This window comes from Scyliorhinus torazame, chromosome 5, assembly GCF_047496885.1.
Source record: "Scyliorhinus torazame isolate Kashiwa2021f chromosome 5, sScyTor2.1, whole genome shotgun sequence".
NCBI classification, from domain to species: domain Eukaryota; kingdom Metazoa; phylum Chordata; class Chondrichthyes; order Carcharhiniformes; family Scyliorhinidae; genus Scyliorhinus; species Scyliorhinus torazame.
The window spans coordinates 310,699,153-311,771,761 of NC_092711.1; the positions used below are offsets into that span (position 1 = coordinate 310,699,153).

General features: G+C 49.1%; 1 protein-coding gene and 1 non-coding gene across 6 annotated transcripts; one reads left to right on the forward strand and one right to left on the reverse strand.

The window, feature by feature from the left end:
* Window positions 1–213,158: 213,158 nt before the first annotated feature.
* aff2 (AF4/FMR2 family, member 2) lies at window positions 213,159–871,557 on the reverse strand. Of its 5 annotated transcripts, XM_072505922.1 has the most exons (22): window positions 871,341–871,543; window positions 746,483–746,569; window positions 695,761–695,881; window positions 692,783–693,739; window positions 512,765–512,809; window positions 453,648–453,734; window positions 443,425–443,461; window positions 443,127–443,178; window positions 390,633–390,684; window positions 361,952–361,986; window positions 252,911–253,073; window positions 246,317–247,303; window positions 245,222–245,349; window positions 244,278–244,494; window positions 237,410–237,537; window positions 232,470–232,533; window positions 232,165–232,301; window positions 228,194–228,265; window positions 227,755–227,848; window positions 223,788–223,837; window positions 219,492–219,715; window positions 213,159–217,233 (listed from the first exon to the last, which is right to left on the reverse strand). In XM_072505922.1, exons 4-22 carry the CDS (start codon window positions 693,731–693,733, stop codon window positions 217,112–217,114), a joined length of 3,645 nt encoding a protein of 1,214 aa, XP_072362023.1. In that variant the 5' UTR covers window positions 693,734–693,739; window positions 695,761–695,881; window positions 746,483–746,569; window positions 871,341–871,543; the 3' UTR covers window positions 213,159–217,111. The 5 variants fall into 5 exon arrangements, with proteins under 5 accessions (XP_072362023.1, XP_072362020.1, XP_072362021.1 ...); XM_072505919.1 differs by lacking the exon at window positions 746,483–746,569 and having other exon boundaries at window positions 252,911–253,070; window positions 871,341–871,557; XM_072505920.1 differs by lacking the exon at window positions 746,483–746,569 and having other exon boundaries at window positions 245,222–245,346; window positions 871,341–871,557.
* On the forward strand, window positions 627,501–627,574 carry trnan-guu (transfer RNA asparagine (anticodon GUU)). Its single transcript has one exon. It is a non-coding gene; the product is annotated as a tRNA-Asn (tRNA).
* Window positions 871,558–1,072,609: the final 201,052 nt, after the last annotated feature.

The following is a 1,072,609-nucleotide window of genomic DNA, read 5'->3' on the forward strand; positions in this document are numbered from 1 at the left end:
TCCTAACCACTTGCTGCTTCAAAAGAAAACTTTTTCCTCATGATAACCTTTGCTCTTTTGCCATTAAATCTCAAGTCGCTGGTTCTCTGCCAATGGGAAGAGTCTCTCTCTCTCTATCACATCTCCTCTGAAGAGAACAGACCCAGCTTCTCCAATCTGCCCTTCTCACTGAAGACATCCTTTGAATAGAACATTCAGGGTAGAAGGAGGCCATTCGGCCCATCGAGTCTGCACCGACCCACTTAAGCCCTCACTTCCACCCTATCCCCATAACCCAATAACCCCTTCCAACATTTTTGGTCACTAAGGGCAATTTATCATGGCCAATCCACCTAACCTGCACATCTTTGGACTGTGGGAGGAAACCGGAGCACCCGGAGGAAACTCACGCAGGCACGGGGAGAACGTGCAGACTCCGCACAGACAGTGACCCAGCGAGGAATCGAACCTGGGACCCTGGCGCTGTGAAGCCACAGTGCTATCCACTTGTGCTGCCCCAATGGTTCCTTTATAAGAATAGTTCCTTGGAACCATTCTTGTAAACTTTCTCTGCAGACTCCCTAAGACCTTGCCATTGTTTGTAAAGTCTTGTGTCCAGAATTGGAATTGCACAGAAAGAAAAAAAAATGCATTTATATTGTGCATTTACCAATGAAGTACTTTGTAAAGTGCTGTAATGTAGGAAATGCGACAATCAATTTGCACACAGCAAGCTCCTACAAACCAATGTGTCGATCGCTAGAACATCAGTTTTTTATTCCAGTGATTCTGATTGAAGGATAAATATTGACCAGGGCACCAGAATAATTCCACGGGATCTGTCACATCCAGCAGAAATGGGTAGATGGAGACTTAGTTTAAGGTCTCATTCGAAAGATGGCAGGCACGAGCCAACGGCCACACTGCGCCGGAACACAGCTCACTGCGGCACAGCATAGCCTTTGAAAGCTGGTGGACCCCACTCCTGGGATCTACCCAGCTCACAATGCCCCACGGGATTCAACGCAATTGCGCGAGACGTTGCAATGTGAATCCTCCCCATAATGGACGGGGTCACTTTTTAGCAAATCTGCATATTACAGCAAGGCAGTAAGCCTCACTCCAATGTGCAGATTCTCGAGGTACCTGAGACTTTGGGATTCAACCCCTTTGCCTCAGAGACCTCGGGTGTGCGCCATTCAGCAGTGGTACCAACAAACAAGGATGATGCGGAACAGCACTTGTGTGGGTGTCCCAGGAGATCAGAAGCACCCAGCTGCATGCCCTTTGGGTAGGGTGGTGCCCGGGCACTGCTGGTATCACCTAGGTACCCTAGCACTGCCACCTGTGCACACTGACAGTGCCAGCCTGGTACCCGGGCAGTGTCACCTGGGTGCCAACCGGGTACTGCCCGGCTGGTCTGCTAGCTGAAATGGCACTACCAGACTGGCACTGCCAAAGTGCCAAGCTGGCATTTTTTGTGCACATGTGATCGGGCCGAGGTTGGCCGCTGTGGGTATTGGGGGGGGGAGGGGGGGGTTGCGGACGCCCTCCCATATTGTGTTCAGGCTGGGGGCTGGGAGGTCAGGGATTATTTTGGGGGCCTCAGAGATTGGAATGCATTTAAAAATGGCCTCCCGCTCTCTCGCTACAATGGGGAATCCCGGAGAGCGGAGCTCCCCACTGTACAACACGAGGCTATGTGCAGCCTTGGCCGCTTATTCCCCGTTCAGACCCCATATTCATGGCAAGTCACCTTGAATAACAATGTGTTTCTCGTCGCTGCGAGCTAGGCAAACACACGGCTAAACACGCTCGCTATCCTTTTGGGAGAATCGTGCCTGGTACCTCTGACAGTGCAGCACTCCCTCCGTACTGACTCTCTGACAGTGCAGCATTCCCTCAGTACTGACTCTCTGACAGTGCAACACTCCCTCAGTACTGACCCTCTGACAGTACAGCACTCCCTCAGTACTGACCCTCTGACAGTGCAGCTCTCCCTCAGCACTCACCGCCTGACAGTGCAGCACACTCTCAGGACTGACCCAATGATAGTGCAGCACTCCCTCAGTACTAACCCTCTGACAGTGCAGCACCCCCTCAGTACTAACCCACTGACAGCCCTCTGACAGTGCAGCACTCCCTCCGTACTGACTCTCTGACAGTGCAGCACTCCCTCAGTACTGACTCTCTGACAGTGCAGCACTCCCTCAGTACTGACCCTCTGACAGTCCAGCACTCCCTCCGTACTGACTCTCTGACAGTGCAGCACTCCCTCAGTACTGACTCTGACAGTGCAACACTCCCTCAGTACTGACCCTCTGACAGTGCAGCACTCCCTCAGTACTGACCCTCTGACAGTGCAGCACTCACTCAGCACTGACCCTCTGACAGTGCGGCACTCCCTCAGTACTGACCCTCTGACAGTGCAGCACTCCCTCAGTACTGACCCTGACAGTGCAGCACTCCCTCCGTACTGACTCTCTGACAGTGCAGCACTCCCTCAGTACTGACTCTGACAGTGCAACACTCCCTCAGTACTGACCCTCTGACAGTGCAGCACTCCCTCAGTACTGACCCTCTGACAGTGCAGCACTCACTCAGCACTGACCCTCTGACAGTGCGGCACTCCCTCAGTACTGACCCTCTGACAGTGCAGCACTCCCTCAGTGCTGACCCTCTGACAGTGCGGCACTCCCTCAGTACTGACCCTCTGACAGTGCAGCACTCCCTCAGCACTGACCCTCTGACAGTGCAGCACTCACTCAATACTGACCCTCTGACAGTGCAGCACTCACTCAGTACTGACCCTCTGACAGTGCAGCACTCACTCAGCACTGCACTGGCGTCTCACCTTTGATTCTGTGCTCAGCTGTCTTAAATGCTATTTGACCCATTTGATTCTCAAAATTGAGTGTGGCCCCAACTGAGAAAAGGCTACCATCCCTCCCAAATCGCTGGTTTTGAAAGCAGACCAAGGCAGGCCAGCAGCACGGTTCGATTCCCGTAACAGCCTCCCCGAACAGGCGCCGGAATGTGGCGACTAGGGGCTTTTCACAGTAACTCCATTGAAGCCTACTCGTGACAATAAGCGATTTTCATTTCATTCATGTCATTTATTATCCAACTGAAAAGTTCATGAATAAAATGGATCAATACGTGGATAGATTGGAGAGGAAGGGGCTGTCATCCCCAGAGAAGGAATGTTGACAAGAAGTTTAATAGAGGTGTTTAAAATCATGGGGAGCCCAAGACAGTGCAGAAAGGGAGAAACCATTCCCAACGGGTCAAGAATTGAGAAACAGAGCACATCACTGAAAGGTGATTGGCAGAAGAAGGAAAGACAAAATGAGATTTTAAAAACGTTATGCAGCGTTTGGTTGGGATCTGGAATAAACTTCCTGAGAGTGGAGTGGAGGCAGATTCAATTGTCGCTTTCAAAAGTGAATTTGATAATTATCTAAAGAGCAAATATTTTGCAGGGTTACGGGCAAAAAGCAGGAAAGTGGTCCGCGCAGAGTTGTTCTTAGAGGGCTGGCAGGGCCAGAATGGGTTGAATGGACTCCTGTGCTGGAACCAGTCTATGTTCTACAATTAGTCACTCGGTAGCACAGATTCTGAATATTTCTGCAAAAAAGAACATATTATCAAAGGTTTTCATCTCGCACTCACGAGAAGAGAATGTTGTGCCCACTTACTAACCAATCAGCACCCTCTTCCTACGCAGTATAAATTGTTGTTCCTTTTGAGATTTGGCATTCTTGTAAATCTGTTCTGATGAGTGCAAGGTGAAAAGCTTCAACAGCCTGTCCCTTTTTTTCAAAAATGCCCAGGGTTTTATACTTCCTGATTCACCAAAGAGAAGGGGAAAGGAAACTTCAGAGATAAAAGAGGAAGTCTATCGTTTCAGACCCTCAAATGAACCTTGATGTGATGAAGTGATTGCAGATGAAGGTGCTGCAGTAGATGTAGTATATCTTGACTTATTTAAAAATTGGAAAGTAGCGCGCATGGTATTAAAGGGATAGTGAGAGTTTGCTAAGGGAGAGGAGGCGAAGAGTTATTGTGAATGGATATTTTTTTGGACTGGAGCATCACAATGGTCAGTATTAAGATCATTCCTTTCCTTTATACGTAAATGACATAGACTTGGATATCATGTGTACAGTTTGAAAGCTTGCGGACAAAACTTGACAAAAAAGCAAATGGTAAACAGGATAATATTAGACCAGTGTTTTTCAAACTTTTTCCTGGAAACCCATTTTTACCAACCGGCCAACCTTCGGGACCCAACCCGGCCAACCTTCGCGACCCACGCCGGCCGACCTTCACGACCCACGCCGGCCGACCTTCGCGACCCATTCCGGATGGTCTTCGCGACCCACGCCGGCCGACCTGCGCGTCCCATCATTTTCTCTTCCCTTGTTTGTTGCTGACAAAAATGGAGGAAATGGTTTTGGGTCCCTTTGGCACCCGAACTTGAAAAAAAAAAGGGCTGCGACCATATAAAAACAAATGCAGCCGCACTGTGCATGCATGCCCGAGCATCGGTGCGCATGCGCATAGTTTTGCGCATGCGTACCGATGATCGGGCACGCATATGTAGTGTGGGCAAATTTTTTTTTTTCCATTCCTGGCCATTTTGAAGGCCGCTCGCGGCCGGCATTAATAAAAGCCGGCTGCTGCGGCTGTTGCACGCGGATTTGCGCGATCGGGAGCGCCGCGACGGTCAGCTCCACGGCCCTCCTGACACCCGCCCGTGACCCACCCGTGGATCGCGCCCCCGAGTTTGACAATGCCTGTATTAGACTATACCCTTGAGGACTTCGACAGGGTAGTGAAGTTTGTTGACACATTGCAGATATAATTTAACGCATATAATTGTGAAATGTGGCAATTTAGGAGGGACAGGATGGAAAGGCAGTTTAATATAAATGGGACTATTCTGAGGCAGACAGTGGAAGGGCAGAGGAACATGGGAGTGCATATTTACAAGTTATTGATGGCGAGGCAAAGCACATTGATAAATGAAGAAAGAACATGGGATGCTTGGGTTTGCAAATAAGAGCGTTGAAATTGAAATCAAGAAAATACCTTTACAAATTGGAATTGGTACAGATTCGATTACAAGCAACAGAATTTTGGGCAATCTCAAGTTAATGGTGAGGGGACGTTGGGAGATCAACCAGAAGATTGGAACAGTCAGGTTTGAAATGAAATGAAATTGGTGGTAAATGAAATGGCACACTGGTTAGCACTGCTGCCCACTGCGCTGAGGACCTGGGTTCGAACCTGCCCCTGGGTCACTGTCTGTGTGGAGTTTGCACATTCTCCCCGCGGCTGCGTGGGTTTCACCCCCACAACCCAAAGATGTTCAGGTTAGGTGGATTGGCCACACAAAATTGCCCCTTAATTGGAAAAAAATAATAAGGTTCTCTGAATTTTTTTCAAAAGGTTTGGAGGTAACAAAGACAATGATGACGGTTCCATCAGCAGAGGAGCTGAGGCAGGGGTGGAGACGAGCTGTTCTAGGGGGGGTTTTGATTGAGCAAGGAGGAATAATACATTTCCTCTGGCCAAAAGGTCACAGATTTGAAATAATCTTCTGAAGAAGCAGAAATGAGGAGGAATTCAAAGAGAGAGGTTCAGGTCTGGGACACATAACAAAGGCGAGGTAGAATTCGATTCTGTAGCAACAATCAATGGGCAATTAGACATATCTTGACAATTTGGAGGTTGCAGGAGCATGTTGGAGTTTGGAACTAAATTGGACAGTTCATTCGAAGAGTTGGCATTGGAATGATGGACCGATGACAACCCTTTCTGCTGTAAAGTTCTACAGAGGGAATTTTAACCCGCAAAGGTGGATAGGTAGGGGGCCGCTGTGTGGCACAAACCAACCCCTATGCACCCACCACCAGTTGTACCAGAGGCAGGTTGGGGAAAGAGTGGAGTGATTGGCGAATCCACTCTGGAGAGATGAATCAGTTACTAAAATCTTTTTAAGGAGCTGGTGTGCTTCTATTTTAGCAGTTTCAAAAAAAATTTACTCCATGGAAGTTGGGTTTCCCAGGGCTTGGATGTCCCGGCAGTGAAAAGGAGGTGAGGGGGTCTAATCCGCCAGAAAAGTGCCTTCACAGCACAGCTTGTGTGCCAGGAAGTGCAGGACCCTTGCCTTCCCAGTCCAGCAAGCTAATCTTGTAAACAAATTATACTTGCGACCAAGGATTTGACAATCCCATGTTCCTCATGCTCTCCTCTGTTGAATCTTAAGCTTCTGCTGTCGTTACTTCACAATGCACTGGCTTTTAATGCTGCACCATCCTTACTTCTAGTTCAAATCAGTAATTCATTGCATGCCCTATTTTACATTTCAGACTTCAACCTTTTAGAAAAATTAATAATACGAACTGCGAAGACATTTGCGGAAATGCATTCTTGTATTTGTTAAATAAATAATTTATTAAATACAAATTAACGTTGTATTTTCCCTCATGTTCTTAGCTTACTTCATTTTCGTAGAGGAGGTATTGTAATATATTATTAATCACTTTATTATTCAATTTGTACTTCAGATCCATTTTACACTTAATTTAGTCATCAAAACTTTAAATAAAACATTAGCTAAATAGGCTGCAGCTAGGCACCTAGGTTAATTCAACAAATCATTAGACACAACAATTTAACATTGCTCAGTGGTGGATTAAAGCATTGTCATCAGATGTCAGGTGAGTATCTTCAGTCTGTGTTAATGGAAGATTAAGGTTAGAGGGTCTTTTCTATGAGCAGTCTGATCTTGGCGAGATTATACTCACAGTGGCAGTAAAATGTATTAAATCTGGTACCTATTGGGGTATAAATCCAGCATTAAAAAATGTGGGATATTACAGGCAATAAAGTGGCTTCAACAAGACTCATCCATGTCCGTTGCCTTGTAAGCGCTGAAATGATAATGGCAACCAGGAATCCAGTGGGCTGAATTCTGAAATCTGGTGCGACAGGTCGGAGAAACTGCCCAATGTGTGTCTCAATATCTGTGTGTGGGGGGGGGGGGGGGGGGATGTTGGTGGGACGGAGCACGGTGGTGGCGAAGGGAAGACATTTCTAGTCCTGTCACTCTCCATCTGCAACTCACTAGGACAACGCAACAGGAAGTTGGCATGAATCCAAAAAGTTTATTGCCACCTCTTCACTCTCGTTGGGTCAAGGGTCTGGCATTCACCCCCCAAGCAACACTGTGGGTGTACACCACACCACACCGACTGCAGCCGGTCAAGAAGGTGTCTTCCAACTTCTCGCGGGCAGCTATGAATGCGTAATAAATCCTTCCCTTGGCAACGGCACCCACACCCTGTGTTTGAATTTTCAGCAACATCCTGTTCTTTGCCCCCTTTTACACGCCTCTTCAGGAAGTGTGACAAAAAGTGCAATGTGGTCATCAAAATTAATTAATTGAACTGCTTTCCTACTGATAGGCAGCCAGCCTACTAATTACACTGTGAACTAGGAAACCCTGGGGCCAAGGATTCTACAATTCCATATTGCTCATGGCCTTAAATCTTCAGCTTCTGCTGTCATAGAATCATAGAATTTACAGTGCAGAAGGAGGCCATTCGGCCCATCGAGTCTGCACCGGCTGTTGGAAAGAGCACCCTACCCAAGCCCACATCCCCACCCTATCCCCATAACCCAGTAACCCCACCCAACACTGAGGGCAATTTTGAACACTAAGGGCAATTTAGCATGGCCAATCCACCTAACCTGCACATCTTTGGACTGTGGGAGGAAACCGGAGCACCCGGAGGGAACCCATGCACACACGGGGAGAACGTGCAGACTCCGCACAGGCAGTGACCCAGCGGGGAATCGAACCTGGGATCCTAGAGCTGTGAAGCAATCGTTACTTCACAATGTGTAGGCCTAATGCGACATCATCCTTACTTATGTATACTACAGTCCTGCCTAGATGCTTTTTTTCAGCTGGCTTCTAACAGGCCTCACTACGACACTCTACTACTCTCATCTGACTCTCAACATCAGAAGGTGGGAGGTACTTTTTTCCAGTCCCACATTAACCCTTGCAGTCCTAAACACCCGAATACAGCACCTCCCCCCAAGACTTTACCCAAATATAAGTTGTACTATTTGATGTTGCAGTTATTTGGGTTTCTCCATCTGATTTGCTCAATTGTATGATGCCACAAAGAATGAGGAGAAGGTTTTACCTCTTCCGTTTAATTGTGCCTTCTGGGGTTTGTATCAAGTATGACTGCTGGAGATTTCCATCCCTCAGAATAATGATACCTTCTCTGTCAAGGTCCCTGATCCAAACCTTGACACCTCTGTTAAACAGTTCCTAGTAGGGTGCTTCCTATAGTAAGTGGAAGCTTGTCACTGTCTGCAGGACTCTTCCCAGTCCTGACTCAGACTGCCTGGACAGCTCTGATGGGGATAATCAACATTGTAGTGAGATGGATGTTTATGTCAAAAGTGCCATTGGACAGTCTTTGTTTTTCTGAAAGAGGGTTCTCATAGTTCGGATATCTGTTTCTACCTCACCATTAGATTGAGCAGCTGGTGAGATGTTGAAATTCATAATTACTGGCAAAATGAGTGAAATATTCATGATCAAATTGTGGCCCATTGTCGGACAACCCCTGGTCAGGGATTCCACGGATCACAAAGATTCTTTCATAGAATCATAGAATCACTACAATACAGAAGGAGGCCATTCAGCCCATCCCGTCTGCACCGACCCTCTGAAAGAGCACCCAACCTTAGCCCATTCCCCCGCCCTATCCCCGTGACTCAACTAACCTTTGGACATCAAGGGTCAATTGAGCATGGCCGATCCACATGCACATCTTTGGATTCAATTACCTCATGACCGGCTCAGTGGCCATTGTGTATTAACGCTTCACTTCGATCCACTGAGAGAAGGTGTAAACAATGATGACGCCGTTGTATTTGGATGGATTTATTCCCAAACGTTCCCATGGATGGCCTAGTGGAAAATATTGTTGAGTTAAGGGGCTCCGTTTCGATTGGTTTGTGCTGCGCGTGCACCTGGCTGTTTAAAATCATCTCTTCAATTGCTTTTGGTCATCAGCTATTGGACCTACTGAATAGAATAGTGTATTCAATTATTAGTATCCTAATAAATGTTGGAATTCTCATCCAGTATCCTAACAAATGTTGGGGACTGGTCTGTTATCCTAACAAATGTTGGGGACTGGTCCGTTATCCTAATAAATGTTGGGGACTGGTCCGTTATCCTAATAAATGTTGGGGACTGGTCTGTTAACCTAAGAAATGTTAGGGTCTGGTCCGGTACCCGAATAAATGTTGGGGTCTGGTCCGGTACCCGAATAAATGTTGGGGTTTGGTCCGGTATCCTAACTGTGGAGGGTGGTAGTGAACCTGTTAGAAGTCAGCATGAAGAAGGTAGCAGCTCATCAGGGCTATATCTTGTATGTATGTATATAGTTATGTGATTTCAATAAACAGTTATTGTTCAAACATACGAGCCTCTAAATCCCTTTGTGAGACAACCTACAATCTTACATCATGCTGGCAACAGGTGAAGGACCCCAAAATCCCAGAGAATGAGGCGGTAAAGAAATTGCAGTCTGACCTGAGAGAAGTGCAGCCCGCTTGAAGACCTTGAACACATAGCTGAAGATCATCCAGAAAGTATTATTATAGGTGTGAAGAAGGAAAAGGGAGAAGGAAACTCCACTGGAGAGCATAAAATAACTCCACCAGAGCATGTGGCGGTTCATTGCAAGACCCGATCAAATTCAAAGGAACTAACTCGATCGCAAAGGTTTGGGCAAACGCCAAAGGAAAAATTCAGCAGAATAATTAGGCGGCGCTGGCCAACTGATTGTTTGAGTGAAGGATGCTGCACCCAACCTTGGCCCACACACCCACCTTATCCCTGTAACCCCACCTAACCTGCACATCTTTGGACGGTGGGAGGAAACCGTAGCACCCATGCAGACACGGAGAGGAAGTGCAAGGTCCACACAATCACCAAGGCTGGAATCGAACATGGGTCCCTGGCGCTGTGCTACCATACTGTGCTACCTTGCTGTGCTACCATGCTGTGCTACCCATACTGTGCTACCATGCTGTGCTACCATGCTGTGCTACCATGCTGTGCTACCATACTGTGCTACCTTGCTGTGCTACCATACTGTGCTACCTTGCTGTGCTACCATGCTGTGCTACCTTGCTGTGCTACCATGCTGTGCTACCATACTGTGCTACCTTGCTGTGCTACCATGCTGTGCTACCATGCTGTGCTACCCATACTGTGTGTGGTAAACCACTGTTGCACCTCTATTAGGTGATGTATGGTAGAACCTGTACTACAGGTTCGTTATTGTCCCTGCCTGCTGGCTCCGCCCAATAGGCGGAGTATAAATATGTGTGCCCTCCATGCTGCAGCCATTTCACCAGCTGCTGTGGGAGGCCACACATCTTAGAGCAATAAAGCCTCAGTTGTACCCAACTCAAGTCTTTGTGCAATTGATCGTGCCTCAATTTATTGCTCTAAGATCTTCAAACGATGGACCTCCGTATCAAACCAGTTCGCCTGCAGCTGGATCCGCATTCAAGCAACGCCAAAAAGGACTTTCAACACTGGCTAGCTTGCTTCGAGGCGTACATCAACTCGGCACCCAGCCCTGTCTCGGAGGCTCAGAAAATACAGATCCTGTTCTCGAGGTTGAGCTCCAGCGTCTTTCCGCTGATCCAGGACGCGCCGAACTACGCCGAAGCCATGACGCTTCTCAAGGAGAATTACATTCAGAAGACGAACACGCTCTTCACCAGCCACGTACTCGCCACTCGCTCCCAACTCCCTGGTGAGTCCATAGAAGACTTCTGGCGGGCCCTAATCCCACTCGTCCGGGACTGTGACTGTCAGGCCGTTATGGTCACTGAACATTCAAACCTCCTTATGCGGGACACATTTGTTACGGTGATCGTGTCGGACCTCATACACCAGTGACTGTTAGAGGGGGCCACGCTCGACCTAGAGGAGACTAAGAAACTAGCGCTCTCCATGACAGTCTCCTCGCGCAACATTCAGGCTTACACCCCAGCCGTGCGGCCCATCCCTCCTACGCATTGTGGACCCCACAGACGGCCACCCCAGTGGGGGCCTTATTCAGCCAATATCCCTGCGCCACGTGCCAGCCAGCAAACCCCGGGGGTCCCCGATGTTATTTCTGCGGCCAGCAGAAACACCCCCGCCAACGCTGCCCGATCCGTGCTGCCCTTTGTAAGGCTTGCGGCAAGAAGGGGCACTTCGCCACGGTGTGCCAGGCCTACGCAGTCGCCGCTATCGCCCCCACCCCCTCGTTTACGGACAATGGGCGCTGCCATCTTCTCTCCCTCAGGCCAAGCACAGCCAGTGGGCGCCGCCATCTTCCCCCCGAGCAACACGTGCGGCCCATGGGTGCCGCCATCTTGTTCAACCCCCGCCACATGCGGCCCATGGGCGCCGCCATTTTGTCCTCCTCGAGATCTTCAGGCGCCATTTTGTCCTCCTCGAGATCTTTAGGCGCCGCCATCTTGTCTCCCCCATGGAACAGGGGCACCGCCAGCATTCCAGGACCAGGCCCCCCGGGCTCCCCGTCATCCTACACCAGCGACGACCGACCACGACTCGCCTCAGTGACCATCGACCAGTCTCGTCCGCACAACCTGGCCACCGCATCGACTAGCGTGAAAGTCAATGGACACGTGACCTCTTGCCTGCTGGACTCCGGGAGCACCGAGAGCTTCATCCACCCGGATACGGTAAGGCGCTGCTCCCTCGCGGTACACCCCGCCAATCAAAGAATCTCCCTGGCCTCCGGATCCCATTTCATGGCGATCCGGGGGTACTGTACGGTCACACTCACTGTCCAGGGTGTAGAATTCAGCGGCTTCCGCCTCCACGTCCTCCCTAACCTCTGTGCTGCCCTACTGCTAGGCCTGGATTTCCAGTGCAACCTCCAGAGCCTAACCCTGAAATTCGGCGGGCCCCTACCACCCCTCACTGTGTGCGGCCTCGCGACCCTAAAGATCGATCCACCTTCCCTCTTCGCAAATCTAACCTCGGATTGCAAACCCGTCGCCACCAGGAGCAGACGGTACAGCACCCACGACAGGACCTTCATCAGGTCCGAGGTCCAGCGGCTGCTTCGGGAAGGCATCATTGAGGCCAGCAACAGCCCCTGGAGAGCCCAAGTGGTAGTGGTGAAAACTGGGGAGAAAAACAGGATGGTCGTGGACTACAGCCAGAACATCAATCGGTACACGCAGCTCGACGTGTACCCCCTCCCACGCATATCTGATATGGTTAACCAGATTGCACAGTATCGGGTCTTCTCAACTGTGGACCTCAAATCCGCCTACCACCAGCTCCCCATCCGTAAATCGGACCATCCATACACTGCCTTCGAGGCAGGCGGCCGCCTCTATCACTTCCTTAGGGTTCCCTTCGGCGTCACCAACGGGGTCTCGGTCTTCCAAAGGGAGGTGGACCGAATGGCCGACTGGTATGGTTTGTGGGCCACCTTTCCGTACCTAGACAATGTCACCATCTGCGGCCAAGATCAGCAGGACCACAATGCCAACCTTGCCAAATTTCTCCACACCGCCACTCTCCTAAACCTCGCCTACACCAAGGAGAAGTGCATGTGGAGCACGACCCGCTTAGCCATCTTCGGCAATGTGGTCCAGAACGGAGTTCTGGGGCCCGATCCCGACCGCATGCGCCCTCTCATGGAGTCCCCCTCCCCCACTGCCCCAAGGCCCTCAAACACTGCCTGGGGTTCTTTTCGTACTACGCTCAGTGGGTCCCAAACTATGCGGACAAGACCCGCCCACTCATTCAGTCAACCCATTTTCCCCTGACGGCCGAGGCACAGCAGGCCTTCGCCGTATCAGAGCCGATATCGCCAAGGCCGGTACGCATCAGAAGTCGCCCTAGCCGCCACCCTCAATCAGGCAGGCAGGCACGTGGCATTCTTTTCCCGCACCCTTCATGCCTCAGAAATTCGGCACTCATCCGTCGAAAAAGGGGCCCAAGCTATCGTTGAAGCTGTACGGCATTGGAGGCATGACCTGGCCGGCAGGAGATTCACTCTCCTCACTGACCAACGGACGGTAGCCTTCATGTTCAATAACACACAGCAGGGCAAGATCAAGAATGATAAAATCTTGAGGTGGAGGATCGAGCTCTCCACCTACAATTACGAGATTTTGTATCGCCCCGGTAAGCTCAACGAGCCACCAGACGCCCTATCCCGAGGTACCTGTGCCAGCTCACAAGTAGACCAACTCCGGGCCCTGCACGACAGCCTTTGTCACCCGGGAGTCACACGGTTGTATCATTTCATAAAGGCCCGCAATCTGCCCTACTCCGTCGAGGAAGTATGGACAATCACCAGGAACTGCCAGGTCTGGGCGGAGTGCAAGCCGCACTTCTACCGGCCGGACCGTGTGCGCCTGGTGAAGGCCTCCCGCCCCTTTGAACGCCTCAGCGTGGATTTCAAAGGGCCCCTCCCCTCCACCGACCGTAACACGTATTTTCTCAGTGTGGTCGATGAGTACTCCAGATTCCCCTTCGCTATCCCATGCCCCGATATGACGTCTGCCACCGTCAGCAAAGCCCTCAACACAATCCTCACTCTGTTCGGTTTCCCTGCCTACATCCACAGTGACAGGGGATCCTCCTTTATGAGCGATGAGCTGCGTCAATTCCCGCTCAGCAGGGGTATCGCCTCCAGCAGAACGACAAGCTACAATCCCCGGTAAACGGACAGGTAGAGAGGGAGAACGGGACGGTATGGAGGGCCGTCCAACTGGCCCTACGGTCCAGGAACCTCCCGGCCTCCCGCTGGCAGGAGGTCCTCCCTGATGCACTTCACTCTATTCGGTCACTGCTGTGCACCGCCACTAACAACACACCCCATGAGCGTCTCTTTGCCTTCCCCAGGAAGTCCACATCCGCGGTGTCGCTCCCGACTTGGCTCACAGCTCCAGGACCCGTCCTACTCCGTAGGCATGTGCAACTCCACAAGGCGGTCCCGTTGGTGGAAAGGGTGCAATTGCTCCATGTAAAGCCCAAGTATGCCTACGTGGCGTACCCCGACGGCCGCCAGGATACTGTCTCCCTCAGGGACCTGGCACCAGCAGGTTCCACCCCGCACCTCCCCCCCCCCACCCACCCCGGCCCAGCACCACCCTCCCCTCCCCCGGCGCTCCCAGCAGCAACCCCCCGGGACCATCCGTCCTTCCCCTGCCCATGCCCGAGGATGAAGAGGATTTTGGTACGCTCCCGGAGGCACCGGACATCGGACCAGCATCGGCACCTCCGCCACCACTACGTCGCTCCCAGCGGCACATCAAGGCCCCGGACCGGTTAAACCTCTAACTGGCCCACTGGACTTCAAAAGACATTTTTTTTCTCCCTCTGTCAAGGATGGTAAATGTAAATGTAAAAAGAAATCCATTTGTTCTACATAGTTCATCACCACCCCCGCCGGACTCAATTTTAACAGGGGGTGAATGTGGTAAACCACTGTTACACCTCTATTAGGTGATGTATGGTAGGACCTGTACTACAGGTTCATTAGTAGCCCCTGCCTGCTGGCTCCGCCCTGTAGGCGGAGTATAAATATGTGTGTCCTCCATGCTGCAGCCATTTCGCCAGCTGCTGTGGGAGGCCACACATCTTTGAGCAATAAAGCCTCAGTTGTACCCAACTCAAGTCTTTCCACAATTGATCGTGCATCACTGTGCTACCATACTGTGCTACCATGATGTGCTATCTTGCTGTGCTACCATGCTGTGCTACCCATACTCTGCTATCTTGCTGTGCTACCATGCTGTGCTACCATGCTGTGCTACCCATACTCTGTTATCTTGCTGTGCTACCATGCTGTGCTACCATGCTGTGCTATCTTGCTGCGCTACCATGCTGTGCTACCATGCTGTGCTATCTTGCTGTGCTACCATGCTGTGCTACCCATACTCTGCTATCTTGCTGTGCTACCATGCTGTGCTACCATGCTGTGCTACCCATACTCTGCTATCTTGCTGTGCTACCATGCTGTGCTACCATGCTGTGCTACCCATACTCTGTTATCTTGCTGTGCTACCATGCTGTGCTATCTTGCTGTGCTACCATGCTGTGCTACCATGCTGTGCTATCTTGCTGTGCTACCATGCTGTGCTACCATGCTGTGCTATCTTGCTGTGCTATCATGCTGTGCTATCTTGCTGTGCTACCATGCTGTGCTACCATGCTGTGCTATCTTGCTGTGCTACCATGCTGTGCTACCATGCTGTGCTATCTTGCTGTGCTATCATGCTGTGCTATCTTGCTGTGCTACCATGCTCTGCTACCATGCTGTGCTATCTTGCTGTGCTACCATGCTGTGCTACCATGCTGTGCTATCTTGCTGTGCTACCATGCTGTGCTACCATGCTGTGCTATCTTGCTGTGCTATCATGCTGTGCTATCTTGCTGTGCTACCATGCTGTGCTATCCTGCTGTGCTATCTTGCTGTGCTATCTTGCTGTGCTACCATGCTGTGCTATCTTCCTATGCTATCTTGCTGTGCTATGTTGCTGTGCTACCATGCTGTGCTACCCATACTGTGCTACCATGCTGTGCTACCATTCTGTGGTACCATGCTGTGCTATCTTGCTGTGCTACCATGCTGTGCTATCTTGCTGTGCTACCATGCTGTGCTATCTTGCTGTGCTATCTTGCTGTGCTATCTTGCTGTGCTATCTTGCTGCGCTACCATGCTGTGCTACCCATACTGTGCTACCATGCTGTGCTATCTTGCTGTACTACCATGCTGTGCTATCTTGCTGTGCTACCATGCTGTGCTATCTTGCTGTGCTATCTTGCTGTGCTACCATGCTGTGCTACCCATACTGTGCTACCATGCTGTGCTATCTTACTGTACTGCCATGCTGTGCTATCTTGCTGTGCTACCATACTGTGCTACCCATACTGTGCTACCATGCTGTGCTATCTTGCTGTACTACCATGCTGTGCTATCTTGCTGTGCTATCTTGCTGTGCTACCATGCTGTGCTACCCATACTGTGCTACCATGCTGTGCTATCTTACTGTACTGCCATGCTGTGCTATCTTGCTGTGCTATCTTACTGTGCTACCATGCTGTGCTAACTTGCTGTGCTACCATGCTGTGCTATCTTGCTGTGTTACCATGCTGTGCTACCATGCTGTGCTACCCATACTGTGCTACCATGCTGTGCTATCTTGCTGTGCTATCTTACTGTACTGCCATGCTGTGCTATCTTGCTGTGCTACCATGTTGTGCTATCTTGCTGTGCTATCTTGCTGTGCTACCATGCTGTGCTACCATACTGTGCTACCATGCTGTGCTACCCATACTGTGCTACCATGCTGTGCTATCTTACTGTACTGCCATGCTGTGCTATCTTGCTGTGCTATCTTGCTGTGCTACCATGCTGTGCTATCTTGCTGTGCTATCTTGCTGTGCTACCATGCTGTGCTACCATGCTGTGCTACCATGCTGTGCTACCATTCTGTGGTACCATGCTGTGCTATCTTGCTGTGCTACCATGCTGTGCTATCTTGCTGTGCTACCATGCTGTGCTACCATGCTGTGCTATCTTGCTGTGCTACCATGCTGTGCTATCTTGCTGTGCTACCATGCTGTGCTATCATGCTGTGCTAGTTTGCTGTGCTACCATGCTGTGCTATCTTGCTGTGCTACCATGCTGTGCTATCTTGCTGTGCTACCATGCTGTGCTACCATGCTGTGCTACCATGCTGTGCTACCATGCTGTACTACCATGCTGTGCTACCCATACTGTGCTACCATGCTGTGCTATCTTACTGTACTGCCATGCTCTGCTATCTTGCTGTGCTATCTTGCTGTGCTACCATGCTGTGCTATCTTGCTATGCTATCTTGCTGTGCTACCATGCTGTGCTACCTTGCTGTGCTACCCATACTGTGCTACCATGCTGTGTTACCCATACTGTGCTACCATGCTGTGCTACCCATACTGTGCTACCATGCTGTGCTATCTTGCTGTGCTACCATGCTGTGCTACCATGCTGTGCTACCATGCTGTACTACCATGCTGTGCTATTTTGCTGTGCTACCATGCTGTGCTACCATGCTGTGCTATCTTGCTGTGCTACCATGCTGTGCTACCATGATGTGCTATCTTGCTGTGCTATCTTGCTGTGCTACCATGCTGTGCTACCATGCTGTGCTACCATGCTGTGCTATCTTGCTGTGCTACCATGCTGTGCTATCTTGCTGTACTACCATGCTGTGCTATCTTGCTGTGCTACCATGCTGTGCTATCTTGCTGTACTACCATGCTGTGCTATCTTGCTGTGCTACCATGCTGTGCTACCCGTGCTGTGCTACCCATACTGTGCTACCCATATTGTGCTATCTTGCTATGCTATCTTGCTGTGCTATCTTGCTGTGCTACCATGCTGTGCTACCATGCTGTGCTACCATGATGTGCTATCTTGCTGTGCTATCTTGCTGTGCTACCATGCTGTGCTACCATGCTGTGCTCCCATGATGTGCTATCTTGCTGTGCTACCATGCTGTGATATCTTGCTGTGCTACCATGCTGTACTATCTTGCTGTGCTACCATGCTGTGCTACCATGCTGTGATATCTTGCTGTGCTATCTTGCTGTGCTACCATGCTGTGCTACCATGCTGTCCTACCCATACTGTGCTATCTTGCTGTGCTATCTTGCTGTGCTATCTTGCTGTGCTACCATGCTGTGCTACCATGCTGTGCTACCCATACTGTGCTATCTTGCTGTGCTATCTTGATGTGCTACCTTGCTGTGCTACCATGCTGTGCTATCTTGCTGTGCTATCTACTGTGCTACCCATACTGTGCTATCTTGCTGTGCTACCATGCTGTGCTACCCGTGCTGTGCTACCCATACTGTGCTACCCATACTGTGCTACCCATATTGTGCTATCTTGCTGTGCTATCTTGTTGTGCTATCTTGCTGTGCTACCCATACTGTGCTATCTTGCTATGCTATCTTGCTGTGCTATCTTGCTGTGCTATCTTGCTGTGCTACCATGCTGTGCTATCTTGCTGTGCTACCATGCTGTGCTACCATGCTGTGCTATCTTGCTGTGCTACCATGCGGTGCTATCCTGCTGTGCTATCTTGCTGTGCTATCTTGCTGTGCTACCATGCTCTGCTACCATGCTGTGCTATCTTGCTGTGCTACCATGCTGTGCTACCATGCTGTGCTATCTTGCTGTGCTACCCATACTCTGCTATCTTGCTGTGCTGCCATGCTGTGCTACCATGCTGTGCTATCTTGCTGTGCTACCATGCTGTGCTATCTTGCTGTGCTACCAGCCTGTGCTACCATGATGTGCTATCCTGCTGTGCTATCTTGCTGTGCTATCTTGCTGTGCTACCATGCTGTGCTACCATGCTGTGCTATCTTGCTGTGCTACCATGCTGTGCTATCTTCCTATGCTATCTTGCTGTGCTATGTTGCTGTGCTACCATGCTGTGCTACCCATACTGTGCTACCATGCTGTGCTATATTGCTGTGCTACCATGCTGTGCTATCTTGCTGCGCTACCATGCTGTGCTACCCATACTGTGCTACCATGCTGTGCTATCTTGCTGTACTACCATGCTGTGCTATCTTGCTGTGCTACCATGCTGTGCTATCTTCCTATGCTATCTTGCTGTGCTATCTTGATGTGCTACCTTGCTGTGCTACCATGCTGTGCTATCTTGCTGTGCTATCTACTGTGCTACCCATACTGTGCTATCTTGCTGTGCTACCATGCTGTGCTACCCGTGCTGTGCTACCCATACTGTGCTACCCATACTGTGCTACCCATATTGTGCTATCTTGCTGTGCTATCTTGTTGTGCTATCTTGCTGTGCTACCCATACTGTGCTATCTTGCTATGCTATCTTGCTGTGCTATCTTGCTGTGCTACCATGCTGTGCTATCTTGCTGTGCTACCATGCTGTGCTACCATGCTGTGCTATCTTGCTGTGCTACCATGCGGTGCTATCCTGCTGTGCTATCTTGCTGTGCTATCTTGCTGTGCTACCATGCTCTGCTACCATGCTGTGCTATCTTGCTGTGCTACCATGCTGTGCTACCATGCTGTGCTATCTTGCTGTGCTACCCATACTCTGCTATCTTGCTGTGCTGCCATGCTGTGCTACCATGCTGTGCTATCTTGCTGTGCTACCATGCTGTGCTATCTTGCTGTGCTACCAGTCTGTGCTACCATGATGTGCTATCCTGCTGTGCTATCTTGCTGTGCTATCTTGCTGTGCTACCATGCTGTGCTACCATGCTGTGCTATCTTGCTGTGCTACCATGCTGTGCTATCTTCCTATGCTATCTTGCTGTGCTATCTTGCTGTGCTACCATGCTGTGCTACCCATACTGTGCTACCATGCTGTGCTATCTTACTGTACTGCCATGCTGTGCTATCCTGCTGTGCTACCATACTGTGCTACCATGCTGTGCTATCTTGCTGTGCTATCTTGCTGTGCTACCATGCTGTGCTATCTTACTGTACTGCCATGCTGTGCTATCTTGCTGTGCTATCTTGCTGTGCTACCATGCTGTGCTATCTTGCTGTGCTACCATGCTGTGCTATCTTGCTGTGTTACCATGCTGTGCTACCATGCTGTGCTACCCATACTGTGCTACCATGCTGTGCTATCTTGCTGTGCTATCTTACTGTACTGCCATGCTGTGCTATCTTGCTGTGCTATCTTGCTGTGCTACCATGCTGTGCTATCTTGCTGTGCTACCATGCTGTGCTATCTTGCTGTGCTACCATGCTGTGCTATCTTGCTGTGTTACCATGCTGTGCTACCATGCTGTGCTACCCATACTGTGCTACCATGCTGTGCTATCTTGCTGTGCTATCTTACTGTACTGCCATGCTGTGCTATCTTGCTGTGCTACCATGCTGTGCTACCATGTTGTGCTACCATGTTGTGCTACCATGCTGTGCTATCTTGCTGTGCTATCTTGCTGTGCTACCATGCTGTGCTACCATGCTGTGCTACCATGTTGTGCTACCATGCTGTGCTACCATGCTGTGCTATCTTACTGTACTGCCATGCTGTGCTATCTTGCTGTGCTATCTTGCTGTGCTATCTTGCTGTGCTATCTTGCTGTGCTACCATGCTGTGCTATCTTGCTGTGCTACCATGCTGTGCTACCATGCTGTGCTACCATGCTGTGCTACCATGCTGTGCTACCATGCTGTGCTATCTTGCTGTGCTACCATGCTGTGCTATCTTGCTGTGCTACCATGCTGTGCTATCATGCTGTGCTATCTTGCTGTGCTACCATGCTGTGCTATCTTGCTGTGCTATCTACTGTGCTACCCATACTGTGCTATCTTGCTGTGCTACCATGCTGTGCTATCATGCTGTGCTATCTTGCTGTGCTATCTACTGTGCTACCCATACTGTGCTATCTTGCTGTGCTACCATGCTGTGCTATCTTGCTGTGCTACCATGCTGTGCTATCTTGCTGTGCTACCATGCTGTGCTATCTTGCTGTGCTACCATGCTGTGCTATCTTGCTGTGCTACCATGCTGTGCTACCCGTGCTGTGCTACCCATACTGTGCTACCCATATTGTGCTATCTTGCTGTGCTATCTTGTTGTGCTATCTTGCTGTGCTACCCATACTGTGCTACCTTGCTCTGCTATCTTACTGTGCTACCATGCTGTGCTATCTTGCTGTGCTATCTTGCTGTGCTACCATGCTGTGCTATCTTGCTTTGCTACCATGCTGTGCTACCATGCTGTGCTATCTTGCTGTACTACCATGCTGTGCTATCCTGCTGTGCTATCTTGCTGTACTACCATGCTGTGCTATCCTGCTGTGCTATCTTGCTGTGCTATCTTGCTGTACTACCATGCTCTGCTACCATGCTGTGCTATCTTGCTGTGCTACCATGCTGTGCTACCATGCTGTGCTATCTTGCTGTGCTACCATGCTGTGCTACCATGCTGTGCTATCTTGCTGTGCTATCTTGCTGTGCTACCCATACTCTGCTATCTTGCTGTGCTACCATGCTGTGCTCCCATGCTGTGCTATCTTGCTGTGCTACCCATACTCTGCTATCTTGCTGTGCTACCATGCTGTGCTCCCATGCTGTGCTACCATGCTGTGCTACCATGCTGTGCTATCTTGCTGTGCTATCTTGCTGTGCTACCATGCTGTGCTGCCATGCTGTGCTGCCATGCTGTGCTGCCATGCTGTGCTGCCATGCTGTGCTACCATGCTGTGCTGCCATGCCACCCCATATGCTATGTTGATATCTGACTTGCTGAATATTTGCAGAGATTTTTTTGGGTCATTAACAAATCCATTAACAGAACCACTAACACAGCCCTTCCAACATGGTCATCAATACAACCATTGCAGCATCAAGTTTATTAATATACATCTTCCAACATCACATCCATTAATGGAGCACAGACACCAACCAAAGCAAAAGCATCCTTGACACTCAAGGAGGAGACATCTACTCCAAACAGAGCTGCGGCTAATGTCTACGCATCCCCACCGATATCTCCCCCAGCGCGATTGTATTTCTGAGCAGCGACAATCAAAAAAAATTCAATTTTCAAATTGTCATCAGCTGCTACACAAAACAAGAAAAGCTGCTTTAATTCCATACAGCAGACTCGGAGTGTATTACCATTGCAGTAAAGACCCTGAATTCAGATGATTTATGGCAGCAGAACAGCATTTACTGCCTTCGGCGTGGAATTGAATTGGTGAGGCAGGTTGTTTTTTTCCTCTGTAGATGTGGGCGATCATGAATTTGAAAAGGTATCTCGCAATTTTGTTTTTGGTATTCACATCAAATCGCAGTGATGAATGTGTACCCGGCCCATGATTGATTGGTGAAATGACCCACATTTGGAATCGAGATGGCCCTATACATTACAGTTGCCAGGCTGGAATGACAGGGCTTTAAAGGAGGGAGCTGAGAGCACTGGCGGTTCGAATATTTTACTCATTTGCGATCAATTTAGAAAAAATACTCGTGCGATCACAGGCATTGAGCATCAGCTGTAAAGGAAACTGCATGCACAATACTAGATTACGCAAACGACGGGAGTTGGAGATGGGAGTTGGAGTTAATTTCGTCCTTCTCTTTTGGCTCAAAGGCGAAGCCAGAAGGATCCAAGAATGTAGATTCTCAGCAGCCACGGTTAAACCTGAAGACTGCTAACAGGGCCAGAAAAGCTCGGCGGGATTCTCCGGTCCGCCAGTCCGGTTTTCCTGGGCGGCGCGCCCTCGCCGGCAGTGGGATTCTCCGTTCCCACCAGCTTCCAATGGGATTTTCCATTGTAGCCACCCCACGGTGCCGGGAAACCTGTGGGCGTGAGTGCACAGTCAGCGCAACGGAGAATCCCGTCGGCGGAGGATCCCGTTCCCAGGGCGGAATTCTCCAGTAATGGGGCTATGTCTCCACTCCTGCGAAAAACAATCGCAAATCACTCTGGACTTACCTAGCGAAAGTCCAGGGTGATTCTCCGATTTGCAGGGGGCACGCAGGGGCTCCTCGCGGTTCTGGCTGCCGATACGGGGCCCAGCACGTCCGGTCGGGGGTCCGCGCATGCGCAGGGCGGCGGCCTGCGTCGGCTGTCCCGCGCGACATGGCCAACCCACACCGTGGATCAACACCGAAAACATAAGGCCCCCCCCAGATTGCACATGCCCGCGGATCGGTGGCCCCCGGCCGATAGCCTGGCCGTTCTGGAGTCGTCCCCCCCGTTTCCCCCCCCCCCCCCCCCCGCCCTCCCCCGTGAATGATCCCCCTGCTCCCACCAGGGCGGCCGCAGACTGAGTCCGCAGCCACCACGCCGATTTCCCGCTGGGTGGAGCCATGAGAGAACCACACCGCCGGGAACTCGGCCAGCTGCACTCGGTGAATAGCCGCGGAGGCCACTTTCAATGGCCCCCGACCAGCGCAGCGTCGACCCCCCGCGCCCGATTGGCAATTATTCTCCGGTGACCGTTGACCACCATTCTCCGCCCCCGCGCCAATCGCGTTTTCGGCGCGGAGGCTCGAACAATCCCGCCCCCGGTCTCTCTGGCAATCTTTCAACTCAAAGATGGGGATACATTAATGGACAGTGAAAAGGAGGAACGCTTCTTGTAGCTGTGATCTAGAATGTGCTGGCTGAAAGGGTGGTGGAAACAGAGTCAACAGTAACTTTCAAAAGGGAGTTGCATAGATACTTGAAGGGAAAGATTTTCAGGGCTGTGGGGGAATAGCAGGGGTGCTGCAACTAAGTGGATAGCTCCTTCAAACTGGTATCATATGCCTGATCAGGTGAATGGCTTCCTCCTGTGCTGTTCCACATCCTAACCACAATGTTTAAACAGGTGTGCTCTGTTTAAAGCACATTCCAACAGCGTGCTTTCATTTTCGCACGGTTTGTGAATAACAGAATGTATAGCACCACCTCCAACTTTCTTGCAGCGTAAAAATGCGCCAACAACCCCATTGTAACCATTCATGCTCCGTCTGCTCTTCTGAACACACGGCTGCTTCATTCACTGCCTCTCCTGATTCCTTCACCACCTCCCATTTGCCGCTTTCCTCTCCCAAACCCCTCCCTCTTTCCTGTTTGCCGCACCCTCAGACCCTCCCGTTCACTGCCCCTCTCCCCGCTTCCCTCTCCCTCCCCCCATCCCGCCAACCCTCTCGCCACATTCCACTTTCTACCTGTCTCTCAAGGTCCTTGGGTTCAGACTCTGGGAATTGACCTACTGCTCGTGCTACATCCTGGGAGTGAACCTTTTGACCTGGGACAGAACCATGGCGGTCTCTTCTTCAACCCGTTTCATCCACTAATGTCTCCAGCACCGCATTCATCGCCTGACTCCTCCTCTCTGCGCTGTGTTTATTTTGTCACCACTTAAATTGTGATGATATTCTTCAGTTTAAGAGGGACAGCCTGCCTTCAAGTAGCACTCCCTGGCTGCACCACACGGCCCCTGAGCAACACCACTGTGCTTTCTTGCTGAGTACAGTTGTAGTTGTGAGTATTAAGAAGAAAGCAGCGGGTTACACATTTGGCCAGATACTGCAACCATACTGCAACTCCAGCTGACACCCGGCCCCAACAGTGAAGATCCAGCATTGGTGGGCACTTTCGCCCAAGGCAGATGGGCATAGCCTAGAATTTTCCCAACTCCCCTTACCCGCCCCGAGGATGAGAATCCAGGCCTTGGTGACAAAGGCTGTTCAATAATGCCTCATACTACGAAAGGGCCCGATATAATTGTGAGTTATTAGTAATTAATCCTCTCTATTAATTCTCAAATCTTGAGATGGCACTGGGGGGTAACTGCATATGATCACTTAATATATTTGCATGAATCTCTTTTGGCTGGTATCTTGGTGAAGAACTCCTCTGTTTAAAATAAGCCCTCTCTTCCAAATCAAAAAATTGTAGATTCAAGTCCAGTGTTAGGAGATGTTTTGATAAGTTAATTAACACTGCTGTGCATGCCTGAAGGAGCCCTGTATTGAGGAAATATTGGGATAGTAAAGGTTTCAGAGAGAGAGAGAGATGGACACGATCATGGAAGTGTTAAGACGAAGGCTGGCAATTTGCAGTCATGTGAATCAAGAGACAAGGTAGATCAAAGAGGAGGGAGATGTCAAAGGGGACTTGATGTGGGGTAGAACATGGAACATACAGTGGAGAAGGAGGCCATTCGGCCCATCGAGTCTTAAGCCCTCACTTCCACCCTATCCCCCGAACCCAATAACCTCTCCTAACCTTTTTGGCACTAAGGGCAATTTATCATGGCCAATCCTCCTAACCTGCACAACTTTGGACTGTGGGGGGAAACCGGAGCACCGGAAGAAACCCACGCAGACACGGGGAGAACGTGCAGACTCCGCTCAGACAGCGACCCAGCAGGGAATCGAACCTGGGACCTTGGTGCTGTGAAGCCACAGTGCTAACCCCTGTGCTACTGTGCTGCCCCAATGGACATGAAGTTTTCACTTGGAGTTTGAAAACTATTGGAGGCATCAAGCGTTGAGGTGGCAAGGCATGAACGAGGATTCCAGCAGCATTTGGACCAAGACTGGAGTAGTTGTGGTGCTGTATTAAAGCTCACCCTGGCAGTGCGAGTTGCCGTGGCAACATGCACTTTTGCATACATGTCGCAGACTGGAGCTATGGATAGTGATGGCGGAGGCTCCAACATTCTTCCCATCACATGGCTGAACGGGAATCTCTCCCGTCCTTACCGCCTGCCATGGGCAAATGTTCGAAAGATTTGCAGGTTGATACTCAACCACTTTGGCCATGTTATGAATGGACCACCCATGGTCGTCAAGTCCTGGAGTGGGTCTTGAACCCAGAGCTTCTGACACAGCAAAGGAATGCTACGCCCTACACCACAGAGGCTGGGGTGAAGATGGACAAATACTGTGGAGGTGGAATATACAGTCTTATTGATAGTTAAGGGGTCAGAATCTCAACTTGAGATCAAACAGGTTGACAATGTTGCAAATAGCCTGGCTTAGCCTGACCTGGTGGACAGACAACGATATGGCCTTGATGTGAGTGTACAGAGTTTGCGACAAGGGCCAAAGCAATGGCCAATGTTTTCCGGCCGTTCCCACCGGTATGATCTTCCGGTCCAGCTCATGGCGACCCCCCCAACCCCGCTGCGGATTTCCCAGCTGCCCCGCTACTGGCTAATGGTGGTGGGCTGCCCCACTGCCGCAACACATGCCGTAGGGTGGGCGAAAATTCCCGCCCAATAGTTTTGATCTTCCCAATGGCATACATGGCTGACGAGGCAAGCCGAGGACAGCATAAAAGCAGAAGAAAGGCATACAAAGTGGCGAGGATTAGTGGGAAGCCGGTGGATTGGGAAGACTTTAAAAGCGAGCAGAGGACAACTAAAAAAGCAATAAGGGGGGAGAAGGTGAAATTTGAGTGCAAGCTAGCTGGTAAAACAAAAGAAGATAGGAAGAGTTTTGTTCAATATATACAAGGTAAGAGAGGGGCAAAAATAGGCATTGGACCACTGGAAAATGAGGCTGTAGAAGTAATAATAGGAAACAATGGAATGGCAGAGGAACTGAATAGTTACTTTGCATCAGTCTTCACGGTGGAAGACACCAGTGGGATGTCAGAGCTCCAGGAGAATCAGGGGGCAGAGGTGAGTGTAGTGGCCATCACTAAGGAGAAGGTTGTGAGAAAATTAAAGGTCTGAAGGTGGATAAATCACCTGGACCAGATGCACTACACCCCAGGGATCTGAAGGAGATAGCTGAGGAGATTGTGGAGGCATTAGCGATGATCTTTCAGGAATCACTGGAGGCAGGAAGAGTCCCAGAGGACTGGAAGGTAGCGATTGTAACACCCCTATTTAAGAAGGGAGGGAGGCAGAAGATGGGAAATTATAGGCTGGTTAGCCTGACTTCAGTCATTGGCTAGAATTTAGAGTCCTTTATTAAAGATGAGATCACGGAGTGCATGGTAAAATATGACTGAGTCAGTACGGCTTCATCAAGGGAAGGCCATGTCTGACAAATCTGTAAGAGTTCTTTGAGGAAGGAACAAGGAAGTTAGACAAATGAAAAGCAGGGGATCAGATTTCCAGAAGGCTTTTGACAAGGTGCCGCATAAGAGACTGTTAAATATGTTAAGAGCACATGGTGTTCAGGGTAAGATCCTGGCATGGATAGAGGATTGGCTGACTGACAGAAGGCAGAGAGTGGGGATAAAGGGGTCTTTTACAGGATGGCAGCCTGTGACTAGTGGTGTGCCTCAGGGGTCGGTGCTGGGACCACAACTTTTCACAATATACATTAACGATCTGGAAGACGGAACTGAGGGCATTGTTGCTAAGTTTGCAGATGATACAAAGAAATGCAGAGAGACAGGTAGTATTGAGGAAGCAGGGGGCTGCAGAAGGTCATGGACAGGCTAGGGGAGTGGGCAAAGAAGTGGCAGATGGAATACAATGTGGAAAAGTGTGAGGTTATGCACTTTGGAAGGAGGAATGGAGGCATAGGCTATTATCAAAATGAGGAAATGTTTAGGAAATCAGAAACACAAATGGACTTAGGAGTCCTTGTTCAAGATTCTCTTAAGGTTAACGTGCAGGTTCAGTCGGCAATTAGGAAGGCAAATGCAATGTTAGCATTCATGTCGAGTGGGCTAGTATACAAGAGCAGGGATATATTTCTGATGCTGTATATGGCTCTGGTCAGACCCCATTTGGAGTATTGTGAGCAGTTTTGGGCCCCGTATCCAAGGAAGGATGTGCTGGCCTTGGAAAGGGTCCAGGGGAGGTTCACAAGAATGATCCCTGGAATGAAGAACTTGTCATATGAGGAACGGTTGAGGACACTGGGAAAACTAGAACCAGAGGACACAGTGTCAGACTAAAGGGACGGTCCATTAAAACTGATATAAGAAGGAATTTCTTCAGCCAGAGGGTGATAAATCTGTGGAACTCTTTGCCGCAGAAGGCTGTGGAGGCCAAATCACTGAGTGCCTTTAAGACAGAGACAGATAGGTTGTTGATTAATAAGGGGATCAGGGGTTATGGGGAGAAGGCAGGAGAATGGGGATGAGAAAGTATCAGCCATGATTGAATGGCGGAGCAGACTCGATGGGCCAAGTGGCCTAATTCTGCTCCTATGTCTTATGGTCTTATGTTTAACTGGATTTAAATGCAACTTGTCCAAGAGCGGATGTCAAAAGAGCAATCGAACAACACGGAGACAGAGGAGAGGTCGAGAGAGGCAGAGAGCAGCGTTAGGTGCAAATGACAGACGTGGGAAGTCTGGCGCTGTATTTGTGGACGATCGTGCCAAAGGGAAGTGATGTGACCATCAATTCACTGAGAGACACATTGAGAAGTAAACCGTGGTTTCACTGCCTGTGACCGGTACAACAATGAATGCGGCCCCGCAGGTCCGCTGCCTTTATACTTCCTGTAAGGGGTGGAGCCATTGGCGAGCCCGTACATGCCCCAACATATCCCCCTGTGGGTGAAGCCGTACAATGGCCCATAGGTGGAGCCCACAGGGTTAAACACATAACGGAACACGAGACAGCAGTAACATGATATCACAGTGCACCGGTGAATTAACAGTAGTTCCATTCACTACAGGAAGCAAGCAGGTGAGAAAGAGGAAGGTGGTCAGATGGAGGGGTGCTCCTGAAGCAAGTCAAGCTTACAGTACTGATAAATAAGTGTGCCGATCACTGCAAGAATAAGAGAAAGTGACAGCAGAATCTCTGTAAATGTACCTGAACAGTAAAAAGAGGATACTGATTTATGAACTAATGAATCAATTTACTGTTTGCTATTCTAGAAGCTATGCTTGTAGTACAACAGCTTGGGTATAATCCTCTTATTTTTACATGAAGTCAGTATAAATCAGTAATTGTAATCAGACACTAAATATTGTGATAGATAAGGTCAGGTGGCTGAAAATAACAATTAAACGCGACCTTGAACAGATTATTGTAATGTCAACCAACAGCCGCTCATAAAATGGCAGTCACTGAGGGATTATGATACATTGGCAATGCAATGTTTCTAAGGCAACAGATGAAATGCAGTTTACAATGCTTGAAGTCTTCTGATGAATAGAACACGGCCTCCACTTTAAGCAATTGGACAGAAATTAATTATATTTGTTTATGAATTAGTGATAAATCTGGATCTCATTTTTATTTTGCCAAATGACAGTTAACCTCGGTAAAAACATATTAACTTATTTTTACTAAACATGAATAGGTTTTGAAATCAAATGAGAAGAAAATGCCTTTCTACTATCCACATTACAGCAAGTTTATATCATTTTAAAATTTTAGGTTTCCCTAGAACCTTTTTCAAGAAAATTACAGTAGCAACTTGCCCACACTGGGGTAACAGAACTGAGCACAATTAAGTGTGGAGGACAGAGAGAGGGGAAGAGGGAGCTGGCAGAAAGCATGCTAGGAGTAAGAAAATAAATGGGCCTGCCTGACCATCAGAGACCAGGGCCTGCCCCGACAGTCAGAGCAAGGCCCTGCCCGACAGCCAGAGCAAGGGCCTGCCTGACAGTGAGAGTAAGGGCCTGCCCGACAGTGAGAGACCAAGGCCTTCCCGACATTCAGAGTCAGGGCCTTCCCGACAGACAGAGATCAGGGTCTGCCTGACACACAGAGAACAGGCCTGCCTGACATTCAGAGACCAGGGCCTGCCCCGGCAGTCAGAGACCAGGGCCTGCCCCAACAGTCAGAGCAAGGGCCTGCCCGACAGTCAGAGACCAGGGCCTGCTTGACAGTCAGAGACTAGAGCCTGCCCGACAGTGAAAGACCAGGGCCTAGTTGACAGTCAGAGACCAGGGCCTTCCCGACAGTCTGAGACCAGGGACTGCCCGACAGTCAGAGCCAGGGCCTGCCCGACAGACAGAGACCAGGGCCTGCCTGACATGCAGAGACCAGGGCCTACTTGATAGTCTGAGACCAGGGCCTGCTCGACAGTCAGAGACCAGGGCCTGCCCCGACAGTCAGAGCAAGGCCCTGCCCGACAGCCAGAGCTAGGCCTGCCCGACAGTGAGAGCAAGGGCCTGCCCGACAGTGAGAGACCAAGGCCTGCCCGACATTCAGAGCCAGGGCCTTCCCGACAGACAGAGACCAGGGCCTGCCTGACATTCAGAGACCAGGGCCTACTCGATAGTCAGAGACCAGGGCCTGCTCGACAGTCAGAGACCAGGGCCTGCCCCGACAGTCAGAGACCAGGGCCTGCCCTGACAGTCAGAGCAAGGCCCTGCCCGACAGCCAGAGCAAGGGCCTGCCTGACAGTGAGAGTAAGGGCCTGCCCGACAGTGAGAGACCAAGGCCTTCCCGACATTCAGAGCCAGGGCCTTCCCGACAGACAGAGATCAGGGTCTGCCTGACACACAGAGAACAGGCCTGCCTGACATTCAGAGACCAGGGCCTACTTGACAGTAGAGACCAGGGCCTGTCCCGGCAGTCAGAGACCAGGGCCTGCCCCGGCAGTCAGAGTCCAGGGCCTGCCCCAACAGTCAGAGCAAGGGCCTGCCTGACAGTCAGAGATCAGGGCCTGCTTGACAGCCAGAGACTAGAGCTTGCAAAACAGAAAAAGACAAGGGCCTACTTGACAGTCAGAGACTGGGGCCTTCCCAACAGTCAGTGACTAGGGCCTGCCCGACATTCAGAGAAGAGGGCCTGCACCGACAGTCAGAGACCAGGGACTGCCCGACAGTCAGAGCCAGGGCCTGCCCGACAGACAGAGCCAGGGCCTTCCCGACAGACAGAGACCAGGGTCTGCCTGGCACACAGAGAACAGGCCTGCCTGACATTCAGAGACCAGGGCCTACACGACAGTCAGAGACCAGGGCCTGCCATGGCAATCAGAGACCAGGGCCTGCCCCGATAGTCAGAGACCAGGGCCTGCCCGACAGTGAAAGACCAGGGCATACTTGACAGTCAGAGACCAGGGCCACCCCGACAGTCAATGACCAGGGCCTGCCCGACATTCAGAGAACAGGGCCTGCCCCGACAGTCAGAGCAAGGCCCTGCCCGACAGCCAGAGCAAGGGCCTGCCCGACAGTGAGAGACCAAGGCCTGCCCGACATTCTGAGCCAGGGCCTTCCCGACAGACAGAGACCAGGATCTGCTTGACACACAGAGAACAGGCCTGCCTGACATTCAGAGACAAGGGCCTACTCGACAGTCAGAGACCAGGGCCTGCTCGACAGTCAGAGACCAGGGCCTGCCACGGCATTCAGAGACCAGGGCCTGCCCCAAAAGTCAGAGCCAGGGCCATCCCGACAGACAGTGACCAGGGTCTGCCTGACACACAGAGAACAGGCCTGCCTGACATTCAGAGACCAGGGCCTGCCCCGACAGTCAGAGACCAGGGCCTGCCCCGACAGTCAGAGACCAGGGCCTGCCCGACAGTGAAAGACCAGGGCATACTTGACAGTCAGAGACCAGGGCCTCCCCGACAGTCAATGACCAGGGCATGCCCGACATTCAGAGAAGAGGGCCTGCACCGACAGTCAGAGATCAGGGCCTGCACAATAGTCAGAGACCACGGCCTGCCCCGACATTCAGAGACAAGAGCCTGCCCGACAGTCAGAGACCAGGCCCTGCCCGACAGTCAGAGACCAGAACCTGCCCCACAGTCAGAGACTAGAGCCTGCCTGACAGTCAGAGACTAGAGCCTGCCCCACAGTCAGAGACTAGAGCCTGCCCCACAGTCAGAGACCAGGGCTTACTCGATAGTCTGAGACCAGGGCCTGCTCGACATTCAGAGACCAGGGCATACTCGATAGTCAGAGACCAGGGCCTGCCCCGACAGTCAGAGACCTGGGCCTGCCCCGACAGTCAGAGACCAGGGCCTGCCCCGACAGTCAGAGCAAGGCCCTGCCCGACAGCCAGAGCAAGGGCCTGCCTGACAGTGAGTGCAAAGGCCTGCTTGACAGTCAGAGACCAGGGCCTTCCGGACAGTCAGAGACCATGGACTGCCCGACAGTCAGAGACCATGGACTGCCCGACAGTCAGAGCCAGGGCCTGCCCGACAGACAGAGACCAGGGCCTATTCGATAGTCTGAGACCAGGGCCTGCTCGACATTCAGAGACCAGAGCCTGCCCCGACAGTCAGAGCAAGGCCCTGCCCGACAGCCAGAGCAAGGGCCTGCCCGACAGTGAGAGACCAAGGCCTGCCCGACATTCAGAGCCAGGGCCCTCCCGACAGACAGAGACCAGGATCTGCTTGACACACAGAGAACAGGCCTGCCTGACATTCAGAGACAAGGGCCTACTCGACAGTCAGAGACCAGGGCCTGCTCGACAGTTAGACACCAGGGCCAGCCACGGCATTCAGAGACCAGGGCCTGCCCCAACAGTCAGAGCCAGGGCCATCCCGACAGACAGAGACCAGGGTCTGCCTGACACACAGAGAACAGGCCTGCCTGACATTCAGAGACCAGGGCCTGCCCCGACAGTCAGAGACCAGGGCCTGCCCGACAGTGAAAGACCAGGGCATACTTGACAGTCAGAGACCAGGGCATCCCCGACAGTCAATGACCAGGGCCTGCCCGACATTCAGAGAAGAGGGCCTGCACCGACAGTCAGAGATCAGGGCCTGCACAATAGTCAGAGACCACGGCCTGCCCCGACAGTCAGAGACAAGAGCCTGCCCGACAGTCAGAGACCAGGCCCTGCCCGACAGTCAGAGACCAGAGCCTGCCCCACAGTCAGAGACCAGGGCCTGCCCAACAGTCAGAGACCAGAGCCTGTCCGACAGTCAGAGACCAGAACCTGCCCCACAGTCAGAGACTAGAGCCTGCCTGACAGTCAGATACTAGAGCCTGCCCCACAGTCAGAGACTAGAGCCTGCCCGACAGTAAGAGACCAGGGCCTGCTTGACAGTCAGAGAACAGGGCCTGCCCCGACAGTCAGAGCAAGGCCCTGCCCGACAGCCAGAGCAAGGGCCTGCCCGACAGTGAGAGACCAAGGCCTGCCCGACATTCTGAGCCAGGGCCTTCCCGACAGACAGAGACCAGGATCTGCTTGACACACAGAGAACAGGCCTGCCTGACATTCAGAGACAAGGGCCTACTCGACAGTCAGTGACCAGGGCCTGCTCGACAGTCAGAGACCAGGGCCTGCCACGGCATTCAGAGACCAGGGCCTGCCCCAAAAGTCAGAGCCAGGGCCATCCCGACAGACAGTGACCAGGGTCTGCCTGACACACAGAGAACAGGCCTGCCTGACATTCAGAGACCAGGGCCTGCCCCGACAGTCAGAGACCAGGGCCTGCCCCGACAGTCAGAGACCAGGGCCTGCCCGACAGTGAAAGACCAGGGCATACTTGACAGTCAGAGACCAGGGCCTCCCCGACAGTCAATGACCAGGGCATGCCCGACATTCAGAGAAGAGGGCCTGCACCGACAGTCAGAGATCAGGGCCTGCACAATAGTCAGAGACCACGGCCTGCCCCGACATTCAGAGACAAGAGCCTGCCCGACAGTCAGAGACCAGGCCCTGCCCGACAGTCAGAGACCAGAGCCTGCCCCACAGTCAGAGACCAGGGCCTGCCCAACAGTCAGAGACCAGAGCCAGTCCGACAGTCAGAGACCAGAACCTGCCCCACAGTCAGAGACTAGAGCCTGCCCGACAGTAAGAGACCAGGGCCTGCTTGACAGTCAGAGAACAGGGCCTGCCCGACAGTGAAAGACCATGGCCTACTTGACAGTCAGAGACCAGGGCCTTCCCGAAAGTCAGAGATCAGGGACTGCCCGACAGTCAGAGCCAGGGCCTGCCCGACAGACAGAGACCAGGGCCTGCCTGACATGCAGAGACCAGGGCCTGCCCGATAGTCAGAGACCAGGGCCTACTCGATAGTCTGAGACCAGGGCCTGCTCGACATTCAGAGACCCGGGCCTACTCGATAGTCAGAGACCAGGGCCTGCTCGACAGTCAGAGACAAGGGCCTGCCCCGACAGTCAGAGACCAGGGCCTGCCCCAACAGTCAGAGCAAGGCCCTGCCCGACAGCCAGAGCAAGGGCCTGCCTGACAGTGAGCGCAAGGGCCTGCTTGACAGTCAGCGACCAGGGCCTTCCCGACAGTCAGAGACCAGGGACTGCCCGACAGTCAGAGCCAGGGCCTGCCCAACAGACAGAGACCAGGGCCTGCCTGACATGCAGAGACCAGGGCCTGCCCGACAGTCAGAGACCAGGGCCTACTCGATAGTCTGAGACCAGGGCCTGCTTGACATTCAGAGACCAGAGCCTGCCCCGACAGTCAGAGACCAGTGCCTGCCCCGACAGTCAGTGCAAGGCCCTGCCCGACAGCCAGAGCAAGTCCTGCCCGACAGTGAAAGACCAAGGTCTGCCCGACATTCAGAGCCAGGTCCTTCCCGACAGATAGAGACCAGGGTCTGCCTGACACACAGAGAACAGGCCTGCCTGACATTCAGAGACCAGGACATACTCGACAGTCAGAGACTAGAGCCTGCCCAACAGTGAAAGACCAGAGCCTGCCCCACAGTCAGAGACCAGGGCCTGCCCAACAGTCAGAGACCAGAGCCTGTCCAACAGTCAGAGCCAGGGACTGCCCAACAGACAGAGACCAGGGCCTGCCTGACATGCAGAGACCAGAGCCTGCCCGACAGTCAGAGACCAGGGCCTACTTGATAGTCTGAGACCAGGGCCTGCTCGACATTCAGAGACCAGTGCCTGCCCCGACAGTCAGAGCAAGGCCCTGCGCGACAGCCAGACAAGGGCCTGCCCGACATTCAGAGCCAGGGCCTTCCCGACAGACAGAGACCAGGGTCTGCCTGACACACAGAGAACAGGCCTGCCTGACATTTTGAGACCAGGACCTACTCGACAGTCAGAGACTAGAGCCTGCCCAACAGTGAAAGACCAGGGCCTACTTGACAGTCAGAGACCAGGGCCTTCCCGACAGTCAGTGACCAGGGCCTGCCCGACATTCAGAGAAGAAGGCCTGCCCCTACAGTCAGAGATCAGGGCCTGCACAATAGTCAGAGACCAGAGCCTGCCCCACAGTCAGAGACCAGGGCCTGCCCAACAGTCAGAGACCAGAGCCTGTCCAACAGTCAGAGACCAGAACCTGCCCCACAGTCATAGACTAGAGCCTGCCCGACAGTAAGAGACCAGGGCCTTCTTGACAGTCAGAGAACAGGGCCTGCCTGACTGTCAGAGACCAGGGCCTGCCCCGACAGTCAGAGGACAGGACCTGCCCGACAGTCAGAGACCAGGGTCTGCTTGACAGTCAGAGACCAGGGCTTGCCCGACGGTCTGAGGCCAGGACCTGCCCAACAGTCACAGATAGGGCCTGCCCGGCAGTCAGAGACCAGGGTGTGGTGGACAGAGACCAAGGCCAGCGCAACACTTTTGGTTGGTTCAATTGGCTATGTTTTATAACCTTTACTCTCGAGTCGCCAGGTATGTTTATGATACCGCCACGAGGTTCAAGTTCAAGTAATGATCAATAACTCAATACACCAATTAGTAAGATTTAAATCAAAGCACATTTATTGTACACAGTAATCGCTACTCATGCATAAATTCTACTTTCTAAGCCACTTCTACAACTAACAGGCCTATACTTATCTTCGGACTGGCCCACCAGGTCAGGGAAACAAATGGCCTTTCGTTCGGGTTCTGAGTCTGCGGGATTCGAAGTTGGTACGGACTGGTAGCTAGGAGCGCCTGTCTCGTAGCGAGCATTGACTTAAGACTTACTGAATCTCGGCGGCGGCTGCACCGGTCACGGTCAAGGGTTGGTTCGCGTTGCTGAGTGACCCGGTCAAGAAGAACGATTTGAACTTGGGGGCTTAACTTTATAGTCCCCAGGGACTTCCCGCCTTTCGGGGCCGACCCTGTACCTGGTTCCAAGTGATTGGACTTCGTTCCAATCGCTTGGTTCGGGCTGGTTTAGCACACTGGGCTAAATCGCTGGCTTTTAAAGCAGACCAAGGCAGGCCAGCAGCATGCTTCAATTCCCGTAACAGCCTGCCCGAACAGTCACCGGAATGTGGCGACTAGGGGCTTTTCACAGTATCTTCATTTGAAGCCTACTTGTGACAATAAGCGATTTTCATTTAATTTAATTTCATTTCTCCAATACTGGAGCGGTTCCCTGATCGAGGGGCGGTCTTGAGGTGTCTGTTAACCTCTTTTGTGTTGGCTCCTGCTGGTGCTGGGAAGTCTGGCTTGGCTTTATTTATCCCAAATGTTTTGACTGTTCCCGGGGATCGCGCATTAGTATGTAGATGGCTGCTACATTGTTATGCAGATGACTGCTTGTATCGATGCTGTCTGGGCAGAGTTTAATACACAGTAAACTTGCACCTGCTAGTTTCTGCCTGTGTTGGCTGAATTTCCCTGCAGCCTTTGCTGTTCTCCATTTTACGTCGCGAGTTGGCCAACCCAGGTGGCTACACACCCTCCTTGTGATCCTAACGCGAAGCATGAAGGATCACATAACTGCGTTGTTCTTCATTCCCTGACCCGGCGAGCACTCTTTATGGCCTCTACACTGACCATAACTATGCAAAAGATTTTTAGCTGACAATTCTGAGGGGCGCTATGTCAAACAGGGACATGCATTACAAACCAAAAAAAATCGGAACCTCTAACTACCCTTAATAAACTACACTCACTTAAACATTTCATCACACTAACTTCCTAAACAATACAAACAAAATCATAGCAGTATTATACACATTTTCTGGCTTGGCAGTCAAGCTCAGGATTGTACAATTGCTCACGAACATTTCTTTATTTACAACAAATCGCAAACGAATGCTCTTTATTATAGATCGCGGGGGTCGGGGGTCTGGTCGTATCCGAAAATAAGGGATCTGATCCTATATACCGAGGTGCGAGCGCGGTAGGCTCTCATTCTCCATTTTCTCAGACAAATAGTCTGCACGATGCAGCAGAGTATCGCCAATACCAATAAGGATTCTATCACGTAGGACAGGGAGTACCAGGTTCTAAACATGTCACACCAAGATGGTGTGGTGTCGCTGGTGACTGGGCTCTGGGTACTGTGGGGAAGTGAATCATTAACGGCTGGGGGGTTTGAGGTCAGGGGGTTCGCGTTCATGCACAACCAAATGTCCATTAGGGCGATGAGCCACGTGAAGGATGTCCTCATGGTTCTTCTTCTTTCTCTTATCTTCTCTTCTCTGGTCCTGGAGCTTCTGGAGTTCTGTGGGATCAAGCATAGTGTCTGTTACTACCTTGGTTTAATATCTCGTATGATAGCCTGTCTGTCCTTTAGTGTCAAATACTCCCTTTATAATTGGTCACTATTGTGACTCCCTCATTTTTTTCTTTCTTCAAAAAACCGAATTTCAGGACAAGACACACTTACAAATACTGAACCAGTGCGAGCCGTCTCGCACTGTGTGGTTTACCATCCAAATGTTTGAGGATGGAAATAGCAGAGGGTTGGCAACCTAAGGGTTACCTGAAAACAAAACAAAACTTTTTTTGAACAAAACGGGCCGAAATGAGGTGCGTATGGGCCGTGACGGGTAACAGTTGGATGGAATCCCCGGGTAGGACGGCGACCAATGCCGTGTGTGCCCTACCCGAGCGTAGCTGACCAGAGTGGGGGTTCCCAGGCAGGGCGGGTCCCAATGCCGTTTCTCCACTGCCTGAGCAACCGACAAGAACGGGCAAGAAATGTAGTCATCGTGGGGGGTTACCGTATTGGTTTTTCCTTCGAACCAGAAGGGCAGTTACGAAGGGGGGTCTGTGTATCTGTCGACAGACGAGTTCCTTTGAACTGGCATCTGGGACATTAACAAGTCTCTGCGGACAAATTCTCAGAGGTTTTGGCCGAAAGGGCGTGGGGCTGTGGGAATTTTTTTCGGTCTAACATACAACATTTAACAGAACAAGGACAAACAACATCAAACATGCTGCAGGTTCCATCAGAAAGGACACCGTTTCTCCCAAGCGGTTCCTTTTAAAACATCATCTGGACACCTCAAGTTATCGGTTGCGAACAGGTTCGTAAAGGGGTTCTCGTTTTGGGAGTCAGACTCAAGGTCGTCATCTTCTCCCAGATTGCAAACTCTCGAGTGTATCAGGGCTGATAGGGCTGCCTGATGTGATTTTGGATCGCTCTCATCATTCCAGAGGCGTCTGTACGAATTATCTCGGTGCCAAAAGGTGGTGTCTAGTTCTGTGGGGACGGAATCGGGGTCGTCATTGTCGGTCGGTGGTCGGTGGTGGGGTTTGTTTAGGAAAGTGATCGTGAAGGGATCACTCGAATCGTGTTCAGATTCGCTGGGTATCAGTCCTATTGTATGGGGATAGTAGGGAGGCGTGCTGTGGCTATTGTCCGAGTCACAGTCGCTGTCTCTGCTGCTGCAGTCTGTGGGCGTTCCGGGGTGGACTCTATAGTTCGGGAGTGGAGTCGGGGTTGAGTCCGTGGCTGGGCTGGACGTGTTGGGGGAGGGGAGGGTTACGTTGGCTGTGGGCGGGGTGTGGTCTGCTGCGTCGAGCATGGCGTGGTTAGACTGTGTTCCATATGCCTTCAGCTGGTTGATATGGAACCACGCAGTCTTTCCAGTGGGATACTTTATTTTGTTGACGGAAGGGCTTACTTTGTCCGCAATGGAGTACGGACCCAAATACTTTGGTGACAGGAATGTGCTGGGGTTGTATACGAAGAGCATGACTTGCTGTCCTACACTGAACTCAGTCGCATGCACTGTTTTATCGAAACAGGCCTTGCTCTGTTTCTTTCTTGTGCCCTATTTCACTGTGGCTGCTAGCTGAGCCATTTTAACATTCGCCACTAATTGTTCTACTGCTTTCTCGTGTGTGAGGGCCGTCACTTCGGGGCTGGTCAAATCTAATCCTAATAAAAATTCTGTGCCTTCCATGGGGCGTCCGGTCATGAGAGTGTGTGGGGTGTAACCTGTGGATGTGGAAACCGTATTTCGCAGAAACATCAGCGCGTAGGGAAGGACTGAGTCCCAAGTGGTGTTGTTTTGCTGGACCATTTCTCTGAGGGTTGATTTTAGGGTCCGATTCATGCTCTCCACGATACCACTCAACTGGGGGTGGTATGCAACGTGGAATTTTTGGGTGATGCCAAATATCGTGAGGACGTTCTTCATGACATGTCCCGTAAAATGGGAACCTTGGTCGGATTCAATGCTGCGGGGGAGTCCCCATCTTGTAAAGATGTGGTGGGTTAAAATCTTGGCTGTGGTCTTTGCCGTGTTAGTTCTGGATGGGAATGACCCACCCATTTTGTAAACGTGTCTATCACCACGAGTACATATTTATAACCATTCCTGCAAGGGGACAATGGTCCAATATAATCAATTTGGAGGTTAGTCCAGGGGCCATTAACGGGTCGGGTGTGAGAGAGCTGAGCTTTTTTTGCGTACCTGTCCGGGTTGTTCTGGGCACAGATAAGGCAATTCTCAACGTAGTGAGTCACATCTTCCTTAAAACTCGGCCACCAACAGAGCTGCCTAAGGTGGGCTGTAGTGGGATCGATTCCCTGATGTCCATGACTGTCATGGAATAAACAAATCAGTTGATTCCTTTCCTGTTCAGGAACCACATAAAGGGTGTCTTTTAACACCACACCGCCATGTGTGGTCAGAGCATTTCTAAACCTATCACAGGGGGCTGGATAGTTTCCTTTCAAAATCTCCCTGAGATTGCTCTCCTGCTTCTGGGCCTGCACTAAATCCTTGATATTAGTCTGCGAGACCTGAACTGCATTCACTGGTGTGCTTTCGGGGGGTGTCCAAAAATATCCGTGCCTGGAACCTGCTTTAGCCAGTGCGTCGGCTTTTACATTTCCAGGGGGGGGGAGGAACGATGGTGACTTCGAACTTTGACTATCCCAAAAGTCCTGTTCTGTGCTCTCTCTAAAATGTGACGGAGCAATGGGGCTGAGGGGAGGGGTTTTCCATCTGCGGAAACAAATCCTCTTGCTTTCCACAGGGGTAGGAATTCCGTAAGGCTGTTGCAGACATAGAGGCTGTCCGAGTATATGTCTGCTGGGCTGGGGAAGGAATCTGGGTGTTCCACTATGTACGCGATGGCAGCAAGTCCTGCTGCCTGCGCGCCTAAGTGTCCTGGAAGTTTTATTGCTATTTCCTCTAGGGCGCGTCCTCGACGTAAATGCCGCATCCTGTTATGCGCTTCCCTTCTAATATTGTGGAAGATACATCCACATATATCCTTATGGGGTCGCATGTGTCTGTGTGCTTGGGGCTCTGGGTTGACCAACCTATCTTTCAGGGGGGTGTTTTAGCAATAAAGGGGCCTGTGTTGTGGTGTGGAGAGATAATTTCACATTCATGGGGGGTTCCGGGGTACTGTAGGTTATCGGCTAAAAAGGTGTGGGTCTTTGTCCTTTAAACAGTGATGACCCGTCCCTGCAAAAGAAGGGTCCATCTAGCTGCTCTAATCTGACTAACTGTACCGTCCTTAAGTCGTCCGTCCAGTAAAAGTTGGGTGGGGGTGTGTTCTATGAGGATTGTGATAGGGTTCAGTCCGGTTATGTACGGAAAATACTGCACTGCCCAAAAAACTGTGAGCAGGTGCCTTTCACAGGCTGAAAAATCCCTGCTCCACAGCATCTAAAATTCTGGAGGCATAAGCCCCGGGCCTTAACTGTTCGTGCCGTTCCTGAAGGAACACGGCTGAAAGGGTGCGGTCTGTGCTTGTTACCTCTATAGCGTAAGGGGAAAGCGGGTCTGGAACTTGTAGTGCAGGGGCTGCTATGAGTGCTCTTTTCAACGAGTCCACAGCATCCGTATGCTGCGGAAGCCTTTCCCAGGGGGCTCCTTTCTTTAGGAGGTCTGAGAGGGGCGCTGCCTTGCTGGCGAAACCGTCAATGTGGTTTCGGCAGTAGCCAACCAGTCCTAAAAATGACCGGAGGGCTGAAACGTTCTGGTGATGGGGCAATTTAGCAATCGAGTCAATCCTTTTATGCTCGATCTCGCCTTTACTGTGTGTGATAATTGTACCCAAATACATCACTCTGTTTTCCAAAATCTGGGCCTTTTTGGGGTTAACTTTACATCCAATTGCTTGTAGGAGTTCCAGGAGTTCGGACAGAACCTCGATGAGCTCTTCCTTGGTGTCTGTCTGCAGTAGTAGGTCGTCTACGTACTGGACCAGACATTCGGGGCGAGAGATTTTGACTAAACCATTTGCCAGCTGTCGGTGGAAAATGGAGGGGGAGTTGTGAAATCCTTGTGGAAGGCATGTCCACGTGTACTGTTGCTTTTTAAAGGTGAAGGCAAATTTGTACTGGCACGCCTTTGCCAATGGAATGGACCAGAATCCATTACTGACGTCCAAAACCGTAAAGAATCGGGAATTGAGTCCCTGCTTGAGCAGGGTCTCGGGATTTGTTGCTACTATGGGGGCTGCTGCGGGGGTGACTTTGTTGAGTTCTCGGTAATCGATGGTCAGTCCCCATGATCCATCGGGCTTTCTCACTGGCCAAATCGGGGCATTGTTAGTGGAGGCTAAGTACGCCCTGCTCTGATCAACTAGCGATAACTTTTGCGATTTCTCCCTCTGCCTCTTGGGGAAATCCATATTGTTTTGCGGGTCTAGGATCAGGTCCTGTGATTTGTACTGAACCAGTCATCCGGCCACAGTCGTGTTTGTGGGTCGCGAATGCTGTCCTGTTCTTTTGTAACACTGCCCTCACCTGCTTGTCCGTGCTAATTGTAGTTGGGTTAAACCAAAATTCGCCTACTGCGCTAATTTTGTTGGCGTATACACCTATTGTGAGCGTTGCGGGGGCTCTTGCGGATTTTGCCATTTTCCAGACACATTGGTTGACTGGATCAAAGGATAGGTTGTGGGAATTCATAAAATCGATTCCCAGAATGTGTTCTGCTGTGTGGGGCAGATCGACTAAGACTACGGGGTGCTTGGTGGTGATGTTGCCGATTTGAATGGGTACAGGGGCTGTGATGTGTCCCTGCTGTGAGTGGCCTGTAAAGCCGCTGAGGGTGATAGTGGCTGTAGTGGGCCACGTGTCCTTTTGAAACATGGTGGAGGAATTTATTGTGGTGTGGGACCCTCCTGTGTCCCAGAGAAATTCGATGGGCTGTCCCCGTATTTTTGCTGCAACTACCGGTCGGCTGGACCTATCCCAAAGGGTGTTGCAGACCCAACTGGGGGAGCCCGGACACCATCAGTCCGTTCCGTTCAGGTCCGTCTGATCTGAACGGGTGCTCACACTATGTATCAGCTGTGTCTTATTCTTACTTAGAGTGCCCGTCTCCTGGGCTCTCTGTGGCTTTCGTGGGGCATTGCATTCCCTTGCAAAGTGTCCCAACTGCCCACAGTTGTAACACTCCTGTGACTTTGGTGGGGGGCTGTTCTTGCTTTCATTTACCCATGCGGGGTTCTTGTGTGTTTTATCTGCTTGTATGTCTGCTCCTGCCTGCTTTTCTTCGGGATTTTTAACTGCGGGTTTGTTTTGTACAGACTGCTCCCAGGCGCGGGACAATCCTTTTACGACCCATTTCTTTTTGTCCTGTTTCTGTGGCATGGGAGATAAGGGTGCGGGTCCATTTGGCCATGTTGTCTGGGGACAAATGGGTGCGGTCTAAGTCTCCAAAAACTGCTGCAAAATGGATCCACAGGCGTCCAGCAAATGCTGTGGGGTGCTCGGTTTTCTTTTGCCTGTGCTTATTGAGGCCATCTACGGGGTCACCCCGGTTACACCCAATCGCGTCTAGGACCGCGGTATGCATCTCTGCAAGGGTGCCTCCTCCTACATTCTGTGGGTCGGGAAGGGCTGCTACGACCTAAGGGTCTAAACTCAAAACTGTGAGATTTACGTGCTCTCGCTCATCCAGTCCGTACATGGTCGCCTGCTGCTTTACTCTGGCAAAGAAGTGGTGAGAGTCTGAGGTAGGGAGGAACGGTTTGATTTTATCGTACGCGTCCCGTAATTGGGTCACTGTTAAGAGGGTGGTGTACAGAAATTCCGTGTCGTCCGATGTGGCTGTGCGGTGGGTGGTGACTGGGTTCATTGGAGCCTGAACTATCTGCTCTGTGGGGGATTGGGGCGCTTTTCTCTTTTGGGGCTTTCCCTGCGCACATGTTCCCTGGACATATCTCTGCGCTGTCTAATTGAACTCTTCCCGATCAGGGTCGTCGTCCTCGTCTAACTTTGATCCAAAGGTTTCCTGGAATCCTTTTTGAACTGAAAGCAGAGATTGCAGCTCTGCAACCTGCTTCCGGCACTTTGCGTGGTCTAGTGAGCTTTGTCTTTGCTCCGTGGTGGCAGCATGGAGTGCTCTTAACGCTGCCTTCAGGTCACTACACTGCCTCTGCAATGCCTCTACCTGCTTCTCGGTTTCCTCTCGTAACAGGACTGCATGTTGCGTGTCCTGATAGGCCTTTTCGTACTGGGACTGGAAGCTGCTTAAGTGCACCAGACAAGACTGGTGTGCCCACTTGGCATCATACACCTCTCCGTCTTTTGCTGCTAACCTCCTCCTTAGCTCTACGTTCTCTCTTTCTACCTCATTGACATCGACCTTGCTCATTCGATGTATGCCTTCTATCTCTTTCCGGAGCGTCTTAACGACCTTCTCTGTGCTTCGCAATTGTGCCAAGCAGGACACGATTGCCATCGGCTTGCAAGCTTTTCCTAAGCTCTTTTTGTGAATCTCGCTCAGGTTCTCCCACCAAGTATGTCCTATACTCCCGGGACCTGTTTCCTCATTGTTACAGAAGTCACTCCAAAGGGGCCATCCTTTCCCTTTGAGATACTTCCTGATTTCCTCTTCCCATACGGGACACTGTCCTACTCTACTGCTGCAGGTCGCTGAGACCGCAAATTCTTCTGAGTTCATGAGGCGTCGCAACAAATAATCTATCAGTTTACCTTATCGCCCTGTTAGTTACGCATGCATACACACACTTCCGAATTATGAGGATTGATCAGAACTGCTTGAACACTTGTGGTTTTCTTTTCCAATTGGATCTCTAATTCAAATTTTTGGGTTCTCCCGGAGTGGTTAAGCCACTTCTAGTTTCGGTCTGGTCAGATGTCGCCAGTAATATGTTGCTAACTTTTGGTTGGTTCAATTGGCTCTGTTTTATAACCTTTGCTCTCGTGTCACCAGGTATCTTTATGATACCGCCACGAGGTTCAAGTTCAAGTAATGATCAATAACTCAATACACCAATTAGTAAGATTCAAATCAAAGCACATTTATTATACACAGTAATCGCTACTCATGCATAAATTCTACTTCTAAGTCACTTCTACAATAACAGGCTTATACTTAGCTTCGGACTGGCCCACCAGGTCAGGGGAACAAATGACGTTTCGTTCGGGTTCTGAGTCTGCGGGATTCGAAGTTGGTACGGATTGGTAGCTAGGAGCGCCTATCTTGTAGTGAGCGTTGACTTAAGACTGACTGGATCTCGGCGGAAGCTGCACCGGTCACTGTCAAGGGTTGGTTCGCGTTGCTGACTGACCCGGTCAAGAAGAACGATTTGAACTTGGGGGCTTAACTTTATAGTACCCAGGGTCTTCCCGCCTTTCGGGGCGGACCCTGTACCTGGTTCCAAGTGATTGGACTTCGTTCCAATCGCTTGGTTTGGGCTGGTTTAGCACACTGGGCTAAATCGCTGGCTTTTAAAGCAGACCAAGGCAGGCCAGCAGCATGGTTCAATTCCCGTAACAGCCTGCCCGAACAGTCGCCGGAATGCGGCGACTAGGGGCTTTTCACAGTATCTTCATTTGAAGCCTACTTGTGACAATAAGCGATTTTCATTTAATTTCATTTAATTTCTCCAATACTGGAGCGGTTCCCTGATCGATGGGCGGTCTTGAGGTGTCCGTTAACCTCTTTTGTGTTGGCTCCTGCTGGCGCCGGAGAGTCTGGCTTGGCTTTGTTTATCCCAAATGTTTCGATTGTTCCCGGGGATCGCGCATTAGTATGTAGATGGCTGCTACATTATTATGCAGATGGCTGCTTGTATCGATGCTGTCTGGGCTTTTGCAGAGTTTAATACACAGTAAACTTGCACCTGCTTGTTTCTGCCTGTGTTGGCTGAATTTCCCTGCAGCCTTTGCTGTTCTCCATTTTACGTCGGGAGTTGGCCTACCCAGGTGGCTACACTAATGATTCGAAACAAACCTGTTGAATTTTAGTGTTGTAAGACTTCTTACAATTATTGGAGGATAGAGCCTGCCTGACTGTCGGAGAGTAGAGCCTGTCCAAATTCAGAGGCTGTCTTTGCTTGGTGGTTGGAGCTGGAAGGATTTTTCTCTTTCTCACTCTTTCCAAGCAGTCTTTCCAACAAATCTCCATCCAGAGGAGACCCTTTGCTAACTTTATTTAGAAGTGGCTTTTTTTTAATCTGTGATGGGCTTTGCTCAATTGGAGATAGCGAAGGTATCAGTTAGAAATTAAAGTTTAAATGGGTCAAACTTTTGTTGTTGAGAATTATTTTAGTGTTAATTCTCAGCTATTTTCTGTGATGTTAATATTGTTTTGATGTACCGTCAATTGCCACGAGACGAAAATGGTGAAACAATCGAGACTTTATTGCACAAGATGTTGTGCCTCCTGCAGCTGGAACCAGAATGGGAGCAGCGCAGGAGAGCGCACACTTTTATACACCGCCTGCTGGGAGGAGCCAACAGGCTGGGATTTACCATGGTGTCTGTAATACATGGGCAGTACCGTAATACATGCAATGCGTTACTAGTGGTGTTTACCACTTTCACCCCTTGTTTTAAAAAAGAGCCCGGCGGGGGTGAAGAAAACATGACAGATTGAGTCTTTCGGGGGCTCTGACCCTCCGCTGCGATCACCTCAGTCCTGGTGGCGGTGTGGGCGTTGACGTGGTTACCTGTGACTCCGGGAGCGTGTTGTCATCTACTCCGTCACCCCTTAGTGGATCCAGTGAGCGGACGGATCCTGCAGGGGTGAGGGCTGCGGTGAGGTTCGCTGGTGAGAGGGTGGGTGGCGCAGGGGTGAATGAAGCAACCGGGGGGGAGAGCGGTACCAGGTCGGGGGTTGAGGGTGGGGACCCAGCGGGTGCCAGGTCCCGGAGGGAGACTGTGTCCTGTCGCCCATCGGGGTGTGCCACGTAGGTGTACTGCGGGTGTGCATGGAGGAGGTGGACTTTCTCAACCAAGGGATCCGATTTATGACTCCGCACATGCTCCCGCAGGAGGACGGGCCCAGGAACTGTCAGCCATGTTGGGAGCGAGACCCCGGAGGTGGACTTCCTGGGGAAGGCAAACACACGTTTGTGAGGGGTCTCGTTAGTGGCGGTGCACAGGAGTGACCGAATGGAGTGGAGCACGTCTGGGAGGACCTCCTGCCAGCGGGAGACCGGGCGATTTCTAGACTGAAGGCCAGCAGGACGGCCTTCCAGACCGTACTGTTCTCCCTCTCCACCTACCCGTTTCCCCAGGGGTTGTAGCTGGTCGTCCTGCTCGAGGCGATGCCCTTGCTGATCAGGAACTGACGCAGCTCATCACTCATGAAGGAGGAGCCCCGATCGCTGTGGAAGTAGGTGGGGAAACCGAACAGAGTGAAGAGTCTTGATGACCGTGGCAGAAGTAATGTTGGGGCAGGGTATGGCGAAAGGGAACCGGGAGTACCCATCAATTACGTTGAGGAAGTACACATTGCGGTCAGTGGAAGGGAGGGGCCCTTTAAAGTCCATGCTGAGGCGTTCAAAGGGGCGGGAGGCCTTCACCAGGTGCGCTCTATCTGACCGGTAGAAGTGCGGCTTGCACTCTGCGCAGACTTGGCAGTCTCTGGTTACGGTCCTGACCGCCTCGATGGAGTAGGGCAGGTTGCGGGCCTTGTCAAAATGGAAGAACCGGGTGACCCCCGGGTGGCAGAGGTCATAGTGGAAAGCCCGGAGTCGGTCCACTTGTGCGCTGTCACATGTACCGCGGGATAGGGCATCAGGGGGCTCATTGAGCTTACCCGGGCGATACAAGATCTCAGAGTTAGAGGTGGAGAGCTCGAACCTCCACCTCAAGATCTTGTCATTTTTGATCTTGCCCCGCTGCGTATTGCTAAACATGAAGGCAACCGACCATTGGTCAGTGAGGAGAGTGAATCTCCTGCCGGCCAGGTAACGCCTCCAATATCGCACAGCTTCCACAAAGGCTTGGACCTCCTTTTCGACAGAGGAGTGCTGAATTGCGGAGGCATGGAGGGTGCGGGAAAAGAAAGCCACGGGCCTGCCCGCCTGGTTGTGGGTGGTGGCCAGAGCTACGTCTGATGCATCGCTCTCCACATGGAAGGGGAGGGTCTCGTCGACTGCGTGCATCGTGGCCTTGGTGATGTCGGCCTTGATGTGGTTGAAGGGCTTCAGCCGTCAGGGGAAAAACTGTGGACGTGATGAGTGGGCGGACCTTGCCCGCATAATTAGGGACCCACTGGCCGTAATATGAGAAAAACCCCAGCCATCGTTTCAGGCCCTTGGGGCAGTGGAGGAGAGGGAGTTCCAGGAGGGGGCGCATGCGGTCGGAGTCGGGCCCTAGGACTCCATTTTCCACTACGTAGCCAAGGATGGCTAAGCGGTTGGTGCGGAACATGCATTTCTCCTTATTGTAGGTGAGGTTAAGGAGTTTGGCGGTATGGAGGAATTTTTGGAGGTTTGCGTTATGGTCCTGCTGATCGTGGCCACAGATGGTGACGTTATCTAGGTACAGGAAGGTGGCCCGCAGTCCGTACCGGTCAACCATTCGGTCCATCTCACGCTGGAAGACCGAGAGCCCATTGGTGACGCCGAAGGGAACTCTAAGGAAATGATAGAGGCGGCCAGCTGCATCGAAGGCAATGTATTGGCTGTCCTCCGGGCGGATGGGGAGCTGGTGGTAGGCGGACTTCAAGTCTACTGTGGAAAAGACTCGATACTGCGCAAGCTGATTGACCATGTCAGATATGCGTGGGAGGGATACGCACCGAGCTGCGTGTACCGGTTGATGGTCTGACTGGAGTCAATGACCATCCTGTGCTTCTCCCCAGTCTTCACTACCACTACTTTAGCTCTCCAGGGGCTGTTGCTGGCCTCAATGACCCCCTCCCGCAGAAGCCGTTGGGCGTCCGACTTGATAAAGACCCTGTCCTGCGCACTGTACCGTCTGCTCCCAGTGGCTTGCAGTCCAGCGTGAGGTTTGTAAACGGTGAAGGTGGATCAGCCTTAAGGGTGGTGAGGCCGCAGAGGGTGAAGGGGGGCAGGGGTCCGCCAAATTTCAAAGTAAGGCTTTGGAGGTGGCATTGAAAATCAAGACCTAATAACAGGGCAGCGCATAGATGGAGGAGGACGTAGAGCCTGAAGTTGCTGAACTCTACGCCCTGAATGGTGAGGGTCAGGACACAGTACCCCCGGATTTCCACGGAATGAGATCCGGAGGCCAGGGAGATTTTCTGGGTGACAGGGAGTATCGGTAGGGAGCAGCGCCTTACCCTAGCAGGATGGATAAAACTCTCTGTGTTCCCAGAGTCATGCCCGTTGCCCTTTACCGTTGTCGTAGCAGTCACGAGGTTGTGGGGCCGAGACTGATCCAGGCTGATGGAGGCGAGCTGCGGAAGATGTTGGGAGGTTCCGGGCTGAGCAGCGGTGGCGGAGGTCTCAGCGGGCAGCGAACGGCCCAACGAGCAGGGGTCCGGAGGCGCAGTCCAAGCTGGCGGCGCCCACGAGGCGCACATCGCGGGCGGCATCAAAGATGGCAGTGCCCATGGGCCGCACGTGACTTGTGGTGGAAAAGATGGTGGCACCCCTGGATCACATGCCGGGCCTGGAAACAGCGGCGACCGACCGGGCCTGGCAAACGGAAACAAAGTGGCCCTTCTTCCATTGCAGGTCGCGCTCCGTGCCGGGCAACGCTGCCTGGGGTGTTTGCTCTGGCTGCAAAAATAACACTTGGGGGTGTAGGCCTCCAGATTACAGGAGGCCACTTCTAGCGAGTTAGCAAGCTGCCTAGTCTCTGCAAGATCGAGCATACCCCCTTCCAATAGTCGCTGGCGAACGTATGCAGACTTCATGCCAGTGACGTAAGCGTCTCTGATTAATAGTTTGGTGTGTTGGACTGCCGAAACTGCCTGGCAGTCACAGTTCCTACCGAGAATCTGTAGAGCACGCAGGAAATCGTCCAGAATCTCCCCTGGGAGTTGCCGTCTCATTGCCAGAAGGTGCCTGGCGTACACTTGATTCACCGACTTAACGTAATGTCCCTTTAGTAGCACCATCGCCTCTGTGTAGGTGGGCGCATCCCAGATGAGGGGAAAAATTTCAGGGCTCACCCATGAGTAGAGGACGTGGAGTTTCTGCGGGTCTGAGACTTCTTCAGTGGATGCTCTGAGGTAGCCTTCAAAGCAGGCTAGCCAGTGCTCGAAGGTGGACGTGGCAATGGCTGCGTGAGGGCTCAGCTCCAGGCAATCAGGCTTGATTAAGATGTTCATCTTTTAAAATCTTGTGCAATAAATTGATGTACCGTCAATTACCGCGAGACGAGAATGGTGAAACAATCGAGACTTTATTGCACAAGGTGTTGTGCCTCCTGCAGCTGGAACCAGAATGGGAGCAGCTCAGGAGAGCACTCACTTTTATACACCGCCTGCTGGGAGGAGCCAACAGGCTGGGATTTACCATGGTACCTGTAATACATGGGTAGTACCGTAATACATGCAATGTGCTACTAGTGGTGTTTACCACAAGTTTAATCCTGTGTTAATCAGTTGTTTTATTATAAAAGATACCGATTGGTCGGAGTCACCACTCCTGAGACAAAGTATCCTTTTCTCACAGTTTTACAAATTTTAAAAAAGTGTTTGAGGTTCTTGTCCCGTACCCTCGCGAATATTGGGGTCTGGTCTGGAATCTTAATACTAAATAACACTATAATTTAACTTTACACAGCACTTTTAATGTTGCAACACATCCCAAAGATCTTCGGAGGAATGAAACCAACTAAACTTTGATGCTGACTTACGTAAGGAGGTATTAGGTCAGGTGACCAAATACATGAGGCACGATCGACCCGAATGGGAATAGAGTCCCATAACGAGCTCGTTTAGCCGGGTATTTTCCGGCGCTCGGAGCGCTGAGTAACCCCATGCTATCGAACAGGACTCTATTCCCATTCGGGTAGATTTGGGGAACTCCTCGACCAAGGCGCACTTAGTCCCGCTTACTGTACTGAGGAGCTCCGCTCGCCGGATCTTTCAAGTCCCCCAATGTGACCCCAACCTGCCCCCCCCCCTCCCCCTGCAAAGTCCCAACTCAACTATAAGAGGGTACTCAGGTCCCCCAACCGCCCCACCCCCCCTCCCTCCACCCCCACCCCTGCACCTGCACAGGGCAGCCACAGAACCAATCCCTGTTGTGGGAAAATGCCAGACTGGCACACTGGCAGTCACACCTTGCCAGCTGGGTGGCACTGCCAGGATGCCAGGGTTCCAGTCTGGCAGTGCCACGATGCCAAGGTGGCACCAGCTGCACCAAGGTGCCATCCTGCCCAGAGGCCAAGCACTTGGTGGCCTCCAATCTCCTGGAAGACCCCCACGAGTGCGTTTCTGTCTCCCCGGTTGTGGGACCTGCACTGAATGCCACTTGCCCGGGATCTCCAAGGGTTAGATCGCAATGTCTTGGGTAGTTCATGGGAGTGCATATTAAAGTCTGGTTGCTGTCCCAATATGCAGATTTACTGAATAGTGACCACTTATAATGGGCGGGATTCACATCACGATGTACTTGCGTGATCTAACGTGATCTCGCAAGGTGTGGCGAGCCAGTTATGAAAAAATGAATGAAATGAAAATCACTTATTGTCACAAATAGGCTTCAAATGAAGTTACTGTGAAAAGCCCCTAGTCGCCACATTCCGGAGGCTGTTCGGGGAGGCTGTTATGGGTTAGATCCCGGAAGAGCATTGAATAGTCAAATCTAGAGCTAACAAAGGTATAACCATTTACAAATCCCCGGGTAGACCTCAACTGAAGCATTGTGTCCAAATCTAAACACTGCATTTTCAGAAGGATGTCAAGGCATTAGAGAGGATGCAGAGGAGAATAACCAGAGAATAGCTGGAACAAAGACCTTTATGTCGAGTGATGGGAGAAAATTGTATTGTTTTCCATCGAGCAGAGAAAGCTTAGATAAACATTTTTTGTTAATAAATTCAGAGTACCCAATTATTTTTTTCCCCCCCAATTATGGGGCAATTGATCATGGCCAATCCACCTATCCTGCACATCTTTGGGTTGTGGGGGTGAAACCCATGCCGACACGGGGAGAATGTGCAAACTCCACACGGACAGTGACCCAGGGCCGGGATTCGAACCCGGGTCCTCAGTGCTGTCGGCTGAAGCGCTAACCACTGCGCCACTTGCCGCCCTCAACCTGAGATAAACATAATGGCGGTATTGAAAATGGTGAGGAGCTTTGATGGAGCAAGTTAGGAGAAATAGTTTCCTCTGACGATTGGCTAAAGAAGCAGCGAGGGAAATGGGGGAAAGAACATTTCTCAGAATGGACGGGATGTGAAAATCTGGAAAGTATTAGCTGAGGGGATGGTGGAATCAGGAATTGCAAAAAGCAGTTGGACATGAACTTGAAGAGAACTAGTTCACAGGGTAATGGGGAGAAAGCATGAACTCTATGGGTCAAATGGCCTCCTTTTCTATGATTCTATGACTGGGGCCAGGCTGGTGGTTAGAGAATGGGATCTGTCTGGTGGTAAGAGGCTCGGGCCTGTCTGATTTTTAAAATATTTTTTCATGGGATGTGAACATCTGTTGCCCATCCCTAGTTGCCCTTGAGAAGGGGCTGGTGAGCCGCCTTCTTGACCGCTGCACTCCCTGTATATAACCCTTACTGCACCAACTACATATAATACAATATATAACTGAAATTCCGACATTCATCGCACGGGTACAGAAAGTGGTTTGCAAAGCTAATGCAATGTTGTCGTTCTTGTGAGGGGAATTGCTTACAAACATAGGAAGCTTATGCTTCAGTTACACAGGACATTGGTGAAGCCACATCCCGAGTACTGTGCACAGTATCGTTCTCCTCATTCAAGGAAATGTAAGTTCATTGGAAGCGTTATGTTTGCTGGACTAATGCCAGGAATGGGCGTGTTGGCTGATGAGAAAAGGCTGGACAGGTTAGACTCGTATCCGCTAGAGTTTCGAAGAGGATGATGCGACGTGATTGCAACATATAAGATCCTGAGGGGTCTTGACAAGGTGGCTGTGGAGAGGATATTTCCTCCTGTGGGAGAATCTAGAACTAGGGATCACTTTTTAAAATAAGGGGTTGCCCATTTAAGACAGAGATGAGGTGAATCTTTCTCTCTCAGAAGGTTGTGAGTTAAGTTCCTGGTCAATGCAACACCCCTAACCCTCAGGGTGTTAATGGAGGAGGATTCAGCAGCAGGAATGTCATTGAATCTCTCAGAAAGGGGATTTGATTCTCTCTGCTGGAGATGGTCATTGCTTGTGTGGTCTAAATGTTACTTGTTACTTATCAACCAAACCGGAATATTGTGCAGGTCTTGTTTCACTGCGTGTCGACATCTGAGCTTAGGGCAGCACAGTGATACAGTGGTTAGCACTGCTGCCTCACGGCACCAGGGACCTTGGTTTAATTCCTGCCTTGGGTCACTGTCTGAGTTGAGTTTGTACGCCCGCCTAGTGTCTGCATGGGTTTCCTCTGGGGGCTCCGGTTTCCTCCACAGTCCAAAGATGTGCGGGTTAGGTGGATTGGCCATGCTAAATTGCCTTTTAGCGCCCAGGGATGTGTGGATTACGGGGTTAGATGGGGGAGTGGACATGGAGAGGGTGTCTTTCGGAGGGTCAATGCAGACTCGATGGGCTGAATAGTCTCCTTCTGCAGCGTAGGGATCCTATGGTGGAAATATGGTCGTTGATGAAGCACCTGATGATGGTTGTGCCTAGGGCAATATCCTGAGCCACTCCTACAAAAATGTCTTGGGACTGAGATCACTGACCCCAAACAAACACCTCCTTTGTGCTAGGTATGACTCCAACCGGTGGAGAGTTTTCCTCTGAATCACATTGATCTCAGTTTTGATCGGGCTCCTTGATGCCACACTGAGTCAAATACTGCCTTGATGTCAGGAGCAGTAACACTCACCTCGCCTTGGAGGCTGGGCCCATTCTGGAGCCATGTTTTGAGCCCCAGTGCAAACTTTTATTCCCACAATGTCTCTGTTTCCAAGTGCAAAGTTGGCAGTAACAATATGGAAACATTCCCAACCCATGATCTCGACAGCCTAGAGGAACAAGAGATCAACCTTCAGGCCCACTGCAAATTCCATCCTGACTTGGAATTACTTTGCGGTTCCATCACAGAGTTTAAACCCTGGGACTTTATTACTAACAGCACCGTGGGTGTACTTTTTAAAAATTCATTCATGGGACGTTGCAGGCTGATCCAGCATTTATTGCCCATCCCTAATTGCCCTTGAGGTGGTAGTTAACAGTCAACCAAATTTTTGCGGATCTGGGGCGGGATTCTCCGCAATCGGCGCGATGTCCGCCGACCGGTGCCAAAAACGGCGTGAATCAGTCCGGCATCGTGCCGCCCCAAAGGTGCGGAATTCTCCGCATCTTGAGGGGCCGAGCCCTCACCTTGAGGGGCTAGGCCCGCGCCAGAGTGATTTCCACCCCGCCGCCTGGCGGGAAAGGCCTTTGGCGCCCCGCCAGCTGGCGCGGAAATGACTTTGCCGTGCGACGCATGCGCGGGAGCGTCAGCGGCCGCTCACGGCATCCCCGCGCATGCGCAGTGAAGGGGGTCTCTTCTGCCTCCGCCATAGTGAAGACCATGGCGCAAGGCGGAAGGAAAAGAGTGCCCCCACGGCACAGGCCCGCCCGCGGATCTGTGGGCCCTGATTGCGGGCCAAGCCACCATGGGGCACCCCCCGGGGCCAGACCGCCCCACGCCCCCCCCCCCAAGACCCCAGAGCCCTCCCGCGCCACCTTGTCCCGCCGTTCGAAAGGTGGTTCAATCCACGCCGGCTGGCATGAGTTGACAGTGGCGGGACTTCGGCCCATCGCGGACCGGAGAATCGCCGGGGGTGGGCCCGCCGACAGGCGCGATTTCCGCCGACCGGCACGGCGCGATTCCTGCCCCCGCCGAATCTCTGGTGGCAGAGAATTCAGAACACGGCGGGGGCGGGATTCACGCCAGCCCCCGGCGATTCTCCGACCTGGTGGGGGGTCGGAGAATCGCGCCCCTGGTGTCACATTTAGGCCAGACCAGGTAAGGATGGCAGATTTCCTTCCCATAAGGCATTAGTGAACCGAGTGGTTTTTTACGACAATCGACAATGGTTTCATGGCCATCATTAGACTTTTCATTCCAGATTTTATTGAACTCAAATTTCACCATCTGCAGTGGCAGGATTTGATCCCGGATCCCCAGGGCATCGCTCGGGTTCTCTGGCCTATAGTCCAGTGACAATACCACTAAGCAACCGCCTCCGCACCTGATAAATGCAGCCATTTCACCACCACTTTGTCAAAGGCAATAAAGACTGCCCTGCCACATTTCCTGAAATATCTATAAGACACTCCCATGTCACATTGTGCTGCTTTTAGTGTCTCGAATAACGTAACATGAAATGAGAAAAGAAATTTAGAAAATTTGTTACGATAAAAAAAATATTTACACCCAGCAGCTCAAGTTCTGTATAAAATTCCCATCTTACAAGTGGATATTCATGGAATCACAGAATCACTACAGTGCAGAAGGAGGTCATTCGGCCCATCGAGTCTGCACCGACCCTCTGAAAGAGCTGTCTACCGAGGGCAAATCCCCCATAGTCCCAGCGAACCATTAGACACTTCGGGGCAGTTTAGCATGGTCAATCCTCCTAACCTGCACATCTTTGGACTGTGAGAGGAAACCGGAGCACCCGGAGGAAACCCACGCAGACACGGGGAGAACGTACAAACTCCACACCGACGGGTCACCCGAGGTTGGAATTGAACCGGGTCCCTGACGCTGTGAGGCAGCAATGGTAACCACTGTGCCACCGTGATCTCGAACCTCATGGAATTTAGGGAGCATCCCAAAATCCCTCATATTCAAGCACATCTGTCACCATACCACCATTAAACAAAGAGCGAAGAATAATTTTAAATAAATGATGCCAGATTCTGCTCAACACCATCATAGCTTGGTGGCATTAAATCAGAGTATTGATAATTCCAGTAGTCTTCAAGTAGTGTTATACTAAACATTCAACAACATCTCTATATGAAGCAGAGTTTAGATGAAGGAATAGATCTTTTATAATTGAACGGGGTTATTCATTCAGAACCAAATGTGTTAAAATCAATTTTTTTATTCCCGTAACAAAGCGATGTGTGTCTGGAAAAAGAAATGCAGTATCAGCGTTCTTTCTGCTATGTTGAAAATGTAACAGTTGACAAATTTTCAGAGGTGCATGCTTTACTGAAGAGCGTTAATATATCGAGCTGAAGACTGATGAATTATGTAGAACTTACCCCACTAGCTAATTCATCCGATGTGCTGCATTCAGTCGTGCAGTTCGTCCCAGAATTGTGAAATTTAATTTTAAAGAATCTTGTTTTTTTGAAGAGCTTATGTCATTTTTCATTTAACCTTCATGCATTATTTAGCCTGGGTTACCTTCTGATGGTAAATTTCTACTTTTCCCAATGCACTAATCGTTCTCTTCGTATTACAACACAAGTGTTGTACCAGCGCTGGGTGAGAAAGAAGCAATGCTCGGGGACAAAAGCAAGAAGAAGAAAAATCACCAGCATGCAACAAAGGAATTGGAGGCCATTCAGCCCCTTCAGCTGGCGCCAACATTTATACCATGGGTGATCTATATCGTGTCTAGCATTTTTCTCCATATTCCTTAATACCATTGCCGAATAAAAATCTATCAAGTTCAGGTTTGATGTTTTCAATTAACCCCAATTTTTTGGGAGAGAGAATTCCAGGTTTCCACAAATTTTGCATGGAAAGTTGTTTCCTCGTATCACCCCTGATCGACCGAGCTCTAAAGGTAAGATATTCCCCTTTGCTCTAGATTCCCTCCACCTGAGGAAATAGTTTTTCTATATACAATTTCGCAACTGCTAAGCGTCCTGAACACTTCAGTTTGATCATACTTCATGGGGAAGCACGGTAGCACAGTGGTTAGCACTATTGCTTCACAGCTCCAGGGTCCCAGGTTTGATTCCCAGCTTGGGTCACTGTCTGTGCGGAGTCTGCACGTTTTCCCTGTGTCTGCGAGGGTTTCCTCCGGATGTTCCGGTTTCCTCCCACAATCCTGAAAGACGTGCTGTTAGGTAATTTAGACATTCCGAATTTTCCCTCTGTCTGTGTACCCCAAACAGGCGTCGGAATGTGGCGATTGGGGGATTTTCACAGTAACTTCATTTGCAGTGTTAATGTAAGCCTACTTGTGACAATAAAGATTATTATGATTATACTTTAATCGTGAAGGGAATACAAACCTGGTCCATGCAATGTGCACTCATAATTTTATCCTTTTCTCTCCTCCTTCAGGTACCGTGCCCGAAGAGGGCACTGGCACCCATGGACTTCCATTGGGTTGGCCCATGATGGTGTTTGGCACAGTCCTGTAGTGGTTTGCCATTGTGTCCTGATCTGGAAGCTCTCCCACTTTCACCACCTGTCATCAGGCGTATTGCATGGTGTTACAGGCTGATAATGAACCTGTTTGGCCGCATTGTGAACACATCTTCGACGGCTATCATGTCTGGGAGGGGGACTTGAGCCCAGAATGATTGGCCTGGAGGAAGGGACATTACCACCATACCACATGACCCATTCTTACTTGTGCACAAAGATACGAATAACACATTTAAAATAACTAGAAAGGAGACACGGAGAATTTTTCTGAAAAAAGGAAAGGAGGACTTCTATTTATGTCACACCATTTTTGATGGCCAAACATCTCAAAGTAGGGCAGCATGGACAGTGGTTAGCACAGCTGCTTCACAGCGCCAGGGTCCCAGATTTGATTCCCGGCTTGGGTCACTGTCTGTGCGGAGTCTGCACGTTCTCCCCGTGTCTGCGTGGGTTTCCTCCGGCTGCTCTGGTTTCCTCCCACAGGTTCCGAAAGACTTGCTTGTTTGGTGAATTGGAGATTCCGAATTCTCCCTCTGGAGTGTGGCGACGAGAGGCTTTTCACAGTGTCATGCGAGAGTGCCTTTAAGAACTGGATGTTTAAGCAATGTACCTTTAAGAAAACAGTGATGTCATAGAGTGGGTGGAGCTCAGCTCAGTTCAGACATTTTGCAGTCTGTGTTTTGCAGGTTTTTAGTTTCAGTTTTGAAAAGAACCTGGCTGGTTTTGCTGAGAGCAGCCAAAAAAGGAACCTGGCTGGTTTTGCTGAGAGCAGTTTAAAAGTGCCTGGCTCTTTTGCTGTGAGCTGATTAAAAAGTAGAAAGCCAGATTGGAGAAAGCAGGTTGGGTGTGTCTGTGGGTTTCCAGAGAGCTGCATGAAGGAAAGCAAGGTGCTGGAGCTGAAATCAACCAAGCTAATATATCTCTGCCATTCTACAAAATACATATATATATCCTTTAACCTGATGTGATACTGTTTAAAGGTGTTAAGTCTCTTGGAAATTTGAAGGAACATATTAAGGAAGTATTTACTGTTGCAATATTTTCCGAGTTATCTTTGAAGTAAGGGGTTTTAAGAGATCCAATGTTTATTTAAGATGTTAAGTTGAGTTCATGGAATAAACAGTGTTTTGTGTTTAAAAACCAACGTGTCCACAATTGTAATCCCACACCTAGGGAAAAAGCCGTGTGCTCGGTAAAGCAACAAATCCATTAAAGGGAGAGGTTGGTTGAACTCCATGATACATTTCTGAAAAGCCTCGCCCATAACAATTGGGGGCTCGAGGGGGATAAAAGTCTATCTATTGGATTAGCTTTCATGAACTTAAAGACAGTGAAGGATTGTTGCTTTTCTGGTGTGGTATTTTAGTTTAAGTGGGGAGAGTGTTGTGAACAATGGCTCTTTCAGAGGCTCAGAAGTTTTTGGGGGTGGAGAATGTTACACGTGGTACTTTCCGGACAGAAACAAAAAGCAGACTGTTAGATTTGGCAAGAACATTGCAGTTAATATTACCTGACAAAATGAGAAAAGATTAGGTAATTATGGCGGTGGTTAAGCATTTAAAGTTGCCTGAGATAGAGTTTGACTCATTGGAAATGGCAAAAATTCAGTTGCAAATTAAACAAATGGAACATCAGAAAGAATTAAAGCGGCTGGAATACGAGAGTGAGAGAGAGGAAAGAGAAAGAGAAAGAGAGAGAGAGGAAAAAGAAAAGGAGAGAGAAGAAAGGAGAAAAGAAAGAATAGCCCTAGCAGAACAAAAAGATAAAGAGAGGGAGTTTGAACTTCAGAAAATGGCCATGAAATAGGACAATCAGTTAAAATTGGCAGACGTAAAAGGGAAATGTACAGATGGATGAGGATAATGAGACAGAGCATCATAGTCGAAGACATGGTGAGGATCTATTTAAATATGTCCAAGCATTGCCAAGGTTTGACAAAAAGGAAGTGGAAGCCTTTTTCATTTCATTTGAGAAGGTAGCTAAACAAATGAAATGGCCACAGGACATGTGGGTGTTACTGATTCAAACAAAGCTGGTAGGTAGAGCTAGTGAAGTGTTTGCATCACTACCGAAGGAGATATCTGGAACGTATGAGGAGGTGAAGAAATCCATCTTAAGTGCATATGAGCTAGTGCCTGAAGCTTACAGACAAAGGTTTAGAAATTTAAGGAAAGAATTTGGTCCAACATACATGGAGTTTGAAAGGCTCAGAGTAATTTTGATAGGTGGATAAGGGCTTTGAAAATAGACCAAACGTATGAAGCTCTCAGAGAAATTGTACTTTTGGAGGACTTAAAAAATTCAATTCCTGATGTAGTGAGAACTCATGTAAGAACAGAGGGTTAAAACTGTGAGATTAGCAGTGGAAATGGCAGAGGATTATGAATTAGTTCATAAATCAAAGATTGGTTTCCGACATCAGTTTCAGCCGTTGAGGGATAGAAACTGGGGACATGAGAGATACTCAAGTGGTAAAAGTAAAGGTGATCTGATGGGAGACAATAAAGAGAGTGTACCTCAGATTAAAAAAGAAATCCAGGAGGGTGGAAAAGAAATGAAAAGTTTCAGATGTTTTCACTGTAATATACTAGGCTATGTAAAGTCACAGTGTTGGTGGTTGAAAAAAAGCACTGGGAAGGCTGATGTGGTAAAACAGGATAAAACAGTGGAGTTTGTTAGAGTGGTAAAGGAAAGCCCAAGGGAAGCGAAGGAGGTGCAAACAATTGTACAGCCTGTTCAAGAAGTAATTGTTAAGAAGGTGCCAGATGTCTTTAAAGAATTTACTTATGGGGGTAAAGTTTACTCATGCGTATCAGGAGGAGCAGGTCAAGAAGTCACAATTTTAAGAGATACAGGGGCTTGTCAATCATTAATGGTAAGAGATGAGGAATTATGTAGTTTGGGAAGAATGTTGCCAGAAAAGGTGGTGATATGTGGAATTCAGGGTGAGAGGAGTAGCATTCCATTATGTAAGGTAAGGTTGGAAAGTCCAGTGAAGAGTGGTGAAGTGGTAGTAGGAGTAATAGAGAAACTATCTTGTCCAGGAATACAGTTTATCTTGGGTAATGATATAGCTGGATCACAGGTGGGAGTGATGCCTACTGTGGTTGATAAGCCAGTGGAAAATCAGTCAACTGAAGTGTTGAAGGACGAATATCCTGGGATTTTTACGGATTGTGTAGTAACAAGGTCACAAAGTCACAGGTTAAGACAGTAGCAGAAATCAAAGAGCGAAGATGAATTTGAAGTGCAATTATCAGAAACGATTTTTGATCAGATGGTTGAAAAAGAACAAGAACAGGTGGAGGATGAGGCGGATATTTTTAGTTCGGGAAAATTGGCGGAGTTACAACAGAAAGATGTAGAAATAAAACGGATATATCAGAAAGCATATACGGAAGAGGAATCTGAGAGTATACCAGAGTGTTATTACCGTAAAAATGATGCCTTGATGAGAAAATGGAGACCCGTACATATGCAGTTGGATGAAAAGTGGGCAGAAGTTCATCAAGTAGTATTGCCGGTAGGGTATAGAAAGGAGGTGTTGCGAGTTGCACATGAGGGACCAGTGGGAGGACATTTGGGAATAAGGAAAATTCAAGCTAAAATCCAGAAACATTTTTATTGGCCTGGACTGATAACGATGTAATTACATTTTGTCAATCATGTCACACATGTCAAGTGATAGGGAAACCTCAAGCAGTGATAAAACCAGCACCCTTAATACCCATTCCAGCATTTGAGGAACCTTTTACAAGGGTCCTAATCGATTGTGTAGGACCGCTTCCTAAAACAAAAAGTGAGAATCAATATCTTTTGACTGTAATGGATGTGTCTACTAGGTTTCCAGAGGCCATTCCAGTACGTAATATTACAGCTAAAAGGATTGTGGAGGAGTTACTTAAATTCTTTACTAGATATGGACTACCCACAGAAATTCAATCGGATCAAGGATCAAATGTTACCTCAAGGTTATTCAAAGATGTTATGGATAGCTTAGGAATAAAACAATTTAAATCAATTGCGTACTATCCAGAATCGCAGGGAACGTTAGAAAGGTGGCATTAGACATTAAAGACAACGTTGAGGGCGTATTGTCAAGATTATCCAGAGGATTGGGATAAAGGAATCCCATTCGTATTGTTTGCAATTAGGGATGCACCTAATGAGTCTGCTAAATTTAGTCCTTTTGAACTAATATTTGGTCATGAGGTAAGAGGACCACTTAAATTGATTAAGGAAAAATTGGTGGGTAAGAAATCGGAAATTACATTTATTGGATTACGTGTCAAATTTTAGGGAACGATTAAACAGAGCAGATGAATTGGCTAGACAACATTTGAAAGTTGCACAAAATGTAATGAAATGGACAAGAAATCCAAAGTTCGTAGTTTTGCCAGTGGGGATAATGTTTTAGTGTTGGTACCAGTGGTAGGGGAGCTTTTAAAAGCTAGGTTTTGTGGACCTTATCAGATTGAAAGGAAATTAAGTGCGGTGAATTATGTGGTAAAAGCACCAGATAGAAGGAAGACTCACCGAATGTGTCATGTGAATATGCTTAAAAGGTACTTTGAAAGGGAAGGAGAGAAAAAGGAGGTTTTAATGATTCTAACTCAAAGTGACAAACCAAATCCAGATGACTGTGAATTTGACATACCTCAAATTAAATTGGAAAATGAGGATGTTCTTAAAAATTGGGATGAATTGTTAAGTTACCTTCCAGAGGAAAAACGAACTGACCTGAAAGAGATATCACATGGGCAAGTTTATAGAGATAAATTGGGAAGTACTAAAATGGCTATACATGATGTAGATGTGGGAAATGCTGTTCCTATCAAACAACATCCATATAGACTTAACCCTTTAAAATTGGCACAGGTTAACAGAGAGATTGAGAGTATGCCGCAGAATGGCATAATTGAAGTGGGTTGCAGCCAATGGAGCTCCTCCATAGTGATAGTACCTAAACCAGATGGTACCCAACGGTTGTGTGTGGACTATCGAAAGGCGAATGCAGTTACAAGAACGGACGCTTATCCTGTCCCACCATTGAAGGATTGCATGGAGAAAGTGGGACAATCTGCTTTTATTTCCAACTTCCAGACATGGAAAGAACATTTAAAACATCGTATGGAGTTCTTCGATCAACTTCAGGTGGTGGGTTTGGTGATGAACCTAGCCGAAAGTGAATTTGGAGATTCCCGAATCACTTTCCTTGCGGAGTTTCCGATACCCTCAAGACAAAGGGAAATAATGCGATTTCTTAGCATGAGTGGATTTGATCGAATAGTTGTGCAAATGTTTTGTGGCGTGATTACTCCACTGATGGAATTGCTAAAGAAATCTAAAAAATTTCAATGGACAGCGGACTTTCAACAGGCATTTGACTGCCTGAAAGCTGTGGTAACCAATATTCCTGTATTGGAGAATTTCAAGGGACTCTGTGGTCAGATTGAACTAAAGTATCTGATTCTAAAGAGAAATGCCGAGGAGTGGAGGAATGGGTGGATCGTGCAGAGACTTTGTTCCAAGAGACTGTCAATCGAGAAGGATTTCGGTTGGAGGAAGAAGAACAAAGAACAAAGCAGCACGGTTCAATTCCCATACCAGCCGCGCTGGAATGTGGCGACTAGGGGCTTTTCACAGTAACTTCATTGAAGCCTACTTGTGACAATAAGCGATCTTCATTTCATTTCATGTCATGCGAGAGTGCCTTTAAGAACTGGATGTTTAAGCACTGTACCTTTAAGAAAACAGTGATGTCATAGAGTGGGTGGAGCTCAGCTCAGTTCAGCCATTTTGCAGTCTGTGTTTTGCAGGTTTTTAGTTTCAGTTTTGAAAAGAACCTGGCTGGTTTTGCTGAGAGCAGCCAAAAAAGGAACCTGGCTGGTTTTGCTGAGAGCAGTTTAAAAGTGCCTGGCTCTTTTGCTGTGAGCTGATTAAAAAGTAGAAAGCCAGGTTGGAGAAAGCAGTTTGGGTGTGTCTGTGGGTTTCCAGAGAGCTGCATGAAGAAAAGCAAGGTGCTGGAGCTGAAATCAACCAAGCTAATATATCTATGCCATTCTACAATACATATATATATCCTGTTATAACCTGCCTGCTTACCATTGGCTGGGGACTAATGACAATCCCACAATCCTGTGGGAGTATGAGCTTCCCCAATGAGGGGGGGGGGGTGGAGAAATCATTAGCAGACTCCCTGTATAAATGAAGCTGGCCAATTTGGAACCAGCAGGAAGAGGTAAGCAGCAAGCGAAGTTGCTGCTGCTGTTGTATATATATGTTACTGTAAATAAATGTTATTTCTTTGTATCCTTAAAACTCGTGCTGGATTCTTCATGGCCCTCACAAAACTGGTGACGAGGGTTAAAGTGAATAGCTGTCTACACTGCGAGGCCACCTCCCTGGATTTTTGTTGGATACAGGTTGGAAGTTGTTTTCTATTATACCATGCCTCTGTACGGACGTTTGGATGTTTTTGATGCTGCGTGGAAAGCTGGAACAAGTACGCACAACGGATGCATTACTATTTCCAGGCAAACAATATCACAACAATATTCCCGTACCAGCCTCCCCGAACAGGCGCCGGAATGTGGCAACTAGGGGCTTTTCACAGTAACTTCATTGAAGCCTACTTGTGACAATAAGCGATTTTCATTTTTCATTTTCATTCACCGAAAACGAGCGCCAGGTGGTCATTTTGCTCACCGCCTGCGGCCCGCATACGTTTGGGGTGATTAGGAGCCTTACGTACCCAGCTGCGCCAGACACCAAAACGTTTGATGAACTTGTGAATATAGTGGGGCAACATTTTAACCCAACCCCGTCCACGAAAGTCCAGCGTTACCGGTTTAATACTGCTGAGAGGACCCCTGGAGAATCCCTTGCCGACTTTCTATCCAGGCTACGCAGGATTGCGGAGTACTGTGACTATGGTGAGACCTTGTCAGAAATGTTACGCGACTGTTTGGTTTGCGGTATTAACAATGCGGCCACCCAGAGAAAGTTGTTAGCTGAGCCAACATTGACTTTTCAACAGGCCATTCAAATAGTATTGTCCCGAGAGAGCGCAGAACGAGGAGTGCAGGAGCTACAGGGAATGGAGGTGCATGCCTTGGGGCGCAACCCCTTCCGTCCGAAAACGTCCCCCCGCACTCCTGCGGTACCTTGGGCGAGGTGACGTCCGGACCAACGCCAGTGACCGTCGGACATTCCTCCCCGAAGGGAACCTTCTTCAGAACCAATGGATGAGGAGCCATGTCCGTGTCAGACTTGTAGGCGCCAACCCCGTCGCGGACACCGGTCCTGGGGGCGCCAGAGGCACCATCGTTCCATCTGAAACTGGGACCAGCCCAGGGGCCGTACCTTCCATGTGGATGAACCTGCGGCGACTACTCCTGAGGACGTGGAGACAGAGGACGACTGCCTGCAGCTGCATTATGTGGCAGCTCCCCGTGTGGCCCCCATTAAGGTGACAGTACGGGTCAATGGTCACCCGCTTGAGATGGAGTTGGACACTGGCGCAGCGGTCTCCGTGATCACCCAGAGGACATTCAACCGCATCAAGCATGGTATACAGACCCTTACATTAACCGACACACAGGCCAGGTTGGCCAACTGTACGGGGGAACCATTGGACATTGCAAGAACGATGATGACCCCTGTTGTTTATGGATGACAGGAGGGGCGTTTCCCACTTATCGTGGTGCGCGGCCATGGGCCCAGCCTGTTGGGTCGGGACTGGTTGCGCCATTTGCGGTTGCAATGGCAGCACATCCTCCAAACAGTTTCTGGAGGGTTGACTGAGGTGCTAGGACGATACCCAGATGTATTCCAGCCCGGTTTGGGGAAAATAAAAGAGGCCGTAGCCCATATCCAAGTCGAACCAGGAGCCACGCCTCGCTATTTCCAGGCGCGCCCGGTGCCTTACGCCTTGCTCGAGAAGGTAGAAGGGGAGCTCACTCATTCGGAGACTTTGGGTATTATCAGGTCCGTCCGTTTCGCTGACTGGGCAGCACCAATTGTACCTGTAATGAAGCCAGATGCCACAGTTCGCTTGTGCGGCGACTATAAACTTACAGTGAATACGGCTTCCTGACTCGACCAAAATCCAATGCCTCGCATAGAGGATCTCTACGCGAACCTTGCAGGCGGACTCTCGTTCACAAAATTAGATATGAGTCACGCCTACCTACAGTTGGAGCTGGACCCTGCCTCCCGACCATATGTAACGATTAATACACACCGGGGCCTGTATGAATATATACGTTTGCCCTTTGGAGTATCCCCTGTCTGCGCTATTTTTCAACACGTTATGGAGGGCATTTTGAGAGGTTTACTGCGTGTCACTGTCTACTTAGATGATGTTTTGATCACAGGGACGTCGGAGAAGGAACATTTGGAAAATCTGGAGGCTGTCCTTCGATGCTTTTCGGAGGCTGGGGTCCGTTTATGTCGCACAAAGTGTGTCTTTCAGGCGAAGGAAGTAGTCTACCTGGGTTATCGGGTGGACCACAAAGGTTTGCACCCCGTCACAGAAAAGGTGCGCGCGATTCAACAGGCTTTCCGGCGGGTAAAACAACAATTGTCGTCGTCTGGGTTACTAACCCACTATGATCCTGGAAAGCCTTTGCTCATCACATGTGATGCATCCCCGTATGGTATTTGGGCTGTCCTGTCCCACAAGATGGAGAACGGGGCCGAGCGACCGATAGCTTTCGCCTCCCGCACATTGACTGCAGCAGAAAGAAAGTATGCGAAGATCGAGAAGGAGGGCCTGGCAGTGGTCTTTGCGCTAAAACGTTTCCACCAGTATGTGTATGGCCGCCACTTCACTATCGTGACTGATCATAAGCCTCTGCTGGGACTTTTCAGAGAGGATAAGCCAATACCGCCCATTGCTTCCGCACCGATCCAGCGCTGGGCTTTGTTGCTCGCTGCATACGAGTATTCTCTGGAGCACAAACCAGGAACGCAGATAGCGAATGCCGATGCACTGAGCCGATTGCCTTTATCGATCGGCCCCATGTCGACCCCCACGACCGGTGAGGTGGTTGCAACCCTAAATTTTATGGATACTTTGCCTATCACGGCTTCACAGATCCGTGAGTGGACCCAGACGGAGCCAGTCCTGTCAAAGGTTCAACATAGTCCTGTCTGGTGGGCAGCATAGACAGCTCCCAGGCGAGTTGCGGGCATTTTCCTCCAAGCTGTCAGAATTCAGCGTGGAAGACGGCATCCTCTTGTGGGGGACGCGTGTGATTGTTCCGGAAAAAGGACAGGAGCTGATACTAAGAGACTTGCACAATGGGCATCCAGGTGTGACCAAAATGAAAATGTTGGCCCGGAGTTATGTTTGGTGGCCAGGCCTCGATGCCAACATTGAGAAGGTGGCCCAAAACTGCTCCATTTGCCAGGAGCATCAGAAGCTTCCGCAGGCCGCGCCCCTACATCACTGGGAATGGCCAGGGTGGCCTTGGGCGCGCTTGCATGGGGATTTCACCGGCCCTTTTTAAGGATCCATTTTCCTTTTATTAATCGACGCCCAGTCTAAATGGCTAGAGGTGCATAAGATGCTAGGCACAACGCCCTGCGCAACAATTGAGAAGATGCGTTTGTCTTTTAGTACACATGGCCTCCCCGAGGTGCTGGTCACGGATAACGGCACTCCATTCACCAGTGAGGAGTTTGCGAGGTTCATGAAGGTGAACGGCATACGCCATATCCGCACTGCCCCTTACCACCCAGCTTCAAGTGGGTTGGCGGAGCGCGCTGTGCAGACATTCAAATGAGGCCTAAAGAAGCAGTCTTCCAGGTCAATGGACACGAGACTGGCTCGCTTTTTGTGTTCGTATAGGACCACCCCACATGCGGTGACTGGGGTAGCTCCCGCAGAACTTCTAATGGGCCGGAGACTTCGCACCCGCCTTTGTGGTTTTCCCGGATATTGGCGCAAACGTACGCCGCACACAAGAATGGCAAGGACAGGGTTTTTCTCGGCATCGGCCGATTCGGCAGTTTGCGCCCGGTGACCCAGTGATCGTTCGCAACTTTGCTGGTGGTGCCCAGTGGTTCCCTGGCGTAATCTAGGGGCTAGGGGCTGGTTTAGCACACTGGGCTAAATCGCTGGCTTTTAAAGCAGACCAAGGCAGGCCAGCAGCACTGTTCAATTCCCGCACCAGCCTCCCCAAACAGGCACCGGAATGTGGCGACTAGGGGCTTTTCACAGTAACTTCATTGATGCCTACTTGTGACAATAAGCGATTTTCATTCATTTTCAATCGTTCGCCAAACGGGCCCTATATCTTACCAGGTGCAAGCCCAGGGTCGTCTCCAGCGCAAACATGTGGACTATGTTCGGTCCAGAAGACTATCCCTTCCAAAGATTCCCCGCCCCCGGAGCTCATTTCTACAGCCACAGAGACCAGAGACAATGGAAAGTAGTCCTCACAATCTTCCTCTGGTGCCTCACTCAAAGCCTGCGCACGTCGTTACAGAACCCCGTGGAGATAGAGACGCCGAGATGACAGAGGCAGCAGACTCTGACTCCGAGATGGAGACACAGGACGCATCAGAGGGGGAATCCTTGGGCCCATGGGCTGTGGATGTACAACCGTTACGCCGTTCACCGCGGAAGCGCCGGTCTCCGTCTCGTTACACGCCGCCCGATCCAGCGCCTCGGTCTTCAGTGGATTCTGTTGCAATATTTTCTGAGTTATCTTTGAAGTAAGGGGTTTTAAGAGATCCAATGTTTATTTAAGATGTTAAGTTGAGTTCATGGAAGAAACAGTGTCCCCACGTGTCCATAATTGTAATCCCACACCGAGGGAAAAAGCCGTGTGCTCGGTAAAGCAACAAATCCATTAAAGGGAGAGGTTGGTTGAACTCCATGATACATTTTGGGGTCCTGAAAAACCTCGCCCATAACAACAGAAACTTCATTGCAGTGTTAATGTATGCCTACTTGTGGAACTAATAAAGATTATTATATTATGATGAAGTATTGTTGAAGTGCAATCACCATTGTAATGCAGGAAACACAGCAGCCCAGCTCCCACTAGCAGCAGTATGATAATGACAACAGAATCTGGATTTTTGTGATGTTGATTGAGGGATAAATATTGGCCAAGACACTGGGGGAAACTCCTCTGTTCTTCTTCGATACAGTGTCATGGGATTTGTCTTTACATCCAGGGAGCAGCCAGATACAGCCTGAGTTTGATATCTCATCCAAAAGATTGCACCTCCCAATGACGCAGTGCTCCTTCAGTACTACACTGGAGTGCCGGTCTTGACTTCTGTGTCTAAGTCCAAGAGGTGGACGTAAACCAGTAACCTTACAGTTCAGAGGCAAGCGTGCTACCAACTGAGCCGTGGCTGACATTTAAGAGGAGCAGCACGTTGTTACGATTTGGAATGCACGCCTGGCTGGAGGAAGCAAATTCACTAGTCACTTTCAAAAGGGGAACTGAATGGGTACTTGAAAAGAGAAAGTTCGCGGGGCTCTGGAGAAAGAGCTGGGGATAATTGTATCGGTCTTACAAAGAGCTGATGCAGATATGATGGCAAAATAGTGTGTGCTTCCATAATTCTAAATCCCTGCAACAGGGTCGGTGTGGCATAAAAAGCTCTACTCAGTGACTGTTGTCATAGGGGGAACGAAATGTGAGTTCTTCAAAAAGTGCTTACCTGCCAGTAATGTCAATGACAATGCTTGCGTGATGAGGAATACATTCTCTTCATCCAATTGTTCCTATTAAGCAAATACCATTAAAAGCACAGTGTGAGCAACTCCCAATTGGCAGCCATATGTCCTCCGAATGCACAAGGTCTAAAATCATTAACCCATCTCTAACAGCAGGTTTTCATTATACACTAAGTGGTTATAAAATTAGGAGCAGCAAATTTCTTCAGGAGTGAATCAATTGTCGGGCAACAGCAGGAGTTTATGGAAAAACTTGCTCAATTACGAGCTTTACCTCATCTGGTTATGAAACGTGGAGCCAGCACTTCTTATTAATGTCATAGCAGCAGAATGAAACATTGATTGTTGCAGTGGTTTCAAATCTTTGATTTAATTGCTCATCTAATTGTGTGCCCCAAGTACTTCCACCCTGATTAATTGATTGCAGTAATTTGCATCATTATTATCTCTACTCTCAATCCCCACCTGCTTATTTAGAAAAAGTGTTGTCTGCCTCCAGTTAGACTTGTGCAAATCAATCTTTTCCCCGCAACTCGCTCTTCAGTGAGGTTCAAACCACAGCTATGGCTCAGCGCTTATAACCCAAGGTGACTTTGATGGGTAGGACCCCGACCTCTGAGTTCAGGGGTTTGTGGTTTTGAGGCTCAATCTGTCAGACTGTAATTCCCATTTAGCCCATTGGCGTCATGCTGCCCCTCCATGGACCAATCCAGTAGGTCCATTCCCCCTTCCAATCCCTGCAGCACTGCAAGAATAATTCCTTCAAGCGCTCATCTAAATTCCTTTTGAAGTAATTGTTCATTCCACCACCCTTGTGGGCAGTGAGTTTCAAGTCGTATCCATTTCCTCACATTCCCTCTACACCTCTTGCCCAAAATCTAAAATCCGTGTCCCCCTAGACCTTGTACCATCGGCTAATGGGATCAGATTTTCCTTGTCCAGACCGGTCATAATTATATTGGCCTCCAACAAATTTCCCCTTTGTTCCAAGGAGAGGAACCCAGCTTCTACAACCTAATGATAATTAAATTGCCTCACCCTTGGTAGAATTCTGGTTAATCATGAAAACCTCGCAAAATTGAAGTCAGTGAAAATCAAGGGTAAAACTATCCAATGCTTAGATTCATATTACCGCAAAGGGAGTCCTCCGGTTAGAAGGTGCAATTAAGTCCAGAGGGTGATGGAATGTTCTCCATTTGCTGGGTTTGTGTGGCACCCAACGCACTCCAGAAGCTCAACACCATCTGGGACAAAGCAGGAACTATCTTAATTATCCACCCCATTCAGCCCCGACACACATTGGTGACAGTGTGCACCATCTACAAGGTGCTTTACATTAACTCATGAAGCCTCCTTTGACAGCAACTTCCAAACTCATGACCTCTAGAAGGAAAATTATATCAGAAGCATGGAATGCCACCACTTTCAAGGTCCTCCCTGAGCCACACACCACCCTGACTTGGAACTATATCGCCGTTCCTTCACTGTATCTGGGTCAACATTCTGGAACTCCCTAACAGCACTATAGTTGCACCTGCACCAGGTGCCCTGCAGAGGTTCAAGAAGGCGGCTCACCACCACCTTCCCAAACACAATTAGGGATGGGATAAAAGTGCTGGCTTTGTCAGTGATGCCCTCACATCATTTAAGAATAATGAAGAAAAAAGCCTGCACTCAGTTGCAATTGGAAGTCTTTTGGTGGAGTGGGTAATGTCCCTGCCTCTGAGCCAAGAGCTCGACATTCAAGTCCCACTCCAGGACATGATGGCCAAGGAACGTGCATTCATAACATGGCCCAACAGGTTAAATGTCAACCTGCAAACCCTCCCAACACACAACTATGGCAGTTTGTAAGAGTGGGAGAGATTCCTGGTGATCCATCTGAAGGAAAGAACATTAAAGCCGCTACCGTCTCTATCCATAGCTCCAGACTGTAACATGTATGTAAAAAGTGCACGTTGCCCTAGTGTCATGACCCCCCCCCGGGCTAGTGCGCGGTCAATTCCAGCCTCACTTGACCCGGAATCACACCACAATTGAAATTAACAAATAATTCTTTGAAAAGCACCCAAAGTCTTTGGCCCTTGGCTGCCCAATAACTACAGTCATCTGCTTTGTAAATGTAAACACATTTAATTGTATTAATAACAATAACTCTAATTAAATATGCAGCATGTACAAATAGTTACATATTATCTAGTTCTTAACCCCCTCCTCTTTAACTTGCCCCACCCTCTACACATACACAAGACAGACAAACAAAAACAAGAGTGAAAATGAAGGGTGTAAAAATAATGATGAATGTAAAAAGTCCTCCCTTAGCAAAGTTTACCACCAATTACCATTGTGTTCTCATCTTACTTCCAGTGCTGAGCTTCAGGAAGCTGCACCGATGGACAATTTCCCACGTTCAGCCGGTTCTACAATGTAAACGTGAATTCATCGATACTGCAGCCTTGATGATGCAGAGGCAGGAGATGAGGAAACTAAGGGATGGCAACAACAACTGATATTAACAAAGAACAAAGAAGAACAAAGAAAAATTACAGCACAGGAACAGGCCCTTCGGCCCTCCAAGCCTGCGTCGATCCAGATCCTCTATCTAAAACTGTCGCCTATTTTCTAAGGATCTGTATCCCTCTGTTCCCTGCCCATTATTGTATCTGTCTAGATACATCTTAAATGACGCTATTGTGTCCGCCTCTACCACCTCTGCCGGCAATGCGGTCCAGGCACCCACCACCCTCTGCGGAAAGAACTTTCCACGCATATCTCCCTTAAACTTTTCCCCTCTCACCTTGAACTCGTGACCCCTAGTAATTGAGTCCCCACTCTGGGAAAAAGCTTCTTGCTATCTACCTTGTCTATACCTCTCATGGTTTTGTAGAAATGATGTCCCCCCTCAACCTCCGTCTTTCTAATGAAAATAATCCTAATCTACTCAACCTCTCTTCAGAGCTACACCCTCCATACCGGGCAACATCCTGGTGAACCTCCTCTGCACCTTCTCCAAAGCATCCACATCCTTTTGGTAATGTGGCGACCAGAACTGTACGCAGTATTCCAAATGTGGCCGAACCAAAGTCTTATACAACTGGAACATGACCTGCCGACTCTTGTACTCAATACCCCTTCCGATGAAGGAAAGCATGCCGTATGCCTTCCTGACCACTCTATCGACCTGCGCAGCCACCTTCAGGGTACAATGGACCTGTACTCCCAGATCTCTCTGTCCATCAATTTTCCCCAGGACTCTTCCATTGACCGTATCTTGAATTGGATCTTCCAAACTGCATCACCTCGCATTTGCCTGGATTGAACTCCATCTGCCATTTCTCTGCCCAACTCTCCAATCTATCTATATTCTGCTGTATTCTCTGACAGTCCTCTTCACTATCTGCTACTCCACCAATCTTAGTGTCATCTGCAAACTTGCTAATCAGACCACCTATACCTTCCTCCAGATCATTTATGTATATCACAAACAACAGTGGTCCGAGCACAGATCCCTGTGGAACACCACTAGTCACGTTTCTCCATTTTGAGAAACTCCCTTCCACTACTACTCTCCTATTGCCCAGCCAGTTCTTTATCCATCTAGCTAGTGCATCCTGGACCCCATGAGACTTCACTTTCTCCATCAGCCTACCATGGGGAACCTTATCAGATGCCTTACTGAAGTCCATGTATATGACATGATGGCCTTAAGGTGGGCTGGATTCTCTGGTACCAAGCCGCAAGTTTCTCGTCAGCACGCAGTTCACTGGTGGCGGATACTGCCTTTCCGCCACTTTTCGGGGGGAATTCGGGAACAGATAATGCCAAAAGCCGGAGAATTCCGGCCAATGCCCCAAGCCACTTCGCAGGAGCATTATCTTAATGCTGGTCACAACAGGAGGTCATTGGACAGATTTACAGAAACCTGGTCAAAGTCGTCAGTTTTAATAGCATCTGACAGGAAGAAAAAGAGAGGGAGAATGGTTTCGAGATGGAATTCGAGATTAGGGACTTGGAAGCTGAAAATATGGCAGGAGTGGTGGAGCAGTTAAACTTGGGGATCCTCAAGAGGCCAGTAATACAGGAGCTCAAATAATTCGGAGGGTTGCAGGTTTAAGGCAGGGCGGAGTGAAACCATGGAGGCAATTGAAACCAAGGATGAGAATTTTAAAATCAAGAATTTGCTTAACTGGAATCCCGTGCAGGCCAGCAAGCACACATGTGATAGGAGAATGGCTTTGGGTGGATGCGGACACAGGCAGCAGTGTTTTTGGATGATCGCAAGTTTATGAGGGTCAAATATTGGAGACCAGCGAGGAGGTCATTGGAGTGATCAAGTCTCGAGGTAAGGAAAGTGTTGGCTGAGGGTTTCAGTGGCAGATAATCTGAACCAGGGGCTGAGGAGGAAATGAAAGGTTGAGTTCATGGCCTGATGGAGGCCTTTAAGCCTCCAAGGTTTTCACCTGTCCATGAAACAGTAATGGGAAAGAACACTGTCATGATATGCGGACATGCAGATAATGATATGTAGACAGACACAGACAGGCAGCTAATGAACACAGAGAACAGGACATGACCAATGAGCAGGCAGGACACTCAGGGGTGGTATCTCACTATAAAAGGTATGAGGGACTCACACTCCGCCTCTTTCCACTGATGAACATCTACAGAGCGAGTCAGGGTGTATGTACAGTATCATACCTCCAGCACGTGGCTAAGAGCTAGTCTGGTCCAGTCAGACAGAGTAACCACACAGGTTAGCAGAGAGTCGAACTCATAGAGAACTGTGCTAACTGGTTCAATAAATCAGATTGAACTAACTTCATGGTCTGGAGTATCTTTTGACTAAAGCTGCATCCAGTTGCAGCCTGTGTTATCCCAGAATACATAACACGACAAACACATTTAAAATGTAAGTTAAGAGAATTGAAAGGGAGTTTGAAACAAAAATGTTTAAGTAGCAAGCGGTTAAAATGTGCAATGTGCAGATTCCATAAATAATTTTGAAAAACAGCTTCAGTATTTGCTCCAAAAAGAGGAATATTAGAAACAAGCAGGAAACTTGGATTAAACAAGGTGGCTCATGTGGAAAAAATGCAGATTTGCTGGGACAAATATCACTGCTTCAACCTTCTGTGGCTCTAAGATTAAACACTCTCTGTGCCAAACACAGAAAGCAGCTGTTTGAATCAGTGCAGAGCAGCAGTCTCCTGACATTGATAGTTCTGCTTTAATGGGATGTGATTCTACTCTGAGAATTTAACTCAGGGCAATGGGCACACAACATTGAGTTTAAACCTGAAATCTAAAGGATCATCTTTTAAGACTTCAATAAGTACTTTTGGCAATTTAATTTTGGAACAAGTCATGCTCGGCTTGATGGCCCAGTCAAACATTCCGAGCGCAGAGCCATGTTTGCTGAGATTCACGATCAAGGCCGATACTCCACTGCCTTTTGGATGAGATGGTGGATCGAGGGCCTGTCCTCCTATTTCAACAAGAGTCAGGGGAGGTTTGGGCATTATTCCACTACCTACGTTAGTAATAAAGAGACTTATCTTAGTGCTGTTTGTGGGGTCTTGCAGTTTTCAATACTGGAGCCAAGGTGGGTATAAGGGGCTAAAATTAATGATATGCTTAAAGGCCTAACCGGCCTATTCCTATGTTCTTGTTACAACGGTGATTATGCTTTTAAAGGTTTTTTATAACAGCTAAGGGGCCAATTTAGCGTGGCCAATCCACCTATCCTGCACATCTTTGGGTTGTGGGGGTGAGACCCACGCAGATAGGGGGGGAGAATGTGCGGACTCCACACGGTCAGTGACCTGGGGCCGGGATCGAAGCCGGGGCCTCGGTGCCGTGAGGTTGTTAAAGGTGTTTTATAAAATCCAGCCTTTCTTCCCTTTAATGCTGCTCAAGAAATAGGGGTCTAGAAATTGGTTCACACCCAAGTACGATCACTGATGACTAAACTGATGGGCAAGAGGGCCTAGCAAAAATGGTCCTCTTGTGTTTTCAGGATGTGACCAATGCGCAGATGACCTCAGTCCATGCCCAAAGAGGGTCTAGTCACAGGGAGGATGGGTGGGGGGGTGGGGGGGGGGGGGGGCAGTGGGGTGGTGAGCAGGAAGGAGTGCGGGAGGCATTTGGAGATGAGCAGGAGGAACGGTTTGGGGAAGACCAGGAGAGGGAGAGAGGAGCAGGGGAGGCAAGGGGAGAAAGGAAAGTCGCCTTAATATTTCCTGAAGGGGATGACTATTTTGTTTTATTATCTCTTGTGAAGCATTTGGGGGCATTTCATTACATTAAAGGTGCTATATAAACACAAAGTGACTTTGGTTGATATATTACATTAAGGACAGAATATAAATACAGGTTGTTGTTTTAATAAGCAAATGATTTTCCTCAAATTTCAATGAATGAACAGAAACCTTTGCCAAAATAAATGATATGCCATAAACAAAGAACTGAGTCACTACACCGCAGAGTATTCCAACTTATCAGTAGTAACATTGATGTTAGAAGTAAACATGCCTTTGGCATCTGAAGGGTATATAGCGATATCAGATTTTCTTTGAATAAGATTTATAGAGAAAGCCATGTACTCCATACATCTTCATATATATCTGGGGAGTCAGATTAAAAGAACACTAATACAATCAGATTTCTGCAGCAATACTTCTTCATTTGCTTTCATTATCAAATCTGTATGTGAATATTAACAATGAGTGTGAAATCTATAAAGGCTTGATTTCATCCAATATGATTTGTGAAATGATCGTTTAAACCTTATCTTCTGCGATTGTACACTGCTAGTTTAAACAACGCTTTCCAATACCTTAACCTAACAAATTAATTATATAATAACATATTTAATTGAGTCTTTTGTGGCTTCTTCTCACAGTGCCAGGGTCCCAGGTTCCTGGAGTACTGTCCTGTGACAACACCACAACAGGACCTATTACATTCAGTGTCAGAGATGTCCCCACCAGGACGTGGACCTATCATATTCTATTGTGCAGAATAGGACAAGAGATAAGAGGCACTAAACTACAGACCATTCAGCAGGATGGGCCCAGGAAATAAATCGATTAACTGTACAATCCGACTGATAAGTCCAATTCTGGGGGCTGGGAAGAAAGGAGCATGAAAGAAGGCTTACGACCGTTCAAGGCAGGAGAACCCACAGGGAGAGAGAGCGAAAGACCGGGATCAACACTCCAGAAGATGGTCCAAAGTTGAGACTTAGCAAAGGGATACCCCTGCACCAGGCTTGATCAACCTGAGGACTGATGGGTAATATCACATGCACACTCATGAGAGTAGCTTTAGTTTATTTAATTATGTTATTTCATTATTAAGTTGCATTTAGTGCAATGAAGCACTGTGATTGTTTGAACTAGAATAGGTGTCTTGGGGTTGTCCCTCGACACTACCGACAAGCACATGGGACCTGCTTCCGGACATAGATCAACACAAGTGGGTAGTTACATATGTGCCTCACAAGTGCCAGGCAGTGATCATCTCCAACAAGCGATAATCTAGCCACCATCACTGAATCCCTCACTATCCACAGCCTGGGGGTTACGATTGACCAGAAACTGACTGGACTAGCCATATAAATATTATGACTACAGGAGCCAGTTCAGAGGATAGGAATTCTGCTGTGAGTAACTCACCTCCTGACTCCCCAAAGTCTCTCCACAATCTGCAAGGCACAATTCATAAGTGCAATTGAATGCTCTCCACTTGCCTGGATGAGTGCAGCTCAAGAAGCTTGACGCCCTCCAGGACAAAGCAGCCCGCTTGATTGGCACCCTATCCACAAACATTCAAACCCTCCATCTTCGACCGACAGTAGGAGCAGTGTGTACCATCTACAAGATGTACTGCAGGAACTCACCAAGCCTCCTTCGGTAGCTCCTTCCAAACCCACCACTGCTATCATCTGGAAGGACAAGAGCAGCAGATAGCTGGGAACATCGCTACCCGGAAGATCCCCTCTGAGCCACTCATCATCCTGATGTGGAAATGTATCGCCGTTCCTTCACTGTCGCTGGATTAAAATCCTGGAACTCCTTCCCTTAAAACAGTGGGTGTGCTTGCCCCACAAGAGATGCAGTAGTTCAAGAAAGCATCTCACCACCACCTTCCCAAGGGCAATTAGAGATGAGCAATAATTGCTGGCCTAGCCAGGGAACACACCCTTTCAATGAACAAAAAAAAACCTTTTCTAATGACTTTTGGTTCATGGACAAAGACACCAGATATACCCGGACAGACGAACAAGATCCCTCTGTATCTAAGAACTCTGAAATCTCTCACCATTTGGATAAAGCTCTTCTTGCCTGTCATGAGAATGTCACTTTAAGAACTGATTGGCTGCTCATGTTACTGCAGTGATGTCAGAGTGTGGGTGGAGCTGAGCTCTGGCTCTGTTTTTTAGTTTCACTTTGCGAAAAGCTTGGGTGTGCCTGTGGTTTTTTTTGGTTTTGTTTTCAGTGTTGGAGCTGAAGCCGGACAGAGCAGGTGTACTGCTGTTCTCTCTGCCATGAAAAGGCTATCTCTTGATCATTTGGTGAATTCAGAATTATAAATGTTCAGTAGTGAATGTAAACCTGATGTGCTTCTGTTAAAAGGTGTTTCTTTTGTCTTCTGGATGTTGTTTGGGAAGTTAGTAAGGATTACTTAGTGTTGTATTCTTTGGGGGTTGTATTTGAATTGATGGTTGCTAAAATGATCACTGTATGTTTTAGAAAGGTTAATTTGAGTTCATAGAATAAACATTGCTTTGCTTTAAAAAATACGTTTCGATTTATGCTGTACCACACCTGTAAAGTGGGCCGTGTGCTCCCCATACCACAATCCATTAAAAGTTGTGGGTCAGGTGAACTCCATGATACACTTTGGGGTTCTCTAAACCCTGGCCCATAACAAATTGGGGGCTCGAGGGGATAAATGTATATCTATTCGATTGGCTTAGTGAACTTAAAGACAGTGAGGGGTGCGCATATTGTGGTTGCTTTTCAGGTGTGGTATTCTAGTTTAAGTGGGGAGTGTGTTGTGAATAATGGCTCTTTCAGAGGCTCTGAAGTGTTTGGGGGTGGAGCCGGTCATTCGCAGTACCTTATGGACAGAGACTAAAAGCAGACTGTTAGATTTGGCAAAAACATTGCAGTTAACATTACCTGACAAAATGCGAAAAGATGAGGTAATTATGGCGGTGGCTAAGCATTTAAAGTTGCCTGAGATACAGTTTGACTCATTGGAAATGGCAAAAATTCAATTGCAACTTAAACAAATGGAACATGAGAAAGAATTAAAGCAGCTTGAATATGAAAGAGATAGAGAGGAAAAAGAAAGAGAGAGAGAAGAAAGAAGAAAAGAAAGACTAGCTCTAGCAGAACAAAAAGAAAGAGAAAGGGAGATACAGATCAGGGAAAAAGATACAAAGAGAGAGTTTGATCTTCAGAAAATGGCCATGAAACATGACAGTCAGTTAAAATTGGCAGACGTTATGGGAAGATGACAGTGATGAGGATAGTGAGAAAGAGCGTCATAGTCGAAGGCTTGGTCGGGATCTATTTAAATATGTGTAAGCATTGCCAAGGTATGACGAGAAGGAGGTGGAAGCCTTTTTCATTTAATTGAGAAGGTGGCTAAACAGATGAAATGGACACAGGACATGTGGGTATTACTGATTCAAACAAAGCTGATAGGCAGGGCTAGTGAAGCGTTTGCATCACTGATGGAGGAGGTAGCTGGGTCATATGAGGAGGTGAAAAAATCCATCTCAGGTGCCATAACATAATTAACAATAATTTCCAATATTTTCTCTTTGACGGATGCAAAGGTAGCTGGCCTGTAATCTCCTGCTTTCTGGCTCCCACCCTATTTGAAGAAATAAGTTATGTTCATTGTTTTCCAACCTCATGGACACTTTCTGGACTCTAGGTAATTTTTGGAAAATTAAAATCAACTATCTCACGAGCCACTTCTTTTCAGCACCGAAGATGAATTCCATCCGGACCCGGGTACTTATCAGCCCACAGCTCCAACAATTTTCTCAGTACCACTTCGATAGTAATTTTCCTGAGTTCCTCCCTCATTTCCTGTTCCTGATTTACAGATTTTTCTCACATAGAATCACTACAGTGCAGAAGGAGGCCATTCAGCCCATCGAGACAGCAGAGGGACGCCAGTCGGAGGAAAACTCAAGTGTGTCATGTTAATAGGCTCAAAAGGTAATTTGGCTGAGAAAGAAAGAAGGAGAAAGTGTTAATCATGGTAGTTTAGAGAAAAGAGACAAATCCAGATTATTCTGAATTTGACCTTCCTCAAATTAAATTGAATAATGAGAAAGTATTAAAAAATTGTGATGAATTATTGAGTTACCTTCCGGAGGAAAATCAAAATGACCTAAGTGAGTTATTATAGTCACATCGAGCTGAATGTGGGGATAAATTGGGAAATACAAAAGTAATACAGGATAAAAGAGCGCGAGGAGAGCGGCGGGGACACAGCTGCCGCAGAGAGAAGCGGCCTTCAGATTTTCGGCGGGAGCAGTGACCAGGGGTCTGTCGGGAAGGTACGTTTTCCTCTTTAAAAACTTACTTTGAAGAGTGACATCACAGCAAAGCAGTGACCTGATTGGCTGGTAAGGAAAGTGCTCCAATTAGCAGTAGCTGGGAGAAATTTAACTCTTCGTGTGTTGGTAAGTATTATGATTGGTAAGTAAAATCTTTATTCCTTTCACTTATTCATTATTTGACATTATATTTGTAATCAGTTAAGGTAAAGTGTAAAAATGGCAGGAGATCCCAGACCCGTGTTATGCTCCTCGTGCTCAATGTGGGAGTTCAGGGACGCGGCCGATGCCCCTGACTCCTTCATGTGCAGGAAGTGTGTCCAGCTGCAGCTCCTGTTAGACCACATGACGGCTCTGGAGCTGCGGATGGACTCACTTTGGGGCATCCGCGATGCTGAGGAGGTCGTGGATAGCACGTTCAGTGGGTTGGTCACACCGCAGATTAGCATTGGTGAGGGAGACAGGGAATGGGGGACCAAAAGGCAGAGAAAGAGCAGGAAGGCAGTGCAGGTGTCCCCTGTGGTCATCTCCCTCCAAAACAGGTATACCGTTTTGGATACTGTTGGGGGAGATGACTCACTAGGGGAAGGCAGTAGTAGCCAGGCTCATGGCACCATGGCTGACTCTGCTGCACAGAAGGGCGGGAAAAAGACTGGCAGGGCTATAGTTATAGGGGATTCAATCATAAGGGGAGTAGACAGGCGTTTCTGTGGTCAAAAACGAGACTCCCGAATGGTATGCTGCCTCCCGGGTGCACGGGTCAGGGATGTCTCACATCGGCTGCAGGGCATACTGAAGGGGGAGGATGAACAGCCAGTTGTCGTAGTGCATATAGGCACCAACAATATAGGTAAAAACGGGATGAGGACCTACAATCAGAATTTAGGGAGTTAGGAGATAAGTTAAAAAGTAGGACCTCAAAGGTAGTAATCCCAGTGCCACGAGACATTAAGAGTAGAAATTCAAGGATAGTCAGAATGAATACGTGGCTTGAGAGATGGTGCAGGAGGGAGGGGTTCAGATTTTTGGGACATTGGAACCGGTTCTGGGGGCGGTGGAACCATTACAAATCGGATGGTCGACACTGGGCAGGACTGGAACCAATGTCCTTGGGGGTGCTTTTGCTAACACTGTTGGGGAGGTTTTAAACTAATGTGGCAGGGGGATGGGAACCAGATTAAGAAGTTAGAGGTCTGTAAAGAGGCAGCAACTAAAGCCAGTAAGGTACTAGATGATAAACTCAATGTGACTAAGGGGAACAGTAGACAGGGAAGAGATGATGAATGCAAAGAGACAGGTGGTCTAAGGTGCATTTGTTTCAATGCGAGAAGTGTAGCAGGTAAGGCAGATGAATTTAGAGCTTGGATTAGTACCTGGGAATATGATGTTATTGGTATTACTGAGACTTAGTTGAGGGAAGGGCAAGACTGGCAACTAAGTATCCCAGGGTATAGATGCTTCAGGAGGGATAGAGAGGGAGGTAAAAGGGGTGGAGGAGTTGCATTACTGGTCAGAGATGATATCACAGCTGTGATTAAGGAGGGCACGATGGAGGATTCGAGCACTGAGGCAATATGGGTAGAGCTAAGAAATAGGAAGGGTGCAGTAACATTGTTGGGACTTTACTACAGGCGTCCCAAAAGTGAGCGTGAAGTAGAGGTACAAATATGTAGACAGATTATGGAAGAATGTAGGAGCAATAGGGTGGTCGTGATGGGAGATTTTAACTTCCCCAACATTGAATGGGACTCATGTAGTGTTGGAGGCGTAGATGGAGCAGAATGTGTAAGGAGCATCCAGGAGAATATTTTAGAGCAGTATGTAAATAGTCCACTCGGGAAGGGGCCATACTGGACCTGGTATTGGGGAATGATCCCGGCCAGGTGGTTGAAGTTTCAGTCGGTGATTACTTTGGGAATAGCGATCACAATTCCGTAAGTTTTAGACTATTCATGGACAAAGACAAGAGTGGTCCTAAAGGAAGAGTGCTAAATTGGGGAAAGGCCAAGTATAACAAAATTCAGCAGGAGCTAGGGAATGTGGATTGGGAACAGCTGTTTAAGGGTAAATCCACATTTGAAATGTGGAAGTCTTTTATGGAAAGGTTGATTAGAGTGCAGGACAGACATATCCCTGTGAAAATGAGGGATAGAAATGGCAAGATTAGGGAACCATGGATGACGGGTGAAATTGTGAGACTAACTAAGATGAAAAAGGAAGCATACATAAGATCTAGGCAACTTAAAACTGATGAAGCTTTGGAGGAATATCGGGAAAGTAGGACAAATCTCAAACGCACAATAAAGAGGGCTAAAAGGGGTCATGAAATATGTTTGGCTAACAGGGTTAAGGAAAATCCCAAAGCCTTTTCTTCGTATACAAGGAGCAAGAAGGTAACTAGAGAAAGGATTGGCCCACTCAAAGATAAAAGAGGGAATTTATGGAGTCAGAGGAAATGGGTGAGATTCTTAATGAGTACTTTTCATCGGTATTCACCAAGGAGAGGGACATGACGGATGTTGAGGCTGGGGATGGATGTTTAAATACTCTAAGTCAAGTTGGCATAAGGAAGGGGGAAGTTTTGGGTATTCTGAAAGGCATTCAGGTGGACAAGTCCCAAGGTCTGGATGTGATCTATCCCAGGATACTGAGGGAAGCGAGGGACGAAATAGCTGGGGCCTTAACAGATATCTTTGCAGCATCCTTGAGCACGGGTGAGGTCCCAGCAGACTGGAGAATTGCTAATGTTGGCCCTTTGTTTAAGAAGGATAGCAGGGATAATCCAGGGAATTATAGACCTGAGCGCTTGACGTCAGTGGTAGGCAAACTGTTGGAGAAGATACTGAGGGATAGGATCTATTATCATTTGGATGAAAATAGACTTATCAGTGAAAGGCAGCATGGTTTTGTGCAGGGAAGGTCATGTCTTACGAACCTAATAGAATTCTTTGAGGAAGTGACAACGTTAATTGATGAGGGAAGGGCTGTAGATGTCATATACATGGACTTCAGTAAGGCGTTTGATAAAGTTTCCCATGGAAAGTTTCCCAAAGGTTGATGGAAAAAGTGAAGTCATATGGAGTTCAGGGTGTACTAGATAGATGGATAAAGAACTGGCTGGGCAACAGGAGACAGAGAGTAGTGGTGGAAGGGGGGGTCTCAAAATGGAGAAAGGTGACTAGTGGCGTTCCACAGGGATCCGTGCTCAGACCACTGTTGTTTGTGATATACATAAATGATCTGGATGAAGGTATAGGTGGTCTGATTAGCAAGTTTGCAGATGATACTAAGAATGGTGGAGTTGCAGATAGCAAGGAGGATTGTCAGAGAATACAGCAAAATATAGATAGATTGGAGAGTTGGGCAGAGAAATGGCAGATGGCGTTCAATCCAGGCAAATGCGAGGTGATGCATTTTGGAAGATCTAATTCAAGAGCGGACTATACGGTCAATGGAATAGTCCTGGGGAAAATTGATGTACAGAGAGATCTGGGAGTTCAGGTCCATTGTACCCTGAAGGTGGCAACGCAGGTCGATAGAATGTTCAAGAAGGCATACAGCATGCTTGCCTTCATCGGACGGGGTATTGAGTACAAGAGTCGGCAGGTCATGTTACAGTTGTATAGGACTTTGGTTTGGCCACATTTGGAATACCGCGTGCAGTTCTGGTCGCCACATTACCAGAAGGATGTGGATGCTTTAGAGAGGGTGCAGAGGAGGTTCACCAGGATGTTGCCTGGAATGGAGGGTGCTAGGTATGAAGAAAGGTTGAGTAGATTAGGATTCTTTTTGTTGGAAAGACGGAGGTTGAGGGGGGACCTGATTGAGGTCTACAAAATTCTGAGAGGTATGGACAGGGTGGATCGCAATAAGTTTTTTCCAAGAGTGGGTGTGTCAATTACAAGGGGTCACGATTTCATGGTGAGAGGGGGAATGTTTAAGGGAGATGTGCGTGGAAATTTTTTACGCAGAGGGTGGTGGGTGCATGGAACATTTTGCCAGCGGCGGTGGTAGAGGCGGGCACGATAGCATCATTTAAGATGCATCTAGACAGATATATGAACGGGCGGCGAACATAGGGAAGTAGAAGACAGGTTTAGATAAAGGATCTGGATCGGCGCAGGCCGGGAGGGCCGAAGGGCCTGTTCCTGTGCTGTAATTTCCTTTGTTCTTTGTTCTAATTATGAATGATGAGGAAATAGGAAATGTTATTCCCGTTAAACAACATTAATACAGGCTCAATCCATTAAAGTTAGCACAGGTAGAAACGAAGATGGCTGATTTACGTAAATGCCAAACAGAACTCCTTGACAGAGTTAATGAAGAGCTGAAGGTTAGGGAGCAGCTGACATTGGAACGTCATCAAGCAGAAGGTATCAGTGATGGTTACACTGAAGAGAAAGCTAGCTTGGGAAGGCAGACTCAGGAGAAAACTGAGATCCAGCATCAAATTGCGCAGGAACTCCAGGAAACCAGCAGTCTTCCAGCATGAACTAGAAGAGGAGTGACAACAACTTCAACAAAAGAGGGAATTAATCACAAGACAATAGCGTTGCAATGAAAGAAAATGCAGGACTTGTGGAGCCCCAAGAGCAGCCAAACTCCTATCATGGTAGTGACACAGTGGGTGATGATACCAGTGTCTGGTCAGGAGGGACAGACAAAGAACTGGAGCTGTCTCACCGTTTCACAGAGAACATCTTCAGTGATGGAATACTGGATCCGGAGGCTGAAGAGCTTGAACTCAATGTGGGAACATTGTGGTTGAAGAATGTAAAATGATTTATCGCACAGAGTATAAGTTCTGCATAATCTTATGAAATGTTTAACGTTGAAGGGTTTTAGAAAAATGAAGCCACCTGTTTAGATTGCTGGTTCATTTTCTTTAAGGGGGTGGTGTGACGATTGGAAGATGCTTGGACAATTAGATTGTAAATGTCGTGGGCAATTTCACGGTTAAAAGCCTGGGGTTAGAATGTGTTTGTTTAAAAATAAGTTTGCTTTACTTCGAGGTAACAGCAGGTGAAATTGACAAGGAATGTGTTTATCAGTCTGGGCTAGTGCATAGTGGTTTGTCTGGGGAAGCGCCTGGGGAATAAATGTCCTTTTGCAGCCTACAGAGATCATAATGCGTTTTCAGCTTGGGGAGATGAGGTCCTTTCTGTGTGGATCTCAGAAAGGCAGAGCAACAGTGAGTTCGGGTGAAGCTTTGAGAGAGAGAGGAGCTAAATTCTGATCTGCCTGATTCTGAGCCCACAATTCTTTCCAAGTAGGATAGTTAAAAAAAGATTAATAAGATTTTAAAGCAGAGCAATCTTGTGGGAAAACAAGAAAGAGGCTGAAACAATCGAGTTGAATCAGCGATTTGAATTAATTCAGCCGGAGTCTGAAGGGGTTCTAACAAGAGCCAGAATCTGTTCTGTACCACAAATATTATTCCATGCCCTGCTAATTTTAAGCTGTATGTTTATTTCCTTGTTGTTTAATGGAAAATTGTATAGTAGGCTTAAGGGGTTCTTTTTTGGATGTGAGGTTAAAAGTTTAATATTGTATTTATAATAAAGGTTTTGTTCTAGAAATACCAAAGCTCCATTTTTTTCATGCAATCACTCCTGGAGCAAATCATTCTTTCCGCACAGTTGTAAAATAAACTAAAATATTGGGGTCAGTCCAGTATCGTAGCCACTGTTGGGGCCTTTTCTGGGATCTAAGTCTGGGCTTTAATGCCCTCATATAATTGGCTTGATTTAAGTTTTGAATACTAGTCTTGGACCATTCATCTCTCCCTCAAATTGAATGTAAAGTTCCATCATATTATGATTGCTATTACCTAAGGGTGCCTTCACTATGAGGTTATTAATTAATCCTATCCCATTGCACAATACCAGGTCTAGGATAGCCTGTCCCTGGTTAGTTCCAGAATGTGCTGTTCTAAGAAACTATCCCAAAAACAATCTAGGAACTCTTCATCTGCGCTACCTTTGCCCATTTGATTTTTCGAGTCTATATTTAGACAAAAATTCACCATGATTATCACCGTACCTTTCAGACAAGGTCCCATTATCTCTTGTTTTATGCTCTGTTACACCGTGTTGTTACAATTCGGGGGCTGTGGGGGGGGCGCCTGTACACCATTCCCACAAGCAATTTCTTACCATTATCATTTCTCATCTCAACCCAAACCGCTTCTGCATCCTGGTTTACCCAACTTAGGTCATCCCTCTCTAACAGGATAATACCATTGTTAATTAACAGAGCCATTTCTCTGCCTTTTCCTAACTTCTTTTCCTTCCTAAATATCAAGTAATAATGATAATAATCGCTTCTTGTCACGAGTAGGCTTCAATTAAGTTACTGTGAAAAGCCCCTAGTCGCCACACATTCCGGCGCCTGGCCGACGAGGCCGGTACGGGAATTGAACCCGCGCTGCTGATCTTGTTCTGCATTAAAAGCCAGCTGTTTAGCCCTCTGTGCTAAACCAGCCCCTATCTATGCCATCCTGCAGCCACATCTCTGTAATGGCTATAAGATTGTACCCAATTATTTCTATTGGTGCTATCTGTTCATCTGTTCCGTTTCACATGCTATGTACCATTTGTCAATGTTCTCTGTTGATTATTCTTTTAGTCTACTATGTACATATTGTGTACGTTCCCTCGGCCGCAGAAAAATACTTTTCACTGTACTTTGGTACATGTGACAATAAATCAAATAAATCTATCAATCAATCAATATATGCATGAGACACAGAACATTTAGTTTTGTCCTTTTATTATTTTGGTAACCTCTAGCTTGACTGCTGTTTCACATCTAGGTTTGTATTCTCCATCACTTCCTATCACCTTCTGTTTATCATTTCCCATATTAATGCCTTTCTCCCTTTCCATGTCTCTACTCTTGGATTCACTGTACCTTCCCAAATTTGATCCCTCGCCCCCGCTATTTAGTTAGCAATGCGCAAGTGAAACACTTCTATTCTTTCTCCTGAGCCTTCACCCTTACTTGAAATTATTTAGCCATCAGCTTTCCCTCAGTGACAGCCCTCTCGCCTCTGAATCAATAGGTTCAAGCCCCACTCCAAGGCTTGTGCACGATATCTAGACTGACAAGCCAGTTAGGGCGTGCTGCACTGTCAAAGGTGTCGCGAACATTGATGAGACATTAAACTGAGACACTATCCACTGTCTGTCTTTTCACATGGATGTGGAAGATCCATGGCACCATCTGAAGGATAGCAGGGTACTTTTACTGGTGTACTTTTACTGGTGGTCTACTTTATTTATTCCTTAACCAGATGATCTGGTCATTATCATGGGGCTGATTTAGCACAGGGCTAAATCGCTAGCTTTGAAAGCAGACCAAGGCAGGCCAGCAGCACGGTTCAATTCCTGTACCAGCGTCCCCGAACAGGTGCCGGAATGTGGCGACTAGGGGCTTTTCACAGTAACTTTATTTGAAGCCTACTTGTGACAATAAGCAATTTTCATTTTCATTTCATTTCATTTCACATTGCTGTTTCCGTGAGCTTTCTCTGCGCAAATTGACTTGTGTTTCCTCGAGTACTTTGGTGTCTACACTTCTTTTTATTGCTTTCATTCTCTCTTTCGCGCTCTCTGTTTCTTCCCATAAATATTTTTTAAAGAAAGTATTAGAAAATTTCGGGCAGCATGGTAGCACAGAGGATAGCACTGCTGGCTCACAGCTCCAGGGTCCCAGGTTCGATTCCCCGCTGGGTCACTGTCTGTGCGGAGTCTGCACGTCCTCCCCGTGTGTGTGTGGGTTTCCTCCGGTTACCTCCCACAGTCCAAAGATGTGCAGGTTAGGTGGATTGGCCAAAATCAATATGTGGGGCTTTGGGGATAGGGTGGGGGAGGGGGCCTAGGTAGAGTGCTCTTTATAATAATATTAATCTTTATTGTCACAAGTAAGCTTACATTAACACTGCAATAAAGTTACTGTGAAAAGCCCCTAGTCGCCACATTCCGGCGCCTGTTCGGGTACACAGAGGGAGAATTCAGAATGTGAAAATTACGTAACAGCACGTCTTTCGGGACCTGTGGGAGGAAACCGGAGCAGGCAGCTAAATCCCACTCAGACAACATGCAGAGTGTGCACAGCCGGGAATCGAACCTGGGACCCTGGCGCTGTGAAGCCACAGTGCTACCCACTATGCTACAGTGCTGCTTCGGTGGGTTGGTGCATTCGCAATGGGCCGAATGGCCTCCTTCTGCACTGTAGGGATTCTATGGATTGTATAAATATTTTTCAAAATAAATGGGTAATGTTCACTCAACACATTAGAAAGATGATAAGTTAGGGTCAATATTATAAGCCTGCATGTGCAAAGTATATTAAGTTTTGGGATACAAGAGACAAGTAGATTCTGATATAAAACAGTTTTCTTAAATGCAGAGGAATCAGTAACCCAGAAAGTGGGCTTTGCCAAATGATGCCTCTGCAATAATAGAAAAGTAATTTTTTGAAGCCGAAAGAAAATATACAATTGAGTTAGGATTGTCTTTTAACCTTGTTCAACAAAGCTGGTAAAATATGTAACTGTAATAATAATCATAATCATCTTTATTAGTGTCACAAGTAGGCTTGCATTAACACTGTGATGAAGTTACTGTGAAAATCCCCGAGTCGCCACAGAACGGCGCCTGTTCGGGTTTGAGGTTGCATGAATTTGTATTTCCTGAAGTTAGGAAGATTGAGAGGTGATCGGGTTGAGGTATTTAAAACGTTAAATAGATTTGAGAGGTGATCGGGTTGAGGTATTTAAAACGTGAAATAGATTTGAGGTGATAGGTACAGAGGAACTACTTCCTCTGGTGGGAGAATTAAGAAAGAGATGGTGAGGAGCAAAATCAGGACTTGACGCAAGTAGTGCAGAGGAGGCAGAGTTTTGGATGACGGGAGTAGAACATGAAAGAACATCCAGGGGTGCGTTGGAATAGTCGAGTCTAGAGGCGATGAAGACATGAATGAAGGTTTCAGCAGCAGATGTTCTGATACAGAGACCGAGTTGGGAGATGTTATCAAAGTAGAAATAGGCAGTCAGTGGTATGAATACATCGTGAGAAGCTCATCTCGGGGTCAAATATAACACCAATACAACAGTCTGGTTCAATCGCATCCTTTGATATTTGATTTTATAATAATCTTTAATATTGTCACAAGTAGGCTTACATTAACACAGCAATGAAGTTACTGTGAAAAGCCCCTAGTCGCCACATTCCAATGCCTGTTCGGGTACACTGAGGGAGAATTCAGAATGTCCAATTCACCTAACAGCACATCTTTCGTGACTTGTGGGAGGAAACTGGAGCACCCGCAGCAAACCCACAGACAGGGGGAGAAAGTGCAGACCCCGCACAGACAGTGACCCAATCCAGGAATCGTACCCGGGTCCCTGGCGCTGTAAAGCAACAGTGCTAAACACAGTCATCCCTACTGCGCTACCCTGCCACCACCAACCCCCCCCCCACCCCCGGTGCTAACAAGTGTGTGAAAATAGAATACAATGTGTCTTTGCAAGCATAATCAATCATTCTATGGGAACATAGCTTGATAAGGGAGTAGAATATTTAGACCAGTGGTGGGCAACCTGCGTCCCAGGCACCGTATCCGACCTATCTGGGTTCTGAGTGTGGCCCCCGCACAGATTTGCCACATTCCGCTGATTTCCATCCGGTCTGACTAAAGTGATTCACATGGAATGCAAAGTCAAGTGCTATCGTGCTGGGGGCGGCACGGTAGGACAGTAGGTAATCCTGTTGCTTCACAGCGCCAGGGTCCCAGGTTCGATTCCCCGATGGGTCACTGTCTGTGCGGAGTCTGCACATTCTCCCCGTGTCTGCCTGGGTTTCCTCTGGGTGCTCCGGTTTCCTCCCACAGTCCGTGCAGGTTAGGTGGATTGGCCATGCTAAATTGCCCCTTAGTGTCCAAAAAGGTTAGGAGGGGTTATTGGGTTACGTGGATAGGGTGGAAGTGAGGGCTTAAGTGGGTCGGTGCAGACTCAATGGGCGGAATGGCCTCCTTCTGCACTGTATGTTCTACATTAATGCTCTATATAAGTGAAGTGAGGTGTGTGCTGATTGCTCACAACATTGGCCGTGAGAGCCGTGCGCTCCCTCTAGGTACAAAGTGTAAATATTGTGTTGTATTACGCTGTGTAATATCTTATTACTCATTTGCTTCTTTCCAAGATGATCCTGTATTTGATGTTCATTAACACTCGAAATCTCCAATTGAAGCAAATTGTTTATTGAGTAACGTTAACAAATAAACTATGAGTTTGTTCTCTCTTCAACAACTAAACTATAGATTAAATAACAAGATTAAATATATATTAACTATGATCAACAACACCTACACTCTGAGCTATCTCTCTCTACCTCTGGTCACTAGTCACTCCAAACACATCGAGGCAGGAACTTGGTTTGAGTCTGTCTTTTACACCCATCTCTAGTACTGCCATCTAATAATAATCGCTTATTGTCCCAAGTAGGCTTCAATGACGTTTCTGTGAAAAGCCCCTAGTCGCCACATTCCGGCGCCTATTCGGGGAGGCCGGTACGGGAATTGAACCCGCGCTGCTGCCTTGTTCTGCATTACAAGCCAGCTGTTTAGCCCACTGTGCTAAACCAGCCCCTGGTTTTGCCACTGTGCTAAACCACCCCCTAAACCAGCTAGTGGTTGCCTAGCTGTTATTTCTGTATATTAACCCTTTATATACATACAGATATGCTGATCACTACATATTAATATATAAATAATTAAGCATTTTGTATAACTCATTATGAAATATTCGGCATGTATTAAATGTATTTAATCTTATTCATAAATTCAGTGAACAACCCCAATTTCAATCTTGCAGCCCACTGAGCTGAAGGAGAGACACTCCCGCGGCCCACTCATCAGCCAAGGTTGCTCATCACTGATTTAGTCTGACCTATGAGCAGCTCGAAACTGAAGCAGTTGATACCAGATAGAAATGAGCATTGGGAATGTTTCCTGGATTAGTTTGAAGGCTGCTGTGACTCTCGGGGATTGTGAACCTGATCAGGGAAGCAGACCAGAATGCAACGGGGAAGTAATCCTTGGCCTACCAAGAAAGGGCTTCTCTCCACGATTTGAACAAAGAACTCAACTTTATGTTAAAGGGGAACCTCTCGAGGCAACGAGGCCTTAACAGAAATGAACCCCCCGCCCAACCCTGAATAGGGTAAAAGGCCCAGGATTTTCCAGTCCCTATGCCACGGGAGCACCTAGGGCAGGGCCGGAGAGCCTTTCAAATCTCCGTTCACATTGGCTGGAGCGGAAGTTCGGGCTGGCGTGAAGGGCTGGAAAATTCAGGCAGAAGTGATAAGGTTTGGAAGAGTTCTAGTTTAATAATAATCTTTATTATTGTCACAAGTAGGCTTACATTAACACTACAATGAAGCTGCTGTGAAAATGCCTTCGTCGCCACACTCTGACGCCTGTCCGGGTACTCAGAGGGAGAATTCAGAATGTCCAATTCACCTAATAGCACGTCTTTCGGGACTTGTGGGAGGAAACCGGAGCACCCGGAGGAATCCCACGCAGACACGGGGAGAACGTGCAGACTCCACACAGACAGTGACCCAAGTGGTAATCGAACCTGGGACCCTGGCGCTGTGAAGCAACATTGCTAACCACTGTGCTACCGAGCCGGCTTTGCAGTAGGCAATGGAGTGGATCCATGTTGACTTTGGCCGATCGCTCTTCGGTTATTCAAAAGACTTAGAAAATAAGCAAGCAACGGAGAAAAAAAGAGCAAGATGATAAAAAGAAGAGCAGTTCAGGCATGGTATCCGATTGTGCCTGGCACTCTCCAATGTTTACTTTCTGCTGTTGAGTTGATTTGTTATATTCATTCTTAGCTCTGGTTGAACGCAACTTTAACCATAGTAGCTGGAGTCAATCCTGCTCAATTCAAATCTCAATAGGAGCTTGTGTTTTCCGTCCCAAAACATGGCAGCATCCCAGCATTTAGAATCCCAGCCCACTCTCGGAGATCTGCTTCATTTTGTGATCAAGCATGAAGAAAGCCATGCTCCAGCAAAGTTGCCCCGAACGCCTGGAGTCTCTCCAAGGTCCCGCCACTGTTCATAGAAATCCTAATCATTCTGAAACACAGCTGGCATCTTCACTGGGGCTCGTGTAGCTGATTTGGCCTCCTTGTGTTTCAGACATGTTTCAGCTGAGCAATAAGCCGAGGTATTAGGTACGAGAAAATTAGTTTGTTACATCCTGTCCCTATCAATTACTTGCATCCATGGGCTCTGCTCTCATGTTGGCTCTGTCGTACTTGCTGAGCGAATTTACACATTGAAGGAAAAACAACAGTTGTAATCTCATTTCTTTTCAAATAAAACAACTCCGATTTGCAGAGGAGAAGAATTTTTTTTAATGTCATGTTTTTATTTAATTTAGCCTGGCCAATCCACCTACCCGGTGCATCTTTTGGGTTGTGGGGGGTGAGACCCACGCAGACACGGGGAGACTGTGCAAACTCCACACGGACAGTGACCCTAGGCCGGGATTGAACCCGGAACTTTGGTGCCGTGAGGCAGCAGTGCTAACCGCTGCGCCACCGTGCTGCCCGCAGAGGAGAAGAATTGAAATCCTTTTCAAATTATTCAACGTTGTTCACATTTCATTTTCACTCCTTTGCTTGCTCCCCGGGTAATACCTCCAGGCCAACAAGCAACTGGAAATTGGAACTGTGTTTATTGTGCTCGTGACCAATGCTTTCCAACCACACTCATTCAAAACTGGAACAAACTGTGCTCGATTTGCGAATCCTGGTCACTCTTGTATTCTCCATGTTTTTAACTTCAGTTGTGTCCTACACCACTCTGATAGAAACATAGAATCTTAGAATGTACAGTGCAGAAGGAGCCATTCAACCCATCGGATCTGCACCGGCCCTTGGAAAGAGCATCCTACCTAACTTCACACCTCCATCTATCCCCGTAACCCAGTAACCTCAGCTAACATTTTTGGACACTCAGGGCAATTTAGCATGGCCAATCCACCTAACCTGCATATCTTTGGACTGTGGGAGGAAACCGGAGCACCCGGAGGAAACCCACGCAGACACGGGGAGGATGTGCAGACTCCGCACAGACAGTGACCCAAGCCGGGAATCGAACCTGGGACCCTGGAGCTTTTCACAGCATCGCTCGCCTCGGTGACCCTTACCAGTGAAAAGGTAATGCGCTGCAGTGGCATGAGAAAATTGCCACGTTCACGTTCCCCAGTGTTCCTATACAAATGAGGGTGTAACGCAGGAAACACACACAGAAGCATCAAGATTCCAGTTCAGTGACGGCTCAAAGCATTTTAAGTGAACAAAAACAGATATTGAAATGTTACAAAAAGATTTCAAGACTTTGAGAGCTCATCCACTGATCCAACTAGTTCTCAACCAACCCAATCTCTGCTTTTTGCATCCTAAGTACTGGCTCCACCTGCCCTCCGCTAACTTGCCCCTTAATTGGAAAAAAAGAGAATTGGGTACTCTAAATTTATTTCTAAAAAACGTTGTGCTGCATTACTCCGGAGTCAGCACTTTGGGCGGCATTCTCTGATAGCCAACGCCAAAATCGCATTCGGCGATCGGCTGGAAAATCCATTTTTACACAGGAATCGGGGGTGGCGCCGTTTTTGCGACGCTCCACCCCTCAAAAACAGCGTACTCGAAGAGTACGCCCCACGCCATTGGGACGGCCTCAGGACATCACCTGAGGCGCTCCCCTGATGCGCCGTGCCCCCGACGGCGTCGCTCACGTATGCTCACACCGTTCGGGGACCATGTGTGGTGGCTGCGGACTGATTCTAGCGACGCCACAGTCGGGGGGGGGGAGCTGTTCTGCTGGCAGGGGGGCATCCGCGGGGGCTGGGGGGACTGGTGGGGGGTTTACCAGGGTGGCGAGGCTGGTTACAGGGGGGCAGTTTCTGTTCGGCAGGGTCCGCGCGCCGCCAGCACCATCTTGCACGGTGCGGCCGCCGCAGGCCACGGATCTGGCCATTCTGCGGCCTTATCCGTAGGTAAAGCCACTTTACACTGCTCAGCTGCTGGCCCCCCACCGGGCGGAGCATTGGTGCGGGTGCGGCGTTGACTTTCTGGTCGTAAGAGAATCCAGCACGTAGTCTCTGAAACAGAGAATCCGGTCCATTGTCTTTGGGCACTGCTCCAAACGCTATTCCCTAGCTACCGGCTCCAATCATCTCCCTAGCAACAGTCTGAGATTACGCCAGTCTGTTCACAACCTTGGTGTCACATTTGGTTCCAAGATGAGCTTTCAAACTGGTATTTGCGCTCTCACTAAGATCGCCTATTTCCACTTCCATAACATTACCCAACTTCACCCCTGTCTCAGTTCATGACAGGGGTGAAGTTTGTCACCCCTTTTGACATGACATGACACAGTCATGTCTTTGGTACTATTAAACTTGACTGATCCAACAGATTCCTGCCTGGTTTCCCGCATTCCACCCTTCACAATCTTGACAGCCGAACCTCTGCTGCCCATGTCTTCATTTGCTGCAGGTACCATTCGCCCAACACCCCTGTGCAAACTGACCTACACTGACACCTGGTCAAACAATGTGTGGATTTAAAAATTCTCAGTCTTGACTTCAAATCCCTCCAAGGCCTCAACTCTCCCTATCTTTGTAACCTCCTCCGGCCCCACTGCCCTATGAAATACCTGCACTCCTCTAATTTTTTGCCTTTTGTGCAGCCCTGATTTTAATTGCCCCACCACTGGTGACGTCGCCTTCAGTTGCCTCAGCCCCAAGCTCTGGAATACTCTCCGTACAACTCGCCACTGATTTTTCTGCTTTGAGACATCCTCTAAAGCTTACTTCTTTGACCAATCTTTGGTCATCTACCCTAATACCTCCTTGTGTGACTCGTTGTTATACTTTGTTTTATACTTCTGGAAAATGTTTTTCCCAGTGGAAGGAAACAGCTCACCACCTCATGCTACCTTGTTGGCAAGCATGGTTTGGGTTGGAAAATGCATATCGAGAAAGTTTAACTTCCTATTCTGCAGTGACCAGCACACCACACGAAACACAAGCAGTGACGGGCAGCTGTTTACATCAGAAATTCCCAATAAAAACTTTACGGAGGTATTTTCATTCTGAAACTGCGACATGAAATCATAACAACAAAACGTTGACATTGGGAATTTGCAGAGAAGGATCATGTACCTATACATAAGGTTATATATCAAAAAGACTTGCAATTCGGTGGCACCTCTCATGACCACTACATTCACTGGTCTACATTGTCTCCTGGTTGAGCAATGCCTCAATTTTAAACTTTTCAATATTGGTTTCAGATCGATTTGGAACCTTGCCCCTTCCTCGCTCTGTGACTTCTTACAGCCATTCGCCCCATCAGATCACCGCACTCCACTAATTCCTGCCTCTTGGCTATCCCCAGTACATCATTGGTAGCTGTGTCTAGGCCCTGAGCTCTAGAATTTCCTCTCTAAACTTCTCTGTTTCACATCTCCTTTTGGTCATCTGTCTTAATACATCCTTGCACGACTCTACGTCAAATTTTGTTAAATGTCTTGGAATGTTTTACTGTAGCAAAGGCACTATTTGAATACAAGTTGTCCGTGTATTAACCTCTTGCACAAACGTAGCCAAAGTGGACTCTATTTTGAATCAGCATGATGTCTGGTACAATTTCTGATGCTATTGATTTCTAGCGTCAAGCATAAACAATTTTTCTTTCTGCTCGTTTTTAGATTTGCCGAGAAAATTGCGGATCACATATCAGGAAGTTTACATATCGCTGATAAACACTTAACGTAACAACCTGTGCTGACATGCTCAAATTGCTCCCTCTCCTCGTGCTTTCTAACAAACGTAACACTCAGTTGAACTGCTATTAATGAATAATGTGACTGTGTGACTTCCAGCAATTTAGGAGTGCGAATTTTACTGTTCATAATTATAATCATTGCTCAGTGTACGAAAATACTGCTTCAGTAACTATTAAGCTAATAGAGCGAAAAATTATCCACAGGTTTTCTCTCAATTATTTCCGATGATTTTTTTTTGCATTTCTTGGAGGAAGAGAACTTTTTTTTGAAAGAAAATTTCTTGGGGGTATTTTCAGGAATGGGCAAAAACAGAAAGACTCGATGCGCCATACCAAACAAACAACAATGTCATAAGAGATCTAATACTAATTACACACATTCCCTCCTCCCTCCCCCCTTTTAATCCAGTATAACCCGAAACAACCTCCTCTCCCTTAACAAAGAATTCAGAGTCTCGGTGCAGATTCAATGGGCCAAATGGTCTCCTTTTGCACTGTAGGGATTCTACATCAGAACAATGGGAATCAACGCACCATAACCTTGCTAAATCTTAGTGGGCAGTTTTGGGTGGCATTCCTTCACAAGTGACCATAAAGTCTGGCCAATCACCTTACATCTGAATTGACAGTGAGCCGTAGGTAATGAACATTTGGGTAATACAATGTAAAATGTAGGAAACTAAAGGTGCCAATGTAAACAATTCATACATTGTGGCACCTCAATGTCAACTGAGGCGATAGATATTCCACAACTTGAATAAAAGCCATTAACTCTGGTATTCATGTTCTCGTGGGCAATGAGGGGCTGCTTCAAGATTGTGTTGAACTGGGTTCGTACTGCGCTCACAGGCACGAGATCTAGGTGCTGCTAAAGGTGAGAGGTAAAATCCAGCTCAGAGAAAAAAAGAGCAATAAAGCCTTCCCTCATTGACCTCAGTGGTGAAAAAGGGAACGGCAAATGAGAACCGGCTTTCAAGCAATTCCGATTTCATTCCTGCAGGGCTATATAAAAGGAGATAAACACTGAAACTGCCCCATGTCATCACCAGCCTGGGAATGTGTTATACTGTCACTGAATACAAAACAGCAACACAGTAGAAACTTATTAACCGGGAGACCTAGCAGAAATGAAATAGTCTCATTTTTCAAATTGTCTCCATTGAATAAAAAAAAACCATCATTGCTGCTTAAAATGCATTAGAAAATCAATTGATATTGAAGCCAAATATGTTTCAAAAGACGGCTCTCTCAAAACTGGCAATCAGCTGCAAGTTTGTGTCTCCGGACTCAACTGAATAAATTCTGTTAACTATACAATAAAAACAAGAATGTACCCAGTGCCATTGATAAAGTAATCAAACTTCAGGTTACTGCTTGACCATGGAAAGGGTCTGTAAACTGGAACGTGTGATTTATTCTGCAGGCACACAGGAAATTCGACACCACAATATTTTATAAGAATGTGAAAGTAAGCACCCCATGGATTTGTAGGGGTCATTTACTAGGTCTTAATGTGTCAGCAAGTAAATGATCTGTTCCTATCTGGAAGAGTCTGCTTTATAAATAAAATCTGAAAGCTCGTACATCATTGGCCACCTTCCAATCTGGGAAGGGGATAGATAACTTGTTACAATACTCAGGGGATGATGATGAAATATTAGTATTTGTGTTTGGTAATTTCTGAGGTTAAGACGGTTCTTTATTTCACTGAAGCAGGAATGCATTCACTATCACCGAGCTCTGCCCATTCATGTATGTGCCCAGGTAATCGAAACAGTGTTTGCAACTCTACAATATTTGGATAAACTGGTGTGAGAGAAGGGAATTGTCGGCATGAACTGGATATTGAATTTTAAGCTACACCAATATTAATAACGTGAGAAAAGATATGCACTGATTAAAGTGATCCTCCTGCTCAGGCAAGTGATCATATATGAAGACTATGTATTCAGATTTTCCCACAGTTCCATCATCTCAAACCCAGGACATCACTGCAGGAGTTCCTCCAACGTAGTGTCCTAGGCCCAACCATTTCCAGCCCCTTCAATAATGACCTTTCCACCATCATAAGGTCAAAGTCTTGCTGATGATTGCACAGCGTTCAACATCATTCGCGACTCCTCAATCAATGAAGCAGTCTGTATCGATATGCAGCAAGACAAGGACAGCATTCAGGACTGCAATGATAGTTGACAAGAAACGCTTGCGCAACACAAGTGCCGGGCTGGATTCTCCGTACCCTGACGCCAAAATCTGGCCCGGCGACGGATTTCCCGCACAAAATTGGGACAGTCGCCGGTTCCGCGATTCTCCGACCCCGAAAAGTGGCATTATCGGGGAGCACGCCGCGCCGATTATCCATCGCCTCAGGCTATTGCCTGAGGCCCTCCCCGCCCGTCGCCGTGGACCGGCCGAATTCCCGACGGCATAGACCACTCATGGTTCCACCATCCGTGATACCCGTGTGGCGGCTGTGGACTCAGTCTGGGGCTGCCACAGTCAAGGGAGGGCCAATCAGAGGGCAGGGGGAGCTCATTCGGGACTGGGGGTTATGTGTGCGGGTGTTTCGGGTTGGGCGAGCGGCTGATGCGAGGCACTATTTCGTGGGTCCACGTCCGCAGGCTGAGTCCGCCATGGAGCACGGTGCGGCCGCTGGAGGCTGGTGCCGTGCGCATGCGCGGCCTCTGACCCGGAATTGCGGGGGGCCGTATTGGCAGCTGGAGCTGCGAGCTCCGCGACAGCTGTCTGTTAGCCCCATGCAAGGCTGTGAATCTGTGGTCTTTTGACGCCAGTTTTCCTGGTGTAAAAGACCACTGTTTTTACGACAGGGTAGGGACTTACTCCCAAAAACAGAGAATCCAGCCCCATGTGCATCTACCTCCTTTGATATTCAATGGCATTACCATCACTGAATACCCTACCATCAACACCCTGGGGGTTACCATTGACCAGAAAATTAATTGGGGCAATGTGGCTACAAGAGCAGGTCAGATATTAGGAATTATGCAGTGAACCACTCATCTCCTGACTCCCCAAACCTTTCTACCATCTACAAGGTACAAGTCGGAGTGTGATGGAATAGTCTCCACTTGCCGCAAACAGTCCAACCCCAAAAACATTCAAGACAAACCAGACTGTCTCCATTGTCACCCGATGCACCACTTTAACATCTACACGATGCACTACAATAATTTGCCAAGGTTCCCTCAACAGCACCTCCCAAATCTGTAACCTCTATCTTCTAGAAGGACAGAAGCTGCAAATATCTACAAACACCACCATCTTCAAGTTCTGCTCCAAGTCACACATCCTGGCTTGGATCTATATCAACGTTCCTTCACTAAGCTGAGTCAAAATCCTGAACAGAGCTGTGTAAATAACTTCATTAAATTGACTCAACCAGCATAACTGGAATGGATGCTATCTGGTTGTTTTCCCACTGTTTCTTTGGTAGCTTGCTGTGTGAAAATTGGCTGCCACATTCTCTCCATCACATCTGTAATTCATTGGCTGCAGAAGGATTTTGGACATCCTGAGATTGTGAAAGACGCAACATAAATGCAAGTTCTGTATTTTGTTTACTGTCAGCTTATGTTTAACCCAATAATCGTAATCACTTTGGGCTTAAGGAACCTCACACAAGGTTCTGAATTCAAACATTAAATAGTGTTATCGGAAATAAAGAGACAAGCTATCAAAGCTTTTTTGTCTCACATGCCATAGAATTCATAGAATCCTGACAGTACAGAAGGAGGCCCTTTGGCCCATCGAGTCTACACCGACCCTCCGAAAGAGCACCGCACCTACGCTCACTCCCCCACCCTATCCCGGCAATCCCACCTAACCTGTACATCTTTGGACTGTGGGAGGAGAACAGAGCGCGCAGAGGATACCTACGTAGACAGGGGGAGAATGTGAAAACTCCACACAGTCACCAAAAACCGTAATCGAACCCAAGGCCCTGGCGCTGTGAGGCAGCAGTGTGAATACCATGCCACAGTATTCCACCGTACTCATCAGAACAGACACAAGAATACCAAATTTCAAAGGGAACAGCAGTTTATACTGCATGAGAAAATGGTGCTGATTGTTTGGCAAGTGGACTCTGATTGGTTGAAGCGTTGTGATGGAGAATGCACCAGGGAGCAGTTATCTTCCATGCTTTTATTTAATTGAAAAAGGTGACATTTCTGGACATATTTTTCCTGTTTGCAGAGGACAGATTTGCGTATGAATATATGTCGCATTTAACAAGCATAAGCAAATAGAATTGCCAGTTTGACTGATAATCTTAAATTAATTGTTAGTAAAATTTTTAGCACACTTGGGATTATCCAACAAGTGCTGTCCAATCACAGAATCTAATGTCGGACACTAAGTATTGAGTTTTGTAAGCACAGACTGGTTGAATATGGTCAGCAGTCTGCTCATTACGAACACAACTTTGTCATAGTTACTCAAGAATCCATGGAAAGGGACTTCCGGGTGCGGCTATGCAGAGCTAGGTCGCATATTCGGCAGCTCCTGCTTGGAACGGACTTTTGGGCTCTTTTACAGGGCCCCCACGGCATTTGTTTGACATTTCCCGGTGTGGGAAGAAGGCGGCAATATTCCCCCGACAGTGTCCCCCAGGAAGGGTATGTCTCTTGGTTGCCAGACACACGCAGAAACAGTGAAAGATTTGGCTGCAACTACAGGATAAACAGGGCCTCTTCCAGCATGCAGGCGGGGGAAGGGCAAGCTTAAAGCTGCAAGCTGACCTGAGGGCCTGTATCAAAGGTGAATTCTAGCAGCAGAGGGAACAACTGTGAAAAGACCTCATCAAGGCCACTGAAGGGACTTCCGGTTGCGGTGATGCCTAGCTAGCCGCACGCTTCGGCGGCTCCAGCTCCGACGGACCTTCGGGCTCTTTTAAGAGCCTCAACGGGGAATTTTTCGACGACGCAACCCGGTGTGGGGCGTGTGAGAAGGGAGTCCCCCCCAAACGAAGGAGGAAAAAACCGGCGGCGGCGGCTGCAGCGCGAGGAATCGTCGACCAAAGGGTCAGAAAGAGAGAAGTACAAGATGGCGGCGGAGAAAGCGCAGGCGACATGGGGGCCTGAGCATGAAATTGTGAGACGGTGCGTGGAGCTGCTGAAGAGGGAGGTGCTGACCCCGTTGCTACAGGCAATTGAGGGGCTCAAGGAGACATTAAAGACCCAGGAGACAGAGCTCCGTGTGGTGGAGCAGAAGGTGACAGATATTGAGGACGCGATCCTGGGCCTGGCGGTTAAGACACAGACGCACGAGGCACTTCATAAAAAGTGTACTGAAAGGATCGAAGCCCTAGAAAATGGAGCGCGAAGGAAGAACCTTCGGATACTGGGTCTCCCTGAGGGTGTGGAAGGAGTGGACTGTGGAGCGTACGCAAGTACGATGCTGAGCTCACTGATGGGTGCTGAGGCCCCTACGGGCCCCTTGGAGGTGGAGTGGGCAAATCGGATTCCGGCGAGAAGACCAAAAGCGGGAGAACCACCCAGGGCGATAATCGTGCGATTTTACCGCCTTAAGGATAGAGAAGAGGTCCTGAGATGGGCTAAAAAGGTGCGGAGTAGCAGATGGGAGAATGCAGTGGTACGGGTATACCAGGATTGGAGTGCGGAGGTGGCGAGAAGGAGGGCGAGCTTCAACCGAGCCAAAGAGGTGTTGCATAAAAGGAAGGTGAAGTTCGGGATGCTGCAGCCGGCAAGACTATGGGTCACGTATCAGGAGAGACACCATTATTTCGAGACGGCGGAGGAAGCATGGACCTTCATCAAAGAAGAGAAATTGGATCGGAACTGAGGGACTGATGCTGCAGGAAATGTTATTGTTAATGTTACGGTGGAAGTTAATTGAGAAGTAAACAGGGAAGGGGGGAGACATTGGGGAAATGTGGGCGCCGGTGAGGGGGGAAAGACGGGACATAGTTGGAGAATGGGGAAGGGGAGGGGGAGGGGAAAGGGAGCTGCGCCATAAGAGGCGGGTCAGGTAAAGGGATGTTCCCGCACCAGAAAGAATAAGGCGGGAAGACAGGCGCAAGGCGGATGGGAGTTCCCCACATGGGGGGGGTCGAGGAGTGAGCAGGAGTAGCCGGGGTCAGTTGAAGTCAGCTGACTTACGGAAGTAATATGGGGGGAGCAATCAAGCTAGAAAGAGATCTAGCGGGGAGGGGAGGAGGGAGGGAGAAGGGGGGGGGGGGACAACTGGGTTGCTGCTGCGGAAATCCAAAAGGAAATGGCTAAAGAGTGGGTGGGCGGGGATGGTGTGCGACGCTGGGGGAGCGAGCGGGAGCGTGGAGGCGGGATATGGGACTGGCCTAGAGAAGGTAATGGCTAGTCGACACGGGAGGGGGGCAGGTAGCCCCCTAGTGAGGCTGATCACGTGGAACGTGAGAGGCCTGAACGGACCGATAAAAAGGGCCCGAGTGCTCGCGCATTTGAAAGGACTAAGGGCAGACGTGGTTATGCTCCAAGAGACGCACCTAAAGGTGGCGGACCAAGTTAGGCTAAGGAAAGGATGGGTGGGACAGGTGTTCCACTCAGGACTGGACGCAAAGAATAGAGGGGTGGCCATTTTGGTGGGGAAACAGGTCGCATTTGAAGCAAAGAACATCGTAGCAGATAGCGGAGGTAGATATGTAATGGTGAGTGGCAGGCTGGAGGGAATGGAGGTCGTGTTGGTTAACGTGTATGCCCCAAACTGGGACGATGCGGGATTTATGAGACGGATGCTGGGGCGTATACCGGACCTGGAGGTAGGAAACTTGATTTTAGGAGGGGACTTTAATACGGTGCTGGACCCGGGGCTAGATAGATCCAGCTCAAGGACCGGAAGAAGGCCGGCAGCGGCCAAGGTACTTAAGGGGTTTATGGACCAAATGGGGGGAGTGGATCCATGGCGATTTCTTAGACCTAGGGCTAGGGAGTATTCCTTCTTCTCCCATGTCCATAAAGTGTACTCCCGGATAGATTTTTTTGTTTTGGGAAGGTCGTTGATCTCTAGGGTGGAAGAAGCTGAGTACTCAGCCATAGCGGTTTCGGATCATGCCCCACATTGGGTGGACCTGGAATTAGGAGAGGAAAGGGAGCAGAGAACACTCTGGCGATTAGATGTGGGACTGATGGCGGATGAGGGAGTGTGTGCAAGAGTGCGGGGGTGTATTGAGAGATACCTGGAGGTCAATGACGACGGCGAGGTCCCTGTGGGAGTGGTATGGGAAGCACTAAAAGCGGTGGTCAGAGGAGAGCTGATCTCCATTGGGGCCCACAAAAGGAAAACAGAGGCCAAGGAAAGGGAAAGATTACTGGGGGAGATTTTAAGGGTGGATAGGGAATTTGCAGAGACCCCGGAGGAGGAATTGTACAGGGAGAGGAGACGACTCCAGACGGAATTTGACCTTCTGACCACCAGAAAGGCGGAGGTACTGTGGAGGAAGGCACAGGGGAGGAGGTATGAATATGGGGAAAAGGCGAGTCGCCTGTTGGCTCATCAATTGCGAAAGAGGGCAGCAGCGAGGGAAATAGGAGGAATTAGAGACGAAAGGGGAGACACGGTGCGAAGGGCAGGAAAGATAAATGAGGTGTTCAAGACCTTCTATGAGGAACTGTATAGGTCTCAACCCCCAGAGGGAGAGGAGGGGATGCGGCAGTTCCTGGACCAATTGAGGTTCCCGAAAGTGGAGGAGCGGGGGGTGGTAGGCCTGGGGGCACCGATTGGGGTGGACGAGGTTATTAAGGGACTGGGAAGCATGCAAGCAGGGAAGGCCCCAGGACCAGACGGGTTCCCGGTGGAGTATTACAGAAAATATGTGGACTTGTTGGCCCCGTTGATGGTGAGGACGTTCAATGAGGCCAGGAAAGGGGGGACTCTACCCCCGACGATGTCGGAGGCGACGATATCGTTAATTTTGAAGAGGGATAAAGATCCGTTGCAGTGCGGGTCCTATAGACCCATTTCATTGTTGAACGTGGACGCCAAATTGTTGGCAAAGGTACTGGCATCGAGGATAGAGGACTGTGTCCCGGGGGTGGTGCACGAAGACCAGACAGGGTTCGTAAAAGGGAGACAACTGAATGTTAACGTGCGACGACTATTAGGGGTGATAATGATGCCCCCAGTGGAGGGGGAGGCAGAGATAGTGGCGGCAATGGACGCAGAGAAGGCATTTGATAGGGTGGAGTGGGAGTATTTATGGGAAGTGTTAAGGAGGTTTGGGTTTGGGAACGGGTTTATTAGCTGGGTTAGACTTCTTTATGGGGCTCCAACGGCAAGCGTAGTTACAGGTCGACATAGATCGGAGTATTTCCGACTATATAGGGGAACAAGACAGGGATGCCCGCTGTCTCCATTGTTGTTCGCGTTGGCAATTGAACCTCTGGCCATGGCGTTGAGAGACTCCAGGAAATGGAGAGGGGTGATTAGAGGGGGAGAAGAACACCGAGTCTCGTTATATGCGGATGACCTATTGTTATACGTGTCGGACCCAGCGGGGGGAATGATAGAGGTTATGCGAATTTTGAGGGGGTTCGGGGATTTCTCGGGGTATAGGCTAAACATGGGGAAGAGTGAATTATTTGTGATACATCCAGGGGACCAGAGTAGAGAGATAGAAGGCTTGCCTCGAAGGAAAGTGGAAAGAAACTTCCGATACCTGGGGATTCAGATCGCTAGGAGCTGGGGAACCTTGCACAGACTTAATCTGACACGGTTGGTAGAACAAATGGAGGAGGACTTCAAGAGGTGGGACATGCAGCCTCTATCGCTGGCGGGCAGGGTGCAAGCAATTAAGATGATGGTCCTCCCGAGGTTCTTATTTGTATTTCAATGTCTCCCTATACTAATCACTAAGACCTTTTTTAATAAAATAGACAGGAGCATCACGAGCTTCGTGTGGGCAGGGAAAGTTCCGAGAGTAAGGAGGGGGTTCCTTCAGCGTAGTAGGGACAGAGGAGGATTGGCACTACCGAACTTGGGCGATTACTATTGGGCCGCCAATGTGGCAATGATACGTAAATGGATGATGGAGGGTGAGGGAGCGGCGTGGGAAAGACTGGAGAGAAAGTCCTGTAAAGGGACGAGTTTAGAGGCGCTGGTGACGGCGCCGCTACCGATCTCACCTAAAAAGTTTACCACGAACCCGGTGGTGGCGGCAACATTGAATATCTGGGGACAGTGGAGGCGTCAGAGAGGGGTGCGGGGAGCCCTGGTGGGGTCCCCAATCAGGAACAACCATAGGTTCGCCCCAGGAAGAATGGATGGAGGATTTCAGAGCTGGTTCCAGTTGGGAATTAGGAGGGTGGGAGATTTATTTATAGATGGGACTTTTGCGAGCTTGGGAGCATTGGAGGAAAAGTATAAGTTGCCCCGGGGAAATTTCTTGAGATATATGCAGGTGAGGGCATTTACTAGACAACAGGTGAGGGAATTTCCATTGCTCCCGACACAGGGGATACAGGACAGGGTACTTTCAGGGGTGTGGGTCGGAGAGGGCAAGGTGTCAGAGATTTACCGAGAGATGAGGGAAGAGGGGGAGGAGTCGGTGGGCGAACTAAAAGGAAAGTGGGAAGAAGAACTAGGGGAGGAGATAGAGGAGGGTATGTGGGCTGATGCCCTAAGCAGGGTAAATTCCTCTTCCTCATGCGCCAGGCTTAGCCTGATTCAATTTAAGGTGCTACATAGAGCACACATAACGGGAGCAAGATTGAGCAGGTTCTTTGGAGTGGAGGACAAATGTGGGAGGTGTGGCGGGAGCCCGGCAAACCACGCACATATGTTTTGGGCATGCCCAGCACTGGAAGGGTATTGGAAGGGAGTGACGGGAGTGATTTCGCGGGTGGTGAGGGCCCGGGTCAAACCAGGCTGGGGGTTAGCTCTATTTGGAGTTGCGGAAGAGTCGGGAGTGCAGGAGGCGAAAGAGGCCGACGTTGTGGCCTTTGCGTCCCTAGTAGCCCGGCGCAGGATCCTACTCATGTGGAAGGAGGCGAAACCCCCCGGACTGGAGGCCTGGGTAAATGATATGGCGGGGTTCATTAAACTGGAGCAGATAAAGTTTGCCCTGAGAGGATCGGCTCAAGGGTTCACCAGGCGGTGGCAGCCATTTCTCGACTACCTAGGGGAACGTTAGAGGGAAGACAGATGACCAGCAGCAGCAACCCAGGGGGAGGGGGGGGGGGGGGAGGGGGGGTTTAGTTTAGGTCAAAGATAAAGGGGTTTTGTTACTTGTGTATTGTTTAAAATTTCTGTATTGTTATTGTTGCGTTTGCTTTGTAAGAGGGGAAAAATTGTTGTTTGGGAAAAAATTTTCAATAAAACATTTATAAAAAAAAAAAAGAATCCATGGAAAGGGTCAGTTAGCTTTGCTCACTGTATCTGGAATTCAAACCAGGAGGTCAAGGAACTGCTCACTTCAGTTCGAATTCCCAATCTGTGGGTGTAATTTGACCTTTTTTTGGCAGCGTTGCAGTGGGAGGGAAAAGTGGAGCCATCCGCGCGTCAATGGCTGTTTTCTCCGTGGCATTGTTAGAGACGTAGAGAGGAAAACGTCAAGAGGCAGGCCCCATGATGCCACACTGGTAGGGCAGACTCTGAGTCCACCACGTCACCACACCAGCAATTTAGTATTTATAAAGGGCTGCCTTGGTGCACTGACTGGAGTTCATACAACCCCCCTTCCTCCCCCCCCACTCTCCTCCCCCCCAGCACTGCCTCTGGCATTTCCCCCTTGGCATTGCTTGGGCATGACCCACTCCCCCCCCCCCCCCCCTGAGCAATACACCTATCTGAGATCCACTGGGAGATCTGCCAGCCAGGTGCACGCTGTGGGAGACCACTTGCAATTCACGTTGGCGTGCGACCACATGGGCGGATAACCTATGGGAGGGGAATGATCCCACATCGAGACCCGACAATGAGTTTCAAATTTATTAAAATGTTGCCCACGATGTTATTCCCGTTATGTCACTGACAGGGAGTGGGGACAATCACGGCGAGACTTCCTGCCGAAGTAAAACGCGATTTTCCCCTCCAGTCTCCAAACCCACTTGAGAGGAATGGGAGCGGTAAATCCCTATCTGTGTAATACATCACGGGCAGCTTGGTAGCACAAGTGGATAGCACTGTGGCTTCACAGCGCCAGGTCCCAGGTTCGATTCCCCGCTGGGTCACTGTCTGTGCGGAGTCTGCACGTTCTCCCCGTGTGTGCGTGGGTTTCCTCCGGGTGCACCGGTTTCCTCCCACAGTCCAAGGACATGCAGGTTAGGTGGATTGGCCGTACTAAATTGCCCTTAGTGTCCAAAAGGGTTAGATGGGGTTATTGGGTTACGGGGATAGGGTGAAAGTGAGGGCTTAAGTGGGCCGGTGCAGACTCGATAGTCCTAATGGCCTCCTTTGCACTGGTGGTCTATCACATCTCGCTGTTCAACACACATATGTTAGATAACACGCCACAAGATGTGGATTGGAAGGGGCTTACCAGGCGCTATGCAAATCTTCATGTTTACATCATGGCTTTTAGTGTCAGGATTTACATTTTGCTAAGATTTCCACACCAGCTGTGCAATCTTGAAACATCCTTTGACTTATTACAGATGTATTTATTTGACACAAACATATTTACTATAAATCCTCTGTATAATTAACAGCTCATGACTTCAGAAATAGGTTGTATTTTTTTAACCTCCCAATTTAATTTGCTTCCCTTATTTTCCCAGGGCTCTAATCCCAGTTTTCACCTTGCACGATGCCCAGGTGTGTTTGGGATTTTGGCCAAAGAGCCATCCTTTCGAATATTCGCCAATTGTCATCTGGTCATTTCCACTCCTGGCTGTTTTAAAATTTTCACCCAATTCTGGGTGGTTACATTCAACCAGCGCACGAGCGCAACATTTAATTAAAACGCAATGAGTTGTAGTTCTGAACCTTCTTATTTATTTGTTCGCTCCCCGTTCAGCTATGTTCTGCTGCGACACATGTCTGAAGTTTCAGGTATCCATTTCCATGGATGGAACACCCCATTTCCCAGTCAAAATAACAGGTCCTGCAAAGGCTACAGCAGGGCAGCAGGGTGGCGCAGTGGTTAGCATTGTTGCCTCACGGCGCCAAGGTCCCAGGTTCGATTCCGGCTCTGGGTGACTGTCCAGGTGGAATTTGCACATTCTCCCCGTGTTTGCATGGGTTTCACCCCACAACCCAAAGATGGGCAGATAGATGGATTGGCCACACTAAATTGCTCCTTAATTGGAAAAAATGAATTGGGTTCTCTAAATTTATTTTAAAATAGACTGCGGCTGAAACACGGGCAGATTAACTACCCCACATCCCTCCCACACCCCTCTTGAACCCAGGGATAGAATTATAGCTCCTCTACCTTTGAACCTAAATTAGGTCAGCCAATAGTAAATCAGACCCTGATTGAGACATGGGTTCAGGTCATTTTTAACTGCAATAGATTTTTCACAGTTAACCCCCCTACCCCCCCTACCCACCCAACCCCATCCCATCCCAATACTGCTGCTGAGAATTTGGGTCCTCTACCTCAGTGCAAAGTCGTTCTCTTGGGCATTCAGGATGCTGCTTGCTGGCTGCACCGTCTTTCCATGCAGACTGATACAAGAGAACATGAGATACAGCAGACTGAAAATAGTTCATAACTGCATTTGGGTCAGTGAAAATACAAAGGGCTGGATTCTCCGTTCCCGGGATTCTCCGCTGTTGGGATTCTTCGATGTCGGGATTCTTCAATGTCAGGATTCTCCATTGCGCTGGAAGCCCAGGGATTTCCCAACGGCGTGGGGCTGCCCACAATGGGAAACCTCCCGGGAGCGCACCGCACCAGAAATCTGGTGTGGCGGGACGGAGAATCCCGCCCAAAGTTTTCCAAATGTTCTCAAAACATTGGTAGATTGGCAGCGAGGTTTGTGTCGATATAAACCTATGCCTTATGCTGCCCTCCGAACGAGGGGCGGGATTCTCCGGCCGCACTTGCCCAGCCACTCGAAATTCCCGCCTGAGGTCAATGGACCTTGACATGGTCCGCCTCCTGCTCGTGGCGACCTTTCAGCGGGCACGGCCAAAAAATCCATCCTGAAACTTTTGGCACTTGGAAAGAATCTGATCCTGAAATCAAAGTTATTGCAAGAGGACCCACGTGTTTGCAGAGGCCTCTATGTCTCAAAAAGAACAAAAATTTGTAACTTTGGCGAACAATGGCGACTTGAGGAAAGGTTTTTCTCGGATCCAGAATCGAATATTAGAATAGGAATTGTAGATTTCCGGTGGCGGTGGGTAGGAGGAAGCCGCACCATTGGAGGGCTCCCGCCCGAGAATTGATTTTTCGGAGTTTTGATACCCCGTCCCAGGAGCAACTTTTGATTAAACAAGGACAGGAAGGCACAGAGAAGAGAGATGAAGGTCCACCGGTGGGTGGAAAGGTCGGCTCAGGAACTAGAAGGAAGGCGGAGGCTGGGGCGTCGGGCGAGGCCGTACTGCTCACGGCAGAAAGGATGACCGAGGCGATGGCCGTGGAACTTGAAAAACAGTTCACAAAACACATGGAAGCGATGAGGAAGGAGATGGGGGCGGTATTGAAAGTGCTGGCAGAGGAGGCGATTGCCCCGGTGAGGGCGGCGGTATCGAGTGCAGCGGCAGAGGTGCGGGGGCAGGGTGAGACCCTGAAGGAAGTGGAAGAGGCACTGTCGCAACACAGTGATCAATTCACCTCAATGGGGAAGGAGTTGCAAAGGGTGATAGAGACCAACAAGGGTCTGCGAGCCAAAATGGGAGACCTGGAAAACAGATCCAGGCAGCGGAATCTGAGGATCGTGGGTCTGCCCAAAGGGGTGGAAGGCTCGAGGCCGATGGAGTATTTTCCCACGAAGTTGGCAGAGCTATTAGGGGAAGGGGGAAGATCCCTCTCGATACGAACTGGATCAGGCTCATAGGTCGTGGAGGTCAATACCAAAGGGGAGTGAGCTGCCAAGAGTGGCGACTGTTTATTTCTGTAGGTAAGTGAAGGAGAAGGTTCTGTGTTGGGCAAAGCAGAAGCGGGAGGTGCAGTGGGCTGGAGTTGGTATACGCGTATACCAGGACTTTACGGTGGAGTTCGCCTTCGGCTGAGTGAATACAGCACTGTATAACAGCAAGGTGCGGTGTGGCATAGCGTATCCAGCTAAGTTGAGGGTGACCTACAAATCCAAAGACTTTTATTTTGAGACAGTGGAAGCGGCGGAGGCGTTTGCGAAGGCAGAAGGGCTGTGGCAGAATTGAGAAATGGGACTGAGGACTGGTCTTGAATTGAGGGTAAGGGGTTGGTAGGAGAGTATGTAGCTGTATACATACATAGAACATACAGTGCAGTAGGAGGCCATTCGGCCCATCGAGTCTGCACCGACCCACTTAAGCCCTCACGTCCACCCTATCCCCGTAACCCAAATACACCTCCTAACCTTTTTGGTCACGAAGGGCAATTTATCATGGCCAATCCACCTAACCTGCACGTCTTTGGACTGTGGGAGGAAACCGGAGGAAACCCACGCAGTCACGGGGAGAACGTGCAGACTCCGCACAGACGGTGACCTGGCGGAGAATCGTACCTGGGACCCTGGCACTGTGAAGCCACAGTTCTATCCACTTGTGGTACCGTGCTGCCCAGTATGTCGCTTTATCTTTTCACTGCGTGTTGTTGCATATACTAAATGAGTCGACGTAACTATCTGGACAAGGTAAGAGTTGGGACTTTCCCCTGCAATGATGGTTCTTTGGGGCTTGTGTGTTTATGCTGGGGTTGTGTGTTAAAGGGGATTTCTTTGTTTTCCTGGGACCGGGCAGAGGGGAAGGAGACCTGGGCGGGGGCCTCCACACTGGGCTGGTTTAAGTCAGCCAGTGAATGGGAGTGAGGTGGGGGGAGGGGCTGCGGCCATCAGAGCCTGGTAAAACAGGTTTCAATGAGCCTAGCCGGGGTGAAAAGTTGGGGGAAGGGACCGATACTGGGTGAGGTGTTTTTGAGAGGAAGTGGAGGGGAGGAGTCTGGGAGGGGGGTGGGTGGGGGTTTACAATTCATGGGTGTCACTCATTGTGCACTTTCGGGATTGAATGGCCTTAAATATTAGTGGGGGGGGGAGGGGGGGGACTATATATGTTAATGGTGACCATGGGCGATTCTTGATTCCTTTTTTGTTTTTTTTTATTTGATGCTTATATTGTCATGCGGGCTGTTGGCCAGGAGTGCATCAGAATAGTCAAGTCTGAAGGTGGACGAGCGTGGATGATGCTTTCAGTAGCAGAGGAGCTGAGATAAAGGTGAAAACAGGCAAAGATACAGAGGTGGGAATAGGCAGGGTTACTGATGGTGTGGAGTTGTGGTCGGAAGTTCACCTCAGGATCAAATTTGACAATACGGTCAAGGATAATCTGGTTCAGCTTCAGCCAATTGTTTGGGAAAGGGATGGAATAAGAGCTAGTGATCAGGGTTTGGTGGGCCCCGGAGATAATGGTTCTGATCTCCCGATATTTGATTGGGGGAAATGTTGGGGATATCGGACAAGCAGTCTGATTATTTAGACATGGCAGAATTGGTGGTGTTGAGGTAGAACTGGGTATTGTCCGTGTACATTAATGTGAACCCAGAGGAAACCCACGCAGACACTGGGGGAATGTGCAGGTACCGCACAGACAGTGACCCAAGCCGGGATTCGAACCTGGGACCCTAACGCTGTGAAGCAACTGTGCTAACCGCTGTGCTACCGTGCCGCCCATAATTGGTGGATAGGTTTCCGAGTTGATTCTCAACCCATTGAACCACATTGAACACTCCTTCCATGGCCAACATGCCTTGGCGTTGGACTCGAACCTGGAGCTGCTGATCCAGCGATAGGGATGCTACCACTATGCCACTCCCTACGCTCTTTATTAATTCTGGAGCTTATCTGCAGTGAATAATAACATATTCTCTTAGTAGTGTTGTTTTTATCTCCAGGTTTTGGTGTCATTGAGCTACTCTTGACTGAACTCTCCTGTGCCTCTATCCTTAACTTTATCGTTAATAAAGAACCTATGGACAAATTTAGAGATTCTCCCAAAATGGGGCTACGTGCCCACGCCGGCGGAAAAACGCCCGAGTTTATTGAAAAAAATACAAGTCGATTCACTTACCTGCAGGGGGCTAGCAGGGACCCAGAATGCTTCACACAGCTTTGGCTGCGGATACGGGATCACGCACTTCCGGTTTCGCGTCCGCGCACGCACACGGTGGCGGCATCCAGCGGCCGCGCTAGCGCCATGGCGGACTCTGACCGTGGAGGCACCTGGAAGATGTATGCCTCCCCGATCGGCTGCGCATCCGAGGATCTGTCTGGCCCGATCTCTCCCCCGGTCGCCCATAAGGCCCCCTCCCCACTACGGTGCCCGATCCCCCCGTCCCCTACCAGGACGGCCGTGGGCTGAGGCCGTCGTCGCCACGCGAGAATCCCAACTGGCCGTACCATATTAGCTCCACGCCGTCGGGAAATCGGCCGGTCGGGAGCGGAGTATCGCTGGGCGGGCCTCTGGCAATGTGAACATTCATGCTGCGCTTTTTTGGATGATGCTATCGAGGGACTGCTTGTAGATGAGAAAGAGGGGAGATCCTTGGGGGACACCAGAGGTAACCGTGCGGGAGCAGGAATAGAAACCATTGCAAGTGATTCTCTGGCTAGGGTTCGATAATTAAGAACGGAGTCAGGCGAGAGCAATCCCACCCAGCTGCCATTTATGCTTCACCCCATGTCTATGTATTTACATTGTGTATTTATCGTATGTCCTATGTTTTTTCATGAAATGAAATGAAATCGATTATTGTCACAAGTAGGCTTCAATGAAGTTACTGTGAAAAGCCCCTAGTCGCCACATTCCGGCGCCTGTTCGGGGAGGCTGATGCGGGAATGATCTGCCTGGACTGTACGCAGAACAATACTTTTCACTGTACCTCAGTACACGTGACAATCTTGCATCTCGGGCTGGATTCTCCCATTCTGCGGCTATGTCCGCAGGATCCGTCTGGTCTTATGACCAAGAGGTCACCGCCGCCCCCGCACCGACGCTCCGCCTGGTGGGCAGCTAGCAGCTGCTCCACGTAGCTTTACCTGCCGATACGGACGCAGAATTGCTGGGTCCATGGCCCCGCATGCGCACGACGGCGGCCTGTGGCGACCGCGCCGTACAACATGGCACCAGCCGCGCACGGATCCGGCCTGCCAGAAACTGCCCCCTGTAACCCCCTTTGCCCCCCCCCCCCCCCCAGACCTCCCCTCACCAGTCCCCCAGCCCCAGCCGAAGCCCTCCTTGCCAGCGGACGGCTCCCCACCACGACTGTGGCAGCCCTGGACACAGTCCGCAGCCGCCGTGCGAGGCCCCCGAAAAGTGAGATGACACGCGCCCCACACTGTTGGGAAGTCGGCCCATCAGGGCGGAGCATCAGGGGAGGGCCTTGTGGTAGTCACCACTGATGTATATATTGTACATATAGGATGTTGATATAGGTGCTTTATAGTAAGGCACCTGTACTACAGGTACGGGGGTAGATCCCTGCCTGCTGGCTCCGCCCAGTAGGCGGAGTATAAATATGTGTGCGCCCAGTACAGCAACCATTTCGTCAGCTGCTGTAGGAGGCCACACATCTCAGTGTAATAAAGCCTCGATTACATCCAACTCTCGTCTTTGTGTAATTGATTGTGCGTCAGGCCTCAGGTGGTGTCTGGAGAATCCCGCCTATGATGTGATATTCTTCCCTCCCAGCACAATCTCACCGAACAGGAAAACATGATTTGACGTCAATAATATCCAGCTTGCAGCCCTCCCCAAATTTCAGCTTACTAATTTTATTGATGTGATACGTGAAAGGCCAGCAAATTGATCAACCACCTGGTCCTCCCATCCCTGAGCTCGCCTCTACCTTGAGAGTTTCCACTTATAAAATATATCTCTGCACATAGAAGGGCATTGTTTCCATGGCTTCACATCAGAAATGATATTAACTGGGTTTACAAAATAACAGACACATGTGAAAGGGACTTGGATTTATTTTAGTTTTCACTGGGCATACTGCTTCTCTGCACTGTCTCCCTGATGTATATTGGTGCTATTAATTTTTCACTCAGGCTGCTGGTTGAAACTAAAATCACTAAAACCAGTGGAAACATTGATTTGTTGTTAAGTGCAGCAGCGTCGTAAATGTGCACAAGAGGAACGTGCTTACGATACACGTACCCAACCAGAGCAACCTTGTCCCTTTGTGATCCTGCCGCTGGATGGTGTGAAATCAACTTAAGGTTGGAGTCAGCCCGTAACCCTTTCAAAACATTTCACGTCACAGTTTGTGGCTTCTTTCGCAGCACAGTCTGAGCTCCCAACCCAGTGTGCAAATCTCCGATTCAAATGAAATTCAGCCCCATATGTTTCCGCTGTGGGAGCTGCGACAGCAGCAGCAAGACACATTGCCTCGTTCCAAAAGAAGGTCAGTCCGTTACCTTGTCCTGGCTGATGGACTGTGCATTACTTTGTCTGACCGCTCATTCATCATGGGTGACCCGGCACGGTGAGTGCTGAGCAAGTTATCCGACTGTGGGGGTCATCGCAGCAGAGTCTGACCCTGCCATCAGCTGTGGCCAAACCTCTGCCTCTCCCCCCCCCCCCTCCCCCCCCCCCCCCCTCCCCCAGCAGAGAACACAAGCAAAGGGAGCACCATCCGCAAATCGGCATTCTGATGCAATCTGCAGCCAACACACACTTCAAGTGCAAGTGCCCACAGGGAAGTCGGGGACTCTGAACATTCTCTCTGATGTGCACATTCAGACAGTTTTAGTGAGGTTCAGTGATAACAATTCAGAGTGCAGTGCGTGGAGGTGGGCAAGGATGTAAAAGTGGACTCGCGATCACCCAATTTACATTGTCGCACAAAGATTTACACGAGCAATATTTTTTAAATAATTGTTCACTAAACATTTAAGGGAGTACCTCAGTTAATACTTTCTCATTATCATATAGAAGCCACTTTATACCACAGGATGACGACTATAAATTTTAAAATGGATTTAGAGAGGTACTTGTGGTGGCTCGAAAGAGACACTGGAGGCTTCCACTAGTAAACAAAGGGGTTTATTGATGAACGGCAAAGGTTGTTAGATAACTGTCATGATATCCACATCAGCATATCATGGTGCACTCACACACACACTGATGGACAGGTAGATGAACCAACCAACACACACACAACATCGCAGCCAATCACCAGTGAGAGCACACACACTATAAAACAGGGAACACCACAGTTCCCGCTCATTCTACCAGGAGATAGCTCAGAGCACAGAGCTCACAGCGTGGCACTCAGACATACACCATGTGCTGAGTGCCTCACTAATATAGTGCTAGGGCTGGGTCCACAGGTTAGCTGGTGAAGCACGTACCCAAGCCAGGAGTTAGTTGTTACTATTGTTAAGTCAATAAAACAGAGTTGTACCATCTACAGCCATGTTGGATCATTTGTGCATTGGAACACCCAACACGACAGTAACAGGCACAGCACATTATACAACAGGTCTTTACACTTCAGCCCCCTAGTCCACTGCCTGGGGTCCTGCTCCCAAGCTCCTGCACATACTCCCCATTGGCCGGGTATCACGCACTCCCGCGCGATTGGTCCCAAGGCGGTCACGTGGTCTGTGGAGCACGCTCCTTAAAGGGGACACGCTACCACAAAACCCGCCCCCCCTTAAGCCCCTTAACACATTACCCCAGATCTATGTCCAAAAGATACAATTGTTAACAGGGACAACCAAAATAAGAGACTCCATCAAAACGTCAGTCAGTCTGGAGGCCTCCGGATCCTCCCGGACCTGCGTAGCCCAGCCGTCAGCTCAGCACTCTTTTGGACAATCGAGCGGTCCGCAGTCGAAGCCAGCTCGGGAGGGACCACATCGGCAACAGGCGAACTCGCCTTACTGGTCTCAACTGACGCAGGAGGTTGAACAGAAACAGGAGTCCCTGGTCCACTTAGCTGGACCGAGTTACAGGAATATTCATGATGATCGTTGGATGTGGAGACTCCACCCCTTGACTCCTCAGATGGTCGGCATGCATTTTGATGGTCTTCCTGCTAACATCGATCACTAAGACACCGACCCTGACTGGGCAGCATTCCGCCCTTCAAACAAAGTCGAACCGGCAGGGAAAATTTGGACTAAAACTGGGTCTCCCACCTGGAACGACCTGACCGCTCTCTGCTCTGACCGCTGGTTCTTCTAGGAGGCCTGAAGTACCTCCACCCTACCCAATAAATCTGGAAATACAAAATCCAATCAGGTTCTCAAAGGATGGTTCATGAGCAGCTGAGCTGGCGTGACCTCCGTGGCTGAATGAGGAGTTGGGTTGAAGAACAACAAAAAATTAGCCAACCTCTGATGAAGTGGTTTATCGGATTGCTTTTTCACGGCATTCTTGAAAGTTTGAACAGCCCTCTCAGCCAAACCGTTCGACGATGGGTGACAGCGGGGGGTGGGAGGTGGGGGGGGGGGGGGGGTGCCCTCATGTTGCATATGCTATTTGCTCGAACAAAATGCTGGAAATCTTCACTGGTGAAGGAGGCACCATTGTCCGAATCAATTGATTCGGGAAATCCTTGGGCCACCCTCACCCCACTCATAAGGCCAGGGCACATGCTGGGCCTGATACCTGGCAGGGTCACCCAGGCAGCCTGGTAGTGCCACCCTGACATTGCTAGGGTGCCTGGATGGCACTGCCAGACTAACAGAGGCGTTTCCATGCTGGCAGGGTAACTGCTAGGCTGGCAGTGCCAGGTGCCAGGTTGCCCATGCCAGGGATCGGGCCCGGCATGTGCCCTGGCCTTATGAGTGGGATGAGGGTGGCCCAAGGACCTCCAACAAGTAAGGTGGGGCATTGGGGTGTCCGGAAGCCAATGTGGGGGGTTGAGTGCTCGGGGTGGAATTTATAAATGGCGCCTCGATCTCTTTCTGTACTCGTCACGGCAAGAAATTCAGGAAAGCGTGGCCTCGCAGGACGTTTCTCACTGAGGCCAGAGTGTTCAGTTTGATAACAGGGTCATTCTCAGAGCTGCAATGGCTGAGATAAACTCCTCTAAACGCGACCAAACGGGACTCTTCCTTTCCTGTTAAATCGCACCCTGGGCCTCTTTGGGTCCAGTTGCGGACGTGCCCTGTGTTCACTGGCAGTGTGTCCAGTAACTTTAGGACTGGAATGATCTGCTGGCATACCGGTGGTGGGGGAATGCTCTTGGCTAGGGCCAGGCGACTTAGCGCATCCATATTAGTAATTTGCGTCCCAGCCCGCTGCTGAAAAGTCGCCAACTGCACAGCCCAACGCTGCACCTCCACGGAGGCGGAGTTGCGCTACTGGTTCGGGAGAATATCACAGCTGTACTGCGAGAGGACACCTCAGAGGGCAGTGAGGCTATATGGGTAGAGATCAGGAATAAGAAGGGTGCAGTCACAATGTTGGGGGTTTACTACAGGCCTCCCAACAGCCAGCGGGAGATAGAGGAGCAGGTAGGTAGACAGATTTTGGAAAAGAGTAAAAACAACAGGGTTGTGGTGATGGGAGACTTCAACTTCCCCAATATTGACTGGGACTCACTTAGTGCCAGGGGCTTAGACGGGGCGGAGTTTGTAAGGAGCATCCAGGAGGGCTTCTTAAAACAATATGTAGAGACTTCCGGGTGCGGCGATGACCAGCTGAGTCGCACGTTTCGGCAGCTCCCTGTGAAACGGACTTTTGGGCTCTTGATAGGAGCCCCAACGGCAATTTTGACGGCTAAAAATACTGTGCGGTAAACCAGAAGGGAATCCCCCCTGGATACGGATGGAAAAAGGAGGAGAGAGTGGCCAGATTGCAGTGGATCCTTTAGAACAGCGGCAAGGAAGGCAAGCAAAAACCAAGATGGCGTCGGAAGGTGGCAGTTTAACATGGGGCCCTGAACAACAAGAGTTCTTGAAATGCTGTGTGGAAGAGATCAAAAAGGAAATGAAGAAAGAGCTGTTGGCCCCGATACTACAGGCGATCGAAGGGCTAAAGGAGGAACAAAAGACCCAGGAGCGGGAGCTTCGGGTCGTGAAGGCAAAGGCAGCCGAGAATGAGGACGATATACAGGGCCTGGTGGTGAAGACGGAGACGCAGGAGGCACATCAGAAACGATGTGTGGAAAGGTTGGAGGCACTGGAAAACAACGCAAGGAGGAACAACCTGAGGATTCTTGGTCTTCCTGAAGGTGTGGAGGGAGCGGACGTCGGGGCATATGTGAGCACGATGCTGCACTCGTTAATGGGAGCGGAGGCCCCGGCGGGTCCGTTGGAGGTGGAGGGAGCATACCGAGTGATGGCGCGAGGACCGAGAGCAGGAGAAATTCCCAGAGCCATAGTGGTGAGATTCCTCCGTTTTAAGGATAGAGAAATGGTCCTTAGATGGGCGAAGAAAACTCGGAGCAGTAAATGGGAGAACGCGGTGATCCGCGTTTATCAAGACTGGAGTGCGGAGGTGGCGAGAAGGAGGGCGAGCTTTAATCGGGCCAAGGCGGTGCTTCATAAAAAGAAGATAAAATTTGGAATGCTGCAACCGGCAAGACTGTGGGTCACATATCGAGGGAGGCACCACTACTTTGAGACGGCGGATGAAGCGTGGACTTTTATTGTGGAAGAAAAACTGGAATGAGCGGGTTATTAAAAAGAAAGTTCGAACAAAGTGGTGGGGCAAATGTGGGGGGCAAAGAGGGGTTTATATACTAATCCTGCGATGTGGTAACTTTTCTCTCTCCCACAGGTGGTGATGGGGGAGGAGGGGCGGTGGAGGAGATGGGGCGTTGGCCATTAGGGGCGGGGCCAAGGGAGAAGCGCGGGCTTGGTTCCCGCGCTATGATAATCATGGCGGGAATAGAGAAGCAGGAAGGAGGGGGCGTCGCACGGTGCGAGCCGAGGTCACGGGGGGAAGCCGAGGTCAGCCAGAGTTTGCTGACTTCTGGGAGCAACATGGGGGGAGTAATTACGCTAGCGGGGGATCTAGCGGGGGGGGGGGTGGGAGGGGGGAATTACTGGGTTGCTGCTGCTGGGGAGAGGGGGGAGCTGGTATGGGAGAGGATGGGCGGGGGGGGCACCGCCTGGGGGAGATACAGCTGCGTGGGAACCGGGTGAGGAGCTGGAAAAAGGTGATGGCTAATCGACAAGGGGGGGGGGGTAGGAAGCCCCCCAACTCGGCTGATCACGTGGAACGTGAGAGGGCTGAACGGGCCGATAAAGAGGGCACGGGTACTCGCACACCTTAAGAAACTTAAGGCAGATGTGGTTATGTTACAGGAAACGCACCTGAAACTGATAGACCAGGTTAGGCTACGCAAAGGATGGGTGGGGCAGGTGTTCCATTCGGGGCTAGATGCGAAAAACAGGGGGGTGGCTATATTAGTGGGGAAGCGGGTAATGTTCGAGGCAAAGACTATAGTGGCGGATAACGGGGGCAGATACGTGATGGTGAGTGGCAAACTACAGGGGGAGACGGTGGTTTTGGTAAACGTATATGCCCCGAACTGGGATGATGCCAATTTTATGAGGCGGATGCTAGGACGCATTCCGGACCTAGAGATGGGAAAGCTGATAATGGGGGGAGATTTTAATACGGTGTTGGAACCAGGGCTGGATATGTCGAAGTCCAGGACTGGAAGGAGGCCGGCAGCAGCCAAGGTACTTAAAGATTTTATGGAGCAGATGGGAGGTGTAGACCCGTGGAGATTTAGCAGACCTAGGAGTAAGGAGTTCTCGTTTTTCTCCTATGTCCATAAAGTCTACTCGCGAATAGACTTTTTTGTGCTGGGTAGGGCATTGATCCCGAAGGTGAGGGGAACGGAGTATACGGCTATAGCCATTTCGGATCACGCTCCACACTGGGTGGACTTGGAGATAGGGGAGGAAACAGGAGGGCGCCCACCCTGGAGAATGGACATGGGACTAATGGCAGATGAGGGGGTGTGTCTAAGGGTGAGGGGGTGCATTGAAAAGTACTTGGAACTCAATGATAATGGGGAGGTCCAGGTGGGAGTGGTCTGGGAGGCGTTGAAGGCGGTGGTTAGAGGGGAGCTGATATCAATAAGGGCACATAAAGGGAAGCAGGAGAGTAAGGAACGGGAGAGGTTGCTGCAAGAACTTTTGAGGGTGGACAGACAATATGCGGAAGCACCGGAGGAGGGACTGTACAGGGAAAGGCAAAGGCTACATGTAGAATTTGACTTGCTGACTACAGGCACTGCAGAGGCACAATGGAGGAAGGCAAAGGGTGTACAGTACGAATATGGGGAGAAGGCGAGCAGGTTGCTGGCACACCAATTGAGGAAAAGGGGAGCAGCGAGGGAAATAGGGGGAGTGAGGGATGAGGAAGGAGAGATGGAGCGGGGAGCGGAGAGAGTGAATGGAGTGTTCAAGACATTTTATAAAAAATTATATGAAGCTCAACCCCCGGATGGGAGGGAGAGAATGATGGGCTTCTTGGATCGGCTGGAATTTCCCAAGGTGGTAGAGCAGGAAAGGGTGGGACTGGGAGCACAGATCGAGGTAGAAGAAGTGGTGAAAGGAATTAGGAGCATGCAGGCGGGAAAGGCCCCGGGACCGGATGGATTCCCAGTCGAATTCTATGGAAAATATGTGGACTTGCTCGCCCCGGTGCTGACGAGGACCTTTAATGAGGCAAAGGAAAGGGGACAACTGCCCCCGACTATGTCTGAAGCAACGATATCGCTTCTCTTAAAGAAGGAAAAGGACCCGCTACAATGCGGGTCCTATAGACCTATTTCCCTCCTAAATGTAGATGCCAAGGTCCTGGCCAAGGTAATGGCAATGAGAATAGAGGAATGTGTCCTGGGGGTGGTCCACGAGGACCAAACTGGGTTTGTGAAGGGGAGACAGCTGAACACGAATATACGGAGGTTGTTAGGGGTAATGATGATGGCCCCACCAGAGGGAGAAACGGAGATAGTAGTGGCGATGGATGCCGAGAAAGCATTTGATAGAGTGGAGTGGGATTATTTGTGGGAGGTGTTGAGGAGATTTGGTTTTGGAGAGGGGTATGTTAGATGGGTGCAGCTGTTGTATAGGGCCCCAGTGGCGAGCGTGGTCACGAATGGACGGGGATCTGCATATTTTCGGCTCCATAGAGGGACAAGGCAGGGATGCCCTCTGTCCCCATTATTGTTTGCACTGGCGATTGAGCCCCTGGCGATAGCGTTGAGGGGTTCCAAGAAGTGGAGGGGAGTACTTAGGGGAGGAGAAGAGCACCGGGTATCTTTGTATGCGGACGATTTGCTACTATACATGGCGGACCCGGCGGAGGGGATGCCAGAAATAATGCGGATACTTGGGGAGTTTGGGGATTTTTCAGGGTATAAATTGAACATGGGGAAAAGTGAGTTGTTTGTGGTGCATCCAGGGGAGCAGAGTAGAGAAATAGAGGACCTACCGTTGAGGAAGGTAACAAGGGACTTTCGTTACCTGGGGATCCAGATAGCTAAGAATTGGGGCACATTGCATAGGTTAAATTTAACGCGGTTGGTGGAACAGATGGAGGAGGATTTCAAGAGATGGGATATGGTATCCCTGTCAATGGCAGGGAGGGTGCAGGCGGTTAAGATGGTGGTCCTCCCGAGATTCCTCTTTGTGTTTCAGTGCCTCCCGGTGGTGATCACGAAGGCTTTTTTTAAAAGGATTGAAAAGAGCATCATGGGTTTTGTGTGGGCCGGGAAGACCCCGAGAGTGAGGAAGGGATTCTTACAGCGTAGCAGGGATAGGGGGGGGCTGGCACTACCGAGCCTAAGTGAGTATTATTGGGCCGCTAATATTTCAATGGTGAGTAAGTGGATGGGAGAGGAGGAGGGAGCGGCGTGGAAGAGATTAGAGAGGGCGTCCTGTAGGGGGACTAGCCTACAGGCTATGGTGACAGCCCCATTGCCGTTCTCACCGAGGAACTACACCACAAGCCCGGTGGTGATGGCTACACTGAAGATTTGGGGACAGTGGAGATGGCATAGGGGAAAGACTGGAGCCTTGGGGGGGTCCCCGATAAGAAACAACCATAGGTTTGCCCCGGGGGGAATGGATGGGGGATATGGAATGTGGCAAAGAGCAAGAATAACGCAACTGAAAGATCTGTTTGTGGATGGGAAGTTCACGAGTCTGGGAGCGCTGACCGAGAAATATGGGTTGCCCCAGGGGAATGCATTCAGGTATATGCAACTGAGGGCTTTTGCGAGGCAACAGGTGAGGGAATTCCCGCAGCTCCCGACACAAGAGGTGCAGGACAGAGTGATCTCAAAGACATGGGTGGGGGATGGTAAGGTGTCAAATATATATAGGGAAATGAGGGACGAAGGGGAGACTATGGTAGATGAACTAAAAGGGAAATGGGAAGAAGAGCTGGGGGAGGAGATCGAGGAGGGGCTGTGGGCAGATGCCCTAAGCAGGGTAAACTCGTCGTCCTCGTGTGCCAGGCTAAGCCTGATTCAGTTTAAGGTATTACACAGGGCACATATGACTGGAGCACGGCTCAGTAAATTTTTTGGGGTGGAGGATAGGTGTGCGAGGTGCTCGAGAAGCCCAGCGAATCATACCCATATGTTTTGGTCATGCCCGGCACTACAGGGGTTTTGGATGGGGGTGACAAAGGTGCTTTCAAAAGTAGTAGGAGTCCGGGTCGAACCAAGCTGGGGGTTGGCTATATTTGGGGTAGCACAAGAGCCGGGAGTGCAGGAGGCGAGAGAGGCCAATGTTTTGGCCTTTGCGTCCCTAGTAGCCCGGCGCAGGATATTGCTAATGTGGAAAGAAGCCAAGCCCCCGGGGGTGGAGACCTGGATAAATGACATGGCGGGGTTTATAAAGCTAGAGCGGATTAAGTTCGTCCTAAGGGGGTCGGCTCAAGGGTTCACCAGGCGGTGGCAACCGTTCGTCGAATACCTCGCAGAAAGATAGACGGAATGGGAAAAAGAAGGCAGCAGCAGCAGCCCAGGATCGGGGGTGGGGGGGGGGGAGGGGGGGGGTGGGGGTGGGTGGGGGGGGGGGAAGGAGGAGGAACCAGAAGGACTCTCAGGGTTGTTAATATATACTGTATAGTATGTATAGGTCGTTGCTACAGATAATTATATATTGGACTGTTAAATTATATTTTTGGAGAGTGTTACTTGTGGCAAGGCAGTTTCCAATTAGGGCTAGTTTTCATTTTTGTTATTTATTATTTATTCATTTTTTGTTTATAAAATAGGTCATTGTTATTTGTGTTGTTATAATATTGTGTAAAGGATGCACAATGTACTGTGTTGGTTGACCAAAAATGTTCAATAAAATATTTAATAAAAAAAAAAACAATATGTAGACAGTCCAACTAGGGAAGGGGCGGTACTGGACCTGGTATTGGGGAATGAGCCCGGCCAGGTGGTAGATGTTTCAGTAGGGGAGCATTTCGGTAACAGTGACCACAATTCAGTAAGTTTTAAAGTACTGGTGGACAAGGATAAGAGTGGTCCTAGGATGAATGTGCTAAATTGGGGGAAGGCTAATTATAACAATATTAGACGGGAACTGAAGAACATAGATTGGGGGCGGATGTTTGAGGGCAAATCAACATCTGACATGTGGGAGGCTTTCAAGTGGCAGTTGAAAGGGATTCAGGACCGGCATGTTTCTGTGAGGAAGAAGGATAAATACGGCAATTTTCGGGAACCTTGGATGACGAGAGATATTGTAGGCCTCGTCAAAAAGAAAAAGGAGGCATTTATCAGGGCTAAAAGGCTGGGAACAGACGAAGCCTGCGTGGAATATAAGGAAAGTAGGAAGGAACTTAAGCAAGGAGTCAGGAGGGCTAGAAGGGGTCCCGAAAAGTCATTGGCAAATAGGGTTAAGGAAAATCCCAAGGCTTTTTACACGTACATAAAAAGCAAAAGGGGAGCCAGGGAAAGGGTTGGCCGACTGAAGGATAGGCAAGGGAATCTATGTGTGGAGCCAGAGGAAATGGGCGAGGTACTAAATGAATACTTTGCATCAGTATTCACCAAAGAGGAGGAATTGGTAGATGTTGAGTCTGCAGAAGGGTGTGTAGATAGCCTGGGTCACACTGAGATCCAAAAAGAAGAGGTGTTGGGTGTCTTAAAAAATATTAAGGTAGATAAGTCCCCAGGGCCTGATGGGATCTACCCCAGAATACTGAAGGAGGCTGGAGAGGAAATTGCTGAGGCCTTGACGGAAATCTTTGGATCCTCACTGTCTTCAGGTGATGTCCCGGAGGACTGGAGAATAGCCAATGTTGTTCCTCTGTTTAAGAAGGGTAGCAAGGATAATCCCGGGAACTACAGGCCGGTGAGCCTTACTTCAGTGGTAGGGAAATTACTGGAGAGAATTCTTTGAGACAGGATCTACTCCCATTTGGAAGCAAATGGACGTATTAGTGAGAGGCAGCACGGTTTTGTGAAGGGGAGGTCGTGTCTCACTAACTTCATAGAGTTTTTCGAGGAGGTCACTAAGATGATTGATGCAGGTAGGGCAGTGGATGTTGTCTATATGGACTTCAGTAAGGCCTTTGACAAAGTCCCTCATGGTAGACTAGTACAAAAGGTGAAGTCACACGGGATCAGGGGTGAGCTGGCAAGGTGGATACAGAACTGGCTAGGCCATAGAAGGCAGAGAGTAGCAATGGAAGGATGCTTTTCTAATTGGAGGGCTGTGACCAGTGGTGTTCCACAGGGATCAGTGCTGGGGCCTTTGCTCTTTGTAGTATATATAAATGATTTGGAGGAAAATGTAACTGGTCTGATTAGTAAGTTTGCAGACGACACAAAGGTTGGTGGAATTGCGGATAGCGACGAGGACTGCCGGAGGATACAGCAGGATTTAGATTGTTTGGAGACTTGGGCGGAGAGATGGCAGATGGAGTTTAATCCGGACAAATGTGAGGTAATGCATTTTGGAAGGTCTAATGCAGGTAGGGAATATACGGTGAATGGTAGAACCCTCAAGAGTATTGAAAGTCAAAGAGATCTAGGAGTACAGGTCCACAGGTCACTGAAAGGGGCAACACAGGTGGAGAAGGTAGTCAAGAAGGCATACGGCATGCTTGCCTTCATTGGCCGGGGCATTGAGTATAAGAATTGGCAAGTCATGTTGCAGCTGTATAGAACCTTAGTTAGGCCACACTTGGAGTATAGTGTTCAATTCTGGTCGCCACACTACCAGAAGGATGTGGAGGCTTTAGAGAGGGTGCAAAAGAGATTTACCAGAATGTTGCCCGGTGTGGAGGGCATTAGCTATGAGGAGCGGTTGAATAAACTCGGTTTGTTCTCACTGGAACGAAGGAGGTTGAGGGGAGACCTGATAGAGGTATACAAAATTATGAGGGGCATAGACAGAGTGGATAGTCAGAGGCTTTTCCCCAGGGTAGAGGGGTCAATTACTAGGGGGCATAGGTTTAAGGTGAGAGGGGAAAGGTTTAGAGTAGATGTACGAGGCAAGTTTTTTACGCAGAGGGTAGTGGGTGCCTGGAACTCACTACCGGAGGAGGTGGTGGAAGCAGGGACGATAGTGACATTTAAGGGGCATCTTGACAAATACATGAATAGGATGGGAATAGAGGGATACGGACCCAGGAAGTGTAGAAGATTGTAGTTTAGTCGGGCAGCATGGTCGGCACGGGCTTGGAGGGCCGAAGGGCCTGTTCCTGTGCTGTACATTTCTTTGTTCTTTGTTCTTAACAGGCCCAAGAATGACATGTGACCAGTCATTATGTCGAACCATCGACCATACACATGCTGGTGGAATTCCTTCACACCAAATACAACCGCTAAGCCCTCCTTCTCAATCTGGGCATAGTTCTGTTCTGCTTTAGAAAGGGTCTTTGTAGCAAAGACAACAGGGCGTTCCGAGCTATCTCCCATTTAGCACACTGGGCTAAATCACTGTCTTTTAAAGCAGACCAAGGCAGGCCAGCAGCATGGTTCGATTCCCGTACCAGCCTCCCCGAACAGGCGCTGGAATGTGGCGACTAGGGGCTTTTCGCAGTAACTTCATTTGAAGCCTACTTGTGACAATAAGCGATTTTCATTTCATTTTGTGGGATAAAACCTATCCATAAGGGGCCGTGTCACATGTCAGCACAATTGGTTTCTCCGGGTCAAAACGCAACAAGAGGTTTGCCGGCTGTAATGCTGGCTTCACAACTCGGAAAACATCCTCTTGCTGCTCTCTCCATCGCCACCGCTGATTCTTGCTCAACAGCTGGCGTAATGTTGTGGCTCGATTCAAAATAAACCTTCCATAGGAATTGACCATATCAAGAAAGGACTTAAGCTTGCTAACATTTTTGGGTGCAGGAATGTCTTATAGGGCCTTGACCTTTCCTTCCAAAGGGTGCAACCCTGTTGTATCAATGTTGTTGAGACACTCTGGGCTGGTGCGCTCTCGATTCCAGCTCTGCAGACCCTGGAATCCCAGTGGAATAAGTGAATTCACCAATAATTTGTATAAAGTTTGCAGAACCTTTACCCCCTTGACTGCTCAATACGTTTTGTAAGTTGAACACAATAACTGTTTATTTATGATAGGAACAAATTTGAAATATGCAATCATTACAATGGAATAACGGCCAGCTAAATACACACAAGACAGACACATACAGAGAGAGGAGAAGGGGAAAAATAATAGGAATTAAAATGAAACGAAAGATGAGTGTCTTTGCTTCCGATGTTGAAGTCCCGTGTTCAGCAGGCTGCCCTCCCAGAATGCTTAGGGATCAAAGCCACCAGTGTATTATTAGTGAGGATCTTCTGGCAGCCACATCCATTCAGTGCTTCCAGGCTATAGGGTTTCCTCTGGGGGAGTCACTTTAACGTTTAGTACACTTATCACTCAAAGGAACAGCCTCAAGCCATATTGAATTTAAATACTCTCGGTCTCACCTTCTCCCCAGCTCCAGCCTGTGTTTTAAACCTAACTGGTTTCCACACTCACCAGAATGTCCCCCAGCTTTACTGAGGAAAAACAGAGCATCAGAGAAGCGGGTTGCACAAGATTTTGGAGAGGTTTGTGGAACATTTCGGGGAGAGAAACCCAAAGAGCTCCCTCTAGCACTGCCGCCAGGAATTAAACACCCACAAGCTGGATAAAGAGGAAAAAGTAGAGAGAGTACCAGCAGAGGTGTAGCTGGATTTTTAAAACTGAAAGCAAGATCAATCCTCCTGGTTCTGCAGAACATGCCAGAATCATCAGCACCGGTCAGCATTGAGTATCCGCAAAGGCACAGCAATCTGAGCCACTTCATTGGCCCAGCCAAGTCCATCAAGATGCGTCATCACTGGTGTCAAATCACAACACCACACATCTGCTGTGTCTTAGCGTCCTAAGCCAACCCTCAGTTTACCAGCCAATTGAATTAAAGGTGAAGCCATCTTAACGGGATGGGCACATTAATTGTCTGAGTACAAAAATTGAAACAGCAAAATAACTGAAATTAAAAGGGGCAAACCGGGATTAACAGGAGGATCCTCACAATGTAACTAGCTTGTCATCAAGGTAAACCTTCACCGTGGGTTTTCCCCGGTGGAGATTTTCCATTGTGCACTGGAAGGTACCAAAAGCTGAAGCAATGCTGAATGGCAGTCTGGTATACTGGAAGAGGCCTTTGTGGGTATTGATTGTAGAAAATCTCTTGAGACTCCTCATTCCAGTCTAATTGCAGGTCCATAAGACCATAAGACGTGTCTAAGGTCCAAATGTGAATAAGTGAGGTCTCCCGCTAGCTTGAAAGTCTTCAATTCGGGGACTCAGATACCAATTGACCTGGGCAGCTTGATTTATGGTCACCTGATAGTCCGCACAAATCTGATTGACCGATCAGATTTAAGGACAGGGACTATCGGCGCTGCCCACTCTGAATAATGTACCAGCTAGATTATTCCCAGCTCTTCCAATCGCTTTACCTCTGCTCCAACCTTCTGATGCAATGCATATGGCATTGGGCTGGCAATGAAGAAACTGGGTGTCGAATCTGGATTGACATATATCATGGCTTTTACGCCCTTAATCTGGTCCAATTCTAAGTAGAAGACACATTCATACCTCCTTAAGACATCTTGGAGAATGTCGTCAGATACTTTGAGGATTTCCAGCCAGTTGAGCCTGATCTTCTGTAACCAGTCTCTTCCCAACAAGCTGGGTCTTTGTCCTTCCACGACAACCAAAGGCAGATTAGCCTCCTACCCTCTGTAGATTACTGGGGTTGTGCCAAGGATCTTCAAAATCTTCCAGGTGCCTGTTAGTAGCTTGGCTGTAGTACTCTTCAAGCTTAAAGATATTGGAACATCTGCTCACCCATTACGGTCATAGAAGCCCCAGCGCCAACTTCCATTTTAAGGGGTCTACCATTTACCCTTAAGACAATTTGAACGATCTTATTTAATTGGACTGCATTTAACCGATACGTTGCATGCACTTCTTCAGAGCTCGTCTCCACTATGTTCAGTGGCGCTGAGGACTGCTGCTGCTGTTTTTTTTTGCATTGGCGCGTTTTGCCTCACAGGGCAATGTGCTTGAACAGGTGCAACTCCTGCATTTGTAACAGAAGCACGCAAGTCTCCTGGAGATGGTTCCCCCCCTCTAACGATAGCAGTCCACCTCAGGTTGGGTTTGACTCCCTGATCCCTGTCCTGCTCCTCGGGTTCCAGTCCTCGTTCCGAGGACCATGTCTGGCTCCGCGCTGTGCCTGTTGATCCTGCCGCAGACCTGGTGGCCGTACTGCCCCACACTTGGTTAACCTCCCCTTCAGCCACGCTTTGAAGCTCCTTTTTTGACGCACTCGATCACCTGAGCTAGCCTGATCTCTTTCTCCAACGTAATTGTGGTCTCTGCCAGATGTTTCTTCTGGACATTAAGGTCATGGATCCCACGCGCCAGCCGGTCATGTAACATGTCGCCAAACACAATCCCAGACTGTGTCATGTGGCGCCAGTATGTATTGTCTTGTCAACATTGAAAACTCTTCTCTCAGGGTTACTGAGTGTACCATTATTCAGAAAATAGCAAAGCACTGCGATAACTCATTTGAGAGAAATGAAGGATCATTTCGCAGAGGTGGGCTGGTGAGTGGCCATAGTGGAATTTGTAGATCAGAAGAAGTATTTTATAGTTGGTGCACTCTAAGATAGAAAGTCAATGTGTTGCTAATTTTAGGTTGGTTGGCTTGGCGTTCACAAAGACCACAAATCGCTTTTAAATTGATCAAATTTATTAACACTACTTAATTGGATTCCACACTTACTCCTATATAATACACTGTTGATAATAAACATATAATCTACACTCATCTACTGCTAATCTCTACACTATTGCATTAACTATGATCTACTCTCACTCAAACTATCTTTCTTTCAGTCTGTCCTCTAGCTCTCTCCTCAACCTCTCACCCACAAGGCTCAGCATCGATGCCTTATATAGTTGTACATCTAGCTCCCTCTACTGGTTGATATGGACATTACATTAACCTTTACAGTTCTTTACATTTATGATAATGCCACATTGTTTACCCATCACCCTGGTGCTTGCTGAACAGCATCAGCTCCCAAGGAAACAATGTCTTGATCTTAAAACCCTTATTGGTGTTTTCAAATCCCTCCATAGCCTTGCCCGTACCTATCTCTGTATCTCATCCAGCTCTACAAACCTCCGACGTACCTGCACTCCCCCAATTCCCGTCTTATGAGCATCCCCCATTTTAATTTCTCCACCATTGGTGGCTGTGCCTTCAGATGCCAGGGGCCTAACCACCCTACCAACACAAACCTACCACATATTAGGATGCTCCTTAAAATCTATCAGTTTGACCAAGCGTTTGGTCATCTGTTCGGATATCTCCCTTTGCGACTTTAGTGTCTGATTTGTTTCGTTATGTTTCATCACATTAAAGGTGCTACACAAACACATTTTGTCATTCATCTGTTTTAATTGCCAGAAGCAATTTCGAGGTTGGGAACTACTTGATAAATTTGATATAATTATAGCCTAGTGGAATGCCAGTAACATTCTCCCCCCCCCCCACCCCCCCACCCACCCCGCATTGCCCCCCCCTCCCCCCACCCCTACCTCTGTTTTTCCCAGAAAGATTTCAACAGATCCTAACAGTCTGTGATAGTTTGTCACCGAGCATTCATTTTGCCTGAAGTAATAACAATATTTGACAGAGCATGAGGCGACATTTTGTAATTATTCTCCCAGCTGGCTCAGGCTCATCCTTCGGAACATATAATATCCGTGTTACTGGGAATGGAGCAGGAGAGCAGATGTTCCCTTCCTGACAACCGGCTCGCGGATACTTACAGTTCCTTCACCACGACGGTCGCAGGAACCAGTAAACATCTATTTTCAATGGTACTTACGAATGAACGAGAAGCATATTAGTTCAGAAGCATTTTATTTCACGCTTGGTATTTTTTGCTAATATTGCACACGCATGAAATTCACAGGTTGCCATCCTTTGGCAGTCCATGCCCCCTTAGACATGATGACATTATGACTGTCAGTGGAAAATGGGCTGGATTCTCCGCTCTCCGACGGCAAAATCGCGTTCGGCGATGGGGCGGAGAATCCGCTTTGGTGGCAAAATCGGGAGCGCCGCCTGTTTTTCAATTCTCCGCCCCCTGACAATCGGCGTACTCGAGGAATACGGCGCGCTGAGTAGCCTGAGGCCCACTCCGCGATGCTCCGTTGCCGACCAGCCGAATTCCCGACGGCGTGGCTTACGTGTCCTCATGCCGTCCGGGATCCTCGCATGTGCAGTGACGGACTCGCCACCACAGTCGGGGGAGGGACGATTGGCGGGCAGGGGGGGCTTCATTCGGGGCTGGGGGCAATGTGGGCGGGGGGGGGGGGTCCGGGGTGCGCGAATGGTCGGGGTGGGGGGCACTACTTTGGCGGTCCAGGACGACGGGCTGAGTCCGGCATGGAGAGTGGCGCTGACGCTGCTGCCCGCCGCCGTGCGCATGCGTGGCCTCTGAACCGGAAGTGCCGGGAGGCCTATCAGCAGCTAGAACTGCGAGCTCTTTGCCGGCTGTCTGCTAGCATCCAGCAAAACAAGGAATCGGTGGCCTTTTGACGCCGGTGTGGGGTCTTAGTCTCCAAAATTTTGAATCCAGCCCATGGTTCATTGACTGGCTGCCCACTCAGTGTTCTTAATATCATGAAGCACAACATCGCGCAGAAGGCAGCCATTCAGTGAGGCCACACTCGCTCCGTCAAACAACAATCCCGTTATTCCTGCTTCCCTGCCTCCTCCCCCATATCCCTGCTCTTTCTCTCCTTCAACCATTTATCCGATCCCCTCTGGAAAGAAGCTATTATTAAATCTGTTTATACCATCCTATCAGGGTGGGAAATCCTGACCATTTGTTGAATAAAGTAATAGCTTATCCTCAAGTCACCTTGGTTTGTTTGCCAATCATCTTAAATCTTCACCCTCTGATTATCGACCCTTCAGATAGTTTCTCTTTATTTCTCCGTATAAACCCTTCATGATTTTAAACATCTCTATCAATCTCATCTGAACCGTCCCTGCTCGAAGGAGAACACCCCAGCTTCCCCAGTCCATCCATGTAATTGGAATCACACATCCCTGGAACCATTCGCTTCTGCCCGTTAGAGTGGGGCGGCAATAAAAGTTCAGAATTGGTCGTCTTCGTCCCTTAACTTGATCATATCGTGGCAATGACCATTCATCGCTGTTACTTCTCTTCTCTCCTGTAAGCAGGAGCTGTGTCCAGTGGCGAGAGGGTCAGTCACCAGAGAACACAGATTTAGGAAAACTGGCAAAACAACCGGAGGAGAGATCAGAACAGCAGCATCTTTTCAAACTGCAAATTGTGACCTGGGATGCGCTGCCTGAAAGGGTCGTAGGAGTGGGTTAAGAAGTAACGTTTAAAGGAGATTCAGATATATAATTAGAAGAAAAGATTTTGGGGATGGGGGAGGGGCAGGACTATTTGGATCGCTGTTTCGAAATAGCCTGCACTGACACAATGGACCATATGGCCTCCCCTTGTGCCGTATGATTCCATATATTCTACATGAATGATTAGCGTTATTACCTCCGTGATGTGAGCATATAATCTGCCTGTCCCCCACCGCCCTCCAAAATCTTCCTCTGAATCCATCCCTTCAACAGATTTTTCTGTAGGCCCGTCGCAATCTCACCTTCATTGGCTCTTGACCTCTTCTCCATATTCCCCACTGTCCTGCTTGTATAATTCACCTCGAAGGAAGGATGTGCCGGCCTTGGAAAGGGTCCAGAGGAGGTTCACAAGAATGAACCCTGGAATGAAGAGCTTGTCGTATGAGGAGCGGTTGAGGACTCTGGGTCTGTACTCGTTGGAGTTTAGAAGGATGAGGGGGGGATCTTATTGAAACTTACAGGACACTGCGAGGCCTGGATAGAGTGGATGCGGAGAGCATGTTTCCACCAGTAGGAAAAACTAGAAGCAGAGGACACCATCTCAGACTAAAGGGACGATCCTTTGGAACAGAAATGAGGAGGAATTTCTTCAGCCAGAAGGTGATGAATCTGTGGAACTCTTTGCCGCAGAAGGCTGTGGAGGCCAAAACACTGAGTGTCTTTAAGACAGAGATAGACAGGTTCTTGGTTTGTAAGGGGATCAGGGGTTATGAGGAGAAGGTAGGAGAATGGGGATGAGAAAAATATCAGCCATGATTGAATGGCGGAGCAGACTCGATGGGCCGAGTCGCTTAATTCTGTTCCTGTGTCTTATGGTCTTAACTCTCCAAATATGGCAAAGCCAGTTTTGATATCTCATCCTCGAGTTGCCCTTTCAGAATTGTGGTGGGCCTTCTTTTTTTTTTTCTTTTTTTAAATTTAAAGTACCCAATTCTTTTACCTCCCAGTTGAGGGGCAATTTAGCGAGGCCAATATCCACCTACCCTGCACATCTTTGGGTTGTGGGTGTGAGATCCACGCAGACACGTGGAGAATGTGCAAACTCCACGTGGACAGTGACCCGGGGCCAGCATCGAACCAGGGTCCTCGATGCCGTGAGGCCGCAGTGCTAACCACTAAGCCACCGTGCCGTCTTGTGATGGGCCTTCTAATTGAAATGCTGTGTAAAACAAGTTGGGGCTTCTTTTATATTCTGTATGAGTGGGAATCCTTGCTCCTGTTAAGTACTGAGCCAACGCAGAGGTTCCAGCTTTTTGTCTGAATGTCAAATCTGGCATCTATTCATTCAGATGGATTTTGACACTTCTCAGGAAATCTTTCCCACATTCCCAGAACAAAGAGATTTCTTGGCCAAAAATACTCCCTTACCCAGTGCTGCCAATACTAATTAAAACTCGTGATTTGCTCTTTATGGGATCATGCTGTGCTCTGGGAGCTGATGCAGGTGAACGCATCACAATGGATGTTGCTTCACCTCAGGATTTGTCCAAATTTCCTCACAATAGCAGCAAAGGAAATTGAATGTACCGCCCATCAAAAACCAAAACCAAAATTCATTCCTCAGGACTTTACTCACTCAGACAAACAGCTGGGGATTGTGCAATGAGTAGCTCTTTTTTTATTCTTTGATCCAACGACAGGCAAGGCCCTCATTTGCTGCTCATCACTCACTGACCTTGAGAAGATGGTATTGAAACATCTTCTTGAGCCAGTGCGGTCAACCTGATTTAACCTCCGTAGCGGTTTGGTACAGCTGAATGACTTGCTAAGTCATTTCAGAAGGCAGTTAAGAGTCATTGCTGTCGGTCTGGAGTCACGTGTAAGCCAGCCTGGGTAAGGGCAGCAGATATCCTTCCCTAAAGGACTTACTGAACTAAATGGTTTATTGATAACAATCAATCGCTGGCTTTGAAAGCAGACCAAGGCAGGCCAACAGCACGGTTCAATTCCCATACCAGCCTTTCTTGCAGAAACCAGCATGGAACTAGTGGGCCGAATGGCCTCCTTCTATGCTCTCAACATCCTCTGATTCTATTATTCTGCATTGATCAAAATAATGCTAGAATTCTGCGGATGATAGCAATGTATCTTTAGAATCGGGAAACATTTTTCACTCTAATCGAATGGAGGAGCTTTCATGTTTTCCTTGATGTGGCAACAGAATGGAGGTAGCAAGGAGATCAAGCAAAAAAATTTAATTTTTCAGAAATCTGCACACCTGAAAATCTAATAACATAACATATCGGTCTTATGCACTCAAAGCTACCAGAGGATGACTAATCTGTTGGTGAGTAGTCTGCCAGTTAGTTTTACCGGCCTGGAGCCCAAATCATTTTCAAGTGCAATGGCACAAGCAAATTGCTTAGGTAACGGATTATCAAAAATGATATTCCATGTTCCCGGAAGAAAGGATTCTTTCAGAATAAAGTTAATTCTTAAGCAGTGCAAACATTGGGATGTATTTGCAAGCGGAATAAAAAAACAGATCCAATTTATGATTAATAATTTTCTTCCTGAGCTAAATCTATCGAATTTATGGTCATAAAACCACACAGCAATGGGTCAAGGCAGCACCGTGAGATGTACCCTGAAGAGTATTGGCTTGGAGTAAAGGATACCAGGAACAGGAGTAGGTCATGTGTAGGAGTCGGGGCTGGTTTAGCACAGGGCTAAATAGCTGGCTTTTAAGGCAGGCCAGCAGCGCGGGTTGAATTCCCATACCAGCCTCCCCGAACAGGCGCCGGAATGTGGCGTCTAGGGGCTTTTCACAGTAACTTCATTTGAAGCCTACTTGTGACAATAAGTGATTTTAATTTTTTTTTTTAATTTCATTTATAATCGTTAAGTTAAATCATAGCTGATCTGTACATATTTATGTTGTATATCCCTTGATCCTGTTAGCAAAAATCTGTTGATTTCCAAAATCCCACATCATCTTGCCGTTGATCATATTTACACCTTAACCAGATGCCCCTCAACCTGCTAAAGAGAAGGCAAGCCAGTCTAAACGTAATAAGGTGAATATATCTTGCCCAAGATTCAGTGTCCAAAACTGAGCATGCTACTCTAACTGGGCATCTAAGGCTCTGTACAATTGAAGCATAAAATCCTTACCTTTTAATGCATCCCTTGGGATAAAGGCCAACATTCTAATAGCCTTTGGATAATTTTTTGTACCTGTGCATGAGCTTCTAATAATTTTATTGAAATACATTTTTACGGGATGTGTGTTTCGCTGGCTCGGCCAACATTTGTGGCCCATCTCTAATTTCCCTTGAGATGGTGATAGTGATCTACCTATTGAACTGCTGCAGTCCATGTGGTGTAGGAACACCCACTGTGCTGTTAGTGAGAGAGTTCCAGAATTTTGATTAAGCGACAGTGAAGGGACGGTGATATATTTCCAAGTCGGGATGGTGAGTAATCCGGAGGGGAGCTTCCAGGTGGTTGTGTCCCCATGTGTCTGCTGCCCTTCTCCTTCTGGATGGTAGTGGCCGTGGGTTTGGAAGGTGCTACCTAAGGAGCCTTGGCAAGGACCTGCAATGCACCATGGAGGTGGCGTACACATGGCTGCGATTGTGCATTGGTGGTGGAGGATTTGAATGTTTGTGGAGGGGTAGCAATCAAGCGGGCAGCTTTGTCTTGGATACAGAACATACCTGGGCAATTCTCCACACTGCCGGTTAGATATCAGTGTTATAGCTGTACTTGTTCAGCTTGGCTAGGGGTGCGGCAAATTCTGCAGCATAAGCCTTCAGTGCTATTGCCAGAATATTGTCAGGGGAGGAAGCGGCGCAGTGGTTGAAGTGTTGGGTACTCTGACACACAGACGAACCAACACGGTTGCGTATGGTACAACGCAGTTTTATTTCATTGAACTATAAACATAGTAAACTCTGTTATTCAGCACATGGTGAGCCTCTGAGTGACTGGCAATGAGGTCTGTGCCCTGAGCTCTCTCTTGCTCGAGTGCCCCGGAAGTGTCGTGTTCCCTGCTTTTGTACTGTGTATGCTCTTGTCCGTGATTGGCTGTTGTGTTGTGTGTGTTGATTGGTCCGTTGATCTGTCCGTCATTATGTGTTTGTGCATGTGCTGTGATGTTCACATGAATATCATGACAGTGGTGTTGTCACTGGACTAGTAATCCTAAGACTCAGGGCAATGTATTCATTCACAGGGTGTGGGCATCACTGGCTAGGCCAACATATACTGCCCAGCCCTAATAGCCTTTGAGAAGGTTGTGATGAGCTGCCTTCTTGAAAGACTGCAGTCCATGTAGTGTAGGTGCACTCTCAGTGCTGTTATGACTGCTATGTGTAGCTTGAGAATATTAGCCCTGCTCTGTCCCAACCTGCTGAATTTAAATAATCTACTTACCAGGGATGATAATTAAGCCAGACCTAAGATTTGTAGTATTGATCATTCAGTTTGGCCTTGAGGGCCAGCTTGATGTTCTTCCATGCATGTGTCCTGAGTTGGCCATAGGTGGCAGCTCCTTTTCTTACACATGCACCAAGTTCTGCATCAAGGAGTCACATAGCAGAAATGCTCATTTGGGTAAAGTACCAAAGGTATTGTGGCACAGGTAGACATTCGGAGTAGATGGGAGAAAATTGAAGGCAGAGCAAAGAAGGTTGAAAGCCTTATATAATGAATCAGTCGGTTTAGCTTGGGTTCTGAGCTAAATTATAGGACATAAGTTCAAAGTAAACAAACCTCAAATGAAACTGAAGATTCAAACATTTTCTTTGGTGCACAGTTGGGAATAGAAGGAGCACTTAATGCAACTTTGATTAATTTCCTTAAAGGGTAGCTCGATAAATATCTACAGCAATAGAATTTGAAGTTATAATAAGAACAAACTGAGATTACAAGATAAATACTGATCAGGAATGCACATGTTTGGTCGGCCGTCAGATCTGCACTTTCCCCGCCGTATCCCTCAACCAACACCACCAAAACAGATGATCTGGTCATTATCGCGTTACCACTTGTGGGAGCTTGCTGTGCACAAATTGGAAGCTGTGTTCCCTACATTGGAGCAGCGAATACATTTCAAAGATGCTCAGTTGGTCGTAAAACACTCTGGGATATCGTCAGTTTGTGAAAGATGTTGGCCGGGATTTTCCGCCCCACCCCCTCCCAGAAGCGGTTTGCATTGGCCAGCGGGATCCCCAGCGGCGTGGCTGCCCAACAACGCAAAACGGGGTTGACTTCGCGGCGGGACCGGAATATCCCGCTGCCGACCAATGGTGAGCCGCCTCCACCACTGGAAAACCCATCACGGAGGAGGGGGAGGATGCTGGGAAATCTCATCCGTTCCATAATATTTATTTGTTATATTTTAGAAAAATGATGTCACAGGCAAGGCCAGCATTTATCGTCCATCCAACTGTCCTTGAGAAGGTGGTGAACCCAATGAGCTTAACTCCATCATGTATCCTCCCATCTCCGTAAGGTGGTGGACAGGCGGTAAACAAAACTATTTCAGATCGGGTGTCTTCACTTGGCGCCCCTAAGCTGATGGCCAAAGAGGCCAATCCTTGAGAGGCACGTTCTGCCACAAGTGCCACGCATGAAACTGCCACGGGTCGTCGTGCGTTGTTGTGTTCAGTGATGCGTGAGGTAACCTAGATGCATGTGACGCGAAGATTGGGCCGGGTGTTTTCCTGTCCCACCATTTTGTCTGTTTGTACATGTTGTTATGGTGCTAATTCCTCCTGTAAGTTGTATTTCGATGTTTGCAAATGACTCTAGAGGCTCAGTAGGATGGGAGAAGACAGTCATAAAGGGATAGAAAGAAACTCCTTCTGAAATGGCACCGAAGATTTAGCACTGACGTTATCCAGGATTTTATTCCACGTATTGATCATTCTTTATGTGAAGAAGAACTCTCTGACATCTTTGACCTCAGAAGCCCATCCACATCTACAATCTAAATGAGCAAGGTCACTAAATGCATGGGAACACCATCGTTTCCAAGGGCTGAATTTTACAAGGTGCTGTAGTTCATGCGCTCACCCCTTAGCTAAATAGTAGGAAGGAAGCCTGTCAACCATCCCGGTGGCAGCTCCCAACTCTTTAAAGTTGGGAGTAGTATTAATTCTTTTAAACATAGAATCAAGGAGCTGGAGTAGCCCATTTGGCCCTTCAAGCCAGCTCCTCTCTTCAGTGTCATCCTTGAGCGCAATGTCATATTCCTCCCATACCACTTAATGCCACTAAAATCTAAATAATGAACTATCTTTCTTAAACACATTGAGTGACTCAGCATCCACAACCTTCTGTGGTAGAGAATTCCCGAGATTCAGTACCCCCAGCATGAAGAAATCTTTCCTCATCTCAGTCCTAACTGGTCTACCCCATATCCTGAGACTGTGTCATCTGGTTCTGATTCCTCAACCAGGGAAAACATCAGGAGGAAGTCCCGTCTTAGGAAGCTGCCAGCCAATCAGATGGTCCCAACAGCACCAGCAGAGAGTGGTGGCCATAAGTGGGGTTACAGATATCCCACCACATTAAAGAGGCCAGGTAGGCCCATGTTCGGGTGTCTCAGCGAGAGGAGTAAGAGTGGTGGGCCATGCTGAGAAGGGTTTGGAAATCTTTGCCTGTGAAGGACGGCTGCTTGTGATCAAACAGGGGACGAATAAGTATTCTGGGGTTTCGCTTCATTATCTTTGGGGATCAGGCCAGATTTATCAAGGATTTTTTTTTCTTTTATAAATTTAGAGTGCCTAATTAATTTTTTTCAATTAAGGGGCAATTTAGCGTGGCCAATCCACCTACCCTGCACATCTTTGGGTTGTGCGGGCGAAACTGGCGCAAACACGGGGAGAATGTGTAAACTCCACACAGACAGTGACCCAGAGCCAGGATCGAACCTGGGACCTCGGTGCCGTGAGGCCGCAGGGCTAACCCACTGCGCCACCGTACTGCATTTTATCAAGGACTTTTAACCCAGGCCACATTTCCCAGATCAAAACACTTAAAAACTGCCTACTTGAATGTAAAGCACTTGGTACACCCTGAGGGTGTGGAATAACAAAGAACAATGCAGCACAGGAACAGGCCCTTCGGCCTACCAAGCCTGTGCTGACCATGGTACCTGCCTAAACTAAAACCCTATGCACTTACGGAGTCCGTATCCTTCCATTCCCACCCTATTCATATATTTGTCTAGATGTCCCTTCAATGCCGCTATTGTACCTGCTCCCATCACCTCCCCAGGCAGCACGTTCCATATATTTACCCCCCTCTGTGTAAAAAACTTGCCTCGCACGTCTGTTCTAAACTTTTCCCCGTGCACTTTAAACCTATGTCCCCTGGTACTTGGCTCTCCTACCCAAGGAAAGGGCATCTGACTATCCACTCTGTCCATGCCACTCATAATCTTGTCGACCTCTATCAGGTCGCCTCTCAACCTCCGTCGTTCCAGTGAGAACAGACCGAGTTTATCGAATCTCTCCTCGTAGCTAATGCCCTCCATCCCAGGCAACATCCTGGTAAACTGCTTCCGTACCCTCCCCAAGGAATGCACATCCTTCTGGTAGTGTGGCGACCAGAATTGTACACAATATTCCAAATGCAAGACTTTCTTTTCTTTCCGAGGACCTAATCGTCAAGGTCGAAGCCGCAACAGGGTGACATTTTTCTGGCCTGTGGAAGGATACACCTTGATGGCATGAAGGGTCTTTTAACAGCACAAATTCTGAGGCAGCATTGCGGTGCACTTACCAACTGCAGACAAGCTGAGGTCTGGAGGGATCACTGAACTGCCCTATATGACAGAATCTTTCTATAACTCCTACTGTAATCATTCATTCAACAGATTACATTAAATTAAGTATGTCTGTGCAGGAACATTTGCTGGTGCATAATCTAGATGTCCCATTTACAATATTGCGGTCCTTACTGATTAGATCTTAATGAATTTTCAGAGACATGACAAAGCTGCTCCAAGACCCTGCTGACAGTATCAATTAACAATTAAACCCAGCAACAACGACACGGCAATCGAGAGCAGATGTTAAACAATAACTATGATAACAAGGTAAAAAACGTAGACCTATTATGTATCCAAGAAGCTTATTTTCACAGCACCAGCATCCTACATTATGATAGATTATGCAGACAACTACTATAATGTTACCCCAGGAACCAAAGCTCATGCATTTTTAAACAAGCTGCATGATTTGCAGACCCATGGTAATATGTATTTTATACACAATGATAAAATCCAAATAGAAGATTACACCCTCGGCGTGACATGTTTATTATTTCCCCCTGCTCTTTGTTTTCTTACCTTTATCATTATTTCATACCACATGTGTTGCATACCATCAGAGCTGTAAACACAGCTGCATCTACCTACAAAGATAAATGACTATTAAATCACCATTTGGCACTAAAATCAAAGCACTGTTTCTTCAATACCTCCCTTTCACTGATAAACCACCTGACAGGTAATTATATTCAGAAATCCTCCATGATGTTGTACAGTTGGAGCAAATACTTTAAAAGCCTATTGCAAACAGGAAACACTTTTTTAAGGTGCCTTTTCTGTGCATTTTTCACAGTACCGGGATTCCACGTCCTATTAGTTTACACGGATATCGATTATAGTGCAAGGTCATCGAAATGAAATTTCACTCTGTTTCACTCTCCACAGATGCTGCTTGGTCCTCTAAGTGTTTTTTCCCAGATTTTCTTTTTTTTTTTAAATCTTTTTTTTTCCCAAATGGGGGCAATTTGGCGTGGCCAATCCACTTCACCTGCACATCTTTTTGCCTGGATGTGGGGATGAGACTCACACAGACACGGGGAGAATGCGCAAACCCCACACGGACTGTGGCCCGGGGCCGGAATCGGACCCTGGTCCTCGGGTCCGTGAGGCAGCACTGCGCCTCTCCAGCATTTTCTGTGAGTTTTTTAAAAATGCAATCTTTACAATGTTTCTTTGTTTCTGTTATGAATTTCTGAACGAATGGACCTGATTTTTCGGAAACGATTCTGATCGTCAAAGAGCTGCGCCGTCAGCAGATTTGCTTGCTTTTTCTAAATTTATGAATTTCAAGTACCCGATTTTTTTTTTCCCCAATTAAGGGGCAAATTAACGTGGCCAATCCAACTACCCTGCAATCCTTGGGTTGTGGGGTGAGACCCACGCGAACACGGAGAATGTGCAAACTCCGCACGGACAGTGACCTGAGCAGGGATCGAACCCGGGTCCTTGCCGTCGTGAAGCAGCAGTGCTAACTACTGTGCCGCCGTGCCGCCGAGATTCATGTGCTTTATTGAAGACTCATGTCCTGTCCCCTCAGGCCACAGTATCTGGAGTCAAAGCGCGATTGGTACACCATGGATTTCCTGTAAACTTCTTTCAGTGAATGTCAGTCATTCAAGGCATCATAGAGAAGGGCTGAGAGGAAATGTGACCATTCACCATGACACAAAACCTCAATGCAACTTCGAGCTGATGTGTGACATTGGAGCTGAACATTAAGGGCAGGATTCTGTGAAAATGGGGATATGTCCCCATGCCGGTGGGAAAACCGGCGCCAAGCACTCCGGCGTCAACAGCCCCCGAAAGTGAGGAATTCTCCAATTTTTTGGGGGCTAGTCTGATGCCGGAGTGGTTGGCACCGCTCCAGCCGAAACCGAAGGGCTGGCGCGAGTTCACGCATGCGCGAAATGGCCGGCGTGAACTCGCGCATGCGCGGATCGGCCGGCATATTTCCGGGCCTGCGCAGACCGGCCAGCGTATTTCCGCACATGCGCGGGGATTCTCTTCACCACGCCAGCCCCCGGCAATATGGTGGAGCCCTACAGGAGCCCGGCACGGAAGAAAGATGTACCCCCTTGGAACCAGCCCGCCCGCAGATTGGTAGGCCACCATGGGGGCCCTCCCTGGGGTTGGATCTCCCCGCGCCCCACCCAGGCCCACCCCCTGCCACCACTTACCTGCCAGGTCACGCCGTGCGTGAGGTGAGTAATTCACGCCGGCGGGACTTGCCAAAAGTGGACGGCCATTCGGCCCATCGGGCCCCGGAGAATCACCAGGGGGGTCGCTGTCAACAGGAATCCCACCAGCCCCCATAAAATTGTGCCTGGAAAATAGGGCAGCCGGCGTTGGGGCGGGATTCACGCCTCCCCCCGGGGTATCTTTTCTTAAGATTTTCTTAATCTTTCAAGGTGACTCACACATTGCAAACTATGCTTTTTTGAAATGATTTCAGGTTATGTGGGAGTCGCTGTTGCCCATCCCTAACTGCCCTTGAATTGAGTGGGTTGCTGGGCCATTTCAGAGGCAGTTAAGAGTCAGCCACATTGTTGCGAGTCTGGAATGTGGGCCAGACCAAATAAGAATGGCAGATTTCCTTCCCCAAAAGTGAACCACGGTAGTGGGCAGCACGGTAGCACAGTGGTTAGCACTGTGGCTTCACAGCACCAGGGACCCAGGTTCAATTCCCGGCTGTGTCACTGTCTGTGTGGAGTCTGCACATTCTCCCCGTGTCTGCGTGGGTTTTCTCCGGGTGCTCCGGTTTCCTCCCACAGTCCAAAGATGTGCAGGTTAGTTGGATTGGCCGTTATAATTCGCCCTTAGTGTCCAAAAAGATTAGGACGGGAAACTGGGTTACGGGGATAGGGTGGGTGTGGGTGTGGGCTTAAGTAGGGTGCTCTTTCCAGGGGCCGGTGCAGACTCAATGGGTCGAATAGCCGCCTTCTGTTTTGGAAACTGTTTGGGGAGATGACTCACCAGGGGAAGGCAGTAGTAGCCAGGCTCATGGCATCGTGGCTGGCTCTGCTGCACATAAGGGCGGGAAAAAGACTGGCAGGGCTATAGTCATAGGGGAGTCAATCGTAAGGGGAGTAGACAGGCATTTCTGTGGTCGAAAATGAGACTCCTGAATGGTATGTTGCCTCCCGGGTGCACGGGTCAGGGGTGTCTCAGATCGGCTGCAGGACATACTGAAGGGGGAGGATGAACAGCCAGTTGTCGTGGTGCACATAGGCACCAACGATATAGGTAAAAAATGGGATGAGGGCCTACAATCAGAATTTAGGGAGTTAGGAGATAAGTTAAAAAGTAGGACCTCAAAGGTAGTAATCACAGGATTGCTACCAGTGCCACGAGACAGTCAGAGTAAAAATTCAAGAATAGTCAGAATGAATACGTGGCTTGAGAGATGGTGCAGGAGGGAGGGGTTCAGATTTTTGGGACATTGGAACCGGTTCTGGGGGCGGTGGGACCATTACAAATCGGATGGTCTACACCTGGGCAGGACTGGAACCAATGTCCTAAGGGGTGCTTTTGCTAACACTGTTGGGGAGGTTTTAAACTAATGTGGCAGGGGGATGGGAACCAGATTAGGAAATTAGAGGTCTGTAAAGAGGCAGCAACTAAAGCCAGTAAGGTACTAGATAATAAACTCAATGTGACTAAGGGGAAGAGTAAACAGGGAAGAAATGAAGAACGCAAAGGGACAGGTGGTCTGAGGTGCATTTGTTTCAATGCGAGAAGTGTAGCAGGTAAGGCAGATGAACTTAGGGCTTGGATTAGTACCTGGGAATATGATGTTATTGGTATTACAGAGACTGGTTTGAGGGAAGGGCAAGACTGGCAACTAGATATCCCAGGGTATAGATGCTTAAGGAGGGATAGGGAGGGAGGTAAAAGGGGTGGAGGAGTTGCATTACTGGTCAGAGATGATATCACAGCTATGATTAAGGAGGGCTCAATGGAGGATTCGAGCACTGAGGCAATATGGGTAGAGCTAAGAAATAGGAAGGGTGCACTAACATTGTTGGGACTTTACTACAGACCTCCCAAAAGCGAGCTTGAAGTAGAGGTACAAATATGTAGACAGATTATAGAAAAATGTAGGAGCAATAGGGTGGTCGTGATGGGAGATTTTAACTTCCCCAACATTGAATGGGACTCATGTAGTTTTGGAGGCGTAGATGGAACAGAATTTGTAAGGAGCATCCAGGAGAGTTTTTTAGAGCAGTATGTAAATAGTCCAACTCGGGAAGGGGCTATACTGGACCTGGTATTGGGGAATGATCCTGGCCAGGTGATTAAAGTTTCAGTCGGTGATTACTTTGGGAATAGCGATCACAATTCCGTAAGTTTTAGAATACTCACGGAAAAAGACGAGAGTGGTCCTAAAGAAAGAGTGCTAAATTGGGGAAAGGTCAAGTATAACAAAATTCGGCAGGAGCTAGGGAATGTGGATTGGGAGCAGCTCTTTAAGGGCAAATCCACATTTGAAATGTGGGAGTCTTTTAAGGAAAGGTTGATTAGAGTGCAGGACAGATATGTCCCTGTGAAAATGAGGGATAGAAATGGCAAGATTAGGGAACCATGGATGACAGGTGGAATTGTGAGGCTAGCTCAGATGAAAAAGGAAGCATACATAAGATCTAGGCAACTTAAATCTGATGAATCTTTGGAGGAATATCGGGAAAGTAGGACAAATCTCAAACGCACAATAAAGAGGGCTAAAAGGGGTAATGAAATATCTTTGGCTAACAGGGTTAAGGAAAATCTCAAAGCCTTTTATTTGTATATAAGGAGCAAGAGGGTAACTGGAGAAAGGATTGGCCCACTCAAAGACAAAAGAGGGAATTTATGTGTGGATTCAGAGGAAATGGGTGAGATTCTTAATGAGTACTTTGCATCGGTATTCACCAAGGAGAGGGACATGACGAATGTTGAGGCTAAGGTGGATGTTTAAATACTCTAGGTCAAGTCGGCATAAGGAAGGGGGAAGTTTGGGGTATTCTAAAAGGCATTAAGGTGGACAAGTCCCCAGGTCCGGATGGGATCTATCCCAGGTTACTGAGGGAAGCGAGGGAAGAAATAGCTGCGGCCTTAACAGATATCTTTGCAGCTTCCTTTAGCACGGGTGAGGTCCCGGAGGACTGGAGAATTGCTAATGTTGTCCCTTTGTCTAAGAAGAGTAGCAGGGATAATCCAGGGAATTATAGACCTGTGAGCTTGACGTCAGTGGGAGGCAAACTGTTGGAGAAGATACTGAGGGATAGGATCTATTCACATTTGGAAGAAAATAGACTTATCAGTGATAGGCAGCATGGTTTTTTTCAGGGAAGGTCATGTCTTACAAACCTAATAGAATTCTTTGAGGAAGTGACAACGTTAATTGATGAGGGAAGGGCTGTAAATGTCATATACATGGACTTCAGTAAGGCGTTTGATAAAGTTTCCCATGGCAGGTTGATGGAAAAAGTGAAGTCGTATGGGGTTCAGGATGTACTAGCTAGATGGATAAAGAACTGGTTGGGCAACAGGAGACAGAGAGTAGTGGTGGAAGGGAGTATCTCAAAATGGAGAAAGGTGACTAGTGGTGTTCCACAGGGATCCGTGCTCGGACCACTGTTGTTTGTGATATACATAAATGATCTGGATGAAGGTATAGGTGGTGTGATTAGCAAGTTTGCAGATGATACTAAGATTGGTGGAGTTGCAGATAGCGAGGAGGACTGTCTGAGAATACAGCAAAATATAAATAGGCCTTGGGCAGAGAAATGGCAGAGAGTTGGGCAGAGAAATGGCAGATTGAGTTCAATCCAGGCAAATGCGAGGTAATACATTTTGGAAGATCTAATTCAAGAGCGGACTATACGGTCAATGATGTGGAGATGCCGGCGTTGGACTGGGGTGAGCACAGTACGAAGTCTTACAACACCAGGTTAAAGTCCAACAGGTTTGTTTCGATGTCACTAGCTTTCGGAGCGCTGCTCCTTCCTCAGGTGATGTCACCTGAGGAAGGAGCAGCGCTCCGAAAGCTAGTGACATCGAAACAAACCTGTTGGACTTTAACCTGGTGTTGTAAGACTTCGTACTATACGGTCAATGGAAGAGTCCTGGGGAAAATTGATGTACAGAGAGATCTGGGAGTTCAGGTCCATTGTACCCTGAAGGTGGCAACGCAGGTCGATAGAGTGGTCAAGAAGGCATACAGCATGCTTGCCTTCATCGGACGGTGTATTGAGTACAAGAGTCGGCAGGTCATGTTACAGTTGTATAGGACTTTGGTTAGGCCACATTTGGAATACTGCATGCAGTTCTGGTGCCCGCATTACCAGAAGGATGTGGATGCTTTAGAGAGGGTGCAGAGGAGGTTCACCAGGATGTTGTCTGGTATGGAGGGTGCTAGCTATGAAGAAACGTTGAGCAGATTAGGATTGTTTTCGTTGGAAAGACGGAGGTTGAGGGGGGACCTGATTGAGGTCTACAAAATTGTGAGAGGTATGGACAGGGTGGATAGCAACAAGCTTTTTCCAAGAGTGGGGGTGTCAATTACAAGGGGTCATGTTTTCAAGGTGAGAGGGGGAAAGTTTAAGGGAGATGTGCGTGGAAAGCTTTTTACGCAGATGATGGTGGGCGCCTGGAACGCTTTGCCAGCAGAGGTGGTAGAGGCGGGCACAATAGCATCATTTAAGATGCATCTAGACAGATATATGAATGGGCGGGGAACAGAGGGAAGTAGATCCTTGGAAAATAGGCGACAGGTTTAGATAAAGGATCTGGATCGGTGCAGGCTGGGAGGGCCGAAGGGCCTGTTCCTGTGCTGTAATTTTCTTTATTCTGCACTGTAAATTCTATGATTCTATAAGACGGGTTTCAACAACAATCGATGGTAGTTTCATGGTGACCCTTACTGAAATGAGCTTTCGATACCAGATTCATTAACTGAATTTAAACTCTCCCAGGTATGGTGGTGGGATTGGAACCTGTGTCCCCAGAGAATTTGCATGGGTCTGTGGATGACTAGTCCAATGAACATTACCACTGCGCTGCAGTTTCACTCCCACTCCCCCAACCCATGTGATTCTTTTAAAAAAATATATTTTTATTCAATTTTACCAAATTTTCAACAAACTCCCCCCCCCCCCCTTACAGAAAAAAGAAAAGCATAAAACACACAGATCAACATCGTACACTTATTTCGCGAATTCCCTCAATGTACAAGCCCCCCCATGAAACAATAACAAGCACCTACCCGAAACCCCACCCCCCACCCCGCTCCCCTCCCCCCTCCCCCTCTGGGCTGCTGCTGCTGACCACCTCCTAATGTTCAGCTAGAAAGTCTAGGAACGGTTGCCACCGCCTGAAGAACCCTTGCACAGACCCTCGCAAGGCAAACTTTACCCTCTCCAATTTAATGAACGCTGCCATGTCGCTGATCCAGGCTTCTACGCTTGAGGGCTTTGCATCTTTCCACTGTAGCAGAATTCTCCGCCGGGCTACCAGGGACGCAAAGGCCAGAATACCGGCCTCTTTCGCCTCCTGCACTCCCGGCTCGTCCGATACTCCAAATAGTGCTAACCCCCAGCTCGGCTTAACCCGGGTATTCACCACCTTAGACATCGCCCTCGCAACGCCCCTCCAGAATCCATCCAGCGCCGGACATGCCCAGAACATATGGGCGTGCTTCACTGGGCTCCCCGAGAACCTCACACACCTGTCCTCTACCACAAAAAACCTACTCTCAACCTCGCCCCTGTCATATGCACTCTGTGAAGAACCTTAAATTGTATCAGGCTAAGCCTGGCGCAAAAGGAGGAAGAATTAACCCTACCCAGGGCGTCCGCCCACGTACCCTCGTCTATCTCCTCCCATTTACCTTTTAGCTCCTCCACCGAGGTCTCCTCCTCTTCCTGCATCTCCTGATAGACCGCCGAGACCTTGCCTTCTCCAATCCACACCCTCGAGAGCACCTTATCTTGAATCTTACATGCTGGAAGCAGCGGAAATTCCCTCACCTGCCGTCTCACGAACGCCCTCACCTGCATGTACCTGAAGGCGTTTCCGGGGGGCAGCCCAAATTTCTCCTCCAGCGCCCCAAGGCTCGCAAACGTCCCATCTATAAACAGGTCCCCCATTTTTTAAATTCCTGCCCGGCGCCAGCTCAGAAACCCCCCATCCATTCTCCCCGGGACGAACCGGTGGTTCTCTCGGATCGGGGACCAAACCGAGGCCTCTATCTCACCTTGTACATAGAGTTCTAAAGGAGATAGCTGAAAAATTGTGGAGGCGTTAGTTATGATCTTTCAAAAGTCACTGGAGTCAGGGAAAGTCCTAGAGGATTGGAAAATCGCTGTTGTAGCCCCCCTGTTCAAGAAGGGAACAAGAAAAAAGATGGAAAATTATGGGCCAATTAGCCTAACCTCGGTTGTTGGCAAGATTCTAGAATCCATCGTTAACGATGAGGGGCGTCATTCTCCGACCCCCCCCCGCCGGGTTGGAGAATTGTCGGGGGCTGCCGTGAATCCCGCCCCCACTGGTTGCCGAAGTCTCCGGTACCGGATATTCGGTGGGGGCAGGAATCGGGCCGCGCCGGTTGGCGGGCCCCCCCCCGCTGGATTCTCCGTCCTGAATGGGCCGAAGTCCCGCCGATAAATTGCCTGTCCCGCCGGTGTGGATTAAACCACCTTTTGAACGGCGGGACAAGGCGGGGTGGGCGGGCTCCGGGGTCCTGGGGAGGGCGCGGGGCGATCTGGCCCCGGGGGGTGCCCCCACGGTGGCCTGGCTCGCGATCGGGGCCCACCGATCCGCGGGTGGGCCTGTGCCGTGGGGGCACTCTTTCCCTTCCGCCTCCGCCACGGTCTCCACCATGGCGGAGGAGGAAGAGACTCTCTCCACTGCGCATGCGTGGGAAACTATCAGCAGCCGCTGATGCTCCCACGCATGCGCCGCCCGGGGATGTCATTTCCGCGCCAGCTGGCGGGGCAACAAAGGCCGTTTCCGCCAGCTGGCGGGACGGAAATTCCTCCGGCGTCGGCCTAGCCCCTCAATGTTGGGGCTCGGCCCCCAAAGATCCGCACCTTTGGGGCGGCGCAATGCCCGTCTGATTGGCGCCGTTTTGGTCGCCAGTCGGCGGACATCGCGCCGTTTCGGGAGAATTTCGCCCGAGATTTCTAAATTCTTGGAAGTGCAGGGTCGGATTAGGACAAGTCAGCATGGATTTAGTGTTCAACTGCCTACCCTTCACAAATCCCATCTGGTCCTCATGAATCACCCCCGGGATACAGTCCTCAATTCTGATAGCCAGCACCTTCGCCAACAACTTTGCGTCGACGTTGAGGAGCGAGATCGGCCTGTACGACCCACACTGTAACGGGTCCTTGTCCCGCTTCGGGATCAGCGAGATCAGTGCCCTGGACATTTTCGGGGGCAGATGAGTGCCTCCCTCGCCTCATTGAAAGTCCTCACTAGTAGTGGGCCCAACAGGTCCATGTACGTCCGGTAGAATTCCACCGAAAACCCATCTGGCCCCGGGGCCTTCCCTGCCTGCATGCTCCCCAACCCCTTAACCAGCTCCTCCAGCCCAATCGGTGCCCCTAGCCGAACCACCTGCTCCTCCTCCACCCTCGGGAACCTCAGCCGATCCAAAGATCGGCGCATCCCCCCCTTCCCCGTCGGGGGCTCAGACCTATACAGCTCCTCATAAAAGTCCCTGAGTACTCCATTTATTCCCACCGCACTCCGCACCATGTTCCCCCCTCTATCCCTAACTCCCCCAATCTCCCTCGCTGCCTCCCGCTTCCGAAGCTGATGTGCCAACATCCGGCTAGCCTTCTACCCATATTCGCACACCGCCCCTTGCACTTTCCTCCACTGCACCTCTGCCTTCCTGGTAGTCAACAGGTCGAACTCGGCCTGGAGGCTTCGTCGCTTCTTGAGTAATCCCTCCTCGGGGACATCTGCATACCTCCTATCCACCCTTAATATCTCCGCCACCAATGTCGCCCTCTCTCTTCTCTCCTTTCTCTCCTTATGGGCCCTAGTGGAGATTAGCTCTCCCCTGACCACCACCTTCAGCGCCTCCCAGACCACCCCCACCTGCACCTCCCCATTGTCATTAGCCTCTAAATATCTTTCAATGCACCCCCGGATCCGCCCGCTCACCTCCTCATCCGCCAACAGTCCCACATCGAGGCGCCACAGCGGGCGCTGCTCCCTCTCCTCCCCCAACTCCAGCTCCACCCAATGCGGGGCATGATCTGAGATAGTTATGGCCGAATATTCCGTGCTCTCCACTCTCGCGATTAGTGCCCTACTCATAATGAAGAAATCTATCTGGGAGTAAGCTTTATGGACGTGGGAAAAAAAGGAAAATTCCCTGGCCCCCGGCCTGGCAAACCTCCATGGGTCCACTCCCCCCATCTGGTCCATAAACCCCCTAAGCACCTTGGCCGCCGTCGGCCTTTTACCCGTCCTGGACCTGGAGCGGTCCAATGCTGGGTCCAACACCGTGTTGAAGTTCCCCCCCCCCATTATCAAGCTCCCTGTCGCCTCATGGATCCGGCATCGTCCCAATTCGGGGCGTATACATTCACTAGTACCACCCGCACCCCCTGCAGCTTACCACTCACCATCACGTACCGGCCCCCATTATCTGCCACGATGTTCAGCGCCTCAAACGACACCCGCTTCCCCACCAAGATCGCCATCCCTCGATTCTTCGCGCCCAACGCCGAGTGGAAAACCTGCCCTACCCACCCCTTTCTCAGCCTAGCCTGATCTGCCATCTTCAAATGCGTCTCCTGGAGCACAACCACATCTGCCTTTGGTCCCTTCAGGTGCGCGAACACACCTTCAGGCCCGTTCAGGCCTCTCACATTCCAAGTTATCAGCCGGATCAGGGGGCTTCCTGCAACGCCCCACCCCCCCATGTGATTCTTTAAAGGCAAATGGCCTGTTAGATGTTACAAATGGGGCAGCGGCAAGGTTTGGACACATTGACCAGATGCTTGTGATGGGGTGGGGTTCCCCGTGTCTGTGGGGCAGGGGGTGGGCGGGATTTTATTTCTAATGCAGATTGGGGCACCCTTTAAAAACAGAGCCCCAATCTCTGCGAAGCTGGAAGTGCCGACTCTATCAAGGCCCTCCCTGCCAGAGTGGCGGCGCAAACCACGCCCCCAAATTCTCTGTGCACAGAGTGCCTGAGGATCTGGAGAGGAACCTCGGCTGTGCAGCTGGAGAGACACACGCAGGTTTTCAGTCTAAAAATGACACTCCGACAAAATATCAGAACGTTGTGCCCAACAAGTCGGGCACCATTTGTGGAGAGAGAACCGGATGTTGCGAGTTGAATGTGCCTCTTCTTCAGAACTTCTGCTCCTTCCATTCTGAAGACTTCAAATTCATCTCAGAACATTAACTCTCTCTCCACAGATGCTGCCAGAATGTTGAGGGTTTCCAGCACTTTCCGTATTTATTGGAGACTTCCAGCAACTGCAGTATTTCCCTTCTGTTTTAGTACTCCAGTACTAAATTGGAAGGTTCATGGTAAACCAGCTGAGGGGATCTAAAGGATGATAGTTATTATTGTGTCTGGGACGTTTCCGCTGATGTATCCGTTATAGCCCAGTTTGTTCCATTCTTGCATCACAATTCCAAGGTTGTGTATTCAAGTCCTATGCCATAGATGTAAGCACATTATCCATGCTGTCGCTCTGGTGAAAGTGTTGAGGGAATTCTTTATTTTTATCCCCCTGAATTAACGCGACGTGCCATTTTCCAAATGGGTTGGGCAGTCCAGCTGCAAAGTCAATGGGAAGTTGGTAAGCTGAGCTGTTCTAGTTGCTTAAATTTCAGCAGCAGCCCTAAAGACATCTGAGCAGGCCAGAGTTTTGCCATTGCACTCCTGACATCAATACCCTTGGATAAGATAAATGGGAGAGAGTGGCACTCCATGTTAGTCAAACAGAAACTCTATTTATCTGGATTCATAGTTTGGCTTGGCCTGGAACATCATGATGGATTTTGTTTTGTATCAGACACCTAAGTAATGCAAAGCAAATCAGTTAATAAACATTTCTGATTTTCCTGCAATCTGACCTGAGACAATTTTTGTGCCTGTTTTTCGAGCATCGCCTGATTCATCAATTCAGGTTACTGTTGATTTTATAGCATCGATTTTAGTGGATATTAACAAGCATTCACTGTGCTGGAATGAACTTGTAAATGTTGACAAAGTGCATTTTAGTAAAGTACGTGATCTGGATTTCAAACATTTCAGCACTGCAGAGTGCCTGGTCTTTATATATTGATGCAAAATCTTCTTGGCTCAAAGCTTCTCATTGAATTTAATGAGAAACTCATTTCAGTAAAATTGGTTCGTGTTGTGGCTGCTTTTGAGCGAATGGAATTGCGATGCAATGAAGTCATGTTAAACTTGTAATGAACTTTGGTGAGACCGTACTTCGACAAATGTGTTCAGGTTTGGTCTTCATATTATAAAAGGTGGAGGCATTGGAGAAGGTGGGGAAAAAAAGTATTCAGGAGAATGAGATTGGAGCTGATTGATTATAATTACCAGGAAAGACTGAACAGTTTGGGGATCCTTTCTTCTCCAGAGCCGAATTCTATGGTCCAGTCACAGTGGAACCGGAATAGCGTGCCAGTTGAAGGGGCGGTAAAATACTACCCCCGAGTCGGGAAAGCTGAGGGGTGACCTGAGAGTGACCTTTAAAATAATGAAATAGAGCAACAGCGTAAATTTGAGGAAGATGTTCGCACTTGTCAGGATGGCTGGAATTACAAATCACAGACATAAGATCGTCACTAATAAATCTAATGGGGAACGTGGGAAACGTTGCATTGTCCAGAGAGTGGTTAGAATGTTAAACTCACTACCACATGGAATATCTGAGGCAAAAGGTGCAGAGGCATTTTAGGCTAATCTAGTTAAGTACATGAGAGGAAAATAAATTAGAAAGTATGTTGATAAGTTGGGGGTTTTAAAATTCATTTATAGTAAATGTGTGGCGCTGGCTAGACCAGCATTTATTGCCCATTAGATGCTGCCTTCTTGAACTGCTGAAGTCCCTGAGGTGTAGGCCCACCCACCTGTTAAGGAGGGAATGGCAGGATTTTGACCCAGCCACAGTGAAGGAGCGCGATATATTTCCAAGCCAGGATGGTGAGTGACTTGGAGGGGAACCTCCAGGTGGTGGTGCCAGTGTAGTTTAATGGGTTACGAGACTAGATATGCTACTGAATGATGTAGACTATGATGCATCCGTGTCATCAGTAGTGATGTGCTACATACTCTGTGTAGCAGACAGGCAGCACTCAGAGGAGATGTGCCTACACGTAATCCATCTGGTATATTTTGTGAATAGGTTAAATAAACTAGTTTCAAGTAAGTACCTGACTCAGTCCACACTCCTTCTTCATAAGATAGAAGACCCAACATGTCTATCAAACTGTTGGACGTTTGGGAATAGAATGCAGAAAATGTAATGGTAAAATTCTGTGCTATGGAATAACTCAATGTAAACATGGCAATCTTAGCAACATGACAGACAGCACCAAATCTACACCTGCGACTGGGCAGCGTCAAATACTTCGGGCTTAAGCTTTGGGCCAGCTGGGCAGCCATCTAAAACAGGCATTAGGCCCTTGGCATGCGTTAAATTAGATGTCAAACACTTATCCAAGGATTCCTGTGGAGTGGAGTAGGTGCTGAGCTTGCAAGGAAGATTCATTTTCTCTAAAGAGAATGTTGGGCGGGATTCTCCATCCTGGGATGCCCGCACTGTGTTCCCCGTTGGGGCGGAGAATCGGGCGTGGGGTCAAAATCAGGATCGATACCGGGTACCTCTCTCTTTGAAAAGGTCAATGTTTTAAAAAATTGTGGTTCCACCACTGAAGCCACTGAACTGTGGAGTGAGATGAATGAATCGGAGCTGCAGATGGGTTTGTAGAAGCTGTCAATCACAGACCACTACTAGAAAGCTATGAATGACTTGCAGTTAATGGATCTGTGGGAGCCAGATGCAGCTCACAGCTGCTCTCCTTCCAGGAATGGACTCTTGGGGCTTCAAGGTAAGTGTTACAGCTGTAATTCTTCTCTCTGCCCCTGTCAGGACAGCTCTCCACCTTCCAGCCAGGGGTCTCTTTTCAGGGGGGGGGGATCGAGACTGTGTGTGGAAGGGGCTTCTGTAACGGCGGGTCCCTTTAGGCAGGGGGTACCTGTGGGGGTTAGCTCTATTACAGGGATCCTTGTGGGGGGTCCCTTTTGTCAGGATGTCCCTGTGGGGGAGGGGGGGTCTCCTATTACAGGGGTCCCTGGGGGAGGTCTCTGTATTACAGGGGTCCCTTTGGTGGGATTCTCCCTATTTCAGGGGTCCATGAGTGGGGGTTAGGGATGGGGGGTGGTACCCAGGCAATCCGGGTTGGGAGAGTGATGTGCTGTGCGGGGGTTTATGGGCTGATTTACAGTGCAGGGGGATGGCTGGATGCGGGACCTCGCTCAAAATGGTGACCCAAGAGCGGGATTCCCTCCTATTCCACGCTATACATAAAGTTGCATGGCAAGGAGCACTGAATTGCTTGCTGGTTTGCACTCCCGGGGGGGGGGGGCGGGGGGGGGGTCCGATTGTAAACCGATTGTAATTCACCCCCGGCGGGAGAACATTGGGCGGGATTCTCTGAACCCCCGCGACAGAATCGCGCTCAGCGTGGGGGCGGAGAATGGGGCATCAGACCCGCGATCCGTTCCGACGCCTTTCCGCGTTTCTCCGTGGACCGGAGAATTGCCGGCAGTCGCGCGCGCTCGGACGGTGAGGCGCCGGTCAGGGGCCACTGAAAGAGGCCCCCGCGGCGATTCTTCACCGACAACTGTCCATTCAATACGGTCATGGTTGATCCCCCACCTTAATGTTATATTCCCGATTTCTCCCCAGACCCCTTCATACCTTTGGAGTCAAGAAATGTAAGTGTATTCAGTGACTTGGCCTCCACAGCATACTGTGGTAGAGAATTCCAAAGGTTCATCACCCTCTGAGTGAAGATGCTTCTCCTCACCTCAGTCCAAATGGCCCACCCTGTATCCTGAGGCTGTGACCCCTTGTTCTAGACCCCCCAACCCCCCACCCCCCCCCCCCCCAGTCAGAGGAAACAACATCTCTGCATCCAGTCTGGCCGGCCCTGTCAGAAATTCATACATTTCGATGAGATCCAATTTCATTCTTCTAAATACCAATGAACACAGGCCCAGTTGACCCAGTCGACAATGCAAGGGACTCGGGTTCAATTCCGGCCTTGGGTATGTGTGGAGTTTGTACTTTCTCCCCGTGTCTGCGTGGGGTTCCTCCTAGTGCTTTGGTTTCCTCCCACAGTCCAAAGATAGGTGGATTGGCCATGTTAAACTTGCCCCTTAGTGTCCAGGGATGTGCAGGTTAGGTTATGGGTTGGCGGGGAGAGGCGGGAGGGGGGTGGGGCATGTATAGAGTACTCATTCGAACGGTTGCTGCAGATTCAATGGCCAAAAGGCCTCCCTCTACACTGTAGAAATTCTATGGGAATTACTCCCCATACCGCAATCTTATCATCGCAGGAATCAGTATGGTGAACCTTCAAGGCACTCCCTCGATGGCAAGTATACCATTCTTAGGTAAGGAGACCAAAACCGCACACAATACTCCCGGTGTGGCCTCAGAACGGCCCTGAACCGCTGCTGTAAGATCAAGTGTTTGCAAGTTTAAAAATTATTTAAGTAAAGTCACTTCTGTGGACTTGATTAAAAACCTGCTGTTAAGCTGAAACACGGAGTGCAGGGTAAATGAATTCATGTATATTTGTGTGTTTTACAATGCTGGGATCGCTGTAAGCATTTTTCAATTGTACTACAAACATGGTGATTATCACACAAGTGGGAATGGTCCCCGTGAGATTTGATGTGATGGAGAATTTGGCATCAGTTTCATCAAGCCAGGTAAATGTAGTCAGTCCTGGAACAATGCCGCAACACAGACTGAATCAGAATCTATGCACTCAGAATAACTTTGTGTTTTATTGTCAAAAGAACACAGGAAACCTTTGCATAATAATTTGGGAAATTACTGGGCAGAAATCATGTTCCATATATACATAGGGCACGATCTAACAGCCACGCTGCTCCCGACACCGGACGCAATGCGGCTGGTAAATCTCACGGGAGGGCATTCGCAAGCTTTGTCACTTCTCGCAATATCTTTAAAAAATATACTTTTATTCAGTTTTTAACATTTTAACATTTTATACATAAAACAAAACAACAAGAACAACAGAACCCCCCCCCACACTTCAAACGCCAATGCCCCAATAATGCTAAGAAAAATCCTAACCCCCCCCCCACCCGCCAACCACACTCCTCCCCTTAGCCACTGATGGTAACCAGTGTAGAATAAACAGACCTCATCGCTTGTGGAACCCCTCAATCACCCTGTTCAAAGAAAACTTAATCTTCTCCAAATACAGAGTCCCCATCAAGTCCCCAAACCACAGTGAGGCGCTGTGGGGAGAAGCTGACCTCCACCCCAACAAGACCTGCCTGCGAGCAATCAGCGAGGCGAAGGCAAAATCATCTGCTCCCACTCCTGTTTGCAACTCTGCAGGTCCCACACTGCAAATCTGGCTTCTAGGGGACTGGACTCCAAGTCCACATGCAGGATCGCTGACATGGGCTGAAAAAAGACGTCCAAACTTTCTCCAACTTCGGGCAAGATCAGAACACATGTACGTGATTGACCGGACCTCTCCCACACTGCTCGCAAATATCCTCCACCCTCCCAAATAGCGAGCTCATCCTCGACCTCATCAGGTGCGCCCTGTGCACTACCTTTAACTGTATTAACCCCAGCCTCGCACACGAGGTTGAGGAATTCACCCTCCTCAGCACCTCACACCACAACCCCTTCTCCAGCACCATCCCCAGCTCCTCCTCACACCTGGCCTTAACCCCATCCAGCGATGCCATATCCTCCTCCAAAATCCTCACATAAATCACCGAGATGGCCGCTCCCTCCAACCGCATCACTAACAACGCCCCCCCCCAAATTAACGAGAAAGGTGGTGTCACCGGAAACATCAGGAAAACCTTAAACGTACCACACCTGCATATACCTAAAGCCCCCCTTATGCCACGAGATCCCAAATTTCTCCATCAACTCCTCCAAACTCGCAAACTGTCCTTCGAAAAATAGGTCCTTCATTCCCCCCCCCCCCCCCCCCCCCCCCCCCCCCCCCCCCCCGTTCCTCCCAACCCAAAAACCTAGCATCCAGTCTCACCGCCTTCAACACATTCTCTCAGACCGGGATCAGCTTCGACCCCACACTAACTTAAAATGCTGCCGAAACTGCCTCCATATCTTCATAACTTAGGCCCAACTCCAAACCACTCCAACACCACAAACAAGTAACTCCACTCAACTCTGCCACCAACACTGTAACTGGTCTCATTAGTAAGTTTGCAGACGACACAAAGGTTGGTGGAATTGCGGATAGCGATGAGGACTGTCAGAGGATACAGCAGGATTTAGATTGTTTGGAGACTTGGGCAGAGAGATGGCAGATGGAGTTTAATCCGGACAAATGTGAGGTAATGCATTTTGGAAGGTCTAATGCAGGTAGGGAATACACAGTGAATGGTAGAACTCTCAAGAGTATTGAAAGTCAGAGAGATCTAGGTGTACAGGCCACAGGTCACTGAAAGGGGCAACACAGGTGGAGAAGGTAGTCAAGAAGGCATACGGCATGCTTGCCTTCATTGGCCGGGGCATTGAGTATAAGAATTGGCAAGTCATGTTGCAGCTGTATAGAACCTTAGTTAGGCCACACTTGGAGTATAGTGTTCAATTCTGGTCGCCACACTACCAGAAGGATGTGGAGGCTTTAGAGAGGGTGCAGAAGATATTTACCAGAACGTTGCCTGGTATGGAAGGCATTAGCTATGAGGAGAGGTTGAATAAACTCGGTTTGTTCTCACTGAACCGACGGAGGTTGAAGGGCGACCTGATAGAGGTCTACAAAATTATGAGGGCCACAGACAGAGTGGATAGTCAGAGGCTTTTCCCCAGGGTAGAGGGGTCAATTACTAGGGGGCATAGGTTTAAGGTGCGAGGGGCAAGGTTTAGAGGAGATGTACGAGGCAAGTTTTTTACACAGAGGGTAGTGGGTGCCTGGAACTCGCTGCCGGAGGAGGTGGTGGAAGCAGGGACGATAGTGACATTTAAGGGGCATCTTGATAAATACATGAATAGGATGCGAATAGAGGGATACAGACCCAGGAAGTATAGAAGATTGTAGATTAGTCGGGCAGCATGGTCAGCACGGGCTTAGAGGGCCGAAGGGCCTGTTCCTGTGCTGTACTTTTCTTTGTTCTTTGTTCTAACACCTCCGGCTCCCCCACTTCAGATTGGGAGAGCATCGTGTTTAACAAATACCACACATTCGAGGACAACTGCCTGCTCTTTACAAATCCCATCTGATCCTTCCAAATCGGCTGCAGAAGGCACATTTCCAACCTCAGCGCCAACACCTTGGCATGAATCTTGGCATCCACAATTAGCAAAGATATTGGCCAATACGACCCGCACTCCACCGGGTCTTGATCCTTTTTAGCAACAGCGAAATAGATGCCTGCCCCACCATCTCCGAGTGCACCCCCTTAGCCACTGCATCCTCAAACATCTGCACTGCAGCCACCTGAGTTGGCCAACTCCCGATTTAAAATGGAGAACAGCAAAGGCTGAAGGGAAATTCAGCCAACACAGGCAGAAACCAGCAGGTGCCGATTTGCTGTGTATTAAACTCTGCAAAAAGCCCAGACAGCATCGATACCAGCGACCATCAGCATAATAATGTAGCAGTCATTTACATACTAATGAGCAATCCTCGGGAACAATCGCAACATTTAGGACAAACAAAGCTAAGCCAGACTCCCCGGCGCCAGCAGGAGTCAACACAAAAGAGGTTAACGGACACTTCAAGACCGCCCATCGATCAGGGAACCACTCCAGTATTGGAGAAATCGAACCAAGCGATTGGAACAAAGTTCCATCACCTAGAACCAGGTGCAGGGTCCGCCCCGAAAGGCGGGAAGCCCCTGGGGACTAGAAAAGTTAAGCCCCAAGTTCAAATCGTTCTTCTTGACCGGGTCACCCAGCAACGCAAACCAACCTTGACCATGACCGGTTCAACTGCCGCCGGTATCCAGTAAGTCTTAAGTCAACCCTCGCTACGAGATAAGTGCTCCTAGCTACCAATCCGTACCAACTTCGAATCCCACAGACTCAGAACCCGAACGAAAGGCCGTTTGTTCCCCTGACCTGGTGGGCCAGTCCGAAGCTAAGTATAGGCCTGTTAGTCGTAGAAGCAGCTTAGACGTAGAATTTGTGCATGAGTAGCGATTACTGTGTATAATAAATGTGCTTTGATTTGAATCTTACTAATCGGTGTATTGAGTTATTGATCATTACTTGAACTTGAACCTCGTGGCGGTATCATAAAGATACCTGGCGACTCGAGAACAAAGGTTATAAAACAGAGCCAATTGAACCAACCAAAAGTTAGCAACATATTACTGCCGACATTCTGACGGGACCCGAACTAGAAGTGCCTTAACCACTCCGGGAGAACCCAAAAATTTGAATTAGAAATCCAATTGGGGACAGAAAACCACAAGTGTTCAAGCAGTTCTGATCAATCCTCATAATTCAGAAGTGTGTGTTTGCATGCGTACCTAACAGGGCAAGAAGGTAAAACTGATAGATTTCTGTTGCGACAAAACTGTCGGGAGTTTGTATTTCGGAAATTAGCGAAAGCCGTACCCATATTTACAGCACCGCCTTAGCTCCCCTGTTCCAAATTTAAAAGAAGCATCTGAATAGGAAAGATGACAATGCAGGCAAAGCAATGCCTGATGAACATAGAGGAATTTGCGGTGGCAGCGACCAGCAGCAGTAAAGTAGAACAATGTCCCGTATGGGAAGAGGAAATCAGGAAGTACCTCAAAGGGAAAGGATGGCCCCTTTGGAGCGAATTCTGTAACAATGAGGAAACAGGTCCCGGGAGTAGAGGACATACTTGGTGGGAGAACCTGAGTGAGATCCACAAAAAGAGCTTAGGAAAAGCTCGCAAGCCGATGGCAATTGTGTCCTGCTTGGCACAATTGAGAGGCACAGAGGAGGTCTTTAGGACGCTCCGGAAAGAGGTGGAAGGCATACATCGAATGAGTAAGGTCGATGTAAGTGAGGTAGAAAGAGAGAACTTAGAGTTAAGGAGGAAGTTTGCAGCAAAAGACGGAGAGGTGGATGATGCCAAGCGGGCACACCAGTATTGTCTGGCGCACTTAAGCAGCTTCCAGTCCCAGTATGAAAAGGCCTATCAGGACATGCAACGTGCAGTCCTGGTACGAGAAAAAACCGAGAAGCAGCTGGATGCATTGCAGAGGCAGCGTAGTGACCTGAAGGCAGCGTTAAGAGCACTCCATGCTGCCACCACGGAGCAAAGACAAAGCTCGTTAGACCACGCAAAGTGCCGGAAGCAAATTGCAGAGCTGCAATCTCTGCTTTCAGTTCAGAAAGGATTCCAGGAAACCTTTGGAGCAAAGTTAGATGAGGAAGACGGCCCTGATTGGGAAGAATGAAACGAGACAGTGCAGAGATATGTTCAGGGAACATGTGCGCAGGGAAAGCCACAGAAGAGGAAAGTGCCCCAACGCCCCAACCCCTCACAGAGCAGATAGTTCGGGCTCCAATGAACCCTGTAACCACCCACCGCACAGCCACATCGGACGATACTGAATTTTTGTATACCACCCCCTTAACAGTGACTCAATTATAGGACGCATGCGAGAAAATCACACCGTTCCGCCCCACCTCAGACCCCTACCACTTTTTTGCCAGAGTAAAACAGCAGGCGACCATGTACGGCCTGGATGAGCAAGAGCATGTAAAGCTCACAGTTTTAAGTTTAGACCCTTCGGTCGTAGCAGCCCTTCCCGACCCACAGACTGTAGGAGGAGGCACCCTTGCAGAAATGCATAGCGCAGTCCTAGACGCGATCGGGATTAACCGGGGTGACCCCGTAGATGGCCACAAGAAATGCAGGCAAAAGAAAACTGAGCACCCCACAGCGTTTGCTGGACGCCTGTGGATCCACTTTGCAGCAGTTTTTCGGAGACTTAGACTGTGCCCATTTGTCCCCAGACAACATGGCCAAACGGACCCGCGCCCTTATCTCCCATGCCACAGAAACAGGACAAAAAGCTTGTGCGAATTATGATCCCTCAGAGGAGGCTCATAACGAGAAATGGGTCGTAAAAAGATTGTCCCGCGCCTGGGAGCAGTCTGTCCAACACAAACCCGCAGTTAAAAATCCCGAAGAAAAGCAGGCAGGAGCAGACATACAAGCAGTTAAATCACACCAGAACCCCGCATGGGTAAATGAAGGCAGGAACAGCCCCCCACAAAAGTCACAGGAGTGTTACAACTGTGGCCATTTAGGACACTTTGCAAGAGAGTGCAATGCCCCACGAAAGCCACAGAGAGCCCAGGAGACGGGCACTCTAAGTAAGAATAAGACAGAGCCCATACATAGTGTGAGCACCCGTTCAGATAAGACGGACCTGAACGGAACGAACTGACGGTGTTCGGGCTCCCCCAGTTGGGTCTGCGACACCCTTTGTGATAGGTCCGGACGACCGGTAGTTGCAGCAAGAATTCGGGGACAGCCCATCGAGTTTCTATGGGACACAGGAGGGTCCCGCACCACAATAAATTCCTCCACCATGTTCCAAAAGGACACGTGGCCCACTACAGCCACTATCGCCCTCAGCGGCTTTACAGGCCACTCTCAACAGGGACACATCACAGCCCCTGTACCCATTCAAATCGGCAACATCACCACCAAGCACCCCGTAGTCTTAGTCGATCTGCCCCACACAGCAGAACACATTCTGGGAATCGATTTTATGAATTCCCACAACCTATCATTTGATCCAGCCAACCAGTGTGTTTGGAAAATGGCAAAATCTGCAAGAGCCCCCGCTCACAATAGGCGAATACGCCAACAAAATTATTTTGGTTTAACCCGACCACGCTTAGCACGGACAAGCAGGTTAGGGCAGTTCTGCAAAAGAACAGGACAGCATTCGCGACCCACAAACACGACTGTGGCCGGATGGCTGGTTCAGTACAAATCACAAGACCTGTCCCTAGACCCCAAAAAGAGTATGGATTTCCCCAAGAGGCAGAGGGAGAAATCTCAAAAGTTATCGATAGCTTATCAGAGCAGGGCGTACTTAGATCAGTAGCCTCCACTAATAATGCCCCGATTTGGCCAGTGAGAAAGCCCGATGGATCATGGCGACTCACCATCGATTACCGGGAACTCAACAAAATCACCCCCGCAGCAGCCCCCACAGTAGCAACAAGTCCCAAGACCATGCTCAAGCAGGGACTCAATTCCCGATACTTTACGGTTTTGATATCAGTAATGGATTCTGGTCCATTCCATTGGCAAAGGCGTGCCAGTACAAATTTGCCTTCACCTTTAAAAACCAACAGTACACGTGGACATGCCTTCCACAAGGCTTCCACAACTCCCCCTCCATTTTCCACCGACAGCTGGCAAATGGTTTAGCCAAATGTTCTCGCCCCGAATGTCTGGTCCAGTACGTAGACGACCTACTACTGCAGACAGACACCAGGGAAGAGCACATCGAGGCAGAACACACCAACTCTTTCTACAGAAAGATAGAGGCCTGAATGTCAACCTCGGGCTGAAATCCCAGTTTGATGGCAAATAGCATCCCTCCAGAAAGCCTGCTGCCTGTGAGTACCGCAATTTTCTGAGATATAGGGATTCTTTTAAAGACCATTGCTGACTGCAAACCAAGGACTCTAATGTGCCATCTTGCTGTGAAGAAAGTGTGCTAAAGTACCACCATCTGAAGCATCTGAAGCAAAAACTCTTATCTCTTAACTTTCATCCTTGTTTTTTTTTTCACCCCTTTCTCCATTTCTGTGTTGGCCTGTCTTGTGGTATGTGTGGGTAGAGGGTGGGACAGTTAAAGTGGAGAGTGGGTATTAGCTTGTTGTTATCCAGTTGCATCTACTGCATATTTCATGATAGTTCTTGGTATAAATAAACAGTAATTGTGTTTAAACTTACAAACCTGGTGACTGTAATTACTGGGCAACCAAGGGACAAAGAATAAGAATTATTGATCAATTCACTTGTGTTGTGATTCCGGGATGAGTGGGGCTGGAAATGACCATGCTCTTGCCCATGGAACATAATTTGCGGACGCATCCGGGATCTTTGGAACGGTCGACGGCGGATTTGGGTTACAGTGTAAATTAAAAGAGGCACCCGGTTTGTAGTGGTGTAACAGGATGACTTTGGAAACTGCTAAGGGTTTGCACGAGGTGGAAGACTTACCGCTGGGTAATTCAAAAGATCTTCACAAAGACAAGTTAGTTGAACTGGTAAGTGCATTGGAGATAGAGGCACCAGCTAGAACTAGGGAGCTGGAGATGATTGATGCACTTACTCAGCGTTTAAATTTGAAAGCAATGCCAGAAATGCAGCCAGGGCAACAATTGGTGGAATTAGCAGTATACTCACTTCAAAAATGTTTTGTCCTCCGTAAATCGACTTCGGATGTCAGCAAATACACTACAGATACAGAAGCCTCTATTCTTTCTAAATTGCCGGGCAATTGCTAACACAGAAGATATCCTCAGCAAATCAGTGGGTGGATTGTTGCCGGCCTCTGTTGGTGAGTTTGCAGGCAGGGGGCCCATGACGTTCACCAGAAAGTCTTGCTGCTACCTTTCTCACCCCCCAATTGAGCTCCCTAAGTGGCCAATTATTAGCTACTGAAGGGCTACTTCTCAACATATTGCAGTGCGGAGGAAGGCGATGGGAGATCGCGGTGGACTGGGGGTAGCCCTGCTGATAAATCCGCTTGGGCCTCAGATGGGAAAGGTGGGGAGGTACCTCCATCACTGTCCCCCTTACCTGAAATGGGCAACATCTCCAAGGTCTGTCCCATCCAAGTGCTCCTTCCCCCTCGACTGTACCAACATGACCACTACCTCTCTTCCACTACCCTCTCCACACCACTCCAAGTTTCCACTCTCTCCCCGTTGGGATGACCCCTCCTGTCCCTCTGGTGAACCTCATATTCCTTCATCACCCCCTTTCCTTCATCTCAACCATCATCTGATGAAGGAGCGGCGCTCCGAAAGCTGGTGATTTCAAATAAACCTGTTGGACTTTAACCTGGTGTTGTGAGACCTCTTACTAAGGGCGGGGATTCTCCGGCCCCCCGCCGGGTCGGAGAATCGACGGGGGGGGGGGGGGGGGCAGCGTGAATCCCGCCCCCGCCGGCTGCCGAATTCTCCGGCGCCGGGAATCGCAGCGTGCCGGTTGGCGGCTGGCGGCTGCTGGCAGCGGCCCCCCCAGCGATTCTCCGGCCCGTGATAGGCCGAGGGGCCACCCGTATTTGGCGGGTTCCGCCGGCGTAAATCACAACAGGTCCTTACCGGCGGGACCTGGCTCCACGCGCGGACTGCAGAGTCCTCGGGGGGGGGGGGCGCGGGGGGGATCTGGCCCCTGGGGGCTGCCCCCACGGTGGCCTGGCCCATGTTCGGTGTTCACCGATCCACGGGCGGGCTTGTGCCGTGGGGGCACTCTTTCCTCAGCACCGCCCGCTGTCAACCTCCGCAATGGCCGGTGCGGAGAAGAACCCCCCTGCGCATGCGCTGGGATGATGCCAGCACACGCTGGTGCTCCTGCGCATGCGGCAACTCACACCGGCTGGCGGATTCCGCACATTCGGGGCAGTCCAATGCCGGAGTGGTTCACGCCACTCCTCGGCGACAGAGTGGCCTCCCCCGCCGGTTCGCGAAGAATCCCACCCAACATCTTTGTCGGCCGTTTTCTTCAAAGTTCAGAGCAAGCAATGGTATGTTACCATTGCTTGTGAGATTCGATTTCATAATTCCTGGCCAGAGCCATGTGCCTGAGACACTGGTTCATAAAATGTAGCAATTGACAGTTCAGTATGATGAAAATCAAAGCTTGTCTTGCCTTGGTGACCAAGTAGCTCTTTGTTTTTCATTATATCCAGAACACAGCCCAGTCCATCACGCGAAACTGCCTCCCATCCATTGACTCTGTCTACACCTCACGCTGCTTTGGGAAAGCGGGCAGCATAATCAAAGATCCCTCCCACCCGGGTTACTCACTCTTCCAACCTCTTCCATCGGGCAAGAGATACAAAAGTCTGAATGATGCTCTCATGACTGAACTGATCTCTTCACACAAATTCTCTATCAGTCGTACTGCACTCCTGTATGCTTCAGCCGATGCCTCTGTGCTTACATTGTGTATTTATGTGTGTCCGATGTCTTTTCATGTACGGAATGATCTGTCTGGACTGTACGCAGAACAATACTTTTCACTGTACCTCGCTACACGTGACAATAAATCAAATCAAACCAAACCCTCTCCTCCAGAAAACTGTTGAGGTTAGGAGTCGATTGAACATTTCAAAATGCAGTTAGATAGATTTCATTCAGCAAAATTATGAAAGATTAAGGAAGTAAAATGATAGATATAGCTCAACCGTTGAATCATCCAACTGATAGAATGAGCTCCATAAACTTAATAATCTCCTCCTGTTCATATGTTTATTGAGCTGGACAATGTGCTGTTTGGAATTTTTAAATCTACCAGTGCCCAGCATTGACAAGCAAGCCCAAACTATACCCCTATCTATCTAAATCTGTGGGTTAGCTCCTAATATTAATTAGCAACTTCCGAAAGTAGATGTTGATCCCACAGGAGGTGGTGCAAATGATCGATTTCATTCATAATGTAAAAACAAACAACTGAAATCTTTCGCAGATCTTTCTCATTCCACCTGCAGCCCAATTCACGCCAGATAACAAAAGCCACGGGAGAAGCCATATTTCAAACGCCCAGCCAAAACTGGAGCACAGTGGTTAACACTGTTGCTTCACAGCGTCAGGGTCCCAGGTTCGATTCCCGGCTTGAGTCGCTGTCTGTGCGGAGTCTGCACGTTCTCCCCGTGTCTGCGTGGGTTTTCTCCGGGTACTCCGGTTTCCTCCCACAAGTCCCGAAAGACGTGCTGTTAGGTGAATTGGATATTCTGAATTCTCCCTCTGTGTACCCGAACAGGCGCCAGAGTGTGGCGACGAGGGGATTTTCACAGTAACTTCATTGAAGTGTTGATGTAAGCCTACTTGACATAATAATAAAGATTATAAACAGAATGGAATCATCCAAGTTCTAGCTGTCTTTTGCCACGTTTTATTCAAATCTCATTAGTGTAGGCGATTATTAAAATTTGTTTTGGATGACAATTTGGGTGAATAAAACAGCGGTAGGAAAGGGTTAAAATACTCTGTCAGTGATAGGGCTATCTTCATGATGGTCTGTCTGCAAATTGAGTATCAGGCAGAAGCATAGTTAAAAGACAATGAGAGAGAGAGTTTGTCATGGTCGAGAGAAGCCAGTTTTGATCACACGTTACAGCAAAGCTTACAAGTTTAAGCATTTTTAAAAAAATACTATTTTCTCTGAGGAGGTAAGTTCTGTTAACATGTGAATGACACTGTCCAACCTGGAGGCCACAATCAGATCCCAATTTGTCCACTGTGCAAATTTTCAAACTGCTGTCACTGTGGAAGAATCAAATGGTTTCCTGATTTCACCCATCAGTCTTATTAACACGACTCTCGAATAATTCAAGCAATGCCTTCAGGCCTCGTATCCCTTTGACAGAACAGATGGAAGAATTCTTGTGAGAGTGAACATTTTTGCAGATTGGCACAGATACGATCATATCTGGAGTCGCCTCGTTACCCTACTTGAGTTAGAACAGGTGGTTGAGTCCTTCGCCAGCAACAATACATCCGGGTTGGATGATTTCAGGGCCGAAATCTACAGATGATATTTCTCCGTCATGGCAGCCCAGCAAGCTGCCAGGAAGCAGACGCACATCGTCCAGAAAGGGAAACAATTATATCTCCAGCAGAAGCTATTGGCTTACTCTTGCGATTATTAAACAAGACCTTGACATCATAATTAGAGCACTATATAGCCTTCTGCGTTGACAAATATAAAGTCAGGCTGATACGAGAAAGCTATAGAGATATCGGTTCCTGCACCAGTTCCTGTGAAATACCCAGACCAGCTGTTCCCTGGTACCGTGCGCAATTGGCCATTCTAAATTAAGCTAGATACTCAGTGTTCACAAGAAAAGGAAGGACCCAAACAAGCAACCTCAGGATGTCTCAAAGTGATTCCCAGCCAATGAAGTACTCTTGAAGGGCCGTCGCTGCGGTAACATAGGAAATGCGATGGGCCAATTTGCACACAGTCCCCTCCACCCCAACTGCAATGAGACCAACTCATTTGTTTTGGTCTTGTTCATTGAGGGACAAGTATTTGTGGGGAAACTCGTGGAGCACTGCACTGCTCTTCTTCAAACAGTGCAGTGGGATCCCTGACGCCCACCTGAGAGAACAAACAAGATGGCAGCTTTCCATCTCGTCCGGGAGCCAGCATCTCAAACCGTGGAACACTGGAAGGGTCAGCGCGGGTTTTGTGTCTCACATAGGTCTTCCTGGCTCAGGAATTGCTGCTGGTGATATTAGCGGACCAACAAGTCCTGTGCCCTTATCACCTTCCTCTGTCAGCTATTTTACCGTCAGAAGTCTTCAAAACACCACGTTAAAGTCCAACAGGTTTGTTTGGAATCACTGGCTTTCGGTGTAGCTCCTTCATCAGGTGAGCTATTTCATCAGAAGTGCTGTGTTGCACAGGATTGCGCAGGTATACAGCACAGAAAAACACCATTTTTTCTTTTTTCAATTTAGAGTATCCAATTCATTTTTTCCAATTAAGGGGCAATTTCGCATGGCCAATGCACCTACCCTGCACATCTTTGGATTGTGGGGCCAAAACCCACGCAAACACGGGGAGAATGTGCAAACTCCACACGGACAGTGACCCAGAGCCGAGATCGAATCCAGGTCCTCAGCGCCATGAGGCAGCAGTGCTAACCACTGCGCCACCGTGCTGCCCCCAGAAACACACCATTCTGCCTAATTATTCCACGCCAGTGTTTATAATAGTCTTCCCATCAATCCTCATCTAAATCTATCCATGTAGCCTATTTTCCCCTCCCCGTTCCATGTTCGCCTGGCCTTTACTTAAATCAAGCCTTCATTTCATCGACTCCCTCTGGTAACCAGTCCTCACCACTCTTCGGACAAAGAAGTTATTTCTGAATTCTTGTGGTTTTCTTGGCGACTACCTGAAATTGTTTCTCTCTGCTTTAAATCTTCTAAATTACAATAGGTCGTCACCTCCATTGTTGGAAGACTGGAGAGACGATTGCCATAAAAATCTGTTTAGCATTTGTTTACGAGCACCAGGCACGGCAATGTGTTTTTGTCCACTGGACGATGTGCAGCAGTGTGACTGGACTGAATCTCTCTCTCTTTCTCTCTCCTTTGCCATCCCTCTTTATCACATTGCACATTCCTCTCACTGAACTACACCGCATTTTTTTTAATATTACCATTTATATAATAGAGCGGAGAGGAAATTGGATTTCTGCGCACGTAAGATATAACATGACTGAACTCTAGAATTCTCCCCAGCATACAGGGTCGTAAAAGAAATTAGCTATGAAAACTAGATTTTTTTTCAACTAAAAATAAAATTGGGGAAGATTTGGCTGCGCACACTTTGTAGCAAAGCCCCTCACACAATTGTACCCTGTTCATTGTTCATTTGGCTGCATGAGGCACACGGTCTAGACATTTTAATATTCTTTTGCACGTTAGGACTGATTTAAAACTGCACCCTCTTGGTGAAATGATTGCTCCTCTCTGCCAAGCAGTGGCCATAGGGAAACTATAGATGTGATCTTAATCAGTACCCGATGTTCAAACCCAGGCTGAGGCTCCTGTCAGGAGTATCTATTTGTCATTACAAAAATTTCATTTAATTGTATTGACCCAAACCCTGCTATCAAAATGTGACAATGCTAATAGCACTAACTGTTATTTATGTTCAAATACCACAGCAAATTCAGGTGGGCAGATGCAAAATTAAATGTGGATATCCAAATTGTCTTTCTTTCATTCTTCCCTAATCCAGGGCGGGATCTCCGTAATCGGCGATTGGGCAGAGAATCCCTTCTGACACCGAAATCGGAGGCAGCGCCTGTTTGTCGCAGGTTTTGTATCCTCCGCCCCCTCCGGAAGGGTGTCATCGCGTCGCGCACTGCGCGCCGTTGGGACGGCGTTAGCACGTCAACTGAAGGTCTTCCCCTGTGCTCCGCCCCCGATGGCCGTAGGGGGGCTTTGACAAGGGCTGGGGGGATTGGTGGGGGTGGCCAGGGGGTGGCCAGGGAGACACTATCTGGCAGGCCGGGTTCGCGCACCATGTTTTACAGCCCGGCCGCTGCAGGCCGCCACCATGAGCCTGCACGGCCACGGACCTGGCCATTTGCCAGCCATTTATACCGAGAGAGCCGGGAGTTTTACTCGGCGTGGCTGTTAGCCCCTCATCGGTCGCAGGATCGGAGAGGAGTCGGCGCTGATTTTTTTGATGTAAAACACCGCAGATCCTCCGCGCTTAGTCTCAAAAAACGGCGAATCCAGCCCCCAGTCTTTCTTTCCCTCTCCTTGTTTCATTTTCTTAACCTGACTTGACATTCAATTCATTCACTCGAACTTACAGTTCCTGGCCGCATTCTTTTTCCACCCATTCAATCTGATTAGATCATCTTCTTCCTTTTCGTCAGTGGTCACTCGCTAATGAGTGTGATTGTCCACCTTAGAAACTCTGTGCCACAGGTCATGGGTTCTGTGGGTCCTTGCGTGGCCGATGAGCTCAATCCTAGAGCCACATCTCTGACCACACACCTGGCAAAAGTCTCTCAGGCATTGACACCAATGTTCCATTTTCTCAGGTCAGCCTGACAAGATGTGGGCGACAGTCCTCACTGACGGCTACCTTTGAGGTCAAGATTAGAGTCAATCTTCATCGCCACCATCCTTCACCTTGTCAAGAACAAGCTTCCCAGTGGAGTGGACATCACCTACAGGATGGATGGAAAACCTTTCAACCTAACCGGTTGAAATCCAGGAAGAAAACAACACTGACATCGCTGTGGATCTTCAGTATGCGGAAAACATGGTGATTTCTGCGCTATCAGAAAAGAAGCTTCACGTCCTTTATCTGATCAGATAAGGAGAGTTTCAATGGGTGCGAATTAGCGCCCCCATTATCTGCGGACGCAAATTCCGTCATGACCGTTAAAAATCGCGAGAGGCCAAAAACAGGATTTGCACCGACGAGATTTCCAGTCGCGATCTTCCCAGACCCTCTCCGATGCTGCGATCATGTTCATACCCTGGAACGGCGTGAAGCTGATTGACATGAACGTGAATGCATTAACATCTACTTAGTGGGCTTACATTTGCATCTTCGGTCCATGTTAAATCTTCCCACTCACCAGCCGTGACATCTACTGCTTGTTATAAACAGGAACCAGGCGCCATGACCTCCCAGGGTGAAGAAAGAGGTGGGTGCCACTGTCTCCACTGAGCACCAGAGAGTCCAAGGAAGCAGAGGCGACTGGGCAGCAGGGGGATGGTTCAGGATAGCGTGAGTTGTCGAGGGCAGAAGGCTTTACTCGCGGTTGGCGGGGGGGGGGGGGGGGGGGGGGGGGGGGGGGGGGGGTTGTCTCGGTGGTCTTGAAGTCTGCAGTCTGTGCAGAGTGATTGTGTGCTGTGTGAGTGTGCAATGCATGCAGTGTGCGTGCGCAGTCTGTGCACAAGGTTGGGTCGTCAACCTGTGGATCCTTTGTCCAGGAGGCTTAAGTATAGAGGGATGATAGCAATGAGCTCTCAGGATTATCCAGCCTGACTAAGCAAAGTGCCTATAGATAATTTTGCCTTGTTGCATTCCTGAGTCTCATGTTCCTGACACTAATTGGCCCTTAAGAGTTAACCCTCAGCAATATTAACTTCCCACTGTCTCAAAGCACTCTCCGGCGGAGATCTCCCCCTTAATCCTGGGACCTGGGGTTGAGGGTGTTTCTCGCATCAGTGCCATCCAACAGCCATTTGCATCGTTTCACAGACTCCCCGGATGCCTGCCTTTTTTGCGGCCTTGTGGAGTTGTGGACCATGCCTATGTTAAATATTTTAGGCTGCACCCCCTTTTTAGTTTTTTGGGTAAACCTTTTACTCCAGTTTAGTTTGCACTTCAGCCCCACATTCCAGATATACGGGCATCGGCGCAGAAAGGGACGGGAAAGGAGGAGGGCCTCCTCGTGAACCTGCTCCTGGGCCTGGCCAAGCCTAACAGGTCCAGGAAGCGGTCAATAGCGGGGGTGGTCCAGCCTGACTGTCTGCCCCTCTTCTGTGGCTTCATTCGCAGCCAGGTGTCCCTGGAAAGGGAGCATGCAGTGTCGACTGGCACCATCGAGGCCTTCCGTGACCTGGGCACCGCAAGGATTGGGGTGCTCTTTCGACCCTTTTAATCACCTTTATTTTTGATCTTTTAAGTTTCATTTGCTCTTTGTTTTGGTTTAGGGCAGTGTTCCTTTCAGGAGACGCCCCTTTTAATTTGCCCCTCAGTATGCTGATTTTCGTTTAATTGGTTGAACTTTAAAAAAATAGTTCAAAGCCAAGGAATGGCATTACACCTCAGGTTTCAGCTCTTTAGGTTTGGTGGCACAGGATCTACAGCAAGGGGGTAGCTTTTCTGCCGTGACCCCAATGCCTAGCAGTCTCCGGTCAAGATCCATCAGGCAACATGCCCACATGATCGTCCCGTTGACCTCGACCAGCTGAGATGAGCGAGCACATAGCCCTCCCGAAGGAAGCCCCCAGTGGTAGCGACATTAACGGAGGGTAAACTCAAACTGAAGGCTAAGGGCGAGTCTAACTGGGCGAGGGCATATCTGAGGGACAGCCCTGTTATAGAATCATAGAATGTACAGGGCAGAAGGAGGCCATTCAGCCCATCGACTCTGCTCCGGCTCTTAGAAAGAGCCCCCGACCTAAGCCCACACCTCTACTTTATCCCCGTATCCCAGTAACCACACCCAACCTTTTTGGACACTAAGGGCAATTTATCATGGCCAATCCACCTAACCTGCACTAATCTTCGGACTGTGGGATGAAACCGGAGCACCCGGAGGAAACCCACGCAGACACAGGGAGAACGTGCAGACTCTGCACAGACAGTGACCCCGTGGGGAATCGAACCTGGGACCTTGGAGCTGTGACGCAACTGTGCTAACCACTGTGCTACCCTCCCGCCCAATGGTCTGTTCTGAAGATAGGTGGGTACCAGAGCTGCGAATGTGTGATCGCTGCCAGCAAAGCTCTGGGATTGGCTGCTTCCAGGTCAGGACGGCCAATGGGTCAGGGGAGATAATGATGGTCTGCAGCTCTGACACCCTCTGTCTCTCTCTCTCTCTCTCCCTCTCATACGTCACAGCATTCCGAACGATATCGGGATGGGGCCATGGAGCTGGCAGCTGGAGGAGCATAAACACAAGCAGCAACGCTCAGCGGCTCTGAGAGGAGACCCTGCAGAACAAGCCTGGGGCGGGGGGGGGGTGGAGGCCGCAGGGCAAGACCAGGGGCCGGAGGCCACACCAGACACCAGCCCTGCAGGGAGCATGAATGCACCAAAGAATACCAAAGGGTCTAGCAGACTCGTGTATCCTTCCCAGAGCTCAGGATGTAGTGACCAGGAGACAAAGGTTGCAGAGATCTTAGCCACCAGGGTGATGGAGCTGAAGAGTCCTTGAGTGCCTGCTGTCCTGTCAATGCAGGAGGGTGATGATGACCCGCTGTGTGAAATGGTCTGTGATGTTCCTCAGCTGCTGCTTACGTCTGACTCCTGCCTGCAGCCAGTGTGCTGACTCCCCGGGGGCTCGTACCTGAGTGAGGTGCGTGCCTACATTCCTTTGCCCCTTTGTTCTTGAGCATTCATAATGACTGGACCTAACCATCTGCCCAACAGTGAGGACCAGTGGGAACAGCTCTGTCCAGATGGGGGAAGCCCTATGCCACTGGGAGGTGGGTGAAACAATGTGAGGAGTTAAAATAGTGAAGAACAATAATACATAAGTCAGTGACGAGTGACATTTCCCCCCCCCCCCCGTGACTACGCGGTGCCTCCACAATTCCTCTGATTTCCATGCCCTCCCATTATGTCTGGGTGTGTTCCCAGCATGCACATCAGAGATGGAGGCGGCCTGCTGCCTTCCATTCACTGATGCCCTTGGAGGGCGCCCCTGGAGGGCTGGGACCTAGAGGGCCCTGGCCGACTTTTAGGTGGCACTGGTGTTGCCGCTTCTAAGGAAGGGCAGGTTCCGATTTGCTGGTCACTCCCAGGGTCTCCTGGGTACAAGGGCCCAGAATGTGCTGCAGCAAAACCTCCTCCCTCCAGGTGCTTGTGGGACCCTGGGTTACTCCGTGGGACGGAGGGGAAACTGGAGTGAACTCTAGAAACCTCAGCATCATCTGGTGTTACCATTCCCGGAGATCCGCCATTGTCTGAACCATACAAGTTGAAACCCTCATCCATGGTCCTCGGACAGCGCCATGTTTCAGAGTGCCCCCATCATGGATCTGACTTCCACTGTGGACACCACCCTTGCTGTGTTTGCCTGGGTGCCATGCATCGCCGGTAAGATCTCCTGCTTTGGGTCAACTCCATTTGGCCTTGCAGTCAGAGGTGACAATCCCTCCTGGTATTCCTGACTCTCCAGTGTCTGAGGCATGAACGTGCCCAGAAACTCGGCACCTGACTGGGGCACAGCAGCCCCCTGGGATCCAGCAGACATCCGGCTGTCCGATCTCTGGGATGTCCCTGCCTCCACATGTTGTGTGAATCAGAAAATTTGTGGTGCTCTCCAGATACTGACCCAGAAGCCTGCCTGCTAAGGTCACCCACTGAGGTGCGTGTCTCTGCAATGGTGAATGTTGGAGGTGATAGCTGTGAAGCTTCATCCATGCCCGCCTCTCAGATCTCCGCCAAGGTGGTGCCGATGGTCAGCGTTAGGACACTGCTGGTAGACAGATGGTCCAGGCTCTTTGGGTGATGTTCTTGAAAGACAAGGGGCATGGGTTTAGTACATGGCCTGGTCAAGGGTTTGGACTGCACAGAACTCATTTGAGACTGGTCATCTGGCTGAAGGTGTAGTGGATCCTCACTTTTCTCTCGCAGGGCTTCCTTGGTCTCTGTACAGCCCCACTCCTCCACTGTGAGCTCCATGGCTCTCTCCTCAAAAGACGTCAGGATATTCAATTCCTGAATCCCACCACCCATCTTCGCTCGCTCGCTCACGGCGATAGATATCATAGATATCATAGAAGTTACAGTGCAGAAGGAGGCCATTCAGCCCATCGAGTCTGCACCGGCTCTTGGAAAGAGCACCCTACCCAAGGTTAACACCTCCACCCTATCCCCATAACCCAGTAACCCCACCCAACACTAAGGGCAACTTTAGACACTAAGGGCAATTTATCATGGCCAATCCACCTAACCTGCACATCTTTGGACTGTGGGAGGAAACCGGAGCACCCGGAGGAAACCCACACAGACACGGGGAGAACATGCAGACTCCACACAGACAGTGACCCAAGCCGGAATCGAACCTGGGACCCTGGAGCTGTGAAGCAATTCTGCTATCCACAATGCTACCATGCTGCCCGGCTTATTATCATGCTGCCCAATAGTGGCCAGGCTTATTCTTCAGAAACACAAATAGGGATGATGCGAGCTGGCCACCTGGCGGGTCAAATGTCGATGATACCTGGCATGTGTGGGCACGGAGAGAGAGCAGTGAGGGCTTGTGGGTGAGGAGCCCCAAGGACGTGTGAGGAAGCTTGTTGGAGGTAGGGTGCTGGGACCCTGCTAGGTGGCAGCATGTGGGTTCAAGATTACATTCCGAGGGGTGACGACAAGGTGGGGAACAGAGTGGATACAGGGAGCACCTATCCCAGCAGAATGGAGAAGCTTGTTCATCTCCTTGTGGTATTGCACCCCTGTCCTCATGGGGGGAGCTGATACTCCCCAGTGCTGCCATGGTCGCCCAGGCAGTGTCTGTGCCCTTGCTGGAGAGTGAGGGCAGATTATTCCTCTTCCCTCCTCCACGGCATCCAACATTCTGGTTAAGGCCCCGCTGTGAATCGTGGAGCTGTCTTTCCTTGCTCACATCTTCCTGGCCTGAATGAGGGTAAGTGCTGTGGAGCACCTGGTTAAAGTGTGGTGGTGACCCTCGGGGAGGGGGGCGGGGGGGGGGGGGGGGGGGGGGGGGGGGTGGGGGGATGCTCACTGGCTTTCGCACCGAAACTGACACTTAGCCAAATTGTAGCAAATCTCCTCCCAATGTCTTACCCGGCTTGATCAGATTCCAGATGTCCCACAAAGGGCGCTATGCCATTTTCATTGGCCGCGAACAGCAACTTGCCGCTCAAAATATCACCAGCAATGAACGGGCTAACTAACAAGCACTGCTGTGTGCCAAGGCACAGCGATTAATAGTGAATGATTTGGTTTGATTTGATTTGATTTATTATTGTCACATGTATTAGTATACAGTGAAAAGTATTGTTTCTTGCATGCTTTACAAACAATGCACACCGTACATAGGGAAGGAAGGAGCGACTGCAGAATATAATGTTACAGTTATAACAAGGTGTAGAGAAAGGATCAACTTAATACGAGGTAGGTCCATTCAAAAGTCTGATGGCAGTAGGGAAGAGGATGTTCTTGAGTCGGTTGTTACGTGACCTCAAACTTTGTTATCTTTTTCCTGGCGGAAGGAGGCGGAAGAGAGTATGTCCGAGGTGCCTTTCTGAGGCAGCGGGAATTGTAGACAGAGTCGATGGATGGGAGGCTGGTTTGCGTGATGGACTGGGCTACATTCACGACCTTTTGTAGTTTCCTGCGATCTTGGGCAGAGCAGGCTCCATACCAAACTGTGATACAACCAGAAAGAATGCTTTCTATGGTGCATCTGTAGAAGTTGGTGAGGGTCGTAGCTGACATGCCAAATTTCCTTCGTCTTCTGAGAAAGTAGAGTTGTTGGTGTCCTTTCTTAACTATAGTGTTGGCATGGGGGGACCAGGACAGGCTGTTGGTGATCTGGACACCTAAAAACTTGAAACTCTCGACCGTTTCTATTTTGTTCCCATTGATGTAGACAGGGGCATGTTCTCCACTACGCTTCCTGAAGTCGATGACAATCTCCTTCATTTTGTTGACATTGAGGGAGAGATTGTTGTTGTCGCACCAGTTCACCAGATTCTCTATCTCATTCCTATACTCTGTCTTGTCATTGTTTAAAATCCGACCCACTACGGTGGTGTCATCAGCAAATCTGAAGATCGAGTTGGAGGGGAATTTAGCCACACAGTCATAGGTGTATAAGGAACATAGTAGGGGGCTGAGGACACAGCCTTGTGGGGCACCGGTGTTGAGGATGATCGTGGAGGAGGTGTTGTTGCCTATCTTTACTGATTGTGGTCTGTGGGTTAGAAAGTTCAGGATTCAGTCACAGAGGGAGGAGCCAAGGCCAAGGCCACGGAGTTTGGAGATGAGTTTCGTAGGAATGATGGTGTTGAAGGCTGAGCTGTAATCGATAAATAGGATTCTGACACAGGTGTCTTTGTTATCTAGGTGTTCCAGGGTAGAGTGCAGGGCCATGGAGATGGCGTCTGCTGTGGACCTGTTGCAGCGGTAGGCGGACTGTAGTGGATCAAGGCAATCTGGGAGGCTGGAGCTGATTCATGCCGTGACTAACCTTTCGAAGCACTTCATGATGATGGATGTCAGAGCCACTGGACGATAGTCATTAAGGCACACTGCTTGACCTTTTTTTGGTACAGGGATGATGGTCGTCTTCTTGAAGCAGATAGGGACCTCAGATTGTTGTAGAGAGAGGTTGAAGATGTCTGCGAATACCCCCGCCAACTGATCCGCGCAAGACCTGATTGCTCGTCCGGGTACCAAATCCGGGCCAGTGGCTTTCCATGGGTTGACCTTCGAGAAGGCTGCTCTGACGTCTGCAGTGGTGATGGGCTAACTAAAAAAGGGTATGTTCGAAAGCACAGCGATTAATAGTGAATGGGGTAACTAACAAGGGTGCTGCACAGCGATGAAAGTGGACAGGCGAATTAACAAAGGGCGCTGTCGTGTACCAAGGCACAGTGATTAGTAAACGGGCTAATTAACAAGAGCACTGCACAGCGATGAATAGTAGATAGGCGAATTAACAAAGGGCGCTGTTGTGTGCGAAAGCACAGCGATTAATAGTCAACGGGCTAACTAAGAAAGGGTATTGCTGGGTGGCCTAACACATCGACTTTTGTGCAAAATAAAATTCAAAACCATTGAGAAGGAAGTCAAATAAAAATGACTGCTGAAATAGTTGTCTAATTATTGTTTTGGCTTCATGACATTTCTATTTTGATTCTTACCTCCCTCAGGAGAAATGTGCCATTATTTTAATCTTCAGCTGATTTAATAAATTATACTGGGACGATAATTGTATTGCTTCTGAGTGACTGCAGCATTTAAACATGTGACACTTTCACCCCCACAGCACGCTAACATTTCTGTGACATAATTTATGCCGCATGGAGTTAGTATTTTTCATGTCGCATGTCGTTAGATTTTTTTTTGCAGCCCACAAATGATCACTTTGTTTACTTTCCTTTCTCTGTCTCAAGAAAGAAAATAAAGATTTGCATTTCTACATGGTGACATGACATTGCAAAGTGCTTTACAGCCAATGAAATCCTTTGATAGTGGAATCATTGGTGTAATGTAGGAAATGTGACGGCTGATTTGTGCTGTCGTAATAATAAAGGAAAAACGTCAAATTACATCAGGAAATATTGGACTGTAAATAAAACAGTTTTTTCTTAAAAATGGATACACAAGTCACTGGCTGAATTGCTGCAGGGTGATTCTCCAAAAGACAATAGAACCCCACTCTGTTACCAGCTAAGGCACTTACAAAAGCATCTAGAAACAAATTGCCATCTCCTGTGGAGACAATGGGACATGATGGCTATCTCATCAAGAGATTCCCTGTGCAATGCCCAGATGGGTTTTTCTGGATTTGCCTTCCCACTTGGAATATGCAAAGAATGAGTGTGTGTGCGCTGTGAGAACACGTGCTGGAATGCGGGGAGTGTTGACACAGAGGCAAAAGCCAGCAAGCTCATTCACAGTTCCCCTGCAAATAGCCGTTTTAGAGGAATTTCTCTCTCTCTCTCTTTCTCTCTCTGACTGTGGAACTCAGGCAAGTCAAAGATCATTGCTGAAAATTGAAATTGGAATCTTTTCCACCAGACTTCAGAACACTGGAATCGCAAAACCGACTATTCGCCAGCTGAACAGGACTCTACTGGAACCCCAAAACTGACTCTTCGACTGCTGGAGTCAGCTCGACTGCATTCTCAATTCGCAAAAACCGCGACGCTCAATCATCTGCTCCTCACAAGTTAAGACTGTTCCATACACCTTTTTTGAAAAATATGTTTTCATACTTTGAACTCAGTTCTCCCTTCTAATCAGTATGATTGTATATTCATGTGTATTACCATTTTCTTGCCGTTAATAATTAATAAACTCACTTTACCTCAAGAAAACCTGATTAAATTGGCTTCTTTTAAAACATACTGATTGGGTCTGGGAAAAAGGTATCCAATATAAGGAAATCTTTGTAGATCAAGGGCATGATGTAACCATTGTGTTGCACCCAGCGCAAATCTGGGCATGTCTTGTTAGTTGTGAGAGCAATTCACAGCTGCAGGTTGTGTTTGCTGCTTGCTCCTGCTGGTGGCTGCATAAGACCATGAGACCATAAGACATAGGAGTGGGAGTAAGGCCATTCGGCCCATCGAGTCCACTCCACCATTCAATCATGGCTGATTTCAACTCCATTTACCCGCTCTCTCTCCATAGCCCTTAATTCCTCGAGAAATCAAGAATTTATCAACTTCTGTCTTAAAGACACTCAACGTCCCGGCCTCCACCGCCCTCTGTGGCAATGAGTTCCACAGACCCACCACTCTCTGGCTGAAGAAATTTCTCCTCATCTCTGTTCTAAAGTGACTCCCTTTTATTCTAAGGCTGTGCCCCCGGGTCCTAGTCTCCCCTGTTAATGGAAGCAACTTCCCTACATCCACCCTATCTAAGCCATTCATTATCTTGTAAGTTTCTATTAGATCTACCCTCAACCTCCTAAACTCCAATGAATATAATCCCAGGATCCTCAGACGTTCATCGTATGTTAGGCCTACCATTCCTGGGATCATCCGTGTGAATCTCCGCTGGACCCGCTCCAGTGCCAGTATGTCCTTCCTGAGGTGTGGGGCCCAAAATTGCTCACAGTATTCTAAATGGGGCCTAACTAATGCTTTATAAAGCTTCAGAAGTACATCCCTGCTTTTATATTCCAAGCCTCTTGAGATGAATGACAACATTGCATTTGCTTTCTTAATTACGGACTCAACCTGCAAGTTTACCTTTAGAGAATCCTGGACTAGGACTCCCAAGTCCCTTTGCACTTCAGCATTATGAATTTTGTCACCGTTTAGAAAATAGTCCACGCCTCTATTCTTTTTTTCCAAAGTGCAAGACCTCGCACTTGCCCACGTTGAATTTCATCAGCCATTTCTTGGACCACTCTCCTAAACTGTCTAAATCTTTCTGAAGCCTCCCCACCTCCTCCATACTACCTGCCCCTCCACCTATCTTCGTATCATCGGCAAACCTAGCCAGAATGCCCTCAGTCCCGTCATCTAGATCGTTAATATATAAAGAGAACAGCTGTGGCCCCAACACTGAACCCTGCGGGACACCACTCGTCACCGGTTGCCATTCCGAAAAAGAACCTTTTATCCCAACTCTCTGCCTTCTGCCTGACAGCCTGGAGGCTGCTGTTGCTGTTTTCGTTTTCTTTCTGTAGCCAGAAAGTAGGACAATTTTTTTCCTCAGGTACCTGGGTCCTGGAACGCTGGGCTCAGGGGGACATATGAGTCCAGAAGGCAATCCGGTTTGAAACAAGAAGACGATGCGGGACCTGGTGCGAGACATTGATCCAAATGGGTCACCTGATGACACCGATGAAGAAATGATTTTGCTGATCGCTGATGCTTTTGTTGTTGGTGTGGTGAGTGCTGTGTGCAACTAGCAAGCCACCACGGGTTAAACACGCTGGAAGTCAAGGATGCTCAACTGTACCTTGAGCGCCAGTGGATAATGTGGATGGGAGGATTTGGTCCCGGTGAGATTGGGTCGTGTGGGATGGGGGTGCGGGGTGCGGTCCTGAACAACTGCGGCTCCTGGACGGGGAATGGCACTGAAAAGAGAAACAAGTAGCACATTGATCGACAGATAATTTCTACCACAAAGTCTTGGACATGATGGCACATTCTCAGGCTTATCCTCCATTTCTGTTGAGGAACCTGTGAAGGGTGATACCGTGTGTTTGTTTGTTTTTGTGAAAATGACATGATACAGTTTCATATTGCTACCAATATGGAACGGTGACGTTTCCTTGTTGTTTAATGGTTCGTGTGATATGTGAAATTTTATGAAGTTGATTTCCGAATCTTTGATATTGTTGACCATTTAATAAACAAAATATTCTCCAGTGGATTCTTGTGGGTACATGTGCCAAGTCTCAGACAATGATCATTGCATCACATTTCAATCAAATTTTGAAGCATGAATACTTTTCCTGACCTCTAGAAGCGTCAGCACGACAGTGGCAGCATCCAACAATCAAACACTCAAGGGTTGGGCTCCAGCACTGGGAATATCCTTGCGACAAAAGGGTGGGTGTGTGGATCAGGGGAGGGCACTGGAGCACAGTCTTCTAATGTCCCCGGCGTGGGTCTGGGGTTTAGGCTCTAGGGGCTCCTGATGTGGCCAAGGGTGAGTGTGCAAAGCGAGGTTTTCTAGCGCAACTGGCTCGCTGGATGGCACCCTGAGAGAAGGTGGGACATGTAAGGGTGGGGGAGGCATGGGAGGTTGCAGGGTCCTGGGATGGAAGCCCTAACTGCTTGTCAGTCTCTCTGTTTTCCAATTCCTTGCCATACCAAAATGTGTGGTGGTGTCAGTCCCGCAGAGGTTGCCCTCATAGTGATGGTGGCAGCCCAGGTGACCAGATGTCGAAGAAGGCAGCAGCGTCAACCCAGACTGGAGGCGGCACCCCATGTGCAGGGGACTGCCGCACACCCTGAAGACCCGGCCTCCCATCAGGCCGAGGAGAGACCCAAAGTGCACAGCCATCTTTCAAGGAGCTGATGGACAGCATGTGCCGCACAAGATTCCATCTCAACAAAGAGACAGTGCGGCACCTGTGCCACATCCTCGCGGACTTGAAACCCCGTGGACGAGGAGGGCACACACTCCCAGTGGCCGTGAAGGTCACCACGGTCCTGAACATCTATGCCACCGGTCCATTCCAGGGTTCAAGCGCGGACTTGGTCCATGAGGTCAGGGATGCCCTGTATGCCCGGGCATCAGATCTTATCAACTTTGAGCTGGGCCAAGCCCACCAAGATGCCTGGGCTACAGGGTTCTCTGCCATCGCCAGAATGCCCCAGGTCCAGAGGGTAATTGATGGCACGCATGTCGCGTTGCTCGCACCAAGAGTACCCTTCATTAATTGGAAGAGGTTCCACTCCCTGAATGTTCAACTCGTGTGTGACCATCACCTTCGGATCATGTACCTGTGAACATGCTTCCCAGGAAGTGTGCCTGACATCTCCATCCTGGGACATAAGAGATCCGCTGTGTCTTTGAATACCACCACAAGATGACGAGTTGGCTCCTGGGGATTAGGGATACCCGCTGAGGTCCTGGCTGTTGACGCTGGTGCAGAGGCCGTAGGCCGAGGTGGAGACCCAATATAACCCGATATGGAGGCCCATGTTACTAATCACGCTGTCATTGACTATGGCGATGAGGACTCGGATTCGATCCTGGCCCGGGTCACTGTCTGTGTGGAGTTTGCACGTTCTTCCCATGTCTGCGTGGGTTTCATCCCCACAAACCAAAAATGTGCAGGGTAGGTGGATTGACTATGCTAAAACTGCCCCTTAATTGGAAAGAAATAATTGGGCACTCTAAATGTATATTTTAAAAATAGTTGGAGGCAGCTTGCCACTTTTCGCGCCCTGTGGCCTTTGATACTTTGAAGCTGGTTTAGCACAGTGGGCTAAGACAGCTGGCTTGTAATGCAGCGCGTGTTCAATTCCAGTTCCAGCCTCCCCCAACAGGTGCAGGAATGTGGCGACTAGGGGCTTTTCACAGTAACTTCATTGAAGCCTACTTGTGACTATAAGCGATTATTATTATAGGGGCTGGTTTAGCACACTGGGCTAAATAGCTGGCTTTTAAAGCAGACCAAGGCAGGCCAGCAGCACGGTTCAATTCCCGTACCAGCCTCCCCGAACAGGCGCCGGAATGTGGCGACTAGGGGCTTTTCACAGTAACTTCATTGAAGCCGACTTGTGACAATAAGCGATTTTCATTTCATTTTTCATTCATGCCCTTGGCAGAAATCCTCTGGAAGGCCTGGAGCAGGGGGCCCAGACCTACTTACCGGTATGGCTGGCTTCATTGTGCCACCCCGTTCTGCCCACTGCCCTTGAGATGCGCTGGCGTCAGGGGGGGGGGATTCGGAAGAACTGGTGGCAGGCCCTGGATTGGCCTCCAGCGCTTCCTCCTCCCTGATAATGCCCACATGACCCTGGGGGTCTCCACGGGATGGATTGGCAGCCTGCACCGTCTCCAGAGGCCTCCGTGTCAGCTGGCTATGCCAGCCCTGGCGCCTCCCCATTGTGTACACCATGGTGTGGATGCCTTCAGTGGGGCAATAGCTGTGACACCTCAATGGTGATCTCCTTTTGCTCTCCTCCAAGGTGGTCTCTTGGATGACGGGGACGGGGGGGTGGGGGATGACTGCGGATGGCCTGGTCCCATCAGCCGGAGATCCTGTGAGACAATGGACATGTGGTCAGTGAGAGGGAAAGATCATTTTGTCTGACATGAACAATTCACTTGAAACAAGTCAAGTGAACTGACAATGGATCCTCACCTCTGCGGTGCAGGCCATCCTCGCTATCGACAACTGCTCTCTCCTCGGACAACACCGTCCGAGGGCCCGTTCCTCATATTGTGCAATGTCAGCCTTGGCTGATGTGGTGAAGTAGTCTAATAGCGTAAATATTCCCAGTAAACTTAATGAAATAAAAGCAATTTAATTGCCATTGTGTTGGCCAGATTTGTTGTGTTAATTTTATATGTTGCTTATGAAAATGAAGAATATGATTTTATTAATATCCATTTGCCAAGATATAAAGAGTATCCCATTAATTCCACATTGGTTTGATTTATTATGCTTCAATGTTTTCACTTAATATGAATCATAATATGGAAATTGTTCAGGATATTGTAATAATTGTACAATAGTTATGAATTATATTGATCATTTTGATTTACTTTTGGAATGTGGAATACATTGACGTATATTAGAATTATAAATAATGGGCAGGACTTAGCGGCTGTGTCAGCTGAGGGTGCAAATCCCCCAATGGCCACTAAATCTCGCAAGAGGCCAAAATCAGGATTGACGTTGGGGAGATTTTGGAACGCGATCTTCCTAAACCCTCCCCGATGGTGCAATCAGGTTCACCCCCAGGAAGGGTGCTAACCTAGACAAAAGCAAATTACTGCGGATGCTGGAGTCTGACACCAAAGAGAAAATGCTGGAAAATCTCAGCAGGTCTGGCAGCATCTGGAGCGAGAGAAAAGAGCCAACGTTTCGAGTCCAGGTGACCAGATGCTTTGACAAAGGGTCATCTGTGTCATAATATCCACTCATGTATATAATGAGATGCAGACAGGCAGTGATTGACATACAGGATGACCAGTAAGCACACAACACAGTGCAGCCAATCATCACTATAAAGCTAGAGGGCACTATTGTTTCCCTCTCTCTCGGGACCCAGCCATTGAGACAGTCAGAGTCCATGAGCTAGCCAGTGCAAACACCATGCGGTAGCTAGTAAGTCTGGTCAGGCTACTACAAGGTCTCCGGTCAATTCAGTATAGTGTCGACCCACAGCTGAATATGTATATCAGTTCTATCGTTGGATCTTCTCCAGTGTTAGACGTCTGTTTCTAGCTTCCCTGCATTGAGTGCCGACAACATCAAACCTACCTGCCTAACATATCAATCTGGATTCGAAACGTTAGCTCTTTTCTCTCCCTACAGATGCAGCCAGGCCTGCTGAGACGTTCCAGCATTTTCTCCGGGGTACAAACCTGATTTGCATCAATTTGAATCCAATATACTTCAGTCCCCATTAAATATTCCCACCCACCAGGTGTGGCGCCATGAGACCATGAGAAATAGGAGATGGCCGTTCGGCCCCTTGAGCATGCTCTGCCATTCAGTAGGATCATGGCTAATCCGGCATTCCTCTCCTCCACGCTGATCTGACTCACTGCACCTTTTTCAAAAATGGGAATCGGGCGCCATGGTCTCCGAAGAAGAAGAAAGAGACAGTGACTGTCTCCACCCAGCACCAGGGAGTCCAAAGGGAAAGAGCCCGTAGGCCAACTCTGGGAGGGGTGGGGAGGTGTGGGAGGTGACCCGGGGGGGGGGGGGCTAAGGGACTGTGGGGCAAGGGGGGAGGGTGTTTCCGGGATGAGGGTCGCGCCTGGTGTGGGTGGTCCTGAAGTCTGCTGCCTGTGTGGTTTAAAAGTTCTTGGAGTGCTGTGTTCGCCTGATGTCTGTGGCATGAGGGTGTGGGGTGGCAAGCGCCCCTTTGATTGGAGCACTCAGATGACCTTCGGGGCGGGCGAATCGCTCCCTTCCCGCCTCAGGCGCGACGTTTTTCACGTAGGGAAAAGAACATTTCAAAGTGGCTGAACAATTGGGGTCCGGATTGCGCACCGGGGCCAAGGGGAATCCCATCGATTTTCTCGCTGGAAATGTCGCTTTGTCATTTTTCCAGAAAATTCCGCCCAGTATTTTTTAAATCATCAGCGATAACATCTATCCATCGAAGAGTCTGCCACGAGATGGCGAACTGGATTTGAAAGGCACTGGCTGTGCTATCATGGCACTTTGCCAGATCAGTCCCTCAATACTGTACTGGAGCCTAGACGTTGATTTGTGTGCTCGGACTAAGAGGTACAAGTGTAAGCTCTGAGTCAACATGTGGAACACATTTTCAAATAGCGCAGAGGTGAACCTCCTGGAATCAGCTGAGAAAAAACTGGACAGGATGATGGGTGGAGTACGGAATGTTTCTGGATGAATACATCCAGATGGACTGGATGACTAACAGTACCCTCCAAACATTTTCTGAATCTTGATTTTAGATTAATTGCCTGTTTAAGATATATCATCGTCAAATATTATCAACTTCACTGTCAACAATAACTTCAATTAATTTATTTGGTGTAGTTAATTCCTACACTCTTGTCCATCACTATCGCCATCTCAACAGGCTTTGCGTGTATCATCCCTTGTCCTACGTTTACCACTGCCCAGCTGCCAGTCATGCGGTCTGTCAGCTCCTGAGTGGCTTCCTCCCTGCCCCCGAAGAAAGGAGAGGGATGAGAGGCCGCGACATGGCTCAATGCTGTTGTCCGGCCTGGTTGGGGGGTCAGCTAATTCCCCTCAGTTTTCACTTTGCAAACACCAAGGCCCACCAAAGCAACTGCCTCTGAGAGCTGAAACAGCAAGTTTCCCCTCTCAAATAATGAATTCGGACCTCCGGGCTGAGAAATGTAAAGGGAAAGAGATTAGAACTGGCTAACTCCGAATGATATCAGATAGCCATTTCTTTGTGGCACCTAATCCATCGAGTAAACTCTGGAGAAATGTGAGTACAGGTTCAAATAAAGGAGCCGTGACACTTGATCCCTGGGACATTTTGATACCTGAAGCTTAAGCCGACATCTCTCAGGTCGGTGGGGGGGGGATTCCATTCTTATCTGGTAATCCTCTTCCAGACAACTGAGGTATTTACTCTTTCCATTCTGTTGTTTGTTATGGTTCACTAGTTCAGCAAAAACGCTTTCAATATCTACCCAGCCAGGAAAAGGGCCATTTATGGATAAGAGATCTGATAAAAACGTACTGTGTAGGTAAAAGGGAGGTTGCCAGTAGACTTTTCTTTGGATACATCATTCCAGTCCAACCTTCGCTTTGTTGCATTAGATTGCATTGTGTCGGATTTGGTAGCCAATCTCTGCACGACAGTGAAATTCTGCTACTCAGAGTAGCAGCTTGACAAAACCTTATGACCAACCAATTAGAGCATGATACTGTACATGCACAGGCTTACCATTATCCTACCTAGGTTGTAAATTTAAGTTCAGTGCAATGCCCCTTTGCGGAATAATTGGGTGTCAAGGGTTTTTTCCCCCAAAGTTGTTTGTTCATTCACTAAGAATGTTCCTCCGAAATTCCTTTGTGCAATAATGCTGAAAGTGAATTAATATTATTGCCCTGCCCATAGACGCACGACATTGAATAGGTGACCCAAATGATATAACCACGAAGGCCAGGCGGCGAGGGAAAGCAACGGAGCCAATATTTAGACTTTTTTATAAACATTTATTTACTGAAAGAAACATTTTCAACCTACACCCCCTCACTCAAACATTTCAGTCAGTTCCTATTTATGGGGACACAAGTGAATCTCCAGACAATGCCCACCAACAAAATTTAATTAACATCCATTGAACAGCAACTGTGCAGGATAATGGTGCACCAATTTTACTAGCAATTTTACTAGTGGGAAAAGCCAAAATCGAGATTCACGCGGGGCGTGAGCCAGTTTTCAATTCACCCGCCCGCTCCCGATGGCAAGTTCCGGATCTCGCCCCAAAATGGTGAGCAGTAACCCTCATTTTCAATCATTTCATCTCATTAGCAAGATTGAAGTCAAATGTAGCGGCCTCCCGGGAATTAGTCAGCTCCCCAGCGAGAAATCGCGCAGGCGTCGTTTAGTACTCCTTTTCAAAAACGTAAAACTGGCGCAGTGGCAACTGAGGGGAGGTGAAGAGGTGTGTAGCTGTTTCCATTTTCCGATGTAGAGCTGGAGGGCACCGGAGCTGCTGGCCCAGTGCTCGGCGGGCGGGGGTGGAGGGGGGGAGGCATGTGTAGGGGACCACTCAGGGGACTATGGCTTGGTCGGGGGGTTGAAACGTTCTAGATCGGGGGTCGCACCTGGACCGGGGGTTGAAGGATGTTGCGTCTGTGAGACCTTCAAGCCATCTTTAAATATTGTGGAGACCCATAACAGGGGCAGCCATAGCTGTTGTCTGTCTCTCCTAACGAACAGGTCGAGGACAGAGCCTTGCTCTTGGCTCTATGTAGAAAGTCACTTTAAAACCCTTCGACTGTGAGCAGCCTCTAGCTTCACAGCTGAAGTCTATTACAAATGAGGATTGGTATTGTTAGTTGTGAGAGCACTTCACACTCCTCAACTCTCAAGTGTTTCTCGTGCCATGTCTCAGAGGATGACTAAGTGCATAGTATTTCAATCAACTATTAAAGCCTGAACACTGTGCCACCAATCAAACACTAATAAGCAGGGATTCAGCACTGGCACAACTGGCTCGCTGGATGGCACTCTGATAGAAGATAGGACAATCATTGTAAGGGTGCCAGATGCCAGAGAACGCTGCAGCGACGATGTAGGCTGGAGGCAGCACCCCTCTATGTGCAGGGGACCACTGCACACACTGAAGACGGCTGCCCATTGGGCCAAAGAGGAATCCAGAAGAGGAGGCCAGCGACGACCCAAGGTGTACAGGCGCCGTTCATATTTCGATGAGATGTCTGTGCCGCAGGAGACTCCATCTCAATAAAGAGACAGTGTGGCACCTGTGCCCCCTGTGGACTTGGCACCCCGTAGAGGAGGAGGACACCCACTCCCGGTGGCTGTGAAGGTCACCGCAGCCCCAAATGTTTATGCAACTAGCTCATTCCTGGGCTCGAGCAGGGACCTGTGCGGCATGTCACAAGTTACAGCCCACATGTGTATCCAGGGGGTCACAGAAGCCTTGTATGCCCAGGTATCCAACTATGTCACCTTCAACCTGGACCGGGCATGCCAAGATGCCCGGGCAGCAGGATTTTCCACCATCGCCGGGATTCACAGATTTCATAGAATTTACAGCACAGAAGGAGGCCATTCGGCCCATCGAATCTGCACCGGCCCTTGGAAAGAGCACCCTACCCAAGCCCACACCACCCTATCCCCATAACCCAGTAACCCCACTCAACCAACACTAAGGGCAATTTTGGACACTAAGGGCAATTTAACATGGTCAATCCACCTAACCTGCACATCTTTTGACTGTGGTAGGGAACCGGAGCACCCGGAGGAAACCCATGCACACACGGGGAGAACGTGCAGACTCCGCACAGACAGTGACCCAGCCGGGAATCGAACCTGGGACCCTGGAGCTGTGAAGCAGTTGCGCTAACCACTATGCTACCGTGCTGCCCTCAGGTTCCCCAGGTCCAGGGGCAATAAAATAAATAAATAACCTTTTATTGTCACAAGTAGGCTTACATTAACACTGCAATGAAGCTACTGTGAAAAGCTCCTCGTCGCCACATTCCACCGCCTGTTCGAGTCCACAGAGGGAGAATTCAGAATTCTCAGCTGGTACGGGAATTGAACCCTCGCTGCTGGCCTTGTTCTGCATCACAAACCAGTGTCTAGCCCACTGAGCTAGGCCAGCCCTGCTGATGAATCGATGGCACACTTGTAGTCTTGTGCTCACCGAGACATTAGGGAGTGCCCTTTATTAACAGGAAGGGATTCCTCTATCTGAATGTTCTAATTGTGTGTGACCAGCACCTCCATATCATGCTTGTGTATGCACATACCCAGGTGTTATGTTCTCGTGCGTTACAATGATCGAGTCAGTGCACCAAAGAACGCCTAGTTCGTGATAATTTAAGATTTATTAAATTACAGTAACATGGGTCGAAAACAATACTAATACTACTAACGAACTGGGAACTGTTAACAACCAGAATACAAGAGTTATCACAAAACACGACTATCCACAACGAATCCTCACCCAGACTCCTCGAGGTTGTAGTGTCACGCGGTGTAGTTCTACTGCCACCTGCTGGTTGGAGGTCTAACATATTAATATACAGAATGGCTCATACATATCATTATACCAGGGAGCGTGCATGATAGCTACAGCCTGGGGCATTCGAAGATCCCCCATGTCTTCAAGCACCATCCCTAGGACGGCTGTTTGGCTCTTGGGGAACAAGGGGTACCTGCTGAGGTCCTGGCTGATGGCACCGGTGCGGAGACCTGAGACTGAGGCAGATACCCGATATAATGAAGCCCATGGTGCCACCCGGTGCATCAGATTGCCAAAATGTGGTTCCAATGCCAGGACCACTCTGGTGGTGCCCTGCAGCACACCCATCAGAGGGTCTCCCGCTTGGTGGATTTCTGCTGTGCCCTCCATAACCTGGCATAGCTGCAGGGTGGCATGCAGCAGGAGGAGGAGGAGGAGGGACATGCGGCCTCAACTGGGGAGGAGGAGGAGGTGGACCAGGAGGGGCTGGAGAATCAGCCCGGTGAGGAGCCACAGAAGTAGCGGGAGGGAGAAGGACAGGCGGCTGCAAAGGTCCAACATGCCCGGAGGGCCAGGGAAGCCTTCATCCTCACCAGATTCTCTTAGCACAAGGCTGGTGTCTGTCAGTTTCCCCCCAATTTCCCTCCCGCCCACTCAATCTCACCTTACCCTCAATCCTTCATTTGCCCTTCAATGCCCTCTCCCCTGCCATCACCCCTCATTTACCTCCCTCCCCCACAATCCCCCTCCCAAATCCCTCCTCCCCCCCAATCCCTCCTTCAGGGGGTGTGCAACTATGGATGACCCGCCCCATCCTGCGAGACAATGGACATGGGCTCGGTGAGAGGGAAGGATCATTTTGTCTGACATGGACTACTCACTTGGGGACAGGTCATCTGGGTGAAGGGGCAGTGGATCCTCACCTCTCTGACACAGGCCAGCCTGCTGTCTCCTCGGACAACCCCGCGATTTCCAGGGCCCGTTCCTCATATGGGGTGAGGATGCAGTTCTCTGGGACTCCGCCCCCTGCCTTGCTCCATTCTGCTTATTTTGGGCTATCTTGTCCCTGCAGAGACAAAGAGAGGGCATTGTGAGCCGCACGCTTGATGGGTCAAGGGTGTTTATAGCAGGTGACATGTGTGGGCTCCGCACCTGGACATGAAAAGGAACAACAAGCGCAAATTTCGGCTGTGGGGTGTGAGGTGTCAGCCAGTGATTTGTGGGGGGGTTTGGGAATTTGACGGGTGGCAGGCGGAACTGATCCCTGGAGAGTGGTGGTAACTTATCGTTGCAGCTCAGTGAAGGTCATTGGTCTTCTTCCCATATTGGACTCTGGTCCTCCTGGTAATGCTGCCCTCACTGACAGCCACTGCCACTGCCTCCCAGGCGGCATTGCTGGCCCTGCCGCTGGTCCTCCGACTTCCTTGGGGGAACAGGATGTCCCGTCTCGCATCGATGGCATCGAGAAGCCTGGCCAGGTCGGCATCGATAAACAGGTCTGCACCGCTGCTGTTCTTGTGCGTTGACTGGGAGTGAGTGGTAAGGGAGAGATTAAAAGCAGCTCCCTCTTCTTAGCGGCGAGCAGCTGAGGCACGGGTCTGGCGAATCAGATGGCGAGACAGCCAGTGATGGCGAGACGCTCGTTGGGGGCTTATTTCCGGCACTGAGTGCCATTAAATACAGGCCACGATCTCGGCAACCCAGCCATCGAGAAAGACCCCGCCAATCACGCCCAAAACAACACTTCCAAAGGTTTCCATTTAATCGCGCCCAAAGTCTCTTCAAAATTTTAGAAATATACATATCTCTGAGATTTGTTTTTTTTAGTATCAAGATCAGTGGCAGATTTACAGTTTATGGGGCCTTGTGCTCAACATTATTGCCTGCCCCCCCACCTCAGGGTCTGAAGGGCGAATCTTACTCCTCCCCTTTTGCACACATTCTCGCTTCCTCCCCAACTCTCGCACATGCTCTCTATTCCCCCCCCCCCCCCCCCCCCACACCTCATGCATATAGTCATCTTTGTAGTATTATCATAACTGTAAGAACTGCAAGGGTTAATGAAATGTCTAGAGTAACCACTAGAGGGAGCTGCAGCTACAAGTATATAAGGCATTGATGCTAAGCCTTGGGGGAGAGAGTAGTGCAGGAGTTAGATAGAGACAGGCTGAAGTATAGATAGTGTGAGTAAGAGCAGATCATAGTTTATAACAGTTTTTAAATTAGTTGTAGTTTGAGTGTAGTTTATATGTTAATTATCAACTGTGTATTATTTAGGAGTACGTGTCGAATCCAAATGAGTAGTGTTAATAAATGTATCCTGAATTTAGCACCATAGAGCCACAACTTTCTTCCCTCCCCTCGCACACTCCATGTTCCCACCACTCCTTGTACACGCTCTCTATTTCCACCACACACTATGATAGTCGCTCCCGGTCCCTACCACCACCGACTGCGTAGTTGGAAAATTTGAAATGCAGGAGCACAAGGAAAATGCGTTGGCCGCATAATTTTCCAATCTTCTATTACCTTGTTTTCCTCTGTATTAAACATGTTAGTCCCCAAACATCAGTAAAACTATGCTTTTAAGTGAAAAATATTAGTGCCGGTTGGCATTTTATTTGAAATCATGGATCATTAAATCATTAGTCTTTAGCATGGTGTATAAATTCATTATACACCCATTTAATTTTGTAATTCAAGCCTATTAAAGACATGAATTACAGAGCTTTACATCCGAGATATGGAATAAAACGGGGTAAATAGAGTTAAAGTACAGATCAGCCATAACGGTGGAACAAGCTCAAGGGGCTGGATGGCCTACTTTTGTTCTGATGGTCTTATCTAGATATCAATGAATGTGGCTTGGCACATGTGTGAAAGAATTCATGCATCAAGCCCTTTCTCCAGCTAATTCAAACTCGTCCATATTTCAAAGATCCATCGGTCAGCTAAATTAATGACTCACATATTCTCCAGAATTCGAGGTTAAGTGTTATCCGGTCCAGCAGCCTGATCGATTTCCTGTGCCCCAAACCAAACAAAGGCCATTTATGCATTTACATTCAAGGAGTTAATAACTAAAACAGTTGTATCTATCTAAGGGCAAAACCCTGAAGAGGGTAGGCCGAGGGATCTGGGTGTACAGGTCCACAGGTCACTGAAAGTGGCAACGCAGGTGGGGAAGGAAGCCAAGAAGGCATACGGCAGGCTTGCCTTCATCGGCTGAGCTTAAAAATTGGCAAGTCATGTTGCAGCTTTATGGAACGTTAGTTCGGCCAAGCTTGGAATATAGTGTTCGATTCTGGTCGCCACACTACCAGAAGGATGTGAAGACTTTGAAGAGGGTACTGAAAAGATTTAGCAGGATGTTTCCTGGTGTGGAGGGCATTAGCTATGAGGAGAGGAATTTAGTTTGTTCTCGGACGGTGAGGGAATATTGATTGGCTTTTCAATTGTGGGCGAGTTTGCAATGTTTGCATGAATCAGAGAAGCTGTGTTTTGGGGCCCGCCTGGCTTTGCGGGCCCTGTGCTCAGGCACGCTGTGTTTCACTGTAAATCTGACCCTGATCAACATAACAGAGAAGGTGTGAGATATTTTTATTGTACGTCAGCCATTTCATGGAATATTCAGTAAATCCTTTATTACTGGGTGGATAGGAATGAGGAACTTGCTACGTCATGCAGCAGCTGAGGCAAGCAGTGAGGACGTCCTCACGGGGTAGCTAGCTGGGTACATAAGAAATCAAAGGATATGCTGATAGGGGGGGTTAGATAAAGCAAGTGTTTGAGGAGACTCAGTATAAACATTGCCACAGGCCTGATTGGCTGGCTGGTCTGTTTCTGGGCTAGAATTTTAATATTCTATGCAAAGCGCAAATAAAAATAAAATAAGCCAGGCAAATAAAATATCTTGCGAAAGGGTCACTGGCGAAGAAGGGTTTGCAGGTGTATAATTAACCCAATTTATTCACCCTCCTCAGGGAGGTGAGTGAAAACAGGGGGGAAATGTTGACAAAAAGAGAACTCTGAGAATTTCCTCTTCACCCTTCAAATGAGCAAAACAGCAAGCTGCTGATCTTCACTTCCTAATCATTGGTATGGCTGTGCTTAGAATATTGTGTACAATTCTGATCAGCGCAGCGACAACAGGATATTGCAGCAACTGGAAGGATACTGAAGCAAACAATCAGGATAATTGAGGAGATTGGATTATAAGGAGCAATCATGTAAATTTGACGTGTTCATACTGGAAGAGACAAAGTTGGGAGGTTAAATAATTGCTGTTCATAGAATTCCAAAGGAACTGGGTAGAACATAAAACATAGGATCATAGAATCTACAGTGCAGAAGGAGGCCATTCGGCCCATCGGGTCTGCACCGACCCACTTAAGCCCTCACTTCCGCCCTATCTCCGGAACCCAATAACCCCTCCTAACCTTTTTGGTCACTAAGGGCAATTTATCATGGCCAATCCACCTAACCTGCACGTCTTTGGACTGTAGGAGGAAACTGGAGCACCCGGAGGAAACCCATGCAGACACGGGGAGAACGTGCAGACTCCGCACAGACAGTGACCCAGCAGGGTATCGAACCTGGGGCCCTGGCGCTGTGAAGCCACAGTGCTAGCCACTTGTGCGACCGTGCTGCCCTACAAATTATATGTAGATTATCTGTATTCCGACAAGCGCTTTCAGATATAGAAACATACATAGAAATTAGGGGCAGGAGGAGGCCATTCGGCCCTTCGAGCCTGCTCTGCCCTTCATTATGATCATGGCTGATCACCGCATTCAATAGCCTGATCCCACCTTCCTTCCATATCCCTTGATCCATTTAGCCCAAGAGCTATATCTAATTGAGTCTTTAAATAGCCTTTTCTCGAACAGCATAATTAGAGGAGATAGCCTATTCTTAGAAGGGGTGACTCTGAAAAATAATCCATGGAATCCCTATTTTAGTCATTGAGTGAGTGGCAAATCTATTGTCATGTGAGAGTACCTTTAAGAAATGGTTGTTTATAAATGGTGTGTATATAAATATCTGTAGTGAGAGTACCTTTAAGAAATGGGTGTTTACTACTGCAGTGATGTCAGAGAGTGGGTGGAGCTGGGCTCTCTGTCAGCTTTTTACTTTCGTTTTTGAGCAGACCGCAGGGTGTGTTTTAGTTTCGTTTTCAGTGTTCGAGCTGAAGCCAGACCAAGCAGGTGTACTGTTGTTCTCTCTGCCATCAAAAGACTATGTCTTGATCATTTGGTGAATTCAGAATTATAAATGTTCTCAGTAGTGAATGTAAACCTAATGTGCTTCTGTTGAAAGGTGTTTTAAGTCTTATGGATGTTAAAAGGAAAGCTTAAAGGATTACTTAGTGTTGTATTCTTTGGGGGTTGTATTTGAATTAATGGTTGCTAAGATGTTCACTGTACGTTTTAAAAAGGTTAACTTGAGTTCATAGAATAAACATTGTTTTGCTTTAAAAAATACTTTTCCATTTCTGCTGTACCACACCTGTAGAGTGGGCCGTTTGCTCCCCATACCACAATCTATTCAAAGTTGTGGGTCAGGTGAACTCCATGAAACACTTTGGGGTTCTCTAAACCCTGGCCCATAACACTATCAAATTGGCTCCCTCGGAATGGTTGAAACATTATTGGTTCGTTCATAGAATCATAGAATCATAGAATTCGTGCAGTGCAGAAGGAGGTCATTCAGCCCATCGAGTCTGCACCGATCCTCTGAAAGAGCACCAACCTAGGCCCACTCCTCCACCATATCCCCATAACATTGTAATCTCATCTAATCTTTTGGACACTAAGGGGCAATTTAGCTTGGCCAATCCACCTCGCTGGACTGTGGGAGGAAACCGGAGCACCCGGAGGAAACCCACGCAGGCATGGGGAGAACGTGCAAACTCCACACAGACAGTCACCCAAGGTCGGAATTGAGCCCGGGTCACTGGCGCTGTGAGGCAGCAGTGCTAACCACTGTGCCCCCTTGCCGTCCATTCAAATGCAAATGAAAGAGGTCTCTTTCAGAAAATAATATTTTGGGAGTCAATATGCGAGTAATATGAGAAATGGCTTGCGGTGAGTGTTGCTTGGCAGGAACAGTTGATTTTGGGCCTCTGGTTCGCAAAGCTCCCCGCCACAGGGAATTTCCCTCACTGCAGTCATTGCATTGATAGATCAACAACCCCTTTCTAGTTAGAATGGTAGAAGGTGAAACAGGTGGACATTGGTCTTTCATTGTCCTTTGCTCCTAATCTACATATTCATCCACGAGCAGCTGAATGCCACAGATGATATTTCTCCCCCCCCCCCCCCTCATCAGGCAATCTAGAATGAGAACGAACAGTTTCAAAATAAGGGGGTCTCTCATTCAAGGTGGAGATGAGGAGAAATTCCTTCTCTCAGGGGGTTGTCAGTGTTTAAAATTCTCTCCCCACAGTGAGCAGGGCGGTCGGTTCATTCAATATATTCAAGGCCGAGTTAGGCAGATTTTTGATGGAGGATTATGGACCACCATAGAATGAATAATAACAGATTTTTCAGCTCTGTCAAGAGACAGAACACAATCAATTACATTCTGAGTCAATTGGAGAGAACTCGCAGGGTACAGAGAACGTAAGCGTATAATAATCAAATGGCTGAAATTTTCTAGCCGTTCCCCAAATTGGTGGAACTCAAAGTCCTGACCGACGTTAGAGATAGAGCAATTCAGCTGGCCAGCGAGGATGTGGACCATCCCTGTGCTGACCGTGAGGTTGGCAGCACTCAGCCAAGTGAGGATTCAGAACTGCAACATCTATCAGACAACCCAGGCTGTGAATGATGTCCCCTGTTTCTGAGGCCCCTACCATGCACTATGATCTAACCTTTCTCTGGCAGACACATCTGGGAAACAACCGAGAGCGTCCACGAGCCAGGTCCTCGATTTCAGCCCTGAGGACAGCACAGGCAAGGAGGCCACAGAGACGAACTTTGGTCACATGTCTCAGCGCTCACCCACACCCCTCAGCAGGGCAGAGATACACACCTCTGTTGGACGAGTTCCAAACTAGCCCCGGAGTCACATCTGTGAGCACGTTGCACTGTCTGATCCACAGCAGGTAGAGGCAGGCACCCAGGGTGCTGACACTCAGGGAATTGCTGGAGACTAGGTAACTGCTGAGTCCAAGCCATACGAGGAACATCTGCATTTGGTCATGCCTCAGTTGCTGGAGTAGCGAAGACAAGCTCGGGGACACCGGGAAAAGATGTCTGCTGCACTTTTCAGATTGCTGGGAATGATGGAGAAGTCTGTCCACCTTCAGAAATGATAGCGCTGACATGCCAACATGCACTGAGGTCAACACCGATAGGGTGGTGACCGCCATGGAGACCTTGGTCCAGGATATCTGACCTGCACTGCTGCAGGAAAGGGACTCCATGGCGGCGGCACTTGCCTGGCATCGTCAGTGCCAATGCCAGAGCGAAACAGGGGGCGGGATTCTCCACTCCCGCGCCGAAGTGCCCAGGCCTTCGTGAACGCCGACGAGGTTCACGACGGCGCAAAATGGCCCCGATCCCGACCCCGACAATGGGCTAGGATCGGAGCCACGTCATCTACACGCGCCAGGCCTTGTCGCCGCGTAAAGGCGCCGCCGCATAAATGACGCGTCCAGCGCCGCATAACTGGCGTCACCCATGCATGCGCGGGTTGGCCGGCGGCAACCCGCGTACGCGTGGTTGCCGTCCTCTCTGAGTCCGCCCCGCAAGAAGATGGCGGACGGATCTTGCGGGGCCGCGGAAGGAAGGAGGTCCTCCTTCAGAGAGGATGGCCCGATGATCGGTGGGCACCGATCGCGGGCTATGTCACATTTGAGGTACCCCCCCCGGTGCAGGATCCCCCCTCCCACACCCGCAGGCCCCCCCCCCACCCCCAGCGTTCCCGCGCTGTTCCCGACGGCAGCGACCAGGTGTGGATGGCGCCGGGGGGAACCCGCCATTTTGGCCTGGCCGCTCGGCCCATCCGGCCCTGAGAATAGCGGGGGTGCCGGAGAATCGCCATTTTGGGTGTCTCCGGCGATTCTCCGGCCTGCAGACCGCGAAACTCGACCGGGCCGTTACCGCCGCTTGGGAGAATCGCGGGAGGGCGTCGGACCGGTGTCCCGGAAAATCTTGGCGGCCCAGGCGATTCTCCCAACCGGCGCGGGAGTGGAGAATCTCGCCCAGGGCATCTGGAGTATAATGTGGGCAAATGTGAAATTGTCTGTTCTGGCAGGAAGAATAAAAATGAAATTTGTCATCTAAATGGTGAGAGATGGCAGAGAAATTACATCCATAGGAAGGAGGATGAGCAGGTGCACACTCTGGGGCCATCCATCCAGGTGACTCAGTGAGTGCCAGGCCCATCCAAACCCTTTCTTCTGTGACCCCTTCAACTCCAGCTGCACAGGCAGAGGTGGCTGACACTGCTGCTCAGCAGGACCCCGAAAGCAGGCCTGCCTCCCGCCCCCCCCCCCCTCCCAGACTGCCACTCCTGCCCCGCCCACCCCCACCAGCCCCATCCTATCAGCTTCTGTCTCCAGTGACACTGTGGCCCTGAGGATTTCAGCTCACAAAAGATGCCAAAGGGTCAGGGTTTAAACTTTCCCGATTGCATCTCCATGATGTGGCCTTGTTCATTGAGCACAAGCAAGTCGCCATCAGCCAGACAGCAGACAGACATTCACAGGAGCTCTGCGAGGATCTATGAAGTGCCTCCATTGCAAGTTGCCGTCACCCTTCTGGAATGTCGGGACTAAGGCCATCCGCTGCATCTCCACGAAAGGAGCCTTATCACAAAGGGTATGTGCGCTGCAATCAGCCACACTCAAATCAAACTCTCATGAATCAAACCCTCACAGGTGCAATGTGAGGGTATATGGATTGTCCTCTCTGCATAGCCTCGCGGCTATGAGGGCGTACCTATGAGGAACGTCAGAGCTCGTGCTAGGCTTACCTAAAATGAGGTGTAATACTGGTGAAGCTGTAACACAGGGCTGGCTACCTGCGAGCCAAACAGCGGAAACAGTGTACGCTAGACAGCGCTAAGTCATCCCACAGTGGATCAGATCAAAGCTCTGCAGTCTTGTCATATGCAGTCAAGAATGGTGGTGGTAAATTAAACAATTAACACTTCACAAACATACCCATGCTCGATATTTATATGGCTGGTCCAGTTCAATTTCTGGTAAATGGTAACCTCCGGATGTTGGTCTGGAGTATTCACTGATGGTAAGGCCATTGAATGTCATGGGGAGATGTTTAGACTGTTTCACGTTGGAGATGGTCATTGCCTGGCACTTGTGCAGTGTAATTGTTACCTGCTACTTTTCAGCCCAAGCCTGAATGTTGTCCAGGTCTTGCTGTAGATGGACACAAATTGCTTCAGTGCCCGAGGAGTCACGAATGGTGCTGAACTTTGTGCTACTATCACGACAACAGGGGGTAGTTGAAGCGAATAATACAGTTGCATTTAAGTAGAAGCTGGAGAGACAGAGGAGAGCATATTTTGAAAATCGCTTATTGTCACAAGTAGGCTTCAAATGAAGTTACTGTGAAAAGCTCCTAGTCGCCACATTCCAGCACCTGTTCGTGGAGGCTGCTACGGGAATCGAACCGTGATGCTGGCCTGCCTTGGTCTGCTTTCAAGGCCAGCAATTTAGCCCTGTGCTAAACAGCCCCTAATATGTTGATGAGGATGGATGAGGAAGGTTGGGATCTTTGGGTGAAATGGCCGATCTCTGCTCTGTTAATACAAGGGAGAGTCAAGAGCAGAAAATGTTCATCTTGATGGGAAATATGCCTCAATATTACAAACACATCAGACAAAGCTGTTTGGTTCACTGAGAGGTGTGCAGGCCTGAGGTGGTGCTGTACTGTCAGAGATGCAGTCCTACGAATGCAATATTAAACTGAAGCGCCATCATTCCCAGATATATGACCAGATCACTATAAAAAAACATTCTGTACCTTGAAGCCTGTAAAAATGCAGTCATAGCACTTGAAAAATTACTCTAATGCAGCAGAGTGCCATGAAAATTTATCTTTCAGATAATTGTATTGCATGGTTACCCTAGGCAATTAAATCAATAAATCTTATTGTCAAAAACCTTGAGCACCAGCCAAGAGTAAATGAAATGCATGGAATTTGTAAATTCAGATTTCTGACACCTTGTTTGGGAAATTATTTATCAGTTGTGCTTCACCCCCTGCTCTGCAATTATTGTTTATTATATAAAAGCATATCACTGAATTTTAATTCACGCGCTGCGACAAATGCTCGCAATCAGGTGAATAAAGCTCCTGTGGAAATTCCAAGGATTTAGGAACATAATTGCCTTTAATTTGAGCTCATTAAAAAGAGACTGGAGTTGTTAAAATTCCACTTCTGCAGACTGTGGACTTGCAAGGATCCTCAAAAGTGTTGCAGCTTCGAGTGGTTATCCTTCGAGGAGCCAGTGGGGACGTCCATGGAGACCACACATGGAGGCAGGAAAGAAGGGCATGCTTATAATTGTTCTCAATAGCTGAATAACCTAGAATCAATAGTCTGTCAGGTGTCCATTATTGTAACAAATTACTGCCGTTATTTGGTCCAGAAGCACATGCAAAACAACAGTCTTTGTAAAATCTAACAGCCTTGGAAGTGACTCAGGCTGTGTCTTATTTACTGCACCTTCCCTTCAATTTCATGAGTAATATTTCATCGTGACTCTGTATCTTGTCATATTGAATACACAGTGAGGAAAGATAAGGCGTTGGGGGGCGGTGAAAATTGAAGCTGCTGTGGAGACGAGGAAACACCAATTGACACCAGAGGTGAAACCTGCAATATGTCTGGCAAAATGTTCAAGTATGCATTGCTTTTAACAGCATTGGGAAACGCTTTGCGCACAGAGCAATATGCCAAGTGAAGCCAACGTATCATTTTGCTGCAAAGGTGGAGCCATGTTGCTTTAAGCTCAATTGAGAAAGCTGGTTTTGTCCTGTTGCACTTGTTAATTTTCACCTTTCATCTGTCACTTTTGACGGTTATTCGCCATCTCTAACAGACTGACATGTTGGACCGAGGGACATTCCGGACCCAGGGAAGCAGTACTCGAAGCGACCAGGCCAGCGTTGTGGAGCAAAGTGTCCCCACAGTTGTGATCAATGTCTGGCAGTTTCAACCCAATGCTTTCAATATAACTTTACAGGACACTTAGAAAAGCTTTGGAAAGTCAAAATATCAAATGCACAAAAGTTCTCCAGCGCTTTCTTGAGGTCAACGCAGCACACCAAGAGGACATGCAACCATATTCTTGGGCGAGGTTAAAGATCCAGGATTTCCATTCTGGAATGCAGACACCTTAATTAATGGCCATCTCACAAACTTTAAGTCGGACATGTATTACAGTCCTATTGCACAGAGGACCATGGCTGGTGACCTAATGATTGATGTCACCTACGAAACACCTATAAGGAGCCAGGAGGCATCAAACTCCCAGTGAAAGGCACTCTCCAGGTGACACTCAGGTACAAAGACTAAAGGTACAAAGAATCACTGGCCGCGGTCCCCAACCAGAATTGTTCACTCAGCCACGAACTAACAAGGACCTAACTCCAAGTATAAAAAGGTTCCCGTCTCAAAGTCCAATCGGTCCATCCGCATTTACGCCAACCTGATACAGCTCAATAAAGCTGTAGGCAGAGAAGTACAGCCAGTTCGCAAAATCCTGGCTAAACTCTCAAAAGCATGGTCCTTTCATAACTCAACACTAACAGCAACTTTTGACTACTCCACCTGGACGACGAGTCCAGGGGTGGAATCTTCCAGTCCTCCTGAAGTCAACGGAGATCAACGCTGTGACAGAGCCATGAAACTCCGCCCCAGGTTTCATTAGTCCCTCTGACAGACTCTGTCTGTCATTCGGAATCACCTCATCAGCGGAAATATTTCACCGTACAGTGTTGGCCAAGGGTGTCATCTGCCATATGGACAATGCTTTGGTTGATGACTCAACAATGGAGGAACGCGAAAAAAGACTCACGGCAATCTGAGAATGCCTGCAGAAAGCAGGGCTGACACTGAATGAAAAAACATCATGCTCCAAGCCATTGGTTCCTGGGACACGTCAACACAATAAAGGAATCACCGTTAACCCACAGAAAGCAAATTCCCAACCGCATTCCCCAATTCCAGACCTGCGAAGATTTGGGGGGTTGGCAACCCCAGTGGGTAAAATTCTTCCCAAAGCTGGCACAGTTCCCAGAATCTTTGAGACATCTGCTTAAGGAAGACCAGGCACGGTGCTGGGACACACTTCAAGAGTAGGCATTCACTCGCATCAACGCAATGCTGGTCCTCAGTGTCATTCTGCCCCTCTACAGCCCACCCCTGCTCACCACCATAATGGACGATGCTTCATCTACAGGCCTCAGAATGGTCCTATTTCAAGGGCAGCTGGATGGAAGTCACTGACTGGCATCCAGTGTGCTGTCCAATGCAGAGGTGAGGTTTACACCGACCATGATGGGAATGAAGCCCTCACTGTCCCATGAGCGTGCGAGACATTTCCAGACCACATCATTGGCTGAAAGGTCACAATTAAAACAGACAACGAGCCACTGGTCTCATACTGGGTGAGAAGCAGCAGGCAGAAATGTCTCCCAGAGTCCAGAGATTTTGTTTATGAGACAGCAGATGTCCAGGGCAAAAAAAGAAACAATGCAGACATACTTTCCACAGGCACAGTGGACCTTCCATCAGTCTGAACTTGAAGCAAGCACCCAATTAACGAGGAGCCACCTACCAGCGACCGTACGTAAACGCCAGTCACAACTGCGAGATGAGAAGTGTGCCTACATCCGCCATTACTGCCAACAAGGGTGGCACCTTGAAAGCTTACTTCAAACAACAAAAACACTTCACAGTCACAGGTGATCTTCTGCTCTACAATGAGCTGCTGGTCACCCAGTCTCTCTTTGGCTGGAGATCCCTCAAGAAAATACACCAAGGCCACCTGGTATTACCAAGTGCAGGGCTTGGGCCCAATCCACCGTCTGGTGGCCAGGTGTTTCCAGAGTAATTGAAGACCCGATTGTGAACTATCAGATGTGTGTGCTGCACAAGCAGGGTCAAAGGGAGCCCCTTCTCCCAACACCATTCATGAACAGGCCATGGGAGAGGCTGGACATTTATTCATTTGCCTTCAACAGCAAATAGTTCCTTATTGTGGTGGTTTACTTTTCCAGATGTGTTGTGGTGAAGCAACTGTGCACAATAACGACAGATACACTGGTTAAAGTGATGGTCGTAAGCCAAGGCAACGCGGATGGGATTGTGTCCGATAACAGCCCACAGTTTTTAAAACAATTTGCCATCACAATCAGCTTCCAGCACCGCACCAGTTCCCCACAGTTAAAGGGGGAGGCCAAACGAGGGATCTGCACTATAAAAGCCCTCCTAAAAAAAGAGTGAAGACTTCGAAACAGCACTGTTAACCGGCAGATCCACCACGTTAAAATGCGGCCAACCTCCGTTCAATGGGCAGTTAACTCCGCATACAACTTTCAATCCTGCCAAATAAACTAATCCCGGGGTTGGTTGCCAAGGATTGCCAGGACATCAAAACAGGAGAGCAGGCGTCCCACAAAGCAAAAGGTACCACACCAGGCACTTGCCACAACTACAAGGACATGACAAGGATTAAAGACGGCGAGAGAGAGAGAGAGGGCACTATCATCTGGAAACACAATGATTATCCCTGGTCATACCTTATTGGCACAGCAGAAGGTATGATGAGGAGGAACAGGCGGAGCCTTCTCCTCATTCCTTGAAGAGTCCACTTCATTGAACAGTGGGGAGAAATTGAGGAAGACACCCAGATGCCAAAGCTACCGCCAATTCAACAATGTTTGCCTGCAGCAATACTGTTCCTCTGGCAAGAGGTTGCAAGGTTTTTAAGGTCCCCAGACAACCTGAACCAATGAACACAGAGACTAGAGGGGGTGTTAAGGTATTAGTTTTGATCCAAATACATGGAGTGAACTGAGATAACTTGTAAATACTTTTGGATAAAGACTTGGGGGGGTATAAGGAGCTGGCACATAAAGAGTTAACTTGGAAGTGAGTGCCGTACCACTCACACAGTGATCTAAGAGAACATATGACCTGCATTCAGCAGTCGGTGGACAGAGCTCTGTGTAGAAACAAGCATGGAGGCAGCTTGTAGCTTCGACCTTTACAGTAACTATGTTGATGCTGACAGGGGTATGTGCAGTACTTTGCTTCCTGAAGTCAATGACCAGCTCTTTAGTTTTGCTGGCATTGAGGGAGAGATTGTTGTCGCTGCACCACTCCACTAGGTTCATTGTTATCCAAATAATTTATATATATAACAAATAACAGTGGACCCAGCACCGATCCCTGAGGCACACCGCTGGTCACAGGCTTCTAGTTTGAAAAACAATCCTCCACAACCATCCTTTGCCTTCGATCGCCAAGCCAATTTTGTATCCAATTGGCTACCTCGCCCTGAATTCTGTGAGATTTAACCTTTTGCAACAACCTATCATGCGGTACCTTGTCAAAGGCCTTGTTAAAATCCATGTCGACAACGTCAACCGCACTGCCCTCATCTACCTTCTTGGTTACCCCTTCAAAAAACTCTGTCAAATTCGTGAGACATGACTTTCCCCTTACAAAGCCATGCTGACTTTCCCTAATTAGCCCTTGCCTGCCTAAATGCCTGTAGATCCTGTCCCTCAGAATACCTTCGAACAACTTACCCACTACAGAAGTAAGGCTCACCGGTCTGTAGCTCCAAGACTTATCCCTACAGCCCTTCTTAAACAAGGTCACAACATTTGCGACCCTCCAATCTTCAGGCACCTCTCTTGTGGCTGTCGATGATTCAAATATCTCAGTTAGGGGGCCGACAATTTCCTTCCTAACCTCCCACAATGTCCTGGGATACATTTCATCAGGTCCCGGGGATTTATCTATCTTGATGCGCTTCAATAAAAATATTTATTAATAAAAATAGTTATTAATAAAAATAAAAATAGTTATTAGTGAATACTTACTGTTGAACTACCTAAGACTAGGAGTACCTTAATAATAGCAACTGCACTATACCCATAAGCTTACAACAAAACTGACTGTCATGTTTCCCACATTACAATTGTGACTGCAGTTCAAATGGACTTGATTCGTTCAGAAGCAATTTGGAACATTCTGAGGTTTTGTACGGCGCTAGATAAATGCAAGTCTTTTGAACAGTTTCCCCTAAAGTCAGTGCTTTCATGTTTCTCAGGAATGGGCTTTCAAGGCCTTCCTCCTTATTATTGCACTCCCCTCGTGTATCGAACAACGCACGTCCTTTGACTTACTGAGAGCAAGCGGAGATGGCCTGTGCCCAATAAACGCATGTTGAAGATATTAACGTGTATGGAGGTGTCCATTTCAGTTTAGATGGCATGCTTTGATCCTACTTTCTGCACAGGATGGGGGTGATGCTGGCGAGACTTGTTTTCATTTGCCTCCCCTTTGTTGCCCTGCGAAGGAAGCAAAAGTGTGCGATTGGACACTGACTTCCTGCTGTGGTCAATTACAGGTTCCTTCCAGCCAGGGGAGGGGAGCTTGCAGGTGAGTCGACAGTGACACATTGACAAGCATGTGGTAAGCATCAGCAATTAAACTCAAATTGGTCACAGACAGTTATTTTAAGCTTGGTGGCCTTCAAGAAACAGGCAACTTATTCCTTCATAGAACAACATACCTTGTGCACTACACATTATGATATTCATGTCCTTCACAAGCTGTTAATACGTCACAAGCTAAAATAATAATTCCCCCCCCCCCCCCGCCCCCCCCCCCCCCCCCCCCCAACCCCCCCAACCACTGGCTAACGATGCCCTCTGTCTCCACAGGAGAAGCTCTCCCACAATCGCTAGGTGAGAGCCCAGACTGGGGCAGGGGTGCCGGACATAAGAATCCTCACATCCTCTGAGGAACGGGCCCCGCCGGGGAGGTGATGGGAATGGTCAGAGGTGAGGATCCACTGGGCCCCACCCAGTCAAACCTGTGAGTTGTTATTGCCTTACTGACTGACCCACCCCTCCCACTGACCACATGTCCATTCTCCCGGAGGCCCCCCAGCCGATGGTGCTGGCCCATCCGGGGTGGCCCCACCCCCTCGCCTCCCATCACCAGCACATCGCCCCGTCGCTGCGCCACGTTGTGGAGGACACAGCAGACTACCACGAGGCGGGCAACCCTCCGGGGGGGGGGTGGAGGGGTGGGGGGTGGGGGGGGGGGGGGGCGGGGTGGTGCGGGTGGGTGGGGGGGGGGGGTACTGCGATGCATCATTGGAGTGGTCAAGGCATCGGAGGCACATTTTAAGCAATCCGATGCACCGCTCAATGGCATCTCGGTTGGTCAAATATCGGTTGTATCTGGTCGCCGCTTCGGTATCCGGCCTCCGCATGGCGTCATTAGCCAGGTTCTCAGCGGGTTCCCCTTATCCCCCAGGAGCCAGCCGCCCATCCTGGGGTGGTCCTTGAAGGGGCCGGGGATGTCTGACTGCTCTAGGATGTAACTGTCATGCACACTCCCTGGGAGTGGATGTTCAGGGCGTGGAAAACCTTCCTGGAGGGCATGCCCAGCTGACCTGGAGCACGCAAGGTACCATGCGTGCCATCTATTGCCCCCTGAACCTGGGGCATCCCGGCAATGGCGGAGAATCCTGCTGCCTGGGCAACTTGTTGGACTTTGTCCATGTCAATGTTGATATGGTTTCCGCCCAGGCAGCCAGGGCATCCGTGACCTACCGGTGGGCTGTCGCATGGGCAGCCACCCCGGGCCTCTGCAGCCACTGCTGCTGCTGCCGCCGTCTCCGGCACGCGGCTGACCAGCCTATCAGCAGCATCTCTAGCACCTGCTCTGTGGGGCCCATACCATCCATTGGGCATCACGGTGGCACAGTGGTTAGCACTGCTGCCTCACCAGGGACCTGGGTTCAGGTCCAGCCTTGGGTCACTGTCTTTATGGGCTTTGTATGTTCTCCCCATGTCTGCGTGGGTTTCCTCCGGGTGCTCCGGTTTCCTCCCACAGTCCAGATTTGGTGGATTGGCCAGGCTAAATTCCCCCTTAGTGTCTAAAGGTTATATGGGGTTACTGTTTCATGGGGATAGGGATCAAGGTAGGGTGCTCTTTCAGAGGGTCAGTGCAGACATGATGGGCCGAATGGCCTCCTTCTGCACTGTAGGGATTCTACGATTCTATATCATTCATATCTGTAAGGAATTGGGGCAATGTGTTAGATTGACAAACAACGGTGGCTCCCAACCCGGGACCCTCCATTCCCCCATGGATCTCAATCCCCCCCCCCCTCCTTCCCCAGACCTTGAATGCCCTGCCCACACACTGGAGGGATCCCTTCAATGGACCGCAGACCCTGTACCCCAGACACCTGCACTTAACCTTACTTGAACCAGGCGCTGGACCCCCCTCCGTTGCACTCACCCACCCTCCGGCCACCTCCCCAGTGCTGGGGCACATCTCGCGAGTGTTCAGATGTTGGCTGCTACATGTGAGGTGTTGCTTCCCACAGTGTCGGGCACAGTGTCCATGCATCACGGTTTGATCAGGAGGTTAGACAATAACCCCCAATTGCTACATGGACCTCCCGCCCACGGGAACCACTTGGGATGTTCTCACTTAACCACGATTGCCAATTCGGCGATAGCCTTCAGCCGCACATCCGGCAGTCGATGGGGGGGGTTGTGGGAGATTGGGGGGGGCAAACGGGAAGGGTTGCCCCCAGAATGGGTACACACGGTCCAGGGGTTGGCATGGTGGAGACGCGCGCGGTGACCCCCCCCACCACCCCGCCCCCAGCGGACTCCCACCCCCCATGGCGGCCCACCCCAGCAGAGGGTGCACCGCAGCCAAGGATGCACCCCCCCTCCCCCCCGTTGAGCACTGGGATGACAAGCCCTGTGCCCCCGGGCTCTTTGCCTGTGAGCAAAAATAGCTACTCACCTCCTCGGCTCCCCACAAAAGCCACTTGCTGGTGAGGCCGCCGGATCAGGAGAGGCCATAGGATGTGGGGTGGCTCCTGTCAATTGTATGGAAATTGGGCTTAATGGTAATTATTGGCTTCTCGCCACGCTACGGCGGGATCCCAATTTCGCATCCGGGGGCGGGCCATTTTAATGGTGCCCAGCGCGGTGCCCAGCGCGGTTCTCGTTTTTGACCTCTTCCGCTATTCACCGGCCTCGTTGAGCTCGAGCGAGGGTGCAATGAGGCCAGAGAATTGCGCCCTGAGAGTTGTCTCTTCCACGCAAATATTTCTAACGTAATGGCCGTTGGTGCAACTGAGTTTCCTGAACTCGTGCAGAGTAAGTACGGAGTCAAAGCCTGGTCTGGGCGGCACAGGACAGTGGAATGAGGTGTCAACCAGGATTTAGCACCCTCGTCCCTGATTCAGAAAGCTGAGGCTTCAAGCCCTACTCCAGAGCTTTGCGCACAAAATCTAAGAAGCTGTACCTGAGCCACCATCGGGACTAACATAGAACATAGAATATTACAGCGCAGTACAGGCCCTTCGGCCCTCGATGTTGCGCCGACCTGTGAAACCACTCTAAAGCTCATCTACACTATTCCCTTATTGTCCATATGTCTATCCAATGACCATTTGAATGCCCTTAGTGTTGACGAGTCCACTACTGTTGCAATAGAACTGATCCATTACTTAAACACAGATCAATCTCTGGGGTACAACTAACTTGGATGTAGTTACAGATAAATCCTACAGTGTGTGGAAAAATTTGACAGGCATTTTTAAGAATAAAATCACAGTGCAGTACTGAGGAAGTGATGTTTGTTCAGTTCAGATATTAAACTGCCCTTCAAATAAACATAAAAGATCCTATTGCACTATTCAAAAACAGCGGAGGATCCTAACCAATCTTCAACTCAAAATCTTGTTGGGAACACGGTGGCACAGTGATTAGCATTGCTGCCTCACAGCGACGAGGACACGGGTTCGATCCCGGCTCTGGATCATTATCCGTGTGGAGTTTGCATATTCCCCCCCGTGTCTGCGTGGGCTTCGCCCCCACAACCCAAAGCTGTGCAGGATAGATGGATTGGCCACGCTAAATTGCCCCTTCATTGGAAGAAATGAATTGGGTACTTTAAATTTATTTTAAAAAAGGAAAACAACCTCAAGATCTAGTTAAAATGGAAAACAGATGACCTAGTCACTCTCACATTGTTGTTTGTGTGAGCTTGGTGTGTGCAAATGAGCTGCCCGGTTTCCTACACTGCAACAATGGCTACACTTCGAAACGACTTCATTGGGGGAAAGATGGTCATGATAAGCGCTATACAAATGCAATTTTCTTTTTTCCATTTATAATTCTAGAATGGTTACAGCACAGAAGGAGGCCATTCAGTCTGTCATTTACTTACAGACTCTTTGGAATAAATTTAAAGTACCCAATTCACTTCTGACTTTCAACCCTTCTGCCGATGGGAACGGTTTCCCTTCATCTATTATGTTTCCCCCGACTCCTCATGGTGATGAACATCTACGTCAAATCTCCTCTCAATCTTCTCTTCTCCAAGGCGAACCGCCACAGCTCCTCCGATCCACACAGATAACACTCAAAACTGCTTCCTGAAGCTCTTAGGGGAAAGGCGATGGTTAGCTCCGGGATAGACCAAAGCAACCCCAGTGCAGGCAAGAAATCCTTGTAGCAGCCTTTCTCCCTCATCCCTGAGCCACCACCCAGACTAATTCATTACTGAAATACATATCAATCTCTGGGGTACAAATAACTTGCACGTAGTTACAGATACATCTATATGGAAAGCATTGACAGGCAGTTTTAAGAAAAAACAGTTTTATTATAGTTCTTTATTATTCAATGCACTGGTCTATAATTAAGCCCTCTTTGAGAAAAGCAATTATACCAGTTCATACAATTATTATTTATACCGAGACATTACATTTAAAAAGAACAAAAAATACCAATAACAGATTAATGTTTGTACATTTAGTATTAATGTTTCCAAATGAACATACTAGTAACAAAAATGCATTAACTGTGCAACACAGCTGAAATACAAAGCGAAACAGGCAGATTATATTTCATATTTAAGCCAAAGAAATGAACCTCTCACAGCTATACAGAGATGAATCAATAGTTTAACATAATTACATTTTAGCTCTCTGTACAAAAAATTCATAACTTACCAAAACAAAATAAAGTTTTGTACAAGGATAGACAATAGCATGCCTGTCGAACAAAGCCAACTTGTGACGTTTGGGCTGAATATGTTAGTGAGTGGCTTGCGTTTCCTTAACTTTTACATCGGATGGGTTCGCCCCCTCCCCACCCTTTACCCAGTGGTAGCACAGCAGAAAAACAAAATGGTACAGTTCTGCTCCGGCCTTTGGTGAGTGGATGAAGCAACCAACAGGCAATGAGCTGGATATGTCGAGACGTGAGCTTAAACAATGGTGCAACGTTATAATGCGAGACAGAGAGAACTGGGCTCGTTGAGATGTCCTTGAGAAAATCTCTTTAGAGTAGGCAGTGCATTTATCAACATTTGGCAGTAACAAATTGGGAGGTGTGCAGATTGTTTTTTCAGAATGGAGATTTGATGGGGAAATCTTTTTTTAAAAAGACGCCAAAAGGGAAGGTGTTATTTACAAAAACGTGAGTGGAGATGCTTAATGAGACTGCACCAATGCAGAAAAGGAATAATTTAACAATGGTAAGACTAATAGGTTCAATAATTCATGCACTTTCCAAAACGAATCAAAATCTGGCAGACATTGGTTTACTGTTAGAAATGATCTGCTTATCCAGCACGGCATTCAACTTCACTAATAAATAAATTTCCAAGTTGTAGTTTTATTATATAAAACGTCTTCAGTCTGGCTTAAAAATGTAAGACACATTTTAAGACGTGAGCCTTGATTTGCTACATTTCATTATCTACAGGATGATATTTTTAAAATCGACCATGTTCTTGACGGTAACATATAGCCCACACAGGCATCGAACTGCTGAAGAACCTTGCACACTCGTGCACTCCTTCGCCCCATTTAACATGATTTTATAAACCAGCTTTAGAAAGCATTCCTGATTTTGTTGATGAAGAGGTTATCCCGCGACCCTCACGCTTGTCAACGCAATGGTGGACAGCATATGCGCGGCAAGTGTTGGTGCGACTCTCACAGTAAGAGAAATGTTCAGGCACCTTAAACTGAGGCCCGCCTGTCCTCTCGGGTGGTGATAAACGATCCAGCGGCAGTATTTCAAACAGGAACACGGAGTTCTCCCCGTTGTCATGGTCAATATTTATCCCTCAGTCATACATCATAAAAACAAATTATCGGGTCATTGTCACACTGCTGTTTGTGGAGGGTTTGAGGAGAACAAATTGGCTGGCCTGTTTCCCTGCATTACAGTAGTGACTACACTTCAAAAGTACTTCATTGGCTGCAAAGCACTTTGGGATGCCCTGAGGTCATGAAAGGTGCTTTACAAATGCAAGTTTTTCTTTTTGACATGCCGTTGCCTCCTGGTCTGTTTCATATTAACTCTGCCTCCCTCCCTCCACAACCTCCCTTTAATGTAATGGATAAGCTTTTTCACACAATTTGAAATTTGGATTGTGTTTTTTTAAAAATAAAACACACTCATTGGGACGTATTTCCCTTTTGGGTTGGTCTTACTTCAAACCTTGTTAGCTATCTAATCTATATCATCTTTATGCTAAATATAAATACCCTGTACTATATTATTTCTCCTTCTATCAAAAAGAGTAAATCTTTCTGCATTTACTGTTCATGTGCAATTCTGACAACAGTAACTGATTGCAGTTTGAACGTTATATTAGGCACCTGAAGCTTCTGAAGGAATTCCTATCAGTTAAGCTTGGAATTTGAATAATATCATTACCCAATCTTTGATACTTTGGAAATCTAAGACACTACTTTTAGGATATATAATTCCACTGATTTTAATGTTTCATCTGTAAGATTAGCTTTGAACTATATTTGAGACACTTACTCCATCAGTTCTGTTTTGGAATGCAATTCACACTAACCTCAAGGAGGAAATGATCTGGTAAAGTTGTCGTAGTCCCAGATGACCATAGCCTGCTTTCCCCTTTGAGGGGGGGGGGCATGGTGGGGAGCTGACTGGTGGTGATTTAACCTGAGGATCACCACACCTCAGGCAAGAAGAGGCTGAGAAGGCGGGGCCTTCATGAATAACCTCAGCCGGTTACGGGGATTGAACCTGCGCCGTGGGCCTTGCCTTTGCATCACAAACCCACTATCCAGACAACTGAGCTAAACCTGCACCCAAAGGTGGTACTAGATCTAATATCATCGGCACAAACCACAGCCACTTTCAGAATAAAGCACATAACCGTCAATTTTTAATGACCATCAGGTCTTCCAGCCATATCCACATACTGACAGCTGTTGCAATTTTGTATACCTTTGAAAATGACCTTATTTGCTTTGAAGCTGCAATGATTGTCTTGAAACCCGAACAAGTAAAGCAAAACTTTTCATCTGAATATCTAGAAAGAGTTCCAAAGGAAAAATCCCATTCACCAATCAGTGGTGCTTTCTGCTCACCCTTGGCTCCTAATCCACAATATCTCAAATTTAAAATCCTACCTGTGGTTTCTCCCTGACCTTATTTCTCTATCATAGAATTTACAGTGCAGAAAGAGGCCATTCGGCCCATCGAGTCTGCACCGGCCCTTGGAAAGAGCACCCTACATTTGCCCACATCTCCTCCCTATCCCCATAACCCAGTAACCCCACCTAACCTTTTTTTTGGACACTAAGGGAAATTTATCATGGCCAATCCACCTAACCTGCACATCTTTGGACGGTGGGAGGAAACTGGAGCACCCGGAGGAAACCCACGCAGACACGGGGAGGACGTGCAGACTCCGCACAGACAGTGACCCAAGCCAGGGATCGAACCTGGGACCCTGGAGCTGTGAAGCAACAGTGCTAACCACTGTGCTACCGTGCCGCCCATAAGGTATGAAGGCGCTGCTGAGACCCGAACTCAGGATTTCCTGTTCACTAGTCAGGCACTTTAACCATCCTTCTCCACGTACAGCGCCTCCAATTCTGGGATGGATACCCCCCCCCCCCCCCAATTCTAATCACTCCATTGGGAGCCAAGGCTTCAGTTGGCCAGATGTCAACCTCTGGAATTCCCTTCCTGAATCTCCATGCACTACCACCTCTCTCTCCTTTAAGACACTCTTTAAAGTCTTGACCAAGCTTTTGTTCGCCTGCCTTGATGTCTCCTTCTTTGACTCAGTATCAATTTTTCTTGTTATTCTATCCCCATGAAGTACCTGGGGATGATATATTCGAGTAAAGTTGATATATAAATGCAAGTTGTTTTAGTCTGATCATCCAGATGTGGACATAACTCCTTACTGTAATTTTTGGTGCTGAAGAGATGGCAAATATGTCTCTGGGTGCTTTGACATACCCAGACTTTGAGGCAGGAGTTTACTCTGCATTGCAATAGTGGCATAGAAATTCTTATTCAATTTAAACCCATGTGCATTATACGTACATAATTAGAATCTACTTTTTTTTTGCATGCAAATGAATGAAAATGAAATGAAAATGAATGAAATGAAATGAAAATCGCTTGTTGTCACAAGCAGGCTTCAAATGAAGTTACTGTGAAAAGCCCCTAGTCTCCACATTCCAGCGCCTGTTCGGGGAGGCTGTTACGGGAATTGAACCGTGCTGCTGGCCTGCCTTGGTCTGCTTTCAAAGCCAGCAATTTAGCCCTATGCTAAACATCCCCATGCATGGTTTAGAGGAGTGATTATAGTGGAAGTGATTTCATATTGAGCTTTTAATGATGTATAATGACTTGCACTTATATATGAATATAGCAACACATCCCAAAGGTTTCAGCATTTTGGACTAGGTTCAACCAGTATCTGGTGGAATATTATAAGGGGAATGATGAAAACTTTATCAAGGCAGGAAGTTTTTGAAAACAGATTGGGGTAAAAGACATTAAAGGGTTTAGGGAAAGTGTAGGGGGAATGGGCTTGCTTTAACAGAAGCTGTAGAATGTAGGCGGGGGAAACAAATTGTGGACTGGTTGGAACAACATGGGAAGTAAAAGATTTGCAGTGGATGGACTTGTGTTGGAGGACTTTGAGGGACGAGGAACTAATGGTATTCAGTGCGACAAGGGGGTGATAGGTGTGCATGAAGTTATGTGAAAATTATAATTAAATAATGTGGATATGTTTGAAATCTTTGGAAATGTGCGGGATAGGAAGATGGAGTTTGTGTTGGATGGAGACCAGGTGGTCACTGAAGAGACATTAGACAAGTTTATACTGAAGGTGATAAAGACCACGAACGAGAGCTTCAGTGGCTGTGAAAATAAGGCGAAGATGAAGGGCAGCAATGTTTTGGAGATGAAAAGTGTCACTTCTGTGCTGTAGGACTCGGCATGGCAGGTGCATTTTCTCTCGAGATTCATCGTGCAAGGCGAGAGGGTGTGGAATTGAGAGCTGGGCTGCAGGGTTTCTAGAAGGACCTGAGCAAGGTGTCCTTGGCCTCATCAGTGTTGAGGTGCAGATGCTCAATTCCACCTTGACAGCGAGAGACAGGCTGCCAAACCGGATGGTAAAGATCCTGAAACCAAGATGGTGGAGGAATGAATAAAGTGGGTTTGAAAAGCATATGTGTGGAGGCAGACCCATGTTCATAGATAATGTTCATAAAACATGATTACTCAGAAAGTGGTGGGAATGTGGAACTAACAAGCAGTTGAGGTGAATAGCATTGACGCATTCAAGGGGAAGACAGAGGACGTGATCCACCGGCCGCGTCGCGCTCTCCCTTGAGCACGTGCGCTGGTGAATGCCGGGAAAGCCCTCGCGCGGGATTCCCGACAGTCTTCGTGCCTCACGGGGTTCACCCAAGTCCCGCGAGGCGGCAAATCCGAAACACGTGCACAAGGGGACCAAACGGCACGTGCCGACGCCGGTTTAAACCGGCTTAGACAAACTTAGGCAGTATCCGCCAGCAACGCAGGGATCGACTGGCCTCTCCAGCGAGGCCGCAAACAGGCGTTGTCCAACACTAGTCCACACAAGTGTGGACCAGGCGGAACAGCACCCAGGGGGGTCCCCCGGGCCATTGGAGACCCCTGGGTGGTCAGGGTAAGTGCGGGGTGGCTCCCTGACCCTCCAACTGGAACACAGGTACCTTGGCACTGCCACCGTGGCACTGCCAAGGTGCCCGGATGGCACTACCAAGCCAGCAGGAGAACTGCTTGGGTGCCAGTGCAAGGGTGCCCAAGTGCCAGGGTGGCCCTGCCAGGGAGCGAGGGGGGGCCATGCCCATGAAAGGAGGATGGAGGGGGGGGGGGTGATGGGTGGGGGGTCCTGGAAGGGAGGGGATGCTGTAAGGAGACTTGGGGTAGGGCATGATGAGAAGTTCCCCGAGAGACCCCATAGTGGGGTGTCCTCACTTGGGGGAGGGGGGGGGGTAATGCCTATATGTGTGGGGGGTGACATTGCCCATCGGTGGGGGCGGGGGGGGGGGGTGGGGTCAGCTCAATTAGAGATTGGGGAGCCCTTTCAAATTGGCGGCCCGATCTCTGAGTTCAGCTCCCCAGTGTGAAAAAGTGGGCTGTACCGGAGAGGACTTCCCCAGGGCCCAGAAAAGTGACTGAGTGTCATTGAATAGCGGTGGGGAACTCACCAGCAGAGTCGGCGGAAAACTCCCTGAAAAACCCGCCACAAATAAACTCAGAAATTGTTCCAGAGAATTGCACCCAGAGAAACACATAACAGAGAAAGGAATAGAAGAAAATGTTGGTAGGGTGAGACGAGGGAGGGTTGTGGAACATGAACGTTGGAATGGACTATTAGGGCCAAATGGGCTTGTTTCTGTGCTGTGAATTCTATGTAACGTTTCTAAGTGATGGCCTCAAAAGGAGCAATAGGAGGAGGCTCAAGGAATGGATGGAATGGTACCCAAAACAGAGGAGCAGATGGTAGTGTTGGTGACAACTAGGCCTATCAGTGCAATGAGTCCGGGGAGAGCCAAGGGAGAGTTTGGGTGAGCGTCAATGAGAAACAATGGAAATTTCACTCTCTTAGATTCCGGGACTAGCCAATGAGGTCTTGGAACATTCACTGACTATTCCCTTTGTTAGCAGATAATCAGTCAATGGCATATGTGTATCATTTCAAAGTGCCATAATATCAGTTTTGAGTGGTTCAAATAGCTCCCTCATGACATTCCAATGTTGCCTTCATTACATGAAAAAGCTGTTTAATTGTTTTTGCTTCATTAGACTTAAAAGTAATTTTCGAATACATTAAAATTAGATTTTGCGATGACCTTTGAAATAAAAATCCAGAAGGAAGCAGAGGGATGTTGAGTCTCTGCCACTTGTAAACAGTACGTTCCTCAATGGAATGTCCTATTTCTCCCACATTGTGTCTCTCCTATTTAATACATTGCGTCCTGCCCAATGGGTCAAGTGTTTGTAGCACAAATAAGAAGCTGCTTCCAAAGTTAATGACTGTCCACCCCTTAAAGCTGGACCTATAAAATGGTGATGTACCTTTGCAATGACCAGACTTCCAATGCTCTGCAGTTAAAATGTCCTCCGGAGACATCTCCATTACAGCCTAGGCAGAATTTGAGGCGACGTCTTACTATTTGCTCGTTAATGGCTGAGGCACAGGGGGTTCAGTTGAGCGCAGGTAGTAACAAATCATGGGCTAACCATGGTTTCCATGAAGCTTGCTCGATTGCCTTCAGGACTCGGGAGGAATTCCCAAGAGATTTCCCTGAAATTTGTTATGGTAGATAGCGTTATGCTGTAAATGGGGGGGGGGGGGGGGGGGGGGCGGGGGGGGGGGCATTGGATCTGTTGGCCTACTCGCCCCTTTCTTTTTATCTATTGGTAATATTAACATTAGCAACCAGAGCTACTATTAGTCCCCTACTTAACACAATGAAGCAACTCAAGCTCTCAGCTTCTCTTCTGTCTCAAACCTATCTGAGTGCTTTTAAAGATGGAGCAGAGCGCAAATCTGAAGTCAGTTCAATTGCACTGCAGCGGAGATATTTCGGAGATACAGCGGAGGCTGTCCACTGAACAACTTGTTTCGTAGAACGACAGATCACAAAGGGCGCTTTGGTCCATCCTGCCAATGCCAGCTTTTAGAAAGAACAATCCAGTCGCACTTTCCCCCAAAGCCCTGCAAATATTTCCCTTTTAAGCATATATCAATTTCACTAAACTGGATCTTTAAATCTCTGCCTTAAAGGTTAAGACAACAGCTGCTACAGTTGCACTATCTTAGCATCAGGAGGAAGGAGCCAAGCCTTTTCACTGTGCGCCATACAACATAGTTGACCCAGACTGGGGTCATTTCACATAACTCATTTGGTACATTGTTTTGTTTCCTTCCAGTATATTCACATGCAGAAAAATAAACTCGGTCTGCCTTTCACATGTCAAAAAGGCCCACAATTTGGAAATAAATGATTGTACGATGAGTGGAAATGGCGAAGAGCGTTGCAGGTTCAACACTGCGACTTTTTAAAATAGCAACCATGTCCGGGGAAAGGAAAATGACCAATATTTTGAGACTTGCCAATGAGTGTGGCTGCAGGTTCTGTTGTTTCTGTCCCCGTAAGCTAGCTATCTCCTACTAAACTTGGCTGTGCTTTCAAAAGGTAATAAGGCACAGAGAGCTTTGTGTAACCAAATCTTTCTGATGTCTGCGTTTGTGAGATTTGTGTATTATTGAAGTATCCAGCGCGAGTTTTCCTTTAAGATATCACTGCATTGCATTTTTCTTTTGAAGCTCAACCAATATTGACATATGATGGACATTACATGAATGATAATTGCACCTTTTACCAGATACAGGCTGAGGAATGCTTTAAGGACAACTAAATGACACTTAATGCATAAGAACTGATATTGCATGTTATGCTTCCAGCAATAATCGCCTCCAGCTGGCTACATAAAAACCCCAGATGAGAATCCTGTTTAGTGAAGAGGATCCTGTATGCTGTTTATTTCAATTTTTTCAAAGCCGGGATTCATTTTGGTGGAACTTGGCAGGTTTGAGCATTCTGGGAAAAAGGTTCGATCCTGAACTCACACCGTGAGGTATCTGCATACAAACATTTGATGCTTCTTTCTGAATTCCCTCAAGATGAGGTGCTAACCCACATATCTGAAACAGGTTACCTCATTTTACCCGCTTAAACAGCATTGAGGAACTGCGGATGAGCTTGTTAACGGTGCTTGTGAGTTACATTCCATAATGCAACTTCCAAGCCCTCTTCTTTTAACCCTTTCGACCACGTTGGGCAAAACCTTAGATCTTTGCACCTCCTCCCCTCTTTCTGTCCTTCTTAACTTTTCAAATCACAAATCATCACCGTCAATTTCATCTGTGGATGGTTTCCTTTTTCCAAGTTTGGACGTGGGTCGATGTGTAGTCTGCGGTTAACTCAAAAAAAAGACTGCGGGAGTATAAAAGGGAAAGGCCTGCTGCAATGGAAAATAAAAGATAGATGGATGTTCCTGATGATTTCGGTAAATTTGAAAGGCTGAACATCGCCTTCGAGGATAAAATGGCCTCAGTTTTGGAGCCATCCTAATAAATGCTGAGGCTACGCCCATGGAATTCTTCCTTTGCACACCAACTAGGTGTTAGGACTTACATCCTAATAAATATTCTCAAAAAAAAGTGCTTGTGATCACAAATCTCTAAGGCATACTATACAACATAAGATGATGAGTTTTCACTCCATGGAAAACACAGACAGAGCACTTCAATTTAATGCACAATTTTCCATTTCTACCTGTGTATGTTTCCTCTCTAAAAGAAAGTATAAAATACAGAGTCAAATGACTCCACCGTTTACATGTCAGACTCTCAATTTTGACCCCATGCCTCAGTCTGACCCCTTTAGCAGTCTGTCACAAAGCAGCATGTTCTTCACATGATCTGGGTTACCCAAAGTGCAAGAAAGCTCAACGACGAATTCTTCGGGAACAATTCTTTTCAGGGTTGCCCAGCAGTAACTCAACATACTCGCCTTTCTTGCGAGGCATTTCATTTTTCGTTTTCCTCAGGCACTCTTTTGTTTCCCGTCTCAAACACGGTCCTCATTTGTCTTGGCCTCTAGGCAGTGTGGATCCTGGCACGACGCCTCGGGGCTCTGTCATTCCAAAGGTTGAAGGAATCAATGAAGTGCAATGGAAACAGACAAGCACAAAACGTGTGAGGGTGGCGCTTTTTCTGTTGAAGCACTGGGCACTAGCTCCTCCACCGGGCGGAGCACCGACCAGCTCCCGAACAGCGCCACGAGTCTGAAGTACGGCGAGAGGAGACACATCATCGCTGACTCACTGTGGAGCCTTGGAGTGGCAGGTATTCCACCAGTGGCGGTCCTGGCAGAGGTAGAGATGGAAATGCGAAAAAGGAGCGCGCAGCACAGTCACTATAATAAATGAGCTTCTACCCTCAGCCAATGCAGTCCCTGTCGAGTGTACCGAACCAAGGTAGTCATGTTGCTGTGCTGTGTTAATGGTCCCATCAGTGTGTCGAGCTCATGAAAAAAATCTGCAGTGGAGAAAACATGAAAAATGGGAAATCACTCAAAACACATTTTTAGACCAAATTGCAATGTAAAATGCCCAGAAATTGCATAAATGATGCAGTTGAACACCATGAATACAATATTATTTTACCATAGTCACATTCATTACCTGGTGAGCGGCTTTATTTTTAAATCCCTCTCTAAGACAGACCATGTTTACACCTTGTGATTCTCTTTGATGTTGCACTTTACAGCTAATTTGCAATTATCTCTATCTAATGAAATACATTTGATCAATATTATCCCTTGTTAATTCTCAGAGCAGAAGTAGATATCGTTCAGCCTTAACTACTGTGCAAACAACATTACTCATCTATAATATGCCTTGATAGAAAACCTCTTAACTTTAAACTTTTAATTAAAATATCACAAACAACCGTTCAAGTGCTTTACATGTTCAAGCATAAATTGGTTGGAACTCATTTTTTTTTAATGAGATTTAAATCCCATTTCACTTGCTAGGCCAGGATGGGAGTGATTCACAGAAATAGGAATCATTCGACCTGTGGGAAGAGGAACTGAAAAGAGAGATGGGCATGATCTAACCGTCACGTCGCGCTCGATTCGGGACGCCACAAGGCTGGTACATCTCGTGAGATTTACCCGGATCGGCACGCCACGACATTCCGATCTGGATCCCGCCCACAATGAGCGGGACTTAACTTTGCATATTTAAGTGTTCAGTTAGCCCTTACCCACCGAGTCCCATTCGAGCGCTGGGAAACACCCCGCTAACCCCGTCCACAGCAGAACTCTTTTTTTGTTAAATCGCGCCCTTTACCTCTGACATCCAATCAGTTCCGAAGAAATAATGAGAGGGTTACTACAGTGTGCAAGTATGGTATTCCAAGTAAATCAGAAATATTTTCTGTTTAAAAAATATGAATTAGAAGTTCTAGTTTTTTTGAAATCTTTTTGATTTCAAATGCAAAGGTGAAGCGGGTCACTGTCTGTGCGGAGTCTGCACGTTCTCCCCGTGTCTGCGTGGGTTTCCTCCGGGCACTCCGGTTTCCTCCCACAAGTCCCGAAAGACGTGCTTGTCAGGTGAATTGGACGTTCTGAATTCTCCCTCTGTGTACCCGAGCAGGCGCCGGAGTGTGGCGACTAGGGGATTTTCACAGGAACTTTATTGCAGTGTTAATGTAAGCCTACTTGTGACACAGATAAAGATTAGTATAAAATCAAAGTTACATCTGGATGCGATTGAACCAGACTGTTGTATTGGTGTTATATTTGACCCCGAGATGAGCTTCTCACGATGTATTCATACCACTGACTGCCTATTTCTACTTTGATAACATCTCCCAACTCGGTCTCTGTATCAGAACATCTGCTGCTGAAACCTTCATTCATGTCTTCATCCCCTCTAGACTCGACTATTCCAACGCACCCCTGGATGTTCTTTCATGTTCTACTCCCGTCATCCAAAACTCTGCCTCCTCTGCACTACTTGCGTCAAGTCCTGATTTTGCTCCTCACCATCTCTTTCTTAATTCTCCCACCAGAGGAAGTAGTTCCTCTGTACCTATCACCTCAAATCTATTTCACGTTTTAAATACCTCAACCCGTTCACCTCTCAATCTTCCTAACTTCAGGAAATACAAATTGGTGCAACCTCTTCTCGGCCTGAAGGCGGGTCCGACCCCACAGCGCCATGATTTCCACCATGGGCTGGGCAGGGAGGCAGCTCTCGAATCCATCCCAGCTAAAACAGGGATTGAACTCTGCGCTCTTGGCATCAATCTGATCCGCAGAGGCCTTCCAGCCAAATGAGTCAACCAGGCCCCTAAGGAGTCTGAGTTACTGTGGCAATATACATTTTAAATGCATGTTGCAGCCAGGAGCCATGGATAGTGATGACGGAGGCTACAATTACTTTCTATTAAATGGCTGATCAGGAATGTCTCCCACTCTACCTGCCTGCAGGTAGTGTTGAAAGGATTTGTAGGCTGATAATCAACCTTTTTTGAACTCACGTTCCTCGGCCATCAGGTCCTGGAGTGGGACTTGAACCCAGAGCTCTTGGCTCAGAGGCAGCGACGCTACCAATTGTTCAGTAAGACCTCAGCTTTATGCAATTAACCTTCGTAATGTATCTCCTTTGTCATCCTATTATCCCTGCACCAATATATTTCTTGCTGAGGTGCATGCCCAGAATTGAGCACATATAGAGGAACACATACATTGCTTCAGCAACAACAGAGTGGCGAATGGCTCTGACCTTTATTCTCTCTGGCCAGCTTGTCAGCCGTGTCCCAGTGCTCGTAACTCCTGAGGATGTTGTTGGTGATATTGACGTGGCTGGCCGCCATGTGGTGAATCCGTTGCGGAATGCTGATGGTTGCGGAGGGTGAGGAGCCGGTGTTACTCGTGTAGCTCCCGTGAGATCCAACTGAGCTGACGGGAGATGGACTGGGAGATAGCGGGGAGGCTGTTCCTGTGGTTCTGCGTGGAGGGAAATAAAAAATATATCATAATGTGAGTTTGCCAAGCAGACCTTTCCTTCCTTGGGATGTGGGTGATGCTGGCAGGGGATGTGGGTGATGCTGGCAGGGGCAGTGTTTGCTGCACATCCCTAATTGGCCTTCAGGCGGTGATGAGCCACCCTCTTGAACCGTTGCAGGCGATGAGGGAGGCGGTGGCATAGTGGTATTGTCATTGGACTAGTAAACCAGAGACTCAGAGTATTGCTCTGGAGACCCGGGTTCAAATCCTGTGGCGGATGGTGAAATTTGAATTCAATAAAAGTCTGGAATTAACAATGTAATGATGACTATGAATCCATTGTCAATTGTCGTAAAAACCCTTCTGGTTCCCTAACGCCCCTTTAAGGAAGGAAACCTGCTGCCCTTACCTTGTATGACCTACACATGACTCCAGACCCACAGCAATGTGGTTGATTCTTAACTGCCCCCTCAAGGAGCAATTAGGGATGGGCAGTAAGTGCTGGCACAGCCCAAGTCCCATGAACGAATAAAAAAAATGAGGTGCAGGTCAACCACAGTGCTGTTAGGGAGGGAGATCTCAGATTTTGACCCAGTGACAGTGAACATAATTACAAGTCAGGCTGGTGTGTTGAATAGAAATTTGATGCCAGTGTTGATGTACTTGAGCTGCCCTTGTCCTTCAAAGCGGCCGGGTTTGCAGGTTTGGGAAGGACTGCTATGAGTGGCAGGGCTCAATTAAACTGATGCATCTTCTGCCCTCTCAGGTCGATGTCAAAGGTCCCAGGACACTATTTTTGAAGAGCAGCTGAGTTGTCTCCGGTGTCCTGGCCAACAGTTGTCCCTCAACCAACATCACTAAACCAGATCATCTGGTCATTATCACGGTGGGATCCTGCTGTGCAGCAACCTGGCTGCTACGTTTCATACATTACAACAGTGACTGCATGGTACAAAGTCAGCATTGATTGGAGAAGGCTTTGGGGCTCTCTGTGGTTGCGAAAATGGTGACAGAAATGTGTTCTTTAAGGGGTGGAAAGACAAAAATGTGTAGAGGCTGAATAGACTCGGACTGTTTTCATTAGAACGACGGAGGTTGACGGGTGACCTGATAGAGGTCAACAAGAACATGAGGGGCATGGATAGAGTGGATGGGCAGGCACTCTTTCCCAGGGTGGAGGGGTCAGTCACCAGGGGGCATAGGTTTAAAGTCCGTGGGGCAAAGTTTAGAGGAGATGTGCGAGGCAGGTCTTTTAAGCAGAGGATGGTGAGTGCCTGGAACGCGTTGCCAGGGGAGGTTGTGGAAGCAGATACATTAACGCCGTTCAAAAGGCATCTCAACAAATGCATGGATAGGATGGGTATAGAGGGATACGGCACAAGGAAGTGCTGAGGGCTTTGGCCAAGGTTGACATCATGACCGGTACGGGCTGTACTGTTCTTTGTTGAAAAAAATGACTCTGATGCGGCTGGGCCACGGATGATCCAGGTGAAAGAAACAGTCTGAGGAAAACGGCTTGGTCAAGCAAGTGATGTCATGTGACTGGTGATCTCAACGGGCACTTGCAGGCCACAGGGTGAAAACTGGGAATATGGCGGAAAGACAGAGAGGTAATCCATGGAGAAAAGGCCTGTTGACGATGCAAATCCAGCTTGCTTATCTCCTTGGAAGCTTAATATAATTAGGAAACAAACAGCCATAGAGGAGGAAGCAGATGGTGCTGAACCTGTAGGCAGTCCCTTTGTTCACTATGTCAGTGGGTTGCCTGTGTGATCAATATATTAAGCAGCTCGGGAGCACTCAGAGGAGCTTGATTAACACTGTGATGTATGATTTTATTTTATAAATCAATCAGAGTTCTGTTATTTTCATTCATAATAATTACACTCAATCCTTTCTTATTGGCTCTGACAGGAGCCAAGGATAAATGTTGTATTGAAAAACATTTAGGCCAGATTAAATCCAGCTAAATTCTCAGTCACAATCACCGAGCATCGTAAAAGCGGCGGCCATTTACCGATCAACCGTGACTTGGATTGCTTTTAAAGTAGATCTTAACATCTATCAATAAAATATGCACCAGTCTTTCAACAAATGTAAACATTGTGACTCTGTGTCTAAAGGTCGATATTAAATTGAAAGATGGCAACTCAAGAGGCGAGTAAATCACATTAACTGTTGACAATACTCCTTTATCGGAGCCAGCCTGCTCCAGCAAGGCTATATAAATTCCCTGGGCAGGAGGGAAAAATGAAATGATTGCATGTTAAGTGTAAAAACAATTGTAACTGAAAGTGGCGCGGGACATGCGGTTGTATCCCGAGCACACATGGTAACAATGGCCTGAGCTCCCATTGAACACAAGTTCGCAGGCAGCTGGAAATGGCAGCCAGTCTCATAGGACCAGAATTTCCTGTAGTAATTGCAAACTGATGATGTACAATGTTGTTATTAATATGTAAATCACCCGGCAAATTGTGATGAAGAAGAGATACACCATGAATTGCAAGTCACCACAATTGCCGGGACATTTTGCGCTGCTCCGCTGTTAACATTGAAAAAGCAGCCTCTTGCCCTTAACCTTCCCGAGAGTATCATGAGGTTGCTGCATTATAACATTCACTGTCCGTTAAACCCGCCACAGAAAGTTAACTGGACCAGACAAGTAAACTGGGACTGCAAGAGCAGTTCAGAAATTGGGAATTCTGCATTGGGTGACTCAGCTCCGGATTACCCAAAGCCTGTCCACCATTCACAAGTCAGGAGTGTGGTGGAATGCTGTCCACTTGCCTGGATGAGTGCAGCTCCATCATACTCTCACGAGGCTCAACACCGTCCATGACAAAACAGCCCATTTAATCAGCACCAGCAGCCCATCCATCACCTTAAATATTCACTCCCTCCACCGCCGATGCACAGTAGCCCGCAGTGCGTACCATCTGCAAGATGCACCGCAGTAACTCAACAAGGACCTTCCAAATCTGCAACCTCTACCACCCCAAAGGACAAGGGCAGCAGATGCTTGGAAACACCACCACCAAGATACCCTCCGAAGCACGGATCATCCTGACTTAGGACGATATCGGCGCTCCTTCACCAATGCTGGGTCAAAATCCATGATCCCTTTAGTACTGTGGGTGCACCTACACTGCGTGGACTGCAATGGTTCGAGAAGGCAGCTCATCACCACTTTCTCAAGGGCAATTCGGGATGGGCAACAAATGTAACCAATGACGCTTCACATTCCATGAAAGAAAAAATGAAAACTCTTGCAATTAACAGCCTGAATTCCTTTTCAACAATAATTAATAATGACGAATCAACTTCTGCTGCCCACAAAGTGAACAATGATGTGTGTGAGGTCTCATTACTTGCGGTAGTGAATTTCATTCGGAGATTTTAAGAAGGTCAAATTTACATTTTTCCTAACTCTCTTTTTCTTTCTTAATCCCACCTTCCTATCCCGTCATTGGAAAGCTTTAAAAGTTCTGGGGAACTGATGCTACATCAACGTGTTCACCCCCGATTTCGACGCAAATGGGGATTCTCCGGCCGATCGCGATTATGGCGTCGGCGACCAGGGAATTCTGCCCCAGATATCTCAAAGCGCTTTACAGCCAATGAAGTACTTTCTGGAGTGTAGTTATTGTTGTAATGTAAAGAACATAGCAGTCAATATGCACTCAGCAAACGCCCACTAAGAGCAATGCGATAATGACCAGGTAATCTATTTTTTGTGATGTGATGTAGACTGAGGGATAAATATTGGTCAGGACATGAGGAATAACTCCCCTGTTAGTGCCATGGGATCTTTCACATCTACCCAAGCAGGCAGATGTGATCTCAGCTTAACTTCTCATCCGAAAGATGGCACCTGTGACAATGCTGCACTCCCTCAGTGCTGCACTGCACCATCAGCATGAAATTGTTCTTGTGCTCAGCCCTCAGAGTGGGAGGTGATGGGGCTACCAACTGAGCTACGGCTGATACATGGGTGTAAGTGACAAGGCACAATGTGTGATGCTACACTCCAACACAATCTGGGCCGTAAGAATTACTGAGGGAGACTTACTTTCCATTTGTTCCCCAAGGAGAAGGAGCTTGTGAGGCTTTTGTGGAACTCTGCAACACACACACACACAAAAAAAAAATCATGTATGAAAATACAATAGGCCCCGTCGGCTCTCCGATGAAAAGTAAAACAAACCCAGTTTAAGATTCTTTTTCATAAGGGGGGACGGGGTCTGTCCGTCGCAGTGTACACATTGCCAAGGATTACATTGTCAGATCAGGTAAAATCATGCAGCTGAGCAACAACATATGGACATATTGAACATTAATCCACAAACATTGCAAGAAACAACCTCTGGGCAATACTGACAGCAGACGCCATAGTAACAACGCTCTAATTTAAACAGCACCTTGAAGGTTGAGAGTTTTTTTAAAAATCTGTTCTTGGGTTGAGAGTGTCGCTGGTTGGGCCAACATTGTTGTCCTACCCCTGAGGGCACTTAAGAGTCAAACACATTGCTGTGATTCTGGACTCACATGTAGGCCAGACCAGGTAAGGATGGCCGATTTCCTTCCCTGAAGGGAGATGTGCTTTTACGACAATGATTTCATGGTCATCATTCGACTTTAAGTTCCAGGTTTTTAGTGAATTCAAATTTCGCTATCTGCCATGGTGGGATTCAAATCCAGGTGCCCAGAGCATTATCCTGGGTCTCTGGGTTACCAATCCAGTGAGGATCCTACTATGCCACTGACTTCCCGGATATGGTGATGTAGATGTTAGAGGCTACGAACCAAAAGCTATGAGTTCCAATTGCGCCATAGGAAATGATAAATCTGCTGATTTAGGGGCTAGCACCAGGAAATGGACAATGCTGGAAGGACTCAATGGACAACTGGTTGACTAATGCTCCAAGGGTTAACTCTTATTGACCTCTGACCTGACCGAGCAAACTGCACGTCTGTGACCCAATTAATTCATGAAGAAAGCCCACCATCCACTTTCTCGGAGTGAGTAAGGATGGAAAACAAATCTGTGATTGTGTTGCTTTCCGTCGCTGGGGAGGCCTGCTGAGACGGTTCATTTAAAGATTGAGGTACTTTCCAACTGCATAAATAACAGAATCCACAGGCGCATTGTCAATCACGTCACGTTACATGCACTTTCAGCCTCTTGTACCTTTCCCAGATTTTGAGTTTTGAGATGACCCTTTGCTGGGAAATCGACACGTAAATCACCGAAAAATTCGAGAGCTGATGTCTCTCCATTTACAATTTGGGTAGAATGCCTCTCTGCACACTGGCAAGGCTGAGGAAAATAGTCTTCAGGATATCCCCAGGGCAGATCCTTCTGTAGCGTTTGGGCAGAATGAGGGCCTAGGATAGCATCCATATAATTTGTTGTCCATTTAAAGAATTAAGTGGAAAATTGTCTTGCCTGTGTCGTGAGGTGCATAATCCTCACCGCACAATTCCCTTTGATGCTTCCTGCCCATTCAATCCTTCATGTTCAAGCTTTAACGAGGAAAACCTGCTCCTTGGCAGGCTTCCGAACTCAATCTCACTGCTCCTTCTCGTGAAAATGCATCTTTTGAACCAATTTTCAAAAGTACCAGAGGCGAGATGAGAAAACCTTCATGTTTGAAGCAAGTTGCTGTGATTTGAAGCGCACTGCCTGAAAGGCTTTGGGAGAGAGATTAAGTAACAACGTTCCAAAGGCAATTGAGTTTTAGGCTTGAAGGGAATAAAGTTGCAGGAGTGTGGCGAGAGGACAGGGCAAGTGGGACTAACTGGACATCTCTTCCGAAAAGACAGCACAGCTGTGATGGGCCGAACAGTTTTGTTCTGTGCTGCTCGATTCTATGATTCCGCTGGGACAGAGGGTAAATAAGAGCTGGTTACAGGGACTTTCCAGAAAAGTCAACCTTGGCTTGACATCAAAGTGACCAAGGGAAGACTGGCATCCCTGAAGGGGTGGGGATGGCAAGCTCAGGGTTCCTTTGGCGCAAAACGAGCCCAATGGGAAACATTCTCTTTGGACCAGGACATGAAACAAGTACAGGTTCCAGAACAGATTACTGGTAAATGCTGGCTACTTCAATATTCACTTTGAATTTCACTTCAAACATAATGCACAGAAGCTAATTAAACGTCAAGGAATTGTGATTAAATTTGGAAAAATGTGGTATCGGATTGAATTTGAAGAACTGACCATTAACAAATTCAATGAATAGTGGCATTCAATCTATTTAAGTTATATTTTGAAAAGGAACCTTTAATGTGAGTTAAGATGCTGGTAACAGGGTTTTGGATCAGCCCGAGTTTATGAGTGTGTTAACCAATGACTGGAGAGGTTCAATACCAATGCTCCACGATCTCCTTGTTGCCTTGTATATCCTACTTAAAATGTATAGCTGCTTTTCCCTTAAATGATGCAACTGACACAGTCTCAACTATTCCCTCTGGCAAAACATTGCGCGCTCCAACAAGTCTACATGTAAACAAACTTCTCCAAGCTCTCTCCTCAGTCTCTTTTAAATTGATGACAACCGTTGTCAAGTCTATCAAAATACTTCATCACTTTAAAAACATCTATCAAAGCACCTCCTAATATTCTCTGCTTCATGGAAATAATCTCAGCATCTTAAATCCATGCTGGTGCTCCTTTACAGAGTTGTTAGGGCACAGAAAATGAAATGAAAATCGCTTATTGTCACGAGTTGGCTTCAATGAAGTTACTGTGAAAAGCCCCTAGTCGCCACATTCCGGCGCCTGTTCAGGGAGGCTTGTGACAATAAGCGATTTTCATTTCATTTCATCCCCTGAGCCTGCTACTTCATTCAATTAGCCCATGGCTGAAGCCTACCACTACTCCACTTACACACTTTCATTTCTTATCCCAGCTAACAAAAACCTTCGCCTGGATTCTCCGGTCTGCCAGCTGTGCATTTCTCAGTGGCACGCCGTTCGCTGGCAGCGGGAAGCTCACTTCCCGCCGCTTGCCAAGGGGATTCCCCACTGAGGTGTTCTCCCCCCCCCCCCCCCCCCCCCCCCCACCGCCGCCATCCGGAAGCCCGCGGGAAAGAGAATCCCGATGACCGGAGAATTAGGCCCTTGGGGTGGCATGGTAGCACAGTGGTTTGCTCTGTTGCTTCACAGCGCCAGGGTCTCGGGTTCGATTCCCGACTTGGGTCACTATCTGTGTGGAGTCTGCATGTTCTCCCCGTGTATGCATGGGTTTCCTCCGGGTGCTCCGGTTTCCTCCCATTAGTCCCGAAAGACGTGCTTGTTAGGTGAATTGGACATTCTAAATGCTCCTTCAGTGTACCCGAACAGGCGCCAGGGTGTGGCGACTAGGGGATTTTCACAGTAACTTCATGGCAGTGTTAATGTTAGCCTACTCGTGACAATAATAAAGATTATTCATATTATATTATTATCAACCTCAGCTTTAAAAGCTCCAATTGTTCCCCAACATCCACGGCCTTTGAGAGTTCCAGATTTCTACTACCCCATGTGTGGAGAACTGCTTTTTATTTTCTCTCTTTGCACCTGGGGATGATCAAGTACATTATGAGGGGGTCGGTGGAAGGGTTCTATTTGAGGTGGCAGGCTCCCTGGTTCAGGGAGCTGCTTGCCGTCAGCGGTTGGAGGTGGGGGTGGGGTTGATTCTGTATTTTGCTTCATGTTTGGCTTTTTTTCCCCTCATGGGGCTGATGGGGAGGGGCGAGTGGGTTTGGGGGATTGGGTGGTTGTTGTACTGTCTATCTGAATAAAAATAATTTTAAAAACGTTTTCGGATCACACCCCTTTGTTCTCAACAACCTCTTATCAGAGGAAATGCGTTCTCACTTGTCAATCTTGTTGCCTCATCCCAGTGACACCTCGGGCAAAGCAAGACTTACCACTGGGTGAGGGGAAGTGGATAGTAGCAACGTAAATCACTCGAATGAAGGCCGCCATCATAACAGCGCATTTCAGAAATAGTCCTCCCACACCCTCCGCCCTACATAAAACCATTAAAATACCTTAAAATATTCCATCAAGGATCGAGAGTACTTCATTGCATGGTCCTTCTTCAGTCTGAACATTCGCAAATAGAGAAGTGAAAGGCATCGGTAACTGGATTTAATTGGAGATAGATTGGATTAGAATAAGCACTTAATAAAACAACACAGTTTATGTAAATGATGCTTGCCTTCTTGGATTCTTGAGGAGCACAGTGCAGATAGATATAAGACAAAGTCAAAACAGCACACTTTGCCTGGTTAAGCACAATATGGAATTAAGGTAATGAATAAATGTCACAAAATAGCGCAGCTGAATCATCTATAATTTGTGAATGTGAGAAGATAAAATCTTCCCTCATTAACTTATTTTTCTTGACGACATAATGATACACTTATTATATTACAAAGCAGTTAACTGGGAGTTTAATAACCTGGCAGCTGACTCACTGAAACTCACCATAAGACGGCCAATTTCTTATCAGCTATCGTGGCCATGGAGCCAGTGAAATTCTTTAACCTCATGGCGTACCTTGGGAAAGAAACAAGGAACAATCAATAACACTGCCTGGTGAGTAATATGTAAGTGGCTCTTATTAGTTTGTCAGATGCAGGGGAAGCGGATGGGCAATTTCTGTTCTTTGCATGAGTGGCCTGTCAAAACTTAAAGTGCGTCCAACAGTCTAGTTTTTCTACTCAAGCTCCAAACACCTCTTTTGAAGGTAAATTTGACTCTTGGATGTGTCACCACATTACCAGCCATCATACATCTCTCCTGGCTTTTAGTTTTAATGAACCCAAAGAAAAGGAAATTGGGGAGCGAAGTATAATGTCCAAGAGTCAAAATTACCCCTGTGCCGTGCTCCCTGCACACATCCAACCCCAAACCTGTAACTGTGCAGAAATACCACAGCCCGGAAAATTGAGAGCAAGGAGCACACTTCCATTGTTTAGTGTACAGCGTAGAACCCATTTCTAACTATTCAGGTGAGAAAACACCTACAGTGCAGAAGGAGGCCATTCGGCCCGTCGAGTCATCATCGGCCCTCTAACAGACCACTCTACCTAGGCCCACTGCCCCACCCTTTCACGGTAACCCCACCTAACCCGCACATCTTTGGACACCAAGGGGCAATTTAGCATGGCCAATCCACCTAACCTGCACATCTTTGGACTGTGGGAGGAAACCGGAGCACCCGGAGGAAACCCGGGCAGTCACGGGGAGAACGTGCAGGCTCCAAACCCACGGCCAGAATTGAACCCGGGTCCCCAGTCCAGTGCTAACCACTGTGCCACCGTGCCGATCCGAGCTTCTGGCCTGGAGTTCATTTACATGGCATTTTGAGAGATTTAGGCACTGAATTCAATACAGGTGCTCAGTAAAGGAACTGCAGAACAGCTGAATTGAGTTGTTAAGCTTGATTTTTTTTGTACGGAGCTGTGCGAAAAGCAAGATGACATTTTGTTATGCATTTTACAGCCTGAGGAACTGGAGTCATCAGACACTCAGTGACTGTAACATCCCAACTTAATATAAAATTGTAGCTTGGGGAAGTGAAAAGGAAGCATTCACATCAACAATTCTGATCTCTCAATTCTGGTTTTATGTTGCACAGTTACTAAAATTAGACATAATTTATCAGCTCACGAATTAAGTGACTTTATGTATTATTATGTTGCATAGGCATGAATAACATGGACATTAATGACCATCTATACATGAAGGGATACACATATGGACAAATATGAAACTCGCAGCACAGTTCATAGAATCCCTACAGTGTAGAAGGAGGCCATTCGGCCTATTGAGTCTGCACCCTTGGAAAGAGCACCCTACATAAGCCCACTCCTCCACCCTATCCCCGTAACCCCAGAAACCCCATCAACCCTTCTTTTTTTTGATGCTAAGGGGCAATTTAGCGTAGCCAATCCACCTAGCCTGCACATCTTTGGACTGTGGAGCACCCGGAAGAAACCCATGCAGACACGGGGAGAAAGTGCAAACTCAATACTGACAGTCACTCGAGGCTGGAATTGAACCCGGAACCCTGGAGCTGTGAGGCAGCAGTGCTAACCACTGTGCCGCCTGATTTCAGAATGAATTACTGACATCTTTCTGTGCATCCCCAATTTTTGCTTCCATTTTTGCTGATATAGATTCCTACTGGGTAAGGGTATTAAGGGTTCAGGAACCAAGACAGGTTAATGGAATTAGGATATAGATCACCGATAATTAAAAAACTTGTGCATTTAAATAGCACCTTTCACAACCTCAGGATGGGCCGGTTTAGCTTAGTGGGCTAGACAGGTGGTTTGTAATGCAAAAGAAGGCCAGCAGCGTGGGTTCAAGTCTCGTACCAGTTTACCCGAACAGGCGGCGGAATGTGGCAACTAGGACTTTTCACAGTAACTTCATACTTGTGACAACAAAAAGATTATTATTATCTCACAACATTTTACAGACAGTGAAGATGTTGGAAACCCGCCACGCAGGCCCCCACATGCAACCAGTGTGACAACGAGTGCGTAATCTGATTTAAGTGCTGCCTGGGGAATGGATGTTGGCCCAGGTTACTGGTAGAACTCCCTCCCCTTCTTTCAACAGTGTGTTGGGATCGCTTGAGAGAGCACGGGCATTCCTGGTTTCACATCCCATCCAAAGGATGACACCTCAAACAGCCCAACAATCCCTTGGTACTGCACTGGAGTGTCATCGTAGATTATGGGTTCAAGGTTCTGAAGTGAAACATAATCTGCGGGCTGAGACGCACAAGGTCTGGACACTGGGCGATGGTTGACACAAAACGAATTGTGGAATGGGTTTGAGGGACTGAACAGTGTACTCCCGATCCTGTTTCTCTTCCCTGTTCTGTTACTGAAGTCCATCTAATCTTTACATTATTCTCGGGTCGAGTTGAAAACTTGGACCATATAAATTTCAGTGCAAGTTCTGCGAACAATACTTTGTTACTGTAAGAAACAGAGATCAGGCAATTCTGGTTTGGGATTCTGATTCATTTAATCTCAAACATTTGAAAAATAGGTGTTTCATGCTGTTACTAAGGAGTGCCTATTCGAGTGGTATTTTCCATCAACAGGACTCTGCTACCAGTCCAAAAAGGCAATTTGCCTACCACACCATTGAGCAAGGTCATGTATGGATTTCTATGCCGGTGTACTGCCAGGTACCTCGGCTGTATGTCCCAAAGATTGGCTGAACGAATCAAACAGTATCTTCCTTCAGTTGTTTGCAATAGGCAGAGTATAGACCGTGCTCACCCAGCCTGGGCGTGCAAAGCCCAAAATATCTGCTGTTACATGTGACTCTGTGATTGGGCAGCACTTGCTCAACAATCCTGAATGTGCTAATAGCTACACTCACAACCCATTTATGATAATCAGTAAAGCTCATAATGTGGCTCATTTACTGTTGCTAGAAACAACATACATGCACACACAGGGACCCATTCTCTGCAAACAAAAGGAATATGTACAAGCCTTGTGCCTTTTTTGAATTATCCAGGAGCTGAGGGCTCCTGTGGCTTTCTCCAAGGCAATGTCTTGGCCAAACAGAATCGACCTGCCAACCAATCAGCACCGTTTTCTGTGTTGTGACGGTTTGAAATTTGGTATTCTCGTCTTTGTCCTGATGAGTGCAAGTCGAAAAGCTTCAGCAGCCTGTCTCTGTTTACAGCAATACTAAAGTTCTATACCACCAAGCGACTCCGATATTTATAAAAATAATCTTTATTATTGCCACAAGTAGGCTTACAGTAACACTGCAATGAAGTTACTGTGAAAATATCCCTCAATCGACATCTCAAGAGCAGATTATCTGGTCATTCTCACATTGCTGTTCATGGGAGCTTGCTGTGCCCCAAATTGGCGGCTGTGTTTCCTGCCTTGCAAGAGTGACTCAGCTTAAAAGTGGTTCAATTGCTGTGAAGCGCCTTTTAGAGATTTCCTGGTGGTGGTGGGAAATATAAATGCAAGTCTTTCTTTTCCTCCGTCTTCCTAACCAATCAGACATACCGCCCACGTACATTGCGTGGCACCAGCACTGGAATTCACACATGACCTTGCTCAGACTTTGCACTTCTGAGTTATATTTCATTTGCCACGTGTCTGCCCCATTCACCAGCCGCCCTATGCTCTTCTAAAGTTAAGCAACCATTCTCCTTAGCTTTTGGGCGAGTTGTGCACTTTATTTGGTCAAAGTATTGACCCAGCTGATTGCCAGCATCATAAATGAATAAAAGATATAAATTACGAACAAACAAAATGGCATGTGTTACAAGTCACTTTAAGAATTAAGTTTTGAAATATGACATTTCCGTATAGATCTTGATCTTCTACCCTGATTTCCTCACAGCAGGTTATTAATTATCATTTAAAAATGATTAGTAAAATTATCTTCAAAAAGACATTAACCTGATGAGTTCCACTGTCTCGGAATACATGGTGTACGGGGATTTCGCTTCTAATGGATCACGCTCCATCGCATTTCCACAGTCAATGAATGATAGTGCTGCATCTGCATAATTAACTGCTTTTCCAAACTTATCAAGCTGAAAATTAAAAAAGAAAAGAACTTTAGTGATGTGAATCTCAACAAGAAGCAACCTAATTTCACTTCTCACCAGCGATATAGCAGCAGCCACCCCGTGTAACTATTAATTTGTGTCATTCCAGTCACACCAGGAGAAAGAAAACATTCAAAAGGACGAATATCTTACCAGTGCATCAGCTCTGTGTTTCAGCTTTTTGGCCTCTTGCATGTAGTAATCAGCATTATGAGACCTGCAAAATAGCAACCAGCAGTCATGAGCGGGCATCCGTGCTGTTGGAGAGCAGAACAGCGACCCCTCCATCACACCTGGAGAGGCTAATCTGCTCTCGGAGATGACCAGATGGGGGGGGTCTGAACAGCCGAATAGAACAAAACTCGCAGTCTAATGCTCAAACTCAACGTGATGTGATCTGTGCTTGTAGCACAGTGTAAATATTAACTAACGTGCAACCCATCATTCTTACACACTTCTATTGGTATACACAGGTTTAGCTCTGTTGGCTGGGCAGCTGGTTCGTGATGCAGAGCGAGGTCAAGAGCGTGGGTTCAATTCCCGTACTGGCTGAGGTTATTTGTGGAGGCCCCGCCCTCTCAACCTTACCCCTCGCCTAAGGTGTGGCGATCCTCAGGTTAAATCACCACCAGTCAGCTCTCCCCCTCAAAGGAGAAAGCAGCCTATGGTCATCTACAAACAAAGAAAAGTACAGCATAGGAACAGCCCTTCGGCCCTCCAAGCCTGTGCCGACCATGCTGCCCGTCTAAACTAAAACCTTCTACACTTCCTGGGTCCGTATCCCTCTATTCCCATCCGATTCATGTATTTGTCAAGATGCCCCTTAAACGTCACTATCGTCCCTGCTTCCACCACCTCCTCCGGCAGCGAGTTCCAGGCACCCACTACCCTCTGTGTAAAAGACTTACCTCGTACATCTCCTCTAAACCTTGCCCCTCGCACCTTAAACCTATCCCCCTGGTAATTGACCCCTCTACCCTGGGAAAAAGTCTCTGACTATCCACTCTGTCTATGCCCCTCACAATTTTCTAGACCTCTATCAGGTCGCCCCTCAACCTCCGTCGTTCCAGTGAGAACAAACCAAGTTTATTCAACCTTTCCTAATAGCTAATGCCCTCCATACCAGGCAACATTCTGGTAAATCTCTTCTGCCCCCTCTCTAAAGCCTCCACATCCTTCTGGTAGTGTGGCGACCAGAATTGAACACTATACTCCAAGTGTGGCCTAACTCAGGTTCTGTACAGCTGCAACCTGACTTGCCAATTTTTATACTCAATGCTCTGGCCAATGAAGGCAAGCATGCCGTATCCCTTCTTGACTACCTTCTCCACCTGTGTTGCCCCTTTCAGTGACCTGTGGACCTGTACACCAAGATCTCTCTGACTGTCAATACTCTTGAGGGTTCTACCATTCACTGTATATTCCCTACCTGTATTAGACCTTCCAAAATGCATGACCTCACATTTTTCTGGATTAAACTCCATCTGCCATCTCGCTGCCCAAGTCTTGAAACGATCTAAATCCTGCTGTATCCTCTGACAGTCCTCATCGCTATCCACAATTCCACCAACCTTTGTGTCGCCCGCAAACTTACTAATCAGACCAGTAATAGTCTGACCCCCCGGCGGGGCGATGGGTCCCGGCCTGATGGAGTGGCGGGAACCACTCCGGCGTCGGGCCGCCCCAAAGGTGCGGAAGTCTCCGCACCTTTAGGGTCCAAACCCTCACCTTGAGGGGCTAGGCCCGCGCCGGAGCGGTTTTCGCACCACCGGCTGGCGGGAAACGCCTTTGGTGCCACGCCAGCCGGGGCCGAAAGGTCTTCACTGGGTGACGCGGGACCGCGCATGTGCGGGAGCATCAGCTGACATCATCCCTGCGCATGCGCAGGGGAGGGGGGTCTCTTCCGCCTCCGCCATAGTGAAGACCATTGGGAAGGCGTAAGAAAAAGAGTGCCCCCACGGCACAGGCCCACCCGCGGATCGGTGGGCCCCGCTCGCGAGCCAGGCCACCGTGGGGGCACCCCCCCCGGGGCCGGATCGGCCCGCCCCCCCCGCCCCCCCCCCCCCCGGACCCCGGAGCCCGCCCGCGCCGCATTGTCCCGCCGTTCAAAAGGTGGTTTAATCCACGCCGGCGGGACAGGCATTCGAGCAGCGGGACTTCGGCCCATTGTGGGCCGGAGAATCGGTGGGGTCTGGGCCCGCCGACCGGCGGGAGCTCTGGTGGCGGAGACTTCGAGACACAGTGGGGGTGGGATTCACGCCAGCCCCCGGCGATTCTCCGACCCGGCGGGGGGTCGGAGAATCCCGCCCCTTATTAGTAAGTTTGGTGACTTTATTGGTCCCTTGTTATATGGACCATTATTATTTATATAAACACTCCTATTGACTACTTTAAGGAGCATTTATGCACAAGATACATGAGTGTGAAATACCATGGTGGCAGATCAACTGGTAGGAGTAGCAACAAGCAGCAGCAGTGTGCATAAATACACATATTTATTGGAATATCCATCCGATTTACTAAGATTCTTTAGGGAAGAAATTCTTCAATTCCGGCTCTGTCTGGGCTACACGTGACTCCAGTCCCATATCATTCTGATTGACTCTTATCTGCCCCCCTGAAACTACTCAGCAATGCTACAAAATAACTGCTGTGTTTGCAACTCACCCCCACCTTCACAATATTGATTACAGACAGGCAATAACATCAACATATCGTGAATGAAAAAGCCCCAATGGTATTAATATATATGCAAGGTAAATTCACCATAAAGAACAAAGAACAAAGAAAAGTTCAGCACAGGAACAGGCCCTTCGGCCCTCCAAGCCTGTGCCGACCTAGCTGCCCATCTAAACTAAAATCTTTTACAAATCCGGGGTCCGTACTCCTCTATTCCCATCCTATTCATGTATTTGTCAAGATGCCCCTTAAATGTTACTATCGTCCCTGCTTCCACCACCTCCTCCGGCAGCGAGTTCCAGGCACCCACTACCCTCTGTGTAAAAAACTTGCCTCATCCATCTCCTCTAAACCTGGCCCCTCGCACCTTAAAGCTATGCCCCCTAGTAATTGACCCCTCTACCATGGGAAAATGTCTCTGACTATCCACCCTGTCTATGCCCCTCATAATTTTGTAGACCTCTATCATGTTGCCCCTCAACCTCCGTCGTTCCAGTGAGAACAAACCGAGTTTATTCAACCATATTCGCAGATGACCATAGGCAGATTTCACCTTTGAGGGGGAGAGCTAAGGTGAGGTGCAAGGTGGAGAAGGCAGGGCATTCATGAATAACCTCAACCGGTACGGAATTGAACCCACACTATCTGACCTTGCTCTGTATCACAAACCAGCTGTCTAGCCAAGCAAGCTAAACCGGCCCTCATTAGTATATGCATGACTTTATTAATATATGTAAAAGGTAAAGCTAATATGTATCACTATTATTAATATATGTATCACTATTATTAATATATGTATCATGATTATTAATATGTGTAGCACTATAGAAATATTACATCACTATTGTTCATACATGCATTAATATTATTGATACATGTGCCAATGCTATTACGCACATCTAGCCTTTGAGGGCCAAGCAACTCTCTCAAGCTTCCTAATCTTCCCTTGCAGAACAGCTAGGCTCCCGCTGTGACTGCTAATAGGCAGGCGGAAGAACCAACTCGTACTGAACTGAAGCAAACCTTGCATCTGTTGCAGCCCTGAGCTCCAAAACATGTTAGTCTTGGCAAATACAGCACGGATGCCACTTCATCAAGATGGAAAAAGCGCTCAGTGTTTAGTATCCCACTGCTTTCAATAAGCACCGTTCTTTCAGGAGGCTCCTGCTACTTTATTGAACACAGTGCAATGGAGTTCAGATTAAATCCAGATACAGGAGAATTGAATGACTTTAAGTGAACCTATCTGAAGGAAAGGATGTGGGATGGGACTGACGAACTGGAATTTCAGAAATGGCTCAGTACATTTCCAGATCAGTAGATTTCAAGACAGAAAAATTTATGTTCAAAATATATAGAGCAGAGGGCAAAACCAGAAACTGTACCCAGTTCTTGTTGCCAAGATATGAAGAAAACAGCACGGTAGCACAAGTGTCAGGGTCCCAGGTTCGATTCCCCGCTGGGTCACTGTTTGTGCGGAGTCTGCACGTTCTCCCCGTGTCTGTGTGGGTTTCCTCCGGGTGCTCCGGTTTCCTCCCACAGTCCAAAGATTGGCCATGATAAATTGCCCTCAGTGGCCAAAAAAAAAAGCTTAGGAGGGGTTATGGGCATAGGGTGGAAGTGAGAGCTTAAGTGGGTCAGTGCAGACTCGATGGGCCGAATGGCCTCCTTCTGCACTGTATGTTCTATGCTCTATGAAACCTTGAATGTAATTCATGAGAAGAGCTGGAGGCCGAGAAACATTGGGCTCTGCATGGACAGATCCCTGCCAAGCCACACACCATCCTGACTTGGAGCGGGGGTTTCCAGCTCTTCCTGACAGGGGGATCTCCCGGTCTCGTCGAAGGTGAGCCATGCAGAACGCCACAGACATCGGCCGACCGGAAGATCCCGCCGCTGGCCTCCGGAAAACACGGTGCAGGTCAATATCCTGAAGCACCTTTCCCAACAGCACTGTGGGTGTAACTACATCGTTCGGACTGCAGGGGTTCAAGAAGGTTGCTCACCACCACCTTCTCAAGGGCAATTAGGGCCGGGCAATAAATGCTGGCCTAGCCTGCGATACCCACATCCCGTGAAAGAATTAGGAACAAAAAGACATCTGGGCGGGATTCTCCGTCCCGCCACACCCGCTTTCCGGTGCGGTGCGCCCCCGCCGGCAGCGCGATCCTCCATCCGCGCCAGCCAGCCAATTGGGTTTCCCATTCTGGGCACCCCTAGGCCGTCGGGAAATCCCCGGGCGTGGGCACGCTGCGGGCACAATGGAGAATCCCGCCAGCCGAGAATCTCATGTACGCCATTTGTGCAGGATTTCTGTGACTCTTCTGTCAAAATCACAACACATAAAAGCTCACAGATGGGTTAACGTTTCAAAGTTAGGTGTTAACAAGAAAGACATGCAGATTAATACTTACGTGTCATCAAAAGTTAACTTAGGTCTTCTCGGTTCTGAATGACCGTTGGATATTAATGTCCAGGGATCTGCTTGTGGCTGGTTGTTTACATGGCTAATGCTTGATGAGTTGAGATGTGATTCAATCTCCTATGGTTAAAAAGGTGTTTGTTAGTGCAAGAAGCATGGGCTGTTGACAGTAAGTTCATTGTTGTGGTTACCCAATACCTTCACCTGTCTGCTACCAATCATGTCTGGGGCAGTGATATTTCCAATGACACATTGTTGACAAGACAAATCAAAGAGAAAATACTGGAAATACTCAGCAGGTCAGGCAGCATCTGCAGAGGGAGGAACAGTGTTAACGGGGATAATTTAGCGGCTGTGTTTGCCGTGATCACAAAGGGCGATGCAAACCTCGTGAGAATCAGTGAACAGCATTGACGCCAGCAGCTCAGTGGCACTGTAGTTGGCACTGTTGCCTCACAGGGACCCAGGTTCGATTCCGACCTCGGTAACTGTGTGGAGTTTGCACTTCCTCCCCGCGACTGCGTTGGGTTTCCTCCCGCAGTCCAAAGATATGCAGGTTAGGTGGGGTAACGAGGATGTGGCACAAGAGTGGTCCTAGGTAGGGTGCTCTTTCAGAGGGTTACTGCAGGATTGATGGGCCGAATGGCCTCCTTCTGAACAGTTGGCATTCTATGGTTATATTTTCCCTGTCCCTTGCTGGTGACGTAATGAGCTTCCCACCCAGAAAGGGGAGAACCTCCTCTCAATACATTTTAATAAATTTAAATACAAATGAGGGACTTGCCTGCCATATGTTTCCCCTCACGCCGCCGAGGTTTACAACTGCCTTTACCAGAGGTGAAGCAGTCAAGGGGAATCCGCCAGGGTTGCCTCTGCCCCCGGGGGCTAGCTTTGCAGTCTCGATCAGGCCCCGCTCTGCAAGCGTGAATCTGGAGAGGAAACGTGTCTTTGCAGCTGGAGGGCTGCACGCCGCTTCCTTGCTTCAGCCAGCACTCTGAGTGCAAAATTCCTCTCAACGTTTGTCGTCGAAGGTGACTCATAATGTTAACCCTGAACAGGATTTTCTTGCCCATCCCACCAACAGGGGGCGAGATTCTCCGACCCCCCGCCAGGTCGGAGAATCGCCGGGGCTGGCGTGAATCCCGCCCCCGCCGGTTGCCGAATTCTCCGGCACCGGATATTCGGCGGGGGTGGGAATCACGACGCGCCAGTTGGCGCCCCCCCCCCCCCCCCCCCGGCGATTCTCCGGCCTGCGATGGGCCGAAGTCCCGCTGTTGTAATGCCTGTCCCGCTGGCGTGGATTAAACCACCTCTCTTACCGGCGGGACAAGGCGGCGCGGGCGGGCTCCGGGGTCCTGGGGGGGGCGCGGGGTGACCTGGCCCCGGGGCGTGCCCCCACGGTGGCCTGGCCCGCGATTGGGGCCCACCGATCCGCGGGCGGGCCTGTGCCGTGGGGGCACTCTTTTCCTTCCGCCTTCGCCACGGTCTCCACCATGGCGGAGGTGGGAGAGACTCCCTCCACTGCGCATGCGCGGGGATGCCGTGAGCGGCCGCTGACGCTCCCGCGCATGCGCCGCCCGGCAAAGTCATTTCCGCGCCAGCTGGCGGGGCACCAAAGGCCTTTCCCGCCAGCTGGCGGGGCAGAAATCAGTCAGGCTCGGGCCTAGCCCCTCAAGGTTAGGGCTCGGCCGGTCAAGATGCGGAGGATTCCGCACCTTTGGGGCGGTGCGATGCCGGACTGATTTGCGCCGTCTTTGGCGCCGGTTGGCGGACATCGCGCCGATTACGGAGAATTTCGTCCAGGATCTTTCGGCCCTGCCATGGTTTCTTTGGTGGAGAGACAAACAGAGGCCTGGATTTTTCAGCCCCCCGCCTCCCCCCCCCCCCCCCCCCCCCCCCCCCCCCGCGGTGGGTTCCCTGCCGCTGCGGCTGGCGAACAATGCGAATGGCCAACGACTTCTTCAGGACTGGAAGATCCCGCCAGCGACCGATGGCGAGCTCGCTCCACCACCAGAAAGGCCGCCAATGATGCCAGGCCTGCTGGGTATTTCCTGCACTTGCAGCCTTTATTTCGGATTTCCAGCATCTGTAGTATTTTGCCTCTGTTTTGGATCTGCCGGGTTACTGACTCGCTTCTCAGGGCCTGACCTTTGAATGCCAATGGAGAAAATATCACCCTTAACTCTGCATGGAATTAAATTGAGACCAACTGATCTTGGCATTGGAGGGGCTGCAACACCACTCCATTGAATAATGTTTCAGCTGGAAATACCGGGCCGTGCTTGGTGCCAACTTCTAGTCTAAACGATTCCATGCTGCCCAGTGGGCAGACACGTTTATTGCTCTGTCTCACCAAGCATCACCCGCCCAAAGATAATTCTCAAATGTCGTAAAATATCGAGCAATTCATCATTGTCAGGAACTAACTTATGTGCATCAGGAAAAACACAATGAGGAGAGGGAGAAGGGTGACTGGATAGTTCAGTGGGTTCGAAAGGACCTTTACCTGCAGTGTTACTCAGACATGCTTATCAAGGATCACAGTGGGAAATGGGCCGATTCACATTGAACATAGAATGAGGGGGGGGAAGGGGGGGGGGTCAACATTGTTTGACAGAGAGCAGAGGGGGCCATAGTACTGCCTTTAAAACGGCACCATTTGTGATTGCAGGTGCTCGGTGGGCTAACACTAGCGTGCTTGAAATGGGAACATGTTGCAGTCCCCAGCAACGGCAGCCCATAACGCAGTGAGCTCAGAAACATACCTATCTATCTAGATATTTGGCACAATGCGAAAAGGATGAGTGGTGTGACACAAAGGTCAGTTCCTCAGGCCTGACAAGAACTTTGTCCAGTAGGGCCTTGCAAAATAAGAGAAGGTTCCCGAGTAGCAAACAGGCAAAGTTTCAAACACCCAAAGAATTATTTTGAACTACGGGGTTAGGAGCCATGGGCCCATTGATTCTGTTTCTCTATTTTTCTGCCATTTTGGTGGAGACATTATTCGCTTTGTCTTAGAATAATAGAATGATACAGCGCAGAAGGAAATTTAACAATGACCTTCCAAAGCGACTTACATCTATGCTTGCAAAGGATAAAATAAAATATTGTCAGGGTCTTGGAGGAGAGCGGAGGAGCAGGATGAATTGGATATCTCTTTTAAAGGGCCAGTATTGGTACAATGGGCTGATTGGCCTGCACTGTGTTTTATTTGCTTTTTTTGTAACTCTAAAGGTGACCAGGGGGAGGAAGATTCCCTTCGATATCTGGAGTGGGGCTGCAGGAAAAGTGACGTTGAATCCGCCAGCACCAATGGCAGCTTTTTCCAGCGTGCTGCTCGGAGGGACGCATCCCACGATGCCATGCTGGTGGGGCAACAAGTTAGTTTTTTAAAGATCAGGGCACCATGTTTAAAACATGGTGGCCTCACGATGCCAAGGACCCGGGTTCGATCCCGGCCCTGGGCTACTGGCCGTGTGGAGTTTGCACATTCGCCGTGTCTGCGTGGGTCTCACCCCAGGATAGGTGGATTGGCCGCGCTAAACTGGCACTTCACTGGAAATAATTTTTTTTAGAAAGGCTGCCCCGGTACACAAAAGCTATAATGGAAACCCCCCCTCCCCGCACACTCACCACCACCTCCCCACTTGCAACTTTACCCCCTTCACCTCCCCATGCACTGCTTTTTAGCCCTACCTGGGCATGCCAGGGGGCAGTGTCGGGGCATGACCCATGCACTGCCCAGTCATACCCTTCTCCCTCTGAGTGATGCATTCTCCTGAGTTCCTCTGGCAGGTTTGCCTGCCGGGTGGCTGCCGTGTGTGACCAGTTGTAAATTACGGCGATGTACCCTCACACCAAATAATGGATTATTTAACGGGGGGGGGTAATCAGGAGTAGCAGCCTGATAAAGATAATTTAATGGGGCTTCTGGTGTTGAACGGTAGGATTCACGCTATGTCACTGGCGGGAAAGGGGGGTTGGGGTGGGGGCAGGGACAATTCCGATTCGACATCCCACCATCTTAAAACCCAATTTGGGCCTCTCGCAAGATTTTCCTCTCCAGTCACCAAACCTTCCCGCAAAGACCGGGAGCAGAAAATCCGGTCCATGTCTAGTGTCAGCCATGATAGAATGGCGGAGTGACTCGATGGGCCGAATCTGCTCTACATCTTATGAACCAATTAACTAGTGTGATCTCTGCCGAAATGTTTTGTACCACTCTCGTCAAGATGAGTCACAGGAGTGATCACTAAAGTTATACAAGCGCAAATTGAAAATGGTAGTCATTAAAATGATAAATGGAACTTACAAGGAAAGATGAGGGTGGGGGGGGGATAATATGAAACAGAGTTGGTGATTTTATTGAAGCAACATTAGAAAATAGTGTCCCCACACTACCAGTTGGGAGCCACGCCTGAAGGGAGCACGGTTCATAAACAGACGTGTAACCACAGCACTATTTCTCCAATTAGCATTGTGCGGTCTCCATTGGGAATTGAAGGTTCAGTCAGTCAACCCAAAAATGGAGAATTTCGCAATCAGTAAAAAATTTTCCAACCTTGCAAGTTCTCTTTCGGTTTAGTGGAGTGATTCCTTTAAAATGGCGGAGATTGGAACTTAGGGTGTGTTGTTTGCTCGCTGGAATCCCACAGTGTTATTATAAGGACACGGACAAGCAAACGCTCTTGAGCCAGAATTTTGTTTTGCTATTCCGAAATTTCCCCCTATTTTCATCAGAAAATATAGATTTCACTCGCCGGCAGAAAGGAAAAAAAGCCGAATTGAATTACTGTCAAAAAAAAGCAAATAAAATTCTTCGGAAATTTGAAAAAAAAATAACACCATGCAACCTGAAAATGAACAGCATCATCTCATCTCGTGAAGAGACTGAACAGGCCAGGGCTATTATGATAATAGCTGAGACTTAACTGAGCCGTTGCTATAGCAACAGAATCAATTCAGGTTATGTCCAAGATGCGAGCAGAAATTGAGTCTCGTGCAGCCTTTCTAATAGTGATATGTATGAATAGTTCAAAGGTATAATCTTCATATGAAGGATTTTGTATGAAGGTGCCACACAATTTATCAAAAACATTGCTGGGTTCTCTCTAATCAAAAAGGCCTGGTTCATGCTAGACCGTTAAGAGTAGGAAACACCATCATCAGCCCCTTTTATTTTAAGAGTTTTAGCAGGAATTATTCATAAGAAAAAAAAACATTTATTCCATTTGGTTACGGGTGTGCAAAGGCAGCTACTGAGAGCATGCTGTTTAACAAAATAAAGCGCGAATTGAACAGAATCTCAAATGAAAATTAAAACCTGGAGATGGTTTTGCAATCATAGAATTCCTGCAGGGCAGAAGGAGGCCATTCGGCCCATCAAGAGTGCACCGCCCCTCTGAAAGAGCACCCTGCCTAGGCTGCATTCCCCACCTAGCCTGCACACCCCTGGACACTAAGGGGCAATTTAGCATGGCCAATCCACCAAACCTGCACATCTTTGGACTGTGAGAGGAAACTGGAGCACCCGGAGGAAACCCACGCAGACACTGGGAGAACGTGCAAACTCCACACAGTCACCCGAGGCCAGGATTGAACCCGGGTCCTTGGTACCGCGAGGCAGCAGTGCTAACCACTGTGCCACCCAGGTTTTAACTGCAGGGGCGAGATTCTCCGACCCGATCGCCGGGGGCTGGCTTGAATCCCGCCCCCGCCGGTTGCCGAAGTCTCCGGCACCGGATATTCGGCGGGGGCGGGAATCGCGTCGCACCGGTTGGCGGGCCCCCCCCGCGCGATTCTCCGGCCCAGATGGGCCGAAGTCCCGCCGCTAAAATGCCTGTCCCGCCGGAGTAGATTAAACCACCTACCTTACCGGCGGGACAAGGCGGCGTGGGCGGGCTCCGGGGTCCTGGGGGGGTGCGGGGCGATCTGGCCCGCGATCGGGGCCCACCGATCCGCGGGCGGGCCTGTGCCGTGGGGGCACTCTTTCCCTTCCACCTTTGCCACGGTCTCCACCATGGCGGAGGCAGAAGAGACTCCCTCTACTGCGCATGCGCGGGGATGCCGTCAGCGGCCGCTAACGCTCCCGCACATGTGCTGCCCGGAGATGTAATTTCCGCGCCAACTGGCGGGGCACCAAAGGCCTTTCCCACCAGCTGGCGGGGCGGAAATTTGTCCGGCGCCGGCCTAGCCCCTTAAGGTTGGGGCTCGGCCCCCAAAGATGCGGAGCATTCCGCACCTTTGGGGCAGCTCGATGCCCGACTGATTTGCGCCGTTTTGGGCGCCAGTCGGCGGACATCACGCCGTTTCCGGAGAATTTCGCCCCAGGTTCTTAGTCAATGAAATCTTGCATTTTTATCGCACCTTTCATGACATGTTTGAGCGATTTATAATCAATGAAGCACTTTTGAAGGGTAGTCGCTGCTGTATTGTAGGAGGTCTGGGAACTACATTGCAAGCTCCAACAGACAATACTGTGATAATGACATGATAGTGTGATATTGAGTGATATTGCTTGAGGGATAAATATTGGTTGGAAAACTGGGGAGAATTTTCTTCCCCTGCTTCAAAATAACGCTGTAGGACCTTTAATATCTTCCCCAGAAGGCTAATAGAGCTTCAGTTCAACATCTCATCCTAAAGATGGCTTCTCCGACAAGGCAGCGCTCCCTCAGCACTGCACATTCAAGAGCCACAGCCTCATTACTACTATGGATAGTAAGAACATACTATCCATTGAGCCACAGCTGACATGCTAAAACGTGAACCTGTCTTTTCTCGTCACAAATGGACTTGCTCAGTATTTTCCACCATTGTCCCCTTCCCGTCAAGAAGAGATGAATAAAGCATTAACTCACAATGGGATTTTTCGGATGGGAGGGACACTTGCTGTCAGGTTTACGGTGCTTGTATTGTACAGAGGGCTGTGAGGCACTGGTTGGTATGGCGATGCTGTTGCTTTCCTGACTGAGGGAGTTGCTCTCGCTGTTCTGTCGTTTGGGTTCAGGCTCATCCGGCAGCGGTGACAGTGGAGGGGGAAACTTCCTCTCCCTCTTTGTCAACTGTTTCGACAGCCTACAAAGGAGAAAGAATTAATTCCCAGGGTTAGATGTAAAATGTTGGAATAAGTCTAGAAGGGCAGAATGTTTCAGTAGCACAAAAAGCCATTGGAACCATCAAGTGAGACCCTATTTTTACCTCTACATACTCGGCTAATCGCATTCTCCTGTTCACTCCCACAATATGATAGGCGTTGGTATGCAGGCGAGCATTCTTTAAACACAGTTGGTTAAAAGGCAGGGAGGAAGTGAAAGTATGTCCTTCAGGGGTGCACTGTGCACATTGGGCCTGTCCCCCCCCTACCCCAAGATCATACCCGTCCCTCTGTGCCTCCCTGCCTGCCTCCAAAACCCATCCTCCCTCCCGAGGGTGCCCGATCCTTTCCCACCTTGAAAGCCAAGGCATGCCTTCGTCTGGGATCGATTGCTCTTTCTCACAGGGCCTGCATGCAGTCATGGCAGCGCCCAGTATTGAGGTCTGGCATAACTGGGACTGTTAGAGCCTCCAGACAATCAGATTACAATCCTTTCAATGAGGGGCATACGTGTATTATTCCTACAGCAAGGCCTTTTTTCTAAGTTGGCTGCTTTGAACCTGACTTTTGTAGCTGGTGTGGATGGACCCCATAAAATTCAGCTCATTATTTCAGATGGGAAAGGAAATAACATCTCCAGTGTGTTAAGTGGCTTTGAAACATTTATTAAAATTGGACCAAAGGATTATGAATGTGAAAAGAGCTTACTCTTTGCTGCTCAGAATCTTGTGGCTGGAGTTAACGGGGCAGCTGACAGGTACAAGAGTAGGGGCGGTTATCTCCCTCTCCACGCGTTGCTTCTTGCTATCACAGAGAGCTTCTGTGTTATCCATCTGCTAATGAAAAGAAGATATTGACAGTGAACGTCATTGACTACAAGGTCGAAAGAGACCATGAGGAGATATTGTCCTGGGATGCAGTGCTAGAACGGATTATGGAAATCATCAGATGTTTCTATGGACCCTCTTGTCAAGTATGTGAAATTGCATCTTGCATTTCGTCCACGTAAGGCTACCATACACACATGTACCAGCAGAGGTGGTCTGCTAGGAGGAGGTAAGAAAACATAATCCATGTTTAACAGCTCATTTGGTCTCATTCTGAATGTCTCGATATAACTGTTTAGGTCTCATGAACTTCACACTGTCCAAGTCTGTCCCAATTTCTTTCCCAACATGATTCACCGAGTCAAATCCCACTGACCGATCCATTCCCTGAGAGACCCAGGGAGCTGGGTTCGAATCTGACCACGGCAGATGGTGAAATTTGAATTCAACAAATATCTGGAATTAATAGTCTAATGATGACCAGGAAACCATTGTCAATTGTTGTTAAAAACCAGCTGGTTCGCTAACGTCCTTTAGGGAAGCAAATCTGCCGTCCTTACCTGATCGGGCCTACATGTGACTCTAGACCCACAGCAATGTGGTTGACTCTCAAACCATTCAGTTCAGGGCTATGAATGGGATGAACAATAAATGGAGACCCAGCCGACGATGCCCACATCTCATGAATGAATAAAAAAAGGACGCCATTGAAGCAGACTGGCTTTTAAAACTCATGGTCATCATAACTTATATGTTTTTTTTTAATATATTCAAGATATTATTTAATGAATTGAATTTAAATTCCTCTAGCTGCCATGGTGTGATTCGTAATTATGTCTTGCAGATCGTTAGTTCAGGCCTCTGGATTACTACTCCAGTAACATAACCACTGTAGTCTTGTAACTGAAATGCACTTCTGAATTTTTTTTTACCCTCAACCTTCCTCCAGATTGCGTGTCCCAGAAAGGCCACTAACCTTGTGTTTCCGTTTTGCTTTGATGGTGTTTTTATCTGTGACAGGTGTAGGGGACTGATAGTTGTATTTGCTGTTGGACAGTCTTATCTCTGCCTTGGTAGGGACTGGCTCTGCAGGGGGCGTTTGCCCAGGAATCCTGGTCAACAGACTCAGATCAAATTTCACCCAAAGTGATTTAATTTCCTCGTAGTCTCTCAGTGGGGAAAGAAGTTCATTTTGTGGTAACGGAAGAGGTGAAAATGGTGGTTCCGGCAAGTCAGTAGTAACTTGGTCGACTGAAGTGCTGCTCGGACAGTTATTGAGACTCCCGCTGTCCTTGGGTTGGAGGGAGTTTGTTGTGACAGCTGGACTGGCTGAGATTATCACCGGCATGTGTTCATCTTGATCTGTGTGGGAATCAGACGAATCTGTCTCCACAAACTCTCTCGATTTAGGCACAATCTTGCCAGGCACTCGGTGCTTTTTCTTGTCAATGACAGGCGCTGTGCAGGTTCGTGGCTCTTTCCTAGGTCCTGTTTTGTTATTGGTTGCTCTCGGCTTTGCTTTGGGCTGTTCTGCTGAAGCACGACTTTCTCTTTCTTTGGGAGTGCTGACGGGGATATTTGGCTTGGCCCAGCTCTGTTCCTCCAAGCTGGGAGTGCATTCCGCTCTCCTGGGCTGTTTTTTACCTGTGATCCTCCTCGGGGGAGCAGGCTCATTGGGCACTGGCGACTTTTGTTTCACTCCTTTCCCTTCAGGGGTTTTCTGTGCAGTCCTTGGTTTAGCTTTCTCCCTGATGGGGCTGAGTAAAAGCCGATCTTTGGAATCTGGCTGAGGCAGTGAAATAGTCTGCTTCCCTTTCATCCCATCCTCATTCTGCTGATTGCTTTGTGACTGAGAATCACTGAGTCCATCGCATTCTGTTTGGTTGCTAATGATGGTCTTGTTGTGTGAATGGACTTTGAGCCATTTATCCAATTGCCACTTATTGGTAGATGGTGGTTCAGGCTGGGAAAAGCAAGAGAAAATGTTACCTCACAACATTCTGACAGCAAACAGTGAGCTGATCCAAATAGAACATATAGAACATAGAACAATACAGCGCAGTACAGGCCCTTCGGCCCACGATGTTGCACCGAAACAAAAGCCATCTAACCTACACTATGCCATTATCATCCATATGTTTATCCAATAAACTTTTAAATGCCCTCAATGTTGGCGAGTTCACTACTGTAGCAGGTAGGGCATTCCACGGCCTCACTACTCTTTGCGTAAAGAACCTACCTCTGACCTCTGTCCTATATCTATTACCCCTCAGTTTAAAGTTATGTCTCCTCGTGCCAGCCATTTCCATCCGCGGGAGAAGGCTCTCACTGTCCACCCTATCTAACCCCCTGATCATTTTGTATGCCTCTATTAAGTCTCCTCTTAACCTTCTTCTCTCCAACGAAAACAACCTCAAGTCCATCAGCCTTTCCTCATAAGATTTTCCCTCCATACCAGGCAACATCCTGGTAAATCTCCTCTGCACCCGCTCCAAAGCCTCCACGTCCTTCCTATAATGCGGTGACCAGAACTGTACGCAATACTCCAAATGCGGCCGAACCAGAGTTCTGTACAGCTGCAACATGACCTCCTGACTCCGGAACTCAATCCCTCTACCAATAAAGGCCAACACTCCATAGGCCTTCTTCACAACCCTATCAACCTGGGTGGCAACTTTCAGGGATCTATGTACATGGACACCTAGATCCCTCTGCTCATCCACACTTTCAAGAACTTTACCATTAGCCAAATATTCCGCATTCCTGTTATTCCTTCCAAAGTGAATCACCTCACACTTCTCTACATTAAACTCCATTTGCCACCTCTCAGCCCAGCTCTGCAGCTTATCTATCTCCCTCTGTAACCTGTTACATCCTTCCACACTATCGACAACACCACCGACTTTAGTATCGTCTGCAAATTTACTCACCCACCCTTCTGCGCCTTCCTCTAGGTCATTGATAAAAATTACAAACAGCAACGGCCCCAGAACAGATCCTTGTGGTACTCCACTTGTGACTGTACTCCATTCTGAACATTTCCCATCAACCACCACCCTCTGTCTTCTTTCAGCTAGCCAATTTCTGATCCACATCTCTAAATCACCCTCAATCCCCAGCCTCCGTATTTTCTGCAATAGCCTACCGTGGGGAACCTTATCAAACGCTTTGCTGAAATCCATATACACCACATCAACTGCTCTACCCTCATCTACCTGTTCAGTCACCTTCTCAAAGAACTCAATAAGGTTTGTGAGGCATGACCTACCCTTCACAAAGCCATGCTGACTATCCCTGATCATATTATTCCTATCTGGATGATTATAAATCTTGTCTCTTATAATCCCCTCCAAGACTTTACCCACTACAGACGTGAGGCTCACCGGTCTATAGTTGCCGGGGTTGTCTCTGCTCCCCTTTTTGAACAAAGGGACCACATTTGCTGTCCTCCAGTCCTCTGGCACTATTCCTGTAGCCAATGATGACATAAAAATCAAAGCCAAAGGTCCAGCAATCTCTTCCTTGGCCTCCCAGAGAATCCTAGGATAAATCCCATCAGGTCCCGGGGACTTATCTATTTTCAGCCTGTCCAGAATTGCCAACACCTCTTCCCTACGTACCTCAATGCCATCTATTCTATTAGCCTGCGGCTCAGCATTCTCCTCCACAACATTATCTTTTTCCTGAGTGAATAATCCACTCATTACTTCCTGACTCGTAACTTATTTTATGCTGGAGGAACAATTCAGCATTGCAAATAGCGGCAATTAGACCAACAGCTGCCCATTACACACACTCCCGATTCCGTACTGAAGGGTATAGGCACAGGCCAGATCACACACCTTGCATTACACACCCACCCATCACAGTGTATTACACACCCGTCCTATCACTGTTCATTACACACCCATCCTATCACGCACTGCATGACACCCACCTATCACATTGTGATACACACCCACCCATCACAGTGCATTACACACCCACCCTATCACTGTTAATTACACACCCACCCTATCACTGTTTATTACACACCCACCCGATCACACACCACATTACACACCCACCCATCACAGTGTATTACACACGCACCAATCAAACACTGTCCATTAGACACCCGACTGATCACACATCTTTTTACACACCTGCCTGATCACATATTATCCATTACACACACCATGCACACACACATCCAATCACATACTGTACATTATGCACTCACCCAATCACACACTGTGCATTCCTCTCCCTCCCACCCAGTCATACACGGCGCATTACACACCCATCCAATCACACACTGTCCATTACAAACTCACCTAATCACACACTGTAAGTTATACACTCGCCCAATCACACACTATCCATTATACATTTGCCTAATCCCACATCATCCATTACACACTCGCCCATTCACACTTCATCCATTATTCACTCACCCAATCACGCATCATCCATTACACACTGTCCATTACACATCTACTCGATCACACACTGTCCATGACCAATTTGCCAATTCACACACTGGCTGATAATTTACCTGCTCAATCACACACTATTTGTTACAGTCACCCAATCACACATGGCCCATTATACACTCGCCCAATCACACATGTCCATTACACACGCGACCAGTGTTAGTGTTTCATACAGTCCTTCATGGAAACCGTATCAGAATACTCTTCCATTCCTTTCTCCCTCATGTTTATTTGGTTTTCCCTTAAATATATCTGTGCTGTTTGCTTCAGTGATTCCCTTTGGGAGTGAGTTCACATTCTCTGGGTAAAGATGCTGCCCCTGAATTCTCTATTGGATTTCTTACTGACTATCTGATATTTATGGCCCCCTAATTTTTGACTTTCTTACTACGGGGAACACCGTCTCTACATCTACCACATTGAACCCCTTCATAATTTTAATCATGAAATGGAACAATTGTCTAAAGTTGTAAGGCAGTGTTGCTGGGTAGGGCTACGCCTGTTGAGAGAATCAGATAAAAGGGGTCCTTGCCAATGCTCGTGCAGAGCAGAAACACTGGTAGGCTAGTTGACCTGTTTCTGTGCTGGAAATTCTGGCAACTTAGTTTTCACCTGGTAACCATCGGTTTAGCAAGAAAAATGTTTCAGGATCCAAAGCGCCCGAACGTTAAATTTTAGTTACATCTGACTCCTTGCTGCCAGTAGACACATTGGGTGTTACAGACAGCATGGTCGGCACAGGCTTGGAGGGCCGAAGGGCCTGTCCCTGTGTTATACTTTTCTTTGTTCTTTGTTCTTTTTACTTCACGCCCTCCCCAGGTTTCGCTGGGGGACATTTCATCAGGCGGGCGGGTGGCCACCTTCCTGTCTCCGATCCACTTCAGTCCGTCGTGGGAAGACCCATGGATGGCCCTCCTGCCCCGCTGCCTATTGAATTCCATAAGTTGGCAATTAATGCCGAGTTAAGGACCACTTCCCAACACTGATGTTATTAACCCCATAGCGTCGCCACACACGGAGCACGACATGTAAAAGTGTACGGCTTGTTAGTGGTCCCCCAGGGGTGGGGTGGTGGGGGCGCAGTTCCTTGTTCACAGGCACACTGGTAGTGGCTGACATTCACCCCCTGCCCTTGCTCTCGACCCCGTTTTACCTTTACACCGAATACCATTATATTCTGTATAAATTGGAAAATGGGTATCTGTTGTGCATCAACTCAACATCGACAAGTTAACACTTGTAAATATATTGTTCACACATTCCGTGAGAAAAAGAATGCCTCGAGCGAAATGGGCTTTATATGGGCCGAGTGCCAACAAAGCTTCCGCATTTCTGTGATTGTCCCATGCAGCGGAAAGCAAAATGTACCTTTATTGTCACTGGTCACAAAAGGGGCCACTTTGCACAGCGCTCGCATATTCCCCCAAAGCAGTTGAGCAGCTTGACAGGCTCATTGGGCGCCTGGCATAGCACGTTAGCTATACTGTCCAGGAAGCTGCTGGATTTCAGTGGACCTGCGCTGTATTTGTTGATCTTTGCTGAAGATTACAATGATGTGCATATGCCAGCGTTGGGCTGGGGTGAGCACAGTAAGAAGTCTTACAACACCAGGTTAAAGTCCAACAGGTTTATTTCAAATCACTAGCTCGCATTCAAAGTATCATCTGGCATCTTTGACTTTGTCTATGTATATGTTTCTGGAACCTACCTCTTCATTCTCCTGAGGAAGGAGCAGTGCTCCGAAAGCTAATGATTTGAAACAAACCTGTTGGACTTTAACCTGGTGTTGTAAGACTTCTTACTGGGCGAAGATTACAATGGCCAACCTGGCAGAAGGATGAGCCAAGGTCTCCTCATCCACGGACCAACTCCCCACACCTTCACCTTCCCTAGTGGGACGATTGGAATGAGATGAGACTAGGCCCATGAGAGACAGTCACCTGCTTAAAGTAATCCATGGTCGAGCCCATGGAGTAAGAATGACACCTGAGCACGAGACTGCGGGATTGCTGACACTACTGGATCTGTACCATGGCAGGTAAGGAGTAGCAACAGAAGAAAAAACAGGGAGGAACATGGAAGAGAGGGTGAATAAAGAGGCATGAGGCAGACATGTATTTACATTCACAGTATTCGTCAGACCTGCAACTTCAGTTAGCTAGAAGGACAAAACCCGCAATATCGCAGCAACACCAGGTCACATGCCATTCCGACTTGAACATAGATATTGGATGGGATTCTCCGACCTCCCAACTGCACGTTTTCCGGCAGCGCGTCGCTTGCTGACGGTGAGATTCTCTACTCCCGCTGCTTATCAATGGTGTTTCCCACTGAACCCACCCCACACCACTGGGAAACTCAAGGGCAGGGTGCCTTGCCGACGGGAACAGACAATCCCAACTTTCGGAGAATTCCGGCCATCAATTTGCCTTACTACAAAGAGTCATCGGACTCGAAACGTTAGCTCTTTTCTCTCCCTACAGATGCCTGCCAGACCTGCTGAGATTTTCCAGCATTTTCTCTTCTATTTTCCCTTACTGGCACTGCATCAAAATTCCAAGATGAAATGAAATGAAATGAATATCACTTATTGTCACAAGTAGGCTTCACATGAAGTTACTGTGAAAAGCCCCTAGTCGCCACATTCCGGCACCTGTTCGGGGAGGCTGGTATGGGAATTGAACCGTGCTGCTGGCCTGCCTTGGTCTGCTTTAAAAGCCAGCGATTTAGCCCTGTGCTAAACCAGCCCCAATGTGGGCATTGCTGGAAAGGCCCGCATTTATTTTCCCTTCCCCAATTATCCGTAAGAAGGTGGAAATCAGCCTTCATCCTGAACCGCTGCAGTCCATGTAATGTCAGCACACCACAGTGCTGATAGGGAGGCTGCTGCAGGATTTTGACCCAGTGACAGTGAAGGAATGGGGATATCATTCAAAGTCGGAACGGTGCGTATAACATGGCAAAGAACGTGAGAATCGGCGGTGTTCCCACCTGCCCTCTTCCCTCTTCTTTCTGGGTGGCGGAAAGAACTAAAAAAAAAACTGCAGGGTGCATTCATACTTGTAGCTGTCTGATTAGACAGGAGCATCCCGTACCTCTGGCGTTGCACTGCGAGGGCCCTCATTGCACTCACTGTCACTGGAGCTGCTTTCGCTGTCCGAATCAGATTCCGAGCTGCTTCCGGACTCACTGGAGCTGCTGCATCCGCCGCTGGAATGGCCAGAGCCTGTGCCATGGGAATTCTGCAACGTGATGCTGCTAAAAGAAAGAAGAGGAGAGTTAATCCGGTCATTTCCAAAAATAACAAGGGGTGGGAGGGTTTTCCGATTCTGGCCATGTTCCTGCCACAGCCTCAACAGAGTTTCTGCAAAGTAGTCTGACGATATTAATCCCAGGCTGGAGGTGGTGCCGGGCAGGGAGGGTGCAGGGGGCATCTGTGAGCTTTTGCCCGAAGTTAGGGACGTGATGGGGTAAACAGACAGAAAAGCTGCCTTCGGGAAGTTGACCACCTAAACATTCAACAAGTCTTTGTACCCCACAGCCACACATTTGCATGCTAACTTTTTAAAAAATCATTCATGGGATGTGGATGTCGCTGGCTGGGCCAGCATTTATTGTCCATGCCTGAGGGCATTTAAGCGTCAATCACATTGCTGTGGATCTGGAGTCACATGTAGGCCACACCTGGTAAGGGCGGCGTGGCGGCACGGTGGCACAATGGTTAGCACCGCAGCCTCACTGCTCCAAGGACCCGGGTTCAATTCCCAGCTTGGGTCACTGTCTGTGCGGAGTCTGCACATTCTCCCCGTGTGTGCGTGGGTTTCCTCCGGGTGCTCCGGTTTCCTCCCGCAGTCCAAAGATGTGCGGGTTAGGTGCATTGACCATGCTAAATTGCCCCTTAGTGTCCAAAAACGTTAGGTGGAGTTACTGGGCTATGATGGAGGCGTGGGCTTTAATAGGGTGCTCTTTCCAAATGCCAGTGCAGATTCGATGGGCCGAATCACCTCCTGCTGCACTGTAAATTCAATGATTCTATGATTCACGTCCCTAAAGGACATTAGTGAACCAGGTGGGTTTTTACGACAATCGATTCATGGTCACCTTTAAGGCTTTTAATTCCATATTTTTTATTGAATTCAAATTTCATCATCTGCCATAGTGGGATTTGAACCCCGGTCCCCAGAGTGTGACCCTGGGTCTCTGGGTTATTAGTCCAGCGACAATACCACTACACCACTGCCTCCCTTTAAGTAACTCTGTAAATGGTGACATTGCCAATTTGCTTCGAGAATGTACGCAACTAAACAGATTGCAAGAAATGCAATTGACTCCTGGCTACCGTTTAAAATATTTTGACAGTAACCACAAGTGGAATGAAATGTTGTCCTATTGGTTTGATCTTGCCTTTTGATTGCCTTTTATTGTCCTGATTTTTAAGAGTTTTAGGTAACACCAGCAAAGATCCAACTGCGATGAATCTCAAATTTCATTACAGTTTCAGTCACTGTCTAGAAACTCAATACTTCACCGTTAAGTATCATCTGAGCTCTCCTCAGATCAAATCATTGAGTACTCTATTGATACTGTTCCTTTTGTGCCAGGGACTATTCATTCTTCACTTCAATAGCTGACACTTTTTTAAACCAAGCCGTTCGCAAAATAAAACGCACGCGGCAGTTGAATTTCTGTTTGTTATCGTCGGTAACACGGCATGTTCCAGATGGAATGGACTGGAGCCGAAAAAGCTCAGGGGAGTTTTAAAAATAAGCTAGTCTTTTTTTAAAAATCGTTCATCGGATGTGGATGTCATTGAGGAGGCCGGCGTTTATAGCCCATCCCTAATTGCCCTTGAGAAGGTTCTTGAATACAACTGAACGTCCACATGTTCTGGCCAAGTCCGAGACTGAGAGGGTTCTGGGAGGGTTTCTCAGACTTGGGGCGGGTTTCTCCCCTACCCGGCGGGGCGGGGGGTACCGGCGGGATGGAGTGGCGTGAAACACTCCGGCGTCGGGCCGCCCCAAAAGTGCGGATTCCTTCGCACCTTTAGGAGCCAAGCCCACACCTTTAAGGGCTAGGCCCGCCCCGGAGTGGTTGGCGCCCCGCCGGCTGGCGTGGAAGGCCTTTGGCACCACGTCAGCCGGGGCCGAAGGGACTCCGCCGGGCAGCGGAGTCCGCGCATGCGCGGGAGCGTCAGCGGCTGCTGACGTCATCCCCGCGCATGCGCAGGGAGGGGTCACCTACGTGTCGGCCATCGCGGAGACCGACACGGCCGACGCGTAGTAAAAGAGTGCCCCCACGGCACAGGCCCGCCGGTGGATCGGTGGGCCCCGATCGCGGGCCAGGCCACCGTGGGGGCACTCCCCGGGGCCAGATCGCCCCGCAACCCCCCCCCCCAGGACCCCGGAGCCCGCTCGCGTCGCCAGGTCCCGCCGGTAAGGGACTTGGTTCAATTCACGCCGGCGGGACCGGCATAGCAGCAGCGGGACTTCGGCCCATCGCGGGCCAGAGAATCCCCGGGGGGGGCGGGGTGGCGCCCCCGCTGAATCTCCGGTGCCGGAGAATTCGGCGGCCGCCGGGGGCCGGGATTCATGCTGCCCCCCTGCGATTCTCCGACCTGGGGGGGGTCAGTGAATCCCGCCCCTGATGTCTGAGGTGCTGGAGGTGTGGAGCTGGTTCTGAGTCCAGAGGGGGCGATGTTTGGCGTGTCGGAAGATCGGGGAGTCCAGGGGGTGAGAGATGCCGATGATTTGGCCTTTGCCTCCCTGGCAGCCCGAAGGCGGATTTGGCTCAGGTGGCGGGGCTCGGAGCCGCCGAAAGTGGGGGTGTGGGTGAGCGTCCTGGCAGAATTCCTGAGGCTGGAGAAGGTTAAGTTCGCATTGAGGGGGTCGGCAGACAGGGTCACCCGGAGGTGGAAGCCGTTTACTGTTTCTTTAAGATTGTTTGAGGGGTCAGCAAGTGGGGAGGGGTGGTTTTGGGGAGGGTAAGCTGGTTAAAATGGGGAAGGCAGAATGCGAAGTGTGGAAGGCATCAGGGGAGCAGGTGGAGGTGGGGGTGGTTGTTTATTTGTCAATTGAATTGTTTTGATCTTCTGATTCTTTTTGTATATGTGAAAATAGGGGCTGGTTTAGCACACTGGGCTAAATTGCTGGCTTTAAAAGCAGACCAAAGCAGGCCAGCAGCACGGTTCAATTCCTGTACCAGGCGCCGGAATGTGGCGACTAGGGGCTTTTCACAGTAACTTTTTATAACAATCTTGTTGTTTCTCTATTACTGATACCAGTTTTTTAATTACGAATTCTATCGAGTTAATTGAAATTCCTTAAGCACACATGCAATAGTTGGTATTTTTTAAAAAGATATTTTCATGTCAACAAATACTTAATTTGCTAAAAAAAACTGACTGGTGTAATGAAATATTAATTTAATCAGTATAGCTTTTTAAATGCATTTCCAGTGACTGGAAATCATGTTATTCGTTGACGAAGTGCGGGTCACTTTTATTAAAAATGCTTTTCCTTTGACAATCCCACTCTCAGCTGAATTAACAAAACTGCACCGGGTTAGCACAGGGCTAAATCGCTGGCTTTGAAAGCAGAACAAGGCAGGCCATCAGCACGGTTCAAATACCGTACCAGCCTCCCCAAACAGGCGCCGGAATGTGGCGACTAGGGGCTTTTCACAGTAACTTCATTTAAAGCCTACTTGTGACAATAAGCGATTTTCATTTCATTTCATTTCAATGAAACACATTAAAAAGCTCTTCTAAATGGTCATTCTCTATTACACTGCCCGACTGAGTTGACTGAGGGAAGATTTCTAATAGAGGGCTGGTTCAATTCCCATACCAGCTGAGAATTCTGAATTCTCCCTCTGTGTACCCGAACAGGTGCCGGAATGTGGTGACGAGGGGCTTTTCACAGTAACTTTATTGCAGTGTTAATGTAAGCCTACTTGTGACAATAAAGATTATTTACATTTATATTTAGTACCCAAAGTGGAAACTCTAACCACCCCCCCCCCCCCCCCAATCCCTCCCCCACCTCACTTCCTGGTTGTGCTGTGCAGACCTCTGAGACTGATAGCCGCTTCAGGAGCTAGATAACTCTCAGGTATTCGATCTGCCTGTTTCGTGGATCGGGAAAGGCAGTGTGCAGCGAGAGAGAACAGGCCTCGGTCTGTTAGGATTACTGATTGGGCCTGGGCCTTGCTAAATTCTCTCCCTGTTCTATTTTTTTAAGATTGTATTCTGTATGACATCAGTTCCCAGCCAGATCTTTATTTAGTGGGGTGCTCTTTCCAACTCGATGGGCCATATGGCCTCCTTCTGCACTGTAAATTCTATGATTCTATGATTCTAGCCCTGCCTCTTACACTCCCCAGTCCGACGACACAACTGTCTCTTCCAAACAGTCACAGTAACACGGAGAGTTGCTTTCCACCAGAACCCTAACCGAGAGATCCATAATGTCCATGTTTTCTATGCAACCACTCCAGCACAACCCTGCTGTTATTAAATGATCTTCAACACATCATTTACTATAATCTCGTGATAAATTACCTTGAAGAATAATTTCAGCACTTTCAGAGATCATAATGTGCAATGACTTGCCTTAAAAATCATTAAAGTTCTTAATATATTAAATTATTGCTTTCACACACTGTAATTGTGTAAAATCAACTGTTATGGCTATGCTATAATGTCATGATATTCCTCAGAGGGGCAGGTTTGTCAGCTAAATCAAACGTTTCGTCGTGAAATTACGACCAATTAAATTTAGTGAAACCAATTAAAGTGGTCAGAATTTATTTGATCGATCACTCCGGTTTAAAACCATTCTAATTCACTTAAAGACCTTTCTCCTCTCTTAGAGCTGTCGGTTGGCTGCATCCAGGAGCATCGCATTCTGCACAAACGAAGCCTTGTGACAGAACGGGGAAGAAGAACATTTGTCAAATCCATCGCCTTGGGGGCCCGAAGGAAATCACTGACAGTTGAGTTTCTGAGGATCTCTGGAATTAACAATCACGTTTTGTTACGAGATCCTGTCAATTGACTCACTTTTAAACAAATGATCCTCGCTCCGTATTCGCGGATCTAACAGAGACGCAAATAAAGATCTTGCATTCATATATTGTCTTTCATGACCTCGGGATGTCCCAAAGCACTTTGCAGCTGATGAAGTGTTTGGGATGTTTTTTAAAAAATTCATTCATGGGGGCGAAATTCTCCGGAAACGGCACGATGTCCGCCGACTGGCGCCCAAAACGGTGCAAATCAGACGGGCATCGTGCCGCCCCAAAGGTGCGGAATGCTCCGCATCTTTGGGGGCCGAGCCCCAACCTTGAGGGGCTAGGTCGGCGCCGGACGAATTTCCGCCCCGCCAGCTGGCGGAAAAGGCCTTTGGTGCCCCGCCAGCTGGCGCGGAAATGACATCTCCGGGCGGCGCATGCGCGGGAGCGTCAGCGGCCGCTGACAGTTTCCCGCGCATGCGCAGTGGAAGGAGTCTCTTTCGCCTACGCCATGGTGGAGACCGTGGTGGAGGCGGAAGGGAAAGAGTGCCCCCACGGCACAGGCCCGCCCGTGGATCGGTGGGCACCGATCGCGGGCCAGGCCACCGTGGGGGCACCCCCCGGGGCCAGATCACCCCGCGCCCCCCCCAGGACCCCGGAGCCCGCCCGCGCCGCCTTGTCCCGCCGGTAAGGTAGGTGGTTTAATTTACGCCGGCGGGACAGGCATTTTAGCGGCGGGACTTCGGCCGGAGAATCGTGCGGGGGGGGCCCGCCAACCGGCGCGGAGCGATTCCCGCCCCCGCCGAATCTCCGGTGCCGGAGACTTCGGCAACCGGCGGGGGCGGGATTCACGGCAGCCCCCGGCAATTCTCCGACCCAGCGGGGGGTTGGAGAATTTCGCCCGGGATGTGGGTTTCGCTGGCTGGGTCAGTATTTATTGTCCATCCCTAATTGCCCTTGAGAAGGTGGTGGCGAACTGCCCCAGTCCGTGTGGCGTAGCTACACCCACTCTGCTATTCAGGAGGGTGTTCCAGGATTTTGCACCAGGGACAGTGAAGGAACGGCGACATATTTCCAAGTCAGGATGGTGAGTGACTTGGAGGGGAACCTCCAGGTGGTGGGGTTCCCAGGTATCTGCTGATCTTGTCCTTCTAGATGGTAGCGGTCGTGGGTTTGGAAGGCGCAGTTACTGTTGAGATGTCGGAAATGCAGTAGCTAATTTGCAGCAAGCTCCCACAAATATGGAGTTCTGTCAAATTTATTTTTTTGGTGATGCTGGCCAAGGGAAAAATGGGACAACTTGCAAGCACCTTCTTCGAAAGAGCCGGGTGGAACATTTGCATTTACCTGAGAGGGTAGACTGACTATAGATTTAACAGCTTGCAATGTTGTGTGATCAAAAAGAATCTCACAGCTGAACAAGGAAAACAAGAAAATCTATTTTTATCCCTTGACTTCACAAGATTGGTTATGTTTTTACCGAGGTATGTTTGAATTGTCTGCCTGATTCTGTCTGTGGTGAGCTTGTGCAATTTAATTATGGTTTGAATGTTTTCATCAACCTACCTGCATTTAAACTGCAACTTGCAAGACTGCAGGATGTCCCAATGTGCTTCACAGACAATAGTGTTTAGTCACAGATGTAATGTAGCAAATGTGGCGGTCAATTTGTGTACAGCAAGCTCCCCCAAACTGCAATGTGATATTGCCCAAATCATATTTTATTTTGTGATAGTTATTGGCGAGGACGTTGGGGAGAACTCCTCAGCTCTTCTTTGAAATCGTGCCACACTGTCTTTTAAATTCACCCCAGAGGGTGGACAGGGTCCTGGTTTAACATCTTATTTGAAAGACAACGGGCGGGATCCACTATTGGCTGATGCTGAAATCAGGGCGTTTGGTCGCGCGGTGAATAGCTCCCAATGGCAAAATTGCGAAGGCGCTCGTTTGATGCCGGATCGCGATGCCCCGCCTCCTCGAAAACGGCATTGATGCGGCGCACGCAGTTGAAACACCGTTCGCATGTCATTGACGGGCCCACTCGCGATGCTCCGCTTCCGATGGGCCGAGTACCCGATGGCGCGGTCCGCGTGTGCTCTTACAAACCATGAACCTGGCGTGGTGGCTGCTGAGAGAGAGAGAGGGAGTACGGACAGTGCCCAACACTGCCATACTTCGCCGATAGGCATGCCGCTGGCCGGGGGGGGCTTCTGCCGGAGCAAGGGGGAGAAGTGGGGGGTGGCCAGGAGGAGCTGTGGGGTCAGGGTGGACGGGTGTGCAACACCATTACCATTTTCTGACATGAAACTCCATGAAACGGATTCTTCACGGCGTCAGCACTTCGACGTAGAACTGGATAATCCAGCCCAACATCTTTGTAATGTGCCACTCCTTCAATGGTGTACAGCAGTGTTGATGATTGTGACTTCAGTCTGAGCGGGGCTCAGGGCTGAGGAGTAAGTGTCATTCTTGGCTCAGGACACATACGACACAGGAAATAGGAGCAGGAGAAGAGCACAAGATCGGCTCCACCACAGAATATGATCATGGCTGACCTTGAGCATCAACGGCACTTTTCCACTTGCTCCCCATACCCCTTGGTCGCTGAGAGAGCAAACATCTGTCTATCTCCGCATTAAAAACATTTAATAATGGCGCATCCACAGCCCTCTGGAGTAGAGGATTTCAAAGATTCACAACGCTTAGAGTGAAGAAAGTTCAATCCTAAATGGTCAGCTTCTTATAATGAAACTATGCCCTTTTATTCTCGATTCGAGGGAACAATGGCCGTTCGCTGGCAGCGGCATTGTTTGGTCCCCACCGGCAACGCACCCCCGCCCACGGGTTTCCCGGCGGCATGGGGTGGCTTCAATGGGTAATCCCAGTGACAGTAGCAGGAAGAGAGACTCCCATCACCAGCAAGAGGCAGATCGCCAGCGGGAGGTACTAAGCATTCGGCTGGGAGGTTGTAGAATCCTGCCGATGACCTCAGTATCTACCCTTTAAGAATCGTGTATGTTTCAATGAGATTACCACTCATTCTTCTAAATGCCAGAGAATAGAGACCCATTTTACTCAGCTTCTCCTCATAGAACAACCCCCCCGCCCCAGGACCCAGGTGAATCTTCGCTCTACTGCCTCCAATGCAAGTATATCCTTCTTTAAATATGGAGACCAAAACTGCACCCATTACTTCAAATGTGGTCTCATCAAAACCTGATAATAATAATCTTTATTATTGTCACAAGTAGGCTTACATTAACACTGCAATGAAGTTACTGTGAAAGTCCCCTAGTCGTCACACTCCGGCGCCTGTTCGGGTACTGAGGGAGAATTTAGAAAGTCCAATTCGCCTAAAAAGCATGTCTTTCGGAACTTGTGGGAGGAAACTGGAGCACCCAGAGGAAACCTACCCAGACACGGGGAGAACGTGCTGGCTCCGCACAGACAGTGAACCAAGCCGGGAATCGAACCCGGGTCCCTGGCGCTGTGAAGCAACAGTGCTAACCACTGTGCTACCGTGCTATACAATTGTAGCAAGGCTTCTTTATTCGTATACGTCCTTGAAATCAAGGTCAACATGCCATTTGCTTTCCTAGTTGTTGCTGAACCTGCATGCTAGCTTTCTGTGTTCCACAAGTCCACCCAAGCCCCTCTGGACGTCAACATTTACACGTTTCATGCCTTTTAAAAAGTATTCTGCTTTTCTACCCTTACGGCCAAAATGAACAATCTTACCATTCCCCACATTATAATCCATCTGCCACCTTGTTTATACTTAACCTGCTTATATCTCCTCGCATTTCTTTTGTGTCCACCTAGCTTTGTATTGTCAGCAAACTTAGATCCATTACTCACTGTCTTAGCTGAGGGCCCTACACTCGTCCTAGTGGCATTCCACTAGCCACAGCCTGCTAACTTGAAAGTTCTCCATTTATCCCTATCCTCTGTTTTCTGTTAACCAATCTATCCATGCTAATATAGTACCCCCGACTCATGAGCCCTCGTCTTGTGCATTAAACTTTTGTGTGGCACCTTATCAAACGTCTTTTGGAAATCTAAGTATACTACATCCACTGTTCCCCTCTATTTACCCTACTGGTTGCATCCTCAAAAAATTCTAATACATTTGCCAAACAGGAGCTCCCTTTCATAAAAGCATATTGACTTCTTCTTATCATGTTATAGTTCCTAAGTGCACTGTTAAGATTTCCTTAATAATAGATTCCAACACGTTCCCAATGCCTGATATGCTATCTGGCCTATGGTTCCCTGTTTTCTCTATTCCTCCTTTACTGAACAGCAGTGTTATATTTGCTAGCTTCCAATTTACTGAGAGCATTCCAGAATGTAGGGAATTTTGGGATATCTCAGCCAACATATCCGCTACCTCTGCAGCTATGTTTTAGAACCCGAGAATGTAGGCCATTAAGTCTTGGAGTTTGTCATCTTTTAGTCCCTTGAGTTTCTCTAGGACCTTTTGTCTTCTGATAATATTTATTTAATTTCCTCACCCTTTTTGGTCTCTAGATTACCCTGAATTTCTAGAATGAAACCTGTATCTTCCACTGTGAAGCCAGACACAAAATATTTCTCAATATATCTGCCATTTCCTCATTCCCCATGACAATTTCTCCCATCACTGCTTCTACGAGGCTAATGTTTACTTTAGTTACTCTCTTCCTTTTTGTATATTTACAAATACCCATATATCACAAGCTAGTTTAGTTTCATATTCTATTTTGCCTTTCTCTCAGCTTTTTGGTGGCCCTTCACTAGTCTCTAATTCAGTCCCAATCCTCAGACCTATTACCATTCCTTGTAACATCATAAGCCTTTTCTTTTCATCTAATACTCTCCTCAACCTCCTCAGTGAACCACGGAAGGATCTTTCTGACTCTAAGGTTTTGTTTTTCACTATAATATATTGTTTTCGGAACATTTTGAATTGTTACTTCAAATGTTTCACCCTGTTTATTTAGCACCATACCTGTTTGTCTATTTACCCAACCAGCATTCGCCAGTTTTCCATTCATACTTATGTTATTGGCTCTGTTTAAGTTGAAGATTCTCGTTTGTGACTAGAGTATGTTGTTTTCAAACTTAGTGAGGAATTCAGTTGTATTATGATCACTTTTTCCGAGTGGATCTTTGCTATGGCATTATCAATTAACCCTATACAACCTTGTGGTATAACTACTTAAGTTATACATTTAATGCAACATATATAATCCCTCCAATACTGGTTTAAATCCCAGCTCCTGTTTAGAGGGATAAAATCTTCAAAACCAACTAATCACGTCCCTGCTTCGTTAATTAATCTCTGAACATTCACCAGCTCCTGGCGGCTGAAGAGAAAGATAGGAAAAGTATCACCACCTTTCTCCTCATCGCTGCATCTCCACTTGTTTCAAATTCCCCCGGCAGCACTTGTTCCTCATCAGCACCACACGCCCTGATCCCTCGCTAGCTTTGAGACATACCAGCCCAGGCAGTGTGAGTGAAAACTGGAGCAGAGGGCTCCACCAGGCATGAATGTCTGAAATGTGACCCTTAACTTAACCATCTCGCGCATGAGGTGTGGGGGGGAAAAGCTTTCCCTGCTGCACGGCTAGAATGCCAACACAGAGCATATGCACTCAGTCAAAGAACAGCTGTTTCTCAATTCGAATGGGCGCGTGTAACTGCAATGACTTCTAATCCTTGTGAAAACAGCATGCAAGGAAGATTCTCGCAATGGAAAAGAGAAACAAACTTTTTAAGCAGCGTTAAAGAGTTATGCTGAGTACCTCATCGAAAACGGGTGGAGTGGAAGAAACAGGAGTGGGGTGAGAGTTGGGGGGGGGGGGGAGGGGGAGAGCTGGTCTTGCCAAACTGTGAGCTTGAAACAAAATTAAACACTGTTCCTGGCTAATTCTGTCTGCACAAAGGAAATGATGCAATGTCCTGGGAGCTCGGCAAACAGCTTCAGGAGCTGAGCTTGGTTGATTGACGAGTACGATGAGGTAGTGAGCAGGGTTGGGAATTGAATTCAAAAGTGAAGGGCAGAGTTGGATCCTCGCACTAGAGACTGTTCCGCAGAATTTCTGAAACCTTCTTTGAATGCAGCATCATTAGCAGAGCTTTCGCTTTCTCGTTTCGCAGGCCCAAATTCCCAGCAGTATCTGCTTCTCCTGGATCATTGGCTATCATTAGGTTTACCCTTCTGTCGCAGGAGCCTGCTGTTATGAACCCCTAAATGAATCCCTTCTCTTTTTAATGTCGAAGCACTCGCCTTGCATGTCTGGCTGGCGAAAGGCTGAGTGCAAACTGGCATTCTGTCCATCCACAATTGGAGCTTTTCCAAGCCCACGAGGGTTTAATGTTAGAGGGACTAATCTGCTCTGTGTGATACTGGAACTGAAGCAAGTGACCCCATCGAGGATAACCTAAGTGCAGCTGTATTTCATTGGACGTGCCTTGTCAGGCTATAAGTTACCTTTGCTATGAGTTACGAGCAGACAATGAGTGTATAAAACCTCTAATAATTTAAGCCAGGCATTAGTGCATTTCTAGTAAAAAGAAGGTGGAGGTGTCTATATGTAAGTAGGAAGATCCTGGGGCTGGATTCTCTGTTTTTGGGACTATGTCCCCATGCCGTTGTGAAAACTGTGGGGCGAGATTCTCCGACCCGGCGGGGCCCACAGGTGGGCCTGTGCCTTGGGGGCACTCTTTTCCTTCCGCCTTCGCCATGGTCTCCACTATGGCGGAGGCGGAAGAGACCCCCTCCACTGCACATGCGCGGGGATGCCGTGAGCGGCCGCTGACGCTCTCGCGCAAGCGTCGCACGCCAAAGTCAGTTTCGCGCCAGCTGGCGGGGCACCAAAGGCCCTTCCCGCCAGCTGGCGGGGCGGAAATCAGTCCGGCGCGGGCCTAGCCCCTCAAGGTTAGGGCTCTGCCCCTCAAGATGCGGAGGATTCTGCACCTTTGGGGCAGCGCGATGCTGGACAGATTTGCGCCGTTTTTGGCGCCAGTCGGCGGACATCGCGCCGATTGCGGAGAATCCCGCCCGTGGTCTTTTAGGCCAGGAAAACTGGAATCAGAAGGCCACAGATTCACCGCACTGCAGGGGGCTAGCAGGCAGCAGTCATGGAGCCTGCGGATACGGCCCCCCGCACATCCGGGTCAGAGGCCGCGCATGTGCATGGCGGGGCTCCAAGGCAGACTAAGCCTGCGGACCGGGACCGCTGAAATAGTGCCCCCAATCGGACGCTTGCCCGGCCTGGACTGCCCACACACATAGCCTCCAGTCCCGAGAATCCCGCTGGTGTAAACGCACGGAGAATCGCGCTAGTGTGAACGCACGGAGAATTCCGCTGGTGTGAACACACGGAGAATCCCGCTGCGGAGAATGCACGGAGAATCCCGCTGCCGTGAACGCACGGAGAATCCCGCGCCGGAGAATGCATGGAGAATTCCGCTGGTGTGAACGCACGGAGAATCCCAGTGGTGTGAATGCACGGAGAATCCCGCTGGTGTGAACGCACGGAGAATCGCGCTAGTGTGAACGCACGGAGAATCCCGCTGGTGTGAACGCACGGAGAATCGCGCTAGTGTGAACGCACGGAGAATTCAGCTGGTGTGAACGCACGGAGAATCCCGCTGCGGAGAATGCACGGAGAATCCCGCTGCCGTGAACGCACGGAGAATCCCGCGCCGGAGAATGCATGGAGAATTCCGCTGGTGTGAACGCACGGAGAATCCCAGTGGTGTGAATGCATGGAGAATCCCGCTGGTATGAACGCACGGAGAATCGCGCTGGTATGAACGCACGGAGAATCCCGCTGGTATGAACGCACGGAGAATCCCGCTGGTATGAACGCACGGAGAATCCCGCTGGTGTGAACGCACGGAGAATCCCGCTGGTATGAACGCACGGAGAATCGCGCTAGTGTGAACGCACGGAGAATCCCGCTGGTGTGAACGCACGGAGAATCCCGCTGGAGTGAACGCACAGAGAATCCCACTGGTGTAAACGCATGGAGAATCCCGCTGGTGTGAACGCACAGAGAATTCCACTGGTGTGAGCGCATGGAGAATCCCGCTGGTGTGAACGCACAGAGAATCCCACTGGTGTGAGCGCACGGAGAATCCCGCTGGTGTGAATGCACGGAGAATCCCGCTGGTATGAACGCAGGAGAATTGCGCTAGTGTGAACGCACGGAGAATCCCGCTGGTGTGAACACACGGAGAATCCCACTGGTGTGAGCGCACGGAGAATCCCGCTGGTATGAACGCAGGAGAATCCCGCTGGTGTGAACGCACGGAGAATCCCACTGGTGTGAGCGCAGGAGAATCGCGTTAGTGTGAACGCACGGAGAATCCCGCTGGTGTGAACGCAGGAGAATCCCGCTGGTGTGAACGCACGGAGAATCCCGGTGGTGTGAACGCAGGAGAATCCCACTGGTGTGAACGCAGGAGAATCCCGCTGGTGTGAACGCAGGAGAATCCCGCTGGTGTGAACGCAGGAGAATCCCGCTGGTGTGAACGCACAGAGAATCCCGCTGGTGTGAACGCACGGAGAATCCCTCTGGTGTGAACACAGGAGAATCCCGCTGGTGTGAACGCACGGAGAATCCCACTGGTGTGAACACACGGAGAATCCCGCTGGTGTGAACGCAGGAGAATCCCGCTGGTGTGAACGCACGGAGAATCCCACTGGTGTGAACACACGGAGAATCCCGCTGGTGTGAATGCACGGAGAATCCCGCTGGTGTGAACGCAGGAGAATCCCGCTGGTGTGAATGCACGGAGAATCCCACTGGTGTGAACACACGGAGAATCCCGCTGGTGTGAACGCACGGAGAATCCCACTGGTGTGGATGCACGGAGAACCCCGCTGGTGTGAACGCACGGAGAATCCCACTGGTGTGAACGCAGGAGAATCCCGCTGGTGTGAACACAGGAGAATCCCGCTGGTGTGAACGCAGGAGAATCCCGCTGGTGTGAACGCACAGAGAATCCCGCTGGTGTGAACGCACGGAGAATCCCTCTGGTGTGAACACAGGAGAATCCCACTGGTGTGAACGCACGGAGAATCCCGCTGGTGTGAACGCAGGAGAATCCCGCTGGTGTGAACACACGGAGAATCCCGCTGGTGTGAATGCACGGAGAATCCCGCTGGTGTGAACGCAGGAGAATCCCGCTGGTGTGAACGCACGGAGAATCCCACTGGTGTGAACACACGGAGAATCCCGCTGGTGTGAACGCACTGAGAATCCCACTGGTGTGGATGCACGGAGAATCCCGCTGGTGTGAACGCACGGAGAATCCCGCTGGTGTGAATGCACAGAGAATCCCGCTGGTGTGAACGCACGGAGAATCCCTCTGGTGTGAACACAGGAGAATCCCGCTGGTGTGAACGCACGGAGAATCCCACTGGTGTGAACACATGGAGAATCCCGCTGGTGTGAACGCAGGAGAATCCCGCTGGTGTGAACGCACGGAGAATCCCACTGGTGTGAACGCACGGAGAATCCCGCTGGTGTGAACGCAGGAGAATCCCGCTGGTGTGAACGCACGGAGAATCCCGCTGGTGTGAACGCACGGAGAATCCTGCTGGTATGAACGCACGGAGAATCCCACTGGTGTGAACGCATGGAGAATCCCACTGGTGTGAATGCACGGAGAATCCCGCTGGTGTGAACGCACGGAGAATCCCTCTGGTGTGAACGCAGGAGAATCCCAATGGTGTGAACGCACAGAGAATCCCGCTGGTGTGAACGCACGGAGAATCCCTCTGGTGTGAACGCAGGAGAATCCCAATGGTGTGAACGCACAGAGAATCCCGCTGGTGTGAACGCATGGAGAATCCCGCTAGTGTGAACGCACGGAGAATCCCGCTGGTGTGAACGCACGGAAAATCCCGCTGGTGTGAACGCACTGAGAATCCCGCTGGTGTGAACGCACGGAGAATCCCACTGGTGTGAACGCAGGAGAATCCCGCTGGTGTGTACGCATGGAGAATCCCGCTGGTGTGAACGCACGGAGAATCCCTCTGGTGTGAACGCACTGAGAATCCCGCTGGTGTGAACGCACAGAGAATCCCGCTGGTGTGAACGCACAGAGAATCCCGCTGGTGTGAACGCACAGAGAATCTCGCTGGTGTGAACGCACGGAGAATCCCGCTGGTGTGAACGCACGGAGACACATGCTAGTGTGAACGCACAGAGAATCCCGCTGGTGTGAACGCACGGAGAATCCCGCTGGTGTGAACGCACGGAGATACATGCTAGTGTGAACGCACGGAGAATCCCTCTGGTGTGAACGCACGGAGAATCCCGCTAGTGTGAACGCACGGAGAATCCCGCTAGTGTGAACGCACGGAGAATCCCGCTGGTGTGAATGCACGGAGAATCCTGCTGGTGTGAATGCACGGAGAATCCCGCTGGTGTGAACGCACGGAGAATCCCTCCGGTGTGAACGCAGGAGAATCCCAATGGTGTGAACGCACAGAGAATCCCGCTGGTGTGAACACATGGAGAATCCCGCTGGCGTGAACGCACGGAGAATCCCACTGGTGTGAATGCACGGAGAATCCCGCTGGTGTGAACGCACGGAAAATCCCGCTGGTGTGAACGCACTGAGAATCCCGCTGGTGTGACCGCACGGAGAATCCCGCTGGTGTGAACGCAGGAGAATCCCACTGGTGTGAACGCACGGAGAATCCCACTGGTGTGAACGCAGGAGAATCCCGCTGGTGTGTACGCACGGAGAATCCCGCTGGTGTGAACGCACGGAGAATCCCTCTGGTGTGAACGCACTGAGAATCCCGCTGGTGTGAACGCACAGAGAATCCCGCTGGTGTGAACGCACGGAGAATCCCTCTGGTGTGAACGCACTGAGAATCCCGCTGGTGTGAACGCACAGAGAATCCCGCTGGTGTGAACGCACAGAGAATCCCGCTGGTGTGAACGCACTGAGAATCCCGCTGGTGTGAACGCACAGAGAATCCCGCTGGTGTGAACGCACAGAGAATCCCGCTGGTGTGAACGCACAGAGAATCCCGCTGGTGTGAACGCACAGAGAACCTCGCTGGTGTGAACGCACGGAGAATCCCGCTGGTGTGAACGCACGGAGAATCCCGCTGGTGTGAATGCACGGAGAATCCCGCTGGTGTGAACGCACAGAGAATCCCGCTGGTGTGAACGCACAGAGAATCCCGCTGGTGTGAACGCACGGAGAATCCCGCTGGTGTGACCGCACGGAAAATCCCGCTGGTGTGAACGCACTGAGAATCCCGCTGGTGTGACCGCACGGAGAATCCCGCTGGTGTGAACGCAGGAGAATCCCGCTGGTGTGTACGCACGGAGAATCCCGCTGGTGTGAACGCACGGAGAATCCCACTGGTGTGAACGCACGGAGAATCCCGCTGGTGTGAACGCACGGAGATACATGCTAGTGTGAACGCACGGAGAATCCCTCTGGTGTGAACGCACGGAGAATCCCGCTAGTGTGAACGCACGGAGAATCCCGCTAGTGTGAACGCACGGAGAATCCCGCTGGTGTGAATGCACGGAGAATCCTGCTGGTGTGAATGCACGGAGAATCCCGCTGGTGTGAACGCACGGAGAATCCCTCCGGTGTGAACGCAGGAGAATCCCAATGGTGTGAACGCACAGAGAATCCCGCTGGTGTGAACACATGGAGAATCCCGCTGGTGTGAACGCACGGAGAATCCCACTGGTGTGAATGCACGGAGAATCCCGCTGGTGTGAACGCACGGAAAATCCCGCTGGTGTGAACGCACTGAGAATCCCGCTGGTGTGACCGCACGGAGAATCCCGCTGGTGTGAACGCAGGAGAATCCCACTGGTGTGAACGCACGGAGAATCCCACTGGTGTGAACGCAGGAGAATCCCGCTGGTGTGTACGCACGGAGAATCCCGCTGGTGTGAACGCACGGAGAATCCCTCTGGTGTGAACGCACTGAGAATCCCGCTGGTGTGAACGCACAGAGAATCCCGCTGGTGTGAACGCCCGGAGAATCCCTCTGGTGTGAACGCACTGAGAATCCCGCTGGTGTGAACGCACAGAGAATCCCGCTGGTGTGAACGCACAGAGAATCCCGCTGGTGTGAACGCACTGAGAATCCCGCTGGTGTGAACGCACAGAGAATCCCGCTGGTGTGAACGCACAGAGAATCCCGCTGGTGTGAACGCACAGAGAATCCCGCTGGTGTGAACGCACAGAGAACCTCGCTGGTGTGAACGCACGGAGAATCCCGCTGGTGTGAACGCACGGAGAATCCCGCTGGTGTGAACGCACGGAGAATCCCGCTGGTGTGAACGCACAGAGAATCCCGCTGGTGTGAACGCACAGAGAATCCCGCTGGTGTGAACGCACTGAGAATCCCGCTGGTGTGACCGCACGGAAAATCCCGCTGGTGTGAACGCACTGAGAATCCCGCTGGTGTGACCGCACGGAGAATCCCGCTGGTGTGAACGCAGGAGAATCCCGCTGGTGTGTACGCACGGAGAATCCCGCTGGTGTGAACGCACGGAGAATCCCACTGGTGTGAACGCAGGAGAATCCCGCTGGTGTGAACGCACAGAGAATCCCGCTGGTGTGAACGCACGGAGAATCCCTCTGGTGTGAACGCACTGAGAATCCCGCTGGTGTGAACGCACAGAGAATCCCGCTGGTGTGAACGCACGGAGAATCCCGCTGGTGTGAACGCACGGAGAATCCCTCTGGTGTGAACGCACAGAGAATCCCGCTGGTGTGAACGCACAGAGAATCCCGCTGGTGTGAACGCACAGAGAACCTCGCTGGTGTGAACGCACGGAGAATCCCGCTGGTGTGAACGCACGGAGAATCCCGCTGGTGTGAACGCACGGAGAATCCCGCTGGTGTGAACGCACAGAGAATCCCGCTGGTGTGAACGCACAGAGAATCCCGCTGGTGTGAACGCACAGAGAATCCCGCTGGTGTGAACGCACAGAGAACCTCGCTGGTGTGAACGCACGGAGAATCCCGCTGGTGTGAACGCACGGAGAATCCCTCTGGTGTGAACGCAGGAGAATCCCAATGGTGTGAACGCACGGAGAATCCCGCTGGTGTGAACGCAGGAGAATCCCGCTGGTGTGAACGCACAGAGAATCCCGCTGGTGTGAACGCACAGAGAATCCCGCTAGTGTGAACGCACGGAGAATCCCGCTGGTGTGAACGCACGGAAAATCCCGCTGGTGTGAACGCACTGAGAATCCCGCTGGTGTGACCGCACGGAGAATCCCGCTGGTGTGAACGCAGGAGAATCCCGCTGGTGTGTACGCACGGAGAATCCCGCTGGTGTGAACGCACGGAGAATCCCACTGGTGTGAACGCAGGAGAATCCCGCTGGTGTGTACGCACGGAGAATCCCGCTGGTGTGAACGCACGGAGAATCCCGCTGGTGTGAACGCACAGAGAATCCCGCTGGTGTGAACGCACTGAGAATCCCGCTGGTGTGAACGCACAGAGAATCCCGCTGGTGTGAACGCACAGAGAATCCCGCTGGTGTGAACGCACAGAGAATCCCGCTGGTGTGAACGCACAGAGAATCCCGCTGGTGTGAACGCACAGAGAACCTCGCTGGTGTGAACGCACGGAGAATCCCGCTGGTGTGAACGCACGGAGAATCCCGCTGGTGTGAACGCACGGAGAATCCCGCTGGTGTGAACGCACAGAGAATCCCGCTGGTGTGAACGCACGGAGATACATGCTAGTGTGAACGCACAGAGAATCCCGCTGGTGTGAACGCACGGAGAATCCCGCTGTTGTGAACGCACGGAGATACATGCTAGTGTGAACGCACGGAGAATCCCTCTGGTGTGAACGCACGGAGAATCCCGCTAGTGTGAACGCACGGAGAATCCCGCTGGTGTGAACGCACGGAGAATCCTGCTGGTGTGAACGCACGGAGATACATGCTAGTGTGAACGCACGGAGAATCCCGCTGGTGTGAACGCACGGAAAATCCTGCTGGTGTGAACGCACTGAGAATCCCGCTGGTGTGAACGCACGGAGAATCCCACTGGTGTGAACGCAGGAAAATCCCGCTGGTGTGTACGCACGGAGAATCCCGCTGGTGTGAACGCACGGAGAATCCCGCTGGTGTGAACGCACTGAGAATCCCGCTGGTGTGAACGCACAGAGAATCCCGCTGGTGTGAACGCACAGAGAATCCCGCTGGTGTGAACGCACAGAGAATCCCGCTGGTGTGAACGCACAGAGAATCCCGCTGGTGTGAACGCACGGAGAATCCCGCTGGTGTGAACGCACTGAGAATCCCGCTGGTGTGAACGCACAGAGAATCCCGCTGGTGTGAACGCACAGAGAATCCCGCTGGTGTGAACGCACGGAGAATCCCGCTGGTGTGAACGCACGGAGATACATGCTAGTGTGAACGCACAGAGAATCCCGCTGGTGTGAACGCATGGAGAATCCCGCTGGTGTGAACGCACGGAGATACATGCTAGTGTGAACACACGGAGAATCCCTCTGGTGTGAACGCACGGAGAATCCCGCTAGTGTGAACGCACGGAGAATCCCGCTAGTGTGAACGCACGGAGAATCCCGCTGGTGTGAACGCACGGAGAATCCCGCTGGTGTGAACGCACTGAGAATCCCGCTGGTGTGAGCGCACGGAGAATCCCGCTGGTGTGAACACACGGAGAATCCCGCTGGTGTGAACGCACAGAGAATCCCGCTGGTGTGAACGCACTGAGAATCCCGCTGGTGTGAATGCACGGAGAATCCTGCTGGTGTGAACGCACGGAGAATCCCGCTGGTGTGACCGCATGGAGAATCCCGCTGGTGTGAACGCACGGAGAATCCCGCTGGTGTGAACGCACGGAGAATCCCACTGGTGTGAACGCAGGAGAATCCCGCTGGTGTGTACGCACGGAGAATCCCGCTGGTGTGAACGCACGGAGAATCCCGCTGGTGTGAACGCACGGAGAATCCCGCTGGTGTGAACGCACGGAGAATCCCGCTGGTGTGAACGCACGGAGAATCCCGCTGGTATGAACACATGGAGAATCCCGCTATGGCGAATGCACAGAGAATCCTGCTGCCGGGAACGGATGGAGATTCGCGCTGGTGTGAATGCACGGAGTATCCCGCTGCCTAATGAGGTAGTATGGGTTGAAGTCAGAAATAGGAAAGGAGCAGTCACCTTGTTAGGAGTTTTCTATAGGCCCCCCAATAGTAGCAGAGATGTGGAGGAACAGATTGCGAAACAGATTTTGGAAAGGTGCAGAAGTCACAGGGTAGTAGTCATGGGTGACTTTAACTTCCCAAACATTGAGTGGAAACTCTTTAGATCAAATAGTTTGGATGGGGTGGTGTTTGTGCATTGTGTCCAGGAAGCTTTTCTAACACAGTATGTAGATTGTCCGACCAGAGGAGGGGCAATATTGGATTTAGTACTTGGTAATGAACCAGGGCAAGTGATAGATTTGTTAGTGGGGGAGCATTTTGGAGATAGTGACCACAATTCTGTGACTTTCACTTTAGTAATGGAGAGGGATAGGTGCGTGCAACAGGGCAAGGTTTACAATTGGGGGAAGGGTAAATACGATGTTGTCAGACAAGAATTGAAGTGCATAAGTTGGGAACATAGGCTGTCAGGGAAGGACACAAGTGAAATGTGGAACTACGTGTCCTTGATATGTATGTCCCTGTCAGGCAGGGAAGAGATGGTCGGGTGAGGGAACCATGGTTGACAAGAGAGATTGAATGTCTTGTTAAGAGGAAAAAGGAGACTTATGTAAGGCTGAGGAAACAAGGTTCAGACAGGGCATTGGAGGGATACAAGATAGCCAGGAGGGAACTGAAGAAAGGGATTGGGAGAGCTAAGAGAGGGTATGAACAATCTTTGGCGGGTAGGATCAAGGAAAACCCCAAGGCCTTTTACACACATGTGAGAAATATGAGAATGACTAGAGCGAGGGTAGGTCCGATCAAGGACAGTAGCGGGAGATTGTGTATTGAGTCTGAAGAGATAGGAGAGGTCTTGAACGAGTACTTTTCTTCTGTATTTACAAATGAGAAGGGCGATATTGTTGGCGAGGACAGTGTGAAACAGACTGGTAAGCTCGAGGGAATACTTGTTAGGAAGGAAGATGTGTTGGGCATTTTGAAAAACTTGAGGATAGAGAAGTCCCCCGGGCCTGACGGGATATATCCAAGGATTCTATGGGAAGCAAGAGATGAAATTGCAGAGCCGTTGGCAATGATCTTTTCGTCCTCACTGTCAACAGGGGTGGTACCAGGGGATTGGAGAGTGGCGAATGTCGTGCCCCTGTTCAAAAAAGGGACTAGGGATAACCCTGGGAATTACAGGCCAGTTAGTCTTACTTCGGTGGTAGGCAAAGTAATGGAAAGGGTACTGAAGGATAGGATTTCTGAGCATCTGGAAAGACACTGCTTGATTAGGGATAGTCAGCACGGATTTGTGAGGGGTAGGTCTTGCCTTACAAATCTTATTGAATTCTTTGAGGAGGTGACCAAGCATGTGGATGAAGGTAAAGCAGTGGATGTAGTGTACATGGATTTTAGTAAGGCATTTGATAAGGTTCCCCATGGTAAGCTTCTGCAGAAAGTAAGGAGGAATGGGATAGTGGGAAATTTGGCCAGTTGGATAATGAACTGGCTAACCGATAGAAGTCAGAGAGTGGTGGTAGATGGCAAATATTCAGCCTGGATCCCAGTTACCAGTGGCGTACCGCAGTGATCAGTTCTGGGTCCTCTGCTGTTTGTGATTTTCATTAATGACTTGGATGAGGGAGTTGAAGGGTGGGTCAGTAAATTTGCAGACGATACGAAGATTGGTGGAGTTGTGGATAGTGAGGAGGGCTGTTGTCGGCTGCAAAGAGACATAGATAGGATGCAGAGCTGGGCTGAGAAGTGGCAGATGGAGTTTAACCCTGAAAAGTGTGAAGTTGTCCATTTTGGAAGGACAAATATGAATGCGGAATACAGGGTTAAGATGGAGGGCGTCATTCTCCGACCCCCCACCGGGTCGGAGAATGGCCGTAGGCCGCCGTGAATCCTGCCCCCGCCGAAGTCTCCGGTACCGGAGATTGGGCAGGGGCGGGAATCGGGCCGCGCCGGTTGGCGGGAACCCCGCTGGATTCTCCGGCCCGGATGGGCCGAAGTCCCGCCCAGAAATTGCCTGTCCCGCCGGCGTAAATCAAACCTGGTATTTACCGGCGGGACCAGGCGGCGTGGGCAGGCTCCAGGGTCCGGGGGGGGGGGGGCGCGGGGTGATCTGACCCTGGGGGGTGCCCCCACGGTGGCCTGGCCCGCGATCGGGGCCCACCGATCCACGGGCGGGCCTGTGCCGTGGGGGCACTCTTTCCCTTCCGCCTCCGCTATGGCCTCCACCATGGCGGAGGCGGAAGTGGCTCTCCCCACTGCGCATGCGCGGGAAACTGACAGCGGCCGCTGACGCTCCCGCGCATGCGGCGGGAAACTGTCAGCGGCCGCTGACGCTAACGCGCATGCGCCGCATTTCCGCACCAGCTGGCGGAGCAACAAACGCCATTTCCGCCAACTGGCGGGGCGGAAATCCCTCCGGCGTCGGCTTAGCCCCTCAATGTTGGGGCTAGGCCGCCAAAGATGCGGAGCATTCTGCACCTTTGGGCCGGCGCGATGCCCGTCTGATTGGCGCCGTGTTTGGCGCCAGTCGGCGGACATCGCGCCGTTGGGGGAGAATTTCGCCCAGAGTTCTTGGCAATATGGAGGAGCAGAGAGATCTTGGGGTCTATGTTCATACATCTTTGAAAGTTGACACTCAATTGGATAGAGCTGTGAAGAAGGCCTATGGTGTGCTCGCGTTCATTAACAGAGGGATTGAATTTAAGAGCCGTGAAACTTTGGTAAGGCCACATTTGGAGTACTGTGTACAGTTCTGGTCACCTCATTTTAGGAAGGATGTGGAAGCTTTGGAAAAGGTGCAAAGAAGATTTACCAGGATGTTACCTGGAATGGAGAGTAGGTCTTACGAGGAAAGGTTGAGGGTGCTAGGCCTTTTCTCATTAGAACGGAGAAGGATAAGGGGTGACTTGATAGAGGTTTATAAGATGATCAGGGGAATAGATAGAGTAGACAGTCAGAGACTTTTTCCCCGGGTGGAACAAACCATTACAAGGGGACATAAATTTAAGGTAAAAGGTGGAAGAGATAGGAGGGATATCAGAGGTAGGTTCTTTACCCAGAGAGTAGTGGGGGCATGGAATTCACTGCCTGTGGAAGTAGTGGAGTCGGAAACATTAGGGACCTTCAAGCAGCTATTGGATAGGTACATGGATTACGGTAAAATGATATAGTGTAGATTTATTTGTTCTTAAGGGCAGCACGGTAGCATTGTGGATAGCACAATTGCTTCACAGCTCCAGGGTCCCAGGTTCGATTCCGGCTTGGGTCACTGTCTGTGCGGAGTCTGCACGTCCTCCCCGTGTCTGCGTGGGTTTCCTCCGGGTGCTCCGGTTTCCTCCCACAGTCCAAAGATGTGCAGGGTAGGTGGATTGGCCATGATAAATTGCCCTTAGTGTCCAAAATTGCCCTTGGTGTTGGGTGGAGGTGTTGTGTTTGGGTAGGGAGCTCTTTCCAAGAGCCGGTGCAGATTCAGGGGGCCGAATGGCCTCCTTCTGCACTGTAAATTCAATGATAATCTATGATTAATCCAGGACAGAGGTTCGGCACAACATCGTGGGCCGAAGGGCCTGTTCTGTGCTGTATTTTCTATGTTCTATGTTTTCTATGTTCTATGCCGTGAGCGCACGGAGAATCCTGCTGGTGCGAACGCACGGAGAATCCCACTGTGGAGAATGCACGGAGAATCCCGCTGGTGTGAACGCACGGAGAAACCTGCTGTGGAGAATGCACGGAGAATCCCGCTGGTGTGAACGCACGGAGTATCCCGCTGCGGAGAATCCCGCTGGTGTGAACGCACGGAGAATCCCGCTGTGGAGAATACACGGAGAATCCCACTGTGTATTTATCATGTCCTATGTTTCCATGTATGGAACAAACTGTCTTGACTGTACGCAGAACAACACATTCACTGTGACAATAAATTAAATCAAATCACTTGAACTAAACAACATAAATATCGTAGGACAGAGGAAACACTGCAATATTGACAGGGTTGCATTATCAAATCATCTGAATAAAGTGTTTTTGAATTGGAGGCAGACTGAGCATCGTCACCACTGGAAGTGTCAGAATATGGGGTGGGATTCTCTCACCCGGGGCCCGGCCGGAGAATCGCCGGGATCGGCGCGAATCGCGCCATGCCACCCTGACTGCGGTCCGCCAATATTCCAGAGCGCAGAGAATCGGCACCATTGGCGCCGGCGGGTCGGCGTGGCGCCGGTCGGGGGCCACTCTGCGGGGCCCCCTCGGCAAATCTCGGCCCGGGTTGGGCCGAGCGGCCAGGCTAAAAAAGCCGAGTCCCGCCGCCACTGTTCACACCTGCTCCGACCCGGCAGGGCCTCGGCGTGGATGCATCTGAGGGGCGGCCTGGAGGGGTGGAGAGGGGGGGGGTCTGACCCCGGGGGAGGGGCTCCGCCGTGGCCTGGCCTGTGATCAGGGCCCGGCAGACCAGCCTCTCGTGCTGGGGGCCTCTTTTGTTCCACGCCGGCCCTTGTAGCCCTATGCTCCCGAGAAGGGAGCCACCGCCGGTCCCACTGCGCATGCGCGGATTCCGCGGCGACCATCTGACGCCGGGAACGGCAGCTGGAGCGGCAAGGGTCGCTCCAGTGCCATGCTGGCCCCCTGTCGGGGTCAGAATTTCTGCTCCTGAGGGCATGTTGACGCTGTCGAGAAACGCGACGGCGTTTACGACGGTGTCAACACTTAGCATCAGGATCACAGACCAGGATTGCCAATGAAAGACACCTGAGTAGTGGTGAATGTACCTTTCAAAGATCATCACTTGATGCCTTGAAAATAATCCTGTATCCACAGCTCTTCACTGATATGAAGTCACATTCACCTAGAGCTGATTGAAAGTGACTCCGAATAAGAGACAGAATCAAAGACAGCACAGCAACACGGAGAATACAGCCCCCATTCACACCAATCAATCTCATTCCAACTCGCTTAATAACTTGTGTTCCGATTAATTCCATGGTCCTACTAATGACCCTAATGCACTTGCAGCCAATTATAAATTCCCAGTGCGAGGCAGCCAGTTAATATAAAAGTTAACAAGTCGATAAGCAAACTTAATAAATGAAAAATATTTCTAATTTATTGCCAACACGCATGGCCATTCCAACACTTTGACTATTGTACGCATGTATATCTAGCAATGTAATAGTTACATTTTTACAACTGCAATCATTTTCTGGCTGGTTTGCTGTGAACACTGTGATGGGTGCCTGGTATTATTCAGTCAATATTATGGTGAAAGAATCTGCCATGGCAGTCAATGCCACCAATATAGCCCTGAGGACCTGTGTGTGATGCCACGTGTCGTTCAAACAAGTTCACACAAGTAGTCAAGGTCAGTGAATGCATCTTCAAAGTGCCACATTGCACCAACTACGCCACTAGCCTCACATCCTGCTCAAAGTATCACACGCCCATCACAAGCCTGCCAACAATGGCTATCAGACATTTAGCTCAGTTGGCTGGACACCTGGGGAGAGATTCTCCGACCCCCCGCCGGGTCGGAGAATCGCCGGGGGCTGCCGTGAATCCCGCCCCCGCCGGTTGCCGAAGTCTCTGGCACCGGAGATTCGGCGGGGGCGGGAATCGCGCCGCGCCGGTTTGCGGGCCCCCCCGCTCGATTCTCCGGCCCGGATGGGCCGAAGTCCCGCCGCTAAAATGCCTGTCCCGCCGGCGTAGATTAAACCACCTCTCTTACCGGCGGGACAAGGCGGAGCGGGCGGGCTCCGGGGTCCTGGGGGGGGCGGGGGGCGATCTGGCCCCGGGGTGTGCCCCCACGGTGGCCTGGCCCGCGATCGGGGCCCACCGATCCGCGGGCGGGCCTGTGCCGTGGGGGCACTCTTTCCCTTCCGCCTCCGCCACGGTCTCCACCATGGCGGAGGCGGAAGAGACTCCCTCCACTGCGCATGAGCGGGAATGCTGTCAGCGGCCGCTGTATACATTCCCCTGTTTCTGACTGTAAGGGACCTACATTTGTCTTCACCAATCTTTTTCCCTTCACGTACCTATAGAAACTTTTACAGTCAGTTTTTATGTTCCCTGCAAGCTTACTCTCGTACTATTTTCCACTTCTTAATCAATCCCTTGATCTTTCTTTGCTGAATTCTAAACTGCTCCCATTCCTCAGACCTGTTGCCTTTCTGGGCCAATTTGTATGGTTCTTTCTCGGATTGAATACTATCTCTAATATCCCTTGTAAAACATGAATTGGCCACCTTTCCTGTTTTACTTTTGTGCGAGACAGGAATCAACAATTGTTGCAGTTCCACAATACGCTCCTTGAATGTTTGCCATTGCCTATCCACATCCCTCTAAGTGACATTTCCCAATCTATCATGAAGGCCCCGCCTTCTCAACCTTGCCCCCTCACCTGAGGTGTGGTGATCCTCAGGTTAAATCACCACCAGCCAGCTCTTCCCCCTCAAAGTGGAAAGTAGCCTATGGGCATCTAGGACTATGGCGACTTTACTTTTGACATTCATATCATATAATAGAATCATAGAATTTACAGTGCAGAAGGAGGCCAGTCAGCCCATCGAGTCTGCACCATCCCTTGGAAAGAGCACTCTACCCAAGCCCACACCTCCACCCTATCCCCGTAACCCAGTAACCCCACCCCACCTTTTGGACACTAAGGGCAATTTAGCATGGCCAATCCACCTAACTTGCACATCTTTGGACTGTGGGAGGAAACCGGAGCACCCGGAGGAAACCCATGCACACACGGGGAGAATGTGCAGACTCCGCACAGACAGTGACCCAAGCTGGGGATCGAACCTGCGGCCCTGGAGCTGTGAAGCAACTGTGCTAACTGTTATGGGACAGGATTGAGAGAACCCCAAAGTGTATCATGGAGTTCACCTGACCCACAACTTTTAATAGATTGTGGTATGGGGAGCACACGGCCCACTCTACAGGTGTGGTACAGCAGAAATGGAAAAGTATTTTTTAAAGCAAAAACAATGTTTATTCTATGAACTCAAGTTAACGTTTTTAAAACATACAGTGAACATCTTAGCAACCATCAATTCAAATACAACCCCCAAAGAATACAACACTAAGTAATTCTTAATAACGTCCCAAACAACATCCAGAAAACAAAAGAAACACCTTTTACCAGAAGCACATCAGGTTTACATTCACTACTGAGAACATTTATAATTCTGAATTCACCAAATGATCAAGAGATAGTCTTTTCATGGCAGAGAGAACAGCAGTACACCTGCTTTGTCTGGTTTCAGCTCCAACACACTGAAAAACAAAACCAAAAAAACACAGACACACCCAAGCTTTTCACAAAGTGAAACTAAAAGGCAGAGCCAGAGCTCAGCTCTACCCACACTCTGACATCACTGCAGTAACATGAGCAGCCAAACATTTCTTAAAGCGACATTCTCATGACATAACCACTGTGCTACTGTGCTGCCCTCCACTGTGCGACCGTGCCGCCCTCCACTGTGCTACCGTGCTGCCCTACACTCCACCAAACCCTCACACACTTAGCACTGCTGCAAGCGAGACACGCAATTCTCACATCACCCCAAACACGCTGCATCATACTCACCGAGGCACTATCCTCTCTCTTACAGGAAAAGACGGTGTATAACCAGAGGTAGCAGCACCTAATGAGTGGGGATCAAGTATGGCTCCTTCATGTGAGAGAGGAGAAGATCGTCGCCATCTCTGAAGTGCCAGGATGTGGGGTAGGTTACCCAGCTTCTTGAACCTGCTCCGCCATTTGGTAAGATTCTAGCTGATTGGCTACCTCAATCAGTCCTGCTTCCCCAGCCCAAGTGCCTTGATTCAATGCCAGCCCAATAACCTATCAACCTCGACCTTGAATATACTCAATGACTGAGCACCCAGACCCCTCTGTGGTAGAACATTCCAAAGGTTCGCAACACACTCTTGGACTCCTAGTGGTCCATCAGCTGAAATGTGACATTAGGTTTGTCCTTTGCTCTTTTTATTCTGACATGAGGAACAAGAGCCATAAAAATTCATAACCCGAGCATAATTATAGGGTTGACACTGTAAAAAACAAAATGCATTTTTATAACGGAAAATTCAACCTCATTTTTCTAAAGCTGCCAAGGCATAAAATTTAATATTCTCAATCCATACCTGGAATTGCCTGTTGTTTTCAGGCGTGTAAATCTGAAAAACACAACTGCCCTGCTAGAATATGCCCAAATTCACAGTAATAGCATCTTTAGTAGGCTGCCGAAGAGATAGCATCGAGGACTGCTAATGGCAGTGTAGAGTTTCCGTGGCTGGACTGGTAAGGCAGAAATAATATGGCCAGGATTCTTGGGCAGCCTGGGCTGGGCTATAAACGTTGACCTTGCCAGCGATGCTGACGTGATGGGAAATAAGTTTGTAAAATCTGGCTGATTTTATAACCCTCATGATGCACCTTAAGATTCAAAAAAGATCGCGGCGCCGAGGTCCCAGGTTCGATCCGGGCTCTGGGTCACTGTCCCTGTGGAGTTTGCACATTCTCCCCGAGTTTGTGTCGGTTTCACCCCCACAACCCAAATATGTGCAGGGTAGGTGGATTGGCCACGCTAAATTGCCCCTTAATTGGAAAAAATGAATTGGGTACTCTAAATTTATAAAAAAGATTCAAGAAAGGGGGTTTCCGAGCACCAGTTTCTCAAGCCCTCCGCCCATTATTGACACACAGCCCAGATGTGACCCCAGCCAGACCCCACAGTGCGAGACCCCGCAGACCCTGCAGAGCGAGACCCCGCAGAGCGAGAGCCCGCAGAGCGAGAGCCCGCAGACCCCGCAGAGCGAGACCCCACAGAGCGAGACTCCCAGAACGAGACCTCGCAGGGTGACACCCCGCAGAGCGAGACCCCGCAGGGCGACACCCCGCAGAGCGTGACCCCGCAGAGCGAGACCCCGCAGAGCGAGACCCCGCAGAGCGAGAGCCCGCAGACCCCGCAGAGCGAGACCCCACAGAGCGAGACCCCCAGAATGAGACCCCGCAGGGCGACACCCCGCAGAGCGTGACCCCGCAGAGCGAGACCCCGCAGAGCATGACCCTGGGTCGGGCAGCACCACGTCAGGACCTTTTCCCGCCCGGCCATCTTTCGGCAGGTGGCAGACGGTTGGTGCAGAGCGTCAAACAGAAAAGGCTGAAGGCCTGAGTTTTCCGCGTGTCAGGTGCGTGCGCCCGGTGGGCCTGGAAGTGGGTGCGAATTGTGCTTCCGCTCCCGATTGTCCCAGGAACCAAAGGTGGGGGAGGGCCTGCCAAGTGAGCCCTCGCCATCCGTAAAATTCAGACCCAGGTCATCCAGAGGAATTCAGAAATGACCAGGTCAGTTGAACGGATGAAGCAGTCGTGGTATTTTCTCGTTTTTCGCTCAAATGTATCACAAACAATGTCAAGGACAGCAACGTTTACTGAAGGTAGTCAAACGTAGCAAATTCAGATCGCACCAATAAAGTGTCAACGCTTCAACCCTTTCACAACATCATCTGACTTGCTCGATGTGCGCCTCCCTTTCAGTATACACAACGTTATCCATTCTCCCATATTTAGAGTGTCCGAATTAACTGAAAACATAACGGTTGAGAAAAGGTCATGGCCTGAAATGCCAACTCTATCCACTCCCCACAGTTGCTGCCAGACCTGCTGAGTATTTCCAGCCATTTAGTTTTTGTTCTAGTCCTTTAGCATTGGTATCACTTTCAAAAAGATCTCCAACTCTGGTCCGTAATGTTCTGCGGCTGGCAAAACAGAGAGTGGAATCCAATGTCTAACAGATGTTTGCCTGGAATCCCTCCCAATCGGAGTAATTTAGCCTGGCTAACTGGTTATTCGATATTAATGTTACTAACACAGCTTGCACGCATTAGGCACTGTGAGGTATAATCATATTTTTAAAAATCCAATAAAGTTGTCATGTGTCATGGTGGCCACTGAAAAATGCTAGTGTTCATTTATCCCATAATATATCCCATGGCAACACAATATCTTGAAGACGAGGAGGGGAGTTCCCCTGGGGTCCCGGCCAATATTTAACCCCCAATCAACATTGATTCAAAATGATCACTTTGCTGTTCACGGGGTCTCGTTCTGCAGGGTCACGCTCTGCGGGGTCCAACTCAGCTGGGTCTCGTTCTGCGGGGTCTCGCTCTGCGGGGTCACGCTCTGCGGGGTCTCGCTCTGCGGGGTCACACACTGCGGGGTCAGGCTCTGTGGTGTCTCGCCCTGCGTGGTCTTACTCTGCAGGGTGTCGCCCTGTGGGGTCTCGTTCTGGGGGTCTCGCTCTGTGGGGTCTGTGCGCTCTCGCTCTGCGGGGTCTGCGGGGTCTCGTTCTGGGGGTCTCGCTCTGTGGGGTCTCGCTCTCCGGGGTCTGTGCGCTCTCGCTCTGCGGGGTCTCGCTCTGCGGGGTCTCGCTCTGTGGGGTCTCGCTCTGCTGGGTCTCGCTCTGTGGGGTCTGGCTCTGCGGGGTCACATCCTGCGGGGTCACGCTTTGCGGGGTCACGCTCTGCGGGGTCTCGCTCTGCGGGGTCACACACTGCAGGGTCAGGCTCTGTGGTGTCTCGCCCTGCGTGGTCTTACTCTGCAGGGTGTCGCCCTGTGGGGTCTCGTTCTGGGGGTCTCGCTCTGTGGGGTCTGTGCGCTCTCGCTCTGCGGGGTCTGCGGGGTCTCGTTCTGGGGGTCTCGCTCTGTGGGGTCTCGCTCTCCGGGGTCTGTGCGCTCTCGCTCTGCGGGGTCTCGCTCTGCGGGGTCTCGCTCTGTGGGGTCTCGCTCTGCTGGGTCTCGCTCTGTGGGGTCTGGCTCTGCGGGGTCACATCCTGCGGGGTCACGCTTTGCGGGGTCACGCTCTGCGGGGTCTCGCTCTGCGGGGTCACACACTGTGGGGTCAGGCTCTGTGGTGTCTCGCCCTGCGTGGTCTTACTCTGCAGGGTGTCGCCCTGTGGGGTCTCGTTCTGGGGGTCTCGCTCTGTGGGGTCTGTGCGCTCTCGCTCTGCGGGGTCTGCGGGGTCTCGTTCTGGGGGTCTCGCTCTGTGGGGTCTCGCTCTCCGGGGTCTGTGCGCTCTCGCTCTGCGGGGTCTCGCTCTGCGGGGTCTCGCTCTGTGGGGTCTCGCTCTGCTGGGTCTCGCTCTGTGGGGTCTGGCTCTGCGGGGTCTCACTGCGGGGTCTCGCTCTGCGGGGTCTCACTGCAGGGTCTCGCTCTGCGGGGTCTCGCTCTGCGGGGTCTCACTGCGGGGTCTCGCTCTGCGGGGTCTCACTGCGGATTCTCGCTCTGTGGGGTCTCACTCTGTGGGGTCTCGCTCTGCGGGGTCTCGCTCTGCAGGGTCTCGCTCTGCTGGGTCTCACTGCGGGGTCTCGCTCTGCGGGGTCTCGCTCTGCGGGGTCTCACTGCGGGGTCTTCGGGCTCTCGCTCTGTGGGGTCTCGCTCTCCGGGGTCTGTGCGCTCTTGCTCTGCGGGGTCTCGCTCTGCGGGGTCTCATTCTGGGGGTCTCGCTCTGCGGGGTCTCGCTCTGCGGGGTCTGCGGGCTCTCGCTCTGTGGTGTCTCGCCCTCCGGGGTTGTGCGCTCTTGCTCTGCGGGGTCTCGCTCTGTGGGGTCTCGCTCTCCGGGGTCTGTGCGCTCTTGCTCTGTGGGGTCTCGCTCTGCGGGGTCTCGCTCTGCGGGGTCTCATTCTGGGGGTCTCGCTCTGCGGGGTCTTGTTCTGCGGGGTCACGCTCTGCGGGGTCTGGCTCTGCGGGGTCTCACTGCGGGGTCTCGCTCTGCGGGGTCTCGCTCTGCGGGGTCTGGCTCTGCGGGGTCTCACTGCGGGGTCTGGCTCTGCGGGGTCTCACTGCGGGGTCTCGCTCTGCGGGGTCTGGCACTGCGGGGTCTCATTCTGGGGGTCTCGCTCTGCGGGGTCACGCTCTGCGGGGTCTGACTCTGCGGGGTCTCACTGCGGGGTCTCGCTCTGCGGGGTCTCGCTCTGCGGGGTCTCGCTCTGCGGGGTCTAGCTCTGCGGGGTCTCGCTCTGCGGGGTCTGGCTCTGCGGGGTCACACTGCGGGGTCTGGCTCTGCGGGGTCTCGCACGGCGGGGTCTCGCTCTGCGGGGTCTCATTCTGGGGGTCTCGCTCTGCGGGGTCACGCTCTGCGGGGTCTGGCTCTGCGGGTTCTCACTGCGGGGTCTCGCTCTGCAGGGTCTCGCTCTGCGGGGTCTCATTCTGGGGGCCTCGCTCTGCGGGGTCACGCTCTGCGGGGTCTGGCTCTGCGGGGTCTCACTGCGGGGTGTCGCTCTGCGGGGTGTCGCTCTGCGGGGTCTCGCTCTGCGGGCTCTCGCTCTGTGGGGTCTGGCTCTGCGGGGTCTCACTCTGTGGGGTCTGGCTCTGCGGGGTCTCACTGCGGGGTCTCGCTCTGTGGGGTCTGGCTCTGCAGGGTCTCGCTCTGTGGGGCCTGGCTCTGCGGGGTCTCACTGCGGGGTCTCGCTCTGCGGGGTCTCACTGCGGGGTCTCGCTCTGCGGGGTCTCACTGCGGGGTCTCGCTCTGCGGGGTCTCACTGCGGGGTCTCGCTCTGCGGGGTCTCACTACGGGGTCTCGCTCTGCGGGGTCTCACTGCGGGGTCTCGCTCTGCGGGGTCTCACTGCGGGGTCTCACTCTGTGGGGTCTCGCTCTGCGGGATCTGTGGGCTCTCGCTCTGCGGCCTCTCGCTCTGCGGGGTCTCGCTCTCCGGGGTCTGTGCGCTCTCGCTCTGCGGGGTCACGCTCTGCGGGATCTGGCTCTGCGGGGTCTCACTGCGGGGACACGCTCTGCGGGGTGTCACTCTGTGGGGTCTCGTTCTGGGGTCTCGCTCTGCGGGGTGTCGCTCTGCGGGGTCTCGTTCTGGGGGTCACGCTCTGCGGGGTCTCGCTCTGTGGGGTCCAAGTCTGCGGGGTCCAACTCCGCGGGGTCTGGCTCTGCGGGGTCACGCTCTGCGGGGTCACGCTCTGCAGGGTCTCGCTCTGCGGGGTCTCGTTCTCCGGGGTGTCACTCTGCGGGGTCACATCCTGCGGGGTCACGCTCTGCGGGGTGTCACTCTGCGGGGTCACATCCTGCGGGGTCTCGCTCTGCGGGGTCTCGCTCTGCGGGGTCTCGTTCTGCGGGGTCTCGCTCTGCGGGGTCTCGCTCTGCGGGATCTCGCTCTGCGGGGTCACGCTCTGTGGTGTCTCGCTCTGTTGGGTGTCACTCTGCGGGGTCACATCCTGCGGGGTCACACTCTGTGGGGTCTCGCTCTGCGGGGTCACACACAGCGGGGTCAGGCTCTGCGGTGTCTCGCTCTGCGTGGTCTTACTCTGCAGGGTGCCGCCCTGCGGGGTCTCGTTCTGGGGGCCTCGCTCTGTGGGGTCTCGCTCTGTGGGGTCTGCGGGCTCTCGCTCTGCGGGGTCAGGCTCTGTGGTGTCTCGCTCTGCGGGGTCACACACAGCGGGGTCAGGCTCTGTGGTGTCTCGCTCTGCGTGGTCTTACTCTGCAGGGTGTTGCCCTGCGGGGTCTCGTTCTGGGGGTCTCGCTCTGTGGGGTCTCACTCTCCGGGGTCTGTGCACTCTTGCTCTGCGGGGTCTCACTCTGCAGGGTCTCACTCTGTGGGGTCTCCCTCTGCGGGGGCTGTGCGCTCTCGCTCTGTGGGGTCTCGCTCTGCGGGGTCTCGCTCTGCGGGGTCTCGTTCTGCGGGGTCTCGCTCTGTGGGGTCTCATTCTGTGGGGTCTCGTTCTGCGAGATGTCGCTCTGCGGGGTCTCGCACTGCGGGGTCTCGTTCTGCGGGGTCTTGCTCTGTGGGGTCTCGTTCTGCGGGGTCTCGCTCTGTGGGGTCTCGTTCTGCGGGGTCTCGCTCTGCGAGGTCTCGCTCTGCGGGGTCTCGTTCTGCGGGGTCTCGCTCTGCGAGGTCTCGCTCTGCGGGGTCTCGCTCTGCAGGGTCTCACTCTCCGGGGCCTCGCTCTGCGGGGTCTCACTCTGCGGGGTCTCGATCTGCGGGGCCTCGCTCTGCTGGGTCTCGCTCTGCAGGGTCTCGATCTGCGGGGTCTTGCACTGCGGGGTCTCGCTCTGCGGAGCCACACTCTGCGGGGTCTCTCTCTGCTGCCACTCTCTTACATCACAACAGCATCTACGGGCGTGATCGAACGGCCTCATCGCGTCCGACTTGGTGACCCAACGAGGCCGTTAAATCCCGTAGAGAGGCTCACGATCTAACAAAATCTCGCGAGATGTCACGATCTGGATCTCGCCCTCACTAGTGATTTGCATATTTAAGGGAACAGTGAGCTTCACTGAAATAAGTCTGCGCTTGAGTATCCCAAGGCCCAGATCGAACGCCCGCTTCAGAGAAACCTTGCAGTTTAGCACTGGTTTCCATAAATGTGGAGTACGAATAACGGCACGTGGAGGAAGGTCTCCCAGGCGATTGGAGGCCCCGGGTGTTTGGGCTCAGGGCAAGGTGGTACCCCGACACCCCTGATGCCACCTAGGCACCTTGGCAGTGCCACTGTCAGCCCGGGGTTGCCCTGCCCTTATGAGGTGGGGTGAAGGGGGGGCTCGAAGAACCACAACTCAGTGCGTTGGGGGGGTTCGCAGTGCAGGAAGTGAGGTAAGTGCTGCCTCTGGGACGTTTTACGCAGTAGCCTGCCAAAAAAAACAAAGTCCCGTTTAATAGCGGGGCCACTCTTGGCATTGCGTGCTCCAAGAAACACCCTGTTATTCGGATCCAAATTGGGACTCTTTATTTCTCGTTAAATTGCGCTCTGCATCTCAAAAGTACTTGATTAGCTGCAAAGCACTTTGAGTCATTTCTAGTCATTGAAGGAGGCCATTCAGCCCATCGGGTCCGCGTGACTCTTACTGCAGAGCAACCTAGTCAGTTCCACTCCACCTGCTTGGGCCCAGTGCTAACCCTGAACCCGATCATAGAATCACTACAGTGCAGAAGAAGGCCATTCGAGCCACCAAGTCTGCATCGACGTGCTGAAAAAGCACCCTACCTAGTCCTACGCCCCACCCTTTCCCAACAGTAACCCAGGGCGAAATTCTCTGGTAGCGGCGCGATGTCCGCCGACTGGCGCCCAAAACGGCGCAAATCAGTCGGGCATCGCGCCGCCCCAAAGGTGCGGAATGCTCCGCATCTTGGGGGCCGAGCCCTAACCTTAAGGGGCTAGGCCCGCGCCGGACGAATTTCCGCCCCGCCAGCTGGCGGAAAAGGCCTTTGGTGCCCCGCCAGGTGGCGCGGAAATGACATCTCCGGGCGGCGCATGCGCAGGAGCGTTAGCGGCCGCTGACGGCATTCCAGCGCATGCGCAGTGGAGGGAGTCTGTTCCGCCTCTGCCATGGTGGAGACCGCGGCGAAGGCGGAAGGGAAAGAGTGCCCCCACGGCACAGGCCCGCCCGCGGATCGGTGGGCCCTGATCGTGGGCCAGGCCACCGCGGGGGCACCCCCCCGGGGCCAGATCGCCCCTCGCTCCCCCCAGGACCCCGGAGCCCGCCCACGCCGCCTTGTCCCGCCGGTAAGGTAGGTGGTTTAATCTACGCCGGCGGGACAGGCATTTTAGCGGCGGGACTTCGGCCCATCCGGGCCGGAGAATCGCGGGGGGGGCCCGCCAACCCGCACGGTGCGATTCCCGCCCCCGCTGAATATCCGGTGCCGGAGAATTCGGCACCCGGCGGGGGCGGGATTCACGCCAGCCCCCGGCGATTCTCCGACCCGGCGGGGGGGGGGGGGGTCGGAGAATCTCGCCCCCAGTAACCCCAACTAACATTCTGGACATTAAGGGGCAATCTTTAGCATGTCCAGTTCACCTCACCTGTACATCTTTGGATTGTGGGAGGAAACCGGAGCACCCGGAGGAAACCCACACACACACGGGTCAGAACGGGCAGACTCCGCACAGGCAATCACCTGAGGCCGGAATCGAACCCGGGTCCCTGGCGCTGTGAGGCAGCAGTGCTAACCACTGTGCCTCCACCGTGCCACGCTGACAGTGGTGGACAATGATGTCCTGAGGTCTCGAACAGTGCTAAAAAAAACGTAAGTCTCTATTTCAGGGCTAGTATCCCAGAATTCCTAAATTCAAATCTCACCATTTCAAATTGTGGATTGAATTCAATAAATCTGCAAATTTACAGATTAGCACCGGGAAGAATTATTAAAACTTCCAGGCTGCTGTTAAAACAGGTTCACTAATGTCCTGTGGAAGCTGGAACTGGCCATAATGCAGTCTAGTCTCCTTGACTCCAATCAAAGACTATGTGGACAACTCTTAATGCCCCAAAGGCAACTATAGTTGGGTAATAAATACAGCCTAGCAGTGTACATTCTTGAAATACATTCCAAGAACAAATTTAAAAAAAGAACTGCATCCTCTAATGTAGCTCATGCTTTGATATTCGTGTCCATCAATGTCGGCATTCATTATATTTCGAATGCCAGAAAGTATATATAAAAAAGTAATGTCATGCTGGTTTCATCTAATCTGCATCAGGAATAATCGTACAAGTAGTGGAAAGAAATTCACTGCCGCATCTTTATCGCTGGTTAAAACAAGCAACTGGACTAAATCAACTATAGATCTGTTGAATACGATGGCTATTCAGCCCTTAAGCCTACACCAGGTCTTCTGAAGACTAAGACAGTTAGTCCAACTTCCCTTCTCTTGACCCATGTCCTGGAATCTTTTCTACTCCCTCTATGTATTCAATTCCCGTTTGAAAACTACCTCGTTCAGGAAGTACGTTCGGAATACGGACCAATGCGCTAAAAGGTTGCGTTATCAGAAGAGAAAAGCTGGAATTTGTAACTTTGCTGAACTCAAAGTGACTCTGGTCAACATTTTAAATTCTGACTTTGCTGTCTAGAGGTGTCTGAAATATCACACACTGGCCCTGGAATCATTAAAGTCTCCAAGCGACTCTCTGTCTCGTCCTCGATGTCCATAGTCTTTACACCTATCTCTGCCACTGGGAGAACGGCATTCACTGTCTTAACCTCAGTTAAAATTCCCCAGTTACTTTATTTAACCTTCGGAAAACCTTGAGGGCTATGAAGAGGACAAACCCTCCTTCACACCCAATTGTCTGATTCCCGCCCCCACCCTCCAAAATGTTAAAAGACCTTCAGAATTTAGAGTCCTGTGCACAGTCATGTTCTCTGTGTTCTACAAAAGGGGACAGATAGAAGCAGTAGAGAAAATACAAAAGAAGACTTACCAGGACGCGATCTGAACTGTGAGATTATACAAAGATTGTATAGGCTGGGGTCCTTTTCGCGAGGAAAGAGAAGACTGATGAGTGTGACCTGATAATGGTCTTTACAATTATGGAGGGGGTTCATGGGGCATGTGTAGACAAAATGTGAAAATATGTCCACTTCTGGGGGAGACCAAATTGAATGGATATATTTTTTCCCTTTATTCTTTGATGGGATGTGAGCGTCGCTGGCAACGTCTGCATTTATATTGCCCATCCCTAATTGCCCTCAACAGTCAATCACATTGGTATGGATCTGTCACATGTCGGCCAGACCAGATAAGGATGGCAGATTTCCTTCTCTAAACGGCGTTAGTGTGCCAGATGAGTTTTTACATTGATTGATGATCGTTGTCATGATGACCAATATTGAGGTAAGCTTTATGTCCCAGAATTCCACTGGCTGCGTTTGGCTTGGAAATATGTCACTTCCGCCAGGTCAAAACTCTGAAAATTCCCCCACCCCCCACACCCTTCAACCAACCCCAACAGCACATCACATGAACTACAGCGGCATAAAAAGACAGCTCACCACCACCTTCTCAAGGGGAATTAGGGATGGACAAGGAATGCTGTCCTAGCCAGCAACACCCACGTCCCAGAAACGACTACAGGCTCATGTGGGGCAAATACACTGGCAAGGAACCGATGGGCAGAGTGGCCTGTTTCTGTGCGAAAACCTTCAATGGTTCACTCCTTAGAGATTGATGCACAAACATGTTAGGGATAAACGAGGGTTCGAGGGGCGAAAGTTAGCTAAAAGGATGAAACTACTGCTGACACGGGTAGCTGAATGGATTCACGCGACTTTCATTAGTTTACTACTTTAACGCGATTTCAAATGAACAGCGGTTCAGAGAAGGTTTCCCAGACTTACACCTGGAATGAGCAGGTTGTCTTCTGAGGAAAGGTTGGTCAGGCTGGGCCTGTATCCACTGGAGATTCGAAGAGTAAGAGGTGACTTGACTGAAGCATAAGGCCCTGAGGGGTCTTGACAGGGTGAATGTGCAGAGGCTGTCTCCTCTCGTGGGCGAATCTAGAACTATCGGTCACTGATTAAAAATAGGGACTCGCCCATCTAAAACGGAGATTAGATGAATTTCTTTCTCTCAGGTGGTGAGAGTCTGTGGAACTCTCTTCCTGAAAAAGTGGCGGAAGCTGAGTCTTTGACTGTTTTGAAGTCAGAGGTAGATAGATTCTTGGTAAGCCAGAGGGGGGGGGGGGGGGGGGGCGGAGGGGGTGGTGATAGGTTATCGGGGCGCAGATTTTAGGTTCCTATCTTATTAAATGGCGGAGCAGGCCCGAGGGGCTGATACGTTCAGATCTCCTTTAAAGTGGGTGGACGGGGGTGGGGAATGGTTGGTGAGCATTTAGTTCACTGACATCAGCGAGAGCTGAGCATTATTGATTTGAGAATTCACACACATACGTCTGATTCTCAGCATATTTGTTTTCCAAAGGAATCTAGTGGCTGCCCAGAGGGAGAAGAATATACTGAAAATTTAACGAAGCATTTTTAAGCTGCTGAGTGAACGAGTTCATATCCAAGGGACTGAACAAATTTGCAAAGCCATAACATAAATCCTTCACCTTTCAGCAGTGCAAGTGGAAATTGAAAATTACATTAAAGATGATGTAATCCATAATTGCCTTGCAACTTCTTGTTATATGTGTCCATTACTACTTTTTCCTAATAAGCATAGTTCTGATGTACACATCAATATATTATAGGGGTGGGTTCCATGAGCCAATAGGTCCCAGTAGGGACCAACACTTGCTGGGAACGTATTTTAAGAAATTGCAAAGCATGAACGCAACCCATACATTTCCACTCATTTTTGTAATGGATGGAAAATCACAAGCTATTTTCTGAGATGCTGCAATGTCTGATCACTAAATCACCCTTTACGAAGGTTAAACGATTTCCCCCAAGTTTATAAAGCTGTGGAAAATGGTTCCAGTCCATCGAGCATGCTTGTCATTACAATTGGACAAGAATCGGATGATCCATTGTTACCTGGGGCAAAATTCTCCGGTATCGGCGCGATGTCCGCCGACTGGCGCCCAAAATGGCGCAAATCAGTCGGGCATCGCGCCGCCCCAAAGATGCGGAATGCTCCGCATCTTGGGGGGCCGAGCCCCAACCTTAAGGGGCTAGGCCCGCGGCGGACAAGTTTCCGCTCCGCCAGCTGGCGGAAAAGGCCTTTGGTGCCCCGCCAGCTGGCACAGAAATGACATCTCCGGGCGGCGCATGCGCGGGAGCGTTAGAGGCCACTGACGGCATTCCTGCGCATGCGCAGTGGAGGGAGTCTCTTCCGCCTCCGCCATGGTGGTGACCGTGGCGAAGGCGGAAGGGAAAGAGTGCCCCCACGGCACAGACCCGCCCGCGGATCGGTGGGCCCCGATCGCGGGCCAGGCCACCGTGGGGGCACCCCCCGGGGCCAGATCGCCCCGCGCCCCCCCCAGGACCCCGGAGCCTGCCCGCGCCGCCATGTCCCGCCGGTAAGGTAGGTGGTTTAATCCACGCCGGCGGGACAGGCATTTTAGCGGCGGGACTTCGGCCCATTCGGGCCGGAGAATCGCGGGGGGGGGGGCCCGCCAACCGGCGCGGCACGATTCCCACCCCCGCCGAATATCCGGTGCCGGAGAATTCGGCAACCGGCGGGGGCAGGATTCACGGCAGCCCCCGGCGATTCTCCGACCCAGCGGGGGGTCGGAGAATCTCGCCCCTGTTTCCTATTTGTGGAGATAATTGGAAATAACCCCTATGTGACTGTTCCCCAGTCTGCACTTACATCTCGATGAACACAATCGGCCTCATCCTCTCTTCACTCCAACAAGCCAAAATTAGCAAAATAGATTGAGAATGGAAACCCAATGCTTCCAGATTGTTTTCTGAAACTGCTTCCTTTGCTGTGTTTTCAACAGGACAAACCCAGTCGGTCACACCATTATTTCTGAGTCAAAGGGTTATGGATGCAAGTCCTGCTGCGGGAATTGAGCATGATCGACACGTCAACACAGGACTGGGGAAATGTGTTCGCTCAGAAATGCTAACATTCAGGTAGGATGTTAAGCTGTCTGCTGTGGATACAAAAAGGTCTATCGTGCTCCCATCTGGCTTACTCGCTCTTCCAACTTCTTCCATTGGGCAGGAGATACAAAAGTCTAAGAACACGCACGAACAGACTCAAAAACAGCTTCTTCCCCACTGTTACCAGACTCCTAAACGACCCTCTTATGGACTGACCTGATCAATACTACACTCCTGTATGCTTCACAGATGCCTGTGCCTCTATATATATACATTGTGTACCTTGGGTTGTCCTCTTATGTATTTTCTTTTCATGTACTAAATTATCCGTTTGAGCTGCATGCAGAAAAATACTTTTCACCTCGGTACACGTGACAATAAACAAATCCAATCCAATAATGCGAGAAAGAGTGAGAGTTTCTTGCAATGTGCTGGCCAACAGTTTTGCCTCAATCAGTACCTCCATTTATTTTATTTGTAGCCTTGCTATGTGCAGATTGGCTGCTATTTTTGCCCACGTGACTGTACCTGAGCAATATTGCTGAAAAAAGGACTTGTTGCCAAATTACTCATCAGGACAATTGCAAGAATGCCAAATTTTAAACAATCATTGCAATTCAGGCTGCAGGGGAAAGCAGTTTTGATTTGTGTAGGTCCTGCAAGGCAAGAATTTAACCTTGTTCGGGCAGTCATGCGCCTGACCCGGAAGCGGGTGTAATCGCGCAAAAAGGCGGCGGGCATGTGCTGGACGCCATCGTGCAACCGAGCAACAGTTTGGTCGGCAGATGCGTACAAGTCGGAACACACCCGCTGACAATCATGCAGGCAGTTTGGTCCATTAAGGGCGAACTGGATGAAAGTTTACGTTGCCTTAGTTGTTTTTACCGTTGGCTGATTGGCAAGGCGGCCTTTACATTTTTGCTTCAATCTCGATTGAGGGCGGGATGAGGTGGCAGGGCTGAAATAACATTTTGAAAGTTGCATGGCGACTGAGGTTTGTGGTTGAATGTACTGCCCAGACACTCTTCATATCGTCTTTCCATCGCTATTTATTTTGTACAGATTTGTAGTCCCCTGAGGAAGCACATGAGAAGCGCCGACCCGCAGCCTCCCTTTTCTCAGTGTCTGCTCTCTTCCCACCCTCCCCAGCAGCACTCAGTCTTCCCCGGCACATTTTTCACACTGGCTGCCCATTGATTGGCCAGCCAGCATATTATCACATTCCCGGGCCGACCATGGCCTGAATCGCATTTCACTCTTGCTTCCGGGTCTGCCAAGTGTGCCTGCCTGACAGACAGAAAATATTTCCTCAAGCTCCCAGGTAATTCTAAAAAGACAGGAGGCTTGAACATATTGTTTGTTGAGGCTACGGGCCGAATTGAGCCTTGGTCCAATCGAGCAGCACGGTAGCATTGTGGATAGCACAATTGCTTCACAGCTCCAGGATCCCGGGTTCGATTCTGGCTTGGGTCAGTGTCTGTGCGGAGTCTGCACATCCTCCCCGTGTGTGCGTGGGTTTCCTCCGGATGCTCCGGTTTCCTCCCACAGTCCAAAGATGTGCAGGTTAGGTGGATTGGCCATGCTAAATTGCCCTTAGTGTCCAAAATTGCCCTTAGTGTTGGGTGGAGTTACTGGGTTATGGGGATAGGGTGAAGGTGTTGACTTTGGGTAGGGTGCTCTTTCCAAGAGCCGGTGCAGACTCGATGGGCCGAATGGCCTCCTTCTGCACTGTAAATTCTATGATATTCCTTTTGTTTGCAGAGAATGAGCCCCAGCCTATGAAGGTACATCACTTCTAGCAAGTGTAAATGAGCAATGTTATGAGCTCGATGATTATCTTAAATTGTTTGTTAGTGTAGCTATTAGCCCATTCAGGATTGCTCAGCGAGTGCTGCCTAATCAGGCAACTATGGGATTGGAGCCTCTAGTTCCCCATTGATTTCTCTATGGCAATGCCTTGACCAGTCGACTTGTCAACCAATCAGCACTCTTTTCTCCTGTAGCATAAATTGTTGTTATTGTTCAAAGTGCAAAGGATGAAGGGGGCGTTTCTCCAAAATGGCGCCCAAGTGTTCGCGCCGTCATGAACCCCGTTGCATTTCACGACGGCGTGAAATGGGCACGGGGATGACCGATTCTGGCCCCCACAGGGGGCCAGCACAGCACTGAAGTGGTTCACGCTGCCCCAGCCTCCGTTCACGGCGCCAAATGGGCGCCGCACCCGCGCATGCGCAGTTGGGCCGCGCCAACCCGCGCATGCGCGGGGGACTTCTTCAGCGCGCCGGCCCGGATTCAACATGGTGTCGGTGTTCAGGGGCCGGCCGCGCACAAAAGTAGGGCCGGGGGGGTGAGTGGCCGGCCCGCCGATCGGTGGGCCCCGACCGCGGGCCAGACCCCATCGGAGGCCCCCCCCACCCCACAGGCCGCACCCCTGACCGTTCGCGCAGAGTTTCCGCCGGTAGCATCGAGGGGTGAACGGCGCCGGCGGGATTCTGTCGTATCGGCGCGGCTGCTCAGCCCATTCGGGCCGGAGAATCAGCGGCCCCGCCGATTCCAGCGGCCCGCGGCCGGCGTCGCGCCAAGCGCGCCGGCGCAAATGGCACCGATTCTCCGCACCGCGTCGGGGGGTCGTGGCGCGGTTGCGGCGATTCTCCGGCGCGGGGCTCGGAGAATCGCCCCCGAACAGCTTCAGCAACAAGTTTCTCTTTTCAGCGACATTCAAGTTCTGTACAACCTAGCGACTGCAAATATTTAATTGGTTGAAGTTTACTTTGGAGATGATGTGAGAAGCAGCATAAAAGCTGAAAGTTCTTTCATTCTAACTGCATGTGAAGTAACTGTAATGTTCTCTATATTCACGGATGGCGATGTATTTGTGGCTGAATCAATTAGAGAACATACGGCTTTGTTAAAGAACAAAACTATTTATTAACTAACTAAACAATATAAAGGTTTCTATGATGTGGACGAGAAGTACAGTTGGATACTATGGCTAAATACAAATAATTACAATTAACTAGTATTAATTACAATTGACTGAGGAGCTAATCGAGATGCGACTGGACTCACGCCTGCTATCCACGTTCTGCTGCACACCTCGTGTGTTCCAGCAAAGTTCTCCTGCCGTCACGCCACCTAGTGGCCGGATGCCACAATCTCAGTCTATGCATAAAGCGCCTATCTTTACTTACAGTTCGGTTGTTAAGTTATACACAAATTATATTCTACATATCATTACAGTAACAACTAAACTTTTGATGATGTGGAGTCCAGTATTTTAAACTGTTGAATAATGTCTCAGTAATGTAACAGTAGTGAACTCGCCAACATTGAGGGCATTTAAAAGTTTATTGGATAAACATATGGATGATAATGGCATAGTGTAGGTTAGATGGCTTTTGTTTCGGTGCAACATCGTGGGCCGAAGGGCCTGTACTGCGCTGTATTGTTCTATGTTCTATGTTCTAGGCCAGGCATTGGCATTGTCTTGCCATTATGTAACTAGAATATAGAATCTCTCTGTGTACGTTCTTTTTGTAAATGGAGTGACCTCTGCAAGGATGCTTTAGCTTTATGACTTTGATATGATTCCCAATATAATTGAAATGACTCCACAAAGCCTACTTCACATGATACGTGATTTAAACAACCATTTCAGGACTTGAGCAAAAAGACAATGAGGGCCGACTTATTGAACGCCATTCTATTTGTGACACAGACCTTGTAAGCTTTCGTGGAGTCGGAAGTCACTCATTGAGGTGGTTTTCACCTGACAATGCATCCTTCTTCAACGTATACAAGGCCGGAAAGTACACTCGCATGAAAGAGCCTAACCCATTCAGCAGAAATCCCTCTCCCCACATTTTTATCAATGCGTTTAACCTAAGTACATCTAATGAATTACGGCCTCTGCTAAAATTTGGTGTTTTGAGGGAAATGTATTTTTTCTAAAGTGTGCCCTTAATTTCAGCAGCTTTGCAGGGTCAGAAGGAAGTGAGAATGAATTTTCACGTACATGGAATACTGAAAATGTATCATCCCGACGGGGAAGCAATGAATGGGAGGATTCAACTGCACCAGAAATTCTGCAGAGGCATTCCATCCTGCCACATTGATAATCTAGTAGCAATAAAGCCATTCTTAAATCTACTGCTGCTATGAACTGGAATGCGCTACCTGCAAAGAGAATAAAAACACATCCAATAGTAGCTTTCGAAAGGGAATTAGAGAAGTCTTTGAAATGGAATGAAAATTGCTTGTCTGTGAGGAAAGAGGAGGGTAAATCGGACTCTTCCAAAGAGCAAGCACTGACATGATGGACCGAATGTCCTCCGTCTGTGCTGTAACATTCGATGATCTCAGGATTTCACGAAAATTAATCTGAAAAGTGTACACATCTGCTGAACATTTTTCCATTGGTCGCTGTTATTTGCCACTTTGGTTTTACTGCAACAGGCCACACATCTGGTAGAACATCTGGATAAGACTGATTCATGTCAGCTGTCTGAGGGGAAGTAGATCTGTTTGGAATCGCAATTTCTGATAAATTCTGTATTCCCACTGCCATGCAATAAATTCACTTTTATCCCCCTATGTCAACACCAGCTCCGAAAATGGCAGGATTTGTTTTCTCTTTTGTTTAAATGCTTACATGAGTAAAATATGACTTTGCAAACCAGCAACAAGAGCGCACCTTCGGTCAGCTCCAAGGAGAATTGTTGCAGAGACTGTGTTAGCTCCCGAAACAAGGGGCGGCATTCATAGAATCATAGAATTTACGGTGCAGAAGGAGGTCATTCGGCCCATCGAGTCTGCACCGGCTCTTGTAAAGAGCACCCGACTTAAGCCCACACCTCCACCGAGGGGGCGCAATGGCCTACCCCTGCTCCTAATGTCCCGGGAATGAACTGCGCCCCTCTCAAACACAAGTGGAAGCTGCACAGAATTAATTAGCGCCAGCGAGGCAACAATGGTAGGGAACAGGGTGAGGGGAAGCGCTCACCTAATACCCTGCTCCTTTTGCAAGCATATGGCACGGGGACGCAGTAACGAAGGGTGGGTTTGTCCTTTACACCGACTACAGCGTGGGTCAGACACACACACACACAAACACGCACACCCCTGCCAATGCCGACTCCCTCTACCAAAGCTGGTAAACACAATTAGGTTTTATATATTTTGAAACTGCTTTGAAGCTGAAGCCAGGAACGGGCTTACACGAATCATTGCTTGACATCCGTTAATGGGATTTGACTGGTGTTGTGTGTGTGGGGGGAAACTATTTCTCAAGCCTCTTCATTCTTTTCACAGCATTCCAGGAAAGAAATAGTCGAAAGCATTGCAGGAATCCAAATAGTTTAGAGGATGTGCAAAAATTCTATTTCATCTTGGTTCTAATTTGCACTTTAAATAGAAAATTTGCCCCATGGACGCTATGCCCTGCGAAGAAGCATCTGAAAATTGTGTGAAGAGGTTGTGTACATTTTTAATGGTGGAAAATTTGAGGCTATTGGATACAAGAAGCTGGATCATATACCAGATGCATAACTGCCATTATCCATTTTAAGATTTTTGGTGAGATAAAGTTATTTTGGTCTAATACTCCAGCAATACATTTCATCCATAAACGGGCAGCACGGTAGCATTGTGGATAGCACAATTGCTTCACAGCTCCAGGGTCCCAGGTTCGATTCCAGCTTGGGTCACTGTCTGCGGGGAGTCTGCACATCCTCCCCGTGTGTGCGTGGGTTTCCTCCCACAGTCCAAAGATGTGCAGATAAGGTGGATTGGCCATGCTAAATTGCCCTTAAGTGTCCAAAATTGCCCTTAGTGTTGGGTGGGGTTACTGGGTTATGGAGATAGGGTGGAGGTGTGGACCTTGGGTAGGGTGCTCTTTCTAAGAGCCGGTGCAGACTCGATGGGCCGAATGGCCTCCTTCTGCACTGTAAATTCTATGATTCTATAAGTGACTTCAAAGCATTCACACCTCCAGCCTACAGCATCTCATTGCATCGCTAATATATGCCATACCTGGGTGTTGCTAGCACAATAACGTAGTGAATAATGACATTTTGCTACGTTCCCCGTGTCCAATATTTCAGGCATACTTTTTAAGAAAGGGCGCTGTCTTTTGATTTGGTAAACACTGCCCGCAACTGTGGTGGAGGCAGTTCAATCGAAGCATTCACGAAAGCAAAAGTTCCGCCTAAAAGATTAGCGTGTAAAATTAAAGCGCATGGGATTGGGGGTTGTGTATTGGGATGGATAGAAAAATGGTTGGCAGACAAGAAACAAAGAGTTGGAATTAATGGTCTATTTCCAAACGGCAGGCAGTGACTAGTGGGGTACCGCAGGGATTGGTGCTAGGAGCCCAGCTGTTCACAAAATATATTAATGATTTAGATGAGGGAACAAAATGTCATATCTCCAAATTTGCAGATGAGACCAAGCTGGGTGGAAGGGTGAGCTGAGAGGAGGATGCAGAGATCCTTCAGTGTGATTTGGACAAGTTGAGCGAGTGGGTAAATGAATGGCAAATGCAGCATAATTTGGATAACTGTGAGGTTATCCACTTTGGTAGCAAAAACAAGAAGGCAGAGTATTATCTGCATGGTAATAAATTAGGAGAGGGGAATGTGCAACGAGACCTGGGTGTCCTCGTGCACTAATCACTGAAAATAAGCATCCAGGTACGGCAGGCAAATGGTATAGTGGCCTTTATTGCAAGAGGATTCGAGTACAGGAGCAGGGATGTCTTGCTGCAATTGTGCAGGGCCTTGGTGAGGCCACACCTGGAACATTATGAGCAGTTTTGGTCTCCTTATCTGAGGAAGGATGTTCTGGCTATCGAGGGAGTGCAGCGAAGGTTTACCAGACTGGTTCCTGGGATGGCGGGATTGGCGTACGAGAAGAGATTGAATCGGTTCGGACCGTGAGGGGGATCTCATAGAAACCTATAAAATTCTAACAGGACTGGACAGGGTAGATACCGGAAGGATGTTCCCGATGATGGGGTCAATCTGAGGAGATGGGGTAAACCATTTAGGACAGAGATGAGGAGAAATTTCTTCAGTGGTGAGCCTGTGGAATTCGTTATCACAGGAAATTGTTGGGTCCAACAGATTGTGTGGTTTCAAGTAGCAGTTAGATGCAGCACTTAGGGCAAAGGGGATCAAAGGATAGGGGGAAAGCGGGATTAGGCTATTGAGTTGGATGATCAGCCATGATCGTAATGAATGGCGGAGAAGGCTCGAAGGGCCGAATGGCCTCCTCCTGGCCCTATTTTTTCTATGTTTCTACAGGAATAGAAACAGTGTGCAGAGGGGCAGGGAAAAGGCGGGGGAACGGCCCTCACCCATAATGCTCGTTCGGAGAACTGGTGCAGTCACGATGGGCTGAATGGTCTCCTTGTGCGCCGTAACAATTCTATGAATCCGTGAAAGAGGGACAGCAACGACAACCTGTCCTTAATATAACAAAATGTCCCAATGAGGCTGCAGGAGCTCTATTAAAGAGGATTTGACACTGAGCCACATGAGGAAATGTTAGGACAGGTGATCAAAAGCTTAATTAAAGAAATAGAAAAAGCAGGAAGTGCTGGAAAAACTCAGCAGGTTTGACTAGCCTCCGTGGAGAGAGAAACAGAGTTAACTTTTTCAGTCAAATAGGACTCTCCTTCAGTTGTACTCTTGAAATTTTACTTGAATATTCCGATTTTGCTGTAGAGGGTCATCCAATAGTGGCTTTTGATTAGACTTGCCTTTGCATGTTTAGGCTTTCCAACCTTGTGTGACAAGTTGTTGAAGGGAAAGAAGGATTGAGTAAAGGGAGAGGGAGAGCGAGAGAGAGAGAGAGAGAGGGGAAAAGCAAGAGTGAACAGTAGCATTAAAGGAAAAATTGAAAAAAAACCTGAATGTCAAATTTCGCATTTTTAAATCTCCAATAATTGTTACCCAGGGCTCCTCATTTTAATAATTAATTTTCAGTGTCAGACAGGTTGATTTATAAGAACAAATGGCTTGTGCCACTGACGAGATGCTTGCCATTCTTTCTACTAGCCAAACGAGCAACGTGGTACGTGGATTTCAGTGCCGGTGTGATGCCCGGTCTGTAGGTTGATCTCATCAAACAGCATAGTCTTTGAGCTGTTCGCAATGAGAAGGGTACTGGCCATACTTAACCAGCCTGTGCTCACAAAACTCAGGCGATAACACCTAACGTTAGATGTGATTTCATGATAATACAGTAATTCTTCATCAGTCTTGAGTGCGCAAAAAATTACACTAACAGTCAGTTGAGCTCGCAAAGTGGTTCACTTACACTTGCTAGGAGCTACATATGTTCATAGGTAGGGACCTGTCCTCTGCAGCCAAGAGGAACATGTCCAGGCATTGTGCCTTTTTTGAACTAAACTAGAACCTATCCCCGCCACCCATTAACCCCACTTAATCTTTTTGGACACCAAGGGCAATTTAGCATGGCCAATCCACCTAACCTGCACATTTTGGAGTGGGTTGAATAAGTGTTTTGCAAGTCAACCAAAAGCATTGGTACAATTATATTTGAGTCAGAGAGCAATAGATTTTTGCGTTACTAAGGGAATTACGGGATATGGAGTGTGGCAAGTAGAGTTCATCTGGAAGACCGGCCAAGCTTTTGTTGAACAATATGGTAGGCTCAAAGGGCCATATGGTTTACTCCATCTCCTATTTCTTCTGTTCGTCCTTCAGAGGGCCTTATTATAACTGGATGAACAAACCACGCACAAACACAGACGCACACGTCCACACACACAGACACACACACGCACACACAGACGCACACACACACAAACACGCTTATGCACACATGCCGCAATGGAAATCACAGAATTGCGAAATATGACAAAACTATCAGATGGTCTAAATGCTTGGGAACTGTTAATCAAAACTGCCCCTGCTAAATCATTTATCGAAGAAGAAACTGAACAGGGATGAAAAATGCTTAAAATTTTGATAAAGTGATTGCCTTCCATAGATTCTGAATCTCAGGAGAATTTTCATCACAAGTATATCTTTCAGCTACAGGCGAATACAACCAATAACATTGAAAGGGAAAATTATTATTTAGGACACATCTATTCAACTGCTCCAGTTTTTGTATTATATTAACATGCATATGTAGCCTTAAAAGGGGGAATTTCTATAATTTGGGCAGCATGGTAGCACAAGTGGATAGCACTGTGGCTTCACAGCGCCAGAGTCCCAGGTTTGATTCCCCGCTGGGTCACTGTCTGTGCGGAGTCTGCACGTTCTCCCCGTGTCTGCGTGGGTTTCCTCTGGGTGCTGCGGTTTCCTCCCACAGTCCAAAGACGTGCAGGTTAGGTGGATTGGCCATGCTAAATTGCCCTTAATGACCAAAAAGATTAGGAGGGGTTATTGGGTAATGGGGATAGGGTGGAAGTGAGGGCTTAAGTGGGTCGGTGCAGACTCGATGGGCCGAATGGCCTCCTTCTGCACTGCATGTTCTATGTCTACGTTAAAAATTAATTCCCAGGATATGGGCAGTACTGGCGAGGCCCGCATTTATTGCCCATCTCTAATTGCCCTTGAGGAGGAGGTGGTGAGCCACCTTTTTGAACGGATGCTGTCCATGTGGTGCAGGAACACCCCCAGTGCTTCTAGGAAGGGAGTTCCAGGATTTGTATCCAGCGGCAGTGAAGGAACGGCGTTATATTTTCAAGTCAGGTTGGTGAATGATTTGTTGGGGAACTTTCAGATGTTGGTGTCCCCATGTGTCTGCTGTCCATGTCCTTCGAGGCGACAGAGGTTGCAGGTTTGGAAGGTGCTGTCAAAGGTTTGATGAATACATATTTAGATCTCTATGATTCCTACTGCTACAAGAACATGCAATTTTAAATAGATGCTGCAAGTGTGAGGTGTTTGGCATGGCTGACAGTGAGATATAAATAATAACTCTACATGAGATTTCAGCATATCTCACTTGAGACTTAATTGCCCGTGAGTTACCAGCTCAGCCTTACTTGTGAAGGCACTTATCATATCTCATTGCTAGCTACTAAAACACATCACCGTATAACTTTGTCTACAGTATCACAGCATCACAGAAAATACAGTGCCGAAGAGGCCCTTCAGCCCAATGAGACTGCACCAACAAAAATACCTGACCTACCTACCGAATCCCACTTGCCAGCACTTGGCCTTGAATGTTGTGACGTGCCAAGAGCTCATTCAGGTACTTTTTGAAGGTTGTGAGGCAACCCGCCTCCACCACTCTCCCAGGCAGCGCATTCCTAACAGTCACCACCCTCTGGTTTAAAACGTTTTTCCTCACATCCCCTCACCTGCTTCTCACCTTGCTCCTCACCTTGAACTTGTGGCCCTTCATCAGTGACCCTTCACATAAGGGTAACAGTTTCTCACTATCCACCCTGTCCATACCCCTTCATAATCTTGTACCCCTCGATCAGGTCACCCCTCCGTCTCCTCTGCTCCAGTGAAAACAACCCAATAATAACAACAATGCCTTGTATTTACCAAACATCTTTAGCACGGTGAACTGTCCCAACTAGTATCACAGGAACATTATCAAACAAAGTTTGACACCAAGCCAAATAAGGAGATATTAGGCTAGATGACCAAAAGCTGGGTCAACAAGGTAGGTTTTAAAGGAGAGAAGTGTAAAATAGAGAGACAGACAAGTTCTTGAAGGGTGTAATGGAGGTCTCCTGGTACAGTGGGTCTCGTCCCTACCTCAATGCCAGAAGCTCTGGATACACGTCCCACTCTCCAAGAGTGTGCCCATAACACGGCCGAACAGGTTCAAATATCAGCTTGTCAGTGCTTCCAATATGCATAATGGCAGGTGGTAAGAGTGGGAGTTTCCCCATCGGCCAGGACAATCCCTGCAGTGGACAGGGCTGGAAAACCCCACAGGCGGTCTGTCCATGTTAATGTGCAACGATACTGAGCATCGATGCATTCCTAAAAGTGGCAGCAAGATCTCACAAACAGCAAGGTGGGGCTGGTTTAGCACACTGGGCTAAATCGCTGGCTTTTAAAGCAGACCAAGGCAGGCCAGCAGCACGGTTCAATTCCCTTACTAGCCTCCCCGAACAGGCGTCGGAATGTGGCAACTAGGGGTTTTTCACAGTAACTTCATTTGAAGCCTACTTGTGGCAATAAGCGATTTTCATTCATTCATTTTAAGGGCAGCACGGTAGCATTGTGGATAGCACAATTGCTTCACAGCTCCAGGGTCCCAGGTTCGATTCCGGCTTGGGTCACTGTCTGTGCGGAGTCTGCACATCCTCCCCGTGTCTGCGTGGGTTTCCTCCGGGTGCTCCGGTTTCCTCCCACAGTCCAAAGATGTGCAGGTTAGGTGGATTGGCCATGATAAGTTGCCCTTAGTGTCCAAAATTGCCCTTAGTGTTGGGTGGGGTTATTGGGTTATGGGGATAGGGTGGAGGTATTGACCTTAGGTAGGGTGCTCTTTCCAAGAGCCGGCGCAGACTCGATGGGCCGAATGGCCTCTTTCTGCACTGTAAATTCTATGATAGTGACCAAATAATCTGATGTTGGCTGAGGGGAAAATATTAGTTGGGTTATTGCACTTCTTCAAAATAATGGCAGTGGGGTATCTTATGATTTCTTTAGAGGGCAGACAAGGCCTCGGTTTAACATCTTGTTGTTAAGATGGCAATTTGATCATGGCAGCACCCTCTCAGTACTGCCTTGGCAATAGATTGAACTTTGTGCTCAAGACTCTACAGCATCAAACGTTGACCTCATGCTCCTCTAAGATTTCTCACTCTGTGGTAGGAAGCTTTTGACAGTAAATGACCGAGCACATTCAATAAACCAGCAGCAAGCCATCTGTCCAAAGTGTTTGTACATGTGGCATCTCACAGCATGACTTCAGTACTCAAATATTTTTTAAGACCGCGATGATCTTCAAACAATTTTTAGCGACTCTTGGAGGTAGCTTTGGTAGTTATGGGGCCTTCAGTCCCTCCAGCCCTATCCAACTATGTTGGCTAATTATTCATTCTCCTCTTGTTTGACAAAAGACCTTGAGGCATCCCACAAATTGGTAGCAAGCTCCTGCGAAACATGCACTAGGAATACCAATAGAAAAAAGGTTTCCAGCCATAGATGTAAGAGGAACATGTTCGTAATCTTTATCTGGACGTCCCCCGTCACTGTCCCCAGGTTGTATTTGTAAAAAGCTATCAAAATAAGATTGGCTCCTGGAGTTGTTCAAACACAGGCCCCCTGTGCTAGTTTTACTTTGCAATTTCTTTCAATGCAAGTCATAATTTTCTCCTTCTTTCTATCCCTGGTAGGTCATTGCTTTTGTTTATTTGTGGGTGTCGCTGGTGATGGATCTCTGTGTCTATTCCGAACCCTGGATATGCGTTATCCCTTCGTAGTTCCCAAATAACAGAGATTCCAGACTGCGCTTCTTGTTAAAGTTATTTGAAACTTTCTTCGTCAGCTTTAGTGTCGACTGATAAAATTTATTTTTCAATACAGAATTTAGGAAGTTCCAACTAGCCCGGCAACAAGCTAGTCAGATCGATTGTCTTTAGCAAATACAGTGGTTGAGTTCTAAAATACAACTCGGTAATTCTTCAAATCAAACACACACTACTAAAAACAACTGAGTGATTTAAACAACAGAAAACTGGCGATTTGCAAAGCAAGCAAGAGAATAGGTTTCAGAGATTAGTGAAGAATGATTCCGGAGTAGAAAAAGGGTGGTTTCTCATCCCGACAACTGAACTTTTTAAGGAGATTACTATCTTTAAAGTGTTCATCCCCTTTGCAGCTGCGATTGGTTTTAACTAATTTATAATTCACTTAATTCGACCGATGTGTCCGTCAGCCAAATTTAAGAGACAAACGATTTGCAGTAATTTTCCATGATGGTCTGAGTGAAACGAGTGTCCCACAATAAATTATCACTATGAGCTGACCAGCCATTACCATCTAAACGGAACTGTGATGTCAGCCCAGTTTTCCTTAACACAAAGGGTCCTTTCTGCTATTTGGCCTTGCACTCGTGAGCAGTCTTCAAACAGCTGGCAAAATGTGAGAATGGTGTGTTTTATCTGATCAGTTCCCAGTTAGTCAGCTTTATCTTCACCCTCATGGTTAATATATTTTGATTTAGTTAAATACTCTTAAGGATTAAAGGATTTTTCTAACCAGGATTTCTTCATTAAACCTCATCTATAGCTAACTACAAAATCTGATTTCTATCACGGGCAAGGCCAGTCTTTGTTGCCCATTCCTAATTTCCCCTGAGAGTCAACCACAATGGGTCTGGTGTCACATGTAGGCCAGACCACGCAAGGATGGCAGATCTCCTTCTCCAAAGGGGAAATTAGTGAACTGGAATATGAATATTAATCTGTGATGCCAACACAACTAAAGCAGAAGCAGATAGATTTTTTAATGAGGTTTTTCCACCCCATGAAACTATCATTGATCCTCATAATGCCCTTGAGGGAAGGAAATCTTACGTCCTTAGCTGGTCTGACCTGCATGTGACTCCAGATCCATAGCAATGTGGTTGACACTCAACTGCCTGGAAGCTACTCAGTTCAATGGCAATTAAGATGTCACATCTCATTAAAGAATATATATATTTTTTTAAACATAGACAGGTAATCTCTTTCTAACCACCTGGAGCTGGTAATCAAACTGTGAACTTACAGCCACCCCTGCCACCACCACCTCACTGTGAGAATGATAGATTTTGGAAGCAGTCAAGCGGCACTAATCGTATAATGACAACCCTCAGGCGTATGTCGGCAAAGAGTGAAATAGCAAGCACCATTTGTTTTCAACTGCAGGTGTTTTTTTCTTCCAAAAGTTTAAAGGACCTGGGGATTTAAAATGACTTGACAGATCCACAGGGCTTATCCGGATTTTATGTACGTTCATGCCTGGTCTTAAAAATCCCAAAGGACCGTACCACTCTCAAAGAGAACTCACCTCTCCCAAAAGAAATATGACTTCCCCAAAAGGGTAGCCCCCCCCCCCTCCTGAAAAGGGTACCGTACCTCTCCAAAAAATTCCAACCGATTTCGACCCTTTCCTCAAATGGCCAAAGTCCACAAGTTGTGTTTTGGAAATCCCAGTGATGAAAATTGGATCTGCTGGATGATCGCTTCACATTTACATGTGCAGCTGCCTCTGTGAGCCACCCCCCCCCCATCTCCCCCCCCCCCCCCCAACGCACATCAACCCCTCTGCCCCACCCGCCCACGCCCTATACCAACCGCCGATCATGGTGGCTGCCAGGTTCAAGGGTGGAACTCCTGTAATTGGGGCACCAGTGCCATTTTATCTAAAGTGCTGAGTCCATCTGGCTTTTATGAAAACTCAAACCATAGAATATGAACAGATCATCTAAAAATTGAGCTATTTACATCAAAGTCGTGGGACACATTTTCCTGGCCTTACATTTGGGACCCTGGGTGCAGTTTTCCTGCACTTGCAGGTAATCTGGTACATCCATGTTTAAAAGCAGGGAGAGGAACATCTACCTGTAGGGATGCTCGATAGTGCTGCCAACCCTTCCCGCGTTCTCCCGGAACTAAAATCGAGCAGGCGACCCAGGAGAGAGAGAAAAAAAATCGCAGCCATGTTTTCTTCTCCAGTTCAGCACCTGGACAACTCGCATCAACCCAGTGCTCCCAAGATTGAATAAGGCCCTGGCTAATCAAGCAACAGATAGAGCAGTTTCTGGAGTCTACCTATTTATCCGTTACTTGACGGCCTATGGTGCGACAGTGGGGCAGGGGTGCTGAGGACGTGCTGGAAATGAGGAGGTAAGTGGAGGTGATGTGGAAGTTTAGCTGTGAAGTCACTGAATTGCACGGCAGGTTGCAGGGGCCAAATGGCCTACTCCCCCTCCCATTTCTTGTGGCAGCAGCCAGAAAAAGATCTGGATTCAGGTGGCCATAATGAATATTTTAAAATGTCTACTCATTACACGACTGCTGACGGTGACAGTGAACCCACTCTCAACACATTCTGGTGACCTTCCACAGTTCACTGCCTTGAACAACAACAACCTGCATTTATATTCCGCCTTTAACATCCCGGGAGAGTAATCAAACAAAATGTGACATCAAGCCACACTGGAGGTATTCGGACAGGTGACCGAAAGCTTGGTTCAAAGATTCAGGAATAGTCGAGTCTCGAGGTAACAGAGGCATGGATGAGGATTTTGGCAGTAAGATGATCCGAGGCAGGGAAAAGACGGGCGGTGTTATGGAGGCTTGATAGGCAGTCTCAGTGCTATGGAAGATCTGGGATGGGAAGCTCAAAGCTTTGACAAATAAAACGCAGAGACACGGAGAGGATGGTTCAGCCGCAGGCAGTGGCCAGGATGAAGGTGGAGTCAGTGGTCAAGGAATGGAGTTTGCGGCAGGATCATTTAGTATAAATGGTCGAAGTCAGCGGGCTGGATTCTAAGGTCCCCCCAGCCGCGGGTTTCTCGGTGGCGCGCCGTTCGCTGGCGGTACAATTCTCCTCCTGCCACTTGTCAATGGGATTTCCCATTGAAGCCACCGCACGCCACCGGGAAACCCACGGGCAGGGGTGCGCTGCCGGCGGGAAATGAAAATCCCAACGGCCAGAGAATTCCGGTCAGCGGAATACAGCAGACATCTCAAAATGTTAAGTGTTTCTTTGCTATCATTGCCAAGCCATCACCAAGTCTATTGTGCTCGCTCAGCCTATGGTAAATTACATACTCGCATTTTGTGATAATCAGACCCGGTACTAAATGCAAAGTCCATTGGGCAGAGTTCTTCCCTGAACTTATCCATGGTACTGAAGTTTGGACAACTTTAGACTCCATATCAAAACCCTAGAACAACATCATCAATGCAATCTTGCAAATCAAGTGGGAGGACAAAAGAACAAGCATGAGCATCCTCCAAATGACAGACATGCTAAGTGTAGAGGCCATGATAACCTCACACCGACTGAGATGAATGGGACACGTTAAAATGCCCAACTCGAGACTACCCAAAACCGTTGCTCTACTTAGAGTTACATTAGGGAGACCATCCACACGGGGCCGAAGGAAACATTTCAAAGAAAATCTGAAAACCTCGATTAACATTAACACTCGATAAGTGCAATCATAGCCAAAATGGTGATCAATTAAAAATGGGATCAAGATCTGCCAATCAATAAAAACAACCACTGAGGGACAATGGCGAGAGCGACGGAAAGAGACGACAGCTGTTTGAGCCAACAACCTACTACCACCTCTCCAGACCAACAGCCAATGTCCTCACTGTTGGACAGCCTATAAGGTTAGGAAAGGGCGCAAAGGCCATCTGAAAATCCACAGCCGGCACCAACACCCCCATAACCCCAGCAACCTGCAAGGACAAATCATCGCCAACAGGAGGGAATGCCAGCGAATTCCTGATCTGTGCTCCAATCACCCAAAAACAAGTTAGGAATAATGATCGTGAATATTTGCTCCACATGAAAACAACAACTTGAATTTATATAGAGCCTTTATCATTTTAAAACCTCCCGTGGTGCTTCACCGGAGCATTATCAAACAAAGTCTCGACAGCAAGCCACATAAGAGGATATTCGGACAGTTACCCAAAGGCATGGTCAAAGAGGTGGGTTTTAAAGCAGCTTCTTTAAGAAGAATCTAACCATCTCCCTCTGATGTTCAATGGCATTGCCATCACTGAATCCTCCACAGTATCCTGGGGTTACCATTGACCATAAACCTAACTGGACCAGCTCTATAAATACTGTGGTGACATGACTGGGTCGGAAGCTGGGGATTCTGCAGCGAGTAACTCACCTCCTGACTCCCCAAAGCCTGTCCACCATCTACAAGGCACAAGTCAGGAGTGTAATAGAATACCCTCCACTTGCCTGGATGAGTGCAGCTCCAACAACACTCAAGAGGCTCGGCACCACCCAGGACAAAACAATCCATTTGATTGGCACCCTATTCGCCTTAAACATTCACTTCCACCGCTGTGAGTACCATCTATAGGATGCATCACAGCAACTCACCAAGAATAACAAGGGCAGCAGGCGAATGGGAACACCGCCACCTTCAAATGCCTCCCCAAGCCACACCCCATCCCGACTTGGGACCGTATCATCGCTCCTGCATTGTTGCTGGGTCAAAATCCTGGAACTCCTTTCCTAACAGCACTGTGGGTGGACCTACACGATTGGGGAAGGGCAATAAATGCCAACTTTGCCAGCTGCACTCAAATCCCAAGAATAAATTCAAAAAAGGAGCGGAGGGTTTAGGAAGGGAATTTCAGATCTTGGGACTGAAAGCAGGGCCACCAATACTGCGGTAAAGGGAGTGGTGGGACAAGAGGTACCAGAATTGAAGCAAAATTGTCAGAAGGTTGCAGGAAGTCTTGCCTCCTATCCACATATTATGCACACAAACAAAAGAACAACCAGGCAGTGCACAACTGAAAAGATTGCACCCATCAATAAGCCACAGAATATCAGAATGTTCAATCAACAGCAGAAGACAAACTGTCTCCACTTGTACAAGGAGCTTCAAGTGACTTGTAAAGAGCCATTTGAAAGGGATTCAATCCAATTAGCTTTTTCTAGTGGGAGTAATGCTGGGAACACCAAATGCAAATAGTTGTCTCTTTTTGTTGTTGAATGAGACTCAATGGAGGAGCTGCCAAAACACCATCTCCTTTTTTTTGAACATTGTAATCACACTCAAGATGGTAGTTATTGTGTAAGAGATAAAATGGGTCATTTGCAATCCGTGAAGCTTATCTTTGTTTTTGCAAACACACAACATCATTGTGTTGTGTTATGTTTCTGGATTAACACAAGCTGCCACTTGATGCAGTTTTGAGTAAAAGATGCTCCAGACTTTGAAGTGAGTTCAATGTGTTTTATTGAACTATTAGCACAGTTCTCAATTTGGTCGACTCTCAGCTAATCTAAATGTAGTAACTCAGTCTAACTGAACCAGCCTTGCTCTAAGCCAAGTGCTGGGGTGTGATGCTGAGGATACACCCTGTCTCACTCTGTAGATGTTGGTCTGTGGAAAGAGGCGGGGTGTGAGTGCCTCATCCCTTTTATAGTGAGAATCCACCCCTGAGTGTCCTGGCTGCTCATTGGTCGTGTCCTGTACGATGTGATCATTAGCTGCATGTTTGCATATCATGACACATTGTTCATTTGTCCAGCTAAATAAAGGGTCAGATTTTTTAAAAACGTGCAATTTGTAAAACATCGCATTACCGTTCTAATTAGAAAATAATAGGTTGTGGGCGACATTTGGTAAATTTAATTATATTTTCCAAATTCGTCCAAGCCTTCTGGTAATAATTCTGCAATCATCGGAACAGGCGTCTCAATTTTACATTCTCAGCACAGACAAAGGAATCGATCAGCATAAGAAGCAGCAACCGGAGTAGACCATTCAGCCCCTCGAGCCTGCTCTGCCATTTTACAAGATATAGCCTGCAGGGGGCGCCCACACTCTGCTTCATTAGGTTCAAACCTTCACTCCAGATTTGCACCTCAGGCATTCTCTGCACCAACACTCATAGGATCGTCGAATCCCCACAGTGCGGAAGACGGCTATTTTGCCCATCGGCTCTGCACCAACCCTCTCGAAGACCACCCGACCCAGGCCCCCACCCTATCTCCTCAACCCCGGAACCCCACCTAACCCGCACATCTTTGGACACTTCAGCACGGACAATCCACCTAACTTGCACATTCTTGGACTGCTGTACTGTAACTGCACCATTAAATAAGTCTCATCAGTTACTTAAAAAAATAATTGTAGTGAATTTTTAAAATAATATTTACAATTAGACATGGAGAAGATGGGCTGAATTTTCGGATGTAGGTTTTGAACGCACCTTCAGGGGGAGATAGATGTGAGCCGAGAACCCGTACGTGCTGCCGCTGGGACGCAGAGGATGACTTTTGGGGAGTTGAGCCATTAAGGGCGGCACGGTAGCACAGTGGTTAGCACTGTTGCTTCACAGTGGCAGGGACCCCAGGTTCGATTCTCGGCTTGGGTCACTGTCTGTGCAGAGTCTGCACGTTCTCCCCGTGTCTGCGTGGGTTTCCTCCGGGTGCTCCGGTTTCCTCCCACAAGTCCCGAAAGACGTGATGCTGGGTGAATTGGACATTCTGAATTCTCCCTCCGTGTACCCGAACAGGCGCCAGAGTGTGGCGACTAGTGGATTTTAATAGTAACTTCATTGCAGTGTTAATGTAAGCCTACCTGTGACACTAATGAAGATTATTATTATTATTATATGGCCATCTCTGGGAGCCCTGTCCAAATAGGGATGACAGGTGAGCTCCCGAGACTGGGCAGTCAATAAGCAGCCATCCAGCACTGATGCATTGGCAGACCCACTGTGAGGGGTGGTAAAGATGGGGGGAGGGCCTCCTTGTGGGCAGTTGCCGGCATCCCCCTCCCCCCGAAACCTCCTCTTCCACAAAAGGAGCGTGGAAGCACAAACAACTGGCAAAGCAACACCCAGCTCACGATGCCAATTTCCTGCACCTCACCCTACTTCCTGCCCCACCTCCGGCGCGTTTCAAACATTTTGCCCGTTGTTGCTACTAGTGGGCAAATCTTAAATTAGGGGTCATCAATATTAGATAGTCAATCATGAATTTAGTCGGGAATTCAGGAGGAACGCCTTAGAATTTACCGAATTTAAGGAAGGAGGCCATTCAGCCCATCGAGTCTTGGAAAAAGCACCCTAATCAAGCCCACACATCCACCCTATCCCCGTTATCTCACCTAGCCTTTTGGACACAAAGGGTCAATTTAGCACGGCCAATCCACCTAACCTGCACATCTTTGGATTGTGGGAGGAAACCGGAGCACCCGGAGGAAACCCACGCACACACGAGGAGAACGTGCAGACTCCACACAGACAGTCACCCGAGGCCGGAATCGAACCCGGGACCCTGGAGCTGTGAGGCAGCAGTGCTAACCACTGTGCCATCGTGCCACCCCTTTCTTCATAGTGTGATTAGAATGTAGAGCTCACAGCACGGGGAGGTTGAAGCAGATCACATCGATGTATTCAAGAGGAAGCTGGGGAGTGCGCAGCAGAGAAAGGAATAGAGAGAATTGCTGATGGGATGAGGGTGAGAGAAGGCTTATGTGGAGCATTAACATCAGCACAAGCCAACCAGGCTGAACAGTTTGTAAACCCTGTGCAATTCTATGCAGTTCGAGGTAAATAGCTGCACAAATAATCAGATTTATCATTGCTGTCTTTAGACTCTGAGTGATCTGTGACTCAGCTGTCATCTTGCAGTTATTCATCTCCGATGCACTGCCTGGACCGAGTGGCGGAACCATTATCAGAGCCTGTCTTAATAGACTCTTTCAATTACTGGTTCGGCTGTAATGAAAGTTGTGATGGGGATTATGAAAGGTTGAACATTATCCCATTGAGATGAAATTTATGGCAGATGTTTATCTGTCCAACTGATCTTGTAAAAACAAAGCAAATGGTGGCAGAGAGGCAGAGAGAGAGAGAGAGAGAGAGAGAGGCAAAGAGAGAGACAGAGAGAGAGAGAGAGATGCAATAGCATTATTCAGAAAGAGCTCTTTCAGATGCCACAGGAGGCCAAAGTTGTGGCCGGGGGAATTCCATGAGGACCACGGATGCCGAGCTTTGTGGGACAGGATCATGGTTGGGTTGGGTCTCGCAGGCCCTACCTCTACCCATCAAGGCTCTTAGGACAACACCTTTAGAGGTAGTAACCTCTTCTTGTGACATTCCTGGGTCCTGCACACAATGGCCGCCATGTATCAGTGCTCACCGCAGAGAATAGGCAGAATGGCACTTAGTGAGGGGGGGGGGGGTCCCCAGGCGATTGGAGGCCTGTCCGGATGGTTGCCAGGGTACCCTGGCACTGCAGGTGCCACCTGTGCACTTTGGCACTGCCAGGGAGACCAGGTGGCACTGTCAGGCTGGACAGGGCACTGCCATGGTGCCAGGCTGACATTTTATCGTGCTGGGGATCGGGCCCGGTGATGTCCTGCCTGAGTGAGCTGAGGTGCAGTGGGTTCTGAGGCTCCCCTTATTGGTGAGTTGGGGAATTGGGGGGGGGTCACATCGGGGAGTCGAGAGATTGCGCCGCCATTTAAAAATGGCGTCCAGGTCTCTTCCTGCACTGAGGAGCTCCACTCGTTGGAGCTCGTCGGTGCAGGACATGACGCTAAATGCGGCCTCGGCAGGCGGCGGGGGTGGCAAGGGGGGGGGGGTGGTGCGCCGTATGGTGTTCCCCGCCAGGGCCCAAAGAAGCAACAAAGTGCCTTTAGATAGCGGGGTGGTTCCGGTGCGAACAGGCTCCGGTTCATTTTGGTTAGGTCACGCCCAACAACCCCCCCTCACTAAGTGCCATCCCTCACTAAGTGCCATTCTGCCTATTCTCCGTTTGCGGTGAGCACTGATACAGGTTGGTGTTCCCAAGGCATTAGCGAGGGAGTTCTGCACTGTCAAAGTTGCAACCCTTCAAGAACAAGGTTAAACTGCAGTCTTGTCTGTTCTTTCAGATGGATACATAAATTCCATGGTCCTTATTTCAAATGGGATTAGGTAATACTAACCTCTTCATGCACATCACTAAAAACACTATCTGCCCGTTATCACATTGTCATTGAGCGACACTGCCACGTGCACATTGGCTGCCATGCTTGCTACACTTAAACAGCAATGACACTTGCAAATGTTGGTTTACCCATGACGGAGAAGAGAGCCTCCGGGATGTGCTTCAGTGCGTGAGCAGCATTGACACACTACACCCAGTTAATCTAGTTTTCACGCACAATCACTGCAGCTGACCAGCAGCTATAAAGTAAAAGTTTTACAATGCTAATAGCTTTCAAATTCAACAGCGAACAAAAGCCTACTGGATGGGCCTTACTGGACCCTGTAATTAGCGCTTGTTTAGTGGAAGACTGTTGCAGTTAATTGTTTATTGACGTGCCCTAATGGCTGGGAGGGTCTTCGCTTATACAGGTCTTACAGTTACTATCTTGTAATGCAAGCAGAGCAAGATAAGAGTGAAGAGTAAAGATGGGGAACTGCAGGAGTTGTGATAAGGAGCAAAGCATTAGTGTGATAAAATAATCGCTGCTCCTTGTCATCATGTATCGGGGTTTTATAATGATATCCTGTAAGGGGCAGATCTGGGTTTCGCATGGTACAGTTGGTTGGTGTTGGGCTAGCATCTCAGCAACCGGGAGTCAAAATCCTACCCTGGCAAGTCTACATGTGACCTGAGGCTGACACTATCTGGTTGGCTCAATATGAAGTTGAAACGTGATGATTGAGATTGGGATGGGTAATGTATATTGGCAAGCCAGGGTTCCCCGCATTCCCGCAACAAATAAATCTTTCAAAAAAAGACTCCGAGTGGACGTCAAGCCAAATACTTAATTGGCTGGGAAGCACTTTGAGATGTCCTGAGGTCATAAAAATTGCCACTTCTTTGTTTCTGTCCCACTGCTGTCACGAGTGAGTGTTGAGCGATCGCTGTGCAGGTGCATGGACATTTTAAACGTTCTGGCACCTGATACAAAATTTCAAAAAAGGATTTCCCGTTTGAGGTGGGGATGAGGAGGAATTTCTTTTCCTCTCAATAGTGTTGTTAGCGTTTGGAATTCTCTGTCCCAGTGTGTGGCGGCAGCTGGCTCATTGAATAAATTCAAGGCTGAGTTTGATAGATATTTGATTGGGGTCATGGGGGCAGGCAGGAGAGTGAAGTTCGCCGTGACCTTATGGCAGAATGGGCTTGAGAGGCCAAATGGCCGACTCCTGCTCCTATTTCTTATATACTTATGGTCTACCCAAGATAGGTCGCCATGCATCCCCAAATCCCGTTCCACACAGGAGTAGATCATTCAACATTCATCCCTTGAAGGCAGCTCCAACAACATTGATGTATTCTTGACAGTCAGATGGACATGGTCTCTGACTTCAGTGCAATAATGTTCTTTCAGCACATAGGGCAGCAGTAAAGCTCATTCCCACGATAATGTCTGTAGGGTTAAAGTGAAGCTGGATGGTGACACTTGATAACATTGCAAATAAATGAACTTCAAGGAAAGCCTAAAGGCAACCCTGTCAATGTTTCGGTGAGTTTTCAATGCATTTTAGCATTTTACCACTGTGAAGGATAGCACTTTGAGGGCTAAAAATCAGATCCGGCAGTGTTGTGGCTATTTTACTGCACTAGTGATGCAGAGACCGGGACTTACAATCCAGAATGAAAGCAATTCAAATTTCAACATGGCAGTTTGAGAATTGCAATTCCATTTTTCAAAAAAACTGGTTACGGTAGAAGTGACTATGAATCTGGGATTGTAATAATAACCCAACTGGGTTTCTCATATCTTTTAGGAGATGGAATCTGCCATCCTTGCCCAATCTATGTAACTCCAGTCTCACGCCAATCTGGTTGGCTTCCAACTCCCCTCTGAAGACGGTCGGTCTCCCTCCACTTTTTCGGGTAACCCAGAGAAGGTCAACGAATGCTCGCCTTGCTACTGAGGCCCAAATCCTGTGAACGAAGAAAATAACATTGGAGGGGCGGGGGTTGCAGGCTGCTGTCTGCGGCTGGATGAGGTTTCAGGATTGGGGTCAGATGTTTTGCGGACGTCTGCTGAATGGGCCCATGATGGAAATGAACTTGCTGGGCTAAGGGATAGAGGTGGGAGGTAATGGAACCGGCTGGATAACTCTACAGTGGGCCAACACAAAATCGACGGGCTAAGTGGCCTCGTTCAGTGTTTCAATGATTCTGTGGGTTGCGTTTTCGCTTTGAAGGTGTTATAAACCCGCACAAGACCCGTGGGGCTGGATCAATTAGTCTCCCCCTGACCCTTGTTAAGTACAAGCTCCCTCGCTGGGGGGGGGGGGGTGGGGGGGGGGGGGGGGGGGGGTGGGGGGGGGGGGGGGGGGTGGAGGGAAGTCCATGGACAGGGTAATAGACTTTGATATAAAAGTTGGTCAGATTTGGAACCGACACCTCAGACCCGGCTGGGATCTGAAGAGCATTGTACATATTGTCACTTTGCTGTAAGACTAGTTCCTATTAATCCAATCACCTCAGACTCATCTGCGGGCACTAAAGAAGGCAGGAAACAAGAGTGGGGTCTGTTTCTAGGTCCCACCCCTGCCCGGTGCGAAGGTCACCGACCCTCGATTTCGACCAGGGCACCTCCTTAATTGTACTGAAGGCAGGTTCCCTGGTCAAGTGAGGGCAGCAGGGAGGCCCTCAAGGTTGGAGGGCCAATCAGAGGCCTTCCAGCTTGAGGGCAGCAGAAGGCTGCAGTGAGGGATGAGTAGCTGAGAGGGCACTTCAACATGGGGGTGCCCCCTCTCTCCAACATTTCAAAAATTCAAGTAAGAAACAGAAAAGGCAGCAGGGTCACCACCGTCAGAGTTTGGTGTAGGGGAAGAGCTGGGGACTCCCTCTCAGGGTGGCTTTTGACTGCAGCGACTACACCCAGGAAGGCAAGGTGGGCCTGTAGGCCTGGCTGCAGAGATGATGCTTTGGCCTGCCTCCGGGCGCACAACTCCAGGCAGTCAAAGCGACTGCCACCATACTGGGCGACGGAGGTATGGCTGGAAAATCCCAGGCAACCTCCTTTACCTGCCCTAAGCAAGGGTCTTCGTGAGCCTAACTTCCTACCCATCAACCCCAAAATAGCCCGGGCACAGGATGGAGAAACCTGCAATCTCGCCGGCAGAGATGTTTTCGGGCCCTGTCCACTTTTGTTCCCAACCTCAGCAGACCCGACTGTCACACTGTCCCAAAAAAGCAAAGTGCCCGAGATACCCAGCAGATCTGGCAGCGTCTGTACAGAGAGGAACAGGTATTGACTCAAGTTGATGACCCTTTTTCAAGTCTGTTCTGACAGAAGTTCATTCACCTGAACATGTTAGAGCTGCTTCCTCTCCACCGATGTTGCCGTTTTCATGCTACCCACTTTTAGTTTGTAATTTTCGAGACTGTCATCTGCGGCTGTGTCATGGATTGACAACTGCTAACTTACAGTGAATTAAAATTGCACAGAATTCAACAGCACGAAACCTGACAATTCAGCCCAGCTGGCCTATGCCATAGTTCAGGACCCACATGAGCCTCCTCCCACCTCCCCTCATCTTACCCGATCAAAATAATCTTCCCTTCCCTTCTGCCTCATCTACCTACTCAGCTCTGCCTTCAATGCATCTTTGCTTTTCGCCGCAACTACTCCGTGTGGAAGCGGGTTGCACACGCTAAGCAATAACCAGGGGTTCGCAGCTGTTTTTGCCGTGTGGAAGATTCCAATAGAGGTGGCTGAATCACGTGCAGGCTCAGAAACGCAGGCCTCGACGGAGAAATTTGAGTTTCCGAGTTCCCGGCGCTGAGGGTTTTTTTTAGGCCCCGGCCCTCCACCTGTCTGTGTGAACCACGCCAGCTCTTTGAAATTGAACAGAGCGCCATTAGATCTGGTGAGAAAAGCTGGCCGCGAAACCTGCGAGGTTCAGCACTCGGATCCTGCACCCTGCCCATTTTTCGGGAAGATTGCACCCACTCTCTGGGCAAATAAATTGCTCCTGAATTCCTTGTTGGATTTTTTTTTTGTGTGATGATCTTCTAATTATGGCTCCCCCCGAGTGCTGGTTTACTCCACAAGCGACATTTGGTTCCTGTCAGGCTTTGTTGAACCATTAAAGAGTGGCCCATGATCCCAGGGGTGGGAGGACATGATCTTAATGCCCAAGCACCAGCCTCTTGTGATCGAAGCTACACACAATGGCAGATAAACAACATGTTGCTAAACTGCTGCCTGTCCAACATTAGTAACTGATGTTATACTGAAAACAGTTCAGTACTTAAATAAGAACGCGGCAGTCATTACTCAAATCTCAGAATACCTCTGAAATTTAGCAAGACCGCTGTGCCAAGTTCCAGTACTTTACATGCGTGTAAGAATAAAAAACATTTTCAATGTTTTCAAATATTTGAAATTATTGTCCCAAAGTTGTGTAAAGGGTGAGATTGATTGTGTTGCGTTAGCCATTCCATTAATGTCTATTGGGAAGTGAAGACAATACTTTCTGGGTGAATTAGCCAACAGGGAGAAAACATACCTCAATTACACCGCAGGCTACTAGCTAAGTAAATAATAGTCTTGGTTACATTTTCATAAATGGAGTTCTAACTATGTAAGTATTCTTGGCGCTTGCGACGTTAAATTATCTCATGTTCGTGCTGAAAAGCAAGTAAACATTATTTGCTCTTGTCCGTCCTTTTGAGCTAGGGAGCATTGTGTCTGGGTCTGTTGGAGACAATTAATAGCGATTTGATTGCTGTGATTTGTTCACACCTCTATTATCGTGTGTTATGCATCTACCAGAGTGGCAGAAAGTGAACTTGGTGGATCTTGGTCCAATGTCCGGTTTCTCACTCAAGAATTCTGGCCTCAGAATTGCTTGCTTTCCATTCGCTTTGGGGCCCTCATCCATTCTAGCACACAGAAGCAGGCTGTCCAACTGCAAGGCTGCAACAAGGCCTTACCCTAGAACTAGGCCTCAGTTCCAGGGTTTATAGTTTTAATTGTGTCGGGTCAAAGGAATTGAGTGAAGTTCACACCAGTGACCAACAAAAGGAGATGGGTAATTAGAATAGTGAAGAGCTTAGTCGGGATTAACCCTCAAACCCACGTGGAAGGAACAATGCCATCCAAAAAGCAGCTAACGCGCCCCATCAACTGCATCGCCAGAATGGCAACAATGCTCACGGAGTTAAATTATGAAGACAGGCTGCAGAGTTTGACTTGCAGGAGGCTGAAGGGAGATCTGAGGCAGCTGTTTAAAATGTCAAAAAGATTCAACAGGAGACCTTAGAGAAAACTATTTCCTCATGAGGCAGCTAAGGATGGGGATGGGAGGGGGAGGGGTGGGGGGCGCGGATGTGAGGACGGTGTGGCGAATCAAGAAAAAGGATGCCTATCTTCATGTCAGTGCCAGGCCCTTCATCTGAAGGCATGGCTACCGATGGTGGAGAACTTAAAAGCATCGATGTAAAAGAGCCCAGAATTAGAGTGCGGAGTTATAGTGATACACCCCACCAACTACTTGGTCAGTGAGAGGAATTACTTCATAATCATTAGCTTCCATTGCACGAAATGTATTATTTTGGCAGGATTTTCTTTGCGAAAACAGATAGCAATTGTCTGGAGGCATCATTGCTAACTGTATGCTACCTAACACCTCACCTATATCAGGTCCTTTGGAATATAAACTTCTCCCAACCACTAGTTACGAAACAAAAGCCTTGTAGTTATACTATTATACTCCAGGATAATCACAGCGGATTGCCCCTTTATCTTGTTTTGCTTTTTAATAAGTGCTGCAGTATAAAACTGCCTTTCTTTACGAATGCTCCATTGCCAAGTCCAAAAATACCAACACCCACAAGTCAGACAGCTGTGCTCGCAAACCACTGCCAAATTCCTGCCCACACTTCCTTCTCCTGCCAAATCACTGTCCCTCTGACAGATTAATGGGCATCAGTAAAGTAACATATGACCCTTCCCTTTAACAAAATAAATCTTTGCTGCCCTTTACCTTCCTGGCCTGTGAGCTTTCTCGCTAACTTTCCAGCTTTCCCTCACCCCAAAACAAACACATTACTTAGTTGCTTGAAACTTCCAACGTTTGAAGATCTGGGGTAGGTTTTAATCTTAACCCGGCATATCCGAACACACTAGATGCCATGTGACAGCATTTCAGTGATACTTTGTCAGTGCTACAATAAAACAAACAACATCTCTCTAGACTGCAACCCTCTCACACTCCCCATACCCCTACCCATGCCCACCTGTGCCGTCTGATTCCCCCCCACTCCACCCCCACAGTCTCTAATCATCTCCATCCGACATCACCCCCCCCCCCCCCCCCCCCCCCCCCCCCCCCCCCCCACGTCTCCCCCATATGCTCCATGCCAATTAATTTTTTCCAATGCACCAGGCACTTTTTTTCAACAGGTTCAAGGGTAGGTCTTTTAAATTCCTTGGCAGCTCTCTTTGGCAGTTGCTTTTAACTGGTCCTCTTGATGGTCTTGACAGGTCCTCTTGACAGTTCTGACAGCTCCCTTTGAAAGACCCCTTTGACAGATGCTTCTGACAGTTTTGACAGTTGAATTTGACAGGTCTATTGACAGTTCCAATGAGTTTAGCGGTAATAGGTTTATGCTCTTTTTACGCACATTCATGCCTACTTTTAATGACTCCAGGGGTCTTCTGACCTACCCCAAAGAGTTTCTTACCTTCCCCAGAGGTTCCTCATGGTCAACTTCAAAGGGGCACCCTGGCTATTCAAACAAATCCACCAAGTTTAGACAAATTCTTACCTGGTCAAATCACATTGGGTTTCGTACTCCTGGCCCACCAAGATAACACTGCTGTGGGTGTAGCTAATGATTTAAATGGCCAGCTGTCTCTGTAAAATGTGCATGCGTGAATCCCAGCCTAAATCCATTTCCGCCGTTGCGTTAATAGGGCAGGCCAAATTCGGGAGCAGGAATTCTGATTTCTGGGCTAGGCTTTGTGTTGAAAATCCAGGCCTGTGTGAACGTTTAAGAATTGGTTTGGTACAGATGCTTGAAGAAAGGGACAGAGGGACAGGGAGAGACATGGATTGAGACTAGTACTCATGTGGAGACCACTTGGGCCGAATAGCCTGATTCAGTGATAGAGGTTCTATGTAATTCTAGGTAGATCCCCAGCTATTCACAATATATATCAATGATTTGCATGAGGGAACAAAATATAACATCTCAAAGTTTGCAGATGATACCAAGTTAGGTGGGAGGGTGAATTGTGACGAAGATGCAGGGATCCAACAGCATGATCTGGACAGGTTGGGCGAGTGGGCAAATCAATGGCAGACACAGGAAATTTGGATAAGTGTGAGGTTATTCACTTTGGAAGCAAAAACAGGAAGGCAGATTGCTACCTGAATGGTTGTAAATTGGGAGAGGGGAGTGTGCAGCGGGACCTGCGTGTCCTTGTGCACCAGTCGCTGAAGGTAAGCATGCAGGTGCAGCAGGCGGTAAAGAAGACTAATGGTATGTTGGCCTTCATTGCGAGAGGTTTCGAGTAGAGAAGCAGGGATGTGTTGCAATTGTACAGGGCCTTGGTGAGGCCACACTTGGAGTATTGTGTGCAGTTTTGGTCTTCTCTGAGGAAGGATGTTCTTGCTCTCGAGGGAGTGAAGCGAAGGTTTACCAGACTGATTCCAGGGATGGCGGGACTGTCATATGAGGAGAAATTGACTAGGTTGGGATTGCTCTCGCTGGAGTTCGGAGGAATGAGGGGGGATCTCACAGAGACTTATAAAATTTTAACGGGACTAGACAAGGTAGATGCAGGGAAGATGTTACCAATGATGGGTGTGTCCAGAACCAGGGGTCACAGCCTGAGGATTCAGGGTAAACCATTTCGGACAGAGATAAGGAGACATTTCTTCACACAAAGAGTGGTGAGTCTGTGGAATTCATTACCACAGGAAGTAGTCGGTGCTATAACATTGAATAATTCAAGAGACAGCTAGATATGGCACTTGGGGAGAATGGGATCAAAGGCTATGGGGAGAAAGCAGGATTTGGCTATTGAGTTGGATGATCAGCCATGATGGTGATGAATGGCAGAGCAGGCTCGAAGGGCCAAACGGCCTCCTCCTGCTCCTATCTTCTATGTATCTATGTATAGCTAAACGTTGTGGTGGTCCACTGTGATGCTCACACATCAAGATATATTTGAGAAAGAGTGTCTAATCTGCTGCTCTCCCAATTTTGTGCTGGTAAAAGCAGATACTGAAAAACTAGGAGTTCTGCAAATCATGTGGGCCTCTACAGCAGGCTCGACAGGACTCTAAAGACACCTAACTGCCGTGAAGAAACTAAGGAGCTAAGTATTACCAACTATTTTTTTATTACTTCCAAGTGCTGGGCCAGCATTTATTGCCCATCCTTAATTGCCCTTGAACTGCGTGGCTTGCTAGACCATTTCAGAGGGCATTTAAGAGTCAACAATAGATATTGCTGCGGATCGCCACATATCAGCCACATCAGGTACAGACGGAAGGTCTGTGAACCAGATGGGTTTTTACTACAATCGACAATGGTCACCATGATGACTTTTAATTCCAGATTTTTATTGATTTCAAATCTGCGGTGGTGGGATTTGAACCCGGGTCTCCAGAGCATTACTGGATTACTAGTCCAGTGGCAATACCACTACGCCACCTCCCCCCGGGTGTCCCTCTGCCAGGTTTGCCTCAAGGATTCTTTTACTCAAGTATTCAGGGCCGGGATTCTCCCCCAACTAGCGGGCGGGCTGTACCGGCGGCAAAGAGTGGCGTGAACCACTCTGGCGTCGGGCTACCCGGAAGGAGCGGAACCCTCTGCACTTCCGGGGGCTAGGCCGGCACTGGACTGGTTGGCGCCGTGCCAACCGGCGCCGAAGGGCCTCCACCGGCCGGCGCGAGTTGGCGCATGGGCGGGAGCACCAGCGTGTTCTGGCGCATGCGCAGAGCCGCTGGCGTGATCTCTGTGATGCTCGATCAATAACTCCAGAAGCGAGATTGGAGACAATTGAAGGCTTTATTGAACTAGATGTTTCCCCCAGCAGCGCAGGTGCAGAATGTGGCTGCTAAGGAGACACAGACTCTTATACTCCGCCTTACTGGGCGGAACCAGCAGGCAGGCTTCACCAATGATCTTCCTGTCTCAGGTACCTCTCACACCAATGGTCTTACAACCTCAGCCTAGGTACCGTAATACCCCTAATACAGACTACCACACCCTGCACTTGCGCAGGGGGTTTCTTCTCTGCGCCGGCTATCGCGGAGCTTTACAGAGGCCGGCGCAGAGAGAAAGAGTGCCCCCACGGCACAGGCCCGCCCACAGATCGGTGGGCCCCGATCGCGGGCCAGGCCACCATGGGCGCCGCCCCCGGGGCCGGATCCCCCGCGCCCCCCCCCCCGAGGACTCCACAGGCCGCCCTCAGAGCCAGGTCCCGCCGGTATGGACCTTGTCCATTTCACGCCGGCGGGACAGGCCGAAAACGGGCGGCCGCTCGGCCCATCGGGGCCCGGAGAATCGCCGGGGGAGCCACTGCCAATGGCCCCCGACTGGCGCGACGTGATCCCCGCCCCCGCCAAAAAAAACGGCGCTGGAGAATTTGGCAGCCAGCGTCGGAGCGGCGAATTCACTGAGGGAGAATTCAGATTCACGCCTCCCCCGGCGATTCTCCGACTCGGCGGGGGGGTCAGAGAATCCCACCCCAGGTGTTTTGTATCTTGTGTTCAGCAGCATAATTCAGGTGGTGCCTTCAGCACTTGTCAAAACCATGAATGGTGGACTTGTTTGGTACAACATGGTGAAAAAAGTAAATTTTACTTCCTCATCAGATTCTCCGACCTCCCGCCGGGTCGGAGAATCGCCAGGGGCTGGCGTGAATCCCGCCCCCGCCGGTTGCCGAATTCTCCGGCACCGTATATTCGGCGGGGGCGGGAATCGCGCCGCGCCGGTTGGCGGGCCCCCCCCCCGGCGATTCTCCGGCCCGGATGGGCCGAAGTCCCGCTGCTAGAATGCCTGTCCCGCCGGCGTGGATTAAACCACCTCTCTTACAGGCGCGACAAGGCGGCGCGGGCGGGCTCCGGGGTCCTGGGCATCATTTCCTCGTTACAGCTGATACTAAGAAAAAAGCAAATTTGACAATGGGCGGCGCGGGGCGATCTGGCCCCTCCGTGGGGGCATTCTTTTCCTTCCACCTTCGCCATGGTCTCCATCGAGGTGGAAGAGACTCCCTCCACTGCACATGCGCGGGGATGCCGTGAGCGGCCGCTGACGCTCCCGCGCATGCGCCGCCCGGCAATGTCATTTCCGCGCCAGCTGGCGGGGCACCAAAAGCTTTTCCCGCCAGCTGGCGGGGCGGTAATCAGTCCGGCGCGGGCCTAGCCCCTCAAGATTAGGGCTCGGCCGCTCAAGATGCGGAGGATTCCGCACCTTTGGGGCGGCGCGATGCCGGACTGATTTGCGCCGTTTTTGGTGCCGGTCGGCGGACATCGCGCCGATTATGGAGAATTTTGCCCCAAGTCACCCTTTCTCTCAGCTTGAGGAGCTTGTGATGCTCCTGAATCGAGCCTTTCTGTCATCCAAAAATACTGACTGTCTCGCGATGTTGCGGGATTCCACCAGCAGCTTGAACTTGTGGGTCGAAGTTGAGGTGAAAGGTCTCACGCAATTTGATGGTCTGCAACAAGAAGGCCCGAATCCTGAGGTCAGTGCTCCTGTCAAATCACGTCCTAATCCAGGAGCAGTCACTCCTTTAACTAATCCTAATCCCTCAAAATCATTGACAATCTCTTGATCAGTTTTTATTCATTGCTTGCCTCTTTTAGATTTGAAAGGAAAGGGGTTGAAAAAAATAGAATCACTTTCATTTCTCGCACCTTCAGGATATCCCAAAGGGCTTGAAAGCTGATAAAGAACTTCTGGGGCGAAATTCTCCGGAAACAGCGCGATGTCCGCCGACTGGTGCCCAAAACGGCGCAAATCAATCGGGCATCGCGCCGCCCCAAAGGTGCAGAATGCTCCGCATCTTTGGGGGCCGAGCCCCAACCTTAAGGGGCTAGGCCTGCGCCGGACGAATTTCCGCCCCGCCAGCTGGCGGAAAAGGCCTTTGATGCCCTGCCAGCTGGCGCGGAAATTACATCTCTGGGCGGCGCATGCACGGGAGCGTCAGCGGCCGCTGACGGCATTCCCGCGCATGCGCAGTGGAGAGAGTCCCTTCTGCCACCGCCATGGTGGAGACTGTGGCGGAGGCGGAAGGGAAAGAGTGCCCCCACGGCACAGGCCCGCCCGCGGATCGGTGGGCCCCGATCGTGGGCCAGGCCACCGTGGGGGCACCCCCGGGGCCAGTTCGCCCCACGCCCCGCCCAGGACCCCGGAGCCCGCCCGCGCCACCTTGTCCCGCCGGTAAGGTAGGTGGTTTAATCTACGCCGGCGGGACAGGCATTTTAGCGGCGGGACTTCGGCCCATACGGGCCGGAGAATGGCGGGGGGTGGCCCGCCAACCGGCGCACTGCGATTCCCGCCCCCGCCGAATATCCGGTGGTGGAGAATTCGGCAACCGGCGGGGGCGGGATCCACGCCAGCCCCCGGCGATTCTCCGACCCGGCGGTGGGTCGGAGAATCTCGCCCCAGAAGTGTTGTCAAGGTGGGAATGTGAATAACGTTACAGCTAATTGTAGCACAGTTAGCTCCCACAAACGTGTTAACGACCAGACCATAAGAAATAAGAGCAGGAGTAGACCATTCAGCCCTTCAAGCCTGGGCTGTTTTTTGTGATGTTGAGCCTTCCCTGACTGTGTTTCTCAAGCAGTACAAAAGTATAAGGTCCTGTCGTAAGCTCAGTTGATCAAAGTGAATCAATGGTGCGTTCCAACATCGCAAGACCCTCAGGTTGGCGAACGGGACGAAAACAATCATCTTCGCAAACTCTAGAAGCTGGAGCTCTTTCCAGCAACGTTGCGGGACATTCCTGTATTCTAGATAGAATGATGGAAAGACTCAATGGGAAACATCACAAGTCCTTCAGGCCTAGATGAATGAATGGTCACTTGACAATGAAGTAAAGTTTACTTATTTACCACACCGAATCCAACAAATCCACCATAGACAATGTTAATAGGTTCTGGAGGCTCCATCCTTCCATGCTGCTGAATTAAATTTAACACAAAACATGAAACACCAGGATATTGCTGCAAAACCTACCTTGACCCAAATCTGATGCCAATTACTTTGGGAATTCAGGGCTCTTGCTGATCTGCCCCTTAGTTCCTTCATTGCATGAAGCAACTTCACAGAGTAGACTGCTGCCTTGAGCAGTGGCAGTGAACAGCACTTAGAAAAGTATTGAAATAATTGCGAGAGAAATATATCAGAATTAAGTGAAAAACAAGCAATTTCTGTCTCAGTTTCAGTGTGGGGGAAGGTGAACGTTATCGATTGTTATATGGATCATAGAATCCCTACTGTGCAGAAATAGGCCATTCGGCCCACTGATTCTGCACCGAACCTTCGAAAGAACTCTCTACCCATGTCCACTCACTCTTCTACCGCGCCCTACCTCCGTAACCCAACCTGTACAGCCCTGGACACTAAAGGGGCAATTTAATAATAATAATCTTTATTATCTTTATTATAATCTTTATTATTGTCACAAGTAGGCTTGCATTAACACTGCAATGAAGTTACTGTGAAAATCCCCTAGTCGCCACACTCCAGTGCCTGTTCGGATACACGGAGGGAGAATTCAGAATGTCCAATTCACCGAACAAGCACGTCTTTCCTCTGGGAGGAAACCGGAGCACCCGGAGGAAACCCCCGCAGACACGGGGAGAACGTTCAAACTCCACACAGACAGTGACCCAGGCCGGGAATCAAACCTGGGACCCCAGCACTGTGAGGCGGCTGTGCTAACCACTGTGCCGCCATGCCACCCTTAAAGATATTTTAATGTTATCGATTATTACATGTTAATGATGTATTCTTCTTATTGATCATTATATTATTGATTTTTTTTTCATACCTAGATTGATCCCATTTCATAAATTTTTTAATGTATTATTTTGTGGGGTGTGAATGTTGCTGGCGAGGCCCAGCATTTATTGCCCATCCCATAATATAGATTATTAGGGCAACACGGTGGCATAGTGGATAGCATTGTTGCTTCAATTTACCTAACAGCACAAATTTTGGGACTTGTGGGAGGAAACCTGAGCACCCGGAGGAAACCCACGCAGACACGGGGAGAACGTGCAGACTCCGCACAGTCACCCACCCAAGTCGGGAATCGAAACCCGGGTCCCTGCCGCTGTGAAGCAACAGTGCTAACCACTGTGCTGCCGTGCATTACATAGTCATGAATTTTGCCATATCATTTATGTTATGAGGGCATGGTACCATGGTGGTTACAGTGCTGGACTAATAAGGCAGAGGCTTAGACTGATGATCTAGAGATCTGAGCTAAAATCCCATGACAGCAGCTTGAGATTTTAAGTTAACTCATAAAATAAATCTGGAATGAAAAGCTAGTGTCCACAACGGTGAACGTCAAACCACTGGATCGCCATAAAAACCTATTTGGTTTACAAACAACCTTCAGGGCCGGGAATCTGCTGGCCTGACCCAGTTCAGCCTATTCATGACTCCAGACCCACAGAAATGTGGTTGACTTTCATATGCCCTCTGAAAGGGCGCAGCAAGCCACTCAGTGGTTCACCACCACCATCTCAAGGACAATTAGGGATGGACAATCAATGCCAGCCATGCCAATGATACCACGTGCTTTGCGCGGATTAAAATTATATGAATTATCACACAATTGTTTCATATTATTCATTAAGCATGACATGTTATTGATAGTTACATGTTACTAATTGCAACTTTATTTATTACGAGTGTCAGGTCTTTGGTGCAGGATCTGAACCACGCGCAATGAGCTTCCACGTTAGAATGATAGAAGGAAAGGCCCTGTAATTATCAAGCTGAGTGGCACGGTGACTTCAGCCCTTCAGGAAAAAGGAACAAAGACTGGGCGGAATGGCCTTCCATTTACAGAATCATAGAATCCCTACAGTGCAGAAGGAGGCCATTCGGTCTGTTGAACCTCCGAAAGTGCACTCTAACGAGGTCCATTCCCCGCCCAGCCCTGTCCCTGAAACCCCACAACCTAACTTGGTCATCCCTGGAGACAAAGGGGGAAATTTAGCATGGCCAACCCACCTAACCTGCTTGTCTTTGGATGATTTATCTGTACTAATGTTCTAGGTATTACATGCATGACTTTAAAGAGGGAGACTATAATTCTTGTTACTTTTAATACCGTACAACAGTATCGTTAAATAGAACAAATTTGTAAAATAACCAGTGAAGATTATTTTTTTGAATCGCCGAATAACACAGTGCAGAAGAGGCCCTTCGGCCCATCGAGCCTGACCTGCCGACCTGATCCCATTTGCCAGCACTTGGCCCATGGCCTTGAATATTATGGCGTGCCAAGAGCTCATCCAGGTACTTTTTAAAGGATGTGAGGCTACCCTCCTCTACCACCCGCCCAGGCAGTGCGTTCTCGACCGTCACTACCCTCAGGGTGAAAATGTTTTTCCTCAAATCCCTTCTTAAACCTCCTGCCCCTCACCTTGAACTTGCGTCCCATTGTAACTGACCCTTCAACGGAGGGGACCAGCTACTCCCCATCCACCCTGTCCATGCCCCTCATAATCTTGTATATCTCAATTAGGTCGCACCTCAGTCTTCTCCGCTCCAGCGAGAACAACCCAAGCCTATCCATCCTCTCTTCATAACTTAAATGTTCCATCCCAGGCAACATCCTGGCGAATCGCCTCTGCACCCCCTCCAGTGCAATCACATCCTTCCGATAATGTGGCGACCAGAATTGCACACAGTACTCCTGCTGTGGCCTCACCAAAGCTTGGCCACAGGCCGTATAATGAATACATGAACCTCACACTTGATGTGCGTACTTCCTCTATAGCCAGCCATCTTGTTGTACTTAATCACATATAAGCAGCTATTTCCATGTATTCATTATACGGCCTGTGGTCAAACTGGTTTCAAAAGCAACTGATGAAAGATGGTATTAGTTATAATCATGTGTGGTTATGATAAACAAAACTCGGGCCTCGGTGCTGATTGAGATACGCATATGTTTCTCGGTAAGGAAGACACGAGTTACACAGAAGAATCTGTCCCTCGGCCACAACAAAGGTCTTTTCAAGTCTTTGTTGTGGCATCCCAGCTGAATGTAATGCAGCCGTGAGATCTGTGCTCCCACGGATGGTTCTGGTACTGTGTCCACCTCTCACCAGCCCCAGTTCCGCAATGGGCCTCACTCTCATGGGTTTACTCAGTTCTCCTGGGGGATTGATGTTGGTGTTTGTAAAATGCTCCCCCCACACTGCAAACTTAAGGCTTGCGGTGCACAGTTTTCCTTTTAAATTTAGAGTAGCCAATTATTTTTCATTTCCAATTAAGGGGCAATTTAGCGTGGCCATTCCACCTAACCAGCACATATTTGGGTTGTGGGGGTGAAACCCACGCAGACACGGGGAGAATGCGCAAACTCCACACGGACAGTGACCCAGGGCCGGGATTCGAACCCGGGTCCTCAGCCCCGCAGTCCCAGTGCTAACCACTGCGCCACGTGCCGCCCTTTGGGGGACACTGTTATCCTCGGCTCCATTGGGGGCACTCTGAATCTCAATGCCCTGGACTGAACTTCCACTCCAGATCTTGAATGTAAAAAATCTTCGCCGACACTCAAGTGCAATGCTGAGGGAGCGCTTGCTGAGGGAATTCACTCACTATCGCATTGCTGTTTCTGGGACTTTTGCTGCAAACAAATTGGTTGCTGTGTTTCTTACGTGACAATAGTGACTGCACTTCAGGAGAACGTCATTTGCTCCCAAGCACTTTGAGACTTCTGGTGGTCGTGAGGAGCTTTCCTTTCTTATTTCCTCAGCTTTTTTTAGCTGGGGAGTAAGGGGAAGCCGGAAATTTCTACTCAGCTCAAACAGACTGAATAAAGATCTTTCACCTACTTGGTAAGCCTCCCTCCATTCCGATCTTTAATCCTTCCCTTTGTGCAGGAAAACCAAAAGGAAAGTCCGGCAGATGCTGACCACCCTCACATGTGTCATGATATTCAGGTAAACATCATAGCACAAACATACATACATACTGATGGACAGATCAATGGACCAATCAACACACACACAACACCATAGCCCATCACAGGCAAGAGCATACACAGTACAAAACAGGGAACACGACACTTCCTGGGCATTCCAGCAGGAGACAGCTCAGGACACAGAGCTCATAGCAAGCCACTCAGACATCCACCATGTGCTGAGTGCCACTACAAGATAGAATTAGGAGTAGGTCCACAGATTCTAGGGTTATGATCGAACCTCACTAACCAGTTTACCACTGTAAATAAATGTTAGTAATAAAACTGAGTTGTACCATTCGCAACCGTGTTGGTTCGTCTGTGTAGCAGAGCACCCAACACATCAACGTGGACCAATCATGACAGCAAGTTGAGTTAACCAATTGCCTCCCGATCATAGTAAGGTCACCATGATGGCTGGTCATTCACTGGGCCCTTTGAATCTTGCGATAGGCCTCCATCAGGAATCATGACGCTCAAAATGCCTTGCCAGATTCAACGGAATCTCACAAGGAGTTGCAATCTGGATCTTGCTCTTGCTGGGCAAGATCCAGGTGTGCATATTTAAATGTTCCATTAGAGGCTCATTTAAATTTGCGCTCGCCGAATTCACCTGGGGCCCGGCCTCCCCAGCAGGGCCTCTAGTGGGCGCCCTTTGGTACTGCTTCACAAAGTCAGGAACTTGGCCCTGAAGGCACCATGGGGTGGTCTCGCTGGGAATTTGAGGCACTCCCTGTCAGTGCCAGTGTGGCAGGTTGACAGTGCCCAGGTGCTAGAGGGAGTGCCAGGGACTGGACAGGTTGGATCCCTGGCACTCCCCCTAGCACCTGAGCACTGCCAGCCTGCCACACTGGCACTCCCATGGTCCCAGGCTGGCAGTGCCAAGATGCCAGATTGCCCATGCCAGGTATCTGGCTGGGAGGGTGGTACCTTGCCCATTAGAGTTTGGGGCGAGGGAGGGTAGGCTCCAGGACCCCAGAAGAGATAAGTTTAGTGAAGTGGGGAGGGGGTCCGGATAACGTGGTGGGCTACTGCGGGGGGAGGTTGGTTAAAAGATCCGAGCTGCCTTTAAAACTGGCACCCCGATCCGCAGATAGTCTTCCTGCACTAGCGAACTGAGCAGAGCTTGCCAGTGCAGGAAATGATTTAAACAGTGGCCTCAACGGGGAGTTACTCACCGAGTCCAAAAGAAACAGCAAAGTGCTGTTGAATAACGGGCTCACAAGTCCTCAAGTTTAGCACAGGGCTAAATCGCTGGCTTTGAAAGCAGGCCAAGGCAGGCCAGCAGCACGGTTCGATTCCCGTAACAGCCTTCCTGAACAGGCGCTGGAATGTGGCGACTAGGGGCTTTTCACAGTAACTTCATTGGAAGCCTACTTGTGACAATAAGCAATTTCAAGTCCGCTGAATCACGCCTGCTACAGACGGAACGTAGGAACGGCTGCACTTTTAAAAACAGTGTGCAGTAATCCCAAACCGGGTAATAGCTTCCGCAGTGACTCTCTGAGCCCTCCGCTGAATTTTGTCTGGGGCGGTCTTCAATGATGCGAGTCATTGATTGGAGCGCACCACAGATGCGGTCCAGGTGCCCTGTAAGGCCCCACATGTGTCAATTTGCTACACAAAGGTCTTGGCCAGTATGGAAATGAGAAAGGAGTGCCCAATGTTGGCGTGGCAGGTCGAAGGGGCTGTGGGGTCTGTGAAAAGGAAGCGCTTTTTCTCAGGCCCCAATTTTACCAAATGGTCGACCTTCGTGACCCAGTTGATGGCCAGCACAGTAATGATGGGCCGAAGGTCCTCTTTCTGTGCTGTAAAAACGCTACGATTCTCAGTCATACAGGCTGGCATCATGGGCAGCGAGCAGCAGGTGGATTGGTAAGGTCCTTGCGTAGCAGCAGGTGGGGGTTGATGTCAAGCTTCTCCATGAATTTTCTGCATTGAGCATTTGTATTTGAATCCAGTCGCTCATAATTTCTACTCTCGCAAAGCCAACCCTTCTTTTCTCAAGAGCGATTAAAGCAGCCTGCCTCAGTGCGAGCACCTGATGGCGATTTCTGTGGAATAATTTCACCAGCTGCGTGATTGTAGCTCTGGCAATTTGGAGTGCACAGCGACGGGGTCAAGTTGGGAAATGACCCCTTGAACCAAAACTTTTTTTTAAGGGACTCACATGTAATTTAGATCCAAATCACTGGGCCTATGAACAATTTTGCAAGGCCTTCCTTGTATAAACGATGAATCTCTATGTGTTTTACTCATTTTTAAGATAATTGTCAAAAGGATAAATTGGTTTGGGGGAGGGGGGGGAGGCGGTTTCGGGGGTAAAGATGGGGAATATTGTAGTTTTTAAAATAAATTTAGAGTACCCAAAACATGGGCTGGATCCTCTGTTTTTGGGACTATGTCCCCACGCCGTTGTAAAAAATGGTGGAGCTTCACGCCAAAATAAATTGCGTGAACAGGCCCCATATTCAAAGCCCTGCAGGGGGCTAGCAAGGACCCGGCATTTTCTAGCAGCTTTTGATACGGGCTCCCGCACTTCCTGGTTTGAGGCCACGCATGCGCACGGTGGCGGCCTCCAGCGGCCGCGCTGTGCTCCAAGGAGGACTCGGACCACAGAGTTGGACCCTAAAAATAAACCCCGCCGATCGGTTGCGCGTCCGACCCTGATCGCCCGCACAAACATTTCCCGGCCACCTATTAGGCCCCCGCCTGCTCTCTGATCCGCCCGCCCCAGACCAGGGCGGGCACGGACTGAGTCCGCAGCTGCCAGGTGAGTATCCCGACCGGCTGGACCACATTAGCTCCACGCCGTCGGGGCTTCGGCCGGTCGGGGGCAGAGAATGGCAGAGCGGGCCACTGGCACTGGCCCCAGGTAGGTCCTGAGTGGCCCGCAGAATCGGGGAACCAGCGCCGGTCCCGATTCCATACGGGAAAATGGATTCTCCGCCCCCGCGCCGGGCGCGATTTCGGCGTCGGGGTGCAGAGAATCCAGCCCCATTTTCTCCAATTAAGGGCAATTTAGCGCGGCCAATCTACCTACCCTGCACATCTTTGTGTTGTGCGGGCAAAACCCACGCAAACACGGGGAGACCCCCACACACGGGCTGTTAACCAGAGCCGGGATCGAACCTGGGACCTCGGTGCCATGAGGCAGCAGTGCTAACCGTGCTGCCTGGGAAAATTGCTGTTTAACACAACAATTAATTATGATCATGAATTCACTGCCTGAGAGGTTGGTGGAAGCAGATTTAATGGTAATTTTCGAATGTGAATTCTATATAAAGTTGAAAAGAAAAAGACTGCAGGGCAAGCGCAATGAACAGGTGAAGTAAGGCTTTTTGGATAGTTCTTTCAAAGGGCCAGCATTGGCACAATAGGCTGAATAGCCTCTGCTGTTCTGGAAGGTTCTACAATTTCCTTTGTTCAATTGTTCAGCACTGGTACTTTGGGGCATTTTGATATTAATCTTCCCGCACTTTGTCCCCCTGTTATGGATTTTGTCTCTTCTAAATTTATCCATTGAAAATATTTGATGCTTACTTATTGTGAAGGCCTCCTAAAATGATTGAGTTGACTGGCATAGTTGTTCAATGTGGGACTGTAAACTGTAAATCCTGCTAGGCTTCAAAATCTGAGATTAGTATCATTCTACAAACCAAAACACCGAGGAAAATGTTACCTTGCACTTCAGCTAAAAGTCAATGAATCTGTTTATTAAACATTATATCAAGAGTTGTAATATGTTATTATAGATGTAACTAGTGTTAGAATCTCACACCTACACACTGGTGTTGAATGCTGATACTCTGGCAATTATGTGCTTGGAATAACTAGGGGAAATCTCTATAAGACACACTTCAGTGGGTGTATAAATAATTGATCTTTTGATTCACAGATGCTTCGGAGCATCGCATCCATCCCATAATTCACTCTGTGGAAGCCGAAGCCCCTGATATGCTAATTCACTTGCTAGTGATGACCTTGGGGCACTTATATCTTGCCATATGAAAATGTGTGTGACTAAGCCGTCAAATGATAATTCAGCTCGCAATCTTCACTGTCGCTGCTAATCACATTCTTTACAGCGTGTGTTATGAGGTACAATTTGATTACTGACTTGCTATATTACAACTCTGGAAACAATTTGAAGTAAATTTCCTTAATACATCCACTTCTTCGCTTGTGCAGGGTGTAGGTAAAGTAGAGTACCGTGTGTGAGAGGGCAGTCAGACTTGCCGCACTGGCACATTTTTGTGAAATGAAATTTAACCCCAGGGTATAATCTTCCCAGGTGTCTGCTGCCCTTGTTCGCCTGGATGGCAGTGGTTGTGGGTTTGGAAAGGTAATGAGCTGGATTCTCCGCTGTGCCACATTGTTGCTCCGACCCGCCGGTGGGATTCTCCGCTACACCGCCGGTCAATGGGGTTTCCCACTGTGGGGCAACCCCACGGCGTCGGGAAATCCCCGGACGGCGGGAAAACGGAGAATGCCGCCAGCGGAGAATCCCACCCGCTGCCTAAGGAGCCTTGGGGAGTTCCTGCAGTGCATCTCGGAGATGGCACACATTGCTCTTTTTTTAAATTTAGAGTACCCAATTCATTTTAGTTTTCCAATTAAGGGGCAATTCAGTGTGGCCAATCCACTTACCCTTCACATCTTTTGGGTTGTGGGGGCGAAACCCACGCAGACACGGGGAGAATGTGCAAACTCCACACAGACAGTGACCCAGAGCCGGGATCGAACCAGGGACCTCGGCGCCGAGTAGTACACACTGCTGCTACTATTTGTCGGTGGTGGAGGGAATGAATGGATGCGATTCAGCCATCGCATTTCGCCCGGCGTGGAGCCGGGCGCAATGGTTGATTCCTATTATGAGGCATTAGGCTGCTTTTACCTGGCTCCCAGGAGTCAACAGATGCGCCTGTGAGACTGTATCCAGGTTCTGCTTAGCATTGGTTTCGACAAACTTGGACCAGGCATGCTAGCACCTCGGAGGGGGGGGTTCACAGGCCGTTAGAGACCCCCTTGGTGGTCGGTCTAGGTCAGGACAGGGTGGTACTTCTCCGGCACCCAGGCACTTTGGCACTTCCAGCCTGGCACCCTGGCGAGTTCAGCTTGCCAGGGGCAGGAAATCTACTAAAGTGTGGCCTCGACGAGAAGAAAATCACCGGGGCCCAAAAAGTGGCAAAGTGCCAGTGAATAGCGCCGTGAATCACAGCACTGCCGCCGCGGAGAAACAGCTCGCCAAACGCGCCCAAAAGCGGACTTTGTTTTGTGTCTGCTGGATTGTGCCCAATATTTGTGGATGGGATACCAATCAAGCGGGCTGTTTTGCCCTGGAATCTATAGTTACATATAGGTCAGAATGAACAAGGTTTTCCTTCCCGAAAGGATATTAATGAATTAGTTGGGGTTTTATGACAACGGTCACTTCTACTGATGCCAGTGATTTCCACATTCTAACCACTCTCTTACAGTTAAAGATGTGTGAGGGAGAAAGAGATACAAGGTATAAAATCTTAAAGAGACCCGGGAAGGTGATCCAAACATAGGTTTACTTTCTAGTCAAAAGAAAAAGCCGCCACACGGCATATGGCACATAGGTCCCAACTGGGAGCACCGATCGTGCCGGTCTCAATCCGGGCTGGCATTTAAGTGTTAATTTCACAAGCCCCAGCTGATAATAATAATAATAATAATTGCTTATTGCCACAAGTAGATTTCAATGAAGTTACTTGGAGTAACTTCTCTGTTCTCACTGGAACGAAGGAGGTTGAGGGGCGACCTGATAGAGGTCTACAAAATTATGAGGGGCATAGACAGAGTGGATAGTCAGAGACTTTTTCCCAGGGTAGAGGGGTCAATTACTAGGGGGCATAGGTTTAAGGTGCGAGGGGCAAGGTTTAGAGGAGATGTACGAGGCAAGTTTTTTTACACAGAGGGTAGTGGGTGCCTGGAACTCGCTGCCGGAGGAGGTGGTGGAAGCAGGGACGATTTAAGGGGCATCTTGACAAATACATGAATAGGATGTCACATTCCAAACACTGAGGACCGAATTTGTCGTGAAAATCCTGGAAATGGTTGAAAATCCTAAGTCTCGCCTCCATAACCTGGCATTTCCGATCCCGCAGGGGCAGGATTGGAGTGGGCTGAGGTTCCAGGCAGCTGACCACTGAAATCACCGGTGAAGTGCAATTTTGGAAGAGCAGGAGTGTGGGATTCGGAGTGTGCAGACTAGAGCCGGTAAGAGGTGGTCAAACTTGACCCATTCTTATGGATATGCAGGAGAGGTAAGTTACCCCTTTGGAGAAAGTTCCAGGACGCCTTTGGGAGAGGTAGGACACACTTGGGAAATTTAGTGCACCCTTTGGAATTGATCATAGTGAACATGATTTTGTGCTCTTTTTGCATAGGCTCATTGGGCAGAATTTTACCTTATTTTTGAAGAGTGTGTCATTCAGGCGGGAAAAACGGTGTTGAAGCCACTGGCACCAACAGCAGCTTTCTTCACCATATTGTTAGGAACTCAGTACATAGATGTTGAAGGGGTGGATCCCAGGACGTCACCCTGATCGAACACCCCCCCCCCCCCCCCCGCACCAGTTTAGGATTTTAAAGATCAGGGGGCGAGATTCTCCGACCCCCCGCCGGGTCGGAGAATCGCCGGGGGCTGGCGTGAATCCCGCCCCCGCCGGTTGCCGAATTCTCCGGCACCGGCCCCCCAAGATGCGGAGGATTCCGCACCTTTGGGGCGGCGCGATGCCCGACTGATTTGCGCCGTTTTTGGCGCCGGTCGGCGGACATCGCGCCGATACCGGAGAGTTTCGCCCAGGGTGTCTTTTTAAAATGCCACCCCAGTACATGAAAGTTCAAATGAAAACCCCCTCGGCAAGACTTCCTGCCGAGGTAAAACACAATTTGGACCGCCTTCAAAATTATCCACTCTCACCAACAAATCCACCTGTGAAGAACCGGAGCGAACAATCCCGGCCATTGGAACTGTCAAGATCTATTAAGAATTGTCCAGCTGTCAAGGAAATGTTAAGCAGCTGTCCAACTGTCAAAGGTATCCAGGATGTAAAAGTTACCCAGGAAGTATCCAAGGGTGCTAGGTGGGTTGGCATGGAGGGGGTAAGGATAAAAGACGGTGGTGGGGGCGTGGGTTGGCATGAGTGGGCATCAGGGCATTTGGGGTGTGGGTAGAAGGGCAATAAGCTGGCATCGGAGTTTGAGGGGCCATGGGCTGTGGTTTGAGAGGCACTAAATCACTAACCATGAATTCTCCTTTGCATAATCGCTTCTCACAATGTATTACAAAACAAAGAACAAAGGTAAGAATTAATTTAATCTGTAGCAGGATAACTGAGAGCTCCTTCTGTTAATAAATTGACTATACCCCCAGTTCAGTTGTCAGAACAACTGTAATTGACTCCACAATGTCAAGGGCCTTCACTATCATAGATACATCTAAATCAAGAAATCTGCCTGAGGAAATTGCAGAATGAATTATTTTATGCTCTCTGTAGAATAATTGAAGCTTCTATTTCAACAACATTCATGTAATTTGGTGGGTTTTGAAGACTGAGTTCCAGGTGTTTGGTCAAAGGAATGACCGTCACCTTTACACTTTCCAATGAAATGCAGGATTATTTTTCATAGTTCATCACTAGTGTCCCTCATCAGGTTAGAGTTGTAGCAGTTACATGTCTCTGTACTGTCCAGGACGCATGACACACCATCGTGCTGCTCATTTAACATCTTTCGATGTGAGGCAAGCTCAGGGGAATGAGTGGGGTGAGTGCAGGTGAAGGAGATCTTGCTGACATTGGGAAAGCTGTGCTGTCAGCTGCAACTATCTGGAGCTGATGGTGGGATGGTCACCAACTGGATGATCCAGTCGTAGTGAGCGGCTGTACACAAATGAAGACAGTTAACCCTTGGAGTGCCTGCTATGGTACTGTGGGTCGGTAGAAGCCAGCTGGTGGAAGTCAAGATAAACCCAATGGCAGAGGCATTAAAAGGTTTCTCCTGCGCATCTCCTAATGAGGTTGACAAAGACATGGGTGCAGCCGCCTGCCTACACAAAGTCCCAGTCCTCCCATTGCTTACCCTCTCCTCCTGTAATCTTGCTCAGCTCAGTGATCAGGCTCTCCGCTCTTCTGAATCTTACCTCCTTTGCAATCACCCTCTCTTCTCGAATGCCTGCAACAAAGCCTCCAGCACAAGAGCAGCTCAAGAAGAACGTCCCCCACCAACGTCTCATGGTACCAGGAGGTAGGCAACTAATAATGCCTTGCCGACATTGCTCACAACCCAAGAACAAATAGAAAAGAAACACGTAGGCTGGAATGAGTTGACTGAAAGATTGATCGGGACACCAGAATGATTGAAGAGTCTACAGTCCCCGATGCTGCACTGGGAGGATGGTGGGGTCGGCATTCTGGAAGTGTGACGTCAAACAGGTAGAAGGGCCTTTACTGCCTCAGATCAGAAGATTTCCAATAATTGGAAGTAAACTTTCAGTTTAAGCGCCAAGCAAGTTGCTGATCAATGGACGTGTCAATTTACTGGGACATTCACCTCGTCGCTGATCCATTCCATCTGCTTCCTAATAAAAAGGCCGATAGTTTGTAGGGACAGTTTCAACCAGATTTGCCAATTTATGGGCCATGATTACTAATGGAGCCAACCATTCATCATATGGGCCTACAGGTTGGAGGACTTTTGAACAGAAACAATAGGCATGAGTTTATTTGCATGATGTTGCTCGAGTAGCCCTTCTGCAAGCAGGAGCAATTAGATTTTCACAAGTAGGTGAAGTGTGGTTGATAACGATTGTCGGAGGGATTGACATAATTTCTGTGATTGCCATACTGGTTAGACTTGTTCTCAAGGGGTCAACTGGGGTATTTGAATTCCCATTTATCAAGTAATGGAAACCTGCTGTTAGGGAAAGGTTATAAACTTCATTTGTTAAATTGACAGTTCAGATCATGCTGAGCCACATTTAGCATGTGAACCTTTAATGCCATTTCCGCCACGGACATAATTGCGAAATAGATACATTTTTCTTGTCATTTCCATTCTACTGCCGGTTGTGAATGGGAGTGCAAAGAATAGGAAAGTAAATGTAATAGTCAAGAGAATTTTTCTAATGCTTAGGATTTCCCTGAGAAATACTCAAGGTAAAGTGTGTTCTCACAGTGGGACAGACCTCCTGCACTTGCAGAGCAGTTGGTAAAGGTTTAGCTACTTTACCAATTCAGAGCCTTGATGTCAGTTTTGGCAATGCAGAGAGAAATGCAAATCAAATCCTTGGAGCAACATGCCAAAAGGTGATGATGATAGGGGAGGTACAGACCAAAGTGCACTTCTGCATCAAAGGACCTTCTGCCACCATCCAGAAGTGATCTCGAAATGGGCGAGATGATGAACTTGTGCCACGCGCTGCAAAATACTGTCCATCATTAGCGTTTGTGGCTCAGTGGGGAGCTCTCCTTGTCTCTTCAAGCTCCACTACAGAGATTCCAGCCCATTATCTCGGCAATTACTCCAGCATGGATGTGAGGGAGTGCTTCACAGTTGGGGGAACTGGCATTTAGGAGAGACACTAAAGCCAAGGCTCATCAGCATATCAAGAAGAACAGGGTAGTTCATCCCAGTGTCCTGGCCCATATTTATACTCCAGCCAATGCCTAAAATAGATGGTTTATTGCGGTGCTGCTTGTCAGAGCTTGCTGTACTCAAATTGACTGCTACGGTTCTACACTACAACAGTGGCTGGCTGAACTTCAACAAATTATTTGTTGGCTGTGAAGCACTTTTGAAAGTCTCGAGACTGTGAAAGACACTATAATCCATGCAAGTTCCTGTTGCTATCCAACTGTGTAAAAACTGAGACACTCGTTTCTCAGCAACAAAAGTGACTATTTACTTGGTTCTGGCAAATGTCAAAAGTGCAGTAGTTTTCAATGAATTTTTATTAGCGCATATGGCTGTTGGCCAAGTTACATTTATAAAAATTTAATATCACATATGGCCTAATAACAATTTTTCTTCATTAATATGTGTGATATTACACATATGGTTAGTATAGAAAAATCTGAAGCACGAGTTTTTATTCATCTCCAGCGGCAATTCAGTCAAGTGTTTTCACTGCAGCGTTTACTGCTAATGATATTTTTCCATGATTCCTTTCAGGTTAACCTTCAATATTCGTACAGCACTCAGATACCAGAACAGGAACTGAAGACAGCACCAGATGATATGATGGATAATGTACAAAGAACGGCACATTTTCTACAGTTAGCTCAGAGATCGTGGGGAAGACTTGGCTGCTTCAACGCTCTCCTGGCTGACTTCCCAACCTCCAGAGTCCGTGCAATCCATCCCATTCAAAACTCTGCTGCCTGCGCCTTAATCTCTGTCAAGGTTTCCTCACCCGTCAGACTTGCTGATCAACACTAGCTCCCAGTTCCTTGTAACGCATTATACTCCATGCTCATCTTTCAACCCCTTCATGGCCTCACTGCTCCCCATCTCAGTAACTTTGACCAGCCCAAGATCTCTCCATTCACTGCAAATCATCTTGTGTGTCCTCCCTCGTTTTTGTGGTTCACTTTGTAGTCAGAACTGCAGCCGTTGAGGGTTCATATTTAGAATTGCCTCCCTAAATCCCCTCACTCTCTTGGTGTACAAAGAACAGAACAAAGAACAGAACAAAGAACAGAACAAAGAACAAAGAACAAGGAACAAAGAAAAGTACAGCACAAGAACAGGCCCTTCGGCCCTCCAAGTCTATGCCGACCATGCTGCCCGTCTAAACTAAAATCTTCCTGGGTCTGTATCCCTCTATTCCCATCCTTTTCATGCATTTGTAAAGATGCCCCTTAAACGTCACTGTCGTCCCTGCTTCCACCACCTCCTCCGGCAGCGAGTTCCAGGCACCTACTACCCTCTTTGTAAAAAACTTACCTCGCACATCTCCTCTAAACCTTGCCCCACGCACCTTAAACCTATGCCCCCTAGTAATTGACCCCTCTACCCTGGGGAAATGCCTCTGACTATCCACTCTGTCTATGTCCCTCATAATTTTGTAGACCTCTATCAGGTCTCCCCTCAACCTCCGTCGTTCCAGTGAGAACAAACCGAGTTTATTCAACCGCTCCTCATAGCTAATGCCCTCCATACCAGGCAACATTCTGGTGAATTTCTTCTGCACCCTCTCTAAAGCCTCCACATCCTTCTGGTAGTGTGGCGACCAGAATTGAACACTGCACTCCAAGTATGGCCTAACTAAGGTCCTATACAGCTGCAACATGACTTGCCAATTCTTATACTCAATGCCCCGGCCAATGAAGGCAAGAATGCCGTATGCCTTCTTGACTACCTTCTCCATTTGTGTTGCACCTTTCAGTGACAGGGATTACTACCCGAGCCACGAGCGAATTGGTGTCGGGTACATAATATTAGAGTAGAAAATATGGCGAAAAGATTGGTGTGGGAGAAATAGGTTCCATTCATGGCACACTGGCACCAGTACTGGGAAAAATGGCAGCTATACGGCTGAGACGGTCTTCACCTGAACTGTGCTGGGACCAGTATTCTGGTAAGTTGTATAACTAAAGCGGTAGAGGGCTTCAAACTAAATAGTGGGCGCAAGGGGATCACGTGAGCGGGGATTCGGTAAATTATAAAGAAAGGACAAGGCTATACAGAAGGGTAACAGCATAGATAAGGATAGTGTGGCAGGAAGGGACAGAGTGTATAAGCTTAAGAATGCACCGACAGGTAAGGCCAGAGTTTGCAGGAATGGCAAAAAAGACAAAATCAAAAGCTCTGTGTCTGAATGCGCGCAGCATTCATTACAAAAACACATTCAAAGCAGAAATAGAAATAAATACATATGGCCTGATGGTCATTTCAAAGATGTGGCTGCAAGGTGACCAGGGCTGGTACGTAAATATTTAATGGTATTTAACATATCAAAAGGACAGGTAAGTGGCGGGTTAGCTCCGTTAATTAAGGACGATATTCGTGCAATTGTGTGAGATGACTTTAGTTCAGAAGATCAAAGATGTAGAATTGGTTTGGGTTGAGATATGAGACAGTAAAGGTAAGAAGTCACTTATGGAAGTAGTTTCTAGGCCCCCCTAACAGTTTGTACACTGTCGGTCAGGGTATACAGGAAGAAATAATGAAGGCTTGGAAGAGCGACGCTGCAATAATCTTGGGTGATTTTAATCTTCAAATAGATTGGATGAAACAGATCGACAAAGGTAGAATGGAAGATTAGTTCATGGGACATTTTCTTAGAGCAGTATGTTCCACTGCCAACCAGGGTCCAGACAATTTAGACCTGGCAATGTCGTTGTTTGGTAGCACGGAAATTCAGTATTGCTGAAAAAAGAGACAAGTCGTCTTGCACTCATCGGGGCACTTTGCATGAATACCAATAAAAGAAGAAAATAACAATTTATACTATGTGAGGAGGCACTGCCATTTGGTTGGCAAGTAGACTTTGATAGGTAAACAAACCTTTGAGGAAGGAGCAGTGCTCCGAAAGCTAGTGTTTGAAACAAACCTGTTGGACTTTAACCTGGTGTTTTAAGACTCCTTACTGTGCTCACCCCAGTCCAACGCCGGCATCTCCACATCATTGATAGCCAAAGGCATTGCCATAGAGAATGCACCACGTGACTGACAGTTAACTGCCAAGCATCATTTGAAATTTAAACCAGTCGGTTTGACCCTGATTGGTTTTGGAGTTGCCCTGAGGAAGGAGTCAGTGAATGGCCCGTCACTTTGTGATGTTTGTTGAGCTGAAACAGATGCAATGTGTGTACATGTTCTTTCTGTCCGCAAAGAGCAGGGCCTTGTGCATTACTAAATGTGGCTTCCAGTACACTCAAATGTGCCACACTGTCATCATCATTCTTAGCACACTAAAAATTATTTAGCATAAAATCATGAGGGATCTTAATAGGGTGCCTGCTGAGAGGATGTTTCCCTTGTTGCTGAGTATAGAACTAAGAGACACAGTTTAAAAATTAGGGATCTCCCTTTTAAGACTGAGATGAGGAGTTTCCATTTTCATAGGTCGAATTCTCTTCCCCTGGGAGCAGTGGAGACTGGGTCATTGAATAAATTCAAGGCTGAGTTAGATAGATTTTTGATTGATAAGGGAGTCAAGAGTTAAGCGCAGTAGAGAGTTAGGTGAGGTTGAGGCAACAATCGAATCAGCCATGATCTATTGAACGGTAAAGCAGGCTTGAGTAGGTAGACGGCCTACTCCTGCTTCTAATCATGTTCCGGTGACTCTGTGAGCCACCTGTCTGACCAAAAATGTGATTAGTCCCTCCTAGTAACTGCTTCAGGGCTGATTTCCTTCCTGAAGTACCCCGAGGGACCCTGTTTCTATGCTAGGGGTGCTAAATAAATGCAATTGGTGTCATTTCAAATGGCTAATTTGCAAGGTATTCTGGCATGGGAATTCTAATGAAGTATTATTGGGAAGTAAAAACTTTGGGGCAATGAAAGAAAATGAAGAGAAATAAATTGACATGAAACTGTGACAGGGTTATGTCACTGCTTCATAACCCTGATTATGCGTTAGGAATATCTTTGAAGCATTTGCCATCATTACTCCCCTGAAACACTGACAGCAACCTCTGGAGTCCACAGCGGAACACGGAAAGGCAGAGGCTGCTGCCAGTAATTCCGTGCTTCTTCAGAGGGGGCGATGTTCAGATATTCCCTGTCTGCAATTAAGCAGAAATCACTGAGCTGGGCAGCACAATGGGGCAGTGGGTTAGCACTGCTGCCTCACGGCGCCAAGGTCCCAGGTGCGATCCCGGCTCTGGGTCACTGACCATGTGGAGTTTGCACATTCTCCCCACGTTTGCCTGGGTTTCGCCCCCACAGCCCAAAAAGATGTGCTGGGTAGGTGGATTGGCCACGCTAAATTGCCCCTTAATTGGAATAAAAGAATCGGGTACTCTAAATTTAGAAGAAAAAAGAAATCACTGAGCTGTCAAAACCTGTCCTTCCATATCCTTCATCTAAATAAAACCATGTCGATGTTACACTTTGATGAATGAGGTGCGACTGAGTTTTAACAGGACAGTAAGTTCATAATTACTGTTGAGCAGCTCCACTGGCCCTGAACAATGCCTTTTATTTTTAGGGAATGTCAAGTTTCTCCATTTTGATGCTTTTTTAAATTACGTTTTTGATTTTTTTTTTAACAAGGTGTTTATGATATTTCAGCTCCTACCTTCAACACACGTGTATGGCCCAAGCATTTATTTTGTTCTTTGTATGATTCTGATGAAGAGTGACGAATAATCTGTGCATGTGACTTCTGGGTTTGCTGTCTGTAAGGATTTTTAAAAATTTGTTCATGGGATATGGCCGTCGCTGGCCGGGCCTACATTTATTGCCCATCCCTGAGGGCACTTGAGAGTCACCCACATTGCTGTGGGTCTGGAGTCACTTGTAGGCCAGACCAGGTAAGGACGGCAGATTTCCTTCCCTAAAGGACATTAGTGAACCAGATGGGTTGTTATGACAACCGACAATGGTTTCCTGGTCACCTTTTAGACTTTTAATTCCAGACTTTTAGTGAATTCATGACTCTGGGTCTCTGGATTAATAGTCCACCGATAATACCACTACACCATTGCCTCCTTGGCTGCCATTCTTCTTGATGGCACGGTGGCATAGTGGTTAGCTCTGCTGCCTCACAGCCCCAGGGACCCGGGTTCAATTCCAGCCTTGGGTGACTGCGCAGAGTTGGCACATTTTCTCTGTGCCTGCGCGGGTTTCCTCCGGGTCATCCGGTTTCCGCCCGTAGTCCAAAGATGTCCAGGTTAGGTGGATTGGCCATGCTGAACTGCCCCTTCCTGTCCAGAGGTCGGCTGGCTTTAAGCGGTTACAGGAATAGGACGGGGGAGTGGGCCTAGGCAGGGTGTTCTTTCATAGGGTCAGTGTGGACTCGATGGGCCGAATGGCCTCCTCTGCACTACAGAGATTTCCGAATATCACTGTTGCCGCGCTCTGGAGACCTCCTTGGCGATGCCAGATTCAGGAAAGGGGAAATCTTTGTCAAAAGAGACCACTAGATCTGTGTGAGCAGCTTCTTTGAGGTCAGCACTGAGTGCCATGACTTCAGGTCAGCCTGTTTGTCTGCCCTTGTCTTCTTTATAATTTCACTGGGAGTATTAAATGTAACTTTTTAAAATAAAACCTATTTCGAAGGGGTTTAACCTTCCAGCTCATTTCAAAATTAATAAGTTGTGTCTCAAAATGCAGAGCAGAGAGACTGAATGATAAACAGGTTCAATGATTAGAATGCACGATCCTATTTGCTGCTGTGTTTGAGTTCAGCATTTAGGGAAGATATCTGTCAATGGCACATTAGCACAATGAAATTCCATCAGTCGATTTGACTATTTGCTCTTGTGAGTGAGCATTTGACTTATTTTCTGCTGGCGAGTTAGATAGATCAACATAATGGCTGTGATTTCGCAGCGAGTATAGCATGATTGCAGCGAGTGATAATCTCTGGAACAATATAATCCTGCAGTCAAAGATTGTAAAATTCAGCTTCACGCCTTGAAAAATAACCATGAATGGAATGATTAATTACATTTATGTAGTAATTTTCACAGTAAAGCCATTGCAGTGTTAATGTAAACCTACTGGTGACACTAATAAAGATTATTATTTTTATTAATTATTATTATCAACCAAAGTGTTTGTATTACTTGAAGTGTACGAGGTATTTGATAGTGTGAAATTCAAGTTATTCACCTTAATGTCTCTACTACTCACATTTCGTTTTTTCTTTATTTGATTATTATCCTCAGCGTTTTGGTATACATTCAATCTTTTATCCAATATTCAATCTTCCTCCGGCCACCATAAACCATTCCTCGACGAAGACATTGGTCTCTGACCTCACCCCAGCTGACATCTTTGCTCAATTCGTACCAAGCATGAGGGATTAGGAGGCCCCCATTGAGTTTCCCTCTGACTTTCTCTGTGATAACAGACCCCCTCCACTCCAGCATGTTAGAGAACGCAGTTTGAACCTACAAACCTGCTCGAAACTCACTCACTTAGAAGAGTGGAATGATCGATAATTCCATCTTTGTTTTTTCCCCCTATTTTTCCAGTTGCAAATTGGTTGGGATTCTCTCCCTTCCCACCTCAGCACAGAGTATACGTTGGGTAAACTGACAGGCAGATAATTGTGTCGGTCATTCTTGTCGTCTATTATTGTGCCTCAGAAAATGTTTATGGCGACAGTGGCTAAATTCTCTCCCTTCCTTTCGGCGTGGCTGTGACTGACTTTGCCCAATATCTGGGGGCGCAGTCTAACGACCCGACACGGGACGTGACACGGCCGGTAAATCTCGTGAGAGGCTTCTCGCGAGCTTTGCCCGGCTTGCCACGAGGCGTCGCGATCTGGATCCCGCCCACAATTGCCGTGGCTGAAATTTGCATATTTAAGTGTGCGGTTAGGCAGATCTAACTAGCGCCCGGGATTGAACCCCCTCATTGAGGAGAGCCCAGCTGGGCACTGTTTACCACTGGTCTCTCAAATGGGGAGCAGGTGGAACGGCACTTGTCGGAGGGGGGGGGGGGGGGGGGGGGGTTGTCTCCCAGCTGATCGGAGGCTCCCGGGTGGTTGGCCTTTGGACAAGGTGGCCACCTGGCTCTGCTGTGCCACATGGGCACTGCCAGCCAAGCACCCTGGGCAGTCTCACCTGGGCACTCTGGTAGTGCCACGGTGCCAAAGTGTCATTTTGCGCACCCTGGGGAATCGGGCCTGGGAGTGCCCTGCCCTTATGAGGTGGGGTGTGGGAGTCTCGAGGACCCTCCAACAAGTAAGTTGGGGGGAGGGGGAGTCCGTGAGTCGTGTTTGGGGAATAAACAGTTTGCCATTTTTAAATGGCGCCCCAATCTCTTCCTACACTGACGAGCGGAGCTCCTCCGTGTAGAGGATGAAGGGAAGTGCGGAATGCCCCACTGAGACCCGAAAAATAAGAGTTCTGTTCGATCGAGGGGTTGTTCCGGGCGCTACAACAGCTGGGGACCACCACACTAAACCTGCCCATGTCGGGACTGTGTTTTCTTGTTAAATCGCACCGTGTCTCTGTGGAAATGTGCCCAACCACTCTCTCTTTCTCCCTCTTTCCAAAGAAATTTCCTGCCTTCCCCATGGCAACTTCCCCAAACATAAATCTGAGCAGGAAGATTTGCCAGCCAAGAGTTGCAACCTGCTCTTACCGCACCTTCCACAGAGTAAAACATCACCAGGCACTTCATCGCAACATTCACAACTAAAATTTGACACCAAAACACAGGAGTTTAGCACAGGGGACCAAAAACATTGGACAAAGGAGCTTCTCACAGGAGGGTGGAATGTAGTTGGGTGGGGGTGGTGAGGGGGGGGAGAGGTTTAGAGAGGGAACTGCTCAGTTTATGGTCCGGGCGACTGAAGGCACCCAATGGTGCAGAGAAAGAACTGAGGGGTTGGAGGACTGCAGAGCTCCCGAAGACTTGTAGGGGTGGAGGGGAACACAGAGGTAGGCACTCTCTTGCACCTTAGCCAAAAGTTTGTGATGGGGATTAAGTTCCACCCCAGAGACTTGAGTACAAAATTAGCCTGACATTGTGTGGCAGTGGCGAGGGAGTGCTGCACTGTGAGAAGCGCCGTCTTTTGGATAATGCATTAAATTGTGGCCTTGTCTGTCCTTTCAGAGAGATGTGAAAGATATCACGGTACAATTTGATGAAGAGCAATGAGTTCTCCCCAGCGTCTTGGCAAGTGCTCGTCCGTCAATCGATACCTAAATCATAGTATCTGATTATTTATTTAATAGATGTTTGTGCTGTTTGCAAATTAGCTGCCAAGATTATAACAGTGTTTATACCTTAAAAGCGTTAAATGGCTGTAATGAGCTTTAGGAAGTCCAGACATTGTGAAAGGCACTGATAGAAATTCACGTAATTTCATTCCTTAAGGTCAGGGACTCACTAGGCAGCCAATCATGTGTGAACACAGAACCCCCATAACACGAGAATTCTCAACCCGATCTCGTTAAAATCTCCCATTGGGGAGATTTACGAATTGTTTTCTCATTCTCTGGCGTAAGGTTTAATGTTGCGAACCGGAATCATTTTATTGGCTTGTCATTCTGTCAGTTGCGGCCAATCAGAAATAGTTAGGTCTCAAATAACTGAGGCTCTGAGGCCTCCAAATGCAGAATACATGCGATCTGTAACCTGGAAACCTGGGACATGTCATTATATTTTCAAAACTGAGCTCAGGATTAAAGTAAATTGACCGAAGAGTAGTTCCCGGCCCTTGGGAATCAGCCAAACTACACTGAGAAACTTTATTAACTATTTATGTATTTAATAAATCAGTAACGTTTGAATTACAGCCTCAACAAAGGAAGTTCCATTTCATGATAGCAGCTCAGTCTTTCAACTCTGCTGGTCACATGCTGCATGCCTAACCCCATATGAATAGAATTCTCTCTAGCAATCTTATACTGTAGAATGATAGAAGTTTACAGTATAGAATCAGGCGATTCAGCCAATTATTTCCATGCCAGCTCTTGACTAACCCACTCTGCACTTCCAAATGCTTGTCCACTTTTTCCTTAACTGTTGCCTTAGTTACTCACAGGACCACATCATTGCATCATGCACGTCTAACCTATCTCTTCACTCTCCTTTCTCACTGACTTCCCAATCAGAGGAAGTAGTCTTTCCTCAGTCCATCCAGCAATGTTAAAATTGTTGAATCTCCTCTTGGCTTTGTATCAGTAAAAATAGTAGTAGAATCTCAAATCACTCCTCACAGTGATTACTTCCCACCTCAACACTTTCCTACGTTGCCCAGGCGATGTGACTTCAATGTGCTTGCTGCAATACAACCCAAAAATCCTGTCGACATGAATCGTGCCGCGCGCCTCGGAGAATGTCGAGGACCGGCGCGACGCAATGGGCCCCGGGGCCGACCCAATTCTCCGGGCTGGATGGGCCGAAGTTGCGCCAGCGTGACCACGGGCCACATCGGTGTAAATCAAACCACCTATTTAACTGCGCCAAACAGTCGTGCTGGTTGACGCCGGCCTGCGCGGAGGTAGGCGTCGTCATGGGGTGGCCACCGGAGAAGTGACGGCATGGCCGGCAGGTGGTGGGGTCCGCAAGAGCCGTTGGAGTGTGCGTGCTGGGGGGGGGGGCGGGGGTAGGAGCTGGGAGGGAGGGGCTGGTGGGAGGGGGGAGACGAGCAGGGGGAGGAGCAGGGGGTAAGGGGAGAAGGGGGGGGGGAGAGGAGCGGGGGGGGGGGGGGGGGGTTGGGGAGGGTGCGTGCCGGGAAGGAGAGGTGGGGCCGGGGAAGGTGAGTGATGGAGAGGGTGCGTGCCGGGGAGAAGAGGGGGGGTTGCGGAGGGTGCGTGCCTGGGAAGGAGGGGGGGAGGGTGGGGAGGGAGCTTGCCGGGGAGGATACGGGTGGTTGGGGAGGGTGCGTGCCGGGGAGAAGAGGGGGAGTTGGGGAGGGTGCATGCCGGGGAGGTGGGGGGGGGGGTTGGAGATGTGTGTACCTGGGGGGTGGGGGTTTGGGGACGGTGCGTGCCGGGGAGGGGGGGTGGGGTTGTACGCCTGGCCATGTGCCAGCTGGCAACAGTCACCCATGGCAGGCAGCCCATGGCACTTGGCTGCGGGGGGGGGGGGGGGGGGGGGGGGGGGGGGGGTGGCGGGTATGGGCAATAATGACATGCTGTCTATCCCCACCACCTCTCACCCCCTGCAGGCTGGTGATGATCACCCAGCGATTCTGGCCGCCATGGCGGGAGCCGCACTTCTACATGTTGCCCTGGTGGAGCTGGAGCAGGAGCGTGCCAGGGAGGCAGCGGAGGCTCCCGCTGAGGAGTGTGCCACAGGGAGGCAGGTGGCAGCAGCCCAGGCTGGAGGGCCGCCCGCAAGACAGGACGAGGAGGAGGAGGTGGTGGTGGTGCCATGGTGCGGAGATGCCCGATAAGGCCCCGTGTGTAACGGCCCCGCTCGTCGTACCAGGACCTCACGGACCGGGCATGCAGGAGGCGACTCCGGATGAGCCGCGAAATCGTCGTCCATATCTGCCACCTGATGGCACACCTGGCACCACATGGCACTGGGGGAAGACACCCTTTCCCCGTGGCCATCAACGTTACGGTGACCCTGAACATCTATGCCACGGGGTCATTCGAGGCGCCGAGTGGGGACCTGAACGGCATCTTGCAGGCATTGGTGCACCGGTGCATCTGTGCTGTGACGGACGTCCTGTATGCCATTGCGGACCGCTCATCCAGTTCCCTGTGGACCGTGCCAGCCAGGATACCCGGGCAGCGGGCTTCGCTGCCATGGCCAGGATGCCCATGGTTCAGGGGGCGATCGATGGGATGCACGTCGCCGTGCGGCCACCTGCGGATAACAGAGCCGTGTTCACGTATAGGAAGGGGACCTAGTCCATGAACAGGTGGTCTGTGACCACCGCATGAGGATCCTGCACATCTGCGCCCGGTACCCGGGCAGTGTACATGACTCATCTGTATTGGCGCAGTCCTTCATCCCCACCAAGTTCGAGGGACGCACCCCTCCGGCTGAGGGGCTGGTTGCTGGGCGTCAGGGGTTACCCATTGCAGTCGTGGCTGATGACGCCTGTACGGAGGCCACAGACTGACACGGAGAACCGCTACAACGATGCCCATGCAGCGACCAGGGGTGTGATAGAGAGGTGCTTTCGGCTGCTGAAGATGCGCTTCAGGTGCCTGGGCCGCTCTGGAGGGGCCCTCCATTACCCGTCAGATAGGGTCGGCCGCATCGTTGTGGTCTGCTGCGTCCTGCACAACATAGCCCAGCAGAGGGCGATGTGGTGCAAGCAGAGGAGGGGGAAGGGGAGGAGCAGCAAGACGAGGCGCAGACCTCCCCAGATGAGGAGGATGGGGGCAATGATCTGGACATACGGGCTGGACATGGACGGGAGGCTGCCCACCATTACCGGCTGGGCCAGCGGGCACAGGACAGGCGGATAGCCACCGGTTCACGGGCTAGGGGGGCGTGGGAATCGCCGAGTATGGGCACAGACTGCACACTACGGCACCAGCCTCACCCGACCCACCCAACACCAAACATCCTCACCCCACCCGCACGCACACCACCCCTCAATTGCACATCCACCTGCGGCACAACGGGCCAGGCTCACATGGTCGCCGGTGGAAGCATGTCTATTGGAGGCCATGGAGGATGATGACAACCCGCTCTGCGATGAGCTCTACATCGTTGGACAATGTAATTAGTGGCTGGTTTAGCACAGGGCTAAATCGCTGGCTTTGAAACCAGACCAAGGCAGGCCAGCAGTACGGTTCAATTCCCGTAACAGCCTCCCCGAACAGGCGCCGGAGTGTGGCGACTAGGGGCTTTTCACAGTAACTTCATTTGAAGCCTACTTGTGACAATAAGTGATTTTCATTTTTCATTTCATTTTTTTTCAATGTCTGACCCATGGCCACAGTACCACCCTCCACCCGGACCGTCCCTGCATGCAGCCGTGACACTGCAGCGCATGGTCCCGTCTGCCCGGGGAGATGGCGAGGGTGACCGGCGGGAGGGGGGCACACTCACCTGAGGCCGACGTTCTATCACCCCTCACACACACACTGGCGCTCACCTCACACCACACCCCCGCATGCATCGGACAGAGCACAAAGGCAGCTTCTGTAGGTGTGAAAGTGATTTTAATAACAAACAGTTCACACACGTGCACTAGCCCCAGAACTAATCTGTGCCTTGCACCCGTGCCAACTTACTCAGTGTCTCATTTTCTGGCTTTACGGGCCCTATGACTACATCTAGGTGTTCCCCCAGACGGTACAGCAGAACTGGAGGTGGACTCCTGTGATTCCTGCCCTCTGACACGGGATCCCTTTGGCGGCCGTTTCCTGGGGCGGCCCGGCCTAGATGGTCCAGGCTTCGGCTCGGGCGACTGAGATGGCGAGCTGCCAGCCTGTCCTGCCCGTTGCCCACCAGATGCACCGGGGACGGAAGTGGGGGGGAGTCTGAAGTGTCGCGGTGTTCCGGGACCTCCCCTACATGGGGACCCGGAACGGGCCCCAGCACTTCCTCCTCCCAAAGGTGCCCGATGGCCCCCAGGCCTCTACATGGGTCGGGTTGCGAACGGAGCGAGCACCTGATGCCTCCCCGACACCTGGCACTGCCAGTCCTGGAGGCCCGCCCTGGTGTCAACAAGGGTCAGCAAATTTGCAGCCATGGAGCTCAGGGAATTGGCCATCCCTGTCTGTGTCTGGGCGACGCCGGCCAGCACCTGGGAAATGGCGCCGATGCCGTCAGCGATGGCCTGCAGAGACTGGGCCATTGCCTGCTGAGACTGGGCCATGGCGTTGAGCGCCTCTGCGATCTGCTGCTAGCTCTGGTTCATGGCTGCCTGTGAGAGGGCAGCCATGTCCTTGACCACGGACGCCGCCTGCACGGAAAGCCCCACACCTTGCATACTGTGACCCATGTCTGACACCGTCACACCCGTTGCCTCCACCGCGGACACCACCCATGAGGTGTCAGCCTGGGTGGCACGCATGACCGGCCCCACTACCTGCTCCTGCACGTGGGTGGACTCCTCCACCTTCGTCTGCAGCTGCCGCAAGCTGCCCGTCACCCCCTTCGGTCATCCCTTGGTCCGTGCCTGCATCGGGTCTATGGGTGCGTGTGGTAACTCCAGGAACCAGGGACCCGCCTGGGCGGCAGATGGTTGCCTGCGCTGGGCTGCCCTCCGACCGCCCGGCCCCTCGACTGCTCCTGCCTCCACCTGCTGTACCGGGACGGCTGTGTTGTGCGCATCAGTTAGTGTCCCAGATGCCTCATCGCTAAAGTGGCCAACCGAGGTGAGTGTCCCTGCATGGCGGAGGGTGTAGGAGACAGCAGCAGCATAATGGCGTGCTCCTCATGTGACCCGAAGTCCAGGAGCCCCTGGAGTGGTGATTCCTGTCCATCCATCCCCTGTGTGTGGGTGTCCTGTGCGTCAGTGTCCTGGGCGTCGGTGTCCTGTGTGTTAGAGTCCTGTGTGTTAGGGTCCTGTGTGTCAGTGTCCTGTGTGTCGGTGTCCTGTGTGTCAGTGTCCTGTGTGTCAGTGTCCTGTGTGTCAGTGTCCTGTGAGTCAGTGTCCTGTGTGTCAGTGTCCTGTGCGTCAGTGTCCTGGGCGTCGGTGTCCTGTGTGTTAGAGTCCTGTGTGTTAGGGTCCTGTGTGTCAGTGTCCTGTGTGTCAGTGTCCTGTGCATCAGTGTCCTGTGCGTCAGTGTCCTGTGTGTTAGGGTCCAGTGTGTCAGTGTCCTGTGCGTCAGTGTCCTGTGCATCAGTGTCCTGTGCATCAGTGTCCTGTGCGTCAGTGTCCTGTGCACCAGTGTCCTGTGCGTCAGTGTCCTGTGTGTTAGGGTCCTGTGTGTCAGTGTCCTGTGCGTCAGTGTCCTGTGCATCAGTGTCCTGTGCGTCAGTGTCCTGTGCATCAGTGTCCTGTGCATCAGTGTCCTGTGCGTCAGTGTCCTGTGTGTCAGTGTCCTGTGCGACGTTGTCCTGTGCGTCGGTGTCCTGGGCGTCAGTGTCCTGTGCATCAGTGTCCTGTGCGTCAGTGTCCTGGGCGTCAATGTCCTGTGCGACGTTGTCCTGTGCGTCGGTGTCCTGGGCGTCAGTGTCCTGTGCGTCAGTGTCCTGTGCATCAGTGTCCTGTGCGTCAGTGTCCTGTGTGTTAGGGTCCTGTGTGTCAGTGTCCTGTGTGTCAGTGACCTGGGCGTCAGTGTCCTGTGCGTCAGTGTCCTGTATGTTAGTGTCCTGTGTGTCAGTGTGCTGTGCGTCAGTGTCCTGTGTGTTAGGGTCCTGTGCGTCAGTGTCCTGTGCATCAGTGTCCTGTGCATCAGTGTCCTGTGCGTCAGTTTCCTGGGCGTCAGTGTCCTGTGCATCAGTGTCCTGTGTATTAGTGTCCTGTGTGTCAGTGTGCTGTGCGTCAGTGTCCTGTATGTTAGTGTCCTGTGCGTCAGTGTCCTGTGCGTCAGTGTCCTGTGTGTCAGTGTCCTGTGTGTCAGTGTCCTGTGTGTCAGTGTCCTGTGAGTCAGTGTCCTGTGTGTCAGTGTCCTGTGCGTCAGTGTCCTGGGCGTCGGTGTCCTGTGTGTTAGAGTCCTGTGTGTTAGGGTCCTGTGTGTCAGTGTCCTGTGTGTCAGTGTCCTGTGCATCAGTGTCCTGTGCGTCAGTGTCCTGTGTGTTAGGGTCCAGTGTGTCAGTGTCCTGTGCGTCAGTGTCCTGTGCATCAGTGTCCTGTGCATCAGTGTCCTGTGCGTCAGTGTCCTGTGCACCAGTGTCCTGTGCGTCAGTGTCCTGTGTGTTAGGGTCCTGTGTGTCAGTGTCCTGTGCGTCAGTGTCCTGTGCATCAGTGTCCTGTGCGTCAGTGTCCTGTGCATCAGTGTCCTGTGCATCAGTGTCCTGTGCGTCAGTGTCCTGTGTGTCAGTGTCCTGTGCGACGTTGTCCTGTGCGTCGGTGTCCTGGGCGTCAGTGTCCTGTGCATCAGTGTCCTGTGCGTCAGTGTCCTGGGCGTCAATGTCCTGTGCGACGTTGTCCTGTGCGTCGGTGTCCTGGGCGTCAGTGTCCTGTGCGTCAGTGTCCTGTGCATCAGTGTCCTGTGCGTCAGTGTCCTGTGTGTTAGGGTCCTGTGTGTCAGTGTCCTGTGTGTCAGTGACCTGGGCGTCAGTGTCCTGTGCGTCAGTGTCCTGTATGTTAGTGTCCTGTGTGTCAGTGTGCTGTGCGTCAGTGTCCTGTGTGTTAGGGTCCTGTGCGTCAGTGTCCTGTGCATCAGTGTCCTGTGCATCAGTGTCCTGTGCGTCAGTTTCCTGGGCGTCAGTGTCCTGTGCATCAGTGTCCTGTGTATTAGTGTCCTGTGTGTCAGTGTGCTGTGCGTCAGTGTCCTGTATGTTAGTGTCCTGTGCGTCAGTGTCCTGTGCGTCAGTGTCCTGTGTGTTAGGGTCCTGTGTGTCAGTGTCCTGTGTGTCAGTGTCCTGTGCGCCAGTGTCCTGTGCATCAGTGTCCTGTGCATCAGTGTCCTGTGCGTCAATGTCCTGGGCGTCAATGTCCAGTGCGACGGTGTCCTGTGCGTCGGTGTCCTGTGTGTCAGTGTCCTGTGCGTCAGTGTCCTGTATGTTAGTGTCCTGTGTGTCAGTGTCCTGTGCATCAGTGTCCTGTGCATCAGTGTCCTGTGTGTTAGGGTCCTGTGCGTCAGTGTCCTGTGCGTCAGTGTCCTGTATGTCAGTGTCCTGTGCGTCAGTGTCCTGTGCGTCAGTGTCCTGTGCGTCAGTGTCCTGTGCATCAGTGTCCTGTGCATCAGTGTCCTGTGTGTTAGGGTCCTGTGCGTCAGTATCCAGTGTGTCAGTGTCCTGTATGTTAGTGTCCTGTGTGTCAGTGTGCTGTGCGTCAGTGTCCTGTGCGTCAGTATCCAGTGCGTCAGTGTCCTGTGTGTCAGTGTCCTGTGTGTCAGTGTCCTGTGCGTCAGTGTCCTGTATGTCAGTGTCCTGTGCGTCAGTGTCCTGTGCGTCAGTGTCCTGTGCGTCAGTGTCCTGTGCGTCAGTGTCCTGTGTGTTAGGGTCCTGTGCGTCAGTGTCCTGTGCGTCAGTGTCCTGTGCATCAGTGTCCTGTGCGTCAGTGTCCTGTGCGTCAGTGTCCTGTGTGTTAGGGTCCTGTGTGTCAGTGTCCTGTGCGTCAGTGTCCTGTGCGTCAGTGTCCTGTATGTCAGTGTCCTGTGCGTCAGTGTCCTGTGCGTCAGTGTCCTGTGTGTTAGGGTCCTGTACGTCAGTGTCCTGTGCGTCATTGTCCTGTGCATCAGTGTCCTGTATGTTAGTGTCCTGTGTGTCTGTGTCCTGTGTGTCAGTGTCCTGTGTGTCAGTGACCTGGGCGTCAGTGTCCTGTGCGTCAGTGTCCTGTATGTTAGTGTCCTGTGTGTCAGTGTGCTGTGCGTCAGTGTCCTGTGTGTTAGGGTCCTGTGCGTCAGTGTCCTGTGCATCAGTGTCCTGTGCATCAGTGTCCTGTGCGTCAGTTTCCTGGGCGTCAGTGTCCTGTGCATCAGTGTCCTGTGTATTAGTGTCCTGTGTGTCAGTGTGCTGTGCGTCAGTGTCCTGTATGTTAGTGTCCTGTGTGTCAGTGTGCTGTGCGTCAGTGTCCTGTGCGTCAGTGTCCTGTGCGTCAGTGTCCTGTATGTTCGTGTCCTGTGTGTCAGTGTGCTGTGCATCAGTGTCCTGTGCGTCAGTGTCCTGTGTGTCAGTGTGCTGTGCGTCAGTGTCCTGTGTGTCAGTGTCCTGTATGTTAGAGTCCTGTGCATCAGTGTTCTGTGCGACAGTGTCCTGTGTGTCAGTGTCCTGTGCATCAGTGTCCTGTGCGTCAGTGTTCTGTGCGACAGTGTCCTGTGCATCAGTGTCCTGTGTGTCAGTGTCCTGTGCATCAGTGTCCTGTGCGTCAGTGTCCTGTGCGACAGTGTCCTGTGCGTCAGTGTCCTGTGCATCAGTGTCCTGTGCGTCAGTGTCTTGGGTCAGCTGTGACGGGGTCCTGTTGCTGTGGCTGCCCTCCTCGTCACTGGGTGTGGCCCGCCGGCGTCACCGCACTCTCACTAGACGTGGGCGGCGTCCGCCTGGTCCTCCGGGTCTGTCCCTAACTTGTGGCCGCCATGGAACGTCCTAGGGGCGTTGTATGACTGATGGGCCGGGTCTGTCCACCCCTTCCCCCATATCCCCCTTCCACCATATCCCCCTTCCCCCATATCCCCCTTTCCCGGGGAAGGGGGGATATGGGGGAAGGGGATATCAGGGAAATGGGTGACGGGGGATATGGGGGATATGGGGGAAAGGGGGATATGGGAGAAGGGGGACATGGGGAAGGGGGATATGGGGGAATGGGGATTTGGGGTAAGGTGGGAAATGGGGGGATATGGGGAAGGGGATATGGCGGAGGGGGGGATATTGGCGGAGGGGGGATATTGGGGGCGGGGGATAAGGGAGAAGGGGAATATGGGGGAAGGGGGACACGGGGAAGGGGGGATATGGAGGAATGGGATATGGGGAAGGGGGATGTGGGGAAGGGGATATGAGGGAAGGGGGATATTGGGGAAGGGGGATATGGGGAAGGGGGATATGGGGAAGGGGATATCGGGGAATTGGGGAAATGGGGGAAGGGGGATATGGGGGAACAGGATATGGGGAAATGGGGGAAATGGGAGAAAGAGGATATGGGGAAGGGGATATGGGGGAAGGGGGATATGGGGGCAGGGGGGTATGGGGGAAGGGTGATATGGGGGAATTGGGGATATGGGAGGATATGGGGAAGGAGGAGTATGGGGGAAGGGGGAATATGGGGAAGGGGATATGGGGGAATGGGGAAAGGGGGATATGGGTGAAGGAGGGTATGGGGAAAGGGGGCTATGGGGGAAGGGGGATATGGGGGAAGGGGGACATGGGGGAAGGGAGATAAGGGGGAATGGGGATTTGGGGGAAGGGTGAAATGGGGGGATATGGGGGAAGGGGATATGGGGGATATGGCGGAGGGGGGATATTGGGGGTGGGGGGATAAGGGGGAAGGGAAATATGGGCGTAGGGGAATATGGGGGAAGGGGGACATGGGGGATATGGGGGAAGGGGGACACGGAGAAGGGTGGATATGGAGGAATGGGATATGAGAAAGGGGGGATATGGGGGAAGGGGGCTATGAGGGAAGGGGGATATGGGAGATCTGGGGGAAGGGGGGATATGGGGGAACAGGATATGGGGAAAATGGGAGAAAGAGGATATGGGGAAGGGGGATATGGGGGAATTGGTGATATGGGATGATATGGGGGAAGGAGGGATATGGGGAAGGGGGATATGGGGAAGCGGGATATGGGGAAAGGGGATATGGGGGAAGGGGATATGGGGAAGATGGGGAAATGGGGGAAGGGGATTATGGGGGAAGGGGGCGATGGGGATATGGGGAAGGGGGATATGGGGAAAGGGGATTTGGGGGATGGGAAACAGGATATGGGGGAAGGGGGGAAGGAGGATATGAGGAAGGGGATATGGGGGAAGGGGGATATGGGGAAGGGTGATATGGGGGAACTGGGGATATGAGGGAAGGAGGGATATGGGGTATATGGGGGAAGGGGTATATGGGGAAGGGGATATATGGGGAAGGGTGGATATGGGGGAACAGGATATGGGGAAGATGGGGAAATGGGGGATATGGGGGAAGGGGAGATGGGGGAAGGGGATATCAGGGAATTGGGGATATGGGGGAGGGGGATATGGGGGAAAGGTATATGGGGGAAGGGGTATATGGGGGAAGGAGTATATGGGGGAAGGAGTATATGGGGGAAGGGAGTATATGGGAATATGGGGGGTAGGGGGGATATGGGGAAGTGGGATATGGGGGAAGGGGGGATATGGGAGAATGGGGGATATGGGGAAGGGGGGATGGGGAAGGGTTAAAGCGGGGCAGGCAGTGGGGGGTCTCACTTGGCGCTGCGCGACGGACGGCCATTTTGCTAGGTCTCCAGGGTTTTGTGCAGTGATGCCGCGCGCGTCCATGAGGGGTGACGGCATCGCGAATTGCGTCACGCCGCCACTAGTCCATTCCCGGCCAGAGCATTCGCAACGTTGCAGGGGGCCCGGCGCCGGAGTGATTCGCGTCATTTTTGCCGCTAGGTTCGGGCTATCGCGCCGATTCCCGGAGAATCCCGCCTCCAGTTGGGCTTTTCAATGGCTTGATCATCCTGCATTTCCACTTTAAGAGAATGCTGTGTTTGGGGAATGCTGTGTTTGGGGAATGCTGTGTTTGGGGAATGCTGTGTTAGATATCCCAGGCCTCTATGTTCATCTTCCCCATTCAGTGTCCACAACAGCATGCTCCTATTCCTTCCAGTGTCTTACTTCATCTCCACATTAAATTGTATTTGCCACCAACTTGCCCATTCCATTAAGTTGTCTGTCTCCTACAGTCTTCTTTGCTGTCCATCGAATCCTCCTCCTTTTGCACTTCAACAAATGCCAACATTGTGTTCCCACGCCCAAATTCAAATCATCTGCTTGTGCCAAGAACAAAAGCGGACCTGAACTGACCTGTGGAGAGCACCACATCTGACACCCATTTAACCCAAGTCTTTGTTTCCCGTTTACCAAACAGTTTATCTTTGATGCTTCACTTGCTTTAATCCAGGTGTTTATAAAAATGCCAAAACCTTTAATGATAAAGTGAGTTTCCAACATACATTGTTACAATCAATCTTCAGTCAATCTTTGAACAATATAGCATGCTGCTTACCAAAGCAAGACGTGGAGAGAGTATGGGAGGGGGTATCGCTGACTTTGTGATGTACGACCATCTTCATATTATGTGCGTGCAACCAACAAATATGTTGACGTCAATGGTAATGGAAGTGGAGAGAGGTAAGAAACTGGCTGTTCATCTGATATCACCCACTTTACACGAATGCTTAACATCAAAATGACCTCTGGAAAGCTAAATTCGAGGACTTTCTTGAAATGTAAATATATTGAAATGAATTTGTTACATGTCGCCTGCAGCAGCCTTGCGCTGTGCAAGGATATGGCCTTCAATCAGAATTGCAAACTACTGAGGTTGTCTTTCGCACTCAGAAAGTCACACTGCAGATGGAATAAAGCGTCAATCAATCAAAACTTTAAAAACCTAAAAAAAGAAGCAAGACATAAAGAGGAGGGAACCCTGGTCATTGCTGGTTGTTTTTTCCGACCTTGCGATAAGCTGGGACGTTGCCAAGAGACTGTCAATCTAAAGACACTTCCAACAGTAACAATAATTGGCCTTCAATTGACCTGGGGACCCGTTTCCACTACTTCCCTCAGGAAGTATCCAGACACATTAAAAGGATGGGCCAGTTTAAGATTCCAACTGTGGTAACGACTAACTAATATCCAGCAAAGGCACCAGGAGACTAAGCTAACCCGTATTCATATCCAAGACATCAAATGCTCTGTGAAACTCTTCCCACCGGCTCATTAATACCGAGTGTCACCTTGGATCGGTTTAAAATACATTTGGGTGGCTAGGTATGATCAAGTCAAACGTACAGCCTTATATTAGAGCAGTTGGTTTATCATTGATTATCTTCAGAAGCCCACATTAGCGTCATTATTATTAAAGGAGCGATATCTACCCCCCTGTAGTCATTTTAATTTCATTCTTCCGATAGTGCAAAGCCCTTTCTCTCCTTGAAGTCCCGTGGCTCAGAGCAGTGTGGGCGAGCGTTAGGTTATCACCAGTTTGAATTTCCAACACGACTCTTTAAAGGCTATTTAAAGTCTTGTCGCATTAACACTGAGTCACTGACACAGTCTCGACTTGCGTGTTTACTTACAAGGGGGACCTGCGGATGGTTATTTCTGATCTCGTTACAGCTCATTTAAAGAAAACAACACAATCGGTTTCAGATTTGCTGCAGTTGCCGAGTACATTTGCTGAAATTGTGTGACTTGAAACAAAGCACAAGTTGTATTGGAATCGAATTGGATAATTTATGACTAGCATAAAACATTTGCCCTCAAGGTAGTAATGGGTGGATTGCAATGTCATGCTTGTGTAATCACTTACCTGAATAGCTCAGAGAACATAAATAATCCCCCCAACTAAACATAATAAACACTTCAGTGTGTGTTTATTGATCACAAATAGAAAATACAGCCACATTTAAAAAAAACTTACTTCACAGCAATGGGTCGAATCTTGTTTTTCTCTGCCTGCAAGTATAAATTAAAAAATTAGTTGGTCAGAAACAATGCAAAATATGCAGTTGTTGCAAAGGCTTTTAGAATTTGCTGCTTCAGCACTTAGAAATGGACCAACATGCTCTGGCGCACAGAATAACATTTAACCTCCTTTAAAGATTGCTGTTACACCAACTGGATGGCCCAAGTCACCACTGTACGTTTCTCATTGCAAGTGTTTTAGTAGAAAGGGGCTAACCAAACATGCTTTGGTGCACGCTTTGGCTCAGCTGGCAGCACTCTTGCCCCCTAAATTGGGAGGTTGTGAGTATAAGGCCGTTCCAGGACTTGAGCACAAAAATATAAGGCTGATGCACCAGTCCAGTACTGAGGGAAACGTCAAATGAAGTGGACGTTAAAGATCCCATGGCACTATTGTGAATCAGAGCAGCGAGTCACCTCCGGTGTCCTGGCCAATATTTACCCCTTAAAAAGCATCGCAAATGCAGGTAGCCCAGTCATTGTCACTCTGCAGCCTGTGGGATATTGCTGTGCGCAAATTGGATGCTGCATTCCCGCATTACACGAGCGATAACACTTCAGAAAGACACTTCATCGATGCAAAGCATTTTGGCATCTCCTGAGGTTGTGAAAGGTGCTACAGGAATGTAAGCCTGCCTTTTCTTTCGCATTTTACCTCGTTACAGTCGGAATTTAAAAAAATTCTTTCATGGGGTGTGGACGTCACTGGCAAGGCCAGCATTTGTTGCTCGTCAGTAATTGCTCTTGAATTGTGTGGCTTCGTAGGCCATTTCAGAGGGCAGCTCAGAGTCAACCACATTGCTGCGGTATGACAACACCCTGGGCAAGGGACCAACAGGGATAACGGGAGGATCCTCACAGTGAGTCTGGAGTCACATGTGGACCAGGTCGGGTAAGGACACTATTCCATTCCCTACAGGGCAGAGACGTTATTATGAGAATTGATGGCAGCTTGGTCCCTATTGCTGAAACAGCCAGAGTTTAATAAATTGTATTTAAATTCCACCAGCGCTGCGGAACACATGCCCCCAGAGCTGGCGTGGGCCCTCCCATTTCAAGACCTGTGATGCCACCGTCTTCACCACCATTTCCCCAACACGGATGTTGACATAATTGTAATAGTTGAAACGGAAACAAGACCAATGCAATAGCGACAGAGATCTGGAGCGTCAGGTGAGGGCCGTATCATGGGAATGCCCCTTTAAGAAATGTTTGTCTTCTCAAATGGCTGCAGTGATGTCATTGTGTGGGTGGAGCTGGGCGGTGGCTCTGGGTTTTACTTTGATTTTGAGCTGGAAGCTGTTTGTTGCTCTGAGTTTTGCTTTTGGTTTACACAATTGGAAGCTGTATTCAGACTACAAGAATCTTGGAGTCTCTCTCTCTCTCTCTCTGCATGTTAAAAAATGTTGTGGTAGTCTGTGTTAGAAGGATTACGGTACCTGGTAATGCCGGAATACCATTGGTGGAGAATGTACTTGTTCCCATTGGTTAAGCCTGTATGTTAGCTCCACCCTGCAAGGCGGGGTATAAGAGCCCGTGCCACCCCAGCAGCTTTCCTCTGTACCTGCACTGCTGGGGGAAACATCTAGCGTATTAAAGCTTTCAATTGTCTTCAATCTCGCTTCTGGAGTTATTGATCGTGCATCAAAGGTGTCTCCAGATCACTTGATAACTTCAAAGTAATAACTTGTGTTCTGGGAGGAATTCAAACCTACTGTTTTGTGGTAAAAGGGATTGTCTGATTTATGGATGTTGTTACTTGAGTGAAACAGTAAAGGGACGTTATTAAGGGTTAAGTATAGAGTACTGTAGCTGTGTGGGGTATTTAGGTTTGCAGTTGATAAAGATGCTGACTATGTTTGTTAGAAATGTTAACTGAATTCGTAGAATAAACTTTGTTTTTGATTTAAAGTGCTTAAGGCTCTGTTGCATAACACCTGATGAGTGGGCCCTTGTGCTCCCCATAACCAAATTCTATAAACAGTTGTAGGTCAGGTGAACTCCATGATACACTTTGGAGTTCTCTAAACCCTGGCCCATAACAACCGATGTTGGAATTTACGGAAACAATCATCTTTCCTATTTTGTTACAGATTGACCAGGCGGCCGTTGTGTGTGGGATGATTCCAGGAAGCTCAATTTATTAAGAACGTTGCTCGTTACTCAATGTTTACAGGGCAGCTCGTGGCAGCAATAGTTAAATGTTGCGCAGTAATTATCCTGTGATAAAGTTGACCACTTGGAGCTGCCCTCCTATTATCTCACACACCATGACAATCACTTCACAAGTGGGACGAGAATAGCCGAGAGGAATTAAAACGCCTTGGACTGAGGAGCCGAAATTACCCAATTATGTTTCCATTAATCGCCTCGGACTCCGTATTCTGTGTGCAGTGTCATTCAAGCTGAGCTGTTGTTTTATGGGGTGCTTCTGGTGATCTTGTTAGTGGAAGATTGGAACAGCAGTTAGCAGTCTTTTAGTCAAAGACGCATCGGTTTACACTGTGCTGCCATTAGAATCGGCTCGAGTGCACCCCGGCGTCTCAGTCTTTCCCCTTCCAACTGTTGTCACGGGGTGGGGGGGGGGCTAGCTGGAATCGTGGGTGAGGAAAATAGGAACATGAGTCGGCGACGTCAGCCCCTTGAATCTGTTCTGCCGCATGTTCGAGCAAGGACTGTCAGTTCGGCTACATTTATCCTGAATGCTGCAAGCTTTGGAGACCATGGGCGGAATTCTCTGATAATGGGACTATGTCCCCACCCCCCATGAGAAAACAGACGTGAATCACTCTGGACTTGCGTGGAGAAAGTCCAGGATGATTCTTCATTTTGAAGAGGCCTTGCAGGGCCCCGGAGTGCTCCACGCAGCTCCGGCTGCCAATACGGGGCCCTGCACTTCCGGCCGCGGGTCCGCACACGCTGCCTCGCACAACATGGCGGACACACTGAGCAAGCCTGCCCCGAACAATATCGCACCCCCCCCCCCCCCGCCACCCAGATCGCGTGCTCCTGCCGATCGGTGGCTCCCGATCGGAACCCTGGCAGCCGCCAGGGAACCATGAGGGAACCACGTCGGTGGAGAATCGCCGCAGGGGCCTCTTTCAATGGCCCCCGACCGGCGCCATTATTCAACCCCGCGCCGAGTGCGATTTCGGCGTGGGGGCTCGGAGAATGCCGACCCTATAACAAGTCCAGACTTGGTTTATTAACACACACCAGTATTTACAATGTGGGCAAAATCCTAACCCAGTCTCTACTGTCGGTACCATACCTGGCCTGCTTTATATGCATGACTTAGGGTTCATCAGCCCTTTAGTCGGGGAGCTCGTATTCGGCGAGATTTACGAGGAGGTCGATTGCTACAACCCCCTAGGTCTCATGCGGGCTATAACAGCAAGCCACCCTGGTTGTGTGCAAGGCACTCCAAGTTCAAGGTGGTATGTTTAAGCAGCTGTCAGGCCTCCCCCTTGTACAGAAGGTGCATGCCCTGGACGCCTATGCTTTAGAATCTCCCAGTATGGAAGCAAAGATTTGGACATTCGTGGCACGCATGCCGTCTGCCGGGTTGAACATTTTGGTGTCCATTTTGCATGATGGGAAACGGCCGGAACATCAAAGAATTTCAAGGCCCAAAGTGCTTTTCCCTCTGCAATCGGTGGAATTACTGAGTGCATCACAATCGTGGACACAGTACAGGGTGGAGTTCAGTCTGAAATGCACACAAATTGACCAAGTTGCCAAGGCTATGCTGCAAACTTAGAAATTTCCAAGCGTGGAAGTGGACTCATGTTGTGGAATGCTTTTATTGCCACAGGGAGAGGTTGCCACAGATAAAGATTTGTAAAGAGATAAAATTTCGGAGCCGTACAAAGCCAGCAGGACAGTGGAATTAACTTTGAATTGTTCTGGTAAAGACAGCACAAGTGGAACTTGGTGCTAAGAAAAAAAATCAGGTTAAACTCTTTTTTTAAAGAGTGAATGTTTAGGACTTGGAATGCACTGACTGGATACAGATCTAATTGACATTTTTGAAAGCGAAGTAGGTATAAATTTGAAGGAGGGATTTCGTAGGGATAAGGCATAAACAGGAAATTGGGAAAGGACTGGTACAGATTCAATGGGCTGAACAGACTCCTTCAGTGCTGTACTGATTGGTTACCTCAGTTGGCTGGACGGCTGGTTCATGATGCAGGGCGAGGTCAGCAGCGCTGACGGCATTCCCGCGCATGCGCAGTGGAGGGAGTCTCTTCCGCCTCCGCCATGGTGGAGACCGTGGCGAAGGCGGAAGGGAAAGAGTGCCCCCACGGCACAGGCCCGCCCGCGGATCGGTGGGCCCCGATCGCGGGCCAGGCCACCGTGGGGGCACCCCCCGGGGCCAGATCGCCCCGCACCCCCCCCCCCAGGACCCCGGAGCCCGCCCGCGCCACCTTGTCCCGCCGGTAAGGTTTAATTTATGCCGGCGGGACAGGCATTTTAGCGGCGGGACTTCGGCCCATTCGGGCTGGCGAATCGTGGGGAGCGGCCCCCCAACCGGTGCGGCGCGATTCCCGCCCCCGCCGAATCTCCGGTGGTGGAGAATTCGGCAACCGGCAGGGGCGGGATTCACGCCTGCCCCCGACGATTCTCCGACCCGGCCGGGGGGGGGGGGCGGATAATCTCGCCCCTGATTCATCACTTCGAGCGCACACGTCTGTGACAACACAGGCTGATGAAGACTATTGTGAGCAATGTTTCCAACTATAATATTGTCACATGAATTGTTATTTCAGCACTTGGTGCGTTGGTTGTAATTGTGGCTCAGTTGGTAGCGTTTTCACCTCTAAGTCGGAAGGATGTGAGGTTCAAAATCGTGGCTCTCGCTGCTCCAGCGATCAAAAAGAGGAAGCTCAGATCTGCTGTCTTTTGGATGAGGTAACAACCCAAAGACCTGTGGTTGTGGGGTGGGGGGGGGGGTCCAATTCTGGCGTCAGCCGACGGAATATCCCGCCCTTGACTTGTCTCTGTCTGGACTGCTTCCGGCTAAGGAGGGGGCCTCTGGTGGGGTCTCAGTAATTAGGGGGGTCTCTGATGATGGTCTCTGTAATTGGTTGGTTTCTGATGGGGGAACCTCTGCATTTCGGATGTCACTGGTGGGGGTCTCTGTAATGGGGTATCTCTGGTGGGGGTCTCTTTAATGGGGTATCTCTGGTGGGGGTCTCTGCAATGGGGTGTCTCTGGTGGGGGTCTCTGTAATGGGGTATCTCTGGTGGAGGTCTCTGTAATGGGGTATCTCTGGTGGGGGTCTCTGTAATGGGGTATCTCTGGTGGGGGTCTCTGCAATGGGGTGTCTCTGGTGGGGGTCTCTGTAATGGGGTATCTCTGGTGCGGGTCTCTGTAATGGGGTATCTCTGGTGGGGGTCTCTGTAATGGGGTATCTCTGGTGGGGGTCTCTGCAATGGGGTGTCTCTGGTGGAGGTCTCTGTAATGGGGTATCTCTGGTGCGGGTCTCTGTAATGGGGTATCTCTGGTGGAGGTCTCTGTAATGGGGTATGTCTGGTGGGGGTCTCTGTAATGGGGTATCTCAGGTGGGGGTCTCTGCAATTGGGAGGTCTCTGGTGGGCATCTGTAATGGGGCAGTTCTGATGGGGGGTCTCTGCAATTGGGAGGTCAGTGGTGGGGGTCTCTGCAATTGGGAGGTCTTTGGTGGGGGTCTCGGTAATGGGGGGGGTTTCTGATGGGGGGTCTCTGCAATTGGGAGGTCTCTGGTGGGGGTCTCCGTAATGGGGTGTCTCTGGTGGGGGTCTCTGTAATGGGGGCGTTTCTAATGGGGGGTCTCTGCAATTGGGAGGTCTCTGGTGGGGGTCTCCGTAATGGGGTGTCTCTGGTGGGGGTCTCTGTAATGGGGTATCTCTGGTGGAGGTCTCTGCAATTGGGAGGTCTCTGATGGGCATCAATAATGGGGGGGTTTCTGATGGGGGGTCTCTGCAATTGGGAGGTCACTGGTGGGTTCTCTGCAATGGGGTGTCTCTAGTGGGGATCTCTGTAATTGGGAGGTCTCTGGTGGGGGTCTCTGTAATGGGGTATCTCTGGTGGGGATCTCTGTAATGGGGTATCTCTGGTGGGGGTCTCTGCAATGGGGTGTCTCTGGTGGGGGTCTCTGTAATGGGGTATCTCTGGTGGGGGTCTCTGCAGTGGGGTGTCTCTGGTGGGGGTCTCTGTAATGGGGGAGTTTCTGATGGGGGTCTCTGCAATTGGGAGGCCTCTGGTGGGGGTCTCTAATGGGGTGTCTCTGGTGGCGGTCTCTGTAATGGGGTATCTCTGGTGGGGGTCTTTGTAATGGGGTATCTCTGGTGGAGGTCTCTGCAATTGGGAGGTCTCTGGTGGGGGTCTCTAATGGGGTGTCTCTGGTGGACGTCTCTGCAATTGGGAGGTCTCTGGTGGGGGTCTCTAATGGGGTGTCTCTGGTGGGGTCTCTGTAATGGGGGGGTTTCTGATGGGGGTCTCTGCAATTGGGATGCCTCTGGTAGGGGTCTCTAATGGGGTGTCTCTGGTGGCGGTCTCTGTAATGGGGGAGTTTCTGATGGGGGGTCTCTGGTGGGGGTGGTGGTGGGAGGTACTGGTGTGGGTGGGTTGGACAGGATTTGTACTGTGGGCGGGCCGAGTGGCCCTCCGGTCGATTTTGAAGGCAACTCCCTGAGAGAGCTGCCCCCTTTGCCCACCGCAAGGTCCACCGCATCAGGGCCACGTTTGTAAATTCCTGCACCAATTCTCACCCACGTGATTCCCAGCCGAGCGGAACGGAGACTCACGAGGGCCTGGAGAATATGGGGCGGGATTCTCCGATCCTGGGGCTAACTGTTGACGCCGTCGTAAACGCCGGAGCATTTTACGACGGCATCACCTGGCCCCTAGGATCAGCGATCCTGCGCCGCACAGAGGGCCAGCATGGCACTGGAGTGCTTCATGCAGCTCCAGCTGCCGACACGGGCATCGGCACGGCTGGCGCGGGTTCGCCAATGTGCGTGGGTTGCCTTCTCATGGCTGGCCCCCGGGCAACATGGCGGAGCGCTACAGGGGCCCAGCGCGGAGGAACATAGGCCACCCCCGGGATAAGCCCACCCGCCGATCAGTCGGCCCCAATCGCGGGCCTGGCCACCGTGGAGGTCCCCCCCCCTCAAGAGTCGGATCCACCCCCTCCCCCCCTGCCCCATCAGGACGGCCCCCCACAGCATGAACTCCGAGATCCTGCCGGGTAGGACCACACGCGAACGACGCTGGCGGGACTCGGCCGAACGCGGCGGGCACGTGGCCCGTCGAGCGTGGAGAATCGCCAGGCGGGCCGCAATGACCGCGACGTCGTCATTGGCGCCGATGTTCCGGAGCATCGGCGTCACGTGATTCGAGCCCCCCCCCCCCCCCCCGCGATTCTCCGACGCGGCGTGGGGTCGGAGAATCCCGCCCATGCTGTCTGGCCCCTTAAATGGAACCTCAATCCTGCCACAAGCAGTGGATCACAACTGGATCGGCGCCTTCTTGCCAGATCGTGAATCGCCCTTCCAGCGTCGCAAAACGGAGAGTTCAGCCCAATATAAGGGTCAGCTCTTTCGCACTTTCAATTTCAGTTCTTTTATGGGATTCAGATTGTAAAATGGTCATGGCAATGTAAATTATGGGTTGGATTCTCCGATCCCCTGCCGCGTGTTTCTCAGCTGGGCACCATTCGCTGGTGATGGGATCCTCTCTTCCTGTCACTTGTCAATGGGATTTCCCACCCCCACGCCACTTGCTGGCAGCGGGAACAGAGAATGTCAACGGCTGGAGAATTCCGGCCATTTCTTTTGGTGCTTTTCTTCTACAGTTGAATCTTGGAGCAGTGAGTTATTTTCAGATACTTTGCTGATAATGATACAGGGATATATCACAGCTCCAAATTGCCTGCGAAGGTGAGACATTCTGGTATGAAACTAACTCATTCATGTTGGCAGGGAAGGGGAGGGGTGCAGTATTGAGGACTGCTATAAATATACATGTCCACTGTCTTTGTTACACCTGCTAAAAGCAGCTCTGAGCATGCCATCATTAAAAAAAAAATCATTCAAATTAAATCTGCAAATGATGAAGAACTTTCTCTCCGAAACAACATTGTTCTTGCTTCTGTGGTGTGTCACAGTTCACTCAGGGAGCCTAAATTGCTGTGGCAAGATGCACTTTTACATGCATGTTACCGTCTGCAGCTATGGATATTGATGATGGAGGCTCCAATGTTCTTTCCGTCGCATGGCTGAATGGGAATCTCTCCCGTAAGACCATAAGACATAGGAGCAGAATTAGGTCCCTCGGCCCATCGAGTCTGCTCTTTCTCATCCCCATTCCCCTGCCTTCTCCCCATAACCCCTGATCCCCTTATTCATTAAGAACCTATCCCTGGGCAGGCAGGACCAGAAAACCCAGCCACTGGGGTGGGACTCAAGAGGTGGGGTTTTCCGGCCCTTATCAACCAGCAAAATCGGCCAGTCTGGGCGGGGGCAAACACCCCCCCCCCCCCCCCTCACGCCCGTGGCGGGTTCCCCGGCGGTACAGCTGGTGAGCAATGTTAAAAGCTCTTGACTTCAGCAGGACTGGAAGGTCCCACCGACAGCCAATCCTGAGCCACCTCCACTGCTGGAAAACACGTCGTGTGGATTTCCTTTCCTCGCCATCGACCTCTTCAACTTAATGGTTTTCCGCATGCGTCTCGCGATTGCATCTCTAACTTCCCCCAGTTCCGACAAAAGGCCATCAACCTGATGCGTTTGCGCTGCTCCACGGATGCTGCCTGGTCTGCTAGTTTCTCCCAGCATTCTCTGCTCCCTTTCAGAGGTCATAGGGTGTTGGCCGTACCTCAGTTTTTAAAAAATAAATTTAGAGTACTCACTCAATTCATTTTTTCCAATGAAGGGGCAATTTAGCATGTCTTATGAAGAAAGGTTGAGGGAGCTAGGGCTTTTCTCACTGGAGCGAAGAAGGAAGAGAGGTGACTTGATAGAGGTGTACAAGGTGTTGGGAGGCATGGATAGAGTGGATAGCGAGAGACTTTTCCCCAGGGCGGAAATGGCTGTCACAAGGGGACATAGTTTTAAGGTGATTGGAGGAAGGTATCAGGGAGATGTCACGAGGTTGGTTCTTTACACAGAGAGTGGTGGGTGTGTGGAATGCACTGCCAGCGGAGGTGGTGGAGTCAGAGTCATTAGGGACATTTAAGCGACTCTTAGACAGGCACATGGACAGCAGTAAATTGAAGGGGTGTAGATTAGGTTGACCTTAGATTAGGATAAATGGTCGGCACAACATTGTGGGCCGAAGGGCCTGTACTATGCTGTACTGTTCTATGTTCTATGTTCTAATTACCTAGCCTGCACATCTTTTTGGTTTGTGGGGGCGAAATCCACGCAAACACGGGGAGAATGTGCAAACTCCACACGATCAGTGACCCAGAGCAGGAATCGAACCTGGGACCTCGGCGCCATGAGGCTGCAGTACCTCAGTTTTTGATGACTTGCTGGTTGATCTCACATGGCTGAGTTACCGTCTCCCCTTTTGCTACAGCGCCCAGCAAGCAAAGATTGCGCAAGCATTAAAGAGTATTTGTAATTCACGTTTATTTTCCATACCTTTGCAAATTCAAAGTTCACACTCTCCACAAAAACAAATTAAGAAAGAATTTCCAATTATATTGCGACCTCGAGGCGTCACAGTGGCGCAGCGGTTAGCACTGCTGCCTCACAGCGCTGAGGAACTGGGTTTGATCCCAGCCCCGGGACACTGTCCGTGTAGAGTTTGCACGTTCTCCCCATGTCTGCGTGGGTTTCACCCCCACAGCCCAAAGATGTGCAGGGTAGGTGGGTTGGCCACGCTAAATCGCCCCTTCATTGGAAAAAAATAATAATTGGGTACTCTAAATTTTAAAAATATACTGCGACCTCGGGATGTCTGAAGTGCTTCTCTGTCCACTAGTTATTTGTTAAAGTGTAGTCCCAGGCCTTAGATGGGCAAATTGGAGCATAAAGAGGTCAGAATACTGTAAAGAACTATTTGCGAAGTGAGCGTCATTTCGTCATTATCACACAAAAGGAGGACATTTGGCCCATCGATCCAATGCCGTCTCTCTGGACAGCAGTCCCGTCCCCCTGCAAATATTTTCATCCGACAACATAGACATTGCTCATAGAATTACTCATAGACATTACAGCAGAGAAACTGTCCATTTGGCCCAACTGGTCCATGCTGCTGGTTCCGCTGCACAAGAACCTCCGCTCACCCCCTTTATCCTCTCAGCATAACCTTCTGTTCCTTTGCAGTTATGCCCTGTTATAGCTTCTCATTAAATCGGCTGATGCTGTTCACGCGAACATCTTTTAAAATGTTTCCCTTTTAAAAGGGAATTCCACAGTCTAACCACTCTGGCTAAAGAGGCTTCTGCCCCATTCCATAGAATTTATTAGCTATTACCTTATCGGTACGATCCCTCATTATGACCATTGGCGACTAACTATGCAAACGTGAAAGCAATTAAATGAAAAAGGTGCATCAATTAAAAACGTCAAATTTAGAATGCTTTACTGGAATCACAGGCATTAAGAATGACTTCTACGTGTCAATCAGCGATGAGTCTGCCCGACGCCCTGTTTGGGTGCGAAGTTCCCTCAGATTTAACTTGCTGGCTTGAGCCTTTCCGGGTGCCTTTTACCAACACAAAGGCCTTACCGACCATAAATCGCCAGAAAAGTAACGCTGCGTTCATGGTACTCGCCAATATTAGTTCATTAAAATCCCAGCAATTTGTGGCAAGGAAGAAACACAGAGTGAGTTCCAATTCTCTGCACTTGGCTGGATGATTTGCGCTGCCTTTAATATCATCAAAACCCCCCAAAAAAACAACCACACCATGAGTTTCTCCAATCAAATTCATTGCGTGCAAAAGAAATTGCTGGATTTTCTTTGTTTGCCCAAACTAATCTCACTCCAGCCAATTAGGGCTGAGGATTCAAGTCATATGAAATCTGCTAATGGCGGGGTTTATGACCACCTTGGACAGTTATAAATTGTTCTTGGGAGGTTTTTTTCCGAACTTGTTTTTTTTTTCTTATGGTTTGCGTTCTTGGGCAGGATCCGCAGACCCTGCCACAGGTTTGGCAGGTGGTGTTTGATGAGGTGGGTGGGTGGGATGCTCTGGATTCTGCGCTCTCCTTCTGCTGTTTACGCATGGCTTCCCCGTGCGCCACCCTGTGGTGCTCGAGGTGATTGGCGCCTTCACGGATGTTTTTTTTCCAGTTTGTGCGTTCTGAGGCAAATCATTCCCACTTGTCGATGGGGATGTTGCATTTATCTAGGAAGGTTTCTGAGTGTCCTTGAAGTGTTTCCTCGTGATCGCTTGCCATTGGGGAGCTCGGAGTAAAGCACTTGCTTCGGGAGTCTCGTGGCGGCCATGGGGGCAATGTGGCCCGTCCATCGCAGCTGGTTGAGCGTGACCAGACCCTCGGTACTGGGGATATTGGCCTGGCAGAGGACACTTTTGATATTCTCTCGCCCTCAATCCACTTTTACTTCCTTTTTCTGTTGCTCTTTCTGTCCCTACTTTGACTCTAATTCACCCAATTTCCTTCTCTGTCGATTACTCTTTCTTTCTCCATCAGTTGGGCAGCACGGTGGCACAAATGGCTAGCACTGTGGCTTGACAGCGCCAGGGTCCCAGGTTTGATTCCCCGCTGGGTCACTGTCTGTGCGGCGTCTGTACGTTCTCCCTGTGTGTGCGTGGGTTTCCTCCGGGTGCTCCGGTTTCCTCCCACAGTCCAAAGACATGCAGTTAGGTGGATTGGCCATGATAAACTGTCCTTAGTGACCAAAAAGGTTAGGAGGGGTTACTGGGTTACGGGGATAGGGTGGAAGTGAGGGCTGAAGTGGGTCGGTGCAGACTCGATGGGCCGAATGGCCTGCTTCTGCACTGTATGTTCTATGTTCTAAGTTATTTAGTCTCTTCACTAGGGTCCATGTACCCCTTTGCCCTTAAAGCACGGTTATTAGCTCGCACCTCCAGCAATTTGCAACCCATGTCTTTTTTTAAATTTGTGAATGAGATGTGGCCACCGTTGACATGGCCAGCATTTGTTACCCATTCCTAGTTGCCCTTGAACTGAGTGGTTTGCTCAGGGGGCATTTAAGACAACAACATTGCTATGGATCTGGAATACCATGTATGCCATACCAGGTAAGGATAGCAGATTTCCTACCCTAAAGGGGCATTCGTGAACGAGATGTGTTTTTATGACAATCAACAATGGTTTCATGGTCATCATTGGACTTTTAAATTCCAGATTTTTATTGAATTCAATTTTCACCATCTGCCATGGTGGGATTCGAACCCAGGTCCCCAGAGCATTACCCAAGGTCTCTGGATTACTGGTCCAGCGGCAATGCCACTACACTATTGTGAACTGCAATCTGAGGGTGAGATTAAAAATATCCAAATAATATATCCGACAGTTTTTGGACCAAGAAGGTGAGACTTCTCATACTAGGGCAGCACGGTCGCATAGTGGTTAGCACTATGGCTTCACAGCTCCAGGGTCCCAGGTTTGATTCCCGGCTTGGATCACTGTCTGTGCGGAGTCTGCACATTCTCCCCGTGTCTGCGCGGGTTTCCTCCGGGTGCTCCGGTTTCCTCACACAGTCCAAAGACGTGCAGGTTAGGTGGATTGGCCGTGATAAATTGCCCTTAGTGTTCAAAAAAAAAGGTTAGATGGGGGTTATTGGGTTACGGGGATAGGGTGGAAGTGAGGGCTTAAGTGGGTCGGTGCAGACTCAATGGGCCAAATGGCTTCTATCTGCACTGTATGTACCATGTTCCAGTTGCTTTTATAAAATATATTTTAAATGCAAAAAAAAAGATCATTTACTGTCTGCGTGAAATCCAAGCCATGAAATTGCAGCATTTTATAGACCAGCAAACACTTGGGATGTCTTAGAATTTGCTTCAGGAAAGCCAAAATAAGTGGTGCATTTGCTCGTGCCATTTTACACATGATCCTGCTATGAAGGCACACCACACATGGGTGAATGATCATTTTGCTGCAATATCCTCACTTAGATGATTGTGGTAATGCTTTGAAAGAAAAGGCTGATTTCTATCAAGCTGAAGTCAAGTGAACACAACTGAGCGATCAGATGTGGGTCTTACGTAGATCTGTATTGGAAAAGGAAGTAGCCGAGAGATAGCCAAATGTTGTCAGTTGTTTCCCCTCACACTCTGTAACGGTAAAACATACACAAATTGTTTCAATGACTAAATCTCCCACTGCCTTCCCTACTACGCAACCTGTTCTGCCTCAGATATGGACCGTGGTTCCAGTTTATTGTAGCACCCATTGATCTGTGTACAGTCCATTTATCATTCATGAAAGAACTCAGTGATCTTCACAGTATATTATATAACAACTCATATCATCTGTCAACTGCAGACTTATTTCTGTTTTCAACTCCATAGGGATTTTGTCTTTTTGATCCTTCTTGAATTAAAATGTTGCTAAGCAACACAGCCAGGAGGCATGCCGGCTCTCAATGCCTCTATAAACACAGTCTATCAAAGCATTTTAACAGCCTGAAATCCTTACTGCAATTCAGAAAGCACTATTTATTTCATGAAACTGCCACACTGCTGGATAGATTTTAGACAGTAGTTTACCTAAGTACAATTAACCTGTCACATTTGGAATTTTTTGGAAGACTAATATCAAGAGGCATCCTTCTACTAAACAAAGCTCAAGGTTGCTTAACCTTGTCCTTTATTCAAGCGGCACTTAGTTTGGATGGTAACGATTAGACTTTGATCACTAAATCTCACCCATCAGGTAATAAAAAGCCTCCCCAATCACCTTCACCATCATCCTGTAGCCCAAGTCAATTCTTCCAGTCAGAGCACAGGCCTACCCAAGATGATTTCGTCCAACGCAAGTCAAAAAACTTTGGCGCTTTTTGCTCGTTTGCTTTTGCAACGGGGGCAGTGACCGCTCACTGCCCAGTCTTCGCAGGCCTAAAGTCACACTGCAGAAACCCATCCATAATTTTCTTCTCGGATCTGTGTTGATGAGCAAGTCATGAAAAAAAATGGAAAAGTCAATCAAGGTCTCCTTGCAACGTGCGCTGGTTCGAGCCATGTAAAGGATACGCGGCTTTAATCAATTGACCCTTCCTTTCCATTTGTATTCATGTGATTGTTGAAGAGTGGCAATTGTATCTTTACAAGGATAAAGAAAAGGAAACTGGAAATGGAGTAGAAACAGGGAGTTAACACCTTGAACTATTGAAGGATATTGAATAGGGCTGCAAGTGAAAAGGAGCGAAAAATAACTATGCAAGGAAAGTGTTCTGGAGAGCATAGCCGCAGAAACACAGATAACCGTGGAGGCCGAGTGCTACTCCCAGACTATTACCAAAGGTAAACTGGGAACAAAGGTTTAATTTCTGGCAAATATGTACAACCCCTGATAGCCATCACTGCCAATCTTGCCATGTGCTATGACTTCAGTTTTGATGCTTTCTTTCAATTTTTAAGATCGGGAAATGTTATTGCTCGATAGGTGCGGGCCAAGACAATGGATGATAAAGCCAGCCTGTGCTCCGCAATAGTTTAATTTCACAGAAACCAACAAGAGTGTGGCTCCTCCTTAAAGGTTCAAATTGCCCTTTTCTCATCCCGCATGATGCCCTTCACCCAAAACCGCACCGCACCGCTACCTGTCTCATCCTCCCTCCTGTCTCGGAAGTGCTTGTCCAACAATGGTACTGACGGAGCGGAGACTTCCTCCAATGAAATATTGGGGACCAAAGCCATTGTCTTCGGCCATCACTCTGAATTTCATTCCCTAGTTGCCAACTCTAGTCCGCTCCCAGGTAATTTTCTGAGGCTGAACCAGATTGTTTACAACCGCAGCATACAACCTCCCCATAACCTTTAAGTTTCCCTTCTGCAGTTGTCCATGCAGCATATTTTAAAGGGGACACTTGGTGAATGTTGTCCGTGGTAACTTCCAGCGAGCTGTTAGGCCTCACATTACATAGCTTAGAGGAATCACTGCTTACCATCCTATCTGACCAAGAGTTGGCCTTCCTGGCCCCTGTGCTCTCCATCACTGAGGGAGCCTACAGCTGCCTCCCCGTCAGCTCATCTACTGCTGAAACCCTCATGCACCTCTTTGTTAGCTCTAGGTTCAACTGGCTAGCACCCACCTTCTGTAAAATTAACTCTTCCAAAACCCAGCTACCTATATCCTAGCTCGCACTTAGTCGCAATTACACATCACCCCAGTGCTCACTGACTCTGGTTCAGCAATGCCACACTTGTGTTCAAATGCCTCCATGGCCTTCCGTTCCACTAACTCTTCAATCTTCTCCAACTCCACAAACTCTCCAAGATATCAACATTCATCTGATTGTGACCACATGAGAATCCTGCACTTCTCATACTCTTGGCGGGATTCTCCCATCCCGCGGCCGAATGTCCACGTCGTCGTAAACGGTGGCACATTTTACGACGGTGTGAACGGGCCGCTCCCAGGACTAAGTCTGGCCCCGACTGGGGGCCAGCACGGCGCTGGAGCAGTTTGCGCCGCTCCGGCTGCCGATCCCGGCGCGAACTGTGCGCCGCGGGATCCGCGCATGCGCAGTTGCGCTGGCGTCAATGAGGACATGCGCAGTGGCTCCGGCGCCAGCACATGCATGCTCAGTGGCCTCCTTCAACGCACCGGCCCCGACGCAACACGGCGCAGGGCTACAGGGTCCGGCGCGTAGGAAAGGAGGCCCCCAGCCACAGAGGCCGGCCCGCCGATCGGTGGGCCCCGATCGCGGGCCAGGCCACATCGGAGGCCCCCCCCGGTGTTGGACCCCCCCCCCGTCCCCCACCCCCCCCACAGGCAGCCAACCGACCCTTCCACACTGAGGTCCCGCCGGCCCAGAGCAGGTTAGAACAGCGCCGACGGGCCTCGGCTCTTTCTTACGGCCGCTCGCCCCATGCGGGCCGGAGAATCGGCCGGTGGGCTGCGTAGAGTGGCCCTTGGCCGGTGCCGCGCCAATTCTCCACACTGCGGAGAATCGCATGCCGGCGTCGGGGCGGCGTGGCCCGTTCGCAGGGATTCTCCGGCCCGGACCAGGGCTGGGAGAATCCCGCCCTCTATCTTTGCTCACTGCGCCTTCAGCTTCCTTCCTAAACCTCTCTGCTTCTCACCCTTAATGACGCTCCTTAAAACATACTTAAAAAGTAGAAGCAGGAGGAGGCCATTCGGCCCTTCAGGCCTGCTCTCCATTCATTATGATCGTGGCCAATCATTAAGTTCAACACCCTGATCCCGCCTTCCCCTCGTATCCCTTGATTCCTTTTGTCCCAAGAGTTATGGGTGAAATTCTCCGGAAACGGCGCGATGTCCGCCGACTGACGCCCAAAACGGCGCAAATCAGTCGGGCATTGCGCCGCCCCAAAGGTGCGGAATGCTCCGCATCTTTGGGGGGCCGAGCCCCAACCTTAAGGGGCTAGGTCGGCGCCGGACGAATTTCCGCCCCGCCAGCTGGTGGTAAAGGCCTTTGGTGCCCCGCCAGCTGGCGCGGAAATGACATCTCCGGGCGGCTCATGCGCGGGAGCGTCAGCGGCCGCTGACGGCATTCCCGCGCATGTGCAGTGGAGGGAGTCTCATCTGCCTCCGCCATGGTGGAGACCGTGGCGAAGGCGGAAGGGAAAGAGTGCCCCCACGGCACAGGCCCGCCCGCGGATCGGTGGGCCCCAATCGCGGGCCAGGCCACCGTGGGGGCACCCCCGGGGCCTGATCGCCCCGCACCCCCCCCCAGGACCCCGGAGCCTGCCCGCGCCGCCTTGTCCCGCCGGTATGGTAGTGGTTTAATCTACGTCGGCGGGACAGGCATTTTAGCGGCGGGACTTCGGCCCATCCGGGCCGGGGAATCGCGCGGGGGGGCCCGCCAACCGGCGCGCGTGATTCCCGCCCCTGCCGAATATCCGGTGCCGGAGACTTCGGCAAGCGGCCGGGGCGGGATTCACGCCAGCCCCCGGCGATTCTCCGACCTGGCGGGGGGGTCGGAGAATCTTGCCCCATATCTAAATCCTTCTTGAAATTACACGTTTTGAGACTACTTTCTGTGGTAGCGAACTCCACAGATTGACCACTCTCTGGGTGAAGAAATTTCTACTCACCTCAGTCCCAAAACCTCCCTTATCCTCAAACTATGACCCTTAGTTCTGGACTCCCTCATCATCAGGAACATTCTTTCTGAATCTACCCTGTCTAAACCTGTTAGAATTTTGTAAGTTTCTATGTGATCCCCTCTCACTCTTCGAAACTCCAATGAATACAATCCTAACTGACTTAGTCTCTCCTCATATGACAGTCCCACCATCCCAGGAATCAGCCTGGTAAACCTTCGCTGCGCTCCCTCCACAGCAAGAACATCCTTCCTCAGATAAGGACACCAAAACTGCACACAATACTCCAGGTCTGGCCTCACCAACGCCCTATACAATTGCAGTAAAACATCTCTATTCCGATACTCAAATCCCCTCGCTATGAAGGCCAACATGCCATTTGCCTTCTTTACTGCCTGCTGTACCTGCGGGTTCACTTTCAGCGATTGATGCACGAGGACACCAAGGTCTCGCTGAGTATCCACCTCTCCCAATTTACACCCATTCAAATAATAATCTGCCTTCCTATTTTTGCTACACAATCAGATAATCTCACATTTATGCCTGTCTGTTTTACTCAGCTTTTGGTAACCTGACCTCGTATCTTATCTGGATAATTTCTTCTTTGAAGTACTTGGGAAACTCTTACTATATTAGAGGTGCGATATGCAACTACGACCCCAGACCAGACCCCAAAGGTGGCTCGGATACTGGGCCGAAACTCCAATATTTCAGTTTATTTTGTAAGACTTTGCGGAAAGAATGATTCGCTCCAGGAGTGACTGCACGAAGAAATAAGGATTTGGTATTTTAAAACATAACTTTATTATTAACACAATTTAAAAATCTTGAACGTCACATCCAAAAATAGCTCACAGTTACCCCTTGAACAATACTACTCAATACAGTAATTACGATACCCTTAATTACTATCTCTATTCCCAATTAAACAACAAGAAAGGACAAACATGCAGCTCTCAATCCATCCTACACCCCAATGGCACAGAATAATACTTGTTTTCCAGCACAGGTTTGGCTCCTGTTGAACCCCTGAAGACTCTGGCTGGATGGCTTCAAAAAGCTGTTTCAACTGGTTTGTTTCAGCTTTCACCTTGTCCTCAGACAAGTCTGTGCTGCTGTAAATACTATTAATCTATTTTATAACTATCTTATTGTGAGAGCAAAAGACCTTACTTGTGGTCTAAAGGACAGCCAGGTCAGAACTCAATTCCAAGGTTTTCTCAAAATATCTGAATGCCTTAGGCCGAAGTCCCGCCGATAAATTGCCTGTCCCGCCGGCGTAAATTAAATCACCTACCTTACCGGCGGGACAAGGCAGCGTGGGCGGGCTCTGGGGTCCTGGGGGGGGCGCGGGGCGATCTGGCCCTGGGGAGTGCCACCACGGTGGCCTGGCCCGCGGTCTCCACCGTGGCGGAGGCGGAAGAGACTCCCTCCACTGCGCATGCGTGGGAAACTGTCAGCGGCCGCTGACGCTCCCGCGCATGCGCCGCCCCGACATGTAATTTCCACGCCAGCTGGCAGGGCAACAAAGGCCATTTCCGCCAGCTGGCGGGGCAGAAATTCCTCCAGCGTCGGCCTAGCCCCTCAATGTTGGGGCTCGGCCCCCAAAGATGCGGAGCATTCCGCACCTTTGGGGCGGCGCGATGCCTGTCTGATTGGCGCCGTTTTGGGCGCCAGTCGGCGGACATCGCGCCGTTTCCGGAGAATTTCGCCCAAGATGTTTTTTAAAAACATGACCACTGCAGTCAAACACACTCTAACACAGGCATTGAGCGCTTAAATTGCCAAATGCTAATAAATGCTCATCACAATGTACAGATCATTGAAGTTTGCAGAGGGGGGTTGAGAGAGCAGTTAAAAAGGCATCATAATAATCTTTATTAGTGTCACAAGTAGGCTTACATTAACAATGCAATGATACGGGATCCTGGGTTGTATAAATAGGAGCAGAGAGTACACCAGGAAGGAGGCTATAATAAAACTATGAAATCCTGGTTTGGACTCAACTAATGTATTGTGTCCAGTTTTGGGCACCGCACTTTTGGAAGAATGAAATGAAAATCGCTTATTGTCACAAGTAGGCTTCAAATGAAGTTACTGTGAAAAGCCCCTAGTCGCCACATTCCGGCGCCTGTTCGGGGAGGCTGGCACGGGAATGTGAAGGCATTGGAGAGAGTGCAGAAAAGATTCACAAGAAAGACTCCAGGGACGAGGATCTTTAGTTACCTGGATGGATTGGGGAAGCTGGGACTGTTGTCCTTGGACAAGACAATGTTGAGAGGGATTTTATAAAGGCATTCAAAATCTTAAAGTCTCGGGACACGGTAGCGAGGGAGAGACTTTCCCCGTAGGTGGAAGGATCGAGAAACAGAGGACATCGATATGAGGTGAATGACAAAAGAAGCGATGGAAACATTTTTTTAAAAAAAAGTTAAGAGTACCCAATTCATTTTCTCCAATTGAGGGGCGATTTAGCGTAGCCAATCCACCTACCCTGCACATCTTTGGGTTGTGGGGGCAAAACCCACGCAGACACGGGGAGAGTGTGCAAACTCCACACGGACAGTGACCCAGAGCCGGGATCGAACCTGGGACCTGGGCGCCGTGAGGCAGCAGTGATAACCCACTGCGCCACCGTGCTACCCGAAGAAACGGAAACATGAGGGGGAAACATTTTTCATGCAGTGAGAGTTTGGAGTCTGGAATGCATGGCCTGAGAGTCTGGTGGAAGCAGATTGAACTGTGGCTTTCAAAAGAGAATTTGATCACTATCTGAAGCGGAAAAACGTACAGGGTTATGGGGCCAAGGCAGAGGAGTGGTTGGGGTGAATTGTTCTTGCAGATAGCTGGCAGAGAATCAATGGGCCGAATGGCCTCCCGTGTGGTAATCATTCCATTATTGTATGAAGGTAAGGTCTTCTTGACTATGTCCCCCTGGGTACTCCTGCACTTCACACTGGGGCAGAAATTCGATTCAAGTTTAAGTTAAATACACTTGTTCCTTTGATCCTAACAAGAGAGGAACTGACTCCCAGCAATCACTACATTGGCCAATCGTGTTGATCAAGAACGGCCCCTCATCTTGTGTAGGTTTCAAAGCCAGTGCGGTGGACCTTCGACCTGAACTCATTCAATGGAAGTAACTTGACCCAGAACCATGCACTCAAGGTCGGGATGCTTTTTGCTTCATCATTCTATTGATTGACACTAACTCTCAAATAGCATCGACGATGTAGATCACTACAGTGACACGGTGTCCAATCAATATTTAATGAATCAGGTACATTTGTCTCCTAATTTGTTTGGTGTGGTGAACAATGTACTGGGAGCAGCTGACACGTTTTCCACTTGGATCATCACTTTTGTCCACTTGTTATTGATCTGTTAGCCTGGTCAGTTCTCGAGCTTAGCACTCCACCCCTCTAGGAAGCCAGTGGCAGAACACCACAAAGTTCCAATGCACCGAGGGTTTTGAGGCTTTTTAAAATTAATAAATTGAAAGTCCCCAATTTTTTTTTCTAATTAAGGGGCAATTTAGCGTGGCCAATCCACCTGCCCTGCACATCTTTGGGTTGTGGGGGCGAGACCCACGGAGACACGGGAAGAATGTGCAAACTCCACATGGACAGTGACCCGGGGCCGGGATCGAACCCGGGTCCTCGGCGCAGTGAGGTAGCAGTGGTAACCACTGCGCCCCCTTGCCCCCCCCTTTGAGGCTTGTGGAGTAACCTGCCTCCATTCTACTATCAGTGACTCGACGACTTACGTGGCAAAACATAAAAAGGAACTGACTCTCGGGTTGTGAGTGTCACTGAAATAAGCAGGATTTATGGCCCATCTGTACAAACTGAGTGGCTTGCTAGGCAACATTTGGGTGTGAGTGGAATCACATATCGGTCAGGCTGAGTAAGGATGACCGGTTTCCTTCTGCCAAAACCGAAGTGTACAAGCTGGATTCTTACAATAAACCGACAGCCTCACGGCCACGTCCACGGATAGTGTTTTTATTTTTAAAAACTGTATTCAAATTTGCAAACTACCACGATAGAGATTTTAACCCAGCAGCACGGTAGCACAGTGGTAGCACAGTTGCTTCATAGCTCCAGGGTCCCAGGTTTGATTCCCGGCTTGGGTCACTGTCTGTACGGAGTCTACACGTTCTCCCCGTGTCTGCGTGGGTTTACTCCGGGTGCTCTGGTTTCCTCCCACAGTCCAAAGATGTGCAGGTTAGGTGGATTGGCCATGCTAAGTTGCCCTTCCTGTCCAAAAGGTGGGGTGGGGTTGCTGGGTTACGGGAATGGGGTGCAAATGTGGGCTTGGGTAGGGCGCTCTTTCCAAGGGCTGGTGCAGACTCGATGGGCCAAATGGCCTCCTTCTGCACTGTGAATTCTAGTAATCCGGAGACCCAGAGTCAATGCTTTGGGGTCCCGGATTCGAATCCCACCATGGCAGAAGGCCAAATTTGAAGTCAATAAAAATCTGGAATTAAAAGCCTAATCGTGATCATGAAGCCATTGCCGCCGATTGTCGCAAAACCCATCTGGTTCATTAATGTCACTCGGAGAAGGAAATCTGCCGCCCTTACCCGGTCTGGCCTGCATGTGACTCTGGACCCACACACCGATGTGGTTGGCTCTTAGCTGCCCCCCACTGAAATGGCATAGCAAGCCACTCAGTTAAAGGGGCAATTAGGGATGGGCAGCAAATGCTGGCCCAGCCCAGCGATGCGCACAACCCAAGAACAAATTTTACAAAAAAACATTTGGCTGGATTCCCCGTCGGCGGAATCCTCCGTTACGCCGACAGCGCACTCACGCCCGCGGATTTCCTTATTGCATGGGGGTGCCCCCAATGGGAAACCCCATTCGCCGGCTGCCGGGAGAAGGATTCCTCTGCCGGTGGCGGTGCGCCGCACATGTGAAAATGGGCGCGGACATTATTTTAAAAATATTTTTTCCAAAATGTCTTCCCGAAATTGGCAAAGTTATCTTTCGTCTCGTCGAGGAGCTCATGAGTTCATAGGCCTAACACTGGTGAAGCAAGTTGAAAGTTGGGCAAGGCCCAATGCAAATGAAGAGTTGGGTAATGATTGTTCACGGCAACGTGAAGTGTACATTCAAAAGTTCAGGCATGTGTTACAAAGCACTCAGGGAGTCAGAGTTCTGGTCTCTCCACCACCCTTTGTGTGAAGTGCGTTACGACACTGTCCCTAAATGGCCTGGCTGTAATTTTAAGGTGCTATCTCCACCCCCTCCGAAATGGTTTCTCTCGATCTGCCCAACCAAATTCTTTAATTATCTCAAAATTCTCATTTATCATTCTTTAACCTTCCTTGTGGGAAAACAAACTTGGTCTACGCAAACTGGCCTCACAACATTTTTTTTTAAATTTAGAGTACCCAATTTTCCCCCCCCCCCAATTAAGGGGCAATTTAGCGCGGCCAATCCACCTGCCCTGCGCAGCTTTGGGTTGTGGGGGTGAGACCCGCACAGACACGGGAAGAGTGTGCAAACTCCACACGGACAGTGACCCGGGGCCGAGATTGAACCCGGGTCCTCGGTACAGTGAGGCAGCAGTGCTAACCACTGCGCCACCGACTGGCCTCATCACTTAACGCTTTTTGTACCAGAATCTTTCTTGTGAATCTGTGCTGAGGTGTGGTGCTTAGAATTGAACACAGTATGGGTTAATTATGGGACAAATATGTGTTAAATAGTCATCATGTTTACGGTGCTTGTGGCAAGGCATCTCTCTGGATGAACGTGTCTTCTGAGCAACACATTCCGACGCCTTCCTGTACCAGCCTCCCCGAACCAGCCTTCCCGTACCAGCCTTCCCGAACCAGCCTTCCCGTACCAGCCTCCCCGAACCAGCCTTCCCGTACCAGCCTTCCCGAACCAGCCTTCCCGTACCAGCCTCCCCGAACCAGCCTTCCCGTACCAGCCTCCCCGAACCAGCCTTACCGAACCAGCCTTCCCGTACCAGCCTCCCCGAACCAGCCTTACCGAACCAGCCTTCCCGTACCAGCCTTCCCGAACCAGCCTTCCCGCACCAACCTCCCCGAACCAGCCTTCCCGTACCAGCCTCCCCGAACCAGCCTTCCCGTACCAGCCTCCCCGAACCAGCCTTCCCGTACCAGCCTTCCCGAGCCAGCCTTCCCGTACCAGCCTCCCCGTACCAGCCTCCCCGTACCAGCCTCCCCGAACCAGCCTTACCGAACCAGCCTTCCCGTACCAGCCTCCCCGAACCAGCCTTCCCGTACCAGCCTCCCCGAACCAGCCTTCCCGTACCAGCCACCCCGAACCAGCCTTCCCGTACCAGCCTTCCCGAACCAGCCTTCCCGTACCAGCCTTCCCGTACCAGGCTCGCCGGAATGTGGCGACTAGGGGCTTTTCACAGTAACTTCATTTGAAGCCTACTTGTGACAATAAGCAATTTTCATTTTCATTTCATTTCACAGAGGCGTTCTCAATTTCACTTTCAATCTTGTCGTGTAGATGAGAGGACGGTGTCAGATATATTAATACATAACTAGTGTGGATAGATACAAGGAGGAGTTCATAATGATGATCATGGCTCACCACTAACGGGGGGTTCAGTAATGTCACATACCAAACATACGACAAAATGAATGCCCGTTCTATCTCTCTGCGGGGATGCAGCACAGATTTAGCACAATGCCATCATTGCTACATGCCAGGCTGCATAATCAAAAGGTTGCGGGATCAAATTTTACACCAGCGATCTGGGTGCACAAAACCAAGGACGTGCAGCACTGTCAGAGATGCCATCTTTCAAATTGAATTGAAGCCCTGTTTGCCCTCTGAGGCGGGCAGGAAAGATGCCAGGCAACAATCCTGAAGAAAACGCCTCATCTCCTGGTCAACGTTTGTTCCTTAATCAACATAATTACAACAGATTACCTGGTCATGATCATGTTGGTGTTGTGTGGGATTTTGCTGTGCATACACTGGCTGCCGCAGGGAATACACTTCAACAGTGCTCATTTGCTGTACAGCCCTTTGCCCGGGATGGGTATGGGGTGGGGGGGCCGGGGCTCCTGAGGTCGTGAAAGATGCTTCAGAAATGCAAGTCCTTTTTATCACCATCAGACACATGGGACACAGATAACCCCCCACCGCCCCCACCCCCACCCCGGGCATCCAGTTGAAACATGGCCCATGGTTGTCAGAAGGATGGTCAGAGCTTCTTTCTAAAACTTATGTCAGAATATAATCTGTGAAACACGCCGCTCCAATCAGTATCTGTGTCATTGAATCAAATTAATCAGAGGTAATTTTGGGTTTCAGATTAACAGAGGTCAGGCTCCACAATATTTAGATCATTATTTTCTGCCTGTTTGAACTCAAACTCTTAAGTCCTCTAATATAGGTTTCACACACACACACTGGCAAAGATAACGGGCACCATTTAGCGGCTCCGTCTTGCTGGAATGGGGACGGGATATGGCCGCTTAATCCCGCAGGAGGCCTCTTCCTTCCAGAATTCCTGGCAGTTGTTAGGCCCCGGGAGATGTAACGAGATCCTGCCCACAATGGGTGGGATCCAAGTTGCACAGTTAAGTGTGCTTAGTTGTTCACTTCACTAAGCCTACGCCAGATCGAACCGGCTCTCAGGAGCGAATCCCCTCACCAAAGAGAACCAGTTGGGTGCCGTTTAGCACCGATCTCCACAAACAGGGACCAGGTGGAATGGCACTTGGAGGGGGCTCCCAGGTGATCAGAGGCCCCCGGGTGGTTGGTGTCTGGGCAGGGTGATACCCTGCACTGCTGATGCCACCCGGGCAGCCTGGTTCTGCCAGCCTGGCAGTGCCACCTGGGCACCATGGCAGTACATCTGGATGCCAGAATGGCACTGCAAGGGTGCCAGGCTGGCAGTGCCAAGTTGCTGGGGATCGGGTCTGGGGGTGCCCTGCCAATATGAGTTGGGGTGTTTGGGAGGGGGGGGGGGATCTCACCAGGGGGTCGAGAAATCAGGGCGCCATGCCTGAACGGAAATCCTCAGTGCAGGAAATTGTGGCCTCGATGGGGCCTTCACCGCCAAGGCCCACAGAAATAACAGAGTTCATTAAGGTAGTGGAGTGACTGCCGACGTTACAAGCTGTTTTCTTTTCTTTGTTAAGTCGTGCCCAACACTGGTCATTAAATGGTGAATAAAACTCTGATAATTCTCCTCTGTGAATTTTATGTTGATGTCAAGTCCAATCAATGTCCAGTTAGGAGATTAGTTAAGGATGCCACTTCCATCGTGTCCATACACTGGCGTTCTGTGCCCACAGCTTTATTCTGTTCGGCTAATGACATGGCACATATACATTTAGAAAAGGGAATGCTTAAAGGTTTCATGCAGTTGCCAAATTCATTAAAGTTAGAGGAAGCCAGCAAGCTCGTTGTGAATTACAGTAAATTGTAAGAACAGATGCTGACTGTAATTAAATCAATTTATCTCCTCTCAGATCTGTGAAGCTGTCAGTTACCTCCAACGTACCTTAGGAATGGTATCTCTTTGCAAATTCTAAAGTTCCTGAGGATCATCAAGTGAAATATGTGCAACCCTCAAATATGTGTTCGATTGATATTTATTGGACTCAATCAAGATAAGGCAGTTGTGTTAAGCATCGTCTCATTTTTCTGTGTTCGTTTGTATTAAGGTCACTGGACAAAGCCTTGTGCCCAAACAACCGTTCCAAAGTAATGAGCAGCAATAACTGCATCTATGGAATAAATGGAAATTGATCCCAGGCCTACCCTTTGATTTCCTATTATTTGAGGCTTGCCACTAAGTCGCAAGTAAAGAAAGGAGGAATGTGCCTTCGTAGGGTTCCTGTTGCCATTCGAACATAGAACATTACAGCGCAGTACAGGCACTTCGGCCCTCAATGTTGCGCCGTCCTGTGAAACCACTCTAAAGCCCATCTACACTATTCCCTTATCGTCCATATGTCTATCCAATGACCATTTGAATGCCCTTAGTGTTGGTGAGTCCACTACTGTTGCAGGCAGAGCATTCCACGCCCTTACTACTCTCTGAGTAAAGAACCTACCTCTGACATCTGTCCTATATCTATCTCCCCTCAATTTAAAGCTATGTCCCCTCGTGCTAGCCATCATCATCCGAGGAAAAAGGCTCTCACTGTCCACCCTATCTAATCCTCTGATCATCTTGTATGCCTCAATTGAGTCACCTCTTAACCTTCTTCTCTCTAACGAAAACAGCCTCAAGTCCCTCAGCCTTTCCTCATAAGATCTTCCCTCCATACCAGGCAACATTCTGGTAAATCTCCTCTGCACCCTTTCCAATGCTTCCACATCCTTCCTATAATGCAGCGACCAGAATTGCACGCAATACTCCAAATGCGGCCGCACCAGAGTTTTGTACAGCTGCAACATGACCTCATGGCTCCGAAACTCAATCCCTTAACCAATAAAAGCTAACACACCGTACGCATTCTTAACAACCCTCTCAACCTGGGTTTCAGGGATCTATGTACATGGACACCGAGATCTCTCTGCTCATCCACACTGCCAAGAATCGTACCATTAGCCCAGTACTCTGTCTTCCTGTTATTCCTTCCAAAATGAATCACCTCACACTTTTCTGCATTAAACTCAATTTGTCACCTCTCAGCCCAGCGCTGCAGCTTATCTATGTCCCTCTGTAACTTGTAACATCCTTCCGCACTGTCCACAACTCCACCGACTTTAGTGCCATCTGCAAATTTACTCACCCATCCTTCTACGCCCTGTTGTAAATGTCGTGTGCAATACATCCTCGCTTTACAGCTTGCATATAGGTCGCAAGCTATACCATCTGCATTTCACTCTTCTTAATTATACATAATTAAGTCACCGGGTGACATTTCCTCTCATTTTCTATCAAGAAAGGTTAAGTGCCTTTATTTTTGTAGAACTTAACAACCGCTAATTGAAAATGGAAAATTGTGTAAAGCTAGGAGACATCACCAAAAATCACAGAAATCCATGAGATCGGGACATACCTGGAAAACTGTTCCTCTCTGTTTCACACTTGCAACCCAATACATTCAGGGTGAATAGGTCAGGTAAGGCCTCAATTTTAAATCGTACTGTGGCAGATCCAGATTCGATGTTGGGAAGTGGTACTTTTCTGAGAGAATAATGCACAGACCGGCATCATGTGTGGTGGACACTGATTCTCAGAATGGCTCAAAGCTTGAGATTTGAGTTGGGGTGCACCTTGTACGAAATGTAGGTTCTGAACGGAATCATCATGTCGTAAATTTCCTCGGGGGTCTACATTTGATAGCTTCAGGTGTGGGGGGGGGAGGGGGGTAAGAAAGGAGTTGCCCAGGTATTCCTCACCCCAAAATTAAGCAATGTTTTTCCCACATTTTCCACCTCCCCTTTCCCACATTACAACAATGACTACACATCAAAAGTACTTTACTGGTTGTAAAACTCTTTGAGATACTGGCTGGTTGTGGTATGTGCTACAATGTAAACACAACAGCTGGAGTAAGTGCAGCTGTTGTCAGTGGTCAGATCTAGGATGCCATCTCTAAGCCAATGGAATATGTTCCAGATCAAAGTGCAAGTCAATAAAGCAACAGTCCTCGTCTATGGTTCAATATCAAATCATGGGTTTCATAGAATTTACAGTGCAGAAGGAGGCCATTCGGCCCATCGAGTCTGCACCAGCACTTGGAAAGAGCACCCTACCCAAGGTCAATACCTCCACCCTATCCCCATAACCCAGTAACCCCACCCAACACTAAGGGCTATTTTGCACACTAAGGGCAATTTATCATGGCCAATCCACCTAACCTGGACTGTGGGAGGAAACCGGAGCACCCAGAGGAAACCCACGCAGACACGGGGAGGATGTGCAGACTCCGCACAGACAGTGACCCAAGCCGGAATCGAACCTGGGACCCCGGAGCTGTGAAGCAATTGTGCTATCTACAATGCTACCGTGCTGCCCTAAGTTTCCACTTTGAATTCAAGGATCACCTCCTTCAGGGAATGCATGTGAAATATAATAAAGAACATTTGACATAGACAGGTAAAAGAGTTCTCCGTGACCTCCTCCAGTGCTACAAGCCTTTGAGATCTCTTTCTACTTTGTACGCGTGAGCACCCCCGATTTTAATCGCTACAACCAATGGCAGCCATACCTTCATTTCTGTGGGCCCTAACCTCTGGAATTCCCTCCCTAAACCTCCCCACCTCTCTAGCTCTCTCTCCTCTTTTAAGACACCTTAAAACTTACCTCTTTGAGTAAGTTTGGGTTCCCTGTCCTACTTCTCTCCGTTGCGTGACCAGCTGGCAAATCTCTGTGCCAATAACACTCCTGTGAAGCCCATCGGGGCATTTTACTCCATTAAAGGCACCATGTCAATGCAGGTTGCTGCTGTGCTTACCTGTTCACTGTCATCCTCATCACTGCTGAGCTTCAAGTCATCCTCCAGCATCCTGCAAGAAAAAAATTAATGATAAAAACAATCATGTATTAAAATTGTCGCTGAAGCTACAGATGGGGACCAATTAGTTCATCCTACCTGTGCCAGAGCTTTGAAAGAGATTTCCAATTAGTCCCACTCTCGTGCCCTTTTCCCATAGTGCTGCAGATTCTTCCTCCTTATGTATTTATTTGATTTCTCTTTGAAAATTACTATTGAATTCACACGTTCGGGCAGTACGTTCAGATACTAAACACACACTGTGTTAAAAAAAAAGGTCTGAAAACCAGATGTCACTATGCCCCAAACATATAGAGGAAGACAACTCATCTATTCCTGATCAGTTGTGCAGAGTTACTGCATCCAGTGTCACCTGTAGGAGCCCGAGCATGGTTCAATCAACTCAAAGCATATCGGCCCATCATGACTTTCTGCACTAGAAATGGATCCTACGCTGATCACTTGATCGACACCTCGTCCGCACCTCAAAATTCAATCTCTCTCCTGTCGGTGCACAGTGGCAGCATCGACAAGATTCACTGCAGCACCTTCCAAACCTCTACCACCTAGAAGAGCAAGGGCAGCAGATGCAAGGGATACCACTACCTGCATGTTCCACTGCAAGTCACATACCTGACGCGGAACTATCTCGCCGTTCCTTCACTGTCACTGGATCAAAATCCTGGAACCCCCCCTTCCTCAGAGAACGGTGGGAGAATGGGGGGGGAGATCAAATCGAGGTGCTAACGTATGACGCTAAAAGGTGTGGATAAAGTAGACGTGGAGCAGATGCTTCCTCTGGTGGGGCATTCTAGAATGGGAGGTCATAATCTTAGAATAAGAGGTAGCGAATTTAAAACAGTGTTGCGGAGAAATTACTTTTTCCAAAGGGTTGTGAATCTTTGGAATTCTCTACCCCAGAGTGCGGTAGAGTAAATTTAAGGAGTTAGACAGATTTTCAATTGGTAATGGGTTGCAGGGTTCTGGAGAATGGGCAGGACGGAGGAGTTGAGGCCAGGATGGCATCAGCCATGATCACATTGAGGGTGTTTAGGGTCTGATCAAGGCCCTAGGTGGTGATAGCGGACATTAAGAGATCAGAATGCGTTAATAACAGAACACAGATAAGCAGCATGTCAAAGGACAACTTGGAACAGGGAACAGATGGCCCAACTAGGGTGGGGGTAGGGGGGGTGGGGGCGATGGTAGGGGAAAAACAGATTGATGGAAGGAATGAAAATAAATTGATAGAAATAAAAATGAGAGGAAGGTGGAGGAGAGAGTTCACAGTCTGAGGTTGTTGAACTCAATGTTAAGACCGGGAGGCGGTGAAGTGCTGAGGTGCTGTTCCTTCAGTTTACGTTGGGCTCCACGAGTTGACATGGCAAGCCCCAGGAAGGTCTGGATCCCGATGGAGGACAGATCAAAGGTGTTCTGCAAAACGGTCACCCAGTCTGCGTTTAGTCCCTCCAATGTCGAGTAGACTGCATTGGAAGCAGTGAATGCAATAGACCAGATTGAAGGAGACTGCTTCGCCTGAAGAGAGTGTTTCGGCCCTGGGATAGTGAGGAGGGAAAGGGGCATGTGTTCCACCAAGCCTAGCCTCTCTTCCCAGCCTCTACCTATCACTGGTCCTCTATGCAGCCTCACTGCTCCACTCCACCCCACTACAGCAGTATAAATGTCATCCTGTTTCCAGTTCTCTCCAGCTCTGACACAGAGTCCTCCAGTCTTGACATCTTAGCTCTGTTCTCCCCCCACAGATGCTGTCCAACCTGCTGAGATGTACCTGCATTTTCTGTTTTTGTGTCTCTTATATCTGTTGTACACCATCTCTTTAGGACAAGTGTTAACAATATAAATATACTGTATTAATCATCATTGTTCCGATAAAATGTCGTAAGCCCGAAACATGGGCTGGATTCGCCGATTTGGATACTATGCCCCCACGCTGGCATGGGAACAGTGGCGAACTATTGTAACATGGTCGCCGATTCCCCGTTTTGCTCCGGGCTAGGAGGGAGGCAGCACAGAGCACCCGGCTCTAGCTGCCGTCAGAGCCTGGAGAATCGCTGGGTCCATGGCCGCGCATGCACACGGCGGCGACCTGCAGCGCTTGCCGCTCGTGGACCCGGCCCGCGAAACAGCCCCCCCCCCTTCGCCGGCCCGCGCGCCCCAGACCCCCCCCCACCATAGTGCCCCAGCCCCAAATATGTCCACCCCTGCCCAGGAATCGGCCCTCCCCCGACTGTGGTGGCGCTGGACCGAGTCCGCGGGGTCCGTGCTGAGTTCCCGGTGGGTGAGACCACATGTGTGCCACGCCGTTGGGAACCCGGACGGTCGGGGACGAAGCATCGCGGGGCGGGCCTCAGCCAACGTACGGAGGCCGTGGATACGGCGCGCGGCATTTCCTGCGAGTACGGCGCTTTTCAGAGGGCGGCTCATCACGAAAGCGCGTCATCGGAGATTCTCCGCCCTGTCGCCGAACGAGATTTCGGCATCGGGGAACGGAGGATCCAGCCCCGTATCTCTATTTCTCTCTCTCTCTGCAGATGCTGTCAGATCTGTTGAGTGGGCAGCACGGTGGCGCAGTGGATAGCACTGCTGCCTCACGGCGCCGAGGTCCCAGGTTCGATCCTGGCTCTGGGTCACTGTCCGTGTGGAGTTTGCACATTCTCCCCGTGTTTGCGTGGGTTTCACCCCCACAACCCAAAGATGAGCAGGGTAGGTGGATTGGCCACAGTAAATTGCCCTTTAATTGGGTACTCTAAATTTATTTAAAAAAAGATCTGTTGAGTGTTTTCCAGCATTTCCTATTTTCAGTTTTAATTTGAAGCATGCGTGTGAGCACGAAATGACTTATTCCTAATTCCTCTTCTGTAGCTCAGAGGGCAGAACTCTTGGGCGGGATTCTCTCAGCTCAGGCCAGGGCGGACAATCGCCGGGACGGGCGCAAATTGTGCGATGCCGCCCCGATGCGGTCTGCCGATTCTCCCCTCCGGAGCGGAGAATCGGCGCCATTGGCGTCGGGCGCGGTGGGTGGGGCGCCGGTCGCGGGCCGCTCTACGCGGCCCCATCGCCGATTCTCTGCCCGGGTTGGGCCAAGTGGCCGTGCGAAAAATCCGAGTTCCGCCGGCACCATTCACACCTGCTCTTACCCGGCCGGACCTCGGGGTGCATGCATCCGGGGGCGGCCTGGTCGGGGCAGGGGTTCCGACCCCGGGGGGGGGTGGGGGGTGGGGGTCCGCTGTGGCCTTAGCCCACGATCGGGGCCTACCGATTGGCGGGCTGGCCTCTTGGGCCGGGGCCCTCTTTTGTTCCGCGCCGGCCCCTGTAGCCCTACGGACAATCTAATAAAGGCCTGACATCATCTGTAGAGAGAACAGAGCTAACATTTTGAGTTTGGATAGCTCTTCGCCAGAGCTGGAGAGAACTGGAGCTAGGATGAGGTTTAAACTGCTGCGGCGGAGGGGGGGGGGGGTAGTGAGGAGGGGCAGTGGCGAGGTGTGGAGCAGTGGGCTGGATAGACGGCCAGCGATGGGTGGAGGCTCAGGAGAGTTTAACGCAGAAGTTACGGACAGAAAGACAAAGGGAATGTAAATGGTGGTGATCAAGGCTAAGAAGGGTGATGATAGCGGACATTAAGAGATCAGAATGCGTTAATAACAGAACACAGATATGCAGCGTGTCAAAGGACAACTTGGAACAGGGAACCGGGGCCGGCGTGGGGAAGGGAGCCACTGCGCATGCGCGCATTGGCGGCGGTCCCACTGCGCATACACAGACCCGCGGCGCCTATCTGTCACCGGGATCAGTAGCAGGAGCAGCGAGGGTCGCTCCAGTGCCGTGCTGGCCCCCTGTAGGGGTCAGAATCGCTGCTCCTGAGGCCATGTTGACGCCGTCGAGAAACGCAACGGCGTTTACGACAGCGTCAACACTTAGCCTCAGGAACAGAGAATCCCGCCCCTGATCTCTGAGTCAGAAGGTGATAGGTTTGAATCTCACTGCAGTGTCAGAGACTTCAGCATGAAAATCCCGTTCAGTAATCCCAGTACTGCACTGTGGCAGTGCCGCAGTGTTGGAGGTACTGAATTTCAGCTGGGGTGTTTAACCAAGGCCCAGACAACATTCTCAGGTGGATGGGAAAAGGTCCGAAAGAAGAGGAACGACGCTCTGGTCAGTCCCAATGTGTACCGCTCAATCGACATCACCAAAACAGATTATCCGCCATTTATCCCATTGCTGTGAATGGGAGCTTGCTGTGCACACACTGGCAGCCTCATTGCCTACATTTCGAAAGCACTTCAGGGGCAGGAAAGCACTTGGGGACATTCTGAGATGTCCCCCTTTCCAGCGCTCAGTGCAGCGTTACGATGCATGGCGATAACACAAATCTGACCACCCGCATTCCAGCGAGGCCACTTTATCTCGGCCTGTTGCTGCTTTCAGGCGCACGGGTGGCTTGCCATTTCAAACAAGAAGAAGAAGCAAAAAAAAAACCCACCACAGAAAACCAAATTCACGAATAAACCGCCAGCACAGAAGTATGAACTTGTTTGTAAACTAATCAAGTGTTAGTGCAGGCTTTACACAGCAGGAGGAAGGACTGGATTAAAGAGGGGGGATTTCTAATTCAATTACACAGGGTATGATTGAGGTCGAAGTGCCACTCATTACGAAACAATTAACAGGAGATTACGATCGCAAAGAAAAAAGATCAGCTGAACCGCAGTCACTTCTGATCGCAGCCTGGTTGTGTGCTTCCACCCTGTGAGGAGCAGGCCGGATAAGTGCTGCCCTTTGCTGTGACTGAGGGGAAGGAGGATTGAAAGCTTGGAACCATTTCTCTCTGGCCCCCTATGTCAGTGCAACGCTGGCCAAGAATCCCAGTAGCTCTACCTTGTCACTGGGATAACAGAAGCAACCTGCCTGCGACGGATTCTTTTGGGCGCCAAAAACAATTAGTGTAATTACAGTTTAAAACAGCTAAGGTAATCCCGTAGTTATTTAGGTGCCACCTCACAATCAGCTAGAGCATTTAATTAGTTGCCTCCTGTTTCTTATTATTATTTCCCGCGCAGGACGGAACGCCAAAAAAATAAACTGTCGCTAAACGTGGAGGAACTGAGAAGGAATTATGCTCAGAAGCAACGTTGCCAAAACTGTTGAAGACCTCAGGACAGAAAACATGCTTCTTTCTCCTCAACATCTTTCCGCTCCTGCCTCTACCATCGACTGACAATCTTGAATTAGGAGCTGGGAATTGATGGGGAGTCTCAACGCATGAATGTAATGGCTGTCCCATTAGGGGGACCCCCTTGAATATCCCACCTGTGCTGCTCTCTGCTGTGTCAGCATTTATGCCTGGTTACCCCCTCCCTGCTGTGTATTATGTGTGCCTGCTGTGTGATGTAAAGGAGGAAGGGCGGGTGGAGGATATTAGTGACAGATCGGAAGGCAAAGAAAAGGAGGCTATACTCTTTAGGCCCTCCAATGTTAACATTGTGTGGTAAAATGCGACTTCCCAGGGACACCTAGTTCCATTGTATTCACTGAGAGAAATGATTCTATTCTCGCCGTTTGTTCAGGTCACGCTCAAAGAAGCCCTGTCAATTTTAAAATGGCCCAGATTCTGTGTGCTCGACCGTGGGTGGCAGGGCTTTCCAGCCCCTTTATTTCTCATTCCTGTGTTTTTAAAATCGACCACCCATCAGAGCGAAATTGCCTTTTAACTGTCCTCCACTGGCTCTTTGTTTGCCTGGCAATGACTGCCGAGTGTTAACATGAGCTATCACTTCAGCCCATTTAACTTGCCTCAGCCTGACAGCTTCACAATGGCTCCCCTCCCACTTCACTCAGCCCCTGAGATTTACCAGTGGGGGAATGTGCAAGAGGCCGGCGTGGCCCCATGCGTGGAAGGGTCTCCTCCGAAGGTCTTCTCAAGTTAAAAGTGCGCTCAAAGTAACAGCCGAGAGAGAGAACAAAAAGCCTCTGTGGCCCACTTAGCAAAAAGACCTTACACGAGTATATGCAGACTGTTCGCCCTTTTCAAAAATGAGATGTTAAATGAACCCAAAGTCCAGCACTTGATTGCTCCTTATTAAAGCAATGCTTCGCTCACATGGGACTGCTAAACTTGACAGTCTGTCAGTGGGGTGTCGCGCACCTGGTTTTTGTACAATTCCTGCTTTGTATTAATTCCCATACGAGGGCAATGTGACAACAATGTGCAAAAAAAGTCCAGATATTGTTCCAGCAATTTACTACTCAGATGCCATAAACTGTATTATTTTTCTTCTGTTCAAATAAACAGGCGATTTTTTTTTTTTTGTTGTTGAAATGATCGAAAGAACTGGTCAGAACGTCTGAGCCGAGCGTTTATTTTTACAGAATGCTGGAAATCAGGAGGAGACGTTCCAGCCCAGACTGTCTGCTTCTCATCCGTAAGGCAGGCCGTGAGGTGGGTGACAGCTCAAAATGGGGGTCATCTCGGCCTTGCCTGTCGAGGCTCAAGACCCCACCAGATCTCATTTTCAGCAGGGCCTGTGAACGGGTGAGAAGCCTGCCGGCATAAACCAAGCAGTTACCAATGATCAAAGCTGTGGTTTCATTATATCAGACGTCAAGCAGCTTAAGCAGTGAGCACTGGAATCACCTCTGCTGAGGGCCCAGGAAATTATTTTAGCATGTGGCTATTTTTGGCCTGTACAGCACCGTCCCCCAGCCAGTCCTGGGTTGCCTCCACTTAGCCCCACATCCCCCCACTGCACCCCCCCCCCCCCCCCCCCCCCCCCCCACCGGCCCTACGCACTGCCTCCACCACATCCTGCCTGGCTGTGACTGTAGGATGGCTCAGATTAGCTCATTTACCTGCTCCACCCAGAATCAACAAGCCCCGCCCCCCCCCTCGTAGCTCACCCGTAGCATATTTCAATAAACATTTACAGCTCCCAGTGCCGGCTTTGGGATGGAGGTGCAGTGGGGATCGAACCTCCTCTGCGACTGCGACCTGTTTCAGAGTGAAATTTAAATTTCTCTCCCCCCCCCCCCCCCCCCCCACCACCACCATTGGGTTCCTCCGAAGTTAAGCTCTCAAGCATTCCCGATTTTAATTATTTCAGCACTGGCGGCTTTTCCTTGAGCTGCCTGAGCCCTGAACTCTGGAGTTCCCTCTGTAAACTTTCCCATTCCTCTGCCTTACTCTCCTCCTTTCAGAAGCCCCTCAAAAGCTACCTCTTTGACCAATGGGAAAACCCGCTGACAATCGGCGGGCAGATAGAATCCCACCGCCAACGAACGGCGTGCGGTCGAGACCAGGCTTTTTTCTTTCACTTTGGTACCTCCTTATGTCCAATTGTGAGGCTCAGCGGTGAGACTCCTTTGAAGTATCTCGGAATGACTTACTGTACTGAAGACGCTATATAAAGGCAGGTGGCTGTTGTTGACAATCACAGTGCTGCCCCTGAGGGACTGCCGCACCGTCAAAGATGCTGGGCGGGATTCTCCGGTCCGCCAGCCACCGTTCGTTGGCGGCGGGATTCTATCTGCCCGCCGATTGTCAGCGGGTTCTCCCATTGTAACCACCCCCACGCCGTCGCGAACACATCTGGCGGGGGTACGCACCTGCCGAGAAAATGGAATCGAAACGACCGGAGAATTTTGGTCGTTGTCTATCAGATTAAACATTCAACTTGCCCTCCCAGGTGGCCCTCCAAGATCCCCTGGCCTCATTTGGAAGAAGAGTTGTTCCTGGTGACCTGGCCAATATTTATCCCTCAATGCAACATCACTGAAATAGATGTTCTGGCTATTATAACACTGCTGTTTATGGAATCTCGGTGAGTGTAAATCAGCAGCTGTGTTTCTTACATTTCAGCAGTGACTATATTTCAAAAGTGCTTCACTGGCTATAAAGCGCTTTGGGACATCCTTTTATATTCTTCCTCTTCAAATACATATCCAATTCCCTTTTGAAATGCTCTTGTCAATAGATATGGAGACATTTGTAAGTGTTTACGATGTTGCGGCTGTTTGAGAGAGCTGGTATTATGTTGTCTGGCATTAGTGGAAGTACTCCACTTACAAATCCTTGACAAATAATATTAAAAGTAGGCCTTGGCAGCCAGATGGGTACCGTATGCCAACATCCTGTGGTACTCTCAGGTCACTCTCCCAGAAGGTAGATTCCCTATGCCAGCTAGGGCAGTGTGGGTTGCCACCATTTGGAGGAGATATGCTTATTCACGGGTCAGGAATCAGCACAATCTGCTTTGTTTAGCACAGGGCTAAATCGCTGGCTTTGAAAGCAGACCAAGGCAGGCCAGCAGCACGGTTCAATTCCCGTACCAGCCTCCCCGAACAGGCGCCGGAATGTAGCGACTCGGGGCTTTTCACAGTAACTTCATTTGAAGCCTACTTGTGACAATAAGCGATTATCTTATCTTATCAATCCATTCTTTGACTGTCCAGCTCACTTGACTAACAAGAGATTTGGACAACGGGACTGAGGGCGTGGTGGGCGCTCATGATGAAAATTTTTAAATGTAGGGAGAGTAAACACAGCCAAGATGTTTAAATAATTATAACAGAACTCTGGTTACAGATACTCGCAATGCCTTTTCCCAATACAAACTGGTGTATATCTTATTATTCCTTGGCCTTTGTAATGAGAATACCAGAGAACTGGGAATGCTTTTAACCGCCCTCTTGCTCATCTTATGAAATGTGTGGTTTTTCTGCACTTTTGGGATGAAATCAATTCTCAACGTGACTGGTCAAAGGTCCATAGCAAAACAGATGGGTAAAAAAATCACGTTGCATTAGATTTTCTGAAGCTCCTCTCTCAGCCCAGAGCCAAGCTTGGCAGGAGCTCTGATGGGGAATCGATATCATGCCCTTCGCAATATTAAAGCTGGGATGCCGGACTTTTTTTTAAAAAAGGACAGCATGGTGGCACAGTAGTTAGCTCTGCTGCCTCCTAGCGGTAGGCACCCAGATTAAATTCCGGCCTCGGGTGACTGTGCAGAGTCTGCACGTTCTCCCCGTGTCTGCGCGGGTTTCCCCCGGGTGCTCCGGTTTCCTCCCACAGTCCAAAGATGTGCAGGTTAGGCGGATTGGCTGTGAGAATATTGACCTGTAGGTTAGGTGGGATTACGGGGATAGCGGATGGGATGGGCCTGAGTAGGGTGCTCTTTCAGAGGCTCGGTGCAGTCTCAATAGGCCGAATGGCCTCCTTCAACACTGCAGGGGCTCTACGGTTCTATGCGATAAGTCAAGGAAACTGGTGTATATCTTATTATTCCTTGGCCAACACATGCCACTCTGTCCATGGCCTCCCCACCCGACCCCACCTCCCTGAAGCAAGAGATCTGCCCCTTTCAGTTAGCCAAGAAATTATGATGCGGAGATGCCAGCGTTGGACTGGGGTGGGCACTGTAAGAAGTTTTACAACACCAGGTTATAGTCCGACAGGTTTGTTTTGAATCACTAGCTTACAGATCACCTGATGAAGGAGCTACACTCTGAAAGCTATTGGGCCAATAATTCAGAGACCCAGGGCAAGGTCTGGGGACCAGGGTTCGAATCTCACCACGGCAGATAGCACAATTTGAATTCAATAAAAATCTGAAAATCTAATGGTGACCATGAAACCATTGTCATAAGAACACATCACTGTCACCCTTAAGGAAGGAAATCTGCTGTCTTCACCTGGTCTGGCCTACATGTGACTCCAGACCTACAGCAATGTAGTTGGCTATTAAATGTCCTCCCAAATTCACCTAACAGCATGTCTTTCGGGACTTGTGGGAGGAAACCGGAGCAGCCGGAGAAAACCCACGCAGACACGGGGAGAACGTGCAGACAGACAGTGACCCAAGCCGGGAATCGAACCTGGGACCCTGGTGTTGCGAAATGACAGTGCTAACCACTGTGCTACTGTGACGCCAAAGATGCCGATTGCTTGGCAAATAATACCTGCATTCCCAAACTTTTGTTATCAACTTTCCCGAGCAGAACAGGAATTAAACAATTCGTAGGAATGAAGAGAAAATGATGTAATGTTGTCTGAAAGTTGGGGAAGTCCAGATTACAACTTTCCATTCTTATAACAATTAGGGAGACCCAGAACTTCATCTGAAAAAACCCTCCTGTTTAAAGAATATTGCACCCCCTGTAAACCCTATCATAGCAAACTATAAAAGAACTCACTGGACTGTTGGCCCTTTCATTTACTGTTCCTTTTATTTAATATATAATATTATCCTTCAGAGTTGTGGAGCATAATGTGTGATTACTTGTGAATTTTAACCGGCTGGGATTTAAGTCAATTCACGTTTTTATCCTTTTACTCTTACTGACGTCTCATTTATTTAGCTCCTGCCAAACACACTCGTTATCCTTTCCCAGGAGCCTTCTACTATTGCTCCGGTCGTATTCTGCCAACCCCGAACAGCTCTCAGCTCCAGTCTGGCAGCAGCGTGGACACTGTTGCCTCAGAGATCAACTTGCCAACCTCCATAGGTTTGTGATTGCATCAACCATTTACGCCAAGCAGTGCCAGACCAGAGGAGCAACTTCAACACAAACGTTCGTCTGACAGACCCAGTGCAGTGCTGGGGGAGTGTTGCACTGTCGGCGGTGCGGTCCTTTAGATCTGGCTGGGTGGATCTAAAAGATCCCGTGATCGTATTTTGAAGAAGAAGAGAAAGATGCCTTTCCATAGTGGCTTTCATGATCTCGGTGCGGCCAAAGATGTTTGCAACCAATTATGTAAAGTTACTGCGGTAATGGAGGAAACGCGGTAATAAATTAGTGCGGAGCAAGCTCCCAACAAACAACAATGAGATAAACAATCAAATAATCTTTCTTAGGTGTTGTGAGGAACAAATGTTGACCAGGACACTGGGGAGAACTCCTCTGCTCCTCTTTGAACAGAATCCTTTACATCTATCTGAGAGGACAAACGAAGGGCTGGGGAGTTCACCCCTGAACACATCTTTCAACTACAATCACTAAAGGAACATGCTATCTTGCCATTATAACATTTTCCTTGGTGTAAGCTGCCGTGTGCAATTTGGCCATCGCATTTCCAACAGTGACTCCACTCAGAAAGTGCTCATTGACTGCCAAGCACTTGGGACTTCATGAAAGTTACTATGCAAATGCAAGTCTTTCTTTCTTTATCTTTTACACATTGGAGCAGCTTGGATTTGGTGAAGTCGTTTTAGAACAAGCCAAAGATTAGTGGTTCCCATTTCGGAGTTGCTCACAGAGAAACATTTCAGATCTGCACTTTGTCACACCTAAAGCTCTTTTCCCACAACATACAGTCATGTGAGAGTACCTTTGAGAAATGGGTGTTTATAAAATATCTGTAGTGGGTGTACCTTTAAGAAATGAGTGTTTATTAGAGAGCTGCAGTGATGTCAGAGAGTGGGTGGAGCTGGGCTGTCTGCTTTACTTTCACTTTAGGCTATTTGCTACAGGGTGTGGTTAGTTCTGTTTTGAGAGCTGGATAGAACATAGAACATTACAGCGCAGTACAGGCCCTTCTGCCAGCTGCAGGCAAAGCAAGGAGCTGCATAAGGATCTCTCTCTCTGCAAACTAAAGACTGTCTCCAAATCAATTGGGTGATTTCAAAGTGCTGACTGCTCTCAATTGTGAATTTAAACCTGATCTTTGTGTTAAAAAGGGTCTTTTGTCTTCCGGGTGCTGTTTGGGAATTTATTAAGGGTTATCTATAGAGTACTGCATTCTTTGGGGATTTATTGGTGTTGATAGTTGTTAAGATGTTTACTGTGGGTTTATAAAGTGTTAACTGGTTTCATAAATAAACATTGTTTTAATTTAAAAGTACTGTAGATTTCTGTTTTCACCTGTAAAGTAGGTCCGTGTGTTCCCCATAACCACAATCTATTAAAAGTTGTGGGTCAGGTGAACTCCATGATACACTTTGGGGTTCTCTAAACCCTGGCCCAGAACAATACATCCAAATATTTGTCAAAAGGGAAGATCTGGGATTGCTTTATTGTGCTGGCACCTTTACAAGTTCCATTTCAATACAGCCCAGACAACATCGTTCGCATTTAGTCAACATCGAATTCATTCATACACCCGTCATTCCATCAGTTATGGAATCATAGAATGATTGTGGCACAGGAGGAGCCAATTCTGCCTGTCATGTCCATTCTGGCCCGCTGCTAGAGCAGCTGAACAGGTGCCACTCCCCCGCCTTTACCACATCTCTGAAAATTCTTTTTGTCTTCAAGTAATTGCTTATGGTTGTTGATCGAAGAAGGGGCTAACGCTATTGCCTCTGTTACGATATCATACAGGGGAATGTCGTAGGAACAGTTCAGTTCTCGCAAAATCTTACAGCAAGCTGAGCGCCACTCAGCCCATCACGCTCATGTTGGCAGTTTTCAAGAAAGTTACCCATGAGCCCCTGCACCTCCGATCCTCCGCTTTCCCCATCGCCCTACTTTTTCAGGCATATTTTCTACTCCAGTTTGAACGTTGATATTGCCCCTGCTCCCATCACCCTGTTAGGCAGTACATACCAGATCAGAACAACTCACTGCGCAAAAAAGAATCTCCTATCTCCCCTGGAGCTCTTTGCCAATTACTTTAAATCTGTGTCCTCTGCTCACTGACTCTCCTGTCAGCGGGAACATTGTGTCCTTATTGACTCGATCAAAAACCTCTCATTATTTTGAAAACGCTATTAAATCTGCCTTTAACGACCTCAGCTTTGAGGGGGATGATCCCAGCTTTTCTGCATAACTGAAGTCCCTCTTTCCTGGTTGATTTGTGCATGAACAAGACCAACCATAACTTCCGGACTTAGATGGCCCTTTACAAAAGGCACATTGCACTTGGAAAGAGGGTGCAAGGAGCTTTAATAAAATTGGACAAATTACTCAAATGGGGTGATATGTCCGACCTATGTTATTTTGCAGACTTCTGTATTTTAAACGAGCAAGCCATGATCTCTGAGGGAAGTGCAGCAGTTTGTAACTGGGGGCTGTACAGTTCAGAATGACCTCTGACACAAACAACCTCGCCCGTGGTTCTGCCATCTTTCTGGGCCACCTAGGAAGCTTTTAACCCTTTTGAGGACAAGTATTTATTTAATAAAGATGTGCGTGCAAGCACAAAGAAACGAGGCGAAAGGGCGCTGGAAGCAATTTAAACCATTACTTTCAAAAAAAAGGATTGGAGATGAAACTGAAAAGATAATTTACCGGGGGCATGGGGACAGAACAGGGCAACATCATACCTGAAATAGCGGACAAAGGGAAGTCTTTAAATGCATGTCAGTCATTCCTCCAACAATATTCCTCAGTTTATATTTGTTTTTCTCTTTTGCTCATTGGCCATTTTAATGTCAGGGGTTCAACATGCAGGATGCTCAACATTTGTGGAGGGAATTCCAGCTTCCTGCTACCCTTTGTGTGAAAGTGGATCCCGACACCCGCCCTCAATGTTACCGTGTAGACTTGCTAACGCGCCAGGGCCAGTTTTAACCGCCAGTAGCAGCAGGAGACAGACGTCTAACACACTGAATATAACCCTCGCCCCAAATTTCAAATACTGCCCATTCCCTGCCACCACTGAGGAACAAAGTCAGGACTGTCACATCTGTTGCTGCTGACGAACAAAAAGCGATTGATCCAATGTTGGCCCTTTGGAGGGTGCACATTGTGATGAGTCCTTCCTACTATCGAGATAATTGGACAATCAGCTGTCAATCATTTAAGAGGGACACGGAGAGTTCACACCAAGTAAAATTAAGAAACGTAGTTTTATTTACAACACGATATGGGCAGCATGGTAGCACAGTGGTTAGCACTGTTGCTTCACAACACCAGGGACACGGGTTCGATTCCCGGCTTGGGTCACTGTGCGGAGTCTGCACGTTCTCCCCGTGTCTACAAGGGTTTCCTCCGGGTGCTCCGCTTTCCTCCCACAAGCCCCGAAAGACCTGCTTGTTAGGTGAATTGGACATTCTGAATTCTCCCTCAGTGTACCCGAACAGGTGTCACTAATAAACAGGTGACACTAATAAAGCTTATTATTATTATATTCACACTGCCCGGCAGGTCCCTACTGCATTCCTGTTTGAGTCGGTGTCTTAGTGGCTGCCCTTTCTCCAAACGCTGCTAGAAATCCCCCGCTCCTGCAACGTCCACGGGGCAGATGATCTTTCCCACCCCGTAGGTCCTGTGCGATATATTGCAAATCACTTCTGGAGTCCCAGTAAGTGACTGGGATTGATGCTGAGCACAGCACTTGTGTTATGTAACTATCCCCCATGCACTGCAACCTACTGAAGAAGTAATCCTAATTTTAGCAGGAGGATTTGCTGTAGTATTGAGGAGGAGGAGGTTATTTGGGCCTTCGAGCCTGCTCCATCATTCATTATGTCTATGGCTGATCATCCAACTAAGTAACCTGATCTCACCTTCCCCCCCATATCTTTTGATCCCTTCTGCTCCAAGTGCTATACCAAACTCCTTCTTGAAAACAGTCAATGTTTTGACCTTTCCGTGAGAGCAGATTCCACAGGCTCACCACTCTCTGGTTAAAGAAATGTCTTTTCATCCCAGTCCAAAATGGTCTACCCCGTATCCTGAGACTGCGACCCCTGGTCCTGGACTCCCAATCCATCGGGAACATCTTTCCCGCCATCGGGAACATCTTTCCTGCATCTACCCTATGTAGCCCTGTTGGTATTTTCTAGGTTTCTATTAGACCCCCCCCCTCATCCTTCTGAACTCCAGCGAATATAATCCTAACTGACTCAATCTCTCCTCACACACCAGTCCTACCAACCCAGGAATCAGTCTGGTAAACCTTTGCGGCACTCCCTGTAGCGGAAGAACATCCTTCCTCAGAAAAGGAGACCAAAACTGCACACAGTATTCCAGGTGTGGTCTCACCAAGGCCCTGTACAATTGCAGCAAGACATCTCTGCTCCTGTACTCGAATCCTCTCGCTATGAAGGCCAACATACCATTTGCTTTCTTTACTGCCTGCTGTACTTACATGATTACCTTCAGCAACTGGTGTACAGGGACATCCAGGTCTCTTGCACATTTCCCTCTCTCAATCTGTAGCCATTCAGATAATAATCTGCCTTCCTGTTTTTTGCTAGCAAAGTGGCTAACCTCACATTTATCCACATCATATTGCTATGCATTTGCCCACTCACTCAACTTGTCCAAATCACACTGAAGCATCTCTTCATCCTCCTCACAGCTCACCCTCACACCCAGCTTTGTGTGATCTGCAAATTTGGAAATATTACATTTAGTTCCCTCACCTAAATCATTAATATATATTATGAATAGCTGGGGTCCTAGCACCGATCCCTGTGGTATCCCTGTCACTGCCTGCCAATTGGAAAAAGACCCGTTCATTCCTAACTCTTCATTTCCTGCCTGCCGACCAGGCTAAATTATCTGACAGTGGGACTTTGGCCCCTTACTAGGGAGGAATCCCTGTCTTGTGGAGCTGCCCAATCGGATTGGTCAGCAGCTCCAGCCCCAAATCTCATTCGTGGGTGCTTCTGGGACTTCAACCAGTCCTAAGAAGAAAGCCCAATGGATCCTGGAATAAGCTTATTCCAGGGTATTGTTGGGGAGGGTTTAGCCAGTTTGGGGAGGGATGGGGGGGCGGGGGGGGGGGGGGGGGATGGAGTGGAGGAGATGGGTTGGTGTGTTTGGAGTAAAGAGGGGTACTATCTTCCAGGGATCTGGCCCCAAAGCGCAAATGGCCGCTCCCGATGATAGTACACCACCTCTCTTCCAGCCCTCTTGAAAATGTTTTAACAAGAACAGCCTGCCCGCTCCTGTCCGACTGCATGCGCCAGCCGTGGGCATGGTGTGGGCATGGGAGTCAACTGGTTTATTAACAAACGTAATTCACCTTTGATTTTTTTTATTTCGGCACCTGTCCAATTTCAGCACCTGTGTTATGGGAGTGTGCTTGGCGGTGGCACATGGTCCATTTTACATGCCTTCCCTGCCGAAAACACACCATGGCATGTAACATCAATCTCTCTGATTATTGTAATTCATGAATTAAAACTATAAGATACACCCCCACTTCCAACTCATTCTATTTCAATATCCGCAACTTGCTTTAGCCTGGATCTTCCCGAGCCTATCCACATGTGCCGTGAATCCCTTACGTTGAAGAGTATGAAATCCCTTTGTTTCTCTACTCCACCTAGACTTCCACGTTTCAACTAATGAGTGACCTCTCTACTCTTCCTGCCAACATGTATTACCTCATATTTATTTGTGTTAAACTTCATTTGCCAAATACTTGCCCATGTTGTATGTCTTTCTTAGATTGTTGCAGTCCTCCTGAGTATTGATCATTCCCATGATTTGGTTCAATCTGCAACTTTAGAAATGGTGGGCGCGATTTCCCGGCCACGACCCGCCGGAATTGGAACCTCTTCTGGGATCCCGGCGGTCGTTGTGCCTTGCGATCCGAATCCTGCTCATAATGGGTGGGACCCAGCCTCACACAGTTCTGTGAGTTTCTCATTTAACTATGCTGGCGCCAGATCAAACGGCCACCTGGCACCTACCGGCCCTCGCCAAGGAGACCCTTGCCGGGCGCTGTTTGGCACTGGTCCCCACAAACGGGAACCAGGCGGTAAGTCACTCGGAGGGGGATCACCCAGGTGATCGCAGGCCCCCGGGCGGCCGGCCTCTGGGCAGGGTGACACTGCCGGTGCCACCTGGGCACGATCTGTAGCCATTTGGGATGGCCACTTCCCGATTCCAAAATGGACACTTTGCAAAGATTGCAGGGAAAATGGACAATACTGAGAAAACAAGCAGGTTCGGAGTTTTCTGCATATTGGAGTCGCAGCTCCCAGACAAGATCAAAACTGCAAACCCATTAGCATACTAATGGACCATCTCCGGGAACATTTGAGTAACCAATACTAAGGCAGACACCCCGGCGCCAGAGGAGACCAGATCAAAGCAGGCCAACGGCCACCTAGGACCCGCCCAGCCATCAGGGCACCCACCCCTTTATAGGAGGAAATCGATAGGAACGATCGAGAAACGGCCCAATTAATTGGCCCAAAAGCACGCGAAGCCCCTTTGGGTATAAGAAGGATCCCCCAAGAGAGAATCGGTCTCTTGTCTCCGGCTCTCACCGAGGAGAGACCTGCCCAACAGCTGCACCAGAGCAAGTAAGTCCAAGGTCAACGCACGCTACCAGACAGATGACCTTAGCTGTTCCCGTTCACCACTTCGATCCCAGCAGCCTCAGAACCGAACAACGGCCATTGTTCCTCTGACTGAGTGGGCGCCCGAAGCTAAGTATAAGCGTTTAGCAGTAGTGATAGTTTAGTCTGTAGTATTTGTGCATGTGTATATTTAACTGTGTGTAAATAAATAAGCATTTGACTTTGAACTAACTAACTGGTGTATCGAGTCTTTGATCAGTATTCGGTTTGAACCTTGTGGCGGTATCGAAAGATACCTGGCGACTCGAGAGCAAAACGTAATTAGAATTAAGGAAGGTGACCATATTGACCGCCATCTGCAGAGCCAAATAAAGAGAACACAATTAGCAACATATCCGCCAGGCAGCGCCACCTGGGCAACCTGGCAGGGGTGTAGGAGTCAATATTTTCATGCTTCTTTGACTGTGGTAGGAAGACTCAACAATAGATTGTCATGGTAAAATAACAAGGCTTTATTTACAAAAAGACCGCATGCAGTTTTGGCTGAAACTTGAGTTCAGAGAGCAGTGGGTACCCACTGCTTATTCCTCCTCAAGTCCGTGCTTTTTCAGAAAATCAGTTCAATATATATACATTATCATTATCAAGATTGCATGACTACAGTTTAGTCAGGAATTCGATCGGAAGTAGAAACGTAAGCAATGTCATGAAACAGGCATGACTTGTTGATCTTCTAGGACTCTTTGTCTCATCCCTCATACCATTATCTTGTCCTTTGATAGAACATTAAAAGGTCGGAGGAGACTCATCCATTCCTAATCTTGTCTTATTCATACCGCCCTGGGTTATGACGAGTTAGCCTTATCAGAAATTACAGAGGTCAGGCATTTTGGAATAGCTTGACCTTCTCTGATCTTATTCATGCTTTAGGTTATGCGGAGTCAGCCTTATTGGTCTTACAGGGGTCTGGTATACTGGAATGGCTAGATCAGCATTTCTTACAAAGGGGTCTGGTACATTGAAATGGCTAGGTCAGCTTTTCTTACATTGTACCGAATAGTTGACCAGTTTTCCCATCATGCCATTACTTAATTTGTACAACATCACAGGGGCACTGCCAGGGTGGCACTGCCAGAGCGCCAAGCTGGCATTTTGCCCGGGCCGGGGAATCAGGCTTGTGGGGATCCCTGTCCCTATGAGTTGGGGTGCGGGGGGGGGGGGGGGGGGTTCCCCGAGGACCCCATTATAGTTGAGCTGCGGCATTGGGGAGAGGGATCCGGGGCGCCACGTTAGGGGTCGGGAGGTGGTGGCGTCCCGATCTCGTCCTGCGCTGAGGAACCCCGCTCGCCGGAGGGCCTCCGTGCAGGAAATGTGGCTAAAAAATAAAGGTCCCCGCTAATCCTGCCCAGAAAGGACTCTTCTTTAATTAAAATGCGCTCGGCGTTTTTGATTCTAGTTCTAATCCTTCTGTCCTATTGCTCTCTGTCCCTGCATTATCTGCAGATTGAGATACTGCCAACTCCTTGTCAAACAATACATCAGATCTTCTTGCACTTCCCTGCCAAACACTACTCTGCAACATTCATCTCAATAAAGAACAAAGAGCAAAGAAAAGTACAGCACAGGAACAGGCCCTTCTGCCCTCCAAGGCCTCGCCGACCATGCTGCCCGTCTAAACTACAATCTTCTACACTTCCTGGGTCCGTATCCCTCTATTCCCATTCTATTCATGTATTTGTCAAGATGACCTTTAAATGTCACTATCGTCCCTGCTTCCACCACCTCCTCCGGCAGCGAGTTCCAGGCACCCACTACCCTCTGTGTAAAAAACCTGCCTCGTACATCTCCTCTAAACCTTGCCCCTCGCACCTTAAACCTATGCCCCCTAGTAATTGACCCCTCTACCCTGGGGAAAAGCCTCTGACTATCCACTCTGTCTATGCCCCTCATAATTTTGTAGACCTCGATCAGGTCGCCCCTCAACCTCAGTCGTTCCAGTGAGAACAAACCGAGTTTATTCAACCGCTCCTCATTACTAATGCCCTCCATACCAGGCAACATCCTGGTAAATCTCTTCTGCAGCCTCTCTAAAGCCTCCACATCCTTCTGGTAGTGTGGCGACCAGAATTGAACACTATACTCCAAGTGTGGGGACAGCATGGTGGCGCAGTGTTAGCACTGCAGTCTCACGGCGCCGAGGTCCCAGGTTCGATCCCGGCTCTGGGTCACTGTCCGTGTGGAGTTTGCACATACTCCCCGTGTTTGCGTGGGTTTTGCCCCACAACCCACAGATGCGCAAGGTAGGTGAATTGAACATGCTAAATTGCCCCTTAATTCGAAAAAAAAATGAATTGGGTACTCTATACTCCAAGTGTGGCCTAACTAAGGTTCTATACAGCTGCAACATGACTTGCCAATTCTAATACTCAATGCCCCGGCCAATGAAGGCAAGCATGCCGTATGCCTTCTTGACTGCCTTCTCCACCTGTGTTGCCCCTTTCAGTGGCCTGTGGACCTGTACACCTAGATCTCTCTGACTTTCAATACTCTTGAGGGTTCTACCATTCATTGTATATTCCCTACCTGCGGTAGACCTTCCAAAATGCATTACCTCACATTTCATAGAAATTTTCATAGAATTTACAGTGCAGAAGGAGGCCATTCGGCCCATCGAGTCTGCACCGGCTCTTGGAAAGAGCACCCTACCGAAGGTCAACACCGCCACCTTATCCCCATAACCCAGTAACCCCACCCAACACTAAGGGCAATTTTGGACACTAAGGGCAATTTATCATGGCCAATCCACCTAACCTGCACATCTTTGTCCGGATTAAACTCCATCTGTCATCTCTCCGCCCAAGTCTCCAAACGATCTAAATCCTGCTGTATCCTCTGACAGTCCTCATCGCTATCCGCAATTCCACCAACCTTTGTGTCGTCTACAAACTTACTGATCAGACCAGTTACATTTTCCTCCAAATCATTTATATATACTACAAACAGCAACGGTCCCAGCACTGATCCCTGCGGAACACCACTAGTCACAGCCCTCCAATTAGAAAAGCACCCTTCCATTGCTACTCTCTGCCTTCTATGACCTAGCCAGTTCTGTATCCACCTTGCCAGCTTACCCCTGATCCCGTGTGACTTCACCTTTTGTACCAGTCTACCATGAGGGACCTTGTCAAAGGCCTTACTGAAGTCCACATAGATAACATCCACTGCCCTACCAGCATCAATTATCTTTGTGACCTCTTCGATAAACTCTATCAAGTCAGTGAGACACGACCTCCCCTTCACAAAACCATGCAGCCTCTCACTAACACGTCCATTTGCTTCCAAATGGGAGTAGATACTGTCTCGAAGAATTCTCTCCAGTAATTTCCCTACCACTGACGTAAGATTCACTGGCCTGTAGTTCCCTGGAATATCCTTGCTACCCTTCTTAAACAAAGCAACAACATTAGATAGTCTCCAGTCCTCCGGGACATCACCTGAAGACAGTGAGGATCCAAAGATTTTTGTCAAGGCCTCAGCAATTTCCTCTCTAGCCTCCTTCAGTATTCTGGGGTAGATCCCATCAGGCCCTGGGGACATATCTACCTTAATATTTTTTAAGACACCCAACACTTCGTCTTTTTGGATCTCAATGTGACCCAGGCTATCTACACACCCTTCTTCAGACTCAACATCTACCAATTCCTTCTCTTTGGTGAATACTGATGCAAAGTATTCATTTAGTACCTCGCCCATTTCCTCTTGCTCCACACATAGATTCCCTTGCCTATCCTACAGTGGGCCAACCGTTTTCCTGGCTACTCTCTTGCTTTTTATGTACGTGTCAAAAGCCTTGGGATTTTCCTTCACCCTATTTGCCAATGACTTTTCGTGACCTCTTCTAGCCCTCCTGACTCCTTGCTTAAGTTCCTTCCTACTTTCTTTATATTCCACACAGGCTTCATCTGTACTCAGCCTTCTAGCCCTGACAAATGCCTCCTTTTTCTTTTTGATGCGGCCTACAAGTGAGGAATTAATTTGGTGGGTCTTTTCAATTCTTGCCAAATAGAAGTTAAAATACTCGATGGAACCTAATTAGATCACTGTGTTGATACGACCCTGGAAATGTCACTTAGTCAAATGCAACTGATTAGCAGTGGATATTAACTGTTGTAATGTTAGATTCATGGCCTGAAATTTCACTTCATTATCTTAACAGTCAGCAATTTTTTTTCCCCGCTGAGCTCTTATCTTCTGGAAACCTGATTTGCAGTTACTCATCTTTAGGAGATTAAATAAGTTAACTCTGACCCAGAACAGTGTGACTGGGCCTTGTTCGTGGAATCAATGAGCTCATTCCTCTAATAATGAGACGTCAGAGGAATAAAAGATGTACAAGGCTGATACTCGAACTGAGAGGTTACACCCATTAGGAAGGTTTTTTTCTCTGGAATAAAGAAGACTGAGAAGTGGCGTAATAGAGGTCTTTCAGATTACAAAAGGGTTTGGCAGAGTTAGATGTAGAGAAGATGGTCCACTGCGGTTCGAACAGGACCAAGGGCCACAAATATCAGAAAATTAGGGTGGCATGGTGGCGCAACGGTTAGCACTGCTGCCTACGGCACTGAGGACCCGGGTTCAATTCCGACCCCGGGGCACTGTCCGTGTGGAGTTTGCACATTCTCCCCGTGTCTGCGTGGGTTTCACCCCCACAACCCAAAGATATGCAGAGTAGGTGGATTGGCCACGCTAAATGTCCCGTTAATTGGAAAAAAATAATCGGGTACTCTAAATGTATTTAAAAAAAACAAATATAAGAAAATTGTTCATAAATCTAAACATGAATTCAGGAGAAAGTTCCTTACCGCCCCCCCCCCCCCCCCCCCCCCCCACCCCGCCGGAGTGGTTGAGGTAACGCACCTCACAACCACACGGGGAAGTTGAGGTGGACTGACCTCCAAAGTGGCACAGTTGCTTCACAGCTCCAGGGTCCCAGGTTCGATTCCCGGTTTGGGTCACTGTCTGTGTGGAGTCTGCACGTTCTCCCAGTGTCTGCGTGGGTTTCCTCCGGGTGCTTCCCACAAGTCCCGAAAGACATGTTTGTTAGGTGAATTGGACATTCTGAATTCTCCCTCTGTGTACCCGAACAGGCGCCGGAGTGTGGCGACCAGAGGATTTTCACAGTAACTTCATTGCAGTGGTACTGTAAGCCTATTTGTGATAATTATAATGATTATCATTAATTATTATTTTATTATTATGATTAAAAACTCCATAAAGCATGGTTGGACCAAATGGTCTGTTTCTCTGCTCCAGAATCTTTTCAATTCCAGGTAATGAGGCAAACAGATTTCTGTTGATCCACATGTTGGCTTGGAATTTCCTGTATATTTGCACCTTAGACTGTCAAGTGACAAGTATTAAGCGCCACTTGGCAGCATCCTTGCCTCTGGATTCGAGAGTAGCGAGTTAAAGTCTCATTTTCCAGTGAGTTCAGTGCAACAAACACACAATGGTACCATTGGGAGTGCTGCACTGTTGAGGGGACAGCTTTCAGATCCATTCTGCTTCTCAGGTTTTCAAGACAAAAGTTCTCTTCAATATCCTGGCCAATATTTGTCCCCCAACCAACATCGCTCACACACATGATGGACTTCTTATTACATTGCCATTTGTGGCAGCTTGCTGTGCATAAGCTAGCTGTCATGTTGCCTACATTACAACAGTGACTACACTTCAAAGGTACTTCATTGATGGTACGATCCTTTGGAGTATCCGAAGATTGTGAAAGGTGCTGTGTAAATGTAAATTATTTTCTTTAAGCCATCATCTGCTCCATTTATGCCTACCTCAATATATATCAGAGTTCTTTGATCCAAATTTGGCAGGGAACAACGCATTCCTCCCAAAGACGGGACACCTCCCCAGGGTCGATGGAGGATGGCGGTGCAACACCAGCGACTGGCAAAACGGCAGGGTTGGGAAACCACAGATCAGCCGGCGACTTGCCGCTCTTCCCGAGGGAGACGCCAGTCCAAAGCTCGGACCGTCCGTTTAGAACAACCTGATGCTGAGGAGTGTATGCAATTGCACTGCATTGCCGTGCCACAAGTTGCCCGCATCAGGATTACTCCCCAGGTGAATGGCCTCCGTTTAGTGATGGAGTTGGACACGGAGGCCACGGTTTCAGTAATAGGGAGGCAGACCTTCGAGAGAATCAGGACTGGAGTTCAACAATCGTCTTTGCGGGACACCAAGACAAGAAAAGCAACCTATATGGGGAACCCCTGGCCATAGCGGGCACGATGATGACCCAGGTTACATATGGACAGCCGTCCATTAATCTGCCTTTAATAATAGTTGTGAGGCTCCGGATCGAGTCTGTTGGGTCGTGACTGGCTCCAACACCTCCGGTTGGACGGCAACAGATCTTCCGGATGGGCACTGGAGGAAATACCGGTAGTCTCCCAGAAGGTCCTGGGCTAGATTAAGGGGTCCTCGCCCAAGATATATGTGGATCTTGAGGCCAATCCAAAGTACTTCCAGACCGGCCAAGATCCCTATGCACTGCTGGCGAAAGTCGAGGATGCACTCAACCAATTGGAAGGCCTCGGTATCACCCGACTGGTGCAAGTTTACTGATTGGGTAGCTCAGGTAGTCCCTGCACTAAAACCTGATAAATCTGTACACTTGTGCGGAGATTACAAATTAACAGTAAACAAGGCCTCCCGTCTTTTATTTTCATAGAATTTACAGTGCAGAAGGAAGCCATTCGGCCCATCGAGTCTGTACCGGCTCTTGGAAAGAGCACCCTACCCAAGGTCAACACCTCCACCCTATCCCCATAACCCAGTAACCCCACCCAAAACTCAGGGCAATGTTGGACACTAAGGGCAATTTATCATGGCCAATCCACTAACCTGCACATCTTTGGACTGTGGGAGGAAACCGGAGCACCCGGAGGAAACCCACGCACACACGGGGAGGATGTGCAGACTCCGCACAGACAGTGACCCAAGCCGGAATCGAACCTGGGACCCTGGAGCTGTGAAGCAATTGTGCTATCCACAATGCTACCGTGCTGCTCTGGACAGGTACCCGATGCTGCGGATGGAAGACCTACACGCAAAGTTGGTTGGCGATCATTCCTTTTTCAATTTGACATGAGCCACTCCTATCTCTAGATGGAGTTGCATGCCGAATCCAGGCATTACATAACCATTCGTACGCACAGGGGCCACTGCAAGCCCATGAGGTTGCCATTTGAAGTATATTGCTTGTGCAATATTTCAGCGCATTATGGAGAACATCCCGAGAGGGCTACCGCGTGTGACGGTCTACCTGGACATCCTGGTCACCGGAGTCATGGAAAGTGAGCACCTGAGCAACCTGGAGGAAGTCCCCTGATGGTATTCCAAGTCGGGCGTCCGCCTCAAGGGGGGAAAGTGCATTTTCTACGCCACGGAAGTTCTAAACTTGGGTTAGCGCGTGGAGCGGGATGGACTACACATGGGGGAGGAGAAGGTGTAGGCGATGAAGCAAGTACCCACAACGGTAAACAAGATAGTGTTGCAGTGGTTCTTGGGTCTCGTAAGCTACTACGGGAAACTTACTCTTGGCTTAGCGACCATCCTCGTCCCACTACACGCACAGCAACCAAGAATGGGTGTGGAGCGTGCCTCAGGAGGAGGCCTTTTCCAGGGTGAAACAGCAGCTAACGTTGTCGGGGTTATTACCGCATTACGACCCTCCAAGCCCCTGTTGGTGACTGCGATGCCTCAACTTGTGGAATGGCAGCAGTATTTTTCCACCACATGGCAGATGGTAGGGAAAGGCCGATAGCACACACATCACAGACGTTAGCCTGCACGGAAAACAATTACGCCCACAATGAAAGAAGGTTTGGCCGTCGTATTTGTGGTATTTGCAGAAGAACTTGCATCAATACGTGTCTGGGCGTTGATTCACCATTGTGACGGACCATAAACCATTGCTTGGGCTTTTTAAAGAAGACAAGATGAACCCGCCAATAGCGTCTGCTTGGATTCAGCGATAGGCCCTGTTGCTAGCAGCCCACGAGTACGCCTTCGAGCACTGCCCAGGCTTGCAGATTGCAAACGCGGAAGTGCTGCGTAGACTCCCGCTGCCGATATGCCCTCCATCCCCTCCGAGGGCCGTAAAGTCGTTTCGGCGCTCAAATTCATGGACACCTTGCCGGTCACCGCTGATCAGATATGCAACTGGACGCAAAAGGACCCAGCATTGGCGAAAATACACCGCATCGTCTTGTGCGGTGGCCGGCAAGGGAAACTGCCCGGGGTTCTCCAGGCCTTTGACGCCAAGGTGCAGCAGCTCAGTGTGGAAGACGGCATCTTCCTGTGGGGGGCTTGCATCGCCATCCCGAGCTAGGTCAGACAGGCCACTCTCCAGAATCTACACAACGGACACCCAGGGGTGTCGAAAAGGAAGATGCTGGCCAGAAGCTAGGTGAGGTGGCCAAGCCTGGATGGCAAGATCGAAGGACTGGCCCAAGAGTGCACCACAAGCCAGGAGCAGCAGAACCTTCCGCCTGCCGCCCCGCTACATCTATGGGAATGGCTGGACCGACCTTGAATGCGCCTGCTTGCCGGCTTTGCTGGACCCTTCCAAGTGGCTGGAAGTCTGTCGGATGCTGTCCACCAAACTGAAAGCCACGGTTGAGAAGATACGGCTCTCTTTCAGCACCCACGGCATCCCAGAGTTGCTCGTCACTGACCACGGCACCCTGTTCACCAGTGATTAGTTTGAACGATTTATGAAGGTAAACAGGGTGTAGCACATCCGCACGGCCTCATATTACTCCTCCTCGAATGGGCTGACCTACCGAGCGGTGCAGACCTTCAAGAGAGTGATGAAGAAACAGGTCATGGCGTCCGTGGAGACGTGACTAGTGTGAAAGTGTACAAACTCAGCAATAGCATGATGGGAAAAATAGCCAACTTATGTAACCATGTATAAGAAAGCTGTGTCAGCTATTGCCAAGACCAAACCCTGACAAACTAGACAAAGCTAAGAATCCACATAATCGTATCATACAAGGCCAGAAGAGGGAAAATAGTGCCTAGTAAAACCTGATAACAAAGTCACGATCCAGGAATGTCCTAATAACACAACCTCCTCATGACCTAGGTCCATCTGCGTCAAGGCATCATGAGGGCAGAGGTAAAAGCAAAATAGGACCACATCTTAAACCCTCTCAAGACAAAATACTGCAAATAAGCCGAGTCAGGGTCTTTCCATGACAACATGTTTGGTCAGAAGTTATGACTGTATTGATTCCTTACTACTGATCTCTCACTACTGATTACATTTTTGAACAAGGTCTGTTTTTGTAAAATGATACAGCTTTTGTATAAATATTGAACGTTTTCTCCATGTCTTTGCGAGCTTGAGAAGGAATGAGCAGTTTTGCTTTAACTGCTCTCTCTCTCTTCAAACTGTAGCCATACTGCATGCAGACTTTGGTCAATAAAGACAAAGTTATTTTTATCGAAACAGAGTTGTAAAGTTGTTTTCTTCACAGTCTCGAAGTAGGAAAGATTTTAACGGCGACGCTAGCAAGATTCTTGTCTAGATAGCGGACCGCGCTTAATGCCGCGCCCGGCGTGGTGCTGATGGAACTGTAGACAAGTCAGAGACTCAGGACCCGCCTTAGCCATGCTTTTCCCGATATTGGCAGGAAAGTACAATATGTGCAGCTCCTGCAGAGGCGATGCCAAGGCAGGGGGACACAGACCAGGAGTTTCGAACCAAGGGGTGCGGTGCTCGTCTGAAACTTCGGGGTTCCAGGGATAGTGGTACAGCAGACCCGAACAGGTCTCATACCAGGTGAAGACATGTGAACTGATGGTGTAGACGCACCTCGACCACCTCAGGAGAAGGGGGCTTGTCTTAGGTCACGCCCAACCAGAGAAACCTTCTTCCAGCCACGGCGCCCTGAGCACTTGGGGACGTTGCCCTTTGGGGTCCCGACGCCGAGATGCAAGAGGCGGTGGACTCAGACTGTGAGATAGAGATCCAGGCATCCGAGACTTGTGACGGCAAACTTGCCAAGGTCAAGTACCGGCGGCACCCTCCAGACGGTCAGCTCGGAACTGGCGTTCGCCAACATGCTATACACTCCCCCGACCCAGCCCCACAGCCACTGGAAGTGCAGCCACGGGCAAAGAGGGGCAGATGCCCTCCTGCTCTCCCTTCTTCAGAGGGACTTACGGACTTCGGGGGAGGGATGTTATAACTCCCACGAGACCCATGGGGATGACCCGGTTAATCTTCCCGTGAGCCTCGATGAGTATGAGTCCCCCACCCCCGCTGAGGGGCGGAGGTCCGTCAGCGGGCGAGTTAATTCAGTATCATCAAAGCCGACCCTGGTAGGAGCCAAGCTGCAGAGTCACCCCGTTTGGGACTCGGACCGTTACATGTATCCGCGTTCTTTTAGTAAATAAACCTTGGGCGGGATTCTCCCTTCTGAGGACGAAGTTCCCACGCCGGCGGGAAAACCGGTGGCAACCACTCTGTCGTCAACAGCCCCTGATAGTGAAGAATTCTCCAAACTTTCGGAGGTTAGGTTGCCGCCGGAGTCGTTGGCGCCGCTCCAGCCAGCGCGAGTTCGTGCATGCGCAGAACAGCCGGCGTGATCTCACGCATGCGCAGACCTGTCGGCGTATTTCCATGCATGCGCAGACCGGCAGGCGTATTTCCGCGCGTGCATATTTCTCTTCTCCGCGCCGGCCCCCGGGCAATATGGCGGAGCCCTACAGGGGCCCGGCGCGGAGGAAAGAAGGCCCCCACAGAAACAGACCACCCGCAGGATTGACCACGATCGTGGGCCAGGCCACCATGGGGGCCTCCCCCAGAGTCGGATCCACCTGCTCCCCCCTCCCCCCCCCCCCCCCCCCAAGGACCGCCCCCGGCATACTGCAAGGTCCCGCAATGCGCGAGGTGAGTAATTCACACCGGCGGAATTGGCCAAAACTGGACGGCCACTCGGCCAATCGGGGCCGTGAGAATCGGCGGGGGGGGGGGGGGGCGCTGTCAACGGCCCCCGACCGGCATGGCGGGAATCCCGCCGGCCCCTGAAAAACGGCCCCAGAGGATCGGGCAGCCGGCGTCGGGGCGGGATTCACGCCTCCCTCGGGGATTCTCCGACCCGGCGGGCGGTCGGAAGAATCCCGGCCCTTGATTTTGACTCTCCTTTTTTGGGATCCTCCATGACTACAAAATCTCCCTTCACTGTCTCAGAACATACACTCAGCCCCTCGAGCCTGCTCCACCATTCAATAAGATCATGGCTGATCTATTTGTGTTTTGAGTTCCACATTCCCAACAGCCCCCCCCCCCCCCCCCGCCCCCCGATAATCTTTGATTCCCTACTTAACAAGAATCTATCGACTCTGCCGTAAAAATATTCAATGACCCCTTCTGAGGCAGGGAGTTCCAAAGTCACACAACCCTCTAAAATTGAAATAAATATCACCGCTGCCCTAAAACGGCAAGTCCTTATTTTAAAACAGTGGCCCGAATTGGGCGGCACGGTGGCACAGTGGCTGGCACTACTGCCTCACAGCTCCAGGGACCCGGGTTCAATTCTGGCTTCTGTGTGGAGTTTGCACTTTCTCCCCGTGTGTGTGTGCTTCTTCTCACAGTCCAAAGATGTGCAGGTTACGTGGATTTGGCCATGTTGAATTGTCCCTTAGTGTCCAAAAGGTCAGGTGGGGTTACTTGGTAACGGGCGGAGGCGCGGCCTTAAGTAGGGGGCTCGTTCCAAGGCCTGGTGCAGACTCGATGGGGCGAATGGCCTCCTTCTGCAATGTAGGGATTCTCTTCTGTGAGTTCTGGACTCTCCCACAAGAGGAAACATCCTTTCCGCGTTCACCTTGTGAAGGCCATTCAGGATCCGGCCCCCATTTCAAATGTTTTTTATTTTTCTCTCCTGCCTTGACTCCATCTCTTTATTCGCCTCATCAGCCCAAACTCGATCCCTCGCCCCCTTTGTTTAGTTTAAAGACCTCTCTTCTTCCCCAGCTATGCGGCTTGCTTGAACCCTGGTCCCAGGACATGTGGATCCCAAAGTGCCAATGAGATATTTTTGAAGTAATGCAGCCAACTAGTAAACTACCACATACATATTGATGACTGGTGAGCTGGTTTCAGGTGTTAGTTGAGGGTTAAATATTGGCCAGGATATTCTGGATTATTATTGGCATGTTGCTGTTGGTTTGGCTTCATGCTCTCCTGAAAGTAAAGCCTTCCATTTATTTGGATTAACATGCAACATGTTTTCAGTTGAATGGGAACCTGGTGCATTATTTAAGTTTATCAGTGTATTTTCTGTACTCCACCTGGCTTTAAGCTGCATGAACTGATCTTAGATTGAAGATGTTTTGATAAGCAACTCACTCTGAGCCCTAAAATTGGTCGGTGGTCGGAAATTAATGCAGCAGATCATTGCTCAAAGCCTAACGAGACAACATATCCAATTGAGTTAAACCAGTTTTTGTCACTATTTGGAGAATACGCTGCGTTAATAATTTTCACTTGCCTTCAATGATGCAAGTGCCAGATGACTTGAAGGTCATACATGAGGATAGAATAAAATAGGCAAGTACTCCATGAGCTTTTGTATTTCTGGATAAGGATGGATATTCATCAGAGTTGTACAGTGGAGATGTGAATAAATAAATATCTTGACGTTCTACATGGTTACATAACTTTTGCTCAAAAGATAAATAGGTAGCATGGCTTGCTAGCTAAAGTAGCTGATAAATGGTACACAAACGTTTTGATGGGTTGCACAGTAGCACAGTGGTTAGCACTGTTGCTTCAAAGCACCAGGAACCCGGGTTCCATTCCTGGCTTGGCTCACTGTCTGTGCGGAGTCTGCACATTTTCCCTGTATCTGCGTCGGTTTCCTCCAGTGCTCCAGTTTCCTCCCACAAGTCCTGAAAGACGTGCTTGCTAGGTAAATTGGACATTCTGAATTCCCGAAGGGACGGCAGGAGTGGGAGAAAAGGACACGAGCAACAGGCGGGCGAGCCGGCGGACCCAGGAGGCGAGGGGGCCCCGCACACCCAGGAGGCGAGGGGGCCCCGCCCAGCCTGGCGAGAGCGAGACCGACGATCATCAACCTCCAGCCCCACGCCTGGAGATGAATGGAAGGCATTCCTCATTTTCATGACTCGTGCCGACTCTGAGCACAGGCCTAATCGCTTGTCCAGCCCTGGCACCGATTGGCAATGGTGGGTTTTGCCAGGGGGAAGTGCCAGGGGGCAGTGCCCAGGCGGGACCTAATCCGAGCCCCCAAAGATTTTCAGTGGAGGGAAGCCCCTGATGGTTATCGGTGGGGGGGGGGGAGCGGAGGCTCCCTGATGATTGTCATGGAGGGGGGAGTCTCCATGGGTGACGATGGGGGTGGCGGGATGTTGGATTCTGTTCCGAACGGGGCGCCCCTTAAAGAATGCCCCCTGGTCCCTGTGAGGCCGCACGTGTCAACCACGCCCACTCATTTTATTTCTTCAGAGAGGCTCAAGATCTGGATGGAAAACTGGTCTGTGCCACTGGCTAGGTACACACCAGGGGCGAAATTCTCCGGTATCGGCGCGATGTCTGCCGACCGGCACCCGAAACGGCGCAAGTCAGTCAGGTATCGCGCCGCCCCAAAGGTGCGGAATCCTCCGCATCTTGGGGGCCGAGCCCCAACCTTAAGGGGTTAGGCCGGCACCGGACTAATTTCCGCCCCGCCAGCTGGCGGAAAAGGCCTTTGGTGCCCCGCCAGCTGGAGCGGAAATGACATCACCGGACGGCGCATGCACGGGAGCGTTAGCGGCTGCTCACGGCATCCCCGCGCATGCGCTGTGGAGGGAGTCTCTTCCGCCTCCGCCATGGTGGAGACCGTGGCGAAGGCGGAAGGAAAAGAGTGCCCCCACGGCACAGGCCCGCCCGCGGATCAGTGGGCCCCGATCGCAGGCCAGGCCACCGTGGGGGCACCCCCCGGGGCCAGATCGCCCCGTGCCCCCCCCAGGACCCCGGAGCCCGCCCGCGCCGCCTTGTCCCGCCGGTAAGGTAGGTGGTTTAATCTACGCCGGCGGGACAGGCATTTTAGCGGCGGGACTTCGGCCCATCCGGGCCGGAGAATCGCGGGGTGGGGGCCCGCCAACCGGCGCGGCACGATTCCCACCCCCGCCGAATATCCGGTGCCGGAGAATTCGGCAATCGGTGGGGGCGGGATTCACGCCAGCCCCCGGCGATTCTCCGACCCGGCGGGGGGTCGGAGAATCGCGCCCCAGATTTCAGTCCGAGCATGGCACTTTGAAAACAATACGGTACGGTTCCACCTGATCTGCTTGGTTTCTGCGACATCGCTGTTTGTTGCCACTATCAAAAAATACGAATAGATAATTGAGTTTGTACTGCAGAATGATTTGCGCCTGTCTATTCTCTACTAAAATACTAGCTTAAAAAATAATCATGGGCACGATGACCGAATGGTTCCCCTCTTTGCAGCGTTATTCACGGATCCCTGAGGAAACAGCTGATTAGAAGTGAGAAAGAGGCAAAGGCCTTGAATAGTGTTGGAGACAAAAACAAATTTTCAAGATAAAGAGAGAAGTAACAGAGAAAAAGTAACTGGGGCAAACAATGGAAAAAGAAAGGCACGTTGACGTGCCGAGGCCGTTGGATCGTGCAAGAGGCCTCGTGGGATTAGCGCTGCTTGAAACACCTCGCAAGATTTAACGTGACCTCGCGAGACATTGTAATCTGAGCCATTAGGCACGTTTAAATATGTCTGCGCTGTATTCTCGCGGGGCCCGGGAACTAACGGCCTTGCCTGGGAGACGTAGCCAGGGTGCCCGTTTAGCACTGGTTTCCACAAACGTAGACCAGGCGTAATGACAGCGGTGGGTGGGAAGGGTCTCCCGGCCATTAGAGATCCCGGGTGGTTGGGCTCTGGGCAGAGTAGTACCCTGGCACTCCCACTTGCGCCCAGGCACCTTGGTACTGCCAGCCTGACACCTTGGCACTGCCAGGGTGCCTGGGTGGCACTGCAGTGCTGGTAGGGGCACTGCCAGGGTGCCAGATTGGCAGTGCCAAGGTATCCGGGTGCCACGCTGCTCGTGCCAAGGATCAGGCCCGGGGATCAGCTCGAGGACCCCCTTAGAAGTAAGCTGGATTCCGTTAGGGGGAGGGGTGTGAGTCCGGAGGCAGCAGTGGGGTGGCACGAAAGATGGGGGTGGCCTTTAAAAACAGCACCGCAATCCGGGAGTCATCTTCCTGCACTGATCTGAGCGCGACAGTGCAGGAAATTAGTTTTGTGTGGCTTAAGAAGGGCATTCCTCGGCGCGGCCAAAAACAACGGGAAAGTGTCATTAAATAGTAGTGACCATAAGACATAGGAGCAGAATTAGGCCACTCGGCCCATCGGGTCTGCTCCGCCGTTCAATCATGGCTGATATTTTCTCATCCCCATTCTCCTGCCTTCTCCCCATAACCCCTGATCCCCGTATTGATCAAGAACCTGTCTATCTTGGTCTTAAAGACACTCAGTGATTTGGCCTCCACAGCCTTCTGCGGCAAAGAGTTCCACAGATTCACCACCCTCTGGCTGAAACAAATCTGCCTCATCTCTGTTTTAAAGGATCGTCCCTTTAGTCTGAGATGGTGTCCTCTGGTTCTAGTTTTTCCTACAACTGGAAACATCCTCTCCACGTCCACTCTATCCAGGCCTCGCAGTATCTTGTAAGTTTCAATAAGATCCCCTCTCATCCTTCTAAACTCCAACGAGTACAGACCCAGAGTCCTCAACCGTTCCTCATATGACAAGTTCTTCATTCCAGGGATCATTCTTGTGAACCTCCTCTGGACCCTTTCCAAGGCCAGCACCTCCTTCCTTAGATACGGGGCCCAAAACTGCTCACAGTAATCCAGATGGGGTCTGACCAGAGCCTCAGAAGTACATCCCTGGTCTTGTATTCTAGCCCTCTTGACATGAGTGCTAACATTGCATTTGCCTTCTTATCTGCTGACTGAACCTATACATTAACCTGAAGAGAATCGCAACCAAGGACTCCCAAGTCCCTTTGTGCTTCTGATTTCCTAAGCATTTGCCCATTTAGAAATTAGTCTATGCCTAAATTCATTCCTCCTTCCAAAGTGCATACTTTTCCACATTGTATTTCATTTGCCACTTCATTACCCACTCTCCTAGCTTGTCCAAATCCTTCTGCAGCCCCCCGCTACCTGTCCCTCTGTAGATCTTTGTATCATCTGCAAACTTAGCAACAGTGCCTTCAGTACCTTCTTCCAGATTATTAATGTATATTGCGAAAGGTTGTGGGCCCAGCACAGACCCCTGAGGCACACCACTAGTCATTGGCTGACATCCTTAAGATACCCCCACTCTTGGTGATCTCGCAAACCTGGAACCACCCCTCCAAGGCCCCAACTCAATTGTAAGGGGGTCCTTGCCCCCCCCCCCCCAACCACATCCCCGCACCCCACCTCAAATGCAGAGGACTCCCTCCCCCGGGCCCCCCGCCGCAAGAAAAGCGGCAGCACAGCACCTTGGCACTGTCAGCCTGGCACATTGCCACTGCCCTTGCCAGCTGGCAATGCTACCTCGGCACCTTGGCAGTGCCAGGCTGGCACCCAGGTGATACTGCCAGGGTGCCGGTGCCAGAGTGGCACCAGCAATGGCCTAACAAGCCACTCAATTCGCGGGTAATTTGGGATGGGTAATAAATGCTCGCCTAGACAGAGATGCCCACATCCCATTAGAAAAGAACATATTAAAGGGAAAACAGTCGATCAAACAAATGTAATTTATTGTACACGATTGGCCAAAGCCAAAATTTAACCCCATGATACAAAAAATAAAACAGGACACGTTGTGTTAAAAAGTACATCAGCCATTTGTTTTTCAACTTCCTATCTTGTCAATGAGTGTCAGCTACCTGAAAGTTGTCAACGACTTCCCCAAGATGGCCCATCCTGTAACATGGGTGCAATCTCACGATGAGTACAGGGCAATATCCAGTCCTGCACCAGAAACACAGCGTCATGAAATATTCCCCATGTTTCCAGCATGTATCTTTCTGAAGACAAAAAGGTCACAGATTTTTCACAATATCTGGCAAATGCTGTGCAGTGAGGACCACTTTGACAAACATTGCGGCGGCTCTTCATGAGCATAATTGAATTCATTTTGAAAGGAGACCGCATTTGAAGTCGTAAAATGAAGAGTGCGGGTTTAAGTTCGTTCAGACGGAAAAGCGAGATAACAATCTCGACTGCAATGCTGGACTCCATTTCAAGCTTGTCGACTCCCAGGGTAGGTCAAAAGACAGTCCTCGCTGGTCCCTTGCGAAAGGCACGTATTAGGCTCCTGATCACGTTCAGGAGCAAATTGCTGCAACAAGTCTCTGGATTTGGGACGAGCGTTTCTTAAGAGCGAAATCCTTTGTCTCCTCCAGAGCTGGGAAAGGGCAGTCCGCGATTTGAAGCCAGCCACCATTTGGAAGCCGGTTCCATTGTGAGCGTACGTGTAGCCTGCGGCATCAGTCTTTGGAGTTCCGTCTCCAAATGCTTGGCTTGGCACTAGGCCATCTCATATCTCAGTCAGTACATCAGTGCTTCAGACTGCATGCCTAAACTGATTTAAAATTCATGGCAACAAGTGTGCTTTACTTCTAATCAAGGGTGATCGGTTACTGTTTTGCTCCCAAAAAAAAAAATCCGAGCAAGGGAAAAGTGGTTTTTCTCAGGCAAAGGCCCAGATTATTTCAATTAGGGAGATGTCATTGCCAATTGGGCCGAACTCCTCTTGCAGAGTTCATTGCTGCGCAGAGAGTTTTAAATTTCCTCCTGCCTCTTCAAAGATCGAATTTTCGAGATACTGTTGCCGTGGAGACGACTGGGAATTTTAATCCGGTGCGAAGGGTCAATCTGGGCCAACAATTTGAGTTGTTCCCCAGCCCCAAGGATGTTGCCAGGCAAAGGAATGAGTTGCAACCTAGTCTATCTAAGGAGAGGCCACACATATTGCTCCAGGAAAAACTAAAGACGAGCTCTCGACAGCAAAATATCGCAAATGCTGGGAATCTGGGGCGGAATTCTCCGGAAACGGCGCAATGTCCGCCGACTGACGCCCAAAATGGCGCAAATCAGACGGGCATCGCGCCGCCCCAAAGGTGCGGAATGCTACGCATCTTTGGGGGCCGAGCCACAACATTGAGGGGCTAGGTCGGCGCCGGAGGAATTTCCGCCCCGCCAGCTGGCGGAAAAGGCCTTTGGCGCCCCGCCAGCTGGTGCGGAAGTGACATCTCCGGGCGGCGCATGCGGGGGAGCGTCAGCGGCCGCTGACAGCATTCCCGCGCATGCGCAGTGGAGGGAGTCTCTTCCGCCTCCGCCATGGTGGAGACCGTGGCGAAGGCGGAAGGGAAAGAGTGCCCCCACGGCACAGGCCCGCCCGCGGATCGGTGGGCCCCGATCGCGGGCCAGGCCACCATGGGGGCACCCCCCGGGGCCAGATCGCCCCGCGCCCCCCCCCAGGACCCCGGAGCCTGCCCGCGCCGCCTTGTCCCGCCGGTAAGGCAGTTGGTTCAATTTACGCCGGCGGGACAGGCAATTTATCGGCGGGCCTTTGGCCCATCCGGGCCGGAGAATCGAGCAGAGGGGGCCCGCCAACCGGCGCGGCGCGATTCCCGCCCCCGCTGAATCTCAGGTGCCGGAGACTTCGGCAACCGGCGGGGGCGGGATTCTCGCCAGCCCCCGGCGATTCTCCGACTCGGCGGAGGGTCGGAGAATGTCGCCCCTGAAGGGAAATTGTAAAATAAGGACCGGTATTGTCCGGCCGTTGCGTTTCACTGTTCCCGCGTCAGCCCCCCCCCCCCCCCCACAACCCGTGGGTTTCCTGCTACGTGGGGTGGCTTCAATCACATTGACAAGTGGCACAAGACAGAATCCTGCCGCCAGCAAAAGGTGCCCGACCGGGAGATATGGGGGCCCGGGAGAATCCAGCCCAAGGTGTTGGAAATACACAGCAGGTCAGGCAGCGCTTGAGCAGAGGAACATTGTGGGGCAATGTTCTGGTGAAAGGTGACTCATGGACCCAGAGCGTTAACTCTGCGTCTCTCCACAGATGCTGGGTGACCTGCTGGAATTGATTTTCCATGGCTCTTTTGTGATCTTGCAGAGCCCATGCGGATGTTTCGCGTGGCGGGATTACCGTGATTTGGGTTTGGAGTATTGCCACCACATAGCTCAGGCTGTACATCAATTGCAAAGAAGAAAAAAAGAACCGGAAGTCCCGAGCACTTCCCCAGCCACTGTTGCAACATGGCAAACGTAGCAGCCAGGTTTTGATTATTATTTAAATGATAAAATATTAAAACATGCCGCAGTGCAGAGAGACCTGGGCGTGCTAGTGCATGAGTCGCAAAAAGCTGGTTTACAGGTGCAATAGGTGATTAAGAATGCTCCAGAAACATATATATAGACAGATTCAAAGATGCCAGACAATGTTTGGAATGCGAGCATGAGGTGATTAAATCTTTACAGATCTTGCCTTCAAACAACCGCGCAACCTCAAACAAACCATTGTTTGCAGCAAAATACCCAGCCTTCAGAACAGTGACCACGACACCACACAACCCTGCCATGGCAATCTGTGCAAGACGTGCCAGATCATCGACATGGATACCACTATTACACGTGAGAACACCACCCATCAGGTACGCGGTACATACTCGTGCGACTCGGCCAACGTTGTCTACCTCACACGCTGCATGAAAGGATATCCCGAAGCGTGGTACGTTGGCGAGACCATGCAGACGCTGCGACAACGAATGAACGGACATCGCACGACAATCACCAGGCAGGAATGTTCCCTTCCAGTCGGGGAACACTTCAGCAGTCAAGGGCATTCAGCCTCTGATCTCCAGGTAAGCGTTCTTCAGGACGCGCGACAACGCAGAATCGCCGAGCAGAAGCTTATAGCCAAGTTCCGCACACATGAGTGCGGCCTCAACCGGGACCTTGGATTCATGTCGCATCACATTCATCCCCCACCATCTGGCCTGCAAAATCCTACCAACTGTCCTGGCTTGACACAATTCACACCTCTTTAACCTGGGGTTACCCCATCTCTGGATCTGTAAAGATTTAATCACCTGCTAATGCTCGCATTCCAAGCATTGTCTGGCATCTTTGAATCTGTCTATATATATATGTTTCTGGAACATACCACTTCATTCACCTGAGGAAGGAGCAGCGCTCCTAAAGCTAGTGACATCGAAACAAACCTGTTGGACTTTAACTTGGTGTTGTAAGACTTCTTACTGTGCTCACCCCAGTCCAACGCCGGCATCTCCACATCATACCTGAAAAAGGACGTACTGGCGCTGGAGCGTGTGCAGAGGAGATTCACTAGGTTAATCTCAGACCTTAAGGGGTTGGATTACGAGGAGAAGTTGAGTAGACTGGGACTGTACTCGTTGGAATTTAGAAGGATGAGGGTGGATCTTATCGAAACATATAAAATTATGAAGGGAATAGATAGGATAGATGCGGGCAGGTTGTTTCCACTGGCGGGTGAAAGCAGAACTAGGGGGCATAGCCTCAAAATAAGGGGAAGTAGATTTAGGACTGAGCTTAGGAGGAACTTCTTCAACCAAAGGGTTGTGAAGCTATGGAGTTCCTTGCCCAGTGAAGCAGTAGAGGCTCCTTCATTAAATGTTTTTAAGATAAAGATAGATAGTTTTTTGAAGAATAAAGGGATTAAGGGTTATGGTGTTCGGGCCGGAAAGTGGAGCTGAGTCCAAAAAAGAACAGCCATGATTTCATTGAATGGTGGAGCAGGCTCGAGGGGCCAGATGGCCTACTCCTGCTCCTAGTTCTTATGCTCTTATGAGATAATGACCAGATAATCTCTTTTGGTCATGTTAGCTGAGGGGTGAAGATGGGCCAGGACATCAAGGAGAACTACCTTGCTCTTCTGCCAGGCAAGAGACAGCGTCCAACACAGCACAGCACTCCCTCAGTAGTAAAGTGTCAGCCTAGATTTTGTACTCAGGTGTCTGGAATGGGACTTGAACCTGCGGCCTTCCAACTCAGAGCCAAGACTGTACCTGGAGAATATTCCGGCCATTTAATTGAGTATTTCAGCATCCTTGGCCAACACCAGGGAGGTCGGAAGGAGGAAGAGCGGAGCTTGGCTGCCGTCAGCCCCAGGAGCCAGCCACAGCACAGAGTGGCCGCAGCCTATCAGCATCTGATCCAGCAAATCATTTACATTTTCAAAATTGGCACCAAGGAAGTGCAATCGAGCACTTTGGGACAAATTAATTTTGGTATTTAAAGTTGAGATGCTTTCCCCAATCATCGTCGCTATTCTAAGCACCAATGACAATCAGATGTTCCTTTTATCCGGCATTGCTATAATGCAAATGGAAGAAAATATGTCGGCTGATATGAGGCATGAGAGCAAGAAATTAAACAGAGATTGCAGTGGGACATGAACATTTAACACAGTGTGGGTGTGCCAGAAACTGCTTTATTTTAAGTGGATGCTTGCACAAAAGAAATAAAAGCTTAAGATTTTGGGTCATGTTTAATGGAAACGACGGTGGTCTCGTCCACCGGCTGGAGAGCCAGCAATAGCTTTTTTTTCAGAATGGGCCATCACGTTAGGCAGCACTCAGGTCAGTGGCGAGCTTACTCCAAGATCGAGGACCCTGGGGGCGGAAGTCCCATCTGCTGAGAGCTGTCAGCCAACCAGGGGCAGGCAGCCCTATTGAAGGGCAGCAACTTGCGGGATACGTTGGTTGCTGTTTGTACGACCCCCACTGCTTGATCCCAGGTTAGTGATGGCGGTGGGGGGTCGTTATCATGCTCCCTGCATGACGAGAGCACTGTCTGCTGCTGGGTCAACCGCCAGCACTGGTGGGATGAGATCCTTAATTGGGTATTAATTACCCATTTAAGAGTCTCGCATTAGTGGCAGAGGAGGAAGACCACTAACAGGCCTTCCTGCCACAAACTTGGTCATGGTGGGGACGGGAAGGCAGCGGGTTCCCCATCCTTCCCCCTCCCACCTGATGAAATCCCCCCCCCCCAAACAACCAAACCCATCAGAGGAGAGGGCATTGAATTTCAACCTTTGTTTCTACGGTGAGTGGACTGTCGGAATATCCCACTGAAATTTTAAAGTTTTGTGTTCGTTTGGTATATTTCTCAAGTATTTCACAATTTACAATGGGTGTGGCTGTTGTAATTCTCCATCTAAAAGGGGAATGCACTTTTGTGCAATGTTACTGAAAATTATCCCCGAATTATCATCTTTGGGAGTGAATTCCTGGCGACTGGGTAAACAGACCATTCATTCCTAGGATGAAATTGCATGTTCGATTGGTAAATGTGCTCTTCATTCCCGGGATCAGTAACTATCTGTTCGTCCCTGCCGTACATAGAGTGGTCCCTTAATAATACAGGGCTGCTGCCATGACTGACCATCCGACTGAGTGAAGTCTCATAATAGCAGGTCATCGTTACTGAATCTATTCCCTTATATTACAACATTGGCTACACTTCAAAAGGACGCCATTGACTGTAAAGTGTTTTGGGATGTAAGAATGCAAGTTCTTTCACTCGCAGGCCTCTATGCAGGCCTCTATGAGTCTAACTCCAATGGCACAGCAGTGCAGAAGGAGGCCATTCCACCCATCGAGTGCACGCCCCTCTGAAAGAGCACCCTATCCAGGTCCACTCCTCCACACTATCCCCGTAACCCCACATAACCTGTACATCCATGGACACTAAGGGACAATTTAGCATGGCCAACCCACCTAACCTGCACATCTTTGGACAGTGGGAGGAAACCGGAGCACCCAGAGGAAACCCACGCAGACCCAGGGAAAGAGTGCAAACTCTACACAGTCACTCAAGGCCGAAAGCGAACCCGGGTCCCTCTTTGGACAAGCATTTTTTTCCCTAATATCCCTTCTGGTTCTTTTGTCAATCATCATAAATACGTGCCCTCTTATTGACTCTTCAACCATTCAAAACAGTTTCTCTTTATTTATTCTATCTAACCCTCATGATTTTAAACATCTCTATTAAATCTCCTCTCATCTTCTTGACTGTCATGACAACAACCCCACCTTCTCCGGTTTATCCATGTCACGTCACCATAACCCCACGTTTCTGGAACGATTCCAGTGTAATCTATTCTGTCGCCTCTCCGAAGTCTTCACTTGCTTTTGAAAGTGTGTCACCCAGCACTGGACACAATACTCCAACTGGTGGGAATGAGATACTGCAGGGTGTCGATTGACACTGCTGTCTCAATCCAGTGAGATTGGGCCGGACCAACAGCAGGGCTCACAGCAACAGCTCTGTTTAATCAGCAAACAAACAAGTTTCACGGTCTGTTTGGCATCGTCGATTTTTTAATATATTCTTCTTCCATGGGATGTAAGCGCTGTTGGCAAGACCAACATTTGGTGTGAATCTCTAATTGCCCTTGAACTCTGTGGCTTGCAAGGCCATTTCAACCACGTCGCTACGGGCCTGGAATCAAATGTAGGCCAGACCGGGTAAGGATGGCAGATTTCCTTCCCTGAAGGACATTGGTGAAGCAGATGGATTTTTACAACAATCGACGATAGCTGTCAAAGTCACCATTATTTTATATTTCAGAGTCATTCATTGAATTTAATTTGAGCCCATTTCCCAAGAGCGTTAAGACTGGGCCTCTGGAGTAACTAGTCCAGCGACATTACGACAATGCCACTGTCTCCTATTTAAAACGAGCTTCTACAATAGATGGAAACTACAGTAACTTCTCCCAATGTAAGCAAGATTATTCCTCCAGAAGTATGCAGTGAGTGGAGGATAGCAGAATAATAAAAATTATGCACCTAAAATCAATCTCAGTCACTGACAGTAGTTGCGGTCTCCAGGGGCAATTGATGAGGGAATCACCTATTCATTCCTGTTCGACTGGGAATAGCATTGTCACTGTATGCAGCCAAGATATTACTGTTAACAATTCCGGCACAATCAGCTCCGAGTCTAATCAGAATAATGATGGTGGTGGCAGATGGAGTAAGTCTGCCAGAATTTTTTCAACCATTGTTACTGAATGGTCTCAACAGCCAACACGGATCTTCATTTTAAAAAGAATTCTCATTATCAAAGCCATTCAAATCAAAGTTTATTGTTTCAGTCTCTCTCATTCTGTGTTCATTGTCGTCATAGCTATTCCGGGCTCAGTTTACTTTATAAAAAGACAAGTGATCATGTGTATATTGATTCTGTTTGAAATAAGAAATTACTGATTATGCTCTGGCTTTCATGCGGTTGTTGTGCTGAACGTGCTATTTTGTGTCAGACTCGGGCCATCGCAACTCTGAAATGAAAACCCATTCGCAATCCGGGAGCTGAAAAGTCTTGCTCCGAACCGCAACAGCAACTGGCATTTAAATAACACCTTCGGCACGGAGCAACATTCTGAGCGGTCCTCGGTCACAAAATGGAGGGCAGGCCAATGAATGAGAAGGCAGGAGGCCTGGCGGAATGTTTGGTCACAGAGGCTGATTTCTAAGAGGCTCTGAGGGAAAGAAGCAGGTGGAGAGGCGAAGAGTATTAGGGGCAAATTCCACGGCGTTAAAACCTAGGCAGCTTAGGGCTGTCAATGGTTGGCCGATTGGCACTGGGGGGGGGGTTGGGGACCGGATGATCCCGCCAGCGACCAATGGCGTGTTGCCTACACTGCTGCGAAACAGCCGGCGGATTGCGAGGAAAATCCTGCCAGATGAGGTTTTTCAGGAGGTGGACAGGCAGAAATCGAGTTATTCCAGAAAGAGCGACTCATCCACAATTTCAGTTTTTAAAGTTTGTCATGGACATGGGTGTCATGGCCCCGGCGTTTGCATTTGTTGCCCATCCTTAATTGAGAGCAGTCAAGATTCAATCACACTAATGTGGATCAGGAGTGAATAGGCTCACAATGACCATGAAACCATTGTCGATTGGCAAAGGCTAACCTGGTTCACTAATGTCCTTCAGGGAAGGAAATCTGCCGTCCTTACCTGGTCTGGCCTACAGGGGACTCTAGACACACAACAGTGTGAATTATAGAATTTACAGTGCAAAAGGAGGCCATTCGGCCCATCAAGTCTGCACTGGCTCTTGGAAAGAGCACCCTACCCAAGCCCACACCTCCACCCTATCTCCATAACCCAGTAACCCCACCTAACATTAAGGGCAATTTTGGACACTAAGGGCAATTTAACATGGCCAATCCACCTAACCTGCACATCTTTGGACTGTGGGAGGAAACCAGAGCCCCCAGAGGAAACCCACGCACACACGGGGAGAACGTGCAGACTCCGCACAGACAGTGACCCAAGCCGGGAATCAAACCTGGGACCCTGGAGCTGTGAAGCAATTGTGCTAACCACTATGCTACCGTGCTGCCCATGATTGACTCTTAAATGCTGGCCGAGCCACCGATGCCCCCTTTCCATGAATAAATAAAACAAAGTCACACATAGGCCAGACGTGGTAACGACAGCAGATCCTATTCTATTAAAGACACGAGTGAACCAGCTGGGTTTATGCGACAATCAATGACAATTTCAGGGTCGACATGGCAGAGACTTTCAATCCTAGGTATTGCCATGCTGGGATTTAAAGCATTGACCCGGGAGCGTTAGCCTGGACCTCTAGATTACTCATCCAGTTTGACATTTCAGATGTATTAATAAGTGTGTGAGTCTAATTACACTGTTGGCTTTGTATTGTGAACAAACCAACATTTTTCAAGTCTTCCTCATCAAACTATATGGATGCAAAGTATCAGTGCACTGGCGCCTGGATATGCACCAGTTTTACACTTGAACATCTCTCTGAAGTACCAATACACACCACAACACTGTAGAAATTTAACCTCATTATCTGGCTTTGATGTGCCTCTTTCTGCTCGGTGCAACATAATCTAATCGCACCAGAACTTCAGTTACTCATATAATGGAGCCAAGTTGACCGAGCAGCCTGTATAGGCTCCCTTCCTTTTGGTTCCCTTGTTTCCTATTTTTTTTACTTTGTCATTATCGTTTTTGGTCCATGGATCTTTAATGGAGACATACCTTCAAGTCAAGCAAGGGATACTCCGAGGCCCCGACCGTAGAGCTCCAGGCGGAGAGGAAAGAGCTACAAAGGAACTTTGATCTGCTCTCCACCAGGAAAGCAGTGCACCAACTCCACAAGGCACGTGGGACCCTATACGAACACGAGGCAAAGCCAGCCGCCTGTTGACACACCAGCTGAGAAAGCAGGCAGCCACCAGAGAAATTGCACAAATCAGGGATACCAGAGGCACATTAAATTCAGAACCGGAAAAGATTAACAAAACCTTCAAGGCCTTCTAGCAAGGGCTGTACACCTCAGAGCCCCCAATGGGGGAGTCTGGGATGAAACGGTTCCATGATGGACTGGACATACCAGTCGTGGGGGAGGGCAGAAAACGGGGCCTGGAAGCACCACTAGCACTGGGAGAGATCATGGACAGCATTAGCTCCATGCAGGCGGGGAAGGTGCCGGGACCGACGGGTTCCCGGTGGACTTCTACAAAAAATTTGCGACAGCACTGACCCCGCACCTGCGGGAGATGTTCACAGGCTCGCTAGCGAGGGGCACACTGCCACCTATGCCAGCACAGGCCTCAATCTCGTTGATACCTAAGAAAGATAAAGACCCAACGGAATGTGGGTCATACAGACCCATCTCACTGCTGAGCGCAGATGCCAAAATACTGGCCAAAATCTTAGCCAAAAGGCTAGAAGACTGCGTACCAGAAGTGGTCGCAGAGGACCAGACGGATTTTGTCAAAGGTAGGCTGCTAACCTCGAACATCAGGCGCCTGCTAAACATGATAATGACCCCATCCGGGCAGAGAATACCAGAGGTGATTGGCTCCCTAGACGCAGAAAAGGCCTTCGACAGGGTCGAATGGAAATACCTCCTAGAGGTACTGGAGCGGTTCGGGCTTGGAACAGGGTTCACCTCCTGGGTAAAGCTCCTATACAACGCTCCCAAGGCGAGCGTACGGACCAACAACACCAACTCCCGATATTTCCAGCTGCACAGGGGCACCAGACAAGGATGCCCACTGTCCCCGCTGCTGTTCGCTCTAGCGATCGAACCACTAGCAATCGCTCTCAGAGCAGCAAAAAGCTGGAGGGGGATCCGAAGGGAAGGCAGAGAGCACAGAGTCTCACTCTATGCAGATGACCTGCTCCTCTACATTTCGGATCCACAGAGCAGCATGGACGGAATCACCGCGCTCCTGAAAGAGTTTGGCGCCTTCTCGGGCTACAAACTCAACATGAGCAAAAGCGAGATCTTCCCGGTACCCCCACAAGGAGGGGGGGCAGCCCTAACGGGACTGCCGTTTAAACAAACCTGACACAAATTCTGCTACCTGGGGATCCAAATAGCCCACGATTGGAAAGGGATCCACAAATGGAACCTCACCAGTCTGACAGAGGAAGTAAAAAAGGACCTGCAAAGATGGAACACACTCCCACTCTCCCTCGCGGGGAGAGTCCAGACAATCAAAATGAATGTGCTGCCCAGGTACCTCTTTCCACTTAGACCCATCCCGATCTACATCCCCAAGGCCTTTTTCGCAGCACTAGACAAACTAATCATGGCGTTCGTATGGGAGGGGGAAGAATGCTAGGATCCCAAAGAAGGTCCTACAAAACAACAAAATCCAGGGGGGGGCTGGCCCTCCCAAACCTACAACTTTACCACTGGGCGGCGACGGCTGAGCGAATAAGGGGATGGATCAAGGAGCCAGAAGCCGGGTGGGTGCGCGCGGAAGAGGCCTCCTGCATGGGGACCTCCCTCCGGGCCCTCGCCATGGCGGCACTCCCATCCCCACCCAAAAAACACTCCAGCAGCCCGGTGCTGATAGCCACACTCCAATCCTGGAACCAACTGCGGCAGCAATTTGGCCTGACCAAAATATCAGACAAAGCTCCCATCTGCAACAACCATAGGTTCGCACCAGCGCTGGCTGATGCCACCATTAAACAGCGGGGACAGGACGGAGGAACACTGACAGTCAGGGACCTATACACGGACGGCAGGATCGCAACAATGGACGAACTGACAGAGAAATTCCAGCTAGCCAGGGGGAACGGGCTCAGATACCTGCAACTCAAAAATTTCCTACGAAAGGAGAGAAGGTCGTGTCCACAACCGCCACGACAGACATTACTGGAAGAGTTACTGGGCGCAAGCATCCTAGATAAAGGGAACTGTAGCGACATGTATGACCGACTGGTAGAAAGGCCGACACCGTACTGGACGCAACAAGAAAGAAATGGGAGGAGGACCTGGGAATTGAAATAGGGTGGGGACTCTGGAGCGAAGCACTGCATAAGGTCAACTCCACCTCCACGTGCGCAAGGCTCAGCCTGACGCAACTAAAAGTGGCACATAGAGCCCACTTAACAAGAACTCGTATGAGTAGGTTCTTCCCAGAGTGGAGGATAGATGTGAACGGTGCCAAGGAGGCCCGGCCAACCACGCCCACATGTTCTGGTCTTGCCCCAGACTTGTGGAGTACGGCACAGCCTTCTTAGAGGCAATGTCCAAAGTGGTGTGCATGAGGGTGGAGAATCTCTCAGAATCTCTCCAAATGGAGAAAATCAAATTCACCATCCGAGGGTCAGACGACGGCTTCCACAGAACGTGGGAGCCATTCACCCAATTGTTCCGGGACCTGTTTGTGGCCAACAAAGAATAGACAGGTAGCCAAAAATCAGGGGAAAGTAGCTGAGGTGGGGAGGGGAGGGATAGACCGGGGGTGGGGGGGGGGGGGGAGATAGCAGCTAAACCTAAGGGAAAATAAAGACGAACCACAGGAGAAGGGGAGGGAGGGGAGGAGGGGGTGGAAGAGGGAGGAGACAGGGAACAATAGAGGGGAACCAGTGAGGTGGGGGGGAGGCAAGGGAATGGCAGCCGGAAGGAGGGCACGGGAAACAATAACAAACAGGCAAACAGGAGCAGAGAACAAGGAAAATCCGGGCGAAAAACTGGACGAACGGCTGAAGCGGAGGTGATCGCGAGACGACAACGGCAGCGAAAACCGTCTGGGAGGAGCAAGCGACAACACCAACACCAGATCCATTCGCGTATTGCCCTCTGTAATTGTTCTGTATTTGTTTCCCCGGTGCCCAAATGTATATGTACCCCCCCCCCCCCCCCAGCTTCCCATCCCCCCCACACAAACAGATGCCTACTTATGTGCTAAAAGCAATACTGCCAATTGTACAAAGCTGCTGTTATTGAGCTAGCGCATAATACCCTACCAGTTATTTTATTCTAACTTTTTTTTTGTTGTTGTTTGTTTTGTTTTTTGTGTGTGTTCCCTTCTCTTCTATGGATATCTATATATGTATTTTATTTTGTGTACATAACGGTAAATATATTTTATTCAAAAACCCAATAAAAAACATTTATAAAACAAGGTCAAGCAAGGGAAGTAAAGAACTCAAAAGTTGCAAAATAGTACACAGTGCTATGAAGATTTAGATTTTGAACAGAAGAACTCAGGCTTTATGGCACCCGAGAGATTGGAGGGATTTGGTTCAGTTGGTTGGCTGGTAGCCAATGGATTGGCCTGTGAGTGTATTCTACCCAGCAACAGACAGTGATTGCGTTCTGCAGGGTGCGTTGTTTTCTGAGAATCCAGGAGAAAGCTCCTGAGCGCTGAGAGGAAAGGTTGTGAGTTTTTCTCTCTCTCTTACAAATGTTTCCTACCTGCTGTTTCTGAGTCTGCAGAGAAGTCTCGAGACCCTGATGAATCTGCAGTGAAAACCATGACATACTGAATGCAAAGACCTCATCCAACTGGAGACTTTGAGTGAAAAAAAATCTAACTAGAAGATGTCCATCTGAAACAGAGACTTTTGTTGTCTTACGTTTTCATATTTTTTCCACTCCTCTTTCCCCCTGTGTTTGTCTGCCTTGTGTGTGTGTGTGTGTATAGAGGGTGGGGCGAGCTAAAGAGGGGAGGTAAGAAATTAGATTGTAGTTAACCAGTTTTATTTGTTGCCTACTTAATTATAGTTATTGTTATTCATGAATGTTAATTGAGTTTAAATTTACAAACCTGGTGACTGTAATTATTGGGCCGCCAAAGACCAGAGACTTTGGGTATTTTTAAAATTAAGAGTTAATTTCAACTTGCGACTTTGGGTCAAGTGGGGCTGGGATTGGCCGCACACTGGCCCAGGCTGTCGTGACACCTGTTATTTGCTGGACTGTCAGCTGTGGTTCAGTCATTTAGCCTTGTCATCATGGAGTCAGAGGGCGTGGGTTCAAATCCCACTCCAGAGATTGGGGTGCAAAATCTCAGCCTATAATCCAGTGCAGGGCTGAGGGACATGCAGCAGCATCGGAGGTGCTGGCTTTCAAAAGAGTCATCCAACCAAGGTCCTGTCTGGTCTCTCAAGTGGACATGGAAGATCCTATTAGGCTCTTTCAAAGAAGAGATGGGGATTTCTACCCCTCCACCTTGGCCAATTTTAATCCCTAAACTGCCACCACTAAAAACCCAGATTATGGTGTTGTTCTTTGTAACAAACAGTTGAGGACAAAATGGTTCCCATGTTACAACAGTGACGACACTTAAAACGTGCTTTATGGGCAGCACGGTGGCGCAGTGGGTTAGCCCTGCTGCCTCATGGCGCCGAGGTCCCAGGTTCGATCCCGGCTCTGGGTCACTGTCCGTGTGGAGTTTGCACATTCTCCCCGTGTCTGTGTGGGTTTCACCCCACAACCCAGATATGTGCAGGCTAGGTGGATTGGTCACGCTAAATTGCCCCTCAATTGGAAAAAAAAGATAATTGGTTCCTCTAAAATTGTTTTTTTTTTTTAAGTGCTTTATTAGCTTTAAAGCGATTTGGAACATGAGATTGTGAAAGATATTTGAAAGTTATTTTCTTTTCCATCAACTTAATTTAACAGTGAAAATGACAGCAATTAATAAAAATATACAAATCTCAATCGCTATAGGACAGCACGGTGGCACAGTGGTTAGCACTGCCGCCTCATGGCGCCAGGTTCGATCCTGGCTCTGGGTCATTGTCCGTGTGGAGTTTGCACATTCTCCCCGTGTTTCGCCCCCACAACCCAAAGATGTGCAGGGTCGATGGATTGGCCACACTAACTTGCCCCTTAATTGGAAAAAATGAACTGGGTACTCTAAATTTATAAAAACAATCTCAATCGCTATTTCTCAGTGTGAGAAACATTGATGGAAGGTCAATGGTCTGTAGCATGAACACAGTTTCTCCCTCCACAGATGCTGACAGACCTGCTGAGTATTTCCAGCAATCTTTGCCTCCACTTCAGATTTCCAGACCACAGTAGCTTGCTCAAATAATAATAATCTTTATTGTCACAAGTAGGCTTCCATTAACACAGCAATGAAGTTACTGTGAAAATCCCCTAGTCGCCACATTCCGGCGCCTGTTCGGGTACACGGAGGGAGAATTCAGAATGTCCAAAATATCTAACAGCACGTCACTTGGGACTTGTGGGAGGAAACCGGAGCACCCGGAGGAAACCCACGCAGACACGGGGAGAACGTGCAGACTTCGCACAGACAGTGACCCAAGCCGGGAATCGAACCTGGGACCCTGGCGCTGTGAAGCAACAGTGCTAACCACTGTGCTACCATGCCGCCCTTGCCTCTGATTCTTTTCACTGCGTATTAAATTTATCCACTGATACTTTAACTGCCAGTGCACCAGGAAGGTGTTTTGCAAAATCTTTGCAGATGTATGAGTTTTCAGATCGTTTTCCATGAATGGCAGAATGCGTGACAAAAATTCCCCACTTAGCTTTTTGAGGGAAAAAATCATGGAGAAAGAAACATTTTTTTCTAACTATGCTAACCTTATGTCAGACCTAGGCAAAGAAAGAGGAATCAAAGAACGAACTTGCCCTACTATACCACCTTTCACAATCTCAAGATATTCTAAAACACAGGTGGCAAAGGTAGTCAAGAAGGCATACGGCATGCTTGCTTTCATTGGCTGGGGCATTGAGTATAAGAATTGGCAAGTCATGCTGCAGCTGTATAGAACCTTAGTTAGGCCACACTTGGAGTACAGTGTTCAATACCAGAAGGATGTGGAGGCTTTAGAGAGGGTGCAGAAGAGATTTGCCAGGATGTTGCCTGGTATGGAGGGCATTAGCTATGAGGAGAGGCTGAATAAACTTGGTTTGTTCTCACTGGAACAAAGGAGGTTGAGGGGCGACCTGATGGAGATCTACAAAATTATGAGGGGCAGAGACAGAGTGGATAGTCAGAGACTTTTTCCAAGGGTAGAGGGGTCAATTACCAGTGGGCATAGGTTTAAGGTGCGAGGGGCAAGGTTTAGAGGAGATGTACGAGGTAAGTTTTTTACACAGAGGGTAGTGGGTGCCTGGAACTCGCTGCTGGAGGAGGTGGTGGAAGCAGGGACGATAGTGACGTTTAAGGGGCATCTTGACAAATACATGAATAGGATGGGAATAGAGGGATACGGACCCAGGAAGTGTAGAATATTTTAGTTTAGACGGGCAGCATGGTCGGCGCAGGCTCGGAGGGCCGAAGGGCCTGTTCCTGTGCTGTACTTTTTTTTGTTCTTTGTTCTCTACAGTCAATATAAAAATGAGAGTGAAATAAATACTTGGACATAAGGGCCAATTTTCGAATGGAATTTTTCCAGTGGGAAGCAGTGCTCTAAGGGAATTTTGATCTGTAAATCATTGACCCGTGTGCCTTGATTTGCCAACCATTTGAATCAACAGATGTAAAAGTCAGGTCCTGTGATTTCCAGTCCTTTGCTCCAAGCAGGTGTGACTCTTTACTGGGAGTGCTCTGCGCAGAGAGTTGGGCCGACAGCGAGATGGTCAGGGAGACCGACCTTGAGGTGAAATGGTGGGACACAAAGGCCCGGGGTAGATCTTTCCAACACCCCACCACCGCGCAGCAGGTTCCCCGTGGCAGGGCGGGCAAGCAACTGAAATCTCGATTCACAATCTCTATGATATCCTCCAGGGAGCAGAACCATAAAATTAGACTGAGGCATTCAGAGTGATGTCAGGAAGTACTTTTTCACACTCAGGCCACTGGGAATCTGGAATTCTGTGAAGAAATATTTTTTAAATGGTGTAATTGGCTCAATGGTTGAATGGCCTATTCCTATACTTATGTTCCACTTATTGAGTGATGAAGGAGCTACGCTCCAAAAGCTAGTGATTCCAAATAGACCTGTTGGACTTTAACCTGGTGTTGTAAGACTTCTTACTGTGCTCACCCCAGCCCAACGACGGCATCTCCGCATCATCACTTATTCTGAGTTAATTGGGATGTGTTTAGAACACTAATTTGGATCTGTTTAGACCAGGCAACAATAGGCAGAGTGCAAGAGGTTCTCGATTAATTTCAACAGTAAGAGGACAGAATAAGAGCGTGGGAGACAATAGGTACACAGTCCTTCAGACTGTACACAGTCCTTCAGACTGTACACCAGCAGGTTAGTGTTTTGCTCACTTGCAAAGAGTGGTTCACTGTCATTTTCTATTTGTCTATTTAATGTGATTTCAATAATGATGAGCTACTGTTTTGATTGAAGGTAAAGCACCTCAGGTTTGATATGTAAACTCCACGAAAGACCTTGTCATTTAACCCTATTAATAGCACACAAATAATCCTGACCTTCATAGACGTCCCATATTCACACCTCGGTTCCTTTCCAGCTCTCTATTCATCTCATTAAACTGCATTCAGCTGCCTTTTTGATGCATCTCTGAATTGCTCCCTTTCCAATATTATTTCATTGACAGCTTGTACAATTCAGACAGAGTGCACCTGAAGCTGCTTAACACCATAACTCAAAAGAGATCTTCAAGATGATGAAGAGGTTGGATAGAGTCTATGTAGAGAAGATCATGCCACTCACAGGCAAGATCAGAGCTAGTAAATATAAGATAGCTACTGCCGAATCCTGCAGGGAATTCAGGAGATACGTCCTTCCAAGGTGGTGAGGATGTGGAACTCACGAGTTGCGAAAAATGCCATCAGGCCAGAAGATGTAGGAGCAGAGGTCGGCCATTCGGTCCATCGAGTCTGCTCCAGTAGTCAATGACTCATCATGATTGATCTAATATGATGATCCTCTGCTTCATTTTCCCGCCTTATCTCCTTCTCCTCTATTCCCTCACTGAATAAAAATCTGTCTATCTCACCCTTGAACATACTTAACGACTCTACAGCCCTCTGCAGCAAAGAATTCCACAGATTCACTACTCTCTGAGAGAAGAAAATTCCTCCTCATCTCTGTGTTAAATGGGTGACCCTGACTCTGAGATTCTGCCCTCTGGTCGCCGACTCTGCCACCCGGAGAAACAACTTCTCAGCATCTACCCTGTCAAGACCTCGGAGAATGTGGGGTGAATTCCCCGCCAGCGGGATTCTCTGTTCTACCGGCAGCGCACCCCTGCCCGTGGATTTCCTGATGGTGCGGGGTAGCTACAATGGGAAATCCCATTAGCCAGCAGCGCCACCGAGAAACACGCGGCTGGGGACCGGCCTGTGTCTCAATAAGGTCATTCTTCTAACCTCGAAGGGAATGCACACGGCGGAGGGTGGAACAGAAGGGTATGGTGAACACTGGCATGGATCTGTTGGGTTGAATGAGTTTGTTGTAAATAGCTTGAACTCTAGCTTGCAGATTGGGGTCGGAATTCTCTGATCGTTGGGATTTTCCTTTCCCAGCGGCGTGGGGTGGCTTCAATGGGGAATCCCATTGACATGCAGCAGGAGTAGAGAATCCCACCGCCAGCAAACGGCCCGCTTCCGAGAAACACGCGGCTGGGGGCCCGGAGAATGCAGCCCCGGGTTTCTGGATACCGGGTATTCAGTTGCATTGGGCTGACCAAAAGGGGCCTCAGTATGAGGACAACAAACTGACCTCTGAAATCAGGATCATGAACCGCCGTCAATCTTTGACACCTCTGCAACGTACTGTTGAGATCCCCACACTCTCATACAGCTTCAGCTTCAGCCATCGAGAAGGCGCGTGAGCCTTTCTTTTTTTTTAAAAGAAAAAAGAATTTCAAGCCAATGGTACTCACGATTTCTGTGGTGCAGACTTTGTCGGAGGTTTTTCTTGAACATCACAGTGCTCTGAAAAGAAGCAGGCATTCGGAGTGTCACATCTTTGTTATTTTTACATAGACCTCCATCTACAGCTGTTGTGAGTTCCATTGAAATTCTGCGATCAACGCGCCACAACACATGATACTTTATCATCAGGAAATTATTCTTCCATCTTCCAAGCGTCTGCACCATGTAATTAACATTCCAATATTAAGTTTAATTACAGACAGAGCAGTAAATTGCCTTTAAAGACAAGAGTAAAAGGTGACCTACTTTGCCCATTGTACCCGGAGGTTAGATGCTGAGAATCCTACAAACAAAGAACATGAGACACATCAGAGCTCATTTCCTAACTGCACAATGCAAAGCAAAGGAGAGGTATGAATTCATTCACATAGCTTCTACATGAAATGATTGCAGAAATTAATGACTGAAAATACAAAAGCAATTAAGCAGAACACAATGGCACTGTGTCGCACTGTTTGTGTCAGATAATTGCCTAGTTGAATGAGAACTAAACACACAATTCTAACAGAATGAATATAGGATCATGGTGACAGAATACTGCTGATGAAAGAATATCACATGTTATGTCACCCTAACAATATCTCTTTGAAATATTTAATACAGTGCCCATTTCATTAAAGAGCAGACATCATGCATATTAAGCAAGGAATTTCCATATTCCTTTTTTATTGTGATAAATGGAATTCTCATTTATCCTAAAACAAGTTAAAAGCTACAAAAAAAGGCCAAATTATCCTTTGCAACTTAGCATTGGATTTTCTGATGATGCTGCCTTGAACATCGGAGCCTCTGATATGTCTCTTTTTCCTCAACTGAAGATTCCCCCCCCCCACCTTCCCCCCCCCCCCCACCCCCCACCCCCCCCCCCCCCCCCCACCATGGTTGACAGTCCTCGTCCCATTTCCCACACTCCTGCCCAATTTCCTTTCTTCCCCTCCCAGGACCGTGGTAGGATTCCCCTTGAGCTCATCAACCTCCATGTTCAATAGGCCATCCTCCACTATTTCTACCACCTGCAGGCTGCAGCCACCAGCAACCTCCCCCCCCCCCCCCCCTTCCAGCCTTTCAAAAGGACCTTCTTCTTCCCAACACTCCTCAGTCAACTCCCCCTTTCTTCCCGTGGCAAGCGCAGGTGGTACAATGCCCGTCCGCCACAAAACCCTCACTGATCACCCTCCAAGGCTCCTCACACGCTTCTAAGTGAAACTGCAATCCACGTGCACTTGTTTCAACTTAGCATACTGTATTTGCTGCTCAGAATGTGGTCTGTTCTATACATAGAACATAGAACAGCACAGTACAGGCCCTTCGGCCCACGATGTTATGCTGACCATTTATCCTAATCGAAAATCAACCTAACCTAATTTACTGCTGTCCATCGGGCAGCACGGTGGCGCAGTGGGTTAGCACTGCTGCCTCTCGGCGCCGAGGTCCCAGGTTCGATCCCGGCTCTGGGTCACTGTCTGTGCGGAGTTTGCACATTCTCCCCATGTTTGCGTCTGTTTCGCCTCCACAACCCAAAGATGTGCAGAGTAGATGGATTGGCCACGCTAAATTGTCCCTTAATTTGAAAAAAAATTAATTGGGTATTCTAAATTTAGAAAAATTAAATTTACTGCTGTCCATGTGCCTGTCCAAGAGTTGCTTAAATGTCCCTAATGACTCTGACTCCACCACCTCTGCTGGCAGTGCATTCCACACACCTACCACTCTCTGTGTGAAGAACCAATCAATATCTGACACCTCCCCTATACCTTCCTCCAATCCCCTTAAAATGATGTCCCCTCGTGACAGCCATTTCCGCACTGGGGAAAAGTCTCTGGCTATCCACTCTATCCATACCTCACATCACCTTGTACACCTCTATCAAGTCACCTCTCTTCCTTCTTCACTCCAGTGAGAAAAGCCCTAGCTCTCTCAACCTCACAGCGGTCTACATCCCACCCCAGGAAGAAGTGAGGAAGGCGCTGGACGAACTGTACACAGTTATAAACAAGTGCGAAACAGAACACCCGGAGGCCTTGTTCATCATGGCCGGAGACTTCAACAAGGCCAACCAAAAGAGTGTACTGCCAAAATTCCACCAGCACATCTCCTGTCCCACCAGGGGCGACAACACTCTTGACCACTGCTACTCAAAAATCAAGGGCGCCTACCGTTCCATCCCCCGACCGCACTTTGGGAAATCAGACCATAAGATGGTGCTCCTTCTCCCGGCATACAAGCAGAAACTCAAGCGTGAGAATGCAGCTAAGAAGGTTGTGCAGTGCTGGTTCGAGGAGACAGAAGAGCTCTTATGTGACTGCTTAGAGACAGTGGACTGGTCCATATTTAAGAACTCAGTGACCAACTTAAATGAGTATGCCACCACCGTCACAGACTTCATCAGCAAATGTGTGGATGACTGCGTGCCAAAGAAAGCAGTACGTACGTTCCCCAACCGGAAACCATGGCTCAATCGCGAGATTGACTCCCTACTGAAGGACAGATCTGAGGCGTTCAAGGCAGACGACCCTGACCTATACAAGAAATCCAGGTACGACCTCCGCAAAGCTTTCCGAGATGCCAAGCGAGAATATCAAACCAAGCTAGAGTCACAGACAGACTCTCAGCAGTTGTGGCAAGGACTAAACAACATAACGGACTATAAAGCGAAGCCGAACAGTATCTCTGGCTGCAGCGCACCCCCCCCCCCCCCCGATGAACTCAATGCATTCTATACTCGGTTCGAGCAGGTAACCAACAATCCGCTGTCGAGTGCCCCAGCAGCCCATAATTCACCCATACTCACCATCACAGCTTCCAAAGTCAGATCGGCCTTCCTGAAAGTGAACCCTCGGAAGGCGACGGGCCCGGACGGGATCCCTGGTCGTGCACTCAGAGCCTGCGCGGACCAGCTGGCAGAGGTATTCACGGACATCTTTAACCTGTCCCTACTCCACTCCGAGGTCCCCACCTACTTCAAGAAGACCACCATCATACCGGTACCAAAGAAGAACCAGGCAACGTGCCTCAATGACTACCGTCCGGTGGCCCTGACTTCAGTCGTAATGAAGTGCTTCGAGAGGTTGATCATGAAGCGCATCACCTCCATACTCCCAGAACGCCTTGATCCACTGCAATTCGCATAACGTTGCAACCGGTCCACATCAGACGCCATTTCCCTGGCCCTACACTCATCCCTAGAGCATCTCAAAAACAAGGACTCCTACATCAGACTCCTATTTATTGACTACAGCTCCGCCTTCAACACCATAATCCCAGCCAAGCTCATATCAAAGCTCCAAAACCTAGGACTTGGCTCTCCACTCTGCAACTGGATCCTCGATTTTCTGACTAACAGACCACAATCAGTAAGAATGAACAACAACACCTCCTCCACAATAGCCCTCAATACCGGGGCCCCACAAGCCTACGTACTTATCCCCCTACTCTACTCCCTGTACACACACGACTGCGTGGCAAAACTTGGTTCCAACTCCATCTACAAGTTTGCTGACGATGCGACCATCGTGGGCTGGATCTCAAAGTAACGACGAGTCAGAATACAGGAAGGAGATAGAGAACCTATTGGAGTGGTGTAGTGACAACAACCTCTCCCTCATTGCCAGCAAAACTAAAGAGCTGGTCATTGACTTCAGGAAGCAAAGTTCTGTGCACACCCCTGTCAGCATCAACGGGGCCGAGGTGGAGATGGTTAGCGGTTTCAAATTCCTAGGGGTGCACATTTCCAAAAATCTGTCCTGGTCCACCCACGTCGACGCTACCACCAAGAAAGCACAACAGCGCCTATACTTCCTCAGGAAAATAAGGAAATTTGTGTGTCCACATTAACCCTTACCAACTTTTACAGATGCACCATAGAAAGCATCCTATCAGGCTGCATCACAGCCTGGTACGGCAACTGCTCGGCCCAGGACCGCAAGAAACTTCAGAGAGTCGTGAACACTGCCCAATCCATCGCACGAACCTGCCTCCCATCCACTGACTCCATCTACACCTCCCTCTGCCTGGGGAAAGCGGGCAGCATAATCAAAGATCCCTCCCACCCGGCTTACTCACTCTTCCAACTTCTTCCATCGGGCAGGAGATACAGAAGTCTGAGAACACGCACAAAAGACTCAAAAACAGCTTCTTCCCCGTTGTTACCAGACTCCTAAATGTCCCTCTTATGGACTGACCTCATTAACACTACACCCTGTATGCTTCATCCGATGCCGGTGCTTTTGTAGTTACATTGTATATGTTGTGTTGCCCTATTATGTATTTTCTTTAATTCCCTTTTCTTCCCATTACTTAATGATCTGTTGAGCTGCTCGCAGAAAAATACTTTTCACTGTATCTCGGTACACGTGACAATAAACAAATCCAATCCAACCTTTCTTCCCAAGACATGCCCTCTAGTGCAGGTAGCATCCTGGTAAATTTCCTCTGCACCCTCTCCAAAGCATCCACATACCAGGGAAAACAAACGCAGATTGAGAGAATGTATTGTGGAACATCTCCTTCACCCTGCAATCAACAGCCTGACATTCCAACCCTCCGCCTCGCCCTCACATTAAATTCGGTGCCCTGGCAGCGTTCCGATGAAGCTCAAGGATCAGCACCTCATCTTTCGATCAGCCACTATAAGCATTCCGGACTCAACGTTGAGTTCAACAATTGCGGACTGTAATCTCGTCCCCATTTTGTTTCCGTTCTCTTTGCAGGATTTGGGCTCTCGGTTTCCTCTTGCTTTTGCTGTCGGCTGATAACCTATCAGCACTCCGCCCTACACCCCCCCCCCCCCCCCCCCCCCCCCCCCACACCCACCCTGTGGCAAATCTCTTGTTTCTTTACTTTTTAAATTACTTTGGCCCTGCACCGTTAAAGTTTTTGTCCATTAATCTTTCCTGCCGTCCACCCTATCTCAGGCCTTCCCTTTTGTTTTCTTCCTCCACCTTTCACTCTTTCACTGATTGGAACCTATTAACTTTCTAACCTTTTCCAGCTCTGACGAAAGGCCGTGACCCGAAATGCTAATTCTCTTTCTCTCTCCACGGACGCTTTCTGACCTGCTCAGAATTTCCAGCATTTTCCGTCTTGCTCTCAGATTATAAGCATTGCGTCCGAAGCAGTTCAGAGAAGGTTCATGTGACTGGTGAGGGGGAGGGGGGGTTAGTTTATGAGGACAGGTTGGGTAGGCTGGGCCTGTATCAGCTGGAGTTTAGGAGAATGAGGGGTGATCTTATTGAAACATCACGGGCGCGATTTAACTAAATGGGAATAAAGACCCACAACGAGTGCCGAGTAACACAACGCTATCGAGCGGCACCGCGGGTAGTTAGGGGGCCTCAGGAGGGAACGCGCGGCCAAGGCCTCACAAAGCTCCGTTTTCTTCACTGAGGAACTCGGCTCGCCGGAACACACGATGCAACGGGAGATCGGGATGCCATTTTTAAATGGGACCCAATCTCTAGAGACCCTGCCGTGACCCCCAACACACCCCCAGCACTAACGCACCATGAGAGGGCATCCCTGGGCCCACCCTCCCTGCCACCCTCCCTGCCACCCACTGGCACAATCGTGACCGTGTGGAAAATGCAGTTTGGCACCTTGGCTGTACCCATTTGATACGCTGGCAGTGCCTCTGCTGGCTAGCAGTGCCAGCTGGGCACCTTGGCAGTGCCAGTCTGGCACCAAGGTTCATTCCGAATCTGGCGACCATACTGGCATCATTACATGCTCTCTTAAGGAAACATCATAAATGAGCATGGAGGATGTTGAAGTAAAACAGCAACTGTTGTCCTCTACACTGCGAACACATTAAGACCCTGCCAGACCACTCCGAATCACACGCTGGACAATTGTAACGTTTTAGGAATATTGGCTTCTAAATATTGGGACAATTTAAGGGTTAAAAGCCTGGGGTTAGAATGTGTTCAGCCGGGCTTGGGTAGCTTTAGCGGCCAGCATGTGGATCTGGATTGTCTGCCTCGCCGCTCCACTTTTCTGCCCCGACCCGCCGGCGGGATTCTCTGTTACGCCGGCCGGTCAATGGGGTTTCCCATTGTGGGGCAGCCCCATGCTCTCAGGAAACCCCCGGGCGCTGGCAAAACGGAGAATCCCGCCGACGGAGAATCCCGCCCGTGATATTTGCCAAGGAATGTTTTTTTCAGTCTGGGGCAATGCATAGTGTTTGCCTGGGGAATTCCCTAGGGAGTTAATGTGCTTACAGTCCATGGGAAAATGAATTTGCTTTTTTAGCTTGGGGCGATGACGTCAGGAGCTCAGAGAGAGACATTTTGAGAATCTGTGGAAAGAGGCAGTTTTGGAGAAAGCTGCGGAAGAGACAGAGTTTGGGAGACAGACGTTTGAAAGTAAAGTCTGATCTGATAACCCTTGTTTTTTAGACCACAGATAAAGGCAGTTTTTTTCCCCGATAGGATAGGAAAAACTAGTAATAATATTCTAAAGCAGAGCAGTCTCATCTAAAGACAAGGAAGAGGCTGAAACAACACATTTGAAGTGGCTATTTGAAGAATTTCAGCCAGAGTCTGAAGGGGTTCTAACAAAAGCCAAAATCAGTTCTTTAATGCATGTATTACTGCATGCCTTGCTGATTTAAGCTGTGTGTTTCCTTTCTTGTTGTTTAATGTAAAATTGTATAGTTGCATTAAGGGGTGATTGTAAGCTGTTCTTTTTCGGGTGTAAAGTTAAAAGCTTAATATTGTGTTTATAAAAAAGGTTTTGTTTTAGAAATACCAAAGCCCTATTTTTTTTATGCAATCACTCCTGGAGCGAATCAGTCTTTCCTCACAGTCTTAAAATAAACTGTAATATTGGGGATTTGGTCTAGTATCCTCGCCACTGCTGGGGTCTGGTCTGGGATCGTAATACTGTCTAGGGCAGCATGGTGGCGCAGTGGTTAGCATTGCTGCCTCACGGCGCCGAGGTCCCAGGTTCGATCCCGGCTCTGGGTCACTGTCCGTGTGGCGTTTGCACATTCTCCCCATGTTTGCGTGGGTTTCACCCCCACAACCCAAAAATGTGCAGGCTAGGTGGATTGGCCACGCTGAATTGCCCCTTCATTGGAAAAAATTAATTGGGTATTCTATATATATTTTTAAAAAAGTAATACTGTCTATATGGCATTGTGCAGCGTTGTTTCATCGGAAGGGTGATGGGATGGAGAGACCGATAGCCTATGCATAGAGAACCTTGGCTGGCACAGAGTGCAGGAATGCTCAGATTGACGGGCAAGGACTAGCTGTGATCTTAACAGTCAAAACGTTCCATCAATACGTTTATGGGCAGCACTTCGCAATCATCACGGGCCACAAACCGTTATTCAGCTTTTTCAAAGAAGACAAGGTGATACACCGATAGTTTTGACCGGGATCCAGAGGTGGGCACTAATGTTGGCGGCGCACGTGTATGCCTTTGAGTATCGTCTGGGTGCGCAGATTGGGTATACGGATGCCCTGAACCAGCTCCCATTGCAGACATGCCCCCTTCAGCCCCGCCAGGAGCAGACAACGCCATGTGGGTGCTACATTGTATGGACACGTTGCCTGTCACAGCCTCGTAAATTCATGTGTGGGCGCAAAGCAGGTTGGCAAAGCAGTGCCACGTTGTCCTACATGGGGGACTACAGGGAAACCTTCCTGAAGAACTGTGGGTTTCCCAACCAAACAACAGGAGCTTAGCGTTGAAGAGGGCATTCTCCTGTGGGGAACCCATGTACTAGTCCTGAGGCAAGGCAGGAAAACCATCCTGCGCACAATGGACATTTGGGGGGTGTCCAAAATGAAGATGCTCGCCAGGAGCTATGTGTGGTGGCCTGAGCTTGATGGTGACATCGAGAGGTTGGCGCAGCAGTGTACGGCATGCCAACGCCATCAAAACTCCCTTTGTCAGCCTCACTTCACCCCTGGCCTTGGGTGCGGTTTCACGCCAGTTTTGCCGGTTCTTTCTTAGGTTCAATGTTTCTACTACTTGTCGCTACCCACTCAGAACGGATGGACGTTTACCAGTTGCCATCCACCACTTCGCGAATCACCAAATAGAAACTGCGCCAATCATTCAGTGTCCATGGCATCCGGGAAGTGCCGTCACTGACGATGGCTCTCCATTCACCAGCAAGGAATTCTCGAAGTTCATGCAGGTGAATGGACTTAAACACAACCTCCCCGCACCACACCTCTTCAAACGGCATGGCCGAGCGGGCAGTACAGACGTTTAAGAGGGGCCTGAAAAACATGGCACAGGGTCAACTGAGACAGAATTGGCAGGTTTCCTGTTCAACTATCGGAGCACCCCACACATGACAGTCGGAGTAGCACCGACCGAGTTACTGATAGGCCGAAGACTACGAACCCGTCGGAGCCTAACGTTTCCCATGCTTGGTGGGAAGGTGGAGAAGAAACAAAACCTCCAGAAAAAGTAGCATGACCACCGGAAGCGGGACAGAGGGTTCAAGCCAGGGGACACTGTGCACATCCAGAATTTGGGGGACAGTGCCCGGTGGATATCGGGGAACATAGTAGAGAAGACTGGACCAGTCTCTTATACAGTCAAAACCAAGGAGCGGACAGTGTGCCAACATGTGCCAACAGCTCAATGGCAGGTATCTCGCACTGACGAATCAGTTTCTCGTTCCTCTTGCCCATCCTCCATGAGCCAGGGAGCAATAAATACTCCCCGTGGTCCAAAACCACTGATATGTGCGAGATGGAGAACTCAGGGACAGACAGGGAGACAGAAACACCCATAATCTCGGATAACAGTTTGGTTAGGGGGAGACCGCTGACAAGCGTCCCCCCACCCTCTCCGAGAGGATTGGCATGGAAGCTGTGCTCCCTGACACGCTCCACTCCCTCTGACCCAACCCCGCAACAGCCTCGGGCAAAGCAGCGAATTAGACTCCCTCCACCTCCAACGACAGAGGGACCAAGGGGGGGATGCAATAACCCCCATGAGACCCATGGGAATGACCCATTTGATCTCCCCACGGGCTCGTGCAATGCAAGCTCCCTCATGAGCGGCGGAGGCCCAGCAGGTGGGGCTGGTGAACCTTATACTTAAAAGTCGGCCCGGATTGGGGCAGAGCAGATGGGTAGACCCGGCTGGGACCTATGTGCTGTCTGCCGTGTTGCGGTCTTTGATTTTGTTTACCAAAATAAAACTTCTGTTTGTAACCTTCTCAGGATTCCTGAAGATATTATAATCTCCATATCTATAAAATGCTTTGGACTATCCTGAGGTGGAAGACACTATGGAGTCCGAGCATTCCACAGACAATGAACGATTCAGCGGTGCAGTGACTGCTATTATGTAGATAAATACATCAGCCATGCTTGGATGCACCTAGATATCATAAACAGCAAGGAGAACATGAAAAGGAGATTCAACCCCTTGTACCAGCTATGTCATTCAATTAGATGATAGCGGATTTACCAACTGGCAACAATCTAGCACAAGTGTACTGCATTCATGTCATTTTTAGATCATGGAATAATGGAATCATAGAATTTACATTCAGCCCATCAGGTCTGCACCGGCTCTTGGAAAGATCACCCACCTAAGCCCACACCTCCGCCCCTTCCCCGCAATCCTGTAACCCCACCTAACACCAGGGAAATTTAGCATGGCCAATCCACCTAACCTGCACATCTTTGGACCGTGGGAGGAAACCGGAGCACCCGGAGGAAACCCACGCAGACACGGGGAGAACTTGCAGACTCCGCACAGACAGTGACCCAAGCCGGGAATCGAACCTGGGACCCTGGAGCTGTGAAACAACTGTGCTAACCACTGTGCTACTGTGCCGCCAGATGTTAGGGTGAATCTCCAACCTTTCCCCATGGGAGCACCAAAGGGCTGACGTGCCAGCCAGGGTGTCCGATTTGCAGTGTTCCTGAAGAAGAATGGCCGGAAAACCAGAAGCACTGTGAATGGGGTCTTCTCTCTCTCCAAGTCTCGGATCCACACTCCTGTCAGGCAGGGATCCACTGGGCCCTGAGTCTCAAAATATTGACCCTCAGGTGGAACATATAACCAGACGCAGAAATTTCACAGAGAAATACCTCTGATGTGCCATCTGCATCACTCTTGCCTACACCCATCAGATGGGCATGTAGATTGTAGGACGGAGTTGGATGACAGGAGGCTCAGGGGGAGCATAAACACCAGCAGAAGTCAAGTGGGCCGGATGGCCCGTTTCAGCATTGCAGGTTCTGTGTAATTCAATGTATTTGTTTGGTTCACATTGCGTCGATAGTCCAAGTTACTAAAAAGGATTCAATACAAGGAACAAAGGTAGTCATCGATTTCTATATAAAACCTCGATATTGTAGCCCACTGTGAGGGCTACAAATAGAATTTGTTTCAATTCTAATTCCTAGTTTGCTCTCAAAAGGTTTTTAAACGTTTCCCAACTCCTGATTAAATCCGTCGGATTAAATTCAGATTCGACGGCAGCTCCCTACCTTGTTTGGGATCGGGAACTTGGTTGGGTCGGCCTTGCCAGGTGTGTGTATGGCTGTCAAGGGAGGAGGCCATGAATGTGTCATCTCCTGCAGCGGGAAAAAAAACAAAAAACAATTTCACAAATCAATTTGTGACCCATTTCGCAGTGCGTCGACCGTGTATTGTTATAACCATTGTAACGGTCTCCAGTAGACATCTGACTGCTCAAAGCGCCCCTCATGGTATTAGTGTAACGACGGGAATTGAAATGCAAAACCAAACCTTACTGTTACATCTTTTTGCTATTTGCACTGTGTTTATTTTGTATGCGTTGAGCACGGGTGATGAGTTATTCCTTCTTCCAGTGTTCGCTCCTATACTTCAAAAGTACAGCAATTTTAAAAAAAGATTTAACTAAAAGCTATATCCCATTTCTTCTAAATGTGCTGATGATACGGGACACTAAGCTGTCACAGGCACTTTGCATAAATGAGATACATTCTACTCAATGCTCCATTAAATGTGTGGGCGAGAACCACGCAGTCCTCTGCTGTGTGTAGCTGCAGGCTAATGATATACGGTCTCCAGCATCTAAAATCGCTTTGTTCTTAGAAGACAGTTTCTACTGAGCTCCGTCACAGCCTTTGTTTAGTGTTATTAAACATGTTTCTGACTATTCGATCAACTCACCTAACACCAATAAAGCTTAGCTTTAAAGGCACCGCGTTTCGGTGCTAAACTGCGCATTGGTAAGACTGAATGATTTGTCAGGCAGAGTGCAGACACCATCATGGTGATTGTCAACCTAATGGCTTCAGTCTTCTGTCAAATTCAACAACGTGAAGATAAATAAAGAACTGATGATTGGCTGAATTTCTCTCCGCACTTAATAATATTTGTTTGCCTGTTTAAAAAACATTGTGATACACAAAGCAACTCGACAGACATTGCATTGGAATGTCGCGCATCTTAATTGTTGTATGTGGTTTCCAAGTTGGCCTTCCGCCTCCTGGGTGCCTTCTTGATTTCAGCGAGGCTGTGCAACCAGGTGAAAAGCAGAGGTGAGGCACGCCAACCATACTTATGCGTGGCAATCTGAGCTCAGTTAGCACTGAATATGTTTTGTGAGATCAAGGTCAACTCCAGGACCTGAGCACGCCATCGAGGCTGACTCTGCTGTGTAGCACGAAGGAAGGATTGCTTTGTTGGGGGGTGTCATCTTTCAAATGAGACATTAAACAGAGGCCCCTTTTCTGGTAGCTGTCGAAGATCCCATAGAACAATGTGAAGCAGAGGCAGGAAGATGCCCTGGCTGACATTCATCTCGATACCAATTCCACCAAAACGGATCCACTGGTATTTATCTCACCGACTATTGGGGGAACCTTACTGAATAACGACTGGTTTGTTCACAAAATATGGGTGAGCACATTTAATTGCGACAAACAATTTATTGACTGGGATGGATTTTTGGGACATCCCGAGGGCGCAATGCACCAATTAAAGTACTTTCATTTCCTGGAGTCAGAGGAACATAGGAACAGAAATAGGCCCCTTGAGTCTACACCACCTTTCATGGCTGATCTGTGGCCTAACTCTAGATACCTGCCTTTGACCCATATCCCTTTACACCTTTGTTCAACAAAAATTTATCTAGCTCAGATTTAAAATGAACAACTGATCTAGCATGCCATTTGTGGAAGAGAGTTCCAAATCTTTGTAATAATCTTTATTATTATCACTAGTAGGCTTACATTAACACTGCAATGAAGTTACTGTGAAAATCCCCGAGTCTGGACGCCCTCGAGGAAGCAGGTCGCAGGTCGGATCGCTCCGGCCCACGATGGGCAAACGGACCTGTTTTGCAGGATTTTCTCGGGACCTGGCGACCTGAATCGGTGGAGGAGACGAAAGGAAGAGGCTTTCCCCCCCCGGGGTATGGACAGTTGGACCAGAAGTGGTCGCGTGGAGCGGCGAAGATCGAAGCGGGAGCAGCGGGGACCCCAGACCGGGCGGCGAAGCATGGCGGACGGCAGGGACCAGGGAGCGGAGGTTCACTGGCCAAGGGAGCAGCAGATGGAGTTTTTTCGGAACTGCTTCACCGAATTGAAGAGGGACACGTTGGACCCGATGAGGGCGGTGATGGATTGAATGGTCGAGGCGCAGGTGGTCCAAGAAAATGCGCTAAGGGAGGTCGAGGTGAAGCTCTCCATCCAGGCGGACACAGTAACGGAGCTGGAGCATGAGGTGGAGGAGCTGAACTCTCGCCAGAGGAGGATGCAGGAGCAGCTTGAAGAGCTGGGGAATAGAGCCAGGAGGCAGAACCTGAGAATCGTGGGCCTCCTCGAGGGCTGTGAGGGATCGGATGCAGGCGCATATGTGGTGGGTATGCTCGGGGCGCTGATGGGACCGGAGGCCTTCCCTCGACCCCTGGAGTTGGACGGGGCGCATAGAAGCCCAGGACGGGCGACCGACCGAGGGCCTTGGTGGTTCGCTTTCACCGGCTTGCTGACAGGGAACGTGTGCTGCGATGGGCCAAGGCGGAGAGGAGCAGCAGATGGGAGAACTGCGAGGTGCGCATCTACCAGGACCTGGGAACGGAGCTGGCCAAGAGGCGTGCAGGATTCATCAAGGTAAAGGCAGCCCTCTATAAAAAGGAGGTGAGATTTGGAATGCTGTGTCCTGCGAAGCTTTGGGTTACGTTTGAGGAACTCATTCACTACTTCGAGACACCAGAACAGGTTTGGGCCTTTATTAAAGAGAGGAAGCTGGACTTGAACTAACGGGCATTTAGTTTTTTCAGTGCTCTACAGTGGCGGCGGTCTGTTAACCCAACTTGCTTTGACTAGGCGTGGACTTTTATTAAAAGTCCTGACAGGTCAAGCCTCGGGGGGCGGTCAGGAGGGGGGGACAGCCGGGAAGGAGAGCAGAGAAGACTTAAGAGGGCAAGGGGGGGGGGGGGGGGGGGGGCGAGGGGGGGGTGATCAGGGATCCCCCGGGGGAGAAAGTTGCTTGCAGGGAACAGCGTAGGAAACCGACAGCAGCAGCACCCGGGGTGGGGGGGGGGGGGGGGGGGGGGGGTTAGAGCCACATTAGTTTAGTTGCACACGTGGGACATGAGCAAACAGAGCTGATAGGGGAAGTGCTCTATTAATGTGCTTATTCTTTCCCATTGTTCGTTTTCAATATGTTAAGGTTTTTGTAAATGGCCTTCTTTTTTCTCTGTAAATGTTACAAATCTGTTTTAAATAAAACATTTCCAAAAAAAATGTTTTTTTAAATCCCCGAGTCGCCACACTCTGGCGCCTGTTCGGGTACACAGAGGGAGAATTCAGATGTCCAATTCACCTAACAGCACGTCTTTCGGGACTTGGGCGAGGAAACCGGAGCACCCGGAGGAAACCCACGCAGGCACGGGGGCGGGGGGGAGGTGCAGACTCGGCACGGACAGTGACCCAAGCCGGGAATCGAACCTGGGACCCTGGCGCTTGTCGTGTTGGCTGTTCTGATGCACAAATGATCCAACACGGCTGTAGATGGTACAACTCTGTTTTATTGTCTAATCAATGGTTACAACTAACTGCTGGCTTGGGTACGTGCTTCACCAGCTAACCTGTGGACCCAGCCCTATCACTATATTAGTGAGGCACTCAGCACATGGTCTATGTCTGAGTGGCACGCTGTGAGCTCTGTGCTCTGAGCTATCTCCTGGTAGAATGAGCGGGAACTGTGGTGTTCCCTGTTTTATAGTGCGTGTGCTCTCACTGGTGATTGGCTGCGATGTTATGTGTGTGCTGGTTGGTCCAACTGCCTGTCCATCAGTGTGTGTGTGATTGCACCATGATATGCTGATGTGGATATCATGACAGCGCTGTGAAGCAATAGTGCAAACCACTGTGCTACTGTGCTGCCCATAATGGAGAGGATTTGCAGGTCGACAGTCAAACTGTTTGGCCACATTATGAACACATCTTCCGTAGCCATCCTGAAGGTGGACCCGGACCCTGAGTTTCTACGGCAGACGCAAGGACACTACCCACAGCACCACAAGAGTGTCTCCTGACCATTCTGTTCAGAGGATGAAAGGCCTGAAATCCGTTCACCACCTTACTGTCTCCCATCAGGTGACTGCCACCACTAATAGCCACCCGAGTCATTTTCTTAATTCCTGGAAAGTCACTGACCAGAGCTGGGTCAATGGACCTTTACGTGGTCCCTGTCCCGCCCACGGTGATCTTGCGGTGGGCGGGCGGAAGAATCCAGCCCCCAACCTCTCGTCCATTATTGTCCGATTCAAAGGTAACTAAACTAGGGTGAACTCAATGCCATTCACTTATTGGTGGCATATCTATCACGGCGGACCTGTGAAGGGGTTAAACAAAGACCAATTGCACTTGAAGCAAAATAGGTTAGGTTAATAATCCAGCTCTGAGGAAACAATGAGAGTGTCCAGGGTGGATGACCACCCACAATCCACCTCGCACTGCTCCAGCCAGATGTCTGGGGCAACAGTCACTGTACCGACCGTATGTCACTGAAGGTCCCCTCAACCCATTGAAACCGAAGTTTCAATCCTACTTTGTAATATTTGTAAGTAAAGAGCGGAATGGTGGCGCAGTGGTTAGCACTGCTACCTCACGGTGCCGAGGACCCAGGTTCGATTCCGGCCCCGGGTCACTGTCCGTGTGCAGTGGGTCTCACTCCCACAATACAAAGATGTGCAGGGTAGGTGGATTGGCCACGCTAAATTGCCCCTCAATTGGAAAAAAAAATAGTTGGGTACTCTAAATTTATTATTAAAAAGTAATACATGTAAGTCGCATTGCAGGTGAATAATTACTGTAACAAATCTGACAGCTCCTTCAGGTTAGTTTTAGTTGGGAAATCACCACACGTGACCTCCATTTGGCAATATCCATCACCATAATATCATAGGTTGAATTATCAACACTGTAAGGTACATCTCAGGCTATACTGATTTGGATGGATGTGATTGTCAAACAGCAAACCACACTTGATCTGAATCTCATCAAAATCTAATGCAATGAGAAGTATTCCATACTTTTTGGACACTTTAATTCTCCATGGTATCACGCACTTGCCACACTTCCTGATATCCGGGCACTGCATATCTATACAATCTAAAGTCAGTGCTCACCATAAATTTAGTTTGTGTGTAATTGTACATTGTTGTTTGAGTACACTCAGGAGCACAGCCTGTGTATGTTCAGTCTGGTACACCAGGGGCTGTGTGCTGGAAAGACAGTACCTTCCTCCAGTTTCCGGATAAGACCCACTGGAGGGCACATGGCAAACTGATCGGTGCATCGAAAATCAGCTGTGCAGCCTGATCAGACTATACAAGCAGAGTACTGAATCACGTGAGAAGAGAAAAGCCTACTGGGTGAATGAGAGGAGGCTGCCTCAGGGAGTGAGAGGAGGCTGCCTCGAGGAGTGAGTGCAGTCTCCTCGGGGAGTGAGAGGAGGCACCTTCGGGAGTGAGAGGAGGCTGCCTGGGGGAGTGAGGGGAGTTTCCTCAGGGTGCGAGAGGAGGCTGCCTGGGGGAGTGAGAGGAGGCTGCCTAGGGGAGTGAGGGGAGGCTGCCTCGGGGAGTGAGAGGAGGCTGCCTAGGGGAGTGAGAGGAGGCACCTTCGGGAGTGAGAGGAGGCTGCCTCGGGGGAGTGAGAGGAGGCTGCCTAGGGGAGTGAGGGGAGGCTGCCTCGAGGCGTGAGAGGAGGCTGCCTGGGGGAGTGAGAGGAGGCTGCCTCGGGGGAATGAGAGAAGGCTGCCTCAAGGAGTGAGAGGAGGCTGCCTGGGGGAGTGAGAGGAGGCTGCCTGGGGGAGTGAGAGGAGGCTGCCTGGGGGAGTGAGAGGAGGCTGCCTCGGGGGAATGAGAGGAGGCTGCCTCGAGGAGTGAGAGGAGGCTGCCTGGGGGAGTGAGAGGAGGCTGCCTCGAGGAGTGAGAGTAGGCTGCCTCGGGGAGTGAGAGGAGGCTGCCTCAGGGAGTCTCCTCGGGCAGTGAGAGGAGGCACCTTCGGGAGTGAGAGGAGGCTGCCTGGGGGAGTGAGGGGAGTTTCCTCGGGGTACGAGAGGAGGCTGCCTGGGGGAGTGAGAGGAGGCTGCCTCGGGGAGTGAGAGGAGGCTGCCTGGGGGAGTGAGAGGAGGCTGCCTCGGGGAGTGAGGGGAGGCTGCCTCGGGGGAGTGAGAGGAGGCTGCCTGGGGGAGTGAGGGGAGTCTCCTCGGGGAGTGAGAGGAGGCTGTCTCGGGGAGTGAGGGGAGTCTCCTCGGGGAGTGAGGGGAGGCTGCCTCGGGGAGTGAGGGGAGTCTCCTCGGGGAGTAAGGGGAGTCTCCTCGGGGAGTGAGGGGAGGTTGCCTTGGAGAGTAGGTGGACCTGCTATGTGCAGAACTGTGTGTAACGCTCGGCTGAGCACATCAGTGCCACCCGCCCTAACAGCCCTGGACACACCCATACCCACTATTACAGCCTCGGAGGCAGGAGCTGACTTCTTGAAAGTAAACCTGCAGAAAGCAACGGGCCCCAACGAACGGGAACCCAATTTAAATACATTATAATATTATTGAAGGTCTTCCCAACCGTTTGTCTTTTATCTGAGATCGGGGCGTCTTTTAAAAATGGATCCCCAAACTGCCGATGTTGTTTGCTTTTCCCTGCCCTGCTCCTGCAGCCTGGCAGTGTGAGAGAAGCCTCCGTTTTCTCTTACAGCGGCTGAACGCGGATTTGCTGCCGGCCAGCCGCACACCACTATCCTCGCCTTAGCCAGCATTCCGTGCCAAAACGGGAAATTTGCGCCCAGTGAGTCAGCGGATCTCTTAACATCTTCCGATCTTCACTTTAAGAAGTCTTACAACACCAGGTTAAAGTCCAACAGGTTTGTTTGGAATCACTAGCTTTCGGAGCTCAGCTCCTTCATCAGGTGAGTGATTGTAAGACTTCTGACTGCGCCCACCCAGTCCAATGCTGGCATCTCCCCATCATGATCTTCACTTCTGTTGACGATAATAGCAGTAAAAATGGGGAAGGATGTGAAATGGGCTGCTAACTTGCTGTCGAATGCTCCACACTGTTACAGAAAGTCAACATCTACCTTACTTTGTGCTGTTCAGGAACACAAGGGGCGGGATTCTCCGACCCCCCCGCCGGGTCGGAGAATCCCCGGGGGGGCGACGTGAATCCCGCACCCCCGCTCCGTATTGTCCGGCGCCGATTTGTGGGTAGGGGCGGGGTTTATGGCACGCCGGTCGGGGGCTGTTGGCAGCAGCCCCTCCAGCAATTCTTTCGGACAGTCCCGCCGGCCTGAAATGGACATGGTCCATCACGGCGGGACCTGGCTTGTCGGCCGTCTAGCGGGGTCCTCGGGGGAGGGGGGAGATCCGGCCCCGGGGGGCACACACGGTGGCCAGGCCCGCGACCGGGGCCGGCCGATCTGCAGGCGCGGCTGTGCCGTGGGGTCACTCTTTCCCTCTGTAGGGCTCCGCCATGGCCGGCACGGAGAAGAACCGCCCTGCGCATGCGCGGGATCACGGCGGCGGTTCTGCGCATGCGCGGGATCACGGCAGCCCTTCGGCGCCGGTTGGCGCGGCGCCAACCCCTCCGGCGCCGGCCTAACCCCCGGAAGTGCAGGGGATACCGTAACTTCTGGGTGGCCCGACGCCGGAGTGGTTCGCGCCGTTTATGGCACCGGCGTCAGGCCACCCCGTCGATTGCGGGAGAATCCCTCCCAAGATGTACATGCGAAGGGACACAGGATCATGTGGCAAGTGGTGTGGGTATGGTCCTGGTGTGAATTATGGCTTCAAGCTGAAGTGAATTGGAAATAAAACAGCATGCGGTGTTGTGGTGAGTTCCCCTTAACCAACTCCACAAGTTTGGCTGAGCCTGGAACAACTTGGACTTGGACTTGATCATTTTAAGGAGAAAATAAACAAGACTCTAGTCCTCTGCCTGACCATTGGCTGTTGAGCGCAGGGAATATTAAACAATTTCAAAAGTACGAGATGATAAAAAGGTTTGTCCTTTCTCCTTTCAGAGCAGGAAGGAACAACAAGCCATTTATTTACAGTAGTTTATCAAGGGTCAAATGGAAGGGAGGAGAACTTTTCCAAGGACCACCCAGTGGGACCAGGATTACGTGTTTGCTGCAAACGGGCCTCAATCAACCTATACTCTCAATATTTTTACACGAGAAGAGGAATGTTTACTGGTCTGGACATAATTCAGAATTTGAATACTTCTGGATGAATAAAAGGGTTGACATCTAGTTGGACATCGTTATTTGTTGCACCATCTCAGAATATTTCAGAATAATTAATAAGTAGCCATGTACGTTTGTGCAAGTGCGAGATAGTCCTGATGAACAACACAGTGCCTTCAGAATAGGCAAACAGACATTACAGGAGCGCTGTTAAATAATGCATGATAACCAGACACGGCAGACATTATTGGGGCAGATGACAGAAGGTGGATGTTAAGGAGCATCTTGAAGGAGGGATAGGAAGACAGAAAGGTTTAGGGAGTGAATTCCACAGAATCTCGACAGTGCAGAAGGAGGCCATTCGGCCCATCGAGAAAGAGCGCCCGACTTAGGCTCACTACCCCCTATCTTATCCCTGTAACCCCACCTACCCTGCACATCTTTGGACACCAAGGGGCAATTTAGCGTGGCCAATCCACTTAACCTGCAAATCTATGGAATGTGGGAGGAAACCAGAGAACCCGGAGGAAATCCACGCAGACACGGGGAGAATGTGCAAACTCCACACAGTCACCTGAGTCCGGAATTGAACCTGTGTCCAAGGCGCTGTGAGGCAGCAGTGCTAACCACTGTGCCACCCCTTCCTGAGCTGAGGACCCAGGTAGCTAAAGGCACATCTACCAATGTTGTCGCGATGAAAATCAGGAATGGACAAAAGGCCAGAATTGGAGGATTAGAGAGATCTTGGTGGGTGAAGTTAGAGATATCCATAGAATCCCTACAATGCAGAAGGAGGCCATTTGGCCCATTGAGTCTGCACCCACTCTCGGAAAGAGCATCCTACCTAGGCTCAATCCCCCACCCTATCCCTGTAACCCCACCTAACTTGCAGATATTTGGACACTAAGGGGCAATTTAGCGTGGCCAATCCACTTAACCTGCGCATCTCTGGAATGTGGGAGGAAACCGGAGCACCACGCAGACATGGGGAGAACGTGCAGACTCCACACAGTCACCCTGGTGCTGTGAGGCAGCAGTGCTAACCACCATGCCGCCCTACAGGCAGGGGAATGGCCATGGTGGGGAAGCATGGCAGAGAATGATAAAATTGAAACATTGCTAAAATGGGCCATACAATCACAGAAGGTGAATGGGATATCTCCCAAACATTACTTGCCAGCACATCTGCTGCTTGAACTCTCATGCACACTTCTGTTATCTCCAGACTGGACTATTCCAATGATCTCCAGCCAGATCTCCCACCTTCCTTCGACATTCCATCTTCTTTTCTGCTGCCATTACATTTTAATAACTGCTTCTGTGACTTTGCATCGCTCTAGACTTCCAATTCAGCCGGCTCTTCCCTGTTGACTCTATTCTTTCACTGCTTGCACCATTTTTCAAAACTGATGTTCTGATTTTCCTGAATTCTGCTTTAGGCTGGACTCCTGGCCTTCGATGTTAAATGTGTTCAATTGCAGCCCCGGATTAAATTTGGTGCTGCTGCCGTGTTTCCTAGTCCCAACCTGCAACCCCACAACAAATCCTGATCCTCTTCAGCAGACCTTGGAACGTGTTGGGTATTTCTCGTCATTTCTTCATTGTCTCCAGCATAAAATACCGGGACTTTCTATCTCACAGCACTATGGGAGCACCTTCATCACTGGAACTGCAGTGGCTCAAGATTGTTCATCGCCATTTTCTCAAGAACATATGGAGTGAAGGACAATAAATGTCACTCTTGCCAGCAATGCCTGTGATGCGACCATCAATTCACTCGAGACAAGAGTAAAAGTAAACCGTGGCTTTAATCAACTTAGAACAGTGCCTGCCTGCGACTGACACAATACTGTGCACCGCCTACAGCTCGACTGCTCTTTATACCTCCCCTCAAAGGGAGGAGCCATGGGCGGAGCCCATACGTGTCCCAACATGTTCCCCTATGGATGATGCCCATAGGTGGAACCCACAAGGGCAACAGCATAGCATAGATGCAAATACAAAGGCAGAGCATGGTACTGATACAGTGGTGGATTATTGGTATAATACATTCACCACAGCCTGCATCCCACAAAATAATATTTAGTACAACTACACTCCCCACCTCCTCGAATTTCAACCTGCCTGCCTTTACCAAAGCTCCCCTTCCTGTCTTGTATCCACAGCTGTGCATCTATCACACTCCCATTACCCGCTTTTAAAATGTCTTTTCCCAGTCTTGTTGCCTCCCAAGCTCTCTGTGACCCTGGGCGGAATCTTCTGATATTTGTTTCAGTGTGAAAACCGATGTGCAGCTGCACAGCCATCTTTTCCTCTCCAGATTCCCAGGGACTCTGGCTCCACAGAGATCGGGCCGCCATCTTTAAAGGGCAGCCCCCATTCTGCATCTGAAGTAAACTTCCCCCTGCCTCCCCCCCCCACCACCGCCCCTGCCACGGGGGAACCTCTGATAAGCATCAGGCAACGCCCGCCCCCCTCACAAGCATCAGGACGCCCCCCCCACCCCCAACACACAGTTATATGGGAGACTCCCCCCTGACCCAACACAGTCATCAGAGCGACCCCCTCCACCACACAGGTGACCACCCTTCCCCCTCCCCCATAAGCATCAGGATGCCCTCCCTGCCCACCCCATCACACACATATGAGGGGAATTTCACCTCCCCCCCCTCAATGAGGCACCCCAGAGGTTGGCACTGTTGGGTTGGCACAGTCAAGTTGAAACTGCCAGGGTGCCAGTGGGCAGTGCCAGGACATGGCCCAGGCATATGCCTGTCCCCCAAAAGCTATACTTACCTTTGCCCCCCCCCCCCCCACCGGCGGGTTCCCTTCGACTGTTTCAGATTTGTAAAAATCTGTTGTAATGAATATTTAGTGAGGGGGGTGAGATTATATTGCGAGGAAGCCCTTTAATTATATTTAAATTTATCAAAATCTATTGAAATGAGGTTCCCGCCCCTTCTAGACAGGAAACTCGTTACATAGCAGAAAGGAGCGGGGAAAATCGGAAAACCAGGGGCGGGATTCTCCGATCCCCCGCCGGATCGGGGAATCCCCGGGGGGGACGGCGTGAATCCCGCTCCGACGCCGGCTGCCGTATTCTCCGGCGGGGGCGGGGATCCCGCCGCGCCGGTCGGGGGCCGTTGGCAGCAACCCCCCTCCCCCGGCAATTCCCCGGGCCTCCATGGGCCGAGCGGCCGTCGGTTCCTGGCCAGTCCCGCCGGTGTGAAATGGACATGGTCCATCACGGTGGGACCTGGCTGGTAGGCCGGCTACTGCAGTCCTTGGGGGGGGGGGGGGGGGGGGGGGGGGCGGGGGGGGGGGGGGCGCAGGGGGATCCAGCCCTGGGGGGGGGCAATGGTGGCCTGGCCCGCTACCAGGGCCCACCGATCTGCGGGCGTGCCTGTGCCGTGGGGGCACTCCTTCCTTCCGCGCCGGCCTCTGTAGGGCTCCGCCATGGCCGGCGCGGAGAGGAAACCCCCTGCACATGCGTTGGAACACGCCGGCCGGTCTGCGTGTGCACGGAACCACGCCGGCGGGTTCTGCGCATGCGCCAACAGGCGCCGCCCCTTCGGCACCGGTTGGCGCAACGCCGACCACTCCGGCGCCGGCCTAGCCCCCGGAAGTGCGGAGACTTCCGCAACTTCCGGTTGGCCCGATGCCGGAGTGGTTCGCGCCGTTCTTGGCGTCGGGCCATTTCGCCAATTGCGGGAGAATCCCGCCCCAGATCTTCCCGGCAAGATCTTGTTTTCTGACACTCACGGGACATGGGGCTCACGTTGCCATTTATGCTGATGGCTAACGCGGGCTCAAAATCGCCCCTCCCTTCCCCTCCCCACCCCGGACAGGGCCTAGCTTTGAGCCCCAGGAAATTGGATATCCCAAATTAAGGAATTGAACATTTTAAATTAAACGACAGTCCAAACCTCAGGCATGCTGATGGGAATTCGGACTTTAAAGACAGAATACACAACCCACAGACCAACGGCCAGAAACATGTCTGGAACACACCCATCAATCACCCACCGGGAGATCATCGCACCCTATTGATATGCAGCGGTCTATTGTCAGTAGCCCAGATCGAGCCAGACTCTCGGACACCCAGAGTTTCTGCCATGGGAACAGGTTATGTGCAGACTACACCACCAGAGATGGTCACCTGGGGCGGCCTCAGGTGCCCTGCCAAACAATCATCAGCCGGACCATTGGGTGCTGAGGCCGCCTCCCGAGGCCTCATTGGCAGAAAGCCAGAGGAAATAGCGAAAGGGCGCGAAGGGGAGGGGATACAAACAGGCACGCGAGGCACATCAGCAGCGAAGATTCCATGCAGAGGCAATCGAGACATCTGACCAGAGATGGAAGGAAGTAGCGTGAGACCCACCTTCACAACGATGGGCATGAGAGACTCAGAGGATCGGACCCACGGCTCAACCGAAGTCAAATTTATGGGTAGTACAACGAATCGTGGAGATCTTGAGTAAATGTTATTGCTTTAATTTAAGGGTGACTATTATTGTTAAATAAAGTTGGTTTGATTTTATACTTGTCCTCCTCACCATTAAAGACATTGGAGTAAAACTTTGATTTAAATACTGGTCGAAGTATCTGAGATTTTCAGATACAACTTTCTTCGACACAGCTTCGCCCGAGTGTCAGAGCAGAACACTCAGCTTCCCACTGTCCTCATGTTAACTGACTTAACACGAGCAATGCGAAGGGAGATTTACTGTATATTTATTTAAATGTCAATTGGCCTCTTCCTAGTGGCTAGATGTAGATTTATTATGAACAATATCAAGAAGTCACTTGAGCTCAAAGTGAGTGTTCCTGCTCCTTGAATTTCATAGATATCATAGAATTTAAAGTGCAGAAGGAGGCCATTCGGCCCATCGAGTCTGCACCGGCTCTTGGAAAGAGCACCCTACTTAAGCCCACACCTCTACCCTATCCCTGTAACCCAGTAACCCCATCTAACCTAAGGGCAATTTAACATGGCCAATCCACCTAACCTGCACATCTTTGGACTGTGGGAGGAAACCGGAGCATCCGGAGGAAACCCACGCAGACACGGGGAGAACGTGCAGACTCCGCACAGACAGTGACCCAAGCCGGGAATCGAACCTGGGACCCTGGAGCTGTGAAGCCATAATGCTAACCACTGTGCTACCGTGCTGCCCACAAAAACCATCTCCTGTTGAAGTGGTGACACAGACTTTTGAACCCAGACGGTGCATTCTGAGGGCAATGTGAGGGGGTTGGAGCTGCAAACTGCATCCACCAGCAAATAAGCCGCCTGCACCATCAATGAAAGCCAGTGTGCTTCTTGTACAAACTTGGGAAGTGATGGGGGTAGGAAACTCGCAGCAGGCACAATGGGGCAATGATGGGGAGATTTCTCAGGGAAAAGGGGGCGAAATCTGGGAAGGGAGGTGGGGGGGGGGGGGGTGGGGGGTAAGGGGAGGAGAAATCATTAAGCTGCCAAAGAAAGAGAAGAGGCAGATTCCAGAATAATATCATTGCTGCTGTTTGCTGATACTTTTCAATGAAAGGTTTGGGCACAGGTACACTGCCCACTGAACCACATTTAGCGGGGTCGGCTGAGAAAGTGAATAACCTCAGCCGGTACGGGAATTGAACACACTCTGTTGGCATCGTACCACATCACGGACCAGCTGTCCAGATAACTGAGCGAAACTGGATTTAATGGTAAAAAAAAGATTGTAATCACTTGCGGGATATGGGCGTCGCTGGCTACACCAACGTTTATTGCCCATCCCTGGTTGCCCTTCAGAAGGTGATGGTGAGCTGCCTTCTTGAACCGCTGCAGTCCCTGAGGGGTAGGTACACCTACTGTACTTTCGGGAGTGAATCCGAGGATTTTGAGCCAGCCAGTGACACTGAAGGAACAGTGATATATATCCAAGTCAGGATGGTGTGTAACTTTTTTTTCTTAAGCTAAAGTCTCTTGTAATAGTAACACCAGTTGTCCCGGTGTTATAAAGACTATGAATCCGTACATTCATCACAGCACTCCCCACCAAATACTGACTGTAGCAACCCATGAATTCACTGGTAGCTAAATACAATTTAGGTGGCGGTGTTTCTGGTATCTTCTGTTTTTGTTCTTCTAGAAGATAGTCGTCGTGGATTTGGAAGGTGCTACGGAAGTAACCTTGGTGAGTTCCTGCAGTGCATCTTGTGCACACTGTTCGTCAGTAGTGGAGGGAGTGAATGTTTGTGGAAGGAGGAGCAATCAAGCAGGTTTGGATGGTGTCGAGCTTGAGTGCTGTTGCAGCTCAAGCAGACAAGTGGAGAGTATTCCACTACACTCCTAACCAGTGTGTTGTAGATGATGGACAGGCTTTGGGGGAGTCAGGAGGTGAGTTACTCACCACAGGATGCCAGCCCTTGACCTGCTCTGGTAGCCACAGTATTAATGTGGCTCGTCCAGTTAAGTTTCTGATCAATGGCAACACCCAGGATGTTGATTGTGAGGGATTCAACTCTGGTAATGCCGTTGAATGTCAAGGAGTGATGGTTAGATCTGGGGCTGGATTCTCTGTCAGTGGGATCCTCCGTTCACCGGTAGCACACTCAGGCCCGCGTATTTCCCGATGGCGTTGGGGTGCCCACAATGGGAAACCCCATTGGCCGGCTGCCGGGACGGAGAATCCCGCTGCCGGTTTGGGTGCGCCGCACCAGAAAACAGGAGCGTGATTCTACGGCCCCCCGTCAGGTCGGAGAATCGCCGGAGAATTCGGCAGCCGGCGGGGGCGGGATTCACGTTGCGCCAGTCGCCGGCTGCTGACAGCGACCCCCGCCCCCGGCGATTTTCCAGCCCGCGATGGGCCGCCCGTTTTGGGCGGGTCCCGCCGGCGTAAATCACAACAGGTCCTTACCGGCGGGACCTGGCTCCATGGGCGGCCTGCAGAGTCCTCGGGGGGGGGGGGGGGGGGGGGTGCGTGGGGTTCTGGCCCTGGGGGGTGACCCCACGGTGGCCTGGCTCGCGATCGGGTCCCACCGATCCACGGGCGGGCCTGTGCCGTGGGGGCACTCTATCCCTCCGCACCGGCTGCTGTCAACCTCCGCTATGGCCGGTGCGGAGAGGAACCCCCCTGCGCATGCGTTGGGGTGACACCAGCACATGCTGGCACTCCCGTGCATTTTTCATGCGCTGTAGCCACGTAAAATGGCTGCTTCACGATTAAATTGATCAAACCCCGATCCAAAATGGCGAACGGCAGAGTCTGATGGGAAAATCAGCCAACAGGACTCAAACGGACGGCTGCAGGTAAAACAGTGTATTCGCCTCTGGGGGAAGCCAGACTGATCAAATCATACAGCCATTAACATCACAACAATCCAGCCATCTGCATAGTGAACAGCCATCCCCGGGAACAATTGCTATACATTAACATTTGTAAAGCTACTCCAGACCTCTCGGCACCGAGAGAGGCTAACACAAAGAAAGGTGGGCAACCACCCCCTGATCAAGGAATGCCCCATTATTGGAGTATATTGAACCGAGTGATTGGGACCAAGTCTAATTACTTGGAACCAGGGTCAAGGTCCGCCCCGAGAGGCAGGAAGACTCTAGCTAACTATAAGAGTAAGGGGCCAAGTTCAGATCGACCCTTCTCTTCCTGCTCGCAACCTTCGCAAGAACATCGACCAGAAACTGTAAGTTTGACTCCAGCAATCGCTACCCGATAGAGACTCCTAGCCATCGACCTGTATCAGCCTTTTGAATCCCGCAGGCCAGACCCAATTTGATGAACCATTCGTTTCCCTGACCTGGTGTGCCATCCCCAAAAGTTAAGTATTGGCCTGTTAGTTATAGGTATTAGTCTAGAAGTAGCATTATTGTTCAGTATTAATTGCTGTATATAATAAATGACCGTTGATTTAACTCTTACTAAGCGGTGTGTTGCATTATTAATCATAACTTGAGCTTGAACCACGTGGCGGTATCAGAAAGATACCTGGCGACTCGTGAGCAAAGGTGACAGAATTAGAGGTAATAAACTAAGGTTAATAAGAGCAACAGCGCCAACTCGCGCCGGCTGGTGGAGGCCCTTCGGCGCCGGTTGGCATCGCGCCAAGCCCTTCCGCGCCAGCTGGCGCGGTGCAAAACACTGCGGCGCCGGCCTAGCCCCTGAAGGTGCGGAGGATTCCGCGCCTTCGAGGCGGCCCGATGCTGGAGTGGTTCACGCCACTCCTCAGCTCCGGAGTGGCCCGCACCGCCGGTTTGCAGAGAATCCCGCCCATGGTGCAGCGGAACGGAGAATCCCAAATCCTCTCTTGTTGGAGATGGTCATTGCCTGGCACCATTTTGAAACAAATATCACTTGCCACTAGTCAGCCCAAGCCTGGATATTGTCCAGCTCTTGCTGCATTTGGACGTGAACTGCTTCATTATTCAGTGACATCCACATTTATGCCCTTATGATGGAAAGGAGGTCATTCACGAAGCAGCTGAAGATGGTTGGGCCTAGGACACTACCCTTAGGAGCTCCAGCAGTGATGTCCTGGATCTGAGACGATTGATCTCAAACCACCACAACCATATTCCTTTGTGCCAGGTGTGACTCCAACCAGCGGAGAGTTTCCCCCCTGATTATCATTGACTCCTTGGCACCATACTCGGTCAAATGCTGCCTTCATGTCGAGGGCAGTCACTCTCACCTCACTTATGGCATTTAGATATTTTTGATCCATGTTTGAACCAAAGCTGTAATGAGGTCAGGAGCTGAGTGACAATGACGGAATGCAAACTAAGCATCCATGAGCAGGTTATTGCTGAGTAAGTGTCACTTGATAGAGCTGTTGATGACCCCTTTCATCACTTTGCTAATGATTGAGAGTGGACTAATGGGAAGTAATGGGTTGGATTTGTCCTGTTTCTTATGTACAGGACTAACCTGGGCTATTTTCCACATTGCCGTGTAGGTGCCAGTGTTGTAGCTGTGCTAGAACAGCTTGGCTAGGGGTGTGGCAAGTTCTGGGGCATACAAGTCTTCAAGAATATTGTCAGGGCCCACAGCCTTTGCAGTATCCAGAACAGTCAGCCGTTTCTTGATATCATGTGGAGTGAATCAAATTGTCTGAAGGCTAGCATCTGTGAAGACCTCCGGAGGAAACCAACATGGATCACCACTTGACACTTCTGACTGAAGATTGGTGAATGCTTCAGCCTTATTTTTTGCACTGAAGAATATGAAAGCCTGGTGACTGCACATTAAATACTGTGCCACTTACCACTTTACAAATGGTTACTTTCCATCTGAACGCTAAATACTTGCTTTCTTTATAGATCTTTCCAAATGATATTTTGGTGCAGTACCTGAGGGAGGTGCTGCACTGCCGGAGGTGCCACCGTTCAGATGAGACGTTAAAACCATCTTTCTTCTCAAGAGGTGGTAAAAGATCCCTTGGCACAATCTCAAAGATTGTGGAGTGGAGATTGCCTGCTGGCCTGGTTAATATGTCTCTGTCAATCTAAATCCTGAAAATAGGTTAGCCGGTCAGTTTCACTTTGTGGGAGCTTGCTGTGCGCAAATTGGTTGCCACATTAACCACAAGAAAATAGTGGGCGGATTTCTCCCATGCCCCCTCTGGCAGATTCAATGGCAGGCAGGGGAGGAGGATTTCGCAGGAGGCCTAAAAATTGGTTTTAAGCTGCCGTGAATTTCTTGCGTGATCTTCAACTGGTGCCCGCCATGGCGGATCGTGAAACCCGCTGGGATGCAGGTGAAGACCTGATCCGAAGCTGCCCCCCCTCCACCCAACCCTGCCCAATTTTCCGCGACGCCGGCAGAAAAATAAGCCAGAAAGGGGCACATCTGGAACAACATGACGTGCAGAAGTCGGGATTAGCTTAAAGAATGCCTGGGGCTGCTCTAGCAGTTGGGGTGGAGGCTGCCAGCGACCGTGGAACCTGGACAAGCACAGCAGCAGGTGGGGCAGCATCTATGAGGTGGATCTTCCGGCTTGTGTTGTCATCTTGGAGGCCCACGTTCCAGCCTCAGCACGTCTCGGGAGAGCCATCTTCTTATTTCAAGAGATCCATTTTCTTTCTTCAACAGCAGGTCAATGTTGTTGGGAGCCTTTTAAAAATGACAACCAAGTATGATGGAGGGACGTGCGCAATCAAGCCCAACCTGGAGCGCAAAACCCCTGGATGCATAATTAATGAGGATGGGGCCGGAAGATATTGTTGTGTTGGGCGCTCTGGATCTGTGGAACACAAACAGGCCACCAACACTTAAAATAGTGCAACACTATTTTATTAAGTCAGAAGCTGTTTAACATACTTTCACTGTGGGTTAACACGATATTAGATTGAACTAAAGACCTATGCCTTGTCCTAACCAGTTGATGCACTCAGCACATGGTGAAGATCTGTGCTGCAGGCTGTGAGCTCTGTCCTACTAGGAAGCTGCAGCTCGAATGAGCGGGAACTCTGATGCCCCCTGGCTTTATAGTGCGTGTGCTCTAACTGGTGATTGGCTGCCGTGTTGTGTGTGTTGATTGGTCCCTCTGTGTGTCCATCAGTGTGTGTGCGTCTGCACAATGATATACTGGTGTCTATTATGTCATCCCCCTTTGATAAAATAATGTACATGTGTGGCAATAAATAGTGTATGGTGAGAATGTCCCTAACTACGTGTGGGGTGTGAAAGACATATTTATAGGACTATGTACATGAGAACTAAGCTATTTACATGGGAAGGTGCCTGGTGCAGAGAAGCAGTATGCATCTAGAATAACGAGATCAACACGATATACAAACCAGGTAAACGATCAAACAAAGGAACGAAACAATTCAGAAAGTCTATAAGTCCGCAGAGTTTATAAATTAAGTCTCTGAGGTGGGCGCCGAATTCTGGTTGACCGCCTCAAGGGTGGGTCGAGAGCCACCGGTTCAGGAGCGGGCTGGACTGCATCAGAGTCAGGGGGATGCAGCGTGACAGGGATCTCTGCATAGTCCGTGGCAGGGTCAGCAGGAGGGCGAGGCGACAGTGGAGGATCACGAAGCGAGCGTGGAACGAGACGAAGGGCGCGTCGATTGCGGCGCAGAATGGAGCCATCCGGTAGACGAACCAGGGACGACCGGGGGGCCACCTGCCGAAGGACAACAGCGGTTGCAGACCAGCCACCATCCGGAAGATGGACGCGGACGTTATCATCTGGAGCCAGAGCAGGGAGACCAGCTGCACGGGAGTCATGAGCCGCCTTGTGCTGTGCACAAGACAGCTGCATCCGGCGGAGGACCGGAACGTGGTCGAGGTCTGGGACATGAATGGACGGCACCATCGTCCTCCGGGTACGACCCATGAGTAACTGGGTTTGCGACAGGCCAGTGGACAGTGGGGCGGAGCGATAGGCCAGCAAGGCGAGGTAGAAATCAGACCCAGCATCCGCAGCCTTGCAGAGGAGCCCTTTGACTATATGTACTCCCTTCCCCGCTTTGCCATTGGATTGGGGGTACAGGGGACTGGATGTCACATGGGCAAAATTGTATCGCCTGGCAAAGTTGGGCCATTCCTGGCTGGCGAAGCAGGGGCCATTGTCCGACATAACCGTGAGTGGGATGCCGTGTCGAGCAAAGGTGTCCTTACAGGCACGAATGACTGCAGATGATGTGATATCGTGCAATCGTATCACCTCCGGGTAATTTGAAAAGTAGTCCACGATCAGGACATAGTCTCTACCCAACGCCTGGAACAGGTCGATGCCCACCTTGGTCCATGGTGACGTGACCAACTCATGGGGCTGCAGGGTCTCACGTGGTTGGGCCGGCTGGAAGCGCTGACAAGGGGGGGCAGTTGAGCACTGTGTTGGCTATGTCTTCATTAATGCCGGGCCAGTATACTGCCTCCGACGGGCCAAGGTGGCCCTCGTGTAGCTGTTCCAGGACGAGCTGGCGCATGCTATGCGGGATGACAATGCGGTCCAGTTTCAGAAGAACCCCGTCTACTACTGCCAGATCATCTCTGACATTATAGAACTGAGGGCATTGACCTTTGAGCCACCCGTCTGTTAGGTGGCGCATGACACGCTGTAGCAAAGGGTCAGCCGCCGTCTCGTGGCGAATTTGGACGAGGCGTTCATCCGTGGCAGGTAGATTGGAGGCCGCGAGTGCCACATGGGCGTCAACCTGGCAGACAAATCCCGCTGGGTCACATGGAGTGTTGACTGCCCTGGAGAGAGCGTCAGCAATGATGAGGTCTTTGCCTGGGGTGTATACCAGCTGGAAGTCATATCGTCGGAGCTTGAGAAGAATACGCTGGAGGCGAGGCGTCATGTCGTTCAAGTCTTTCTGTATTATATTGACCAGCGGTGAATTGAGGAAGTCCGTATACATAATCGTGAAACTTAACCACACCGGTCAGAAGGCCCAGGCACTCCTTTTCTATCTGCGCGTAGCGCTGTTCCGTGGGGGTCATGGCGCATGACGCATATGCAACGGGGGCCCATGATGAGGCCTCATCACGTTGAAGGAGCACTGCCCGAATGCCGGATTGACTGGCATCGGTCGAAATTTTGGTCTCCTTTGCTGGATCAAAGAAAGCTAAGACCGGGGCCGTGGTGAGTTTGGTTTTGAGTTCTCTCCATTCGCGCTCGTGGGCAGGGAGCCATTGGAAGTCTGTCGTCTTCCTGACCAGGTTCCTGAGAGCCATGGTATGAGAGGCGAGGTTAGGGATCTACTTCCCTAAAAAATTGACCATGCCCAGAAATCGGGGAACGCCTTCTTGTCCTCTGGCGTTTTCATTGCTGTGATAGCAGCTACCTTGTCCGCATTCGGCCGCACACCCAACTGGGAGATGTGGTCCCCGAGGAACTTGAGTTCCGTCTGACCAAAAGAGCATTTGGCCCTGTTGAGGCGGAGGCCATGCTCACGTGTACGTTTGAATACGCGCTGGAGGCGACTGACATGCGCCTGCGGGGTGGTGGACTAAATGATTATGTCGTCGACATAGACGCGAACACCTTCAATGCCTTCCATCATTTGTTCCGTAATCCTATGGAACACTTCTGAAGCAGATACGATCCCAAACGGCATCCTGTTGTAACAATATCTGCCAAAGGGGGTATTAAATGTGCAAAGTTTCCTGCTGGATTTGTCGAGCTGGATTGCCAGAATCCTTTTGAGGCGTCGAGTTTGGTGAAGAGCTTGGCGCGAGCAATCTCGCATGTGATCTCTTCGCGCTTGGGAATTGGATAGTGCTCCCTCATGATATTGCGATTTAGATCCTTGGAATCAATGCAAATTCTCAATTCGCCGGAAGGCTTTTTTACACATAACATGGAACTGACCCAGTCGGTCGGTTCCGTGACTCTGGAAATCACTCCTTGGTCCTGGAGGTCCTGCAGCTGCTGCTTGAGGCGGCCCTCAAGGGGTGCTGGGACCCTGCGAGGTGCGTGCACCACAGGTGTGGCATTCTGTTTCAATAAGATCTTGTAGGTATATGGGAGCGTGCCCATGCCCTCGAAGACGTTTTGGTTCTGGTTGATGATGGCGTCGAGTTGCGCCCTGAAGTCGGTGTCCAGAAAGACAGAGGTGTCATCAGGAGAGAGAGAGTGAACTCTCTGAACTAGGTTCAACAGCTTGCATGCCTGCGCGGCAAGCAGGGAGGCTTTCAAGGAGCCCACGATTTCAAAAGGAAGGATGGCTTTGCGTGACCTGTGCGTCACTTCAAGTTGACACGAGCCGCTGGCATCAATGGCATTGCCATTATAACCTAATAGCTGGCAGGCTGATGGAAGGATGGCTGGTTTGACACGAAGGCTTTGGAGGTCAGAGCACACAATGAGATTGGTGGAGGCACCAGTGTCCAGGCGGAATCGTATTTGGGACCAGTTGACCGTCAGGGTGGCACACCACTCATCGTCTGGATGATGCTGTATACCGACAGCGGCTGGTGTTTTTGCTTCGGGACACCCTGTTTTTTGTTACGATACCGACTCGAAACGGCGTCTTCTGGTCCTCGGTGTCAATGGTGTGTGGTAGGTCCGCATCGGACTCGGTGACCGTGGGTTGAATGGCCTGGACATTCCTGCGAGGCTAGCTGAAGCGATAGGAGTTGGCAGGCTGAGCTGCTCTGCATAAGGCAGCATAGTGACCAAGTTTGCCACATATCAGGCATTGTCAGGATTTGGCAGGGAATTGGCGTTTTAAATGGGCGGAGCCACAGTTGCCGCACGTCTTAGCGTCAGTACGTTCGCTGCGCCACCGCGCATGTGTGGTGCGGTCGTACGTGGTGCGCGCAGGCGCAGTACGTTCGTCGACACCACCGTCCCCACGGTTGGTGCGCACAAGCGCGGGAGTCCGCGAAAAGTGCGCGAAATGGCCGCCCTCATCCAGGCTGAGGCCCTGGAGTTGCTCGAATGCTTGGACCCATTCCGCCTCGTGGGGACCTTGTCGCGCCGTTTCAGCCGCTTGGATGTGGGAATACCGACTCGTGGAATTTTCATGTAGCACGCAGGTCTCGATGACGGTCGCTAGGGTGAGCTGCTTTACCTTGAGGAGCTGTTGTCGTAGGGGGTCCGACCGAACACCAAAAACGATCTGGTGCATATCATGGAGTCGGAGGTGGGCCCGTAGCTACAGGACTGCGCAAGGAGGTGAGTGAGAAAGGACTGGAAAGGTTCATCCTTACCCTGCAAATGCTGTTGGAACACGTAGCGCTCAAAACTTTCATTCACCTCTACGCTGCATTGAGTGTGAAACTTGAGGAGGACCGTCTTGAACTTTGTTTTATCTTCATCATCCGCAAAGGTGAGAGAATTGAAAATGTGGATGGCATGGTCCCCGGCCGTGGACAGGAGGAGAGCAATCTTCCTGGTATCCGAGGCATCCTCCCGGTTTGTTGCCTCAAGGAAGAGCTGGAAGCGCTGTTTGAATATCTTCCAGTTGGCCCCTAGGTTGCCGGCGATGCGGAGCAGCGGCGGAGGGCAGATGTTGTCTATGTTGCAGGATGACGGTATGCTGGCGGAAGGCAGATCACTTGCAGGTAGGTCTAAGAAGTTCTAATATCCCTCAACTCTTGGTATCATGTTGTGCTGGGCGCTCTGGATCCGTGGAACACATACAGGTCACCAACACTTAAAATAGTGCAACACTATTTTATTAAGTCTGAAACCATTTAACATACTTTCACTGTGGGTTAACACGATATTAGATTGAACTAAAGACCTATGCCTTGTCCTAACCAGTTGATGCACTCAGCACATGGTGAATGTCTGTGTTTCAGGCTGTGAGCTCTGTCCTACTAGGAAGCTGCAGCTCGAATGAGCGGGAACTCTGATGCCCCCAGTCGTTATAGTGAGTGCGCTCTCACTGGTGATTGGCTGCGGTGTTGTGTGTGTTGATTGGTCCCTCTGTGTGTCCATCAGTGTGTGTGTGTGTCTGCACCATGATATACTGGTGTATATTATGACAGATATGATGGGCGGGATTCACCGTCCCGCTGCACCCGTTTTCTGGCCAATGGGATTTTGCATCGTGGTCACTCCCACACCGTCGGGAAATCCGCGGGCGTGAGTGCGGTGACGGCGAAACCGGAGGATCCCGTCGACGGAGAATCCAGTCCATGGTTTAGCTTCCCGTTGGCCTCCGCAACGGGAAACACTCCCCGTTCCCATTCCCGCCACGGGACACAGTCCCAGATGGGAGAGTTCCACCCAGTGATTACATTTCAGAAGGAGTGCATTGGCTGTGAAGAGCTTTGGGCTGTTCGGGGGGTTTGAAAGACACTAAATAAATCTAAATCTATCCTTTTGTTTTACTGAGGAACGAGGGGTAATTTATCACTGGGTGATGCAAATCACACCTGAGTATATGGAAATTATATGAATTAGAACAAATAGTTTTCCTATAACTCAAAAAATTGTAAATCATGTCTTTGCACAGGCAAACCTACACTGTGATTAGGAATAACAAATTAGTTATGCTAATTACTCCTGATTTAAAATGCAAATTGAATTTATTGCAAAATAGATTTCTGCTCTTTGAACATCTGTACGAGTTGATTTCATTAATATAAAATATTGGTAGTTTACAGTTAAACTAACCTAACCTTGGAGGAGAGAGTTACTAGATTTTACTTAAAAGACGAGCTGAGGTCCTGTGGGGTTGATCATAACTATCCTGTTTGGTAGTAATATACCCCTGAAGGCCATAGTTGAAGTAGCCTTGGAAATAAGGGGAGGGGTTGGTCTGAATAAACACATTCTCCAGTTAATTAAAATCTAATTACTGTTGGCCCGTTACTCACACTCATCTGCCGCACCATAAATATATTGAAACCTTTGATGCTTTAGGAATCAGTTTACAATCTGGGGGGGGCGATTGTACAAGGGCGGACAGTAAGACATGCATTTGTATAGCACTTGTCATGACCACCAACCATCTCAATGTGCTTACCAGCCAATGAAATGTAGTCACTGTTAGAATGGAGAAAATGTGACAGCTAATTTTCACTCAACAAACAGTAAAGGGATAATGACCAGATCATCTGTTCTTTTGTGAGTTGATTCATGGATAAATATTGTCCAGGACACCAGAGATGACTCCCCTGGCCTTCTTTGAAATAGTGCCATGGGATCACCCGAGCAGGCAGATGGGGCCGTGGTTTAACATTTCATCCAAACAGCAGGACCACCAACAATGGCATGCTCCCTCAGTGCTGCACTAGAGCATTAGCCTGGGTTTTTATGTTCAAGTCCAAGAGTGGGACATGAACCCAGAGGCAAATGTGCTATCAACTAAACTAAAGAGTCCTCCCTGTCATGTGGGAAGCGAACAAAGTACAGGAGTAGAAATCTGTTCTGTCCTGATTATTCTATCACACCTAATCCAAGTCATCTTTTTGTCACAATCAAGGTAGAACTCTACTATTTGTTGCTTGTTGGATGCTCCCTGGAGCAAACTATTCCATTGTTCTAATAGGGACAAAACCATTTACAGAGGACCATTTGGGCCGTCATATTTATGCTAGCACTTTGGCACGGGCTACCTACTTTTACTGTCCCATGCACTTAATAATAATCTTTATTGATGTCACAAGTAGGCTTACATTAACACTGCAATGAAGTTACTGTGAAAATCCCCTAGCTGCCACACTCCGGCGCCTGTTCGGGTACACTGTTGGAGAATTCAGAATGTCCAATTCACCTCACAAGCACGTCTTTCGAGACTTGTGGGCAGCACGGTAACACAGTGGTTAGCACCGTTGCGTCACAGCGCCAGGGTCCCAGGTTCGATTCCCGGCTTGAGTCACTGTCTATGCGGAGTCTGCACGTTCTCCCTGTGTCTGCGTGGGTTTCCTCCGGGTGCTCCGGTTTCCTCCCACAAGTCCCAAAAGATGTGCTTATTAGGTAATTTGCACATTCTGAATTCTCCCTCCGTGTACCCGAACAGGAAACCGGAGCACCCGGAGGAAGCCCATGCAGGCATGGGGAGAACGTGCAAACTCCGCACAGGCAGTGACCCAAGCCGGGAATTGAACCCGGGTCCCTGGCGCTGTGAAGCAACAGTGCTAACCACTGAGCTACTGTGCCGCCCAAAGCCTCTGCTTGGAATTTTTATTTACTGTTGCAGCCATTGCCGATGGCAAAGGGAGTCTTGCAGTGTGCAAAATGGCTGCTGTATTTTGGTTTGCATAACGATGGTCACTGCCCTTCCAATCAAATTCATCGCGATTGGAGTACCTTAATATATGCCCTGAGGAAAGGTAAGGAGTTTTTAAAATTTGTTTATTATTCCTCCTTGGGACATGGGTGTTGTTGGCTTTCGCTGGCCGTCCCAAGGACAAAGAACGACATTGTATGTTGATATTTTCCTCGAGGTTCTTTGGCCCCAACAAGCTGAACGAGGAAGACCGGCTTGGCAGGGGACCAAAATATCTCAACACTCGCTAAGGTCTGCTTGATTAAAGCAGCTATCTTAGAAAGAACAAATACTTGGTCCAGTTTCATTGCAGAGCAATTATGCACAATGAATTACAGACATGACATTGTTGGCACAAATCATGTGATTTTGTATGGCAAGACTGTTTCGAGGCTGCTTTGTTGTGCTAGCTATCTGCTGTGCATGAGCACAGTATGACTTCAGCGCTAATCAAACCTGGCTGCACGCCGCCAGAGTGCAAAGGCCGTTTAAAGAAAGAGCTTGCATTTATATAGCGCCTTTCATAACCTCAGGACATCTCAATTAGTTTCATAGTCAATTAATTTCTTTTGAAGCGCAGTCATCGTTGCATGGGCGGCACGGTAGTGTGGTGATATGCATCACTGTAAATACACAAGGGGTTAATATAAATACACTATGACTAAGTGAACACTAGAGGGAGTACCAGAGACGTCATGACATGCAGACATACAGCTAATGAACGCAGAATAGGACATGACCAATGGGTAGTCAAGACACCCAGATGTGACACTACCACAAGGGGGCATTACACAACACATATATAAGGACAGGGCACACATGCTCTGTCTCTTTCCACAGGCAACACTTAAGAGAGTAGGACAGGGGCAGATCAAAAGCATCACACCCAACACGTGGCTTAGAGCAGACTGGTTAGTTAGACTGAGTTACAATAGCAAGATTAGCAGGAGAGTCGAACTCATAGAGAACTGTGCTAATGGATCAATAAATCACATTGAACTTACTTCAACCTCTGGAGTATCTTTTGGTCAAAGCTGCATCGAGTTGCAGCCTGTGTCATCCCAGAGTACAGAACACAACATGGTACCAGTAATGCCTATTGAATCTATATAGTTCAACTCAGCAAGATCTGTGACTACCAGCAACAGGCAAGATAATCGATATTCCGGTTCCTCAGCAATTCAGGTACCATGGCAATCTCAGTGCCAACTGGCATGCATTCAAGCAGAGACTTGAGATTTACATGGGAACATCCGATCTAGATGGCGTGGCCGCTGCTGACAAGATAGATCTTCTACCCACCATTGCGGGTGAAAGTGCAACAGACATCTTCAACTCCTTCAAGAACTCCAAAGGGCAGGACAAGAGAGACTTCCAGATAGTCCTGGACAAGTTTGAAAATTACTGCGAGCTGAACACAACAGAAATCGGTAAAACTGGCGCCTATACGCACCACGAGGCAAAGGTAGGCTTGCAACTGAAGCAAACGGCAATTTTGATTGGCAGCCATCTTGCGCAAGGAGCCGCACATGCGCAGTTCGCGAGAAGACGCGAACCGGCGAAACAGTGTTTTGCGCATGCGCGTGTAGTTGCGAAAAGAGTGCACAGTGAAGGAAAAGCGATCTGCGCATGCGCAATCCATTCCTACGCTCTACGTCACAAGCGTCATGACAGCAGAGGTCCCAGATCATGCCGACGTAAAGGGGAAATGTCCGAAAATACTGAAAAAAAATTCTAAAGCCAGAAAACACAATTCTTTCACCTGGAACGACAACAAAACCTACAAAAACAACAACAAAGACAACAACAAGAAGCGAACCAGAGCGCAACAAACACAACAACAAGCACATCAATAACAACAATGACAACAACAATAGAACAATAACTGGTACGACATGGTACAATTCTGCCCAAGAAGGACAATGTTATTGCTCAGCTCAGAACAATGGCGAGAGTGCAAACATACCATGGCATGTCAACGCATGTCACCAATTCACGTTTGCTACACTACGGCCAAGCAAAACAGCTTTCAGGAAAGATGTCATCAAGAATTGCTACCTCAAGCATAAAAAAAAAGAGTCCACCTCAGACAATGAAGTGATTTGACCATTTGAACACCTCCTGATGACTTCTTGGTTACGTAAACACAGGAACACTAACGGCGTTCACAAGGAAATGACAACATCAACATCGACACTTCAATAACAAAACAAGAAAGCCACTCGACCATGAACTTTGGACTCATAACTATTATTTGGTATTGTACAATGCTCAATGTCATCATAACTATTCGCTGATCTTGTATCATCATCACAGTCATCATAACTTGTACATGTCATCACTTATTTGCCTGTTTTTGTTCAATTTTTCTTTAACATTGTACTCAAAATATGTAACACGAAAAAAGGAGGGATGTGGTGATATGCATCACTGTAAATACACAAGGGGTTAATGTAAATACACTACAACTAAGCAAACACTAGAGGGAGCACCAGAGACATCATGACATGCAGACATACAGCTAATGAACACATAGAATAGGACATGACCAATGGGCAGTTAAGACACCCAGAGGTGACACTGACGAATGTGATATAAAATAGTTACTTTAGAGATACTAGTTAATGTAATGTAGAAATAAGCCACTTCGATTCTGGCAGTTAGGGACAAAGGGGTTTGAGACCGCATGGAAAAAGCAGGAAGAGGTGTGTCTATGAGAGTGATGCTGCATTGATAGGGGCCAGAGAAAGGGATTGGAAGTGAGCCAATCAGAATAGATCAAACAGGTCAGGAGGGACATAGGCTGACCTATGTCCGTCGAGTATGTGAAACTTGATACCATTTGAATTGATTTTGCAGAGATCCCTTTGTCTTTTAGTTCAGTCGTTTTCCGGAGTGTAAGAGGTTGGATGTCTCTTACGTTTCTGTAAGATGATTTAAGCTTGCAAGCTAAATAAATAACTTCTTTTTACGTGCGAATCCATCTCAACTTTTATTGAGGCCAGACTGACAGAGAAAGAAATTTGGGGATGAACAACACTACCACAAGGGGGATTACGCAACCCATATATAAGGACAGGGCACACATGCTGTGTCTCTTTCCACAGGCGACACTTAGAGAGTAGGACAGGGGAGATCAGAAGCATCACACCCACCACGTGGCTTAGAGCAGACTGGTTAGTTAGCCTGAGTTACTATAGCAAGATTAGCAGGAGAGTCGAACTCATAGATAACTGTGCTAATGGTTCAACAAATCACATTGAATTTACTTCAACGTCTGGAGTATCTTTTGGTCAAAGCTGCATCGAGTTGCAGTTGTGTTATCCTAGAGTACATAACACAACAGGTAGCACAGTGGTTAGCACTGTTGCTTCACAGCACCAGGGTCCTGGGTTTGATTCCCAGCTTGGGTCACTGTCTGTGCGGAGTCTGCACGTTCTCCCATGTCTACGTGGGTTTCCTCCGGGTGCTCCGGTTTCCTCCCACAAGTCCCAAAAGACATGATTGTTAGGTGAATTGGACTATCTGAATTCTCTCTCTGTGTACCTGAACAGGCGCCGGAGTGTGGCGACTAGGGGATTTTCACAGTAACTTCATTGCAGTGTTAATGTAAGCCGACTTGTGACACTAATAAAGATTATTATTCTACAGAAAAACACAGCCGGCAATTCGCACATAGTAAGCCCCCACAGACAGCAATGTGATAACAGCCAGATAAAATGGTCCAGGGATCTTTATTGAAGGATGAACATGGGCCGCTAAAAGAGGAGAAGTCCCCTGTCCTCCGCAATAGTGCCATGGGGTATTTTACATCCACCTGATCGGCCTCCGTTAATGCCATTTTCAAAAACAGCTCCTCCCTCAGTATTTGCATTGGACCCACAGCTTGGTCAATGCTCTGGAATGACATTTTAGCCCACAACCTTCTGACTCAGAGGTCGAGCCATGGCTCACACCTCACTGAAATATTTTACTGCTGCATCCAGCAGTATTTGACTGCACACACATCACTGTAAAATAGCAAGAACCTGCTTGGGATTCTGGGGCGTCATTCTCCGACCCCCCGCCGGGTCGGAGAATGGCCGTTGGCCGCCGTGAATCCCGCCCCCGCCCCCGCCGAAGTCTCCGAAGGGAGAAAAGTCGGCGGGGCGTTAATGGCGCCGCTGCCGCGGAGAATGTCACGGGTCTGCGCAAGGCAGCCGATTTTCGGCCTGCCGATATTCTCCCTTCCGGATGGGCCGAAGTCCCGTCGACGTGATGACCGTTCACGTCGACGTCAATCAAACCTCCTTTTCATCGGCGTGACCCGGTGCTCCAGGCTCAGGCCGACCAGCGAGGAGGTGAGTGACGGCCTGGGGGGTTGGCTCTGGGCAGGAAATGGCGTGGCCGCAGACTGATTGCCTGAGGAGAGGTGTGTCTCGGCTTGTGTGTGTGTGCGGCGGGGGGGGGGGGTGGTTAGAGTAGGCTGGGCTCCGGGGGAGTGCCGGGAGGGGGTCCGTGCCGGGGTGGAGGTTGGGGGTTGGGGAGGGGGTCCGTGCCGGGGTGGAGGTTGGGGGGGGGGTCCGTGCCGGGGTGGAGGTTGGGGAGGGGGTCCGTGCCGGGGTGGAGGTTGGGGAGGGGGTCCGTGCCGGGGTGGAGGTTGGGGGTTGTGGAGGGGGTCCGTGCCAGGGTGGAGGTTGGGGGGGGGGGGTCCGTGCTGGGGTGGAGGTTGGGGAGGGGGTCCGTGCCGGGGTGGAGGTTGGGGAGGGGGTCCGTGCCGGGGTGGAGGTTGGGGGTTGTGGAGGGGGTCCGTGCCGGGGTGGAGGTTGGGGGGGGGGTCCGTGCCGGGGTGGAGGTTGGGGAGGGGGTCCGTGCCGGGGTGGAGGTTGGGGGTTGTGGAGGGGGTCCGTGCCGGGGTGGAGGTTGGGGAGGGGGTCCGTGCCGGGGTGGAGGTTGGGGGGGGGGTCCGTGCTGGGGTGGAGGTTGGGGGTTGGGGAGGGGTTCCGTGCCGGGGTGGAGGTTGGGGGGGGGGTCCGTGCTGGGGTGGAGGTTGGGGGTTGGGGAGGGGGTCCGTGCCGGGGTGGAGGTTGGGGGTTGGGGAGGGGGTCCGTGCTGGGGTGGAAGTTGGGGGGGGGTCCGTGCCGGGGTGGAGGTTGGGGAGGGGGTCCGTGCCGGGGTGGAGGTTGGGGAGGGGGTCCGTGCTGGGGTGGAGGTTGGGGAGGGGTTCCGTGCCGGGGTGGAGGTTGGGGGGGGGGTCCGTGCTGGGGTGGAGGTTGGGGGTTGGGGAGGGGGTCCGTGCCGGGGTGGAGGTTGGGGGGGGGGGGGGGGTCCGTGCTGGGGTGGAGGTTGGGGGTTGGGGAGGGGTTCCGTGCCGGGGTGGAGGTTGGGGGGGGGGTCCGTGCTGGGGTGGAGGTTGGGGGTTGGGGAGGGGGTCCGTGCCGGGGTGGAGGTTGGGGGTTGTGGAGGGGGTCCGTGCCGGGGTGGAGGTTGGGGAGGGGGTCCGTGCCGGGGTGGAGGTTGGGGGTTGGGGAGGGGGTCCGTGCCGGGGTGGAGGTTGGGGGGGGTCCGTGCTGGGGTGGAGGTTGGGGAGGGGGTCCGTGCCGGGGTGGAGGTTGGGGGGGGGTCCGTGCTGGGGTGGAGGTTGGGGGTTGGGGAGGGGTTCCGTGCCGGGGTGGAGGTTGGGGGGGGGGTCCGTGCTGGGGTGGAGGTTGGGGGTTGGGGAGGGGGTCCGTGCCGGGGTGGAGGTTGGGGGTTGGGGAGGGGGTCCGTGCTGGGGTGGAGGTTGGGGGGGGGTCCGTGCCGGGGTGGAGGTTGGGGAGGGGGTCCGTGCCGGGGTGGAGGTTGGGGAGGGGGTCCGTGCTGGGGTGGAGGTTGGGGGGGGGTCCGTGCTGGGGTGGAGGTTGGGGGTTGGGGAGGGGGTCCGTGCTGGGGTGGAGGTTGGGGGTTGGGGAGGGGGTCCGTGCTGGGGTGGAGGTTGGGGAGGGGGTCCGTGCCGGGGTGGAGGTTGGGGAGGGGGTCCGTGCCGGGGTGGAGGTTGGGGAGGGGGTCCGTGCTGGGGTGGAGGTTGGGGGTTGTGGAGGGGGTCCGTGCCGGGGTGGAGGTTGGGGAGGGGGTCCGTGCCGGGGTGGAGGTTGGGGAGGGGGTCCGTGCCGGGGTGGAGGTTGGGGGGGGGTCCGTGCTGGGGTGGAGGTTGGGGGTTGGGGAGGGGGTCCGTGCCGGGGTGGAGGTTGGGGGGGGGGGGTCCGTGCTGGGGTGGAGGTTGGGGAGGGGGTCCGTGCCGGGGTGGAGGTTGGGGAGGGGGTCCGTGCCGGGGTGGAGGTTGGGGAGGGGGTCCGTGCTGGGGTGGAGGTTGGGGGTTGGGGAGGGGTTCCGTGCCGGGGTGGAGGTTGGGGGGGGGTCCGTGCTGGGGTGGAGGTTGGGGGTTGGGGAGGGGGTCCGTGCCGGGGTGGAGGTTGGGGGGGGGGTCCGTGCTGGGGTGGAGGTTGGGGGTTGGGGAGGGGTTCCGTGCCGGGGTGGAGGTTGGGGGGGGGGTCCGTGCTGGGGTGGAGGTTGGGGGTTGGGGAGGGGGTCCGTGCCGGGGTGGAGGTTGGGGGTTGTGGAGGGGGTCCGTGCCGGGGTGGAGGTTGGGGGGGGGTCCGTGCTGGGGTGGAGGTTGGGGGGGGTCCGTGCCGGGGTGGGTGATGGGAGGGCAAATGAGTTGGTCCACCTGGCCAGGTGCCAGCCTCCAACAGTTGGACCCATGCGGTCCATGCCACCTGGCTGGGGGGAGGAGGGAATATGGGCAATGATGACATGTCGTCGTTCCCCTCCCCCCCACCAGGTCGTCATGTTTTCAGATCATCCAGCGATGTTGGCCGCCGTGGTGGCAGCCGCTCATGTCTATGTTGCCCTGGATGAGGAGGAGGAGGAGGAGGAGGAGGAGGAGGAGCGTGCCAGAGAGGCGGCGCAGGCTGCCGCAGAGGGGCAGGCGGCAGCCGCCCAGGCTGGAGGGACACCTGACCGACAGGACGAGGAGGGGGAGGAGGACGTCGCGGCCCCACGGCAACGGAGGAACCCGAGGGCGCTCCGTGTGTACCGGCCCCGGCAGTCATACCAGGACCTCACGGACCGGGAATGCAGGAGGAGACTCCGGATGAGCCGGGAAACCGTGGCACACATCTGCCACCTGCTGGCACACCTGTCACCGCGTGGCACTGGCGGGGGACACCCTCTCCCCGTGTCCGTCAAGGTTACGGTGGCCCTGAACTTTTATGCAACGGGGTCATTCCAGGCACCGAGTGGGGACCTGTCCGGCATATCGCAGACATCGGTGCATCGGTGCATCCGGGCAGTGACAGATGCCCTTTATGCCATGGCGCACCGCTACATCCGCTTCCCCGTGGACCGGGCCAGCCAAGATGCCCGGGCCGTGGGCTTCTCTGCCATTGCCGGGTTCCCCATGGTCCAGGGCGCGATCGATGGGATGCACGTCGCCGTGCGGCCACCTGCAGATAACAGGGCCGTGTTCACTAATAGGAAGGGGACCTATTCGATGAACGTACAGGTGGTCTGCGAACACCGCATGATGATCCTGCACGTCTGCGCCCGTTACCCAGGCAGTGTACACGACTCATTCGTGTTGTCGCGGTCATCCATCCCCGGCATGTACGAGGGACGCCATCCCCGGCTGAGGGGCTGGTTGCTGGGCGACAGGGGTCCCGTCCTCTGCCCGGGGGATGTTGATGGTGGCCCAGGGGGAAGGGGGCAGACTCACCTGGGGCTGAGGTAAGACCACTCCTCACACACACACTTGCGCTCAACGTACATGACACCCCCGCACAATTTGGACAGAGCACAAAGGCAGCTTCGGTAGGTGTAACATTGACTTTAATAACCAAAGGAGTTCATGCACGTGCCCTAGCGCCTAAAACTCATCTGTGCCCTGCACCCGTGCCAACTTACTCAGTGTCTAATTGTTTGGCCTTACGGGCCCTTTGACTATGTCTACGTGGTTCCCCAGACGGTACAGCAGAACTGGAGGTGGACTCCTGTGATTCCTGCCCTCTGACACTGGATCCCTTTGGCGGCCGTTTCCTGGGGCGTCCTGGCCTAGATGGGCCAGGCTGCGGCCCGGGCGACTGGGGTGGCGAGCTGCCAGCCTGTCCTGCCCGTTGCCCACCCGATGCACCTGGGACGGAAGGGGGGGAGTCCGAGGTGTCGCGGTGTACCGGGACCTCCCCTACAGAGGGAGCCGGGACGGACCACACCACCTCCCTCGGCGTGCCCGATGGCCCCCAGGCCTCTACATGGGTGGGGGATGCGAACGGACTGGCCATCCGACGCGCCCCCGACATCTGGCGCTGCCAGTCCTGGAGGCCCGTGCTGGTATCGACAGGGGTCTGCAGGTTTGCAGCCATGGAGCCCAGGGGGTTGTCGAACCCTGTCTGCGACAGTGCGACGCCAGCTCGCACATGGCCACTGGCGCCGATGCCCTCAGCGATGGCCTGCTGAGACTGGGCCATGGCCTGCAGAGACTGGGCCATGGCCTGCAGAGACTGGGCTATGGCCTGCTGAGACTGGGCCATGGCCTGCTGAGACTGGGCTATGGCGTTGAGCGCCTCTGCCATCTGGCGCTGGCACTGGCTCATGGCCTGCTGTGAGAGGGCAGCCATTTCCTGGGCCACAGACGCTGCCTGCACGGAAGGCCCCAGGCCTCGCAAACCGTTCCCCATGTCTGACACCGTCGCACCCATTGCCTCCACCGCGGACGCCACCCGTGCGGTGTCAGCCTGGGTGGCACGCATGACCGGGACCACTCCCAGCTCCTGGACGCGGGTGGACTCCTCCACCTGCGACCGCAGCCGCCGCAAGCCACCAGTCACCCTATTCGCTCGTCTCCGTGTCGGTGGTTGCATCGGATCTATGTGTGGGTGTGGTAACTGCAGGAACCCGGGATCCATCTGGGCGGCAGATGTTCGCTTGGCCTGGGCTGCCCTCCGACCGCCCGGTCCCTCTGCTGCTCCTACCTCCACCTGCTGTACCGGGACGGCTGTGTTGTGCGCACCAGTGAGTGTACCAGACGCCTCATCACTAAAGTGCCCAACCGTGGTGAGTGTTTCTGCGATGGTGGAGGGTGTTGGTGACAGCAGTGGCGTTGTGTCGTGCTCTTCGTCCCACTCTGAGTCCATGGCACTTTGGGGTGGGGGTTCGTCTCCACCCATCCACTCTGAGTCACTGTCCGGTATTTCGTCTTCCCGGGTAGGGGTGTCCTGGGTAGTGCTGTCCCGGGTAGTGCTGTCCCGGGTAGGGGTGTCCTGGGTAGTGGTGTCCCGGGTAGGGGTGTCCTGGATAGTGGTGTCCTGGGTAGTGGTGTCCTGGCTCGGATGTGACGGGGGCCTGTGGCTGCCCCCCTCATCGCTGGGTGGTCGCTCCCGCACGTGACGGGGGTGTCGTCTCCCTGTTGCTCCAGGTCTCTCCGTCTCCCGTGGTCTCCGAGGGGCATCCTGCGGGCGTCGCATGCTGGAGGGTTCGGGTCTCTCCGTCTCCCGTGGTCTCCGAGGGGCATCCTGCGGGCGTCGCATGCTGGAGGGTTCGGGTCTCTCCGTCTCCCGTGGTCTCCGAGGGGCATCCTGCGGGCGTCGCATGCTGGAGGGTGCGGGTCTCTCCGTCTCCCGTGGTCTCGGAGGGGCATCCTGCGGGCGTCGCATGCTGGAGGGTGCGGGTCTCTCCGTCTCCCGTGGTCTCGGAGGGGCATCCTGCGGGCGTCGCATGCTGGAGGGTGCGGGTCTCTCCGTCTCCCGTGGTCTTGGAGGGGCATCCTGCGGGCGTCGCATGCTGGAGGGTGCGGGTCTCTCCGTCTCCCGTGGTCTCGGAGGGGCATCCTGCGGGCGTCGCATGCTGGAGGGTGCGGGTCTCTCCGTCTCCCGTGGTCTCCGAGGGGCATCCTGCGGGCGGTCTGCATCTGCGGGGATGGGTGCCTGGACGTTTGGTCCTGCGATACACAATGAAGCATGCATGGTTAGACATCAGGCAGTGATCAGGTGATACGGGAGAGGGGGATATAGGGGAGGGGGGATATGGGGACGGGCTGTTGGTGGCTCACTTGCTCGTGGGGCCCCGACCTCTGCATCAGCAACCTCCCGGTCCTCAGGTCCGCCAGCCAGTTCCAGGGCCCTTTCCTCGTGTACGGTCAGTGGCCTCTCATCAGCGGACCCTCCTCCAGTCCTCACATGCTCCCTATTGTTGTGTGCGCGCTTCTCCTGGGGGGGGGGGGGTGGTGGCAGGGGTAAAAGGCAACAGTGTTAGGCAGGTATATGAATGCACGCCATCGGTTGCGCGTGCATTGCAGAGGTTAAGGTTAGGGCTGGATTCACTTGGGGATATGGGGGATATGGGGGAGGGGGGATATGGGGGAGGGGGGATATGGGGGAGGGGGGATATGGGGGATATGGGGGAGGGGGGATATGGGGGAGGGGGGATATGGGGGATATGGGGGAGGGGGGAATATGGGGGATATGGTGGAGGGGGGATATGGGGGAGGGGGGGATATGGGGGAGGGGGGAATATGGGGGATATGGTGGAGGGGGGATATTGTGGAGGGGGGATATGGGGGAGGGGGGATATGGGGGATATGGGGGAGGGGGGATATGGGGGAGGGGGGATATGGGGGAGGGGGGATATGGGGGAGGGGGGGATATGGGGGAGGGGGGATATGGGGGATATGGGGATATGGGGGAGGGGGAATATGGGGGATATGGGGGAGGGGGGATATGGGGGATATGGGGGAGGGGGGATATGGGGGAGGGGGGATATGGGGAATATGGGGGAGGGGGATATGGGGGATATGGGGGAGGGGGATATGGTGGAGGGGGGATATGGGGGAGGGGGGATATGGGGGATATGGGGGAGGGGGGAATATGGGGGATATGGTGGAGGGGGGATATGGGGGAGGGGGGATATGGGGGATATGGGGGAGTGGGGAATATGGGGGATATGGTGGAGGGGGGATATGGGGGGAGGGGGGATATGGGGGATATGGGGGAGGGGGGATATGGGGGAGGGGGGATATGGGGGAGGGGGGATATGGGGGAGGGGGGATATGGGGGAGGGGGGATATGGGGGATATGGGGTATATGGGGGAGGGGGAATATGGGGGATATGGGGAAGGGGGGATATGGGGGGATATGGGGGAGGGGGGATATGGGGGAGGGGGGATATGGGGGAGGGGGGGGATATGGGGAATATGGGGGAGGGGGATATGGGGGAGGGGGGATATGGGGGATATGGTGGAGGGGGGTATGGGGGAGGGGGGATATGGGGGAGGGGGGATATGGGGGAGGGGGGATATGGGGGAGGGGGGGATATGGGGGAGGGGGGATATGGGGGAGGGGGGAATATGGGGGAGGGGGGATATGGGGGATATGTGGGAGGGGGGATATGGGGGAGGGGGGATAGGGGGATATGGGGGAGGGGGGATATGGGGGAGGGGGGATATGGGGAATATGGGGGAGGGGGGATATGGGGGATATGGGGGAGGGGGGATATGGGGGAGGGGGGATATGGGGGATATGGGGGAGGGGGGATATGGGGAGGGGGGATATGGGGAGGGGGGATATGGGGGAGGGGGGATATGGGGGATATGGGGGAGGGGGGAATATGGGGGATATGGGGGAGGGGGGATATGGGGGATATGGGGAGGGGGGATATGGGGGAGGGGGGATATGGGGATATGGGGGAGGGGGGATATGGGGGAGGGGGGATATGGGGGAGGGGGGATATGGGGAGGGGGGATATGGGGGATATGGGGGATATGGGGGAGGGGGGATATGGGGGAGGGGGGGATATGGGGGAGGGGGGGATTTGGGGGAGAGGGGATATGGGGGATATGGGGGACGCTCACCCTGCCTGCTCTGACGAGGTCGTTCACCTTCTTGTGGCACTGGGTGCCTGTCCGTGGTGTTAGGGCCACAGCGGTGACGGCCTCTGCCACCTCCCTCCACAGACGCCGGCTGTGGCGTGGGGCAACTCTGCGGCCGTGCCCGGGATACAGGGCGTCCCTCCTCTGCTCCACCGCATCCAGGAGCGCCTCCACATCGCGTGACTCGAACCTCGGGGCTGAGCGACGGCCAGCCATCAAGTCGGGTGTTGCGGTCGGCTGTTCCGGTCGGGTGGGGGGGAGCTGCGCGGCCTTATGAGCCGTCACGCCGTGCAGCGCGTATGACGCTGCACGGCGTGAACCACTGCGCAAGCGCGGATCCCGTTACGTCGCTGCTAGCCCATTTCGGGCCGCAGACTATCGGCCCATTTTTATGACGTGACGCAAGTGGGATTTGCGCCGTTTTTTGCGCCGATCGGCGGAGTTTCCGCCGATAACGGAGAATTTCGCCCCTGATTTCTGAGCAGTCTGACCTACCAGAGTATTGGTGTTCACCGAAGAATGTTACTTCCAGTGCAACTGAGCAATGACATCGAGACAGATGGTTGGTATGAAAGAATTTTTTTAAACTTGAATCGGCTTATTTCCCATCTTACATTCCAAAACATCAATGGTTTAAAATTTAGTACATTTCTCCTCAGAACAATAATGAAAGTAGGAGGTCCATGCACAGTTTTGGCCTTTATGATCACACATTCAGCAAACGCAAGGTAATGCCCACATGTCCCGTCTCTCACTGGGGTAATTGCGGCACTAAGTCATGAGTGCTTATCTCTCACTCTGATCTTATCATTTGGAGGGGAAGCATTGCTATTTGGAGAGAGAGAAAAAGAACAAACAATCCCGCATTTATATAGCACCTTTCACATGCGCAGGATGTCCCAAAGTTTAACACAGCCGATAATGAAGTACTTTGGAAGTGTCGCCACTGCTGTAATCTAGCAACCATGGCAGCCAATTTACAGACAGCAAGCTCCCACTAACAGCAATGTGATCATGTCAGCTACATTTAGGTGTTAGTGGAGGAATAAATAAGATAGCAATGTAAGAGGGAGGAGCTGGATTCAGCTATTTGGTTCCTCAAGCCTGCTCTGCCATTCAACAAATCATGGCCGATCTTCCACCTCAACGGCACGTGTCCACACTATCCCTGTTTTCCTTAATTCCCTTAGTAACCAAAAATCTAACAGTCTCAACCTTGAATGTTCTCAATGACCGTGCATCCAAAGCTGTCACGAAGAGAATACCGAAGTTTCACAACCCTTTGAGTGAAGAACCCTTGTTGAACTTGCTCAAGGTTCTTCCTCAGGCAAGGAGATCAGAACTAAGCATGTTTCAGAAGTGGTCTCACCACTGCCGTTTAAAACAAACACCAATAAAGTCCCTCCAAATCTGGACACCATGTGGACGCCTCATTTTCTTCCTCCCGGCATATCACTGGTGGGAGCGGTCGGAGGCTAGAGGTCACGTAACGAAACCTCGCGGAATCTGTCCAGCCAGAATTGGTAAGTTTATCTTACAGCCTCACTTCCCAATGCTTCCCTCCACCGCCACCCACCCTCGCCCCTTGGTCCAGCGCACAGCCGGTGTGCAGGTCACATCGTTCAATGTCACAGCCCCACCAGTAACTTGGCAATGCTCACCTCGTCAATGCAGGTGCCTTTGAGTATCAGCCGAGGAAGATTCAAACACGCAAGCTATGGGACTCGGGGGCCTGTAACCCTCCCACACCATTCTGAACTGTTTTGTTTAAAAATCTGGCAACAAGTCTCCGTCTGCATATCTTTCTAGTTTCAGTTTGGCCGGTTTCCAGCTGGGCTGTAAAAGCCCTATGCTACATTAAGCAGTGACGGGGTGGGGGGTGCGGCAGTGGTGGTGGAGGTGGGGGTGGGGGGGGTGATGGATGGTGGAGGGGTGTGGTTAGGGCAGTAGATAGAAATCAGGCAACCTGAAAATGTATCTGAGAGTATTGAGCATCGCTTTTTTGTAAAGGTACAAGAGATGTGACTCTAATCTTAAGTGGTTCTGGACTTCAAAAGCTAACAGCTGGAGTGGTTAACACATCTGCAGTGTTGTTGCTTTCAAAGTGCTGGAGTTTTTTTTTATCGCTCTTTAGCTCAGAGTTGTCACGGCAAGAACATGCTGTTGATTGCTTGAAAAAACAATCTGCTTTTCTCAGTGATGTCCTTGTGTTTTCTCCAGCTGGCTCCTGCTAGTCTGCGCCGACACAAGACTGGCTCATGGAGCCGGAAGCATTGTAACGAGTATGAAATTCCATAAAAGCAATCCGATTCCAGTCAGGAATTTCTGAGGTACCCAACAGCATGTGTTATCTGGCTTACATACAAAAAAAAAAATCAAGCCAGTAGGAATGAAGGCTAATTAATATAACTGTGACATGTTCTTGAAGCCTGAAGCATCTCCCTCCCATGTCCTCTGTAATAGCTTCGACAACAAAAAAAACCACTAATGATAAAATACTTAAGATATATAAATATTGGGGATATATATATAGAGATATCTCTGTACAGCAGTCATTCATTTGAGCAGAGATGTACTGTTCGTCATTCCTGCTGACTAAATGCTGTGTTGCTCGGATACAGTTATTTTACATCGCCTCTTCCCACAGCTGTCTACATGACTGTCAAGTCTGCATGATTGACTCTGCCAGTAGACACGTTACCCGGTTTCCAATGACGTCTGTATAATCATTTGTAATGCACAACATGTACTCCCACACTGCTAATGCTTTATGCCTGCACCAAAAAGCAATTGCCAGTGGAGCACCTGGGGTATTTTCAACTTGATTTTAATGTAACGCTCAGAATGAGTTGAATCATGAACAGCAGACTGATAAGAGCCTCCTTTTCGGTTTTGAAGTACAAAGGGAATTTTTTACTATTATTAAAGGCTGGAATTAGCATTATTTGGCACCGACTTCATGGGCCCTCATACTCCAAATTAGAGTCTTTCATTCTTCTGAACTTGTCTTGCACATTCAGCTGACGGACTCTCCCCATATTATGTTCAAAGTGCCCCACCATCTTTGGTGTCTCAATGCCTTACTACAAGCATGTCCAAAGGCAGTGGATGGAAGTGATATTCTTCAGAGGAAGTGAGCACTGTACGGCAGTGAGCGCACCTTTCCTTTCGCATTTCATTTTTACAGGATGGGGCAACAACTACAGATGCTTTCCGGCATAGCTCTAACACCTGCTCCTACCACCTGCTCTCAAAGGCCCTGCAATAGGCTTCAACTAGAGGGCGTATTCTCCAAAGGCTGAGAATTGGGCAGTCTGCAATACCCTGTGATAAATTTGAGTATGCACAACTGTTTCACAGTTGCTAAGACAATGAAGTCCCTTGGCGAAATGGCCATAAAACTATCCCTGAAGGGGACCTGCCGAGCTCACTGCAATCTTTAAAATATTTCAATGCCCATTTGCCGTCTAAGATGGTGACCCAAACTATGTTCATTATTAAGCACAATCAGTCTTCTCCTCAATTCTCTTCCCACACCCAGAGACACATGAAGCTTCCATAACTCGTTTTGCATGGAACTATTCACTAGCCCATGGCCATAGTTGGAACAATGCTCCACATTAGACTAGGGGACATTCTGCCATACGCATATTGGAAGGATTTACAGGTTGATAATTACCCTGTTTGACCACGTTATGAGCACACCTAACATGGTCACCCTGGCACAGAGGAGGGCGTGACCATGGAGCTTCTGGCTGAGATGGAGGGACACGACCCACTGCTCCACAAGACCACCTCTCTGTATAGCTGCACAGTGGATAAGTCTAGATATTATACTCAGCGATATCAGGCGACAGGTATTTTTCATGCTTTACCATTAAAATAGCAGATAGAAGACTACATTCATCCACCAGTACTGCACAATATGCACCAGCATTGCCACATTCACAAGTGTCTTTTGGGTGAGATGTCAAATTGTCTTCTTTCTCTCTCTCGGGTAGATGCAAAACATAGAATCATAGACTCATAGAATCTACAGTGCAGAAGGACGCCATTCAGCCCATCGAGTCTGCACCGGCCCTTGGAAAGAGCACCCTGCCCAAGCCCACACCTCCACCCTATCCCCGTAACCCCACCCAACCTTTTTTTGAACACTTTGGGCAGTTCAGCATGGCCAATCCAACCAACCTGCACATCTTTGGACTGTGAGAGGAAACCGGAGTACCCGGAGGAAACCCACGTAGACACGTGGAGAACGTGTGGACTCTACACAGACGGCGACACAAGCCGGGAATCGAACCAAGGACCTTGGAGCTGTGAAGCAACTGTGCTAGCCACTGTGCCACCTTGCTGCCCATCTCCTGGTATTATTCCCAAGAAGAACAAGGGAGTTTTCTCTGGCATCCTGGTTAGTGACTTACCAACATCCCCAAAATCTGGTCATTATAACATGGTGGGATCTTACAGTGCACAAACTGGCTGACACATTGCTTACATTAGAACAGCGATGACATTTGAAAAACGCTATTCAATTGGTTTTAAAGTGCTTTGGGACGTTTAGAAACTTTCCACATTTTCATAAAGAGAGAAAAATAATACCCTTTTTGCCTGAGTAATGGATTCCTGGTGCTGCAAGTGGAGAAAGGGCATCTGGGAAACAGTGCAGCATCAATCTCAGGGTGTCAGGTATTCCCAGGTCTAACAACCTGGGCAGCACGGCAGCATTGTGGATAGCACAATTGCTTCACAGCGCCAGGGTCCCAGGTTCGATTCCGACTTGGGTTTCTGTCTGTGCGGAGTCTACACATCCTCCCCGTGTCTGCGTGGGTTTCCTCCGGGTGCTCCGGTTTCCTCCCACAGTCCAAAGATGTGCATGTTAGGTGGATTGGCCATGGTAAATTGCCCTTAGTGTCCAAAATTGCCCTTAGTGTTGGGTGGGGTTTACTGGGTTATGGGGATAGGGTGGAGGTGTTGACCTTGGGTAGGGCGCTCTTTCCAAGAGCCGGTGCAGACTCGATGGGCCGAATGGCCTCCTTCTGCACTGTAAATTCTATCTATCTAACCCCATCAGCTGCATTGCTCTTTCACTCATTGACATTTTTTTTTACGGGATGTGGACGTTGCTGGTGAGGCCAGCATTTATTGCCCATCCCTGCTTACCCTTCAGAAGGTGGTGGTGAGTTGCCATCTTGAACCTCTGCAGTCCCTGAGGTGTAGGTACACCAATGTGCTGTTAGGGAGGGAGTTCCAGGATATTGCCCCAGCGACAGTGAAGGAGCGGCCATATATTTCTCAGTCAGGGTGGTGAGTGACTTGGAGGGGAATCTCCAGGTGGTGGAGTTCCCAGGTATCTGCTGCTCTTGTCCTTCTAGATGGTAGTGGTCGTGGGTTTGGAAGGTGCTGTCTCAGGAACCTTGGTGAGTTACTGCAGTGCATCTTGTAGATGGTACACATGGCTGCCACTGTTCGGCGGTAGTGGAGGGTTTGAATGTTTGTTGATGAAGGAGCAATCAAGTGGGCTGCTTTGTCCTGGATGGTGTCGAGCTTCTTGAGTGTTGTTGGAGCTGCACTCATCCAGGGAAGTGGAGAGTATTCCGTTACACTCCTGGGCTTGCGTCTTGTAGATGGTGGGGATCAGGAGGTGAGTTATTCGCCGTAGGATTCCTAGCCTTTGACCTGCTCTGGTAGCCACTGTATTAATGTGGCTAGTCCAGTTCAGTTTCTGATCAATGGTAACCCCCAGGATGTTGATTCTGGGGGATTCAGCGATGGTAATGCCATTGATTATCAAGGGTCAGTGGTTAGCGCCTCTCTTGTAAGAGATGGTCATTGCCTGGCACTTGAGTGGTGCGAATGTAACTTGCCGCTTGTCAGCCCAAGCCTGGATACTGTCCAGGTCTAGCTGCATTTAGACACGACTGCTTCATTATCTGAGGAGTTGTGAATGGTGCTGAACATTGTGCAGTTATCCGCAAACATCCCACTTCTGACCTTATGATGGAAGGGAGGTCATTGATGAAGCAGCTGAAGATGGTTGGGCCTAGGGCTCTACCCTGAGGAACTCCTGCAGTGAGGTCCTGGAGCTGAGATGATTGACTTCCAACTACTATAACTATCTTCCTTTGTGCCAGGTATGACTCCAACCAGCGGAGAGTTTCCCCCCTGATTCTCATTGACTCCAATTTAGCTAGGGCTCTTTGATGCCATATTCGGTCAAATGCTGCCTTGATGTCAAGGGCAGTCACTCTCACCTCACCTCAGGCATTCAGTTCTTTTGTCCATGTTTGAACCAAGGCTGTAATGAGGTCAGGAGCTGTGTGACCCTGGCAGAACCCAAACCGAGTGTCCGTGAGCAGGTTATTGCTGATTAAGTGCCGCTTGATAGCACTGTTGATGACTCCTTCCATCCCTTTGCTAATGATGATAGGGCGGTAAATGTTTGGGTTGGATTTCACCTGTTTCTTATGTACAGGACACACCTGGGCAATTTTCCACATTGCCGGGCAGATGCCAGTGTTGTAGCTGTACTGGAACAGCTTGGCTAGGGGTGCGGCAAGATCTGGAGCACAAGTCTTCAGTAATATTGCCGGGATATTGCCAGGGCCATAGCCTTTGCAGTATCTAATGCCTTCAGCCATTTCTTGATATCACGTGGAGTGAATCGTATTGGGTGAAGACTGACATCTGTGATGCTGGGGACCTCCGGAGGAGACCGAGATGGATCATCCACTCAGCACTTCTGGCGGTGAAGATTGTTGCGAATGCACATACATGCTGGGCTCCTCCATCATTGAGGATGGGGATATTTGTGGAGCCTTCTCCTCCAGTGAGTTGTTTAATTGTCCACCACCATTCACGGCTGGATGTGGCAAGACTGCAGAGCTTAGATCTGATGTGATCATTGTGGAATCGCTTAGCTCTTGCTATCACTCACTGCTTATGCTGTTTGGCACAAAAGTAGTCCTGTGTTGTAGCTTCACCAGGCCGACACATCATTTTTCAGTATGCCTGGCGCTGAGGTTTCTTAGCCCATGTTTAACCTACAGCTATTAGACTTCATGGAGTCCAGAGTCGATGTTGAGGACTCCCAGAGCAACTCCTCCCAACTGTATTTCACTGTGCCGCCACCTCTGCTGGGTCTGTCCTGCCAGTGAGACAGACCCAGGAATGGTGATAGTGGTGACTGGGACATTATCTATAAGGTATGACTCTGGCAGTATGATTATGTCAGGCTGTTACTTAACTAGCCTGCGAGACAGCTCTCCCAACTTTGGCACAAGCCCCCAGATGTTAGTAAGGAGGACTTTGCAGGGTCAGCAGGGCTGGGTTTGCCGTTGTTGTTTCGGGTGCCCAGGTCAATGGCGGGTGGTCCGTCCGGTTTAATTCCATTTTTGTGTTTTTGTAGCGGTTTAATACAACTGAGTGGTTTGCTGAGCTATTTCAGAGAGTGTTGAAGAGTCAACGACATTGCTGTGGGTCTGGAGTCACATGTCGGCCAGACTAGATAAGGATGGCAGATTTCCTTCCCGAAAGGGCATTAGTGAACCAGATGGGTTTTTACATCAATCGACAATGAGTTCATGGTCATCATTAGACTTCTTAATTCCATCACCTGCCGTGGTGGGATTTGCACGCAGGTCCCCAGATCATTAGCCTGGGTCGCTGGATTACTAATTCGGCGACAATACCACCGACTTTACCACTGTGCCTGTGCCTCCCCACCCCACATCATGCATCATGTGTCTGGCACTGGGAGGTAAATCAATAGCTAAGGCCATTTTTAAAAATGTAATCCAAACACCATCAGGACAATAACCAGCAACCAGCGACTCTAAATTCAATCTGCACAGTCATTCTGAAACCGCCCGGGCTCGGCTTTTGAACACTTTCCAGGCACAAATGAACGATTGAGATCTGCTCCGTCACACAAAGAAGACATCATCAGCAATTATCTGTTGCATCTCTCAATGTTTTGGATTTTAATGTAGGGCTGACACCCGGAAGGGGAACAGCCCCCCCCCCCAACTGCGAGGCAAGAAGAATGCTCACAAGAATGACACAGTCACTGTGATACCACCCATTGGAACTGATGATTGGAAAATAGGAGAGAGTGGGTGCATGAGTTCTAGACCAGCGGTCCCTGCATGAACGAACAAAATGGCCTCCATTCAGATTTTTCTGTGCACTGCTAATTGGAGGAAAGCCTAATGTACAAATCCAAATACATATCATACATAGAACATAGTTACAGATAATTCAGCCTGATTGGTCTATGCCAGTGTTTATTCTCCATATGAGCCTCGTCCACCCTCCTTCATCTCACCCTATCAGGCTGTCCTTCTATTCCTTTTTCCCTCATGTACGCATCTAGCTTTCCCTTAAATGCATCAATTCTATTCATCTCTATTACTTCTTATGGTGAGAAGTTCCACATTCTCGCCGCTCGCTGAGCAAAGGTGTTTCTCCTGAATTCCCTGTTGGACATATTGGTGACTGCCTTATATTTCTGACCCCTAGTTTTCAACTCCCGATCTACACCCCCCCTATGTCTTCCCTTTTCATAAGGGCGGACAGGCAGGAAAGGATGGTGGGGTAGCTTTGTTATTACGAGATGGAATAAGTACAATAACAAGAGATGATTTTTGATTGGATGACGGAGGGCGCGATCCAATTGCCACGCAGCACCTGAAAGTCAGCTCGCCGGGGCGCAGCATGTCCAATAAAGGCCGGAGAGCCCGCTGCCAGGATCTACCCGGCTTGCAATGCCGCGCGAGATCTAATGTGCTCTCGCGAGACGTTGCAATGTAAATCCTGCTCACTCATCACTTTCTGGCAAATATGCATTTTAAAGCGAGACAGCTCGTCTCACTTTGATGTGCAGATTGCCGAGCGCCGGAGGCTTTGGGATCTATCCCCTTTGCCTCGGAGACCTCGGGTAAGTGCCATAAACAGGGACCAGACGGAACAACACTCGTGGGGGTCTTCCAGGGGATCGGAGGCCCCCAGCTGCATGCCCTTTGGGCAGGGTGGTGCCCGCTAGTGTCACCTGGACACCCTGGCAGTACCAGGCCTGGCACCTTGGCAGTGCCAGATGGGCACCTTGGCAGTGCCAGCTGGCAGGGACACTGCCAAGTTGACACGCTGTCATTTTTGCTCATGCGAGATTGGGCCAGGGGTGTCCTACGTGGATTTTTATTTGGGGGGGTGGGGCAGGGACACTCCCATAGTTTATTACAAACAGCCCTCTTCATGTTTGAGTGATTTTGAAGCGCTCAGCTGGAAATTGACAGTATTTAACTCTCTTTGAAGGGGTTGATGTTTGTAAACATTATGGTCAGAGCACTTCAGAGTTACTGAACCATGAAAAAGATGAGTGAAGCAAAGCTCACAGCTGTGGAAGCTGTCAATCTCAGTCGACTAAGGGAAAGGAATGATTGGCTTGTAGTTCAAAGAACTGAGGGTGTTAAACACAGGTCAGTGCTTTTCACTTAATTCTGGAATTAAGAAAAGGAATTTCTGCGGGATTCCTGACAGGGCCTCAATTCTGGGGGTGGGGCCGAGGAGGGGTGCTTCCTGACAAGGGTCTCATTTATGAGGTCTCTAAATAGCGATCCCTCTATTTAGGGGATCTTAGGGGGGTCTCTTTAGGAGGTCTCCGGTGATGTTTTTCTGTTTAGGGGGTCTGGGGGTGGGGCCGTGGGGGAGAGGGGGGGATCTGATGGGGGTTGGGTGGGTAGGTCTGCAATTGTGGGGGGGGGGGGGGGGGAGGTTGGCCCTCTGATGGACTTTGGGGACAACGCCCTCAATGGTTCACCCCCTTGACCCACTGCAAGGTCCACCACGATGCTGGGAAGTACTAGTGTTAAATGCCACCCATGTGATTCCCGGCCCAGAGGACCGGAGAATGACACGGGCCCAAAGAATATGGTACCAGGCCTATTATGTGGATGCAAATGGATCATAATGCCCATTTGCATACTCCCGCTGGTGCGCGGGCGTGAAACCCGCGGGGGCCAGAGCACCGCAAATATGCGAATCCCATTTTTGCCTGGGACGCCCGATTATCCGCTGCTACCGGCAGCGGGCAGCAGAGAATCTAGGGCAGTCTTCAGGGGGTATTGGACAGGGTAGGTGAGTGGGCAAAAATTTGGCAGACGGAATATAATGTAGAGGAATGTGAAGCTATGCACTTTGGTAGGAAGAATAAAGGAGCTGAATATTATTTAAATTGAGAAAGACTGCAGAAAGCTGCAGAACAGAGGGATTTGGAGGTCCTCGTGCATAAATAACAAAAAGCTGGCATACAAGTTCAGCAGATAATGGGAAGGCAACTAGAATGGCCGTTAATTCAAAGGGAATGGTGTGTAAAAATAATGAAGTTCTGCTGAAACTATATCAGGCACTAGTTAGACCACACTTGGAATACAGTGAACAGTTTTGGTCACCTTAGCTTAGCACAGATATACTGGCATTGGAGGTGGTCAAGAGAAGGTTCACGAAGTTGATCCCAGATATGGATGTTCTTATGAGGAGGTTGAGCACGTTGGGCCTGTACTTATTGGGGTTTAGAAGAATGAGAGGTGATGTCATTGAGAAATAGAGAATTCTCGGAAGGCTTGACAGGGTAGATGCTGAGAGAATGTTTCCTCTTTTGGGCGAGAGTAGAACCAGAAGATATAATCGCAGAGTAAGGGGTTATCCATTTAAGACAGAGATGAGGAGGAATTTCATCTCTCAAGAGGGAGTGAATCTGTGGAATTCTTCACCACAGAGGTTGGATCATTGAGTATATTCAAGGCTGAGATGGACAGATTTTTAATCAGCAAGGGAATCAAAGGTTATGTAGATAAAGCGGGAAAGTGGAGTCGAGGATTATCAGAACAGTCGTCATTTTATTCATAGAATTTACAGTGCAGAAGGAGGCCATTCAGCCCATCGAGTCTGCACTGGCTCTTGGAAAGAGCACCCTACCCAAGGTCAACACCTCCACCCTATCCCCATAACCCAGTAACCCCACCCAACACTAAGGGCAATTTTGGACACGAAGGGCAATTTATCATGGCTAATCCACCTAACCTGCACATCTTTGGACTGTGGGAGGAAACCGGAGCACCCGGAGGAAACCCACGCACACACGAGGAAGACGTGCAGACTCCGCTCAGACAGTGACCCAAGCCGGAATCGAACCTGGGGCCCTGGCGCTGTGAAGCAATTGTGCTATCCACAATGTTACCATGCTGGGGTATGATTGAATGATGGAGCATACTTGATGGGCCGAATAGCCTATCTGTGCTGTCTTATGATTTTATTTTTTTAAATAAATTTATTTATTTCCAATTAAGGGGCGATTTAGCCTGGTCAATCCACGTAACCTACACATCTTTGGGTTGTGGGGACGAAAGACAAAACCCACGCAGACATGGGGAGAATGTGCAAACTCCCGGGCCGGGATTCGAACCCAGGTCCTCAGCGCTGCAGGTCTTATGATTTTATGATCCTATCAAAACTCTTCATAATCTTAAAGGCCTCCGTCTGGGAACAGCTCAGTCTTCTCTTTTCAACAGAAAGGATCATCTTTCCAGATACGATTAAAGTCGGGTTTAAGACCATCTGAGTCCAGATGACTGGTCCTCCTTTGAGATGGTTGTTCTAATTTTGAATCCCTTGCACCATCACTCACCAGTCTCAGTAATTTCTCTCAGTAGAGCTGGAGTGTAATAGTCCAGCTGTTCACACAGTCCCCCTTCTATCCTTAAGAGCATAGTAAGCTACTCGCTGAGCCTCATGGATCATTCTGTTCCAGTTTCACCATAACCAAATTGCGATACGAGAAATTCATCCTCCTGCTAAGATGGAGATACTTAAGGGGCGCATGTACCGAAAGCAATTCAAAATTGGAGCCTGTAGAGCTGGACTGAAATGAGGCACAGTTTTATGCATTTTCTTCAAAATCGTCTTGATAGACAAACAATTGTTGTAGCTTGCTTCAAATTATTCAATGTGGCTAACCATCCTGTAATGTCACGTCATGTTAAAAATAAACCGCGTTTTGCAGAAAATAACTTGTATTCCACTGACAATTGCTGAAGAGGAAATCCGAACAATAGTTTGTCTGACAGAGTGAAAGATTGACACTAAATAAAGGCACTGGGATTGCATTGCGGGGTTCGAGTAACTGAACGTTTGACATTTTGGTTGGACCATCTCATCCTGAATGAGATTAAAACCTTTGTTAAAAGAGTGGAGAGAGAAATCTCACACAAACCCCGTTGAGAGCTTGTAGATTAGAAATCAGCAGCATCATTTTGTGCCTTACCTTAGAATTCAAAATGGAAGCGTGGGGAGCGGGTGGTGGGCGGCGGGGTGGGGGCGGGTGGGGGGGGGGGGGGGTAGGGGTACAAAAAAAATTTTCAAGGCCAGTGCTGATGGTGACTGATGCTGTTATCTTGTAAATTGTGCAAAGTTTCTGCTATCTTACAGCGTTACATTCCCCAAGTGCTTTGGGCTGAAGGCTATGGTGTTGGAAGATGTTGAAAATACAGTCGGGTTTTTACAAGTTGAAGATTTTCCATCATCTCTGATTCACACAAAGGGCAGCACGGTGGCGCAGTGGTTAGCACTGCGGCCTCACGGCGCATCCGTCCCAGGTTCGATCCCAGCTCTGGGTCACTGTCCGTGTGGAGTTTGCACATTCTCCCCGTGTTTGCGTGGGTTTCGTCCCCACAACCCAAACGGTGTGCGGGGTAGGTGGACTGAATCATAGGACCTACAGTGCAGAAGGAGGCCATTCAGCCCATCGTGCCTGCACCGGCCCTTGGAAAGAGCACCCTACTTAAGCAACATGCCTCCACCCTATTCCTGTGCCCAGTAACCTCACCTAACCTTTCTGGACACGAGGGGCAATTTATCATGGCCAATCCACCTAACCTGCACATCTTTGGATTGGCTACGCTAAATTGTCCCTCAATTGGAAAAAATGAATTGGGTACTGTAAAGTTAAGAAAAAGGAAAAATAAAATCTTTGATTTCCACTTGCAACAAGTGATTGGCTTTCAATCTCCCTCATTCTTACATTTTTTTTCTTGAATTTAATTCCGAATTGGCGCTGCATGACAAGGCCACTGCAAGAAACGTCTTGTCACGAAAGCACAGAGCATCAGAAAAATGATGATAGGTATAAGAACCACTGGAAAGGAATGCCTTTGAAAGAGAGTGACATTGCACAGAGAACAGTTGGCAGTGTTTAGCAGTATACACTGCTTTAGCAAAGTGCCGGTGTTCCTCTTGATTGTCATCTGAAACAGCCTGTCCCTGCTTCCATTTCATTTCCTGCTGATTTTAATTTGCCCTATTCCTTCCCGATATGAGAGGTTCCAAACTCAGGCGAAAGATTGCAAATCACTCCATGAAGCGTGCACAAACTGTGTCCTTATAAGCTGCAAGCATGACTCATATTCGTAGGCACATTACTGTACTCTGTGATTGGCGCTGGAGTTGAGGATAACAATCTCTAATTTTTCTGTGTGATATGCAGCCAGAAGCAAATGTACAAGTTTTGGAGCTAACGTCTCGAGTCTGGATGACACTTTGTCAAAACTTTGACAGGGAGTCATCCAGACTCGAAACGTTAGCTCCTGTCTCCATCTGCACGGATGCTGTCAGACCTGCTGAGATTGTCCAGTATTTTCTGCCTTTGTTTCAGATCCCGCCATCCACAGTAATTTGCTTTTAGCTTGTGTACGAATTTCAGTTGCCTTCTCTACCTTCCAGGTAAAAAAAACCCCTCAGGATGTAAGTGACAAACCCGCTGTGGGTCTACCTGCACCACAGCGGCTGCAAAGGTTGAAGAAGGTGTTCCGCCAGCATCTTCTCGAGGGTAATTAGGGATGGGTAACAAGTGCCGGCTGAGCCAGCAACACCCGCATCCCATGGATGAACTTTAAAAATTCAGCCCATCTGAATGCAACCATCTAGAGAGGCCCTATTGTAACACCCAACTGTTTCTTAACAATGGGCGCGATTTAACGGGAGGGGGGAGGGGGACAGAGTCCCATTTTGGGTGTATTTAACAGGGTCTTTCTCTGCGCCTCAAAACGGGGCTCTGTATTTTTTCCATGACCTGGGCGAGGAATGCTCTGTCGAAGCCGCACTTACCTCACTTCCAGCACGTCAGTACAGGAAGAGATCGGGGCGCCATTTTTAAATGTCTATCCGATCTCTGAAACCTGCACTGTGGCCTCTTGCACCCGCCCCCCCCCCACCCCCCCCCCCCCCAATGCCATAACTTACTTATAACTTACTTGTTAGAGGGTCCTCAGGGGCCCCCCCCTCACTCCACTTCATAAGGACAGAGCACCCCCGGGCCCAAACCCTGGCATGGGGAACCAGCCATCTGGGTACCTTGGCACTGCCACCTGCAAGGACTCTCGCGAGATTTAACGGACTCGCCGCATCCCGGGTCGGACGGGACAAGGCTGTATGATCGCGCCCAATAAAGTTTTCTATTTATTCATTGGATGTGGCCTTTGCTAGTGAGGCCATCCATAATTACATTGAACCCAGTGGTTTGCAAGGCCATTTAAAAGGGCAGTTTAGAGTCAACCACATGGCAGTGGGTCTGGAATCACATTTAGGCCAGGCCATGGACAGATGGCAGACTTCCTTCCCATAGAACCTCATAATCAACTATAGTTTCACAGCTCACATAGCTTCTCAGCTCCAGGGTCCAAGGTTCGATTCCCGGTTTAGGTCACTGTCTGTGTGGAGTTTGCACGTTCTCCCCGTGTCTGCGTGGGTTTCCTCCGGCGCTTCGGTTTCCTCCCACAAATCCCGAAAGATGTGCTGTTAGGTGAATTGGACATTCTGAATTCTCCCTCTGTGTACCCGAACAGGCGCCGGAGTGTGGCGACTAGGGGCTTTTCACAGTAACTTCATTGCAGTGTTAATGTAAGCCTACTTGTGACAATAAAGTGGGGGGGGGGGAGAGAGAGTGAATGCGGTTACACCAGGGGGGGAGCTTGCCATTTAGGGCGGCATGGTAGCACAGTGGTTACCACTGTTGTTTCACAGCACCAGGGTCCCAGGTTTGATTCCCGGCTTGGGTCACTGTCTGTGCGGAGTCTGCACGTTCTCCCCGTGTCTGCGTGGGTTTCGTCCGGATGCTCTGGTTTCCTCCCACATGTCCCGAAAGACGTGCTTGTTAGGTAAATGGGACATTCTGAATTCTCCCTGTGTACCTGAACAGGCGCCGGAATGTGGCAAAGAGGGGATTTCACGGTAACTTCATTGCAGTGTTAATGTAAGCCTACTTTTGACAACAATAAAGATTATCTGGCCCACCTCAGCATCCATTTCGTGGCTGCAGTCTGTTCACGGTTTAAAAAAATGAAGGGACATGAATCTTCCTATTGGCCAGGATTGGGAACTGGAGCTGCCAACCGTGTTCCTTACAGGCTGGAACCATTCTGCTTTACCCAATGGCCACCTGCTCCCTAAAAAGTGAAACACTTTATAAGGCGAGTTCTTAAGGAGCTGCTTAATTACATAAATGCACCCGGGTAAAGATGTGGGCCACTTCACTTTCACACCCTGGATATGTGACGTTGGTGCTTTTTGGGAAGGGGGTGTCCCATCTGGACACTGATCCGGTTCCACCCAAATCCAGCCTCAAATGTCTCCAGTCTTTCCAGGCACCTCTCATACAGTTAGAATCACAGCAGCAGAGGAGGACGCCATTCAGCCCAATGTCCTTTGAAAGAATTAGACAATTCTTCTCACTCCACCGCTATTTCCACATAACCCTATGAATGTTTCTTTTAGGAGTATTCATCCAGCTTCCTTTTGAAAAGTTATTAACCGGCGGGGCGGGCAGCTCCGGCACGAAGGGGTAGCATGAACCACTCCGGCGTTGGACTGTCCCGAAGGTGTGGAATCCACCGCACCTTCAGGGGCTAGGCTGGTGCCGGAGTGGTTTGCGCCGCATCGGTCGGCGCAGAAGGGGCTTGGCGCCATGCCAACCGGCGCCTGTTGGCCATTGCGGACCATTACACTGGCCGGCGCAGAGAAATAGAGTGTTCCCACGGCACAGGCCCGCCCGCGGGTCGGTGGGCTCTGATCGTTGGCCGGGGCACCCCCCGGGGCCAGATCCCCCCGCGCTCCCCCCCCCCCCCCCCCCCCCCGAGGACCCCGAATGCTGCCTGCGGAGCCAGGTCCCGCCGGTAAGTACCTGTCGTAACATACGCCGGCGGGACTCACTGAGAACGGGCGGCCACTCGGCCCATCGCGGGCTGGTGAATCGCCGGGGGGGGGGGGGGCCGCTGCCAGTGGCCGGCGACCGGCGCGGCGCAATTCCCGCCCCCGCCAAAACCCCGGCGCCGGAGAATTCGGCAGCCAGCGGGGGCGGGATTCACGCCGCCCCCGCCCCCCTGGCGATTCTCCGACCTGGCGGGGGGGCGGAGAATCCCGCCCATTGCTTCCATTGAGGTGGTTATTCCGGACCAAAACAACTGTAAAACAAAATGTCAATCCCAGTTTGTGTGCCACTACTTGAGAAACATTCTATTGACTTTGTTAATTGTTGCTTTGTGCTGACTTAACACGTTAAATATTAAGGTTACATGTTAAATATTAAGGTCACAAAGATTTCTTAAGTATCCTCCTGGTCTATTTTCACAGTAACTTCATTGCAGTGTTAATGTAAGCCTACTTGTGACAATAAAGATTATTATTTCAGCACCATTGAGGAAATGTTGTTAACTCTTGCTTCCTATATTCCTGTACGTATCAATTGCTAAATTATTTTACCTGATACACAGCTTCCCTGGATTATGGATTGATTGGCAACAATCACAATTGCTGACACAGAGTTTCAGTGTATATCGATACAATAATAGATACAGTTCCCAACAAGATCTGTGTGTCCATTTCAAAAATCAATTGAAATTGTTGATTTTTGTCATTTCACATTACTTCTCCAGGATTTCTTTATTTTTGGTGATACAACATGGATCCAGTGATTCCTGCGCTCATTGATCTACAGAGGCTCCTGGTTCTGTAACTCCTCGATTTTTAAGTTCTTCTTTTCAATCCCTCCTTGGTCTTGTCCTTGTCTTTTCAACCTCCCCCAACTCAGTGCCCCAGTCATTCTGGTCCTCTGAACTTTGACAACCTCCTTTACCCCAACAACCTACCTAACTTCGGCTGTCCGGGCCAGAAACGTTGCAATTCCCTCGCTGAAGTCTCTCTGCCTCTCTCTCCTACTTTAAGTCATTCCTTAAAATGTACCTCTTTGACCACTTTTTTTGATGCCTTGTCCCAGTACCCCTGAGTGACTCAGGGTCTATGTTCCTGGGTAGCATCTTGGGATGTTTCAGTACATGAGTGGTGCTCTACAAATACAAGTTGTTGATGCTACCTATAATTCTGGTCAACATATTAAATTCAGGTTTAGATATACTGATTAAATAATGGCCATTTATTTCCTCGGATGATGAACAAAAATATGACGATGCATCGCAAGCTAATCAGAGAGAGCCAGTCCGGATTTGTAAAGGGTCGCTCATGAATGGCAAATCTGATTGAATTTTTTGAAGAGTTAACAAATGATTTTGTCAAAATCGTTCATGGGATGTGCGTCACCAGCAAGGCCAGCATTTGTTGCCTATCACTAATTGCCCTGGAGAAGGTGATGGCTAGTAGTGGACAGGGGAATGTCAATGGATCTTATTTATGTGGACATCCAGAAAGCATTTGATACTTCATAAGAGACTGTTATAATGTAGACGTTTGTGGAATTGAAGGCAAATTATTGACCCAGTTAGGAAATTGGCTGAGTGGCAAGAAACAGAGAGTAGGAATAATGTGCAGGGATTTTAGTTGGCAGGATTTGACTAGTGGTGTGCCGGAGGGGTCTATGCCAGGGGTCTTAACGAGTCACTGTATTTGTTCTTTTTTTTTCCAATTAAGGTGACAATTTAGCGTGGCCAATCCACCTATCCTGCACACCTTTGGGTTGTGGGGATGAGACCCACGCAGACAGGGGGAGAATGTGCAAACCACACGAACAGTGATCCGGAGCCAGGACCGAACCCGGGTCTTCGGCACCGTGAGGCAGCAGTGCTAACCACTGCGCCACCGTGCCGCCCCACCGTATTTGTTAATGAGTGTGATGGCACATTTTCAAGTTTGCAGAAAGCATAAAGATACGTAGAATAGTAAGCAGTGTAAATGGAAACATAAATTTTCAAAATGATATTAACAAGTTAAGTGAATGGATTTCAATGTAGGAAAATGTGAGGTAATCTAGTTTGGACCGAAGTAACATGGAACAGGGTACTTTCTAAAAGGTGAAGAGCTAAAAAAACTGGAAGTTCAAAAAGACTTGGGGGCCCAGGTGCACAGTTCATTTAAGTGCCAAAGAAATGATCAAAACGACTAACAAAATGCTAACCTTGAGAGCTAGAGGAATAGAATACAAGGAGGTAGGAGTAAATGCTACAACATTACAAAGTCCTGTTTAGGCCACACTTGGAACACTGTGTTCAGTTCTGGGAACCACACATGAGGAAGGATAGCTTGGCCTTGGAGGAAGTGGAGCGTAGATTTGCTAGAATGATAACTGAAATCCATGGATTAAGATGCAGACAGATTCTACACACGAAGGTTGTACTCCTTGGAATTTAAAGATTAAGGGGTGATTTGTTTAAAGATTTCAAGATAATAAGGGAACACAGAAGATAAGAAGTTAAATTCTTTAGACTCTGGAATGGTTCCTACAGGTTGGAGTGTAGCAAATGTAACCCCGCTATTCAAGAAGGGAGGTAGAGAGAACACAGGGAACTGTAGACCAGTGAGCCTAATATCGGTAGTAGGGAAGTTGCTTGAGTCCATTATCAAGGATTTTCTTAGGACAGCATTTGGAAAGCAGTGGTGTAATCAGACAGTCAGCATGGATTTACAAAATGCAAATCATGCTTGACAAATCTACTGGAATTCTTTGAGCATGTAACTAATAGAGTTGACCAGGGCGAACCAGTGGATGTGGTTTATTTAGACTTTCAGAAGGCTTTCGACAAGATCTCACATAACAGATTAATATGTAAAGCATATGGGATTGTGGGTCGTGTCCTGAGATGGATAGAAAGCTGGTTATCAGACAGGAAGCATAAAGTTGATATAAATGGGTCTTTTTCTGATGGGCAGGCAGTGACTAGTGGGGTACCGCAGGGATCTGTGCTAGGACCTCAACTGGTCACATTATATATTAATGATTTGGTCGAGGGAACTAAATGCATTATCTCCAAATTTGCAGATGATACAAAGTTGGGTGGGAGGGTGAGCTGTGAGGAGGATGCCGAGATGGTTCAGTGGGATTTGGACAGGCTGACTGAGTGGGTACATACATGGCAGATGCAAGAAATGTGGATAATTGTGAGGTTTTCTGCTTCGGTAGCAAAAATAGGAAGGCAGATTATTATTTGAATGGGTGTAAATTGAGAGGGGTGGACACTCATTGAGAGGGATTGGTGCCCTCATGCATCAGTCGCTGAGAGTAAGCGCGCAGGTACAGCAGGCAGTAAAGAAGGCAAATGGGATGTTGGCCTTCATAGCGAGAGGATTTGGGTATAGGAATAGGGATGTTTTACTGCAATTGTATAGGGCATTGGTGAGGCCACACCTGGAGTATTGTGTGCAGTTTTGGTGTCCTTATCTGAGGAAGGATGTTCTTGCTGTGGAGGGTGTGCAGCGAAGGTTTACCAGGCTGATTCCTGGGATGGTGGGACTGTCATATGAGGAGAGACTAAATCAATTCGGATTATAGTCATTGGAGTTTAGAAGAGTGAGAGGGGACCTCATAGAAACTTACAAAATTCTAACAGGATTAGATTCAGAAAGAATGTTCCCGATGGTGGGGGAGTACAGAACTAGCGGTCATAGTTTGATGATAAGGGGTAAATCTTTTAGGACTGAGGTGAGGAGAAATTTTGTCACCCAGAGAGTGGTGAATCTGTGGAATTCGCTACCACAGAAAGTAGTTGAGGCTTTCAAGAAGGAATTAGATATAGCTCTTGGAGCGAAAGGGATAAGGGATATGGGGGAAGGCGTGATAAGGGTATTGAACTTGATGATCAGCCATGATCATAATGAATGGCGGAGCAGGCTAGAAGGGGCGAATGGCCTCCGCCTGCTCCTATTTTCTATGCTTCTATGAAACTATATCCAGAGATTGGGGAGTCCAGAACAAGGAGAGATAGGTAAGAATTCTCCGGCCATTCGCTGGTGGCGGGATTCTGTGGCCCCATTGGCAACGCACCCCACTTGAGGGTTTCCCGGCATGGGGGGTGGATGGGGGCGGTGGGAAGGGGGGGGAAATCCCCATTGACAGTGGCGGGAGCAGCGAATCCCACTGCCAGCGAACGGCTCTCCGCCTCCCGCCGCCAAGAACCACGTGGCTGGGAGGCCGGAGTATCCCGTCCATAATCTAAAAATTAGAGCCAAACTTTTCCGGAGAGACGTTGGGGATTATTTCTACACCCAAAGGATGTTAAGAGTTTGATACTCTATTCTGCAAATGGCAGTTCATAATGGGTCGACTGTTATTTTGAAGTCTGACATTGTTGGGATTTAACCATTGGCATTTAGAGATATGGGGCAGATATGGGTAAATGGAGCAAGATCACAGGGCAGCTATGATCTCACTGAATGGTGGAGTAGGCTTGAGGAGCTGAGTGACCTACTCCTGTTCCTATGTTCCTGCAAACTCAGTACCACGATGTTACCAGTATTATTCTTTATTACAGAGAGTCTGAACCTTCACATGTGTTTCCTATCTTCAATGTTGTGATGTTGAAAGCTATGGGGATTGGGGCTATTTTCCTATTAATCTGTCAGTCCTAACAACCACCATCGACATCACAGCCTCACTCATCAGTGAGATGGTTGCACGTTGTTTTTCCAAAGCTGAATTAAAGCTGCCACGTTAACTTCACACTTTACACATTGTACGTCAAGATCACCATCAATGGAGCCATTTCAAATTTCTGGCTGGCTGGAGCATTTTCCCCCTTAAATACCCACAGTGAAAATGGAAGGCTGCCAGCCAATAATGTAAAAAGAATTCTCTCTGGAAACCAGTGACTAAAGGCGTGTCCGTCATTTTGTAACCCCTTGTAACATGTCTACGATTAGGGCCCAGTACTGAGCAATCCATATACCTTGCACTGTCAGTGGATGACGAACATGCCTCCCCAGACCGCCCTGCAACAAAACCTTATATATGGCCATGTTGCTTTTATTTTTGTTGTTTTTGTTTCAAATACACCTCTGCTTATTCCCACAAGCCCAATGGTAGAGTTATGATATAAAAAAAACACCAACCCGGAGTATTTCTTCCACACAGCTGGTCTCGTTGGAAAGGCTGACCTGAGGAGAACAATAAGAAAAAAGATTTTTACTCAAACATTTCTTCCACATGGACAGTAAGTCACCTTTTTTTTTCAGCAATCAAAATAAAATTAACGTCTATCATAATATCCTGGGCCTAGTTTTCAATGTCACGTGTCACGCCACAGATTTCCTGCTTGTCTAATGACAGCAACTAGTCTTTAGGATAAGCTTTAGGTCTAAGTTATTGGCATGTCAAGTGCTTCATTCATTGAGTGCCATATTTGGTTCCTGAGGGACCAATATGATGTCAGATACATTCATAAGACCTCGATGGTGGTGTGATTTCGTTTCTTGAAAAATATAGACCAACAATCCTCAAGAAGAAGAGATCCAGTTCGCGACCTCCCGGCCGGCCGCGTTGCACCCAAAAGACGGCATGGCTGGTAGATTCCAGGAGATCCCTCTTCCACGATCTACCCGGCTCGCCACGCCTCGCAAGGTCGGACGCGATCTCGCCCATTGTGGGCAGGATCAGTATTTTGCAAATTTGCACATGAGAGTGAAACAGCTAGTCTCACTCTAATATGCACTGCCCTGATCTACCCAAGGCGTTGGGATCTAGCTCCTTCGCTTCGGAGACCTCGGGCGAGCGTCGTTCAGTGCTGTCCCCACAAACGTGGACCAGACGGGGGTACCGTGCGCGTGTGTGGGGTGAGTTGGTGCTTTGGGGTGGTTTGGGGGTGGTGTTGGGGTGTCGAGAGATCCGGGCGCCATTTAAAAATGACGGCTCGATCCCATCCTGCACTGAGGAGTTCCGGCCAAATGGAGCTGCTCAGTTCAGGAAATGGGATTAAGTGCGGCCTCAATGGGGTGGTTCCCATTGAGGTCGCAAATTGAAACAGAGTCCCGACAGATAGCGAGGTGTTTCTTGGCGCTGCGACCGCCGGAAAACACCCAGTTAAACGGGCTCATCACGGCACTCTGTTCCAATTTGGTTAAATCGCATCCCAAGGGTCACTCACCCACTGATGTTCTTTAAAGTGTAAAAGCACAAGAACATTAGAAATAGGAGCTGGAGTTGGCCATACTTTCCGTCGAGTCAGCTCCGTCATTCAATCCGATCACGGTTAATAGTGGTCTTCAAAGCCACTATCCTGCCTTTTCTACATGTGCCTGCTTCTCTCCTCTTCTGAAGATGCTACCTCGTACCAAAGAGATGGTTTCCATGGCTGGCGGGAATCCCACCTTACTCCAGTAACTCTTTTGTGGATGCTCTTTGAACACTTAATAAATGTCTGAATGTGGGCGTCACTGGCAAGGCCGATATTTCTTGTCCAGAGTTGCCCTTACGACGTGCCGATACAACTAAGTGGCTTGCTCAGTCACATCAGTGGACAGCTCAGAGGCAGCCACGATGCTGTGGGACTGGAGTCACCTGTAGGCTTAAACAGGAAACAAACAGACAGTTTCCTTCTCTGAAGGACATCAGTGGACCAGCTGGGGGCTTTTTGCAGCAGTCTGACAGCTTCTTGGATATTTTCTTTACTGATACTGGCTTGTATGTGGATTGAAAAACAAATTTCAACTTCTCATGGTGGGATTAGGAACTCACATTCACCGAGATTACTAGTTGAGTAACATAATCACAATGCCACCTAGGCTAGTCATTAAATGTTAGCTGCTTGTTCAAACATGGGGAGGCTTGACAGCTAAGAACAGGCTGTTCTCACCCGACGCACATACACTCACGCCCACTCACACTTGCACACTCACAGATGCACCCAAAAACACACTCACAAACACACACACACGCTCAAGCTTACACGCACACTCAAAGACTGACAAACGCACACTGATATTTACTCACTCACAGATGCACTCACACACATTCACAGACAAACACACACTCACAAATGCACACTCATACTTGCACTCACAGATCTAATCAAACACACTCACAAACACACACTCACATTTACTCAGATTCACTAACACTCATATTCCCACATTTTTGCACACTGAGATACACTCAAACACTTTCAAACACACACACCCACTCATATTCCTTCATATCTGCACACTTCAGATACACTCAAACTCACTCACTCACACTCATTCCAACTCACGAACACACTCTTATTCCCTCATATTTTGCACACTCATAGATACACTCAAATACACACACTCATACTTACACAGTCACAAATATACTCAAACTCATTGGGCGCGATTTAACAGGAAAAGCAGAGCCCAGTTGTGGGTGCGTTTTGCGAGGCGTTTCTCAATGCCTGCATTGCCAAGAATGACCCCGCTATCAAACGGGACTCTTTGTGTTTCATGGCCTTGGCGAGGAACGACCCACCGAGGCTGTACTTATCTTCATTTCCTGCACTAATGAACTCAGCTCGTCAGTGCAGGAAGAGATCGGAGCGCCATTTGTAAATGCTGCCCCAACTCCCCAATCTCTGGAGATCTTGTTCGGCCTCGCGAGTGTTACAAATCCCGCGAGAGGCCTTGCGCCGATTTAACGCCCTTGCCACGTCCTGCGTCAGGTGCAACGGGGCTGTTCGATCAGGCCCATTAACTCAAACTCACTAACAAACACACGCACACTTGTTCCCTCATATTTGCACTTTCGGAGATAAACTCAAAACACATTAACAAACACGCACTCACACACACACGTGTGCATACTCAAAACACGCTCAGGCACACATACCTTCCCACACAACCACACACAGGCACGCCCATTTCCTCAGGTGGTTATTGGATAGCAACGAGCAAGAACCTTGAAAATTGCTTGGACTTTCCCAAAGCCAGAGACGTTAAGCTAATAATCACCCCCACTGAGATCGACTATATTAGCTCAGACAGGAGGCCCAACATTGGGGCACCTTGGCCTGTGGCTCTGTTGAAACAGAGCTCGGAGAAGTTGTGTGTTGGTATTTTTCAAATATCCCACTGACACATGGAATAAGGCAAACGCTGTTGATATATACTGGGTTTTCAAAAAAGGGTTTGGCAAGATTCCACGCTCGTGATTGATGACGGTGGCAAGAGGGTAAAAAAACGAGGCACGAGATTGGAAATGTCCTTTTCAAATTGAAACAGGAAAGTTATAAATGGAAGCCTTTCACTCTGGGAAAAGGTTTCTGGCGATATACTAAGGGGTCAATCCTGGGATGTTTACTGGTTTACAAGTAAGTAAGTGACATGGGAAAGCATAAATAAACACAACCTCCCAGCTCTTTATAGATCACAGAAATAACAGGAAGTGGGAAAAAAATGGGGAAAAAATGTAGTCGGACTCAGAATGATTTTTGTTATGCACTGTCGACTCGGTTCAACGTGGACAAATGTAAAATAATTGGGGTGAGTGTGAAAGCACCAAAGGAGGGAAGAGGTGTGAAAACTGGAGTAGAGAAACACCGTGATCAGCAAGCTGAGTGTAACTCTACAAACACCCAAATTACTTCAATCCATTCTTCCATTGAACAGCCAGCCAATGGGAATACAAACTCATAGAGGTAGCCCTGGAGAAAAAGGATAGGCTTACAGGCGAACATATCAACAAGGAGCAGGAATAGGCCATTCCCCCCCCCCCCCCCCCCCCCCCACCATACACCCGGGTCTGCAACTCCATATGATAAGATCAAGGCTGATCTGATTGTCATGATGTGCAGACATGCAGATAATGATATATAGACAAGCACAGACAGGCAGCTAATGAACACAGAGAACAGGACATGACCAATGAGCAGGCAGGACACTCAGGGGTGGTATCTCACTATAAAAGGCACGAGGCACTCACACTCTGCCTCTTTCCACTGATGAACATCTACAGAGTGAGTCACGGTGTATGTACAGTATCACACCTCCAGCACGTGGCTAAGAGCTAGTCTGGTTCAGTCAGACAGAGAAACCACACAGGTTAGCAGAGAGTCGAACTCATAGAGAACTGTGCTAACTGTGCTATTGGTTCAATAAATCAGATTGAACTAACTTCAAGGTCTGGAGTATCTTTTGGTTAAAGCTGCATCCAGTTGCAGCCTGTGTTATCCCACAGTACATAACACATCACTGATAATAAGCTCAAACCTACATCCAACCTATCCTCAGTATCATGATCACGTTTAACAACCTTCTTACATTGGCCACCAACTGCCTACCCTTATCAAACCCCGTCTGGTCCTCCCCAATAACGTCCGGAACACAATCCTCAATCCTGGAGGAAAAACATTTTAGCCAGCAATTTAGCATCCACATTCAACAGGGATATCGGCCTGTAGGACCCACACAGCTCCGGGTTCTTGTCCTGCTTCAGAATCAGCGAAATCGTGGCCTGTGACGTCGTCGGGGGCGGCACCCTCTTTCCCTTGCCTCATTGAACATCCTCATCAACACCGGCCCCAATATCCCAGAGAACTTTTCATAAAACTCCACTGGGTACCCGTCCGGCCCCGGGGCTTTACCCGACTGCATGGCCTTCAGACCCTCCACTATCTCTTCCAACCCGATCGGGGCCCCCAGCCCGTCTACCAGCTCCCCGTCCACCTTTGTGAAATTCAGCCCCTCCAAGAAGTGCCTCATCCCCTCCGGCCCTGTAGGGAGTTCCGACCTGTACAGCCTATTGTAGAAATCCCTAAACGCCTTATTCACCCCTGCTGAATCTCCAACCAGGTTCCCATCTCCGTCATTTACTTTCCCAATCTCCCTGGCCGCATCCCTCTTTCTTAGCTGATGTGAAAGCATTCTGCTGGCCTTCTCTCCATGCGCATAGATCGCCCCCCTCGCCTTTCTCAGCTGCTCCACCACCCTCCCTGTGGTTAACAAGCCGAACTCCGCCTGTAGCCTCTGCCGTTCCCTTAAAAGCGCTGCCTCTGGGGTCTCCGCCTACCTCCTATCGATCTGTAGTATCTCCTTTACCAGTCGGTCCGTCTCTGCCCTTTCCACCTTCTCCCTATGGGCCCGTATCGAGATCAGCTCCCCTCTGATCACCGCCTTCAGTGCTTCCCAGACCACCGCTGCTGAAGTTTCCCCCGTGTCGTTGACCTGCAGGTAATTCTGAATACATTTCCTCAGCCGCTCGCACACCCCTTCGTCAGCCAAAAGTCCCACATCTAACCTCCAGTGCGGGTGCTGGTTACTGTCTTTACTAACCTGCAGGTCAACCCAGTGCGGAGCATGGTCTGAGATTGTGATCGCCGAGTACCCCGTGTCCACCACCCCTGCCAGTAAGGCCCTGCTCAAAATGAAGAAATCGATTCGGGAGTACACTTTATGCACGTGTGAGTAGAAGGAGAACTCCTTCACCCTTGGCCACACAAATATCCATGGATCCAACCCCCCCCCAGCTGCTCCATAAACCCCCTAGTTCCCTTGCCATTGCTGGCACCCTGCCCGTTTTCGAGCTTGACCAGTCCAAGCCCGGGTCCATAACTGTGTTGAAGTCTCCTCCCATGACCAACCTGTGCGAGTCCAGGTCCGCTATCTTCCCCAACATCCTCTTTATAAACTCCACATCATCCCAATTTGGTGCATACACATTTACTAATACCACCTGCGCCCCCTCCAGTTTCCCACTGACCATAATGTACCGACCTCCCACATCCGAGACTATTCTACCCGTCTCAAACACCACCCTCTTATTGATCAGGATCGCCACCCCTCTAGTCTTTGAGTCTAGTCCCGAGTGAAAGACCTGACTGACCCAGCCTTTCCTCAATCTAATCTGGTCAGTTACTCTCAGGTGTGTCTCCTGCAACATTACCATGTCCACCTTCAGTCCCCTCAGATGCGCGAACACGCGTGCCCTCTTGACTGGCCCATTTAACCCTCGAACACTCCAGGTGATCAACCTAGTTGGGGGGGCTCAATGCCCCCCCCCCTTCGCCAATCAGCCATCCCCTTTTTTGGGCCCACCTCCAGCCCATGCTCCGCGCCTCCACTGGTCCGCTCCCAGGCAGCCTCTGCCCCCAACCTCCTCTCTGTCCCTTAACCCAAGTCTCTCCCTCGTCAGCAGAACACTTACCCCCCTCCCCCCCTAGTAACAACACTCTGTAACCCAACCCCTTCAATAAACTGAACATATGCACACCCCCCACTGTGCTTCCGTGAGCTAGCCTACCCAGCTAGCCTGGTGGCCCCCATCCCTGGCGCCGGATAGTCTCCCACCTATTGTTCCCACCCCACCCTCCCCCCTGCTCATACAAACGTACTCCAACATCAAACAATCCCCACACAATTGCCCAACAGAAAAACACCAAGATCTAAACAAGCACACCTCCATCCCCCAACAGTGCAAATGAAAACCTTAACTCACTCAGCTCTACCGTTGGTCCCAAGTTAATGCAAAAGGCATTACAAACAGCTTCCACAAAATGAAAAACGAGAAACTTCTTTTAAAAAAGAACAGAAAAACAAACAAAAAAAAAACAAGAACGTTGCAGCAAAGTTCAAAAGTTCTCAGTCCACCACCAGTCCTTTCCTTTTCGCGAAGTCCAGCGCGTCCTCAGGCAACTCAAAATAAAAGTGCTGTTCCTCGTGCGCGACCCAGAGGCGGGCCGGATACAACAGTCCGAACTTCACCTTTTTCTTAAAAAGGATCGACCTAATCTGGTTGAAGCCTGCTCTTCTCCCGGCCATCTCCACACTCAGGTCTTGGTAAACCCGCCGGATAATGTTGTCCCACTTACATCTCCGTGTCTGCTTGGCCCACTGTAGAATGCGTTCCTTATCCAAGTACCTGTGGAATCTCACCACCATTGGGGGGGTCTCCCATTCGCGGCTTCCTCGCGAGTGCTCTGTGAGCCCTGTCCACCTCCAAGGGTCGGGAGAATGCCCCATCCCCCAGCAGCTTCTCAAACATGTCTGCGATGTATGCTCCAGCGTCCGCTCCTTCGGACCCCTCTGGGAGCCCAACGATTCTCAAGTTCTGCCGGCGGGACCTATTCTCTAGGTCCTCCAACTTCTCCAGGAGCTTCTTCTGCTGGTCTCTCAGCATCCCCATCTCCAACTCCACCGCAGTTTGATGTTCCTCCTGCTCAGCCAGCGCCTTCTCTACCTTCTGGATCGCCCGATCTTGGGTGTCCAATCGAAGCTCCAGCCGCTCAATTGACTCTTTTATCGGGTCCAAGCAGTCACGTTTCTGCTTAGCAAAGTCTTCCTGAATAACCTGCATCAGCTGCTCCGTTGACCAGTGGGTCGACAAACCAGAGGTCCGGTCCTCCGCCATGCTGTCTCCTGCTGCAGCTTCAGCCCAAGCTTTCTCTGTCTTTCTGTTTCTGCCTTTACAAGCACTTCTGGTCCTTCTCCCCATGCACCGATGTGGGAATTCAGTACACAATTGCCTCTGTCATCAGTTTTACAATTCCTCCAATTTTCTACCGGACTTGAAAAGGTCCAAAAGTCCGACCAGAGTAGGAGCCACCAAATGTGCGACTTACTCCTTCATAGCCGCCACTGGAAGCCAAGGGCAATTAATTCTGAATAAGCTTCTTAATTCTTTTGTCACCGAATATCTAATGGTAAAAAACTTAACTGCCAAACTCGTCTAACATGACAAGAGGCAAGCAGCCTTAGGGTTATGCTCAAATTCATTGAAATGTTTACAGACTAACGTGTATTAGAATATGGAGTCCTTTACTGCAGGTGAGTATTCAGGCACAAGCTAAAACATGCTTCGAAAGGGAACTGGACAAACGTTTGCAAAATAGTCGAAGAAGTAGCTAAGAAATTGTTTGTGAGAAGTCAGCTTCGACTTTGAAGGCTGCTCACCAACAGAGACCAAAAATGGCCCCTTCCTTCAATGTAAACTCGATGATAGGGCAGCACGGCAGCACAGTGGTTAGCACAGTTGCTTCATAGCTCCAGGGCCCCAGGTTCGATTCCCGGCTTGGGTCACTGTCTGTGCGGAGTCTGCACATTCTCCCCGTGTCTGCGTGGGTTTCCTCCAGGCGCTCCGGTTTCCTCCCATGCATCCAAAGATCTGCAGGTTAGATGGATTCACCGTTCTAAATTGCCCTAAGTGTCCAAAAAGGTTGGGTGGAGTTACTGGATTACGGGGATAGGGTGGAGGTGTGGGCTTGGGTAGGGTGCTCTTTCCAAGGGCCGGTTCCACTCGCAAGGAAGCCGGTGCCAAATGGCCCTCTTCTGTCCATTAAATTCTATGATTCTATGATAAGCTGATAACTTGGGGAGGGGGAAGGGGGGAATACAGTGGCGCAATGGAATTTAAATTCAATTAATTAATAAATCTGGAATACAAAGCTATTCTCAATAATGGAAACTGTGGTACTTTCATTGATTGTATTAAAAACTCATCGGGTTCACCAACTTCCTTCCGTTCAGGTAACCTTTTCTTTAAATTTAGAGCAGCCAATTCATTTCTCCCAATTAAGGGGCACTTTAGCGCGGCCAATCCACCTCCCCTGCACATCTTTGGGTTTTGCAGCTAAACCCACGCAGACACGGGGAGAATGCGCAAACACCACACAGACAGTGACTCAGAGCCAGGATCGAACCTGGGACCTCTGCGCCGTGAGGCAGCAGTGCTACCCACTGTGCCACCATGCTGCCCACTCGCTCAGGGAATCTGCGATTCTCATAAGGTCCGGCCTGCACATGACTCCAGAACCACAGTGTTGTGACTGACTCAAAACCACTCCCTGAAATGGCTTAACTCGCTTCTCAATTGTCTCAAACCGCTGTTGAAAATGAATAAAGCTGGATGAATCACCCGGCATTGAATCAAGCGCTGGAAATGACAGTAGGCTAGACAGCTGGTTTGTGATGCAGAACAAGGCCAGCAGCGAGGGTTCAAGTCCCGTGCCAGCTGAGAATTCTGAATTCTCCCCCAGTGTACCCGAACAGGCACTGGATTGTGGCGACGAGGGGCTTTCCACAGTAACTTCATTGCAGTGTTAATGTAAGCCTACTTGTGAGTCCCAGGTTCGATTCCCGACTTGAGTCACTGTCTGTGCAGAGTCTGCACGTTCTCCCCGGGCCTGCGCGGGTTTCCTCTCACAGTCCAAAAATGTGCAGGTTAGCTGGATTGGTTATGTCCAAAAAAGGTTCGATAGGGTAAAAGGGACAGGGTGGAGGTGTGGGCTTAGGTAGGGTGTTCTTTCCAAGGGTCGGTGCAGACTCGATGGGCCGAATGGCTTCTTTCTGCACTGTAAATTCGATGATTCTGTGATAGAACAGTCTGATATATCCAGATGAACCAAATCGTAGCTGAATTCAAGAGGTGAGGTGAGGGTGACTGTCCTTGACATCAATGCAACATTTGACCGAGTATGGCAATAAAGAAGTCCTTGGAAATTGCAGTCAATGGGTGCGATTTAACGGGAAAAAGACAGAGTCCTTTTGTGGTCGGGTTTCGTGAGGTGTCTGCAGTGCCGAAAACAACCCCAGCTCACACACGGGTCTCTGGTTTTGTTTTGGGGCTCGTCAGTGCAGGAAAGGATCGGGGAGCCAATTTTAAATGCCGACCTGATCTATCCCCGCGTCGGACTGCCCATCACAGCCTCCATACTCCCCCCCCCACAATGCCACAACATACCTGTTAGGTCGTCCTTCAGCACCACCCCACCCCCCTCAACCCAGATCATAAGAGCAAGACATTTCCGGGCCCGATTCCTGGCATGGGCAACCTGGCAGCCGGACACCTTGGCACTACCAGCCTACCAATCTCAATGTCGTGTGAGAAGTCGCTCCATCTCGCGAGGTGTTCCGAACGTGGCAAACCTCACGAGAGATCTTGGCGAGATTTAAAGGCCTCGAAGCTTCACGCATGATGAGACCATTTGATGGTGGAATGTTTTCCACTGTTTGGAGTCATACCTGGCACAAAGAAAGATGGCTGAAGTGGTTGTAGCTCAATCATCTCAGTCACATAGAACATACAGTGCAGAAGAAGGCCATTCGGCCCATCGAGTCTGCACCGACCCACTTAAGCCCTCACTTTCACCCTATCCCCGTAACCCAATAACCCCTCCTAACCATTTTGCTCACTAAGGGCAATTTAGCATGGCCAATCCACCTAACGTGCACGTCTTTGGACTGTGGGAGGAAACCGGAGCACCCGGAGGAAACCCGCGCAGACGGGGGGAGAACGTGCAGACTCTCCACAGACAGTGACCCAGCGGGGGAACGAACCTGGGTCCCTTGCGCTGTGAAACAACAGTGCTAGCCACTGGTGCTACTGTGCTGCCCCAGGACATCACTGCAGGAGTTTCTCAGGGTAGTGCCCTAGGTGCAAACATCTTCAGCTGTTTCATCCCTTCCATCCTGAGGTCAGAGGTGGGGGATGCTCTCTGATGATTGAACAATTTTCGACACCACTAGCGACTCTTCATACCCAGGAGCAGTTAGTGTCCAAATGCAGCAAGACCTGGACAACTTTGGGTTGATAAGTGGCAAATTACATTTATACCACACAAGAGCCAGACAATGGCCATCTGTGCCAAGAGAGAATTTAATCATCTCCCCTTGAAATTCATAGCATTAGCGTCGCTGAATCCCCCACGATCAACGTCTTGAAACTGAACTGGAACAGTCATATAAATACTGTGCCTGTAAGAGGAGGTCAGAGATGAGGAATCCTGTAATTCCTAATTCATCTCCCAAAAGTCTGTCTACAACCTGGAATGATGCACAAATCAAGAATGTGATGGAGTACTCTACACTAGTCCGGACAAGGGTTACTTCAATAACACTCAAGAAACCCACATTATCCAGGACAAAGTAGTCCGTTTGATTCGTACCTCATCCAGCACCTTGAACATTCACTCCCTCCACCACACACCGTGGTAGCACTTTGAACCATATGTACAAAGTAAAGTCGCCATAGTCCCAGATGACCATAGGCTGCTTTCCCCCTGACTGGTGGTGGTTTAACCTGAGGATCACCACACCTCAGGCGAGGGGCAAGGGCCTTCATGAATAACCTCAGCCGGTACGGGAATTGAACCCCTGCTGTTGGCTTCACTCCACAAACCAGCTACCCAGCCAACTGAGCTAAACCAGTTGTGGTGTTCTTTGTGGTTCTAATCCGAGGATGGTTGGTGTAGTGTTTACAAAGCCCACAAATAGATGTTATATTGATCAAAGCTAAAGATTTATTTGCACTACTTAATTGGATTCGACACTTAGTCCTCAATAATAAACAGTTGATAATAAGCATTCAATCTGCACTCATCTACTACTAATCTCTACACTAATACAATAACTATGATCTGTTCTCACTCACATTATCTTTCCTACAGTCTGTCTTCTAGCTTTCTCCTCAACCTCTCACCACAAGGCTTAGCATTGATGCCTTATATAGTTCGGCATCTAGCTCCCTCTAGTGGTTGATTTGGACATAGCATTAACCCTTACATCTGGACATTTATCATAATGTCACACTGGCCGCCGGGACATTATACAAGATGCGCTGCAGCAACTTATCTAGGCACCTACAATGGTGCATTCCAAACCCAAAACCGCTGCCACCCAGAGGGATAAGGGCAGTAGGTCCCTGGGAGCACCACCATCTGCAACTTCTCCTCCACGTCGAACGCCATCCTGACTTGGAAATATATCATCGTTGCTTCATTCTCGCTGGGTCAAAATCCTGGAAGTCCCTTCTTAATGGCACTGCGGGTGTGCCTACACAAAGTGAACTGCAGTGCTTCTAGAAGGTGGCGCACCAGGTGGCAATTAGGGATGGGCAACAAATGTTGGCCTCGCCAACGACGCCCACATCCCATGATAGAAGTTTTAAAGTTCTAAAATTAGGCCATGGCTTTCCAAAATTATTCAGCAACATAAGTGATAGAATTTAATTCCTCACAAGTCAGGGTTCCCACACAGATTGAATTGTCTTATGATCAAATACTTCCTTCACAGAAAACATATAACAGTCAGCACTCATTCACCTGACATCAAACAAGGCTACTTATTTGTTGTGTCCTTTAAGATCTATGCACAGCAAATTATGAGTCATCTGTATGCCCTTTATAAGAGTTACACTGCCATAAATAACAAAGATAAACGGATGACATGGGTGGAATGTTCAACGCATATGCAGTTGTCTGATAATGTCAATTGTGGCCTTAGCAGTCAGTCATTTGGTTCTCTCCTGTTTTGAAGCTCAGTTAGGTTAAGAACTTCTGGTTTTTAAGGATCATTGGAGTTTGTGAACGTCAATAATTGGCAGAGATAATGAGATCAGTTTCCATCATGTGACTGTTAAGAATTAGTCAATATGCTGGGCGACACATGTAATCATAACAGACTGGTGAATAATTCACTTCAGTTGACTAGATTCATTCTAGTCAATACATTAAATAACGCTAATGATTTTGTACACATAAAGCGAATGATTGCAACCAGAAACAAGATCATGGAGGGTACTCTTGCTTTCCCTGGCACAGTAAAAGACGGTGGCAAGAACGGGGGCAATAGAGGTGACTGTGCAACAACAATATCTGTTCCATTATCCAGGGGTGAAGACAGGAAGCACTTCTTCACTCAAAGTGTGGAGTCTGCATGTTCTCCCTGTGTCTGCGTGGGTTTCCTCCGGGTGCTCCGGTTTCCCCCCACAGTCCAAAGATATGCAGGTTAGGTGGATTGGCCACGGTAAATTGTCCTTAGTGTCCAAAAAGGTTAGATGGAGTTACTGGGCTAGGGCAAAAGGGTGGAGGCGTGGGGCTTAAGAAGGGTGCTCTTTCCAAGAGCCGGTGCAGACTCGATGGGCTGAATGGCCTCCTTCTGCACTGTAAATTCTATGATTCTATGAAAGCGTAGTAAGACTCTGGAACTCGATCTCCACTAAAATGTTGTTGAGGCAGGGGTCTACTGAGGTGTCTTGTGTTTTTGTGATTCAAGGGTATTCTGGACAAGAGGCAGGAAACTAGAGTTGAGATGCAGATTCACATTGATCTCATTCAATGGCGGAACAGGCTTGAGGAGCTGATCCGTGTGGCGACTAGGGGCTTTTCACAGGAACTTCATTAAAGCCTACTTGTGACAATAAGCGATTATTATTATTGTTGTATAAATGGAGGGTGACTGCAGTGTGCTGCAGTATAGCGGAATCTGAACAGAATGAATGCGCAGGGCTAAGGGGAAAAGGCAGGTGAGTGACACTTAGGGCTGGGATTTTCCGGCCCTTACCATCCGTGGGATCTTCCGCACCCACCGAAGGCTACTGCCCACGGAGGCCTCCCGACGGCGTGGTCGGTCAGCAACGCAACTAGCCATTGACTCGGCTGGACCGGAAGCTCTCTCTGGCGGTCAATGGCGAGCGCTTTTTGCCAACAGAGAGGCTGCCGTGGAGGATCTGGAAAATGATGCCCGAGGTGAATTGTTCCTTTGGAGAGCCAGCATGGGCACGATGGGCTGAATGGCCTCTTTCTGCACTGTTACAATTCAGTAATTCTGTGACACTGAAACACGAGCTGGATTTCCACTCAGGGGGTGGGGGTGTGTGCAACAGGCCCTGAGACTGTTTCTACCCCCGGAGCCCACGCATCTGGGGAAAACAGTCAGTCTTTGGGATTATACGGAGGCAGCCAATTGATTGGCATGGAGACCATTTCCCAACTCAATTCAAGGGGGGGCACGGGCTTTCAAAGCTGGAGGCCCAATCAGAAGCCTTCCAGCTTAAGAGGAGCAGCGCGCTGTAGTAGAGGGCAAGAAACCGAGAGGATGTTTCAACATGGTGGCACTCCCTCACCAAAACATACAGCAGCCAGCTCATTGCTGTGGGAGGAGGTGGGGGTGGGGAATCTCTGTGCAGGTTGGCCATTGGCTGTATCCACACCCAGGCAAGCAGGGAAGGCTTGTCGGCCTGTCTGGAGCCCAGGCCCTCTGGCCTGCCACCCGGGTGCCCGCCTGAAGGCAGCAGAGCTGCCCATTTGGTCAGGCAACTGGTGGTCGACTGGAAAATTCAACACCACAGCACATCATTCCCTCAGTACTGCACTGGGGAGGGTCACACACAGATTTCACACACAGAATTTAGAGTGCAGAAGGAGGCCATTCAGCCCATCGAGTCTGCACCGGCCCTTGGAAAGAGCACCCTACCCAAGCCCACACCTCCACCCTATCCCCACACTTCCACCCTATCCCCGTAACCCCACCGTACCTTTTTGTTTTGGACACTAAGGGACAATTTACCATGGCCAATCCACCTATCCCTGCACATCTTTGGACTGTGGGAGGAAACCGGAGCACCCGGCAGCACGGTAGCATAGTGGTTAGCATAATTGCTTCACAGCTCCAGGGTCCCAGGTTCGATTCCCGGCTTGGGTCACTGTCTGTGCGGAGTCTGCACGTTCTCCCCGTGTGTGCGTGGGTTTCCTCCGGGTGCTCCGGTTTCCTCCCACAGTCCAAAGACGTGCAGGTTAGGTGGATTGGCCATGATAAATTGCCCTTAGTGTCCAAAATTGGCCTTAGGGTTGGTTGAGTGGGGTTACTGGGTTATGGGGATAGGGTGGTGTGGGCCTCGGTAGGGTGCTCTTTCCAAGAGCCGGTGCAGACTCGATGGGCCGAATGACCTCCTTCTGCACTGTAAATTCTATGATTCTATGATTCACCCGGAGGAAACCCACGCACACACGGGGAGAACGTGCAGACTCCACACAGACAGTGACCCAAGCCGGGAATCGAACCTCGGACCCTGACGCTGTGAAGGCATTGTGCTAACCACTGTGCTACCACTATGAATTTACTTCAGCCCACAGCTTCCTAATTCAAAAGCAGGAGAGCTACTAACTGAACCAAAACTGTCATATCCACTTGGGAGGAACATTCCCCAGTTTTAACAGCGTTCTATATATATATTCCACAACTGGAACGTGTTCTAGATAGTTCCTATAAACCTTTCTATTGATTTGCGTTTACTGCTGATCAGCAAATTTACCTCAGATTAAATTCCTTTTATGGATACTCAGATAAACATTTGAGGTTAATGCAGAATGCGGCCAGACAACTGACTGTGATTTACAAGTCAAATGCAATTCCTGTCAAAACCAGACTACAATCACCGCTGAAGATTGCAGAGCTCAATATAGTTTCCCTAAAAAGTTTATTGATTGAAGTTTTTGCAAGTTGCAACACGAAAATACACACAACATTCCCCAGTAACCGCCGATGTGAGAAGCTATTTCATTTTCAGACGCTGACATAAAAGGGAGCAACAGAAATCAATAGGTGTGGTTTTAGTGTCTGTGAGATAACTGCAAGTGTGACGCTTTAACCAGCGAATCAAAGATTCCCGTGAATTTTAAGTGAAAATGGCGCAAACGTCCACAGCAAACCCTTCCCATTTGTCACTCAGTTGCAACTGCTTTCTTATACTTAATCAGCAGCTCTGACCAAAGCAACAATGACAAACTGCATTTATATAGCCCCAGAGTACAGTAAGATGTCCCATCAGGTACTCCATAATCGGAGATCCCCCGATCTGATACCCCCTCATGTCAAAGATCTGCCATCCCCCCTCCTCCTCCCCCCCCCCCCCCCCCAAATCAGTCACCCCTGCCTGGAAAATAAAGAGCAGTCCAGGCAGAAACAGTGAAAAGTTACTACTTTTTAATTTACCAGCCTCTTACACCTGCTGCCTCAGACAGAAGTGTTGAAAGCAGCATCTGTTACTTCATCGAAAGCCAAAACACATCACAATGCTTTAACCCCCTCAGATCTTTTGATCTGTGAGGCTTATATTCAGTTTCCAAGTGAAATAGCTTTTAGTAGGCTGCAATTGACAGTGGTCTGGATTGTTTATTTAATTTCCCTTCACGCTTCACTGCATCACAAGTACCCATCTGCGAACCTAACCACAATTTTTATAAACATCTAGCTATTGGCTGACAGGTCCTCACCACACCTAAAGAAGCTAAGTGCTTTCTGCTGAGAAAAAGAGGAAGCACTTATCTCCGAGATGTTTATGAACATTGTCATTTTGGGGCGACCCAGTATGTGGATTCTGACAGAATCCCATGAGCTTCATCCCCTCCCATGAATAAATTAGCATGGCAAATGAGAGGGAATCACTCCTGGGCGCTGCTGTGAGTGCCCGCGAAGACCAGGAGCGATTCTACTCTGGCGGGAGAACGTGTGTCTCCCAAATGGAGAATCTAGCCTGCTGACGTTCTGATTAGGTATTAAACTAAGGTCCTGTCTGGCCTCAGGTGAATGTGATGACCTCTACACCATTATTTTGCAGTGAAGTTCTTCTGACTGTCATGTCCAACATTTTTCCTGTAATCATCAAAATAGAAGATCGAAAAGGGCAGCACGGTAGCATTGTGGATAGCACAATTGCTTGACAGCTCCAGGGTCCCAGGTTCGATTCCGGCTTGGGTCATTGTCTGTGCGGAGTCTGCACATCCTCCCTATGTGTGCGTGGGTTTCCTCCGGGTGCTCCGGTTTCCTCCCACAGTCCAAACATGTGCAGGTTAGGTGGATTGGCCATGATAAATTGCCCTTCGTGTCCAAAGTTGCCCTTAGTGTTGGGTGGGGTAACTGGGTTATGGGGATAGGGTGGAGGTGTTGACCATGGGTAGGGTGCTCTTTCCAAGAGCTGGTGCAGACTCGATGGGCCGAATGGCCTCCTTCTGCACTGTAAATTCTATGATATCTATGATTACATTAATGCTGCTTCTGTGGGTAAATTGACGACCACATTTTGTCGCTTACAGCAGCGACTAACTTTCAAAGGAATTTAATTGGCTTGAAGGTGCTTTGGAATGGCTTGATGTTCCAGGTGCGATGAGAATGTAAGTCTTCTTTCCTAATAGAGCTTAAGTTATTCTCAATTGTAAGAGGGTTGCTATCGCACTTGACCAAGTAATTTTCACAGTTCTTTGCAAGTCCTATCTTTCATGCCATTGTCTATGAGCTCAACAATCTTACAGAGTGTTTGACCACAGCAACAATATAGGCAGAGATTCAAATTGTCCCAGCCAAGCAGGTTTAACCTGTTTCCCTGTCGTCTATCAGTTCTCAACTGTTGAGAAGAAGCCCTTGTGTTTAACTGATAACCTTGGCTTTGCAGCCTCATAGACCCCATTCACTCACCATCCAACACGAAGGTTTGAAGCCCGGATAGATGCTGTCAAAGCATCTACCTTGCGGAACCACGATGAATGTCAGACCTATAAAACCTTCGAAATTGGGATATACCATGAATGACTGGAATGGTTCCACAATGTTTATCGCGGGGTTTAAATCGGAGGGAACCGCGATGAGAAAACACATTTACTGAGCTAAGTTAGAGCTAAGTTAATCCTTCTGTGCTTTTGTACAACTCACACTGACCTGTGCTGATGTTAGCCTCCAAATGCAGAACACATTGATATGATATTCTTCTGTCAACAATTTTATTTGAGTGGATAGTCTGCTTTAAATAAACATGTCAACACATCTTAAACTGACAGAGAAATATTGCATGTCCACTAATATTACTATCTGCAATTTCCTGGCTACCATCTTTCTCTGCTGATTTATAGAGACACACAAATAAATAAGCATTACTAAACTCACTCCTGACGAGAACCGTGGCCTGGGAAATCAGACACATGCTATTTGAATGTGTCAATCTTTGCTCAACGAATGGTGTGCCTACAGTTATGGTGTTCACAGTTATATGGACAGGTCCTACACCAAAAGCTTAAGCACCAAAATCTAGGTTGATACTCCCAGGTCAAGACTGAGAGATTGCTGCATTGATGGAGACGTTTTGATTTTTACTGTTTGTGGGAGCTTGCTGTGCACAAATTAGCCACAATATTTCCTCCGCTGTAACAAGAATTACACTTCAATACTATTTCATTAGATTAGATGAACATTGCTGGGGTGCCTTGAGATGGTGAAAGATGATATAGAAATGCAACTTTCTATAAACTGTTGCGTTGCTCGCAATACTCTGTTATGTACTCCCAGAGGCCAAGGCTGTTTCCTGCAGAGCTACCTACATCTCAGACTCTTTTTTTTTTTTTACAGCTCCGAGATATCATGCAAAAACTCATCCGATTTTGCACATAGCGTCATCCACCACTGTGACAGTTTTACTGTTGGAACCATGCTGATATTGGAAACAGTAGACTGTAATTAGCTGTGACGTGTACCCATATATCAAATTTAGTGCACTATAAACGTACAATGTTCCTTTCACACTACAGCTCCCAGAGTTCCCTGCTTTGAATGCGCCAAGGACGCACTGTAGAATCATTCATGAATACAAGTCCTCATCTAAGAGGGTGAAAACTGACAAATCCTCATTTTCAACACCCTCCGTGGTCTCACCCCTCCCGGCCTCTGTCACCTCCTGCCGCTCCACAACCCTCCCGAGAATACTGGTGTTCCTCCAAGTCCATCATTTGCATCGTGCCTTCAGCCATTTGGGCCCTCGCCTCGAGAATTCCCTCTCTGAACCTGATTTCCTTCTAACTTCTGGTCTCCTCACCACATTGGATTCGGAAACTCTGGACTTTGCTATCGGGACACCCGCTCAAAATGGTAGCCCAATAGCGGGATTCCTCCCTCGCAATCCTCACCCATGCATAAACCTGCATGGCAAAGGATCGGGAATCGCTCCCTGATTTGCGCTCCCAGCGTGAGCCATACGACCATAATACATAGGAGCAGAATTAGGCCACTCGGCCCATCGAGTCTGCTCCGCCATTCAATCATGGTGGTCCTCCACCGTGGCCTGGCCCGCAATCGGGGCCTACCGATCGGCGGGCCGGCCTCTCCTGGTGGGGGCCTCTTTAACTCCGCACCGGCCCCTGTCGCCCTACGCCATGTTGCGTGTGGGCCGGCGCGGAGAAGGAAGATAGCGGGCATGTGCGGGTTCGCGCTGGTCGCAACGCGCATGCACAGACCCGCGCCGCCCGTTTGACACCGGTATCGGCAGCTGGAGCGGCGTGAGTTGCTCCAGTGCCGTGCTGGCCCCCTCTACGGCAGAGGATCGCTCCACTTATCGGACCGATGACGCCATCGTAAAACTCTCCGGTTTTTGCGACGGCGTCAACACTCTGCTGTCAGAAGGGAGAATCCGGCCCCGGATATTTCTAAATACATTATTAAGAATCTTGTTACTTATCGAGTTACTTGCCCACAAACCTATTATCACAATGTTCGGTCATGGTTTCCCGTCAACTTTTTCATTGCAGGTTTCGACATGAACCTTTCCAATCGAATTTTGCCATGTCGATGCAGTTGCATGTCAGACCTATAAAACCTTCGAAATTGGGATATACCATGAATGACTGGAATGGTTCCACAATGTTTATCGCGGGGTTTAAATCAGAGGGAACCGTGATGAGAAAACACATTTACTGAGCTAAGTTAGAGCTAAGTTAATCCTTCTGTGCTTTTGTACAACTCACACTGACCTGTGCTGATGTTAGCCTCCAAATGCAGAACACATTGTTATGATATTCTTCTGTCAACAATTTTATTTGAGTGGATAGTCTGGGTGGAACTAAAAAGTTCTTCTCGACAGTTTCCCTCCTTAAGTTGGTCACCATCTTAAATATTTGTTTATAAGTAAAGTTTATAGGGCAGCATGGTGGCACAGTGGTTAGCACTGCTGCCTCATGGCGCCGAGGAGCTGGGTTCAATCCTGTCACTGTCCGTGTGGAGTTTGCACATTCTCCCCCACAACTGAAAATGATGTGCAGGGTAGGTGGATTGGCCACGGTAAATTGCCCCTAAATTGGAAAAAACGAATTGGGTACTCTAAATCTATTTTTAAAAATAAAAATAAATAAAGCTTATACCTGCCAACTAAGGGTGAACAAGTCCAATTTGCTAGTGGATGGTTAAATTGTTCATGGGACAGTGTAGGCTGAAGATGCAGTGAGAATTTGCACGGTGTGAAAAAGTTTGATACAGTTTGGGTCAAACTGGTTCACATGTCCCAGGCTATCACCTCCCATCAGGACGCGATAGTTACACACAGATATGCATCAGTACCGTATTCAAAGAAGGTGATTGGGCTGGTATTATTTGGAAATCAGGCTGTACGGTTTTCCACATATGGAGGTTCAATTGTGAACCAGGTCATTCTGAGTAATAAACTACTGCACCATTTGCAAAGAATGAGCTATTTTATTTAGATGCCACTGAAACTCAAGGCACCTTTGATCCTGGTATAATTTGGTTCTATTAAAAAAAAATGCCTTCATTCCCATGAAATTGAAATGTAGAGACACGTGAGTAAATATGGTCTTCGGCAAGATGTCCTCATACCCATAACCAGAACTGTGTTAATCAACAAGGTTATCAGTTGTTAGCTGCACAGGCAAGGAGATAATTACTCGCAGCTTTAGACAGACTGACAACAAAGAGACTCATCACAGACAAGGCTTTGAAATCCTGCAAACTTCCTGTTGGCTGGAGGGTGGCAGCTTAATGTCTTGTCTCCATGGAAACAAGCCGTGCAGTTTTTTTTTAAAGAACTGAGAAGGCCACGTTAATGATAAGGACGAGGAAACCCATTTCCAGCCAGCTGTGTCACTTTTTACCTGTCTGTGATATCGCACAGTGTTATAGTGAACTCAGGGCAACAAGGCAATCGGCGGGGTGCAACCGATATTGTAAAACACAAGAGGAAACTTCGAGTGGTTCGTCGATACAATCAAAGCCCGCAGATTGAGTTACAGCTTAAAATTTCGATCATTTGTACTATTAGCTTCATGTGACAAATATAGACGGTGCATTTCTTTTTGAACTGTAAATATTCTAATTGAATCGCCACACATGTATCTTGGCTCCAACTGAGTTTACTGCTGCCTACTTAGTGTTACATGCTGGGAGACCTCACTGAAAAGGCATTAAAGAGGCACAAACATCAGTAGCACGAGCAAACCACTGGATTCATTTAACTTTTTTGAAACATGCAACTGGATTGTGCAGAATATTTGAATTTGTGCTCCTACTTTTTTCTTCCTCAACCAGCTCTTTCAGGACTGGGTTGCTTTGTATTTCCCACTTTAAAAAAATGTTGTATTTCGTTGATGGGTGAGTTCAAGGGTCGTGGTTTCAGGCTCCAACTCCGAAGAATCGAGCACATAAACCTAGGCTGACATTCCCCGAGGGAGGGCTGCACTGTTGGTCGGGTCACCTTGCAGATGACATGCTAAATCCAAGTCTATCCTCTGAAGTGGACATGAAAGATCTCAGGGCAGCATTTTGAACGTGAGCAGTGCATGTTTTTCCTAGTCCCCCCGGCCAATATTTATCCCTTAGCCATGATTACTAAAAGAAAAACAAATCCTACCTGTGCACGGTCACCTTGCTGCTTGTGGGAGCTTGATGTGCGCAAATCAACTGCTGTGTTCAGGCATAGATATAGACATAGAATTTACAGTGCAGAAACAGGCCATTCGGCCCATCAAGTCCACACCGGCCCACGGAAAGACCACCCGACCCAAGCCCACACCTCCACCCCATCACCCAGCAAACTCAAGGGTAATTTAGCATGGCCCATCCACCGATCCTGCACAACTTTGGACTGTGGGGGGAAACCGGAGCATGCGAAGGAAACCCACGCAGACACGGGGAGGATGTGCAGGCTCTGCACAGATAGTGACCCAGCGGGGAATCGAACCTGGGGCCCTGGCGCTGTGAAACAACTGTGCTATCCACTGTGCTAGCGTTTCGCCCTTGATAAAATTTGCAGTGCAGAAGGAGGCTATTCGGACCATTGAGTCTGCACCAGCCCTTGGAAAGAGCATCCCGCTTAAGCCCACACTTTCCACCCTATCCCCGTAACCCCACCTAACCTTATTTTTTGGACATTAAGGGCAATTTAGCATGGCCAATCCACCAAACCTGCACATCTTTGGACTATGGGAGGAAACCGGAGCACCCGGAGGTAACCCACGCAGACACGGGGAGAACGTGCCGACTCTGCACAGGCAGTGACCCAAGCCGGGAATCGAACCTGGGACCCTGGAGCTGTGAAGCAACTGTTCTAACCACTGTGCTACCTTGCTGCCCACTTTCTTAGTGTTATATAGACTACACTTCAAGTGTAGCCTACTGGGGACTTCAGGATGGTGACAGCTGCTAAATAAGTGCAAGTGATTCTTTCTTACATATTTATACCTCACTCACTGAACGGATCAGTCAAACAGTCCCGGGTCCAAGTCCCACTCCGGAAGACAGAGGAAACAGTCTAGGTTGACACTATCAGAGCGGTGCAATGGCAGTGCTGCAGTCCCAAAGACGTTGGGTGGGACTTAACTATGTCCAGTTTTGGGCACACTTAGCGGAGTGTTTCTCAACAGCCACAGAGCTATTTAACGGCACTTTGCCGGGTTTTTGGGGCTTCGGCGAGTTTTCCTCCACCGAGGCCGCACTTTGTTGGTTTGTTATTTACAGCATAGAAGGAGGCCCTTTGGCCCATAGTGTCTGCACCGACTCCCAAAGGAGTAACATAGCTAGTCCCATTCCCCAGCTCTATCTCCGTAGCCCTCTACGTTCGTCATTTTAAAATATATATCCAGCTCTCTTTTGAAACCTCCTATCGATTCCACCTCCACCACTCTCCCAGGCAGCACATTCCAAACCCCAACAACTCTCTGAGTAAAGACGTTTCTCCTCATCTCACTCCCAGCTCTCTTGCTGACCATCTTGAAATTGTGACCCCTAGTCACTGACACGCCAATTAGTGGAAACAGAATATCCTTCGTTACCCTGTCAAAATTGTTCAGAATTTTGATCACCTCAATAGGAGTCAGTTCCGACTTGAAAGGCCCCTTGCAGATCAGGGCGCCATTTTTCGTGCTGACCCGGTCTCTCCCACCCCTCACAATGCCATTTAAACCCTCCCCTCCAGTTTTTGACCACCCACTCACCTGTCCTCCAAACCCCAACGTCAGGGAGGCCACAACAAAAACCTCCTCACCCCCTCCCCTCCACCTGGTAAGGTCCCCTGGGCCCGATCCTTGGCAATGCCGACTTGGCTCCTGGGCACTTCCACTCTAGCACCCTGGTTACCCCTCTGCCAGCCTGGCAGTGCTACCCGGGCACCCTGACAGCGCCAGAATGACATGTCCATGGTGCCCATGTGGCACTGCCTGAGTGTCAGGCAGGCAGTGCCAAGGTTCCCGGGTGCCAGCGGTATTGCCAGGCTGCCAACCTGCCCTGTCCCTGACCATCCAGCGGACTCCAATGGCCTGGGGATCAGGGGCTATGGGGAGAAGGCAGGAGAATGGGGATGAGAAAATATCAGCCATGATTGAATGGCGGAGCAGACTCAATGGGCCAAGTGGCCTAATTCTGCTCCTAAGTCTTATGGTCTTATAGGAGACCCCCCCCCCCACACACACACACACAACACGTGCCATTACGACTGGTCCACGTTTGTGGAAACCAATGCTAAACGACGTCCAGGCGAGGTCTCACAGGCGCGGCCGTTAGGTCCCATGCGCTGAGTGAATCCCGCGAACGTATATTTGAATGGGCCTAATGGCTGAGATCGCGACGTCTCACGATCTGATGATACCTCTTGCGAGATCCACTGGCCCCGTCCCGACATAAAGTCAGACGTGACAAGGCCGTTAGATCACGCCCGCTGATTGTTTGGATGATATGTCAAACCAAGGCCGTGTCAGATATTTCGGTGGATGTAATCAATCCGATGGCATTAATTAAAAAAGATTAAGGGAGTTCTCACTGGTGACCATACCAGTATTTATTCCATCGCCAATATTTATCCTTCAGATGAAACAGATTATATGGTCACAGATCTCATTGTTGTTTGTGGGAGCTTGCTGCGCAGGACGGAGCTGCTGAGTTTGTCACATTACAACAGCGCTGCATTTTAAATCTTCTTAAGCGGCTGCACCACACTTTGGAATGCCCTGAGGTTGTGACAGGTGCTATAGAAATGCAAACCTTTACTTGCTAGGTTTTATGCAACTCCCCTCGGGCTGAACCTTTGACAGATTCCGGCTCACTCGTGTTCTTTTTCAGTGTCCTGCTCTTTGAGAACTTTTCAGAGCCTGTTCTCTTGCACCCCAGTCTTTAATACTTAGACCTGGCATTTCCCTTTGACCTGGCATTTCCCTTTGGTTTCAGCCCAGATATTGACTGATTGATTGATATTTCTTGTCACATGTATTGAAGTACAGTGAGAAGTATTTTTCTGCGGCCAAGGGAACGTACAGAGTACGTACTTAGTATACAAAAGAATAATTGACAGAGTACATTGACACTGGTACATCAACAAATAGTGATTGGTCACAGTGCAACAGGAGCAGCATGAGGCGTCGTGAATAGTGTTCTTACGGGGAACAGATCAGTCCGAGGGGGAGTCGTTGAGGAGTCTCGGGAAGAAGCTGTTCCTATGCCTGGGTGTGCGGGACAATCTAGATGCCGTTGAGGCAAACAGCCCAACAGATTGTGGAATTTAAAACCTTCAATTGTAACTGAGTTATACCCATTTACACTCGGGATTCGGTGGTCTTTTGGTGGTTCAGTCGTCACTTCACCTGAAGCCGACACTGTCCGTACAGCCGGCAATGCCCACCGCTTGGCATGATTATTTACCACCGATTATGCCCGTTCAACGACTGTTCATTGCAATGCATTTGGTTGCACAGGAACCCGTGATCATATTAATCTATGATTAATGACCTACAAATGTAATGACCAGCATTTAATTGAAGCTTCAGTCAGGTTTGTTTCTTATACGATGCCAAAATTACTTTAAATGGCTCTAAACTCAGTTTAAATTAGTTCAAATTCAGTCAATTGATCTGCCCTTGGTACGTGAAACCTGTGTCTTGCACTCAACTGAAACAGCTAAATAGCATATTTCTTCAGTTGTAGTAATTACTTGAACACATTTTCGGTGTAAATTAGTTTAGTTCTATAATTATGAAGCGCCAGTGACCCTGTTCCACTCAATGACTGATTAAGTTTGATAATGCTGTTCGATTGAGCTGATTCATGGGAGGTTTTATGTTTGGGCTGAGGCAAATAAACTTGAGAGCCAACTTGGGCGTGACTTCACCTCAGCCAAACGCACGCTCTCCCCCGCACATTTCGAGTGAAATGTCCCAATGGCCCTCCCAAGGAAACTCCAGGTTTTAATATCAAATGTTTATGATGCTCCGAACTAATCAACTGGGGCATCTTGCTGGTGGAGGAAATCATCAAATTCAGGGACTCAAATCAGCCAGAACAAAAGTGAATTCTCTTCATTGGGCTTGATGCATTATTTTAAATACTCAACTACAATCCAGAACATCTTACATTTTGTCACTGTTGCTTGCTGCAGCAAATGTATACAACCTAAGGCTGACCTCCATTAAATACATACTAGAGAGAGTTGACATACTTGGAGAGAGGAACTGTTGGGGGCTATTTCCCCTTTCTCCATGTATTCTGGGAAGGTGCCAATGGCCGAACCCAGTTGGACACTGATCCTAAGCAGGTGATGTTACTGATAGATTAATGCAGCAGTTAAAAGAGGCAGCATGCAGCAGCATGTCTCAGTTGGGGTAAATCACTGTTAGTATTGTGGTAAACTGTTACTGTACTACATGTATTGTGTAAACCACTGCCTGATGGCTCCGCCTCCCCTCGGGCTCGGTATAAAGGTGGCTGACCTCCAGCCCTGCCCCAGTTCGGGTACAGTGGCCAGGCGGCTTTTTGTTTAGCTTATTGAAGCCACAGTTTCGTTCACTACTTGTCTTGTGTTAATTGATGGCACAACATCAGTGCAGACTAATTCTTCTTTTTCGACCAGAGGTGCTGAGGCCAAAAGTGACATCGCCTATCACCATCTCAGCCAAGATCTTGAGAACATAGGAATAGGAGGAGGCCATTTAGCCCCTTGACCCTGTTCTGTCATTCAGTGAGATCATAGCCCATCCGTGACTGAATTCCATGTACTCCTCCAAACCCCCTCAATACCTTTGGTTAGTAGAAATCTCCGATTGAAAATGAACACTGCCCTAACATCAATTGTTGTTTATGGAAGAGGGCCCTAAACCTTCACCACTCTTAGTGTGTGGAAGTGTTTGCTGAAAGACCCGATTCTAACCGATATGGCACCGAGCCAGAGATCCTTCACCTCTTAACTTTTATATAAACTTCCAGCATGAGGAGATTTTTCACCAAATGCTCAACCAGTGGTGAAAGACATTGTTGTATGATAACACACTCTGCGTTCTGTCAGTAACTAGTGTCACAGACAAGATACAGCAATCCATCCAAAGTCTAGAACTCTGAACGGGAGGTGTTGGGTGACACTGTTGCTGCTTTATTTCCCCATCACCATTCACCGGAGCTTCTAATGCAGCGTCCCCAGCCCGAGGTACAAGCTCAATGCCGATATCTGTTTTAAACATTCTTGTGTAGATTTGGGGCTGGGAGTCTCCATGGTGAGTCCGCCTCGCTACCGCTGCCAGCGAAGATGGAGCATTTGGTGCTCAGCCAAATCTTCCATCACCGCAGGGGAATGGAGAATCCCGCCGGTGCAAAGGAACAGGGAATCGTCTGACACTGTAAAAAAAGAAATGCTTGCATTTATAAAAACACCTTTCACTTCGAGATGCACCAAAGCACTTTACAGCCAATGAAGTACTTTTGAAGTGTAGTCACTGTTGTAATGTAGGAAGCGGGATGATTGTCAGTCTTCGGCCTGTTTTACATCTCTCTCCGTTTGTTTCCAGGGGCAGAGAAATTAAAGAGGGCGCAGACTTAATATTACCAGGTTTGAACTTTCATAAAACTTTCCCCCACTAAGCGTGATATAAGGTTGGGTAGGTAGGTAGGCAGCTCGATTGTTCAGCCAATCAGTTGGCAGGCTGGCGGTCATGCGGGAGGCCGGGTAGATGGGTAGGTAGGTGGGTAGATAGGTGGGTAGGTAGGTAGGTGGATGGATATGTGGGTAGGTAGATGGGTAGGTAGGTGTGTGGATGGGTAGGTGGGTAGATAGATGGGTAGGTAGGTGAGTAGGTGGGTAGGTAGACAGATAGGTAACTGCTTACAATAGGTTTCTGTTTGTATGATTTGATTTCAACAGCATGGAGGCAATTGTTAGGCATCCCTTTCAATCACGACACGCCACAAGACCTAATAAACGCTTCATACAGCACTGAGTGAATGATTTCCCAAAGAGTCCATTTCAGCAAACCAGTGCCACTTTAAGTCACTTATATGGAGACTGTAAATAACAGCAATGATTCTTATTAATGTGAGTGAACACAGTGAGATGGGAATAGCTGTGAAAAAGATCATTTTAGTTCATTCCAAACAACTGCTTACCCTAATGGCATTCCTCAAGCCTGGGCCAAACCTGATGACTTCAATCCATGTTACAATCTGTACACGTTACACCCGGAACGTCCACCTCCAGCACTCTGTCTCTACCTCAGGACACAACCCATCAGTGGCCCCCATCAGACAAAGACCAGAAGAGACATTGATAAATGAAGAGAGCAGGGTTGCTCCAGGGGTAGGTCCACGCAGAAACCTTGGCAGTCTGCCCTCTCTTCATTTATCCTGGACATGTGCTTAAGAAAGCAGGATTTATAAGCGAAGAAAATAAAAGCTCATGATAAATAAAGCAAAGCGATATGTACTCAGCAGCCAAGGATATCTAATAGGTCTCTCAGATCAATGAAACTAATTTTAAGGGCCTTCTTGAATGAAAAGGCTGATAAACTGACTGCCAAAGTGGGAGGCCTTAGTTACTGAATAGGTTTAATAAATAGGCATTATTCAGAGTTGACAACACCCAGTGTTCTTCTCCTAACAGTTCAATAATGTATGTTATCTTCCCCATTATAAAGCTGTGGCTCACACGTCCCTGCTGTGCCCTTGTTTTAGACTTTTATTTCACAGCCACTCTTTTCAAAATATCAACCTCTCCTTTCACAAATATTATCTTACAGAGTGCTCCTTTCAAGATTATTACAACGCGCTAGGAGGCCGTTGGGCCCTTGGCGCTTCTGCCAGCCCACTGAGAGTATCATCCAATTACGCCCGACTCTTGCCCGACTCTTCCCCATTGCCCAACAATTTTCTCCCCTTCAAGTATTTATCCTGTTTCCTTTTGAAAAAAATTGTCATTGAACCTGCTCTCCCCATCTTTTCAGGCAGCGCATTCCAAATGCAGATTAGGAGCAGGAGTGGGCTATTCAACCCCTTGAGCCTGCTCCATTGTTCAAGAAGATCATGGCTGATCTGACTGTAGCGTCAACTCCACTTTCCTGTCGACCTCCGACACCCTTTGACTCTCCCGACAACGAAGAATCTATCTGACTCAGCCTTAAACATATTCAGTGACCCTGCCTCCATTTCTCTCTGGGAAAGAGTGTGCCAAAGATTAAATGACGCTCCGAGAGAAAATAATTCTCCTCATCCCTGTCTTTAATGGGAGACCCATATTTTTAAACTGTGTCCCTTCGTTCTGATCTCTCCCATAAGGGGAAACATTCTTCCTGTGTTCACCCTGTCAAGTGCCCTTATGTTTCAATAAGATCGCCTCTCATTCCTCTAAACTCCAACAGATACATGCCCAACCTAGCCACCCCTTCCTCTTAAGCCAACTCCTTCAGCACAGAAATTAGTCAAGTGAACCTTCTCTAAACTGCTTCTAGTGCAATTATATCCATTCCTAAATGAGAGACCCAAACTGTACACAGTACTCCAGCTGTGGGCTCACCAATGCTCTGTAGTACTGCAGCAAAACAACTCTAATTCTATATCAATTTCCCCTTGCAATAAACGCCAACATGTCATTTACCTTCTTAACTACTTGCTGTACCTGCTGACTAACGTTTTGTTACTCATGCACTAGGACACCCAGATTCCTCTGTAGCTCAGAGCTCTGCAATGTCACTCTACTGCTTTAATACTCTTCCAAACAATGTAAAGAAGTTTACATTTTCCCACATTATACTTCATCTGGCAGATTTTTGTCCACTCACTTAACCTATCTCAATCCCTTTATAGATTCTTTGGGCGGGATTCTCCGACCCCCCGCCCGGCCGATTTTGGCGGGGGTGGGAATCGTGCCGCGCCTGTCAGTGGCCGCCCATTTTAGGCCAGTCCCGCCGACGTAAATTAGACCTGGTACTTACGGGCGGGACCTGGCTCTGCGGGCGGCCTCGGGGGGGCGCTGGGGGATCTGGCCCCGGGGGGTGCCCCCGTGATCGGGACCCACCGTTCAGCGGGCAGGCCTGTGCCGTGGGGGCACTCTTTCCCATCGCACCAGATGCTGTGGACCTCCGCCATGGCCGGTGCGGAGACGAACCCCCCCCTGCACATGTGCTGGGATGACGCCAGCACACTCTTGCGCTCCCGCGCATGCGCCAACTTGCGCCGGCCAGCGGAGGCCCTTCGATGCCGGTTAGCGCGGCGCCAAGCCCCTTCCGCGCCGGTTGGCGGGGTGCCAACCCTGCCGGCGCCGGCCTAGCCCCTGAAGGTGCGGAGGATTCCTCGGTGCCGGGATCGCCGGGTAGGGGAGAATCCCGCCCATGATGTCCTCTTCACAACTCACGACGCCTTATGCTGCTCTTGCTCTTGTATTTATTTTGTTTGGCCCTTGTTCCGCACTGTAACCAATTACTTATTTGTTGATGGACTTTGTCGATTGTTTTTATTTGTTGATGTACTTTGTCGATTGTTTGTCTACTGTGTACGTACTGTGTACATCCCCTTGGCTGCAGAAAAATACTTTTCACTGTACTTCGTACATGTGACAATTAATTAATCAATCAATATTTCGACCTATTTTTGTGCCATCAGCAAACTGTACATTCAGTCCCTTCACACAAGTCTTGAGTCTTTAGAAGGATGAGGGGGGGAATCTCATTGAAACTTATAAAATAATTAGAGGCCTAGATACAGTGAACGTGGAGAATGTGTTTCCAATATTAGGAGAGACTATAACCCGAGGGCACAGCCTCAGAGTGAAGGGACAATCCTCTAAAACAGAGATGAGGAGGAATTTCATCAGCCAGAGGGTGGTGAATCTGTGGAACTCTTTGCTGCAGAAGGCTGTGGAGGCCAAATCACTGAGTGTCTTTAAGACAGAGATAGGTAGGTTCTTGATTAATAAGGGGATCAGGGCTTATGGGGAGGAGGCAGAAGAATGGGAATGAGAGACATATCAGCCATGATTGAATTGGGGGGCAGACTTGATGGGCCGAATGGCCTAATTCAGCTCCTATGTCTTCTGGTCGTATGGATACAGATGGCAAATAGTTGAGGCCCCAGGACTGATCCCTGCAGGACTCCACTGGTTACATCTTGTGAACCCCATAATTACTAATTTATCCCTATTCTCGGCTTCACAGCAGCTAACCAATCCTCTATCCATGCTAATATGTTATCCTGTATGCCATGAGCTCTAATTTTGTACAGTAACCTTTGATGTGGCACCTTATCAAATGTCTTCTGAAAATCCAAGTACACCACATCTACAAGTTCCCCTTTATCCATATTATGTGTTACTTCCTCAAAGAACTCCAATAAATTTGTCAAATGTGATTTCTTTCACAAAACCACATTGCTTCTGCCTGATATCATTAAAATTTTCTTAGTGTCCTCCCATAACCTGCTTAACAATAGGCTTGAGCATTTTCCCTCTGACATATATTATGCTAACTGGCATGTAGGTTCTTGGTTCCTGTCTCCCTCCTTTCTTGATTCGAGGAGTCACATTCACTATTTTTTGTATCACATGAGAGGCCTTTCCAGAACCTAGAGAATTTTGGTGAATTAAAACCAATGCATCTATTATCTCAGCAGCCATTTCTTTTAAACCCTGGAATGAAGTCCATAAGTCCTGGGATCCTGCCAGCTCTTAACTTCGGAGTACTCTTTCCCTGGTGATTGTAATTGTTTTAACTTCCACCCTCTCATTCATCTCTTGATCGACAAGCATTTCTGGTATGTTATTTATGTTCTCTACAGCGAAAAAAGATAGAAAAAAGCGTTCAATGCATTTGCCATTTCCTTATTTTCCATTATCAATTCCCCAGACTCTCTCTCTAGAAGACCAACTCTGACTTTACGTGCTTTTCCCCTTTTTCAAATACTCGTAGAAACTCTTCCTGTCTGTTTTATATTAATGGCTAGCTTTCTCTCATACTCTAATTTCTCCCTTATTATCTTTCGCTAATTTTTCACTGCATTTTAGATTCTGTCCAATCTTCTGACCTGCCAGTAATTTTGGGGGAATTGAACACTTTTTCCTTCAATTTGATACTATCCGCAACTTTCTTTGTTAGCCACAGATAGTGTGTCCTACCACAAGCTGTTTTCTTTCTTTCTGGAACCTAGTAAGAAGTCTTACAACACCAGGTTAAAATCCAACAGGTTTGTTTCAAATCACTAGCTTTCAGAGCACTGCTCCTTCCTCACCTGAGGAAGGAGCAGTGCTCCGAAAGCGAGTGTTCAAAACAAACCTGTTGGACTTTAACCTGGTGTTGTAAGACTTCTGACTGTGCTCATCCCAGTCCAACGCCGGCATCTTCACATCATTTCTGGAACATATCATTGCTGAATGCTATGTGATATTTCCTTAAATGCCTGTGACTTACCCCTTAACCCCTAATTTGCCAGCTCATTTTAGCCAGCTCTGGCTTCACACCCTTATAATTGCCTTTATTTAAGTCTAAAACTTAGATCCACGCTTCTCACCCTCAAACTGAATGCGATATTTCATCATGTTATGATCACAACTACCTAGTGCTCGTTTACTATGTGGTCATTAACTAATCCTGTCCCATTGCATATTATCTGATTTAGCATTGCCTTCTATCTGGTTTGCTCTAGAAGGTGCTGCCCAAAGAAACTGTTCTGAAAATATGCTATGAGCTCAATTCCCAGGTGACCTTTGCCAATGTAATTCAGCCAGTCTAAAGTTCCCCTTGATCTATCCTGTTCGTTACTACCTCAAAGTATTCCAATAAATTTGTCAGAACATGATTTCACCTTCATGAAGGCATGGTGACTGCTTCATTACATTATGTATTTCTAAATGTTCTGCTGTTACATCCTTTTTAATGGACTCCAACATTTTCCCAATGACAGATGTTAAGCTAACTTGGCCTACAGTTACCTGTTTTTGTCTCTCTCCTTTATTGAATAAGATTAACAGTTTTCCAGTCCTCTGGAACTTTCCCAGAACTTATGGATTCTTGAAAGACATATTTTTTTTATTCATCCACAGGCCAGCACTTATTGCCCATTCCTAATTGTCCTTGAGGGGGCAGATAAGAGTCACATGTAGGCCAAACCAGGTAAGGCCAGCAGATTTCCTTCTGTAAAGGAGATTAGTGAAGAAGATGTTTTTTTTTACCACAATTGGCAATGGTTTCATGGTCATCATTTGACTTTTCAATTCCAGACTTTTTGTTACTGACTTCAAACCATCTGCAGTGGTTGGATTTGAACCTGGGTCCCCAGAGCATTATTCTGGGTCTTTGGTTTACAAGTCCAGTGACAATACCACTGCGCCATCGCCTCCCATACCAAGGTGCACTACCAGTGCATCTACTATCTCGATAGCTACCTCCTTTAATATCCTAGGATACCAACCATCAGCCCTATTAGTTTCCCAAGTACTAGTGATAATTATTGTGGTTACTTCCTCCCGTATTTTTGTAATGTTATACGCGTCCTTCACCATGAAGACTAATACAAAGTACTTATTTAACTCCTCTGCCATGTTCTGGTTCCTCATTATTATATCCCCAGTCTCATTCTCTGAGTGATCTACATTCTCTTTGTCCTCTCTCTTCCTTTTTCTGTATATAAAGATATATAAAGAAGCTCTAACTGCCCATATTTATATTACTTGCTAGGTTACCTTCATAAAATCATAGAATCTCTACAGTGCAGAAGGAGGCCATTCGGCCCATCGAATCTGCACCAACCCTTCGAAACCTATCCTACACATCCCTGGACACTAAGGGGCATGACCATCTACTTAACCCGTACATCTTTGGACTGTGGGAGGAAATGGAACACTCAGAGGACCCACGAGCAGACACAGGGAGAACGTGCAAACTCCACATAGCCACCCAAGGCTGAAATTGAACCCAAGTCCGTGACACTGTGAGGCAGCCGTGCTAACTACTGTGCCACCCTATGGTTTATCTTCTCCCTCTTTATTATTTTTGGTCATCTTTTGTTGGTATTTAAAACTTTCCCAATCCTCTGATTTACCACTAATCTTTGCCACATTGTATGCTTTTTCTTTCAGTTTAACACTATCCTAATCTTTCTTGGCTAACCATGGTACATTTCTCCCCTTCCTAGAGTCTTTCTTCCTCACTGGGATATATCTTTGTGGCGAGTCCCGAACTATTTTCATAAAAGTCTGCCATTGCTGACCAATTTTCTTTTCTGCTAATCTCCTTTCCCACTCCACCCCAGCCAACGCTGCCCTCATTCCTTTCTAATTACCCTTATTTAAGTCTGACCCACGTTGCTCACTTTCAAACTGAATGCTAAATTTACCATGTTAAGGTCATTGTTTCCTTGGGGATCTTTTGCTTTGAGATTGTTTATCAAACCTGCCTCATTATACATTACTTGGATGATTTTGTGAGACTTTAAGAAGTAGGTGAAGACTTTGGAGAAGCTACGTGGATTTACTCAAATGGCCCCAGGGATGAAGGATTACCATTATGGATATAGGCTGGACAATCTGGGGATGTTCTCCTCAAAGCAGAGGAGACTAAGAGAAGATTTCGTAGAGGTACTTATAATCATGAATGTTCAGATAAAGAAAAAGAAGAGGATGTTTCCAATGGCTAAAGAGTCAATAACCAGAGAGCACAGCTACGGTGATTAGCAAAAGAACCAGAGTCAACATAAGGCAGGAAGTGGATACAAACTCAACAGTAATCTTCAAAGGGGAATTGTATAAATATTTGATGAAGAAAATATGGCAGGCATATGGGGAAAGAATGAGAGATTTAAACCACCTTCAAAAGAGCTAGCACATACTCAAAAAGGCCAAATTGCATCTTTCTGCGTTGTACGATTCTCTAACTCTCTGCTTACCAACCCTATCGCAATTGGAAATGGTTTCTGCTTATTCGTCCTTGATTTTAGTCATCCAAAGAAATCTTTCCCCTCAGCCAATTCCATTCCCGATCTAATGCCCACACAAAACACAAGTAGACTTCCATTGAGATAACGCTTTTCATGAACCCAACCCACAAAGCATTTTACAGCCAATGAAGTCATTTTTGAAGCGCACTCACTGTTGTCTTTTAGAAACACGGCAGCCAATTAGTTCACGGCAAGGTCCCAAAAGCAGCAATGTGATAATGACCAGGCCATCTGTTTGAACAAGGTTGGTTGAGGGATAAACATTGTTAAGGTGGCGGCATGGTGGCACAGTGGTTAGCACTGCAGTCTCACGCCGCCGAGGTCCCAGGTTCGACCCCGGCTCTGGGTCACTGGCCGTGTGGAGTTTGCATATTCTCCCCGTGCGTGCGCGGGTTTAGCCCCCCCCCCCACCCAAAAAGATGTGCGGGGTAGGTGGGCTGGACAGGTTAAATTGCCCCTTAATTGGAAAAGATGAATTGGGTACTCCAAACTAAATAAACAAATAAAATTTAGAGTACCCAATTCATTTTTAAAAAAACATTGTTCAGGACACTGGGGAGAACGCCACTGCACACCTTTGAAATTGTTTCCTGGGATTTCACCTGAAGGTTGCCCCTCCGGCGAGACAGCACTCCCTCAGTGCTGAGGTGGGTGAAGCAGAGTTAGAATTTCGAGTCCAATTTGAGATTTTTTTGGAAGAAGAATCATAGTGGACTCAAAACGCCAACTCTGTTTCACTCCACACAGGTGCCGCCAGCCCTGCTGAGTTTTCCCAGCGTTTTCTGTTTTTATTTCAGATCTTCAGCCTCTGCAGTATTTTGCTTTTATCCTTCTGGGTTAGCCTGGGTTTGGTGCTGAAATCTCCGGAGTGGATCTTAAACCCTTCACCTTTTTGACGCAGAGACAAGAAAGCTACCCAATGGGCCACAGCTGACAGCCGACACAGGAGCAAAGGACATCAGGCAGCAACTACCTTGTACCAGCAATGGACAAAAGCCTTACCACGAATGAGAGAGGTAACATCAGCATTGTGTAATAGAGCTACTAAACATGGCTAATTGTCGTGCAAAGCACGGTTCTTTTTCAGAAGAAACAACTGCATACAAACCAGCATCTGTGAGCCTCTAGGATATTTCCAAAAATATCTCTAAGGCATAATAGGCAAAGATTATGTTTGTGAAAGTTAGAGTAGCCAAACTCAGCAACACACAAAATTAAACCTCTCATTCATACGAATCATGACATCAAGAGAAAAAAAAAATGTCCTCATGTGCATCTCCAATTTCCATCACTGAGTCGTTGGTGGCCATGCCTTCAGCTTCCTGGGCTCTAAGCACTAAAATTCCCTGAATAAACCTCTCGGCGTCTTTACTTCTCTACCCCCCTTTGCAAGGTTCCTTAAAATCAGGGAGGTGGTGGCGTAGTGGGATTGTCGCTGGACTAATAAGCCAGAGACCCAGAGTAATGCTCTGGGGACCCGGGTTCGAACCCCACCACTGCAGATGGTGATATTTGAATTCAATAAAAATCTGGAATTAACAGTCTAATGGTGACCATGAAAACCATTGTGGATTGTCGTAACCTATCTGGTTCACTCATGTCCTTTAGGGAAGGAACTCTGCCTTCCTTACCTGGTCTGGTCTACATCTGACTCCAGATCCACAGCAATGTGGTTGACTTTTAACTGTCCCCTCAAGGGCAATTAGGGATGGGCCATAAATGCTGCGACGCCCACGTCCCATAAACAAATAAAATAAATGTTTTGGTCATTTTCCACCTGTGGGATTCTCCGTTACCTCACCTTCTAATCCCCTTCGGCAGGCGCCTGGTGGAAGGTGCCTTAAGGACCGACAGGTTGAACCGAGGGAATCAGACGGCTGGATAGCAATTGGCCAATGGACAGTACCAGGACAAAGATTGCTTTAAACAGAACCACGGAGAGTTCTTCCCCTGTGCAGGAACATGCAGGGCAGCTAACTATCTGCAACCAAAACCCACTGCTGCCCTCCAGCTCATGGCACAAACTAAAGTTTGCCACTAAATTACACAGCGCAGCATTACAGAAGGTGAAACGTGCTGAGCAGATTCAATGCCTTTCTTCAGGGCAAACATCACTTCTACTGACAAAGCCAACACTTTGATGTCCCAGTGGCCCTTAAACCTCCACATGTGGCGACTCAAAGCCACTTTCTGCTTAGTTCTTTTTTCCAGCATTGAGCCTTTCTCAGATCCACTGCCAAGTTCTACAGGTGTTGGATGTGACTTTGACCCACCTGATAACTTCTTTGCAGGGCTGTTTCTTGGCAATTGTTTTGAAGGATTTACCACTTGATCCCCTCCAAAATAAGCGATTTTCCAGACTGCCGGACAACCCTTGTAGTTTCCAAAGTCAGTAAAAGCACCCTCCTAAGAGAATGTTTTGTGACAGGCCTTCAAGGTTTTCACTCAATGCACCTGAATTGGTTGAAGCCTCATTTTCTCTCTGGATCATGAGGGGATTTCCCTTCTTGTTAAGGTGCTAAGCAATGAGACCCCTCCGGTCTGAGGGGTTTAATAAACGTTGTAATTTTAAAGACCATTGAAAGGAAATTGCTACATTCGCATGTGTTTGTACATTCTTTGCTTTAGGCTGCCTAATTACTCCATTGGAAACACTAATGACGTACAGCTGGAAAACCACTCTGTGTCGTTTTATTCCCCCATAAATGATCACTGACGGAAGGCGTTTTGGACTGTGATTGGTTATCTTTTTAATAACTGGATGGGGCTGAAATCTCGACCTGTCCTAACACTGGCAGGGTGCGATGGTGAGGCTGGGAACCAGGTGGGGGTATGAGCACCACCTCTGTCCCCCTCTCGCAATGCTGGTGACGCTGAGGGGATGCAGTCAGAAGCCTTTATCTGAGGCCTGCTGCATCTTCAAAGACGGGGGGGGGGGGCGAGTCAGACGATCAGTCCACCCACAGTGTCGGGCCGTGAGTTCAGTTCCTGAAGGATGAAGACGATACAGGGTAGCATTTGTCCCTCTCATGGTTCAAGAGGCCCTGCCCAGCCCAGGCACAATACTGCCCCATTGAATTGGCAGGTGCCTGAAATGCACCCCTCCAGCCGCTGACATTTCATACTCTGGCTAAGTGAATAGCACAGGTCACAAGTTGGCCTGGCCACAACATAAGTGCCAGGGTCACTGACCCAACAGAGTCGCAGGTCATTATGTGTTTATGTTAGATGTACTTCTGGTATCCAAACAAGAAGTGAGTAATGGTCATACCAAACCACGAAGGAATATGCTTGATTAAATCGCCTGACTATTTCCTTTGTGGGCCTGGGGTTCTAATTTTGTTTTGCCTCTCAAAGAAATGGTATGACTGTTGGGGGTTGAGGGAGGGTGGGGGGGGGGGGCAAGAGTGGGGAGAGAGAGAGAGAGATGTGAGAGGGTATGTTTAAACATGATACTCAAAAAAAAACAACAGTAACTTGCATCTATATTGCACCTTTAACAAAATGGAACATTCCAAGACCCTTGAGAGGGCCTGATTAAAAGGATGCCGATCCGCATAAGGAGTTAAGGTGTGGATAAGATCTTGGAAATTGTAGAAGATTTACACCATTTGGCCCATTGGGCGCATGTCAGTCAATGAAGAACGACTCAGTTTAACCGCACATTGCTGCATACGGCTTGGAGGCCTGCACGTCAAGGCTTCACAAGTATATCCAAGAATTATTAAAAATGTGGTGGGATTATTTTGCGACAATCACCCTTTCAGACAGTGGGTTCCATGTTCCTTCAATGTTCTATGCATATGGACGATAAGGGAATAGTGTAGATGGGCTTTAGAGTAGTTTCACAGGTCGGCGCAACATCGAGGGACGAAGGGCCTGTACTGCTCTGTAATGTTCTATGTTCCATGTTCTATACCAACCTCTGGGTGAAAAGTGTTTCCTAACCTCCCCTCCAATCCTTCTACCAATTACTTTACCTCTATGGACCCTGGTTTTTGAGCAGTCTGCTGAGGTAATTAGGAGGTACCTCTTTACTCGATCGAGGCCCCTCATAATTATGTACACCTCAATTAATTCATCCCTGAACTTCCTCGTGCCTCAAGGAAAACTCCTAGGATGTGATTTAACGTAAATAAAACAGAGTCCCCACATCGAGCCCGTTTAACCGGGTGTTTCCCAACACTCGCAGGGCCGAGAAAGACCCCGCTATCCAACGGGACTATGTTTCATTTCGGGGCCTCATCGGGGAATGCCCTGCCGAGGCCGCGCTTAGTCCCATTTCCTGCACTGAGGAGCTCTGCTCACCAGTGCAGGAAGAGATTAGGCTGCCATTTAAAAATGCCAGGCGCGCCAAGACCCCAATGCGAGCCTGGACCCCCACCCGCAATGCGCCAACTCACCTATAAGGTGGTCATCGAGACCCCAACATCCTACCTAATAAGGGCAGGGCGCACCTAGGCCCGATCCCCGGCATGGGAAAATGCCACCAGGGCACCTTAGCACTGCCAACCTGGCAGTGACTCTGCCAGGATGCCCAGCTGACACTGTCAAGGTCTAGCACTGCCAGGGTGCCCAGATGGTATCAAGGTACCATCCTACCCAGAGCCGAGTCACCCAGTGGCCCCGAATACCCTGGGAAACCCCTCCTCCAGGGGCCATTACACCTGGTCCCCATTTATAGAGTCCCCATTTATAGAGACCAGTACTAACCGGCGCTCTCGATTATATTGAATTGCTAATAGAACATAGAACATACAGTGCAAAAGGAGGCCATTCGGTCCATCGAGTCTGCACCGACCCACTTAAGCCCTCACTTCCACCCTATCCCTGTAACCCTATAACCCCTGCTAACCTTTTTGGTCACTAAGGGCAATTTAGCATAGCCAATCCACCTAACCAGCATGTGGGAGGAAACCGGAGCACCCGGATGAAACCCACACAGACACGGAGAGAACATGCAGACTCCGCACAGACAGTGACCCAGCGGGGAATCGAACCTGGGACCCTGGCGCTGTGAAACCACAGTGCCAACCACTTGTGTTACCGTGCTGCCCAGTAATAGCTGTCCTAATGATGGTTGTCTCTTCAGCACTGAATTCAGAGGGTACATTAAGTGGGTTTGCCAAACAGAGCAGCAGCCTTAGGTAACTCTGGCGAGTGCATTCGAAGTGCCGCTTCCTGGGCGGGATCCAAATCACGATGCCTCGCAGGATCCTGTTAGGTCTCGCGAGGGGTGGCGAGCTGGGTAAATCCCGCAGGAGGCCTCTCGCAGGTTTTGCTGGCCGTATCCTGCCCCGGGTTCAGAGGTGGCATGGCCGTTAAGATACCGCTCCCTGTTTATTCAATCTTTCCTCACAGCTAAAATGTTTCAGTCCAGGTCATATCTTCATAAATCACATCTTTCCTGTACTGTGCTGACCAGAACTGTATGGAATACTCAAACTGTGGTCCAACTGGTGTATATAGTTAGAGTGCCAGGGAGCCAGGCTGCCAGGGCCATGTCCCCGAGGGCTACAATGGCCTCTGAGCCCACCCCAGGACATGGTCGTCACATTTGATCTCCGTTTACCGAATCCAGTAGTGATTCACACTGGCTTCACGTCGCACCGGCATATGGAAGACTTGCAGGTGCCGGGAGAATCCAGCTTAAAACAGATCCTGCACATTTAAATGATCATTTCAATAAGCTCGCCTGATTCACCCCCAGCGAGGGCATGGACCAGATTACGTCTGCTGGGAGGACTGAGGAGAATCAGAAGATCTTTGGCACCCGGCGCAAATCCCGTTTCGGGCCTATCGCGGCAATCTCCTGGCATAGCGAGATTTGCGCCGGGCGCTACACGGCCAGAGAATCCTGCCCCGGGGAAGGAGACCATGGAGGAATGTGAAAACATGGATCAGAATTTTAAAATTGAGGCATTGTTTAGCCAGCCATCGCAGAGGGGCGAAGCCTTGAAGAAACAGCTGCTGTTTTCCCACTCATGTTGGTGTCTATCGCCTGGACAGTTAAGTCTTTCCTTGTTTTGATCTAGACGAGTCCCGTTATTTGTTTACATCGTGAGCATCACTGAGCAGGCAAGTCAATCATTCACACCCCTGTGAACGAGAAATTCATGGGATATTATGAATTCCTTTCATTGTCATAACTGCTGACTGAACTGTAATGAGGGAAATCATTGAAGATCCCTTGATGAGTATCTCTTGATGACAAGTGACAAGTTGCTAACTGAATGAGTTGCTAGAGGGTCACTAAAGCCTCTCAATGAGCCTCCTCTCGCAATTAACTAGCCAGCATCAACCAAGGATGCACCTCGACTTCCCCAGTGAGCTTGCCCTCGATTATATGGAGTTGCTAATAGCTGTACTAATGATGATTGTCTCTTCAGCACTGAATTCAGAGGGTACATTAAGTGGGTTTGCCAAACAGAGCAATTTGAATCAAGATAGGAGCCCCCCACTAATCCCATCTCTTCTCTTTCCCATGTCGCTCCCAATGCCAACTGGAGGAAAGGTGCTGCTGGGAGAAATATGGGAGAATATAATTACTTTGAACAAGAAGCAAATTGTTATGAGTATTAAATTAAAATCTAATTTAAATGGCTTTAATTAACATTTTATCTTAAGTCTTTATGACACGTTAATGTTTTTTTTAGCTACCAAAGCAGCTCCACAAAGCAATGTGACTCATAAATGCACATTGCCAAGTAATGATGTTCATTAAGTTACCTCGAAGTAGAGAGTACTGAGCAGGCTATTTGGCCCAGCTGCTCTATGCTGGCCTTAATGCTCCACATGAGCCTTCTCCCACCTTACTTAATCGAATCCTAACAGCATATCCTGTTCTGTTATCCCTCATATACTTGTCTCTCATCACTGAACTCTATTGTGTCTTGGCTCTTATTTATTCCTGTGGCAACATCATTGCTGACTGCATTAAATGAAGATATTTCTATCTGCTTGAATAGTGGAGCAATGCGGATTCCTGCTGAGGAGCTTTGGCGGGTGTTATACTTGCACTGTTAAAACAGATGAGGAAATTTACACCTTCAAATTCCATCATTCTCCCCAGCCACCATCTCATATTGTTCACAACCCCAGTGACCTATTTGATTATAGTTGAGCTTCTGACTCCATACTCGCTCCATCGCAATCTCCTGCCAACTCCGTAACCCATGTGCTGCTCAAACACTCATCCATGTTTCTGTCATCTTCAGACTCGGCTATTCACCAGACCCGCCTCTTGAAGTCGATCGAATAACTCCATCAGATGGTTTAAATGTTCTTTCCATGTCTGGCTGAAAATGACCAGATCGTCGATGTATACCGCACAATTGGGTAATCCTAGTTAACCGTTGAAATGTGGCTGGGGCGTTTTTCATGCCAAATGGCATAACTTTGAATTGGTATATACCATCTGGAGTCACAAAAGCTGAAATATCCTTCGCCCTTTCGGATAAAGGTACCTGCCAGTAACTTTTATGTAAATCCAGTTTGGAAATAAAAGCTGATTGTCCCACTTTCTCAATGCAATCCTCCAAAAGTGGGATAGGATAAGAGTCCATTCTTGTAACTGCGTTAACCTTTCTATAGTCCACACACAACCATTGGGTACCATCTGGTTTTGGTACCATCACTATGGGTGAGCTCCATTGGCTGCAACCAACTTCAATTATGCCATTTTTAAGTATACTCTCAATTTCTTTGTTCTAAAGGTTCACCTACCACTGGTAACAATACTAAAACTTTAACTCCACTGGCAAAACTACGAATTTTGGATTTCTTGTCTGCTACCCGTTTCATCACATTTTGCGGAACTTTTAAATGCTGCCCAGCTCAATTTCTTTGTTAACCTGTGCCAATTTTAAAGGGTTAAGTCTATTTGGATGTTATTTGGTTGGAACAGCATTTCCCACATCTACGTCATGTATAGTGGATTTTAGTGCATTTTAGTGCTTCCCAACTTATCTCCACAAACTTGCTCATGTGATATCAATAACTCTTTCAGGTCAGTCCGTTTCTCCTCTGGAAGGTAACTCAACAATTTATCCCAATTTTTAAGAACATCCTCGTTTTCAATTTAATTTGAAGTATATCAAATTCAAAATCATCTGGATTTGGTTTGTCACTTTGAGTTAGAATCATTAAAATCAGGTTCTTTCCTTAAATTTCTAAACCTTTGCCTGTAGGCTTCAGGCACTAGTTCATATACACCTAAGATGGATTTTTTCACCTCCTCATACGTCCCAGATACCACCTCCGGTAGTGATGCAAACACTTCGCTAGCCCGACATAGCAGCTTTGTTTGAATCAGTAATACCCACATGTCCTATGGCCATTTCATTTGTTTAGTCACCTTCTAAAATGAAATGAAAAAGGCTTCTACCTCCTTCTTATCAAATCTTGGCAATGCTTGGACATATGTAAATAGATCCCCACCAAGCCGTCGACTATGACGCTCATTCTCACTGTCCTCATCACTATCATCCGTAAGTTTTCCTTTATGTCCAACAATTTTAACTGACTGTCATGTTTCATGGCCATTTTCTGAAGTTCAAACTCTCCCTCTTTATCGTTTTCCCTGATCTGTATCTCCATTTCTCTTTCTTTTTGTTCTGCTAGGACTATTCTTTCTTTTTCTCTTTCTTCTCTCTCCTTTTCTTCTCCATCTCTTTCATACTCAAGCTGTTTTAATTCTTTCTCATGTTCCATTTGTTTGATTTGTAACTGAATTTTTGCCATTTCCAATCTGACTCATTGTAATTGAATTTTTGCCATTTCCAATGAGTCAGATTGTATCTCAGGCAATTTTAAATGCTTAGCCACCGCCATAATTACCTCATCATTTCGCATTTTAACAGGTAATGTTAACTGCAATGTTTTTGCCAACTCTAAAAGCCTGTTTTTAGTCTCTGTCCGTAAGGTACTGCATGTGACCGTCTCCACCCTCAAAAACGTCAGAGTCTCAGAAAGAGCCATTGTCCACAACACACTCCCTACTTAAACTGAAATACCACATCTGAAAAGCAACCACAATATGCTCACCCCTCACTGTCTTTAAGTTCACAAAGCCAACTCAATAGATAGAGTTTTATCCCGGACGAGCCCACAATTTGTTATGGGCCAGGGTTAGAGAACCCCAAAGTGTATCATGGAGTTCACCTACACCCACAACTTTTAATAGTTGTGGTTATGGGGAACACGTGGGCTTACTCTGCAGGTATAATACAACAGAAATCTACAGTACATTTAAATTAAAACAGAGTTTATTTATGAAACCAATTAACACTTTATAAACCCACAGTAAAGATCGTAACAACTATCAACACCAATAAATCCCCAAAGAGTACCGTACTCTATAGATAACCCTTAATAAATTCCCAAACAACATCCGGAAGACAAAAGACCCTTTTTAACACAGGTTTAAATTCTCTACTGAGAGCAGTTATCACTTTGAAATCACCCAAAGGAACACTCTTCAGCTTGTAGAGAAATCCATGCACATCTGCTGGCTTTCACTGCAGCTCTTCTCTCTGAAAACAAAACTAAACACACCTTGTGGCAAACAGCCTAAAGCGAAAGTAAAAAGAAAACAGCCAGAGCTCAGCTCCACCCACACTCTAACAACGCTGCAGCCGCTTGAGCAGACAAACGTTTCTTAAAGTGACATTCCCATGACGAAAGTTAAAACCTGATAAAGCCACAATTACAGTGACTCGAAAGATTCATAATTTCAATTGGGAACATTTCTAAATATTCGAGCATGGATAAATATCTTATTCGACCGCTTGTGTATCCAACTTATCTGTGTCATAGTTTACCCTTAGACTCTTGTGACGTGCTCTGTAAAGATCCTGATGACATTGTGAGGGATTATCTAAATATAAGTTCTCTCCTTGGAACTAGATATTATAAAGATGGAGTAATCCACCAAAGTTCCACCTTTATATGGCTGTACTTAATATCTCTAGCATCTCAGAAGTTTGTCCTTTCCCTGTTTTCACAGGATTCAACGTAAAAGGCAGGCTAGCTGGTTGGTGCACTCCCCGTTCCTCTAGGCAGCCAAGCAACTCAGGCAGACACGAGGGGCTCTGATCCTGAGGCTAAGTGTTGACGGCATCAGGATCAGCAATTCTGGCCCCTACAGGGGCCAGCACGGCACTGGAGCGGACCACGCCGCTCCAGCTGCTGATCCTGGCATGAACTGAGCGGCGCGGGGTCCGTGCATGTGCAGTGGCACCGGCACCATCGCGTGCATGCGCAGTGGCTCCCTTCGACGCGCCGGCTCCGACACAACATGGCACAGGGCTGCAGGGGCCGGCGCAGAAGAAAGGAGGCCCCCAGCCAGAGAGGCCGGCCCGCCGATCGGTGGGCCCCGATTGCGGGCCAGGCCACATCAGTGGACCCCCCCGGGTTCGGACCCCCCCTTCCCCCCCACAGGCCGACCCAGGACCCCTCAACACCGAGGTCCCACCGGCTGAGAGCAGGTGTGAACGGCGGCGGTGAGACTCGAAGTGGCCCCCGACCGGCGGCGCACCAACCACGGCGGCACAATGGCGCCGATTCCCCGCTCTGCGGAAAATGGCGTCCCAGCGTCGGAGCGGCGTGCCGCCAGTCGCGGGGATTCTCCGGCCCGGCCCCGGGTTGAGAGAATCCCGCCCAAGCTATTGGAGGGGATCGAGTGTAACCGTTAATGGAAGCTCAGGCCTCCAAGGTGACAGTCCTGCTGCTGGAGTGTCACAGACTGTGGGCATGTTTCGTCAAAAACTGAACAATCTTCAAAACGAAAATTACAGACAACCATGTCTGGTTTCTTGTGTGGGTTTGCTTGACCTATAAGTCATGAATTACTAGAAATAAAATGCAGGGTTACGGGAAAGGTAGGGGGAGTGGAACCTGCAGAGTTGTTCTTGCAAAAGAGCCGGCAAGGAGTGGAGGGGTCGAGGGGGCATCTTCTGTGCGGTAAACATTTTATGATTCTATGACATCTTCTGGTTAGAAATTGCTAAGGAATATAGAGGCTTTCCTTGTGCTGAGGAGTACTGTTCAATAACAGCTTGGCATTTTAGCAACATCCAGTTCACTGAGATCGAAGGAACTTACTGAACTCAATCCACTCAATCAAATAGATCAACTTCGGATTTTAAATACTGAGAATCATAAAGGTCAAACATGACTTAGGTTTTATTCACTTGTTCCTCGCATTAGTATATTAGCTCTCTCATCAGTATAAAAGTGCATCATGTGCTTATTTAAATAAAGGGAGAACACCAGTGACGTAGCAGGGTGGTATGGAAAGCAGAAAGGCTTCACATTCACGATGTAGTTCCATTCTCTCGACTTCCCAATCAATGTTCAAAGTGTAGCTCCCACAAACAGCTTTAGACACTTGGGGGTTAATTTGCCTTTTTGATATCATGGTTGAGGAAGGGAGATTGGGAGAGGTTCCTGTTCTTCTCTGAATAGTACAATCTGAACCATAATAATAATCTTTATTATTGTCACAAGTAGGCTTACATTAACACTGCAATAAAGTTACTGTGAAAAGCCCCTACTCATCACATTCCAGCGCCTGTTCGGGTACACAGAGGGAGAATTCAGAATGTCCAATCCACCTAACAAGCACGTCTTTCGGGACTTGTGGGAGGAAACCGGAGCACCCGGAGGAAACCCACATAGACACGGGGAGAACGTGCAGACTCCGCACAGACAGTGACCCAAGCCGGGAATCGAACCTGGGATCCCGGCGCTATGAAGCAACAGTGCTAACCACTGTGCTGAAGTTAATCTCTCACCCAAAAGACAGAGCCTCCAGCAATGCAGCATGCCCCTTCCTGCATTTAAACCAAACTATTATATAAAGTTGTGGATTGGGCTTAAACTAACAACTTTCTGACAATGCGGTGAGGCAGTTACTTTTCCCCACTGCCTGCATCACTCAGACACAATTACTCCAGGTCAATGAATAATCGAGAATGAATTAGCCTCACCTCTTCAGCAAGTCAGGCTATTTTACACACAATAAATTGATTGACATCAAGAGACAACAGGGAAGTGAGTAATGCTCCTCAAAAAAAAACATCTCCAACTTCTTTATATCTTTGCCCCACAGAATGAGGCAACAAACATCCAATGCAAGCTCGGGGAAGGATGTCTAAGTTGCCCCTGGGCAGGCCGCAAACTGCGCTATGCTCGGTTGCTGTTCTCAGATCTGCTGTTGTCTGGTGTCTATTGTTCCTGCTTTTTCTTTGAAGATTTTCCTTGGACTGCTGGTTGACATAATGACGGTACGCCAACACATGAGTGAGGAGGCTTCAGGGCAGACATTTCAGCTGCAGTAGTTACATGAAAAGGCAATGTTTAAATTTATTTACATGATTGGGCCTCCCTGACATGTTCATCGTTTACTCCCGATCCCTCATTGCCCTCGGAGTCACCTACAGGCCATGTGAAAATGACAAATTTTGTTCCCTAAAAGGCATCAGTGGACCTGGTGGATTTTAATGACAATCCAATAATTTCACGATTTCTGATGCAAACTGTTTGCTCAAGAATTGTTTAATTGACCAAATTTAAATTCATCAGCTGCTGTAGTGGGACTTGATCTCCAGTCTCGGAATCATTACTCCAGCCCTCAGGATTACTCTTCCAATAATTAAACCACGATATGATCAGTACCTGAATCTAAGCCCGCCACAGCCCTCATAAGCAGAGTTAGGCGATGCTGGGAAATGTGCTGATACAGCTTGGGTTTATACTGAGATGATACTGCATTACATGGACTGGTTTATTTGTGCTGGTTTATTTCTGCAACCATCTCCAGCTTGGTGAAAAGGATCAAAAGTTGGCAGTCTTTTGTATTCGAGGCACCTTTGGCTCAGTGGTGACACTCTGAATTATAAAGGTCCTGGGTTTAAGTCCATCCCAGACACTTGAACATATTCGCCGGGATTCTCCCTTCTGAGGACGAAGTCCCCACGCCGGCGGGAGAACCGGTGGCAACCACTCTGTCGTCAACAGCCCCTGATAGTGAGGAATTCTCCAAACTTTCGGGGGTTAGGTTGCCGCCGGAGTCGTTGACGCCGCCCCAGCCAGCGCGAGTTCGTGCATGCGCAGAACAGCCGGCGTGATCTCACGCATGCGCACTCAACTACTCTGGCGTCAACAGCCCCCGAAAGTGTGGATTTCTCCGCATTTTCGGGGGCTAGGTGGACGCCGGAGGGATTGGCGCCGCTCCAGCCGGTGCCGAACGTATGGCGCAAGTTCGCGCATGCGCCGAAGGGCCAGCGTGATCTCGCGCATGCGCGGAACCGCCGGCGTGATTCCACGCATGCGCAGATCGGCCATCACACTTTGGCGCATGCGCGGGGGGATCTCTTCTCCGCGCCGGCCAATGCGGAGCCCTACAAATTTTCCCATCTGCAGGGGGCTTGCAGAGGGCAGTAGGGATTCTGGCCCCCACAGGGGGCCAGCACGGCACTGGAGCGGTTCACGCCGCTCCAGCCTTACGTCCTGGCTCGGGGCGTTGCCAACCCGTGCATGCGCAGTGGCGAAGTGCCAACTGACGCATGCACGGTAGACTCACGGAATGCTCCGGCCCCAACGCAACATGGCGCAGGGGTTCTGGGGCTGGATGCGCAACAAAGTAGGCCCGAGGGGTGGGGAGAGGCTGGCCCGTCAATCAGTGGGCCCCAATCATGGGCTAGACCCCATCAGAGACCCCCCCCTCCCCGGTGAAGGAGCGCTTTTCCCCACCCCACTGCCCCCCGCCCCTTCGCACAGAGTTCCCGCCGGCAGCGACCAGGGGTGAACAGCGCCGGCGGGACTCTGCCATTTCCGCGCGGCCGCTCGGCCCATCCAGGCCGAAGAATCGGCAGCCCAGCCGCGGACAGCGGCCCGTGACCGGCTCCGCGCCAAACTTGCCAGTGCAAATGGTGCCGATTCTCCGCATCTCGGAGGATCGCGTGCCAGCGTCGGGACGGCGTGGCACGGTTGCGGCGATTCTCCGGCCCGGCGCGGGGCTGGAAGAATCGCACCCATTAAATCAAAGCCCTGCTTACCCTCGCTCACGTCCTTTCTTCTTCTTTTTCACAACCTGTCCGCGATTCAGCGACGTCATCGCACCCGACTTAGTGTCGGGACAAGGCCGTTGAATTTCGCGAAAGGTCTCCCGTAAGATTCGCGACGCCCGAAATGTCTCATGAGATTCGACGGGTTGCCAGTCTGACAGTGACAAGTTGCCCAGGTACCAGGTTGTCCATGCGAGGAATCAGTCCCGAGGGGGCACTTGACCATAGGAGGTGAGATGGGGTCGGGGGTGGGGGAGGTGGCTTTAGGACCCCGAGTCCTGAGGCTGACGGAGGTCGAAAGATCGGGGCTGCCTTTCGAAATAGCGTCCCGATCTGCAGGTAGTCTTCCTGTGCTGAGTTCGCCAGTGCAGGAAATGACTTTCAAAATGGCCTCGACGGGGAGTTCGCTGCCGAGGGCAAAGGAAACGGCAAAGTACCGTCGAATAGCAGGGCACTTCTTGTCACTGCAGGCGCCAAGAAACACCCCGCTCGACGCGCCGTTTAAAGAACTTTAACTGTAGTCCGCTGCATCATGCCCCCTGTGTCTTGTTAACATCAAAAACAAAAGCAGTAGCCACGGTTCTGTTCTGTCTGCAACAGCTGATCAATCAGCGCTCATGCCACCGAACAGCGACTTGGTGACATACAACACAGAGCACACACTCCTCCAACACACGGAGAACCCACATGACACGTCATGCCATCCCAGAGAATCAGAACATCAAGACCATTAGCCCTGTTTTGCCTCTGGTGGCTCTTTGAATGAGCTATCCAATCAATCAATCAATTCATCTCATTATTGCTACTTTTCCGCATAGCCCTGCAATTTTTGAAATTTAGCTACTGCCTCCAACACCCTTTCAGGCAGTCTGTTGCAGATCATCATAACTCACTATTTAATCAAGAAAACATTTCTCCACCTCTTCCCCCACCCACGGTTCTTTCGCCAATTACCTCAAACCTGTGCCCTCTGATTGTCACCCTTTCTGTCAATGGAAACAATTTCCTTTCATTTACTCTGCCAAAAGCCTTCATAATTAAACTTGTATGATCGATCAATGGGCACTTAAACTAGATCCACATTTGGGCTCAGTGACTTTACAGTAAAGTCAGACTTTATAAGAGATTATTTATATGCCCGTTGGTTGATTTGCCAGTATCTTCTATGCACACAGCGGAAATGGAGATCAATATTTGTGTCAATGAGTTTGAAATGCAAAGAGAGAGAGGCTTCTCTGGTCAATTTTTGCCTTATCCTTAGATGGAGTTTGCTATGGGCAATGAAGTTTCACCTATTTTTTGAAAGTTGCTCTAAATGCTAAGTACGTCCATTCAAATACGAGAGGCGAGCATTCAGGTAATTATCAGATGTTGTCTGACATGAACAGCGGATATCTAGGCTTTCGCTGCCTCCCTCTGACGTGTGACCTGTCTGTTTATCAGTCCATGTCATGGAGTGCTGCATCATCAACTTTCAAAGTTAGGAAGAGCTGCCTGCAATTAGTATAGAGGTCGGAACGCTCAAACATTATGGCGAACATTACAGTCCAAAGATGTGCGAGTTGGGTGGATCGGTCACGCTAAATTGCCCCGTAGTGTCCTAAAGTTAGATGGGGTTGCTGGGCTATGGGGTGAAGGTGTGGGCTTGGGTGGGGTGCCCTTTCAGGGACTGGTGTAGACTCAATGGGCTGAATGGCCTCCTTCTGCACTGTAAATTCTATGATTCCATGACCAGAGACAACTTGCCCTTCAGCCCGGTCCTGGACTCACTGGAATGATGCGAGCTTGGCTTTGCGTGTCACTGAAATAGCCAATAGCAGTGCAGCAGTCCAGTCTATATCTTCTCCCCATTTTCCATTGCCGTGGCTTCAATGGAAAGCTGCAGAGTAGGCGCCTCACTTGCTGTTGTTCCCTGTTATCACAGGATCTGCACGATTTATCCCAGTGAAACTGTGCCATTTCCCACTGTTGGGGTAGAAGCAGCAATGATCAATTGTGTTTCATTGTGCTGCGTCAGACTTGTGGGTTCTTCACACTGACAGTGAGCAGCTGAACTGCACAGAGTCACATTCCCCAGCGTGGCAATGGCAAAAAATCTGACCAATGTATCTTAAACGTAAACAATGAACACCCTCAGTGCTGAGGTTGATACCGGGGGGGAAAAAATTCAATACTACTCCCAAGGGTCGATACGGGTGGCCAAAAGCTATCACCGCCTCCTTCTCCTCAATTGCACCATATGGATGGAACACATGAATGCTTGTACGGGGGGGGGAGACCCTCCAGGAGTTGCAGTACTTTTGGCTGAACGGTCAGCGAACTGACCATTTAGGAAATGGCTGAATGGCCAGCTGGGCATCCCGCTGCTCCTGGAGGGCGCTCCATACGTACAGATACTCAAACATACACCCAGATATACGTACACCCAGATATACGGACATACAAATTAGGAGCAGGAGTAGGCCATTCTCCTAGAATTTACTGTGCTTCCTCTGATGTTGTGTCCTGACCCGTAGCCTCTGCTCTGTGCGTCCCCAAATGGTAATGCTGCTCAGATTGGGAACTCAACTGTGTGAGGCATCACCGCTTCTAATCCCTGTCACACAGCCCATTCTAGTCCACACGGATGCCCAACGAATTAAAATAAATCCATCAGATAAAGTGACAACGCGGGCTTCGGCCAAAGTGGCAGGAGGTGGGGCAGAATAGAAGACCAGGGATAGGTCGGGGCGAAGGATGTGCGGAAAAATTTGTCCTGGGCATAAGAAAAAAAGGGGAGTGTTAATGGTACATTTGAGGGATGAAAAAGGCTAATTGTGGCAAAAGGTGAGGTAGCAGAATGTGTTAATGGGAGCAGCTGAGCACCCCATTGATTGACCTGAACCCTTCATCCCCCTCCCATGACACCTTCCAATGCAATCGCAGAATGTGCAACATCTGCCCCTTTACCTCCTCCGTCCTCACTCTCCAAGGGCCTGAACACTCCTTTCTGGCGGAGCAGCGTTTCACTTCCACCTCCTTCACTTAGGTCGACTGTATTCACTGTTCCCAATGTGGTCTCCTCTACACTGGAGAGACTAAACTCAGGCTGGGTGATTGCTTTGAAGAACATCTTCGCTCCGTCCACAAGCAGGACCCCAACCTTCCACTTGCTTGCCATTTTAACCCAGCACCGTGCTCGCACACCCACACATCCATCCTCGGCCTGCTGCAATGCTCCTGTGAGACCCAACGCAAACCAGGAGAACAACGCCTCATCTTCTGGACTCTGCATTGAGTTCAACAGTTTTAGGCAGTACTTCTTTTCCAGCAGAAAGGGAGGATAAATCGGGACAACCACATTGGGTTAGCCCCCTGATGGACTTTCACCTTCTGTGGACCATTCCAGGGTCAGGTGAGAAAATCTGGCAGCTCACTCCAACTTGACAGTCAGACAATTATACCACTGAGGGGTCCAATTAAGTGTCATTTTCTGATAGCGAGGGGTTTGTCCCACCAGCCTAGCAGGCCCGCTGTCAGGCACGGAGCCCACCAATTCTCTGGAGGGTGCCTTCTAGGGGGCAGGAATGACCAAGCCCCGATAAAGGTGCTGTCAAGAGCAAATGCAGTCACTACAGCTGAGACCAGTCCTGTGGATGGTTTCCCCCCCCCCCACTCACACCAATGGCTTTATCTGCTGTGAACCTCTTCAATCAAACATTTGCAGAAGGTGGCAGCAGTGCATCCACGTTGTGGCTCCCAGCTGGATGTTACTCTTCCGATTGGTCCTTCCCTTCATGGGCCCACCTGCCATTCTCCATTGGGCAGTGGTCCTGGAGATGGCTCTTTAACCGGCTGCCTCCAGGAAGACTGTATACAATTTTGCACCGCGGTTAGTTCCAGGTTCTCGACACAGAATGGAGGCCGATGCAGGATCGCGATATAACCTGGAAAATTCAACCCAGTTAAGTCTGGAACAGGAGGAGGACATTCAGCCCCTTGAATCTGTTCCGCCATTCTATTAGATTACTGCTGATATTCACCTCACTCCATTTTTCTCTCCTTTCTCTCCTAAGCCTCATTACATGGAAATATGCATAGAAAATAGAAGCAGGAGGAGACCATTCGGCCCTTTGAGCCTGCTCCACCCGTTCATTATGATCGTGGCTGATCATCAAGTTCAATACCCTGATCCCGCCTTCCCGCCATATCCCTTTAGCCCCAAGAGCTGTATCGAACTCCTTCTTGAAATTACACAATGTTTACACCTCAACTACTTTTTGTGGTAGCGAATGCCACAGATTCCCCACTCTCTGGGTGAAGAAATTTCTCCTCATCTCAGTCCTAAAAGGTTCACCCCTTATCCTCAAACTATGACCCCATCGGGAACATTCTTTCTGAATCTACCCCGACTAGTCCGGTTAGAATTTTGTAAGTTTCTATGAGGTCCCTTCTCACTCTTCGAAATTCCAATGAATATAATCCGAACCGACTTAGTCTCTCCTCATATGACAGTCCCACCATCCCAGGAATCAGCCTGGTGAACCTTCGCTGCACTCCCTCCACAGCAAGCACATCCTTCCTCAGATAAGGACACCAAAACTGCCCACAATACTCCAGGTGTGGCCTCACCAATGCCCGAGACAATTGTAGTGAAACATTTCTATTCCTACACTCAAATCCCCTCGCTTTGAAGGCCAACATACCATTTGCCTTCTTTACTGCCTGCTGTACCTGCGCGTTCACTTTCAGCGATTGATGCACGAGGACACCAAGGTCTCGCTGAGTATCCACCTCTCCCAATTTATACCCATTCAAATAATAATCTGCCTTCCTATTTTTGTTACCGAAGTGGATAACCTCACATTTATCCACATTATACTGCATCTGTCAGGCATGTGCCCACACAGGCAGCCTGTCCAAATCCTGCTGAAGTATCTCTGCATCCTCCTCACAGCTCTCCCTCCCACACAACTTTATATCATCTGCAAATTTGGAGATTATACATTTCACCCCCGCGTCCAAATTATTAATATATAATGTGAACAGTTGGGGTTGCAGCACAGATCCCTGCAGTACCCCACTAGTCACTGCCTGCTGCCCAATTGGAAAAAGATCCATTTGTTCCAACATTTTGCTTCCTGTCAGCTGACCAGCTTTCTGACCATCTCACTACACTACCCGCAATCCCATGCACTTTAACATTACATAGTAATCTGTTATTTGAGACCTTGTCGATACCCTTCTGAAAGTCTAAATAAACCACATCCACCGGCTCTCCCTGATCAACTCTACTAGTTGCTCTGAATGATACCCTGAGTAAAAACCTATCAATATCAGTGTTCAAAAATTCACCTGCCCCCCCTCTTTCCTTCCAACAACCATTGCCTCTTAGAGGGAGGCCATTCAGCCCATCAGGTCTGCACCAACTCCCGGAAGGAGCGCCCTACACAGGCCCGCTCTCCTGCCCTATCCACATTACCCCACCCAAACTGCACATTCCTGGACTAAGGGCAATTGATCATGGCCAATCCACCTAACTTCCACACCTTTAGCCTGTGGGAGGAAACCAGAGCACCTGGAGGAAACCCACGCAGACACAGGGAGAACATGCAGACTCTGCACAGACACTCACTCAAGGCTGGAATTGAGCCCGGGTCCCTGTTGTTGCTAGGTGTACAGGTCCACAGGTCACTGAAAGGGGCAACACAGGTGGAGAAGGTAGTCAAGAAGGCATATGAGGGCAGCACGATGGCGCAGTGAGTTAGTCCTGCAGCCTCACAGCGCCGACCACCCGGGTTCCTTCCTGGCCCCGGGTCACTGTCCGTGTGGAGTTTGCACATTCTCCCCATGTTTGCATGGGTTTCGCCCCCACAACCCAAAGATGGGCAGGCTAGGTGGATTGGCCGCGCTAAATTGCCACTTAATTGGAAAAAATGAATTGGGTACTCCACATTTATATTAAAAAAAAGAAGGCATATGGCATGCTTGCCTTCATTGGCCGGGGCATTGAGTATAAAAATTGGCAAGTCATGTTGCAGCTGTATAGAACCTTAGCTAGGCCACACTTGGAGTATAGTGTTCAATTCTGGTCGCCACACTACCAGAAGGATGTGGAGGCTTTAGAGAGGGTGCAGAAGGGATTTACCAGAATGTTGCCTGGTATGGAGGGCATTAGCTATGAGGAGAGGTTGAATAAACTCGGTTTGTTCTCACTGGAACGACGGAGGTTGAGGGGCGACCTGATAGAGATCTACAAAATTATGAGGGGCATAGACAGAGTGGATGGTCAGAGACTTTTTCCCAGGCTTGAGGGGTCAATTACTAAGGGGCATAGGTTTATGGTGCGAAGGGCAAGGTTTAGAGGAGATGTACGAGGCAAGTTTTTTTACACAGAGGGTAGTGGGTGCCTGGAACTCGCTACCGGAGGAGGTGGTGGAAGCAGGGACGATGGTGACGTTTAAGGGGCATCTTGACAAATGCATGAATAGGATGGGAATAGAGGGATGCGGACCCAGGAAGTGTAGAAGAGTTTAGTTTAGATGGGCAGCATGGTTGGCATGGGCTTGGAGGGCCGAAGGGCCTGTTCCTGTGCTGTACTTTTCTTTGTTCTTTGTTCTTTTGTTCTTTGTGATCCAACAGTGCTAACCACTGTGCTACCGTGCAGCCTGGAGATTTCCTGCAGCGAAAGTGTTTGAGATTTCCAAATTACATGGAAAGGTGCTTTCTCTCTTCACTCCTCTATGACATGGTTTCAATTTTAACATGGTGCTATGCTGCCCCACCAGAGGAATGTTTTTTCCATATCAAAGCCTATAAAGTTCCTCAGGAAAAGCATTTGAGCTGAAAGAAGTGGGATAATCTGGTTATTATGATGTTGGTTAGCCATTTCTGCAGCCAAGGATTCAGGGCCGGGATTCTTCAAGCCCGCGCCAGGTCGGAGAATCGCCGGGGGCACGGGAAATTCCCGCCACGCCGCTCCGACGCTGGCCCGTGATTCTCCGGCAACCGGAGAATCGGCACCAATCGCGCCCACGCGGTCGCCGCAGCGCCGGTTGGGGGCCGCTGATTACGGCCACCGTGGCGATTCTCCGCGGGCGACCGGCCAAACTCCCGCCGAGTTCCGCTGACTCCCGCCCGCATGGTCCCAACCTGGTACCACCCCGCGGGAGGTTGGACCCGCGGCCGCGTTGGACGTCCTGGCAAGGGGGGGGGGGGGGGGGCGGGGGGCGGGGGGATCTGACTCCGGAGGGGGCGGGGGGGCTCCACGATCGGGGGGGCTTCCGATCGGCGGGCAGCCGTGATCTGGAGGGGGCATACCTCCTTCCGCGCGGCCCGCTGTAAGGTCCCGGCATGTTGCTCCGCGCCAGCGCGGAGACGGCAACCACGTGCATGCGTGGACCCACGCCGGCCGTGCAGGGCCGCCTTTCGGCGCCAGGCCAGCGCGCAGCACTCCGGCGCCGTGCTAGCCCCCTGAGTTACCGGTGAATTGCTGGGCCAGGAGACCCGTTGAGGCCGGCGTACACCACTCCGGTGTTTACGCCGCCGTCAACACTTGGCCGGGATTTCTGAGACTCCCGGCCCAATTCTCTTCCTGGTACAGAGAGCTGCTCCGAGTCTAAAACTATAGAATAGAGAGGGGGCTATTCAACCCATCGAACCTAGCATAGTTCCAGCGTAAGCACTGTTTTGCTTTTGTTTCAAGCTGAAGGAAAACTGATCTGACCTCTGCCTAGAGGAAATCGTTATTCCAGAAAAAAAAATCTCCTCTGCAGTAATTGGATTCTTGTACACAAGGAGACAGCAGTCCAGACATGGCCTGAAGCAGTGAATTTTCCAGTTTGCAAATCCCCCCAAAATAATTGAAAAAATATACTGGTAATTCAATAGCGTTGTGTTAAGGAAGTCCATAAATATTTGTAAATCGCATTTTACATAATTCTGGAATCAGAACCAAATGAAAAGCCTTGACAAATTCATCAGTAACTGGTGACAGAGGGGGATGGAGTCAGCCAAGATAGCGGGGAGTCTCTCACCCTTTACTTAGCCCCCGATCAAACCCGCTCAGATATTCCAATTGTGGTTGCGATGAGGCACACGTTGCCACATCAGCTGTTGGCGACACTCTTGTCTCGAAGTCAGACGGTTGTGATTACAAGTCCCCCCCCCCCCCCCCCCCACTTTCCGAGGGTGAGCACAGAAGTCGAGGCTGACATTCCCAGCGCAGCACCGAGAGAATGCAGAGCTGCTACTTTACAGATGAGAAGTTTAACCTGTCTGCCCTTTAAAGATGGATGGGTAAGAGCCCGTGGCACTATTTCAAAGCAGAGCAGAGGAGTTCTCCCTGCCACACTGGCCAATGTTTACTCTTCAGTTGGCATCACAGACACAGATTAAGCAGTCAGCATTGCATCGCTGTCTACAGCGGCCGACTATGACGGCACTACATCACTGGTTGTGAAATGCTTCGCGATAACCCGTGGTGCTGCAAGTCAGGCACTATAGCAACACATGTCTCTCTCTCTCTCTGTGCTCTTTTCACATTTTGTGGTAAGGGAAGGCCAAACAGCATGGACGTGCTTCGGGGGAAGCTAGAGAAATACATGAGCGGGAAAGTTACAGAAAGAATGCTGATAGGACTAAATGAAGCATCGTGTGGTGGAGGTGTGAGTGGAGCGTCAACACTGCCATCTTCCATTTGGACTGAATAGCCTGTTTCTGTTTTGTATGCACTATGTCATGTAAACCAGTCGGGATAGAATTTGCACAAAAACCTGACTATTACCAACAGACTATACAGGGAGGATTATACTATCGCAGTTTAGTGATGAATGCAATTACTGTGGATTAATCAGACATGGTCAGATCAAACGGCTCTGTTCCAGTCTCTACAACCTCTACCCAAGTAATATGCTCATGCAAATCAGGGCAACTTTCAGTCAGTGATGGGAATAATAATTATAAAGTATGCAACGTCGGAGACTAACTCTGGCAAATGCATGAAAGGAAAAGAGAGCCTTGCATTTATAAAGTGCCGTTCACACATCAGGACATCCACTCGAGAGAGCAGATGGTGCCTCTCATCCAGAGGACCAAGGTTCCAGCAGTGCAGACTCCCTCAGTGTCCACACTGGGGTGTCGGCCTAGATTGTTGCACTCGAACCCTGAAGGGAGACCTGAGCCCAGAACCTTTTGAGTCAGATGTGAGGGCGGTGGCAGCTGAGCCATGACACCACAGTGACATACATACAAATGTTTTAGGCTGTATAATTCATCAAGGGTATGGACTCACAGGGGCAGCAGGTGGCACTGTGGTTAGCACTGCTGCCTACTGCGCTGAGGATCCAGGTTCGAATCCCGGCCCTCAGTCACTGTCCGCGTGGAGTTTGCACATTCTCCCAGTGTCTGCGTGGGTTTCACCCCCATAACCCAAAGATGTGCAGGTTAGGTAGATTGGCCACGCTAAATTGCTCCTTAATTGGAAAAAAAATAATTGGGTACTCTAAGTTAAAAAAGAAAGGATATGGATTCATAGAATTTACAGATTCATAGAATTTACAGTGCAGAAGGAGGCCATTCTGCCCATCGAGTCTGTACCGGCCCTTGGAAAGAGCATCCTACTTAAACCCACACCTCCACCCCATCCCAGCAAACCCACCTAAGTTTTGGACACTAAGGAGACACTAAGGGCAATTTAGCGTGGCCAATCCACCTAACCTGCACATCTTTGGACTGTGGGGGGAAACCGGAGCACCCGGAGGAAACCCACGCAGACACGGGGAGAACGTGCAGACTCCACACAGACAGTCAGCCAAGGCCGGAATTGAACCTGGGACCCTGGAGCTGTGGGGCAGCAGTGATAAACACTGTTGCCGTCCTGCCGCTGATATGGTCGTGCAGTTACTGGGCTCATAATTTGGCGAGCGGGACTTCGAATGCCATGGTGGCAGTTTAAGAATTTGAATTTAGTTCAGGGAATAAAAGTTACCAACACTAAAAAGTGAGCGTGAAACTATTGGTTTGTTGTAAAAACCCAACTGGTTCACTCGCATCGTTGAGGGAAGGAAGCCTGCCTAGGCTGGGCCGACACCAATGCAGATCACTATTAATTGCCCTTTGAAGCGGCAGTGCTCCGTTGCCTCACCATCAATATCTCAGGGCGACTAGAGGTGGGCAATAAACGTTGGCTATTCCAGTCACAACTGGAGTTGAATGAATGAATGAATGTAGAAAAATGTTGTCACAGATTAGTGAGACGTTTGACCCATAACTAGTAAAATAAGCAGCAAGAGGTATTGAGAAGTGCCAGCCACTGTAAAACCTGCCACAGAGTCAAAAGCTTGAAGCATTTAATTTGTGTCCTGGTTGCTGATTGAAAGAAGATGTAAATTGACTGATGGCTCCGGCAAGATGTGAGCTCCATGTACTTTCTGGATAACAATATTTATGCTGAAATGTTTCCAGAAGTTGAAACAAGGCAATGCTTTGGAAATTACATCACCTTCTGCCAAGTACATGACTGAACACAGTCCGAGTTCAATGGAAAATAAGGGACTTGCAAGCTACGAGCAATGCTGGAAGCCATTGTGAAGCAGCCACAGTGGATTTGAGCCATAGTTTTGCTGGAACTGCTCAACAATACCTCAGCAAATTAATTTTTCTGTGAGTCACATCAGATTTAATACGTGACACATCTAACATGCTGTGACTTGGACGGTTCTTTGTGAAAAGGGAGTGGAGAGTTAGGTCTACAAAGGACCATAGGCATGTCCCGCCACGAGAGAGGGAAAATAGCTGGGTCCTCCCTCCCTCCCACAACATAAATCCTACCCACCCCCGCCGCTGACAAGTAGGGGCATCCTTCCCCACTTCCCCCCCCCCACACATCCATGGGAATAACAGGTCACCCCCCCCCTCACACACACACAGCAGGCACGTATGAAGGCGACTTAACCTCCCCAAAACCCCATCAGACCCTGCCATCAGATCCCCCAATCGCCCGATCAGAAACCCCCGAGCCCCCACATCAGCCCCCCCCATCAGAGACCGCCGACAGAGATGCCTCAAAAGAGACCCCAAACAGACCCACCCTGTCAGAGACCCCCCAAAAGAGACCCCAACCAGACCCTTCATCAGAGCCCCCCCCCCCCCCACAGAGACTATCAGACCCCCAATCAGAGACCCCCATCAAAGACCCTCCCAACAGAGACCCTCCCCCAACAGAGACCTCCAACAGAGACCCCCATCAGTCACCCCGGCCAGAAAGCTGAAGCGCAGTCCAGGTAGCAGAGTGAAACATTACTCAATTTTTGCTCACCTTTCCCTAACATCTGCTGCCTCAGACAAAAGTGTTTAAAGCAGCACCTGTTACAAGTGTCAGAGGCTTCCTCGAAAGCCAAATACACTTCAAAGGCCTTGAAATCCCTTGACAGCCTTTGAAATACAAATCTTCCATTCGATTTCACACAGCAGTACACTGCATTACTCCAGAGACAGCTGCTTGGTGGATTGTTGAGCTATCTTTCCCTTCATACTTGAATGCATCTCAAGTACCCTGTTTTGATGCTAACCACAATGTTTATAAAAACTCTTGCTTGGGCGGTACAGTGGCAAGCACTGCTGCCTCATGGCGCCGAGGATCCGCGTTTGATTCCGGCTCCGGGTCACTGACTGTGTGGAGTTTGCACATTCTCCCCATGTCTGCTTGCATCTCACCCCATAATCCAAAGATGTGCAGGGTAGGTGGGTTGACCACGCTAAATTTCCCCGAAAAACATTTAAAAATAAACACTCTTGCTTGACAGTTCCTCACCACATCAAAAGCAGCTCAGTGCTTTCACTTCCTCTTTTTGATGGGGTGGGGGAGTCTGATGGTGGTCACTGTTGGGATTCTCTGTTGTGGGTTCTCTGTTGAGGAGTCTGTTTTGGGGTCTCTGATCGGGGTCTCTGATGGGGGTTCTCTGTTGCGGGTCTCTGATGGGGTGGTCTGATGGGGGAGTCTGATGGGGGTGTCTGATGAGGAGTTCTGCTGGGATTGCTGGGGTGAATCATGGGGAAAGGTCAGGCAGGTGGGCTGGACTTGCATTGTGGGGAGAGAGGGCCTTCCGTTGGATTTTGGGGGACACCTCAATTATGCACTGACCCCTTGACCCACCGCGGGATCCATCACACCAGGGCCACAATTGGGAAAACTTGCACCAAATTCCAACGGGAGGATTTCCAGCTGTGGGGGTCGGTGCATAACGGCGGAGGTTATGACTGGAGACTCGGGCTTCCAGTCCATTAATCGGATGCAAATGACCTCCCGCCGGTGAGCAGGACCGGAGTATCGGAACAGGATCGGCGATGATATTCCATTTTCTGGCTGATGCTCCATTCTCTGTCAGATTGGGAAGTCCTCTATAGGCGTGAGGCAATGGCGATCCCGCCCTGGCATATAAATACAAGTTTCTCTTTGTTCTTTCTTTCACCAATGCAAAGGGCACAATTCACATGTTTACAGCTGCCCCCAGCTGCTTTATGGTAAAGCCATTGAGAGGCTGAAGCCGGGTGGTGACCAGAGGATCTGTGTGGACTGGGGAAACAACCGTGGGCTGGATTCTCCGATTGCCGACACCGAAATTGCGTTCGGCAATCGGCCGGAGAATCCGTTTTTACGCCGAAATCGGGGCGGTGCCCCTTTTTGGATGCTCCACCCCCTCAAAAACGACATCATCGCTGAAGGCACCGCACGCCATCGGGAAGGCTTCAGGACGTCACCTGAGGCCTTCCCCCGATGCTCCGACTTCCTGACGGCGTGGGATGCGTGTGCTCACGTCGAGTGGCGGCTGTGGACTGTGTCCAGCGCCGTCACGGTTGGGATGTTGGGGAGCCGTTCCGCTGGCCGGGGGGGGCTTCGGCAGGGGCTGGGGGGGACGGGCAGGAGGTGGTCCGGGGGTAGCGAGGGGGGCACTATCTGGCAGGCCAGGTCCGTGCACTGCCGGCACCCTGTTGTACGGCGCGATCGCTGCAGGTCGCCGCTGTGCACGTGCGCAGCCATGGACCCGGCAATTCTCCAACCATATCTCCAAGTACATGGCACGGCTGCTCGCCCCCCACAGGGCGGAGCATTGGTGCGGGTGATGCCGTCAACGTTTTGGTCATAAGACTGGACACATGCTCCGGAATTAGCCTCAAAATCGGAGAATCCAGCCCCATGTATCTCCTCAACCAATCAGATAGAGAATCCTCACTGAGTCATGCAAAGTCTGAACCAGGAAGTGTCAATTGTAATATTCAATCCAAAGCAAAATCATAATAACAATAATAATGTACAGAAAGTGAAATAAAGAGGGAAAGAAAGTCAGGAGAAATAGACAAAGAAAAAGTGGAAAGAGCTTTTTTTACTTTATCTTTAAAATCTGGGGCGACATTCTCCGGAAACGGCGCGATGTCTGCCGACTGGTGCCCAAAACGGCGCAAATCAGTCGGGCGTAGTTTTACAGCATCTTTGGGGGCCGAGCCCCAACCTTAAGGGGCTAGGCCGGCGCCGGACGAATTTCCGCCCCGCCAGCTGGCGGAAAGGCCTTTGGTGCCCCGCTAGCTGGCGCAGAAATTACATCTCCGGGCGGCGCATGCGCGGGAGCATCAGCGGCCGCTGACGGCATTCCCGCGCATGCGCAGTGGAGGAAGTCTCTTCCGCCTCCGCCATGGTGGAGACCATGGCGAAGGCGGAAGGAAAAGAGTGTCCCCACGGCACAGGCCTGCCCGCGGATAAAACTAAATGTTCAACATCAGGCAAGTTGTTTGGTAATAATTGAGTCTTATCACACCATTAAAAAATTGTCCATATTTGAATAGATAAGCCCTTGCTTTTTTGCGGTGTTTCGTGGATAACTAGAGTAATTACAAGAACATTCATGCCTTTGACCTGGATTTTATGGCCAAGACTCTTGGTGTACAATGGAGGAGTGCAGGTTGTGGAGGAGCAGACCAACTCAGACAGCAACTTCCGGATTTCAGTCTTTTTTTTTAAATTTAATGTACCCAATTCATTTTTTCCAATTAAGGGGCAATTTTAGTGTGGCCAGTCCTCCTAGCCTGCACATCTTTTGGGTTGTGGGGACGAAACCCACGCTAACACGGGGAGAATATGCAAACTCCACACGGACAGTGACCCAGAGCCGGGATCGAACCTGGGACCTCGGCGCCGTGAGGCAGCAGTGCTACTCATTGCGCCACCGTGCTGCCCACTGATTTCAGTCTTTAACCGCACATTTGCAGACACTGGAAGCTGCTGTCCCCGATTCACCCCTTAACAAACTGAGTGCCGGCAGCCTTCCTGTTATCCTTCCCACGAAACCCCAGCAAATAAACTATTCAAGGTTTTCCCCACTTCAATCAGTCAGGTGGTAAACATCCACCTTCTTTTCGGTTGATCAATGCGAATTATCAAGTTTTAAACAAGCCACAGGCCAATTACTTCCTCCATAATGGGCTTCCCAGTCATGTCTGGTTTAACAAGTTCCATCCATCGCCTCAATGCCGGCACCACATGTTCCCACAAGCTTGAAGGCAGCTTTCAATCCACTCAACTGGCCACCCAAAATTCCGACTTCAAGCTGTATTGAAGAGAGTGGAAATTCATTGCTGCGAAGATGGAACATTGCACAGGTACCCCGCCGATTTTCATTGTCCACAAAAAAAGCAAGAATCCCGGTCCAAGTCCCACTTCCATTGCCATCCCCGATACGTTCAAGATGTCGCAACATCTATTTATCGCGACCCCTTTCTAAACAATTCTCCCTGTTTAAAAATAATGCACCATTCCCGACCTCAGGGTATCCCAAAGCACTTTACAGCCTCTGAAGTGCTTTGAGGTGGAACCACGTTAGCAACGCAGCAAACGCTGAAGCCAATTTGCGCACAGCACGATCTCACAAAGAGCATTAAGATATTAACCAACCAGATTGAGCATTTCAGTGAGGCAATAAATGTTGATCAGGACACTGGCGAGAACTCAACTGCTCTTCCCCTGCCCCTTGGGCGGCACGGTAGCACAGTGGTTAGCACTGTTGCTTTACAGCTCCAGGGTCCCAGGTTCGATTCCCTGTTTCATTCATTGTCTGTGCGGAGTCTGCACGTTCTCCCCGTGTCCGCGTGGGTTTCCTCCGGGTGCTCCGGTTTCCTCCCACAGTCCAAAGATGTGCAGGTTAGGTGGATTGGCCATGATAAATTGCCCCTTAGTGTCCAAATAGGTTAGGTGGGGGTTACTGGGTGGAGGTGGGGCGCTCTTTCAAGGGTCTGGTGCAGACTCAATGGGCCAAATGGCCTCCTTCTGCGCTGTGGAGCCAGCAGGCAGGGATTTACCCCCGTACCTGTAGTACATGAGCCTTACCGTATTACCTCTAATAACTATTATACAATCAGTGGTGACTACCACATATACACTGCTGCCACTATCCATCAGTGGTGGAGGGAATGAATGCTTAAGTTGGTGGATGGGGTGCAGATCAAGCAGGATGCTTTGCTCCGCATGATGTTGAGATTCTTGAGTGTTTGGTACAGTGCCTATTGTAGTAGCACAACACGGTCCTAGAGTCATAGAGAGTCATTGCTTTTTTACAGCGTGGAAAGAGGTCCTTCAGCCCATCCTGTGTGCGCCGACCATCATCATAGATAGAGTGTGTGGTTTGGAGGGACTGATAGAAAGCTAACATTTACAGTGCAGAAAGAGGCCATTCGGTCCATCGTGTTTGCACCGGCCCTTGGAAAGAGCACCCTACTTAAGCCCACACCTCCACCCTATCCCCGTAATTCTCCCCGTGTGTGCGTGGGTTTTCTCCGGGTGCTCCGGTTTCCTCCCACAGTCCAAAGTTGTGCAGGTTAGGTGGATTGGCCATGATAAGTTGTCCTTAGTGTCCAAAATTGCCCTTACTGGTGGGTGGGGTTACTGGGTTGTGGGGATAGGGTGGAGGTGTTGACCTTGGGTAGGGTGCTCTTTCCCAAGAGCCGGTGCAGACTCGATGGGCCGAATGGCCTCCTTCTGCACTGTAAATTCTATTCTATGAATCTCCTCTGCACCCTCGCTAGTGCAATCACATCCTTGACGACCAGAACTGCACACAATGCTCCAGCGGTGGCCTAATGAGCATTTTATACAGCTCCACCGTAACCTCCCAGCTCTTCTATTCTATGCCTCGACTAATAATGCCTTGGCAGGTATCCCACAGGCCTTCTTAACCACCTTATCTACCTGGCCTGCTGTCTTCAGGGATCTATTGACATACACGCCAAGCTCCCTCTGATCCTCTGTATTTCCTAGGGTCCTAACATTCATTGTGTATTCCCCTTGCCTTGTCAGTCCTCCCGAAATACATCACCTCACATTTTTCAGTGTTAAATTCCATTTGCCACCATTCTGCCCATCTGACCAGCAGCCCGTCTATATCGCCCTGTAATCGCTATTCCTCCTTGCTATTTACCGCGCCACCAGTTTTTTTGTGTCATCTGCGAACTTGATTTTGCTAAATGCGAATTGCATGCGGAAAACAAATAGACATTTCAGGCGTAAAATGTGAGAAATTATGATTACTTTGTAACGTTTCCACTGTGAATATCAAATACTAGATCAGGCCATTCGAAATCCTTAACCTTTGATCGTACTTGATCTTTTATCTGATAGATAAGACAATAATTCAGCTGGGACTGGATTAAGGGGCTTTATTCTGTGCCGTTTAACCTGACATTAAGAATGAAGCACTATGTTATGACAATGTATTATGTTTACATGTGCTGGAAAAGAAATCATGCAGGAAATAAGAATATCCGTTTAATCTGAGTTATAGTTTTACAGCACAATAATACATTGCTTTCCAGTGCTGGTACAGAATGTGTAGATAATTGTGAACACATATCACAGCAACTTATCAAACAGATCAGAGAGAATGTAATTATACTGATTTAATGTTTTTATCAGGGTTTTGAACACATTGCTCTGCAATGTTTTACATTGGTTGAAATCAAGCAGCTTATTAGATCAGAGCCTCCAGTTGCTGCTTTTAATATTTGGAACGCTTTCAAACTGAAAACAAAATGTGACTTTGACATTGATGGGCAAGTTATGCAACGTTTATGTCGGGTGATGCACAGAAGACAATAGAATCTGCAAATCTGTCCACGGATTAATGGTTCCTTGTAGTTGATCTGCTTTATTGATCCCTATCTATCGTGGCGGTTTGATTAGAAATTATCGACCCCCATCCCGCATTCCTCTCTTCAATGGTCCAGAATGGGATGGCAACTGGTTTTATTCTCTACACAGATGTATTGAACCACTGGGCTTGATGTAAATAATACAGGTCATTTGGAAAATAAACAACACAGGAGAAAACGGCATCAACGATTATCGGGCAACATAAACACTGAAGACGAAACCACAAATGAACTGAGCGGGCAGCAGCCTGGACATCTTTTGGGAGCAGGTCAGCCCGACATAAAGAGCTGGTGAATTGGACATCTGGATCATGAATTAGCTTGTCCTTTTAAGTTGAACAAAGATTCAGTGGACCTACCAAACCAACTTTGGTCAAGGGTGGCCCGGTGGCACAGTGGTTAGCACTGCTGCCTCACAGCTCCAGAGACCCGGGTTCAATTCCAACCTTGGGCGACTGTCTGTGTGGAGTCTGCACGCTATCCCCGTGTCTGCGTGGGTTTCCTCCGGGTGCTCCCTTGCACTTTGAGCAGGCCCCTGCAAAGGTTTCCTCCTCAAGTGCTTATGCAGCTCTCTTTTGAGAATTACTCCCATCACCCATGGCTGTGCGTTCCAGATAACAACTCGGCACGAAACACCTGATGGCTGCACGCTTTGTTTTTATGCAGATAAGGGTGACGGGATTGGGAGGGACATTTCGGAAACTCATGTCACAGAACCGCCTTGTGGCCAGGTACATCATGGCAGATGACACCACCAACGTAATAATAAGAATAAGAATCTTTATTGTCACAAGTACGCTTACATTAACACTGCAATGAAGTTACTGTGAAAGGCCTCTAGTCGCCACATTCCGGCACCTGTTCGGGTACACGGAAGAAGAATTCAGAATGGCCAATTCACCTAACATGCAGAGAATGGCACAGAATGTACAGCAACAGAAGTAGACCATGCTTCACACGTGCCTGCTCTCACCCACATTTCATTTAACCCTATCAGCATAACCTTCTGTTCCATTCTCCATGTTTTCACCTTGCTTCTTTAAGAGGCAGCTAACATAAAAGGGAAACCTAAAGTCTGCTACGCCTAGTCAGGGGAGGGTGGGGCCACTGAGGAACACCGAGGGTGACATTTGCTCAGAGGCACAGGGCAAGGCCAGAGTACTTCATTAATATGTTGAATTGGTGTTAACCAAAGAAAGGGATGCTGCCAAAATATCAGGAGGCAGTAGACATGGTGGATGGGGTGGAAATTGATAGGCTGGCTAAATAGTTAGAGATGCTAAGTCACCTGGTCCAAATGGCTTACACCCCTGGTCTGCCGAAAGAAGTGGGAGTGGAGATAGTGGAAATGTTTATCATAATCTTCTAAACATCCCTAGATACAAGAGAGGTGCCGGAGGATTGAAGAGTGACAAATATGACAAGAATGCGTAGAAGGACATTTCTCGTAATTGTAGGCCAGTCAGTTTAACATCGGTGGTGAGGAAGCTTTTAGTTTCAATGAACTAATCAGCAGGCATTGGAGCACATTAAGGGGAGTTAGCGTGGATTTGTAAAATGCAAATCATGTTTGTCTAATTTACTTTTTGGTGAAGATGGATATTGTCTATATGGATTTTTTTAAATGTTTGACAATAGACCATATAAAAGCTTGGTGAACAAAATTGAGACTAATTGAAGAGGTGCATCAGCATTAGTCTGGGTTAGGAAAAATGGCTTCAGGACATTAAACAGCAAATAATGTTAAACGGTTGCATTTTGGCCTGGAGGATGGTAGACAGTGGCGTTCCCCAAGGGTCAGTGTTAGGACAATTTTTTTAAAATAACTAAAATATTTCAATTAGTCAATGACGCAGTTTCTAAATACATGCTAGTTCTCCTTAATTTTCTCAAACCTCTCCAAACGCCTATTGATTTTTCCCCAATTGGTGATTCTAAAACCTCCTCCACCATCGATATAATGGGGACTGGCCCGTAATTTATGAGGAACGTCCTTCCACCCTTTTTTGAACTAGAATGTCCCCCATTTGACACTCTCCAGTAACTTGGATGCTGAAATATGAATAAAATCTCAACATTTGCTAATGAGGTGTGGCAGACAGCGAAATTGATACTCATCGGCCGCAGCAGGATATAGATGGGCCAGCAGGCTGGGTGAACAAATGGCAGATGGAATTGAAGACAGAGAAGTGTGGGTTGATGCATTTTGGTTGTTGCAATAGGAAGAGGCCATGTATATTTAATTAGACAGTTCTACAGAGCGTGCAAGATACAAAGGGACTGAGGGGTTCATAGGCATATATTTTTGAAGGTGGTGGGACATATTGAGGGAGTAGTTGGCAAAGTCGATGGAATTTTGGGCTTCATAAATTGAAGCGTTGAGTTCAAAAACAAGAAAGTTATGCTGAACATTTATAAAGCTCTGGTTAGGGCGCAACTAGCGTAGTGAGGCCAGTTCGGGTTATCAAATTTTAGGAAGGAACAAAGTCACATAGCGAGTGAGTTTAGCCACGTGTTTCCCTGTGCTCGCAGTGCCGAGAAACACATGGCTATTCATAGCGACTCGCGTTGTATGAGGGGCCTGAGGAGAACGTGCAATTGAGGCCGCAGGTAGTCCCGTTTTGTACAGTGGGGAGCTCCGCTCGCCGGAATCCCCCAGTGTAGTGAGACATTGGAATGGCATCCCCAATCTCCGAGGCCCCCGAAGCGGCCCCGACTTCCCCCCCCCCCCAGCCCGAACGCACTTTGCAGCCCCAACGCACTTTGGGAGTGCCAACCTGGCACCCTGGCAGTACCCGTGCCAGCTGGACGATCACTTCATGCTTTTGCGTCAAGAGAAAACTGGCCTTCTAATGAGATGTTCCACTCCTGCTGCCAAACCCGCCCGACGCAAACAGCCGCGGAAAATCCCGACCATTGAAACACGTCCGATCAGCCCATGTTACAATTTACCCTCAGACTTTCCCAGTCTACTCCCATTTTCAATCGCCCCTCTTCATTTTGCCACCTCTCCAATCTAACCTAATTTTGAAAGCTGGCATTAGTTTCATCCCCAACCATTTACCCAGCAACCAAATTCCACACCCTCGTAATGCGTGAAGAGATTCCTCCTGCCTTCTGTTCTGATTTCTCTTACAGTTAATCTCCCATGTTTGTGCACTGACTATGCAAACAGTAGTGTATAGATTAACCATTTTTGTGTCGTTATTTGTATTAAACTTATCTCACTTAAGATATTGCGGTGTGACGTGTATTTTGGTTCTCACCAGTGACCAGTGAATGCGCGTGCCCCGGGTTTTAGGTTTGACAATGGAGGCTCCGAATGTCCAGGTTATTTTTCTGCTTCTTCCTGAACGGCAGTCGCACGTTTCGAGGGGACAGAGTGCCACCTCTGAAACTCACGCTGCAAATTCAAAGTCTGGGGATGAGGGAAGCCACTGTGAAAGATGCTCTGGCCTTCAGCATCTTGAGGATTTATGTTGATGTACCTGGAGTCAGGCAATTCGCACTCAGCAACGCCAGGGTTGAGTCAGCTGCCAGGATGGATGAACTACCTCAGGAGACAGCAGATGGTCTTTATTGAACTCTCAGTTATTGAATCAAAGATGTTGGCTTAAAGGGACGCTGTCAGCTCTGAGAGGCTGAGGCGATTAGAAATTAAGCTAGCAGTTTAGAACAGCCTGAACTTTGGCCAATCTGAACAATGATTATCATTAAGCACACAATGTAATCAGAGGGGTTTTCTCACAGATGCGTTTGGCTATTTGGATGGAGATTGCACGGAACAACATAGAGACAGCAAATGAGATCACCGCTTCTTCATTGCCATAGCCTCACAGCCCAATAATCGATTACATGACAACTGTGGCTTAACGCTTACATATCATTCAAACCTTTCAACACAGCTGCAGCCAAAGAATTCAAATACTTCCAACACATTGCGACAGACAACAGGCAGATCATGAAAAGGCCTACTGTACTAAAATCTATCTCTAACAATGAAAAGAACAAAAGAAAGATTTATATTTCTATTGCACCATTCACAATGTCAGGACATCCCAAGGCACTTGAGGGCCAATAAGTACTTTTGAAGTGTAGTCATTACTGTAATGGAAGGTGCAGAGCAGCCAATCTGCGCACAGCAAGCTCCCACAGATAGCAATGTGATTGAGACCATGTCATCGGTTATAACAATGTTTCTCCACAAGTCAGTCACCACCTACAATCTTCTCAACCATTACAAAGCTTGATAGATCAAAAGGTGAGCATTTAGATCTCAACCCATGACTGCCAAGGTATCCACAGTCACAGAATTATATCTGGAAAAGGGTCCTTCCTATGTATTTACCGTTCACATATTTAAGCAATAATGTTAGTGTATCGATACCTGGCAGGAGCAGTAAGTGATTTGGGATGGGTATTTGTACATCAAGGCAAGTGGCTGCATTGCCTGTGGGTGCAAGTGATCTGAGATAATTCTGTTTCCACAGTTGAAAGCAGTTACATTCCCCTGCAAAGATCAAACTTCCACCAGATGCTCACCTTCAAAGACTGCTAAACACATTCAGTTTGAATTACCTATGGCGGTTCAACCCTTTCCTTATTCACTTCAATTCATAATGGGTTCCCATTATGACCTTGTTCAAGGGAGATTAAAAACAACCTCCAACTTTCAGACAAACCTGAAAGGTGTTCAACTGCTTCTGTCTCCGAATCTTCAGCTCCCGATCAGAAAACAGTCGGAAGCAATTTGGCAGGATAATACGCCGTTCATCACCTTAGGAAGGGTACGGGCCAGTGCAGAGAAATTGGCCGACGTGATCCAGGATAAAGCAGTCTTGTTTTGTCGACGCTCCTGGGGACAACTTAAGCGCCCACTCCCTCCATCATGAGTATGCCCTGGTTACTGTGTGTGCCAACTCCAGGACACACTGCAGCACCTACCAAGACTTCGCAACTCCCAAACCCGCCAACTCCAACAGCTGGAAAGAAAAGAGCAACAGGCGCACGGGAACACCACCACTTGCAAGTGGGCGGCACGGCAGCACAGTGGTTAGCTCTGTTGCCTCACAGTGCCAGGGTCCCAAGTTTGATTCCCGGCTTGGCTCACTGTCTGTTGTGCGGAGTCTGCACGTTCTCCTCGTGTCTGATTGGGTTTCCTCCGGGTGCTCCATTTTCCTCCCACAAGTCCCGAAAGACGTGCTTGCTAGGTGGATTGGCCATGCTAAATTGCCCTTAGTGTCCAAAAGGGTGAGGTGGGGTCACTGGGTTACGGGGATAGGGTGGAGGTGTGGGCTTGAGTAGGGTGCTCTGTCCAAGGGCCGGTGCAGACTCGATGGGCTGAATGGCCTCCTTCTGCACTGTAAATTCTATGATTCTATGATTCCCTCCAAACCACGCACCTTGGTTAAAATGCAGGAACTTCCTTCCTAAAAACACCGTGGTGTTGGTAAACAAGTTGAACTGCAGCAATTTGAGAAGGCCCCTCACCATCTTCTCAAGGGCAATTAAGAATGGCCAAGAAGACACATCCACATCCCTCGAACTCCAATCTTACAGTAACCTCTCTCTCTTTATACCTGAATGCCTTGAGATGTAGCCTATTGATTTGCATGGTTGAACATAAGACATAGCAACAGGAGCTGACCCCTCCAGCGTGCTGCTGGCTAATCTTCGACCTCGACTTCACTTTCTTGCTTTGTCTCAATATCCTTTCATTCCAATATTGACCAAAAATCTACCGATCTCTGTCTTGAATGTAGTCAATGATTGTGCATCCGGAGCTCTCTGGAGGTAGAGAATTCCAAAGCTTCACAACTCCCTGAGTGCCTTATCCTGCCCCCTTGCAGTGCAAAAATACGCACACTTCACAGTGGAGAATATGCACCTTCAACCAGCAGGGGAAACCCTGGTTGAGCTTTTTCTCACCCACCACCGGGAGTCAGTAAACCCAGCTGGGTTTCCTGTTCCTGTTCTCCTGGGTTTCCTGTTCTCCTTCCACATATCTGAGTGGGATTAACACGTTCAACACAGAGCTGAGATTGGGTCTGGGAACATACCTGTCTTTGAGCTGTGTAGCGCACAAGCCAATGCATTTACTTCTACTGCCCACTCAGGGTTTAGTTTTTTTTACAATTGTGACACTAGTGTAGGAAAAGGAATGTGCATTTATGTAGCGCCTTTCCCAACCTCAGAACCCCCAACTGCTTTACAGCCAATGAAGTTAATCACTTTTGTCAGGCAGGAAATGCAGCAGCCAATTTGCGCAGAGCAAGCTCTCACAATCAGCAATCTGATAATGATCAGATGATCTGTTTTTAGTCCAAAGATGTGCAGGTTAGGTGGAGTGGCCAATGTTAAATTGCCCCTGGGTGTCCAAACGATTAGGTGGTGTTACGGGGTTACAGGGATAGGGTATGAGTGGGCCTAGCTGGGGTGCTCTTTTGGAGGGTCAGTGAAACCTCGATGGGAGGGTCAGTGAAAACTCAATGGGCCAAATACCCTCCTACTGGACTGCAGGTTTTCTATGATTCTAGTGATGTTGACTGAGGGATAAGTATTGACCAGGTCACCAGGGATAACTCCCAACTTGCCTTGGACACAATGCTATGAACATAGAACATAGAACATACAGTGCAGAAGAGGGCCATTCGGCCCATCGAGTCTGCACCGACCCACTTAAACCCTCACTTCCACCCTATCCCCGTAACCTAATAAGCCCTCCTAACTAAGGGCAATTTATCATGACTATCCACCCAACCTTCACATCTTTGGACTGTGGGAGGAAACCGGAGCACCCGGAGAAAACCCACGCAGACACGGAGAGAACGTGCAGACTCCGCACAGACAGTCACCCAGCAGGGAATCGAACCTGGGGCCCTGGAGCTGTGAAGCCACAGTGCTAGTCACTTGTGCTACTGTGCTGCCCATTGTTTCTGGCCAGCTGAGAGAGAAGATGGCGTCACAATTGAATGTCTTATCCAAATCCTGGTCAGTCCGTCAGGGTCGAGGATGACTTGCTTCCGCTCCGGTGAGGTGCGTTCTGCGGTGGCTGCATAGTCTCCAATCCTGGATCGGCAGACCCTGTCACAGGTTTGGCAGGTGGTACTTGATGACGTGGGTGGGTGGGACGCTCTGGATTCTGCACTCTCCTTCTGCTGTTTATGCTTGGCCTCCATGTGCTCCACCCTTTGACGCTCGAGGTGATTGGCATCTTCACGGATCCTTTTTCTCCAGCTTGGGAAGCGATTCCCACATGTCGATGGGAAGGCTGCATTTATTTAGGGAGATTTCAGAGTGTCCTTGTAGCGTTTCCTCTGCCCTCCTAGTGATCGCTTGCCATTGCAGAGCACGGAGTAGAGCACTTGTGTCGGGCATGCGGACAATGTAGCCCACCCATCGCAGCTGGTTGAGCGTGACCAGTGACTCGATACTGGGGATACTGGCCTGGGAGAGTACACTCAATTTGGTATGCCTATTCTGCCAGTGGATTTGCAGCATTTTGCAGAGGCAACCCTGGTGATATCACTCCAGGGATTTGAGATATCTGCTTTACATTGTCCATGTATCTGATGCATATAGGAGGGTGGAGACCACGGCTGCTCTGCAGACCATGAGCTTGGTGCTGGGTTTGAGATCTCGGTCTTTGAACACTCTATTTCTCAGGAGTACGAAGACTGCACTGGCGCATTGGAGACGATGCTGGATTCCATCGTCAATGGTTGCTCGCACCGAGAGGAGGTTGCCGAGATATAGGAAATAATCCACATTATCTAGGGGTTCACCATAGATCTTGATAGTCGAGGGGGGGGGGGGGGTGGAGGGGGCTGGGAGAGTTTTGTGTGGCAGGAGCAGACTGGTACAGAACAGAACCTTTGTTTTCCAGATGTTTAGGCTGAGGCCCGTTCTTTCATACGCCTCAGTGAATATGTCGACGATGGTCTGAACGCGGTCTCTGAGAGTGCGCACGTCTGCGTACTGCAGCTCGATGACAGAAGGCGGGACGGTCTTGGCTCTGGCCTGGGGGGGGGGGGGTCTGAAGCTGACCAATTTCCCGCTAATCCGGTTGGTTACTTCCATTCCAGCGGAGAGCTTCAGGGTGACCGGGTGGAGTGTTGCTGTGAGGATGATGGAGCAGAGCATTGGTGGGATGGCGCAGCCCTGCTTGACCCCAGTTTTCACAAATGGTGCAAAGTTCAATACACAAGAAAGAGTTAATTAAATCTTGAGGACTTGAGTTGACAGCCAAGTGTTTTTAAAAGCCTAGCAACCCCTCTTCCAAAGTACTGTCTACAAATTCTTACACTAAAGCCAACAGATAGTTTGGCATCCAAGTCCCTTGAAGAACACATGGTACCACTTTCCAAATGGAAATTTAATTCTAGGAATGTGTAACTCTGGTGGGAAATAGTATCTTTCTGCCAGCCACAGATCATGTTGGAAAATATTTACAAGTACAATATTTCTATATTTACAGATACATGCATTTGTTCTTTCAATGAAGACACTGAAAACCTGGATTGAATTTAAGGAAATTAGAGCATAACTGGAGGCCAACCATATGAGGTAGCCACCAAGAAATCCAATGGGGAATTCAAAAGAAACCTCCTTCTCCCGGAGAGTGATGAGAATGTAGAACTTGCTGCCATTATAGAATTTGCAGTGCAGAAGGAGGCCATTTGGCCCATCGAGTCTGCACCAGCCTTTGGAAAGAGAACCCTACTTAAGCCCACACCTCCACCCTCTCCCCGTAACCCCACCTGATCTTTTTTGGACACTTAGGGCAATTTAGCGTGGCCAATCCACCTAACTTGCACATTTTTGGACTGTGGGAGGAAACCGGAGCACCCGGAGGAAACCCACGCAGACACGGGGGAGAACGTGCAGACTCCGCACAGACAGTGACCCAAGCCGGGAATCGAACCTGGAGCTGTGAAGCAACTGTGCTACCATTAGGGGTGACTAATGGAGATGGAGGTGACTGGAGGTACATTTAAGGGTCTGCCTATGAGGGAGAGGTGAATAGAGGGTTACGCTTATAGTATTGGATGGCAGGAGACTCAAAGGGATAAGCAATTCACAAAACACTCATTTGGAGTGGTCTATACATGCTTCAAATAGAGTTGAAAGGTGAGGCCACATCAGGGTGCCATTGGTGGGAGTGTGGGGGAAGGGCAGTTGACAAAACCTGCAGAACATCTCCAACCAGGGTATCCAATCTCCATCAAACCTCAAAGCAATGTGAGAACGCCTTCAGCCGGGGAATTCACATTCCAGAAACAGAATTACAGGATCGCTACAGTACACTAGGCCATCCAGCCTGCTGCATCTGTGCTGCTTTCACTGGAGTTATTTACCTACTGCACAACTTTGATTTGATTTGATTTGATTTATTATTGTCACACGTATTAGTATACAGTGAAAAGTATTGTTTCTTGCCTGCTGTACAGACAACGCATACCGTACATAGGGAAAGGAGAGACTACAGAATGTAATGTGACAGTCATAGCTAGGGTGTAGAGGAAAGATCAACTTAATACGAGGTAGGTCCATTCAAAAGTCTGATGGCAGTAGGGAAGAAGCTGTGCTTGAGTCGGTTGGTACGTGACCTCAAACTTTTGTATCTTTTTCCTGATGGAAGAAAATAAATGAAAATCGCTTATTGTCACAAGTAGGCTTCAAATGAAGTTACTGTGAAAAGCCCCCAGTCGCCACATTCCGGCGCCTGTTCGGGGAGGCTGGTACGGAAATTGAACCGTGCTGCTGGCCTGCCGTGGTCTGCTTTCAAAGCCAGCGATTTAGCCCTGTGCTAACCAGCCCCAAAGGTGGAAGCGGGTATGTCCAGGGTGCGTGGGGGCCTTTCCGAGGCAGCGGGAATTGTAGACAGAGTCAATGGATGGGAGGCTGGTTGGCGTGATGGATTGGGCTACATTCACGACCTTTTGTAGTTTCCTACAGTCTTGGGCAGAGCAGAAACCATACCAAGCTGTGATACAACCAGAAAGAATGTTATGGTGCATCTGTAAAAGTTGGTGAGAGCCGTAGCTGACATGCAAAAGTTTCTTAGTTTTCTGAGAAAGTAGAGAAGTTGGTGGGCTTTCTTAACTATAGTGTCAGCATGAGGGGACCAGGGACAGCTTGTTGGTAATCTGAACACCTAAACACTTGAAGCTCTCGACCCTTTCTACTTTGTTCTCATTGATGTATACAGGGGCATGTTCTCCACTATGCTTCCCGATATCAATGTCAATCTCCTTCATTTTATTGACATTGAGAGAGAGATTATTGTCGTCGCACCAGTTCATCAGATTCTCTATCTCATTCCTGTATTCTGTCTCGTCATTGTTTGAGATCCGACCCACGACTGTGGTGTCATCAACTCTACCTTCTGCCAGTAACCCTGCACATTCTTCCTTAATTCCCCCTTGAATGCTTCGATTGAACCCGCTTCTACCACTCTCTCGAGCAGTGCATTCCAGGTCCTAACCATTCGTTGTATGAAAAGGTTTTTCCTCATGTTGCCATTGCTCCTGTTGCCAATTCCCTTAAATCTGTGCCCTCTGATTCTCGATCCTTCCACTGCGCTGTCCAATCCCTTCAGAGTTTGAAATCCTCTGTCAAATCTCCTCTCAACCTTCTCTTTCTAAGTAGGACAGTCCAAACTTCTCCAATCTATATACACTGAACTGAATTTCCTGGGACCATTCTCACAAATATTTTCTGCACCATCTCTAATGCCTTGACATCTTAAGTATGGCGCCCAGAGATGGATGCATTACTTTAGCTGAAGCCGAACCAGTACTCTATATAAGCTTAAAATACCTTGCTTTTATACTCTATGCCCCATTAATAAAGCACAGGATACTGTCTGCTTTATTAACCACTTTCTCAATCTGTTCTGCCACCATCAGTGACTTATGTACATATCATGGAATTCCTACAGTGCAGAAGGCTGCCATTCAGCCCATCGAGTCTGCACCGACCCTCTGAAAGAGCACCCTACCTGCCTCCACTCCCCTCTCCCCGTAACCCTACCTAACCTGCACATCTTTGTCACTGTCATAATATGCACTCATGTTCATAATGAGATACAGGCAGGCAGTGATGGACACACACAGGAACCAATCACCACACAGAATACAGAACGACCAATCACCAGGCAGGACACTACAGGGTACATTACCAGTATAAAACACACGAGGCAGGAAGGCTCGGGACTCTTCGTACTGGTGATAGCTGTAACAACAGTCAAGGTGCAATGTACAGTCAGCACCTGCTACTCATGGCACAGAGCAAGTCTGGGCAAGACCAAGGTTAGGAAGCTTAGATTAATAGAGTGTTGACCCACAGCGAACTGTGTACATTACTCGGCAAGTTCAATAAAGCAGTGTTGAACCATCTACAGCGTTGGAAGCCTGTTTTCAAGTGATACTGCATCGAGTTGCAGTCTGTGTTAATCCAACATCTGTAACACATCAGTCACTAAAGGCCAATTTAGCACGGCCGATTCACCTAACTTGCACATCTTTGGACTGTGGAAGGAAACCGGAGCACCCGGAGGAAACCCACGCAGACACATGGAGAATGTGCAAACTCCACACAGACAGTCACCCGAGGCCGGAATTGAACCCGGGACCCTGAGCTGTGAAGCAGCAGTGCTAACCACCGTGCGGCCGTGTCACCCATTAAAATGTTAACTTTAACCTGCCTTCCATTAATCTTTAATCTGCCTTCCATGAAATGTCCCTGTAAGATTTAGTTCATTTAAGGGTTTATTTATGTGCTCTCATCCTCAAAGAGATATTTTTGCACAAATGAATACACCCTCTGCTCCTGCAGAATTTATTTTATATTGTCTCGTCATGTTCTTACTCTCAAAATAAATCACTTTATAACCAGGGATTGAACTCAAACTAAATCAGATAAAATCTGGGTGATCCTCCCTCCAAATAGCCAAAGCTCAATCTTCTTCTCCAGCCCTACCTTGATTGAACCACCAGGGGTCAGACACTCCCAACCAGGGCACAAGTAATTAAGCTATTTTATTAACCTCTCCTCCAGTTCAATTCAGCTCAGGTTCAATGTGCCAACCCCACTCCTTCTAGGGAGCTTGACAGTGCACTGCACTACACAACACCTCAAATTCACCGTGCGTTGGATCCTCCTGGAGAATAGACAGATTTGGCGCTGAATCGGAGTGATTTTGTAAATGGGTTAAGGTTAAGGTTGGCAGCCTGCTTCACACCTCTCCCCATCATGATTTCCTTGGTCTTCAGCGAGGAGAACGGAAATATTAATCACCCGAGATCAAGATCTACCCCAGTACCTGACCGGTGGCAGGAACGTTCCTCAGATTCTTTCTCAGTCAGAAAAGATGAGTGCCTTCGACACAAATGAGTTGTGACTCTGTCTGATCCCCAGTATCTCGCTGTCGCTGCAAGATGCCTTCTTCGTAATTGTCTGCATTAAATATTGATTTGTGAAGTGCTTAAGAGAACTCACATTGACATAACTGAATTAAAGCATTAAAACAAATTAGATCAGGCTTGGTACTGAGATAACTAGCATAACCAATAAAGTGTCTACTTTCTGAAACATGATACTGTAACATTTCAATCATGTCTATCCAGATGTATATCTAGTTTTCTTATGAGTATGCATCTCTACATGGTTCAAAGAACAGATACTAAGTGATGTGACTCCACAATGCAACATTCGCATTTGAACCACGAGACAAATTAAGATTATCACAGCTATGCCAGGGATCTGGGCCAGTCATTAACTGGATGTTATACTTCACAAAATAATTAGATTTTAATAATGAATATAACACAGCAAAGTATTGAGGATATGCTGCACCATCGTGTAACGCCAGTCTGAGCTCTGCGTCCATCGAGTTCCACAAACAATGGGGAAAAGCTGCCAATTTCCCTCAGCCATGATGTGGAGATGCCGGCGTTGGACTGGGGTGAGCACAGTACGAAGTCTTACAACACCAGGTTAAAGTCCAACAGGTTTGTTTCGATGTCACTAGCTTTCGGAGCGCTGCTCCTTCCTCAGGTGAATCGTTCAATTAAATTAAATTGCTCCTTCACCTGAGGAAGGAGCAGCGCTCCGAAAGCTAGTGACATCGAAACAAACCTGTTGGACTTTAACCTGGTGTTGTAAGACTTCGTACTGCAATTTCCCTCAGGATAGTGGGATCCACTCTAGGGCAGTTCATTGTAACAACGATGCCTTGCAGCAATATAGCATCATTAATGCCACAAAGTGCACCAGGAGTGTTAGCCATTAAAATTTGACACTGACCCATCGAATAGGGAAATTAGGCCAAAAGATTGGTCGATGGGGTAGGTTTGAAGGAGTTTCAGAAGGGAAGAGAGAGGAGGAAGAGAGGTTGAGGGAGGGAATTCCCGAGTCTAGGCAGATGAAGGCACGGCTTCCAATTGGGAGCAATTAAAACTGAAGATGTACAGAAGGCCAAAATTAGAGGGGCGCAGAGATCTTGGAGGGTAATTTTGCTGGAGGTTACGGAGATAGAAATGGGCAAAGCAATGGAGGGATTTGACAGTGTGGAGTATCAGAGGCCAAATGTCACATTCCGATTAAAAAAAACAGAGGGCTGTCATTGGAGTTTCATCCTAACATTTAACAAAGTGAAATAACCAATCAATAAATAACAATTCTATTTGATTTTAACCACCCACCATTGATGGTTGGGCCTTTAGTTGCCTGGACCCTAAGTTCTGGAATTCCCTCCCTCAACTTCACTGACTCGCAATCCTCCATTAAAATGCTCGTTGAAAACTAATTCTTTCACCAAATTTTGAGTTAACTGTCCTCCTATCTCCTTTCGGAGCTGGGCATTTTGTTTGGCAATCGATCCCTTAAAAAGTTTTGGAATGCTTTGCTGTGACCAGGGCGCTGTATAAGTTAAATTATGACTGAGTGACTGTGAGCATTTGAATAAAATCGAACAGAATTCTTTGAGTCAGTTGAAGGCCAGGCCTATCCAGGACCACTGGACAAAATAATCACAAGCAGTTAAGTTAGAAGCGTCAACCCACAGAAATGTCTGAATTCCGAGCGTGTTTTTTTTAAAATGAATCTCAAAAACTAACTGTGAAGGAGATGAAGCAGTCTGTAGATAAATGTTTCCAATTCTGAACTTGTTATGCAGGCACTATAAATGTCCTCAATGTTCTTGTGACATGTCTGGCCTTTGTTTGCTATGCTTTATGTGAAGCCACAGCCTTGCCTCGAATGAGTCACAACAGTCCAATGACTCATTTGATTAAATTATTCCTGAATTCATGAGTCCTTGCACTGAATTAAAATATTGCCAGAGGGGAAAAATATACTTGTCAATCAGATTTATAAGACACAGTCCATGCTGCAAATTTTCAAATGGTGGCGCAAGCACCTATGGAATCTTTTATTTGTTAAACAATCCCCATCATCACAGATTTATTATTACATCTAAACAGGCAATGTACATCAGACAGAGAATAATTTTTAATCATATTCATTTGTACAGAACATTCATTCCCGATGACTCGGTTCATCCCACTATTCTAATTAGCCTCAGCAGTAACTCTTCCTATGAATTCTAATTATACCATGTATTGGCAGAGTAACTATCTCCGTATATCCTAATTATCTGTTTTCCAATTTAAATTCTGGCTATGAGTTTGCAGCCGGCTATGTAAATGTAAATGCACATGTCAGTTAAGAGGCAATTTGATCTAAGCCTTGGCTGGACTAATTGAAAATGTCAATGCTGTTCAGTCACAGCGTCATTTAGTGCTGTGCAACCTGCTTTGCGTGTGGTAACCCACAGGGGCCTTTGAAGCCATTAGGTGGTTCGATAGCGTGGACGTAAAGAACGTGTTCCCACTTGTGGAGAGTCTACAATTAGGGGCTATGAATATTAACTTCTCTGGCTAACATTTACCCCTCAAACAACATCATTAAAACAGATGATCTCGTCATTAACACATTGCTATTTGTGGGAGCTTGCTGTGCTCGGGTTAACTGCCACGTTTCCCACATTGCGAAAGTGATTATATTTCAAAAGTATTCTGGGATATTTCCGAAGTTGTGAACAGTACTATATACATACAAGTCTTTCTCTGTTCGTTCTGAAAGAAGTTCTAGAGAACTAGAGGAACTCACTACCACAGGGAGCTGTTGAAGTGAGAAGCATAAGGGGGAGCTGGTGGGGGGAGAAAGGAAGAGTAGGATATGTTTATGGGGTGAATGAACCTTCACTGCTCGATGGAAACGAATCCTAGCCGCTCCAGTCTCTCGGCATAACTGAAATCCCTCAGCCCTGGTATCTATATCTTGAAATCCTGGATCGCAAAAGGATCTGAACTCCAGAATGAGAGGCATCTGGTCTGTCTGCAATTAGACAAAGCTGGATACCTGGATGAACGGGTTGACGTTGAGTGAGGGGCTACTTGATTAAAGGATATAGGATCCTGAACGGTCTTGACAAGTTGGATGTGGAAAGCATGATTCCTCTTTGTATTATTCCTTATGTCTGAATAAAGCTCGTAGTCTTACAGTTGAAGTAGATGCTTTATTTCTATGAGTTTGTTCTCTCTCCAGCGCTTATACTATGTTACATCTGAGCTGCCGGGCTGTGTCCTGCTCACCTGCTGCCGTTCCTGTGAAGAGTCTCCTGACTTCCTGTTTGTCTATGTATATATACATCTCTGGTGCTCCCTCTAATGGTTACTTAGTTGTAGTGTATTTACATTAACCCCTTGTGTATATACAGTGATGCATATCACTACATCCCCCTTTTTTCTTTTTACATATTTTCTGTACTTTGTTAAAAGAAATTGTACAAAACAGGTACATAAATGATGATATGTACAAGTTGTGATGATATTGATGATTATACAAAGCCAATTAATATTTATGTGTCCAATCTTAATTTAAAAAATGTATGAGTCCAAACTTTATGAATTTGTTCGGTTGAGTTTTTTTTTCTGTTGTTGACGTGGTAATATTGACATTGTAATTTCTTTGTGAATGTCATCAGTGTTCTTGTTTTAAAGTTAGCAACAAATCATCACAAGGTGTTCGAATGGTCGAACCACTGACGTTGACTGATGTGGACTTTTCTTTTGTGCTTGTGGTATCGATGTCGTGTGTCATCTGCCTTGAAAGCTGGTGTGCTTGTTTGTTCCGGAACAAATGTGAATTTGTGAGATTCGTTGTCATGCCATGGTATGTTTGTAGTCTTGTCATTGTTTTGGAGTGTGCTGTTGCATTGTCCTTCATGTGCATAATTGTACCATGTTGTACAGGTCGTTGTCTCATTGTTGTTGTTTCTGTCGTTTCAGTCTTTGTTGTTTTAGTTGTCGTACTTGTTGTTGTTTTTGTCGTGCTTGTTGTTTCTGTTTTTGTTGTTGTTATTGTCATGCTTGTTGTTGCTGTTGTTGTCTTTGTTATGCTTCATGTTGTTTTTGTTGTTCTTGTAGTTTTTGTTGTTGTGCTTGTAGTTTTTGTTGTTGTTCTTGTTGTGCTTCTTGTTGGTTTTGTTGTTGCTGTTGTTGTTCTTGTTGCTATTGTGCTTCTTGTGGTTTTTGTTGTTCTTGTTGCGCTCAATGACTGTTCCGTGTGGATAATTTGAGTCATTCTCAAATTTATTGGTATCAGTGTCCTTTGTGGTATCTGATGTTTCATTGAGCATTTCTTCTTGAGGATTGTGAGAATGATCTGATGTTGCATTGATCTTCCTGACATCAGTCATTTGTGGTGGATTTGATTCCTCTTCTTTGCTTCCTTGGTTCTCCTCTTCTGGAGTCATTTCTGATCCATTTGAATCATCTTTGGTTTCTTGGTGCTCCTCTTTTGGAGTCAAAATCTTCAAGATTTCATTTTCTTGTGGTGAGTTTAGAGTAGATGAGGTTTCAATTGATGCGGTCTCACTGGACTCATGAGTGGTTGTGCTTTGATTGTCAAGTTCTTTTGTACAGACAAGCTGAGATCTGTCAGTCTCACTGTGATCTTGCACATCTTGTATGGGAATTGTGATTTCTTCGTCACTTGTCTCACATACAGTGGGTAGACTTACATTGTCTTCTTGCTGATTATGTGAGCTTGGTAGACTTTCATAGTCTGCTTCTGGTTGCTCAGATAAGGTTGATAGACCTTCATGGTCTTGTTCATGCATGGACTTCGCTCTGGAGTCTTTAGTTGCTCCCATTTTGGAGTTTGTCAACGAGCTCTCTGTGGAGGCTTGCGTCGTTCTCTGTGTGGAGTCTTTCATCGCTCTCTGTGTGCAGTCGTGCAGTGTTCTCTCTGTGGAGTCGATCTGTGCTCTCTCAATGGTACTCGCTGTGTGGCATTGTTTTCTTCTTGGGTATTTGACAGGTTGCTGTCATCCAATGTATTGGTGATCTACCATTGCATCATGGTATTGGATTCATGGTAGAGTCGTGTTAAGCTTTTCAACCTTGTCGCTGATGCTATGATTAGCATATCCGAATAACTCAGCCATGTCTGAGTAGTATTTTTCGATAAACAAATCATCTTTATTTGTTTAGGATTTGTTATTGTCCTCTTCATGTTCAATGAACAAATCATCTTCTGTGGTTTCGAATTTGTCATTGTGCTCTTCACTTTGGGTGGTGCAAACCGCTTGTTCCAGGGTGCTGCAAAAGTTATGTTCAGCTGCTGGTAGAAGTTCAGGCATTGTTGTGCATTTTGAGGTTAAATTTGTTGGTTTTGTGCCTTTAAGAGTCTTGTTTGTGATTTTCGGGCATTTCTCCTTTAAGTGGGCGTGGTCTGAGTTGTCCGACGTCATGACACTTGTGATGTAAAGCGTAGGAATCGACTGCGCATGCGCGAATCGATTTTCCTTTGCTGTGCGCTCTTTTTGTTTAACTGCTCATGTGCAAGCCGGCGTGCGCATGCGCAGAACGATCTGAATCGAAAACTTTTTTCAACTGCGCATGCGCGGCTGCGGTTTCCTGCGCATGCGCAGACCCAGATTTGCGTCATTTGTTCCCTGGGCTGTTTAAAATGTGCTCAGATGCCATTTTAACTTCTTCAGACCCGTGGAAAAGAACTTTTTCGCCGTTTTTTCTTGTTAAAAACGTAAAGTTATTTTTTTCTTGCGATCTGCACTTGTCAATCACGATTTCCTGCGTTAAACCTTTCTGTTCTGATAATGATTGTTTGAGTTTCGCATCATTCATTCCCTGTGCAATTTGGTCTCCAAGCATTGAATGTCTTAAAGCAGCATTGTTACTGATGTTACAGTAATCTGCAAATTTATAAAGTATTACTTCTAATTTGGTGTTGTCTTCACCTTTCAAGTAATTAAAGCAGTTATAGATTTCTCTAGCTTCATGTCCTGCTAGTAGAAGTGCTATTTTCATTTCTTCTGAGGCCGTGCTCAACTCATTAGCTATGATATACAGTTCGAATGTTTGTTTAAAAATTTTCCATCTATGACTTTAATTACTGGTTGTTTTCAGCTGTGGTGGAGTTCCAATGAGTTTCGTCGACTCAGCGAAGTCACCTCACGTACAAGTTTTGTTCTGTTTTCAATCTTGCTTTGTCTACATCTTGTGTAACCTTCTGGTAAGCATTCTGAAGTCCCCTGGTACCATGTATTGTTCCTTATGTCTGAATAAAGCTCGTAGTCTTACAGTTGAAGTAGATGCTTTATTTCTATGAGTTTGTTCTCTCTCCAGCGCTTATACTATGTTACATCTGAGCTGCCGGGCTGTGTCCTGCTCACCAGCTGCCGTTCCTGTGAAGAGTCTCCCGACTTCCTGTTTGTCTATGTACATATACATCTCTGGTGCTCCCTCTAGTGGTTACTTAGTTCTAGTGTATTTACATTAACCCCTTGTGTATCTACAGTGATGCATATCACTACACTCTTGTGGGCAGGCCCAGAACTAGGGGGCATTGTTTACAAATGAGGGATTTCCTTTTTACATGGATACATAGATACATAGCAGATAGGAGCAGGAGGAGGCCTTTTGGCCCTTCGAGCCTGCTCCACCATTCATCATGATCATGGCTGATCATCCAACTCAGTAGCCTAATCCTGCTTTCTCCCCATCACCTTTGATCCCATTCTCCCCAGGTGCTAGATCCAGCTTTTAGGACAGAGAGGAGGAAAATTATTTCTTTTAGAAGATTGTGCAACTTTGGAACTCTCTGCCTCAGAAGGCAGTGGAGCCGGGGTCGTTGAATATTTTGAAGGCAGAGATAGATAGATTCTTGTTAGGCGAGGAAATCAAAGGGCAGATGGGAATTCAGAACACAAATCGATCGGCCATGATCTTATCAAATAGTGGAGCAGGCTTGGCAGGCTGAATGGCCTATTGGTGCCACTAGTTTGTATGTTCATATGCATGTTTGAAAATGGAAAGAAAGGCAAGATTGATCCTCAAAATGACAACGGTGTCAGTGTTTAGATATGTGGCTGGATGCTCCTCCGCTCCCGATGGTGAAATTGCGTTCGGCGACGGGGCAGAGAATCCGTTTTGGCGGCTAAATCGGGAGTGCCGCCGATTTTTGAATTCTCTGCTCCCTGAAAAGTGCCGTACTCTAGGAGTACCCGTGCCAATTATCCACCTCCTCACAGGCCATTGCCTGAGGCCCCTGCCGCGATGCTCCATCCCCGACCGGCCGAGGTCCCGACGGCGTGGGTTACGCGTGCTCACACCGCTCGTGAACTCGGCGTGGCAGCTGCGGACTCATTCCGGGACCGCCACAGTCGGGGGAGGGCCGATAGGCGGGCAGGGGGTGCTTCATTCAGGGCTGGGGGCAATGTGGGCGGGCGGTCCGGGGCATGCGAGCGGCCGGTGGGGGGCACTACTTTGGCGGTCCAGGTCCTCGGGCTGAGTCCGCCATGGAGCACGGCGCGGCCGCTGCAGGCCACCGCCGTGCGAATGCGCGGCCTCTGAACTGGAAGTGCTGGGGGCCACATCGGCAGCTAGAGCTGCAAGCTCTACTCTGCCTCCCTGATAATAATAATAATAATTGCTTATTGTCACAAGTAGGCTTCAATGATGTTACTGTGAAAAGCCCCTAGTCGCCACATTCCGGCACCTGTTCGGGGAGGCCGGTACGGGAATTGAACCCGCGCTGCTGGCATCGTTCTGCATTACAAGCCAGCTATTTAGCCCACTGTGCTAAACCAGTCCCCAGCAAAACGGCGAATCGGTGGCCATTTTACGACAGTTTTCCTGCCGTAAAATACCACCGTTTTCACGCCGGCATGGGGACTTAGTCTCCAGAACGGAGAATCCAGCTATTGGTGCCTGACAATCAGACATTGACTGAGATACTGAAAAAGCCATGAGATAGCAGTTAGGCTGGATAGATTTTCTTCAGCTGGCACAGACATGATGGGCCAAAAGGTCCCCTTCCATGCTGGAGATTTTCTGTGTTCCTATGCCTCTACAAGACAAGTGAGAAAAGCCTTACACGTCAGTTGGAAAGACCACAGTGCAGTTTCCATTCAGTTCCACTGGCTTTATTGCATAATTCAGAAAGAAACCATGGAATTTTAACATCAAACTATGTCCAGCACACATCAAATTTCTGCAATCTTTTGCACTAATCCACCCCACCCACAAAACTGTCCATGCCCCTCGATCAAATTAATGAGCACTGGGGAGGGTGTGCTAATTGTGCCTCTTTATAAGTCTTTGAGGAGGCTCCAAAAATGAAGCTGATTGAAGGCATGATAGACATGTTGCAAAAGCTGATGAGTGCATTTCTCCTCAATTAACCAAGACACTGACAACTGTACCCCAATATAACTGGCAAATAGTCCCGTATATCCTTCCAAAGTCATTTGCAATAATTTACAATCAGCTTGCTCAGAGGTGGGGGAATGAGAGTGTGATTAAAAGTGCTCTCCTCTGGCGATAAACCCATTTTCAGCTGCATTAATCAAACTGAACCAAGTTACTGCGCTTAAATGCATTTTAAGGAATACTTCTTAAAGCAAAATCATCTTTTAAAATTCAAGTCTTGAAACGTCGCCCGCTTTCGCTAGCCCATGGTAGATTTTGTACGTCAGTATGCAAACCGGTTTGTACAGAAGCTATGGGGCGATTTTGAGCCGGCGTTAACTGTCAGCCTAAATGGCACTGCGGGACTAAATTCCCGCAAGTGTCAGCAAGATCCCCTTTTCCGATTTTCCACGTAACTCATCTGTGACGTAACAAACCTCATTTTAACAAATTTTAATAAACTTTAATGTCATTACAGGGCTTCCCCACAATATGTTCTCCCTTCACTGCCTATTCATTCAACAGGTTTTTAAAAACTTGACGCAGTCGAGGGGAATCTGCCAGTGCGGCAAGGTAAGTGTAGCTCCTGGGGGTGTGGGGGGGGGGGGGCGGTTCCCTGTGTCCATGGGGTTGTGGTTGGGAATTTATTTTTATCACAGACCAGGGAACCTTTAAAGATGGCGCTGCGATCTCTGTGGGGCTGGCGTTGCAGCTTCTGTCAGGCGCAAACCACACTCCCAGTGTCGTTTGCCTGGAGTGCACTAAATTCTGGAGAGAAAACTCGGCAGTGGAGCTACACGCTGGTTTTCCCGCCTCAGCCAGCGCTCTGTGCACTGAGGGGAAGATTCCGACCATCCCCACATTCCCAATGAGATCCCAGATGGAAGGTCAGACAGAAGAACAAGTGCAATGAAAGGTGGGAGACTGTAACACGCTGGCCATTACTTCAGACCAGATGTGGCACAGCTTTTAGAATTATTATTCTTCGAACCAAAACATGGGGCGGGATTTTCCAGTCCCGCAAAAAACCCATATTTGTGGGTTACCCAGTGGTAGGGCGAGCGAGTCATACACACCACCATAAACCTCGGCGGAAATGGAGGATCCCGCTGGTGACCGATAGCGAGAGCCTCTGCTGCCGGGAAACGGGCTAGGAGGCAACCGGAAAGAGTTCCATCCAATGTTAAGCACAATATTCAACTTGCGCTGGCTATGGAAACTGTCATAGAGTTACCATGGCGCCATCACGCTGAATAACGCAGAGAGGAGGGCGGCGGCCGCAGCTCTGAATATAGTCAACTGACAATAATTAAACTTCAATTCCTCTTATTGTGGGCGCGATTTGATGGAAATGAAACAGAGATCCCACCCAGTGGATCATGGTCCCCATGGGCAGGATGTAACACACAAGGTGCTACCTACGAAGGTATGAATTAGCAGGAGGCCTCTCGCACCTGCTCCGCCATTTAATATGACCGTGGCTGGTCTGATTGTGACCTCAACCCCACAGTCCTGCTGACCCCCGATAACCTTTCACCCCCTTGTTGGTCAAGAATCTACCAATCTCTGCCTTAAAAAAAAATTCAAGGATTCTGCTCCCATCCTCTCTTGAGGAGCAAAGACTCACTTCCCCCTGAGAGAAAAAGCTTCTCATTTCTGTCCTAAATGGCGACCCCATTTAAATGATTGACTTCATTATCAAAGCATGCCCTTATACAGGGTGAGCTGCATCTCCTGTTATCTTTAACATTTTGGGATTGCTTTTAAATTTGCGGCTCGTAAATCACTGTAAGTTTGATCTGTACTTGTATCCCATAACGTTGCATCCTTTACTGCCACCCACAAGCTGCTTTGATTCGGCTGATGGTCAGGAGCTGTGTGATACACACCACAAAGGAGCTCTAAAACAGTGTGATTGATTGTGCACTAGTTAGTACCAGGTAACTGCACGATAACCTGCGGGAATGCCAAAATCTGGAAGCAGCTTGTATTTTGCAAACAAAAGTGGTGTTGGAAAGGTGAAAGTGCTGATTGAAAATCGCAATTTCCCCACGTTGTGCAAATGTTTTCATTGGATTCCTGCAGTCAGTACCGTAAAGCCACACACAACTCCCCCACCCCATCCACCCCTCTACCCCCCCCCCCCCCCCCCCCCGCCCCCATTCCCCGCAGGATCGAGCCTTTTCTTTTGTCTTGTTGAAATCGATGGCACTCACCTGAATGAATGGATAACTGATTTTCTCCCCAAGCTGTTTTAAGTGGAAACAGTCACTGAACTGGAATCAAAGTAGCCACTTTTCATCTTGGAGTTGTTCAAATTGCAAGCGAGCTTCTTGCAACTGTAGCACTGCCGCTGGACTAAAATGACAGCTTAAATTCCCCTTAACTGGAGCTCTGAAGTGAGCTTGTGCTTGCTGCCTCGTGTCATTTGTTTGCCATTCGGCTTTTGGGCAGTTGGTATTCCTTTTCGTCGGGACGCTTACGCAAAGGTTAGTATCAGAGGTGAATCTGTTTGGGACAGCAAAGCGCAAAATGAAGCGATGTAAAAAACCGGGCGCAATGGTGACCAATTCAACCGAGAAGTGGCCCGCGCTCAATGATGTTAAAATTGTCAGGGTTTTAACGTTGACTTCTTCTGCGTCCCTCCAATGCTTCCAATCTAGCAGGAGAAATCATGCTTTCAGCTACACAGGCCTCAGATTATGGGATTCTCTCTCTCAATCTCTCCGTCTTCTCATTTCGGGGCCCTCTTCAAAACCAGCTCATTGATCGGGCTTTTGCCCCTGAGCGCCTTGATTCTTCGGCCGCGCCCGCCGCAGGATCGCCATGGAGGGGACGCAGACCATATAAATGTCACTTGACCTCGGGTGAGAAGTCCCGGTCGCCGTCCGTGCGAGGCCGAAGATTTCCACCCTTAGCCTCCGCACGTGTTTTTCCTCGTCAACGTGCCTTGACATTTTCTTTTTGTGAAGATACAGCAACACTGCATGGCAATCCAGGAACTCCCCACAACACCACACAAAACACTTCGGCCGGACGGGCGCTCACGGTGACGCGGGTACAAAATCCCGCGAGAGTCAGACAATTGAAAGGTAATTGTCGTTGAATGATCTTATGAAGTGAGACTGCTTTGAGTATGAAGTGAGACTAAGGGCTGGATCCCCTGGTCCCTGGCGGCGGGATTCTCTGTTCCCGCCGCTGTCAATGGAATTTCCCATCGGAGGCGCTCCACGCCACTGGAAAACCCTCAAGAGCGGGGGTGGCGGGGGGGGGGGGCTAATGGGACTAGATGACCCCCCCCCCCCCCCCACACACCAGGTAACGGCCGACAAATCCCGGCCCAAGTTTGATTGACTTTAACAGTATATTCCAGCAGGATTCAGCACAAATTGATCAATTCAACTCAGTATACTGCACGGTTTCCCTTTTCCATGCTGCGCTGTAAGCTGAGTAAAGCCTGAGGAAAGGTGCCCATGTGGGCATTGCCAGCATGTGCCCATAGACTGCGAAGGCGCAAAGTCACACAAGCCAACCAGTTGATGCCACAGCAGGATACTGAACACGGCCAACCCAGTGCCAAGCAACAAATCTGTGTATCCTTCTTCAAGCAACAAGCGCTAAACTGCCAGACAGACCAGCACCTGTGTTCCTTAAAGGACCAGGCACCCAAACGGAAAGTGATGCAATTTTTAAGGACTTACACATGTGCAGGGCGGAATTTGACCATTTTTGCACCAAGTGCCGGCTCAGGCAACAAAACCGGCAGCTGCACCGCCGGCATTTCTCGGCAGATGATCCAGTTCTTGGGGCAAACAGAAATGGAGGGTGTGGTGCACGCTGTCACGCTGCTGGGGTGGGATCAGAAGAAAAAAGCCGGCAACGTCAGGAATCCTGAAGACAAAGTCCCCACCCACGCAAACGGAGAACTCCCCCAGACGTACACAAGCAACCCCCCCCCCCCCCAACCCCATGGACACAGGAACCTCCCCATGGAGCTCCCCAGAGGGGACCTCCTTTGGCACCATACCCTGGCAGTGCCCCCAGCAATGCTGGGGTGTCAGGACACCGTCAGAGGGTAGTGCCAGGTTACTGCCTGGGCCTGACCCCCTCCCCCCCCGACATCATATCGGTGAAGGTGGAGATCCCAATGTGGGGGGTAACGGTACTGATATTGTAATTTATTTAAATAGGAGAGAAGCTCATTACGGCACAGGCTGGGGGGGGGGGGGAAAGGGTAAATCTGAAAATGAGATCTCGCCGGAGACATTGTCATTGTCTGACTCTCGCGGGATTTTGTACCCGCGTCACCGTGAGCGCCCGTCCGGCCGAAGTGTTTTGTGTGGTGTTGTGGGGTATTCCTGGATTGCCATGCAGTGTTGCTGTACCTTCACAGTCTGGGATTCGGAGTGGATGACCTATTCACACAACAGGTAGGACAGCAGCAGTGCCCATGACTTTGGGGTTTCAACATGACGGGGAGATAAAGAAACGGCTACAAACAAGGCATGTTCTGAGCGATGCCTTCAGTCAAGTTGGAGTTGGACTCCTCCAGGCTCCTTGGCAGAGACAGCAGGCAGTCAGCCAATGCACCAGGCCTTCTCCTTTGTGTCACTCCATCAACTTCCCATCTGAACCTTTTGCAACAGAATTCATCTGGGACCTCGTCCTCCAGTGAGCTAGTTTAACAAACTATCCTTTCCTCCTGGGCTGGGTGCAGGCCATTCCTTTCCGGATGACTCACTGTGCGCAGGTCTCTACGCTATAGCAGACTCCGAGCTTCATGAGGTGCCAGTGTCTAAATCTTTTTTTTTTATTCGTTCATGGGATGTGGGCATTGCAGGCTGGGTCAGCATTTATTGCCCATCCCTAATTACCCTTCAGGGGGCAGTTAAGAGTCAACCACATTGCTGTGGGTCTGGAGTCACATGTAGGCCAGACCAGGTAAGGACGACAGATTTCCTTCCCTGAAGGACATTGGTGAACCAGGTATTTTTTTTCTGACAATCGACAATGGTTTTATGGTTATCATTAGACTTTTTAATTCTGAATATTTTATTGAGTTTAAATTCCATTACCTGCCGTGGTGGGATTTGAACCCGTGTCCCCAGATCACTATCCTGGGTCTCTGGATTACTAGTCCAGCGACAATACCTGCCATGCCACCGCCTCCCCCAGTGATGCTGTATGCCATAGGCACTTTTGCAGTCGGCCCCATGACATGGAGTGGCACCTCCTCCACAGGGCTCAGAAGATGCAAACGTTTTTGTGCCCTGACAATTCTCCTTTGCTCCCTTCTACTGTGTTCCATCTTGTCCTGCAAGAGAGAGGACAGAATGTCCGGAGGTTTATTGCATTGTGTGCCACAGCTGAATAGCTGACGGTCAGTGGAGGCAGTGAGCGGTGTTTGTGTGGCTGGCATCAATGGAACGCGGGTGAGGATGAAGTGAAGTATCTGGATGTTAGACCTGAGTCCTAAGTACCAGGGAGTGCAGCTAGGTGAGTGATGGGAGAGTGGTGCATTGAGCAATCAGAGAGGTCAGCAGTGTGATGGGTAGGAGGTGCCATGTTAAGATGCATTCACTGGTCTTGGCCAAGCGTATCAGGATATTGTACTTCTTATGGTACTACTGCCAGATTCTCAGCTCCAGACACCGGGGATTAACCTACCTGTCCAACTGCTCTCACTCATTTCTCAGAGTGTCCTTGAGGATCTCCTAGTTCCCTGCCAACACCAGGCCCCCTCCCCCCACCCCGCATCAATAATGGCTCAAGCATCACACCTCTCATCCTGAATCCCTCTTATTGCCCTTGGTCCATTTTCCATGTTTCAAATTGCAGCAAAATTATATTCAATGCGACTTCCCTTTGACATGGACAGACTGCCTTTAAGAAAAGAAGGTGGTCGGGAGCACGTGGGCTCAGCACACTGCTGTTCAGCCCCTTGCTGAGTGCTGAAGCAGCCAAAGGAGGTGCAGGGGACCTCAGTGACAAGGAACCCTCTCAGTCGCACCCAACCATCATGGTAGTGAGGAGGGCTCCAAGTTAAATTGCTACCTAACTCCAATGGAACTGGTGCTAACAGGCCCCAACCTCCAAACCCACAGCAAAAAATTGGGACAGCCGAGATTTTAAACTGTTTGGATTACATGTCAACATTTCAATTAACCCTTCCACTACAATACCTCACATTTCACTTTCCCTCTTTATCACTGGTAGTTCTTATTCTCCCATTGTTCTGCTAAGTATTGCAGTGTTTACGACTCTCTTCATGTGGCATCAATAAAAATGTTAACAATAATTGTATAATGGAGATAAGATGACCCAACATCATCCCTGAAGCCCTCATCCCTTGTTACCTCTCGATTTGACTATTCCAACACACTACAGGCTAAATTCTATACACCTGAGGTCATCCAAAACTTTGTTATCTATGTCCTTACCTTGCGAGTCCCATTCCCCTATCACCCTGTACTCGCAGACATACCTTGCCTCCTGGTCCAACAATGTCACAATTTTCCCATCCTTGCTTTCAAACCCCTCCCAAGCACCAAAATCTCCTTCTATCCCACAACCCTGCAGGATATCAGTATTCCTCTAATTCTAGGCCTCTTGTGCATTCCCAGTTTTAATAGTACCGCCATTGGTGGCTGCATCTTCAGTGTTTGGGATCCAGACTGTGGAGCTCCCTTGCTACACCTCTCCCTCGCTCATCCGCATTTTCCTCCTTCAACATACTCCCTTAAACTTATCTCCTTGACCGGGGTCTTGGTCATCTGACCTACTCACTCCTTACGTGGTTCTGTGTCTTACTCTTGTTTTGTACATGCTCCTGCGACCGGCCTTCAGAAATGTAAGCTGTTGTTGTTCAGTGCTGTTCCCACTGTCTAGCAGCTGCCAGTTTCTCCAAATGACTTTCCAAGCTGTTCCTGTTCCTCAATCTTAAAATGACTAAAAACCCTGGATCTGTTCCCTTGAGCCCGTTCACAATCGCTCGGCCGGACCAGTCCACATACAGCACCCTAAACTGACTGCCACATCGATTCTGTGCCAGTTAACGGTTTAGCAACCCAATGTAATTCGGTTCGATGGCCAAATATACATACCACGCCATCCCAGCATGACACACGCAGGTTCACACTGCTGTGAGCATCTTGTCTTACGAACACAGGCTGTGAATTCTCCCAAAAGGACAAACACTGAAATTCCCACTCAGCTCCCGAGCTTAAAAGCAGACCCAAGATCTCCCGTTAAGATTTCCTACCCTGACAGCATTAATCTTAATCCACTGGAAAAAGGAAACGATTGAAAGCAGATGTTCTGGGAGGTTTTACTTTTGTAGATTTTTTTTTCAAAAGCTTCCATGACAAAGTGAGGACATTGGGATATGGTTGCGCAATATAAACATGTATGTACGTCAATGCACCTTCAGCAGCAGAGCAAATTAAACAGATTGATTTGATCACATTCGAAGAGTGGAAAGTTTTCAGTGCTGAGAATGGACAGGATTCCGAACTGCTTACATTAGCAAATGCTTCAAAAACAACTTGCATTTGCGCAGCACCTTAACACAGTAGGGCGTCCTGTGGAATGTGATTGAACAGAGTGTGGCCAGCGAGACACAGGAAGGAGATATTCGGACAGGTGACCAAACGTTTGCTCACACAGGTCATTTTTAAGGTGTGTTTTAAAGAAGGACGGTGCAATCTATTGGCCGCAGATGTGGCCAGCAGATCCCGGGAAAGACCTCTCAAAGGCACTTTTAACTATGCTCGCGCTGGATGGAACGGCCACCCGGCATCTACCAGCCTCGCTGAGGATACTGCAGCCGAGTGCCGTTCAGTACTCGTCGCCACAAACAGGGACCAGGAGGAACAGCACTTGCAGAGGTCTCCCAGGTGATCAGACGTCTCTGGGTGGTTGGTCTCCGGACAGGGTTGTCGGGGGTGGGGGGGGCGAGTGATCGGGATGCCATTTCACTTCCTGCACTGTGCTCTGCTCCTCGGACACTAAGTACAACCTCAGTTGGGACATTGCTGTAATGACTTAGGTCAGGCCAATTAGAATACTTAATTTACCCAAATTCACTCGACTCTGGGGTGGTCCCGGCGGATTGGAAAATAGCAAACGTGATACCACTGTTTAAAAAAGGAGGTAGGCAGAAAGCGGGTAATTATAGGCCAGTTAGCTTAACTTCGGTAGTAGGGAAGATGCTGGAATCTATCATCAAGGAAGAAATAGCGAGGCACCTGGATGGAAATTGTCCCATTGGACAGACGCCGCATGGGTTCATAAAGGGCAGATCGTGCCTAATTAATTTAGTGGAATTATTTGAGGACATTACCAGTGCGGTAGATAACGGGGAGCCAATGGAAGTGGTATCGGGATTTCCAGAAAGCTTTTGACAAGGTGCCACACAAAAGGTTGATGCATAAGATAAGGATGCATGGTGTTAAGGATAAAGTAGTAGCGTGGATCGATTAATAGAAAGAAAAGAGTGGGGATTAATGGGTGTTTCTCTGGTTGGCAATCAGTAGCTAGTGGTGCCCCTCAGGGATCAGTGTTGGGCCCACAATCATTCACAATTTATATAGATGATTCGGAGTTGGGGACCAAGTGCAATGCATGCAAGTTTGCAGATGACACTAAGATGGGTCATAAAGCAAAAAGTGCAGAGGATACTGGAAGTTTGCCGAGGGATTTGAATAGTTTAAGCGAATGGGCTGGGGTCTGGCAGAAGGAATACAATGTTGACAAATGTGAGGTTATCCATTTTGGTAGGAATAACAACAAAAGGAATTATTATCTGAACGATAAATTATTAAAACATGCTGCTGTGCATAGAGACCTGGGTGTGCTAGTGCATGAGTTGCAAAAAGTTGGTCTACAGATGCAATAGGTGATTAAGAAGACAAATGGAGTTTTGTCCTTCATTGCTAGAGGAATGGAGTTTAAGACTAGGGAGGTTATGCTGCAACTGTATAAGGTGTTAGTGAGGCCACACCTGGAGTATTGTATTCAGTTTTGGTCTCCCTACCTGAGGAAGGGCGTACTGGCGCTGGAGGGTGTGCAGAGGAGATTCAATTGGTTAATCCCAGAGTTGAGGGGGTTGGATTACAAGGAGAGGTTGAGTAGACTGGCACTGTACTCATTGGAATTTAGAAGGATGCGGGGGGATCTTATAGAAACATATAAAATTATGAAGGGAATAGATAGGATAGATGCGGGCAGGTTGTTTCCACTGGCGGGTGAAAGCAGAACTAGGGGGCATAGCCTCAAAATAAGGGGAAGTAGATTTAGGACTGAACTCAGGAGGAACTTCTTCACCCAAAGGGTTGTGAATCTATGGAATTCCTTGCCCAGTGAAGCAGCTGAGGCTCCTTCATTTAATGTTTTCAAGATAAAGATAGAAGTTTTTTGAAGAATAAAGGGATTAAGGGTTATGGTGTTCAGGTGGGAAAGAGACGCTGAGTCCACAAAAGATCAGCCATGATCTCATTGAATGGCGGAGCAGATGGCCTACTCATGTTCCTAGTTCATATGTTCTTATGTTCTTAATATGAGTTCCTCGATTTGTGGCCCAATTAGGGAACCCCTTTGTTTGTATATAACAGGGAGTGTCAGATCCTGGTTGTTCAGCTATTGGTTTTGGTAAATAAAAGGAATTCTGGTGAAGCGACTTTTGCCTCCGTGAACTTATTACAATTACTCACCGGGAACCGAAATAGCTAGACAGTGCTGTTAGATAGTGGGGTGGTTCCAGGTGCTGCAAACACTGGGAACAATCCCACTACTCATTCCCAGAACGGACTCTGAATATTTTCGGTTAGATCGCACCCGGAGAGCGAGATAGAGAACCAGAAAGGTTGAGGGAGGAACTCCAGAGCGGAGGACCTGGGCAGCTGGACGCATAGAATTCAGTGGTGGAGTGAAAATCGAAGATGCACAGGAGGTTGGAATTGGTGCAGTGATCTCGGAGGGATCACAAAGGTAGGGAGGGACGGGGCCATGGAGGGATTTGAAAACAAGCGGCTGAATTTTACAAGAGGCATGTGGCTCACCACTACCCCCTCCCTCCCCCGCCACCAGAAAATATTTTGGACACCAGCCAACCCTCACTAAACAAGGCCATTCCACAACAAGAACAGGTGTTATGGGCCAGGGTTTAGAGAACCCCAAAGTGTATCATGGAGTTCACCTGACACACAACTTTTACCAGATTGTGGTATGGGGAGCACACGGCCCACTCTACAGGTGTGGTATGGCAGAAATGGAAAAGTATTTTTTAAAGCAAAACAATGTTTATTCTATCAACTCAAGTTAACCTTTTTAAAACATACAGTGAACATGTTAGCAACCATCAATTCATATACAATCCGCAAAGAATACAACACTAAGTAATCCTTAATAAATTCCCAAACAACATTCAGAAGACAAAAGACCCATTTAACACAAAGATCAGGTTTAAATTCACTATTGAGAGCAGTTACCACTTTGAAAACCCCAAATGAACATTCATAAGCTTGCAGAGATTCACACACATCCTGCTGTGATTTTAGCTTCTCCAAAACTAAAATGAAACCAAACCCACCCTGCAGCAAAAAGCCTAAAGCGAAAATAAAAAGCTGACAGACAGCCCAGCTCCACCCACTCTCTGACATCACTGCAGTAATAAACATTCATTTCTTGAAGGTACTCTCACAACAGAAAATTATATACACACCCATTTATAAACACCCATTTCTTAAAGGTACTCTCACATGACACAAGCAGTGGGCAGCATAAACAAGGCGACGGTGGGTCCTCACCGCTCAGCGGGAGGAAGTCCCGCCCTCGATAGCTAGCACCCCCCCCCCCCCCCCCCCACCCCAGATGCCCATTGGCCAATCTGATTGGCCGGCAGCTCGAGCAATCTGAGCAGCACCAGAACTCAGTAGTCAGCTCTGCTCGGACGGGTAGCAAGTCCAATAGATGAAAAAGACAGTCAGGGCCTCCAGACCCAGCTAAGGCTCGGGTCTTGGACGTGGAAGAATCTGGAGTCTAGATCGGGTGGTGGGGGTTTGGAGGGCGGGTTTGGAGGGCAGGAAAGTAGGAACGCGGGAGGGAGAGGGGCAATACAATTTCAGAGAGGGTTCCCCTTTCATCCTCCCATCCCCCTCCCCCCGCATCCCCCCGACCGATGCACACAGTACAGCCTCAGAGCGCTTACCACCCCCCCCCCCCCCCGCCCGCCTCCACCGTTCTCGCCTTTTAAGCAATTCGATTAAAAACGGCCCGTCCACTCCGGCCCGCATCAGCGATATAATAGTGTGGGAAATGTAACGTTGGGTCAATTGGCCTGGTAACAACCTCTCAATTGCCTGTTACTGACTTACAAATGGCGATCGAGCTGCAGATTTTGCCACCCACCCACCTCCCACATCTTGGGGGACCGGGTCGCGGTGGGCGGGAAAGTGGTGGGCTGGCCACCCACCATACTGTGCGAGCCCGGCGCTGGTCCATAAAACCCTGCCCAAGGAGAAGAAGTTTAAAATGATGGCTCGGCACGACTGGGAGCCAGCGTAATTCAGCAAACGCAGGGGAGGGTGATGGGTACGGGCAACACGGTAGCACAGTGGTTAGCACTGTTGCTTCACAGCGGCAGGGTCCCGGGTTTGATTTCCGGCTTGGGTCACTGCCTGTGCGGAGTCTCCACGTTCTCCCCGTGTCCGCGTGGGTTTCCTCCGGGTGCTCCGGTTTCCTCCCAGAAGTCCCGAAATACGTGCTCGTTAGGTAATTTGGACATTCTGAATTCTCCGTGTACCCAAACAGGCGCCGGAGTGTGGCGACTCGGGGCTTTTCACAGTAACGTCATTGCAGTGTTAATTCAGCCGAGGTGACAACAAAGATTATTATTGTTACAAATGAGACAAGGTACGAATTAGGACATGGGCATTATTTTTCCCAGCTGGAGGCGTGGGGGTGGGCGGTGAGGAGGAGCATTGAGTCTGTGCACCAGATAAACCGGCCAAAGTAATCTGCATAATTAAACAGCTTAATCTTTCCCCCATTTATTCATCGGGTGGAAGACTGACATCTGCTTAGATTTAGTATCTGAGTTTCCAGAAGTGACGGCCTGTTTTCTGCTCGCCACGACAGAACCGCAGCGTACGGTGACTAATAATTGACATTTCATATAAAACACTCCATCGAGGCGGCCCTTACTCAAATCCATTTGCTGGATTGCCAAGCAATTTCCCACACGTGTCAAGTGCTCCCATTAATAGCTAGACCCTCTCAACATGCTTCAAAAAAAATGCAGAGCTTCAAATTGACATCAGAGAAGAGTCAAACATGGTGCTGCGACAGACCACGGATATTAGTCACCAGCAACAATCCATTTTATTTCCACCCCAGGATCCGTATGCACTCCCAATGAGATCATTTTGTTTCATTTCAATCTGATGTCAGGGCTTTTTTTCATGTTTCCTTTCCAGTGTGAATTTTTCCAGTTCTGGCGGGAACAGAGGAATATTGTCAAAATAGAGGAACGGCCCAAAACGTGCAATGTAAATCTTAATTAAGGCAAGGGGCGCCAAACTGACTTTCTTTTTACTTGGGAAGCTCACCATCCGATGTTCCAATTTCTATCAGTTCGCCCGCAAGGTTTCGCTCATTTTATCTCGACTTGACTTGAACCTCGCTGGGTTTGAACTCGCAGCTGCCTAAGTGATCCCGATGTTTGACCTGGTGTAGTTGGGGAGCACACTCACGACTCTGAGTCAGGAGGTGGCGGGTTCAAATCCCACTCTGGGATTTTAGCACAAGAATTAAAGCTCATGCTCTCAGTGCGGGACTGGGGGAGTGCTGCACCGTTGGGGGTACTGTCCAAAGCTTTCTGGCCATTCCCGATGGCAGGATCTTCCAGTCCCACACATGGCGACCCCCCCCCCCCCCTCTCCCCCCCATCCTCGCCCCCCCCCCCACTGCCGCCATGGGTTTCCGGGCGGCAGAGTGTGCAAACCATTAAAAAAGCTGTTGACCTCGGCAGGGCTGGAAGATCCCATTGCCAGCCAATGGCGGGCTGCCTTCGCTTCCACAAAACGCACCAGGGTGCGGGGTAGGGTGGTGGAGTTTGGAAACTAAGCCCAAAGTCCTCCTCACTAACATCCGGGAGTCTGTGCCAAATGGGGAGATGTCTCACACACTCGCCAAGCAACAGCCTGGCACAGTCACACATGGCAGAATCATACTTTTAAAAATAAATTTAGAGTACCCTATTCATTTTTTCCAATTAAGGGGCAATTTAGCATGGCCAATCCACCAACCCTGCACATCTTTGGGTTGTGGGGGCGAAACCCACGCAAACACGGGGAAAATGTGCAAACTCCACACGGACAGTGACCCAGAGCCGGGATCGAACCTGGGACCTCAGCGCCGAGAGGCAGCAGTGCTAACCACTGCAGCCTTGTGAGTCCTCAACATTGACTCCATGAAGTTTCATGGCATCAGGTCAAACATGGGCAAGGAAACCTCCTGCTGATTATCATATGCCATCTCCCCCCTTAGCTGGTGAATCAATACTCCTCCACGTTGAACACCACTTGGAGGAAGCATTGAGGGTGGCATGGGCCAGAATATATTCTGGATGGGGGGAGTTCAGTGTCCATCACCAAGACTGGCTTGGCAGTAACACCACAGTCCTAAAGGACATAATAGCTAGACTGGGTCTGCAACAGGTGGCAAGGGAAACAACAAGAGGGAAAAACATATTTGAGCTCATCCACACCAACCATGACCATAATGGTAGGAGTGGGCACCGCACAGTCTTTGTGGAGACGCAGTCTCGTCTTCACATTGCAAGAAACAATACTTTTCACTGTATACTAATACATGTGACAATAATAAATCAAATCAAATCAAACATTGAGGATACCCTCCATCGTGTTGTGTGGCACTGCCACTGTGCTAAATGAGGTAGATTAAGAGAAGGTCTAGCAAGACTGGGCATCTATGATGCACCGTGGGCCATCAACAGCAGCAGAATTTTATTCAACCAAAACCTGTGACCTCATGACCCGGCGTATCCCCCACTCTACCATTATCGCCAAGCCAGGGGATCAACCCTGGATCAATGAAAAGTGCAGGGGGGCATGCCAGGAGCATCATCAAGCATATCGAAAAATGAGGTGGTGAAGCTACAACACAGGACTACTTGTGTGCCAAACAGCAAAGGCATCATGTGATAGACAGGGCTAAGTGATTCCAAAACCAATGGATCAGATATAAGGGCAGGGATTCTCCAACCCCCGCCGGGTCGGAGAATCCCTGGGGGGAGGCGGAAATCCCGCCCCGCTGCCCCAACGCCGGCTGCCTTATTCTCCAGCGCCGTTTTTCGGGCGGCAGCGGGATTCCTGCCACACCAGTCGGGGGCCGTTGACAGCGCCCCCACCCCCGGCGATTCTCCGGGCCCCGATGGGCCGAGCGGCCATCCAGTTTTGGCCCGTCCCGCCGGTGTGAATTACTCACCTCACGCACGGCGGGACCTGGCAGGTGAGTGTGCGGGGGCGGTCCTTGGGGGGGGGGGCGCGGGGGGATCCGACCCCGGGGGGGGGGGGGGCCACCCTGGCCTGGCCCCCGATCGGGGACTACCGATTTGCGGGCAGGCTGGTTCCGTGGGGGAACTTCTGTCCTCCGCGCCGGGCCTCTATAGGGCTCCGCCATATTGCCCGCAGGCCGGCGCGGAGAAGAGAACACCCGGGCATGCGCGGATATACGCCAGCCGGTCCGCGCATGCGCGAGATCACGACGGCCATTCCGCGCATGCACAAACACACGCTGGCCCTTCGGCGCTGGCTGGAGCAGCAGGGACAATTCCGGCGGCAACCTCGCCCCCTAGAAAGGTGAGAACTCCTCACCTTGGGGGGGGCCATTGACGCCGGAGTCGTTGGCGCTGGTTTTGCCGCCGGCGTGGGGACATAGCCCCATTTTCAGAGAATCCCGCCCCAGATTTGCGGACCTACCACATCCAGCAATGATTGGTGGTGGACAATTAAACAACTCACTGGAAGAGGAGGCTCCACAAATATCCTCATCCTAAATGATGGAGGACCCCAGCACGTCAGCGCAAAAGAGAAGATTGAAGCATTTGCAACTCCAGCCAGAAGTGGGAAATGATCCATCTCGGTCTCCTGCAGGGGTCCACAGGAATCACAGATGCCAGTCTTCAGCCAATTCGATGATACGAGGCCTCAGGTGGGTATCGTACTGGCTGCAGCCACCGACTCCCTGGGGGCACTGCCATTTGACAAGGCTGGCAATTCTCAGTGGGCAGGACCGCTGCCCACGGGGTCCTGGATCCCGGGGAAGGCCCAACGCTGGTCGGTCAAGTGCCTGGGTGCCACGTAATTCAGTGGGCCTTCCCTGAAAGTAGCGATTGTGAGGCTCCCCCTACGCCCCCATCAAATCTATCCTCTGCTGTCCATTAGCACCGAACGATGCAATGAAGTCAGAATAAAGGCAGGCTTTCTCAGGAAACCATGGTGGCCACATTCCTCCAATGACAGCACAACAGTCAGAAAAGGAAAACAGGAGTAAAATTTCCACTGCTCTGTTTCACCAGCGGAGGGTCAGTTCCATCTGGGGCCCTCCCCAGAACAACGGCATAAAGATGCAGAAAAAGAACACCCACTGCAGTGATCGAATGATGGGCAACAACTGTTGCTGGTCGCAGGACTGTTGCCGACGGTGATATTTAGCCTCCTAATCAGGATTCAGATACGCATTGATGGTGTGTGGGCCAGAATGCAGCCGAGCGCAAGAGCATTGGAAATCGCTTCAATGTTCTATTTCGGTACCAACAAAATGTCACCAGAGCACTAATGTAAAAAGGGACTGACAACTGAACAAACTGCTACCGCTTTTGGAGAATTTAAGAAAAGCAACGCAACGATCGGCATTTAAACAGAATGAGGGTGAGTCCAAATGCTAAGCATGTCATCCCCCTGAATCAAATGGTTTCTCGCTCCACAGACGTTGCCGGGCCTGCTGAGTTTTTCTCGTTTCAGATTTCCATCCCCTGCGGCATTTTGAATTTTGTGAGGGTCACGATAACTCTGGGAAAGGGGGTTCCTGGACATTATGGTCCTGTCGACATTCTCATTTCCACTGGCTTCTGACAGAAAGGTAATTGGGGACTTGTGAATCGGGTTGCTGATTCGATATTGCCCATTTTATACTCTCGCCCAAAGTTACCGCTAACGGATCTTTACACTTCGAGAGGCGGGAGCATGAGATGACAAATAAATGCAAGGATGTTATGCTTCGGTTATGCAGGGTATCCGTGAGACTGCAGGTGGGATTCGTTACTCCAGAGACTAAGGACTGGATTCTCCGATTGCCAACGTCGCATTCGTCGATTGGCCGGAGAAACCGTTTTGATGCCGAAATCGGGGGCGGCGCCGTTCTTTGGCTGTTCCGCCCCCTCCAAAGCGACATCATTGCTGAGTACGCCGCACGCCATTGGGACGGCCTCAGGAGGTCACCTGAAGGCCCTCCCCCAATGCTCCGCCCCCCCCCAATGGGCCGACTTCCCGACGGCGTGGATCACTTGTGGTCTGAGGTTTCGCCAACTGCACGTGGCGGCTGCGGACTGTGTCCAGCACCGCCACAGTCGGGGTGGAGGGGGAGCCGTTCCGCTGGCCGGGGGGGGCGGCTTCGGCAGGGGTTAGGGGACTGGTTGGGGGGGGGGTCGTGGTGGTGAGGGCGGCTACAGGAGGGCAATATCTGGCAGACTGGGTCCGCATGCGGCTGGCGCCACGTTGTACGGCGCGAGCGCCGCAGGTCGCCGCCGTGCGCATGTGCAACCACAAACCCGGCAATTCTCCGGCCATATCTGCAGGTGAAGCCGGGGTCTTTACGTGGCGCGCCTGCTAGCCCGCCAACGAGCGAAGCATTGGTTCGGGGGTGGCGACGACCTTTTGGTTGTAAGACTAGACACATGCTCCGGACATAGCCACAACATTGGAGAATCCAGCCCGAAGTGCTCCCACCAGTGGAGAATCAGGACTGTACCCCATTGGTGCTAGGAGCGTCACTAAGCTGGCATTCACATGCCTTTGCTGTGGTAAGTTATGCATGGCGACAAACATGCCAGTTTCTCTACACCTTCTGGTCTCGGCCTCCATTTTGAATAGGTCCCCCGATCCCAAACGCAAATGTTGACCCCACTTTGACAAGGGGAACACTCCCAACTCCTTATCAAGGAGGGGCATCCTCCGCCCCACCATGGGATGAATGGGTCACCACCCCACACTGTGCACACATGAGGGTGACCCAATCCCCTGCCACAGGTCCCCCATTCAGGTCCTGCCCACTGACATTGCCAACGGTGCACTGCCCCCAGCACTGTGGCACCAACACACTGGCAGTGACACCCTAGTGAGGGGGGGGGGGGGGTTAAGGAGGTTAGTTCATTGCTCATGTGCCCCTTCAGGCTTGAATGCATTTGATGTACCCCCCCATTGGTCCTAACAGCAATGTTCCTAAATAACCTTCTTTTGATTGGCAGTTGTTGGCCACTTCAACAATGCTAAATGCTTTCTGGCGATAGAAAAGAGGAAGTGAAAGCTCTTCGCATTTTTGAAGTGGCCAGCAGCTGTCAATCAAAACAATGTTCTTCAGAAACTTTGCAATGAAGGGTACTTCAGATACATTCAAGTGTGAAGGGGAAGATTAATAAGCAAACATTCAGACTGCTGTGTTTAAACCATTAAGCTGTCAATCAAAGGATAATTAAATGTACTGACTGAAATTGACTGAAAGCTAAGCATTGTAAAGGATCTCAGGGTATTTCAAGGCTTTTCAAGTGTTGTGGGTTTTCTAGGAAGGCTCAGACACTTCATAAAGCAGTAGTTTTAAAGCATTGGGCCGAGGGAGCAGATATGAGGGAAGGGAATGCCTTGCTTCCTTGCATCTTCAATGAGCTGGCGGATTTGCTCATCAGCTGTCAGGCGGAGCAGTTCAGAGTGAGAAGGTCACTTCATAGTTTAGGCAGGTCAAACAAGGATGAAGATCTTGAAGAGAGAGCAGCCTGAGATCACCATGGCAAGAGTGATCTTCAGGTTGGGCAGTGCTTGGAGGCACAAGACTCCCATTCTGCGGAAAAGTCCCAGGGTCAACCCCTTACCCATAGCCTAAGCCCACCCAACCCCCCATGAAACTTGGGGCACCCTCCCTCTGAAGCCTGGCAACAACAGAAGGGCACAGGAGCAATGGATTTACCTCCCTGACCACCACCCCCCCCCCCCCCCACCCTCCCTTCAGGGACCAGCTTGCCAGGACTGCGCTTGGCAATGCATGCACCAAGCCTGGTGGCATTCCCACCGTGGGGGTCGGAGCATAACAGGGGGTGAGGGCTTCCAGCCCGCTAATCGCATTCAAATGTATGCATTTGAGCAATTTGCATGTTCCTGCTGGTGCAGGGCAGGAACCCCGCTATGGTCAGCGGTGCAGGACGAGGGACTGCGGGCAGATCTGCCGCCCAACGGCAATTTAGGTCGACAAAATTATGAGGGGCACAGACAGAGTGGATAGTCGGAGGCTATTCCCCAGAGTGGAGGGGTCAATTACTAGTGGGCATAGGTTTAAGGTGCGAGGGGCAAGGTTTAGAGGAGATGTACGAGGCAAGTCTTTTTACACAGAGGGTGGTGGGTGCCTGGAACTCGCTGCCGGAGGAGGTGGTGGAAGCAGGGACGATAGTGATGTTTAAGGGGCATCTTGACAAATACATGAATAGGATGGGAATAGAGGGATACGGATCCAGGAAGTGTAGAATATTGTAGTTTAGTCGGGCAGCATGGTCGGCGCGGGCTTGGAGGGCCGAAGGGCCTGTTCCTGTGCTGTACTTTTCTTTGTTCTTTGTTCTTTGTTCAATCCTGTTTTTTGGCTGGCGCGGGATTCTGCGCCCAGTCGGAATTCCCAATCTTAGAGGCGGGGAAGGTAGAACCCCGCCCCGCATCTCAGATAATGGTGGGGATATTTCTTTACGAGTCTGCCCGCTATCACTGCTGGAGAGGACGGAGAATTTGTCCACTCCATTCGCTGGCGGGAAGATTCTCTATTCCTGCCGCTTGTCAATGGGATTTCTCATTGAAATCTCCCCATGCCGCCCGGAAACCGGCTGGACCAGAGAAGTCCGCCAACTGTGCGCAGTTTCGACCTCCTTATTTAAGGAAGGATGTAAATGCGGTGGAGGTGGTTCAGAGGAGGTCTATTGGATTGACACCTGGAATGAACGGTCTGTCTTCTGAGGAAAGATTAGACAAACTGGATCTGTTTCCACTGGAGTTTGGAAGAGTGAGGGGTGACTTGATTGAAGTATAGACAATCCTGAACGGCCTCAGCAAGGTGAACATGGAAAAGATGTTTCCTCTTGTGTCAGAGCCCAGAACGAGGGGGGCACTGTTTGAACATTGGGAGTGGTACTTTTAGGACACAGGTGAGGAGAATATTTTTCTCTCAGAGTTGTGCGACTTTGGAATTTTCTGCCTCCGAAGGGGACGGAAGCGGGATCCCTGAATATTTTTAAGGCGGAGGTAGATTCTTGTTAGACAAACAAATCAAACATTATCAGGGGTTGATGGAAATGTAGAACTCGAAACGCAAACAGATCAGCCATGATCTTAGTGAATGCTGGAGCAGGTTCGAGGGGCCGAATGGCCTCCTTCTTCTCCTATTTCTTTTGTTTGCATGAATAGGACCATGATATTAGACTGCTACCTCCCACCAGTTGGGAATGCAAGGATGCAAATCTACACTCGTACACACAAACACCCTTCAAAAAAGCAACACATGTATGTAAAGTGGCCAGCTGCTAAAATATTTGCTTTCATAGAGCGCCTGAAGGTATCCCAAAGTGGTTTACCGACAGTGAAGAACTTCTTGAAGTGTAGTGACTGCTGTGACGTTGGAAAGGCAGCAGCCAATTTACACACTCCCTCAGTGCTGACCCTCTGACAGTGTAGCACTCCCTCAGTGCTGACCCTCTGACAGTGCAGCACTCCCTCAGTACTGACCCTCTGACAGTGCGGAACTCCCTCAGTACTGACCCTCTGACAGTGCAGCACTCCCTCAGTGCTGACGCTCTGACAGTGCAGCACTTCCTTAGTACTGACCCTCTGACAGTGCAGCATTCCCTCAGTGCTGACCCTCTGACAGTGCAGCACTCCCCTCTATACTGAACCTCTGACAGTACAGCACTCCCTCAGTACTGACCCTCTGAGTGCGGCACTCCCTCAGTACTGACCCTCTGACAGTGCAGCACTCCCCTCTATACTGAACCTCTGACAGTACAGCACTCCCTCAGTACTTGCTCTCTGACAGTGCAGCACTCCCTCAGTGCTGACCCTCTGACAGTGCAGCACTCCCTCAGTGTTGACCCTCTGACAGTGCAGCACTCCCTCAGTACTGACCCTCTGACATTGCAGCACTCCCTTAGTGCTGACCCTCTGACAGTGCGGCACTCCCTCAGTACTGACCCTCTGACAGTGCAGCACTCCCTCAGCACTGACCCTGTGACAGTGCAGCACTCCCTCAGCACTGTCCCTCTGACAGTGCAGTGCTCCCTCAGCACTGACCCTCTGACAGTGCAGCACTCCCTCAGTACTGACTCTCTGACAGTGCAGTGCTCCCTCAGTACTGACCCTCTGACAGTGCAGCATTCCCTCAGTGCTGACCCTCTGACAGTGCGGCACTCCCTCAGTACTGACCCTCTGACAGTGCAGCACTCCCTCAGTGCTGACCCTCTGACAGTGCAGCATTCCCTCAGTGCTGACCCTGTGACAGTGCAGCACTCCCTCAGCACTGACCCTCTGACAGTGCAGTGCTCCCTCAGCACTGTCCCTCTGACAGTGCAGTGCTCCCTCAGCACTGACCCTCTGACAGTGCAGTGCTCCCTCAGCACTGACCCTCTGACAGTGCAGTGCTCCCTCAGTACTGCACTGGAATATCAGCCTGGGTTTTCGATGTTGAACTTGCTTGGTTGATTCAGGACCCTAATAAACAGAGGCTGATTGAAGGGGATGTCAGGCACATGAAGTGGAAGAAAACACCTAAAAAAAAATTGTTCCAATTTATTTTGGTTACTTTATTTACTATTAAGATTATAATCTTCTGGAACATCAACGTGTTCCGTTGGGTTGGAGAATCATCTTGGTCTGCGATTCGGTGGCAATCACTAACTGTGTGACTCCAACCCTGAGCGGAGCCTGCGCGCCCAGACGAAGAGGATTGACCCTAAGTCTCCGTCTCGTGAGGTATAGACCTCTACACTGACACTTGTTGCTTGCTTTGCAATGGCTCCAGTCGACCCAACCAACAATTGTCTAGAATTGAGTTGTACCCTAATGGCACGGTGGCACAGTGGTTAGCACTGCCACCTCACAGCGCCAGGGACCCGGGTTGAATTCCAGCCTCGGGTGACTGTCTGTGTGGAGTTTGTACGTTTCCCCCGTGTCTGCGTGGGTTTCGTCCGGGTGCTCCGCGGGTTGCCTCCCACATTCGAAAGATGTGCGGGTTAGGTGGGTTGGCCATGCTCAATTGCTTGTAGTTTTCAAAAGGTTAGGTGGGGTTGTGGGTTACAGGGATAGGTTTGGGGTGTGGGCTTTGGTATGGTGCTCGTTCAGAGGGTCGGTGTAGACTCGCTGGGCCGAATGGCCTCCTTCTGCACTGTTGGGATTCTATGATTCTCGTGTGGGAATGGCAGTCAGCCTGTGTCCTGGACAAACAAGGGTGATTCCTATTCCCTTATAACTGGCCGGGCTCAATCTGAGGCTTGTGGACTTTGTAGGTGCCACCCTCACAGACCGTCACCTGTTTCTGAGACTCCTCGTAGCTATGGCTACCAGGTATCTGGATGCAACCCTCACCAGTTTGGGTGTCCTTTTTTTTGCAGCGATGAGTGTAAAGTGTCGAGTGATTAGAGTAACTTTTTACAAAATGATTCTTTCAAAAATAGACAGTAGAATCACAGACTGGTAAAATCTCTACTGTGCAGAAGGAGGTCATTTGGCCCATTGTGTCAGCCTCAAACCTCCTAAAGAGCACCCTACCAAAGCCCACGTCCTCACCCTATCCTGTTAACGCCCCCGAACCTTTTGACCACTAAGGGACAATTTTCTTCATGGCCAATCCACCTAACCTGCACATCTTTGGACTGTGGGCGGAAACCGGAGCACCCGTAGGAAACCCATGCAGACACGGGGAGGATGTGCAGACTCCACACAGACAGCGACCCAAGGCCGGAATCAACCCGGGTCCTTGGCGCTGTGAGGCAGCAGTGCTAACCACTGGGCCACGGTGCAGTTACACAATATTAAACAAATCTGCAACTTCAGTTGCCATTTTATGGTGCAAGTATCCCATGTGCACCCTCCCATACAAAGTGAACTTTCAAACTGACCCATATACTGAACACATTTACGTGACCACAGCTGTACATTAAAAGCCCAGGTGGCCATTGTCCATGTACGCAGAGTCTTGTCCCACAAGGACTCTTTCAAAATCATTTTTCATTTTCTCAGGAGTTTAACGTTGATGTAATTTACATTAGTGCTCAATTTGTTTTCCTTTTTTCTACATAGAAAATGAGTCATGATTAGCAAATTGATCTGACATGAACAGCAAGTGCAATTTGCATGACATAAATGGAAGGCAGCGATACAGCATCCTCCACATTATCGGCCGGTTAATTCTGCGCAGAGCTTTGACAACAGCAGAACACTATGGTTCCAGCATTCACTTACTGAACATTGAAGAGGGATATGAGTAAAATAATTATATCGATGGAAAAGATTAAGAACAGAGATGTTCAATTACTCTCTACATAGAGCAGAGGGACAGCAAAGTCACTGAAGAAAAAGAATCATTACAATGAAGCTGAGTGTGCAACTGATTTAATATCTATTTGGCCCTCTATTTACACACATACACATATGTGCACACATGACCACATGCAGACACACACATCCAGGTCGACTCCGCCTTGGCCATTTCAGGGACCCCCAGCTACATTTAGGCCCATCCAGCAACTACTTTGTTGCTTATTAGGGCCCCCCACCCTTTTAAAAGAGCAGAACCTGCCTCCAAGAGCTGCCATTCAATCAGAAGGCTGCAAGCAGCGCCACGAAGAGCAGTGGCTACTGCTGGGACTGCACCCAGCTGTGAGGAAGCAGCGACGGATGCCATCCTCACAGCAAGGTCAGATGGGGTCAGGGGTTGTGGGAGCCCATCAGAATTACGGGTTGAAGCAGGGAGTTGATCAAGGGGGGGGGGGGGCCTCTGTGGGCCACAGAGTGGACTTCAGCCTCCATCCCAAACCCACAGAGAGGCCACCGGATTCACCACTTAAATGGCACATTTGGTCTCAGGATGGGAGGGCCACCCTCCGCCTCTCCATGCCGCTGGTAAAATGCTGCAGCAGTGGACAGCACGGCAGCACAGCGGTTAGCACTGTTGCTTCACAGCGCCAGGGTCCCAGGTTTGATTCCCGGCTTTGGTCACTGTCTGTGCGGAGTCTGCACGTTCTCTCCGTGTCTGCGTGGGTTTCCTCCGGGCGCTCCGGTTTCCTCCGACAAGTCCCGAAAGACGTGCTGTTAGTTGAATTTGACATTCTGAATTCTCCCTCTGTGTACCCGAACAGGCGCCTGAATGTGACGACTAGGGGATTTTCACAGTAACTTCATTGCAGTGTTAATGTAAGCCTACTTGTGACAATAAAGATTATTATTATAAAAGGGGACGGCCCCGGAACCCCATCACCTTCCTTCACCATTTTGTGGAACATCTGCCTCCAATTTAAAGAGTTGCTAAAATATTGGCTTCGCACTGCAAACGCACACAATACAAGTACATACACACATGACCGCATGCACGCACATGCATACACATACGCATGCTGTTCATACATGCATGATCACACACATACATGACACATGCAAATGTACACCTCTATTTACACAGAAAATACAAGCATGTATACATGTGCACACACAAACACTCACCTTTCTGTACATATACTAGCAGAATGCGAACAGAGTTTATTGATAACAAGGAACGATGGTACAGAAGCCACCTGCCTCTCGGCCCTGAAGCAGCACGGAGCTGCTGCTCCAACCGTTACATCTCTGCTACCTGGCTGCCTGATGTATTCTGTCAGGGAAGGGACTCCACCCTCTGTGGTGATCACCCGTTTTCGGTCCCCATTGGTCCCCGGAGTGACAGGTACCCCAATCCACCACACCCTTTCCCTTTACCATTTCTGTACACTCTTCCAAATTAATCTATTCATCCCAATTTCTCCTTAACCGTCATACACAAAAGTCGGACATTTGTAAATCGATGTAACGGTTGGTTGATGATCAGGTCTTGGGGCTTGCATTTAGCATAACACTTCGACGAGTAAGCTTCAACTTTGCACAGTTCCAAATCTTGCAGGGTACCCTTCCACACGGGCTTGCTGCTTTCTGAGTCCTGTCTGAGACTACGCTGACCAAGGTCTACCTGCTTTACTCTGTGGATGGTGTCACTCTCCAATCCTCCGCTGGTCCTTTTCTCTGTTGAGTGCTCTACTCTACAATGCACGCTGGCATCTTCATCATAATACAACACAATCTTATGTCTTGACAGCTCAGTCACAAATTCGGACCATCACATAGAACTTAGACCATACAGTGGGGAAGGAGGCCATTTGGTCCATCGAATCTGCACCGATCCACTTAAGTTCTCACTTCCACCCTATCCCCATAACCCAATAACCCCTCCTAACCTTTTCGACACTAAGGGCAATTTAGCATGGCCAATCCACCTAACCTGCACGTATTTGGACTGTGGGAGGAAACTGGAGCTCCCGGAGGAAACCCACGCAGACACGGGGAGAACGTGCAGACTCCACACAGACAGTGACCCAGCAGGGAATCGAACCTGGGATCCTGGCACTGTGAAGCAACAGTGGTAGTCACTTGTGCTACTGTGCTGCCCAATGTGATTGGTCACGGTCCCATGTTTCTGGTACTTCTGTTGTTTAATAAAAAGTCCCTTCTCACTCGAGAACTTTGATTCGCATCTTTCCCATTGACCACGTTACCGTATTAGCTCTTGTGCATATCTATTAGCGTGACCATTTCCGCAATCTTGTTCTGGCACTTCATCTCAGTTTCCTGGGTCTTCTGCATTAACTGACCGTCTGCTTGGACATGAAGACGGGGCAACACGATAGCACAGAGCTTAGCACAGTTGCTTCACAGCTCCAGGATCCCAGGTTCGATTCCCAGCTTGGGTCACTGTCTGTGCGGAGTCTGCACGTTCTCCCCGTGTCTGCGTGGGTTTCCTCCGCGTGCTCCGGTTTCCTCCCACAGTCCAAAGATGTGCAGGCCAGGTGGCTTGGCCATGATAAATTGCCCCTTAGTGTCCCAAAAGGTTAAGTGGGGTTACTGGGTTCCGGGATAGGGTGGGGGCATGGGCTTAAGTAGGGTGCTCTTTCCAAAGGCCGGTGCAGACCCGATGGGCCGATTGGCCTCCTTCTGCACTGTAAATTCTATGTTTCTAAGTCCTTTATACCAGACATCCTCTTCCTCCTCCACCCCAAAGCTTTTCTCACTCTGGCACCACTAGTTGCAGTTTGGTCTGAGCCCGTCCCAGCTCCATCTCCCGCAGCCGGTTGACCTATTTCTTTAACAACTCCTTTTTCTTTCTCTTGATTAATCAACTGAAGTACCGTTGGATGAACTGACAAATTCACGTGGCCCCTCGGTGTTAAGGGAGTTCTCTGCTGCAACTGCAGTCGTTAACCTGTGTCCAAATTCATTCCAACTGAACTTTGCTTCCCAACTGTTACATATCCAAAGTATCACTCAGTTGACAGCTGATCTGAGTCCGATGCATAAGAACATAAGAACTAGTAGCAGGAGTAGGCCATCTGGCCCCTCGAGCCTGCTCCGCCATTCAATGAGATCATGGCTGATCTTTTGGGGACTCAGTTCCACGTTCCCACCCGAACACCATAATCCTTTTTTCCTTTATTCTTCAAAACACTATCTATCTTTATCTTGAAAACATTAAATGAAGGATCCTCAGCTGCTTCACTGGGCAAGGAATTCCAGAGATTCACAACCCTTTGGGTGAAGAAGTTCCTCCCGAGCTCAGTCCTAAATCTACTTCCCCTTATTTTGAGGCTATGCCTCCTAGTTCTGCTTTCACCCGCCAGTGGAAACAACCTGCCCGCATCTATCCTATCTACTCCCTTCATAATTTTATATGTTTCTATAAGATTCCCCCCCCCTCATCCTTCTAAATTCCAATGAGTACAGTCCCAGTCTACTCAACCTCTCCTCATAATCCAACCCCTTCAGCTCTGGGATTAACCTAGTGAATCTCCTCTGCACACCCTCCAGTGCCAGTACGTCCTTTCTCAAGTAAGGAGACCAAAACTGAACTCAATACTCCAGGTGTGGCCTCACTAACACCTTATAAAATTGCAGCATAACCTCCCTAGTCGTAAACTCCATCCCTCTAGCAATGAAGGACAAAATTCCATTTGAATCTTAATCACCTGTTGCACCTGTAAACCAACTTTTTGCGACTCATGCACCAGCACATCCAGGTCTCTCTGGATAATAATCCCTTTTGCTGTTATTCCTACCAAAATGGATAACCTCACATTTGTCAACATTGTATTCCATCTGCCAGACCCTAGCCCATTCACTTAACCTATCCAAATCCCTCTGCAGACTTCCGGTATCCTCTGCATTTTTGCTTTACCACTCACCTTAGTCTCGTCTGCAAACCTGGACACATTGCCCTTGGTCCCCAACTCCAAATCATCTATGTAAATTGTGAACAATTGTGGGCCCAACACTGATCCCTGAGGGACACCACTAGCCACTGATTGCCAACCAGAGAAACACCCATTAATCCCCATTATTTGCTTTCTATTAATTAACCAATCCTCTATCCAGGCTACTACTTTACCCTTAATGCCATGCATCTTTATCTTATGCAGCAATCTTTTGTGTGGCACCTTGTCAAAAGCTTTCTGGAAATCCAGATATACCACATCCATTGGCTCTCCATTATCTACCACACTGGTAATGCCCTCAAAAAATTCCACTAAATTAGTTAGGCACGACCTGCCCTTTATAAACCCATGCTGCGTCTGCCCAATGGGACAATTTCCATCCAGATGCCTCGCTATTTCTTCCTTGATGATAGATTCCAGCATCTTCCCTACTACCGAAGTTAAGCTCACTGGCCTATAATTACCCGCTTTCTGCCTACCTCCTTTTTTAAACAGTGGTGTCACGTTTGCTAATTTCCAATCCACCGGGACCACCCCAGAGTCTAGTGAATTTTGGTAAATTATCACTAGTGCATTTGCAATTTCCCTAGCCATCTCTTTTAGCACTCTGGGATGCATTCCATCAGGGCCAGGAGACTTGTTTACCTTTAGCCCCATTAGCTTGCCCATCACTACCTCCTGAGTGATAACAATCATCTCAAGGTCCTCACCTGTCATAGCCTCATTTCCATCTGTCACTGGCATGTTATTTGTGTCTTCCACTGTGAAGGCCGACCCATAAAACCTGTTCAGTTCCTCAGCCATTTCCTCATCTCCCATTATTAAATCTCCCTTCTCATCCTCTAAAGGACCAATATTTACCTTAGCCACTCTTTTTTGTTTTATATATTTGGAGAAACTTTTACTGTCTGTTTTTATATTCTGAGCAAGTTTACTCTCATAATCTATCTTACTCTTCTTTATAGCTTTTTTAGTAGCTTTCTGCTGCCCCCTAAAAAATTTCCCAGTCCTCTAGTCTCCCACTAAACTTTGCCACTTTGCATGCTTTTTCCTTCAATTTGATACTCTCCCTTATTTCCTGAGGTATCCACGATCGATTTTCCCTCTTTCTACCGTCCTTCCTTTTTGTTGGTATAAACCTTTGCTGAGCACTGTGAAAAATCGCTTGGAAGATTCTCCACTATTCCTCAACTGTTTCACCATAAAGCCGTTGCTCCCAGTTTACCTTAGCTAGCGCTTCTCTCATCCCATTGTAATCTCCTTTGTTTAAGCAGAAAACACTTGTGTTTGATTTTACCTTCTCACCCTCCATCTGTATTTTAAATTCCACCATATTATGATCGCTCCTTCCGAGAGGATCCCTAACTATGAGATCATTAATCAATCCTGTCTCATTACACAGGACCAGATCTAGGACCGCTTGTTTCCTCGTAGGTTCAGCTGTTTTCCTTGGTTTTTGATCCTCCTTCTCAGTGTGTGCTGGTTTTACTCTTAGTCCGTTTGTTTCATGGGAATGATTCTCCATCAATGTTCCAATCTTGACTTCCAGCTCTTTGTGGGAAATCCCTGATCCACTGACATTTTTCACCAGCTTAATACTGTGTCACTGAACACCTCGGTATTCTTCCTCGATTACTGGAGCTTCCTTTTGGCCATAATAACTTTTTCTTGCCGAAAAGGCTCACAACCAATCTCTAGTCGCTCGCTCTGCTTTTGCAATCCGTTCAGTTTTTCCAACTCTGATTCTCTTTCAAGGTGATTCCAACATGGGTCAACTTCCCATCCCAGTCTCTGTGGCGCAATTGGTTAGCGCGTTCGGCTGTTAACTGAAAGGTTGGTAGTTCAAGACAACCCAGGGATAGTGCTTAGCGTGTTTTGAGTGGCACGGTAGCCCAGTGATTAGCACTGTTGCTTCCAGGGTGCCAGGGTGACTCTCTGTGCAGAGTCTGCACGTTCTCCCCGTGTCTGCGTGGGTTCCCTCCGGGTGCTCCGGTTTCCTCCCACAAGTCCCGAAAGACGTGCTTGTCAGGTGAACTGGACATTCTGAATTCTCCCTCAGTGTACCCGAACAGGTGCCGGAATGTGGTGACTAGGGGCTTTTCACAGTAACTTCATTGCAGTGTTAATGTAAGCCTACTTGTGACAATAAAGATTATTATTATTACACTCTTTTCCAACAACATCTCTAACATTCTCTGCCTTCTCATGCTGTGCATGCCTTTGGATCTCAGCCACATTCCTTTTGTTGTGGTTGCGTTGAGCTCTACTTCTTCATTCAACATTTCCTCCTTCTTGTTATATTTATTCGACAATTCTCTTAAGTCGCTTCAATTGTCCCAACGGTAATGTTCTTCCTTGAGGTTGTAACGTCCTCCGCAACACCCTGGAACACCAGACAGTTTCTGCCTCTCTGTAGAATGCCCAATTCTCGGGCTCCTTTGTATTTTCCACACTATGGGCAGTTTTGTTAAAAATATTTTTATTCAAGGCATTTTTGTATGTACAAACTGAATTGGAAGAACAAACAAACTATTCAATAAACATCTCCCACTCCCACCTTACTCCCCTAACACCAACTCCTCCTCAAATCCCGCCTCCCCTATTTTAACACCCCCACCCCCCCAATCCCCACCACCCCCCGAACCCCTCAAACCACCTTCAAGAAATCAATAAAACATCTTCCCCCTCCGGGTGACCCCGTCTGCCGACCCCCTCAAGACAAACTTGACCTTCTCCAGCCTCAGGAATTTTCCCAGGTCGCTCACCCACACCCCCACTTTCGGCAGCTTCGAGTCCCGTTCGAGTCGAGCAAAATTCGTCTCCAGGCTATCAGGGAGGCAAAGGCCAAAACTTCGGCTTCTCTCACCCCCTGGACACCCGAATCTTCCAACACCCCAAATATTGCAACCTGTGGTCTCGGGACCACCTCCACATCTCCTGCACCTCAGACATCACGTTTGAGACCGTCTGCCAGAACCCTCCCAATCTTCGACATGCGTAGCACATGGTGAAGGTGATGCACCCCCCCCCCCCCCCCCCCCCCCCCCCCGGCGCACCGTCCACACCGACACACGATCGGTAGTTGATCATTCAATTGGATCTCCAAAGAATTCCCAATAATGGCTCTTGTAAACTTCCAACTGCTGATGTTCCTCTTCCCGCTCTTCAGTACTCAAAACTCTTAGTCTTCACTATTTGAATTTCATCTTCTAAATCCCTAATATTTCTCTCCAGGAAGGCAATCTCGGTGTCCTCTGTCTGACGTATGGCAGCTCTCTGTACTTCAACAGTGAGTGATTCTTGGAGAGCCTCAATGCATGTTTACCCTCCAGCCTTTGCATCTTTGCCACATGTCTGCCCGATGTATTCTGCCCAGGAGGGGAGTCCACCCTCTGGGATGATTACCCGCTCTCAGTCCCTTAGCCAGACGAATGCAGGCACCGCACTCCATTCCACTGATGATCTCAATGTCATCCAGCATTGCGGAGGTGAGTTTTACCAGAGGTGAGTTGCTGTGAGGTGATAGGGTGCCCTGGCATCAGATATTCCAGGCTGACACTCCAGTGCACACCAAGGGAGTGCTGCACTGCCTGAGGTGCTTTGTGATCAGGGGCGGGATTCTTCGGAAACTGGCGGGGCGGGCAACTCTGGCGCGAAGGAGTGGCGTGAACCACTCCGGCGTCGGGCCGCCCCGAAGGTGCGGAATCCTCCGCACCCTCGGGGGCTAGGCCGGCGCCGGAGTGCTTTGCATCGTGCCGGCCGGCGCGGAAGGGGCTTGGCGCCACGCGAACCAATGCCGAAGGGCCTCCGCAGGCCGGCGTGAGTTGGCGCATGCGCGGGAACACCAGCGTGTGCTGGTGTCATCCTAGTGCATGCGCAGGGGGGGTTCTTCTCCGCGCCGGCCATTGCGGACTGTTACACCAGCCGGAGCGGAGGAATAGAGTGCCCCCACGGCACAGGCCCACCCGCGGACCGGTGGGCCCCGATCATGGGCCAGGCCACCATGGGGGCACCCCCCGGTGCCAGATCCCCCCCCCCCCCCCCGCGCACCCCGAATACCCCGGAGGCCGCCCGCGGAGCCAGGTCCCGCCGGTAAATACCCGTCGTAACATACGCCGGCGGGACCGGCCGAAAACGGGCGGCCACTCGGCCCATCGCGGGCCGGAGAATCGCCGGGGGGGAGGGGGCCGCTGCCAACAGCCCCCGACCGGCGCGGCGCGATTCCCACCCCCGCCAAATCCCCGGCGCCGGAGAATTCGGCAGGCCGGCGGGGGCAGGATTCACGTCGCCCCCTGGCGATTCTCCGACCCGGCCGGGGGGGGTGGGCGGTCATAGAATCCTGCCCCAGATGTAAAACCGAAGCCCCATCTGCTCTCCCGAGTGGAACTAAACACTCCCACGGCCACCACTATTCGACTGATTGCAGTTTGTGGGATCTTACTGTGCCAGAATAGGCTGCCCTGTTTCCTACATTACAACAGTGGCTACCTTTCAGAAAATACTTCATTGGCCGTAAAGGGCTTTGGGACGTTCTGATCTTGTGAAGCGCCCTGGGTATTTGCAGGTCTTTCCCCTCTCTCCAGCCCGGCTGAGTAGGCCCCGCGGTCATTCCCAACACGGTCCATTAACATCACAAACTGGTTTCTGAAGTGAGTGTGCAGTTTGCCCTGCGGTAATTGGACAGAGTGACAGAAAGGGAAATGTAGATCAGATCAATATTCTGCCTTGGATATTAGCCGGAAGGGCTTTCGATTAAGAAAACAACTGGTTTTCAAAATAATACAGTAGCGAGAGGGTTTGATTGAAAATCCTCATATTTCACTCAATCATGGGTTTGTCACAATTGTGCAATAAATCACCGATCAGCAGAATCTCCTCAAGTGCTACATTAATCTATCTGTCGCCACCATTGAATGTTCGTCCCAACATAGGTCTGCTCTCATTAGCACAGTGTAAGCAATAGAGTGATCGACATTCTGATTGTAACCTACGCTGGGGATAAGCCCCTCTTTCACTTCACTATAAAGCCATGAAGTGATTTTGTTCCAAATTGTTGCCTCAACGCTTTTGTGCCACCGGCTGAGAAATGATTGTTGATAAAAAGAGAAGAGTTGCATTCACCTAGCACCTTTCGCACCCACATTCCCTCCTATCTCACAGCCAATTAAATGGTTTTTTGAAGTGTAGTCACTGCTGTAATGCAGGAAATGTGGCAGCCAATTTGCACACAGCAAGATCCCACCAACAGCAAGGGCTCAAGATGGCGGAGCGGGTCAGGTCAGGGAGACCACGAGAAACACAACAACAGCGCCTGTACAGCGTCGCCCCCCCCTCCCACCCCCAAATTGCCAAAGCGGCACTTCCAGCCGGCAAGCGCACTGCCAGGATACTAGGTTGGCGCTAGTACGCGAGATCGGGACACCAGCGGAACTCCTCAGTGCAGATAATGGGGCTATGTGTAGCCTTGGCCGCACGTTGCCCGCTGAGGCCCTCGATCTAACCCAAGTGCCGTTCGATAGCGTTGTGTTTATCACCGCTGCGAGCGCCAGGAAGCACGCGGCGAAACAAACTCGCTGTGGGAGTTTGTTCCCATTTATTTATGTCGTGGCCTAAATGTGAGTCGCCATGTGAGTCTCTAGTGTGAGTCTATGTGTGAGTGTGTGTGAATGTATGTGAGTGTGGGTGAATGTGTGTGTCTTGGTGAGAGTCTGTGTGAGTGTCTGTGTCTGTGTGAGTGTGTAAATCTATGAGGGTCTGTGTGAGTCTGTATGTGTGTCTGAGTGAATGTGTGTGTGTGCGGGAGTCTGTGTGTGTCAGTCTGGCTGGGTCTGAGTGAATGTGTGAGTGTGAGTCTGAGTGAATGCGTGTGGCTGCGTGTGCGTCTGTGTCTGTGTGTATGTGAGTCTGAGTGTGCGTGTGTGTGTGAGACTGAGTGAGTCTGAGTGAATGCGTGTGGCTGTGTGTGTGTGTGAGTCTGAGTATGTGTGTATGACTCTGTATGTTTGTGTGAGTCTGAGTGAATGTGTGAGTGTGTGTGGGTGTGAGTCTGTGTGTGTGGGTGTGAGTCTGAGTGAATGCATGTGTGTGTGTGTGAGTCTGTATGTGTGTGAGAGTGAGTGTGTTTCTGTGTTTGAGTGTGTGTGAGAGTGAGTGTGTGCCAGAGTGAGTGTGTGTGAGAGAGTGAGTGTGTTTCTGTGTTTCAGTGTGTGTGAGAGTGAGTGTGCGCATGAGAGTGGGTGTGTGAGTGAGTGTGTGTGTGTGAGTCTGTGTGTGAGTGTGACTGGGTGTGAGTCTGAGTGAATGTGTGAGTGTGTGTGGGTGTGAGTCTGTGTGTGTGGGTGTGAGTCTGAGTGAATGTGTGTGTGTGGGTGTGTGAGTCTGTGTGTGTGAGTCTGAGTGTGTGTGTGAGTCTGAGTGAATGTGTGTGTGGCGGCGTGTGAGTCTGTGTGTGTGTGTGTGTGTGTGAGTGTGTGTGTGTGAGCATGTGAGTGAATGAATGCGTGTGGGTGTGAGTCTGTGTGTGTGTGTGTGTGTGTGTGCAGGTGTGAGTCTGAGTGAATGTGTGTGTGAGTCTGTGAGTGTGTGTGGGGGGGGTGAGTCTGTGTGAGTGGGGGGGTGGGGTTGTGTGTGTGAGTGTGTGTGTGTGTGTGTGTGTGTGTCTGAGTGAATGTGTGCGTGTGTGGGTGTGAATGTGTGGGTGTGAGTCTGCGCGTGTGTGTGTGTGTGCGTGTGTGTGGGTGTGTGTCTGTGTGTGTGGGTATGAGTCTGAGTGAATGTGTGTGTGTGAGTCTGTGTGAGTGTGTGTGGGTGAATGCGTGTGTGGGTGTGAGTCTGGGGGGGGGTCAGAGAATCCCACCCATGGTTTGCGCGGTGCCAACTCTACGCAGCCCCCCCGCCAATTCTCGGCCCGGGATGTCGTAAAAAACGCGAGTCCCACCGGCACCGTTCACACCTGCTCTCAGCCGGCGGGACCTCGCCGTGTAACGGTCCGGGGGCGGACTGTGGGGGAAGAGGGGGGGTCTGACCCTGGGGGGGGGGGGCCTCCGATGTGGCCTGGCCTGCGATCGGGGCCCACCAATCGGCGGGCTGGCCTCTCTAGCTGGGGACCTCCTTTCTTCCGCACCGGCCCCTGTAGCCCTGCGCCATGTTGCGTCGGGGCCAGCACGGAGAAAGGAGCCACTGCGCATGCGCGCGTTGGCGCCAGTGCCACTGTGCATGTGCGGACCCCGCGGACCCCAGTTGACGCCGGGATCGGCAGCTGGAGCTGCGAGGGCCGCTCCAGTGCCGTGCAGGCCCCCTGTAGGGGCCAGAATTGCTGATCCTGAGGCCATGTTGACGACGTCGAGAAACGTGACGGCGTTTCCGACGGCGTCAACACTTAGCCTCAGGATCAGAGAATCCCGCCCCTTATCTTTCCAAAATGGGCTCATCGGCCCCTGGAGTGGGAAAAAAATTAAATGTGGCCCCTCACGCGAAAAAAGCCTGGATTAGGCTGATCAATATCTCAATCCCATTTATCTGCCGTTGCTTCATATCCCTTGATATCATGACCTGAACCAAAAGGTCCAAACTTCGAATACCCCTCTCGAAAACGCTTCTAAATAATACAAGTGCAGCTGATTTGAGATAATCTTGCAGATAAAACTCAGCTATTTTTCTTTCCATATTGCGCACGTTCCGTTGAAAATTAAAGGTCAGAGGCACAAAAAAAACACAAGAAGGAAAATTTAAGCAAAAGTCAGCACTTACAAAATGAAAACTGACATTTAGGTAGACCTGCCCATCTTTTCAATCCAGCTATTAATTTTACTGTAATCATTTTTCTCACACTTTATCAAATAATAACCTTCAATTGTAATTAATTGAAGGGCAGCAATGTAGCACAGTGGTTAGCACTGCTGCCTCACAGTGCCAGGGACCGGGGTTCAATTCTGGCCTCGGGTGAGTGTCTGCGTGGAGTTTGCACGTTCCCCTCGTGTCTGCGTGGGTTTCCTCCGGGTGCTCCGGTTTCCTCCCACAGTCCAAAGATGTCCAGATTTGGTGCATTGGCCGCGTTAAATTGCCCCTTAGTGTCCAAAAGGATAGGTGGGTTTACGTGGATCGGGTGGGCGAATGGGCCTGGGTGGGGTGGTCTTTCGGAGGGTGTCTGCAGACTCGATGGGCTGGAAGACCTCCTTCTGCACTGCAGGGGTTCTACGAAACAGTTTTTACATTGTTATTTGTTCACAGGAGACTGTTACCGGGCTACTGAGAATAAATTTAACAGCATAAGCAGCAGAGATAGATCACCGAATCATGCTGCACAGAGTTACCATTCAGCTCATTCAGCCGATGTCATCTCCATGAAAGAGCTTTCCTTTCACTTCAGTTACGTAGGTGGATTAGAGTAGTTGGGACTGTTCTCATTTGGATTGAAAAAAAGAGTAGATTTGAGAGAGGTGTTCAAAACCATGAGGAGTCTGGGTAGAGTGGAGAGGGAGAAACTGTTCCCATTTGTGGCAAGATCGAGAACCATGTAACTGGTACGTTGGCCTTCATTGCGAAGGGATTGGAGTAAAGGAGTAAAACTGTCGGGCTGCAGTTATATAGAACCTTGGTGAGATTTCACCGGGAGCATTGCGTGCAGTTTTGGTTTCATAGAATTTACAGTGCAGAAGGAGGCCATTCGGCCCATCGAGTCTGCACCAGCTCTTGGAAAGAGCACCCTACCCAAGGTCCACACCTCCACCCTATCCCCATAACCTAGTAACCCCACCCAACACTAAGGGCAATTTTGGACGCTATGGGCAATTTAGCATGGCCAATCCACCTAACCCGCACATCTTTGGACTGTGGGAGGAAACCGGAGCACCCGGAGGAAACCCACGCACACACGGGGAGGATGTGCAAACTCCACACAGACAGTGACCCAAGCCGGGAATCGAACCTGGGACCCCGGAGCTGTGAAGCAATTGTGCTACCCACAATGCCGCCGTGCTGCCGTCCTTTTTAAAAAAAATATTTTTATTGCAGTATTTGTAAAATGTTATAACAATGACAGAAAAAGAACAGTAAACATTAAACCTCTTAAGGCAAACTTTCTTTTCTCGAGGCTGAGGAACCCAGCCAAGTCATTGACCCAGGTCTCTACACTCGGGGGCTTCGAGTCCCTCCACATTAAAAGGATCCGTCTCCGGGCTACCAGGGCAGTTTTGGTTTCCAGATCCAAGGAAGGCTGCACTGGCCACTGAGGGAGTGCAGCAGAAGTTCACCAGGTCAATTCCTGGGATGTTGGGATTGTTTTATGAGGAGAGATTGGGGAGAACGGGGCTGTATTCCCTGGAATTTTGAAGAATGAGGGATGACCTCGTTCAAACGTACAAAATTCTCACAGTGTGTGAGACGGCGGAGGTGTAGATAAAGAATCATAGAATTTACATTGAGTCTGCACCGACTCCTGGAAAGAACACCCACACCCCCACCCTATCGAACCTGGGACCCTGGAGCTGTGAAGCAATTGTGCTATCCACTATGCTACCGTGCTGCCCTTAAGGGGCGGATGGTTCTATGGTCCCCCAAGTGCATGTCTCTCTGTGGAGTGCCGTTCGCTAGCGCCGAGATTCTCTACTCCCGCCGCTTGTCAACGGGATTTCCCATTGAAACCACCCCACTCCGCAGGGAAACCCGAGAGCAGAGTTGCACGGTAGGCAGTAACAAAGAATCCCAACTGCCGGAGAATTCCGGCAAAATGTTTCCCCTGGCTGGTGAGTCTAAAACCAGGATCTCAGAATAAGGGGCAGGCCATTTAAACCGGAGATGAGGAGGAATATCTCCACTCAGAGATTGGTGAACCTTTGGAATTTTTTACCCAGAGGGCTGCGGAGGTTCAGCCATCGAGCCTGTTCAAGGCAGACATTAATAGACAGTGAGGGTCAGTGGTGTTGAGCTGAATGATCAGCCATGACCTCATTGAACGGCGCTGGAAGCTCAATGGGCAAAATGGCCTCCTCCTGTTCCTATGATTGGCAAAGTCCAAAGATGTGCAGGTTAGGTGGGTTGGCCATGCTAAATTGCCCCTTAATTAGGTCAGGTTACTGGAGTTACAGAGATAGGGTGGAAAACTGGGAATAAGTAGGGTGCTCTTTCTAAGGGCCGGTGCAGACTCGATGGGGTGAATGACCTCCTTCTGCACTGGAAATTCTGAGAGTGGTGACATGAGGGGGAATCTTTTTTTACGCATCGAGAGGTTAGTATCTGTCTGGTGGAAGTAGGGTCAACTGAGGCTTTTAAGACAGAATTGGATTATTATCTGAAAAGGACGAACGTGCAGGGCCATGGGGAAAAGTGGGGGGGGAGTGGCATGGCGCTCGGTGAATTGTTCCTTCGGAGAGCCAGTACGATGGGCTGAATGGCCTCATTCAGTGCTGTAACATTCTATGATCCCAATGACTCCCTTCACCACCCCCCCCCCCCGCCCCCCAGCCCCCGCGCTCTCTTTCCCCATATCTCAGAGAGCCTGCAAGCCGAACGGCACATTGGTCCGCAATCTAGGGTCACCGCCGGTTGGGCACGTTGGCCAAGGATCGCTGTTGCCGAGTTCATCCAGATTCTGCTGGCGAGAGCATATTTAAGCCTTCTGCAACTGACCAAAGCAATGGGCTCGTCATCTGCCCGTAACCTGTTCCTCAGTATATATCAGTTACAGTGTAAGTAACACTAATTGTATTTCATATAATGTGATATCTGCAGGAAGGCAGATAAGCATTTGATTTAACAGCCAATTAAAAGGTGGCGGTGAAGAATTACCTCAAACTGGCTCTTTATATTTTTTCATCACTTTTTGATTCAAACCCCTCTCTAACCTACTCAACCAAACTCTCAAGCTCATGAATTTTGATTAAAAAAAGAACTCGGGCCATTTCCAAGTGCGGCAGACTTTTTTTTTCTTCATTTGATAGGAATTTAATAAATCTATGAAACCTTGCCAGCACCATCTATCTTTTTATTTCTTTCCACAAGACTGGCCCATTATGCCGGGGTTGTAAATTATGGAGCCACCACCAAGCCAAAACTTTTCAATCGGAGATGGAAGCGGAGATGTAATCACTTTCACTGGACCATATAATTACAATGCAATATGAATCACCAAAACATTAGGCCCACTGCTAATCTGTGACGTCCACACTTTTGGAAGGCTGCTGAAGCCATGATGTATGCGGGACTTGGCTCACTGTCTGTTGGGAAGCTCTCTATCCTCGAGCAGTGTGAATATGGGGGATAGCACTCACCCCGGCCTCAGGCAATCACCTTAATGACAGAGCTAATGGCTGCATGAGCCACACACTGCGAGGGGACGGATCGAGACTCTCGTATGGTGGTATAAAATGGATAATTGCATTTGTTTCATTTCTCCCCTTGGGTTTCAGTGGCAATGAAGTTGTGCAGATTGGGGAGGGGGGGGTAGAAGTGGACGTAAAACAGAATGCCCCTCGCCCCCACCTCCACATCATAGAATTTACAGTGCAAAAGGAGGCCATTCAGCCCATATAAAGGGCACCAGCCCTTACAAAGAGCACCGACTCAAGCTCACATCTCTACCCTATCCCCGTAACCCAGTAACCCCCACTTAACCTTTTTGGACACTGTAGGCAATTTAGCGCGGCCAATCCACCTAACCCGCACAACTTTGGACTGTGGGAGGAAACCGGAGCACCCGGAGGAAACCCACGCAGACACGAGGAGAACGTGCAGACTCCGCGCAGGCAGTGACCCAAGCCGGGAATCGAACCTGGGGCCCTGGAGCTGTGAAGCAACTGTGCTAACCACCGTGCTACCGTGCTGCTCCTGCCTGATATTAGTCTATCATGCAAATCAGCCCTGGATTTTGTTGGGTGGGGGGGAATCAGCCCTGGATTTTGTTGGGGGGGGGGGAGTGGGGAGCAAAGGAACCAGGGTTCACATTCAAAGTATTCACAAGTCACCGGGTCACCGAGAAGGAAAGAAAGAGAGAGAAATTTTACAGCAGGGGAGAAGAGAAGCGAGAAAAACGAAGGTTGTTCCTGACTGCATGCCTCGAGCTCCTAACAGAGCGATAGCAACAATAGAACAAAATGAATTCCTACTGTGGATGCTTCCTGATAGGCTTTGAGGTCGCTGCCCGTGTCAAAAGTTTATTTTATTTGAAGGAAAACACACTTTGCCTGATTTGTAGCTGTTGTCAGCACTTTTATCATGTGCTGCTTCAACAAATAATGTGCTCCACAGGAAACCTACCCACACTCAAAACCAAATAATGCCCCAGATAAAATCCTGTGGACATTTCCATTCACGTATTTCAGCAGAGTACTGCCTTTCTCAAAATCCCCGCTGGAACGGCTGTACATTGAATTTCACATTTTAACCAGCGCCGTGAATTCAGCGGTGCTTGTTCCGATTTTGCCAATGAATGATCATTAAGGCCCAGTAAAAGGGTGTGCCACCCGTTCTTATTGAACAGCTCAGTAAAAAGGTTCAACGTAACATCAGTGGCGGGATTCTCCGACCCCCCGCCGGGTTGGAGAATCGCCGGGGGGCGGCGTGAATCCCGCCCCCGACGGCTGCCGAATTCTCCGGCGCCGGGATATGACGGGGGCGGGATTCGCACCGCGCCGGTCGGCGGCCGCTGACAGCGGCCCCCCACCCCGGCGATTCTCAGACCCCCGATGGGCCGAGTGGCCGCCCCACTGAGGCCAGTCCCACCGGCGTAAATTAGGGCAGGTACTTACCGGCGGGACCTGGCTCCGCGGGCGGCCTCCGGGGTCCTCGGGAGGGCGCGGGGGGATCTGGCCCTGGGAGGTGCCCCACAGTGGCCTGGCCCGCGATCGTGGTCCATCGATCCGCGGGCGGGCCTGTGCCTTGGGGGCACTCTATTCCTCCGCGTCGGCCACTGTAACGATCCGCGATGGCCGACGCGGAGATGAACCTCCCTGCACGTGCACTGGGATGACGCCAGCACTCGCTGGTGTTCCTGCGCATGCGCCAACTCACGCCGGCCAGCGGCCCCGGTTGGCGTGGCACCGAGCCCCTTCTGCGTCGGACGGTGCGGCGCCGGCCTAGCCCCTGAAGGTGCAGAGGATTCCGCACCTTCGGGGCAGCCCAACGCCGGAGTCGTTCACGCTACTCCTTCGTGCCGGAGTAGCCCGCCCCGTCGGCTCGCGGAGAATCCCGCCCCAGATGTTTTGGGATATTCGGTAAAAAATGTGTGTGCTGACAAGAGGAGTCCTTAGATGGTTGGAGCAGACTGGAGTCCTTGCCATTGACACTGAGCTTGGCATTCTGCTATAGGATAAAGTAAGGTTTGATTTCATATGATGGGCAGCACAGCACAGTGGTTAGCACAGTTGTTTCACAGCGCCAGGGTCCCAGGTTCGATTCCCGTCTTGGGTCACTGTCTGTGCGGAGACTGCACTTTCTCCCCGTGTCTGCGTGGGTTTCCTCCGGGTGCTCCGGTTTCCTCCACAGTCCAAAGACGTGCAGGTTAGGTGAATTGGCTGTGATATATTACCCTTAGTGTCCAAAAAGGTTAGGTGGGGTTACTGGGTTACGAGGATAGGGGTGGAGGTGTGGACTTTCCAAGAGCCGGTGCAGACTCGATGGGCCAAATGGCCTCCTTCTGCACTGTAAATTATACGCTTCTATGATCTCTTTCGGTCTCGAAACATCTTGCAGCCAATGAAAAAATGGACGAAATATCGTAATGTCGGAAATTCTGGAGCCAATCTGTGCACAGGAAGTTCCCACAAAATGGTTAGTGGCCAGATAGCCTTTTCTTGAAGTGATATTAGTTGGGGGGTGGAAATAAATATTCCCAGGATATTGGGCCACCCCCCCCCCCCTTATACACAACCCCACCTCCCCCCCTTCCTCCCCACCTCCCCCCCTTCCTCCCCACCTCCCATCCTCCACCCCCATCCAACTTCTCTGATTCTATCCAGATTTAATTGAAATGAAAATCGCTTATTGTCACAAGTAGGCTTCAAATGAAGTTACTGTGAAAAGCCCCTCGTCGCCACATTCCGGCGCCTGTTCGGGAATTGAACCGTGCTGCTGGCCTGCCTTGGTCTGCTTTAAAAGCCAGCTCTTTAGCCCTGTGCTAAACCAGCCCCTGGTTAGTGGCCCGATTGCTGAGCCAAAGACCATTTCAGCACTAAAAACAGCCGATTATATCAGGGCATAAACAATATTTATTTTGCTGTTTGTGGAATCTTGCTGTGCACACACTGGTTGGTGCATTTCCTACGTCACAACAATAACTACACTTCAAGAGTGCTTCCTCGACTGGCACCAAACCTCTGGTCTCCAGCAGAGGCGTGGCATTCTGTACCCGCGAGCAAGTTCACCAACCCGACCTGGGAGGGCCGTGGCCACAATATTGAGCACCAGCTCGCTCCTTATAAGGACAGAGCTAAAGAACCGGAAGAAGATGAATGACCTTCTTCATGGAAATTCTGGCTCCTCATGTCTCCCGCCGCACCCCTTCACACACCCATCACACCTCCACGGTGATCTCTCTCCCAGCCGCGCTGCGGGTTTCCGACTGAAACCCCCCCCCCCCGCCCCGCCCGAGATGCACTGAACTGGGTCTGTCCCCTCCCCCTGTCCCCCCCGCGTCCTCTCCGTTTCCCCCTCTGCCATTGGAACGCCGGAGAGTGAGAGCGAGCTGAGCGTTTACCACCGCTGTAGCCATCGGAAGCGAGGCCGCCTGGTTCTCAGCTTTATACAGGTGTTGTAAAACTGCGCCAGCGTCACATCAGTAACCTGATGAATATTCTTTTTCTTTTGTAAATTTAGAGTAGCCAATTATTTTTCTTTTCCAATAAAGGGGCAATTTAGCGTGGCCAATCCACCTAACCTGCACATCTTTGGGTTGTGGGGGTGAAACACACACAGACACGGGGAGAATGTGCAAACTCCACACGGACAGTGGACCCAGGGTCAGGATTCGAACCCGGGTCCTCAGCGCCGTAATCCCAGTGCTAACAACTACGCCACATGCCACTCTACCTGATGAATATTCCGTGGCGGTGGGGGTGGGCGGAGGGGAGCCTGGCCGGACAGCTCGCTAGTAAGATGCTAATGCACTTAAATGAGGTCCCCAACCTGCCATGGTGGGATGCCACCAGCGAGGGGCGTTTCCCGATTCACAACGTATTTTGTGGACTTCGTCACCATTCCCCGTGACGGCTAACTTGGCCCCCCCCCCCCCCCCCCCCGTGATTTATCTTCACAATCCACTATTTTAAAAGTAGACCCGAGAAGGCCTAAGGGAGGGGGGATGGGGGAGTGGTATAGGCATTTGACTTAGCTCGTGTTGAATTAACATTGTTAAATAGTTCTATTATGTGTATTAATTCTGAACTGCTTTCAAAACAATAACACATGACACTCTGCATTCCATGGAATACCATTCCTGGCAAAGGACGCCTTCACAAGGTACAAAACATTTCAACGTTTTATGCTCATTATTGTAATATCATTTACATTGCATTAAAACGTGGGGCCCTGCATCAAAAGCACAGCAAATAAAACTTCTCTTGTCAGCTTTCAAATTCCTGCCAAGCAAAATGTGGAAAGAATGTCTTCATTCGGTGTTATTCCAAGCAGAGCCTGCCTGGACCCCGCTGAGCCGGACATCAAACACAGGCCGTCCCAGAGCAGGTGTCAGTCCTCGGTGTGAAGCTCGCCAAACTTTCTCTCCCTTTTTTTTTTTGTGTCGTTCTGTTGACACGCTGTGATCTTAGATTTTTCCGCAGACTCACGGAACGATGGGTTCTCCTGACAGTAATTGGCCCCATCTGTAGCTGTCGGAGCACCAGGCGCGCATTCCAGAATTACAACTTTCCTGCAAAGGCATTTATCACGACTACAAAACCCACCCGTCTGACACTGAAAGATTAACTGGCATTGATTTGCTTGAGAAAACGTACTTGAGCTTCAGTCCAGAAACAAAGTGTTCCTGTTTTTAATGGCCGCCATTAGATATCCACCAGTCGATTGTCTATTTTCTCATTTTCTGACAGAGCGCCCAGGGCAGGGAGATATCTGGAAGGATGTTTGCTGAAAATCTGGGTTCGACAGCTCACCATTATCCCATCGTGGAAAGTAAATCATGCCCAGATTTCGGATTTTCATTCTTTGCTCCTGGCAAACAGGGGCTCTCCAGTGGGGGCACAAAGACAAAACATTACCTCCCGAATTATTGCTTCCTTTACTCTTGGTGCTAGCCATGGCTCAGCGGGCAACAGGGTCACGGGTTCAAGTCCCCACTGCACGAGATTTGAGCTTGCAATGCAGATTACTGGCGCCAAATGTTCTTTTCTCCTTAAATTAAAGAGATGCTTGAATTTGTTCTGCTAACTCAAGCCTTCCCATATTAACACAATCAGTCGCAAGTCTAGCACACAGTTTGGACCTACAGGCACGTGCGTACGGCTTGATGTTTCCTCTACCCATCAGTGTGTGTGCCTGTTACTTAGTTTGCCCCTCACCAGCCTCAGTAACGTGGGTGAGCTTGCATTCTTTTCATTGGCCGGGTCCACTGAACATTATTTCGATGTGTGTCCACTCGACCTCCACCTCCGCCCTGTTCCCTGGGAGACGTGACATGTCAGCCTCTTCTGACCTAGCCCAGGCCTTGCGATCTGTCCAAGTTCCTTCAGCAAACAACTATTTCACTCTGATCGATCCAACGCCTGGGATCTAACCCTCTCGCACAGGATATCTCGGCCGCACGCTAAGTGCTGGTCTCCACACATGAGGACCAGATAGAACGGCACTCGTGGGGTTCTCCCAGGGGATTGGTGCCCCCCCAGGTAATTTAGCCTCTAGACAGGGTGCCCCCCACCCGGCACTGCCACTTGGGCATCCTGGCACTGCGGCCTAGCACTATCGGCCAGCACTGCCCAGGTGGCACTGCCAGCTGACAGGGGCACTGCAAGGGTGGCAGGCTGATGGGGATGCCAAGCTGACATTTTTCCTGCGACGAGGACTGGGGCTGTGGGTACACGGGAGTGGGTGTATGTGTGGGGAGGGGGGGGGGTGCCTGGGGCTTTTGCGGGGGTTTTGGGAGGTGCGCGGTGGGGACGGTCGAGAGAGCAGGATGCCATTTAAAAATGGCGCCCCGATCTCCTCCTGCACTGAGTTTCCGGCGAGTGTAGCTCCTCAGTGCAGAAAATGGGACTAAGTGCTGCCTGGTTTGGGCCATTCCCCGCTGAGGCCCCATATCTAGCCGAATGGGCGTTTAATAGCCTGGTGTTTCTCGGCGCTTCGAGTTCCGGCAAACATCCAGCTAAACGCCCTCGCGACGGGACTCTGCTCCCATTCAGGGGAGATCGCGCCCGGCCTGGTCACCCCATTGGCCTGCCCTCCCACAGCCAATCAGAAAGCAGGCGCCACGTTGCCCGAGTGGGTGATTCTTGACTTTTTTCTCTTTTCACTCTCTCCAATATTTGAAAAAGAATGAAAGATTAATCGGCAAAGGAAATGAAAGAAAGCGTGCCGTTTTACCAAGATCCCTCCAATCCTTTCTCCTGGGCTGCTGGCAGCAGTGCAGGTGGCCCGCCTTTAGCAGTTTACCAGGCCAATCCTGGAGGGTTGCGGACCCTGCCTTACGCTCAAGGCACGGCTGAAGTAACAAACTCTGATCTAGCTTGTTGTGGACTTGGCCCGTTCCTGGTCACATTCACTGGTTAATCTGCATGTTTGGAACTCACTTTTAACAACTGTCGAGCCCTCTTACACAGCCAGAAAACTACTTGCCTACAAGTACATTGTCATTATGCAGTGAGCATTTGAGTGATACCTTTAACTACGCACAAAATCCTGGCAGAAGTTCCAATGTAAGTTACAAAGTGACTGAAGTTTAAATAACACAAGTGCCAAGGAGAATTGATTCACCAGTTTTGATCATTTGCGGTTCTCTATGCCCACTTTCCCCGGAAAAGCCCAGATCGGAAAACAGAGCCGTTTGGAGCCCTCACCCACTCTTTTCCTGCCTGCCGGGGATTAGCGGGTGGGCAGGGGGGTGGGGCTGGGAAGAAGCATTGAAAATCGAGTGCTCCGCTTCGCAGTTTCGCCTTCAAATTGAAAGGTTCGAAAAATAATGCGAAGGGGCAGATTGCATTGTCAGTTCAACTTCCAATAAACTGTCGACCTCACAAGTTGGGTTCGCGCAGGTGAGCGGGGTCGAACCCACAAAGGTGTCAGCTTAATTCCTGATGCTTTTCTCCCGGGCAGTTCCAACTTGTGAATAATTTCATGCTAATAAATGTAACAAGATGTTGCAAAGACTTCAGGGGCGGGATTCTCCCTTCCGGGAAAGTCCCCCACGCCGGCGGGAACACCGGCGCGAACCACTCCGGCGTCAACAGCCCCCGGAAGTGCGGAATTCTCCGCACTTCCGGGGGCTAGGTGGACGCCGGAGGGGTTGGCTCCACTCCAGCCAGTGCCGAAGTTAGCGCATGTGCCAAAGGGCCGGCGTGATCTCGCGCGGCGGTTCCGCGCATGCGCAGACCGGCCAGCGTATTCTGCCGCATGCGCAGGTTGTCTTATCCGCACCGGCCATGGCGGAGCCCTACAGGGGCCAGCGCGGAAGGAAGGAGTGCCCCCACGGCACAGGCCCGCTTGCAGATCAGTGGGGCCCCCGATCACATGCCAGGCCACCATTAGGGCCCCCACGGGGTCGGATCCCCCCACGCTCCCCCCCCGAGGATCGCCCCAGCCGACATACTTGCCAGGTCCCCGCCATGTGGGACCATGTCTACCCACACCGGTGGGGCTGGGCAAAAAACGGATGGCCGCTCGGCCCATCGGGGCCCGGAGAAAACTGCCGGGGGGGGCGGGGGTCGGAGAATCCCGCTGCGCGAGTCTTTGTCGTGCACATTTCACAGGCAACAGAGTTGGTTCATCCATGTGGGTACAATAACAAGAACAAGTTGTATTTAAAAGGTGCCTTTAAAACTAAAAAAGCAAAGGCACCTCACAGAGCCATTATACAATAAGGTGAGACTCTGATTCACATAAGAGGACATTGAGGCAGGTGACCAAAAGGTCACAAGGAAGACACTTGTAATAATCTTTATTATTGTCACAATTGTGCTCACATTAACACTGCAATGAAGTTACTGTGAAAATCCCCTTGTCGCCACATTCCGGCGCCTGTTCGGGTACATGTCGCCACATTCCGGCGCATGTCCAAATTACCTAACAAGCACGTCTCTTTTGACTTGTGGGAGGAAACCGGAACATCCGGAGGAAACCCACGCAGACACGGGGAGAACATGCAGACTCCGCACAGACAGTGACCCTAGCCGGGAATCGAACCTGGGACCCTGGCGCTGTGAAGCAACAGTGCGAACCACTGTGCCACCATGCCACCCCAGGACTAGGAACTAGGTAAGTGGACAACAGAGGAGAGGCATTGGAGGAAGACACAGAGGGCAACCGTGTCAAAGGCTGACGACAGATTGAGAAGGACAAGGGGGGGAACTTTACCTCTGTCCCAGTCACATATGTCATTGTGACTTTGCTAAGAGTGGCGAAGGCAGAAACCTGATTGGAGAGATTCATGCATAGAGTTCCAGGAAAATGGGCATGGCTTTGGCTGATAAGTGCCGGACATTGACCATCTTCAGCAAGGAGAAGTCTATTCACTTCTTGGCATTCAATGTCATTGTCAACAACACCCCCCCCCCCCCCCCCCCCCCTCCCCGATCATCAACATCATGTGGAGTATTTTGTCCAGTTTTTGTCTCCATATTTGAGGAGGGATAGGGTGGCATTGGAGGACGTTCACCAGATTGATTATGGGGATGAAAGGCTTGATGTATGGGGAGAGATTGAACAGTTTGGGCTAATGCTCGCTCGAGTTTAGAAGAATGAGAGGGGATCTGATCGAGGTATATAAAACACTAAGAGGGAGTGACAAAGTAAACGTAGATCAAATGTTCCCCTATGTGAGGCAATCTAGCACGAGAGGTCATCAGTGCGTCTACAAGAAAGAAACTCACTCAGGCTTCTTCGACAGCACCTTCCAACCTTGCGACCTCTCCTCCTTAGAGGATCTAGGTAATCAGGCGCAAGGGAACATCCCAAGGCCCAGGTCTCAAATTATCCTGACTTGGAAATGTTTCACTGTTCCTTCACTGTCGCTGGTTCAAAATTCAGGAACTCCCTCCCTAACAGCACAGTGCATGTACCTACACCACATGGACAGTGGACAATCAATGCTGGCCTAGCCAGTGAACCTCATATCCCATGAATTAGTAAAATAAAAAGCCCAAACTCCAGAAAGTGAAGGCATGCAAAATTAGACACAAATACGCATTAAAACGTTGATCCAATATTAAAATTTGGCAGGAACTAAAGATGTGTAAATTAGACACAGCTGGCCAAGCTAAGCCCTGCTACAGATCTCATCTCGCTTCCGCTTTCTGAGTTTCGTACTCGCAGCAAAGTTTAAATTTATACCTCGCCTTGTTCACCTCAACATGTGTAACATCATTATCAGCTGCCCAAGCTGCAAGGAATAACTGTTTGTGTGGCCTCACTGCTGTTGTAGGCAAACGCATCCCAGAAGAGTAATTATGCTAACAGCCTCCAAACCTTCTCTGAGAGACACCTGGCTCCTTTGCCGGAAGATGTGAGGGGAGACACATTGAAGAATAAGCAGCAGTCAGCTTGCACCTCCGACTGCTGAGGGCCTGTTGTGCGGGTGGGCTTGTGCACAATACCGGGGCAGGAAGTGAGCAGAAGCTGGATGATGTTCTGATGCATTCCGGGCCCCACACTTTGGAGGGGGTGCTGAAGCACCAGCTGTACCAGCCTCCCCGAACAGGTGCCGGAATGTGGCGACTAGGGGCTTTTCACAGTAACTTCATTGAAGCCTACTCGTGACAATAAGCGATTTTAATTTAATTTAATTTCAAGTGATTTACTCAGATGGTTCCAAAGATTAACGTTTTTACAGCTACGGTGGGGGGGGGGGGGGGGGGGGGGGGGCGTGATTGGAGGTGTCAGAGGTTGGTTCCTTACACAGAGAGTGGGTGGGTGCGTGGAATGCACTGCCAGCAGAGGTGGTGGAGTCAGAGTCATCAGGGACATTTAAGCGACTCTTGGACAGGAACACGGACAGCAGTAAATTGAAGGGCTAGGTTAATCTTAGATCAGGATAAATGGTCGGCGCAACATCGTGGGCCGAAGGGCCTGTACTGTGCTTCACTGTTCTATGTTCTATGATGGGGCTGTTCTCCAAACGGCAGAGGAGATTTGATAGACGCATTTCAAATCCGTAAGGGGGGAAATAAAGAGAAACTGTTTCCAATGGTTGAAGCATCAACAGCTGGAGGGCGATGATCTAAGGTGATCTGCAAAAGAACTAGAAGGCACCTGACATAAGGCATTTTTTATACAACGAGTGCTGCACACTTGGAATGCGGTGCCTGATCGGGTGAACACAGAACCAATAGTAGCGTTCAAAAGGGAATTGGATAAATGTTTGAAGGAGAGAGAAAAGTCCTCGGAAACTGAAAGGAGCATAGTGGGTGGGAGCGACTGAATTGCTCTTCAAAGGAGCCAGGACAGACCAAAAGGCTGAATGGCCTCCTTCAGCACTGTGCTGTTCGATGATATTATGCCAAGACGACCCTCTGTCAACCATGTGACCTTCGCCGCCCCACCCTTGCCAGCCACATCCCACAAAAGAATAAATTTGAAAGATCCCTTTGCAGGCAATTCTGAGAGATTCAAATGCAAGTCCCACCTGCAAACTGCAGGCGCACCCAACTCGTGACCACAGACGTCTACGATATTCAAAATATCATCTATCAGAGGGGTTCTCAATATACCTGTGTAAAACTTCTCCCACAGTTCAACAGATCACAAGCACTCTTTCTGAAAATGCTCAGGTGCATCATTTTCTGGACTCTAGCACATTGCCAGTCACTATCCTAAGTTGCTGATGATCCATCCACTGCTTAAGCCTGTCAGCCGCATATGACACTCAGATCTGTTTGCCATTATGAGGCACAAGTGGGGATGGAGCGAGCATCGTGAATGTGTCGGCATTTTGTATATGGGCATAGAGCAGAGCTCAAAGGGACAAACGGATGGCAGCTCAATCAACAACGGCAAAGCCAAATTTTCATGATTGATTTTTCCGTTTTCCCATTCTTCTGCTTCTGGCCCCCCACAAATATTGAGGCCTTCACACTTCGAAAGCCTTCCCCTCCCACCCACTCCTCATGGACTGTCAGTCTGTTCCTCCCCACAACCTCCTATCTCACAAAATTGGCCCCACCTAGTGTCTGATGTGAAAGTGAGGATATGTGAAACATAGCAAGGTCAAGTCAATTGGAGGCTAATTGCTCTTCGGCAGATCCCTGGGTCACTTAGAGTATTCCATTTACTCCCTGTCACACTTTTAGCCCGTTACAGCTTGAGAGCATAAAACAGGAGATCATCAGACTGACTATGAGCGATGTCACTGAGCTTCTGTCACTACCGATATCAAGACATGTCTGACATACCTCAGCTGTTTTTCATATTTCTGCGTCAAACATAAAAAAAATGTCCTAAAGATATTTCCTTTCATAACAGCAACAACAAAGTGTGACAGGGGAATGTTATTCCAGATGTTCTTTTATTCTGGCAGGGTTATGGTCCTGAGTCTCGGGTGCTGCTAAGAACCTGTGTACAACTTTAAATTTTAATAACTTTCAATCTGCAGACAATGGTAGCGAACTGTACATGATCTATCATTCATAAAGTTTCCACAAAGTCAACGTTGTTAACGTTGTCATCAGTTCCTGAAAATGGTGGCAGTAGAAGGAAAGGTAAGCTGTTGGGGAAAAAAACCCACAACATGTGGTGGTTATGCACAGGCTTGTCCTCTGCAAACAAAAGGGATATGTCCCAGAATCCCACCTTTTATGAATTAACCAAAAACAAATGGTGCGTTCTACATCGCAATGCCTTGGTCTATCAGAGTCGATTTGCCAACCAATCAGCACCCTTTTCTCATGTGGTATAAAATGTACCTTTCGAAATTTGGCATTCATGCATTTGTCCTGATGAGCACAAGACAAAAAGTTTCGTCAGCGTGTCTCTTGAATACTCAAGCCATGTTGAAGCCGGGAAATGTGATCTGCATTTTGTTAAAGCTATCCGAATTATATTTTTATATTCCATTTCTAGCTTGTATCTCTCATGTGCACATACAAAGTTATTATGGTTTAAACTTCCACAAGGGTCCATAAACACCATGGGGTGGATTCTACACTGCCTGCCGCCTGTAGCGGAGTTCCCGATACGGTGCAGAACCACTCACCGGGCTATAAAGGGGATCAACACCCTACGATTATCCAGTACCCCGCGGGCAGCAGCAGCGAGCTACATGACGTGCAATAGCGGGAGGATGCAAATGAGTCATTTGAACGCATTTGCATCCGTTTAATGGGCTGGAGCCCAGTTGTCCATGCCTCCATGATGGTACGACCCCCATGTCAGAGACCCGTTCCCATATTAGAGATAGTGTTTATGAAGTCCTGGTGCAACTTTAAACCATAATTATTTTGAATGGGCACATGCAAAATCAACATGTTCAAAATTTCACTTCTTCTTTTTCTCAGCAGAAAGCAGTTAACTGCTTTTGATGTGGTGATGACCTGTCAATCATAGCTAGATGTTTATAAACATTGTGGTTAGCTTCACAGCACTGTACTTGAGATGCTTTCAAGCATGGAGGGAAATGAAAATAACCAATCCCGACATCTGGCTGTCTGAAAGCTATTACCCTGTCAATTAAAGCCTACTAAAAGCTATTTCTCTTTTAAAGGGAATAAAAGCCTCACAAATCAAAGGCTTTGAGGGGTTTGAAGCCTTGTGATGTGTTTTAGCTTTCTATGATGTAACAGCTGTGTAAGGGACAGGCAAGTGAAAAAGCAGTGATTTTCACCATTTCTGCAGAGACCTCTTTAGCTTCAAGGCAGGGTTGACTGGTGGGATCTCTGATAAGGGGAGGAAGGGGGGTCTCTGATGGGGGATCACTGATTTGGTAGGGTTTCTGATATGGGGTCTCTGATTTGGGAGGGTCTGTGCTTTGTGGGGGGGTCTCTTTTCTTGAGGGGTCTCTGATATGAGTTGGTTTCCAATGGGGTCATTGATATGAGGATATTTCTGATATGGGGGGGGGATGGATCACCCTCATGCATGCAATGAGGGGAGGTGAGACAGCAAGTCCCGTGGTGGTGGTGGTGGGGGTGAAGGGGCGGGGTGTATGCCCATACTTTTCAGTGGGGGTGGGGAGTGGGCAGGAGTGGAGTCGGCAGACCTCGGTCTTGGGCTGCCCGCTCAAGATGGCGGCCCGATAGCGAGGTATGGATTGGAACCCCGGGAGCTCCCTGCAATGCATAATTTAGCATGGCAAAGGAGAGTAAATCGCTCCTGGGTGCCACGCCTCGCGCCAGCGCATGTCACAAGTGATTTTACTCCAGTGGGAAGACATAATCACCCAAACGGAGAATCCCACCCCACACATATGCAGGCTCAAGGGGCTGAATGGTCTCCTTTGGTCCTACGTTACTCAGCCTACCACAGCAACACCATAAAAATCTCAAGCATGTACTTGCAAACACAATTGGAAATCTTGAAAATGAAATGAAAAATGAAAAATGAAAATCGCTTATTGTCACAAGTAGGCTTCAAATGAAGTTACTGTGAAAAGCCCCTAGTCGCCACATTCCGGCGCCTGTTCAGGGAGGCTGTTACGGGAATCGAACGTGCTGCTGGTCTGCCTTGGTCTGCTTTCAAAACCAGCAATTTAGCCCAGTGCTAAACAGACCCGAGAAATTTTGTCAACATTTTCTGCATTCACCATTAAACGAGGAGCATTCTTCACAGGCTACATGCCTTGACCGATATGTATGAAGGTATGGCTGAGATTTGAACTCAGGATCTCCTGTTTACAAGACAGGCATTTTAACCGTCTAAGCCACAGCACCAATAGACATAGACATAGAATTTACAGTGCAGAAGGAGGCCATTCGGCCCATCGAGTCTGCACCGGCTCTTGGAAAGAGCACCCTACCGAAGGTCCAAACCTCCACCCTATCCCCATAACCCCGTAACCCCACCTAATCCCCATAACCCAGTAACCCCACCCTACGGGCAATTTTGGACACTATGGGCAATTTAGCATGGCCAATCCACCTAACCCGCACATCTTTGGACTGTGGGAGGAAACCGGAGAACCCGGAGGAAACCCACGCACACACGGGGAGAACGTGCAAACTCCGCACAGACAGTGACCCAAGCCGGAATCGAACCTGGGACCCTGGAGCTGTGAAGCAATTGTGCTAACCACCATGCTACCATGCTGCCCCCAAATCTTGTGCACTTCCTGCCTGGATTTTGGTCACAAATTTTGGTCATACCTTATGGTGCCACTATTTTCCATTATAAACTGCTATGTAAACATTTCCTATTTCCATTCTGCTCGGTAGTTGCAACCTCTGGCCACTAGCAAGTAAACAATATACGTATCAGAGGGACAAGGCTGTTAATGTGCTGTGGCTATTTAAAACACTCTGTAAAACGTACAGACATTCCCCTGATGACATTAGAATGTATCATCAGGAAAAACTTTTATATGACACATTTATCGAACAAATACATTATATGAATGCAATAAAAATGACACCATATTCACATATACAGTCCACCGCAACATGCTATATTGATAAAGGCAAATATGGTAACGGGATATTAAAGCGTTGTATCATTTTTTAAAAAATTATATATTTAGTTACGAGTCCTAATATGAGTTAGTTTTAGAAACCCACAAATAAATACAGCCGACATGTTTGCAAAATGATTGTAACCTCGTGCCAGGGATGTGACTGCCTGGTCAAGAAAGGTATCAACAATAACAACAGCAACAATCTGAATTTATATAGCACCGTTTGACATTGTAAGATATCCCTTTGTGATTCACAGGAACACAACCAATCAAAAAGTGACATTAGGTCTGGCAAGGAGGTTTGGGGAAGATGAGCAAAAGCTCAGCCAAAGATCTAGGGCGCAATTTCATAAAAGAAGAGTCCTGTTTTGGGAGCGAATGTTGGGATATTTCTCGGCGCCCGCTATCAAACGGGACCTTGGGGTTTTTTTGGGCCTCGGTCGGGAATGCACCATCGAGGCTGCGCTTACCTCATTTCCTGCACTGACAGTTCCAGCTCATTAGTGTAGGAAGCAATCGGGGCGCAATTTTTAACTGCCACCCGGGTCAGCCACCCCACCGCAGCCTTCGGGCACGCCAACTCACCTATTAGGGTGTCCTCGAGTCTCCCCCCCCCCCCATCCCAACTCATAAGGGCAGGGCATCCCTGGGCCTGATCTCTGGCATGGGTATCCTGTCACCTGGGCACCTTGGCACTACCAGCCTGGCACCCAGGCAATGCCCCTGCCAGGTCTGGGTGGCACCGCCAGGGCATCCGGGTGGCAGTGCGAAGTTCCAGGCTGGCAATGCCACAATGCCCGGGTGACAGGGTGCCACCTTGCCCAGAGCCCGACCGCCCGGGGGCATCCGATAGCCCGAGAGACTCCCCCAGTTGCTGTTACCATCTGGTCCACGTTTGTGTGGACCAGTGCTAACCGGTGCCATGGCGAGGTCTCCCAGGCGCGGGTGTTCGATCCCGGGTCTCAGGATAATCGCCGCAGATTTAATTAAATGAGCATAACAGCTGATTTAAGCACGTTAATCTGGAACACGCCCAGCAAGGGCGAGACCCAGATCGAAACGCCTCGCGAGATCTCGCTAGATCTCGCGAGGCGTTCCGAGCATCGCAAATCTCACGAGAGGCCTCTTGCGAGATTTAGTGGCCTCATCGCGTCGGCGAGTTGAGCGCGGCGAGGCTGTTCGATCACACCCGTAGCTTTTAATAAAGCTCTTGCGGGAGGGAAGCGAGTTAGAGAGGTGGAGAGGTGTAGGGAGGGTATTCAGGAGCTTAGAGCCCAGGTAAGTGAAGCCACAACCATCAATTGGGGAGCGGCGATGTGCAAAAGGCCAGAATTAGAGGGGCGCAGATCTTTTGGAGGGTTGTGGGCTGGCTGCTGGGTATTTCCAACCAGGCTCATGGCATGTGGAGGCAAACACTTGGACCCTCGCCAATGATCTTAACAAAAATACTTCAAAATTCCCATTGATATGCCCCGCCTTGTATCAATGAGCACCAGGGTTCTTTCCTGTATATAGGATGGCAACTCAGAGTGGTGATGGTCTTCAAAAACTATCTTGGTGGAACCAGCTAGTGGTCGCAGTCTGCAACTACACTTTGCCATTGAATGAGAGATTTTTACGATTTAACGTGTGAAATACAACTGTGACAAGGGCAGATATGGTTCATGGACAAGGAGCACGAACCCTGCGCATGATGTTTATTTGTGCTTATGTATATACGTTTGGGATTTTTATAATCAGCATGCACCATTTTGTCAAACAGCAGTTATTCAACATTTAGCTCTCTCTATCGATATATGCATTTAATTTCAATAGCATCGAAGAATATTCCAGAATTAATCCATTCACACTGATGCAAGAAAACCCAGTGAATGATGGGCAAGGGAAATTCTAAATTAATTCAAAGTATAATATAAGGTTATGGCAGCAATGTACACAACTAGGGGCTTTTCACAGTAACTTCATTGCAGTGTTATGTAAGCCTACTTGTGACAATAAAGATTATTTTTATTAAAAGGGCAACTGCGCGTCGGTATGAGGCAAAAAGATCTAGTCGGAAGATTTCTTTGTCAGGATTACAAATTTTTTTTCTAAGTGCATCTTTCCTTGTCCTTTCCCCATGGTATTTTCTTAATAAATCTTGTAGCATCTGGAAGTCATTGGCAAATGACCCATGGGCTTTCTCACAATTTCCAAAAGCTATACCATTCTGAGGCCTAGCTGCAACATCAAGATGCACATTGTCAGTTTTTCCCTGACGTGGGAGCATTTTCCTACTTGCCCAATGCAGAGATATGACATTGGCCTCTCCTGGCTAACTATGAACATCCATTTAACTTCTTAGATGTGCGCATGACAGTTGGTTAAGGTGTTGGGTTGATGCATTGGGGTATTCTAAAGCAGGCATTGTCAAACGCGGGGGCGCGACCCCGCGGGTGGGCCGCGGGCGGGTGTCGGGAGGCTCGCGGAGCCATCCGTCGCTGTTAATAACGCCGGCTGCAAGCGGCCTTTAAAATGGCCGTGAACATGTAAAAAAAAATGCGGCCGCACTGCGCATGCGTACCAGATCATCGGCGTGCATGCGCAAAACTATGCGCATGCACGCCGATGATCTGGTACGCATGCGCAGTGCGGCCGCCTTTTTTTTTAACGGTCACAGCTTTTTGTTTTGCAAGTTCGGGGGGGTTTTATTCATTTTATTCACTTATTTTATTCATTTTAATTTTTATTTTTTTCATTTGTTTAATTCATTTTTTTTTTAAATTTCGGGGTGGGGGGGTGGTTTATTTGATAAAATTTTACAGGAAATAAATGCTGAACTTTGGTCAGATGGAGACTCCATATTTTCCGACACCGGAAGGCTTCACCTTCATCCAACAGGTTCCATTGGAGGGGCGTGTACGAGGGCCAAAGGGACCCAAAACCATTTTCTCCATTTTTGTCAGCAGCAAACAAGGTAAGAGAAAATGGTGGGTCGCGCAGGTCAGCCGGCGTGGGTCGCGAAGGTCGCCGGGTTAGGTCCCGAAGGTTGTCCGGTTAGTAAAAATGGGTCCCCGGAAAAAAAGTTTGAAGAACACTGTTCTAAAGGCAGATCAGATATAGTGTGGCGACTTATGGAGAATTATTAAAATATATTTACAGCTTGGGAACAGGTCTCTGAGCCTAACTGGACAATGCTTTTTCCCTCTAATATCTTTGTTGCTGACACATTCAGTGGGTACAAACATCACTGAGCACACACGTCTCACTCCATATCATGTTGACGAGGATCACATTCATCACTAATTTCTCACACTCAGGAACAGCACTCCTTGTCCCTCCCACATGTCATACTTATGTTATTCTCGACTACAATACTTTCCACACTCAAGCTACTGGAAAGCAGCTTTGCCCATGACTAATGTGGCCCAGATGGTAGAAACACTTGTCAAATGTCAATACTTCCCTCTGCGTACAATGAACATAGAAAGATAAGGGCCGGGATTCTCCGCTATCCGGCGGGGCAGGCCGCACCGGCGGCGAGGAGTGGCGTGAACCACTCCGGCAACAGGCCGCCCGGAAAGTGTGGAATCCTCCGCACCTTCAGGGGCTAGGCCGGCGCCGGCGGGGTTGGCGCTGCGTCAGCCGGCCAGTGTGAATTGGCGCATGCGCGGGAGGGCCAGCGTGTTCTGGCGTGATCCCAGCGCATGCGCAGGGGGTTTCTTCTCCGCGCCGGCCATGGTGGATCATTACAGCGGGCGGCGCGGAGGGAAAGAGTGCCCCCACAACACAGGCCCGCCCGCAGATTGGGGGCCCCGATCACGGTCCAGGCCACCGTGGCGCCCCCGCGCCCCCCCCCCCCCCCCGGGGCTAGATCCCCCCACGCCCCCCCGAGGACTCCGCAGGCCGCCCGCAGAGCCAGGACCCGCCAGTAAGGACCTTGTTTGATTTACGCTGGCGGGACTGGCCGAAAACGGGCTGCCACTCGGCCAATCGAGGAGCGGAGAATCGCCGGGGGGCCACTGCCAACGGCCCCCGACCGGCGTGACACGATTCCCGCAAATGCCGAAAAACCGGCGCCGGTGAATCTGACAGCCGTCAGCGGGGCGGGATTCACGCTGCCCCTCGTTGATCTCCGGCCCGGCGGGGAGTTCGGAGAATCCTGTCCAAGGTGCGCACAGTATTCAAATATTCATTGGGTTTCAGTTGTTTCATTACTTGCAGATTTTGGTCTGGTTTATGTCGGTGCATGTGAGGGGGGGGTGAGACATGCGAGGGTCCGAACCCAGCAGAAAGTTGTGCATCTTCAGCTGCATCTTGGCAGGCGTTTCCGGGTGGTGGGATCGGTCCTTGGACTCCAGATAGAAGATAGAAGATTACAGCGGCGTACAGGCCCTTCGGCCCTCGATGTTGCGCCGACCTGTGAAACCACTCTAAAGCCCATCTACACTATTCCCTTATCATCCATATGTTTATCCAATGACCATTTAAATGCCCTTAATGTTGGCGAGTCCACTACTGTTGCATGCAGGGCATTCCACGCCCTTATTACTCTCTGAGTAAAGAACCTACCTCTGACATCTGTCCTATATCTATCTCCCCTCAATTTAAAGCTATGTCCCCTCGTGCTAGACATCACCATCCGAGGAAAAAGGCTCTCACTGTCCACCCTATCTAATCCTCTGATCATCTTGTGTGCCTCTATTAAGTCACCTCATAACCTTCTTCTCTCTAACGAATACAGCCTCAAGTCCCTCAGTCTTTCTTCATAAGATCTTCCCTCTATACCAGCAACATTCTGGTGAATCTCCTCTGCACCCTTTCCAATGCTTCCACATCCTTCCTATAATGCGACAACCAGAACTGCACGCAATACTCCAATCATTGGTATTCCTTTGTCAGGCTCATTTTCTGGGCCTTCTCTTGCCGTAGGATGTCCTTGAAGAATTGTGACCCTTCAATCAGGAGGTTCCTCCAAGTAAATCTTTTCTGAGTAAGGGCCTCCCAGAGCGTTGAGGTCTTTGTTGCAATTCTTCAGGAAAGCCTTCAGGGTGGCCTCTCAGGTGATTCCTTTGTCCTCCTCTTGTTTGGGAGCTTTTCTTGACCTGAGCAAGAAGATTATCTTCGGCAGTCGGAACTCTGACATCCTAAGTACAAGGCCAGCTCGTCTGAGTTAGTTTTGGTCCCAGGTTCGATTCCCGGCTTGGGTCACTGTCTGTGCGGAGTCTGCACATTCCCCCCGTGTCTGCGTGGGTTTCCTCCGGGTGCTCCGGTTTCCTCCCACAAGTCCCGAAAGATGTGCTGTTAGGTGAATTGGACATTCTGAATTCTCCCTCTGTGTACCCGAACTGGCGCCGGAATGTGGCGACTCGGGGATTTTCACAGTGACTTCAATTGCAGGGTTAATGCACGCCTACTTGTGACAATACAGATTATTATTATTCAGTTTTTGGACAAGACCACTCTTCAGGTCGCCTGACTTTAAAGTGCTCGACCTGAATTAGATTTACCTGAAGCGAATATCCTGAACAGAAATTGATTTGCCTGAAACTCTTGAATGTGAGGCCTCGTCAAGAGCTTGAAAACCCCCAATATGTTGTGTGGGCCTTCTGCAAGAGCCACCGAACATGAGGATTGACTGGCAGCAGCTGAGTTGTGTTTGCTCAGGCTGTCAGGTGTTAGCTGTGGCTCACTGAGTAGCTCTCATATTTCTGAGTGAGAAGGTTGTCAGTTTAAATTCCACTCCAGAGACTTGAGTGCAAACTCTCGGCTGATGCTCGCAGTACAGAGGGTGATGTTACGTTGGCAAGGCCTTGATTATCCATTGTGCTTGATTTCCCCATATCAGAGAAAAAATTCACCATGCGGAATGATTTTAACAGTCCAATCACTCGATTAGATCACCCCTCCATCTCCTATATTCAGGAGAAGATTGAGACAAAGCCTAACCTGATTTTCCCTCAGGAGGCTTGTAACCAAGAGAGAGAGCAAAATCTCAATGCAGTAAGGGATGAATTTGAAAATCAATCCCAGAGGTGAAAGGATGGTGTTTTAATGATGAGCAATGCCCTGGTTTGGCCCCAACGTCAATTCGAGTGGTTTTACCAATAAGTTAAGGGGAAATGCAAAGATTGCTGCCCCTGGGTTGCTAGGTTTGAAATGTAAGTCCGGCTGCTTGCATGAGCTCAGTTTGCTGTTTTTATAGATGTGCTAGCCTTACTCTGCTACATTCCACAGTGCTGAAGTCATCATAGACATGAGTGTATTCATAAACACAGAACATGCCACTTGTCTAAGGGAAACCACAGCAATGTAAACAGGCTGGATTACTCCCTCACTGCCTCCTGTTTGTGTAAGGGTTTGCGTACCTGGGGGCTGTAGTTCTTCCAGTGAGCTGACTTTTCAGTTATACGTGAGGCCCTGCAGTCTGCTGTCACAAATTCACCCCAGTTGTGACCCCCCCCCGAGCTGCAGTAATCTCTCTGTGTGATTGGGATTCACTTTGACATTCCGAGCCAGTGTTCCTTATTCCTCTGTGGCTTCTGTCGCCTTTCTACTCCTCTGATATGAAAATGATACCTCGGAGGGAGATTTTAAATTCGAGCCAGGTGAGAGGCAGTGTGGTCAGGTGCGAGCAGGGTTTGGCAGACGGGTTTTAAGAGTTGAGGTTGAATTCTCCAAGAGAATTTAATAGTGTTCGGCCTCCAAAGTTAGCACAGATTGCATCCCGGTTATAAATCTAGGCTAGAGACCCCTAGGGCTAGAGGCATCAGGGACCAACATACGTCTGCTACCAGTCCCAGGTTACGCTTCCCTGAATCAGCCAAAAACTAAGGAAATGAAGGAAACTCGGCATGTCCACACTGACTCTTACCAACTTTACAGGTGCACCACAGAAAGCACCCTATCTAGCTGCATCACAGCCTGGTATGGCAACTGCTCGGCCCAAGACCGCAAGAAACTTCAGAGAGTCATGAACTCTGCCCAGTCCATCACACAAACCCACCTCCCATCCATTGACTCTATCTACACCTCCCGCTGCCTGGGGACAGCAGGCAGCATAATCAAAGACTCCACCCTCCCGGCTTACTCACTCTTCCAACTTCTTCCATCGGGCAGGAGATACAGAAGTCTGAGAACACGCACGAACAGACTCAAAAACAGCTTCTTCCTCTCTGTCACCAGGCTCCTAAATGACCCTCTTATGGACTGACCTCATTAACACTACACCCTGTATGCTTCACCCGATGCCGGTGTGTTATTTACATTGTGTACCTTGTGTTGCCCTATTACGCATTTTCTTTTCAAGTACTCAATGATCTGTTTGAGCTGCTCACAAAAAAATACTTTTCACTGTACCTCGGTACAGGTGACAATAAACAAATCCAAATCCAAAACAGAAGAAACAGTGAGGACACAGGAAAAAGCTTGGAGGACGTCTGTGCCTGACATGGCCTGTGGTTTGTATAGGGGTCTGCTTTTCCCAGCAGCTTCAGACAAGCTGAACTGTAACAAAAATTGATGGAAGATTGCATGGGAAAATCATTAGCCAATACCCGTGATCAAATTGTATGCTCCATTCAGCCTGTTGGTGGGATCCACTAACAGACAGTGATCTCGAGTGGAACATGTTCTGTCCATTCGAAACAGCGGGCTCCAATTTAACATCAGTGCTCACTTGCTGAACTAGCATCGTCTGCAAGTGACTATGGTCAAATGGACTCTTGGAGCCTTCTTTCAAACCTCCGTTATTTGGATGTGGCCAGCACATTGCCCACCCCTTGCTGCCCAGGTCCTGCGACGTGTTGCAAAGAAGTCATTCAACTCGGAACATTGGTTGGGACTTCCCAACGGGATTTCCCACAGACCGCACCCTTCGCTCTCGGGAAACCTGCAGCGAGGTTGCGCTGTTGGTGCGACCGTAAGATCCCGGCAGCGTGGACGTCCAGATAACCCCACTCGTTAACTCTGTTTCTCTCCACACGGACGCTGCCTGACCTGCTGGGGCTTTTTTTCCAGAATTTTGTATTTCTATTTCATATTTCCAGCCTCCGTCCTAATTTTTGCTTTTCTCGCATTATGGAATGAGCGTCATGCTCGCTATTTCGGAGGGCAGTTAAAAGTCAGCCATGTGATTGTGGCACTGCAGCCAGACATAGGCCCAGACCCAGTGAGGGCAGAAGGTTTTCCTTCTTTTAGTAATTTCAGGAAGCAGGGGAAAATTGAACATTAATTGATTTGAACTATATGCAAAGTTCTACGTAAAGCAGCATCTCGCTCCCAGTCCAACCCTTTCAGGGAGGGCTCATCTGTCTAAGCCCTGTTTAGGGCCAACTTTTATATCAGTCCATAACGAGCCGCAGCTGGGTGGCCTCCATCCCCTATCTGGGAAGCTCATACTCCACAGGTCCCATGGCAGGATCAATGATTGTTTCCCTGTGGTCCTCCTGGGGGTTATGACCCTTCTCAAAAACATATTGGTGAACATAGTTGGGTTTTGTTTTATTCGTTCATGAGATGTGGGCATTGTTGGCTGGCCCACATTCATTGCCCATCCCTGAGGGCATTTGAAGAGTCAACCCCATTGTTGTGGATCTGGAGTCACTTGTAGGCCAGACCAGGTACGGGTGACAGATTTCCTTCCCTAAAGGGCATTAGTGAACCAGATGGGTTTTTTATATCGATCTACAATAGTTTCATGCCAATCACTAGAATTTAATTCCAGATTTTCTTTAATTGAATTCACCTTTCTCCATCTGCCACAGTGGGATTTGAACCTGGGTCCCCAGAGCATTACTCTGGGTCTCTGATTTTCTAGTCCAGTGACAATACCATTACGTCACCACCTCAACAGCTTCATGGTCACTTTCATACTGAAGCAAAGATTTAATTTCCAAAATTAAGAAAAACAAAATTGTCCCAGCCAATATTTATTATCCCTCAGTCAAAACAGATTATCTGCTCATTATCGCATTGTTGTTTACGGAGTTTGCTGTGTGCTAATTAGTTGTCAAATTTCCAACATTACAACGGCGACTTCACTTCAAAAGTGTAGCTTCATTGGCTATGGCATGGCAGCACAGTGGTTAGCACTGTTGCTTCACAGCGCCAGGGTCCCAGGTTCGATTCCCGGCTTGGGTCACTGTCTGTGCGGAGTCTCCACGCTCTCCCCGTGTCTGCGTGGGTTTCCTCCGGGTGCTCCGCTTTCCTCCCACAAGCCCCGAAAGACACGTTAGGTAATTTGGACATTCTGAATTCTCCCTCCGTGTATCCGTAGACCCGTACAGGCTCCGGAATGTGGCGACTCGGGGCTTTTCACAGTAACTTCATTGCAGTATTAATGTAAGCCTACTGAACGAATAAAACGAATTCCAACTAATAAAGATTATTATGATTATAGTGTTTTGAGATGGGCGGTGATTGTGAAAGGCTCTAGTCTTTCATTAAGTTCTGATGCCAACATGGTGGAAGAAGTCCCATTTTGTGAATCTCTTGTGTTCTCTGCACAGCCCTCTGCATTACTAATCCAGTATCACAGCTACTATGCTTATCACACCCAGTTATTGGGAATAATTGTCCAGCCAGCAAGATGTTCCATGGTTCTGTTTTGTGATACTTTCTGTGAGATATCTGTCTTCATTAATGGTTGCCTCTGGATCCACCCTGGTGGGATTTTTAATAATGTACAAAAATATTACAACGGCGAATGACCATCGTTTCAGTTCACACGTAAGAATTCAATTATTTCAGAAGGAGAGCTTTGGCAGTTCAATCACATGGAAACATGCAAATGAGTATCAAAAGAATTCTCGAAAGGAAGAATTTTAAAATCATAAAACACGGCGCTGCTTGGCAAAGGACATCCCAGAGTATTTTCCAAGCACGGTTTACTCTTTTGAAGTGCAGTTACGGTTGTTACGGAGTCAAACATGCCGGACAATTTCCACACAATAGAATTCCACATGATGTCTCAACAGAGAAGCAGCGTCTCTGGCAATGCAGCACTCCTTCACTGTGGTATAGGATCGTAAAGGCTTCCAGCACTGAAGTAGGCCATTCAGCCCCCTCCCACCGTGCCAGCCCTTTCAAAGGGCTATCCAATTCATCCCACCTCCCTGCTCTATCCCCAAGGCCCTGCACCCCTCCCCCAACACAGCAAAAAGGCGTCCATCTTAAAGAAAAAGACATTTCAAACTGCTGTCGATGGATCTTTTGTGCTGCTGTGAATTTTTAAAGAACCGTTCCCCGGCCGAGATAGGCTGCACAAAATTTGATCCCCCAGCAATTTGGCGGTGGAGAATAATTAATTAACAAAAGGTTGTTTACGGTATTGCAGCATGTTTAGGTGACACGCAGTAATAATCACCCAGGTTAAACTCTTTTTGCGCAATACAATTCGTCGCGCTTCCTGCAGGATATGTTTATTTTAAAACACACGTAATTAAATTCCTGCAAGCGCGGCTGATTCTAGAGGCAGAGCATCCTCACCCTGTGTGAAGGCTGTGAGAAAAAGAACTCACTAATGGTTTTTAATTTGGGTCACAGCATTCTAGCATGATCCCATTCAGAGGGCTCCTTGTGAAGCAGAGTTGACATGAAGCATTGTGAATATGATTTTGACACTTCAGTACCACATTTGCACACTGGGTCATGCTCCCTTTTGACATATATGCGGAATAGCACAGTGGGTATGTTATTGCAAACCACCAAGGATATTCGCAACTGCATATGGCATCAAATATAAATTTTAATGACTTAAAGACATAACAGCATGCCACACTCAGCCTGTTTGCAACACTCGAAGCTACTAAGCCCTCTCAGTCAAAAGAATAAAGCTGGTTTAAAATACTTGGTCATCACTTGTACTGACTTCCTTTTGCTAAACATTTCGGTGTTGGCAGATTATCTTCATACGAGCAGCTCGTAGCAATCCAGGTCTCTTTGAAGATTTATGCGAACTAAATTTACAACCAGTTTTTAAAGCCCTTTCGCATCAGAACCTCGGCCCTGTAACCCTTTCCAGCCTGACAACTCTCCGAGAGCAACAACCACGTGCATTTTTATAGCAACCCAGGGTTCTTCGTGGGAGCATTTTTAAGTAAAGTTTGGCACCAATCCACATGAGAAGGTTTTGGAACCGTTATCAGGAGATTGGTTTTCAAGAATGCCTTAAAGGGGGGAAAAAGGATAGAGAGTGACCAAGCGGGATAGGAAGGGAATTACAGAGCATTGGATCAAGATGGATAAAGACATCCACCATCATTAATGGCGTGATTTAAATTGTGAATGCGCAAGGGGCCAGAATTGAAGGCTGGAGGAAGTGAGTCAGATAGGAAGGAACCCTGCAGTCTTCCAACTCTGGCTTATGATTTCACTTCCTTTTTTAAAAAAAATTTAAATTTAAGAGTCCCCAATTATTGTTTTTCAATTAAGGGGCAATTTAGTGCGGCCAATCCACCTAACCTGCACATCTTTGGTTTGTGGGGGTGAGACCCACGCAGGCAAGGGGAGAATGTGCAAACTCCACACGGACAGTGACCCAGGGTTGGGACCGAACCCGGGTCCACAGCATCTCAGGCAGCAGTGCTAACCACTGCGCCACCCCTCCACTTCCTTCACTCTACCATTGGTGAACATGCTTCAGCCATCTAGGTCTAAAGCACAGGATTTCTTTCCTCTAAACCTCTCCCTCTCTCGACTTTTCTCACCTCCTTTTGAGACTCTGCTTAGAACCTACCTCTTTGGCTAATTATTTTAGGCTCCTGTCCTAATAGTCCTTATCCAGTGTCAACGATTGTCTGATTACATCACAGTTAACCATCTTTATGTTCTACTACATTAAGTGCCCCACATAAATGCAATTTTTGTTTTCATCCTGTATTGAAATTCCCATTGGGAAAAGTGCGTGGATAAATGGTGCTATTGTCACTGCCCCATCACTGTCACAAACAGATCAAAACTAGGAAGGAAAGCATATAGGCTGCAGAATGCAAAGAAGGTTTGAGGTTGGAAATGACTAATGGCGATAATGATGGATGAAAACTTTGGCATTATGTTTCTGTCAGCTATGAGTGAACAAGAACCTATTTACTTCAAATAAGGAAAGGATAACGTCGACAGATGTAAAATGGGCAGATAATGCGATATTTTCCTTTTAGAGGCTGGTTTAGCTCCGTGGGCTAAACAGCTGGCTTGTAATGCAGAACAAGGCAGCAGCACGGGTTCAATTCCCGTACCGGCCTCCCCGAACAGACGCCGGAATGTGCCGACAAGGGGCTTTTCACAGTAACTTCATCGAAGCCGACTTGTGACAATAAGCTATTATTATTATTATTATTTTATACCGGAAACCAAAATTAAAATTAGCCACTTTCAACTGGAGAAGCACCTCTACCCTGTCCCACGCTTTCAAAATTTTGAGCAAGTCTACAGAGCACCTGTTAATCTCTACTGTTTGTATTTCTTATATCAACCAGGTTAACTGGCACCTCCATGCATGGTAGCGCAGTGGGTAGCACTGCTGCCTCACGGCGCCGAGGTCCCAGGTTCGATCCCGGCTCTGGGTCACTGTCCGTGTGGAGTTTGCACATTCTCCCCATGTTTGCGTGGGTTTCGCCCCCACAACCCAAAGATGTGCAGGCTAGGTGGATTGGCCACACTAAATTGCCCCTTAATTGGAAGAAAATTAATTGGGGACTCTAAATTTTTTTTAAAAACTAGCACCTCCTTTACAACAGGAATTTGACACATGAAACCTTTCTGCCTAGTGGAAAATACAACTGCCATTTGAAATTCCAGCTCACAGCATAAAATAGGAATGAAAACGTGAAGGTTTTTTTGGTGGTGTTAAGAGCGACAGAGATATACTGCCTTTCATTTTAGCTAGTGACGACCCTTAATACTCAAGCCCCGAAACGCAGTGAATACCAATTAAATCCGAAAGATCCTTTCAAACGGCAGCATTGAGGGGAGCAAATAATCAGTGGGTCAGTGAAGCAAATCAAGGTTGATTGACCTAATTCCTAATCAATGATTGTTTGCTGTCGGTTGATACTAAATCCACCTGCATCTTTCGTGTCACCGCCACCCCCACCCAACTCCCTCTGACAAAATAACTAAATTATTATTCTGATCTACTCCGCTGTCTGCTCTGACTTCATTTGCATTCAGCATAGGCTGCCCATAGATCCATCAGCTTTCACACAAAGCCCATAAATGCTGCACTTGAATCCAGTGGCACATCACTGCGACAGACGCAGACATTGCCACCAGCTCCTGAGGCCTTGTAGTCCTGGTAGCAAAATCCTTTTGAAGTGTACCTGATCAGAACCATTTGCCTTTCAAACGGGGAATAAAGCCACATGTGCTTAGCCGTGCATGATAAAATGACACAGCACTGGAGGATGTTCGGCCCATTATGCCCGAACTGGACCCACCACTGTTACTCGGCAGCACATTCGCTGACATCAAGGGACATGCCAAAGGCTATGTTCTACTGTAAACCTGTGCGAAATCGGCAGAAGCTGACTTCAAGTATGTCAAAGAAAGTCCTGAGTTTGGATAACAGCTTTCACCACATGGAGGTGTGCCCAAAGTGATCCGCAGCCAATGAAGTTCCTTTCGCACTCCAGACGATCAAGGCCAAGACTCCCGGTGCTGTACCGAAGGAGTGCTGTACTGTCAGAGGCACTGCCTATCGGGTGAGATGTTAAAGGGGTCTCCCATCTTCCTGCTCAAGCGGATGTAAACGATCTTGCTGCACTTTTTCTAAGAAGAGCAGACGAGATATTCCCAGTGTTCTGATCAATATTTATCTCACAATCAATATCACAAAAGCAGATTATCTGGTCATTAGTGCTTTGCCGTTTACAGGGAAATTGGTTTTTGTGTTTCCTCTGTTACAACAGTTCAGAAAATACTTCATTGGCTTTGAGGTAGCCAATGATCGTGAAAAATACAATATAAACGCAAGTCTTTCCTTTTTATTGAAGCACAGTTCTTAATAGGATCCAAGCGGATCAGTGAAGCTGAAACCAAGACATAGAGTTTTTCTTTATCAAGCGAGCTTACTGACTTGTTCGGTCTCACAGCTCTCCATCCGCACAGTCCAGTGTCCCAGCTGTCCCCCCTTTATACATGCTCAGGCAATTAATACCTATCACCTGTTTCTCTTCACCGTAACAATGTAATTGACGTTAACAAACCTTAACAATGTAAATAACAAGCCATGAACAGTAGTCACTGTTGTAATGTAGGAAACACAGCAGCCAGTTTGTGCACAGCAAGATCCCACAAAGAGCAATGGATCGTAACCAGGTAATTTTTTTGTGATGCTAGTTGAGGAGTTAAAAACAGGTCCAGGGCAATGTTTCAGGTTGATGAACTTTCACTGGAATGGGTAGATACCCGATTTAACCCGAGAGGGGCAATAGAAAGCAATGAAGATTAACAAAGGAACAAAGGAGCTGATGAAAGCTTGTTGAGCTGACATGTTAACTTAATGGTACTCCCCACCGATGCTCCCAGACTTGCTGAGCATTTCCAGCAATTCCTGTTTTTACCATCAGTAGGAAGAACTGCTCTACTCTTATTCCAAATAGTGCTATGTCGTCTTTTACTAAGAGGCCACTAGTTTAAGGCCTCGTTAAAATGACAGTTCCTCCAACAATGTGGCCCTCCCTCAGCACTGTAATGTAGTGTCAGTCTAGACCTTTGTGCTCAAGTGGGACTTAAACACATAACCTTCAGAGTCAGAAAGAACTATGCTAACAACCGAGTCAGAGCAGACACCACACAAAAAACATCCATTTGATGGGACCGTTCCTCTAAAGATGGCATGGGCACAGTCACCTATTGATTCCCGACTAAACCCAGAGTGCGTCCTACAATGATTGATTGGATAACGAGGATGTATGCACAGTACAGGAACAACCTTCAGCGATGACAACTCAATCTTAAGTTTGTAATCAGATTCTAATTGAGTTTGCAGTCTCCAAAATGAACAGTGATACTAAAAGTTCATTCCATATGATCATGGCTCCCAACCTTGCCCTCCCCTCTTACCAATCCCCCACCCCCCACCCCCACCCCGCCAAAAGAAACCAGTCCCACTTGTCCTCCCGTGGTGACCACCTGTTGTGTCGCCCTGATACCACCGACACCCCAGCCTCATGGCATCCATGGTAGCCTTGCGCCCGCACAGTGGTAATGGCCAGGGCTCAAAATGGCTTCCCCCTCACAACTGCTGCTCGCCTCTCACTCCGTGTGGAAAAGGCAAGGCTTGGAATGCCCCACTGGACACCTTACGGGTTAACACTTCCACACATGAAGTGACCTTGTTGGCCCTGAGTGAGGTTGTCAACCATTCCACCGCCCCCCCCCACCCCCCATTCCCGCAAGCAGGAATGCCCTGAAGTCTCCAGAGGTTAAAGGTTAATGTCCTGCACATCGGTGTCAGGGAGAAATCATTGGAACATTGGGATTTACTCATTCTCTTTTGAAAACTTTGCTTGCCAGCAATTGATGTAACAATGATGTACGATGTACAAAATTCTATTTAATCGGCTGGATCCTTGGAGGCAGGGGAGCAACGTGATCATAGGATCAACAGAAATAGGAGTAGGAATAGGTCATTCAGCAAATCGAGCCTGCTCCACCATTCGATAAGACCAGGGTTATCATGATTGTGGCCTTAACATCACCTTCCAGGCTGTCCCTTTACTCTTCTGTCAATCAAACTCTGTCTAACTCAGCCTTCTATATATTCAATCGAGAACACTGCCCTCTGGGTCAGAGAATTCCTCAAAGATGCACACGCCTCTGAGAGGAGTCATCTGAGAGAAGCGATCAAACCTCCAGGAACACATCCAACCAGAGTGACTTTAATGTGGTATTCTGTGTCAGTTCAGGGTGAATAAGGCATAGCTAGTTAAATGGCAATTCACACCATTATTTGGTACAATGGACATTTGTCAGTTCCATTGGCTCCCAGTTCAGCAATGCCCCCATTTTAAAATTCTCACCCTTCTTTTCAAAACCCTCCTTGGCTTCACTCGATCCCATCTCAGCAACATCAACGCCCCCCCCCCCACCCCCCACCCCCCCCCACAACCCTCGGAGATATCCAAGCTTGAATTTGAACCACACCACCATTGGAGGCCTTCAGCTGAGTTGGTCCGAAACCCCCTCCCTCACCCTCTTTGTCTCTCTCCCCCTCAAGTCTCTATGAAGACGCTCATTAAAAGCCATTCCTTTGCCCAAGCTTTTTGGGCATCTGCCCTACCATCTCCAGTGTGACTCAGTATCAAATTCTGCCTGATTCTGGATTCTCTGAATTGCCTTGGGGTACTTTACAATGCTAAATGCACCCTTTAAATGACAGTTGTTCTAGTTTTGGACCTCACTTGCATTGAAAGGCAAATTGAGCAGGGGCAGCTACTTCTCATAAAATTCTTACAGTGCAGAAGTAGGCCATTCGACCCATTGAACCCTCTGAAAGAGCACTCAACTTAGGCCCACTCCCCTGCCCTACCCCTGTAAGCTGACCTACACATCGATTGCACAGCCAATCCACCTAACCTGCCAATAGAATCGTAGAACACATAGAGCGCAGGAGACCATTCAGCCCATCGAGCCTACAAAAGAGCACTCAACCTCGGCCCACTCCCCTGTCCTATCCCCAAAACACCACCTAACCTTTTGACACTAAGGGACAATTTAGCGTGGCCAATCAACCTAACCTGCACATCTTTGGACTGTGGGAGGAAACCGGAGCACCCGGAGGAAACCCACGCAGACACTGGGAGAAGGTTCCGACTCCGCACTGACAGTCACCCAAGGCCGTAATCAAACCCAGGTCCCTGGTGCTGTGAGGCAGCAGTGATAACCCGGGTCCCTGGCACTGTGAGGCAGCAGTGCTAACCCGGGTCCCTGGCAGTGTGCGGCAGCAGTGCTAACCCGGGTCCCTGGCACTGTGAGGCAGCATTGCAAACCTGGGTACCTGGCACTGTGAGGCAACAGTGCTGACCCGGGTCCCTGGCACTGTGAGGCAGTAGTGCTAACCTTGGTCCCTGGCACTGTGAGGCAGCAGTGCTAACCCGGCTCCCTGACACTGTGAGGCAGCGGTGCTGACCCGGGTCCCTGGCACTGTGAGGCAGCAGTGCTAACCCGGGTCCCTGACACTGTGAGGCAGCAGTGCTAACCCGGGTCCCTGGCACTGTGAGGCAACAGTGCTGACCCGGGTCCCTGGCACTGTGAGGCAGCAGTGCTAACCCGGGTCCCTGGCAGTGTGAGGCAGCAGTGCTAACCCGGGTCCCTGGCACTGTGAGGCAACAGTGCTGACCCGGGTCCCTGGCACTGTGAGGCAGTAGTGCTAACCCGGGTCCCTGACACTGTGAGGCAGTGGTGCTAACCTCGGTCCCTGGCACTGTGAGGCAGCAGTGCTAACCCGGCTCCCTGACACTGTGAGGCAGCGGTGCTAACCCGGGTCCCTGGCACTGTGAGGCAGCAGTGCTAACCCGGGTCCCTGACACTGTGAGGCAGTGGTGCTAACCTCGGTCCCTGGCACTGTGAGGCAGCAGTGCTAACCCGGCTCCCTGACACTGTGAGGCAGCGGTGCTAACCCGGGTCCCTGGCACTGTGAGGCAGCAGTGCTAACCCGGGTCCCTGACACTGTGAGGCAGCATTGCTAACCCGGGTCCCTGGCACTGTGAGGCAGCAGTGCTAACCCGGGTCCCTGACACTGTGAGGCAGTGGTGCTAACCTCGGTCCCTGGCACTGTGAGGCAGCAGTGCTAACCCGGGTCCCTGACACTGTGAGGCAGTGGTGCTAACCTCGGTCCCTGGCACTGTGAGGCAGTGGTGCTAACCTCGGTCCCTGGCACTGTGAGGCAGCGGTGCTAACCTCGGTCCCTGGCACTGTGAGGCAGTGGTGCTAACCTCGGTCCCTGGCACTGTGAGGCAGCGGTGCTAACCCGGGTCCCTGGCACTGTGAGGCAGTAGTGCTAACCCGGCTCCCTGGCACTGTGAGGCAGCGGTGCTAACCTCGGTCCCTGGCACTGTGAGGCAGCAGTGCTAACCTCGGTCCCTGGCACTGTGAGGCAGCAGTGCTAACCACTGTGCAGTGCCTCAGTGAGAAATGTTTTGCTTTTTGCAGCAAATATTTGATTGGCAGAAAATGTTACTCCAATAGGTTTGTTAAAAATTGGTCGCACACGCTCTCGCCTCTAATGTCCGAAGGTTGGGGTTTCCTGCGCCAGCCCGTAACCCAGGCTAACGATTGCAGTGCGGTAGTGGTGGGGGAACTTGCTGTGCACAAACTGGCAGCGGTATTTTCCCACCGGACAACAATCAGTCACTGCACGTCAGAGTCAGTGGTTTGAAATGATTTGAGTTGAGGCATTTCCGATAGGCTTTGATAAGGTGCTGTGGAGACATGTCTTTCTGCCATTTAAAATGTTTTCCCATGCTTACAAAAGTAATTGAAACTTCCCAACAGTGTTTCCCCGCAGATTTATCACCCAGCATAATATTTTGAATGTGTCTTAAACATGTGACATCGAATGACTTCAGCATGGCAGCGCATTCCTGGTGCTGACTGACACCACTGAACAAGCGCAGCCAGTGTTGCAGACGACGCTCTTTGTCATCTGATTGCTCTGGCAGCCAATGGCATGCCTTTCCGCAATCCCGGGCTCGGTATGAATATTTTGACCATCTGCAACAAACCTTCCTCACCCACCCCAAGCGGAGGAAACACTCTCCGAGAAGGGACGCGACCCGTCGCATTCAAATCTGGTCTGCACGGCAGAAATCCCATTTTCTGGCACCAGGTCAAATGGCTGAATCAATCTCGTGCCAAGAATGAAACACTAACCTAAAGCATCCTGGAACAATTTCAAAGGCAGCTTTTTCTGGGGGAAAAAAGGGATTAACTGGCAATGGCTGGGACAGCCAACTGATCCTTCAGGACCCCCTGCAGCTTTATGTTTATAATATCAGGACAGTGCACAGCAATCTCAACTTGTGCTGGAATAATTATGCTTGAAAGCTACAAAGTGCTCTAGATATTCTCTGCTTATTTTCCTGGGTGACTCTGAGTTCATAGAATCGTAGAACCGCTACAATGGAGAAGGCGGCCATTCGACCCTTCTGGTCTGCACCCTTTGAATGAGCACTCTACTCATGTTCAATCCCCCGTCCACTTCATAACCCCACAACCCAATCTGCACATCTTTGGACACGAAGGGGCAATTGATCATGGCCAATCCACCTAACCTGCACATCTTTGGACTGTGGGAGGAAACCGGAGCACCCCGAGGAAACCCACGCACACACGGGGAGAATGTGCAGACTCCGCACAGACAGTGACCCGAGGCCGGAATTGAACCCGGGTCGCTGGCGTTGTGAGGCAGCAGTGCTAACCACGGTGCCACCATGCCATCCACAGCACTTAGACTGCAGAACAGAGAATCCCAGCCTATGTACATTTATTAATTTAATTTGAATTCCTCCAGCTGCCGTGTTGTTTCTGGTCTGTCGCTGACACCCCCACTGGTGCTCGATTTGATGCCCCAGGTCCCCCTGAGACTGGGCTCCCTGTTCATTGATTTAAAGAGCCAATCCCCACGCAATAACCTGCGGATGATATAATACTGAAAAGCACTGTGACCAGTGAGGAGGGCAATGTGGATCTTCAAAAGGACACAGGCCGACTGATGGAATGGGCAGACAGGTGGCAAGTGAAATTTAATGCATTGTGCATTTTGGTCAGAAGACCTTGGAGAGATAATAGGCTAGTGCACGGTCAATCCCAACCCCATTGATCCCGGAGTCACAACACAAGTGAATTTACCAATAATTCTGATAAAAATATCCTTGGCTGCCCAATAATTACAGTCACCAGGTTTGTAAATGTAAACACAATTACTGTTTATTTATAGAAAGAATAATGATGAAATATGCAGTAATTACAGTTGGATAACAAGCAAACTAAGCTACTACCCCCTTTTACTGTCCCACCCTCTACCCACACACATAAGATAGCCAAACAAAGAGGGGAGTGGGGTGAAAATAATAAGATGAAGGTCAAAAGATAAGTCCTTGCTTCAAATGGTGGTTCTTTAGCACGTTTTCCTCACAGCTGGTTCATCAAAGGCATTAGTTTACAGATGGTAGTGGTCTTCTTTGCACAGTCAGTTGGCCTGACAGCTGGTGCGTGATGCAGGGCGAGGCCCACAGCGTGGGTTCAATTCCCGTACCGGCTGGGGTTATTCCTTCTCAACCTCGCCCCTCGCCGGAGGTGTGGCGATCCTCAGGTTAAATCACCGCCAGTCAGCTCTCCCCCTCAAAGCCTCGAGGAAGAGGCACGAGGTGAAATGCTCCTTCAGGAGGCCAGAACAGGCACAGTAGGTCAAATGGCCTCCTTCTGCGCTGTAACCATTCAATGATTTGATGATTCTATGAGCACGTTATATCAATACACAAGAATTGCCCCATGGCAGCCAGAGATAAGAGGCCTCACATGACCGCTATTGATTACTGTAATAAAGCAAATAGTACTAAAGCTGTGTGTAAGCAATATTGTCTTTTAAATCGCCATAAGCTTGGAGTATCGTGAAAAATGCCTGTGTCAATGTGCTCTGTTTAAACTGGATTGAAATATTGGCTGTAGTGCTTCAAACTGTTTGGTAGTAGCAGCTTTGTGCATTACAACAAGGTTTATAGTATTCAATCTGGGAATGTGGGCATTGTTGGCAAAGCTGGCATCTATTGCCCGTCCTTAGTTTGTAGAGGTGGTGGGCAGGGAGCCTTCCTTCATTCGAATTGGCTGCCGACCTCGCTACATTGCTGGTGAGCCTCCCACATTCGACCCTCTGTAAACCGGAGGTCATCCAAAACTCTGCTGCCCACGACATAACACGCAGCAAGTCCCATTTCCCTATCACCAGCGTGCTCACTGAGCTACAGAGACTCCCAGACAGGCAACAAATTCATTTTAAACTCCTCATCCTTGTTTTCAAATCCTTCCATGAGCTGTCTCCGTCACCTTCTCCAAGGTATCCGCGTTCCGCTAATCCTGGCCTCTTGAGGACCCCGGATTTTAATCACTCCACCATTATTTGGCCTCCTTTCAGCTGGATGTTCTGAAGTTACCTCTCCAATCCACTCTAACTCTCCATCTTCCTTCAAAATTCTCCTTAAAACCTACCTCTTTGACCAGATTTTAGCCATCTGTCCTAATATCTCCTTATATGGCTCGGCGTCTAGTCCCGTTTTATAATGCTGTTGTGAAGTGCCTTGGGTTATTTTATTAAGTCAAAACACAATGTAAACTCTTGCTGCATTACAACAGTGACTCACTTCCAAAGTATTTATTGAGCTGTCAAGCACTTCAGGATCCCCTGGAGTTGTTGCAGGCACTATGCAAATTCAGGTCTTTCTTTCCGAAACTGAAGGTGCTGGCACAGTGCTGCCAGGGAAGGAGCTCCAGGATTTTAGCCTAGCGACTCTAAAGGAAAGGTGATGTATTTCCAAGTCAGGACGGTTCGTGTGGCTTGGAAGGGAACTGGGAAGTGATGACATTCCCATGCACCTTCCTCCCTTTCCCTACTGGGTTGCTGGAGGTCGTGGGTATGGAGCATACTACTGACAAAGCTCCAGTGCTTTGCTGCACTGCAGCCTGCAGGCAGCACGCGGTGGCAACTGACCATTGAGATCTGCTGAATTGACTTCAAAATCACCAAAAGGGTTCACTGACCTGCTTTTGGAGACCTGTCAACCCCACCAGCATTTTATGGTGACTCTTAGTGAGTCAGATAGAAGGAGGGCCATGGCCATCTTCTCAATGTAACTTTGGGTAGGCAATAAATGTGAAAGGGAGGCTTGCATTTATATAGCGCCTTTCATAACCACCAGGCATTTCGAAGCATTTTACAGCCAATGAAGGACTTTTGAAGTGTCGCCACTGTTGTGATGAGGGAAATGCAGCCCAGCATAATCGCACAAAGAGCAATGGGATAACAGCCAGATAATGTGCTTCAATGATATTGATCAATGGTAAATATTGGCTATCAGGGATCACTCGCTTGCTCTTCTTCAAAGTAGTGCTGCACGATTATTTATTTTGGACCTGAGAGGATAGACAAGGCCTCAGTCTTGCACCTCAATCTAAAAGGCAAGACTTCCCCTGCACTATGTACTGGAGCTTCAGAATTTTGTGCTCTGGTCGTGACTTGACTCGAACCCGTAACCTTACGGCTCAGAAGACAAGACAGTACCCCACTGAACCGTAGCCGGGGTACAGATGTGGCATTCCTAGAGTCAACCATGACTCAAGAATAAATGTTAAATGTCAATAGCGCTTTCTGAAGAGCTGCTTTGCTAGTTCTGGCATTTAGCCCCAATAAAGGGTACTTGAAATTATGACCTGGGACACAAAGCTCCACACATTTCGGGAGTCCCTTCCTCCATTCACCATAACGTCCAATGGAAGAACATTCCAGTTTTTGCAGGGGCTTTCCCAGAGTTTATGACTGACGAGTGGGAAACCCCCGAGAAGGTTCATTTTCCTCCATGCGGTGAAGTTTCAAATTCATCCTCCATCAATTTTGGCAGAGACTCACCTGAGCGTTATTGATTAATGGCTGAACGTGGGCATGTTGCATTGAAAGCCGAGGCAAACTGTTGAAGCATTTGGGGCCAGTCTACGGTATCATTTCAAGGCCTGAGAGTTTTTGCTTGCGGCTTCGTACACAACGGTGGAGCTGCTATTCTCATGCAGAGACACAATGAGTCACAACGTGCGAGCAGACTGCACCCTGGGAGGTGCAAGGTGGAAACGGCCCCAAGCCCTCCGGGAAACAGCTACAACAACTTTTATTGAACCAAGGGAGTCTCAGGGTCTTTATTATTTTTGATCACTGCGCTTCCCGAGTCTTCTGTTTCTGCAGAAACGTCATGTTCACAAACAAAAAGAATGTTTGAGCGCCCTTTAGTGTTACCCGACCAAGTGATCGGCATTGAACGATCTCCTCTGATTAATTATCTTTATACTTTGTGGTTCTGTGGCGAGATGTCAGCACACTGGATGGCAATGTCTGTCACACATCGCTGTGGTGTGCGAGGTCACATGAAAACATCTTCACACAAATTGGTCAGTCGAAGTAAGTGACTCACATAGCAAATGGAGAGCACAGGACAGTTGGCCAAAGCGAGTAACTCCGCCAAAGTAGCAGGGCCACTTGCATTTACAACAGCAACTTTCATTGATGTAGCACCTCGCACAGAGGCAAAACTCCCCCGCCAAGGCACTTTGCAGGAATGCAACCAGACAAAAAACAATGCCAACTCAAAGAAGGAAACATCTCATCAGGTGACAGTCAGGTCGAAGAAGTGGGTTTTAGGCTGTGCCTTAATGGAGGAAAATGAGACAGGGAGGCAGAGAGGTACAGGGCGAGAATTCTGGAGTTTGGAGCCATGTAGTCAAAGGGAGCGCCATTAGCAATGGGAGGAAGCAATTCGGGGTCGCACACAAAGCCATATTTAGGTGAGCACGGGCAGCTCGGAGGGCTGTGGGGCTGGAGGAGGTTCAGGGGGAAGGCAACATGTTTGAGGGCTCCCCCCAGTCCAACGCCGGCATCTCCACAACATGTTTGCTGACAGGGATGAGAATTTTAAATTAGGTGTTGGTGGAGCAAGAGGTGATGTCCGTCAGCAAGCATCGGGGTGATGGGTGAAGGAGACCCAGCGAACGCTAGAAATTGGACAGCAGCATTTTAGATGAGTTTTCAAGTGTAGCTGGGTGGCATAGCTGGGTCAGCACGGCTGCCTCACAGTGCCAAGGTCCCGGGTTCAATTCCAGCATTAGGTGACGGTCTGTGTGTAGTTTGCACAATCTCCCCGTGTCTGCGTGGGTTTCTTGGGGTGCTCCGGCTTCCTCCCACAGTCCAAAGATGTGCAGGTTAGGTGGATTGGCTGTGGTAAATTGCCCCTTAGTGTCTACAGGTTACGTGGGGTTACTAGGTTAGGGAGATAGGGTGGAAGGGTGGACTTAAGTAGGGTGCTCTTTCAAGGGCCGGTGTAGACTTGATGGGCCGAATGGCCTCCTTTTGAACTGTAAATTTTATGATTCTACCTATGAGTTGGTATTGGTGTATGGCATCAAAAGTAGCAGCTAATTGTCCAACAAATTTTCACAGGCAGCAAATTAAATACACAACCTGTTTTTGGCACGTGATGCTCCATAAAACCTACCCCCGTGACCAAACCTTGAGCTGCCTTTCTTAACACCTAATTATGTGGCTCAGTGTCGAATTATATTTGAAAATAGGTCCCGTGAGGTGTCAAGATTAAAGGCGCGATCTAATTGCAAGTTGTTGCGTTAGTTGAGTTAGGAATGCAAGTCAGGTCATCAGGAAAACATACCTGTTTTAAGTTGTTACCTGTGAGGCAGAGGGCAGCACTAGTGTGGCCTGATTCAGAGAGGGCACAGGTTGAAATCTCACTCAGATGGTTTAAGCACAGAATGTAGACTGATTCAGGACTGAAAGAGTCCAGCACTGTCGGTGATGCTGCCTTTCAAATGAGGCCTTAAACGGAGGCTCCACCCGCCCTCTCTGGTGACATAGACATAGAATTTACAGTGTAGAAGGCGACCATTTGGCCCATCGAGTCTACACTGGCCCTTTGAAAGAGCACCCCACTTAAGCCCACACCTCCACCCCAAGCCCATAACCTAGCAACCCCACCCAACCCCTTCGGACACTAAGGGCAATTTAGCATTATCAATCCACCTACCCTGCACATCTTTGGACTGTGGGAGGAATCCGGAGCACCCGGAGGAAACCCACGCAGACATGGGGAGAACGTGCAGACTCCGCACAGACAGTGACCCAAGCCGGGAATCGAACCTGGGATCCTGGTGCTGTGAAGCAATAGTGCTAACCACTGTGCTACCGTGCCGCCCCATTCCTGGTCAGTCACATGATGGGAAGACCATTGGGAGCTTTTACTATCACTATCAATGGCTCCAGATGCCAACATGCATGCAAAAGTGCATGCTGCCATAGCAACCTGGGCTCCCAGAGTGAACTGCAATGGATAGTTAGTGGGGACTTGTACTGCTTTATCATAAATGCGTTAACATTTCTGCTGAAACTGCAGGCCGCAGGAATCATTGACATTGGGCAATAATGGCCAATGGGAGTTCCCAGATCAACTTTCTGTTGCATAGGCCGCGGGGCCAGATAGGTTCCCGGTCGAGTTTTACAGGAAATACGCGGACCTGCTAGGGGTGATTCATGAGGACCAGACGGGATCTGTAAAGGGCAGGCAGCTAAACATTAATGTGCGGAGGCTCCTCAATGTGATTATGATGCCCTCGGTGGAGGGAGAAGCAGAGGTAGTGGCAACTATGGACGCGGAGAAGGCCTTCGACCGGGTGGAGTGGGAGTATCTGTGGGAAGTGTTGCGGAGGTTTGGGTTCGGGGAGGGGTTCATCAGCTGGGTCAGATTGCTATATAGAGCCCCGGTGGCGAGTGTGGCTACGAATTGGCGGAGATCGGAGTACTTTCGGCTGTACCGAGGGACGAGGCAGGGGTGCCCCCTGTCCCCCTTGCTGTTTGCATTGGCAATTGAGCCTTTGGCCATGGCACTAAGGGAGTCCAGGAAATGGAGGGGACTGGTCCGAGGGGGAGAGGAACATCGGGTGTCGCTGTATGCGGGCGACCTGTTGCTGTATGTGGCAGACCCAGTGGAGGGGATGGCGGAGGTCATGCGGATCCTAAGGGAGTTTGGGGACTTCTCGGGGTATAAGCTTAATGTAGGGAAAAGTGAGCTCTTTGTGGTGCATCCAGGGGACCAGGGAAGGGGGATAGACGACCTGCCGTTGAAGAGGGCGGAAAGGAGCTTTCGGTACTTAGGGATCCAGGTGGGTGGGAGTTGGGGGGCCCTGCACAAACTCAATTTGACGCGGTTGGTGGAGCAGATGGAGGAGGATTTCAAAAGATGGGATGTGCTGCCACTCTCGCTAGTGGGCAGGGTGCAGTCGATTAAAATGATGGTGCTCCCGAGGTTTCTCTTTGTGTTCCAATGCCTTCCCATTATGATTCCCAAGGCCTTTTTCAAATGGGTAGGTAGGAGTATCATGGGTGTCGTGTAGGCAAATAAGACCCCAAGAGTAAAGAGGGTGTTTCTGGAGCGTAGTAGGGACAGGGGAGGGCTGGCTCTGCCGAATTTGTGCGGCTATTATTGGGCTGCCAATGTGGCGATGATCCATAAGTGGGTAATGGAGGGAGAGGGGGCGGCGTGGAAGAGGTTGGAGATGGCGTCCTGTGTGGGCACGAGCCTGAGGGCGCTGGCGACGGCACCACTGCCGCTCTCGCCGACAAGGTACACCACGGGTCCGGTGGTGGCGGCAACTTTGAAGATCTGGGGGCAGTCGAGACGACACAGGGGCGAGGTGGGAGCCTTGGTTTGGTCCCCGATTCGGGAGAACCATCGGTTCGTCCCGGGAAGGATGGATGGGGGATTTCGGAGCTGGCATCGGGCAGGGATTAGAAGAATGGGGGACCTGTTTATAGATGGGACGTTTGCGAGCCTGGGGGCGCTGGAGGAGAAGTTTGGGCTACCCCCGGGAAATGCTTTCAGGTATATGCAAGTGAGGGCGTTTGTGAGGCGGCAGGTGAGGGAATTCCCACTGCTCCCGGCACAGGGGACTCAGGACAGGGTGATTTTGGGTGTATGGGTTGGAGAAGGCAGGGTTTCGGCAATCTACCAGGAGCTGAAAGAAGAGGAGGTGGCCTCGGTGAGGAGTTAAAGGGCAAGTGGGAGGAGGAGTTGGGGGAGGAGATAGATGAGGGTCTGTGGGCTGATGCCCTGAGTAGGGTTAATTCTTCCTCCTCTTGCGCCAGGCTCAGCCTAATACAATTCAAGGTTATTCATAGAGCGCATATGACAGGGGCGAGGTTGAGTCGGTTCTTTGGGGTGGAGGATAGATGTGGGAGGTGCTCAGGAAGCCCGGCGAACCACGTCCACATGTTCTGGTCGTGCCCGGCACTGGGTGGGTTTTGGAGGGGTTTCGCGAGGACTATGTCCAAGGTGGTGAAAGTCCAGGTCAAGCCGAGTTGGGGGTTGGCACTATTTGGGGTAACGGACGAGCCGGGAGTGCAGGAGGCAAAAGAGGCCGGTATCCTGGCCTTTGCGTCCCTGGTAGCCCGGCGGAGGATCTTGCTATTATGGAAGGACGTGAAGCCCCCCAGTGTGGACGCCTGGATAAATGACATGGCAGGGTTCATTAAGCTGGTGAGGATAAAGTTTGGCTTACGAGGGTCTGTGCAGGGGTTCTTCAGGCGGTGGCAACCGTTCCTAGACTATCTCGCAGAGCGTTAGGAGGAGGTCAGCAGCAGCAGCAACCCAAGGGTGGGGGGGCGGGGGGGGAAGGGGGGGGCTCCTTTGGGGGGGGAAGCTTCCCTACGAGTACCTTTGAATGTCATATGGGGGGGCTACTGTATATGGGGAAACCCAATGTAAAAGTTTTGTATAATTTTTGACTGTTGTGTTTGCGTTTCTTTCTTTTTGTTAAGGGGGGGGGGTTGTTAAAAATGTTGTTGGAAAATTTGAATAAATACATTTTAAACATTTTTTTCAAACTTTCTGCTGTATCCCTTTCCCTAGTTACATTCCCCTGAACTCAACGGCAATGTAACTTTGGAGGCAGGTGAAATAGGTTGCTGATTCGACCATGTGCAAAGTCAAAATTCGAACTGTACAGCACAGAAGCGGTCCATTTGGCCCAGTGTGCATATACCGCCCCTTTGAGATAGCAAACCAATCAGTCCCACTCCCTCTGCAGTTTCCTCATTTGCAATTTATTTTATTTTCCAAGCACCTATCCAATTCCCTTTTGAAGGTTACAATTAAATCTGCTTCCACTACCTATCACACGTGTTCAATAAACAAGTCTGCAGCAATATCACCAGTTGCAGATGATTGTTCTGGGTATTTGAGGCACTAATCAAGGATAAATAAGCCTGCACGTTCTTCAGTGACAGATCAATTCTATTATGGTCCTATCAATTCCTTATAGTTAATGCAGTGGGTGTGTAGCGGACAGATATGTACTAAAATGATGTCAGAATATATATTTAATCAATACTCACTGTGATTGCAGGATGATTATAGACACATTTAACACAAGCCACAATCAGTGAACTCTCCAGATTTTGACTGTTGCAGTGTGAAGGGTACAATTATATTCAATCCCATCTCATTTCGAAGTAGGGTGTTATGGAAGAATTTATCTCCCAGTTTATAACTGCATGCAGATGAGCACAATTCACACTTGGGAATCTAGTGCTATTGCTCTTTTTTGTGGCTTTCAGGAGACTGGCCACAACAGTGTAGACATAGCTGTTGTGCCCAGATCTCATGCAGTTGTGCCTTCTCAACCAGAAGTAGTTGCAATAAGGGTGGAGGGGGTCTTAAGCATCATTGGAATTCATTAAAATATACCCGAGAACCCTCCAGCACAGAAGAAGTGCACTTAGCCCACCAGCCTGTGATGGCTCTGTTAAAGAGCCACCCAATTAGCCCATCCCCATTGCCAATCATTCCTCAGAGCACTACAAAGATGTCCCTTTCAAGCACTTCTCCGATCCCCTTTTCAATCTGCTTCCCTTCACCTTTCCAGGCCACACATTCCAGATAGTGAGATCGCACACCGCTGCAAGTTAATTCTCCCCACCTTTCCCTCTGCTTTCCTGCCCATTATCTTGACGGGGAGCCGGACCAGCTCCTGACAGAGCAGAGACTGTTTCAAGTTTCAGACATTAAACTGTGATACGGCTGAGTTACTACAGTCCCCTGGAACTTTGCTTGATCGTCCTCAGGAGTCAGGGAGGAATTTCCCAGCAGTTTTCCTAAATTGACCACAGATCCTTTCCTGTTGGCCATTTTTTTCCCCTTCCCCCAGCAGACTGCTCGACCAGAGAGTTGACAATGTGCATGGTTCTGCCATGTCTGATGGCACCGACGATCTGCTCTTGCCAACCAATCCAGGTGCTTCAAACGATGAAAAGGATTTAAAAGAGTAGATACGGAGAAAAATTTTCCTCTAAGGGGGGAAATCCAGAACAATCTTAAAATTTAAGCTGGGCAATTCAGGAGCAAAATCTGAAAATACTTTTTTTCCACGAAGTGATGTAGAGACCTGGAATTCTCTCACTCACCAGGTGCTTTTAAGGTTAAGGTTGATAGATTGCTGTTATTTACGGGTATGAATGGATAAAGGAGAGCGAAGGTGGGAAAATGGGGTTGAGAGATACTGGTCAGACATCTGAACAGTTTAAGGGGCTAAATGACCTGCTGTTCCTCATTTTCCATGGCCTAGTTTCATGGACATAAAGGTCTCCTGGCGATTAATCAGATCACAATGGGAGGGATTTTCAGTGCAACTTGCGGCGACGGAGCCAGTCCACCATTGGTAGTGGGATCTTCTGGTCCTGCAGTTGTCCATGTGGTTCCCCCTTGAATGTACCCCTCGCCACCGGAAACCCATGACGGGGGGGGGGGGCGGGCGTCCTCCGGCGTCAGGGCCGGAAGATCTCGCCACTGTAAATGACCGGAAAGTTCCGGCCTACGTCTCCGGTGAGCAGATTTTCATGCCAGGTATTATTGTTTGGGGGGGATGGAGCAGGCACGTTGCAAGAATGCTCACAGCTCGGGAAACTGAAATCTTCTGGTGTTAGAACTCGCACCAAGTTCTGTTCATCCCTCACCCCTGTGCTCGCTAACCTACGTCTGCTCCCAGTCTGGCACCGGTTTGGTGTCAAAACTCTCGTCCGTGTTTTCAGCTCTTTCCATGGCCTTGCCCCTCCCGATCGCTGCCATCTCCGCCAGCCCCACAACCACCCGGGGTCTCTTTTCTCCTCCAATTCTGACTCCCGTGCCTCCCTGATGTTAACTCTCTACCCTTGGTGGTCATGCTTTCAGCTGCCTACTGCTAAGCTCTGGAATTCTCTTACCAGTAAGGGCTGGAATGAACAGATTTTGGGCGCTCAGAGAATTGAGGAATATGGGAGTGGGTGGGTGGGAGGGGAAGGGGGGGGCGGATAAGAAAGCAAAATTGAAGCCAAGATCATCCTGAATAGGGGAGCAGGTTTGACAGCTCTCGGTCCTATTTCTTGCGTTCCTGTGCTCCCTGACCGTCTCCACCTCTCTATCTCTCCTCCTTTGTGACCAAATCTCATATCTCCTTCTGTGGTTCGGCGTCAATCTTTCCGTGCGTGTGGAGCACCTGGGGCTGTTTCAGCACATTAAAGTCACTGTATAACGGCGAGATGCTGTCGGGCGTACCTCCAAATAATGCAAAGGAGAGGCGTCTACAACTGATGGAGTCATTCCATTCTCGGAAGAGTGGAATGGCTTGAACGGGTAGCTCACGCACCTCAGTAAATGTAGCTCCTCCAGCAGCGTCCTCCCAGCTAACTAGGAAAGTTCTTGAAAAACCTGAGGCTCCAACTAGATGGAGAACCAATATTCAGGACGAGACAACAGCCAAAGGGGGGGGGGGGAGCAGGATGGAAGGAAACTAGGAGATAAAATACCTTTCTAAAAATTGTGGTAAACCACTGTATTGTATTGTATTGTACTGTTGTATTGTTACATGCCTGGGCTTGTCCCTGCTGGCTCTGCCTGTGGCTCCTCCCCCCGGGCTCATGTATATAGGTGGCCAACCTCCAGCCCTGCCCTCATTCTGGGACCGGCTGCCAGCAGGTGGCTTTAAGCTGGTTAAAGCCACAGTTTTTCTCTCGACTCCTGATGGTACATCAAAAATAAAACAAAAGTTTCAGAAAGACGTTACTTAAAATAATAATCTGGTTGAAATATGATCACTTACTGTTCAATGCCATGCTTTGATTCAACAAGTCAAGACAGCAGTTAGGATTTTCGAAATGTTTCCGAGATGAATACAGATGAATTTGGATTAAGCCTACATGGGATTTTGAGCAACAGCTGACTTTTCTCGGCACTGGTATCCAGGTCATGCTGAGTAATGCATTGGCAACTGGTCCTCCATCTACCCGGGTGCCTCAGCTTATCTTATGAATGGAGACACACCTCAGATCATACAGATTCATCAACATAAAGCTGTTGTGACTCGCTTTGCAAACAGGACCGAGTCCTTGTGTGTGTGTGTGTGCACTTCCTCATTTATTCTCCACTTGCACAGTATCTTGGTACAGCACACTCTGTACCCACACAGTTTATTATTTGGCAGCAACATGAGTTACTTGTAAGGCCGCCAGTCTGTCTCTGTTCCCAGTAAAAATGTTCCTGTCAATGACTCAATAACACTGACTTGAGAAGACCTTCGCTGAGTGTGTGTTTTGATTTGCTTGCAATTCTTGTTGTCACTGCAAGTGAGATATCGACTGCTTGCCAAGCTTAACAATATCTGAAGATGCACTCCTGTTTGAATATTTATTTAACGTACAATGATGGGTGGGGGCAGGGGCAGTTCCCTCCATAACCTTTGTCCTTTCTAAATTTTCAATTATCATTTTAAATTTGTTGAGTTTTCTATGGCCGGACAACTGAATGTATCAGTCATGAAACATTTAGGGGGTCATCCAAGGTCATGTACAATGAACTGCGTCGTGTACGTGAGAGGAAGGAGTGACGATAGTTCCCAAATCCCTCCACCACTGGGGATTTTCCATATCTCATTTCTGGGTCTCTATGATGGACTTACTCCTAGAGATGGTTTGCTCCGATTACTCCATGATCTGCTGCTGAAACCCAGCTCATGCCTTTGTTTCCTCTACACTTGACTATCTCAACACACCATAGCGGGCTTCGCACATTAGGCATAGACATTAGACTTTACAGTGCAGAAGGAGGCCATTCGGCCTATCGAGCCTGTACCGGCCCTTGGAAAGTGCACCCTAGTTGACCCCACACCTCTGCCCCATACCCATAACCCAGCAACCCCACCCAATCCCTTTGGACACTAAGGGCAATTTAGCATCGCCAATCCACCTATCCTGCACATCTTTGGACTGTGGGAGGAAACCCACGCAGACACGAGGAGAACGTGCAGACTCCGCACAGATAAGGACCCAAACCGGGAATTGAACCTGGAACCCTGGAGCTGTGAAGTGGCAGGGCTAGCTACTGTGCTATCGTGGCGCCCTACTTTTAACAAGCTTCAAGTGTTCCAAAGCTACGCGGTTCCCTCTCCCAAGTCCCGTTCACCAGTCATCCCCATGCTGACTGACCTCCATTGGCTCTCGATTATGCTTCAATTATAAAACGCTCAACCTTATTTTCAAATGCCCCCATGGCTTTGCCAAACCCCCCCCCCCCCCCAATATCTCAGTAACCTCCTTCAGCCTCACACACCCTCCAAGAACTCTGCATTCTTCCAACTGGAGCCTCATGTGCATTCCCGATTTGGAATTGTACCGCACTGGTGGCTGTGTTAAGCTCTAGAACACACTCTCCTGTGAAGCACCTTGGCACTAAATAAAAGTTGTTCTTGTATCTTGTGACGAGCTGTATGCTCAGATGCGAACCAGACAGACCTTGCTGATTATTTGACTTGCAATCCCTAAAATAGTCACCTGTTTAATTTGTCACTGTAGAACACGTAAGGAAAAGAGTCTACGTGGATTCAAAATTACATTCTTAAAGGTTTTGTTTAACAGTGTCAGCCCGTTTTAAACAGAAGGATATGCACAGAAACTCAAAACCATGTTTAGGAATCTATAAACTAAGATACTGAGTTGTGTGCACAGGAATGGGTTCTGCTCTCCTGAAATGGAGTGTGTCTCCTTACGCCCTAGCTACACATTTCACAAGACCAAGCTGTGGTTTAGGCACAGCAGTCCAAAAATCAGGGCCTTGGTATCCCTAGATTGCGCAAGGTTGCTCCTGGAGTTTAATGTGATAAAATCACATGGTGAATCAAAAATCTGTCGACCTCCTTTCTATGCTCCTTGTGTCCATCAAAAGCCCTGTCAAGCTCTTCCATGATCCAAGCTCATCCCCGTGTTTTCCCTCTCATTCTGCTCTGCCCACCCAAGCATCGCCGCCCTCCCCACCCTCCGCTCACCCCCACCCCCATTCCCAATCCCACTCACTAAAGCCTGTCAACATGTCCCCAGAGCAACCATAGAATTACCTAATGTCTGGGCTCTATCACCGATCATCTTCTTCGTGATTGCCTGCGGTTCAAGCAATGGCCACCTGACCAGCTCCGGAACGGCAGTGCGGCCAGCCAGCCCAGGCAAGAGGCACATTCGCCCCTGGCTTGTACAACGTGGTACCCATTAAAATCCAGCTCCATATCTTTAAGTGAATGTACATACAGCCCAAAACTAGGAACATTTCAGACCACCTTCCTCACCACTTCCTTTCAGAGAGGAAAAAAAAAAAAAATCAAAAAAAAATCTTGTGCGACCGTTCTGTTGATTTGCGAAAAGACAAAGATCCCAAAGTGACCAAAATATCCTTCCTGCTTACTTTGTCAGTGCGCAACCCAGCTTTCATTCGCCTGGTGTTTATTTGCAATTGAAGAGTTAATATTGACAAAATGTAGCGAGGCGGGAAAAATGTTCAGCAGCAAATTTTCACCCGAAGCAAAAATAAACAGTAACATCTGCAGCGCAAACTGGTGGAACCCGTAAATAATAATAAACTTTTTCGTTTTCTTCTAACTAAGCACCATCTGCAATCAGCCTTCCGTGGATATAAATAGTCCTTTGTACCGTTTCCTCCGACAGCTCACCAACCTCTCTTTTAGTGCCCCTTTCCCCTCACAGTTAGGGGCCTCGCTATCAGGTCATTTGCATATTTTACACCCTATTAACACAATTGCTCAGCAAGTGAATCCTTGGGGACTAATAACTACGCATTGTTTCCCTTCACTTCCTAAACTGTTATGTGTTTTGAAAAGCAGTCTATAGAGATTGTGGGAATTAATCTGCCAATAAACTACACTCTTGTTTCGTAGGGCGACCTGCCGCCGCTTTGAACAAACAGCAGGAAGGTAGTCGACGCGTTATCTGCTTTTTTTCTAATTGCCTGTCAGAACACAAAACTGTTTTCAAAACTGCCGATTGCAATATTGAGAGGGTGTTCTCCTCCCCTTGTGTGAGCAGTCAACAAAGGTTGTAACTACTGAGAGAAGAATTTGCATTCATTTAGCGGCCTCCACGACCTCGGAACGCCCCAAAGCACTTTGCAGTCAATGAAGTACCTTTGGAACGTATTGTAAAACAGCAATGTGATAATAACTAGATAATCTGTCTTTTAGTGATGTTGATTGAGGGATAAATATTGACCAGGACACTGGGGATGACTCCCTGGCCCATTGTCGAAATAATGCTGCGTGTGGGATGTCTTCCATCCACCTGACAGGGCAGACAAGTGCTTTAGTTCAATCGCCTCGCCTGAAAGACTACCCCTTCAGCAATGCCTCCTCAGTAGATGGCTAGGTGTTTGGTGTTCAAATCTCTGGAATGGAACATGAACCCGCAACCTTTCGACTCTGAAACTCAGGGCAGCTGTCAGGCCTTCCCCTGGCTAATCAGCCTGAAAACCAAAGAACCTGCAACTTTATCTTGAACCATCTCTTTTCTCAACAGGCTTCTGAGTTTTCAGCATCAGAAAATAACAATCCAAGTTCATGGATTTCATGCCAAAGCAACAGGCTTGATTATTTATTATCGCGGGGCCTACAGTAACGTGGAATTTTGGCAGGTCTTGCATCTAACCTGACATTTTTTTTTTTTTTAAACTGCACAAAAAGAAATAAAACGTGATCTTTTCACTTCAACCTCATTTTGAAAATGCGACAGGGTGGATTATTATACAACCGGCACCCAAAGGGGAATTTCATTGACAATAGGACATTCAGTAGGAAAAGGGGGAAGCTAAGAGGTGACAAATAGGAATAAATTACTCACCAGCATGAACTGTCGCCAGTTGTTTGTCACTGTAACCTGTCGTGGCACGTATGTTTGTGTGGAAGTTGCACGCTTTAGAAACAGTGCACCATTTCCATCACTAGGGTGCTCCATTGCTCTCCTTTCGTGCAGTTCTGGGTAAGGTCGCAACTCATCATAAGGAGTAACTCGTCATTTCTAAGAGTTTGAAATGTGTCTTGGGCAACCACCCTATGAAGCCGAGGCTATTGAATTGGCTGCCTGGTTTAAGGTTGAGCGGTGGGCACGGTGAAGGCTAATTCAATACCACCTGTTTTGTGCTGACACTCAGCCCGAATGCAATAATCCTGAATATGCTGGAAACACCGGGACGCCTATTGAGACCACTGTATCGGTCAATGGAATGGAAGCTGGGGCGGAACTCAGAGCAAATGGTCTACGTCGCAGACACAAAGGGCGAGATCTTTCGGCTGTTCCCACGACGGGATTTTCCCGAGATTTTCCAGTCCAGCTGACGTTGCGGGATTCCCGGCGGCCTGGGTTGGATTCAATGGCAAAATCCCATTGACAGCAGTGGGGCCAGAAGGTCCTGCCAGCAAGCCAAAGGCGGGACACTTCCCGCCCGCCAGAGAATCTCACCCAACACCAATTAACATAGCAAACAGTCTGGAGTCTGTTGCAAAAGGGTTTACAATCCTTGGCTTTATTCTGGCAAAGGAATCAAACAAATCTGCAAACGTTAAAAACAGAACCAAACTGGTTTCCTTCTTTACAGTCTGTTTGCGAGTGAACTCACAACTGATACTATAGCTGGACTTGCTGGAAAAAGCAGGGTAATTTCTTCAGTAAGTGAAGGGTAATGAATGAACACAGGGTGATGTACATCAAGTCAATTCCTGTTCTTTAAAGATGGAGGAATTACCAAGACACCTCCATTCTGGCTGGGAAAAGCAACCTAAAGCTTCCCACAGAGGACGAGCTCGTAAGGGAGGGAGATTGTGGTGCAGTGGTAATGCTTCTGGGCTCGTCATCCAGAGCCCCAGGTGAATCCCACCATGGAATTCAATTTCGACTGAACCCGCAATTGAAAGCTTGTTTGGGTCAATCTTCGTTTATCGCAGAAACCCGTCTGTTTGACTAGTGCTCTTGAGGGAAGAAATTCTGCTGTCCTTACCTGGCCTGGCCCAGTGGGTGATTCCAGACCGTCAGTAATCTGGTTGGCCCTTAACTGTCCTCTGAAACGGATTAACAAGCCACTCAGTTCAACGGCAAAAACGGATGGACAACAAATGCCGGCCTTGCTATCGTCGACCACTTCAGCCTGAACTCCATTTAACAGCCTTAGTTCCACATCCCTTCATTCCCATATTAACAAATGTGTAAAGTTGCATCAATCGCAGCCTTGAAAGATTGGCACCCAAAACCCATGACCTATACAGAAGAGTTCCGTGCTTGTCAGAGAGGCCTAACCTCAAAGCCTCATCAATCCTGAGTGAACACAAGCCCTCTCCCTCGCCCTTGATTTGCAATGCCAGTAAATATTGCAAAGGTTCTGAAGAAGAATCATATCTGACCCCAAATGTCAACTCTGTTTCTACTCGGGCAGCACGGTGGCGCAGTGGTTAGCACCGCTGTCTCGCGGCGCTGAGGTCCCAGGTTCAATCCCGGCTCTGGGTCACTGTCCGTGTGGAGTTTGCACATTTTCCCCGTGTTTGCGTGGGTTTCGCCCCCACAACCCAAAGATGTGCAGGGTAGGTGGATTGGCCATGCTAAATTGCTCCTTAATTGGAAAAAATTAATTGGGTACTCTAAATTTTTTTTTAAACTGTTTCTCCTCGCACAGATGCTGCCAAACTTGCTGAGTATTTTTCGCATGTCCTGTTTTTATTTCAGATTTCCAGCATCTGCAGTATTTTGCTTACACAAATATGGTTAAGGGCGGGATTCTCCAACCGTTCACGGCAGCGGGATTCTCCGACTGTTTTTTTTTGTTCATTTGACGTGTGCGCCGCAGGCTATGCCAGCATTTATTGGCCTTGAGAGGCCAGTTAAGAGTCCACCACATTGCTGTGGGTCTGGAGTCACATGTAGGCCAGACCAGGTAAGGACGGCAGATTTCCTCCCCGAAAGGACAGGAGTGAACCGGATGGATTTTTTTACGACAATCGACAATGGTTTCATGGTTACCATTAGAGTTTTTAATTCCAGATATTTTATTGAGTTCAAATTCCATCGCCTGCCAAGGAGGGATTCGAACCCAGCTCCCCAGATCATCACCCTGAGTCTGTGGATTACGAGCCCAGCGACAATACCACTATGCTACCGCCTCCCCCAAATCAGGGATTCTCCAGACCTGCTGCAGTGAATTGAATCATAGAATTTACAGAATTTACAGTGCAGAACGAGGCCTTTCGGCCCATTGAGTCTGCACTGGTTTCTTTGAAAGAGCACCCTACCCAAGCCCACACCTCCACCCTATCCCCACAACCCAGTAACCCCACCCAACACTAAGGGCAATTTTGGACACCAAGGGCAATTTAGCACGGCCAATCCACCTAACCTGCACATCTTTGGACTGTGGGAGGAAACCGGAGCACCCGGAGGAAACCCACGCACACAGGGGGAGAACGTGCAGACTCCACACAGACAGTGACCCAAGCTGGGAATCGAACCTGGGACCCTGGAGCTGTGAAGCAATTGTGCTATCCACCATGCTACCGTGCGGCCCTGAAAAGGGCAGAGTCCCAAATTCTCCGACCTCAGCAGCAGTGTTTCAAACATGCTGGAACAGTTCTGACATTATATGGCCATTTTTCTTTGGAACGGTCTCATTGCTACAGGAGCTGATTTTTCAGAGTTTGAGACTGTCTCCTGAATGATGCAGAAGGGGAATAGTTGAACATATCAAAGAATCATAGAATTTACAGTGCAGAAGGAGGCCATTCAGCCTATCGAGTCTGCACCGGCCCTTGGAAAGAGCACCCTGCTTAAACCCCATGCCTCCGCCCTATCGCCTTTATCCCCGTAACCCCCACCTAACCTTTTTGGACACTAAGGGCAATTTAGCATGGCCAATCCACCTAACCTTTGGACTGTGGGAGGAAACCGGAGCACCCGGAGGAAACCCACGCAAACACGGGGAGAACGAGCAAACTCCGCACAGGCAGTGACCCAAGCCGGGTATCGAACCTGGGACTCTGGAGCTGTGAAGCAACTGTGCTAACCACTGTGCTACAGTGCTGCCCTGAACATCAGAAAATGCTGAGCAGCATAAGGTTTACACGGCCCACCCAGCTTGCCGGGGGCAGTTGTAATGCTTGAGCAATCCGGGCACTCGCTGCACACCAGGAGTCATGTGCTTTCCTGGGAAGGCAAAGAACAGATGAAAACCCATGGGTTTTTAGGGAAAATAATTTACCGAATGGAATATCGAGGGTGATCATGTGTGGCGGCAGCCACAATATCCACCACTTTAAACTGCTGACTCTTTCAATGTATCATCCAGCACTGCTGATGCTTAGCTTTTAGGTTCTATCCTTGAGCCATGTGATGTTCAAGTTGTGGGTTCAAACCCCCTTTCAAAGTTTGATAACAAAACCCCGGCAGACACTCCCGCTGCAGTCGTGATGGAGAGCTGCGCTGGCAAATGGACCTGTTTTCTGATGAGACTCCGGTCGTTGGGATTCTCTTTTCTCGCTACCAGTGCAGCCCCGTCCAGTGGCGTGCGGCGGCTTCAATGGGAAAACCCATTGACAAGCGGCGGGAAGAGAGAACCCTGCCGCCAGCGAACGGCGTGCCACCGAGGAACACGTGGCTCGGAGACGGGAGGTTTCCGCCTGTTGTACTGTGCCCACCCACTCATGTGGCGCACTATTTCAAACAAGAGAACAGCAGTTCTTCCCGGCCCCCTGGCCAGTATTAATCCTTCAACCAACATCGCAAAAACACATATCCGTCCATGTATCTCACTGCTGCCCGTGGGATCTTGCTGTGCGCAAGTTGCCATGCCTACGACCTTAGAACAGTTACTACGTTTTAAAAGCACTTCATAGGCTGGATACCGCTTTCAGAAGTCCAAAGTCATAAAAGGAGCTATTTAAACGCAAGTCATTTCTTTTTAATTTGGTGTACGAGTAATAATGCCTGGCCATCATTCCAATGTGTGCATTAATGTCGTCAATTTTGTAAATAAAACGTTAATTTGTGTTGGTTTGTTTACTCATGTACATTCCCGCAATTTGTGCCCAAATAATAATAAGTCACTGGCTCCACAATAATACTGCTTTGCCCAGGGTGAATAACAGGAAGTTGAATTCCCTCAAGCAGGATCATTCCAATCAGCAGTGGTTGACACTTTGCTGTCACATATGTTTCTGTTTACGATAGAGCCATTGATGTTCACAATGCCGAAGAATATGACATCCCATTTCAAAGAGGGGAATTAAAACCAGCAGAATTAGGGTGCCTGACACAGCACATTCTGTAAAGTGCACGAAACTCCAGTAACCGCACAGGCAGTTGATGTGTCTGCCAAGGTAACAGCTCATCCAGCCCAAGTTCCAAGTCCTATTTTTGTTGGCCAGAGGAAAAACGAGGCGGCTAGCCTTCGGCCACAGAGAAGCATTGTTTGCTCCTCGCTTGCACCAGTCGATATGTAAACCACAACATTCAAGGCAAGAGCAAGGGCTCATAAGAGTGGAATTAATGTTCAGTACAAATTGATGAGCCATTGCAGGGAAGAGCACTTATGCACTGTAATATATATCACACTGTCATCTATTAATATAAAGAGGTACTTTTATGATACCACATTTTACTCCACTTAATTTTACCCAAACGGCATTTGTAGTTTACAAAGTTGTTAAAGAAGCATTCAGATTTTTCACAAGTTTTGGGGGGGCCAGGATTTTCAGTAGTCAATTGGATTTGAAGGATTGGGGTATTATCACAAAGTGTATGAGCTCACAAATTAGCAGGAGGAGTTGGTTAGTTTCTATCTAGTGCCTTATAACGGGAATTTCCGCACCCCCCTCACCCCCACCCATAAGAGATAGGAGCAGAATTAGGCCACTCGGCCCTTCAAGCCTGCTCCGCCATCCAATCATGGCTGATATGTTTCTCATCCCCATTCTCCTGCCTTCTCCCCATGACCCCTGGTCCCCTTATTAATCAAGAACCTATCTATCTCTGTCTTAAAGACACTCAAAGAATTGGCCTCCACAGCCTTCTGCGGCAAAGAGTTCCACAGATTCACCACCCTCTAGCTGAAGAAATTCCTCCTCATTTCTGTTTTCAAGGATCATCCCTTTAGTCTGAGATGGTGTCCTCTGGTTCTAGTTTTTCTGACAAGTGGAAACATCCTCTCCACGTTTACTCTATCCAGGCCTCGCAGTATCCTGTAAGTTTCAATAAGATCCCCCCCTCGTCCTTCTAAACTCCAACAGGTACAGACCCAGAGGAGTGGGCCTGGGGCGGGTGCTCTTTCGGAGGGTCGATGCACACATGATGGGCCGAATGGCCTCCTTCTGCACTGTGGGGATTCTATGATTCAGTGGGATCCTGATTCTGGAATGCCTGTAACCACTAATGACAAACATCTCAATGTTGCTCTCGTCTCAAAGGAAGTGGAGAAACTTATATTTATGTTGCAGTTTTCCGGACCTCAGGACAGCGCAAAGGATCTTTGAGGCAATGAAGTGGGTTTTTTAATCAAGTGTAGTCACTGCTGTGGAATAGTTGTTTCAAAAATATTGTTGGCTGTACCAACATTGCCACTCTGTCTATAACTGAGAGGTTGCAAATTTACGAATGGTAGAAAAAAATTCAATATATGAACAACCTTTCACATCCTCGGGATCTCACAGCTAACGCTTATTTTTAGACGTACATGTTGTTCTTTCAAATTTTTGTTGGGGGAAGGATATGGAAGAAAGGCAGAAAAATGGAATTAAGGTGCACAGGCCATTCATGGTCTACTTGAATGAAGGAGTCAGCCTGAGGAACTGAATGGACTCCTCCTGCTCCTGGAGACCCGACGTTATGTAAACAACAGCACAAGCATCATAATATTTAGTACAAACAACTTGCCAACATTTCCAACCAGAGTTCTTATTAGCCTCTGTGCTTTCAAGTAAACGCCAATGATTCAATTTGGGTTTATCAAGCGCAACCGGATATTCGCCAACCTTGTAATTCTTCATTGCAACAATTTCAGATGCGCCATGGTTGACTTCTGACATCAGATAGGCTTCCATACATCTATACACAGAATACAACACAAGCCTCGCAGTAGTACAACCCTACCACTCCAAAACAAACCATCACCTGGGACCAACATTCCACATTTATCCGTGTTTTTCTTTCCTGAGATTTGAAAATTATGCGGGTACGCTTACCTCACCAGGTTGCGGGATCGTCAGCTTCGGTAACTTGCACTTGGCACTTGCTGTACAGGGCTTTCCATCCAACAGGCTCCCAAACAACTGGTTACTAAAAGCATCCTCGATTTCCATTAGCGGTTTCAGCTCAGGTGACTCAATGGGAGCTTGGTCCTGCCCATCCATAGGTCTTACATAAGCAGTGGGCTTCTGCTGCACCATGTTTGACTTGGGATAAAGCCCCGGAGGGAAGTTCTGAGCTGATAGCGCACTGCTACAGGGTATCAGTGATGTAGAAGGGGCCGGAGATCCGGAAGAGTGGGAAACAGTGTCACTGTCAACAGGAGACTTTACATGGCAGCTGTCTTTATAGGAATGATCTCCGCTGCTGGACTTGGAGTGGCTGTGTCTTTTGGAACGTGAAGTGGTGCAGGGACTGGATGACTGCGACTTAACGCACTCCTCCACAGCAGCCTGGTGATCACCTTTGTGCAGTTCTGTCTGACTGCTGTAAAGGTCGTTGTACCTGTCCTGCGCTTGTTCATGTGTGACAGGATGCTTCCCCCTGTTCTGCTGGTTGCTGGGCTGGCTGTTAGACTGCACACTGTGCCCACCCCCGGAGCCGTGACCACCCTGAGACCAGTCCGTCCGGGATTTCTTGCTGCTCTGGTGCCCATGCAGCAACGTCGAACTCAACGACAAAGAGGAGGAAGGTGGGGGCATGCACGTCGAGGAATGGTTGCTACTTTGGCGGGACGGCGCCATTTTGGTTCTCGGCTCGGTGAAGAAACCCTGCTCCATTTTCTCGACAGGGGTTTGTGGAATCAAAGACTTGGGGATGCCCACAAGGTGACTCTGGTTCGAGCGGTTCGTTAACAGATCCTTCATTTCGTCATAGTTTCCTAACGTACTCTGTACACGACTGGAAAGGGCATCACCCTTGCTGGTCTGAAAGAAATTAGATGGCATACAAAACTAAACAGTAATTATTTTAAAAGGACAACAAAGAATTCTTATACTGCAGTATAATGGCTCCTCATTCATCTCCCCTAACCAGGAATAATTTGTTTGCCACACGCCATCGGGTAGGTTTGCTTGTGTTTTGCATATTGGTGAATGTTACTGCATTCAAAAACAAATAAATATGATCATTTGTGGGACCTATAGGGGTTGTTAAAACCTAGCTGGCTCGCCAATGCTCCATTACGGGAAGGGGAAGGATGACACCTTCACCCATTCTGGCACACACGTGACTCCGGTCCCACGTGGCGCAGTTGACTCTTGAAACCCCGTGAAATAGCCAAAGCTTAGCTACGTTGGAAAGGTCCCTTTCATTGCTGCCTTGGCACAACATAGAACCCAGTGGGCATTGCCTGTCAGCGGAGGCCAAATAAAAACTTCGGGTGGGACCAAACAGTTTGGAACAGCCAGCCCCAGAGCTAGGGCAGATACCATTTCTACCATGCTGCTGACAGTGGCAAAGGATGTCAAGCCAACCCTTTAAAGGCCATTCATTTAACCCTCTCAACAGTTGCCAAAAGGGCAATTTTGAAGGTTGCATCTTAAAGGCAGCAGAATATACACCCAGCACCGGCCTTTGATTCCCCCCCGCCCTTAAGAATGGGAGTGATACCACAAAGGTTTGGAAGAAGGAAGTTAAACATTAAACATTTGGAGACATAAATTTTACTTGTTGGGAGAAAACAATTTAAAATAAATTTGTAAATGCGTCCACTTATCAGCACTGAGACATATTACACAGCTAGCACATTGCACCCAATAGAATGCAATTTTTAAACACTTTTCCTCTTTTCAACCCAAGCTCAGAAGATCTGAGTTGCAAATAACATAGTCACGTTGTAAAAGTGGTTTGGTGGCACTACCTATTCACCGATATCGTAGGTCTGCAAAACTGGACGAGAAAGCATTGGAACCAAAAAGTATTGATTTGGGCTGACAGATGATGGCCATGCATCTATATTTTGCTTTCAGCAGTTAAACACACGCTCGCATCTTGGACACCTTGTTACACACAAACATGCGCACACATATACAAACACACAGTAAAGATTTGGGCATTTTGGCCGACAATTGGTAGGTAAATGACTATTCCACACGAATCACAAAATACATTTTTTTAAATTTTAATTTCTTATTGCATTTTAGACCTTCGCTTCCTGCAGCACTAAGAATGTTATTTCAGTCAATGCTTTGGTTTGCAAACTCCAATACAGATTGGTTTCCTCTTGAGTCTTAACTCCCGATTAGTTTTAGGAGTAAGCTGGTGGCCACGAGGTGTTATGGAAGTATGGGTCTGCCCTCTGGATGTCCGCCCCACCCCCCACAACTACCACATTTGCCTAAGTTGCAAGATCTGTTGTGTCCATCCGGCCCTGCCCCCCCCCCACCCCCATTACCATTAAGTGTTGGTTAAAACTCCCCAAATTAATGCCCAAAACATTGGTTACAAACATGGATCAACATTGCCAGTTTATCCTCCTTATCAACAAGTGAAGCTATTAATTAATTGCCATTTCTTCGAATACAATTGCTTTCCTTGTGTGTGCCAGCCAGAAAGAAAATATTGTTTGTGCCTTAAGAGGGCAGACGCCCTGAGTGCCCCACCCTGAATGTCTGCTTGTTCATCTATTTCAAACCTGGGACCATGAAGGCCTCAGGCTTTTGCACTTCAACTGGAAAACGTTACAATTTTGGTCATCAAAAAGTAATTTCATTCAAAGCCAATCTTGTAGCATAAATTAGCTAAATCTGGGAACTGTGGATGTGTATTTGTCCCACATTGCCTGAATTTAACAGTAATTACTGCAAATTGATTAATTAATGACATGATTCAAAGCAAATCAGGATATTACCACTTATCACCACCATTTTCCTGCTCTTAATGTGCAAATGTGCTCAGGGTACAGCCAAGCGTCTCTAGGTGCAACACCAAAGTTAAACTGAAATAACGTTTTAACGCACTTGGACCAGGCTACCTTGTAGGGTTCACTGAATAGATTAAAACTTGAAGCAAATAGATCCTCGTCTTGAAGGACTTCCTGATTCCGTCTTTCCCATTCCTTCCTCCGCAGTGCATTCCGATCCTGTTCGTAGTGACTGCAACAGACATTGGGGAGAGGGCATTTAAAGACACGTAGGCGAAAGCTGAGAGCGTTGCAGAGCTGACAAGATGAGTGTGACAGATGATAGATCAAATGTTATGCCCGTTGAGTAAAGTGCCAGAGCATCAGATCCCTTGAAAGGCTGAACAACTCATTCCATGGAAAAGAGAGGGGGTGGGGGTGGGGGTGGGAGGACGGGGGGAGGGAGGGGGGGGGCGGGGGAGGTTGGAGGGGTGGGGGACGAGGCCCATTGAAGCCGTGAAGGAAATTTTTTTTTAAAAACAAAAGAGGAGGCAGGATTCAACTTGCAATCACGACCCTCTGGGGACCTGCAGCAAGGGACACTTGTGTGCATTCAACCTGCATTGATCTGTTATGAGCGTTTGGTAGCAGTTAATTAGCGAACAAACTCAAGATGACAATTTAAATAGCAGATTGCACACACTGATGATATCTGTCGCAAGAGATAAAAAAACAACCTTCACTGACTTTTGCACAGCACAAATACTAATATTAATAACAGCCTGATAGTTGAGGCAGTCAAGCCCCTGCTGAGGTCAGGTAAAGTTGAAAAATCACCAAAGATGCTCCAACCAATTTTCCAGCATTATAAATCAGCACCTAACCTCAATAGATCACGATGGGGTGTAATGGGGGAATGAACCGTATTACTCCGAGGATTAAATACTACAGCAATCCCTCTTTCAGCGTTTAAAACGTCAATTATTAATTTAAAACAGCAGCTAATTAAACTTGTGGTTGATCATTTAGACCCTTTGTTCTGCTAGCTGCGACAATGTTTACACTGATGTAAGCATGTTAACTGTAATCAGCCTTTTCGAGTAATCAAAGGGAGTTTGCTTCTGTCTTGTTCTAGTGCCTCTGCTTGTCCGTCACAACATAAACTGTAACAATGGATCAGATCCTGGGAAAAACCGTGGTCTGTTAATGATGCAGGCTGTAAATAATGAGCAAAATCAGCGAGCAAGATCAGAGGGTTCGGAGCTACACCGTCAGTTGCATATCTCTAAAACTCAATGTTCAATGAACAGCACTCTGCTTTTTGATTCCCACCTCACCTTTACCCTCTCCGTTTTAAAGGAACTTGCTGGGTTTTCACATTAATTGTCCAATAAACACACTGCAGAAAGTCAGGGCCAGCAGTTAAAAGTGTAAGAACCCCTTTAACGATGTGACATTTGATACTACAATGCCAATCAACCTCTCCAGGCCAGAAAGGGAACAATTAAAACTGTTCAGTCTCATTCCTGCATGCAGTCAATTGTTGTTAGAGATGCTTTTTAAAAACTGAATTTAAAAGTGTTTTCTCTCACTTTTCGGTACTTTTTACTTTCACCCTCTTTAATTTTCTTTCTATATGGCCCTACTCCATCCCACTTCCTACCCTGTCATTACCCTGCTACTTTCTCAATTGTTAACTCCCGTTTGTTAAGGAGATAGTCTGTTGGCCTGGCCGTTCATTTAGGTCCCAGAGGTTCTGTTGCCCTCACTGTGTTGTTTTCAGTCTGTACATCCAGCAATTTAGAATGCAAAAGAATGGAGAGCTTAAGGGTGCAGAAAGAAATCTAGCCAACAGTGCATGGGTACCAGATGCTCCACTCCAGAAAAACCCATTTGTACAATTTTCACAAAATTGGCAAAATAAAAGGAAAGTATGCTGATGCATAATAGGTTGATAATAACAGTGATATCCTAGAAAATACTGTGAGTAATAAGCTAAAAATGAACGTTGAACAGGTTCCTGCGGTGTAGGCCGGTGTGCCTTTGTAAAACAAGTATCCACCTGCTTATCTTGAACGGGTTAACATTAAAAATGGCAGACAAAAGGAATTTCTTGTGAGTATATGAAGCATGGATCTGCCAACAGTAATCAGACCTTTTCAGATCAGTAGCCTGTCCATCAGAGGCATTTTAGAAACAATCGCATTTCAGGGACAATGAACACACAGTGCAATAATTATTGAGTTTTATACCCGAGGATTAGATTGGGCATGTTACAAAATCAAGTATTTAAAATACTTTCAGGAGTGCATCATTACTTTGTCACTTCATTGAGAAGTGTTGCTGTTTTCTTGGATTACACAGTTTGAACTCATTGAAGTATATATTTTACATATGCTAGGATTTAAAAACAACATTTGTACCTTTTCTAATAACTGAGTGCATAAATGTATGTTTGTTTGTTTTTTAATTGACTGCATAATGGCAGCTGGAGCTGCCATGGTAAAATTAAAATAATGCAGCGTAAAATCCTAATCTTCACTGGTGTCAAATCCCAGTCTCTGGGTTGTCTATACCTGTTTAATAATGCTTTGCGAAGCATCTTGGGTCATTTTGCAGTGTGGAAGGTGCTACATAAATGCTGCTGTTGCTGGAATTTTCCACAAAAATCTTTTCAACAAACTGAGCTGAGGCGTGTAAGCAAGAGGCAGGAATTAAGAATGACCTGCAGTTGTATCGGGACTTTCCACTCAATTCAAAGTGCTTGACACCCACTGAAATAGTTCTGAAATTTAATGTATGAAATGGCTGACCAATTTTCACATGGCAAACAGCAATGGGATGCATTTTCTTAAATTTAAAAACTAAGGGGCAATTTAACGTGGCCAATCCATCTACCCTGCACATCTTTGGATTGTGGGGGCGAGACCCACGCAGACACAGGGAGAATGTGCAAAATCCTTACGGACAGTGACCCGGGGCCAGGATCAAACCCGGGTCCTTGGTGCCATGAGGCAGCAGTGTTAACCACTGCGCCACCGTATTGCCCAACAATGAATACATGACACTGTGGTGTTGGTCAAAGGAGAAAAATGTTGGCCAAGGTATTGGGGAGAACAATCCCTGTTCCTCTTCAAAGCAGTGTCTTGGGATTTTTCACATCCACCCAAGAGGACAGGTGGGGCTTCTGTTTGCTGTCATCGAAAGACAGCACCTCCAAAAAGTGCAGCATTCCCTTAGTCCTGCGCCAGGAGTGCCATCTAGATTTTGGGTTACAAGTCTCTGGAATGGGGGCTCAAACCCGTAACCTCCTGTCTCAGAGGTAAGAGCGTTGCCCCTGAGCCATGGAATTCTTTTGACATGACTCCCAGTCACACTTCCTCCAAGCCAGTTGGACAGTGGTGTTGCTGTTGTGACATTTCTGGGGAAATCCACAAGTTAAAATCATCCTCCACAATGGATTCGCGACACTGCTGAGCCTTTATAACTGAATTTATTTCAACTTCTGTTTTTTTTCCACAGCGGTACACAAAGTTAAAACTACCCTCACATAGAGAAATACCAATGTGACAATAATAAGGGGGAGGATGAAAGCAAAACTACGAAGGATGCTGGGAATCTGAAATGAATACACGTTTGAAACACTCAGCAGGTCAGGCAGCATCTGTGGAGAGAGAAAGTGAGTTAATGTTTCCGGTCATCGGAACTCCACAGTGTGCTTCTAATATTTTCCATAAATTTAGAGTACCCAATTCATTTTTTCCAATTAAGGGGCAATTTAGCGTGGCCAATCCACCTAGCCCGCACATCTTTGGGTTGTGGGGGTGAAACCCACGCAAACACGGGGAGAATGTGTAAACTCCACACAGACAGTGACCCAGAGCCAGGATCGAACCTGGGACCTCGGCACCGTGAGGCAACAGGGTTAACCCACTGCGCCACCGTGCTGCCCTTGCTTCTAATATTTTCTATGAGGGAGATTAAACTGAGTGGACCTGATTAAATACTACAGCCCAGAAAATGCTATGAGAAATACAGCAAGCAAAATGTTTAACAGATTCATATAATGCTCCTTCGCTTCCTTCCCGCCATTTTTTGGCGCAGGTTTGGAGGGCCGAAGGGCCTGTTCCTATGCTGTACCTTGCTTTGTTCTTTGCGGTAAAATGTCATACCAAGGAGAATGCCGCTCAAATTACTTAGTAACATAATATTGGCGACAGTCATTTACAATATCCTGCAAGTTATGAGCTGGAATGAAGCAAATTGTTGGTGCGCTAACTCTTGGCAAGACTGTGGTAGTATTATCTGCAGGGAGTGTTTGTAAGTCAAGTTACTCCTATTCTCAAACAGATCCAAACCTCACCTTCTATAGAGACACTCCAACATATTAGAAACATAATTAAGTGACTAACTCAATGACACAAGATTGAGGGGGGAGAAAACACAGCTTGGATTATAATCACAAGGAAAAGTCTTTTTTTTAAATTCATTCAAGGGCTGTGGGCTTCGCAGGCTAGGCCAGCATTTATTGCCCATCCCTAATTGTCCTTGAGAAGGTGGTGTGAGCTGCCTTCTTGAACCTCTCCATGTGGCGAAGGTACACCCACAGTGCCATTAGGGATAAAGTTGCAGGATTTTAGACCATAAGACCATAAGACATAGGAGCAGAATTAGGCCACTCGGCCCATCGGGTCTGCTCCGCCATTCAATCATGGCTGATATTTTCTCATCCCCATTCTCCTGCCTTCTCCCCATGACCCCTGGTCCCCTTATTAATCAAGAACCTATCTATCTCTGTCTTAAAGACACTCAATGAATTGGCCTCCACAGCCTTCTGCAGCAAAGAGTTCCACAGATTCACCACCCTCTAGCTGAAGAAATTCCTCCTCATCTCTGTTTTAAAGGATCATCCCTTTAATCTGAGATGGTGTCCTCTGGTTCTAGTTTTTCCGACAAGTGGAAACATCCTCTCCCCGTCCACTCTATCCAGGCCTCGCAGTAGCTTGTAAGTTTCAACAAGATCCCCTCTCCTCCTTCTAAACTCCAACGAGTACAGACCCAGAGTCCTCAAACATTCCTCCTACGACAAGCTCTTCATTCCAGGGATCATTCTTGTGAACCTCCTCTGGACCCTTTCCAAGGCCAGCACATCCTTCCTTAGATACGCGGCCCAAAACTGCTCACAATACTCCAAATGGGGTCTGACCAGAGCCTTTTACAGCCTCAGAAGTACATCCCTGGTCTTGTATTCTCGCCCTCTTAACATGAATGCTAACATTGCATTTGCTTTCTTAACTGCCGACTGAACCTGCATATTAACCGTAAGAGAATCGTGAACAAGGACTCCCAAGTCCCTTTGTGCTTCTGATTTCCGCAGCATTCCGAAGCATTTGACCCAGTGACAGTGAAGGAATGGAAATTTAATTCAAACTCAGGATGGCGAGTGGCTTGGAGGGTACCTTGTACCTGGGGTGTTCACATGTATCTACAGTCCTTCTCTGTCTAGGTGGTGGAGGTCATGGGTTTGGAAGGTGCATAGTTTTTCATATATTTCTATATTTTATGAATATATTAATGACCTTAGAAACTATAAAGTATAAATGTATAATATATTTTTTTTAATCATAATATATATGCTTTTAAATATTTACTTTATTTAAGATTGCAGAAATTCATGAAGAGTATATATGTGTACAATATATGTACTTCCTATATTTTCATATATTTAATATATTTATATCATTATTCAATCATCCCAGCCCCAGGACGACACTACAGGTGTTCCTCAGGGTAGTGCCCTGGGCCCAACCATCTTCAGCTGATTCATCAGTGACCTTCCCTCCATCATTAGAACAGAAGTGGAAATATTCACTGCTGATTGCGCAGTGTTCAGCATCATTTGTGACTCCTCAGCTGCTGAAGCTGTCCGGATCCATACGCAGTCAGACCTGCACAGTATTTAGGCTTTGGAGGATAAGTGGAACTTAACATTTCCACCACACAAATGCCAAGGCAATGACCATCTCGAACAGGAGAGAATCTGACCATCTATCTCCCCTTGACAATCAATGGCATTGACATCTCTGCATCCCCCACTATCAACATCCTAGGAATTAACATTGACCAGAAACCGAACTGAACTTGTCTCACATAGCAGATTACTACGTAAAGTTAAAGCGCACGGGATTGTGGAGAGTATCTTGAGATGGATAGAAAGTTGGTTAGCAGATAGGAAGAAAGCAGTTGGAAAAAATGGGTCTTTTTTCCGGCTGGCAGGCAGTGACTAGTGAGGTACCGCAGGGATCTATGCTAGGACCCCAACTGTTCATATTTCTATTGATGATTTGGATGAGGGAACTAAATGTATCATCTCCAAATTTGCAGATGATACAAAGTTGGCTGGGAGGGTGAGCTGTGAGGATGATGCAGAGATGCTTCAGCAGGATTTTGACAGGCTGTGAGTGGGCATATGAATAGCCGATGCAATATAATGTGGATAACTGTGAGATTACCACTTCGGTAGCAAAAACAGGAATGCAGATTATTATATGAACGGGTGTAATTTGAGAGAGGTGGATGCTCAGCAGGACCTTGGTGTCCTCGTGCATCAGTTGCTGAAAGTAAGCGTGCAGGTACAGCAGGCAGGAAAGAGGACAAATGGAATGTTGGCCTTCATAGTGAGAGGATTTGAGTATAGGATTAGGGATGTTTACTGCAATTGCATAGGGCATTGGTGAGGCCAGACCTGGAGTATTGTGGGCAGTTTTGGTGTCCTTATCTGAGGAAGGATGCCCTTGCTATGGAGGGACTGCAGCGAAGGTTTACAAGGCTGAATCCTGGGATGGCAGGACTGTCATATGAGGAGAGACTAAGTCAGTTAGGATTGTATTCATTGGAGTTTAGAAGAGTGAGAGGGGACCTCATCGAAACGTATAAAATCAAAGAATGTTTCCAATGGTGGGGGAGTCCAGAACTCGGGGTCATAATTTGAGGATAAGGGGTAAACCTATTTGGACTGCGGTGAGGAGACATTTTTTCACCCAGAGAGTGGTCAACCTGTGGAATTCACTACCACAGAAAGCGGTTAAGGCCAAAACATTGTAATTTGAAGAAAGATATGGGGCGAAATTCTCCGTTATCGGCGGAAAGTCCGCCGGTCGGCGCAAAAAACGGCGCAAATCCGACTTGCGTCACATCGGAAAAATGGGTCGATAGTCTCCGGCCCGAAATGGGCTAGCAGCGACGTAACGGGATCCGCGCTTGCGCAGTGGTTCACGCCGTGCAGCGTCATACGCGCTGCACGGCGTGACGGCTCATAAGGCCGCGCTGCTCCCCCCCACCCGACCGCAACACCCGACCGCAACACCCGACTGGATGGCTGGCCGTCGCTCAGCCCCGAGGTTCCAGTCACGGGATGTGGAGGCGCTCCTGGACGCGGTGGAGCAGAGGAGGGACGCCCTGTATCCCGGGCACGGCCGCAGAGTTGCCCCACGCCACAGCCGGCGTCTGTGGAGGGAAGTGGCAGAGGCCGTCACCGCTGTGGCCCTGACACCACGGACAGGCACCCAGTGCCACAAGAAGGTGAACGACCTCGTCAGAGCAAGCAGGGTGGGCCTCCCCCATATCCCCCCCTCCCCCATATCCCCCCTCCCCCATATCCCCCCTCCCCATATCCCCCCCTCCCCCATAACCCCCATATCCCCCCTCCCCCATATCCTCCCCATATCCCCCCTCCCCCATATCCCCCCTCCCCCATATCCCCCCCTCCCCCATATCCTCCCCATATCCCCCATATCCCCCTCCCCATCCCCCATATCCCCCCTCCCCCATATCCCCCCTCCCCCATATCCCCCATATCCCCCCTCCCCCATATCCTACCTCCCCCATATCCCCCCTCCCCCATATCCCCCCTCCCCATATCCCCCCTCCCCCATATCCCCCCTCCCCCATTTCGCCCCTCCCCATATCCTCCATATCCCCCTCCCCATATCCCCCCTCCCCATATCCCCCTCCCCATATCCCCCATATCCCCCCCTCCCCCATATCCCCCCTCCCCCATATCCCCCATATCACCCTCCCCCATATCCCCCCTCCCCCATATCCCCCCTCCCCCATATCCCCCATATCCCCAAGTGAATCCAGCCCTAACCTTAACCTCTGCAATGCACGCGCAACCGATGGCGTGCATTCATATACCTGCCTAACACTGTTGCCTTTTACCCCTGCCACCGTCCCCCCCCACAGGAGAAGCGCGCACACAACAATAGGGAGCATGTGAGGACTGGAGGAGGGCCCGCTGATGAGAGGCCACTGACCGTACACGAGGAAAGGGCCCTGGAACTGGCTGGCGGACCTGAGGACCGGGAGGTTGCTGATGCAGAGGTCGGGGGCGTACTAGCGAGTGAGCGACCGACAGCCCGTCCCCATATCCCCCCTCCCCGATATCCCCCTCCCCCGTATCACCTGATCACTGCCTGATGTCTAACCATGCATGCTTCATTGTGTATCGCAGGACCAAACGTCCAGGCACCCATCCCCGCAGATGCAGACCGCCCGCAGGATGCCCCTCGGAGACCACAGGAGACAGAGAGACCCGCACCCTCCAGCATGCGACGCCCGCAGGATGCCCCTCGGAGACCACGGGAGACGGAGAGACCCGGACCCTCCAGCATGCGACGCCCGCAGGATGCCCCTCGCACACCACGGGAGACGGAGAGACCTGGAGCAACAGGGAGACGACACCCCCGTCACGTGCGGGAGCGACCACCCAGCGACGAGGAGGGCAGCCACAGGCCCCCGTCACATCCGAGCCAGGACACCACTACCCAGGACACCACTACCCGGGACACCACTACCCAGGACACCACTACCCAGGACACCCCTACCCGGGACAGCACTACCCAGGAAGACGAAATACCGGACAGTGACTCAGAGTGGATGGGTGGAGACGAACCCCCACCCCAAAGTGCCATGGACTCAGAGTGGGACGAAGAGCACGACACAACGCCACTGCTGTCACCAACACCCTCCACCATCGCAGAAACACTCACCACGGTTGGGCACTTTAGTGATGAGGCGTCTGGTACACTCACTGGTGCGCACAACACAGCCGTCCCGGTACAGCAGGTGGAGGTAGGAGCAGCAGAGGGACCGGGCGGTCGGAGGGCAGCCCAGCCCAAGCAAACATCTGCCGCCCAGATGGATCCCGGGTTCCTGCAGTTACCACACCCACACATAGATCCGATGCAACCACCGACCCGGAGACGAGCGAAGAGGGTGACGGGCGGCTTGCGGCGGCTGCGGTCGCAGGTGGAGGAGTCCACCCGCGTCCAGGAGCTGGGAGTGGTGCCGGTCATGCGTGCCACCCAGGCTGACACCGCACGGGTGGCGTCCGCGGTGGAGGCAATGGGTGCGACGGTGTCAGACATGGGGAACGGTTTGCGAGGCCTGGGGCCTTCCGTGCAGGCGGCGTCTGTGGCCCAGGACATGGCTGCCCTCTCACAGGAGGCCATGAGCCAGTGCCAGCGCCAGATGGCAGAGGCGCTCAACGCCATAGCCCAGTCTCTGCAGGCCATGGCCCAGTCTCAGCAGGCCATGGCCCAGTCTCTGCAGACCATCGCTGAGGGCATCGGCGCCAGTGGCCATGTGCGAGCCGGCGTCGCACTGTCACAGACAGGGTTTGCCAACCCCCTGGGCTCCATGGCTGCAAACCTGCAGACCCCTGTCGATACCAGCACGGGCCTCCAGGACTGGCAGCGCCAGATGTCGGGGGGGCGTCGGATGGCCAGTCCGTTCGCATCCCCCAACCCACGTAGAGGCCTGGGGGCCATCGGGCACCCCGAGGGAGGAGGAGGTGGTGTGGTCCGTCCCGGCTCCCTCTGTAGGGGAGGTCCCGGTACACCGCGACACCTCGGACTCCCCCCCTTCCGTCCCAGGTGCATCGGGTGGGCAACGGGCAGGACAGGCTGGCAGCTCGCCATCCCAGTCGCCCGGGCCGCAGCCTGGCCCATCTAGGCCAGGGCGCCCCAGGAAACGGCCGCCAAAGGGATCCAGTATCAGAGGGCAGGAATCACAGGAGTCCACCTCCAGTTCTGCTGTACCGTCTGGGGAACCACGTAGACGTAGTCAAAGGGCCCGTAAGGCCAAACAATTAGACACTGAGTAAGTTGGCACGGGTGCAGGGCACAGATGAGTTTTAGGGGCTAGGGCACGTGCATGAACTCCTTTGGTTATTAAAGTCAATGTTACACCTACCAAAGCTGCCTTTGTGCTCTGTCCAAAGTGTGCGGGGGTGTCATGTACGTTGAGCGCAAGTGTGTGTGTGAGGGGTGGTCTTACCTCAGCCCCAGGTGAGTCTGCCCCCTTCCCCCTGGGCCGCCATCAACATCCCCCGGGCAGAGGACGGGACCGTGCGCTGCAGTGTCACAGCCGCATGCAGGGATGGTCCGGGTGGATGGTGGTATTGTGGCCATGGGTCAGACATAGTCCAACGATGTAGAGCCAGGAGCTCATCGCAGGGCGGGTTGTCATCATCCTCCATGGCCTGCGATAGACACGCGTCCACCCGCAACTGTGTGAGCCCGGCCCGTTGTGCCGCAGGTGGATCGGCAATGGGGGGGGTGGGGTGGTGTGCATGCGGGTGGGGTGGGTGGGGTTGGGGAGGGGGGTGAGGGTGCTGGGTGGGTGGATGGGTGGGGGGTGTGGGTGGTCGGCTGTTGCCATGGTGTGCGGTCTGTGGCCATACTACCCGATTCCCACGCCCATCTAGTCAGTGAAGCGGGCGTCTATCAGTCTGTCCCGTGCCCGCTGGGCCAGCCGGTAACGGTAGACAGCCACCCGCCTGTGTCTACCCCGTCTGCCCTGACCATTGCCCCCATCCCCCTCATCTGGGGAGGACTGGGCCTCTTCCTGCTGCTCCTCCACTCCGCCATCCTCTGCCTGCGGCACATCGCCCCTCTGCTGGGCTATGTTGTGCAGGACGCAGCACACCACAATGATGCAGCCGACCCTATCTGACCGATACTGGAGGGCGCCCCCAGAGAGGTCCAGGCACCTGAAACGCATCTTCAGCACGCCAAAGCACCTCTCGATCACTCCCCTTGTCGCTACATGGGCATCATTGTACCGGTTCTCCGCCTCATTGCGTGGCCTCCGTATAGGCGTCATCAGCCATGATCGCAATGGGTAGCCCCTGTCGCCCAGCAACCAGCCCCTCAGCCGGGGATGGCGTCCCTCGTACATGCCGGGGATGGATGACCGTGACAACACGAATGAGTCGTGTACACTGCCTGGGTGACGGGCGCAGACGTGCAGGATCATCATGCGGTGGTCGCAGACCACCTGTACGTTCATCGAATAGGTCCCCTTCCTATTGGTGAACACGGCCCTGTTATCTGCAGGTGGCCGCACGGCGACGTGCATCCCATCGATCGCGCCCTGGACCATGGGGAACCCGGCAACGGCAGAGAAGCCCACGGCCCGGGCATCTTGGCTGGCCCGGTCCACGGGGAAGCGGATGCAGCGGTGCGCCATGGCATATAGGGCATCTGTCACTGCCCGGATGCACCGGTGCACCGATGTCTGCGATATGCCGGACAGGTCCCCACTCGCTGCCTGGAATGACCCCGTTGCATAAAAGTTCAGGGCCACCGTAACCTTGACGGACACGGGGAGAGGGTGTCCCCCGCCAGTGCCACGCGGTGACAGGTGTGCCAGCAGGTGGCAGATGTGTGCCACGGTTTCCCGGCTCATCCGGAGTCTCCTCCTGCATTCCCGGTCCGTGAGGTCCTGGTATGACTGCCGGGGCCGGTACACACGGGGCGCCCTCAGGTGCCTCCGTTGCAGTGGGGCCGCGACGTCCTCCTCCCCCTCCTCGTCCTGTCGGTCAGGTGTCCCTCCAGCCTGGGCGGCTGCCACCTGCCCCTCTGCGGCAGCCTGCGCCGCCTCTCTGGCACGCTCCTCCTCCTCCTCCTCCTCATCCAGGGCAACATAGACATGAGCGGCTGCCACCACGGCGGCCAACATCGCTGGATGATCTGAAAACATGACGGCCTGGTGGGGGGGAGGGGAATGACGACATGTCATCATTGCCCATATCCCCTCCTCCCCCCAGCCAGGTGGCATGGACCGCATGGGTCCAACTGTTGGAGGCTGGCATCTGGCCAGGTGGACCAACTCACTTGCCCTCCCATCCCCCTCCTCGGCACGGACCCCCCCCCCAACCTCCACCCCGGCACGGCACGGACCCCCCCCAACCTCCACCCCAGCACGGACCCCCCCCCAACCTCCACCCCAGCACGGACCCCCCCCAACCCCCAACCTCCACCCCGGCACGGCACGGACCCCCCCCAACCTCCACCCCAGCACGGACCCCCCCAACCTCCACCCCAGCACGGACCCCCCCCCAACCTCCACCCCGGCACGGACCCCCCCCAACCTCCACCCCAGCACGGACCCCCCCCCAACCTCCACCCCGGCACGGCACGGACCCCCCCCCAACCTCCACCCCGGCACGGCACGGACCCCCCCCACATCCACCCCGGCACGGACCCCCCCCCCCAACCTCCATCCCAGCACGGACCCCCCCCCCAACCCCCAACCTCCACCCCGGCACGGCACGGACCCCCCCCCAAACCTCCACCCCGGCACGGCACGGACCACCCCCAACCTCCACCCCAGCACGGACCCCCCCCAACCTCCACCCCAGCACGGACCCCCCCCCAACCTCCACCCCGGCACGGACCCCCCCCCCCCAACCTCCATCCCAGCACGGACCCCCCCCCCCAACCCCCAACCTCCACCCCGGCACGGCACGGACCCCCCCCAACCTCCACCCCGGCACGGCACGGACCCCCCCCCAACCTCCACCCCAGCACGGACCTCCCCCCAACCTCCACCCCAGCACGGACCACCCCCCCAACCCCCAACCTCCACCCCGGCACGGCACGAACCCCCCCAACCTCCACCCCAGCACGGACCCCCCCCCAACCTCCACCCCAGCACGGATCCCCCCCCAACCTCCACCCCGGCATGGACCCCCCCCAACCTCTACCCCAGCACGGACCCCCCCCTACCTCCACCCCGGCACGGCACGGACCCCCCCCAACCTCCACCCCGGCACGGCACGGACCCCCCCCAACCTCCACCCCGGCACGGACCCCCCCCCCCAACCTCCACCCCAGCACGGACCCCCCACCCCCAACCTCCACCCCAGCACTGACCCCCCCCCAACCTCCACCCCAGCACGGACCCCCCCCCCCAACCCCCAACCTCCACCCCAGCACGGACACCCCCCCAACCTCCACCCCAGCACGGACCCCCCCCCCAACCCCCAACCTCCACCCCGGCACGGACCCCCCCCCCCCAACCTCCACCCCGGCACGGACCCCCTCCCGACACTCCCCCGGAGCCCAGCCTACTCTAACCCCCCCCCGCCGCACACACACACACACAACCCGAGACACACCTCTCCTCACGCAATCAGACTGCGGCCACGCCATTGCCTGCCCAGAGCCAACCCCCCAGGCCGTCACTCACCTCCACGCTGGTCGGCGTGAGCCTGGAGCACCGGGTCACGCCGATGAAAAGGAGGTTTGATTCACGTCGACGTGAACGGTCATCACGTCGACGGGACTTCGGCCCATCCGGAAGGGAGAATATCGGCAGGCCGAAAATCGGCTGCCTTGCGCAGACCCGTGACATTCTCCGCGGCAGCGGCGCCATTAACGCCCCGCCGACTTTTCTCCCTTCGGAGACTTCGGCAACCAGCGGGGGCGGGATTCACGACGGCCAACGGCCATTCTCCGACCCTCTGGGGGGTCGGAGAATGACGCCCATGGAGGGAAGGCGGGATCAGGGTACTGAACTTGAAGATCAGTCATGATCAAACTGAGAGGCAGAGCGGGCTTGAAGGGCCGAATGACCTCCTCCTGCTTCTATTTGCTATTTATGTTTCTATGTGTATAATATTATGGCAGGGCAGCACGGTGGTGCAGTGGTTAGCATTGCGGCCTCACGGCGCCGAGGTCCCAGGTTCGATCGCGGCTCTGGGTCACTGTCCGCGTGGAGTTTGCACATTCTCCCCGTGTTTGCGTGGATTTTGCCCCCACAACCCAAAAGATGTGCAGGCTAGGTGGATTGGCCACGCTAAATTGCCCCTTAATTGGAAAAACATTATTATGGCTACAAGAGCAGACTAGAGATTGGAACTTTTGGGACGAGTAACTTAACTCGCCACTCAACTCGAGTCCTTCAATTCACCTTCCAAACCCTCAACCTCTACCACCTAGAAGAACAAGGTTCGCAGTGGCATGCAACCATCACCAACTGCAAGCTCCCTTCTAAGCCACACACCATCCTGGTGGGGATATCGCTATTCCTTCACTATCGGCAGAGATAGAGAGAGATAGGGCGTGGAGTCTGCACATTCTCCCCGTGTGTGCGTGGGTTTCCTCCGGGTGCTCCGGTTTCCTCCCACAGTCCAAAGATGTGCAGGTTAGGTGGATTGGCCATGATCAATGGCCCTTCGTGTCCAAAATTGCCCTTAGTGTTGGGTGGGGTAACTGGGTTATGGGGATAGGGTGGGGGTGTTGACCTTGGGTAGGGTGCTCTTTCCAAGAGCCAGTGCAGACTCGATGGGCCGAATGGCCTCCTTCTGCACTGTAAATTCTATGATCTATGATCGCTGGGTCAAAATCTGCAAACTCCCTTCCTAACAGCATTGTGACTGCACCACAAGGATTGCAATGGTTCACGAAGTTAGCTCACCACCACCTTCTCAAAGATAATTAGTGGTGGCAATAAAGGCTAGCCTTACCTGCAATCTCAATACCATGAACAAATAATAAAATATACACATGCACATCTTTGCATATCACAGAATCATAGAATCCCTACAGCCCAGACAGAGGCCATTCAGCCCATCCAGTCTGCACTGACCCTCCGAAAGAGCACCCTAACTAGGCCCAATCCCTGCCCTAGTCCCGTAAATCCACCTAACCTTTTGGACACTAAGGAGCAATTTTGCGTGGCCAATCCACCTAACCTGCACATCGTTGGACTGTGGGAGGAAACCGGAGCGGCCGGAGGACACCCACGCAGACACGGGGAGGACGGGCAAACTCCACACAGTCACCTGAGTTCGGAATCAAACACGGGTCCCTGGCGCTGTGAAGCTGCAGTGCTAACCACTGTACCACCATGCTGCATATGTTACATTCCAGGAGCCACACTCCAGCCACCATACTGCAACAGTTAGACTTTGTCACAAATAAAAACAAGTCATTTAAACCAGACCCTGCTAACCACCAAAAATTTACAATTGCCCTCTGAATGACCTCAACGATGACACGATTGCCTGGATTTTCAGAGAGTGTGCCTGAGCAGTGGCCTTATGGATGGGTCCAAACATCAGAACCGTTGCCTGATTCCAGACTGCCCCATGGCCAATCCCAAAGGAAATCTGTAATTATCCCAACGTGCATTGTAGCAGGCCAGCACAATTTCAGTAAGGCTGAGACCGGGTAATGGCCATCATGTATCACAGAGCCAATGGCGCCTAATGGGAAAACATACAGTCTGCAATACATCAGTTAATGTTTGCTGATGATAGCCAGAACCCAACCACATCACATTAGTTAATGTCATAAAGTTTTAAAGCCTCAATTCATACTCACTGATTTGGGGCACAAGTACTCAGGGTATGGTTTTAAACCAAGATTTCATTATGTCTTTACAATGTGACCACATCCATTATCAACACTACGCATAGGTTTCAACATAGCAGAGACGAATTCTGACCAGCCAATGGTTATCAGTTCTACATTTCCAAATGTTGCTTGAAACTACTCATTGAATTCCCATTAGTGCATTGACTCATGGTAGCCTATCGCACTCCATGTGGCATGGCTCCAGCATATTTTAGCTTGGCTTTCAAATTATATTATCTATGGACCATAACATTGTCAAGGGAAAATAATTAACTTAGAGGGGCCAAACTGCCAAATGGTATTTAGCCAAGCGTGCTGCCTGATAAGGAGAAACATGTCACTTACTAATTTGGAAAGCTTAGAATTGATTATTTTCATTCACAAAATCCCATTATCTACAAATACAATAAACCCTCTGATCTTTGTCAACTACTGTGTTGTTGTGTGGAACTTGTTCCAGAGAGGGATTCTCTCTTCGGAAGGAGATTATATAAGTTGTTTATTACTTTGTAAGTCACAGTGTTTGAGCGTTGTGTGAGAACCTCTGTCACCACTAAACACTCAATGCTAATTGTATTGCTTTCTAAAATAGTCAATGATAACACTTAAAGCTTTGAACTATTACAGTGGGATATTGGCTCAATGCCCTTGTTGAAATTCCTCTCTTCCCTATTTGGGCATTAACCTACTTAAGTGGCTTCGACCTCTGTTAAAATGGGCTGGACAAATTCCAGTTAAACACATCAAGCATTCATATTCTGCTACCTCACAGTTTCATCTCATGCAGCAAGCAAAAATTCAACAGCAACCAGCATCTGACCAACAACAACATACATTTATATAGCGCCATTAATGTGTAAAAGCTGCCCAACTTCCGTCTTCACTGTAAGTCATTAGCCAAAGCAATTGTTATGAGGAACAGGACTACACTCGGATATGACAGTTTTCCCTCAGGGTACGAACAGGAAAGTAAAGTAAATTCTATGGAGTTCTTTTTATTTATTCCTTCAGGGGGCTTTGCTGGCTGGAATTTAGTGGCCAAACCCTAATTGCCCCTTGAACTGAATAGCTTGCTAGGCCATTGACGCGTCAACCACATTGCCGTGGATCTGGAGTCACATAATGTAGGCCAGACCACGTAAGGACGGCAGATTTCCATCCAGAAAGGAAATTAGCCGGCACGGTGGCACAGTGGTTAGCACTGCTGCCTCACAGCACCAGGTACCCGGGTTTGATTCCGGGTGACTGTCTGTGTGGAGTTTGCATGTTCTCCCCATGTCTGCGTGGGTTTCATCCGGGTGCTCCGGTTTCCTCCCACACTCCAAAGATGTGCAGGTTAGGTGGATTGTCCATGACAATATTGCCGCTTAGCATCCAGGGATGTGCAGGTGAGGTGGATTCGCAGGGATAGGGTGGGGGCGTGGGCCTAGGTAAGGTGCTCTTTTGGAGGGTCTGTATGTACTCGAATGAATGCCCTCCTTCTGCGCAGTAGGGAGTCTATGATAGTGAGCAGATGGGTTTTTATGACGGTAGCATTGTGGATAGCACAATTGCTTCACAGCTCCAGGGTCCCAGGTTCGATTCCGGCTTGGGTCACTGTCTGTGCGGAGTCTGCACATCCTCCCCGTGTGTGCGTGGGTTTCCTCCGGGTGCTCCGGTTTCCTCCCACGGTCCAAAGATGTGCAGGTTTGGTGGATTGGCCATGATAAATTGCCCTTAGTGTCCAAAATTATCCTTAGTGTTGGGTGGGGTTTCTTATGGGGATAGGGTGGAGGTGTGGACCTTGGGTAGGGTGCACTTTCCAAGAGCCAGTGCAGACTCGATGGGCCGAATGGCCTCCTTCTGCACTGTAAATTCTCTGATAAATCTATGATAAACTGCTCAGAAATTTGTGGAACAGTGCAATGAAGTTACTGTGAAAAGCCCCTAGTCGCCACATTCCGGCGCCTGTTCAGGTACACAGAGGGAGGATTCAGAATGTTCAAATTACCTAACAGCACGTCTTTTAGGATTTGTGGGAGGAAGCCGGAGATATTTGGGGGAAAATGGAGACAGTCACAGATGCGTTTTAGTCCTCGTGTGATCTTCAGGCCCTGCCATTCCAGTAGCACAGTGAGTAGCACTGCTGCTTCACAGCGCCAGGGTCCCAGGTTCGATTCCCGGTTTGGGTCACTGTCTGTGTAGAGTCTGCACGTTCTCCCCGTGTCTGCGTGGGTTTCCCCGGGTACTCTGGTTTCCTCCCACAAGTCCTGAAAGATGTGCTGTTAGGTAATTTGAACATTCTGAATTCTCCCCCTGTGTACCCGAACAGGCGCCAGAATGTGGCGACTAGGGGCTTTTCACAGTAACTTAATTGTACTGTTAATGTAAGCCTACTTGGGACAATAAAGATTAGTATTATTATTCATCTGCAAACGTTATTGGGTCCAAATCTTCGCAGGCCTCGTCAAAACGATCAATCAAAGGCAAATTGTCAGTTCAGAAATAAAAACAGTTTCCCACGTAACGTCACGTCCTTTGGTGAAACCAGAACTAAAATATGAACCGGCAAACAGAACACTGAAGTGTTGGCGATAAGACGTCTGTGTAATGCAAATGAAATAGGAAAGACTGGTGGGAATTGTCATAAAAAGGTGTCATCCGTCAGGTCAAAAATGAGCGGGTCTGAAAGAAATTGCACTTGAACTCCAGAAAGCACGAGCAAAGGATAGAATGTGACAATGAAACAAATTGACGGTTAAGTGGGCTTTTTGAGAGACAGTGGAGAATATGCCAGTATGAAGGGACGAGGTAATTCCTCTTTGCAGTTAAACGTCCTAAACATTTTCTTTATCCCCTTGCTTATGATTTGATGATAAATAGCGGAGAAGTTCTCTCTCATTATTGTTTGTGCTTAACATTGAAAATTGCCCCCTCAGAAAGAGAAACATTTCTTTCACATCACAATCACAAGCAGTTAATTATTATTTTTGATGTCTGATGACATAATGTAATACTGAGGTCGAGAAGCGAATGAATGGCCGAATAAACTTTTACAGTTGATTCGTCGGCTGGGGCCAGAGGGGAGGGGGGTGGTCACCTATACGACCGAGGGCACCAGGTTTATAGCGGGCTGCCAGCAGCACGCGCAGCCACATGGCTGCCTTGCCGGCTGTGGTAATGGTGTTGAGCACCTGTCTACCCCAATCCCGCAACCCATCTCCTGACCACCCCTCACTACTTCCCCCAGCCCTGACAGAAGCCCCCCGGCCAGCGGCACAACCGTCGGTGAAGTATGGTGGTGTTGCACACTGTCCGTACGCCCTATCTCTCTCTCTCAGCAGCCACCACGGCAGGTTCACGGTTTGCGAGAGCACACGTGTAACGCGTCGTCGGGAACTCGGCCCATCGGAGGCGGAGCATCGCGGGCGGGCCCGTTAATGATATGTGAATGGTGTTGCAACTACGGGCGGCATGGGTCGCATTGACGCCATTTTCGAGGAGGCGGAGCGTCGCGATTTCGGCATCAGAAGCTATACTCCACCCGATCGCACGTCCCGATTTCGGCATCGGCCAACGGAAAATCCCGCTCATACCTTCCATTATACAATCCACCGTTCAGAACTGCTGAAAAAATAGGCATGCTGACAAAACGTTTTGCATTCATCAGGGCAGAGAAAAGGGGCGGGATTCTCCGACCCCCCGCCGGGCCGGAGAATCGGCGGGGGGGGGGGGCGGCGTGAATCCCGCCCCGATGCCGGCTGCCGAATTCTCCTGCGCCATTTTTTTGCCGGGGGCGGGAATCGCGTCGCGCCGTCGGGGGCCGTTGGCAATGGCCCCCCTCCCCCCGGTGATTCGCCGCTCCGCGGCGCGATGGGCCGAGCGGCCGTCCATTTTCGGCTTGTCCCGCTGGTGTAAATTACGCAAGGTTTGTACCGGCGGGACCTGTCTCTGCGGACGGCCTGCAGAGTCCTCGGGGGTGGCCTAGCCTGCGATCGGGGCCCACCGCTGTAAAGCTCCGCCGTGGCCGGCGCGGAGAAGAAACCCCCTGAGCATGCGTAGGAATCACACCAGCGGTTCTGAGAACATACTGGCGCTCCTGCGCATGCGCCAACTCACGCCGGCTGTCGGAGGCCCTTCGGCGCCAGTTGGCGCAGCGCCAATCACTCCAGCGCCGGCCTAACCCCCGAAGGTGCGGAGGATTCCGCACCTTCCAGGCAGCCCGACGTCAAGAGTGGTTCACACCGCTCTTTGGCGCCGGTACGGCCCGTCCACCGGATACTGGGGAATCCCACCCAAGAATACCAAATTTCAATGGCAGGAACAATTTATACTGCAGGAGACTAGGGAGCATCATCTATGATTGGCCAAGGTGTTGCCAGGGAGAATGCACCAAAGAATATACACCCCAAGCATTAGTTTAAATTTTTCAAAGGACAATGCTGCGACATGTTCCTGTCGCCTGCAGAGGAGAAGGCCCTGCTTATGGATATATGTAGCTTTGATTCTTTGTGCAATTCTGAGCACACTTCGGATTATCCTGTTAAGTGCTGCCCAATCACAGAATCACATTGAGCATTAGACCGTTGAAAGCGGCACCCCAGGCGATTCTCCACGCCTCGGCGGGCTGAGTGCCCGCCGAGTTCGGCCAAGTCCCGCCAGCGTAGGTTCCGTATGGTCCTACCCGGCAGGACCTCGGAGTTCTAGCTATGGGGGCCGTCCTGGTGGGCCAGGGGGGGCGGAGGGAATCCGACTCCCGGGGGGGCCTCCACGGTGGCCTGGCCCGCGATCGGGGCCTACCGATCGGCAGGCGGGGTATTTCTGAGGGGGCCTTTGTTCCTCTGCACTGGGCCACTTTAGGGCTCCGCCATGTTGCCTGGCCGTGGCGCGCATGCGCGAACTCGCGCCGGCCGTGGCGCGCATGCACGGAACTACGCCAGCCTTTGATCGCCGGAGCAGAGGACGCCACTCCGGCGCCGTACTAGCCCCCTGGAAAGGGGTGAATACCTGGGCCTGGAGGCCCGTTGACACCGGAGTGGCACACGCCGCTTATGACGCCAGCGTCAGAACTTGGCCGCGGGATTGGAGAAACCCGGCTACGTGTCCAAGTGGAATCATTAATCTTAAAGACGAAATAAGATCATGGGGCGAAATTCTCCGGTATCGGCGCGATGTCCGCCGACTGGCATCCAAAATGGCGCAAATCAGTCGGGCATCGCGCCGCCCCAAAGGTGCGGAATGCTACCCATTTTTGGGGGGGCGAGCCCCAACCTTAAGGGGCTAGGCCGGCGCCGGACGAATCTCCGCCCCGCCAGCTGGCGGAAAAGGCCTTTGGTGCCCCGCCAGCTGGCGTGGAAATGACATCTCCGGGCGGCACGTGCGCGGGAGCGTCAGCGGCTGCTGACGGCATTCCCGCACATGCGCAGTAGAGGGAGTCTTTTCCGCCTCCGCCATGGTGGAGACCGTGGCGAAGGCGGAAGGGAAAGAGTGCCCCCAGGGCACAGGCCCGCTCGCGGATTGGTGGGCACAGATCGCGGGCCAGGCCACCGTGGGGGCACCCCCCGGGGCAAGATCGCCCCGCGCCCCCCCCAGGACCGTGTCGCCTTGTCCCGCCGGTAAGGTAGGTGGTTTAATTTACGCCAGCGGGACAGGCATTTTAGCGGCGGGACTTCGGCCCATTCGGGCCGGAGAATCGCGGGGGTGGGGGCCGCCAACCAGCGCGGCGCGATTCCCGCCCCTGCCGAATATCCGGTGGTGGAGAATTCAGCAACCAGCAGGGGCGGGATTCACGCCAGCCCCCAGCGATTCTCTGACCCGGCGGGGCGTCGGAGAATCTCGCCCATGATCTTCAGAAACGGAATGTTGAGATCATGGGCGAGATTCTCCGAACCCCCGCCGGGTCGGAGAGTCGCCGGGAGCTGGCGTGAATCCCGCCCCCGCCGGTTGCCGAATTCTCCAGCACCGGATATTCGGCGGGGGCGGGAATCGCGCCGCGCCAGTTGGCGGACCCCCCCGCCGCGATTCTCCGGCTCAGATGGGCCGAAGTCCCGCCGCTAAAATGCCTGTCCCGCCGGCGTAAATTAAACCACCTACCTTACCGGTGGGACAAGGCGGTGCGGGCGGGCTCCGGGGTCCTGGGGGGGGGGGGGCGCAGGGCGATCTGGCCCCGGGGGGTGCCCCCACGATGGCCTGGCCCGCGATCGGGGCCCACCGATCCGCGGGTGGGCCTGTGCCGTGGGGGCACTCTTTTCCTTCCGCCTTTGCCATGGTCGCCACCATGGCGGAGGCGGAAGAGACCCCCTCTACTGCGCATGCACGGGGATGCCGTGAGCGGCCGCTAACGCTCCCGCGCATGCGCCGCCCGGCAATGTCATTTCCGCGGCAGCTGGCGGGGCACCAATGGCCTTTTCTGCCAGCTGGCGGGGCGGAAATCAGTCCGGCGTGGGCCGAGCCCCTCAAGGTTAGGGCTCGGCCCCCTAAGATGCGGAGGATTCCGCACCTCTGGGGCGGCGCGATGTCGGACTGATTAGCGCCATTTGAGGCGCCGGTCGGCGGACATCGCGCCGATACTGGAGAATTTTGCCCATGGTGCTGACACTCAGATAGTGACTAATAATCCTGGAAAAGCAACTGTGATGGCATATTTGTAATGTCACTGAGCTAGCAATCCAGAGGCCTGGGCTAATGCTCTGACTGCACAAGTTTAAATCCCACCTCAGCAGCTGGTGGAATTCAAATTAATTTAATTAAATCTGGAGTATGAAGCAAGCCTTAGAAATAGTGAGTTGAAATAGATTCAGGCTGGAGTGGATCCGAGCGCAACGGATGAATTGAGTGCAGTGCTGAGCGCGAATACTCGCACGAGTCACCGGACTGACTCCATCCGGCGCAATCTGGATGTCCTCCTCACTGGGCGTGATCCAGATCTGAATATTTAAGTGAGCTAAAATCCGAACACCGGATTCACCTGCCGCCTGGACTCGCCGCCCGTGCCTGGCAGACCTCGCCAAGACGCTGTTTAGTACTGATCCACACAAACATGGACCAGTCACAACAGCACCTGGGGGAGGGGGGGGGTCTCCCAAGCCATTGGAGAACTCCCCCCCGGGTGGTTGGGGACATGGCAGGGTGGCACCCTGACATCCCCCAACACCTGGGCAGCAGGGTACCAGGCTAGCAGTGCAACCCTGTCACTGCCAGGGTACATAGAACATAGAAAAATACAGCACAGAACAGGCCCTTCGGCCCACGATGTTGTGCCGAACCTTTGTCCTAGATTAATCATAGATTATCATAGAATTTACAGTGCAGAAGGAGGCCATTCGGCCCATCGAGTCTGCACCGGCCTCCGGAAAGAGCACCCCACTCAAGGTCAACACCTCCACCCAACACTAAGGGCAATTTTGGACACTAAGGGCAACTTATCATGGCCAATCCACCTAACCTGCACATCTTTGGACTGTGGGAGGAAACCGGAGCACCCGGAGGAAACCCACGCACACACGGGGAGGATGTGCAGACTCCGCACAGACAGTGACCCAAGCCGGAATCGAACCTTGGACCCTGGAGCTGTGAAGCAATTGTGCTATCCACAATGCTACCGTGCTGCCCTTAAGAACAAATTAATCTACACTATATCATTCTACCGTAATCCATGTACCTATCCAATAGCTGCTTGAAGGTCCCTAATGTTTCCGACTCAACTACTTCCACAGGCAGTGCATTCCATGCCCCCACTACTCTCTGACTGTCTACTCTATCTATTCCCCTGATCATCTTATAAACCTCTATCAAGTCGCCCCTCATCCTTCTCCGTTCTAATGAGAAAAGGCCTAGCACCCTCAACTTTCCCTCGTAAGACCTACTCTCCATTCCAGGCAACATCCTGGTAAATCTCCTTTGCACCTTTTCCAAAGCTGGCAATGCCTAGGTTCCCAGATTGGCATTGGCTGGGGCCCGGCCCGGGTGTGGGGGGAGTAGGGTAGTGAGGGCCTTGCCAGGTAGAAATGGGGTGAGGAGGTTGTTCCCGGTGCCTCGCCATATTTTTGGGGGGGTGAGAGCGGGGGTAGTACAAAAGATCGTGGGAAGCCTGAAGTGGGGGGTGCTTCAGCTCACCAGCAGGAAATCCCTCTAACTGCAGCCTCAACGGGGAGGAACTCCGCGAGGCCAAAAGAAACGGCCAAGTTCAGTTGGATAACGTACTTTAATGTAAGTCCGCTGAATCGCGCCCAGTGCCATCAAACTAACACTGATTGCGGTAAAAACTCACCCGATTCACTAATGTCCTTCAGTGGAGGGTTTCTGCCTTCCTTATCTGTTCTGCCTTGCATGTAACCCCAGGGCAACTTGGTTGACTGTTAACTGTCCTCTGAAATGGCCGAGATGGTTGGGCATTTCAAGGGCAATTAGGAATGGGCAACAAATGTTGACCTTGCTGTTAAATAACAAATTCTTTTTGAACTATTAATTGTTGAGGAGGACAATAATACTGAGATACCAGATGGTGATTAGACAGAACAAGGACTGTAGTTAAACATGGAAGACTAAAACTCTCGGGCCGGTCCTTCAGTGCACAAAATAATAATAATAATAATCTTTTATTGCCACAATATGAAGTTACTGTGAAAAACCCCTCGTCGCCACATTCCGGGGCCTGTTCGGGTACACGGAGGGAGAATTCAGGATTCTCAGCCGGTACAGGGATTGAACCTGCGCTGCTGGCCTTGTTCTGCATCACAAACCCCCCCTGTCTGGCCCACTGAGCTAAACCAGCAAAAGGAATCAACCTAATATTTATTATTTTCTAAATCGAAGCATTGAAACACGGCAGGGGAGGCCCACGTCATTCCGAGTCATCTCAATTATTTTGCTGACAAATGTCAAATAATAATTTTTAGAGTGGGAGAAATTAGGCAAATTCCTTTAATTAGAGGATGTGTTCATCGGAATCCAGCCCCAGCCTTTGGCTTCAGCTATTCAAGTGAGTTATGGAACCTGGTGCAGTATGTTAAAAATGTTATACAGCACTGCACCCCGTAAATCAGAGAAAACCACAATCCAATTAGAGGCGGCACAGACGCAGGGGGCACATTTGACGGGAGAAATACGACACACAAGCATCACTTTTTATGGCCTCTAAATTTTGGCTCTTATTCATTTCGGTATTCAACGTATCTTCAAGGTAAAACGATTTTCATTCTTAAATGGCACATGGGCGAAGATTCAGGGTGTACATCACCGATTGGTGTACAAACACATTTGCAGGCGTAAACAGATTGGCAAAAGATGAAGCCGCAAAAACGGCAGGCATTTTCTGTGCAATAAGTGACGGGGAAGAGCTTCCTACTTTTTGTTTGACGGTTGATTAACCATTGTGTAAGGATCACTGAGGATTCTGTACTTCCTTCACCCGGGGATGTCAGGCTTTTTGGTGCTGGCAGATGATGTGAGAAATCGGATAAAAGAACAGAACGCGTGCATGGAAATCGTAGGTCTTTGAAACTCAGAAGGAGGCCATACGGCCAATCGTGCCTGTGCCAACTCCTTGAAAGAACTGACAAATCAGTCCCACTGCCCCGCTTCACCAGCCCTCCCATTACTGCCCAAAAGCAGGACATTGACATCCTTCCGAAATTGTGCTTCCCAGAATTGAGCTCCATAATCCAGCTGAGATGGAACCACCTCAGAAGATGGCCATACAGCCCATCGTGTCCTGTGCTGGCTCTTTGTGTGATCAAATTATTCACACGCCACCGTTCCCCCATCTCGCTCTTTCCCCTATTCAAGAACATATTGAATTGCCCATCAAAAGTTACTATTGATTCCATCTTCCATGACACAGATGCACAATCATCATTCTTATGCAGTTACGCCACGATTCCATAATGACCCGGAATTAAACTGCCAACAATGGGCGGCACATTAGCACGATGAATTACCACTGTTGCTTCACAGCGCCAAAGACCCGGGTCCAATTCCCGGCTTGGGTCACTGTCTGTGCAGAGTCTGCATATTCTCCTCATATCTCCATGGGTTTCCTCCGGGTGCTCCGGTTTCCTCCCACAAGTCCCGAAAGACGTGCTTGTCAGGTGAACTGGACATTCTGAATTCTCCCTCCGTGTTCCCGAACAGGCGCCGGAGTGTGGCGACTCGGGGCTTTTCCCAGTAACTTTATTGCAGTGTGTTAATGTCAGCCTACTTGTGACACTAATAAAGATTATTATTATTATAATAAACATGCCTTCCACTGAGCACATGCAGGAACACATATCAACTACTGCAGGGTTTTTCAAAGTACAGGTCACAAACGGGCCGCCATGCTTCTTCCAGCTGTAGTTTTCAGTGGGTAGCTTGGACTTAACCTCCACCTTATAAACAAGAAGTAAAAAGAGAGGGGGAGGAGGGGAGGGCTCAGGTGACTTTGATCTGTCTGGTGTTTGCTCGAAGCTCCAGACAAGGACATCTGTACATGTGTAGGAGTGCACCAAGACGGCGTGCACACTCGCCCCACTTACAACTGGCTTCAAAAGGTTTCTTTCCCTTGTGGGGATTTTTTTTTTAGCAAGGTGCAACTGCACGGATGCAAAGGCCTGCACGTTAGCAGCTGCACTGTCATTGAGGTCAACCTCGGTCAAAGACGTTGGCGAGGTTAATCCACCCAGTGGAAGGACCAAGCCTGGGCTGAGGCGCGTGGGTCACTGTTACAACCAATGCTGCAGAAACCACAGACTAACACTCTCTTAAAAAGCTGCAGAACAGGCTTAAGAGTTTAAAAATAGCCACTGGGGGGGGGGGGGGGGGGGGGGGGGGGGGCAGCATGGTGGTGCAGTAGGTTAGCCCTGCTGCCTCATGGTGCCGAGGTCCCAGGTTCGATCCCCGCTCTGGGTCACTGTCCATGTGGAGTTTGCACATTCTCCCCGTGTCTGCGTGGGTTTCTCCCCCACAACCCAAACGATGCGCAGGGGAGGTGGATTGGCCACGCTAAATTGCCCCTTAATTGGAAAAAGTGAATTGGATACACTAATTTTTTTTTTTTTTTGAATAGCCACTGGGGCCACGCTCAAAATGCCTTTGAACCAGCCGCAACAAGATTTGGAGCTGCTTATGACACGACATGCACGGCACTTCTGACAAAAGCCCAGCGTCCTGAAAGACTAAATCCCTTTCTGCCTGACCTGTTGACAGTTATCAGCATTCGGTGTTTAAATCCAGCATCCACAGAACCTTGCCTTGTGTTTGCTGCAACAGGACCAGTTTGAAATTGAAGGTGAGGGGTTACACAGTGCGAGACAGAGGCGACAAGGCCAGAGTTATACTGCTGGCTACGAGTCGCATTATTTTCGGGCTCAGAAGGACATTTGGCCCATCGTGTCTGTTCCAGCTCTTTGAAAAAGATAAAGGAAGACTTGCATTTATAACGTGCCTTTCATGGCTACCGGACATCTCAAAGTGCTTCACAGTCAATGAAAGGAAGTAGCTCTGAAATATGATGAGGTAGGAAACAGCCAGTCGTTGATCAGCAAACTCCCGCATACAACCATGTGATAATGTCCAGATAATCAGCTTTTTGGGGGATTCTGATTAAGAGACAAATATTGGCCAGAACCTGTGGTGAGGGGGGGCAGGAATTTCAGATCTCTGGGAGGGTGAAGCTAGTAGACCCTGCCAAAGATTTTCCTTAGAACCCAATGTTAAGCTTAAACAAGCACGGAAGTACATCTTAAATCTTGTTTATCCTTCTCTGAGGCTGAAGCCCAAGAATGCGAGATTCCTGCCAGGAAGGGCTTTTGTCTTTGGGATATTTTAGTTGCTTTTAAGCTGGGTTAATACTATGCCAGTGGCATCAGCTTCTGACCCAACATGCCAACAAATTAAATGTTGGCTGGTCAGGAAAGGAGGTTTGGTTTTTAATGGTCTTCCCCAGCCACCTGCCTTAACAAAACCAACATGCTTATTTTGATTTTATTGCCACTGAGTCAGGTTCAAACATTGGGAGATTGTTGGCGCCAGTGTGATACCAATCCAAGTGATAGAGCTTTGGATTCGTGTCATATCACTCTCTTGCAGCGAGTTATGTGACTGTAACATCAGCGTGATTCAGTTTGATAGCCCACTTGCCTCTGATCCTGGAGGTTGTGGGGTCAAGCCCCCCCCTGCAGACGTGACACCATAATCCAGGCTGACAATCCAGTGTAGCACGAAGGGAGTTAGATAGTTAGATAGTTGTTAGATAGTTCGTCCATCAGACCTTCAGATAAGACATTAGGTCAAGGCTGCACTGCCCTCTCAGGTGGACATTAGAAGATCCCCTAGTGCTATTTTGAAGAGCAGGGGAGTTCACCCTGACAAATATTTATCCCTAAAACAGATGATTTGCTCAAGATCTCATAGCCCAGGGCAGCACGGTGGCGCAGTGGGTTAGCTCTGCTGCCTCATGCGCCGAGGTCCCAGGTTCGATCCCGGCCCTGGGTCACTGTCCGTGTGGAGTTTGCACATTCTCCCCGTGTCTGCGTGGTTTTCGTTCCCACAACCCAAAAGATGTGCAGGGTAGGTGGATTGGCCACGCTAAATTGCCCCTTAATTGGAAAAAATGAATTGGGTATTCTAAATTTATAAAAAGAAACACATAAAAAAAGATCTCATAGCCGTTTGTGGGAGCTTGCTGTGCTGAAATTAGCTGCCACATTTCCTACATTGTAACAGTGGCATTCGAAAAAAACCCTCATTGGCTGTACAGCACTTTGGCATGTCCTGTGACTGTCAAAGTTGCTCCAGAGATGCAAGTTTTTTTTTGTATCAATGAGCTACGGTAAATGTATGAATGGCCTTGGACAGGTCAGTTATAGATTTTTGCATATTCCACCACATTAATAATAAATAAGTTTAAAACGGTTTTAAAAAAGCAGAAATTCTCAGTAATCCAATGCCTTAATCGCTGTCCATGAATAAAATGACAACATTTTGGGCAGCACGCTAGCACAGTGATTAGCACAGTTGCTTCACAACTCCAGGGTCCCAGGTTCGATTCCCAGCTGGGTCACTGCCTGTGCGGAGTCTGCACGTTTCCCCGTGTGTGCGTGGGTTTCCTCCGGGTGCTCCGGTTTCCTCCCACAGTCCAAAGATGTGCAGGTTAGGTGGATTGCCCATGCTAAATTGCCCTTAGTGTCCAAAACATGTTAAGTGGGGGTTACTGGGTTACGGGGATAGGGTAGATACGTGGGGTTCAGTAGGGTGCTCTTTGTAAGGGCCGGTGCAGACTCGATGGGCCGAATGGCCTCCTTCTGCACTATAAATTCTGTGAATCTATGATTCTATCATTTTAAAAAATGCAATTTAACCTTTCGTAAAGTGTCAATCTGTGGGAAACAGGGCTATTTACCCCCGGGACAAAATGCAATCCAAACCTCTGCATGGGTTAGTTGTTTTTTCTGTCTCTTCTATCTCTTTCTTAACCTCCTGACCAATTTCTGTTTCTGTCTTGTTACCATTTCATTTTCAACACAGTGACGGGTTCCTCAACCGTCTTTCAAATGTGCACTCCCACAACTGCAATCAATTCATCCAGAACAGGCCGTCAGAGAGAGTACAGACATCAAGACATCCCAACCACGTTGATTTTCAATGTGGTCCTCAGCAAACAGGCCTCTCAAAACAACGAACTGAAACTTGCTGTTACAGTAATGGAGCGTTAACAATGCATGCTGTTATAAATTCACAGAACCACCAGCAAACTTATGGGATTATGAGGTATGTCATTAAGATACTACTCTCCAGAACTTTCTATTCGATTTATACTCCTCTCGTATTTGATCCCACGCAAAGGGCATCTTGCCCCCAGCATTCCTATTAATGTTAAGAACTTGCCGATTTGCGCATTAATTTCCCAATAAACTTGCCGCAGAAAATTAAGACTGGTAATTAAAAGCACAGGAACCCATTTAACTATGTGATAATTGTGAATGCAATCTCAGTCTACCTCTCTGGCCCAGAAAGGGAACTATTTAAACTGTTGAACCTCATTCCTTTGTATAACAGTATAATTTTTATTGTCACAAGTAGGCTTACACTGCAACAATGTTACTGTGAAAAGCCCTCAGTCGCCACACTCCGGCGCCTGTTCGGATACATGGCGGGAGAATTCAGGATGTCCAATTCGCCTAACGGCACGTCCTTCGGGACTTGTGGGAGGAAACCGGAGCACCCGGAGGAAACCCACGCAGTCACGGGGAGAACGTGCAGACTCCGCCCAGACAGTGACCCAAGCCGGGAATCGAACCTGGGACCCTGGCGCTGTGAAACAACAGTGTTAACCGTTTGTGTGTTGAATAGTTCCTAGAATTTCACAAAATATGTATTTTTAAATATTTGGGGCTGTATTCTCCATCGACGGGATTCTCCGTTTCGCTGGCAGAGCACTCACGCCTGCGGATTTCCCGACGGCGTGGGGTTGCCCACGATGAGAAACCCCATTGTCCGACTGCCGGGACGGAGGATCCCGCTGCCAGCAGTGGCGCGCCGCGCCAGAAAACGGGTGCGGCGGGACGGAGAATCCCACGCTTCAAACATTTGGTTCAATTTACTTTTCTGTCTGCTCTCTCCCACTCTCTTCAGCCAACCTTCTCTTCACTCGGCAGCACTCTCAACTCTGAGTCAGAAGGTCATTCGTTCAAGTCCCTCGCCAAGGCTTGAGCTCAGAAATCAAGGCTGCTGCTTCAGTGTCGTTGTGTGAGAGAGCGCTGCACCATCGGAGGTGACACCTTCCAACAGAGACGCTGAACCGAGGCCCCGGAGATCAATATCAGTGGAAGGAAAAAGATCATCTGGTCATTTTCACCTGGCTAGTTGAGGAAGACTTTTGTGCCCAAATTAACTGCTGTATTTCCTACATTATCTGTACTAAAGTATCTACACTTCGAACGTACTTCGCCAACTGCAAGGGACTGTGAGGTGCCCTGAAGTTGTGAAAGGCACAATGCATAAATGGAAGTCTTTATTTGATTTCTTAACCTGATTTGCTTCTAGTTACCCCTACTGCTTCCTCAGTTATTCCCAGCTACCCGTTTCCCTTGCTGTATCATTATCAGAGTATTTGAGGACCAGGATCTCAAACCCGAGGTTAAGGACATGGTTTACCAGGCATCGGGGTGCCCTGTTCCCCTTTCTGCTTCGGAGACTTGGACAACCTACAGCAGGCACGGGATGTCCGGTGGTGGCGGCATGTAGGGAGTAATCACACAAGAGGTGGCTCCCACCAGCGTATTTTATTTTTAACTCTATTCGCCCATTTTTCTGGCGGTGTTAGGGTTAACACTTAACTAATTCGATGCCACAAGGTTCCCACACAAGAGAAATGCCCAGAAAATTCAGCTCAAGGAAGCCAGCAGGTAGAGAGTCGTCGATGGATTCACAAATCTCTTGCGGCTCTTGTGCTGAGAAAATGGCGGAAGCTGCTACCGCGGCTCTGGCCACTCCACTGGCGGGCGAGATGCTTACAGGCATCTTGGCAGCGGAGTTTCAGAAACAGCCATGGCCTGTCTTCGAGGTCCTCCACAAATCAATAGAAGTGGTCCTGGCTCCTATTCAGCTGGCGTTGGGTGAGGCTGATTAGACGGAGCGGCGATACACGGTGTGGAGCCGGCTCTCTCTCTCTCTCTCAAGCTGAATTGAGCCCACCGGTCACTCAGGCAGAAGCCCCTTTCCGGCGAGATGACCTGCAATCATCATGAGGTTCAATAGTTCCCAGGAGAAGGAACGAGTCCTGAGGTGGGCGAAGCATCATCGGGACTACAAATGGGAAGCAGCCATTAGTTTCCCTTTTCAGAGATTTAGTCACCGTCAGCTGTTGGTGGGGGGGGGTCAGTTTTAAGTAATAAAGAACAGCAGCAAACCGCGGGGTTATGCTGCAACTATATATGACCCTGGTGAGGCCACATTTGGAGTATTGTGTACAGTTCTGGACACTTCACTATAGGAAGGATGTGGAAGCATTGGAAAGGGTGCAAAGGAGATTTACCAGGATGCTGCCTGGTTTGCAGGATAGGTCTTATGAGGGAGCTAGGGCTTTTCTCTTTGGAGCGGAGGAGGATGATTGGCGACTTAATAGAGGTTTATAAGATGATGAAGGGGATAGATAGAGTGGACGTTCAGAGACTATTTCCTTGGGTGGATGTAGCTGTTACAAGGGGGCATAACTATAAGGTTCAGGGTGGGAGATATAGGAGGGATGTCCGAGGTAGGTTCTTTACTCAGAGAGTGGTTAGGGTGTGGAATGGACTGCCTGCTGTGATAGTGGAGTCAGACACTTTAAGAACTTTCAAGTGGTTATTGAATAGGCACATGGAGCACACCAGAATGACAGGGAGTGGGATAGCTTGATTTTGGACAATGCACGGCACAACATCGAGGGCCGAAGGGCCTGTTGGCTGTACTGTTCTATGTTCTATGTTGAACGGTTGGGTTTAATGGGGTTGTCAATTATTGATTGTTTAACTCGTGCGTTGTCCCTTTATTTGTTTGTTGTTTAATGTGGCTTTACTTTGTTATAATGAAAAATGTCTTCAAGGAAAATATCTTTTGGAACAACTTACAGCAGGCACCTTGAAGCACTGGAGATGTACCACCTTTGGAGGAGCCTTTGCAAGATTTTCCCAAGCCAGGGGGAAGAATGGTAATCCAACAGCACTGTCATGCCAAATGCCCAGCACCGAGGTGCTAACCACTGAAAACCAACTCTGCTGGGCAGGACATGACGCTCGTATGCGTCATACAAAACTTGGGAATCGACCACTCTGCTTGGAGGTCGAGGGGTTGGAATGGGAATCCCAGGAAGGCAATGGTCGCACTTTTACTGTGTCCGAAGAGCAGTGAGGTCGAGGTCAACCATGCCTGGCTTATAATCAATCAAAATGAAGACGGTTTCTTTGGGAAGGCACCAAGCACATTCCATCGGGAATACGCAATGATGATGTTGCGTGCCAGGATTCTCCACCCCCACCCCCGTGGAGTGTTTCGCGGCGTTCCGCCATTGGTCGGGAAGCAGGATAGTCCGGACCCACCGCTGTCAACGTCATGTCCCTTTGTTCGAACCATCCGCTGCCAGGGGACCGGCAGCCGGGGCGTCACCGCCGGTGGGACCGGAAGATCGGGCCAGCGGGAACATCTGGAAGATCCCACCGAAGCAATTGGTGAGAGTGCACAAACCTCTTAACAACCCGTCTACCTGACCCGCCAAGCACCACCCGCCCCACATGTCCGCCAATGGCGGATGGGACTTATTGGCCATCTCAGAACCCACTGAACCGGAGTAAAAGCAAGTCACCCATGACCCTGAGGGACAGCCTGAGAAGGGACAAAGAGAAGCAGAATCGTTATCAGCTGGGAGAGGCAGCTTGAGAGTCCAGTCACGTACATAATGTTTGGTGTCTGTAATGTTCAAATCCGCAACTCTCAGACGCGCCGACAGCTCCTGACAGGCTTGTTTTCAAAAGGGATTAAGACGGTGATGAAAAGAAATCATTTGTCAAGTCAGGCGAAAATCCAAAAGTTACTGTATTTTCCAAAGCATGGGGTTGGCATTTATTATCTCTTACAGATGTTCAGCTCGCACCAGTAGACTGTTCCAGACATGCTCAGGAATTTCAGTGGACGAGTGTGCATCGCATGGAGGGTGGGCAGAGCAACCACAATGATATCACTGGCAGGAGGTCCCACCATTGTTTGGGTGAGCGGGTGTAGGAATATGGGAACAGGTGAAGACCATTCAGCCCTTCAAGTCTGCCCTGTTATTCAATTAGATCCTGGCTGATCTGTATCTCTTGACTCCAATTTCCAGCCTTGGGTCCGACATCCTTAACCAACCCCCCCCCCCCCACCCAAGCCTCACCAAAACGTAGTGATTTCCGGTGTGAAATTCGCAACTGACCCCCAGCCTCAACAGCTTTCTGAGGGAGATGGTCCCTGATTTCCATTACCCTTTGCGTAAATGAGTATTTCCTAACATCATTCTTGGATGGCCAACATTTAACATGAAGCTTTGCCCCATTTCAATTGAACTGGCAAACAGACAGTGCTATCAAAGCACTAACCAAAGTTTCGATCTGAGAGGGGAAGTGGTGACCTGTAAGGAGCTGAAGATTGGCCCACAGGGGTCCAGGGCAGGTTGAGTTTCCAAAAGGCCGGGTAGGTAACATCGAAGTTCATTGGACCAACGCTAATAGACGTGGCACTTGCACAGCAAGTGCTCTCCATTGTAGATGCCCAGAATGGCATCAGTACGCTAAATACGTCACAGGACCCCGATCCAAATGTGAACATAAGGCTCTCATCTGTTTCTGGTGAAAGTGCTGTCTGTCTAAATCAGGGTTCCCTGAAAAGTTCGCAACTAGCTGGTGAGCAGAAACGCAGCCGCAAAGCCTTTTGTAACCAGGGTTTTGTCTCGTTACCACTTCCAATCAAGTTGAGGGAGAGTCAAAACCATCCCCAAAATGTCGACTGGGAAGAGCAGTAGGAAAGATTAGCTTTCATTCCCCCCCATTGGCCTCGTTACTCCCTATCTCTGCAACCTCCTCCAGCCGTCACGCACTCTGAAATCTCTGCGCTCCTCCAATTTTGGTCTCTTGCGTGTTTCTGATTTCAGATGCTCCTTCACCGGTGACCGTGCTTTCAGCTCCTAGACGCTAATCTCAGGAATTCCCTCCATAAACCTCTCTGCCACTCTCTCCTGTCCTTTAAATTGCACCTTATGGCCTATCTTTTGACCACGTTTTTGATCACCTGTCCAATATCTCTCGCGTGACTCTGTCAAATTCTGTTTGATAGTCGCTGCTGTGAAGTGGCCTGGGACATTTTACAGATTCAAAATTGACGCAAGACCGCAAATTGTTAATTTGGATAAAGCATTTCAACCAATTGGAGCAGCTGATGCAGCAATGACTCGTCAATCTGGATAAAGATGGGGGGGGGGGGGATTTTTCATTTGCGCCCATCCCGAGGCCGGAAATTCCCGCCCGAGGTCAACAGACCTTCAAATGATCCGTTGGGTTTTCTGCCCTTCCCGTAGAGATCCTCCCCGCGTTGGGCAGTATCAGAAAATCTGCCCCCCCCCGGTGTCTTTCGTGAAACTAGAGGCGGACCGGGGAGGTCAACCGATGTGTGAATCCTTTATACATAGTTCCATTTTGTACAAGCTTAAAAATACGTTTAAGTGTTTGGCAGACAAATTAAAAAATAAATTGAAGAAGTTAATTAAAGAGAATGGGTGCTGGGAGAGAATAATGAAAATTGCGCCCAAACACTAAACAATACAAGCAAAGCTGAGATAAAGACAAAAAACCACAACAAGTTAGCATTGTACTAATGAGATGAGACAAATCTCCTGACTAAAATACATGTGGTGTAAATGAGATACTAAACCAACATTTGTATCAGAGTTACTTCAGCGCGCAATCATACCGCATCATTGCTAATCTACACTGTGTAACTCCGGAACCAATGCCTGGCCTAATCTCATGGCGACGTGGCCTGAATTTAAACTCCATTGTGGGCCCTGACTCCACACTTCGCTTGCACCATGAGATTACGTTCTGTTCTCATGCTCTGCGCCAGCTTCCCTCATTTCCTTTAACTTTCGGGAAAAAAAATATTCAAATCGATTTCAAAGAATTTAACTGAAGGCAGTCTTCAGAAGCGCACTGACGTCAATCGCTGGGCCAGTGCGATAGCTCCATTTTCTCCAGTTACACTTTTACAGAGGTAAAAAAGCTGGTGCATATGTTGCACCTTTTATGACCCCCAGGGCCTCCCAAAGTGTTTCACAGCCAACAAAGTAGATCTGAAGCGTAGTCACTGTTGTGATAGTGAAAACACAGCAACCAATTTGTGCACAGCAAGCTTCCACAAACGGTAATATGATAATGACCGGATAATCTGTGTCAGGTTTTGGTTGATGCATAAATATTGGCCAAACAAGAGATCTGCTGAATTCCATTGGTGTAATACTGGTTTGTTGTGGTTTTCTGTTCCTATGTTCGGTTTACTTCTTTTTTTATTGCCTCATTTCTTAGCTTGCGTTCATTACCTCGTTTTCAGCCCTCGTTCTCTTCAGGTTCTTTTCTCGTTTTGCTTTCTCTCAGTTTTCCTGATGGTTTGCAGAATTTCAATGTTTCCAGAAGTTTAACGAGACGTAACAGTTCAAAGCTTCCCAGTTCAGGTTTGGCTCACTCAGGTTTGGCTGCTGATCAGACAGACAGCCTTACAATCCCCTTCCCCAATGAATGCAAATGTGGGACTGGATGAGGAGAAAGCCTTATGCAAAAACAGGGCTGGAGAGTGACAGCACGGTGCTGGCGAGCCAGAGGGTGCTCCTGGTGCTGTTCTGTTTGGCAAGAAAGTTACTGAACTTGGGAGAACAAAGCCAGGCCGGACATACTCTCAGTTACTATTCAACAAAGTGTTTCGAGGCTCGGATTTTCCCTCCGCAAAGTAATGCATCTATTTTGGGCTGGAGTGAACGCTTCTTATAATTAGCTAGATGCTGACAAAAGGAGAATTAGCATCACATATATTTTAACATGTTCCCAATCCTGGCCTCTTTCATAGATTTCATAGAATTTACAGTGCAGAAGGAGGCCATTCGGCCCATCAAGTCTGCACCGGCTCTTGGAAAGAGCACCCTACCCAAGGTCAACACCTCCACCTCATCCCCATAACCCAGTAACCCCACCCAACACTATGGGCAATTTTGGACACTAAGGGCAATTTATCATGGCCAATCCACCTAACCTGCACATCTTTGGACTGTGGGAGAAAACCGGAGCACCCGGAGGAAACCCACGCAGACACGGGGAGAACGTGCAGACTCCGCACAGACAGTGACCCAAGCCGGGAATCGAACCTGGGACCCTGGAGCTGTGAAGCAATTGGGCTAACCACCATGCTACCGTGCTGCCCACATCCCTGTCACATCCCTGTTCAGCAACCCCTGCTGCATTAGGCGGAGATCCGGGCGCAACGGGTGAATCTCGGGCGAGCCTCAAATCGCACTCCGCGCTGGGCGCGAAACCTCACATGGGTCACCCGACTCGCTCCATCCAGCACGATCTGCGTATCACCCTCACTGGGCGAGATCCAGGTCTGAATATTTAAATGAGCGTTAAGGCTCATTTAAATACCCTGACACCGGATTCACCCAGCGCCCAGAGCTCACTGGCCGCTCCAGCGAGTCCTTGACATGACACTGCTTAGTACTGGTCCACACACAAATGTGGATCAGGAGTAATGGCACCTGGATGCGTTTCCCATGCCATTGGAAACCCCTGGGCGGTCTGGGACAGGATAGGGTGGCACTCTGGCATGTCCCCTGGCACTTCAGCGCATTGCCAGCCTGGCACCCTGGCAAGTGTCACCATGGCACTGCTGGGCGCCTGGGTGGCACTGCCTGGGTGCCGGGGAACTGCCAGGGTATTAGGCCAGCAGTGCCAGGGTGCACAGGTGGCAGGTTGGCACTGCGAGGGGTCGGGCCAGGGGAGGGGTGTCTTGCCAGAGAGAGGGGGAAGAGGTGAGGGGTCAAAAAGAGGGAGGCCTGAACTGGGGGGGGGGGTTAGGTCACCCTCATACTGTGGCAGCAGGGGGTTGACCCAGAAAATTCCGTAGTGGGCGGGGGGGAGGGGGTTGGGGGATTGCGTTGCTGGGGTGGAGGGGGCCGGAGCTCACTAACAGTTGGCCCACTCAAAATGACGGCCCGATAGCTCGATTCACGAGGGAACCCTTCGCAATTCCCGCCACGTATAAATTTACAAGGCAAGGGACAATGAATCGCCTCTGGATTCTCGCTCGCGACGTGAACTCAAATCTGAGGCTGTTCATCTCCGGCGGGAGAACATTAGTCACCCAAACGGAGAATATGTGGGAATATCGGGTACTCTGTGTCAAATAATTTAAAATGCACTGAGCAAGTTCTTAGTGGAATGCAGGGAAGTCTTGTGTTCAGTGAGTGGCATCTCTGCCCCACTCAAAAACTCTGGGTTCATGTCCAACCCCAGGACCCGTCCGCATGGGTGTGCATGATGCGAACAAGCAGGTCGATAACCAACCCGCTAATCCTTCCAAGACATCCATGGCAGTCAGGAAGTGCAGGAAAGACGCCTGGTGTGGAGTGCTGTTTATCAAGTTATAACCACTTGTCTCTCTCTCTCTCCCTCTCTCTGAAACAAGCAGAGATGCCTTGTGGGCTGTGGCATGTTTCCAACAAAATTGAACGCAAGCACTTAATAACTTAAAATATTGCAGGTCCACAAGAAACATATTGGCCCAATTCTGTATTAAGATTGATGGCGAGACTAACAGCGCTCGTAGCATATCAGGCAGCAACCTCTGGAGTCTGCGCTGCAATTAAACATGGAGATCAGGAAGGTGTATCTAATTTGAAATGCTCCCCCACAGACTTCGCTGCAGTAATACTTGTCGAAGAGACTAGGCATTGAAATTATTTACTTTCTGTTCAGTCAAGGGCATTTATTACCCATCCCAAATTGCCCTTGAGAAGTTGCCTTTGTGAATACAACTGAGTAGTGGCTAGGCCATTTCAGGAGGCAATTAGGTGTCTAACACATTGCCGTGGATCTGGAGTAACATGTAGGCCAGACCAGGTAAGAACGGCCGATTTCCTCGCCTAAGGGGCATTAGTGAATCAGATGGGTTTTTTTTAACAACACTTTAGTCATTTCACAGTCATGATTACTGATAAGAGCTCTTTTTAAACTAAATTTAGAGTCCGCAATTCTTTTTTTTCCAATTAAGGGACAATTTAGCGTGGCCAATCCACCTACCCTGCACATCTTTGGATTGTGGAGTGAGACCCGCGCAGAAACGGGGAGAATGAGCAAACTGCACACAGTCAGTGACCCGGGACCGGGATCGAACCCGGGTCCTCGGCGCCATGAGGCAACAGTGCTAATCACTGCGTCACCGTGCCGCCCACACTGATACGAGCTTTGTAACCTGGTTTATTTAATAAACTGAACTTAAATTAAGTTGAAAAAATGTCTCCTAATCATTACCCCAGGCCGCTGGATTGTTCGTGCAGTAACATAATGACTATACCGCCAACAAACTAATGGGGTATTTACACAATAGAAAAAGTTAGAACTGCTCCATTCAAGTGTAAATGAAATTTAACATTGTGATAAATCTTGGGTCTCTTTATTGAAGGGGCTTTGTGGGGGCAGGATCCTCCGTTCCCGGAGCCGATTTCATAATCGCCGATCGGGCGGAGAATCCCTTTTTACGCTGGAATCGGGTGCGGCGCTTGTTTTTGCAGACTTTGCCCCCTCAAAACGACGTCATCGAGGAGCGCACCGCACGCTGTTTGGACGACAGCCTCAGGACGTCACCTGAAGACCCTCCCTCAATGCTACGCCCCCGATGGGCCGAGTTCCCAACCGCGCGGCGGACGTGTGGTCTGCATGACACGGGGCATGGCGGCTGCGGACTGTGTCCAGCGTCGCCACAGTCGGGCGGGAGCCGTGCTGCTGGCTGGGGGTGTTTCGGCGAGGGCTGGGGGTGGACTGGTGAATGGTGGACACGGGGGTGTCCAGGGGGGCACTATATGGCAGTTTGTGTCCGCGCATGGCCGGCGCCGTGTTGTATGGCACGACCGCTGCAGGTGATCGTTGTTCACATGTGTGGCCACGGACCCGGCAATTCTTTGGCCGTTTTTGCCGTGGAGGCCAGGCATTTTACGTGGGGCGGCTGCTAGCCCCTCACCAGCCAGAAAATCAGTGCTGGAGCAGCGGTGATTTTTCCCACGTAAAACACCACGGATCCTCCGGATATTGCCTCCAATTCGGAGAATCCAGCCCTCAGTCTCCCAACCTGAGAACTTAACCCCTTAACTAAAGCCAAAGAGCCTCCCTCGCATTGGAACTTTTTAAAATTTAGAGACTTATTCTTGATTGCTGGATAGGAATTTGTATTTTAATTTTACTTTTTTTAATCTCTCTTTAAATCCCATACATTTTCCTCGCATTTGCTTTCTGTCAATGATATTACAATGAATTAAATTCTGTACTGTCTGGTTTAGACTCTGTGTCGCAGATATATATTCACGCAACGCAGAAGGAATCCATTCGGCCCATCATGCCTGTGAAGCACCTTGGAATGTTTTATTTCATTTGAGGTGCTGAATAAATACAGCTTGTTGTTCATCACAAGCAAAGAATTTGCGGAAACGTTTCTAAAATGTTTGGATAGATGTTTAGAAAAATGAATTCTTTAAGGGTAAGTCTATCGGTTATTAATTTTTCAAGTGTTCACATCTTAGGTGTTACGCCGTTACTTCCAATTTAATATTCAGTTTGAGTGTATGTGCTACAAACAGTAGGAACAGATCACCCTTGCTTGCAGTGCACAATGAATGCTGCACAGTACCTGTTCCTTGGACAGGCGATAGGCCGACAGTGCTGCACAATAAGGCTTTTACACATAGCTGTGTCTTGCTGATGGGAGCATGAGCATCTCGATCAGAGTGGGTAATTGCTGCACAAATCACTGCTCCATCACACCCTAATAAATCAGTCCCACTGGACAATACACTGATTGTACAGTACAATTCCCAGGAACACCCCACTAATAAAACAAGAACCCTGAGCCATGTTTGTTTATCAATTAGCACTGTTATCACAGTCGCATAAGAACTACATTTGGGTTTCTTCTGGGGGAAAAATGGAGTGGCATTTACAACAACAACGTTTACATTATATACCACCATGAACATGGTTAAAAATAACCCAAGTCACATCATCAGGCAAAATATGATGTGTGAAAGAGGCATATTTTAAGGAACATCTTAGAGGAAGAGAGAGAGGCCGAGGGGTTTAGGATGGGAATTCCAGAGCTTAGGACCCAGGCAGCTGAAGGCACGGCCACCGCGGAAATTGGAGATGAGCAAGAGGCCAGAACTGTAAAGCTCTCAGATCATAATATTAATAATAATAATCTTTGTTATTGTCACCAGTAGGCTTACATTAACACTGCAATGATGTTACTGTGAAAATTCCCTAGTTGCCGCACTCTGGCGCCTGTACACTGAGGGGGAATTCAGAATGTCCAATTCACGTAACGAGCACGTCTTCCGGGATTTGTGGGAGGAAACCGGAGCTCCCGGAGGAAACCCACGCAGACCCGGGGAGAACGTGCGGGCTCTGTACAGACAGTGACCCAAGCCAGGAATCGAACCCAGGACCCTGGCGCTGTGAAGCACAGCAACCCCTGTGCTACCGTGCCGCCCACTGGGGCTTGGAGGAGGGGAATTCAGTGGTGGGGTGCATTATTGCCTGCACATTCCAATATGTGTTGTGAAATCTCTAAAGTGTGTCAGCAGAGGTACTGCCATTGCAATCAGCTGCTTTCCAATGGCAACCGCCTGTGTGGCCAGGTTTTCTATGGCCTCTGCTCTATGCAGTGCCAGAAAGCTGGCATCCAGTGCCCGCTGTGGCTCAGCGGGTAACATTCTTACCTTTGGATCGAGCTCCACTCTCGGGGTGGGCAATCTGCGCTGGCGTACTGAGGAACTTGTGCCAGATTTGCACACATGTGCATTTCTGCGACATATGTCAATTAAAAAATGTAAAGCAGAAGCAAAAACTAAGTTGAAATTCTCCAAAAGGACCTTCTAATTAACCTCAGGTTGCCCCTAATCAATGTATAATTACAGCAATATGATGTTGGGGCCATAAAGGGCAGCTTACACACCACTCCTGCTGAGTTGTGCATTAAAGAGCATTATGGTCCTGTGCTTATCAAACAGCGTGTCCTCTGATCGGTCTATCATCTCTGAAGTTGAGGAGAATGAGAGATAATCTGAATGAAACGTACAAAACCCTTACAAGGTTTTGACAGCGTTGATACTGATAATAACCTTTTACTGTCACAAGTATGAAGTTACTGTGAAAAGCCCCTAGTCGCCACATTCCGGTGCCTGTTCAGGTAAGCTGGTACAGGAATTGAACCCGCGCTACTGGCCTTGTTCTGCATCACAAACCAGCTGTCTAGCCCACTGAGCTAAACCGGCCTTTAGCCGTTCAAGAGTCGAGAGTTAGGGGTTATTTAAGAACAAGATGGGAAGACATTTCTTCACTCAGAGTGTTATGAATCATTGGATTTTTCTACCCCAGGGAACTAGCACAGGGCTAAAGAGCTGATTTTTAAAGCAGACCAAGGCAGGCCAACAGCACGGTTCAGTTCCTGTACCAGCCTCCCCAAACAGGCGCCGGAATGTGGCGACTAGGGGCTTTTCACAGTAACTTCACTTGAAGCCTACTTGTGACAATAAACGATTTTCATTTCATTTCATGTGGGAGCTTATTTATTGAGTAGATTCAAGATACAAATCGATATATTTTTGGGCACCATGATTAGCAAGGGGTAGGGCAGGAAAGTGGGGTTGATGCAGAAGTTCAGCCATGAGTTTATTGATTGTCGAAGGAGTCTCAAAGAGCCGTGTGGCCTACTCCTCTCTTATTTCTTCTGTTCTTATTGTGAGCTCTGCCACACCTATTGTGTCGGTGAAAGTAAGATTTAGATAGCGCCTATCATGACTTTGACATGTTCCAAAGCACTTTACCATCAACTACTTTGGAAGTGTAGTCATTGTTGTTAGCGGGTCGGGCACCATATTCTCTGGGTCCGCAGGGGCCGGGAATCAGGTGGGCATGGGTTACAACAGCTATGGTCAAACGTGCACTTGATGTGGTGGACCTCACAATAGGCCAAGGTTCATCCGAGGGCCACCCTCCACACTGCAAGACCTGCCCAGCCCCCCCCCCCCCCCCAGGTGCAAGACACTTTCAGAAGAATTTGACTGAGAAATCAACAGAAAACAACACTAACGGAGGGAAAGAAGCAACAGAGGGGAAGATACCGGCGAATGGGAGCTCGAGAGGCCAACAAGAGGGCAGAAGTGGCAGAAAGAGCACGAGCAACGGGCGGATGAGCGGGTGGACCACGAGGCTAGGGGGAGGCCCCGGCTGCCCAAGAGCGGGGGAAGACTGCGACCCGAGCACCAGCACCAGCCCCCCCCCCCAAACCAGAAGACAAATGGACGACCCTCCTAAAGAAGGAGCTGGCCGCCAGGAAGGAGGCGATTAGAATCAAGATCCAGGTGGTGATGAAGGTGGTGGTGACGGAGGCGATGGTCTCCCTACAAAGTATGATCGACGGGCTGGGAAAGAAAGTGGAGGCGCAAAAAAAAGGCCTCGAGAGAGACCAGAGTGTCAGGATCGTCGCTCTGGAGGCAGAGGTGAAAAGGTTGGTGGCGGCCCAGAGGAGTTGAAGGGGAAGGTCGAGGACCAGGAAAACAGGTCCCGACGGCAGAACATACGGATTGTGGGCTTTTCGGAAGGCATCGAGTGCCTTCAGACCCCACGAGGGCAATCTAGAGAGAGATAGCTTCCTCAACCCCCCAGAACTCGGCAGGGCACACATGTCGCTAAAACGGATGCCCAAGGCAGCTGAGAGCGATCATCGCGAAGCTGCATCGATACCAGGATCAGAAAAGGATCCTGCGGTGGGCTAGACAAACTGAAGTAAGCTCGTGGGAAGGACAGAAGCCGGATATATCAGGACATTGGGGCAGACCTGGCAAAGGAAAGGGCGAAGTTTAATTCGGCAAAGTCGGCGCTGTACAAGAGTGGGGTGCGATTCGGCATGCTATTCCCGGGCAGACTCGGGGTCACGCACGAGAGCAAAGAATATTATTTCAATACCCCAGCAGAAGCAAAGGACTTTGCAAGGACCAACAGCCTAGACAAAGAACAGGCGCGGCTGCGATGAAGGCGTGTCGGAGGAAGATCGCTGAAAGGGACTGAATCAGAGACACATAGGCATGGTTATGTGTTTGCGCGGGAATGTACTGCCTTGTTCTAACCAGAAAGACCGGGTACAAGAGAGAGGGAAGATAGATAAAGCAGGTGAGGGGGCAGACAGGGGAAACAGGCAGTCGGCGGGCATAGACAAAGGGAGGGGAGCCCTGGGAGGGGAGGCACCGTACTAGCAGGGAGGACTGGCACCGGAAAACAGGCAGTAAGGGTGCCGCGCCGCATCTCTCAACAGAGCAGGCACCTGGCCGGGGGTGGGGGGAGACACAGGGGCAGCGGGGGGGGGGGGGGGAGGGAGATGCGAGGAGGGGGGGACTGGGGAGCAGGGGGGGACCAAAGAATACATAGGGAATAGAACGGAGAAAAGGAGTTGGCAATCGGGCTGGTTTTGAAAATGAAATGAAATGAAAATCACTTATTGTCACAAGTAGGCTTCAATGAAGCTACTGTGAAAAGCCCCTAGTCGCCACATTCCGACACCTGTTCGAGGAGGCTGGTACGGGAATTGAACCGCGCTGCTGGCCTGCCTCGGTCTGCTTTAAAAGCCAGTTATTTAGCCCAGTGTGCTAAACCAGCCCCTGTGGCAGGGAGCATGCCGAGGAAACAATTTGGCTCCGCAAGCAGCCACTTTGGAGTGTCCTTAAACAAAGGGAAACCCCAGAGTGCAGAGGTGCGTCCACCAGGTAAGAATGGCTGATCCCGGGCAGCACGGTGGCGCAGTGATAGCACTGCAGCCTCACTGCGTGAGGTCCCAGGTTCGATTCTGGCTCTGGGTCACTGTCTGTGTGGAGTTTGCACATTCTCCCTGTGTTTGCGTGGGTTTCGCCCCCACAACCCAAAGTGTGCAGGGTAGGTAGATTGGCCACGCTAAATTGCCCCTTAATTGGAAAAAATGAATTGGGCACTCTAAATTTATTTTGAAAAAGAATGGGTGATCCTGCAGGAATGGGGGGACAAATCCTCCCCCCCAATCAGGATAGTGACCTGGAACATCAGGGGACTTAACGACTCAGTGTAACGATTCAGAGTCTTCGCACACCTGAGAAGCCTGAAGGCGGACATAATCTACCTGCAGGAGACACACCTGAGGGAGAAGGAAGGGCTGGGTGGGACGGACACACCATTCGTCCTCTGGGACAAGGGCTAGGCGAGTAGCCATACTGATTACCAAGAGGACGAGGTTCACGGAGGAAAGGACAGTCATGGACCAAGAGGGACGGTACGTCATGGTCAGTGGTTTCCTAGATGGGGCACCAGTAGTCCTGGTAAATGTGTACATGCCTAACTGGGACGACACAGATTATGGCGAAAATCCCCGACATTGCTACACACCGACTAATTATGGGGGGTGACTTTAACTGTGTACAGGGCCCGTGGACTGACCGATCAAACCCCAGAACGGGGAAAAAGGCGGGCATGGCTAGGGAACTGGGAACATTCATGGAGCAGATCAGGGTGGTTGACCCATGGAGGGTCCTGCACCCGGCAAGAGGGAATTCCCGTTCTTCTCACCAGTCCACAAAGTATACACCCGGATCAACTTCTTTGGGAAATCGGTGCTTCCAGGAATAATAAGAGCGGAATACTCAGCGAATGTCATCTCCACGCTCCACCTTACATGGACCTCTTGGTCGACAAGGCCTTCTGCCAGGAAACATCACAGGCCATAGGCAAGTACGTAACTACGAAACAGAACAGGGAAGTCTCACCTTCCACGTTCTGGGAGGCACTGAAGGCTGTGATCAGGGGAGAAATTATAGCCTACAAGGCTCGCAGAGAGACGGAAGAGAGGGCGGCCAGGCATCAGTTGATTGACTGAAGACAGAAAGTACTCCGAGACCCCGACTGTAGAGCTTCTGGCGGAGTGGAAAAAGCTGCAAATGGACTTTAACCTGCTATCCACTGGGAAAGCAGCACGGTGGCGCAGTGGTTAGCATTGCTGTCTCACGGCGCTGAGGTCCCAGGTTCGATCCTGGCTCTGGGTCACTGTCCGCGTGGAATTTGCACATTCTCCCCGTGTTAGCGTGGGTTTCGCCCCCGCAACCCAAAGACGTGCAGGGTAGGTAGATTGGCCACGCTAAATTGCCCTTTAATTGGGTACTCTAAATGTATTTTAAAAAGGAAAGCAGTGCACTAACTCTGCCAGACACGGGGGACCTTCTACGAACACGGAAAAAAGGCTGGCCGCCTTCTGGCTCACCAGCTGAGAAAGCAGGCAGCCACGAAGGAAATAGCGCAGATAGAAAACAGCAGAGGCAGACTGGTAACCGAGCCAAAAGAGGTCAACCAGGCATTTGAGTCCTTCTACCGAGGGCTGTACACCTCCGAGCCTCCGACAGGGGTGCGGGGATGAAACCGTTCCTCAATGGACTGGATATGCTAGTTGTGGGGGAGAGACAGGCAGGGGGGGAGTTGGAAGCACCAATAGATCTGGGAGAAATCATGGAGAGCATCAGCTCCATGCAGGCGTGGAAGGCCGAGACCGGAACCCGATGGGTTCCCGGCGGACTTCCATAAAAAAATTTGTGCTGGCCCCAGGCCTCAGAGCTAAGGGACATGTTCGCGGACTCACTAGCGAGGGGCGCCCTGCCCTCTACGCTAACACAGGCCACGATATCGCTGACACCCAAAAAAGACAACGATCCGACAAAATGCTACACTGTTCTTTTGTTCTTTGTTCTTTTTGGAATGCGGATCGTACAGACCCATTTCGCTGCTCAATGTGCACATGAAGATACTCGCGAAGGTTCTGGCCAAGAGACAAGAGAACTGTGTACCAGAGGTGGTCGCAGGAGACCAGACAAATGGGCTTGGTCAAGGGACGGCAGCTTACTGCAAACATCAGGCGGCAGATGAACGTAATAATGACCCCCCCCCCCCCCCCCCCCCCCCCCCCCCGGGGAGAGAACACCAGAGGTGATCGTCTCCCTGGATGCAGAAACGGTTTCGACAGAGTCGAGTGGAAGTACCTCTTCGAGGTACTGGAGTGGTTTGGGCTAGGAGCAGGATTCACCTCCTGGGTGAAAAATCCTGCCCAATGCCCCCCAAGGCGAGTGTTTGAACCAACACCCACCAGCTCTGAATACTCCAGCTGCACACAGGCACCCGACAGGGATGTCCACCGCCCCCGCTCCTGTTTGACCTCGTAATTGAACCCCCGCCGATCGCCCTGCGAGATGCAAAAAGCTGGAAGGCCATCCAAAGGGGAGGCAGAGAGCACAGAGTCTCACTCTATGCGGATGACCTGCTCCTCTACGTCTTGGAATCATAGGAAGGTTGAGAGCAATCATGCAGCTCCTCGAGTTATAAACTTAAACTGGGCAAGAGCGAGGCATTCCCGGTGAACCCAGACGTGGGAGGGACAGAGCTGGAGGGGCTCCCATTCAAACTAGCCCAAAACAAATTCTGCTACCTGGGGAACCAGATAGCCCGGGACTGGACACAGATCCACAAGTGGAATCTGACCAGCCTGGCGGAGGAAATCACAAAGGACCTGCAGAGATGCGACAAGCTCCACTCTCCCTGCAGGGAGGGTGCAGACGATCAAAATCAACGTACTGCCGAGGTTCCTCTTCCTGTTCAACGTACCATGAGATTTTGATCGAAATTAAAATCGCGATACATGAACAATTTGTAAAATGGGATGTTTCCATGATCCCCTTGGACTTTGCAGTGTTCTATCAACCCAGTGGAACTGAAAGGCATTCATTACAAAGATAGCAATCAACCTCCATTATACAGTCCAAAATGTCATAATTTAATCTGTTACAATGCTTATAATGAATAAAGAGGTATGGAGTACCGAAGATATTTGACGAATGATAAGATCAACAGGTAAAATGTTACCAAAAAGATATAAGTGCACTTGTCATTCTTTTTTTTAAATGAATTTAGAGTTCATTTTTTTCCAATTAAGGGGCAATTTAGCGTGGCCAATCACCTACCCTGCACACCTTTGGGTTGTGGGGGCGAAACCCACGCTAACACGGGGAGAATGTGCAAATTCCACGCGGACAGTGACCCAGAGCCAGGATCAAACCTGGGACCTCAGCGCAGTGAGGCAGTATTGCTATCTGCTGCACCACCGTGCTGCCCTGCATTTGTCATTCTAATAATTGCACATTTTCGAGGATATAATTTGTGCAAAAATGATGTTTGTTGCCTATTTGCATTTTCCCAAAGAGCTTTTTAATGTTCATTGGGGATGCCAAACACCAAAATTACATTCATAAACTGATCAGGTTTTGCATATTTTAGGGCAGCACGGTGGCGCAGTGGTTAGTGCTGCTGCCTCACGGCGCCGAGGTCCCAGGTTCGATCCCGGCTCTGGGTCACTGTCCGTGTGGAGTTTACACATTCTCCCCGTGTTTGCGTGGGTTTTGCCCCTACAACCCAGAGATGTGCAGGGTAGGTGGATTGGCCACGCTAAATTGCCCCTTAATTGGAAAAAATGAATTGGGTACTCTAAACATTTTTTAAAAGCTTTGCATATTTTGCGGTCAAACTGAATAGTGCAGAGCAGAAGGGGGCTGTTCGGCCCATTGAATCCGTGCCAGCTCTTTCGCATGGCAATCCAGTTCATTGCCCTCTCTAGTTCTTTCCCCATATCCTTACCATTCCTTTTGTTCTGTAACATTAGCCTAAGTTACTCCATAGACCTTGATCTAAAACCTGTGAAACACAAGGCATTTTTACAGCTAATTTTGCCACTGCAGACTTAAAATGCATTCATTCTGCTTGCTTTTCAGTAAGTTTGTTCTTGAATATTATGCGCTTTATGCCTTCAGCTACTGGAGTCCTTGTTGGCCTATCTGCCTTGTAAGGTCATGGCTGATTAAGTCTATTATTATTATATAAAGACAGCTAACAATCAGGTGTCATCACTCTTGCCATTGCAAATCTCCAGAAAATGAAGCATCCTTTCAGCCAATTTGCTCGCTACAAACGACATTGATAAGGGCGGGCAAATACTCACAAGGTTATTTTGGTTCAATATGTCACTGTTTTCCTTCTGAAAATCATTGCCAAAAGCCTTCGCACATTTTGGTAATAACTCCAAATCAGGCAATAACAGCATTTAAAGTTAATTGGCCAAATGCACATAAGCTTTGGTTGAATGAAGATTTGATGTGAAGGGCAACTATTATTGATTACAGTCTGGAGAATAGTGTTGGGGATGTTAGCGCATGGCTGCTTAAACCATATTTATGAACTTAGTTGTGACAGTGCTGCGCTTAAAATAAATGGTTAACGCTCACATTAAAATAACGGACGGAGGAATGGCATTGTGCTGTCATCCACGAGCATCACCATAAGTTGTTTCTCAGCTTATTGTCTCATCGTCAGGAGGAATATCCTCCGTTCCAGCTTGTCCGGAAGTATTTCTTCAAAATCCTGTACATTTTAACTGCAGCAATGTCAGCAAATGTAGCAACTAATGTGCGCACAGCATGAACCCAAACACAGCAATGAGATAAAGGGCTGGTTAATGACTCATTCATTTGTTTATGGCGGTGTTCATCAAGGGAGGAATGTTGGCCAAGAATCCAGGTATTCTCCCCGCTCTTGTTCAAATGTTGTCATCGCACCTTCGACGTCCTCACAAGAGTGCAGCAAAGGCCTCGATTTCGGGTCTCATCAAAAAGGAGGCACCTCGGACAGTGCAGCATTCCCCCAGTACTGGCACTAGGAAGGTAAGATGCTAAAATCACTGGGGAATGTCATGAATCCACGACCTTCGGGCTCAAAACTGAGATCCTCATTCTGGAACCAAGGCTGACACTTTGGGACAAATTCAACTTGGGCTGTTCAGCGGAAGACAGGCTCAGCTTGTTGGTTGTCCGTTTTCTAATAATCGCTTATTGTCACAAGTAGGCTCCAATGAAGTCACTGTGAAAAGCCCCTAGTCGCCACATTCCGGCACCTGTTCGGGGAGGCCGGTACGGGAATTGAACCCGTGCTGCAAGCATTGTTTTGCATTACAAGCCAGCTGTTCAGCCCACTGTGCTAAACCAGCCTTCTATACCAGGGAATCAGACTCCCCTGTAAGACGAGCATTCGATCAGGTTGCTTTCTAACCGGGAGGCTTAGGTTAATTGTTAACCCCTGATATCCCAAATTGAAAATAGACCAGTTGGTTTCCAACTGCAGCTCCTTCCAAATATACTACTGGAAAACAGAATAGAATATGCTGTGGGCTGGCCTGACAAACCAGTTATGGACCCCCGAGGTCCAAAACATGCCCGACTTTGTAAATGTGTTAACACATAGAAGACAGCATGGCCATAGTGTGAACTAACAAGCAAAAACAAACAAGACATTCCCTCAAGTTCATACCTTCCCCAAGGTCGAAGGTCAGGCATTTTCAGGGATGTTGCCTCACTTTTAGAAATTGGCGCTTGTAAATCTTACCAATGTTTGGATTAGTTTTAATGGCAGTGAATAGAAACAGTCATTAACTTCAGTTTTCCTTTGCTGGAGACCTAATTTTCCTCATCTCACTCGCCAACACAAGCCCAATAATAATTATTCCGTAGCCCTTGAGGAGCTCGACAACCGCCTGTGCAGTTTGTATTGAAAGCTGGCTGTTATTTAAAATGTATTTTCTGCTCGGTTCAGTTGCTCATTCTTGTCACGATCTATTGGATGTGCACCAATAATGTTTGCAATTTCCCAAGAGTTGGAGCTGAGCGGTTCATCCGGCCATGTTCTACCAACTCGCTGCGCACTTCATGCATCAACTGAAGCTCCCGTTGGAATGAAAGTTCAACCGCACGTTTGCAGCTCCCAATATTGATTCAACTCCGGCCCAGCAGGCAACCTAATTCCCCCCCCCTGCCCAATTTAATTTCCCCCATGGGAAAGAAAAACCCAACCCTCATCGTTCCCTCCAAGCTCATTAATGAAGATCTTGACTAGGTCGGCAGGTTTCACTCCAGAAAAGGGCACCGTACCAATTTAAGTCCTTTTGTTTTTGTTGGGGGTGGGCGGTGGTGATTGGGGAGTTGATCGGCAAAGACGGAATAGCGCAGTGACGCGATAGCTCTTGATTTTTCACCACTTTTTTATGGCTATTTGCACTAACCAGCAATGGAAAGCGTACACTTTAATACCAGCCTAGGGGTTGCCTACGAGCATAATAACCCAACAGCAGATATTCAACTTAAATATACAACTCTCAAACAAACCTGTAGCAAAAACAAGTGAACAGTTATTCAATCGATCCAGTCCATTCTCATAAGCTGTCTGTACTGTTTTAAGTCCTGCTTCACATAGACTTCCTGTAAGCATTACACTTACTTCCTGTTACACTTTAGCTGTCACACTTCAGCCGGCACACTTTAGGGTATCCTCTGACTCACCGTAAGCAATGCCACCGGCGATCTTCTAGTATATAAAAAGAACAACAATTTTCAAATTAGAAACAATCGCAATGATACCTTCCATTACTTCATGGGAATACATTTTCTGATCAATGCACTCTCTGTGTGACTGCAATGGATCAACTATCGGCAAACAGGAATTAAGCCATTTTAAATAGAATGGTTCAACCCCACCTGTGAGAACTTACAGCGCGAGCACATTTAAGTAATAATCTACCCCGTGAATCGTCTTTGATTTATGGGTGTAAAATCGACCTTTTCCACTTGGGTTACACCTACTCAACGAGTGGCCAAGCTGCTCTGTTTCATGAAGTCTTGCCTGGTGGAGACACTAAGGGAGGGACAAATCATCCGAAAGGAACGCGCCCTCTTTGTCTGTGGGTCCATGACATTAAAAGAAGCCTGACAGCTTTGGATGCCTTGCGACCGGCTGGGAGGAACACTGTACGTGAACACTTGCCACATCCTGAGTCAAGGTGAATTGTCAACACACATTTCCTGTGTTCGAGGCCTTTGCTGCGCTGGGTATGACTTTAGTTATAAAGATGGCTATTGCTGAGAGGACAAGTACAGCTGCAGGGAGTTGTGACCAAAGCACCAAAATACAGCTTCCCCTCTGGAACAAATGAAATATCTATCATTTGCAGAAATGCCAACCACTTCAAGCATTTACTGGATGGAAATGCCTTAGTTTAACTGAAATGACAATTACAGAAATCAGGTTTTATTCCAGTCACTGGACTTAATCATAGACTCATATTGCACAGAAGAAGGTCATTCGGACCCTGGCCCTGTGTTAGCTTTTTGAAACATTGATCTAGAAATGGACACCCTGATGATTTTTCCCATAGTTTAGCAAATTTCCTTTCAAATCGTTATCAAATTCCTTTTTATTAATGTTTCTATTGAGCCGGTTCCAACATCCATACAATCCCGACAGTGCTGAAGGTAGTTGTTTGGCCCATCGAGTCAGCACCGACCCTCCGAAAGAGCACTCGACCTAGGCCCACACCCCCGCCACTCCCCCACCCTATCCCTGTAACCCCGCAGATTGATCATGGCCAATCCATCTAACCTGCACATCGTCAGACCGTGGGAGGAAACCGGTGCACCCGGAGGAAACCCACGCAGACACGGGGAGAACGTGCAGACTCCGCACAGACAGTTAACCGGGGTCAGTATTGAACCCGGATCCCTGGCACTATGAGGCAGAAGTGCTAACCATTGTGCCACCATGCAGCCAGTGCAGTCTAGATCATGGCTCACTGCAGAATCGTCAGTAACATCAGATCAGTGGCTACAACTGGTCCAAATGGAAGTTCTGAAATCGGCCTTGATGAGTCTTTTTGCCCAGTGGGCACAAATGATCAGTTGTTAAACATGTTTAACATTGATGCCATGTGGGGTTATCTATAAAGATCTGTTGCATGCACAAAGTATTTTGCAAAGTCCAATCTCAAGCGGACCTGGCACTGAAAAGTCAAACGTGAAAAGACAAAAGGCGTGTCTGGATATTTGAAGACCAACAGGTGCAAACATTCAAAAAAGCCAGCGTGCAGGTGAGACAGGGAAATGTGAGATCTCTCAGTTACAGATTGGAAACCTAAATCACATTCTCTGAATCACCCCATCATCTATTTTGTGGAGTTCCACACTCAAACCAGCAGTCACATTGTTGAGGCCGTGGCTTGCATCACGGTGCACAGACCAAACGCAAGCCTCGACCTGAACAGGCTCTTCTTTTGCTTTAAGAGTGTGTTAGTCTTACGGATTGGAGAATCATGGAATGGTTATTGGGGACCGGTGCAGCTCAGCTGGTCCGTGACGCACAGCGAGGCCAACAGCGCGGCCAACAATTCCCGTGCCCGCTGACGTTTGGCCTTCTCAACCGTGCCCCTCGCCTGAGAATGTGATGGTCCTCAGGTTAAATCGCAACCAGTCAGCTCTCCCCCTCATCTGGGCGTTTGGCGACTTTACTTTATAGCACAGAAAGAGGCCATTCAGCCCCTGGTGTCAATGTTAGCTCTCGGCAAGAGAAACTCAGTTCGCCTCTCATGCTGGGATCGATTCCCAGGTGTTACATCTTTTCCTCGGAGCATACGTACTTTGAGAGAGTGAACAACAATCTTATCGTTGGTGTCCTCCGTGTACCATCATTCTGCCAGAGGAAACAGTTCCTCCTGATTTACCCTTACCAAAATCCCTCAATAATTCTGAACACCTCTGCTCAATCTCCCAATAGCTTTCTCTGCTCGGAGGAGAACAACTCTGGCTTCTCCAGTCTCTACATAACTGAAGTCTCTCATCCCTAATATCGCTCTGGTGAATCCCTTCTGACCCGCTTCAAGGCCTTGACCAGCTGAGTCTTTCCTGCTGCTACTTTCTATTTGTAGGTACCATAAGTAATTTACAAGCCATGTGCCTAATCTTACAGCTACTTGTGTCTCTTTGTGGTCATGTTTGTATGTGAAAGGTCATCCGAACCGCCACATAAAATATGGACCTCAGACTCAATTATCTGACTCATCTCTGATAAGTCCATTCCTCACTATTACCGATTTTGTGACACCTTTGCTGGATCTCGGCACATTGTTAGGAACAGATATATTTACTTATAGACCAAATGTCATTAAAAATGAGCAAAGTGTCATTATCCAGCAACCTATTTGTAGAGAAAAGGAAAGGCCTCTGGAAATTATTAAACTTACGACAGAGTGGAAAATCCTGTTTTGGACCAAAACGCGGAAAATCAATCAAATGATAGGTTCTCGAAATAAATTGTTTGAAACAGAGCTCACCGAACAGTCAAGCTTGTCCAAAGAATGTCACCACTGGATCTGCAATTAATGTTTCTCTTTTTATTCCGCAAACAGGATGAAGCTCGATCAATAAATCCAGAAGCGAGATTGGAGACAATTGAAGGCTTTATTACACTAGATGTTTCCCCCAGCAGAGCAGGTACAGAAGGCAGCTGCTGGGGAGACACGGGCTCTTATACTCCACCTTACTGGGCGGAACCAGCAGGCAGGCTTAACCAATGAAAACAGTACCTCCTACACCAATGGACTTACAGCATTACAGGGTATCGTAATACCTCTAATACCGACTACCACACAGGGGCTTCTAGTTTCTGTACCGTTAATCTGTCGATCTCTGAATTTATCCACTGTCACCACTTAACATGCACAAGGACGGCAGCTAATGTGTATTTAGACAAAGTGTTACCCTGAAATAACACGTTGTTTGATCTTGTATCGTTGCCACTTTAAAGATCAAGCAAGTCTCTTGCTCCTTTTACAAGGCACTGCTAAATCCTAACCCCTGGCAAAGAAAAGTAGTTCCACATGGGAACATAAAACTGAGCCAGGCGGAGCCTAGGCGAGGGCAAAATATGGCTGCGTTCATGGGCATCCGTCGAAAACTGGATGCCGCGAGTCAACAAGGGAAAGGTGCAGAATGTGCGGTGGTGAATTATCTCTGACAATGCATTTCACGTGTTACATTCATTCAGAACATTTCATTTTCTGCTGCCAGTGAAGACAGGGCAGCGCACAGCCCAGACATTGTTTACAGTCGGAAACCACATTTGTAAATTTATAGACGCACTAGCAGCCTTCATCACCATTGCGGCCGAATAAACTGCGACACGTCTCTTCCTGCTTGATATCTCCACCGCCTGAATGAACACTTAACTCATAAAATAACACTTCCCCGACCACAGCAGAGCTGCCATAATGGACAGGAGAGCTTTGGCCATTATTAATTCTTCCAAACACAAATCAATGGCAAGAAATCACAGCAGACCCAGAGAATCACCGACGGTAAATTTCGACGGAGAGTTTCTCGTCTTTCAATCAAGAAAAACTGTTGCCAGTGGCCAGAGGATTCAGATTGAAGAATCAGGGAGGATTGAGGAGGAATGCATTAATGCAGTCAGTGCGATCTGCAATACATGGAAACCTAGAAACATAGAAAATAGAAGCAGGAGGAGGCCATTCGGCCCTTCGAGCCTGCTCCACCATTCATTACGAAAATGGCTGGTCACCAAGTTCAATACCCTGATCCTGCCTCTACCCCCCCACCCCCACCCCACCCCAATAAGGGTTGGGTTAGCTCAGTGGGATAGACAGACGGTTTGTGATGCAGAACAAGGCCAGCAGCGCGGGTTCAATTCCCGTACCAGCTGAGAATTCTGAATTCTCCCTCTGTGTATCCGAACAGGTGCCGGAATGTGGCGACTAGGGGCTTTTCACAGTAACGTAATTGCAGTGAAATTACACAACGTTTTGGTCTCAATTACTTCATGTGGTGGTGAATTCAGATTCACCAATCGCTGGGTGAAGAAATTTCTCCTCACCTCAGTCCTAAAAGGTTTACCCCTTATCATCAAACTTTGATCCCTAGTTCTGGACTCCCCCACCATCGGGAACATTCTTTTTGAATCTACCCTGTCTAATCCTGTAGAACTGTGCAAGTTTCTATGAGGTCCCCTCTCACTCTTCTAAAATCCAATGAATTTAATCCTCACCGATTTAGTCTCTCCTCACCTGACAGCCCCACCATCCCAGGAATCAGCCTGGTAAACCTTTGCTGCCCTCCCTCCACAGCAAGAACATCCTTCCTCAGATAAAGACTCCAAAACTGCCCACAACACTCCAGGTGTGGCCCACCAATGCCCTATACAATTGCAGTAAAACATCTCCATTCCTTTACTCAAATCGTCTCGCTTTGAAGGCCAACCTGCCATCAGCCTTCTTTACTGCCTGCAGCTTACTTTCAGACTGATGCACAAGAGCACCAAGGTCTCGCTGAGTATCCACCTCTCTCAATTTAAACACATTCAAATAATAATCTGCCTTCTTATTTTTGCTACCGAAGCGGATAACCTCATATTTATCCACATTATACTGCATCTGCCAAGCATGTGCCCACTCACTCGGCCTATCCAAATCCCAAAGAATCATCTCGGCATCCTCCTCACAGCTCATCCTCCCACCCAACTTGGTATCATCTGCAAATTTGGAGATAATGCATTTAGTTCCCTCTTCCCAATCATTACTATATAATGTGAACAGTTGGGGTCCTAGCACAGATCCCTGCGGTACCCCACTAGTCACTGCCTGCCAATCAGAAAAATACCCATTTATACCAACGTTTTGCTTCCTGTCTGCCAACCAGCTTTTTATACATCTCGAGACACAACTCGTAACCCCAAGCGCTTTAACTTTACCTATTAATCTGCTATGTGAGACCTTGTCGAAAGCCTGGAAGGACCCTGGAAGCAAATTCAATCGTGGAATTGGAGATTCACTTGAAAGGAAGCAGGTTGGGGGGGATTGAATGGTGAGCTACGGGAAAAGGTCAGGGCAGTGGGACAAATTGCATGGCTCTTGCAAAGTGCCAGCACAAGGAAGATCGGCTGAATGGCCTCCTTCTGTGCTGTAAGATTCTATGAGTCTAGATCTTCCATCCGCTTTCCCTTGACATTACAAATGGTGCTGCATGATTCCATGATTGTCAGTTTACAGAGGTTGGATTGGAATGTCAAAAGCTTCAGTCTTGCGTTTAATTTACCTTTTGTCAAACCTGTCTGTCATTATCGGCGCTGCACTATTTAGGTTGTGCTGTTTTCAGGGAAGGGAGTGCGTGCTTGTCTTCCACGAAGCTACAGAAACACAGCACGGGTGCATGTTCAAAGTACAACAAATATTTTTTGGCTGCACTAAATGTATAACTGGAGGTTTCTGCAATGATGCTTCTTTACAGTTGGGCTTTCTTAAGTTTGTTATTTTAAGTCGAATTATTAAAGAATTTGCCTCGTGATGCACAGCAGCAGCACACTATGCTACCACACTGAGGACTTGACCATTGGTAAATTCCCGGTAAGCCACTACCCAAGAATAAAATACACACCCTAGGGGGCAAGCGATGGAGTAAAAATCAATCATGGTCTTCTGCACCTCCTCACAGTGAATTGTTTAATAGGCAGCAGTTTGCAATCAGAATAGGTGCCCTTCGCACCATCTCGGCGAGGGAACAATCAGTGTTGCCACAGTGGGGAGCATTCTTTCCTCTCAGTTGTAGGTTCAAGTCCCATCCAAAGACTGGCACACCCAGTGCCATACCAAGGATGTGCCATCTTTCAGTTCAGATGGTAAACTGAGACCCTCTTTGTCCTCTCGAGTGGGTGTATATCGGTACAAGGCTTTACTGGAAGAAGAGCAAAAGGGTTCAAGCTGATATTTATCCCTCACCCAGTGTCACTAAAACAGATTATCTGATCATCATCACACTGCAGTTAATGGGATCTTGCTGTGTGACAGCTGGTTGCTGCATTTCCTACATCACAACATTGGCTATAAAGCTCTCCAGAATGTCCTGAGCTATCTTATAAATGCAATTATTTTCTTCACATGGAAGGATTAGAATACACGCTGAGGGGCCTGAACGAATACACGCTGAGGGGCGTGAACCACACAGAGGAGCCTCATGTTTAATGTGTAAAGTTTACATCAACATTTCTGTTAATTTTCATAGATCACAAGCTGCAGGTTCCAACAAATCTCTGAATTGCTCTGAATTTTAGGACTTATCATTCATGAGGTAACAGGAATAGGAAGAGCCCATCGAAACCTCCGTGGTCATCGAATTCAAGCAGGACCCAACTACAAGTCAGAAATGTCAGCACGGAGAGAACTGCATCATCCGAGTCTTATGACTAGGAGTGGACGTGTACGAAGGGATTCAAATGCTCTGGAATCTGTTTTCATCCCTGACTTAATCCACACCTTCATGATGTCTCTGCGACCTGAGAATGTGATATATTCCCCAATGTGAATGGGGTCTGCTTCTCGGTAACCAACGAGAAAAACTGGTCTAATATTTACAGCAGGTCGTATTAGTGCTTCTTTGATTAAACTGTGAACAACCTGACTGTTATCAACAGACCCCGGGTAGATCGGTAACCTCTTCCAGCTCCTCCAGTTCTGGCCTCTTCCACATCCTCGATGTCCTTCACTCTCCATTTGCTGGCTACGCCTTCAAACTGTGTCTGCGCTAAACTTTCAAATTCCCTCCCTAAACCTCTCCTCCTTCCTGTTGCTCTTTCAACATCAACAGCAGGCTGCATTTATATAGCGCCTTGAACGTAAGGAAATAGTCTAAGGCCATTTGCATGAACATTATAAAACCAAATATGACACTGACCCACATAAAGAGATATTAGAGCAGATGTATAAAAGATTGGTCAAAGAGGTAGGTTTTAAGGAGTTATCATCAGTTCTAATGAGAAGCTGCATACCTTTTTAAAAAAATGTCGAGTACCTAATTCATTTTTTCCAATTAAGGGTGGCCAATCCACCTACCCTGCACATCTTTGGGTTGTGGGGGCGAAACCCACGCAGACACAGGGAGAATGTGCAAACTCCACACGGACAGCGACCCAGAGCCAGGATTGAACCTAGGACCTCAGCGCCACGAGGCCGCAGTGCTACCCACTGCACCACCGTGCTGCCCTGAGAAGCTGCATACCTTTTGAAAAGTTGTATTTGAGCACAAGTTAGTTTGTATAGAAAGATCCAGAGATTTGGAGTTGGTGGGCGGAATGCTCCATTCCAGCAGCTAAGTGTGGTACCAAAGAGAATCCTTGGATGATTCACGACAGGAAAATCGGCGTGAACCCCTCACCGACCCTGGTACCAGTTAGGGGCCAGCACCAGCGCCGCATGAACCACCCGCAAAATGGCCGGAAAATCACCTGGTCCCGGGCCACGCACTGCTGGCAGCCTGCGCCGATCGCGCTGAAAAACATAGCGCCATCCGTGCTCGAACCCTAACCTGCCTGGCCGACCCCACAGCCTGCCCACTGGCCACCCCCCACCAGTCCCCCCAGCCCTAGGAGAAGACCCCCGGGCAGTGGCACGGATCCTGTATGAGTGCGCGGCGCTGGACACCGTCCGCAGCCGGCACGCCAGGTTCCCGACCACTGAGACCACACGTGGCCCCGCGCCGTTCGGGAACTCAGCCCACCGGGGGCGGAGCATCAAGGGTGGCCAGCCGATGACGCGCCAACAGAATTGCAATTGCACGCGGAGAGCAAACCAGCACCTGCCCTGGATCCGGCGCCGGAGTCATTCTCCGCCCGATCGCCGTTCGGTGTTCAGCTGCGGAGAATCGTGCCCACTATGTTTCAAAAAGCTTGAGCAGTTTTGAGGGCATAAGAAGAGCCAAGCAGGGGTGAGCGGAATGTGGCGCAGTGGTTAGCACTGGGACTACGGCGCTGAGGACCCGGGTTCGAATCCCGGCCCTGGGTCCCTGTCCGTGTGGAGTTTGCACATTCTTCCCTGTGTCTGTGTGGGTTTCACCCCCACAACCCCAAGATGTGCAGGCTAGGTGGATTGGCCATGCTAAATTGCCCCTTAATTGGGAAAAAAAATGATTGGGAACTCTAAAAAAAATTTTTTTTAATTTTTTAGAAAGAAGTGCCGAGCAATTCAATTGAAAAATGTTTGGAGCTTCTAAGAGCAATTCACTACCTGAGGGGCTGAGACTCCTGCAGTTTCAATTGCTCCCTTTCTAGGCCAGAGATGTTGACTGAATTGCATTAAGAAATCCCCACATTATTGAAAAGATGCTGATGATATTATTTACAAGACTTTCTGCGGTGAGTTTAATGGTGCAATCCTCACATTCACCTCATTGCAGTGTAACGTAAGCCTACTTGTGACACGAATAAAGATAATTATTATTGCATTCTTGAATGTAATCAACCAAGCAAAAGCGCGGTGCTGTTTGTGTGAAACAGTAGGTGATGCAGCGTAAATCGAACAGTAAATCCCGGGGATTCGCGACTCGCAGTGTGCCCCTTTAATCCCTGAGTTTGCTGGCGTTCGATGCGTGTTGGTAACCGTGTGTATCATTAACAAGATGCCCCATAGTCTACATCATATTGTAATTAAATCAAATGGGGGTGTTGGGGTGGAGAACCAAGTTATTTTAGTTTGCCAATCTCTGAAATGGCATCAAAAGGAAATAATGTAACTCTTTCCAGGGGGATTTGAGTTAATTAATAAAACATTAGAAAAGGTCCAAGTATTTGTTTCTGCATCTGCTTACAAGCACTCAGTACAAATGCAGGCCTTCTCAAGGAAAGTCATTCATATTCATTTAATGTAAGAGCTTCTGACTTCACTTATCAGCTCGCTTGCAGTAAATGTTACAAAGATTGGGGAATCTAATTATAATCTTTTTGTCTCTCTCCCCTTGTGCTGACAGCAGCACTTGGGCCATCGCGAGGCAGTTTATCAGTTAGCCAGCACGCACATTGACACTGGCGGGTCTCTCGCAGTTAGCGTACAGCGATTGCCCCAATGCAGCCGACGCCTATGAGCACTGCTGTCACAGTCGCCAATGTCTGGATCAGCTGGATCAAGGGTGCGTGGCAGGCTCTGCGACCGATGGCGTTGAACAATAAGTGAATCAAGATGCCCGCACTGCCCTCAGACCTGACATAATGAAAAAGACATCACACAAGTTTGTTTAAATGTCCTTCGGCTGCGACCTGTTCTTTCACCCCCACCCCCCGCGCCGCCGTCACAACTGAAAGTGAAGTCTTTCCCTTTATTTTAATGAGGAATATTCCGAGGGTGTTTAAAAACCACGCTGCTGGCCAATTGGGCTCTGCTAGGAGCGGTTGTAAGGATGGTTCAACGACACATCTGTCCGGGATATTTTAATATTTGAAAGCATGCAACTTGAACGTGCAAATTATTAAAAAGAGATCCTCACAGAAATGTCAGGAGCAGGGTTATTTCCTGACGGATTGCCTGTTCACCATGTTCCTAGGGCAATAGAGATGAAACAGTCAATCTCGTTTTTTTTTAATCCTATCGCTTGTGCTTCCTGTTAGGGCCTCCTAGTTTATGATTCATATTCAGAGAGATGCCTGCTTGCAGCCCTTGGGGGAATCCAAATTAATGAACTAACGCTCCCGCACCACATATCAGGCTTTATTGGAGTGAGAAAGGTACAGTCTGCTTATGGCAGCTCCTTCATTTCTTGTAATTAACCCTGGTGGATTTAACAGCAGCAGCAGCAGCAAATTAAGAAACCCACAGATCCACAACGAAATGGGTGAACGCCGCTTTTAATTTTCCCGCAACCAATTACTTGGACGAGGGCAACAGATGCATGGGGACACCTTTGCTGATTTCGCCAGCTTCTTGGCCCAGGACATGTCCCTGGCCTTCACGGCGGCAAGGTCCCAGGTTCGATCCCGGCTCTGGGTCACTGTCCGTGTGGAGTTTGCACATTCTCCCCGTGTTTGCCCAAAAGATGGGCAGAGTAGGTGGATTGGCCGCGCTAAATTGCCCCTTAATTGGAAAAAATGAATTGGGTACTCTAAATTTTTTTTTTAAATCCCTGGCCTGAATCCTCAGGTTGGTGAGAAGTTGTAGAAAGGGCCTCAGTGGGGAACGCGCGGTTCGAGGCCGCCCATAGTCCCGTTTTGTTCACTGGGGAGCTCCACTCGCTGCAAATCCCTGGTGTTGCAAGAGATTGCGTAGCCATTTACCAATCTCCGAGGCCCCTGGCGATCTCCGCGGCCTCCCCACAGCCCGTACGCGCCATGGGAGGATTCCCGGTGCCCCCCCCCCCCCACCCACGCCACCAACATCCACTTAGGGCACCCGTGGCCTGATTCCGCGTGTGCACAAAGAATGCCAGCTTGGCAGTGCCAAACTGGCAGTGCCAGGCTGGAACTCAGGTAGCACTGCTGTGGTGTCAAAACTAGCACTGCCAGAGTGCCCAGGAGATCCCCATGAGTCCCCGTTTGTGGGGAGCAGTGCTGAACAGCACTCACCCGAAGTCTCCCAGGCAAAGGGGATGAATCCCAAAGCTTCAGGATTCTCCACAGCCCCGCGCCAAAATCGCGTTTGACGCGGATGCAGAGAACCAACTTTCACGCCGAAATCGGGCCTCAGTCCGCGGCCGCCCTGGGGGGGTGGGGGTGGGGGGGGGGGCGAGGGGATCGGGCACCAGGGGGGGGGTCTTATCGGGGCCGGGGGACAGATCGGGGCGGTCGGATCTTCGGACGCGTGACCGATCGGGGGGACCCTACAATTTCCAGCTGCCTCCGGGGACCGAGTCCGCCATGGTGCTCTGCGCGGCCGTTGAACGCCGCAGCCGTGCACATGAGCGGATTCGAAACCGGAAGTACAGGGGGCCCGTACCCGCAGCTGCAAATTACTGTGGATGCTGGAATCTGAAACAAAAGTGAAAATGCTGGAAAATCTCAGCAGCTCTGGCAGCATCTGTAGGGAGAGAAAAGAGCTAACGTTTCGAGTCCAATGACTCTTTGTCAAAGCTAAAAGACAGAGAATGTGGGGAATATTTATACTGTGGAGTTGGTACCTGTAATCCTGGAGGTCATTTGTTTTCATCCCATTTCATTTCAACTGTCTCTCACCATTTCTTTCTTTCTTGTCTTTCTTAATATATATTAACCCCCCCCCCCCCACCACCCCCATCTTATCCACCTTTCCTTACCCTTTCTCTTTGCTTCCCCCCCCCCCCCCCCCACACACACACACACACACACATCTCCATCTGTCACAGTTTAGCCTCCGATGTTAGTTTCTCTGCTGTTTGGCCTCTCACACTTCTGTCCTCTCTGGGGACTGCCATGAGCACTCTTTCCCTTTGCTTTCTGTGGCCATTAGCACCCCGGTTTCCCTGGGTTTCTGTAGCTATGACTCATCTTTCATTCTCACTCCACAGTGCTGCCAGACCTGCTGAGATTTTCCAGCATTTTCTCTTTTGTAACTGCACATTAGAGTTAGACAAGCCATCTCGCTCTAATATGCAGATTTGCCAAAAAGCCATCCTGCCTATTGTGGGCGGGATTTACATCACAACATCTCGGGAGATCATGTTGGATCTCGCGAAGCATTATGGGGCTGGTTTAGCACACTGGGCTAAATTGCTGGCTTTTAAAGCAGACCAAGGCAGGCCAGCAGCACGGTTCAATTCCCGTACCAGCCTCCCCGAACAGGCGCCGGAATGTGGCGACTAGGGGCTTTTGACCATGATAAATTGCCCTTAGTGTCCAAAAAGGTTTGGTGGAGTTACTGGGTTATGGGGATCGGGTGCAGGGCCGATGCAGACTCGATGGGCTGAACGGCCTCCTCCTGCACTGTAAATTCTATGATTCAATTGAAGTTTTATATTCAGTACAGTAACCCTGTCAGTCCAGCCACACAAAGAGAGCAAGTCAATAGCCAACTTGCTAACGTGGCCAAGCTGTCGGGGTGAGTTGCATTTTTTCCTTACTGCAAATCTGTCCACCTCATTGGAATTTGTTATCCGATCACGGGCCAAAGCAAAAGCCCAGAATATTCACCCTCAACAGACCCTCGTAAAAGTAGGATGGTCAGACTTTGCTTTGATGCTTTTTCAGAGGCGGTGTAGTATCCAGAAGAAGCTCACAGTCCCTTGTGTTTCGGGGATTTTTTAATATATGTATATATTTCGAGTGCCCAATATTTTTTTCCAATTAAGGGGCAATTTAGCGTGGCCAATCCACCTATCCTGCACATCTTTTGGGTTGGAAACCCACGCAGACACGGGGAGAATGTGCAAACTCCACACGGACAGTGACCCAAGGCCGGAATTCAAACCCGGGTCCTCAGCACCGTAGGTAGCAGTGCTAACCATCGCGCCACCGTGCCGCCGAGTGTTTAGGGGATTAACAGACGATGTAATCGAAGGGTTTAAGATGGTTGAAAGGAATTAAAAAGGCGTGCAGGTGCTGGAACCGTCCTGTCGGAGGTGGGACATTATTGGACAAGCTTCTGTCTACTTCTGGCTTTGTGACTCGCCAATTACTATGGAAATATGAGTAAAGATTATCAGCCTGAAATGCTGACTGTGTTTCTTTCTCCGCAATGGCTGCCCCAGCTGCTGAGTATTTTCCAGTATTTTCAGCTTTTAGTTCACGTTTCCAGCATTGGCTCTATTTTGCTTCCGTATTATGACAGTTGTCTTTACACCTCAGCTCCTCCACAATGTTGAGTGATTTATACCCATTAAGAAAAGGAGTCCCAGAACTAAAGCATGATTACAGGCTGCAAAAGGAAACAGGATGGGTAATTTACTTACTGTTTTATTACAGCACGGAAATAAAAGACAATCATGTTTTATTGCTGGAAAAAAAACGATAGCAGCACTATCAGACGACAAAGCAATTACATTTGCCATGTTTATTATTTGCCTTATTTTATTGCCTTTACTCCAAAGCTGGTGCCAAAGAGAATTTGTGTCACTAATAAATTATTAAACTGCTGAAGCCCACCAATTATTATTCACGATATTAGTTCATTGGGCTTTCAATGTCCACAATTTTAATGGACATTTAAAAGTCAGCGAACACATCGGTGGATGAAGTGCTCCTTTATTTTCACACGCAACTATTTCGAAGCATTCATTATCAACACACCCTCTGCTCCTCCCAATCACTTGCCCTAAATATTTCTTGTTTATTTCCCGCTTTATCACTCCACTCTATTCCCTTGCTGCATGCCCAACAATCAAAAAGCTATTTACACAGAGCGATCATCAGCGGTTATGTTGTATTAATATTATTTTTCCCTCCGATACCAGGCCGTAAACAGCAGGCAGACTACGTGTGTCTCACAAATCGAGATGGAGGGACTCGGGATGTACAGCGACAGCCTCACTTGAGCAGTGCAGTGATCTCTCCACTTGTAGTTTTGAATTGCTTTAGTTGACATTTTGAGATGAAATGTTCCACCCAGTCTCTGGCTGTGAATTCTCATTCCCTGCAAATTCACAGCTTTGGAAGTGAGCTTGGGTGATTTCTTGCCAGTTTGGCAATGTTTTTTCCTCTATTAGTGCTGCCAGACCCTACACGAGCATGTCCGTCCCTTACAGATGGCGCACTGTCAGCTTAAGGCCCCTCATCAATGCGGATATTGTCCAAGGCTTCATAGACAGCTCTTCCCTAGCCCAGGGGCAGCAGGCACATGGGAACCCACTACCTCCATGTTCCTCTCCAAGTCACACATCATCACGACTTCGAACTACCATTCCTTTGCTGTTACCGGGGCAAACACCTAGACCAACAGCACCGCGAGGGCACGTTGAACACACGGACTGTAGCAATTCAGAATGACCCGCCATCATAATCAAAGATCTCTCCCACCCGGCTTACTCACTCTTCCATCTTCTTCCATCGGGCAGGAGATACAAAAGTCTAAAAACACGCACAAACAGACTCCAAAACAGCTTCTTCCCCGCTGTTACCAGACTCCTAAAAGACCCTCTTCTGGACTGACCTGATGAATACTACACTCCTGTATGCTTCACCTGATGCCGGTGCTATGTATTTACATTGTGTACCTTGTGTTGCCCTATTATGTATTTTTCATTTTCTTTTCTTTTCATGTACCAAATGATCTATGTGCAGAAAAATACTTTTCACTGTACCTCAGTACACATGACAATAAACAAAACCAATCCAATGCAATCACCTTCTTGAGAGTAACTATGCATGATTATCATCAAAGTCAATTCTACAACAGCACATTTTTGGAAATATTCAACGATTTAATCCTACTTCGATTGGATAAATTTCAATAGTGCAACACTGGGATAGGTAATGGGCACGCAAGTGGTGTTCATCGCATAGAAGGTTCCGCTGACACGTTAGCGAGGGGAATTAAGCAGAAACGGACATTTTCCACACCACAAGGCAAAGGCAGCCCTCCTCATGGGCTGAACAAAGGCTGAGGCCTGGGTGTGTGTTATACCATCAATTCACCTCGAGATTGTGAGAACGAGTGAATATAAGGCTTTATTATCCAGGAACATGCCTGCCAGTGGCGGCTCTACAAATGAGTGCCACCCACAGGTGGCCGGTCAATATATCGTCCCGGGGAGGGCAGAGCCAGAGGCGGAGCACATCGGGGTCCCAGTACAGTATCTGGAAGTAGACCGTGTGATCATTTTCAGGTCATAGGTCACAGCACTATACGGACAGTTCATACTTAGGTGAATACATTCACCACATTCAGGCCCTGTTAAAAAAATCAAGTCCAGCGGGGGTGACGTGTGGTCATCAAATATTCAGTCTGTCTGGAGGCCAGATCATTCTTTTAGACCTCCTCAGCCCTGGCGATGCAGCGGGCACGGTTGTTGCAGGTGGTGACTCCGGGGGCATGGTGTCTGGAGTTTGAGCTTCAGTCCAGCGTGTCGGTGACGATTGAGGGGTGCGGGTAGGCAGGGCGGGGGGCAGCAGTGCAGGCGGGGGAAAATACAGGGGGACCAGCGGGGCGTAAGGGGCGCTGGGGGTGACGGTAGGCAGCAGGGGGGGGGGGGCGCGTTGGCAGGGGAACCAGCTGGCGCCAGGTCTCGTAGGGAGACCGTATCTTGCCGTCCGTCCTGGTGCGTGACGTAGGCGTACTGGGGGTTGGCGTGCAGCAGCTGGACCCCCTCGACCAGGGGGTCGGTCTTATGGCTCCTCATATGCTTCCGGAGAAGGACAGGTCCCGGAGTGGTCAGCCAGGATGGAAGCGAGACCCCGGAGATGGACTTCCTCGGGAAGACAAACAAACGATCGTGAGGGGTCTTGTTCGTGGCTGTGCAGAGGAGCGATCTAATGGAGTAGAGGGCGTCGGAGAGGACCTTCTGCCAGCGGGGGGTTGGGAGACTTCTAGACCGGAGGGTCAGAAGGACAGCCTTCCATACCGTCGCATTCTCCCTCTCCACCTGACCATTTCCCTGCGGGTTATAGCTCGTAGTCCTGCTTGAGGCGATGCCCTTACTGAACAGGTATTGACGCAGCTAATCGCTCATGAACGATGTGCCCCGGTCGCTGTCGACGTACGCAGGGGAACCGAACAGTGTGAAGATGCTGTGCAGTGCCTTTATCACAGTGTGCCGAGGTCACGTCGGGGCAGGGGACAGCGAAGGGGAAGCGGGAGTACTCATCGACGATGGTTAGAAAGTATATATTACGGTTGGTGGAGGGGAGGGGCTCTTTGAAGTCAATACCGAGGCGCTCAAGTGGCCGGGAGACCTTTACTAGGTGGGCCTTGTCTCGCCGGTAGAAGTGCAGTTTGCACTCCACACGGACTTGGCAGTCCCTGGTCATGACCTTGATCTCCTCGGTGGAGAAGGGCAGATTGCGGGCCTTAATAAAGTGGGTAAGTCGGGTGACCCCCGGGTGACAGATGTCATCGTGGATAGCCCGAAGTCGGTCATCTTGCGCGCTGGCACATGTGCCGCGGGACAGGGCATCTTGGGGCTCATTGAGTTTCCCAGGACGATACTTGATATCGTAATTGTAGGTGGAGAGTTCGATCCTCCACCTCAAGATTTTGTCATTTTTAATTTTGCCCCGTTGTGCATTGTCGAACATAAAGGCGACTAACCGCTGGTCGGTGACAAGGATGAACCTCCTACCGGCTAGGTAGTGCCTCCAGTGCCGCACGGCTTCCACTATGGCTTGTGCTTCCTTCTCGACCGAATAGTGTCGGATCTCGGAGGCGTGGCGGGTTCTAGAGAAGAATGCTACTGGCCTGCCCGCCTGGTTGAGTGTGGCGGCCAGTGCGACGTCTGATGCATCGCTCTCTACCAGGAAGGGTACGGACTCGTCCACAGCGTTCATTGCGGCCTTGGTGATGTCGACCTTGATGCGGCTGAAGGCTGAGTGGGCCTCAGCCGTCAGGGGAAATGTGGTGGTTTTCATAAGTGGGCGGGCTCTGTCCGCATAGTTGGGGACCCACTGGGCATAGTAGGAGAACAGCCCCAGCCATCGTTTTAGGGCCTTGAGGCTGTTGGGAGGAGGGAGTTCCAAGAGGGGGCGCATATGATCGGGGTCAGGCCCTAGGACTCCGTTCTCCATGACGTAGCCGAGGATGGCTAGTCGGGTAGTGCGGAAAATGCACTTCTGTTATATGTGAGGTTGAGGGATTGGGCGGCCTGGAGGAACCTCTGAAGGTTGGCGTTGTGGTCCTGCTGATCATGGCCGCAGATGGTAACATTGTCCAAGTACGGGTATGTAGCCCGCAACCCGTACTGGTCCACCATTCGGTCCATCGGTCTCTGAAAGACCGAGACCCCATTAGTGACGCCGGACGACCACCACTTGCGCTCTCCAGGGGCTGTTGCTGGCCTCGATGATACCTTCCCTCAACAGTCGCTGGACCTCCGACTTGATAAAAATCATGTCTGTGGAACTGCTCCTGGTGGCGACGGGCTTACAGTCGGGAGTGAGGTTCGCAAAGAGTGAAGGGGGGGAGGGACCTTGAGGGTCGCGAAGCTGCATACTGTGAGGGGGGTAAGGGTCCGCCGAACTGTAGGGTCAGGCTTCGGTGACAGCATTGGAAGTCTAATCCAAGCAGTAGGGGGGCGCAGAGGTGAGGGAGGACGTAGAGCTTAAAACGAGCGTACTCGGCGCCCTGCATCGCGAGGTTAGCGATACAGTACTCCCAGATCTGAACCGAATGGGATCTGGAGGCAAGGGAGATTGTTTGGGATGCGGGGTAGATGTGAAGGGAGCAGCGCCTTACCGTATCAGGGTGAACAAAGCTTTCCGTGCTCCCAGAGTCGAAAAGACACGGGGTCTCGTTGACCCTGACGACCATCATAGAACTTTTCAGGTGCTTTGGCTGCGACTGGTCGAGGGTGACTGCGCCAAGCTGCGGGTAGCCTGCGTGGTCGGCGGTATCGGGGTCACAAAATGGCGGCCCCCATGAGTCGCACGTGTCGGGCTGGGTCGAAGATGGCGAGCAAGATGGCTGCCCCCATCGGTTGCACGTGTCGGTCGGTGCCAGAGCCAGCAGCCAAGGTGGCGGCCCCCACGAGTTGCACGTTTCGGTCGGTGTTGGAGCTGGCATCCAAGATGGCAGCCCCCACGAGTCGCACAAGGCTGATGACACGTCTGAAGGGGGCGTTCCCGGCAGGCACGCAGCCACATTCCGGGTTCTGCGGGCCTGTGAGTCCATGGGTCGGGCCTGGTGAGTTTCCGACTTCTGGACTTTAGGTCGGCCCAGACAGACTCTGGCGAAGTGTCCCTTCTTGCCACAGTCGTTGCATGTTGCTGTGCGGGCTGCCAGGGGTGTTGACCCTGGCCGCAGAAGTAGCACTGCGGTTCCCCGGCCTGGACGGGCAGTCACGCGGCACAGGCCTGTGACGTAGTCGGGTCTGGTGGGGGCCGCGACGATGGTGTCCATGAGAGGTTCGCCGGGTCTACGGGGAACACACTGAGGCTCTGGTAGGCCACCTCTAATGAGGTGGCTAGTTTTACCGTGTCCTGCTGGTCAGTGGTCCCGTTTTCCAGCAGGCGCTGCCTGATGCAGTTAGATCGGAACCCAGCCACATAGGTGTCCCGGATCTGTAGCTTTATGTGCTCCTCTGCCGTCACATCCCGATAGTTGCAGTTCCTTGCGAGTAGGGTCAGGTTTTCCAGGTACTCGTCCAGTGATTCCCCGGCACGTTGACGGCGAGTAGTGAGGAGGTGTTCCGCAAACACCTCATTTACGGGCTTCACGAAATGCGCCTTGAGGGTCACGACCGCCACCTCGTACGTGGCAGCTTTCTCTATCATTACGGAGATTCGATGGCTCACCCGAGCGTGGAGGAGTCGCAGCTTGAGGGTTTCAGAGGGTGGCGGTGCGGAAGAGTCGAGGCAGGCCTCAAAACAGCCAGTGGGAGAAGATTTCCTTGGCCTCTGTCGCTCGCGCGTCGAGTTTGAGTTTATCTGGCTTTAGAGCGGCTTCCATGCTGCTGTCGCTGGATAATAAATTGTTATACTGCGAGACTGTGAGAACGAGTGAATATAAGGCTTTATTATCTAGGAACTCGCCTGCAAGTGTCTGCTGTACAAATGAGTGCCACCCACAGGTGGCCGGTCTATATATCGCCCCGGGCAGGGCGGGACCAGAGGCGGAGCCCACCGGGGTCCCAGTACAGTACCTGGAAGTAGACCGTATTATCATTTCCAGGTCATAGGTCACAGCACTATACAGACAGTTCATACTTAGGTGAATACATTCACCACAGTGTGTCACCTACCAGCAGCCCTTGTGAAAGAATTAGGAGTGAAAGGAGAGTGATTGACTGAAGAAGGAGAAGAAGAAATGTGCAGACGGAAAATGTATTTTACTTTGAAATTTTAATAGCAGAGAATCAAAATGACCGTATTTTGCCAGGCTGTCACCTCAATTAAAAAATTCAGTGGGTTGAGTTTTAGCAGGTCTCTGGGAAAGGCCTAAGAGACAGGTAGGGAAGCATGCAAAATGAAGAGGGAAGGTGGAGGGCCCCTTGTCTTGCTGCCACGACACCATTTTGCCAGTGGCAGACAAGGTGGGGAATGCCCCTCCCCCACCCCCACCCAAAGATCAATTGAGCCACTTAAGCCGTAAATTAAGGGCTTCTTCCCATTGCCACTGTTACTTTAGCAGTAGCGGTTTGGCATTCTGCTGTGTGGAAATCCTGCTGTCCTCACTACTGCATGGGTGGGTTGCCTCCTGTTCAGGCATTCTTCAGGCCACAGAGGCTTCCCCCACCAGTGGCAATGAACAGTGTCGACCATTCTCAGTCGCACATCCAGTCGCGCCTCGCTGGGGCCTGCCTTATCCAATTGGCCAGCGTTTCCTGGGCTCGGGGAGCCATGCTTTAAAGAGATGGCAATTTGGAGGCCAGCTGTGGGTCCTGCAAAACGGCCAAGGTAGGGGGGGTCTACAATTCCAGCTCCCCTGCCTGTCATTAGAACTCCCTCCGCTGGACTAAAATTCAGCCCAGTGAGTCAACACAGCCTGTTGGCTGCCCTGCTTTCCTCATACTGAATGACAAGTGTGAAAGAGTGACGTATCACATTTGCCAACTAGGCCCCAGTTTAGATAAAACCTCAAAGATTTGAGACAAATCATAATTAAGAAAACCTCAAATAACTCTGAGCAAACTTTCTAATCAGGAAAACAAACTGTGCAGCAAGGGTTCCCTTACGGATATTGATATAATATAAAAGGTTCAAACGCTGTAACACACCTCACTGTTTTCAGAAAAAGAGGAGACATGTTTGCAAAGCATTTTAAAGAGCTGTAGGAAAAGGATAGTCGGGCTCTCATTGTTTACACGGGCATCCCAGCTGTAGCATTTATTTGTCGGGTAAATATTTCCGCCGTTGCTGTGAGTTATCAATCAAAGCAAGTTTTGTGTGTGGGTCATCTTTGCACAACGGTGTGACTACAAAGTCAAGATGCAGTTTTGAAATGCAGGGTGGTGACGGAAGAATTCTCAACAGCACAGGTTTGGAAATACCTTATTGTGTGCTCAGATTATTAAAGCATGAAATCTGACTGAGTCAGATTAGGCTGGTAATCCATAAAAGTAATGACCTTTTGTGGATTAAAAGTGTATTTCAGAAGGAGAGCTGTCAACAGAAGGAGGGGCTCCTTGTGGACAAAAATTGTAACATTCCTGTGGGGGCAATGAGAAACGAAGAGGTAAAGGATGGAGAATGAAATAGGACCAAGGGAATGAAAAGGAATTAAAACTCAGGGCAGGTGATGGAAAGTCAAGTAAAACGTTCAAGGAGAGCAGGGAACAGTCCAATACAAATAAGCAACACAGTTAGTCAGAGGTAGAAAATTCAGTACCCATAACTGTGCAAGAGAAAGTAAATCAGTCAGTACATAATTATCTTTTTGAAATTTGTTTGCGGGATGTGGGCATCGTTGGCGGGCCCAGAATTTAATGCCTCCCCCTAATTACCCTTGAGACTAGTTAAAAGCCATCTTTGTGAACCGCCGCAGAGCCCGAGGTGTAGGTACACCCACTGTGCTGTTAGGGAGGGAGTTCAATGATGATCGCCAAATTGTCCGTCCCCGCCAGCAGCGGTACCGGGGCGCACTCGCAACGGCGAATCCCAGTCAACGTTTGTCTGATTCATGCGAAGTGCCTTGGGGCATTTTACTATGTTTAAGGCACCACACAAATGCAAGTTAGTGCTGTTGTTGAAATCTGGCTAGTTTTAAACCAGCTGCAATCTCGTATAAACCACCGAACCAAACATTGGCCGATTGCAAAATAGCTTCTGAGCAAATTTCTGCTCAAACCTTTGAAACTATTAAAAGCTGTCTCTGCAATTGTAATATGAGATCACTTCCTTTGCCACTAACCTCTGGGGCATTCATCTTATAAACGTTCCAGGTGCACTGATGCAAATCTTCTGCTACCCAAAATGTGAAAATCTAAAGCTGCAGTTAATCTGCTTATTTGCATGCCTTCACATCAATCTATTATTTGCAATTGTGCTTTTGATAGTCAGGTCCTTGGCTTGGAGGCAATGATATTCAATAAATCATTGAGCAAATTTATCATCAAATCGTAGAAACGTACAGCAGAGCAAAAGGCCTTTCGACCCATTGTGTCTGTCCTGGCCCTCGCGGTCCCACATCCCGATATTTTATCAATACCCCTATAAATTACTCATCCCTAAGTATTTGCCCAACTCCCTTTTAAAGTGCTGCCCTGATCTATCGCTGTGCCACCCAAGCACCCTGGCAGTGCCAAGGTGCCTAGATGCCAGGGGTGCTACCCTGCCCAGAGCCCACGCACCAGGTGTTATTCTCCAAGTGAGCTTGAGGGGCATAAGTTCATAAGATATAGGAGCAGAATTAGTTTATTTGGCCCATCAAGTCTGCTCCGCCATTTGATGGTGGCTGATCTCACCCTGGCCTTAACTCCACCGTCCTGCCCGTTCTCCATAACCCTTCAACCCGTTGCCAATTAAAAATCTGTCTAACTCCTTAAATTTACTCACTGTCCCCGGATTCACTGCACTCCGGGGTGGGGAATTCCACAGATTCACCACCCTCTGGGAGAAAAATAATGGAACGAAAAGGGGGAATCACTCCTCAGAAACAGAAGCAACTACAGCCCCCCATGGGCAATGTCTTCCCCCGCACAGATAGGCATTACCCCCAAGTGGGGTCACCCCACTATGGGCTCGCTGAGGGCATCTCCTTTGTTGGCCACCCCCCCCCCCCCCATTCAGGACTCCTACCCTTAACCTTCCGTAACCTTAATGAGGCCCCATCATACCCGCCCTTCACCCCCCCCCCCCCCCCCCCCCCACACCCTTCATACTCCTCCTCATCCCACCTTTCATGGGCTATGGCCCCCCCTCATGGGCCAGAGGGGGACCCTGTCACCTGGGCACCCTGGCATTACTGCCTCTTACCACCTCAGGCACCCTGCCAGAGCCCCTGCTGGCCTGGCAGTGCCACCTGAGCACCTTGGCAGTGCCATAGTGGCAGTCTTCAAAGTGCCAGGCTGGCATTGCCAAACTGCCCAGCTGCCAGAGGGAGTGCCAAGGTGCCACCCTGCCCTCTTCTCAAGCACAAAGTTGCTCCAATGGCCTGGGAATGATTAAACAGCGCTTGGTCCAGGCCTCGCTGGGGAGGCCGTTAGTTCCCGGGCACCGGGAGAATCCCACACAGACATACTTAAGTAAACCTAATGGCTCGTTTAAATATTTATGCCTGGACCTCACCCAGCGAGGGCGAGATTCAGATCGCGATGTCTCGTGAGGTTTGGATGAATCTCTCGAGACGGCGCAAGCGTTTTGATTCTCGTGAGAAGCCTCTTGGTGATTCAACGCCTCGTCCTGCCCAATGAGGGTGGTAATTCGCGTACCCAGAACCTGGATTCACCCACACTTAATCATCTTTTGGGTCTTGGGGAATTTCTCCCCAGTCAAGTGCACCTGTAGAAATGTTTTCAGCGTGGAGAGCTGACCTCACTGCCGAAACCAGCTCCTCAGAGACCGGGGCGCCATTTAAAAGAGGTTTCAGTCACCCCCCCCCCCCCACTCCCTCTTCAGGGTCCCTTTCACCCCCCCCCCCCTTCATGTGCAAGGCCCCCCTCAGGCCTTGACCCATGGCAAGGGTCTTGCACCAGGGTTGAACCTGTCAGGGTGCCAGGGGAAGTGCTGGAACACTGCCCTGCCCGGTCACCGACCACCTGGGGGCTCCAATGTCTTCTGAGACCCCCGAGTGGCCATCACAACTGGTCTCTGCTTGTGGTGACCAATACTGATCGGTGCCCAATTGAAGCCTTGTCGATGTGGCTGGTGACTAACGGGAGAATGCGGCGTGTGGGATATTATCATTCTCTGGATCACGTTGAGCGAGGGCGTGATCCAGATCACGGCAGATACCGTGAGCCACGTGACCCGCGTACGCCCGGCGCCCGGCGCTAGGTATTCACTATTCGCGCCAAGCTCCACGCCGGACGCAACATGGTGGATGAATCATGTCCTTCCTTTACACCCCTGTGCCACTTCGAAATATTGCCTTGGGATCTGAAAGGGCACCTGAGCCCACAGTACATCCAAAAGACAGCACCTCTGACAGTGGAACGTACTGCACTGGTGAATCAGCCACGGGTTTGGGCTCATTCCTGTGGTTTTGTGGCTCATTCCTGGGATGTGGTGCTTATCCTATGAAGAAGGGTTGAACAGGTTGGGCTGTTGGAATCTAGAAGAATGAGAGGTGATCTTATTGAAACATATAAGATCCTGAGAGGATTTGAAAGGGTGGATACCGGGAGGAGCTTTCTACTTGATGGGGGGAGACTAGAACCAGGGGACACAGTTTAAGAATAAGAGATCTGCTGTTTAAGACTGAGACGAGGAGAATTTTGTTTCTCTCAAAGGGTTGGTAGTCTATGGAATTCTCTTCCGCAGAACGCAATGGAGGCTAGCTCATTGAATTTGTTCAGGGCGGAGATAGAGTTTTGATAGACAAGGGGTTCAAAGGTTGTGAGGGGCAGACTGGTGGGGTCGACTACCAGATCAGCCATGATCTTATTGAATGGTACAGCAGGCTTGAGGGGATGAATGGCCTACTCCAGCTCCAAACACCTGTGTTCCTATGTCCCCGAAGTCACTGGAGTTGCACTTGAATCCACACTGTAGGAACCCTTCCTGTTTATTTCCTTTGCTCCCTTTTCTTTTTTGTAATTTGATTAATTTGCTCCGTGGACCCTTAATCGAAATGTGCCTTTTAGCGGGAGACTCAAGGTGGAAGCAGCCTACTGGTCAGGACATTGTGTTCCCACGATTTGTTTTTAACCAGACTCTTGGGCACCGAATACATCTTAGGAACCAGGTTTGAGGGAGTTGGAGCAATTGCAACTAGTGCGTTGGTCGGGGACAGTGTTCTGCCTGACAACGGTCAGTGATTGATTCCTGAATGATGCTTTCTGAGAGAACTGTGCAGATGCGTTTAGACTTTAGGAAGTGAAAGGAACACTCTCTCTCTCTCTCTCTCTCTTGCCTGCTGAACTGAAAGAACTGCTCTATTGTTCTGAAAGCAGTGAGTACCTGGCACATCCTTTGCTCAGTCTGCAGGGACAGTAGACAACCTTGCCAGAGAAAACCATCTCAAGCCTAGAAGGAAGAAGTACCAAAAACAAAAGCTGAACTTTGGAAAGATATTAACTGGAAGCCATCCCAGTGCATCAAAGACCTTTAATCTTTAATGAATATTTTATTTCCCTTCCTAACACCCTTTCCACTGTTTGTCTGTGTGTGAGTGTGAAGAGAGTGTGGGGGTAGTTAGGAAGGGGGGTTGGGGAAAGTGGTAGCAGTCAATTACATTTTCTGTCTGTTTAATTATAATACTGTACATAATAGAATGTTACTGGGGTTAAAGTTGCAAAATGGTGACTGCTGTTTATTGGGATCAACTAAGGACCTCAGGTATTTTAAATAACATCTAATTTTACCTGGGTTGCTACTCCGGCTCTGGTGGCAGCACGGTAGCACAGTGGTTAGCACAATTGCTTCACAGCTCCAGGGTCCCAGGTTCGATTCCCTGCTTGGGTCACTGTCTGTGCGGAGTCTGCACGTTCTCCCCGTGTCTGCGTGGGCTTCCTCCGGGTGCTCCGGTTTCCTCCCACAGTCCAAAGGTGTGTCGGTTAGGTGGACTGGCCACGCTAAATTGTCCCTTAGTGTCCAAAATTGCCCTTAGTGTTGGGTGGGGTTACCGGGTTATGGGGATAGAGTGGAGGTGTGGGGTTGGGTAGGGTGCTCTTTCCAAGAGCCGCTGCAGACTCGATGGGCCGAATGGCCTCCTTCTGCACTGTAAATGCTATGAAAGTGGGGGTGGAATTGACCATGCACTAGCCCAGGGTATCATGACAACACCTTCTGACTCAGAGGGGAGAGTGTGGACCCCCGGGCTACGGTTGACACCTTCAGTCAATGTACATGGCTTGGAAAAGCAGCCACCTGGATCATCAATGCTGTTAATGGCAGAGAAGATGGAAGATCAACACCCTCATGGAATTCACCCAACTTAACGAATCTTATAGTGGAACTGCATAATCACCAATAAAAGGCCCAGCCACTCGACAGCAATCCCAGCACTGATACACTTTCTTCACTAAATCTGGTGAAATAGCAGAAGTAAAACCAGGTGACAGACTGTTTACTGCTTTAACTTTCTCATTGCCAAAATTAGTAACGCTTTCCACTCGAGCAGGACGGTTGGTAAACGACCGACTCAGATTGAAGAAAACTGTCAAAAGAGAGAGTCGGCGCTGACGATTATTATTTTTTTCCCCGCAGTGAATTGTTGGGAGCGGGAGGGCACCCGGTGGAGGAGCAGTTTCGATTTTCGAAAGGGAATTAGTTAGATATTTGGGGAAAAAACCCGTTTGCGGAGCTACAGCAAGCAAGAGAGCAGAGGCGCAATTCTCCGGTATCGGCGCGATGTCCGCCGACTGGCGCCCAAAACGGCGCAAATCAGTCGGGCATCGCGCCGCCCCAAAGGTGCGGAATGCTCCGCATCTTTGGGGGCCGGGCCCCAACCTTAAGGGGCTAGGCCCGCGCCGGACGAATTTCTGCCCCGCCAGCTGGCGGAAAAGGCCTTTGGTGCCCCGCCAGCTGGCGCGGAAATGACATCTCCGGGCGGCGCATGCGCGGGAGCGTTAGCGGCCGCTGACGGCATTCCCGCGCATGCGCAGTGGAGGGAGTCTCTTCCGCCTCCGCCATGGCGGAGACCGTGGCGAAGGCGGAAGGGAAAGAGTGCCCCCATGGCACAGGCCCGCCCGCGGATCGGTGGGCCCCGATCGCGGGCCAGGCCACCGTGGGGGCACCCCCCAGGGCCAGATCGCCCTGCGCCCCCCCCCCCCCCAGGACCCCAGAGCCCGCCCGCGCCGCCTTGTCCCGCCGGTAAGAGAGGTGGTTTAATCTACGCCGGCGGGACTTCGGCCCATCCGGGCCGGAGAATGGCGGGGGGGAGGGGGGGGGCCACCAACGGGCGCGGCGCGATTCCCGTCCCCGCCGAATATCCGGTGCCGGAGAATTCGGCAACTGGCGGGGACGGGATTCACGCGAGCCCCCGGCGATTCTCCGACCCGGCGGGGGGTCGGAGAATCTCGCCCCAGAAGACTAATGGGATAGACCTTCGAAAGATTCATCATGGGCACAAGGGCCAAATGGCCTCATTCTATAACGGGTGTTTCTCTATGATTTTCATAAAGACAGAAATCTCGGAAGCTGTGGCTCCCATAAGGAGCATCACTTCCAGTGAAGACAAGGGTGGCACAAAAGCACAGCGGTTGCTTCACAGCACCAGGGTTCCAGGTTCGATTCCCGGCTTGGGTCACTGTCTGTGCGGCGTCTGCCCGTTCTCCCCGTGTGTGCGTGGGTTTCCTCCGGGTGCTCCGGTTTCCTCCCACAGTCCAAAGATGTGCAAGTTAGGGGGATTGGCCATGCTAAATTGCCCCTAAGTGCCCAAAAATTGGGTGGGATTACAGGGATAAGGTGGGGGATTGGGCCTAAGTAGGGTGGTCTTTTGGAGGGGCGGTCCAGATTCGATGGGCCGAATGGCCTCCTTCTGCGCTGTAGGGATTCTATGAAAGCGTCTTTACAGCTCGAGGCTGTGCTGAGCACAACTGCAGAGAGATGATGGCCTCACAAGCGCTACCAATACATCAGAGGCACAGCTAACGATGCCTTGTCTGCTCTGATGAGTCGACAGGACCTCGGGAAGAAGATGCATGATTTAAAGAGAAGCATAAAGACAAGGCAGAGATATTAATGCAGAGTAGAGCCACAGGATGTATAGCTGCGCGTGAGGGGAGTTGCAGCTGGGAATGATTTATGTCGAGGAAAAATCATATTGATGAGGGGGGGGTTGTTTATTAACAAGGGAAATAGCAGCAAGGTAGTAGAAGTCAAAATACCTGATTTCTTTAAATGGTGCTGTGCATGCCTTGATGAGAAAGAGAATTCATTGCAGGGGGACATCCTTATCAGGAAAAGCGGAACAGGCAGAGAGTCTTTTCTTTCAGAAGGTGAGAGCTGAGGGGTGATCTGATCGAGGTCTTTAAGATTATGCAGTGATTTGATAGGTAGATGTAGAGAAAATGTGCAGGTTAGGTGGATTGACCATGCTAAAATTTCCCCTTAGTGTCCAATGATGTGCAGCTTAGGGGTTACGAGAGCAGGGTGGGGAGGGGTCGTAGGTCGGGTGCTCTTTCAGAGGGACAGCGCCGACTCAATGGGCCAAACAGCCTCCTTCTGTACTGTAGGGATTCTAAGATTCTATGATTCTATGAAAACATTTCCATTTATGAAGAAGACCAAAGCTTTGGGCCTATAAAGCTAAGGGGCGAAATTCTCCGGAAACGGCGCGATGTCTGCCGACTGGCGCCCAAAACGGCGCAAATCAGTTGGGCATCGCGCCGCCCTAAAGGTGCGGAATGCTCCACATCTTTGGGGACCGAGCCCCAACCTTAAGGGGCTAGGCCGGCGGCGGACGAATTTCCGCCCCGCCAGCTGGTGGAAAAGGCCTTTGGTGCCCCGCCAGCTGGCGCGGAAATTACATCTCTGGGAGGCGCATGCGCGGGAGCGTTAGCGGCCGCTCACGGCATCCCCGCGCATGCGCAGTGGAGGGGGTGTCTTTCGCCTCCACCATGGTGGAGACCATGGCGAAGGCGGAAGGGAAAGAGTGCCCCCAGGGCACAAGCCCGCCCACGGATCGGTGGGCCCCGATCGCGGGCCAGGCCACCGTGGGGGCACCCCCCCGGGGCTAGATCGCCCCGCGCCCCCCCCAGGACCCCGGAGCCCGCCCGCGCTGCCTTGTCCCGCCGGTAAGGTAGGTGGTTTAATCTACGCCGGCGGGACAGGCAATTTAGCGGCGGGACTTCGGCCCATCCGGGCCGGAGAATCGCGGGGGGGGGCCCGCCAACCGGCGCAGCGCGATTCCCGCCCCCGCCGAATATCCGGTGGCGGAGAATTCGGCAACCGGCGGGGGCGGGATTCACGCCAGCCCCCGGCGATTCTCCGACCCGGCGGGGGGTCGGAGAATCTCGCCCAAGATGTCAACATAAAATTGAACATATTATGTACAGCACTGAAACAGGCCATTTGGCCGAAACAATCTGTGCTTGTACTTATGCTCCCTTCGAGTCACCTCTGATTGGCTTATTAATCTCCATCAGCATTGATCCTCTATTCCCTGCTTCCTGTTAAATGCATCTATACTGACTTCCGGGTGCAGCGATGACCAGCTAAGTCGCACGTTTCGGCAGCTCCCGGTGGAACAGACTTTTGGGCTCTTGATAAGAGCCCCAACGGCAATTTTAACGGCTAAAAGCACTGTGCGGTAAACCAGAAGGGAATCCCCCCCGGATACGGATGGAAAAAGGAGAGGAAAGTGGCCGGATTGCGGTGGATCCTTTAGAGCAGCGGCAAGGAAGGCAAGCAAAAACCAAGATGGCGTCGGAAGGTGGCAGTTTAATATGGGGCCCTGAACAACACGAGTTTTTGAAACGTTGCGTGGAAGAGCTTAAAAAGGAAAGGAAGAAGGAGCTGTTGGCCCCGATATTACAGGCGATTGAAGGGCTAAAAGATGAGCAAAAGACCCAGGAGCGGGAGCTTCGGGTCGTGAAGGCAAAGGCTGCCGAGAACGAGGACGATATACAGGGCCTGGTGGTGAAGACGGAGATGCACGAGGCACACCATAAACGATGTGTGGAAAGGCTGGAGGTGCTGGAGAATAATGCGAGGAGGAAGAATTTAAGGATTCTTGGTCTTCCTGAAGGTGCAGAAGGGGTGGACGTCGGGGCATATGTGAGCACGATGCTGCACTCGTTAATGGGAGCGGAGGCCCCGACGGGTCCGTTGGAGGTAGAGGGAGCATACCGAGTGATGGCGCGAGGACCGAGAGCAGGAGAAATTCCCAGAGCCATAGTGGTGAGATTCCTCCGTTTTAAGGACAGAGAGATGGTCCTCAGATGGGCAAAGAAAACTCGGAGCAGTAGGTGGGAGAACGCGGTGATCCGCGTTTATCAAGACTGGAGTGCGGAGGTGGCGAGAAGGAGGGCGAGCTTTAATCGGGCCAAGGCGGTGCTTCATAAAAAGAAGATTAAATTTGGAATGCTGCAGCCGGCAAGACTGTGGGTCACATATCAAGGGAAGCACCACTACTTTGAAACGGCGGATGAGGCGTGGACATTTATTGTTGAAGAGAAATTGGAATAAGCGGGTTATTAAAAAAGAACGTTTGAGACAAAGTGGTGGGGCGAATATGGGGGGCGAAGAGGGGGGAAAAAGGGGGGAGAGATGATTTTTATGTTGTTAATCCTGCGACCCGGTAACTTTTCTCTCTTCCACAGGTTGTGGGGGAGGGAGGGAGGTGGAGGAGCTGGGGGTGTTGGCCATTGGGGGCGGGGCCAAAAGGGAAGCACGGGCTTTGTTCCTGCGCTATGATAATTATGGCGGGAATAGGGAAGCAGGAAGGAGGGGGCGTCGCACGGTGCGAGCCGAGGTCACGGGGGGACGCCGAGGTCGGCCAGAGTTTGCTGACTTCTGGGAGCAACATGGGGGGTGTAACTACGCTAGTGGGGGATCTAGCGGGGGGGGTGGGAGGCGGGATTTACTGGGTCGCTGCTGCTGGGAAGAAGGGGGAGCTGGTATGGGGTGGGGTGGGCGGGGCGGGAGGGCACCGCCTGGGGGGGACACAGCTGCGTGGGAACCGGGTGAGGAGCTGGATAAAAGGGGATGGCTAATCGACAAGGGGGGGTGGGTAAAGAGCCCCCCAACCCGGCTGATCACGTGGAATGTGAGAGGGCTGAACGGGCCGATAAAGAGGGCACGGGTACTCGCACACCTTAAGAAACTTAAGGCAGATGTGGTTATGTTACAGGAGACGCATTTGAAACTGATAGACCAGGTTAGACTACGCAAAGGATGGGTGGGGCAGGTGTTTCATTCGGGGCTAGATGCGAAAAACAGGGGGGTGGCTATACTAGTGGGGAAGCGGGTAATGTTTGAGGCAAAGACCATAGTGGCGGATAGTGGGGGCAGATACGTGATGGTGAGTGGCAAATTACAGGGGGAGGCGGTGGTCTTAGTGAACGTATATGCCCCGAACTGGGATGATGCCAACTTTATGAGGCGCATGTTAGGATGTATCCCGGACCTAGAGGTGGGGAAGTTGGTAATGGGTGGAGATTTTAACACGGTGCTGGAACCAGGGCTGGACAGATCGAGGTCCAGGACTGGGAGGAGGCCGGCAGCAGCCAAGGTGCTTAAAGACTTTATGGAGCAGATGGGAGGAGTAGACCCATGGAGATTTAGCAGACCTAGGAGTAAGGAGTTTTCATTTTTCTCCTATGTCCACAAAGTTTATTCGCGAATAGACTTTTTTGTTTTGGGAAGGGCGTTGATCCCGAAGGTGAGGGGGACGGAGTATACGGCTATAGCTATTTCGGATCACGCTCCACACTGGGTGGACTTGGAGATAGGGGAGGAAAAAGAACGGCGTCCACCCTGGAGAATGGACATGGGACTAATGGCGGATGAGGGGGTGTGTCTAAGGGTGAGGGGGTGTATTGAAAATTACTTGGAACAGAATGATAGTGGGGAGGTCCAGGTGGGAGTGGTCTGGGAGGCGCTGAAGGCAGTGGTTAGAGGGGAGCTGATATCAATCAGGGCACATAAAGGAAAGCAGGAGAGTAGGGAACGGGAGTGGTTGCTGCAAGAACTTCTGAGGGTGGACAGGCAATATGCGGAGGCACCGGAGGAGGGACTGTACAGGGAAAGGCAAAGGCTACACGTAGAATTTGATTTGCTGACAACGGGTACTGCAGAGGCACAGTGGAGGAAGGCACAGGGTGTACAGTACGAATATGGGGAGAAGGCGAGCAGGTTGCTGGCCCACCAATTGAGGAAAAGGGGAGCAGCGAGGGAAATAGGGGGAGTGAGGGATGAGGAGGGAGAGATGGAGCGGGGAGCGGAGAGAGTGAATGGAGTGTTCAAGGCATTCTATGAAAGATTATATGAAGCTCAGCCCCCGGATGGGAAGGAGAGAATGATGTGTTTTCTGGACCAGCTGGAATTTCCTAAGGTGGAGGAGCAGGAGAGGGTGGGACTGGGAGCACAGATTGAAATGGAGGAAGTAGTGAAAGGAATTAGGAGCATGCAGGGGGGGAAGGCCCCGGGACCGGATGGATTCCCAGTTGAATTTCACAGGAAATATGTGGACTTGCTCGCCCCGCTACTGATGAGAACCTTTAATGAGGCGAGGGAAAGGGGACAGCTGCCCCCGACTATGTCAGAGGCATCGATATCGCTTCTCCTAAAGAAGGAAAAAGACCCGCTGCAATGCGGGTCCTATAGGCCTATTTCCCTCCTGAACGTAGACGCTAAGATTCTGGCCAAGGTAATGGCAATGAGGATAGAGGATTGTGTCCCGGGGGTGGTCCATGAGGACCAAACTGGGTTTGTGAAGGGGAGACAGCTGAATACGAATATACGGAGGCTGCTAGGGGTAATGATGATGCCCCCACCAGAGGGGGAAGCGGAGATAGTGGTGGCGATGGATGCCGAGAAAGCATTTGATAGAGTGGAGTGGGATTATTTGTGGGAGGTGTTGAGGAGATTTGGCTTTGGAGATGAGTATATTAGATGGGTACAGCTGCTGTATAGGGCCCCGATGGCGAGCGTGGTCACGAATGGACGGGGGTCTGCGTATTTTCGGCTCCATAGAGGGACGAGGCAGGGATGTCCTCTGTCCCCATTATTGTTTGCACTGGCGATTGAGCCACTGGCAATAGCATTGAGGGGTTCCAGGAAGTGGAGGGGAGTACTCAGGGGAGGAGAAGAACACCGGGTATCTCTGTATGCGGACGATTTGTTGTTGTATGTGGCGGACCCGGCGGAGGGGATGCCAGAGATAATGCGGACACTTCGGGAGTTTGGAGAATTCTCAGGATATAAACTGAACATGGGGAAAAGTGAGTTGTTTGTGGTGCATCCAGGGGGGCAGAGCAGAGAAATAGAGGACTTTCCGCTGAGGAAGGTAACAAGGGACTTTCGTTACTTGGGGATCCAGATAGCCAAGAATTGGGGTACATTGCATAGAGGTTAAATTTAACGCGATTGGTGGAACAAATGGAGGAGGACTTCAAGAGATGGGACATGGTATCCCTGTCACTGGCAGGGAGGGTGCAGGCGGTTAAAATGGTGGTCCTCCCGAGATTCCTCTTTGTGTTTCAGTGCCTCCCGGTGGTGATCACAAAGGCTTTTTTCAAAAGGATTGAGAAGAGTATCATGAGTTTTGTGTGGGCCGGGAAGACCCCGAGAGTGAGGAAGGGATTTTTGCAGCGTTGTAGGGATAGGGGGGGGCTTGCACTACCGAGCCTAAGTGAGTACTACTGGGCCGCCAATATCTCAATGGTATGTAAGTGGATGGGAGAAGAGGAGGGAGCGGCGTGGAAGAGATTGGAGAGGGCGTCCTGCAGGGGGACTAGCCTACAAGCTATGGTGACGGCGCCGTTGCCGTTCTCACCGAAGAAATACACCACAAGCTCGGTGGTGGTGGCTACTCTGAAAATTTTGGGGTAGTGGAGACGGCATAGGGGAAAGACGGGAGCCTCGGTGTGGTCCCCGATAAGAAATAACCATAGGTTTGCTCCGGGGAGAATGGATGGGGGATTTGGAACATGGCAAAGAGCAGGGGTAACACAATTGAGAGATCTGTTTGTAGATGGGACGTTTGCAAGTCTGGGAGCGCTGACCGAAAAATATGGGTTGCCCCAAGGGAATGCATTCCAGTATATGCAACTGAGGGCTTTTGCGAGGCAACAGGTGAGGGAATTCCCGCAGCTCCCGACGCAGGAGGTGCAGGACAGAGTGATCTCAAAGACATGGGTGGGGGAAGGTAAGGTATCAGACATATATAGGGAAATGAGGGACGAGGGGGAGATTATGGTAGATGAGCTGAAAGGGAAATGGGAAGAAGAGCTGGGGGAGGAGATTGAGGAGGGGCTGTGGGCTGATGCCCTAAGTAGGATAAACTCATCGTCCTCGTGTGCCAGGCTAAGCCTGATACAATTTAAGGTGTTACACAGGGCGCATATGACTGGAGCATGGCTCAGTAAATTTTTTGGAGTAGAGGATAGGTGTGCGAGATGCTCGAGAAGCCCAGTGAATCACACCCACATGTTCTGGTCATGTCCGGCACTACAGGGGTTTTGGGTGGGGGTGACAAAGGTGCTTTCGAAGGTGGTGGGGGTCCAGGTCGAACCAAGCTGGGGGTTGGCTATATTCGGGGTTGCAGAAGAGCCGGGAGTGCAGGAGGCGAAAGAGGCTGATGGTTTGGCCTTTGCGTCCCTAGTAGCCCGGCGCAGGATACTGTTGATGTGGAAGGAAGCCAAGCCCCCGGGTGTGGAGACCTGGATAGATGACATGGCAGGGTTTATAAAGCTGGAACGGATTAAGTTCGTCCTAAGGGGATCGGCTCAAGGGTTCACCAGGCGGTGGCAACCGTTCGTCGAATACATCACAGAAAGATAGAGGGAATGGAAAAGAAGAAGACAGCAGCAGCAACCCAGGGTGGGGGGGGGGGGGGGGGCGGGAGGAACCAGAAGGACTCTCAGGGATGTTAGTGTATAAGTATAATATGTATAGGTTGTTGTTATAGGTAATTGTATACTGGACTGCTGAATTGTATTTTTGGAGAGTATTTATTTGGGACAAGGCAGTTGCCATTTAGTTTTGTTTTTTAATTTTGATGTTGTTTATATATTATTTATTTCTTGTTTAAAAAACTGGCCATTGTTATTTATATTGTTATATTACTGTATAAAAGATACACAATGTACTGTTATGGTTGGCCAAAAATTTTGAATAAAATATATATATTTTTAAAAAATGCATCTATACTGTTGGGCTCAACTATTCCGGGGGCAAAGTGAATTGCACACTCTTACTCTTTCTGGGTAAAGAGGTTTCCCCTGAATTCTCTGTTGGATTTATTAATGCCTATCTGGCTGGCATTGTAGCACAGTGGTTAGCACCGTTGCTTCACAGCGGAAGGGACCCGGGTTCGATTCCCGGCTTGGGTCACTGTCTGTGCGGAGTCTGCACGTCCTCCCCGTGTCTGCATGGGTTTCCTCCGGGTGTTCCGGTTTCCTCCCACAAGTCCTGAAAGACGTGCTTGTTAGGTGAAGTAGACATTCTGAATTCTCCCTCAGTGTATCTGAACAGGTGCCGGAATGTAGCTTCATTGCAATGTTAATGTGACACTGATAAAGATTATTATTATTAATATTTCTGATCTCTAATTTTGATCTTCCCCAAATTCACCACTTGCCAAAACAGATTTGGAGCATAACACCTCTAGGCTGCTGGTTGCCACCATCAGGCCCCCTGCCCACCACCCATTTGTCTCTTCACCACGGAGTGAGAACCCGTAGACCACAGTTTCAACAGAAAATAAATCATGCATTCGTTTCACTGTTTTACAGCTCAGGACGTGGCACTAAGGAAATTCGGCATGTCCACATTGACTCTTACCAACTTTTACAGATGCACCATAGAAAGCTTCCTATCAGGCTGCATCACAGCCTGGTATGGCAACTGCTCGGCCCAGGACCGCAAGAAACTTCAGAGAGTCGTGAACACCGCCCAGTCCATCACACGAACCTGCCTCCCATCCATTGACTCCATCTACACCTCCCGCTGCCTGGGGAAAGGGGGCAGCATAATCAAAGATCCCTCCCACCCGGCCTACTCACTCTTCCAACTTCTTCCATCGGGCAGGAGATACAGAAGTCTGAGAACACGCACGAACAGACTCAAAAACAGCTTCTTCCCCACTGTCACCAGACTCCTAAATGACCCTCTGATGGACTGATTTCATTAACACTACACCCTGTATGCTTCATCCGATGCCAGTGCTTTTGTAGTTACATTGTATATGTTGTGTTGCCCTATTATGTATTTTCTTTTTTCCCCTTTTCTTCTCATGTACTTAATGATCTGTTGAGCTGCTCGCAGAAAAATACTTTTCACTGTACCTCGGTACACGTGACAATAAACAAATCCAATCCAATCCAATGACGTAGTGCCGTTGAAGAGTAATCGCTGTTGCAAAGTAGGAAATGCGGCAGAGAATTATCACACAGCAAGGCCCCACAAACAGAAATGTGATAATAAACATGTTGCCCCCCACCCCCTGCGGCCTGTTTTATGGTGGAAGAGGTGGGATCTTTCAGTTCTGCCACACTCCACACCGGGGAACTCGGTGATGGGGGAGGGGGAGTGGGGTGGGGGGGGGGTGGGGGAAGCCATCGGTGGGCCCGGAACATCCCAACAGCAGGAAGTGCTGGAAAATGTTGGCCATAACGTGTTTTTAGTCATCTTGCTTGAGGGGTACAGTTGCTTAAATAGGGGGGGATTACCTCCCAGCTCTTCTTTGAAACAGTGCCTATGGGACTTTAACATCCAGCTCAGCACGCAGAGGGTGCACCCTGCACCAGCCCCTCAATACCGCCAAGCAATGCCAACCTAGGTTTGAACATGCCAAGTCTCTGGGACTTGAACTCACAAACCTCAGACTCGGAGGCCGCAGGGCTACCAACTGAGACGCATCTGATACCTCGACGGTCAATAATCAGCAGTCGATATAGTCCATGGCTAACATTTTGAACAGAGAAAGCAATCCAGGATGTGAAGAATGGTTGTATTTCGTCAAGATTCTAATGCAGCTTATGTCCAAAATCTATTCCAGGTAATTTGGGAATTATGACTGTGCATCCTCAATGCTGCTTAACAAAATAAACAACTTGTATTTGCAACGTGTTAAAAGAGATTGTCTCCCTGGAGTAAATAGTGTTGGGTAAACAATGTTTGAGGCGATGATGTATATCTGAGGGGTGTTGTTACAGGAACAAGGCTCGCCTTTGTATAGCACCATTCAGGACATTCTAAAGTGCTTGAAACCAGTAACGTTTCTGAGGTGTCCTCTTGAGGTGTAGCCACTACTGTAAGGTGGGAGACATGGTGGACAACCTACTTTATCATATCATTTATGCATGAGAAAAATTACCTACTTCATTGATGGCTATGCTTAGAGTGGACAAGTTGCCTAGTCCAGGTGGTGTATCCAGGGTACCCACAGGACATTGCGGGCGAGGGGATGTGGTGCAGAGATGACAGAAAGGTTTGCCATAATCTTTCAATCTTCCCCAGATAAGGGAGTTGAAGTGTATCAGATGTGACAGCCTTATTTAAGAAAGGGTGTAAGTTCAGTCCTAGTAACTGCAGGTCAATCAATCTAACATCAGTTAATGAGTAAGGACTGAGAAATGATAATCAGGATAGGAAAATCAACAGGCACTTGGAGAGGTTTGAGCTCATTAAGAAGATCCCAACAGAAAGGTACATCGTGCTTGACTAGCCTAATCGAATTTTCTGATGAAGTAACAGAGAAGGTGGATGACGGGAATGCAATGGATATTGTCGATGTGGATTTTAAGAATGTATTTTGACAAAGAATCCATCCCATAAAAGGCTGGTTAACAAAATTGAAGCTCATGGAACCGGGGCGGTCAGCGTCAGCTTGGATTCCGAAATTGGCTTAAGGACAGATAAGTCACGATAAATGATTAATTCTCAGGCAGACCAATAGTAGACAGTGGTGTTCCCCAACAGTAAGTGAATGAAATGAAATTTGCTTATTGTCACAAGTAGGCTTCAAATGAAGTTACTGTGAAAAGCCCCTAGTCACCACATTCCGGCACCTGTTCGGGGAGGCTGGTACGGGAATTGAACCGTGCTGCTGGCCTACTTGGGTCTGCTTTCAAAGCCAGCGATTTAGCCCTGTGCTAAACAGCCGCTGTGTATGAAGACCCCTACTTTTTTTGATCAATGCCGTACACATGACTTGGATATTTTAATACAGAGTAAAATTTGCAAATAATACCAAACTTGGAGGAGCGGTTGACAGTGACGATACAATCTGTTCACAATCAGACACAGATAGGCTAGGAGAATAGGCAGACAAGGGGCGGGTGGAATTTAATGCAGAAAGGTGTGAGGTGATGCATTCTGGCAGAAGAGAAAGGGATAGGTTCAATAGCACAGTTGTAAAAAGGGTGCAGGTTCACAGGGACCTGAGGTTTATGTGTACAGATCTTTGAAGGTGGTGGGAAATACTGAGACATATTCAGTTAGCAAAGTATGTGGGATCTTGGCCTTCAAAAATAAAGGTGTTGAGAACACAGTGATGCTGAACCTTTGTAAAGCTTTAGTTGTGCCACAACGGATGCATTGCATCCATAGAAACATAGAAATAGGAACAGGAGGAGGCCATTCGGCCCCTTGAGCCGGCTCCACCATTCATTATGATTATGGCTGGTCCAATCAATAATCTGTTTCCTTTTTCCCTTCTTTTCCTTTGATCACTATATACCAAGAACTATACTGTTAGGAAAACAATTGTTTCAAAGGATTTATAATTGTCTTGGTAAACATTAGAAAAAAGGTATAGTTTTAAGTGAGTTTAATTTAATGTTTCTGTGCCTGGAAGGGTAGAACCGGTAGTTAGATCCACACTGGACAAAGGTGTTTGTATGTGTGGGGGTTGGTTGGGCTTAGAGAGGGCTATGACATGAAAGTAAATAAATAGGCCAGCAGAGGCATGTGGTGTTACTCAGCCTTGTACAGGAGAACAGCTTTTAATTCTTAGCTTTGGCTGAATTTGTGGTCAGTTGGAGGCAGAGGGCTGGATTCTCCCAAAATGCGACTATGTCCCCACGCCGACGTAAAAACGCTGGCGTTTCACTCTGGAGTTTCCGATAAAAGAGATCAGCCAATTCACTCACGTGCAGGGGGCTAGCAGGGACCCAGAGTCATTCACACAGCTTTAGTTGCGGATACGGGTTTCCGATTTTGAGTCCGCGCATGCGCACGGCGGCATCCTCCAGCGGCCGTGCCGATCGCCATGGCGGACTCGGACCGCGGAAGGAGATGAGAAATGTAGGCCCCCCCAGTCGGCTGCGCGCCCGAAGATCCAACTGCCCCGATCTGTCCCCCAGCCACCTATAAGCCCCCCACCGGTGCCTGATCCCCCCCCCCCCCACCAGGGTAGCCGCGGACTGGGTCTGCAGCCACCACGCGAGCTTCCCGAACGGCGATAGGTGGTCAGAACCACGCCGTCGTCAACTCGGCCAGTCGGGATCGGAGGATCACTGGGCGGGCCTCTGGCAATGGCCCCCCAGTCGTGCGGAGTACCCCACAAACACGCCGATTCTCGAGTCCCGGAGAATCGCCAGACCGGCGCTGCGCCCGATTTCGCCGTGAAATTGGATTCTCCGCCCCCGCGCCAAATGCGATTTCGGCGTGGGGCTGCGGAGAATCCAGCCTAGGGTCTCAGGGAGTAAAACATCTCTCAAATCTGCCAGAAGAAACACTAGACAGGATGGGAGTTGCAAAGAGGCAGACCTCCTCAAGTATAAGTTGCAGCCCAGATAACCAGGGAATTGGGACAGAAAGCCTGCCTAAGAAGTCTGGAGTTAAATAAACAGAAACTAAAATATTGTCCAGAGGAATTCAAGGAAGAGTAAATAAAGTGTTCTGAGCGAAGGAGACAATTGCAGTAACTAGATTTGAACTGGGACAGCAGAGTTCAGAGGTGGACTAAATGTTTGATGTAATTTAAATAGCATTTGGAAATCGAAACTGAAGCAATTATGATTAGTTTCCACAGCAATCAAGACAAAGAAATTCTAAACGGGTTGGTGTGAAATCCTAAACTGGATTCACTGTCAAAAGTAGAGCAGAAGATTTGTTTGAAAGTGTCATTTGTAAAACCTGGACAGGAGTTCCGAATGCAAAGGGCCAAGTGAGAGCATTATTATGAGAGAAGAACATAAAGTGTGTTTTTGGGAAGTGGAGTTTGGAAACTCTCATGTGACAATAATCTGGGGCAATACTGAGGAGAGAACCACAGACACTAACCTGGGTTCAGAACGGAGTGCGTATTTGGCCACAGTCGTCTTGTCTGCTTAAAAGGGACCGTTTGCGTTAATGAGACCATTGTAGCTTAAGCTGCACAGGGCAGCATGGTGGCACAGTGAGGCACTGCTGCCTCACGGCGCCGAGGTCCCAGGTTCGATCCCGGCCCTGGGTCACTGTCTGTGTGGAGTTTGCACATTTTTCCCGTGTTTGCGTGAGTTTCACCCCCACAACCCAAAGATGTGCAGGGTAGGTGGATTGGCCACGCTAAATTGCCCCTTAATTGGAAAAATGAATTGGGTACTCTACATTTATATTTTTAAAAATAGTTTAAGTTGCACTTTTGTATTCCTTTGAATCTTTAAATCTGCGTGTCATTGTTTTTTAAATTAATTTAGAGTTCCCAATAATTTTTTTCCATTTAAGGGGCAATTTAGAGTGGCCAATTGACCTACGCTGCACATCTTTTTGGGTTGTGGGGGTGAGACCCATGTAAACACGGGGAGAATGTGCAAACCCCACACGGACACTGTCGCGGGGGCAGGGTCGAAAGCGGGTCCTAGGCGCGTGAAACAAAAGTACTAACCACTGCGGCACCGTGCTGCCCTTAAATCTGTGTGTATTTGTTAAGCTAAGGGGGGAGTAAAGGAGTATTGTATAATGAGCCAACTTTTCATGTTCAATAAATGTCTTTTCGGGCAGCACGGTGGCGCAGTGGGTTAGCCCTGCTGCCTCACGGCACTGAGGTCCCTCATTCGATCCCGGCTGTGGGTCACTGTCCGTGCGGAGTTTGCACATTCTCTCTGTGTCTGCGTGGGGTTTGCCCCCGCAACACAAAGATGTGCAGGCTAGGTGGATTGGCCACACTAAATTGCCCCTTAATTGGAAAAATAAATGAATTGGGTATGCTAAATTTATAGAGAAAAAAATAAATAAATGTTTTTTCCTTGTTGTTAAAACTAATTAGTGGTCCTGTGACTCCTCCACATTTTATGAAAAAAAGTGGACGTTGTGGTCTTTTGCGCCAGAGTTCCATTCTGGGATTTTCCTGTTCAGTTCTAACACCAACTGGGATAGTAACATATCTAACTCTTTGTTGCAAACATACTGGGTACGCTTCAACAGCCTCGTTGTGCCTGACTTGGTGTCGGGACGAGGCCATTGAATCTCGAGAGAGGCCTGCATCAAGATTTGCGAAGCTCACAACGTCTCGTGAGAGTCTACGGAATCTCGCGGCGGCTTGCGATCTGGATCTCGCTCTAACTGGACAAGATCCAGACGCCCAAATTGAAATGATCCGTTCAGCTCATTTAAATATACGCTCACCCAATTCACCCGGGCCCGGAATTCACCGGAGAATTCACTGGAGCCTCAACCAGGCGGCGTTTGGCACTGAAGCCGCAATGGCGGCTCAGAGGTGGGGGGGTCGAAGGATCGGGGCTGCCTTTACAAATGGCGCCCCGATCTGCAAGTAGTCTTCCTGGACTGGTGAACTGAGTTCCTTAACGTGGCCAAAATAAACCGTCAAAGTGCCGCGAATAGCGAGGTCATTCGCGGCTCTGCAGTTCTGAGAAACACCCAACTTAAATATGCGTGCCTGGATCTCGCCCAGCTACAGCGAGATCCAGAATCACACCCATAATGTTTTAGCCTCCAACCTGATTCTGGTCACCATACTTAAGGAAGGATGTGAGGGTCCTCGAGAGGGTACAGGGGAGATTGACTAAACCATTCCAGAGATGGGGGATTTTAGCTACAAGGCTAGGTTGGAAAGAGTTGGTCACCGTGCAGCACAGGAGATTGAGAGATTGACAGAAATGTACAAGGTTATGAGGCAAAGAAAAGTTGTTCTCAATGACTGGAGGGGAAATGGATTTAAGGTTTTGAGCAAGTGATGCAAGAGGGACGAGAGGAAGATCTTTATACATAGCGAGTGTCAATGACCTGGAACTTGCTGACTATGCGGGTCGTGAAAGCATTCAATGATTTCAGTTGGAAACCGGATAAGTACTCAAAGAAAATAACCTTGCAGGAGGGTCTTGGATAGAGCGAGGGACTGACTGGATTGCCACACAGAGAGCAAGCACTGAATCGATGGGCTGAATGGCACTGAATCGATGGGCTGAATGGCACTGAATCGATGGGCTGAATGGCATCCTACTTTGCCATAATGATTTGATGATTCTATGATCAGCACGATAGCATGGTGGTTAGCACAATTGCTTCACAGCTGCAGGGTCCCAGGTTCGATTCCCGGCTTGGGTCACTGTCTGTGCGGAGTCTGCACGTTCTCCCCGTGTGTGCGTGGGTTTCCTCCGGGTGCTCCGGTTTCCTCCCACATTCCAACGATGTGCAGGTTAGGTGGATTTGGCCATGCCAAATTGCCCTTAGTATCCAAAATTGCCCTTCGTGTTGGGTGGGGTTACTGGGTTATGGGGATAGGGTGGAGGTGTGGGCTTGGGTAGGGTGCTCTTTCCAAGAGCCGGTGCAGACGCGATGGGCCGAATGGCCTCCTTCGGCACTGTAAATTCTATATGATTCTATGATGTATTCTCCCTTCCACAACTACTAAAAGGTTTCCTACTTCTCCAAGTGGGGAGGGGATTGTACAAACTGCGCAACCACCTTTGGGGAAATAACAGCATTTGTGTTCCACAGAGTGCTGTGTGAAGTCATTCCTCATCGCCTCCCAACCAGGCCCTGGGAGATGGTTACAAATGGAATAACGATGTCGAGTTTTCAATCGCCAGTAGAACAGTCACCCTTTTCTACTCACATTGAGATCCCAAGAGAGAAAGGCAATCGTGCTTGTGGAATGTGGTGAAGGGCATCGGGATCAGCAACACAAAGGATAAAACCCTATCCTCTGAGAGAAATTGGGGCTGGTTTAACACAGTGGGCTAAACAGCTGGCTTGTCATGCAGAACAATGCCAGCAGCGCGGGTTCAATTCCCGTATCGGCCTCCCCGAACAGGTGCCGGAATATGGCGACTAGGGGCTTTTCACAGTAACTTCATTGAAGCCTACTTGTGACAATAAGCAATTGTTATTAGTAAAACTTTGCCGAGGAATTTGTTTGCTGAGGAAGTCCGTCTGGTTGCACACAGACTGTGGTATCTTTTCTTGGCTGAGGCACCTTCTGCTGTTGCCACTTACGCCTCCTTTAGAGCCATCTTTTGCTTCTCTACTTGTCCTATGACCATCACATTTTTCCTTGCACCGTCATCCCTCTCATCATTTAATCTCTCCTGCCATTGCTCTTACAGATCTCCCTCTTGTCCTTTCCTCCCCTTCCCTGCCCCCTGTGCTTGCTAATTCCGCTCGCTGAAAGGTCTTAACCCAGTTTCTCTCCCTACAGGTGCGGCTGGACCTGCTGAGTGCGTCTCGCCTTTTCTGCTTTGGCCTCCAGCGTATTTTGCTTTAATCTGCTCTTGATCTGAGAGCTCTCAGAAGAATAACCGAACCAGGGGAGAATTTGCTCTTGGAACTCCAGGGACTTGACTCATTTGCATGTGGCACTTTCTCTCTGAAGACCGGGGAGCGGCAGCTACTTGCAATAGACGGTGGGCAGCGCAGGAGATTGAAAAAGTTCAGTTTGCCTCTCTTCAAACCCATCCTGCTTAAGACACACCTCAGTCTAAATCTCTGACTGGAGTTCTCTTTTTCTGACATCTCTTCTCATGACTATTAGATCAGAAAAGAACAAGCTGACCAGCGCTAATTATTCTCTTCCTTCACAGCTGCAGTGTGTCCGGATCATTGTCTTCGAAGTCGATCTGCAAACTCCAACTAACCCACACCCACAGTGACACACCGAAAGCTCGCAGAGCATATTCGCAGGCAATTGAAAACACAGTGAGAATAACACACGATGTGTCACCTTACAGCGGCAACGAAAACACTCGCTTCCAACACTACCCGACAGCCCCAAAAGGCGAAAGGACCGTTTCTAATGAACGCACGGCGCCTCACAAGTGCCGCGGATTAAAAGGAGGTAAATTAGAGAGAGTTGATGACATACCGTGCCGTTCACCACTCGGTAGCTGAGGAGAGCTGTGCTTCTGGTGAAAGCGACAGCAGTTCAAAGGAAATGACTGCGTTTCCTCTCACTTGCCATTCTACAGTCCTCCCCTCACCTGACTGAGTCACGGGACTGACTGCTGCCACCGGTGCTGGTGTCACGGATCAATGTCTAATCACACTGCTGTGCCAGTGGATGAGGCTGTCCCAGGTGTACCTCAGCCTGCAGCTGCCATCATGCCGGGCTCGCCCATAGTCTGCTGTCTCTAAACATGACTCGCACCAAGTGTCAATCGCTCGTCGGTTATGTCCACCTGTCACCCCTGTGCTCGCTGACCTATATTGGCCCCCAACCTGGCAATGCCTTGAATTCTAAATTCTCAGCCCTGTGTTCAAATCTTCCCAGGATCTCGCTCCTTGCCTACCTCTCTAGCCTCCTCCAGCTCTGCAATCCATCAAGGATTCTGCTCTCCTCTGATTCTAGTCTTTTACCTTCCCCAGATCGTGATCTGATAGAGGTATACAAAATTATGAGGGGCATAGACAGAGTGGATAGTCAGAGGCTTTTCCCCAGGGTAGAGGGGTCAATTACTAGGGGGCATAGGTTTAAGGTGAGAGGGGCAAGGTTTAGAGTAGATGTATGAGGCAAGTTTTTTACGCAGAGGGTAGTGGGTGCCTGGAACTCACTACCGGAGGAGGTAGTGGAAGCAGGGACGATAGGGACATTTAAGGGGCATCTTGACAAATATATGAATAGGATGGGAATAGAAGGATACGGACCCAGGAAGTGTCGAAGATTGTAGTTTAGTCGGGCAGTATGGTCGGCACGGGCTTGGAGGGCCGAAGGGCCTGTTCCTGTGCTGTACATTTCTTTGTTCTTTGTTCTTTGTGATCGCTCCCCCAGCATTGAAGTGACCTCTTTAAACCTTTCCAACTCTCTTTCTCCTCCTTTAACACAATCCTACCTTTTAGACCGAGCTTGTGGTCACCTGACCTTTTAAAAAATTCTTTCACAGGGTGTGTGTGTCGCAGGCTAGGCCGGCATTTATTGCCCATCCCTAATTGCCCTTGAGAAGGAACTTGAACCGTTGCAGCCCATGTGGTGCAAGTACACCCACAGTGCTGTTAGGGAGGGAGTTCCAGGTTGTTGCCCCAGCGACAGTGAAGGAATGGCGATATATTTCCAAATCGAGGTGGTGAGTGACTTGGAGGGGAACCCCCAGGTGGTGGGACCTTCTGCTCTTGTCCTTCTAAATGGGAGTGGTCATGGGTTTGGAAGGTGCTGCTTAAGGAGCTGGAGGACCTGGAAGGTCAGGAAGTGTGATACTCGCCACATAATTCACATCTTCTGACCTGCCATTGTAGCCACATTATTTATATTTCTGCTCAAAGGTTACCCCCCCCCCCCCGGGGTGTTGACAGAGGGGGCTTCAGCGATGGAAATGCCATTGAATGTTAAGGAATGATGACATACATCTTCTTTTCCTGGATCATTCGGCCGATCAAGTCTGCACCGATCTTCCAAAAGAGCACCTGACCCATGACCACTCCCCCGCCCTAGCCCCGTAACCCCACCAAACCTGCAGATGTTTGGACACTAAGGGGCAATTTAGCATGGTCAATCCACCTAACCTGCACACCTTTGGACTGTGGGAGGAAACCGGAGCACCTGGAGGAAACCCACGCAGACACGGGGAGAACGTGCAGACTCCATATAGTCACCCAAGATTGGAATTGAACCCTGGTCCCTGGCACGGTGAGGCAGCAGTACGCTCTGATTATGCTCCTGTGCAAGTTATAGTTTTGTAAAACGCACATTCCCAAACAAACTCTGGCTCATCTCACAAGGGCAAACCGGCAACAGGTGCCTGGGTCACACGGTTCTCGGTTTTGGTCCCTCTCCAGGGCTGACACTCCAGTTCAGTACTTAAGGAGTGCTGCTCTGTCAGGGGTGCCCATCTGCTGAGGCACTAAGTGAGGTCCCGTCTGTCCGCGCGTTTGGATGTAAAAGATACCATCGCAGAAGCGAACAATCTGGTCATGATCACGTTGCTGTGTGTGGGAACTTGCTGTGAGCAAATTGGTTGCCGCATTCCTCTTTTACAACAGTGATTACACTTTAATGAGTCCCTCATTGCCTGAACAGTACAGCCCTTTGAGGCATCTGGTGGTCATGTAAAATGCTTTATAAATGAACCCTTCTTGTCTTTCTTCTCCTCATCAATGGGATCTGTGCAGTCTGTGCTTAATAGTCGTGCTTAATTTTCCTCCTTGCTTATCAAATAGGTGGTGCTGTGCGAGCCGCTGATCTATTGAACTGACAGCTGACAGGTTGGCAGATTTAATCAGATTCAGCCTCACAAGAGGTCTCTTGCAATCTGACAGTGTCCACTATCAAAGAGGAACATGAATGTTGGCAGTGGCAGCTTCCTCCTGTGGGTTCTAGAGCGTTCAATTCTCAGCGACACCTGGCTAGCTAATGGCGATGCCCTCACTATCATTGTGCCCAGAGTAGAATATCTCAGTGTGGACCCAGGAGGTTTCATTTTCCAAGCACGCAGTACTCAGGGAATCTTACCCGCCTGACATTTCAGATCGGGTGATCGCAGGCAGCATGCCAGAGATTTGCACTGTCAATCAAATAGGGCCTTTAGCTCTAGCCAAAAAATGCAAGACTATTACCATACCACACTTGCAGTTCACTGGTGGAAGTAATATCAGAATAATTAATGTTACCTTTAACGGTTTGAAGAAAGAAGAACTCACACGCGTAACCTGACCTCCCCCGGGATGTCCCAAATCAACATTGCCAATGAAGTACCATTTCAGTGCCGTCTCTGTTATTATACGGGCAATGTTAAGACACCCTGGGCAAGTGTGCGATCAATTCCACAGCACAACTGAATTAGCCAGTAATTCGTCTAAAAATATCCAAAGTCTTTGGCCCCTGGTTGGCCAAGAAAAGCAGTCAATGCTTTGTAAATGTAAACACGATTACTGTTTATTCAAAGCAAGAACTGTAATGAAATATGCAGCAAGTACAACTGGTTCATAGAATCATAGAATTTACAGAGCAGAAGGAGGCCAATCAGCCAAACAAGTCTGCACCGGCCCTTGGAAAGAACACCCTACTTAAGCCCACACCTCCATCCTATCCCCATAACCCCACCTAACCTTTTTGGACTCTAAGGGTAATTTAGCATGGCCAACCCATCAAACCTGCACATCTTTGGACTGTGGGTGGAAACTGGAGCACCCGGACGAAACCCATGCAGACACGGGGAGAACGTGCAGACTCCGTACAGACGGTTACCCAAGCCAAGAGTCGAACCTGGGACCCTGGAGCTGTGAAGCAACAGTGCTAACCACTGTGCTACCATGCCGTTCAACAGGTGGTTTACTATAAGCTAATACATAATACCCACTTTAACTAACCCCCACTCTCTACACACACATACACACACCCAGGCCCGCTTCCCATCCTATCCCCACTTATACTCAGGGAGAATGTACAAACTCTACACAGCCACGCACGGTTGGAATTGAACCCGGGTACCTGGCGCTGGGAGACAGCAATGCTAACCACTGTGCCACCATGCCGCCCCGTCGGAACATGTGTATATATGAGAAGTTGGTTGGGATAGGAAGTAGCATTGATGACAATGAATGGAGGGAGCGAGGGCAGCACGGTGGGGCAGTGGGTTAGCCCTGCTGCTTCACGGCGCCGAGGTCCCAGGTTTGGCCCTGGGTCACTGTCCGTCTGGAGTTTGCACATTCTCCCCATGTCTGCGTGGGTTTCGCCCCCACAACCCAAAGATGTTCAGGGTAGGTGGATTGGCCACGCTAAATTGCCCCTTAATTGGAAAAAATGAATTGGGTACTCTAAATTGGGTACTCTAATTTTTAAAAAATTAAAAATGAATGGAGGGAGCAGTGACAGTGGATGCAGCCAGTTCAATCATTTTGTTTGAAGCAGTTGTGATTCAGGGCCACTGTTGCAATGATTCATCTCCAGTCGACAACCTGGCCCTAATGTTTCAAAGTGTGCACGTGTGCATATGTGCAGGAGTGCAAGGGTGCTGGGAAGTGGTGGTGGGGGGGTTGGGGGGGGGGGGGGGGGGGGGGGGGGATTTGTCGGAGATGGAGAGAATTAGATCTATCACTCTATCACTCCTGGCACTGGCGGTTGCTTTAGATCCCCTCTCTGCTGCTCATTTCAAAATCCAATTATGACCACATTGATCACAATGTTGAATGGTAAAGAAACACTGCCTGATCTTGACTGACTGACTGCACCATTTTTCTCGGGAGCGTGTCAATTTACCTCGCGTGATGAGCATGCTGAAGCATGGTGATAAAATGTGAAATAAAAAATATATAAGCTGATGTGAGTGGTGATAGAGTATTCAGCATCCCATGAGAAATTCGAAAGTCCTTTCATTCCAACACATCTTAAAATGAGTTATTTTGAAGACAAAGGTAAACTTGCTCAGCGTTAAGCAAGTCTACAATAAAACTGTCAGTTAGTTTTGAATTTAGAGTGGGAGGCCGGCTTTTAATCCCGCGCCACAGGATGACAAAACACAGAAAGACTTGCATTTCTGTGGCGCCTTTCACAGCCTGCCGATTTACCAAAGTGCTTTGCAGACAACGATGCACTTTGGAATGCAATCATTACTGTCAAGTAGAAAATACAGCAGGCCGGTTTTTTTCACAGCCAAGTTCCATGAACAGCAATTATGATAATGACCAGAGCGTTCGCTTTTAAAGTTGGCGGGATGAGGCATAAATATTAGGCAGTGCTCTTCGAAGAAATAATTCAAGAGGATCCCGTACGCCTCCATCCAAGAGGGCAACTGGGGCCTTGGCTTAACTCATCTGAAAGATGGTGTCAATTTTGTGCCGGATGAGGGCGGCGTGTGGCGCAGTGGTTAGCACTGGGATTGCGGCGCTGAGGACCCGGGTTCGAATCCCGGCCCTGGGTCACTGTCTGTGTGGAGTTTGCACATTCTCCCCATGTCTGCGTGGGTTTCACCCCTCCGACCCAAAGGTGTGCAAGGTAGATGGATTGGCCACGCTAAATTGCCCCTTAATTGGAAAAAAAAATAATTGGGTACTCTAAATTTATTTTTAAAAAATATTGTGCTGGACTGTCAGCCTGCACTCATATTGTGGACCGAGACTGGAAACCATAGATGATGGTCCGGTCTGAGCAAACTCTGAACCCTTCAATCTTATTTATTTGGATTTGGTGTTTGATAACATCTTGGGATTTCCCAGAGTGGTTTACAGCCAATAAAGTACACCTGGGGCGTCATTCTCCGACCCCCCGCCGGGTCGGAGAATGGCCGTTGGCCGCCGTGAATCCTGCCCCCGCCCCCGCCGAAGTCTCCGAAGGGAGAAAAGTCGGCGGGGCGTTAATGGCGCCGCTGCCGCGGAGAATGTCACGGGTCTGCGCAAGGCAGCCGATTTTCGGCCTGCCGATATTCTCCCTTCCGGATGGGCCGAAGTCCCGTCGACGTGATGACCGTTCACGTCGACGTGAATCAAACCTCCTTTTCATCGGCGTGACCCGGTGCTCCAGGCTCACGCCGACCAGCGAGGAGGTGAGTGACGGCCTGGGGGGTTGGCTCTGGGCAGGAAATGGCGTGGCCGCAGACTGATTGCCTGAGGAGAGGTGTGTCTCGGCTTGTGTGTGTGTGTGTGCGGCGGGGGGAGGGGGGGGGGGGGGTGGTTAGAGTAGGCTGGGCTCCGGGGGAGTGCCGGGAGGGGGTCCGTGCCGGGGTGGAGATTGGGGGGGGGGGGTCCGTGCCGGGGTGGAGGTTGGGGGGGGGGTCCGTGCCGGGGTGGAGGTTGGGGGTTGGGCGGGGGTCCGTGCTGGGGTGGAGGTTGGGGGTTGGGGTCCGTGCCGGGGTGGAGGTTGGGGGTTGGGGGGGGGTCCGTGCCGGGGTGGAGGTTGGGGGGGGGGAGTCCGTGCCGGGGTGGAGGTTGGGGAGGGGGTCCGTGCCGGGGTGGAGGTTGGGGGGGGGGTCCGTGCCGGGGTGGAGGTTGGGGGAGGGGGTCCGTGCCGGGGTGGAGGTTGGGGGGGGGTCCGTGCCGGGGTGGAGGTTGGGGGGGGGGTCCGTGCCGGGGTGGAGGTTGGGGGGGGGGTCCGTGCCGGGGTGGAGGTTGGGGGGGGGGTCCGTGCCGGGGTGGAGGTTGGGGGTTGGGGTCCGTGCCGGGGTGGAGGTTGGGGGTTGGGGAGGGGGTCCGTGCCGGGGTGGAGGTTGGGGAGGGGGTCCGTGCCGGGGTGGAGGTTGGGGCGGGGTCCGTGCCGGGGTGGAGGTTGGGGGGGGGGTCCGTGCCGGGGTGGAGGTTGGGGAGGGGGTCCGTGCCGGGGTGGAGGTTGGGGGGGGGGGTCCGTGCCGGGGTGGAGGTTGGGGGTTGGGGGGGGTCCGTGCTGGGGTGGAGGTTGGGGGTTGGGGTCCGTGCCGGGGTGGAGGTTGGGGGTTGGGGGGGGGTCCGTGCCGGGGTGGAGGTTGGGGGTTGGGGTCCGTGCCGGGGTGGAGGTTGGGGAGGGGGTCCGTGCCGGGGTGGAGGTTGGGGGGGGGGTCCGTGCCGGGGTGGAGGTTGGGGGAGGGGGTCCGTGCCAGGGTGGAGGTTGGGGAGGGGGTCCGTGCCGGGGTGGAGGTTGGGGGGGGGTCCGTGCCGGGGTGGAGGTTGGGGGGGGGGGTCCGTGCCGGGGTGGAGGTTGGGGGGGGTCCGTGCCGGGGTGGAGGTTGGGGGTTGGGGGGGGGTCCGTGCTGGGGTGGAGGTTGGGGGTTGGGGTCCGTGCCGGGGTGGAGGTTGGGGGTTGGGGGGCGTTCCGTGCCGGGGTGGAGGTTGGGGGGGGGGGGGGGTCCGTGCTGGGGTGGAGGTTGGGGGTTGGGGGGGGGTCCGTGCCGGGGTGGGTGATGGGAGGGCAAATGAGTTGGTCCACCTGGCCAGGTGCCAGCCTCCAACAGTTGGACCCATGCGGTCCATGCCACCTGGCTGGGGGGAGGAGGGGATATGGGCAATGATGACATGTCGTCGTTCCCCTCCCCCCCACCAGGCCGTCATGTTTTCAGACCATCCAGCGATGTTGGCCGCCGTGGTGGCAGCCGCTCATGTCTATGTTGCCCTGGATGAGGAGGAGGAGGAGGAGGAGCGTGCCAGAGAGGCGGCGCAGGCTGCCGCAGAGGGGCAGGCGGCAGCCGCCCAGGCTGGAGGGACACCTGACCGACAGGACGAGGAGGGGGAGGAGGACGTCGCGGCCCCACGGCAACGGAGGCACCCGAGGGCGCCCCGTGTGTACCGGCCCCGGCAGTCATACCAGGACCTCACGGACCGGGAATGCAGGAGGAGACTCCGGATGAGCCGGGAAACCGTGGCACACATCTGCCACCTGCTGGCACACCTGTCACCGCGTGGCACTGGCGGGGGACACCCTCTCCCCGTGTCCGTCAAGGTTACGGTGGCCCTGAACTTTTATGCAACGGGGTCATTCCAGGCACCGAGTGGGGACCTGTCCGGCATATCGCAGACATCGGTGCATCGGTGCATCCGGGCAGTGACAGATGCCCTTTATGCCATGGCGCACCGCTACATCCGCTTCCCCGTGGACCGGGCCAGCCAAGATGCCCGGGCCGTGGGCTTCTCTGCCGTTGCCGGGTTCCCCATGGTCCAGGGCGCGATCGATGGGATGCACGTCGCCGTGCGGCCACCTGCAGAGAACAGGGCCGTGTTCACTAATAGGAAGGGGACCTATTCAATGAACGTACAGGTGGTCTGCGACCACCGCATGATGATCCTGCACGTCTGCGCCCGTCACCCAGGCAGTGTACACGACTCATTCGTGTTGTCGCGGTCATCCATCCCCGGCATGTACGAGGGACGCCATCCCCGGCTGAGGGGCTGGTTGCTGGGCGACAGGGGCTACCCATTGCGATCGTGGCTGATGACGCCTATACGGAGGCCACGCAATGAGGCGGAGAACCGCTACAATGATGCCCATGTAGCGACAAGGGGAGTGATCGAGAGGTGCTTTGGCGTGCTGAAGATGCGTTTCAGGTGCCTGGACCTCTCTGGGGGCGCCCTCCAGTATCGGTCAGATAGGGTCGGCCGCATCATTGTGGTGTGCTGCGTCCTGCACAACATAGCCCAGCAGAGGGGCGATGTGCCGCAGGCAGAGGAGGGCGGAGTGGAGGAGCAGCAGGAAGAGGCCCAGTCCTCCCCAGATGAGGGGGATGGGGGCAATGGTCAGGGCAGACGGGGTAGACACAGGCGGGTGGCTGTCCACCGTTACCGGCTGGCCCAGCGGGCACGGGACAGACTGATAGACGCCCGCTTCACTGACTAGATGGGCGTGGGAATCGGGTAGTATGGCCACAGACCGCACACCATGACAACAGCCGACCACCCACACCCCCCACCCATCCACCCACCCAGCACCCTCACCCCCCTCCCCAACCCCACACACCCCACCCGCATGCACACCACCCCCCCCACCCCCAATTGCCGATCCACCGGCGGCACAACGGGCCGGGCTCACCCAGTTGCGGGTGGACGCGTGTCTATCGCAGGCCATGGAGAATGATGACAACCCGCCTCCGATGAGCTCCTGGCTCTACATCGTTGGACTATGTCTGACCCATGGCCACAGTACCACCATCCACCCGGACCATCCCTGCATGCGGCTGTGACACTGCAGCGCACGGTCCCGTCCTCTGCCCGGGGGATGTTGATGGCGGCCCAGGGGGAAGGGGGCAGACTCACCTGGGGCTGAGGTAAGACCACCCCTCACACACACACTTGCGCTCAACGTACATGACACCCCCGCACACTTTGGACAGAGCACAAAGGCAGCTTCGGTAGGTGTAACATTGACTTTAATAACCAAAGGAGTTCATGCACGTGCCCTAGCCCCTAAAACTCATCTGTGCCCTGCACCCGTGCCAACTTACTCCGTGTCTAATTGTTTGGCCTTACGGGCCCTTTGACTACGTCTACGTGGTTCCCCAGACGGTACAGCAGAACTGGAGGTGGACTCCTGTGATTCCTGCCCTCTGACACTGGATCCCTTTGGCGGCCGTTTCCTGGGGCGTCCTGGCCTAGATGGGCCAGGCTGCGGCCCGGGCGACTGGGATGGCGAGCTGCCAGCCTGTCCTGCCCGTTGCCCACCCGATGCACCTGGGACGGAAGGGGGGGAGTCCGAGGTGTCGCGGTGTACCGGGACCTCCCCTACAGAGGGAGCCGGGATGGACCACACCACCTCCTCCTCCCTCGGGGTGCCCGATGGCCCCCAGGCCTCTACATGGGTGGGGGATGCGAACGGACTGGCCATCCGACGCGCCCCCGACATCTGGCGCTGCCAGTCCTGGAGGCCCGTGCTGGTATCGACAGGGGTCTGCAGGTTTGCAGCCATGGAGCCCAGGGGGTTGTCGAACCCTGTCTGCGACAGTGCGACGCCAGCTCGCACATGGCCACTGGCGCCGATGCCCTCAGCGATGGCCTGCTGAGACTGGGCCATGGCCTGCAGAGACTGGGCCATGGCCTGCAGAGACTGGGCTATGGCCTGCTGAGACTGGGCCATGGCCTGCTGAGACTGGGCCATGGCCTGCTGAGACTGGGCTATGGCGTTGAGCGCCTCTGCCATCTGGCGCTGGCACTGGCTCATGGCCTCCTGTGAGAGGGCAGCCATTTCCTGGGCCACAGACGCCGCCTGCACGGAAGGCCCCAGGCCTCGCAAACCGTTCCCCATGTCTGACACCGTCGCACCCATTGCCTCCACCGCGGACGCCACCCGTGCGGTGTCAGCCTGGGTGGCACGCATGACCGGGACCACTCCCAGCTCCTGGACGCGGGTGGACTCCTCCACCTGCGACCGCAGCCGCCGCAAGCCACCCGTCACCCTATTCGCTCGTCTCCGTGTCGGTGGTTGCATAGGATCTATGTGTGGGTGTGGTGACTGCAGGAACCCGGGATCCATCTGGGCGGCGGATGTTCGCTTGGCCTGGGCTGCCCTCCGACCGCCCGGTCCCTCTGCTGCTCCTACCTCCACCTGCTGTACCGGGACGGCTGTGTTGTGCGCACCAGTGAGTGTACCAGACGCCTCATCACTAAAGTGCCCAACCGTGGTGAGTGTTTCTGCGATGGCGGAGGGTGTTGGTGACAGCAGTGGCGTTGTGTCGTGCTCTTCGTCCCACTCTGAGTCCATGGCACTTTGGGGTGGGGGTTCGTCTCCACCCATCCACTCTGAGTCACTGTCCGGTATTTCGTCTTCCCGGGTAGGGGTGTCCTGGGTAGTGCTGTCCCGGGTAGTGCTGTCCCGGGTAGTGCTGTCCCGGGTAGTGGTGTTCCGGGTAGGGGTGTCCTGGGTAGTGGTGTCCCGGGTAGGGGTGTCCTGGATAGTGGTGTCCTGGGTAGTGGTGTCCTGGCTCGGATGTGACGGGGGCCTGTGGCTGCCCCCCTCATCGCTGGGTGGTCGCTCCCGCACGTGACGGGGGTGTCGTCTCCCTGTTGCTCCAGGTCTCTCCGTCTCCCGTGGTGTGCGAGGGGCATCCTGTGGGCGTCGCATGCTGGAGGGTGCGGGTCTCTCCGTCTCCCGTGGTCTCCGAGGGGCATCCTGCGGGCGTCGCATGCTGGAGGGTGCGGGTCTCTCCGTCTCCTGTGGTCTCCGAGGGGCATCCTGCGGGCGTCGCATGCTGGAGGGTGCGGGTCTCTCCGTCTCCTGTGGTCTCCGAGGGGCATCCTGCGGGCGGTCTGCATCTGCGGGGATGGGTGCCTGGACGTTTGGTCCTGCGATACACAATGAAGCATGCATGGTTAGACATCAGGCAGTGATCAGGTGATACGGGGGAGGGGGATATAGGGGAGGGGGGATATGGGGACGGGCTGTTGGTGGCTCACTTGCTCGTGGGGCCCCGACCTCTGCATCAGCAACCTCCCGGTCCTCAGGTCCGCCAGCCAGTTCCAGGGCCCTTTCCTCGTGTACGGTCAGTGGCCTCTCATCAGCGGGCCCTCCTCCAGTCCTCACATGCTCCCTATTGTTGTGTGCGCGCTTCTCCTGGGGCAGGGGGGGGGGGGGGGAGGGTGGTGGCAGGGGTAAAAGGCAACAGTGTTAGGCAGGTATATGAATGCACGCCATCGGTTGCGCGTGCATTGCAGAGGTTAAGGTTAGGGCTGGATTCACTTGGGGATATGGGGGAGGGGGGGATATGGGGGATATGGGGGAGGGGGGATATGGGGGAGGGGGGATATGGGGGAGGGGGGAATATGGGGGATATGGGGGAGGGGAGATATGGGGGAGGGGGGAATATGGGGGATATGGGGGAGGGGGGGATATGGGGGAGGGGGGGATATGGGGGAGGGGGGATATGGGGGAGGGGGGATATGGGGGAGGGGGGAATATGGGGGATATGGGGAGGGGGGTATGGGGGAGGGGGGAATATGGGGATATGGGGGAGGGGGGATATGGGGGAGGGGGGATATGGGGAGGGGGGATATGGGGAGGGGGGATATGGGGGAGGGGGGATATGGTGGAGGGGGGAATATGGGGGATATGGGGGAGGGGGGATATGGGGGATATGGGGGAGGGGGGGATATGGGGGATATGGGGGAGGGGGGAATATGGGGGATATGGGGGAGGGGGGATATGGGGGAGGGGGGATATGGGGGAGGGGGGCGTGCATTGCAGAGGTTAAGGTTAGGGCTGGATTCACTTGGGGATATGGGGGAGGGGGGATATGGGGGATATGGGGGAGGGGGATATGGGGGAGGGGGGAATATGGGGGATATGGGGAGGGGGATATGGGGGAGGGGGGAATATGGGGGATATGGGGGAGGGGGGGATATGGGGGAGGGGGGATATGGGGGAGGGGGGATATGGGGGAGGGGGGATATGGGGAGGGGGGAATATGGGGGATATGGGGAGGGGGGATATGGGGGAGGGGGAATATGGGGGATATGGGGGATATGGGGAGGGGGGATATGGGGGAGGGGGGAATATGGGGGATATGGGGGAGGGGGGATATGGGGGATATGGGGGAGGGGGGATATGGGGGATATGGGGGAAGGGGGAATATGGGGGATATGGGGAGGGGGGATATGGGGGATATGGGGGAGGGGGGATATGGGGGAGGGGGGATATGGGGGAGGGGGGAATATGGGGGATATGGGGGAGGGGGATATGGGGGATATGGGGGAGGGGGGAATATGGGGGAGGGGGATATGGGGGATATGGGGAGGGGGGATATGGGGGATATGGGGCGGGGGGATATGGGGGAGGGGGGATATGGGGGATATGGGGAGGGGGATATGGGGGAGGGGGGATATGGGGGAGGGGGATATGGGGGATATGGGGAAATGGGGGAGGGGGGAATATGGGGGATATGGGGAGGGGGGATATGGGGAGGGGGGAATATGGGGGATATGGGGGAGGGGGGATATGGGGGAGGGGGGATATGGGGGAGGGGGGATATGGGGGAGGGGGGATATGGGGGAGGGGGGATATGGGGGATATGGGGGAGGGGGGATATGGGGGATATGGGGGAGGGGGGATATGGGGGAGGGGGGATATGGGGGAGGGGGGATATGGGGTATATGGGGCAGGGGGGATATGGGGGAGGGGGGATATGGGGGATATGGGGGAGGGGGATATGGGGAGGGGGGATATGGGGGAGGGGGGATATGGGGGCTATGGGGAGGGGGGAATATGGGGGATATGGGGAGGGGGGTTATGGGGGAGGGGGGAATATGGGGGATATGGGGAGGGGGGATATGGGGGAGGGGGATATGGGGGAGGGGGGATATGGGGGAGGGGGGATATGGGGGATATGGGGGAGGGGGGATATGGGGGAGGGGGGAATATGGGGGATATGGGGGATATGGGGGAGGGGGGATATGGGGGAGGGGGGATATGGGGAGGGGGGATATGGGGGAGGGGGGATATGGGGGAGGGGGGAATATGGGGGATATGGGGGAGGGGGGGATATGGGGATATGGGGGAGGGGGGATATGGGGGATATGGGGGAGGGAGGGTATGGGGGAGGGGGATATGGGGGAGGGGGGATATGGGGGAGGGGGGATATGGGGGATATGGGGGAGGGGGGGATATGGGGGATATGGGGAGGGGGGATATGGGGAGGGGGGATATGGGGATATGGGGGAGGGGGGATATGGGGGAGGGGGATATGGGGGAGGGGGATATGGGGGAGGGGGATGAGGGGGGGATTTGGGGGAGGGGGGATATGGGGGATATGGGGAGGCTCACCCTGCCTGCTCTGACGAGGTCGTTCACCTTCTTGTGGCACTGGGTGCCTGTCCGTGGTGTTAGGGCCACAGCGGTGACGGCCTCTGCCACCTCCCTCCACAGACACCGGCTGTGGCGTGGGGCAACTCTGCGGCCGTGCCCGGGATACAGGGCGTCCCTCCTCTGCTCCACCGCGTCCAGGAGCGCCTCCACATCGCGTGACTCGAACCTCGGGGCTGAGCGACGGCCAGCCATCAAGTCGGGTGTTGCGGTCGGCTGTTCCGGTCGGGTGGGGGGGAGCTGCGCGGCCTTATGAGCCGTCACGCCGTGCAGCGCGTATGACGCTGCACGGCGTGAACCACTGCGCAAGCGCGGATCCCGTTATGTCGCTGCTAGCCCATTTCGGGCCGCAGACTATCGGCCCATTTTTATGACGTGACGCAAGTGGGATTTGCGCCGTTTTTTGTGCCGATCGGCGGACTTTCCGCCGATAATGGAGAATTTCGCCCCTGAAGTGTAGTTACTAATTTCAAACTGTGCGGCTTGCTCCGGGCACAAACGGCAATGTGACGATGACCAACTTCTCTCATTTTGTGATGTTGATTGAGGGATAAATATTCCCCATGATGCCAGAGAGCCAGCCCCTGCTCTTCTTCGACACATGATGAAGCATTTACAACGCAAGAACAGGCCATTCAACCCAACAAATCCATGCCTGTGTCGGTACTCCACAAAAGCCTCCTTCAATACCTCATCATCAAAGCCGGTCAACATATCTGTCTAATCCTTTAGTCCCATGAGATCCTTTACATTGACATAAGACGGCAGACAAGGCCTGATATTATCATTGATATGTAACACTGTGCGTGTTATATGACTGATCCACAAAGCCATGATGTAGCAAATAGTGCACTCAAAACTTGCAAAGTTGTGCATTTTAGCACACAATAGGCGCACTGTATGTCTGATTTGCTGACAATCAGCTTGCTACAAAAGGAGAAAGCTGCATTTGAATGCTCTCCATCTCTGTCATGCCTCTGACTAATTCCACACCATTTGGTGATTATAACTTCGTTTAGTTTTGAGACATTTGCTGGGACGGACAGTGTTGCCTTGTCTGCCCCAGTGTCCTGTTGCACCCTTGTGGTCAATCAAACTGATTCGTTATCAGCTCCATGAACTTATTGTGCACAGCTTCACACACAGTCAGTAACAAAATAAGCTGTTCTGGGTCACCTGTCAACAGCTCACCCATTTTAATCCTCTAGATTGTACGACGTCAGGTTTTTCGAAGTATCACAGCTGATGTGGCATCACAGATGAATGTTTTGCCCCTAAGGCACATCTCCCCTTGTCAACGACCAGTTCCACATACCAGGGGTAGTTCCATGTTCCGAACCGGTTGCAAAGATCCTTTTTCATCTTGATTCTCAGCGGGGGTGGGCCGGAGGGGGTGAACGGGAATGGCATCATTTTGAAATAAATCTTAAACTCAGGTGATTAAACATTAGTGTGAAAGTTATCAGTGAAACATGCCCACTGTATCTGGGCAATAATCACAACTGGACACATTACCAGGGAATTCTCACTGTTGTAACATACACTTATGGTTGACGGACCAGGCTTGGACCCAGACTCTCGGGAATATAAATCAGGAATCAGGGAATCTGACATTTCCTTTAGAATGCCCCATGGAACATGCTGGTATAAAATGGAACATGGCCCAATATCACTGATGTTCGGAACTAACAATCAGCTCAGATCGCAGAATCTGATTTATTGTTGATAATTGCCCATACTGATATAAGTAATACCATCAAAGCATGTCATGTAAAACTAGCTTCCTTTATGGTGACGATCAATTTTTTTTAAAAAATTGTCCACTGGTGCACTGTTGATTGATTGATTGATTTATTGTCACATGTACCGAAGTACAGTGAAAAGTGTTTTTATGCGGCCAAGGGAATGTACACAGTAAGAACATAACAAACAAAAAGAATAATCGACAAAGTACATTGGCAATGGTACAGCAACAAATAGTGATTGGTTACAGTGCGGAACAAGATCCAAACAGAGCAAATACATGAGCAAGAGCAGCATAGGGCGCCGTGAATAGTGTTCTTACAGGGAACAGATCAGTCCGAGGGGGAGTCGTTGAGGAGTCAAGAAGCTGTGGGGAAGAAGCTGTTCCTATGTCTGGATGTTCAGGACTTCTGTATCTTCTGCCTGGTGGAAGGATGCAAATCCTGGGTGTGAGGGGTCTCTGACAATGCTGTCTGCCTTCCTGAGGCAGCGGGAGGTGTAGACAGAATCAATGGGAGGATGTCAAGCTTGTGTGACGCATTGGGCTGAGTTCACCACACTCTGCAGTTTCTTGCGATCTTGGGCCATTCCTCTCCAATTTAGATTATCAAAGTTGCTGACCAACATTTAACATTCATTCTGCTTATGTAAAACATCAGAGCAGAGGTCCTGTATGTAAACTGTCACCTGTGTCTACATCACTGCAAACTCTGGATTTATAGATATTTATTCTTAAGATGTGGGCATTGCCGACAAGGGCAGCATTTATTGGCCAACTCTAATTGCGCTGAGAAGGTGTGGGGAGCCGCCTTTCTAAACCGCTACAGTCCTTGTGGTGTAGGTACACCCATGGTGCTGTTAGGTAGGGAGTTCCAGGTCTTTGATCCAGTGGCAGTGAAGGAACGACGATGCATTTCCAAGTCAGAAAGGTGACTGACTTGGAGGAGGACCTGCGGGTGGTGGTGTTCCCACCTATCTGCTGCCCTTGTCCTTCTAGGTGGTGGAGGTCGTGTGTTCAGAAGGTGCTGTCGAAGGACTCTTGGTGAATTGCTACAGTGCATCTTCTAGGGGGTACACACTGCAGATAAGGGGCTGGATACTCTGCCCCATCGTGCCAGATTTCTGGTTCAACATACCGGCGGGATGCTCCGTTTTGCCGGCTGGTCAATGGAATTTCCCATTGTGGGGCAGCCTCACGCCGTCAGGAAACCCCCAGGCTGCCGGCAAAGCAGAGTATCCCGATGGCGGCGAATTCAGCCCAGGGTGTTGGTGGAGGGACTGAATGTTCAAGGTGCTGGATGGGGGTGATTACTTAGAATTACTTAGAATCCCTACAGTGCAGAAGGTCATTTGGCCTATCAAGCCTGCACCGACCCTTAGAAATATCAATCTATTCATGTCCATTCTCTTGTTCACCCTGCCCTATTCTCGTGAGCCAAACTGAACATCCCTGGCCACTAACGGGTAATTTATCATGGCCAATCCACCTAATCTGCACATGTTTGGACTGTGGGAGGCAACCGGAGCACCCGGAGCAAACCCACGCAGACACGGGGTGAATGTGTAAACTCCACACAGACAATGACCCAAGGCCGGAATTGAACCTGGGTCCCTGGCACTGTGAGGCAGCAGTGCTAACCACTGTGACACTGTGCAGCCCTATACGCCCAGCTTTAGATCATTACTCAATCAGGTGGCACTGTGGAGTGACCAAATCTGTTGGCAATGTTTTTTCAACACTGACCAGGCAGTGACTGGTGCCCATTCCTTCTCACCTTGTGATTGTTGATCTCAGAATGTGGGGCCTAATGGAGTTAAGCCTCGGTCAAATTGGGAAGGGAGGGCAGGTTCCTATCTCCAAAGTACATGAACAAACCAATTGGATTTTTTAATGACAAACCAGCAACATTTTATGAATGGTAATTTTCTGGTGCCACTTCACGAATTGCCAAACTTACCGAATCCAGTTCCACAACTTTATAGAATTTACAGTGCAGAAGGAGGTCATTCGGTCCATCAAGTCTGCACTAGCCCTTACAAAGAGCACCCCTGAAGCCCACGTATCTACCCTATCCCTGTAATCCAGAAACCCCCACTTAACATTTTTTGGACACTAAGGGCAATTTATCACGGCCAATCCACCTAATCCACACATCTTTGGACTGTGGGAGGAAACCGGAGCACCCGGAGGAAACCCACGCAGACACGGGGAGAACGTGCAGACTCCGCACAGACATTGACTCAAGCCGGGAATCGAACCTGGGACCCTGGAGCTGTGAAGCAACTGTGCTAACCACTGTGCTACCATGCTGCCCAGGGAGGGATGTGAACCCAGGAGCATAGCTTAGCATATCCTGTGTGTAAGAAGCTTAGATTCAGGGCGCAACGGTTAGCACTGCTGCCTCACGCCGCCAAGCACCCGGATTCGACCCCGGTCCCGGGTCACTGTGCGTGTGGAGTTTGCACATTCTCCCCGTGACTGCGCGGGTCTCACCCCCACAAGCCAAAGGGATTTGCAGGATAGGTGGATTGGCCACGTTAAATTGCTCCTTAATTGGAAAAAAATATTTGGGTTCTCTAAAACTTGAAAAGTAAAAGAACACGATGAACATTTATAACATTTCTAAAACAGGCTGGGCTATATTCAAAAGAAGTAACATACTTATAATAGTCTATATTATTGTCACAAGTAGGCTTACATTTGCACTGCAATGAAGTTACTGTGAAAATCCCCTGGTCGCCACACTCCGCGCCAGTTCGGGTACACTGAGGGAGAATTCAGAATGACCAATTCACCTAACAGCACGTCTTTCGGGACTTGTGGGAGGAAACCGGAGCACCCGGAGGAAACCCACGCAGACACGGGGAGAATGTGCAGACTCCGCACAGACAGTGACTCAAGCCGGGAAGAAATTGTAGATATGCATCATAATACATTGACAGGCAAATCAGACAGCACTGTTTGTTACAAACGCAAAATAATAAAGAAAGTAAATCACTAAGCCATCGCCTGAAATTTACAAGCACCTACAACTGCCCTCTAACCAGTAACTGCGGGCTATAAGCAGCTACAGTTCTGTTGATTTGCCAAGTTGGGGCATTAGCAGAGGAGACCTCCCAGTTTCAATAAAAATATCAACACTGATAATGAACGATCTGCAGGGTCAAAGGCAACTCTCAGGCCACAGGTTAGAACAGAAATGAAGGCTCTGCACCCAAAGTATTAACCTCCTTTTCTACCTTTGAGAGATTTGCATTTGACCCCTTTTTAAAAAAAAGATCTGCTAAAAGGGTTTGAAATTTTCACTCTCGTTTTCAAATCCTCACATTGCTTTGCTCCTTCCTAATATCTGTGACCTCCTCGAAACCTACAAGCCTCTCTGTTTTCTGCGCTCCTCCAATTCATGGATTCTGGAATTTCACCACTCCATGATTGGTGGCCATGTCTGCAGCTGCCGTAGAAGCTAAGCTCTGGAATTCCCTTGGTGCATTCCTCTACCTTTTTACATTTCTCTCCCTGTTAAAAGCTGCTCCTTAAAATCTACCCCATTAACCAAGTTTTTGGTTGACCTTCCCAATATCTCAGCCCGTGAACCCGTGTTGAATTTTGTTTGCTAACTCTGCTGTGTCGCACCATGTGACATTCTACTATGTTAGCGCCGCTATATAAATGCAAGCTGTAAGGGGCGGCACGGTGGTGCAGTGTTTAGCACTGCTGACTCACCGCGCCGAAGACCCGGGGTTCGATCCCGGCCCCAGGCCACTGTCCGTGTGGAGTTTGAAGATTCTCCCTGTGCCTGCGTGGGTCTCACACCCACAATCGAAAGATGTGCAGGGCAGTTGGATTGGCCACGCTAAATTGCCCATTAATTATGGGCAAAGAGGGCAGCACGGTGGCGCAGTGGGTTAGCCCTGCTGCCTCAGGGCGCCGAGGTCCCAGGTTCGATCCCGGCTCTGGGTCACTGTCCGTGTGGAGTTTGCACATTCTCCCCGTGTTTGCGTGGGTTTCGCCCCCACAATCCAAAGATGTGCAGGGTAGGTGGATTGGTCACGCTAAATTGCCCCTTATTTGGAAAAAATGAATTGGGTACTCTAAATTTAAATTAAAAAATAAATGCCTACTGTTTTTTGAGAAAGCCTCTGCTGAAATAGTGTCCCGAGGAATGTCACGCGGGTTGGTGATTTGACCACTAATATCAGCAGCAGTAAACCACGGGCCAGGAAGTGGGGATTTTCCGTGGCATTCGGGCAGAAACAGCTCAGCGAGTCCGCATTCGGGGGAGGATGCAGCAAATGGAACGATGAAGGAGAGGCGAACAGACATCATCTGATTGGCTCATGACAGCAAAGTGGCTGAATGCCACTAAAATGGAGCTGGGACTAATGGTAATTTCAGCGTCCTCTCCACTTGCCTGGGTTAAGGTAATGACCTCATTAATGCTTTCCCTCTCTAGTGAGTGATAGAGGACAACGTTCCATCCATCTCTGTCACATCAGAGCGAAAACTGGTTAAAGGGAACTTGACTGCATGTGTATTTTCTGTTTACCATTAAACAAAATAATAATCACACTAAATCATAATTCACTGCATTACTCTCTCTGTCCATCTCTCAGATACAGGACAGTTTAAGCCTCTTTTAATAAGGATCTTGAGTTCTGATGGCTACAAATACAGTCGGAAATTACTACGCTTTAAATTTCACTTTACTGGGGTGGCATAACCTTTGAGAAAATAATTACTTTATATATTCAGGCCTGAGATATATCGTACTTAGTTGTCACTTGAAATGTACAATTTATTGCCCCTCTGATAGCCCTGTTTTTGTGTCGTGCATAGCAAAAACATTATCTACCATCCATTAGTGTTCATCATTGAGCTAATAAAGATACTTGACTACTGCCAATGCTGAGGCCAAAGCAGCAGGAATAAGTCAGCTCACACTGCCAGTTTTAAAAAATTCATTCTGATGTTTTGCATTTCGGAGGTGCTGATACTCTGTATGCTTCGGAGACTTAGACCCCCGACAGCAGGTGCCCCGAAGCATTGGACAAGTACCATGAGCAACGTCTTCACAATCGAGTGGTAAGAATGGTGGCCCAACAGCAGGGTTTGTCATGATACGCACTCATGCACATAATGAGATACAGACAGGCAGTGACAGACACCCAGTACAGCCAATCAACACACAGGACAGAACACAACCAATCACCAGGCAGAACACTAGAAGGTGGTCTCCCACTGTAAAACACACGAGGCATCAACACTCTGCCTCTTTCCACTGATAACAACTGGAGTGACAATCAGGGTGTATTTATCAGTTAGCACCTTCTACATGTGGCTCAGAGCTAGTATGGTCTCATTAGTTATAGTAAGCACTCTTAGATTAGTAGAGTGTCAAACCCACAGCGAACTGTGTGCGCTGCTTAACAAGTTCAATAAAGCGTATTGAACCAACACCAAAGTTTGGAGTCTACTTTCAAGTACAACTGCATCCAGTTGCAGTCCATGTTATCCCAGGGTGGTTAACGCGACAGGGGTTCTCTCCCAAGCCAACCTGCCCAGCATCGAGGTGCTAATCACGCAAAACCAACTCGGCAGGGTGCACATGTCATTCAAAGACCTGACCCCAGCCCCCCGAAACAGCTGCTCTACTCGGAACTCAGCCACGGCAGGAGACGCCCAGGATGACAATTGTTCTAAAAAAAATAATCTTTATTGTCACAAGTAGGCTTACGTTAACGCTGCAATGAAGTTACTGTGAGAAGCCCTTAGTCGTCACACTCCGGCACCTGTTCGGGTACACGGAGGGAGAATTCAGAATGTCCAATTCACCTAACAGCACGTCTTTCGGGACTTGTGGGAGGAAACCGGAGCAGGAAACCCACGCAGACATGGGGAGAACGTATAGACTCCACACAGACAGTGACCCTAGCCGGGAATCAAACCTGGGACTGGGGCTGTGAAGGAACAGTGCTAACCACTGTGCTACCGTGCCACCCCTGGAAACATCTTCGGGATGACCGCAAACCATCCCGGAGGAGGTTAAACATTCCACCCCTCCACATCGATTCATGGGAGTCCCCGGCTTGTGACGGACCAAAATAGAGAAGGGGCATTCAGGAAGTCACCGGACACATCGAGAGACTTGGTCGGGAGTGTGCAGAGGCAAACTCAATGCACTGGGGAAAGAGTACACCGACTTCCAAAGGAACAGGGGCTGCACAGTGGCGCAGTGGTTAGCACTGCTGCCTCACGGTGCCGAGGACCCAGTTTCGATCCCAGCCCCGTGCTGAATTGCCCCTCAATTGGGAAAAAAAAAAGAATTGGGTGCACTAAATTTATTTTTTAAAACTTCCAAAGGACAAATCTACCCGGCCCTCTGATCACCCCCTGCCCCACATGTGACAGAGTCTGCATTTTGCATATTGGACTTGTAAGCCATCTCAGAACGATCAAACCGGAGTGGAAGCAAGTCAACCCCGAGGGACTGTCTCAGAGGAAGAAGAAGCAATTAAGTTAAAATGGTGACCTGCCCTACTAAAACTGTAAGCCAACAAAACCCAAGGAAAATCACATACCATACACAAAGCCGTAATCTCTGAGACCTCTCTGCATAAAAATTGTCTTTGTTTTATTTTTTGAAATTTGGTGTTGGGATGTGGGCATTGCTGGGCCAGCATTTATTGCCCATCCCTAATCACCCTTGAGCTGAGTGGATGGCTAGGCCTTTTCAGTGGGTGGTGGTCAACCACAGCACTGTGTGGATCTGGAGTCACATGTGGGCCAGACCAGGATGGCAAAACATTGGGTTTTTCCGACAATCGTTTCATGGTCATCATTCGGCTTTTAATTCCAGATTTTTATTGAATTCAAATTTCACCCTTTGCCATGGTGAGATTTGAACTTGTGTTCCCAGATCACTACCCAGGGCCTCTGGATCACTCGTCCAGTGACAATACCACTAGGCTACCGCCTCTCCACAGAATGAAACTTAAATGTGCAATGATCAAACAAGAGGTGTCTAACCATCGAATTCCAGGTCATACTCTGTCAGCAAGTGGGTTTGGAGTTTTTCTAACCTGCTCTCACTATGCAACCCCCAACCCCACTCCCCACACCAGTTCTGTTATGAGAGGCAGTGCAGGGCCAACTTTAAGCCAATCTGCCGGACAGGAAAGAAGTAGGTTCGGGGGCAACCACCCAATTACACCCAACCTAATTTTGCTCTCTGCTGAAATCAACATGGAGTAAAAATCGATCATCAGACCTGGGGCGGGATTGTCCGTCCGTTCACGGCAGCGGGATTCACCGTCCGATCCCGGCAGCGGGATTCTCCCCCCGTTCACGGCAGCGGGATTCTCTGTCCGTTCCCGGCAGCGGGATTCTCCCCCCGTTCACGGCAGCGGGATTGTCCGTCCGATCCCGGCAGTGGGATTCTCCCCCCGTTCACGGCAGCGGGATTCACCGTCCGATCCCGGCAGCGGGATTCTCCCCCCGTTCACGGCAGCGGGATTCTCCGTCCGTTCCCGGCAGCGGGATTCTCCCCCCGTTCACGGCAGCGGGATTCTCTGAACCCTCTACAGTGGAATGGGAGATTGGGCCGAGCGCCAAATTCGCCGCCCTCATCAGCAGCGATAGCGGAGCAGACCCGCAACGGAGAATCCCGGCCTGATCAAGTCACCTTTTCTTGGGTTCATGGCAGGTTCACATAACTGCCAGAGCTGAGTGCCAATGGACTGCTCCTGATTGGGGGAGAAGGCTTAGCCAAGACCAGAGGTGACAATGCGGAAGACGTTGAGGAACACTGGAAATAGGAGGCCATTCAATCCCTCGAGCCAGCTTCTACCTCAATGCCATTTACCATATCCTTAAATCCATGAATCTATTGATCCCTGTCTTGAATATACTCAATAGCCGAGCTTCTACAGCCCTCTGGGGAAGTGAATTCCAAATATTTACCACCCTCTCAAATCTAGCACATGGTAATTGAAAATCTGCTGCCTTCAGAGATGTTTCAATAGCAAAAAGGCAGCAAACCTGCCCAAGAATCAGACTCACACAGATCAGTCCCTTGGCTGACCTGACTTTTACAGGCTTATCTCTCGCTGTCTGATCGTGGACTAGACATGAAGAAGATGGAACACAGAGACAAGAGGAGGATATTTAGCCTTTGAATCTATTCCGTCGTTCGATTAGATCACGTCTGATCTGTATCTCAACTCCTTGGTCCCCTTAGCCTTGATATCCCTAAACTAACAAACATCCAACAATCATGGTTTTGACACTTTCAGTTGATGCTCCAGCTCAACAGATTTGTGAGAAGACATAGTTCCAGATTTTTATTACCCTTTGTGTGAAGAAGTACTTCCTGACATCACCCAATTTTAATACGAATTAATTGTTATGGGCCAGTGTTTAGAGAACCCCAAAATGTATCATGGAGTTCACCTGACCCACAACCTTTAATAGATTGTGGTATGGGGAGCATACGGCCCACTCTTCAGGTGTGGTACGGCAGAAATGGCAAAGTATTTTTTAAAGCAAAACAATGTTTATTCTATGAACTCAAGTTAACCTTTTTAAAACATACAGTGAACATCTTAGCAATCATTAATTCAAATACAACCCCCAAAGAATACAACACTAAGTAATTCTTACTTTCCTTTTAACATCCATAAGACTTAAAAACACCTTTTAACAGAAAGACATCAGGCTTAACTTCACTACTGAGAACAGTTACCACGTTGAAATCAGCAAATGGACACTCATAAGCTTGCAGAGGTTCAGACACATCCTGCTGTGATTTCAGGTTCTCCAAAACTAAAATGAAACCAAACACACCCTGCAGCAAAAAGCCTAAAGCAAAAGTAAAAAGCTGACAGACAGCCCAGCTCCACCCACTCTCTGACATCACTGCAGTAATAAAAACCCATTTCTTAAAGGGACTCTCACTACAGATATTTATATACACACCCATTTATAAACACCCATTTCTTAAAGGTACTCTCACACGACATAATAGAAGCAGGAAACTATAGCTGGGGAATTGATAAGGTGCAAGGGCGCAATCCTCGCTTGAAGCTGTCAGAAAACCGCTGTTTGTCTACAGGGCAACCCAGGAAAGTAGCAAAAACTGAGACATCTTCAACGAAAACTGGCATAATCTCGAACCAGCTGACCACTCAAGAACAGCTTTGCGGGCAGCACGGTGGCACAGTGGTTAGCATTGCTGCCTCACGGCGCCGAGGTCCCAGGTTCGATCCCGGCTCTGGGTCACTGTCCGTGTGGAGTTTGCGCATTCTCCCCCTGTTTGCGTGGGTTTCGCCCCCACAACCCAAAGATTTGCAAGGTAGGTGGATTGGCCAAGCTAAATTGCCCCTTAATTGTAAAAAATGAATTGGATACACTAAATTTATTTTTTTTAAAAACAGCCTTGCTTGTAAAACAATGGCACATGAAACGGTGTGGTGACACATGATCCATGATCGAAAATTGAGATTCACTCAATGTTCCTTCTGTTAGAATTGGTGAAGGACTTCAGAGTATGGTATCCACGGAACTCAAATGAATATTTTTGTTTTATATATGATGTATTTTGTAATAATCAACGAGCAAAGAAAAAGAACTGCAACACCTTTCACCACCTCAGCACTAGACTATGTATCCATATCTCCTTCCATACTATATTAGCACTCTGAGATATAAGTTTTTAAAAAATAAATTTAGAGTACCCAATTCGTTTTTTCCAATTAAGGGGCAATTTAGAGTGGCCAATTGACCTACCCTGCACATCCTTTGGGTTATGGGGGCGAAACCCATGCAAACACAGGGAGAATGTGCAAACTCCTCATGGACAGTGACCCGGAGCCAGGATTCGAACCTGGGACCTTGGCGGCGTGAGGCTGAAGGGCGCCACCGTGCTGCCCTGAGATAAAAGGCTTTGGGTTCAAGTCCTAACCCTGGTCTTGAGCACAAGCACAAAATCCAGGCCGGCACATCCCTTGCACTACGGGGGGGGAGTGTTGCACTATCGGAGGCATCATATTTCAACCGGGACATCAAACTGAGACCTCGTCTGCCATCGCAGGTGTATGCAAATTGTCTCAAGGTACTACTGCAAAGAAACAAAGGAGAATTCTCCCCGGAGCCCTTTCCAATATTTACCCTTCCAAACAATCACTAAAGTCAATTAACAGACCATGATCACATTTCTCTTTGGGAATCTTTGCTGGCTCAGACAGGCCACTGGAATCACCATATTACAAAAAATGACCACACTTCGAAATAAAGTTGGCATTTCCAAAGCGCTCTGGGGCATCCTGAAGTTGTGAGAGGGACTATATAACCGCAAGCTCTTTTATTTTTAGTGTGGAGAAGAAGTACAGAATAAGGCTTACAGTTGCGAGTATGAAAAATCCAAAGCTGCAAAAGAAGCCTTGATAAAGGGTCTCAAGGCACTGTTGCAAAGAAGCGAAGGGGATTTCTCACCAGGCGGCACAGTGGTTAGCACTGCTGCCCCACAGCGCCAGGGATCCAGGTTTACTCATTCTCCCCGTGTCTGCGTGGGTTTCCTCCGGGAGCTCCAGCTTTCTCCCACAGCCCAAAGATGTGACGGTTAGGTGGATTGGCCATGCTAAATTGCCCCTGAGTGTCCAAAGATGTGCAGGTTAGGTGGGGTTACGGGGATAAGGCGGGGGAGTGAGCCTAGGTTAGGGTGCTCTTTCAGAGGGTCGGTGCAGACTCAATGGGCCGATTGGCCTTCTTCTGCACTTTAGGGATTGTATGGAAAATCAAACTCATTCCTCAATTTAAATAAAAGACCATCTTTTGGAATTCAGTGTCACGGTCAAATAAGACAGATTAAGACAGCAATTCACTTGACAATTTAAAACGGGCACAGGCAATGAACTTCCTTGGAAATATGCTGCATGAACCTCTAAAGGTTGATGCAGAAAGGTAGTAATAAACATGGTGCAAAGATAAATATCCTGGTGACTCAGCCAGTTGTCTTTCCTACATCAACACGGAATATTTAATTCCTAGACAATTTGCATAATTATATTACTCCACGCTCAATAATTTCCAATTCACAGCGTTTTGGTGTAAAATGGAATGCTGTCAGCTGAAAGGGCCGCAGATTGCTGAGTGATTCGATTTTCACATGGCATAAAGCAACAGAAATTTCACGGGTTTTTTAGATTTTGAACCCGTGTTGGTTCCAGCGTATTAATTTCCGACTGCCATGCATGTTTATTGGGAGAAAAAGGTGGAACATATTGCCATCAGCATCCCTGTGAGAACAAACAGATTACTGACCGAGTACAAGGTTTGCAACCGATGCTGAAACGGTAAAGAAAATCGGTTGGGAACATCTAGCCATGACCTGTGATTATTACAGACCGGCACTGTCAGCTGAATCCACCCGGGGGCCAAAACACCATTTGCTTTTTCTTAATAAGGTGTCAGCCGGGCTCAGGGGGCATCATTCTCTCTCCCCCATCCCAGAGTCACAGGTTCAAGCTCTATTCCAGAGATTTGAGCACATAATCCAGATTGACACCTCAGGGTAGTACCGAGGGAGTGCTGCAACGTGCCTGAGAGATGCTGATTCACCAGCTCATCCATCTACCCTGTGGAAGAGCAGAAGAGATATCGCCCGGGTCCCGGCCAACGCTTCTCCCTCAAGCAATACAGCGGGTTGTTCATTTCACTGATGGTTGTGGGATCTGTTGTGTAAAATAGTTGCCGCAGTTGCTACATGACAAGTGTCTGGACTTAAGAAGTGCCTTATTGCATGCATTTTTGAAGTGGTGGTCGCGACCCGTAGGTGGGCCGCGGGCGCGTGCTGGGAGGGTCATCCACCCCGCCGTTCCCAATCGCGGGAATTCAGGCGCAACGGCCGCAGCAGCCAGCTTTTGACAATGGCGGCCGCGACCAACTAAAGAAATGTGGGCGCGCGGCGCATGCGTGCCCACTCATCAGCGTGCACGCCCGGAGTCCAGAGAGAAACACCCCCTCCTCCTGACATCAGCACGCCGACCCACGAGAAGATTTTATTAAAAAATCAATTCAGTCTTCCTGCATCTGTCTTGAATATGCTCAAAGGCTGAGCCTGCAGAATCATAGAATTTACAGTGCAGATGGAGGCCATTCAGCCCATCGAGTCTGCACCAGCTCTTGGAAAGAACACCCTACCCAAGCCCACACCTCCACCCTATCCTCATAACCCAGTAACCCCACCCAACACTAAGGGCAATTTTGGACACTAAGGGCAATTTATCATGGCCAATCCACCTAACCTGCACATCTTTGGAATGTGGGAGGAAATCAGAGCACCCGGAGGAAACCCACGCACACACGGGGAGAACGTGCAGACTCCGCACAGACAGTGACCCAAGCCGGGAATCGAACCTGGGACCCTGGAGCTGTGAAGCAATTGTGCTAACCACTATGCTGCCATGCCGCCCTTAAAGAGACATAAGAACATAAGAACTAGGAGCTGGAGTAGGCCATCTGGCCCCTTGAGCCTGCTCCACCATTCAATGAGATCATGGCTGATCTTTTGTGGACTCAGCTCCACTTTCCGGCCCGAACACCATAGCCCTCAATCCCTTTATCCTTCAAAAAACTATCTATCTTTATCTTAAAAACATTTAATGAAGGAGCCTCTACTGCTTCACTGGGCAAGGAATTCCATAGATTCACAACCTTTTGGGTGAAGAAGTCCTCCTAAACTCAGTCCTAAATCTACTTCCCCTTATTTTGAGGCTATGCCCCCTAGTTCTGCTTTCACCCGCCAGTGGAAACAACCTGCCCGCATCTATCCTATCTATTCCCTTCATAATTTTATATGTTTCTAGAAGATCCCCCCTCATCCTTCTAAATTCCAACGAGTACAGTCCCAGTCTACTCAACCTCTCCTCGTAATCCAACCCCTTCAGCTCTGGGATTAACCTAGTGAATCTCCTCTGCACACCCTCCAGTGCCAGTACGTCCTTTCTCAAGTAAGGTGACCAAAACTGAACACAATGCTCCAGGTGTGGCCTCACTAACACCTTATACAATTGCAGCATAACCTCCCTAGTCATAAACTCCAGCCCTCTAGCAATGAAGGACAAAATTCCATTTGCCTTCTTAATCACCTGTTGAACCTGTAAACCAACTTTTTGCAACTCATGCACTAGCACACCCAGGTCTCTCTGCACAGCAGCATGTTTTAATATTTTATCATTTAAATAATAATCCCTTTTGCTGTTATTCCTACCAAAATGGATAACCTCACATTTGTCAACATTGTATTTCATCTGCCAGACCCTAGTCCATTCACTTAGCCTATCCAAATCCCTCTGCCGACTTCCAGCATCCTCTGCACTTTTTGCTTTACCACTCATCTTAGTGTCGTCTGCAAACTTGGACACATTGCCCTTGGTCCCCAACTCCAAATCATCTATGTAAATTGTGAACAATTGTGGGCCCAACACTGATCCCTGAGGCACACCACTAGCTACTGATTGCCAACCAGAGAAACACCCATTAATCCCCACTCTTTGCTTTCTATTAATTAACCAATCCTCTATCCATGCTCCTACTTTCCCCTTAATGCCATGCATCTTTATCTTATGCAACAACCTTTTGTGTGGCACCTTGTCAAAGGCTTTCTGGAAATCCAGATATACCACATCCATTGGCTCCCCGTTATCTACCGCACTGGTAATGTCCTCAAAAAATTCCACTAAATTAGTTAGGCACGACCTGCCCTTTATGAACCCATGCTGCGTCTGCCCAATGGGACAATTTCCATCCAGATGCCTCGCTATTTGATAATCCTTGATTATAGATTCCAGCATCTTCCCTACTACCGAAGTTAAGCTCACTGGCCTATAATTACCCGCTTTCTGCCTACCTCCTTTTTTAAACAGTGGTGTCACATTTGCTAATTTCTAATCTGCCTGGACCACCCCAGAGTCTAGCGAATTTTGGTAAATTATCACTAGTGCATTTGCAATTTCCCTAGCCATCTCTTTTAGCACTCTGGGATGCATTCCATCAGGGCCAGGAGCCTTGTCTACCTTTAGCCCCATTAGCTTGCCCATTCTTGATAGTGAGACCATTCTTTGATAGTGAATTTTAGGCATTAAAAAGATTTACAATACTTTGAGTAAAGTAATTCCTCCTCATCTATGTCTAAAGTCATCGCATTGTAATTTGCAGACTATATCCCCAGGCTATAAACCACCCATCTGAGGAAAATTTACATTCTGCATCTGTTCTGCAGAGTCCAGAGAGAATTTCTCATTCTTCACCACTCTAGACTATAGAATATAAGCCCAGGCTCACGTCTCGCATTAAAGGTAAGAGAAAATGGTGACTGTCGGCCGGTAGGGGTCCCGAAGGATGGCCGGTTGGTAAAAATGGGTCCTGGGCAAAAAAGTTTGAAAAACACTGTCTTATTGGCTGCAAAGAGCTTTGGGATATCCTGAGGTCATGGAAGGTGCTATTCAAATGCTAATTCTTGCTTACATGACAACAAGAATCAATAAATCATACTCCGAACTGCCGAACTGCCATCAACAACAACAACTTGCTTTTCTCTAATGGCTTTGATGTGGGAAAATGTTTCACACTAAATCGCAAGGACAGGTGACCAAATACCTGGTCAACGTGACAGGTTTTGTAGGAGCGTCTTAGGAGAGAGGCCGAGAGGTGCAGGGAAGAAATTGCAGAGCTTGGGGCCCGGTCAGTTGAAGGCACTGCACCCAATAGAGAGGTGATCAATATCAGGGGTCTGGAAGAGACAGAGTTCTCAAGGTGTTGACAGGCAGCTTTGAGCAAGAGTCATCCAGCCTCCATACGTTAGCTCCCTTCTCTCTCCACAGCTGCTGTCAGACCTGCTGAGATTGTCCAGGATTTTCTGCTTTAGTTGCCTCAGAGAGTTGTTGGGCTGGAGGAGGCTGCGGAGATAGGCAGGAGCAAAGACATGGTGGGGCCTGAAAAGAATGCACCTCCATCTCCCTGGAAACCACTTCAAAGCTCTTCCCTGTCCGACCCAGTGTGTACTACATAAACGAGAGGGGCACAGCCTGCCGTCCATATGTTTTAAGCAGCTTTATTACATTCATACATTCCCTGAAAATGACCACAACCTTCTAACCCAGAATTGGGACCCTCCAGAATTGTCCTGGAACCTTCAGGAATTGAACAGTAATCTCTAGAGAACGGCTATGAGCAACAATAAGCGGCAGGCTCATTGAAAGCATTTGTGCAATTTTCCCTTCATTTTCTTCAAACATTTCTTACAATTACTGCGTGCAAATATTGAAAATGGGATGGCACAGTTGTTCAACTTACAATCCGGCATTATACAATTGGGTCACTTAAGACCTGGTTTTGCTTCCCAATTGGCCCATGCAAGGATGGACAGGTTAGAAATGAAAAATGAAATGAAATGAAAATTGCTTATTGTCACAAGTAGGCTTCAAATGACGTTACAGTGAAAAGCCCCTAGTCGCCACATTCCGGCACCTGTTCGGGGAAGCTGGTATGGGAATTGAACCGTGCTGCTGGCCTGCCTTGGTCTGCTTTAAAAGCCAGCGATTTAGCCCAGTGTGCTAAACAGGTTTTTTTAGATGACCAATAGCGGGAATGGGGGGGGAGGGGGAGCGGAGGCAGGGAAACCTACAGTGACGGTAGCTCCAGGAATGCTTCATACTGGAGTTCGCAACTCACACTGACCAACAGGGTCCTGGAAAGGACCCAAAAGTGGAGCTGGGCCCACAGCTGAGAAGACAAGCAATGGCGGAATCCCAAGGGAGCAGCGGTGGTCAGTGGGAAACGACATCAGGGCGGAGAAGGGCAGGGCAGGGGGAAATAAGGGATCTGCCAGGAATCTTGAAACCAGGCAATGACCAGAGGGAGGTGTTGAGTTCTTTGTTTTAGTTCTTTCCGGGTGGTGAAGGTTGTAGTGCCAACAAAGAACAGCAAGCTGTGTTTAATAAAGAAAGCTAATTTATTACACTACACTGAGTTTGATTCAAACATATTACTAAGGAGTTAGTTAAGTAAAGATCACACTACACATCCATACTGTTAACTATACTATTATAGAATCATAGAATTTACAGTGCAGAAGGAGGTCATTCGGCCCATCGAGTCTGCACCGGCCCTTGGAAAGAGCATCCTACTCAAGCCCATGCCTCCACTCTATCCCCGTAACCCAATAACCCCACTTAACCTTTTTGGACACTAATTTAGCATGGCCAATCCACCTAACTTGCACATCTTTGGACTGTGGGAGGAAACCGGAGCACCCGGAGGAAACCCACGTAGACACGGGGAGAACGTGCAGATTTCGCACAGACAGTGACCCAAGCCGGGAATCGAACCTGGGAGAGTGGAGCTGTCCATTCTTCCTTGTTAAATCTGCAAGAGTTTCACTGGAGCTGTGAAGCGACTGTGCTAACCACGGTGCTACTGTGCTGCCCGGGGTTCAACTATCTCACAACTACTCTGTCTTGCTCTCTCCCACTCTCTCCATCTATCTCCATCTATCTCCCAGAAGTCAAGGAGGCAGGTGATATTTATATGGTTGCTCTCTAGCACCATCTAGTGACTAGAGTAGTAACATTACATTAACCCTTTGTGTGCTTTGCAATATCCACATATTGTGACAGGCGGAGGAGGTTTTGATGCAATAGAGGAAGCGGCATGAGGTTGTTATCGACATGGCTCAGGCAGGAGGCTAGGCCAAACGGGCCGGGACATGAGCACGCACTCAGAAAATGAGTGAGACCACTTTTCACCAGAAATTAAATCCTGTGTGCGACACTGCGCGGGAGTGACAAATGATCTGAACAACTAACAGCATTCGATACATCGAGCCAACTGGAGAAATGTTCAATGTTGACAACAGGCATAATGGTCTTTAATCTGAAAAGAAGGTAAACCTGTGGCTATGAACAAATCTGCAATGCTAATTAAGTGAGATTTTATTGAAAGTTCCTCCCAGGAGACACTCTTGCAGGTTTGACAAGGAAGAATGGACAGGCGTAAAGAATAGACCGATCACATTGTGTTTTTGGAATGTGTGAACACTTCAAGTGATTACAAACATCATTAATTAATGAGTGGGAGAAATCCTCACTGTTTCTTCAGCATGTAAACATGAGGAAACTGCGAAACGAAGCACTCACAAAGAAATATAACAGCAGAAAACAAATTCTGTCTCCAGGCATACTCAGGTTTCTAAGTTCAAACATCCAGTTTTCCCTGACGACGCTGTTGCTGAACTCACAAACCTTAAGATGCTAAATAACGTGACAACTGTCTGTCAAGAGCGTTTATTGGGGATGGCACAGTGGCGCAGTGGTTACCTCTGCTGCCTCACCGCGCTGAGGACCCGGGTTCGATCCCGGCCCGGGTCACTATCACAAACTCCGTGTGGCGTTTCCTTCCCGTGTCTGCGTGGGTCTCAGAACCGACACCTCCCCCCACCCAAAAAAGATGAGCAGGGTAGATCGGTTGGCCGCACTAAATTGCCCCATAATTGGAACAAAAATAATTGGGTACTCTAAATTCCTTTTGCATAAAGGACACCAGGGAGAGCTTCCCTGCTGTATTTTTGAAACAGGGCTGTGGAATTTTTCATACCTGCCCAAGGAGGCCGATGGAGGCACGGTTTGATTTTGCGATATTTTTTCCAAGTGTTGTCTCCGGCGGGAAAAGCAGTGGGCACGCCACCAGATGTCTTGCTGGGTTTTCCCGCTGTAATTTTAAAAACTTTGGGAAAAGGAAGTGAATAGGCGGGTCCCATGGCGAACCGATCTAAAAGAAAATAAACAAAGGAACACCCCATGGACACAGAAACCATTCCTTCCCCCCCTTTGGGAAACCCCACCCCCATGGACGCGGGAGCCCCCGCCCTTACCCAACGGAAGCCCCTCCCCCTGGCAGCAGGTGCACTGCCTGCCATGCCCCTCTCCTTCCTGGGGTCTGTATTTATCTGTTTGCCCTTGGTGGGCAAGTTACCTGCTTTTCAAAACCTGGTGTGAACCTCACCGGGGGTGGGGGGGCGGGGTGGGGTGGGGGGGTGGGGGTGTTCCCTGCCTGGGGGAAATGATACATTTGGGAGGCTTACTAAGCATGTGTTGATGTATTATAATGGAGTTCCTGTCATTGCAGGGTGGGAACCGCGTTACGTCACTGGCAAGGGTGGGAAAATCTCACCGGCGTGAAAGCCACTTTGGGACTCACCCTCCGATTCCCCACTCCCACTGCCTTTCCCGCCTGCCAAAAGCAGGGGCAGAAAGGCATTGAAGTATCTGGTCAGCCATGATCGTATTGAATAGCGGGGCAGGCTCAATGGGCTGAATGGCCTACTCCTGTTCCTATGTTCCTACCAAATCTGCTTAAGAACAAAATCCCAGAAGAGGGACAAGATTATGAGGGGCAGGGACAGGGTGGAGCAGCTGTTCCCCTTAGTTAAACGGTCAGTTAGGAGGGGACACAAGTTCAAGGTCAGGGCTGGAGGTTTAGGGGGGATTTGAGGAAAAACATTTTTACCCAGAGGGTGGTGACGGTCTGGAACGCACTGCCTGGGAGGGTGGTTGAGGCAGGGGCCGGGGTTCTCTGAAACCCGGCCAAGTGTTGACGCCGGCGTCAAAACCGGGCGAGCGACGCCGACGTCAACGGGCCTCGAGGCCCAGGCATTCACCCCTTCCTAGGGGGGCTAGAACGGAGCCGGAGTGCTGTCCGCTGCTCTGCCGCTGAAAGCTGGCGCGCCACGGCCGGCGCGGGACCGTGCGGGCAACATGGCGGAGCCCTACAGGGGACCGGCACGGAGGAACATAGGCCCCTCCCGGAATGAGCCCGCCCGCTGATCGGTTGCCCCCGATCGCGGGCCTGGCCACCGTGGAGGCCCCCCCTGGGGTCGGCTGCACCCCCCCCCCACCAGAACAGCCCCCGCAGCCAGATCGGCACGGTCCCGCCAGGTAGAACCATACGCAAACGTGAAAGATCGCCGGGGGGGGGGGGGGGGCTGCTTTCAACGGCCCCCGACTGGCGCCGCAGCGACCACGCCGACGCGATTTGCGGCGATTCTTTCGGCAGCCCGGAATCGGAGCGGCGTGGCGCAATCCGCTGCCCCCCCCCCCTCGCCAATTCTCCAACCTGGCGCGGGATCGGAGAATCCCAGCCATGGTGTCTCACATCCTTCAAAAAGGACTTGCTCTTGGCCCCTCAAGGCTATGGGCCAAGTGCTGGCAAGTGGAACCAGGTCGGCAGTTCAGGTGTTTTTCATGCATCGGTGCAGACTCGATGGGCCAACGGGCCTCTTCTGCTCTGTATTATTCCCTGATTCTGTGAAGAGGAACGGAGGATTGCAGGATAATTGCTTGATCGCTTTGATTTTTTAACTTTCTTTTTCTGCAATTATTGTGCTCATCAATTGGGCACGGGAGTTTCAATGTTGGAGAATTGAGCTCTTTTCCACGTTGATCATTCAACACCATCTACGACTCCCAAATCAAGTACACAATCATATAAATGTGACACGTTGAAGTCCAGATCATCGTCGGTGAGGCAACATAAGGAAAAGTTTTATTGCACAACATGTGACCAGGATTAGGATAGTGATTGTACATCCAATGGTATCCTCATAATGGGAAATAAGAAAATACTTAAAGGGGAAAAAGTTGCAAGGTTATGGGGAAAGAGTGGGGGGTAGAACTAACTGGATTGCTCACTTGATGGGCCAATCAGCCTCCTTTTCTGCTGTACTATTCTGATATTCAATGGGGGAAAAAGAGCATCAAATTTGCCACCTGACTTGTCCAAGAGATCGTACAGGCCGAGTGTTATTTTTCACAATATTTACTTTCAATGTAATGCACTCTCTGAACCAGTCAAAAGCTGATCCCACACCCCTCATGAAAGTGAACAGAGTGAGTACGCACTGCACCACACACACACACACAGACGCACAGACAGACACAAACACACACACAGAGACACACACACAAACACACACACATAGACACACACACCACGCACACACACAGACACACACACACACAGACACACACAAACAAACACACACACACACAACACACAGACACACACACACTCAGACACAAACACACACACAAACACACACACACACAGACACACAAACAAACACACCACACAGACGCACAGACACACACACAAACAAACACACACACAGAGACACAAACACACACATACACAGACACACACACACACAGACACACAAACACACCACACAGACACACAAACAAACACACACACACACAAACAGACACAGACAAACACACAAACACCACACGCACAACGCACACACACACAGACACACACACAGACACACAAACACACACACACACATACACACAACACACACATACACACAAACACACACATACACATACAGACAGACACACACACAAACACACACAGACACAAACACACACACGCACAAACACACACACGCACAAACACGCACAAACACACACAGACACACGCACAAACACACACAGACACACACACACAGACACACATGGACGTACATACACAGACACACACAAACACACACACAGGCACACACGCACACACACAGACACACATACACAGACATACATACACACACCCACACACACACAGGCACACACACACACAGACAGACACACACAGACAAACATACACACACACACAGACATACACACAGACAGGCACAGACACACACACACACTGGCACACACAGACAGTCACACAGCCATACACACATACAGACACACACACACACACAGACACAAACACACACATACACAGACACACAGACACACACAAACATACACACACAGACACACACACACATACAGACACACACAGACACACATACAAACACACACACACACAGTCACACACACATACTCACAGACACACACACACAGACAAACATACACAGACACACACAAACACACACACAGACAGACACACACACAGACACACACACAGGCACACACACACACACAGACACACACAGACACAAAAACACACACACAGACACAAAAACACACACACACAGACACACACAAACACACAACACACACACACAAACACACAGACAGACACACAAACACACACACAGACATACAGACAGACACACACACAAACACACAGACACAAAGACACACACGCACAAAGACACACACATAAACACACAGACAGACATACACACACACACACAGACACGCATACACACACACAGACACACACACACCCCACACACACAGACACACACACCAACACACACAGACACACACACAGACACACACACAAACACACACAGACAGACACACACACAACACACACACACAAACATACACACACAGACACATACACACATACAGACACACACACAAAAACACACACACACAGTCACACACACACACTCACAGACAAACATACACAGACACACACAAACACACACACAGACACAGACAGACACACACAGACACACACACAGACACACACACACAAAAACATACACACAGACACAAAAACACACACACACAGACACACACAAACACACAACACACACACATAAACAGACATACAGACAGACACACACACAAACACACACGCACAAAGACAAACACATAAACACACAGACATACACACACACACACAGACACAAACAAACACACACACAGACACACAAACACAAACATACACACACAGGCAGACACACACAGACACACACACAATACACACACACACAGACACACACACACAGACAGACACACAGACACACACACAAACACACACACAGTCACACACACATACTCACAGACACACACACAGACAAACATACACAGACACACACACAAACACACACACACACTCACAGACACACACACACACAGACAAACATGCACAGACACACACAAACACACACACAGACAGACACACAGACACACAACATACACACAGATACACACAAACAGACACACACACATATACACACAGACACACACACAGACACACATGGACATACACACACATACACAGACACACACAAACACACACACACAGACACACATACACACAGGCACACACACACACAGACAGACACACACACACAGACAAACAGACACACACATACACAGACACACACACAGACACAGACAGACACACACACAGACATACACACACACTGGCACACACAGACACACAGTCACACAGCCATACACACATACAGACACACACATAACAAACGCACACACAAACACACACACACACACCAAACACACACAAACACACACACACACACCAAACACACACACACACACACACATAACACAGGCACACACAAACACACACAGGCGCACCGGCACACACACACAAACACACACACAAACACACACAGACACAAACACACACACAGAAACATACACAGACAGACACACACACAGGCACACATACAAACACACACACACAGTCACACACACATACTCACAGGCACACACAGAGACAAACACACAGACACACACACAAACACACACACAGACAGACACACACACAGACACACACACAGACACACACACAGACACACACAAACACAGACACGCACACATATACACACAGACACACACACAGACACACATGGACGTACACATACATACACAGACACAGACAAACACACACACAGACACACACGCGCACACACACAGACACACATACACACAGTCATACATACACACACCCACGCACACAGGCACACACACACACACAGACAGATACACGCACACAGCCAAACAGACACACACACAGACACACACACACACTGGCACACACAGACACACAGTCACAAAGCCATACACATACAGACACACACATAACAAACACACACACACACAGACACACACACACACTGGCACACACAGACACACAGTCACAAAGCCATACACACATACAGACACACACATAACACACACACACAGACACACACAAACACACAGACATACAGACACACACACACAACACAGGCACACATACAGACACACACACACAAACGCACAGGCACACACACACAAACACACATACAGACACACACAAGACATGCACACACACAGACACACACACACACAGACAGACACACACAACACACAGACACATAGACAGACACACAGACACACACAGACACACACACACAGACACACACACACACAGGCGCAAACACACAAACACAGACATACAGACAGACACACAGACACACACAGACACACCCACCGACACACACATAGACACACACAGCATAGACAGACAGACACACACAGGTGCACACACACACAGACACACAAACATACACACACACACAGGCACACATACACAGACACACACACAAACACACAGCCACACACGCACACAGACAGACATACACACACAGACACACACACACAGACACTCACACAGACACACACAGACACACACACACAGGCACACACAGACATACACACACATATACACAGACACAGGTACACAGACACACAGACACAGACACTGTCACACAGACACACACAGCCAGACAGACACACACAGACACACACAACACAGACACACACACAGACAAACGCACACACACACAACACAGACACACCCACATACACAAACACACACGGGCACACAAACACAGACACACACAACACATACACACACAGACACTCACACACATACACAGACACACACACTGGCACACATACACAGACACACACACAGACACACACACAGACACACACACACAGACCCACACAGACACACACTGACACACACTGACACACATACACAGACACACACACAGACACAGACGGACACCCAAAACACAAACACACACACAGACACAGGCATACATACACAGCCACACACACATACAGACACACACACAGCCACACACACACAAACACTCACACACACACAGACACACACAAACACACACACAAACACACACACAGACAGACACACACAGACACACACACAGATGCACATGGACGTACACACACATACACAGACACACACAAGCACAGACGCACATGGACGTACACACACATACACAGACACACACAAGCACTGACACACACACACAGACACACACAGACAGACACACACGCACACACACACAAACACACACACACACAGACACACACACTAACACACACACATACACAGACAAACAGACACACACACACACAGACAGACATGCACTCACAGGCACACACACACACAGGCACACACACACAGGCAGTCACACAGCCATACACACATACATACAGACACACACATAACAAACACACAGACACACACACAGACACACACAACAAACACATAGACACACACAGAGATACAGACACACACAACATAGGCACAGGCACAGATAAAGACACAACACAGACACCCACACACACAGACACACATAGACACACACAACACATGCACACACACACACCGACACACACACACACAGGCAGACACACACAACACACAGACAGACACACACAGGCACATATACACACAGACACACACACAGGCGCAGACACACATACACAGGCATACAAACCGACACACAGACACACACACAGACACACACATAGGCACACACAGCATAGACGCACAGACACACACACACACGCACAGACAGACACACAGGGACACAGAGACACACACATACTGAGCCACACACAGAGCCACACACACACAGATACACACGCACACAGACATACACACACAGACACACACACACACACACATACACAGACACACGCATAGACAGACACACACATAACAAACGCTCACACACAGGCACACACACACACAGACACATACACACACAGACACACACAACACAGACACACACACAGACAAATGCACACACACACAACACAGACACACCCACATACACAAACACACACAGGCGCACAAACACAGACACACACAGCACATACACACACAGACATACACACACAACACACAGACACACACACATGCACACATACACAGACAGACACACACATACGCACACAGACCCACACAGACACACACTGGCACACATACACAGACACACACCCACCCACAACACAGACACACACACAGACACAAACACACACAGGCACACATACACACACACACACACACACAGCCACACACACACAGACACATATCCACACACAGACGCACAGGCACACATACAGACACACACAACACATGCGCACACACACACACACACAGACACATACACACAGACAGACGCACACAACACACAGACACACACAGACACACACATAGACACACACAACATAGACAGACAGACACACACAGGTGCACACACACAGTGACACACACACAGACAGCCACACACACATGCAGACACACATACGCAGACACACAAACATACACACACATACACAGACACAGACCCACACACACATACAGACACACAAACAAACACACACACAGACACACACACAACAGACACACACACACCCACACTCAGACACACACCACACACAGCCACACAGACACACACACACACACACAGACACACACAACACACAGGCACACATAAACAGACACACACACAGACACACACGCAGACACACATACACAGAGATACAGACTGACATACAGACACTCAAACAGACCCACACAACACAGACACACAGACAGGCACAGACACACACAGACACACACAACATAGACAGACACACGCACAGGCGCACACATACGCAGACACACACAATACACAGACACACACACAGACACACGCACAGACACACACACACAGACACACACACACACATGCAGTCACACATATACAGAGATAGACACAAACAGACACACACAACACAGACACACAGACAGACACAAACACACACAGACACACACAACATAGACAGACAGACACACACAGATGCGCGCACACATAGACACACACACACACAGACACACACTGGCACACATACACAAACACACACACACAGACAGATACACACACACACACACAGACACACACACAGGCACGCACACACAGAACCACAGGCAAACACACACACGCAGACACACACACAAATAAAGAGTCATACACACACAGACACACACACGCACACAGACACACACACGCACACACACACACAACACAGACACACACACAGGCACACACACACAGACACACAGACAGAGACACACACAACACACACACACACAGGCACACATACACAGACACACACACATACACACACTCACACAGACACACATCCAGACAGACACACAGGCACACACAGACACACACATAGACACACACAACATAGACAGACAGACACACACAGGTGCACACACACAGTGACACACACACAGACAGCCACACACACATGCAGGCACACATACGCAGACACACAAACATACACACACATACACAGACACAGACCCACACACACATACACAGACACACAAACAAACACACACAGACACACACACACCCACACTCAGACACACACCACACACAGCCACACAGACACACACACACACAACACAGACACTCACACACATGGACACTCACACACGCACACAGACACACACACACAACCCAGACACACCCAAACAGACCTACACAACACATACACACACACACACACACACAACACACACAGACACACACACACACACGGACACACACTCAAACACACACACAGGGACACACACAACACAGACACACACACACACACACACATAGACACACACACAGACACACACGCACACACAGACACATCCACACACACAGCCACACACACACACACACACACAACACAGACACTCACACACACACACAGACACACAAAAACACAGACGCACACACACACAGACACACACATACTCAGACACACACTGGCACACATACACAAACACACACGCAAACAGACAGATACACACACAGACACACACACAGGCACCCACACACAGAAACACAGGCAGACACACACACGCAGACACACACACAAATAAAGAGTCACACACACACAGACACACACACGCACACAGACACACACACGCACACAGACACACACACACACACACAGACACACACACACACACAACACAGACACACACACAGGCACACACACACAGGCACACAGACAGAGGCACACACAACACACACACAGGCACACACACACAGGCACACATACACAGACACACACATAGACACACACAACATAGACAGACAGACACACACAGGTGCACACACACAGTGACACACACAGACAGCCACACACACATGCAGGCACACATACACAGACACACAAACAAACACACACAACACTGACACACAGACAGGCACAAACGCACACAGGCACACACAACATAGACAGACACACACACAGGCGCATACATACACAGACACACACAATACACAGACACACACACAGGCATACATACACAGACACACACACTCAGACACACATACACAGACACAGACACACACACACACGCAGTCACACATATACAGAGATAGACACAAACAGACACACACAACACAGACACACAGACAGACACAAACACACACACAGAAACATACACAGACAGACACACACACAGGCACACATACAAACACACACACACAGTCACACACACATACTCACAGGCACACACAGAGACAAACACACAGACACACACACAAACACACACACAGACAGACACACACACAGACACACACAAACACACAACATACACACAGATACACACACACAGACACGCACACATATACACACAGACACACACACAGACACACATGGACGTACACATACATACACAGACACAGACAAACACACACACAGACACACACGCGCACACACACAGACACACATACACACTGTCATACATACACACACCCACGCACACAGGCACACACACACACACAGACAGATACACGCACACAGCCAAACAGACACACACACAGACACACACACACACTGGCACACACAGACACACAGTCACAAAGCCATACACATACAGACACACACATAACAAACACACACACACACAGACACACACACACACTGGCACACACAGACACACAGTCACAAAGCCATACACACATACAGACACACACATAACACACACACACACACACACAGACACACAGACAGAGACACACACAACACACACACACACAGGCACACATACACAGACACACACACATACACACACTCACACAGACACACATCCAGACAGACACACAGGCACACACAGACACACACATAGACACACACAACATAGACAGACAGACACACACAGGTGCACACACACAGTGACACACACACAGACAGCCACACACACATGCAGGCACACATACGCAGACACACAAACATACACACACATACACAGACACAGACCCACACACACATACACAGACACACAAACAAACACACACAGACACACACACACCCACACTCAGACACACACCACACACAGCCACACAGACACACACACACACAACACAGACACTCACACACATGGACACTCACACACGCACACAGACACACACACACAACCCAGACACACCCAAACAGACCTACACAACACATACACACACACACACACACACCACACAGACACACACACACACACGGACACACACTCAAACACACACAACACAGACACACACACACACACACATAGACACACACACAGACACACACGCACACACAGACACATCCACACACACAGCCACACACACACACACACACACAACACAGACACTCACACACACACACAGACACACAAAAACACAGACGCACACACACACAGACACACACATACTCAGACACACACTGGCACACATACACAAACACACACGCAAACAGACAGATACACACACAGACACACACACAGGCACCCACACACAGAAACACAGGCAGACACACACACGCAGACACACACACAAATAAAGAGTCACACACACACAGACACACACACGCACACAGACACACACACGCACACAGACACACACACGCACACAGACACACACACACACACAGACACACAGACACACACACACACACAACACAGACACACACACAGGCACACACACACAGGCACACAGACAGAGGCACACACAACACACACACAGGCACACACACACAGGCACACATACACAGACACACACATAGACACACACAACATAGACAGACAGACACACACAGGTGCACACACACAGTGACACACACAGACAGCCACACACACATGCAGGCACACATACACAGACACACAAACAAACACACACAGACACACACACACAGACACACACACACCCACACTCAGACACACACCACACACAGCCACACAGACACACACACACACAACACAGACACAGACACTCACACACATGGACACTCACACACGCACACAGACACACACACACAACCCAGACACACCCAAACAGACCTACACAACACATACACACACACACACACAGCACACACAGACACACACACACACAGACACACACTCAAACACACACACAGGCACACACACAACACAGACACACACACACACACACACACACACATAGACACACACACAGACACACACGCACACACAGACACATCCACACACACGGCCACACAGACACACACACACACACAACACAGGCACTCACACAGACACACAAAAACACAGACACACACACACAGACACACACACACTCAGACACACACCACACACAGCCCCACAGACACACACACACACAACACAGACAGACACACAGACACACACAACACACAGACACACACAGGCACACATACACAGACACACACACAGACACACACAGACTCACATACACAGACACACACTCACACAGACACACACGCAGACACACATACACAGAGATACAGACTGACATACAGACACTCAAACAGACACACACAACACTGACACACAGACAGGCACAAACGCACACAGACACACACAACATAGACAGACACACACACAGGCGCATACATACACAGACACACACAATACACAGACACACACACAGGCATACATACACAGACACACACACACAGACACACATACACAGACACAGACACACACACACACGCAGTCACACATATACAGAGATAGACACAAACAGACACACACAACACAGACACACAGACAGACACAAACACACACAACATAGACAGACAGACACACAGATGCGCACACACATAGACACACACACACACAGACACACACTGGCACACATACACAGACACACAAACACACACACACAGACAGATGCACACACACAGACACACACACAAAGAGTCACACACACACAGACACACACACACGCACACAGACAAACACATGCACACAGACACACACACACACAACACAGACACACACACACACAACACAGACACACACAGACACACAGACAGAGACACACACAACACACACACAGGCACACACACACAACACAGACACACACAGACACACAGACAGAGACACACACAACACACACACAGGCACACACACAGGCACGCATACACAGACACACACACACACAGACATACACACACACAGACACACAAACACAGACACACATCCAGACAGACACACACACACACAGACACACAACATAGACACACACTCACACACATCGACACTCACACAGGCACACAGACAGCCCACACACCCAAACAGACCCACACAACACATACACACACACACAACACACACACACCGACACACACACACACAGACACACACACACACGGACACAGACACACACCAATACACACACTCACACACACGGACACACACTCAAACACACACACAGCACAGACACACACACACACAGACACACACGCACACACAGACACACACACACAGACACACACACACCCACACTCAGACACACACCACACACAGCCACACACACACACAACACAGACACAGACACTCACACACATGGACACTCACACACGCACACAGACACACACACACAACCCAGACACACCCAAACAGACCTACACAACACATACACACACACACACACACACACCACACACACACACACAGACACAGACACACACTCAAACACACACACAGGCACACACACAACACAGACACACACACACACACACGCACATAGACACACAGACAGACACACACACACAGCACAGACACTCACACACACACACAGACACACAAAAACACAGACACACACACACAGACACACACACACTCAGACACACACCACACACAGCCCCACAGACACACACACACAACACAGACAGACACACAGACACACACAACACACAGACACACACAGGCACACATACACAGACACACACACAGACACACACAGACTCACATACACAGACACACACTCACACAGACACACCCACACACAGACACACATACACAGAGATACAGACTGACATACAGACACTCAAACAGACACACACAACACTGACACACAGACAGGCACAAACGCACACAGACACACACAACATAGACAGGCACACACACAGGCGCATACATACACAGACACACACAATACACAGACACACACACAGGCATACATACACAGACACACACACTCAGACACACATACACAGACACAGACACACACACACACGCAGTCACACATATACAGAGATAGACACAAACAGACACACACAACACAGACACACAGACAGACACAAACACACACACAGAAACATACACAGACAGACACACACACAGGCACACATACAAACACACACACACAGTCACACACACATACTCACAAGCACACACAGAGACAAACACACAGACACACACACAAACACACACACAGACAGACACACACACAGACACACACACAGATACACACACACAGACACGCACACATATACACACAGACACACACACAGACACACATGGACGTACACATACATACACAGACACAGACAAACACACACACAGACACACACGCGCACACACACAGACACACATACACACAGTCATACATACACACACCCACGCACACAGGCACACACACACACACAGACAGATACACGCACACAGCCAAACAGACACACACACAGACACACACACACACTGGCACACACAGACACACAGTCACAAAGCCATACACATACAGACACACACATAACAAACACACACACACACAGACACACACACACACTGGCACACACAGACACACAGTCACAAAGCCATACACACATACAGACACACACATAACACACACACACACACACACAGACACACACAAACACACAGACATACAGACACACACACACAACACAGGCACACATACAGACACACACACACAAACGCACAGGCACACACACACAAACACACATACAGACACACACAAGACATGCACACACACAGACACACACACACACAGACAGACACACACAACACACAGACACATAGACAGACACACACACACACACAGACACACACACACACACACAGACACACACACACACAGGCGCAAACACAGACATACAGACAGACACACAGACACACACAGACACACCCACCGACACACACATAGACACACACAGCATAGACAGACAGACACACACAGGTGCACACACACACAGACACACAAACATACACACACACACAGGCACACATACACAGACACACACACAAACACACAGCCACACACGCACACAGACAGACATACACACACAGACACACACACACAGACACTCACACAGACACACACAGACACACACACACAGGCACACACAGACATACACACACATATACACAGACACAGGTACACAGACACACAGACACAGACACTGTCACACAGACACACACAGCCAGACAGACACACACAGACACACACAACACAGACACACACACAGACAAACGCACACACACACAACACAGACACACCCACATACACAAACACACACGGGCACACAAACACAGACACACACAACACATACACACACAGACACTCACACACATACACAGACACACACACTGGCACACATACACAGACACACACACAGACACACACACACAGACCCACACAGACACACACTGACACACACTGACACACACTGACACACATACACAGACACACACACAGACACAGACGGACACCCAAAACACAGACACACACACAGACACAAACAGACACAGGCATACATACACAGCCACACACACATACAGACACACACACACAGCCACACACACACAAACACTCACACACACACAGACACACACAAACACACACACAAACACACACACAGACAGACACACACAGAGACACACACAGACACACACACAGATGCACATGGACGTACACACACATACACAGACACACACAAGCACAGACGCACATGGACGTACACACACATACACAGACACACACAAGCACTGACACACACACACAGACACACACAGACAGACACACACGCACACACACACAAACACACACACACACAGACACACACACTAACACACACACATACACAGACAAACAGACACACACACACACACAGACACACACACAGACAGACATGCACTCACAGGCACACACACACACAGGCACACACACACAGGCAGTCACACAGCCATACACACATACATACAGACACACACATAACAAACACACAGACACACACACAGACACACACAACAAACACATAGACACACACAGAGATACAGACACACACACACACAACATAGGCACAGGCACAGATAAAGACACAACACAGACACACACCCACACACACAGACACACATAGACACACACAACACATGCACACACACACACCGACACACACACACACAGGCAGACACACACAACACACAGACAGACACACACAGGCACATATACACACAGACACACACACAGGCGCAGACACACATACACAGGCATACAAACCGACACACAGACACACACACAGACACACACATAGACACACACAGCATAGACGCACAGACACACACACACACGCACAGACAGACACACAGGGACACACACATACTGAGCCACACACAGAGCCACACACACACAGATACACACGCACACAGACATACACACACAGACACACACACACACACACATACACAGACACACGCATAGACAGACACACACATAACAAACGCTCACACACAGGCACACACACACACAGACACATACACACACAGACACACACAACACAGACACACACCCAGACAAATGCACACACACACAACACAGACACACCCACATACACAAACACACACAGGCGCACAAACACAGACACACACAGCACATACACACACAGACATACACACACAACACACAGACACACACACATACACAGACAGACACACACATACGCACACAGACCCACACAGACACACACTGGCACACATACACAGACACACACACACCCACAACACAGACACACACACAGACACAAACACACACAGGCACACATACACACACACACACACACAGCCACACACACACAGACACATATCCACACACAGACGCACAGGCACACATACAGACACACACAACACATGCGCACACACACACACACAGACACATACACACAGACAGACGCACACAACACACAGACACACACAGACACACACATAGACACACACAACATAGACAGACAGACACACACAGGTGCACACACACAGTGACACACACACAGACAGCCACACACACATGCAGACACACATACGCAGACACACAAACATACACACACATACACAGACACAGACCCACACACACATACAGACACACAAACAAACACACACACAGACACACACACAACACAGACACACACACAACACAGACACACACTCAGACACACACCACACACAGCCACACAGACACACACACACACACACAGACACACACAACACACAGGCACACATAAACAGACACACACACAGACACACACGCAGACACACATACACAGAGATACAGACTGACATACAGACACTCAAACAGACCCACACAACACAGACACACAGACAGGCACAGACACACACAGACACACACAACATAGACAGACACACGCACAGGCGCACACATACGCAGACACACACAATACACAGACACACACACAGACACACGCACAGACACACACACACAGACACACACACACACATGCAGTCACACATATACAGAGATAGACACAAACAGACACACACAACACAGACACACAGACAGACACAAACACACACAGACACACACAACATAGACAGACAGACACACACAGATGCGCGCACACATAGACACACACACACACAGACACACACTGGCACACATACACAAACACACACACACAGACAGATACACACACACACACACAGACACACACACAGGCACGCACACACAGAACCACAGGCAGACACACACACGCAGACACACACACAAATAAAGAGTCATACACACACAGACACACACACGCACACAGACACACACACGCACACACACACACAACACAGACACACACACAGGCACACACACACAGACACACAGACAGAGACACACACAACACACACACACACAGGCACACATACACAGACACACACACATACACACACTCACACAGACACACATCCAGACAGACACACAGGCACACACAGACACACACATAGACACACACAACATAGACAGACAGACACACACAGGTGCACACACACAGTGACACACACACAGACAGCCACACACACATGCAGGCACACATACGCAGACACACAAACATACACACACATACACAGACACAGACCCACACACAACACACACAGACACACACACACACACGGACACACACTCAAACACACACACAGGGACACACACAACACAGACACACACACACACACACATAGACACACACACAGACACACACGCACACACAGACACATCCACACACACAGCCACACACACAGCCACACACACACACACACACACACAACACAGACACTCACACACACACACAGACACACAAAAACACAGACGCACACACACACAGACACACACATACTCAGACACACACTGGCACACATACACAAACACACACGCAAACAGACAGATACACACACAGACACACACACAGGCACCCACACACAGAAACACAGGCAGACACACACACGCAGACACACACACAAATAAAGAGTCACACACACACAGACACACACACGCACACAGACACACACACGCACACAGACACACACACGCACACAGACACACACACACACACAGACACACACACACACACAACACAGACACACACACAGGCACACACACACAGGCACACAGACAGAGGCACACACAACACACACACAGGCACACACACACAGGCACACATACACAGACACACACATAGACACACACAACATAGACAGACAGACACACACAGGTGCACACACACAGTGACACACACAGACAGCCACACACACATGCAGGCACACATACACAGACACACAAACAAACACACACAGACACACACACACAGACACACACACACCCACACTCAGACACACACCACACACAGCCACACAGACACACACACACACAACACAGACACAGACACTCACACACATGGACACTCACACACGCACACAGACACACACACACAACACAGACACACACACAGGCACACACACACAGGCACACAGACAGAGGCACACACAACACACACACAGGCACACACACACAGGCACACATACACAGACACACACATAGACACACACAACATAGACAGACAGACACACACAGGTGCACACACACAGTGACACACACAGACAGCCACACACACATGCAGGCACACATACACAGACACACAAACAAACACACACAGACACACACACACAGACACACACACACCCACACTCAGACACACACCACACACAGCCACACAGACACAGACACTCACACACATGGACACTCACACACGCACACAGACACACACACACAACCCAGACACACCCAAACAGACCTACACAACACATACACACACACACACACAGCACACACAGACACACACACACACAGACACACACTCAAACACACACACAGGCACACACACAGGCACACACACAACACAGACACACACACACACACACATAGACACACACACAGACACACACGCACACACAGACACATCCACACACACGGCCACACAGACACACACACACACACAACACAGGCACTCACACAGACACACAAAAACACAGACACACACACACAGACACACACACACTCAGACACACACCACACACAGCCCCACAGACACACACACACACAACACAGACAGACACACAGACACACACAACACACAGACACACACAGGCACACATACACAGACACACACACAGACACACACAGACTCACATACACAGACACACACTCACACAGACACACCCACACACAGACACACACGCAGACACACATACACAGAGATACAGACTGACATACAGACACTCAAACAGACACACACAACACTGACACACAGACAGGCACAAACGCACACAGACACACACAACATAGACAGACACACACACAGGCGCATACATACACAGACACACACAATACACAGACACACACACAGGCACACACACTCAGACACACATACACAGACACAGACACACACACACACGCAGTCACACATATACAGAGATAGACACAAACAGACACACACAACACAGACACACAGACAGACACAAACACACACAACATAGACAGACAGACACACAGATGCGCACACACATAGACACACACACACACAGACACACACTGGCACACATACACAGACACACAAACACACACACACAGACAGATGCACACACACAGACACACACACAAAGAGTCACACACACACAGACACACACACACGCACACAGACAAACACATGCACACAGACACACACACACACAACACAGACACACACAACACAGACACACACAGACACACAGACAGAGACACACACAACACACACACAGGCACACACACACAACACAGACACACACAGACACACAGACAGAGACACACACAACACACACACAGGCACACACACAGGCACGCATACACAGACACACACACACACAGACATACACACACACAGACACACAAACACAGACACACATCCAGACAGACACACACACACACAGACACACAACATAGACACACACTCACACACATCGACACTCACACAGGCACACAGACAGCCCACACACCCAAACAGACCCACACAACACATACACACACACACAACACACACACACCGACACACACACACACAGACACACACACACACGGACACAGACACACACCAATACACACACTCACACACACGGACACACACTCAAACACACACACAGCACAGACACACACACACACAGACACACACGCACACACAGACACACACACACAGACACACACACACCCACACTCAGACACACACCACACACAGCCACACACACACACAACACAGACACAGACACTCACACACATGGACACTCACACACGCACACAGACACACACACACAACCCAGACACACCCAAACAGACCTACACAACACATACACACACACACACACACAACACACACACACACACAGACACAGACACACACTCAAACACACACACAGGCACACACACAACACAGACACACACACACACACACGCACATAGACACACAGACAGACACACACACACAGCACAGACACTCACACACACACACAGACACACAAAAACACAGACACACACACACAGACACACACACACTCAGACACACACCACACACAGCCCCACAGACACACACACACAACACAGACAGACACACAGACACACACAACACACAGACGCACACAGGCACACATACACAGACACACACACAGACACACACAGACTCACATACACAGACACACACTCACACAGACACACCCACACACAGACACACACGCAGACACACATACACAGAGATACAGACTGACATACAGACACTCAAACAGACACACACAACACTGACACACAGACAGGCACAAACGCACACAGACACACACAACATAGACAGACACACACACAGGCGCATACATACACAGACACACACAATACACAGACACACACACAGGCATACATACACAGACACACACACTCAGACACACATACACAGACACAGACACACACACACACGCAGTCACACATATACAGAGATAGACACAAACAGACACACACAACACAGACACACAGACAGACACAAACACACACAACATAGACAGACAGACACACACAGATGCGCACACACATAGACACACACACACACAGACACACACTGGCACACATACACAGACACACAAACACACACACACAGACAGATGCACACACACAGACACACACACAGGCACCCACACACAGAAACACAGACACACATACACACAGACAGACACACACACGCAGACACACACACAAAGAGTCACACACACACGCAGACACACACACACGCACACAGACACACACAGACACACGCACACACAACACAGACACACACACACACAACACAGACACACACAGACACACAGACAGAGACACACACAACACACACACAGGCACACAGACAGAGACACACACAACACACACACAGGCACACACACAGACACACAAACACAGACACACATCCAGACAGACACATACACACACACAACATAGACACACACTCACACACATCGACACTCACACAGGCACACAGACAGCCCACACACCCAAACAGACCCACACAACACATACACACACACGACACACACACACACACACACACGGACACAGACACACACCAATACACACACTCACACACACGGACACACACTCAAACACACACACAACACAGACACACACACACACACAGACACACACGCACACACAGACACACACGCACACACAGACACACACGCACACACACACACAACACAGACACACACACACAGACACAGACACACACACTCAGACACACACCACACACAGCCACACAGACACACACACACACAACACAGACACAGACACTCACAGACACACAAACACAACACACACAACACAGACACATACACAGCCACACAGACACACACACACACACAACACAGACACAGACACTCACACACACACACCACACAATCAGACACACAGACACACACACACACACAACACAGACACGCACACACACACAGACACACAAACACAACACACACACAACACAGACACATACAGAGCCACACACATACGCAGATACACCATCACACCCACAAAAATGGGCAACACAGTCACACACACACACACACACACACAGGCACACACACACACACAGTGGAGGTAATGGCATAGTGGTATTGTCACTGGACTAGTAAACCAGAGACCCAGAGTAATTTTCTGGGGACCCGGGTTCGAATCCCACCACTAAAGGTGGTGGAATTTGAATTCAATAAAAAATCTGGAATTAAAAGTCTAATGATGACCATGAAACCATTGTCGATTATCGTTAAAACCCATCTGGCTCGCTAATGCCTTTTAGGGATGGAAATCTGCCGTCCTTACCTGGTTTGACTCCAGACCGATAGCAATGTGGTCGACTCTTAACTGCCCCCTAAAGGGCAATGAGGGATGTGCAATAAATGCTGGCACAGCCAGCGACGCCCACGAACAACTATAACAAACACACACACAGGCCAAAGATCTCTGTACTTCAACACCAAGGTTAGACAATCAGCCACACATGAAGGGATGTGAAATTTTCCATTTCCTGCAACCAACCACACTGACACGTTTGAAAGCAGAGTGTTAAATGAGTGCAATTTGTGCAGAATTATGACCAGCCATGTACACAAGGGGTGCATCTTTCCAATGGGACATTAACCTTAGGTCTCTGTTTGCCTGCTCAGGTGGAACTCCAACGCCTGGTGGCCCCATTCAAGGAAGAGCAAGGTGTTGCTCTCTGTCCTGGACAACTTTCATCCCACCAACAATAGCAGCAAAAAACAAATGAATCATTCACTAGGGGGAATCTCACTGTGCACAAATTAGCTTCTACACATGCATACATAAAAGGCAACGAAGGACTCATTTATACCTCAGGGCATCACAAACCACTAGACGGTTAATTTAATGTTTTTTGATGGATAGCCACTGTTGTAATGTCGGAAACACAGCAACCAATTTGCACACAGAGAGCTCCCACGAACAGGGATGAAATGCACGAGCAGGTAACCTGTTTTCGTGATCTTGCCTGGGAGTTAGATGTTGGCCAGAACTCCCATGATCTTCCTCAGACAATGCCATGGAACTTTTTACACACACCCCGGAGACCAGACGGTTCAGTGTCGAATGTTCAATGTCTGAAAGACAGCCTGCAGGATTCTCCGCCCCGCCGGCAGCGCACCCACGCCCGCGCGTTTCCCGACGGAAACCCCACTGGCCGGCTGCGGGAATGGAGAATCCCACTGCCGGCGACGGCGTGCCGCCCCGGAAAACGGGGCTGCCGTAAATAGGAGAATCCTGCCCAGCACATCGGACAGTGCAGCACTCCCTGAGTGCGGGCACTGAAGTTTCAGCTTGCCTCTGAACTGGGGTCGCATCTACAGCCTATTGACTCAGAAGCAAGTGAAAATGCTGTCACCCCATGCACTGCCCCCCCCCCCCCCCCCCACAAGCCTGGGCTGACACCTATATGACATCAGCAATTACACTTTAAAAAGTTGCAAAGTTTTAAGGAAATCCTGAGGGGGTGAAGTGCACCAACAAAAGGGAAATTTTCCTTCCGTTCTGATACCCACAAAGAAATGAAACAAAACAACCTCAGCCCACTGTACGCAAGGCCTTGTCTCGGTTACCAGCTGCGACAGGAGCTTTTACCCCCATGCCCTAGGGTGGCAAGGTTTGAACCAAAGTCCCATGGGTAGAGGATGTTGAGCTAACCTACTCCTTCACGCGGACGCCAATTTAATTATGCCTTTATCACTGTAATATTGAACAAAGTCAACTCAGTTCGCAGGTCAAGGTTTTGATTCCACACTGGAAACATCCTGATATTATACGCCTGCTCATGTTCGCTACCACTGTACTGCTTGAGAGAAGTCCATTGTCTTAACTGGGCTCTGCACCAATACAACAAACAGAGGTCCGGGGATTAGTGTTTTCAGCGCCAGCTCATAAGCCATTATTAAGATGCTCCTTCTGCAGTTATCTTCACAGAGGACTTTGTCACAGCACCATTTTAAGATAAATGGATTAACAGCAGCAGTAAACCTTCAAGAAACGGAGGTGACAAAATGAAAGTACTGAGAGTTTGTTCAGTAAAATTACCGAAAGTAAATCCTGGCCCTATAACATCAAGATCCTGGGGCGAAATTCTCCCCCAACGGCGGGATGCCCGCCGACTGGCGCCAAAGCTGGCGCAAATCAGACGGGCATCGCGCCGGCAAAAAGGTGCGGAAGTCTCCGCATCTTTGGCGGCCTAGCCCCAACATTGAGGGGCTAGGCCGACGCCGGAGGGATTTCCGCCCCGCCAGCTGGCGGAAATGGCGTTTGTTGCCCCGCCAGCTGGCGCGGAAATGCGGCGCATGCGCGGGAGCGTCAGCGGCCGCTGTCAGTTTCCCCGCGCATGCGCAGTGGGGAGAGTCTCTTCCGCCTCCGCCATGGTGGAGGCCGTAGCGGAGGCGGAAGGGAAAGAGTGCCCCCACGGCACAGGCCCGCCCGCGGATCGGTGGGCCCCGATCGCGGGCCAGGCCACCGTGGGGGCACCCCCCGGGGTCAGATCGCCCCGCGCCCCCCCCCAGGACCCCGGAGCCCGCCCACGCTGCCTGGTCCCGCCGGTAAATACCAGGTTTGATTTACGTCGGCGGGACAGGCAGTTTCTGGGCGGGACTTCGGCCCATCCGGGCCGGAGAATCCAGCGGGGGGTCCCGCCAACCGGCGCGGCTGGATTCCCGCCCCCGCCCAATCTCCGGGAGCGGAGACTTCGGCGGGGGCGGGGGCGGGATTCACGGCGGCCAACGGCCATTCTCCGACCCGGCGGGGGGTCGGAGAATGACGCCCCTGATCTTACATAACTGTTTGTTATTCCTGCTCAGGCCCTCTTAGCGCACTGCCTTTTAAAACTACAATCAATAGACCATGAATCTTATAACAGTTCATTACCTGATATACCATAATCAAAACGCCACAGACAAGGCAAATGTTTATCACTGTACAACCAATCTCTTAAGATAAGATATTCTGCCCGACTGTCCAGCAGGCCAGTTGATATAAAACTAATTGCTCGGTGACCCTTTCGTCAAAGCCTTCCAGTTCGCTCTCCGTGTTTTTTTATTGACTGCGATAGGTTGGGAGTATCTGTTCAAATATGGCCCTCTTACACCTTTGTGTCACAGAGATGTGCCGGCCATTGCTCGGTTGGCAACATTCTCGCCTCTGAGAAAGAAATTTGTGAGTTCAGACTCCCATTCCGGAGGGTTGAGCGCGATGGAAAATGTGTTGAGCTTTCAGTGCAGTACTGGGGAGGTGTTGCACTGTAGGAGACGCTATCTTTCAGATGAGGTTAAACCGAGGCCCCCATCTGCTGTCTCAAGTGACCAGGAAAGAGCCCACGGCTCCTGGACACACCTGTCCTCACCCCCAAAAAACCGAATCATCCTTGTCCCGGTCATGTGTGCCCTGTGCAGCACCTTAAACTGTATGAGGCTGAGTCTCACGCACGATGAGGAAGAGTTTACCCTCCCCAGGGCGTCTGCCCACGTCCTCCTCCCACTTACCTTTTACCTCCACCACCGAGGCCTCCTCCTCCTCCTGCATCACCTGGTAAGTTTCCGAGATCTCCCCCCCCCCCCCCCCCGCCCCCCGCCCCCCCGAGAGCACCCTGTCCTGTACTTTGTGTGGCCGTAGCCGCGGGAATTCCGCCACCTGCCGTCTGGCAAACGCCCTTACCTGTAAGTACCTGAAGGTGTTCCCCGGGGGGGAGCCCGTACTTCTCCTCCAGCTCACCCAGGCTTGTGAACTTCCTGTCCACAAACAGGTCCCCCAACTTTCGTATCCCTGCCCTGTGCCACCCCGCAAACCCTCCACCTGTTCTTCCTGGGGCGAACCGGTGGTTCCCCCGTAATGGGGTCCCCGCTGAGGCCCCCACTTCCCCCCAGTGCCGCCTCCACTGCCCCCATATCTTGAGGGCAGCCACCACCTCCGGGCTCGTGGTACACCTCCTTGGAGGGAGTGGCAGCGACGCCGTTGCCAGCGCCCCCAGACTCGTACCCACACAAGATGCCATCTCCAGCCTCTTCCATGCGGCCCCCTCCCCCTCCATCACCCACTTGCGCACCATCGTTGCATTGGCGGCCCAGTAGTATCCACAGAGGTTGGGCAGCGCCAGCCCCCCCCTATCTCTACTCCGCTCCAGGAACACCCTTCTCATCCTCGGAGTCCCTCGCTCCCACACAAACCCCGTTATACTCCTGTTAACCCGCCTGAAAAAAGCCTTCGGGATAAACACGGGGAGGCACTGGAACAGGAACAAAAACCTTGGGAGCACCCTCATTTTGATTGACTGCACCCCACCCGCCAAGAACAGCGGCAACGCATCCCACCTCTTGAACTCCTCCTCCATTTGCTCCACCAGCCTTGTAAAATTTAGCCTATGCAGGGCCCCCCAGCTCCTGGCCACCTGGACTCCCAGATACCTGAAGCTCCTCTCCGCCTTTTTTAGTGGGAGCTCGCCAATCCCCCTCTCCTGGTCCCCTGAATGAACTACGAACAGCTCGCTCTTCCCCATATTGAGCTTGTACCCCGAAAAGTCCGTGAATTCCCTAAGAATCCTCATTACCTCTGGTATTCCTCCCACCGGGTCTGCCACATACAGCAGCAGGTCGTCCGCATAAAGCGACACCCTATGCTCCTCCCCACCCCGCACCAACCCCCTCCAGTTCCTTGACTCCCTCAGTGCCATAGCCAGGGGTTCAATCGCCAGTGCGAAGAGCAGGGGGGATAGGGGACACCCCTGACTCGTCCCTCGGTGCAACCAAAAGTACTCGGATCTCCTCCTGTCTGTGGCCACACTCGCCATCGGGACCTCATACAGCAGCCTAACCCACCTGACAAACCCCTCCCCAAACCCGAACCTCTTCAGCACCTCCCACAGGTACCCCCACTCTACCCTATCGAAGGCTTTCTCAGCGTCCATCGCCACCACTATCTCCGCCTCCCCCTCCCTCGCCGGCATCATAATAACGTTCAAAAGCCTCCGCCCATTCGCGTTCAACTGCCTCCCCTTCACAAACCCCGTCTGGTCTTCATGGATGATCAGCGGCACACAATCCTCAATCCTCGTGGCTAAGACCTTCGCCAGCACCTTGGCATCTACATTTAGCAAGGAAATCGGTCTGTAAGACCCACACTGCAGGGGATCCTTGTCCCGCTTCAGGATCAAGGAGATCAGTGCCCGGGATATCGTCGGGGGCAAAGTCCCCCCCTCCCTTGCCTCATTGAAGGTCCTAACTAACAGCGGGCCCAACAGGTCCATATATTTTTTATAGAATTCGACCGGGAAACTGTCCGGCCCCGGTGCCTTCCCCGCCTGCATGCTTCCTATCCCTTTGATCAGCTCCTCCAGCCCAATCGGGGCCCCCAATCCCGTCACCAGTCCCTCTTCCACCTTTGGAAACCTGAATTGGTCCAGGAAGCGGCCCATCCCTCCCTCCTCCCGTGGGGGCTCGGATCGGTACAATTCCTCGTAGAAGTCCCTGAAGACCCCATTGATGCCAGCTCCACTCCGCACCACACTCCCCCTCTATCCTTAACTCCCCCGATCTCCCTAGCTGCGTCCCGTTTCCGAAGCTGATGCGCCAGCATCCGGCTTGCCTTTTCCCCATACTCGTAAATCGCCCCCTGGGCCTTCCTCCACTGCACCTCCGTCTTCCTGGTGGTCACCAGGTCGAATTCGGCCTGGAGGCTGCGCCTCTTCCTCAACAATCCTTCCTCGGGCTCCTCCGCATACCTCCTGTCTACCCTCACCATCTCCCCCACCAGCCTTTCCCTCTCCCCCCGCTCCCTCCGCTCCTTGTGGGCCCTAATGGCCTTCAGTGCCTCCCATACCATCCCCACTCGGACCTCCCCGTTGTCGTTGGTCTCCAGGTACCTCTCTATACTTCCTCGGACCCGCTCGCTCACCTCCTCGTCCGCCAACAGCCCTACCTCCAAGCGCCACAGCGGGCGCTGGTCCCTCTCCTCCCCCATCTCCAAGTCCACCCAATGCGGGGCGTGGTCCGAAATGGCTATTGCCGAATACTCAGTATCCTCTACTCTCGCTATCAACGCCCAACTCGAGATGAAAAAGTCGATTCGGGAATAAGCCTTATGGACATGTGAGAAGAATGAAAATTCCCTAGCCCCCGGCCTTGCAAATCTCCAAGAGACCACCCCTCCCATCTGGTCCATAAACCCCCTCAGTACTCTAGCCGCTGCCGGCTTCCTTCCCGTCCTAGTCCTGGAGCGATCCAGTGCCGGGTCCAGCACCGTGTTAAAGTCTCCCCCCATTATCAGGCCCCCCACTTCCAAGTCTGGGATCCGACCCAACATACGCCACATAAAACCCGCATCGTCCCAGTTCGGGGCATACACATTGACCAGTACCACCCTCTCTCCCTGCAACTTACCACTTACCATTACGTACCTGCCGCCATTATCTGCCACAATGCTCGACGCCTCAAACGACACCTTCTTTCCCACCAAGATCGCCACCCCTCGATTTTTGGCATCGAGCCCCGAGTGAAACACCTGGCCTACCCACCCTTTCCTCAATCTTACCTGGTCTGCCACCTTCAGGTGTGTCTCTTGAAGCATAACCATATCCGCCTTGAGCCCCTTCAGGTGCGCGAACACGCGGGCCCGCTTAACCAGCCCATTCAGTCCCCTTACATTCCGGACCAGGGGGCTACCCGCCCCCCTCCCCCGCCGACTAGCCATGACCCCTCCTCGGCCAGCCACGCGCCCACACCCACACCCGGCCCGTTCCCCACAGCGGCATACCCCCGTCTCGACCCCCCCACCCCCGGCTAGGACCCATCCTAGCTGATTTACTCCCCCCATTGCACTTCCGCAAGTCAGCTGACTCCTGCCGACCCCGGCCACTCCCGCCTCTCCTTCTACTCCTCCCATTGTGTGGCACACCCTCCTCTCCCGTCCCCATCCATAGGCTCTCCCCCTCCCCCTTCTGTTCTACGCGCGGGAAACAACCCTCGCTTCCCCGCCCCGGCCCCGCCCACTCCAGTCTTCAGCGTGGGAAAAAGCCCGCGCTTTCCACCTACCCGGCCCCGCCACCTCTGACGCAGCTCCTTTTACAGGCTCAGTCCCCTCACCCCCGACTCGGGCCTCCCCCTCCCCTGCGGGGCCCCATCTCACCTCCAAGAGCCCCCCCGACCAACCCAACCAAAACAGTGCCCAACCCGCCCCAGCCACCCTCACCGACCCAAAAGAGAAAAAACACAAAGAAAAAGAAACCCGGAGCAATACAAAGGCCCCCCCCTCGAAACAAAAATAAACATAGCATATCAACCGCAGTCCCCAATCGCCCGTCCCGACCCTCAATCTGTGTCCAACGTCTCGGCCTGAACAAAGGCCCATGCCTCCTCCGGAGACTCAAAATAATGGTGCCGGTCCTTGTAGGTAACCCACAGTCACGCCGGCTGCAACATGCCAAACTTCACCCCCTTCCTGTGTAGCACCGCCTTCGCTCGATTGTACCCGGCCCTCCTCTTCGCCACCTCCGCACTCCAGTCCTGATATATCTGAACCTCCGCGTTCTCCCACCTGCTGCTCCTCTCCTTCTTGGCCCACCTGAGCACACACTCCCGATCGACGAACCGATGGAACCTCACCAGCACCGCCCGCGGCGGCTCGTTAGCCTTGGGCCTCCTCGCCATCACTCTATGGGCCCCTTCCAGCTCCAGGGGCCCCTGGAAGGACCCCGCTCCCATCAGCGAGTTCAACATGGTGACCAAATAGGCCCCCACGTCCGGCCCTTCCAGCCCCACCGGGAGGCTCAGAATCCGCAGATTCTTCTGCCTCGACCGATTCTCCATCTCCTCGAACCGCTCCTGCCATTTCTTGTGGAGCGTCTCGTGCGCCTCCACCTTTACCGCCAGGCCTAAGATCTCGTCATCATTGTCAGAGATCTTTTGTCGAGCCTCGTGGATCGCCACCCCCTGGGCCGTCTGTGTCTCCAGCAGTTTATCAATAGCCGCCTTCATCGGCTCTAGCAGGTCCGTTTTAATCTCTCTGAAGCAGCGCTGGATACCCTCCTGCTGCTCTTCCGCCCACTGCATCCACGCTGCCTGGTCTCCGCCCGCCGCCATTTTGTCCTTCTTCCCTCGCACCTTCTTCGGGTCCACCACCACCTTTTTTGTCACCCCGCTCCTAGTTGAAGCCATATACTGACGGGGAGCTGTTGTAGACTCCTTCCCACTGGGAAACGTCGGAAAAGTGCCGTTGGGGGCCCTGAAAAGAGCCCAAAAGTCCATTTTTGCAGGAGCCGCCGAATGTGCGACTTAGCTCCGCATAGCCGCAACCGGAAGTCGTCTGGGCCTGTCAACTTAATGAGTCCTTTCCCCTTGTTCATGGCCCACAGCTCTGTAACTTCCCCTTTGACCGGTACACAACCAATTCTGTTTTGAAAGTTACTGCTGAATTATCTCCATCTCCGTTTCCCCTGAGCCTCCGCAAATTCCTGTTCGCCCAGGGATTTCTGGACATGAATAAAGCGGGAAAGTGGGACTTAAGGGAAAGGAGCCAAAAGGAGGGATGGAGTAGAGGTGGAAAGGAAGGAAGTGGGAAAGGGGAAAATGAGGGATAGGAAGGGGAACGAAAAAGGAGTGGGAAAGGACGGAAATGGGGGGGGGGGGGTGGAAAATAGAGAAAGAGCAAAGGGGGTAAAGGAGAAAAAAATGGGGGGAAATGAGAGAAGGAATCCATAACGAATTTTGGTTTCATGGGTTTAAAATGTATTTCAAGAAAAAGTTCTTCACTTGATTAGGTAAAGAGTTTAGGTTTGGAAATATTTGTTGATAATATTAGCAAACAAACACTTAAGTTGTTTGTGTTCAGAGGCAGCTGCCTGATTTTCAACTCATTTATCCTGAAGGAAGAAACATTGAACGTAATAGAACATAGAACATGACAGCGCAGTACAGGCCCTTCGGCCCTCAATGTTGGGCCGACCTGTGAAACCACTCTAAAGCCCATTTACACTATTCCCTTATCGTCCATAATAGAACATAGAACAATGGGTGGGTTCTGCAATGGATGGTTCATCTACTCTCCGACATTGCAGACTCCCTACCCCCATAACTAATATTTGATTTCTGATAGAAACAATTTATTGTACATAATTGAGAAACAGACATAAAGAAAAGTGTTGAAGTCCACCGTTTACTCCTATGTTGTATTTAAACAAATCTGGGGCAGTCAGTCTTAATATCGCAAGATTAACAAAGTAAATCTCCCTAAACTCAAATAATCCAGGACCTGCCGAGCAGTTACACAGCAGTAAACAACACTAATTCGACTCAAACGTTCTCCGAACAACTGAACATGCAATTTTTAAGTGCACCGAAGCTTACTCTCAAAATACAACAGTGGATGGAAGTGCAACAAAGCAGGATGTATTTTTACATTGCGTTACCTAACATTTACATCACAGAGATGTTCAAGGCAACTGGTCGATGCTGATGTGTGTACTCCATTCAAGCTTTCTTTCACCTCAGTTAGCTAATCCTATCAACATTACCGTCCATTCTGTTTTCCCCCATGTGTTTACTTAGCCTCCTCTTTAATGCGTCAATCCTATTCATCTCAACGACGCTGGAGGACAGTGAGTTCCACATTCTCATCGCTCGCTGGGTAAAGAGATTTCTCCTGAATTCCCCGCTAATGAATCGCAGAATCTTTACAGAGCAGAAGGAGACCATTCAGCCCATCAAGTCTGCACCGACCCACTTAAGCCCTCACTTCCACCCTCCCTACCCCCATAACCCACTCACCCCTCCTAACCTTTTTGGACACTAAGGGCAATTTATCATGGCCAATCCACCTAACCTTTCACATTGTTGGACTGTGGGGGGAAACCGGAGCACCCGGAGGAAACCCACGCAGACACGGGGAGAACGTGCAGACTCCGCACAGACAGTGACCCAGTGGGGAATCGAACCTGGGACCCTGGCGCTGTGAAGCCACAGTGCTAGCCACGTGTGGTACCGTGCTGCCCTATAATGTCCCACATTCTCATCGCTCGCTGGGTAAAGAGACTTCTCCTGAATTCCCTGCTGGATTTATTCACTGAATCGCAGCATCTTTATAGAGCAGCAGGCCATTCAGCCCGTCGAGTCGAGTCGGCCTCGGTCCTCTGAAAAAGCATGACTACCTTATCTATGGCCACAAGTTTCAGTCTCCCCAGAGGCAGAAGTATCCTCTGCACTCCTACCCGATCGAACTTCTGCCTCCCGCCTCCCGCCTCCCACCCCCCCCCCCCCCCCCACCCCCCCCGCCCCCCCGCACGTCGAAACCAACCTCCTTGGAATTCTGTCCCTCGAGCAGCTGATCACCAAATTCCCGACACAGGGGGTTTGAGAGCTCAAAGTTGAGCTTCATTCTGGTCAACAGAAAAGTGGGCAAAGCATCGGGCACATTCGTGTTCAGGGCATCGGGCACATTCGTGTTCAGGGCATCGGGCACATTCGTGTTCAGGGCATCGGGCACATTCGTGTTCAGGGCATCGGGCACATTTGTGTTCAGGGCATCGGGCACATTAGTGTTCAGGGCCCCACCCCCCCCCCCCGAACCACCCCCCCAACCCCCCCCAACCGCCGAACCACCCCCCCAACCCCAATCCCCCCCTCCGAACTGCCCACCCCAAACTCCCCAGCCCCCTCCCCAACCAACCCCCCCAAACCCCCCCCAACCCCCTCCCCAACCCCCCCAACCACAAACCAACCCCTCCCCCCCAAACCCTCCCCAACCCCCCAAACCCACTTCCAACCCCCCACAACCCCCTCCCCAACCAACCCCCTCCCCAACCCCCCCCCCACCCCCTCCCCAACCAACCCCCTCCCCAACCAACCCCCTCCCCAACCAACCCCCTCCTCCCCAAGTGCTGGGCCCCATTGGTGGAGACCAGTGCTAACTGGAGCTCGCTCAGGCTCTCTGAGATGTGGGGGTCACACATCCCACTCCTTGGGTAACTCCGGCGAGTGCTTATTGCAGCACTTTAATATGCAGATTAGCCAGATCTGGATCCCGTCCAGATTGCGATGTCTCGCGAGATCTATGAGATGTGGCAAGCCCGGTGCACAGAATTTATCTGCCGTGTCACGCCCTGGTGTGGGCGTGACCATTAGATTTCGCCCAAGGTCTGTGAGAGGGCAGGAGGCCAGTGATTTAAATAACAAAACAGATGATGGTGCAAGGTAAGGAAGGAGATTCCCACCTGGTCGGGTGTACATGTGAGAACAGGCCCACAGCAATGTGGTTGACTCTTAACTGGCCTGGCAAACCACTCAGCTCCAGGGAAATTAGTCATGGCCAATAAATGTTGGCCCAGCCAGTGACATCCATAGGTTGTGAATTAATTTTAAAATATCAACATGGCAATGTCGACAACTCTCTCTCTCTCTCCAACTGTGAAGGAACCCGATGACCTTTAGGCCATAGAACCAGGGCGTGGGTTGTGATATAAAGCAGGCTTTGGTGGGGGGATATCATAAAACTTCCAATTTACCCAATACTTACATTGCAATTTTTTGTGTCAATGGCTGCACTGTAGCATGGAGTCTTAAATAGAAAAAGGTCCGGCCTTTGAGGTTGAATTAAAAACAGATGCAAGGCCGGGCAGTCACATTAAGGCCAGTGTAAAGTTACCCTGGAGGAACTCCCGTCACTTTGTGCCCCAAAGGAAGTTGGAAAAATCACTGCATATGCATAAAGCTGGAACCTAATAGAGTCGAGGGCCAGAATATTCAACTCAGTTCACCTGGGTGATGCTGATGGGAGCTGAATCCCAGTGAGGTATGTGAGTTATCAACTAGGTCACAGAAAATACCAACCTGGTTAGCGTCAACAAGCTCAGGCCATAACTCAAACTTAATTCAGATGATAATTGCCAGACCTGAAGCAATTACTCTCCAGATAAGAGTGTCAACTGTTAGCTGCTCTTACAATGATGAGTTACAATTTGCTGGCACTTGACTCAGCACATGTTCTCAGTGGAAGGGATCACGCAGTTAAGAATGAGTCTTATCTAAATAAATAAAGTGACAAGAAGCCAAGCTGGCACTGGGTAACGTAACGGCACCTCATCTCAACAGCCCAGTGCAGGCAGATCCAGATAAGCCTCCGTGACACTTCAATCAAAGATGCTGCGATTTATGAGATGTTCCCCACTGTAACAGCACACCTCTGATTAGCTCTGTGGCAACAACCTCGTCGAACTTCAATCATAAGCCTTTTAGAACGAAATGGCTTGCATCTGTGTCTGCACACAGTGATGTGCCTAGCTCTCAAGCCTGCAACTCTTTTCCCAATAAAGGCTACTTTTTTCTCCTCATCCTGTCATGGCGATCGAGGCCGGTACTGCCAGGGAAAAGTACTTTGTGATGGCAGAGAGCGACTGTTCAGAAGTCAAAAAGTAATGTTTTTCTTATCGTTTAAACGCCGATTTTGTGGCCTGATCGACCCCGTGTAAAGCTTCAATCGATGATTAAATCTGTGTAAGTGTCGTCTGTCACTGAGTGGGTAGCACTCTGCTCGGCGAGTCAGGAGGTTGTGCGTTCGAAGCCTACTCCAGGGAGTCGAGCACGTAATCCAGGCTGACTCTTCCAGTGGGGCACTGAGGGAATGCTGCACGGCCGGGAGGCACTGTGTATAGAACGAAACATTAAACCAAGATCCCAGCTGCCCTCTCAGGTGGGCGTTAACGATCCTACGGCACCATTCGTAGAGCAGCAGGGGTAGCCTCTCAAAGTGCAAGCCAACATTAATCCCTCAGCCAATGCAACCTGTTTATGGGATCTTACTGTGCACAAGCCTGCTGCTGTGTCTCATAAGATTGCAATAGTGACTACACTTCAAATGTACCCTGACGTTTTTTTAAAATAAATTTAGAATACCTAATTCATTTTTTTCCAATTAAGGGGCAATTCAGTGAGGCCAATCCACCTATCCTGCACATCTTTTGGATTGCGGGGGCGAAACCCACGCAAACACGGGGAGAATGTGCAAACTCCACACCCAGAGCCGGGATCAAACCTGGGACCTCAGCGTTGTGAGGCCGCAGTGCTAACCCACTGCGCCACCGTGCTGCCCTACCGTGACGATTTTAAAGGTATGGATTAAAATGTAAATTTATTTGCCTCAATAATTGTTGTGTTATGTACTCTGGGATAACACAGGCTGCAACTCGATGCAGCTTTGACCAAAAGATACTCCAGACTTTGAAGTAAGTTCTATGTGATTTATTGAACCATTAGCACAGTTCTCTATGAGTTCGACGCTCCTGCTAATCTTGCTATTGTAACTCAGTCTAACTAACCAGTCTGCTCTAAGCCACGTGGTGGGTGTGACGCTTCTGATCTGCTCCTGTCCTACTCTCCAAGTGTCGCCTGTGGAAAGAGACAGAGCATGTGTGCCCTGTCCTTATATATGGGTTGTGTAATGCCCCCTTGTGGTAGTGTCACCTCTGGATGTCTTGACTACCCATTGGTCGTGTCCCATTCTGTGTTCGTTAGCTGTATGTCTGCATGTCATGACGTCTCTGGTGCTCCCTCTAGTGTTTACTTAGTCGTAGTGTATTTACATTAACCCCTTGTGTATTTACAGTGATGCATATCACCACAATAATATGTATATGTTTCAGGCTCTTTCATTACAAAGCGATCTTGACCTTCTGGTTTAGAATTTACCCATTGATCAAACAAATAATCTTTATACTCACAGAATTCAAACAGCACAGAATCATACAATCGGACATTGCTGAAGGGGAACATGTAGCCTATCATAAAAGCAAATTACTGCGGATTCTGGAATCTGAAACGAAAGAGAAAATGGTGGAAAATCTCAGCAAGTCTGGCAGCATCTGTAGGGAGAGAAAAGAGCTAACGTTTTGTGTCTGATGACACAACAAAGGCTTTGACAAAGAGTCATCGGACTCGAAACGTTAGCTCTTTTCTCTCCCTACAGACGCTGCCAGACTTGCTGAGATGTCGCCTATCATGCCCGTGCTCCACCGTTGAAAGAACTAGCCACTAGCGCCACTCCACCACTTTTTCCCCAAAAGCCGACAGAAGATTAGCCAAGTACTTATAGTTTGGTAGCCCCAAAATGAAGAGACTGTCACATTGACTACCTGATAAATGTCCTTAAACTGAGGGGCTTGTTAGACCATTTCTGAGGGCATTTAAGAGTTGCTGTGGGTGTGGAGTCACATGAAAAGGATGACAGATTTCCCTTCCCTAAAGGATATTGGGTTTTTACGACAACCATTTTGTGTTTGTGCTCATGAGAGACAACATTGGGGCAGCACGGTGGCGCAGTGGGTTAGCACTGCTGCCTCACTGTGCCGAGGTCCCCGGTTTGATCCTGGCTCTGGGTCACTGTCCGTGTGGAGTTTGCACATTCTCCCCGTGTTTGTGTGGGTTTCACCCCCACAACCCAAAGATATGCAGGCTAGGTGGATTGGCCGCTCTAAATTGCCCCTCAATTGGAAAAAATTAATTGGGTACTCTAAATTTATTTTTTTTAAATGAGGGACATCATTAAGACTTTTTAATTTCAGATTTTTATGAAATTCAAATGCCATTGTAGGGTTCGAACACAGATCCCCAGCGCACTACCCTGGGTCTCTGAATCCTGGGTCCAGTGACGATGCCAACATCTCCCCTGATGTTATTTATTAAAACTGCATCAACCACCTCCAACCTATCCACTTTAGGAAGGATGTCAAAACCTTGAAAAGGTTTGTCACAAACAGTACCATGGCTGCATTATTTGAGTAATGTGGAGAGTTTCAAGAAGCTGTGGCAGGTCTCTTCGGTGCAGAGATAGTTGAAGAGAAATATAATGGAGGTCAACACAGAAAAGTTGTTATGACTTGGAACATGCCACCTGAAAGATTGGAGGCAGAAAATTCAATAGTAACACCCAAAACAGAATTGGATAAAGACTCGTGAAGAAAATATCTGCAGCACTATGGGGGAAAGGCAATGCTAGCGGGAATAACTGATTTTCAGATTGGTTAGCAGAGGCATGATTGGCCAAATGGCCTCCTTCTGTGCCGTATGGTCCTGTGATTTTTCTCAGGAAAATAATTGGTCTTCATAGAATGATAGAGCCCCTACAGTGCAGAAGGAGACCATTCGGCCCATTGAGTCAGCACCGCCCCTCTGAAAGAGCACATCATGCAGGCTGACACCCCTGCCCTATCCCTGTAACCCCGCCTCGACTGCACATCCCTGGATACTAATGGACAATTTATCATGGCCAATCCACTTAACCTAAATTTGAATTACTATTGAATTTTGAATCCACCTAACCTGCACATCTTTGGACCGTGGGAGGAAACCGGAACATCCGGAGGAAACCCACGCAGACAGGAGGAGGGCGTACAAACTCCACACAGTCACCCAAGGCCGGAATTGAACCCGGGACTTGCAAGCAGTTAAAATGATACCTGGTTACCATCTCCAAATGGAAACACGGCAAGGACCTGAAATCGTGTATCTGCCCCCTTCTAGCTTTGCTTATTTACAAATACCGGTGAATGCTAAGTTTCTTAGATCAGCCACCACAGAGGCATTGGAAAAAGTGCGAAACATGTGGGCAACGATGTTTTCGTAAGTGTTGACCGAAAAAATAAACCGGCAAATTATTATCTAATTGGAAAGCAGATTCAAAATGCGTCTGGGCAGAGGGATCTGGTTGTCTTTGTTCATAAATCGCAGAAAGTCGGTATGCAGGTAAAAAATGTAATAAGAAAGGCAAATGGAATGTTAGCATTTATTGCAAAAAGAACTAGCGTAAAAGAGTAGCGAAGTGTGGTTGCAATTGTACAAGGTGTTGGCGAGACCACATCTGGAGTATTGTGTCCAATTTTGCTCTCCTTAATTGAGGAAGGATGTGGTGGCATTGGAGGCAGTTCAGAGGAGGTTTACCAGATTGATTCCGGGGATGAAGGAGTTGACGTATGAGGAGAGATTAGACAGTCTGGGCTTATACTCGCAAGAGTTTAGAGGGATGAGAGGGGATCTGATCGAGGTATATAAAATACGAAAAGGGATTGATAAAGTAAATGTCGACCAAATGTTCCCCCTTGTGGGGCAATCTAGAATGAGAGGTCACCGATCTTGGTTGCGAGGCGGTAGATTTAAAACTGAGATGAGGAGGAACTACTTCTTGCAGAGGGTGGTGAATTTGTGGAACTCGCTGCCCATGGAGTCCGAGTCATTAAATGGTTTCAAGACCGGTTAAAGGGATATAGGTAACAGGTAGAGAGGTGGATTTGAGACCAGGAAGAGATCAGCCAGGATCTGACTGAAAGGCGGAGCAGACTCGAAGGGCTGAATCGCCCACTTCTGCTCCTAATTCCTATGTTCAGCATTGAGACGGTAGACCTATCAGGAAAGGCTGAACAGGCTTTGGCTCTATTCTCTAGAAAAGAGAAGACTGAGGCGTGACCTGTAGAGACCACTGCCATTTTGAGAGGGATTGATGGCGTAGATGTGGAGGTGTTTCTGCTTTTGTGAGAGACCAAAAGTGGGGACTAAATATAACTAACAAATCCATTACATTCAGTAGAAACGTACATACCCAAAGAGAGGTTAGAATGTGGAAATCATTAGCGGATGGAGTAGTTCAGACAAGTAGCAGAGATATGTTTAAAGGGAGGTTAAATGAGCATGTGAAGGAGAAGGGAATAGAAGGATATGCTAATAGGGTGAGATTAATTGACTCATGTAGAGCATAAACGCCAACAGAGAGGAGTTGGACTGAATGGTCCTTTCTGTGCACTGTAATTCCACATATAATGAAGGCTAAAGGAATCGTTCGTATGTTCTGGAGTAGTGGGTATGCTTTAATGGTGCTGCTGTGCGCATTTCATTTTCCACGGCATTGAAATGCAAAGCAAAGTGTTTCAGAGATACTATCTCCATAATGCTTCTCATTCATTACAGCTGCATGAGCCTCCCGTGCTGCTGCGAGGACAGTATTCTGTGCTCTACTCAGAGCTCCAGTGGTGCTCTGACTGAAGCAGATTTTCCCTGCCTGCTTTTCCTGTGAACCATTTAAGCTGAGGTATGATTCTGACCATTCACTCTGGCCTGGCGGCCGTGTACCTTTATTTAAAAAAAAAATAGCAGGTTGGGTTCCCACTGTCCTTCGCTGAATGGGCTGTGTGGGAGCGTGTCGTCTCGGTCTCACCAGCACCTGTCAGCCGACACCGATAGCTTAAAGTCAGCATCAATATTAGGAACAAATACATCAAGTTTATAAATAGACAGCTGGCCAGATCCAAGCCCCAAGTTAGACACGAGGCCATCGATTTAGAACAGCTTTGGTATCGCAATAACAGAATTGATGATGTAATAATCCAAAGGAGAAATGAAATATGCTACTGACATCCACAGAGCTCCAAATATAGTCATCACTCTTAAAACAGGTTAAAAGAAGAATTGTTGTGATGTGTTTGCAGATAGGGAATTACTTTTAATTGTGAAATCAGTTTTGCTTTCGTGACTTGTTTCCCACAACTAATTTGTTGAGATTTGCTTTTATCTGATGACCCATTCAGAGTCAGTTCTCAGTTCCAATTCCTCTTTCTGTGTCCTTGGCTCATTTCATGGAGAAGTATTTGTTGTAAAATGCGCACTACCCTCCAACATTCCCCACCTCGCCACCGCCCCTTCCGCCCTCATCCCCCTCAATGTCAGAATGTATTTCCCTATCTCTCTCAACGGTCCAAAATAAAAAGAGAGCATTCTGTGTGAAATCCACTGATTTGAAAGTGCGTCTGACTGACAGCGGGATGAGGAAAACCACAGTGGCCCAAAGGCTACATCACATTCACTATGCGTACCACAGGACGATGATTACATTCCTAACAACGACTCCTTCCCACGCACCACAGGAAGGTTCTGGTGAAAATCGCAGAGGGTAATGTGATGCCTTTGCGATCACGATTGCCATTAGCGCTGAAACACTCCAAGTAAGGCCTGGTGCAATTCTGCGCAGAGTGCAAATTCTGCAACTTTGTATTGACTTTGTATTGACTGGAGCAGTCACCACTGAGCTGGAGGACGGCACAGGTAAAATAACGGACTCAATTCGCACCGCTTCAAAGTGCCCCAAACCACTTCACAGTAGTGCAGAAACACAACAATTAATGTGCATTCGGAAAGTCCACTCGAACTGTAGTCTGTTAACAACAAGACCACACTTTAAAAATAAATTTAGTGTACCCAATTCATTTTTTTTTTCAATTAAGGAGCAATTTAGTGTGGCCAATCCACCTAGCCTGCACATCTTTTTGGGTTGTGGGGGTGAAACCCACGCAAACACGGGGTGAATATGCAAACTCCACACGGACAGTGACCCAGAGCCGGGACCTCGGCGGCGTGAGGCTGCAGTGCTAACACTGCGCCACTGTGCTGCCCCAAGATCGCTTTTAGGGCGGCACGGTGGCGCAGTGGTTAGCACTGCCGTCTCACGGCGCCGAGGACCTGGGTTTGATCCCGGCCCTGGGTCACTATCCGCGAGGCGTTTGTGCAATCTCCCCTTGTCTATGTGTGTCTCACCCCCACAACCCAAAGGTGTGCAAGCTAGGTGGATTGGCCACACTAAATCGCCCCTTAATTGGAAAAAAAAAAGGGAATTGGGTACTCTAAATTTATATAAAAAAACAAAATTGCTTTTGTTTGGGTTGGTTGAGCGACTAAGTATTAGCCAGGGGTCCCCTCCTCTTTTTGAAAATGGGGGTCATTGAATCATTTACATCCCAAAAGGCCAGACAAGGCCTTGGTTGAATGTCAGTGGCTCCGACAGTGCAGCGGTCCCTCAGTGCTGCACTCGGAGCACCAGCCTAGATTATGGGGCTCAGGTCTCTGGAGTTGTACTTGAACCATTAACCTTCTGACTCAGTGGCGGGAGTGCTACCAAATGGGCCACAGCTGGAAGTAACATAGCCGAGTGATTACCCTTGCTACTGTTCCTGGTTCACACATTTAAAACTCATGCACTGAAAACATTCCACTGTTACTCAAACTCAAGCAATAAGGCATGACATACAGCCCAGACAATGTTAAGCATTCAAAAATGAGAATGTTACAAATGTAATTTCCAGTACTGAGTGGTTCATCAATATTAACTTGAAGCATGTTTGTGCCCTGGCAAATACTCTGAAATGTTCTAGACTTTCTGGCAGCAGTTTTTTCCATCAGATCTCCCATGGCATTGTTCACAATGAGTCGTGATGTCTTCAGCTGCCAAAACCCTAAGCTCTGGAATCCCCATCCACTCCTCTCTAACCCCCTCTCTCCTCCTTTAAGACATACCTTAAAATTGACCTCTTTGATCAGATTTTGGTCATCTGCCCTGATCCCTCCTTACATAACTCAGCACCAAATGTTGTCTGATCCTGTGTGCCTGTGCAGTGGTTAGCACTGTTGCTTCACAGCACCAGGGTCCCAGGTTCGATTCCCGGTTTGGGTCACTGTCTGTGCGGAGTCTGCACGTTCTCCCTGTGTCTGCGTGGGTTTCCTCCGGGTGCTCCGGTTTCCTCCCACAAGTCCCGAAAGACGTGCTGTTAGGTGAATTGGACATTCTGAATTCTCCCTCTGTGTACTCGAACAGGCGCCGGAATGTGGCGACCCGGGGATTTTCACAGTAACCTCATTGCAGTGTTAATGTAAGCTTATTTGTGACACCAATAAAGATTATTATTATGAAACAAGCCTTCGAATGTTTCACCTCCGTGTTCTATCTTTGGGTGGGGGAGCTGGCTGTATAGTACTAATGTCACTGGGCTAGTAATCTAGAAATCCAGGCTAATGCTCTGGGGATAGGGGGTCAAATCCCACCAAGGCAGCTGGTGGAATCGAAATTGAACAAATACAATATGGAATTGAAAGCTAGTCTCCGTGATAGTGACCGTGAAACTATCAGCAGTTGTCATGGAAACCCCATCTGGTTCACTAATGTCCTAGAGGGAAGGAAATCTGCCGTCCTTAACTGGCCCGGCCCACATGTGACTCCAGGCCCATAATCTGGTTGACTCTTAACTACCCACTGAAATTGTCTAAAAAGTCGCTCAGTTCAAGCGCAATTAGTGATGGGCAACAAATATTGGCCCTTCCAGCAATACCACATCCCAGAAGGAGGCCATTTGGCCCGCCAGGCTTGGCCTGGCTCTTTCAAAGAGCTATTTGTCCAATCAGTCGCACTCCCTGCTGCTCTTTCTCCACAGCCCTTCAACCCCTCTGCATTTGTTTGTCTTGTGTGTGTAGAGAGTGGGACAGTTAAAGTGGGTATTAGGCATTAGCTTGTCGTTATCCAATTGTATTTACTGCACATTCCATGATAGTTCTCATTATAAATATAATCTTGTTTACATTTACCAACCTGGTGACTGTAATTATTGGGCAGCCAAGGGCCAAAGACTTTGGGTATTTTTATCAGAATTATTGGTTAATACACTTGTGTTGTGACCCCGGGACCAATTGGGCTGGAATTGACCGTGCACTAGCCCAGGGTGTCGTAACACAACAAATCAGAATTTGATTTGCAACCAAACAATGATCTGCTTCCCAAGTACCGAAAAAAATAATCTGTCCCTTTAAGAATCATTGTCCCATTGGGGACTTATAGGCATTTCCTGTCCTTTGTCTCCAAAATCATTTCAAAGAGGCAGTTAGTGGCATATTGTCGAAACAATATACCCCAGGTTTTAAGTGCACCACTTGGATGAAGCCCTTGGGACCTCGTAAAGCAGAAAAGCTTCAAGAAGACGATGTTCTAATGCAGTCACTAAAAACTTCACCATCCCAAACTGTAAAAACCAGCCCAACTGGCAATATCGTTTCAACATGACCTGTGCTTCATGCTGCATTAAGTAACCCTGACACAAGTTACCTCCACGGTGGATAACATCAAATCCATTCCACTGTTTGTAATTGGACTTGGAAAGCTTTTCACATCTAGAGACACATGGGACAACCAGAGCACACGCTTGCGTCTGTTTCCATGGATGGAATGTCCTGGTCCCCCCCTGACCAGAGACCGGAAATTCCCGGAGATCACAGGACCTTTTAATGGTCGGTCAAATTGTCTGTCCCGCCCGCGACGATTCCTGCAGCAGGCACAGCCTGGAAATCTTACCCTACCTAGAATAATAATAATTGCTTATTGTCACAAGTAGGCTTCAATGAAGTTACTGTGGAAAGCCCCTAGTCAACACATTCCGGCACCTGTTCAGGGAAGCCAGTACGGGAATTGAACTTGCGCTGCTGGCCTTGTTCTGCATTACAACCCAGCTGTTTAGCCCTCTGTGCTAAACCAGCCCCTATAGCTCACATCTCCAGGCACAGGTCAATAAACTTAAGTCAGAGGGTATTGCTTGAGGGGCGTCCATCCACATAAAGGATGGGCGAGCAGCAGGCGCACGTCCGCCACAGGAATGCTGGAAGGATTTACAGGTTGATAATCAACTTGTTAGGACATCATGGACGCACCTTCCATGGCCATCAAGTCCTGGAGTGGGAGTCAAAACTAAAGCATCTTGCTCAGAGGTAGGGGCCCACTCCCCATTATAACTGTTCCTCGATATATGTCTGTGTATCTGTATGTCCACACAAGCATGCACATCTCTACGCATTTACATATAAAACATATTACATTGCCTATTTTTCACACAAACCTACAGAGACGGCTTGTCTTATTCCACAAGACACTTGTTTGAAGGATTGTTGCTCTGCTAGAGCTTTGAGATAGGTGTCAGGTGTCATTGAACCGGAATCAATTGAGTCAAAATATTACAGATAAAGAGACAGAAGATAGAAACAGCAGCCACCAGAGAAGGAACAAGTGTAGAAATTAACCAAATGATTAATAATTGATCTGGCACGTAATCTGCAGAGTTGAACATTAACACAATCCCTTGTTTTGAAATTGTAAAGGCGAGTGCTGCAGTAGAGGTTGTGTTGTTGCTGTATTCCAGCCTTGGACAGACCTCAGTGACAGCAGAAACACCCATGTGCAAAAATGTCAAAGACTCCACCATGTTTTATAAATAGAAAGTTCAACAGTCCATATTTTACAGGAGCCAAGGATTGTGAGCAGGCACTCTCTTAAACAGGATCCATTTTCCTTAAAAAAAACCCGGGATGCACTTTTGTTGAGTCTTAAGTGCATGCCACACGATCAGATAAAATGAGTTTTCAACGTAATTTGCCATTCTGGAGGGGATCACCCATTCTAAACAAAGATGAACTGTTCTAGGTCACGCCTTACATCCATGTGCAACAACTGTACCAGATACAATCTTATTAAAGTTGCCTGCTCATTCTGTAAATCTCTCTTCATAACACCGGTTTGCCAAAAAAGGGATTTATGTTTAACCTGAGTCACAAACTGCCCTATACTGTTACAACTGCTCTCACCAGGCACACAGCGCGCGCGGCTGTGATTCCCTGGATACTGACAACTGCGCAACATTCCACTGAATATTATTTGTTTGAAGAGTAAGGTAACCATTAACTAATCATGTGTGTGCAGGGCCAAAGGTTATTGGTTTTTAAAACACTGGTCCCCTGTGAATCATCTGGACCTATAAAGACGAGGATCAGAAAGTTAACTCAATCTTATAATGCCTCCTTGGTGCAAAGCTTTTTCATGTGCTGTGGGATGGAATTAACCACACGTACATGCAGGTGTGTTTGTAAATCACCCTTGTCTTTAGCACAACACATCTCCATCTTTTGGCAGAGAGTTTACCAAAGAATGCAGAAAGGTAAGTTGTGAAGAGGACATAAGAAGGTTACAAAGGGATATAGATCGGTTAAGTGAGTGGGCAAAGATCTGGCAAATGTAGTGTATTGTGGGCAAATGTAAATTGTCCATTTTGGCAGGAAGAACAAAAGAGACGTCTATTGTTTAAATGGCGAGAGATTGCAGAGGGATCTGGGTGCCTTAGTTCATGAAGCAAAAAAGGGAGATACAACAAGTAAATAGGAAAGCGAATAATTTCCCTTTAACGTTTTCAATTTAAATGGAAATTTAACGTGGCCAATCCACCTACCCTGCACAACGTTGAGTTGTGGGGGTGAGACCCTCGCAGACACTGCGAGCATGTGCAAACTCCACACGGACAGTAATCCTGGGCTGGGATCGAACTCGGGTCCTCGACACCGTGAGGTAGCAGTGCTAACCAGTGCACCACTGTGCCACCCCAGGAAAGCGAATATAATGTTATCATTTATTTTGAGAGAAAATTGAATATAAAAGTTGGGAGGTTCTGCTTCAGTTATACAGGGCAGTGGTGAGACCACATCAGGAGTATTGTGTACAGTATTAGTCGACATTCTTAAGGAAGGATGTAAATGCATTGGGAGTAGTTCAGAGAAGATTTACCAGATTCATACCTGGAATAGTCTCATAGAATTATAGTCTCATAGAATTTACAGTGCAGAAGGAGCCCATTCAGCCCATCGAGTCTGCACCGGCCCTTGGAAAGAGCACCCTACCCAAGCTCACACCATCACTCTATCCCCGTAACCCAGTAACCCCACCCAACCTTTTTGGACACTAAGGGCAATTCAGCACGGCCAATCCACCTAACCTGCACATATTTGGACTGCGGGAGGAAACCGGAGCACCCGGAGGAAACCCAGGCAGACACGGGGAAAACGTGCAGACTCCGCACAGATAGTGACCCAAGCCGGGAATGGAACGTGGGACCCTGGAGCTGTGAAGCAACTGTGCTAACCACTATGCTACCGTGCTGCCCATGGGTGGGTTGTCTTATAAGGTAACACTGGGGAGGCTAAACTTGTAACTTGTGGAGTTTAGAAGAGTAAGAGGCAACTTGATTAAAATATGTAAGATCCTGAGGGGTATTGGCAGGATGGTTGTGGACAGGATGTTCCCTCTTGTGGGAGAATCTAGAACTAGGGGTCACTGTTATAAAGGTGTTGCCATTTAAAACGGAAATTAAGCGACATGCTTTCCCTTCAATGGTCATGGGTCTTTGCAACTCTCTGGCTGAAAAGGTGGTGGGAATCACTAGCTTTTGGAGCATAGCTCCTTCATCAGGTGAGTGACACTCCCCTGATGAAGGAGCTACGTTCCAAAAGCTAGTGATTTCAAACAAACCTGTTGGACTTTAACCTGGTATTGTAAGACTTCTTACCAGACAATAAGTGATTGCATTTAAACTACAGTGTGGCCAGCACAGGGTCGGGATACTGAAACAAGGCCAGCAGGCACGGGACAAAGATCAGCCACACAGGACCACTGGCCCATCAAAAATTAGACACTTACTGCCAACAAACTGACAGGAGTCAGACGCAGTCAGCCAGCAAGAGATAGACATGTCTCACATTGAGGCAAAATGCTTCCAACACTCTCCAGTGGCAGGCCTTTTGGGCACTTGCACACAATGGCACAAGATCAGCAAGGATTGATATACTCCTACCAGATTGTCTAGGATCAAACAGATGTTCATCATTTGCCCGCCAGAGCCTAAATGACCTCCACTTGACTGCTAGGACATTGGGCAAACACTCTGTACAAGGGTGCATGTCCTGTAAAAGCCCTCGAAACAAAAATGAAAATGAAATGAAAATCACTAATTGTCACAAGTAGGCTTCAAATGAAGTTACTGTGAAAAGCCCCTAGTCACCACATTCCGGCGCCTGTTCGGGGAGGCTGGTGCGGGAATTGAACCGTGCTGCTGGCCTGCCTTGGTCTGCTTTCAAATCCAGAGATTTAGCCCTGTGCTAAACCAGCCCCTAAATAAAAGGCAATCTACCAACAAAGGAGGCACGAATGAGTAACAATAGAAATGCATTAAAAGAGCAATTATGTTGGGAACATTCTCAAGCGACACCTACCTAAAGGTGACATTATGGCACAATCTACAAGGTATTTTCACACAGAATTGTACAACAGTGAAACAGACCGTTCGGCCCAATGGGTCCATGCTCCACACAAGTCACTCTGTGCTCAGAAGGACCAAAGTAAACCATTTGCCCCCATTGACTCCATTCATCTCCAAGAGAGTTCAGTCCTGATGTCCATAAATCTGGTAAAATTGAGAATGTTCTCAATAGGTGCAGACTGGTCTGCAGTTTTGGTTTCCAAGTGCTCATCACTGACTCCAGACCGTGCGTGGACAAGGAATCCAATTTTACAATTAACCCTCTTGAGGACTGGAGCATCGACTGCTGAACCCCCATCAGCCCCAATAAGAATTCATTTCCCGACAAGTCCTTCAAGTGGACATGGTGTCTGGGTCCAGGCATTTTTATTTTTTGGTCAATGCAGATTAGCAGCAGATTAAACATTACATGGAAGTGTTGTGCATCTGATAGATTCAAACATGCATGTCTTTATCACTCCCACTGAGGCATGTGTCTCAGTCCCACAAAATTACAAGGCTGCTTTCTCCCTGTGGGGTGGGGGGGGGGGGGGCGAATTCCATGTGTGCTAAAAGTTTTTGGAAATCACCAACTCTGATCATCCAAACACTCATCTCGAATGGTCAAGCGTGGCAAATTTGTCATCTGCAGTGTGAGGGGTCTATAAACAAACGATAATTTCCTCTGTGTAATAAATATATATAATATCTTGCTTCTGAGGTCAGCCTCCGCTAATTGGAAACATCCATTCACTTTCCACTCAGACATCTAGCCACAAACTTCAGGATGTCAGTGCCACTGGGTGTCTCTGGTGCCTCACGTTCACATAAAGCCCTGGCAGAAAAATGAAACACTCCACAAAGCAAAACCTTCCAACAACAGGGAAAAAAAATCAGTGTGGCAAAATATAGACTCGTCCTGACGCCAGCGTGTGAGCTGTACGACAAGGGGCGGTGGGGGGGGGGGGGGGAGAAAAAGGCAGCAGCACAGCAGCGTCTCACAATGAGAGCAAGTAAGGCAGGCACCAGTGGCAGTGAAGCCTCTGCGAAAGGCTGGAATTAACAGCAATGAAGCAACCTTATTCACAACAAAGGCTTAAAACACACACAGAGGGAGAGAGACAGACCTACCACGATTGCTCCAGTTCCCAGTCTCTGAAGAAGTCAAACTCGAAAAGGTCCATCTCAGTTGTGCTGGCTGCAAGATCCCTGGAACTAGTGCCCCTGACACCGATGGGCTTGACAGAACATACGGCGATTGTTCTGGTGACTGTAACCCGTACTGTAGGTGCTGGCTGGGCTTGCCTCTCACACTGAGAGAATGCTGGCTTGCCTTTCGCTGTGCAAAGGCAGGCTCAGCTCAACATCACACAGAGTGGGGTGGAGCTATAGGCAGCAAGAAGCCATGACATGGAGCCAGTACACTATCAGCTGAGGATCTGGCACGTTGAAATGAAGAAAACACACACACACAATGTGAAACAGCAGCTCAACTCCACTCCTGGCAGAGCTGTTTGCGGGAGATGTGGAGAAGGCAGTGCACATGTTCTCCCCCCCACTGCATTTTTTTTGTTTTATCCATCACCGTCTCCTTTCTTGTGCCCTCCCCCCCCCCACCCACCACCTTGCCATTTCCACACTGGGATAATGGCTCTCTTCACCCCCCCCCCCCCCCCCACACCCGCACCCCATGACCCCAAGCTGGGCACTTCTTCGAAGATTAGGTGTTACAAGTGCCAAACAATGCATTCGACTGTGTGCATGGAGAGCAAGGATAAATACAGAAGTGAAACCTCAGCCAGCCCTGCGAGTTCCAGGCAGATTACAAAGTCCCCGGTACACAGACGCAGGGTGGTTTTGAAGGTGGCTTGTTGCTGGGAACCACGTTGGAATCAGGCTGCCAGGAAATATTGGCCAGATTTACCACCGGGAGTGCACCCCGGGGTGCATGATCACCAGGGGTGAGTGTCACACACGTGCTAACCCCTCTCCTTCCCCCCCCCCCCCAAAAAAAAAAACAGGGACACCAGTGAACCCGATGTTAAGGACAAATTGATGCCAAGATATCAGCTGGATGGGCCCAGTGCAACTAATTCATTAGAGGCATCAGCTAGATTGAGTGCTTCACCTTAGTTAAGTGAGAGAGAGAACAAGAAGCAGGTATCTCGACACGTTCCTTCCACGCCTCACAGCACGATGTCTGGCACTGCCTGCATTTGGCATGTATTCTACTCCAGACACTCAAGCACAGGACCCATTCTGACCCTGCGAGTGTAGTACCCAGGGAGTGCTGCAACTTTGGAGGTGCTGTCTTTCCGTGTGACGCTACTCCGAGGCCTTGCCTGCCTTCTCGGGTGATTGAAGAGCAGGGGAGTTTCCCCCCAGAGTCAGTGCCAATAGTTAACCCACAATCAATCTCATACAACAGACGATTTGGTCATCGTCATGTTGCTGTTTGTGGGAGCTTGCTGTGCGCAAATTGTGCACATTTCTCACGTTACAACAATGACTACACTTCAAAAAGTACTCCATTGGCTATACCATCAGTTGAAGCATCCTGAGGATGTGAAAGGAATGATATAAATGCACATCTGTCTTCACTGACTGGACTGACACAGCACTGGATAACTAACCACTTGTGCAACTTCACCTGTCTGTCACTATTTTCTTAATGTGGAGATGCTGGCGTTGGCCTGGGGTGGTCACAGTAAGAAGTCTTACAATGCCAGGTTAAAGTCCAACAGATTTATTTGGACTCAGTAGGTTTTGGAGCGTAGTGATTCAAAATAAACCTGTTGGACTTTAACCTGGCGTTGTAAGACTTCTTACTGTTTTCTTAAAGAGGCCTCCCGGGCTCAAAAGAGGACCACAAGCAGGCCAAATTCAGATGTTCACAAATGAATTACAGCCATTCTGATTGGACCCTTTCCAGGAGTTAATTGTCTGGAGCCGGAGTGCGGAATTTATTCCTTGTGCACCTGTGAGTAAGTGGAGCAAAGACTAGCCAGCATTGGCCATGTCCAAGCAACTTCAAACTGTGCTCGCACTCCCCATCAGCAAGAGCTATCTGTAGCCATAGGAACCACTCCTGTGATGCCTCTTCCTGCCACAGCATCATGAGAGGTGCCTTATGGCCTTGTGGGGACGTTTCGTACAATATTTTTGACACATGAGAAAAGCAGAGAGCCAAATCTGGATTCCAGCTTCGACTTTCAGTTTTGATCTGTGCAGATGAAGGCAGCACCTTTCATATGCGTTGCCTTGTGAAAGAGACATGCAACACTTGCTCAGATTCGGGGGTACCGAAGTGCTTCCGGCACAGAGCTTTAGGGGGTCAGGTCCACTGTTGGGAGTGGCACTCAGCAGCCATCTTGTCTCCGAGTCACAAGGTTGTGGATTCCTGTCCCATTCCAGAGTCTCGAGCTTAAAACCTACGTTGACACTCCACTGTAGGGTTGAGTGGGTGCTGCACTGTCAGAGATGCAAACATTCAGGGTGACTTTAAACCAAGGCCCTGATTGCTCTCTCAGGTGGATACTATTTCAGAGGACATCAAGAGAGCTATCTCCCTGTGTCCTGGTCAATATTTATACCTCAATCAACATCACTAAATGAGATGACCTGATCATTTACCAAATTGCTGTTTATAGCAATTTGTGGTATGCAAATTGACCGCCACATTTCTGACATGACAACAGTGACTGCACGTCAAGAAGCATTTAATTTGCTGTTAAGTACTTTGGAACATCTTGAGGTCATGAAAGGTGGTATCGTTTTTTTTAATTCTTGGAAGTAAGTAAGTAAAGTAGCCCCAGCCCCAGATGACCATAGGCTGCCTTCTGCTTTGAGGGGGAGAGCTGACTGGTGGTGATTTAACATGAGGATCACCAGGTCACGTGCAATGTTCCAGGTTGTCAAACAAGTAAATGCCACAACCTGCAGAGTATGATAATTGCGCCGGCATTCCCAAAATAGGCTGCCTTTGCATAAAATCTCACCCTTGGGAGCATTATCGCAACCGTTTGCCCAGTACAGTATTTGCGTTGTTGCTGTCATTGGATATTTCATTAAATTACAAGAGCTGCCACAGCAAGTGATTGCGATTTGGAATATGATCAGGTATAAATCACATTTGCCTTAAGCAATAAGAGGAGAACTCTTTCAAACTCAACGGAAAAGTAAGACCAATTTAATTTGCCAGGTGGTTGGAAAACAACTTGGGAACCTTTGATTCCTTGTCAGTTACCAGAAGAAGGAACAACGTAACAACAACTTGCATTTATACAGCGCCTTTGGCATCGGTAAATATCTCAAGGTGCTTCACAGGAGCCACGTAACACCGGGTCAAAGAACAAAGAAAAGTATAGCACAGGAACAGGCCCTTCGGCCCTCCAAGCCAGTGCCGACCATGCTGCCCGTCTAAACTAAAATCTTCTACACTTCCTGGGTCCGTATCCCTCTATCCCCATCCTATTCATGTATTTGTCAAGATGCCCCTTAAATGCCACGATCAGCCCTGCTTCCACCACCTCCTCCGGCAGCGAATTCCAGGCACCCACTATCCTCTGTGTAAAAAAACTTGCCTCGTAAATCTCCTCTAAACCTTGCCCCTCGCACCTTAAACCTATGCCCCCTAGTAATTCACCCCTCTACCTGGGTAAAAGCCTCTGACTATCCACTCTGTCTATGCCCCTCATAATTTTGTAGACCTCTATCAGGTCGCCCCTCAACTTCCGTCATTCCAGTGAGAACAAACCGAGCTTATTCAACCGCTCCTCATAGCTAATGCATAGCTAATAGCTAATGGGTCACATAGGAAATATTTGGAAAGGTGATCAAAAGCTTGATCAAAGAACTGAGTATTAATAATAATATCTTATAATAATCTTTATTGTCACATGTAGGCTTACGTTAACACTGAAATTAGGTTACTGTGAAAATCCCCTAGTCGCCACATTCCAGCGCCTGTTCGGGTACAAAGAACAAAGAAAAGTACAGCACAGGAACAGGCCCTTCGGCCCTCCAAACCTGCGCCGACCATGCTGCCCGTCTAAACTAAAATCTTCTACACGTCCGGGGTCCTTATCCCTCTATTCCCATCCTATTCATGTATTTGTCAAGATGTCCCTTAAACGTCACTATCGCCCCTGCTTCCACCACCTCCTCCGACAGCGAGTTCCAGGCACCCACTACCCTCTGTGTAAAAAACTTTCCTAGTACATCTCCTCTAAACCTTGCCCTTCAACCTATACACGGAGGGAGAATTCAGAATGTTCAAATTGCCGAACAGCACGTCTTACGGAACTTGTGGGAGGAAACCGGAGCACTCGGGGGAACCCCACACAGACACGGGGAGAATGTGCAGACTCCGCACAGTGACACAAGCCGGGGATCGAACATGGGACCCTGGCGCTGTGAAGCAACAGTGCTAACCACTGTGTTACCGTACTGCCCAAAGGTGTGCTTTAAAGAAGCAGAGAGGGCTGGAGAGGCATAAAGATTTAGCCAAGCAATTCCAGACTTTTTAAAAAGACACTTTAAGAGGCAAAAACAGCAGCCGGAGAAAATAAAGGGAGAGAGTTCCATTGAGACTTTGTGTCACTTATAAGTGACAATGGCCTGTAACTGTGTTGTAACAATCATGCATTAGCACTGTAAGCCATAAAGCATCTACATATGTTTAATATTTATGATATCATGTGCCAAACTGTGCGCAATACATTGAAAGTATTTTTATATATTATTAATATTTAATGTCCTCTTTTTATTTTGTTAGTCCTCGTGTGACTGTGCTACAACCCTGCAGTCGTCCAGGCTTGTGGGAGGTCCTGTCATCATCAGTGGACGAGTGTTTGAATTGCAGTGTTGAAGTGACACAGCAAGGGTTAGAGAGGGATGTGGAGCCTCCTGGAGGCTCAGTGAATTCCTGCTTCAAACAATGAACATCAAAAAAAACAACATCCTAAAAGGGAGACACAATGAAAAGAATGTCTATTTTCTGCGCAACGTCGGAACAATGGTCCCCCCCCCCCCCCCCCCCCCACCACCCCACCACCCCACCACCACCACCACCACCACACCCCCTGCCCTAGTTTATCAACAGAGAATTCCGAGTGATCCCAATTTCACCAGAGAACAGAAGGTTTTGGAATCTCTCATATTTGCATATTATTTACACACTGGAGTGCTGCAGGCAAGGCACAGCGTTAACCCTTCATTCCCAGGACTGCTCGGTGTGTGCTGCTTTCCCGTCTGTGTTTGCATGCCAAATTCAACTCCCACCCAAGGGTGCAGAAGGAGGCCATTTAGCCCATCGGGTCTGCACCGACCCCCCCAAAAGAGCACCCTACCCAAGCCCACGCCTCCACTCTACCCCAGTAGCCCCACCTAACCTTTTGGACACTAAGGGGCAAGTTAGCATGGCCAATCCACCTAGCCCGCACAATTTTTGACTAGGAGGAAACCGGAGCACCCGGAGGAAACCCACGCAGACACGGGGAGAACGTGCAGTCTCCGCACAGTCAGTGACCCAAGCCGGAATCGAACCCGGGTCCCTGATGCTGTGTGGCAGCAGTGCTAACCACTGCGCCACCATGCCGCCGAGTCTTTAGAATTTAGAATTTTGTTTCAAAGCAATAAAAGTGACCACGACACTGTTGGACTTTTGTGAAAGATGCAACTGGAAAAGAGGAAGGAACTACAGGCAAGCTTTGACCGACTATCTACCAGGAAGGCGGTATGCCAATTGAGGCGAGCAAGGAGTGCAGTCTATGAGCGTGGAGAGAAGGCGGGCCAGCTCCGGAGGGAGGCGGCAGCAAGGGAAATTGTTCAGGGACAGGGCAGGGCTCTGGCTCAGATAAATAGGGTGTTTGAGGAATTCTGTGAGAGGTTGTACAGTTCAGAGCTACCTGGGGGAGACCGGGAGATGCAGGAATTTCTAGATGGGCTGGAGTACCCGAGGTTAGGGGAAGGGGACAGGGCTACATTAGAAGGAGCAATATTGGAGCAGGAGATAAAAGATGCGATTGGGAGGATGCAGTCGGGGAAGGTGGCAGGGCCGGAAGGGTTTCCGGTGGAATATTATAAAAAGTTCAAGGGTAAGCTGGCACCCCTGATGGTGGGGATGGTTGAGGAGGTGATAGGGAAGGGATTGTTACCACAAACTTTGAGGCAGGTATCGATTTCCCTGGTGCTTAAAAAAGATAAGGATCCGACGGAGTGTGGGTCGTACAGACCCATATTACTTTTAAATGTGGACACAAAGATATTGGCGAAGGTACTGGCAGGTAGGCTGGAGGAGTGCCTCCCGAAGGTGATAGGTGAGGATCAGACGGGGTTTGTGAGTGGGAGGCAACCCTTTTCGAACGTTAGGAACGAACATGGTTATGGCACCGGCGGAGGGGAAGGAAACAGAGGTGGTTGTGGCATTGGACGCCAAGAAAGCGTTTGACCGGGTAGAATGGGGGTACTTGCTGGCAGTTCTGGAGCGGTTTGGGATTGGTCCACGATTTGTGGACTGGGTAAAGCTACTATATAAGGAGCCGAGGGCGAGTGTCCGCACAAACATCAGCTCGAGATGCTTTTCTCTCCACCGTGGGACTAGGCAGGGATGTCGTATGTCCCCCCCCCTACTGTTTGCACTTGTGATTGAGCCGTTGGCCAACGCCTTAAGAAGTTTGGGGGTATGGAAAGGGATAGTGCGGGGTGGGATAGAGCATAGGGTGTCCTTATATGTTGATGACTTGTTATATGTGTCAGAACCGAGTGTGTCAATAGGGGGAATATTGGAGTAGCTTCGGGTGTTTGGGTCCTTCTCGAATTACAAATTAAATCTAGACAAGAGTGAGTATTTTGTGGTGTCTCGGCCGGGGGGGGGGGGGGGGGCATTCCGTAGGGCAGGGACTCACTTTAGATATCTGGGGGTGCAGGTTGCTCGGGATTGGGGGGGGGGGACTCCGCAGGTACAACATTTCTAGTTTGGTGGGGAGAGTGAAAGCTGATCTGGCAACATGGGATAGTCTCCCTCTGTCACTGGTGGGTCGGGTACAGGCGGTTAAAATGAACATGTTGCCGCGATCCCTGTTTATTTTCAACGCCTGCCGATTTTCCTGCGAAAGACATTTTTTAGAGAGTTTGAAGGAATGATTACCTAGTTCATCTGGGAACGGAAGGTGGCCAGAGTTAGAAAGGTGCTGCTACAGAGGGAAGGCAGGCAGGGGGTTTGGGTCTTCCGAACCTGATGTATTACAACTGGGCGGCGAATTTGGAGAAGGTGAGGAGCTGGGTCAGAGGGGTTGATTCCCAGTGGGTCAGAATGGAGGAGAGTTTGTGTAGGGGGTCGGGATTGAAGGCGCTAGCAACAGGGCCGCTCCCGATGGCCCCGGGAAGTACTCAGGGAGTCCGGTAATAATAGCTTCATTGAGAATTTGGAGGCAGTTTCGCCAACACTACGGGTTGAAAGAGAAAAAGAAAGAATAGCCCTAGCGGAACAAAAAGAAATGAAAAAATTGAAATGAAAATCGCTTATTGCCACAAGTAGGCTTCAAATGAAGTTACTGTGAAAAGCCCCTAGTCGCCACATTCCGGCGCCTGTTCGGGGAAGCTGGTACGGGAAGAGAGAGAAAGGGAGATACCGATCAGGGAAAAAGAAATGGAGCGAGAAGAAAGAGAAAAAGATAAAATAGGCCTAGCAGAACAAAGAGAAAGGGAGATACAGATCAGGGAAAGGGAAAAAGCGAGAGAGTTATTTGAACTTCAGAAAATGACAAGGAAACATGACAGTCCGTTAAAATTGGCGGATGGAAAGAAAAACGTATGGTCTGAGGAGAGTGATTAAATTTGGGAGAAAATGTGAAAAAGGAGAATAAAATTATTTTTTAAAAAGATGTAACTGCTTCATAATGTCCTCCAGGAAATGAAACCTGCTGTCTTTACCTGGTATGTGACTCATGTCCCACGCCAGCAAGGTCTATTCTGAACTGTCCTCTGAAGTGGCCTTTATTACCACTAAATATTAAGTATTGCGAGCAGTTTTGGGTGCCGTATCTTTTTTTTAAATTTAGAGTACCCAATTTTTTTTCCAAATAAGAGGCAATTTAGTGTGGCCAATCCAAGTAGCCCGCACATTTTCTGGGTTGTGGGAGTGAGGCGCATGCAGACACAGGGAGAATGTCCAAACTCCAGTGACCTGGGGCCGGGATCAAACCTGGGTCCTCAGCACCATGAGGCAGCAGTGCTAACCACTGCACCACCGTGCCTCCCTCTGGGCCTCGGAAAGAGTCCAGAGGAGGTTCATAGGAATGATCACGAGAATGAAGAGCTTGTCGTATGTGGAGCAGTTGAGGACTCTAGGTCTGTACTCGTTGGGAGTTTTGAAGGATGGGGGGGGGGGGGGGGGGTCTTATTGAAACTTACAGGATACTGGGAGGCCTGGATAGAGTGGGCGTGGTGACAATGTTTTCACTTATAGGAAAAACTAGAACCCGCGGTCACAGCCTCAGATTGAAGGAATGATCCTTTAAAACAGAGGTGAGGAGGAATTTGTTCAGCCAGAGGGTGGTGAATCTGTGGAACTCTTTGCCGCAGAAGGCTGTGGAGGCCAAATCACCGAGTGTCTTTAAGACAGACATAGATAGGTTCTTGATTAATAAGGGGATCACGGGTTATGGGGAGAAGGCAGGAGAATGGGGATGAGAAAATATCAGCCATGATTGAATGGCGGAGCAGACTCGATGGGCCGAGTGGCCTAATTCTGCTCCTATGTCTTATGATCTTGAAATCCCTTCCAATTTCTCTCAGGCCAATCATTAAGTAGACACATAAAAATAAAACTGAAGTTTTGCCAAAAAACAATTGCAAGTTCTGTCCCAACATACACACAGCAGGATCCTCCAAGTAGCAATGGAATTATTGACAACTTTTTTTATGTATAACTTTCGAGTACTCAATTATTTTTTTCCAATTGAGGGGCAATTTAGTGTAGTCAATCCACCTAGCTTGCGCATTTTATTGGATTGTGGGGGGTGAGAGCCACGCAGACATGGGGAGAATGTGCAAACTCCACACAGACAGTGACCCGGGGCCGGGAAGGAACCCGGGTTCTCGGTGGTGAAGGAATTTCTCCTAATCTCAGTCCTAAATAGTTTGCCACATATCCTTAGACAGTGACTCCTGGTTCTGCACGCCCCACTCACCATCAGGTACATCCTTCCTGCATCTACCGAGACCAGTCCTGTTCAAATTTTATAGGTTCGTAGAGATTCCAACCCACACACCCCTCCCCCATTCCTCTAAACTCCAGTGAATATAATCCTTTTTGAAAATTAATTACTTTTTATTAAGTGGCAATTTAACGTGGCCAGTCCACCTACCCTGCACATCTTTGGGTTGTGGGGGTGAGACCCACGCAGATACGGGGAGAATGTGCAAACTCCACACCGACAGTGACCCAGAGCCGGGATCGAACCTGGGACCTCAGCGATGTAAGACAGCAGTGCTAATCACCGCTCCTCCGTGCCGCTCCCTCCTAACCGACTCAGTCTCCCCTCACATGTCAGTCCCGCCATCCCAGAAATCAATCTGGTAAACCTTCACTGCACTCCCTCGAGAGCAAGAACATCCTTCCTCAGATAATGAGGCCAAAACTGACCACAATATTCCAGGTGTGGCCTCACCAAGGCCCTGCACAATTGCAGCAAGACATCCCTGCTCCTGTACTCGAATCCGCTCGCCTGGAAGGCAAACGTACCATTTGCCTTCTTTCTCAAGTCCTGTACTTGCATGCTTACCTTAAGTGACTGGTGTACGAGGACATTCGTGTCTCAATGTATGTTCCCATCTCTCATTCTTTAGCTATTCATTCTAATATACCTCCTATATAATCAATACCTCTGATAGTACAGTACTCCCGCAGTATTGTGCTGCGTGTATCAGCCTAGGTTTTTCATGCTCGAGGACAGAGATTTGTGGTGATATGCATCACTGTGGGGTTTGCATATTCTCCCCTTGTCTGCATGAGTCTCACCCCCACAACCCAAAATGATGTTCAGGGTAGGCGGATTGGCAACGGTAAATTGCCACTTAATTGAAAAAAATAATTGGGTACTCTAAATTTATTTTTAAAAATTCAAACTTTTCTTTAAGTTTAGTGTACCCAATTCTGTTTTCCCCCCAATAATTCTCGGGGTATTGATTGGTGGAGTGGGGGGGGGGGGTTTCCTTTGATCTTGATGTTTTGCATTGTTTTGTTTTATGTATACAATGTTAAAAAACAAATTTAAATAAAATGAAAATGCTCAGCACGTCTCTGAAAGGTTAAAGGCCGGAATCAGTTTCTCACTCCACAGCTACTGCCAGAGCTGTTGAGTACTTCTGACATCTTGGGCGGGATTCGCCCCTACCCGGCGGGGCGGGCGATCCCGGCGCCGAGGAGTGGCGTAAACCACTCCGGCGTCGGGCCGCACGGAAGGTGTGGAATGCTCCGCACCTTCAGGGGCTAGGCCGGCGACGGAGTGGTTTGCGCCGCGCCGGCTGGCACGGAAGGGGCTTGGCGCCATGCAAACCGGCGCCGAAGGGCCTTTGTCGGCCGGCGTGAGTTGGCGCATGCGCAGGAGCGCCAGCGTGTGCTGTGTCACCCCAGCGCATGCGCAGGGGGGTTCATCTCCCCGCCGGCCATCGTGGGCTGTTACACCGGCCGGCGCGGAGGAATAGAGTGCCCCCAAGGCACAGGCCCGCCCGCGGATCGGTTGGCTCCGACTGCAGGCCAGGCCACCATGGGGCACCCCCCGGGGCCAGATCCCCCAGCGCCCCACCGAAGACCCCAGAGGCCGTCCGTGGAGCCAGGTCCCGCCGGTAAATACCTGTCGTAACATACGCCAGCGGGACCGACCAAAAACGGGCGGCCACTCGGCCCATCGCGGGCCGGAGAATCGCCCGGGGGGGGGGGGGGGCGGCGCTGCCAACGGCCCCCGACTGGCGCAGCGCAATTCCCGCCCCCGCCAAATCCCCGTCGTCGGAGAATGGAGGGGAAGCCTCTCTGGGACCATGACTTGCAGTCATGAAGGCTGTCTTACCAGCACACGGTACCTCTGCAGATCATTGACCACCCATCTCCAATGCCCCCTTCCCACTAACCCCCCCCCCCCCCACCACCACCATTGCCTGCTTCAGTTTCCTCACAGGGCGGTCACCTCCATGAAGTTGGGAGCCTCCCCATGTGATGGGGGGGGGGGGGGGGGGGGGGGCGGAATTCTGTCCACGGTTAGAAAATGCCACTGACCCTGAAAGGTGTCTTCTTAATGACTGCTGGCCCCTGTTGAGTGGCAGCCTGCTCACGGTGACCGGAATGTCTTGGGAAGCTGTCCCCATACATCCTCTCCCTGCTGTCTCACTGGTGCATCTATCCTCTTGCTCCCACGTCTGTGAGGCAGGTAAACTGCTGCCCTCGGTCTCCGCAGTGAGACTCGAACCCACAAACCACAGTCGAGCCACATCCCTCGATAGGTTTCACTTTTCATTTGGTAAGCGGGGTAGATTTCTGACTTTGGAGGGGATGGGGAACTGAAGCCTGAATTTCAACCATCCATTCCAGCAATGAAAAGACTGGAACTATTTTGACGTTTAAGCCATGCCTCAGGTGAGAATGTATACTGTGACAATTTGGGAGTACCTTGGGGTCAAACTAGGTGGCATCAATGGATGGAGGATAACACACGCAATGGACTGAGTGGATAAACAATATGCACCCAGTGGGCAGCTCAGGATGTTCCCGAGTCTAAGGGAAGAATGAGAGGGAAGAAGAAAAGCCCAAGGCCCTGTAGCAAGTCAATAAATTCAAACTGTGCCTGATGATATCATAAATAAAATTTAAATTTAAACAAAGTGACATTAAAGAGTGGAGGAGACAAAACTTACCAGCAAGATGAACTGGGTTCGGAGACAGAGGAGCAGCAAGTCCATTTGGGAGAGGTCTGAAAGTTCTACTTGGTCAAATGATTTAGCCCAAGCATTGGCAGACATAACAAAATAGTTCCATTGGAATTCAGGTAGGAGTTGCCTGCTGGGTCCAAGGCTGCATGACGTCTTTAGTAACCTTGCTGATGGAGCGCAGCGTAGATATGCTTGGTCATGGCCAGATGGGCCAGCCCCTTCCAAGATAGACTTCCTGTTTGTATCCCTAGCTTTCACGGTCAGCTTCACTGGCATCAAGCGATGTTCCCCTCTGACCACCGCCTCCTTCTGGCTAGCTGTCACCTACAGGAGGACCAGAGGTGTGGCAGGGGGGTGAAGCTGAATATGAAACTGTTGAGCCGAGAGAACATTGAGGAGCTCACCAGGGATCACAAAGGTCAAAGAACCGTGAAATCCATTCTGAATATTTCTTTGACTGGATTGAAGCATCTCAAGAGTGTCATGATATTCAAACACACACATCATGATAGACACACCAACAGACAAATCAGAACACACAACACCACAACCAATGACAGAAAGATATAAAAGCACAGACACGACCCCCGGTGGTCAGTATTAGCTGCAGAGGAGAACCAGGACACATCTATTGCCAAACACACTCAGGGAGACAGCACGTGCAGAGTATCCAGAACGAACTGTATTATAAGAGTTATAATAAAATAGAGTTGTACCACATACAGCTGTGTTGGCTCATCTGTGCACCAGAGCACCCAACACCACAAAGAGTGCAGCATGACATATGCAGAGAACCTGAATATTATTGCACTTTGCTTGGTGGCCATTTTGAAATGTTTTTAAAATTCCTTTTTCGAAAATAAATTTAGAGTGCCCAATTCTTCTTTTTCCCCCAGTTGAGGGGCAATTTAGCATGGCCAATGCATCTACCCTGCACTTCTTTTTGGGTTGTGAGGGTGAGACCCATGCAGACACGGGGAGAATGTGCAAACTCCACAAGGGCAGTGACCCGGGATCGGACCCGGGTCCTCGGTGCAGTGAGGCAGCAGTGCTAACCACTGCGCCACCGTGCTGCCCTTGCTTGTAATGTTCTTTCAGATATTTAATGGATAAAGTATATTTTTGCAAAGAAAGGCATTTCATACTTTTTAAGAAGATCTTTAAGTTGCCACCTCTCGTTCCATTTCATTGAGAAGGAAATTAGCTTGTGTGCAGTCCGCTGACCAGAAGTGGCAGCAATGAGCAGGGCACGTGCTCTGCAATGAGGCTTTATGGGTTGAGTTTGGAAATAAAAAACGGATTGTGACACTGCTGGGAGTATACTACGGACCCCCAAATAGTGAAAAGGGGATAGAAGAGCAAATATGCAAGCAAATTTCTGCCTGTAAGAACAAGAGGCACCAGAGAGTAGATGCACCATAGAAAGTACAGATGCACCACAGAAAGTATCCTATCCGGCTGCATCACAGCCTGGTATGGCAATTGCTCGGCCCAAGACCGCAAGAAACTTCAGAGAGTCATGAGCACAGCCCAGTCCATCACACAAACCAGCTCTCATCCATTGACTCCGCCTACACCTCCCGCTGCCTGGAGAAGGCGGGCAGCATAATCAAAGACCCCTCCCACCCGGCTTACTCACTCTTCCAACTTCTTCCATCGGGCAGGAGATACAGAGGTCTGGGAACACATACGAACAGATTAAAAAACAGCTTCTTCCCCGCTGTTACCAGACTCCTAAATGACCCTCTTATGGACTGACCTAATTAATGCTACACTCCTGTATGCTTCACCCGATGTTGGTGCCTATGTATTTACATTGTGTATCTTGTGTCGCCCTGATTATGTATTTTCTTCTCATGTACTAAATGATCTGTTTGAGCTGCTCACAGAAAAATACTTTTCACTGTACCTCGGTACACGTGAAAATAAACAAATCCAATGCAAGAGGGCAATAATGGTCAGAGTCTTTAACTATCCCAATATCAACTGGGATTCAAACAATATAAGGGGCACTGAGGGAGAGAAATTCATGCAGTGTGTCCAGGAATGTTTGTTCAACCTATTAGTAACAAATCCAATAAGAGGAGGTGCAATTCTAGACCTCGTCTTGGGGAACGAAGAAGGGCAAATGGGCAACGTGACAATCGGCGACCATATCGGGGAAAGTGACCACAATTCAGTTAGATTCAGTAATTACCTTGGAAAAGGACAGAGATAAAGCAGGAGTTTGAATTGGGTCAAGACAAGCTTTGCAGGAATTAGAAGGGATGGGCTGAATGGCCTCCTCCTGTGCTGTAGCTTTGCTATGGTTCTAATTGACTGTTCAGTGTTTTGAGACCTTCTGGGGCGGGATTCTCCCATTCGGCAGCAGAGTGTCCACGCCGTCGGGAATGCCGTCGGGTTTCTCGACGACGTGAACGGGCCGCTGGGAGTACCGATTCTAGCCCCTACAGGGGGCCAGCATGGCGCTGGAGCGGTTCACGCCGCTCCAGCCTCCCATCCCGGCGTGAACTGTGTGCCGCGGGACCCACACATACGCAGTGGCGCCAGCGCCAACACGCGCATGCGTGGTGGCCTGCCTCAGCGTGCCCCGACGCAACATGGCGCGGGAGTTCAGGGGCCGGCGTGGAAGAAAATAGGCCCGGGGAGCGAGAGGCCGGCCCGCCGATCGGTGGGCCCCGATCGCGGGCCAGGCCCCATCGGAGGCACCCCCCCGGGATTGGAGGCACCCCCCCCCCCCCCCCACCCCACAGGCCGCCCCCGACCCTGCGCGCAGAGATCCCGCCGGCTGCGACCAGGTGTGGACGGAGCCAGCGGGACTCTGCCTTTTTAGAGCGGCCGCTCGGCCCATCTGGGCTTACAGCGGCCCGCGACCGGCGCCGCGCCAAACGCGCTAGCGCCAATGGTGCCGATTCTCCGCGTGCCAGCGTCGGGTTGGCATGGCCCGGTTGCTGGGATTCTCCGGTCTGGCCCCCTAAATTTGCGAAAGGTGCTAGCTGAATGCAAGTTCTTCCTCTCCTTAACTGTTCCCCTCCCCCCCAATTCAGTTATCTCCTGCGTTTTAAATCCTCTTGCGGTAGTGGTGAATTATAGGCATCTTTGCCAATTTAGATTTTCAGCTGGTTCCTGCAAGGATTTTTGAGTGACAACATCCTGAGCTAATTCTGCCTCAACTTTTTTCTTCTGGTGTAGTTCCTGGAGACTATTTAGTCTTGGCCACAATGGTGAACTCACCCCTGTGAGCAACTGCAGCTGTGGGCCTGGTCGCTTCCGTCCTGTGGCACAGTGCCCAGTCATTCCGAGTCCTTGTTATTTTGGGGGACGACTTTCTTCCTGTTCCTAGAATTAGTTACTATTTATTTTATCAGATTGTGTTTCATTTCGATCAACGTAAGAGTTATTAATTTTGAAATGGTTCCCGGGTGGAGCGTTAATTTTGCAGGCGCAGTTTGTTTAAGCTTGATTCGTGTCCCCGCTCGAGTGTAAGGGATCGAGGGTTGATCTAGTCCAGGTGTTTCAATCGTTAAAAGGATTTGAGAGGGCAGATAAAGAGAAATCACCCCGTCTGGTGGGACAATCAAACACTAAGGGAATAACCTTAAAATTACAGCTAGCACATTCAAAAGGGGGAAATGTTTCACACAAAAGGTTGAGGAATCTGGAACTCTCCCCCAAATAGGTGGTGGACACAAACGGTCAACAGGGGCTTTCAAGACACAGATTGACAGATTTTTTTTTCAGGTAAGTTTACCAAGGGGTGTAGGACAAAGCTGGGACAATGGAGTTGAGATGTAGTCCAGCCATGTTTGAACTGAATAGCAGTATAGGCTTGAGGCGTTGAGTGGCCACCCCCTGTTCCTTACCTTTCTGTTACGAGAACATTTACAAACAGATCTCCTGTGACATTGTTTTCAAAGACTCTGAGATCTGTGTTATAACCTTTAGCCGTGAATCTAGCCCATCCCTTTGAGGGCATTGAGATCACAGGACCATAATGCTCAGTTGCTTCCCTTAGGGAAGTGATGTGAGATCAGGAGAATCAATCCCAGGCTAATAATTGCTGCCCATTAATGCAAGGTCAGTGATTGGATTAGATTCTCGGGGAGTCTCACGATGCTAATGCTTTCAGGCAATTGTGGGGTGGGAGTGGAGGATGCCGTGGAAGCTGGGTAGGCCGAACCTGGGAAGGTTTAACCTTTCCATTTGGACTTTCGAACAGAATTCCTCTTGGCTATAAAATGAAATCAAATCATTTCACTTTCTCGGCCCCTTCTGAAGTTGAACCTTTTCTGAAAAATTACATCAATGGGATGGGATAAGCTCTTGAGTCGCTGGCTGAACTTGTGGATGGAGTGATCGTACGCCGTGTTCCGGTGTAGAAGTTACTCGGAAGAGTTTGATTGCACCCCAATCCTTGGAAAACAAGGCAAGCAGGGTTAAAATTCACCCCACAACCCACCCGGTACATATTGATGAGAAAGAAAGGGGGGGAGACAGAAAGGGAAGGATGGAAGAAATTAAAGAAGGAAATAAATAAATCAATATTTGATGTGCATTAAAACAGAGGGCGGGACTCTCTGTTGCCCGACGGCAAAATGGTAATCGGCGTTCGGGCAGAGAATTGATTCCGACGCCAGAATCAGGGCGGGCGCCGGTTTGCGATCTCCACCCCCTCCAAATCAGCGTCACCGTGATGTGTGCCACGCGCAGTAGCAATGCCATTGGTGCCTCATCGGCCGGCCCACTTTCCCACATGAGAGAAGTTATTAACCAATGGCCAGGCCGGGGACCAACCTTTGGTTTTAACATGTGCGATTTGGATCGAAACTGTCTCGGGACCATGATTTGTTAATGGGCCATCAGTGCCGTCACGATCAACATTGTACCAAACATGCAATTACGACTGCTGGCTCTCAACTGGGAATGCAATTCCGACTGCTGACTCGCAACTGGGAATGCAATTCCGACTGCTGACTCGCAACTGGGAATGCAATTGTCACGATCCGATTTTCGTTGAATCTAACGGGACACGAGTCCGATCAAAAGCAGGGGATTTCAGCCAGGATGATAACGCTGCCCAGCCACAAGACAAAAGTCCACTCCCTGGAAAGAGTTCTGAGTGACAGAAGGGGATTATCCTTGCTGAGGTCGATAGACATTATTTCAGCTCCCCGGGTCTTTTCGAGTGACAGATCTGCTGAAGACAAGCATGAGATAAGCAAACAATTATGATCATTTGCCAGCAACCCTGTTTAAAGTGACCATACATTGCCAGTCGCATTGAATTTGACAGTCTGGGATCACAGCAAAATCTATGGGTTTAAAGCAGGGGATATTTCAGGAATCACCTTAACAACTGACTTTAGATGATTACATCTGTCTTGCTATAAAACAGTACGGAAATATGACAGGAGTTTATTTTTAAAGGCTTTTTCTGTCGGATTTTGCAGGCTTTCGAGCACTATTGATTGCACACATATTGAATTGCAACAATTTCCGCTTCATCGGAAATAAGGAGGAATTTCATTCTCTAAATGTACAAACATTACTTTGACGTAAGCATCATCATGTGTGTTCTTTAGTTCTGCCTGAGTAATGTTACGACTCATTGAGTAAAAGCTTAAAGGAAATGTCAAAGAGCTGGCTGCAAAGTAGATGTTTTATCATCTTTCTGGCTTAGAACTGGTCAATGCATTTCTTATGTGTACACATTAGTTGCTACCTGTTCATCCAGCACCGATATGAACACAATACCTGGATTTTGTAGGTGGTGGCAAAATTCTATTTGACTTTTGAACAGACAATGGCCGGAATTCTCTGGCCATTCGGAGGCGGCGGGATTCTCTGTTCCCGCCTGCAGCACAACCCGGCCCTCAGGTTTCCCGGAGGCGTGGGGTGGCTTCAATGGCAACCCCCTCTGCATAGGAGACAGGGATATATGTGAATAGGGCAAGCAATGGTAAGCCCTTCCGCCAATCAAATTGAAGAATCCTTACTGAGCCTGGACTGCAGATCGTATATTGAATTCAATGTAAAATCATGTGCAGAAAGCAAAATAAAGGGAAGGAAAGGAAGACGGAAATAAGCGAGATAGGAGACAGAAAGAAAATGCAAAAGAGAAGTTGAAACAAAATCTCCAACGCTAATTAAAAATATAAAGTTAAGCTGCTTGGCATTTGTAAAGTAAATCTCTTACTGCCGAGAGATTATTCAACAGTAATTAAGATTGCAATGAGTAGGGGTGACATGCGGCGCAGTGGTTAGCACTGGGACTGCGGCGCTGAGGACCTGGGTTCGAATCCCAGCCCTGGGTCATTGTCCGTGTGGAGTTTGCACATTCTCCCCATGTCTGTGTGGGTTTCACCCCCATACAAAGATGTGCTGGTTAGGTGGATTGACCACGCTGAATTGCCCCTTAATTGGAAAAGACAAATAACTGGCTACTCTAAATTTGTAAAAAAAAATTACAATGAGTTAAAAGTTTACTTCCACTTCAATGGACACAGTTCTGCTGGGAATAACTTTTTCTGGCTTGTTTGCGAGGTTTACTAATGTTTAAGTATCCCTAACTTCACTATGTTCCTTGTATTTCAATGCTCAGCATCTCAGCAAGATATTGGCATAACACAGTTTGTAGGTGAGCAGGTCAGCACAGGCAGACACGCCCTTATTTCCATGTTTAACTGCATGTTGTCATGACTGGGCCTCGGGATAGGTCCCCACATGCTTTAACCCCAATCTCCTCTATGATGGGATACTCCCAAATTATTATGCCACCAGGTGAGGAGGGGTGAACTGGATCCCTTCCTTTATTCAACCCCCTTGGTTGGTCACAACAAGGTTACTTCAAAAAGGATGCCTTCTCTTGTGGGTACCTTTTCCATGTCCCAATGTATTGATGTCTTAAAAGGTACCAATTAAGCAGGCTTCCTTGAGTTAAGGAAAGATTGGGTTTATCGGTTACTGAATGCAAAGCAAATAATAAAACACCCGCACAAACATCAGACAGATCAGAATTGAGAAATAAGTCCAAAAATAAGAAAACGAAGGATACGAATCAATCTTTGACTTGTGCATGAGGAGTAGATTGTGTAGCATTGCAGCCATTCGTGACTCCAATAGCGCTGACTTCAGCAGTTGAATAGTTGGTCTTCGGGCTTCCAGGGTTTTGCCGTTTAATTGGGAGGTGTTGTCCTGCTTTCTTTTCTGTTCTGGCTTTGCTGATTTGGCAGCAATCAGAGAGAGAGAGAGTGAGATTTTAAATTTTACCTGTCAGACCGTGGTTGTCTGCTGCTGTCTTTCCGTGACTCCATGTCACACACTGTGGCGTACCCAGAAGGCTTTGCAGCTGGCATTTTATCCCAGGCCCTTGTGTATTCCGGGGAGGGAAAAATTCACAAAACCAGTCTGGGGCACGTCTAACAGGATATGATGCCTGCTGAGGTGATAATCAGCTTCCATCATCTCCACTGGAGATGGCAGTTCACTTCTGTATGGCTTCTTCTTTCGAAATGTCTGTCTGAGAATGGATGTGACGTTCTATTGTTTCCCTCTCTTCGTATCAACCACACAGGAACCTCCCAGAGAGTCGCTGAGTTTTACATCCTCCAAAGTTATGTTCTCTTTGGCTCGTGTGCCCAATTTTTAAAGGCACGTCTTTTTTTACAAGTCCAGTGGTTAAGTGACAAGCAAAACAGTCACAGTGAAAAGTAGAAAAGAAAAGACACTCATTTGTATCTTGCCTTCAGGACGACCAGACATCTCAAAGCATGCTCCAGAAGCATCATCATTTCTGTGCTGTAGGAAATGCAGCCGGCAACCGGCAAGATCCCACACAGACCAATGAGCTAATCGTCGGATACTCCAGGCGCGATTCTCCGAGCCCCGCGTCGAACCGGAGAATCGGCGCCACCGCGCCATGCTGCCCCGATGCCGGTGCGGAGGATCGGCACCATTTGCGCGGGTGCATTTGACGCGGCACCGGCCGCGGGCCGCTGGGATCGGCGGGGCTGCCTATTCTCCGGCCCGGACGGGCTGAGCGGCCATGCGGAGGAAGCAGAGTCCCACCGGCGCCATTCACCCCTGGTCGCTGCCAGCGGGAACTCTGCGCGAAGGGTCGGGGGCGGCCTGTAGGGCGGGGAAAAGCGCGCTGGTTGGCGCGGCCCAACTGCGCATGCGCATGTTGGCGCGGCGCCCATTTGGCATCGGGAAGAGAGGCTGGAGCTGCGTGAACCGCTCCGGCGCCATGCTGGCCCCCTGTGGGGGACAGAATCGGTCGTCCCCGTGCCCGTTTCGCGCCGTCGTGAAACGCAACGGCATTCACGACGGCGCGAACGCTTAGTCTCCATTTTGGAAAATCGACCCCTCCACTTTTGTGATGTTGACCGAGAGATAAACATTGTCCAGGACACCTCCCTTGCTCTTCCTCAAAATAGTACCTCTGGATAGTTTGCATTATGTATCCAGCGGAAGGTACAGAAGGCAAATCTCCCATTTGCATGATATCAGCATCCTGTTTGCCATAGATTTGTGTAATGCTTTTCCTCATTTTTATTCCTTAATTAATATGTTTGCTGTATTTATTTTGGGGAAAATAAACACTTATCCTGTCATCCATACCACAAATACAAAGCAAAACACTGCAGATGCTGATAACTCTGAAATGAGAACAGAATCCTTGAAGCCCGTCAACCTGAAATGTTCGCCCTATTATTCTCCACCACTGCTACATGACCTGTTTTTGACACCTATCTTGTCACCCATTAGCATACCCCACCTGTTAACCCTTTATGCTACACCTCCCCCCCCCCCCCGCCCACCCGCCCCACGGTCCCCCCCACCCCCAAGTATATTATCCCACTTTTCAACAGCAACATGAAGCAATGGCCAGGATTTGACGTCTCCCCGGGAATGGTGGGTTATTACAGTTCATCCGAACTGGATGGAGATCCGCATCCAGTGGTGGAGACATGTCAAGGCAAGTTTGGAGAATCTCGGCCTATATGTTGTAGTCATCTGGGATGGCCACTTTCAGAATACAAAATGGACATTCGCAAAGATTGCAGGGAAAAATGGACAATGTTAAGAAAGCAAGCAGGCACAGAGCCTGTCTGCATATTGGAGAAACAGCTCCCAGACGAGACTGAAATTGTAGGCCCATTAGCATGTGGATGGCCCATCTCTGGGAACAAAGGAAGATACTTAAGTAACCGATCTGGCCCCAGACCTTGCGGCGCCAGTTCCCCAAACCGAAAGCAGAAACAAAGCAAGGCCAACGGCCACCTAGGACATGCCCAGCCATCAGGGCACCCACCCCTTTATTGGTCAGGATCAATGCGAATGGTCAAGAAAATGAAAATGAAAATCACTAATTGTCACAAGTAGGCTTCAAATGAAGCTACTGTGAAAAGCCCCTAGTCGCCACATTCCGGCGCCTGTTCGCGGAGGCTGGTACGGGAATTGAACCGTGCTGCTGGCCTGCCTTGGTCTGCTTTCAAAGCCAGCGATTTAGCCCTGTGCTAAACAGCCCCTGTGCGAAATGGGCCAATTGATTGGGGCCAAGTTCAAAGCCCGCCCAAAAGCGCGCGAAGCCCCCTTCGGGTATAAGAAGAAGGCCCCAAGAGAGAATCGCTCTCTTGGAATTGGCTCTCACAGCGGAGAGACCCTTCCACCAGCTACACCAGAAGCAAGTAAGTCCAAGGTCAACGCACGCTACCAGACGGACGACCTTAGCTGTTCCCCTCTACCACTTCGACCCCAGCAGCCTCAGAACCGAACAACGGCCATTGTCACTCTGACTGAGTGGGCGCCCAAAGCTAAGTATAGGCTTTAGCAGTAGTGATAGTTTAGTCTGTAGTATTTCGTGCATGAGTAGATATTGCTGTGTATGTAAATAAATAGGATTGACTTTGAACTAACTAACTGGTTACCGACTCTTTGATCAGAATTCGGGTTTGAACCTTGTGGCGGTATCGAAAGATACCTGGCGACTCTAAAGCAAACGTAATTAGAATTAAGGAAGCGATCATATTGACCGCCATAGTCCGAGCCAACCAAAGAGAGCAACAATATTTAGTGCTTTACATTACATTCCTGTAACTCCCTTTCCATAACTTCAGATTGCACCCCTTTCCATCTCCCACTCATCCCTTCTCCAAGTGACAGTCCTGAGGGATTCAGCCTCCCACAGTATTTTTGACCCTGAGGGAAGACGCCTTGGAGACAAGGGGGGGTTTCTTCCGCATCTAGTGGGACATCAGCGCCTGCAGAATAGGCCAAGGCTTCAGCAGCAATACTGAATGCTGAGCATTGCTGTTATATTTCCTTGTTGCCACAGAGAGAGATATGTGTGGAGGTGGCCGCACTCTGGATTCTTGGAAAACACGATGAGAGGTTTATTAAGGGAGTTGCTCGTACAATCAAAAACAGTGATCTGCTCAAAGTCCATGCAAACACTATGCTGATGTCCCGACACGTCACGTGACGAGAACGAGCAAGAATGTATTCCCAGATACATTTACCCCCCCCTCCCCCTTTACTTCATGAGCGCAATTCCAACAATTAACTTTTATATAACAGATCCCCTAATATGTTGGGCATGAATTACCTGCCACACCAGAATGGGGATGGGATGAGGAGTTGGGGCTGGTGTTGAGGAGTTGGGCTGGTGTTGAGTGAGGTGTGTGGAGTGAGCCCCTGTGGAGGGTCAACGCCACATCCTCGTGTATAAGACTTGGCTAAATACAATTTAAGATCATGCATGGGGCTCACTTGAGTAGGTCCAGGATGAGTAAGTTGTTTGCGGGAGTGAAGGACAAGTGGGAGCGTTGTGGGAGGGGTCCCTCTAACCATGAGCACATGTTCTGGCTCATGGGGTTCTGTGTCTCCTTCTGCTGGCGATTCTGAAAATTAAACTGGGGTCCTCTCCCCTCGGCACGGTCAGACTTGCCGGAGCTGCAGACAGGGGCGGGGGCCAAGGTCCTGGCCTTCGCCTCACTGATTGCATAGAGGTGAGTGGCGATGGGATGGAGGTCAGCTTCTATGCCCAGTGCCTCAGTGTGGCTGGGGGATCTGGTGGAGTTTCTATACCTCGAGAGAGTCAAACACACGTGAGAGGAGTAATTGAGAGGTTCTTTTTCCCAATATATTTTTTCCATTTTTAAAATTCAGGGGCAATTTAGCGTGGCCAATCCACCGACCCTGCACATCTTTGCGTTGTGGGTGTGAGACCCACGCAGACGCGGAAAGAATGTGCAAACTCCACACAGACAGTGACCCGGGGCTGGGATCTAACCCGGGTCCACGACGTCGCGAGGCAGCAGTGCTAATCACTGCGCCGCTGTGCCATCCCATGAGCACTCCTTTGAACACCGTCCAGGGACACAAATTGCGAATGCAGACTATTTGCGTCATCTTCCCTTGCCGGTTGTGGCCGCTGACCCACCCACATCGGACAAAGTCATCGCAGTCCTGAACTTTATGGACTCGGGCAGCACGGTAGCATTGTGGATAGCACAATTGCTTCACAGCTCCAGGGTCCCAGGTTCGATTCCGGCTTGGGTCACTGTCTGTGAGGAGTCTGCACATCCTCCCCGTGTCTGCGTGGGTTTCCTCCGGGTGCTCCGGTTTCCTCCCACAGGCCAAAGATGTGCAGGTTAGGTGGATTGGCCGTGATAAATTGCTCTAAGTGTCCAAAATTGCCCTTAGTGTTGGGTGGGGTTACTGGGTTATGGGGATAGGGTGGAGGTGTGGGCTTGGGTAGGGTGCTCTTTCCAAGAGCCGGTGCAGACTCGACGGGCCAAATGGCCTCCTTCTGCACTGTAAATTCTATGATCTATGATCTATGACTCTTTGCCTGTGACTGCAACTTGTGTCCATGAGTGGATGCAGGCTGACCCTGTGGTGGCTAAGGTGCGTCAGCTGGTGTTGTACGGTGGGCAGCGGCAACAGCTTCAGGAGATTTGAAGGTGTTTTCTTCCAAGTTCTCAGAATTGACTGTGGAGGGTGGTATCCTCCTATGAGGGACGAGGGTCGTCGTTCCTGCAAAAGGAGAGGCCTTGGTTTTGAAGGATCTTCATGTGGGGCATCCTGGTGTGTCCAAGGTGTCGATGGTGGCCAGAAGCTACGTTTGGTGGCCAGGGCTGGATGCGGTAATTGAGGTGTTGGCCCAGGACAGCCCCCTTTGTCAGGAACAATAGAGGCCCCTGCAGCGGTGCCCTTACAGCCCTGGCAGTGGCCTGGTCGCCCTTAGGCTCGTGTTTGTTATATTACTCTTTGGTAATATAGCGTTACTCTTTGCTTCGTAATTCAGGATGATCTGATGGTGTGATTATAAAGAAACCACCAGTCTCTGACTTAAAGAAAAACTGATTTATTGAATAATGATTGATTAATATTGAGTTCACACACTGCACAGAATTATAACTAGTATTCAATTAATCCATATCTGAGTAATAACTAATTTAAACTACACGTGCTGCTTCTATCTAATCTTATCTATGCTGTGATCTATCTCTCTCTGCTTACACTCTACTGACTAGAATACCCAAGGTTCCCTGAGTTCTTATATTTATAGTGGGAACTAGGGTCGCCCTCTAGTGGTTGTGTTACACTGAGATGGAATAATTAGCCCTTTACTTGTCTACAAATAGACATATCATTACAGTGTGCATGTGGATATTGCCAGTCCTTGTTTGGGTTCGATGTTTCTGATTATGGTGGACGCCCACTCAAAGTGGCTGGAGCTCCACAGGATGACGTCTATCATATCCTGAGTTACCAGAGAGCGCGTGTGAACTTCTCTTTTGGTCCATGCAATACTCAAGATGTTCGTCACTGAGAATGGAGCCTCATTTAGGAGCAAAGTGTTTGCCATTTTTGCAAAGCGCAATGGGATTTGCCCTGTCCGTACTGCCTCTTTTCACCCGCCGTCGAATGGTTTAGCCAAGAGAGCCGTACAGATGGTACAGGAAGACAGAGTACTGGGCTAATGGTAAGATTCTTGGCAGTGTGGATGAGCAGAGAGATCTCGGTGTCCATGTACATAGATCCCTGAAAGTTGCCACCCAGGTTGAGAGGGTTGTTAAGAAGGCGTACGATGTGTTAGCTTTTATTGGTAGAGGGAATGAGTTTCGGAGCCATGAGGTCATGTTGCAGCTGTACAAAACTCTGGTGCGGCCGCATTTGGAGTATTGCGGGCAATTCTGGTCGCCGCATTATAGGAAGGATGTGGAAGCAATGGAAAGGGTGCAGAGGAGATTTACCAGAATGTTGCCTGGTATGGAGGGAAGATCTTATGATGAAAGGCTGAGGGACTTGAGGCTGTTTTCGTTAGAGAGAAGAAGGTTAAGAGGTGACTTAATTGAGGCATACAAGATGATCAGAGGATTGGATAGGGTGGACAGTGAGAGCTTTTTTCCTCGGATGGTGATGTCTAGCACGAGGGGACATAGCTTTAAATTGAGGGGAGATAGATATAAGACAGATGTCAGAGGTAGGTTCTTTACTCAGAGAGTAGTAAGGGCGTGGAATGCCCTGCCTGCAACAGTAGTGGACTCGCCAACACTAAGGGCATTCAAATGGTCATTGGATAGACATATGGACGATAAGGGAATAATGTAGATGGGCTTTAGAGTGGTTTCACAGGTCGGCGCAACATCGAGGGCCGAAGGGCCTGTACTGCGCTGTAATATTCTATGTTCTATGTTCTAAAAGGGGGGCTTAAGAAGCAGACTGTGGACTTGATGGATACTTGGCTGGCAAGATTCCTGTTTTCACACAGAACCACTCCTCGCGCGGTGACTGGGATGGCTCCTGCCGAGCTGGTAATGAGCCAATAGCTTCCGACCCGACAGAGTTGCTGATGCCGGACATTGGTGCTATGGTGCAACTGATTGGGAGGTATGACTGCAAATCCCAAGATGGCAGTTGAGGAATTTTAGTTAGTTAATTAAATCCACGTCCAGAGCTGGGGGTGGGGGAGGTGGAGGTGGAATGTGACCATGAAATGTACTGGCATCAAAATTCATCTGGTTCACCAATGTCGGTTAGGGGAAGAAATCTGCTGTCCTCACCCAACCTGGCCTGACTCCAGATGCCACAGCAATGTGGTTGACTCTTAACTGTCCTTTGAAATTGCCTTAGGAATAACTCAGTTGTTCATCACAAAGGTGGTTCATCATGATCTTTTAAAGGACAGTTAAGGATGGGCAATAAATGCCGGTCTTGCCAGTGATGCTCACAATCAATGAAACAGGAAAAATCTACTGTATCATATTTAAAGTACAAATTTCAGCGATATCCTCGTAGAGTTTCTTTTGATTACCCTTGGTCACCATTACTGGGACACCAATAGTTCTCTCCATCCAGTTGGTGGGAGGAGATCCTCGTCAATGTTTATCCCTCAACCAACATCACTAAAAATAGGTTATCTGATTGTTGTTACATTCCTACTTATGGTAACCCTGGTGGGCAGAGTTCAAACCATAAAGATAAATATTCTGCCGAGGTTCCTATCCTTGTTTCAATGCCTTCCTATTTTTCTCGCTAAATCGTTCTTTACTAGGGTGGACAAGTTCGTGAATTCCTTCATATGGATGCGTCGGGTGCTGAGAATTTACAAGGACCCCCAGAGGGCCCGACAGTTGGGGGCAAGTAGCACTACCCAAATTCCTCTCCTCATGTATTACTGGGCGGCCAACGTGGGATATGATACAGTGAATCGGACACCATATGGGGGAAGCTGGAGGCAGGTCCGTGTAAAAGGTTGAGCCTCTGTGCCCTAATAATGGTACCACTCTCACTCTCTCCACTGAAATATACCTCAAACCCAGTGGTGATCTCTGAACAATGGAGGCAGCTCAAATGACTTTACATGTCATTGTGCAATGTCATAGTTGGCTCCTATAAATGATAGCCATTTGTTTGCACCATTGAGTTCGGACTCGACTTTTAAGGGAAGGGACGAGTGTACTTTAAAGACCTGTTTATAGATGGACCATTCACCAGTTGGGAGGAGTTCTTAGTGAATTTCCAACTATCTGCGGCACACCTATTTTAATACTTTCAAATGCGCGACTTAGTTTGTGGGGCTTCCCCTGTGTTCCCCTTAGTACCACAGCATTCCCTGTTGGTGGAAATCTTACGGTTGGGAAGAACTGGGGGTGGGGAGGATATCGAATATCTGTGAGCGGACCTTCTCACCGGAATCTGCGATACTTGATCAGGTGAAGGCAAAATGAGGAGGAGTTGGGACCCATCTCAGACATGGATTTGTGGAATGAGAACCTTTGTATGGTAAATTCTACCTCATCCTGCACGCAGCTCAGCCTCAATCAATTCAAGTTGGTTCATAGAGCTCATTTAACTAAAAACAGGATGAGCGGGTTCTTTCTTGGAATGGAGGACAGGTGTGAGCGGTGTTCCCGTGGGTCCGCCAACCATACCCACATGTTCTTGTCTTGTCTGAAGATGGTGAGCTTTTGGGTCTCCGTCTTTAGCACCGTGTCAGGGGCTCTTAACATTGATCTGGAGCTTTGTCCGTTGGTGGCCATTTTGGGGTATCAGACTCCCCGGGGCTGCGGACGGGAGTGAAGGCGAATGTTGTGGTAAACCACTGTTGTACCTGTATTAGAGGATGTACGGTAGAACCTGCACTACAGGTTCACCGGTAGCAGCCATTTCGCCAGCTGCTATGGGAGGCCACACATCTGATAGCAATAAATCCTCAGTTGGATTCAACTATCGTCTTTGTCCAATTGATCGTGCCTCAATTTATTGCCATCAGATGTGTGGCCTCCCACAGCAGCTGGCGAAAACCACTAACAATATACCGCAAGAACGTCTTTTTGCCTTCCCCAGGAAGTTCACATCTGGGGTGTCGCTCCCGACTTGGCTCACAGCTCCGGGAACCGTGCTTCTTCGTAAACATGTCTGACTCCACAAGGTGGACCTGTTGGGAGAGAGTGCACTTGCTCCATGCAAACCCCCAGTACGCCTACGTGGCGTTCCCCGACAGCTGCCAGGATACTGTCTCCCTCAGGGACCTGGTACCAGCAGGTTCCATCCCCACACCACCCCCTTCGCCCCCGGCGCCACCCTCCCCTCCCTGTTGTTCACAATAGCACCCCCCCCCCCCCCCCCAGGACCGTCCGTTCCCCCCCCCTGCCCACGCCCGATGATGAAGAGGATTTCGGCACGCTCCCAGAGTCACCTTCGACCAGGTCAGCACCAACATCGCCGACACCACTGCGTCACTCCCAGAGGAACATCAAGGCCCCTGACCGGCTAAACCTCTGACCGGTCCACCGGACGTCAATGGACATTTGTTTGCTCAAATCTTGTAAATATTAACTCATTATTGTGTATAGTTATCCACCACCCCTGCTGGACTCAATTTTTAACTGGGGGTGAATGTGGTAATCCACTGTTGTACCTGTATTAGAGGATGTACGGTAGAACCTGCACTACAGGTTCACCGGTAGTCCCTTCCTGCTGGCTCCGCCCAGGAGGCGGGGTATAAATATGCCTGGCCTCCAGCTAGCAGCCATTTCGCCAGCTGCTGCGGGAGGCCACACATCTGATAGCAATAAAGCCTCAGTTGGATTCAACTATCGTCTTTGTCCAATTGATCGTGCCTCAAATGCATCCCCTTTGCCTCGCTGATAGCCTGAAGGAGAGTTCTGACGGGTGCCTTGGCCTGGTTGGGTGACCTAATGGTCTTTTAGATCCCTGGAAAAGGTCAAGTACACCGTTAGCGGATCGGTAGACGGATTCTACCTGAGGTGGCAGCCTCATACCTCAAAGAGTTATTTACCCTCAGCTGTTAGCGGGGAGGTAGGGTTTCTTTGTGGGATTGGGGGGATACAGGGGCGTGGGGGTTGGATCTCGCCTCTGCTGTGTGTTTTTCTATATCTCTGATTCCTTGTATTGTTAGCGCAACAATTGTACAATGTTTGAGAGTTGTGTTGTAGTTTAGATCGTGTTTGTTAACGATTAAATCTTTAATAAATTTTTTTTAAAAACACTGCTACTTATGGGGGCTTGTTGTGCACTAATAGCCTTCCTTTATTACAACCCTGACTACACTTCAAAACAAATTAATCGACTTTAAAAGTGTCCTGGGACATTCTGAAGTCTTGAAATGTGCTACATCAATTCAAGTTCATTTTATACCTCTATCAGATCAAGGTAGTTTACTGAGGAAGGGGGTCAGCCTGTCATAATGTGTGATAAAAATCCACAGATATGGCACGAATCATCCATTAAAAAGTGCAATCACTTTGATTGAGAAACAGAACCTATTTTGACGTATGTCTCTGCTAAGAAAAAGTACTTCAGATGTTTTAATGGGTTTGCAATCTTTGTCAGGGTTGATGATCACAAATGTCACTCCAAACTTTTTGCCAGAACATTGACAGCTCTGCTGTCCAATTTGCAACAGATTCATCAAAATGGTCGCGGTTATTACCTAAATTGCTGAACATTAGGTGAGCCCGCTGGACAGTCTAATGTAATCTATCACCTATTTATCTACTGAGACATGAGAGATCCACCAAATCTTTAGCCTCCATGATCAGCCTTCGTGTCGGTGGCGGTTCAGTGGGGGAAATACTTGGCTGTCAGTCAGGAAGTCGCAGGTTCAAGCTCCGCTACGGAGACCTCTGCACCAAAGCTTGGCTGACAACTTCATTACTGGCGCTGTTGGGCAATGCTCCCTGTTGGATGGGATGTTAAATTGATGCCTGTCTACCCCCTTCAGGTGCACACAACACGTAGGATTGCCAACTGTGATTGAATGCATTCCTGGACCTTCCATCACATAATAATAATCTTTGTTATTGTCACAAGTAGGCTTACATTAACACAGCAATGAAGTTACTGTGAAAAGCCCCTAGTCGCCACATTCCGGCGCCTGTTCGGGTACACTGAGGGAGAATTCAGAATGTCCAAGTCACCTAACAAACACTTCTTTCGGGACTTGTGGGAGGAAACCTGTGCGTCCGGAGGAAACCCACGCAGACACAGGGAGAACAGGCAGACTCCACCACAGACAGTGACCCAAGCCAGGAATCGAATCTGGGACCCTGGCGCTGTGAAGCACTTTGCTACTGTGCCGCCCATAATTATTCACTGTCACGATCTCGCCATTCATCCGCCACCCCATCCTTCTGACACACTGCTATCCTGCACCAATTGGAAAGCAAAAGGACTCATTAGTGTCAGCCAGACACCGCACCCACTCGCACCCCAACCCACATCCCCTCCCACCCCGCCCCCATTTACATCTGGTAAAGACAAATGATTTGTAGCGTGTTTAGCAGGGTGTTTCTCGGTGCCTGCAGGGCAGAGAGATCCCGCTATTTAATGTTTTATTTTACCTCCCTGGCCCCGTCGAGGCCACATTTACATCATTTCCTGCACTGATGTGCTCAGCTGGTCAGTGCAGGAAGACAACCTGTGGATCGGGCGCCATTTTTAAATGCTGCCCTGATCTTTCCACCCCCCTCAGCCACCCCAATGTAGTCTCCGGCCCCTCTACTGCACCCAATGTACCTCTCACAGGGTCCACGCGACCCCCCTCACCCGACCTCTTAAGGGCAAGGCACCTCCGGGCCTTATCGCTGGCACGGGCAACCTGGCATCCGGGCACCATGGCGCTGCCAGCGTGACATCCCAGCAGTGCTAGTGTGGCACTGCCATGGTCCCAGAATGGCACTGCCAAGGTACCAGGCTGGCAATGCCAAGGTGCCCAGGTGTCAGCGGGATTCCCAGGGTACTAACCTTCCCCAGAGCCTGACCATCCAGGCGGGGGTCTCTAATGACCTGGGAGAACCCTCCACCCCCTAAACGGGGCACTGGCGAGATCTGCCAGACACGGCCATTAACTCCCAGTGTCGGGAGAATCTGCACAGACCTAATTAAATAAGCCTAATGGCTCACTTAAATACGCTAATCTGGAGCTTGTCTCCAGGTCGGGTGCAATGAGGCCATGAAATCTTGCCCGTTTTGCGAAAATGACATGAGAAACCAATTTTTTAAATAGCCCAATGATTCTTATCCAGGGCTGAGCACAGCAGTGTCCTGGAGACGGATCTATTCCTGGTGACTTCAGGCCAATCCTAGAGGGTTGGCAACACTAATAACAGAACCAATGATTTTTTGGTGTCATAATTGTCTCTCAACCAACTTCACAAAAATAAATCTTGTCTGACCATTGATTCAGGGAGTCTGTTCGGTTCAAATAGTTTGCTTTGTTTTCTACATTAGAACATTGACTCCTTCGAAAATACTTAATTGGTTGTAATGTAACTTTGGGATATCCTGAGGTCATGAAAGGTACAATATAAATGTATTTTTCCTGCCTTTCTGCAATGCTATCTGAGACGCTTTAGGAGTGCCAGCTCGCACAGTATTGCCCTTTGACTGATACTAGCTGGTTGGAAGATATATTATACATTTAGGTTCAATTTACTCCTTTATTTAATCCTCTCTTTGTTCTGCCAATTGCCTGTTAATTGTGTGTGCGGAAGTCAGAGGATTGAGAGATTAACTTTTTAAAATTCATTTTTATGGCACGTGGGCTTCGCTGACGAGGCCAGCATTGGTTGCCCATCCCTAATTGCCCTTGAGAAGGTGATGGTGAATCGCCTTTTTGAACCGCTGCAGTCCATGTGCCATAGGTGCACCCACTGTGCTGTTAGTGAGGGAGTTCCAGGATTTTGACGCAACGGCGGTGAAGAAACAGCGATAACAGGCCTCCCCGAACAGGCGCCGGAATGTGGCAACTAGGGGCTTTTCACAGTAACTTCATTGAAGCCTACTTGTGACAATAAGTGATTATTATTATTATTATTATATTTCCAAGTCGGGATAGTGGGTGACTTGGAGGGAAACCTCCAGGTGATGGGGTTCCCAGGTATCTGCTGCCCTTGTCCTTCTAGAAGGTAGTTGTCATGGGTTTGGAAGGTGTTGCATAAGGAGCCTTGGTGAGTTCCTGCAGCGCATCTTGTAGATAGTACAAACTACTGCCACTGGGAGTCAGGAGGTGAGTTACTTGCAACAAGATTCCTAGCCTTTGACCTGCCCTTGTAGCCACAGTATTAATGTGGATAGTTCAGTTCAATTTCTGATCAATGGTAACCCCCAGGATGTCGATTGTGGGGGATTTAGTGATGGTAATGCCATTGAATTTATTGAGGTGATGGTTTGATTCTCTCTTATTGGAGATGGCCATGGCCTGGCACGAATGTTACTTGCCATTGGCAGCCCAAACCTGGATATTTTCCAGGACTAGCTGTATTTGGACATGGACTGCTTCGGCTACTGAGGAGTCGTGAATGGTGCTCACAATTGTGCAGTCATTAGCGAACCTGCCATTGGGGGTAGGAAGGTAATTGATGAAGCAGCTGAAGATGGTTGGGCCTAGGATGCTACCCTGAAGGTCTCCTTCAGTGATGCCCTGGAGCTGAGATGACTGACCTCCAACAACCACCACTATTTTCCTTTGTGCTAATTCTAAAAAATTATAATTAGTGAAGTTTTACATTTTAATAAATAATGCTACAAAACCACAGAAATGGTCCAGCACAGCAAAAAAAGTCAAAGCTCCACGTACGTGAATACAGGAGAACAACAGGACAATTGGGTCAATACAATCATTAGACGTAACTTGATATCTCAAAAAGCCTTACCAGAAAAGAAGGGAGAAACAGGATAAAGCTATGAAAACATGGTCAGATGATGCACACCTTTCCACGGGGCGATTGCTCATCATTAACCACAAGAGCGCAGGATAGACTCTCCGAGCGCCATGTTTGGGCTCAGACCAATATGCATCTCCCTCAACTCCAGCTGTACCAGACGCACCAATGACACAATGCCACCCCCCTCCCTCCGGATACAAGACCTGTCTGTACTCCTGCGGGATCCAATCACGGTTTCATTATCCCCCCCCCACAAAGAGAATTCACGACAACTCCAGTTCTACAAGGATGTTACATATATACCACACAACGCAGCGTAACCCCAGTCGCAGGCATAGTACAGAACTAGCATTATTCCATTCAATTAACAGAGAGGTCCAGCAGCTATATATTCACATTGTGATCGGTGCTTCCAACAAAAGGGGCGGAGAACTAGCAGGAATAGATCACAGGATAATAAAGGTTCAAGACCCAACTGTGGGTCCGTATTCCCCAAGACACGCCCACCATCGGTAATGAAAAAGAGAAAATAACAGTGCGCAATCCCGACTATGAGGGGGGACAACAGGGTATCAAGTAAGTACAGAACTCGGCTTACCCCCAAGCTCCTGTGTACTCAAGAGTCCTCTCAGGATGTCCCTAATAAGGGCCTTCAAGAAAGGACATCCCACGCTCAAGGGGGCAACAGGATACCAACCACAGCATTGGGCCTGGCCTAACCCAGCACCCTCTGACACACAAAACTCAGCACCACCTCGACCTCCAGTGCACCCCCAAAACCTAGAACCCAGATGATCCTGCACCTCCTCAACCACACCCAGGGCAGTGCACCTCCCCCACTGCTACTGAACAGAAAGATTACGCCAGTCCCAACCGAAGAGACCCCATCGCCAAAGATAAATAAAATGGTCAAGACACCCAATAATTGAGTGCCCTGGGAGGGGGGAATGACTCCTTCCTCTCGGTACAATAAGGAGAACCCCGCGTGGACTACTGAACCAAACCGTTACCACGTTCTGGGTCCCTCTTGATTGGTGCTTAGATACACCAGGTCATTAAGATACCAAGCCCTTAGAGGGGGAGCTCGTACTCCGCATGGAGCATGGGGAAGGCTACCCTTGTCACTTTATTTCTATTGTTATTGTTATAGGTGAGGCGTTTTCAGAACCCCAAAATGTATCATGGAGTTCAACCAACCTCTCCCTTTAATGTATTTGTTGCTTTTCCTAGCACACGGGTTGTTCCCTAGGTGTGGGATTACAATTATGGACACGTGGGTTTGTGTTTTAAACACAAAACAATGTTTATTCCATGAACTCAACTTAACATCTTAAATAAACATTGGATCTCTTAACACCCCTTACTTCAAAGATAACTCTGAAAATATTACAACAGTAAATAGCCCCTCAAAATGTTCCTTCAAACTTCCAAGAGACTTAACGCCTTTAAACAGAATCACATCAGGTTAAAGGCTTTACTATTATGAGTTTAAATCATCCAAATGATCCAGAGATAGTTTTTCATGGCAGACATCACAGCAAATCCAGCTCACTGCAAAACACAGACACTCCCCAATGTCTTTTCCTCCAAACTGAAACTTTAAAATGGCTGACCTGAGCTCAGCTCCACCCACTCTCTGACATCACTGTTTTCTTAAAGGTACATTGCTTAAACATCCATGTCTTAAAGGTACTCTCACGTGACATTATAAATATCTCCTCCTCTGAAGTGGTCACGTGCGGTAGTTTTACTGTAACCCCCCCCCACAACTGTGTCAACCTTGGTTCGGCAAACGAACAAACCGAGCCATTCGAAATGAAGTGTGTCTGCGGAACTGCGCTGAGAGTTCAGTGCTACCTGTTACTGTCCCCAGATGTTGTTTCACCTTCTCTCTTCCCCACTATTTGCGCGCAATTGTTGCCTCATCATTGAGCAAACAGCTGGCTCTTTCATATGCTGTGATGTAACCATGTGCTCTTGTATCAATAAGTAAGGATTGGCATCAATTAGCAATGCTGATGTCAAAGCTGTGTTTGTGCATTGGTTTTAGTCATAAAGCTCCTCTTCTATATTATGTTCCATCGTGGGACCAAGGGAATGCTGCACTGTTGCAGGTGCTGAGTTTCAGAAGTTAGACCCCGACTGCCCTCTGGCAATATTTCATAGGAGTGGCTAACCACTGTGCTACCATGCCAACGATGTTACATTTCAAATATAATTTTACAATCCATTAAATGCGATTTACGAATGATACTATTTTATATATTTCATCTTCATTATGAAAGGTGGCACTGCTGCCTTGTTCAGTGGGAAGGACAGAACTTGCAGTGTGAGGATGGCATATTTACACATTGGGATGATTAACTTGCCTGGTATTAATTTTATTTATTTAGCCAGGTGAGTGAATTGAGAACCAATTCTCATTTACAATAACAACCTGGCTAAGAGGCCTCAGCAACTGAAATTACACAACAGCACAAAGCACTAAAAACAACAAAATACAAATGAGGGTTTACCAAGTACAAGTAGCAATCAACAGAGCCTTAACCCAGTCATTTTCAAACCCAGGGTCACGGCCCACGGGTGCCATGCGCGTGGCGTTTCCGATTGCGGAGCCATGCGTTGCGCCGTTCCCGATTGCCCGAGTAGTGCCCAATGGTGCGACTGGCTTTTAAAAATGCTGGCCGCAGCCAGCTTTCAGAATGTTGGCCATCCCACGCACGCGTGCCCCTCAGCAGTGCGCAGGCCCGGAACCCAATGGGGCAGGACGCCTCCTCCTGATGTTAGTGCGCTGACCCAGGAGCAGTTTTTTAAAAATCGCTGGAGTCAAAGAACAAAGAATAATACAGCACAGGAACAGCCCTTTGACCCTCCAAGCCTGCGCCGACCACGTGTCCGATCTAGACCAACCACCTGTATCCTTCTATACCCCATCTGTTCATGTGCCTATCCAGATAAGTCTTAAAGGTCGCTAACGTATCTGCCTCAACCACCTCACTTGGCCGTGCATTCCAGGCCACCACCACCCTCTGTGTAAAAAACTTCCCCCCGCACATCTCCACAGAACCTATCCCCCCTCACCTTGAACTTGTGCCCCCTTGTAATTGTAATTTCCGTCCTGGGAAAAAGCCTCCAACTGTCACCCTATCTATACCCCTAATAATTTTCAGGTCGCCTCCGTCTATCTAGGGAGAACAATCCCAGTTTATTCAACCTCTCCTCATCACAAATGCCCTCCATACCAGGCAACATCCTGGTAAACCTTTTCTGTACTCTCGCCAAAGCCTCCATGTCCTTCTGGTAGTGCGGTGACCAGAATTGGACACAGTATTCCAAATGTGGCCTAACCAATGTTCAATATTGTAACATAATTTTCAAGCTTTTATACTCGATGCTCTGTCTGATGAAGGCACGCATGCCATATGCTTTCTTTACCACCATTTCCATCTGTGCTGCCACTTTTAAGGATCTGTGGACCTGCACACCCAGATCTCGGTGTGTCTTTATGCTCCTGATGGTTCTGACATTTATTTTATATCTCCCACCTGAATTGGATCTACCAAAATGTATCACCTCGCATTTCTCCGGGTTAAATTCCATCTGCCATTTCTCTGCCAAGTTTTGCAGTCTATCTATATCCTGTTGTATTCTCTGACAATCTTCATCACTATCCGCAACTCCTGCAATCTTAGTATCATCTGCAAACTTGCTAATCAGACCCGTTACGCTTTCTTCCAAGTCATTTATATACATTACAAAGAGCAGAGGTCCCAGAACTGATCCCTGCGGAACACCACTAGTTACAGACCTCCATTCGTAAAAACATCCTTCCACTGCTACCCTCTGTCTTCTACGGCCAAGCCAGTTCTGGATCCATCCAGCTAGTTCACCCCTGACCCCATGTGATTTAATCATTTGCATCAGCCTGCCATGAGGGACCTTATCAAATGCTTTACTAAAGTCCATATAGACGACATCCACAGCTTTTCCCTCGTCAATCATTCTTGTCACCTCCTCAAGAAATTTAACAAATTAGCGAGACATAACCTCCCTCGTACAAAACCATGCTGTCTGTCGCTAATAAGAACATTCACTTTCGAATGTGCATAGATCCTATCTGTGAGATCTTTTCCAACAATTTCACTATCACTGACGTCAAGGTCACTGGCCTATAATTCCCCGGATTATCCTTTTAACCCTTCTTAAATAATGGTACAACATTGGCTATCCTCCAATCCTCTGGGATCTGACCTCTGGCCAATGAGTACACAAAGATTTCTGTCAGAGGCCCAGCGATTTCATGTCTTGCCTCCCTCAGTAATCTGGGATAGATGCCACCTGACCCTGGGGATTTGTCTACCTTAATGCTTTTTAACACACCTAACACTTCCTCCCTCGTAATAACGACCTCTTCTAATGTGTTTACACATCCCTCTGAGACATCACCAATCAGCATGTCCCTCTCCTTTGCGAATACCAATGCAAAATACTCATTAAGGACTTCACCTACTTCCTCTGGTTCTATACATAATTTCCCTCCTTTGTCCTTGAGTGGGCCAACACTTTCTCTAGCTACCCTCTTGTTCCTAATATATGTTTGAAATGTCTTGGGATTCTCCTTAATCCTGTCTGCCATGGACATTTTGTGACTCCTTTTTGCCCTCCTAATTCCTTGCTTCAGCTCTTTTCCACGTTCCTTGTATTCCTCAAGTGCTTTATCTGTTTTTGGTTGTCTGTACCTCACATATGCATCTTTTTTCTTTTTGACAATATTCTCAATTTCCATGGTCATCCATGGTTCCCGAATCCTGCCAGGAGTCATCCTGCCCAGAGTGGCAGCAGAGAGCAGGTCACGCGTCCCGTAGACTGACGTCACGTGCTCTGGGCACGAGAGAGATTCCTCCATTTTGTAGATGTCAGCAGTGCTGGTGTGAACTCCAGGGCCTCTGGCGAACAACCCATGAAGAATAAGCTGAGAACAGGAACAAAGCAGCATAAAGGTGATTTCTTGAGGTGTGGGTTATTAATTGTGCCAATGCAAATCAGGATTCAACGTTCATGTGGGAAGTACCAGCAAATGCAAGTTTAAAACCCTCAAAACTTCAAAGACATTTGAAGACTCAGCCTTGACAAACCTCTCGATTTTTTTCAATGGATGCAGCGAGATCTTAAATCATCAGCTGAAGCCCTTATCAGAAATGTAACACTGCATAACAAAGCAAGTGAGATTAAGGGGACCAAGTAGGCTCACCTGTTAAATTAAAGGTAAGTGAAAACGGTGGGCTGCCGAGTTCGGCTGGCGTGGGTCGCGACGGTCGGCTGGCGTGGGTCGCGAAGGTCGGCTGGCGTGGCTCGCGACGGTCGGCTGGCGTGGGTCGCGAAGGTTGGCTGGTGTGTGTCGCGAAGGTCAGCTGGCATGGGTCGCGAAGGTCGGTCGGCGTGTGTCCGAAAGGATGGCCGTTTGGTAAAAATGGCACCCGGGCAAAGAAGTTTGAGAAACACTGGCTTAACCCTTCGACAAAAGGCATCCACGGTAATAAAATTAGTTTGTTTCAGCTTTAGTTGTACCTCGATCCAGTCACTGGCAGTCGCAAACTGAACAGAATCATGATCAGAGACTGTGCCTACTCTTGGAGTGACCAATTTGATCAAGTCCTCAGGTTCTAAGACGAGGCTGTAAAATGTTTAAATGTAAATGTTTCGAGTGTGAGCTCTGTCGCTTACTGAGCGTTTGGACACTCAGCTTGTTTCCAGAGTGGGACCGATACATTCCCAGCCAGGCAGTAAACAACCTTTATTGCTGCAACCTGAGCTGCTGCTATTGAGAGCCACCGACAGTGTCAACTCAAACTGAGAGAAAGGCCTGTTTTATCCCCGCACAGTAGCAGATAGGTGGAAAATACTCGAACCAATTAGCGCCTTGTTGGCGAGTTCCTCTTGAAAGAAATTGGAATGCTGGCTGTTTATGAAAAGATTGAAAACTAATGAAGCAATAGAGGTGAGAGTACAGAGAGGGCGTGAAGGGACTCTGACGATTACTGGGAATTAAACGCCACACAAAGAAACCCCAGCTCAGAAACAGATCGACAAAGCCAGCCACTTATATTTTCCATAAACCAAGCTGCATTCTACGTCTTGTGTAATGCCACATGCGCCCTGATTAAAGCTATTCTTGAAAAGAAGGAGAGTGATAGCAGTACCCTGTGGCGACTTGCTGTAGCAATGCTGTGCTGCATGCCCTGCGATACAGTCATCTAGACTTTGCAATGAATTTAACCCATTTTATATAACTGGAGTATGCGCCAGGATTAGTCTTGCAGTGATGTTTCCCAACATAGGGTGTCGCAAAGCCCCTCACAGTCGATTAAATACTTTTTCGAAGTGATCTCACTGTTGCAATGTAGGAAATGCAGTGACCAATTTGGGCACAGCAAGATCCTACGTGGAGCCGTGTGATAGTGACCCTATAACCAGTGAGGGGCAGTCTCGGCGAGTGAATGGGCCGCATGAGTGGTCCTCCTTCATCCAGTGGGCCGCACAGCTGAAAGTGGACATGCTCGCTGGTTTTGACCCCATGAATGAAATAGAATGCATTTAATTCATGCTGAATATTTCTTAACTAGTTATAGAAAATGCTTAGTCATTCATGTAATAATAATAATCTTTATTGTCATGAGTAGGCTTACAGTAACAATGCAATGAAGTTACTGTGAAAATCTCCTCGTCTCCACATTCCGGCGCCTGTTCAGGTACACAGAGGGAGAATTCCGAATGCCCAATTCACCTAACAGCATGTCTTTCGGGACTTGTGGGAGGAAACCGGAGCACCCGGAGGAAACCCACGCAGACACGAGGAGAACGTGCAAACTCCGCACAGACAGTGACCCAAGCCGGGAATCGAACCTTGGACCCTGGTGCTGCGAAGCATCAGTGCTAACCACCGTACCGCCCTTAATAATAAAACTATAATCAATTTCAAGTGGTAAAAGCAAAATAAATATTCATACTTGTTTGGACGCAGAGAGCGTGCACGCTCACAGTCAATGTGAGCAATCAGCACTCGCCCTCGCTTCACTCGCCCTCGCTTTATGTGTGAATCAGTCATACCGGTGGGAAAGAAACACTACGCGGCTGGATACCAGCGGCATGCAGCAACCCTGCGCGTGGGCACCGGTCAGTGAAATGTCTTGTGGACCGCATTCAGAACCCAGATGGGCCGCAGGTTGCCCAGCATTGGTCCAATCCGTTTTAATCAAATAAAAACAGAAAATGCTGGAACATGCCAGCCGCGTGTTTATCGGCAGCGTCCCGCTCGCTGGCGGCAGGATTCTATCTTCCCATTGCAACCGCCCCACGGTGACGGGAAACAAACTGCTGGTCTGAATTGCCGGCGGGAAAATCCAATCACAACGACCGGAGGATTTTTGCCTCTGTTTCTCTCTCCACAGACGCTGCCAGGCCTGTTGCAGTCCCTGAGGTGTAGGTACACCCACTGTGCTGTTAGAGGGACGGCATTCCAGGATTTTGACCCAGTGACAGTGAAGGAACGGCTGATACATTTCCAAGTCAGGGTGTGGAGGGGAGCTCCCAAGAGGCCGTCTTCTCACGTATCTGCTGCTCTTGTCCTTCTAGATGGAGTGGGTAAGTAGCCAGGCTGAGTCCCTGCAGTGGATCTTGTCGACGGTGGACACTGCAGCCTCTGTGTGTTGGCGGTAGGGAGAGTGAATATTTGTGGAAGGAGGAGCAATCATGCGGGTTGCTTTGCCCTAGATGGTGTCAAGCTTTGTGAGTTTTGTTGGAGCTGCATTCATCCAGGTAAGTGGGGGTATTTCATCACACTCACGACTTGTGCCTTGTAGATGGTGCCCAGGCTTTGGGAGTCAGGAGGTGAGCTACGCGCTGCAGGATTCCTCGTCTCTGACCTGCTTTTATAGCCACAGTATTTATATGGCTAACCCAGTTCAGTTTCTGGTCAAAGGTAACCCCCAGGATGTTGATTCTGGGGGATTCAGTGATGGTAATGCTATCGAGTGTGAAGGCCTGATGGTTTGATTCTCTCTTATTGGAGATGGTCATTGCCTGCCACTTCTGTGGCACAAACTTTACTTGTCACTTGTCAGCCCAAGCCTAGATATTATCTGGGCCTTTCTGCATTTGCACGCAGACTACTTCAGTGTCTGAGGAGTCATGAATGGTGCTGAACATTGTGCAATCATCAGCGAGCATCCCCACATCTGATATATTAGAAGGGACGTCATTGATGAAGCAGCTGAAGATGGTTGGGCCTGAGGAACTCCTGCAGTGATGTCCTGGGACTGAGATGACTGACCTCCAACCACCTCAACCATCTTTCTTTGTGCCAGGTATGACTCCAACCAGTGGAGGGTTTTCCCCCTGATTCCCATTGACTCCAGTTTTGCTGGGGCTCTTTGATGCCATATTCGGTCAAATGCTGCCTTGATGTCAAGGGCATCTCACCTCTTGAGTTCAGCTAATTTGTTCATTTTTGAACAAAGGCTATAATGAGATCAGGAGCTGAGTGACCCTGGCAGAACCCAAACTCAGCAACAGTGAGCATCTTATTGCTAAGTAAGAGCTGCTTGATAGCATTGCTGATGAACCCTTCTATCACTTTACTGATGATTGAGAGTAGACTGATTGGTCAGATTGGATTTGTCCTGCTTTTTGTGTACAGACATACCTGGACAATGTTCGACATTGCCGGGTAGATGGCAGTGTTGTAACTGTACTGGAGCAGCTTGGCTACAAGTTCTGGAACACAAGTCTTCAGTACTGTAGCGCACAATGACTTACGAGAGAGACGAATAGAGATGAAGTCGATGAGGCTTTATTAAGCGTGACTTGTTCCCAGCAGTTCAGCAACAGATTGGAGCTGCGGGGAGAAGCCCAGGTTCTTATACTCCGCCTTCAGGGCGGAGCTAGGGATCAACAGCCAACCAGGACCCGAGATCTGTCAGCCAACAGCATCACGGCGTCACAGTCCCACATGACCCCTAATGCATACTACCACAAGTACTATTGCCGGATATTGTCCGGGCCCGTAGCCTTTGCAATATCCAATGCCTTCAGCCGTTTCTTGATATCACGTGGAGTGAATCGTATTGGCTGAAGACTGACATCTGTGATGCTGGGGACCTCCGGAGGAGGCCGAGATGGATCATCCACTCAGCACTTCTGGCTAAAGATTGTTATGAATGCCTCAGCCTTGTCTTTTGCACAGATGTGCTGGCCTCCTCCATCATTGAGGACGGGGATATTTGTGGAGCTCCTCCTCCAGTGGGTTGTTTAATTGGCCACCGCTATTCACAACTGGATGTGCCAGGGCTACAGAGCTTAGATCTGATGCATTCATTGTGGAATCGCTTAGCTCTGTCTATTACTTGCTGCTTATGCAGTTTGGCACACAAGTAGTCCTGTGTTGAGGTTTCACCAGGTCGACACCTCATTTTTCGATATGCCTGGTGTTGCTCCTGGCATGCCTTCCTGCACTCTTCATTGAACCAGGGTTGATTCCCTGGCTTGGAGTTAATAGTAGAGTGGGGGGATATATCGGGCCATGAGGTTGCAGATTGTGGATGAGTTCAATTCTGCTCCTGCTGGTGGCCCACAGCGCCTCATGGATGCCCAGACTTGAGTTAATATATCCATCCTCACACACAAGATGGACGCTTTTTTCATTGTGGAGATAGGACTTTGTCTGCACAAGGATTGTGAGGTGGTCTCTTCTACCAATACTGCCATGGACAGATGCATCTGCAGCAGGCAGATTGGTGAGGATGAGGTACAGCATGTTTTTACCTCTCGTTGGTTCCATCACCACCTAGCACAGACCCAACTAGCAGTTATGTCCTTTATGACTTGGCCAGTTGAGTCAGTAGTGGTATTACCGAGCCACACCTGGTGATGAACATTGAAGTCCCTAACCAGAGTACATGGTGCACATGGAACCCTCACTGCTTCTTCCTCCAAGTGGTGTTTAACGTGGAGGAGTACTGACTGATTTATCAGCTGAGGATGGACGGTATGGGGTAATCAGCAGGAGGGTTCCTTGCCACCAGATCTGAAGCCAGCAGACTTCATGGGGTCCAGAGCTGGGGTCCAACTCTCGCCCGATTATATACCACTGTGCTGCTACCTCTTTAAGTATGAAGAAAGGACTTTGTGTGCAGAAGGACAGTGCAGTGGTCAGTCCTACCAGTAATGCCATGGACAAGTGCACTGCCAATAGGAAGGTGTGGACAAGTAGGGTTTTTGCACTTGTTGGTTCTCTTCCCACCAGATCCAGCCTGGCAGATTTGTCCCTTGGGACTCAGCCAGCTCCATCCGCCAGCTCCTGAGCCACTCTTGGGCCTGGATATTCTGTCCATCGGTTGCGCACACTCAGCAGGCCTGGAACCGGGTAACAAATCACAACCACAACCGCGGTTGTCGCCTGGAATGTGATTTCACGCCGGCTGGCCAATTCACGGGCTCAGCATTGCCGGGAAGAATGGGAAGAAGGCGGGTGCTGAGAAAAGGGAGAGTTGGGGCTCGGTCTGGCGCTTCCAGTGTGCCCTCTCCGGAGGGGGGGGTGGCTAAAACGTAAAGGCCGCCTGGCTGTCGGCCCCCCCCCCCGCCAAACGTAAAACCAGATGGGCCGCGTAAAATTGCATTCCATTGGCCCCTTAGAGGGCTAAGTTTCCCACTTGATTGTCAGCGGGCAAGCTTCCAAATCTGGCACGCACCCGTCGACTGAAATATTGCACGAGTGCGCAATGATGTCAGGACGTGATCCCAATGTCAAATCCTGGCCTTGATAGTGGGCATTGATGTCCCCCATCCTGAGTACATTCTGCACCCTTGCTACCTTCAGTCCTCTAGAATGTGGTGTTCACCAGGGAGGAGCGCTGGTTCATCATCTGAGGGGGTACAGGAAGGTGGAGGGTGAGGGAGAGGGTAGTGATAATCAGTTTCCTTTACCCATATTTGACCTGATGCCGTGAGACGTCATGTGGTCTGAGGACTCCCGGGATATCTCCTTACTGATTGTATACCACTGTCCCTATGGAACAGAACTCCAAGAAATGAGAGAGGTGTCCGGGACACTGGTGGTGAGTAAGATTATATCAAGCTGTTGCTTGAATAGTCTGTGGGGTAGTTCTCCTAATTTTGGCACAAATCCCCAGATTTGGTAAGGACCCACTTGGAAGGGTTGACAGGGATGTTTTTTCTGTTGCCTGGGTCAATGCAGCATTGTCTGTCTGGTTTTATTCCTTTTCAAATTTTCCCTCATGGTTTGGTCCGGCTGAGTGACTTGCTAGGCCATTGTAGAGGGCAGCTAGAAGTCAATCACATTGCTGTGTGTCTGGAGTCACATGTAGGCTAGAATGGGTAAAGATGGCAGATTTTGTTCTCTAAAGAACTTCCAACACTGTGAACCTCACACCACAATGTCATCCCACTGAGGAACACTGGCTACTCCCTATTCACTGTTGAATTCTGGGTGTCGCTATGGGTGGAATGGCCCTGTCCTCCTTGACTAAACCCAGCAGCGGCTCGAGAATGGTCAATACTGTGAACCTACGCCCAAAGACGTGTTGGTGGAATTTTCTTAATGGTGAAGACCATGGCCAGACCCTCCTCTATTTGGGCATAGTTGCACTCAGCCGCGGTAAGTGTCCTCGAGGTGAAAGCGATTGGGTGCTCCTCACCGTCGCTCATTCGATGCGACATCACGGCGCCGATGCCATACGCTGAGGTGTCGCAGGTGACCAAAAGCGACTTTGTGGGGTCAAAATGGGTCAGCAGCTGAGAAGAAGTGAGCTTCCTTTTCACCTCAGTGAATGTCGCTTCCTGCGGCCGTCCCCATGCCCACACCTAATTCTTTTTGAGGAGACTGTGCCAACATAGTCGCAAGGCCCGGGGTGAATTTCCTGTAGTAATTGACGAGCCCCAGGAACGAAAGGAGTTCCGTCGCTCCTCCCGCACGGTGGTCTGCTGGATGGCCCAGACTTTGTCTTCAACCTGGTGCAGAAGGCCTCCTGGTCCACAAGGAAGCCCAGATATGTCACCTCTTAGGTGTGAAAAATGCATTTCTCTCTATGAAGACAAATGCCGAACCCCCCAAAGTGATGGAGCACCTCATCAGCTAAGTTATATTGGTGGACCTGTTCAGCCATTCCGCTGTACAGATAGACAGCCACATGCAGTAGGCCTTGCAAAATGTTCTCCATCACATGCAGGAAAATGGCGCAGGCTGACGACACACCGAGAGGCAATCTCGTGTACTCAAACAACCCCGATGTGTGTTCACCTTTACGTATTTTCGGGACTCGGGGTCCAACACCAACTGGAGTTATGCAAGGCTCATTTCAGGCTTGTTGAATGAGTGACTCCCCGGCCAACGTGGCATAAAGGTCCTCGATCAGTGGCATTGGATACCAGTCCAGCTTGGAGGCCCTATTCACCATTTTTGATAGTCGCCACAAAGGCAGACAATGCCATCGGGTTTCATTACGGGGACGACTGGTGCTGCCCAATCCACAAATTTCACCGGCAGATGACCCTCAAGCCTTCAAGTCAACCGAGCTCTACTTCCTTCTTAGGCAGAAACGCATAAGGAACTGGGCGAGCACGGAAATATTTTGGTTGTGCCACATAGTCCACGTGGATCTTCGCTAGGGCTCCACGGATAATTCCCAGCCTGGTCTTAAAAACTTTGGGTATTTTGCTGATACCATGTTGAGGCCTCCCGAGCTCATTTGGAAAACCTGCTGCCAGTCAATACGGAGGCGTTGTAGCCAATTGCAGCCGAGCAAATTGAAGCCGTCACCTTTCATCACGACCAAGAGTAGGCAAGCGGACTGTTGCCCGTAGACCACCGGGGCCATGGTGGTCCCAGCTACGGCTAGTGGCTCTCCTGTGTACGTGGACAACCGAGCCTCGGTGTCCTGCAACGACAGGAATTCCACTCGCATCTAGGGTTTCTCAACAGTGTGCCGACCGACAACCGAGACAGCGGCACCTGTGTCCAACTCAATTAGTAATGGGTGACCATTGACTCGAACAGTGACTTTAATGGGGTGACCTTGGATGTGGAAAAGCGGCTCAACTGCAGACCATCACCTGTGAGTCCTTGCACTAAAAAGATGTGGGACTGGACAGGTGGCCAGCACTAACAGGGCAATGGGCAAGGGACCATCCTGCAGACGCGGCTTCCTGCAACCACACTGACCACTTGTCCGTTCACCCCAGGGACCCTCCGCGTCTGGATCGGGGGTGGAGTCCCGCCCGGTCGCCGGGGTCCTAGGCTACCGGCCAAGCCCCAGTGGGTTGGCACCCAGGACTGAGAACCGGGGTTACCTGGTCGAGGGTGAACCGTGCTCCGGGTAGGAATGCGGCCTTAGCTCAGGACGTCCATCCCCTGTAATTCCTGTACACCCTGTTCTGCGCTTTCCTGTGACAGGGCGATTTCTACGGCCCTCATGAGGTCCAGCTGAGGTTGAGTGAGCGACTTCCACTGGGTTGCCGTGTTATGGACACCGCAGACAAACCTGTCTCAGAATGTTTCGGAGTGGGCGGCGCCATATTTGCAGATTTCCACGGGTTTCTGGCGACACACCAGAAATTCCATTATGAACTCCTCAGGGGTCCACTCGAATGTATTGAAATGGTAGCGTTGGACGATGACCGGTGGTTTGGGATTGAGGTGATCCGCCACAATTGCTACCAGGTCCCCGATCGACTTTGAGTCCAGGGTGGCGGGGTTAGTTAAGTTCTTTATCACACTATGACGGCGTGTCACAAGCCGTCAAGAAAATCATGGTGTGGCGTTCATCTCCAATAATGGCGTTGGCCCGAAAAAAATACCGCATCCGCTTGACATATTGTGACCAATCTTCAATATCTGCATCAAATGCTTCCAGCTCCCCGAAATGCGGCGTCGCTATGGCAAGTGAAACGACCTCCAGAGGCCTTTGAAGAGGTGGCCGGATACAGCGAGAATGGCGCTGTCTGCAGCTCTACTTGATCCTCGCTGCCGGGGTTGAGTTCACAGATGCGGCCATAGGTGGGTGGACCACCTGACATCACACCCACCACTTGTATCATTACTATGAAGGCAGAGGCGGGAAGGCACCTCGATTCGAACCCGCCTGCGGTGGAGAGTAAAATCCAACCACATATAAATATTTATTCAAATTCAGATCACTAAGGGGAAGGGGTTAAAACCCTGTGAGAGCCTTTGGGCATGAAACCGTGGAAAAGATTCCCTTCCTCCCAGTTTTGTGTCAGACACTGAGTATTAATGGTGTTGATTCATCCTTGAACGTCTGAATGGAATTGGCTGGGCAGCCAGCCGAAACGCCATGTGTAAAATGAAAGAGCGTTTTACCCAACTGCTGGAGATGAAGGTTGGTGAAGAGCTGCCTTGTTTTCTGCAGAGATGTATGGAAGACCTATCAAAGCCAGGAGTAAGTCAATGGGCACTTCAGTGGGTTCACAATGCACCTGATTGAGCCTTCAGTAAAAGTCCTTGAAGACATTGTTTATTTCCTGCTGCTTGCTTCCACAGTCAAGAGGAAAGTCAAGGGATTTTAGTTTGATGGCGCACGGCCAATTTCTCTAATTCGCCGGCTGAATCAGCGACCAGTCAGATTTTTAACGTTTGTCACCTCTTTAAGGTATTCCCAAGAAAAGCCTTGAAATCTTCTAAGAGGTCACAACGTATCTACATTCAAACCTTTCCATTAATACAAAAGTGACTGTGTCACAATACCAGTCAGCAACATAGTTCAAGTCCCGCTCAACCGCCTGGCCACATAATCCAGCCTGATACTCCCCGTGCAGCATTTAGAGGTTTGCACTGTCAGAGGTTATGCCTTTCTAATGAGACCAAAAACTGAGACATGCGGAAAAGATCCCAAGGTGCTATTCTGAAAAAAGATCACAGGGATTTCCCCCCAGTGTCCTGGCCGACATTTATTCCTCAACCAACCGCGAATGATTGGTGAAGCAGATTAACTGACCATTCGTCGTAATGCTGCTTGTGGGACTTGGCAATGTGCAAAATGGCTGTTACTATTATCCACATGTGATTATACTTCAAATGTAATTTATTGGCTGTGAAGTGCTATGTAATGTCCTAGGGATGTGGGAGACACTTTATCAATGCAAGCTCTTTCATTAAAAATGTATCGCGCTCAAAGTTTTCTCAATAAGACAGAGCGAGAGTGTGCATGTTGCTCCAGCGGCAGAAGTGTGGTCAATTTTGGCACCCTCACAGCTGAGGAAGGGCATTTTTCTGTGAGAAGGAATTTTTTACGCAGCGGGGATTTAGGATTTGGAATGCACTGCCTGAGAGTGTGGTGTGGGCAGGTTCAATCGAAGCATTGGAAAAGGAATTAGACTGTCCCCTGGAAAGGGAGAATGTGCCGGCTTACGGGGAGGAGGTGAGGGAATAGCGGGGAATGGCTTGCTCCTTTGGATATGTAGGATGGGCTGAATGGCTTCTTCTGCGCAGCAACAATTCTGTGATCCTGTATTAACTTTGTTAACTGCTTGGGCAGCATGTGGCGCAGTGGTTAGCATGGGGACTACGGCGCTGAAGGCCCGGGTTCGAATCCCGGCCCTGAGTCAGTGTCCGCGTGGAGTTTGCACATTCTCCCCGTGTCTGTGTGGATTTCACCCCCATAACCCAAAGATGTGCAGGTTAGGTGGATTGGCCACGCTAAATTGCCCCTTAATCGGGAAACGAAATAATTGGGTACTCTCAATTTATATTAAAAAAAACTTTGTTAACTGCTTTCATTCACCATAAGATGCTAGCCTTGTCACACTCCTCACACGGAAACTCGGAGAAGGCAGGTATCTGAGAAACAACTGCTCTGTTATTATGTAAGTACAAACAAGGATGTGCACACTGAGGACTTTAATTGCCGAACATCAGGCAGATCAAGTATTCCTACATCTTTCAGATTAAATTAGACACTCCCACATCTGCAAGGATGATGCATTTGCTCTCTGCAGCGGGAGGTAAACCGGCAATGGATTGGTTAAGTGTCAGAGTGCAACCCACCACCTTGATTTCTCCAGATGTTGTAAGGGTGTCTTGGGTTTTAAATGCTTAGCACCGTTGCATTAATTAGGAAAATCACATCTGTACCTGAGCGAAACATACTCCCTCCAATCTATTTTCAAATTATTCTCAGACAAATTGCAAAATGCTGGTGTGGAGCTAAACACAACTGCTCTCTCCAAGAGGCAACAAAGGAATGGGAGCGGGGATGGCACCCCTTGCTGCTGTAATGATTCAATCCGAAATCAGGAGATCCAGTTTTACAACAAGACAATACCTCGGAGTAGTAATCAGTGGCGGATTGTCACTCCATAGTGACTTACCCGTGGTTGGATTGCAAAGAGCTGATCTGACCCGACCTTCCTGACACAGGCTGGGTGAGATTGGAGAGGTGAAGCAGATCAGTGGCTCCAGCAGCATAGTGCAAAAGGAGTGTAGCGAAGCAGGGCACGCCCCCTCCCCCCTCCTTTTACAACACTAACTGTCATGGGGCGGGGTTCCGGCATTGGCAGGGGATGGGGGTTGGACATTGGCAGGGGGTGGGGGGTTGGACATTGGCAGAGGGGGGTTTGGACATCAGAGTGTGAGGGTGGTCCAGACATCAGCGAAGTGAGGGCGGTTCCAGACTGATGCACGATCAATGACCACTAAAGCGAGGTTGTAGTCCAACTGAAGGCTTTAATAAGCTAGCTGTTTCCCCCAGCAGCTCATGTACAGAATGAAGGCTGCTGGGGCGGCACTGGTTCTTATATCCCGCCTATCAGGGCGGAGCTATCATACATTCTAACCAATAGAAAGCATCCAGTTTCCACCAATGGTGCTTTAGCCTATCAGGTACCGTAATACCTATAATACCTCATTCACCCCCCTGTAAAAAAAGAATCCGGCGGGGGCGGTGGCCTGAAACTACACAACATGGCAACATGGTATAATTAGTTATGGAGGTACCATAATACCTCAGTACAGTGTTTAGCAACTATTTACAATTCTGATAGCTATGTACATTTGATGGTTTATATTTACAGTTTACAATTAAAATGAAGCAATCAGTCGATCCTGGTTGTCCTCTGTGATCGTCGGAGCCTCGGTGGTGACTCCGGTGGAGGCTCGGGCGTCTGTGACACCGGGAGCGTGGCTTCGATCTCCATGGCAGCTTCGGCACCCCTAGACGGCGCTTGTGGGGAAAACGGTTGACATGGGAAGGGGGCGCATGCGGGGGTCGTCGGTGGGTGGGGGGGCCTAGACGGGGCCGGCGGAAGGACCGATCCTCCTGGAAGGTGCTGCGGTGGAGGGGAGGGTGGGACTGGTGGCTGGGGTGTGCGTGGGGCTCTAGCGGGCGCCAGGTCCCGTAGGGAGACCGTATCTTGTCGGCCATAGGGGTACGCCACGTAGGCGTACTGGGGGTTAGTGTGGAGAAGATGGACCCTCTCGATCAACGGGTCCGACTTGTGCGCCCGCACGTGTTTTCGGAGCAGGATGGGTCCGGGTGCTGCCAGCCAGGTCGGGAGCGAGGTCCCAGAGGAGGACTTCCTAGGGGAGACAAGGAGACGTTCGTGAGGTGTCTGATTGGTGGTCGTAAAAAGCAGTGACCGGATGGAGTGGAGGGCATCCGGGAGGACTTCTTGCCAGCGGGAGACTGGGAGGTTCCTGGACTGTGGGGCCAGTAGGGCGGTCTTCCGACTTAAATTGGTTGATTGGCTGGTTCCCAGCCCAATGCCATTGTCCAGGAGAAGTTAGTGTCCTGGACTTGGTGGGGGATGTGACAGTGGGGGGCAGTCAAACAAGGTAAGAAAATGAGCAGCCTAAATAAAGGATGAGGCAGTCCTCACCAAATGTGGGTCCATCTCAGGGTGTTGGCTTGGCAAAGTTTTTAAATGGCTTTACGCTTACCCACAACGTTTCAATTGCCACTGCTGACAGTGATAAAAATATACAAAATAGAGCAAGAATAGGCCATCTGGTCCTTTGAACCTGCTCCGCCATTCAACTAGATCATGGCTGACCTGATTGTGGCCTCAACGCCACACTCTGCCTACGCCTGATAACATTTGACCTGTCCATTAGTCAAGAATCTATTTAACTCTGCATAAAAATATTCAATGACCCTGCCTTCACCGTGGTCTGGGTAAGAGTTACAAAGACATAAAATCCTCAGCTTGTGTACAGGAAACTTACCTGATCTGGCCGACATGTGACTCCAGGCCCACAGCAATGTGGTTGTTTCTAAAATCCCATCTGAAGTGACCTATGAAGCCCCTCAGTTGTAATCAACTTCGACAAAGGAAACTTCTACAAAGAAACCAGACGGACGATCCGCATCAATCTAGGCACTGGACATAGCAACTGCAAACCCAGCCCTATCAACATGTCAAAGTCCTCCTGACTAACATCTGGCAGCTGGTGCCAAGGTTGGGAGAGCTTTCTCTTAGACTAGTCAAGCAACAGGCTGACATAGTCATACTCACGGAATCATAGCTTTCAGTTAATGTCCAAGAAACCACCATATATTTCCTGGGTATGTCTTGTCTCATCAACAGGACAGGCCCAGCAGAGGTGGTGGCACAGTGGTATATAGTCTGGAGGGCATTGCCCTGGGAGTCCTCAACATTGACTCTGGACCCCAGGTCAAATATGAGCAAGGAAACCTCCTGCTGATTACCAGGTATAGTCCACCATCAGCTGATGAATCAGTACTCCTCCACGTCGAGGAAGCACTGAGGGTGGCAAGGGTGCAGAATATACGCTGGGTGGGGGACTTCAACGTCCATCATCAAAAGTGATTAGGTAGCACCATCACAGACCGAGCTGGCTGGGTCCTAAAGGACATAGCTAAAGGACATGAAATGAAATGAAAATGAAAATCGCTTATTGTCACAAGTAGGCGTCAAATGAAGTTACTGTGAAAAGCCCCTAGTCGCCACATTCCGGCGCCTGTTCGGGGAGGCTGGTACGGGAATTGAACCGTGCCGCTGGCCTGCCTTGGTCTGCTTTCAAAGCCAGCGATTTAGCCATGTGCAAAACAGCTAAACAGGACATAAAGGACTGGGACTGCAGCAGGTGGTGAGGGAACCAACAAGGGGGAAAAACATGGCCTCACCCTCACCAATCTGCCTGCCGCAGATACATCGATCCATGGACGTATCGGTAAAAGTGACCTTGTGGAGACAAAGTCTCGTCTTCGCATTGAGGATACCGTCCATCATGTTGCGTGGTGCTACCAACATGTTAAATGGGATAGACTTTGAACAGATTAGCAACTCAAGACTGGACATGCATGAGACGCTGTGGGCCATCAGAGGCAGCAGAACTGTATTCAACCACAATCCTTACCTCATGGACCGACATATCCTCTACTCTACTTTTTGTGAGGGCCACGAAGAATCCAGCACGAGTTTTAAGGATACAAAGTAATAACATTTGTTAACAATAACATATATATATAACAGCAGCAGCAACTTCCCTTGCTGCCACTCATTCCTGCTGGTTCCTAAACTGGCCAGCTTTATTTATACTTGGAGTTTACTAATGGTTTCTCCGCCACCCCTCATTGGGGAAGCTCATACTCCCACAGGATTGTGGGATTGTCATTAGTCCCCAGCCAATGGTAAGAAGGCACGTTATAACATCCCTCCCCCTCAAAGTCCAAGGAATCCACCGAAGACCCTGGCGAAGGAGGGCGTCGGACCCGTTTTGCCGCAGGCCGGACACCATTTGCATGCGGCGCTGGATCAGGCGGCGTGCAACAAGACGGAGACCGGCGCTTCCATGATGAACGGCGCAACGGTTGTACATCCACGGCCCGTGGACCCGAGGATTCCCCCTCTGATGCGTCCTGTGCTTCCATCTCGGAGTCAGAGTCTGCTGCCTCCGCCATGTCAGCGTCTCTATCTCCATTCGGTTCTGTAACGACCTGCGCAGGCTTCGAGTGAGGCACCAGTGGAAGATTGTGAGGACTACCTTCCCTTGTCTCTGGTCTCTGCGGCTGTAGAAATGAGCTCCGGGGGCACCTATATTTTGAGGGGATAGTCTTCTGGACCGAACGTGGTCTACATGTTTGCGCTGGAGACGACACTGGGCTTGCACCTGGTAAGATATAGGACCCGTTTGGCGAAAGATTACGCCAGGAATCCACTGGGCACCACCAGCAAAATTCCGAACGAACACTGGGTCACCGGGCGGAAACTGCCGAATCGGCCAATGCCGAGAAAATCCCTGTCCCTGCCGTTCTTGTGTGCAGCGTACTTTTGCGCCAATATCCGGGAAAACCATACTGAGGCGGGTGCGAAGTCTCCGGCCCATTAAGAGTTCTGCGGGACCTACCCCAGTCACCGCATGGGAGGTGGTCCCATACGTAAACAAAAAGTGAGCCAGTCTCGTGTCCATTGATCCGGAAGACTGCTTCTTTAGGCCTCTTTTGAATGTCTGCACTGCGCGCTCTGCCAACCCATTTGAAGCCGGGTGGTAAGGGGCAGTGCGGATATGGCGTATGCCGTTCATCTTCATGAACCTCGCAAACTCCTCACTTGTGAATGGAGTGCCGTTATCCGTGACCAGCACCTCGGGGAGGCCATGCGCACTAAACGACAAACGCATCTTTTCAATTGTTGCGCAGGACGTTGTCCCCTGCATCTTATGCACCTCTAGCCATTTAGACTGGGCGTCGATTAATAGAAGGAACATGGATCCTTGAAAAGGGCCTGCGAAATCTGCATGCAAGCGTGCCCAAGGCCGCCCTGGCCATTCCCAGTGGTGTAGGGGCACGGCCGGCGGAAGCTTCTGGTGCTCGTGGCAAATGGAGCAGTTTTGGGCCACCTTCTCAATGTCGGTGTCGAGGCCTGGCCACCAGACATAACTCCCGGCCAACATTTTCATTTTGGTCACACCTGGATGCCCATTGTGCACATCTCTTAGTGTCAGCTCCTGGCCTATCTAAAGATGAAGTGTCGACCTGGCAAAACTAAAACACAGGACTACTTGTGTGCCAAACAGCATAAGCAGCAAGGAACAGACAGAGCTAAGTGATTCCACAATCAATGGAGATCCACAGTGCTGCCAGATCCAACCATGAATGGTGGTGGACAACTAAAAAACTCACTGGAGGCGGAGGCGGACCAAGGCAGACCAAGGCAGGCCAGCAGCACGGTTCAATTCCCATACCAGCCTCCCCGAACAGGCGCCGGAATGTGGCGACTAGGGGCTTTTCACAGTAACTTCATTTGAAGCCGACTTGTGACAATAAGTGATTTTCATTTCATTTTATTGCTCCTCCTTCCACAAACATTCACTCCCTCCACCACTGAGAACTGTGGCAGCCGTGTGTACCATCTACAAGAGTTACTGCTGTAACTCACCAAGGCTCCTCGGGCAGCACCTTCCAAACCCAAGACCACTGCCATCAAGAGCAGCAGATACCTGGAAACACCACCATCAGGAGGTTTCCTCCAAGTAACTCACCATCCTAATTTGGAACTTTCTCGCCGTTTCTTTACTGTCACTGGGTATAAATCTTGGAATTCGCTCCCTAACAGCACAGTGGCTGTTCCTACACCTCAAGGGGTGCAGCAGTGCAAGAAGGCAGCTCACCACCATCTTCTGAAAGGTGAGTAGGGCTGGGCAATAATTGTTGGCCTACCCAGCGAAGCCCACATGCCATAAAATTAATAAATTAAGAGAAAATAAGGAAATGATTGCATGCAGCTGCATATTTAGAAATAGCAAATGTATCATATCCACGTATCAGTGCAGTGTGATGCCAGGTATGTCGGCCATTTTCCCCTAAGTTGGTGAATCGTAGCAAACAGTATGTCCTGGCTTCTGTTCATAAGACACATAGCCGTACGCAATCAGCCCGTGTTTACAAAACCCCAAATACAGTGTGCAACATTAGATGTGATTCGGTGATTGGAGAACACTTGCGACATAATCCTCAGCATGATAAGAATTTTGTTTATAATTTGTATGGGAGGCAGTGCCTTTTTCCAGGTATGGTCAGAGCAGAGAGATTTGAGACATCAGGAAAGATTGAACAGGTGACCTGGTAGAGGTACTGTAAAATAATGACTGGGTTGGATTGGACACGGTAGAATTGACAACCAATTTAAAATGATCAGTGGGGCTCGCAGTGTGATGCATGTCCCTGTCCAGGAACATGTACAAGTTCTTTGCAGACAGAAATTGTGCATGTTTCAGCTGAACAAAATAATTGACAGCCATTTGCTTGTTCCTTCCCTGGGGAAATGTCTTGTCTAATCAGAGTCAAGCTGCCCGGTTTAAATTTCAAATGATGCTTGGCAGTTGACTGTCAGTTACCGTCAACTGGTGCATTCTCCATGGAAGGGCCTCTACCTATCAGAGCCCACTTGCAACCAATCAACACTCTCGTCTCTTACGGCATAAATTGTTGTTCCCCTTTCATTTGGTATTCCTGTGAATTATCCGGATGAGTGTAAGATGAAAAGTTTCAACAAAACATCTAGCTTTTTTTGGCAGTACTCAATTTCTGTGATTCATGTACCAGGACACTCAGATACTTCTGTGCATCAGATTCCTGCAATCTTTCCACATTTCAATAATATGCTGCTTTTCTATTTTTCCTGCTGAAACCAATAAGTTTACATGTTCCCATATTATGCTCTGTTATGTAACTGGGAATACATCGTTGCTGCTTTTGCGTCACCACAGTTTTTCAGTGGTGGAGGGTTTGAATGTTTGTGGAAGGAGGAGCAATTAAGAGGCTGCTTTTCTCTGGATGATGTTGAACATCTTGAGTGTTGTTGGAGCTGCACTCATTCAGGCAAGTGGAGAGTATTCCATTACACTCCTGACGTGTGCCTTGTCGATGGTGGACAGGCTTTAGGGGGGGTCAGGGGGTGAGTTATCCGCTGCAGCTTTCCTAGCCTTTGACCTGGTGCGCAGTGATTGCTTTGAGCAGATCATCATCTTGATTGTATTGAGCAACATCGTCAATAAACCTCTCATCACGTTTTCCAAGAATCTTGAATGTGGGTACCTCCAAACCTTTTCTCTTTGCGGCAACAAAGAAATATATTCGGTCTGCCAGATTTTGTTCCCTCACTTATCCTATCTCTGCCTGACGTTGGGTAATATTCTTAACAATGCATAGCAGGGAGGGACAGCTGAGCCTGCAAGTTTAGTCATACCTCACCGCGTGACGAGTACAACACTGGAAACCAAAATCAACATTCAAAAAAGAGTGAATAAAAAACACAACATTGTTCCTTCCACAGTAAAGTAAAACTCCCATCTAGCCGTCAATACGTGCCAACCATGAGGCATGCCAGTGCGTTTTGCACTCTGACTGAACTAGTCTCAACAAACAACGATGGTGCCAGCATGAATAAAGTGAAACCAATGTGGTGCAAAATATTTGCAAGCCAAATTTAAATTTGAAGGGACAACCATGGCACTGTTTGCTCTCCTTGGATTTTGAGATCAGGCAGGCCTGCCCTTTGTGTCATCGCCTCATTAGTGGACAAGCTCTAATCAGAACACTATGATCATGGCTTTAGTAACTTGAGGTACAAGCAACTGAGCAGGGACGACCTCCATGGCACCATGGGGCACGTCGTGGTGAACCGTGAAGGGGAAAAGGCTTTGACGACTCTGCCTGACGGTATCCCATTCCGGGTTTGGGGTCAACTGTGCTCAGATTAACTGCTTTCACGATTGGAATTCTTCCAGACTTTCTTTCTGCCGTCTCTGCTCACCATGTGTTGGGTCATCCATTTTCATCTGCAGGTTATTTGTTTTTATCTTAAAGTCAGCAGTCAACTCATCTGTTTCTGTTCAGCAGTCCATCTGTTTCATCTACAGCTCATCCGTTTTCATTTGCATCCCATCGACACACACTTCTGACGCTTTTCAGTATGCTCGCGACATTGACCTCAGCTTTCTGATCTCTATTTGTGTCAGTTTTATCTGTTCCCGAGCCGTGGCCTGCACTCTGCAAAGTACTTTCCCAATGCTCAGGAGCACATACAAGATTGGCTTCCAGCTGTGCGTGCACTGTTCCTTTCTCTGTCACTCGCATCAGCGTGGCAAAGGATCTATTCCAGTTCCTTCCTGCGGTATTCAATTTTGAAATACTGAATTCTAACTGTACCTGTGAAAACAAGACGTCCTCAGCAGGGAAATGAAGGGCTCTCTGCACAGAATGACTTTGTATGTTGAACCTTTCGGCTGTGCGTAGCTGCACATTATTCAGATTGGTGACACCTCCCAACAAAGGCCGATTACTTATTCCCGATACGTGAGCCAATGTGGTTAGCTCAGACAGCGTCAGAATTCGGAGAGGGCGCAGAGGAGGTTTACTCTGGCACCAGGGATGAACGACTTCAGTTAGCTGGAGAGACTGACGATGCTGGGATTGTTCTCCTTGGAGCTGCGGAGATATGGGGATATTTAATACAGACTCTCAGAAATCTTGATAAAGGCCAGAGACCGTCTTCACTGTGAGGAGGGTTGATAACTAGAGGACACAGATTTCAAATAATTAGAAAAAGGACCAGAGGGAAGATGAGCAGAGTTTACTTCACGCAGTGAGCTGTGTTCTGGAATACACTGCCTGAAAGAATGATGGGCGACGTGGGACTGGCAAAATTCTTAAAGGGGAGAAAGTTGCCGAGCTTTGGGACAGGCCAGAGGAATGCGACTAATTCAGCGATGGGGCAAGTATTTGGGCTGAAGGGAACATGAATTATGTTAACAGAACAAAGAACAAAGAAAACTACAGCACAGGAACAGGCCCTTTGGCCCTCCAAGCCCGTGCCGACCATGCTGCCCGACGAAACTAAAATCTTCTACACTTCCGGGGTCCGTATCCCTCTATTCCCATCCTATTCATGTATTTGTCAAGATGCCCCTTAAATGTCACTATCGTCCCTGCTTCCACCACCTCCTCCGGCAGCGAGTTCCAGGCACCCACTACCCTCTGTGTAAAACACTTGCCTCGTACATCTACTCTAAACCTTGCCCCTCGCACCTTAAACCCCCGAGTAATTGACCCCTCTACCCTGGGGAAAAGCCTCTGACTATCCACTCTGTCTATGCCCCTCAACCTCCGTTGTTCCAGTGAGAACAAACCGAGTTTATTCAACCGCTCCTCATAGCTAATGCCCTCCATATCAGGCAACATTCGGGTAAATCTCTTCTGCACAGCTACCATTAAAATTTGTTGCGGCATTTATATGAAGAATCATTCAAATCGTTTTCACACTTAACAATAACACTCATTAATGTGCTGATGAACATGATGCACTTTGCTTAAAACCTATTTTACTCATTGATACCATGCTGTCGCTAAAACTGCAACGCTGGTTACTTGACAACCGCTGTAAAACTTTGTAAAGCAAAAGTTAAAACTTTGAGGATCAAGTCATTGGGCGCGATCTACCGGCCACTTCCCTCCGGAATCGGGGCATGATAGATCCGGGAAGAGGCCTCCACTGGGATTCCCGACGGGCGTTACGCCTCGTGCTATCGAACCAGATCTCGTGACTCATCATGATCTGGATCCTGCCCACAATGACGGAATCCAGTCGCGCATGGTTAAGTGAGTTTAAGAACCCACCTAGCCTTGCTGCAACCATGTCAAACGGCCACGTGGGATCTACCAGCCTCACTGAGGAAACTCCAGCCGGGCGCTGTTCAGTGCTGGTACCCACAAATGGCAACCAGGCGGAACAGTACCTGGATGGCATCTACTAGATGATCGGAGCCTCCTGAGTGGTTGGCCTCCGGGCAGAGTGGCACCTGGCACTGCTAGTGCCACTCGGGCATCTTGGCGCTGCCAACCTGGCCAGCCTGGAACTTCCACCAATGTGCCAGCCTGGAACAGCCCAGATGGCACTGCCAGACTGGCTGGAATACTGCCAGGGTGTCAAGATGGCTGTGCCAAGGTGCCAGGCTGGCATTTTGCCCATGCCAGGGATCGCCCCTGGGGTGCCCTGCCTATGTGAGGTGGGGTGCGGGTGACCCTTTACAGGTGAGTTGGACATTGGGGCGATCCAGGGTCTTGTTGGGGAGGTCAAGAGACTGGGGTGCCATTTAAAAATAGCGTCCCAATCTCTTCCTGCAATGTGGAACGCCGCTCGCCAGAGCTCTTCAGTGCACAGAATGACGCTGAGTGCGGCCTCGGGGTGGCGTTCCCAGCCAGAGCATTAAAAAAACAAAATGCCGTTAGATTGCGGGGTCGTTCCCACCGCTTGTCTATTCCGGACCAAAACAGACTCTATTTTTAAAAATGAGATCGGGCCCATAGAGTCTGAGAGGTCTACAGCACAGTAAAGACCCTTCAGCCAATCACGTGTGCCCTAGTCTAAAACTGCCACTTAACTATTCTAATCCCATTTTCCAGCACTTGGCCTATAACTACTGGTCTGATTAGTACATTTTCAGATGACACAAAGGTTGGTGGAATTGCGGATAGCAATGAGGACTGTCAGAGAATACAGCAGGATTTAGATCGTTTGGAGACTTGGGCGGAGAGATGGCAGATGGAGTTTAATCCGGACAAATGTGAGGTAATGCATTTTGGAAGGTCTAATACAGGTAGGGAATATGCAGTGAATGGTAGAACCCTCAAGAGTATTGAAAGTCAGAGAGATCTAGGTGTACAGGTCCACAGGTCACTGAAAGGGGCAACTCAGGTGGAGAAGGTAGTCAAGAAGGCATACGGCATGCTTGTCTTCATTGGCCATGGCATTGAGTATAAAAATTGGCAAGTCATGTTGCAGCTGTATAGAACCTTAGTTAGGCCACACTTGGAGTATAGTGTTCAATTCTGGTCACCACACTACCAGAAGGATGTGGAGGCTTTAGAGAGAGTGCAGAAGAGATTTGCCAGGATGTTGCCTGGTATGGAGGGCTTAAGCAATGAGGAGAGGTTGAATAAACTTGGTTTGTTCGCACTGGAACAAAGGAGGTTGAGGGGCGACCTGATAGAGGTCTACAATATTATGAGGGGTATAGACAGAGTGGATAGTCAGAGACTTTTTCCCAGGGTAGAGGAGTCAATTGCTAGGGGCATAGGTTTAAGGTGTGAGGGACAAGGTTTAGAGTAGATGTACGAGGCAGGTTTTTTACACAGAGGGTAGTGGGTGCCTGGAACTCGCTGCTGGAGGAGTTGGTGGAAGCAGGGATGATAGTGATGTTTAAAGGGCATCTTGACAAATACATGAATAGGATGGGAATAGAGGGAGACGGACCCCGGAACTGTGGAAGATTTTAGTTTAGACGGGCAGTATGGTCGGCGCGGGCTTGGAGGGCTGAAGGGCCTGTTCCTGTGCTGTCCTTTTCTTTGTTCTTTGTTAACCTTGTATGCCCTGGTATCACAAGGGCACATCTAAATACTTCTTCAATGATATGGTGGCCTCTGCCACCATCACCGTTTCAGGCAGCGAGTTCCAGACACCCACCACCCTCTGGGTAAAAAGGTTTTTCCTCACAGCCCCTCTAAACCTCCCGCCCCTTATCTTAAATATATGACCCCTGGTCTTTGATCCCTCCACCAAGGGAAAATGTTTCTTCCTGTCTACTCAATCAATGCCCCTCATAATTTTATACGTCTCAATAACTTCTCACCTCAGTCTCCTATCCTCCAAGGAAATTAACCCTAGTTTATCCAGTCTCTCTTCATCACACGGTAGCACAATTGTTAGCACTGTTGCTTCAAAGCGCCAGGGTCCCTGGTTCTATTCCCGCTTGGGTCACTGTCTGTGCGGAGTCTGCACGTTCCCCCCGTGACTGCACGGATTTCCTCCGGGTTCTCCGGTTTCCTTCCACAAGTCCCGAAATACGTGCTGTTAGGTGAATTTGACATTCTGAATTCTCCCTCTGTGGTACAGTGGTTAGCACTGCTGCCTCACAGCGCCAGAGACCCGGGTTCAAATCCGACCTTGGGTATCTGCGTGGGTTTCTTCACCCGGGTGCTCCGGTTTCCTCCCACAGTCCAAAGACGTGCAGGTTAGGTGGATTGACCAGGCTAAATTGCCTCTTAATGTCTAGCGTTGTGCAGGTTAGGTTGCAGGGTAATGAGGATAGGGTGGGGTGGGCGGAGGGGTCCAGCTAGGTAGGGTGCTCTTCCATAGGGTTGGTGCAGACTCGATGGGCTGAATGGCCTCCTTCTGTACTGTAGAGATTCTATGATTGTAGTTTTCCTGAGCCAAGAAAAGGTTAGTCTGTACAGATAGAAGCAGAGAATCTGATTTATTTCTTCAGTTAAAAACTCCAATTCTCAGTACTAGTGCATAAAGAATTGGTTTGAAAAGCTCCCACAGGCCGAATGGGGCTGTAGCTTTCCCGCCCCTGGACTAAGTGGATAGCTCTTTCAAAAAGTCAGCATGTTGGGCTAAATGGCCTCTTTATGTGGTGCAAGATTCTATGATTCCATGAATTTCATGTTGAGATAGGTGTAAACTTCAGGTTATCGAGTTATGGCCTGAGGGAATTCAACTCACGCGCTTGGTTTGTCTTAAGCTGAAAGGAAGGGGAAAATCAAACTTTATAGCACAGGTGGTGGAGGCTGTTTGGCCCATCGGGCCCCTGCCAGCCCTGTGAAAGAGGTAAGTACTGAGTTAATTTCCTGTTCACTAATCATAAAGTTGTGTTGCCTTACCTGGATATAGTTTTAAGATTTATATATTCCAGGGCTGTGATTTTTACATCATGGAGTCACTTGACCATGTCTCTATCTCTTCAATGAATACTTGATGCAACAGACTGCGCATAAACATGGACAATAGTGACCGGAATTCAGAGTTAAATTAAACAAAATTGGGGTGAAACATGGCGTGGAAAGTAGCCCAAAATGATAGCAAACCTGGAGAAACCAAATGTGACCTCTAGCTCCTATGTTACTCACTTTGTTGTACTCGTGCCCTCGTGAAACCTCACCCCGTCCTGCACAATCTCCCTAGATCCCATTACTACCTGGAATTTTTTGTCACATTTTCCATTTCCTGGTGGGAAGTTTTACAATCTTCCCCTGCAGTTTTATCACCCTCCATAGCTGGTGATAAAATAACAAAGTTGTTCCTTCGAAAGCCAAGTAAAAATGAACAGTTTTAGATCAATGCAGTAAATATTATGCTACATCCACACCTTTTGAATAAAACGTAAGATGCCATTGTGAAAAATAAATCCAATTTTGCTCGCTCATTATCTTGGCAAATGTGCAATATGTGCCACTTTTATTTACAATATCTGCTAATTATCACTGGTAGTTATTGTTATACTTGGTATCATTGCAATGTTAGAGAAAGACAATGCACATGACGCAACCTTAAACTATTCAGAACACTTGGAATGCCCTGTTCGTTTATTCTCAACTCATTCACCGCAATAGGGGAGGCGGTGCCACAGTGGTATTGTCGTTGGATGAGTAAGGGGCTGGTTTAGCACAGTGGGCTAAGCAGCTGGCTTGCAATGCAGACCAATGCCAGCAGCGCGGGTTCAATTCCCGTACCGGCCTCCCCGAACAGGCGCCGGAATGTGGCGACTACGGGCTTTTCACAGTAGCTTCACTGAAGCCTACTGGTGACAATAAGCGATTATTATTATTAAACTTGGTAAACTAGTGAGCAGCATGGTGGGTAGCACTGTTGCTTCTCCTATCCTCCAAGGAAATTAATCCTAGTTTATCCAGTCTGTCTTCATAACACGGTAGCACAATTGTTAGCACTGTTGCTTCAAAGCGCCAGGGTCCAAGGTTCGATTCCCGGCTTGGGTCACTGTCTGTGCGGAGTCTGCACGTTCTCCCCGTGTCTGCGTGGGCTTCCTCCGGGTGCTCCAGTTTCCTCCCACAAGTCCCGAAAGACGTGCTGTTAGGTAAATTAGACATTCTGAATTCTCTCTCAGTGTACCCGAACAGGCGCCGGAATATGGCGACTCGGGGAATTTCACAGTAACTTCAATGCAGTGTTAATGTAAGCCTACTTGTGACAATAAAGATTATTATTATTATAAACCAGAGACCCAGAGTACTGCTCTGGGGACCCGGGTTCAAATCCTGCCACTGCAGATGGTGAAATTTGAATTCAATAAAAATCGGGAATTAAAAGTCTAATGATGACCATGAAACCATTGCTGATTGTCGTAAAAACCCTTCTGGATCACTAATCTGCCATCCTTCCCTGGTCTGGCCTACATGTGACTCCAGACCCGCAGCAATGTGCTTGACTGCTAACATCCCCCTCAAGGGCAATTAGAAATGGGCAATAAATGCTGTCAGAGCCTGGCCTGCCCACGTCCCATGAACGAATGAAAAAAAATCCATCACTCTCCTCAGTTCAAACAGAAATTCAAAGCAGCCACGGGCACAATTTGACGAAAAATAAAAGAGTCCCGTTTTGGGCGTGACTAGCGGAGTGTTTCTCAGAGCCTGCAGAGCCGGGAATGGCCCCGCTATTAAACAAGACTTACCTTCATTTTCTGTTCAGCTCACAGTGCAGGAACATATCATGGCGCCATTTTGAAGTGCTGCCCCGATCTGTCGACCCCCCCCCCCCCCCCCCCCGCCCCCTTCAACACCCCAACTTACCGATTAGCGGGTTCTTGAGTCCTCCTCACGGAACTCCTGGGCCCCATCCCCAGCACGGCAAACCTGGCACCCGGGCACATTGACACTACCAGCTAGGCACCCTGACAGTGCCAAGATGCCTGGGTGGCACCGGGTGTGCCAGGGTACCACCCTGCTCAAAGCCCGGCCACTTGGGGTCCTCCGATTGACTGGGAGACCCCCCGACTCCGCCCAAGTCCCCATTCCGGTGGAGTGGTGAGAATCACAATACTAGAGCCCAGAAACCATATTTTAACACATTAGAATGTAAATAGCTCTCTCTCTCTCCAGACCTTCTTGTCTCACCAATCTTGACCCGATTCCGATGCCATTTACACCAAATCTGGCCAGACATGAGGCAATCGAGGAGTTCCCTCCAAGGGACACAGTGATAATGAGAGCCCCGGGATGGTGCAGTAGAGCGACATGCCCCTGGCAACTTGTGGCAGAGGGTCATGCCAGGCAAGACCCAAGTGGGAACCCTATGGGGCGGGGATGGGGTGCCTATATGTGTTGTGGGTGGGGGAGGGGTGGGTGGGGGGGGTGGGGGGGGGGGCAGGAAAATGGACATTGAGGGGGAGGGGATGTGCCGCCGGTGACCATTGGGAAGGGGGAGGAATGTGGTGTGGGGGATATGCTGCCGATTACTGTCGGTGGGAATAGCCCTGAGATCTCTGCGATGTGGCCTGGGGGCTGTTTGGCTGCAGCGCTGGTGGGGGAGCCCTTTAAAGATGGCGCCCCAATCTGTTTGAAGCCTGTCCCCGGCCCTAAGTGTCCCTGGCTCGCCAGAGTGATGCCGTCAATACCGCTCGCTCACTTGTTTTTCTCCAAGTGGCTCAAGATTCTGTTTTTCTCACCGGGACTAACACTTGGCATTTTTTTGGTAATATTCCGCCTCTGAGTAAACGAGGGAAATGTTTCAAATTCCTCCAGCTGAATGATGCAGCAGCTGCTCAAATGTAACCCTTTGTATGCTACTCCTTACGTTAAACATGTACAGAACCTTGGATAGGCCACAATAGTGTCCTGTCCTCCATACTGTATTCTTCCCACTGAACCTGAAATCATCAAAACCTGGCCGTCCATGTCCCAATCCTTATCAAACCCCGTTCAACAATCACCCCTCTGCTCGCTCACCTACACTGGCTTCCAATTAAGCAATGCCTCAATTTTATAACTTCACACCTAGTAGCCCCTCCCTATGTCTGTAATCGCCTCCATTCCTCTGAGGTCTCTGCGCTCCTCTAATTCTGGCTTCTCGAGCATCCCCCAATTTTAATTGCCCCATTGGTGGCCGTGGCTTCAGCTGTCTGTGCCATAAGCTGTGGGGTCACCTTCTTGAACCACAACGTAGTCTCTTTGGCTGTAGTTTTGCAACAACTGTACAGTTGCTGGGCGACTAAAGAGCCAACTACGTTATGAATCGGGCGTTGGATATAGGCCTGACCAGGTCAGTAGGGCATGCTTTCTTCCCCAAAGGAATCAACTGGATTTTATCAGCAGTTTCACAATCAGCAATAATTTAATTTACCAGCTGCAGTGATGGGATTTGATCTCATGCCTTCTACGTTATTAGGCCGGGCCACTGGATTATTAGACTGGTAAGATAACAATTATGATACTGTATACACAACCTGGGTCACTCCCTGGTCACATCGATTTGAGTACACATCAATTACCTCTCTCTTACGTGAACAAACCAAGATGACTTTCTGCCAGTGTGGTTTTCTGTAAATATTCAGTGCTTCACATTACAAAGAAGAACAATAGTCCGGAAAAAACTGTGCAGAATTTTATTTGGTGCAGATGAATTAATTTTTTTATTTTATAAATTTAGAGTACCCAATTATTTTTTTCAATTAAGGGGCAATTTAGCGTGGCCAATCCAGCACATCTTTGGGTTGTGGGGGCGAAACCCATACAGACACGGGGAGAATGTGCAAACTCCACACGGGCAGTGACCCAGGGCCGGGATTCAAACCCGGGTCCTCAGCGCCGTAGGTAACAATGCTAACCACTGTGCCACCGTGCTGCCCTGCAAATGAATTAATTAATGGGTCTGTTTGTTTGAGTGGAGGATGTGCAAATCAATGGATTAGAAGTCTTCTTCAGTGTGGCATCTGGGATCAAATCCAGCCCAGGTTGGTAGAATGAAATCCATTCTCCTCTGATGAATGTCAGCCTGGATTTTCCAACCTGTATTCTTTTGACCATTAACCTTAAAACAGCATCAGATGAAAAGTCTTGGCTTCGGTAGCCTAAGTTTGGAGCGTGCAGCAGTACACAATTTAGTCACAAGTCAGAAGTGGGCGATAGGAAAATCAGAAAAGTTCAGTTGGCACAGCAACAAACCTCTGAAGCTAAATGGGCACATGCTGATCTAGAAATTGCTCAATTCTTAACCACTAAGCAGCTTACTAAGTTGTCAAAATAGACCCAAACACTGATCAGAGCGATACCCCACTGGAAAGAACCCACCGTCCTGAGAATGACATGTTTATTCCTACTCTCTGTTTATTGTCTGTTAACCAATTCTCAGTCCGCAGCAGTATTAATCCCCTGCGTGGGACCTTAACGAAAGCCTTTGCAAAATCCAAATACACCACATCTACTGGTTCTCCTTTATCTATGCTACTAGGAACATCCTCAAAAGAAATCCAACAGGTTTGCCAAACATAATTTCCCTTTCATAAATCCATGTTGACTCTACCCAATCGTATCATTATTTTCTTAGTATCTAGTGCTCACATTTTTTATAATGGGTGCTAACATTTCCTCTACTACTGACATTATAAACAGGTCTGCGTTCTCAGTTTTCCCTCTCTCTCCTTTCTCAAACAGTGGGGTTGCATTTGCTGCTTTTCAGTCTGAAGGAACTTTTCCAGAATCTGTAGAATTTTGATAGATTGCAACAATGCTTCCACTAGACAGATTTTTTTGGCTAGGTGTCAATTAGGGTGGGAAAAGTGGGGTGTAGCCCGCTGGGTTCACAGCTGCCTATTCCCACCATATTTAATCGAGGAGGTGGGTCCCACAAAATCACGCTGGCAAAACTCACCCTGCCACCAACCAGGGGTCATGCCAGGGCAGTGTCATGGCAGTGCCACAGGACAATACCAGGGTGCTGCCCGGACATGGCCATCTCCCTCTGTACTCAGCTGGGCTCAGTTGTGCACCTCTGGCAGGTTCAGGTCGCCAGTTCGATGTCATGGAGGACATGTCATGATTCACTTCAATGTGTTCTCACGCCAATGTGAATGGACAGCACAACATAGGCGGACAATCAGGAGTAAATGCCGGATCTGTATTGTAAATTAGATGTAAATGGGGATCCTGAATTTTCAAGTCGGATTCCCATTACATCATTGGAGGGGGGGGGGGGGGGGGAGACAATTGGGTGGGGAAATCCCACCGGTTAAAAAGCCGTTTTGCATCTCCCACTCAATTCTCCGCTTCCTCCGCCATTCCTGCCCCACACAACGGGGAGGTGGGGGAAATCCCCACCGCTATCCCTCTCGCTGCCTCCCGCAACAGTCTGGGATGTACTTCATCAGGTCCAGGGTATTTTTCAACCTTCAATCCAATTAATCTTTTGAGTACTGCATCTTTATTAATAATATTCTCTTTCCGTTCCTCATTTTCACTAGTCCCTTGGTTTCCTAGATTCTGTGGGAGATTTTCTGTATCTTCCTCTGTCAAGACAAACACAACTAATCATTTTGCTTCGGCACCAATCCACTATTATCGATTATAAATTCTCCTGCCTTTGCCAGTGATGGATCCACATAGGTCCTTGCTAATCTTTTCATTCTGACATTCCCAAGTGCACACACTGCAGCTTACCGCCAGCTTCCCATAGGATATCGGGATGGGAAACAAATGCACAACTTGCAGCTTAATGTGAATGAATGATTAAAAAGATCTTTTGGTCACCTGTCTTAATATCTCGTTCTTTGGCTTGGTGTCAAGATTTGTAAGAAAATCATCCCGACGACTGGACTCTGACCATTTTATCACATTTAAAGTGCTGCATTTATGCGTATTTCTTAACATCAAAATGGTATTATTCTGAGTATCTTTCTCAGGCTCGTTGCAAATCCATAATGAGCACTCATTGCCACAGTAAAAGTCATATTTGTTGCGAATTGTTTTGAAGGGATATATGTCTCATTTGAAACCACACACCTCTTTCCGCCATTTGTTTCCCCAAAGGGTGAGTGTTTGGGATAATGGTAGGTAGCTACCAGTGCTGCTGTTGGACAGATTGCAGAAGCTAATCAACAACACTCCAGCTGGGAAATCCCAACAGACGTCCTCTCCTCAGCAGCTTCCTTTTGCAATTAGCACTTCTGCTGTGGAGCTCTGCCAATCAGGAGCATCAAATGCGTTCTGCTGCTCCTCCAGGTGCCCAGGAGTAAATGCTGGCACATTATCTTCACGCTGGAGATTGTGGCAGTAAAACTGCTTAGCCAAGAGCTCATCAAGCACTGGTGTTGTAAGATAATAATTTAGCAGAGGATTTATAACTCCAGGGTCAATGCGACTCCACAGTTAAAATATCAATCAAGTAAAGTAACTCAGTGATGTGTTTATTTCAGGCCGAAGGAACCATCCCTCAATGACATTCAAATTCAGACTTTAGGCACGTTTTTCATTTTGACAGGTTAACAAGGCAATGTATTTTCAAATCATCGTCTTATCTTCATTTGCAAATAAGGTCACATTGTTGGAGATGAATCGATGCAAACCATATCACAATTTGGAAGCATGGAATGATAGTATATCTTAAACATAGTCTGTTACTTCAACATTCTGATTATTTTTGATACTGTTCAGGTGCACTGATGGTCCATTGCCACTTTATGTCCATAAAATGGTTGCATTGAGATAACGTTTTGAGGTCTAGATATCTTCCAAGATGGTGCAGAGGATGGTTTAGATTAGGAGTGAAATATGTTTTATTGTGTTGCCCAATATAGGCCTGTCATATTGTGAACATTTAGTCAATACTTTAAAAATTACCCACAAATGGACTGTTAAAATAGTCCCAACAAATCATGTGATCTTTGGCATTTAGACTGAAGGCGGTATCAAGTCTCCGGTGAATACCTAATTAAATATGCACATAGAATCATAGAATCATAGAATTTACAGTGCAGAAGGAAGCCATTCGGCCCATCGAGTCTGCACCAGCTCTTGGAAAGAGCACCCTACCCAAGCCCACACCCCCACCCTATCCCCATAACCCAGTAACCCCACCCAACACTGAGGGCAATTTTTGGACACTAAGGGCAATTTAGCATGGTCAATCCACCTAACCTGCACATCTTTGGACTCATCTGTGGGAGGAAACCAGAGCACCTGGAGAAAACCCACGCACACACGGGGAGAACGTGCAGACTCCGCACAGACAGTGACCCAAGCCGGGAATCGAACCTGGGACCCTGGAGCTGTGAAGCAATTGTGCTAATCACTATGCTACTGTGCTGCCCTTAAGGGCAGGGTGCCTCACAGCTGAATGTGGAAATCATATCTCATTGCTTAAGGATGGGTCACTATCTAAAGACTATGGAGTTTTCAGACAACCTATCTCCATGTTTGTTACTGGACAAAAGGGAAGACTGAAACTCAATTGAAGATAGGAACTTCCCATTGTATCACAATGGTCTCCCCCATCCGAATCAGACTAGATGGGCCTCAGAAATGTCCATGCGAACCAACCTTCTAGATATTCAACTGCAAGAAATCTTGCAACCTTCACTTTACAAGGCCTCTACTTCAACTTTAAATCAACCAATCCATTCAAGAAACCACAAGCCTGTCACGTGGGTGACCGAGAGCCATAAATCAGAGATGGGATTAACAATGTTCTGTAAAATGCACTATCTTTACCTGTATTCAACCTTTGTGTGCATGTGTGTTCAAGTGTGATGACAAGTGCGTGGCCCCGTGTTCATTTGGGGTAAGTGTGGGAGAATAGACCATCTTCTTTGGCTTAAACTCACAAAAGCTTGCTGCTGAACTATTTAATTAGAATACAAACTCCAAGGGTGGGAATGACACACCTCTTTCAAATCAACACATACTGATTATAGACAGTAGGAGAGCACATCTGCCTGTGTCATGCAAATACACAGAGTGAAAGTGCTGTTGATAATTAGGGAACATTGCTGATTTAAATATAAGCTTAACAAAAACCAAAGTAAAGATTTCAGAATGACACGATGAACACCCATCAGGTGCATCTGCCTTCATTGTTTGAGGATGTTTTAACTCTGCTTTGGCCTCAATTAACCATCAGAATTAACAGTTGCTCTTCCAAAATATGAGCTAGTGAAAATGGACCATGACGAGGCATCTCCAATGATGTTAATTAGTGAAGTGGTTAACTCGGGATGATGTGCGGCTAATGCTGATATAGTGCATCCACCCAGCAAACATTGTACAGCTGATGTTAAATGCACAAACAAAAATTAGGTGAAGTCCATTTTATAGTTTGGAAAACAATATTCTGTTCACTGGGTTGGTGCAGAGATTTTGATAGATAGCTTTCACAGGATTCATGCTTGATCTTGATCACAGGTTCGGAATGGGGATCACTGTGAAAAAGGGGGGAGGTAATAGACTGACCATGTTCTGAATGAACTGGTGGGAATTGGCAGAAACAAGTACACGGTGCACTCTGGCAATGACAAAACACAAGGTAGCCATCCACGTCTGGTTGGTTTGGGGCTGGCCATTCGGGGGGGAGGGGCTGGGTACAGTCCTGCGGAGGTGGAAATCCCATGGGTGGTTAGGGATGTGAGGTTGGGGAGGTGGTTAGTCGGGCGGTGGGGGAAGTTCCCTGGGGGTTGGTGGAGAGGGGTGGGGAGTGGGAGTCGGTTAGGTCTTTACAATAGTTACCCAGAAGTTTGAAGTGATTTTGATTATTCTAACTTTTTTGGGGTGACCATTGATCTGAAGCTTGTGAATTAAATTGGATTTGTGGATGATTCCCAGTGCAGGGAAATTGCCCTGAGGAGGTTGGCCCTTCTGGGCAATTATCCAGTCAACCCTTATGTTAGGAAAACAAAGGTAGGTTTGCGTGACTTATATTTGCATTGGTAAACATTAGAAGTAAGGTATAGTTTTAAGAGGGTTTAATTTTTTGTGCCTGGAAGGATAAAATCAACAGGCCTGCTGGACAAAGGTGTTTGTATGTGTGGCAGTTGGTTTAGTTCCAACTCTGCTTTTATTGTGCTTAGAGAGGTCTATGGCATGAAGAATAAATAGGACAGCAGAGTTATGCAGGCATTGCTTAGCATCTGGAGCCTTTTAAGGTAGAACAGCTTTTAAGTTTTAGTTTTAGCTGAATTTGTAGGTGGTTGGAGGCGGGATCTCTCAGAGTGAGCATCTCTCAGCACTTCCAGAAAACTGGACAGGATGGGAGCTGCAAATAGGAAGGCTTCCTAAAGTACAGGTTACAGCCCAGATAACAAGGGAACTGGGACAGAAAGATTGTTTAAGATGACTGGGGGTAAGAGAACAGAGACCAAGGTATTGTTCAGAATAATTCAAGGAGGAATAAACAAAGTGTTCAGGGTTAAAGTGATAATTGCAGTAACTAGGTTTGAAGTAGGGGAGCAGGCTTCAGAGGTAGATGACACGTTTGATGTCATTTTAATTCAGTCTCGGAGTTGAGAGTTAAATTGAAGTTGGGGTTACCCGTACGGGTGAGGAAAGCTGACATTATTTAAAGCACAGTGAAACATTTAAAATGCAACAGTTGTCAGATAGATCAAGGGTGGGATTCTCCATGTTGACACACCAGTTTTGTGGTGCGGCACACCCCTGCCGGCAGCGGGATTCTCTATCCCGCCAGCCGGCCAATGGGGTTTCCCATTGTGGGCAGCCCAACGCTATTGGGAAATCCCCAGATGTGGGTGCGCAGCCGACATAACGGAGAATCCCACCAGCGGAGAACCAGCCCCAAGTATTTCAAAAAATGATGAAATTTAATTAGCTAAAATTCAATTACAAATCAAACAATTACAAATGAAGAAAAAAAGAGCAAGAGAAAGAAATAGAAATGAAGAAATTTTAATTAGAGTCAAAGGGAAAAGAGAAATAAATAGAACTGAAGAAATTTGAAATGCAGGAAAAGAAAGCTTTCAAAGGGAATTGGAAATGGAGAAGTTAGAAATGGCAGAAAGAGAAAAGGAGTGAGAGAGAGGATTTAATCTTAAAATGCTGGAAGTTTATAATGAGGCACTGAGGATGGGAGTCACTTCAAAAATGAACCTTGTGGGGAAATGTTTAAATTAAGCTCTTGCACAATTTGAGGGAAAAGATGTGGAGGCATTCTTTATTTCTTTTGAAAAAGTAAACTTGGACACATTGTCCTTGGTCCCCCACTCCAAATCATCTATGTAAATTGTGAACAGTTGTGGGCCCAACACTGATCCCTGAGGGACACCACTAGGGGTCTTTGTATTAGGGTCAGGGACAGGCGATTCCGAGAGGATTTGTGAACATAAACTTTACTCAGAGGGTGTTGAGAATCTGGAATGCACTGCCTGGGAAGGTAGTGGAGGCTGAAAACATCACAAACTTTAAACATTTGGATGAGCTTTTGAAACACCATCACATTCAAGGATATGGGACAAGTGCTGGTAAGTGGGATTAGCACGAGATTAGGTGTAGTTATTGTTGGTGCAGACTCGGTGTGCTGAAGGGCCTCTTTGGCGCTGTACAACTCTATGAGTCTATAACACAGAGCTTCTTAAGTGGACAACCATACTCGTTAGCGAGTGATCGGCGAATAAGAAGATTCTAGGAGGTTTTATGTAGGTAAGATATCAATAAGTGTTATTAATGGAAAGAGTAACGTTTTTCCTTCAGTAAAGCAATTTTGTAAATGGAATTGTTACGGTGAAAATTATTCCTAAATTACCTATTGGAGGAATAGATTTCATCCGAGGTAATGATTTGGCTTAGTGTTAACAGTAATGTGCTGACAACTGTATTGCAACAGGCAATTAACCATGGTGATCTTAATTAACTTTTGGAAACTACTGTGGAGAAAAATGAGACACATATAACAAACAATTGAAGGAAATCCTGATTGAGACAACTTTCAATTTGCGAATGAAAAAAGAGAACTGATGAGAACAATTGAGAATCAGGAAAAGTGGGACTGAGGGATTGAACTTTCTGAAAGATAAACTTGAAAAAGCAAACCTAGCAACGGTTAAAACGTCCAGCATCAGAAGTATTATGTGAGATACTTGAATCGAGTATAAAAACTCGCAAATTATGTTACAGTTAAATAGAACGTTGGTTAGGCCACATTTGAAAGACTGTGTCCGATTCTGGTCACCACACTACCAGAAGGATGTGGAGGCATTGGAGAGGGTAGAGAAAAGATTTACCAGGATGTTGCCTGGTATGGAGGGTATCAGCTATGAGGGGAGATTGAATAAACTGGGATTGTTCTCGCTAGAGAGACGGAGGCTGAGGGGCGACCTGACAGAAGTTTATAAAATGATGAGGGGATATAAGTAGGATGGACAGTTGGAGGCTTTCTCCCAGGGCGAAATGACAGTTACAAGGGGGCACAAGTTCAAGGTGAGGGGGAATAGTTTCAGTGGAGCTGTGCGGGGGATGTTTTTCACACAGAATGCACGGCCAAGTGAGGTGGTTGAGGCAGGTACATTAGTGACCTTTAAGACTTATCTGGAGAGGCACATAAACAGACGGGGTATAGAAGGATACAGGTGGTTGGTCTCGATAGGACACGTGATCGGCGCAGGCTTGGAGGGCCGAAGTGCCTGTTCCTGTGCTGTACTGTTCTTTGTTATTTGTTCCTTGTTCGAACAAGAAAAGGAGGTTCTGGTAAATCAGAATAATTGGTTGAATGCAGAATTAGAAAGCAAAGCTAACGAACTGTTAGAATTTCATCGTGAGAAGAAGAATGAGATTTGTGAACTTGACAGCGAAATGGAGGGAATGAAGAGGTAGATGGATGGCATGGAGGGTCGCAATTCAAAAGTTTTTCCTGTGAATAAAAGCTCACTGTGGAATACTGATACAGTTGAGTAAAGAGCTGACCCATTACTGATCTATCAAAGTCAGTAATGGACAATAAGAAAACAACTGAAGTACCTGTAAAATTGGAAAGCAAGAATTGTCAACCAGAAGGACTGAAATTGCAAAATGATCTTTCTGAATCAATGACCAGAGACTGATTTAAAAATGCTTGTTGGTGATACTACACAATATGTAGCTTGTTGGTGATACTACACAATATGTAGTATTTGGAAGAAAGCCAAGTGAACAATTTGTCAAAGACCATTCAAACTCCACTGGGAACTAAACTTAGATAGTTCAGAACTTGTGGAAAGAAATTGAAGGATTAGAACGAACTATAAGACTTCAGAGAGAGGGAACAATTGACATGGCTCGAACTGAATTGAAAATAACTCGTTTGAAATGAACATTAAGATCACAAAAGGTTCAAAGCACAAACAAAGCTAGTGTATGAAACTATTTTGAGTGAACACAAGAATCTTAACACCATCCTTGAAACAGCTAAAAGAGATTTTGATAAGATAAGAAAGGAGATGGTGATGCACAAAGATGGCATTCTGACTGTGTTAAATCAAAATGCAAATTTGAGTTTGAGGAGGGGATTGAGAATGGAATTGTGCCTACTAGTGGAAAAAAAGGACAATTGCGCTGTCGATGTAAATGAAATATTATTTTCTGAGTTGAAAGCTGGGAATTAGAAGAAAAGGAATCCCGCCAAGTTACGCCATTGTTACCCTGTGTGGAGTCTGACAGTGCTGTTAAAGTAATTGGGCTAGATTCTCCCATTCCCCAGCCGCCTGTTTCTCGGCACTGCGTTGGTGGTGGGGCTCTATAGTCCCGCTGCTTGTGAATGGCATTTCCCATTGAGGCCACCCCACATAGCTGGGAAACCTGCGGGCGGGGTTGCGTTGCCAGCAGAAAAGGTGAATGGCAACGGCCATTGTTTTGGTGAAGTCATTGTCATTATATACTATGCCATGTGTAATTGTGAACTCAGAAAGCTACTTGTATGATGTAAGGTGTTATGTGATTAGATATTTTCATGTTACAAGATGGACTGAATGACCTCCTCTGTGCTGTAAGTTTTCTATGGCTCTACATGGGTTTAATTTAATGTGTCTGTGCCTGGAAAGGTAAAATCTGTAGTTAGATTCGTGCTGGACAAAGGTATCTGTATGTGTGGGGATTGGTTAAGTTCCAACTGTGTTTATTTTGTGCTTAGAGAGGGCTACAGTGTGAAGAATAAATCGGCCAGCAGAGATATGCAGGCATTGCTTAGCAACTGGGACCTTGTAAGGTAGAGAAGCTTACAATTTTTAGTATTCACTGAATTTGTGAGCTGTTGGAGACAGAATCTCAGGGAGTGAACATCTCTCAGCTCTGCCAGAAGAAAAACTGGATCGGATGGGAGCTGCAAAGAAGCAGGATTCCTGAAGTTCAAATTACAGTCCAGATAAACAGGGAATTGGACAGCAAGAATATTTAAGACAACTGGAGTTGAGAGAACAGGGACTAAGGTATTGTTCAGAAGAATTTACAAAAGATTAAACAAAGTGTTCTCAGTTAAAGAGAGAATTGCAGTAACGAGATTTAAAGAGATACAGCAGATTTCAAAGGTAGATTAAACATTTGATGTCATTTTAACATAGTCTTGGAATGTAGAGCTAAAGCAATTGTGAGCAATTTATGGAACAGTCAAGATGAAGAAATCCTAAAGGGATTGGTGTTAATGCTGAACTCAATTCTTTGTTAAAAGTGGGGGGGAGCTTTGCTTAAAACTGTCATTTGTATCCATAGAATCCCTAAAGTGTAGAAGAAGCCCAATCGGCCTAACGGGTTTGCACTGATCCTCTGAAAGAGCAGCCTACCTAGGCCCACTCGCCGGCCCAATCCCCGTAACCCCACCTAACCTGCCCATCATTGGACACTCAGGGGCAATTTTATCATGGTCAATCCACCTAACCTGCACATCTTTGGACCGTGGGAAGAAACCGGAGCACCCGAAGGAAACCCACGCAGATGGGGAGAATGTGCAAACCCCACGAAGACAGTCACCCAAGGCCATCATTGACCTCGGTCCTTGGCGGCGTTAGGGAGCAGTGCTAACCATTGTGCAAGCTGCTAAACGAAAGCATTATTATGAGAGAATATCTTAAAGTGTTTTTTGGGGAGTGGAGTTGGACACTCTCACGTGACAGCACGGTAGCATAGTGGTTAGCACAGTTGCTTCACAGCTCCAGGATCCCAGGTTCGATTCCCGGCTTGGGTCACTGCCTGTGCGAAGTCTGCACGTTCTCCCCGTGTGTGTGTGTGGCTTTCCTATGGGGTGCTCCAGTTTCCTCCCACAGTCCAAAGATGTGCGGGTTACGTGGATTGGCCATGATAAATTGCCCTTCGTGTCCAAAAAGGTTAAGTGGGTTTACTGGGTTACGGGGATAGAGTGGAGGTGTGGGCTGGGTAGGGTGCTCTTTCCAAGGGCCGGTGCAGACTCGACGGGCCGAATGGCTTCCTCATGCACTGTAAATTTTATGATTCTATGACAATCAGCTGGGGAGTTTCTAAGGAGAAATCCACAGACACTAACTTGGGTTCAGAGCGGAGTGGGTGTAATTGCCCACAGTCATCTTGTGTGCTTAACAAGGAATTGTGCGTTAACGACACAACTGCAGCAAGATGAACTTCATAATCCATGTTAATCTTTAAATATGTGTGCATTTGTTAAGCTAAGAGGGGGAGAAAAGAAGTATTGTATAATAATCCAACTTTTCATGTTTAAGAAATGTTTTTTTCTTGTTAAAACAAATTAGTGGTCCGGTGATACTGTTCTTCCATATTTGATTTAAAAAAGTAAAAGTTATGGACTTTTGAGTCAGGGTTCCATTCTGGGATCTTCCCGTCCAGTTAGAACACCAATTGGGTTCGCAACACATACCTGAGAACCCCCAAGCAAGATTCACAGGAATAGGAATTGGGAGCAGAAGTGGGCAATTCAGCCCTTTGAACTGCTCCGCCATTCAATCAGATCATGGCTGATCTCTTCCTGGTCTCAAAGCCACCTCCCTACCCTGTTGCCTAGTGAATCTTTGGGGTATGATTTTGGGTTTTGGTTCAAGGTATCAACAACCTATCTTCCCAAGGACAATTCCGGAATGGAACAAGCTACCAAACGAAATAGTCACAGTCCCATCACTGGAAATCCTCAAGGCCCATCTTTAGATTTGTAAATATTCCTTATCAGGACTACCATCTCAGCAGGTTAGGATTGCTAGTCAGTTAGCTGCCGTAGTGGTAATGTTGCTGGACTGGTAACTTCGAACATATTAACCAATATTGTTTAATAGTGAACAAGATCAGACCTAAATCCAGTACTTCTTTTCCACTTGAAATATAGTCTGCAACTAACTGACTAAGCTGCTATTTTTTCAGCAAACATTTGTGTTGTTCAGATCTGTTGCTATTCCAATGCTGTGGGAGACGTGTATGGTTTAAAGTTCAATGGGGTTCATTTGTGATTGTTGTTTTTCACTGAGGAGCAATATCACATTCCTTTGGGTCATGACCACTGGCACAACTTTATTGATTATCTGGACAAGTAGTTATATTTGTGGTGTTCTTTGTGTTGTTTAATTCAGGATGGGTGGCATAGTGTTCACAAAGTCCACAAAATAGTTTGAACTTAAACAAAGCTATAAATTTATTAACACTACTACAATTTGGATTCAACACATACTCCTAAATAATACACAGTTGATTGTTAACATAAAAACTACACTCATCTGCAATTAATCTTAATACTGGTATAAACTATGATCTGCACTAACTCACGCTAATAATACTTCTGACTGTCTCGTGCTAACTCCTGACCACTCTCACCCACAAGGCTTAGCACCAATGCCTTTGAATTCTCCCTGTGTGTATCCGAACAGGCACCGGAATGTGGCGACTAGGGGCTTTTCACAGTAACTTCACTGCAGTGTTAATTTAAGCCTACTTGTGACAATAAAAAGATTATTATTATACTTGTATCTGTAGCTCTCTAACGTGGCGACTCTAGCTAAACGCAGCCATGCTATTCACCTCTGTGATGTTCTTTGTGATGTTAAATTCAGGATGGTTGGCGTAGTTTTCACAAAGAGCACAAAATAGCTTTTTGTGAACACTTGAAAAAGCTATACATTTATTAACACTACCAATTTGGAATCAACACGTACTCCTAAATAATACACAGTAGATAATTAACATATAATCTACACTCACCTACAACTAATCTCTACACTATAATAAACTATGATCTGCTCTTACTCACACTATATTTACCTCAGTCTTTCTCTAGCTAACTCCTTCAATTCTCTCTCCCCACAAGGCTGAGCATCGATGTCTTCTATACTTGTGACTGTAGCTCCATCTAGTGGCTGATCTAGGCATTTCATTAACCCTTGCCGTTCTTACATTTATGATAATACCACAACTTCAACTACTCTCGTGCCCCCACTGACCACATGTTTGAGCAGGCTCCTGCTCCCAGTTTCAGGGCACGATTCAGTGGACCCGAGCTGGAGTCAGCTGAACAGCGCATTTAGCAGGGTGTTTCTCGGCACCTGCAAACACCCCCCGCTATTCAACGGCACTCTGACGTTTTCTTTGGCCTTGGGGAGATGTTTAATGGTGGGTTCCAATCAGATTTTTAGGTTGATAGCTAAAATTCTGGATGCAAATGGCCTTCGTGCGTTCCATTCAGCATGCTGATCTCATGAAGACTTTTTAAAATAATTTTTAATCATGTTTCAGTGCCTTGTTTCATGTCTGGAGTTATACGATAATTACATGGATCTTACTGGAGAACTGAATCATAAGATTAAGGCTGGAACAGGCAGCATCGAGAAGATGTTAAATATGTATCTCACTTTATTGAACAATTACTATTTTTTATCATCCTTCAATGATCAACATCCCAGTCACTGCACAGTGGATACAAGTCATTTATATTCTTTTCTTTGTTCTACAAAATCTGTGATAAGATGTGGCCCAGAGAATTCAACATAAAACTTTGAGTTTCAATATCTGAAGAAAAACAGACGCAGGATTTTGATTGTGAATCCAGGAAATGAGTAAAAGGTTTTTTTTTCGCCCCTCAGGAAGAATCGAATCAGAGATTGCACATAACTCTGACATATTTTATAATTTAGTGCATTACAGCGTGGAGTATGAAGGCTGTACCTGCATGTAATTGTCTGCCCGAAGGACCTCATTAAACACAGGGTGAACTTAATAAAAGCCTTTTAGTGGGGGGAGATAAAAGGAATTTTTTTTGTAGATTGTTTTAGTCTGAGGGTGTGGAAATCACTGTTAGATATTTGTACAAGTGGAGCGTGCAGAAATAAACAAGAAAAGGTGCTTGAATATTGATAACATTTGCCATCGAAAACCCATTATTTATTATAAATGGAGGGGGGCAGTGTTAGGAAGCTGCGTTAAACCTTTAGAAATCAGGATCTGCTGGAGTATGGTGTCTAATTCTGTTCACTGCACTTTTGGAAGTGTGTTAAGGCACCGGAGAAGAGCAAATGAGATTTACTATGGGAGGCACAGTGGTTTGCACTGCTGCCTCACAGTGCCAGGGATCCGGGTTCAATTTCAACCCTGAGCGTCTGTCTTTGTGGAGTTTGCACTTTCTCCCCGCGTCTGCGTGGGTTTCCTCCGGGTGCTCCGGTTTCCTCCCACAGACCAAAAACGTGCACGTTAGGTGGATTGGCAATTTGAATTACCCCTTAGTGTACAAAGATGTGTAGGTTAGGTGGGGTTGCGGGGATAGGGCAGGGGAGTGAGCCTCGGTAGGGTGCTCTTTCAGAGGATCGGTGCAGGTGTGATGGGCCAAATGGCCTCCTTCTGAGCAGTAGGAATTCTAGGGCTCTACTAAATGGAACTTAAGACTCAGGATTTCAGTTACACAGAGGCACTGGAGAAGCTGAGATTATTCTCTGTAGAGAAGATTACAAGGAACTTTCAAAGGGCTCAAAATAATGAGTAAGTATGGATAAACATTTCCACTGGTAGGAGGGTGTGCAACCAAAGGCAAAAGAATCAGACTGCAGATGAGACTAATTATTTTTACTCTGCAAGTTGTCCCAATGATCTGGACTTCACTGCTTGAAATGGTGATGGAATAATATTCAATTGTAACTTTCCAAGGGCAATTGGATATGGACAGGAGTTGGCCATTCAAAACGTTGGGCCGATACTGCTATTCAATTAGATCATTGCTGATCTGCATCTCAGAAGTCATGGTAGCACATTGGTTAGCACTGTTGCTTCAGGGTCCCAGGTCCGATTTCTGGCTTGGGTCACTGTCTGTGCGGAGTCTGCACGTTCTCCCCGTGTCTGCGTGGGTTTCCTCCGGCTGCTCCGGTTTCCTCCCACAAGTCCCGAAAGCCGTGCTGTTAGGTGATTTGGGCATTCTGAATTCTCCCTCTGTGTACCCGAACAGGCGCCTGAGTGTGGCGGCTGGGGGCTTTTCACAGTAACTTCACTGCAGTGTTAATGTAAGCCGACATGTGACAATAAAGATTATTATTAACCCCATTAACCTGACCAGGTTCCATATCCCAAAATAATCTTACCCACGAAAAATATATTTCTAGGAATATGAACATGAAAAATGAAAAATAAAAATCGCTTATTGTCACAAGTAGGCTTCAAATGAAGTTACTGTGAAAAGCCCCTAGTCGCCACATTCCGGCGCCTGTTCGGGGAGGCTGTTACATGACCTAATTGTTCATTGTTTGCAGTTTGGTGCTGGCTTAATTTTGAATATTATCCAACCGTTCAGTATCAAACTTGTCCCAGTGTCACAAGTAGGCTTACATTAACACTGCAATGAAGTTACTGTGAAAATCCCCCTGTCGCCACACTCCGGCGCCTGTTCGGGTACACAGAAGGAGAATTGAGAATGTCCAATTCACCTAACAACACGTCTTTCAGGACTTGTGGGAGGAAACCTGAGCACCCGGAGGAAACCCACGCAGACACGGGGAGAACGTACAGACTCACCAGAGACAGTGACCCAAGCCAGGAATCAAACCTGGGACCCTGGAGCTGTGAAGCAACAGTGGCCCCACTGGCCTGCCCCCTCCTCCAACTTCACAACCCTCCAAGATCTCTGTACCCTTCTAAATCTGGAGGCATGTACATCCTTATTGTTCATCTATTGGCAGCTGTACCTTTAACCACCTAAGCCCTTAAGCTCTTAAATATCCTCCCTGAACCGCTCTCCCTCTTTTTGCTTAACACCACCTCTGTGACCAAGCGATTAGCCACCTGTCCTGACATCGTCTTGTTTGTCTCAGTGTCAAATTCTGTCTGATAATTACGGTTCCTCTGAGATGTTTTATTATGTTAAAGGGGCTATATAAATGTAAGTTGTTGTTGAAGTGATCAATGCGAGAATCATTAAAATATGAGGATGTAATAAGTACGTATACAGGCAGTCGAGGTTAGAAATGGATTATGAATGAGCTACTCAGGAGGAAAGGCCAGAAACTCACTTACTCATACTGCTTTGTAAATCATTTTCTCGGTATTGCTTTATGAGGATCTATTTAAGGAAGCACATTATAATCTGCTTCATGTGGCTAACGGAACAGGAGAGGATTATCAATACAACTGCTCTTTCAACCTGGAAACTGTGTCAGCGGCAAAAATTTATGAATGATGTCACGAGCTGTTCAGTGTGAGTATGTTCTTGTCAGGAGGCAACGATTCCATCTCGCGGACAGTGGCACACATCAGATTTGCTCCACCTTTGTGCCTAGTCTCTGCCATGCCCCCGGTCAGAGTTTCTAACTCACTTCATTGTGCGTTCAGTGGTAAAGGGTTTTGTTTTAACTTTTATCCACAGCAAATGCAAGACTTGGAATGACTGGTTAACTCAGCAAAGCATTCTAAGAGAGAGTGAGAGGGTGAAAGAAAGAGGAAGAGAGGAAGGAGGTGCGATGATAGACGTAAGCAGTCATGTAAATAGTGACAGATGCGCCCTCCAACCAGCAGATGGCAATAGAGAACAACCACGTGACACTGTTACCTCAGGATGTCTGGAGATAGTCGTGGTAGCGGATAATTACATTTGCAGTAGCTCTTAGATCATTTATAATAGTTAGCAGTTTTTGATCATTTTCTCATGGTTATCTAACCCACGTTATTGTTCAACAATAAACATTTAACTAGTCACAAAGTAGATGTTCTCTAGTGCACTTATTCCGACCGGCCAAGCTCCAGAACGTAACAGGAGGGAGGGAAGGAAAGTGTGAACATATGAGGGGGTGGCGCTGAAGGAGAGGTAAGAGGAGTGAAGGAGGGTCAGTGTTAGGTGGGTGGAGAGGGAAGGAGGGAGAGGCATTGGAGGAAGGGGTGAGGGATGGAAGAAGAATGAGGAAGGGGGAGTAGGGAGAGAAGGGGGTAAAGGTAAGGACGGGAGAGATATGAGGGAGGGGAAGTTGAAGGAGGGCGAGAGTGAGGGGAGAAAGGTGGCTATGCGTGGCACAGACAATCACAAAATGAACGCATCACTTGCATGAGAAAACTAGAGCTGGAAATTCACTAAGATAAGTCAAATATGACTATATATATATATTTAATATTATATATACATTATACACATAACAGAACTCCTTATGTAGACATCCTTTCTGCTCGATCAGGAAAGGCAATACTGGGAATTAAACCAGTGCCATATTGCCATGGGGTAACCAGGGTAATGGATGATTGACATGAATAAAAATGAGTTGAGACAAGAAATACGTGCAAATGGATCCAGCACTCTGACACACGTTGAATGGAAAACATCCAGTGTGCTGCTGAAAGTCTGCAGTCTGTGTACCTGCAGTTCATCAATAGAGCTCTTCTGCTTGAAGGGCAGGGGATCATTCAAACTGTGTGAGCAGCGCCAGACGTGCGATGGAATCACTGCCCTCTGTCTGATAGCTGACAGGCCAGCAGAAAGGGAGTAGCGGGGATGGAGAAGCTGGAGGCATCCCTGAGCTCGCAGCAAGGGACATATGTTCCCATAACTATTGTCTCACTGAACAACTGTCAGGCTGAGTAACGCCGCAGCGGTTACCAGCACTGTTCAACTGAGCCAGCATCTTCAAACTTTAGTACTTTACTCTTATCATAGCGAATGCAGTGACAGAGTGAAACATCAGACCTTGCCAACAAGCAAATCTAAACGTGCAGTTGCAAAACAGGCCTTTGGGCCCACCATGTCCCTGTTAGTGTTTAAATTCCACACAAGAATCCTCCCACTGTTCTTCAAAATCCCCGAAAACATAACCATTGAACACAGGAATAAACACTGTGCCAAAGGAGGAGGCATGAGGATTGGCATGTCCCGGTTCTGGAGGCGGTGGGACCATTAGAAATCGGATGGTCTACACCTGGGTAGGACTGAAACCAATGTCCTAGGGGGTGCTTTTGCTAACACTGTTGGGGAGGTTTTAAACTAATGTGGCAGGGGGGTGGGAACCAGATTAGGAAGTTAGAGGTCAGTAAAGAGGCAGCAACTAAAGCCAGTAAGGTACTAGATAATAAACTCAATGTGACTAAGGGGAAGAGTAGACAGGGAAGAAATGATGAACGCAAAGGGACAGGTGGTCTGAGGTGCATTTGTTTCAATGCGAGAAGTGTAGCAGGTAAGGCAGATGAACTTAGGTCTTGGATTAGTACCTGGGAATATGATGTTATTGGTATTACTGAGACTTGGTTGAGGGAAGGGCAAGACTGGCAACTAATATCCCAGGGTATAGATGCTTCAGGAGGGATAGAGAGGGAGGTAAAAGGGGGGGAGGACTTGGATTACTGGTCAGAGATGATATCACAGGTGTGTTTAAGGAGGGCCTGATGGAGGATTCACGCACTGAGGCAATTTGGGTAGAGCTAAGAAATAGGAAGGGTGCAGTAACATTGTTGGGACCTTACTACAGGCCTCCCAAAAGCTAGCATGAATAGAGGTACAAATATGTAGACAGATTATAGAAAAATGTAGGAGCAATATGGTGGTCGTGTTGGGAGATTTTAACTTCCCCAACATTGAATGGGACTCATGTAGAGTTGGAGGCGTAGATGGAGCAGAATTTCTAAGGAGCTTCCAGGAGAGTTTTTTAGAGCAGTATGTAAATAGTCCAACTCGGGAAGGGGCCATACTGGACCTGGTATTGGGGAATGATCCCGGCCAGGTGGTTGAAGTTTCAGTCGGTGATTACTTTGGGAATAGCGATCACAATTCCGTAAGTTTTAGAATACTCATGGACAAAGATGAGAGTGGTCCTAAAGGAAGAGTGCTAAATTGGGGAAAGGCCAAGTATAACAAAATTCGGCAGGAGCTAGGGAATCTGGATTGGGAACAGCTGTTTAAGGGTAAATACACATTTGAAATGTGGGAGTCTTTTAAGGAAAGATTGATTAGAGTGCAGAACAGACATGTCCCTGTGAAAATGAGGGATAGAAATGGCAAGATTAGGGAACCATGGATGATGGGTGGAATTGTGAGACTAGCTAAGATGAAAAAGGAAGCAGACATAAGATCTAGGCGATTTACATCTGATGAAGCTTTGGAGGAATATCGGGAAAGTAGCACAAATCTCAAACGCGCAATAAAGAGGGCTGAAAGGGGTCATGGAATATCTTTGGCTAACAGGGTTAAGGAAAATCCCAAATCCTTTTATTCGTACATAAGGAGCAAGAGGGTAACTAGAGAAAGGATTGGCCCACTCAAAGACAAAAGAGGGAATTTATGCGTGGAGTCAGAGGAAATGGGTGAGATTCTTAATGAGTACTTTGCATCGGTATTCACCAAGGCGAGGGACATGACGGATGTTGAGGTTAGGGATGGATGTTTACATACTCTAGGTCAAGTCGGCATAAGGATGGGGGAAGTTTTGGGTATTCTAAAAGGCACCAAGGTGGACAGGTCCCCAGGTCCGGATGGGATCTATCCCAGGTTACTGAGGGAAGCGAGGGAAGAAATAGCTGGGGCCTTAACAGATATCTATGCAGCATCCTTGAGCACCCGTGAGGCCCCGGAGGACTGGAGAATTGCTAATGTTGTCCCTTTGTTTAAGAAGGGTAGTAGGGATAATCCAGGGAATTATAGACCTGTGAGCTTGACGTCAGTGGTAGGCAAACTGTTGGAGAAGATACTGAGGGATAGGATCTATTCACATTTGGAAGAAAATAGACTTATCAGTGATAGGCAGCATGGTTTTGTGCAGGAAAGGTCATGTCTTACAAATCTAATAGAATTCTTTGAGGAAGTGACAAAATTAATTGATGAGGGAAGGGCTGTAAATGTCATATACATGGACTTCAGTAAGGCGTTTGATAAAGTTTCCCATGCCAGGTTGATGGAAAAAGTGAAGTCGCATGGGGTTCAGGGTGTACTAGCTAGATGGATAAAGAACTGGCTGGGCAACAGGAGACAGAGAGTAGTGGTGGAAGGGAGTGTCTCAAAATGGAGAAAGGTGACTAGTGGTGTTCCACAGGGATCCGTGCTCGGACCACTGTTGTTTGTGATATACATAAATGATCTGGACGAAGGTATAGGTGGTCTGATTAGCAAGTTTGCAGATGATACTAAGATTGGTGGAGTTGCAGATAGCGAGGAGGACTGTCAGAGAATACAGCAAAATATAGATAGATTGGAGGGTTGGGCAGAGAAATGGCAGATGGAGTTCAATCCAGGCAAATGCGAGTTGATGCACTTTGGAAGATATAATACAGTCAATGGAAGAGTCCTGGGGAAAATTGATGTACAGAGAGATCTGGGAGTTCAGGTCCATTGTACCCTGAAGGTGGCAACGCACGTCGATCGAGTGGTCAAGAAGGCATACAGCATGCTTGCCTTCATCGGACGGGGTATTGAGTACAAGAGTCGGCAGGTCATGTTACAGTTGTATAGGACTTTGGTTAGGCCACATTTGGAATGCTGCGTGCATCCAAGGATGTGGATGCTTTAGAGAGGGTGCAGAGGAGGTTCACCAGGATGTTGCCTGGTATGGAGGGTGCTAGCTATGAAGAAAGGTTGAGTAGATTAGGATTGTTTTCGTTGGAAAGACGGAGGTTGAGGGGGGACCTGATTGAGGTCTACAAAAGTATGAGCGGTATGGACAGGGTGGATAGCAACAAGCTTTTTCCAAGAGTGGGGGTGTCAATTACAAGGGGTCACGATTTCAAGGTACAAGGGGGAAAGTTTAAGGGAAATGTGCGTGGAAAGTTTTTTACGCAGAGGGTGGTGGGTGCCTGGAACGCTTTGCCAGCGGAGGTGGTAGAGGCGGGCATGATAGATGCATTTAAATGCATCTAGACAGATATATGAATGGGCAGGGAACAGAGGGAAGTAGATACTTGGAAAATAAAAGACAGGTTTCGATAAAGGATCTGGATCGGCACAGGCTGGGAGGGCCAAAGGGCCTGTTCCTGTGCTGTAATTTTCTTTGTTCTTTGTTGTTCATATGCAAACATGCAGCTAATGAACACATAGAATAGGACATGATCAATGAGCAGTCAGGACACTCAGGGGTGGATTCTCACTATAAAAGGGATGAGGCACTCACACCCCGCCTCTTTCCACAGACCAACATCTACAGAGTGAGACAGGGTATATCCTCAGCATCACACCCCAGCACGTGGCTTAGAGCAAGGCTGGTTCAGTCAGACGAGTTACTACATTTAGATTAGCAGGGAGCCAAACTCATTTAGAACTGCGCTAATAGTTCAATAAAACACATTGAACTCACTTCAAAGTCTGGAGCATCTTTCACTCAAAACTGCATCAAATGGCAGCTTGTGTTATTCCAAATTACATAACACAACAAGGATAGATAGCCATAATGCTTGGTCAAAGAGGTAGTTTTTAAGAAACGTCTTGATGAAATGGGGAAGTAAATGCAGGTGGAAAGGTCTCGGGAGGGAAATCCGGATGTTGGAGCCACGATGGCTGCCAGTGATTTGGCGAAGAAACTTGGAGAGGCAGAAGGTTCCGGAATTGGAGCCGCACAGAGGACTCAGAGTGTGGGAGGACCGGAGGAGGTGACGGAGATTGGAAGGGGGCGAGGCCACGGAAGGATTTAAAGACTAGGGTGGTGAGTTTGAAAATTGAAGCAATGCAGCAGGTGATGTGCAGTCTGCACTGTAAGACTCCACCAATTAAACAACTAAATTGTTACTTTGAGATCAAATGGTATATTCTGCTGTAAGTTTGGGTGTAAGATGAGCCTCATTTACCTGCTTGTGTTGGCAGTAATTGTGAAAGCGTCTGGAGCCTTCCCTACAGAGAATATCTTTGATCCTCTTGCTCCTTAAATAAGGTGGCAGAGCTAACTGTCTGACAGCGAAAACATCGCAAGAGCCCCTCAGGAAGCAGGCATTCCCTCAGATAAACACACAGGCAAAATCCTATGGATGCTGAAACAATGAAATATAAACAGCAAATGCTGAAAATACTCAGGCTGCCAGGTACGAATGGGGCCAATAAATAGTGGCCGTGTTACCAGGTTAGCACCAAGGCCTGAACTAATGAGAGTTTTTGGTTTGGAACTAATGAGACAGAGTAATGAGTTCAAATCCCACACTGGCATCTATAGAATTTAAATCTATTCCATTATATTAACAAAAAAGTGGAATGTAAAGTTAGTTTCACCAACGGTGACGTTAATACCTATAGGTTATTCATTAAAAACCCATCTGATTCAGTGAAGTTCTCTGGAAAAGGAAATCTGCCCCCCCCCCCCCTCCCCCACCCCTTACCCGGTCTGGCCTACATGTAATTCCAGATCCGCAGCAATGTGTTTGACGCTTAACTGCTCTTTGGCATGGCCTAGCAAACCACTCAGTTGCCAAGGAGATGGCTCACCAATGGACAATAAAAGCTAACATTGCCAATGACACTCACAACCTTTTAATGAGCAAACCAAAAACTGTGGCAAGGGAAGTGTGGTGTTCTTTGTGTTGCTTATTTCAGGATGGTTGGCGTCGTGTTCACAAGGACCACAACATAGCTTGACCTTGAACAAAGCTATAAATTTATTAACACTACTAACCCGGATTCGACACGTACTCCTGAAGAATATACACTTGATTAATAACACCTAAACTACACTCACCTGCAGCTAATCTCACTACAGGTTTAAACTATGATCTGCTCTCACTTACACTCTCTGAATTTCAGACTCTCACCAGCTAACTCCTGCACAATACTCTCTCCCACAAGGCTTAGCATCACTGCCTTATATAATTGTAACTGCAGCTCCCTCTAGTGGATACTCTCAGCACTTCATTAACCCTTGCAGTACTGACAGTTATGATAATACCACAGGAAGGCGAGTCAACGCTTCAGGGTGATGAAATGTTGGTCTGAATTTTAATGCTGGCCTTGTGACCAGGATGTCAGGATGAAATTCAGGTCTCGTGCCCCCCCCCCCCCCCCCCCCCGCCAACTCCTCCTCTGTCAGCAGGAGGACTGGTTTGACTTTTTATCCCAGGTGGCCTCCAATTTGGTTACCTGCCAGCCCTGCCGTCCAATCAGAGGTTCAGCAGCTCAGTAGCCATGAGGAGAGGGGCAGGCAGTAAGCCTTGAGGGCATCTCAAAATGGAGGCACCCAGGAGATGCAAGTGAAAATTGAAATTCGCAATGGCTGAGGGCTGTGCGCCCAGGAATCCGTGGCACCATTGACACCCCAGGGCTGCTACAGTGGTGTGTGTAGGACACATCTGTGAAGCTGGCAGCATCCCCAAACAGCTGGGGGATCATCCTTTCATCAGCAAAAAACCAGCAAACCAGTAAAATGGCACTTAATAGGATCCTAATTACTGCCCACCTCCACGGAGCAAGTAGACGATCGGCCTCCCTGGGAAAGCACCCCAGTGACGGCAATGCACATAGAACATATATAGAACATAGAACATACAGTGTAGAAGGAGGCTATTCGGCCCATTGAGTCTGCACCGACCCACTTAAGCCCTCACTTCCACCCTATCCCCGTAATCCAATAGCCTCTCCTAACCTTTTTTTTGGACACTTAAGGACAATTTAGCATGGTTAATCCACCTAACCTGCACGTCTTTGGACTGAGGGAGGAAACCGGAGCAACCGGAGGAAACCCACGCAGACACGGGGAGAACGTGCAGACTCCACCCAGACAGTGACCCAGCGGGGAATTGAACCTGGGACCCTGGCGCTGTGAAGCCACAGTGCTAGCCACTTGTGGTACCGTGCTGCCCTACATGGAACCATCCCAATGATGGTTTTACCACGCCCCCGCCCACCACCACCAATCCATTCTCACCACATGCAGCCAGGAAATCAGATCAGTGTTTTTTATTAATTTAGAGTACCCAATTATTTTTATTTCCAATTAAGTGGCAATTTAATGTGGCCAATCCACCTAGCCTGCACATCTTTGGTTTGTGGGGGCGAAACCCACGCAGACACGGGGAGAATATGCAAACTCCACACGGACAGCGACCCTGGGCCGGGATTGAACCCGGGTCTTCAGTGCCGTGAGATAGCAGTGCTAACCACTGCGCCACCGTGCTGCCAAAATCAGATCAGTGTTGACCTCAGAAAACAGTTTAGCCTGGAGATATATTCATTTATTAGTCACCAGAAACAGATTTTTGCTGTGTTTACTTTGCACCTTTTACCCAAACCCATCTCAAGGGTGGAACCTAAACTAGGATTTATTTCTAAAGGGATAAAATTGAAAATGTAGAGAAATTAAGCTAAATTTGTACTGAACCTCAGTTTATTTTTAATAAATTTCGAGTACCCAATTAATTGTTTCCAATTAAGGGGCAATTTAGTGTGGCCAGTCCACCTGCCTTGCACATTTTTGGGTTGTAGGAGCGAAACCCACGCAGACACGGGGAGAATGTGCAAACTCCACACGGACAGTGACCCAGAGCCGGGACCGAACCTGGGACCTCGGCGCCGTGAGGCAGCTGTGCCAACCACTGCGCCACCGTGCTGCCCACTCACCGTGCTGCCCACATACTGAACCTCAGTTAAACCACACTTGGGGGTATTGTGTACAGTGCTGGTTACTACAGAAAGGCTGTGAAACCACTGAAAAGGGTGGAGACAATATTAGCAAGGTGTCCAAAATGATAAGGTTATACATATCAGCAAAGGATGAACAATCTGGACCTCTTAATGCTGAGGGGTGACCCAACAGAGCTATCACAAATTGTGAAGGGTTTTGAAAGAATGGATAGAGGGAAAATGATTCCTTGAGATTAGGAGGAAAACTAGAGATCATAAATATAAAATAACCACCATAAACCTAATGGGGAATTCAGAAGTAACCTGTTCACCCCAAGAGTGGTGAGAATGTGAAACTCCAAGGGGAGTAGTTGAGGTGAATCGTTTAGATGCATTTAAGGGAAATCTAGGAAAATAGTTGAGGGAGATGGAAGCAAAGGGTTATGATGGTAAAGTTAAATGGCAGGAAACTCGAGTGGACAACAAAAGTTGGCGTGCACTGCTTGGGCTCTTTCTGTATTGTGAAATTGAAAGTTGCCATCGTCCCACTGGACCACTGAGAGCTGAGTGGCGGCGATTTAACCTGAGGGTCATCACATCTCAGGCAAGGGACAAGGTTGAGAAAGGGGGGGCACAGCTCTGCATCACCAACCAGCCGTCCAGCCAACTGAGCTGAGGCCTTTCCTTCTCAGTCTTGCCTCTCGCCTGAGGTGTGGTGACCCTCAGGTTAAATCACCACCAGTCAGCTCTCTCCCTCAAAGAGGAAAGCAGCCGCTGCTAACCTGGACTCTAGCAAGATTTTCTGTCGCATAACCCTCTGTGGTGGGGATGTTTTAGAGTTTTCTCAGGGAGCTGCGATGCTATGGCAACGTGCATGTAAAAATGCATGTTACAGTCTGGGACTACGGATATTGATAGTCGAAGCTCCATCACAGGGTTGATGAAGAATTTCTCCCTCTCTTACCACCTGTCATTGGTGTGTGCGTTCGAAGGCTTTTCAGGTTTTTATTAAGCCTGTTTGACTGCGCTCTGAACAAACCTTCCTTCACCATCCTGGGGTGGGACTTGACTCAGGAGCTTCTAGTTCCAAGTTAGGGACTCGACCACTGCACTCCCCCAAATATCCTCAGTAATCCTGTGTAATTTAATTATCACACATTTTTGTCTCCAGTATCTTAGGAGACTTCCTCTGATACCTAAAAAGGCCCCTTGCCTTATGTGATGACAACCACAACCGAGACCTTCTGATCCCATTTTCTGCCTGGGGACCAGTTCTTACCCCAAAGCCTTTAATACTCTAAACAAATATTGAAAAGGCATAGATAGCTGCGATTACAAATGATTTAAAACTATTTTCCCTTCCTCTTGATTTAACAAGGATGAACGAGAACTAATTGGGAAGTGCAGAAAACAAAATATGAACAATTTTTAAAATCATAAATAACTTTGCTTAATATAGCTAATTGCTTAATACAACTAATTGGGAAGTACAGAAAACAAAATATAAACAATTTTAAAAATCATAAATAACTTTGTATTGTGCTTAATATAGCGACAGGACAGAAGCACTTTGAACGTGTCCAGAGATCGATTACTTTAAACTGAGCAATGAACTAATTCTGTTGAGAACACACAATGTAATAGACAGTAGATTCAGTGAAGAGATAAAGAGAGAAATTCAAATCGACCCACCCCTCACCCCACAAATCCAAAATTTAAAATAAGCCATATTCGCTCTAATTCATCACAAATAAGTTGAAGTGCGAGAATACACAGGAAGTGGAGGGAAATGGAAGGCAAGTTGGAAAGGGTTACTGAAAGGGCAGCCAAAGAGGGGGACTTGGGGGAAATACCCATCATTGTCATCGAGAGAAGCTGACTCCCTGATCCGAAGTGTGAGTGTGACGTTTAGCTTAACACAGGGTGTTGTGCCACAGGGAAGGGCAGCATGGTGGCAGGGTGGTTAGCACTGCTGTCTCACGGCATCGAGGACCCAGGTTCGATCCCGGCCCCGGGTCACTGTCCGTGTGGACTTTGCACATTCTCCCCGTGTCTGCGTGGGTGTCACACCCGCAACCCAAAAGGGGAAAGGTTAGGTGAATTGGCCACACTAAATTGTCCCTTAATTGGAAAAAAAATTGGGTACTCTCAACGTAATAATAAAAAAAAAGACGTTGTACCACAAGGAAGAATGAAAATGAGTCAAACCATGTCATTCAGACAGCCACCTCAGGCAAAACAGCAGCAATAAGAGCACCAGGAGGAAGACACCAAGCCAAATGAAATACAACACCGTACAGAGAAACTTAAAGTAGGAAAAAGAGAAACAGAATTAGTACACAAGGCATTGAAAAACCCAGATAATTATGGGCAGATATTCTTTTGTGGGTTTTTTGTGTTGAGCGAAGTTGAGGGAGGAGGGATTACGTTTGTTAAGAGAATGAGAAGGCTTGTATGTAAGTGGGCAGGTAGGTGACAGACTACGCCTAAGGAGCAGAGGGACAGGTAGAGTGTAGAGGTAGACAAGGGTAATTATATTTAGGAATGGCGATATAGTCAGTGGTCCACACCATGACCTCTGTAGTTATTCAATGTGAGAGTGTTCTAAGAAGGTGATATATTAATACTTGTGCTCGTTAACTCCATTCAAGAAGAGAAGGTTAAGGTTGAATGGAGGCGTCCCAAACTAAGAGCAAATAAGGAGTATCAACAACCAAAGAACACCGATTTAAGACAATTGGCAAAAAAGCCAGGAGGGAGATGAGAATTATTTTGAACAGTGTCAAATTCCCTCAGGATCCTACATGCCTCAAAAAGGTCACAAGGTCTGGACATCCCTGTTCTAACCAACCAGGTAAGAGGGAGCTAAAAACGTGTTTGAATGAGACGGGTGCTCGAGTGAAGAGTTCATTTGCACATTCTCATCAGCTCAACAGAGGACTTATTATTGAACATTCATATTCACCTGGAGCAGCCTTGGCTTGTCACCGCACTCCTAAAACTACATTTCAACTGCTGCACAAGAAACATTCATGATGTTTCTTCTCCCCATAGGGGGTTACACTGTCGATTTGTTGCCAACTTTAGATTCGTGATATGAGAAAACTCCACTGGTACAGGTAAACAATTCCCATCCGAGTTACAAGACATGTAGTCTTCAGATAAATACAGGAATAACCAAGGGAATGAAATGATTTTCCTGAACAGTCTGAGGAATATTCCATTAAAGTTGCATTGGAGCTAATTAGAATGGGTTATTGTTACAAACTTCACGAAATCTGCTGGATTTCACCTTCTCAGCGGCAACAAATAAAATCTTTGAAAATAATCTGTTACTTGACAGGGCATTGATTGAAATATTTGTAGCAAGAATTGACTCAGAGCATTGAGACCATTCAGCCAATAATCAGGGGAAATAATTTGAATTTTTCATTTCTCTTACATATTGCCTCATCCGCAATGTCAACTGATTCCATTGAACGAAAAGAGGATATTTCAAGCATTTATCTCAAACATCTTCAAAGAAGGGGGAGGGGAGGGGTAGAATTCCTTTGCTTTTTTGTTGTGTCTTCATGGCAAGTTAAAAAATGGTGGGCGGAATTCTCCCATTCAGAGACTATGGCAGGTGTCGGAAAATGTTTCCCGCTGTAGCAGCCGGCAAGAAATCGCGCCAAATCTTCCAGCCCTGACCTCCTTAATTCTGCACCTGGCTGTTTCACGCCATGGCAGGGCAGGGCAGGCCTGGATGGCGCGTAGTCCGCTGTCATGTCCGGGTGCCACGTTCTAAAGATGGCCAACATCGCTGACCCACTATTAAAGAAGGTGGACCTCCTGAAAATGAAGATGCACCCCCAGGAACATTCTGAGTCTGGAACGTGGACTCCCTCCAGGACACCTACTCTGAAAGGTCGACCTGCAGAAGCTCCCCCCGATCCACTGCGGTGACGATCCGGGGTTCCAGTGTTGCAGGCGGCCACCATCCTGAATGCCAGAGGCAGACCCAGGCATTTGTTCAGATGAGCCACGACATCTGCACGTTACGTTGTTACGAATGTGTTTCACACCAGCGTGTTTTACATTTACCTTTGTGAGGTTTTGGGAGTAGGCGTCTGTGAGCTAAGTGAAGACAATGTACTGGTACCGTCCCAATCTGTGGCTGAGTGGGTAACTGACCTCTGCATCAAAGGCCATGGACTCAAGTTCCTCTTGAGCACAAAATCTCGGCTGCAGTCCCAGTGCAGAGGGGCGCTGTCTTTTGGGACAGGTGTTAAAACAAGACCCGGTCAGTTAAATGTAAATGCGTCCACAGTACTATTTGAAGAAATAGACTTTGTCATCATTTATCACCTAAAACATACTATCTGGTCGAGTCATGTTTGTGGAAGACTGCTACGTGTAAGTCAACTGCTGAGGTGGTTACATCTCAAAAGTAATTACTTGGTGTGAAATGCTTTGGGACTTTCTGAGGTTCCGAAAAGTGCCATCAAATTGCAAGTCCTTTTTCTTTTCTTTAGATGTATCAATAAATAGCGAAACATATTACTGAATGTGGAGCATGTAAAATACCCTTAAATCATGCCTTATCATTCAGAATGAAAAATGAAATAATTATTTACTAAGCTGTGAAAACACACGAATGATAAACATGCACAAGCATACAAACTGATTATATGACTCTGAGGAACTTTCTCTGTTTCTCGAATAGATATAGATCTTCAGGGAATCCTAAGGGCAGCAGCTGCAACAGAGACCCCAACGAGACACCATTAATTCCACAGACTTAACTAAGTCCAATACTAGAGAATAGCCACTTTTGTGAATATATCAGATCCACCTAAATTGCAGTGTGTGAGGTTTTGGGTCACCCAGTCGAGAAAGGATAGGAAGTATGCATTGCAGAGCCAGAGAGAAAAGAAAGGACTTGCGTCCAGGTTTCATGCCCTTGGCTTGTCTCAAGGGATAACTGGCCGGTGAATTCCTCTTTGAAGCGAACTGCGCTCACTGTTGTAACGTAGGCCCGTGCTGCAGCATAATGTTTATCCACAACCATCAAACAGGATGACATGACTGGCCAATTAGTCAGTTTACAGTGTTGCTGTTGAGAGGCAAATATTGGCCAAGACATCGGCTGAAGCATAGCTTGGATGAAGAGATCGATTTTAAGAAAATCTGAAAGGAGGAGGTGTTGTATATTTTGTATCTTGATATTTTGGATATATTCTGAGATCACACTAGTTTCTAGAGGTTTTATATTCAGTGCTTTAAAATGCTTACTCGGGTGCGGTGGGGAGGGGGGATCAAGTAATGTGCAGCTGCATTTTCACGAGCTCTCGCTCTGCTCATCTCCTAATCCTTTATTTTATCCTAGTGCACATTTCATATTTGTTCTTTTCTTGGGTTATATGACTTGCAGTTTGTCCCTGGAGGATCCAGATTGGTGTTTTGCGAAAAGGAGCCAAGATATATTGCAGACAATCCTCGTCGGAGTGGGCTGGGCTGGGGCCCCAACCTGCACTGGCGGTGTTGCTGGTGAGCTGGACTTTGCCTGACTGGTGTTCTGTGCATCCGGATGATGACCGCCATGGAGAATGTTGTCCCGGATAAAGATCTCGGCTCTGCGGTGCAGGTTTGAAGATTTGCGAGGAGAACGGAGGAAACCCTGGTAAGGGCCCGACTTTGAGATGTTGAGATCTTCCTGCATGGCGTGTCGTTTATCCTGACGGGTTTGAAAGATGGGACCGGAAAAGGTGTGTCCGTGGGCCTGGTCCCGGTCGAGAAGTAGGAGGTGAGTTCCAGATTGAGTTTGAACATTGGCTGACATGCTTTAGTAATTTTGATTTGGAGGCTGGCTGCATCAGGTTCGACAGAGCGCAGAGTATCCGATCTCCGTGGCCTGGGATTGGTTGGGCCCCCCGACCATTGGTCCTACATCATCCTGTCCTCGATGCTCATCACGAGGGGTTGGCGGTGACTGAGCAGGTCGAGCCATCCATCCCGGCCGAGGCCGAGGCTGTGGATTGCTTGGGTACCGGAGCGGTGGCATGGTGGAACTCAAGGTGCTCCATTCCCTGGAAACCTTGAGCGACCCTGGGGAATGTTCGTTGAACTTGTCTTGTCGACATCCTTCTCGAGCTACATAGCTGGTGTCATTATCCTGCAATTCTTCCATAATCCTGGACGTTGCTCCCTTGTGATTATGTTATTGATTATAGAACATAGAACATAGAAAATACAGCACAGAACAGGCCATTCGGCCCACGATGTTGTGCCGAACCTTTGTCCTAGATTTATCACAGATTATCATTGAATTTACAGTGCAGAAGGAGGCCATTCAGCCCCCTGAGTCTGCACCGGCTCTTGGAAAGAGCACCCTACCCAAACTCAACACCCCCACCCAACACCAAGGGCAATTTGGACATTAAGGGCAATTTATCATTGGCCAATTCACCTAACCCGCACATCTTTGGACTGTGGGAGGAAACCGGAGCACCCGGAGGAAACCCACGCAGACACGGGGAGGACGCGCAGACTCCGCACAGACAGTGACCCAAGCCGGAATCGAACCTGGGACCCTGGAGCTGTGAAGCAATTGTGCTATCCACAATGCTACCGTGCTGCCCTTGAGAACAAATAAATCCACACTATTTCATTTTACCGTAATCCATGTACCTATCCAATAGCTGCTTGAAGGTCCCTAATGTTTCCGACTCAACTACTTCCACAGGCAGTGCATTCCATGCCCCCACTACTCTCTGGGTAAAGAACCTACCTCTGATATCCCTCCTATATCTTCCACCTTTCATCTTAAATTTATGTCCCCTTGTAATGGTTTGTTCCACCCGGGGAAAAAGTCTCTGACTGTCTACTCTATCTATTCCCCTGATCATCTTATAAACCTCTATCAAGTCGCCCCTCATCCTTCTCCGTTCTAATGAGAAAAGGCCTAGCACCCTCAACCTTTCCTCATAAGACCTACTCTCCATTCCAGGCAACATCCTGGTAAATCTTCTTTGCACCTTTTCCAAAGCTTCCACATCCTTCCTAAAATGAGGCGACCAAAACTGTACACGGTACTCCAAATGTGGCCTTACCAAAGTTTTGTACAGCTGCATCATCACCTCACGGCTCTTAAATTCAATCCCTCTGTTAATGAACGCGAGCATACCATAGGCCTTCTTCACAGCTCTATCCACTTGAGTGGCAACTTTCAAAGATGAATGGACATAGACCCCAAGATCTCTCTGCTCCTCCACATTGCCAAGAACTCTACCGTTAACCCTGTATTCCGCATTCATATTTGTCCTTCCAAAATGGACAACCTCACACTTTTCAGGGTTAAACTCCATCTGCCACTTCTCAGCCCAGCTCTGCATCTTATCTATGTCTCTTTGCAGCCGACAACAGCCCTCCTTACTATCCACAACTCCACCAATCTTCGTATCGTCTGCAAATTTACTGACCCACCCTTCAACTCCCTCATCCAAGTCATTAATGAAAATCACAAACAGCAGAGGACCCAGAACTGATCCCTGCGGTACGCCACTGGTAACTGAGATCCAGGCTGAATATTTGCCATCCACCACCACTCTCTGACTTCTATCGGTTAGCCAGTTCGTTATCCAACTGGCCAAATTTCCCACTATCCCATGCCTCCTTACTTTCTTCATAAGCCTACCATGGGGAACTTTATCAAATGCCTTACTAAAATCCATGTACACTACATCCACTGCTTTATCTTCATCCACATGCTTGGTCACCTCCTCAAAGAATTCAGTAAGACTTGTAAGGCAAGACCTACCCCTCACAAATCCATGCTGACTATCCCTAATCAAGCAGTGTCTTTCCAGATGCTCAGAAATCCTATCCTTCAGTACCCTTTCCATTACTTTGCCTACCACCGAAGTAAGACTAACTGGCCTGTAATTCCCAGGGTTATCCCTAGTCCCTTTTTTGAACAGGGGCACGACATTCGCCACTCTCCAATCCCCTGGTACCACCCCTGTTGACAGTGAGGACGAAAAAATCATTGCCAACGGCTCTGCAATTTCATCTCTTGCTTCCCATAGAATCCTTGGATATATCCCGTCAGGCCCGGGGGATTTGTCTATCCTCAAGTTTTTCAAAATGCCCAACACATCTTCCTTCCTAACAAGTATTTCCTCGAGCTTACCAATCTGTTTCACACTGTCCTCTCCAACAATATCGCCCCTCTCATTTGTAAATACAGAAGAAAAGTACTCGTTCAAGACCTCTCCTATCTCTTCAGACTCAATACACAATCTCCCGCTACTGTCCTTGATCGGACCTACCCTCACTCTAGTCATTCTCATATTTCTCACATATGTGTAAAAGGCCTTGGGGTTTTCCTTGATCTTACCCGCCAAAGATTGTTCATGCCCTCTCTTAGCTCTCCTAATCCCTTTCTTCAGTTCCCTCCTGGCTATCTTGTATCCCTCCAATGCCCTGTCTGAACCTTGTTTCCTCAGCCTTACAAAAGTCACCTTTTTCCTCTTAACAAGACATTCAACCTCTCTTGTCAACCATGGTTCCCTCACTCGACCATCTCTTCCCTGCCTGACAGGGACATACATATCAAGGACACGTAGCACCTGTTCCTTGAACAAGTTCCACATTTCATTTGTGTCCTTCCCTGCCAGCCTATGTTCCCAACTTATGCACTTCAATTCTTGTCTGACAACATCGTATTTACCCTTCCCCCAATTGTAAACCTTGCCCTGTTGCACGCACCTATCCCTCTCCATTACTAAAGTGAAAGTCACAGAATTGTGGTCACTATCTCCAAAATGCTCCCCCACTAACAAATCTATCACTTGCCCTGGTTCATTACCCAGTACTAAATCCAATATTGCCCCTCCTCTGGTCGGACAATCTACATACTGTGTTAGAAAAGCTTCCTGGACACACTGCACAAACACCACCCCATCCAAACTATTTGATCTAAAGAGTTTCCACTCAATATTTGGGAAGTTAAAGTCGCCCATGACTACTACCCTATGACTTCTGCACCTTTCCAAAATCTGTTTCCCAATCTGTTCCTCCACATCTCTGCTACTATTGGGGGGCCTATAGAAAACTCCTAACAAGGTGACTGCTCCTTTCCTATTTCTGACTTCAACCCATACTACCTCAATAGGGTGATACTCCTCGATCTGCCTTTCTGCAGTTGTTATACTATCTCTAATTAATAATGCCACCCCCCCACCTCTTTTGCCACTCTCCCTAATCTTATTGAAACATCTATAACCAGGGACCTCCAACAACCATTTCTGCCCCTCTTCTATCCAAGTTTCCGTGATGGCCACCACATCGTAGTCCCAAGTACCGATCCATGCCTTAAGTTCACCCACCTTATTCCTGATGCTTCTTGCGTTGAAGTATACACACTTCAACCCATCTCCGTGCCTGCAAGTACTCTCCTTTGTCAGTGTTCCCTTCCCTACTGCCTCATTACACGCTTTGGCGTCCTGAATATTGGCTACCTTAGTTGCTGGACTACAAATCCGGTTCCCATTCCCCTGCCAAATTAGTTTAAACCCTCCCGAAGAGTACTAGAAAACCTCCCTCCCAGAATATTGGTGCCCCTCTGGTTCAGATGCAACCCGTCCTGCTTGTACAGGTCCCACCTTCCCCAGAATGTGCTCCAATTATCCAAATACCTGAAGCCCTCCCTCCTACACCATTCCTGCAGCCACGTGTTCAACTGCACTCTCTCCCTATTCCTAGCCTCGCTATCACGTGGCACCGGCAACAAACCAGAGATGACAACTCTGTCTGTCCTGGCTTTTAACTTCCAGCCTAACTCCCTAAACTTGTTTATTACCTCCACACACCTTTTCCTACCTATGTCGTTGGTACCAATGTGCACCACGACTTCTGGCTGCTCCCCCTCCCCCTTAAGGATCCTGAAGACACGATCCGAGACATCCCTGGCCCTGGCACCCGGGAGGCAACATACCTTCCGGGAGTCTCGCTCGCGACCACAGAATCTGCTATCTATTCCCCTAACCATTGAATCTCCTACAACTATTGCTTTTCTATTCTTCCCCCTTCCCTTCTGAGCCCCAGAGCCAGACTCAGTGCCAGAGACCTGGCCGCTAGGGCCTTCCCCCGGTCGGTCATCCCCCCCAACAGCATCCAAAACGGGATACTTGTTTTGAAGGGGAATGGCCACGAGGGATCTATGCACTGTCTGCCTGTTTGTTTTTTTCCCCCTGACTGTAACCCAGCTATTCTTGTCCTGTACCTTGGGTGTGGTAACCTCCTTGTAACTCTTCTCAATCACCCGCTCTGCCTCCCAGATGATCCGAAGTTCATCCAGCTTCAGCTCCAGTTCCCTAACACGGTCTTTGAGGAGCTGAAGTTGGGTGCACTTCCCGCAGGTATAGTCAGTGGGGACACCGGTGGTATCCCTCATCACCCACATCCTACAGGAGGAGCATGTAACTGGCCTAGCCTCCATCCCCTCTTACCTTACAGAATATAGCTGCCGTGTGGACTAACTAGATCTCCGCCCTCCGACTCTGCTCCCAGTCAGCTACACGTCCTGTAAACTCCTTATCTATTGTTGTCTTTTCTCCTGCAAGGTTGTGTGAGATGTGAGCACGAGGGCGAGCGTCATCTGTTATCCTGCTCTCGAAAAAAATCACATTGAGTTGATCATGTGAAATGTGATCTTTTTGTCATTATAAGACCATGGGCAAGATTCTCCGACCCCCCGCCGGGTCGGAGAATCGCCGGGGGCTGGCGTGAATTCCGCCCCCGCCGGTTGCCGAATTCTCCGGCACCGGATATTCGGCGGGGGCGGGAAGCGCGCCGCGCCGGTTGCCGGGCCCCCCCCCGCGATTCTCCGGCCCGGATGGGCCGAAGTCCCGCCGCTAAAATGCCTGTCCCCCGCCGTAGATTAAACCACCTCTCTTACCGGCGGGACAAGGCGGCGCGGGCAGGCTCCGGTGTCCTGGGGGGGGCGTGGGGCGATTTGGCCCCATGGGGTGCCCCCACGGTGGCCTGGCCCGCGATCGGGGCCCACCGATCCGCGGGCGGGCCTGTGCCGTGGGGGCACTCTTTCCCTTCCACCTTCGCCACGGTCTCCACCATGGCGGAGGCGGAAGAGACTCCCCCCACTGCGCATGCACGGGAATGTCGTCAGCGGCCGCTAACGCTCCCGCGCATGCGCCGCCCGGAGATGTCATTTCCGCGCCAGCTGGCGGGGCACCAAAGGCCTTTTCTGCCAGCTGGTGGGGCGGAAATCCGTCCGGCGCGGGCCTAGCCCCTTAAGGTTGGGGCTCGGCCCCCCAAGGTGCGGAGCATTCCGCAGCTTTGGGGCGGCGCGATGCCCGACTGATTTGCGCCATTTTGGGCGCCAGTCGGCGGACATCGCGTCGATACCGGAGAATTTCGCCCCATAAGACATAGGAGCAGAAATAGGCCACTCGGCCCATTGAGTCTGCTCCGCCATTCAATCATGGCTGATATTTTTCTCATCCCCATCCTCCTGCCTTCTCCTCATAACCCCTGGTCCCTTTATTAATCAAGAACCTATCTATCTCTGTCTTAAAGACACTCAGTGATTTGGCCTGCACAGTCTCCTGCGGCAATGAGTTCCACAGATTCACCACCCTCTGGCTGAAGAAATTCCCCCTCATCTCTGTTTTAAAGGAGCGCCCCTTCAAAGTCATAGAATCATTGATTTTTTTGTAGCATAGAAACAGGCCCTTCGGCCCAGCTTGTCCATGCTGCCCAGTTTCTATCACTAAGCTAGTCCCACTTGCCCGCATTTGGCCCATATCCCTCTACACCCACCCTGCCCATGTAACTATCTAACTGTTTTTTTTGATACATTTAGAGTCCCCAATTCATTTTTTCCAATTAAGGGGCAATTTAGCGTGGTCAATCCACCTACCCTGCACATCTTTGGGTTGTGGGGGCGACACCCACGCAAACACGGGGAAAATGTGCAAACTCCACAGAGACAGTGACCCAGAGCCGGGATCGAACCTGGGACCTCAGCGCCGTGAGGCAGCAGGGCTAACCCACTGCGCCACCCTGCTGCCCTCTAACTGTTTTTTAAAGGAGAAAATTGTACCCGCCTCTATCACTGCCTCTGGCAGCCCATTCCAGATGTTCACCACCTTCTGTGTGAAAAGATTTCCCCTCTGGTCTCTTTTGTATCTCTCTCCTCTCACCTTAAACCTATGCCCTCTAGTTCTAGACTCCTCTACCTTTGGGAAAAGATGTCGACTATCTACCTTACCTGTGCCCTGTATTATTCCTTGTGTCTGAATAAAGCTTGTAGTCTTACAGTTGATGTAGATGCTTTATTTGTATGGATTTGTTCTCTCTCAAGTGCTTATACTATCATTATTACATCAGAGCTGCCTGTCTGTGTCCTGTTCACCAGCTGCCGTTCCTGTGAAGAGTCCTCTGACTTCCTGTCTGTCTGTATTTATACATCTCCCGTGCTCCCTCTATTGATTGCTTAGTTGTAGTGCATCTACATTGACCCCTTGTATATATACACAGATATGTAGATCACTACATTCCCCCCTTTTTTCTTTTACATATTTTCTGTGCAGTGTTAAAGAAAATTGTATAAAACAGTTAGATTGATTATATGTATATCTGTACAACTGGTGATTATATTGGCTATTATACAGAGCCAATTAATATTTATGAGTCCAATCTTCATAAAATAATTCATGAGTCCAAACTTTATGAATTTGTTCAGTTGAGTTTTTTTTCTGTTGTTGATGTGGTGATATTGATATTGTAACTTCTTTGTGAATGTCATCAGTGTTCTTGTGCTTTAAGTAACCAACAAGTCATCACGAGGTGCTTGAATGGTCGAACCACTGATGTTGAGTAGTACCATGTTCTACAGGTCGTTGTTTCATTGTTTTTGTTGTTTCTGTCTTTGTTGTTTTTGTTGTTGTTCTAGCTGTTTTTGTTGTGCTTGTTGTTGCTGTTGTTTCCTTTGTTATGCTTCTTGTTGTTGTTCTTGTAGTGTTTGTTGTTTTTGTTGTTGCTGTTGTTGTTCTTGTTTCTGTTGTGCTTCTTGTGGTTTTTGTTGTTCTTGTTGCGCTCAATGACTGTTCCGTGTGGATAATTTGAGTCTTTCTGAAAGTTACTGGTGTCAGTGTCCTTTGTGGTATCTGATGCTACATTGAGCGTTTCTTCTTGAGGATTGTGAGAATGATCTGATGTTGCATTGATGTTGGTGACATCAGTCATTTGTGGTGGATTTGATTCCTCTTCTTTGCTTCCTTGGTACTCCTCTTCTGGAGTCATTCCTGGTTCGTTTGAATCATCTTTGGTTTCTTAGTGCTCCTCTTCTGGAGTCAAAATCTTCAAGGTTTCATTTTCTTGTGGGCAGTTTAGAGTGGATGAGGTTTCAATTGACGTGGTCTCTCTGGACTCATGAGTAGTCCTACTCTGACTGTTGAATGCTTCTGTGCAGACGAGCTGAGATCTGTCAGTCTCGCTGTGATCCTGCACATCCTGTATGTCGATTGTGATCACATTGTCACTGTTTTCACATACAGTGGGTCGACTTACATTGTCTTCTTGTTGATTATGTGAGCTGGGTAGACTTTCATAGTCTGCTTCTGGTTGCTCAGATGTGGTGGGTAGACCTTCATGGTCTTGTTCATGCATGGTGTTTGCTATGGAGTCTTTAATTGCTTCCATTTTGGAGTCTGTAAACAACCTCCCTGTGGAGGCTTGCTTCGCTCTCTCTGCGGAGTCTTTCATCGCTCTCTCTGTGGAGTCGTGCAGTGTTCTCTCTGTGGAGTCGATCTGTACTCTCTCAACGGAGTCGGTCAGTACTCGCTGTGTGGCATCGTTTTCTTCTTGGGTATTTGACAGGTTGCTGCCATCCAATGTATCAATGATCTGCCACTGCATCATGGTATTGGATTCATCGATCATGAGTAGAGTTGTGTTGAGCTTTGCAACCATATTGCTGATGCTATGATTAGCATATCCGAATAACTCAGCCATATCTGAGTAGTATTTTTCAATAAACAAATCATCTTTTTTTGTTTCGGATTTGTCATTGTGCTCTTCACTTTGAGTGGTGCATACTGCTTGTTCCAGGGTGCTGCAAGTTATTTTCAACTGCTGGTAGAAGTTCAGGCATTGTTGTGCCTTTTGAGGTTGAATTTGTTGGTTTTGTGCCTTTAAGAATCTTGTTTGTGATTTTCGGGCATTTCCCCTTTAAGTGGGTGTGTTCTGCGTCTGCTGACGGCATGATGCTCGTGCGAATGATCTGCGCATGCGCAAATCGATGTTCCTTTACTGTACGCTTTTTAAAAAACTGTGCACGCGCGACTTGCGCATGCGCAGATCGATTGGCGAATGGTGTTGGATCTTATGCTGACTGCGCATGTGCGCCTTGCGTATGCGCAGAATGATCTGCGCCCAAAACTTCTTTTTTCAATTGCGCATGCACGGCTTGCGCATGCGCAGAATGATCTGAGTCCAAATGGCTATTTTCAACTGCGCATGCACGGCTTCTGTTTCCTGCACATGCGCAGACCTAGATTTGCGTCTTTTGTTCCCCGGGCAGTTTAAAATGTGCTCAGGCGCCATTTTAAGTTCTTCAGATCCGTGGAGAAGAACCTTTTCAGTGTTCTTTCTAGGTAAGCACTTCATGTTAATTTTTTCTTGAGATCTGCATTTTTCAATCGCCATTTCCAGCGTTAAACCTTCCTGTTCTGGTAATGATTGTTTGAGTTTCATATCACTCATTCCCTGTGCAATTTGGTCTCCAAGCATTGAATGTCTTAAAGCAGCACTGTTACTGGTGTTACAATGATCTTCAAATTTTTTGTATATGACTTCTAATTTGGTGTTGTGTTCACCTTTGAAGTATTTAAAGCTGTTATAGGTTTCTCTAGCTTCATGTCCTGCTAGGAGCAGTGCTATTTTCATTTCTTCTGAGGCTGTTCTCAAATCATTAGCTATGATATATATTTTGTACATTTGTTTAAAGCTTTTCCATCTATGACTTAAATTACCGGTTGTTTGCAACAGCGGTGGAGTACCAATGAGTTCCATCGAAGCAGCAAAGTCTCCCCATGTTTAATGTCCGGTATGAGTTTTCTTGTCATTTTGATCTTTCTGTATCTGCATCTTGTGTAATCTTATAGTAAGCGTTCTGAAGTCTCCTGGTACCATGTATTATTCCTTGTGTCTGAATAAAGCTCGTAGTCTTACAGTTGAAGTAGATGCTTTGTTTGTATGAGTTTGTTCTCTCTCCAGCGCTTATACTATGTTACATCTGAGCTGCCTGGCTGTGTCCTGTTCACCAACTGCCGTTCCTGTGAAGAGTCCTCTGACTTCCTGCCTGTCTGTATTTATACATCGCCCGTGCTCCCTCTAGTGATTGCTTAGTTGAAGTGCATCTACATTGACCCCTTGCATATATATACAGATATGCAGATCACTACATGCCCCTCATTATTTTATAGACCTCTGTAAGATCACCTCTAAGCCTCCTACGTTCCAGGGAAAAAAGTCCCAGCCTATTCAGCCTCTCCTTATAACTCAGACCATCAAGTCCTGGTAGCATCCTCGTAAATCTCTTATGCACAATTTAGTTTAACAACATCCTTCCTATAATATGGTAACTGAACTGAACATGGTATTCCATGTGTGGTCTTACCAATGTCTTGTACAACTTCAACAAGACGTCCCAACTCCTGTATTCAATGTTCTGACCAATAAAACCTAGCATGCTGAATGCCTTCTTCACCACCCTGTCCACCTGCAACTCCACCTTCAAGGAGCTATGAACCTGTACTGCTAGATCTCTTTGTTCTGTAACTCGCCCCAACTCCCTACCATTAACTGAGTAGCTCCTGCCCTGATTTGATCTACCAAAATGCATCACCTCACATTTATCCAAATTAAACTCTATCTGTCATTCATCGGCCCACTGGTCCAATTGGTCAAGATCCTGTTGCAATCTTATATATTTTTTTTAATAGATTTAGAGTAACCAATTTTTTTTTTCAATTAAGGGACAATTTCGCGTGGCCAATCTACCTACCCTGCACATCTTTGGATTGTGGAGGTGAAACCCATGCAGACATGTGCAGAATGTGCAAACTCCACACGGACAGTAACCCAGGGCCAGGAGTCGAACCCGAGTCCTCAGCACTACAGTCCCAGTGCTATCCACTGTGTCACTGCACCCGTTGCAATCTTATATAACCTTCTTCACTATCCACTATGCCACCAATTTTGGTATCATCTGAAAACTTACTAACCATGCTTCCTACATTCTCATCCAAATCATTAATATATAGAACAAATAACAGTGGAACCGATCCATTTAGTCTGAAATTGTGACCTCTGGTTCTAGTTTTCCCTACAAATGGAAACGTCCTCTCCACATCCACTCTATCCAGGCCTCTCTGTATCCTGTACGTTTCAATAAGATCCCCCCTCCACTTTTAAACTCCAACAAGTCCAGACCCTGAGTCCTCAACTGATCCTCATATGACAAGCTCTTCATTCCAGGGATCATTCTTGAGAATCTCCTCTGGATCCTTTCCAAGGCCAGCACATCCTTCTTTAGATAGGGGGCACAAAACTGGTCACAATACTCCAAATGGGGTATCTGTAATATTTCTCTTAGTTATAGGAGGGGGTGCTTTTTCGACACCCCTTACCTCGTTTATAATGAACGTGAGTGGAGCCAGGATGGGCTGATGGGTGGATGGTGGTGGTAGAGTCGGGTGATGGGGGTTAGTCACATCTTAACTGAGATTGAGTGTAGCCCACCAGTTAACCTTATCGGGCTTTTATTTTAGTTTATTGTTATTTTGAAATTAAGAATTGTCTCCTTCAATGGCATGGGCAGATTCTACATCTCAGGTAGGACTGGGTTCCTTGTAACATTTCCGTGTGGTTGAATTTTTTAGAGTTATCAGAATGGGTGGATATGAGTGTAGGTTCGGTTAATCCTTGGCTGGGTGGTTAAAGAATGTGAGTGTTTTCAGTATCCCCTCGGCGATGACGGGCAGTGTTGGGTGATGGTCAATATTTTTAGATAAGTCCGGGCTTCTTCTCTTGGAGTTTTTTTTTCTTTCTTTTCCCTCCCTCCTTTTTCATCCAGGTGAGCAGGGTGATGTTACTAATCCTGGTCCGGTCCAGTGGTTTAGGAGAGGGTCCCTTGGTTGAACTGAGGAGGAGTGAATTGACTCCCCTCCCAGGACTCCCAATTATTGGGTATCTTGACAATTCTTCTCTTTGAACGTTGGGCTTTTTGTTTCCATTGTTAAAGCAATGTATTAATTTTGTTATTTTGTTGCGTTCTTTAAAAAAATGGAAGATCTTAATAAGTAGACTTCGGAAAAAATGTCTATTCCCTGTCCCTCACTCAATATTGAGTTCTTTCTACTGTTTTGTTTACTTTTCGATTCCACACTCAGGCTGAACCAATCAAGCACAGTGAGCATGAATGGTAAACAGGCTTACATAGTCAAACACAGGCCAATTGAACACTACAGGAGGGGTGGAGGAGTGAAGCAGCTTATGGAGGGGATGTCGGAGCATAGAGCCTTGGGCGGGGGTCTCACATCTCCTCCTTTTGGTGCATTCATGAGCCAGATGGGACTTGATTTCCCAAGTCGCACTGAAATGTGATGTAGAGGTGCTTCCAAAATCACATTGCATTGCTCCACCAGTAACAGCCAGTGCAGCCTTAGCTTCAAACAAGGTCGGGACTCTGAACATGTTTTTGCTTTTGTCAAATTAATAATTTATTCATCGCAAAGGTTTGTGAGATACATTGATCCAGAGAAGCGTAGAAACAAACACTGAGAAAAACCCCTTGAGGCTTTTTTTTTGCTTTGCTGTATCTAATGAAGGCAAATACAGTGTAGTGAGTGTGTTATAACCTGCCTGCTTACCACTGGCTGGGGACTAATAGCAATCCCACAATCCTTAAGGGATATGAGCTTCCCCAATGAGGGGAGCGGAGAAATCATTAGTGTTTTGTTACCTATGTGGTAGGTAACATGTGCTACTCAATCCTTGGTTAATGATGAGGTCTTCTGAATCTCGATGAAGAAGACTCAAACTCGTCCAGTAGTAACAAAAAGTTTATTGAGTAACTATAACAATAATTGAATGAGTTCTTTACTTTAACTTCAATACTAGTGATAAGGTTAACAAGATCTAACTACAGTAACTTTCCGTAATTCCACTCGCCATCTGAACGAACCTGATACTGCCCTGGTCACAGTGCACCCAAGAGAGAGGGAGAGACACAATGTGGTTGCTTTCTATACCCCTGTTGGTCCGGCCCTTTAGTGATCATGTGGTGCTATGATTACACATTAACCTCTTATGTACATGCACATACAGAGATCACTACATCTCCCTTTTTTTTCTTGTGTTACATATTTTCTGTATGTGGTAAAGAAAATTGAACAAACTTAATGAACGCAGTTTGCAACTGCATTACGTAAAATCAATGAGTGAATCAGTCAAATGTTAATACATTTAATCTCTTAGGTTTTTCTTCTCATTTGCTTGAAACAGGTAGACAAATAATGTGATGTACAAGTTGTGATGATATTGATGATTGTACAAAGCCAATTAATATTTATGAGTCCAATTTTAATAAAAAAATGTGAGTCAAAACTTTATGAATTTGTTCGGTTGAGTTGCTTTCTTCTTCTGTTGTTGAAGTGGTGATGTTGATGTCGTCATTTCTTTGTGCGCGTTGTCAGTGTTCTTGCGTTTGAGTGCCCAACAAGTCATCATGAGGTGTTTGAATGGTCGAATCACTTTGTTGTCTGATTTAGATTTCTTTTTTTTCTCTATGCTTGTGGTAGCGATTCTGTGTGACACAATTGTCTGACCTGGACTTTTTCCTGTGCTTGCGGTATTGATCTAATGTGTCATCTGCCTTGAAAGCTGGTGTGCTTGCTTATTCTGGAGCAGATGTGAATTTGTGAGATTCTTTGTCATGCCATGGCATGTTTGTAGTCTTGCCATTGTTTTGCAGTGTGCTGTGTCGTCCTTCATGTGCAGAGTTGTACCATGTTGTACAGGTCATTGTTTCATTGTTTCTGTCTTTGTTGTTTTTGTTGTCGTTCTTGTTGTTGTCTTTCTTGTTGTTGTTTTTGTCGTGGTTGTTGTTTCGATTTTTGTTGTTTTTGTTGCACTCAAAATGACTATTCCGTGTGGATTATTTGAGTCATTGTCACAGTTATTGGTGTCAGTGTCCGTTGTGGTATCTGTCACAGTGAGCATTTCTTCTTGAGAATTGAGAGAATGATCTGATGTTGCATTGATGTTGGTGCATCAGTCATTTGTGATGGATTTGATTCCTCTTCTTTGCTTCCTTGGTACTCCTCTTCTGGAGTAATTTCTGGTTCATTTGAATCACCTGCGGTTTCTTGGTGCTCCTCTTCTGGAGTCAAAATCTTCAAGATTTCAATTGACGTGGTCTCTCTGGACACATGAGTAGCCCTCCTCTGATTGTTGAGTGCTTCTGTACAGACAAGCTGAGATCTGCCAGTCTCGCTGTGATCCTACAAATCCTGTATGGGAATTGTGATCACATTGTCACTATTCTCACATACAGTAGGTAGACATTCAGTATCTTCTTGTTGGTTAAATAAGCTGGGTAGACTTTCATAGTTTTTTTGTTGTTCACTGAGCTTGGTAGACTTTCATAGTCTGCTGCTGGTTGCTCAGATAAGGTGGATAGACCTTCATAGTCTTGTTCATGCATGGCATTCGCTATGGAGTGTTAGCTTGCTTCCATTTTGGAGTCTGTCAACGAGCTGTCTGTGGAGGCTTGCGTCGCTCTCTGTGGAGTCGTGCAGTGTTCTCCCTGTGGAGTCGATCTGTGCTCTCTCAACGGAGTCGTTCTGTGCTCTCTCTGTGGTGTTGTCTTCTTGGGTATTTGACAGGTTGCTGTCATCCAATGTATCGACGATCTGCCATTGCATCATGGTATTGGATTCAGCTACCATGAGTAGAATCATGTTGAGCTGTGCAACCGTGTTGCTGATGCTAGAAATCAGCAGATCCGAATAACTCAGCCATGTCTGAGCAATATTGTGTGCATTGTTCAATAGACAAACCATCTCTTTTTGTTTCGGAGTTGTCATTGTGCTCTTCACTTTGGGTGGTGCAGACTGCTTGTGCCAGGGTGTTGTGAAAGTTATTTTCAACTGCTAGTGTGAGTTCAGGCATTGTTCAGTCTTTTGAGGTCAGAAAATTGGGTTTTGCAGCTTTAAATTTCTTTTATTCAATTTTCAATGCGCGTGGTCCGGGTCCTCTGATGTCATGCCGCTCGTGACGTCCTGCGCAGGGCTCGCTTGCGCATGCGCAATTCGAGTTTCCTCTACTGTGCGCTCTTTTCACAACTGCGCAGCGCGGCTTCTTGCGCATGCGCAGAACACTGTTTTGCCGGTTCGCGTCTTTTAGGGTAGTGCGCGTGTGCGTACTGGCCGGAACGCTCTCGCTCAAGGTGGCTGCCAATCTAAACGTGCTGTTGCATGGAGTGAGATTCTGCCTCTGCCTCGTGGTGAGTATTCGCACCATTTTTACGGATTTTGTTTATTAGATAATGATTCTGTCTTTGTAAAGACTCAAAGTATTGATTTTGTTTTTGTTCATAAGCAAGGCACTTTTGTATGGCGATTTCTAATGTTAAATACTTTTTTTGTCAAAGTTCTTCCCTCAAATTTTTTTCAGAAAGTCCATCAATTAATTGATCCAATATCACAGCATCTCTGAAATCAGCATAATTACAGCCTTGTGCTAGTACCTGGAGGTCTGTAATAAAATCAGTAATGGGCTCACCTGGCATCTATGCCAAAAGATAAATCTTTCCAGCTTCTCACCAGACTGACTTTTACAGTGTTCTTCAAATTTTGCGATAATCACTTTAAATTTAGTTTTGTCTTCACCTTTCTTCGAACTATAACAATAATTGCACGAGTTCTTTACTTTTACTTTGATTCTAGTGATAAGGTTAACAAGTTCTAACTACAGTAACTATACATAACTCCACTAGCCATCAGAACTAATCTGATACTGCCCTGGTCACAGTGCACCCAAGTGGTGCTACTGATTACACATTAACCCCTTGTGTACATGCACATACAGAGATCACTACAATTAGCAGAGTCCCTGCATAAATAGAGCTGGCCAGTGCTAGAACCAGCTGGAGAGAGGAGTGAGCAGCAAGGGAGTACTGCCGCTGTTATACATATATAATTGTAACAAACGTTATTTCTTTCTATCCTACAAACTCATGCTGGATTCTTCGTGGCCCTCACAAGAGTGACATCTGGGACCTGTGATAAAGGAGCAGAGAGCACAATTATCAACCACAAATTCTTTCAAAGGGTGGGCGAGGGGAGATCGCGATGATACTGTGGCATAAAATGTAAAGGTATCCAACTGAAATAAATCCAGAAACAAATCTATAGAGATATTTTCTAGCAGGTGTTATCGTGCGGGGCGCAGAGGTTGCTGAGTGAGTGCTTGCTGAGAAGGGGAGTGAATAACAGGTAAGTTCTTTCTCTCTTTCTCTTTTTTTATCTAGAGGGGATGGCAGGGAAGGTAGTGCAATGTTCCTCCTGCAGAATGTTTGAGGTGAGGGATGCCGTCAGTGTCCCTGCTGATTTCATCTGTGGGAAGTGCACCAATCTCCAGCTCCTCAGAAACCGCGTTAGGGAACTGGAGCTGGAGCTGGATGAACTTCGGATCAATCGGGAGGCAGAGGTGGTCATAGGTAGAAGCTTCAGGTATGTAGTTACTCTGAAGAATAAAGATAGATGGGTGACGGTGAGAGGGGCTGGGAGGAAGCAGTCAGCACAGGGATCCCCTGTGGTCATTCCCGTTAGTAACAAGTATACCGCTTTGGATACTGTTGGGGGGGTAGGGATTTACCAGGGGTAAGCCATGGGGTACAGGTCTCTGGCACAATGTCTGTCCTTGTTGCTCAGAAGGGAAGGGGGGAGAGGAGTAGAGCATTAGCTATTGGAGACTCCATAGTTAGGGGGATAGATAGGAGATTCTGTGGGAACGAGAGAGACTCGCGATTGGTGTGTTGCCTCCCAGGTGCCAGGGTGCGTGCTGTCTCGGATCGTATTTTCGGGATCCTTAAGGAGAGGGGGAGCAGCCCCAAGTCGTGGTCCCCATAGGTACCAACGACATAGGTAGGAAACGGGATAGGGATTTAAGGCATGAATTTAGGGAGCTAGGGTGGAAACTTAGATCTAGGACAAACAGAGTTACTATCTCTGGGTTGTTACACGTGATAGCGAGACGAGGAATAGGGAGAGGGAGGAGTTGAACACATGGCTACAGGAATGGTGCAGGAGGGAGGGTTTCAGATTTCTGGATAATTGGGGCTCATTCTGGGGTCAGTGGGACCTCTACAAACGGGATGGTCTACACCTGGACCAGAGGCGTACCAATATCCTGGGGGGAAATTTGCTAATGCTCTTTTGGAGGGTTTAACTAGTTCAGCAGGGGCTTGGGAACCTGAATTGTAGCTCCAGTATACAGGAGGTTGAGAGTAGTGAGGTCATGAGTAAGGTTTTAAAATTGCAGGAGTGTACCGGCAGGCAGGAAGGTGGTTTAAAGTGTGTCTTCTTCAATGCCAGGAGCATCCGGAATAAGGTGGGTGAACTTGCATGTGTTGGTACCTGGGACTTCGATGTTGTGGCCATTTCGGAGACATGGATAGAGCAGGGACAGGAATGGTTGTTGCAGGTGCCGGGGTTTAGATATTTCAGTAAGCTCAGGGAAGGTGGTAAAATAGGGGCCAGGGTGCGTGATGTCTCGGATCGTGTTTTCGGGATCCTTAAGGGGGAGGGGGAGCAGCCCCAAGTCATGGTCCCCATAGGTACCAACGACATAGGTAGGAAACGGGATAGGGATTTAAGGATAGTATTACGGTGGCAGAAAGGATGTTTGATGAGGACTCGTCTACTGAGGTAGTATGGGCTGAGGTTAGATTCAGGAAAGGAGAGGTCACCCTGTTAGTGGTTTTCTATAGGCCTCCGAAAAGTTCCAGAGATGTAGAGGAAAGGATTGCAAAGATGTTTCTGGGTAGGAGCGAAAGCAACAGGGTAGTTGTTATGGGGGACTTTAACTTTCCAAATATTGACTGGAAACGCTATAGTTCGAATACTTTAGATGGATCCGTTTTTGTCCAATGTGTGCAGGAGTGTTTCCTGATACAGTTTGTAGATAGGCCAACGAGAGGTGAGGCCATATTGGATTTGGTACTGGGTAATGAACCAGGACAGGTGTTAGATTTGGAGGTAGGTGAGCACTTTGGTGATAGTGACCACAATTTGATTACGTTTACTTTAGTGATGGAAAGGGATAGGTGTATACCGCAGGAAGAGTTATATCTGGGGAAAGGCAATTATGATGCGATGAGGCAAGACTTAGGATGCATCGGATGGAGAGGAAAACTGCAGGGGATGGGCACAATGGAAATGTGGAGCTTGTTCAAGGAACAGCTACTGCGTGTCCTTGATAAGTATGTACCTGTCAGGCAGGGAGAAAGTGGTTGAGCAAGAGAACCGTGGTTTACTAAAGCATTCGAAACACTTGTCAAGAGGAAGAAGAAGGCTTATGTAAAGATGAGACATGAAGGTTCAGTTAGGGCACTCGAGAGTTACAAGTTAGCTAGGAAGGACCTAAAGAGAGAGCTATGAAGAGCCAGAAGGGGACATGAGAAGTCTTTGGCAGGTAGGGTCAAGGATAACCCAAAAGCTTTCTATAGATATGTCAGGAATAAACGAATGACTAGGGTAAGAGTAGGGCCAGTCAAGGACAGTAGTGGGAAGTTGTGCTTGGAGTCCGAGGAGATAGGAGAGGTGCTAAATGAATATTTTTCATCAGGAAAAAGACAATGTTGTCGAGGAGAATACTGAGATTCAGGCTACTAGACTAGAAGGGCTTGAGGTTCATAAGGAGGAGGTGTTCGCAATTCTGGAAAATGTGAAAATAGATAAGTCCCCTGGGCCGGATGGGATTTATCCTCGGATTCTCTGGGAAGCTAGGGAGGAGATTGCTGAGCCTTTGGCTTTGATCTTTAAGTCATCTTTGTCTACAGGAATAGTGCCAGAAGACTGGAGGATAGCAAATGTTGTCCCCTTGCTCAAGAAGTGGAGTAGAGACAACCCAAGTAACTATAGACCAGTGAGCCTTACTTCTGTTGTGGGCAAAATCTTGGAAAGGTTTATAAGAGATAGGATGTATAATCATCTGGAAAGGAATAATTTGATTAGAGATAGCCAACACGGTTTTGTGAAGGGTAGGTCGTGCCTCACAAACCTTATTGAGTTCTTTGAGAAGGTGACCAAACAGGTAGACGAGGGTAAAGCAGTTGATATGGTGTATATGGATTTCAGTAAAGCGTTTGATAAGGTTCCCCACAGTAGGCTACTGCAGAAAATACAGAGGCATGGGATTCAGGATGATTTAGCTGTTTGAATCAGAAATCGGCTAGCTGGAAGAAGACAAAGGGTGGTGGTTGATGGGAAATGTTCAGACTGGAGTCCAGTGTACCACAAGGATCTGTTTTGGGGCCACTGCTGTTTGTCATTTCTATAAATGACCTGGAGAAGGGCGTAGAAGAATGGGTGAGTAAATTTGCAGATGACACTAAAGTCGGTGGAGTTGTGGATAGTGCAGAAGGATGTTACAAGTTACAGAGGGACATAGATAAGCTGCAGCGCTGGGCTGTGAGGTGGCAAATGGAGTTTCATGCAGAAAAGTGTGAGGTGATTCATTTTGGAAGGAATAACAGGAAGACAGAGTACTGGGCTAATGGTAAGATTCTTGGCAGTGTGGATGAGCAGAGAGATCTCGGTGTCCATGTACATAGATGCCGATTTCGGCGTGAGAACAGCTGGTGGGTCAGTTTCAGCGGGAGCAGTGCGGAAGTGGTTGCTGGGAGGTAAGTCTGTCCTTTAAAAGCACTTGTCTTTGCAGGGGCAGGCCAGTCGATTTCTGCGTGAGAACAGCTGGTGAGTCAGTTTCAGCGGGAGCAGTGCGGAAGTGGTTGCTGGGAGGTAAGTCTGTCCTTTAAAAGCACTTGTCTTTGCAGGGGCAGGCCAGTCGATTTTGGCGGGAGTGGAGCTGGCTGGTTAATCAATTTCAGCAGGAGCTGAGAATTTTTTTTTTTTTAAATTAGTGTTTTAGGCGGGAACAGGAAGTTGACCCGTGGACGTCTGGGAAGACCCTCACCAATAAATTCTGGTGGAGAGGAAACCCGAGACACTACACGTGTAGTGTCTCCCACCCGCCCTCCTCCTCTAACCTAATAATAAAACCATTGGTCTGAGGTAAGTACCATATTTTATTATATTATTATTATTTTTTATAAAAAATTTAATTTAGTTGTTAGCCAGATCTTGGTAGAAAGTTAGAGGAATGGCAGGGAAGGGAGTGCAATGTTCCTCCTGCAGGATGTTTGAGGTGAGGGATGCAGTTAGTGTCCCTGCTGATTTTACCTGCAGGAAGTGCTGCCATCTCCAGCTCCTCCAAGACCGAGTTAGGGAACTGGAGCTGGAGTTGGAAGAACTTCAGATCATTCGGGAGGCAGAAGGGGTCATAGATAGCAGCTTCAGGGAATTAGTTACACCAAAGATTGGAGATAGGTGGGTAACTGTAAGAGGGACTGGGAAAAAGCAGTCAGTGCAGGGATCCCCTGCGGTCGTTCCCCTGAGAAACAAGTATACCGCTTTGGATACTTGTGGGGGGGGGACTTACCAGGGGTAAGCCATGGGGTACGGGCCTCTGGCACGGAGTCTGTCCCTGTTGCTCAGAAGGGAAGGGGGGAGAGGAGCAGAGCATTAGTAATTGGGGACTCTATAGTCAGGGGCACAGATAGGAGATTTTGTGGGAGCGTGAGAGACTCACGTTTGGTATGTTGCCTCCCAGGTGCAAGGGTACGTGATGTCTCGGATCGTGTTTTCCGGGTCCTTAGGGGGGAGGGGGAGCAGCCCCAAGTCGTGGTCCACATTGGCGCTAACGACATAGGTAGGAAAGGGGACAAGGATGTCAGGCAGGCTTTCAGGGAGCTAGGATGGAAGCTCAGAACTAGAACAAACAGAGTTGTTATCTCTGGGTTGTTGCCCGTGCCACGTGATAGTGAGATGAGGAATAGGGAGAGAGAGCATTTAAACACGTGGCTACAGGGATGGTGCAGGCGGGAGGGATTCAGATTTCTGGATAACTGGGGCTCTTTCTGGGGAAGGTGGGACCTCTACAGACAGGATGGTCTACATCTGAACCTGAGGGGCACAAATATCCTGGGGGGGAGATTTGTTAGTGCTCTTTGGGGGGGGTTTAAACTAATGCAGCAGGGGCATGGGAACCTGGATTGTAGTTTTAGGGTAAGGGAGAATGAGAGTATAGAGGTCAGGAGCACAGATTTGACATCGCAGGAGGGGGCCAGTGTTCAGGTAGGTGGTTTGAAGTGTGTCTACTTCAATGCCAGGAGTATACGAAACAAGGTAGGGGAACTGGCAGCATGGGTTGGTACCTGGGACTTCGATGTTGTGGCCATTTCGGAGACATGGATAGAGCAGGGACAGGAATGGATGTTGCAGGTTCCGGGGTTTAGGTGTTTTAGTAAGCTCAGAGAAGGAGGCAAAAGAGGGGGAGGTGTGGTGCTGCTAGTCAAGAGCAGTATTACGGTGGCGGAGAGGATGCTAGATAGGGACTCTTCTTCCGAGGTAGTATGGGCTGAAGTTAGAAACAGGAAAGGAGAGGTCACCCTGTTGGGAGTTTTTTATAAGCCTCCTAATAGTTCTAGGTATGTAGAGGAAAGGATGGCGAAGATGATTCTGGATAAGAGCGAAAGTAACAGGGTAGTTATTATGGGAGACTTTAACTTTCCAAATATTGACTGGAAAAGATATAGTTCGAGTACAATAGATGGGTCGTTTTTTGTACAGTGTGTGCAGGAGGGTTTCCTGAAACAATATGTTGACAGGCCAACAAGAGGCGAGGCAACGTTGGATTTGGTTTTGGGTAATGAACCAGGCCAGGTGTTGGATTTGGAGGTAGGAGAGCACTTTGGGGACAGTGACCACAATTCGGTGACGTTTACATTAATGATGGAAAGGGATAAGTATACACCGCAGGGCAAGAGTTATAGCTGGGGGAAGGGCAATTATGATGCCATTAGACGTGACTTGGGGGGGATAAGGTGGAGAAGTAGGCTGCAAGTGTTGGGCACACTGGATAAGTGGGGCTTGTTCAAGGATCAGCTACTGCGTGTTCTTGATAAGTATGTACCGGTCAGACAGGGAGGAAGGCGTCGAGCGAGGGAACCGTGGTTTACCAAGGAAGTGGAATCTCTTGTTAAGAGGAAGAAGGAGGCCTATGTGAAGATGAGGTGTGAAGTTTCGGTTGGGGCGATGGATAGTTACAAGGTAGCGAGGAAGGATCTAAAGAGAGAGCTAAGACGAGCAAGGAGGGGACATGAGAAGTATTTGGCAGGAAGGATCAAGGAAAACCCAAAAGCTTTCTATAGGTATGTCAGGAATAAGCGAATGACTAGGGAAAGAGTAGGACCAGTCAAGGACAGGGATGGGAAATTGTGTGTGGAGTCTGAAGAGATAGGCGAGATACTAAATGAATATTTTTCGTCAGTATTCACTCAGGAAAAAGATAATGTTGTGGAGGAGAATGCTGAGCCCCAGGCTAATAGAATAGATGGCATTGAGGTACGTAGGGAAGAGGTGTTGGCAATTCTGGACAGGCTGAAAATAGTTAAGTCCCCGGGACCTGATGGGATTTATCCTAGGATTCTCTGGGAGGCCAGGGAAGAGATTGCTGGACCTTTGGCTTTGATTTTTATGTCATCATTGGCTACAGGAATAGTGCCAGAGGATTGGAGGACAGCAAATGTGGTCCCTTTGTTCAAAAAGGGGAGCAGAGACAACCCCGGCAACTATAGACCGGTGAGCCTCACGTCTGTAGTGGGTAAAGTCTTGGAGGGGATTATAAGAGACAAGATTTATAATCATCTAGATAGGAATAATATGATCAGGGATAGTCAGCATGGCTTTGTGAAGGGTAGGTCATGCCTCACAAACCTTATTGAGTACTTTGAGAAGGTGACTGAACAGGTAGACGAGGGTAGAGCAGTTGATGTGGTGTATATGGATTTCAGCAAAGCGTTTGATAAGGTTTCCCACGGTAGGCTATTGCAAAAAATACGGAGGCTGGGGATTGAGGGTGATTTAGAGATGTGGATCAGAAATTGGCTAGCTGAAAGAAGACAGAGGGTGGTGGTTGATGGGAAATGTTCAGAATGGAATACAGTCACAAGTGGAGTACCACAAGGATCTGTTCTGGGGCCGTTGCTGTTTGTCATTTTTATCAATGACCGAGAGGAAGGCGCAGAAGGGTGGGTGAGTAAATTTGCAGACGATACTAAAGTCGGTGGTGTTGTCGATAGTGTGGAAGGATGTAGCAGGTTACAGAGGGATATAGATAAGCTGCAGAGCTGGGCTGAGAGGTGGCAAATGGAGTTTAATGTAGAGAAGTGTGAGGTGATTCACTTTGGAAGGAATAACAGGAATGCGGAATATTTGGCTAATGGTAAAGTTCTTGAAAGTGTGGATGAGCAGAGGGATCTAGGTGTCCATGTACATAGATCCCTGAAAGTTGCCACCCAGGTTGATAGGGTTGTGAAGAAGGCCTATGGAGTGTTGGCCTTTATTGGTAGAGGGATTGAGTTCCGGAGTCGGGAGGTCATGTTGCAGCTGTACAGAACTCTGGTACGGCCGCATTTGGAGTATTGCGTACAGTTCTGGTCACCGCATTATAGGAAGGACGTGGAGGCTTTGGAGCGGGTGCAGAGGAGATTTACCAGGATGTTGCCTGGTATGGAGGGAAAATCTTATGAGGAAAGGCTGATGGACTTGAGGTTGTTTTCGTTGGAGAGAAGAAGGTTAAGAGGAGACTTAATAGAGGCATACAAAATGATCAGGGGGTTGGATAGGGTGGACAGTGAGAGCCTTCTCCCGCGGATGGATATGGCTGGCACGAGGGGACATAACTTTAAACTGAGGGGTAATAGATATAGGACAGAGGTCAGAGGTAGGTTCTTTACGCAAAGAGTAGTGAGGCCGTGGAATGCCCTACCTGCTACAGTAGTGAACTCGCCAACATTGAGGGCATTTAAAAGTTTATTGGATAAACATATGGATGATAATGGCATAGTGTAGGTTAGATGGCTTTTGTTTTGGTGCAACATCGTGGGCCGAAGGGCCTGTACTGCGCTGTATTGTTCTATGTTCTATGTTCTATCCCTGAAAGCTGCCACCCAGGTTGAAAGGGTTGTTAAGAAAGCGTACGGTGTGTTAGCTTTTATTGGTAGAGGGATTGAGTTTCGGAGCCATGAGGTCATGTTACAGCTGTACAAAACTCTGGTGCGGCCGCATTTGGAGTATTGCGTGCAATTCTGGTCGCCGCAATCTCGGAAGGATGTGGAAGCATTGGAAAGGGTGCAGAGGAGATTTACCAGAATGTTGCCTGGTATGGAGGGAAGATCTTATGAGGAAAGGCTGAGGGACTTGAGACTGATTTCATTAGAGAGAAGAAGGTTAAGAGGTAACTTAATTGAGGCATACAAGATGATCAGAGGATTGGATAGGGTGGACAGTGAGAGCCTTTTTCCTCGGATGGTGATGTCTAGCACGCGGGGACATAGCTTTAAATTGAGGGGAGATAGATATAAGACAGATGTCAGAGGTAGGTTCTTTACTCAGAGAGTAGTAAGGGCATGGAATGCCCTGCCTGCAACAGTAGTGGACTCACCAACACTAAGGGCATTCAAATGGTCATTGGATAGACATATGGACGATAAGGGAATAGTGTAGATGGGCTTTAGAGTGGTTTCACAGGTCGGCGCAACATCGAGGGCCGAAGGGCCTGTACTGCGCTGTCATGTTCTATGTTCTATAGCCACTGCACAAGAGCATCAAGAACACAAAAAACGTTTCTTCAGTGTGAGGCCCTGCCAATTGCAGACATATGGATGGGCCAGTCATGATAGACAAGCGATGGGGTCATTCATTGATCTCTGATTCTAATGAAAAGCTCCATTTAGAGGAGCACAAGTCAAAGATCAGGGTGTAACTTCAATCAGCTCTCTGGGAAGCCTGAACTGATCAATTACTTTGCGTTTCACCCTCACCCGATGTGAGACACTACCTGACCAGGTCTGCTTTATTCCACCTAAGCAATAGTTGGGAAATATTTTCCGAACAATTATACACTGGTGTTTACCAGCAGCAAACACAAATTGAAAATGCTTTGATGCCAGTAGTGTTCACAACCTTCAACGGCACGAGAGAAAGACAGCTCAATTGGAGAAAACCGTCACCGTTTAAAATAACACCCATCGGCAACCCACATATTCCTGATCAACGTACTCCTGGGGTGGGATTCTCCGGTCTGCCAGCTGCGTGTTTCTTGGCAGCGTGTCATTCGCTGACAGTGGGATTCTATATTCCCGCCGGTTGTCAATCGGATTTCCCATTGTAACCACCCCCACACCACGATTGAACCTGCCTCCACCACACTTCCAGGCTGTGCAATCCAGATACAAACATTACATTTGTGTCTTTTACAAATTATTTTAAATTAAAATTAAGCCCATAGAAAATCTGTGCTTTCTTGTTCTTGATCCTTTTACGAGCCGGGACAGTTTCATCCTACCTACACCGTTCAGCTCCTCTCATGATTTTGAACATATTTTACAAATCTCCTCTTCGCCTTCTCCTCCCCAAGGAGAATAGTCCCAACCTCTCCAATCTAGCCTCAAAACTGAAGTTTCTCATCTCCGGAATGATTCTTGTAAATATCTTCTGCACTCTCTCCAGTGCATTCACATCCTTCCTATAGCGTGGCTCCCAGAACTGTACACGGTACTCCAGCTGAGGTCTAACCAGTCTCTTTGGCACCTGAGCATTTGGCCATCTGGGTCCTAAGCTCCAGAATTGCCTCCTTAAGTATAACACTATTCTGTCTCTCTTTATATGCTCCTTAAGTCCTATCTCTTTCACTAAGTCTTTGCTTGTCTCTCCTGATATCACCATCTTTGGCTCAGTGTTAATTTTTCTTGTATGGTAATGCTCCTATAAAATGTCTGGGCTGTTTAATTGCATTATAATTGCTATAGAAAACATAAGTTCTTGTTGCTGTACAGATCTCCCCAGCAGACAATGAAAGGGTTTCCCTTGTCCTATGCACAAGGCCACTGATAAAGATGGGAGGTAGATTTGTGGCAAAACAAGAATAATTTGGAGTGAGGATAGTATGCCACTAAGTTCAGGAAAATGGCAAAAAGATTCTTCAGCAACATGCCTCAAATGATTAAGTGATAGGTCACGAATCACAAATGACATTGATCTTCAATGTCTACAACATTGAGAGCATTCCTGCACTATAAGCTCCTCTGCATTGCACCTTTCATCAGGCATCAGTCATGATTGGGTGGCACGGTGGCACAATGGTTAGCACTGCTGCCTCACAGTGCCAGGGACCCGGGTTCAATTCAGGCCTTGTTCCATTGTGTGGAATTTGCACGCTCTCCCGATGCATGTGTGAGTTTCCTCCGGGTGCTCCGGTTTCCCCCCACAGTCCAAAGACGTGCAGATTAGGTGGATTGGCCATGCTAAATTGCCCCTCAGTGTCCAGGTTTTCAGGTTAGGTAGGGTTGCAGTGATTGAGCGGAGGACTGGGCATAGGTAGGGTACTCTTTCGGACGATTGATGCAGATTAAATCGGCCAAATGGCCCCCTTTTGCACTGTAGAAATGTTATGGTTCTATGATTCGATGCAGCAGATGAGGAAACTCTTAGGTTTCTAATATTTAAACACATGAGGTTATTTCAGTGTTTAACGAGATTGGGATTGCAGAGGGGGAAATGGTTGCTACAGCAACTCCAACTCAGTCCAAAGATGTGCAGGTTCGGTGGATTGGTCATGTTAAATATCTCCTTAGTGTTCAGAAATGTGCAGGTTAGGTGGGATTAAGGGGATAGGGCGGGGGAGTGGCCCTAGGTAGGGTGCTCTTTCAGAGGGTCATGCAGACGTGATGGGCCTCCTTCTGCACTGTAGGCAATTCTATGAGGGATTCTATAGCTTCCACCATTCTCTGGGGTGCGGCATGCATTCATCATTTGATTAATGTCAATCACAGAATTTTTACAGTGCAGCAGGCCATTTGGCCCATCGAGTCTGCATTGGCTCTCTGTTGGAGCATATTAACTAGTCCTAATCTCCTGCCTTATCCTTTGCCATCCCTTTTTAAAATTGTGCCAATTAAGGGGAAATTTAGCGTGGCTAATGCACCTACCCTGCACATCTTTGGATTGTGGGGGTGAGACCCACGCAGACAAGGGGGGAATATGCAAACTCCACACGGACAATGACCCGGGGCCGGAATCGAACCCGGGTCCTCAGTGCCATGAGGCAGCAGTACCTTTTTTCCTTTTTATAAATTTAGAGTATCCAACCCATTTTTTTTTCCAATTAAGGGGCGATTTAGGGTGGCCAAATCACCTACCCTGCACATCTTTGGGTTGTGGGGGTGAGACCCACACAGACACGGGGAGAATGTGCAAACTCCACACGGACAGTGACCCAGGGCCGGGGTCAAACCCAGGTCCTCGGCGCCGTGAGGCAGCAGTGGAGGCAGCAGTGGAGGCAGCAGTGCTAACCACTGCACCACCGTGCCTCCCAGCCCCTTGCTTTCCTGCTGGTAGCTGTCACATTTAATGGGCAGCTCACCGCGTTTCTCCTGAAGTTTTTACTGAGGGCCCAAACGCACGATTGCTAGGTGTCACTGAGGTCCAGGAGAAGCAAATGTGATTCTCTCTGGGGATCTAAGTTGGATCTAAGAAATGTAAAAATTTAGAAATTTGGAACTCAGCCAACTCTCTGTAGCAGACGTGTAATCCAATACTTGAGCGAGGCAAGTCTGCAGTACTTCAGAACACTGTTGACGATTGAGTTGACAAGCCTGGCTCATTAATGGAATATTAATAGAGCTGACACAGGAGGGGGAAGGGCCTCTCCCCACTAAGTTCCAGACAACCCTGATAGCCAATGGCTTCCTGAGCAGAAAGGACCCTACGTAAACAAGCACTTCATGTCGGTTAGTTTTCGAAGTTTTATCTGGTTGTGTACAACTGAACTGCCACAAGAGGAACGACTTGCTTATAAAGCACTTTTCAGGGTTTCAGGATGCACCAAAGAACTTTACAACCAATAAAGTACTTTTGTTTGAAGTGTGGTTACTCTTGTAATGTAGGAAATGTGGCAGCCAATGTGTGCATGCCCCCGTGAACATCAATGAAATAATAATTGGAATCAGGGACACGGAGAGTTCCACTGCTCTATTCTTTGTACAGAGCAGCGAGATTCCGTCTGTTATGTCCACTTGAGAGGGGAGTCGGAGCCGCTGTTTAAACATTTCAACCAAAAGACAAATTATGGAAAGAATCTTTATTCTGTTACCGGCTAACACAAACTCTACAAGGTAAACCGTGACTTTGTGTGAGCCTGTAAAACGGGCTATTCAGCAACTTGTTTTAACATCTTCCCTACGACTTCTTACTTCCACTGAAATTACTCAGACAGAAATTTAAGACGTAGTTCTGCCTGTGGGGATTTCTCAATAACTAGCATCGGAGATTTTTAGACAAGGTGATTGGGGGCCACCTGCATATCGTAAATTAAACAAATATATATCTTGCTCAGGAAGAAGGTCGATTTAACCCACTCCGGGTTGCGCGGAACCTTGTCCTTTCTTGACAGATCTCCCATACTTCCAATCAGTATCCCTGACACAATGTTGTCTTCTAATTATAACATGCAAAATTTAGTTCTGTAAATCGTGGAATTAATCTTTTTATAATAACTGTTTAACCACTTTGTTAAAATACTGGACAAAGAACATCCTTGGCAAAGCGCATCTCACTATTGGAACCTGTGTGTGCAATCTTCATAGCCTTTGATATTTTTTGTGTGATAAAATCTGATTGTCATATTTTATCAAGTAGAAAGAAAAGTCTTACCCGTGTATATCAATACTACAACTGACAAGACAAGTATCTCATTCCCGCTATCTTATTACATAACAAGGTCATAAAAATCACCGAAGTTCATTTCTACAGGGATGGGAGTGAAAAGTGTTACATTTGTTTAGAACCCTGGTTTGACCACAATACTGTGGTCAATCCGATATTATAAAAAGCAGATAGAGACACTGCAGAAAACGCAAGAGATATTTAAAAAGATATCAGAACTGAGAAGATTTACCCGTTAGAAAGATTGAATAGGCCAGGGCCTCTGTTCCATTGAAAAGGCTGGGAGGGTGACGTGGTGGGTGGCACGGTAGCACAGCGGTTGGCACTGTTGCTTCACAGCGCCAGGGTCCCAGGTTCCATTCCCGGTTTGGGTCACTGTCTGTGCGGAGTCTGCACGTTCCCCCCGTGTCTGCGTGGATTTCCTCCGAGTGCTCCGGTTTCCTCTCACAGTCCAAAGATGTGCAGGTTAGGGGGACTGGCCACGCTAAATTCTCCCTCAGTGTACCCGAACAGGCACCGGAGTGTGGCGACGAGGGAATTTTCACAGTAACTTCATTGCAGTGTTAATGCAATTCTACTTGTGACAATAAGAAAGATTATTGTTATTATTATAGCAGTCTTTAAAATTATGAGATATTTGTTATGGTACACAGAGAGAAAGTTATTTTCAGCTGAGGGGAAATCAAAACTAGCAGCTGTAAGTATAAACTAGTCACTAATAAATCCAATCGGGATTTTAAGAGAAATTTCTTTCCCCCAGAGAAGCGGTGAGAGTGTGGAACATGCTAACGCATGGAGCAGTTGAGGCCAATGAATGTATTCATTTAAGGATAACTACACGATGGAGAAATAAAATAAAAAGAATGGAATTTGTAAACAATGGTGGGAGATTACTCCGTGGACCTTAAACATGGGCCTGAAGGGTCTCAAGCCCTGATGTAACCTCTGCGTAATTGTATTGAATGAGATATTCCGTATTCTAGCTAATGCCGGGTGATTTAAAGCAAACACTGCCTGGATATTTCCAGTTTTTGATGTCAAAGTCACAATATTTTAAATTCTTCCTCCAAGATTAACCATAGAGGAAAACAGTACCATCATATCTGTGGTGGTTCTTTGAATGTTACCACTGAATCTAATTCCATTACCGTACCAGGCAGAACATTAACAACTCGCTCTGAAAATAAGCCCACCTCCTCTGGTTCATTTATCAATTGAGGTTCAATCTGCTTCCTCTGGTTACTGGCCCTTCTGCCAGTGGATAAGGTTCACCTTATTCACTCCATGAACCCGTCATCAATTTGAGTAGCTGTATTAAATCTCCTCAGAGCCTTCCCTGATTAAAGGAGAATGACCCCCGACCTCTTTAGTCTCTTCATGCCCACTATAATTCTGGAATTGTAACTATGGGCGCGACCGAACTGAAAATAAAGCACCGGGAGCGACCCTGCGATGTAACGGCACTATGTGTCCATTTCGGCTCCGGGCAGAGTTCCTCAGTATAGGGAGAGATTGGATGCCATGTTTAAGTGGTGCCCCGATTTACTGACCCCCCAATGCGACTCCTGGTCCCCCCCCCAATGCCCCAGCTCACCTATAAGGGGGTCCTCGAGCCCCCTGGCACCCCACCCCACACAGGCAAGGCACCCCCGGGCCCGATCCCGACATGGGCAAAATGCCAGCCTGGCATCCTGGCAGGGCTCCTGCGTGTCCAGCAGTGCCACCTGGGCAATCTAACAGTGTCAAAGTGCCCAGGTGTCACCAGCAGTGCCATGGTGCCACCCTGCCCTGAGGCTGATCCCCCCAGGGTCTCTGATCGCCTGTCAGCCTGGCACCCTAGCAGTGCCAAGGTGCCCATATTACACCAGCAGTGCCATGGTGCCACCCTACCTTGAGGCTGATCACCCAGGGGCCTCCGATCGCCTGGGAGACCCCCCGTGCCAATTGCTGTTCTGCCTGGTCCCCACTTATGGGGACCAGAACTGAACGGCGTTCGGCTGCGATCTCCTGAGAGAGGCCATTGGATGCCGAGTGGTTGTTCCATCTAGCGCAAGCATAGTTAAAAGTACTTTTAAGCTCTTTTAACTCATCAAGTCTGGGTCCCACCCATTGTGGGCGTGATCACAGTGTCTTGCGAGATCCCGTTAGATCTTGTGAGGCATAAGGACCGTTGGGAATGGCGGAGGAGGCCTCTCTCGGGATCTATCATTCATGGGAAGCATGGTAGCACATGTGGATAGTACTGTGGCTTCACAGCGCCAGGGTCCCAGGTTCGATTCTCCGCTGGGTCACTGTCTGTGAGGAGTCTGTATTTTCTCCCCGTGTCTGCGTGGGTTTCCTCCGGGTGCTCCGGTTTCCTCCTACAGTCCAAAGACGTGCAGGTTAGGTGGATTGGCTTTGATAAATTGCCCTCAGTGACCAAAAAAGTTTAGGAGGGGTTATTGGGTTACGGGGATAGGGTGGAAGTGAGGGCTTAAGTGGGTCGGTGCAGACTTTGATGGGCCGAATGGCCTCCTTCTGCACTGTATGTTCTATGTTCTATCAGCCATGTCCTCCCCTGATGCCGGCAGGACATGGCCGGTAAATCGCGCCCGATGAAGAGCGTGGCAGAAAATCAATTGTTAAGCACAAGAAAGGAATTTTTAAATGGGTCATTCACCCTCGAATACAACCTGTGTGCAACGCAGCATAAGGCTTAATAGCGATTACTCAAATAAAAACTTCTACCTGAACATTTCAGAATAAAGAATGCGTTTGCTGTTTTTCATTTTGGATGCTCAGTCAATGAATATATTCAAGGTTGAGATTGATAGATTTCTGGACAATGACTGAATCAAGAGATATTCGATATTCTATGTTCTATGATCAGGAGGGTGAAGTGAGGTTGAGGTAGGAGGTTCGCTGTGATCTGATTGAATGATGAAGCAGGTTTAAGATGCTGAATGGCCTACTTCTGCTGCTATTTCTTATATTCCTATGTTCTTATTTTGGTGAGTGGTATTGCTGGTTTAAATTAGAATAGACTGCAGAAAAAATGAAGCGTTAATGCAATTTTGACAGACATACATTACGTTTAAAATACGAACAAATGGCTGTCGGTGATGTGATGACATAGAATCGTACGGCACGGGAGGAGGCTGTTCAGGCAATCATACCTTTGTCAGCCCTTCAATGGATGCTTGATCGACCCGCATCAAATTCCCTTGTCCCCAATGGGCTAACTGCTTCATTAAAATAACCAAGAGAAGAATTAATTCCAGACTCTAGAGGCCGTCCTGTGGTGACATTGTTTATCGTGGCTTCTACCCTTCCAGGTTTGCGGGATATGGTGGGGAGGTTGCACAAGGAGACGCCCATTAATTGTAAATGTAAACGGCTCACCCACCATGGGGTACTGCCTGGGTCGCCGCCAATCACAGAGGCAGAATAATGGTGCCCTACTCCACGAACGATTGCCATTGCTCAGCTAATGGAGGTGCCACTCTCAACAACATCCGGATGGCCTTCAGTATCTCGGCTGGGGCCGGAGTAACTAAAATTGGTGTTTCTTCAGGCTGTGAGCTGGGCATGCTGTGGGTTTTAGACCCACTGCTGAAGTGTGATGGACATGTCAGAATCCCAGTCTGGAATCTAGGGGCGAAATTCTCCCCCAACGGCGCGATGTCCGCCGACTGGCGGCAAAAGCGGCGCCAATCAGACGGGCATCGCGCCGGCCCAAAGGTGCGGAATGCTCCACATCTTTGGGGGCCGAGCCCCAACATTGAGGGGCTAGGCCGGCGCCGGAGGGATTTCCGCCCCGCCAGCTGGCAGAAATGGCGTTTGTTGCCCCGCCAGCTGGTGCGGAAATGCGGCGCATGCGCGGGAGCATCAGCGGCGGCCGACGGTTTCCCGCGCATGCGCAGTGGAGAGAGTCTCTTCCGCCTCCGCCATGGTCGAGGCCGTGGCGGAGGCGGAAGGGAAAGAGTGCCCCCACGGCACAGGCCCGCCCGCGGATCGGTGGACCCCGATCGCGGGCCAGGCCACCGTGGGGGCACCCCCCGGGGTACAGATCGCCCACGCCGCCTGGTCCCGCCGGTAAATACCAGCTTTGATTTACGCCGGCGGGACAGGCAATTTCTGGGCGGGACTTCGGCCCATCCGGGACGGAGAATTGAGCGGGGGGTCCCGCCAACCGGCGCGGCCCGATTCCCGCCCCCGCCCAATCTCCGGTACCGGAGACTTCGGCGGGAGCGGGATTCACGGCGGCCAACGGCCATTCTCCGACCCAGCGGGGGGTCGGAGAATGACGCCCTATATGTGGGTTCTTGCTGCTGAACCAGATCAAGCACATTACGGAACTTGAACAAGTAATAAAGGTGACTCTAGACATCAGGGATTGAAGTAGTGAAAAAAATGTGTGGTTTTGTTTCCTTTGGCGAGGACGGATCTTCGACCTGACTAATTGCTAAAGTCATGAATGAATGGATAAAACCGGTCCAAACAAACCATTTGCTTTGGTCAAGGTTTAAGAAACATGTCATGATATCCACATCAGCATATCATGGTGCAATCACACACACACTGATGGACAGGTAGATGGACCAACCAACACACACACAACATCGCAGCCAATCACCAGTGAGAGCACACGCACTATAAAACAGGGAACACCACAGTTCCCGCTCATTCTACCAGGAGATAGCTCAGAGCACAGAGCTCACAGCGTGCCACTCAGACATAGACCATGTGCTGAGTGCCTCACCAAGATAGTGAAAGGGCTGGGTCCACAGGTTAGCTGGTGAAGCACAAACCTCAGCCAGCAGTTAGTAGTTGTTATTGTTTAAGACAATAAAACAGAGTTGTACCATCTACAACCGTGTTGGATCATTTGTGTATCGGAACACCCAACGTGACAAAACAGACCCTCGTTGGGCATACAGCAAATCCAGTCCCTTGGAGGTCGGACATCTTTGTGTTGTGCAGTTTGCTGATGGTGGAAGAGACCAGATTATGGGAGGCACTGTCTGTCATCAGGGTTTCTGAAGTGCTTGTCAGGTGTCATTCAGGGCTGTTGTTATCGGTGGGTGGTGCCCCCTTGACAGCCGATCATGGTGGCCGCTGACTGCCCGCAAGCGATTTTCAATTTTCCTTCATCATCAGCTCGTGACCCCCAGGTCTGAAAATCGGCATTTAAGCAACATAGCTACAAGTTACAAAAGAGGAGGTTAGGGGTAGAATTTCAGCACTGAGGTGGGATAGATTAACAGAGGATGGCAGGGCAGGACGGTGACACGGTGGTTAGCATTGCTGCCTCACGGCGCCGAGGTCCCAGGTTCGATCCCGGCTCTGGGTCACTGTCTGTGTGGAGTTTGCACATCCTCCCCGTGTCTGCGTGGGTTTCGCCCCCACAACCCAAAGATGTGCAGGTTAGGTGGATTGGCCACGTTAAATTGCCCCTTAACTGGAAAAATGAATTGGGTACTCTAAATTTATATTTAAAAAAACAGAGAATGGCAGATAAGGGGATGGTATACATATCGTTCAAAGTGACTGATGAAGATCTACAGAGAGAAAATAGATTAAAAGATTTGATGAGAGGACCTGTCAAGATGTTGACCCCTGGAAAAAGAACAGGTTTACTGTGACTAATAGGCTAACCTTGTTCTTATATATTGCTGTGTTTCAGCTAGACCACAAAACCATAAATGTTTCTGAAAATCAGCCGAAATTAATGTCGCAAAGGTCAGCTGAGCATTACTCTTAAGGAGGATCCCTTGTGAAAGGTTCCGTTAATTAATGAGCCTCGGAAACATTTTTTATTAGTCATGAGGAGAGATTAGTGAAAATGGGGTTCACCTGATTAGACCAGAACATTTATTGAGCTGTGCAAAACTGTAAAGGAAATTGAAACAGAAATTGGTCAGAGAGCAGGCAACTAGCGGACATCAATTTAAAATCATCATTCGAAGAATAAAGGGCGGGTTGGAGATTACTTGACTTACAGATAACTGTTAGGAATGCCAGACCAGAGAGAGTGTTGGAAACAAAACCCTCAATAACCTTTGAAGAAAAGTCATAGATGATTGAAGAAGAATTTAACAATGTGCTTATGAGCCTTATTGCGCTGGTGTGGTCATTGGATCATGCTTTGAGTTCCCAGGCTCATACTCCAGTCTCTGACTGCCCTCTCCTGGCACATCCCTGTCTACTGCAGTCTTACAAGTACACAGCTGTTACACACTACGAGTAAGCAGTGTTGATATGGAGAGTCACCAGACAGCAGTGAGGGTCGGATATGTCACTGTACGTGATACAGCCAATTCAATGACCAAAGCTCCCGTTTAGGGTGGTCTCCATGGCCTCGCCCACCCCCCTACGTTTGTTACCTTGTTCAACTCCTTGAGATCTTTACGCATCTCCAGTCCTGACCTCTTGAGCATCACCTCTTTCAATTGCTCCATCATTGGCAGCCATGCTTTTAACTGCTTAGACCCATGGATATCCCTCCCTAAAACTCTCCACTTCTCTTCTTTTTTTTAAAATGTTTTTTTTTGGTGCACATAACAAATATAATTACAAACAGAACTGTGAGAGTTACGCAAGAGAGTACATCGGGAGTACCATTAGAGTTATTCACATCGAGATGGGTTTTAACTATTAACGTGGATATATCAGAGTTTCCCCTTTCGGTTCTTTTGTTCTTATCTCACAGTGTTTGCTGTGGCGGTTGTGGTCCCCTGTGTATCACTCCCTGCTGGTTTTCCCCTTTTCCCGCCCCTGGTTCCTGTTGTTGTTGCTCCTGCCCTCCCCTCCCCTCCCTTGTGTCCCCTGGCACTCCTGTTGGGTTGGGTTGAATTATTTGTTTCCCTGACCCCTCCCCACTCTTCTCCCCCCCCCCCCCCCCACACACTTTTCTTCCCTTCTGTGTCGTCGCAACTCTTTCTTGACCTTTGTCTTCCTACAAACAGGTCTCGGGACAGTCGAGTGAATGGCTCCCACGTTCTGTGGAAGCCCCCCTCTGACCCACGGGTGGCGAATTTGATTTTCTGCATTTGAAGAAATCCCGACAGGTCGGACAGCTGGTCCACAGCTGCTGACTGCCAGCCGAGCAGGATTCTCCGGCGGGTGAACAGGCCTACTCTTCTTTTAAAATGTTCCTTAAAACCTACCTCGTTGGCTAAGCATTGTCCTATTACTTCATTGCATGCTTCGATATCAAACACTGCTCGATAACCAAGCTCCTTTGGGTATTTCACCAAAGGGGTTATAGAAATGTCATCACTGTGGTACCCCGGTGACACTGGCAACTTACAACACCAAACCTATAGCTAAATATTCAGGAGCGGGAACCGAGAAAGCATTGCTGAGAAGAATCGTAGAAGGAGGCCATTCAGCCCATTCAGCCCCTTGGAAAGACATCCTACCTAAGCCCACACCTCCACCCGATCACTGTAACCCAGTAATCCCACCTAAACTATTTGGACACTAAGGGCAATTTGTCATGGCCAATCCGCCTAGCTTGGACATCTTTGGACTATGGGAGGAAACCGGAGCACCCGGAGGAAACCCACGCAGACACGGGGAGAAATTCCGCATCGTCAGTGACCCAAACCGGGCATTGAACCTGGGACCCTGGAGCTGTGAAGCAACTGTGCTAACCACAATGCTACCCTGCACCCCCTAAAAGAGAAAGGAAATGATCATTTGTCAGCCTCTCTGGATACACAATTGTGAATTAAAGCCCCACTTTGAGGTCTCAATAGGCTGACATTTCAATGCAGAGGGTGTCTTCTTTCAGATTTTACATGGCAGCCTGCAAGAGGTGGCAACGTAAGGGGGAGAGGTCTCTTTCAAACTTAGGTTTGATCTTTAATGGCCATCAACAGGGCTCGATCAGCCATTTGAACCTGATGCTGAGATTGACTGTTCTTCCAACGAAAGAGAAAATGCTGGAAAATCTCAGCAGCTCTGGCAGCATCTGTAGGGAGAGAAAAGAGCTAACGTTTCGAGTCCAGGTGACTCTTTGTCAAAGCTAACAGACAGAGAAAGTGGGAAATATTTATACTGTGGAGTGAGAATGAAAGATGACAGTTCTCCCAAACCTGGTCAAACCTGCTGGAAAACCAGATCGAGGGGCAGAAGATTTTTTTTCAAGTTTCCTTGTGGATCATATCTGCTTCTCCTTAACTGAACCCCAGGCCTGGTGGTGAAATAGGAAACTAGACACTAATAGTTTTTGAGATAAAAGGTGTATTTACATAATTCAGTCTTGCATAGATCATAGAATAGAATAGATCATAGAATTTACAGTACAGAAGGAGGCTATTCGGCCCATTGTATCTGCACCGGCCCGTACAAAGAGCACCCTACTCAAGCCCACGTATCTACCCTATCCCCGTAACCCAGTAACCCCCACTTAACCTTTTTGGACACTAAGGGCAATTTATCATGGCCAATCCAACCAACCAATCTTTGGACTGTGGGAGGAAACCCACGCAGACACGGGGAGGACGTGCAGACTCCGCACAGACAGTGACCCAGTCAGGAATCGAACCTGGGACCCTGGAGCTGTGAAGCAACTGTGCTAACCACTATGCTACTGTGCTGCCCGGCATCTGTTTGCTACCTACCATACTCCCCAGTTGTCCCAGCAGACTCTCTTTATACTCCTCTGAGTATATCTATTAAACTAATGGAAAAATAAACAAATCTAACTACTTCAAATTAAAATGTGGTTTTCGGGGCCAATGATGTACTCCAGCCCCTCCACCAGCCATCGAAGTAGTCTCTCTTTGTAAGTACTCGAAGCATGTAATTAAACACTGCCTTTGTATCTCAAAAATATAATGAATATACCAACAAAGCTCCAGTGCTTCTCAGCAAAGACATTTTCTTTGACCTTAGAGCTGGTCTCTGGACTCTTCAATGCCTGCCTGGATTCCCCAGCCTCAGAAAGGCATCTTTTCCACGAGCTGTCGGACGGGGGTTGGAGCCTGAACATGGAAATGAGGCCCAGGCCGGGTTTGTCAGTACCCCTCATGCGCTGTAGGCGACGACCTGAGTTCAAATCCAGCCCCGCCTTGTATTTTCGCTTGGCTTGCTGGCTGCTGTTGGGAAGGGTCGAGAGGAGGCCTCAGACCCCAGGACAGCAGCCTTGCTGGACTGAAGTCCACACAATCTGCAGCCACACAGACTCCAACGTCCAGTTTCCAGAGGTGATTTTCATGGCAGGTGTCGCCTGGCATTGTCACCAGAAAATTAAAGAATGGATGATTATGAAACCACGCCCATGCACATAAGGAACAATTGTAACTTAATTTTAACAGACCTTGCACAACAAGTTTACCTTATCTGAGTGAATGAAGAATAAAATTGGAAAAGGCTGAAAATGAGCGTCCAATCAAGTCCATCAGTTTCTCATCAAGTGGGATATGTTACAATTACTCTCAAAAACATAGAAAATAGCAGCAGGAGTCTACCATTCGGCCCTTCGACCCTGCTCCATTGTTCATTATGATCATGGCTGATCATCCAACTCAGAAACCTGTTCCTGCTTTCCCTGTAGAGTAAGAACATCCTTCCTCAGATTAGGAGACCAAACTGCACAAAATATTCCAGGTGAGGTCTTACCAAGGCCCTGTATAATTGCAATAAGACATCCGTGCTCCTGTACTCGAATCCTCTCGCTATGAAGACCAGCATTCCATTTGCCTTCTTTACCGCCTGCTGCACCTGCATGCTTATCTTCAGTGAGTCGTGTACGAGGCCAAACAGGTCTCATTGCACATTCCCCTCGCTCAAGCTGTAGCCATTCAGATAATATTCTGCCTTCCTGTTTTTGGTACCAAAGTGGATAACCTCACATTTTCCCTCATTAAACTGGGGGCGGGGTTCTCCGTTTCTGAGACTAAGTGTTGACACCAACGTAGAATTTGTGGACTTTCACGACAGAAAAACTGGCGCTACACCTGGACCGATTACGCTACTATTAAGGAGCGAGCACCAGTGCCGTGTGGAACACAATCGATTCCAATGAAAACGGTGCGGGATTCGCCGGATCCGTGATTGACACTCGGGAGGCTGACAAGCTGCAGCCGCACATACACATTACACTCCCCACACACTCACTCATCCCAGCCAACAAGGTGGCACTGGTTGTGCTGGAGCATGCCCATCACGCTGATGGGTCAACTGGGGTCGGGGGGCAGGTTGGGGGGGTGTTCTGGGGGGACATCTAAAAGACCCATGGCACTAAGTTTAAAGTGGGCTGTTAGCGATGTGCGCAGCTGCATGGCTGCCTTGCCGGCTGTGGCAGTAGTGTTCCGTGCCTGTCCAGCACGACCCCACAACCCATTTCCTGGCCACCCCGCCCCCCCCCCCCCCGCTGCTCTCCCCGGCCCTGGCAGAAGCCCCCGGCCAGCGGCACAACTATCAGCAAACTGTGGTGATGTTGGACACTTTCCATACCCCCCTCTCCCTCAGATGCCGCCACACCGGTTTCACGATTTTTCAGAGCACAAGTGAACCGCGCCATCGGGAACTCAGTCCATCGGAGGCGGACAATCGCGGAGTTCCTGGAGAATAATGGGTGGGGCCCACTAATGATATGTAAACGGCGTCTACTGTACGTGCATTTCGGAACACATTGGCGCCTCTGTCGAGGTGCTGGAGCATTGCAATTTGATGTCACATCTGCGCCTTTCCCGATTTCGGCGTTGGTTAATGGAGAATCCTGCCCTGAATCTGCCATTCATTTTCCCACTCACTCAACTTGTCCAAATCACACTGAGGGATCTCTGCATCCTCCTCACAGCTCATCCTTCTGCCTAGCTTTGTATCATCTGCAAATTAGGAGATATTACATTTAGTTCCCTCATCTAAATCATTAATATATACTATGAATAGCTGGGGTCCGAGCACTTGTTCCCTGCGGTACCCCACTGGAATTCGCGACTACAGAAAGCAGTTGGGGACAAAACAATATATGTTTTCAAGAAGCATTTAGAATTAGCACTTGGGGCGAAGGCGATTAAAGCATATGGGGGGAAGGCGGGATTAGGGTACTGAGTTGGATGATCAGCCATGATCACAATGAATGGTGTAGCAGGCTTGAAGGGATGAATGGGCCGAATGGCCTCCTCCTTCTCCTATTTACTATGATTCTATGTTTCCTGTTCCCCAATACATCATAGCCAACTGATGCCTCATGCCATCATAGTTCCTGTATTTAGATTCAGGATCCGAGTCTCAGAATCAATCACATCACTCTGCACCTCGATGAAGAATTCCAACATATTATGGTCGCTCATCCCCAAGGTGCCTCACGTAACTAGTTTGCCAATTATTCCTTTCTCAACACACAATACCCAGTCTTGGATGGCCTGTTCTCCAGTTGGTTCTTCAACGTATTGGTCCAGAAAGCCATCCCGTATACACTCCATGAATTCCTCCTCTATGATATTGTTACTATCTTGATTTGTCCAATCTATATGCAGATTAAATAGACCCATGATTACAAATATTTCTTTATTGCAGATGTCTCTAATTTCCTGTTCAATGCCATTCCAAACATCACCATTACAGTTTTGGGGTCTGTCTACATCCCCTATTCATGTCTTTTGTCCTTTGGTGTTTCTCTGCTCCACCCATACAGATTCCACATCACCAGATCTAATACTCTTCCTCATTAATGCGTTCATTTCCCCTTTAACCAGCAATGCAACCTCACCGCCTTTTCCTTTTTGTAAGTCCATCCTAAAACCTGAATACCCCTGGATTCAGTTTCCATCCCTGGTCACCCTGCACCCATGTCTCCGTAATTGCAACTATATCATGTCTGTTTACATTTATTTGCGTGATGAAGTCATCCACTTTGTTGTGAATGTTCCACGCATTAAGGCACAAAACATTAAGACCATAAGACATAGGAGCAGAATTAGGCCACTCGGCCCATCAAGTCTGCTCTGCCATTCAATCATGGCTGATATTTTCTCATCCCCATTCTCCTGCCTTCTCCCCATAACCCCTGATCCCCTTAATGTTATTATTGTTATTATTAAGGCTTGTCTTTTTAATAATCCTTGTCCCCGGGCCATTCCCATTATTTTTCACTGTGGCCCAATTTGATTCTGGCCCTTGATTTATCTGCTTATCACCTTTTTTTATCCCCCTTTGTCTTGTGTTCTTGTCCGTGTTTCCCACTCCTCCAACTCCTTGCATAGGTTCCCATCCTCCTGCCATTTTATTTTAGACCCTCCACAACCACTCCAGCAAATTCATCAGTCATGGTCCTGCCCAGGTGTAACCCGTCCAGTTTGTACTGGTCCCACCTCCTCCAGAACCGGTTCCAATATCCCAAAAATCTGAAACCCTCCCCTTGCACCATCCCTTCAGCCATGGATTCAATCAATATATCCTGCTGTTTCTACTCTGACTAGCATGTGGCATTGGTAGTAATCCTGACATCACTACCTTTGAGGTCCTACTTTTCAACTTACTTCCTAATTCCATATATTCTATTTTTAGGACCTCATCCCTGATTACCTATGTCGTTTTTACCGATGTGTACCATGGCCATGTGGTGTTTAGCCTCCCCCTCCAGAATGTCCTGTAGCCGCTCTGAGACATCCTTGACCCTAGCGCCAGGGAGGCCTCATACCATCCTGGGGTCTCGTTTGCAGCCACAGAAATACCTATTTTTTCCCCTAACAATTAAATCCATTCTAGTTGTTGTATTCCCACACGTTTTTACTCCTCTGCAGCAGAGCCAACCAAGGTGCAACGATTTTGGCTGTTGATGCTTTCCCCCTGAGAGGTCATTCCGCCCAACAGTAACTGCTTTGCAGGGGAATGGCCATAGGAGATTCCTGCACTGCCTGCTTAATCCTTTTGCTCTGCCTGGTGGTCATCCATTCCCTTCCTGTCTGTGGAGTCTTAGCCTGAGGTGTGACTAGCTCTCTCTGTACATGATAGTTTCCACCTTGTGGGTACGCCACAGTCCCCCCAGCCGCTGCGCCCGCTCTGAAACCCAGGCCCCCAGGAGCTGCAGCTGGAGGCACTTAATAATAATAATAATCTTTTATTGTCACAAGTATGAAGTTACTCTGAAAAGCCCCTAGTTGCCACATTCCGGCGCCTGTTCGGGTAAACTGTTCAGGAATTGAACCCGCACTGCTGGCTTTATTCTGTATTACAAACCAGCCCACTGAGCTCAACCAGCCCTGCACACATGCTGGTCCCTGGCACTGGAAATGTTCTCAGCTTCCCACGTAGGGCAGGATGAGCATACTACGGCTTTCAGCTCTCCTGTCATGACTTACCCACTTAAATTAAACCTTTTGGAAGATAAAATGAAATATCAATTACTCTAGGGTCATTCTTACCTGGCCCTCATTACTACAGAATATAGCCATAGGATCTATAGAATGCAGAGGGAGGCCATTCAGCCCATCAAGTCTGCACTGACCCTCCAAAACAGCACCCTACCTAAGCCCACTCCCCACCCTATCCCCGTAACCCTGCGCATTGATCATGGCCAATCCACCTAATCTGTGCATCTGTTTTTTATTCACCTTCTTCATCGATGATTGTCCACCAAAGAAACTCGGTGTAACTCGTCATGGTTTCTGTGGGCCCTTGCATGGCTGATGTGGCCGATCTTAGATCCACATTTTCGACCGTTCACCTGGCAGGTGTTTCCAGGGACTGAGATTGGTCCTTGGACTCTAGGTCGCTGGTATTCCTTTCCCAGGCTCCTTTTCCAGTCCTTCTCTTGACGCCGGGTGTCCTCAAAGAATTGTGTCCCTTCAATCAGGAGGTTCCTCCAAGTAACGTCTGAGCAAGGGTCTCCCAGGCGTTGATGGCAATGTCACGTTTCTTGAGGTAAGCCTTCAGCTCTTACAAATTATACACCACACAATAAAGACCTTATAAAATATGTGGTGCACATCGCAAATACCTACTCAGCCATACTCACCCAATCAGCTGCTTCCACCTGTCCTGCATCACTTTTGAATCCCGACATCACCTCAAGAGCTCCAAACTCCAAGCTATCTCTCCTCTCTCCATCTCGCTCTTTGTCACGCTCTGTTATCTCCCTAGCTCTGTTCTCAGCCTCGCTCTTTCTCACGCTCTCTTATCTATCCAGTTTCACTCTCAATCTCACTCTTTCTTGGTATCTTTTATCTACCTCGCTCTGCTACCAGTCCCACTCTTTCTCACCCGCTTTTATCTCCCTGGACCACTCTCCGACTCACTCTTTCTCTCGGCTTTTATCCCCGCTTGCCTCCGCTCTCAGTCTCGTTCAGTCTCACGCTCTTCTATCCCCTGACTCCGCCCTCATTTGTCGGAGATTGACCAGCTCACCTCTGAGTCGGAACATTGTGGGTTTAAGTCCCACTTTAGAGAATCAAATGTATAATCTGGCCTTGAGGTGTCCAGGTGAGACATCAAATCGAGGTCCGCATTCTCCATTGGATAGAAACGGGCCTGAGGCATCATTTTAAAATGGGCAGGAGTTCGCCTTAGTGTCCAGCAAATATTCATTGCACAACCAACAACACAAAAACAGGTTTGCTGGGTCATTAATACGCCGCTATTTTTGGGATCTTGCTGTGCATAACTTGGCTGCTAGGTTTCCTACATTATAACAGTGGCCACACTTCAAACGTACTTCATTGGTTTTGAAGCACTTTGACACATTCTGAGTTGATGAGGTTGCTCTGTCAATGCCAGATCATTCACCGTTTAATTGGAAGACCCGCCTGTTTCAGATACTTGGCAGCCTCACTGGGTTAGCCTCAGGAATCAAGCACAAATGATTGGCAACTTTTTCCCCTCAGCCCAGTTGTCTAAGAGCAGATTATTGATCTCATTGTGTCAGCATGGCTCTTACAATGCTAAGCTTGCATCAAAACTTTGGGTAAGGAGTAATTGTCTGGAACATTGGACATAGGAGCAGGAATACACCATACAGCCCCTTGAACCTGCTCCAACATTCAACATGAGTAGTTCTGATCTTGGGTTTCAACTCCCACTTCCCTGCTCGCTCCGTATATCCCTTGATTTCCTGAGAGCTCAAAAGCCTGTCGATCCCAGCCTGAAACATATTCAATGATGGAGCACCTGTGAACAGTTTGGTCCCCTTATCTAAGGAAGGACATACTGCATTGGAGGCAGTGCAGCGAAGGTTTACTTGATTCATCCTGGGTTTGGAGGGATTTTTCTTATGAGGAGAGGTTGAATAGATTGGCCCTGTACTCATTGGAGTTGAAAAGAATGAGAGGCGACCTTATTTGAGACATAATCTCAGGGGACTTGATAGGTAGGAGCTGAGAGGATGTTTCCCCTTGCGGGAGAATCTGTGGACTTCTTTACCGCAGAGAGCTAACGAGGTTGGGCCATTCAGTTTGTTCAAGGCTAAGCTAGAGAGATTTTTAATCAGTGAGGGGGTCAAGGTTATGGGGATAAGGTGGGAAAGTGGAGCTGAGGATTATCATATCAGTCACGATCTCATTGAATGGTGGCGCAACCTCGATGGGCCGAACGGCCTACCTCCTGCTCCTGGGCGGGATTTTCCAACCCCCCCCCCGCCGGGTCGGAGAATCGTCGGGGGGCGGAGTGAATCCCACCCCCGCCGGCCGCCGAAATCTCCGTCACCGAAAATTTGGCGGGGGCAGGGCCCCCCCCCCCCCCCCCCCCCGGCGATTCTCGGGCCCGCGATGGGCCGAGGTCCCACTGCTGTCATGCCAGTCCCGCCGGCGTGAATCAAACCACCTACCTTACCGGCGGGACTGGCGGCGCGGGCGGGGCTCCGGGGTCCTGGGGGGGTGCGCGGGGCAATCTGGACCCGGGGAATGCCCCCACGGTGGCCTGGCCCACGATCGGGGCCCCACCGATTCACGGGCGGGCCTGTGCCGTGGGGGCACGCCTTTCCTTCCGCCTCAGCCACAGCCTCCGCAATGGCTGATGCGGAAGTGACCCCCCCCCCCGCGCACGTGCGCGGGGATGACATCAGCAGCCGCTGACGCTCCCGCGCATTAGCGGACCTCCGCCGGCCGGCGCAGTCCCTTCCGCCCCGGCTGGCATGGCGCCTAAGGCCTTTCCTGCCGGTCGGCGACGCGCCAACCACTCCGGCGCGGGCATAGCCCCTCAAGGCGAGGGCTTGGCCCCTAAAGGTGCGGAGAAATCCGCACCTTTGGGGCGGCCCGACGCCGGAGTGGTTCCCGCCACTCCACCTGGGACCCCCCGCCCCGCCGGGTCGGGGAGAATCCCGGCCCCTATGTCTTATGGTGTTATCCACATCCCTTTGGGGTCGAGAATTCCAATGGGATTGCCCCTTTTCTTCCAAAACTGCCCAGGTTTACGCAGCCTCTTGTGATAGGCCAACTATCTCCATTCTTGTGGCTACAATCCTCGCCTGGTGGGGAAGCAGACCAGAGATCCTACTGCATTGTACTAATCATTTTGAACATTAATTCTGGAATATTCTATCCATGGAGTTGTTGGAAGGAGAATCCTGCCTGACAGAGTGCCTGTGATTATCACTATGCTGTGAAGGTTAAACTCGACTTCCTATTCCATTTAAAAAAGATTTTACAGTACACAATTAATTTTTTCCAATTAAAAGGGCAATTTAGCGTGGCCAATCCTCCTACCCTGCACATCTTTGGGTTGTGGGGGCAAAACCCACGCAAACACGGGGGACAATGTGCAAACTCCACACGGACAGTGACCCAGAGCGGGATCGAACCTGGTACCTCGCGCAGTGAGGCAGCAATGCTAACCACTGCGCCACCTTGCTGCCCCTCTACTTCCTATTCCTGCTCCGCTGGACTTTCTGTTGTGACTTGAAGGCCAATTAATGACCAGATTCTGGTTTGTGATGCAGAGTGACTCCAGCAGCGTGGGTTCAGTCCACACTTCAGCCGTAACGGCTGCGGTTTTCCATGAAGGTCCCACCCTCTCAACCTTGCCCCCTCGCCTGAGGTGTGGTGATCCTCAGGTTAAATCACCACCAATCAGCTCGCTCTCTAAAGGGGAGAGCAGCCTATGGTCCTCGGGGACTACAGCAACTTTCAATGCCCAATTGGTAAATACAACCCAACATTGCCTCTAGATAGCATGTGTTCCCAAGCACGTTATTTTCCTAAACATAATAAAAATAATAATCTTTATTAGTGTCACAAGTAGGCTTACATTAACACTGCACGGAAGTTGTTATGAAAATCCCCTAGTCGCCACACACCGGCGCCTGTTTGGGTACATTGAGTGAGAATTCAGAACTTAACTTCACGGGCAGGATTCTACAAACCCCGCCAGGTCGGAGAATCCCCGGGGGGCGGCATGCATCCCGCCTCGCCGCTCCAATTCCGGCTGCTGTATTCTCCGCCGCCGGTTTCGGGAGGGGGCGGGGATCACGCCGCAGCCCCCGCGGCAATTCTCCGGGACCCGATGGGCCAAGCGCCCGTCCGTTTTCGGCTAGTCCCACCGGCGTGAAATGGACATGGTCCCACACGGCGAGACCTGACTGGTAGGCCGGCTGATGCGGTCCTCGGGGGGGGGGGGGGGGGGGGGGGGGGGGGGGGGGGGGTGGACAACATGGTGGGATCTGGCCCTGGGGTGGGGGGGGTGGCCACGGTGGCCTGGCCATGATCTGGGCCCACCGACCCACGGGCGGGCCTGTGCCGTGGGTGCACTCCTTCCTTCCGCGCCGGGCTCTGTAGGGCTGCGCCATGGCGGGCATGAAGAAGACACCCCCCCCTGCGCATGCGGCAGAACATGCCGGTGGTTCTGCGTATGCGCGGGAACACACCGGCCCTTCGGTGCTGGTTGGTGAAGCGCCCTCCGCCGCCGGCTAGCCCCCGGAAGTGCAGAGGGGTTCCGCAACTTCCGGTTGGCCCGATGCCGGAGTGGTTCTCGCCATTTTCTATTCCGCCGCGGGCCATCGGGGGATTTGGGAGAATCCCCCCCCTCCCACGTCTTTTGGGACTTGTGGGAGGAAACCGGAGCACCCAGGGGGAAACCCACGCAGAGGCGGGGAGAACGTTGCAGACTCCGCATAGTGACCCAAGCTGGGAATCGAACCTGGAATCCTGGTGCTGTGAAGCAACAGTGCTAATCACTGTACTACATTGCCATATAATTCGAGGAACTGGGTAGTTAACTGCTTGAAACCATCTCACAAGCTGCCCATTGTGTTCAAAAACTGCATCTAATTTGTAGTGTTGGTCACCAGGATGAATTCGATGCTTTTCTTTTAAACCTGCTGCGTGGCCTGCTTATAATTACGCGTTGTGAAATTGTCAAGACGGTGAGTAAAGAGGTTGTATTATTACAGCTTGTGGGTTGTTGGACTAATTTTCTTCAAACTAGCTGTATTAGCTCTTTCTGAAACTCATTTCTAAGTTCGCTGGTTGGACAGGATAGCCCATGTTGAGATATGAATCAGTAACCAAAACCACCATCTGTGCCGGATAGATTCAGACAAAAGGGGAATTATTGACATCCTGCCCAGCAAATATTCACACCTCAGGGATTCTGCCTTTTTGGGCTTTGCACTGGATTCGATTTCAGGAATGCCAATAGGTTCAGCCAGACGTAATGCAGCTCTTCAATGCCAAGAGGAATGAGATATAAAATGACCCAAGGACCTCCCTAAGAGAGAATTTCTGAATAGGCATTCAATCTACTATCATGGAAAAAAACCTGTGAAAGTCTTTGCGGAGGCAAGGAGATTAGAAATGCCACAGGAAATTTGGAAGATGTCCGATTTAAGAATGGAGCATTTTCCTCCTGATTCCCACTGACTCCAGTGTTGCTAGGGCTCGTTGATGCCATACTCGTTGGTACCAATCAATCCAGTCGAAACAGTAGTTAACAACTGTGGTTTTAATTAGCTAGAATGTGCCCACCAGTAGCTCCTCCCTCACTGAGAGGCTGTCCCGGATCGATGGGTTATGTACCTTCTCAGAGGGGCGGAGCCACAGGTGGAGCCAACAACAACATCAACACAACAACAGTAACAGTGAGTAAATACAGTAATATATACAACAGCCATACGTGGCTCACCACACTCGTCTTGATGTCAAGGGCAGCCCCTCTCACCTCACCCCCTGCTGTCCATGTTTGAACCAAGGCCGTAATGAGGCCAGGAGCTGGGTGACCCTAGCGGAACCCAAACAGAGCGTTAGTGAGCAGGTTATTGCTGTGTAAGTGCCGCTTGATAGCACTGTCAACAACACTTTTCATTTTTTTGCTGATTAGTGCGAGCAGACTGATGAGGCGGCAATTGGCCGGGTTGCATTTGTCCTGCTGTTTGTGTACAGGACCTACCCGGGCAACTTTCCCCATTGCCGGGTAGATGCCAGTGTTGTAACTGCACTGGAACAGCTTGGCTAGGGGTGCGGCAAGTTCTGGAGCACAAGTCTTCAGTACTACAGGTGGAATATTGTCAGGGCCCATAACCATTGCAATATCCAGTGCCTCCAGCCATTTCTTGATATCACGTGGAGTGAACTGAATTAGCTGAAGACTGACATCTGTCATGCTGGGAACCTCAGGAGGAGACCGAGATGGATCATCCACTTAGCATTTATCCCGGCCAGCGTCTACTTGTCCACCACTATTCCTGACTGGGTGTGGAGGACTGCAGAGCTTTAACCCGATCCACTGGTTGTGGGATTGCTTAGCACTACGTAGTGCGTGCTGAGTTCACTGTTTAACATGCATGTTGCCTGTGGTGATATACATCACTGTAAGTACACAAAGGGTTAATGTACATCACTCCACCTAGCTAGACACTAGAGGGAACACCAGAGACATGACACACAGACAGTCAACCAATAGGTCAGTAAGATAGGACACGACCAATGGGCAGTCACGATACACACAGAGGTGACACTACCACAGGAGGGCATTACACCAACCCATATAAAAGGACACATCACATGCTCAGTCTCTTTCCAGTGAAGACTCTCAGTGAACACAGACACAGGGTTGATTGATCGTCAGTCTGAGTAGCTATAGCAGGATTAACAGTAGCGTTGAATCCAAGTAGGAGAATTGTTAATAGTTTAATAAACGTGTTAAAGCTATCTCCAAGTCTGAACCTTCCTTTGTCAGAGTGCACATAAAGGAAGCAGCTTATGCTAAGTCAAGAGCATAACAAAACATGGTTCCAGGAGTGAACTGTTAAATCCATATAGTTTCAACTCAGCGGCCAGTGACAACCAGCAACAGCAGCCAGGCAAGATGATGTTCAGGATTCCGGTTCCGCAGCAGCTCACGTGCCACGGAAATCTCAGTGAAAACTGGCGTTGGTTCCGGCAGAGATTTGGGATCTAGCTGGTAGCGTCCGACCTAGATGGCGTGGCGGATGCAGAGAAAATAAAGCTTCTACTTACCATCGCATGTCCAGAAGCAGCTGAAATCTTCCAGACCTTCAAATACTCAAATGGGCAAAACAAGAGCGACTTCCAGGCAGTCCTGGACAAATTCCAAGAATTCTGCGAGGAACATACAAGAAGAAAAGGTAAAAGAGGCGCCAAAACTCACCGCGAGGTAGGCTTGCATCAATGAACGGCAGTTTTGAAGTGCAGCCATCTTGGAAAAGGTGCTGCACATGCGCAGTTGCGCGAAGTGCGCACAGAACGGGAAGGCCCATTTGCGCATGCGCGAGAAGCCCCACATGCGCAATTACGAAAAAGGCCCCAAGTAAAGGAACAGCGATCTGCGCATGCCCAATCGCTTCCTACGACCTACATCACACGCGTCATGATGTCAGAGGCCCCAGACCACGCCCACTTAAAGGGGAAATGTACCAAAACACACAAAAAAAAATTTGTTAAGCCTCAAAACCATATTCTTTCACCTGGAACGACAGCACAATGCCTGAAACTTGACCAGTAGCTGAAAGTAACCTCTGCAGAACCCTGCAACAAGCAGTTAGCACCGCCCAAAGAGTTGATACAGTCCTTGAAGACTATGACTCAAACCTTGAATTCTTCTTTGGACATCGCAAGCCCAATGCCAGCTCCGACACAAAATGTGATGATATGGTCTTGGAAGACAACGACTCAGACAAAGCTTTCACCTTGGGAGGCTACCCTAGTACCAAATCCGATCCGCAACTAGACGTGTTGCACATTGACGACCCCGACGACGAGTTCTTCGGATTCGGGAATCTTCAGCCCAGCATTTACGACATCCCGACTGCTGCGGCCTGACACCAAGAGACAGAGAGCGGTACAAGCTCACAGAGAGCGGCCTGCTCACAGAGAGTGGTCCACGCACCTCGAAGGGTCCCCGAGTCCACGCACCACAAAGGGTCCCAGCCTCCACACAGAAAGTGATGAAAGACTCCACAGAGAGCTCGTGGACAGCCTCCACGGTAGAAGCAATGCAAGACTCCAAAGCGCAGTCCTTGCATGAACTAGCAACCTCCTCTGAGCAACCAGCAGCAGACAATGCAAGTCTGCCACGCTCAAGTGAACAACAGAAAGACTATGACAGTCTGCCATGCTCAAGTGTACAGCAAGCAGACTATGAAAGTCTACCACGCTCCAGTGAACAAGAAGAAGACTCTGACAGTCTGCCACGCTCAAGTGTACAGCAAGCAGACAGTGACAGTCCACCCAGATTATTTGAGCCACCGGAAGAAGTCTCTGACAGTCTATCCAGCTCAAGTGAACGACAAGAAGACACTGAGGCTCTACCCACTGTATGTGAGACAAGTGACGACGGCATCCCACTTCCCATACCAGCTGTGCAACGTGGCAGACCTCAGCTAGAATGTACACAGGCACTCGACAATCACAGCGAGACTACTGGTGACTCCGGTGACCCCACGTTGCTTCAAATCTCATTCGCTCGAGCCTCTCTGCAAGCAAATGCATTCCTGACTGAAATGACTCCAGAAGTGGAGCATCAAGAAACTTCAGAAGATTCAAGTGAACCTGAAATGACTCCGGACGGGGAGCATCAAGAAGCCAAAACCGACTCAGGTGAAACAGCCCAGACTCCAGACGGGGAGCATCCCAAGCCAAAGCTGATTCAAGTAAGCCGGACATGACTCCAGACGGGGAGCGCTGCAAACTCAGTGACGGCAAGCTCAAGGAGACAGCAGATGCCACACAGGACGCTGACACGAGTAACTGTGTGAAGAACTCATATTATCCACAGAGTGTGGTCCTTGAGCGCAGCAAACACGGCAACAAAACCAACCACCACAACAACAACATCAAAGACAATAACAGGAAGCGTGCCAAAGGCAATAACGTCACTCCCACCACGTGGATTGTAGCAGACTGGTTCGTCAGTCTGAGTAGCTATAGCAGGATTAACAGTAGCGTCGAATCCAAGTAGGAGAATTGTTAATAGTTTAATAAACGTGTTAAAGCTATCTCCAAGTCTGAACCTTCCTTTGTCAGAGTGCACATCAAGGAAGCAGCTTATGCTACGTCAAGAGCATAACAAAACATTGCCCTGTCTTGTAGCTTTCGCCAATTGGTGTAATAGTTACAGAAGGTTGAGTGTGCTTAAGGGTACGTTTTCATTCTTTTCTTCCATTTCCCTATATTGGCCGATGTTTGGTCAATTTAGTTGTTGTGTTGATCCATGGTTGCTGTTACCCTTGTTAATTTCCTGCAGGGTGGGTGCACATGGTATTTGTCTCATTGGTGCTGCTCTCTCTTCTTCTTTCTCTGTGTGGGTTGTCACAAAGCTCTCTGTGGCTGAGGAAGAGCCATGCTGTGGAGAGAAGAAGGTTTGGCAGTACGCTCATCTCTGCGTTTAGTTGTTGATGGCCAGAGACTGGTACCACGTTCCAGCACCCCTTGTGGTTGCGGCATGCTGGCTGGAGGTGGCAATATGTCCACCGTGGTTGCTGTGTGGGCCAGCTGTACCACTGTTGCAGTTGGAGGGAGGGTCTTCTCAGACAGCCGACCAGTCTCTGGTACCACTTCCATTGGAGGTGCCATGGTAACCCTTTGGGCGATAGGTTGATCTGACCATTGGTGACTTTTCAGGTCCGGGAATGACGATGAACAAACGTGGTCCACCAAGGAGGAGAGAGATTGAAGGTGAAATCCAAGACGGAATACTCTTTAGTGTTTGAGTACTCAGGGCCATGCTGTTCTGCCTGCATAATGGCAGTGGTAGTCGTAGTGATCTGCACATACACCAGGCACTACAGAACAGATGTAAAAGCCACAGCATCACTAGAGGGCAGCATCAGAGACAGGATATAAAGGGTACAGCCCAAGGCAGGATCCGCTTCTTTCAGAAGCACAGGGCTAGTGAGCAGCAGCAGACAGAGACAGCTCAGCATAGGCAGTTTACCTTAGCTTCACTGGTCATACCTCTTGACTGTATTATATCTAGTTAAGCTCTGGAAACAGAACAAACATACTGAATAAAGTATTTGTGTTAACTGGAAGTCTACAATCTTTATTCAGACTTAGAGAATAACATATGGTACCAGAAGTTATTTCAGAAAGCTAGCTAGACACCAGCAAGAGAAGAAAAACTTAAACCGGATATTCGACTGCGGAAGACTTTGTAGCAAATGGATCCTCGACGACTAACTGGTTCGATGGAACTTGTTGGAACTGCATGGCAGCTGGAAACAACCGGTAATTTAAATTATAACTGGAAAATATTTGAACAGCTGTTCCAAATATTTATCACAGCTAATGATTTAAGCACTGCCTCTGATGCAACTGCCTACTACTCTCAACAGGAGGGCATGAAGCTCGAGAAATCTATAATTGCTTTACTTACTTAGAAGGTGAGGACAACACCAAAGTAGAAGTTATACTAAAAAAATTTGATGAACGCTTCAACAGTCAGTCTGGTGAGATGCTGGAAAGATTTAACTCTTGTCAGAGAAATGGAGAGCCCATCACTGATTTTATTACAAATCTCAAGTTAATACCACAAGGCTGTGATTATGCTGATTTCAGAGACACTGTGATAATGCATCAATTAATTTCTGGACTATCTGATAAACATTTGAGGGAAGGACTTTCACAAAATAAGTATCTAACTCCAGAAATCGCTGTACAAAAATGCCTTGCTTATGAACAAAAACAAAATCAATACTTTGAGTCTCTACAAACACAGAATCATCATTTAGAAAACAAAATCGGTAAAAATGGCACGAACACTCACCACGAGGCGGAGGCGGGGTTGAATCGGAGAAAGACGGAGGTTCTGAGTGGCAGCGATCTTGAGAAAGGAGCCGCACATGCGCAGTTGCGAAAAGAGTGTGCGCATGGGCAATCGAGTCCTACGCATGACGTCACGAGCGTCATGACGCCAGAGGACCAGGACCACGCTCACTTAAAAGGGAAATGCACAAAAATGAACAAAAAGAAGTTTAAAGCTGCAGAACCCAATTTTCTTGCCTCAAAATACAGAACAATGCCCGAACTTACGCCAGCAGTTGAAAATAACTTTCACAACACCCTTGAACAAGCAGTTAACACCGCATAGAAGATGATATGGTCCTTGTAGACTACGACTCAGACGAAGATTTCATCTTGGGAGATGGCTACCCCAGTACCAAATTCGAACCGCAACTAGAGGTGTTGTACCGTGAAGACCCGACGATTAATTCTTCGGAATGGGGAATCTTCAGCCCAGCATATATGACATCCCGACTCATAAGTGCAGCATTATGCTGCGGCCTGACGCCAAGAAACAGAGAGTGGTCCACGCACCATGAAGGGTCCCAGCCTCCACACAAGAAGATGATTTGTTCATTGAACATGAAGAGAACGATCACAACTCCGAAACAAAAAGCGATGATTTGTCTGTCGAGCAATACACACAATACTGCTCAGACATGGCTGAGTTATTCGGAGATCCTGATCACAGCATCAGCAACACGGTTGAGAAGCTCAACATGACTCTTCTCATGGTAGATGAATCCAATACCATGGTGCCATGGCAGATCGGCGATACATTGGATGACAGCAATACCCAAGACAAAGACAGCGAGCACAGAACGACTCCATTGAGAGATCAACTCTACAGCGAGAACACTGCACGACTCCACAAAGAGAGCGATGACAGACTCCACAGAGAGAGCAATGACAAACTCCATAGAGAGCGCGATAAAGGACTCCACAAAGAGAGCGACACAAGCCTCCACAAAGAGAGCGATGCAAGCCTCCACAAAGGGAGTGACGCAAGTCTCCACAGGCATCTTAGTGACAGATTCAAAAATGGAAGCAAGCAAACACTCCATAGCGAACGCCATGCAAGAACAAGACCATGAAGATCTGTCAAGCTTATTTGAGCCAACAGAAGAAGACTATGAAAGTATACCCAGCTCATTTAACCAACAAGAAGACACTGAATGTCTACCCACTGTATGTGAGACAAGTGACGAAGAAATCACAATTCCCATACCGGATGTGCAGGATCACAGCGAGACTGAAATATCTCAGCTCGTCTGTACAGAAGCACTCAATAATCAGAGGACGGCTACTCATGTGTCCAGAGAGACCACGTCAATAGAAATCGTGAAGATTTTGACTCCAAAAGAGGAGCACCAAGAAATCAATGATCATTCAAGTGAACCAGAAATGACTCTAGAATAGGGGTACCAAGGAAGCAAAGAAGAATCGAATCCACCACAAATGACTGATGCACCAACATCAATGCAACATCAGATCATTCTCACAATTCTCAAGAAGAAACGCTCAATGTAGCAGATACCACAAAGGACACTGACACCAATAACTGTGACAATGACTCAAATCATCCACATGGCACACTCATTGAGCGCAACAAGGACAAAAACCGCAAGAAGCACAACAGAAACAAGAAGAACAACAGCAACAACAAGCACAACATGCAGCGCAACAAGACCGACAAAAGCAACAACAAGCATCCCAGAAACAACAAGCACAACAAGAAAAAGGAACAAGAATAAAAGCGAAAACAACGAAAACAGAATCAACAAGCGCGACAAAAAGAACAACAAGAAAAACAACAACAAGAACGACAATGAAAACAACAAAGACAGAAATGACAGAAACAACAACAATGAAACAACGACCTGTACAACATGGTACAACACTGCTAGTGAAGGACAATGCCACAGCACACTGCGAAACAATGACAAGAGTTAAATCATGCCATGGCATGATAAAGAATCTCACAAATTCACATTTGCACCAGAACAAACAAGCAAAGCAGCTTTCACGAACAATGACATACCACAAACACAGGAAAAAGTCGAGGTCAGACAACGGTGCGGCGCAGAATCGATACCCGCAAGCAAATGGAACAGGGGAAACAGGTGTCCACATCATTAAACGACTCATCAGCAAGGCAACCGAGTCACGTTCCGACATCAACCTAGCTCTGTTATCGTACTGAGCAACCCATTGAGCTAAGGACTGTCGCCAGCGCAAATGCTCTTCGGCAGAGACATCCGGACAACCCTACCGGCAAAGCAATTCCGAGACCCTGGCAATGCACTGGTTCTCGATGACATGCGGGCACTATGCTCCAAACAAAAACGATACTACGATCAACATGCGATCCCACTCAAGCCACTGACAATAGGTGACATCGTCAGAATCAGGGACCCAGAAGGCGGATGGTCTGAGTCAGCCACGGTGATCAGGCAGGAGCCACCGCGGTCATACATTGTCAAATCGTCTGCGGGAGTACATTTTCGCCATAACCGCCGGGATCTATTAGAGATTCGACCTACAACGCCAGTATTTCCCACACTGGACTTGAACGAGTCCATTTGTCCACAGGACGTTCCTCGCCACACAACGCCAGACAGTACTCTTGATGACATCAAACCATCATCCCTACTACCACCGTTAAGACGCGCCAGCAGAAGCCGTAAGGCACCCGACCGGCTAGATTTGTAACGACACTTCGACACACGCGCAAGATGAATATGGACATTTTTAATTGTTTCTGCATAACTTTCATCATTTTCACAGTGTGCAGATTTGCATATTCTCACCACTTGTTATGTACAGTTTTCTTGAGGCCAGTCTAGAAAACATGTCAAATAAAAGGGGGGGGGGGTAGGAAGCAGTGATCTGTACATCTGTACATGCATCTGCACATACACCACACACTACAGCACAGATGTAACAGCCACAGCATCACTAGAGGGCAGCATCAGAGACGGGTATAAAGGGTCCAGCCCAAGGGAGGATCCACCTCTTTCAGAAGCACAGGGCTAGTGAGCAGCAGCAGACAGAGACAGCTCAGCATAGGCAGTTTACCTCAGCTTCACTGGTCATACCTCTTGACTGTATTATATCTAGTTAAGCTCTGGAAACAGAACAAACCCTTTGAATAAAGTATTTGTGTTAACTGGAAGTCTACAATCTTTATTCAGACTTAGAGAATAACATAGTAGGTTTGACATCTTCCACCATCTGCCGGAGATTCAGGGCTTTGCAGGCGGCCTTGCTCAGGAGAGGAAAAGGCTGGTTATAAATGAGACACATCAGCTCAAAGATCTGTTTGCTGCCACACATCAGTGGTTATAGAATCACACAGATAACCGGCAGTCAAACTCCCGCTGCCCCTTAAAGTCGAGTGTCCATTGTTCAAAGTCTTTGGGTCATGGTTCCTTGTCGGACAGGACTGTTACGCTGGCACCAGAATCTAACTTAAAATTTGTTAGATGACAACTTATCAGGATGCCAACATTCCAAAATGGAGAACCACAATCTTTGATCTCACCCCAAAAGGATGGTTATGTGTCTTCTAGGTTTGCAGTCTCGACCTCATGGGCCACCTTTGGGATAGCTATGTGGTTCTGGGGTTTTGACTTGCACAGTTTTCCAAAGTGTCCTTGTCTGCTGCAGTGGAAGCATTGGGCTGTACTCAGAGGACACAGATCTCTCCTGTGAGGGTGCCTTGCACTGGCAAGATCCCTCTGCTGGGCGGTTCAGGAACTGCCTCTCCTGACATGGATTGTCCCACCGTCTTTAATCTCCCTTAGGGTTCGCCTGTATTGTTAACACAGCTCAGACAGTCTAACTAGCTGGACTGCCTTGTCTAGGGTTAGATCATCTTTAGCCTTTAGGAAGTCAGAGAGCAACGCCTGCATCACCCACCACGATTCTGTCTCAGATGAGCTCAGACCTTGAACCTCGATATTCACACCACTCTAACATTCTGTAAGAGATCATTGATGAGAGAATCAACAGGTTCCCCATGAGGACTCTCTTATGTTGAATGGTGGAGCAGGCTCGAAGGGCTGAATGGCCTACTCCTGCCGCTAAATTCCCTGTTTCAATTTGTCTTATTGAATTCAGCTCTTTCCAGTATTTTGTTCGATCTCAAGTTGAATTAAATATTAAACGTTTTTTTAAATCTTCTGGAATGTGGTGGATAACGAACTGAATGTGGATTGTGGAGTTGAGGTGGACAGCATAGTTGCAAACAGGCACGAGGTGGTACAGAACATGATTGTTTCTGTATGGAGAGACATGCTGCTGAAGTTTTTCCTCTTTCACTCACCAGAATAAACGCAAGAATACCAAATTTCAAATGATCATAGCAATTTATACTGCAGGAGTAAGGGGTGCTGATTGGTTGGCAAGTCAACTCTGATTGGCCATGGCAGCACGGCGGCGCAGTGGTTAGCACTGGTGCCTCACGGCGTCGAGGTCCAAGGTTCGATTCCGACCCTGGGTCACTGTCAGTGTGGAGGTTACACATTCTCCCTGCGTCTGCATGGGTTTTGCCCCCACAAACCCAAAAATGTGCAGGGCACGCTAAATTGGCTAACCACTGTGCCACCTGCCACCCTGCCCTTACATTCGATAATGGATTCTTCAAAGTCACCCGGGGATCATAGAATCATAGAAGTTACAGTGCAGAAGGGGGCCATTTGGCCCATCGAGTCTGGACCGGCTCTTTGAAAGAGCACCCTATCCAAGCCCACACCTCCACCCTATCCCCATAACCCAGTAACCCCACCCAACGCTGAGGGCAATTTAGCATGGCCAATCCACCTAACCTGCACATCTTTGGACTGCGGGAGGAAACCGGAGCACCCGGAGGAAACCCACGCAGACACGGGGAGAACGTGCAGACTCCGCACAGACAGTGACCCAAGCCGTGAATCAAACCTGGGACCCTGGAGCTGTGAAGCAATTGTGCTAACCACCATGCTACTGTGCTGCATTTGCAGAGCAAAACAACAAACAATGCGCATTTATTTTGTTCCTTTAATTTACAAGTCCAAAGCAACTTGAGAAAGAACCTGGCAGAAGAGGCTTGAGAAGCCGAATGGTCCTGTCCGGCTCGTTCTTCACAAGAAATCAAATAATTCAAAAAATCTAACTAGTTCATTCTTTCCTGCCCTGTACTTCCAATAAAATAATTAATGAGTTAAATATATATTTGCCAAATTAGCAATGTTTTTCTTCAAATTATCAGAAAGTGGATGAATGTGAAATATCTGCTGAAGGAACTCCAGTCGTGATGGATGGATTTCGCTCTAGGAATAATAAAAAAAATCTCATTTTTGCTTCAGTATGCAACATTTATATCTTTAACATACGAGCCACATTTCAAAAGGTTGCAATGATGCTCTAACCTTTGCCAATATATCCGAAGGTGAACAGCCATGAAATAGACAGGGCCTGGGGTTCCATACAACGCTTCCAACTTTCCCTTCACCACATTAGACTGAACATGTGCTCTCTTGGCAGTTGTCCGTGACAGACAGAAGGACTATTTTAAGAAGTGGAAAGGATGTTCTCAATAAAGGGAGGCACGGTGGCACAGTGGCTACCACTGCTGCCTCACAGCGTCAGGGTTCAGTGTTCGGTTCCGACCACGGGTGACGAATCTCCCCGTCTCTCTGGGTGCCCTGGGTCTCCTCCCAACAATGTGTAGTTTGGGTGGATTGGACATGTTAAATTGTCCCTTAGTGTGCAAAGTGTTGTTAGGTGGGGTTACGGGGGAGTGTGATCTTTCATAGGGTCGGTGCAGACGCCTTCTGCACTGTAGGGATTCAATGGTATTGCACTTTCAAAGTGGGGACACAATCACACGTTAAGAGGTAAAAATTGCAATGGTCTTTGTCCTTGCATGATTGTTTAACATTCGCAGATGAATTTCCTCTCCGGTATTTGAGCACAGCTTTTATTTTAGGTAAGGAAAGGACTTGACGTGTTAAACTGCTTACAGAACATTAGCTAGACCTCAGTGTGGTCCCCATGTTATAGCAAGGATATGGAGGCACTGGAGACAGTGAAAAAAGATTGATAAGGAAGGTACCAGAGCTGAAGGCCCCATGTGACTCTCTTTCATCCGGTTCTATCAACATATTCTTCGATTGGGTAGCATGGTAGCACAGTGATTAGCACTGTTGCTTCACAGCTCCAAGGTCCCAGGTTCAATTCCCAGCTTGGGTGACTGTGCGGAGTCTGCACGTTCTCCCCGTGTCTGGGTGGATTTCCTCCGGGTGCTCCAGTTTCCTCCCACAAGTCCCAAAAGACATGCTGTTAGGTAATTTGGACATTCTGAATTCTCCCTGAGAGTACCCGAACTGGTGCCGGAATGTGGCGACTCGGGGCATTACACAGTAACTTCATTGCAGTGTTAGTGTAAGTCTACGTGTGACAATAAAGATTATTATTATTATTCCTTTCTCTCTCATGTATTAACCAGCTTTCCCTTACATATATCTACACTATTGGCCTCAACTACTCCATCTGATACTACACCATCTTTTCTTTTTTAAATTTAGAGTACCCAATTAATTTTTTCCAATTAAGGGGCAATTTAGCGTGGCCAATCCACCTAACCTGCACATCTTTGGGTTGTGGGGGTGAAACCCATGGACACACAGGGAGAATGTGCAAACTCCACATGGACGGTGACCCAGAGCCGGGATCGAACCTGGGACCTCGGCGCCGTGAGGCAGCAGGGCTAACCCACTGCGCTACCGTGTTGCCCCCAAAATAATTCTTGATGGCAACACTGACTGTTGGAGTGTCTCTCTACTCCTCACATTTACGAATGATTTCATCCCTCTATGTCAAATTGGGACAACAGGGATCCAGTCTTCGAGACAATAATTCCAGGGAACCAACTTGATCCACTATTGAAGTTTCATATTCTGTACTTAAAAATATTTTTTTTTTCTTCCAGTGGTGAGGGTTCATTGATGAGATCCTAAGGCTTTTTTTGTGTTTAAGCAGAAACACTTTTACTGCGAGGCTTTAACCATGTGTGGATCCAAATTTGGTCTTGCCGGGGTCTGTTCCATGCAGGCTTGCTTCTTACTGAGCCCAGTTCAGTCCGAGACTGTCCTCCAACCATACCTGGCTCTGTGGATGGTGCCACTCTCCAGTCCCATGTTGACACTTGTTCTACTGAGAATCTTACATTCCAGTGCCTGCAAGCGCATCATCACAATACAACAAAGTTTAGCGTCTTGACAGTTCTTTCAAAATTTTGGTCTATTATGTGTGAAGGAATGGTCTTAGCTCTGTTTCTGGTATTTAGCGCATGTGATGAAGTTTCTTGTCCTTCCATCATTTTTTGCATTGGATTTTATTATACTGTGCTTGTGGCTTTTCCCTTTGCGTAGCCGTTTTGCTATCTTGGCCGGAATTCTCCGGCCGTTCGCTGCCTGCGGAATTCTCTGGTCTCACCAGCAGCAAACGCCCACCCACGGGTTTCCCAGGGGCATGAGGTGGCTCCAATGGGAATCCCCATCGACAGCAGCGGGAGCAGAGAATCCCGCCGCCAGCGAATGGCGCGCCTCCTCTCGCCGCCGAGAAACCCGTGGCTGGGAGGCCGGAGAATCCCGCCCCCTGCTCTGGCACATAATCTCAGCTTCTTTCTCTGTCTGCATTACTGATTCAGCGCCCATTTCAATGTTCTTTTCCCCTTCAGTTAATTTCTCATTGCCGAGCCTCCCTTCTTCAAGCTCTTAATCCCCCGATTCCATTCTTCACTGGATTTGCTCTTATTTTCTAGTTGATTTTTCATGGGTTCAGCTTATTCCCCATTGTTTCATTCATTTCTCCTTCTTCTTCACTTAATTTTGTAAGTTTTTTGCAACTTTCTTTTAAGTTTCATCTCGTTGTTTTAATGTCTTCTCCAGAACTTCAATTCTTTTTGCCGATTCCTCTGTATGTTCAGTCGTTCTGAATTGCTCTTGAAGTCTTGGATTTCTGCATTTCCTCCGAGTGGAATCTAATGTGTTCTTACTGGATACATGTACATTTCACAAATGGAACCTTCATTCCTACTTGCCTTTACTTCACCCTTTTGGCTTCACTGTTGGTCAAGTCTGTCTCCGAAGAAGTGTTGACTTGTTTCCATTCTGCCATTCTTTCATTGCCCTTTTGTGGGGTCTGTCATTGCCCACCTTCTGCGGTCTTTCTTGCCCTCCTGGGGTCTTCTTTTTCCCACTTTCTGGGGTCTTCTATTGCCTCCTCTTTGATGTCTTTGTTGCCTTCACTCGGAGGTCTTTTTCAGCTATGGATCTTTTTTGAGAGCTGCCCCCCCCCCCCCCCCCCCCCCCCCCCAACCTGGGTTTTGTCTTATTCCCTCTCTTTGAGTTCTTTGTTGTCTTTACTTTGAAGTCTTCATCATTTCTTCTAAGGTTTCCCGTTGCCTCTTCCATGAGGGCTTCATTGCCTCCTCTGGGGACTTCTATTGCCTCTGCTTCGGGGTCTTGATTGCTATGGACCTTTTTTGAAAGTTGCCATCTATCTGAGGTCTTCCTTAATTTTCCTGCCCATAGCTGTTTGTTCCTTTCTGTGATTGCCACTTTAAATGTATTGCCACTTTAACTGTATTGCCTCTTTAAGGGTATTGCCACTTTAAGGGTATTGCCGCTTTAAGATTGTGTAGCAATCATTTTTGCCCACAGAGGCTGTAGTTGCCCAGATACAGCTGGCTTCCGTTTTGCAGGTGTACTTTGCAACAAATGTATAAATGCAGGTCCAGAGTGTTCTGAGCTGTTCCATTTTTGTATTCTATTAAAGCTACTGCTTTCTAGTGCCAGCTGTTTTTTTTAAGTTTTTCAATTTTGTTAACTGCAGCAATTATTTGCCTTTTTATCCAAAGTCCTTTTTAAATTTGAAGCCATGGCTCTTCTAGCTGCCAGTTCCATATGGCTATCTCCTCTTGCCTTTTTCACTCTGTACGTTTATTTTTTAAACCTTTAACTCTGCCGGCTAATTTTATAGGTTTGTTTTTCTACGCCTGTCTTTCAGTTCCATTAAAGCGCTGAGCGTCTTGTAACTGTCGACCAACTGTTGGGCCTGTGAACAAATGTGGGGGTCTTATTGTCTGACGGACTGGGTGGGGGGGCACAAAGGGAGGGACCGTGTCCAAGGGCATTAACCTCCATGCCCTGTATCACCTGGACCCCGCGTTCCGCACTCTCACGGAATAAGGATATCTGTACTGCCAGTGGGAGGTTCAGGGAAGGCTCGGCCAAGAGCTTTTTCTGTGTCTCTGAGTCATTGGTGTCGCAGACCAGGCGATCGCGCAACATCTCAGTCAATGCAGTCCCATGTCTGCAGAACTTGGTGATTTTCCACAGGCCAGACATAAACCCGGTGACCGACCCACCTGGGGCTCTCCCATCATATGGAAGCGATACCGTTGGACTATAACAGACGGCCGTTGGGTGAAGTGCCGACTGACGAACACAACGAGCCGGTTAAAGGTGTGGGTGTCAAGCACCGCCGGGTATGTAAGGCTCCGAATGACCTCGTATAAGGGTATAGGCACCACAAGCGGTCAGCAGGATCACTGTCAGGTGCTCATCTTCCATGATATTATTCGCACGAAAGGAATAATGCAATAAGGCTCCAGCATCAAACGCCCGAACGGCAGCGTTGACGGTAGACCAGGTTTACTCCTCGTCGCCAGTTTTATGAAGACAAGGGGAAGTCCACGCCGAGTTGTAATAAAGGAAACAAAGGTTTATTGACAAGTTTTAAGGTACACTGGTCCTGGTGATACTCAACCGGGTTTGAGGTCGGTTAATTGAGCTTCCCCCGGACCCTTAGCGGGGAAGCCTGTATTCCGCAAGGGACACGGGGAATTTAATCATTCCCACCCCTTAAATCCCGTGCAGGTTCAGGTAATGACACAGAGATTGGGAGGAATTGAGGCCATGGATAAACTTGAAAACAAGGGTGCGAATTACAACAATGACTACATACTAAAGGTTTTGTTGTGAAGTGTTTTGGGACAACCAGAGGATGCAAGAAGCACAAGAGTGCAGGTGTGTTAATTAGCATATTTGGTTTTGGTTGATTAACCCAAAGTGGCACGGTTTTGAATTCAGCTTTGGTCTTGTTTGTCACTCCAATCTCTACTCCAGCTAATAGTTACCTGCTTTATCATTTGTACTTTTGTGTTCTACATCTACGGATGTGCTTTTGGTGACCGATTTGGGCTATATTATTCCATTCAGCAGACCTATTCATACCTTGCCACTGCAAAGTATTTTTTTCCCCTGATCAAATATCCATTGTCTGGATTGATGGGTTCGAATTTGATCCACGAACCTCATCCAGCAAGAATGGTCGATGGGATTGGATGTTAAAGTGAGGTTGGGGGCCAAACCTGACCAGTTATTATTGGGCGGCGCATGTTGAGAAGGTGTTGGGTTGATGTGGGGGATCCGGAGGCTTTATGGGTGCGGATGGAGTCGAGCTCGTGTAAGGGGTCAGGATTAAGGGCTTTGGTCGCAGTTTCTCTACTTTTTTCTCCGGGGAAGCACTCATGGAATCCGGGGGTGGCCCCCACACTGAAGATATGGAGACAATTTCGGCAGCACTTTAACTTGGGGGCGGTATCGAAGTTGGTGCCGGTTTGTGTGGACCACATGTTGGAGACGGCGAGGTTGGACGCCAGGTTTAGGGGGTGGGAGGAGAAAGGGGTTGCTGCGATGAATAGTGTGTGTTCTTGGAGGGCCGATTCGTGAGCTCTGAGGAGTTGGTGGAGAAATGTGGACATTTGGACTTTCACAGGCGGATGTATTTAGATACTTGGAGTTGCGCAACTCCGTGAAGGTCTTTCCAACGTTGCCAGTGGCGCACTCTTCCTTGTTGATGGAGAGAGGTTTGTCTTTGGCGGGGATGGAGGTGGGGGTTACCTTAGGGGTTATTGGGAGGCTTATGGTGGAGGAGGCCGTATCCTTGGAAAGGGTGAAGGCCAAATGGGAGAAGGAGTTGGGGTCCGAGTTGGAGGAGGGGGTGTGGTGTGAATCTCTGCATAGGATGAACGCAACGTCATCATGTGCGAGGTTAAGCTGGTATCGTTGAAGGAGCATGTAGGGCCCATTTGACCAAATCCAGGATGATCAGGCTATGTGCGGGATTGGAGGATGAGTGTGAGCGTTATAGGAGGGGCCCGGCTAACCATGTACACATGTTCTGGTCATGTCCTAAATTTGTGGGGTTCTGGGTCTTCTTTGGCACCACGTCGGCGATCCTACAAATTAAACTGAAGCCCTGTCCCCTCGGGGCCATATTGGGGGCTGTTGTCCTAGATTTCGCCTCGCTAATTGCTCGAAGGCGGGTGCTGATGTGCAGCTTCCCCACCCAGCCCCTCGGTATGGCTGGGGGATATTGTGGAGTTTTATATCTCGAGAAAGTTAGGCATACCGCGAGGGGCACAATTGAAGGATTTTACCGAAGATGGCAGCCGTTAATTTTGTACTGTAAAGAGCTGACGACTGTTAGTTGTTTTTTTTGGCGTGGGGGGTTGGGGTGGGTGGAGTGAGGGGCGGCGGGCAAGAGTGGGGGCGTCGGTGGGATTTCTGTTTGGTTTTCTGGAATGAAAATATATTTTCTTTCAATAAGCGAGGTTGGTTGCCAAGATCATTCTGCTCTCTCTGGTGGTATCGTACCTTCATCCACTCTGATGAGACCATCAATGTCATTGGAGTCAACTAAAGAACGTCCGACCAGAGTGAGAAATCTATAGTGAGAAGGGCCAACAAGCCAGGAGAGGCCAAGTTAAGTTTTGTTAACAAACTTTGCTGGACAACCCTTGTGGGTGGGGAGGAGAGGGGAGCACTTCCTGTCTGGTTCCGTTAAGGTGTCCGTGAGTCGACCAAACCTCTGTCTTGACTCTGCCTCTCGGTGCTGGATCAGCAGCCAATGCCTTTGCCCAATGCTGTGGTCACAACAAAGGCTTTTCAAGTCTTCATAAGGCCCCTTGCTCCATTGCCCAGCTCCCGATTCCTGGCCCTGGTGCCACCCCTTCACATTTCAGGCAGGACACTTGTTCCAGATTATTTAAATGAGTCCTGCGGATTAAAATAGTTTGTGCTTCCCGATGACCTCCCTCACAATTTATCTCAAACTCATTGCCCTGCCTCCCCAACCTATTAAAATTCAGGTTTTAGGGTCCCGATGTCTCATATCTTATCAATATTGTGTTTTAGCATGATACCCTATTGCAACCACGGAGGCCAGTTTAGCCCAGTTTTTTAAATACAAATTTAGAGTACCCAATTATTTCTTTCTCCAATTAAGGGGCAATTTAGCATGGCCAATCCACCTATCCTGCACATCTTTGGGTTGTGGGGGTGAACCCCACGCAGACATGGGGAGAATGTGCAAACTCCACACGACAGTGACCCAGGGACGGGATGCGAACCCGGGTCCTCAGCGCCGTAGGCTGCAGTGCTAACCACTGTGCCGTGTGCCGCCCCAGTTTAGCCCAGTTGGCTGGACAGCTGGTTTGTGATGCAGAGCAAGGCCAACAGCGTGGGTTCGATTCCCGTACTAGCTGAAGTTAAGGTCCCACCTTCTCAACCTTGCCCCTCGCTTGAGGTGTGGTGGTCCTCAGGTTAAATCACCACCAGTCAGCTCTCCCCCCTCAAAGGGGAACGCAGTCTGTAGGTATGAGGAGCAGAAGTGGGCAATTCAGCCCTTCGAGTCTGCTCCTCCATCCATTCAGATCATGGCTGATCTCTCCCTGGTCGCAAAGCCTATGGTCATCTGGGTCTATGGCTACTTTACTATTCCAACCTGTTTTCTGCTTCTTTTTGTGTTCTTGGAGCACAGACAAAACATATGCCCCGAGTTTCATATCCTTCATTTTAGCATCTTCGACTTTCTTGTTTTTGCGCAGAAGAGGATTAATCTTTCTGTTAATAAAAAATGAAGCAAGTTTAACATTTCAGTTTTGACCAGTAAAGAGGCAGTAGGATTGATTCATTCAAGTGCACATTCTTTTCAGGGAATAAGATTTAGCAGCACAGCATGTGTGAAATCTGAGATAGTGCCCACAAAATCAGATAAGTCAATTTTTCAGCAGTATGGCACAAGGGATAGCGTCCCAATCTGACCATAGCAGATGCCATTTTGGTTAGGGCATTACCATGCACATGGGGCGCATCTGCCAGAGGAGTGAAGATACTTAGTTAGTAACAATACTGTAGAGGAGGAATTTCTGGAATCTGTATGGGATGGTTTTCTGAACCAATATGTTGAGGAAGCAACGAGAGAACAGGCCAACCTCGACTGGGCTCTGTGTACGAGTACGCAATAATTAGCAATATGAGACCCCTTGGGAATGAGCGACCATAATATGATAGAATTCTTTATCAAGATGGAGAGTGACACATTTGATTCTGAGACTCGGGCCCTGAATGGAAAGAAAGGAAACTATAACGTCATGAGGTGCTGAGATGGCTGTGTTAGATTGGGGAACAGCACTTAAAGGGATGACGGTACTGGCCAACATTCGAAGAACGCATGGGTGAACTGCAACAATTGTTCATTCCTGTCTGGTCCAACAATTAAATGGGGAAAGGTGGACAAAACCATGGTTTACTGGGGAAATTAGAGGTTGTATTAGATCCATGGAAGAGGCAAACACATAGGCCGAAAAAAACAACACACCTGAGGATTGGGAACAGTTTAGAATTCAGCAAAGAAGGACAAAGGGATTGATTAAGAAGGGGAAAATATAGTAGAAGTGTCAACTTGCGGGGAAGCTAAAAACTGATTGTAAAAGCTTCTATAGGTATGTGAAGAGAAAAAGATTGGTGAAGATAAATGCAGGTCCCTTACAAGCAGAAATGGGGAACAAAGAAATGGCTAACCAATTAAATACATAGTTTGGTTCTGTCTTCACAAAGGAGGACACAAATAACATGCCATAAATGTTGGGAAACACAGGATTTAGTGAGAGGGAGAAACTGAAGGAAATCAGTATTAGTAGGTAAATGCTGTTGGAAAAATTGATGGGATTGAACACCGATAAATCTCCAGGACCTGATAATCCCAGAGTACTTAAGGAAGTAGCCCTAAAAAGAGTGGATGCATTGGTGCTCATCTTCCAAGAATCAATAGACTCGTGAACAGTTCCTATGGATTGGGAGGTAGGTAATGTAACCCCACTATTTAAAAAGGGAGGCAGTGAGACAACAGGGAATTACAGACCAGTCATTATTCATGAAGGCCCAGCCTTCTCAACCTTGCCCCTTGCCTGAGGTGCGGTGATCCTCAGGTTAAATCACCACCAGTCAGCTCTCCCCCCTCAAAGGGGAAAGCAGCCTATGGTCATCTGGGACCATGGCAACTTTACTTTACTAACTTTAGCTGCTATGGGCATCATCTCTTGATATCCGGCATAGAGGAAGAATCTGAATGGGAATTCGGAATCGATAGTGCAAAAATCAGACATTCCTTCCATTTGCAGTTGATGCAAGTAATGTAATGAGATACATTTTCAGAAATAAGAGTCAATCTACTTACGTCCTTTCTGTGAGCAGGCAGAACAGTAATGGGCAAATTGCAATGAAAGCAAGTGAAACTGACCCAACTCCAAGAATATTCAATATTTGCTTTGGTTCTGTCAATTGAAAGATGTCACTGTTATGAAGGACAGGAAAGGCTCACTTTAATGACACAACAATTATTCATCAAAGAAATGTGTTCTATTCATATTGTTTCTTGCACTTCAGTTAAAAATATCTGCCTGTTTAGGGGGATGGTGGTCTGATGGCAATGTCACTGGACTAATAATCCAGAGACCCAGAAGGGGGAACGTGAGTTCAAATCCCATCACGGTGAAGTGGGGCAATTAAAGTAATTCAACATCAAACATGAAAAGCCTTGAAGTAGGAAAATGTAGTTGTGAACATTAAAACAACTTTAAAGGAATAGTTATTGGAGCCCTTTCTCGGCTTGCTGGTGTGGGAAAGAAACCATAACAAATTTAATGACCTCATAGAATTTACAGTGCAGAAGGGGGCCATTCGGCCCATCGAGTCTGCACTGGCCTTTGGAAAGAGCATCCCATTTAAGTCCACCCTATACCCGTAACCCAGTGACGACCCCACCTAACCTTTTTGGACATTAAGGGCAATTTAACATGGCCAATCCACCTAATCTGCACATCTTTGGACCTTTACAGGATGGGTAAGCAAAAAGTGTAATTAAGAAGCACAGACTTAAGCCAACAGCATATAAAGACAGCTGCAGCCTGTATAATTCTGCCTATTACAATTGCATAGTGTAAACGTGGTAACAAAAGGACATAAATATGTTATGCAGCCTTTGTATCAGGCAGACACTCTGTAGGAGCAGGGCGTGTCTCCCAAGCATGCTTGTGAACAAAAGTCTCTGTTACTGCAACTTACAGATTTGGGTGATTTCAATCCCTTAGCACAACAATGGCAACTGGTGGAATTTAAATTCAATTAGTAAAATCTAGAATGTAAAGCTAGTCTCAGTAATGATGACTCTGAAACTTCCTTTCATTATCATGATAAATCCATCTGATCCACTTTAGGGAAGGAAATCTGCCAACCTTACCCAGTCTGGCCTACATGTGACTCCAGGCCAACAGTCATGAGCCATCTGAAATGGTCTAGCAAGTGGCTCAGTTCAAGGTTTACTCGAGTAGCTGTAGAGGACAACTATACTAAGGGCCACATGTGTAAGAGAGTCGGTAATGAATCCAATTGGGAATTCAGGAGGAATTTCTTTACGCAGAGGGTAACATGCAAAGTGCTACCACCAGGAGTTGTTGAGGGGAATAGCATAGAAGCAATTAAGGGGGTTGTAGATGGATACATAGAAAGCGATAGGTTACGCTGACAGAGTTAGATGAAGTAAGATGGGAGACGCCTTGCATGGAGCAAAGAAATGGCACAGACCAGTTGGACAGAATGGCCTGTTTCAGTACTGTACAGTCTATGTAATTAGGATAGTTTCAAACATCATAGGTCATTGAGTTCGGGAATTCTGCGACAAGTAACTGATCTACTGACTGCCTAAAACCTGCCCATTATCAACAAGGCACAAATTAGAAGCTTGATGGAATTCTCAATGGATGAATGCCACCCCAACAACACTCAACACCATCCACGACAAAACAGCCCACAGGATTGGCATCCTACCCACCACCTTCACCATTCCCTCCCTTCACTACTGGCGCACAGTGGCAGCAGTGTGTACCGTCTTCAAGATCCCTCGCAACACCCAAAGGCTCCTTCAACAGCACCTTCTACCACATTCGACAAACCTCTACCACTTAGCAGGTCAAGGGCAGAAGACGCAAGGTAACACCGCCACCTGCAGGTTCTCCTCCATGTCAAGCACCATCCGGACTTAAAACCAGGTGCTGTTCTTTCACTGCGGCTGGGTCAAGTCCTGGAACTCAATCCATAACTGCACTGTCGGTGTACCTGCATGTCCACCATCTACAAGGCCAAGTCAGGAGTGTGGTAGAGTACCCGCCACTTGCCTGGATGAGTGCAGCTCCAACAACATTTAAGAAGCTGAACACCACTCAGGACAAAGCAGCCCCACTTGATTGTATTGTTAAGATTTCCCCATGGCCTTCCCCCCCCCACCCCCCACTATCTCTGTACCCTCCGCAGCTCTACAATCTTCTGAGATTCCTGCGTTCTGCGAATTTGAACCTTGCATACATTCCTGATTTTAATTGCTCCAGAATTAATGGCACTAAAGAAATGGACTTTGTTGATGATGACTCAGAAATAACGTTGTTATGTAACAGTCAAGCCAGGAGCTCTGAATGTCAATCACCATGATCAACATCTCTATAATGTTAAAGGTTAACATATTGTCAGCTTGTAATTTTATGGGTGCAGCGTCTCTGCAAACGAGGCCATCGCCTTGAGTGGCAAAGGTTGGGGAGTGGCAAAAACTGAATGAGCTATTCCTGAAACGACATAAGTAAATAAACAAGCTCCAGCATTGAGGATGGGAGGCCTAGATCTACGTATAATGATATACGTAGAGATTTCCATGTCTTTGCATTGCAGTCTTTCCAAAAAATGTCATGCTGTAATGCTCATTCTGTTCATGTGACAATTTTACAAATTTCCATTCTCAAATTGCGAATCTATACGTAACATCAACAAATGTAATTTAATCCAGCGATGATCATTGATTGTGTAAATTGTGCACAAAATCATCCAGTATCTATTGCAGGAACATAGATTTCATAGAATTTACAGTGCAGAAGGAGGCCATTCAGCCCATCGAGTCTGCACCGGCTCTTTGAAAGAGCACCCTACCCAAGCCCACACCTCCACCCTATCCCCATAACCCAGTAACCCCACCCAACACTAAGGGCAATTTTGGACACTAAGGGCAATTTATCATGGCCAATCCACCATCCATCTTTGGAAATGGGGCAGAATGTTCCCTTTTTTTCCCGAAATGCTGGACCAGGTGGGAAAAGTGGTTTGTAGCTCACCAGCGTCATGGATGGATTTCTCTCGCCAAATTGTCCGGCACTTTGAACAAAAGGCTGGAGGCGTGTCTCACACAGTCATGCTGGCAGAGCGGAGCATGAACTAGCGGCAACATCGGGGGTTGTATCCTCCAGTCTCCCGCCGCATGTTTCTCGATGGCGCGTCATTCGCTGGCAACGGGATCCTCTACTCCTGCCGCTTGTCAATGGGATTTCCCATTGAAGCCGCCCCACGCCGCCGGGAAGCTCAAAGGCTGGAGAATTCCGTCTCGCCTCTCCGGTGATCAGGATGCCTTTTTCAAAGGGCGCCCCGCTGTCCGGTTAGAACAAAACTCAGAACACCCTCACAAACAGGGGGGAAACCCACCACGAGGCCCCCCTTCCACATATACACCCGTCCCCACATATACACGGGGACCCCACCCCAATGAAGGTCCTCAGAGGAACCCCCAACCAACACTGCTCCTGGCACTGCCCCCCAGCATCCTGACTGTAGCCCTGGCCCTGCAGTGCCAGGAGCAGTGCTAGGGGGCAGTGCCAGGGGGAACTGCCAAGGTACTGCCCAGGCATGCCCTTCTCCCCCTCGGGGCTATAACTATCTGGGTACCCCCGGCAGGTTCTCTTTGCCTGGCGTACGGTTTGATAACCCTGTTGTGAATCAGGCCAACGTGACGGAATTCCCAATGCGGGTGGGCGATACAACGGGGAAACCCGCTAATTATTTACATATATTGAAATGAGGTTCCCGACCTTCCTGGGCAGGAGTCTCATTATGCCACTGACGGGGGGTGGGGGGAATCTCGCCGGCGACACTCCCGGCTTTGGGTTTCCGCAGGAGTTTGCTCCCAGGTCAGCATCTGTTATCACATTACATAAGACATGTTACACATTAAAAGTCTAAAGGTGTCCAGGTTAGGTGGATTGGCCATGCTAAATTTCCCCTTAGTGTAGAAAGGTTAGGTGGGGTTACTGTGTTGCGGGATTCTCTTTCAGAGTGTCGGTGGAAGCACAAATGGGACAATGGCCTCTTTCTGCACTGTGGGGATTCGATGAAATATTATAGTGTGCATTTCTTCCAGTATATATCCTGTAGAGTAATGAGAATGTACAATCAGTATGTCCTCCTTCTTAATGTAAAATAAATCTGTAATTATAAACGCAGAATTTATCTTCGTAGTAATGCACAATATTCATTTTCTAAAGTGAATTTTGTGGGGTTCATTCAGTGTGTCTAATGCTCTTGCACCAGCCCTTGTATTGAGTAGTTTAATCCAAAATGACCTTGACATTGCAGATAATATTTGGTGAAATACAAACATATTGAAAGCTCACAAAAATAACCTAGACTTTGAAAATGGACTTACTATTTATTGTCATGTGGTAACACGGTTTCTCAGGTCTTTCCTTAAAACAACAGCCCATTAGAAGACAAATTGTCTCATTGGTTTCATCTTCCACAGGACACGCTTTAAGATCTCTGGCATGAGGATTACACTCTAAATCGAAAGAAAAATGGAGACAGTACACAATACAATTGTTTGTAATGAGCTCTCTGAGGAGTTCATTGTACGCTCACCACCCAGCAAGCAATGGCCTCCTTCTGCACTGTTAATTCTATGATTCTATAACTGACCATGCCAGGGGTCTGGTCACTATCTGGACATGGTGAGGGGGGGGGGGGGGGGGGGGGGGCAGAAAGAAAGAATGTGTGTGTGACAGGAATGAGGTTTTCAGCTCCCGATGATCAAGTTGCTCGACGTTACTGTCAAGGCTCCCACGTCGAGAATCAGCATTGCTGCGGAACCAGAGGGCGAGCGGTGTCTGCGAAACTGACCCCCAGACGAAGCGGTGTCCTCGGGGGAGTGGGTGGTGTGGGTTGCGGGGGGAAGGAGGCAGAAACATTTCGGGGGAATGGGAGAGAATAACTGAGGAGAAAGTCTAGAAACAGAATGAATTACAACTCGTTAATACTTGAGCGAAAATGTACAATTTCCACCTGACATGAAATACCAACATGAACCTAAACAGAACAATTTGAAGCTTAAAACCGAAAGAACAACCTGAATTTCTGTAGCACCTTTCATGTAGACTGCTTCACTGAGGCATAATCAAACAAAAAAGGGGAGGGGGAAAGAATGAAGTATTAGAAAGGCTGACTTGAAGCTTGACCCCTTTTCCAGAGGAGTTTAAAGGAAGGAGAGGGAAATAGGGAGGGAATTCCAAAACATGGGGTCCAGGTTGCTGAAGGCAATGGTGGACCAAAGGGGTGTGGGTAGGTGGGGTAGGATGCTGGGTCCACAAGAAGCCCTGGAGAAGAGTGTGGTGATATCCATCACTGTAAATACGCAAGGGGTTAATGTAAATACACTGCAACTAAATAAACACTAGAGGGAGCACCAGAGACATCATGACACACAGACATTCAACCAATAGGTCAGTAAGATAGGACACGCCCAATGGGCAGTCACGACACACCCAGAGGTGACACTACCACAAGGGGGCTACCCATATAAAAGGACAGAGCACACATGCTCTTCCTCTTTTCCATAGGTGACACTCAGAGAGACAGGGGCAGATCAGGAAGCATCACACCCACCACATGGATTAGAGAAGATTGGTTAGTTAGATTGAGTTACTATAGTAAGATTAGCAGGAGAGTCGAACCCAAGTCGGAGAATTGTTAACACATCAATAAATGTGTTAAACCTATCTCCAAGTCTGAACTGTCCTTTGTCAGAGTGTACATCAAGGAAACAGCTTATGCTACGTGAAGAAGCAGAACACAACAAAGAGTAGTCAGCGCAGGGGAGGTGCAGGGCTAGTAGAAGGCACAGAGATTGGGGAGGGGTGAGGCTCGGAAGGGATGTGTGGCCCTGGAATTTTGCCAGAGTCCATCTCATTCCCAGGGGGTCTGCTATTTTTCCAGAACTGCTGCAGATAAACGGGAGAAACATCACAGGATTTCAGGACCAGTATGTTTTGAGTGCTGATGAGGCTGTATGGCAAATAAATAAACTCAATGCCGTACATGTGTCATTAACTCCAGGAAGTATTCAAAATCCTCCAAAGGGAAACATGTCATTTCTTTATCATTTGCACTGATGTGGAGATGCCGGCGTTGGACTGGGGTGAACACAGTAAGAAGTCTTACAACACCAGGTTAAAGTCCAACAGGACTAGCTTTCGGAGGAAGGAGCAGTGCTCCGAAAGCTAGTGTTTGAAACAAACCTGTTGGACTTTAACCTGGTGTTGTAAGACTTCTTACTGTTTATCATTTGCAATAGTTCTTCGTTCTTCACAGTGCCAGGGATATTGATAGTCTGGGAGAGAGAGCATGGTTCTCGCAGTCATGGTGGAGCTGGGTTTAACCACTGATATCTCCTGTAAGGATGCAATCGGAATACGTGCATCCTGGTTTTGCTAGGACTAAACGTCAAGGGAGTTTCTGCAGAATAGCAGGGTCTTGTAACAACTTGCATTAGGTGATAAGTCAGTTCACCAACTTCAGAAAAACTAAGCGGGACGGAATTCACCATGCAGGCTTTGCTCTGTGTAGGTGTGTCTTACACTCCCATGCAACATATCCCCCCTCTCAACCCTATTGCCTGCTCAATCCCTTCCACCCAGTTATAAGGTAACAGTAAGTACAACATTCATTTGTAGGGTAAAAATTGAGGTTGACTACTAATGTGAATATGGCACCAAAGAGAAAATGTTGGAAAATCTCAGCAGATCTGGCAGCATCTGTAGGGAGAGAAAAGAGCTAACGTTTCGAATCCAGATGACCCTTTCTCAAAGCTAAAAGACAGAGAAAATGGGAAATATTCATACTGTGGAGTGAGAATGGAAGATGAGTCATACCCCACCTCGACCCATTTGTTTTCATCCCATTTAATTTTAACTGTCTTTTACCATTTCTTTCTTGTCTTTCTTTCTATATATTTACCACACCCCTCCCCATCTTATCCACCTTTTCTTATGCTTTTTCCCCTTTGCTTTCCCTTCCCCAAATCTACATCTGTCACAGTTTACCCTCTGATGTTAGTTTCTCTGCTGTTTGGCCTTTCACACCTTTTGTTCTCTCTGGGGACTGCCATTAGCACTCTTTTTCCCTTGGTTTCTGTGTCTATAAGCACCCTGGGTTTCTGCGGTTGTGATTCATCTTCCATTCTCACTCCACAGTATAAATATTTCCCACTTTCTCTGTATTCTGGCTTCGACAAAGGGTCATCTGGACTTGGGACATTAGCTCTTTTCTCTCCCTACAGATGCTGTCAGACCTGCTGAGATTTCCCAGCATTTTCTCTTTGGTTTCAGATTCCAGCATCCGCAGTAATTTGCTTTTATATCATGTGATTATGGCATATGATAGCTGAGAAATATGGGGTGTGGGAGTGAGCACGGTGGTGATGGTGGTCAAGTTATATACCGGGTCTCGGCAAAAACATGATTTTTGGGATTGTCTTATATACAAGGTTGACTTATACACCACAAATTAAGGTAACGGGTCATTATCACATTGCGGTTTGTAGCCTGTTACTGTGTGCAAATCTGCTGCTTACATTACAACCATGGCTACACTAAAGTACTTCATTGGCTGCAAAGGATTGTGGGATGAAGTTGTGAAAGGCGCCACAGAAATGCAGTCTTCCTTTGTAATTTAGCATACTGCAACAATGGCAAAAATGATCTTTGTGGTGGCTTCATTTTTTAAAATGTTAATGCAGTCGAAATTCAATTTCATCTAATGCTTCACATGGCGCCAAACCCATACTTACTGAGTGGACGGAATATATTGTCGAAGGTATTTCTAGTGACTGCTTCTCTGGTGAACCTACTGTAACTCCACGCAGTGTCTTCAGGGAGTTGGTGTTCCCATAACTTCTTCGCTGTAGCCGTACCTGGACAATCAGTTTCAGAATGAGCCACAAAGACAAATTACATTTTCATGACTCTAGGTCTAAGAAGGGGTTGCTATGAGGAGATCCTCATTGTACTCCTGAGAAGATGAAAAGTTCATAGCCTGGCCACTAATACAGGTGATATCCCGTCCTGGCAATCTTTAAAAGTGTATTTCCCTGAGGTGGACATCACTGGCAAAGCCAGCATTTAATACGTATCCCCAGTTGCACGCAATCGCAGCTTAGTATAGCTGAGTGGCATGTTCTGCTATCTCTGAGGACAGTTAGAATTCACCAGTCCTAAGAAGGACATTAGTGAATATGTTGCATTTTAAGAACATACCGACAGCTTCAAGATCACTTATTTTTATCCAGAGAATGGTTAGAATGTGGAACTTGCTACCACAGGATTAATTAAGTGTCAGGAAGCAGAGCTGGTTTTAAATAATCTATGTTTGTGTTGCTGGTTATTCAAATTAAGGTATGATTTAATTGAGTTTAATTTAGTGTTTCTGCATAAAAAAGGCTTAAAACTCCAGTTAGATTCGGCTGAACCAAAGGTGTTTGAATGTTTGGGGTTTTTCGCTTCATTTCGAACTGCGTCTACATTCTGATTTGCGAGTTTATGATGTGAAAAGCAAACAAAACTTAGAAAAGGACTGAACTGTTGCTTAGCAACCAGAGGCCACCTTGAAGACAGAAAGGTGCCTTGAGTTTAGTTTTAACTGGACCCAAGGCAGTTGGGGCTGAGCAGCTAGAGAGGAAAGAGCTCTCACAGCTCTGCCAGGGACAAAAGCAGAGAGCCCGAGAAGCAGAGAGGGAAGAAAGTAAGTTCCAGAAACTAAGGAACAGATAGTTCTAGAAACCAGGGAATGAAAAGAGAAGTCTCAGAAAGATTGAAGTCAAAGGGACAAAAGGGACTGGAATTTCAACAAGGTACTGTTCATTGATGTTAAAGACAGTTGAGAAGTGCAGACCTGGTGAAGGTGGCGAGCGAAAAGCCAGGCATGTGAAGCAATAATGTCCTTTTGGTGGCTGTGTATCTGAGAGATTGTGTGAAATCTTGAATGCATGTGGCAATCTAAGGCAGAGGAATAATACTGAAAGGAGAGTTGGAAATCCTGGAAGTGGATCTCTGCTGTAAACAGCTGAGGAAAGCTTCGGTTGGAAGAAAATTATTGGATGTGTCTTTACGAGAGTGAAGTTTGGAAACACTCATGCGGAAGCCAGAGTTCAATGAGGCCAGTTGGTTCATAGTGTAATAATCAGCTGCGGGAATTTGAGGAGAAATCCACAGAGGTTCGATTGGGTGGCACGAACACCCAAAAGTTACAGTCTTTCATAGATTATCATAGAATTTACAGTGCAGAAGTAGGCCATTCAGCCCATCGAGTCTGCACCGGCTCTTGGAAAGAGCACCCTACCCAAGGTCAACACCTCCACCCTATCCCCATAACCCAGTAACCCCACCCAACACTAAGGGCAATTTTGGACACTAAGGGCAATTTATCATGGCCAATCCACCTAACCTGCACATCTTTGGACTGTGGGAGGAAACCGGAGCACCCGGAGGAAACCCACGCACACACGGGGAGGATGTGCAGACTCCGCACAGACAGTGACCCAAGCCGGAATCAAACCTGGGACCCTGGAGCTGTGAAGCAATTGTGCTATCCACATTGCTACCGTGCTGCCCCAGGGTTCCAGTCTGGGATCTTCCCGCCCAGTTATAGCACCAACTGAGATCATGATGATTGTTACTCAACTTCAAAGTAAAAGGTTTGACTCATTGGGTAAGAATTTCTGAGTCAGAAGATTGTGAATTCAGGGTCTACTTTTGGGTCTTCAGCACATAATCTAGGCACATAAACGGAGGACTGTAAATCTAGAGAATTCTCTACCCCAGTGTGTTGGGGCGGCCAGTTGTTCAGTAAATTCAGGGCTGGTGTAGAGAGATTATAAACCAAGGGATGGGATAGAAAAGTGGCATTGAGGTCAAAGATCAGCCATGAATCTTATTTATTTATTATTTGGTGAATTTAAATCCCCGAAGCCCAGGATTAGCCTCCTCACTTGCTGACTTTAAAGTGATTAGTCTGCCACTTAGTCTGTAGAGGGGACTCTCAGTAATACGCAGGATTGTTTGTGTCTTCCCACAAGTGCGTAAGGGGATTGTGGGAGTGATATCTGCGCAGACACGGGAGAATGAGCAAACGCCACACGGACAGTGACCCACGGCCAGGATCGTACCTGGGTCCTCAGCGCCGTAGGCAGCAGTGCTAACCACTGCGCCACCAAGCCACCCATTGTTTAGTTTTATCTGGAAGTCAGGGCAGTTAGTTTGTAGATAGACAGTGGGAAAGGGAAAAGCTGCCCCCAGCTCTGCTGAAAGCAATGGTTTAGAAAGCTAAAGAGGCAACATATCTCTCAGCTGTGCTATAAGAAAAACCATACAATGGAGTAACAGTTATCTAAAGAGCAGCTAGTTAAGGAAAGTAGAGAAATGGAACTAAGTTTCCAGGTGGACTGAGGTTAAAGGAGCAAGAACAAAGGACTGTACATTAAACACAGAGAGCTCAGAGAAAGGCTGAGACACCAGAAAGACATCTGAAGTGATTTTCAGATTTGTCAGATTATTCTACAACCTGTGGAATGTGAATTAAAATATTTGTGGGAATTGGTGGTTGGACCTCAAGTGTGTAAAAGCAGTCAAGACGAAGAAATCCTAAGAGGGGTTGGTGCAAAACCTGAAGTGGATGCACTGCTAGACGCGGAGAAGAGGCTCTGTTCAAAAGAATGCTTTGGAAAAGGTGGAGTGGATTTTGGAATGCTAATGGAAAGCCTTACTGCAAGAGAAGGTTTTAAATCATAGGGCTAGATTCTCCGGCTGCCCCACAATGATCAGCCGGCAAAACGAAGCATCCCGCCGGGGTGCTGAACAAGAAATCTGGTGCGGCGGGACGGAGAATCCAGCCCATGGTTTTGGAAGTGGGGCTTGGAAACTCTCCTGTGACAATCATCTGTGGGGATTCTGAGAAAAAAATCCACAGACATTAACTTCGATTCAGAGTGGAGTGTGGGTTCAACTATAGCCAATTGGTTTGTTTAATAAAAGGACTTTTGTGTGTTAATGTGACCACCAGCAAAAACACCTTTGAAGGAAGCATTTTTCTAACCAGAACTTGTCTCACCTTTTTAATCAGAGGGAGGATGTTATTTGTATAACAATGGTCCCATTATAAATTGAGAGAAAAATGACTTTGAAGTATTCATGAATGCGACTTTCCTGACCCTTATTATATTATACTAATCTTTATAATCATTCCCAGTCGCCACACTCTGGTGCCTGTTTGGGTACACAGAGGGAGAATTCAGAATGTCCAAATTACCTAACAAGCACGTCTTTCGGGACTTGTGGGAGGAAACCGGGGCACCCGGACGAAACCCACGCAGAAATGGGGAGAACTTACAGATTCCACACTGACAGTAACCGAAGCCGGGAATCGAACCTGGGACCCTGGAGCTGTAAAGTAACAGTGCTAACTACTGGTGCCACATTGCCACTAATCGGGTGCTGTTCCATTGGGCTTGCTGTTTCTCATTTTAGAAAGGAATTCTCCCAGTGTCCTGGACGAACATTCCTTTATTAAGCAACACTGACAAGGCATATATTGTCTGGATATTCTTATTACTGTTTTTGTGTAGCTTTGCTGTATTGAAATGATAATGAAAATCACTTATTGTCACAAGTAGCCTTCAAATGAAGTTACTGTGAAAAGCCCCTAGTCGCCACATTCCGGCGCCTGTTCAGGGAGGCTGTTACGGGAATTGAACCGTGCTGCTGGCCTGCCTTCGGTCTGCTTACAAAGCCAGCGATTTAGCCCTGTGCTAAACAACCTCAGCTTAGTGGCTCTGTCATATTTATGTGCACACCAATGGCAGTTGTGCAGTACAATGTGAACCCCAACAGAGAGCTTTAATAAAGTATTATTTAAATACAATTGCTTTCTTCTTTCTCCATTGGCAACATTAAGAAAGGCAGATATTGCAATTAGGTATTGGCTACCTAATGAGTTACTGCTTCCAAAATGGGTCAAAGCTTCAGCTCTGATAAAACGTTGTTGAGCTGAGATATTAACATTGTTTTCTGTTGCCAATCGGCACCGGAGTAAGGTTGCCAATTAATAATGATGCTCTTTAGAGTCGCCAGGTATCAAATGATACCACCACAAGGCTTCATCGAAGATCGCTCAAAGGACCGCATAACCAGTTAGTCAGTTCAAGTTCAAAGATGGTTTATTTGAACACAAGGATTACTTCGGCATGCAACACAAAACACTACAAGTTAAACTACACCTAACAACTACAATAACCTATACTTAACTTCAGGGCACCCGGCTCTGTGCAGATGGACAAGGCCTTTGTCCGGATCTTGCGTGGCTGGGTGGAAGAAGTGGCTCTGTTTCTGCTGGGCTCATCTGTCTGGTAGCGATCGTTGGTCTTGAACTTGTCTGTCTGGTCGTTATGCTGCACTTGGGTTGGCATAGGCAGGATCCAAGAGAGACCGAGCACATGGCTGTGTCTCTTCTTATCCCTCTGGGATTTCCCGCTCTTTGGGGCGGTCCTTAGCTTGGACCCAATAATTCGACAGGCTTGAATCACTGCCTTCGATTTTGGCCAATAAAGGGGCGGGTGCCTTGATGACTGGGCATGTCCTGAGCGGTCATTAACCTTGGCTGTTTGGGCTCCCTGAGTAAAGGGAGTGGCGCCGATTAATCTGTATCTGTATCTGTTACCTGAGTACAGTTCTTTTGTTCTGGGGAAATGGGCCATTAGAATGCAAGTGAGTGGGGGTTTCGATCGCGTCCAGCTATCTGGGTTGCAAATACACACACAAGCTCTGAGTCTGTCTGAGTCCTGGGTTAGCCATAATTCCCATGGTCCTTTGCAGGTAGCCATCTGAGATGGCCACATTTCCTCTCTGCAGATGCTGCCAGACCTGCTGAGTAGTGCCAATGATTTTGGTTTCTATTTCAGGTTTCAGTGAATGTTTTCACTGAAGAGTGTTTTACTCAGGAGCTTCCACACAAACGTGATAGATACCCACGAAGGCAGGCAGATTATTGCTGCAATGTTGACACTGACACAGATTGAGTGGCTTCCTGTGCTGTCACACATTGAACCTCCTGGTGTCCCCAGGGTAAATATCCCCCTCAAGCACCACCACTGGCTGACAACTAATGAAGCACTCTCACTGACACTGGACCTAAAATAAAGACCTACCCAGACACCCATCTGAAATCCTGTGATCCTTGTGGGAACACACTGCACACAATGCACGACAGCCCCAGCTCTCAATGATACATCTCCTGGTGACCAGAAATATCACCAAGAGCATCCCGGTAACTGACCCAAGTGGTGAACTCTACGGAAAATCTGGTTAATACTTAACCACTTGAGGACGCGCCAAAGAAGAAGCCTCCACTTACTCTTCCAGTAGAAATTGAGAATCAACTCAAATTGTGACTGTGGCCATTCAAGTGAACGATTCAATCCTAGTTTCATTGCAGATTTCCACATCGGAAGGGGCTGGTTTAGCACACTGGGCTAAATTGCTGGCTTTGGAAAGCAGACCAAGGCAGGCCAGCAGCATGGTTCAATTCCCGTACCAGCCACCCCGAACAGGCGCCGGAATGTGGCGACTAGGGGCTTTTCACAGTAAATTCATTTGAAACCTACTTGTGACGATAAGCGATTTTCATTTTTCATTCATGTTTCCCTTGGTTGGGGAGTCTACAGGCAGGGGAGCAAAATTTCAAAATAACGGGGGAAACCACTGAGGACCGAGACGAGGAGAAATATTGTTACACAGAGGATAGTGAATCTTTGGAATTCTCTCCTGAGCGGGTGCTCCGACATTGAGTATGTTTAAGGTGGCGATTGTTAGTTTTTTGATTAACAATAACGTAGAGGGTTGTGGGGATATTGGGGTTAAAAGGCGGTGAAGTGTCCAATCAGCCATGATCGCACTGAATGGTGGAGCAGGCCCGATGGACTGAATGGCCTCCAGCTGTTCCTATATACTCTACGGGCCGCTATGACATTAATACATGCAGTACAAAAAAATAAAAAAACTGGAACCTCTAACTATTCTCAATAAACTATCCTCATTCAAACAATCCAAAAATACAAACAATCCAAAAATAATTTATACATCTTAAACTGTACAAAATAGCAGCACACAAATTTCTCTGGCCTGGCAGTCAGACACAGAGGTTTACATCTCTTTATTCCACAGAATACATTAAACAAAATGGATGCTCTTTAATCCGTCCCAATGGGTTCGGGGGTCTGGTGAAATCCGAAAATGGGGGACCTAAACCTGTATACCGGGGTGCGAGAGCGATATGCTCTCCTTCGCCATTTCCTGACTCTAAACGTTTGCACGACACTGCAAAGCATCGACTACATACGAGAGTGAGTACCAGGTGATAAACTTATCACACCAGGTCGGGGTATTGCTAGCTGTCGCTGGGCTAGTTATCTCGGGGTTCCGTGTATTACAGGGGTGAGAATCGTTTACGGTTTGTGTGGTAGGGGTCAGGGGGGTAGCGTCCGCGCGCAACTGAAGGGATCCCGCTAAGATCCATGTGAACACGAAGACTGTCTTCATCTTTGTCGAACTTTTTCTTTGTCTTCCTCTGGAGTTCCTGGGTTTCTGGAGTTCTGTGAACACAAGCATAATTTCTGTTATTATCTTGCTTAAGATCTCGTATGTCTGTCTGTCTGTCCTTTATTGCCAATTTCCCTTTATAATTGGTCACCATCTGTGACTCCCTCATTTTTTCTTTAAACCAAATATTTGGACAAGACATCTAAGAAAAATACTGCCGTACTGCGAGCCGTCTTGCAGCCTGTGTGATTTACCATCCCAGTGTTTGAGGATATAAATAGCACAGGGAAGCAACCTAAGGATTGCCAAAACCAAACAAAAGAATTTTGAAAGTAATGAGCCAAAATGGGGTGTGTATTGGCCGCGGCGGGTAAGAAATGGGTGGAATCCCCGGGTAGGACGGTGATCAATGCCGTATGTGCTCTACCCGAGCGTAGCTGACCAGAGGGGGGGTCCTCAGGCAGGGCGGGGACCAATGCCGTTTCTCCACTGTCTGAGCAACCGGCAAGAACGGGTAAGAATGTGGTCGTCGTGGGGGGCTGCCTCTCGAATTAGGAGAACAACTATGAGTCGTGTTCTGTCGACAAACTAGTTCCTCTGAACTATTGTCTGGGACAAACTTGTACCTTTAACGAGGTTCTGGTGACAAACTAGTTCCTCTGAACTATTGTCTGGGACAAACTTGCTCCATTAACAGCCGGGGGACGTTGAAGGAGTGGTGACGTGGGGCCGTGAAAAACTTTCCGAGTTTACACACAACACTTAACGATAACACTAACGAACAAACATTCAACAAACATGGTGCAGGTTCCATCAGAAAGGACACCGTATCTCTCCAGCGGTTCCTTTGTTCTCCATCATCTGGACACCTCATTGCTCAATAGCGAACAGGGTCGCAAAGGGATTTGTTTGGTGGGAGTCAGACTCTAAGTCATCATCTTCTCCCGGCTGCCAAACTCTTGTCTGCAGTAACTGTGCTAAAGCTGCTTGGGGCGAATTGGGGTCCATCTCATCATTCCGGATGAGCCTGAACGAGTTGTCTCGGTGCCAGAATCATGTGTTGAGGTTGGAGCTACTAGGTTTCAATCCGTAATCGTCGGGCGGTGGGTCTGGGCCAGGGGCTTTGATATGTAATCTCGAAGGGGTCAGTGGAATCATGCTCAGATTCGCTGGGAGTGGGGCCTGGTGCAGGGGTGTAGTCGTAACGTGGTGTGCTGTGCTGTCGTCATTGTCATCGCTATCACTGTCACTGCTGGTTGAGGGAAGGGAGAGGCGGAGTCGTGCCTCTGGGGGCGGAGTTGAAGTCGTGTCTGAGGACAGGCTGGAGTGGTTGGGGGAGGGTAGGAATATGTCATCTGTGGGCGGGGCGTGCTCGTCTGCTGCTGCGAGCAGGATGTGGTGTGTGTGGTTATTCTGTGAGCCATAAGCCTTGTGCTGGTTTATATGAAACCACGTAGACTTACCTTTGGAATAGGTTATTTTGTATACTGAGGGGCTGACTTTGTCCGAAACGGAGTACAGTCCGGAAAATTTTGCGGAGAGGAATGAACTGGGGTTGTAAAGGGAAAGCATAACTTGTTGCCCTCCTGTAAACTCAGTGGCGTGTACTGTTTTGTTGAAACAAGCCTTGCTCTGTTTCTTCCTGGTTCCAAGTCTCACTGCTGCGGCGAGTTGGGCTGCCTTTATGTTCTGTATCAGTTGTTTAACAGCGTTTTCATGCGTGAGGGCTGTAACTGCGGGGCTGGCCAAATCCAGACCTAATAAATACTCTGTCCCTTTCATGGGGCGTCCGGTCATGAGGGTGTGGGGGGTGTATTCTGTGGATGTAGATACCGTGTTTCTTAAAAACATCAAAGCACATGGGAGTACTGAATCCCAGGTGCTGTTATTCTGCTGTACCATTTTCCTGAGGGTGGCTTTCAATGTCCTATTCATTCGTTCTACAATACCACTTGACTGGGGGTGGTACGCGATATGGAACTTTTGTCTAATGCGAAAATCGTGAGGACGTTTTTCATTACACGTCCGGTGAAATGGGAGCTTTGATCGGACTCTATACTGCGTGGGAGGCCCCATCTTGTAAAGATGTGGTTTGTTAATATTTTAGCCGTTGTCTTGGCCATATTAGCTTGTGATGGAAATGCTTCCACCCATTTTGTGAAGGTGTCTATGACCACCAACACATACTTGTAACAATTTCTGCATGGGGGTAGGGGTCCTATATAATCTATCTGGAGATTTGTACAGGGTCCATTAAAGGGGCGGGTATGACTAAGTTGAGCCTTTTAAGCATATCTGTCCGGATTGTTCTGGGCACAGATTAAGCAATTCTCAATGTAGTGTGTGACATCGATTTTTAAATCAGGCCACCAACAAAGCGGTCTGAGGTGGGCTCGGGTGGGTTCCATTCCTTGATTGTCATGGAACTGACAAATGATCTGGTTCCTGTCCTGGCTGGGAACTATATAAATGCCATCCTTTAAAATCACACCGTCGTGTGTGGTGATTGAGTTTTTAAACTTGTCGTAGGGGGCTGGGAAGGTTCCCTTTAAAACTTCCCTGAGTTTCTCGTCCTCTTTCTGTGCCTTCTCTAAATCCTGAATGTTGGTCTGTGAGACCTGAACTGCGTGTACTGGGGTGCTTTCGGGTGGGGTTCCAAAAATAACCATGCCTGGAGCCTGCCTTCGCTAGGGCGTCTGCTTTAACATTACCAGGGGGGGGGGAAGAACGGTGATGACTGCGAACCTTAATTATTCCGTATTTCCTATCCTTCGCTGTCTCTAAGATATGGCGGAGTAATGGGGCTAAAGGTAGCTGTTTACCATCCGCGGAAACAAAACCTCTTGTTTCCCAGAGTGGTAGGAACTCTGTCAAACTATTACAGACATACAAGCTGTCTGAGTAGATGTCTGCTGGGGTTGGGAACGAGTCTGGGTGGTCTACAATATATGCAATCGCTGCCAGCTCTGCTGCCTGCGAGCCTAAGTGTCCTGGCAACTTTAAGGAAATTTCATCTAGGGCGCGTCCCTGCGCGTCCTCTACATATATACCGCAACCGGTAATTTTCTCTCCGTTTAACACTGTGGAAGAGCCATCGACATAAATCCTCAGGGGTGCGCACGTGTCTGTGGGCTGGGGTCTCTGGGGTGTACTACCTGTTTTCCTGGGGGGTGTTTTGGGAATAAATGGGTCTGTGTTCTGTTTCGTGGTGATGATCTCATGAGGGGTGCCTGCATATTGCAAATTATCGGCAAGGAAGGTGTGGGTCTTGGTTCTTTTTACTGTGATGTCCCGTCCCTGTAAAAGAAGGGTCCAACAGGCTGCGCGGATTTGGCTGACTGTGCCGTCCTTATGTCGGCCGTCTAACAATAGCTGTGTCGCGGTGTGTTCTGTGAGGATGGTGATGGAGTTGAGTCCTGTAATATAGGCAAAGTATTGTACTGCCCAAAAACTGCGAGCAGGTGCCTTTCACAGGCAGAAAATCCTTGCTCTATGGGTCTACGGGGTCTAACATGCATGAGGCATATGCTAGGGGGCATAATTGGTCATGGCGTTCCTGGAGGAGCACGGCCGAAAGGGTTCGGTCGGTGCTTGCTACTTCAATAGCGTACGGGGAATGTGGATCTGGGACCTGTAGTGCGGGAGCTGTGCTGAGTGCTCTTTTTAAAGCATCCACGCATCCGTATGCTGTGGAAGCAATTCCTAAGGTGCCTGCTTCTTGAGAAGTTCGGAAAGGGGCGCTGCTTTAGTGGCGAAACCGTCAATATGGTTTCGGCAGTAACCAACTAGTCCTAAAAATGACCGGAGGGCTGAGACATTGTGGGGAAGGGGCAATTTGACAATCGAGTCAATTCTCTTGTGCTCGATCTCGCGTTTACCATGCGTGATCACTGTTCCTAAGTAAATCACCTTTTCTTTCAAAATCTGGGCCTTCTTGGGGTTGACTTTACAACCAATTTCTTGAAGGAGTGCTGGGAGCTCGGTGAGGGGCGGGAAAAGTTTGCTGAACCTTTTGCCAGCTGTCGGTGGAAAATGGAGGGGAAGTTGTGGAAGCCTTGTGGAAGGCACGTCCACATGTATTGTTGCCCTTGGAATGTAAAGGTGAATTTGTACTGGCACGCTTTAGCCAATTGAATGGACCAGAAGCCATTACTAATGTCCAAAACCGAAAAAATGTTTGACTGGAGTCCCTGTCTGAGCATAGTCTCGGGACCCATGGCTACGGTGGGGGCTGCTGCTGGGGTTACTTTGTTCAGTTCCCGGTAATCAATGGTCAGTCACCATGAGCCATCCGGTTTCCTGACGGGCCAAATTGGTGCATTGTTTGTGGAGGCTACAGATCTGAGTACGCCTTGATCCAACAAACTCTCTATTATTTTGGAGATTTCTCCCTCTGCTTCCTGGGGAAATCCGTACTGCTTCTGGGGCTTAGGGTCGGGACCTGTAACGTTCACAAAGCCAGTCAAACTGCCACAGTCGTGTTTGTGCTGTGCAAATGCTGCTTTGTGTTCCTGCAGGACTGCCCTAACCTGTTTGTCTGCACTAATGGCCCGAGGGTCGAACCAGAAGTCTCCTACTGAGCTAATCCTATTTACGTATTCTCCTACTGTGAGTGTGGTGGGGGCTCGTGCTGCCTTTGCCATTTTCCAAACACACTTGTTAACTGGATCAAAAGAAAGGTTATGGGAGCTCATGAAATCGATCCCAAGTTTATGTTCTGCTGTCTGGGGCAGATCGACTAAAACTACAGGGTGCTTGGTTGCGATGTTCCCTATCTGTATTGCTTTCGGGACTGTGATGTGTCCCTGTTGTAAATGACCTGTAAAACCGCTGAGTGCAATGGTGTCTGTTGTGGGCCACGTGTCTCGCTGAAACATCGTGGAGGAATTGAGTGTGGTGCGGGACCCTCCTGTGTCCCAAAGAAATTCTACGGGTTGTCCCTGGACTTTGCCTGCTACTACCGGTCTACCGGACTTGTCCCAAAGGGTGTCGCAGACCCAAGTTGGGGAGCCCGAACACCGTCAGTCGGTGCCGTTCATGTCTGTACTCTCTGAACGGGCGCTAACGCTATGGATCGGATTTGCCCTATTCCTGTTTAGGGTGCCTGTCTGTTGGTTTCTCTGCTGTTTCTGGGGCACGTTGCACTCTTGTGCAAAGTGTCCCAGCTGTCCACAATTATAACATTCTTAGAGGTTTTGGCTGGGGTTGGCTGTTCCTGCCCTCATTTACCCATGCGGGGTTCTGGTGTGCTTTAAGTGGGCTCATTTCTACCTGCTCTTCATCGGGTGTTATAAATGCGGTTTTGCCTGCAATTGATTGCTCCCAAGCGCAATCTCTTCAAAACCCATTTTTCATTGTGGGCCTCATCTGAGGGGTCATAATTTGCGCAAGCTATTCGTCCTGCGTCTGTGGCGTGGGAGACTAGAATTCGGGTCCATTTGCCCATATTATCTGGGGACAAATGGGCGCGGGCTAACTCTCCAAAAACTGCGGTAAAATGAATCCACAAACGTCCAGCAAACGCTGTGGGTTGCTCTGTCTTCTTTTGCCTACACTTATTTAGACCTTCTACGGGGTCCCCTCTGTTAAAGCCAATCGCATCAAGGATCGCTGTGTGCATCTCTTGGAGGGTGCCTCCTCCTACATTCTGTGGGTCGGGAAGGGCTGCTACGACTGAAGGGTCGAGGCTTAAAACTGTGAGCTTCACTTGCTCCTTTTCGTCCAGGCCGTAGCTGGTTGCCTGTTGTTTGACTTTCGTGAAAAATTGATGGGGGTCTGAAGTGGGAAGGAACGGTGTAATTTTTCCACACGCATCCTGTAATTGGGTCACGGTTAACGGGGTTGTGTAAAGGAAGTCTGCTTCTCCTTCTCCTGCGGCCCTGCGGTGTGTGGTCACAGGATTCATGGGGGGTGCGTTCTGCCTGTTCGGTTGGGGGTTGGGGCGCTTTCCTTTTCTGGGGTTTTTCCTGCGTACATGTCCCATGTACGTATTTATGGGCAGTCTCGTTCAGTTCCTGCCAATTGGGTCGTTTTCTTGATCTAATTGGGGTCCGAATGTACTCTGAAATCCATTTTGCACGGACAGCAGAGATTGCAATTCTGCAATTTGCTTCCGGCACTTTGCGTGGTCTACGGAGCTCTGCCTTTGTTCCGTCGTGGAAGTATGGAGTGCTCGTGGGGCTGCTTTTAAATCATTGCACTGTTTCTGCAATTTCTCCACTTGCTGTTCTGTTTCTTGTCTTACCAAGACCGCACGTTGCGTGTCCTGGTAGGCCTTATCATATTGTGTCTGAAAACTGTTCAAATCCGCGAGATAAGACTGATGTGCCCGCTTGGCATCATCCACCTCTCTGTCCCTTGCTGCTAACTGCTTTTTCAGATCTCGATTCTCTTGCTCTACCTCACTCATGTCTACCTCACTACTTCTGTCTCTCTCCTCTATCTCTCTACGGAGCGACCTAACGACCTCCTCTGTGCCTCGCAATTGTGCCAAACAGGACACGATTGCCATTGGCTTGCAAGCTTTCCCTAAGCTCTTCTTGTGGATCTCTGACAGATTCTCCCACCAAGTATGTCCTATACTCCCGGGTACTGTTTCCTCATTATTGCAGAATTCATTCCAAAGGGGCCATCCTTTCCCTTTGAGATATTTCCTGATCTCATCTTCCCAAACGGGACACTGTCCTACTCTAATGGTCGCTGCAACCTCGAATTCCTGGGGGTTCATAAGGCGTTCCATTGCCTTCATTGCCATTTTCTCTATCTAGGTTCTCTACTGAATTTGGAACAGGGGGTGATAAAGTGGTGATGTAAACATGGGTACGGCTTACGTTAATTTCCGGCCTACGAAACTCCCGACAGTTTTACGCAACAAAATCGCTCAGGTTTACCTTATATCCCTGTTAGTACGCATGCATTAACACACTTCCGAATCTCAGAGGCTTGATCAGTACTGTTTTGATGCTTGTGGTTTTTCTGTTCCTAATTGGATTCTCAATTCAAATTTTGAGTTCTCTCGGAATGGTTAGGCCACTTCTAAGTCGAGTCCCGGCGGAGTCGCCAGTAAATGTTGCTAACTTTTGGTTGGCTCTTAATTTTGCTCTGTTTAATCACGTTTGCTCAAGAGTTGCCAGGTATCTTTCGACACCGCCACAAGGTTCAGAACCGAATACTGATCAATGACTCGATACACCAGTTAGTAAGTTCAAAAGCAATGTTCATTTATTTACACACAGTCAAATTTACTCATGCATAAACTCTACAAACTAAACTGCCGCTATTACTAAAGCCTATACTTAGCTTCGGGTGCCCACTCAGTCAGAGGAACAATGGCCGTTGCTCGGTTCTGAGGCTGCTGGGTTGAGCTGTTTACAGGGTAGCAACGAGGAGCGTCTATCTCGTAGCGTGCGTTGACTTGGGACTTACTTGGTCTTGTACAGCTGCGAGGCTGGTCTCTCTCTTTTCGGTGAGAGCCAAAGCCAAAGGAGGGCGTTCTCCCTTGGGGGATACCTTTTATACTAAAAAGGGCTTCGTGCTCTTTTGGGCGGGCCTTGAACTTGGCCTCAACTAATTGGGTCTTTCCCAATCATCGGTATCGATTTTCCTCCAATAGAGGAGTGGTTCCCTGATCGCTGGGCGTGTCCTGGTGACTGTCAGTCTGCTTTGTCTTAGCTTCTTCTGGCGCCGGGGAGTCTGCCTTAACATTGTGTATCTAAATGTTTCCCTTTTGTCCCCGGAGATGGCTCATTAGTATGTAGATTGCTTGGTTGTTTCTGTCCTGTCTGAGAGTTTAAGGGTTTAATCAACAGACCGAGCTTGCACCTGCTTGTTTCTTAGCATTGTCCAATTTTCCCTGCATTCTTTGCAAGTGTCCATTTTGTAATCGGGATGTGGCCATCCCAGATGGCTACAATACCCCACTTCATCAGCTGAAACCGTTATTAACCTTGGCATTGAACTGTAGCTGCTTCCCCAGCCATACAGACATGTTCCCAGTAGCCACAATTTTTGCTTTTGTCAATATTAAAATGGGAAAAAGGGCGAGGGAAAGGAGATTGAGTGGAATCTTCAATTTGACATGAAAAAAACACACCCTTCTTGGATAAACCACAATAAATCATCCCTGCTAACAACAGCTGGAAACTTAAAAAATATAGATTAAATGTTATTAAGTGCAGATGTTTTCAAATCAAGCCTGTGAGCCCTCTTAAGCAAACACTGTATACATGGAGGTAAACATGGATCCAGCTGTGCTTTGCTTTTGGTTAGATACCTGTATAATTAGTTGGGTCTCTATCCTCAAGGTATCCATAAATCATTAGCAGCACAGTACACAGTTCATCTATTTTCATAATTAAATGGCTAGTTCACATAAGTGGGCTTATTTATTTATTTTTTAAATTGGACACAATATAGAACAAGAAATGACCTCTGCTTTTGTTGCTCCTCAACTTCAATATGGAGTTGGAATATATTAGCAGAGTGCTCAGTCACTTTTCTTCATGCCAAAAGTTAAGTCTATGACATGGAAAAGCTATTCTCAAAGTGGCTAACATACTTACAGGTCACGATATGTGTAAAACCAATTAACAGCAAAGCCAACCAAATCTTCACAGCGAGACCCATCAAACAGCCATTCCTAACAAAGAATAAAAATCTTACAAAGAACAGAAATCACTCACACATCACAAACGATTGGCAAATCCTTTAATCATTTCCTATCTCAACAGCCATTACGGAAACCAGAGAAGATGCAAAGGATAGATTTACAAGTTTGTGAGGCCAAACTGCATTCTAATTCAAAGAGCTGGTGGAAAAGATGGTCAGATTTTTATTCAGAATCATCAATGGACTGAGTGTTGGAGACCACATGAACCTGCATTCAATAACATAGTGTAACCAAAGACAAACACTAACAACCTGCTAGGTTAAGTCTTGAATCTCTCTCCACAGACGCTGTCTCACCTTATCAATGTTTTCTGGCATTTTCTGTTTTATTTCAAATATGCAGCATCTGCAGTACTTTGTTTTTCATTTCAGTGAAATCAGAATCCTGTGAAATCACACAACTGGAATGGCAATATGCCCCGCATAACCTCACGTCAATTGCCGTGCAGAAATCAAAAGTTTTAAAAGGCACATTATTCAAATGTTTTTTTTTTTAATTTTAGAGTACCCAATTCATTTTTTCCAATTAAGGGGCAATTCAGCGTGACCAATCCAGCACATCTTTGGGTTGTGGGGGCGAAACCCATGCAAACACGGGGAGAATGTGCAATCTCCGCACGGGCAATGTCCCAGGGCCGGGATCGAACCCGGGACCTTGGCGCCGTGAGGCAGCAGCACTAACCACTGCGCCACCGTGCTGCCCTCAAATATCTTTAATCATTCACGGTATGTGTAGCAAGACCAGCATTTTATTACCCATCCCTAATTGCCCTTACCGATGATACCAAGGGACATGGGGATAGCAGGGACAAGTGGCATTGAGTTAGATGATCAGCCATGATCTAATTGAATGGCTGAGCAGGCTCCACAGGCCGAAGAGCCTGCACTGTTCCTATGTTCCTATGTTTCTAGGAGCTGGTTGGGAGCTGACTTCCTGAACCCCCGCAGTCCATGTGGTGTGGGTCCACCCACGATGTTGTTGGGAGGGAGGTCCAGGATCTTGAACCGGTTCTGTGAAGGAACAGTGATATAATGAGGATGGTGAGTGGCTTGGTGGGTAACTTGCAGGTGGTGGTGTTCCTACGCATCTGCTGCCCTTGTCCTCCTTGGTTGTCGAGTTTGAGGGTTTGGAATGTTCGTCGGCATCCTTCCTTCCTTCCTTCCAGCCTCATCAAGCAAGATGGCGCCGGAGCGTGGCGACTCTCTGCGAGCTCTCTCACGCAGGTCCTCTTCATACATCTCCTATAACCGTACTAATCTCTTAAAACTTAATTCGAACACTAACACTAACCTTTCTCTTTTATGTTCTCTTGCAGGTTTGAAGACCCTCCGAGGCCCAGGGAATGGACCTGATGACTCAACCCAACCTGACCCGGCAGAACTTCTAGAACGACCTGATCCGGGAGTGGAAGAGGCCCAAACCGGAAGTCCGACCCCGACCTCGATTTGGCAAAGACCCCTCTCACCCGGCTTACTCACTCTTCCAACCTCTTCCATTGAGAACACGCACTCACAGATTCAAAAACAGCTTCTTCCCCGTTGTTACCAGACTCCTAAATGACTCTCTTATGGACTGATCTGACCGCTTCACACATCTTCACTGCTGAGTAATACTACACTCCTGTTTGCTTCACCCGATGCCTGTGTCTGTGTATTTGCATAGTGTATTTTATGTTTGCCCTATTATGTGTTTTCTTTTCATGTGCGGAATGATCTGTCTGAGCTGCACGCGGAACAATACTTTTCACTGTACCTCGGACAATCCATATGAGACAGGTTCTGTCACCAGTGCTGCATACGAGGTGCCAACAGGAATCCGTGTGGGTGGTTGTTTTCGGTGTTGGTGCATGTTGTCAAACAACTTAAAGCCTCTGATCGTCAGTCAGGTGATGTTGCCATTTCCCACTATGGCTGATGTCTCCTGGGTGTGAAAGTCAATATTTAGGACCTTCATATCGGACTGGCAAGTATTGTTGAGACAGCGCTTTGGGCATCTTGCGGATCTCCTGGCACCGCTGCCTCGTCATACACAAAGCCCTTGGGAATGTTACCGTCTTGCATCCTGCCAGGGTGCCCCCGAGCCAGCGGAGACACCTCTGTTTTATGAGTACTGGCATATTGGGAGATTGGGATGCCCAGAATGTGCCTCAAACGAAGATGGAAATTGTTGCCTTCCTTTCCTGATAGGAAGTTACCCATGTTACACAGGCCTCACAAACAAACATCTGGGCGGCATGGTGGCACAGTGGTTAGCACTGCTGCATCACAGCTCCAGGGACCCGGGTTCAATTCCGACCTCCGGTGACTGTCTGTGCGGAGTTTGCACATCCTCCCCGTGTCTGCGTGGGTTTCCTCCGGGTGCTCCGGTTTCCGCCCACAGTCCAAAGATGCACAGGTTAGGTGGATTGGCCATGATAAATTGGCTCTTAGTGTCCAAAAGTTTAGATGGGGTTACTGGGTTACGGGGATAAGGAGGAGGCGTGGGCTTAAGTAGGGTGTTCTTTCCAGGGGCCGGTGCAGACTCGCTAGGCTGACTGGCCTCCTTCTGCACTGTAGGGATTCTATTCTATTCTACCTTGGTCCTCGGAGTTACTTGATGTTATTCTATGAGTGTTTCGTGAGTCAGCAGAAAGAGGCAGCTGCTTGCCCCGTGCATATGTGGAGCTCTGCTTCAAGGGATAGATTGTGTCACCATGGACACAAGTAGCAGGATTTGCGAACCACTTTAAGTGGGGTTTGCTTAATGTAATCAAGGGAAGAGATATGCCACGCTCTCCTCTATAGTTTCCTTGATTCTCATAGTCTTGGAGAATAAGCTACCGGCATTGACGAGACAATCTTTGCAGCTGAGGTTTCATGTGAGTGACTAGTGCAGCATCATCAGTGTAGAGGAGTTCTCTGATCAGGACGTATTTTTTATCTTTGTTTTCAGTCTTGAGATTGTAGACCTTGCAGTCTGGCCTAGTGGGCAGCTAACTGCATTCATATCTGCAGGGGCGGTAAACATCAGGAACATGGAGAACAAAATACCGAACAAAGTGGGGAGTGAGGACACAGCCCTGTTTCACTCTGAGCCTGCTGGAAGCGGTGCTGTCACACTGTACAGAGCAGTGCGTGTTTTCCTGGAACAAGATCCGACCAAGGCGCTTTTGTGGACAGCAATTTTCCTCAAAATCTTTTAGCGTCCCACTCTGCTGATGATGTTGAATGCTTTAATGAGATCTACGAAAGTAAGGGAAAGAGATATATCCTATTCACTGCACTTCTCTTGCAGCTGGTGTATGGAGAAGGTCATGTCCAGTGTAGATCTGCACACCGAGCTTCCAGACACACTCAGTCTGCAAGGAGATGGAGGCTTTTCAGCAACACTGCACCAAACCTTTTCCCAGCGACACTCGGGAGTGAGATGCCCCTCAGAGTAGTTGTGATCTCCTCTATTGCCTTTACCTTTGGTAATGTGATCATATTTGTCACATGCACGTGTTATTGGACAGATCCTACGCATCAAAGAGAATGAGGAGGTCATGGAGTAGATGGGGCTTTCCGTCCTTTAGCAGTTCGGCTGGAATTCCATCCTTGTCGGGTACCTTTCTGCTGGCTAAACAATCAATGGCCTTATGCGCAAGTGATGAGGGTTCTAATTGACTTGCTTGTTTAACTAACTTGCTGGGGTTATTTTGAACAGAGAAGTTTAATGAGGGCAAATGGGACCTTGCTTTTTGCACCCCGGGGAAGCAGGAGTATTCGTTTTTCTCTTTGATTCCAAATCAAAAGGAACCTCTGACAGTGCAGCACTCCCTGAGCACAGCAATGAAGCGCAGAGTACCGTTTTGAACTGCAATGCTGGCTTTTATATTGGAAAATATGTTGTTCATTCTGTTTACAGCCAAGCCCCATGAAAGTCATGTCGCTTATATGGACATTAAACTTTTCAAAGCAACGTTAAAAGGATTTTATAAACTACGTTTTTTGGTTTGTTAAAATTTATTACAGGAGTTGAATTAATATAAATGCAAACCTAACCATTAATTCTGGTGTTACTTCTTATACATTGTGTCTAATACAGTGACTCATCGTCAGCATTAATTAAATTAGCATGATTACAAATATAATGAAACATATTCAATGTTATAGCAAATGGAAGTTGACGTTCATTTATTCAAATAAAAGCAAAATACCGCAGATGCTGGAAATCTGAAACCCCCCTCCAGAAAATTCTGGATAAACTCAGCAGGTCGGGCAGCATCCACAGAGAGAGAGACAAACAGAGCTCACTTTTTGAGTACATTATGACCCTCCTGCAGAATGGAGCACGATTTAATGGGAAAAAACAACAGAGACGGGTTTTGGGCGTGTTTAGCGGTGTGTTTCCCGCTGCTTGCAGCACCAGCACCAATAACAACCTCGTTATTCAACAGGACTCTGCTTCTTTTTCGGGCCTTGGTGAGGAACATCTCGCTGAGGCCGAACGTAGTCCCATTTCCTACACTAACGAGCTCAGCTCACCAGTGCAGGAAGAGATCGGGGCGCCGTTTAAAAACGTTGCCTGATTTCTCGCCTCTCCCCCGAGGCCTCTGGGCTCCACCAACGTTCCAAATTACTAATGAGGGATTCCTAGAGCCCCCTCCCCCCCACACCCCACCTCATAAGGGCAGGGAACCCCTGGGCAAAAGGCCACCTGGACACCATGGCATTTCCAGCCTGGCATCCTGGCAGTTCCCCTGCCAACCTGGAAGTTCCAGAGAGCATATAGGTGGAACTGCCAGGGTGGCACTGTAAGGTTGGCATTGGCAGTGCCAGGGCTCCACCATGCCCAGAGCCCGACCACCCGGGAGCCGATTGTTGGAGAGACCTCCCCCAAGTGCTATTACACCTGGTCCACATTTGTGGAGACCAGTACTAAACGGCGCCACGGGCAGGTCTCCGAGGCAAGGCCGTTAGATCCCGCGCCTTGGGTAACTCCAGCTTTTTGCAAGATTTACGAGCATCCTTAATCAGGCATGGCGAGGCCAGTAGATCATGCCCATGGACTCGAAAGGTTACCTTTATCTCAGCTGCCAGTCTTGCTGAGTTTATCCAGCATTTTCTGTTTTTAATTCAATGTGCTGGACATTAACAGTGTGACGTGTAACACCCACCCACACCTCACTTACTGTGTAGTCTAATTTATCAAAGACATCTGGGTTGCCTTAACCCCTTGGGTCAAAACTCCCTCCCTAACAGCACTGTGGGTGTACCTACACCACATGGACTACAGTGGCTCAAGAAATCTGCTCACCACCACCTTCTCAAGGGCAATTAGGGATAGGTAATCAATGCTACATTCTGTGAACAAATTAAAACAGACATGGCCAAACATACCTGTAATGTCCTGCTCTTTTCCAACTTTCCAGGGTACCATTACCATCCCCTTCATTTCAAAGCTCGTGGGTGGCGGGGGCAGCAGAATTGTGCAGGTAGTGCTCTGAATGCTTTACACCTGAACTCAAATGAAGTTTAGTGAGGCCAGTGCCTAGTGTGGGATGGGCCCTGCCTTCACCTCAGCTCACCGAGTGACCTCACAATAACCTAAAGTGACGGTGAAGACTATTCCCCCCACCCCCCTCCCCACCCCCCAACCCCCAACGTTTGGAGTAACAGTGAAGTGATGGACCCCAAACCCAGCAGCCCTGCATTGAGTGGAGTGGTCAACCTGGACACAATCGCTTAGCAGCAATATGATTGGTGAAATGTTGGTGAAATGGATCACCTCGCCCAGCAGGACAACCATTCCAATCTCCATTCCAGAGACAGGTCCACCTCTGATCGCAGGTATCACGCTCAATCGTTATTTCAAAACCTGATGCCTTTTTTACCTGCTATAAATACGGCAATCAATGAGGTTGCCCTTCTTTCTTTAGATATCGATAGTATACTCCTCAGAGTCGCCAGGTATCAAATGATACCACCACAAGGTTCAACCGGATATCGATCAAAGAGCCAAACACCAGTTAGTTAGTTCAAGGTCAAGTGTACTTTATTTACACACACAATTAATCATGCAACATACACTACTAGTCAAACAATACCTATCAACTATGACAACCTGTACTTAACTTCAGGCGCCCAGCTTAGGTCAGAGGAACATTGGCCTTTGTTCGAATCTGGATCTACTGGATCTGGAGAAGTAACTGCTGCCCAGCTGGGCTCATCCGTCTGGTAGCGAGCGTTGAACTTAAACTTGCTTCTGGTGGTGCTGCACTTGGAGATGGATGTTGCCGGACCGCCAGGTACAGGAAAGATCGGACGCATGGCGGTCTCTCTCTTTATCCTTGGGGAGTTTTGCGCTCTTTTGGGCAGTCCTTAGGTTTGGACCCCATTAATTGGGTAGTTCCCGATCACTGTATTTGATTTGAGCCACTAAAGGGGCGGGTACCTTGATGGCTGGGTGTGTCTAAAGCGGTCATTGACCCTGTTGTTGATGCTTCCTGAGTACAGGGAGTGACGCCGAAATGTCTGGGATTGTATCGGTTACTCAAGTATCAGTCCTTTGTCTTACGGAGATGGGCCATCAAAATGCTAATCGGTTGGGGGTTTCGATGCTGTCTGGATTCTTCGCTCACAAATATACATTCAGGCTCTGAGCCTGTCTGAACCTTACATTGTCCATATTTCCTGTTATATTTTGCGACCATCCATGTTTCTTATTGTAAGTGGCCATCCCAGATGGCTACAACCCCAAGGCCACACGGGACGTAAAACAAAAATCTCTTTTTTAAAAAGCAAATGGGTCAGATTTGACATGCAATTTGCCTTAAATAATAATAATAATAATCTTTTATCGTCACAAGTATGAAGTTACTGTGAAAAGTCGCTAGTCGACACATTCCGGCGCCTGTTCGGGTAAGCTAGTACGGAAATTGAACCTGCGCTTCTGGTCTTATTCTGCTTCACAAACCAAAAGGGAGATTCCCCCGCATTAGGTGGATTGGCCATGATAAATTGGCCTTAGTGTCCAAAATTGCCCTTAGTGTTGGGTGGTGTTACTGGGTTATGGGGATAGGGTGGAGGTGTTGACCTTGGGTAGGGTGCTCTTTCCAAGAGCCGGTGCAGACTCGATGGGGCGAATGGCCTCCTTCTGAACTGTAAATTCTATGATATTATTCCAAGCAGGAGCGCTAGAGAATATCTCCCCAGTATCTGGACCAAGTTTTATCCCTCACCCAATGTCACTAGAAACTGACAACCGGATGACATTTTCTCATCGTTGCTTGTTGGGCCCTCCAGTCTGCAGAGTGTCTGCCCCATTTCCCCACCGTCGCAAACACACAATGGCTCTTTATTGACTCTGAAATCCTACAGGATATCCCGATGCAGGGCAAGGGGTCATTACAAAGTGGCGTGAATTTCAGCAGCCATCCAGGAAATGCCAAGGTCCTGTGAGAAGATTTGCCCAGGATCACCCTCTGTATGACCATGTGGCGGTGCATTGAGTAAAGTTTACTCTCTTCTCCATCTGTGCTTTCCCCTCCAAACTTCCCCTTTGATCGCTGTCCCGGTAGCTGGAATTATTCATTTGCTATTCACCAAAATTTAGAGAAATAAGTCAGGACAATGAGATAAACTTTCTATTAGTTAAATTTGCAACCCCTTTGCTGTCTATTCACTATTGTTTACATTTTCTCCCGAATAACATGGTGTTTTTCCGCTGTCACTCACGATGCTCCCCCAACCACTTCAGTGATCTCTGAACCCTGTTGCGTTATTTTCCGTCAACACTTTCTTAACTGCTTTTTCATCACACCATCCCTCCTTACTGCATGTTCTTTAATTCTGCTGGTCTCTCCCGAAGCCAGCAGCCTCTCCCCCCCCCACCCCCCCCCCACCCCCCACCCCCCCCCACCCACCCCCCACCCCCCCCCCACCCCCCCCCCACCCCCCCCCCACCCCCCCCCCACCCCCCCCCCACCCCCCCCCCCCCACCCCCCCCCCACCCCCCCCCCCACCCCCCCCCCCACCCCCCCCCCCACACCCCCCCCCCACCCCCCCCCCACCCCCCCCCCACCCCCCCCCCCCACCCCCACCCCCCCCCCCACCCCACCCCCCCCCACCCCCCCCCCCCACACCCCCCCCACCCCACCCCCCACCCCACCCCCCCACCCCCCCCCCACCCCCCCCCCACCCCCCCCCCACCCCCCCACCCCCACCCCCCCCCCCCCACCCCCCCCCCACCCCCCCACCCCCACCCCCCCCCCCACCCCCCCCCCCCCACCCCCCCCCCCCCCCCCACCCCCCCCCCCCCCACCCCCCCCCCCCCCCCCCCCCCCCCACCCCCCCCCCACCCCCCCCCCCCCCCCACCCCCCACCCCCCCCCACCCCCCACCCCCCCCCCCCACCCCCCCCCCCCCCCCCCACCCCCCCCCCCCCCCCCCACCCCCCACCCCCCCCCCCCCACCCCCCCCCCCCACCCCCCCCCCCCACCCCCCCCACCCCACCCCCCCCCACCCCATGGAATGAACGGTAGGGCAATCGAGTAGGTGTTAGGGGCCACATCTCCAGCTATTCAAATGCTCTTCCATCCTCAGCACTCTTCAGCTCACCCAAAGCCTGTCCTCCATTCACAAGGCACAAATGAAAGAGTGTGATCGAATACTCTCCATTTGCCTGAATGTGTAGCTCCAACAACACTCAGGAAGCTCCACACCATCCAGGACAAAGCAGCCTGCTTGATTGGCACCCCATCCACCACCTTCAATGTTAACTCCCTCCACCAGCAGTGTGCATTGTCCTGTGTGTACCTTTCACAAGATGTACAGCAGCAACTCTCAAGACTTCCTTTGACAGCAGTTTCCAAAACTGCAACCTTTACTACCTAGAAGGACAGGCACAAACGCAAACTCACGGAAACAACATCTGAAACTTTCCCATGTCACATACTATCCTAACATAGAACCATATCCTTCCCTGTCGCTGGGTTAAAATCCTGGAACTCCCTAACAGCACCGAGGGTGTACCTACACGACATGGACTGCAACGGTTCAAGAGGTGGCTCAATACCACCTTCTCAAGGGTAATTAGCTTTGGGCAACAAATGCCACCTGATCAGTAGTGCTCACATCCCATGACTCATATAAAAAACAGCAGGGAATCATCATTATACTTAGGTTGAGCAGAACGGGGTGTGTTTGAGAATCCTTCAGTGCAAAGTTTCGCGAATTCATTTCTTTGAAATTCTCATTTTTGTTTCAAATCTCTCTAAGTGTCATGTGAGAGAATCTTTAAGAACTGGGTGTTTATTAAATAGCTGCAGCGGATGTACCTTTAAGAAATGGGTATTTATCAAATAGCTGCAATGATGTCAGAGTGTGGGTGGAGCTGGGCTGGCTGTCTTTCACTTTCGCTTTAAACAAAAGCTGGTGCGTGTGTGGGGGTTTTTAGTTTAGTTTTGAGAGCTCGATAGCTGCAGGAAAAGCAAGCAGCTGTATAAGGATCTCTCTGCAATCTAAAGACTGTCGCCAGATCATTTGGGTGATTTCAAAGTGATAACTGCTCTCAGTAGAGAATTTAAACCTGATCTCGGTGTTAAAAAGGGTCTTTTGTCTTCTGGATGTTGCAAGGGAAGATTAAGGGTTACTTATAGAATATTGTCTCTGTGGGGATGATTGGTGTTGATAGTTGTTAAGATGTTTACTGTGCGTTTATAAAGTGTTAACTGGTTTCATAAATAAACATTGCTTTAATTTAAAAATACTTTAGCTCTCTGTTGCAACACACCTGTAGAGTGGGCCGTGTGCTCCCCATACCACAATCTATTAAAAGTTATGGGTCAGGTGAACTCCATGATACACTTTGGGGTTCTCTAAACCCTGGCTCATAACACTAAGGCCTGGCCCCCAGCTAATTCTATAATCTTCACCAGCACTACTAACCTCTGATCTCCATGTTCTTCCAATTTTGACCTCTTACGCATATCCGATTTTCATTGCTCCATTAGTAGCCATGTTTTCAGCTGCCTAGGTATCAGGGTTGCCAACTGTGATTAAATGGACTCCTGCAGGTTTTGCCCAACATTCCAACCATTAGTTGGCCAACACATTGTTGTGACGTACTGCCTTCATAAACTAATTGGAAAGCAAAAAGACTAATTATCCAATTGGGTGATGCTTGACTGTTGGCTCAACTGTTTCTCCACCACCCACCCACCGCCATCACCCATTTTCAATATTTTTATATCTGGTAAAGAGAAATGTTCAAAGAATATTACAACAAAAACGATCTTTTAAAATGCCCCAATGACTTTTCCCCAGGTTTACACAGAGCAGTGTCCTGGAGATTAACCTTTCATTCTTGGAGACTCCAGGCCAATCCTGGAGGGTTGGCAACAGTACTTGATCCTGATGCTTTGCAATTCCCTCCCTAAATCTCTTTGACTTTCACTTCTTTAAAATCCCTTACCAGCTCTTTGACAAAGCTTCTGTCACCTGTCCTAATATTTCACATGGCCTGGTGTCACATTTTGTTTGATAAAAGCTCCTTTGAGGTGATTTACTATGTTAAAGGTGATATATAAATGCAGGTTGTTTGTTGCTGTACTGACACTGTAATGATTCACACATTTCTCTCATCTTCCAACCACTGCGGTGAAGTGAGGTGAATAGTAAACTATCAAGCTATGTTGCTGTGATTTAGACTAATTCCATCTGCTCGTCCTAGCTTCAAAATCGATGGAATATACCATTTTATCCAGTCATGAGTGAAACTCCACCAAGCAACAGTCCAATCCTCCTGTGGAGAATTCACGCCACAATTTACCTGAAAAATAATTAGAAAACGCCACAGCAAGCAAAAGACAGATCATGACAATGGATAGTTAATTAATTTCAATTGCTGATTTCTGCGGTAATTTCAAGCTAGATTGTACAATTAAATGCACTGTGGGAGTGCAATAGCAATTATATCGGGAAAAAAAATCTAAACCAACCATTTTCACAGGAGCATTTCAAAAATGTCATTTTATCACTGTTGACTGGAACTGAGATCAATTTGTCATTGAATCATTAAGGAATTCATCGAAACACAGCAGTGCTGATAATAGAATGCTGCATTTAGTCAATGTTTCTATACAAGTGTTAACAAATTACTAAACGATATAAACAGGGACAATATTGCATGGATATAAACACCAAAAACAACTTTAAAAAAAAATTCTCACAATTTATGAATCATTGGCTGGGAAACGTGGATGTGAAGTGTTGTACTTTATTGTAAATTGACATCAAGTGATTTCAGAAATGTAAGAGCATAAGAAATAAGAATAGGCTATGCAGGTCCTCGAGCCCTAATCAAGTCTGATTTTCTACCTAATTTCTACTTTTTCTTTGTTCCCTTATCTCAGTCTTGAATCAAAGATGGAGCATCTAAAGCTCCCTTGGACAGAGAATTCCAAAGGTCCGCAACTCCTTGAGTGAGGAAATGTCTGATCCCAATCCTAATGGACTGACCTCTTATCCTGAGAGTCTAGATTCTCCAGCCTAGGGACATAGGGCGGAATTCTCTGTTTGCCGACACCGAAATCACCAAACACGATTGGGCAGACAATATGCTCCGACTGCACCTATTTGACGCCAAATCGCAATTCTCCATCACTTTGACAGTGGCAATGCGTACCGGAACGCTTGTACCGTAAACACCGTTTGCATATCATTAGCGGGCCCGACCCGGTATTCCCCGGAGCCTCCGCGATTCTCGTCCTCAAAAGGTCTGAGTTCCCAACGGGGCGGTTCACTTTTGATTTTAAAAATTGTGAAACCAGCGTGGTGGCTGATGGAGAGAGAGAGGTGGGACACAGAGAGGAGCGACTGTGGGCTGCCGGGCCAGACACTGGCCGGGCTGGCTGAAGTTAGGTGGAAGGGCCTTGCCAGGGCTGGGGGGGGGGTGACCCCCTACGGGACTGGGGCAGTCTCCTCTGTTCCAGTGAACCCAACCCAAGCCTCTTTCATTTAATGGATCTTTGTTGCATTGCCTCAAGGAAGTTCATCCTTTCTTAAGGAAAGGGACAAGAAACAAACTGTTCCATATGTAGTCTCACAATAATTGCAACAAGACTATACTCGCAGCACTCTTGCCACAAACGTTAGCATACTATTTTTACCTTCCTAATTGCTCTTATCCTAACTTCCTGCGATTTTGGTACAAGGTCACCCAAATTCTCTTGAAGATCAACGTTTAATATTTTCCAATTTTAAAAAAGTATTCTGCGTTTCTATTCTTTTGAGCAGTGAATAACATCACATTTCTCTAAATTATGCTCTATCTGCCAACTATATTTATCTCTCTGCAGAATCTCTATCCCAGCCATTGCTTTGATAAATGGGCTAAAAAAAAATAGATTTGATAAAGCAACTGGTCCATCATGCCCAGAAGCAACGGTGTCTTCTTTAGGTGTGTTGCTGTTGTGATTCTTGTGTTGACCCAGCAGATGGAACAATCTTAAGTGGGTCTGGAGCTTTAATTAAACCATTTTGATCTTGTCATGGATTGTATTGGTTTTGGAACCGTGGGAATTAGCTGTTCAAGGAAAAGAGCAGAGTGGCACAGAACTCACGCCATAAACGTCCTGAAATAGTAAAGACACAGCATTCCAGCCTACTAAAGTTTTGAGAGCCCCAATTAGATTACAATAAAAATACTATCGCGGGGTTTTATATTGCTCAGGGAATCCAGTTGAGGCAGCAAGAGATCATGAAAGCGAAGTTAAAGAAAAAAATTAAATTAGGACAGCACAGAACAAAGAGAAAGGTTAAGAGGAAATATAACTTAGGAGAGGTTACTGATCGAGGTGTTAAGATTCAGAACAGAGGTAAAAAAGCCAACATAAGTGTACTTTACCTGAATGCTCGTAGTATTCGGAATAAGGTAAATGAGTTGATGTCGCAAATCATCGTGAATGACTATGATGTAGTGGCCATTACTGAAACATGGTTAAAGGATGGTCACGACTGGGAGTTAAATATCCAAGGGTATCAAACTATTCAGAAGGACAGAGTGGATGGCAAGGGAGGTGGTGTAGCTCTGTTATTTAAGGATGACATCCGGGCAACAGTAAGGGATGACATCGGTGCTATGGAGGATAAGGTTGAATCCATTTGGGTGGAAAGCAGGAATAGTAAGGCGAAAAAGTCACTGATAGGAGTAGTCTATAGGCCACCAAATAGTAACATTATGGTGGGGCAGGCAATAAACAAAGAAATAACTGATGCATGTAGAAATGATACAGCAGTTATCATGGGGGATTTTAATCTACATGTCGATTGGTTTAACCAGGTCGGTCAAGGCAGCCTTGAGGAGTTTATGGAATGTATCCGCAATAGTTTCCTAGAACAGTATGTAATGGAACCTACGAGGGAACAAACGGTCCTAGATCTGGTCCTGTGTAATGAGACAGGATTGATTCAGGATCTCATAGTTAGGGATCCTCTCGGAAGGAGCGATCACAATATGGTGGAATTTAAAATACAGATGGAGGATGAGAAGGTAAAATCAAGCACTAGTGTTTTGTGCTTAAACAAAGGAGATTACAATGGGATGAGAGAAGAACTAGCTAAGGTAGACTGGGAGCAAAGACTTTATGGTGAAACAGTTGAGGAACAGTGGAGAACCTTCCAAGTGATTTTTCACAGTGCTCAGCAAAGGTTTATACCAACAAAAAGGAAGGACGGTAAAAAGAGTGAAAATCGACCGTGGATATCCAAGGAAATAAAGGAGTATCAAATTGAAGGAAAAAACATACAAAGTAGCAAAGATTAGTGGGAGGCTAGAGGACTGGGAAATCTTTAGGGGGCAACAGAAAGCTACTAAAAAAGCTATAAAGAGTAAGATAGATTATGAGAGTAAACTGGCTCAGAATATAAAAACAGATAGTAAAAGTTTCTACAAATACATAAAACAAAAGAGTGGCTAAGGTAAATATTGGTCCTTCAGAGGATGAGAAGGGAGATTTAATAATGGGAGATGAGGAAATGGCTGAGGAACTGAACAGATTTTTTGGGTCAGTCTTCACAGTGGAAGACACAAACAACATGCCATTGACTGATGGAAATGAGGCTATGACAGGTGAAGACCTTGAGAGGATTGTTATCACCAAGGAGGTAGTGATGGGCAAGCTAATGGGGCTAAAGGTAGACAAGTCTCCTGGACCTGATGGAATGCATCCCAGAGTGCTAAAAGAGATGGCGAGGGAAACTGCTAATGCAGTGATAATTTATCAAAATTCACTAGACTCTGGGGTGGTCCCGGCGGATTGGAAATTAGCAAACGTGACAGCACTGTTTAAAAAAGGTAGGCAGAAAGCGGGTAATTATAGGCCAGTGAGCTTAACTTCGGTAGTAGGGAAGATGCTGGAATCTATCACCAAGGAAGAAATAGCGAGGCATCTGGATTGAAATTGTCCCATTGGGCAGACGCATCATGGGTTCATAAAGGGCAGGTCGTGCCTAACTAATTGAGTGGAATTTGAGGACATTAACAGTGCGGTAGATAACGGGGAGCCAATGGATGTGGTATATCTGGATTTCCAGAAAGCCTTTGACAAGGTGCCACACAAAAGGTTGCTGCATAAGATAAAGATGCATGGCATCAAGGGGAAAGTAGTAACATGGATAGAGGATTGGTTAATTAATAGAAAGCAAAGAGTGGGGATTAATGGGTGTTTCTCTGGTTGGCAATCAGTAGCTAGTGGTGTCCCTCAGGGATCAGTGTTGGGCCCACAACTGTTCACAATTTACATAAATGATTTGGAGTTGGGGACCAAGGACAATGTGTCCAAGTTTGCAGACAACACTAAGATAAGTGGTAAAGCAAAAAGTGCAGAGGATACTGGAAGTCTGCAGAGGGATTTGGATAGGCTAAGTGAATGGGCTAGGATCTGTCAGATGGAATACAATGTTGACAAATGTGAGGTTATCCATTTTGGTGGGAATAACAGCAAAAGGGATTATTATTTAAATGATAAAATATTAAAACATGCTGCTGTGCAGAGAGACCTGGGTGTGCTTGTGCACGAGTCGCAAAAAGTTGGTTTACAGGTGCAACAGGTGATTAAGAAGGCAAATGGAATTTTGTCCTTCATTGCTAGAGGGGTGGACTTTAAGACTAGGGAGGTTATGCTGCAATTGTATAAGGTGTTTTTGAGGCCACACCTGGAGTAGTGTGTTCAGTTTTGGTCTCCTTACTTGAGAAAGGACGTACTGGCACTGGAGGGTGTGTAGAGGAGATTCACTAGGTTAATCCCAGAGCTGAAGGGGTTGGATTACGAGGAGAGGTTGAGTAGACTGGAACTGTACTCGTTGTAATTTAGAAGGATGAGGGGGGATCTTATTGAAACATAAAGGTTATGAAGGGAATAGATAGGATAGATGCGGGCAGGTTGTTTCCACTGGTGGGTGAAAGCAGAACTAGGGGGCATAGCCTCAAAATAAGGGGAAGTAGATTTAGGACTGAGTTTAGGAGGAACGTCTTCACCCAAAGGGTTGTGAATCTATGGAATTCCTTGCCCAGTGAAGCAGTAGAGGCTCCTTCACTAAATGTTTTTAAGATAAAGATAGATAGTTTTTTGAAGAATAAAGGGAGTAAGGGTTATGGTGTTCGGGCCGGAAAGTGGAGCGGAGTCCACAAAAGATCAGCCATGATCTCATTGAATGGTGGAACAGGCTCGAGGGGCCAGATGGCCTACTCCTGCTCCTAGTTCTTATGTAAAATTGGTTTTTCAGGGTCAGAAAGGTTTTACAGCTGTAATTATGCACTTTGCACACTATTAAAATAGTTACACCACTTTCAACGAGATTTAACTTTATCAAGGGTTTTTGCAATAATAAAAAAAATCTTATATCAGTGTCAGAAGTAGGCTTACATTGACACTGCAATGAAGTTACTGTGAAAATCCCCTAGTCGCCACACGCTGGCG

Bases quoted from the DNA above. Each gene is read 5' to 3' on its own strand.
- aff2 (XM_072505918.1), bottom strand. From the start codon at position 871,393: ATGGACCTTTTCGAGTTTGACTTCTTCAGAGACTGGGAACTGGAGCAA. The intron at 693,740-695,760 runs GTAGCCTGGTCC...ATTACTGTTTAG, and splicing joins TATTCAGTGAACCCTACAAG to TTTTGTATGCCATCTAATTT. The intron at 361,987-390,632 runs GTAAGCACAGCA...TTATACTTGCAG, and splicing joins ATGAGGATGACAGTGAACAG to GCAGAGAAAAACAAGATTCG.